Raw genomic sequence first — 1,153,433 nt, forward strand, 5'->3', positions numbered from 1 at the left:
CAACAAAGTCTAGAAGATTTAGGATCTTTGCCTGGAAGTGTTTACATAGGTATTTTTATACCCCAAGTAGACTCCAAAGAATTTTTCCAAAGTTGGAGAACAAGTGTTGGGGGTATGATGGGCAAGAAAGAAGTATCTGGGAACATATTTTTGGAGTGTAATGAGCTGGCAGACTTTAGGGATTCCCTGCAGACTGCTGTATTGGAGATGCTGGGTGAGCAGATTGGAATGACTAGGGAGATGATTTTTTTGAGTTATAATACAGAACTGGAATTGCCTAGACATAGTAAAGCCTTGCTGAGTCTAATTATGGTGGCTGCCCCCCAAAAAAAACAATTACTAAAAATGGAAATCAAAGTCTAGACCAACTTTACTAGATGTAGTGAGTATAGTAACAGAGATAGAACAACTGGAATTGGGATCTTTAGAAAAGGAAGGGAGCAAACTACATAGGAAAAATGGGAATTGTCGGAACAATATATGCAGAGCAGTAACAAGGTTTAAGAGACAGGATTTGAATGAGCCATATAATGCTTAACTGACAATTGATGTATAAAGTTTTCAACTACAGTTGTTTCAGTGGTGTCTGTGATGTATACTGTTTGCAACTAAAGTGGTGTCATGTTGTTTGTTTTTCATTTGTATAAATGCAAGGTTGCCTGTGTCATGTGTGAAATCTTAATAAAAATGTTGGAAAAAAAGATTGTGTAGGATTACCTGACTTGAAGGTATATTTTACAGCTACACAAATAAGGTTCCTGTACATAACATAACATAAGCAGAAGATTATCATTCAAATTAGAAATTGATTATAATGATAAAGAGAAGTTCAAGAAATAAGGAGATAGTGGGATTTTTGATGCAGATCCTTGAGAAGAAGAATAACAACTATATAGAATATTATATTCATAAAGTAGCAGAAAGTGTTCTAAAAATTAAGCCAACTTAAGAGTGGAGAAAGGAGATTTTGCCAATAGGGATGACTGCAAGTAGGGGTACAGAAATAGGCAAGAGAGACTAGAATTTACTGGAGAAAACTGGCAAAACAGCCAAGGTACTAGAAGTAAGCAACAAGAGAGGGAACGGGATGAGGCCAAGAAGACTTTTCGACTGCAGGTTAGGTTCATAGGTTCATAGGTTAGTAGTAGGCTAACTGCTCTTGCGAGCCATTTTAAGCTTAGCCAATTATCCCTTATGAGATTCAAACCCTGCACCTTGTGTTTGTAAGGCAAACACATTAACCATTAGGCCACCCTCCCAACCCTTAGAGACTGCCTTCCCTACTGGAGTATAGGCAAACAGCTGTGACTATAGTGTACAGGTCTTGGGTTCAAGACCTGCAAGGCCTGTTTATTTTGTTGCTGGGTAGAACAGGGGCTGTTGGATGTAGAGTGATTAAGGCACTTTTACCCTGCTAGACAGGGGTCCAGGGAAGTAAATAGTGTGGGAAGAAATAGCCAGGGAATTGTTATGGCTAGGCTTGTATAGGCCCTAGGGCCAATAGCCTAGTACCAACCTATGAACCTATGAAAGGGATAGAGGAATCCTAAGTGAAAGACCTGCTTTGGGAGAGTTTTCAGTTGAATTTGGAACAGAAGATGCTGTTAAAAGGATAATTAGTAGGACATATAAAATATTGCAGGATAACTATAAGAATCAGTCATAAGAAGTTAGAAAAAATGGGAAGAGACACTGGAAAAGCAATTTACAAGGGAACCATGGGAAGACATATGTGTGTCTCCCAAGTGTACAACAAAGTCAGAAAGGTTTATGATTTTTGTTTGGAAGTGTTTGCATAGGTATTTGTATACCCCAAGCAGACTTCAAAGAATTTTTCCTGAGGTTGGTAGCAAATGTTGAAGATGTGATGGAGTGGAAAGTGGGTAAATGGGAACATATGTTTTGGGAGTTTAATGAGTTGGCAGATTTTAAAAATTCCCTACACTGTACTCTGTCAGAAATATTGGATGAACAAATCGCTGAAACTAAGGAAATTATTTTTGTTTTTAGCTGGGACACTGGATCTGAATTTCCTAAACATAGTAAGTCCTTGTTAAGTTTAATTCTGTTGGCTGCCAAAAAAAGAAATTACTAGAAAATGGAAATCAAAGTGTAAACTAACTGTATATGAAGTATTGAATATTATAAAAGAGATAAAAGAACTGGAAGCGGTATCTTTTGAAAAGAGAGGGAGAAAATCACATATAAATAAATGGAAATTGTGGGAACAATACATGCTACGTGCAGACTAATGTTCGGGATGAGGAAGAGTGAGATTTAAGAGAAGGCAGGAATTGAGCAATTTATGTAATATTGGACTGATGATAGTTATAAAGAAAGAAAATGTATGTGGTGTGTAATGTATGCCAATGGAAAAATGTTAATATGGTTGGTTTTCTTTTCTGTTATGTATGTTTGCCTATGTATTAAGTGATAATTTAGTAAATGCTTTTAAAAAAAATAAATATATAAAATACACGAACATCGTTTTTGCATGGGGGCTGTGACAACCCTGTACATCCCATGTGAAAGGCTAGACTCCCCACACCCCCTGCTAATTATATATAGTAACTCTATGACAGAATTATCCCTGGGGAAGGAGCATATTTCCCAACCACAGAAACTCTCGGCCTTACACACCTGTCGATCATCTGCATTGCCAACCACATATACATAAACTCCAAGAAAACCCTGTTAAACTATAGTCTTCCCTGTGTAATGGAAGCCCATGAAACATATACAAATGACTGCTTACGGACATACCAGTGTTTCAGCTGCCTGGCTTTTGATGTCCATGATTTTTTACATTTATGTCTTTACTGGTGCATTCAGGCCAATAAAGTGAAGTCCCACTAGCTGCAGACTTGCCATTCTTTGCCCTTTTTCTGAGCTCATCAGTACAGCATAAGTGGATTGTTTGCCAATATTTTGGAAACACAGTACTTGAGACCAAGCCTGGTGTCCATGAACATTAAAGTGCCTGTAAAATATCCTGAATAACATCCAAACCTAAGTGTAAAAAGGTCACACAGATAAACCATTCATTAAAAACTTCAAAAAAAGACTCAGCTAATTGAGATTCTTCATTGTGTAATACATTTAACTTTTTTGGTCACCATATCCTTTTAATTTTGTGCAATTTTTGTACAGCCACTGGTGAGATTCTGTAAGTCTTGAAATTCCTAAACTTCAGTGCACATTTTACAAGAGGAATTCAGTTTCAGCCTTCATTCAGTTCCTTTGCACATACATATTTTTGGCACACCCTAAACCTGAAGTCATTCTGTAGCATGGCCTAATCTTCCTGTTAAGTCTCTCTATTTGGCAGAATATAAAACTTATAGCTTCATAGATCGTTACTAAGCTAATGACCACTAGGGTCCTTACAAGTCTAGCCGTGCACCCCAAACCTTTGGGTCTCAAGTATTGGGTCTATATTACGTGATCAAATGATCACAATGCCGAACACTCTCAACAGCGAAAATAAAGCACACCGAAGTGTTTTTTGTGGGATTGTGGTACAGTGAACAGAATATTTGCCCTTTCCTCACTGTAGTGCAATCTTGGAGCTGGTATGTATATTTAGCAGGGGGGGGCACAGCCCCCTACAATAATGGTTTTGATGTGCTGCATTTCGCTCTTTAGAGCATTTGATATTGTAATCATTCAATCACGTAATATAGACCCTTGAGTATCATGGGGCATCTAATATGGAGGGGGCATGTTAGTAGGGAGGTAATTAAGTGTTTGTAGGGGGGTGTTAGTTAGGATAATACTTTTCTTATTGATGGCCTCTGTCCAAAAGTGACATGGGGGCCAGATTGAAGGTACATTTACAATTTTCCAGCCAGTTGTCAAGGTTTCGTTTGAATAGTCATAGGATCATAGGAGATTACTAGGCTATCGACCCAGAGGTCATTTTAAGCCTAGCTGTTTCATCTCAATGTAAATATCATAGAAATGCTAGTCAGTACCCAAGATTGCATTTAGTGATGACTGCCCATGTCCAGGAGGGTTGTGGGCGCTATCCCTGATAAGAATTTATGGTGCTCCAAAACCAAAAACCAAAACCAAAGGAAATCAAGCTGCTTTAATAAAATCCAAGGACAATTCCACAATAAATAATTCCAGCAAGTGCTTTCATCTGTAATAAGACTTCTTCAGACTGGAAGTTAACATTCAAAAACACACACTTAAATACTTTAAAAATCACATGACCACATACTTAGTGTTTTAACCCTTTATGTTTAAGATACATAATAAAATCTTCTCTATTGTTCAGACCAGGGCAAGGGGTAGCAAGTATTGAGTCTAACCTGCCAACTATAGTCCAACCACCCCAAGTCATCTTCTGGATTAAATTAATTTTTTACATTTTTTAGACTGTCCACTACAAGGAATTTAAAGTTAACTTTACATGAACCATGTTTATAATGCTTCCCCAGGCATTCCTTTCATCCCAAATAGAAACTGCGCATTTATGTTCATATATTCTATTGTACAATTCTCTTGCAGTTCTTCTTACATAAAAATATTTACATTCCAAGCAAAAAGTGACATAAATGACATATTTAGATTTGCATGAAAAAAAAAAAACATTGACAGTTATTTTAACATTATTCAAAGTGCATTCTGTTTTTCCGTGAAGAAATAGTTACACATGTTACAGCTGTAATACTTAACGATTCCATTTCTGTCTGATCTGACTTTTGGTATAGTCAACTTACTTTGAAAGAAGTTTTTGAAACTTTTCCTTCTTTTTTGGGGTAAAGAGAGGCTAATGCCCTATAGTTTCTAGTAATTCAGTTTGTCCCCCAAACAATTTCCAATTATTTGTTATTATTTCTTTTATTCTCCCTGAGTCCAAACTATTCACAATAGACATCTGTTTCATATGAATTGGTAGCCTGTTCTAAAGATACGGCAGTCACTGGGAGATAAATCTGTCCCTCCAGCATGTCCTAGTTAAGTCGCAGGCCAAATTTATGTCCCTGGAATGGTTAGCCCTAGTCCCATTTGATTTACAGATATGCAGCAAGTTCATTAGGTTTGGACCTTGGATTGCTCTGCAGGCCAGGCATAAGTCTCCCCTAAGAAGTCTGTATGATACAGAGTATAGTGACAGGGACTTTACTCGGTCTGTGTAAGGCACATGCTGGAGCCCCTTGTTCTTCTTTGTTAGAAATGTCTGAGGTCTCTCTAATTGTTGCAGGTGCTTAGTACGGTACTTGCCAACCGGGCATTATACTCGAACATGGGCTGGATAAGTGCCAAGTATAAGGGGGTTATAACTTCTTTTGCTCTCGAAGAAATGCCTTTACTAATCAAGTGTGCTATGTAGAAAGCTTTCCTTACTACAGTAGACACATGGTGGTTGAAGTTAAGGTCGCAGTTAACTTGTGATCCCAGGTCCCTTACCACTTCATGGCTACTTTTATTTTTTATTTATTTATTTTTTTTTATTTTACATTTGTTAACCGGGAAAGTCCGACTTGGAACGAGACAATTTTCAGCGGAGGCCCGGGGAGAAATACTACAGATGCATGTCTTTGTAACGTGGGAGGAAACCGGAGCTCCCGGAGGAAACCCACACAAATGCAGGGAGGACATGCAGACTCACAGCAGGCACCCTAGTCGAGAATCGAACCAGAGAACCTCTTGCTGTGAGGCGACAACATTACCACTGTACAACGCTGCCGTCCACTTAGGGTATTGTTGTTGATTTGATAGTGTGAGGGGACATTGTTTGGGCCAAAGAGAGTGATAATGCATTTCTTTGCATTCATTTTGAGACCATGACTAATACACCAGTCATTGGTCTGCATGAGACCATCCTGATGTATACAAACATCATTTGAGGATTCAACGATTGCACCTAGTTTGCAGTTGTCTGCAAATTTGGTCAGCCACAAACCCTTAGTTTTGATCTGAACGTCTGAGAGGTATATACCAAACAGTAGGGGGCCCAGCACTGCCCCCTGTGACTGGCACCCCACTGGTAACAGGTCTGCTGGTTAATGTGGAGTCATCCACTTTGATGGTGTATGTGTCCAGTTTGTGAGCCAGTTGGCATTACATTCAGTTTGCTAAGTCTACCTTTATTTTATGCCAGGTTGAGATATGCTGTGTGCACATTTGCCCTCGTCAATGGCCTTTGTCACATTTTAAAAGAAATTCACCAGATTTAACAAGTAGGATCTACCGTTTGTGAAGCCAAATTGGATAGGATCCAGGGTTTGGAGGTCACCTATGTCTTTATTTATGAGGTCCATAATGATACGTTCCATGGCCTTACAGATGAGACTGATCAGATTTATAGGTCTGTAATTCCTTGGGTCTGTTGCTAGGCCACCTTTGTGGAGTGGAATAACTGTTGCTGTTCTCCATTCCACAGGAACAAAGCCTGAAGATAGGCTAAGATTGAAAAGGGTACTTTGTGGTGATGCTAGTTCATGTGATAGTCTGTTTGGAAGACAGTCTGGGATGTCATCTAGTCCCACAGAGGCTGTGTTTTTTTGCCTTGGATAAGGCTTTGAGGACCTACTCTTCAGATATTGTAGGCTGAGGGGAGTTTGGGGGAAGGTTTGTTGTAAGTTAGGAGGGGATAAGGGAGTGAAATTTTCACCAAACCTATCCACTAGCAGGTTTGCTATCTCTGTGGGGTCAGTATATGTGATACTGTTGGCCACTAGTTCTGCACATGCTTGGGTCCTACCCTTTAGGTTACGTATCTAGCTGAAAAATGCCTTATGGTTATCCTTGGCTGTACTTGCTAAATTTCTCTCAAATGAGCTCTTGGAGGATTTGACAAGTTGCCTTATTTGTCTGTTGAAGCTGAGGAGGGTGCTTTTCCATTGTTGGGACCTTGCCTTTGCTTTCTTGGACACCAACTTTTTGCATTTATTGTAAAGTTTGTTGATACTGGATGTCCATCATGGCAGCTTGTTTTTACTTGGGGCTGTGGCTCTGATTCTTCATGGTACAGCTGAGTTTATACACTTGTGCAAGCTTTTCTACAGGGCTTTAGTGTAAGCTTCAGCATAGTTACCACTTCTAGCTTGGGGTGGGGCTTGGAATGCATTTTACCTTCACCTAAGATGGTACAGTTTGCCCTGGTGAAGTTTTTTAGTCTAATTTCACCCTTTGTGAGTTCTGGTGTGAGGTATGGTGTGCTCGATGGTGACTGATTTATGGTCAGGTTCATAGGTGTTTACTAGACTAATGACCACAAGGGCCTTTTTAAGCCCAGCCATGCATTCCAAATCTCTGACAAGTTCTGATACCCTTGATAAGTGTAAGCATGGGCCTGGGAGGTGAAACATTTACAGGTTACCTGTGTCCATTAGAGACATAGGTGCCTAACCAGGGATGAATTTCCAGTTTCCCATTCAATTGTCCAAGTTACACTTGAATTGGGTTAGGGAGGAACTCTGCTTCACATGGATGGGGAGCCTGTTCCATAGATGGGGTAGTCTCTGGGATACATACCTATCTCTCCAGCAGGTCCTATTTATATCACAGGCAAGGTTTAAGTCTTTAGAATGGGTAATACCAGTGGTGTTTGTTTTGTGGATATGCAGGAGGTCCATCAGAGTGGGATCTGACAATGCCCTGTATGCCAGGCATAGATCTCCCCTCAAACGCCTATAGGAGATGGAATACAGGGATAAGGGCTTGAAGCGGTCTGCATAGGACATTTTACTTACGCCCTGTATTTTTTTAGTGAGGAACCTCTGTGGACGTTCCAATTGTTGGATATGCCTGATTAGGTACATACCAAAGGGGGCACTGTACTCAATGATAGGTCTGATGAATGCCGAATACAGTGGAACAATGACTTCCTTGGACTTGGATGCCATACCTTTGTTTATAAGTTGCACAACACAGAATGATTTCCTCACCACTGTAGACATGTAATGGTCAAAGGCTATATTACTATCTATGTGTGTCCCTAAGTCCCTGACTACTGGGTCAACTCTAAGGGGTGTGTTGTTAATATGATATTTAACAGGGATGGATGACTTCCCAAAGGATATTATTATGCATTTCTTGGCATTTAGTTTTAGTCCATGGCTGTGACACCAGTTGTTTGTCTGTGTCAGCCCATCCTGGAGAACATTTGTGTCAGTGTGAGATTCAATGACAGCTTCTAATTTACAATCATATAAAAATTTAGTCAGCCAGGGACCACTGGCACTGGCCTTGACTTCTGAGAAGTAAATGCCAAAAAGTAGCGGTCCAAGGACTGATCCCTAAGGGACTCCACTTGTGACTGGCCTCCGTAGAGGTTGACTCCCCAATTTTAACTTCCTGGTCCTGTCTGTGAGCCAGTTGGCTATCTATCTATCTGGTGACATATGGGTTTGTACCTAGCCTCTTGAGTTTGTCAACAATACCTGTGTGGGCTATTGTGTCAAATGCCTTGGCCAGGTCAAGGTAGGCGGTGTGGATGATTTTGCCCTCATCCATTGCTTTGGTGACCTTCTCAAAGAAGTCCACCAGGTTGAGTAGGCATGATCTGCCCTTGACAAAACCAGATTGGGTTGGGTCCAGTGTCTGGAGGTTTACTATATCTCTATTGATCATCTCCATGATAATGCTTTCCATGGCTTTACATATAACACTAGTGAGAGTTATGGGTCTGTAGTTTCCAGGGACTGTAGATGGATGAGCTTTGTGCAGAGGGATGACTGTTGCCTTTCTCCATTCATGAGGAACAAAGCCTGTTTGGAAGCTAAAGTTAAATAGCAATTCCAGAGGCCCTGATAGGTCATGTTTCTTGCTATTTAGAAGGCATCCTGTGATATTGCCTGGGCCAATTGATGCAGTGTTCTTGGTCACAGAGAGAGAGCATTAAGGACCTGTTCCTTAGTGATAGTAGGGGAAGTTATATTTGATGGTATTTCCTGAGGGAAGGTTGAGGGGGAGAGAGGGGTAAAGTTGGAGCTGAATTTATCAGCCAGGAGGTTTGCTATATATTCTGGCTCAGTATAGGTGGCTCCATTTACAATGAGCTCTGCACACAATTGTGTATTGCCTTTGAGGTTGCGGACATAGCTAAAGAATGCTTTGGGGTTGTCCTGTTCTTGGCCTGGGAGGCCAAACTTACCTCATATTTGGCTTTGGTAGACTGTATTTGTCCTTTGAGTTGTTTGATTAGTTTGATGATAGTGCTTTCATCTTGGTGGGTGCTGCACCTCCCAATTTTTGACATGATTTTCTTCCTCTTGTTATACAGCCTATTGATTTTGTGATTCTACCAGGGTGGCTTGTTTTTTGAGTTAGCTCTGTACTTCTTCCAGGTGGGTACAGCTGCCTCTGTGCAGCTATTTACATGCCTTTACAGGGTTTCATTGAACAGTTATGCATAGGCAGCAGTGTTCTCAGGGTTTATGGGGTCTTGAAATTTTGCCAGGTTCTTCCTCAATAGCAGGAGGTTACCTTAGAAAAGTCCCTGAATATTCCAGGTTTAGCTGGGGGTACAGGTATTATTTTTACTTCAAAGGAGACCATTTTGTGGTCTGACCTTACCAGGGAAGGCATTACAGTAGGGGGGGTGTGCAGCAGTCTCCCATATTAGTGAGGACTAGATCCAGTATGGTTGCACCACTGGTTGGTGTATTGACTATCTGGTCCAGGGAATTTGTTTTTACAAAATCCAAGAATATCTGTGCCTATGCATTGGTATCGTATAGGATTCCTAGTTAATAGTGGGGTAATTAAAGTCACCCATGAATATGGTATTGGGTTGGATAATTAGCATTTCTAATAAGTTTAAATACATGGTATGTGTTTCCTGGGTCATAGAGGGAGACCTATAGCTTGCAAGGAAGTGGAATTGGATTTTACCTATGGTGATTTGAACGTGGAGCAGCTCAAGTGCATTGTCCTGTTTGATCAGCCTGAAGTTTTAACTAATGAGAGTCCATCAGTTGCGGCAGTGCATGTGTTTGACATGTTGGTGAGGACCAGATCCAGAATATTTGTTTCCCTTGTCGGAGTATGGACAATTTGTTCCAGGGCATTTGAATTAACAAAGTCAAGGAACTTTTGTGCTAGTGAGTTAGGGCTAGCACAGGTTTCCCAGTTGAAGGTGGGATAATTGAAATCCCCCATAACCAGTGTGTTCGGTAAAATTTGGATTGTCTCCAGTTTGATCAAGTAGACTTCATGGGCGTTGTGACCCATGGAGGGGGATCTACAACTGGCTATGGCTTGAATGGAGGTCTTGCCAAACGTAACCTGAACGTGGAGTAACTCCATGGAGTTGTACAGTCTAACTAGACAGGAGGTGAATTTAGCTCTACTATAGATTGAAACACCGCCTTCTTTGGTTTTCACATGTTAATTTTGCAGTCTAAAGGTGTGGAAGGCATTGTAGCCTTCTAAGGCCAAGGTAGTCTCTAAGGCCTTGAACCAGGTTTCTGTGACTGCACAGACATCCACATTGTCTAGTGATAGAAGTGCTTCCAGGGAGTGCAGTTCTTGGTTTAAGCTCCTAGCATTTAGAAGCATGACCCTTATCTTGTTCTGATTGGTTAATTTCATATTGGTAATGTTTTTGAGACTTTGCCTAAAAAGGGATTATAGGGAGGCAAGAGCTTTTGCCAGCAGCCAAAAGCCTAGAGGTGCAAGGTATAAACCATCTCTGGCAAAGCAGCAAGGTTTGTCGACCACGGCTTCCCAGGCTGACAGAAGCTGGATCCCCTTTGAATGACACCAATAACTGAGCCAATTATTGAAATCAATAATTTTTTGTTTACACTGTGGCATCAATCTAGGTGAGGGTAGTATGCTGTTCAAGGCTAGGGACATACCTGACTTGGACACATACTCAGAGAGCTCAGCCATGTCTCTCTTCATATAGTCCAGTGAGGTACATCTCAGGTCATTCACACCAACATGAACTAAGACAGAGTCATAACAGTACTTGTTGTTGAGAGACCTGAGTGCATGCATGATCTGCTGAATCCTGGCACTGGACAGGCAGCTGAGCATGACTTTCTCCTTGTCCAACCTGGTGAGTGGGACATCCTTGTGTCTCACTAGTGAGTCTGCAATGACAAGAAAATGTGTTTTTGAGTGCTATGCCTTACTGGCTTAGTGGGTGAGACACTGTTGTTGCTATGTGTCATGCATGCTGTGGGGACTGTGTTAGTTTTGTTTTGGTGGTCTCTGATGTTTCAGTAAGTTTTTCAAGAGAACCTCCTGAGTATATGGATTTATGTATTTGATGTGTACTATGTGTGTGAGTAGTGGTACGAGTATTAGTAGTGATACTATGAGCATACGTAGTGGTGGGTGAATTGACAACCTTCTCTGTGTTACTGTTTTGATAGAGAGCAAGGATTCTAGATTTCTGGTGTAAATACATCTCTTGCACTCTGTACTAGGGTGTGTTATTAGTAGAGGGCTGTCTGTGTACATGAGGCAATTGCTACACTGCCTCAAGAGTCCTAAGTCAACAAGGTTGGCAGGAAAAACAAGGGTAGTCCAACTGTCCATAATGCTACGCTGAAGACTGTTGTCACAAGGGGTGGCTATTCAGAATCTATCACAGAGAAGCTTAGTGGATATGGATATGGAAAAATTGTTGAATTTAACTGTCTGGCTTTGGTGCAATGTGCAAACAAGCAGAAACCTGCTCAAATGCAGGGCTTAAATACCAGAAGCTAAAATCTTGAAAAAAATCTTTTAAAAAGATTCAAAAGGACCAATGAGGATGCTTATTCTAAGCCCTAGACTGGCTTCCCTTTATGAGACAGGCCCCGATCAGCAGAATTCTCTCACAAAAGTGGATAGGCCCCTTACAATTCAAGATGGCCAACAAACAAACTACTACAAATAGTTCCAGAAGCAGCAAGCGTTTATCTGAACTATGCAACAGAACTAATAAATAAATAAATAATGCAACAGCTACTAGCTACCCTAGTTTCGGCAGGAAACACTAGAGAGTGTTTAAAACAGCAGGACAATAGCAGGGATGAACTCTGTTTTACATGGACGGGAAGCCTATTACATAATATGGAGATCCTTTGGGACACATATCTGTCTCTCCAGCATGTTCTGTTTACGTCACAGGTGAAGTTCAGGTTCCTGGATCTAATGTTTCTAGTGCTGATGGCTTTGCACATGTGCAACAGATCCATCAGGGCTGGGTCTGAAGAAGCCCTGTAAGCCAGGAAAGATCCCCTCTCAGCAGCCAGTAGGAAACTGAAGACAGAGTCAGAGCCTTTAGGCAATCAGCATAAGACAAGACAGTCATGTCTTGAATTCTCCAGGTGATAAACCTTTGCGGGTATTCCAACTGTTGCAAGTGTCTGGTTAGATATATGCCAAAGGCAGCATTGTATTCAGTGACTGGTCTAATAAGAGCCAAGTACAGTGACACTATAACTCCCCTGGACCTGGGTGCCATACCCTTACCTATAAGTTGGGTGACACAGAATGATTTTCTTATTGTCTTTACTACTTGTTGGTCAAAGGCAAGATTACAGTCTACATATGTTTCTAGATCCCTTACTACAGAGTCAACTCTTAAGGATGTTTTATCGATGGAGTACTTAACCTGCATTGATAGTTTCCCACAGGGCATTATAATGCATTTTTGGCACTGAGTTTTAGGCCATGGCTTTTACACCAGTCATTTGTATTTGTTAAACTCACTTGCAAGATGTTGTTGCCTTGCAGGGAATCTATAATAGCTCCCTATTTAAAGTCACTTGTGAACTTGGTGAGCCAGAGGCCTTGATGTCTGAGAAGTAGATGCTAAACAGGAGGAGGCCCAGCATGGTGCCCTGGAGTACTCTGCTGGTGACTAGATTCTTGGTGGACGTGGTCTCACCAATCCTGACTTCTTGGATCTTGTCTGTGAGCCAGCCGGCAATCCAGTGAGTTATGTAAGGATTGACACCTAGCTCTGAGAGCTTGTCAACAATGCCTGAGTGGGGAATTATACTGAGTGCCTTAGACCTGTCAAGATACACAGTATTCACTGTTTTACCCTTGTCAATTGACTTGGTGACCCTGTCAAAGAGGTTTACCAGGTTAATTAGGCATGACCTTCCCTTAACAAAGCTAAACTGAGATGGGTTCCAGGTCTATATGTTTCAAATGTCCTTGTTTATCATTTCCATGATTATTCATTCCATGGCTTTGCATATTAGGCTTGTTAGACTGATGAGTCTGTAGTTCACTGGCTCAGTTGGTAGCCCACCCTTGTGGAGGGGGAATGACTGTTGTGGTTCCTCATTCACATGAAATGCAGCCTGTTTCAAGGCTGTAGTTGAACAGTGTCTCATAGTCCTGATAGGTCATGTTTTAGACTGTTCAGGAAGCAACCAGGGATGTTGTCAAGACCCACTAAGGTAGTTTTCTTGGCTTTATCAAGTGCTGCCAGCACCTGATCCTTGCGGATAGATGGCGGAAGTATGTTGGAGGGGATATAACCTGGCAGAGGTGGAGGTGGGAGTGAAAGGGATGAAGTTTGAGCTTAATTTATCATCCAGTAGATTTGCTATGTCACATTCAGTGATTGAATGTCGTACCATTCACCACCAGTTCAGCACAGTGCTGCGTGTTTCCTTATGGTTCCAGACCTAGCTGAAGAAGGTCTTCTGATTGTTCTTAGCCTGCGAGGCTATCCTGACCTCTTAATTGACCTTGTTGCACTTAATTAGACCTCTTATGTTTGTTTTTATTTAGCGTTGTTACCTCACAGCAAGAGGTTCTCCCGTTCGATTCATGGCTGGAGTGCCTTCTGTGTGGAGTCTGCATGTCCTCCCCATGGTCGAGTGGCCTCCGAAAGACATGTGTGAATGGGCGTGCCTTCGCTGGAGGCTGGGCATCGGGCTGGCAACTCGGCACCATAAAAATCGACCTGCCAATCATTAATGGACCGGAGTTCCGCTGTGGCGACCCCAAACCGGGAAAAGCCGAAAAGACAAATATGTTTGTTTTTGTAACCATTTGTTTACCAGGAAAGTCCGATTGGACACAGGTCCATTTTCAGCAGAGGCCAGGGGAGAAAAGCACCACAATACAATACAGTAAATGAGAGAAGAGAAAAAAGTAGAGCATACTTATAGCAATCATACACAATATGTTAGAGATTAACAATTCTTATAGTAGACAATCATTGAGGTACATAATAAACTTAAAACAGCATTTGTATTATTTTTTTACAGTTATAAGTTTTGTCAAGTAAATATCAACAGGTTCACATGGTTTCAGGGGAACTGTTTATACTTAGCTGTACACAGAAGCATTCTCTTGATTTGGGTTAGCCTGGTGAGTGGCTTGAACATAGCCAGTCACTTAAATAGTGGGTTTTAAGGAGTTTTTTGAAATGAATAAAGAAGGTGGTTGAAGTTATTTGGCTTGGTAATGAGAGCACTTTTCTTTTTTATTATATACCCTGATTGGGTGAGGATTCCACCAGTGGGGTTTGTTGTTTCTGTTTGTTTGGGTTTATTTCTGGTAGTACGTCAGCCTCTATGCAGCCATTCACATGTTTGTGTAGGGACTCTGTGCATAATTCTGCATAGTTAGCTGCAGTCTTGGAGTAGGAGAGGCCTTGAATTTTGACAAACTGTCACTTAATAGGATCTAGTTTGCCTTTGAATATGTTCTAACTGTTAGGTTTAGCTGGATTTTCTGAGCGGATTTCAAATTACTTCAAACTTAAAAAAATGATTAATTCAAAATTTACTTGAAACAGGCTGTGTTCCAAGTGAATGGAGGACCACAACAGTCATTTCCCTCCACAACGGTGGACCATCAATTAATAATTTATCTGACTTCAAATTAGACAGCTTTGAGATCTGACCTTACTAGTGAGGATGTGACGGGGGGGGGGGGGTGCAGTGCTTTCCAATGTTGGTGAGTACCCGATAGAGTATGTTTGATACTCTGGTTGGAGAGTGCACTATCTGTTCCAGGGTGTTTGTGCTAATAAAGTCCAGAAAGTATTGTGCCTGTGAGTTTGAGGCAGTGTACATTTCCCAGTCTATAGAGGGGTAGTTAAAGTTTCCCATGAATAGAGTGTTTGGTTGAATGTTGAGGGCCCTAGTAGGTTTAGATAAGAGTCATGAGACTCTAGAGCATAGATGGTGACCTGTATCTAGCCATGATATGGTGAGGGACCTTATCTATAGTGACTCGCATGTGAATGAGCTCCATTGTATCATCCTGTTTAAACAGAGAGGTATATTTGTTGCTAACACAGATCGAGACACCTCCACCTTTGGCACCAGTCTATGCTGTTGTTGGTCTAAATATGTGGAGGGCACTGTAGCCTTGCACTGCCAGAGTACTTTCTAGGACTTTAAACCAAGTCTCAATCGCAACACAAATGTCTGCATTCTCTAGATTGAGGAGGGCTTGAAGGGTGTGAAGTTTTTTGTTTAGGCTCCACGCATTCAGCAGTAACATCTTATTACTTGTAGACTTTTTCACTGTGTTGGTGGTTTTGTCTTTTTGCCATTGCCTAAAAAAGGCTAAAGTTTTAGCCAATATCCAAAACTCTAAGTGGGCAAGTCAAGCCCATCCTTTGCATAGCAACATGGTATTTTGACCACGTCCTCTCATGCTGACAATATTGGATTCCCCTGGAGTGACAACAGAAACTAAGCCAATTATTAAAATTAATAATTTTATATTCATACTGTGGCAGCATAGGTTCAAAGGTTGGTACTAGGCTATCGGCCCTAGGGCCTATACAAGCCTAGCCATAACAATTCCCACAATATTTACTTCCCTGGACCCCGGTCTAGCAGGGCAAATGACGTGATCCCTGGAGTGGATTTCCTATCTTCCATCCAGTTGTCAAGGTTCCTTTTGAAGAGGGCCAAGGAGGCGCTCTGCTTGACATGTATGGGCAGTCTATTCCAGAATATGGGGAGTCTCTGGGTCAGGAACCTATCCTTCCAGCATGTTTTGTTCATTGTGATGACAAGGTTTAGATCTCTGGAACATGTGGCTCTGAGGTATTGGGATTTCTTTAAGTGGAGCATGTCCAACAGCTCAGGGTTTGACATGGCCTTGTATGTTAAGCAGAGATCACCTCTGAATAGATGATATGCCAGAGAGTATGTTTTTTAGATGGTCAGCATAGGGCATCTGCTTTAGACCTGTGATTCTTTTAATGAGGTATTTCTGTGGCCTTTCCAGCTGTTGCAGATGTCTTGTGAGGTACATACCAAATGGGGCGTTGTACTCTATAATGGGTCTAATAAGGGAAGAGTACAGTGGGACAATGACCTTCTTTTATCTGGATGAAAAGCCCTTAGTGATGAGGTGTCCCACATAGAAGGATTTCCTGACTGTTGTGGTGATGTGGTTATTGAAGGTGAGACCGCTGTCCACCTGTGTCCCTAAGTCTCTCATCACACTTTCGGTGTTTAGTGTACTACCACCTATGTGGTAATTCATGGGTACATGGTTCTTCCCAAAGGGAATAACTATACATTTCTTGGCATTAAGCTTGAGCCCATGACTCTGGCACCAAGCATCTGTTTCTGTAAGGCCCTTTTGTAGAATATCTACATCATTTGGGGATTCAATAATGGCTCCCAGTTTGCAGTCATCTGCGAACTTTGTTAGCCAGAGTCCCTTAGTATTGGCCTGTACTTCAGAAAAGTAGATGCCAAACAAGAGCGGTCCCCAGACTGAACCCTGAGGTACTCCACTTGTCACATGTCTGGAGCTGGATTTGAAGTCACCTACATTTACAGTCTGGGTTCTGTCAGTAAGCCAATTGGCAACCCATCGAGTGACATAGGGATTTATGCCTGGCTTAGTAAGTTTATGATTCCAGAGTGGGGGATGTTGTTGAAGGCCTTGACAACATCCAGATAGGCTGTGTGGACCACCTTACCCTCGTCCACAGCTCTGGAGACTGATTCGAAGACATGAATCAGGTTCAGGAGACAAGATCGTCCCTTCACGAACCCAAACTGGGTGGGGTCCAGTGTTTGAAGGTTGCCAATGTCTTTATTTATAAGTTACATGGTAATGCATTACATGCCCTTGCAGATCAGGCTCATCAGACTGATGGGACGGTAGTTCCCGGGATCCAAGGTGGATCCCCCCTTGTGGAGTGGGATAACTGTAGCTGTGCGCCACTCAGTGGGCATGAAGCCTGAGGTGAGGCTATGATTAAACATGACACTTAGGTGAGGTGCCAGTTCATTTTGTAGTTCATGTAGTACACAGCCCGGGATGTCATCTGGCCCCATGGATGCTGTATTCTTAGCTTTAGAGAGTGCAGTTTCTACCTGTGTGGCCGTGATTACCAGAATTTGGCAATCTTTTGATATTGAGATGGGCCCTTTATGGGATGAGAGGGGGGTGAAGATGGCACTAAATCGACTTGTCAGGATATTGGCAATATCCTTGGGATCAGTACATTTAATGCCACTCTGTTGTAGCTCAGAGCAGATCTGAGCATTGCCATTTAGATTCTTAACATAACTGTAGAATGTCTTGTGGTTGTCTTTGGAATCTTTGGCAATTTTATTTTTGTAACTAGCTTTGGAGGATTTTATGAGGGATCTCAGCTTCTTACTGAGGCTGTTAAGGGTTTTTTTTGCATCATGGGATTTTCCTCTTTTCTGAAACAGTTTTTTCCTTCTGTTGTATAGTTTGTTTATGGCAGGGGACCACCAGATTGGCTTCCTTTTTTTGGAGGAGAGTGTCTTGGTTCTATTTGGGATGGCATGATTCATGCATGAGTGGATGTGCTCGTACAATGCCTTAATGTAGGATTCAGCAGTCGAACTTTCAGCTCCCGTCTGCATAGGTGTCATGAAGTTTGTCACTTCTGACTTGAGTAGCATGAAGTTGGCTTCGGAGAAGTTTTTTACGGAGATTTCCTTACTGGGGGGGAGGGGTGGGATGTGGATGTTAAGGGGTGATTTGCTTATGGTCAGACCTGACCAATGAGGGGGTGATCACTGGTGTGGGCATCTATCTCCCATGTTGGTAATGACCAGGCCTAGGATATTGGAGCCTCTGGTGGGACAATGGATTAGTTGTTCCAGGGCATTGGAATTTATGAATTCCAAGAACCGTTGGGAAAAGGTGTTGGTACCCGAGTAGTTTTCCCAGTTAATGGCAGGGTAGTTGAAATCATCCAGTGTTAGGGTGTTTGGTTGTATCTTAATATTTTCCAGTATGTTTAGAAAGGTGTAGTGAGAATCTTGGGGCATGGTGGGGGATCTGTAGCAATCTACAATTTGGATTGCAGTCTTACCTAGTGTTAGTTGCACCTGGAGAATTTCAGATGCATTGTGTTGGGCAACTAGCCTGGAGGTGTGAATATCCTTGGTGAATATGGACACTCCTCCACCTTTAGTGTTTCGGTCTTGGTTTGGTGGCTGAAAAGTGTGGTAAGAGTTGTAGTCTGGTATTGCAGGGGTGCTCTCTGGAGCCTTGAACCAGGTCTCAGTTACTGCATAGATATCGATGTTCTCCATTTTTAGGAGTGCCTCGAGAGAGTGCATTTTGAGGTTTAGACTTCTAGCATTGAGTAGCATTATCTTCAGATTTTGCATGCTTGTATCTGTTACGGTGGTGGTTTTGACCTTTGAACCTTGCCTAAAAAAGACACTATAGGGGTGGCAAGAGCTTTAGCCAGTAACCTGAATCCAGGGGTGACAGGTGCAGACCATCTCTGGCAAAGCATCGTGGTGTGTCGATCATGTCGTCCCAGGCAGACAGATACTGGATCCCCTTAGAATGACACCAGAAGCTAAGCCAATTGTTGAAGTCAATCATTTTGTCCTTGTACTGTGGTATCATTCTGGGTGAAGGCAGGATGCTTCTCAGGGCTAGGGTCATACATGCCTGGGCCACATAATCCGAGAGCTCTTCCATGTCTCTTTTCATGTAGTCCAGGGAGGTACGTCTCAAGTCATTCATCCAACATGGACAATGACAGTCGTATTTGTACTTGTTGTGTAGTGACTTGAGTGCATGCATTATGTGGCGGATCCTGGCACCCGATAGGCAGCTGACTGTAATTTTCTCCTTGTTCAGCCTGATGAGTGGGACATCAGTGTGCCTGACATTAGAGTCACCTATGACTAAAGTGTTGGGTATGTTGTCTTGCCTTAGAGGCTGTTGCTGGGTGGCACTCTGGTGTTGTGAGCTATGTGTCACTTTGGTTGTGACTGGTGTTTATTTGCATTTCAGCTTGGAGGTCCTTGTTGCTTGGGCAGGTTAATGTTAAGGGCCTCCGCATATGTGGGTTTAGTGTTGCTGTGTGTGGGTTTTGAAGGGCTATGTGTTGCTTGAGGTGTAGTGCAGGTGTTAACCTTCTCCGCTTGACTGTCTAGCACAATCGTGGCTGGAGACAGCTTTGCTTTCAGTTTGGCTATGTAAGTGCATCTCTCACAGGTTGTAGTGTTGGGTGGTAGGGGGAGAGGGTTGTCTGTGTACATGAAGTAGTTACTGCATTGCCCGAGTATGCCCAGATTCACCAGGTGGACAGGAGAAATCACCAGAAGCTGACCCTTGGACATGCCTGTTTAGGTAATTTTTTTGTAAAGTACAAGAGCTGTTTTCCCTTACCTTTGCAAGATACTTTGCAATTATAGGCTGTTTAGTGCCTACCATTAATTTCTCCTTATTAACAAGGAAAGTTGAGTGCTTGTAACAGTTTAAGGCTTCCTAGTGCTTTCCAGCAGATTCTAGAGCAAGTGCTAGTCACAGAGGTTCAGATTTTAGTGCTACTACTGAGTGCTAGTCACAGGGGTTCAGATTTTAGTGCTACTACTAGGAAACCAGCTAGTTCTAAGGGAAAATTTGAAGAGCAGACTTTCTGGCACCAGGAACAGTTTAACGGTAGGCCCACGGTGCTGCATGATGTGAACAATAATGCACAAAGACACGCGTTTTTTAAGCCAGAAAGTTGAAAGGGATAGAAATCAGCCCAAAACGGCGAATAAATTACAATTTCAGAGATGGAAACCACTCCTCTAGTGTTAGATAGGCAGTACATTGCTCACCACTCCCACTGGTAAGCAGTAGGACTTCCCTCTACCACAGCAAGGTCTGGATAGCTCTGAACACAGAAAATAAAGTCTTGAAACTAGCAAATCCTGGGATCTGGACTATACTAGCTAGGAAAGGTGGGAAACGAGCAAACAAGATAGTATTTTGTTTTTTGGTGAAGACAGAATGCTGCTCAATGCAAGGCTTGTACCTACCTGTGACACATTTTCTGACAGCTCCATCGTGCTCTTTTCATACAGTCCAGTGAATTATGTTTCAGGTCATTTACACCCATATGGACTATGATAGAATCATATTGGTACCTGGGACGCAGAAACTTGAGTGTGTGCATGATATTGTATATCCTGGCTCCAGATAGGCAACTAACTGCTATCATTTTGTTTATCCTGGTGAGTGGGGTATCTGTGTGTTGCCCAATGAAGTGCTAAATGACAAGAGTATTAAGTAAAGTATATGTTTCCTTTACGGGCTTTGCTTCTGGGGGACCATTGGGTGTAGGCTTATGTGAGACGTTTCATGTTGCGTTTTGTGTGTGCTAAACACTGGTTGTTAAACTTTGATAAAAGTGTGGTTGTTAAAATGCTATAAACACATTATTTAAATAATGAAATGTTGACTGCAAATCGTGTATTATAATTTCCTCCTTTGCAACTTGATAGCAGATTTATATTGTAGTTTTTCTACATTTTTACAAAAAAATAAGTTTCAGTTTGAGTTAAGTTTGTTGCTATTGCTTGCAGTCTTACCATAAGGATCCCACCTCTCCACTTCTTGTATCTAGAATTAGGCCAACATTAAATAATAATAATAATAATTATAATAGCAATGACAATAATGGGCAAAGGACCATACTCGGTAATGATGCTTCTCACTCAAAATGGTAATAGAACAAGATGATTCACATGCAAATTTTCTATTTTTATAAGAGCTAGAGCCATACCTTTAAACTTCTTTGTGCAAGAAGTCTGGGCAAAGCTTACAATAATGGGGGAGAAAGGCCCAAAAATAGGGAGTTGGGTCAGATTTTAAGTATTGCTTTATAAACTTTATGTAGTTGCTAGCTTAACAGGATTTGTGTTAATATACATTTTTTAAAGGACACATACCTCCCAACTGCTCAGATTTTCCCAGGATGTCTTGATTTTTGCCCCATATTTTTGGTCTTTTCCTCATGAAATGTATGGTTTTCTGGATTTTTGTGGCAAATCAGTGAGGGCTAAATTCACTACATAATGACAGGCATTTGAGTTTCAGACTTATCTTTCAGAAAAATGCATGGCAAGACAATAACTTTTATTCTAGCAACTTTCTAATAGCAGTATTTAAAAAAATTGTCCTTATTTTTGGGGTTTTGTCTCTCCATTGTTTTTACCTTGTCCCGATTTTTTTGTGCTAAGAGGTTGAGAGGTATGGAGGACATGAAGTCTGAAACTCAGATTAATGTCACCAAACCCTTTTCTGAAGGGGTTATGAAATACCGGATAGTGACAGTAGTCCTGCTTTATGAGTAGCATAACTGGTCTGATCTGTTACATTGTCCAGTGTAACTCCCCCCCCCCCCCCCCCAGGAATTAATCTGTGCGAGTATTTTTATGTATGACACGCCTCAGTTTCATGGATTCTGAAACACATAATAGCGTCTGTGATACATCCTAAATACCTAAAAACAGTGATACGAACTGAATGAAAGTTGACACTCCAAGAAAGCACAAAAAATAAAAAGTCAACACTCAAAGGAATTCGGAGATCGATGGCCATGTACACAGGCGTCCACAGGCAGCACTGAAACACAGTTGTACAGCTGCCGCAACACTCTTCCAACTGTGTACATTCCCACGGAAATCATTTTATTATTTCCATTACAACGTAGTTCATGAAGCTACGGCGAAGAACGGGTTACAGTCATGTGATTTTAAGGAATATGAGATGCGGAAACATAGAAAGCAACTTGAGCGGCAAACAGCCAAGGCTTCAACAGTGTTATGTGAAATGTAGTCAGCGAAGCAGCAGGTGTGGCACCAACAGTTGGGGATGGCACCCTTTCTCTGGTGCAGCTCGCTACTAATTGGCTCATATTGTCCTTTCAACGGTGGTAAAGGAGAACGGTTGTGACGACGGCAAGTGCTCCAGTGAAAACTAGAAGACAGGTAAAATGACATCGAGGAAAAGTGTCGGCTTGTGGTTGGCATATCATGTCTGTGAAGGAAGTCAAAACTGTCAAGACTTTTCTTCTGCCCCTGTCTGAACTAAGTAGGTGTGGATGTACCACCTGTAGACATGGCTTTCTCCAGCTGCTACAGAGTACTCCCACCCCTCCTAATGAAAGCACTAGGGAGGAGTGTCCTTCCCCCGAGATTTTTCAAGAGAAAGCTATATGAGGGCATCATGCTTGTCAAGCTCTATGGACAGCATATAGTTTAGCTGCTAGCTTACCTCTGATCGGGAGGCCTCTGTCAATTTATTTCAATGTCTTACTAGCGCGCAGGCGTTGGTTGAATATCAGCACTTTTTCTCTGTGATATTTTTGTACTCTGCTTGCCGCTTTTACTGTTGAAACAGATAAGCTGTGCTGTTTGAAAAGTAGGAGTTACAGGCTTCCCACATCTCTACTGCATGCGCTCCTCCCTCAACATAGTGTAGGTGGTTACTAAAAAAGTTCAAAAGGTGCGGTAATTACGGGGGCCAGAACTGTCATTCCAGGGGTGCGTTGCTAGGTACCATATGAAGTTATGGCCCAAACTATTTTTCTGAGAAACATGAATGTTAGTACTAGTCATTGAAGTACAATTATACATTAACTTCATAAATCAAACTTTTTTTCTGTTTTTGAACCTTATGTGCTAAGAAGCAAGCAATTTAGAGGATGTTATTAAATTACATTGCTTTGAATTCTTATTAGCATCATTATAGTGTAATTTTTACATTATTGCTTTGCTTTGGCATTTGTGGTGGAATGCCTCGGGCTAACTCTAAACTGTACAGCTTTTTGGCCTGTACCCCCATTTTTCCTGGCAAATCACTGGAATGATGTCAGGATTGAAGTCACTAAATAATGACATACATTTGAGTTTCAGACTTCATATCCTTCAGAAAAATGTATATTAAAACAAATCCTGTCTAGCAACTTTCTAAGTTTATAGAGCAATATTTAAAATGTCCCTATTTGTACCCCCATTTTGTCAAGCTTTGTCCAGATATTTTGCATTAACAGGCTGAGAGGTACTTCTGGTGCTATTTCAGTCCAGTAGTGGCTTACAGGTTTGTTGGCTGCGTAGGTTACAGTTACCCCATATTTTTGCGTCAATATTTTGTTCTGTTCCTTCGAAGTGTTGCGTTTTTGTGACGGAACAAGAAAAACAATTAAATCACAGACGTTATATCTATAAGCTTCATTTTAATTTAAAAAGGCAGTACGGCTCGTTCTTTTTACCAGTGTATACTTGAGTAACCTTATTTTTTTTTAAATCCACTAGGTAAGAAACAGGTTGTGTGAACTATGCTTCTACTGTATTGGTGAACACCAAAACCTGTTTATTTAAATTTGCCAGTCAGCATGGACCATTTTGAGGCTTTTGAACACTTTACCAGGATTAACCCATTTAAGCTTATAGTTAACACTTTGCTCCTTATGACATCCAAACCTTTTTTGGGTCTGTTTTCTATATGTACTTCAGAAAACAAGTAACTTACAGACTATTACATGGCATCAAGTGAAAACTTCGATACTGTTGTTGAAAACTGTCATTTGCACTGTAAGTTGCATATCTTGAGAGATTTTCAGTGTTTATATCGCTGATTATACAGTGCATATAAAAAGTGAACACACCCCTGTTAAAATGCCAGGTTTTTGTGATATAAAAAAATGAGACAACAATAAATCATTTCAAAACTTTTCCCACCTTTTAATGTGGTCTATAACCTGTACAGTTCAATTGAAAAATAAATCTGTTTTGGGAAAAATATAAAAAAATCGTACAATAAACTGGTTGCATAAGTGCGCACACCCTCAAACTTATACTTTGTTGAAGCACCTTTTGATTTAATTACAGCATTCAGTTTCCTTGGGTAGGAGTCTATCAGCATGGCACATCTTGACTTGGCAATATTTGCCCACTGTCCCTTGCAAAAGCACTCCATATCTGTCAGATTGCAAGGGCATCTCTTGTGCACAGCCCTCTTCAGGTCACCCCACATATTTTCTATTGGATTTAGGTCTGGGCTGTGGCTGGGCCATTTCAAAACTTTAATTTTCTTCTGGTGATGTCGTTCTTTTGTTGATTTGGCTGTATGCTTGGGGTCATTGTCGTGTTGAAAGGTGAAATTCCTCTTCATCTTCAGCTTTCTAGCAGATGCTTGAAGATTTTGGGCCAAAAGTGACTGGTATTTGGAATTGTTCATAATTCCGTCCACCTTGACTAAAGCCCCAGTTCCTGCTGAAGAAAAGCAACCCCAAAACATGATACTAACACCACCATGTTTCACCATGGGGATGGTGTTCTTTTGGTGATGCGAAGTGTTGTTTTTGTGCCAAAATACCTTTTGGAATGTTTGCCAAAAAGTTTAATCTTGGTCTCATCAGACTGTAACACATTTTCCCACATGCTTTTGGGAGACTTGATGTATTGTTCTGCAAGTTTTAGCCGGGCCTGGATGTTTTTCTGTATAAGAAAAGGCTTCCATCTTGCAACCCTACCCCACAGTCCACACATATGGAGAATATGGGAGATTGTTGTCACATGTAGTACACAACCAGTACTCGCCAGGAATGTTCCTTCAGTGTTGCTGTAGGACTCTTGGCAACCTCCCTGACCAGTTTTCGTCTTGTCTTTTCATCAATTTTGGAGGTACATCCAGTTCTTTGCAATGTCACTGTTGTCCCATATTTTCTCCACTTTTTGATGACTGTCTTCACTGTGTTCCATGGTATATCCAATGCTGTGGAAATTTTTTGTACCCTTCTCCTGACTGATACCTTTCAACAATGAGATCCCTTTGATGCTTTGTAAGCTCTGTGCGAACTATGGCTTTTGCTGTAGTAGGCAACTGAATAAATGTCTGGAAAATCCTACTAGGACAGCTGAACTTTATTTGGGGTTAATCAGAGTTTCTTTAATTGATGGCAGGTGTGTACCCAAGAAGACTGAATGCTGTAATTAAATCAAAAGGTGCTTCAACAAAGTATTAGTTTAAGGGTGTGCACACTTATGCAGCCAGCATATTGTAGGTTTTTATTTTTTATATTTTCCCCCTAACAGGTTTGTTTTATAATTGAATTGTACAGGTTATAGGTCACATTAAAGGTGGGAAAAGTTTTGAAATGATTTATTGTGGTCTCATTTTTTTTGTTCCAAAAACCTGGCATTTTAACAGGGGTGTGTACACTTTTTATATCCACTGTACATTCAAGCATATGTTTCATATCGTACTTCTATAAATATTGCAATAAAGATGTACTCAGAGAGGAATTCTTGCTGTCATGTGGAAGCTTGTATCTGGTTAACAAAAATGTCTTTAACAATATATGTCTAGGCTGTATAGTTTCCAAGGTATGAGAGTTTGTCTGTCAAAGTTTAGCAAAAAATATAGTGCAAGGTTTCTGTCCATTATATTACTGTATTTATGAAAATGAATGTACTGACTAGTATTGTTGGAAAGAATACTTCTTACTGATTATGTTATTATTTGGACAGTTTTAATAGCTTTTGTTGTCCACAAAATATTTCCATTTGTGCATCTAGCTTTTTTAAGTTAATTTTTCAGAAAATGCTCTGTAATGCAAGGATGCATGTAGGCTGCTAGAGGTGTGACATTCCATACTGCGTAAGTGTTAATAAGTTAAAGGATGTACAGTTCATAAAACAAGTTGCACTTATAGTTGACAGTTATGCAGTAAATTAAAAACAGTCTGATCTGAAATATCAGACTTAATTGTAACAGGAGTACAGTGTTATTAGAATTGCAGTTAGTCTACAAAATCGACAGTGGAATGTATTCCTGATGTTCATAGTTTAGTATATAGTGTGACAGTATATGTTATATTCAACGAAAAAGGGCATTTAAGGGGAAGATTATTAAAGTTTAAACATTTACTGTATTTTGGAATGTACCATTGTGAGTTTGATTTGGGGTTGTACTTGGCTAGGTAATTTTGTTGGTGGGTACAGGAGAATATACATTTTGCTAATGTGGATATGTTTTTATGTTTATATGAATTCACTTGTAATACCAGTCAGTGTCTTCAAAATGATTAACTCTTTTTACAACTTTGTGCTGCATTAAAATATTTTATATATAGTAGTTGAGACTCAAATAGGTCCAGTGGGAATCGTACCTTACCCTGGTTAACAAATTCAAAAATAATGTATTTTATTTATTTTGTCTTATATAAATTGTAGGCATTTGTCTAGGGTTGCAGGTAGTGATATAATTTCCTTGAATTATTTGTTTTAATACTGTAAAAGTATGCATAGTGAAGGTACAATGGACAAGTTTACCTAGGTCATAGTATGGAGTACACGCATGCACATATATATGTCCATCCAGGGATAGTTGTGATAATGATCATACCTCTTTACTGTAAATTGAGTATTTTGATTGTTTGGTGGTACTTCTGTAACTTGAAATAATTAGCATGATAATTTCTAAATACTAACACTCTCCTTTCTCTTGGGAGCGTTGCTTTATGTTCTTAATGTCTGGCTTTTCCTATAGGAAGAATGGAAAGATATTATCAGTACATACATTATGTGCATTTCAGAGCAAACAGAATAAGAATGTTGCAGTTTTCAGCCATGTTTGAAATGTAAACCTTTAATATCATAATGCAGTGTAATCCTTGGCCGGAGATGATTGTCACTGTTGAAGTGACACCCCGATCCCATGTGCAAAAATGGGGGAAAAGGTTTTGTGGATTGATGGATGGATGAGTCATCTTGGCATAAAATGGAAACAGAAGAAACCCCCACACATGCAGACAGATCCATTTGTTTATACAAACACACACACACCTACCTGAAATAGCTATTTGAAATATGTATTAGTACTCAAAATGAAACTAAGGTTATGTGAATGAATTTGCAGTCACCCGTATTTGTCTATTAGTAGTGTCCACTTGTAGTTTTGCCATTAAAGAACATCATTTTCCTGTTTAATAATTCTGCCATGTTTGACAGTTCTGCAAAATGAAACTCAAAAAGAGGAAGCAGGTGATAGAAAGCTTATGTAACCAAGTTAACAGGGTGTAAGACATGCCACTGTGGTCTGACAGCTTTGTAGAGACTTTTGTTTTGCTACTGTTTACATTGAGTACATTTCTGATGATTGTTTTTCACTTTTGAGGGGCAGGAATATAGTTAGCTTGGTACCAAGTTTTTTTTTTTTTTAATCTTGTTTCATCATATGCTTGTGTCTTAAGTCTAAAAAGAAAATTATGGAGTTATAGGTGAACTTGTGTGCTGCATTTTTATATTTCTAGACTGGAATTGCATTATAATGACCCATAAATTATTTTTTTTAAGCAGTGAACCCAAGGACATACTCATCACGTGCTAAGTAAATATTAGTGTTACAATAATGCTAATGTAGTTAGAATTCATTGATTACTTTTAAGCAAGTTGTTCAATACATTGTAGTCCTATAAATGGTCAGCAGATCACATATATATACACACATATATACACACACACACACACACATATATATATATATATATATATACACACACACACACACACATATATATGCACAGATATACAGATATGTGTGTGGCAAATAGTGATCCCCTCTAAAGGGCAGGCACAGTGATATGATATGCAGTAAAGAGTAGCAAAAATGCTAATGTGCCTTTGACTTGTGCTGAAAACCACTTTGTCTGGTGCGACAGGTGTGTGTTCTAGATATGTGGCATAAACACATATTTCACATAATCAGTGTACCACACAATCACAGCCCTTAAGGCAAAAATAACATACCAACACACTAGTAATAGACGACTCCATAGTCAGGCACACTGATGTCCCACTAACTAGGCTGGACAAGGAGAAGGTTACAGTTTGCTGCCTGTCGGGCGCCAGGATCCACCACATAACACAAGCACTCAGGTCACTCCAGAACAAGTACAAATACGACTCTGTCATTGTCCATGTTGGTGTGAATGACCTCAGATGTACCTCCCTGGACTAAAACAAAAGAGGCATGGAAGAGCTGTCTGATCATGTAGCCCAGGCCGGTATGACCCTGACCCTGAGTAGCATTCTGCCCTCACCAAGAATGATGCCACAGTATAAAGAAAAAATGATCCATTTCAACAATTGGCTAAGTTTCTGGTGTCATTCAAAGGGGTTCCAGTATCTGTCCACCTGGTATGACATGCTCGACAAGCCATGTTGCTTCGCAAGAGATGGCTTGCATCTGTCACCCTTAGGCTTTCGAATACTGGCCAAGGCTCTTGCCGCCCCCATAGTGCCTTTTTTTAGGCAAGGCTCAAAAGACAAACTCACCACCATAAATAGCACAAGTAACCAAAAACTGAGGGTAATGCTACTCAACTCCAGAAGTATAAACTAAAGTCTAAAGTCAAAATGCACGCACTCGAGGCAGTAACAGAAACCTGGTTTAAGGCTCCTGAGAGCACCCCAGCACTACAAGGTTATAACTCATACCATACCTTTCGGACACAGAACCAGGACCGAAACACAAAAGGCGGGGGTGTATCCTTATTCATCAAAGATACCCACACCTCCAGGTTAGTGACGCAGCACAATGCATCAGAGATCATCCATGTGCAACTAACAACCGGCAAAACTGCAATCCAAATTGTAGCTTGCTACAGATCACCCACCATGACCCAGGACCCCCATTCCGCATTTCTGGAGACACTGGGAAATATGAAGGTCCTACCAAACACCCTAATACTGGGTGATTTCAATTACCCAAACATAAACTGGGAGGAGAACTACTCAAGTACTAACTCCCTTGTCCAACGCTTCCTAGAATTTATAAACTCGAATGCTCTGGATCAACTGGTCAGCATCCCCACCAGAGGGAACAACATATTGGACCTGGTCATCACCAACATGGGCGACCGGTGTTCCACACCGGAGGTCAACCCCTCACTGGTTAGATCAGACCATAGACTAATCACTCTGGATATCCACATTCCACCCCCTCCCCCCAATCAAGGAAACCACCATGAAAAACTTTTCAAAAGCAAACGTCATATTACTTAAGACAGAGGTGAAAAGGTTCACAGCCCCCATGCTAAAGGACAATGCTGTCCAAGCTGCTGAAACCTTTACAGAGGCACTCTAGTCTGGTGGACCCCTGCCATAAACAAGCTATACAACAGGAGGAGGAAACTAGTACAGAAAAGAGTAAAATCCCAAGAAGGAAAGACATCCTTGATCCGTATCAGCAAGAAACTACGATCCCTCTTTAAATCATCCAAGGCTAGTTTCGAAAGAAAAATTGCCAATGACTCCAAAGATAACCACAAAGCGTTCTTTAGCTTTGTCAAGAACCTAAGTGGAAACTGTCAGATCTGCTCTGAGTTAGTGCAGAATGGCACAAAATACACTGAACCAACTGATATTGCCAACATTCTCGCAGACAGGTTTAGTGCAAACTTCACCCCCCTCTACTAGCCTTTATCACCAAGTATCAAATCCACCTCTTTCAAATACTTAGGACTTCAACCTATCCTTACAAAGAATATCTACCCAGCCTTTTTTTTCTCCATAACACCCTATTTCTACAAACAAACCATATCTGATTTAGTTTTCTATAAATATCTTAAAACTAAGCATACAAATTTATGATCAAGTATCAAACCAAGACCAAAATATAACTGACCACACACATCCTCTGTAAAGTATCAATTCAAAAAAATTATCCAATATATTCACCTTAACTCTTGTCCAACTGTTCATAAAAACACCACTTCCAACCCCAAAATAAACCCGCCACTTAGTACATCTCAGCAAAAAACAGAATACAAACTCACCTTACTAAATATGAACCTCAGAAGTATGTGCAGTAAAATCCATGATGTACATGCTTATCTTGCCACATATGCTCCTGATGTAGACCTAGTTAGTGAAACCTGTTTAAAAAAAGAAATAAAGAATAATGATATCACCCCCCCCCCCCCCCGTTCTGACATGACAGACAGAACAAGTATGCAGGTGGTGTAGCAGTCCTCTATAAAAATTCCTTAACCATTACCTTACTTCCACAGGAAATACCCAGATTTAACAATGCTGAACTACTAATAACACTCCTAAAAATCAACAATAGGAAAACTATATGTTTAACAGGCAATAACGATGATACTGCTTAAAGCATCCTGTATTGCATACCCCAACAAATTAAACATGAGACTTTAAATATAGATTGGCAATTCATAAATTCCACTGTCTCCCACAGAATCTTTAAAGTTGCACAACTTCAGACAATTTAATAACCAGACGTACTAGACTCAATAAAATTTCAAGGAGACACTTGACATTAGATTGGATTCTTACAAACAAACTAGACAAAATGACAAAAGTAGGCTGCCTGTCAGATAACGTAAATGGCCACATACTAACATATGCTATTAGAACTCACCTTAACCAAGATGAACATGTTATTTATAATCAAATATAAACAACCAATTTCAGCAATGATATTTTGAATGAATCACTAAAGAAATATAACTGGAATGTACTTAGAACAATGCTTGTAGATACTGCTTTAAAACACTTTTTTTATTCTTACAGACCTTAAATAATCTAGCACCAGTACATAATAAGAGTAAAGTCCAACCCCGTACCATTGCTGACAAAGGAAACAAAAAAAAAATAATGATAAAAAGGGATAAAGCCTGGAAAAAACTGGTATAAAAATAGAACTAAAAATGCCCTCCAATTCAGACATCTTAGAAACCTTGCAAAACTCCATGTCAAATTGGATAAGCAAACATAGTATTCCAACCTAGAAGACAAACCTATAAACAACCCAAAACGTTTTTGGTCACTAAACTACTCCACCCTGGCAATACCACTAGTCCCTCTCCAAAAAACAGATATGACACACACTATTCCCACACAGTTTAATTCCAACTTTATACAATCAATATTATCTCTCCTAGACAGTAACACATCTGCCCCCCTCACTCTATCCCAATCAAAACCACCCACAGCTCTTCAGTTTTAGTCCAGTACCTACATCACTCGTAAGGAAGTTGTTCCTTTAAACTGAAATCTACTGCTGTAGCTGTAGACCAGCTACCATCAGACTATATAAAAGTGACTGTAGAAGTCCTAGCCTTCTCTGCGTCCATACTAATTAATTGGTCCATAGCAGAAACGAACATCCCATCACTGTGGAAAAAATCCTACAACATACCATTGCACAAAGGCGGCACAGGCACAGTTTTTAATAACTACAGACCAATAGTGACCTCCTCCTCAAAATATTAGCAAAATGCATTCATATGCAACTGATGCACTACCTAACCTCAAATAACCTGCGCTCAGAAACACAACATGGCTTTAGGCCCGAGCACTACTGCTCTACTACATTTTACCAATATAATAGACCAACATAGAAACAATTGTCTGCTGTGTCCACCATGTTTTCAGACTTGTCAAAGGCATTTGATACTGTCTTGCATCAGCAATTGCTCGTTTGACTCGCCTCACTAGGACTTTCACAATACTCCTTGTTTGTGGTTCCTTAGTTACCTGTCTGGGCGGCAACAAGCTGTTAAATGGCAACAAACCTACTCATCCTTTCAACCAGTTACTACAGGTGTCCCTCTGGGATCTATCCTGGCTCCTCTCCTATTTAATATATGTATTAATGATCAAAGGACTCACATTAATATGTGCAGCCTCAACAATAAATAAGCTCCAAGACATTACCCAAAACTTTTTCTCCTCAGTAGAAACCTGGCTCAAAGAATCAAATGTCCTACTCAACTCCAAGAAAAGTAAGTTAATTCTTTTCTCCTGAAAGTTGTCAGTCAAAAGCAGACTTTTAACATAAAGCCAGCAAATACTGTCATTGAAACTGTAACTTATAGTAAACTTATAGGCATTGTAATAGATGAGTCTCAAATAATTGCCACCATATATTGCACACAATTAAATCCACACACCAAAAACTAGGCTGCTTTTTTAATTTTCTAAGTCTTGCGTTTCTACTACCATGATGGGAATGGAACCCATTCCTAAGTCAAAGTCAGATTTGAAACAATACTACTTTCAAGAACTTTAATCTTTGATGTCAGTCAGAAGTATTATTTGGCCCCTTTATAGGATCAATGGAATCCTTACTGATACTCCAAGACAAACTCTAGCCACCACCATCTTGCTGCTGACTCTCTTATATACCACTCCTATCCAAAAAACATAAAGAATACTCAAAGGAAGAAATCTGCCTCCTGCTGCAGTAAAATCCACTAAGTTGCACGTCTGCTTTCTCTTTAGTAATTTCCACCTCTGTAAAATCTTAGACTGTATATGTATAAATGTAACTACTGTTTGTGTATAATAAATTTCACAAAGCCAAAGACCATATGATCGACTTTTGAAATGTCGATCATGTAAAAATAAGACACAACAATCACTAACCTAAACATTAGTTGGCGGGCAAGCCCCTACCCCCAAACAAACTTAAATATACAACTCCAAGATCGCACTACATTGCGGAAGATCGAAATCTTTCCATTCCACACTATACGGAGATGCCCGTTCCACATGGTAGACATTTCAAAGTCGATCATATGGTCTCGGCCATATGGACTTCGGCTTTCTGAAATGTCGACCGTGTGAAGGGGACCCATATATCATTTTATTTATAGATATATAATATAAATATATGTGTGTATGTATGTATGTATGTATGTGTGTATATATATATATATATATATATATATATATATATATATATATATATATATATATATATACACATATACATACAGAGAAAGAGAGAGAGATGCATGATGGTGTCTGAAAAAGGATAATGCACTGCTGGGATGTCATGTTCCCTAACTGTTGTCTCCAGAGTGCAAGTAGGGCAGGAGTGAAAAGAACAAATGGGGAACAGCTGCACATGGGACAGTTTTAAGAGCTGCTAATTTATCAAAATGACAGATTCCAGTTTCAGTAAATTCTGGAGCAGTGCAGAAATATTTTTGGAATCTCCAGGGGAAATGAGTTGGAAGGAAGCAATAAGCCTGAAAATCCACTCCTGTAGTGAAAAGTCTGAAGTTGGAGCTGACTCTTTGAGTTGGAAATTTACTTTGTGTGTGGAAACCAGGTAAAATTGTAGGCACTGTTGGAGTAAGCTTCAAGTTTTCTGGCAATGTGTGGAGTTAATTCTGTATAAGAGGTGTTACCAAACTGAAAATCATTTTTCAGCATTTGTCAAGATTCTGTTATTTTTGTTGTCTCTTGTAAAATAAACTGTTTTGAACTGCAGGTTGGTTCCAGAGAGTGATTGCTTTCTGAGTTTTTCTTAAAAGGAAATGCTGGTTTGCAGTGGATAGAAAAAAAATGTTTAAAATTATCCTTTTCTGAAGTGTTTCTCCCCCACCCAGATGAAGTTGTTGCCTTTTAAAATGGAAGGAACTGTGTTAAGTTGACCGGGATACTTTTCTACCTGATAAATTGTATGTCTATATGGGGATTTACTCCTTGTGGCGGGGAAGGGCTTTTCTGAAATGTAGGCACCGTGTGCCTATATGGGAATTTGTTCCAACAAATGAACCTTATGGCATTTTTAGGGGTTACCTAAAAAGTGCAACTGTTCTTGTTGAGAGCTGTAATTACTAACTTGGGTGTAATATGGAAAAACTACTGGAGGCCCATGTGCAGAGGAGTGCAGCAACCAAATAACCTCTACGTTTCCCGCAGCTACAGGTTGCTGCAGTAGTAAACTGGCAGAACACTTCTCTAGGAGTTCCTAAAAATGAGTCAGAAAGATAACAGAAGAGCCTGCCTAGTAGTGTTCAAAGGATGTATAGCTTGGGAACAGCAACTCCAACTCCAATGTTCAAGACCCTGTTATCCCATTTGATACTGGACTCGCTGTCTGCATGAACTTGGACATTACAGATGCTCAGGACTGCTTTAAACCAAAGTGAGAAATATTGATTAGGGGTGGAACTTCACCTGGGGCTCATCATACCAGAATATTTAGTGTGGCTGGATCAATAAGGTCACAAATAGCTAACTTGATACATATTTTAAAACTGTGGTAGAAACTCGTGAAAAATGTAAGTAAAATTTTAGAGAGATTAGCAGTAAATAAATCTGAAAGTGTACGCCCTAATAATTTAAGGAAGTGGGAATACCAGAATACCGTCTAGTTTTCAACAACTATTTTGTTTTGGTGGAATGCTTATTTTTAACTGAACTTGCAAACCCCAAGTAAGATTTGCATGCTTCAAGGTATAGAAATATGCCTTCACCTAAGTATGTTGTATTGCCTACAAAGAAAAAACTGCCATCATCTGAAATTATTTGTTTTAAAAGTTATAAAACGGGGCATATAACCAAGTACTTCATGGTTAGTGACGGCTATGCAATGTGTTCTGGGAATGGGAACTGACAAGGAAGGATGCATCTGTAAGAATACAATAAGAGAATTGGGTGTAGAAACTGAGAGTGAAATAGATGCAAATGCTCTGCTTTTGCATATACTTCAAACACATATTCACCTTGTCACAGTATTTAAATGCTATAAAGATGTTTTGCAGGGTATTGTATTAATTTCTTATGTCTTGATGTTTGTTTGATATTAAAAACAAGTTACAAGTGTTAATATTTTATGCACTGTTAATTTTTGCTGTGGAGCTTTTCTCCATGGCCCTCCACTGAAAATGGTTTATAGTCCAGTTGGACTTGCCTGTAAGCAAATGCAAGTAAATAAATATGTACAGTAGAAAAAGAGAGAGAGGAATCTGAATAGGGGTCTAAGCTTCTCCCTACTACACCAAAGTAGAGCTCCAGTTAAAAACAGAAGCAGAGCCCTAAGACCAAACAACTTGAGATAAATATTTGAGAAAACATGATATACTGTGGTCTTGTATGTGCTTGCTGGAAGTTTGATGCAAAAGTCATTTGTTATTTCTGTGAATTACACTGTCTTTGGGAAGTCTTCATGTGAAATTGGTGGTATTGGAACTAGAGAATGTGTGATACTGCCAGCACCCCTGGTGGAAGAAAACTATCTGCATGAGCTGCCAGGGAATGAAATTATATGAAGGAGAGGCATGTAGCTAAAGTTGGAGAGAAAATGGCTATGGCCTCTGCTTTAAATCGGAATAATTGTAATGGTAGTTCTGAGCTGGCTTACAGGTAAGCCATGTAAACTTAAGGTTCAGTAGGAAGAGAACATCTGAGTAGTCTTCTCCTCCTTTCGGCTTTTCCTGGTACTAAAGGAAATCTAGAGGGGGTAGTCCGAGAAGCAAAGAATAGAACAGTCCAGCTGTATACCTCTAGTTTGAGCTAAGAAATGACCTACCCTATAGGGTAACAAAAGAAAGAAGGTGAATACCTAAGCCAGGTATTAGTTCCAAGACCTTTTTTAGAACATCTGTAATGAAGTTAGTGCACATCCACATTCTAGATGGTCATTTTGAGATAGATGAGGCTATGGTTTCAAGCTGAATTTTACTGGCTTGGTATTATGAAGGACATATTTTTTTTTTTAAAACCGCTATTGTGCAGACTGCCCGGTGTCAAAGGTCCTTTCATACCCTTACCCATTCTAGATGCCTCTTTTGAATGCATAACAATAGACATTGTGGGTCCATTTGTAAGCTCAAATGTGGACCATCAGTAATATTGTAATTATAGATTATGTAACAACATTTCTTGAGGCATTGCTCCTATAAGGAGTTAATGGTGTTAAATAAGGCAGAAATTCCCTGCAAAATTCTTACTGACTTACGCACTCTATTCTTGTCCCAAGTAATTTACAAACTCTTCTCAATTTTTTTTTTAATCGGAACAGTTAAGGACATCTGTGTTCCACAGTGGGGGTTGGGGGGACTAATAGAGGATTTCAGTTAAGCTTTAAAATCTGTGTAACGGGTATAGAAGTGGATGGGAAAACTGGGGCCAACTACTTTATTATTTTATTTATTTGGCATTTGTTTACCAGGAAAGTCTGACTGGGCATGAATCCCATTTTTCAGCGGAGGTCCGGTAGAAAAGCTCCAATATACATAGTTCAATTAATAAAGTGCATAATATTATCACATGAAATGCAGTAACAAATAAAATCGATATCCAGGATAAATAAAGTCAGATCAGAAAATCATACAGTGATTATTAAAACAGCCATAGGATAGTGAACACCTAGTAAAATACAATCAAAAGTGATAACCAATGGTAAAGATGTTAAGCATTTTAAATGTGGGCAAAAGACTAAAAGAAACGAAAGAGATTTTGCAGATGGGGGAGATTAGGAAATGGAGTTAAAGAAGGAAGCTGATGGAGAAGTAATTGGTACTTTGGCTAATAAGAGAAGGAAGAGAAGGAAGAAAAGGCAAGAGGAAAAAGAATAGCAATGGAAAGAGAAGGGAGAAGGAATTAAGGAAGAGAGGGGAGAGAAATGAAGAGAAGGAAGAAAGAGAAGGGAGAAGGAATTAAGGAAGAGAGGGGAGAGAAATGAAGAGAAGGAAGAGTAACAGGTAGTGTCTGCCTGGTGTAAGACATGTAGATACCCAGGAGTTAAGGAGAAATCTCTTTAGAAATTGTTTGAATATTGGACTTGGCATTGCTCTATTATCTATAGCAATACTGTTCCAGTCCTTTTCAGGCAGTGACCGATGGATTTTTTTCAGTTTATAGATTTCAAGGAGATGTTTCTCAGATGAGCAAAAATTAGGGAGGTAATGGTTTAAGAATGGTTCTGGTTGCTGGGCAAGATGAGGATTTGTATACCATTTTATGAGCAAGGAGGAGTTGGTTGAAATTGAGGTAGTAAAGTAACTCAAGTCAGTTTAAATGTCTTATCTCTTCTTCACTGTAAGAGAAGGTGCCTCCAAGCCCTAGTTGGATTTTACACTTTTTGAACTGCTGTGGCAGACATCCCTAGGGCTTTCTAGATGTATACAAAGAAGCATGGGAGAAGGAGAACACCATTTTTAAGTGCAGATGAAATTTTTTTTCAGATCTGTAGGACAGGTTAAAAACTGTAATGCCTGTAGTAAGATAATTTAGGAAGAGAGCCCAGGAAGCGTAGCATAGAGCATATATTAGAAATGCTTGTTTTTAGAGCATTTAAACAAGAAGGCAAAGCACCTACTGCTGAAAATAGGTCATTGCCACTGTGCAAGGAACCCTTTGAAACTGTAGAAAAAGTAAGCAAAGAAAACCAGAAAAAAGAAAACCAGAACAATGATAATACATACATTTTCTGAAATCTTGGAGAGGAACTGCAATTTCCTTACTAAGTATGTTTGCAAGGGAGGTTAAGACCCCCCACAGCATGTCCTGAAGTTAAAATCAAGGAGACATTATCAATATCTCAATATTGGAAAAATAAATAATTTGTACATAGAAATAGACATATTCACAGAGTTGCCTGATAGAAACAGTTTACACCAGAGCAATTAAAACTATACTTTGTACACATTGGAAGCCGGAATCCCAATACAAGGCTGTCAAGAAAGAGGTGCAGATGATGTTTAAACATGGGGTTACAGAAAATTCCCAGATTGAGTGGAATAGTTCTATTGTACTGGTCCCCAGGCCTGATGTATATCTAAGGTTTTGCAGTGGCTTTAGAAAGCTGAACATAATCTCTCTTTATTTATTTATTTATTTATTTATTTATTTATTTATTTATTTGCAGTTGGTTTACCAGGATAGTCCATTGGGCCAAAGTGAACCCATTTTGAATGGAGTCCTGGGGAGAAAAGCTCCATAAACAATCAAGGTTACAAAATGATGTAGATAATAAGTTTACATGTGTTATAATATAGCGCAGACCAATTAATATAACAATATGACCTAGATTGAAAATATACAATTGGATTAGACAAGAACAAACATTGCAAACAGTGTAGGTTTTAAATAAATGAACAGGTAGTGCAGAATTTTAAGGAATGATTACAAGATGTATACAGGAATATTAATATATAGGAAGTTTGAAGTAAGAGGTGTAGACTAGAGTAATATCCAGTTTGCAAGTAAATAACAAACAGTTTATGAGTTTGAGGAGAAGTTAGAAGGAGCAATGTTTATGAAAAAAAGGGGGGAAGAAGAAAATTTGCAGTGCGAGTTATGTGGGGTGGCAGCTGGAGCATTCCCACTGGGATACTAGGTATGAGTTTTTTTGAAGATAGAGTAAGTAGGGGTAGCACGAATGTGTGGTGGTAGGGAGTTCCAGAGTCGTGCTAGACTGAAGGATAGAAGGTGTTTGCCTGGGGGGGCGAGCTGGTTTGTATATTTCTAGAAGATTTTGGTTATTGGACCGTAGTACTCTGTCAGGTAGATACATTTTAAAGGCAGAGGAGAGGGAGGGACAGAGTGAGGGGTTGAGAATGAGCTTGTGTGCTAAAGTGAGTTGGGTATAGATAAGGTGATTAGGTAGTTCTAGCCAGTTTAGTTTATAGAGAAAGGAACAATGGTGAGTGGAGGACTTATGGCTAGTAGCGAACTTGGTGATTTTGTTGTAACAACATGAGAGTTGAGTTTTCAGAGAGGATTGTAGATTAGTAAGGAGTGGAGCTCCATAGAGAAGGGAGGGTATGAGAAAGGATGTAGAGAGGGTGAGTTTAGTGGTGGGTGTAAGATAATGGTTTTGTCGATAGAGCATACCTAGTTTTTGATGTTTTTTTTTGATATTTAGTTGTATGTGGGAATTAAATTTAAGCTGATTGTCAATTAGTACGCCAAGTAGCTTTGTCTCTGATACCAGTTCCAGAGTTGTGTTGTTATGACTAGTGATACAAAATGTGTTTTTGTTGAAAGGGGTGACTTTTTAGAGGGAGTAAATACCATTAATTTGGTTTTAGAAGCGTTGAGTGCTAAGTGATTATTTTTCATCCATTGTTCAGTGGTTGAAAAAGCATCTTGAGTTAGCTTTAGAAGTAAAGGGACAGAAGTGGCAGAGCAAATAATAGTTTGAGTCGTCTGCATATTGGATGATGTTAGAGAATGGGATAGAGTTACGGAAGTCATTAATAAATATGTTAAAGAGGAGGGGACCTAATATGGAACCTTGTGGAACACCAGTTGGTGTATTAAGGAATAAAGGGACAGAAGTGGCAGAGCAAATAATAGTTGAGTCGTCTGCATATTGGATGATGATAGAGAATAGGATAGAGTTACGGATGTCATTAATAAATATGTTAAAGAGGTGGGGACCTAATATGGAACCTTGTGGAACACCAGTTGGTGTATTAAGGAATGAGGAGGTGGCCTTTTTCCATTTTACTGCTTGATATCTGTTGGATAAGTAGCTGGAGAACCAGTTCAGAGAAGAGAGAGATAGGTTAAACTTAGAGAGTTTAGCTATAAGCAGACTGTGGGAGATAGTATCAAAGGCCTTAGAGAGATCCAGTAGAAGGGTAGAAACAATATGACCAGAGTCTCGGGCTTTGTTTACAGTTTCCAGGAAGGAGAGGAGGGCTGTCATAGTACTGTGGCCTGGTCTGAAACCATGTTGTGTGGGAGTTAATAGGTCCTTATCAATGAGGTATGGTAGGAGTTGTAGTTAGATACACTTTTCAAGGAGTTAAAAGATGGGAGACAGGATAGCTATGGGACGAAAATTAGTGACATTGTTATTATTGCCTCCTTTATGTAAGGGTATGATAAAGGCCTTTTTCCAAATTTGGGGGACTGTATCTTCTTGGATAGAACGGTTTATTAAAATACTAATGGGGTAGACAATTGCTTCGGCAGCTATGCTGAGGAATTGTGAAGGAATATTATCAGGAGCATTTGAACCTGGTTTCAGTTTTAAAAGAAGTTTTTTTTTATGGTAGAGGTGGGTATGGGTTTTAAAGAGAAAAGTGAGGAGTGGGAAGAGGGGGTATTTGGAGGTGGGAGTGATGAGGGGGGAGGGAGGGAGAGTGGGATAGGAGGTGGAGGGTGCAGAATGAGAAGATGGGAGAGGGGTGAACTAGTGGATGGTGGTAGAATGTGAGTGGATGAAGGTGGTGGTAATTTGGATGGTGGTGGAAGGTGAGTGGATGAGGGTGGGGGTAATTTTGGAGGGAGTGGAGATGTTAGAGAAGGATGAGGTTAATTTGGAAATAGAATCAATGAAAGAGTTAAATTAAGTAGCCAGGTCTATGTCAAGAGCATTTGGGTTTGGGGTGGGGGTGACTGGTTTACTGGGATTTAGGAGAGTGGAGATGCCTTTCCAGAATTTCTGAGGGTTAGTTTTATTGTTGTTTTGGAGTAAGGAGAAGTAATTTTGTCGATCAGTTGTGATCAGCTTTTTTACTTTATTTCGAAGCATTTTGTATTCATTGTAGAGGAAAGGGGTCTTATTTTTCTGGTAGTGTGTCCAGAGTTTGTCTCTGTGTCGCATTGTAGTAAGTGTATTTTTGGTAAGCCAGGGGGCAGTTTTGGTTTTTATTCTTTTTGTTCTTAGGGGAGCGTGTTGGTCTAGGAGGTTTAAGAAGGTAGTGTTGAAATGGGCGACTGCATTATCTAGAGGAAGTGTTTTTAGACTATTCCAATTTATTGCTTTCAGAGAGTTAGAAAAAGCTGTAGGGTTAAAGTTTTTTAGGTTACCAGTAGTAATAACATTATGGGTACGATGAAGAGGTGAGGGGAGGCGGTGTGTAAATGTGGGTAAGTGGTCACTAGGATCGGGAAGAGTACCACTGTTGGGGAAGTAATGGGGGTGAGAAACTAAGATCCAGTCTAGGATACTGCCACTGGAGGGTTTTTTTGAGGGGCGGGTTATATAGTTGATGACCTGAGAGAAGTTGTAGAGGTTAATGTTAAGTGGATTTGAGGGAGACTGAATGGAGGCCCAATTGATATTCATGTCTACTGGGATTATAGTTTCATTGCTGATGTTTTTGGAGAGCCAGGAGAGGATGTCTTCAAGTGTAGAAATGTTATCACCTGGGGAAATATAAAGGGAGGCTATACATATATGCTTGTGTTTGTTGATTTGAAGTAACATTAGTAGTAATTCTGCATTATTAAAGTGGGGAGTGGGTTTATTATAGGGAGTAACTGATAGTGAGGATGAATATAGGAGAGCTACACCACCCCCTTTTTTTTGAGACCTGTCTTTTCTAATGATAGAATAGTTTGGTGGGATTATTTCAGAGTCTTTTATATGGGGTTTTAACCATGTTTCAGAGATGGATAGGATGTCAGATTTGTTGTGTGTAAGCCAGGCATGCAGGTTTGGGATTTTGTTGACTATGCTTTGGGAATTTAAAAAGTAAGTAATATGGACTTGTTAATAGTTGCTAAGGTGGGGGGACCTAGGTTAGGGTGGATATCCCCTGATAATAGGGTGGTGATTAGGTATAGGATGGAGTTAGAGAGGTGGTTTGAAAGTTTAGAGTGTACATTGGGCTCAATTATGATACTGGAAGAATTGCTAGTTACTATGGGAGTGGAATATCTTTGTGAGGTAAGCAGTTTATATGGAAAAAGTAGTTTGTTATTTATAGGATATAGGTGTGGAGAAATTGGGGTGTGTGAGTGTTGGGAGAGGTGAGGTAAGATGGTTTGTTATGTGGAAGGATTGGGAGTGGTAGATATTAATGGGCTGGGTAAGGTAGAGAATAAAGGAACACTGTAGATGTAGCAGTAGTAGAAAGGAGGTGTGTAAAGCTTTTTTAAGCATAATGGGATGAGGTTGAAGAGATGTTATGTAGTTACAAGAGTGATTATATGTATAAAGGAGCTGGCAAGGTTTTTATATTAGAGAGGGTAGTGGGATGTTGGGTATTGTTTGATGTAGTGGTGCGTGTGGGTGTTAGTGGAGTGAATAGAGCTTAGAGTGGGTGGGGTAAGGGAGATGGTGTGTGAGATTGATTGGGTAATTGTAGTGGTGGGTGTGGTTTATGGAGGATAAAGGTAGAGGTGCCGGGGTGGGATTTGGGGGTAGGGTAGGGGAGCGGAGTGAGCCCGCAGGGCGAATGGAGTGGGTTGAGCCAAGGAAGGCAAGAGAAGATCAAAAACCTATCAGTGGAATGCAGACAGACAGGTAAGTACAGGGGACAGGGGTATAGTCGGATAGAGAGGGCTATGGTGATTTAAGAGAGGAAAGTAAAGTTAGAACTTTGGTGCTTTAAAGGGAAAAAGTAAAGTTAGAGATTGGGCTGAATACAAGAGAAATATTGAATTGAAATTAAATTAGTGGGGAGAGGGTGCCGTCTAGTGGACAGATGGTGAGATGCACCTGTGGCTCCACCAAGGCTATTCCTGGGGTAGATTAAATAGGGCGAGAAGGGGGACGATATAGGACAGGGAGCTAGGAGAGGAGGAAGTATGGTTATACAGAAATTGGAGGAAAGGTTGGCTGCTGGCTTTCTTGGCAAGGAAGCGTTCTCAACACCTAGCAAGGCTTAAATAACTGTAATAGTGTAGGTTTAGCAACCGATGCACATACTTCCTTGGTTCCTTCAAGGAGAGGCTTGGTTCTAGTCCAGTAAAAGGGATGAGGCAGCAGAGTTTATATATATATATATTGCTTGAAGGATTGGTTGAGCTTGGAATAATTACAGTGTAGGTCTAGGCGTCCACACGGGCGTATCCACAGTGGGTAATACAGGGCCTGAAAGCTGGAGACAGGGGAGAAAGGTAGGAGAGAGATAGTACTTTAGTAATAGGGAGACACAATAGTTCAACAGCTGTAACTTGATTCCAATGATGTTGAGAGCAGCATGTGAGTAAAAAGTGTAACAATTTAACTAGAAGTTTGTATTAGGTAAAAATGCAACTAAAAGAGGTTGAACAGATACTTCTGTAAGCTTTTATACATATATCTAAGAGACACGAGCAAGGAAGAGATAAATTGCACCCAGTTAACAATACAGCTAAATATGATTGAAACAGTATTAATGTATGAAATTGCATATATATCTAAAAATACACTGGCAAGGGAGGTAATTGCACACACTTGGCTAAATTAGGCACTACCATATAAGTCTGATAATATTGCAATGCAATGTGACATGAAACAACATAGGGAGGTAATATTACAAAGACAGTGTGATTGGAACAGCCACTAGTTGGGCTTTTAGTGCCTTTGCTTTGTGATACGCTTGTGTGAGTTGGCGTTTACAGCAAACACGTAACCGGAACACTCCACGGCGTTTCCGGACTATATAACAAAATGAGAGACTATGACATAATAAATGGTGAATAATTAAAATCACTCGATCCTTTAAAAATATGCACTCCACTCTTTAAAAATATGCACTACCACATAAGCTATGTAGTGTAGCCATTCTATTAGACTGAAGCGGCATCTAATTAAGTACTGAGAGAGGGAGGTGATTTACTTAAAAACATGTATAGGTTAGCTTTTACTCAAATACAGTTAGCCAGTACACTGTACAGCGTTAACACAATGTAGTAAGCAATAGGCTCTTGATCCCTTGTTACTAGACTTGGAACAACATATATTTTAGCTTAAAACACCTGAGTCTTAACAAAGCACATCAGTAGAAAGGCGTTTCTGATTTTGCCCTTGTGTAATTAGGTTACAATAGTTAGCCAGCACTCTCCACGGCACTATCAAAATATAATGCAGCACACTCCTCAAACACTAGATTCTAGGCTTTTTAAAAACAATATGAGATAGCTATACACTATTATAGTTGAGAATATTAAGCTTTGAACAGTATGCTATATCATAACACACCTAAAGTCTGGCAATTTATAAAAGCGAAGGACGTGCCTGTACTTCGCACTAGAATTTAAACAGTCCCGCTAGCAATTTATAAAAGCGAAAGACATGCCTGTAATTCGCAATTGTATTTAAGCAGTCTCGCCAGCATAAAGCAGTAAAGATTCAGTTAGCGTTTTAATTTATAAAAGCGAAGGACATGCCTGTACTTCGCACTAGAATTTAACAGTCCCGCTAGCAATTTATAAAAGCGAAAGACATGCCTGTAATTCGCAATTGTATTTAAACAGTCTCGCCAGCATAAAGCAGTGAAGATTCAGTTAGCGTTTCAGGGACAGATGAAGCTGACACATTTCTAGTGTGACGGCCAGCATTCAGTACAAAGTCTGTATGATATTGTGCTTTCCCTGTATAAACGCACTACAAGTAATTAGTCAAGGATTCAACTTACTGTTCCGACGCTGAAGCCAGAGATGCACAGCAGCCAAGAGCGGGCAAGTGTAACAGTTTAAAAGATGGCGCCAGAGGAATTGGGAGGAATTTGTAACCTCTGGGGGGATGTTGTGGGAAAGAAGGGAGGGGCCAGGATAGAAACTGGCAGGTACAGGCCAGAGGAACTGTGATTCTGCGGCGAGGGAGGGGGGTTGACATGCAGGCAGAATCTGATTGGGGGGTGGGTCAGGATGGGGGGGGAGAAGCTGGAGAGTGGAGATAGGTAGAGGAGGATAGAGAATTCTCGGAACAGAGAGTAGGATAGAGAATTCTCGGAACAGAGAGTAAAGCTAGGTAGAGGAGTCACGGAACAGATAGGTATGGGGGGAAGTGGGAGGGAGAGAGAGAGGAGCAAAGTAGCGAGGTATAGGAGTAGGAAAATATAGAGCCAAGGAAGGCAAGAGAAGATCAAGAACCTATCAGTGGAGTGTGGAATGCAGACAGGTAAGTACAGTACAGTATCTCTTAATCTGATATATAAATAACCTATTCTATGAGTGGAAGAGCTGATTGAAGTATTAGGCAAGGCTAAATGCTTGCTCATTTTATGCCTAACAAAATGCTTTTTGCAAATCTCACTAGTCACAGAAGCTAAGACAAATGGCATTTTCCACAGCAGGTGGACTGTTTCTTTGCAGAGTCCTGCATTTGTGGTCCTAACAGGGCACCTGCAACATTCCAGAGGGTGATGGACAAAATTCGTAGGCCCCATACCAAATATATGCAGCAGCCTTTGATTGGGTCCAAAGTGGGCAGAAACCTAGGCTTGCCTAATTTTTTGATCAGTTTATCCAGTCAGGGCAATGACATGTGAATTACATTCAGACATGTATTTAATTTTCTGATTTTTTTCTTTCCTTTTGTAACACAGAATTTTTATGAATATGCTCATCTAGTCAATCTGGTTGTGGGTGGTACACTGATGTTGTTAGGAGTTTCACTTCAAACGTGATGAAGTTCATAGATTTATTCTAGATGTGAATGGAGTGTAATGGTGAGAATTTCTAAGAGAATTCCTACTCTACTACTCTTTTTACTGTGGAATTTGCATTAACTCCTTGTAGGCGTACTGCCTTGGGAAACCTAGCCTGAGACAGAAATAGGTCCAGTGGGATCAGTGCTCTACCCGTTAACAAATTCAAAATAAAATACAGTAAAGTAGCTAACTAGCTCTGTGCTTGGACATGGCAGGGAGAAGTTTGACTGTTCATTTTCTTTTCTGTTGTTTTTCAGTTTGACATTTACTCATGTCTTCCTCATACTGACTCATTTAATTATTTTATCTACTGGAATGTTTTGGTAAGACTTTGGTATAAGACTTGTGCAGCTCTTCTGCTCAGAACCAAATTTATTTACAAGGACAAAGAAAAGTTACTTTATTGCAACAGAATATGGGAATTAACATCAGTGAAAATCCAATTAGTTAACAGCAGTATTTTCAGAGTTCAGAAACAAAATCCAGTAGCTTACAGCCATTTTTCTTGAGTTCAGTTCACAGTTGCTATATTCTTTCATGCATGTTTTTCAAAGCAGAGCCGTAGCTACAGTCACCAGTATTTTCAACATATTTTAATACAGAGGTAGGGGTAAATTCCACTAGTTACTCAATGGATCCTGCTCCTGATTTAGGTACATATTTCAAATTTCACGGACACATTCTAGACTCTTCTGTAGCTCAGTGGAAACACCTCTTCAGTACCGTCTTTGTCTGGAGGTCAGGAATCTAATTTTTTTTCACAGGTAGTGGCTATTAAATACCTCCAGATGCATGTACTCCAAACAGGTTGACAGGTACACTTGCCTCTTTCTGGCTTGCCTGTCTGCTGTGTATATTTTTTTCTTGACATACTCATCATTAAAGGCAACCTTAGCAGACACAACTAATGCTCTCATTTATGTTTATAATCTCCATCTGTTTTCAGTTGAACTAACTGTGTCTAATGGTACAAACTCATATTTAACTTTTTGGAAACAGTGCTTTGCTTATATAAAATGTTGTAATCATTATTTTTCTATTGTATACACCTGCTCATGCACCCTTTTTCTCAAACGTCTGTTAGTTTTACCAGTATAAAAATTACTGCAACAAGTTGAAATAGCAGCATAAACTACATAAGAACCGATTAGAAGATTAGCAGTACTTTTTTCTATCTGTACACATCTGTCTGAGACAATAAGTTTTGAGTTTTTAGTATAGTACGGTGCCAGTTTAACACACTGAGGTGGAAATTATGATGCCTTGCTGAAATTAAAGAGCTGTGTTGGTGACTTTTTTTTATTAGACTCGACAAAATCACCAGCTATTCCCCTCCTTGTAAGTGTTTCTGAATCCCATCCAAAATTTAGATAATTTAGGCCGAATGCATGACTTGTACCTCAAGGAAGCTTGGAGTAAGGAAGATGCATTTGGCTTAAAGGCTAAGGTGATAACTCCTGTTATATGCACTGCAGACTCCAAAGGCCACCACTGGTGTTCTGAAGGCATTCAGGATACACTTAATTTTGTAATTCCTTAATGCACTGCTGTCATAGGACTGTCCCTCAGGGATTCAAAACTACACACATTAAAAAAAAATACTAAACTTAAAAACTTATAACTGTAAATAACAGCAATCATTATGTCAAAATAATAAAATCAAATATGGCTGTATTTATACCAAGGTCAAAGTTAGCATTTTCATACTAATGTACTTCATTAGGTAAGATCTTTATTACACAGCAACTCATTAAATCTTTTGCATTCATTGATGTTATATAGTAAAATGTAACGTGTGCTTAAGAAGCTTAGCATTTAAATGGATTTTAAAGAGATATTTGTTGCGTCAGGTAAAATGGTCCATTCATGTCCTTTTAACAGTAACATAAAATTAATGTTGCATCCCCTTTCATCTAGGCAGACTCTCTCTAAATCTTTGTGTTTTATGTTAATGTATATGGATACAAGCTAAGGGTGTCATGGGCCATTTAAGATTTTGTTAAAAGATAGCATTGGAATGTATAATTAGTCTTTTTTTTAAAGATAATTGATATAGGACACAAAAAGTATTAGGCTGTCAGCAGACCTTATTTATTTTATTTATTTATTGACATTTGATTACCAGGAAAGTCCGACTGAGTAGAAGCCTATTTTCAGGAGAGGCCTGGAGAGAAAAGCTTCAAATTATTACAAAACATTTTAAGAACAATAATTCTACAGTCTTCAAAAATAAAACAAACATCTGCAGTGTAAATAATTATAATAAATTAGACATAATATAAAAAAATATTAAGAATCAATACAAGTTATATGAAAATCATTTAATATTTAGAGAAATTTTAGATAGTGTGTAGAGAAATTAAAGGTAAGTTAGTATAATACAAACAGGCATTATGATGTATCTAGAGAGGAAGTCAGGGAAGATAATTTGATAGAAGTTAGGAAGTAATGAAAAAGGGAGAGTAAAGAGGTATAAGGAATGAAGGGTACTTGTTCACATTTAGGGGTATAGCTTATCTTGGGTTTGAGCAGGAACAGAGCCAGATCTTAGCTAGGAAGTCTTTCAGAGTGGATTTGAAAATAGGAGGGTATTGACCTGAGGAGTTTGGGCCTTAACCTTGTACAAGTACAGACAATGCCCAGCAGATTTGCTAGGTTTGTAGACCGGAGTTTTTGGTCACTGGATCACAGTGACCGACTGGGAACATAGTTGTGTAGAATGTTTTCTAGTGCTGGACAAGCAGATGGATGCTGGTTAATTTTATAGGTGGTAAGAAGCTATGCGTATGTTAGTTGATGAGGCAGTTGTAACCAATTTAGGCTTTTCATTTACTGTATAGTGGTGGTTTCTACAAGGGGTATTTATGCCGATTTAGCAATTTTATTATAACCTTGTTCAAGTTTTCATTTTTGTGAAGCCTGGAGGTTAGTAAGAATGGGAGCGCCATAAAGAAGTATGAGGAGGAGGTAAGTAGTGGCAAATGTAATTTTAGTTGAGCCAGTGAGAGAGTTTTTGGTTCTGTAAAGCATCCCTGGTTTCTGATGCAATTTTGTATGTGCAGGTTGCGTGTAAGATGATCATCCACTATCGCCCCTAATAATTTGCTATGAGAAGTGACCTCCATTGGTTGTATTATCAAGAGAGAGTACTTTAAAACTTTTTTTCTATGACAGGGGGATTTTTTTTTGGGGGGGGGGAGTAGCAGTTTGGTCTCTTTTGGATTGAGAGTGAGTTGTGAAGTACAAAGCTATGTTTCAGTGGCTATTAAAGCTTCCAGAGTAATTTTTTGGAGGTATACCATGTTTTCAGATGTGCAAATGAGAGTGGAATCATCTGCTCATTTTTTTATGTTCGCCTGTCATGTGGATGTATAGTGGCCGTTGGTGAAAATGTTAAGAGGAGAGGATCAATGCTAGAGCCTTGTGGTTCACTGGTGGTGACTGGGAAGTAAGGAGAGAGCATGGAGTGTCATTTTACTAACTGATACCTATTGGACAGGTAACTTTTAAACCGCAGAAGGGTGGGCTGGAAGAGACATAGTGAAGACATTTAAAGTAGAAGTTTGCTGTGACAAACTGTATCAAAGGCTTTAGACTAGTCTAGTCTATAAATAAGGAAGAGTCTAGTTGGCCATTATCTTTGACTTTATTTACTGTATCTATATAGGCTAGAAGGGCAGTGCTAGTACTCTAGGAAGAACAGAAGCCATGTTGTGTAGGGGATAGGAGTTCTTCCTGCAGGAGATATCTAGCAATTCTTTTTGAATACATTTTTCAAGTAGTTTGGCGAGGAGAGAAAAGATTGCTATAAGTCTAAAGTTATTAATGTCTGTTGAATATCCTTCTTTGTGCAGAGGGATAATGTGTAACTTTCTCCATAGAGAGGGAATGTGGGATTCCTTGACTGATCTACTTATAAGGATTGAGACCGGATATTTCCCTCTTGGTAGTGAGTTCCATCTGAGATAGTTTCACTAACAGTTTATTATTCCTGGTTGAAACATTATGATTGAATGAAATTCTGAAAGTGGTGGCCATGACATTAATTCAGTAACATCTGGATACAGTCTTCTTCTTTCGGCTTTTCCCAGTTAGGGGTCGCCACAGTGGATCATCTGTCCACTCATGGTGTGGATACAGTTGTTGTATCTTTCGGCTTTTCCCAGTTAGGGGTCGCCACAGCCGAACTCCGGTCCGCTAATGATTGGCAGTAGATTTTTACGTACCGACTTGCCAGGCCTGATGCACAACCTTCAACGAAGGTACGCCCATTCACACATGTCTCCACACAGAAGACGCTTTAGCTGAGAATCGAACAGGACAACGTCTTACTGTGAGGCGACAACGCTACCACAGCACCACCACCGCAGCATGGTGTGGATACAGTAATATATAAAATTAGTTTATATTTTTATTTTCTCAAATATTTTTTTATTTTCAATTAAAATAGCATTTACATAATATTTTTAAAATATCTTAAACAACTATATACAATATTTACAATCGCCTGACTTTCTATTTTCAATTAAAATAGCATTTGCATATTCTATTTTCAATTAAAATAGCATTTACATAATATTTTTTAAATATTTTAAACTATATAGCATTTACATAATATTTTTTAAATATTTTAAACTATATACAATATTTACAATCGCCTGACTTTCAATTATACACACTGTATGTTATTAAATATAGAATTAACAGATTAGTTATCAGAGATACAATACTGATTATTGCAGAGTGTCCAACAAAGCTATAACTTTCTTCCAAGGATTATTTACCAGTGGTCTGGGATAGATTCCTAGTACTTTGATTTTTATTTTCTTCAATGCAGTTGTCTTCAGTAAAGTGTAGAATTCTTCCAAGGTCGGGAGTGTATTTGAATTCCACCTTTTGGTTACACATTTCCTAGGTATAGCAAGCATTGTCCATAACAAATTCATATTTGTCTTATTCAGGTAGGGACCTTCATTTACATTTAGAATTGTCAATACTTTAGTTAAGGTAAAGGATTAATTTAAATAAAGCCTTGTAACAAATGATTGATTTCATTTCAGTATGATTTTAATTTTATTACATTCATAAAAAAATATGAATCCAGTCTGCTTTATTTGACTTTTCACACCTCCAGCAAAACTATTTGTAGTAGTACTGATCTTTTTAATTCTATCTGGTGTTAAAAATGCTCTATGCAAGTATTTCCAGTTAAATATTTTCCAGTACTGTGTGTTAGAAGTGTAATTAATTGATAGTAAGATGTTAGTTTTAATTTCTTCTGTTAACTGCAGTGACTGACCTTTTGTTAAGATCTGCCAGTATGATGGTTTGGGAATTGTTTTATATGTTATTAACTCTTTTTATATAGATTTGAAATGGAATTTTTATTTTCACAACTATTCTATATAAATGCATAAAGAAAACCTGTTAGATTTGGAATATCTTTAAATGAGGAATTATTAATCTACATAAATCTTGAGTGTACATTAGAATGCTTTGTAAGGTTAACCAGTCCTGTGTTGGAATATTGTAAGCAGTTGTTATCATATGTATATTTAAAACATTTAATTTATTTACACATTGAAACCAGAATAAGAATCCATTTTGTTGCCAGGAGGTTATTGTTTCCCTATATATTTTGTGAGGAAAGTTCTTAGTGATGGTACATAGGGTTAAAAGATCAAACCAAAGTTTTAGATCTATGTTTGCATTGATAAGTTTCCTAAAGGAATTAATGTAATGATTAATCAGTGTTGTTTTAGAAGGTTTTATTGTATTATATTGTATACTTATGCATAGTGTGTACCAGGGCTTGTTTGATTTGTCTCCTATTAAAATTTTTTAACAGATTAAATTAATTTGTTAATATAGCCGTTGTTAATTATTTTTAGTTGGCAAAATAATTTGGGTTTATCCAGTCTATTGTAGTTTTAAGCACAGATGCCTTTATATATGTTTCTGTTTTGGGAAGTTCAATCCTCCTTGTTTCCAGGGTTATATATGATGAGTTAGAGCAACTCCATTATTTTTGGGATACCATAAACATTTTATTAAACATGAGTTTATTTCTTTAAGAATGCATCTTTCAGGAATTAACTGTATTGCTAATGCTACATATAGTATTTTTGGCAAGACCATTTTTATTAATTGCAATCTGTCTTCAAACGTTAATATAATTTTGTTCCACTTTTTTCTATATATTTTTTTATTGCTTCGATAATGTTTTTATAATTTATTAATATTGTTTTGTTTATATTTTTGCATAACACTATTCCTAAATTTAGCGTAAGTTCTTGTTTTTCCTATGATGGATTTATCTGTAACTTGTAGTTCTTTTTTCTTATATAAAAATAGAAATTTTGATTTTGATCTATTAAAGTGTAGACCTGAAATCTTATAAAATTTCTCCATTACTTCTTCTAGCTCTCCTAATGACTCTCTGGAGTTTGATAGGTAATAAAATATCATCAGCAAAAAGCATTATTTTTAGATATGTACTGGTCATAGACTTCTATTCCTTTTATTCTTGGATTATTGCGTATTATTTCTGCAAGTATTTCTATAGCCAAAGCAAATAAAATAGGAGAAAAGGGGCATCCTTGTTTAGTACCTTTTGTTATATGGATAGATTCTGAGGTGAAAGGACCTAATTTAATGTAGGCCAAGTTATTAATATATATATTTTTTAGTAATAAGATGAAGGGAGGAGGAAATTCAAATAATGCTAAAATTTTAAATAGATATACCCAGTTGAGGGAATCGAAGGCTTTTTCTATGTCTAATCTGATTACAAGTGTTTCTCTATCTTCTTTATTCACATAATCTATAAGTAAGTATCCTTTTAATATTATCATGTGTGTGCCTGTTATATAAAAATCCAGTTTGATCACTATTAATTGTTTTTGAAAGTAGGATTTTCATTCTGTTAGCTAGTATTGACATGAATATTTTGTAATTATTCAGTAATGATATAGGTCTGTATGAGGTGCAAAGGTCTGATGGCGTATTATCTTTTAGAATTGGTGTTATGAGAGAATATTTCCATGAGGGTGGTATTTTTGCTTCTGACTAGACTTCTAGCAAAGTTTTATGAAAAAGGGAGATTACTGTTGAAGGGAAGAGTTTGTAAATTTCTGTAATTTATACCATCTATCCCTGGACCATTGTTGGATTTACTTTCTTTTATTGATATAGGTTTTTGTATATCTAGTTTTAAGTTTTCGGGAATTTTTTTATATTGATAAGGTTTGTAATTTAAATCTTCTTTTTTGAAGTGTTCCATATAATGGAACCAATATGCTTCAAGGATGTCTCCTATATCTGATACTTTTTTCCCTTTCTTTTCATGATATATACTACTAATGTTATTTGCTTTAGATTGTGTTTTAATGCTTGTAGATAAGTTATGTAGATATCTGGGGGAGGTGGCTAATGAGTTTATTTTTAATTTTTCCAAGGCTAGACAAGTTTTGTGTGTTAGAGGAATTAAATAAAAAATATAATGAAATTCTATTTCATTTTTGGACAATTCAGATTTTTTTTTTTTTTTTAGATTTTGCTGTCAAGAGTCTGGTTTGCAAGTCTAATCATTCAGATTCCCACTCTTTAACTTTGTTTTTGTACCAGCTAAGGGTCCTACCAAATAAATACGCTTTTAATGAGTCCCAAACCATGACTCTACTGATTTCTGTTGTATTATTAATTTCAAGAAATAATTGTAGTTCTGACAACATCCAGGTTCTGAATTCTTTAATTTTCGTGATATATGATGGAATTCTAGTTGAGAGGATTAAAGGTTTAAACTGCATTTGAAGCTTCATTATCAGAGAGTCATGATCTGAGAAGGGGCATGGAACTAATGAGAAGTTGAGGATTTTTGTTGTTTGTCTGTTTTGTGTTCCAAATCTATGGTCTATATGGGAAAATAATAAGGATTTATCATCTTTTACTTTTAAAAGTGTCAGTTAAATGAAATGAATCAAGCCATTTTTTTTAAGAATTTTGAAATAGTTGCTGTGCGAAAAGACGACTTGGTGGTTTCAGAAGCTTCTAAGTTACAATTAAAGTTTCCTCCCAGTATAAGATTTCCTTTATAATTGTTGGAAATGAAATATAGGTGTTTTTAACCATTCCTGCTCCAATTCCTGGGAACCAATATAGATTAACTAAGGTCTATATTCTGTTATTAAATTTAATTATAACAAATGCTAGTAGACCTTCTTTGTCTTCATATTTATAAATAATTTTTGGAGTGATGGTTTTTCTTCCAGAGAATTGATACTACTCTTGTCTTTGTTCTATAGGAGGATTGAGCTAAGACTGTATAGTCTTTATGGTTCCAAATAAAGTTATCCTCAGTCTTAAAATGTGTTTCCTGGAGAAATACTACTTGTGCCTTATTTAGATTTAAATATTTTAGTAAGTTTGATTTTTTATTTTCATTATTTAAGCCATTAGTATTTAATGATAAGAATGTTAAATCCATTTAAAGGTATTGTTGGAAGAAACGTTTTGCTTCTTTTTTTATTTTTATTTTGATTATAGTAGTTTTACTATATTCTCTGATAACATAGGATGTTATTTTTATGTGTCTAAGCTTGGGAGTGTAATTTAATGTTCTTTCTTCTTTAAATATAAGTAGGGTAAAATTCTGGTCCGGCTTTAAAAAGTACTTCTATAAAACAATTCTAAAGTATCAAATACAAGTAAATATGAATTTCCCATTAAACATGGAATGAAAGTCATTACTAATCCAGTAGATAAAGATAGATCTATTGGATTATCACTCATACCTTTAACCAACAATATCAACTGAGCTCCATATGTTAAATTATCATATGGAGAATTTTCTTAAAAGAGATATGAAATTCTGTTTTATTCCATTATTGTTCTATAGTATTTTATATATCAGGATGAAATGTTAGTAGTGTAAACAATTATTATGTTGACTTAGAAAATATCCAGTATTTAGTTACCCTTAAGAGATCCCAAACATGTCAGATATGTCATTTTGGATAAATTAAATGCAACAGAGGAGCATACACTAAATAAGTCAAGAACAAATAGATTATTACTAAAATAATTTGACTAAAAGGACTCTACAGGAGACGAGTGATCACCAATGAAATATGAATTTACTGTAGGTGTACTGTTTTCCTTTGCTTTCCCACTCTTCAGCTCACCAAATTCATCTTACGCCATGTCTTTTCATAAGTGTATCAGTGGTATCCTGACTCTGAGTAGAGGCGCCCTACATTCTAGTGTGCAGTGCTTTTACATATGTATAGATTTACAAAGCGGAGTCTAAGAATGAGCTATGATCACCCTGACAATTCCCATCCTGCATAGGGCACCTCCTGCTTCCAGAATGGGTAATCACATCAGGTCTAGAATGAATGTGAAGGTACCTATATGGTAATCAAGACCATAGGTAAGTATTAATCAAATAGTATTTAGAGCATCTTAGAGAGTTCTCGGGGCAGTTAGAATACCTCTCCTCCCTTGACCAAAACCAGAGATCTCCCTTCCCCTTTCTTTCCCTTGTTTTAAAACAGTACTAATAAAAGAAATTCAGCAAACATAGGTAAACAGAAATAACATTCAGTAGTCTATCTTGTACATGACTCTCAATCCATTAAACAAGTCAGTGACTAACATTATAAAGACAAATTAGAAATAATTTCCTAGCTCTTAACTTTTTGCTTTATCAGAAAATTTAAACAATAAGCTATTTTAACTAAACGTATAAAGCATTTAAATTTTTCCTTGCATGTATACATTTCTACTTCTTTTATAGTGTCAATAGCTGTCTTTGAAATCTGTACAATACTTCACTTCTTCAAATCATTCCTTTTTCAATTCAGGTTCCGTTTTGTCAAAACGGCAACAATATTTCAAGGGCACAATTAATATTTAGACTGATGTTTCAAATAAATAACTTGTCAGTTGCCAATTGAGTTTGTTTAGAATGTATGATTAGTGCAAATATAGCACGTTGCAAAAATATGTATTTTTTCCGTGTGCTCTAGAGACTGTCCTATGCAAGTGACATATATAATGTAGCATATATAGAGCAGATAGCTTATGGATTTGGGTTGTTAAAGTAAATTATGCTTATTAATCAGGCAGTTTCATTTAAATTCACAAGTAATTTGGGGACATTTCAGTTGAGTTTCCAGGAATGTGTAGTCCAATGTGAGTAATTGAGTCCACTTTTCCTCATAAACATATGTCACAATTCATTAAACTAAGCAGAGTCTAACATCTGTCAAATAATCATTATAAAGACAAAGAATAGTAATTTCCTAGCTCTTCAAACTTTCTGATATCTCAAAATGGCGATATTGTACTTGAAGGCCTTACCTTGCGTTTTGCACAGAAGTGGGCGTGTTGCAAATGATTGATGACCAGGTCTGCATATGTAATGAGCCATGATTGACATGGCATTCAAACAATGCAAACGAATGGACTTTTTTTTTGCTAAAAATAAAAGCACACTCTTGAAGAATTTTAGTTGCTTGTTACATTTTGAAGTGTTTCAGATACAAAAATAATAGCTTTTTTGCAAAAATAAAAGCCCACTCTTTATAGAATTTTAGTTGGTTGGTAAGCGATTCAAATACAAAAATAATAGCTTTCGTCCGCTAATAAAGGGAACTTAGAAAAAAAGGACACTTGCCATTTTCATATCCCCCTCCCCGACAAGGGCACACCTGCCCAAATAAGGGACTGCCCAGCCTAAAGGAAAACTGGTGGTAACCCTAGGTCAGGACAAGAATAACTGAGCTTATATACTTTATTTTGAACAAAAAATGTATCTCCCGATTAAATCATTAGCTAAAAAGTGACCATGTAGTTTACCGTTTAATTTAAAAGAAAATATACTTTGCAGACAGCCAGATGCAGGAACAAAACGAATTTCTGAAATATGTCTTTTATTTAATAAATACGCATTTCTTTGTTTATATTAAAATAAGAAACAAACAATTGTTCTCAAAGACAACACAAGACACATACTAAAAGCCAGACAGTGTATTAGGATTCTTCGAGGGAATACATATCCATTAGTGCCCGATTACGAAACAACACGGGGGCGGGTATTGGGTGGGGCTTGCCATCTGGTGAGGCCCTCAAGTACAATATCGCCCTCAAAATGTTGACAGTAAGCTATTTTAACTGGAAGACTAAAGCATTTCAATACTTCCTTGTGAATATATATTTTTACTTTTACTGTAGTGTCAAGAACTGTCTTTGAAATCTATGCATTACTTCACTTCTTTCAAGTCATTCATTTTACAGTTCAGATTATATTTTCTCAAAATGTCAATAGCATTTCAAGGGCACATTTAATATTTAAACTGATATTTTAAATGAATAGCTATCAGTTACCAACTGAGTTTGTACAGTGTGAGGTAACTGCAAAGATAACATGTTGCAAAAAGTAATATGCATCTTTTCATATGCTCTAGAGACTGACAATTTCAAGTAACGTATAAAATGTAACTTTTACAGTGCAGACAGCTTGTGAAATCAGCATGTTAAAATGAGTAATACTTTTTAATCAAGCAGCTGCATTTCAGTTGTGTTTCCAGGAATATGTAATCCTATGAAGAGAAGTCATAAAATATTTACAAATAATCCTAGTATGTATTTATTTTACCTTGTTTAGGTTTTTCATTTTAATAACTAAACAACATTACTTTTTCTTATTTGTTAACTGTGAGGCCAAATGCACTTCGCAGATTCACAGTGTCCTTAGAAACTGCAGCAATTGTTTACTGTTGCTATGGCAACACAAATAGACTGTGAAGAAAGCTTCACTTCTCTTAACCAACAGTACATTTTTCCCTCCTTTTATGTATTTGTTAATACTAAAAGGAAATAATTCAAAGGGCATATGTACATGAATGGAACATTTCAGAGTTAATCACGAACATGTCCCCAATCCCAATATGCATAATAGTGACTATCATTAATCTAATAAATATTGTAATAACAATTAATTTAGTTCACTATTCCAATTAGTCTACCTTAAAACTAGATTATTTTAGACTATTATTTATCTATGTATAGAGCCAATCATTAGCAGACCAGAGTTCGCTGTGGCAACCCCTTACCGGGAAAAAGCCGAAAGGCAAACTATGTATAGATAGTTTATTAAATATATACAGACTATATTAGTATAGTAAATAGGAGAGAATTTAGAAAGGGAGACAAGATGCAGTTAAAATAACGAGAAAAGAGAGGAGAGAGAAAGAAAAGAGAAAATTACGAGAAAATACACATACCATGTATGTTGATTTACTGTATAAATATTTAATGTGCTATATAACCCTGCTGTGAAAGAAAAGTACCTTGTTTTACATAATTGAGGTAATGTGAAAACTCTTGTGTCCTCTATTTTAAAAAAAATATAGATAAAGATTCCAGTCATTAGTTACCTTTTGTTTTAAAATTCCAAGCAGTAAATTTGGTCCTTTAAAGTAATGTTAAAACAGTTCATATCATAGTAGATGCTTTGAGAGATTTGGCTGTAACAGTATCAGTCTTTTGCTTCTTCTTTTTGATGTCTGTCCAGACATTTGTTTCTTTTGTTCTCTTGAGAGAAGGTGACATCCAATCCATATCTTCTGGTAAAGTAATCACATTATTAGTTTTAATAAATGAAGAGGCTTCCTCTAAGTCAATAAAAGTCCTCATCTCGTTGGCATTTAGTATTCTTATCTTAGCTGGATATGTAGGTTGTGTCTTGATGTTATTTTGTTTCAGAAACTTTATCATTGGCCACACTTTTTTCTTTGTTCCATTATTCTAGATGAACAGTCATTATCAAATCTTATCAGGCTCTCTTTATATTTTTAGAGGTGCCTTCCTCCAAGCAGATCTTAAAATCAGTTCATTATCTAACTATGAAAGAAATTTGATAATTACTGACCTAGGAGGAGAGTTTGAGTTAGTGGCAGGTTTCCCAAGAGCTCTGTGTGCCTTTTCAATGCCAAAGGAAGGTCCTCCTTTTAAATTTAAAAAGTCAGGGATCCATCTTGATAAAAAGGAAATAATATCCTCACCTTCTGTGTTTTCAGGTAATCTGAAAATCCTGATGTTATTTCTCCTCTCCCTATTTTCCAAGTCATCTACTTTATTAACCAACCAAGTGTTTTGTTTAAGAAGCAGTTTTTTCTGTGTTTCCTCTTCCTTAAGTGTGCTTTCTAAGTCTTTTAGAGAAACCTCTATTCATGTTTATCCTTGTCTGGTGTTGTAGAATTTCCTTGAGGGTGTCAGCCTGTTTTTGACTGCTTGTTTTAAGATTTTCCAGGGTCTCTCTAAAATCATCCATCTTCAAAGACAACTCCTGCAGGGTAGATGCCATCTGTTGTAGTTCCTTCTTTAAGGCAGCATCCTGGTGAGAATTCTTTGAGTTGCTCATTTTAACAAGTGAATATATCTCCAAGCTTTTTGACAGGAAATTATTTGTAAAACTTCACCAAAGTTTCTAATTATGTAAATTGGTTCTTTATCTATAAGATTTTATACTTTGAAGAAAAAAACAATATTTTTTCCTGTCTTATTTAACTAGTTATATGGAGCTCTAAAATACTGCTGCTTTCAGTTAGCCATTCAGGCTCCGCCCTCTTCTAGTTTATATTTTTAGATGCTTATGAAATGTACTGTCAGAATTCTTTTTCTTAACTGTGTTTAAGAATGTTCATAAATACCAGCAGTTTTTTTTTTATTGCTTTTTCCTCAGAGAATACATTACATTTCTGACATTAGTGTGGCATATAATAGTTGATATTAAATGTATGTTTAATTTTTGAGCATCAGAGTGTCTACAAATTCCCTAGCTTTTTTTACATAGTTGCAGAACCCACTTGTCCCATTGGGGGGGGAAAGACCGCCTTTATAATATACAGGGTTATATTCAATGACGTGTCTGGAGTATTTCTTCCTGGACCTCCGCTGAAAATAGGCTGTGTCCTAGTCCGACTTTACCCTGTCAACAAATGTTAAATAAATATTAAATAAATGTTCAGGTCTCTGATTATGAGTATATTATGGCCCCAATTCCGAAAGACTTGCTATCGGTGTAAAGTAACTGCTTGTACTGAGAGCAGGTGTTTTGGAATCTTGTCCGCACAGTAAGCCTGTTTATAGATAAGACTTGCACTGAGAGCAAGTCTTTCAGAATCAGGGCAGACTTACACTGAAAGCATCTCTTTTGGAATCTGGCCCTATGTGCTAGAGACATGGAAGCAAATAAATTCACTGAAGAGGTGAATCTTGGCATCCATGTAACGAAAGCATAATATTACATTATGATCGGAGATCCAGTCATAATTCCTTGTAGTGCAGGGAGATTTATCTGCTCCATGTTCTAGTAGTTTCACAAAAGTAAGATTAAAAAAGTTGTGTAGCCGTTTTTAAAACCGGTAAAGCAATGTGGAAGTGGTTGATGTCCTTATGTATTTATTCTCTGTCTAAGGGAAACAATTTGATTCAAAACACTCGCTGTAATGTAGCAGACAGCAGGGAGAAATGGGAGTTGAAACAAAGCTATTTTCATGTTCTGCTGTTGTTTACTGGCTGGCACTATCGGATTTTAGTGCCAGATGTGATGTTAACAGTGTGTAAGGAAGTTCTTAACACTTAAGTATTCTTCTAAGCATTGTTCAGGTCAGGTCTTAAATAACTTCCTCGTTTAACTGTTTTTGGAGCATAATCACAGCACTCCAGGCACTAGAAGAGCCATTTAATAAAATACACTTCATTCTGCTTCATTCAGTAGCTTGAAACTTAGATTTAGTGTGTTAGAACAACTTAATGCCATGAACCACCCCTGTGTAGCATTGTGTTCAGTTGCTACTTTCAGCCACTGTGATTCCTGTAAGTTTGTTGATTTCAGAGGTTTTTTGGAACTGCGGTGGTGGTGCTGCGGTAGCGTTGTCGCCTCACAGTTAGACGTTGCACGTTCGATTCTCAGTTAGAGCGTCTTCTGTATGTCGACATGCGTGAATGGGCATTCCTTTGTTGAAGGTTGTGCGTTAGGCCCGGCAAGCCAGCACGTAAAAATCTACTGCCAATCATTAGCAGACCGGAGTTCCGCTGTGGCGACCCCTAACCGGGAAAAGCAGAAAGACTATCATAATTTTGAACATGTTTGTTGCGAGTACTCGCATACTCGAAAAACATTGTTAAAACTTATGATAGTGACTGAAAAAAAGAAATAATGAAAAAAAAAGAACAATTCGAAATCGAATTGTTGACACTTTTCCAGCATACCACCACATCTGTTGTCATACACATTTAGCAGCACTCCCCATATGGGGGCTGCACCCCAACACCCCCTGCTACTTATATCTACAAACTCAGATATCGCACTACAGTGAGGGAAAGGGTACATTTCAAGTCCCCACTATAGTGCGATCTCTGCTCAATATGTCAAATTCACAACAGCAAACACACAATACCATTCGCTGTTGTACATTTGGCATGTTTGTTTTGCACGTACAAACCTGTGCAAACTTACTTTCGGATATCCGTTATCGCACACTTCAGCTGCAACATTTTGATGGTACACTGATTTCAGATTACTGTCCTTTGAAAGGTTGAGTTCTCATTTTATCAGAAGTTCTCTCTGCTGTGTTTGTTGCATCTTGGGGGATTTCGGTTAAAATTGATGGTCCTTTGAAAAACTTTCTATTACTGTATCATGCAATTGTTTTTGAAGGTTCCAAGTTAGTAAAAACAAAATGAAAACTCCAGCAATGCTAGAACTTCCACTGAGTGACCTCCCAAACCTCTTGTATCAGAGGCACATGGGATATATGCAAATGACCCTTATGACCATCCGGTGTTTCAGCTAAATGGCGATTCTGAATGCCCATAACTTGTTTAGTCGTTTTAATGGACAATTGCTGGCCAATAAAGCGAAACCCCACTAGCTGTGGATATGCATATTTCGGCCTGATGATTTAGCTGAGTATAACAGCCCTGTGTTTCTTATGCTTAGTCAAACACTCTACTTGTGCTGTGCTGACGAGGTCATAACAAGGCCGAAATATGCATAGCCACAGCTGGGGGGGGAGGTTTAGCTCTATTGGCCTGAAATTGTCTATTAAAACGACTAGCAGGGGAGCTTTTCCAGTATTTATTTGGTGTAAGTAGATTAGGATGAGGGCACCGGATGGTGCTGGGGGGTGCCGAGGAACCCTTTTGCCTAGGGTACCAGTTGGCCTAAGGCTGCTCCTGACCGTCTACTTCAAAAGAACAAAAACCCACTTACCTGAATCACTAAATGTTGAGACAACTTTGCTGAAACCTCAAATGAATGAACACTTGGATCAATTAAAACCCACCCATGTAGGGGGCTAACTAAATATACCAACTCTGAGATCGCACTACAGTGGGGAAAGGGGCAGAGTTCACCATGGTGGCAAAGTGGATCCTTTCCTACAGTAATTTTCCAGTCATCTGAGTGTTCATTAAATTGTGGTTTTGGTGAAGTCATCTCTGTCTTTAGAGATTCAGATAAATGTATTTTCATTCTTTTCAAGTAGACCCATTGGGTACATATCCAAGTATGATTGTAAATTTGTTTTTATAAGACCCATTGCTCCTACTACTGCTGAAAATGTCTGGGTATCTTTCTTCCACATTGCCCTCATTTCTGCCTGCAAATCCTAGTATTTTATGACTTTGTGTCTCTCTGTACGTAAGACACTGTAGTCACTGGGTGTAGCAATTACAATTGTTAAAGTAGTAAATAAAGAACATTAAGCATTTACCTTGTCTGCCTGTAGTCAGGAACAACACTTTAGGATGTGCAAACAGAAATTTTATTTACAGCACTGGGAGACCATCTTCATAGCAGTTGGCAAACCAGTCTCAATTAACAAAGGAAACTGCATCTTTTATATACTTTTTTTATCGAATCAACCATGCAAAAGTTTTAGGTTTACAATAATTGCAGCAAATCAATGGCTTTAAAAATGTTCTCATTCCTCGTGATTTTCGCCTTGGACTTCACATGAACACCTTCTTTTACATGACCCACCTGCTTCATGGGTCTTATTTTCTGACCTTGGATATTTCATACTTTTCCTAGCAACAACACACGCCTAGCCTGGAGGAGTAAGGCTAACAAATTCCTTTTATACTAGTTAACATGCCTCTAGCATGCCTTTGCTTCTACAACACTTACTTTTGTTTGTTGCATATTAAAAGCATGCAGTTGGGACACAGCAGTAACTTCAGCATATGAAGCTGTATTTTTCCAAAGCCCTGCATACAAATTATATTTGCTTTTTAACAGTCATGTTGTAGAATCATTAATGAAACTGAAACTAATATACATTTTAATAAGCTGATCTGGTCTCATAACACAATGATCACTGCTACCTTTGTCTTCTTTTCATGGACTACTATATCTGATTTTTCTCACATCTATTTTTGAACTGTTGGTAGTGGGTGATCCCATATGATATAAACTTCACCATTTTCTATGATTATTTGTGGCAAATGTTTCCGACATTTTTCATCTACTTCAAAATTGCTTGCACAGTCCCTAGTGCAAAAGTCTTGCCACATTATTATGCCTTTCAGGATACAGTCCTTCTGCCATTAGTATATTACAACCAGCAACAAGATGTGCAGCTGTTTCCAATTCTGTTTTATAAAACCTGCATTTGTCTGTTTCTCCCACATGGACTTTATAAACCAATGTGTGCATAGTCCACTATCTTGGGCCACCAATATTAACCTTTCATCTTTTGGTTTAATTTCACCACTTCTTAACCATTATTGTATTCGACTCTGAACAACATGAGGTTGTTCCAAAAGTTTTCTATATTTGCAAATATATTTATGCATTTTCTACATTTCTTGCCTTCTCTCTGATCCTTCATCTTATATTCTTTCTTTTGTTTTTTGGCACATTCAGTTGCTGCCTGATTTTTATCTGCTTCTGGTTTGACTTCCATTCCCGATTGATGCCAATATGCTTCTGCTAAACTAAGCAGAGAAATCATCTTAGACTTGTTCTCCTTGTGTTTAAAAACTTTCACTATATTTGGGTCTTGTGAGGTCAGCAGGTATGTATGCAGTCCCACTATTGCAGATTTATACATGTAATTAATTTTGAGGAAGCCCATACTATCCTTCAGAACTGGGAATATATAATCTTGGTATGCATTGACTTTTATAAATGAGCATGAAGCATCCTTCTTATTTTCCTGTCCAACCTATCCAACACCTTTTGGGGCCAGTCAGTCACAGGAGGAGCAAATTGGTTTATAGTTTGGGCTTTGTTCCTAGATGTCGGCTCTGTTTTCAGTATTAAGTCTTCTAAAATATTCCTTACTAAGTTTTTTTTACATTTGTTCATGTTTAATTGTTGATCCTTCAATTCCCAAATATTTATACACTCCCTTTTGCTTAAGCTCTTTTATATCCCATTCCTTTCCCAAACTGATATTTTCTTGGTGCTACAGCTTTCCTGCTTTAAAGATTGCTTTCGCACATTTATCAAGACCAAATGACATTCTTATATCATCTGAAAAAGGTTTGACCACTTGCAATTGTGCTTTCAGGTCCTCATCTGATGAACTATATAGTTTTAAATCATCTACAAAAAGAAATGTCTTTACACTTTGTTGTTTTCTGAGAGCCAATTTGTAGCCATGACCTAATCTGTTAAGTAGACAATTTAATGGATAAAGGGCAAGACAAAATGGCAGAGGTGACAGTCACCCGGGAATATCCCCCTTTGAATTTTTATCCCTGGAATAATTTGTCCTTTATCATGGCTTAACTACAGAGTGGTTTGCCACTATTTCGTGGTTGCTGTAATATAATCGATCAGTGTAGGGTGTATTTTATACATTTGTAAGCACTCTTTTATCCATGAATGTGGGATACTGTCAAATGCTTTTTTGTAGTCTATCCATGCTGTACTTGGGTTCTTCCCCTTATTACAGTTCTACATTAGGACAATAACAGCAAATGATCATTTGTTCCATATGACTTTCTTTTATTACCCTTTTGTTCTATTGCCATAATTGACTTTTCTTCTAAATGACTATAAACTGTCAGCATCAGTTCCAGTGTATAGTTTGTACATCATTGAAAGGCAAGGTATTGGTCTACAGCTTTTAGGTTAGCTTGCAGGTTCACTCTTAAGTAGGAGTATTGTTTTTTGTATTGTTGATCATGGTAGTGTCTGGCCAGGCTGAGCATATAAATAGTTCTTACTCATGGCTAAATCTTCATGTAAAGATGTTAATACTTTTAGTCAGAAGTTAGTTCCTGCATCTTAGGAGCTCTTCTTAACTTGTTTCAATCTCTCTGGCAGTTATTTCATCCCATTTCATATCCTGTACATTTGAACTTATTCTTTCTTTTACTACTTCTATCCGTTTAACATATTTTATTTGTTCCACAGGATCTTCATAGATATTTCTCCAAAATGTATCTACTACGTGTTTTTTGGTGGTATTTCAATTCCTTTTGCCTTTTTTCCTAATTCTCTATAAAACTTTTTGGGTGATCAGTAAATTGCTTATTTTGTATTTTTCTTTTATATTTATCTGCATATCTTCTAGTTTTTTTTTGCCTGTGCTGATATTTCTAGTTTATTATTTGACAGTGCATGATAGATCTTGATCTGTTCTAATACTGCGCATTGCTTTTATCATATCTATCTTTCTGAATAATTTTGTTTATTTATTCCCTCTTCTATACTCTGTTTTGTACTCTTTTATATTCTAGCAGTGACACATCCTGTCTTAATTGCTTTATAGTTTTCTTTATTCAATACTTCCATGATCACTTTCAGTTTCTCCCCTTCTTTTCCCTTACTATCCTGTGTTTTTGTGGTAAGACTTTATCTGGTATTAATTTAGCTGCATAGTAATATATCCTATTTACTTTTGTCATACCACATGAATCTCTATGGACAGTCCTAATTACTGTGTTCATTTGTTTTATCAAAGTTCTAACTTTTTGGGTTTTATGGACTTTCTGTAGTCTGTCTTTCATTGATGTTAATAAGTCTGTCCATTTCTATTAAGTCAAGCAACTCTTCTGTTAGATCATTTTCTTTTAAACTGAGAGCACAATCTTTGTTCTTTTCCTGCAGGCATTCTGTAGAACGTTCCAGAGTATCTTCCTGTGCCACATTCTCTTTCAGTTTCATCCTGTCTCTTCTGTTGCTCTTTCATATGGGAGCTCATTGGCCTATCGCGCCACAACATTGACTGTGTCAGAGTTGCCATAGTTTCCTGTTCCTTGTCTTGCTGTGCAACTTCAACTGAATGTTTGTACTGGTTTCCCATGAAAGACTCCAAAGTATCTTCTTATACCAACTGATCAGATGTTTCCTGCTCCACTGGTTTCTCCTTAATTTGGGGCACCATTGCTTTGTCCTGCTGTGATGTTATCTGAGTTAGATTTTTCTACACTAAATTCTTCACTTCACAGGTAATCTATAATCTCAGTTTCTGCATCTTTAACTTCTCCATTACTTAGTCCTCTTTTCTACCCTTCCTCTTTCTTTTCTTATTTTTTGTATTGTAACAATTTGATGTCCTCCTCATTCTTCCTCACTGATGGGTTATGGATCTGATCCTCTGATCTGACTCTGCCAGATTTTCACAGACTTGGATCAGAGTCTCAAGTTCCTCCCTCTACCCTCTACACAATCTCTTCAGATCTCGTTTGCTGCCAGCAGTGATAGATGTGGTTTTCCACAGTCTCAAGTCGAGAGTGATTTTTCAAGGCTTTTCGGCTGTTTTTTCTTGGTTATTATAGCTTCTATCTTTGCTCCTCCTCCTCCACCTATTGTTTTTGCTTTTCTTCCCTTCTCTGCAGGCTTCCTTTTCGAGCTTTGCATTCTTCTCTTTTTTTGTTTCCCTATTTGCTTGGTACATGTATATAAAAAAAAAAAAAAAAAAAGAGAGAGAGCGAAGTTTCCTTTGTTGTTGTGGAGTCCTGATATCTGCTTCAGATACTTCCGCTCCAGGGGCTCAAACCCCCTCCAAGAGTACAAAAGCTCTATCACAAGTCCCCCAAGGCTTCGTTGGAGCCTCCTACCAAAATGGCTAAACATTCGGATTCGAGACCTCCTCCTGCACTGATGTATCTGAGGCGTTCCTCGGGTCCAACTGATTCTTCGGTGCCGAGGTCTTGTCCTAGCCCTTCTATCTTTACCTCGGATCACAGAGCTCTAAGCTGGACCCCCAGAGTTTACTGTTAGGTTGGTATCCCCTACAGTACTGTTCCAGATGCTTCAAACCCTGAGAAGATGATCCCAACATGGGGCTATGGCTTCGTCAAGATCTACTAGGAGCCTTTTGGAAATTGACGTGGACTGGATGATGAGGAAGATCCTCAAGACTTGGATCTAGGTGGGGGGCATTGTCCACTCCATCCCCCTGGAATCTGTGAGTGCTGCTGTTGCAGTACAGTCTCCTCCTCTGATCTGACCATCGGTATTGGAGTCCCAGGATCATAGCCACCCAGGAGAGTCCGTGTTTGATCCAAGGAGACTTTCTTCCTCGACTCAAACAGTCACCTTGACCACCTCTGCTCCAATGTCATTGGATCAGAGTGGGTCTCTGATCCGGGACATCATCGTTGGATCTGTGGGGAGGGCTTTGGCTCCAACTCTGTCAGAGCTGTCCCTTCCTCTTGGTGATTGGCACTTGACAGCACGGGGTCCGATCCTATCTGGGAGCCACAGACCCAGAAGTCGGTCCTTTTCTTCCTTGGTTACTTTGGCTCTGGGAGAGTTGGAGTTGGGATTCTCTGGGTCCAACAGTGTTCCAGGTTGTGGAGAGGGTTTTTTCTTCTGCAAGAGACCCGACTTCCTCGAGCTATGATCCTCCCTGTTGTCCCCCTTTTTGATGGAAGAATTGATTCTGTCATGCCTGTCCAGGGTCAGCCTGTCCAGAGGAGTCTCCAAATGCTTCCCTTTGAAGTCCCCTCTTCTTCCGAGACCTCCCCTGAGCACCCCATAGAGGAAGTTCTTTGTAAGAAGCCATGCAAGAGGAGGCACGTACACTTCCTGTTGGAGTCCATCACTGATGGCACAGACTTTGATGAAAGAGAAGGATCTCCAAGATCACCACCAGACGTCTACTTTGGAGACATTTTAGAGATCCTAAACAAAGAGGTGGTTAGTTGGCCCAAACTCTTTCTCAGGAGGAGTCCATGTTTTTGGCGGCTTTCAGGGCAGGCCTGTCTACTTATTGGTTGACCCCCTCGGCGGACAAACTTGTGGATCTAGTGGCCTGCCTGGCATGGAAGGAGTTGGACACGGTCCAGCCAATACCCAAATGGCCAGATAAGTTTTAGTCACCCCCCCCCGGACCGTCTCCACTGGAATAAAGATATACCAGTAGATCCCATTGTTGTGGCAGCAGCTACCAAAAAGGAGCTGGGTGAGCACAGCTCCTGTGTCCATCCGCCGAACAAGGAGTCCAGAACGATGGACAGATTTGGTAAGTGCATTTATGCCTCAAACACCTTCTATCTGAGAGCATTGGACTATATGGCACACTTTTCTAAATTGAAGAGCAATCTGGTCAAGGAACTCCAGTCAGGAAGATACCTTCTCGTTCTTCCCTGTCTAATTCTTCCATGAGGCTTCTCTCCCATGCTACAGATGGTGCCTGTGGGACAGCTGGCTCAGGCATTGCAGTTAGAAGGCATGCCTGGATGAGGCGTTGTGACTTTCTGGAGCCCTTCAGGGCGTCCTTTGTTAATGCCCCTTTTGATGGCTCTTCTTTGTTCGGGCCATCAGTCAAAGCATAACCTGCAATGAACAGTAGGGGAAGACTCTGTCTGCTGTTGGGGTCTGGGTTTCTACCCCTCAATGTACCATTTCGAGAAATCAGCGAGGTGGTATAACAACTTAGTTTCATAAGTCTTGAGGGCCTTTCCAGGAACAGCGCAGGGAACCTTCCTCCAGAGGCAGAGGGGGAAGTTTCAATGGGGGATGGTGCCCCAGAGGCAGGCGGACTCTGCAGGGTCAGGGCTTCAGAGAACCTTTCTCTGACCAGTCCTGTCAGTGCTCCTGAAGTGCTACCCAACTGTTCTACTCTGGAGGCATTTGGGGATTGTTTTTCACAGCACGTGGCCACCTGGACCACACTCACAAAAAATGCCTGGGTGCTCCACATAATATCCAGGGGATACTACATCCCCTTTTCCCTGTTGCCCTCAGAAAAGCAAACAAAACTCTCCAACATTCCACCCAGTCAGAGAGGAGTGCACAGTAGTAGAGGTTCAAAAGCTGCTGCAAAAAAGAGCCATCCAAGAGGTCCCGACCGAACAGAAAGGATTTGGAACTTGCTCCCACATGTTCATCGTGCATACAGCTGCAGTCATAACAGATGGGTTTTCCTGCTGTCAGGCGGGTCCTCGGTCGGCCGAATTCCAAAGTCTAGGTCCAGCGTCGGTTGTCGTCGCTTCTTCCCTGACGTCAGAGCGACAGGGGTATAAAAGAACCAGCCAACGTCATTTTCTTCAGTCTTTCTTGCTGCGCGGTGCCCGAAGCAGAAGCAGTTCGCAAGTGCCGGTCGGCCAGCTCCTGAGATTACGAATATTTTTCAACCGAAGTCTTCTTGAAAGCTAAGTACCCCATTGGGGAAACTTTTCTTGCCTCAGACCGATGTCAGACAAAGTTAATAATTGCATTTCATGTGGGAAGCAAATACTGCATAAGGATTTTCATTCCATCTGCATTCCTTGCTTAGGCCCAGACCACGACGTCTCAGCCTGTCGTTTTTGTGATACATTCAACAGACGCACTATTAAGCGTCGGGCGGAGTTCGCCCAACACTATTTTGGCAAAAAATTTAATTACATTATGTCGTCGGATACTCCGACTCCAGTTTTGAGTAAAAGACGCAAAGATAAGGACCAACATACGAGGTCCGCGACTTCTACCGACACCACGCCAAAGCCGACTACAGGTGGTCCGGTTCTCAGTGAGGCGCCTACGCAGCCCCTGACTACCGACAACACTTCATTGGCGGTGTCCACTGTACCCGAGGTCACAGGCTCTTCGGCCCACACCCCAACTACAGATACCGAAGACACTCTTGGCGGTGAAACTCAGAGTTTAGACAGGTCTGCCACCTCTCAAAGTGTCTTCAGGCCTTCCTCTTCTTTTTCCATCAAGGCTTTCACTAAGTCTAAAGCAGCCATGCATACTAAAAGACAAGCTCCACAGGGCCCTTCTCAAGGCCCCATGCCTAAAAAGCAGATGCTCAAAATGGCTGAGGATTTGATTACTGTTATCAGGGGTTCTCAACCCCCCCCCGAACAAAAGGCCCAGAGTGGAGGAAGAATCCCCCTCCTCCGACCAGGCCTCCATTATTTCAGAACATTCTGAAGAGACCAGGAACATTCATACTCCCCTTTTGAAGATTTTGATGCAGAGGGGTCCATTCCCTCTGTCTCCCCCCCGAGGATTACTCTTTTGGGGAAACCTTGCATACCTTGAGGGAACACTTCCACTGGGAAGGCCAAGAGTACTCAGACTCCAAGAAAAGGCTTAGGGATTTTCTCTTGCTCCCTCAGCACAGGCCTCTGGCTATACCTCCTGTCTTAGACATTCTAGATGATGTGTATTCGGAGGCCTGCCTTAACCCAGACTCTTTACCTCCAGCCCCAGTCAAGCCTGACCGGTATTACCGGGTTCCTGACTCACACCAATTCCTATACAAAAGCCATGCGGCTGACCCAGAAACTATTTCACAGGGCCCCAAGGGAATTGAGGCCTCCACTGCTAAAAATCCATTACCTTCAGAGAGAGATTACAGACCTTTAGAAAGGTGGGGGAAAAAGGTATACACCTCGGCCACCTTAACCATGAGGGCATTAAACTGTCAGTTCCATATGTTAAAGTACCAACAGTTTCTGTTATCACAGTTGAGAAGTAAAATGTCACAACCTGAACAACCAGACTTGAAGGAGTTGCAGGATTTGATACATTAGTGCAGAACAAGTGGGTAAACATACCTTGCAATGTGGTTTTGATGCTTTAGAGGCCTCATGTAGAGCTGCTGTTACAGGATCAGTCATACGTAGACATGCCTGGCTCAAAGAGCAAACCTTACCAGATCATGTCAAAGCTAAATTACTAGATGCCCCTCTGCAAAAAGATGTATTGTTTGGTGTTAAAGCTGAGGAGGTATTAAAGAAAATGGAGGAAAAGGCAAAATCAATGCAAACAGTGAAAGATTTCCTACAGGTACAACCTCCACGTTTCAGTAGAAATTGGCCTTCCAAAAACTGTTCCTTTCCAGGCACGGACAGACCCCAAAGAGGTAGATACAGGTGCCTGAGGGGCAGAGGGCAATCTCAAGGATTGTTTAGAGGCAGACAATGGCAAGCACCTACACAAAGAGGTGGTGAGGATAGTTCACAGCCATTCAGAAAGCAGACCCAATGACTTTCCCCTTTGCATGCCAAGCAAGGCTCAAATGGCAGCACCTTTAGGCGGAAAACTGGCATTATTTTCAAAAAATTGGCATATTGTCACAAAAGACAAATGGATCCTGGACATTATAGACAGAGGCTACAGATTCCACTTTCACACCCTTCCAAAAATGAGAGGCATGCCAAACCTGCCACACAATCAAAGGGCAGAGGCACAAAACAAATTTCAGATCTCATGGACATGAAAGCTATTCAAGAGGTACCTGCACAAGAACAGGGTCAAGGTTTTATTCCAGACTATTCCTGGTACCAAGGAAGGGAAAAGATTGGAGACCTATTTTGGACCTATCCATCCTAAACACATTTTTACTCGTGCCAAAATTCAAGATGCTCACATTACAGCAGCTTCTTCCCATGCTGGGCAAGGAGTCTTGGCTGGTAACATTGGACCTCAAGGAGGCATACCTGCATGTCCCAATCAGACAAGATTGCAAAAGATACCTCAGATTTCTTGCAGGTTCAACCCATTATCAATTCTCTGCATTGCCCTTTGGCTTATCTACTGCCCGCAGAGTGTTCACGAAATGCCTGGCATCAGTAATTGCCTACTGCAGACTTCAAGGGATACAAATATACCCATATTTGGACGACTGCCTGATCCAAGCGGACAGCAAGCACATACTTCTGAAACATCTGGCTTTTGTAATAATGTTGTTGAATTCTCTGGGATACACAGTCAAGAAAAGAAATCAAGGCTAATACCCTCTCAAACAATAATTTTCCTGGGTGCCAGCTTGGATACAAACACCCAGATGGCCTACCTCACGCCAGAGAAACAAGGGCAACTAACTCAATACTTCAGAAAACTGGCAACTTTCACCAGGCTGACTGCAAGGAAAATCCTGCAGGCTCTGGGATTCATGGCATCTTGCATCCTACTAATCCCATGTGCAAAGCTGCATATGAGGAAACTTCAATGGTACCTAAAAACCTATGGTCTCAACACAGCCACAGTTTGGAAACAATAATACCACTGATTCCATGTCTTCAAAAGGAATTTCTGTGGTGGGCTCAAGCATGCCAAAGAAACACAGGTCTCCCATTCTGCAAGCCTCAAGCAAATCAAGTCATCACAACAGACGCCTCGGACTACGCCTGGGGGGCGCACATGACAGATCGGTGCATTCAGGGCAAATGGTCCCAAACAGAAAAGCACCTACACATCAATCAAAAGGAAATGCTAGCAGTAATAAATGCTATTATAGCTTTCAAAGATCTACTGCATCCAGGTCAGCTATTGATAAGGACAGACAACACCACAGTAATGTGGTACATAAACAAACAGGGAGGAACCCATTCATACCCCCTATGCAGGCTGGCCATGTCTCTTTGGAACATGGCTCTGGAATTACAAATTGAACTTCAAGCACAGTACCTGCCAGGCAAGGAAAACACGCTGGCAGACAACCTAAGCAGAAATATGACAGATCCACACGAATGGAAGTTGCATCCTCAAGTTTTTACAAAGATAATTCAAGCATGGGGAAGGCCAGACATAGATCTCTTTGCCTCCCACAAAAATCACCAATTGCCAAAATTCTGCTCAAGGACCTTTCATCCACAGGCCTGGAAAGTGGACGCAATCTCTTTCAGTTGGACAACAATGACAGTTTATGCCTTTCCACCTCTTCCTCTGCTGCCCAAAGTTCTATTAAAAACCAGAGCAGACAGACCAAAGATGATTCTCATTGCTCCAGACTGGCCAAGACAACACTGGTACCCACTCCTGAGGAGCCTGACGCATTCCCCACCATGGATCCTGCCTCTAATGCCTCTTCTACTGACTCAGCACAACTTCAAAACTCTTCACAGTCAGCTGAAAACACTCAATCTAGCCGCATGGAAGATTCCTTAAATTCACAACAGACCCTACTCTCCAAGGAGGTGCAGGATGTAATTTTGGAGGCCAGAAGGCCTTCTACTAGAAAAGCCTACTCCGCAAAATGGAAACAGTTTTGTGCCTGGAATGAGAAAAAGGGTCAGAATCCTGGAATACTGAATTTACCTCAAATATTACAGTACCTAGCTGAGATGCTAAGCAGTGGACTTTCATTCTCCTCCATCAAAATCCATGCCTCAGCCATTTCTGCAGAATACAACACTGGTCCTCCTTTATTCTCTCACCCCCTCTTAAGACAGTTCCTCAGAGGGGCTAAGAATATAAAACCCCCAAGGAAACAACCAGTACCTGCTTGGGACCTCAATTTCATTCTAGAAAAACTGACCTTGCCTCCTTTTGAACCAGCTGCTTCAACAGAACTGCAATATTTGTCCTGGAAAACAGCCTTCCTTCTGGCCATCACCTCAGCTCGCAGGGTATCGGAACTACAAGCCCTCATGGCTGTGCAGCCTTTCATCATTTTCCATCAGGACAGAGTTTCCTTATGAACCAATCCGTCCTTTATGCCAAAGATAGTATCCAGGGTTGCCTTGAATCAGGCTATCCACTTACCTACCTTTTACCCTAATCCTCAAAACAAAGGGGAGAGACTACTACATTCCTTGGACATTCACAGACATCTGCGTTATTATTTGGACAGAACAAAGCCTTTCAGAAAATCAGAGCAACTCTTTGTGTCCTATGCTACAGGAGCTCAAGGGAAGCCAATTTCCAAACAGACAATCTCAAAATGGATAGCCCACTGCATACGCTTTTGTTACTCTTTTCATGGTAAAACTGTACCTGCAGGCATCAGATCTCACTCCACAAGGGCCACAGCTACCTCTGCAGCTTTCCTCAGGGGGGTTCCTACCAAAGATATTTTGGAAGCAGACACTTGGAGTTCTGTACATACCTTCTCCAAGCACTATCACCTACCATTATACTCCAAATCTAGAGTAGGCTTCGCCACTGCAGTCTTGCAGGGCATCCTGGCTCCTCCTAGTTCCACCTAGTGCCTACCACCCTTTTTTAGCTTTGGGATTGTACCCATCTGTTATGACTGCAGCTGTATGCACGATGAACATAGTACAGTTTTGTACCTACCATAAATGTAGATGTTCGAGTGCTAATACAGCTGCAGTCCAGGTTTCCCTCCCTCCTTCCCCTCTTGGGACAGGCCTAATGGCTAACACCTCCTCATACAACCTGATTGGGGTACTCTTTTATGGTGTATTTGCTTGCAACTACTGTTTTTTGATTATATTGCATTGCATTATTACATAAATTTATGTATTGCCTTCCTTCTGGGGGCACCTGACATCTGGGGCAAGAAAAACTGAAGAAAATGGCGTCGGCTGGTTCTTTTATACCCCTGTCGCTCTGACGTCAGGGAAGAAGCGACGACAACCGACACCGGACCTAGACTTTGGAATTCGGCCGACCGAGGACCCACCTGACGGCAGGAAAACCCATCTGTTATGACTGCAGCTGTATTAGCACTCGAACATCTACATTTATGGTAGGTACAAAACTGTACTTTCTTTTTAGTGTCAAAGAAAACCGGAGACCTGAGACCCATTCTGAATCTAAGTAACCTAAACCTATATATAACCATTCTGGATCTAAGTAACCTAAACCTATATATAAAAAAGGCAAAGTTCCAGATGGTTGTGGTTCAATCCATCCTACAGCTATTGCAGAAGGACAATTGGATGTGCTCAATAGACTTACAGGACATGTACTATCCCATCAAAATAGATGCTCCAGGAGTCATTTGCACTTCAGGCTGGGAGCCAGTTATTACCTGTTCAGGGCTTTGCCCTTTGTACTCACCACAACCTCCAGGGTGTTTACCAAGTGCATGGCAGTAGTATCATCTCACCTGAGACTGCAAGGATTCGGAGTGTTTCCATACTTGGGACAACTGACTTCTAACTGGCCCAACCAGGCATCAACTCATTTGAACTAGGGATTATTTGTTCCACCTATCCCAGTCATTGGAGCCCTTCTGGACATGTCAAATCAGATAACATCATTACCACATTCAAACTCATTGAGAACAAGTACAAGTTATTCTACTTTACCAATCTCCATCAGCAAGACTTGCACTACAAGCTCTTGGGTCCGTAGTGGCTGCTATCACTCTTGTTCCACTGGCGAGGTTCTTTATGCGAGTTCTTCAGTGGACTCTGGCTGTTTAGTTGTCGATTCTTTCTCAGCCCCTGTCTGTGCCTATCGGGTTGACTCCGGTTTGCAGGAGGCATCTTCAGTGGTGGCTTCTTTCAGACTATCTTATTCTCAGCAGATCGCTGTTCTCCCCACCCTCACAGCCACAGTAACCATGGAAGCTTTCCAGTTGGGGTGGGGCATTTCAAGGGAAAGGTGGTTCAAGGCACGTGGACTCGCATGGAGACCAGATTGCATATCATTGTTCTGGAGATGAGTAGTTCTTGTCACTTTGCAAGCTGTTCAGGATGTTCTTCCTCTGGGACTTATTGCAATTCATAGAGACAACATGCCGGTAGTCTGGTATATCAACAAACCAGAAGGAACCCCTTCATATCTCTTGGGCAGAGAGACCATGATACGCTGGGAATTTGCAATATCTTCAAACCACTTTCTGGTTGCAAATCACATACTGGGGAAATCCAGTGTTCTGGCAGACAGACTCAGCATGTCCATTCTGACCTCTGGCTTTCACGAGTGGTCCCTCAATCAGTCGGTAGTGAACCTGATCTTCTTTCGTTGGGACCAACCATGTTGTGACATATTTGCTTCCCCCCAGAACAACAAATGCAGTAGGTATTTCGCTCTGAATCCCCCCTTTGAGGGAGTCCCAGAGGGATGCTTTAGTTCCTGTTTGTCCCTCCCCCCGTCTCCTTTATGCTTACCGCCCACTAACACTTTTATTCTGAAGTTTCTACAGAAAGCGAGGTGGTTGAAGACCTCAGTAACCCTCATTGCCTTCTTTTGGCCTTGGCAAACCTGGTTCCCCTTCCTCTGGTCTCACCTGAAGTATCCACCATGGATCCTGTAACCCAGACAGTATCTCCTCTCACCTGTCAGAGGGTTACCACAGGAATCTACACTTCCTGAAACTGACTGATTGGTTTCCCCAATTCCAATAATTGTACAGAGGTCCAGGATTTTGTTAACCTCTCAGAAACCCTCTACTAAGAAGGTTTACAAAAGCAAATGGGAAGATTTGTTTTTTGGACCTGCAAAGAGAGCACCAATTCTTTTTCATTTCCAATCTCAATCATCCTCCTTTGTCTTACTTCTCTCTTTAATGCAGAAGCTAATTTTTCTACCATCAAATTTCAGCTGGCAGCCAAATCAAACTTTCTATTCTGGGAATCTGTTCAGAATGCCTGCTACTTCTATTTTATGTAAGGCCTTCATGAAAGAAATTTTCCAACTCAGGCCTCCGTTAAAAGATCCTTCCCATCCATGGGATCTTACTGTTGTTCTCCAGGGCCTAACTCAAAGGCCTTTCAAACCAATGGCTGACTGTGACATGAGGTTTCTTTCTTGGAAGACTGTCTTCTTAGTGGCCATCACATCAGCAAAAAGAATTTCTGAAATTCAAGCCTTATCTGTTAAACCACCTTATATTTTCCATAAGGACGGGATATCCCTTTGTACCAGTCCCTCCTGTATGCCTAAGGTAGCTACAGAAACTAATTTGAACCAGTCAATTCAGTTACCAGTTCTCTTCCTGAAATTTTCAAACAAAGGGGAACATATGCTATACCTTCTTGATGTCCATAGGCAGCTTCGTTTTTACCTTCACAGTTCCAAACATTACAGAAAATCTGACCAACAGTTTTTGTCCTTTTCTCCTAGCCGTTTAGGCCAAGCAGGTTCTAATGGTACATTTGCTAAATGGATTATGGACTGCATTTCTATGATTTACTCCAAAAATGGACTACAGTTGCCTCGTCCACCTAGAAATCTGCGTTCTCTTCCAGAGTATTGATTGACGATACTTGTGCAGCGGCCACTTGGTCGAAAACTCGTACCTTTTTTCTTTTTTTTTTTTTTTACACATTACAAGTTGGGCATTATTTCCAGAAGCAGAGCTGCCCTTGGTTTGGCAGTGCTCCACCATATCCTTCCTTGAGGCTACCCAAGAGTGAAGTAGCTGGGGACTCCGACCCATCTGTGAGGAAGAATGAAGAGGAGAACATCAGATTTTTAAGTTATGTACTTACCATAACTTGGCACCATAACTTGGCATCTGTGTTGTCCTTCATTCTTCCTCACCTTCCCTCCCAGCCATCCCCCTACCTGTTGACTTCAAGAAGACCTGTGTAATTCATGGGAACCTTGGGTTCCTCTGGTTATTTCTTTTCTTCCTCTCTTGCTACATCTGTCCTTTAGATGTTGAGCAGCAAATTCGATGTGAGGAGGTTGGGTAGATGGTAGAACATTATGGGTAGAGGGAGGAGCTCAAGAGAATCCAAGTGTGAGGAAAATTCAGCCGAGTCAGATCCGAAGATCGGAGCCGTAACCCATCTGTGAGGAAGAATGAAGAAGGACAACACAGATGCCAAGTTATGGTAAGTACATAACTTAAAATTTTCCATGTCTGCACACCTTTCCCTGTATTTCTCTCCAAATATCTTTGGTGCTGCTCTTTTTGTATTGATTAATTTTGCATTCTCCTTTGCATAAATATTGCACCATATTAAATCTTTTTCTTTCCCATATCCATATTTCTTCTTGATGTCTCCTGATCCTCCGTACTTTGGGGACTTGTTTCATCATGCTGTATGCAACCTGTGTTAGACATTCTGCACTAAATCCTTCACTTCGCAAGTATTCCATAACTTTATTTTCTATTTTTTTACTTCTACTTTACTAATCTTCTGTTCTACATTCCCTCTTTGGGATCTTCTTTTTTTGTGTGAATTTTTCCATACCTGGATGCCTTTGCTTGTATTTCTTTTTGAATATTTTTGGGGCTGCCTTTTTTGTGTTGATTAATTTAGCTTTCTGCTTTGCATAAGTATTGGACCATATCAGAGCATTCTTTTTTTCTTTCCCATGTCCATATTTCTTTTTTTATACCTTTCAAAAGTCTGTAGATTTTGTTTTTTGTATTTTCACACTTCCTGAGTCACTTATTTTTCCAAACGGCCCAAGGTTTCTTGGTCTATATAATGTTTTTCATAAATCCGTTTTATTAATAAACAAATTTTTATTTGAAGCTTCTGACAGTTTTTCTTGTGGAATTATTTTTCTTTCCTCTAATTTCTCAATCTTTTTGTATATCTTTTGTCCGGAAATTCTGGGCTTCTTGGATAATATTAACAATACATAATTTCTTTCTTAATCCTCAGTGGTCCACTTTTATCGTCTTTATGTCTGTTTTTTTGGCCTTTCAGTTTTTGTGATTTTTGTGGACTGCTATTTCCTTCTACAACAGGGGGGCCATCCTTCCCCTGGGCCTGGCCTAGCCCCATTGTAGAAATGTTTCTGTGTCTTCAGGATTCTACACTGTCATTTTTTTCCAGTCCTGGTACCAGTGCTCCTACCAAGATTGGGCACGTTTTATCCAGAGTCTTGTGTACCCGGCTATTTTTTTATTTTATCCGCGAGTCCATGATGTCAACTATATGAATTACAGTCTATATATCAGTGTCATCTTGGTGAGATTTTGTGAAAAACAAGGGTCCACCACGTGAAGGGTACTCTCCAAGACTTGAGGATGAATTCACTTCCAGCCATACTACTCTCCTTTGCTTGCTGAGATCACTCCATTCGGACCCCCCTTATATGCAGTCTATACAGAACAACTGTAGACAAGATAGTCAAACTGATGTGAGTGGGCTGTGCATCAATGGATTTGTAGTAGAAGTGATTTTTATAAAGAAGTAGGCATTCCCCATCTCTCCTAATATTAGGATGATCATTGAGGAAAGACTTGTAGTGTGGGGAAAAAAATGATGCTTTGGGATTTGAGCTTTAGCCAGGGTTAACAGAGCGCGAGAAGATCAAGACTGTGCTGTTTAAGAAGTGCATGAATGGAGTCAAGTTTGGGGTTCATCCCTGCAATTGTATTACATTTAATTTGCAGCAGGAGTCAATGAGCCTATCTAGTCTGCCTTTTGATGGTCTTAACATGTCTCTTTCATCCCTGCCTTCCCCTCACCCACTTTCTACCTTTCTCATGCAATTTTGATATCTTCTGTAGATTCCTTCCACACCAGCAGTTCTGATAGCCAAATCCATGGGTCCACAACACTTGAGAAAGTACCTTTAGAAATCCAAGGAGTAGTTACACCCTGCAGTCTGCTTCCTGTCAACCCTCCCCCTTCATCCTGTCTGTTCAGAGTGACCCTTTCACATCTCCCCAACATGATCTTGTGCAACAGTATCCTGTCCCATCTGGTGTTGAGGTTTCTAGATCCTATAGCTTTGGTTGTGCTCCTTCCCCTCTATCCCATGGGTCTTTCTGGTAACTTTTGTCTGAATTTCTTGCAACATCCTGATGTCCTTTTCCTTATGCGACCTTTAGAATTGTACCTGGTAGTCAAGATATGGTCCGATAAAGGATACTGAGGATACACCCCAGTATTATGTTTGCTGCTGTCACTGCCTTCTCATTCTGCTCCCAGTGCTCCAGTCTAGGCATGATCTTTTTCCTGCACACCTGTTATCAGTAGCACTCCTCCAAGATGATACTTCACACCACCATTGTTGTGGCATAAGTGCAGTACTTGCATATGTTTGCAATAAATGTCCACTGCCTCCCTTCAACGTTTCCAAATTCTTCACTAGACCCGATAGAGCCTTCACTGTAACAACTATCTACATATCATAGGTAAGGAGGTTGATCCTGCTCTGTGTTTCCTCAGATGTGTCTGAGACTAACTCGCTGAAGAGTACTGGAGCCAGGACAGTATCTTGTGGTATTGCACTAGTCACTTCCCTAATTCCTGATGTTGTCCCTCACACACCCAGCCCTCTGTGTCATACCATTCAACCATGCAGGTATTCGATTTCTCATTCTTAGTCCTCCCCCAAACCCCTCCTGTTTTCCTTTTGTGGGACAGAGTCTAATGCCTTGCTGAAATGGTTTCTGTCCAGAAATTCCCACTCTGGTGCTGTTAAGTTAATAGGCTGTAGTTATTTTGATTTTTTTTTCTAGCCCTTCCCTGGGCAGACACACACACGCACACGTCTTCTGCACCATATATTGAAGATGTCAGGGGCTCAGACAGATTTCTGAGGATTATTTGAGCCAGAAGAAGAGTTGATCTGGTTTGGGACTCTCTATCATCTTCATAAAGAACAAAGTTTGCAGGTTCAACAGTGGTGATGTTGGGATTTTATCTGCAATACTGCTGCTTGGGTACAAAAGCTGATCTGGCCTGCTAGATGGTCAGTGAAGTAGGGAATGATGCAGTGCTGATAGCTCTCAGCTTTCTCAGGATGGAAGGTTCATTGGAATTCCATACTAAGTGATCCCACAAGATAGAACAGTGGCACCAGCAGTCAACAGCATTCACAAATAGAGAACATTGCAGAGAACAAGGAAATTGGGGTGACTGTGCGCTCTGCTTGGTTTGGGTCATTAGCCTGTTAAGCATCACTTAGTCTTACCTTGGCTATCATCTGTATTGACAGTAGTGCAGAGGCACTTACCATTAGCTGTAAGGCTACATTCCACAGAAGGTAGAATCTATGTCCTGAAGGGCATACTGGGCATTACTCCATAACATGTGGAATATTTTGAGGTGGATTGGCGAATCATAATTATCTGTGGGCAAGGGCTCATATGGAGGTAAAAAGAAGCATTATCATGTTAAAAAAAAGAACAAAAGAAAAAAGCCTTCAAAACTACCTTCCACAATTCCTCATAAGTTTGCACAGCCTGGAAACAATTCAGCAGTCTCATTTTCTTAACAGTGAATATAGTAAGTTTGTGCTACTGTGCCACCATTAACAAACTGCTGGGTTTCATTTATGTTGACCATAGCATATGAAAGGCATAAAGATACAGATATACAGTTCAAGTGTCAACTCTGACCTTATTTATACATTTGAAACAGTAATGACTTACAAGCACCCTCTTAAAGAGATTGAAAGAAACCACCTGTGATGTCTCTAAAAAATCACTGGCATCATTTGGGAAGACCATTTCACTAAATTCTGTATTGTAGCTGAAGATGTTAGATATGTATATTTAGAAATTTATAAATGCATGTGAACATCTGTTTGCTAGTTAGATATATACATGTCTGTTGCTATAATATATGTAGGAGTAATATAGTCAGATGCATACATTTCTGTTTGCTAAAAAAGGGTTAAACTTCTTAGCCGAGAAGCAAGAGAACAATTAAATGAGTAAAGCGGCATTCATGTATAACTGTAACATACTGGTACAGCTTGAGAAAAATACAGATAAGGATGCAGGTGCGAGAAAGGAAAAGAGTTGGAGGCAAACTGAACTGTCACGTAATACACCTTGAAACAAGAACACAATTAACAGACTGCATGACATCATCGAAAGACTGCTTTGATACAGAAACATTTTCAAACAGGAAAGGCTCCCTAAATGACATCAGAAAATACCACAGTAATGACTTTGAGCGTTCCCAAAATATTCTTTTCATAAGAATGTATATATGAGAGATGTAATCTGATTTCTAGGGAGATCTGTTAGAGCTGTTTACTGGGGAAAACCTTTTTTGCTGTATTGAAAAGAAACTTGACGGTAAACCCTGCAAGCTGTACAGTATTGTACGTTTCATCTGTTATATAGACAGTTACTTTATAGTATTGAGTGAAAGTTTAAAAGGTTAATAATCTGCCAAGTTTGTGCACTAACCAGACTTTGTATTTCTACAAGGCACTAACAGATGCACATCTAACAAACATCTATATTTAATCAGGCATTAACACAGAGCTGTAGTCGGCAGCTTCAATAAGGTAAGACTGTCAGTGACATTTTAATCTTTTATTTTAAATAACTTTTCAGAAGACACTGCCAGGAGCTTTGAAGCTGTGCTCCTCAGGCATCTGTTCCATTGGCTCTGATTGTGCTCATGTTTGACTAATTCAGATTAGATTTCTATACCCAGTTCAAGTCACACTCAGAGATCTTGTGGGGCTCAGAGTTAATGATACAAGCAGCAGACTGAATATGTGCTTCAGGAAACTGATATGAATGTCACAAAGCAGAAGATTTTGGCAATCATCTGATCTCAGTGGTTCCCTAATGCCTATCAGGGGTGGCATACTTTGAAGATAGCCAACTTAGAGGGAGGGCAGTGAGGAGAAAGAAAAGAAACCTTGGCCATTCAGTAGAAGTAACACATGGCTGCATCTGCAGTTTTGGGGCTGAATCTCTGGATTCAGGATTTGATGAATGAGTAAGCTCAGAACTCATTGAATCATGGTGGAGACTATCCTGAAAGTAAGGGGTAGTTGATAACAGCAACTAAAATATTAAAAGTTGTCAATACAAAACAATTTACAGAATGATCTTCCGTTATCATATCAGCTTGTATACTGGAAGTGTGTAGGTGTTGTGAAGAAAGCCAAGGAATTGAACATCTGTTTGTGTTTTACTTATTAGGTCACGTGTTCTTGCTAAGTTCTGTATGATTAATAGTTTTGAATCAATTTTTACAGAAAAATCCTTTGTTGGATGTATAACTCTTGTAACACTGATGTGTGGTTTAGCAATAGAGATCTCATCATAAAAAAATATACAGTACTACATTATGTTGGATACATTTAAAGTTATGGTCAGACAGGAATGCAAGAAGAAATACTGCCCCATATAAATAGTAATCATAATCAAGTCACGGATTAAGCAAAACATTCAGATATGTAGTATCCGACTCCCTTTCCACATAAAATAAAGTTCATCCCTGTCCATTTTCAGACGCACCTTAGATCTATGGATGGGAAACATAAAATTTACCCCAGGACTGTCCCCTGTACTAATGTACAAATCTTCTTCTTCTTCCATGATTGGCAGTGGAGTTTTCACACATGCACACACTCACACCTAGGGCCAATTTAGAGTGTCCAATCCACCTGCAGCATGTGTTTGGGATGTGGGAGGAAACTGGAGCAGAGAACCTCTTGTTGTGAGGTGGCAATGCTAACCACTGCACCACCATGGCTGCCTAATGTACAAATGCAGGTTGTAAATGCTTTATCCCATGTTGGGTCCCATCATATTGTCTGTGGTATGATCCCAGTTATTATCATTGGGTGTAATATAATTATCAACCAAGGATGGGTAAGACCAATCTATAATCAAATGGGATAGGATATGTTGAACACAAAAATGGAAATTGGCTAGGCTTAAAATGAGTTGCAGAGGCAGCTAGACTAGAACTTGTGTATGAGCCTATGAATCTATATAAAACACACATATATCATATGAGCTGTGACTGAATGTTGTGTTTTGTGCACGTGACAGAATTCGTTAAAGGTATGGGAAAAGACATCTGTAGAAAAAAAACCTAAAAATTTGTTTTGAACATTGTCAGATGTATAAAGAAATGCAAGAGTTAACCTTGATTTTCTGTCACTATTAATGGAAGAGCTTTGAAGGAAGATACATCACCTGTTTGTTTCTTTTGGCCATGAAGTGTTCTAAATGTACTTAATGCAGTTTGTCTTCCAGTGGTTCTTGTTTTTCTGGCATTGTAAAAGCTTTGCTCTTGCTCTATGTGGTAACTTAACCATTCAAATGTAAATTAGTCAGTAGATTACTACTCATTACATTTTATTTTTATTTATTTAATGTGTAATAGACGTACACTGTCCAGGAATTAGATGTTTAGTAATCATAACAAAGTCTAATAAATCAGCAGTGACTCTCTGTAACTATAATCCTGTTATGTATCTTAACTTTGGAACACCATCCCAAAATACCTAAAATAATACTTTCTGCCTTCAATCTTTAGTAAAACACCTTAACCACATATGGTTGTGCATATGCTCCTCACCTGGGTGACTCCAGTTTCCTTTGTCAGCTCATACCCCATATCCCTTTATATCTACTTCTATGCAACAAACTTTTCTACCACTCCTTCTTAGTTTCCTTCCTACCTTAAGTCCCACTTTACATTTCAATTTATTTCCACTTATTCATCCTCTTCAAATATTTCCCACCACTACCTTATAACGAGGTCGTGTATCAGTAACTACTCCCACTACCCTTGACTTATACAGTGCCTCTCCCTCTTACTATTTACTACTGACTAATGTTTCTCACTCCTTACCTCAGTTTGTTATTCCTAACATCTGTACTGTAACTCTCCTTACCCATGCTTATAAGTTATATATAATGTCTGCTTGTCACATACATCGCTCATGATCTGTTTTACATCCTAAATGTTTTATACCTTTACAGTAAACTCTCAGTTAACCCAAACTCAGGCAACCAGCACTCTAGCAACCGGCAAAAAAAATCGAAGAAGAACAGTATAATTTTCATGTGTTGCACTTTTTCCTCCACAGAAACATACCTTATGTTTTTTAGATGTTTAGAGTTTTAAAAAGGAAGATGGGAATAAATTCCCTCTCTCCCCAACCTAAGAACAAGTCAAACCAAACAAACAAACAGTATTGGGTACAGTATTAATGAGGCCTATTTTTAATAATAACTCTCAAGCAACCAGAAACTTCAGTTATCCGTTATCTACCAATCCCCATGGGTGTCTGTTAACTGAGAGTTTACTGTAATTTAATATCTTATATAATGTCACCTGAGAGGAAATACCTGTTTTATCTCTGTATAGTGTCACTACAGGGCAATTACCCTTTTGTATCTAGATGCCTTAAAACTATGTATGTAATGTAGCTTTGTAGTTGTTTTGTCATATTCTAAATGTTATCTGCTGGTGTTTTTCTACCCCTTCTTGTGCTGAAAATGGGCTTTATGCAGTCAGTTTCCTGATCAACAAAGAAAAATAAATTTACACTGTAGGCAGAGATTTAGCATTGACGTACCCTCGCATGCGGTATGTTCTGTAAATAACATAATTGCAATTTCTCAGGAGTCCTTCAGAAGAGGTTAATCAGCAGATCCAGAATGTTAAGTGTGCTTTAATGCTTTACAGATGATGCAGTCCTTAAGGGACTGTACTCCATTACTTTTCACAGGGGGTTACAAAGTAAATGTCAGTACACAACTGAGCCACTTCCTTCCTGATGTAAATTTGCTACGTGATGCAGCAGTTCATCAAATCCTTCACTGTCAGAGATATACACCAAATAAAAATGGGTTCTTTAATAGTGGGAAAGAACCAACAACGTTTAACAGAAAAAGTTACTGTCAAAGTACACTTCGTTTTCCTCAGACTTTAGAATGGCTGCTAAATTTTATGCATGAATGTGTTGAGCTAATTAAGCACTCTGCTAGTAATACAAGAAGTAGTAGTAAGGGAACATTCTTTAAAGCGTCTTTGGTATTACTTGTTTCCTGGCCACACCCTTATCCATATCCAGTCAGTTTGCAAAGGATGCTTTTCATTTTAAAGATCATGGTTTCTCATTTTTTTAAGTAGAAAAATCTGCAGTTTGACAATACGCGAAGATACACATTTGCAGTTTCATTTACTTTGAAAGGAGGTGATCATGGCTCTTAACTTGTTTATTCAAAAATTATAGAGAGAGAAAGCTAAAAACTAATGTGGGGATAAAGGCTGCAAATCAGGAATATGTTTCATTAAAGTTAATTAATGCTCATTATTACTTTAATCCACCTAGAGTTTGGTTCTACCGTGCTTTCACATAGCATTAGAAGTATGAAGCTAATAATTTGTATTCTTGACTGACTGCAATCCTCAGACAGCTACCAGAAAATCAAAAAGTTTACATGGGACAAGGCAAAATATGAGGTAAAATCAGGAGCATTCTGAAAAATCAGGGACGGTTGAGATCTTTGTCAAGGATTCTTCTTGTTGTGTCTTTTGGCTGGTTTAATCCTCTTCACTATTTATTTATTATTTATTTGATTATTTGTTTGTTGACCTGGTTAATCTCAGTAGGCCAGTGTCCTCTTCTCGGGGGAGACCCAAGATGGCATTCATACTAACTAGAGGAAATTTGGCCAGGGCATAATGAACTTCCCCTACTATTTTTTCAGTAAGTGCTGTGAAATCTTTTACATCAGTCTGAGTTACCACCAACTCTGGTACAGGACACCTTGGTTTAACTTCTTATCTGAAAGATGGCACACGTAGGAGTACAGCCACTCCATTTTATGCTGCACTACACTGTCACTGTCCAAGTATCTGGTGTGGGAATAGAACCCACAGTCTTCTGATTTTCCAGCACCAAATGTGCATATATTACCTTCTGAGCTAATGACACTAATTATTTTACATCTTTTTGACAAGTTTCTGCACTCAGAAATGAAAGTGTGCCATTGACAGTACACCCAAATTCATATTTGTATGTAGTATGCTTTGAGTTTTTGGTTCATAGGTAGGTACTAGGCTATCGACCCTAGGGCCTATGTAAGCCTAGCCAGCAAGGTTCCCTGGCTTTTGCCACCCAAGAAAGTTATTTTCCTGTGCCCCTGTCGAGCAGAGCCACAGAAGTGATCCCTGGGGTGAATTTCCTATTCCCCATCCACTCATCAAGATTTTTCTTGAAGAGTGCTAGTGAGGAACTCCACCTGACATAGATAGGCAGCCTGCTCCGGAGTATGGGAAGTCTCTGAGATAGGAATCTATCCCTCCAGCATGTTTTGTTTATGGTGGTGACGAGGTTTAGGTCCCTAGAGCGTGCATCTCAGAGGGACTGGGATTTCTTAAAGTGTAGCATGTCCAACAGCTCTGGGTTTGACATAGCTTTGTATGTTAGGCAGAGGTCACCTCGGAGTAGGCGATATGCTATGGAGTAAAGCTGTTGTTTTTTGAGACGGTCAGCGTAGGGCATCTGTTTGAGTCCCGTAATCCTCTTTGTGAGGTTCTTCTGAGGCCTTTCCAGCTGTTGAAGATGTCTTGTGTGGTACATTCCAAAATGAGCATTGTACTCAATAATGGGTCTAATGAAAGCTGAGTAAAGGGGAACAATGACCTCTTTTTTTCTGGATGAGAACCCTTTTGTGATGAGGTGTGCCATGTAGAAGGATTTCCTGATTACTGTGGCGATGTGATTATCAAAGGAGCAACTACTGTCCATCTGAGTCCCAAGGGCTCTTATCACACCTTCAGTGTTGTAGTTCGTGTAGAACGCAGCCTGGGATGTTGTCTGGTCCCATGGATGCTGTGTTTCTGGCTTTGGAGAGTGCAGTCTTTACCTGCGCAGTTGTGATTGCAGGGGCTTTGCATTCTTCTGATATAGCTATGGGCCCTTTAGGGGGTGAGCTATCTACCAGGATGTTGGCGATATCAGTTGGTTCTGTGATTTTCATGCCATTGTGCTGTAACTCAGAGCAGATCTGGGTGTTGTCATTGAGATTCTTGACATAGCTATAGAATGCTTTGTGGTTCTCCTTGGAATCAGTGGCAGTCTTCTTTTCGTAGCTAGCTTTGGATGATTTTATGAGGGATCTTAGCTTCTTATACTGAGGCTGACTAGGGAGCTCCTCCATTCGTGGGATTTTATTCTCTCTTGCAACATTTCCTTCCTTCTGTTGTAGAGTTAGTTTATAGCAGGAGACCACCAGATTGGCTTCCTTTTTTTTTTTGAGGATAGCGTCTTAGTTCTGTTGGGGATGACACTATCCATGCACTCGTGTAAGTGCTTATAGAGTGCATTTGTGTAGGATTCAGTAGTCATAACTGAATTGTCCATTAGCATGGGTGTCATGAAGTTTGTCACTTCTGTTTTAAGTAGCATGAAGTTGGCTTTGAAGAACCTTTTTACAGTGGTTTCCTTGATGGGGGGGGGGGGGGGTTGTGGGATGTGGATATCTATGGTGATTAGCTTATGGTCAGATCTGACCAACGAGGAGTTGACTTCAGGTGTGGAACAGCGGTCACTCATGTTGGTAATGACTAGGTCTAGGATATTGTTGCCCCTGGTTGGGGTGTGGATAAGTTGATCCAGGGCGTTGGAATTTATAAATTCTAGAAAGCGTTGTGCAAAGGAGTTGGTACATGAGTGGTTTTCCCAGTAAATGGTAGGGTAGTTAAAATCTCCCATTATTAGGGTGTTTGGTTGAAACCTAATAATCTGAAGTAGGTAACTTCATTTGATCATCAACCTGTGGGTATCGGATCCGACCTGGATCTGAGCCGGCAGCTTTCCAAGCTAGAGATCTGAGCTCCAAGCTCCTCCCCCTTACCCATAACACCCTGTTACCTCCTTCCAATCCTCAGATCTTGTTTGCCGTGGCTTTGTCAAGCACGAGTTTCTCGAGCTCCTAGCGTTAGGCGATTTGTAAGTAGATTTTCCTCAAAATCTTTCTTAGTTTTTGTGTGTGTGTGGATAGTATAATTCTTAGTTTAAACCCCTGAGTTTTACTGTTCCCTTGTAGTTTAAAGCCTAGTAGATCAGCATCCTTCGCGAATGCACCCTTCGGTTCTACCCTGTTTGGGAAGACCCACCCACGACACATTGGTTCAGAGCGAGAAAGACGGGAAGACGCTGTCTGCCGTCGGAGTCCGCTTCTTGGCTCCTCAAAGGTCCCTTTCCAGGAACCAGAGAGGACAAAAGAAGATGTGGTTCCGGAAGTCTCAGTAGTCCCGTTACGCTCCGGATCGTTAATCCTTCAGAGGCAGAGGGGGACAAGGTGGACGCTGGCCCAGAGACAGAGGGGGGGTACTAAAAATTTGGGTCACGGGAACCTTTTTCTGACCGACCCACACAGCAGCCCTGAGGGGTTGCCAGACTGCTCTTCTCTGAAGGCAGTCGGGGGGCGATTTTTGAAGCACTTGGCCCAATGGGAGTCCATCAAAACAGATCACTGGGTGCTTAGAATAATATCCAGAGGTTACTCAATCCCGTTCATAAACCTGCCTCCTCAGTCGAGGTGCCTCCCCGATGTACCACCCAGTCAGAGGGGAGGCTGCAGCTTTAGAGGTAAAAAAGCTGCTAGAAAAAAGAGCCATCCAGCATGTCCCCCCAGGCCAATCCGGGTTAGGCAATTACTCCAGGTTCTTTTTGGTGCCAAAGAAGACGGGGGACTTAAGGCCGATCCTCGACCTTTCAACAATGAACCTCTTCATTGCCAAGGAGAAATTCCGGATGGTCACACTTCAGTCCATTCTGCCCCTGCTGCAGGAGAAGGACTGGATGTTCTCCATAGACCTCAAGGGTGCATACTATCACATTCTCATGGGCTGACGATTCAGGAGGTTCCACCGCTTTCGGCTAGGGGCTAGTCATTACCAGTTCAGGGTCCTACCCTTGGGCCTCACCACAGCCCCCAGGGTGCTCACCAAGGTCATGGCAGTTGTAGCGGCCCACCTGAGACTTCAGAGAATACAGGTTTTTCCTTACCGCCCCCACCAGGCATCTACTCTGCTTAGCCAAGGATTGCTTCCTACTTCTAGCGTCCCAATTGGGGATCACCATAAACTTGAAGTCATCCTTTCAACCAGTTCAAGTCTTGGAGTTCATAGGGGCCAGAATAGACACGCTTCAGACCAAGGCCTTCTTGACATCAGACAGACTTCGCAGTTTGACCTTGCACGTTTTAGCCTTTCTTCAGTCACCTGCCCCGTCAGCAGAGTTTGTCCTGAGAGTTTTAAGGTCCATGGCAGCAGCAATCAATCTCACACCCTTAGCTCGCTTGCACATGAGGGTTCTTCAGTGGACTTTGCAGGTTCAGTGGTCCATTCTTCACCACCCGTTGGACTTCCCGATTCCTCTCAGCAGAGTTTGCAGAAATTCCCTCATGTGGTGGCTCCAATCTCGAGAGCTTCAGGAAGGACGACCGTTTATTATGCCGCAACCCCAAGCCATGGTGAGCACGGACGCTTCTTGCCTTGGGGGGGGGGGGATTACGTGGGCAGAACTGTCCAAAGTACGTAGACTCAGGCAGAGACTGTTCTGCATATCAATGTTCTGGAGATAAGGGCGGTGCTTCTAGCGTTGCAAGCCCTTCATGCCTTTCTTCCTCCAGGGACTATTGCGATTCAGTCAGACAACATGTCAGTGGTCTGGTACATCAACAAACGGGAGGGACCAGGTCTTACCCTCTTTGCCGAGAGGCCATGAGAGTTTGGGATTGGGCGATATCCACCAACCGTTTTCTGTTAGCAACGCACATTCTGGGTCGGTCCAGCATACTAGCGGACAAACTGAGTTGAACTATCCTCTCACCTTACGAGTGGTCTCTGAATCCCTTAGTAGCGAAACAGATCTTCCGCAAGTGGGGTCAGCCTTGCTGCGATCTCTTCACGTCTCCTTCCAACGCGAAGTGCAGCGAGTTTTTCGCTCTAATTCCCCCACCGGGGGGAAGCCCCAGCGATGCTCTAGTTCATGCTTGGCCACCCGGTCTTCTTTATGCTTATCCTCTTCCATTGATAACAAAATTCTTACAGAAAGCTCGTCTGTTGGGGAACAAGATTATCCTCATAGCCCCATTCTGGCCTCGTCAAGCCTGGTTCCCGTGCCTACGGTCTCATCTTATAGCTCCTCTCTGGATCTTGGATCCCATCCCAAATCTGATATCTCATCCTTCGGGATTGAAATCCCCAAATCTGGTCGATCTCAAGCTCTCAGCTTGGTTGATCCAGTTCCATTAGTTGCTAGGACTCCCAGTATCTCATCTGCAGTTAGATCTATCCTGGTAGTGGCGCATAAGCCTTCTACCAGGAAGGTTTACAATAGTAAATGGAAGTGGTTTTCCATTTGGGCATCTCATAGGAATTTGGACCCTTTCACTGCTCCCATCCCAGCAGTGCACGATTTCCTATCTTATATTTTTCAGCAAGGGGCCAGTTCTTCTACTGTAAAGGTTCAAATGGCTGCCATCTCCCATTTTCACATTGGAGACAATCTCAGTCCCCTCGCTTCCACCAAGATTTTCAAGACCTTTCTGAAAGGTACATTTCTCTTGAGACCTATTAGGAACCCCGTCCCTCCATGGGATCTAACTTTGGTCCTTCAGGCTCTGACTGGACCTCCTTTTGAACCTTCTGTTGATTTGAAATACTTGTTCTGGAAAACTGCCTTTTTGATGGCTATTACCTCAGCTAGAAGGGTGTCGGAGCTTCAAGCCCTCTGTATTAAAGCCCCGTATCTTGTTTTCCGTAAGGATAGGGTCTCTCTCAGGACTAACCCATCTTTTCTACCTAAAGTGGCCTTTGAGGCTAACATCAATCAGTCCATTAATCTCCCAGTTTTTTTCCGTAATTATCAAAACAAAGGGGAATACAAACTTCATTTGTTAGATGTTCATAGACAGTTACGTTTTTATTTACACAGAACAGCTGCCTTCCGCAAGTCTGATCAGCTCTTTGTTTCCTTTGCAAAACCCTTCTTGGGTAAGCCTGTGTCGAAGGTGACTCTGGCCAGATGGATTTCGAATTGCATTCTGCTCAGATACAAACTATCTGTATTGCCAGAGCCTACAGGAATTCATGCTCATTCTACCTGCTGTATGGCTACATCTGCTGCATTCTGGTTGAGAGTTCCCTTGGATGACATTTGCTCTGCGGCTACTTGGGCATCCTCTCATACCTTTATCTCTCACTATAAATTGGATTTAGTGTCTAGAGGAAGGGCTGCTTTTGGCTCTGCAGTGCTCCAAAATATCCTTCCTTGAGGACCTCCCAAGTTTTTTGGTAGCTGGGGACTCTCTCCCACAGGTTGATGATCAAATGAAGTTACCTACTTCAGATAAAGAAGTTATGTACTCACCATAACGTTCCATCTGAGTAGGTAACTTCATTGGTCAGCAACCGACCCTCCCTCCTTCCCCCTAACCTGGTTCTTGATTACCTGAACACTAGGATAGTTTTTCAGGTCATTTGTTAATCCTTAGGTTAGGATTCTTCAGGTTGCTGTTTTGTCATTGTGAGATTATATAGATGGGCAAACGAGATCTGAGGATTGGAAGGAGGTAGGGTATTATGGATAAGGGGAGGAGCTTGGAGCTCGGATCTCTAGCTTGGAAAGCTGCCGGCTCGGATCCAGGTTGGATCCAATACCCACAGGTTGCTGACAAATGAAGTTACGTACTCAGATGGAACGTTATGGTGAGTACATAACTTCTTATTTTCCAGTATATCAAATAAAGAGGAGTGGGAATCCATGGGGCATAGTAGATCTGTAGCAAGCTACAATTTGGATTGCAGTTTTGCCCAGAGTTAGTTGCACTTGGATAATTTTGGATGCATTATGTTGGGCAACTAGCCTGGAGGTGTGGATATCCTTGATGAATATGGACACATCTCCACCTTTGGTGTTCGGTCCAGGTTAGATGGCCAAAAGGTATGGTATGAGTTATAGCCTGATAATGCAGGGGTGCTCTCTGGAGCCTTGAATCAGGTTTCAGTCACTGCACAGATATCGATGTTCTCTATTTTAAGGAGTGCCTCGAGTGAGTGCATTTTGAGGTTTAGACTTCTAGAGTTGAGTAACATTACCCTCAGTTTTTTGCTTGCCTGTACCTGTTACAGTGGTGGGTTTGTCGTTTGAACCTTCCCTAAAAAGGCACTATAGGGGTGGCAAGAGCCTTAGCCAGTATCCGGAATCCTAGGGGCGACAGGTGCAGGCCTTTTCTGGCAAAACAGTGTGGCTTATCGACCGTGTCATCCCAGGCAGACAGATACAGGATTCCCTTTGAATGACTCCAGAAGCTTAGCCAATTGTTGAAGTCAATCATTTTGTCCTTTTACTGTGGTATCATTCTGGGCGAAGGTAGGATGCTACTCAGGGCTAGTGTCATACCTGCCTTGATTGCATGATGTTCCATATCTCTCTTTATGTAGTCGAGGGAGGTACGTCTCAGGCCATTCACACCAACATGGGCAATGACAGAGTCATATTTGTACTTGTTGTGGGGTGACCCGAGTGCGTGGGTTATGTGGCGGATTCTGGCACCCAACAGGCAGCTAACAGTAACCTTCTCCTTGTCTAGTCTGGTGAGTGGAACATCAGTGTGCCTGACTAGAGTGTCACCTATGACTAATGTGTTTGGTACGTTGCTTTGCCTTATGGGCTGTGGTTGAGTGGCATACTGAGTCTGTGGGTTGTCTCTTTTGGGTTGTGTTGAGGGGTGACAATTGCCTGTGTTTCTGCTTTGGAGGTCTCCATTGCTGGACAGATTGAGAGCCTCCACAAATGTTTTTGTGTTTCTAAGTGCGGGTTTTGGTGGTGTATGTTTAGTGAGTCTATGTGATGAGTGTGGTGTGGTGCGAGTGTTGACCTTCTCTTGACTGACAAGTTCAGTCCTGGTTGGAGAGAGCATCTCACACAGGTTGTGGTGTTGGGTGGTAGGATGAGAGGGTTGTCTGTGTACATGAGGCAGTTGCTGCATTGCCCCAAGATGCCCAGTTTCATCAGGTAGACAGGAGAAAACATCGGGAGCTGAACCTTGGACGTGCCTGAATAAACAACTTATTTTCCTTTAGACAAGTAAGGAAAGTAGGTACAAGAACTGTTTTTCCTCTAGGCAAAAGAGGAAAGTAAGTACAAAAATGGTTTTCCTCTAGGTAATGAGGAAGTTTGAGTGCTAAATAAGTAAAAACAGAAACTGATCTCTCCACGATGCAACAAAGTATAAAAACAATGTTCAGCCAAATAGTCCAGTAGAAGTAGTAGCGTTATATTAAAATAAACTTTTATTTAACGAAACAAGTGGGTTGATAAGCGCTTTCGCGTGGATACAACCACGCTTCTTCAAATGCTAAAACTAAGAAACCGGCTAGTTCTAAGGAAAAAATTGAAGTGCAGACTTTATGGCGCCTGGAATAGTTTAACCCTAGTTAAACGGCACTGAGCGATGTGCAAAACTGTGCAAAAACAGGTTTTTAAGCAGAAAGATGAAAGGGATAGAAATAGCCCAAAATGGCCAATAAAACTACAGTTTCTCAGCTGAAACCACTCCTCCAGCAACAGATAGGCTGCTCCAAAGCTGACCACTCTCACTGATCAACAGAGAAGCTGACTCTGAAAACTGGACTTTACTAGATCTAGAAAGATGTGAAACGGGTAGAGGGATAGGATTTTTTTTAAAGTTAAAGCAAATACAGCAATAAAAACACTCCACACAGAAAATAGGCTATCGCACTGGAGTGTGTAACCCTTTACAGTTAAACATATGAAAAACACTTAAAAAAACTATAAGTGCAAACCATATTTAATTTCAAAAACATTTCTGATAAGTAGCAAAGTTGATAAAAAAGCGGTCGCAACAATAGGGCTAGCAAAAATGAGCAATAAAAAGCAAAACAGAGGTACTTAATCCACTCGGTCTCCTTTTCTCTCTGCTGCTGTAGGACTCTGCAGGGCACTCAGGCAGGCTCTTGGTGAGGTAATACAAGCGCAAAAAACGCACAAACACGGGTTTTTAAACAGAAAGATGAAAGGGATAGAAATAGCCCAAAACAGCCAATAAAACTACAATTTCTGAGCTGAAACCACTCCTTCAGTGACAGGCTGTTCCAAAGCTCAGCACTCTCACTGATAAACAGAGAATGTTCTCTCTATCTTAGAAAGGTCTGGGGAACCTGGTGATTACTGAAACTCATCTGAATCTTGTACTTTATGGTGGAAAAAGGCTCTTTGAGGGGCTGGTGGGAGGGCTGTATTTAATGTCCAATTAGTATACAAAGGTTTCTTCAGGTGGAACATTGTTCAGAGGGTAGCTGGGGTGAATGCTTCCAGAGTTAAGTCCCTGTTTTGCAGAACCTTATAGTGCTTGCACTGGCAGCAGTCATCTCTGATTAGCAGGAATTTGATGCCATAGCACAGACAAGAGGCCTGGGAGAGTTGTACCACCAGCTTCCAGCCTGCAAGGTACATACTGGGGTACTTGCAATTCCCACTCTCCTCTGGTCACCCCAGCTCTGAATGTGTCTTGCCCGATCTTCAAGATTGACCATACAAGTCCCTGGTTACAGATCAGGAGATATTCAGGGACAAGGTTTCAGCTTCATGGAGTTTTCTCCAGATTAAGAAACTTTCATCATTCCATATTGAGGAGGAGATGTTAGGTGAGCCTGCACCTGTGTTCTGAACTCTGGTATGAGAAATCAAGCTCTTTGATTATTGGATTTCACCCATGTAGATTTTTATTTATTGTAGTGCCAGGCCTGCCTCAGGTTTAACTGTTTGCATGTCACCGAAGATGAGTACAGTATACCAGTCAGGCCCCTATCTGCCCAACAGACCATTTACCTGTCTTTTTCTTACACAAACCCTTCTGAAGTCATTTATTTGAGGCTGCTGGAGGACACGGTCTCTTCCCTCTTAGGCTGTTTTGGAGCCTGTTGGTGGAAAGATGTTCCATCATATTGATCACTGCTGCAGTAGCTTAAGCTATATGGGTTATATCCTATCAAGGATGTAACAGCCGGACACCTTCCAAAGCTTCAGGCCACCTTCCATGTGCCCAAACTGTCAGCTAGCATTAAGCTGACTAAAAAGACAGGTTTAGGCACCAAGCCCTGCACAAATTTCCTGATGTTGAAGAGAATGCTCCTCTGTGGACTTTCAAGGATGGACAGTCTTGTGCTATTCCTTTGCTGGGCAGATAAGTTTCCTTTGTGGCTAAGCCTTTTAATTGTGTTCCTGGGGGTGTCAGCTTAGACACCACAGTTCAGAGATTTTCTTCAATAGGAAACAATAGATCTATATCTTGATCTGGTTCTAAAGTTTTCCATTCAGACTCTGGGCGTTATGAGAGAATACCTCTGGAGTTTGAGTCTGTTGGCATCTATGATTTTCATGATACATCTGGCAAGACTCCACATGAGGAAAATACAATAGTACTTGGATCCACTGGCCAATTCTTTTTTCAGACTTTGAATGCACCAGGCTCCACCTCCCTTACCCACAACTCTTTGTTCCTTACCCTAATCCCCAGATCTAGCTTGTCACCATTCCTGTCAGCAGCTCAATCTTGGCTCTGCTTGGTGTATCCTCTGTGGTAACCTAGTGTAGTATTTCTGATAAGATTTCTACTTCCCTTACCCTGTTTTCTAAAGATAGTCTAGATCTGTGTGCATTAGGTACATAGGTAGGTAGTTTTGTGAAATGTTTTTGTTGTTCATAGAACTTCTATAAGTTGTTATCTCTGTCTGTTTTCAGCATTGTTACATTATGGACAAGAGCTTTAACAAGAGCATGGACTGTGGGCAGAAGTTGCCTTCATAGGACATGCATGTTAAATGTGTTTATTGCTTGGGAGTATCACGTCTGGACTTTAGGTGTAGTATCTGCAAAGGATTTGGGTCCAGGGCAATCAAAGAACATCGGGGCAAATTGATCCTCAAGGGACTTCCTCCCTCTGGCTCTACTACTTCTCCATTGTTGTTTCTCCCTCTGTTCCGAAGGCCAGAGCCAAGAAGCACTGCACACAGGACTGCAAGTCTTCTAAAGGGGATTGGATGAGATTCTTTTCTTCTGTCCCCAGTGACTTCTCCTTGGGCTTACTGGACCCAAAGATCCTATGAATTTCCGGTCCCCCAGCTGCACCGGTGCTGCATCAGCTCCAAACCCTTAAAACAGCTTTCTGTCAATGCTGACAATCAGCAAGGCTTGTTTCTGGCTCCAAACCTTCCTTGTTTCTTTCTGCTTAAAGGGACCCGTTCGTGTAGTACTTCACCTTCTCTCTTTTTCCACTCAGCCAGAGCTGTCGCCAGAGTCTTCTGCTTCCCCACTCTGGTTTGAGCTTCTCTGGCTTGGATCTGGCAGACAAGTTCGTCCCCCTTCAAACTGCCCAACAAGCCTGTATCTGTAGGGTCATCCATCCGGTCATGGATGTCGGTGGGCAGCATAAAAGCTTCTGCTTGGAGCAGCTGATGATGTCCCTTTTGCAGATGCAATTAGACTTTATTCCTTCTAGTCCAGTCCCAGGATGTTCGGCTCCATCTATCTGGTTTCCTCCCTCAGCCCCTTCAGATCTGAGGTCTTTTGGCCCAGCTACATGCCTACCCTCCTGGTCTAATCTGACAGCTTGGCTATCTTTGGCTCTAATTCATTCCTTGGCTGCATCAACTGACTACTTTGGGGCTATCGCAGCCTCTGAGCTATGGTGTCAAAGCATTTGCTTCGAGGTCAGGGTCAATGATGCCTGCTTTGGATTTACTTGTTCCACTTGGGGCTTTGGCTTTGGACAGCTCAGTTCCAGTCTCAATGTCTGGGCTAGGCGTGGCTCCCTTGGGATTGGGGCTTTCTCTAGTACCTTCAGGTGCTAGGACTGTTAGCCTCAAGATGCCAGCTTCCACCTTGGACTTCGTTGTAGAGAGGATGTTCACTCAGGAGAAGGATGGGGTTTCTCCAGCTGGTGTCACTTCCCTTTTCTCATCTGGGCTTGCGACCAGTCATCACTCTGCTTCTGGACAGCCTGCATCTGTGGGTCTCTGTCTTGTGCCCTTAGCAGGGCTTCCAGCCTCTTCCCCTTCCCCCTTGGCTTCGCCAGAGTGGGAGGTTTTAGGGAAGAGGAGGCATAAGAAGCACCACCTTGACCTTCTGGATGAATCTCTCAGAGGATACTGACCTCGAGGAAGGAGAAGGGACCCCTAAGTTTCCATAGGATGATACCTCTTTTGGCAATTTACTGGAGCTGCTTCACCAGTAGGCTGGACCACCAAAACCTCCTCTCCTGAGGAGTTGGTATTTTTAGAGGCCTTTGGCATAGGTCCATCCATGCCTCGGTTGGTTCTCCTCCAGATGCTTTTATAGACCTAGTGTCCCAGAGGGAGTGGAAGGAACCTGGCATGGTGGAGCCTATCCTCAAGAAGCCTGGTAAGATTCTTGCCCCCCAAGGACCATCCACACTGGAGTAAGGGTTCGGCCATTGATGCTATTGTGGTGGCAGCTCTCCTCAGAAATCTCCTCCTTGTTGGCACCTGCCACCACAATAGCATCATTGGCAGCTGCTATCGATGCTATTCTGGTTGCAGCTGCCAACAAGGAAGAGATTTCTCAGGAGAGCTCCTTGGTCCATCCCCTGAATAGGGAGTCTCTGGCTTTAGATCATTTAAGGAAGTGCTCTTATGCCTCAACCACTTCTGCACTGAGAGCAGTTAATTATTTATCATACTTGACAAGATTTCAATGTGACCTGGTGTCTGAAGTGTCAAGACACAACAGTCTCCAGAGACTCAGAAGATGTTGGCGACTCTGTTGTCTATCCTGTATTCCATCTCCGTTTCCATGAAACTCGTTTCAAATGGAGCTGATGGAGCATCTTGAGCAGCTGCCTCTGGCATTGCCATGTGTTGCTACGCTTTGATGCTTTTATGCAACTTTGCCGATTGCTTCAAGGTATCCTTCGTCAATGCCCTTTTGATGGTTCTTCCTTGTTTGGGTCGAAAGTTAAGGATACTCTATTGAGGAGCAAGCAAGAGTGGAAGACACCTGTCTACTATTGGAGTTCACTTTGCAACCTATCAATGGACCCTTTTCAAGGAATCAGAGGGAGGGGGTAAGCTCTTCTTTTTCAGAAAGTTGAAGTGGTCTTCTCCGGATGCTTCTTCAGAAGGTGCCTCCCAAGAACGGGGGGCATAATGGACACCGCCTGCAGGGCAGAGGTGATCCGCAGGGTCAGGGTTTCCAAGGGGCAGTCTCCAGCCAGCCCTTTCATTCTGAAGGGATGTCCGGCTGCCCTACTCTGGAGGCATTCGGGGGTCATTTGGCTCTTTATCCAAAATCTTGGGAGGCCATCAATTCAGATGCATGGGTATTAAGAGTTGTAGCCAGATGTTGCTATATTCCTTTTACTGAGGTGCCAAATCTTCATCAAAAGTACTTCCCAGATGTTCCACCCCATCAGAAACTACAGCAGCTGTAGAGATTCACAAGCTGATTGCAAACTGAGTCATCCAAGAGGTTCAGTATTTGGGGTCTATTCTAGATTCTTTTTAGTACCAAAAAGAGGAAGGACCTCAGGCTACTTTGACTGAATCACTTCATGAAAAAGGCCAAGCTCTGGATGGTCATGGTGCAGTCCATCTTACCTCTTCTGAGGAAGGACCATTGGATAGATAGACCTTACCATCATATCAAGATAGACTGTCCAGGAGGTTTCTACTGTTCCATCTGGGAGGCAATCATTACCAGTTCAGGGCCTTGCCCTTTGGTCTGACCACAGCCCTCCACATGTTTACCAAGTGCACGGCAGTGGTCACAGCCTGGCTTCATCTGGGATTCCAGGTCTTTCTGTATCTGAACAATTGGCTTCTCCTCGCTCCCACAAGAGTATTGTTGATCACGGCCATGGATACCTTTCTACAGCTCTGCGACCATTTAGACATTATAGTAATTTTACCCTCAGATGAGCCTTCAGCCTGTTCAGTTTTAGAATTCATAGGTTGTCGTCGGGATACAGTCAATCAAATTGCTAGGCTTCTGAGTTCAAGTGATGAGCCTTTGTGCTCAGGCCTTGTCAGTGCTTGCAACCTCAAAGCCTCCAGCTCACCCAGTTATGAAACTTTTAGGTAATTTGGCAGCATCCATAGGGTTGGTTCCTTTAGCCAGATATGATATGTGGGCTCTTCAATGGACTCTAGCCATACAGTGGTCTTTCTTGTCACATCCTATGGCTTTTCCCATACTGCTGATGAAGGTGCTTAATGGTCACATTTGTTAGTGATTGCAGTCTCCTGTAGTAACCAGTGGGAGACCATTTTTTTCCAGCTCCCGTGGCTACAGTCACCATGGATGCCTCCCTCCTGGGGTGGTAGTGGGGCATTTCAAAGGAAGGACAGTTCAAGGGTCCTGGTCTTCCTTGGAGTCCCGCATTCATATCAGTATTCTGGAGATGAGGTGGTCCTCCTTGTGTTGCAGGCCTTTCAGAAAGCCCTCCCCAGAGGTGTGATTTCAGTACAAACTGACTGGTATCTCAACAAGCTGGGGGAACTTGATCACATCCTCTGTGTTGAGAGACCACGTGGGATTGGCAATGGGAGATTTCTTAGCAGTGTCTCGTAGCAATGCACATCCCAGGGAAATCCAGCATTCTGGCCTGCAGCCTCAGCAGGAGTATTCTGCTTCCTCATGAGTGGTCCCTAAATCTGAGGGCTCTAGCTCGGATTTTCTGGTCCTGGGGCACTCTGCATTCCAACCGATTCGCCTCCCTGTCCAACACCAACTGCAACAACTGTTATGCTTAGTTCCCCTCTAGGACAGTCATCCAGTGATGCTCTGGTGTTTTCTTGGCCCCCAGGGCTTCTTTATGCTTATACCCCAGTCCCTTTGATGGTCAAGTTTCTTCAGAAGGCACCCATTGCAGAGTTACCATGATCATTGTAGCCCCCTTATGGCCTCATCAGGTTTGGTTTCCCTTTCTTTGTCTTCTTCTGAAGTACCCCCTTTGCATACTGGATACCATTCTGGATCTGATTTCTCATCCAGTGGGTCTGTATCTCCCCAACCTTCAGTATGTCCTCCAATTCTGTTGATGGCCAGAAATGTCACGCTTTCACAGGCTGTATTTCATATCTTGTCTTCATCTCAAAAACAGTCTACTAGAAAAGTGTATTTTAGTAAGTGGAGAGAGTTTGTCCTATGGGTAAAATCTCGGGGACTCGACCGTTTGTCAATTCCTTTAGAATTTGTTTTGGATTTTCTCACTGAGCTTTGTCAAGTTCCAGTTTTTCTACAGTTAAAGTACAGTTAGCTGCCATCTCTAATTTCTACATTGACAGGGATAATATTTTATTGGCTTCCCTCAAGATTTCCAAGGCATTCCTCAAAGGTAGCATTTTGCTCCTTCCCCAGTTCAGATCCAGTTCCTTCATGGGATTTGTGTTTTGTTTTGCATGCCCTCCATTTGTGTCTTCACATACTTCTGACTTGAAGCTCTTGTCTTGGAAAACTTTGTTTTTGGCGATGGTTACTTCCGCAGGGAGGGTTTCGCAGTTGCAAGATCTTGATTCTTCTCTTTGTTTGGTGTTCCATAAAGACAAGGTTTCTCTTCATAGAAACTATTCATTTTTGCCAAAGTTAGTTTCTGAGAATAGCCTTAACAATAATATTCATCTTCCTTTTTTTCCCCCTAATTTCTCCAGCAAAGACGAATACCTTCTGCGGGTAACTGAGATTTTATTTGGATTGTACGAAAGCTTTGAGAACATTTGTTTCCTTCTGAAAATTCAGGCTGGGCCCACCTGTGTCTAAAGTGATCTTATCCAAGTAGCTATCGAATTGTTTGCATATTCTTTGAAAGTTTAAGACCCTTCAACACATGCTTAAGGGTAATTCTACAAGGGCTGTGGCTGTTTCTACAGCTTTCTTTTCTAGAGTATCAATGGATGAAGTTTGTGCAGCTGGTACTTGGATAGGTCATCACACTTTTGTCGCATTATAAGCTGGATATTCAGTCTAGATCCAGGGCTTCCCTTGAATCCAGCGTTTTGCAGAATATCCTTCCTTAGTTCCTCCCAAGGAAGTTTTTGTGACTGGGAACTCTGTCCCCCAGGTTGAAGCCAGACTGAGTAGACACCATTAGATAGAAAAGTTATATACTTACCATAATAATGTCAGTTTTGTCTGTCTGTGTCTGATTCAACCCCCACCCCCACCCCCTTTGGTTGTTATGGTGAACTTCCCCTTCTGTGATGACCAGAGTTTGCCTGTTCCTTATTTTTGGAGTCCTGCATTCTGATTGGATAGGGAAGTTTTTAGTGTATGTTAAAAGTAGTTGTTATGGGACATACACAATCAGAAGATTAGGGTAAGGAGTGGGGAGTTGTGGGTAAGGGAGGCGGTGCCTATAGAGTTCAAAGTTTGAAAGAATTGGCCAGTGTCGGATCTGAAGACCCACAGGTTGAACCAGATGGAGACAGACAACACAGCTCTATCATTATGGTAAATATGTAACATTCATTTCTCAATTCTTTTGGAAATGGCCAGGGGCAATTACCAACAACTTCTTCACATAATGGATCTACTTACCCAAGATCAGGGATATTTGATATACCCTGACCCCCCAGTCAACTACAGCTGACTGCCTGGATATGTTCCTAATGCCCTTCAGACATTTATTTACTGAGGACATGCAGCAGGTACTAATGAAGGCAAGAAAGCCTGCTACTAGAAAATCATATATTAGCAAATAGAAAAGGTTTTCTAATTGGTGCCAGCAACATAACGAGAACTCATGCAGAGATGGTGTTTCTCTGGTTTTACAGTATTTGTGTGAGTTATATACTAATGTCTTTCTTACTCCTCCATCAAGGTTCATTTATCATCAAATTTAGCATTTTTTTATTGATTTCTTTTATTCGAATTTAACATTTGTTAACCAGTGAAGTCCGACTTGAAACAAAGCCAGTTTTCAATGGAGGCCCGGGGAGAAACACTCCAGACACATGTCTTTGTAATGACAACGACATGTCTGCTCATGGATCCTCCTCTTTCAGTGCATTCTCATGTCAAAATGTTTTAGAAAGGGGTTTTGTATAAGAGGCCTCCAAGAAGCCAGTGGCCCCTCCTTGGGATCTTAATTTTGTGTTAGAGAAGCTAGCACTTGCTCCATTTAAACCAGCTTATCTAGCTGACTTGAGATTCTTAACATGGAAAACTGTTTTACTGGTTGACCTCTACAAGAAGAATGTCCGAGTTGCAAGCTCTTATGATTAGTCGACCCTATCTCATTTTCCACAGAGACAGGGTTTCTTTCAGAACTAATCTTTAATTTATGCCTGAAGTGATAAGCCAAACTAGTTCTCTTCATTTTCTTCCTGAACCTAAAAACGAAGGAGAAAGGATACTCTGTACCCTGGATGTCCACAGACAACTTGGGTACTATATTTACAGCTACGTATTCCAGATTAGTCCATTTCTCGTTAAGGTAAGAAGGGACACCCTGTGTCAAAATATACGGTTTCCAAATGTTTGTCTCATGCTGTTTTTGATGTCCTGAAGTCACTGATGCAGTACTCATAACAGATTGGTTCTTAGCTGCTGGCATCCATCTGGAGTACCAAACCTTTACCTTCTGAGGATATACATTCAGATGATGACCTCAGCTCATTGATGTAGAAGTATATAAACTGCTTACACACGAAATCCTCAGACTCTGTCACTGCCAGCCCAAATGCAGGTTGTTGCACCCAACAGACTAAAAGTTTGTCAGATTCAAATAAATGCTGCATTGGGGATCCTTCCTTTCTAAGTTTTGACTATGTATTAACTGTTATCAGAAGAGAGCTAGGAGGGGTAAATGTGAGTGTGGTAAGCTAAATTTGCACAAGGACCTGCACACTAAAGTGCCTCTTCTGTCTAGGCCCTAAACACAACTATGAATCTTGTTCTGTTTGTCAGTTGTTTGTTCTGAAAACTTTACAGGCCAGGTTCTGCATTTTTAATACCTTTCTCGAGACACAGCACTTAAAATGCTTAGCCCACTCTGCCATGTCAGAATCCCCAAACGTCAGCCTTCTGCCCAAGAAAAAAAATTTAGAAGACCCAGGGAGGATTCCTGGTCGAACGTGTGGTACATCAGACTTTATCTCAAGAGCCTGCTACTGCTCCTGAGGCCTTGCAAACAACAAAATCTTCTGACGAACCACGCCTCATATTTCAGAGGGCTCACATGGAGTCCCTCAGATTCCAGTACAGGAAGAGGTTCCAGGAACACTTAACAAAATGTGCCAAGGTTCTGAACCGCCTAAGCTGGCACAGGTGGACATCACCCTTAAAAAGAAAAAATGAAAACTAAAACATACGGTGTCTGCTTCAGCTTCCAGGTGAAAAAAAATCGATTTTTCTCTGGTTATTTAAAGCCATTATGCTCCCGAAACGTCCATATTTTGTGAGTTAGACTACACAAGCTACACCACAGAAGTGGGCATTTTATTCTTCATCCTTCAAGGATGAACCAGAGCCAGATTCAGACCATTCTTTGTACTGCTCCTCTCAACTACATTCTCCAGAACAGCTATCCTCCGATTAGGGAGCGTCTATATCAGAAGATCGAAGTTTCAGAACTTCAAATCTGATATGGTCGACACCATATGATCAAAGTCTTGAAACTTTGAATCTTTTAACGGAGATCTCCGTACAGTGTGGAAAGGGAAGATTTCCCTTTTCTGCACTTTAGTGCGATCTCAGAATTGGTATATTTAAATAGTGGGGGGAGCTTGCCCCCTTGCTTAGAGCATTTAAATGGTTTGTTTTTGTAGGTTGTTGTGTTTTATTACATTTTCGAGGTTTCAAAACTACGATTATATGGTGTTGACCATATCCAATTTGAAGTTTTGAAACTTCGATAATGTAATATAGACCCATTAGGGGAGACACTCTGCTTCCTGATTCCCCCTTACATGAATCTTGTTTTAGGGAAACATTGCAAAGCATGATGTAGCACTTCGAATGGCAATCTAAGCAGGTGTCAGAGGTGCAGTAGTAGTACCACAACCTTTTAGAGATGGGCACTCTTGCACCACCTCCAGTTCTCCCTGTGCTAGAGGCTTGCCAGGATGCATTTCAAGGTTATGCTTCCTCACCTCATTCTCAGTCTCCAGCACCCAAAAGGCCAGACAGGTTCTACAGCGTTCCTGATGAGATTAAGTACCTATACACAAATCTTGTGGTGGACCTGCTGCAGTTTCCTTGGCCTTGGACAAGCTTTCCAAGCTGCTTCCCAGTATAATGTCCTCCCCCACTGATCAAGACAGTTGAGCATTGTATAGGTGGGGTAAAAAAAAAGTGTACAAGATCTCCACACTGGCTAAATGCAGCTGTGATGCAGTGGATGCTTCTTCCACAGCAGCTACTGTTGGCTCAGTTATCAGGAGATATGCCTGACTGCGAGATCAGCATATTCCTGAAGAGTTCAAGTCTACACTTTTAGACTCTTCTCTTGATAATAACCTACTTGTCTCACTAACTGCATTACATGAACAAGACAAAATAATGAAAGGTTGCCATTAGATTCTTTTTTCCACAGTTCCTAGGTACCATAGAATTATCCAGCAAGGTCCCCCTCATAAGCAAAGGAAAATACCTAGGAAAACATTACTCTAAAACCTTCATATATAGTATTTATTTATTTAGTTAGTTATATATTTATTTATTTCGCATTTGTTAACCGGGTTGGTCCAGCTGGGTAAGAATTTACCCTTTTTCAGTGGAGACCCGAGGGGAAAAGCTCCAAACAGACATAAAAGTAGAAACAAGTTTACAGTAATAGAGCAAAACAGTGTCATGAATACAATGGGTAAGAAAAAGAATGTATTCCATGGAATTATACATAGCTTTATACATAAAAAAAAGTGTAATTATAAGGTTGTAAAAGCAAAAACAATAATAAAATTAAAAGGTTGTAAAAGGAAAAACAATAATAAAATACAGGAGGTATGCAGTAAGGGAAGGTTATAGGTATTATTAGAGTAGTGGCTAGAAATGAGAAGAGTGTATGTGCAGGGGGCTGCAGATCTGAGGATGAAGCTAGTGCAGTAGTAAAAAAGTAGACAAAAGTTTATGTACAAGGAGCAATACCACCAAAGCAATGAGAGTCTGGAAGAAATCCAGTATAATACTTTAATAAATGTGAATAAGTGTTTTCATCTTAAATAATCACGAGAACCAGAGATGCTATCTGACTAAATTACTAAATACACATTGCATTTAGATAGTAACAACAGTCTTTATCACAAAAATAAATCATGTTATTACTTACCAAGCTCACTCCATTTCTTAAATTAAAATTCAGATGTATTCAAACCAAAATCAGTTGTTTCATTGGTCAAAATTTTCCACTTATATTCAATATATAAAAGAAAATCTGTACTGCAGCCTATTTCCATCTCGTTAGCATAGTCTAAAAATATTAAATACAAATTTCTTAAAACTAACACACTTTGTACTGTGTGTATATATTGCATTTAAAAATATCTTTATTTCTAATGCCCTGTTGTGCTCTAAAATGCTTTTGCAAATGTTCTAATATTTTTTCTTATATTAAAACTTTTACGTGACAAACCGGTAGCTATATAGACCACATACAGTGATCTACATGTAAAAGCTCCACCACAACAGATCAAATAAAGAAAGGGGGTAACTGTGCAGGTAGGGGACTTGTATATGTAGCTGTCTGTCAGGGATGTAATTATTTTTATATAGGAAAAACAGATCATTACGCAAACATATTTATGAGCACATTTATGCTATTGAAAGTAAAAATTTTAACAACGCTTTGTACAAGCACACTTTAGGTTGTCCCAGTTGTAATCAATTTTTATTTATGATAGTGGATATGATTAAAAGAGATCACAGGGGTGTTTTTTGGGAAAATAAAATAGAGAAGATGAATTAAAGTGGCAGTTAAAATTGAATGTCACCAGCCCCGCCCTGGTATCAATGTCAACACTTCACTGGTCCCTATTTTAAAAGAGAGGGCTTTTGATGTTTAAAGGTTTTAATGTTGTTGTAGTTGTATCTTTCGGCTTTTCCCAGTTAGGGGTCGCCACAGCGGAACTCCGGTCCGCTAATGATTGGCAGTAGATTTCTACACTGGGTTGCCAGCCCTGATGCACAACCATCAACGGTTATACGCCATTCACGCATGTCTCCCCAGAGAAGATGCTTTAGCTGAGAATCGAACAGGACAACATCTTACTGTGAGGCAACAACGCTACCGCAGCACCACCACCGCAGTTAAATGTTTTAATGTACACTTTTTAAATATAATATGTCTAGTTTCTTTTTTATATTGTGCTTGTCCTGCATGTATTTACAATGATTTTTTTTCATGAGGTTATTTGGGAGGCAGATTTTATGGTGTTAAAGGTTACTTTAATAATCAGTTGATAAACATCACATGACTTTATCTAGAGGGGTATATATAGGCTTGAATGAGCTTTAACGGTTTTGAAGAAGTCCTTTAAGTTTACAGGGACAAATGCGCTTACCGTTTATCTTATTTTATGTATTTATGTTTGGTGCTTAATGCTGTTGCTATTTTTGCTTGGATGCCTAAGTGACCACTACGTGAGCTATTTGTTTTTTGAAGCCTTTTTAATAATTTTCTGCTTCTTTGGTCGCGGTGCTGTCTGTTTCATCAGCTCAGAGACAATCTTCTCTATCGAGACATTCACTGATCTTGGAACCATTTTCACCAACTTTAAGATCTCCTATTTTGGAAAGGAGATCTCAGTCCATCTCCACCCGTTCCTCCAGGATACTATCTGATGAGGATGTAGAGCGGGTAGTGAAGAGGCTGCTCTGTGACCCAGTACTGGCAAAAAGTTTAGCTCCTCCGGACCCAAAGACTTCAGATCCGTCCCATCCTCAGTCTACTGTTCCTCCTTCGACTGCTTCACCCTTGGAGTTTGTTTCGGGTCATTTAGTGCTGGAACCCTCAGTTCCAACAACTCTTCCTGCTTCCTCGGAACCAATAACTTTAACTTCATCGGCTCAGTCTGGAGCCGTGGGGTCTGGGAGCCGACGTTCTCGGGTCAACTCCGGAAGGAATAGACACCACGGGTTTTCTTTGGATCCGGCTCTCCCTCTTGGTGCTTCGGCTTGCGTGAACATGGCTCCCACGTCTGCTTCGGAGCCTGCTCCTCCGGTTTGGAGTCAACCATCTGTTTCCTTGGAGTGGAGGTCTTCGGAGCGGGGTGGTAAGGCTTCAAGGCGATAGAGAGCTTTGTCAACTACTAGAGCCCTGCCATTGGACCCGACATTCTACCAGCAGCAGGTTGCAGCCTCTTCTCCCCTCCTGCTCCTAAGCGTAGGGAACCAGAGCCCCAAGGAGTCCCCATAGGTGGTGTTTCCTCTTCCGAAACCTTCCCAGATTGCCCCCTGGAGAGGTCCCTAGGACGAGAGTCTGCAAGAGGAAGCATATTGACTCACCCGAGTCTGTCACTTCTGACACTGATTTGGATGAGTCAGAAGGGTCCCCAAGATCCCCCTCTGAGGATGTCTCTTTTGCGGACATCCTAGAAATCCTTAGACAGAGGGGTGATTGGAAGACCTCTAACCCTACTGAGGACGAATCCGTGTATCTTGAGGCTTTTGGTTCCCGACCTTCCACCTCCTGGGTGACACCGCCATATTGACCAACTGTTAGGGGTCATATCTAGGAAAGCTTGGACCTCTCCGCACACAGTGGAGCCTGTCCCGAGGAGGCCTATTAAATTTATTACTGCTCCAAAAGACAAAACCTTTCTAACCAAGGGAATACCTGTGGATGCTATGGTGGTAGCAGCAGCCACAAAGAAGGAGTTACCTGAGACATCCTCAAATATCCATCCTCCTAATAAAGAGTCTAGGACGATGAATTACCTGTCCCAATTTACCAGACTTCAAAGGGATCTCCTAAAGGAGTTGGGAGATGCCCTTCAGGGTTCAGTAGCTTCGGGATCTGCTGAAAGGTATTTTTGCAGCTCTCCACCCTTACCTCTATTGCTAACTCCTCCATGAGGCTGATTTCTTATGCAGCTGATGGAGCAAGCAGGGCGGCTGCTGCATGGATCTCTCTCAGGAGACATTCCTGGATGCATCTATGCAATTTTAGGGAATCCTTCAGGTCTTCCTTTACCAACGTCCCCTTTGATGGTTCATCCCTTTTTGGACCTCCAGTAAAAGATTTTGACCAGGTGTGAGCAGGAAGGGAAAACCTTATCTGCTGTCGGAGTCCGTTTCTCCCTTCCTTCCAGACCCTATCCCAAGGGTCAAACAGGAGGGAAAATGTGGTTCCGTAAATCCCAAAAATGTTTCCCTCAAGCACAGGGTCAACCCTCCCCTAGAGGCAGAGGGGGAGGTTATAATGGAAGGTGCCGTGCTAGTGGCAGAGGGGGTCCGCAACTCCTTTTCATCCCCCCTGAGGGGTTGCCCGACTGTCAGTCTCTGGAGGAAGTCGGGGGGTCATCTCTCACACTGCCTAAGCGCCTGGCTACAAATTTCTCAAGATCGATGGGTACAAAATATAATTTCCAGAGGTTACCGCATTCGCTTTTTTTCCGATCCCCCTACAAATCAGTCTCTACCAGATGTACCACCCAATCAAATAGACCGTGCAACATTAGAGGTTATCTCGTTGCTGCAAAAAAGTCATCCAAGAACAAAGAGCAAATAGGATCCGGAACTTTCTCACGATTCTTTTTTTTAGTTCCAAAAAAGACTGGGGACTGGAGATCAATCCTAGATCTCAGCAAGCTAAACACGTCTGTAAAAAAAAGTCAAAGTTCCGTATGATCATTCTGCAGTCAATTTTTTCATTTATCGGAAAAGACAATTGGATGTGCTCCATAGATCTTCAGGACGCCTACTACCATATCAGAATGGACAGGCGCTCCAGAAGACATCTACGCTTTTGGCTGGGAGCCAATCATTTTCAGTTTTGAACACTGCCATTTGGCCTCACTGCAGCCCCCATACTGTTCACCAAATGTATGGCGGTGGTCACGGCTCACCTGAGACGTCAGGGATTCCGGGTGTTTCCATACTTAGACTGGCTCCTCACTGCTACTACCAAGCACAAACTAATCCGAGCCAGGGACGAGACTCTATCCTTGTGAGCCAGATTAGGAATTACAGTAAATCTAAAAAAAAAAATCTGCCTTATCTCCATCACAGTGTATTGTCGTCTTAGGCTCAGACATAAACTCAACCACCATGACAGCAAAACTGACACCAGAAAGTATAGAATCATTGCACAACCAAGTCAGATTCTTGCTGAACAAAGACAAAGTACAGGCCGGGATAGTTCTTCAAGTTCTAGGGACTTAGGCGTCCACCATTCTTTTAGTTCCCCTAGCCCATCAGCCCGTCTACACATGAGAGTGCTTCAGTGACTACTATTTGCCCAGTGGTCAATGCAGGATCTACCTTTGTCCCACCAAATACACATTACAAACTCCTGCAAGAAGGATCTAACATGGTGGTTACATACAGATCAGCTTTATCTAGGTCGTCCCCTTCTCCCTCAACAAAATGCAGTCTTGACCACGGATGCTTCCAAGATAGGGTGGGGGGAACATTATCTGGGAATGACTGTCCAAGGTGTCTGGCAGGATCACGAGAACTACTTGCACATAAATGTTCTGGAGATGAGAGCAATGCTATATGCGTTGCAAGCACTTCACAGTTCTCTTCCCACCGAGGCAATTGCAATTCAATCAGACATGTCTGTAGTGTGGTACATAAACAAGCAAGGGGGAACCAAGTCTTACCCACCTTGTTGAGAGGCACAAAGAGGATGGAAATGGGTGATGGACTGTCAACATTTTCTGGTAGCAACGCACACTCCGGGGAAGTCCAATGTGATAGTAGACAAACTGAGTCGAGCAATTCTGATGCCTCATGAGTGGTCCCAGAAGACATTTTCTGCAAATGGGGCCACCCTTGCTGCAGTCTATTCGCCATGTACATGAATGCCAAATGCATCAACTATTTTACCCTCTTTCCCCATCTGGGGATGTCACCCAGGGACGCTCTAGTCCACAGTTGGCCTCCAGGACTTCTTTATGCTTTTCCACCCTTTCTTCTCCTACCCAAAGTGATTCAGAAAGCAAAACTGTTGGGAGTACCCTGATCCTCATTGCTCTTTACTGGCCTCGCCAGGTCTGGTTCCCCTTCCTGTGGTCTTATCTCTTGGAGGAACCGTGGATTCTGGAACTATCTCCAGACCTCCTGTTTCACCAATCGGGACAGTTCCATCCTACCATCCAAACCCTGAAATTGACAGCATGGCTGCTCCAGTTCCAAGAATAACCAGGTGTATGGCCCTTTCTCCTATTGTTGAACACATACTCATTTCTTCCCACAAACCTTCCACCAGGAAATTATACTCCAGCAAATGGAAAAGGTTTTCCATTTGGGTGGCTATACAAGGCATAGATCCCTACACAGCCCCCACAGGGTCTATCCTGTCCTTCCTCACATCTATTTTTCAAGAAGGAGCTGCAGCTGCTACCATTTGAGTTCAGTTGGCTGCCATCTCATATTATCATTTTGGGAGCATGGGAAATTCTGTTATGTCCCACTCTTTATGTAAAACCTTTTTGAAGGGAGTCCTCCTTCTCAGACCTCCAATCAGGCAACCTCCGGAGCCCTGGGACTTCAACTTAGTTCTGACCTCATTGATTTCTCCACCAGTTGAACCGTCTTCTTCATCCGACTTGAAATTGTTGTCTTGGAAGACATTGTTCTTAGTAGCTAATAACATCTGCTAGGAGGGTTTCAGAATTGCAAGCTCTGACCATTCGAACCCCCATATAGTATATTATATTCCATAAGGACAGAGTCTCCTTAAGAACTAATCCTTCTTTCCTCCCTAAGATATGCTCAGAACATAATCTAAACACAATTATTGAATTACCAGTATTCTTCCCCAATTACAGCAATAAATCAGAATACATATCAACTAGATGTCCATAGAATTCTCCAATTTTAGTTGCACAGGACTAAAGATTTCAGGAAATCGGATCAATTGTTTCCTTCAGACAAAAACATAGGCTTGCCCGTTTCCAAAGTAACTCTTTCTAAATGGCTTGCAGTCTGCATTTCATTTTCTTACAAAAGTGTTGGGAAACAATTGCCTGCTAAGGTAAGAGGCCATTCATCTAGAGAAGTATCAGCCTCATATGCCTTCAAATCCAAACTTCCAATTGATACCATTTGTGCAGCAGCTACAAGGGCAAGCCCCCATACCTTTGTCACTCATTATAAATTAGATTTGGCCTCCCGGGACAGGTCATCCTTTGGGTCCACTGTGCTAAAGAGTCTCTTTGCTTGAGCCAGCTGGGGTAAAGGTGCTGGGGACGCTGTCTCATCCAGCAAGAATTATGGTGAGATAGGACTACATAACATTAAGAAGTTATGTACTTACCATAACGTTCCATGTTTGTAGTCCATCTTGCCTACATTCTTACGTCCCACCCTCCTTCCCCCTTCTGGTATCCTGGAGGAACTGGTGGACTATCCATTATGGTGTCTGACCTTGTTATAGTTGTCTGTCCACATGCCATGGATAGTAAAACAAAATGCTTTTGTTATATGTACATAGTTATTGATAGTATAATTACTATTATGTATTTAGTTACTTTCTTGCAAACAAGATCTGGGGAATTGCCATGTTGCATGGGATAGGGGATAGCCTCGAGCCAGTAAAAGGTCTCAAGCTTTAGTATTGATTGAGTCTGAGCCGAGGTTCGGCTCCGAACCCATCCAGCAAGAATGTAGGCGAGATGGACTACAAACATGGAATGTTATGGTAAGTACATAACTTCTTTATTTGTTGGATCCCAGCTACTGCCCCATCAGTGTTCTGAATTACTATGGACGGACATTCCGGTGTATTCTTTGCCTGTTGAAGGCAATGCTGCTCTGACGCTCCTTGCTGGAGATGAACATCTTCATTTATTTATTTATTTTATTTTACATTTTTTTGACCAGGGTAGTTTATCTGGATATATGTCCATTTTCAGTAGAGGCCCGGGCAGAAAAGCTCCAAACAGGATTATGCAAAGTGAAATAAAGATAGTATGCATCTACTTAATGACAGACATTACGAAAGTACATTAATATGTAAAAAAAAAAAAAAAATGGAAAAAAAAAACACTTTACCATACATTTAGTTTAAGTTAGTAGGTGAGAGAGGAGGAAAAATAAATAATTATATTGGTTGGAATAGGTGTAGAGAGATTAAGAGCAGTTAAAGTAACTATAGAAGACAGGTATAGTAGATTTAGATCAGTATATCAGACAGAGAGAGAAAGTGAAACAAATAGCTAGTATCTATCAAACCTGTTATGTACATAAATAGTAACAGTTCTTGGGATAACATGTAATGTCTAAAGGGCTAGTTTGTATTATGTTGTCGTTCAGGAAGGAATAGAAAAAGCTGAAATTAATATAGAGGAATTGTAATGCTTCATTAACATATAGAGAAGGAAATATGAAACGGATATAATTGTTGAAGTAGGTTTAGAGGTAGTTTAGCAAGAGGAGAGGGTATCAGTCTGGTTTAGTACATGTACATAACCATTGAGATTTAAGGAAGGCTCTTGGTTCTTGAAAAGTGGTGTAGATGTAAGGGAAGTTAGATTCTTTGGAAGCTTATTCCAAGTGTGTCCAACAAAGTTAGTAAAATGTTAGTCACCAGATTTGTTATTGGATTTGTGGGTGGCTACTAGAATCATGTTACCAGAAGATGGTAATCTAACACAATTAACTTAAATTACTTTCCATGCAATACATTCAACTGCAGAGTTCCCTTGACCAGGAGTGACCTTAGGTCAACTGGCGCCCTAGGCAAAAGGGCTCCTCGGCGCCCCCTACCACACCATCTGGTGCCCACATCCTGGTCTACCTATACCAAATAAATACTGGAAAAGCGCCCCTGCTGCAGCGGCGCCCTAGGCGGCCACCTAGTTGGCCTATGCCTAAGGCCGGCTATGCTCTTGACAGACTACAATCCCAGCAATCCTAATGGCATCTCAGTGTTCTAACCCTGTGAGATTGGTGGTCTTCTCCGGATGCTTCTTCAGAAGGTGCCTCCCAAGAACGGGGGGCATAATGGACACTGCCTGCAGGGCAGAGGTGATCCGCAGGGTCAGGGTTTCCAAGGGGCAGTCTCCAGCCAGCCCTTTCATTAACCTTGAAGGGATGTCCAGCTGCCCTACTCTGGAGGCATTCGGGGGTCATTTGGCTCTTTATCCAAAATCTTGGGAGGCCATCAATTCAGACGCATGGGTATTAAGAGTTGTAGCCAGATGTTGCTATATTCCCTTTACTGAGGTGCCAAATCTTCATCAAAAGTACTTCCCAGATGTTCCACTCCATATGAAACTGCAGCAGCTGTAGAGATTCACAAGCTGATTGCAAACTGAGTCATCCAAGAGGTTCAGTATTTGGGGTCTATTCTATATTCTTTTTAGTACCAAAAAAGAGGAAGGACCTCAGGCTACTTTGACTGAATCACTTCATGAAAAAGGCCAAGCTCTGGATGGTCATGGTGCAGTCCATCTTACCTCTTCTGAGGAAGGACCATTGGATGGATAGACCTTACCATCATATCAAGATAGACTGTCCAGGAGGTTTCTACTGTTCCATCTGGGGGGCAATCATTACCAGTTCAGGGCCTTGCCCTTTGGTCTGAACACAGCCCCCCAGGTGTTTACCAAGTGCACGGCAGTGGTCACAGCCTGGCTTCATCTGGGATTCCAGGTCTTTCTGTATCTGAACAATTGGCTTCTCCTTGCTCCCACAAGAGTATTGTTGATCACGGCCATGGATACCTTTCTACAGCTATGCGACCATTTAGACATTATAGTAATTTTACCCTCAGATGAGCCTTCAGCCTGTTCAGTTTTAGAATTCATAGGTTGTCGTCGGGATACAGTCAATCAAATTGCTAGGCTTGTGAGTTCAAGTGATGAGCCTTTGTGCTCAGGCCTTGTCAGTGCTTGCAACCTCAAAGCCTCCAGCTCACCCAGTTATGAAACTTTTAGGTAATTTGGCAGCATCCATAGGGTTGGTTCCTTTAGCCAGATATGATGTGAGGGCTCTTCAGTGGAATCTAGCCATACAGTGGTCTTTCTTGTCACATCATATGGCTTTTCCCATACTGCTGATGAAGGTGCTTAATGGTCAAATTTGTTAGTGATTGCAGTCTCCTGTAGTAACCAGCGGGAGACCATTTTTTTCCAGCTCCCGTGGCTACAGTCACCATGGATGCCTCCCTCCTGGGGTGGTAGTGGGGCATTTCAAAGGAAGGACAGTTCAAGGGTCCTGGTCTTCCTTGGAGTCCCACATTCATATTAGTATTCTGGAGATGAGGCGGTCCTCCTTGTGTTGCAGGCCTTTCAGAAAGCCCTCCCCAGAGGTGTGATTTCAGTACAAACTGACTGGTATCTCAACAAGCTGGGGGAACTTGATCATATCCTCTGTGTTGAGAGACCATGTGGGATTGGCAGTGGGAGATTTCTTAGCAGTGTCTGGTAGCAATGCACATCCCAGGGAAATCCAGCATTCTGGCCAGCAGCCTCAGCAGGAGTATTCTGCTTCCTCATGAGTGGTCCCTAAATCTGAGGGCTCTAGCTCGGATTTTCTGGTCCTGGGGCACTCTGCATTCCAACCGATTCGCCTCCCTGTCCAACACCAACTGCAACAACTGTTATGCTTAGTTCCCCTCTAGGACAGTCACCCAGTGATGCTCTGGTGTTTTCTTGGCCCCCAGGGCTTCTTTATGCTTATACCCCAGTCCCTTTGATGGTCAAGTTTCTTCAGAAGGCACCCATTGCAGAGTTACCATGATCATTGTAGCCCCCTTATGGCCTCGTCAGGTTTAGTTTCCCTTTCTTTGTCTTCTTCTGAAGTACCCCCTTTGCATACTGGATACCATTCTGGATCTGATTTCTCATCCAGTGGGTCTGTATCTCCCCAACCTTCAGTATGTCCTCCAATTCTGTTGATGGCCAGAAATGTCAAGCTTTCACAGGCTGTAGTTCATATCTTGTCTTCATCTCAAAAACAGTCTACTAGAAAAGTGTATTTTAGTAAGTGGAGAGAGTTTGTCCTATGGGTAAAATCTCGGGGACTCGACCGTTTGTCAATTCCTTTAGAATTTGTTTTGGATTTTCTCACTGAGCTTTGTCAAGTTCCAGTTTTTCTACAGTTAAAGTACAGTTAGCTGCCATCTCTAATTTCTACATTGACAGGGATAATATTTTATTGGCTTCCCTCAAGATTTCCAAGGCATTCCTCAAAGGTAGCATTTTTGCTCCTTCCCCAGTTCAGATCCAGTTCCTTCATGGGATTTGTGTTTTGTTTTGCATGCCCTCCATTTGTGTCTTCACATACTTCTGACTTGAAGCTCTTGTCTTGGAAAACTTTGTTTTTGGCGATGGTTACTTCCGCAGGGAGGGTTTCGCAGTTGCAAGATCTTGATTCTTCTCTTTGTTTGGTGTTCCATAAAGACAAGGTTTCTCTTCATAGAAACTATTCATTTTTGCCAAAGTTAGTTTCTGAGAATAGCCTTAACAATAATATTCATCTTCCTTTTTTTCCCCCTAATTTCTCCAGCAAAGACGAATACCTTCTGCGGGTAACTGAGATTTTATTTGGATTGTACGAAAGCTTTGAGAACATTTGTTTCCTTCTGAAAATTCAGGCTGGGCCCACCTGTGTCTAAAGTGATCTTATCCAAGTAGCTATCGAATTGTTTGCATATTCTTTGAAAGTTTAAGACCCTTCAACACATGCTTAAGGGTAATTCTACAAGGGCTGTGGCTGTTTCTACAGCTTTCTTTTCTAGAGTATCAATGGATGAAGTTTGTGCAGCTGGTACTTGGATAGGTCATCACACATTTGTCGCATTATAAGCTGGATATTCAGTCTAGATCCAGGGCTTCCCTTGAATCCAGCGTTTTGCAGAATATCCTTCCTTAGTTCCTCCCAAGGAAGTTTTTGTGACTGGGAACTCTGTCCCCCAGGTTGAAGCCAGACTGAGTAGACACCATTAGATAGAAAAGTTATATACTTACCATAATAATGTCAGTTTTGTCTGTCTGTGTCTGATTCAACCCCCACCCCCCCCCCTTGGTTGTTATGGTGAACTTCCCCTTCTGTGATGACCAGAGTTTGCCTGTTCCTTATTTTTGGAGTCCTGCATTCTGATTGGATAGGGAAGTTTTTAGTGTATGTTAAAAGTAGTTGTCATGGGACATACACAATCAGAAGATTAGGGTAAGGAGTGGGGAATTGTGGGTAAGGGAGGCGGTGCCTATAGAGTTCAAAGTTTGAAAGAATTGGCCAGTGTCGGATCTGAAGACCCACAGGTTGAACCAGATGGAGACAGACAACACAGCTTTATCATTATGGTAAATATGTAACATTCATTTCTCAATTCTTTTGGAAATGGCCAGGGGCAATTACCAACAACTTCTTCACATAATGGATCTACTTACCCAAGATCAGGGATATTTGATATACCCTGACCCCCCAGTCAACTACAGCTGACTGCCTGGATATGTTCCTAATGCCCTTCAGACATTTATTTACTGAGGACATGCAGCAGGTACTAATGAAGGCAAGAAAGCCTGCTACTAGAAAATCATATATTAGCAAATAGAAAAGGTTTTCTAATTGGTGCCAGCAACATAACGAGAACTCATGCAGAGATGGTGTTTCTCTGGTTTTACAGTATTTGTGTGAGTTATATACTAATGTCTTTCTTACTCCTCCATCAAGGTTCATTTATCATCAAATTTAGCATTTTTTTATTGATTTCTTTTATTCGAATTTAACATTTGTTAACCAGTGAAGTCCGACTTGAAACAAAGCCAGTTTTCAATGGAGGCCCGGGGAGAAACACTCCAGACACATGTCTTTGTAATGACAACGACATGTCTGCTCATGGATCCTCCTCTTTCAGTGCATTCTCATGTCAAAATGTTTTAGAAAGGGGTTTTGTATAAGAGGCCTCCAAGAAGCCAGTGGCCCCTCCTTGGGATCTTAATTTTGTGTTAGAGAAGCTAGCACTTGCTCCATTTAAACCAGCTTATCTAGCTGACTTGAGATTCTTAACATGGAAAACTGTTTTACTGGTTGACCTCTACAAGAAGAATGTCCGAGTTGCAAGCTCTTATGATTAGTCGACCCTATCTCATTTTCCACAGAGACAGGGTTTCTTTCAGAACTAATCTTCAATTTATGCCTGAAGTGATAAGCCAAACTAGTTCTCTTCATTTTCTTCCTGAACCTAAAAACGAAGGAGAAAGGATACTCTATACCCCGGATGTCCACAGACAACTTGGGTACTATATTTACAGCTATGTATTCCAGATTAGTCCATTTCTCGTTAAGGTAAGAAGGGACACCCTGTGTCAAAATAAACGGTTTCCAAATGTTTGTCTCATGCTGTTTTTGATGTCCTGAAGTCACTGATGCAGTACTCATAACAGATTGGTTCTTAGCTGCTGGCATCCATCTGGAGTACCAAACCTTTACCTTCTGAGGATATACATTCAGATGATGACCTCAGCTCATTGATGTAGAAGTATATAAACTGCTTACACACGAAATCCTCAGACTCTGTCACTGCCAGCCCAAATGCAGGTTGTTGCACCCAACAGACTAAAAGTTTGTCAGATTCAAATAAATGCTGCATTGGGGATCCTTCCTTTCTAAGTTTTGACTATGTATTAACTGTTATCAGAAGAGAGCTAGGAGGGGTAAATGTGAGTGTGGTAAGCTAAATTTGCACAAGGACCTGCACACTAAAGTGCCTCTTCTGTCTAGGCCCTAAACACAACTATGAATCTTGTTCTGTTTGTCAGTTGTTTGTTCTGAAAACTTTACAGGCCAGGTTCTGCATTTTTAATACCTTTCTCGAGACACAGCACTTAAAATGCTTAGCCCACTCTGCCATGTCAGAATCCCCAAACATCAGCCTTCTGCCCAAGAAAAAAAATTTAGAAGACCCAGGGAGGATTCCTGGTCGAACGTGTGGTACATCAGACTTTATCTCAAGAGCCTGCTACTGCTCCTGAGGCCTTGCAAACAACAAAATCTTCTGACGAACCACGCCTCATATTTCAGAGGGCTCACATGGAGTCCCTCAGATCCCAGTACAGGAAGAGGTTCCAGGAACACTTAACAAAATGTGCCAAGGTTCTGAACCGCCTAAGCTGGCACAGGTGGACATCACCCTTAAAAAGAAAAGATGAAAACTAAAACATTCGGTGTCTGCTTCAGCTTCCAGGTGAAAAAAAATCTATTTTTCTCTGGTTATTTAAAGCCATTATGTTCCCGAAATGTCCATATTTTGTGAGTTAGACTACACAAGCTACACCACAGAAGTGGGCATTTTATTCTTTATCCTTCAAGGATGAACCAGAGCCAGATTCAGACCGTTCTTTGTACTGCTCCTCTCAACTACATTCTCCAGAACAGCTATCCTCCGATTAGGGAGCGTCTATATCAGAAGATCGAAGTTTCAGAACTTCAAATCTGATATGGTCGACACCATATGATCAAAGTCTTGAAACTTTGAATCTTTTAACGGAGATCTCCATACAGTGTGGAAAGGGAAGACTTCCCTTTTCTGCACTTTAGTGCGATCTCAGAATTGGTATATTTAAATAGTGGGGGGAGCTTGCCCCCTTGCTTAGAGCATTTAAATGGTTTGTTTTTGTAGGTTGTTATATTTTATTACATTTTCGAGGTTTCAAAACTACGATTATATGGTGTTGACCATATCATATTTGAAGTTTTGAAACTTCGATAATGTAATATAGACCCATTAGGGGAGACACTCTGCTTCCTGATTCCCCCTTACATGAATCTTGTTTTAGGGAAACATTGCAAAGCATGATGTAGCACTTCGAATGGCAATCTAAGCAGGTGTCAGAGGTGCAGTAGTAGTACCACAACCTTTTAGAGATGGGCACTCTTGCACCACCTCCAGTTCTCCCTGTGCTAGAGGCTTGCCAGGATGCATTTCAAGGTTATGCTTCCTCACCTCATTCTCAGTCTCCAGCACCCAAAAGGCCAGACAGGTTCTACAGCGTTCCTGATGAGATTAAGTACCTATACACAAATCTTGTGGTGGACCTGCTGCAGTTTCCTTGGCCTTGGACAAGCTTTCCAAGCTGCTTCCCAGTATAATGTCCTCCCCCACTGATCAAGACAGTTGAGCATTGTATAGGTGGGGTAAAAAAAAAGTGTACAAGATCTCCACACTGGCTAAATGCAGCTGTGATGCTGTGGATGCTTCTTCCACAGCAGCTACTATTGGCTCAGTTATCAGGAGGTATGCCTGACTGCGAGGTCAGCATATTCCTGAAGAGTTCAAGTCTACACTTTTAGACTCTTCTCTTGATAATAACCTACTTGTCTCACTAACTGCATTACATGAACAAGACAAAATAATGAAAGGTTGCCATTAGATTCTTTTTTCCACAGTTCCTAGGTACCATAGAATTATCCAGCAAGGCCCCCCTCATAAGCAAAGGAAAATACCTAGGAAAACATTACTCTAAAACCTTCATAAACAGTATTTATTTATTTATTTAGTTATATATTTATTTATTTCGCATTTGTTAACCGGGTTGGTCCAGCTGGGTAAGAATTTACCCTTTTTTAGTGGAGACCCGAGGGGAAAAGCTCCAAACAGACATAAAAGTAGAAACAAGTTTACAGTAATAGAGCAAAACAGTGTCATGAATACAATGGGTAAGAAAAAGAATGTATTCCATGGAATTATACATAAAAAAAGTGTAATTATAAGGTTGTAAAAGCAAAAACAATAATGAAATTAAAAGGTTGTAAAAGGAAAAACAATAATAAAATACAGGAGGTATGTAGTAAGGGAAGGTTATAGGTATTATTAGAGTAGTGGCTAGAAATGAGAAGTGTGTATGTGCAGGGGGCTGCAGATCTGAGGATGAAGCTAGTGCAGTAGTAAAAAAGTAGACAAAAGTTTATGTACAAGGAGCAATACCACCAAAGCAATGAGAGTCTGGAAGAAATCCAGTATAATACTTTAATAAATGTGAATAAGTGTTTTCATCTTAAATAATCACGAGAACCAGAGATGCTATCTGACTAAATTACTAAATACACATTGCATTTAGATAGTAACAACAGTCTTTATCACAAAAATAAATCATGTTATTACTTACCAAGCTCACTCCATTTCTTAAATTAAAATTCAGATGTATTCAAACCAAAATCAGTTGTTTCATTGGTCAAAATTTTCCACTTATATTCAATATATAAAAGAAAATCCGTACTGCAGCCTGTTTCCATCTCGTTAGCATAGTCTAAAAATATTAAATACAAATTTCTTAAAACTAACACACTTTGTACTGTGTGTATATATTGCATTTAAAAATATCTTTATTTCTAACGCCCTGTTGTGCTCTAAAATGCTTTTGCAAATGATCTAATATTTTTTCTTATATTAAAACTTTTACGTGACAAACCGGTAGCTATATAGACCACATACAGTGATCTACATGTAAAAGCTCCACCACAACAGATCAAATAAAGAAAGGGGGTAACTGTGCAGGTAGGGGACTTGTATATGTAGCTGTCTGTCAGGGATTTAATTATTTTTATATAGGAAAAACAGATCATTACGCAAACATATTTATGAGCACATTTATGCTATTGAAAGTAAATATTTTAACAACTCTTTGTACAAGCACACTTTAGATTGTCCCAGTTGTAATCAATTTTTATTTATGATAGTGGATATGATTAAAAGAGATCACAGGGGTGTTTTTTGGGAAAATAAAATAGAGAAGATGAATTAAAGTGGCAGTTAAAATTGAATGTCACCAGCCCCGCCCTGGTATCAATGTCAACACTTCACTGGTCCCTATTTTAAAAGAGAGGGCTTTTGATGTTTAAAGGTTTTAATGTTGTTGTAGTTGTATCTTTCGGCTTTTCCCAGTTAGGGGTCGCCACAGCGGAACTCCGGTCCGCTAATGATTGGCAGTAGATTTCTACGTACTGGGTTGCCAGCCCTGACGCACAACCATCAACGAAGGTACGCCCATTCACGCATGTCTCCCCAGAGAAGATGCTTTAGCTGAGAATCGAACAGGACAACATCTTACTGTGAGGCAACAACGCTACCGCAGCACCACCACCGCAGTTAAATGTTTTAATGTACACTTTTTAAATATAATATGTCTAGTTTCTTTTTTATATTGTGCTTGTCCTGCATGTATTTACAATGATTTTTTTTCATGAGGTTATTTGGGAGGCAGATTTTATGGTGTTAAAGGTTACTTTAATAATCAGTTGATAAACATCACATGACTTTATCTAGAGGGGTGTATATAGGCTTGAATGAGCTTTAACGGTTTTGAAGAAGTCCTTTAAGTTTACAGGGACAAATGCGCTTACCGTTTATCTTATTTTATGTATTTATGTTTGGTGCTTAATGCTGTTGCTATTTTTGCTTGGATGCCTAAGTGACCACTACGTGAGCTATTTGTTTTTTGAAGCCTTTTTAATAATTTTCTGCTTCTTTGGTCGCGGTGCTGTCTGTTTCATCAGCTCAGAGACAATCTTCTCTATCGAGACATTCACTGATCTTGGAACCATTTTCACCAACTTTAAGATCTCCTATTTTGGAAAGGAGATCTCAGTCCATCTCCACCCGTTCCTCCAGGACACTATCTGATGAGGATGTAGAGCGGGAAGTGAAGAGGCTGCTCTGTGACCCAGTACTGGCAAAAAGTTTAGCTCCTCCGGACCCAAAGACTTCAGATCCATCCCATCCTCAGTCTACTGTTCCTCCTTCGACTGCTTCGCCCTTGGAGTCTGTTTCAGGTCATTTAGTGCTGGAACCCTCAGTTCCAACAACTCTTCCTACTTCCTCGGAACCAATAACTTTAACTTCATCGGCTCAGTTTGGAGCCGTGGGGTCTGGGAGCCGAAGTTCTCGGGTCAACTCTGGAAGGAATAGACACCACAGGTTTTCTTCGGATCCGGCTCTCCCTCTTGGTGCTTCGGCTCGCGTGAACATGGCTCCCACGTCTGCTTCGGAGCCTGCTCCTCCGGTTTGGAGTCAACCATCTGTTTCCTTGGAGTGGAGGTCTTCGGAGCGGGGTGGTAAGGCTTCAAGGCGATAGAGAGCTTTGTCAACTACTAGAGCCCTGCCATTGGACCCGACATTCTGCCAGCAGCAGGTTGCAGCCTCTTCTCCCCCTCCTGCTCCTAAGCGTAGGGAACCAGAGCCCCAAGGAGTCCCCATAGGTGGTGTCTCCTCTTCCGAAACCTCCCCAGATTGCCCCCTGGAGAGGTCCCTAGGAAGAGAGTCTGCAAGAGGAAGCATATTGACTCACCCGAGTCTGTCACTTCTGACACTGATTTGGATGAGTCAGAAGGGTCCCCAAGATCCCCCTCTGAGGATGTCTCTTTTGCGGACATCCTAGAAATCCTTAGACAGAGTGGTGATTGGAAGACCTCTAACACTACTGAGGACGAATCCGTGTATCTTGAGGCTTTTGGTTCCCGACCTTCCACCTCCTGGGTGACACCGCCATATTGACCAACTGTTAGGGGTCATATCTAGGAAAGCTTGGACCTCTCCGGACACAGTGGAGCCTGTCCCAAGGAGGCCTATTAAATTTATTACTGCTCCAAAAGACAAAACCTTTCTAACCAAGGGAATACCTGTGGATGCTATGGTGGTAGCAGCAGCCACAAAGAAGGAGTTACCTGAGACATCCTCAAATATCCATCCTCCTAATAAAGAGTCTAGGACGATGAATTACCTGTCCCAATTTACCAGACTTCAAAGGGATCTCCTAAAGGAGTTGGGAGATGCCCTTCAGGGTTCAGTAGCTTCGGGATCTGCTGAAAGGTATTTTTGCAGCTCTCCACCCTTACCTCTATTGCTAACTCCTCCATGAGGCTGATTTCTTACGCAGCTGATGGAGCAAGCAGGGCGGCTGCAGCATGGATCTCTCTCAGGAGACATTCCTGGATGCATCTATGCAATTTTAGGGAATCCTTCAGGTCTTCCTTTACCAACGTCCCCTTTGATGGTTCATCCCTTTTTGGACCTCCAGTAAAAGATTTTGACCAGGTGTTAGCAGGAAGGGAAAACCTTATCTGCTGTCGGAGTCCGTTTCTCCCTTCCTTCCAGACCCTATCCCAAGGGTCAAACGGGAGGGAAAATGTGGTTCCGTAAATCCCAAAAAAGTTTCCCTCAAGCACAGGGTCAACCCTCCCCTAGAGGCAGAGGGGGAGGTTATAATGGAAGGTGCCGTGCTAGTGGCAGAGGGGGTCCGCAACTCCTTTTCATCCCCCCTGAGGGGTTGCCCGACTGTCAGTCTCTGGAGGAAGTCAGGGGGTCATCTCTCACACTGCCCAAGCGCCTGGCTACAAATTTCTCAAGATCGATGGGTACAAAATATAATTTCCAGAGGTTACCGCATTCGCTTTTTTTCCAATCCCCCTACAAATCAGTCTCTACCAGATGTACCACCCAATCAAATAGACCGTGCAACATTAGAGGTTATCTCGTTGCTGCAAAAAAGTCATCCAAGAACAAAGAGCAAATAGGATCCGGAACTTTCTCACGATTCTTTTTTTTTAGTTCCAAAAAAGACCGGGGACTAGAGATCAATCCTAGATCTCAGCAAGCTAAACACGTCTGTAAAAAAAAGTCAAAGTTCCGTATGATCATTCTGCAGTCAATTTTTTCATTTATCGGAAAAGACAATTGGATGTGCTCCATAGATCTTCAGGACGCCTACTACCATATCAGAATGGACAGGCGTTCCAGAAGACATCTACGCTTTTGGCTGGGAGCCAATCATTTTCAGTTTTGAACACTGCCATTTGGCCTCACTGCAGCCCCCATACTGTTCACCAAATGTATGGCGGTGGTCACGGCTCACCTGAGACGTCAGGGATTCCGGGTGTTTCCATACTTAGATTGGCTCCTCACTGCTACTACCAAGCACAAACTAATCCGAGCCAGGGACGAGACTCTATCCTTGTGAGCCAGATTAGGAATTACAGTAAATCTAAAAAAAAATCTGCCTTATCTCCATCGCAGTGTATTGTCGTCTTAGGCTCAGACATAAACTCAACCACCATGACAGCAAAACTGACACCAGAAAGTATAGAATCATTGCACAACCAAGTCAGATTCTTGCTGAACAAAGACAAAGTACAGGCTGGGATAGTTCTTCAAGTTCTAGGGACTATGGCGTCCACCATTCTTTTAGTTCCCCTAGCCCGTCAGCCCGTCTGCACATGAGAGTGCTTCAGTGACTACTATTTGCCCAGTGGTCAATGCAGGATCTACCTTTGTCCCACCAAATACACATTACAAACACCTGCAAGAAGGATCTAACATGGTGGTTACATACAGATCAGCTTTATCTAGGTCGTCCCCTTCTCCCTCAACAAAATGCAGTCTTGACCACGGATGCTTCCAAGATAGGGTGGGGGGAACATTATCTGGGAATGACTGTCCAAGGTGTCTGGCAGGATCACGAGAACTACTTGCACATAAATGTTCTGGAGATGAGAGCAATGCTATATGCGTTGCAAGCACTTCACAGTTCTCTTCCCACCAGGACAATTGCAATTCAATTAGACATGTCTGTAGTGTGGTACATAAACAAGCAAGGGGGAACCAAATCTTACCCACTTTGTTGAGAGGCACAAAGAGGATGGAAATGGGTGATGGATTGTCAACATTTTCTGGTAGCAACGCACACTCCGGGGAAGTCCAATGTGATAGTAGACAAACTGAGTCGAGCAATTCTGATGCCTCATGAGTGGTCCCAGAAGACATTTTCTACAAATGGGGCCACCCTTGCTGCATTCTATTCGCCATGTACATGAATGCCAAATGCAGCAACTATTTTGCCCTCTTTCCCCCATCTAGGGATGTCACCCAGGGACGCTCTAGTCCACAGTTGGCCTCCAGGACTTCTTTATGCTTTTCCACCCTTTCTTCTCCTACCCAAAGTGATTCAGAAAGCAAAACTGTTGGGAGTACCCTGATCCTCATTGCTCTTTACTGGCCTCGCCAGGTCTGGTTCCCCTTCCTGTGGTCTTATCTCTTGGAGGAACCGTGGATTCTGGAACTATCTCCAGACCTCCTGTTTCACCAATCGGGACAGTTCCATCCTACCATCCAAACCCTGAAATTGACAGCATGGCTGCTCCAGTTCCAAGAATAACCAGGTGTATGGCCCTTTCTCCTATTGTTGAACACATACTCATTTCTTCCCACAAACCTTCCACCAGGAAATTATACTCCAGCAAATGGAAAAGGTTTTCCATTTGGGTGGCTATACAAGGCATAGATCCCTACACAGCCCCCACAGGGTCTATCCTGTCCTTCCTCACATCTATTTTTTCAAGAAGGAGCTGCAGCTAGCTACCATTTGAGTTCAGTTGGCTGCCATCTCAAATTATCATTTTGGGAACATGGGAAATTCTGTTATGTCCCACTCTTTATGTAAAACCTTTTTGAAGGGAGTCCTCCTTCTCAGACCTCCAATCAGGCAACCTCCGGAGCCCTGGGACTTCAACTTAGTTCTGACCTCATTGATTTCTCCACCAGTTGAACCGTCTTCTTCATCCGACTTGAAATTGTTGTCTTGGAAGACATTGTTCTTAGTAGCTAATAACATCTGCTAGGAGGGTTTCAGAATTGCAAGCTCTGACCATTCGAACCCCCATATAGTATATTATATTCCATAAGGACAGAGTCTCCCTAAGAACTAATCCTTCTTTCCTCCCTAAGGTATACTCAGAACATAATCTAAACACAATTATTGAATTACCAGTATTCTTCCCCAATTACAGCAATAAATCAGAATACATATCAACTAGATGTCCATAGAATTCTCCGATTTTAGTTGCACAGGACTAAAGATTTCAGGAAATCGGATCAATTGTTTCCTTCTCAGACAAAAACAAAGGCTTGCCCGTTTCCAAAGTAACTCTTTCTAAATGGCTTGCAGTCTGCATTTCATTTTCTTACAAAAGTGTTGGGAAACAATTGCCTGCTAAGGTAAGAGGCCATTCAACTAGAGAAGTATCAGCCTCATATGCCTTCAAATCCAAACTTCTAATTGATACCATTTGTGCAGCAGCTACAAGGGCAAGCCCTCATACCTTTGTCACTCATTATAAATTAGATTTGGCCTCCCGGGACAGGTCATCCTTTGGGTCCACTGTGCTAAAGAGTCTCTTTGCTTGAGCCACCTGGGGTAAAGGTGCTGGGGACGCTGTCTCATCCAGCAAGAATTATGGTGAGATAGGACTACATAACATTAAGAAGTTATGTACTTACCATAACGTTCCATGTTTGTAGTCCATCTTGCCTACATTCTTGCGTCCCACCCTCCTTCCCCCTTCCGGTATCCTGGAGGAACTGGTGGACTATCCATTATGGTGTCTGACCTTGTTATAGTTGTCTGTCCACATGCCATGGATAGTAAAACAAAATGCTTTTGTTATATGTACATAGTTATTGATAGTATAATTACTATTATGTATTTAGTTACTTTCTTGCAAACAAGATCTGGGGAATTGCCATGTTGCATGGGATAGGGGATAGCCTCGAGCCAGTAAAAGGTCTCAAGCTTTAGTATTGATTGAGTCTGAGCCGAGGTTCGGCTCCGAACCCATCCAGCAAGAATGTAGGCGAGATGGACTACAAACATGGAATGTTATGGTAAGTACATAACTTCTTTATTTGTTGGATCCCAGCTACTGCCCCATCAGTGTTCTGAATTACTATGGACGGTCATTCCGGTGTATTCTTTGCCTGTTGAAGGCAATGCTGCTCTGACGCTCCTTGCTGGAGATGAACATCTTCATTTATTTATTTATTTTATTTTACATTTTGTTGACCAGGCTAGTCTATCTGGATATATGTCCATTTTCAGTAGAGGCCCGGGCAGAAAAGCTCCAAACAGGATTATGCAAAATGAAATAAAGATAGTATGCATCTACTTAATGACAGACATTACGAAAGTACATTAATATGTAAAAACAAAAAAAAATGGAAAAAAAAAAACACTTTACCATACATTTAGTTTAAGTTAGTAGGTGAGAGAGGAGGAAAAATAAATAATTATATTGGTTGGAATAGGTGTAGAGAGATTAAGAGCAGTTAAAGTAACTATAGAAGACAGGTATAGTAGATTTAGAGCAGTATATCAGACAGAGAGAGAAAGTTAAACAAATAGCTAGTATCTATCAAACCTGTTATGTACATAAATAGTAACAGTTCTTGGGATAACATGTAATGTCTAAAGGGCTAGTTTGTATTATGTTGTAGTTCAGGAAGGAATAGAAAAAGCTGAAATTAATATAGAGAAATTGTAATGCTTCATTAACATATAGAGAAGGAAATATGAAACAGATATAATTGTTGAAGTAGGTTTAGAGGTAGTTTAGCAAGAGGAGAGGGTATCAGTCTGGTTTAGTACATGTACATAACCATTGAGATTTAAGGAAGGCTCTTGGTTCTTGAAAAGTGGTGTAGATGTAAGGGAAGTTAGATTCTTTGGAAGCTTATTCCAAGTGTGTCCAACAAAGTTAGTAAAAAGGCAGTCACCAGATTTGTTATTGGATTTGTGGGTGGCTACTAGAATCATGTTACCGGAAGATGGTAATCTAACTCAATTAACTTAAATTACTTTCCATGCAATACATTCAACTGCAGAGTTCCCTTGACAAGGAGTGACCTTAGGTCAACTGGTGCCCTAGGCAAAAGGGCTCCTCGGCGCCCCCTACCACACCATCTGGTGCCCCCATCCTGGTCTACCTATACCAAATAAATACTGGAAAAGCGCCCCTGCTGCAGCGGCGCCCTAGGCGGCCACCTAGTTGGCCTATGCCTAAGGCCGGCTATGCCCTTGACAGACTACAATCCCAGCAATCCTAATGGCATCTCAGTGTTCTAACCCTGTGAGATTGGAGGGTCCAATTTACAATGAGACTCAAAGAATCCCTTCATCCCACATCAGCAGGATAATTTCATATTCTATCCCATGTGGGCAAAACGGTGATGGAGTAGCAAATCATTTCAGTCGAGCATTGCGCTTTGAAAACTGGCTTAATAAGGAGTTTACATTTGTCATGAGTAAATGGAGGCAATATACAGTGGATTTACAAACTTGACTGCATGAACACGAAGTTAAACTCAATAAGGTGTGTAATTTGCAATGCAATAACCCTTATCTTGCTGAATGTGTTAGAGTGAATAGAGTCCCAAAGGGTCTGAGGATGTTCAAATTCTGGAACGGGCTTTCTGTTGAACAGAATGAATTAGACGAACTGTTAGCCATGTTTGATAGACTGTCTATTATGAGACTTAATAGTAAAATTAACACTATGTTGAAAGAAATTATTAGTTTAAATAATGAATTTTTAAACAGTGGTCAATTTTGCAATTATACTTCTACATATGATGGTATATTTGAAAAAGTTGAACAGGTTAAGGTTACTTTAGTATGGAAACAGAAAGAGGTTAACTGGGACAAATCAGAATATGTACAGAAAACAGCTTATCCTCTCCCTAAATTGCATCACACTACATATAAGAATAAGAGGTAATCAAACAACAGTTCTTCTAACATGGTGATGGGGGGGGGGATATTACTGGCAGCAAAATATTGCAATAGTGTAGTGGTTAGAGCATATGCTTTGCGAGGAGCCATTCCCAGTTCGATCCCCACTGTAACCTATAATCAGCCAACATTCTTGTTCTTTTAATAACCCATCAAGTAACATTGTACATCCTAATAGAGAAATAAATGGAAGAGGTATTTGAAGAATGCCCTCCTTTACGAAGATCAGAAAGGTTAAGCAACAAAAACGGGCAACAGAATTTTTTAGTACATCCACAAACCCCGAACAGAAAAACAAATGGGACAAAAACAGTTTTGGAGAAAGAACATTCGCAACAAATATTGAGATTTTCTAACACAATAGTTCACATTATACCAGCATTTGGGGGTAAAATGTTAAGTTAGATGGCTTTAATAGTTTTAATTACACTGATAAGCGTATTACTACAACACACTTTTCACTTTTTAAAAAGAGTTTTAAATTTGTCCCTACTTGTAACATTGATGTTGCAGACATCCTTAAGGAATTAAAATGTATACTAGGAAGTTGACTTTTCAGATGTTCTTCAAAGACCATCCAACAGATAAGGTTAGATTAAACAGCAGGTTTAGAAGAAAGAGCGTCTTTAATCCCACACTACATCCCATTATAGGCAGTTTTTAGAAGATTTGTACACAAGAAGTTTATAGAGCATCCCATTATCATAAACAGAGATTTTTTTAACTTGACCAAGGAAGAAGCTACCTTATTGAAAACATTGACAGCTGATGAAACTATTAAGATCACGAAGCTAGATAAAGAAGGGAGGCATCATTCTAGCTGATAAGAATGACTATAACTGCTAGATGAGTGTATTGTTACATGACACAGACAAATATAAGGTAGTGTCAAAAATGAGATTAATATTGCACATAGGAAGTTGCAATTGTTTTTGGAAGATTCTTTTTTCCAAGGGGTCATAAATGAAAGTTTTTTGATTTTTTTGAAAAATTATCACCCCTTAATTCCAACAGTATTTGGCATCCTTAAAGTACATAAAAACATCCTACCCCCCAACCGTACCGACTGATAGAGGCCACTCACAACAGCTCCATGTACACATTAGGGTTGTTTATTGATAAGTTATTAAAGGATGTTTGTTTGTTTGTGTCCTTCGGCTTTTCCCGGTTAGGGGTCGCCACAGTGGAACTCTGGTCCACTAATGATTGGTAGTGGATTTTTATGTACCGGGTTACCAGCCCTGACGCACAACCTTCATCGAAGGCACGCCCCATTCACGTATGTACTTTGCCCCAATGAGTATCTTTTAAAAGATTCATAGGATTTTTTTTGGCAAAGATCAAACAAGAATACCTCATTAATACATGTAGTTTTTCCACTATTGATATAATAGATTTGTTTAGTTCTGTACCACATCAGGACGGATTGGAACTTTTCCACGAGGCAATTTTGGAATTTTCTTCCATAAATGACATGTTGATTAATTTTATGATTGAAGTTGTGGAAGCTATTCTTTTCAACAATTTTTATCACACTCAATAATGAACATTTTAGACAAGTAACAGGAGTGGCAGTTGGTGCTAGCTGTGCATCAATGTACGCCAATTTAGTGATGTTTTCATGGGAAAGGAAAAACATTTTTCATTTTATTTTCAACCAGCAGTGGTCCCCCTACTTGTGCTGTTTGGATGACGTCTTTATTTTATGGAAAGAATGACAGTGTAGTGGATGAATTTGTGTATTACATTAGTAATATCTCTCCCTGTTTTAAAATTACTCATTCTTTCTCCAAATATAGTATTGACTATCTTGATGTCACTATAACAAAAGATATTAATAAATGTTTTTCTTCTAAACTGTACAGGAAACCCACATTTTATTAATAGTTGCCATCCTTGGCATATTAAAAGGAATATAGTGAGAGGACTGATACGTGCAGCTAGGATGTGTTCTGATCTTCAGGATTTTAAGGTGGAACTTTCCAGCTTAATGCAGATGTTTAGAGAAAGAGGGTGCCCACAGGATATGGTTTTCAATATTGGTGTTTAGGTTTTAGAAAGGTGGGCTTCCATATTCAAACCATTATTAGGTAGCCCTTTAGATAGTGTATGCTCCACCCCAAAAGGTGCTGACATTTTTTCCAGCTCTGTGGTTATATATTATGGCACTTTTGGGAAGCAAGTTAAGGACATCATTCATAAGAACTGGGCTATTTTTAACATAAATAGTGACATAAAAAAATGTTAGTACATAAACCTGTTGTGTATAAGACTGGATATAATATTACACACCTTTTGGAGTACCCTAGTTTGACCTTTGATAGTTATGGTAGAGGTACAACGAAATGTAGGACGTAATTATTGTCAGTATATTTTGATTGTGAAAGTGTCTGTATAGATGATCCACCACAACAGTTCAAATTAAAAGGGGGTAACTGTGCAAGTAGGGGATTTGTATATGTAGCTATCTGTCAGGGATGTATTTTTATATAGGAAAATCAGAGGGAGCATTATACAAACATATTTATGAGCACATTTATGCTACTGAAAATAAACATTTTGACAATGCTTTGTACAAGCACATTTTAGATTGTCCCAATTATAATATTTTTTTATTTGGGATAGTGGATATGATTAAAAGAGATCACTGGGTGTTTTTTTTTAATAAAATAGAGAAGAATATTAAAAGTGGCAGTTAAAAATTGAATGCCACCACCCCCCTGGTATCAGTGACAACAATTCACTGGTCCCTATTTTACACTTTTTTAATATAATATGACTAGTTTCTTTTTATATTGTGTTTGTCCTGCATGTATTTACAGTTTTACAATGTTTTACAATGATTTTTTTAATGAGTTTTTTTGGGAGACAGATTTTATGGTGTTAAAGGCTACTTTAATAATTAATTGATGAGGAACATATGACTTAAGATAATTATTTATAGGTTTTAATAAGCTTTGTTTAATGGTTTTGAAGTCCTTTAAGTTTACAGGGAAGCAAGTGCTTACCGTTTATGTATTTGGTGTTTAATAAAGCTACGCAGGTGCCGAATATGGTTGCTATTTTTGCTTGGATGCCTGAGTGAGCACTATGTGAGCTATTTGTTTTCATCACATATAAATCTTCAAGCAGAATAATTATAAAGACTTCACATCCAGAGTAGCTAAAATGCCATTCTCCGATATTTCACTGTGTTGTAATTTGTTTTTAAAATAGAGTATTAAACTTAAACACACCATTTCTTTCAATGATAAGTCCAAAAAATTCGATAAAGGTTCCAACTTCGAAACCTTTGCTGAAACCATGGACTTTAATGGGGGTTTAAAGTGTCCTTATGAATTTTAGAGATACCAAAAATATTCCCAGTAACGGGATGCCCAACACTAAAAATATGTATACACTTTGTGTGATATTCTTCCTTCAGGTAAATTCTCATACAGCCGTCAATTTGTCTGTACTTCTTAAAAATATCCATGTTATGTAGTCCTGTCTCGCCTACATTCTTACCCGCGGGTTACACGGCCCATTTTACTAGCTCGAAGTCTCTCATTGGCTGGGCTAAGTAGGTATCCCATGGTGCACTGCTCCATATCCCCAGATCTCTTTTGCCGCTCGTGTAGCTTGGACGTGATCTCGCTTGGCTGTGGCTAAGTACCCTCTTTTTTCTTGTATTGAAGAAAGTTTTGATTCCTATCAAAAGCTATTTTCATAGCTATTTGTCTAAGTTGTCTAAATTTGTCGAGTTTGGTGATTGTGTGATTGTTGTGTGGTATTCCACTGACTGTTCCCTCTGGCTAGGCCCGTTTTAGTTAGAGGGCCTAGTTCTCCTCTATTTGCCCTTTGTGTCAGAATGGTCTAGACCGTTTAAGTTAGCGGTTTGGGCATTTCCTTCCTCCTTTGATTTGTTCAATCCCTTGTTAAGAGTTAGTATTTGGTCTTTGTGTGTTTGATCACTGCTTAGTGTTGGCTGCTGTTAGCGTCGTTCCCGCCTTTTGGTAGTAGACGCCTGTGTGTTTTTTCAGACTTGGTATTGCATTGTGGGCATAGTAGTTAAGATGTATAAGGATCCCAAGGAGCACAAACCTTCGGGTTTTAAGAAGTGCTCTAAATGTGGGTACAAAATGTCCATTACCGATGGGCATTCCATTTGTGTCTATTGCTTGGGAGCCATCCATCTGCAGGAATCCTGCAGTTTTTGCCATGCGTTCAGTCCTAGAGTTCCCCAAGAGAGAAAGAATAAGCTAATTTTAAAGGGACTATTGAAACCCTCTTTTGAAGAGGCTATGGACTCGTCTTCCACTGGAAAGTCAAAATCTGGCAAGTCAAAAAAGAGATCTCCGGCTCAGTCAGCTTCATCGGAGCCTCCGGAGAAAATCTCAAAAACTGTATTGACCTCCTCGGCTCCACTGTCCTCGGGGCCGCAGGAAGAATCGATATTGACGGAACTGGCGTCTGCTCCAATTGTATTGGAACCTCCTAGGAGCCGATCGCCCAGTCTCAGACCAGCTTCTCCTGAAAGGAGATCTCATTCTCCATCCCTGTCCTCCAAATCCTCCAGGGCCCTTTCGGATGTGGATGTTGATAGGGTGGTTCAGAGGCTCCTCCAGTCACCGGTTTTGGTGAAATTGTTTTCGGCTCCGACCCAGTCGGCTCCGGAGCCCGTCCCGACCCAGTCTTCGATAATTCCTCCTCCGAGCACATCTCTGTCTTCGGAGCAGGAGTGTCCTGCGCCGTGTGATGTTTCTAGGCCGGCTCCGATGCCCCATTTGGCTCCATCGGCACCGGCATTGGCTCCGACCCCGTCGGCTCAGTCTTCGGGATTTGGGACTCGGGATTCCTCAGTTGGGCCCAAGGGGGACATCTCGGGGCTTATTTCGGTCCCGAGCCTCCCTCTCGGTGCATCGGCTCGGGGAACTCTGACCCCCATCATGGCTTCGGAGACTGGTCACTCCTCGGATTCGGGGGGGCCGGCCGTTGAGGCTATGCGGACCGCACTGGGCAGATCGTCAGCTACATCAGGCGGGTCGGTCACTCTGTCCACCACCACTCCGGTGAGAGCTTTTGATCACCACCCATCCATGGACAGCAGAGCACCAGGGCCTAGGGATACCCCCATGAGTGGTCCCCAAGTTTCTGAGGGCCCCTCAGAGTTCGTGCCTGAGGAGCCCACCAGAAAGAAATCGTGCAAGAGGAAGCACATAGACTCCCAGGATGAGTTCCTCACCTCTGATACTGACCTCAAGGAGTCGGAGGGGTCCCCCAAGTCATCCTCTGATGATGTTTCCTTCTCTGATATCCTGGAGATACTGAAACAAAGAGGTGACTGGCCGTCCAAAGCCCCTTCCGAGGAGGAGTCCGTATTCCTTAAGGCTTTTGGTGCTCAGCCCTCCGCCTCCTGGGTGTCTCCACCCTTCGCCGAACTCCTTGATCTGATTTTTCGAGAGTGTGGGAAAACCCTGATTCTGTAGAGCCCGTGCCCAGGCGTCCCAACAAGTTTCTTTCCGCCCCCCAGGGCAAAGAGTTTCTGTCTAAAGGAGTCCCTGTAGATGCCATGGTGGTGGCGGCAGCCCCTCAGAAAGAAGTAGCAGAGTCTTCTTCATCCGTCCATCCTCCTAACAAGGAGTCTACGACCATGGATCGGTACGGGAAGCGTACCCTCTCGTCAGCAACCTTTACCTTACGGTCGCTGAATTACCTGTCTCACTTCACTCGGCTCCATAGTGATCTCCTCAAGGAGGTAGGAGACACTCTTGTGGGTAACGTTCCTGAGGCGGTGGCTCAGACAGTTAACGCCCAGGTCTCTACCATCAACTCCATTATTAACTCATCCATGCAGCTCATTTCATGTGCAGCTGAGGGAGCGAGTAGGGCAGCAAGCTCAGGGGTCGCCCTTAGAATGCAAGCCTGGCTGCTCTTGTGTCACTTTGCGGAGGCCTTCAAGTCTTCCTTCACTGACGCCCCCTTTGATGATTCCTCTTTGTTTGAGACCAAAGTGAAAGACACCCTCACCAGGTGCGAGCAAGAGGGAAAGACCCTGTCTGCCATAGGGGTCCATTTTTCCCTTCCTTCTAGGCCTTATCCCAAGGCCCAGTGGGGGGGGGGGGGAGATGTGGTTCAAGAAATCACAGAGGTTTTTTCCTGCCGCACAAGGTGAACCCCCCTCCAGAGGCAGGGGGGGGTTATTCAGGGAGACATCGCCCCAGAGGCAGAGGGGGGCCCCCGCAATTCGGGAGACCGTGATTCCTTTCGTGGCTCTCTGTACTCTCATTCCTGAGGGTGTGCCTGGCTGCGCTTATCCGGAGCCAGTCGGGGGGTCGAATTTCGTTATATCCGGAAGCCTGGGAAAGCATTACCCAGGACCGATGGGTATTACGGATCATTTCCGGAGGTTATCTCATTCCACTCACATCAGACCCCCCGCCAAGCAAAAAAATCCCAGACGTTCCACCCAGTCAAAGGGATCAAGCAGGATCAAGCAGCAGCAGAAATCTCACAGCTGCTAGAAAAAGGAGCCATCCAACTGTCCCCTCAGACCAAATCGGATTAGGGACTTACTCAAGATTACTCAAAGAACAGGGAACCTGAGACCCATACTGGATCTCTGCCAACTGAACAACTATGTTCACAATTCCAAGTTCCGTATGGTCACACTACAATCGATTCTCCCATTGTTGGGAGAGGAGATATGGATGTGCTCCATCGACCTCAAGGATGCTTACTACCATGTGAAAATGAACAGGGCATACAGGAGTCCCCTACGCTTCCGGCTGGAAGCCAGTCATTTCCAGTTCCGAGCCCTGCCCTTTGGTCTCACCACAGCCCCCAGGGTGTTCACCAAGTGTATGGCGGTGGTGACGGCTCACTTGAGACATCAGGGATTCCAAGTGTTTCTGTATCTGGACGACTGGCTCCTTACCGCCCCCACCAGGCATCAACTACTTCACACCAGGGACGCTACCATCAATCTATGTCATCAGCTGGGTATAACAATAAATTGGGAAAAATCTGCTTTATTGCCCTCGTAGCATGTCACCTTTATAGGAGCAGAATTAGACACTATTAGAATGTGAGCATTTTTACCGCAGGAAAGGATCAAAGCCTTGCAACAACAGATACACAGGCTGATGCCCCTGAGACAAGCGGAGGCAATATGGGTTCTCCAACTCCTAGGGACCATGGCAGCAACAATCATTTTGGTCCCTCTAGCAAGATTGCACATGAGAATTCTCCAATGGCTCCTCTTTGTTCAATGGTCTTTCCAAAGACTTCCACTGTCTCATCCCATCTTGCTCATGGACAGATGCAAGCAGGACTTCGGTTGGTGGCTGTGCACCAACATTTTGGACTGGGGAAGGCCCTTTGTTTCACCCATCCCGGTGGCCACTGTGACCACGGACGCCTCCCAGATGGGGTGGGGGGGGCATTATCTTGGCAGGACAGTCCAAGGCACGTGGCAAGAACACGAGATACATCTGCACATAAACGTCCTAGAGATGAGAGCAGTGCTACTTGCATTGCAAGAACTTCAGAGTGTTCTCCCTCTAGGGACGATTGCGATACACTCAGACAACATGTCAGTAGTGTGGTATCTAAACAAGCAAGGGGGAACCAGGTCTTGACCTCCGTGCAGAGAGGCCATGCGAGTGTGGCATTGGGCAGTAACTTCCCAATGGTTTCTAGTGGCAACGCACATTCCGGGGAAGTCCAACTTGATTGCGGACAGGCTAAGCAGAGCTATTCTGATGCCTTACGAGTGGTCCCTGAATCGCCTGGTTGCAGAGCGAATCTTCAGCAGGTGGGGTCAGCCTTGCTGTGACTTTTTTGCCAGCTCCCTCAATGCAAAATGCAGCAACTACTTCACGCTGATCCCCCCACAGGGGGGGGGTCACCCAGGGACGCTCTGGTTCACGATTGGCTCTCTGGTCTGGTTTATGCTTTCCCTCCATTTCCTTTGCTGTCAAAGGTAATTCAGAAAGCGCAATCCTTGGGAAGCAGAATCATTCTGATTGCTCCACACTGGCTTCGCCAAGTTTGGTTTCCCTTTCTTCAACAATTCATTGTGGACACTCCTTGGACTCTGGACCCTCAACCAGATTTACTGACACATATGTCGGGACAGTTCCACCCCTCCCTGATGGCCTTCCGGTTGACAGCCTGGCTACTCCAATTCCATCGTTAGTCAGATTTCATAATTTCTCACCAGAAGTGGTTCATATATTATCGTCCTCTCATAAACCATCCACTAGAAAGATTTATTCTAGCAAATGGAAAAGGTTTTCTATCTGGGTACATACCAGAGGCATTGATCCTTACACAGCTCCAATCGCTTCAGTCCTGGAGTTTTTGTCTGTGCTTTTCCATCAGGGTTCCGCATCAGCCACCATCAAAGTTCAATTGGCAGCGATCTCTAATTTCCATGTAGCGAATGAACCTAGTCTCATGGCGCATAGACTATGTAAGGCGTTCCTGAAGGGTACTCTGTTGCTCTGTCCCCCGGTGTCCGAACCAATCATGCCCTGGGATCTGTTTTGTTCTACAAGCCCTTGCCACCTTTCGAGCCTGCAGCTACCTGTGAATTGAAATTCTTGACCTGGAAAACAGCCTTCTTAACAGCTATCACTTCAGCAAGGTGAGTTTCAGAAATTCAAGCCCTCTCTATCCATCCTCCATATTTAATCTTCCATAAAGACAGGGTCTCTCTTAAACCAAACCCTTCGTTCCTTCCTAAAGTGGCTTCCGTGTCTAACCTAAATCAATCCATTGAGTTGCCTGTCTTCTTTCCCCACTTTTCTAACGAGGCAGAATTTAGGTTTCACCAGCTGGATGTACACAGACAATTACGCTTATATTTGCACCGATCAAAGGATATCCGGAAGTCTGAACAACTTTTTGTTTCCTTTTCGGAAAACAGAATGGGTTCACCGGTCTCCAGGGCCACCCTGTCTAGATGGATATCTAGTTGTATCTCGTTCATCTATCAAGCAGGAGGTAAAGATCTGCCATTTCTGGTCAACGCTCACTCTACTCGGGCTGTTTCTACATCCATAGCCTATCAAGCCAGATTGTCAATGGATGATATATGTGCTGCAGCTACTTGGGCTTCTCCTAACACATTTGTTTCTCATTACAAATTGGACGTGGTCTCCAGGGGCAGGTCTTCCTTTGGCTCCACAGTTCTCAGGAGTATTTTCCTATGAGCCACCCAGGATGTAGGTGCTAGGGACGCTGTCCCATGGGTAAGAATGTAGGCGAGATAGGACTACATAACATCAAGAAGTTATGTACTCACCATAACGTTCGGTGTATGTAGTCAATCTCGCCTCACATTCTTACTTACCCTCCCACCTTCCCACTTCCTGGAGGATTTGAAGGTTAGGTTGTTACCTGCAGAGTTCCCCTGTTTAGCTTATTCTTTACCTGGATGTAATGTGTGCATGGAGTATAAATGAGGTTCGCAGCAAACTAGATCTGGGGATATGGAGCAGTGCACCATGGGATACCTGCTTAGCCCAGCCAATGAGAGACTTCGAGCTAGTAAAATCGGCCGAGTCGGAGCCGATATTCGGCTCCGAACCCACAGGTAAGAATGTGAGGCGAGATGGACTACATACATCGAACATTATGGTGAGTACATAACTTCTTGTTTTTGTGTAGCATCTCATGAAATGCTTTATCATTGAGCATATCAAACATCTTGTTCTCTTACGTTTTAGTATCCATATTAACCATTGTCTTCCCTCACTTTATCTGCTTTCGTAACCCTAATTGTACTGTCTTCAGATATGTTGCTTAATGCTTTTCTGTTTTTATTTATTTATTTTACATTTGTTTACCGGGAAAGTCTGACTGCGCAGAGCCTATTTTCAGCAGAGGCCCAAGGAGAAAATCTCCACAAAAAGTGACAGTACATACAACATTAGTAACAGTAAATATAGCATGACAAACAGAATATACGACATAAGTTACAGTAGATACAGCAAGTCTAACAGTAGATACATCCGATAGGGAACTTAACATAGTGATATTAACATAGACCCTATGAGTAGTTATTTACATTTGTAAAGGGAAAATAATTCTAGATTTGTAACACATTTAAGAATAAAAAGAAGAAAAGAAAAATCTTAATGCATATAAGATCATTGTCCAAGAGACAGGCTGAATAATTAATGGAGAGTGTACTTATGATAACAGGAGATCACCCGGGGGGTTGCATGAGCAGAGCCAAGTATCAGATAATTTCTGAGCAGTTTTTTAAACTGGTGTGTGTTGTCAGTGATTCTAATATTATGGGGGATAGGAAGAATATAAGGAGTCTTCTGCAGTGTTAGTTTTAGAGACTTGTAGCAAAGATTTGTTTGATGATCATAGTGTTCAAGTGTTAAGAGTAAGGTTGTAGTAAGCTTTGGAGAGCTGGATTTTTTTCAGGGTTATAGAGTAATTTTTAGGCCATGATTAATTGGTTGTATGCAAGAAGTAGTAGTAGTTCAAGCCAGGAGAGATTTTTGAGGGCTAAACAATGATATGACCTGTGTAATGATCTAGTAGCAAAGTTAGCTATTTTATTATAGCATGTATTCATTTTTATTTTTGAGGTTGCTTAGGATGGGTGAAGCGTATAATAGAGTTGCTAGTAGGTGGGTTCTGGCAATGGCAGCTCTTGAGGAGTCTGTTAAAATTTTTGGTTTCTGTAAAGGGTGCCCATTTTGTGTGGACTTCAAATCTTAGCTTATAGTCTACACTGACTCCTAGTAGTTTGGTGGATGGTTCAGGTGCAATTGTGTTATTGTTAGCTATGATGTGGAACTGTGGGGAGGAATCTTGTGGTCTGGTAGGTTGAAAGATCATAAGTTTTGTTTTTCTTTTTGGGTTAAGAATAAGTTGGGAGTTAGCCAGCCATGTTTCACTTTCTGTAAAGGCCTATTGTGTTTTGTCTTGAAGTTGCATGGTAGCGGCTGCCCATATTAATGTTGAATCATCTGCATTTTGGATAATGGTAGCAAGTGAGGTGGCTGAATTGAGGTTATTAGTGAAAATACTGAAATTACTTAAGAGAAGAGGGCTAAGTATGGATCCCCGTGGGACCCCAAGGGTAATAGGGAGAAGTGTGGAGAGGTCATATTGCCACTTAACTGCCTGCTGATGACCTGTTAAGTAATTATGGAATCATGAGACATATGAAGGGTGTATCTTTAGGTCTGAGAGAGCAGTTAGAGGTTTGTTATGGGAGACTGTATCAAAGGTTTTAGACATATCCAAGAAAACTGATGAGACTGTTTCCCTCATTCCTGTATTGGTTTATGGTATTGGTAAAACGAAGTAGAGCAGTGGTTGTACTATGGGACGGTCTAAATCCATGTTGAGAGATGGAAAGTAAGTTATTTGATGTGCGATATCTCATAAGTTAGAAATGTATGCATTTCTCCAGGAGTTTTGACAGTGGGGATAGGTTAGCTATGGGGCGATTAGTTCAACTGATTTGCTCCCTTTATGTAGTGGGATAATATAAGAAATTTTCCAGATGATAGGGTCGTAGTTTTCATAAATTGAGCAGTTAATCAGTATTGATATAGGATAAGATATAGGCTCAGCTGCAATTTTTAAGAACTCTGCTGGTAAGTTACCAGCTGTAGCTGTAGTTGGTTTCAATTTTTTTAGGAGTTTTTCAATGGTTTTGGTGGGGATGGGTTGAAATGAGAAGGGAGTATTATTATTATTTATATTGTTAGTTGTTTGTAGGTTGTTTGGGTTTTCTCTGGTTAGTGCAAGAATGCTTTCTGTAAAGTATTTCTTAAACTGTTCAGTGGTGGTTTCTGAGTTATTTGGTAAGGTGAGGAGGGGGTTGTGGTTTGTCCGGGATTGAGTATGTTTTTGATTGTACCCCAGACTTTTTGCGGGTTATTTTGATACTTAATGTGCATGTTAGTGTAATAGTTCTTTTTTATCTAGCCTGATTTGGTGTTTAACTTTGTTCCTTGAGTTGTTGATAAATTATAGAATCAGGTAGAGTTTTGCTAGTATGCCAGGAGATCCAGGCCTTGTCCCTTTGCTTAAGGAGGATTTTTGTTTTAGTAGTAAGCCATGGGGTAGAATTTTGCTTTGACACAACTGTTCTAGGGGGTGTCATACTGTTGATTATATTGAGGAAAGTATTATTAAAATGTTCAACTGCTGCACCTAAGGGTAAAGTCTTCAGTGGGCTCTAGTTATATTGTTTTAGAGTGTATATTAGATGTTCATCGTGTTTCCCTGCTGCAGTCATCACACTTTGGTTATCCTGCCATCAGGCGGTCCCGCAGTCAGCCCGAATTCCAAAGTCTTCGTCCAGTGTCGGTTGCTGTCGCTTCTTCCCTGACGTCAGAGCGCCAGGGGTATATAAGAGGCATCCAACGCCATTTTCTTCAGTCTTTCTTGCCGCGCGGTACCTGAAGCAGAAGCAGTTCGCAAGTGCTGGTCGGCTGACACCTGAGATTTTCAATTTGAATTTCAGTCCGAAGTCTTCAATAAAGCTAAGTACCCCGTTGGGGAACATTTTCTTGCCTCAGTCCGATGTCAGAAAAAGTTAACAATTGCATTTCTTGTGGGAAGCAAATACCTCATAAGGACTTCCATTCCTATTGTATTCCTTGCCTTGGCCCAGACCACGACATCACAGGTTGTCGGTTTTGCGCTAGGTTTAATAAACGAACTATCAAACGCCGTTTTGACTTTGCACGGCATTACTTTGGTAGGAAATTTAATTATGCCGTCGGAGCAGCCGACTACCGCCATTCATAAAAAACACAAGGATAAGGACAGGCAGCCCAGGAATAAACCAGCTGGGCCTGTCGCCGGTTCTCCGGTTTTCAGTGAGGCGCCTACGCAGCCCCTGATGACCGCAGAGCTGGAACCCCAGACAGCTGCGGATTCCCATGCGGAGTCTACTAGGCCGATGCAGCCATCTACCGACACGGGAGCAGAACTAGACACTGGTGCAACGGAAACACCTTTGGTTACAGAAGGTGTCTTCAGACCGACTACACTCACCATTAAATCTTATGCTAAACTTAACCAAAGAAAACTGTACATCAGTCTACAGTTCAAGGCCCCATGCCTAAGAAACAGATGCTTAAGATGGCTGAAGATTTGATTACCCTTATCAGGGGTTTCCATCCCCCTCCTGATAAAAGACCAAGACAAGAGGAGGATTATGCATCCTCTGACCAGGTTTCTCTTTCCTCAGATTCTTCTGAGGAACAGGATTACACTTTTCCGCCTTATGAAGATTCTGATGCTGAAGACTCTATTCCCTCAGCATCTCCCCCCGAAAACTACTCCTTTGGGGAAACTTTACATACCATGAGGAAACATTTCCACTGGGAAGGCCAGGATTACTCAGATTCTAAGAAAAGGCTCCGAGAGTTCCTTTTACTACCCCAGCACAGACCTCTTGCTATCCCTTCTGTTCTAGATATTGTGGATGATGTTTACTTGGAGTCTAGTTTAAATCCAGACTCTCTTCCTCCTGCTCCAGCCAAACCAGACAGATACTACAGAGTACCTGACTCACACAAATGTCTTTATAAAAGCCCTGTAGCTGACCCAGAAACAATTTCCCAGGGTCCTAAGGGAGCAAAAGCTTCTATGGCTAAAAATCCTATGCCCTCTGAAAGGGATTCCAGAGCCCTAGACAGATGAGGAAAGAAAATATACACCTCAGCTACTCTGGCTATGGGAACATTAAATTGCCAGTTTCACATGTTGAAATATCAACAATTCCTAATGTCTCAGTTAAAACAAAAAATGAGCACACATTCAGAACTGCCTGAATTCAAGGAAATGCAGGAACTGTTGCATGCAGCTGAACATTTGGGCAAACATAGTTTACAATGTGGATTTGATTCTTTGGAAGCTTCTTGTAGAGCAGCTGTTACTGGCTCTGTCATACGTAGACATGCTTGGTTAAAAGAACAAACCCTCCCTGACCATGTTAAAGCAAAATTATTGGATGCACCTTTACAGCAGGATGTATTATTTGGTATCAAAGCAGAAGAGGTTTTAAAGAAAATGGAGGATAAGGTAAAGTCTATGCAAACGGTCAAGGATTTTTTGCAGGTACAACCCCCTCGTTTCAGCAGAAATTGGCCAACAAAAAACTGGTCCTTTCCAGCTTCAGACAGACCACAGAGGGGCAAATACAGATGCCCAAGGGGCAGAGGTCAGTCACAGGGCCCTTACAAACCTCGCCAATGGGATTCTGCTACCCAAAAAGGAGGAGAAGACAGGCCCCAAGCTAGCAGAAGACAAACGCAATTACTCTATCCTCAAACTACCAAGCAAATCTCTCCTGGCAACTCCCTTGGGAGGAACATTTTTTGCAGACAACTGGCACATCATCACAAAGGACAAATGGATTCTAAACATTGTCTCTCAAGGATACAGATTCCACTTTCATACCTTACCAAGGATCAAAGGAATGCCAAACCTGCCACCAAATCAATGGGCAGAGGCACAAAAACAAATTACAGCTCTCATGAACATGAGAGCCATTCAACAGGTACCTACACAGGAGCAAGGACAAGGATTTTACTCAAGACCCTTCCTAGTCCCAAGAAAGGACAAAGCATGGAGACCCATTCTGGATCTTTCAATTCTGAACACCTATCTGCAAGTACCAAAATTCAAGATGCTAACACTACAGCAGCTTCTTCCCATGCTGGGCAAGAATGCTTGGCTAGTCACTTTGGACCTCAAGGAGGCATACCTGCATGTCCCTATCTGACAAAATTGCAGAAGATACCTCCGCTTCATTGCAGGTTCAACGCATTATCAATTCTCTGCACTGCCCTTTGGCTTATCTACTGCCCAGGGTCTTCACAAAATGCCTGGCACCAGTAATTGCATACTGCAGACAAAGAGGAATTCAAATATACCCATACCTGGACAACTGCCTTATTCAAGCAGAAAGCAAAGACATTCTTTTAAAGCATCTGGCATTTGTCAAACACCTTCTAAGTTGCCTAGGGTACACAGTAAACGAAAAGAAATCAAAACTAGTGCACTCACAAAACATAATATTCCTGGGTGCCAGCTTGAATACAACGGCCCAGATGGCTTATCTCACGCCAGACAAGCAACGACAGCTGTTTCAATATTTCAAAATAATGGCAACAAAGACCCAACTCCCTGCAAGAAAAATTCTGCAGGCCTTGGGATTCATGGCATCTTGCATACTACTAATACCATTTGCAAAACTGCATATGAGGAAATTACAATGGTACCTGAAAAGTGTATGGACTCAGCACAGCCACCGCTTGGAAACAATGATACCACTCATTCCCTGCCTTCATCAGGAGTTTCTATGGTGGGCACAGGCATGTCACCTCAACAAGGGTCAGCCTTTCACCTTACCCACAGCCAGGCAAACTATGACAACAGATGCATCGGACAATTCCTGGGGAGCACACATGGCAGGGCAGTGCATTCAGGGCAAATGGACTACAGATCAGAGGCATCTGCATATCAATCAAAAAGAAATGCTAGCAGTACAGAATGCCCTAACAGCTTTCAAGGACCTTCTACACCCAGGACAACTAATAATAAAGACGGACAATACCACAGTCATGTGGTACATAAACAAGCAAGGGGGCACACATTCCTACCCTCTGTGCAGGCAAGCAATGACCTTGTGGAACACTGCACTGTCTTACCAGGTTCAATTACAAGCACAATTCCTGCCAGGAAAGAAAAACACATTGGCAGGCGACCTAAGCAGAAACATCATGGATCCACACGAATGAAAACTAGATCCACAACTATTTGCAATGATAGCTCAAAAATGGGGACGCCCAGACATAGATCTGTTTGCAAGCCCCCACAACCACCAACTTCAAAAAGTTTGCACAAGGACCTTCCATCCACTAGCTTGGAAAGTGGACACCCTCTCATTCAGTTGGAAAACATTAACAGTGTATGCCTTCCCTCCACTACCTCTTCTAGCAAAGGTACTGCTGACAGTCGGATTAGAGAGGCCACAAATGATACTCGTTGCACCAGACTGGCCACGCCAGCATTGGTACCCAATTTTAAGGAACATGGCCCACGGCCCACCATGGATTTTGCCACAAATTCCTCACCTGCTCACCCAGCGAGACCATCAGATTTTACACAGCCAGCTCAAGACTTTAAACCTGGCTGCATGGCAAATTACCTAAACAACCAGCCAACACCTTTATCCAAAGCTGTTATGGATGTCATTCTGGAGGCCAGGAGACCCAGCACCAGGAAAACCTATTCAGACAAATGGAAAAGATTTTGCACCTGGAACCAGGCTAAAGGCCTAAACCCCCTTGATCCAAACATCCCTCAGATTCTACAATATTTAACTGAGATGTTACACAAAGGACTTTCCTTTTCATCTATTAAGATCCACGCCTCAGCAATTTCAGGTCATTACAGCACGGATCCTCCTTTATTCTCACATCCACTCCTAAGACAGTTCCTCAGAGGGGCTAAGAACTTAAGACCGCCAAGGAGAGCTCCAACACCTACTTGGGATCTCAACTTTGTTCTGGAAAAGCTTACACTACCGCCCTTTGAACCAGCTTTTTCAGCTGACTTAAAATTTCTTTCATGGAAAACTACCCTATTACTAGCAATAACCTCAGCTAGAAGAGTCTCAGAGCTACAGGCACTAATGGCAGTGGAACCTTTCATCATTTTTCATCAAGACAGAGTCTCTCTACGAACAAATCCTTCCTTTATGCCAAAGGTGGTATCCAGTGTGGCCCTAAACCAAACCATTCACTTGCCCACCTTCTTCCCAAATCCCCAGAACAAAGTAGAAAGACTCCTGCACTCTTTGGACACAGGCAATTACGTTACTACTTGGATAAAACAAAGGCTTTCAGAAAAACTGACCAGCTTACCAGCTTTTAGGATCACAAGGAAAAGCTATCTCAAAACAGACCATTTCAAAATGGATAGGGCATTGCATACGTTTTTGCTACATACATCATGGGAAACCAGTACCTGCTAACATTAGATCCCACTCCACCAGGGCTACAGCTACATCAGCAGCCTTTCTCAGGGGAGTGCCAACCAAGGATATTCTGGAAGCTGCTACTTGGAGTTCAGTGCACACCTTCACCAAACACTATCACTTACCTCTATACTCTAAGACTAGAGCTGGTTTTGCCACTGCAGTTTTGCAGGGCTTACTAGCTTCTTCTAACCCTGTCTGACTCCACCTCCCATCCTTAGCTTTGGGATTCAACCCAAGTGGGATGACTGCAGCAGGGTAACACGATGAACATAGTACAGTTTTGTACCTACCATAAATGTAGATGTTCGAGTGTTCACCCTGCTGCAGTCCAGGTTACTCTCCCTCCATCCCCTCTGAACTAGCTGAACTTAACTCTACCACTCTATCCTATACTACCTCTGTGGTGTATTTGCTTGTGCCAAGAAAAACTGAAGAAAATGGCGTCGGATGCCTTTTATATACCCCTGGCGCTCTAACGTCAGGGAAGAAGTGACAGCAACCGATGCCGGACCAAGACTTTGGAATTCGGGCCAACTGCGGGACCGCCTGACAGCAGGATAACCCAAGTGTGATGACTGCAGCAGGGTGAACACTCGAACATCTACATTTATGGTAGGTACAAAACTGAACTTTCCTGTGGTTTAAAATGTCTCTTATCATGGATTTGACGATATACAGTGTGGCTAGTAAGGTTAATGTGTTGCCTGAGTAGGTGGGTATGTAGTCACTGTTGTCTGATAAAACAGCCAGCATTTTGATAATGGGAGGGTTTGTTTGTTATTGCCCAGTCAAGAATGGAGTGCTTGTTAGATTTTTTTTGCCTATTCTGGTAGGGAACTAGATAATTTGTGAGAAGCCATAGAGATTGTGTTTGCTAGGGTTGTTAGATTTACAGGTAAACCAGTCAGTATTACGATCACCTATAATAATAGTTTCTTGGGTGATGTTATTACAGATGCATTGAAAGATGTGTTCAGTGGGGGAAATATTATTGCCTGGCGGGATGTAAATGGCTACTATAGTTATGTGCTTGTTAGCATTAATTTGTAATTTGGCAGAAAGTAGGCCAGTATGCGAAGGGATAGATATTTGTAGATTTATAGGTGTCACAGGCTGTTTTTGAAAAGTAAAGCCACTCCACCACCTCTTTTGTCATTTCTGTCTGCTCGAAGTATATTATACCCTGAAGGTGTAATTTTGTTGTCTGAGAAATGCGTTTAAGCCAGGTCTCTATTAGGATGATTATTTCTGGGGAGTAATGTGATAGGATAGCCTCTAGTTCATGAACTTTAGTAACCAAACGTCTAACATTTTTAGTTTAGAAACTATAAGTCGGTGTTTTTTTTGTGAGGTATATTAAGTATATGTGGTGTTTAAGAATTGGATGAAGTAAGGGTGTTGGGTCCAGGATTTGGGTGCTTGTCCCCACTTGTAAGCAGTTTTTTGGCAATGTTTGCTATTGTTCTGATGTGACTACATGTATGTCTGTGGTATCTAAATATGATATTTTTGAAGTTATTTTGGGTGGTGGTACTTTAGTATTATGTTGGCCTAGGATGGTGGTGTTCAAGATGCTAGGTGATATTTGAAAGTTTGTTGATTGCTTTAGTGTAGGAGAGTTACCTTTTGGTTTCTTTGGTGAATGGCTAGGGGTAGTGGTAGGATGTATAGTGTGTGGCTAAGGAGAAAGCTAGAAGTATTAAGATGTATTGGGTTAGCATGAAGATTTTTAGAAAATCTTTGAGGTGTGGCATTTTAATTGAGTGGGGGAAGCACTAAGTAGTAATAGTTTGTTTGAAATGGAGGGAGTATTAGTGACAGAGAAGAGCAGGATAATAAAAAAGGAAGGTGGGTTAAGAAAGGGAGCAGAAAGTACTGTAACAGGTTATAGGCTAGGAAGTAGTGTTGTCATTAGCTGGGGTTAAAGATAGGTTAATGGATAAGTTTGTGAGAGTTTCGATAGTAATTGGATGTTTGTGGTGGTTGGACCATGAAGTTGGTGGTAGGGAGATAAATGTAATTGATAGGGGTGGGTGGTAATGGGTAGGGTAGGGGAGTGGAATGAGCTTGAGCGAAGGGGGTTCAACCTGGGCCCTCTGTGCAGCCATCTTCAAAAACAATCGGTGAGTTATTAAAACCAGTGAAAAAGCGATAGGATATGTTACTTGAAAGTAGTGTTTTAAAACTGAGTGGAATGACTTTAACAGTGAAATGTAACTTAGCTGGAGTGAGCGCAGAAACAGAAATGCTTACTGCACGGTTGTTTGGTGACTGTGAATAGTCTACTGTGCAATAAGAAAAATACTGCTGGTGACTAGAATCAGATTACCTGCAAATGCAAAGCAATGCCTAGCCATTGCTAGAATTAGTGGGATAGTTTACATTTAATACACATTTAAAATGTTTGTGACACTGCTTGTGAGAAGTACAAGAGGATTAGAAACCAATCAGTGAACCTTAAGAAAAGGTATGTTACTTTGCACAGTCACTCTGCTTTATACTGTTAAATTAAGGCAATTGTAGACATTATCTAATTTTACCCTGAATGTGTTAAAAGAATGTAATATTAAAGCTGGGGTTAGGTACAGATGAAGAGGAGAGGTAATGGTATGCTATTTTATAGATTTAAGTTTTTCTCCAAAGAAAATAGACTGTGGTTTGGGGGGGCAGTTACTGGGGGGGGGGGTTATGCAGCTTGATTGTCCATCGTGTTTGTCTGTTGCAGTCCTAACCAATGGGTTATTCAGCTCCCGGTACCCCTCGATCAGCCAGAATACCAAAGGTAAGTAAAAATGATGTCGGCTGTCGTTGGTTGTAATGGACGTCAGAGCGTCATATACAAAAGGAGGCAGCCGGCTTCCCTTCCTCAGTCTTCCTTGCCACAGAGCCTGAAGCAGAAGCATTTCTTGCATGAGTGCCGGTTGGCAGTTTACCTTTTGTGTTTCTAACTATGAAGTTGAAGTCAACTACAGCTAAGTACCCCGTTGGGGATCCTCTTTTCTTGCCTTAACGAATGTCAGAAAAGGTTAATAATTGTCTTACCCGTGGAAAGCAGATTCCCCATAGAGATTTTCATTTCTATTGTATTATTTGTTTAGGCCTTGACCACGACCTTCCTAATTTTGATCTTTGTGCTTCCTTTAATCCGCATACTATTCTTCGTCGAGCTAAGCATTTTGGAGTTTGGCCTAAGTTTGTCGGTATGGCGACCGCTGGTCTTCAGGCTTTGGATATCCCCAAGAAGCGTAAGGATAAGGACCGCGGCAGGCTTCCGAAGGTTAAGTCCCCCGGATAATGTTAGGTTGGTCATCAGTAATGCAGTAACCAGTGAGGCGCCTCTGCAGCCCGCAGATTTTCAACCGCAGACCTCGGTTGAGACCATTTCTGAGGTCCCCAGGACTTCGGCGTCCATTTTGCCTTCTGACCTTCAACCTGTTACCTCTTCAGCTGGATCTGGAGCCGCAAAGCTGACTCCGGTGTCTGAGACCTCAGTTTTTTGTTCGGACAGCAAGTTAATACCGACGACTTCGGCTGCAACTTCGGTGGTTGCCAGGCCTGCCGAGTCCCTTTAAACTTGCAGGTAAATCTTCCAGTCGTAAGCGTGTGAAGAAGCAGGCTCCAGTTTCTTCTCGTTCCCCTCATTCTCAAATGGTTAAAATGGCTGATGACTTTTTGGCTCTTATTAGGGGGTTCATAGCCTTCTCCTTCAAAAAGGGGTAGGGATGTCTCTCCTGAGGCTTTGTCCTTTTTAGGTTCGGATACTTCTAGTATTTCTGTGGATGAAGAAGTTTCTCAAGCTTTCTCTCCTTTTGAGGATTCGGATGTAGAGGAGTCCATCCCTTCTGCTTCTCCTCCAGAAGATTTCTCTTTTGGTGATACTTTAAGTACTCCCAGGGAACATTTATTTATTTATTTATTTATTTATTTATTTATTTATTTGCAGTTGGTTTACCAGGATAGTCCATTGGGCCAAAAGAACCCGTTTTCAATGGAGTCCTGGGGAGAAAAGCTCCAATACAGACAAAAACAGGTACATGCAAAAATTACAATAATACTTATACAGAGTAAAAGATAAAACATTTAACACATTTAGGCTCAAAAATTCAAGAAGCATTCAAAACAATACAATCTGATGTGGATTAAATGTCAGGGGAATAAGTTAAAAGAGTAATGTGTTATGCATTCAAAGAAGTTGTTCAGAAGAAAACATAGACTTGCATTACAGGGTAGGTATTCTGAGGGAACATAAGCTTAGATAGGAAGAGTTATGTATCATATATGGGAAGAAGAATGGGAAACATAGAATTATGAGGGAGGGCAAGAACAATCCCATTGGGATCTTAGATATGTATGAAGAGATTTTTGAACATGTACTGGTTAGAGGTGGTAATGGATGGTGGAAGTGAGTTCCAGAGACGAGCAAGATTAAAAGATAATAGGTGTTTACCTGGGGATGAGATGGTTTATGTACTTGTAGTAGGTTTTGATTGTTAGACCTTAAGACTCTGTTAGGTAGGTGCATTTTGAAGGCGGAAGACAGGGAGGGACAGAGAGAGGGGCTAAGGATGAGCTTGTGAGCGAAAGTCAGCTGTATATATATGAGTTGATTAGGTAATTTGAGCCAGTTTAGTTTATGGAGAGAGGAACAGTGATGAGTAGTGGACCTATGGCTGTTGGCGAATTTGGCAATTTTGTTATAGCAGGAGGAAAGCTGTTTTTTTAGAGAAGTCTGAAGATTGGTCAATAATGGAGCCCCATAGAGAAGGGAGGGGATGAGAAAAGAGGAAGCGAGTGTGATTTTGGAAGAGCTTGTAAGGTATTGATTCTGACGGTATAGCATACCCAGTTTTTGATGGGTTTTTTTAATATTTAGTTGAAGATGGGAGTTGTAACTAAGCTGATTGTCAATCTGTACACCAAGTAGCTTAGTTTCGGACACTAGTTCAAGGGGTGAGTTATTTTGGCTGGTAATTGAGAATGAGTTCATGTCGAAGGAAGTGGATTTTGAGGGGGTGAATACCATAAGTTTTGTTTTGGAGGCATTGAGTGCTAAGTGATTTGATTTCATCCAATGTTCAGTAATTGAAAAAGCTTCCTGAGTAAGTTTTTGGAGCAGAGAGGGAGGTGGCAGAGCAGATGATGGTTGAATCATCTGCATATTGGATGATATTTGCAAATGGGATAGATTTGTGATAATCATTGATAAATATATTAAAGAGGAGGGACCAAGAATAGATCCTTGAGGAACTCCAGTAAGGGTACTAAGGAATGGGAAGTGGCCTTTTCCATATTACAGCTTGGTATCTATTTGATGGATAGCTGGAGAACCAGTTTATGGTAGAGGGAGAGAGGTTAAGTTTTGACAGTTTGGTTAAGAGCAAGTTATGTGAAATGGTGTCAAGGCTTTGGAGAGGTCAAGTAGTAAGGTGGAGACAATGTGACCGAATCACGTGCTGTGTTAACAGTCTCAAGAAAGGACAACAGGGCTGTCATAGTGCTATGATTTGGCCTGAACTGTTGTGTAGGGGTTAGCAGGTTATCTAAGAGATGTGGCAGACGTTGAAGGTGTATACACTTTTCTAGAAGTTTAGAAATGGGGGACAGAATAGCAATGGGACGAAAGTTACTGATGTTGCAATTGTTGCCTCCTTTATGTAGGGGATTATGAATGCTTGCTTCCACAATTGGGGTACAATGCATTCATGGATGGAACGATTGATTAAGATGCTAATAGGATAAGCAATTGCATCTGCTGCTATAATGAGGAAGTAGGAGGGAATGTTGTCAGGGGCATTAGTACATGGCTTCAGTTTCTGAAGGAGTTTCTTTATAGTGGCAGTGGGTATAGGTTTTAGTGAAAATAGAGAAGGATGAAGAGAGGGAGAATTAGAGGGGGAACAGGTGGAGGGGGAGTTTGAATAGTGGTTAAGGTGGAAGATAGGCAGAGTGAAGTAGAATTGGGGATAGGGTTATTTGCAGTAGAGGAAGGGGTGTCTTAGAAGGTGAGGTGGGGCCTGTAAAGGAGGAGGTGAGTTTGTTAATGGAGTCAATAAAAAAGGAGTTGAACTGTGTAGCTAAATCCTAGTCTGGGATATTTGGGTCTGGGGTTGGGGTATGAGGTTTGCTAGGGTTAAGAAGGGTGGAGATCCCTTCCAGAATCTCTGGGGTTAGTTTTGTTATTGTTTTGGAGTGAGAAGAAGTATTGTTGTTTATCAGAGATAATTAGCTTTTTAACTTTATTTCAAAGGGTTTTATATGCAATATGTTGTTCTGGGGTCTTATTTCTCAGGTAGAGTCCCCAGGCTTTGTCTCTAAGGCGCATAGCTGATAATGTGGTTTTGGTTAGCCAGGGGGCAGATTTTATTTTTATTCTTTTGTTCTTAGTGGGGCTTGGCAGTCAAGTATTCCTAAGAAGGTGGAGTTAAAGTGGGCAACTGCTTCTTCTAAGGGCAGTGTCTTTAGATTGTTCCAATTAACTGCTTTTAGGAATCTATGAAGATTGATGGGTTGAAGCTTTTGTTATTGGGTAGTGATGTAGTTGTAGGTGCAATTGGAGATGCAGGAGTCGGTGAGTGAAAGTAGGCAGATGATCACTAAGAGGGTCAGGTAGTGTACCGCTATCAGAAAAGTAATGGGGGTGTGACACTAGAATCCAGTCAAGGATGGTGCCACTGGAGGGGTCCTTTGATGGGTGGGTTATGGTGTTGATTAGCTGGGAAAAGTTATAAAGATTGATGTTAAGATGGTTGGTTGGAGATTGGATGGAGGTCCAATTAATGTTTGCATCTCCTAGGATTATGGTTTCATTGCTAATATTATCAGAGAGCCAAGAGAGAATGTTTTCGAGTGTAGAAATATTGTCCCCTGGGGGGATGTAGAGGGATGCTAGGCATATGTGTTTGTGCTTGTTAACTTGTAGGAGAGAAAGGAGTATTTCAGCATTATTAAATGTAGGAATAGGTTTGTCATATGGGGTGACTAGCAAGGAAGATGAGTATAGAAGAGCAACTCCACCGCCTTTCTTTTGGGTCCTGTCTTTTCTGATGATTGAATAGGTGGGTGGAGTTATTTCAGAGTCTTTTATAGAGGGTTTTAACCATGTTTCTGAGATAGATAGTATGTCAGGTTTGTTATACCTGAGCCATGCATGGAGGATTGGGACTTTATTCACTATACTTTGTGAGTTAATGGAAGTAAAGAATATAGGCTTGTGTGAGGAGGAAGATGAGGAGGGGCCGGGGTTGGGATGGATATCGCCAGATAAAAGACTGGTAATGAAATGAAAGATGGGGTTCAAAAGATAGTTGAGAGGAGTGAAAAAATGATTTGTGTCTGCTGTGATGGCCAAGGGGTGTATAGTTACTAAGGGGATATAATTTTTCTGAGAGGTGAAAACTTTGAATGAGAAGGTGTAGAGCTGTGTTATTGGGTAAAGATGGGGGGAGATAGGAGTGTGCGATTGTGGTAGTGGGGAGTTCAGGTGGTTGGTTGAATGATAAGGTTGTGAAAGGTAAAGAGTATGTGGTTGGGTGAGGTGATAAAGATATGATAGTTTAAGAGAAAGTAATAGAAGAATAAAGAGGGATGAAGGATTTAGGGCATGTTGAGAAGTTGCTTTGTATTGAGTGTGAAAGTTGTAATATATGTGTTGTACTTTAATTATGTATGTGATGAGAAAAAATCTTGTGTAGGTTGAGTAAGATAAAGAGTAGTAAGAGTGGAGCTGGATGTAATTAAGCTAGGTAAGTGAGTGAGAGTTTAGAAGTCAGAATGTAAAATATGTAGTAGCTGTGGGTGTGGTTACAAATTGGATAATAGGTTGTTGGGGGTGTGTCTGTGGTGTTGAAGGTTGATTGGTTTAGGGAGGAAGTAGGTGTGGAAACAAGAGGGATATAGCCCGAAGAGGCTTAACGGAGCGGGAAACACCAGGAGAAGGACGAGAGCCAATCAGTGGGGCAAGGATTGCAGGAAAGTAAGCTAAAACAGAGTAAGTAAGGTTCTAGAAATAATGGGTAGAGAGGGCTGGGAGTTTAGAGAGAAATGATAGTAAAGCAAAGGCTAGTAAAGGTAAAATAAGTGTAGAAAGAAATGAAAGTAAAGAAAAGGCTGGTGAGGTAAAATGCAAGGAGTAAGTATAGTAAGGAATATCATAAAGGGGGGGGGGTGCCCTCTAGTGGTTAAATGTAGAAATACACTAGTCCACTAAGGCAATGAGTGGGCTAAAGAGGACTGAAAGGGAAGGGGCCTGAAAGGATTAGAGAGGTAGGTAAGGGTGAGAGTAGAGAGGCAAAGATGACAGGGAGATGTAGGCCGCTGGCTGTTCTGGCAGGGAGATAGCTTACACAGATTACAACAAGGAGTATAATTACAGAAGCTTAGTAGCAGTAGTTACACATACTTCTTCTGTGTCCTTTGGGAGAGACCTGAATCAACCTTCCCGACGGGGGGTTGAGGCAGCAGAGAGGTAAACTTGCAGAACAATGGATGAGTCAGGTGGCTTTTGTAGGTATGTGTAACAACCCAGGCGAGGTCTCAAGGGGAAAATGCAGGGTAGAAACAACTGGAGACAGGGGAGAAAGTAGAGAGAGGATTAGTAAAGGTGTAATAGTAACAACAACGTTTCTTTAGTAGTGGTGATAGGCAGCTGAAGCCGTGTTGAAGGCAGTAACAATACTAAAAATTGGAGCAGATAGTGGCTAGGTATACTATATAAAAATACAGTGAAATATTGCAGAACACATACATTAGCAGTAGAAATAATATGGCAATGTAATTCTAACACAATGGTTGAATACACAGTTAAATACTGTATACCACATAGAGGTATATAACTAGGCTCAAATGCAATAGAAGTTAAGGAAACAATATCATTAGAAATACATTAGTTCCAACAGTAGGCACTACTAAATAAATAGCGTGCTCCTGTGTTACTGCATCAATACAATAATAGCTCCTAGGCGCTTCCAGTAGTTGCAATTAGCCAGGCGCGTGTAGAGAACACTCGCACGTGGAAGCTGGCGTGTTGCGCAGTAAGTAATTTAACAAAAACCTGGACAACTAGCAGATTCAGTAGTTACAGCAGTGCCAAACACATTCATATTCCCTAGGTACATCCAAACAATAAACAGTCATGTGCTTAAGGAGTAAGCACTTCTAAGAGAAATAACAGTGTACTAGCAGTTTCCCCACAGAACAATCAAGCATAGTCAATAGCGTACTCATTACACAGCAGGAGGCAAAAAACAATTTATTTCAGCAGTCGCTAGGGTTAAGTATTTGAGAACTAAAAATATGCAGATACTAATCGCTACTGCTGCACTATCTAAAGCAGCAATCCCTATAAGCAGGGTTTTAAGCAAGCGATTAGACTCCGATGCTCTCTTTAAAGCAGCAGTCACTAGGGTTTAAGTATGTGAGAACCAAAACTATGCAGATATTAATCGCTACTGCTGCACTATCTAAAGCAGCAATCCCTGTAAGCAGGGTTTTAAGCAAGTGATTAGACTCCGATGCTCTCTTTAAAGCAGCAGGTGTGTAGAACACTCTGAAGCTGCAGTCGATAGAGTTTAAGTAAAGCTATTCAATGTGACTATGACCAGAATACACGGATAACAAGCGTATCTAATCTGGGAGCGCCTATCCTGAATGTTGTCTAATAGAACAGGCCCTCAGCCGATACTGTTAGAACATTTTAAATGGGAAAGTCAGGATTACCCCCCTTTCTAAGAAAAGGATTAGGGAGTTTTTGGATTTGCCTCAGCATAAGCCTTTGGCTATTCATCCTGTGTTGGAAGTGGTTGATGATGTTTTCCTGGAAAATTTCTTGACTCCAAATTCAGTTCCTCCAGTTCCCAGGAAACCTGACTGGTACTATGAAGTTCCTGATTCTCATTTGTTTCTTTTCAGGAATCTGTTGGCTGATCCAGAGGTTATTTCTTAAGGCCCTAAACAAGTTAAGGCTACTGTTACTAAAAATCCTGTTCCTTCTGACAGGGAATCCAGGGACCTAGACAGGTGGAGTAAAAAGATTTATACCACTGCCACTCTTGCTATTAGGTCTACTAATTGTCTTTTTCATATGCTGAAGTACCAGCAGCACACCTTGGAAGCTGTTAAATCTAGGATAGCAGGTGTGCCTCAGTTGGCGGAGAGTAAGGATATGCAGGATTTGCTGAATTCTGCCAGTCGAGTCAATAAGCACTCTTTTTACATTGTGGTTTTGATATTTTAGAAGCCTCCTGTAGGGCTACAGCTACTGGCTCTGTTATTAAAAGGCACACTTGGCTCAGGGAGCAGCCCCTACCAGAGCCTGTTAAGGCTAAGCTTTTAGATGTACCTTTGCATAAGGACAGTCTGTTTGGCAGCAAAGCAGAGGAAGTGCTCAAGAAGATGAAAGACAAGGCCAAGTGTATGCAGACAGTTAGACTTTCTGCAAGTTCAGCCTCCTCGCTTTAGCAGGAATTACCCTTCTAAGAGTTGGACGTTCCCTGATACTAGCAGACAGAGCCATTCTAGAACTAGAGGTTACAAATCTTCTAGGTGGCAGGGGCTACCCCTCAAAGGTCTAAGCGTTGGCAGGCTTCCTCTTCCAAGGCGAGAGGTTCTAAACCTGCATCTCAATCTAAACATTCTGAATGACTCTGTCCAACTTCTGCCTGTTCTTGCCTGCCTGGAGAGTCCTTTAGGGGGAAGGTTGGCCCTATTTGCAAATGTTTGGGCCACCATCACAGACGACAAATGAGTACTCAACTTGTGCCCTAGGGATACAGTTCTTTCTTTCCACACCTTTCCAGTACCCAAAGGATTCCCGGACGCTCCTCCAAACCAAAGGGCAGAAGTAGAAAAGCAAATTTTGTCTCTGTTACATCTGGGAGCAATAGAATCAGTTCCTGCTCAGCAGGTAAACCAGGGATTTTAGTCCAGACGTTTCCTAGTTCCAAACAAAGAAAGACACCTGGTGTCCTATCCTGGACCTATCCATCCTGCACTCTTTCTTGATAATTCCAAAGTTCAAAATGCTCACTCTGCATCATTTACTGCCAGTGTTAGAAAAGGATTCCTGGCTGGCAACATTGAATCTCAAAGAAGCTTATCTGCACATCCCTATCAGTGAAAGTTGCAGGCAATACCTTTTGTTCAGGGTGGGCAATCAACATTATCAATTCTGTGCACTGCCCTTTGGCTTATCTGCTGCTCCCAGAGTTTTCACAAAGTGGGCTCCAGTCAGTGCTTTTTGCAGGCAAACGAAAATTCAGATTTATCCATACTTTGACTGTCTAATTCAAGCAAATTCTCAGGAACAGCTGCTAAAGGATCTAGAATTTGTAAAGACTCACTTCTCTCATCCCTGGGTTACACTCTCAACGTGGAAAAGTCTAAAATGGTGCCATCCAAAGAGAGTACATTCCTGGGAGCGAGTCTGAACACAGCTGCCCAGATGGATATATCTCACCCAGGAAAAGCAGACAACTCTTTTGACTTGCTTCAAGGATTTGGCAAGCCTGCCCCAGCTCCCTGCAAGGAAATACCTGCAAGCTCTGGGATTCATGGCCTCTTGCATTCTCATGATTCCATATGCAAAACTGCATATGAGGAAATTGCAATGGTACCTCAAGAACACTTGGTGTCAACACACACAGGACCTGGATGTGATAATTCCTCTGCTACCATGCCTGCGGACAGAGTTTCTTTGGTGGGCAACAGCCTGTCTACAGAACAAAGGCATGCCTTTTCGCCCACCCCGGCCACTCAAGTTCTTACTGCAGACTCATCTGACTATGCCTGGGGTGCTCACCTGGATGGCAGATGCATACAGAGAAGTTGGAATGCCCAGGAGATGCACCTGCACATAAATTTAAAGGAGTTGATGGCAGTCCAGCAGGCTTTACTATCTTTCAAGCATCTTCTTTCTCCAGGGACCCTTCTTGTCAGGACAGAAAACACCACAGTCATGTGGTACATCAACAAGCAGGGAGGGACTCATTCTTACCTCCTGTGCAGATGGAGCATGAGTCTTTGGTCCATAGCAGCATCCCTGGCCTGCATCTCCTAGCTCAGTTTCTTCCAGGAAGACTCATTGTTTTGGCAGACCTATTGAGCAGACAGACCCTGGATCCTCATGAGTGGCAGCTGAACAGACAGACCCTGGATCCTCATGAGTGGCAGCTGAACAGAGCAGTTTTTTACAGCATCATTCAACGTTGGGTAACTCCTCAAGTGGATCTCTTCTTCTCTCCAGACAACCATCTTCTACCTCTTTTTTGCACCAGACAGCATCACAGCAGGGCCTGGAGAGTGGATGCCCTGTCCTTCCCTTGGACGCTGCTGTCAGTTTATGCCTTCCCTCCTCTTCTTCCCAGAGTATTATTGAAGATCAGGGATGAACGACCATGGACTATTCTCATATCTCCGGACTGGCCCAGGCAGCATTGGTATCCACTGCTTCGCAGTCTCTCCCAATTTCCTCCTTGGCATCTTCCTCTGAGGCCAGATCTTTTGGTTCAGGAAGAGGGAAGCATTCTACATCCTCATCTTCAGTCTCTCCATTTGGCAACTTGGCTCATTGTATGACTCCATCCTATTCTTCTTCCCTGTCCCAGCAGGTGGTTGACGTGCTGAAGGAGGCCTAGCACTAGGAAGTCTTATGCTGGCAAATGGGAAAAATTCTCTCTTTGGATGCAGGCTAGAGGGCAATATTCTCAGACTACCCTTCCTCTGATCCTGGAATAACTGATTTGCTTCAGGGTGGTCTTTCTTTTTCCTCTATCAAGATCCATGCTTCAGCCATTTCTGCTCATTGTTCTTTTGAACAACCCATTTTCTCTCATCCTCTGATGAAAATGTTTCTCAGAGGTGCTTGCAACTTAAAACCTTCCAGAAGGGTGCCTACTCCAGCCTGGGATCTTAATTTTGTTCTAGAGAAACTCCCTCTTCCTCCTTTTGAGCCAGCTGCCACTGCAGATTTAAAGTTTCTCTCATGTAGGCTGCCTTCCTGTTGGCTATAAGTTCAGCAAGGAGGATTTCGGAGCTACAGGCTTTGATGGCTGTGGAGCCTTTTCTCATTTTCCATGCAGATAGGGTCTGTCTGAGAACCAACCCCTCCTTTATGTCTAAGGCGGTTTCTAGCCTGACTCTTAATCAGTCCATACACCTTCCTACCTTTTTTCCTAATCCTCAAAATAGAGGTGAGAGGATCCTACATTCTCTTGATTTGCATAGACAGCTCAGGTTTTATCTGGACAGAACTAAAGACCTTCGGAAATCAGCTCAGCTATTGGTCAGCTTTGCCCCTGGAGCCCAGGACAAGGCTATTTCTAAGCAAACCATTTCTAAATGGATTGCTCATTGTATTGCTTTTTGTTATTCCTTTCATGGCAAGGTTCCTCCTCAAGGGGTTAGGACCCACTCAACTAGAGCAGCTTCCACTTCTGCAGCCTTTTTAAGGGGTATCCCTAGTAAAGACATTTTGGAAGCTGCCACATGGTCTTCTGTTCACACTTTCACAAAGCGTTATAATTTGCCTTTGTTTTTGAAAGCCAGGGCAGGGTTTGCCACTGCTGTTCTGCAGGGCATAATCTCCAATCCTTGATTCTGTTGGTTCCTCCTCCCTTTTCTCTGGGCTTTGGTAATCAACCCATTGGTTAGGACTGCAACAGTGAAACACGATGAACATAGTACAGTTGTGTACACTTACCATAAATGTAGATGTTCGAGTGTATTCACTGTTGCAGTCCTGCTTTCCCTCCCTCCTTCCCCCTTTTTTCTCTTTTCCTAAGGTACAGGCTAAATTTAGTTGAAGCCTTGTTTTCTGGGGGCTTATGACTGTTATGGCAAGAAAGACTGAGGAAGTGACATCGGCTGCCTCCTTTTGTATCGGACGCCCTGACGTCCTTTACAACCAACAACAGTCGATGTCATTTTTACTTACCTTTGGTATTCTGGCCGATTGAGGGCTACCAGGAGCCGGATAACCCATTGGTTAGGACTGCAACAGTGAATACACTCTAACATCTGCCTTTATGGTAATGGTAAGTGTACACAACTGTACTTTGCTTCCTGGCAATGAGCTCATCAGTACAGTGGTTTGAGTAAGATAATGTACAGCAGAATGTACTAACACTTGATGTTAAGTTGTCCAATCTCGCCTTCGTTCTTGCTGGATGGGTTCGGAGCTGATCCTCTGCTCTGACTCTGCCATTTACTGTAGCTCGAAAGCTCTTTACTGGCTCAAGGCTTTCCCCCTCATCCCAGAATGCCCAGCGCCAGCTACCCAGATCTCGTTTGCCGCTTCAGCTGCGAGGTTGCGTCAGTACTGGCTCAGGTTTAGTATATCTTTTTTCTCTTCTTAAAATTCAGTAATTTACTTGAAAAGTAGTATTTTCTTCACTTTTTTATAGTAGTTTGTAAGTTTATTCCTAAACCCCTTATCTCACCTTTGCTGTGTTTGTTTTGTGCTGTGTTGGCCGTCGCTCCTTAGTCGCTAGGCCTTCTGTTGTTTCCTGAACTTGTTTAAATTATTGAGCCCCCCCCCCCACTTTAAGGACAGCCGTTTAAGTTAGAGGCTCTCCTTTTAAGGTTTAATCAATATAATTTTTATTATTCTAGTGTGTCTGTGTGGTACTTCCTTTTTTCTTAGTATGTCTAAGGAAGTTAAAACCTTAGGGTTCAAAAAGTGTGACTCATGCTGTCAGATGATGTCTCTTTCAGATGGGCACACTAGTTGTTTATTGCTAGGGGGGCTCTGCACCTGCAGGACTCTTGTGCTATTTGTCATGCCTTTAGTCCAAGGGTCCTGCAGGAGAAGAAAAACAAGCTTATCCTCTGGATTATTAAAACAGGATTCTCCGGCTAAAGCATCTCAGCCAGTGAAGCCTCTGAAACCAGTCAAGCTGTTGGCTTCGTCCTCGGAACTGACCTTTGAGCTTGACAAACCAAGTGGGTCAGTGCCAGCTGGCACTGACAAGACTACCCCTCCATCGGCTCCAACTGTTACCTGGGAGCCATCTCAGAGCCACAAAAGAGCTAGGTCTCCTTTGGAGCCGATTTGCTCGGTGCCACAATCACCATTACTCCAAAGCAAATCCAGACTCTCTCATCTTCCCACTCTCGATCCTCGAGGTTATCGGATCAGGATGTGGAGAAAGAGAGAGTGGTCAGTAGGTTTCTTAAGTCACAGACCCTTGCTAAAATTCTTTCGAGCCCACCTTAACAGGCTTCGGCTCCATCTGCTTCGATTTCGATTCCTCCTCCAACTATACTTAATTCAGAGCCAGAGTCCATGGACGCTCCGATAGTGGTTCCTTCAGCTCTGATGACATCCTCATTGGCTCCAACGCTGGCTCCGATTACCTCGATTCTTCCACCCATCAAGGTATCTGGGTGCCGAAGCTCGCTCGTTGGCTCCGAGGGGGGAAGTGGCATCGGACCCTTGTCTGACCCCACTCTCCCTCTCTGAGCGTTGGCTCAATTGAGCTCCGCTCCCACATTGGCCTCGGAGCCGTCGCCCTTGGCGCAGGGTGGTGTTCCGGTCTCTTCGGAGCTAAAGCCCTCCTTGTGTCGAGACGGTGGTGCCTTCGAGGTCATGTGAAGAGTGCTGTCCCCACAGACGGCTGCACTATCGGTTCCATTGGCTCTGTCTCCCTCTGTGCCTGTGACAACCTCTGCTCCTCTTCCAGCCCCAAAGCGTAGAGAACCTATGCCCGAGGACACCCATTGGGTGAACCCTCTTCTTCGGAAGCCTCCCCAGATCATTCTGGGCAGGCTGCCTGGAAGAAGTGCAAGAGGAAGCACCTAGACTCCCCTGAGTCTGTCACCTCAGATACAGACCTGGATGAATCGGAGGGGTCCCCAAGGTCCTCCTCTGAAGAGGTTTCCTTTTCGGACATCCTTGAGATTCTCAGGCAGAGGCATAGTTGGACTTCCCTAGCCCCCTCCGAGGATGAGTCTGTATATCTGGACTCATTTGGTTCCCGACCTTCCACCTCCTGGGTGTCTTCTCCTTTTGATCCACTCATGTCTGTAGTGTCTCGAAAGGCTTGGTCAGCTCCAGATTCCGTGGAACCTGTCCTGAGGAGACCCAATAAATTCATCACAGCTCCCCAAGCTAAACAGTTTTTAACTAAAGGGGTCCCAGTTGATGCAATGGTGATAGCAGCAGCCACAAATAGAGAGTTAGCTGAAACCTCCTCATCTGTCCATCCACCGAATAAAGACTCTTGTATGATGGACAGATATGGGAAGCAAATGTTTTCTTCAGTGACCTTCTCCCTTAGGTCCCTGAATTATCTTTCCCATTTTGTTGGGCTTCAGCGGGATCTCCTAAAAGAGCTTGGAGATACCCTACAAGATCCTACAGCTGAGGGAGCTTCAGCCAAGGTAGCTACCCAGTGTGTGACTCTTAATTCAGTAGTCAACTCCTCCATGAGGCTTATTTCATACACAGCCGATGGAGCAAGTAGAGCTGCAGGAACAGGAGTAGCTCTTAGGAGACATTGGCTGCAGCTGTGCCAGTTTGCGGAACCTTTCAGTGCGTCCTTCACCAATACCCCCATTGATGGCTCCTCTCTCTTTGGGCCTCAGGTGAAAGACACACTTACCAGGTGCCAGCAGGAAGGCAAGACGCTCTCTGATGTCTGAGTCCATTTTTCCACTCCTACTGGACCATACCCAAAAGGTCAGAAGGGTGGAAATATGTGGTTTCGAAAATCCCAGAGACCTTTGCCTGATGCACGTGGTGAATTTTCCCCCAGGGGCAAAGGGGGAAATAACAATGGCAGACACCACCCTCGTGGCAGAGGGGGTCCACAAAATCAGGGTGACACATTATTTTCCAAGCCCTATCAACATCCCTGAAGGGGTGCCCGACTGCTCAACTCTGGAGGCAGTCGGGGGGAGGCTTTCATTGTACCTAACTGCCTGGCAAAATATTACAAAGGTACTAGCCATTATATCCAGAGGTTACAAGATTCCCTTTCTTCAACCCCCTTTTTTGTTTCAAAAAAATCCATCCCAAATGTTCCACCCAATCTAAGGGATCAGGCCGTCACAGAAGTTTCAAGACTGCTTGAAAAAAGAGCCATCCAGGAAGTACCCGCAGACCAAGTAGGATCCGGAACTTACTCAAGATTCTTTTTAATGCCCAAAAATACAGGGGACTGGAGACCAATTCTGGATTTCAGCAAGGTAAACAAATCTGTGCAAAAGGAAAAGTTCTGGATGGTAACACTGAAGTCCATTCTCCTCTTTCTGGGTCAGGACAATTGGATGTGCTCCATAGATTTCAGGACGCGTTCCATCATATAAAAATGGACAGACGGTCCAGGAGATTTCTACGCTTCTGGCTAGGGGCCAGTCATTACTAATTCAGGGCTCTGCCCTTTGGTCTCACCACAGCCCCCAGGGTGTTCACCAAATGCATGGCAGTACTCACGGCTTACCTGAGACATCAAGGATTCCAGGTGTTTCCTTATCTGGACGATTGGCTCGTCACTGCTACCACCAGGTAACTTATAGAAGCACGAGATTACAGCATCATATCCTGTGCTCAACTGGGCATCACAATAAACTTCAAAAAAATCTGCCTTGTTGCCCTGTCAATCTATTACATACATAGGAGCAGAGCTAAATGCAAGAAAAATGATTGTAAAATTGCCTCAGGAAAGAGTTTCCATTGTTCGAAAACAGGTGTCAAGTCTCCTGAGGAGCAAAAGAATTCAAGTAAAATATGTTCTTCAAGTTCTAGGGTCCATGGCAGCAGCCATTCTTTTAGTTCCCTTAGCCCGCTTTCACATGAGAATCCTTCAGTGGCTTCTTTCACGCAGTGGTCCTTCCAGGAATTACCCATGTCTCACATGATGCTAATTATGGAATCTTGCAAAAGACACCTTTCCTGGTGGATGGTCTCCCCACTAGTTACTCAGGGTAGACCTTTTATGGAATCCCATCCAGTTGCTACAGTGACCACGGACGCTTCCCTGATAGGTTGGGGGGCATTATCTAGGGAAGACTGTCCATGGCACTTGCCTTACCCTACAATCTCTGAACTGGCTAGAACTCTCTAACCACCTAGACTATCTCCAACTAACCACCGCTCACAAATTAATATTCTACCCAGATAAATGCCCAGCCTTAACAAACATCCTTCCCCCATACATCCCAAATAGATCTCTGGGATCTGAACACCAAAATGTAATCAATATCCACAAACCCAAACGTCCTGCAGGCCAGCTCCTTCTCTCTAGGCAAGAAATGGAACTGTCTCCCTCCTTCACTTAGGACTATACCAAACTCAGAATCCTTCAAGACCCAGCTTTTCTCATACCTGTCTTCTAAATGGAAATGTTCCTGCTTTCACCCTACGTAAATTCAAGGGAATTTCCCCATTGAGCGCTCTATTCTCCTTGCTCCACGCTACCCTCAAACTATTATTTTCTATTCTCCTAAAACAAACTTAAGCTAACATTCTCTGATTAAGCAATTTCTCTCCCTTGACTCCAAGTATGTAAATATTGTAAATCAAAAAAATCCACAGGTCTCAGCTGTTCGCTTCAACAGTTTATTATAAAACAGACACACAGCACAAGAAATATCGGATTGAGCGCTTTCATCTCTTATCCAGAGACTTCATCAGAATCAATTACCAAGAGAGGAAATTCATTTAAATAGTCAACCTGTTGTACAAACATCCACTTCATTGGTTGAATATACAATTGGTAAATTGAGCATTCACAATTAAAGTGCACAAACTCTGCTTGTAAAACAGTATGTCACATCCTGTCTATGTTTCTATACCATTACTTTAATATACTTCCTAAAAGCTAAAAACATATATTGCTCATTGTTATTTATAGTAAAAACACATATTTGTTATTTATTGTTATATATGGAACTCATGAAAAATGTATAAAAAATATATATGTATATAATATATAGAAAATATATATAAAAATGTATATATATTAAAAAAATAATAAATAGTAAATAAATATACTGTCCTAAAATCATGAAATGCATAAAATACCTACTTAACCATAGTATCATGTATGTAAAATTCATTTTATATTATTTTACTTTATTTTAGAGCATACCCGGTTAACAACAATACATTGATGGGTGGAAACTATAGAGGGGCACAAAAAGAAAGTTACAACAAAGTACAACATTTACGGTATCAATCTAAGTATGCCAATGGGGATGGGTTTACTTATGAGAATGAAGGAAATTTCGATGATGGGTGAGGTTGAACATTTCTCTGACCATGACCATCCCAAAAATCATTATTTATCTAGTTCCCCTTTAGGGGCAGAGGGCCCACGAAGATCGGAGCGAATACGTCAAGGGCAAAAACAACCGACCTATGCAGAAGCCACACGATACCCACATCCATAGACCTAATAAGTAATAGTGAGCAAAGTGAAGTAGCCACACCTAATTTTGATGGAGCAATTGTACTTAGGAACTGTGAAACCATGATTGAAGAGATAAAAGGTTGCTCTGAGCTAGGAGTTATTCAAGATAATATGCACATTTCTAGGAGATACCTTTCTAATAATTTTGAATTATCTTATAATTGTGACACAAATGAGAGACAGAGTGATGAATATCATGAAGTAACGACAAATCAAGTTATACCAGATATATTTAATCAAGTAATTACAGGACAGAATGAAGAGAGACAAATAATTTAGCAACAGCAGAATTTTACTATTTATAATTACACCGAATTACAGATAGATAAAACTTATTTTTGCTATTTTTAAAAGGGTTTTCATTTGTACCAGTCGTGACTCCTAGTTTAGAAGACATTTTGATAGATATAAAGCTTTTTACTAGGAGTTTAAATTTGGAGCCTTTATTTAAGAACAAACCCAAGGAATTGAATAGGAATAAGGCTTTGACTAGGAGAAGCACCTACAATCCCCCATTACATCAAGACATACATAATTTTGAAGCATGTCTTACTGGATTAGTCAGAATGAATTATTATAGTTATAGGAACAACCACTCCAATTTGTCTATTGATGAAAACAGACTATTAACACAGTTAAGGAATGATGAAAAAATACGTATAATGAAACCTGACAAAGGGGGAGGTGTGGTGCTGATGGAGCAGTGGGAATATACAGCCAAAATGTTACAAATTCTTGACAATGTTACACGTTATTCTTTAGTATCAAAAAATGAGGTGAATATTTCCTATAGGAGAATTGATCTCATTTTAGAAGATAATCTTATGCAAGGGCTTATTGATATGGACCTTTATCAATACCTTAAAGTTAGTAATCCAATTATTCCAGCTATATTCGGGATCCCTAAGGTACATAAAGGGATTCAAAATCCACCTATGTGACCAATTGTTACTTCTAAAGGCTCCAAAACACAACCTATGGCCATTTATGTTGATGAGAAAATTAAGAGGTTTCACAAGAATTATGAACATATACTTATCGACTCCTGGGATTTTTTGGAGAAAATAGGAAAATCAGAATTTTTGCTGGAAGCTATCTTTTTAACAATAGATGTAAAAGATTTGTTCTCAGTTATTCCTCATGAAGTGGGAATGAACTGGTTTGAACAAATGATTACTGAATTTGGCTTTTTAACAGCCGATGAATATACTCTGGTATTGGAAAATATGGAGCTAGTTTTAAAATACAACTACATATTTTTTCAGGGTGATATATACCATCAGTTGCATGGTGTGGCTATGGGTTCTGCATGTGCCCCCCTATATGCTAACATAGTCATGTTATATTGGGAGAAGCATTACATATTTGGAACATTGTTTTCACAATATATCCGGGAATATTATAGATTCCTGGATGATATTATTATCATTTGGGAGGGGAGTGAAGAAATGATTCTGAAATTTATGGAATATTTGAATCAAACTACAAAATTTTTGGAATTTACATATAAGAGTGATAGTATAGAAGCTAACTGTTTAGATGTCACAATTTCAAAAGATAGAGATAACAAAAAATACAAATCCAAAATATACCGTAAGGACTGCTTCTCCAATTCATATTTGCACTGTGATAGTAACCATCCGTCCTTGTTGAAGAACAATATTATTAAAGGACAGATGGTTCGTATAGCTCGAATGACGTCTGATGAATTTTTGAAATAAATAAATTTTGTTCACGAGTTATTTAGAGATAGAGGATATCCTGATAGAATAATTGACCCAATAAAAGAAGCTATTATTCAAGGTTGGGGTGATATTTACAAACCATTGTTCAACAGTGGATTAATATTAAGGACTAGAGATGAAAGTACTGGACTGTCTAAAGAACAAAACAATAAAGTCAATTCATATTTAATACTTACATACAGTAATAATATAGTATGGTTGAAGAAATGTATTAATACAGTGTGGAATATTTTTAAAAAGATACCATCTAATGTGGATTGTTTTTCTAGACCCTTAAGAATTAGTTATAGAAGAAATAGGAATTTAAAAGAAATATATGAACAAAAGAAAGAAGAGACACCTAGAGGAACAACTAATAGAGTTGGTACATTTAAATGTGGTAGATGTAAGCAATGTACATTTATGGCTGGTACTAAAGAACTATACATTGCTAGTATAAAATATTCAATGAAAGCCAGGAAATATTTTAGTTGTTATACTAAGTGTGTGGTTTATCTTGCCTACTGCATCAAATGTTGGGCATATTACGTAGGCAAGACGGAGAGATTCCTTAGACAAAGAATCTATGAACATATTAGAGATATAGATAAAATGAATGAGCATAATGCCCTATATAGACATAAATTGAACTGTCAGCAAGCGGAGTTTAGGTTTTGGGTATTAGAAGAAGTTTTATTGGATGAAAGAGGGGGTGATTGGGAAACAAAATTGGAGTTTCGAGAATTAATTTGGCAATTGAGGTTAGATGCTATACATTTTCCTGGCCTCAATGACCATTTATCTATCACCCCTGTTCTTAAATTGAAAGCTTTAGACCCTAAAAGACATTAAATTTACATAGGGGGTACAATATAATAATAATAATACAAATTAACATAAAGTAAAATAATATAAAATGCATTTTACATAGATGATACTATGGTTAAGTAGGTATTTTATGCATTTCATGATTTTAGGACAGTATATTTATTTACTATTTATTATTTTTAATATATATACATTTTTATATATATTTTCTATATATTATATACATATATTTGTTGTACATTTTTCATGAGTTCCATATATAATAATAAATAACACATGTATTTTTACTATAAATAACAATGAGCAATATATGTTTTTAGCTTTTAGGAAGTATATTAAAGTAATGGTATAGAAACATAGACAGGATGTGACATACTGTTTTACAAGCAGAGTTTGTGCACTTTAATTGTGAATGCTCAATTTACCAATTGTATATTCAACCAATGAAGTGGATGTTTGTACAACAGGTTGACTATTTAAATGAATTTCCTCTTTTGGTAATTGATTCTGATGAAGTATCTGGATAAGAGATGAAAGCGCTCAATCCGATATTTCTTGTGCTGTGTGTCTGTTTTATAATAAACTGTTGAAGCGAACAGCTGAGACCTGTGGATTTTTTGAATTGGACAGCCTCTATTGGATGACTACCTGAAATTCATTATTTGGTGCAGTGTGTTCTTGTAAATATTGTAAATATCAAGGAACCTCAGATCCTTATATTACAGACAGTTGAAACTTGCTGCTCTGAATGGAAATACCTGTAAACTGTGTTCTCTATTATCTTTAATTGTGTTTATGATGTACATTTTATGCATTTGCATTTCCTGACTGTATGAATTTTATACATATATTTTACCTTTAACATTATGTAACCTTTATTGTATCGTATTGCTTATGGAGCTTTTCTCCCCGGGCCTCCACTGAAAATGGGCACGTTCTGGCCCAGTGGACTTCCCCGGTAATCAAACTGAAAAATGAAATAAATTAAAAAACAAGTACCACTTGCACATCAACGTCCTGGAGATGAGAGTGGTGCTTCTAGTATTGCGATCTCTTCAAGACTCTCTCCCTGCTGGGACTATTGCAGTACAGACGGATAATATGTCAGTTGTTTGGTACATCAACAAACAGGGCGTAACCAGGTCTTATTCCTTGTGCCGAGAGGCCCTCAGACTGTGGCAATGGGCGATTTCCTCCCAATGTTTTCTGACAGCAACGTATATCCCTGGGACATCCAACGTAATAGCAGACAGGCTCAGCAGGGCTATCCTAATGTCTCACGGGTGGTCTCTGAAACAGGAAATTGTGGATCTTATTTTCCGCAAATGGGGCCAACCTTGCTGCAATCTCTTTGCCTCTCCCCTCAACAACAAATGCAGCAACTACTTCTCCCGTGTTCCTCCTCCAGGTCAGACTCCCAAGGATGCTCTAGTCCACGATTGGCCTCAGGGACTCCTTTATGCATTTCCCCCAATTCCAAAAGTTATTCAGGAAGCAAAATTGTTGGGTTACAAAATGATCCTCATTGCCCCCTATTGGCCTCGGCAGATTTGGTTTCCGTTCCTTCACTCCCACCTTCTAGCCAGCTTTGGATTCTGGACCCAGTACTGGACCTATTGGTTCATCAATCAGGCGGGCTACATCAATCTCTTCAGTCTCTTCAATCTCTCAAGTTCACTGCTTGATTACTCCTCTTCCAATCCTAGCCAGGCTTCCCAATATTTCCCCAGCAGTGCGTGAGATTATTGATGTGAAGTTGTTAAATCTCGCCATTTATTCTCACTGATGGGTTCGGAGCTGATCCTTGGCTCTGACACGGCCAATAGCAAAGCTCAAGGTTTGCCAGTAGCTCGAGACCAAGCCCCTTATCCCACAATGTACTGCTGGAATTACCTCTGATCTAGTTTGCCACGGCAAGAGAGAGATCTCTGTGATCCAGCTAGCTCGGACCATTTGTGAGAAAAAAACAGCATGTTTTGATAAAAAAAACTTTCTTTTTGTATTAGATATTTACATATAGATAGTGGTATGTTAGTGTTTAAAATTTTAAGAGAATCTGTAGATGTTCTTCATTCCACATTGCTGCAGTCCTAACTATTGGGTAGTCCGCTGTCCAGTCGGCCCGAATACCAAAGTATATGGCTGACGTCGGTCAAGGCGCATTAGACTGACGTCAGTACGTCAGGGTACTAATGCGCATGACCGACGTCATATCCTCAGTCTTTTTTGCCGCATGGTCCGATGCAGAAGCAGTTTTGCGAGTGCAGGTTGGCGTTCTGAAAGTTTCTGAAGTCAGAGTTTCAGACCGAATCAAAGTTGGCTAAGTACCCGTTGGGGAATATTTTGGTTTTTCTTGCCTCAGTATTTAACCGGATGTCAGAAAAAGTGAATAACTGTATTTCTTGTGGGAAACAGATACCTCATAGGGATTACCATACTTTGTGTATACCTTGTTTAGGGCCTGAGCACGACGTTGTTGGTTGCCGCTCTTGTGCTAGATTTAACAAACGCACTATTAAGAGAAGGTTAGACTGTGCCAGGTTAGTTTTTGGGAAGCGTTGTAATTATAAAATGCCGTCGGATGCTCCGACGCTTCGGCCAAAAAGCGCAAGGACAAAGCAGCAAAGCCTAGAGTGGAGGAACCGACAGTCCCGGATGTCGGTTCTTTAGAAGGCTCAGTGGAGCCGGAGGTTTTGCCAGGAGTTTCTTTGGAGTCTCAGGGAGAGACTTTACTGTTACAGGATGTGTCCTCTCAGGAAGTAGGCCAGGCTGAAGGGGCTTCTCAGGTGGCTGTTCATCCCCTCTTCCTAAGGTGGTTAGGGCCTCCCTTCTGTTTCCAAGGCTTCTTTAAGAGGCAGGCCTAGTTTAGCTTCAGTGGGGGTTTCTCCGAGTGTGTCAGGGTCTTTGCCTAAGAAGCATATGCTAAAAATGGCAGAGGATTTGATTACTATGATTAGAGGTTCTATGCCCCCTCCTGATAAGAGGCCTAGGGTGGAACCTGAGTTTGAGAGTTTTGAGCAATGTTCGGAGGCTTCTGAGTCTTGGCTGAAGACTTGCAGGAGTATCCTCCTTATTCTGATTCTGATGTGGATGATTCTACTCCTTCAGCTTAGCCTCCTGAGGATTTTTCATTTTCAGAGACTCTGCATTCCATGAGGGAGCATTTTAAATTGGAAGGTCAGGATTTCTCTGATTCCAGGAAGAGGCTTAGGGAATTCTTGTTTTACCCCAGCATAGGCCTTTAGCTATACCTCCTGTTCTGAATGTGGTAGAAGATGTTTTTGCAGAGGCTTCCCTGAATCCTGATTCTTTGCCTCCTGCCCCAGTTAAACCGGATAGGTACTATAGGGTGCCTGAGGCTCATAAGTATCTTTTAAGAGTCCTAGGGCAGACCCGAAACTGTCTCTCAGGGGCCTAAAGGTGTGAAGGCTTCTGTTGTTAAAAATCCTGTTCCTCCTGATAGAGGCAAGGGCTTTGGATAGATGGGGAAAGAAAGTGTATACTTCTTCCACTTTAGCCATGAGGGTTGAATTGTCAGTTTCACATGTTAAAATATCAGAATTATCTCCTTTCACAATTGAAGTCTAAGGTGGATGCTCTGGCTGAAGGTATTGAGTGTAAAGAGTTGCAGGATTTAGTTCATGTGTCTGAACAGGTGGGTAAGCATTCCTTGCAGTGTGGTTTTGATGCTGTGCAGGCCTCCTCGAGGGTGGCTGCCACTGGTTCTGTTCTTCGTAGGCACGCCTGGTTGAGAGATCAGAATTTAGCTGAGCATGTTAAGACAAGGATTTTGGATGCTCCTTTACAGTCTGATGTGTTGTTTGGTTCGCCTGTGGAAGCAGTTTTAAAGAAAATGGAGGACAAGGCTAAGTCTATGCAAACTGTTAAGGATTTTTTGCAGGTGCAGCCTCCAAAGTTTAGTAGAAATTGGCCTACTAAGGGATGGACATATCCTGCTTATGATTCCCAGTCTAGGGGTAGGTCTAGACGTGGTAGGGGCAGAGCTCAAGGTTCTTTTAGGCCTAGAACAGGAGTTCACCTGCTCAGACTTCTGGTGAGGGCAGGGGTCAGTCCTTTCGTAAACAGACCCAATGACCTGCCTTTTCAGCTGCCAGTACATTCTCGCCTGGCAGCACCTTTGGGAGGAAGGCTGTCTCTTTTCAAAGAAAATTGGGATTTAATTACCCAAGACAGATGGGTTCTGGATATCATTCACCACGGTTACAGGTTTTATTTCCATACCTTGCCTCCTTTCAAAGGCATGCCAGACATTCCTCCTCTACAAAGACAAGAGGCTCACAAGCAAATTTCTCTGTTGCTCCAAATAGGGGCCATTCAGCCAGTTCCTGTGCCAGAAAGGGGCCTAGGATTTTATTCTCGCCTGTTCCTAGTACCAAGAAGGGAACACGTGGAGACCAATTTTGGATTTATCTATCCTCAACACTTATCTGGACATTCCCAAGTTCAAAATGTTGACGTTACAACAGCTTTTACCTCTGCTGGGCAAAGATCACTGGATGGTAACTTTAGATCTCAAGCTTACCTTCATGTGCCTATCAGACTAAGTTGCAGGAAGTATCTGCTGAGCTGGACATTCTCATTATCAGTTCTCTGCATTGCCCTTTGGCTTATCTACTGCCCAGAGTATTCACAAAGGTTCTGGCTCCAGTGATAGCTTACTTCAGACTAAAAGGAATTCAAATCTATCCTTACTTGGACGACTGCCTGATTCTGGCTCAAGAAAAGGAAGACCTTTTACAGCATTTGGAATATGTGATAGCAGTGCTAAGATGCCTAGGGTATTCTGTGAACGAAATAAAGTCCAGTCTAGTACCCTCTCAAGACATGTGCTTTCTGGGTGTGAGACTGAATACAGCAGCCCAGATGGCCTTTTTAACCCCGGACAAACAAAAGAATCTTTCCAGTTACTTCCATCACCTATCTCTTCAGTCCGGGCTGACTGCAAGGACAGTCCTTCAAGCCTTAGGGTTCATGGCATCTTGTATTCTGGTGCTTCCCAATGCCAAACTGCATATGAGGAAGCTGCAATGGTATCTCAAAAATGTATGGACACAGCACTGCCAGGAATTGGACACTGTCATTCAAATAATACCTTGCATTCAAAAGGAATTTTTGTGGTGGGCTCAGGAATGTCACCTAAACAAGGGACTCTCTGTGACCCGGCCAGAGGCGAGTCAGATTCTAACGACAGATGCCTCAGACATTGCTTGGGGAGCTCATCTAAATGGAAAGTGGATACAAGACAAGTGGCCTGCCAGACTACAGCATCTACATATCAACATGAAAGAGATGTTAGCAGTCCAGTTTGCATTAATGGCTTTCAAGAAGTTACTTCTTCCAGGGCAGGTGTTGATTCTAACAGACAACACAACTGTCATGTGGTACATCAACAAACAAGGGGAACACATTCTTACCGTTGTGCAGGCAAGCAATGATTTTATGGGAGACTGCGCTCAGCTTGCAACTAACTCTTCAGGCAAGGTTTCTGCCAGGAGCACAGAACTCCTTAGCAGATGCGTTAAGCAGACAAATCATGGATCCCCACGAGTGGAAACTGGATCTTCATGTATTTCACAAATTGACAGTGTCATGGGGAACTCCAGACATAGATCTGTTCGCTTCTCCACTAAACCACCAGCTGCCAAAGTTTTGCACAAAGAGGTTTCATCACACAGCTTGGAAAGTGGATGCTCTTTCTTTCAGTTGGAAAAATCTTCATGTGTATGCCTTTCCACCTCTGCCTCTTCTCCCAAAGGTGCTCCTAAAGGTCAGACAAGACAAGCCAAGGATGATTTTAATAGCTCCAGATTGGCCTCGGCAACACTGGTACCCATTACTGAGGAGTCTGGTAAGGAAACCTCCATGGCCTTTACCTTTGATTCCACACCTGTTGTCTCAGAGGACGGTCACCTGCTCAATGTCAAGCTCCACTCTCTTCATCTAACAGCCTGGCATATTCTGTTTTGAAACACAGCAGGTCTCAACTTCCTCAACAAGTTTTAAATGTGATTATGGAAGCCAGAAGACCTAGTACAAGGAAGGTGTACTCAGAAAAATGGAAGAGATTTTTATTTTGGAGTGCAGCAAACAATTTGGAGATTTCTGAGCCTAATTTGAGTGTGGCTCTTCAATATCTTACTGAGTTATTGGACAAAGGTTTGTCTTTCTCTTCCATTAAGATTCATGCTGCAGCAATTTCAGCTCACTATGATTGTGATCCACCATTGTCTTCATCCTTTGTTCAAGCAATTTCTTAGAGGGGCAAAGAATATAAGACCCCCACGTAGAGCTCCTACTCCTGCTTGGGATCTCAATTTTGTGTTGGAGAAACTTACTCTACAACCTTTTGAGCCTGCGGCTACTGCTGACTTGAAATACTTGTCATGGAAGACTGCTTTTTTGTTGGCCATTACTTCTGCAAGAAGGGTTTCTGAGTTGCAGGCCCTTATGGCGGTTGAGCCTTTTGATTTTTCATAAGGATAGGGTATCATTACGTACTAATCCTTCCTTTATGCCTAAGGTGGTTTCTAGTGTGGCGTTAAACCAAACTATTCATTTGCCTACTTTTTATGCAGATCCCCAAAATAAAGGGAAAAGATTTTGCACACTTTAGATGTGCACAGGCAATTGCGTTATTATTTAAGCAGGACTAAGGATTTTAGGCAGTCTCAGCAGTTGTTTGTTTCTTTTGCTTTGAGTTCGCAGGGCAAGCCTGTGTCAAAACAAACTATTTCTAGGTGGATTGGGTTTTGCATTGCATTTTGTTATTCCCATCATGGCAAGGAGATTCCAGCTGGGATTAGGCCTCATTCCACTAGGGCTACTGCCACTTCAACAGCATTTCTAAGGGCGGTGGCAACTAAGGATATTTTGGAGGCAGCTACTTGGAGTTCAGTGCATACTTTCTCTAAGCATCATCACCTTCCTCTCTACTCTAAGTCTAGGGCTGGTTTTGCCACAGCTATTTTGCAAGGCATGTTGTCAGCTCCTGTTTCCTTATGATTTGCCAGCCTCCCTTACCTCTGCTTTGGGATTCTACCCAATAGTTAGGACTGCAGCAATGTGGAATGAAGAACATAGTACAGTTTTGTACCTACCATAAATGTAGATGTTCGAGGATCCACATTGCTGCAGTCCAATTTACCCTCCCTCCTTCCCTCTGTGTTTAGGGGTGGTTGTGTAGGTGAGGTTATATTCTGGTACTTTTGTATATATTGTACATATTTTTGGTGCAGGTATGTTTGGAGTTTTTGGTATTGGCCTTGTCTTTTAGGGTCTTCTGACATCTGGGGCAAGAAAAGACTGAGGATATGACGTCGGTCATGCGCATACATTAGTACCCTGGCGTACTGGCGTCGCGTCTAATGACCCGGCGTCAAGCGTCAATATATTGGTTGGTGGCCGACTGGACAGCGACTACCCAATAGTTAGGACTGCAGCAATCCTTACATGTAGATAGTGGTATGTTAGTGTTTAAAATTTTAAGAGAATCTGTAGTTTCGGATAGTTAGTGCCCTGTTGGCTTAGTTGTTTTGTGTGGGCCTTTTAGCCCTATTTAGAGTTATTAATCTCTTTTTTTCTAATAGTCAGGGTTTTTCTCTGTGGACCTCTCTAGCTCTGTATTTGTAAAACATAGTTAATTGTTATAGATAGTGCCCAGGTTGGGCTTAGTTGCTTTGTAGGTCTTTACAAGGAAAGTAAGGACTTTACTGTATTAGTCAGTCAGTATACTGGTTTGTTTTACCTTTACTATACTGGATGACAAGGAAAAGTCCCATCCTAAATCGGGATTCAAGAAATGCCCAGATTGTGGGCAGAAAATGTCCATCACTGACGGACACATTCAATGTGTCTACTGTCTGGGGGCTAAACACCTCCAAGACACTTGCAGCATTTGCCATTCTTTTTCTTCAAGAGTCCTCTTGGAGAGAAGGAGGAAGCTAATAGACAGGGGATTACTGCAGCATTCCCTTTCTGAGGTGTTGAGTAGCCATGAGGGTACTAGCACGTCCTCCAAATCCACAAAATCTTCAGAACCCAAAGTGGTAAAGACAAAAACTTCAGAGGGAGGGTCATCGGTTCCACAGACTTCGGAACCGAGTGTGCCTTTGATTCGGAGCCAGCTCTCAGTATTGGAGCCGGTCTCTGAGGTTCCCTCTTTTCCTCTGCTCCAGTCAGCACCTTCGGTGCATTCATATAAGTTCTCAGTCAGCCTTTCAGATTTGGACATGGATCGGCTAGTGCAGAAGCTTTTACAGGCACCAGGACTTGCCAAATTGTTGTCAGCCCCGACCAGCTCGTCTGTGCCGAAGCCCATGGAACTGGATTTGTCTACTCATCCTCTGAGCCTTACTGGACACTCGGAACCAAAGGAAACCGAGCTGATGAATGTCGAACCCTTGGAGCTGATACCCGCACCGGTGTTATCAGCTCCATCTACTTGGATTACCTCGGCGCCGACCGAGGACTCTAGGAGCCGCCACTCTCCCATCGGGTCCGGGGAGGATAGTCGGACCAATTTGTCAGTGCCGACTCTTCCTCTTGGAGCTTCGGCTCGGATGAGCTTGGTTTCCTACCTCGGGCTCTGAGCCCATAGTTTCAGTGTGGGAGGATCGGATGGTACTTTCGAGCCCTTCTACTCCTTCTTGTCGGAGCCATGGTGCCTTTGATGCTATGAGGATAGTCTTGTCTCCAAAGACAATGTCAGCATCAGTTCGGCCTTCCCTCTTCCCTCAAGCTCCTGTGTCTGCTTCTTTGTCTACCGGTCCCCCTAAGCATAGAGACCCTGAGCCTCAAGTACCTCCACAGGGCATCCCCTGCTCTTCTGAGACCTCCCCAGATCCTCCCACTGAGGAGGTGCCCAGGAAGAGACTGTGCAAGAAGAGGCACTTAGACTCCCCACAGGAGTCTTTGACATTTGACACGGACTTGGATGAGTCAGAAGGGTCCCCTCAATCCTCCTCTGAGGATATCTCCTTTGCAGAGATGCTAGAGATCCTTAGTCAGAGGGGCGATTGGCAGTCCAAGACCCCTACTGAAGACGAGTCTGTGCTCTTGAAGGCTTTTGGGTCTCAACCTTCCACTTCTTGGGTGTCTCCCCCTTACAATGAGCTCATGGAAATGATCTCTCGTAAGGCGTGGGAGTCACCAGAAGCCATGGAACCTGTTCCTCGCAAGCCAAATAAATTCATTTCTGCCCCAGTGGACAAGCCATTTTTGACAAAGGGAGTGCCTGTTGATGCCATGGTGGTAGCTGCAGCCACCAAAAAGGAAGTGTCTGAGACATCCGCATCTATCCATCTTCCTAACAGAGATTCTTGGGTCATGGATAGATATGGGAAATGCATGTTTAGTTCAGTGACTTTTTCTCTGTGATCACTGAACTACTTAACCCATTTTACGAGACTACAAAGAGATCTGAAAGAGATAGGAGATACTCTCCAGGGTACAGTAGCTGCAGGGGTGGCCGACAAAGTCAACACCCAGCTTGCTACCCTAAACTCAGTGGTAAACTCGTCCATGCGTCTAATATCCTATGCAGCTGATGGTTCGAGTAGAGCCGCCAGTTCGGGCATTGCTCTTCGAAGACAAGCCTGGATGCATCTCTGTTCCTTTGCGGAACCCTTTAAGTCTTGTTTTATCAACACCCCATTCGATGGCTTATCACTGTTTGGGCCTAAAGTAAAGGAAACTTTAACCAGGTTTGAGCAGGAAGGCAAGACCTTATCTGCCGTTGGAGTCCGTTTTTCTACCCCTACTCGGCCCTGCCCCAAGGGCCCTAGGGGAGGGCAAATGTGGTTCCGAAAAGCACAGGGAGCCTTTCAGGACACACGTGGAGAAACCCCTTCTAGAGGCAGAGGAGGGGGTTATAATGGAAGATGCCGCCCCCACGGCAGAGGGGGTCTGCAGCAACAGCGTGACAGGGGTCAGTTCTCCAGTCAACCTTACCAGCGCCCCTGAAAGGGGGCCTGGCTGTTCTGCTCTGGAGGCAGTTGGGGGTCGGTTGTCTTTGTACCCAGAAGCCTGGCTAAACATAACATCAGATACATGGGTACAAAGCATCATTTCCAGAGGATATTTCATACCATTCTCTACTCCTCCCATTCCTGTAAACAGAATCCCAGATGTTCCACCCAGTCTCAGGGAACAAGCAATTGTAGAGGTCCACAGATTGCTAGAAAAAGTGTCATCCAACCAGTCCCAGCAGACCAAGTTGGATTCGGAACTTACTCGAGATTCTTTTTGGTACCAAAGAAAACAGGGGACTGGAGACCTATCTTGGATCTCAGCAGACTCAACCAGTTCGTAAAGAAAGAGAAGTTCCGAATGGTCACGCTTCAGTCCACTCTTCCCTTCCTAGGGAAAGGTGATTGGATGTGCTCCATAGATCTCAAGGATGCGTACTATCACATAGAGATGAACAGACACTCCAGAGATCACCTGCGTTTCCGGCTGGGAGCCAATCATTACCAGTTTCGAGCCCTGCTCTTTCGTCTCACTACAGCCCCCAGAGTGTTCACCAAATGCATGGCAGTGGTCACTGCTCACCTGAGACGTCTAGAATTCCAGGTGTTTCCATACCTATATGATTGGCTCCTCACTGTTACCACCAGGCATCAATTGATTCAGGCAACACAATACACTCTGACACTCTGCCATCAATTAGGCATTACAATCAACTTCGAAAAGTCTGCCTTAACGCCATCGCAGCATACCGTTTTTATAGGAGCTAAGTTAGATACCTCAACTACCACTCTACGTCTTCCAATCAAAAGAGTCTCACTTCTCCGCCAACACGTCAGCCCACTGGTGTCAAAGAACAAAGCTACAGTAGCAGAGGTCTTGAAGGTGCTAGGTTTGATGGCGGCAGCAATCCTGGCTATACCACTCACAAGGATGCATATGCGAATTCTTCAATGGCTCCTCTTTGCTCAGTGGTCTTACCAGAAACTACCGATGCACCACATGATTCTCATCACGGATTCTTGCAAGGGAGACCTTCGGTGGTGGTTGACGTCTCTTCGTGTCACAATCGGAAGACCCTTTGTCCCCCCCCCCTCAGTAGCCACTGTGACCACGGACGCTTCCCTGATAGAGTGGGGGGGGGGGCATTTTCAGGGAAAGACTGCCCAAGGCACATGGACAGATTAAGAATCACATCTGCACATCAATGTTCTAGAGTTGAGAGCTGTACTTCTGGCATTGCGTTGCAGTACTTTCAGGACTCTCTCCCTCTCGGAACTATTGCAGTTCAGATGGACAACATGTCAGTAGTCTGGTACTTGAACAAGCAAGGCGGAACCAAGTCTTACCCCCTTTGTCGAGAAGTCCTCAGGGTCTGGCAATGGGCCGTATCGTCTCAGCGTTTTCTGTTAGCAATGCACATCCCAGGGAAATCCAACGTGATAGTGGACAAGCTAAGCAGGGCAATATTGCTCCCTCACGAGTGGTCTCTCAAACAGGTTGCGGAGTTAATTTTCCACAAATGGGGCCAGCCTTGCCGCAACCTCTTTGCCAGCCACATCAATTCAAAATGCAGAAGCTACTTTGCCCTAATACCACCTCCCGGTCATCCCCCGAGAGATGCACTTTTACATGATTGGCCCCCGGGTCTGCTTTATGCATTCCCACCCTTCCCATTGATACCCAGATTTTTACAGAAAGCAAAAAATCGCTGGGAAGAACTGTTATCCTCATAGCCCCCTACTGGCCTCGACAGATTTAGTTCCCGTTTCTCCACCATCATCTGTTGGAAGATCCATGGATCCTGGACCCAGTTCCGGACCTTCTGACGCACCCGTCAGGGGACCTCCATCCTTCACTGCAGTCCCTGTAACTGACTGCTTGCCTAATCCACTTCCCCTAATTGCCAGGCTTCATTCAATTTCAGAAGATACAAGACAAATTCTCTTGTCTTCTCACAAGCCATCTACCAGGAAATTATACGTCAGTAAATGGAAAAGGTTCTCAATTTGGGCCAACAAGCAGAAAATTGACCCTTTCCAAGCTCCGCTATCGTCCATTTTAGAATTCTTGACAAAGATTTTTAAGGAAGGGGCAGCAGCTGCTACAGTTCGAGTCCAGTTAGCTGCCATCTCAAATTTTCACCTTGGGTTTGGTGCCTCAAATGTTATGGGCCATAAATTATCTAAGACTTTTCTTAAAGGTGTTCTTCACATGAGACCTATCAAAATTCCCTATTCTTCCTGGAATTTAAACTTTATGCTGTCTCAAATTATTCTTCCTCCTTTTGAACCAGCATCTTCTTGTGATCTCAAATATTTATCCTGGAAAACTATATTTCTTGCTTGTCTGTGGAAGCACTGTGGGGTGAAGCACCTAAAGACCACCCCCTACCATCCCCAGAGTAATGGTCTTGTTGACAGGTTAAACTCTACACTCAAGACGATGCAATGGGCATTTGTAGACCAGTTTAAGGGAGAGTGGGACAAGTATTTGCCCCATCTGTTTGCTTACAGAGAGGTGTCCCAGGAATCCACAGGTTTTTCACCCTTTGAGTTGCTGTATGAGCATAGGGTGAGGGGACCTCTAGATTTGATTCGAGATGAGTGGGAGGGTGTGTGTGTGAATCCCACAAGGAGTCTGTTGCGGCATATGTTGTAAACCTCATGACAAGGCTCACGGAACTCATGGGCTTGGATCTGGAGAACCTGGCAGAAGCCCAACAGCAGAAAAAGGTCTGGTATGACAGGAATGCTCGAGCTAGAGATTATGCTGTAGGGCAGCAGGTAATGTTTCTCATTCTTGTCAGGCACAAGCTGCAGGCAGTTTGGGAGGGACCCTAGAAGGTGGTAAGGAAGGTTAGTGATGTTAACTACATGGTAGAATTGCTAGGCAGGAAGCAGGGGCACAAATTGTACCATGTTACCTTACCATGATAGGAAGGCCTTTGTGCTGAGTATTTTCAGTAGATGGCAGGAGGAGTCTGAGGGGGGATCTTTTGACTGATCTCAGTGAGACTCAAACTGACACTTCAGTGGAAGGGGTAGCAATGTCCCTGTAGCTATCCCTTACCCAGGTTCTAGAAATCTGAGCAGTGTTACAGGAGTTTGGGGTCATGTTCACTGGAAAACCAGGGTGCACCACCATGTGGATACAGGACCCCAAAGGCCTATTGCCTGAGAGAGTCAAACTGACTCTGAAGGAGGTGATGCAGGAAATCCTGAAATTAAGGGTAACCCAGGAGTCCAGTAGTCCTTGGCCCTCCCCAGTGGTGCTGTTACCAAAGAAGGCTGAGAGGAAATTAGTCACACAGAGTCACATGCTTACCCCATGCCTAGGAGAGAGGAAGCCCTAGAGGAGCTGGGTGGGGCTAAGCATCTTACCACTATTGATCTTACCAAGGGTTACTGGCAGGTTCACTTAACTCCCAGTGCTAGAGAGAGGTCAGCCTTTGTGACGCCTTTTGACTTGTATAAATTCATGAAGATGCCCTTTGGGATGAAAAATGCCCTAGCGACTTTCCAGAGGCTGGTAGATCGTATCCTAGCAGGAGATTTTGTCATTGCTTACCTAAGTGATATTGCCATCTACAGCCATTTTTGGCAAGAGCACCGTTAGCATGTCAAGGAGGTACTGGGTAGACAACAGAGGCCAGGGTTGACCATTAAGCCCAGCAAATGTCAGGTGGGTATGGCAGAGGTCTCCTATCTGGGCATAGAGCAGGTAGTGGTAAGATCAGGCCAGAACCTGCCAAAGTGGCAGCCATTCAGGCATGGCCTGCCCATGTGTCCAAAAGGCAGGTGAGGGCATTCTTAGGGACAGCAGGGTACTACAGAAAGTTTGTCCTCAATTACAGTACCATAGCTGGCCCCTCACAGGCCTGACAAAGAAAACCAAGCCAGATAAGGTAGTGTGGACCCCAGCATGTATGTGATCAGGTATTCCAGAAGCTTAAAGGAGCTTTGGGAGGACTCCCTGTGTTAACCAGTCCAGTTTACAGCAAATAATTTGGTGTGCAGGTGGATGCTTCAAGCCGTGGGGTGGGGGCTTTACTTAGCCAAGTTTCCTTAGAGGGAGAAGAGCACCCAGTGGTATACCTCAGTTGTAGGCTCCAACCCAGAGAGGAATGCTATGCAGCTGTGGAAAAGAAATGCCTAGCCATAGTATGGGCACTGCAGAAACTTCAGCCTTATCTGTATGGAAGGAAATTCACTGTAGTTACAGACCACAGTCCCTTAACATGGCTACATCGAGCCAGCAAGCAAAATGCCAAGTTACTAAGGTAGAGCCTAAGGTTGCAAGCATATGATTTGACAGTGCAGCGCCGCAGTGGGGTTAGTAATGCAAATGCAGATGGGCTGTCAAGACAGGGAATGGGGTAAGGTATTCTCAGATAGGCTCAACCCTCTCAAGTAACATCTTTCAAGGGTCACTTGAAAAACTAGCTTGAGTTTTCGGGGGAGGGGGGAGAAAAAATAATATGTGATGCACTTGCGCTGGCCCAGTAATCAAGGAGCTTGAATCCTCACCACTGGCAACACTGGGGGATGTACACAATGGGAGGATGACAAGTATACACACACAGTGAAGTGCAATTTCCTGTAAGAGCACACAGAGATCACAGTCAGTCTAGGGCTGGTTTCTCCCTCTTTCTCCAGATTCCCAATAAGACTCCCCACTGGCACAGCTGTAGGGTTGAGATCTCAGCCGAGTGGTTAAACTAAGACCTCCAGCACCCTCTCTTTCCAAACAGTGCTTCATGTCCCTGCCCAAGTAGCTCACACACACGCGCATACACATGCGCGCACACACACACACACACACACACACACACACACACACACACACACACACACACACACACACACACACACACACACACACACACAGCACACAGAGATCACAGTCAGTCTAGGGCTGGTTTCTCCCTCTTTCTCCAGATTTGAGATTTGATTTATATACAAGCACACAACACACACAGCTGGGGAAGGCTGGCACAGATTTACTAGCTGTGCCCTTTTTTATCCAGACTATAAAGTAGTTCTAGCTGCCACCAGACAACTCTTAGTTATCAGCTACTATAAGGCCCTTACAAATGATGTCCAATCCTACTGTGCAATGTTACTATTAATCCAAATGGTAGTTTTGACCAAGATTTGCAAGGGTATTTAGGAGTGGCCTGTACATTGTCGCCAAATACATATGCAAGTACTCTTAAGTGCTTAAATATGTCTCACAAATATCAGCCACAAAGATAGGTTTAAATATATTTAATAATAAATAATAAAAGAACAAGACAATACTCAGTACACAAACATAGTTACTTCTGAATTCAAAATCACAGGAAGTATTTTAAAACATCATTGCAGGACAGTCTCAAATGCAGAATACATCTAAACTAATCTTTACTATATGCCCATTTATATCTAAAAGAGATACTATACCCTAAATCTTACTTACAGAGCCAGGTAGATGGTGATGATGAGTGGATGTTCTTGGTAGGTCCAAGACAAAATGCACAGTCTCTCTCTGAGAGAGTTCCCAAATTAATATCAAACATTACTGTTGGGCCAGCTTGGATGACATCACCCTGTGTCACCTGACTTAATTTCCCAGGCTAAACCGAAACCATATCTCTTAGATCTTTGCTGATCTTGGAAGTCGTAAAATAATAAAACGCTTTTACATTTGAAACCTAGTAATTAGTTTTCTCCAAGAGAATACAAAAAACTTTTAGCTCTAGATATTATGCCTGCTACTGAAATGAAACTGAGAGATAACCTCTTTCATTTATGGCCCAGCTATAAAGTAACTTAACCTCAACTATTCTTAAGTTTTGCAGGTTAATCTTCTTCTGTGTTCCAGCAGGGTACACTGTGGATGCATCTTAGCTGAGTACATAACATACAGTTCTGGATAAATCATATCAATATTCACAAATGCATAGAATTATTTACAAAATTCCAGATAGCTTGTCTGGCAGCGTAATACCAGGGTTCAAGGCAGGCTGAAAAATGCTTGGTCTTCTAAATTCTAAACGGTCTGAACCAGCAGAAGAAAAAATTGAGCAGAGCATAACATTTCTAGCGAACAGTCTTAAATCAATAGGTAAGTCAGTAAAATCATACATTATGAAGGTCTAAAAGATAAACCACGTTGAAGCAATGAAACTTGAAAATCAGTTAGACTGGACTTGACTGCTGCTTCTGATATTGTGTGCCTTCACATTCTGTAAGTTGGTATGGCTTGCCTGTGATTGTGGGGTTTCTGTGGTCTTGAATGGTTTGGGGATACTGTGCCATATGTTTTAGACCTTTCCTGATGTCATTTTCTTGTTTTGATGCAACAGGTGTATGGAAATTCTCAAGACTCCGGATGAGCATATCTTTATGTGCCATTCCTGTCATTGAGAGACTGTTGTTGGCACAGGTAGATTACTTAGGCTTTCTTAAGCATCTTTGGGCCCACTAACTGAGCTTGGACTCTAATTTCCAAGTCTTGCTAGTTCAGGTTGGTATGAGGTCAATAGGTCAATAGTGTGTGGTGCCTTAATGCTTTGTCAGACAAGACATTGTACTATCTTGAAGAGAGTGAAGGGTACTATAGGGCATTGCTTTCTGTCATGTTTTCTTCTCTGTAGCAATCATTTCTATGACAAGAACATGCTGGTAATTCACATACGCTCGTTCAGCCCTTCCCAAGGTTGTGGTTTCATAGGTCTTGTTAGAACTTGATTCTGTAGAAATAGGGCAACACTGGAACTCCGTTCTTCTACCCCACTGGAGATCACAATTCCTTGTGGGTTTCTTTTGGTTCATTCTCTCACACAGATTCCATATATACCACTAGATCAGGGGGAATAATTCAGCAGGTACCATACTCATCTCCATTACAAGGAAGATGAGAAGGTTGTGGGTTGTATTCTAGCACCAGGTGCTTGAATTTGTCAAATGGCATATAGGAGGTGCTGCATCTTGTGGTTCTGTCCATCACATGAGATATGAAACCTTGATTCCATCTTCTGTAGATAGTGTTAGGTGGGATGCAAGAGGTTCATTGCACATGTTACAAAGAATAGGAATTAGTTTTCAGTTAGCAGTAATTGTCTCTGTTAGGGAGCACTTTAGAATCTCAAATTCCTGAAAACTCGAACCTCATATGGTCGAGCCCATATGATCGAGTTTTCAGAAACTCGAAATTGTCAAGTGTTAAAAAAGCACTATAATTTAGTTGAATTTAAGTTTTTGCTGGGGGGGCAAGTCCCCCTGCACCCTCCCTACTTAAATATACCATCTCCGTGGTCGCACTATAGCGAGGAAACGGGAAATCTCCCATTCTGCGCTTCTGGGGCTGGGAGAATGGCCTAATGGTTAAGGTGTTTGCCTTACAAACACAAGGTACAGGGTTTGAATCTCACAGGGGATAATTGGCTAGGCTTAAAATGGCTCACAAGGACAGATAGCCTAGTACTAATCTATGAATCTATGAATCTATGAATCTGCATACAGCGCGGAATGGGAGATTTCCCTTTTCCTCACTGTAGCGCGATCTCAGAGTTGGTATATTTAAGTATGGGGGGTGTGAGAAGTGCAGGGGGGCTTGCCCTGCTGCAGAAACAATGTTTGACTTTTTTTTTTCACTTAGGAATTTCGAGTTTCTGAAAACTCGATCATATGGTCTTGACCATATGAAGTTCGAGTTTTCAGGAATTGGAGATTCTGAAGTGAAACCATCTGTTAAACCTTGGTATCCTGGCCAAATTTCCCCAAGTCATTATGAATCCTACCCCGAATTTTCCCTGTAAACAGGGACTGCATGATTAAATCACTACACATAGAGGTTTTATTTGATTATTTTTATTTAATTATCCTTTATTAACCAGGTTAGTTTCACTAGGCTAGTGACCTTTTTTCTGGGGAGACTCAAGGTGGTATTTATACTGCTAGGGAAATTGGCCAGGACATCAGGGAACTTCCTCTACTCTGTACAGGCGATTGTACAGGGACAGAGCTTTGTGTGGCACTTCCTATCTTCCATTCCAAGCGTGAAGATAGCTCAGAGAAGCAGGAAGCATGAAGGAAAGAGAGAGCGCTAGCAAGTTGAGTGAATGTGCTTTTAATAGAACAGCTCTGGAGGCTAATGTTTTGGTGTGCGAGTAGGAGAATGTGAGGAAAGAGCAGGATGGTAGCAGCGAAGTAAACAAGGTGAGAAAAGTTGAAATATGGGTAGAGGATGGTATAATGGCAGATTCGGATGAAATCTTTCAGCAAAATCGGTTTCCTACAGATATCTCAGCAAAAGAATGTGTTATTACAAACCTCCAATCGGGAGGATTGCGGGATGTTTACTTGAAAGAATTAGTGGATCAGATTGAACCAGAGAGTGACAAAGCAGCATCCTGGGAGAGATAATGGAGAGAATTCAAGGAAATGAAAATATGCATGAAAAGAATGAAGAGAGGAAATCATATGCTCAGTCAATGACTCATATCTACCAGCTGTGTCCTCTGTTCTCTGCTTTACCCGAACAGCTGAACTGTAATTTCTTCCATCTTGCCACTAGGTGGCACCCTTACCTAAACTTCAGTAGGCTTCCGAATACTCCTGACCCTAATTTTTTATGAAATAAAACCTGACCACTCTGAATCGTTTTTAGTTATCTGGCATTTGTATCTGTAAACTATCCGGACCTTTTTTACCTAATTTCCTTACTGCAGGCCCCGTTCCGTGTTACTCACTACTTATATGAGCACTCCCCTCTTACCTGGAACTGCTAAGTGTGTAGTGGTATTCTGAAGGTTTCTCTGATTGTTTCTGTGAGCTTGTCTTTCAGTTGCTCAAACCTGCTTCATTCGCCCTGTGGGCTCACTCCGCTGAGGGTGAAAGAAGAGAAGGAAAAAAAGCAGAAATCAAAAGAAAATTTCGTATGAGGATAAGCAATAAGGCCGAAAAGGAACTAGACAGGTATGAGGTGTGGGACAGAGTCATAGCACTACTGGGGATAAAACCCAGAGAGGGAAGAGCCTTTATTTGTATTAATAAGGATGCATATTGTGACTTTTTGTTTTTGAAGAGGCTCAATACATGGAGAAATTTATTGAACAGTATGATAAAAGGAAAGACACTAACCCAAGGAACTTGTATGTAATCCAGGCTTTTAATAGAGAAGCCAAAAAGAAAATATTTGTACAATTCAGAACTGAAATTGAAAGAAATGACTTGAAAAAATATTTAAAAACTATATGTAAAGATGTTTTCCATGTTACGAAAATGTATGATGATAGAGGTCTGAGGACAGGGGGGTGGGAATATGGTGTAATGAAAATGCAAGAAGAAAGAATTGTGCATTTACCTAATATAATTAATATTGAAGGAAACAGGGTATGGTGAGATACTGGGGACAGCCTAAGATGTGTTTTTTGTGTTAAGGATGATCACTTGATTAATAATGTGTGGAAAAGAGGGGGACAAAGCCAAAAAATGTGAACAAAAATGCATAAAATGTGAAGAGACAGGTCATTCCTGGATGGATTGTACACAGTTAGAAGAGCTTGCATAAGATGCATTGTTAGCACGAGAGAAAATTGTTGTAGACACTGTTGAGGAAATGCAGAACGAACAAATTAATGAAGTTGAGGTAACAATGGATGTGAGAGAAAGTATAAATGTAGTAAATGATGAGAAAAAAGATGAGGAAGAGGTAACAAGTAATTTTAGTGATGAAGAAGAAAACAAATGGATAAAAGTAAGGAAAAAAAGAACTTCTGTAAGTAAAAGACAGAAAACGAAAGTTCAGAAATGCACCTCAAGAAAGAAATAAAAAGGGGAAAGGATGAAAATAAAATCCATACAAAGAGAGAATCTTGGCCATCAATGTATAACTAATAGCACGAAGAATATCCATCATAGGCTAGCGGTATTAGAATGGTGTATGACGTTAGATATTGATATTAGAATAATGACAAACGAAGAAAGAGAACAAGTAAATGGGTCATGGGAAGGTAAAGTGCTTTGGAATTTAGGCAGTGAAAAATGTTCTGGCTTGGTTATTTTATGCAAATATTAGATAGACATTTTGAATTATACAATGGGACTTGTTGGAAGAATAATAGTAATAGACAATAAGGTACAAGAAGCAAGTCTATAGAGTGATCACACTATGTATATACATTACAGAAACAGAATTTGCTTAGAAAAATAATGGATTGTGCAAGTTTAAATATGCAGATAATTTTAATGGGGGACTTTAATTGTGATTTAAGACATAGATGAAAAGTGGGAGCGGATGTTAAAGTAATTTTTTATGTGATTAAGTACAATAAAGGGGGGGGGGGTTGTCCAGCATGGCGCCATTCTGTATTAACTACCTCTCCTCCTAGCAGCTGTGTACCCCGGCCCAGTGGGTCTGCTTCTTCTTACACTTGTAACTTCCTATCCTGCTGTAAGACTTCTGACCTGCCTGCCTTTCAAGGACCCACAAAACTAACGTCAAACATCTCAAATACATCCTTGAGGAAGTTGCTGACCTATACTCAAACTACCCTCCATCTAAAGGATTCTATGAAAGTATGTTTGACCTAGCACCTAAGCTGTATAGTTAAATTGCTATTATCTCTGAAGAATAAAGTAACCATTTTCTGCTAAATCAACAATTGTGTACTAAATCTCCCACCTGAGTCTAGTACCCAGCAGGCATACCCCACCTATCCCATAGGACTTGTTGCTCCCTCCTCGACCTCTGTTCTATTCTTTACCCGAACAGCTGAACTGTAATTTCTTCCATCTCGCCACTAGGTGGCACCCTTACCTAAGCTTCAATAGGCTTCCGTATACTCCTGACCCTAACTTTTTATGAAATAAAACCTGACCGCTCTGAATCTTTTTTAGTTATCTGGCATTTGTATCTGTAAACTATCCAGACCTTTTTTACCTAATTTCTGCAGTCCCCATTCCCTGTTACTCACTACCTATATGAGCACTCCCCTCTTACCTGGAACTACTAGGTGTGTAGTAGTATTCTGATGGTTTCTCTGATTGTTTCTGTGAGCTTGTCTTTCAGTTGCTCAAACCCACTCTATTCACCCTGTGGGCTCACTCCTCTCCCATACCCTACCCCCAAATTCCACCCACCCCCAGTGCATCTAACCTTATACTTCTCAAGCCACACCCCCATCCTACACTCAACCAGTCAGTCCACTTATCTCATTAAACACCTTCCCATTACCTCCATCTCTCACATGTGTACACCCTCTACCTAATCTATTCCTCAACAACTCCACCCTATCTATTTAACAACCCCCTCACAGACTCTATCATTCTCTCCAGCCATGGTCATTATAGTGAGGCCAGGACTCCCTAACAAGTTTCTCTTTTTCGTAATCCTTACCCCTCTAATTTTATCATATTTCCTTACTTCATATGAATATCTAACCCTCTCTATTTCATCTCCCCCTAAAACAAACTACCCTATGTACTAATCTAGCCCCACAAATACACAGTGACATTACAGCCTCATCAGCCTACCATACTCCACAATTTCATAGCCTTTACCATATAAAGTATCACCAGACTAGAAAATCTATCCCTTTTTATGTAAGCTCTTGAAACACTCTCATACTCCTCTACAGCATCTACTACTTCATGGTGATATTCAACCAAACTCAGGTCCAAATACCTCCATTTCTGATCCCAATTCATCCTACCCCCATCACTTCCTGCACTCTCACTAATTCCTATAACTCTCTACTCATAGGCCACCTCAATGTACGCAGCTTAAACAATAAAATTACCCAACTACATGCCTTCCTAGACTTGCACTCCTTTGACATCCTATGTCAAACCAAAACATGGCTCAAACCTGCTACTAAGGATAATGATATAATCCCACCAGGTTACAACATCCTATGCTTTGACCAACTAAATAAAAAAAGTGGTGGGGTTGCTATACTGTATAAATCTAAACTACAGGTATTATCAATAGATGTAAAACCTCCCCCACCCAGTAATGCTAAAATGTTAATCTCTAAGCTCCAGATTAACACCAATAAATCATTAAACATAATTTGCACCTATATCCCTCCAGGTAATAATATTAATACTCTTGAGAATATTCTTAGTTGGCTATCAACTTCCTTCCCACAAGAAACTATACTCCTTGGAGACTTCAACATAGACTGGAACTGTACCTCTGGCAAACCAACTACCCACATAAAGCTGTATGGCTCTAATCAAATTATCACCTCCCCTACCAGAACCCATAAACCCAGCAATAAGCAATCCACCTTAGACTGGATACTGGTAAACAACACCCCCCTCTCTTATAAAACATGTATACTCCCAGATTATATTAGTGATCACTCCCTTACCTACCTAAGTAGACAAAAAAACATTATATCCAACCAAGCAACCTTTAGAACTACCCACAACAAAAAAACTTCAAACCAGCTAGCTTCCAAGCTGAACTTAAAGCATGCAATTGGTCACCTCTAAAATACCTACCGCTTGACAAAGCTGTCTCTTATTTTAGCACAAACTTCCTTCAAATCCTAGAACACCATGCCCCCTCTCATACAGTTAGGACTAGGAACAAACCAGCACCTTGGCTAACAAAAGAAACAAGACAAAAAATGATTCAGAGATATAGAATTTGGTCCAAATGGAGAAATACCAAAAACCCAACTGATCAGGAAACCTTTAGACAGCTCAGAAATACTACAAAGAAATCAATACTCCAAGATAAAAAAAAACTACTACCAGAAATTCCAGCAAGCGCAGCATCAAAACCCACAAAAATTCTAGACAGGTATAAACAGCCTACTCCACCCAGGACACTCCAAAACACATACACCTTCCAATCTGTCTCTGAATACTCCTAGCCAAATAGACAATACTTTTAACAATTTTTTCTCTGAAACAGCTCAATCCTTAGCAAATACCCTATCTTCCACTAGCATCCCATCTCCAGCCTTAAAACTGCTGCCTGTTCCAACAACTCTCATCCGCATACTACTTCACAAACTAAAACCTTGTACTCCTTCTGCTGACCTCCTCCCAGCTGAATTTCTACAAATGGCAGCTGGTGTACTTGCTTACCCTATCTCCATCTTAATAAATAGAACTATTACAGAAGGTTCTATCCCATCTCTCTGGAAAGTCTCACATATTATCTCATTACACAAAGGAGGCAACTCAACTGAACTCTCCAATTTCCATGCCATAGCACTACTCTCTCCATTAGCTAAAATCATGGAAAGATGCATTCATCGGCAACTCCTTTATCATCTCCTACTAAATAAGCTCTTAGCTGACTGCCAACATGGCTTCAGACCATTTCATAGTACCACTACCGCACTACTGTCCTTTTCAGACTGTATTAATAAGAATCGCAATAACAACTTGCTCTCCTCAGCTCTCTGTTTAGACCTCTCCAAAGCCTTTGATATGGTGAATCACCACCTAATGTTAGACACCCTTCAATCACTTATAGTAGACACTTTAACTATCAAATGGTTTAAGTCATATCTAGAAAACAGACAACAAGCAGTCCTCTGGGACAATAACATATCAACTCAGCTCCCTGTCTCCCTAGGAGTCCCACAAGCTTCTATTCTTGGACCCCTCCTTTTCTCTATTTATTAATAATCTGAATTCATCTTTCCCTCAAACCACCTGCATACAATATGCCGATGACTCTACATTAATCTGTACTGCAGCATCTCAGGCTGAACTCCAGTCTAGCACCCAAAAAGTACTCAACTTAGCAGAAGACTGGTTCTCCAAACGCAGTCTCCTCCTAAACCCTAAGAAAACCAAACTTATACTTTTTACCTCTCCCCCTATCTACTTCTCAGTAGCATCAAGTAATGGCACTGTGATAGTACCCGATACCACAACTAAACTTTTAGGTGTAACAGTCAATAATAATCTTAGTTTTGACCCACACATAAACTTAACCATTAAATCACTTAATAGAAAACTTGGTTCACTTTATAGGCTAAAAACCTTCCTTACTCCCCCTGCCAGGGCTACTATCGCCCAAACACACCTAATTTCCAAAAATAACCTAAACAAACTGGCCACCTCCTATAATAACATTGCCAGATTTGCAACTGGTTCCCCATTCCGTACACACCGTTGCCAAAATCTGAAAAAATTAGGATGGCTGGAACTGCAAAACCAACTTCTCCAACAACTAACTATTACCCATAAGATCCTGTATCATCCTACAAATACACCCATACTCTCTACCCTTATTAGCCCTTATAAAAATCTAACAACCCTACGCTCAGCAAATAAGTCACTACTAGCCACCCTTAAATCTAACAACAAATCTGGAGACTGTCTTTTCAATAATACCATTGGTAATTCTTGGAACAAGCTTCCTACCAAACTAACATCCCTAGAATCCACACCACTTTTCAAAAAGCAACTAAGAATCTACCTATCTTTACAATGGCTTTGTCCATGTACTAATCCTGACTAATTTTCCTCCTCGTTCCACCATCTTCACATGCACAAAATATGCATCCCTTGAAGAAAAAAAAAAATTCACCCTGTCTTGCCTTTTTATATTAAGTTGTGTTTTACTCTCGAATATTGCCTTTTCATATGTTAATCCTGTTATAAACATGTCGTTTTGTATTCTCTTATGTAATGCATATTCACTTTTATTGGCCTCTATATCAAATAATTTTTTTTAAATATGTATTCTTATGTACTATTTTTGGTTTCAGTTTTATAATAATGCTGTAGTGGAGCTTTTCTCCCCAGGCCTCTACTGAAAATGGGCTTGTATCCAGTTAGACTAGCCCGGTCAACAAATGTAAAATAAAATAAAATAAATAAAATAATATGTACATATGGAAAAATGGACGTATAAAAGAAGCAATTTAAGAACTTATTATTTTGTAGTCTCAGACAGTTTGTCAAGTATGCAAAATCACAGGGTTTTCTGATCATTCAGCTATATGGATAGAGGTACAAAAAATGAGGAATTATGTAAAGATAGGTAAAGAAATAAAAATAATGAATCAGAATTAAATGAAGAGGCAAAGGACATTATATTACAGTTATGGCATGGTCACATAAGTATGAGAGGATTTTATAATGATTGAACAAGTTGGTGGATTGGTTTGAAAGAAAAATATAAAAAAAGAGGTACCAAGATGGAGAAAATTAGAAAGATTACATGATTTTAATGCATATAAGGAAGCCAGTGATATGAATCAAGAAAATTTCAAAGGAAGATTGTTTAAACAAAGATACTTTTCACAAGGTAAGAAAGAAGTAGTAGCTCCATATTTAAGTAAAATAGGTAAAGACACAAGAGTAATAAGGCAGTTAAAACATGGAAGAGGTGATGTATATAAACATGTATAGTAAATACAAAAGAAGAAATTATGAAAACCATTGAAGAATTTGTAATGGAGACGAGACATTTTCGATAAGTAACATTATATCTGATGTTGTTAATCTTCTTTCCATTCATCACTGATGGTTTTCGGTTCCATGCCCTCGGTACCGAGTCGGCCTTTTTACCAAGCTCAAGCCAGCCAAAAACTCTCGAGCTAAGTTTCTACCCAGAATTCCCTTCTCCATTACCTCCGATCTCATTTGCCGATAGCTGTAAAGCCGTGTTTCAGCCAAGCTCTCAGCTAAGTGGAACTTTAATTGATATTTGTGTGAAAAACGTTTGATATCTTCATTTTCTATTGAGCTAATAGTATTTCTAGTGTGTTTTCTTCTGTCAGACCTGGTTTTCTTTTTCCTCTCTACTCTACACATTGTTACTGTTGGTAAACTTTCAAGTACCATTGTTGTGGCCTTTCCTCCCTTACCCTTGTGATATTCCTTCAATACCATAGCTGGTATTTTTCTTTCCTGTCTTGCCTGTTAGCATTGGTTTTAGTAAGGTGTTTGTTTTCTCTCCTACACATCACTGTACTGGTACAATTGTGACTTCTTTGAGCAGTGTTGTTCGCCTGTGGTGTCTCTAGCAAGATGTTGGAAAGAAAGGTACTTCAGGTTTTAAGCATTGTGCTTCATGTAATGGCAAGTTACCTAATAGTGATTCTCAAGATGATTGTGTATACTGTTTGGGAGTGCCCCAACTTTCGGTGCAGCCTCCTTGTGACATTTTTCAGCCTGTCAGTCAACGCACTCTTAATGAGTGCAAAAATAAACTGATACTGAAAGGGTTACTTAAGTCTCCTTTTTCAGGGGCCATTTCTATGATGGAGGTCTTAACTCCTCCTACTAAAGACAAAAAGAGGTCCCACTCTGTTCCTTCCTCGCCATCGGGTGATCAGACTAAGCCTGTGAAATCAAAGGTCTCACAGTTCTCTTTGGAGCATAAATCTGCCTTTATGCCTCCGTCTTCCTCGGCTCTGAGCATCTCGAAACCTTCGATACCGGCACCAGTTTCGGCACCGGTCCTGCCTCCAGCACCAATTCTAGACCTCACCACACCTATTTTGACTTTGGCACCTGTGGCCACTTTGGCTCAGGGCACAGCTTAGATACCCTCACCAGTTATGATTTTGGAAGCGACCGTTTCGGCTCTGAGTGCCACTTCGGCACCAAGCGTTTTACTGACTACACTGGATTTGACCCCATTACAGCCGGTCTCGAAACTTGAGACTTCGGTACCTGCAGACCTCGCACCACGGACCCAATACTCCCCTTCCATAGATCCATTTCTGGGCCAGGTGTATAGCCCATTCATTGAACGTCCTGACTCTCTGTCCGGAGTATCCACTAGATCCACCAGGAGCCTGTCGGAACACTAAGTGGTGAATCATGTGGACCAGCTGTTGTTAGCCAGGGGGATACCCCCACTTTCTAAGACCCATCCACCTGCAGGACTTTGGGTGGTTTCTCCACGGACTCCATCTTATACCCCTCCTTCAACCATTTTGGTTCCGAAGCCTTCTGCTCCAACATCCTTCTTGGAACCCATCACCTCGGCGCCTACAGTGCACCTCAGTCCGGCTCCAAATTTGTCCCTTTGGCCTTCAGTTCCTGTGGAACCGGCCCTTCCTCAACCTGGGGATTGAGGGGTTGGCACTTCGGCCTGGGGAACGGAGCGTCTTTCTCCTCTGTTCCATCCTCAGTGCTGATAGCCACGTCCACACTGATCCTGCTTGAGGCTCCATCCATGAGGGCAGGTTTGTCGAAGAGGGGTGTGACCCTGGTCCCGAGGTTGTCTTTTTTTGGTTCCAGGTTCCCATCCTTCGGGTGGACCTGCCAACCCTTGGTCTGAGGAGTCCATGTTCCTGCAGGCTTTCTGCTTCTGGCCTTCTACCTCTTGAGTGACCCCGCCTGATGATGAGCTTGTCGTGCAGAGTTCTTGGAAGAACCCTGATTCCATTGAGGCGATCCCTCTGAGACCTGACAAAACTCTTTTCCCTCCCGAGGAGAACCTGCAATTGGTCCAAAGAGTTACCAGTCGATGCTGTGGTGGTGGCGGCGGCCACGAAAAAGGACATGGCTGAGGAAAGTCCCGCTGTCTACCTACCCAACATGCAGTCCCGGGCAGTGGACAGGAATGGGAAGTGAGTTTTTGCATTAGGGACCTTTGCTATAGGGTCCCTAAACTATTTGGCACATTTTACAAGGCTCCTGAGGGACTTTATCTTCATACTCTCTGGGACGCTCACAGGACAGTTGTCTGACGAGGTCATGGATAAAGTGGCCTCGCAGCGCTCAACCCTGGAATAGATATCCAACTCGTCCATGAGGTTGCTTTCACATGCGACCGAAGGGGTGGCTAGAGCAGCGGGTTTGGGCATTGTCATGAGGAGTCATGCCTAGATGCACATTTGTGACCTTGCGGACCCCTTCAAGTCTTCCTTTTTGAGTGATCCCATCAAAGCATCATCCATTTTTGGCTCCAGAGTGAAAGAAACGCTAGCCAGGTGTGAGTAAGACAGAAAGACAGTCTGCTGTAGGCCTATGGGTTTCCATTCCTCAACGTACCTTCTCCAGGAATCAGAGGAGTGGGAAAATGTGACACAAGAAATCTCAGGGTCCTTTCCATGCCGCCCGCGTGGTGATTATACCACCAGGGGCTGAGGAGGTAACAATTCCAGAAGATGCCCCTACAGAGGCAGAGGGGGTCTTCGTAACCAAGGCTTCAGGGATTCGTTCTCTGGACAGCCTTAACAGCTTTCCTGAGGAGCAAGCCCGGTTGCTTACTTCTGGAAGAAGTCGAGGGTTGTTTCTCTCTGCACCAAGCTGCCTGGCAATCTATTACAACTGATCGTTGGGTGCAAAGTATCATCACTGGAGGTTACACCATTCCCCTTTCTTGTCAACCAAACCTTCCAAGAAAGCTTCTCGATGTTCCACCCAGTCAAAGAGAAGAAGCAGCTTCAGAGATAATAAAGCGGTCTCAAAAAGAATCATCCAACCAGTCCCACCAGACCAACGCGGATCCGGATTTTACTTAAGATTCTTTTTGGTGCCAACAAAGACAGGGGACTGGAGACCCATTTTGGATCTCAGCAGCTTAAAAAAGCCGGTCACCCAAACCAAATTCCGGATGGTCATGGTTCAGTCCATTCTCCTCTTTTTAAGAGAAGGCGATTGGATGTGCTCGATAGATTTCCAGGATGCGTATTACCACATCAAGATGGACAAATGCTCCAGGAGTCTGATTTGCTACCGGATAGGGGCCAGTCATTATCAATTTCATGCCCTGCCATTCGGTCTTTCTACAGCTCCCAGAGTGTTTACGAAATGCATGGCAATGGTCACAGCTCTCTTGAGACTACAAGGATTCCGGGTGTTTCCATATTTGGATGACTGGCTCCTCACCTCCCCCACCGAACATCTTCTGATAACAGCACTGCATTATATTCTCTCTCTCTCTCTCTGGCAAAATTGTTGAGAATAACGATACATTGGGAGAAATCAAACCTTACTCCTACACAACAAATAGAATTCATTGGAGCAGTGTTCAATACCCAATCCTGTCTAGTATCACTCCCAAATCAATCACAGACTCCACCGACTGAGGCTGTGGCTCCGAGTGATACTCTGTCAAACAAAAGTTTCAGCAAGGGAAGTTCTTCAGGTCCTAGGCTCTATGGCAGCTTCAATCCCAGTAGTGCCTCTAGCAAAGCTAAATATGCAGATCCTGCAATGGCTCCTTCTTTGGCTGTGGTTCCCAAACCATCACGCACTCAGATTCGAATAACCAACTCCTCCAAACAGAACCTCCTTTGTTAGATGAGGCCAGACGCAGAACTTTGGAGCCGCCCATTTCAGTCCCCTCAGCCCAGAGCCATTGTGACCATGTATGCTTCCCTGATCGGGTGGGGTGCGGCCATTTCCTGGAGAAGACCGTCCAAGGCATGTGGTCCACCTGCATATCAGTGTTCTGGAACTGAGAGCAGTGCCATTAGCATTGTAGGCCTTTCATTTGGCTCTCCCTTCCAGGACAATTGCATTTCAGTCAGACAATATGTCAGTGGTCTGCTATATCAACAAGCAAGGAGGAACCAAGTCCTACACCCTGTGTCGAGAAGCCATGAGAATTTGGCAGTGGGCTTTCTGATAGCAATGCATATCCCGAGGAGCTTCCAACGTAATTGCGGACAAACTGAGCAGATGTATCCTCCTGCCTCACGAGTGGTCTCTCAATCCCGAGGTGGTGACAGAAATCTTCAGACACTAGGGCCAGCCTTGCTATGATCTTTTCACCTCCCCTTCGAACAACAAGTGCAGCAGCTATTTTGCCCTTCTTCCCCCAGAGGGGGAGTCCCCGAGGGATGCTCTAGTCCATGATTGGCCCATGGGACTTCTTTATGCCTATCCTCCCATTCCCCTGATTCCACAATTTCTAAAGAAAGCTCTTCAGTTGAGATGCAAGGTGATCCTCGTAGCTCCGTTCTGGCTTCGACAAGTTTGGTTTCCCTTCCTTCGGCCTCACGTAGTATAACCGCCATGGATTCTGGACCCTCTCCCAGATCCGATTACTCACCCCTAAGGGTTTAGCCACCTAAATATGTCCAGTCTCAAGCTCACAGCTTGGTTTCTCCACTTCCATTAGTTGCCAGGCAAGCTGATCTCTCCTCGCCTGTTCGAGACATCATTCTGGCCTCTCATAAACCATCCATCAGAAGACTATATCAGGATAAATGGAAAAGGTTCTCCATCTGGTCTAAGGATAACATGCTAGACCCGTATTTGGCTCCAGTAACTGCGGTACTTCAGTACTTGGCTAAGTTTTTTGATAATAGAGTCTCTGCTTCTACCTTACAAGTACACCTAGCAGCAATTTCCAATTTCAACAATGGTATAGATGGCACCCCTCTTATCTCTTTATGTCTATGCAAGGCCTTCCTCAAGGGAACCTTTCATATCAGGCCTCCTGTCAGCCTGTGGAACCATGGAACCTCACTTTAGTCCTTCAGTCTTTTACTCAAAAACTTTTTGAACCTGCTGCTAAATGTGAGCAAAAGTTTTTGTCTTGGAAATCTTTGTTCTTGGTAGCCATCACATCTGCCAGAAGGGTCTCGGAGCTGCAAGCATTGTGTATCAAGAGGGCATATCTGGTCTTCCATAAAGACAGAGTATCACTTTGGACAAATCCATCCTTCCTTCCCAAAGTTGTTTCTGAATTCTCCATTAATCAGACCATTGACCTACCAGTGTTCTTTTCGAATTTTTCCAATAGAGGAGAGTACTGCCTTCACTCCTTGGCTGTACAAAGGCAACTGAGATTTTACCTAGACAGGACCAAACCTATCCGTAAGTCTGAACAGCTTTTGATCTCCTTTTCTGGGCCCAGAATGGGAGATGCTGTTTCCAAGGTTAATTTATCAAAATGGCTAAGGGATTGCATACGTTTCATCTATTCCCTCAGTAACGAACGTATGCGAAGAGTTAAAGCTCACTCCACTAGATCTATGGCAACATCTGTAGCTTTCCATTCCAGGGCTTCCATGGATGATATCTGCGCCCAGGGTCTTCACAAAGTGCTTGGCACCAGTAATTGCATTTTGCAGGCAAAGAAATATTCAGATATATCCATACCAGGACGATTGTCTAATTCAGGCAGAAAACAAGGGCAAAAGGGTTCTAACTTGTCTAGGGTACACCATAAACGAAAAGAAATCACAACTGGTACCCTCTCAAAAAATTACATTCCTGGGTGCAAGCTTGAATACAACTGCCCAGATGACTTACCTTATGCCAGAAAAGCAATTTCAATTGATGACTTACTTCAAACAGATGGCCACAAAAACCCTGCTAACTGCAAGACAAATTCTGCAAGCCTAGGGGTTCGTGGCCTCCTGCATTCTTCTAATTCCATATGCAAGACTGCATATGAGACAACTTCAGTGGTACTTAAGTTTATGGAGTCAACATTGTCACAGCCTGGAAACAATGATTCCTATTATACCTTGCCTGCAACTAGAGTTCCTATGGTGGGCAGAGGCCTGCCACCAAAACAGGGGACTGCCATTCACTCCACCTCCTGCCGCCCAGACGCTAACAACAGACTCATCAGACTATGCTTGGGGGGCTCATCTGGCAGGAAAGTGCATTCAGGGCAAATGGAGCCCAAATCAAATGCACCTACATATCAGTCAGAAAGAGATGCTAGCTGTACAGAATGCTGACAGCCTTCAAGGACTGCCTTCATCCAGGACAACTAACGATAAAAGACAGACAACACCACAGTTATGTGGTACATAAGCAGGGGGATACACATTCCTACCCCCTTTGCAGACTAGCCATGGCATTGTGGAACACAGCCTTGACCTATCAGATACAGCTACAAGCTCATTTTCTGCCAGGAAAGCTAAATACTCTGGCAGTCGAACTAAGCAGAAATCTTATGGACCCACACGAATGGAAACTGGAACCACAAGTTTTCAACATGTTGACACACAAATGGGGGAACCTAGACATAGAACATTTTGCCTCACCCCAGAACTATCAGTTTGACATATTCTGCACAAGAATTGATAACAAAAAAGCTTGGCAAGTGGATGCTCTATCATTCAGCTGGAAAAACCTATCAGTCTATGCTTTTCCCCCTCTGCCTCTGCTCTCCAAAGTTCTACTAAAAGTCAAACAGGACAAACCAAAAATTATTCTGATTGCTCCAGACTGGTCTCGCCAACACTGGTACCCACTCCTGTGCAATGTGTCACACCTTCCTCCGTGGGGTGGCACCTGCCTCAGACACCTTACCTTACCTCCTGTCTCAGCAGAACTACCAAATTCTGTGCACACAGCTCCAAACTTTGAATCTTGCAGCGTGGCTAATCAATTAGTTTCACCCTTATCCCTCAGCAAACCAGTGATGGATGTCATTTTGGAGGCTAGAAGGCCTAGTACTAGAAAATCTTATGCTGACAAATGGAAGGATTCTGTGCCTGGAACCAGTCACAAGGAATAAGCATAGCAATGCCCAGTATTCCTCAGATTTTGCAATACTTAACTGAGATGCTTCACAAGGGCCTATCTTTTTCTTCTATAAAAATCCATGCCTCTGCCATTTCAGCTCATTACAACACAGAACCTCCCCCTCTTCTCTCATCCTGTGCTAAAGCAGTATCCCAGAGGGCCCAAAATTTAAGACCTCCCAGGAGAGCACCAACTCCTGCATGGGACCTCAATTTTGTTTTGGAAAAACTCTCTCTCCCTCCTTTTGAGCCAGCTGCTACTGCAGTCCTAAAATTTCTCTCCTGGAAAACAGCTTTCCTTTTAGCAGTTACTTCAGCTAGAAGGATTTCAGAATTACAGGCTTCTATGGCAATGGAGCCTTTCATTATTTTTCATCCGGACAGGGTGGCTCTCAGGACCAATCCATCTTTCATGCCTAAGGTGGTATCCAGTGTGGCTCTTAATCAGACCATTCATCTGCCAACTTTCTTCCCCAATCCACAGAACAAAGGTGAGCGGATTCTGCATTCATTGGATGTACACAGACAGCTTAGATTCTACTTAAACAGGATGAAATCTCTAAGAAAATCTGAACAACTATTGGTGGCATTTGCTGCAGAGGCAGAGGAAAGGCTATTTCAAAGCAGACTATTTCCAAATGGATAAGCCACTGTATTCATTTCTGCTACATGCATCATGGTAAACCTATCCCCAAGGGGAGCAGGTCTCATTCCACCAGGGCTGCATCTACTTCTGCAGCCTTTCTCAGAGGGGTTCCTACCAGAGACATTGTAGAAGGTGCTACCTGGAGCTCAGTTCATACATTCACCAGACATTACCATTTACCTCTCTCCTCTAAATCCAGAACTGGCTTTGCCACTGCTGTCCTGCAGGGCCTTATAGCTGCTCCTAATGCTGTATAAATCCATCCTCCCAACCATAGCTTTGGGATTCTACCCAAATGTAATGATTGCAACAGTGAAACACGAAGAACATAGTACAGTTGTGTACACTTACCATAAATGTAAATGTTTGAGTGTATTCACTGTTGCAGTCCTGGTTACCCACCCTCCAGGCCCCCTGTTTTTTTCTCTTGTTATACCTCTCTTTTCTTTTACTATGCTCAAAAGCCTTTTTGGGTGTATTTGTTTTTGTTTGGAAGTATATTTTTTGTGTTTTAAATTATATACATATATACATACATATATTTTTTGCTCCCCATTTGGGGGGCACTTGACATCTGGGGCAAGAAAAACTGATGTAATGGCGTTGGCTGCATGTTTTATACCCCTGATGACCTGACGTCATGGAAGAAGGGACAGCAACTGACTCAGGACCCAAGACTTTGTTAATCAGGCTGACTGAGGGCAACCTGCCAGCAGATTACCCAAATGTAATGACTGCAACAGTGACTACACTCGAACATCTACATTTATGGTAAGTGTACACAGCTGTACTTTTTTTTTTTTTGTATGGGAACTAAGGACCTTCTGAGTCTGAGCATTAGATATCCTTCAAGTTTTGAGATGATATCAAGCCTTACCCTGAGGTCTGGCTCAGCTCCTTTTTGACACTTGATTTGCCCTCTTTTAGGAAAGGTAACATTTGACTACAGTTAAGCTGTATGTTCAGTTTCCAAGTAAAAGTGATTGTGAATTTGGATGGAGTGTTCCCTTCCATAACACCAATTAGTTACATGAGCTCATGATGTTTTGACCATATGTAAGAGTGGGCCTCAGTTTTACTGTCTTGATTGTTAGACAGTATTCTGGTTTGGCAGGACTGAGACCCAGCTCTGGTTAGTTGATCAATGTCATTGGAGTGATGCTTCTGTGTTCCATTTTTGAATAATCCCTCCCTTTTAGAGAACTGGAATCTTATGTTTGATATGCTTAGTGATGTTGGAGTTCATCCTTTGCAAACTTTTTCCTAGTAACTGTGTAGGCCCAGAGATGTGGGAATCTCCTTTGACCACTTCTGTGGTCAAGATTGCCTACCTTGATCCAACTTCCCTTGAGAGAGAGTTTTACATGTGCCCTCAAGCTGGTCTATTCTTCTGCCTTTCTCTTTGAATGGGCAAACTGGTTGAACTAAGGAAGTTTTTTACTTCCAGGAGGACCATCATTTCCTTTGAGTTCTCAGGACTTTGCAAGGCAGCTGTGCCATTTAATTTCCTATGTTCATAGGTGAATGCTAGGCTAACTGCTCTGAAGGGCCATTTTAAACCTAGCCAATAACCCAAGGTCAGAATCAAACCATGTACCTTGTGTCTAAGTGGTAAAGACCTTAACTATTATGCCTAACCCACCTCTGCCACAGGGATGGCATGTCTAACATTTTCAAACGTCACTCATTAGTGAGTTAGTGATTGTGTTGTTTGTACCACTGACTGGAGCAGACTGACATCAGAACTATTCCAATTTCTGTCTAGGTGCCTCTAATGCTTGCTTTATCTGCCCTCTTACAGACTTGGTTGTCTTGAACTGTGGGCTTTGTGAACTATTGCTCTTTCTTAATATTTTTGTTGCTATCATGAGTCTGGGGATTAGATCTCTTCTGCCTAAACTGTTCTTCAAAAATTTTTTTCTTTAAATTTTGTTGTGAAGGGATAATCTGGCTCCATCCAACCTGGTAGCTTGTAATAGATACATTATTACTATATCAGTTGCTCCATGAAATGTCCTACCTTGTTGAGCATGGAATATCCTCCCCCTCCTTCTGTCTGTGGGAGGATTATCCCTATAACCAGGCTCAACCTCTGGAGTTTTCTTTAAGATGGACAAATGTATACTGGTGTATCGTTTGCTTACAATATGGGGATGTGCAAGTCTTAATTGCTTTCTTGATTCATAAATGGGTGTTTACTAGGGACTAGGTGGTGAACTGGTGGGCCCAGAAGATGTACTTGCATATGCATCCAACTTGATGCCATATGTGCGTATTGTCAAAGGCATACATTTCTCACTCTAGCATAGACATTAATGGAAAAAAGGTGATAAATGTTGATTGGTGGAGCTGAATCCATCCCCAGAACCCATCAGGGAGAATCCATCCAGTTCATCTGATATTCACTCATTCATTGTTTCTCTGCTTTTTTCTGTTTGTGGTGCTAATGGAGCTATAGTGCATCTCAGGAAGCAATGGGGAAAATATGGAGGACCAATCCTGGACATCATGCCAGTTCGTCTTGGCCTTTGGCTTTATACCATAGGAATGGTACTAGGCAAGCAGTTAAGAGGACCATGCCATGCCTAGCCATATTCAAATATATTGGAGCAAAATATGGTGGACTACAAAGTACCTACAATGCTGCAAACATCAAAAGCATTATTTTTTTTACAAATAAGTTCCAGGCCTCAAAAAGGATTGTGTTGTTATGAGCAAAATCAAGGGCAAGAGAGGTTTTATGTTTTAGATCTATTTTCAAAAGGAGTACCACAGATTGTTAGCAGTATAATTTCTTTCCAAAGCAGAGCAATGTGTGATGTGCTGTATATAATATACAGTTAAAAAATACTATAGTTACATTTTCTTTGCTAGCAGTAGATAAATCCATCATTCAAAGCAAGCAGGTGCTTATTTTTCAGTATAATTAGTCAGATTATCAGATTGTAAATGCATACTGTCTGTAAGTTTTAAGTAGATTGTTTGCATACTTTGGTGGAGACTTAAAAATGATAGCCAGTAAATAATCAAAGTGAAAAAATGAGGTATGGCATGAGAAAGTCCATCCTTGTCAACAGTAAGCAGCTTGGCATGGTATCTGAACCTTTCCTGTGCAGCTAACCTCCCCTTTTACCTAACATGCTGTGCAAAAGAACTACATCTCCAGATCACAATGGAGCAGAGGCATCAAAGAAATGAACCCAAGCTGCATTTTGAATTTTTAGCTATGAGAAAAGTTTTACAGTTTGTTGCGGTTTTAGCCTGTATACTCATTTTAATTTCCCTGTCCTTTTGAACATCATTTCAGAGCAGACCTTTCATTTTTACCGTTTTGATAGCTGTATTGAACTACACCTCCCTAAGCTTTTGACGTTTTATTGTCTTGTTGTCCAGCTCTTCCAATTCTGTACTGCTTACTTTGATTTCTTGTTGCAGTTATGGTTTTGAAAGTTTCCACTGTTGATGTTTAGTGTTACTAACGTTCAAAACATTTGAAAATATAAATGGAGTCATAAAAATTGTTGATAATGAAGAACATGGAATGCACGCAAGTACAGGTTCAGAATAGCGAGTGACGTGGTTATGCAAGATCAAGTATTCTGTTATCACTCTGACGTCCGTGCACTGGCCCAGAAATCAAGGAAGCTCAATGCTCACCACTAACAGGGGCATCCATATAGGGAAAGGGTAATAAATATACACACAGTAAAGTACAATTTCCCTTAAGAGCACACAGAGATCACAGTCAGTCTGGGGCTGGTTTCTCCCTAGGTCCCCAATAAGAATCCCCACTGGCACAGCTGTAGAGTCCAGATCTCAGCCTAGTGGGCAAGCTAAAACCTCCAGCACCCTCTCTGTCCAACCAGTGCTTCGTGTCCCTGCCCAAGTAGCTGGCACACACACACTTTGAGATAAGAGTTTATACAACCATACACACTCCTGGGGAAGGCTGGCACAGGTTCTCCAGCTGTGCCCCTTTTACCTAGACTGTATGGTATAAATCACTGCCACCAACCAGCTAATATTTATTAGCTACTCAAAGGCCCTTAAAAGGGCGTCCAATTATTACTGTGCAATATTATCCAAATGGTAAGTGCAACCTAACAGCCAAGACTTATTTGGAGTGACTTGGTGTAGTATCACTATATACATGCACTGTACTCTTAGAGCTTAAATTATCTCTACACAAAACAGCCACAGTTGCAAGGTTTAACAATATTTAATAATAAATAATAAAAACACAAGACAATACTTCTTACTACACAGCGCTAGTCAAGAGTTCAGAGATCACAGAGAAATACTTAAAATAATTCAGTAGAAAAGTTCTGACATCACAGAAAAACACTTAGTCTAACCTTTCCTAATTCCTAGCTATTTCTAAGAGAAAACACAGTTCTAAAATAAACTTACATACAGAGCAAGATAGTGCTGGCGATGTTGGATGTTCTCAAGACAAATGCTCAGATGCTTTCTGATTCTCTCTCTTTAAATTGATAATACAGAGCTGCTTCGCATGACATCATTTTTCACACTTCTCTGGTGTTCCCATGCTAACAAACTACATTTACTTTCTATACACCTGGTCAGAAACCAGAGCAATAAAGGACATTTATACATGTAAATTCTAGCCATTAACTCTGGTCTTAAAACAATAGCATGAATTCCTTCATCTAGACATCTCGGAGCCGACTTTAAAGATCAAACAATTCTACCATGCTTGACTTGTCAGCTTTCTCCAGCAGAGTGCAGTGTGGTTACAATTTTGAAGTTTAACATTTACCAATATGTAAACCAAAAAGGTGTGTAAAAGAGTGGCAACAACCACTAATAACATCCAATAAACCACTCCTTGAGCCAAAAACCTACGACCACCATATAACAAACACCTTTATTCAGGCCACATAAAATGATCCACTGTACACAAAACGAGTCAGCAATCCAACAATCCAAAATGGTAAAATAATCCACAGGATAGGTCAAGCGCTTTCGTCGATAGACTTCATCAGAACAATTAATAGTAGGTATTAACAGCATTTTTATATGTACCTAGTACCATCAATTGAAAAGAACCAATTCAAAATTAAAGTGACAGTGTGTTTTTAACCTTAAAAACTTAAACTCCCCAAACAAAACTATTTATCTTATAAAGCATTCATTCAATTATACAAATTTTTTAATAAAAAAAATCTTTCTAATAAAAAATGTATTATTCTGAAAAATTAAATTTTTTTAAAAAATGAAGTTTTTTTTAAAAAACTGAGGTTGTCAAGGTTGAATGAAAAGTTAAAACCAGTATCAAAACTGTGTTGCTCGATATCTCAATTCAGGTTTTAAGCTGATGTGTTCGTTTAAACCTGGGGGAACTGTTGCATTTAACTTAAACTGCCATCTAACCTCAGCCCGAAGTAACTGATTTCCCCAGTCACCCCCCCCTAAAGAATTTACCAATATGTACTTCCATTTAAGAGAACAAGCCTGTGGCTTATAGTAATATTTACAAATGACAGAATTATCTACAAAATTCTATCTGGCTAGGCTGGCAGCCTTCATGTATCTTCAGCCCCCGGGAACTCAAGCTATTTTTTCAAGTGACCCTTGAGAAGCGTTGCTTGAGAGGGTTAGGTCTATCTTGAGTATACCTTACCCCATTCCCTGTCTTGAGAGCCCATCTGCGTTGGCATTGCTAATCCCACTGTGGTGCTGCACTGACCATATATGCATGCAACCCTAGGCTCCATCTGAGCAACTTGGCATTTTGCTGGCTGGCTCTGTGTAGGGGGTTGTGATCTGTCACTACAGTAAAATTTCTTCCATACAGATAAGGCTGAAGTTTCTGCAGTGCCCACACTATGGCTAGACATTCCATTTCTACAGCTGCATAGCATTCCTTCCTGTGTTGGAGCCTACGACTGATATAAACCACTGGGTGCTTTTTCTTCCTGTGAAGTAATCTGGCTAAGTACAGCCCCCACCCCATGGTTCAAAGCATCCACCTGCACAACAAATTATTTGCTGTAATCTGGACAGGCTAACACAGGGGGCCCTCCTAAAGCTTCCTTAAGCTCCTGGAATGGCTGCTCACATGCTAGGGTCCATACTACCTTATCTGGCCTGTTCTTCCTTGTCAAGTTTGTGTGGTACTATAACTGGGGACAAACTTTCTGTAGTACCCTGCTGTTCCTAAGAATGCCCTCACCTGTTTTTTGATAACAGGTGCAGGCCATGCCTGAATGGCTTCTACTTTGGCAGGTTCTGGCCTGATCTTACCACTCCCCACTCTATGTCCCAGGTAGGAGACCTCTGTCATACCCACCTGACATTTGCTGGGCTTAATGGTCAACCCTGCCCTCTGTAGTAGCACCTCCCTGACATGCTGAAGGTTCTCTTGCCAGGAATGGCTGTAGATGGCAATATCATCTAGGTAAGCAAGGGCAAACCCTCCTGCTCCTGATAGGAAATGAACTACCAGCCTCTGGAAAGGCGCTGGGGCATTTTTCATCCCAAAGGGCATCTTTGTGAACTTGTACAAGACAAAAGGAGTCACAAAGGCTGACTTCTCTCTAGCACTGGGAGTAAAGGGCACCTGCCAGTAACCCTTGGTAAGATCAATAATTGTAAGATACTTAGCCCCGTCAGCTGCTTTAGGGCCTCATCTGTCTTAGGCATGGGGTAAGCATCTGACTCTGTGTGACTAATTTCCTGTAGTCCACACAGAACCTGGTGCTGCCATCCTTCTTTGGCACCAGCACCACTGGGGAGGCCCAGAGACTGTCAGACTCTTGAATTACCCCTAGTTCCAACGTCTCCTGTATCTCCCCCCTCAGAGTCTGTTTCACTCTCTCTCAGGCACCCTATAAGGGGCCTGCCTAATGGGCCTTTGGGGTCCTGTATCCACCTGGTGCTGCACCAGGTGGGTATACCCTTGTTTCCCAGTGAACATGTCCCCAAACTCCAGTAAAACTGCTTGGATCTCGAGCTTGGGTAGGAGATAGCTGCTGGGACATTACTATCCCTTCCACTGAGGTGTCAGTTCGAGCCTCACTGAGGAGATCAGTCACCAGACCTCCCATCAGACTCCTCCTGCAATCCACTGCAATTGCTCAGCACAAACTCCTCCCTGTCATGGTAAGGTTTCATTATGTTAACATGGTACAATTTGTGCCCCTGGATTCTGCCTACCAGTTCTACCATGTAGTTAACATCACTTACCTTTCTTACCACCTTGTAGGGTCCCACTGAAGCTGATTGCAGCTTGTTGTGTCTGACAGGAATGAGAACCATTACCTGCTGCCCCACAGCATACTCTCTCTAGCTCGAGCATTCCTGTCATACCACACCTTTTTCTGTTGGGTTTCTGCCAGGTTCTCTTGGGCCAAGCCCATGAGTTCCCCGTGCTTTGTCCTGAGGTTTAGGACATATGCTACAACAGACTCCTTGTGAGATTCACACTCACCTTCCCACTCATCTTGAATTAAATGTAGAGGTCCCCTCACCCTATGCCCGTACTGCAACTCAAGGGTGAAAAACCTGTGGATTCCTGGGGGACCTCTCTAAGCAAACAACAGATGGGGCAAATATTTGTCCCACTCCCTCTTAAACTGGTTTGCAAATGCCCGTAGCATGGACTTGATTGTAGAGTTTAACCTCTCAACAAGACCATTAGTCGAGGGATGGTAGGGGGTGGTTTTCATGTGCTTCACCCCACAGTACTTCCACAGACAAGCCAGCAGGTCTGACATGAAATTGTCTGTCAGTATTTCTTTTGGGAAACCTACTCTGCTGAAAATCTATAACAAAGTATTTGTCACCTTTTCTGCCTCAATGGATGACAAAGCCCCACTGCCTCAGGGTATCGTGTAGCATAATCCACTACCACTAGGATATACTTTTTCCCTGTGGAACTTGAGGTACTGAGAGGCCTCACAATATCCATAGCTACCCTCTGAAATGGCTCCTCAGTCACAGGCAAAGGCATCAAGGCAGCTCTCACCTTGTCTCCTGCCTTTTGGCACTGCTCACAGGTCATGCAGTACCCTGTTACATCTCTGAAAATTCCAGGCCAATAGACGTTCTGCATAATACGTCTGTTTGTACGTTTTATGCCCATATGACATGCAAAGGGAATATCATGGGCTATGGCTAGAAGCGCCAGATGGTAGGCTCTAGGCAATACCAACTGCTGTACCCTCTCACTTTCTAGCCCTCCCCCAGGGGTCCACTCTCTATACAGTAAACCTTTGTCCCAGTATACAGATTCCCCCTCCCTTGAGAATCAGGTGCCTCACTATCTACCTGCCTCAGGCCTTGCAATGTTGGGTCTGAGAGCTGAGCCTGTCTCACCTCTCTTTACAACCTTTCCTAGCTCCCCTTCCACAGGAAGTCTTGGCATCCTGTTGACAGTGGTGCCTCACTGTCAGCCTGGGTACTACTACTCACCTCTACCTTTGCAGTCACCCTATCCAAGGGAACATCAGTACCAACAAGCAGCTGTGACTCACCTTCAGTCTAACTGCTACAGCGTAGCTTCCTCCCTGAAGTAACCACCTCACCAGTCCTGGCTGCAATTATCTGGTCTGTCTGTATCTCCCCCAGGTTACCAGACCCACATGCTTGTCTCCAAGCCTGACTGCATGTAACCACACAAGTGCATGGTACTGCACTATCAAAAATCATTCCCTATCAGGGCATCTGCAGGGATATCTTCAAGCACACCTACGTGCCGGCTTCCTTTTCCACCCTCTCAGTCAAGCTGAACCATAACCAAAGGTATTTGGAATGGGATCCTCCTAAAGCTCTGACTGGAGTAGACTGCCCAGGTAAGCAGTGCTCCTGTGTAACCATTGCAGGCTTTACAATGGTTATGTGAGAGGCTGTCTCTCTTAGCAATGGCCTCTTTGCCATTCACTACAATAGGATATAACCTCTTGTGGTAGTTTGGTACCCTTGTTGTCCCAAGACATCCTACTACTGGCATTTTGTCTTTCCCACTTACTGGCTCTCACATTTTGTTCCCCACCTTACCTTCGTGGACATTTGTATGCCACGTGGCCACACTGGTTGCATTCAAAACATCTAACCCTAGGTCCTGGACATGCACCTGGACTAGTGGCTTCCCCTGCTTCTGGCAGATTCTGTTGGGGCAGTCTGTGCTGCCTACCATGGGTTCCTTTAGACCTATGAGCAGTACTGGCGGTTCCTTTCCTGTGCAGGGATGCCCTACTTTCTAGGTATAGATCTTCCTTCTTCCCCAACTCATCTGAAGTAGCACATTGTCTATCAGCTAACCAGATCCTCATGTCCTCAGGCTAAGGGCTTGTTCCCTCACCAAAAGGTCTGCCGGCCCTTCAAAAGTGGTGACCTGACATCCACTGACCCACCTATTAAAATAAGTGCTTAATTCAGCAACATATTCACACACACTTTCATCTGCCTTGCGTTTATGCTCACAAAACTTTTTCCAATACGTTTCAGATGTTAGCTTAAAACATTCAAACAAATGATTTTTAACAGCAGTATAATCAAAATATTCACAATCAGCAAGTCTAGACAACACAGTTACAGCTTTACCATGGAGTAAGGGGGTCAGGAACCATACCCAGAGCCTTTGGTCAACATCATACTGTTTACATGCCTCTCAAACATATGAATGAAACTATAAAAATGATCTCCCTCTTTAAATTGCGGAAGAAATTTACTGAACTTTTGTGCTTCTGGGGTCCAGTTACTCCCTTCCCCATTAGCTTAATGACTCTGGCATCCAGTTACTCCCTTCTTCATTACCTTAATGGCTCTGGCGAAGAGTCAGCATCTCCTTCTCATGTCCCTTTGCTCGCCTTTTCCTCAGCTTCTAGGCATAGCAGTTTTTCATTCTTCTCAGCCTGCGACCATTGCAGTTCCTCATTGTCCTTACTCTCTAGATGCCTCATCTCTCAACTACTTATATTTCCAAATGCCTGGCCTTCAACTCAAGTCTCTCTAGCTCCAGATGGATTTTTAAGTCCTCTGCAGAGAGGTTGAGCTGTCCATTATCTGAGTGTGGTACGTCTCCACTGCCAGTCTGATCGTCCTCCTAGTTGCTGCTTTCTGATGCATCTGTGACCAAAGCTGCAATCATGTCTACCTTAGTCAGGTTTCCATGCACCAATCCCCTAGCCCAGCACATCACAGCCATCTCTGTTGACAATGCTGCCTGCTCTCCCTGACTAATTAATCTAACAAAAGAAATAAAACAATTGTGATCTGAACTCTTGAGTATTCACTGCATGGCTGATTTAGAGTACAAAACACCTTCAGTGATCACTGTACACAAGCTACAGGAATTCACTCTGCCCATACCACTACAAGCCAGTTAGTATTTGCCAACCAATTAATATGTGGTGTGGATATCACACCACTGCCAAACAATTAATATGTGATGCCCCTGCACTGGCCCATCAATCAAGGAGCCTCAATCCTTACCACTAACACCAGTGAGGGGTGTCTGTATAGGGAAAGGAAAATAAATACACACACAGTAAAGTACAATTTCCCTTAAGAGCACACAGTGATCACAGTCAGTCTGGGGCTGGTTTCTCCCTTTCTCTCCAGGTCCCCAATAAGACTCCCCACTGCACAGCTCTAGGGTCCAGATCTCAGCGTAGTGGGCAAGCTAAAACCTCCAGCACCCTCTTTGTCCAACCAGTGCTTCGTGTACCTGCCCAAGTATTTGACACACACACACTTTGAGATAAGAGGTTATACAACCACACAGACACTCCTGGGGAAGGCTGGCACAGGTTCTCCAGCTATGATCCTTTTACCCAGACTATACTGTAGAAATCAGTGCCACCACCCACTAATATTTATCAGCTACTCAAAGGCCCTTAAATGGGTGTCCAATTATTACTGTGCAATATTATTATCCAAATGGTAAGTGCAACCTAACAGTCAAGACTTTATTTGGAGTGACTTGGTACAGTATCACTATATACATGCAATGTACTCTTAGAGCTTAAATTATTTCTACATAAAACAGCCACATTTGAAAGATTTAAAAATATTTAATAATTAATAAAAACACAAGACAATACTTCTTACTACACACTGCTAGTCAAGAGTTCAGAGATCACAGAGACTTACTTAAAATAATTCAGTAGAAAAGTTCTGACATCACAGAAAAACACTTAGAAATAGCTAGAAATTAGGAAGCTTAGACTAAGCGAAAACACAGTTCTAAAATAAACTTACATACAGAGCAAGACAGTGCTGGCGATGTTGGATGTTCTCAAGACAAATACTCTGATGCTGTCTGAATCTCTCTTTAAATTTATAACACAGAGCTGCTTCACATGACATCATTCTTCACACTTCTCTGGTGTTCCTAGGTTAATAGAAACTACATTTTCATTCTTTACACTTGGTCAGAAACCAGAGCAATAAAGGACATTTATACATACAAATTCTACTCTGGTCTTAAAACAATAGCATGAATTCCTTCATCCAGACATCTCGGAGCCGACTTTAAAGCTCAAACAATTCTACCATGCTTGACTTATCGGCTTTCTTCAGCAGAGTGCAATGTGGTTACATTTTGAAGTGTAACATTTGCCAACATTTTCTTCCATTTAAGAGATTAATATTTACAAATTCTATCTGGCTAGGCTGGCAGTTTTCACCCATCTTCACAATCACCACAAACAGTTGGTTACTACTGCTAAAGATAATAAAAGCCTCTGTCCCTTATTTTGTCTCAAACATTTGCTCTGCCCTTCATTATACACCCTAGAAACGCTAATTTAGTGAGAAAAGGAGGTGGGTTGCACTTAAATAATGTCCATAATTAGAACTGCAGTCTTCTTTTACATCTAAAAAAATGCTTACTAGTTCATTTTCTCTTACTGTGTGACTGTGTCATGTTGATTGTACTAATATTTTAAAAAGTCCCTATGGTTATTTTTGGAAGTATCCCTGATTCTGGAGGTAAGAAAGGTTGAGAACAATTTTGCTGAAAGATCTGACTGACAAGTTGGTATGTACCTCTGTAATTTTCCACATTTTGCCTCACTATGTTTCGCAGTGTCCCTCCTAAAGTACTTTATTTTTTCTGATAAATCACCGAATATTAAAATTAGATACAGAGAGTCTCATACTGATTGTTTGGAAAATGCATGCTTATGTGGAACCTGTTGTTCTCTTAACTTTATGTGAATTAAAGACAATCGTTAAAAAATGTCCCTGATTTGGACCTTTTTCCACCCATTATTTTTAGTGTTTCCCATGTTTCTTGAGCAAATAATTTGAGAGCTAGTCATAAAATTATATGCAGCAGCTCCTAGATGTTACACAACTGTAGTTACATTTTGAAAGCTATGCAAAAGACTGGAGCAGTCTGTTCTTCATTATCACCTAAAATCTGTCCAATGACAAACATTTCTTTCGTTTGTGTTTCTTAAATGAAAAACTTTTTCTTTCTGCTGCTTGTGATATTTATAAAACCTGTACTCCATCTACTGTTAGATATACAAAAATAGGTTTGAATGGGGTTGGTACCCTCAGTCTCTGGGTCCAACCTGTTATTATTTTGGAATGAATCCCCAGATATAAAAGATGAGTAAAAGGAAAATGCATAATACTGACAGGGTAAGTGCATTCTTTCCAGTTTCTCAAACAGAAACTCCTAGAATGGAGGAAAAATTGACTTCTCATTAACCTTCTGGTGAGTCCACAGTACCAGTTAAAACGGTGATTAACAAGTGTCTTGTTAAGCTGGTCAGAATTGAAAAGATGACATCAATGTCTGACTCTGAAGTCTGCAAAATTTGGGGCTCAGTACTGTTATCAACAAGGTCATTTAGATGTTACTGTATATGTTACTGTATACCTCCACCAAGGACTGTTTATGAAACATTGATGGAAACCTTTTTGATGGCCTAGCAAAGGATATCTCTTGCATCATTTTCTCCCTCTGGTACCAGGTCTGGTAGAGCCACAGTATCAACATGTATCCTTCTTGTAAAACCTAGCTGGCTTTCCTCACCATCCCCAATTTTGATAAGTAGTCCCGAGAAGACCATTGAGAGTCCATAAAGAACTAATATCAATGTTGGCAAATTGGTACTGGCCTGGCATCAAGGTTGGTTTCACAGCTTTTAAGGGCAACTCCTTCAGTGGTGACTTTACTGTCAGTGTTAACAGCCTTGATGGACATGCTGTTGCATGAAGGTCTAACATTGAGGTTGGGGGTTGGCCCTTCAGGTCATGGTTTGCACCGATTTGGTCAGTGTTAAGGCCAGTCTTGGTAGAACCAGGTTTTCAACTTTCAGTGTCAAGGCTTCAGATATTAAACTAAGCTTGTTGGGTATGCTGGTCCTCATGTCAGATCCTGGGTTGTCAGGGCTGAGCTTGATGCCTGTTCGGTAGTTGTTGGTGCTGGCATCAGTCTTTACATCAGTATCCTAAGTCTTGAATGCTGTATTGACAGCAGTGTCTTGGTCAGTGCAGCCTGTTCTTCATACACCAACCTCAGTGCCCATATTTCTTGCGTCAACCTCAGTAGCATATACTTGTATACCTGGACTTCTATCCATCCACCTTTTCGAGTCAGCAGGACAGAAGGTCCAAGATCAACTTGCAAGATTGTTCCCAGATCTCTGGATCTGTTCACCTTTCTTCATAATCCTTAGACCTATCATCTCTAAAGTATATTAAGAAGCATACTAGCAAGAAGAAGCATTTGTACTTTCCTTCAAAGCCCCCCTCTCCAGATGTTGAGGATGAAGACGGTATAGATTCCCCTCTTTTCCCCTGGATGACCCAGAATTTTTGAGAGGTACTTAAAGTAAGACAGAAGAATGACCCATAAAACCCACCATCTCTCAGCAGACAGACCCCAGCCATCTTCTGGGTTACCCCTCCTGTAGAGAAAGTGCTTGGTTGTTATATATAAGATTATGGGGGTGAGGGCATTGGAAGAGTGTAGTTTTAGGTTTTTTGGCTCACTGTTTTTGAAGTTAAATTTTCAGTAAACAGTGAGCTAAAAAAGCTTTGTCAGCAGCTCATAGGTAAACGTTTGAGTTGTGAGGTATGACAAGGAAGGTATAAAGGAAATAATGTGATATATCAGGCTAAGAAGCCCTGGAAAGGTGATGCGGAAGGAATGAGAGGTACTTAAATACACTCATTATGGGAAAACTAGTGGAGGAGAGTAGGTTGGAGACTAGCAAGGAAATACAGTTGTTGGAAGTGAAAAGAATATGTAGGTGTTTTGAAAGTGAGGAAAGTTTTAAGAGAATAATGTCTGGAGATTCCTATAAGAAATGGGGGGAGAACTAGTAGTAGGACTTTGAGATGTATAATGATGCAGTACCAGAAGGGGTGGTAGCAGCTGCTTTTACTAGAGCCAGAGTAGTGTTGTTACCCAAGAGGGAACAAGAAAAGGCTAGACTGGGAGGGAATAGAGCTACCTCTCTTATTAATATGGATGCCAAGAGTTTAGCTGCAATCCTTGACACAATAGAAAGAATTCTGTCTAGACTAATATGAACAGAAGCAGAGAGGGTTTGTTAAGTTGAGGACAGAAAAAGAGAGTTGGAGTTGAGGAAATGTATTATTTAGGGTACATAAAAAAGCTGGGACTGGGTATGGAGTGGCAATCTTACATCATAAGTCATTTTACATAGTCGGTTGGGGATTTCTGTTTAGAATTTTGGAAGAGATAGGTATGGGATCAAGATTTAGGGAATAGAGCAAAGCATTGTACGACTCCCCTGAGGTGAAGCTGTTTATAAATAGGAAATTAATGAGAGCAGTAAAGCTAAGAAGAGGTATAAGGCTAGATTGCCCTTTGTCCCCTAGACTGTTTATTTTACTGATAGAAATAGCAGGTTAGAGGTTATCAGTGAGTACTATGCAAGTGAGAAATCTTTAAGCCATTTACAGACGATTGTATGTGGCAATGGACTGGGCGGTTCTAAAGTTGGAGAGGTCCAGAGACATTTGAAGACTTTAGAATGAATTCAGGACTTGAATGTAATTGGAAGAAGACTGTAAAAGTGAGAACTAGAACTGGTAAGGATAAAATAAAAGATTTGATAGGAAGGAAAGAGGAGGCATAACTATCTGAATTTAATGTTTTAGTGGACTTCAGCTCAAATAGTGCAGGAAAATTTGAGTCAATGGCCCAAGTAGTTAGTGGTTTGAGTAGATGGCTTAGTATGGCTAATACATTAGTGGGATAAATAAAATCTGGTGCAAATGATACTTCAGACGGTAGTAAATGTGTTTAGGGATCTCTGACCAGTGAAGATACAAAGTCGATTCAGAAGATACAGATGAATTGTGATAGGTATGCATGGAATAATAAGGAACAGGGAAAGACAATTAAGACTTGGAAGAAGATGGAGAGGATGGGGAATGCCTGACTTTCAGATGCATTTTCAAGAAGGGATGTTAGCATTTGTTTTGTTAGCTGAGAAAGGCCAGGAAAGTAAAGAGGAAAAAAAATAGAAAGTAGGAGAGCATTAGGTTAAAGAGAATTTTGGAGTTGCAAAAGGTAGAAGAGTATAAAAGAGATGCACTTAGGGAGTTCAGATTGAGCGTATAGAATAACTCTAATAAGGTAGAACTCTGAAGGAGGAGATGAAGTAAGCAAGAGATGAATAAGGTAGGCAGTTTGCTATGTAGAGTAGAGGAGGGCAGGTGGAAATTTGTAAGTTGGAAGGAATGGAAAGATTTGGCCTGAAAGCAAGGGAATATCTACAATTGTGCAACTGAAATTGGCTGTTAAGGCTTGGTTAGTAAAGGTTGCTATAATGTGGTAATTCATCAGGGAGTGATAAATATCAGTATTCATGGAGGAAGGAATGTATAACTAGAACATAAATGTGAGAAAATGTATACAAGGTGAGTATAAATCAAACATGGCCAGGGGATGGAGAAATTAAGAAGGAGGTGGGGGATAGTGAAGGTGTGATTATATCTGAAGGTAAATGGAAGGAGGAGTTGAGAGAGTAAAGTTGTATCTCTTGTATGGGATCAGTGTATAAGATGACTGCATAAATGGTTCAAAACTCCCCTTCAGTTAAAGATTTTAGAAGGTGGGGGAGGAGAAATGTGGAGTGAAGGAAGTAGGAAATCTACATATGTTTTGGAAATGCCAAGCAGTTAAAAATTTAGGGAATGTTTGCATTGAGGAATGGGAAAGAATATATAAGATGCGAGTCACAAAGTGTAAGTTCATAATCTTGGGGTTAGGTGGTGAAGTGGATGGTTTGGAAGAGCAGCAGAAAGTGCAGTTATGGTTTTTGGAAGAATGGATAAGAAGCCTTTTAGCTAGAATGGAATGGTCAAATAAGCTGGATAGAAGAAATGCAGCAATAAAAGACTTTGTAACACCACCACGGCAATTCACCACCACAACAATGCAGTCCTTCAAATCTCTGAAACTCCAAAGCGTACGAGTGATTTGTTAAAAACAAATAATTTATTAAAGGAAGCAAATGTTAAAATAAGGAAAAATAAACTCCGATAAGCGCTTTCGGCTATTCAGCCTTCATCAGATCGTAAAGCTTTTTTCAATTTTAACATTTAAAAAGGAAAGCTTAGCCATTCACCCACTTTCGACATCCTAGTCGAACAATTGGCCAATAACTAATACGATAATATTGCTTCCTTATTGGAGGAGGAACAATATTGTCAACCAAACCAATGGCCAGATTATGCTTCCTTACTCTTCTCTCAAAACCAATCCAACGATAGAGTTATTCGTCAATTGCTATTGTTTTCCTGATTGTGCCTTCTCCAACATTGGTCCATAATACTAACACCTCATTGAATAGTGGCTAAAAAGCACTCCATTAACCATTATTCATAGCCAATCAGTTGGTAGAATTATTCACCAGTCACTACTATTCCCTGTTACGAAGTCTTTTTATTGCTGTTTTTCTTTTTTTTTGTCTTCAACACCTTCAGCGGAGATTGGAAGTATTTTCTTTTTGGATAGAAGAAATGAGGGTCAATCCTAGGAGGATAAGGAAAGTAGGGGATAGTTAACCAGGAATTGAAGAAAGTACTGGACAGCTATACCAGATAATGATATTTTTAGTATTTATAAGAGGGTTATGTCAGTTTCTAGGGAGCATGACAGGTGCCACTATTTGGAATATATACTCTGTCAAGGGCCATAATTAAAATGGGCAGTAGTCTGTTTCAAAAGAGGGTGGGTTGTGAAGAAAGAAAGGTGAGAATTAATACAATGATGTTGAAATGTAAATGTTGCAAGATGTATATAAAAGGAATGTTTAATTTCCAAACATCTTTATTAAATTTACACACATGACAAAGGCCATCTTACATTTATATAAATGAAAAACATACAAAATTATATCACTTTAGTTGCAAACAGTTTACATCACAGACATCATTGAAACAACTGTAGTTGTAACCACTGTACATCACTTAAAAAGCATCCAGTCATTGTCAATTAAGCGTTATATAGCTCATTCAAATCCTGCCTCTTAAACCTCGTTCCTGCTCTGCATATATTCCCACAATTCCCATTTTTTCCTATATGTTTTGCTCCTTCCCTTTTCTAAAGATCCCAATTTCAGTTGTTTTATCTCTGTTACTGTATTCAGTACTTCTAGTAAAGTTGGTGTAGACTTGGATTTCCATTTTCTACTAATTGATTTTGTGGCAGCCACCATAATTAGGCTCAGCAAGGCTTTACTGTGTCTAGGCAATTCCAATTCTATAGCGTAATTCCAAAAAATCATCTCCCCATTCAGTCCAGTCCACTCACCCAGCATCTCCAACAGAGCGGTCTGCAGAGAATCCCAAAAGTCTGCCAGCTCATCACAGTTCCAAAAAATATGTTCCAGCTACCTCTTTCTTGCTCGTCATACCTCCAACACTTGTTATCCACCTAAGGTAAAAATCTTTGGAGTCTACTTGGGATATAAAAATACCTATGTAACACTTCCAGGCAAAGATCATAAATCTTCTAGACTTTGTTGCATATTTGGGACATATACATATATCTCCCATTGTTTCTTTGTGAATTGCTTATCCAGTCTCTCTTCCCAATCCTTTCTGAGCTGCTCTGATTGATCCTTATAATTATCATGCAATATTTTATATGCTTTACTAATTATTCCTTTTTTCATGGCAACTTCTGTTCTAGATTCTATTAAAAACTCTACCAGTGCTGGTCTTTCATTTAGGAGCCCCTTATATATTTTTATTTGCCTATACTCTGCTATCAATCCTTGATAGGGAAGGCAAGCTCTAACCTGCCGTCCAAATAAATTCTTGGCCTCTTCCCATTCTGTTACCTTTCCCTTTCTAGTTATTTGCTCTCAATACCTTGGTTCCTTTGCCAGTTTTCTCCAATACATTCCAGCTCCCTCTTGCCTATTATCTATATCCCTGACCACAGTCAACTCTATCAGCAAAATCTCTTTTCTTCATTCTTGTGCTGGTTTGGTTCTTAAAACACTCCCTGCTATTTTATGAATATAATTCTCTGTATGATTTTGGTTGTTCTCCTTAAGAGTCTGCATCCAAAATCCCAATCTCTCCTTATTTCTCGAGCTTTCTCCCTGTGTCAGCCTCATTCCTTTCCACTTTGAATTATAGTTTTCTGCTTGTGCTATGTATAAGAGCCTTAACTGTTGTCTAAAATCTTCTTCATCGTCTTCTTCTTTCGGCTGCTCCTATTTGGGGTCGCCACAGCAGATCAACTGTTTCCATTTCTTCCTGTCCTCTGCATCTTGCTCTGTCACACCAACCCACCTGCATGTCCTCTCTCACCACATCCATAAACCTTATCTTAGGCCTTTTCTTGTTACCTGGCAGCTTCATCCTTAGCATCTTTTTCCCAATATACTCTGCATCCCTCCTCAGCACATGTCCAAACCAACATAATCTTGCATCTCTGGCTTTGTCTCCAAACCTTCCAACCTGGGCTGACCCTCTAATATACTTATTCCTAATCCTGTCCATCCTTGTCACACCCAGTGCAAATCTTAACATCTTCACCTCTGCCACGTCAAGCTCTGACTCCTGCCTTTTTGTCAATGCCACTGTCTCCAACCCGTATAACATAGCTGGTCTCACTACCCTCTTGTTGACCTTCCCTTTCACTCTTACTGGTACTCGTCTGTCACAAATCACTCCTGACACTCTTCTCCACCCACTCCATCCTGCCTGTACTCCCTTCTTCACCTCTCTTCCACACTCACCATTACTCTGAACTGTTGATCCCAAGTACTTAAACTCATTCACCTTTGCCACCTCTACTCCCTGCATCCTCACCATTCCTCTATCCTCCCTCTCATTCACATACATATATTCTGTTGTCTAAAATACCCTTCCAAATTCAATAATCCTAGTCGACCTTGTTCTATTGGTAGAATGGGCTTATCCCACTTGACCCCTACTGTCTTCCCTTTCCAGATAAAATCATTTAACTCTTTTTAATTGCTAGCCACAACTTCTCTTCCGGTTGATAAAAGTATGCCTGACCTGTGTATAAGACTAAAGGGACTAAAAACATTTTAATCCCTTGCATCTTAGTATCCATATCCTTATAACAAAACTTCCAGTTTCTCAATTTTTGTATTAACTTCTGTTTAGTCTTTTCCCACATATCCTTAGCTGCCACCACAGAGTCATTTCTAATCCATACTCTTAAATACTTAATTTTATCATGTCCCCATAAATATGGATGTTGTTGGACCAATTAGTGTGTGGGTACATAATTTACCACTATTGCCTTTGTTTCAGCTGTATTAATTTTGTATCCTGAGAAGATTTGAAACGGTCTTAAAATTTTCCACAACACTGTAATGTCCCTTTCTGGTTTTGTCCTATAGAAAATATCATCTGCAAACAGACCCATCTTTTCCTGACTACCGATATTCCGAAAAAACTTAAGGATAAAGACAGAGACAAACCGCATAGGTCCAAAACTGCCGACGCTTCCATTAAGCTAGTTGCCAGTTCGCCGGTACTCAGTGAGGCGCTTTCGCAGCCTCTGATACCTGCGACTTCAGATTTGCAGGCCTTTACTGAGACCCATTCGGAATCCGGTATGCCGCAAGATGCTTATTCGACTATGGAACATGCGGATGTCTCTGCCTTGGATGGGTCCGGAGCCGCTGTGCAGGCACCGACTTCTGAGGGTGTATTCAGGCCTACAGATTTGCATTTTAAACCGACGCCATCTTCTTCATCAAGACCTAAAACTCGACCCATACCTAGAAAACTGACGTCCAAACTGCATGGTCAGGCCCATATGCCTAAAAAACGAATGCTTAGAATGGCTGAAGACCTTATTACTTTAATTAGGGGAAGCCAGCGTTCCCCCATTTTCCTTCTGATTCTTCTGATCAGGATTATGAAATTTCTATTTCTTCTGATTACCAGGATTTGCCCTTATCTACCTATGAGGATTCTGATGCAGAGGATGATTTCCACTGGGAAAGCCAGGATTACTCTGACTCCAAAAAGAGGCTTAGGGAATTCTTACTTCTCCCTCAACACAGGCCTTTAGCTATCCCTTCTGTTCTGGAAATTGCAGATGATGCCTTCTTGGAATCTAGCCTGGCCCCAGACACTTTACCTCCAGCTCCCAGAAAACCTGACCAGTATTAGAGTACGTGACTCTCACAAGTTCCTCTTCAAGATCCAGAGACCATTTCCCAAGGACCAAAGGGCATTAAGGCTATTGCTGCCAAAAACCCTACCCCCTCTGATAGAGATGCCAGGGCCTTGGACAGATGGGGTAAGAAGGTATACACTTCTGCTACTTTGGCCATTGGGGCCTTAAATTGCCAGTTTCATATGTTAAAGTATCAGAAGCATATTTTGGGATTACTTAAACAGAAAATGATGTTGATTCCTGACTGTGCTGAACATAAAGAATTACAGGATTTAATGCATTCTGCTGAACAAGTTGGTAAACATACTTTGCAATGTGGTTTTGACTCTTTAGAAGCATCTTGCAGGGCTGCTGTCACTGGGTCTGTACTTAGAAGGCATGCTTGGCTTAAGGAGCAAAACTTGCCAGAATGATGTTAAAGCTAAATTACTGGATGCTCCTTTAAACCAAGAGTTTGGCAACAAAGCAGAAGAAGTCCTTAAAAAGATGGAGGAAAAAGCTAAATCTATGCAAACTGTTAAAGATTTCCTGCAAGTACAGCCTCCCAGATTTAGTAGGCATTGGCCTTCTAAGAATTGGTCCTTTCCAGTCTCTTCCAGGCCTTCTCAGTCCAAACCCAGGAACAGCAGACCACACCTGGGTTACAGTCTCAGGCGACACTCAGGCCTAAGCAGTGGGGGGCTCCCACTTCCAAAGCTGGAAGTAGTAAGATACCCCCCTATGGAAAAATGTCACAATGACTTAACCTTAACCCTTCCAAGCACTGCTCAACTGCCTGCTCCCTTAGGAGGAAAGCTCGCCCTGCATGCAAAAAAACTGGGGACTCATTACCCAGGACAAATGGGTTTTAAATAGTTTTCCAAGGATACAAATTCCACTGCGACCCCAAACGGTTGGCCAGACCTACCCACAAGTCAGTGGGCAGAGGCTCAACAGCAAGTTCTCTCTCTTCTAAGTATCAGGGCTATTCAGCCTGTCCCAGCAGAAAAAAGGTGACAAGGTTTTTACTCAAGACTTTTCCTGGTACCCAGAAAAGACAGCTCCTGGTGTCCTATCCTGCACCTCTCTATTCTAAACACCTTTTTGGTAATCCCAAAATTCAAAATGCTAACACTTCAACAGCTGCTCCCTATACTGGGCAAAGATGCCTGGTTGGCAACCATAGACTTAAAGGAAGCTTACGTGCACATTCCAATAAGGAAATCTTGCAGGAAATACCTACGCTTCAGAGCAGGCTCCATGCATTATCAGATCTGAAGTAGTTGACTTCATTTGTCAGCAACCTGTGGGTATCCGATCCGACCTGGATCCGAGCCAGCAGCTTTCCAAGCTAAAGATCCAAGCTCCAAGCTCCTCCCCCTTACCCACAATACCCTGCTACCTCCTTCCAGCCCCCAGATCTCGTTTGCCGCGGCTTTAACAAGCACGAGTTACGAGCTCTTGGCAGTTAGGTAGTGAGTATTGTGTAAAATTTTTGATTTTTTGCAAAGTTTGAGAGGTGTGTGTTTGTGATTGTTAAACCCATTAGCCTAGCTTAGTTTTAGTATATTCCCTTCCCCTTATTCTTGTGTAAGTGTGTGCGTTTTTGTAGTGGGTATGGCCAAAGGCTCTGAGGCCATTTTCTCTAAGTGCTCTGAGTGTGGCCATAAGCTCTCCCCAACCAATGGCCACACTCAGTGCATTCTTTGCCTGGAGGCAGCTCATTTATCATCAGGCTGCCATATTTGCGCAGCCTTCAACCCCCGGGCTCTGAGGGATAGAAGGAACAAGCTGATACTGGCGGGTCTTATACCCGCCGATTCTGCTTCCTCCTCCTCTACCTCAGTGGCTCCAGCTGCAGCTGTTCAGCCAGCGGTGCTTTCTCCCCTGGCTGGGACTCAACCTCCCATCTCCCAGGGAGAGAAGGACTCCAAGAGGAGAGAGAGGGGGGGGGGAGAAAAGGAGAGAGAGAGAGGGATAGATAGAAGCATAGGAGCCACAAGCGGCGGGCCGACTCGGCCCCCTCTGCCTCGCCGGCTAAGCAGCTCTCTTCTCCCCTGAAGATTCCCGGGTCCTCCCACTCTCGGCTCCGTTCTCCACATTTCTCGCCGGAGGAGGAGCCGTGGCCAACTTCGAGGTAGTCGTGGCGGCCTTCCCGGCCAGCTTCGGCGGCGGCTTCTAGGTCGACAAGAAGCCTTTCAGACGCTGACATGGACCGGATGATGTGTCGCTTTCTCCAAGCCCAGATGCAGATGGGAGTGCTCCTGCCTCCCCCCTCCCACTGGGGGGGAGCTCAGCCCCTTTTTTTGCCCACATAGCTCCTTCTCCAGTCCATTATCGGGTTTCGGAGCCGTCAGATCCGAGCAGTCTTGGAGCCAGGGAGTCGGTGCCAATAGTAGTTGCTACTTCGCCGACCATGCCCTCGAGTTTGTCGGATCAGAGCTCTCAGGGCCGAGAGCCATGTGTCAGATCCAAGGGGGTAAGTGTATCTTCGGCTCCGTTGCGGTTGGAGCACACTTCCCTTTCGGGTCCGATCACTTCGGCTCCGACGCCGATCCCCGCTTCGGATCCGAGGGTGTTGCTCATGGAACCGAGAGAGAGTGGCTCACCTTCGCCGTTCGACGTGGTGGAAGGGGTCCTCTCAAGAGGTTCGAGACCCCCTGCTCATGCTAGGGATCCAGCCAACACTCCCTCGCAGACGGGCTTGTCTTCCATTATCCGGCCCCAGGGACAGCCTGCGTCGACACCCCACCCAGTTCCACTGGAGGAACATGAACCTGTTGGTGAGCCCTCCTCAGACAGTCCCACCAAGGAGGTCCCTCATAAACGCAAGTGTAAGAGGAGGCACTTGGACTTCTCCGAGTCCCTCACGGATGACACCGATTTAGAGGAAGGGGAAGGTTCCCCCAGGTCACCCCCCGAGGACATCTCCTTTAGAGACATTATGGAAATGCTACACCTGAAAGGTGGGTGGTCAACCCAAAAGCCTTCCTCTGATGATTCTGAGTTTCTGGAGGCGTTTGACCCAGGCCCGTCTACCTCTTGGGTGTCCTCTCCGGCCGACCCCCTGGTAGACCTCATTACTACCAGGGCGTGGAAGGAGCCGAACACTGTAGAGCCATTCCCCAGGAGACCAGATAAGATCCTTAGCCCCCTGTGGATAGGACAGCGTGGAGTAAAGGTTCCCCGGTAGATGCCATGGTGGTGGCGGCTGCCACCAAGAAGGAACTGGCACAGGATAGTTCCTCAGTCCATCCTCCTGATAAGGAGTCTCAGACGATGGATCATATTGGAAAGCGGATGTTTGCTTCGGCTACCTTTTCCATAAGGGCGCTGAATTACTTGGCCCATGTGATTAGGCTTCAGCGGGATCTGGTGAAGGAATACGCTGAGTCTCCCTCTGAGTCCATGTCGGCCGAGAACAAACGGACCTTCTCGACTCGCATGGCCACTCTAAAATCTCTATCGAACATGTCTATGCAGCTACTCTCCCATGCCACAGAGGGGGCCGCTAGAGCCAGCAGATCAGGCATTGCCTTATGGCATCACGCCTGGCTCCGACTTTGCGATTTTGTGGAACCCTTCAAGGCGTCCTTCGCGAACGCTCACTTCGGTTCTACCCTGTTTGGCAAGAACGTCCGCGATACATTGGTCCAGAGCGGGAAAGACGAGAAGACGCTGTCTGCCATGGGAATCCGCTTCTCGACTCCTCAAAGGTCCTTTTCCAGGAACAAGCGAAGACAAAAGAAGATGTGGTTCCAGAAGTCTCAGCAGTCCCGTTACGCTCCGGACCCTTCGTTCTTCAGAGGCAGAGGGGGACAAGGTGGACGCCAGCCCAGAGGCAGAGGGGGGGGCCGAAGAATTTTGGGTCACGGGAACCCTTTTCCGATCGACCCACGGAGCAGCCCTGAGGGGTTGCCCGACTGCTCCTCTCTGGAGGCAGTCGGGGGCATTTTTCGAAGCCCCCCTGCACAATGGGAGTCCATCATGTTGGATCGCTGGGTGCTTTGAATAATATCCAGAGGCTATTCTATTTCCTTCATAAATCTTCCTCCTCAATCGAGGCGCCTCCCTGATGTTCCACCCAGTCAGAGGGAGGCTGCAGCTTTAGAAATAAAGAAGCTGCTAGAAAAAAGAGCCATCCAGCACGTTCCCCCCAGACCAGTCCAGATTAGGCAACTACTCCAAGTTCTTTTTGGTGCCAAAAAAGACTGGGGAGTTAAGACCAATTCTCGACCTTTCTACAATGAACCTCTTTGTTGCCAAGGAGAAATTCCGGATGGTCACTCTTCAGTCCATTCTGCCCCTGTTGCAGGAGAACGACTGCATGTGCTCCATAGACCTCAAGGATGTGTTCTACCACATTCTCATGGACAGGCGATCCAGGAGGTTTCTCTGCTTTTTGTTGGGGGCCAGTCATTACCAGTTCAGGGTCCTACCATTCGGCCTCACCACAGCACCCAGGGTGTTCACCAAGGTCATGGCAGTTGTAGCAGCCCACCTGAGACTTCAGGAAATACAGGTTTTTCCTTACCTGGATGACTGGCTCCTTGCCGCCTCCACCCGGCATCTACTCTGCTCAGCCAGGGATTGCTTCCTGCTTTTAGCCTCCAAGTTGGGGATCACTATAAATCACAAAAAATCGTCCCTTCAACCAGTCCAAGTCCTGGACTTCATAGGGGCCAGAATAGACACGCTTCAGACCAAGGCCTTCTTGACGTTGGACAGACTCCGCAGCTTAACCCTTCACATTCTAACACTCCTTCAATCTCCAGCCCCATCAGCGGAGTTAGTCCTGAGAGCCTTAGGGTCCATGGCAGCAACAATCAACCTTTCTCCCTTAGCTTGCTTGCACATGAGGGTTCTCCAGTGGACCTTGCAGGTCCAGTGGTCCATCCTTCAACACCCGTTGGACTCTCCAGTCCCCCTCAGCAGAGTTTGCAGAAATTCCCTCATATGGTGGCTCCAGTCTCGAGAGCTTTGGGAAGGACGACCATTCATAATGCCACATCCCCAAGCCACGGTAACCACGGACGCTTCTCGCCTTGGGTGCGGGTGGGGGGCTTTGCATGGGCAGAACTGTCCAAGGTACGTGGACTCAGACAGAGACCGTTCTGCATATCAGTGTTCTGGAAATGAGAGCGGTGCTTCTAGCATTGCAAGCTCTTCATACCTTTCTCCCTCCAGGGACTATTGCAATTCAGACAGACAACATGTCAATGGTCTGGTACATCAACAAACAGGGGGGACTAGGTCTTACCCTCTTTGCCGAGAGGCCATGAGAGTTTGGGATTGGGCGATATCCACCAACCATTTTCTGTTAGCAATGCATATTCCGGGTCGGTACAACGTCCTAGCGGACAAGCTGAATCGAACTATCCTCTCACCTTACGAGTGGTCTCTGAACCCCTTAGTAGTGAAACAGATCTTCCGCAAGTGGGGTCAGCCTTGCTGCGATCTCTTCGCATCACCTTCAAACGTGAAGTGCAGCGAGTATTTCGCACTAATCCCCCCCCCTGGGGAAAGCCCCACAGATGCTCTAGTCCACGCTTGGCCATCCAGTCTTCTTTATGCTTATCCTCCTCTTCCGTTAATGACAAAATTTTTACAGAAAGCTCGTCGGTTGGGGAACACGATTAACCTCATAGCCCCATTCTGGCCTCGTTAAATCTGGTTCCCGTACCTACGGTCTCATCTTGTAGCTCCTCTTTGGATCTTAGATCCCGTCCCGGATCTGATTTCTCATCCTTCGGGATTGGAAACTCCGAATCTGGGCGACCTCAAGCTCTCAGCTTGGTTGATCCAGTTCCATTAGTTGCCAGGACTCCCGGTATCTCATCTGCAGTTAGATCCATCCTGGTAGCGGCGCATAAGCCTTCTACCAGGAAGGTTTACAACAGCGAATGGAAACGGTTTTCCATTTGGGCCTCGCATAGGAATTTGGATCCTTTCACTGCTCCCATTTCAGCAGTGCTTGATTTCCTATCGCATATTTTTCAGCAAGGGGCCAGTTCTTCTACTATAAAGGTTCAAATGGCTGCCATTTCTCATTTTCACATTGGAGACAATCTTAGTCCTTTAGCTTCCACTAAGATTTGTAAGACCTTCTTGAAAGGCACCTTCCTTCTGAGACCTCCTACTAGGAACGATGTTCCCCCATGGGACCTAACAGTCCTTCAGGCTCTAACTGGACCATCCTTTGAGCCCACAGCTTCTGTTGATTTAAAATTCTTATCTTGGAAAACTGCTTTCCTAATAGCTATTACCTCAGCTAGAAGGGTGTCAGAGCTACAGGCCCTTTGTACTAAACCCCCCCCCCATATCTTGTTTTCCATAAGGACAGTCTCTCTCTCTCAGGACTAACCCTTCCTTCTTACCTAAAGTGGCTTTTGAGGCGAACATCAATCAGTCCATTAATCTACCTGTTTTCTTCCCTAACTATCAGAATAAAGAGGAATACAAACTTCATTTGTTAGATGTTCATAGACAATTGCATTTTTACCTGCACAGAACAGCTGCCTTTCGCAAGTCAGAGCAGCTCTTTGTTTCCTTTGCGAAGCCCTTCTTGGGTAAGCAAGTGTCGAAGGTGACTTTAGCTAGATGGATTTCTCAATGCATTTTGCTCACATACAAGATATCTGGTCTTAGGGGTTCATGCTCATTCTATCCATTCTATGGCTACTTCTGCTGCGTTCTGGTCAAGAGTGCCCTTGGATGACATTTGTTCTGCGGCTACTTGGGCTTCCTCTCATACCTTTATCACTCATTATAAATTGGATTTAATATCCAGAGGAAGGGCAGCTTTTGGCTCTGCAGTGCTCCGGAATATCTTTCCTTAAGGACCTCCCAAGTGTTTGGTAGCTGGGGACTCTGTCCCACAGGTTGCTGATCAAATGAAGTTAACTACTTCAGATAAAGAAGTTATGTACTCGCCATAATGTTCCATCTGAGTAGGTAACTTCATTTGTCAGCAACCAACCATCCCCTCCTTCCCCCTAACCTGGTCCTTTGGTTATCTGAATCCTACAATGATTCAGCCTGTTGGTATTCGCTAGGTTAGGATGTTTTGTAGGTTGTTGTTTTGTCTTGGTGAAATTGTATAATGGGCAAACGCGATCTGAGGGCTGGAAGGAGGTAGCAGGGTATTATGGGTAAGGGGGAGGAGCTTGGAAAGCTGCCGGCTCGGATCCAGGTCGGATCCGATACCCATAGGTTGCTGCCAAATGAAGTTACCTACTCAGATGGAACGTTATGGTGAGTACATAACTTCTTTTTTTCTGCACTTCCCTTTGGCTTATCTACTGCGCCCAGGGTATTCACAAAGTGTCTAGCTCCAACCATTGCATTTTGCAGGCAAAGAAATATTCAGATATATCCATACCTGGACGATTGTCTGATTCAGGCAGAAAGCTAGGACTTGCTATTAAAACATCTGGCATTTGTAAAGAAACTTCTAACTTCGCTGGATTTCTCCATAAACGAAAAGAAATCTCACCTAGTACCCCCTGCCAACAGATTGTATTCATGGGAGCAAGCTTGAACACAACTTCCCAGATGGCTTTCCTCACGCCAGAGAAGCAAGTTTGACAGCCTACTTCAAACTACTGGCCACAAAGACCCAGCTATCTGCAAGAAAAATTCTGCAAGCAGTGGGGTTTATGGCCTCTTGCATTCTGCAAATTCCTTATGCAAGACTGCATATGAGGAAACTACAGTGGTATCTAAAAAGCCTGTGGTGCCAACATTCTCAGGACCTAAAAACAATGATTCCTATCATTCCTTGTATAAACACAGAGTTCCTTTGGTGGGCAGAGGCCTGCCACCTTAACAAGAGGCTCCCTTTCAATCTACCCCCTGCCACCCAAACCCTAACAACAGATGCATCAGACTATGCATGGGGGACTCACTTGGCAGGGCAGTGCATTCAGGGCAAATGGAACCCTAGTCAAATGCACCTGCTTATCAACGAAAAAGAAATAGCTGTACAGAATTCCCTGACAGCCTTCAAGGATCACATCCTTCCAGGACAGTTATTGGTGAAGACAGACAACACCACAGTTATGTGATATATAAACAAGCAGGGGGAACCCACTTGTACCCTCTCTGCAGACTAGCCATGGCTCTGTGGAACACATCCTTGAGCTACCAAGTGCACCTACAAGCTCAATTCCTGCCAGGCAAGCTAAATTCACTGACAGATGACCTAAGCAGAAATCTCATGGACCCACACAAATGGAAACTGGAACCAGAAAAAATATTCAACCTCTTGAGGAACAAATGGGGGACTCCAGAAATATACCTGTTTGCCTCCCCCAGAACTACCAATTGGACAAACTCTGCCCAAGGACTCCAAACAGTCAAGCTCGGAAAGTGGATGTTCTGTCCTTTACATGGGAAAGCCTCTTGGTTTATGCCTTTCCCCCTCTGCCTCTCCTCTCGAAGATTCTGCTAAAGATCAAACAGGACAAACCAAGGACAATACTGATTGCACCAGACTGGCCATGCCAGCATTGATACCCTCTCTTGCGCAGTATGATACTGCTGGAGCCATGGCACCTACCTCAGACACCTTCCCTGCTGACCCAGCAGGCGGGCCAGATTCTGCACCCTCAGCTTCAAACCCTGAACCTTGCAGCCTGGCTAATCCCTTGAGCTCTCCAATAGCATCCTTCAGTATGCAGGTGTTAGATGTTATTCTGGAAGCAAGGAGGCCTAGCACTAGAAAATCTTATGCTGAAAAGTGGAAAAGATACTGTTCCTGGAGCCAAACTCTGGGATGGGGCACAACAGTGCCCAGCTTACCTCATATTCTTCAGTACTTAACAGAAATGCTCCACAAGGGCTCATCCTTCTTGTCAATTAAAATTCATGCCTCTGCCATTTCAGCACATTATAATAGTGAACCACCCCTCTTCTCTCACCCCCTGCTAAAGCAGTTCCTCAGAGGGGCGAAAAATTAAGACCCCCCCCCCCCCAGGTGAGCCCCTACTCCAGCCTGGGACCTTAACTTTGTATTGGAAAAGCTCACTCTCCCTCCTTTTGAGCCAGCTGCAACTGCAGAGTTGAAATTCCTCTCTTGGAAAACAGCCTTCCTTCTAGCCATCACTTCAGCAAGAAGAGTGTCTGAATTACAGGCCCTCATGGCAGTGGAGCCCTTCATTATCTTCCATGCAGACAGGGTTTCCCCTCAGGACCAGTCCTTCCTTTATGCCCAAGGTGGTGTCTAGTGTGGCCCTAAATCAGTCCATTCATTTGCCTACTTTTTTCCCATACCCACAAAACAAAGGTGAACGAATACTGCACATTTTGGACATGCACAAACAACTTAGATTTTATCTGGACAGAACCAAGCCTCTTAGAAAATCTGAACAGCTGCTAGTTGGCTTTGCTGCAGGGGCAGAGGGGAAGGCCATTTCAAAACAAACCATTTCTAAATGGATAGCCCATTGCATTAATTTCTGCTGTAAGCACCATGGAAAAACTACCCCACAGGGGATAAGATCACATTCCACCAGGGCTGCATCTACCTCTACAGCCTTCCTCAGAGGAGTCCCTACCAGGGACATCCTAGAAGCTGCTACCTGGAGCTCTGTACATACCTTCACCAAGCATTACCACATTACTATTTTTTTCTAAATCCAGAGTTGGTTTTGCCACTGCAGTCTTGCAGGGCTTAATAGCTGGTCCTAATGCTCTCTAAAGTCCTCCTCCCTTCCTTAGCTTTGGGAATCAACCCAAATGTAATGACTGCAACAGTGAAACATGAAGAACATAGTACAGTTGTGTACACTTACCATAAATGTAGATGTTCAAATGTATTCACTGTTGCAGTCCTGGTTACCCTCCCTCCAGCCCCCTGACTTCTCTTGGCTCTACCTTCCTTCTTGTCTGGTGTATTTAAGCTTTCTGGTGTATTTGCTTTTTGTTGGAGGTGTAACCTAACATATAATCGCTTCCTATTATGGAGGCACCTGACATCTGGGGCAAGAAAAACTGATGTAATGGCATCAGCTGCATGTTTTATACCCCTGACGACCTGACGTCATGGAAGAAGAGACAGCATCTGATGCAGGAATCCAAGACTTTGATATTCAGGCCGGCTGAGGGCTACCTGCAGGCAGATAACCCAAATGTAATAACTGCAACAGTGAATACACTTTAATATCTTCATTTATGGTAAGTGTACACAACTGTACTTTTTGTCTTATAGTATGGGGGTGTGTTCGAGGAAGTGAGGTTCGATGATGTAGAGTTTTGCTATTCTGCACATTCAATGAATTAGTCTCAATGAAATGTAATCTGGGGATTCAATTTTTTGACGAAAAACCCATATGGATATATATAGATATATACAGATACATACATGATAAAGTCCATCTCTGAGGATCACTGAGTCAAGATTTTTTGGCTCATGATCAACAGTTTCAGGATTCAATGACAACTGACTCAACAAATATTTATATATGTATATAAGTAAATGTAACTTTTCATTGAAACAGTAAAACTGTCGATCCACGTGCCATTGAACAATATTCACCAAAACAGACCAGCATTGATCCACAAAAGATCAAAAAATCATTTCAAACAGCTGTTCTTGTGTCACAGGAGTATGCTTTAGCCTTTTTTACATGAAATTTTGGTAGCAGACAAGGACTCTCTGAAGATGTCCACCTTCAATTCTCAGCTGCCCTATCCAAGGAAGCAGAATAAGAGGAATACTATATTCTTCTCTGACTGTAAATAAATTATCTACAAGAGTCTCCGTGTCTAAAAAAAACTGTCTGAATATTTATTTTCTGGAATTAATACTCCAAAAAACAATAGCTGTGATAATTCAAGGGATCCACTAGGATGATGACCACCACCAGGAAGCTGTCTGGCTCAGTCAACCCATTACCACTTTCTCATCAATTCTCATTAGGTAGGCGTGCATTCCCCCCAACAAGTTCAAGTACTATACTACCACATAGTTGTCAGCCTCAACAAAAGTATGCTAGATTTCTTAAAAGCTTGCAAGATTAGTAGAATTCTCCTCATATTCAGAAGAATTACACGTCAACATGTCCTGACATAATCACGTCAGTGGACCACTGTTGCCCCAGAATGGGCTTGCCACACTGGCAGTAACAAGTCCATTGCAAAAGTCTGTCAGATATGACATCTGTAGTCAAAGTGAACATATAGCCAAGGGTACAGGGTTTGAGACTTCCAGGATGGCTGCACACTAACAGCTTAACTTAGCTCTCCTTGTGTGAAAAAAGTAACTGAGAAACAGCAGCCGGAGATATTGTCAGCTTGAGTAAAATTCAGTTACTGGCTAGTAAGTACACTACCCGGAATGCTTACAAAGAAGAAACTAAGAGAGCCTGAAAGAAAATCAGTCAGAAAAGGTGAACAGAAAATACTGACTGGGAAGAATCCTGCAGCTGTTCAGCAAAAATCACTTCAAGCGTCAGCTTTGGTGCCAGACACGGCTTCCAGTATGCTAGAGGAAAAATAAGCCAAATGAGCATAGAAATAATTAAAATAAAATAGTGAAGAATATATCAACTCAATTACAAAAAAGGCTGGAAAAAATGGATGATGCTTTAAACAGATATTCAAATAAGCTGATAAAAGTGCAAACATATGAGATCAAATGATGAAAAGGCTTGCTGAGTAGGAGACAGCTCAAGAAAAGATGATTCAAAAAATGGTAGAATTAGAGGGCAGAGCACATAGCGAAAATCTGAGATTTTCTGCTGTACCAGAAAAATTAGAAGGAAAAGACTCTTAATTTTATGAAGGCACAAATAAGCAAATGGACTAGTATTCCACAGCATGAACTGCTAATTAAAAGGGCACATCACGTGCATGCTCCAAATATGGCCATAAGAAAGCACCCAAAACCTTTACTAGTAAAGGTGCAAACTTACCATCAAAAGCTGGAAGGCTGGCCTAATGGTTAAGGTGTTTACCTTACAAACACAAGGTACAGGGTTCGAGTCTCACAAGGGATAATTGGCTAGGCTTAAAATGGCTTGCAAGGGCAGTTAGCCTAATACTAATTTATGAACCTTTATTAAGAGTTGATCCTGTCAAAACTGTGGCAAAAGGTCAAAGTATTAAAAGTTGGAGACTGCAGAGTGTTTGTGGAAAATGATTCACTGTACACCAGGCAGAAGAGAAACAAATTTATTCCAGTAATCAGTGAATACTCAGAGACAGGTGTAAGATTCAACTTGCTGTATCTGGCTGTTTTCAGAATATTTTTTCCTGGATGATCCGTCATTTTTTGATATAGGACAGGCTAAGGAGGAAATGCCGAAGGTTATCCAACAAAATATGAGCCTTCATACAGAAGAGGATTCTGCTTCTCATTCTTCTGACAAGGCACATGTAGAGACTTTGCCTGTGGAAACATTTCCACTGTTCGAAAAGAAAATGCTTGAGAAACCGAGAAAGGTACAGATGTGCAAAGATGGATCATTATTTATTTATTTATTTATTTTACATTTGTTAACCGGGAGAGTCCGACTGGATACATGTCCATTTTCAGTGGAGGCTACAGTAATATAGTAAACAGTAAAAATCCTCCAGACTGCCTGAGGCGGGGTAGGGGAAGTATGTTGAGGAGGATGGCCCTACTAGCACAGATGTAACACTATAATAAGCAGATAACTAATATCTGAAGAGAGCAGATTCCATCTTCACTAACTACAGGACAGAGTCCTAAACTAATCATCCTGGGTGGTTCCTAAAAGAAGCCTGAGAGGTAGCCACTGCCCTGAGCTCTAAGCACAGAAGGCAATAACAGTGCATTTTTTTGGCATTATTTAAATGAATAAGTCATGTATCTGTACAGGGTAACTTTAGATACTTTGGAGCCCAATTGCTTTTTTGGGTTTATTTATTTTTTTTTATTAATGAAACTAACAAACCCTTTAGACAGACTTGGTTCTGTCCAGACAGAATCGGAGCTGCCTCTTTTAATCTGTACAATGCAACATATATTGTGTTCTGTTAGAGTACTTAGCAAAGAAGACGTGTTAAAAGGGTGACAAAAGATTCATGTCAATGGAAATACTGGGAATAAACGAAGATACTCTAACCTTAAGGAAAAGAGTAAGGAGGACTGACGCACACAGCTTGTAATGCAAAGTCTCTTCTTGTGGAAGTAATGGCTACTACAAAAATAATTTTCCAAGATACAAATTTCAAGTCTGCTGTAACAGTTTGCTCAAAAGTAGCAAGACAGTTTCTCTAAAACAAAGTTTAAATCCTAAGGAGGAACAGGATCCTTAACAGACGGTTAGGTAAGAAAAGTGTGTGAGAAAAGCCTTACAAGTTTTCAAGGATGTGCATGTTGAGTTAAATCCATCCATCCTCAACCCTTTTCCTATTTTGCACATGGGGTCAGGGTATCAATACAGCAGTGACAATCATCTTAAGCCAAGGTTTACACCACCAGGTGGCTAGCCCTGCCACAGATATTTTATGAAAATTTGAAATTGCTGCTAGGAGTACCTTAACAGAGGAATAGCTTAATCCTATGTCAAAGGTTTGTAAAACATAGCTTAAAAAGTGCTGCAATGGAACAGCGAAGGGATCAAAGTCATTGGATACAATCCATGCAGAGAAACATGTCCATTTAGAAACGGTGTTTACTGATTAGCACTGCAGTTGTGTCTCTGCTACTGATTCAAGTGACTGTTAAGTGTTCATTTTACTTTTTCTTGTATGCACAGGGTAATTGGCTGCTAATGTATTGTGCATGATTTATTAACTTGTTTCCAAACAACGTTATGGCACTGTGATGTGTTAGCTGTTGAAGTACTCTCAAACTGTTGCAGTAGCATCTGTTCTCCTGCTAACTATTGTTTCTCTCCTGCTCTTTCCACTCTGTCCTCAGACCTGTATTTTTTAACACCCTCCTGTCTCCACATTACATTCTTTAACCTATCTTTGTATCATTCTACTAGCTTCACCATCTCTTTTTCTCTCTCTTCCCAGCACGCTCGGGCAACTCTGCAGTCCACGGCTACCACCCCACCCATACAGTCTAGGAAGAAATCAGTGCTGCAAAACTAAACTAAGGATATACCCTTTGAACCTGAAAAGCAGGGTCAGTCCACCTACATGTATGTGTTATGATAGTGAAGCTTTAACATTAGCTGTGTTACTTAGTAGTTCTCAGTGTGCTAATAAAACTGACTGTTTGAACCTTGTGCCCCTCCCTCAGCTTGTGTAGTAATCCTACCTGTCCACTAGACAGTATACACTTAATTCAGGTCCTTCCTATTCTCTGTGATTAAAACTTAACCCTCAAGCAGCCCTTTCAGTGCTGTTTGCCTTAGTTTTGTATCACTTGAGCCCCACCTGTTTATTTGCATCTCTATACATTCCCCTTTCATTGGTAATGTATTTCCCTGCTCTAATCTGCACATAAGCTGGCTACTAATAAGCAAGTCAAAGTGAAGACACACTCCCAACCTTAATAAACCTTGCTCTCTCTTCTCTTTCACTTTACAAGTAGAGCTTGTATTACTACTCACCCCCTCTGAGGCCTTTACTCATAGTTTTCCATTGCTTGCCTCTCTGGTTTGGCTGGTTTCTTTGCATTGTACTTGGTTCACACCCTTTTTTGCTACCCCCACCCCCAATACTAAGTCTATATTAGATTCCTGCTGTTTATGGAGCCATCTTTAAATTACTTGTCTCTTATCAGGACACAAGCTCATCAGCTGTTGAGTTCTGCTCACTGGTAAGCCATTAGACATCAGGAATTTCTTAGTGTTGTTTTTAGCTAATTATTTGGTCACTAGTTAAATACCTACTACTAGCAAATACAATCTTTACCTCCCCAAGTGCGTACTATCAATCTGCAGTATAAAACTAGAGAAATAAAATAACATCTGCAGTATAAAATTAGAGAAGTACAATATAACATTTTACAATTACTTAGCTTGCATGCACAGAAAACGGGTACCTCATGGTTTGGTTTGGCCCCGCTCTGCTCAACCTCGCTGTGTAAGGATTGCTCCTCACCCTGCCCTCAAATCTCACCCACCCCCAGTGATGCTAAGTTTAAAGCTCTAAAAACCACACCCCCCTCCACTATAACCTATTAAAGATAACTTCCTAGATCAGACCATTCCCCCTTACCTGCCACTAATCTTCCTAGTCTTCTTAATTTACCTCTGCTCCAAATACAGTTCCAACATAATGCTCCAGCCAGGCATTATGTTATCCCTCAAAGTCGTGCTACTATTTTCACTGTTACCTCTGTTAGTCATTCCATATCTCCTCAGCACCTATGAAAATCAACACTACCTAGGTTTCCACTACCCAAAATCCCAAACTATCACTACATCAATATTAAACAATACTGACCACTTCATAATTCCCCACATACATAACCCCACCATTCCTAAAAACTACCCCCTGATTAAACCCAGGTATATCAGCCCAAAATCTAAGCATTACCAAAATTTATAAACAAAATTATGAAACTCCTAGCTTACATTACAGCCTGACAATGGATGGAGACATCCAACCAAATCCTGGCCCATCCCCACCTGCTGATTCCAGTTCTCAAACTAATATTCCTTCTAGCATAACACTGGATAATAGGCCTCCTAATTCTGTCCTGACCTGCCAACTAAATATCAGAAGCATAAACCATAAGGTCCATAATCTGTTTGCCCTCTTAGCAGTTTACTCCCCCAATGTATTATGTCTTACGGAGACCTGGCTAATACCGTTAACTAAAGACAATGAGGTAATACCACCAGGGTACAATATACTTAGATTAGATCGTACTACTAGGAAGGGTGGTGGGGTAGCTGTACTCTATAAAAATACACTAGATGTTACTACGGTCTCCCTACAACCACCCCAGTTTAATAATGCAGAAATTCTTATTACCAAACTACAGATAAACAATTAAATGCATAAACATCTTGTCTGTGTTTACATTCCCCCAGGTAATACTACAAACAACCCTAGAGGACAAAATCCCAAACTTGGACATCTTGTCTGCGTTTACATTCCCCCAGGTAATACTACAAACAACCCTAGAGGACATCCTACACTGGTTATTCAGTACCTACCCCCAAGAAACTATGGTGCTTGGAGATTTTAACATTGAGTGGAACACCTGTTCCTCAAAATCTCCTACATCCCATGTCAATCTACACTGTTTTACACAGCTCATATCCTCCCCCACCAGGAGAGGCGAACCCAATAACAAAGACAGTATCCTAGATTGGATACTTATCAACAGCCACCCCTATGTGTACAAGTCAGGGACCCTCCCAGATGATCTAAGTGACCACTTAATTATGTACATTATCAAGCACAAAATGGACAGCCCCCACAGGACCACCTTTAATACTGTCAGAAATAAGAACTTCAACTCCACCAATTTTCCAAATAAACTTAAAGCTTGCAATTGGTCAAGCCTAAAGCACCTTTCACTGGAAGATGCAGTAGCATACTTTAATTCCATATTCCTTACTATTCTTGATTCTCACGCTTCTGCTTGCTTCATTAGAACCAAAACAAAAACGGCCCCATGGCTCTCAAAAGAGACCAAATCTAAAATCATAGCTAGAAATACGGCATGGGACAAATGGCGTATCACAAAAGACCCACTAGATCAACTTAATATTAAACCCTAACAAAACAAAGTTGCTTCTTTTCTCTCCCACTTGTAAGTCTTCCTCACTACTCTTTACCATAAAATCTAATAATGGTACCATTATCTCCCCAGATGTGCAAACCAAACTCTTAGGTATCACAGTGGACAACACCCTCAAATTTGATATCCATGTCAATCAAACTATCAAAACCATTAACAAAAAACTTGGCTCCCTCCATAAGATCAAACCTTTCCTTACTCCAGTTGCTAGGACTGCTATTACTTGTTCCCATCTACTCTCCACTCTTCTCTATGCCTCCCCTCTGCTCATTAATTTGAACAACTCCGCTCTTAGCAAACTCTCCAGCTGTTATAACCATATTGCTTGATTTGCAACAGACACAACCTATAGGACCCCACCACTGTCGCAACATAAATCTTCTGGGGTGGCTAGAATGGCCTAGCCTACTTCAGTACAACCAGCTTATAATTGCCCATAAAGTTCTCAACAACCCTGATAATACAGCTGCACTTAAAAATATCATCAACCCTTATAGCAAACTGAGGTCACTTCGCTCTTCTAATAAACTACTGGTTCAAACATCCAAAATCAACAACTCTGCTGGGGACTCTGTTTGCTAACTCTGTTGGCAAAACTTGAACGCACTTCCTGCTAATCTTACTCTTGAACCCTCTCTTACTCTGTTCAAAAAAAGCCTCAAGCTATACTTCAAAACTTACTGGCTATGCCCTTGTTCAAAACCCGACTAGATCCTCCTCTGTAGTCTGTAATCATGTTACATGGCCTAGACAATGTGTCAACACTGTTTTAAAAATGTATGATTATAGTACCTGCTTGCTTAACTGGAGCCTGTAAACTGTGTAAATTGTAATCATTTTGTGATTTTTACTGTATGTTTTATCTTGGAGCTTTTCTCTCCGGGCCTCTGCTGAAAATGGACATGTATCCCGGTCAACAAATGTAAAATAAATAAATAAATTTACTCCAATACATTTTTCTAGTATTAGATCTTTGGGCAAATGTGAAAGTTTTGATTATCCTGTCAAGAGTATGAAGGATCCTTGACCAATAGGGAAACTAGAAGAATAATCATGCAGGCAGACGGAGGGAGAGGTTTATGGGAGGTTTATTAGTAGATGGATCAGGAGGACTTTGGAAGAAGGGGCTTCTCCAGTAGATGAAACCAAAGCAGGCAAAACTAAATTTGTTAAGGCCAGTGTGAGGATATGAAAATGAACTTAGGATGAATCTGCCTTTCTGAATGAGATTCAGAATAACAGGATATGGGGGGTGGGGTAAAGGAGTCCTGAGGGCCATTTCTGGATGCTATCATCCCTGGGATGTTCCCCCAGAGAAGGGATGAGGAAAAAAGGAGTTGCTGCATTTGGCACAGGTTGGAAGTGTAGAGAGGCAGAAGGAAGACTTCCTCATTGAGGGAATATATTTTGCGCTACATATGAGCAGGGAGATCGCTCATATGACATTGGTAAATGGTAAATTCGCCCTACTCCTTACCCACTTGTGTACTTTCATCACTTCTCAACAACAGGAGAATAAGAGTGAGTTCCTGCTTAAAAGTGTACCATACCACTGCCATGTTGCCAGTATAGAAGGAACAGAACCTTGAGATGGGGAGTCATGAAATGTTTGTAATGAGGAAAAATTGCTCTCATCCCTAAAATGTCGATATCCATATATTTCTGCCTGTGACAATTCTCCCATCCTAGATCACATCTATGCAACAGCTGCTGCAAGGGTGCAGACTAGGAATGGATTGTCCAGAGTAAGGTCTAATGTCAGTCCATCATTTTAACTGAGACTTGCAAGTCTTGGAAAACTCGTGCTGTGTCATGAGACCCATCAGCTGAGACCACTAAATGTTTATGGTCCTCTGAAGAATGCTCATGTAAACACTTGCAATGAGTCCTAAGAGTTTTGGAAACACTCCCTCTCCACATCAAGCGGAGTACCTCATTAACCCTTTTTAAGCACAACATGGATAACTGGATGGGGAACAATAAATACACCCCTGGAATTCCACCTGTCCCCCTGCTGGAGAGGGGCATCAGGTGCTGACTTGTCAAAACATGGGCTATATTCTTGGCTAGGCTTGTAAGGGCCTCAGGCTCACATCTGCAAGTCAAACGGCATAAGAGGTACCCACTCTAGGGATCTCAACCTAGCTTGTGACATTAACCGAAAATCTTGGAGAAACAGGTCTATGTTCGGCCGTCGAATGGATTAGCCATTAAATGGCTGAACAGCAAACAATAAACAGTGAATGTTCAGTCTCCAAACTTTCATTGCATCGACAAGGTATGTAATTAGTTGTCCAACACTTCCCTGTCTTGTGTTTCAATCTCACCCAGGTGTGAGGCTTTGCCCCACACTCCCCCCCCCCTTACTATATATACCTGCTCAGAGAGAGCACTACAGTAGAAAAAAGCATTTGAAACACTTCCATGTATAAGACTGGGGAGTGTTGGACAATTAGTTACTTACCCTGTCAATGAAATGAAAGATCAGTGACTGAACTTTTGCGGTTTGTTCGCTGTTCAGCTGCTGTTCTTTGTGTTTCACTGTTGCAGTCATCACATTTGGGTTATCTGCTTGCAGTAGCCCTCAGTCGGCCTGATTAACAAAGTCTTGGGTCCTGCGTCGGTTGCGGTCTCTTCTTCCATGACGTCAGGTCGTCAGGGGTATAAAACATGCAGCTGATGCCATTACATCAGTCTTTCTTGCTGTGCAGTGCCCGAAGCAGAAGCAGTTCGCAAGTGCCGGTCGGCCGACTTCTGAAATTTTTGTTTTCGTGTTTCAGAACGGAAGTCTTCAACTAAAGCTAATTACCCCGTTGGGGAAACTTTTTCTTGCTCCTTACCGATGTCAGTAAAAGTTAATAATTGTATTTCTTCTGGAAAGCAAATACCTCATAAAGATTTTAATTCGTACTGTATTCCTTCTCTAGGCCCTGACCACGACATACCTCACTGTTGGTTTTGTGCCTTATTTAACCAACGAACTATCCATCGTCAGTATATTTGCGCTTCTAAATATTTCGGTTCTCTGTTCTATTATCCAGAGATGCCGTCGGTAAGCCATCTGACTACCGGTATTCCGGAAAAAAAAACGCAAAGATAAAGACAGAGACAGGCTGCCTAGGTCCAAAGCTGCCGACAACGCTTCTCCTAAGCCAGTCGCCAGTTCGCCGGTACTCTGGTGCTTTCGCAGCCCCTGATACCCGCTACTTCTGATTTGCAGGCCTCTACTGAGACCCATTCGGAGTCCCGTATGCCACGAGATGCTTCAACTGTGGAACCTGCGGCTGTCTCTACCTTGGATGGGTCCAGAGCCGCTGTGCAGGCACCGGCTTCTGAGGGTATATTCAGGCCTACGGACTTGCATATTAAACCAACGCCACCTTCTTCTTTAAGGCTTGAAGTTCTAACCATGTCTAGAAAACAGACACCCAGGCCGCATGCTCAGGCCTCTATGCCTAAAAAACAAATGATAAGAATGGCTGAAGACCTTATAACTTTCATCAGGGGTAGCTAACCAGCCCCTTCTAACAGACCTAGGACTGAATTTATTTATGAATCTTCTGACCAGGATTCTGAAATTTCTGCTTCTTCTGAGGACCTGGATTTACCTTTATCTACGTATTACTTATGAGGATTCTGATGCAGAAGGACTCTATTCCCTCTGCTTCCCCTCCAAAGGATTTCTCTTTTGGTGAAACTGTGCATACTCTTAGGGAGCATTTCTGCTAGGAAAGCCAGGATTACTCTGATTCTAAAAAGACACTTGGGGATTTCTTACTCCTGCCTCAACACAGGCCTTTAGCTATCCCTCCTGTACTAGACATTGTTGATGATGCCTTTTCGGAATCTAGTTTGGCCCCTAATTCTTTGCCTCCTACTCCCAGAAAACCTGATGGATATTACAGGGTTCCTGATTCTCACAAGTTCCTTTTTAAAAATCCTACTGCTGATCCTGAGACTATTTCACAGGGACCCAAGGGCATTAAGGCCTCTACTGCCAAAAATCCTGCCCCTTCTGATAGAGACTCCAGGGCGCTGGATAGATGGGGGGTGGGGGGGTAAGAAGGTATACGCTTCTGCGACCTTGGCCATTAGGGCCTTAAACTGTCAGTTTCATATGTTAAAGTATCAGCAACATATTATTGGATTGCTTAAACAGAAAATGATGTTGATTCCAGACTGTGCTGAAAGTAAAGATTTACAGAATTTAATGCATTCTGCTGAACAGGTTGGGAAACATACTTTGCAATGTGGGTTTGATTCATTAGAGGCCTCTTGCAGGGCTGCTGTCACTGGGTCTGTACTTAGAAGGCATGCTTGGCTTAAGGAACAATCTTTGCCTGATCATGTTAAAGCTAAATTGTTGGATGCTCCCGTAAATCGGGCCTGCCTGTTTGACAACAAAGCAGAAGTCCTTAAAAAGATGGAGGAAAAAGCTAAATCTATGCAAACTGTTAAAGATTTCCTACAAGTTCAGCCTCCAAGATTTAGTAGACATTGGCCCTCTAAGAATTGGTCCTTTCTGGACTCTTCCAGGCCTTCTCAATCCAAACCCAGAAGCAGCAGAAGCCCCTAGTTTCAGTCCCAGGGTACTCACAAGACTAAGCAGTGGGGGCTTCCGCTTCCAGATCAGGGAGTAGTAAGATTCACCCCTTTGGAAAGCTGTCTCAATGACTTGATGTTAAAACTTCCAAGCATTTCTCAACTGACTGCTCCTTTAGGGGGAAAGATTGCTCTGCAGGCCAAAAACTTGTGACCCATTACCCAGGACAAATGGGTTTTAAACAGTGTCCCAAGGATACAGATTTCATTTCCACACGTTACCAACCCCAAACGGTTGCCCAGATCTAACCCCAAATCAGTGGGCAGACGCTCAAAAGCAAGGACCCTCTCTTTTAAGTAGAAAGCTATTCAGACTGTACCAGAAGAAGAAAAGGGACAAGGTTTCTACTCAAGACTTTTCCTGGTACCCAGAAAAGACAATTCATGGCATCCTATCCTGGACCTGTCTACTCTAAACACATTTTTGGTGATCCCAAAATTCAAGATGCTGACTCTTCACCAGTTGCTTCCTGTGCTAGGAAGGGATCCGTATGGATCACCGAACGGCGACATAACCGAAACAGATTCGGCCGGGCATACTTGCGTAAAAGTGCTTTTCACCAAAAGGCACTTTCGAGTAAGTATGCCTGTTGCGGAGATCGCACTACGGTGGGGAAAAGGGAAAATTCCCTTTTCCCCACTGTAGTGCAACCTCGGAGTGAGCATATTTAAGTAGGGGGGGTATGGTGGGTGCAGGGGGGGCTTGCCCCCCCTGCAGAAACGTAAAAGTAATGATTTTTTACACACTTTAATGAAAGCGCTTTTTCTGTGAACGTGCTTTCGTTAAAGTGTGTTCGGTGATTGTGGATTCTGACTATTGAACTTTCGTTCAATAGTCCTAGGTCCGCTAGGAAAAGATGCCTGGTTGGCAACACTCGATTTAAAGGAAGCATACCTGCACATCCCAATCAAGGAATTTTGCAGAAGATACCTACGCTTCAAAACAGGCTACACGCACCATCAGTTCTGTGCACTGCCCTTTGGCTTATCTACTGCGCCCAGGGTATTCACAAAGTGCCTAGCTCCAGTCTTTGCATTTTGCAGAGAAAGAAATATTCAAATGTACCCATACCTGGATGATTGTTTAATTCAGGCAGAAAGCCAGGACACACTTTTGGATCATCTGGCCTTTGTACAAAGGGTGGTAACTTGTCTGGGGTACACCAATAACGAAAAGAAATTGCACCTGGTACCCTGTCAACAAATATTCCTGGGAGCAAGCTTGAATACAACTTCCCAGATGGCTTTCCTCACGCCAGAGAAACAAATTCATCTGACTACCTACTTCAAACTAGTGGCTACGAAAACCCTGCTATCTGCAAGGCAAATACTGCAAGCCTTGGGGGTTCATGGCCTCCTGCATTCTTCTAATTCCATATGCAAGACTACAATGGTATCTAAAAAGCCTATGGTGTCAACATTCACAGGATCTCTAGAAGCAATGATTCCTATCATACCTTGCCTACATCTAGAGTTGCTTTGGTGGGCAGTGGCTTGCCACCAGAACAAGGGGCTACCATTCACTCTACCCCATGCCGCCCAAACCCTAACAACAGATATATCAGACTATGCATGGGGGGCTCACCTGACAGGGAAGTGCATTCAGGGCAAATGGAACCCAAGTCAATTGCACCTGCATATCAATCAAAAAGAAATGTTGGCTGTACAGAATGCTCTGACAGCCTTCAAGGACCACATTCTTCCAGGACAATTAATGGTAAAGACGGACAACACCACTGTTATGTGGTACATAAGCAGGGGGATATCCATTCTTACCCCCTCTACAGACTAGCCGTGGCATTGTGGAACACAGCCTTGAGCTACCAAGTGCATCTACAAGCTCAATTCCTGCCAGGAAAACTAAATACCCTGGCAGACAGACTAAGCAGAAAGCTCATGGACCCATACAAGTGGAAACTGGAACCAAAGATTTTCAACATGTTGACAAACAAATGGGGGAGCCCAGATATAGACCTGTTTGCCCCCCCCCTCCCCGAACTACCAATTGGACAAATTTTGCACAAGGACTCCACACAAACAAGCTTGGAAAGTGTGTGCCCTGTCCTTCAGCTGGAAAAACCTATCAGTTTATGCCTTTCCTCCTCTGCCTCTCCTCCCCAAAGTACTGCTAAAGATCAAACAGGACAAACCAAGGACGATATTGACTGCGCCAGACTGGCCACACCAGCATTGGTACCCCCTCTTGCACAGTGTGTCACTGTTGGCCCCATGGCACCTGCCTCTGACCCCTACCCTGTTGTCTCAGCAGGAAAACCAGATTCTGCACCCTCAGCTTCAAACCCTGAACCTGGCAGCCTGGCTAATTACCTAATCTCTTCCTTACCATCCCTCAGTAAACCAGTGATGGATATCATTTTAGAGGCAAGGAGGCCTAGTACTAGAAAAGTGTATGCTGAAAAATGGAAAGGATTCTGTGCCTGGAACCAATCTCAAGGGATGAGCACAGCAGCGCCCAGCTTTCCTCAGATTTTACCAATACTTATCTGAGAGGCTTCACAAGGGGCTTTCCTTTTCCTCCATCAAAATTCACGCCTCAGCCATTTCTGCTCATTTTAACACAGAACCTCCCCTCTTCTCTCATTCCCTGCTCAGGCAGTTCCTCAGAGGGGCCAAAAATTTAAGACCACCCGGGAGAGCCCCAACTCCAGCCTGGGGCCTTAACTTTTTGTATTGGAGAAACTCACTCTTCCTCCTTTCTGGCCAGCTGCTAGTGCAGATCTAAAATTCCTTTCTTGGAAAACAGCCTTTCTTTTGGCAATCACTTCAGCAAGAAGGGTATCTGAATTACAGGCCCTTATGGTGGTGGAACCTTTCATCATCTTTCATGCGGACAGGGTGTCCCTCAGAACCAGTCATTCCTTCATGCCCAAGGTGGTATCCAGTGTGGCTCTCAATCAGTCCATTCATTTGTCAACCTTCTTTCCTAATCCACAGAACAAAGGGGAATGGATACTGCACTCCTTAGATGTGCACAGACAACTTAGATTCTACTTGGACAGGACTAAACCTCAAAGGAAATCTGAACAACTGCTGGTATCATTTGCTGCCGGGTCAGAGGGGAAGGCTATCTCAAAGCAAACCATTTCTAAATTGCATTAATTTCTGCTATAAGTACCATGGAAAACCTATCCCACAGGGGATGAGACCCCATTCAATCAGGGCTGCATCTGCAGCCTTTCTCAGAGGTGTTCCTACCAGGGACATCCTAGAAGCTGCTACCTGGAGTTCTGTACATAACTTTACCAAGCATTACCATTTGCCAATTTTCTCTAAATCCAGAGCTGGCTTTGCCACTGCAGTCTTGCAGGGTCTTATAGCTGGACCTAATGCTATATAAATTCCTCCTCCCATCCTTAGCTTTGGGAATCTACCCAAATGTGATGACTGCAACAGTGAAACACGAAGAACATAGTACAGTTGTGTACACTTACCATAAATGTAGATGTTCGAGTGTATTCACTATTGCAGTCCTGGTTACCCTCCCTCCAGCCCCCTGATTTTTTTGGCTATACCTCTACTCTTCTTTACTTAAAAGCCTTTTTGGTGTATTTGCTTTTTTATTGGAGGTATATCCTTGTATGTTTGTATATATATATATATATATATATATATATATATATATATATATATATATATATATATATATATGTTTTATTGCTTCCCATTAAGGGGGCACCTGACATCTGGGCCAAGAAAAACTGATGTAATGGCGTCTGCTGCATGTTTTATACCCCTGACAACCTGCCGTCATGGAAGAAGAGACAGCAGCTGACGCAGGACCCAAGACTTTGTTAATCAGGTCAACTGAGGGCTACTGCAAGCAGATAACCCAAATGTGATGACTGCAACAGTGAATACACTCAAACATCTACATTTATGGTAAATGTACACAACTGTACTTTTGATGGTTAGCCCATTCGACATCTGAACATAGACTCGGAGAGACAGATTCGTCTCCCAGAGACTGATGCTTTATCTAGAATAGAAACGCAACTTGGATAATTGGATGGAAGACCGCAAAGTCACCCTGGGGTGGCACTCATGTCCCTAATGGACAGGGGTAACCGGTGTTGATTGCAGACCTGCTCTGTTCATAAACACGTTCTGCAAACTATGTAAAAAGAATAAATGGGGATACTTGGGATCAACATGGCTACGCTTGTAAAGGCTCTAGAGCCGCTAGCCTAGTACCCTCCTATGAGCCTATGAGAAATTATGAATGGTTTAAAACATCACATTCTGTAAAGGAAGGATCCTAACCATGGAAAGACGTGTTACGGAAGATAGTGTTCAGAGTACACCTAAAGATTATGTGCAAGTGAGAGGGCTCATCTGTGACATTCCACTGTTCGCTGTTTTTTTCCAAAAACTTCTGAGACTTCTAAGAGACTCCCTCTCAGAAGATAAGTTTCTTATAGTTGAAGTAGCTAGCAGCCAGTTGTCTAGGTAAGGAAACAACTTCACTCACTGCAGCCTCAAGTTTACTGCAGCTATTGATCTCTACTTGGTAAACACCTTGTGTATGAAGTGAAACCAAATGGAAATGTCTGGAATTGACAATGGATAGGCCCCAAACAGAAGCATAGAAACCTTCTGGAATTCCATGCAATTTTTATATGATAGTAGGTATCCTGGAGGTCCAAAGAGCATATAAAGTCTCCTTCTGACAAGCAGGGAAGGATAAGACTGGATTGTGACTATACAAAAGGCCTTTTTGTGGATGAATTAATTTAGGCCTCTTAGACTGAGTACAGGTCTGGAATCTTTGGTCTTCCTGGGAGCCAAACAGAGCTCGGAGTAAAATCTCAATCCATTCTGGTCTGGTGGGACTTCCTAGGTGGCTCTTTTAATGCGGATTCACTTCATAGTCTTGAGTTTCAGTTTTTCGAGACCATGAAATCAAATCCACTCAACACCGAAACAGCAAAACCGCGAAATTCAAAACACCTAAAACACAACACACACCAGACCACACATATACCACAACATCCACACCTAATATAAACAAACAAAACAGAACACATCCACAAACCTACAACACAAATAAGCACGGAGGCAAGCCCCTCTGCACACCCCACACCCCCCCAATTATATATACTAACTCTGAGATCGCACAAACAAACAGTAAACAAAAGCAAACACACACACATTCTACAGTCCCTCACACACACATCACACATATCAGCACACTCATGTACACTCAAACTCCCACTCAAAACGCTTACAAAACACTCACTTACCTGACGTAACACCTAAATCCACACATGGCACCACACACCATCCACATACAAACCCGGACATTACGTAGCGTAAAGCCATAACCGCAAATTCGAGATATTCAAATTCACGATTATGCACTTTCTCGAGATACTGAAATTCGACAAGTTTTTACATATATATATATATATATATATATATATATATATATATATATATATATATACACACACACACACACCTGAAGAAGAAGAAAAAAAATTTCTTTCTTTTAAGATCTTCATGTGCTATTGTTTATTTGTTGCTAGTGTTTTGTTTCTATTGTTTGCTGTATGTGTTCACTACTGTAATGATTTATTTTACTATCTGGAGCTTTTTACCTGTGGTCTCCACTGAAAATGGGACAAAATCCCAGTTGGACTAACCCAGTTAAAGGTTAATAAGTAAATATATATATGTGTATATATATATATATATATATATATATATATATATATATATATATATATATATGCCCCACAAAGACTCCAGCACAAGTAAACCAAAAGAAATGAGAAACGAAGCAGTAATGCGAAAAGTTTATTCAAGCAACAGTCTGCCAAACAGACCGGTTTCGCCCCATGGCGTCATCAGTGTGTGTCCTGATGCAACAGGACTGGATACTTAAATACATGTGTCCATTTAAAGGACCACTTACCCCCAAAACCCCCTCACATGTCTATATTAAACAGTAAAAAACTGCTGCACCTTAAAATACAAAGGTGCAAAAATACTAAAATACAAAACCTCCATACCAGGTGTGCCAAGAAAAAACCCCACTAAAATAGAATGTACAAATTAATATACAATATATATATGTATGAAAAAGTGAAGCCGCGGTGGTGCAGCAGTAGCCTTGTTGCCTCACAGCAAGAGGTTCTCCCGTTAGATTCTCGGCTGGAGTGCCTTCATTGTTGAGTCTGCATGTCCTCCCTGCAGTAGAGTGTCGTTCGAAAGACATGCGTGAATGGGTGTGCCTTTGTTGTAGGTTGGGAGTTGAGCTGGCACCTCGGCACCATAAAAATCTACTGTCAATAATTAGCGGACCGGAGTTTCACTGTGGTGACCCCTAACTGGAAAAGCCGAAAGACCAACATGTATGAAAAAGTGAAAAAATAAAACAAACATATTATATCAAAAATAATTATGAATACTAAAATATACCTGCACATACCCCCATTTTTACCAGTGGTCATTCAAACCAGGCTTAAATAGAGCACCCAAATTAACTATCCACATACGTTCTTTTTCAGTCAGCAAATCATGTTTGAGACATATCTGAATGGTTCCCTAAAACCTTATTTATCTCCAAAAACACAAAATGTGCAGTATTGTGTTGTAGTATATGTTTATACAATGCACTGCGACTGCACTTACATTTAATATCACTGATATGTAATGCTATCTGCTGCTTAAGTGCACAAGAGGTTTGTCCAATGTAAAGGGAGCCACATTGGCACACTGCCATATACATCACCCATTCACTAGTGCACTTAATCAAATGCTTTATATCATACACTTTAGAAGTATTAACTGAAGTGAATGATTTGGTCTTAGAAATCAGCTTACAATATTTGTAATGTCCACAATAAGTACTGCCCACTGTTGTGTTCTTGGACCAATTCCTATCAAAATTATGACCCTTCCTGTCCCAAAGTCTTCCCCTTAAGAAAACTGAAAATACATTGTTCATCCAACATAGACTGAAAAAATGTATCAGATTTTAATATGTGCCAGTATTTGGATATTGCTGACCAAATTTTAAAAGTGTTTCCAAAAGTAGTGATAAATCAGATTTTTTTCTCCACTAGTACATATGTTGCTCCTGGTATCCTTCAATAATTACATCCTGGAGCCCACCAAAGACTGATATGCCTTTTGGATCACTGAATCTGAATATCCCCCTATTAATAAACCTGGAATTAAGATGTTGTACCTGTTTGGTATAATCATCTGAACAAATCTAATTCTCTGAAACTGAGCTTTCGGAATGTTATCAATAATGTGACCCCGGGTGGCAAATATTGGCATATAACTAAGAATTTTTTGAAAAAGGCTTCCTAAACAAACTTGTTACCATGGTTCCATCTATAGCTTTGGTAACGGTAACATCCAAAAATTCAACCGTAAACAAATCAATCTTACCACTAAATTGAATATTGTATATATTATTATTCAAATACCTAACAAATGCTTGCCAGCCCTCTAGGTCACCTTGCCAAACTACCCAACAGTCGTCCAGGTACCTACGCCACATAACAAGGTGGGACATAAATGTTATTAGCTTCACTATAAAGGTATTGTAACTCAAAATACCCCATGAAGAGGTCTTGCATAGATGGGGGCAAAAGTAGCCCCCATTTCTGTCCCTTTAATCTGCAGATACAACTCATTCCCATATACAAAGGCATTATGCTTCAGTACCAACTCTAGTAATGTTAACAAAAATTCCATTTCATGTAAGCTATTCCCAGAATATTGCATCCAATATTTGATAGCCGAAATACCCCCCTCATGGGGGATGCTCGTATATAATGCCTGTACATCGTGTCCCCAAATAAACCTCATTGGAAACTTGCAAGTCATTCATCAGTTTTAAGAATTGATTAGTATCTTTAATTCTGGACCTTATCAAAGGAAGCAAAGGTTTCAATTTAAACTCTAAATATTCCAAAAGAGATTCAATGAGAGATCCTCTCCCTGTCACTATTGGATGCCCAGGGGGCTTAGTAATAGATTTGTTTATCTTAGGGACCAAATAAAAATACTGTGGTACTGGGAAATCAACTTTTAACTGGGTCATCAGCATGTCAGTAATAATACCATGATTTTTTGCTTGTTGTAAATATACATCAATTTCATGCTTAAAATCCCCAGTTGGATCCAAAGGAAGACGACAATAAGATATACAATCCGATAAATGCCTATTAGCCTCCTGACTATATTCCTGTGTGTCCCAAACCACTATGGCCCCTCCTTTGTCTGCCCCAGTAATGACCAATTTATCATTGTTGGTCAATGCATGTAAGGCTGACCTCTCATCTTTCATTAAATTATTGGAATAATGACAAAAAATATGTCGTTGATTGGCCTGCAACTCTTGCAATACCAATTGCTCAAATTTTTTTACTGATCCCTGGTAAGGGGGTTGAAATGTAGATTTTCTAAAGTGAAATGAACTGCTATCTATAGCCATTGGTGTGCACTGTCTCTGTGCAAAAAAATATTTTAGATTAAGAACTCTACAGAAAATTTTAACATTTTACAACATCAAAATGCGAGACAAAAAATGAAGGCACAAATCCCAGTCCTTTATTTAACAATTACCTTTCAGCATTAGTAAAAGAATAGTCAGTCAAATTCACCACCAACTGGTTCTCATCATTCTCCCCTACATGGGATTCATGTCCATGTACTATGTTTGAAGGCTGTTCAAAAACATTCGCTCCATTTCTTCGCTTCTTATGCTTCCAGCCTCCCCTTCTAAAGGGGCCCTAGGTCGCTTAGAAACCAGAGAAGGAAATATCCCCAATTTCCCTGTTATCTGATTGTATCTCTTATTGTGTGTGGCCATCCCTGGTGAGATTTGACTACAAATCAGTCTCGTTAGAAGTAACTACAACACAAGACGCCCCTTAGCAACAACTAGATTAAAAAACTTATCCAAGGCCAAGTGCACCCTCTTACATGATGGCATAAATAGCTTCATAGCCCCTCCCCCCACTGATGGAACAGACACCTGTGCTGAGTTGTACACCAATGATTTATACAAGCACCTGTACATTTGTATTGACTGTGCTGTACCTGATAGAACCAAAGCAAGATCTTCAAGGAAAAACAAACTTGTTTGGTGGATAACTGCCATTAATAGGCTATACGATAGGAGAATGAAATTGCTGTCTAGGAGTAGGAACGATCTCAAAACTGGAAACACTCCCTCTTCAACTTAAACAAGCAAATAAGACTCCTAGTGAAGTTCTCCAAAGTTAATAACGAATCCAAATTAGCATCCCTAACTAAGGATAACCACAAGGCGTTCTTTAGTCACATCAGTAACCTCAAAGGTTAGGTCCAGATATGCGCTGAGCTTGTAGTTAATGGTACTCCGTATATAGAACATGTGGATACAGCAAACCTGCTGCCTGCAGGTTCAGTGAAACCTTCACTCCCCTGTCCTCACCACATATACCCCAAAGCATTCCTAACACCTGTCCCCTACCTAGTATCTCTGAGGAGAAGGTTGTAAATGCCTTGTGCAAGGGCAAAAACACAGCCTCTTTGGGAACAGACAACATCACGGGCTGTGTTCTACATGGGTTAAAACAGGAATTAGCATCAACATTGAATATGCTCTTCAGTCACAGCCTAAGCACTGGCTTCATCCCAGTGGAATGGAAAACTGCTACTGTCATCCCTTTGCACAAAGGGGGTGCATCCACGGACCCTGGGAACTGTAGACCTATTAGCCTGACCTGCCTTATTTGCAAGGCCATGGAATGAATAATCATGGACCTTATTAACAGAGATATAGAAAATCTCCACATGATTGACCCCATCCAGTTTGGCTTTGCCAAGGGGGATCATGCCTGTTAAACTTGATGGACTTCTTTGAGACAGTCACCAAAGCCCTAGATGAGGGCAAATCTGGGCATACAACCGACCTAGACTTAGCCACGGCCTTTGACACAATCCCTTACGTAGGCATCATTGATAAACTCACCCAGCTGGGTATCAACCCATATATTGTCAGGTGGGTTGCAGACTGGCTTACTGATAAAACTCATATGGTCAAAATAGGGGACTCCACCTCCTCCAGCAGATCTGTAACCAGTGGTGTTCCACAGGGATCCGTTCTGGGACCCCTGCTGTTCAGAATCTACTTCTCCAAAGTATAGGCTGAAAAAACAAGGACTGTTGCTGACAAAGTTTGCTAATGACTGCAAACTGGAAGCAATCATTGAAACTCCTAGTGATGTCACCATCCTGCAAGAAGGTCTTACACAAACTAATGACTAGTGCCAAAGGCATGATCTTAAACTTAATGCAAAAAATGCATTATCATCCCCTTTGACAAGGGTGGTGATCATGTAAACTACCACATCAATAGCAATACTCTAAGCACACAGTCAGTGATGAGAGATCTGGGTACACAGGTTGACTGCAACCTTAACTTTGATCACTGTCTCCACAGTGGTAAGAAGGGCATTTTATATTGTTCATCTCATACGCAAGGGCATTGCCTCTAAATTAAAAAAAAAAAAAAAAAAAAGGTTATAACCCCCCTGTACTCTTCCCTCATCAAGCCAATAACAGAGTACACCACTCCCTTTGGTATGTTCCTTCCCAAACACCTGCAGCAATTGGAGAGACAGCAAAGTTTCCTTACAAAGAAAATTCTGGATCTTCAAGATCTCTTTTATGTGGACAGATTGAAATCATTGTCACTTTACTGTGTGCCGTACAGACTGCTCAGAGGTGACTTGTGCCTTGCATATAGAGGAATCTGTGACCCAGTTTTAATGGAAATGTTGCACATTCATAGGATTATAGGAGGTTATTAGGCTATTGGCCCTGAGGCCCTTATAAGCCTAGCCAAGAGTTTAGCCCATGTTTAGACAAATCAGCACCCAATGCCCTTGTCCAGCAGGGACACTGGTGGAATCCCAGGGGTATATTTTCTGTTTCCCATCCAGTTATCCAGGTTGTGCTTAAAAAAAGGTAAAGAGGTACTCTGCTTGATGTGGAGAGGGAGTCTATTCCATAGATGGGATAGTCTCTGGGTAACAAATCTGTCCTGCCAGCAAGTCTTGGTGATGTCGCAGACCAGACTGAGGCCACGCATGTGGGTTACTAGAGTGTCGTTTGACTTGCAGATATGCAGCAGTCCCATCAAGGTGGGGTCCGTGATCGCCTTTATGCCAGACAGAGGTCAGATCTGATGAGTCTGTATGAAACTGAGTAAACGGATGGGGCTTTTAGCCTATCTGTGTATGGTAGATGTTTGAGGCACTGGATTCTGCTGGTGAGGAACCTCTGTAGTCTCTCCAGCTGCTGCATGTGCTTTGCGAGGTACATGCCAAAAGGGGCGTTGTACTCAATAATGGGCCTTATAAGGGAAGAATAGAAGGATGTTATGACCTCCTTGTCCCTGGATGAGATACCCTTACTTCTGAGGTGGGCCATGTAGATGGCTTTCCATACAATGGAAGTGACATGGTGGTCAGAAGTGAGGTTGCTATCAACCTTGGGTGCCCAAATACCTCACGACTGATTGCATGCTTAGGCCATTGTTATTAATGTGATAATTTGTGAGGACATCACTCTCCCCAAAGGGGATGATGATACATTTTTTGGTATTCAGCTTGAGGCCATGTTTCTGGCACCAGTCATTTGTCTGAATGAGAACCTCTTCGAGGATGTCCACATCATTACGGGAATTGATGACAGCACCCAGCTTGCAGACATCTGCAAACTTGGTCAGCCATAGCCCACTGGTTTTGGCCTGCACCTCAGAAAAGTGTATCCCAAATAACAGAGGCACCAAGACCGAACCCTGGAGTTGTTACAGGTCTACTGCTTGAGGTGGCTTCCCCTGTTTTGACTATGTGAGTTCCATCAATAAGCCAGTTTGCTACCCATCTGGTAACCTGTGGATTGATGCCTAGTTGAGAGAGTTTATTCATTTATTTTATTTATTTAACATTTGTGTACTGGGAAAGTCAGAGTTGGAACAAAGCTAATTTTCAGCGGAGGCCTAGGGAGAAACGCTCCACACGCATGTCTTTGTAACATGGGAGGTAACTGGAGCACCCAGAAGAAACACACATGCAGGGGGGACATGCTGACTCCACACAGAAGGCATCCCAGCCGAGAATGGAACCAGCATTTATCTATTATGCCCGAGTGGGGAATAATGTCAAAGACTTTGGCCAGGTCAAGGTAGGCGGTGTGCACCATCTTCCCCTCGTCCATGGCTTTGGTGACCGTCTTAAAGAAGTCTGCCAAATTTAGCAGACATGAAATCCCCTTGATGAAGCCAAACTGTGTGGGATCAAGTGTTTGGAGGTTGCCAGTGTCCTTGTTAATGAGGTCCATGATCCGTTCCATGGCCTTGCAGATCAGGCTAGTTAGGCTGATGAGTCTATAATTTCCAGGATCAGTGGATGCTCCACCTTTGTGTAAAGGGATGACAGTGGCTGTCCTCCATTCAGCCGGGATGAAACCCATACTCAGGCTTTGGTTGAATAGGATGCCTAATGGTGCTGCAAGTTCCTGCCAGAGTTCATGTAGGAAACAGCCTGTGATGTTATCGGGTCCCATGGAGGCTGTATTTCTTGCCTTTGAGAGAGCAGTGATGACCTGTTCCCTAGATATAAGGGGAAGGGGCAGGTACTGGGATGTCCTGATTTACTGATGGGGGGACAAAGGGGTAAAGTTTTCTCTGAATCTGTCGGTCAGCAAGTTTGTTACATGTACGGCATTTGTATATGTGATGTCCTTGACCTTCAGTTCTGAACAGATCTGGGGTCTTCCTTTGAGGTTGCAGACATATGTGAAGAAGGCCTTATGATTGTCTCTAGTAGATGTGGCCAATTTGGACTCTTACGTTTGCTTTGGAGGATTTCACTAGTTCTCTTATTTGCTTGTTCAAGCTAAGCAGACATTGCTTCCAGTTGGTCACCTGCTCCTTCTTGGTGTCTTTAATATATATTTAAACTCCACCTCCTTTGTCTTTACTGCCCACAGTTTGGGGTCTGAATGTATGATAGGATGAGTGACCAGGTAAGGCTGGGGTACTCTCCACAGGTTTGAACCAGGTTCCTGTGTCTGCATAAATGTCAGCATTTTCCAGGGTTATGAATGTTTTCAGTGAGTGCAGTTTCATGTTTACTCTCCTAGCATTTAGCAGCATGATCTTTAATTTGTGTTTTGTTGAAATTTTTATGTTGGTAGTTTTAACCATCACTTTTCCTTAAAAAAAGGCACTATAGGGGAGGCAAGTGCCTTTGCCAGAAGCCCAGGTGAGACAGATGCAGGCCATCTCTGGCAAAGCATCGTGGTCTGTCGATCATATCTTCCCAGGCTGTCAGATACTAGATTCCCCCTGGAATGACACCAGAAACTAAGACAATTGTTAGTCACTCATTTTCTGTTTGTATTGAAGCATCATTCTGGGTGACGGCAGAATGCTGCTTAAGGCTAGGGGCATACCTGCCTGGGACCCATAATCAGTGAGCTCAATCATGTGTCTCTTCATTTAGTCCAGAGAGGTACATCTCCGGTCATTCACGCCAACATGGACTATGACCGTCATAATAATACATGTTGTTGAGAGACTTGAGTGCATGTGTGATATGGTGGATTCTGGCATCTGACAGACAACTAACCATGACTTTCTCCATATCCAGCCTGTTGAGAGGCACATCTGTGTGTCTCACAATGGAATCTCCTATGACTAATATGTTGGGTTTATGGTGAAGCCTTAGTGGCTGTGAGGCACAGGTGTGTGGACTATGCATGGTATGTGGTGTGGAGGGCTGTGAAGATCGCCTGTGTTTTTGCCTCGGAGGTCTCCTTTGTTTGGGTATATTAATGTGGAGGACCTCCGCATATTTAGGTGTCTGTTGTGTAGGCGTGGGTGGTGGTTGAGGTGTAGTGATTATGTTGACAACCTTTTCGGTGCCAAATATACTGGCTTGAGGGGAAGAGAGCTTGACCTCTAGGTTCCTAATGTAATTGCATCTCTCACAGATTGTGTTCCTAGGTGGTAGTGGTAGATGGTTGTCTGTGTACATGAGGCAGTTGCTACACTGTCTCAGGATACCCATATCAACCAGGTCAAATGCCCATATCATTCGCAAGTCAAATGGCACATGGGTTTCTTTCTCAAGGGACCTTAACCTGGTATGTGACATCAACAGAACTTGCTGGAGAGACAGATTTGTCTCAGAGTTTGCCTTACCTTTGGAACAAGCTTCCTGTTCATGTTAACCAAAGTCCCTCATTGACCTTATTTAAGCTCAATTTGAGCGATTGGATGGGTAACTGTAAATTCAGCCCAGGGGCTCCACCTGTGTCCCTCTGGTACAGGGGCAATAGGTGCTGATTTTAGTGTCTGCTTGATCCAGATATGCTTGGGAACACATGTTGAACTCTGCTAGGCTTATAAGGGCCCTGGGGCTGTTAACCTCCTATGATCATTGGATTTTGTCAGTCTCCAGACCTCCTGAGTCATTCAACAGGCATGATCCTTCCAGACATATCAAACCTCAGAATGATGGCCTGGCTTTTACAGTTCATAGGTAGGTACTAGGCTATCGGCCCAAGGGCCTAGGTAAGCCTAGCCAACAAAGTTGGTGAAAAAACCACACTTGCAGGTCCAGAGCCAACAAAGTTCCCTGGCTTACACCAACCCAAGAACGTTAATTTCCTGTGCCCCTGTCTAGTAGAGCCACAGAAGTTCCATAAATAGCCAGGCAACCTATACTGTCTTCTCCTGTCTGGCATATACTTTTTTCTCCTCAAAAACCTTCTACAGGTAAACTCTATTTAAAAAAAATGTGTATTAGGCTCATCAAAGTCATATGGGACCTTTTTTTTTTAGCTGCTGTACATGACATACTTGAGTTTTTCACCTTACCTTTTAAGGAAAGAGCTGCTGGCTCCTCAACCATTACAGTTCAATTGCAGCGATATCTAACTATCTTGCTGGATTTCATGGTTCCTCAGTACCTTTCATAAGCCATGCAGAGCTTTCATGCTAGGCCATCTACATTTAAGAACTACATTTAAGGTCCCCACTCTTCCATTGGACCTCTGTCTAGTTCTGTAGGGTTTTATACATTCCCTCTTTGAACCAGCAACTAAATGTGACCTTAAATATCTTTCTTGGAAAAAAAAATTTTTCTTGTAGCCATTACCTCTGTTAGACAAATTTCAGAGATCCTAACATTGTCTTCTAAATCTCCATACTTGATTTTTCACAAGATAGAGTGATGTTTCAAACAAACACCTCCTTTCTTCCCAAGGTGGTTTCAGAATCGAATATCATTCAAGCCATTAGTTTAAATTTATTGTATGTTTTTACTTGAATAGAACAAAAGACATGCGAAAAACAGACCAGTTATTTGTTTCCTTTGCAGGTGTGAAATTGGGTAAACCAAAGTAACTTTAGCCAGATGGCTAACTGCATTTCATTAATTTGTAAAAAAAAAAAAATTGCGTATTGCCTTACTACAACTGGTACAAACTCATTCTACTACATCCATGGCAGCTTCTTCAGTTTCCCTTTCCAGGGCGTCCATGGATGATGTATGTTTAGCAGCAACTTGGGATACTCCCCGTACCTTTGTTACTCATTACTAGTTAGATCTGGTCTCCAGGAGGAGGGCATCATTTGGTTCAACTGTGCTCAGGAATATTAGAGTCCACCCTGGTATTCAGATAGCTGGGGACTCTGTCCTGTCAGTTGAGGAGAGAATGAAAATTGACAACATCAGATAAAGAAGTTATGTACCTACCATATGGCTCTATCTGTGTTGTCTATTTTTATTCTTCCTCAAGCCCCCCCCAACCCCCATCCATCTTTGAATACAACTCCCGGAAGAATGAGTTCTGTCCTTTATATTGACCTCCATCTCTATTTTCAATACATGCATTTTTTTACACCTGCTTGGTTGATGCATAGTAAATATTGCTTTTTTCTGGTAAAATCAGCAAGCAAGATCTAGGTAACTTAAGGTTGGTGCATTATGGGTAAGAGGAAGCTTGAGAGCTTTAGGTTGCCTTGAGCTTTAGCAGTGGCCGAGACGGATCTGAGGAATGGATCCAAAACCATCAGTTGAGGAAGAATGAAAATGGACAACACAGATGGAATGTTACAGGAAGTACGTAACTGCTTTTTTTTCTCTTTTTCCCTCCCTGCTCCAAAGCAGTCAGTTAAAACAAACATCTTGGATTTTGTTTTGGTGGCAGTGTCAGGAGGGATAAAAGTGCAAGGTATGTGGAACACCAAAGACACTCAGTCATGTACATGCAAAAGAAATGCTTGCCCTCATCAAGGCACTCAACTCTGTGAATCATATATGGTCCCTTGGACCTGTTCAAGTTGTCATAGAGAATGCTCAGTCAAGTGGTACTTCAGCATGCAAGGGGAAGCAGGGTTGTACCCCCTTTGCAAACTAGCCATGTTAGCTTGTGATATAGCTTCACAGCACAGTCTCACTCTACAGGCATCCTACATGCCATCATAGCATAATTGTGTGGCAGGAAAGCTAGGCATGATAAGGGCTGACTCTAAGGAATGGAAACTAGATTAGTGGCCTTCTAAGGTTTAAGGTTTGCCCCATCTGTGGGGAATTTCTCAAGTAGACCTGTTTACCTCCTCTCTAAAGAATTAGCTGGCAAAATTCTGCTCCAGGACTCCATATAAGTAGGCCTAGAAGACTGATGGCTTTTCCTTTCCTTGGATAGAAATGTTCCTGTATGCTTTTCCACCTTTCTGCTGATATCCAGGGTAGTTCTGAAGACTTAAAATGAATCCCCCAAGACCATTGTTGTGAGTCCCTTCTAGCCCAGGCAACACTGGTTCTCTCTTCTTTTGGAAATGGCCAAGGGCAATATCAGTAAGCTTCCTCAAAGAGTGGCTCTACTCACACAAGATTGGAGTGTTTGATGTACCCTGACTCCATCATCTTCAACTGACTGCATGGATGATAGGGTCTTAATTCCCTTTAAGCAGCTGTTTACTGAGGATATGCAGCAGGTACTAATGGAGGCAAGAAAGCCTGCTACTAAAAAGCTATATATTAGCAAATGGAAAAGGTTTTGTAGTTGGTGCCTGCAATATAACCAGCACCCGTTCTGGTCTAGTTGTTCTCTAGTTTTACAATATTTGTGCAACTTGCAATCCTTTGGCCATTCCTTCTCCTCCAGCTTGACAGAGCTAAACCTTTCAGATCTTCAGATCAGTTCATTACTTGTGAAGGTAAGAATAAAGGACAAACTATGTCAAAACAGATTATTTCTAAATGGTTGTATCAGACTATTAACTTTTGTTATACTCGCCAGAATAAAACTGTTCTAGGCAGGGTAAAGGTCTACTCCACCAGGGCCTTGACTTAACTTATTGCTTTTTGGAGAGAGTTAGATTCCAGAAGCATTGTAGAAGCAGCAACTTGGTCCTCTCTACATTGATTACAAGGCATTACAAGCATGACTATTCCTTCTTTAGGTGTAGATTAGGCTTTCCTAGGACCATTCTGCAGGGCTCTTGAACCATTACTCTTCCACATCCCAAATGTAATAACTTAGGGTAATCGATGCTTATAGCTAAGGCTATTGCAGCAGTGATCATTATGATGAACATAATACAGTTGTGTAAGTAAACTTACCCTAAGAGTAGATATTCAAATGATCACTGCCGCAGTGACTGCTCCCGCTATCCCTCTGTTTTTAGTGTTTAACCAAGATGTGAATACTAATTTTTTATTGTTCCTAGCATTGTCCTTTCAGGTCTCTGCATCCCTCTCTCTCTGTGACATGAAAGCTGCGAAAGAAGAGTTTTGTTCCTAAACCTGTTTTTAGTCCGCTCTTCTCAAGCTGACTTCCTGGGCACATGAAAGATGCCCTGAAGCTTTTGAAGCTGGCTGGCTTTTATATCCTTGGGATGATACAACCCATATAGCTAATACAATTGCAGCAGTAATCATTCAAACATCTACTCTTATGGTAAGTTTACTTACACAACTGTACTTTCTTATGCTCCCCTACTTTAATTTTCTCTAACAAATACATACCCACCCCCTCTCTTTTGTACTTCTGAATTATTCTCCTTTTTATTGGGTATAAACCCCCACTACATTCCAGGTCACTTTCCTTATCATTCAGTCTACCACTACCTAGGCTAGATGGACTACTGCCTGCTTTTGGGTACGTGGACCACCTATGACCATCATTAACTCAGCCACCTTTTTTCTTGTTTTCTTTGTCATGGCCTAATAATGGCATCCTTATATGTGGAATATCTTCTCTCCTTCTTCTAAGAGTTGCCACTTTTCAGTATGCAACTATCCTTCCCTTCCGGACTTCTCTTGATTCTCTCCATCTGTTCCTGTTGTTTGCTTTATCTGTTCCCCTTCCATATGTTGATTATCTTTTTACTTCCAGTTTGTTCCTTTACTTTATTCTGCCTACCAGCCAACCTTTAACTCTCCTATCCATTCTTCCCTATCCCCATTTACATTCAGCTTCGTCACATTTGTATCCACCAAGAATTATTTTCTTCTCCCTTCCCCATGGACTTCCTAACCCACATTTCACTACACTTAACCTACCAGTTTGCTCTGCTATGCTGGCACTTCCATTCTTATGGATTTGCTGATTCCTTTGGTTATATCTGCTTCTGCTGTTCCTCACCTGCAGTAGTTATTTCCTACACTGACCTGTTCTTTTTTCCCCTCATCTCTTGTCAGTCACATGTCTTAGCATTTTCTATTGTCAGTCCTGTTTCCAGTCAGACTTCACCCAACTCCCTCTCTCTTGAATTTTACTTCATAGGTTCATAGGTGTGTACAAGGCTAATGGCCCTGGAGCCTTTACAGGCCTAGCCCATAGAAGTGCCCATCGTTAGTTCCCAGTGCTTCTATCAAGTAGAACCATTGGAGTGATTCCCCGGGGTGAACTTTCTATTACCCATCCACTCATCAAGATTTCTCTTGAAGAGGGACAGCAAGTTGCTCTGCTTGACATGTATGGGAAGTCTATTCTAGAGTATGGGCAGTCTCTGGGTGAGGAACCTGTCCCTCCAGCATGTTTTGTTGGTTGTGGTAATGAGATTGAGGTTTCTGGAGCGTGTGGTGTGGAGGGATTGGGATTTCCTCTAAGTAGGCAATATGAGATGGAGAATAGCTGGAATCTTTTGCGTCTGCCCGTGTAAGACATGTGTTTAATGCCTAGGATCCTCTTCATGAGGTATTTCTGTGGCCTGTCCAGCTGTTGCAGGTGTCTAGTGAGGTACTTGCCAAATGGGGCATGATACTCGATGATTGGTCTAATGAGGGAAGAGCAGAGAGAGAGAGACGATGACCTCTTTCTTCCTGGATGCAAAACCCTTCGTAATGAGATGTGCCACATAGAAGGACTTTCTGACCACAGTGGGAATGTTGTGGTTGAAGGAGAGGTTGCTGTCAACCTGCATCCCCAGATCTCTTATAACACCTTCATTGTTCAGTGGCCTCCCATTGATGTGGTAGTTAGTGGGAACTGAGTTTTTACCAAAGGGGATGATGATGCATTTTTGGCGTTAAGCTTAAGGCCATGGTTTTGACACCAGTCATTGGTCTCAGTGGGGCCTTTCTGTAGGATGTCTGCATCACTTGGGGAGTTAATAATGGCTCCCAGATTGCAGTTGTCTGCGAACTTGGTCAGCCAGAGTCCTTTTATGTTGGCATGGACTTCTGAGTAGATTTCAAACAGGAGAGGACCAGGACCAATCCCTGTGGGACTCCATTCATGACTGGTCGGCAGTCTGACTTGGAGTTCACTACTTTCACACTGTGTGTTCTATCAGTGAGCCAATTTGCAACCCACCTAGTAATATAGAGGTTGATGCCTAGTTTGGTGAGTTTATCAATAATTCCTGAGTGAGGAATGGTATCAAAGGCCTTAGCCAGATCAAGATAGGCTGTATGCACTGCCTTACCTTCATCTGCAGTCCTGGTGACTGACCCAAAGAAGTCAACCAGGTTGAGCAGGCATGATTTCCCTTTCACAAATCCAAACTGCGTGGGGTCCAGAGTTTGGAGGTTTCCTATATCTTTGTTAATCAGGTCCATGATGATGCGCTGTATAGCTTTACATATCAGACTCATCAGGCTAATGGGACGATAATTCCTATGGTCTGTAGTCACTTCCCAATGACTGTAGCAGTGTACCATTCGGTAGGGACAAAGTCTGAGGTGAGGCAGTGACTAAACAGGGCACACAGATGTGGTGCCAGTTCGCTTTGTTGTTCATGTAGAACACAGCCAGGGATATTATCGGGTCCCATGGAAGCTGTATTCTTTGCCTTGGACAATGCAGCTTTAAACTGGGCTGCAGTATTGCTGGGTGCCTGGCATTCTTCTGGTTTTGTGATTGGTCCTTTGGGGGGGTAAAGTTGGCACTGAATCTGTCGGACAGTATGTTGGAAATATCTGTTGGCTCAGTATAGGAGGTACCATTGTGCAGTAACTCACAGCAAATCTGGGTATTGCCGTGGAGGTTCTTGATATAACTATAAAAGGCTTTTTTTAGTGTCTGCCGCAATTCTGCCTTCATAGCTGGCGTTCGAGGATTTGATGAGGGATCTCAACTTTTTGTTGAGGCTAATAAGAGTTTTTCCAGTCTTGAGACTTCACCTTTTTCTGCAACAGTTTCTTCCTTCTGTTGTAGAGTTTATTAAATGGCAGGGGACCACCGGATTGGCTTCCTTTTTTTGGAGGAGACCATCTTAGTTCTGTTGGATTTGGCTAGTTCCATGCATTTATGTACATGTTCATACGGTACATTGGTGTGTGATTTGGCGGTCATGCAGCTATTTTCCATTGACATGAAGTTAGCCACCTCTGTTTTCAGGATTCCAAAGTCAGCTTTGGAGAAGTTTTTCAAGGTGGTTAACTTTGGGGGGGGAGATGTGGATTTCCATGATGATTAGTTTATGGTTGGAGCTGACCAGGGACTGACTGACTGTTGGTGTAGAGCAATGGTCGCTCATGTTAATAATAACCAGGTCAAGGATGTTGCTTCCTCTAGTGGGGGTCAAAATGAGCTGGTCCATGGCATTGGAACTAATGAATTCCAGGAAGCGTTGGGCCAGTGTATTGGTGCTTGAGTAGTTTTCCCAGTTGATAGAGGGGTAGTTGAAGTCTCTTAGTATGAGAGTGTTGGTTTGGACCTTGGTAGATTCCAGGGTGCTTAGGAATGTGGAGTGGGAGTCTAGGGACATGGTTGGGGTCCTGTAGCAGGCAATGACCTGGATCACAGTCTTAACCCCACTGTTAAATGTACCTGAGGTATCTCAGATGCATTATGCTGGGCTACTAGTCTGGAGGTGTGCATATCCTTCAGGAATATGGGGACACCACCGCCTTTGGAGCTTCGATCCATGTTTCTGGGCCGAAAGGTCTGGAATGAGTTATAGCCTGGTAGCGCAGGGGTGCTTTCTGATGCTTTAAACCAGGTCTTCATTACAGCACAAATGTCGATTTTTCTCCATTTTGAGGAGTGCTTCGAGCGAGTGCATCTTGAGATTTAGACTTCTAGTGTTGAGCAACATGACTGTCAGATTGCATTTATTTATAGCTCTTACAGTGGTAATTTGGTCTTTGCACTGCCTAAAAATGGCACTGTAGGGGTGGCAAGAGCCTTAGTCAGTACCTGGAAACCCACTATCACAGCTCTCACAAATGCAGGCCATCTGTGGCAAAGCATCAAGGTCCATCAGTCATGTCATCCCAAGCAGACAGATACTGGATCCGCTTAGAATGACACCAGAAATTTAGCCAGTTATTGAAGTCAGTCATTTTTTGTTTGTACTGCGGTATCATTCTGGGTGACGGTAGGATACTGCTCAGGGCTAGTGTCATAGCCGCCTGGGCCACATAATCTGGGAGCTCTACCATGTCTCTTTTCATGTAGTCCAGGGAGATGTGTCTCAGGTCATTCACACCCACATGGACAATGACAGAGTCATATTTATACTTGTTGTGGAATGACCTGAGTGCATGTGTTGTGTCGGATTCTGACACCTGATCAACAGCTGATTGTTGCCTTCTCCTTATTCAACCTAGTGAGTGGGACATCTGTGTGCCTCACTATTGAGTCACCTATGATTAGTGTATTGGGCAAGGTATTTAGCTTTAGGGGCTTAGATTGAATGGCACACTGTGGAGGTGAGCTATGTGCCCTGTGGTTTATGCTGTGTTGTGGTGGTAGAGTGCTTTTCTGTCTTGGAGGTCTCTGCTGTTTGGGTAAATTTCTGTTGAGTGCTTTCGCGAAGGTGGGTGTGTGGTTTGTGTCTTTATGTGAGAGCTGTGATAGTGGGTGTTCTGGAGGGCTGTGTGTTCCTTTTCGTGTAGTGCAGGTGTTGAACTTCTCTTCTTGACCAGCTACTCTGGTCTTGGCTGGAGAGTGCATAGCTTCCAATTTGGTGATATAAGTGCATCTCTCACAAGTCTGAGTGTTGGGAGGTAAGAGGAGAGGGTTTTCTGTTTACATGAGGCAGTTGCTACACTGCCTTAGAATGCCCAAGTGCACCAGGTTAATAGGAGAAAGCACAGGGAACTGCCCTTTAATCATGCCAGGAGAGCTGGTCACAACTATTAAATACTGGAGCTATTTCCGTGAAGAAAGACTAGATGGCTCTTAGGTTTGCAATAATTGCTACAATAACCTGTTGAAGTGCAAAGTGATTAGGCTATTTGAAGTGCAAGAGAGAGAACTAGCAAGATCAAAGGGAAAAACTGAAGAGCAGACTTTCTGGCACCAGTAATAGTTTACCTCAGCTCGGCGCCACTGAACGGAGTTTAAACAAGCACAAACTTGCACAAATGCAGGCTTTTAAACCAGAAAGTTGAAAGGGATGGAAAAACTGCCCAAATGTTCAATAAACTACAATTTCTGGGCCAGAAACCACTCCTTTTGTGGTGGATAGGCTACCTAGTGCTTACCACTCCTACTGATAAAATTAGAAGGCTTCCCTCCAACACAGATAGGCTTGGGGGAGCTCAGAAGCTTACAAACAGTCCTGGATACAGCAAATCTGTAACTGGACTAGACTAGTTACAGGAAAGATGGGAAACAAGCTTAGAACTTTTCTGTAAAAAAAAAAAAAAAAAAAAAAAAAAAAAGCAGCTAAAACAACAGTAAAAACAATTCAAATGCAGTGTAAGTTAGCAGACTTGAGTGTGTAGCAGTAGTAAAGCAAATACAGTTTAAATAAATGTAATTCAATTTAAAAAATGACTAAAAACCCGTGCAGAAAGTAGTAAATTAGGAAAAAAATCAAAATGGAGGCACTTAAGAGTATCAGAAAACAATACCATGAATAATTCAGCCGAGCACAAATTAAGACAGTGCATAACTGAACAGTTAAAAAGTGCCAAAAAATATACTTATCAGCTTTATATTTCCAGATTGTTTGAGAAGCACACTCAGTCAGAACACAAGGAGATTCTAGCAATGATGGATTCTAGCAAAGTGTTTATATATATGTGTGTGTGTGTGTATATATATATATATATATATATATATATGTATGTATAAAGTGGAAAGGGAGAAAGGAGGAACAGAATATAATTCAAGGTTAAGAAACTAAGTGGGTTGGCCTTCTCAAATTTTCTCTCTGTATTAGGTAGAAACAGCTAATGATACTTGACTGGGAGGAGTGTCCCAGATCAGATTTATAGTAGGGGCGGGCAACTGCTAAGCCACCAAGTATAACTAGACACCAACAGAGAGAGAGGGTGGGAAACTATACAACAGCTACTAGCTACTCACAAACAGAAAATACAACTCTCAGTATGAAAAAGCAGTTTACAGTTAATTTAGTAAAAATGCAATTACAGTAATGAAACACTAGCAATGAGAAATACAGTTAAAACAGTACACAAATGCAGTGAAACAGTAAAAGAAACTTTATAACAGTGCAAAATGTAGATGATTAGCTGTATAGCACAATTATAAGCATTAAGAAGTGCAATTCAATTAAATAAATGTAAGAAATTCTGCTCTTGGAGTCGTAGGGAATTTTGCTTTGTCACAGTGATGAATTACCACTTCACAGCCTAGTAAAAACAAGCACAGCCCCCTGCAGACAACAGGGTTTAAATACCAGAAAAAATGGAAGAATCTAGAAGCTCGGATTACTACCCAGTCCTGCTAGCCCCTGCTCTTTCAACCAATCACTCGTGCTAGAGAAGGTCAGGCAACCCTGTTACTCTCACTGACAGAGCAGACAAGACTATCAGCAGAAGATGTCTGCCAGAAACGCAGGAAACTGAACAAACAAACAACCAGGCCTGGATAACAGCAGGCATCTATCCAGACTATGCTACCTGACTAGAACACAGAAACCTCACAAAAAATGCACAGATAAAGCACTCACAAACAGAAAATACAATTCTCAGTATGAAAAAGCAGTTTACAGTTAAGTATTTCATTAAAAATGCAATTACAGTAATGAAGCACTACCTATCAATGAAAAATACAGTTAAAACAGTATAAAACAGTACACAAATGCAGTGAAACAGTAAAAAAAAGCTTTATAACAGTGCAAAATGTAGATTAGCTGTATAGCACAATTATAAGCGTTAAGAAGTGCAATTCAATGAAATAAATGTAAGAAAAAACGTATTCTGCTCTTGAAATCTTAGGGAATTTTCTCTTGTGTCTGTTTTATTGTATCCTGCTTTTGAGCTGCCTCCCCTTTGTTTATGTTATGATTACTGTGTTTTCCTTCCCATTATCTCTGCTTCTGCTGTCTCACATTTCCTTTAGTCCTGCTACATTTTGGCTTCAAGTTCTTAAACTATTCCCCTTTGTCTCTCCCTCATTTTTTTTCTTTCCGTCCATGCCATAGCAGGATCCGAAGTGCCAATAACATCTCTTCCTTTCTCCTTAGCTTGAAGCTTTTCACATTTGAGTTAAATGAAATTTCATACTCCTCCCAATTTACCCATTCTGCTGTGATGGTTTCACTTTCTAGCTGTCCTTCCCATTTCTCTTTCTTCCATTCTTGCTGATGCATCCCTCCTAAACATCAGTTATTATTTTATCACTTTTGAAAGGGTAAGTAAGAGTCTTGTTTTACACTGCAGTCATGCTGACATTCTGTTGAGATTTCTTTGTACACTGCAATCATTTCCCACCGCCTTACTCTCCTTCCTGAATTCAGTTGCAGTTCCTTACAAGTATTTAATTTAACTTGCGGAACATTATGAAATGTCTGGGTTCTGACTGATGTCCCAGAAAACCTTTATTTGAAAATAGGTAGTTACTAGACACATGGACAAGGAGGCCATTGAGGAGCCTAACCCATTTACCCAAAAGCACTGTCTGGTTGAGTGACATGTTCAGTGTCGCACAGCAGGCAAATGAAGGCTGAGGGAATCAAATCTTTGACTATAAGAAACAGCTTATTGACACCTCACTGACTTAATTCTGTACACCAGCTGACAGACGTTACAGTACTCTGTGTTTCTCACTTTTAATTGTGATCATATCCAAGTTCTTTGGGGTTATTTTATTGGCTTTTTTAGACTAACAATTGTAGCACACTCATCTCATCTGCAGCCATGTTTTTTTTAGTGCTTTCTGTGTCCCGTCTTGCATTCCCATCTTGTCCCATCATTGGAGCTTTTCCCATCCCTTTGTTGTTTTTCATGCACAAGGATCTTCCATTCTCCTCTCTAACAGCTAAAATGGCCTTTATGAAACCATTGTCTATTATTCTTATTGCTGCAGTAACCTTTGGCTATTTGGGATTATATCCTCCCCAGGATACAACAACCAACCAGTCTTCAGAAAGCTCTGGCTGCCTCCCACACCTGCACTCTTAACTGCTAGTTGGCTGGCCCCTTGGAGGGAAAGCAGCAGTCAGAGTGCAGGCAATTTCAGTACCTTCTTACCACCTAAGGGGAAAGCAGCTCTGACGCTTCACAGGAGCAGCAATTGGTTACAGCCTTCCAATTCTGGCTGACAAGTCTGCACAGATGAACCCTTCAACACAGAAAATATACCATTTTAAATATTTTTTACCTTTTTAACTATTTTTCCCAAACAACTTTATTAAACTCACACATATGACAAAGGTAATCTTACATTTATATAAGTGAAAAACATACAAAAGGATAACTTTAGTTACAGTTTACATCACAGACACCATTGAAACAACTGTATTTGTAAACATTATACATCACTTATAAACCATCCAGTCATTGTCAGTTAAGCATTATATAGCTCATTCAAATCCTGCCTCTTAAACCTTGTTACTGCTCTACATATATTGTTCCCATACTTCCTATTTTTCCTGTGTAGTTTGCTCCTTCCCTTTTCTAAAGATCCCAATTCCAGTTGTTTTATCTCTGCCACTAGATTCACTACTTCCAGTAAAGTTGGTCTAGACTTTGATTTCCATTTTGTAGTAATTGCTTTTTTGGCAGCCACTACAATTAGACTCAGCAAGGCTTTACTATGTGTAGGCAATTCTGATTCTGTAGCATAACTCAAAAAATCATCTCCCCAGTCAGTCCAATCTACTTACCCAGTATCTCCAACAGTGCGGTCTGCAGATAATCCCAAAAGTCTGCCAGCTCATCACACTTCCAAAAAATATGTTCCCAGCTACCTCTTTCTTGCCCTTTTAACTAATTGTCTGTCCATGAGAATTGTAAGTCCCTACTAGGGAACACTACTAACCCATTGTATATAGTCACTTTGTTTTTTATAATTGTTTGCTAACTTCTGTGTAATCTATGTAAGTTTGTCTGTGTGGAGCTTTTCTCCCCTGGCCTCCGCTGAAAATGGATTATCCCGGTAAACAAATGTAAAATAAATAAATAAATAATAAATTAACTATTTTGATGTATTTTTTTTTATTTTCTGAAGAATACAGGCAGTTTTATGAATATCACAAATTTCTAGTCAGAAACTGATATTTTTACGGTAGGGTGGATTATTGAAAACTAGGGCTGTTTTGTGGGGAAAAGTACTGCTTTTCAGAAGTTTTAACTGAAGTGTAAGGATTTAAAGAATGGAAAGTATTGCTATGTACTTAATGTTTGAGTATTTTGCTGCTTGTGTACACTTTGTGTCAACTTACCTCCAGTATTTTACCGGTTAAGACATTTTACTTAAAAGAGTTGTGTTTAAGTATCAAGAAGTGTGTTTCAGGGCTAGAAATGTATTTTATGTTTGGTGGTTTATACACTTTATGACAACTTTAATTTCTTGTTTTCTGTCAGTGTACTTTCTGTGAGAGGGACTTGCAGGTCTGACAGGGTTTTTGTATACTGCTTGTGCTTTTGCTTTTAATTTTTAGGGACTGTGATGGGAAGTGCAAGTGTGTACTGCTTCTGAACACCTGATGTCCTTCAATTTCACTGTTGCAGTACATTACAATAGGGATCCCCTGCTAAGGGAGGACTGACATCTGGCCTGTATGCCAAAGCTCTTACATTGCTTTAAGGTATGCTGTACGTCACACGAATGCTCCTCATGTAGCGTAGGGGATAAAGGTGAAGTACCACCCTCAGAACTTCTTTGCCACCAGTCCAAACACCATCTTTTGATAATCTGTTTGAATGCACATTCCGTTGCTGATTCACCAAACCATTGCAGATAACTGACACATTGGGGTTTATTGTATCTTATCTATCTTTTTAATTTTTTGTTGCTTGTGGGGTTTCATGTCATCCAAGAAGCGTAAATGCCAGTGTTGGAGACAAATTCCCCATAAAGACCATTGCAAGAATTGTTTGTTTTGCCTCTGTACTTCCCACATACATACATCCTGTTCAGTCTGTCTGGCCTTTTTTCCCCCAAGACCCTCTGGAGTAGGCTTTCTTCTTTGGCTTTGTATTTGGAGAATCAACATCTTAGTCTCCTAACTAAAGACACAATGGAAAGAACTTCCTGCTCCAAGGGACACCTGTCCGTGAATAACAAGGCCAAGAAATCTAGGTTTGATTCTTCTGCTGTTCAACTTCCTCTGGATGTCTCTTCTGAGGTGAGTGAAAGCCCAGAGGTTTGCCTGGATCCATCATTGTATTCTTTGGCTACAACTGGTTTGGAGGCCGGTGGGGATCCTTCCTTAGGCACATTCATGGAGGCCTTGCAGATGTCTGCATTGGATGTTCAGGAGGAACTACAAGTGATTATTTCTGAGTGGCCCAGGGGTGTTACTCAAATTTTGGTCAGTGAAGAAGTCCGTACTACAATTATTGAATGCCGTCCAGAGTCAGAGCCTTCTTCATTTTATAAGGTGAATGTCCCTTTAAAGAAAAAGCAGAAAACTAAGCATACTATTCCAGCTCCTAAGGAGCCACAGATTGAATGGCAAAATTTCACTCCGGGGTTGTTTAATGCTTTGATGACTTTAAAACTTCCTCAGGAAGTTTCTGTTCCAGCTCCTCCTTGGTCTTCTACTCCCCTTAAAAGACTCCGGGAACAGGATTCCTCTGAGGAGGAGGCAGATTCATGTGAGGAATCCCTTGCTTACTCCTTTAAGATTCTGTCCTTTTTAGATTATTGCTCTGAGGTAGATTAATCCAGTAGTCCTGATGCTACCTTTGAGGAAGTTTTTTTTGGGGACACAATTTCTAGAATGATGGATTTTTTTTTTTAAATGGGATTGTTCTCAGGTTTCTGTAGAAAAGAAGTGGTATTATGAGCTCCTGCAGATGGATTCTCCCAGACGTTCTACTCTCCCTCCTGTTTTGGCTGCCTTGTTGGTTGCCTTTTGTAATGCTTCTAAGGCTCCTGGCTCCCAGCCTCCTCCCCCAAGAAACCCAATAGGTTTTATAGGGTGACTGAGGACTGTAAATTTCTATACAGGTACCCTTCTGCTGACCCCTCATGGTGTCACTGGCTTCCAACAAACCATCTCAATTACTTCCTTCTCCTAAATAACTGTCTCCTGATGAAGATAGCAGAGCCATGGAAAAGTTAGTCAAAAAGGTTTTATATGTCTGCTACTTTAACTTTTAGGGCTGTCAGTTATCAGATCCATATGTCCAGGTACATGTTGGGTCTTCTTTCCCAGGTCTGTCAGGTAATTTCTGATCTTCCTGACTCTGAAGGGAAGACTTCTGCTCTTTCCCTGTTAGGGACTTCCTCCCTGTTGGCTTGCCATTCCATCAGTTACAATGCAGCAGATGCTTCCTCTGTGGCTGCTGCTTTTGAGTCTGTGATGAGGAGATATTCTTGGCTTTGGCTTAAACCTTTGCCTGATGATATTAAAGCTAAGTGATGGAGGCTCCAGTGGTTAATGAACACTTGTTTGGCAAAGCTGCTGCTGCCTTGTTTAATTCTCTTCAGGATAAGGGCAAGTCTTTACAGGAACTTTAAACATGTTTTGGTTTCTCCTGCACCCAAGTTTCAGAGAAATTACCCCAATGAGTCAGCCTTTGTTCGTAGGTAATCTCGCCCTCCCCCCAGGGCAAGAAAGTAGGAAGCGGGCTTCTTTTGCTAAGGCTACTCGGACGTCTGTGCCCCAGAAGTCTCCTTTTCCTGGTAAAGAAGGTGCTTGTCTGTCTTATTCTTCCCAGCCACATTCCTCTATCTCTTCATCATTCTGTCTATCTCCTTGTTTGATTAAAGATTATTCAGGACTCCTGGGACCTTTCCATTGTCTGCCAAGGGTATTTTATGGTCTAGAAATCTCTTCCCCTTTTATGGGAATTCCTCAGCCCCCTCAGAAACAGCCATCCTACTTTCCAGGGGTGCTTTGGGATCTCTTGACTGAGAGTATTATTCAAGAAGTTCCAGTTTCCCAAAGGGGAAGGGGGTTTACTCCAGAATGTTTCTTGTACCCAGGAAAGATTTAGACCTCTCTTATCTACATACATTTCTGAAGGTTCCCACTTTTCAAATGTTGTCCCCTCAGACTTTTTCCCCCGTTTTGCTTCGTCGGTCTTGTATGGTGTCTCTGGATCTCAAGGGTGCTTATCTCCATATCCCAATTCATCCCCTTTTCAGGCAGTTTTTATGTTTCTTTGTTGTTCCCTGGCATTTTCAGTTCTCTGCTTTTCCCTTTGGCCTTTCTACTGCCCCAAGGGTATTCACCAAATGCCTTACTCCTGTAATTGCTTTTTGCAGGCTACAGGGGATCCAAGTCTCTCCCTATTTGGATGACCTCCTGTTTCAGGCATCCTGTCCAGATACCTTATTGAAAAATCTCCAGTTTCCCTTATGCAAAGCCTGGGGTTTGCTATAAATTTCAAAACGTCCTTTGACTCCTTCTCAGGACAATGTTTTCCTGGGGTTCAGGATCCAGACTGTGTATTTATGCTGGCATCCCTGCCTCCTCCCAAGGTTCTAACTCTCATTTCCTTTTTTCTCAATCCTTTCTCCTCTGGCTTTACTAACAGTCAAGGAATATTTGAGAGTTCTGGGGTTCATGGCCTGCACTATTCCTCTGCTCCTTATGGCCAAACTCCACATGAGAAAGTTTCAGTGGTTTATGAAGTCAGTTTGGCTTCAGCATGCTCATCCCCTCGAATTTCTAATTGTGTTCTGCCTTGTCTTAAGAAGGAATTTCAGTGGTGGACTCAGCAGTTGATTCTCAATCCAGGGTTCACATTTCATTCAATCCTTCCCTCCCAGGAGCTGTTCACAGACGCTTGAGACGGGGGATGGAGAGCAACTTTTGGCTCCATAAAGGTGCATGGAGTCTAGGCACCTCATCAACAGGAAGAACACATCAATGTCAAAGAAATGAGAGCTCTTCTGGCTTTACAGATTATTCATCATCTTTTCTCCCCACGGCCTCTCAAGGTGTTTATAGGTAATATCACAGTGATGTGGTATGTAAAGACAGAAGGGGACACGATCCTATCTTCTTTGCCGGTTGGCATTCCTAGTGTGGGAACTGGCTATTCAGTATCAACTGAATCTTCGGGCAGTTTACATTTCCTCAGGTCAAAACAATGTGGCAGATTCTCTGAGCAGGTCCATAACCCAATCCTATGAATTGCTGCTTCACAGGGATGTGTTTCTGGGCATTGTCCACCACTGGGGTACTCCAGGTAGATATTTTTGCCTCCCCTCTGAACAGACAGTTTCCTTTGTTTTATGCTAAAGTTCCATGTCCTCTGGTTTGGAAGGTTGACACCTTCTCTTTTTCTTGGAAGGGGATGTTTCTTTATGCCCTCCCTGCCATTCCTCTCATTCCAAAAGTCGTGTTCAAAATTCAGCAGGATGCTCCCAAAATTTTGTTGGTGACTCCCTTTTGGGTGAGACAGCAATGGTTCCTTCTTCTGCATTTAGCCAAGGGCAGTCATCACAAGTTAGCTCACAGGGTAGATCTACTCACACAAGACAAGCAAGGTCTCATACATCCCCACCCATCCACTCTTCAGCAGCTGACAATATGGTTGATAGGATTGTGATTCCACATAGACACCTTTTTTCTTTGGATGTGCTTAGGGTCTTGCAGGAGGCCAGGAAACTCAATACTAGGAGATCCTACTTATCCAAATGGAAGATGTTTTCTGTTTGGTGTCATTCTCGTAACCTGAACCCACTTTCTGTGGCTGTTCCATTGTTTTTTTCTTATCTGTGTGAACTGCTCAATGCTGGGTTGGTTTATTCTTCTGTTAAGGCCCACCTATAAGGATTATTGGCTTATCTGCTGTATCACCTCCTTTAGCTTTTAGATTTGAAGCCTAACACTTTTTTGAAGGTGTCCTATATATTAGGCCTCCCAGGAAGCCTGTTCCTCCACCCTAGGATCTTAATTTTGTTTTGGAAAAATTGACCCAGTTTCCTTTTAAGCCTACAGCTTCAACTTCCTTGCAACATTGCTCTTGGAAGACTGTACTTTTGTTAGCCCTTACTTCTGCCAGACAGGTGTCTGAGCTCCAAGCCCTTATGGCTTGTCCTCCTTTTTTTTGTTTTTTTTTTCATAAAGACAGGATGTCCCTTCATAATGATCCTTCTTTTGTGCCCATGGTGGTAAATGAGTTGTCCCTTAATCAGTTTATTCATTTGCCCACTTTTTCCCCTTCTCTGCAATCTGCTAGTGAGAAGGTGCTGCACACGTTGGATGTGCATTGACAGTTCAAGTTTTTATATAGATAAGGCAAAGACTTTTCATAAATCTGATATACTCTTTGTTTGTTTTCATCCTAGGTCACCATTAGTTAAGTTAAAGCAGATGTGCTTAAAATGAGTTATTATTTGATTTCTTAAAATACTTGTTCAATGTTTTTATGTATGTATTTGTACTAAGGTTTTACTTACTGAATTGATTAATTGACAGTATTTCTTGATCGGGACTGTGTCTTATGACTTTGGTTAAATGTTCTGTTTAATGGAAAGACTGGTTTTATTCATTATTTTCACACTAATGAAAGGTTTGCAGTGATTAAAGAAATTCTTTGGCGTTTCAAGAGTCCGTTTTTTTACTTGGTTCCTACTGGAGCGCTCACTTCTGAGTATGGTACGTCCGGACACCACTTTTATCCCCTATGCCTACGTGTGATGTGCAGCATACCTTAAAGCAACCTAAAGAGTTTGGTATACTGGCCAGACATCAGGCTGCCCTTGGCAGGGATCCCTATTGTAATGAATACTGCAACAGTGAAATGGAAGGACATCTACTGTTATGCACGATTTTACACAACTGTACTTTCTTGGGGCTTTATAACAGATAAGAAGCAAGTGGAGAAAATCTTGGGACCTGGCCCCACCTTTGTTTTCAAAAAGGTCAAAAGTATGTGGGACTGGCTAGAAAGCAAAGGCAAATCTGATATCACCAACAGGGGTACCTACAGTTGTGGGCCGCCTAACTGTAGATTCTGCCAATACCTTAGCAACATGAATGACTTTGAGTGCCAGTGCTAAAGAAAATAATGTAGAGCACCATAACAGGTGATTGCAATAGTGAATTTGTTGTATACAGAGCCCAGTGTAATACCTGCAATGCCTTTTATGTGGGGAAGGCAGTCAAATTCAAAGGACATATTGCATATTACTTATTTTACATAAGGCATAAAGGATTTACAAATCCATTGACAAAACACTGCAAAGACGTCCCTGAACATAATGGCTTCAAGGTCCACATTCTGGACATCTTAGAGAGGGGTCCATTGGAAAACAACAAAAATGTTTGCGAGAAAATGGAGCTAAATGACAGAAACTTGATGACCACCAAGACACCAGGAATGAACTCCACCTGTTCAATTAAAAGCATCTTGGCCCTGAGAAAGAACCACCATAAATCCTTCTACTAACTTTGCTGCAAGGGTAAGGGCATTTAAGCATGTACTAAATGTTTAAATCCACCTGTCTCATATTACTGTGGGCTTTGGTGACCATTTTAGTTCATGGATTATGGAATATTTCCCATGTCTTTTCATGGTCTACACATACAAAATTTCCATTACATTTTTACTTAGTATCTCTGTGGGTTATTGTATGCCTGCTTTAACATGTGTTGTGATGTGATCCATATATAACACTGAATTACATGAATCATTTGTTTTGCATTTAAAAACATTTTAAAAAGTTGTTTAAACTGTGTTATACAACTGGGTGGAATGGAACAGTGTTTCAAAATGTTTTTCCCCATACCAACTGTAAAAGCTGCTGTTTTCAAATGTAAGAAAGGTGGAAAAAGGTAGGAGGTTTGCTTAATGGACAGTCCCACGCCAAGAAAAAAAGATCTGAAGATGATAATTATCCTACCCAACCCCCACTTTCTGGGAAAGAGCCACCAAGATCTGTTTGCCTTTGTGTTTCTTGCATTTTAATGTTTCAGAATGTTATATAAAGTGTTTTTTCTTATACTCCTTATAAAAACTACTTGTTTCAAAATTAAGAAAGGTTTTGTGTGTGCTTAGTGGCTATTTCTACCTCGTACAAAAAGATCTGAAGAGGATTATAACTTCACCCCACTCTCTGGAAAAGAGCCACCAAAATCTGTTTGCATTTTTGTGTCTTGTCTGCTGCATTTTAGATTTTTTCTGGGTTGGGATTTTCTGCATCACTGCATACTTTCAGCAACATAAGATTTTTTGTTTCACTGAGCAATTTCAGCAGCATGAGCCCCGTGAAAGAGGGTATAATAAATTCTAAAACTATGAGCCCTGTACAAGCTGACACAGCTGCACATATATATGCTTACAATTGCAGTAAACCTGTATTATACATGTAAAACTGTAATGTACTTTTAAGGTGTGCCTGAGGAAGCCTAAGAGCGAAAAAATTTCCAAAGGTTTACTTTCTGATTGAATTATGTCCTTATCTGTCCTGTTCTATTTTTTATTTATTTATTTTTTTTTTAAGTATTTGCTTCTTTAAGTTCTGTTAAGGTGGTGGTATATCACTCCTGTCTTGTACAGTTTGAGACATTCCTAACACTGTTAAAATGTAAGCTGTTATGACTTTGTAACTTCAGGATAGCATGAAGGCACCAGGTACAGCCCCTTTCCATTGGCTACACAAATGGTGACTTAATTTTTTCCACTAATCAGATCATCTCTACCCAGGTAGAACTGATACCTCCCCCTGGAATGATAACCATTTAAGCTGCTCGATTGTCATTTTGGAGTCTGGCATGAATGCTCATCCATCATTGAATAAAGATCTGCTTAAACACTTAACTGCACTGTTTTTTCCTCCCAAAAGAGGACTTTATTTTTACTAAGGCAGCTGCAGACAGGATCCGACTTTCTGAACAGTTATCTTTATTCCTAATCTTTTAGCTTGTGAGCACTTGTCCAACAGCTTACCTTCCAATGGATTCTTCCCAACAGAGCCTACCAGTAATTAGGCTTCTTTCTCAGCTGCAGCATGGGTTCAACCACTTGTCCTGCTCTTTTTTCTTCTATATCTAAAAAGAAAAACAGAACAGAATAGATGCCCTTGCCTGCACCATGGGCTCAGACAGTGCCCCAGACACTGGTTTCTTTAGTGTAGTCCCTTCTGCCACTGTGCACAGGGATTAGCCACAGTCTCTGTGGCTGTTCCACTGTATAATCTGGGCATTGGAGAGCCATTTTCTTTGGGTCTGGGAGTTTATCTGGGAGGTTCTTCTTGGAGGGGCCAAGAAATGAGACCTCTTACCTGCGATCAAGGGCCATCTCTCAGTTGTTCAACTTCCAGGGATGTCGTTACAAAAAAAGAAACAAAAGTTTAGGCATTGCTTATCCAGAGACATTTTGTCTGTCCATAAGGATGATTCTCTTACTTTAACCAGGAGTTTATTCAGGCTTTGTATCCTAGAGAGCAGAAATCCATACTAGAATAGTAAATAGGTCAATATATTCCTGAGGGAACGTGTCAGAGGATTGTGACATAGAGACAGAGCTTTTTCTTTGTCTGATACTCAAGCCTAAGATACTGACTCAGAGGAAAATTTGTCTTTTCCAACTTCTTAAAAATGTTCCTTTTCTAAGACTGTTTTCATGATGTGCTTTTTTGAGAACAAGTGGATGTTCCCTTAACTAAGGTATTAGCCAGCTTTCATAAGAGAATTTCCTTCTTCCAGTTTGTTCCAGTTTGTGCTGATAGGATATCGTAGGATAGATTGATAGATAAAACGTCTGTCTAATGTTGACAGCCTGTTGGATTTTTATATCACTTTCTTCAGAAGGTAGGTCCCCTTTGAATCCTACAATTTCTTATCTGTCTAATGTGCCTAAACGCCCTTAGAAGAGTGTGTATGACAGTATGATGCTGTGTCTAGGCCATCTACTACTGCTACTGTTTTGAGAAGATATGCTTGGTTTCATACTCAAAAGTTTTCTGATGAGATTTTAAACTTTACTTTAGACGTGGATGTTTTGTTTGGCTCTGCTGCTACTCAAGTTCTACAACAATTTGACAGAGGGAAATTAATTCAGGAGTTACTAAGATTTTTTAAGACTCACATTATAAATCTTACTAACCCTTTGCTTTTTTAAAGACGATATAACAAGCCTTGCCATCTTGTGGCAAACAGGGAGCATAAAAGAGATAGTAGGACGGGAACAATAAAAAAACAGGGATCCTTTCAGAAAAGGGGATAGCTGTAACTTCAGAATGACCATGCTAGCATTCCTTTCCATCTCCCCTCCATTTCTGTTACATTTGTGTAAGTGTGTCCTGTAGACTGGATCTCAGTGTTTCTCTTTGGCAACAGATTGTTTTAGACTCTTGAGTAGTAATACTGCAAGAGTTTTTCCTCAGGTTTCTCATCACATGCTTATCCTAGACATCCTACTACCAGTGGCTTTGGACCAAAGGGAAGGAAGGCTGCTACTCCAGAATGTAGCTGGTTTCAAAGAAAGAGCTTTCCTATAAATCATTTCTTGATCTATCTTTCTTTCTCAAATGTTACCCCTTGATCTCCCCTGTTCTGGACAGTTGACAGGTATGGTTACCAGTCATTCCTATTCTGAGTTTTATGGTAATATTTAGATCTAAAATATGTGTTATCACATTTCCATAGCCACAAGTCATCAGAAAATTTCTCAGATTCTATCTGGGTCACATTATCAATTCTCTACATTACCTTTTCAGTTAGCTACACCTCCTTGAGTATTTACAAAATGTCTAGCTCCAAGGATAGCTGATTGCAGACTGCAAGGCATTCACATTTTTCCTTATCTAGATGACTTACTGATCTTCGCAGAGCATTTTGCTAGATGTCAGGAGTCCTTAATTCGGGATTCATCACTCTTTACCAGTTTTTGCTTCCACATAAATGTTCAGAAATTATCCTTGGCTCTGTCACACAGGATTGTGCTTTTAAACTGCCATCAAGTTGCATCTCTTCAAAGGCATTCCTAACTTATATTTATTATTATTTTATTTATTGACATTTGTTAACTGGGTTAGTCCAGCTGGGCTTGTGGCCCATTTTCAGTGGGCACACGAGGAGAAAAGCTCCACGAAACATACAGTTTACAGAAAATTGACACTGTTTACATTCATAGTATGGTAAGAAATTGATTATACGATAATTGAAATTCAGCAGTAAAATACAACACTTGTAGTTATATCTATCCTAAGTCTACAGAGTAGAGATTTATTTACATTTTACAACAAGAGTTTGGTCCATCAGAATGAGTATAAAGTGGAGAAATATCGCCTAATAGAGGGAATATATTGTTGAGAGGGGGGTTTACAGACATGGTTCTCAAGAGGAAGAGAGGAGTTAAGTTGGGACTTGACAAGGACAGATTTTGGTGTTAAGCAGATGAAGTTTGAGTTTTGAGTGGGATGGGTGAATGGTGGAGCATATGTCTCTAGGAAGTTTGTTCCAAGTTTTGGCAATGCAGTGTTTATATAAGAGTTTTCCTACTGCTTTTTTAGGTTGGTAGGTGTGTAGTAGTTGCTGATTAGAGGTACGGAGAGTGCGAGAAGGTGTGTAGACCGAGATGAAGTAATAGGTGAATTTGTATCTGGAAACTTTCCCGATCTCGTCATTCTGAGACTTCAGCCTGAGAATATCTCAGGATTCTAGAGTTCATGACTTTTATTGATTTCTCATTACTCCTCTTGACAGGTTATACATGAAAAAAAAATAAAACGTGTAGACTTAACATTCTCATCCTCTTTGGTTTTCAAATTCCAGTGATGGGTTTTGTCATGAAAGAAATGCATTAGCGGAGGCAGTATGACACCTTCAATTTTTGCTTGTGAAGCGTTTTCTATTTGAGTAAAAGTGTGAGGCCTGTGGGACAGCTCAGGCAGACCAAATCACGTAAATGTCAAATAGATATTAGCTGTGATCCATGCTGTAGCATCTTTTCATGACCTTTTGTCCTCGGGACTATTACAGGTGATTACAGACAACACCACAGTGATGGGGTACATTAAAAAACAGGGGCCGCCAGGTCTTCCCCTGTGCAGGTTGGCTGTGATGGCTAGGGAGTTAGCTCTGCAGCATTGTATAACCTACCAAGTGCCTGGTATGTAAGATAATTATCTTGCATACCATCAGAGCAAAATGCAGTGGTAGACAAGCTGAGCAGAACCAGTACAGAACCTAATGAAAGGAAATTGAATGAGAGGGTCTTCCAGGAATGGTTCTAGTTGGTGGAAATGCCCCAAATTGACAGTTCATCTACTTTCAAAACCAACAACTAAGTATGTTATGCAGCAGGATTCCTTGCAGGCAGGTCTGGAAAACAGATGAGTTTTCATGCATTTTCAACCTTAACAGTGATATCCATGGTTATTCTGAAATTCAGAAACTGTCCAAAAATTGCTGTGGTGACTCCCTTCTGTCCTAGACAACACTGTTTCTCCTTTCTTATAGAACTGGGCAAGAGTCAATGCCACATGCTTCCTCATAAATGTGGCTTACATGAGACAGGAAGCCAAAGCTTTGCAAAGCTGGCTGGTTGTTGTGTCCTTGGTGGGATAAAACCCAAACTGCAGCAGTGAAAAATTCGAACATCTACTGTTATGGTAGGTCCAACTTACACAACTGTACTTTCCCCAACTCTACTCTTCCAGTCTGTCTATACATTTTTGTGCCATCATTATCTTCAGAGGTCTTCTTTTTTGTGCCAACTGGTCAACTTCTTTTCACTGAGTGAAATTTTCTGCAGCATCCTTGTTTTCCTTGTTCTGCTTCTTTCCACTCCAGCTGCCAGGCTTTTTCTCCTCCAGATTTTTACAATCCCTTGTATGTTCCTTCTTGCTCACATCAAGCTGACCATCAGTAATTCACTGTGATTTTGTCAGTTTTCTTATCCCTTACCTCACTGAGTACAACTTTCTCTTTCTGCTTTGTTTGCCCTTTCAGTCATCCTCAGAGGTTGGTGGTGATTTTTTTTCTTGGAGTTCATATTTACCTACATGCTTTCTACTTAGTCTAGGGGACTGTACTCCCGTCTTTTTTTTTTTTCTTTTCTTAAGTTTTGACCATTTATCAGTTCCTGAGCATCCTGTAGGCTTTTTTTTTTTTTTGTGTGTGTGCAGTGCCTGGTGCCAACATTGTTGACCAGAAGCTGATCCAGATACTGCATTCTGGAATTTTTCTACTTAACTCTTTTGTTACTGTGTGTTTTCCTGACTTTTTTTATATATAACTTACCTGAATGGCCTGGAGTCAGAGGCAAATGACTGTTACTTATAGGACCATATATCCACTACTGAGGTTAAAAAGTCTTTTGCAATAATGCTTTTATGTGTTTCATATGTTTTAAAAAACTTCATTCACCAGTACAAGTACATGGGTACCATGCAAAGGACCAGTTATTGTTTATAATTGAACAAAATATATTATGTTACCAGGTAGGGTCCTGTACTTGCATTTGGGATGTAGAAGTATCCCAGAAGATCTATCCAGTGAAATAGTTGCTCAAGTCGCTCATCGAAGTTCGCTAGATAATCATGTTAATGAAATCAGGTAGATTATTCAGGAGAAAAATTACCATGACTCCTCAAGTAGGTGCAAGAGTCTTTATCTTAAGTAAGGCAGATGAGTGCTGTGTATTAAGTGATTAACAGTAGCCAGTTGGCTTACTTTTATGGGTAGGTAAGTGGGTTTGTTTGTTGGGAGAGTAACTGTCATGGGTGTGACAGTGGTGATGTCATACCCAGTAGGCAGATACCTTACAATAATCCCCGCCCTTAAATCTTCTGTATTAACACATTAGACCAGTAAACCTTTTTATAGTTCTTATTTATTTTATTCTTTATATTAAAAGTATTATTGTAAGGTCAAAAGAATTTATTTTGTAACATGATTGTATGGTATGTATGGTTCCATCATATCGTGTTACAAAATAAATTCTTTTGAGTTTCCAGCTGTGTTGCGGGCTTCCTTTGTGGTTGTTTGGGCAATTTTTTACGTTTATTAGTGACTTTTTATTGCCTTCATCTTCCTTTTGGTATTATTGTAAGGTATCTGCCTACTGGGTATGACACATCACCATTGTCACACCTACGGCAGTTAGCTTCCAAAAATTAAGGGCACTTTCTGCACAGCCCGACTGTTAGTCATCTCAAGCCAAGCTGATTAAAAGTCAGGTTTGGGCACTAAGCCCTTTATTGCTTTCCTACCACTGAAAAGGGTACTCCACTGTGGGCTTTTGAGGATCAGAGGTCAGCTAAAGCTAATTCATTACTGGGCAGACAGGTTCTCTTTGGGGAAATAACTTTCCACTTTGCTTTTTATGGCAGAATCTGTACTTAAAGCTGGGAGAAAGTGTTTTAAGGAATGTCACATGATTTTAATTTGATTTAAATGGGAGTGTCACTTTTTTAACTTTTGTGATGTGTGTTTAGAAGTTATTTTAAACTACATTTCCTTCTAAGAAGTTTGGTTTATTGTATTTCTGGGGGCTGGGTAAGTATTTAAAGTTTTTTGTACTGTTTTTTAATGTGAAAAGTTACTGTTTTACAGCTTTTTATTTTGGTGGCAATACTGGTTCTGTTTGTTCAGAAATTCCTGCCAAAAAAAAAAAAACAAACATTTAAACATATATTTTCTCGTGTATCTGTTAACCTGGACAGGAGTAATTTATTGGTCTCAAGGTTTAGTACAGGCTTTTGACCCTTTTCTTTTTGGGTATTCCAGGAAAAAGAAAGAGAGTCTTCATTTTCTGTAAAAGATTCAAGAAAGTGAACCTCTAAATGATTGCAAGGGATAGATTGTATTTTGTCTTCACAGATTTCTGACTCATATTCTGAGGAAAATATAGCTTTGAACAGTCCCTTTGAAGGATCTTCTTTCTCTGTAACTTTCTCCAGAATGAAACTGACTTTTCAGTGTGAAAACTGTGATGTTTCGTAGTCCCTCAGGAAATATTGGCTTATAACTGGAATTTCCAGAACCTTCTCCTATTCCTCCTGTTCTTTCTACTATGGAGAATGTTTTTGTCATAGCATGTATATTGTCTGATGGCCAAACTACTGCCCCCTTGAAAGCAGATAGCCTGATTTAAATTCCTCAATCTTTTACATTTTTATATACTCTTCCCAGATCAGACTCTGCAGGTATTACTTTTCAGAACCAAGCTGCTACTAAACATTTGGTTATTTTTTTTCCCTCTCCTTCTGTTTAGGATGAGAAGGCCTTTGATAGTTTTTTTTTTTTTTTTTTTTTTGGGGGGGGTATACTCCTCTACAACACTTGCTTTTAGAATTCTCAGCTGTCAGGCTCAGATGTTTGTTTTTGCTTGTGTCTTTTGATATACATGAGTTTTTTGACATTTCACTCCTCTTCTGAGGAGTAATCCACTTTATGTTACTTCTGTGTCTCACGTGGCTACCCGCTCTGTAAAATGTTCTTATTTTGCTGATGCCACTTTCAGGGCTTTTGCCACTGAAACTGTTCTGAGAAGGTTTGCTTGTTTGCTTTCTCAAAACCTTCCAGAAGATTTTAGAAATTAAGTTTTGAATTCTTACTTTGCTAGAAAGTTAGATCTGAAGTAGTTAACTTCGTTTATCTGCAACCTGTGGGTATTCGGATCCATATCGGATCCGAGCCGGCAACTTTTCCAAGCATCTGCTCCAAACTACTCCCCTTACCCATAATCCCTCACATCTCCTACCTTCCCCCAGATCTTGTTTGCCACTTCATGCATAAGCATCGTGATCTCTTTAGCTCCAAGTTGGGTATAGTAAGTAATAGTTTTTCTTGTACTTTTAGTGTGTGTGTGTGTGTGTGTGTGTGTGTGTGTGTGTGTGTGTGTTCAACCCTTTCCTCCCCTTCGCTGTTCGTCATTTTTTTGTGTAAAAAAAAAAGTTAAAGTTGTAGTCAGGTAGTATAGTAGGCCTTCCTGACTGTAGTGTGTGTGTGGTAGTTTTGGCTGAGTGGGTTTTTAGCATGGCTGAGCAGCCAAAACCTACTTTTAAAAAATGCACAGAGTGTAGCCACAAGCTTTCACCGGCTGATGACCACACTCTGTGTGTTATTTGTCTGGGTGTTCCCCATCTTTCTTTGCAATGTAGTGTGTGTGGGGTTCAACCCTAGGGCCCTAAAAGAAAGGAAGGCAAAGCTGGTAGCTAAGGGCCTTCTACCAGTTTCTGCCTTGGACACGGCAGCCTCGACCTCGGCTATTGCAGTAGCTGATCAACCCCCCCCCCCAATCAGGCTGAGACTCAACCTCCCACTAAGCCTGTTGAATGGGAGACTAAAGGAAAAGAGAAGAAAGACAAAGAGAAGAGAGGGGATAGGCACCGCAAGCGGTCTCCAGGGCGGGAGCCCTTCCCTTGACCGCCTTCCAAAGTGACTAGGACTACTTCTCCTCGGCTTCTCTCCCCAAGGTTCTCCTCGGAGCCGACTGAACCCTTGGACCTGAGGCCTTCATCGAGGTCCTCACACCGACCAGCCAGATCAGAGTCTGTCCCCTCCTCGCGCTCAACTGCGAGTCTGTTGGAGCTACATATGGACAGGATGATGAGGTTCATTCGGACCCAAATCCAAATAGGAATCTTACCATGCCCCTCTCCAGCCGGAGGGGGACCTCCATGCCCTTCTTCCATCCAATTTCTCCTTCCCCAATCCGGTCTGCGGTTTCGGGGTTTGTGGATCTGAGGATCCTCGGAGCTGGGGGTTCGGCGCAGACTGTTCATCCAACCTCGACACCGGTGATTACCTTGAGTTCCTCGAATCAGACCTGTTCGAATCCGAACTCTCAGGGCCGAGAATGGGGAGTTGGATCTGAGAGAATGGAGGTGTCTTCGGCTCCGAGACATTCCTTCTGAACCCTCACTACCTCGGCACCGATCCTCACGGCGGGGCCGGGGAGAGCTTCCTCCTTGTTGGTTGCTAAGGAGGTGCACTCTCCATCGGCTTTCGACGTGGTGGAGAGGGTTCTCTCCCAAGGATCGAGACCCTAGCCTATTTCCTTGGACTCTGCCCAGGTTTCCATGGATTTGATCACGACTCCCTTCAGCTTGTCCCAGGGACAGCCCAAGCTAGAGGACCCTCAGGTGGATCCCATCGTGGAACCCCCCCGTGACTCACGAGCCCTCTTCAGAGAGTCCCACTGAAGAGGGTCCCCATAAGCACTGGTGTAAAAGGAGACACCTGGACTCCCCGAGTCCCTGACAGAGGATACTGACTTAGATGAAGGTGAGGGTTCCCTCAGGTCACCTCCCGAGGATGTCTCCTTTGGAGACATCATGGAGATCCTCTGCCAGAGGGGAGGTTGGTCAGCCCCAAAACCCTCTACGGATGAGTCAGTATTCCTGGAGGCTTTGGCACGGGCCCATCCACATCCTGGATTTTCCCCTCCTGTGGATCCCTTAGTAGATCCTGGTACCACGTGGGCATGGAAGGAGCCTGACACCATAGAGCCAATAACAAAATGCCCGGACAGGATCCTCTCTCCTCCCTCAGACAGACAGGCCTTGTACAAAAGATCCCTGGTGGATGCTATGGTGGTTGCAGCTGCCACCAAGAGGTTTCTGGCACAGGAAAGTTCCTCGGTCCACCCTCTGGACAAAGTCTAGGGAGGTGGATCGGTTTGGGAAGAGAGTTTTTTTTCTTCAGCGACATTTAATATTCAAGTGCTGAATTATTTGGCATACGTCATACGACTTCAACGAGACCTAGTCACAGAGTTTGCTGTCGCCCCCAGAGTCTGTCGCCAGAGGACAAGCTGTTATTCTCCGCAAAAACATCGACTCAAATCTGTATCGAACACGTCCATGCATCTTCTTTCCCATGCCATGGAAGGAGTGGCTAGGGTGGCTGGTACCGGCGTAGCTGTGAGGCAACACACTTGGCTCAGTCTGTCAATTCGTGGACCTCTTCAAGGCATCATTCACAAATGCTCCCTTCGATGATTCTTCCCTGTTCGGAAAGACAGTACATGACACTCTGGTCCAGAGCAAGAAGGATTGGAAGACTCTGTCATCGGAGTCTGCTTCTTTAGCTGTCAAATATCCTTTTCTAGGAATCAGAGATGGCAAAAAGAGATGTGGTTCCGAACATCTCAGTTTTCCCGTCGCCTCATAGGCAGAGGGGGGGGGGGCGCCAAGGAATTTTGGGTCTAGGGAGACCTTCTCGGACAGACCCACACAGCAGCTCTGAGAGGTTGCCCGACTGTCCTACTCTGGAAACAGTCAGGGCTTGGGAGTCCATTACGGCGGACTGTGGGTGCTTCAAATAATATCCATAGGCTACTCCATCCCATTCGTTATCCCTCCCGTCCAACCAAAGTGCCTCCCGGATGTTTCACCTGCTCAAAGGGAGGCGGCAGCGCAAGAAATTTCAAAGTACTTTGCAAGCGAACCATCGAACCGGTCCCCCCAAATCAGTCCAGATTAGGCATTTACTCCAGGTTCTTTTTAGTGCCAAAAAAAAGACTGGGGACCTCAGGCCCATATTGGACCTGTCAACCCTGAACCTGATTGTAGCCAAGCAGAAATTCCGGATGGTCACCCTGCAGTCCATTCTACCTTATCTTCGAGAATGTGACTGGATGTGCTCTATAGACCTCCAGGACGCATACTACCATATCAAAATTCGCAGAAGCATCAGAAGATTCCTTCGCTTCCAGCTGGGCGCCAATCATTTTCAGTTCAGAGCCCTACCCTTCAGTCTCACCACAGCCCCCAGGGTGTTCACCAAGGTTATGGCAGTCGTAGCGGCTCACCTGAGGCTTCAGGGAATTCAGGTGTTTTCTTACCTAGACGATTGGCTCCTCGCTGCTGCCACCAAGTGTCTTTTTAGCATGGCCAGAGACTCCTTCCTGAATCTTGCAGTCAACCTAGGGATTATCATCAATGTCTCCAAGAGTCCCTCTTGAACCCGGTACAGACCTTGGAATTTATAGGGGCATGGCTGGGCACCCTACAATTGAAAGTCTTTCTAACTCGAGACAGGGTCCAGAGCCTATGGGCCCATGTATCAGCGATCCTTGGCCCCAGGCTTGCCAATGGCTGGCGATGTTCTCTGATCCCTAGGCTGCATGGCCGAAACAATCTCAATCCTTCCCTGTGCGCGCCTTCACATGCAGGTGCTTCAGTGGACCCTTGCAGTACAGTGGTCTTGGCTAGACATCCCCATGGACTATCCAGTTCAAATCAGCAGAGCCTGCAAGACGTCTCTTCTCTGGTGGCTCCAATTGCCGGAAATCTTGGCAGTGTGACCCTTCATAGCACCCACAGCCCAAGCCACAGTGACCACGGATGCCTCCCAGCTCTGGTGGGGGGGCACTATTTGGGGAGGACGGTCCAAGTCACATGTGGTCCCAGACCGAGTCCAGATTGCATATCAATGTTCTGGAGATGAAGGCAATGCTTTTAGCGTTGCAAGCCTTTCATGCTATTCTTCCCCCTGGGACGATTGCAGTTCAGTCAGACAACATGTCTGTTGTCTGGTACATCAACAAACAGGGGGGAACCAGCTCCTATCCTCTCTGTCGCGTGGCTATGAGAGTGTGGGAGTGGGCAATCTCCACCAGTCGGTTTCTGATTGCAACGCACATCCCAGGATGCTCCAAGATTTTAGCGGACAGATTGAGTCAGGCTAATCTATTGCCATATGACTGGTCTCTGAAACAATCGATAACAGAGGAGATCTTCGTTGCGTAGGGTCAGCCTTGCTACGATCTCTTCGCATCTCCTTCCAACGCGAAGTGAGTTCTTCGCTCTGATCCCCTCACCAGGGGACTCCCACAGAGATGTTCTCGTCCATTCTTGGCCTCCCGGGTTCCTGTATGCTTACCCTCCGTTACCTCTCATTCCGAAGTTTCTTCAGAAAGCTTGCCGACTGGGGTGCAAAGTGATCCTTATTGCCCCGTTCTGGCCTTGTCAGGTGTAGTTCCCCTTCCTCTAGTCTCAATGTTCTAACTCCTCCTCGGATTCTGGATCCTTGCCCGGATCTCATCTCTCATCCCTCGGGCATCTGTCCACCCGACCTGGACAGCCCCAAGCTGACGGCTTGGTTGCTCCAGTTTCCCTGATTGCTAGGACTTCCCAGTCTGTCATCTTCAGTAAAGACTATTCTGGTGGCATCTCACAAGGCTTCCACTAGGAAGATTTACCTCAGCAAATGGAAACGCTTCTCTATTTGGACTTCTCAGAGGAACCTAGAACCCTTTACAACCACGGTTCCTGCAGTGTTGGAGTTTTTGGCCAATATTTTCTGACAAGGGGCTAGTTCCTCCATGGTAAAAGTGCATCTGGCGGCTATCTCTAATTTTCATTGGGAAAATATGAATGCTCTAGCCTCTGAGACTATGTAAAGCTTTTCTGAAAGGCAGCTTTCTTTTACGCCCTCCGGTTAAGGATTCAGTCCCTCCTTGGGACCTTACCCTAGTTCTGCAGGCATTATTGCTCCTCCCTTTGAACCTGCAGTGGCAGGAGAATTGAAGTTCTTATCCTGGAAGACAGCTTTCCTAGTGGCCATTACTTCGGCCAGGAGAGTTTCTGAGATTCAAGCTTTGTCTGCCGTGCCCCTTTACTTGACCTTTCATAAAGACAGGGTCTCTCTCTATACGAACCCTTCCTTCTTACTGAAAATTGCTTCTGAATCAAACATTAATCAGACCATTAACTTGCCTGTTTTCTTTCCAAATTTTCAGAACAAGGGTGAATATAAACTGCATTTACTAGATGTTCATAGACAGCTTTGTTTCTAGTTAGACAGAACTAAACCCTTTCGTAAATCTGACCAGGTATTTGTGTCCTTTTCTAGACCCTTTTTGGGCAAAGCCATATCCAAGGTCTCCTTAGCTAGATGGATTACACAGAGTATACTGTAAGTCTATAAGGACAAAGGTCTGTCCCCGCCTGGTCCTGTTAAAGCTCATTCTACCAGATCTATGGCAACTTCTGCTGCTTTTTAAGGTTTCACTGGATGATATCTGTGCAGCAGCGACCTGGGCAAGGTCACATACATTCATTTCTCATAAGTTGGATTTGATCTCTAGAGGGAGAGCATCCTTTGGCTCTGCGATGCTCAGGAATATCCTTCCATAAGGGCCTTCCAGGAGTTTTGGTAGCTGGGGACTCTGTCCCACAGGTTGCAGATAAATGAAGTTAATTTCTTCAGATAAAGAAGTTATGTACTCACCATAACGGTCCATCGGAGTAGTTATACTTCATTTTCTGCAATCGTCCCGCCCTCCTTCCCCCGAAGCTGGTCTAGGTTAGTGATGTTATTGAGTTGCTGATAGTTTGGATAGTGGCAAACTCGATCTGAGGGAAGGTAGGAGATGTGAGGGATTATGGGTAAGGGGAGGAGCTTGGAGCAGTTGCTTGGAAAAAGTTGCCGGCTTGGATCCAGTATGGATCCGAATACCCACAGGTTGCAGAAAATAAAGTATAACTACTCAGATGGAACGTTATGGTGAGTACATAACTTCTTTTTTTGGACCATCTGCTTCAGAAGTCAGTATAAAATGTGATGAGAGAAGTATGCTAGTTCATGAGTTCTGTCAGTTTTTCAGCCTTACTACTTCAACTTGGCTAAGGGATTTAATACTTGACTAAATAAACAGTCCCAGCAGGCTGCTGGTAAGCACAATTTTTAAAAAAGCTATGGCAGGGAGCTTCCAAAATGTAGAATAACTTCTTAGAACTAAAGACAATCAATTAAGTTTGTATGACTGTTTGCAAGACTTTACCTCTGCCTCAATCAAGGTTACTTCTGGCAGTGGAAGTCTCTTGCTCCTTTTTGAGTAATTTCCCCTCACTTGTCACACTTCACATGTTCCTTGACAGGAAGAATGAAAAGTTCTCTCAGGAGATGTTAGAAACTCTCCTTCCTCTTTTATAGAAGGTTTTATTCAGTGTTAATTCTTTTACCTGGTTTTATATATTAATCCCTTAACTTCCTTATGAGTTTTTGATGACCTTGGATTTGCTGAATATGTTTTTCATCACATTTATAGAGCCACATCTTAGAAGTTTCTAAATGTTTTCTGAGTGTAGATCACATTATCAATTACTCTACATTACTCTTTGGTCTGTCCATTGTATATACAAAGTGTATAGCTTCTGTGACAGCCTACTGCAGACTACAAGGAGTTTATGTAATTCCTTATTTAAAAAACTGACCTTTCTTTGCAGAGTGTTTTTAAAAATGACAGGAATCTCTCATTTGGGTATGGGAAACCCTACAGACTGGAATTCTAGCAGGGTTTACAAATGCCTTTTTTGACTAATTCTCACAATTATTTTCTGGAATGTCTCTAGGACACCTCAGTTCAAAGAACTTTTCTTTCACATGAAAGAGTACATCTATGGCTACATCTGTTCCTGAATTTTTCTGTTTTGACTACTGTCTCACAAAGGGAATTCCTCAGGATCCAGGGTCGCATGACATATATGATTATCATGATACCTGTTGCAAGACTCCATATGAAAAAAATCCATTGGTACCTTTAATTTGTATGGTCCCAACATCTACATCCCTTGACAATTCAGTTTCCAGTTTTGTTGTTTGTGAATACAGAGATTTTTTTGCAGGTGCAGGAGACTTTTTTTTTTTTTCAAAATCCAGGTCTCCTGTTCTTTCTTCTGTCTCTGGCACAGTTGGTCATTACAGACACCTCAGACTTGGCTTGGGGATCAGTGTCTAATGGTGATAAAACTGCATTTCTTTGGTACTGGCAAGACAGATCACAATATATAAAAACAGTAAAGATATTGGCATTTATAAATGTTCTCAATTTTCTTTGTCTCTTTTTTTGGTCCCTGGGACCCTTACAAGTGTTTATAGACAGCACTATGGTGATGTGGTATATAAACAAGTAAAGGGGAACCAGTGCTTCCCCTCTCTGAAGACTAGCCGTGGCAGCCTGAGGTGTAGCTTTTCAGCACAATCTCACTTTATGGGCATCTTACTTGCAGTCAGAGAGAAACTGTGCAGTAGACATGCTGAGCAAGACCAGGGCAGACCCTCACAAATGAAAATGATGTCAGGAGGTCTTCCTAGATTTGATCCATCCAGGGGGACACCTCAAATAGGTATTTTACCTACACTCTTAACTGTTACTTGAAGAATTACTGCTCTAGGTCTCCATTCTAAAAGGCCGTGGAAGACAGATGCCTTTTATTTATCAGACATGAATTTTCCTGTGTGCTATTGTACCTTTTCCAGTTATATTCATCAGCATCTTTTTGAGGATCCAAAAGGACTCTCCAAAGATTATTGTGATGACTTCCTTCTGGGCCAGGGAGCGCCTCACAGATTTGTTCTATTCACGCAAGACCAGTTTTTTTTGATACATCCCAACTGTAACAACTCTGACTGCCTGGATTGTTATACCTTTCTGGCACCTTTTTTTTTCCTTTTTTTTACTAGGGTGTGTAGCAGCTATACAGGAGGCACTAAATCCTCCTGCTAGAAAATAATTTATTGATCTTTCACTCCTGTATTTCCTCTGGCTGTTGCGTGTCCCAGGCCCCAGAGGATCTGTTCTATTCTCTCTACCTCCTGTCCTGCACTAAGGAACCTGCCTGGTCATTAAGGACCCCTTTCTTTTGTCATCCGCCATCCCAACGTCTGGCCAAAGAAACCTGCCACCCTAGTATGGTTTCCCAGTTACCAAAGGGAATAAGAAAGTATGTCCTACCCTGGACCTAACTGTTAAACTGAATTAATTGTTTGTAATTTACCTAGTATTGAATACATTTAAGCTACTGAGCCAGGAAGCCAGCAGCCATACCCCCTCTCTACCCCTGAAGCAACTGATTATTTCCCTCCTTTGAATACACTGTCTGAACCATCTCTACCAGCTATCTTCATTACAAATGCCACTTGCTGTACCTTACTCTCTGCCCATTAGGAGACACCCTAATCTAGCCTTGGTTTACTCTCTTACCCCACCTTCCCATATTTCATCACAGTAGATTGTACCTATTTCATCCCTGACCTCTTTCTAATCTTCTTGCTGTATTACACTGCTCTTACTTTTTTCTTTTCCCTCCATGTAACTACATTGTATTCTTATTTTCCACTCTGCTATCCTTTACCTCGTCACAGTTGTACTATCACACTCCACTTACCTGTAACTGCTCAGAGTTGATCAGGAAACTGCTGCTCAAAGATTGGCTCTTCAGAATCTTCCTTTACCCACTCTAACCCACTCTGTTTGCCCTGCAGGCTCACTCTGCTCCCCTACCCTACCCCCAAATTCCGCCCACCCCCCAGTGCTCCTACATTTATACTTCTGAGGCCACACCCCCTCGATAACTACCCAATACCTTTCAACAACTTATTGTAAACCACATACCTACAAACCCACTCCCATACTAGGAATACTTTTACCACTCCTGGAATACTACATCACACTAGACTATCTCACTACCAGCCTCTACACTTCTGACTATATTCTTTGGTTTTACCCACCATGACCTTAACCCACAAACCAATACTTATAAATCTGTTTCTCTTACTTGCAGAGCTATCCATTCTATCTACACCATATATCCTTCCCTTTTATGAAAACCTACATTATACCAGTTCCCATCATCCCTTAAAACAAACATTACTTTTAAATCAACTAACCTTCCAAAGCCATTCAAACGTAACATCTACCTCAACCTATCTCTCAACTAAATGTCATAGGGTAGCCCATATTCAATCTAGGAAATCACAATATATTTTCTGTAAACTACTGAAGCTTACATATACTCATCAACAACATCATCTCCTCCATGGTGACATTCATCCCGACCCAGGACCAAACAGCAACACCCCTATAAACCCCCACCTATCTCATCCCTCTACCCCATTCACTCCCAATAGAACCCCTAATTCTCTGCTTATAGCACATCTTAACATACGGAGCTTAAATAATAAAGTTAGCCAACTACATGCTTTATTAGACATACACTCATTTGATATCATTTGTTTAACTGAAACCTGGCTCAAACCAGTAATAAAGGACAATGAAATTATCCCAGCTGGTTATAGTATCCTAAGAATAGATCGAACAACCAAAAGAGTGGCGGGGTAGCAATTCTGTATAAATCTCAATTACAGGTTACTTCACTAAATCTACAACCACCTTTAGATAGCAATGTTGAAATCCTTATCTCCAAGCTACAGGTTAATGCCAGCAAATCTATATATATATAATATGCTACTACCTACTTCCAGGCAATAACATCAGCATCCTAGAAAATATCCTCTGCTGGCTTTCTACATCCTTCCCACAAGAAACCATTCTACTTGGTGATTTTAATATAGACTGGAACACCTGCACCTCACACAAACCCACAGCCCACATAAACCTCTATTGTTTTTCCCAAACAATCACCACCCCCACCAGAATCCATAAACCCAGTAGCAAAGAGAGTATCTTAGACTGGATCTTAGTAAATAGTCATCCCCTCTCTTATAAAGCTGGTACCCTTCCTGACTATATATCAGTGACCATTCACTTACCTATATACTCAAAACCTTTATTCCCAACCAAACTACCTTTAAAACTACCCAGAACAAAAATAATTTTAATCCAGCAAGCTTCCAAGCAGAGCTTCAAGCCTGTGACTGGTCATCCTTAAAACAACTCCCACTTGAGGAAGCAGTATCCTACTTTAACTCCAAATTCTTACAAATCTTAGAATTCCATGCCCCTTCCCACTCTATAAGAACTAGAAATAAAGCAGCTCCATGGCTCACTAAAGAGACTAGGCAACAAGTCTTACAAAGTAATAAAATCTGGTCTAACTGGAGAAACACTAAAAACCCAATTGATCATCAAAACTTTAAACAGCTGAGAAATGCCACCAAAAATCAATACTACTTGATGATAAAAAAAAATATTACTTTAAATTCCAACAAAAGCACCAACAACAACCACAAACCTTCTGGTCAGGCATAAATAGACTATTACACCCTGGCCACTCCAAGACACCAACCCCATCAGGTCTCTCCCTTAACACTCCCAACCAGATTGCTGATGTTTTCAATACCTTTTTCACTGAAACTGTCCAATCTCAGGCAAACTCCTTACCTCCGGTTAGCTCAACCCCCCCCCCCATCCTCCCTAGCTAACATACCTACTACCTTTCATTTAAAACCAATTCCTACATCCCTCATCTACACCCTACTTCACAAACTTAAGCCATGTACTCCCTCAGCTGTTCTCCTACCAGCTGAATACCCTCAAACTGCAGCAAAAGTTCTTGCCTATCCAATCTCTATCCTAATTAATAGAACCATTACTGAAGGTTCCATCCCATCTCTCTTGGAAATCTCTCACATCATTCCACTTCACAAGGGTGGTAACTCAACTGAACTCTCTAACTTTTGTCCTATAGCCCTACTTTCTCCTTTAGCCAAATTCATGGAAAAATGCATCTATCAACAACTTCTGGATCACCTTCTCCAAAATAACCTACTAGCAGACTGTCAGCATGGTTTTAGACCTTTCCATAGTACTACCACTGCTCTCCTATCCTTCTCTGACTGCATTAACAAACATCATAATAATACCATGCTCTCCTCTGCACTCTTTATTGACCTTTCTAAAGCTTTTGACATGGTTAACCATCAACTACTTCTGAACATACTAAAATCACTTTCACTCAACACACAGACATTAAAATGGTTCAACTCTTACTTACATAATAGCAATCTGTCCTTTGAGACAATAACCTATCCACACATCTCCATATTACCCTTGGTGTCCCTCAAGGCTGTATCCTGGGACCTCTCCTCTTCTCCATTTTCATCAATGATCTTAGTATAAATCTTCCTCTAGCTACCTGCATACAATATGCAGATGACTCCACACTAATTTGTAATGCCTCTTCTTCATCAGAACTCCAATCCATCACCCAAACAGTATTTAACCTAGTTGAAAACTGGTTCCTACAATGTTGCCTTTTCCTAAATGCCAAAAAAACAAAACTATTGCTATTTACTCCAACTCTAAAATCCTCCCCAATAAATTTCTCCATTACGTCCAACAATGGCACTGTCATAGCTCCTGACCCAACTACCAAACTCTTAGGTGTAATAATTGACCACAACCTTAACTTTGACTCTCATATCAACTCTACTATTAAATCACTAAACAGAAAACTTGGTTCTCTGTATAGGATAAAACTTTTCCTTACCCCTGAAGCCAGAACTACCATTGCCCATACCCATCTGATTTCTACCCTCCTCTATGCCTCCTCCATTTATACTAATCTTTCCAAAAGCAACCTTTTTAAGCTGGCAACCTCCTAAAACAACATTGCCAGATTTGCTACAGGCTCTCCATTTAGAACTCACCATTGCCTGAATCTCAAACAGCCGGGATGGCTAGAACTGCAAAACCAGCTGATATTTCAACAACTCACCATCACCCATAAGATTCTGTACCATCCTAGTAATACTCCTATGTAGCCTTATCTCCCCCTATGTAAATCTTATTATCCTTCACTCAGCAAATAAATCTCTGGTCACCATCCAGAAATCCCACAACAAAGCAGGCGATTCTCTTTTCTCTAATTCTGTGAGGAAGATTTGGAATAAGCTTCCCAGCAAACTTGCATCATCACTACCATTCTTCAAAATCCAACTAAAAATTATACTAAAGACACAATGGCTATGCCCATGTACTAACCCGGACTAACACTGATCCAGTATATTGTTACTGTTTACCTCTCTCCCATTACCCTTAAAGTAGGATTAGTAATCCTCCCCTTTTTCCCAATTTTAAGTTTAGTTTTTCTCAGGGAACTACCATTTGAGTATGTACTTTGTAACACTCATCTAGCTGTGACCACTACTGCTCCACCTTGTATATAGAGTAACAGTCTTTTTACTTTGAGTATTATTTGTTTAGGTGTATATATGCAAACTTTTTTGTTATCTTAGAGATCTACTTTATTAATCAACTGTAATACTTTTATTTCAATCCTTACGTCTTTCCTAATCTACCTTATGATGAATGTCTAACCCTTTACCATGTAAATTACTGTATTGTTTTTGTTAAACTCTGTAGTCAGTTGCTTTAAAGTTAGCCTTTTGATGTAAATCTCCATCAACAATGTATTTCAAATAATTTTTAGTTTTGCTGTACTGTTTTATTAGCTTAATTTTGGAGCTTATCTCCCCGGGCCTCTACTGAAAATGGACATGTATCCAGTTGTACTAGCACGGTCAACAAATGTAAAATAAAAATAATAAATATTAAAGGGGAAAGGGTTTCTAGTTGCTGACAAGAAAAATAACAGCAGCCATTAAGAGCTAGGGCTCTGTGGTTCTACATTGTTTTTGTGAACTGTAATCCTATGGCCTTTCCCTAAAATTAAGGTTCGTCTGTTAGCCATTTCAGCATGTCTGCACACGAGTCCTACTCCTTCAATGCAGTGTCATGTCAAAATTTTTTGAAAGGAGTGTTGTGTAGAATCCTCCTAGATTTCAGGTGATTCCTCCTTAAAATCTGAAATTGTTATTAGTATAACTAACTCTTGCTCCATTTTAATCGGCTCGTTAGGCTGTCTTGAGAGTCTTGACATGGAATACAGTGTTACTAATTGCTCTGACCTTCTGCAAGAAATTTATCCGAGTTGCAAGCTCTTATGGTGGGTCAAATGTATCCCATTTTCTACAAAGATAGGGTATCCTTCAGAACTAACCTTTTATGTATGCATTTAGTGGTGGTATCATTTCCTATAGCCAAGCTATCCATCTCAATTTCTTCCTTACAGAACCTAACATAAGGGAGATTTATTTCTAAGAGAAATAAAGTTGGGAAGAACTGATGGTCCTTTAGGTGAACATTTTATCTGAAGTAGTTTACTTCATTTGGTCTTCAACCTGTGGGTCCCGGATCCGAGCTGGCGTATTTACTAGCATCTGCTCCAAACTCCAAGCTCCTCCACTTATCCATAATACACCTCCACTGCCTTCTAACCCCCAGATCTCGTTTGCCGAGGCTTGCCTGAAGCATCATGATCTCTTGAGCTCTGAGTTAGTGAGTGGGTTATTTGCTTATTAATCATTTTTTTCTTAACTTGTTTGAGTGTTAGGTGTTTAGTGTAGGTTCCTTCCCTCCTCCCCTCGCTGGTGCGTCGTGTGTTAGAAATTTTCCTGTAGTTTCAGTGTTAGTTTGTTCCCCCCTCAGTGTTCTGTGTGCCTTGAGTGTGTGGTGAGTGGGTCTGAGTGGGAAATGGGTATTTTTTCTCCTTTTCCTTCTCTTTTTGTGTGATATTCTCTTCTCTAGAGACATGGCTGACCCCAAGCCTGTCTTCAAAAGGTGCACTGATTGTGGCCATGAATTGTCTCCAGCAGACGGCCACACTCTTTGTGTTATGTGCTTGGGCATTGCCCATTTGAGTACTGAATGTACTATTTGCGCGGGTTTTAACCCGCGCGTTATTAAGGACAGGAAGGCTAAGTTGACCCTAAAAGGCCTACCCACTTCTGAGGCGGCTGTCTCATCCACTGCTTCGGTCAAAGTAGCTACTATGGCTGCCTCTCCTTCCTCTCTGGCCCTTACTTCTCCTCCCTCCCAGGCTGGGACTCAACCTCCCATTTCCAAGCCTGTGGAAGTGGAGCGCAGAAGGGGCAGAGAGAAGGAGAGAGAGCATAAAGCAGACAAACACAAAGCTGAGAAATGCAAGTGATCTCTGGACCTTCCTTCTCCCACCAAAAGTCAGGCTAGGATCCAGGACTCCCCTCGGCTCCAATCTCCGAGATTTTCCCCTGAGCCAGGGGAGACACATCCTTCATCTAGGGCCACGGTTCCTCAACCCACCAGGTCGGAGTCCATGGCCTCGTCGAGATCCACGTGTAGCTTATTGGAAGTTGACATGGATAAAATGATGAGGAGGTTCATTCATACTCGGATCCAGATGGGAGGTCTTGCCTGCTCCCTCTCCCTCTGGAGGGGGGAGCTTGCTTCCTTTTTTCACACCAATTTCTCCTTCTCCGATCCGTCCACCGGGTATGGAGTACTCTGATCCAAGGATGACCTTAGTCAGGGGGTCAGCGCCGATGGTACCTGTCTCCCTGACACCGGAAGCTGCCTGGAGCGTGTCGGATCCGACCAGTTCAGATCCGAGCGGCTCTCGGAGCCAGAGCCTGGGTGTCGGATCCGAGGGAGCGGAACTTTTCCATTGGCTCTGACTTTGTCAGGCCAATTTCCTCCCTTGGAGCTCCGTCCACTTCGGGCCTGGCTCCGATTCTCGTGTCGGATCCGGGGAGAGCGGCTTCCTTAATGATGCCCCAGGAGGTTCATTCTCCCTTGGCGTTCAACGTGGTGGAAAGTGTTCTCTCCACTGGATTGAGACCCTTGACTATTTCCTTGGACTCCGCCCTGACTCCCTCAGTTTTGTCTACAAATCCCATCATTTTACCAGAGGGACAGCCCGTGCTTGAGGAGCCCCAGGCGGTTCCCCCAGAGGAACAAATGGCTTGCGAGTTCCCCCCGGAGAGCCCCACTGGAGACGTGCCTCGCAAACATACTCTTAAGAATAGACACTTGGACTCCCCCAAATCCCTCACCAGGACACTGATCTGGATTGATGGGAAGGTTCCCACAGATTATCTCCCGAGGATGTCTCCTTTGAAGACATCATGGAAATCCTGCACCTGAGGGGAGGTTGGTCCACCCCCAAACCTTCTTCTGACGAATCAGTGTTCCTGGAGGCTTTTGGCACGGGCCCATCTACTTCCTGGGTGTCCCCTCCTGCAGATCCCCTGGTGGACCTGGTCACCTCGTGGGGCTGGAAGGAGCCGGACACTGTGGAACCAGTCCTGAAACGTCCATATATGATCTTGAGTCCACCCTCAGATAGACCAGCATGGAACAAGGGCTCCCCTGAAGACGCTATGGTGGTAGGTGCAGCCACTAAAAAGGAACTAGCCCAGGAGAGTTTTTCCGTTCATCCCCCCCGACCGAGAGTCTCGGATGATGGACCACTTAGGGAAGCAGGTTTATGCTTCAGCGACTTTTTCCATCAGAAAGCTGAACTACCTGGCCCACGTTGCGAAACTACAGCACAACCTGGTCAAGGAACTGGATGAGTCTCCCCCTAAGTCCATGTCGCAGGAGGAAAACGACACGTTCTTTGAGAGGATGGCCACTTTAGAAGCAGTCTCCAATACGTCCATGTGAGTCCTTTGTCATGCTACTGAAAAAGCGGCTAGGGCAGCTGGGTCTGGTGTGTTCACAAGGTGCAATGCCTGGCTCAGACTTTGCCAGTTTTCGGAACCTTTCAAGGCGTCCTTTGCCAGTGCCCCGTATGACAGCTCTACTCTTTTTGGTAAGACCATCAAAGAGACTTTGGTCCAGAGTGAGAAAGATGGGAAGACACTGTCTGCCATTGGAATCCACTTCTCAAACCCTCAAAGATCCTCTCCCCAGAATCAGAGAGGGCAAAAGATGTGGTTCCGGAAGTCACAGTATTCCCTGGACACCTAGGGCTCTTCCCCCAGAGGCAGAGGGGGACAGGATAGCCACCTGCTGAGAGGCAGAGGGGGTCGGAAGAATTTTGGGTCTCGAGAGCTGTTCTCGGACAGGCCTGGACAGCAACCCTAAGGGGTTGCCCAACTGCTCTACTCTGGAGGCAGTCCGGGGGTCGATTGTCGTTGCACCTGGTGGCATGGGAGTCCATAACATCAGACTGCTGGGTGCTTCAGATCATATCCAGAGGATACTCTATCCCCTTTGTGGTTCCTCCCAAACACCTCCCGGACATACCACCCATGCAAACAGAGGCAGCAGCACTGGAAATCTCCAAGCTGCTAGAGAAACGAGCCATCGAACCCTTCCCCTCCAGAATAGCCCGGATCGGGCATCTACTCCAGGATGTGAAGTTGCTCTATCTCGCCGTTCATTCTTTACTGATGGGTTCGGAGCCAATCCCTCGGCTCCAAGTCGGCACCTACTGCAAAGCTTGAGGATTTCAAGTAGCTCGAGGCCAAGTCCCTATCCCATGATGCACCCTGAGTTACCTCAGATCTAGTTTGCCGCTGCAACTGATCAGAGGTTTCTGATAGCTCGGGCCAGTAAAACTTTAAATACGTTACTATTTTACAAATATTGTTGTTAGTTTTTCATTATAGTAGATAGATATTTAGGTTAGATAAGCTCTTAAAGCTTTATCTGTAGAGTTCCCTTCCCTGTGTGCTGTTTCCTAGCTGTATATTTGGCCTCGTTTTTCTTATAGGCCTATTTAACTTCACTGACAAATAATTTCTTTATTCAGTGACCTTTTGTCACATATATTGTTAAAATACTGTTGTGTGATTACTTGAGTTAATTTACTAGTTAAAATTCTGTGTGTGCTTGTTAGGTTTAACTTTAAACTTGTGTGCATATATTTAGCCTGTTTCTTTATAAGGCCTATTAGTAGTTATAGTTAGCCTTAGTTTAAAAGGCTTGTGTGTGTTTATGCTGATACCGTGTTTTTTTATTAAAAGGCTTATTAGTACTTATAGTTAGCCTTAGTTTAAAAGGCTTGTGTGTGTGTCTGTGTGCTTATAGTTGGCCTGTTTTTTATTAGAAGGCTAATTTATATTGCTGTTGTTGGGTGTGTCCATTTCTGTCATGACTGATGACAAAGAAAAACACCCTAAGTCAGGTTTTAAAAAATGTCCTAAATGTGGGCAGAAGATGTCGGTTACTGACTGCCATGTGAATTGGGTCTACTTTACCTTGCACCTACAAGAAACATGCTCTGTATGCCATTCTTTTTCCTCTAGAGTTCTCCAAGAGAGAAAAAGAAAGGGGTTTGTTGAAACCTTCTTTCCAGGAGGCTTTGAGTGACCACAATGGATCTAGTAAGTCCTCAAAGTCCTACAAGACTTCTGGAGAATCAAAAGAATCAAAAAAATCTAGAGGCTGTGTAATCGGCTCCACAGGTCTCGGAGCGGACTGTCTTTTCTTTTCAGAGCCGGTCCCCGATCTTGGAACCGGTATCCGAAACTCCTAAATCACCTCTACTCCAGTTGGTACCATCAGTCCGATCATCTTGATCTTCTGTAAGCCTTTCTGATTTGGATGTGGATCAGGTGATGCAGAAGCTTTTACAGGCATTGGCCTTTGCCAAATTATTGGCTCTGACCCAGGCAGCTTCGGAGCCGAAGACCCTTATGCCAGCTATATCTCTTCCTCCTCTGAGTCATACCGGTCCTTCGGAGCTGGAGGAGTCTGACCTGCTGATTGTGGAGCCTTCGGAGCAGATGTCTACTCCAGTGTCTTCAGCTCCGTTCACTCTGATGTCCTCGGCGCCGATCGAGGACTCTAGGAGCTGATACTCTCGATAATATTGCTACCCTTTTGGGGGCACCTGACATTGGGGCAAGAAAAACTAAAGAAAATGGCATCAGCTGCATGTTTTATATACCCCTGACGTCATGGAAGAGAAGACAGCAACCGAAACAGGACCCAAGACTTTGGAATTCAGGCCGACTGAGGGCAACCTGCCAGCACATTACCCAAACGTAATGACTGCAACAGTGAATACACTCGAACATCTACATTTATGGTAAGTGCACACAACTGTACTTTCTAATATCCAAAAACAAAGCACCAGCATCAGAAGTTCTGAAAGTGTTCGGTATGATGGCAGCAGCAATTCTAGCTATACCACTAGGTCATATGCACATGCGGATACTACAGTGGCTGTTGTTCACGCAATGGTCTTACCAAGAGCTCCCCATGTCTCACATAATGATCACAAATTCCTGCAAAAAGGATCTTCAGTGGTGGTTGACCTCACTTCATGTTACGATAAGACACCCATTTGTGCTACCCCCTCCAGCGGCCACAGTGACCATGGACGCTTACTTGATAGGGTGGGCATTTTCAGGGAAAGACAGCCCAAGGCACATGGACCGATCAAGAGACATATCTGCATATCAATGCCCTATTGATGAGAGCAGTACTTTTGGCGTTGCAGTACTTCCAGGACTCTTCCTCTGGGTACGATTGCGATTCAGACTGACAACATGTCAGTGGTCTGGTATTTGAACAAACAAGGAGAACCAAATCTTACCTCCTTTGTCGCGAGGCCCTCAGAGTATGGCAGTGGGCTATTTCCACCCAGTACTTTCTGTTAGCAATGCACATCCTGGGGAAATCCAACGTGATAGCAGACAAGTTGAGCAGAGCAGTTTTGTTGCCCCATGAGTGGTCCCTCAAGACAGAAATAGCGGACAGGATATTCCGCAGGTGAGGCCAGCCTTGCTGCGTCCTTTTTGCCAGTGACATGAACACCAAATGCAGAAGCTACTTTGCCATGATTTCCCCCTCCAGGAGAAGCCCCAAGGGACGTACTCATTCACGATTGGCTCCCGTGTCTCCTCTATGCATTCTCACCAATCCCGTTGATACCCAAGGTATTACAGAAAGCCAAATCCCTAGGAAGGACCATCATTCCAATAGCTCCCTATTGGCCTCATCAGATTTGGTTCCCCTTCCTTCGACTTCATCTTTTGGAGGACCCCTGTATTCTGGACCCAGTTCCAGACCTTCTGACGTACTCGTCGGGGGAACTTCATCCCTCTCTGCAGTCCCTGAAGCTGACAGCTTGGCTGCTCCAATTCCCATCATAGCCAGGTTCCATAACCTTTCCAGTGAGATGAAGCAACTTCTCCTATCATCTCATAAATCCTCTATGAGGAAGCTGTACCTCAGCAAATGGAAAAAAATTTCTATATGGGCCACTAAAAACAATATTGATCCTTACCGAGTTTCTATAGCCTCTATTCTAGATTTCTTAACCATGATATTCAATAAAGTAGTTGCAGCAGCAGCAGTCTGTGTTCAACTTGCTGCCATTTCTAACTTTCATCTGGGATTTGAAGGATTGAATATTATGTCACACATTATCCAAGGCCTTTCTCAAAGGGACCTTTCATATTAGACCACCTGTGAAATCTCCCTATTCTCTGTGGAATCTAAATTTTATGCTTTCCCGCATAATTCTTCCTCCATTTGAACCAGCTTCCTCATGTGACCTCAAATTTGTCATGGAAAACCATCTTTTTAGTGGCTATTACTTCTGAAGCAGTGTGTCAGAGCTTCAGGCCTTATTCATTAAGCCTCCTAATTTGATTTTCCATGCGGACAGAGTCTCACTTCGAACAAACCCCTCTTTCTTACCCAAAGTTTGCACTGAAACTAATCTCAACCAAATTATTGATTTGCCAGTTTTCTTCCCCAACCATTCCAACAATTTAGAGTACATGCTGCACAAACCTGATGTTCACAGACAGCTCAGATTTTATTTGGATAGAACAAAAGATTTCAGGAAATCAGACCAGCTTTTTGTTTCATTCTCAGATTCCAGGAAGGGTATGCCAGTGGCTAAAACAACTCTGTCTAAATGGTTATCTTGAATGTATCACCTTTGCTTATTCTGCTGCCAATATGCCCTTGCAGCATAAAATTAACGCTCACTCAACCAGAGCAGTTTCTACATCATCTTCCTTTTCTGCCAGACTTCCTATTGATAACATTTGCGCAGCAGCCATTTGGTCAAAACCTCATACCTTTATCACTCATTACAAAGTTGACAGGACCTCCTTTGGATCCACGGTCCTGAGAAATATACTCCCCATGAGCCACCCAAGGTTGATGGTGCTTGGGACGCTACCCATCAGTAAAGAATGAACGGCGAGATAGAACAACTTCACATAAAGAAGTTATGTACTTACCATAATGTTCCATGTGAGTTGTTCATCTTGCCTTCATTCTTTTATCCCTCCCTCCTACCCCATCCTGGGCTTTCAGAAGACCGAGATGCTAGATCCTTCCTGGTCACTCAACTCTTCTATGCTTTCTCTCTTTTAGAGTTATAGAATGATGTATGGTATTATTTTACGCAGCAAACAAGATCTGAGGTAACTCAGGGTGCATCATGGTATAGGGACTTGGCCTCGAGCTACTTGAAATCCTCGAGCTTTGCAGTAGGTGCCAACTCAGAGCCGAGGGATCGGCTCCGAACCCATCAGTAAAGAATGAAGGTGAGATGAACAACTCACATGGAACTTTATGGAAAGTACATAACTTCTTTTTCTTTTTGGTGCCAAAGAAGATGGGGGGGCTAAAGGCTCATTCTGGGCCTATCTACCCTGAATCTGTCAGTTGCCAAAGAAAAATACCAGATGGTCACATTACAGTCCATCATGCCTTATCTGCAAGAGAATGACTGGATGTGCTTGTTAGATCTCCAGGATGCCTACTATCATATAAAGATGCACAGACTTTCCAGGAGGTTCCTCCACTTCCAACTAGGAGTCGAGCATTACCAATTTCGAGCCCTACCCTTTGGTCTCACCACATCCCCCAGGGTGTTCACCAAAGTGATGATGGTAGTAACGGCTCACCTGAGGTTTCAGGGGATTCAGGTCTATCTGTACCTGTACAATTGGCTCCTCATTGCTCCCACAAGGCATCTACTTTCTCAAACCAGGGATTACTTCTTAAAGCTTGCTCTTCGATTGGGGATTAAAATCAGTGCATCTAAATCACTTCTAAATCCGGTCCAGGTGATAGACTACATTGGTGCAAGGATAGACACACTGCAGTGCAAAATCTTCCTGACCATGGAGAGAGTGCAAAACCTGAGGATGCATGGTTCCCTGATCTACTGTTCTCATCTTCTGCAGAATCAGTGCTGAGGGTCTTAGGTTCCATGGCAGCGACCATAATGCTTCTTCCGTGTGCCTGGTTACACATGCGAGTACTGCAGTGGACACTAGCGGTGCAATGGTCCCTGTTGGATCTTCCATTATCGTATCCAATACACCTCAGTCGAGTCTGCAGGTCATCCCTTCTGTGGTGGATGTACTCTCTGGAAATCTTGGAGGGACAACCTTTTGTTCCAGCCCCTGTCCAAGCCACAGTGACCACAGATGCCTTCCAACGTAGGTGGGAGATGCATTGTTTGGGTAGGACAGTCCAAGGCCTGTGGTCCCCTGTCGAGTCCAGTTTGCATGTAAATGTTCTGGAGATCAGGGCGGTCCTTTTGGCGTTGCAGGCCCATAATGCCTTTATTCCTGTGGGAACCATTGCAATTCAATCAGACAACATGTCAGTGGTCTGGTATGTCAACAAACAGGGAGGGACCAGATCTTACCCCCTTTGTCACGAGGTCCTGAGAGTGTGGGAATGGGCGATCTCTACCGGTTGCTTTCTCATAGCAGCGCACATTCCGGGATGGTCCAACATTCTAGCGAACAGGTTAAGTCGGACTATTTTTTGATGCCTTACAAGTGGTCTCTGAATCATTCAGTAGTGGAACTGATCTTTCTGGAGTGGGGTCAGCCTTGCTGCGATCTCTTTGCATCTCCTTCCAACGCGAAGTGCAGTGACTTCTTCGCTATGAACCCCCAGCTGGGGGAGTCCCCCAGAGATGCTCTAGTCCATGCTTGGCCTCCTGGTCTTCTGTATGCTTACCCTCCAGTACCTCTTATTCCGAGGTTTCTAGAGAAAGCTTGTTGACTGGGGAGCAAAGTAATCCTCATTGCCCCATATTGGCCTCGCCATGTATGGTTTCCCTTCCTTTTGTCTCATCTTCTACCTCTGCCTTGGATCCCATTCAAGGTCTTATTTCACAACCCTCGGGGGTCCCTCATCCTAACCTGGACAGTTTGAAGCTCACGGCTTGACTGCTCCAGTTCCCCTGATCGTTACGACTCCTGGATTATCCTCTTCATTCAGGTCTATTCTGGTGGCAGCTCATAAGTCTTCCACTAGGAAGATTTACCACAGTAAATGGAAATGTTTCTCCTTTTGGCCTTCTCACAGGTGTTTAGATCCTTTCATGGCTCCTATTCCTGCTATTCTCAACTTCCTAGCCCATATTTTTCAACAAGGAGCTAGCTTTGCTACAATCAAAGTTCAGTTAGCTGCCATCTCTCATTTTTACGTGGGTGAGAATTCCGCCTCTCTGGCCTCTTCCAGACTGTGCTAAGCCTTTATTAAAGGTACTTTCTTGTTATGCCCCCCCCCCCCCAGTCAAGGATTCTGTTCCTCCATGGGACCTTACTATGGCTCTTCAAACTTTGGTCGCTCCGCCATTTGAACCTGCTGCAACCACAGATCTTAAGTTTTTGTCTTGGAAGACAGCATTTCTAGTCGCGATCATTTCTGCTAAAAGGGTTTCAGAGCTGCAAGCTTTGTCCATTAAAGTTCCATATATGAGTTTTCATAAAGATATGGTTTCCCTTCAGACCAATCTGTCCTTTCTTCCCAAGGTTGCATCACAAGTTAACATCAAACCATTAATTTGCCAGTTTTCTTCCCATATTTGCTAACAAAATGGAATACAGACTCCACTTGTTGGATGTTCATAGACAATTAAGATTTTAAAATACGCCTAACCCAACAGGGTAAAAACTGTTAAAAAACAAACAATAATTACGAACTGCACCGAGCCGTTTAATGAAAAACTGAAACAAGCTCCAATATACTAAGCGCTTTCACCATCAAACTAATGGCTTCTTCAGAGTAAAAGGAGCATCAAGTCACATAGTTTAAATACAATCTACATTTTTTCAACTTACCAATCACAATTGTTACATAATTACCAAACATCACAGCATACATACTGAGATATATATATATATATAGCGTGTAAAATGACACTTATAAATTCTGTAAAAATGGCAATAAAACTATTAATCTCAAAAAATTTAAAAATATTAATGAATGACTTTTTTCCCCACAAACTTTATAACATACAATATATATATATATATATATATATATATATATATATATATATATATATATATATATATATATATATATATTTTTTTTTTTAATAACATAAATTAAATACAATAAATTTAAACCCACCCATACATCAAACAACCATTGCCCTTTGCTTCAATATGGGCATAATATAAATATGGTCGTTGAGTCCAGGGAAAACTGTAGCATTCAATACAACTTGCCATTTATATTCCAGGGCCGCAACTCTGTTTTCATCACCCCCTCTTTCACTTGTCAATACCTGATCCACTACAAAAAATGTAAACTTAAGTTGCCACAAACCATAGAATGTGTATATAAGGCATTATGAATATCTGCTTTTTATGGCCCTAAGGTGTTCTGCTATCCTTTCTCTTAACCTACGTATGGTTTTTCCCACATAAAAACCTGAACATGTTGTGCATGTTGCCAAATAGACAACCATCTTAGAATTGCAACAACATTTACCTGGGCACGGAATTGTTTTATTGTACCCCCATACAGTTGCATAGGGTCCATCATTAATATATCTACAAGCCCCGCATTTATGCATACATGAGCATATATATCTTTCTTTTGATCTTTCTAATAGATTTTTAATATTCAAACCTCTTGAAAATATTATTAGAGGTATTTGTCCTAACTTCTTTTTGGTTTCTGCATCAAATGCTAGATCCCATGATTTCCTAACCTCAATAATCTGAGATGTCTGATTATTGTACTTCAAAACTAGGGCTCTGGAATCAAATTATCCAGAATCAAGGGGTTCTGGTCATTCAATTGTTCCAGTAGTCCCACTAAAATCTTTCAAAATAGATTTAAATGATGTTCCCCTTCTTCCCATCACCTCATTTCTGACTGTCATCAGCAATTTCAATGGATAGCCTCTATTTAAAAACATCCCTATAAGGTTATACATTTCAACTTGATACATCATGTCATTACTCATGAGGCGAGACAAACGGACCATCTGCCCTTTAATCACACTTCTACGTTGATGCAAAGGATGGCAACTTAAAAAATGTAATAGTGAATTACTATATGTCTCCTTTCTGTAAATATTACTTTCCAACCCGTTTTCATTAAACGGCTCAGTGCAGTTCGTAATTATTGGGTTTGTGTTTTTAACTGTTTTTACCCTGTGGGTTAGGCATATTTTACAAGTTTTACTTTACGGCTTCACCGGCTGTTTTTTGTGGGTGATTTTTTCTAAATTCCCTTTTTTATGGAATTGGTTGTTCATGAATTGACTGCTTCAGTTAAGAAGCTAACAGCGTTGCTTACGCAGACCCAGGTGGAGGCTGGGAAGTCTACTCAGGCGACGGTTACCGAGTTGCAAGTTCAACTGTTTACACTACACTCCATTCCTGCCTTGGATGTCGACGAAGAAGGAGGTGGCATAGGTAACGATAGAGCCTCAACCAGTGATGGGATGCAACATAAACGGAGGGACATTCAACAATGGCTCCGAATTCCAGACGTCGACTTCTTGGTTTAGAATGAGGAGGGAAGAGCTTTTCTGATGCCATCTCTATAAGAAACAACTTGAGCATTTTGAAAGTACGTGTCGAAGGTTTCGGGGCTTACAACTAGGCAATGCATTTCTTTCAAAATCCATTTCCTTGAAGCAAGTACCGAAGGGTCTTAGGATTAATAAACTACGAAATGGTATTGAAAAGGGATCTACGTCTTATAAACTGTTGGTTGAATTGTTCGACAAGTCTGGTTTAGAGATGTTGGACATTATCAAAAACAACTTGATTAGCTTAGAAATGCTTGAAAAAGAAATTGTATCATTGAATGAAAGTATTATTAATGATTTATTGTTTTTTCAGTATGCCAAACAATATAATGTGGTGCTTAGCAACATTGACAAGTTTGTAGATAAAAATTTTAAAAATCAAAGTGAAAAAGTTATCTAGGGACTTGTTAGATTATAAAAACAATATGGCATAGACCTTTGGGCTGAATAATAGTAAGGGCATTAATAAACATGAGTCAAGTGATAGTCAACGGTCTAACAATAATGATAATTTTGATGTTGACCATAACAATCTTGACTCTGGTGACTATCAGGATGAACAGTTGTGTTTTTTAGAGGGATCTCTGGGACCAAGGAGATCAGAGCACCTGAGAAACAAAAGGGGAGGTTTTTCAGCAAATCAGCAAAGTGGTTTTTACCACAATCTGCAACAAGGGAACTACAATTACAACACAAAAAGGCGGTGGTACAATGACAGGAGGCAGAGAGAAACCATGAACTCAATATTTGTTTTAGTAGTGAAGTTGTTAATACCAACAATACTGTCAGTGATATGTTAATAAGTGCATTGCACTGTAATAATGATGCTGCTGAATTAAGATGTGATGTTAATACCAACAATACTGTCAGTAATATTTCAATAAGTGCATTGCATTTTAATAATGATGTTGCTGAATTAAGATGTGATGTCAACACAAAAGCTGGCTTCACCATTTACAACTGCAGTGCTTTGGAAATAAAATAAATGCACCATGATTTATTAGTAAAAGGTTTTATGTTTGTACCTGTGTTTTGTTATAACATGGTAGATTTGTTTATTAATTTAAAATTATACATGAGGCAATTAAATTTGTCTTTATACTTTAAAGGGCAAAATGAACAAAGAAATGAGACACCCCCTCTATTGACTAGGAAAAGCACTTTTATTCCACCTATGGATAAGGATGTGGCAATGTTTGAAAGGTTATCTTTAAACAGTATGTGAAGATATGTGGAAAAGAATAAATTAGCTGAACCAGACAACCTTACTGTGTCTGAGAGGGTAGCATTGAAAGAATTGATTACAAACAAGGAAGTTAGAATTATGAAGCCCGATAAAGGGGGTGGTGTGGTCATTATGTCTCAAATTGATTATGTAGCTAAAATGCAAGCTATTTTAGATGACGACACCACATACCAGAGGGCTTCTAGGAGTGAAATGAACATAGCGTATCATAAAATTGATGTGTTTTTGATGGATACCCTTTTGGAAGGGGGGATTCATGAGAATGAGTATGGATTCTTGTTGGTTGAACACCCGGTTACACCTGTTGTGTTTGGTATTCCCAAGATCCATAAAAGTCTGAATGACACTCCATTTAGACCAATAGCGGCAGCAAGGGGATCCAAAACTGAGACACTGGCAGCATACGTTGATAGGAATACACAGGGACTGTTAAGTGGTTTTGGTCACATACTAAAAGACTCTTGGCATTGTTTACAATGCTTAAGGGTGGATAAAAGTGACATAAACTGGACATTTCTTACCATAGATGTTGTGAATCTTTTTTCAGCCATACCCCATGATGGATTGGAATATTTCAGAGAAAGTCTTTTGAGAAGTAAACATCTAAATGGTGTGAAGTTAAATAATGTAGTTCATTTTATGGAATTGATACTTAAACACAACTATATGATATTTGAAGGAGAATTTTATCATCAGATTTGTGGGGTGGCAATGGGGGCCAAATGTGCCCCCATTTTTGCCAACTTGGTACTTCATTGGGAAGAGGTATTTCTCTTCCCTTCCCCTTTTTTTGAACAAATTGTACTTTACAACTGGTTTTTAGATGACATACTGGTTCTTTGGAGGGGGAATGAAGTAGGAGCCAGGAATTTTGTGGAATATCTCAATTACACTACCCCATTTTTTTCCTTCACGTATAAGTGGAACAACCAAACAATAGACTTTCTGGATATAAAACTCAACAAAACATCAGAGGGGTTGGAAAGTCATATTTACAGAAAGGAGACATATAGTAATTCACTATTACATTTTTTAAGTTGCCATCCTTTGCATCAATGTAGAAGTGTGATTAAAGGGCAGATGGTCCGTTTGTCTCGCCTCGTGAGTAATGACGTGATGTATCAAGTTGAAATGTATAGCCTTATAGGGATGTTTTTAAATAGAGGCTATCCATTGAAATTGCTGATAACAGTCAGAAATTAGGTGATGGGAAGAAGGGGAACATCATTTAAACCTATTTTGAAAGATATTAGTGAGACTACTGGAACAATTGAAGGACCAGAACCCCTTGATTTTGGATCATTTGATTCCAGAGCCCTAGTTTTGAAGTACAATAATCAGACATCTCAGATTATTGAGATTGTTAAGAAATCATGGGATTTAGCATTTGATGCAGGAACCAAAAAGGAGTTAGGGCAAATACCTAGAATAGTATTTTCAAGAGGTTTGAATATTAAAAATCTATTAGAAAGATCAAAAGAAAGATATACATGCTCATGTATGTATAAATGCGGGGCTTGTAGATATATTAATGATGGACCCTATGCGACTGTATGGGAGTACAATAAAACAATTCCATGCCCGGGTAAATGTTGTTGCAATTCTAAGATGGTTGTCTATTTGGCAATATGCACAGCATGTTCAGGTTTTTTATGTGGGAAAAAACATACGTAGGTTAAGAGAAAGGATAGCAGAACACCATAGGGTCATAAAAAACAAAGATATTCATAATGCCTTATATACTCATTCTATGGTTTGTGGCAACTTTAAGAAGTTTAGATTTTTTTGTAGTGGATCGGGTATTGACAAGTGAAAGAGGGGGTGATTAAAACATTAGAGTTGAGTCCCTGTAATATAAATGACAAGTTGTACTGAATGCCACAGTTTTCCCTGGACTAAACGACCATATTTCTATTATGCCCATATTGAAGCAAAGGGCAATGGTTGTTTGATGGCTGGGTGGGTTTAAATTTATTGTATTTAATTTGTTATTAATATATATATATGTATGTATATATATATATATATATATATATATATATATATATATATATATATATATTTTTTTTTTTTATTTTGTATGTTATAAAGTTTTTGGGGAAAAAAGTCATTCATTAATATTTTTAAATTTTTTGAGATTAATAGTTTTATTACCATTTTTACAGAAATTATAAGTGTCATTTTACATGCTATATATATCAGTATGTATGCTGTGATGTTTGGTAATTATGTAACAATTGTGATTGGTCAGTTGAAAAATGTAGATTGTATTTAAACTATGTGACATGATGCTCCTTTTACTCTGAAGAAGCCATTAGTTTGATGGTGAAAGTGCTTAGTATATTGGAGCTTGTTTCAGCTTTTCATTAAAAGGCTCGGTGCAGTTCATAATTATTGTGTTTGTTTTTTAACAGTTAAGATTTTATTTACACAGAACTAAAGACTTTCGTAAATCTGATCAATTGTTTGTGTCCTTCTCTAAACCCTTTTTGGGTAAACCTATCTCCAAGGTCACTGTTGCTAGGTGGATTTTCTTGTGCATCCTTCAGGTCTATAAGGATAAAGGTCCGTCTCCTCCGGGTCAGGTGAAAGCTCATTCCACTAGGTCAGTGCCTACTTCTGCGGCCTTTTGGTCTAGAGTCTCATTGGATGACTTTTGTTCTGCAGCTACTTGGTCCTCATCTCATACTTTTATTTCTCACTACAAATTGGATTTGACTTCTAGAAGGAGAGCATCCTTTGTTTCCGTGGTGCTCCGGAATATCCTTCCATGAGGGCCACCCAGGAGTTTAGTAGCTGGGGATTCTGTCCCACAAGTTGAAGACCAAATAAAGTAAACTACTTCAGATAAAGAAGTTATGTACTCACCTTAACGTTTCATCTGAGTAGATATATTTCATTTGTCGTCAACCATCCCTCCCTCCTTCCCCCTGACCTTATCTGATGAACAGCCTTTTGGCTGCAGTTTTAGGTTATGAAGTATTCTTCAGGTCGGGTTCTCAGGATAAAGGTCAGCAAGGTCGGGTTCTCAGGATAAGGGTCAGCAAACTCGATCTCAGGGTTGGAATGTAGTGGAGGTGTATTATGGGAAAGGGGAGGAGCTTGGAGCTCGGAGCATTTGCTAGTAAATTTGCCAGCTCGGATCCGATACAGATCCGGGATCCACAAGTTGAAGACAAATTAAGTAGAACTACTCAGATGGAACGTTATGGTGAGTACATAACTTCTTTTTTTAATTCATCATGACAAGGATTATAAACTGTTATCAACAGCCAATCTATTACAAGTTGTGGTTAAACCTTTTCGTTCTAATTTATTTTCTTACTTTCCTTTTGCAGTAATATCTAGGTGTATTCTGAAATATAATACTTTGCAATCATATGATGTAAAAAAAGGAAGTTAATTGGAAATATTTAATTTATTCTAATTATCTAATTGTTGCTTTGAATGGGTTTTATTCAAGTTCTTGTTTTTTTATTGATTCTTCACTTCCTTGTGGGCTGTGTATATCCGAGACGTTAGAAGTAAAGCATTTTTAATGTTTTAATAAATGCTTGTTCACTGCAATTTTTTTGTTTAATATATTTTTCTGTGCAAGTCATTGTATAGTGCTTACTACCATGGATATCCACAGGCAACTCTGGTACTATGTTGTCGGAAGAAAATCTTGCAGGATTCCTTTAAAAAGGAAAAAGAGAGAGAGAGAGAAAGGGACAATCTGTGTTTTAATTCAGACTGTTTCCTAATGGTTGTCTCTTGCTGTTACCTTTTGATCTGATGTCCATTTTATTATGCATCATGAATGGGTCTTCGGATCCATCCTCAGATCCAACTTGGCCATTTCTTCCAGACGTACACTCCGAGCCTCAAACTTCTCCCTCTCCTATGATACCTCACTCCTCTTCAAACCCTCAGATCTCGTTTGCCATCTTCCAGCACAGACGCGATTCCTAGCCTCCATTCAGGTAAGTGGAAAATTTTCCTTTATTTCTGTAAATTTTATTAACGTTTCCTCTTGTAGTTGTTCTTTAGTTTTGTTTTAACTATAGTGTTAACATGCCCCCCCCGTTACATTTTTTTTCCATGTCTTTTTGAGTTTTTGCTGGCATTCTCTCTTTTCCCTGTTTCACTTTCTCTTTAGAAAAAGAAAAAAAAAACTTTTCCTGTATCTTTTAGTTGTAGACTGCATAGATTTTAGTTTGTGTGTATGAGTCGTGCTTGTGTATGTGCTCTATTGCTCGCATGTCCGACAAGCCAGACAAACCCTCTGGCTTTAAGAGGTGTACCTCTTGTGAGCATAAGATTCCCCAGTTGAATGCCTACAACAGGTGCGTTTATTGCCTGGGTCCAGGGCAGTTGGAGATGCTGTGCGATATCTGCTCGGCCTTCAATCCCAGGACCTTTCCTATAGCGAAATAAACTTATTTTCAGACGGCTTCTTCTGAATTATGGTGCCCAGACCCCAGTCCCAAAGAAGCATTCCCCCTCTGTTACTCCAGGGACATTGACTTCTGCTCTAGAGAAGCTCAAGAGGCTTTCGGAGCCATCCTCTTCAGATCCCTGCTGATCTTGCTTCTCTCCGGATCCTAGAGGGCTCTCGGATCCAGTGGAGCTGGCATCGGCCAAACAGTCCTCTATGCCAAGACCCTCAGACATCAGATCCAAGCAATCAGTCATAACTGGTGTAAACCTTATGAACCCAGAGCTGCTCTTCTCCATAGCAGACTCCGGGTCAGACTTGACCGGATCGGGGGTCACTGAGCCATACTCCACATCGGAGCAAATTTCCCTCACTGGTCCAGACTGTACAGCACAGCATGTCGCTGGTTAGGTCAACACATTCTTCCATTTCCTCTCGACCATCTCGGATGTCCCACTCTAATATGGATCAGATGAGGAGTTTTCTTAAAGCTCAGATCCAGCTGGGGATCTTGCCTTCTCTGACCCATGCTGGATCCGTGAGAACTCCGACCCCAATACTGTAGTCAACAGTGTCCCTGACTGGCTCAGCTCTCATTCCCTGGGAGTGAAGTGGGTGCCTTATCTGAGATGGCAGCAGGTCGTCGAGGTTGGCTCCAACCTTTTCAGAGCCGTCCCTTACCCTGGGGATCTTGGACTTCGACAGCTCAGGGCAGGTGTCTTCTGGAGGTGTCTTATCCAGAATGACCTCATCCTTCTCTCCCTTAGTAGCTTCAGCCTCTTGGGTTGAGGGGGCAGGTTGTCTTGGCATTGTCGGCATTCCAGGTGGCAGAGAGGGCTTTCTCTACACCACGAGACACGGTCCCTCTTCCGCCAGGTGCTACCCAGTCCCGTTTGGATAAAGGCTTTGCTCCCATCTGCCTGATCCATGGTCAGTCCCTCCTGGAGATCCTCCAGCCTACCCCTCAACAAAGGGTCCCCCTGTCTTCTGAGTAATCTGAGGAGGAGGTCCATCCAAAGTGCCAGTGCAAGAGGAAGTACCTGGACTCCATTTTGGAGTTGTTGACAGAGGACACTGATTTTGACGAGGGGGAAGGGTCCCCCCGATCTCCACCCTATGATATTAAAAAGAAAACTTGTATTGTTATGGTTAAGTTAACTTACTCAACTGTAATTTTCAAAACTCAACTACAAAATTTTTAAAGACAGGAAGTCTGCTTCTTATGATCTTTCTGATAATGCCACCTCTCTTACTGAGTGTACTCCAATCAGATTCCATAGCTTTAGCCCTTTGACTTTTTTTTTCAAAAAAAAAAAAAAAAAAAAAAACACCTTTATTCAAAATTATTTAACAGAAATTTCCATTTGTACTGTGCTGGAGGAATACACACAATCTGACAGTTATCCAAAATGTGCATATCAGGGCTAGTTCAGTATAAACAGATTTGCAAAATAGCCTAAGATGTTAAGCAGTTGTCCAAAGATTGCCATTTACCAATTATTTTTATCATTGTCTGCTGTGTCAGTTCAAGTCATCTCCATCCCTCCTCTCAGTTCTAGCAAAAGGGGTTTTAAAACCTTTTGGCAAATATATATATATATATATATATATATATATATATATATATATATATATATATATATATAGATATCTATATATATAAGTGACACTGTTAGTTGTTAGAGTTATTTTCAATTCACTTTTTCAGCACACTTAGCTGTTCTAAGTCTTTGTCTCAGTAAGCCATCCTTGCTATTGATGTACCCAGTTCTGTTGACTTATCCTTTTCGGCTGTCACCAAGATTTCCCACAGAGGAGGTTCATCATCGGATCACTGTTGCAAGCTGTATGGGTTATATCCTGCAAAAGGATATGGCAATCAGCCAGCATCCAAAGCTTAAGGGCACTTTGTACACACCTTAATTATTGAAGGGCTTGACGAGAGACTTATAAAAGTCAGTGGTTAAGACAACTAACCTTTAGAACTTTTTTGGTGTCGAAGTGTATTCTCCCTGCAGGCTTTGAGTGAGTCAGAGTTAACTTAACACTTCACCAAGACTAGGCAGATAATTACCCTTCTGAGAAAAAAAAAATCTATTCTACCGAATTTTCTTAGGAAAATTTTTTTTTTTTTTTTTTTTAAAGAAAACTTTTTGTTTACGCTAGGAAAGTTGATGTTCATTATTACATTAATATTGCAGTAGATTACTAAAGCTTAGGCAGACAGGGAGGAGAAAGTCTGAGGGTCCAGGAGCCACGGAAGACTGGTCCTTGCAAACTGCCCTAAACCTGGAAAAGGAGTCTGTTTGTAAAAGTATGCCCTGAGTACTGAACAAGTAGTGCAGCAGTGGTTTAATTAACTACTGTTAAGATAAGTGCAGCTTACACAACTGAACTTTCCAGTTGGTGCTAAACTGAAAAACAGATGCCCCTGGTTCTTCAGTATTTGTGTGAGTTGTTATCCCTAGGCATTTCTTATTCTTCTGTCAAGATACCCCCCCCTCAGCCATCTCTTCTTATATTTCATAGAGCCCCCATCATTTCTACCCAGCCTCAGCTCAAACAACTCTTGAAAGGAGTTCTGCATATCTGTTCACCTAGAAGACAGGTGTCTAGAAAATAGGTGTCTCATTCTCAGTTTTGTTCTAGAGAAACATACACTGTTTCCAGTTGAACCAGTTTATCAGGCTGAATTGAAGTTCTTAACTTTGAAACGTTTGTTTATTGCTCTGACCTCTGCGAGACAAATAAATATCTGATTTACAGGTATTTATGGTAAGTCAACCCCATTTCGTTTTTCATAACAGCAGGGTATCTTTGAGAACAAATTCTTCATTCTTGTCTTGTTTCCAAGTTTACTTTTAGACAAGCTATTTATCTCCCCAACCTTTTTCCCCAGATCTGTAAAGTAAGGGAGAAAAGATTCTGCACACTGTAGATGTTTAAAGATAACTCATTATATTTACAGAACTAAGACCTTCAGGAGTTCGGATCAACTGTTTGTCCCTTTTTCTTATTTTCAAAGGAAATAATCAGTGTCAGAACAGATGATTTCAAAATGGTTGTCTCATGCTATTGTTTTCTGTTATTTTTTTTCCATGACGGGTCACTTCCAGACAAGGTCAGAGTATATCCTTCCAGGACTTTGCCTTCTTCTGTGAGTTTTTGGAAAGGGATGGACTCTTAAGTATTCTAGAAGCAGCAACTTTGTCATCTGTGCTTAAATTTACAAAGAATTAAAAGTTAGATTATTTTTCCAGGTTCAAGGGCTATTCTCCAGGGATTCCTGCACCCTGACCCTACTTCCATCTCCTTTTTTTTCTAATACCTAACATTCTACCCATACAGCTAGCGTTGTTGCCTCATAGCAAGAGGTTCTCCCATTCGATTCTCGGCTGGTGTTCAGGCAGTGCTTTCTGTGTGGAGTCTGCATGTCTTCCCCACGGTCGAGTGGCGTTCCGAGAGACATGCGTGAATGGGCGTGCCTTCGTTGAAGGTTGAGCGTCGAGCTGGCAACTTGGCACCGTAAAAACCTACTGCCAATCATTAGCGGACCGGAGTTCTGCTGTGGCGAACCCTAACCGGGAAAAGCCGAAAGACAAACAACAGCTTAGGCTACTGCAACAGTTATCCAACGATGAACATAATATAGTTATGAAAGTTAACTTACCATAATAGTAAGTGTTCAGACAGATCATCCTTGTAGTAAGGATACCCTCACTCCACCCTTCTTTTTTGTCTTGTTTTTTTTTTACCAGGGTTTGGCTGTTTTTATTACACTGTGTTTGTAGCATATACCTTATAAACAAGACTGTAGCCTCCCTTACTCTGAGGCAAGAAAGTTCTGAAGGTTTGTTGCTCGAGCCACTGATTTTGTATGGCTCTCTTATAGCCTTTCAACAGTTAGGGTACATGAAAAGTGCCTTGAAACTTTCTATGCTGACAGGTTGTCATATCCTTGGCAAGATATGTATTTTATTTATTTATTTGTTTTGTTTATTGGGAAGGTCTAACTGGGCAAGGCCCATTTTCAGCAGAGGCCTGAGAAGGAAAGCTCTAGTAAGAGAAATTTATGTTTACCATTTAAATACATATGATAAACAAGTAGAAGTACATTTATAGGTTCATAGGTAGTTGCTAGGCTATTGGCCCTAGGGCCTATACAAGCCTAGCCAAAAATGTACCCAGGCTTTCCCCACCCAAGAAAATTATTTTCCTGTGCCTCTGTCAAGCAGAGCCACAGAGGTGATCCCCGGGGTGAATTTCCTATTTCCCATCCAATCATCAAGATTTTTCTTGAAGAGTGCTAATGAGGAGCTTTGTTTGATATAGATAAGGTAGCTTGTTCCAGAGTATGGGAAGTCTGTGGGACAGGAATCTATCCCTCCAGCATGTTCTGTTTATTGTGTTGACAAGGATTAGGTCCCTAGTGCGTGTAGCTCGGAGGGATTGGGATTTCTTTAAGTGGAGCATATCCAACAGCTCTGGATTTGACATAGCTTTGTATGTTAGGCAGAGATTGCCTCTCAGTAGGTGATATGTGAGCTGGAGTGTTTTGAGACTGTCTGCATAGGGCATCTGTCTGAGGCCGGTAATCCTCTTTGTGGAGTATTTCTGCGGCCTTTCCAGTTGTTGTAGATGTCTTGCGAGGTACATACCAAAAGGGGCATTGTACTCTGTAATGGGTATAATGAGTGATGAGTAGAGGAGAACAATGACCTCTTTTTTTTTTCCTGGATGAGAAACCTTTTGTGATGAGGTGTGCCATGTAGAAGGATTTCTTGACTACTGTGGCGATGTGATTATCAAAGGAGAGACTATTGTCCACCTGTGTTCCAAGGTTTGTTATCACACTTTCGGTGTTAGACTACCAACTATGTGGTAGCTCATGGGTACAGAGTTTTTACCAAAGGGGATGACAATGCACTTTTTGGCACTGAGCTTGAGGCCATGGCTTTGACACCAGGCATCTGTCTCAGAGAGGCCCTTTTGTAGGATGTCCACATCATTAGGAGTTTCAATTATGGCTCCTAGTTTGCAGTCATCTGCAAACTTTGTTAGCCAAAGACCTTCTGTGTTAGCCTGTACTTCAGAAAAGAGATACCAAACGGGAGAGGACCCAGGACTGAACCCTGTGGTACTCCACTTGTCACTGGTCTGAAGTCGGATTTGGAGTCAGAACCCACACTGTGAAAGTAGCAGTCAGTGAGCCAGTTGGCATCCCATCTTGTGACATTGGAATTCTAGATAAACTCACTAAACTAGGTATAAATTCCTGAGTGGGGGATGGTGGAAAAAGCCTTTGCAAGATCTAGATAGGCTGTGTGAACCACCTTACCCTCGTCTACGACTTTGGTGACTGCTTCAAAGAAATCAGTCAGGTTTAGGAGACATGATCTGCCTTTTACAAACCCGAACTGGGTGGGTCCAGAGTTTGGAGATTACCAATGTCTTTGTTTATAAGTTCCATAATGATACCTTCCATGGCCTTGCAGAACAGGATTGTTAGGCTAATGGGGCGGTAGTTCCCGGGATCTGTGATGGCTCCCCCTTTGTGGAGTGTGATAATCGTCGCTGTGTGCCATTCAGTGGGCACAAAGCCTGAGGTGAGGCTATGATTGAACATGGTGCTTAGGTGGGGTGCCAGTTCATTCTGTAGTTCATGTAGAACGCAGCCTGGGATGTTGTCAGGTCCCGTGGATGCTGTGTTCCTGGCTTTGGAGAGTGTGGTTTTTACCTATGCAGCCATGATTACAGGAACTTTGCATTCTTCCGGTATAGAGATGGGCCTTTGGGGGGGGGTAAAGTTAGCACTGAACCTATCTGCCAGGATGTTGGCAATATCAGTTGGTTCTGTATATTTAGTGCCATTGTGCTGTAACTCAGAGCAGATCTGAGTGTTGCCATTGAGATTCTTGACCTAGCTATAGAATTCTTTGTGGTTGTCTTTAGAATCAGTGGCGATTTTGTATTCATAACTAGCTTTGGAGGATTTTATGAGGGATCTCAGCTTCTTACTGAGGCTGACTAGGGAGTTCTTCTAGTTATGGCATTTTACTCTTTTTTGCAACAGTTTCTTTCTTCTGTTGTAGAGTTTGTTTATGGCAGGGGACCACCAGATTGGCTTCCCTTTTTTTTTTTTGGAGGATAGCATCTTGGTTCTGTTAGGGATAGCACAATCCATACACTCGTGTAAGTGCTTGTAAAGTGCATTTGTGTAGGATTCAGCAGTCGTACCTCCATTGTCCATCTGCATGGGTGTTGTGAAGTTTACCACTTCTGTCTTAAGAAGAGGGAAGTTGGCTTTGGAGAAATTTTTTATGCTGGTTTCCCTAATGGGGTGTGGGTGTGGGGACAGGATGTGGATGTCTAGGCTGATTACCTTGTGGTCGTATCTGACCAACGAGGAATTGACCTCTGGTGTGGAACACCAGTCGCCCATGTTGGTAATGACCAGGTCTAGGATATTGCTGCCTCTGGTGGGGGTGTGGATAAGTTGATCCAAGGCATTGGAATTTATGAATTCCAGAAAACGTTGAGCAAAAGAGTTGGTATATGAGTAGTTTTCCCAGTAAATGGGGTAGTTGAAATTGCCCATTATTTGGGTGTTGGGTTGTACCCTAATATTTTCCAGTGTGTCAAGAAATGAGGAGTGGGAATCCTGGGACATGGTGGTGGATCTGTAGCAAGTTACAATTTGGATTGCAGTCTTGCCCAGAGTTAATTGCACTTGGATAATCTCGGATGCATTATGCTGAGCAACTAGCCTGGAGGTGTGGATATCCTTAATGAACATGGACACGTCTCCACCTTTGGTGTTTCGGTCCAGGTTAGGTGGCTGAAAGGTGTGGTATGAATTATAGCCCGGTAATGCAGGGGTGCTCTCTGGAGCCTTGAACCAGGTCTCTGTCACTGCACAGATGACAATGGTCTCCAGTTTAAGGAGTGCCTCGAGTGAATGCATTTTGAGGTTTTGACTTCTAGCATTGAGTAGCATTACCCTCAGATTTTGCTTGCTTGTACCTGTTATGGTGGTGGATTTGTCATTTGAACCTTGCCTGAAAAAGGCATTATGGGGTGGCAAGAGCCTTAACCAGTATCCGGAATCCCAAGGCCGACAGGTGCAGGCCATCTCTGGCAAAGCATCGTGGTCTGTCAGTCATGTCATCCCAGGCAGACAGATACTGGATCCCCTTAGAATGATACCAGAAGCTTAGCCAATTGTTGAAGTCAATCATTTTGTCCTTGTACTGTGGTATCATTCTGGGTGATGGCAGGATGCTACTCAGGGCTAGGGTCATACCTGCCTGGGCTACAAGATCAGAGAACTCCTCCATGTCTCTTTTCATGTAGTCCAGGTAGGTACGTTTCAGGTCATTCACTTCAACATGGACAATGACAGAGTCATATTTGTACTTGTTGTGGAGTGACCTGAGTATGTGTGTTATGTGGCGGATCCTGGCACTCGACAGGCAGCTGACAGTAACTTTCTCTTTGTTTAGCCTAGTGAGTGGAACATCAGTGTTTCTGACTATAGAGTCACCTATGACTAGAGTGTTGGGTACATTGTTATGCCTTATGGGCTGTGGTTGAGTGGCACACTGAGTTTGTGGGCTATGTGTCATTTGGGTTGTACTGGATGCGTTTCTGCTTTGGAGGTCTCTGTTGCTTGAGCAGATTTTTGTGAGCCCCTGCAGTATACAGATGAAGCAATGCTAGAAGCACGGTTTGGTAAAGAAAAATGATCTGACAGTCATTCAGCAGGTAATACATCTGAGTTTGCAGTGTATCATGTGCAAATGTACAGTGGATATAAAAAGTGTACACACCCCTGTTAAAATGGCAGGTTTTTGTGATATAAAAAATGAGACCACAATAAATAGTTTCAGAACTTTTCCCACCTATAATGTGACCTATAACCTGTGTAATTCAATTGAAAAAACAAATATGTTCAGGGAAAAATATAAAAAAATAAAAAAACTTACAATAAGCAGGTTGCTTAAGTGTGCACACCCTTAAACTAATACTTTGCTTAAGCATCTTTTGATTTAATGCATTCAGTCTTCTTGGGTACACATCTGCCATCAGTTAAAGAGACTCTGATTAACCCCAAATAAAGTTCAGCTGTCATAGTAGGATTTTCCCGACATTTACTGAGTTGCCTGCTACAGCAAAAGCCATGGTTCGCAGAGGGCTTACAAAGCATCAGAGGGATCTCATTGTTGAAAGGTATCAGTCAGGAGAAGGGTACTAAAAATTTCCACAACATTGGATATACCATGGAACACAGTGAAGACAGACATCAAAAAGTGGAGAAAATATGGGACAACAGCGACATTGCAAAGAACTGGACGTCCCTCCAAAATTGATGAAAAGAAGACATGAAAACTGGTCAGAGAGGCTGCCAAGAGACCTACAGCAACACTGAAGGAGCTGCAGGAATTTCTGGCAAGTACTGGTTGTGCACTGCATGTGACAACAGTCTCCCGTATTCTCCATATGTCTGGACTATGGGTAGGGTTCCAAGACTGAAGCCTTTTCTTACACAGAAAAACATCCAGGCCCAGCTAAAATTTGCAAAACAATGCAGCACGCCTCCCAAAAGCATGTGGGAAAATGTGTTATGGTCTGAGACCAAGGTTGAACTTTTTGGCCACAATTGCAAAAGGTACAGTTGGCGCAAAAACAGTGCACATCACCAAATGAGACACCCCTCAGTGAAGCATGGTGGTGGTAGTGTCATGCTTTGGGGTTGCTTTTCAGTTGGAACTGGGGCTTTAGTCAAGGTGGAGGGAATTATGAAATGTTCCAGATACCAGTCACTTTTGGCCCAAAACCTTCAGGCGTCTGCTAGAAAGCTGAAGATGAAGTGGAATTTCACCTTTCAACATGACAGTGACCTTAAGCATACATCCAAATCAACAAAAGAATGGCTTCACCAGAAGAAAATTAAAGTTTTGGAATGGCCCAGTCAGAGCCCAGATCTAAATCCAATAGAAAATCTGTGGGGTGACCTGAAGGGGGCTGTGCACAAGAGATGCCTTCGCAATCTGACAGGTTTGGAGTGCTTTTGCAAGGAAGAGTGGGCAAATATTGCCAAGAAGACTGTTGAAGCACCTTTTGATTTAATTACAGCATTCATATTAGCTTAAGGGTGTGCACATTTATGCAATCAGCTTATTGTATGTTTTTTATTTTTTATATTTTTCCCCTAACAGATTTGTTTTTCAGTTGAATTGTACGGAATATAGGTCACATTAAAGATGGGAAAAGTTTTGAAATGCTTTATTGTGGTCTCATTTTTTTATATCTCAAAAACCTGGCATTTTAACCGGGGTGTCTACACTTTTTATATCCACTGTATGTATAGCAATCAGACAGTGGGGCTATCCATCATGACAGGGCAGGGTACAGAGAAACTTGTCAAATACATGCAGAGAAATATGTGATTTGATGTAAGCAAAACAGGAAAGGGGAGTTAATGGGAAAAGAAAGACATAATATTGTGTAACAGTTAAAGGGACATATGGGGTATGATGTAAGCAATATAGGGAAAGTGGTTAGTGTGGAGAAAAAAAGACTTTGCATAAGAGTTGTACACATTATAGAGGGTGACTTCTAGTTATTATGCAGGTAACGGCTAGTTATTGATGGAGAAGGTGTAACATGAGTGAATTATTAGAAGTGGTAGATGAATGTATGGCTAGACTGAAGAGTTAATGTAGAGAGTGACTAGAGCTATTTCAGTTAAGGAAGACGATATATGGAGATAGATGGGGAGAGGTGTTAGAGCTGAAGATGAGGGAATGCTCACCCAGGTGAGGAGTATGAGCATGACAAGTACTGGAAGAGGTGTTTAATGGATTTATCTCCAGTTCCATTGGCATACAGGGATAAAGGCTTGACTGCAGTCTAGGTGGATGGGCCTGCTCATCTTGGTAGGAAAGAGGCAGTGTAAATTGCGAGGTGCTGTCTTACTCCTGAAAGGAGGTGTGACAGACAAGCAACCCTGGGACATTTGAGCATCTCTCCTTGCGGTTTTACAGCAATCTTCATTGTGGGTAAATAAAAGTTTGCACTTAAGTGAAAAAGGTGTAGTGGCCCACACAGTGATGTGAGTTACATGGCCCCTGCCGGCCTGCCAGGAGATAGATTAGGACATAAATTGAAAAAGTTTCTGATGACTGCCTGAATAACCACACCTACAACAAACTGTTGCACAAAAGGAATGAATATGCTGGCTGGTAAAAACAGAAAGCTCATGATTGACAGGTAATGGGGGAGAAAAGCACATGAGAAAAAAAGATTCTGGATTTTCTTTAAGATATCTCTATTCCAAAAACTGCGATAATATTTTCCAGTGAGGTTTATTCTACATTCACAGAAGGAAAAAAAGATCTGAGTTTCAAAAAATATTTTGTGAATTAAGCAAATTTTCCAGGACCACATGCAGAACCCATAGTATTTGCAAAGATCATGTGCCCAAGGTAATGGCAGCCAAGGCAAAAATGGAGGTGAATTACAAAGTATATCTTTTAGAGTTGCATTAATAGTTATGCATTTAGATTCCACCAAGAGTGATACAGGGTTGCCCCAAATCTTTCTTTTTTTTCCTTTTTTAAAAAAACTTTTATTGCATTTCAAAACAAAACACAAAAAGCCCAGACCCCATGGTACAGAGGGATAAAGTCCTTACAGCTCTCCACAACCCATGCTCGACTGGTGGCATGGATGCTGGAGGTGCCAAATGGGGAGGGGGTGGGAGTGGGTGACTGATGCCAGGTCACCCATCCTGGGAGGAAGGAGGCAGCTGGAGGGACCAGATGGGGAGAGGGTGGGAGTGGGTGACCGATGCCAGGTCACCCATCCTGGGAGGAAGGAGGCAGCCTATCTTGCTGCAGTAGCAACATGAAGAGCATAGTGAGATCTGCTGTGCAAGCAGTGTGCTGCTTGGCTGGGAGGTTGCATATGCACTGAAGCACTCATGCACTTCCCAAAGGCATCCATAGTAGTATGAGCAAGGCTGTGTTGGAGTGGTGGGTTAGGACATGCACCCTGACAGCAGTATGACACTGTACCAACATCCTGAATCTCCTCACCAACCCTGGACATGGGCTGTATAGAGCCAGAGGGAGACTAATGTGGGTCTGATAGACCCGGTGAGTGAAGAAAGGAGTTGGGGGCAGCTGATGGGCAGCTGCAGAGAGTTAAAAAAAAAAAAAGAGAGAGAGAGAGCGGGGAAGAAAATATTAAGAAAAATAATTCCTTTATACATGCATAATAATTCTTATTTTGATGTAATCTTTGAACATGGTTACTATGTATGATGAATGTGGTTCCTTATCCTCCCAAAGTATTAAGTTCTGGATGTTTCAGCTGTCAGGATAACATGGGAGTGCAGTATGTTATATTTTGGAGATAGCAACAATGTAAAAGTTCAAGAGCACCAACAGTCTGGTAAACGATAACTCCACACAATAACTGCTTGGCTCGAACAGGTTACAAAGTATTTATTGTCAGTGACCAAAAAAAAAAAATGATAAAATAAAAAAACACAGATTGTACAAAAGTTAACCTTCCAAGTTAAGCGCTTTCATCTGGTAAAACAGACTTCATCAGAACAATATAATTTTGGTTCACAATCGTTTAAATGCACTTTTAGGTGCCAAAAATTTAAAAAGACAATACTTATTATCTAAAAAGACATTACTTATTTTTAAAAACGTCACAATCTGCTAACAAGTGACAACCTTGATCTACTATCAAAGTGATGCCCTATGAGGTAACTCTACCACCATAAAATAAATAGGTATATATCGATATAATGTATTTACAATATATATATTTTTATATGTATACACACATATGATATATCGTGAATAGTAACCTATAAATAAACATCAAATAAAAAATATCAAATAAAAAATCACATCGAATTAGGTACAATGACAGTATAGCATTATGTCATAACCAAAAATGGTTTTATAGCATTATGTTATAACCAAAAATGGTTTAATACTAATGTGATCATTAATACCCAGTGGCCTTGTAGGATCTGTAAAAATCTGTAAAAAATCTGCCATCTGCTGTCTTTCATGGCTAAGAGAGCCTTCAAATTGCCACCAGAAGATGGTCTACCAACATGATCGATGATAGCAAATTTAAAATAGTGTGTTTTTATTTTATTTTTTTTTATTTGATATTTTTTATTTGATGTTTATTTATAGGTTACTATTCATGATATATCATATGTGTGTATACATATAAAAATATATATATTGTAAATACATTATATCGATATATATTTATTTATTTTATGGTGGTAGTTACCTCATAGGGCATCACTTTGATAGTAGATCAAGGTTGTCGCTTGTTAGTAGATTGTGAAGTTTTTAAAAATAAGTAATGTCTTTTTAAATAATAAGTATTGTCTTTTTAAATTTTGGTGCCTAAAAGTGCATTTAAACGATTGTGAACCACAATTATATTGTTCTGATGAAGTCTGTTTTACGAGATGAAAGCGCTTAACTTGGAAGGTTAACTTGGAAGGTTAACTTTTGTACAATCGGTGTTTTTTTATTTTATCATTTTTTTTTTGGTCACTGACAATAAATATTTTGTAACCTGCTCGAGCCGAGCAGTTATTGTGTGGAGTTATCGTTTACCAGACTGTTGGTGTTCTTGGACTTTTACATATTTTGGAGATGTCTGTTGAGTAGTTCAGAGTTTTATGGTTTATATATTTTTCAGGGATATAACATTGCACATCTCTGTACTGCTACTCAGAAGTCTTGAAATGGCATACAGAAGACTGAATATTGTTGCTTTGTTGATCTTCTGCTTTAGCCATTTTGCTGTATATGAATGGTCAATATAAAAGCTTTTTGAACAGTATTTCTGCAGCACTGTTTCTGTAAGCTGCTTTTGTTTGAGTGTTTCAAGCTGTGGAATTAACACTGCATATTTGTGTGAGCATAGTGGTTAATGTAGCTATGAGGATTTAGACTATTCAGTCATTGTCTCTCTTAAATGACTCCTTGGATATGAATTAAGCAAATTTTCCAAGGCCCCTGTAATTGTTTATTGTTGTTAGTATGTATTGACAGATTTGTACTTATCACTGGTTACATCTCTGCTGGAACTCATCTAGCTTCAAATGTAAACAGTACAGTCCATCCATTCTTTGTTTTCTCTGGGTAGAGATGGTGGTACACCCTGTAACAGTGTGCGTCTTTTGCAGGAATGCTGTTATGTGACAATGCAGAAGACAAGAGCAAAGAAGTGCTCCAAACCACTGGAGCCAGAGGAGTCATTGTGCTGCTGTGAGTACATTGACCGAAATGGAGAGAAGAGCCATTTGGTGGCATGTTGCTGTGACTGTCAAGATCTGGATGATGCTTGTGACAGGTAAGTGCTTAATCTCAAGATGGATTAAAATGTGTCAGGCTGGTTCTCTCTCTCTCATGCCCACTGTCCACTCCCCACTCCTCATCCCCTTATGGATGCCCTTTACATGCTAGACTGCCTTACAGTATCCACAAGAAGCACACTTATCCTGAGCAGGATGTATTGTAGAACAGTATGCACTAGTATAGCTCTCAACACTATCTCTGACAATGTGGAACAGTTGCTCATCACTTAGCTTCAACTAGAAGGCTAACAGCATGGTTAATAACTGATATGATGTCTGTTTTGTCCGATTCAGCGTTTGGGTTATCAGATCTGATGTCAGCACCTTCTTCAGAACTTTGGATCTGATGCTCTGACTCCTCCCTTATCCACAATTCCCTCCTTCCACCTAAATTACCTCAGATCTCGTTTGCCACCTGTTCTGTCCAGACGTGTTATCAGTGAGCTGTTGTCAGTAGTTCACAATAAATGAAAGATACTAAATGCGTTTCCTTCTCAACTCCACTCTCTAGTGTTTTTTGTAGTATTAGGTAGTGTAGTATAGTATTGGACTTAAATTACAGTAGTTTTAAGGATTTTATTGTGTTTTATCTTATACTCATCTATACTGTGTGTTTTCTAGATAGTTCCATAGCTGTATTTTTTTAAACATAAGATAGTATAGCACATGTTTGTGTGTATGTGGTATTAGCAATAGGATATTTGGATAGCTTTTTCTTGGGCTTCGTTTTGAATTCTAGTATTATTTATTAGGAATTTCTGATAGTATTCTGATGTCAGACAAACTTAAGGATTTAAAAAATGTTCAGTCTGTGGACACAAGATACCTTCCCAAGATCCTAATTCTCTGTGTGTGTCCTGTTTAGGTGCTGCTCATCTACAGGCAAACTGTAATATTCGGTGTGACTTTGGTTCTAGAGCTATGCAAGATAGGAGGAAAAACTGATTATAAAAGGCTTGCTTCCCCCCACAGACAGGATCTTCTACTCCAACTATGTTCTCCCAGTTAAGACCTCAATCTGCTTCTCCCACCACTGAGAGGAAAAAAGAGAAAGAAAAGGATAAGATTACTAAGAAACAGAGAAGGATAGATCTTCAGAAAAAAGGGCTGAAGAAAAGAAATTAGATGAGAAAAAGGCCCGACAAGTCAAGGAAAAGGTCTCCAGATCCAACTAGTGTGTTAGGTCAGAAACCCCAAAACATTGAGGCAGTCGAATCCACCTGTCAGGTCCAAACTCCTTCCCCTCGAGCTACCTTTTATCCAAACCCAGTGATCCCTGGGCTCCATTCACCAATCCTGCAAGATAAATGTCCTTCCAGGCCCTTACCTGTAACATCACTGTCAAGATCAGACTGATCCACCTGAAGCCTGATAAAAATGGATGTCAGCTGAATGATGAGGGCATTTTTTGAGGACACAGATCCAACTGAGAATCCCCCCCCCCCCCCGAGGGGAGGTCTGTGTACAGGCCTATTGACTCCATCGTACTATTTCTCCAACAACGGTTGAGTACTGGAACTGGTTCCCATGGGTCTGAACCCTTCTAGCACATCTTATTTGGATCTGACAATCCAAGGAACTTTGGCTTCAACATCCCTTACTCTCTTGACTCTACTGCTGTCTGATCAGGACTAGTCTTGGAGCTGAAGCATTGATGTCAGTGTACTGGTGGTGGAGCTGACCCCGAGATTCTTCGAGCTGTTCCATCCCTTTGGTGCTTCAGTGCTCAATCGCTCGGGTCTGAGGTGCCTCTCAGAGCTGACTTTGATTGGAGTGGGAAGACTTTGAATGCTTCCTCAGCTCCAGTCGTGGCGTCAACTTTCAAGGCTGTGGAAACTGCTTTGGTGGGGCCAAGAATGCAGGTGTGTGCATTGAGTTTGTATCCATCACTGCACCCAGTGGAACCTGTTCTTACACCTCTCATTTGGATCAGTAGGAAGAGTCAGAACCCTTGAGCTTTAAGATTACTCAACACTCGAGTTCCCAGTTCCCAGTCTGATTCCGACCTATCTCCGCCAGAACCCCAGAGACATGTTCCAAGGAAACATTCAAACAGAAGCAGGTAGATTCCTCTCCTGAGTCTGTCACTGAGGACATGGATTTGAATGAGGGCGAAGGATCCCCCAAATCCCCTCTGAAAGATGTCACATTTGAAGACATCCTGTAATTGACGAAGCAGAAAGGAGGTTGGTCCACTGAAACTCCTTGCACATTTGACATGTTTTCATAGGGACTTGATCAAGGAGATTTCCAAGTCTGTCATGGGTAACTTGCCTTCAGGTATCCAAAAAAACAGTGGACACCCAAATGTAGCCTGCAGTCCACCACTAATGAAGCCATGTGCCTGCTATCAAGTGCAGTATATGGTACAGCAAGTGCAGCTTGTACAGGCATTACCATGCATTCCTATGCCCAGTTGTGGCTATGCAATTTTACAGAAAGCTTCAAGGTGTCCTTTGTTGATGCTCCCTTTGATGGTTCTGCTCTATTCAGACTCAAAGTTAAAAGGATTCTTACCAGAAGTGAGAAAGATAAGACTCTGCCATAGGAATCTGTTTCTCCACCCCACAGAGATCCTATTCCAGGAATTAGAGAGAAGGAAAGAAAATGTGTTTCAGAAAATTGCAGGTTTTTCACCACAACACTACTGAGGACAGACCCCCCCCCCCCAAGGCAGGGGGAAAGCTTGAAATGATGTCCAAGAGGTAGAGGCAGACTGCGTAATCAGGGTTTCCTGAGTCCATTCACTAAGAAACCCTACCAGAGCCCCTGAAGGTTTACCAGGCTAAAGCACTATCTGGGGAGCATTTAACCTTGCACCCACAAGCTTGGCAAAACATTACTTTAGATTCCTGGGTGTTAAGGCTAATTACCAGAGGCTGTACCATTTCATTTTTGTATCCTCCAAAGAAGAGATTAAATATTCCTGATCAGTTGGAATCTGCATCAACAGAAGTTTTGAAGTTGCTAGGGGAAAAAAAGTTATCCAACAGGTCCCCCCATACCAATTACAATCCTGAGTCTATTCCTGGTTCTTTTTAGTTCTAAAAAGACAGGAACCTCAGGCCAATATTAAACCTCCGTCACCTCAGTCCATGTTTGCATGTACTCCCTGCGTTCGTGTGGGTTTCCTCCGGGTACTCTGGCTTCCTCCCACATTAGAAAGATTTGCATCTGGAGCATTTCTCTCCGGGCCTCCACTGAAAATTGGCTTTGTTCCAAGTTGAACTTTCCCAGTTAACAAATGTTAAATAAAATAAATACATAAATTGTAAAATAGACAAAGTTCCTGATGGTCACAGTACAGTCTAAGCTACCCAAGTCAGGAATAGCAATTGGATATGCCTTCTAGATCTCCAAGATGCCTACTACCGCATAATGATTCAAAGGCAATCCAGGAGATTTCTCCTTTTCTGTTTGGGAGATGATCACTACCAATTCAGAGCACTGTCATTCAGTCTCACCACAGCCCCCCTGGTATTTGCCAAGATTACAGCAGTGGTAGCAGCTCATCTTCGACTGCAAGAGATCCAGGTCTTCTCATACCTAGACAATTGGCTCCTAACTTGCTCCTTCCAGGGATCTGCTATTACTTCATCAAACATTACTTGTCAATCTTGCACACTCATTAGGAATAACAACCTATTCAGCAGATGTCATATCACCACAGTTCAACGAAGAGCCAAACTCCCAACAGCAAGAGTGCTGTCCTCAAGACTGGTGGCTTCTTAGGTAATTCAGCATCCATGTCCAAAAACAAAATGGATTATTTGTTTATTAGGTCTGATGGGCCTCTACCATCACTTTAGTTCCATTAGTGAGATATCACATGAAGATCTTACACTGGACTCTCTCAGTCCTTTGGTCATTCCCTGTGTGCCAGAATTTGTCTCATTCAACTATGCAGAAACCATATAATGTGTTAGATAAGTTCTTTGCCAGTTACAGAAGGGAGATGCTTTCGTCTTCCATTGCCCCAGGCCACAGTAACCACATTCTCTTCTAGGGTGGTAGGAGCATTTCAAGGGGAAGACTATTCAAGGTACTTGGTCACCTGCAGGGGCCAGATTCAGTATGTTGGAGGTCTCAGCAGTTCTCCTAGCTTTACAGGCTTTTCAGGACCATCTACCTAAGGATGTGATGTACATCCAAATGGACAATAAGTCAGTGGTATGGTATCGTATCAGCCTTGCTGGGAGTCCATGCAATTCTAGCAATGGGCAGTGTCTTCCCATTGTTGCCTCACACATGGTCTCTGACAGTGGCAATAGAAATTGTCAGCTGCTGGAGCTAACTTTGCCCTCAGCTCTCCACAGGGACCATCACCAAGAGATGCTGTAGTCCACACTTGGTCCCTGGGTCTCCCCTTTGCATTCCTACCAATATCCCTCCTGACAGAATTCACACAGAAAGCCACGAGGTGCAAGAACAAGTGATCCTCATTGCCTGATTCTAGCCCCAGCAGGTTTGGTTCCCCTTCCTTTGGCTTCATTTGCTTCACCTGCCCTGTGTGCAGGATCACAGATCAGGTCTTCTGCGTCACCCATCCGAGATGCCTCTACCGGATCTGCAAGCCCCAAGGTTTAACTGCATGGTTTCTCCAATTTTAACAATAGCCAGAGATGGCAAGCTGTCTTCTCCTGTAAGTCACATAATTTCTTCTAAAAAGCAATCAACCAAAAAGTCTTACCTTATCAAAAGGACTGGACCCTTTTTCAACTCCCCCCATTCGTATTGGAATTTCTTTCAGAACCTTTACACCAAGGACCTATTTTTTCTACCATCAAAGACAAATGGATGCCATTTCAAATTTTCACACAAGTCATAATGATTGTTACTTTTAGAATATCTAAAGCTTTCCATAAAGGAGCTTTTTTTTGCTGAGGCCTGCAGTTTGGGACAGTCCCCCCATGGGATGTCACAATATTACTTCGGTCGTTAACTCAGAAACTCTTTGAACCAGCAGCTTCAGCTGACTTTAAGTACCTTTCTTAGAAAACTGTTTTCCTAATTGCCATTACATCTGGTAAATGAATTTCTGAATTACAAGCACTCCACAAAATCAGAGTGCATTGAGAACAAATTCTACCTTTCTCCAAAAGGTTTCCTCTGAAACAAGTTTGGATCAATCCATTGATTGCCAGACTTGTTCCCCAATTTTCTAACATGTGCTCTATACCATCCAGACAGATGAGATTCTATTTACACAGTAAAGATATTAGAAAGTCAAATTAACTGTATTTCTCCTTTTCCATAGCAAAATTGGGAAATCATGTGTCAAAGGTTACAATTTCTAAGTGGCTTTCAAACAGTATTTGTTTTGTTTATAAAAGTCGAGGATCTGATGTCCTGTTCATTCATTCCTCAATCGATGGGTATCAGATCTAACCTCAGATCCAACTTGGCTACATATGCTAGACTCTCGGATCCAACTTGCAAGCATTTCCACCTACCCATAATGCCCCGGTCACCTAGCAGTACCTCACATCTCGTTTGCCGCCAATAACACACAGACGCAGATCCTCCTCGGAGAGGTTTTCTGGATATTGTTCGGCATTTTGTGAGTAGTTACTTCTTTTAAAACTTTTCATCTGTCATTTTCTAATTACCCACCTCCCTCTCCTGATTGTTAAATATTTGAGTTTTCTTTCTGATAACTTTTTCCTCCACCCTTTTCTACCCTTTAATAGTTCTGTCCATACCATAGCTGGTGCTTGTCATTTGTTACTAATTTTCTACCATTGCTGGTAGTCAACATAACTAACAAAAAAAAAAAAAAACTTTATTTTCCTTTCTACTTCTGCCATTAACCCTTTTCTAGGTCATTGGTTCATAGGTTCATAGCTTAGTACTAGGCTAACTGCCCTTGTGAGCCATTTTAAACCTAGCCAATTATCCCTTGTGAGACTCAAACCCTGCACTGTGTGTTTGTAAGGCAAACACCTTAACCATTAAGCCAACCTCCCAACCCTGTTGCTTTTTTCATCTGAAATGGCTGAAAAGCCAACATACTTTACAAATGTGCACTTCCTGTGGGCATAAGATTCCCAACTGAGATGCCCATAGGGAGTGTGTCTATTGTCATGTACTGTCTTGGAGCATCACAACTCAATACTGCCTGCTTCATTTGTGCTGCCTTTAGTTCCAGGGCACTTAGTGATAGGTGGAGTAAGTTAGTGCTTAAGGGTATGCTGCCGGCTTCTTTGTGTTCTTCAGGGGCTCAACCCACCCGGTAAACCTGCAAAATTCTCTTCGAAGGTGAAGGAGTCGCGTAAAAGATTCCCCACCATTCTCCGAATGGTACTTACCTCTGCCTCATCTTCGTCGGAGCCTCCGCAGAAAATTTAAAAAAATCAGATTTGACTCCTTTGGATCTTAAGAGAAATCATGCAGCTCCCACAGCCTTGGATCCAACTGTTTTCCAAACTAAGTCTCCTTGAACCCGCACACCCGGGTTCAACATTGAACCGCCTTCTTCTTGGTTCTATTCCCCTTTTCTCCAAGGGACCCCAAGGAGAGAATTTAGGCCCCAGTCAACCACCTCTTCCACTAGGTCCTCCAGTAGTCCTTCAGTGGCTGATGTGGATAGGATGATGAGGAAATTCCTCAGAGCTCAGATTCAGATGGGGGTTGTCCTTTTTAGACGTGCCACTTCTGAGACCATGTCACCCGTCCTTCTCTAATATAGATGACGGACAGGCGGGGTAGTTCGCTTATATGCTTTATTACGTAGAAACACATCAGGATGGATAGCAGCATTACAAAATATAAACAAACCAATACACAGACATACATGCTTACATCTAAACAACTTACTACAAAGTGACAGTCAGGCTTGCACCTGCTCAGTATTTATACACTTGTGCAAGCCTCTGGAAAGCTTCTTAAAGCTGTACACACACACACACTGATCTACATCCTCCCTCTAAAATAGATCATCTTCAATTAAATGAAATTAGAATAAGATGTGCAATAATACAGATCAAAAACAAACACAATGTTCATGTCCAAGTTGCTGTGTATCTGTAACATGGTCTGGAAATACGACCTGATCTAGTAACATAGTATTCAGAATTGGGTTTAGCAACAGGGACGGTCTTCGGTGAACAACTCGTATTAGGAACTTTAGGATTCATCTCAGGAACAGGGATATTCACTGGAACGTCCTCAGGAACACTGGACAACTCACAGGCTAGGTGCTGTGGTACAGGCTCGGACGTCGGCATCAAGTGTTTCCAATTCTACCTAAACTCTGCTCTTTGTGATTCCACAATTTATGATCTCGGCTCTGGACAAATACTCTTCATGACTCCAATCCGATCATAACCTTTGTACATTTGCATTCTCACGCTCTCTCCTTCACATAATGGATTGAGTGGTTTGCTGGACTTGTCGTAATAAGACTTCTGGGATAGGTGTTTCTTTGGTTACACTTCAGAACATCTAAAACTCATAACATCTAAATTCAGAACATTGAGACCAAAACATCTAAAACCCATAACATTGAAAATTTGCATCACAGCATCGAACAGTACAAATTGCATAAAAATATCCCCTCAACCTGTAACACCAAACTAACAAACACACTTTTTGCTGTGTTTATGCAGGGGGGCAAGCCCCCCTGCACCCCCCCAGTGCCCCCCCATAAATTAAATATACCAACTCAGAGATCGCACTACAGTGGGAAAAAGTTAATTTCCTAACCCCACTGTATCGCGATCACCATAAGGAATGTACACATAATGTCTATATCACTTACCTGTATGGCCTAAAAAACACACAGAGTTGGAAAATAAACATTATATAAACAGTATAAATTACTGCACTATGTAAATAAGTATATAAATAAAAACTACAACATCTCATACTGATACCACACGAATAACAGATTAAACTATAACATTTACACGTTTCATGATGCACTATTCCATATTACACATTTTTGATGTTATGAAATATGGGTTTTAGATGTTTTGGTCTCGATGTTTTGAATTTAGATGTTATGAGTTTTAGATGTTTTGAAGTGTAACTGTTTCTTTAAAAGATGGGCTTTCACAAATCTGCTATTCTTAGCACTTGAAAACAAACTACTGCTGATTGGTAAGGTAGTTCTGGTTTGTCTCAATAGAAGTCCCTGGGCGGGTGAAACAAGATGTTTATCATGAGGAATATTTCTGAGATTCAAGAGATTCAGGAAAAATCACTATTATCTTGTTTTGACTTCTCTAGTAACTGTTTCACACTTTGAACTGCATGTTCTGCCAACCCATTTGACTGCAGATACTCGGGACTACTTGTAACATGAGTAAAGTCCCACTGTTTGGCAAATCTTTTGAATTGGTGGCTAGTAAACTGTGTACCATTGTCAGAAATAATTTTGTTCGGACTACCGTGAACTGCAAAATAATGCTTCATCTTTGTAATGACAGTACTGGATGTTAGATTAGGAAGTAGTGAGTCTCAAACCAATTGGAATAAGAGTCTACTAACACCAAGTAATGTTGACCATTCCATTCGAAAATGTCAAGTGACTACTGTTGACCAAGGTAGATCAGGAATCTGATTTAGCTGAAGTGGTTCCTTCAGTTGATGTGGCTTTGTACTATTACATACAGAAAAAGATGAAAGTACTCTCTCAAATGTGTTGTGACATAAAAGGCCAAAATACTAGTCCTCGCCCTCCATTTAGTAGAATTGGTTCCTGGGTGGCCACGATACAAGATAGCAATATACTCTTGTTGCAAGGACTTTAGAACAATTACTTTCAGACCTTTTATGACAATGCCATTACTAGACAAAATCTCACCTCTGTAAGGAAAATAAGGTTGCACTTCTTGAGGTAGATTAGATTGCTTTGATGTCCATCCTCGATTGATAAAGGGGTTGAGCTTCTGTAAAACAGTATCTGAGGCTATATGATTTCTAAGATCATCAAGACGTATGGAAGAAAAATTACTCATTTCCATGACTTCAAAATCAAGGTTCTCATTCTCATGCTCTTCAGTGGTATTGCTGGGCGATCTGGATAATGCATCAGCAAGATAAAGAAGTTTGCCTTTCGTGTAAACAAGATTGAAATTGTACTTCTGCAATCTCAACATCATACATTGCAATCCGGCTAGAGCTGAATGCATAGGCTTTCTAAAAATAGTGACTAGAGGTTGGTGATCTGTTTCAATCTGGATAGGTCTGCCATAAATATAATCATGGAACTTTGAACATGCAAACACAATTTCCAAGAGTTCTTTCTCTATCTGAGCATACTGCATTTCAGTTTGGGTTAGAGATCTGGATGCATAGGTTACAAGTTGACCCTCTTGAAGAATGACTGCACCAAGACCAAATTTCAAAGCATCCCAGGAAAGAGTAACTGGTTTGTGAACATCATTGTATCTGAGAATTGGTGGGCTGGCAATTCTGTTTCAGGAAATCAAATGCTCTTTGGTGCTATTCCAACCATGACCAGAATACATCTTTGTTTCAGCTCTCTGAGCGATGCTGCTAGTTGGCTTAAGTCTGGAATGAACTTGCCTAAATAGTTAACCATGCCAAGAAAGCCCCCAACCTCTTCCCACTGTGGAACCCCATTTTTCTTCTGACATCTCCCTGGAGTATCCCAAATATGAGGTGTAAAACGAGACACTTGGACTCCCCGCAGGAATCAGTCACTACAGACACTGACTTTGAGGAAGGGTACCCGACAATGTTTCCTTTGCAGACATCCTAGAGATCTTCCATCAGAAGGGGTGGATGGTGTTCCCAAAGGCCTAACCCAGCGGAGTCCGTGCTCTTGGAGGCTGCTTGCCTTGGCCCATTTACATCCTGCCCCCCCCCCCCCCACCGGCAGACCCTCTTTTTGAGTTAGTTTCCACCAGGGCATGGAAGGATCCGGACACTTTAGGGCCCATACCCAAGCTGGCAAACAAAATATTAAGTGCTCTCTTGGAAAATCCCACTGCACTAAAGGGATACCAGTAGATGCAATGGTTGTCACGGCAGGCGCCAAAAAAGAGCTAGCTCAGGAGAGTTCCACTGGCCATCACCCTAGTCTAGGTCTTTGGACAAGTTTGGCAAGAGAGTTTAAGCTTCATCCACTTTTGCTTTGTGAGCATTGAACTGTTTGTCCCATTTTACCAGGCTACAGAGCGACCTGATCAAGGAACTCTGTAGCTCAGTCCGTGAGTCCATGTCTCAAGAGGAATGCAAAATGTTTTCGTCCAGACTGTCCACTCTCCAATCGATTTCTAATTCGTCCTTGTGGCTGATGGCCCATGCGCTGAAGGCACCTCCAGGGCTGCTGGTTCTGGCTTTGCCATTAGGCATCATGTTTGGAAGCAGCTGTGTGACTTTGCAGAACCTTTAAAGGCATCATTTTTCACTGTATCATTTGATGGTTCATCTTTGTTTGGCCCCACATTTGGTGACACACACTCCCACAGCGAGAAGGATGGGAAGACCTTGTCTGCTATCAGAATCCATTTTTACACTCCACACAGATCCTTTTCCAGGAATAAGCATGGAGGGAAAAAAACTGTGGTTCACTAAATCTCAAGGTCCTATTCAGGATTCTCAGAAAGACTTTTCCCCCCAAAGGCAGAGGAGGAAACGTTTATAATGGTTAATGCCTTGCCAGGGGCAGAGGGGGTCCACAGAATCAAGGATCTTGGGATTCCTCCTCAGACCCTTTCAGTGCTACTGAAGGGTTGTCTGACTATTCATCTCTGGAGGCAGTCGGGGGGTGGTGCTTATCCTTGCATCCAAAAGCTGGATAGCCATCACAAACGAAGGGTGAAATGGATCGTATCCAGAGGATACTCCATTCCCTTCTTAAACCTTCCTAAACTGTGAAAACATACCTCCCAGATGTGCCACCCAATCAGAGGGAGACAGCAGCACTAGAAATTACAAAGCTTGTCCAAAAATGAGTCAGTCAGGAGATCCCTCCCGACCAAGCCAATCATTAACATGGCAATTACGAGTGCTTCCATTTGGTCTCACCACAGCCCTCAGGGTGTTCATCAAATGCATGGCAGTAGTTGCAGCTCATCTCAAACTGCAGGGATTCCATGTGTTTCCTTATTCGATGACTGGGTCCTAACCGCTTCAGCCAGTCATCTTACTCATTCAAGCCAGGGATTACTTGTTACAACTAGGTCCCACTCTGGGCATAACTGTAAACACGCAAAAATCGCAGCTCTATCCTGTTCAGCTGATAGACTTCATTGGAGCTCGTTTGGACACAACCAGAACTATGGCTTTTCTACCTACAGACAGCGTGGCCACCCTGAGATTTCATGTCTCTCAAATCTTAGCAATCCCATCTCCTCCAGTGAAACTAGTTCTAAGAGTGTTAGGTTCTGTGGCTGCCATGATAACGCTACTGCCTACATCATGCTTACACTTACGAATCCTACAGTGGATGTTATCGGTTCAATGGTGGTTACATCAACATCCTCTGACTGATTCTATAAAACTATCAAGGGTTTGCAAAGGCTGTCTTCTCTGGTGGCTCCATTCCCCAGAAGTCTACCAAGATTGTCCTTTCTTCCCCCACCATGTGTCACACTGACCACGGATGCCTCCCAATTGGGGTGGGAGTGGGGCATTTTCTGGGATGGATGGTTCAAGGAACGTGATCATCTCAGGAGGCCAAATTGCATTACTTCCTGGAGATGAGCAGTTCTTCTAGCGTTGCAAGCACTACACAGCTTCCGTCCTTCGGGGACCATTGCAATCCAAATGGACAATATGTCCATGGTATGGTACATCAACAGGCAAGGGGGAACCAGATCTTACCCACTGTATCGAGAAGCAGTGAGTGTGTGGCAATGGGCAATCTCTACTAACTGCTTTCTAGTTGCAATGCACATTCTTGGTGAGTCCAACATTCTAGGAGATGGGCTTAGCAGAATGGGTACTGATGCCTCATGAGTGGTCTCTGAACCAGACAGTGGCAAACATGATCTTTCACAAGTGGGGTCAAGCTTTTTGTGACCTCTTTGCCTCTCCCCTCAACAACAAATGCAGCAAGTTCTTTGCCCTGATCCCTCCCCAGCGACAACCCCCGAGAGATGATCTAGTCCATGGTTGGCCTTCCAGTCTACTCTATGCATTTCCGCCATTGCCCGTGATTCCCAAATTCCTTCAGAAAGATCATCGGTTGAAGAGCAAAGTAATCCTCTTTGCTCCTTTCTGGCCTCCCCAGGTTTGGTTCACCTTTCTTTGGTCTCATCTACTTTGTCCGCTATGTTCTCTGGAGCCTCTTCCTGACCTTTTGTCCCATCCTCTGACACACTCATCCGGACTTTCAAGGTTTAAAATTTGACCGCATGGTTTCTCCAGTTCCAGTGATGGCTAGACATTCCAGGTTTTCATACCTTGTTCAAGTGATTCTGATAACAGCTCACAAAGCATCTACTAGGAAGATATATAAAAAAAGGTTCTCTATTTGGGCTCAGCAGAAGCTGATAGATCCTTTTACTGCTCCTGTCCCTGTGAGTTTAGATTTCTTGGCATTTTTCTTCAAAATCAGAGCCAGCTGTTCCACACTGAAGGTTCAGTTGGCAGCCATTTCGCACTTCCACATTGGAGAAAACACTGCTACACTAGCTTCTTCTAAACTATGAAAGGTTTTTCTCAGGGGCACCTTTTTACTCCATCTTCCAATCAAAGATCCGACCCCTCCTTGGGATCTTACTTTAATATTACAAGCCTTGGTCCTTCCTCCCTTTAAACCAGTAGCTAAAGTGAATCTGAAGTTTCTCTCCTGGAAAACAGCCTTTTTGGCTGCTATTACGTCAGTGAAGAGAGTTTGAATTCCAAGCCCTCTCTGCTAAACCACCTTATTTGATCTTCCATAAGTACAGAGTTTCCTTATGGACCAATCAATCCTTCTTGCCTAAAGTGGCCACAGAAGACAATATCAAATCAGTCCATTCATCTCCTGGTTTTCTTCCCCAGTTTCCAAAATAGGGAAGAACACACACTGCATCTTCTGGATATTAATAGGCAATTGCGTTTTTATCTGGACAGGACAAAATCCTTTAGAAAGTCTGACCAGCTGATGATATCTTTTTCAGACATGAGAAAAAGCAAGCAGTAACTAAACCTACTCTGGCCAGGTGGTTGCAAGATTGCATCTCCTTTGTTTATTCGTCAAAAGGAATGCCCTTGCCGGGGCATGTCAAAGCTCATTCACTGACATTTATGGTGACTTCTCAAGCCTTTTACTCGAGAATTTCAATTAATGAAATCTGTGCAGCTGCCTCTTGGTCAAGGTCCCATACCTTTATTTCTTATTATAAACTAGACATCATTTCCAGGAATGGAGCTGCCTTTGGTTCTGCTGTGCTTCGGAATATTCTTCCATAAGGGCCACCCTAGGTTTTGTGTAGCTGGAGACTCTGTCCCACAGGTTGAGAAATGAATAAAAATAACATCAGATAAATAAGTTGTGTTCTTCCCACAACGTTCCATCTGTGTTGTCCATTTTCATTCTTCCTCAACCTCCCCATCCTTCTTCCCCCGTCCTCTTTTCTATGTATACCTGATTGAGTGGCCTGTCTCAGGAACTGGTTCCTGTAGTTCTTGGGTTGAGCCCCTGAACTTTTTTTTCTTCTGCATCTATATAAATATTTAGCTGTATAAATTTTTAGCAAACTCAATCTGAGGTAGTCTGGGAGAAGGACGCGTTATTGGATGGAGAGGAGGAGCTTGAGCATCGAATCTTGAGTTTGGAAAGCGGACAAGTCGGATGCGAGGTTGGATTCAAAACCCACAGGTTGAGGAAGAATGAAAATGGGCAACACAGATGGAACGTTATGGTAAGAACATAACATCTTTTTTCCATTTCTTTACCTTCTCTGTTACTAATCCTCTTTTCTACTTCCTCCCTTTGTTTTCTTATTTCTCGTAAAATTTTCCATATCCGGATACCTTTGCTTGCATTTCTCTTCCAATGACTTCGATGCTGCTTTTTTATATCAATATAATGATTAGTTTTGCTTTCTCCTTTGCATAAATATTGCATCATATTAAATCTTTCTTTCTTTCCCATGTCTATATTTCTTCTTTAGATGTCTCCTGCTCCACTTGATGTTCATCGTGCATACAGCTGCAGTCATAACAGATGGGTTCGCCTGCCGTCAGGCAGGTCCTCGGTCGGCTGAATTCCAAAGTCTAGGTCCAGCATCAGTTGTCGTCGCTTCTTCCCTGACGTCAATGCGACAGAGGTATAAAAGAACCAGCCGACGCCATTTTCTTCAGTCTTTCTTGCCGTGCGGTGCCCGAAGCAGAAGCAGTTCGCAAGTGCCGGTCGGCCAGCTCCTGAGATTACTAAAATTTGGAAACCAAAGTCTTCTTAAAAGCTAAGTACCCCATTGGGGAAACTTTTCTTGCCTCAGACCGATGTCAGACAAAGTTAATAATTGTATTTCTTGTGGGAAGCAAATACCGCATAAGGATTTCCATTCCCTCTGTATTCCTTGCTTAGGCCCAGACCACGACACCTCGGTCTGTCGCTTTTGTGCTACATTCAACAAACGCACTATTAAGTGTCGGGCGGAGTTCGCCCAGCATTTTTTTGGGAAAGCATTTAACTATAGTATGTCGTCGGATACTCCGACTCCGGTTTTGTCTAAAAAAACGCAAAGACAAGGACCGACACTCAAGGTCCGCGGCCTCTACCAACACCACGTGGTCCGGTTCTCAGCGAGGTGCCTACGCAGCCCTTGATTACCGACGACACATCTTTGGCGGTGTCTCCTGTACCCGAGGTCGCAGGCTCCTCGGCCCACACCCCGACTACAGATACCGACACCACTCTTGGCGTTGAAACACAGAATGTGGGCAGGTCCACCTCCACTCAAGGTGTCTTCAGACCTTCCTCTTCTTTCTCCATCAAGGCTTTCACCAAGTCTAAAGCATCCATGCACTCTAAGAGACCAGCTACACATCGCCCCATGCCTAAGAAACAGATGCTTTAAATGGCTGAGGATTTAATTACTCTAATCAGAGGTTCTCAGCCACCTCCGGACAAAAGGCCCAGAGTGGAGGAGGATTCCCCCTCCTCTGATCAAAGCTCCATTATTTCAGAACACTCTGATGATCAGGAACAGTCTTACTCCCCTTTTGAAGACTCTGATGCAGAGGAGTCTATTCCTTCTGTATCCCCCCCTGAGGATTACTCATTTGGGGAAACTTTGCATACCTTAAGGGAACACTTCCAGTTGGAAGGCCAGGATTATTCAGATTCCAAGAAAAGGCTCAGGGAATTTCTTTTGTTACCCCAGCACAGGCCTCTGGCTATACCTCCTGTCTTGGACATCCTAGATGATGTTTACTCGGAGGCCTGCCTTAACTCGGACTCTCTACCTCCAGCTCCAGTTAAGCCTGACAGGCACTATAGGGTTCCTGATTCACACCAATTTCTATACAAAAGCCATGCTGCTGACCTAGAAACCATCTCACAAGGGCCCAAGGGAGTTAAGGCCTCCATTGCCAAAAATCCATTGCCTTCCGAGAGAGATTCCAGATCCTTAGAAAGGTGGGGAAAAAAGGTATACACCTCGGCTGCCTTATCCATGAGGGCCTTAAACTGTCAGTTTCATATGCTAAAATACCAACAGTTTTTGTTATCACAATTGAAAAGTAAACTGTCACAACCTGAACAACCAGACTTGAAGGAGTTGCAGGATTTGATGCATAGTGCAGAACAAGTGGGTAAACATACCTTACAATGTGGTTTTGATGCTCTAGAGGCATCATGTAGAGCTGCTGTTACAGGCTCAGTCATACGTAGGCATGCCTGGCTCAAGGAACAAGCCTTGCCTGATCATGTCAAAGCTAAATTACTAGACGCCCCTCTTCAAAAGGATGTACTATTTGGGGCTAATGCCGAGGAAGTATTACGGAAAATGGAGGAAAAAGCTAAATCAATGCAAACTGTGAAAGAATTTCTGCAGGTTCAACCCCCACGATTTAGTAGAAATTGGCCTTCCAAAAACTGGTCCTTTCCTGCCACAGACAGACCCCAAAGAGGCAGATACAGGCGCCCGAGGGGCAGTGGACAATCACAAGGATCGTATAGAGGCAGACAATGGCAAGCTCCTACACAAAGAGGTGGTGAGGACAACACACAATCTTTCAGAAAGCAAACCCAATGACTTTCCCCTTTGTATGCCAACCAGGTCTCAAGTGGCAGCCCCCTTAGGAGGAAAGCTGGCACTATTTTCAAAAAATTGGCATGTTGTCACAAAGGACAAACGGATCCTGGACATTATAAACAGAGGCTACAAATTCCATTTTCATACCCTTCCAAAAATGAGAGGCATGCCAAACCTGCCACACAATCAAAGGGCAGAGGCACAAAGGCAAATTTCAGATCTCATAAACATGAAAGCTATTCAAGAGGTACCTACACACGAACAAGGTCAAGGTTTTTATTCCAGGCTATTTCTGGTGCCAAGGAAGGGAAAAGATTGGAGACCTATTTTGGATCTTTCCATCCTAAACACATTCCTACTGCATCAAAATTCAAGATGCTCACTCTACAGCAACTTCTTCCCATGCTGGGCAAGGAGTCTTGGCTGGTAACATTGGACCTCAAGGAGGCATACCTGCATGTCCCAATCAGACAAAACTGCAGAAGATACCTCAGATTTCTTGCAGGTTCAACCCATTATCAATTCTCTGCATTGCCCTTTGGCTTATCTACTGCGCCCAGAGTATTCACGAAATGCCTGGCATCAGTAATTGCCTACTGCAGACTTCAAGGGATACAAATATACCCTTATTTGGACGACTGCCTGATCCAAGCGGACAGCAAGCACATTATTCTGAAACATCTGGCTTATGTAATAATGTTATTATACTCTCTGGGATACACAGTCAACAAAGAGAAATCAAGGCTAATACCCTCTCGGAAGATAATTTTCCTGGGTGCCAATTTGGACACAAACACCCAGATGGCCTACCTCACACCAGAGAAGCAGGGGCAACTAATTCAATACTTCAGAACACTGGCAAATTGCACCAGGTTGACTGCAAGGAAAATCCTGCAGGCTCTGAGATTCATGGCATCTTGCATCTTACTAATCCCATGTGCAAAGCTGCATATGAGAAAACTACAATGGTACCTAAAAAACATATGGTCTCAACACAGCCACAGTTTGGAAACAATAATACCATTAATTCCATGTCTGCAAAAGGAATTTCTGTGGTGGGCTCAAGCATGTCAAACAAACACAGGTCTTCCATTCAGCAAGCCTCAAGCAAATCAAGTCATCACAACAGACGCCTCGGACTACGCCTGGGGGGGCGCACATGACAGACCGGTGCATTCAGGGCAAATGGTCCCAAAAAGAAAAGCACCTTCACATCAATCAAAAAGAAATGCTAGCAGTAATAAATGCTATTATAGCTTTCAAGGACCTTCTACAACCAGGTCAACTATTGATAAGAACGGACAACACAACAGTTATGTGGTACATAAACAAGCAGGGAGGAACACATTCTTACCCCCTATGCAGACTGGCCATGTCACTTTGGAACATGGCCATGGACTTAAAAATGGAACTACAAGCACAGTACTTGCCAGGCAAGGAAAACACGCTGGCAGACATCCTAAGCAGGAATATGACAGATCCACACGAATGGAAGTTGCATCCAAAAGTTTTTACAGAAATAATCCAAGAATGGGGAAGGCCAAACATAGATCTCTTTGCCTCCCACAGAAATCATCAATTGACAAAATTCTGCTCAAGGATCTTCCATCCAAAGGCCTGGAGAGTGGATGCTCTCTCTTTCAATTGGACATCAATGACAGTTTATGCCTTCCCGCCTCTTCCTCTGCTGCCCAAAGTCCTATTGAAGACCAGAGCAGACAGACCAAAGATGATCCTCATTGCTCCAGACTGGCCAAGGCAACACTGGTACCCACTCCTGAGGAGCCTGACGCATTCCCCACCATGGACCCTGCCTCTAATGCCTCTTCTTCTGACTCAGCACAGCTTCAAAACTCTTCACAGTCAGCTAAAAACACTCAATCTAGCCGCATGGAAGATTCCTTAGCATCACAGCAGGCCCTACTCTCCAAGGAGGTGCAGGATGTCATTTTGGAGGCCAGAAGGCCATCAACTAGAAAAGCTTACTCCGCAAAATGGAAACGTTTTTGCGTCTGGAATGAGAAAAAGGGCCAGGACCCTGGAAAACTGAATTTACCTCAAATACTACAATATTTGGCGGAACTGCTAAGCAGTGGACTTTTGTTCTCCTCCATCAAATCCATGCCTCAGCCATTTCTGCAGAATACAACACTGATCCACCTTTATTCTCTCACCCTCTCTTAAGACAGTTCCTCAGAGGGGCTAAGAATTTAAGACCTCCAAGGAAACAACCAATACCTGCTTGGGATCTTAATTTAATTCTGGAAAAACTGACCTTGCCTCCTTTTGAGCCAGCTGCCTCATCAGATTTACAATATTTGTCCTGGAAAACAGCTTTCCTTCTGGCTATCACTTCAGCTCGTAGAGTTTCAGAACTACAGGCTCTCATGGCTGTCCAGCCTTTTATCATCTTCCATCAGGACAGAGTTTCCTTACGAACCAACCCGTCCTTTATGCCTAAAGTGGTATCCAGGGTAGCTTTAAATCAGGCCATACACTTACCTACTTTTTATCCTAATCCTCAAAACAAGGGGGAGAAATTACTACATTCCTTGGACATCCACAGACATCTGCGTTATTATTTGGACAGAACAAAGCCTTTCAGAAAAGCAGAACAGCTCTTTGTGGCCTATGCGGTAGGAGTTCAAGGAAAGCCAATTTCCAAACAGACAATCTCAAAATGGATAGCACACTGCATACGCTTTTGCTATTCTTTTCATGGCAAAACTGTACCTACAGGCATTAGAACCCATTGCACCAGGGCCACAGCCACCTCTGCAGCCTTCCTCAGAGGAGTACCTACCAAGGATATTTTGGAAGCAGCCACTTGGAGTTCTGTGCATACCTTCTCCAAGCACTACAACCTACCATTATAGTCCATATCTAGAGCAGGCTTTGCCACTGCAGTCTTGCAGGGCATTTTGGCTCCTCCTAGTTCCACCTAGTGCCTACCACCCCTTTCTTAGCTTTGGGATTCTACCCATCTGTTATGACTGCAGCTGTATGCACGATTAACATAGTACAGTTATGTACCTACCATAAATGTAGATGTTCGAGTGCTAATACAGCTGCAGTCCAGGTTTCCCTCCCTCCTTCCCCTCTAGGGGTTTTCTTTTATGGTGTATTTGCTTGCAACTACTGTTTTTTGATTATATTGCATTGCATTATTACATAATTTTATGTATTGCCTTCCTTCTGGGGGCACCTGACATCTGGGGCAAGAAAAACTGAAGAAAATGGCGTCGGCTGGTTCTTTTATACCCCTGTCGTACTGACGTCAGGGAAGAAGCGACGACAACCGACACCGGACCTAGACTTTGGAATTCGGCCGACCGAGGACCCGCCTGACGGCAGGAGAACCCATCTGTTATGACTGCAGCTGTATTAGCACTCGAACATCTACATTTATGGTAGGTACAAAACTGTACTTTTCCCCTTACTCTAGGGACTCATTGTTCCATCATGCTGTGAAAAACCTGTGTTAGACTTTCCACACTAAATCCTTCACTTTGCAGGTATTCCATAACTTCAGCTTCTATTTGTTTAACTTCTGCTTTATTAATCTTTTGTTCTACATCCCCCCCTTTGTGATCTTATTGTTTTGTATTGTGAAATTTTCCATATCTGAGTGCCTTTGTCTGTAGTTCTCTTCAATTAACTTTGGAGCTGCTTTTGTATGGAGTAATTTGGCTTTCTCCTTTGCATAAATATTACATCAAATCAGATCTCTCTTTCTTTCCCATGGCCATGTTTCTTTTTATACCTTTCAAAAATCTATGGCTTTTGTTGTTTATATTTTTGCATTTACTCAGTCACTTCTTTTTCCAAACTGCCTGAGGTCTTTTGGTCAATATAATGTTTTTCATGAATCTGTTGTATTAATGAACACAGATTTGCATTTGAAGCTTTTGATAGTTTTAATTGTGCAAGTATTTTTCTTTCCTCTAATTTCTCTCTCAAATTTTTTTGAATATCATCTGTCCAGAAGTTATGGGCTTCTTGCATAATAGTAACGATACATAATTTTTCTTATCCTTAATACTCTCTCATTTTTATAGCTGTTTTTTGGCCTGTCCGTTTTTGTGATCTACTATTTCCTTCTACATCGTGGGGAGGGGGGCATCCTCTGCCTAGTCTAACCCCATTGTAATCATGTTTGTGTCTTGAGGTATTCTACACTGTCATTTTTTTCCAGTCCTGACGCCAGTGCACCTAATAGGGCTGGGCAATTTTTTTTATCCTGGGACTTGTGCACCCAGTTGTTTTTTTTTTATTTTTTATTCTACTTATGTCTATGATATATACTATATAAAATACAATCTGTATGTCAGTGTTATGTTGGTGAGATCTTGTAAAAACAGGGTCCACTTGGTGAAGGTGATCATCAAGACTTGAGGATGAATTCAGTTCCAGTAATGCTATGCTGATTTTATTCTCCCTCCATCTGGAATCCATTTTGAAATTTATATTCAAATTTAGTGTGATTGTAGATGTTTGAGTAGATTTACTGCTGTAGTACTCTTTCTTGCTATTCTGCAAAAGCCAAACATCAGATTGAATTCCAGAGTTGCAATCCTTTCCCGTCTAGGTCCAGAAGACTCACTTCAACACAGATGCCCTGGTGTTGTAGAATGGGACATCATCCTGCACCATCTTTGGGTCGTTCTTGCCCTGGAAGCTGCTATTTAGCAACTTGTTGCTAGAGTACAGCATACCCTGGAATGACAAATCTGCAGGTGGTTGGCATCCAATCCAGAGGACCCTAAAACTCCTTTTCTAAGCTGTAATTGAACCTTTTGGAAGAGATCGTGTCTGGTTAGGTGAAAGGGAGGAAAATAGGAAAGGCTAATCTGAATAAGCAACCCAGATCATTCATGCTTCAGTGAAAGGTAGGCTGGAGGGATGGTACTGGTATTGCATGTGTGAGTATACTCCAGCTGCAGTTATGGTAAGTTCCTAGCAGAGTTGTACTATGTTCTTCGTATTTCACTATTGCAGTACTGACTCTTAGGAAAACTCTCAGAATTTACAGTCCAGGAGATGGCTGGCCCAAAGAAGATATCAGGGTGAAAAGGCTCTTAAGAATGGCTGTAGCAAAAGTTGCCTTGGCCTGAAAAGCATTGCCTAAGTTGTAATGTTTAGCAAAGGTATGCACCATTGACCAAATTTCTGCCTCTAATACTGTTTCAGTACTAACCCCTCTCAGGAAGATTAAGGTAGTTGCAGTGACATTGGAAGAATGTACTCTCACTCGACCTGGGAGTGTCTTACCATTGTGGGAGTAACAGAACCTAATGCAGTGAGCTTTCTGTTTAGATGTGGTTTGCTTGTTGATTGGCTTCCCCTCTCAGTCCATAACAAATGTGATAAACAGGTGGTCTGCTGGTGTCTTATAAATGATGTGGATAAAATCTCAGCTGTTTGTAGACTTCTAGCAAATGCAAGATCCTTTCTGACATATTTTGTAGGGTGGAAAAATGCAGGGAGGTGTAAGTTCAAGAATAGCTTTGCTACTACCTTAGGAATGAAAGATGGATTAGTTTAAAGTGCGACTTTGTCCTTATGGAAGACTGAGTGGCTTTTTGCCCATAACTGCTTGCAGCTCTGAAATACATCTAGCAAAGATCAAAGCTACTAGCAAAGCAGTTTTTCATGGCAATAATTTGATGCAGATGAAAGCAGATAGTTCTAAAGGGAGCAGTTTAAGCTTTTCCAGTACAAAATTTAAATCCCATGGTGCTGCGTTCTCCTTTTTTGTGTGGTTCCAAATGTAGGCTTCCCCTAAAGAACTGTGTAACTGGCAAGTAGGAAAAGAGAAGAGGGTTCATAGGCAGACACACAGAAAATGAATGACACATGTACCTTTAGAGAGGCATAATTTAAGCCTGTATATAGATCTGACAGGTATTGAGAACTCAAGACACTTGTGTTGCATTTGGATCCAGTTCTGTGCTAAAGCACAAAAGGAAGAACCTTTTCCATTTAGCTAAATATGAATTCCTTGTGTTGGGTTTCATGCCCCCCCCCCCCCTTAAGATCTTAAATGTCTTCTAAAAACGTATGCTTAATCATCCATATTGTCAGCCTTAATGCCCTCAAGTTAGAGTGAATTACAGTAAATTCCAGTCATTGTGCTCTTTTTCAAGACGTCCACACAATGAGGCATGAATTCTGATCCTTCACTTGCCAGATTTGGCAGGAGAGATAGCCATTGTTGTATGGAGCAAAATGGTGCTAACATTAGCATTTTTGGCTTGTCCTCTGTTATTGTATATAACACCCTGGAGATCAAATTTATTGGAAGAAAGCATACAGAAATAGACCTACCCAGGTTATGGACAAGGCATCTGTTGGCCATGCCTCCCATGTTGGTGCTCTGATGCAATATTGTTCAATTGTCTGTTTTCTAGAGAAGCAAAAAGGTCTGCACACCTGACTTTTAATACATCCCTGTTACGCATCCATTCATTGGGATCTGTTTCCTTTCTTGCTCAGTTGGTTTGCCATAGCATTCTCCTGGGATTGGATGCAGAGTGCCATGAGGATCAAGCTTCATTCCAAGACCATCTGCCATGTTTGCTTTTGTTATCCTGCACAAAATTTGAGTATTGTCTTTCCCCTATTTGTTAATATACTATGTCGCTGTGCTATTTTGTGTGGATTTTACAATGTTCTCTGCTGACAGATAGATTTTGTTGCCAGAGTCATTACTGTCATTTCCTTTATGTTGATGTGTTTCTTCCGAATGTCCTATTCCAAGTTTCTTGAACCCTCAAATTGTATGGGCATTCAGGGTGAAGATGAGGAGTCCATTGTGAGGATTGGGTCTATATTAGAACATCAGTGTTTCAAAACTTCAAATGTTCCAATATCGAACCCTATTCAGCGAAAGCTGAAAATATCGAAGCCACTGAAAACCAATTTTTTTCTTAGGGAAAGAATTTGGTTGTCCATTTCTGTTGCTTCAGTATTTTCAGCGCTGTGGTGGAAAGTTATGGGTCTGGTTCAGGTAAATGTGCGATTGAGTGTGGGTTAGGGTAGTTAGGGTGCGGGTTAGGTATGTGTGCGATTGTGTGGACGTGAGGGTTAGGGCACGAGTTAGGTATGTGTGCGATTGTATGGACGTGAGGGTTAGGGCAGGTTAGGTGAGTTAGGGTTAGGGCACGGGTCAGGTAAGTGTGGGATTGTGTGGACGTGAGAGTTAGGGCGCGAGTGAGGTGAGTGTGCGATAGTGACGGACCTTAGGGTTTGGGTTAAGGTAAGTGGATAGTTAGTGGTGTATATAGTTTAGTGTAGGGTTAGGTGTAAGATTTTAGGTGTATGTGTGTGGATTGCTGTTAGTTTGGTGTGCTTGTAATGTGTGTATGTGTTTTGGAACAGCAAATTTTTTCCCTAGGAAAAAATTTGCTGTTTTGTATGTTCGATGTTTTCAGGATTTGATATTAGAACATTAAAAGTTTTGAAACGTCGATGCTCTAATATAGACCCATGAGGATCTGGGATCTTGGAACCAACTTGAAAGGCATTCCTAGAGGAAATTGGTCTGCTCACTATAATATCTACTTTTTTTTTTTTTTTTTTTTTTTTTATGTAGGGCAACCTGTTTCTCATTTATCACTATCTCTAGCAGTGTACAATAGACTATGTACCCCCAGTACTCTGTGAGGTACATGATTCAGGTTGGAAATCTTGCTGAAATACCATTGTAGACAAAAGAATCATTGCTGTTTAGTAGGAGGCATTTCTAGGGACACTGAGAAACAGAAAGCAAACTTGTTTTGTAGTTGAAAGGTGGGACTTGGAAAGATTTAAAGATAAGCCCCAGAGACTGTCTACAGAGTAATTTCTAAATCCTCTTACCTCCTGCCTGAATGAAGCAGTCATGTAGGTCTACGTAAATGTGAGCACCCTCTATCCTGCAACATTCAATTACTGGAACAAGGCACTTTGTAAAGACTCTGAGTGCAATACACAAGCCAAAGGCATTGAAGTTAACTTGTGACGTGAAAGCGCTTGTGCCTGATTAAAGTTTTATAACCTGGAGCCTATCCTGTGTCTTCCTGTTGTTTTTGGATACATTGCTGTAGCTTTGCTGTGAGCACAAGGACCTGCAAACGAGTGTTTTTTACTGTTCCTGCTGGTTTTTATTATTTGTATCACTCTGAGTTGCATGGACATGATGACAATGATGAGTTAATTGAATTGGACTACGCCCTTTCTTCAGAGCATACTGCTTTAAAGACTAAGGTAGACACTTTTGTGAACAATTTTACTAAGAAAACTAATCCATTATCTGCTGTTCTGCGGATGTAAGAGGTGAAGACCATACTGTGGATGTTATTCTGTTCGAGTTATTTACTTAATTTAGAAAAGGAATTATTTAAATTGAAACATAACCAGTATCAATCTTTTCATCTTGAAATTTGTGTAAAAGAAGGCATTATATACCACGTAGGCTACACATATTAAAAATGCCTTCACATTTACCTAATGATTCCATGTTTCTAAGTAAATGGCAGAAACTCAATATAAATGTTAGTTTGGGCTATCTGAGACTGCTTATAACTGCTGCTGATGTAGTGAAAACCATAAGTTCTACCATTAGCACCTTGTATAATGAACTACTGAATCAGTTTGGTGCTGCTATGGTGGATAGGCACATACCTGAGGTGTTTGATTCAGTAGCTGTTTATGAAAGGAAACTCTTGAAAACAAAATTAAGCAAACTGTAGAGAGACGGGACTGATTTTCACCTTGACCATGTTTTTACTTGGCCGAGAACACAAGAGACTGTGAATAATGCAGTGCAAGGCAGGGAAACTGATGATGTTATGTAGTCCAATCTCGCTTACATTCTTACCCGTGAGTTCGGAGCCAAATGTTGGCTCTGACTCGGCCAAAACTTTTCTAGCTCAAAATCTTTCTATTGGCTGGGCTAAGATGGTATCCCATGCTGCACTGCTGTATATCCCAGATCTTGTTTGCTGCTCATGTAGCTTGGACATGATCTTGCTCTTGGCTGTGGCTAAGTACCCTTTTTTCTTCTTTTTGAGAGAATTTATTGCAAACAAAAAGCTATTTTAATAGCTATTGTTCGTTTGGTATTATTTTGTGGAAAAGTTGTGTGTGTGTGTGATTGTTTCTGTGGTATCCTACTAGCTGTTCCAACGGGCTAGGCCTGTTTCAGTTAGAGGACCTAGTCTGTCCCCTTGCTTCCCTGTGTTACACACTTTCCGGTCTAAAACCATTTAAATTAGAGGTTTTAATCCTACCCCCACTCTTGTGTGTGTCAGAGAATCGTTCGTTAGAGTTTTTTTGTTAGTGGTAGTTTTTTTCCCACCCTAAGTGTGGTATAAGTCTCTGACTGTTTGTCCAGTTGGTTCCATACCTGTAATTTTTTGTCTTGGTGATTGGTGGTAGTTGGTAGTTGGTTACGATGTCTAAAGATTCTAAGGAGCACAAGCCCTCTGGCTTTAAGAAATGCTCAAAGTGTGGCTATAAAATGTCCATTACCAATGGAAATTCTGTCTGTGTATATTGTCTGGGAGCAATCCATCTCCAGGAGTCATGCAGCTTCTGTCATGCATTTAGTCCTAGGGTCCTACAGGAAAGAAAGAATAAGTTGATTTTGAAGGGACTTCTGAAACCCTCCTTCGAAGAGGGTCTGAAAACTGCTTCCAGCTCTAAAGCGAAAACCACAAAATCAGAAAAGAGGTCACCGGCTCCTTCAGTCTCATCGGAGCCACCGGAGAAAATAGTTAAATCAGCTTCGACATCCTCGGCTCCACCGTCCTCGGGGCCGCAGGAAGTGTCAGTGGTGATGGAACAGGCATCGGCTCCAATCATTTTGGAACCTATTCGGAGCCGATCGCCTAGTATTAGGCAAGTATCACCTGAGAGGAGGTCTCGATCTGCCTCCATGTCCTCCAAATCCTCCAGGACATTATCAGATGTAGACGTCGATAGAGTGGTGCAGAGACTCCTTCAGTCGCCGGCCATGGCAAAATTGTTCTCGGCTCCATCCCAGTCAGCTCCGGAGCCCATCCTGCAACCTACTTCAATACTTCCTCCTCCGAGCACATCCCAGCCTTCGGAGCCGGAGTGCTCGGCTCCGTGTGATGTCTCCAGGTCGGTTCCGATGGCCCCTCCTGGCTTATCGGTGCCGACATCAGCTCCGACCCAGTCAGTGCTGTCCACGGGATTCAGGACTCGGGATTCTTCAGTTGGACCCGAGGGAGAGGCTTCGGGACATCTCTCTATTCTTAGTCTCCCTCTCGGTGCTTTGGCGCGGGGGAAGTCTGACTCCTGTCGTGGCTTCAGAGGCTGGTCGCTCCTCAGACTCAGGGGGACCAGCCTTTGAGGCCATGCGGAGTGCGCTGGCCAGATCGTCAGTGACATCATGCGGGGTTGGTCATTCTGACCCTACTACTCTGGTGCAGGTCTCTGATCACCACCTATCTTTAGACAGCGGAGCCTCAAGGCCTCGGGGTACCCCCATGAGTGGTCCCCAAGTTTCTGAGGGCCCCTCAAAGTGTTTGCCTGAGAAGCCCCCTCGAAAGAAAACGTGCAAGAGGAAGCACATAGACTCCCAGGATGAGTCTCCCACATCAGATACTGACCTCGAGGAATCGGAGGGGTCCCCCAAGTCATCCTCTGAGGATGTTTCTTTCTCTGACATCCTAGAGATCTTGAAAGAAAGAGGTGACTGGCCACCCAAAGCCCCCTCCAAGGAGGAGTCGGTCTTCCTGAAGGCCTTCAGTGCTCAGCCCTCCACCTCCTGGGTGTCTCCACCCTTTGACAAGCTCCTGGATTTGATTTGTCGAAGGGTGTGGGAGAACCCTGACTCTGTGGAACCAGTCCCCAGGAGACCCAATAAATTTCTGTCTGCTCCCCCAGGTAAGGAGTTTCTGTCCAAGGGAGTCCCTGTGGATGCCATGGTGGTGGCAGCGGCCACTCAGAAGGAATTAGTCGAGACTTCTTCCACCGTCCATCCTCCTAACAAGGAGTCTAGGACCATGGACCGGTACGGGAAGCATGCCCTCTCTTCAGCGACCTTTACCTTAAGGTCACTGATTTATTTATCTCACTTTACACGGCTCCAGAGAGATCTCCTCAAGGAGCTTGGAGATATTCTCATGGGTAATGTTTCTGAGGTGGTGACCCAGATGGTTAACACCCAGATGTCTACCCTCAATTCTGTTAACTCCTCCATGAGGCTGATTTCATATGCAGCCGAGGGAGCGAGTAGGGCAGCAAGTTCAGGAGTCGCCCTTAGGAGACAGGCTTGGATGCGCCTTTGTCATTTCGTGGAGGCCTTCAAGTCTTCATTCACAGACGCCCCTTTTGATAGTTCCTCTTTGTTTGGAACCAAGGTGAAAGACACCCTCACCAGGTGCGAGCAGGAGGGAAAAATTCTGTCTGCTGTAAGAGTCAGTTTTTCCCTTCCCTCTAGGCCTTATGTGGTTCAAGAAATCACAGAGATTTTTTCTCTGTGCACAAGGTGAGCCCCCCTCCAGAGGCAGGGGGGGGTTATTCAGAGAGATGCCACTCTAGAGGCAGAGGAGGCCCCCGCAACTCGGGAGACCACAACTCCTTTCGCGGTTCTCCCTACCGTCGCTCCTGATGGGAGGCCCGACTGTGCATTTCTGGAGCCAGTCGGGGGTTGAATCTCGTTATACCCGCAGGCCTGGCAAGACATCACTCAGGACTAATGGGTTTTATGAATAATTTCCGGAGGTTATGTCATACCCTTTTCATCAGACCCCCCCCCAGTCAGAAAAATCCCAGATGTTCCACCCAGTCAAAGGTATTACGCAGCTTCAGAAGTTTCAAAGCTGCTAGAAAAAGGAGCCATCCAACATGTCCCCTCAGACCAGATCGGATTAGGGACTTATTCAAGATTCTTTTTGGTGCCGAAAAGAACAGGGGACCTGAGACCCATATTAGATCTCAGCCAATAATCCACCTATACACCCTCAATTGAAAAATTTAGAGAACAGGATTGAGAAAAAACTGAGAATAAGTTGCAAAAATCACAGATATTCTCATAATTTAACTGTAGCAGAACATGAATTATTAATTCATCTTAGTCATAATGCAGGAATAAGGATCATGGAACCAGATAAGGGGGGTGGTACTGTCCTAATAGACAAACACATATACGACAGCAAAATGTATGCTATTTTACATGATTATAACCGTTATACATCAGTCTCTATAAATGAAATACATATTTCATATAAAAAGATATAATTTGCTATTAAGGACCTATTAGATCAGGATGTTATTGATTACAATACATATAAATTTTTAGAAAATGAGTACCCTAGAGTACCAGCAATTTTTGGGGTACCCAAAATACATAAGGACATCATTGACCCCCCCCCCCTTGAGACCCATAGTGTCAGCTGAGGGTTCTATTATTTCATCTTTATCTAAACTACTTGATAAAAAAACTTAAAACATTTTGGGGTAGAGAATCCCATTTGTTAAAGGATTCCTGGGAATTCTTGAGTAAAGTAACACCGGAACTCTATGACCCCAATTTAGCATTTCTTACTATAGATGTTGTAGACCTCTTTTCTGTCATTCTGCACCAACAGGGTTTACTGTGGTTTGAAGAGGCTTTGAGAGCAAGAGCTAATGTGAATGAAAATGATATTTATTTAACCCTCGAACTAGCTGAATTAGTATTAAATAATAATTTCTTATATTTTTCGGGCGAATACTTTAAACAGATTTCTGGTGTACCCATGGGTGCTAATTTTGCCCCTACTTATGCGGACATTATACTGACTGTCTGGGAGAAGAAATATGTCCTGAATAGTAAATACCAGACTAACTGGACTTTTTACTCCAGATTTTTAGACGATATATGTATTTTCTGGACAGGACCAACTAACACTGTTTCGGAATTCATTAATTATTTAAATAACACTACGGATTTTTTTGTTTTTTACCCATCAGATACATTTCAAAAAGGTTAATTATCTGGACGTAACACTTTCAGTGCAGGACAATGGCTTCAAACCGGCTATTTACAGGAAGCCAACTTTTTCTAATAGTTACATCCATTATAACAGCTCACATCCAAGACACCAGAAGTTTAGTATTGTCAAAGGACAATACGTTAGGGTCTCAAGAATGACCTCGGACGAAAATGAATTCAATTTGGAATGTGTCAAACGTCTTGATATGTTTCGTGAAAGGGGATACCCTGATAAGTTTGTTGACAACATCGAACAAGAGGTTATACAAGGTAGAACAATTAAATTTAAGCCCATTTTGGGAACAGGTACTTTAGAGAAAAATATTGGCCAGGTTGATCACTTGAAACATGATTTTCAATACAGTAAGGCCTTTGTAACTCAATACAGTGCAAATTCTGGAATCATTAGGAAAATTATTAATGACGAGTGGACGGCCTTTAGGGATATAACAGATCTCAACATGTTTAAGAACAAAAATGTGAATGTTGTATATAGAAGAGGGAACAACATCAAGAACATTCTTGAATATGAACCTGTTACCAATAGATATTTAAATCAACGGAAGGGCACTTATAAGTGTGGAACTTGTCCACAGTGTAGATTTATTTCTAACACTGATAAAATTCATTTAATGTCCAGAAACAGGTGGATTAGGGCAAGCTCCTATTCTAATTGTAACAGCCAGGGACTTTTACTTGGCGACATGCCAACAATGCCAAGCATTTTATGTTGGCAAAACTGAAAGATCCCTAAAAAGGAGGATCTACAAACACAATTATGATATAGCCAAGAATAATTCTAACAATGCCTTATATCGTCACTCTCTGGTATGTATATCTGCCAAATTTCAATTTTTTGTTCTCGAGATGATGGCAAGAGATAACAGGGGAGGACCCTGGGAAATTAAACTAGAACATAAAGAAACCTGCTGGCAGATAACATTAGAAGCCAACAGGTTTCCAGGTTTAAATGACACTATTTCCATTGCTCCACTTCTCAAGTTAAAAGGTAGAATATGAAAATATTATTTGCACATATATAATAAGATATTAGTTATTTACATGAAGCTAATGTAACAAATACATTTTCAACTCTCTTCTAAACATATTTAATATAGTATTATATAATGATAGACAATACACGTGCTTATTTATTATTATTTATTATTATTCATCATTCTTATTTAATATTTTATATAAATGTTCACAAATTTTATGAATTTTACTAACTTTTATCAACACAATAAGTATACTAATGTATACAATAATTTTTTATATGTTTATAAATGAAGAACCTCTTAAGATGGACATTGCCATTTTAAATACTAATTGTTTAATTGTTTAATTAATTCATCAAGACTATATAAGATGAGTTGGTATTTCAGTGTTTTTTATCTGATGAAGTCAAGCAATTGCATGACGAAAACGTTTGAGTGTATTTTATGAACGTTAATAAAATCTATTTTTAGCGATTTATTTTGCCTACAGTGTTCGCATGGTTGCGGTTTCCTCTACTGACTTTCTTTTTGATCTCAACCGATTGAACAACCATGTACAAAAGTTCAAGTTCCGAATGGTCACATTGCAGTCTATTCTCCCATTGTTGGGAAAAGAAGTATGGATGTGCTCCATCGACCTCAAGGATGCTTACTACCACATCAAAATGGACAGGGCATGCAGAAGTCATCTACGCTTCTGGCTGGGAGCCAGTCATTTTCAGTTTTGAGCCCTGCCCTTTGGTCTCACCACAGCCCCCAGGGTGTTCACCAAGTGCATGGCAGTGGTGAAAGCTCACTTGAGACATCAAGGATTCCAAGTGTTTTCATATCTGGACGACTGGCTCCTCACTGCCACCACCAGGCATCTACTAATTCAAACCAGGGACGCCACTATAAATCTGTGTCAACAGTTGAGCATAACATTGAACTGGGGAAAATCTGCTTTGTTGCCCTCACAGCGTGTCATTTTTATAGGTGCAGAGCTAGACACCATCCTCATGCGGGCCTTTCTACCACAGGAAAGAATCAGAGCTCTACAACAAGAAGTTCACGCCCTGCTCCCTCTGAGAAGAGCGAAGGCAAGATTGGTTCTCCAACTGTTGGGGACTATGGCCGCAACAATTATGTTAGTTCCTCTAGCAAGGTTACATATGAGACTCCTTCAGTGGCTTCTCTTTGCCCAGTGGTCTCTTCAATGTCTTCCTCTTTCTCACCCTATTCTACTTACGGACAGGTGCAAACAGGATCTCAGTTGGTGGCTTCGCACCGACAATCTGGACACAGGAAAGCTCTTCGTTCCGGCGCCCCCGATTGCCCCGGTGACCATGGATGCCTCCCAGATGGGGGGGGGGGGGCATTATCTAGGCAGGACAGTCCAAGGCACATGGCAAGAACACGAGATTCATCTGCATATCAATGTCCTGGAGATGAGCTGTGCTACTTGCGTTGCAGGCACTTTAGAGCTTTCTTCCTCTCGGGACTATTGCAATTCACTTGGACAATATGTCAGTGGTGTGGTATCTGAACAAGCAGGGAAGAACCAAGTCATATCCCCTGTGCTGAGAGGCCATGCGAGTGTGGCAGTGGGCAGTGTCTTCCCAATGTTTTCTAGTGGCAACGCACATTCCGGGGAAGTCCAACGTGATCGCAGACAGGCTAAGCAGAGCTATTCTGATGCCTTACGAGTGGTCCCTGAACTGTCAAGTTGCGGAATGGATCTTCCGGAGGTGGGGTCAGCTTGTTGTGACCTTTTTGCCAGCCCCATCAATGCCAAATGCAGCAGTTACTTCACGTTGATCTCCCCTCAGGGGGAGTAACCCAGGGACGCTGTAGTCCACGATTGGCCCTCCGGTCTACTATATGCCTTCCCTCCGGTCCCTTACTGTCAAAGGTTATTCAGAAAGCGCAATCCTTGGGAAGCAGAATGATTCTGATTGCCCCACACTGGCCTCGTCAGATTTGGTTCCCCTTTCTCCATCCCTACCTCATGGACGCTCCTTGGATTCTGGACCCACAACCAGACTTACTGACACACATGTCAGGGCAGCTCCATCCCTCTCTGCGGACCCTCCGGTTGACAGCCTGGCTACTCCACTTCCATCATTAGTCAGGCTTCATCATTTCTCGCCGGAGGTAGTTCATATTTTATCTTCCTCTCATAAGCCCTCGACTAGGAAGATTTATTCCAGCAAATGGAAGAGATTTTCAATTTGGGCTCATACCCAAAGGATAGACCCTTACACGGCTCCAATTTCATCTGTTTTGGAGTTCTTGTCTATGCTTTTTCACCAGGGCTCAGTGGCCACCACCATTAAAGTCCAGTTGGTGGCGATTTCTACCTTTCATGTCGCAAATGAGCCTAGTCTGATGGCTCATAGACTCTGTAAGGCTTTCCTGATGGGCACTCTGTTACTTCGCCCTCCGTTATCGGAACCTGTCATGCTTTGGGATTTAAACTTTGTTCTACAGGCTCTTACTTCATCCCCCTTTGAACCTGCAGCTACTTGTGATTTAAAATTCTTGACCTGGAAGACTGTCTTTTTAGTAGCCATCACGTCAGCCAGACGTGTTTCAGAGATTCAAGCTCTATCAATCAAACCCCCATACTTGATTTTTCATAAGGACAGGGTTTCTCTTAGACCGAACCCCTCCTTTCTTCCCAAAGTGGCGTCAATCAGTAACCTTAATCAATCCATTGAATTACCAGTGTTTTCTCCCCAGTTCTCAAACAAGACAGAATTCAAATTACATCAATTGGATGTACACAGACAGCTACGTTTTTATCTGCACAGAATGAAAAACCTCAGAAAATCTGATCAATTGTTTGTTTCCTTTTCGGAAAACAGAATGGGGTCTCCTGTTTCCAAAGTCACTCTGTCCAGGTGGATCTCTAGCTGTATTACCTTTGTTTATTCCTCAGGGGTTAAAGATTTACCGTTTCCAGTGAAGGCTCACTCTGCACGGTCTGTATCTACATCTACAGACTATCAGGCCAGATTGTCTATGGATGATATTTGTGCTGCAGCTACTTGGGCATCTCCTCACACCTTTGTTACTCTTTACAAGTTGGATGTGGTATCTAGGGGCACGTCTTCCTTTAGTTCCACAGTGCTCAGGAATATTTTCCACTGAGCCTCCCAGGATTTAGGTGCTAGGGACGCTGTCCCATGGGTAAGAATGTAGGTGAGATTGGACTACATAACATCAACAAGTTATGTACTCACCATAACGTTCGATGTATGTAGTCCATCTCGCCTCACATTCTTACTTACCCCCCCTCCTTCCCCCTTCCTGGAGGATCTGGAGGTTAGGTCTGGTTTCAGAGCTCCCTTCATTCTTAGTTTGTTCTTTCTTTCCTTGGGTGTTGTTATGCATGGAGAATGAGTGCTGGTGTTCGCAGCAAACTATATCTGGGGATATAGAGCAGCGCAGCATGGGATACCATCTTAGCCCAGCCGATAGAAAGACTTCGAGCTAGAAAAGTTTTGGCCGAGTCAGAACCGACATTCGACTCCTAACCCACGGGTAAGAATGTGAGGCGAGATGGACTACATACATCGAACGTTATGGTGAGTACATAACTTCTTGTTTTGCTTAATTCTGCCTCTTTCTGCCTCTTTGCCTTCAACAGCTAATCAAAATGTCATTTCTTGAGTGAGTGAGACATCGAGTGATGTCACATACACACAAGACGCTGCAGTGAAGGAACTAGGGGCTAGGAGAAAGACAGTGCAAGTTGTAGCACAAATTCATAATGAAGCTGAAGAAACAACAGATTTCAGCCCTATCGAGAAGCAAGGCACGGCTCACTCTGCCAACAGTGAATTTGTTAGAGAACAGAGGCGTGCAGCCTTTGAATTTCCCTCTACCTATAAGAGAACATTAGCTACCTGCTTTAAAACAGCAGAACAGAGGTCGCAGCAGGTGCAGGAACAAAAGGAAACATGGGTTGAACTAGAGCCCATACAACATAAAGAAAGCATTTTTCAACCAAAGAAAGACTTAGTGTGGAATTTATCTAGTTATGTTCTGTCTGAAGATGAGTTTAATTTGTTACAAAAAGGACCATCTTTTATACCCACTGGTAGGTCTGATTTTGCAGATGTCATATTTGATATAAAGATGTTTACACAGAATTTGATGTTAAAAATATAGTTTAATGGTACAAGAGACTACACAAATGCAAGGTAGTAATGTTTATAAAAAAACTAACATATTTTTGCCTGCAGTCAACCCATTAGTCAATGCTTTTGAAAAAAATGTGCATACAGAATGTACACAAATTGCATGATTATAATAGGCAGAAACATTATAATTGGCAAAAGTCTTATAACTTAAAATTAGAGCATGAAGCTTTACTAGGTTTACAGGGAATGGTGGGTGTTACCATGTGTGAAATAATAGGTTCATAGGTTGGTACTAGGCTATCAGCCCTAGGGCCTATACAAGCCTAGCCATAACAATTCCCTGGCTATTTCTTCCCACACTATTTACTTCTGTGGACCCCTGTCTAGCAGGGCGACTGACATGATCCCCGGGGTGAATTTCCTTTGCCCATCCAATTGTCAAGGTTCCTTTTGAAGAGGGCCAAAGAGGCACTGTGCTTGACATATATGGGCAATCTATTCCAGAGTCTGGGGAGTCTGTGGGTCAGGAACCTATCCCTCCAGCATGTTTTGTTTATTGTGATGACAAGGTTTAGATCCCTGGAGCGTGTGGCTCAGGGATTGGGATTCCTTTAAGTGTAGCAACAGCTCTGGTTTTGACATGGCCTTGTATGTTAAGCAGAGAGCGCCTCTGAGTAGATGATATGTGACAGAGTATTACTGGTGACAGAGTATTACTGGTGTCTAGTTGCCTGTTATTTATGCATGGTAAATGGTTTACCCTAATTCACTAAAACTGACTGGTGGCCACACCCCATGAATTCATATAATCACATATATTGTCTCCTTCCAAGAAGCAGCACAGTGACATCACCATGTGGTACATCACAGTTGTGCCAAACTATGCATAGCAGCATGCATAGTGCCGTGGAGTAATAACACCTTGGTTGTGTATGGGGTATATTAGAGGGAATGGTGGGTTGCAAGTCTTGAACCCAGGACCCTGCACACCATAACCACAACATTCTACCACTAAGCCATCTGAGCTGACACAATAGTAATTAGGCCTGCAGACAAGGGAGGGCCTATAGTTATTATGGATAAAAGTAAATATGATTCCATTATGTTACACATGCTGAAGGAAGATGTTTTTTATGAGAAATTGCCATCTGCTAGGGTTAAGCTGTTCATAGAAAAAGTGCATAAGCAATTAAAAGATATGTTTTCGAATGGCATGATAGATAATAGTCTATTATATTATTTTATGGTTACCTCACCCACTACACCCATTATTCAAGGTTTGCCTAAACTACACAAGAGCACTATTGACCCACCCATGAGGCCTATAGTGTCTGGTAGAAACTGGTGCACTGAACCAGTATCCATTTTTATTGAAAAAAGTTTGAGACCACTCTTAAATAGTAGAGATATGGAACAGTTCTTGAGCAGTCTTCACATTTTCAACAATAACCCTACTAAAGGTTTTCTTATGGCAACACTTGATGCAATCACTCTTTTTATAGTTATACCTAATATGATTGGGTTGGAACATTTAACTAGGTTTATGGAAATGTATTCTGATTTCTCTGAAAGTAAAATTATATTAATTAGGAATTTACTGAGTATTGTCTTAGAAAATAATGTTTTTCTGTTTGGTGATGACCTATACTGGCAGCGTAATGGCGTAGCTGTGGGCACATCTTGTGCCAATAGCTACGCCAATGCTGTCATGGTTGTATGGGAACATGAGTATTTATGTAGTGGCCCATATCAAAATAATGTTTTGTTTTTTCGTAGATTTGTAGATTATCTTTTTATTTTATGGGCTGATGCAGAAGAGTTCTTGAAATTTCGTATGTACTTGAATGCAACCACTACTTTTTAAGGTTTACATCTGTTGTTTCATATGAGAGAATAAACTTTTTGGATGTTCAAGTAAATATTGAAAAGGGGAGCATATATGCATGCTTGTACACAGGAAGGAATGTCATGTTAACCATCTTTTAAATAGAGGATGTATACACCCTACCTATGTGTTTGACATTGTCATCAGGAATCAGGTTTTCAGAGCGTCTAGGTTGAACGTGAGGGATGCAGATTTCCATCAACAGTTGAATAATACGAGGAATGAATTACTGGCCAGAGGTTATGGGGAGAGAGATATACAGAAACAGATACAAGAAGTAATTAACTTGCGACATACCATGGCTAGACCTTATTATTCGGATAGATGGTCTGAGAAAAAAGTGGCCAGTGGTGACATGCCTAAGTTAAAAGTGCCATTAAGCTTTTCTAGTGATGTCAAGTCTTATATGAAAATTGTATGTAAACACTGGGGGATACTGACCACTGATAAGGCGGTCACAAAATGGATAGAGAATGAACCTAAATTTTTGTTTAGAAATCAAAAGTCTTTGAAAAGACTTTTATGTGTATCCAGAGAAAAGAAAACGCCTATGGGTGGAATGGGGAACTAAGCCTTGTGGCAAATGTTCATATTGTGGGTATATAGATATAAGCAATGAATTTTTGCATCCAGATCAGGACCGGCTATATAAATTTAAAGTACAAGCTACATGTGATACACAGCACATAGTTTATCTTGCCCACTGCGTAATATGCAAGAAATTTTACATTGGGAAAACAGACCGCACACTTAGAGAGGAGTAGAGAACACATTTATCACATAGCCAAACAAAGCAGAAGTAATGCCCTGGCCAAACATGTTATGAATACCAATAGTCAACATAAATTTAAGTTTATGGCCATTGCTAGGAGTTTTGTGAGTTTGGGGGGGGGGGAGCATGCAACAAAACAGAGCAACTGGGAGCTAAATGGATAGTTTTATTCAAAGCTTGACATGGGACATGGTCTCAATGAACAAATACCACTGAGACCAAAGTTAAAGTCCAGATCTCTACATAGGTAAAGTAGCTTTTTTTAAAAAATATGTATTTTAATAATGTGTGTTTATATTGCACAAAGTATATAAAAATATACATTTTAGGATTTTATTTAAACATTTAGTTATTTTGTGGTTACCATACAGCTTTAATATTTTATAGTAATGAAATGTATATAGTCATGTGATGAATTGTTGTCATGTGATGCATTCAGCAATGTTTAAAGTATGACTGGTTTCAGTTTGTTTTTGTGCACCTGAAGAAGCAGATGTGAAATCGCTTGTGCCTGATTAAAGTTTTATAACCTGGAGCCTATCCTGTGTCCTCCTGTTGTTTTTGGATACTATGCTGTAGCTTTGCTGTGGACACAATGACCTGCAAATGAGTAGATTTTATTGTTCTTTGAAATAAAATCTAGTCCCATTTTGTTTTTATTTGAGTCCTTCTGAAGTGCAGCTGGTATTTGGAAAATGATGTGATGAATAGAAGTCATGGCTTTCTTTGGAAAATGCAGCCTGTAACCAAGCTTTATTTGCCAGTCCCACTTGTCCTGTGTAATCCCCTTCCATTGTTTCACAAAGGGCACTAGTTTGCCTCCTATCCTTGAAAGCTAGTTATGAAAACAAAATCGCCACTGACTCTAAAGACAACCAGAAAGCATTCTATAGCTATGTCAAGAATCTCAATGGCAACACTCAGATCTGCTCTGAGTTACAGCACAATGGCACTAAATATACAGAACAAACTGATATTGCCAACATCCTGGCAGATAGGTTCAGTGCTAACTTTACCCCCCTGTCATCCCCTAAAGGGCCCATCTCTATACCAGAAGAATGCAAAGTTCCTGTAATCATGGCTGCACAGGTAAAAAACACACTATCCAAAGCCAAGAACACAGCATCCATGGGACCTGACAACATCCCAGGCTGTGTTCTACATGAACTACAGAATGAACTGGCACCCCACCTAAGTACCATGTTCAATCATGGCCTCACCTCAGGCTATGTGCCCACTGAATGGCACACAGCGACTGTTATCCCACTCCACAAAGGGGGAGCCACCACAGACCCCGGAAACTACCGCCCCCATTAGCCTAACAAGCCTGGTCTGCAAGGCTATGGAACACATCATCATGGAACTTATAAACAATGACACTGGTAATCTCCAAACTCAGGACCCCACCTAGTTCGGGTTTGTAAAAGGCAGATCATGTCTCCTAAACCTGATAGACGACTTTGAAGCAGTCACCAAAGCCGTAGATGAGGGTAAGGTGGTTCACACAGCCTATCTAGATCTCACCAAGGCTTTCGCCACCATCCCGCACTCTGGAATTATAGATAAATTCACTAAACTAGGTATAAAGCCCTATGTCACAAGATGGGTTGCCAACTGGCTCACTGACAGAACCCACACTGTGAAAGTAGCAGACTCCAAATCCAACTTCAGACCAGTGACAAGTGGAGTACCACAGGGTTCAGTCCTGGGTCCTCTCCTGTTTGGTATCTACTTCTCTGAAGTACAGGCTAACACAGAAGGTCTTTGGCTAACGAAGTTCGCAGATGACTGCAAACTAGGAGCCATAATCAAAACTCCAAAAGATGCGGGCATCCTACAAAAGGGCCTCGCTGAGACAGATGCTTGGTGTCAAAGCCATGGCCTCAAGCTCAATGCCAAAAAGTGCATTGTCATTCCTTTTGGTAAAAACTCTGTGCCCATGAACTACCACATAGGCGTTAGTCTACTTAACACCTAAAGTGTGATAAGAGACCTTGGGACACAGGTGGACAATAGTCTCTCTTGATAATCACATTGCCACAGTAGTCAGGAAATCCTTCTACGTGGCACACCTCATCACAAAAGGTTTCTCATCCAGGAAAAAAGAGGTCATTGTTCCCCTCTACTCGTCACTCATTAGACCCATTATATAGAGTACAATGCCCCTTTTGGTATGTACCTCAGAAGACATCTACAACAACTGGAAAGGCCACAGAAATACCTCACAAAGAGGATTACCGGCCTCAAACAGATGCCCTACGCAGACCATCTCAAAAAACTGCAGCTTTACTCCATCGCATATTGTCTACTCAGAAGCGATCTCTGCCTAACACACAAAGCTATGTCAAACCCAGAGCTTTTAGACATGCTCCACTTAAAGAAATCCCAATCCCTCCAAGCTACACGCTCTAGGGACCTAAACCTTGTCACCACAACAAACAGAACATGCTGGAGGGATAGATTCCTGTCCCAGAGACTTCCCATACTCTGGAACAAAGTACCTATCTATATCAAACAAAGCTCATTAGCACTCTTCAAGAAAAATCTTGATGATTGGATGGGAGATGGGGAAAATCACCCCGGGGATCACTTCTGTGGCTCTGCTCGACAGTGGCACGGGAAAATAATTTTCTTGGGTGACGAAAGCCAGTGTACCTTTTACCAAGAAACCAACACCGACTTGATAAAAAATGTATCCAGAAGCACAAAAGCAATCAAGCGGACAATCGACAAATGAATAAAATAATAAAATTTATTTGTAAGCGCTTTCGGCTGTGTGAATCCAGCCTTCATCAGACAAATTCAAACTGCATAATGCAACTTTTTATATAAGGTGTACTTAATAGACAATTAATCAATTATGATGTAAAAACTGCCAAAACGGCCAAAGTACTACCTACCATATATAAATTTTAAACCTATACATACACTGATATATATCAAATTGATTTATTTTATTTAATTACATAATAATATACTTCCTATATAAAATATATATGATGCTATACCTATAATATAAAAAATATATAAATGTTATGTGAAAATATTAATATAAAAATATTAATATGAAAATAAAAATAAAATGAAAATAATATGAAAATAAAAATTGTGCTGAATTCAACAAACCCATTATCTATTTATACCCTTTAATTTTAAAATACTGGTGATGGAAATAGAATCATTGAGACCAGGGATTTGGGTGACATTTAGATACACTTGCCACCAATATTCCTTAGACTCTAAAATGATTTTCCAGGGACCTTTTCTAGGTGATAGTGCAATTTGTTCCAGTATAATGAACTTGAATTTATACCCAGGGTGTAGTAATATATGCCTATATAGAGCATTTTTATGCGATTGTCTATTTATGTCGTAATTATGCTCATAAATACGTTGCTTTAATTTATGTTCAGTTTTCCCTATATAATAGGCTGAACAACATGAACAAATTGCAGCGTATACTACCCCCAAGGTATTAGTTGTAATTACCTTTTATCTTGATCAGAATACCATTAATAATTATTTCCTCAATTTCCAAGATGTCTGAACAGTAACTACACATGTTACACTTTTTCATTTTACCTGATGTATTATTTACACCACTGGATACTGTGTTACACCAATCCTTTAAATTTTTGTCTCTTTTGTGTACTATAGTTGGTTGTGCACCCAATAATGTCACTAAGTCTGAATCCTTAATGATATTCCAATTTTTCATCACCAGATTTTTAACATGTTCAGAATCTTGTGTAAAAGTGGTAATAAAAACAACATTACCATTATTGATATGATTTATGTTACTCCCATTAATAATCGGATCTTGTGTATTTAATAATGGCACCTGTTGCACTGGACCCTGCTGTTCTAACTGCTGCGTAATGAAACTGTTGCGATCTCTTAATAATGGTGTGTAAAAAACATTTCTCCTTTTGTTCAAAACTTCATTAAATATGGCTTCAATAAATTGCTTAGGATATCCCCTATTTGAAAACATGCTCATAATGAAAGTGCATTCATCAATAAATTCATCAAATTGTGAAACCATACACGCTGCTCGTACCATCTGTCCTTTTATGACTGCCTTTTTAACATGCTGTGGATGATTACTAATGAAATGTAAAAATTTATTTGAATATGTTTTTTTACGAAATATATTAGCTTGGAATTGATTATGTATTGTATCTTTAGAAAGTGAAATATCCAAATATGAGATAGAATCTGTTCCTATTTGATGAATGAACTTCAAAAATTCAGTAGTGACATTAATATATGAAATAAACTGATCAATCTGCTCCAATGGCCCATTCCAAATAAAGAACAGATCGTCCAAAAACCTACTATATAAATTAATGTACTGCATGAATTCCGAATGAAATATAAATTTATGCTCCCACATTGCCATGATTACATTGGCATACAGTGTGCCTATGGGGAGAGCCCATAGCAACTCCCTTAATTTGTTTAAAATAATGCCCATCATGGTAAATGTAGTTGTTTATCAATGCCAAATCCAACAAATCTATTAATGTGTTCAATTCATCTTGGGGCGTTGGAATAATATTTACAAAGAAATCAGCAAACCAACTTAATCCTAACTGCTGTGGTATGCAGGTGAATAAATCCTTTACATCCACAGTGATGAAAACAACCTATTGTACATTACTAATATTTAAATTATTTATCTTTGTAAGAAAATCCCAGGAATCACGACAGATGTAATTTAAGCTTTTTAACTTGTCTTTTAGCTTCAGATCTACATATTTGGCTATAAAATAAGTCTTTGATCCACTAGCATCTACAATTGGACGTAGTGGCAGATCCTGCAGATCCTTATGCAATTTTGGTACGCCAAATATCATAGGTATCCTGGGATTTTTCACTTGCATATATTTATATGCTTCATTTGTTATTTGTTCCTGCCATAACATATCATCCAATAGATAGTCAATTCTACCATAAGAAATGTTTATTTCATTTAGTGAAACTTCAATATATGCATCATCATATAGTATGTTGGTTAACTGCTGGTTGTAATCTATAGCATCCATCATATCTATCAGGCTGCATAATACGAATCTCTCCTGCCATTTTTATTTCATTTAAAACACCACACTGATATTTAGTGAAATTACTGTGAGCTCCATAAGCATTCTGTTGTAACTGATATCTAAAATCGAGCTCACAAACTTCCTCAAACAACTTAATTCTTGGATGAAGGGGAGGATTAAACATACTCGGTACATGCAAAACATTACTTGTTATATCAGATGCTTGTTTAAATATTGTTTTTAAATTCATTTTTCTCGTGAATAATTTCAGTTCCGTAACTAAGTCTGTTATCCTTGCCCTCCTCCTTGGTACGAATGTTAAACCTTTACTAAAAATATCCGTGTGTGCAGTAGTAAGGGCAACCTGACTATAATTATAAATGTGATAGTCACCTGTAGTGTTAGAAATTAGTTGGTATTTATTGTCCTTGTATGAGGAACTATCCGAACTTACTGTCTCTAATTGTAGTTGATCTTCAAAGTCGTCCTCTGCCTCCTCCAGGTATGCGGATTGCTGACCCTTGGCTTGTATGTTCCCTTTTTTCGAAGACGCTCCGAGCGACGGAGACTGCCATATTCTAAAGGGGAGTGTTGTTGATTGTTGGCGTTTTCTTGATGTTGCACTTGTACGCCATTATTTTCCACCTGTGCAGAAGAAATGTTTGTTTCGTCATTACGCCATTGCTGTCACGCTGGTTTGGGATAGGCTTGTCCTCTGGAATAGTCCATTCTATCCCTTTCTAATTTACGGGCTTTCCTTTCAATCACGATCTTGCTGTGATTATCTATATCATTAAATACTTCCAAATATTGGTTTTGGCAAGCTGTAAATGCTGATTGTTGCTTTATTTTAAGATCTAATACTTGAATTTTGGTGTTTAAATCATCCATTTGTGAAGCATTGTGTTTAATTAATACTTGCAAAAACTCACACCCCTGCCAATCAAACAATTGTAGCAGTTCTTTGTGTAAGGCAGTATTTTCTTTAAGCCCAGTTGGATATTTCCAGTATCTTAGACCTTTCGGCACTTGATGCCTTTTAATACATTCACTGAAATAAGTGTTTTCATGCAACAATTTTCGATACTGCCATGCCGTGTCATGGAATTCCTCTAACATTGTTTGAAAATCAGTAATATGATCATTTTTCCTTACTGCACTATTTCCAGATTGATTTAAACAATGCTGAAGTTGCATGCCATTATCTGGAGTGTCATTATTGAACACATTGTCCCGATCTTGTGGATGCAACTGACCAGGTGGTATACTGTCCATGCTATTTGAAGTATCCAATCTATTGTTCCTAAAATCTGGTAATCTAACAGTGTTGTTACCAGACATTTGTTGAATGAGTTGCGTGAGACTCAACACTGATTCATGTAAAGCGTTGAATTCTGTTCTCGTAACCATCATATCCGCATCTTGCGTGCTACCAGAAGCCATTCTGAAACTGAACCAAGAAACCAACACAGACTTGATAAAAAATGTATCCAGAAGCACAAAAGCAATCAAGCGGACAATCGACAAATGAATAAAATAATAAAATTTATTTGGAAGCGCTTTCGGCTGTGTGAATCCAGCCTTCATCAGACAAATTCAAACTACATAATGCAACTTTTTATATAAGGTGTACTTAATAGAAAATTAATCAATTATGATGTAAAAACTGCCAAAACGGCCAAAGTACTACCTACCATATATACATTTTAAACCTATACATACACTGATATATATCAAATTGATTTTAAAAGTGTACCTTTTAGCTAGGCTTATATAGGCCCTAGGACCAATAGCCTAGTACCTGCCTATGAACCTATGAAGGTAGTTAGAAGAGAGGACGAACCAAGGTACAAAATGATGATGGTGGGTTCTGGTGGGGTTTTGGGTAAAGGTAGAGGGGCAAGTTTTCTTAAGTCATATCTGTTCTGAGTGTCGTGGCCCTGAGGACCTCCAGGCTTTCCTCTCTGGTCAGCTTGCCTTTTTTTGTAGTAGTTTTTCTACCCCTTTATTGGTTTGGTTTTCGCCCTTACTGGCTTGGTTTCTATCATACACTGGAGAGGGGGAATGAAAAAGCTCCTTAACTGATTACAAAACTGGAGGAAGGGAGGCATGGAAGCATAATCTGAGCTGGGGATTCACACAGAAGCCCCTTGTCAAGTGGAGTTTCAGATATATTTGCTTTCACATGCCAGGCGGGAGGTGACTCCTCAGACAGGCATGCTTCATTCCCACAGACTCTGTTGCAGATGTCTTGCAAGATGTACCTACTGCATGATATATAAAGTTTATGGAGTACCTGGCAAATGGAACACTAAGGTTTCATAGGTCAAGTATCTCCCTTTTCAGGTCCTTGTCCTTTTCTACCTTCTGTTTCAGATGGCTAAGGAGCATCTCCTGAAATTTTAATATGTGAAACTGACAGTTAAGGACACTAATGGCCAAGGTAGCTGAGGTGTAATCTTTTTACCAAAACAGTTGAGTATTCTGGTCTCCCTGTCATTAGGAATAGAGTTCCTGGATGCACCAACATTAGATCCCTTGCTGGAATCCATGAACATCCCCACCGGGTCAGCAACTGGGCTGTTAACAGGTGATTTTGGGAGTCATTGACCCTATAAAAGCAGAGTGGCTTCACCAGAGTAGAGGACTGGGATTTGCACTGCAAAGAGGTACCATTAAATGTCTTATTCAGGACTTGTAGCTTGGGGAGTATGACCAGAGTTTTTGGGTTCTAGCAGGCCCAGAAAATTTCTGTGCCTGGGAATTATTTTGCCTCCCATTTAAAGGTCTGCTTCATTTAGAATTCACATATGAGACATCCTTAGGTGGTGACACAGAAGACAGAGTGTCCTCGTCGTCATGACTGTAGATCTGATGTCTTTTCTGTCCATTCCTCAACCAGTGGGTTTCCGATCCATTCTTGGATCCAGCTTCAGACATTTTTCAGACTTAGGATCCATAGCTCAGGCTCCTCCCCATACCTGTAATCCTCCGCCAGCCCCAAAAGTAACTCAGATCTTGTTTGCCACTCTTTGCGTTCGGATGTCGATTTCATAGCTCAGACTAGAGATCAAACTTTTTTGTCGACTGTAATAATACTTTAGTAGTACTTGATGTTTTTTTATTTACCATATTTGTCCTCCTCATTAAAAAAAAAGTTAAATTAGTTGATTGTAGTTGTTATTGCTCTTTTCTCAACTTCTTTGCCTTGCTTCTACTTCTCCATTTTTTTTGCCTGGTAACTTATCTTACCATTGTTTGTATTCTCCTATGGTTACCCTCTGATTTAGAGGACATTCTGCATTACCATAGTTGGTATCTTTTCTTCGTTTTTTTTTTCCACTGTTTGTAGTAGTTTGAATAATTTGCTGTTTGATTGTTGCAACTGTGGTCGTTTTTTCTCTTGACCATGGTGGCTAAACCAACAGGTTTTAAGAAGTGCATATCTTGTGGCCTAAGATCCCAAATTCTAACTCTCGCAGTAGGTGCATCTGTTGTTTGGGGGATAGCCACTTAGATGAGGATTGTGACATCTACACTGCTTTTGAACACGTGACAGGGGTCAAGCGTTGGAACAGATTGGTCCTTAAAGGTCTCATTCCTTCACTTGCTTTATTGTCTGCCTCTGGATCATCCCCATCCAGAAAGAAGTCTTCAGACAAGCACAAAGGAGATAAGGGAGATAAACAAAAAGACCAGGCTAAAGAATCTAGGAAGCAATCCCACCGACCACTCTCTTCCTTAATTTCCCACTTTAGCACTGGCAGCTAAGGTGTCTAAGGCATTGGATTGTCTGCTCCACTGGATCCATCTTCAGCCTCTTGCAGGACTCCCTCACACAGGGAACCAAGATTTTTCCCAGAGCCGGTTGCTTCCATGTTACATTCTTCCTTCTTACAAGAGACACAGGTCTAGAGTTTCCAGATCTACTCATCTTTGCCCTTCAGGTCTTCCAGAAAATTTTCAGTGTCTGATGTGGACAGAATGATGAGGAAATTCCTCAAGACTCCGATTCAGTTGGCAGTTCTGTCTGCTCTGTTTCTTATTGGACCAGTGAGGTTCAAACCATCCCTATTGCTAGTTCTACTCCAATACGTTCCCCAGTTTCAGAGACACCTAGTATTCTTGTCTGATCCAAAGTTGTGGTTTTCTTCGACTGTAGCTACTTCTCTGAACCAGCCACCTCCAATCTCACTGGGGCCAAATAGCTCTTGGATCCAAAGCTTTGGCAGCAAATCGGGGGGGGGGGGGGCTTGAGCCTGAGATTTTCAGATCAGTCTCTTCTCCCTGGAGCTTTGGCACTTGAAAGCTCAGTTCCATCTTCAGTTTCAAAGCAGGATTGGGGAGATGCTCTTGGCCATCCCGGCTCTGGAGCTTCAGTTCTGATCGGTGCTGCTTTGGGTTCTCCTTTGGCATCTGCTTTTGAGGCTGTAAAGAGAGCCCTCTCCAAGTCAAGAACAGGTACATCCTTGCCCTTTTCAGCTCCACCCCCTCAACAACTGTCAGCCCTGGGTCCTTATTCTATTCAGGGCAGCTGCTGCACACTAGCTTCAAGGCAGTCCTTGTTCAGGACACCATTCAGTCTTTGAAGCTTCTTGAAAGCATAAGTGTAAGAGGAGAAACATTCACTCCCCCAGGAGTCACTCACCAAATATACAGATTTTATTGAACATAAGGGGTCCCCCATCTCACCCTTTGAAGACATTTCCTTCTGAGAAATTCTTACATTATTGAGACAGAGAGGTGGATTGTCTTCTTAATCCCCTTCTCAGGAGAAATCTGTTTTCCTTGAAGCTTTTGGCACTGGCTCAGCTATTTCTTGGGTAGTCCCCCTGGCTAATGAGTTGACTGACCTCATTTCTTGTTGGGCATGGAAGGAACAGGATGTGGCGGGACTAATTCTGAAGACACCCGGTAAGTACTTTGTAGAACCCTAAAGACTGCCCTCATTGTAGCAGAGAGACAAATGTGGATGATATGCTGGTAGCATCAGCAACCAAAAAGGAGCTCTCTTAGTAGAGCTTATCTGGTCACCCTCCTAATAGAGAGTCTAGGGTCTTAGACAAATATGGAAAGCATGTTTATGCTTCAGCGACCTTTGCCTGAGATTGCTGAATTACTTGGCACATATGATAAAGTTTCAAAGGGACTTTGCAAATCCCTGTCTGGGTCCATGTCTGTGGAAGACAAGAAAACTGTGGATTTGCAACTGTCCACTCTGCAATCCCTTTCTAATGTCTCCATGCATTTGATTTGTAATGCAGCAGAAGGTGCTTCTAGAGCTGCAGGCACAGGCATTATGGTACGGAGTGGTGCCTGGATTCTGTTTGTGATTTTGTGGAACCCTTTAAGAGGTCCTTTATCAATACACTCTTTTTGGTCCCAAGATCAAGGACACACACTCCAGGATAGAAATGGAATGGAAAACTTTGTGCCATAGGAATAGAGTTTTCAATACCACAGAGAACCTTTTCAGGAACCAGTAAGGGGGTAAAAAATGTGGTTCCATAAATCTCAAGGTTTTCCCAATACTGTTCTGGAGATGGAGCCCCCCCCCCCCCCCCCCCCGAGGCAGAGTGGGTGCTGTAATGGTAGTCATCACCCTTATTGCAGAGCAAGTCCACAAAATTGAGGCTTTAGAGGTTCATTCACTGAAAAGCCTTATCAGTGTTCCTGAAGGGTTGCCTGACTGCTGCAGTCTGGAGGCAGTCGGGGGGGTGATTATCTCTGCACCCAGAAGCCTGGATGTTCATCACCAAAGATCTTTGGGTGCAGACAGTCATCACCAGAGGACATCATATCCCTTTTCTTTACTCACCCCCAATAACAAAGAAAATCCCCAGCATTGTCCCCCACCAAAGAAGAGCAGCAGCATTAGAAATGGAAAGCTGTTATCAAAAGGAATCATCCAAAAGGTCCCACCAGATCAACAAGGGTTCAAAACTTATTCGGGATTCTTTTTACTGCCAAAAAAGAAGGGGGATCTCAGACCAATCCTGGACCTAAGGTATCTAAGTTCCAAATGGTCACATTCTTGTTCATTCTCCCACTACTGCAGAAGGTCAATTGGATGTGCTCAGACCTGCAGGATGCGTGCTGTCACATCAAAATAGGCAGATGATCCAGAAGGTTCTACACTTCCAGCTGGGAGCCAGTCATTTCCAATTCAGGGCCCTGTCTTTTGGTCTCACCACAGCATCTGGGTGCTCACCAAATGTGTGACAGTGGTTGCAGCACATCTCAGACTGCAAAGGTTCCAGGTGTTCCTCTATTTGGATGACTGGTTCCTTGTCACTCCCACCAAACACCTCCTAGTCTACACCAGGGATTTTCTTCTTCAATTTTGCTCCAAACTAGGTATTACAGTGAATTACAATAAGCCACAACTATCCCTGTCACAAGTCGTAGATTTCATAGGTGCCCACTTGGATACTACTTCCCAAATGGCGCGGCTACCACAAGCCAGGTTGTCTACACTACAAAGTCGAGCCTTACAACTGCTTTCCTTTCAAATTCCTCCAGCCAGATTGATTCTGCAGCTTCTCGGGTTGATGACAGTGACTGTCTCTCTTTTCCCTCTGGTAAAAATTTGTATGAGAGTTTTGCAGTGGACGTTGGCAGTCCAGTGGTCAGTCAGGCACCAACCTATGAACTCTCCACTTTGTCTTACCAAAATCTGCAGAGGCCATGTCATATGGTGGATTCAGTTATTCGAAGTTTCTCAAGGCTACCCCTTTGCTCCCCCTTTACTCAGAGCCACTGTGACCACAGATGCTTCCCAGTTGGGGTAGGGTTATATGGAGAAGCATGTGGTCCCCTTAAGAGGTCAATCTTCACATCAATGTCTTAAAGATGAGGGCAGTCTTGTTAGTGTAACAGACCTTCCAGGACTTCCTCCCAGTAGAGACGATATCCATTTTGAGACAATATGTCAGCGGTGTGGTACTTCAACAAAAGGGGGGGGTGATATACTTCTGTCCCTTTTGTCGAGAAGCAAAGAGAATATGACAGTGAGTGATTTCTTCCAACATATATACTGGGGAGGTCCAGCGTATTAACAGGTTAAGCAGGCCTGTCATACTACCTCACAAGTGTTCCCTCAACCCAACAATGGCAAAACAGATTTTTCATCAGTGGGACCACCCATGCTGCAATCTCTTTGCTTCTCCCAGCAATTCCAAATGCAGCAGGTTCTTTGTCCTGATCCCTCCAGAGGAGGAGTCAGTGAGGGCTGCTCTGATACAGGTCTACTTTATGCATACCCAAAAACCTCTCTAAGCTGGAAATTTCTACAGTATCTCGACAGAAAAAGCATGGTCAATCCTCATTGTCCCATTCTGTCCTCGACAGGTGTCCCCTTCCTTTCAATTCATTTGGTGCACCCTCCTTAGATGCTGGATATGGATCTTCTGTCTCCCCCATGCAGGATGCCTCACCCGGACATGAAGTTGACATAGTTTCTCAAATTCCAGTAATAGCTAGGCAATACAGTCTTTCTTCTAAAGCAGTATGGATTCTCACATCCTCTCAAAGACTTGACTAGGAAAATCTACAAAAGTAAATGGAAAAGATTTTCTGTTTGAGCTTCTGAGAGATGTTTGGACCCTATTCTGCCCCTGTACCAGCAGTGTTAGGGTTCCTTACCTCAGTTTTTTTTAAATGGAACCAGTTACTCCATGATTTAAGTTCAGCTAACTGCGATATCTAATTTCCACATGGGTGAGAATCAGGCCCCTTTGGCCTCTCTTAAATTGTGTAAACCCTTCCTTAAGGGTACTTATCTTCTTGGACCATCTATTAAAGATCTCACTCCTCCTTGGGATCTTACTGCGCTTCTGCAAGCTCTGACACAGTCTCCATTTGAACAAGCAGTCAAGTCAAGTGGACCTAATGTTGCTGTTATGGAAAACTGTCTTTCTGGTGGCTGTTATGTCAGCCAGATGAGTATCTGAACTCCAGGCTTTGTCTTGTATGCCTCCATATATCAATTTTTATAAAGAAAGGGTTTCTTTTCACACTAATCCCTCCTCCCTACCTAAGGGGCTTCAGAGACAGCACTCAGTCAGTATTCATTTACCAGTTTTCTTCTTTAATTTCAGTGATAACGGGAATGTATGCTTCACTTATTGGATGTACATAGACAGTTGTGTTTTTACCTACACAGAACAAAACCTTTCAGGAGGTCTGACCAATTATTTGTCTCTTTTTACAAAGTAAAATTTGGTCAGGCAGTGTCGAACGTTACACTGGCAAGAAGATTGGCTAACTTCATTACTCAATGTTTATCATGCCAAAGGCTTTACTTTTCCAAAAAACCCCAAAACACATTCAACAAGATCTTCCATTTCTACTGCTTTTTTTGTCTGGAACATCAGTTGACAGTCTTTGTGCTGCTGCTACCTGGACCAGTGTTTATACATTTGTTGCTCACTACAAACTGGATTTTTTTCTCAGGAGTAGGGTTGCTTTCAGTTCTGCCTTACTTTGGAATATCTTTCCATAAGGACCATCCTGGGATTCAAGTAACTGGGGACTCTGTCCCTCCAGTTGAAGAATGAATGAAAAGGATAACAACAGATACAAAAGTTGGGTACTCACCATAAAGATGCATCGTTATGGTGAGTGCATAACTTTTGTGTATAGGAGGTAGAGGCATTTGGTCAACATATGCTAATTCTTCCAACTGTAAATTGTCTGAATTCCTCTGGGGAAAGTTCTGTTCTTGGCTTGGCAGAGAGTACTCCTGACACTGAATGTTTTTTCAGAGGTTGATGCTCTGTTTTTTATGGATCTTTTGCCAATTTGAGGAAATCCTGTGAGATATCCTGGCTAGAGGAGGGAGAAGCCCACTTGGCTCTGGCTGAGACAAGCTGACCGGCTTCAGTCTGGGCTTGGGTGCTTTGAGCATAGGCTTGAGAGCATGGTCTGCCTGAGAGGCCTCAGTACTCAGGTGGACACCTGAGACCTCAATCCAGTCTCCTTCAACCACCTCCTCAACAAACAGCATAGGGATGTTGTTCTCCTGGCACTTACTGTAACATGGGCTTCAGAGCATGAAGCTCATAGAGGGGCCTCAGGACTGGCCAGTGGCAGAGAAGTTTTAACTGATGAGAATGTGTTCATGCTGACTACCTGATGGCCTCCAGAGAGGTCATGCCAGAGGTCTTAACAGAAACAGATGCTGGGTATGGAAGCTGCAGAGGTGACTCTGACAGAGGTGTGTACTCAAATTTAGGGAGTTGTACTCAGTGTTGTCAGCCACCTAGATTCTCTTCTCCTTCAGGCACCTTTCTGAGTACTTCTTTTTCTTCTGCATATCAGAAGTTCCAGCTGACAGAGGAGTTGGACCAGACACATGCCGTCTTCAACAGTAAGTGTTGCTGAAGATTTTCCTTCCTGTGATTTTTGGTCCTTTAGTTACTGAAGTGCTATGAAGACAATCTGGCACATCATGCTCCAGATCCAGACAATAGAGAGTGATTATGAAAGTCTCTGTGTTGTACCTGTTTTCTGCACCTAAGACAGGAGTTAACCTTAGTACCAGAATCTATAACTATCATGATGAAAACACAGTAACAGCAAAACAAGGTATAGAATTTTCCCCAACAGACCATTTATCTGAAACTGTGGAAGCAGGCCAACCAGATGGACTGATGATGCAACTGGAGACTTGAATTGCATTTACATGGTAGCAAGAAAGAGCTTGAGATGCACCAGCCAACATCAGTTTTATACCAGCGACATTCCTGGTGTTCATACGGGGACAGAGTTTGTTGGACCTAATTGAGGGAAGAGAGTAGAGCTCTTCAAGTCAGAACAGCCACTGGGTTTTTGCTGGCAGGAATTGCAAGAGTCCATACTGCTACAGTGAATCATGAAAAACGTCTCAGAATGTAGTATTGATCTACAACTGTAGTGCTTGCTAAACTAAAACATAGTCTTCTTGTACAGGTAACTGAAATGGTGTGTGTGTTTGAAACAATTATGTGATAGGTTTAGTTGGACTACATAGTATATCAATGGTTAGGATCTCAGCCTCACAGCTTCAAGGGCTTGAATTCATTCTTGATTTCTGCTCACTTTTTGTTTGGGGTCTTCAGTTTTTCTCATTGTCCGCATAGGTTTTCTCTAGGTACTACAGTTTCCATCCACTACCCAAGAATATGCTAATTGACTGGCTAGTCAAAACTGTCCATATATATTCCATTTCCGTTGCCCTTTTATTTCAGGTCTTGGCTAAAAAGCATCAAATATGGACAATTTAACTTACCCACTTAAATGAATAGTTAGTAGACGTTCATCATTCCCACTGCTGCAGTAGCATTTAGGCTATACATCTGGCCAGCTTCTAAAAGCTCTTCTGCTCCTCACACTTCTACTCTGACTGCTGATTTAGCAGTCCATTGTTAAGAAGATCAGTATTTAAAATGGAAAATCTTTAGTACTTTCTTGCTGTCTTTTGAAGAGGCAGCTCAGAGACTTCACAAGAGCAGCAGCCCGCCTTCAACCCCTATCTGGCATATGCATTTCCTTTGGGGAACCATTCAACATAGAAATATTTGATTATTTATATGTATTTTAAAAAAAATATTTTTCATATTTACTATTTGGCGGTTTTGTTCCTTTAAGTATTTTTCTGATATTGTACATTTCCTGTCAGGGACTCATTTTTCAGCTTTGGCTGTTTTGGGGGTGGATTTAGTGTTAGTGTGCTACTTATGTAAACTTTTTAATTACTAAGTGAAAGTTTAGTGGAAGGAAAATGTGATTTGAAATATTTCTAGTCTTCTGGAAGTACATATAGGTCATGTTAGAAAGATGAAAATGGCATGTTTTACATGTGTCTTTTATAGAATCAAGTGCTTTAAGCTGACCATTACTAAAACTAAAATAAAAAGCTCTAAACTGTGTGTTATTATTAAATGTCAAGTTACACCACCAAATCGTGACCGAAGGCCAGCACTTATAAGACTGAATTTATAAATCAGTATGCTGTAAAAATATTCCAACCAGCCAAGGTCTGTGGAGTACAAGGATATAGCTTTGATTACGACAGCATCCTGTGGGTCTTAAAGTTCATCCTTTTGCCAGGCACCTACATATGAGTATAGGGGTAAACTTGGTAGCATATGGATCAAGTGGGTCTCTATTAGTTAATTGATGGTTCACTTTAGCAAACCTTTGTTCATCGAACAAAACATTGTTCATTCATTTCAGCAAACGTTCACATCACTGAATGTGTTACACAGGGAAAGTAACTACTTGCCCAACATTTCCCCGTAACACGCATCAGAGTATTTTAAACTTACCCAGGTGGGGGGCTGCACGCCCTACCCTACCCCCCAACTATATATACCAACTCTGATATAGCATTACGGCGGGGAAAAAGGCAAATTTCTTTATGATGGCCAACTAATTCCTTTCCCTGTGTAAATCCTTCGCTGATGTGAATGTTCGATGAATGGAGGTTTGCTGAAGTGAACCTTCAGTGAAATAATATAGACCAGGATCAAGCTGACACCATACTGCAGGGTGTAAAGATATGTTTGTGCATTCATCTACCCCATCCCCACCCCAGCAACAGTGGCATGTCATCACACCTACAGCTGCTGGGTAGTGCTGGTCTGATTAGGGAATAAGTCAATCATCTTGCAATGTAGAATATACACTTTGATAGTAGACAGAATTTCCACACATGCTCAAGCACATCCAGAACTTGTAACATATGATCTGAAGTTCCGTCATCAACCTGTGTGTTCTGTCCCGATCCTTCGGAACTGACTCTGCCATTTCTATAGCTCATGTATTCCAAAAACCTCTCGAACACATCCCTTACCCATAGTGCTTATGGATAATACTTAGGATAGATTAACTCAGGTCTCGTTTGCCTCTTTCAGCTTCAGACATGGTTTCTCCATCTCTCTCTCAAGCCTTACCATTTAAGTCAAATATTTTTCATAATTTTCATCTTTCTCTTCTAATCTTGTTTCAAGACTTGTCTTGGTCTATTGCAACTTCTGAATAGCTTTCAGACCTTGTTTAGGTGAATTTCTTCCATCCTTTCACTCTCCCTCTCCTTCCAACTACCAATAGGTAGCTCTTTCTTACCATTGCTGGTATCTCTTACCCTCCTGTCTTGCCGCTAGGCAAGTCTTCTGTTACCATTGTTGGTAACACTTTTTTCCTTTAAAAAAGAAAAAAAAATCCTCTTTCTTTCATTCTGTTCCCTGTTTTTTTCTTGTGTGCGAGGGGCCTTTCTTTTCTCTGTGTGTGTGTATGTGTGTGTGTTGTCATCGCTAACTTCTCATGGAAAAGGCAGATAAAGAGAAGGCCCTGGCTGGCTTAAAAAAATGTATGAAATGCAGTCACAAAAATTACCTTTTCAGACCAGCATTCATTGTGCGTCTATTGCTTGGGTCCTTTACATTTGCAAGAGGACCGCTCTATCTGACACACTTTCAGTCACTAAATGTTGGTAGATAGAAAGAACAAACTTATTCTGAAAGGCCTTCTTCCCTCTTGTTCTGAAAGGCCTTCCCTCCTCTTTTGGGGAAGCCATATCTGGATCTCCGGTTCAGGTCAAGACTAAACACAAATCTAGACATACTTCTTTTTCCTCCTGTAGATCCTCAAAGGTGAAGAAATGCTGTGCCTCAGTTCAGAGTACTTCCTTGGTGCAGAGACCAAAAAAGAAGACTACATCCAAACTGACTTCTAAATCCTCAACCCCAAAGAATGCTTTGGAGCCAATGTCTGCTTCCTCGGTTCCGACTCCTCCTTCAGCACTGGAACAATTGGCTTCTTCCTTTATTCCACTACCTAGGACTCAGTATTCACCTTCAGTGGGCCCATTTGCTGGCAGGCCACCATCTCCATTCTTAAATGGACCAAAGTTCCCCTCGGTGGTCTCCAGTCAGACTCCTGGAAGAACAGACAGAGACAACTTAGGTTAGTGATGAAACTACTTTGAGCCCAAGGCATGTTAGGCACTCCGGTTCCTACCCCTTCAGGACAGGCACCGACACCTTTTACTCCTCCTTCCATACCTCCTTCTCTGACCTCAACAGATAATTTAACGTCCTCGGTTCCAAGCTTTCCAGGACCGACTGTGTTGGTTCCAAATGTGTCTTCTTCTTCAGAACAGATGTTTGCCCTGAGCACTTTGGTTGTGTTGCAGTGAGAGTCCTTTCAGGGCTGCAGTTTGACTGTCTGTTCCAAGTTATTGAGGTCTGCTCCCTTTTTATCTGAGCCATCTCAGCATCTCGGTGAATCGACACAGACGAGTTTGGGTCCAACTTCAGTCTCAAGGGGGACTTCATTGGTACAGGAAGTGGCTTCTGCAACGAGGTCTTCCCTTTCAGTCCCGGACCACCTCTTCTCTTCTGCTGGGTCCACTTGGGTCACCCTTCGAGGCCATGAAGAGGGCATTGGCTGCTTCTTGTACCAGGTCAGTTTCTTCCTCCTAGGAGCCTCCATCCATGGCTTTTTAGGCCTGGAGTATCAACTAGCTCCTCCACAGGACCAGTGGGTACTGCAGCCTCAGTTTACCCAGCAGGGTACCCCTTCTTCTTCTGAAACCTCCCTAGATGTCCCCCCAAGGCGATCCCTCAGAAGAAATTGTGTAAGAAGAAACACTTGGACTCTCCAGAGGAGACCATCAGAGAAGACATGGATTTCAGTGAGGGCTTAGGGTCTCCCAGATCACCTCCTGATGATATCTCCTTTGGAGACATCCTGGAAATCAAGCAGAGGGGTGGTTGGAAGTCCCTCAACCCTTTGACTGAAGAATCCGTGTACCTGCAGGCTTTCAGTACTTCCTGGGTGTCTCCACTCACTGATAAGCTCATCGAGTTGATCTTTCGTCAAGTACGGAAGGTTCCTGATGCCACTGAGCCAATTCGCGAGAGACCAGACAAAATTATCACACCCCTGGAGGATAAATCTTTCTGGACAAAAGGAGTTCCTGTAGATGCCATGATAGTAATGGTGGCCACTAAAAAGAAACTAAAGGAGGAAAGTTCCTCTATCCATCCCCCCATCAAGGAGTCATGGACGATGGATAGATTCAGGAAGCAAGTTTATGCTTCATCGAACTTTGCCGTATGGTCTTTGAATTACCTGGCACATTTTAATAGATTTCAGAGAGATCTGATAAAGGAGCTGTTAGATACTCTCTCAGCTGTTTCTGAGGAGGTACAAGAATCAGTCACCTCTCAGTTGGCTACCCTGACATCCATTTCCAATTCTTCCATGAGGCTGATTTCACATATAGCCGAAGGAACAACAAGAGCAGCAGGTTCAGGCATTTCCATAAGAAGGCATGCCTGGATGCATTTGTGCGCTTTTGCAGAGCCCTTCAAGTCTTTGTTTATCAATGCACTTCTTGACGGCTCTTCTCTTTTTGGCCCAACTGTTAGAGACACTTTAAGTACGTGTGAGAAGGATGGGAAAACCCTTTCTGCCATAGGAGTGCATTTTCCCCTCTTCAGAGGTCCTTCTGCAGGAACCAACGAGGAACGGGCAAAATCTGGTTCAGGAAATCCCAAGGGTCTTCCCAGACTACATGTTGTGAAGGTTCCACCCCAGGGGCAGAATGGGGAAAAATAATGGAAGATGCCATCCTTGTGGCAGAAGTGGCCTGCAATATCAGGATTTCCAGGATTCCTTCTCCTGAATGGAGGCTTGATTGTTCACCTGTGTAGGCAATCTGGAGTTGCTTATCCCTGCATCTAAAAGCCTGTCAAGAAATCACCTTGAATATTTGGGTGCAGAGAATCATTTCCAGAGGCTGTATATTTCCCTTTTCCCTTCCTCCTCCCTATTCAGGGAAATTCCCCGATGTTCCACCCAGTCAGAGGGAACAGCCAGCCATTCAAAGTTAAAAGGTGCTAGAAAAAGAGTCATCCAAGAAGTCTCACCAGACAAAATAGAATCTGGGTTTTACTCTGGATTATTTTGAGTGCCGAAAAAGACAGGAGACTGGAGTCCAATTTTTGGATCTCAGCAAACTGAACTAATCTGTTTGAAAAACAAATTTCGGATATTCATGGTTTAGTCCATTTTTCCACTTTTAGGAAAGGATGACTAGATGTGCTGTATAGAGCTTCAGGACAAGTACTACCACATAAAAGATGGACAGATGTTCCAGAAGCTTCCTTCTCCACCGTCTGGGAGCCAGTCATTACCAATTCAGAGTTTTGCCCTTTGGCCTCAGCACTGCCCCCAGGGTGTTCACCAAATGCATGACAGTAGTAGCAGTTTACTTGAGACTGCAAGGATTCTAGGGGGTTTTCATACTTAGATGACTGTCCCATTTCCGCTACTACCAGGCAGTTACTACTAACAATAAAACAGAAAGTCTTACAAGTATCCGACTATCTGGGCATCACATTAAATTTTGAAAAATCCTCATCGCAACCAACACGGTCTAACTTTCATAGGAGCTCTGTTGAACACAAGAACCTCCATTGGTTCACTTCCTGCATCTCATTTGAAAACTGTCCAGAATCATGTCCATATATTAGTACATAGAAACACACAACTAGTGCTTCAAGCATTGGGATCAACAGCAGCTGCCATAACTGTTGTTCCCCTAGCCAGGTTCCACATGAGAATTTTTACAGTGGCTTCTTGCAGCTCAGTGGTCCATCTTTCAACATCCCCTGTCTATGCCAATCTTAATCACCAACAGATGCAACAGAGATATCTTATGGTGGATTCCTTCAATACAAGTCTTACAAGGGTATCCATTTATTCCCCTTCAACCCAAGGTCACAGTGACCATGGGTGCTTCTCAGCTTGGTGGGGGGACATTGCCAGGGAAGGACAGTCCAAGGCACTTGGTCCCCAACAGAGGCCAATCTGCACATAAATATTCTAGAGATGAGAGCAGTGCTATTGGCGTTGCAAGCACTAGAGGACACTCTGCCTCTAGGGACGATTGCCATTCAGACAGATATGTCAGTGGTCTGGTACATCAACAAACAGGTGAGAACCAGATGTTACTCCTTATGCCAAGAAGCCCTTAGGAGTATGACAGTGGGCAATCTCATCCAACCACTTTTTGTTGCAATGCATATTCCATGGAAGTCAAATGTGATAGACAAATTGAGCAGGTGCATCCTTCTACCTCGAGTGGTCCCTCAGTCCAAAAGTTTCGGAAAGGATGTTCTGCACATGGGGCCAGCCTTGCTGCAACCTTTTTGCTTCCCCTCTGAATATGAAATGCAGCAGCTAATTTGCCCTCATCCCCCCAGAGGGGGAATTACCGAGGGACGCTGTTCTTCCCAATTGGCCACCTGGTCTCCTTTACACCTTTCTTCCGACCCCACTAATTCCCAGATTTCTACAGAAAGCAGCCAAGTTGAAGAGCAAAGTTATCCTCATTGCCTCCTTTTGGCCTCAGCAAATTTGGTTCCTCTTCCTTTGGCCTCATTTAGTACAACAACCTTGGATTCTGGATCCAGCTCCGGACCTCGTTATACCTGATTTGGCATCAGTCATTCAGACAACACTGAAGCTGACAGCTTTGTTTCTGCAGTTTCATTAGTGGCCAGGCATGATATGCTCTCTTCCCCAGTCAGATGCATGCTTTTTGTCATCTTATAAACCATCTACACACAAGTTTTAAGCAAGTAAATGGAAAAGATTTGTTCATTGGGCCTCTCTACAGCACCTCATTACTTTTTCAGCACCGGTTCACGGAATTCATTTTCTAGCCTCCAGTTTTAAATGATGGTGCTTTCACTTCTGTGGTTAAAGTCCAACTGGCACCCATTTCTAATTTCCACAGTGGTTTCCTTGGATCATCCATCGCTTCACATAGGCTTTGTAAAGCCTTTTTAAAAGGTGCGGGTCTCCTGCAGCCCCTTACAAGGATCTTACTCCTCCCTGAGACCTTACCTTAATGCTGCAAGCTCTGAAACAACTCCCCTTGAACTGGCCTGTGGGTGGGACCTAAAGTTTCTATCCTGGAAAACTATCTATTTGGAAGCCATCACTTTGGCTAGACAAATGTCGGGCACTTACATCTAAACCACCATATTTGATTTTCCATAAGGATAGAGTTTCTCTCAGAACCACCCCATCCTTTCTAGCTGAGGTGGTTTCGGAAATCAACCTTAATCAGTGCATTAACCTTTCTGGTGTTTTCCCAAATTTCTGTAATGGGGGGGGTACTCATTACATCTGTTAAATGTTCACAGACCACTAGATTCTACCTTGACGGGACTAAGGGCATCAGGAAGTCTGATTGGCTGTTTTTCCTCTTCACATAATAAATTAGAACAACCTGTGAATAAAGTAACCCTAGTTAAGTGGAGTTTGGACTGTATTTCTATTGTTTGTAGGATGAGAAGTATTTCTTTGCCTATACCCCGAAAGCACATTTAGCTAGAGTGGTAGCTACTTCTGCTGTCTTCCAATCAAGAAGATTTATGGATGACATCTGTGCAGCTGCAACTCTGGCATCTCCCCATAGGTTCATAGGTGTGTACTAGGCTAATGGCACTGGGGCATTTACAAGCCTAGCCATAGGATTACCCTGGCATAGTAACACCCAACCTTAGTTCCCAGTGCCTCTGTCGAGTAGAGCCACTGGTGTTATCCCCCGGGTGAATTTTCTGTTTCCCATCCACTCATCAAGATTTCTCTTGAAGAGGGTCAGCGAGGTGCTCTGCTTGACATGTATGGGAAGTCTGTTCCATAGCATGGGCAGTCTCTGGGTTATGAACCTGTCCCTCCAGCATGTTCTGTTAATTGTGGTAATGAGGTTGAGGTCTCTGGAGCGTGTAGTGTGGAGCGACTGGGATTTCTTTAGATGTAGCCTTTCTAACAGAGCTGCGTCAGACAAGCTTTGTAAGTCAAGCAGAGATCGCCTGTAAGTAGGCAATATGAGACAGAGAATAGTTGGAGTTTTTTGAGTCTGTCCATATAGGACAAGTGTTTAAGGCCTAGGATCCTCTTTGTGAGGTACTTTTGCAGACTCTCTAGTTGTTTAAGGTGTCTAGTGAGGTACATGCCAATGGGGCATTGTACTCGATGATTGATCTAATGAGGGAAAAGTAGAGGGAGACAATGACCTCTTTCTCTTGGATGCAAAACCCTTAGTAATGAGATGTGCCACATAGAAGGACTTTCTGACCTCAGTGGCAATGTGGTGATCAAAAGAGAGGTTACTGTCAACCTGTGTTCCCAGATCTCTTATAACGTCTTCTGTGTTCAGTGGGTTACCATCAATGTGGTAATTCATGGAAACCGGGTTTTTCCCAAAGGGGATGACACATTTTTTTGGCATTGAGCTTAAGGCCATGGTTCTGACACCAGTTGTTGGTCACAGTGAGGCCATTCTGTAGGATGTCAACATTACTTGGGGGAGTTAATAATAGCTCCCAACTTGCAATCGTCTGCAAACTTTGTCAGCCAGAGTCCCTTCGTGTTGGCCTGGACTTCAGAGAAGTAGATACCAAACAGAAGAGGACCCAGGACCGAGCCCTGTGGGACTCCACTCGTGATTAATCGGCAGTCTGACTTGGAGTCAGCTACTTTCACACTGTGGGTTCTATCTGTGAGCCAGTTTGCAACCCACCTAGTGATATAGGGGTTGATGCCAAGCTTAGTGAGTTTTTCTATGATTCCTGAGTGGGGAATGGTGTCAAAAGCCTTGACGAGATCAAGGTAGGCTGTATGAACTGCCTTGCCTTCATCCACAGCTCTGGTGACTGACTCAAAGAAGTTGACCAAGTTGAGCAGGCATAAACTACCTTTCACAAAACCAAACTGTGTGGGATCCCAGAGTTTGGAGATTCCCTATATCCTTATTTATTAGGTCCATGATGATGCGTTCCATAGCTTTGCAGATCAGACTTGTCAGGCTAATGGGGCGATAGTTCCCAGGGTTTGTAGTCGCTCCTCCTTTGTGGAGAGGGATAACTGTAGCAGTGCGCCATTCAGTAGGGATAAAGCCTGAGGTGAGGCTGTAATTGAACAGAGGGCACAGGTGAGGTGCCAGTTCACTCTGTAGAACACAACCAGGGATATTGTCAGGTCCCATAGAAGCTGTATTCTTGGCCTTGGACAGTGCTGTTTAAACATGTGCAGCAGTAATACTGGGTGGTTGGCAATCTACTGGTATTCTGATTGGTCCTTTGGGGGGGTGGTAAAGTTGGTACTGAATCTATCGGCCAGTATACTGGCAATATCTGTTGGCTCGGTATAAGAGATACCATTGTGCAGTAGCTCTGAGAAAATCTGGGTATTGCCATGGAGATTCTTTACATAACTATAGAAGGCCTTGTGGTTGTCTTTACTGCTGCAATTCTGTTTTCATACCTAGCTTTAGAGGACTTGATGAGGGATCTCAACTTTTTGTCGAGGCAGATAAGGGAGTTGTTCCGGTCTTGGGACTTCACCTTATTCCGCATCAGTTTCCTCCTTCTGTTGTAGAGTTTGTTTATGGCAGGGGACCACCAGATTGGCTTCCTTTTTTGGAGGAGAGTATCTTGGTTCTATTGGGTATGGCGAGATCCACGCATTTGTGTACATGTTCATACAGTGCATTGGTGTACGATTCTCCAGTCATTCAGCTATTCTCCATTTGCATGGGTGCAGTGAAGTTAGTCACCTCTGTTTTTAGGATCCCAAAGTTAGCTTTGGAGAAGTTTTTCATGGTGGTTACCTTTGCTGGGGGGGGGGGATGTGAATTTCCAAGGTAATTAGTTTGTGGTCGGATCTAACCAGAAGCCCAGGGGTGAAAGATGCAAAGCATCGAGGTCTGTCAATCATGTCATCCCAGGCAGACAGATACTGGATCCCCTTAGAATGATGCCAGAAACTTAGCCATTTGTTGAAATCTGTCATTTTCTGCTTGTACTGTGGTATCATTCTGGGTGATGGTAGGATGCTGCTCAGGTCCAGGGTCATACCCGCCTGGGTTACATAATCGGTGAGCTCCTCCATGTCTCTTTTCATGTAGTCCAGGGAGGTACGTCTCAGGTCACTCACACCCACATGTACAATGACAGAGTCATATCTGTACCTGTTGTTGAGTGATCTGAGTGCATGCGTTGTCTGATCCTGGCACCTGACAGGCAGCTGACTGTTACTTTCTCCTTATTCAACCTAGTGAGTGGGACATCAGTGTGCCTCACTATCGAATCACCTGTGACTAGTGTGTTGGGGATGCTGTTTTGCCTTAGGGGCTATGGTTGAGTGGCACACTGTTTGAGATTTATGTGTCTCGTGATTAGTGTTGTGTTGTGTTGTGGTGGTCGAGTGCGTTTCTGCCTTGGAGGGCTCTGCTGCTTGGGTAGATTTTTATTGAGAGCCTCCTCGAAGGTGGGTGTGTGGTTTGTGTTTTTATGTGAAGGCAGTGCTGGTGTGTGTTCCGGAGGGCTATGTGTTGCATGTGGTGTGGTGCAAGTGTTGACCTTCTCCTCTTGACCAGCTATTCCGGTCTTGGTTAGAGAGTGCATGGCTTCCAATTTGGATATACAAGTGCATCTCTCGCAAGTCTGAGTGTTGGAAGGTAAGAGGAGAGTGCTGTCGGTGTACATGAGGCAGTTGTTACATTGCCTTAGGATGCCCAAGTTCACCAAGTTAATAGGAGAAAGCACAGGGAAGTGACCTTTAGACTTTCTGGTGGGGTGGGCATTGATGATAAGTACTAGATCTGTTTCCTTGTAGAACGTTTAGTGCTGGTAGCACTTGTGTGCTACAATAATTGCTACAAGAAGTCTTGTAAAATGCTAGACTAATAAGCTAGTATAAGTGTTACTTCTTACAAGTAAGATCTGGTCTCTATGGGAAGAACATAATTTGGTTCAATGGTGCTCAGAAATATCCTTCCTTGAGTCCACCCAGGATTCTAATTTGCTGGGGACTCAATCCCTCAGGCTGATGACAGAATGAAGATTGACAACTTCAGATAAAGAAGTTGTGTTACCATAACGTTCCATATGAGTTGTCCATCTTCATCTGCCATCAACTCCCCTCCCTCCTTCCCCCTGCCAGACTACATGGAAGAACAGGCTTTCAGCTGAGATTTTTCCTTTTGGAAAATAATTCTAGTCCAGATATGGCCTCTTCATTTATTTTTACATCTTTCATTCAGTTATCAGCAAACTCGATCTTGAGGTAATCTGCCATAAGCATCATCGGTAAGGGATGTGCTTGAGAGGTTTTGTAGTCCACGAGCTATAGAAGTGGCCGAGTCAGTTCCGAAGGATTGGCACAGAACCCACAGGTTGATGACAGATGAACATGGACATCTCAGATGAAACATTATGGTAAGACATAACTTATTTTTTTCAGTTTAAGTGACTTGCTGAAAAATCCAGTCTGTAGAAATAATAGAGATGGAAATAATCAAAGCTTGCACTCATAAATGAAGTACGTTCAAAAAAATTCATCAGTAGATTAAAACTTTAATTTTTTTATATTAATTACTAGTAAAATTCTTACATCTTTCAAACAGGTGAATTAAAATCTATAATCTTTACAACATTTAGAAAAACAAGTTTTTTGTGAAGGTTTACACAAACACACGTCCAAAACAGCTTGGCTATTATTACAACACACTATTTTCTTGAAAAGTACTAACCTAACAATACACATCATCTACCTCCTTTTTGTGAATGAAAGTTTCTATCCAGTTGCCTACAAAATCTTTAGCATTCAACTTCACTGTTAAATTCAAGTCAGCTTATTTCTTGTGAGCAGCCCCATAAACACATTGATCACTTTTTTCTTAACATATTAACTTCTAAATAAATGTCACTTTAATTCAAGAACTTGTGTCATGCTACATTTATACTGATCAAGCTTGTGATTAGTTACTACATGAACTTTGTTCACTGGGACTCTTTCATACAGTAAAACATAAAATAGTTCTGCAGCAGTGATGAAAGAGCTAAATGTACACATAGTTATGTTTTGCAAAAACAGCTGAAATGTTATCAGACTCTGAACTATAGCTCTGATAGATGACCAACTCAATATGCACGCTGAACAATTTAGATTTCATTATTTTACTTTAGTAAAACAAAGGAGTCACACAGAAGTGATACTTTTTATCTCTATCTTTGGCCTTGGATTGCAAAGCAGTAAGCAACATAAATATTCTAGCTCATCTAAGCTAAAAGTCAAACTTAAAATTACTGAGTTCATTCTTTAATCACTGCTACAATAGCCTTAACTATATGGAATATATCTTGAACAGAATTTAACAGATGGCCAGCTTCCAGAGTTCAATGACACATTCCACTTGCCAAGAGCATTGACAGCTCGAGCAGAGCTGAAGAAAATGAATGGTTTGGGTACAAGCCCTATAGAGCTTTCCTGTGCTCCTCTTGCAAGCTTTTGAGGATCAACTGTAGGCTAGTGTTTCTCCATTGGTGGCCAGATAAGTTCTCTTCAGGGTAAAAAAAAAAAAACGTATGTGCTTTTAATTTATGGCGGAAACTTAACTATTTCTGTGAAATAGCTTAATTTACGCTAGGAGACTGTGTTTTATTGGACAGAGAAAAGCTACTTTTTAATTTTTGTGAAAAAAAGTTGTTGAAACTATAATTTATCTTTGTTTCTCTGGTGAACACTTTTGCCAAATTACTTTGAGGGACTGGGGCGAAGTGTATGCCATGTTTTTTCTTGGTATTTTTTTTTTTTTTTGTAGAAAACACTGTTTTTTCTTTTAGCCAGCCTTCAGGGTTGCCTTTTTCAGCTTCATCGTGGAATGGATTACAAGTTTTTGGTTCCTTCCTCCTCCAGCTACAAAAAAGAAGAAAATTTCCATATATCCTTCACCTCATCAGCAGGCTATAAATTTGTCTCAGCTACATATGGGTGACTGTTATGGCTATTTATGGTTCTTCAGACCCATCTTCTTCATTGGTTCCTGCCAGTGTAGTCCCTTCAGCTACCAGGGACTTGGAGGGGGGACGATACATCCTCTGTGGGTGCTGGAATGCCTTTGAAGAGCATGGGGAGTTCCATTCTTGTTGGTCTCTGAGGAAGGAGCCAGGGAATTGACAGGAGTTATCTGCTTCTGTGGAAATTCCGGTTAAAAAGAAGCAGAAAGTTAAACATTTACCTTCCCCTGTTTCAATTACTTTAGACAGGAATGTTTTATTGGGCTTAGTTCAGGACTTGGGTCTTTCTTGTGACCCCTCTCATTCTGGAATTACCAGTAAGAGAAAAAAGAATTTTTCATTTTTCTGAAGATTCCTAGTATAATGAAAAGGGAAACAATTTTGAGGGAACAACTGTTTTCTGTCGACAGGTGAATTATTCATATTCTGAGGAGAGTGTTTTCAGGTATTATCTTAGAAGAGTTTTCTTTTTCTGAAACCATACCCAGTTGTTTCAGTGGGAGCATAACCATATTCCAGTATTCTTGAAAAAATTTATGATTTGTTACAACTGGAATTTCCTGAACCCACACCTTTTTCTCCTGTACTTCCAGGAGTTAAGGATGCTTTTCCAGCCTGTAATTTGCCCAACAGCCATACTGCTGCCCCTAACAAAACTATAGATAGATTGGATAAAGTTCCTCAGTCTTACCATTTTCTTATTTTCTATTCCCAGATCTGACCCTCGTAGTAAATCCTGCTGTTGCTCAACATTTGGCAAATGCTAATTCATCAACTTCCAATAACAGTGGGAAAGGTTTTGAAAGATTTGGGGAAAACTGTAATGTTCATCATATTGATTTCCTGCTGCAGTAGCATAAGCTATATGGGTTATATTCTGAACAGGATATAACAGCTGTCCAGCTTACAAAGTTTTAGGGTACCTTCTACATACCCAAACCAATTAGCTTGAGCTGAGCAGACTTAAAAACAGATTTGTGCACCAAGCCCATCAGAGCTTTTCCACCACTTAGAAGAGTGCTCTCTGCAGGTGTTCAAGGGATCAATGGTTGGTTAATGGTGTTCCATTGCTGTGAAACAAGTTCCCTTCCTGAGAAATCCTTCCATGTTATGTTTAAAGTTGTGTAAACTAAGTCTTTTTGTGAAAAAGCAACCACTTCAGAGTATACTTTTTTTTACTTTTGTGGTAGAACTTTGTTTAACACTACTTTTTCTGTGGAAAAAGTTTTTATTTTACTTGTGGGGGATGGGAAGGTGTTTAAGGTGCTTTTTTTACTGTTTTTTGTTACTTTTGTGTTACTTTCCTGTTTAACCAACTGTTGCTGCTAATCTTCCCCAGGAAGCAAGCACCTTTTTCAGCTTGACCATGGAACAAACTACTGGGCTGTCAGTTGGACCTTCTTCCAGCCACAAAAAGAAAAAAAAGTTAACTAACCGGTCTTTGCCATCGCAGCAGACTGGTCTTATCCATACAGCCACCGTGGAGCAGAGGTTAGCCACATCCACTGTGGCTGTTGAGGTCCTCTCAGTGGGTATGGGGTGAGCCACTCTTATTGGTCACGGGAGAAGGGACTGGGGATATTGTGCCTATCCCAGAGGAAGCTGTTGTTAGCAAATTAGATCTGTTTACCCTAATGTTTCTGTCAAAAAGAAACAGAAAACTAGTCATTTAATTTCTGTGTCAGTTTCTCTGGACAAGAGTAATTTACTGGGCTGTGTTCGGGTTCTTGCCCAGGCTATTGACCTTTCTTGTAAGATGGTTTCTGGTAAAGGGAAAAAGGGTTCCTCTTTCCCTGAAGAGGTTTAAGAATTGCAATCTGTAGGAGAATGTAAAAGGATAATTGCATTTTTTTCTTCTCTGGTTTCTGATTCAAATTCTGTGGTGAGTATGGTATCTTGAACTCCACGTGCGAGATTCACTTTCTCTGAGACTTTTCCCAAGATGGCTAGTATTTTCAGTGGGAGAACACTAAGGTTATTTTCATCCCTTAGAAAATACTATGATTTGCTACAACTGGAATTTCCAGAACCCTCACCCACCCACCCCCAGTGCTGTCAGCATTGGAATACGTTTGTCACAGCTTGTGGTATCCCTGACAGACAACTTGCTGCCCCTAACAAAGCAGATAGTGTACATTTATCCCATATCTGACCCAGCAACTATAGCTTCAGTTAATCCATCTGCTACCAAATATTTTGTTAATTTTAATCTTTCTCTTCCTGACAAGGATAATAAAATTATCTATATGTTTGGGGAAAGGTGTATGTATCTTATTTAAATACTGTGACGACCCTCAAACTGTGTTAACTATTGGAGGACAAATCAACTACTTTGATATAAATGAATTGAATGAGATTTTTTAAAAAACAACTGTTTAATTATACAAGTATATAAAAATTGATTTAAAAATGTTGGACTCATCTGTTCCAATTCAGTAATATGAAATAATACTTATACCAACTCTGTTAATTTATTAAAAAATATATTAAAAAATTGTTAAAAAATATATGACAAAAATGTGTGGATTTAATTCAATATCCAAAGTTTCCCTAAACACCATACAATACTGACCTCTAGTGGAGATATAAAACCACAATGTATATAACATTATTATAATTTGGCAGATCTCAGCTTTAATACTGGTGTAATAGACAACATGTCATTGAGTCCGGGTTCCCATTCAATTCATTTATATCAAAGTAGTTGATTTGTCCTCCAATAGTTAACACAGTTTGAGGGTCGTCACAGTATTTAAATGAGAGGATTCACATGTGTTATTAATTTCTGAAGAAGTGTGTATACGAAAACGCATTTGTATCATTAGCAGCATTCATTCTGTGCCTCTTTGTGATTCTGTGCAACTTGTGAATAAACTACGTGTTTTTACATTCATCCACTTCAGCTCTCATTTGGTTGCTCGTTTGGTTTTTGTTAAAAGGTGTATGTATCTTTAACTTTGATTTTTAGAATTCTGAATTGGTAGGCCCATATATTAAAGTTTATACTGACTGAAAGTATGAGTGTTTTGTCTGCGTTTTTTTTTTTTTTTTTGTGAGGAAAACTCTGCTTTGTGTAGCCTATTTCTTCTGTTGAAAAAAAAAAACAGTAAAACTGCAGAGACAAACCACTGTAGAACGATTTTAGCATCCTAAGTTTAACAGCTTTCGTCATACACAGACTTCTTTAGAACCGATCACAATAAAAAAATCCAAGTTTTAAATACAAAAAATACACACTCACTTTGAAACCAATTAACACAATTAAATCCTAAAATTAACTCCTTCGTCATTTTTTTACTTCTAGTCTCCTATCTTTTAAAAAACATTTAATATGTATAACATCGTTCAGCCCCGGAAAATACTCAGCTGCCAGCCTAATTTAACACTCCGTTTCTTTCCTTTCTGTTACGTTTGTATAACCCCCCCCCCTCCTTAAATCTAAAGGAACTTGTTCTAACAGTGGAGATACAAACATTCCAAAGTTTGTAACAAATACAAGAAATTTGTATTAGGAGTTATTACAATCACTTGTTTTTTTATTGAATATAAATGTTCTTTTATTCTTTTTCCAAGGCTTCTCGTGGTCATGCATATATAAAAGGTGTAACATCTGGAACATAACCCTATATAAATCACTACCTTGGAAAGACAACTAAACTCTCCAGGGATTTTAATGGTGTAATTTAAATGCCTTAATACAGTATAGGGTCCTGCATAAATAAACATGCAGGCTGTACAAGACCCACAATTAAATGTTCCCAGACTCTTTAGTACTAAAATTCCCTATTTAGTTACTATCTTTCTTTAACAGAGTTTTAACACTATAATTTTTCTTATTCACAAACAATGGGTGACTTTCTACTACATTATATAATTCACTGTTTCCTTCGAAAATCTTCCAATTGCTACAAATTAACTTAATGTCATAACTGTCAACCGACATTTCTATACAACAACGGGCTCCTATATTATTGTTAGAATAGGTTCTGTTCACCGTTTCCTTTTCTTCTTGTCTTTCCCCTTCCTTTTCTTTTTGGTCATTTTCTTTTTTGTTGTTTACTGTCTCTTTTTTATTGAATCCAGTAACTAAAATATGTGCAAATTGGGTCTTTCTCTTAGAATGGGCCTGTTTTGCTGTCTTCATCAATAAGTCTATTTTATACCCTCTGTCATTAAATAAGGACGTAATAAATTCAATTTCCTTGTTAAAATCACTGTCTTCATCTGGAATGTGGTGATAAATTGTCCTCTAGGGATATTCTTTTTATTTATTTATTTATTTTTAATAAAAGCTGGGTAATTACTTCTATTATATATATATCCATTAGATGTTTCTTTACTGTAAATTCTACTATCAAAAGTTTTTTGTCTTTTCCATTCTAAATGGATATCTAAGAAACATACTTCATCTCCTATTTCCCCTAAAACAAACTTCAAAAATGTGTACTTTGAATCATGCCTTCAGTGAAATTCTGGCACTCATTTATGGTGCCATTAAATATTAAAAAAAAACAAATTGTCCACAAATCTTTTATAGTAAACGGTGCTATTAAAATAAATTAATGAAGGCAAAATATCCATTTCTCACCTAAAACTAGGTTCATAAAAAATTGATCAAATTTGTGGTAATGTCAGTATATTTTCCCATATGTGACCTATCAAACTCACTATTTTGTGGTAAGCTAGTAAACAATGATGTAATATCTACTGTCATAAAAATTTTTCATTTTTATAATCATAATTGGCATTGAATTCATGTAAATAGTCTAAAAACAAATCCCAGGAATCACAGATATAAGACGGCAGTCGTTGAACCAAAGGGTTCAAAGTATCTAAAAATAAAGAAATACATTTTGTGATATTACTGGGGGCTGATACAATTGGTCTAAAAAGATGCCGAGTTGCACTCTTATGTATTTTCGGTATACCAAATAAAACACCACTCTTTGGATTTTCAACTACCAAAAAATTATATAACTCAAAATTAATAACATTATTCATAAGAAATTCAAACAAATATGTATAAATAAATGTATAACTTTTATGTATATAATTTAAAGAAATCAAAAGATATTCTTCGGTATTGCTTAACATATTTTCCATGGCAGCATTGTAAGCATCAGTGTTCATAATAACTAACCCCCACCTTTATCAGCTTTCATAAACCTTAACTTGCTGAGATTTCTTATTTCACTCAACGCTTTCTTTTCTTCATTTGGATTAAAAAAAGAATATTTAGTTCTTTTACTTAAAACTTCTCAGATATCTTTTTCACAGAACTGTTCAGATGTTTTTAAAGTGTTGTGCAAAATGGGATTAAACACTGAAGTGTGCTTAACCTGTTGCATATATTAACATCTTTCAACAAGTAAGTTAAATTTAATTTTCTAGTAAAAAAAAAATTAGGTCTAGTATGGTTCTAATTAAATTCACTGTATAAGTAGGTACAAAATTCAGTTCTAAGTCCAACAACTTGTAAAGATAATCATTTAAACTGTTTGAAAGGTTGAAAATGTTGGTAGATAAACTCTGTTGGTTAAGTTGCCTTTTCTCCTCTGCCTACGGCTTCTTCTTGTGTTGCAATTTGATGACTAATTTCTTCTCCTTCCTTGCATGGAGTTTTGTGGCCTAACTTCAACAGTGTTAACCACCTGAAGCTGAATTTTACCCAGGGGAACATAGTGGAAGCTCCTGAATATTGAAGCATGTTGTTAGAGTCAAAACTGTTTTCTTCTCCACTTTGCTGTTGCCTCTTTGCATCGTCTATCCATGTAAAATAATTTCCTTGTGAAGTCTCACCTGATTTTAAAGAGCCAGGAGATGTATTACATTTGTTGGATTTAACCACCCCTTTCGAAATAGAACTCTTATAGGAAATAGGATCACCTTTGTTGTTAAACCTTAAAGTGTTATTGATGACAGGATAAGCAGTTTGTGTCTCATAGGCTGACATTTCTCTTAGTATTTTTTTCTGCTTGTGAAAAATGTGGTTTTCTGAAGCCTGTCAACCACAGTGCGTTATCATATTCACCACGTACACCGGGGTATTCTCTAAGTAAATTGTTGATAGTTTCATCCAATTTAACTAGATTTTCCTTTAGTTGGCCCATAATGGAACAGATGTTCTTAATGAGCATTTTCAAAAACTCTATACCAGCGTTGTTGAAAAAATCGATAAGATTATTTTAGAAGTAATTCCATTTGGAACTTTGAAAAAACATAATCCTTTAGGGACTATTCCAAGACTAAAGCAGTGTTCAGAATATTTAATGTTGTGTAGTCCAATCTCTCCTTCATTTTTACATATGGGTTCGGAGCCAATCCTCGGCTCAGACTCTGCCAATTTACAAGCTCGAAGACTTCTGGTTGGCTCATGGCTAAGCAGGTATCCCATAGTGCACCAGTATAAACCCCAGATCTTGTTTGCCACGTCGATGAGTTTGGTTGTGCTTCTCTTGGCTCTGGATAAGTGTTAAATTCTTCTATTTAAAATTTTGTATTACAGTTATTACGGTGTTGCAAAGTGATATTATCTTAGGCGGTAGTGTTGTTTCCCCTTTTTGGTGCACTCTTAGCTTAAACTTGTTGATAGTTTGGTACCCTGTATGCCAGTATGCCAGTTTAGAGTTCTTGTAGACAACATTGCGCTTTTTTCCTTATCAGGTAGTTTGTGGCGGTTTTCTGCTGATAGTTAACAGGGGTTCCTGTTATTCTGTTGTCTTTCTAGACCGTTATTGATATATATATATATATATATATATATGTATACACAGTTTTCTGTGTGTGTGCGTTTTCTGGTCTGTTTAAATTAGAAGACCCAGTTGTCTGTCCCACCGGGCTAGGCCCGTTTAAGTTAGAGGACCTAGTCCTCTTCCCTTATTCTTCTTCTTCCTTTCTTGTGTGTGTGTGTGTGTGTGTGTGTGTGTGTGTGTGTGTGTGTGTGTGTGTGTGTGTGTGTGTGTGAAATGTCTAAAGAGAGTAAGGAGCACAAACCTTCGGGTTTTAAGAAGTGCATGAAATGCTCCCAAAAGATGTCTTTAACGGATGGCCACAGTAGCTGTGTCTACTGTTTAGGGGCCATCCACCTGCAGGAATCATGCTTGTTCTGCTGTGCTTTCTCTCCTAGGGTGTTAAAGGAGAGAAAGAACAAGCTTATACTCAAGGGTCTACTAAAACCATCTTTTGAGGAAGTTCTAGCCAGTTCTTCGGCTTCCTCCAAGTCTGGCAAATCTAAGTCTTCAAAAAGGCCTTCTCCGGCTCCAGCTGGTGTCTCGGAGCTGCCTTCTAAACAGTCAAATCTGCCTTCTTGACTCCACTGCCTTCAGAGCTGAAGGAGAGCACTATTGTGGTGTAAGAATTGGTTCCAAGTGTTTCGGAGCCGATCTCTGAACCGATTGAATCAGCAATTGAATCTGCTTCTCTGAGCCAGTCTGTGGATTCCCTACTGGTTTCCGTGTTACTGAAGTCTCCAGTGCCCCCAGATCAAGATCCCCTACTATGTCTTCCAGATCTTCCAGGAACCTTTCGGAAGAAGATGTGGAGAGGGTAGTAGTGAGACTCCTGAAGTCGTCTGCCTTACCAAAATTATTGTTGGCTCTGACCCAGTTGGCTCCGGAGCCACTCGATCCAGCTTTGCCCTTGTCTGCTATTCCTCCTCCGAGCCATGTTGGCCCTTCGGAGGTATTATCGGTTCCAGCTCCCTTTGTCGCGGCTTTGGAGCCGGGTTCAGCTTCGACACGCTCGGTGCTGTCCGTCGTGTCCAGGGGCCAAAGCTCTCCTGTTGGCGCCAACAGGGAGGGTTGAAATCGATCGATCTTTGGTTCCGAGCTTTCCTCTCGGTGCGTCGGCCAGGGTGAGCTCAGAGCCGACAGCTCTGTCTCCAATGTCAACCTTTGTCTCTTCGGAGCGGGTGAGGTCTTCGGAGCTGGAGAGGTCGGCGTTTGAGATGATGAGGAGCTTGCTGTCTCATTCTCCAGCCCCTACCAGTGGTACCAGCACTCTTCCCCCGAGAGCACCCACTTCAGTCTCAGCCCCTACTCTGTCCGGAGACAGCAGAGACCCTCAGTCTTAGGAGCCATTGGCTGGTGGCCCCCACTCTTCCAAGACCTCCGCGAAAGAGGCTATGTAAGAGGAAGCATGTTGACTCTCAGGATGAGTCCTTGACATCAGACACTGACCTCGAGGAGATGGAAGGGTCCCCCAAGTCGTCTTCTGATGTCTCCTTCATGAACATCTTGGAGATTCTTGAGCAGAGGTGCGACTGGCCCACTCTCAACCCTTCTGATGAGGAGTCTGTGTACCTGAAGGCTTTTGGGTCTCAACCCTTCTGCCTCTTGGTTGTCTCCACCTTTTGACGAACTGATGGTTCTAGTTAGTCGAAAGGTGTGGGATACTCCTGATGCTGTGGAGCCAGTCCCCAGGAGACCCAATAAGTTTCTGTCTGCCCCTCCTGGTAAAGAGTTTTTGTCTAAGGTCGTTCCCGTAGATGCCATGGTGGTGGTGGTGGCCACAAAGAAGGAGCTGGCGGAGACTTCTTCCTCTGTTCATCTGACAAATAAGGATTCTCAACAGATGGACAGATTTGGGAAGCGTATCTTTAGTTCAGCGGCATTTACCCTTCGATCGTTGAACTATCTCACTCACTTCACGAGATTACAGAGGGATCTCCTCAAGGAGTTAGGAGATTCTATACAAGGTGCGTGTACTGAGGGAGTCCCTGACAAGATCTCTGCTCAGTTGTCCACCTTAAATTCTATAGTTGACTCCTCCATGCGGCTGATCTCCTATGCAGCTGCTGGAGCGAGTAGAGCAGCGGGCTCAGGAGTTGCCCTGAGGCGTCACTCCTGGATGCGCTTTTGTAATTTTGCAGAACCGTTCAAGTCTACTTTCACCAATGCCTCATTTGATGGTTCTTCATTGTTTGATTCCAAGGTGAAGGACACACTCACTCGGTGTGAGCAAGAAGGAAAGAAGCTTTCTGCCGTGGGAGTACGTTATACTGTTCCCTCTCGACCATACCCCAAAGGTCAAAGGGGCAGTAAAATATGGTTTAAAAAGTCCCAGAGGGTCTTTCCGGACACACAGGGTGAATCCTCCTTCAGAGGCAGAGGAGGAGGAGGAAATGGGAGATGTCGCCCTAGAGGCAGGGGTGGTCCGCAATACCAGCAAGGCCATGATTCCTTTCGGGAACTGCCTTATCAGTGCTCCTGATGTGAGGCCCGACTGCATTTCTCTGTGGCCGGTTAGGAGTCACATTTCTTTGTATCCAGAAGCCTGGCTAAATATCACTCAAGACAAGTGGGTACAAAGAGTTGTTACCAGATGCTATATCATACCCTTTTCCCTGCCGCCATTTGTTCCCAAGAAGATCCAAGATGTACCACCCAATCACAGGGATCAGGCAACTGTGGAGATCAACAAGTTGCTTTTAAAAAGAGAGTCATCCAGTCCATCCCAGCAGACCAGATAGGATCCGGAACTTACTCCAGGTTCTTTTTAGTACCAAAACGAACCAGAGATTGGAGGCCAATATTGGACCTCAGCAGGTTAAATGAATCCATGAAGAAGGATAAGTTTCAGATGGTAACTCTGCAGTCGATACTTCCGTTGTTAGGGAAAGACTTTTGGATGTGCTCTCTAGATCTCCAAGACTCATACTACCATATAAAAATGGACAAGGCATCCAGGAGCCATCTACACTTCCGGCTGGGAGCCAGTCATTATCGGTTTCGTGCTCTGCCCTTTGGTCTCACCACAGCCCCCAGGGTGTTCACCAAATGCATGGCAGTAGTGACAGCTCACCTGAGACGTCAAGGATTCCAGGTGTTTCCATATTTGGACAACTGGCTCCTGACCACCCCCACCAGGCATCTACTCCTCCAAAACAGAGATGCCACTATTCAACTTTGTGCTCAGTTAGGGATCCCCATAAATTGGGAAAATTCTGCATTATTGCCTCTCAATCTGTGATTTTTATAGGCGCAGAGGTAGACACAGAGAACATGGCAGCTTGTCTCCCCGCCGACAGGGCACAAAACTTAATCTTTCAAATTCAAAGTCTTTTTCCATTGCAGAAGGTCAAAGCGAAGTGGGTTCTTCAGCTCCTCGGGACTATGGCTTCCACCATTCTATTAGTACCATTAGCCAGGTTGCACATGAGAATTCTCCAGTGGCTTCTGTCTTCCCAGTGGTCCTTCCAATATCTCCCGCTGAGTCATCCTATCATGCTGACGGAATCATGCAAGAAGGACCTTCTTTGGTGGATAGCTCCCAACCAGTTGATCACGGGCGCCCCCTTTGTTCATGCCCAACCCGTTGCCACTGTCACCACGGATGCCTCCCAGATCGGGTGGGGGGGCATTATCTCGGCAGGACTGTCCAAGGCACATGGCAAGAACACGAGGCTCACTTGCATATCAATGTTCTGGAGATGAGGCCGGTGCTCCTGGCGTTGCAAGCACTTCAAGACCTTCTTCCTCTCTGGACTATTGCGATACAATCAGAAAGCATGTCAGTAGTTTGGTATATCAACAAACAGGGCGGTACCAGATCTTACCCACTCTGTTGAGAGGCGATGCGAGTTTGGGAATGGGCAATTTCTTCCCAGTGCTTTCTGGTTCCAACGCACATTCCAGGGACTACCAACGTGATAGCCGACTAGCTCAGCCAGGCGATCCTAGTGCCTCACGAGTGGTCTCTGAAACAGGAAACAGCGGAACAGATTTTTGGCAAATGGGGGACAGCCTTGCTGTGACCTCTTTGACAGCCCAGTCAATACCAAATGCAGCAGCTATTTTTCCCTCATTCCCCCTCTGGGGGAGACCCCTAGAGACGCTCTGGCTCATGATTGGCCCATGGTACTTCTATATGCTTTTCCTCCATTTCCAAAGTGATTCAGAAAGCCAGTCGGCTGGGAAGCAAGTTGATCCTCATTGCTCCTTACTGGCTTCGTCCGGTCTGGTTCCCCTTTCTCGAGCCTCTTGTCCTGGATTATCCTTGGATCCTGGACCCAGCTCCAGATCTGTTTGACTCACATGTCAGGTTCGCTACATCCCTCAATCCAAACCCTCAGGTTGACAGAGTGGCTGCTCGAGTTCCATCCCTAGTCGGGCTTCATGATGTATCATCCTCAGTATCACATATTCTTATGTCCTCCCATAAACCTTCAACTAGGAGACTGTATGGCAGTAAATGGAAAAGATTTTCTATGTGGGCACATAAAATGAATGTATATCCCTACATTGCTTCTATCCCTGTGATTTTGGAATTTCTCTCTGAGCTTTTTCAACAAGGAGCTGCCGTGGCCACTATTAGAGTCCAATTGGCAGCGATTTCTCATTTTCACCTAGGGTTTCCAGATAACAATTAAATGTATCATAAGCTTTGCAAGACCTTTTTGAAAGGAATCACTCTTTTGAGACCACCACTGCAAGAATCTGTGGCTTCTTGGGATTTAAATTTTGTGTTGTCCAAACTGACTTCTCCCCCATTTGAACCTTCACACTCATCCTCATTGAAATTTTTGTCTTGGAAGACTTTGTTTTTGGTAGCTATTACATCAGCTAGATGGGTATCGGAGCTACAAGCCTTGCCTGTTAAGCCACCTTATTTGATCTTTCACAAGGACAGGGTGTCACTGCGTACTAATCCCTCCTTTGTCCCCAAAGTTTGTTCCCCTGCTACCTTAAATCAATCTATAGAACTCCCAGTTTTCTTCCCTAATCACTGTAATGCAGCTGAATACCGTTTTCATCAGCTGGACGTTCATAGACAACTATGTTTTTATTTACAGCGGACCAAGGAATTTAGGAAATCAGATCAACTATTCATTTCCTTTTCTGACTCCAGATTGGGCTTACCAGTTTCTAAAGTGACACTATCTAACTGGATTTCCAGTTGCATAGCCTTTATCTACAGTTCGGAGGGCAGACCTTTACCCTGCAGGATCAAGGCTCATTCTACCAGGTCACTGTCTACCTCTGCAGCCTTTTAAGCCAGAGTCCCACTTGATAATATTTGTGCAGCAGCTACGTGGGCTAACCCTCACACTTTTATTACACATTACAAATTGGATTTAGCTTCCAGGGGTAGAGCATCCTTTGGCTCCACGGTGCTTAGGAGTATTTTCCAGTGAGCCACCCAAGAATAAGCTGCTAGGGACACTGTCCCATATGTAAAAATGAAGGTGAGATTGGACTACACAACATAAAGAAGTTATGTACTCACCATAACATTCCATGTTGGTAGTCCATCTCATCCTTCATTTTTATCAACCCGCCCTCCTGCCCTCATCCTCTGAGATCTGGAGATAACAATAATAATAATGTGGTTATCTTTGGTTGGAGACCCTTTAGTATTGGTTTGTCTGTTATGGGTTTTTTCTTCTAGTGAGCAGCAAACAAGATCTGGGGTTTGTACTGGTGCACTATGGGGATACCTGATTAGCCATGAGCCAACCAGAAGTCCTTCGAGCTTGTAAATCGGCCGAGTCGGAGCCGAGGATTGGCTCCAAACCCATATGTAAAAATGAAGGGTGAAATGGAGTATCAACATGGAACGTTATGGTGAGTACATAACTTCTTTTTTTGTATAGAAATAGCCCAAAATTTCTTTAAACTTTTCTCTAACTCTGCTAAATAGCCCCTAATGTCCTACCAAAGAGTTCAAGGATTTCTGCTTCTCGCTTCCCGAATGACAGTATAAAGTGTTCAGGGATTTCTGCATCTCACACAAAAGATTGACACTTACAAGGGGTTTTATCTTGACTCTCAGGAACCGAGCAAATAGTAAGATCCAACAGCTTGTCTTCATTAATACATGACATCGGGAGGTCTAGTAGTACAACTCGAACTAATCGTAGGTTCATAGGTTCATACTAGGCTATCTGCCCTAGGGCATTTATAAGCCTAGCCAGAGTATGTTTGGCTTTCGCCACCCATTTTAAATTTATTTTGCTATGCCCTTTTTCGAGGTTAGTATACTGTGCCTCTGTCTAACAGTGACACAGAAGTGATACCTGGGGTAAACCTATGATCTCCCATCCACTCTTCAAGACTCCTCTTGAAGAGAGTCAATGAGGGACTCTGCCTAACCTGGACTTGGATTTTATTCCATAGTGAAGGGAGCCTCTGGGTTATGAATCTGTCCCTCCAGCATGTCCTATTTATTTCAGTGCTGAGGTTCAAGTCTCTCGAGCATGTAGCTCGATGGGATTTGGATTTTCAGAGGTGCAGCATGTCCATTAATTCCGGGTTGGACATGGCTTTATACGTCAGGCACAGATCACCTCTGAGCAGGCGGTATGCCACTGAGTAGAGCTGGAGTTTCTTTAACTGGGCAGCATATGGCATCTGTCTTTCCAGTTGCTGCAGGTGTCTGGTAAGGTACATCCCAAAAGAGGCATTGTACTCAATTATGGGCCTGATGAGGGATGGGTAAAGAGGCACGATGACCTCCCCTGATCTAGATGTGAATCCGTTCATGATTAGGTGGGCTATATAAAATGTTTTTCTAACCACTTTGGTCATGTGGTTGTCAAATGAGAGATTGCTATCAACTTTGGGTCCCCAGGTCCCTAATTACTTCTTCCGTACTTAATGGATTACCACCTATGTGGTAATTTGTGGGCACTTTGTTTTTGCCAAAGGGGATGACTATACACTTTTTGGCGTTTTGCTTGAGGCCATGGCTCTGGCACTAGTTGTCTGTTTCTATGAGGCCCTTTTGTAGGATGCTTGTGTCGGCTGAAGAGTCTATTATGGCACCCAGTTTGCAGTCATCTGCGAACTTGGTCAGCCACAGTCCTTCCGTGTTAGCCAGTACCTCTGAGAAATATATACCGAACAAGAGAGGTCCCAGGACTGAGCCTTGTGGCACGCCACTTGTAACTGGTTTGGAGTCTGACATGGCTCCAGCAATTCTAACCATGTGGGTTCTGTCCTTGAGCCAGTTTGCAACCTATCTAGTGACATAGGGGTTTATATTTAAGCTGGTGAGCTTATCTATAATGCCCGAGTGGGGTACTGTATTGAAGGCTTTTGCAAGGTCCAGGTAGGCTGTATGGACCACCTTCCCCTCGTCAATGGCCTTGGTGACTGTTTCAAAGAAATCGACCAGGTTTAAGAGGCAGGATCTGCCCTTAACAAAGCCGAACTGGGTAGGATCCAGTGTCTGTAGGTCCCCAATATCTTTATTTATGAGGTCCATGATCCTTTCCATAGCTTTGCAGACCAAGCTAGTCAAGCTTATGGGGCGATAGTTTCCAGGATCCGTTGAGGCACCACCTTTGTGGAGAGGGACCACTGTTGCTGTACGCCACTCTTTGGGTACATATCCTGTAGTAAGGCTGAGATTGAACAGTAGTTTTATGTTTGGGTTTAGTTCTTTTTGGAGTTCATGTAGGACGCAGCCTGGGACACCGTCTGGTCCCATTGATGCTGTGTTTTTTGCTTTGGAGAGGGCGGCTCTTACCTGAGCATCTGAGATGTCAGGGGGGCAGCACTCTGCTGGGATAGATATTTGCCCTTTTGGTGGGGAAGGGGGGCAGAAGTTTGCGCTGAACCTGTCAGCTAGGATGTTGGCAATGTCTGTGGGTTCGGTGTATTTTTTGTCATTTTGGACTAATTCTGAGCATGTCTGGGAATTCCCACCCAGGTTCCTAACATAACTAAAGAAAGCCTTGTGATTATCCTTAGTGTCCTGTGCAGTTTTTCTCTCGAAGCTGGCCTTAGACGATTTTATGAGTGCCCGTAGTTTTTTGCTAATACTGATCGGATGCCTTCCCTTTTTGGGATTTTGCTGTATCATGTAGTAGCTTCCTCCTTCTACTGTATAGTTTGATATGGCTGGGGTCCACCAGACAGGACGCCTAACTTTGGAGGATTGGGTCTTGGTTTTATTTGGGATTGCATGATCCATGCATTCCTGAAGGTGTTCATAGAATGCGTTTATAAAGGATTCTGCAGATTGGCCGTATTTTCCACAGGCCCGGGGGCTTTGAAGGATTCCACCTCTGTTTTGAGGAGTGTGAAATTTGCTTTAAAGAAGATTTTCACTGTGGTTTTCTGGGCAGGGGCTGGGGTCGGGATGTGAATTTCTAGTGAGATTAGTTTATTTATGGTCTGATCTTACCAGTGAGGGATACACTTCTGGTCTGGAGCATAGAGTCCCCATGTTGTTGATGATCAGGTCCAGTATGTTTTCCCCTCTTGTGGGAGTGACAACAAGTTGTTCCATAGCATTTGAGTTTATAAATTCTAGGAACCTTTGGGCTAGGGTGTTGGAGCTAGAGTAATGCTCCCAGTCTATGTTAGGGTAGTTGAAGTCGCCCAATATAATGGTGTTTGGAGAGACCTTCATATTTTCCGGTGTTCTTAGGAAGGCCGAGTGGGGTTCCTGGGTTTGGGAGGGTGGTCTGTAGCAGGCTATAAACTGAAAGGCAGTTTTACCCACTGTTAGTTGCACATGGATAGTCTCTGATGCTTCGTGCTGCCACCAACCTGGAGGTGTGGGTATCTTTGACGAATATTGATACACCCCTCCTTTTGTGGTTCGGGCCAAGTATTGGGGTCGAAAAACATGGTATGAGGTATAACCTGGTAGTGCTGGGGTGCTCTCGGGAGCCTTGAACCAGGTTTCTGTTACTGCACAGATATCGATGTTCTCCATGCTAAGGAGAGTTTCAAGTGCATGCATCATGAGGTTTAGACTTCTGGTGTTGAGTAGCATTACTCTTGGTTTCTTATCCCTTGTGATACCTATGGAGGTGGGTTTGTCTTTTGAACCTTGCCTAAAAAAGGCACTATGGGGGTAGCAAGAGCCTTTGCCAGTATCCGAAAGCCCAGGGGTGACAGGTGCAAGCCGTCCCTAGCGAAGCATCGTGGCTTGTCGAGCATGTCATCCCAGGCAGACAGGCATTGGATCCCCTTTGAATGACACCAATACTTAAGCCAATTGTTGAGATTGATCATCTTGTCTTCATATTGTGGCATCATTCTTGGTGAGGGTAAGATGCTACTCAAGGTCAGGGTCATACCGGCCTGGGCTACATGCTCAGAGAGCTCCTCTATGTCTCTTTTCATGTAGTCCAGAGCGGTACGTTTCAGGTCATTCACACCAGCATGGACAATGACTGAGTCATATTTGTACTTGCCTTGGAGTGACCTGAGTGCTTGTGTTATGTGGCGTATCCTAGCACCCAACAGGCAGCTCACCGTGACCTTCTCCTTGTTCAGCCTGGTGAGCGGGACGTCCGTGTGCCTGACAGATAGTCACCTATTACAAGTGTATCAAGTGTGTTGTTTAGCCTTAAGGGCTGTGACTGTTTGGCACACTGGCTTTGTGAGCTATGTGTTGCACGTGTTTTGTTTTGGGGTAGCGGTTGCTTGGGTGTCTGCTTTGGAGGTCTCTGCTGCTTAGGCAGATTTTTATTTAGAGCCTCCAAGTATGTTTTTGTGTGTTTATGTGTTTGGTTTGCTGTCGTGGTAGGTCTATGTGAGACTAGAATTGTAGTGAGTGTGGTTTCCTTCTCTTTCTGACTGGTTACGCCAGTACTGAGTTGAGAGAGCTTAGCCTCCAGTTTGGCTATATGGTTGCATCTCTCACATGTGTTGGAATTTGTTGGGAGGAGGAGAGGGTTGTCTGTGTACATGAGGCAGTTGTAACATTGCCTCAAGATTCCCAGATTCTCCAGCTGGACCGGAGAGGAGATTGACAACTGACCTTTGGACATGCTAGAATAGTGTTGTAAATTTCTTTATAATTGAAAAAAAGAGCCAATGGGGAACAAAGTACTCAAGGGGAGTTTGTGAGGGTGTAGTGCTTTTAATTTTTTAGTGCTGACTTATATAATTGCTTTAGTGAGCAAGTGCCAGGCTTTAGAGTGGGAATAGGGTGTTTATTATGAGAACTAGATCAGTTCTAAGGGAAAAAGTGAAGAGCAGACTTTGTGGAGCCGAGAATGGTTTAAACCCAATTAAGCGGCGCTGCCCGATGCTGCGCTATGCGCAAAATCGCGCAAAGCCGCACCAAAGTGGGTTTTATGGACTTGAAAGAGCTAGAAATTGGCCCAAAATGGCCTTTTTTAAATCAAGGCTTCTTGAATAGTAGCATAAATAGACTGAAAACAAAAAAAAATCCAAGCTGTAGATTTAACAGGGAGGGAATTCTAAAAATGTAGTAGAAAGGAAAGAAACAAAGTGGCAAATTAGGCTGGTAGCTGTTTTCCAGGGCTGAATGATATTATAAATATCAAGTGTTTTTTAAACGATATTAGACTTGAAGTAAAAAAAAAATAGACTTTCTACTTGGGGGTTAATTTTAGAATTTAATTGTGTTAATGGGTTTTAAAAAGTGATTGGTGCAAGCAGTGCTTGTTTTAGAATTTAATTGGGTTAGTTGGTTTTAAAAAGTGATTGGTGCAATTTTTGTATTTAAAGCTAGGATTTTTTAATTAATTGCATCTGAAGAAGTCTGTAAAAAGCAGTTAATTAAACTTAAGACACCAAAATCTATCTACAGTGATTCATCTCTTTACACGGTTTTAGTGTTTTTTGTTTTCAGTGTATTTATTTATCCTGCTTAGGGAAGTTTTTTTTTTTTTTTTTACTATTTCTTCTGTTTCTGAGGTCACTACTCATTGTTTTAAGGGCATTTGTGACTCTCTAGATAATGGGTACAGGCTGTTGCCACTGGTACTGCTTTGAGGTTTGCCTGGCTGCATTCTCAGAAACTCCCTGAAGATGTACAAAAGTAAAATTCTGATTTCCTCTTTGGATAGAAATTTAGTTTTTGGACACTCATCAAAAAGTGTGATGTGAGAAGTAAGCCTCCAATTCAGGTAATTTCTCCAATTTTTCAGCCCTCCCTCCTCTAAATTCTCCAAGGGATGTTTTTTTTTGTTTTGCTTTCTTCCAGTTTTGTAAAGAAGCAAATCATGATAATAAGCAGATATTTAAAAAGCAATGAGACAGACGTTTCAAAAAAAAAAAAAGCAGGAACCCCTCAGAACAATGGACAGTCAGGCATGTCAGAATAACTATATAAGGGGTATTTCTTCTCCAAACCTCACCCTGTACCTTCTGGAAAGTCTGAATCTCAATTTTTCTCTTTAGCAAAAGATTGTTTCAGACAAGTGTGTCCTAAACGTTATCCATCTAGGATAAAAATGGCAGTAGGAAGAATTTTCTACTTTTCAGTGAATTCTTCCTCAGTCACCAGGCCAAACCCTTCTCTTCCGTCCTGTACCACAAAATATGCTGCCTCATGGGGAATAGAAGCTGTTTCTCCTTCCCAGTTGCAGAAAGGATTTTATTGAAGAATGTTTTGGTGTCAAAGAAAGAGAATTCCTGGAGACCAGTTTTCGATCTTTCCTAAATAAGTTTGTGCCCAAATTCAAAACATTTTGACTTCACAACCTATTGCCCCTTCTTCCTCAGTTGAGTTTTTTAGTAACTGTAGATTTAAAAGATGCATATGATCGCATGTCCTTCCATTTCACTGTTGCAGTATTTGTTACAGAGGGGATACCCTACCAAGGTGGCCAGACATCTGGCCAGTATACCAAAGTCTTTAGGTTGCTTTAACATGCACCATATGTCACAAGTATGCACCTCGCGTGGTGTGGGGCATAAAGGTGACATCCAAAGGTACCATACTCAGAACCTCTGTGCCGCCAGTCCAAATACCGTCTTTTGATCATCTGTCGGAATGTCTGTTCCATTGCTGGTTTGCCAAGCCATTGCAAATAAGTGACCCATTAGGGTTTATTTTTTCTTATCTTATCTTTTGATTTTTTATTGCTTGTGGGGTTTTGTGTCATCCAAGAAGGGTGAGTGACAGTGTGGGAGACAGATTCCCCATAAAGACCATCATGACCAGTGCTTGTTTTGCCTCAGTGCTTCCCATGACCATACGCCCTGTTCAGTTTATCAGGCTTTTGTTCCCAAGACCCTTTGTAGTAGGCTTTCTTCTTTGTCTTTGTATCTGGGAGATTCAGTGTCTTAAGCTGTTAACTAAAGACACAGTAGAAGGAACTGCCACTCCAAGAGGCAGCTGTCTGTGAAGAAGGCCAAGAAATCTAGTCCAGATTCTTCTGCTGTACCGCCTCCACTCGACGTCTCTCCCTAGGTGAGGGAAAACCCTGAGGTTCACCTGGCTCCATCATTGGATTCTTCAGCCATGACCAGTTTGGAGGCCAGCGTGGATCTGATCTTAAGCATGTCCTTGGAGGCCTTGCAGAACTCCACATCAGACATTCAAGGGGAACCATGGCTGATTATTTCCAACGAGTCTAGGGATCTTCCTCATGTTTTAATCAGAGAAGAAGCCCCTACTACAATTATTGAATGCCGTCCAGGGTTGGTGTCATATATATTTCATAAGGTGGACATCCCCTTAAAGAGAAAGAAGAAAACTAAATGTATTACTCCAACTCCTAAGGACCCATGGAGTGAAAGGCAAAATTCATAATGCTTTGATGGCTTTAAACCCTCCTCAGGGGAATTTCTGTACCAGCTCCATCTTGGTCCTCTGCTCTCCTTAAAAATCACAGGGAGCAGGATTCCTCTGAGGGAGGAGGCAGATTCAGATGAGGAATCCCTTGCTTACTCCTCTCAGATTCCTTCTCTTTCGGATTATGGGTCTGAGGAATAGGAATCTACTAGTCCTGATATTCCTTTTGAGGAGATTTCTTTTTGGGACACAATCTCTAGAGTGGAGTTTTTTAAGTGGGATTGTACTCAGGTTTTTGAGGTACAGAGAAGGTATGTTGAGCTCCTGCAGATGGATTCTCCCAGACCTTCTGCTGTCCCTCCTGTTTTGGCTGCCTTGTTGGGTCCCTTTTCTAATGCTTCTAAGGCTTCTGACTCCCAGCCTCCTGCCCCCAAGAAACCTGATAGGTTTTATATGGTGCAAGTGCCCTTCTGCTGACCTCTTAGTGGTGTATATGGCTTCTGACAAGACATCTCAGTTGCTGCCTTCTCCTAAGTTACTGTCTTCTGATAAAGATAGCAGAACCCTGGAAAGGTTGGGGAAAAATGTTTATACCTCTGCCACTTTAGCTTTTACGGAAGTCAATAATCAGACCCTTATATCCAGATACATGTTGGCTTTTTTCCCCCAGGCCTGTCAGTTAATTTCTAATCTTCCTGACTCTGAAAGGAAGATTTCTGCTCTTTCCCTGTTAGGGACTTCTGCCTTCTCATTCCATCAAGAATAGTTATGATGCAGCAGATGCTTCCTCCAGGGCTGCTGATTTTGGGTCTCTGATGGGATATTCTTAGCTTTGTCTTCAACCTTTGCCTGATGATATTAAGGCTAAATTGATGGATGCTCCTCTGAGTAATAAACACTTATTTGGTGAAGCAGCTGCCACTTTGTCTCTTTAGGATAAGGTCAAGGCTTTACAGGAACTTAAACATGTTTTTGTTTCTCCTGTCCTTATGTTTCAGAGAAATTATCCCAATAAGCCTGCCTTTGTTTGTAGGCAATCTCATGCTCCTCCCAAGGGCAACAATGGTGGGAAGTGGGCTCCTGCTGCTAAAGCTACTCATACTTCTATGCCCCAGAAGTCTCCTTTTCCTGATAAACTAGGTGCTGTCTGAGTATCCTATTCTTCCCAGCCACACTCTCTCTCTCTCTCTCTCTCTGCCATTCTCTATCTCTTCTTGTTTGGTTAAAGATTACTCAGGACTCCTAGGTTCTGTCCTTTATCCGCCAAGGGTATTTAATGGTCTGCTTCATAGGTTCATAGGTTGGTACTAGGCTATCAGCCCTTGGGCCTATACAAGCCTAGCCATAACAATTCCCTGGCTATTTCTTCCCACATTATTTACTTCCCTGGACCCCTGTCTAGCAGGGTGACTGACGTGATCCCCGGGATGAATTTCCTTTCTCCCATCCAATCATCAAGGTTCCTTTTGAAGAGGGCCAAAGAGGCACTCTGCTTGACATGTATGGGCACTCTATTCCAGAGTCTGGGGAGTCTCTGGGTCAGGAACCTATCCCTCCAGCATGTTTTGTTTATTGTGATGACAAGGTTTAGATCCCTGGAGCATGTGGCTCTGAGGGATTGGGATTTCTTTAAGTGGAGCATGTCCAACAGCTCTGGGTTTGACATGGCCTTGTATGTTAAGCAGAGATCTCCTCTGAGTAGATGATATGCGACAGAGTATAGCTGGAGTTGAAGGCGGTCAGCGTAGGGCATCTGCTTTAGGCCTGTGATTCTTTTAGTGAGGTATTTCTGCGGCCTTTAAAGTTTTTGCAGATGTCGTGAGAGGTACATACCAAACGGGGTGTTGTATTCTATAATGGGTCTAATGAGGGATGAGTAGAGTGGGGCAATGACCTCCTTTTTTCTGGATGAAAAGCCCTTAGTGATGAGGTGTGCCACATAGAAGGATTTCCTGACTCTTGTGGCGATGTGGCTATTGAAGGTGAGACCACTGTCCACCTGTGTCCCTAAGTCTCTTATCACACTTTCGGTGTTTAGTGTACTGCCACCTATATGGTAATTCACGGGTACATGTTTTTTCCCAAAGGGGATAACTATACATTTCTTGGCATTGAGCTTGAGCCCATGGCTCTGGCACCAAGCATCTGTTTCTGTAAGGCCCTTTTGTAGAGTATCCACATCATTTGGGGATTCAATAATGGCTCCCAGTTTGCAGTCATCTGAGAACTTTGTTAGCCATAATCCCTTAGTGTTGGCCTGTACTTCAGAGAAGTAGATGCCAAACAAGAGTGGTCCCAGGACTGAACCCTGAGGTACTCCACTTGTCACTTGTCTGGAGTTGGATTTGGAGTCGGCTACTTTTACAGTGTGGATTCTATCAGTAAGCCAGTTAGCAACCCATTGGGTGACGTAGGGATTAATGCCCAGCTTAGTAAGTTTATCTATGATTCCAGGGTGGGGGATGGTGTCAAAGGCCTTGGCAAGGTCTAGATAGGCTGTGTGGACCACCTTACCCTTGTCCATGGCTCTTGACTGGAATGATCTTCCCCCTTTTATGGTAATTTCTTGCCCTCCCCCCTTAGGAACAGCTGTCCTCCTTTCCAGGGGTGCTTCAGGGTTTCTTGACTCAGAGTACTATTCAAGAAGTTCCAGTTTCCAAAATGGAGAGGGGGTTTTACTCCAGAATATTCCTAGTACCCAGGAAAGAGGGTACTTGGAGACCAGTTTTAGACCTCTCATCTAAATACATTTCTGAAGGTTCACTCTTTTCGAGTGTTGTCCCTTCAGAGGTTGTTCCCACATTTTGCTTCCTCAGGCTTATGTGGGGTGTCTGGATTTCAAGGATGCTTATCACCATATCCCAATTTATCCCCTTTTCAGGATGTATTTATGTTTTTCTGTTGCTTTCTGGCTTTTTCAGTTCTCTGCTTTGGCCTTTCTGTTGCACCAAGGGTATTCACCAAATGCCTTGCTCCTCTGATTGCTTTTTGCAGGCTAAGGGAGGTCCAAGTTTTTCCTGACTTGGACAACCTCCTGTTTCGGGCATGGTCTCCAGAGACCTTGTTGCAAAATCTTCACTTTGCAATCTCCCTTCTGCAGAGCTTGGGATTCACTATAAAAAGTCCTTTCTGACTCCTTCTCAGGATCATGTGTTTCCAGGGTGCACAATCCAAACTGTTCCTATGCTGGCATCCCCTGCCTCCTCCTAAGGCCCTAACTCTCCATGCGATAGCACTCTTCATTCATTCTTGACTGATGGGTTCAGTTCCAACCTCTCAGAACCGACTCGGCTGTTATACATAGCTCATGCCAGACAAAAACTCTCGAGCTAAGGCTCTACCCACAATACCCCTGTTCCCATTACCTCAGATCTTTTTTGTCGCTCTGAAAATTGGATACGTCAGCTGATACTCTCAGCTAAGTGCTCATATTTACTGTTATTTCTTTACTTAATTGTAATAGACTCTTGTTTAGTCCATCTTGATTACTATTGCTATTTCCCGTGTGTTTGTTTGACTGTGGTTACTTTTCTACCCACTCCCTTTTACCTAACGGTATTTCTTGTTACCGTCGCATGTAACTTACTTTCCCTTTTTCTCCCTTTACTGATAGGTAGTCCTTAAATACTATTGTTGGTATATTCTTTTTTCCTTTATTACCCTTTTGGGTATACCTGTGTTTTTTTTACCATTCCTGGTAAAAAAAAAAAAAAAAAAAAAACTTTTCTCGCCCTTTTTCGCCTCTTTGGGTGTGTCTCTGAGTGTGACTGGATATGGCATAGACACAAAATGGAACATCCGGCTTCAAATAATGTCAGGATTGTTGCAGAAAGATGCCCAATTCAGATGTGCATCTTTCCTGCGTTTACTGTCTGTGCGCCCCCACTTTGAAATTATTTGTAAAATTTGTCAGGGCTTTAGTGCCCGTACGTTAGCAGAATAATGAAACAAGCTTATTTTAAAAGGCTTGTTAAAAGGGCTGTTTGATGAAGCCCTTTCTAAGACTGAGACTTCTAAATCTGCTAAAATAGAGTCAAGAAAGAGAAGTCACTCCATGCCGTCCTCACCTACGGCACAAGAAGGAAAGTCTTATAAATCACAAATTCCATCTGCCTCTATGGAACCAAGAGTTAAAATTCCAAAATTGACTGACTGAAAGACTTCTGCTCCAACAGTGGCTCAGTCCGCCTTGGTTCCGATGGTTATTGCACCAATACAGACTACTTCGGCACTGACCACCACCTTGGTGCCAACGACCTCTTCAGCACCAACAGTAGTTTCTGCTCCAACATCTACCATTTCTTATTTGGTTCAGGATGCCCTTCTACACAACTGATGGTGCCGAAAGTCGAAACACTTGCAGTTCCCAGGACTAGATATTCTCCTTCGATAGACCCCTTCTTGGGTCAGCTCCCCAGCCCCTTTCTTGATGGACCTGGGTCCTCTTCGGGAATGTCCATCCATTCCTCCAGGAGTTTCTCAGAAGTGGACATAGTTGGGTTGGTGGACTAACATTTGGCAGCCAGGGGTCTTCCCGCATCTACACAGTCCTCTCTCCCTTCTGGAGCCGAGGCTTGTTCTCCTAGGACTCCACCAGTTTATCCTCCTTCAACCTCTTTCTAAGGTTTGGAGCCCATCAGTTCAGTGCTACCAGTACCAGCTACCTCAGCACCGGGGTCATCTCTGTTGTTTTCAGATCCTTCAGATCCATTGTACACCTGGGACTGTAGTTCGGCTGTCAGTTCCAGGCCATTTCCACAGTTCTGACTGTTCTTACGGCACCTTCCTTGGCTCTTGGAACCATGGCAGTTTCGACCCTTCCCAGGCTCCTATTCTGGAGGGCGATTCATCAGAGTGGGGTGTGACCCTGGTTCCGAGGTTGTCTTTCTCTGTTCCGGGCTCCCATCTCTCTTCAGGTGGACCTGCCTTCCAGACCCTGGAGAGAGCTCTAGCCTCACCAGGCTCCCAGCTGGCTCATTTCTCATTGGAGTATCATATTTATGTATCCCCTGGTTCACAGTTGTCATAATCTTATATGCCAGGACACCGGGCACAAGAGCTGCAAATCATTCATGTTCTTCCTCTTTAGAGTCCTCCTCAGAACCTCCCCCTGAGAAGCCACTCTGTAAGAGGACATGCAAGAGGAAGCACCTAGATTCTCCAGAAGAATCGGACACAGATTACGATGAAGGGGGCCACCCCCTGAAGATCTCTGCTGTGGAGACATCATAGAAATATTGAAACAGAGGGTTGATTGGAAGTCCTCAAAGCTATACTCTGAGGAATCTGTGTTCTTTCAAACTTATTGTGCCCACTCCATCTATTTCTTGTGTGACCCCGCCCACTAACAACCTAGTTAAGTTGATCGTTCAGCGAGCATGGAAGGCTCCTGACTTCATAGAGCCTATTCCCCGGACTGGGATAAGGTTTTGTCAGCCCCAGAAGCATGGGTGCCAGAGCCATAGAGCCAGGGGGAGGGGGAGCCCCCCTCCCCTACTTTTACAGCTGCAAGACCTGTCGAGAAAAATTAGTGGAGTTTTCACGCTAACATGGATTCACGTGCGGAAGTTTAACTGAACTAGGTGTTCTTGTTCTCTTATTGCTCTGTGTTGCAGGAGTTATGCTGCTGCTGTTCTGTCAGTGCTGGCAGAAGTAAGGAGAGTTTTACTCTTTTATTTGCAGGGGTTATGCTGAGTGTGTGTGTGTGTGTGGGGGGGGGTGTAAGTAAAATAGGTATACCTGGTGGTTAGTGTTACTCAGGCTCAAACAAAAGCCTGAATTCTCCATCCATACCACCACTTGTGATTCAGAGAGTTGAGTCCATAGCTCTCAACTGTCCAGATTTGCACAGAATATTTGGCTCATACTTTTGGTCTGTTCCTCTTAAAATTTGTGGTTTTCTGGCAAATCAGTGAGAAATGAATTCACTAAAGAATGATAGCCCTTTAAGTTTCAGCCTTCATATCTTTCAGGAAACACATGGTAACACATAACACTTTATTTTAGCAACTTTCTAAGATTATACAAGCAATATTTAAAATGTGTCCCTGGTTTTGGGCCTTTGCCCCCCAAATAAATTTTGGCTTTTTCCAGATTTTTGTGCTGCGAAGTTGAGAGATTTAAATGTGTCAAGTGGATTTTACAAGGAGCTGAGAGCTTCAGGGGAAGAGAAGTTTATTGCTACTTAATGCTATGTCATTTGCATTGTTAATAGCACAACAGGTAGTATACTTGCTTTTGATGCAGAAAGCTGTGGGTTCTACTCCCACAGTATGCAGATGGATCGCTGATACTGTGCTGTGCTGTACTTTAAAGGGAGTGGATGCTGCAGTCCTATGTATGACCTCCTTTGGAGGAGTTACCTAGTAACTATGTTTGTTATCAATTTGCCATCCATTCCCCATTGCAAAATTACTAGCTTATCATTTTTTTAATGTAGCATAGGCAGTTTATTCTTCAAGGGCAACAGGCACGTTATTTGTAGATGAAACAATGAAATACAAAATTGTTTGCTAACAGCAACGTCTTCATTAGTTACAGATCCCTTTAATGTGGAATTATTAGATGACTTATTTCTGCATAGATTTTGCATATTTACTGATACTGGTGGATTGTAATGACAGAAGTTTGAGTGGCCTTTTATGGTTGAAATTTTCTGAAATGGGTAATTTTGTCATTATTGGTTCATACATTTTGTTTCATTGCTTACTAGAAGACTGTTCCAAACTACAAATTTAAAACACATTCTAACAAGTGGTGATGTATTATACAAGGAATATAATGTAATACAGTTAGGTTAATACAATCAGGAAAATGAATCAAAGAATGCATACATGTGTGCTTACAGGATGCAGGAGATCAAAATAGGGGAAGAGACCAGTCATCAATGGAGTCCCCCAGGGTTCAGTGCTGAGACTTTTTCTGTTTGGCATATACATCTCAAAATTAAAGGGAAATACCAAAGGGCTTTGGCTAACTAAGTTTGAGATGACTGCAAGCTCGGAGCAGTTAATGAATTCCAAAATGGTTTAATCATCATGCAGGAAGGTTTGTCCCAAGCAATAACTGGTGCCAGAATCATGAATTGAAGCTAAACTCCAAGAAATACATTGTCATATCCTTTGGGAAGTCATGTACTCCAGGGAACTGCCAAATTGACAATGCCCCCTGAAAATTGACCCAGTTTTGCATTTGGGAACTTGTGTGTACAGTGACCTAACTTTTGACCAGTATGTGCCCAGAGTCATAAGAAAATCTTTCTATATTGCATAGCTTATAAACAAATTGATTGTGACTAGATCTAGAGATGTTATTGTCCCCCCTTTACAAAGCCCTCATTAGGTCAATCATTTTGTATAATTCCCACTTTGGCATGTATCTGTCCAGACCCATGCAACACTGGAATACCCACAGAGTTACCTTACTAAAAGGATACAAATCCTAAACAATAGGTCTTGCATGGACCACCTCAAAGATTTATCACTATATTCAGTATCCTACAGAGTGCTTAGAGGGTGACATGTCTGGCATATAAGGCGTCCTCCAACCTAATAGAACATCAGCAAGCCAAATGGCATCAGAAATACTCAGTCCATGTATCTAAACTGAATATTGTGGAGAGAAGGATATACATCACAGAGGCTACCACTGTTCCAGGACAGACTGTCCATTCAAGTAAAACAAAGCTCATCCCTATCCATATTCAGATGCAATTTGAATGTAAAAATGGGTAATAGAAAATGTACTCCAGGATTGCCCCTCATACTACTAATGGATAAAGGCAGTTCCTAAATGCATCTGTTACATGGGTCCCCTCAGATTATCTATAGTATGATCACATTTATTCTCACTAGGGCTAATATACAGTTAACAGCCATGGGATAGGTCAGACCAATCAGGAAATGTTAATTCAAACATCAAAAGGGAAATTGGCTAAGTTTAAAATGTCCTCCAAGTGAACCTATGTTGTGGTAGTAAATAGTTTAAAAAAACTTGCCCTTTTTAGATCACTAAGTGCCCCTCTCACCCTCTGCCTCCCCTCGTCTTCAACAGCTTCCGGTGCCTCTGCCCAGAAGATTAGTCCCATTGGTCAAAGGGTCTAGCAGTGGATGCCATGGTGGTGGCAGAAGCCACCAAAAAGGAATTTGCCAAGGAGAGTTCAACTGTCCATCCTCCTGAGAGTCCCAGATGATGGACAGATTTGGAATGCAGGTCTTTGCTTCATCGACCTTCGCTATTAGTTCCTTAAATTTCTTGGCACCTTCAGCCTGGCTTACAATAACCTTGGATATCTGGGTGCAGAAAATAATTACCAGAGGTTACCACATCTCCTTCAATCTTTTGCCAAAACCCCAAAAGCAAATCCCCGATGTTCCATCCAGTCAAAGGGATCTAGCAGCAGTTAAAGATTCAAAAGCTGCTTTAGAAAAAGAGTCATCCAAGTAAGTCCCACCAGACCAAATAGAATCCAGATTCTACTCAAGATTCTTGTTAGTGCAAAAAAAGACGAGACTAGAGACCAATCCTGGATCTCAGCCTATTGAACAAATTTGTACAACAGACAAAATTCTGGATGGTCACAGTTCAGTCTACCCCTTCCCTTTCTAGAGAAGGACAGTTGGATGTGCTGTATAGATCTTCAGGATGTGTATTACCACATAAAGATGGGCAAGCGTTCCAGAAGATATCTCCACTTCTGGCTAGGAGCCAGTCATTACCTATTTCGAGCACAGCCCTTCAGTCTCACCACAGCCCCCCAGGGTGTACACCAAATGCTTGGCAGTCATGGCAGCTCATTTGAGACTACAAGGATGCCTGGTGTTTCCATATCTAGATGACTGGCTCCTCTCTGCCCCCCTCCAGGCATCTACTGCTTTATGCAATAGATTTCATTCTACATCTTGCCGAAACACTAGGCATTTCAGTCAACAAGGAAAAGTCACAATTGACTCCCACGCAGGATATGAAGTTCATCGGAGCAAGATTAGATACAGTGTCCTGTGTAGTCTCCCTACTGCTCCACAGGCTGTTGAGGCTAAGATCTCAAGTTCAACTAATCATTTCCCAAAACAAAGCTCCTGCTCGTCTGGTACTACAAGCTTTGGGAACCATGCCAGCAGCTATAACGTTAGTACCCCTAACAAGGTACCACACGAGCCTGCTCCAATGGCTCTTGGAGTCACAGTGGTCAATTCTAACACATCCCATGTCCCATCCAGTCCTAATAACAAATCTCTGCAAAAAGGATTTATCTTGGTGGATGAGGCCAGAAAAGAATCTCTGGGGGGGGGGGGTTGTACCTTTTCCTCTTTTCAGCCCAAGGCCATAGTGACATACACTTCCCAGATGGGGGGGGGCATTATCTGGGAAAAGGCTGTTCAAGGCACTTGGTCCCAGGAAGAGGCCAATTTGCACATCAGTATCCTAGAATTGAGGGCAGTGTTTTAAGCATTGCAAGCATTCCAGTCTGTCCTTCCTTCGGGGACAGTTGCATTCCAGTCAGGCAACAAGTCCCGTAGTCTGGTATATCAACAAACAGGGAGGAACCAGATTCTACCCTCTGATGGGAAGCCCTAAGGATTTGGCAATGGGCTATCGCTTCCAACTGCTTTCTGATAGTAATGTATATCCTGGAGAATTCCACCATTATTGCAGACAAACTGAGCAGATGTATCCTCCTGCCTCATGAGTGGTCTTTCAATCTCAACATAACAACTATGATCTTTTGTCAGTGGGGTCAGACATGCTGTGACCTGTTCGCCTCTACCATAAACAACAAATGCAGCAGCTACTTTGCCCTAATTCCCCCTAATGGGGACTCCCCGAGAGACACACTTCTGTTCAATTGGCCCCCAGGACTTCTGTATGATTTTCCCATATTCTACTGATTCCTCCAGTTACTGAAGAAAGCCCAAAGGTTAAGAAGCAGAGTGATTCTCATTGCACCTTATTGGCCCCGCCAGGTCTTGTTCCCTTTTCTTTGGCCTCATCTGGTTCACTGCCCTTGGACTCTGGATCCAGTTCCAGATCTGCTGTCTCACCCTTGGGGCCTGGTGCATTCCAATCTTCCAAATCTCAAGTTGACAGCTTGGTTTCTCCAATTCCAGTAATTGCCAGGCAGAATAACTTGTCCTCTCCAGTACAAAAGATACTTCTAGCCTCCCATAAACCATCCACCAGGAAGCTTTATCTAAGCAAATGGAAAAGATTTTCAATTTGGGCATGTGCAAATTAAATAGACCCTTTCTCAGAATCATTTGATAAGGTCATGGAATATTTAGCTACTCTGTTTGAAGAGGGGAGCCCTGTACATTCACAATTAAGGTTCATTTGACTTCCATTTAAAATTTTCATACCAGTTTTGATGACCGTTCATTGATGTGTCATTGTTTATGTAAAATTTTGTTAAAGGCACTCTGCATTTAATCCCCCCATTCAAAGATCCTGTAGCACCATAGGATTTGACCTTAGTCTTAGTATCTAGTTTGACAGCTATTTGAGCCAGCAGCTACTTGTGACCTCAAGTTTTTATCTTGGAATACCCTGTTCCTAGTAGCTATCACGTCTGCTAGGAGAATTTCAGAGTTACAAGCTTTATGTGTGAATCATCCCTATATCATTTTTCATAAAGAAAGAGTATCACTCAGAGCCAATCACACCTTCCTTCCCAAAGTGGTATCAGAATCTAATATCAACCAGTCCATAGACTTAACCAGTCTGCTTCGCAAATTTTGTGAAGAAAGGAGAGTACTGCTTACACTTGTTAGATGTCCACAGACAATTATGTTTTTACTTGGATGGAATGAAATCTTCTAGAAAATCAGATCAACTATTTCTGTCCTTTTCAGGACCCAGATTGGGCAAACCTGTATCAAAGGTCACCATATCAAAACGGCTTAGAAGACTGTATTACCTGTATGTACAATCAGAACAAACTGTCTACTACAGTTAGAGCTCATTCTACCAGGTCTGTTTCCACTTCAGTGGTCTTTCATTCCAAGGCTTCTATGGAAGACATAAGTGCAGCTGCAACTTGGGCAACTCCATGTACCTTTATCACCAATTACAGATTAGACATGGTCTTGAGGGGAAGAGCATCTTTTGGCTCTACAGTGCTCAGGAATATCCTTCCTTAGAGCTGCCCAGGATCTAAAGTAGCTGGGGAATCTGTCCCATCAGTCAAGAATGACTGAAGATTGACAACATCAGATTAATCATAACGTTCCATCTGTGTTGTCGATCTTCATTCATTCTTGACATCCCACCCCTCCTACTCCCTCCAAAAGTGTCCTGGAGGTTTGGACCTAGTCCAGGGATGTTATAGGGTTATACCTTAGAGAAGATTTCTATATTTTCTTCACTACAATGCAAACTCGATCAGAGGTAATGGGAAGAGGGGTATTGTGGGTAGAGCGTTAGCTCGAGAGTTTTTGGCTGGCGCGAGCTATGTATAACGGCTGAGTCGATTCCGAGAGGTCAGAACCGAATCCATCAGTCAAGAATGAATGAAGATCGACAACACAGATGGAACATTATAATAAGAACATAACTTTTTTTTCATTTTTCATTCCCTTCTTCCTCTGACCTCAATAACAGCAAGATAATTTCTGAGAGCTCTAGGGTTCATGGCTTCCCACTATTCCTATTCTCCCTTTTGCCAACTCCACATGAGAAAACTTCAGTGGTTTCTAAAGTCAGTTTAGCTTCAGCATTCTTATCCACTCATTTTTTTAGTTCCTGTTCTTCCATGTCTCACACAGGAACTTCAGTGGTAGATTCAGCAGTTGATTCTCAGTCCAACTCTCCCTTTTTATCCACCTCTTCCCTCTCAGAAGCTGTTCACAGATGCCTCAAATGTTGGACGGAGAGTAGCTTTCAGCTCCCTAAAGGTGCAGGGAGTATGTTTGCCTCCTCAAAAGAAAGAGCACATTAACGTCAAGGAGATGAGAGCTCTTCTGCTGGCTCTTCAGGCTTTTCACCCCCCCCCCCCAGAGGATCTCTCAAGGTGTTTACTGACAATACCACAGTGATGTGGTATGTCAAGACCTTATCCCTCCTTGTTTATTTCATTTGCTGGTTGCCACTCTTCGTGTGGGAACTAGCTATCTGGTTTCGAGTGACTTTTCAGGCAGTATACATTCCTTCAGGTCAAAACATTGTGGCAGACTCTCTGAGCAGGTCCATAATGCAATCCTACAAATGGATGCTTGACAGGGATGTGGTTCTGGGCATAGTCCACCAGTGGGGGTATTCCTCAAATGGATTATTTTGCCTCCCCTCTGAATAGACAGCTTCATCTATTTTGTACCAGAGTCCGAGGTCCTCTGGTTTGAAAGGTGGACACACTCTCCCTTTCTTGGAATGTGATTTTTTTATGCTTTCCTCCCCTTCCCCTCATTCCAAACGTCCAGTTCAAAATACAACAGGATGCTCCCCAAATCTTGTTAGTGACTCCCTTATGACAGAGACTGTATTATTCCTCTCTTCTGTATTTAGCCAAGGGAAATCATCACAAGTTACCTCACAGGGTAGACCTACTCATACAAGACAAGGGATTTCTCATCCATCCCCACCTGTCCACTCTTCAGCTGGCATTGTGGGTGATAGGGTTTTGATTCCACATAGACACCTTTTTTTCTGAGGACGTGCTTGGGGTCCTGCAGGAGGCCAGGAAACCCACAACTAGGAAATTCTACATATCCAAATGGAAGAGGTTTTCTCTTTGCTGTCTCTCTCATAACCTGGAGCCACTTACTGCGGATATTCCTTTGGTTCTCTCTTATTTGTTTGAATTGCTCAGTGCTGGTTTGACCTATTCCTCTATTAAGGCCTTCTTATCGGCTATCTCTGCTTGTCTGCCTTTATCTCCTTGTTTAGCTTCTAGATTTGAAGCTAAACAATTCATTAAAGGTGTCCTTCATATTAGGGCTCCCAGGAAGCCTGTTCCTCCTCCCTAGGATATTAATTTTGTTGTAGAAAAATTGACCCAGGCTTCTTTTAAGCCTGCAGCCTCAGCTTCCTTGCAACATTGCTCTTAGAAGACTGTGCTTTTGTTAGACCTTACTTCTGCTAGACGTGTGTCTGACCTTCAAGCCTGACCTTCAAGCCCTTTTGGCTTGTCCTCCTTTTGTGGTGGTTCCTAAGGATAGGGTGACCCTTTGTACTAATCCTTTTATGCCCAAGGTGGCAAATGAGTTGTCTTAGTCTGTTTGTTTATCCATTGTTTTCCCTTCTTTGCAGTCTGCCATTGAGTAGGTGCTGCACACATTAGATGTGCAGACAACTCAGATTTTATTTAGATAAGACTAAGACTTTTCATAAGTCTGATCATCTCTGTTTCCTTTCATTCTATGTCCTTAGGATTGGCTGTGTCCAAGCAAACACTTTCTTCTTGGATTTCTAAGGCCATTTCTTTTTGTTATTCCTTTCATGGTAGGAGCCTTCCTTCTTCTGTTAAGTCTCATTCTACTAGAGCTGTGGCATCTTCTGGTGTTTCTTCAAGCATTTGGATACTAACTCTATTCTTGAGGCAGCTACCTGGACTTCTGTGCATACATTTTCTAAGCACTACAAGGTGGATGGAATCTTCAGAGCTAGAGATGGTTTTGCTAAGGTATGTATGTTTGGTTTCCTAGAGAACTCTGTTGGTTCTTCCTCTTCCTGAGCTTTGGCACTCTCTGTCTTGTAATGAATACTGCAGCAGTGAAATGGAAGGACATAGTACAGTTTTGTAAAATTTTACCATAACAGTAGTTATCCTTCTCTTCACTGTTACAGAATTTACTCCTTTCCTCCACCCCCTGGTCCATTTCCCTTCTGGATGTACTGATTACCTCTCTATTCCTTGGACTGGCATTTCTACTGGGGCTCTCACTTCTGAGGATGGTACTTCCAGCTGTCACCTTTATGCCCTACGCTACGCGAGGAGCATATATCTGACGTGTGAAAAAGTAACCTAAAGGCTTTGGTATACTGGCTGGACATCAGGCTGCCTTTGGCAGGGGATCGCTATTGTAATGAATACTGCAACAGTGAAGAGAAGGATATCCACTATTATGGTACGATTTTACACAACTGTACTATTCATATTCATCCAGATTTCAGGTGTTTCTTAAAATTTTATTTGTTTTAATCACATTATCAGTTCTCGGCCTTACACTTTGGGCTATCTACTGCTCCAGTAGTTTTCACAAAGTGTCTAGCTCCTGTCATAGACCATTGTAGGCTACATTATGTTTTTCAAAGTGTCAGGAGTCTCTCACTTAGTTAAGAGATGTCCTACTGGGCTGGGATTCCAAAAGAGCATTCAGAAGGTTTTTTTTGCCTCCATCACACAGGAATTTTTCCTGGGGTGGCTGCTAGAGACCTCAGTGCAAAGAGCTTTTCTTCCACATGAAAATATAAATCTGTATTTAGATATATTCCAAGGGTTTCCACTTAGACTTCTGTCTCAGTGAGGGAATACCTCAAGATTTTGGGTCTCATGATATCCATGATTCTTATGATACCTCTTGCAAGACTAAGAAAGATTAATTGTATCGGAAGTCTCTTTGGTCCTAGTATCAGCATCCATTTTTACTACTGGAACCCACTTGGGAATCTCACTGGCTGTGATTTCCTGTGAAAAAAATGCGATTGGCGTAGTCTTCCGTATTGTTTTGTATTTTGGGCAGCTGATGTTCATGAAAGAGTAAATTGACTACAAGTGAAGAAGCCACTTTAGATAGTGCTAGAGTATGAGCTACAGCAGGTCTGGAGTCTGGTCAAGAACTGTTTTGTTAGATACAGTGCGCCCATTTTGCAGTTAGGATGTGTTACAACTGTGCTGACATTTTTTAAAAGAAATATCAGAAAAAACGTTGACCATAATAATCCCTAGTTTCAGCTATCAGCTTGGTGTAATAGATCTAAATTTCCAGTAGCAGGAGAAGCAGGTGAGCTGTCACTGTACTTTCCTGAGCTTTCTTTGTCAAACAGGATACGTTTAATTTACTTTTCAGTGAGGATCAACCTGTTTTTTGCACATGCCTTAATGTATGTAGTATATACACAACTTTGTAATGTAGTACAATACACTGTCATCTTCTGTTGCATGTGCTTATAAATGGTGCCAATAGTAACATTTATAGACATGCGCAACAGAAAATAGCAGAATGTTTAAAGTATGCTTATTTTTTATTTGTGTTTCTACTTTATTGTATGTTTCAATAATATGTAAACTTTTCTTACCAGGTCTTCTCTATAAACTGGCTGTATCCAGCAGGGCCAGCTCAGTAAACAATTAAGCAATCAGTACGTAAATAGGGACTGAACTGGGGAAAGCTTTCTTTTTATTACTTTTCTGGAGCATTTTATTTTTAAAATAATTTAAATGATTGTGATGATTTCCTTTTTGTTCTTATCCCACATCTTTCATTTTCATTGTGCTCATATATAGTTCTTTCTCCTGCCTGTTTCACTGTTGTAGCTTATTTGCTGTGTGTGTTCCTTCTCTAATGTGTTGCCACTTAAAGCTTGCAATTTCCAGAACCTATTGGTATTACTTTTAAAAGTTGGGTTTCTGTTACTTTCTGCTATTGTTTAAGACTGAAACTGATCTGAGAAGGAGTTATACTTTAAGAATAGTTATTAGTTTCTCCATGTTCTGCACTTGTTTCAGTTTGATGGCATTTAGTTTGCAGTTTCTCATAGACCTATTATTTCCTAGTCTTGCAGAATACCCTTTTATTGGACGTGCCCTTAAAACTATCTTTGGTCCTTCGGGCCCACTAAAATGTTACAGATAGTCCATATGCAAATGCCTCTCCCTTGGTCCATCCTTTCTTCCAGGCGTCTCAGCAATTTTTGAGCTTTACATTAACCTATAGTCTTGTACTACCTCTGGCAATATTTTTCAAGGCCCCAGTTTGCTGTCCATGAAATGCTATTTTCTTAAATCAGTTTTGAATCTTCTCTTTTCAGCTACCACCCATACTCCTTTGGTGATTCTTTGTTGCATAGTGTCTATCACTATGTATCTTTTGCTGTGTGAATATATATGTTCTTTGTTATTTATCATAATCCTGCAGCTTTACATTTGTAGAGTATTTGTCATAATGTGGGCTCCCTTTTCTGGTGTTCAGATGCAGATCACTTGTAGTTTTAAACTGTATATCGGGTTAGACTGTATTATCTAATATCTAAAGGTAATCTGTAAACTCGCAAAAATGCCAATTGTAGAATATCTGTAATCAATGACTAAATGTTGTATGTATGTACTGGAGCTTTTCTCCCCGGGCCTCTGCTGAAAAAGGGCTTCGGCTCAGTCAGATATTCCCGGTCAACAAATGTAAAATGAATAAATATTTCTTCTTCCTCCTGTATAGTAACTGGAATTTTCCCAATTTTTACACCTCAGCTTTATTCAGTCTTTGCCCCCCATCACAAATCTCTTGATTTGATTTAGTCTCCCCTGTCTCCTCCAATATTGTTAGTGTTTCATGCTGTCAGAATTTTGACAGGTCATTAATAGCAAATCATCCTACATTCCCCGTTTACTGAACATTCATTTTAGAGATTTTACTTGCTTTGTTACTAGTTTACAATTTCATACTGTAGCATAATCGCACGTTAATGTGCACCTTAATTTTAAAGAGCAGTGTGTAGCTTGGTGCACAATTCCTCTCTGTTCACGTCCTGATGTTTGTTTGCTTCAGAGTCCTGTTTACCCATTCCTCTTCTTCTTCCATGTCATTATTGTCTGTTGTGTTTTAACTGTTGCTTTTCCATTTCCAAAAACTTCACTTTAATCAATGAATTTATTCTCATCTCAACCTTTTACAAGCTAATTGAATTTTCAGCAGTTGTGGTCCCCTTAATTCTTCGTACATGGTGTATGTTGTAGGCCCTTAGTTTTGTGTATGTGGTAGGAGTTGCTGGATATCATTTTTTTGCTGTGACGTTTCCTTCTGCCAAGTCATATGTTCATAGTATGCATTATTACACTCTAATTTCAGATGGTTGCATTATATACTTTCCACAGTACTAATGGCTTGTTTACTGATTTTATTTCTCAACAGGTGGTTCAAATGCAAGTCACTGCAGCCAGGAACTCTGGAACATGTCACTGCCACAGTATCAGACCGTCTTCGCATTCCATGGTTTGCAGGGGCTAAGAAGGTTGACATCAGCATTCTTCCGCCCCTTCTTCTCCTTCCTGTTTTCCTGCACATTGCAGCTTTGCACATTCTTTTTACCGCCATTGTGCTGGTATCACTGCCTATCCTGGTGCTGTGGTACTATTACCTTACCCACCGAAAGAAAGGGCAGACTTTGTTCTTCCTTAGCCTAGGCTTGTTCTCACTTGGCTACATGTACTACACGTTTGTTAGTGTTGTCGTCCCGAGAGGTAATATAGGAACTCTGCAACTGATATTCATCACTGGTGGACTTCTGCTTACTCTTATAGCACTAGCACAAGCAAAGGAAGGGCCTGGCTATCTTGTTAAGAAAAACAGTGGATTTCTGCCACCTTCAAAGGAAGCAGCAACATGGAGCAGTAACAATAAAGAATCAAATGGTACCAGCAGACTTGTGATGGAGAACTGGTGCAATGTTTGTAAACTGGAACGACCACCTCGAACAGGTCACTGCAGGATTTGTGATGCATGCGTAAGCAGATTGGATCATCACTGTGTCTGGTAGGTACCTTATTGTCATCTCTCACTGTTTTTCGTACCCATCAGATATATTTAAAGATGTGTGCAGTACAGGTTTAGAGTGCAGGTCTCAAAAGAACAACTAGATAGCCCTGAGACTTTGGGTAGCATGCTATTATCCTGGACTAGCAATGCAGATTTAAGATTTAGGAGCCTTTTTTGCAGGGGGAGGAATAGTGAATGGCAGTTGCCATCACTTGAAAGCATTTCTTTTTGTTAAAGGTTGATTTCATGCTTTTCTGTTACAGTAACTGCTATTGTGCAACACAGTGTCTTATGATTGGGTTACTACATGGATTTTGTTACTTTTTTTGCCACTTCCAGACAGTATACTAGAAAAAAAAACTGTAGAACACCAGAAACCAAGAGGAAAGAAAATACAGTCCCTTTCCCAACTGCTGAAACAAAAGACAGATGAAATTGGTAGGTCCTTGACAAATATTAGGAAATAATTCATACTGCAAGACTTGTTCAGTGAGTATAAGCCTTATAAATATGTCTCAGAAATGCACAAGGAATAATGCTCTGTTTTTACACCTTTATAATCGATGTTATATTCAGATGTGTGTTATACATGCATTTTGTTTATTACATTGTTGAGTAACTTGTTGGATGTGGAGGTGGGGATATCTCGCAGATGGAATAGGTCAAGTTATTTTTCTGCTGACAGTCTCTCAGGTTTTATATTTGTTTTAATTGGTGGAGAATGCACAGAGCTAAAATCCTTTTCAAGAGATGGTCAGTGGATATGGACTAGAAAGATAGGTGATAAGAGAAATGCACATAGCAAGCTTGAACAATATGCTTTCCTAACTATAATGCAGAAAAATGTAATAATGGTCACTGTTGGCTCACTTGGCTTACAGTTTTATAAATACATATGTTTGACTGTTAATCTTCAGCCTAAAAACAAAACAGTGTAAGAAACTTCTCTGTGTGGAAGATTTTCAGTCCATATATTTCTAGTTAATCACTGTATATTAATCAGATCAGACAATAGTAGTAGAAGTAGCGAACGTAAACTCAAGTCAAAAAGTAATAATAGAAAATATATAATTCTACAGCATTACTAAGTATTCGAAAGTAATCCAAATAAGGCAGGCAGTCTGTTTCTAGTCGAAAATCCTTTATTAAGTTCACAGACAAGAGATCCAAGTAAAACAAAAATAGAGTAATAATTTCCTCACAAGCTTTCTAAATATATATATACTTTTTATCAGGCATGGGAGTGGTTTATTGTGCTGTAAAACAAAGTGTTATTGGTATACATGTTAAATTCACATCCCTTCCCCCATCAGTGTGACATTCGAGCTGGTCCTGCCCTACCTAGGAGCTGTCATAATAATATATAGCCCTAATGTACTTTAATGGTACATCTTATTTAACCAAATTATTAAGTAGATTATTAAGTCTGTGATTTTATACAATGCAATATACTACATGGCTGGAAATATATCAACCTTAGTTCATTTTGCGATCAAAAAATATATATAAATATATACATATACATTTTGTATGTAAAAATCAGTTTCTATTTTCATAACCTATTATTAACAAAGATCGCTTTCGTCCTTCTAGACTTCTTCAGGTCTGTGTACAAGAACCCTAAAAACCTATATAATTGTATAATTAGTTAGTATTGTTATTACCATCATTTTGAATAAAGTGGAAAAAAGAGAACCAGAAAAAAATAAAAATATATATATGATGATGGAAACAAAATATACACTTAAATTTCAAATGATTTAAAATGGTATTTAAAACCAATTTGTAGAAATAAATAAAATAAAATACAATTAGTCATGTAAACAATGTGGCAATTTTCTAAGTTCCAGTGCACGTTTAATTGAACAGTAGTAGTTTAGTCAAGGCTTTCTAAAAGAGTTCAGCATTAATTTACATACTCTTGCTGCTTCCTATATACCTTTATCTCACTGTATCATATGATACATTTCTATAATTTATCAACAGTATATACTTTCTGTTATCCTGCTACCAATTGAAAACTATTAATTTGTTTTTATTTCTATTGCATTGCATATCACCTCAGCACAACCTAGGTATCCTTGTAATGTCAACTGAACCTAATCAGTATGTCTGTATTCTGCTTGACCCTTTTTAATTATTATTATAATTCTTTGAATTTGAAACAATTTATTACAGTCATATATTGTGTATGTGAATGGCTGTAACTGTTTAGAGCTATTTTACTACTGTTATTCTGCTTTGAACTTATTATTTTTTACTGTATAAAATTTTCTGTGCTGGAGCTTTTCTCCCCGGGCCTCTACTGAAAATGGATTTTATTCCAGTTAGACTAGCCCGGTCAACAAATGTAAAATAAATGTAAAATAAAATAAATAAATAATTGCCACGAGTTCATGTTTCTCCAGAATATTTGGGATGTCTCCTTCAAGATCACCCATGTCTATGTGATCCAGGATCTGGAACTTAAAACCTGTGTGTCCTTTATGAAGAGAAGGGTGTTTGGCTAGTGCATTATTTTTACATCCAGAGCGGATTTCTGACAGATGACATGAAATCCTTCGCTTGAGTTTATTTACAGTCTTGTCCACATAAAATGCATCACATTCATTGCACTGTGCCCTGTAAATTACTTGACGAGTTTACGTTCGCTACTTCTACTACTATTGTCTGATCTGATTAATATACAGTGATTAACTAGAAATATATGGACTGAAATCTTCCACACAGAGAAGTTTCTTACACTGTTTTGTTTTTAGACCCACTACACTTTAGTGGGTTGTTTTGAGACTTAGGGGATACCACGGAGATTACTTGTTTTTTTTTTTTTTAATCTTCAGCCTACTGACCTTTAAGAAGCTTGATTACCTTAGCATCATGTTGGTATTTTTTACCTTCCATATACATATCAAAACTACTTTTGAAGGAAATCTTTTATTGCAAGGGAAGGATGGTTCCATTATTATTGAATTTGTTTATATGATGGATCTGTCACTTATTTCTGTTATTTATTTTTAATATAACGTTCCTTGATCTGGTGTCATTTCACAGAAGAGTGCATTCCAGGCACAGAGTTTCAAATTAGAGCTGCATCTGTCATTGCCTTATAGACTAGGCAGAGGTTACATGCTGTAAGAAACAGAATAATGACAGTTTCTGAAGCCTTTCTGAATAGCTGAAGTTCTGCAGCCCTGTGGTTTTTCTAGTGAGAAATTATATCTTTCAAAGTTCTTTCAGGTAGCTTGCTTGAAAACTACAAAACATAATATAATGTTCAGTACTGGGTCAGTGATGTAATAAATGGTATAATGATTTTCTTGAGTGACTAGACATTACCTGTAGTTCTGTAGTTAAACTGCAGAATATGACTTTGGAAGATGCATTTAAGTTGTTGCCTTATATCATTCCCAGGTCTTTAATGTTAGTGTAGTTTTTAAGATCTGGTTGTTTTATTTTTTGCCAAGTCTCATGATGCCACATCTACTGATTTTAAAGGTTAGGTCACTATTACTGTACTGTGTGTGTATTTCTTGTAGAACATCTTGGAGAACTCTGGTATCTTTTATATGAGGTAGTTATGTTACCCAATTTGCAATTTTCGTAGTATTTGGCTATCCGTAGGCACTTCCCACTTTTATATCGGAGAATAGTCCAAACCAATGTGGTCTGAGTACAAATGGCTGTACTGTTAGACTTTATAAAACCTAAATTGATCACTTGCTTGCATTATTTTCTCATTTTGTACCGTTTCCCTGCATGTACTTAGACTACTTCATGCCCTTTATTTGTATGTAGCTACAAACATTTTTGAGTAAAACTTAAGTACTTGTCTTTGGAAATCTGTGCTTTTATGTTATTGACACCATGACGTTAAAGCATTTTGGAATATAGTAATGTGAGAATAACAGTGACAATGTTTTTACATCAATATGCTGCTTTACAGCATCAGTCTTTTCCCCGGGAGCAGTCTTGTCGAAATGTTCATAACACATATATTCTCTAGCAGTCATAATCTGGCTTGACTGAGTTTGCAGAGCTATTTATCTTCTGTTACATGGGGTTTGTCCAGTGGTAAGCCCTAACATGGGCTACTACTGCAGGAGGTGTCCCTTTCTGATTCAGAGACAGGCCAAGTGCAGTGATTCTACATGGAGGGTGTCTCCACAGCCATGCTGTATGCCAATGAGGCATTCCAAGGGAGAGGCCTATGCTAATTATCTTCAGTGTTACCCTAATCCAGATACTAAGTTAATAGAACATTGGGTTTTGGAAGGAATAAAACATATTTGAACCCTGTACCCTTGGCATAGAAGGCAGCTCATTAAGAAGTCAGAGCTTTAGTTAATTGAGTTTATCATTTGTTTGTTAAATAGTGAATATTCATAATGTCGAACAGACAGGTTTTGTAGGCAAGTGTAGGTTTGGTGATTAGAGAGATGGGAGTTTTTGTGTCTGAGTATGTGTTGGTTAGGTTTAGGTAAGGGGATAATGTATAACAGTTTTTGTGGGGGAGTAGGAGTTTTAGGGCTAGGGTAGGGATTAAGTTAGGTGATAGGGGTGTGTGTGTGTGTGTGTGTGTGTGTGTGTGTGTGTGTGTGTGTGTGTGTGTGTGTGTGTGTCTGAGATGTGTGTAGTGATAGTTATGGGAATGATTGTTTCCCATTTCGGGGTTATGAGCAGGGTTAGGGTTTAGCAGGTATTACAACAGTGGGCAGGGGTGTTTTACACGTTCAATATACTATGGTCAGTATTTTGCAGATCGATATTTCAGTGCATCAGTCATTTAAATGTAATCCCAGCTAGGTCATTCAAGTGGTGAATTCCCCGGCTTAGTAGTCACAATCAAATCTGCCATGTAGAACTCTTCTTTGGAGTTGTTCTCAATTTTGTCATGTCTTGAAAGAGGCCATTCATTAGTCATTATTGGGTTCTTGATGTGGTCATGGACAGCCGCATCTTGGTGCTCTTAGGTCTCTGTAGAAATGGCTGTACTTGCAAATCATGCTGTCTCTACAGACCTCTTGGAACCAATCCAGACTTGTTCCACAAAGTGGCAGTAGAGGGTGTACCTGTTTCAGAACACAGCCTAAGGTTCTCCTATCTGTTTTTGGTTCCAATGGTGACAGAATGCAGCTTTCCCATCCTGATCCTCAGCAACTTCAGACAGCCATCCAGTATGCTGGGTTCTAAATGGTGACTGTTCTTGCAGGCATGTCCCTCCTGCTGCAGCCTGGATGATATTGCTTGACATGGTTGATGTCTGGTGTCCTTGCTGGAGCCTTCCTGTGTCCTGACAGAGTGCTCTTCAGACTATCTGGAGATATACAGAGCAAGTATATTTTTCTGGCACTTCAGAGTTGTGTACTGTTAATTGTTGCTTGACTAATTTTATATTATTGCTGGCTGACGTCAGAGTTGTGCACTGTTATTTTTGCTTCACTGTATAGTTTTTCAGATCTCTGCTGAAGGTGTTGGTTTTCCCCTATCCACTCTCCCTATTCCTGTCTTTTGTTTAAATTTGGAGGTTTTTGCAGTTGCCCGCCCCCACTGTAGATTTGATCTGGGACACCCCCCCCCCAGTCCCATCTCTTTACCTCATTCTACCTAATAGAATCCTTCTGCACTTGTCTTCAGTCATTTTTAATTTAATTGCATTTTTTAAAACTGTTTGGTCTAACATTGCTACATACTCAATTGTGCTAGCTTGCACTGCATTTGAATTGTTTTTACTGCTGTTTTAGCTATTTTTCTGTATTAAAAAAAATCTAATCCTGTTTCCTACCTTTCCTGTAACTAGTGTAGTCCAGATTCAGATTTGCTGTATCCAGGACTGTATGTAAGCTTCTGAGCCCCCCCCCCAAGCTTTCTGTGTTGGAGGGAAGCCTTCTAGCTTATCAGTGGGATTGGTAAGCACTAGGTAACCTATTTACCACATAAAGAGTGGTTCTGGCCCAGAAATTGTAGTTATTGGCCGTTTGGGCACGTTTTCCATCTCTCTCAACTTTCTGATTTAAAAGCCCACATTTGCACTTTTTCCCCCCTTTCCTGTAACTAGTTTAGTTCAGGTACAGATTCTTAGTTTTAGCACTTGAATTTGCTTATTCGTGATCAGCACTTGTTCAGAACTTGTTATAAGCACTAAATAACCTACTAATTACTACAGCAGTCAACCTTCCTCATTACCTAGAAGAAAACAGTTTTGGTATTTACTTTCCTCACTTGCTTAGAGAAAAACAGTTCTTGCTCTCACTTATCTAGAGGAAAATAGTTTTTTATTCAGGCATGTCCAAGGGTCAACTCCCAGTGTTCTCTCCTGTCTGTCTGATGAATCTGGGCATCTTGGGGCAATGTAGAAATTGCCTCATGTATACAAACAACCCTCTCCTCCTACCACCCAACACTACAACCTGTGTGAGTTGCACTTATTTAGCCAAACTGGAGGTAAAGCTCTCTCCAACCAAGACTGAACTTAACAGACAAGACGAGAAGGTAAACGCTTGCACCACACCACACTCATCACATAGTCTCACTAAATCTATACCACCAAAATCCACACATAGTAACACAAAAACATTTGCGGAGGCTCTCAATAATAATCTGCTGAAGCAACAGAGACCTCCAAAGCAGAAATGCAAGCAACCTCCACCCCCCCAACACAACCCAAATGACACACAGCCCGCAGACTCAGTGTGCCACTCAACCATAGCCAGTAAGGCAAAACAACATACCCAACACACTAGTCATAGGTGACTCTATAGTCAGGCACACTGATGTCCCACTCACCAGGCCAAACAAGGAGAAGGTTACTGTCAGCTGCCTGTCGGGTGTCAGGATCCGCCACATAACCCACGCACTCAGGTCACTCCACAACAAGTACAAATATGACTCTATCATTGTCCATGTTGGTGTGAACAACCTGAGAAGTACCTCCCTAGACTACATGAAAAGACATGGAAGAGCTCTCCGATCTTGTAGCCCAGGCAGGTATGACTCTAGCCATCACCCAGAATGATACCGCAGTACAAGGACAAAATGATTTACTTCAACAATTGACTAAGCTTTTGGTGTCATTCTAAAGGGATCCAGTATCTGTCTGCCTGGGATGACATGGTCGACAGACCATGATGCTTTGCCAGAGATGGCCTGCACCTGTCACCCCTGTGAATCCAGATACTGGCTAAGGTTCTTGCTGCCCCTATAGTGCCTTTTTTAGGCAAGGTTCAAATGACAAATTCACCACTGTAACAGGAACAGGCAAGCAAAAACCGAGGGTGATGCTACTCAATGCTGGAAGTCTAAATCTCAAAATGCACTCACTTGAGGCACGCCTTAAAATGGAGAACATCGATATTTGTGCAGTGACTGAGACCTGGTTCAAGGCTCCAGAGAGCACCCCTGCACTACTAGGCTATAACTCATACCACACTTTTCGGCCATGTAACCTGGACCGGAACAGCAAAGGCAGAGGTGTGTCAATATTCATTAAGGATATCCACACCTCCAGACTAGTTGCTCAGCATATTGCAGCCAAGGTTATCCAAGTGCAACTAACTCTGGGCAAAACTGCAACCCAAATTGTAGCTTGCTGCAGATCCCCCACCATGCCCCAGGATTCCCACTCTTCTTTTCTTGATGTAATGGAAAATATTAGGATTCAACCAAACACCCTAATAATGGGCGATTTCAACAACCCCACCATTAACTGGGAAGACTACTCATGTACCAACTCCTTCGCTCAACGCTTTCTGGAATTCATAAACTCCAAAGCCCTGGATCAACTTAACCACACCCCCACCAAGGGCAACAATATCCTAGATCTAGTCATTATCAACATGAGTGACCGGAGTTCTACACCTGAAGTCAACGCCTCATTGGTCCGATCCGACCATAAGCTAATTACCCTAGATATCCACATCCTGACCCAAACCCCATTAAGGAAACCACGGTAAACAATTTCTCCAAAGCCAACTTCATGCTTCTTAAGACAGAAGTGGTGAACTTCATGTGACCCCTGCAGATGGACAATACAGTTATGACTACTGAATCCTACACAATTGCACTTTATAAGCACTTACATGAGTGCATGGATCATGCTATCCCAAACAGAACCAAGACGCTATCCTCCAAAAAAAGGAAGCCAATCTGGTGGTCCCCTGCTATAAACAAACTGTACAACAGAAGGAAGAAACTGTTGCAAAAGAGAGTAAAATCCCATGAGTGGAGGAGCTCCCTTGGTCAGCCTCAGTAAGAAGCTGCGTTCCCTGATAATCCTCCAAAGCTAGTTACGAAAACAAAATCACCACTGATTCTAAAGACAACCACAAAGCATTCTATAGCTATGTCAAGAATCTCAATGGCAACACTCAGATCTGCTCTGAGTTACAGCACAATGGCACTAAATATACAGACCCAACTGATATTGCCAACATCTTGGCAGATAGGTTCAGTGATAACTTTACCCCCCCTCTCTCACCCCCTAAGGAGCCCATCTCTATACTGGAAGAATGCAAAGTTCCTGTAATCACGGCTGCACAGGTAAAAACCACACTCTCTAAAGCCAAGAAGACCGCATCCACAGGACCAGACAACATCCCAGGCTGCGTTCTACAGGAACTACATAACGAACTGGCACCCCACCTAAGTACCATGTTTAATCATAGCCTCACCTCAGGATTTGTGCCCGCTGAATGGCACACAGCGATGGTTATCCCACTCCACAAGGGGGGGAGAAACCATGGACCCCAGGAACTACCACCCCATTAGTCTGACGAGCCTGGTCTGCAAGGCCATGGAACATATCAACATGGAACTTATAAACAAAGACATTGGTAATCTCCAAACTCTGGACCCCACCCAGTTCGGGTTTGTAAAAGGCAGATCATGTCTCCTAAACCTGATAGACTTCTTTGAAGCAGTCACCAAAGCCGTAGACGTGGGTAAGGTGGTTCACACAGCCTATCTAGCTCTTGCCAAGGCTTTTGACACCATCCCCCATTCTGGAATTATAGATAAACACACTAAACTAGGTATAAATCCCTATGTCACAAGATGGGTTGCCAACTGACTCACTGATAGAGCCCACACTTTGAAAGTAGCAGACTCCAAATCCGACTTCAGACCAGTGACACGTTGAGTACCACAGGGTTCAGTCCTGGGTCCTCTCCTGTTTATATCTACTTTTCTGAAGTACAGGCTAACACAGACGGTCTTTGGCTAACGAAGTTCACAGATGACTGCAAACTAGGAGCCATAATCGAAACTCCTAACGATGTGGACATCCCACAAAAGGGCCTCACTGAGACAGATACCTGGTGTCAAAGCCATGGCCTCAAGCTCAATGCCAAAAAGTGCATTGTCATCCCCTTTGGTAAAAACTCTGTACCCATGAACTACAACATAGGCGGTAGTATACTCAACACCGAAAGTGTGATGAGGCCTTGGGACACAGGTGGACAGTAGTCTCTCCTTTGATGATCACATCGCCACAGTAGTCAGGAAATCCTTCTATGTGGCACATCTCATCACAAAAGGTTTCTCATCCAGAAAAAAAGAGGTCATTGTTCCCCTCTACTCATCACTCATTAGATCCATTATAGAGTACAGCGCCGCTTTTGGTATCTACAACTGGAAATGCCACAGAAATACCTCACAAAGAGAATTACTGGCCTCAAACAGATGCCCTATGCAGACCGTCTCAAAAAACTCCAGCTTTACTCCATCGCATATCATCTACTCAGAGGTGATCTCTGCCTAACATACAAAGCTTTGTCAAACCCAGAGCTATTGGACATGCTCCACTTAAGAAGTCTCAATCCCTCCGAGCTACACGCTCTAGGGACCTAAACCTCATCACCACAATAAACAGAACATGCCGAAGGGGTAGATTCCTGTCCTAGAGACTTCCCATACTCTGGAATAAACTATCTATCCATATCGAACAAAGCTCCTCATTAGTACTCTTCAAGAAAAATCGTGATGATTGACTGGGAAATAGAGTTCACCCCTGGGATCACTTCTGTGGCTCTGCTCAACAGTGGCACAGGAAAATAATTTTCTTGGATGGCAAAAGCCAGGGTACCTTTTTGGCTGGTTATGATACAATAATATCTATATTATAATAATACAATAATTTATAATAATAAATTATGATATAAATGTATTGGCCCTAGGGCCGATAGCCTAGTACCTACCTATGAACCTTACAGGAAGTCCCTTTGATTTGCACTCGGTAGGAAGTTGCTTCATTTCTCTGCACCATCATGTTTATTAGGTTGTGCACTAGGATAACCAAAGCCTTTCAAGAGAAGGGGCTCCATGTGTTCACTTATGTGGATAGCAGGTTCCCTGTGGCCATGTCGAAGGACTGCATTATCTTTGCTGACGGGACCTTTCCATGGCTAAATTCCTTGTGGGTAACCACAATCAAGGGGAAGTCCTCAATCTCATCTTAGAAAGTTGCCTCCATTGGCCTTGAGCTGGGCACTGTTCAGTTTGTCATTTATATCTGCCTAGAGGTGCAAGGAGGCCATGCAAGAGGTAGCCTGGATAAGAATGTACCAGAATGTTCAAGCCAAGATAAGATCCCCCTGCACCTCCTGAAACTAATGGTGATTTTTTTTTGCACTGCATATTTGAGAATGTGGGCCCTGCATATGACTCTGAGGTACTAAGAGCTGCACACTCAGTAAGTAATCCCTCATAAATGTTATGCTCATTTTAGGCTCCTATTGTTGGGCCTCGAAGAAGTGGCAGTTTCCAACAACTTTTACATGGGCCTCATATTCCTGTAGATGAACCTACCATGGGCACTGGTGAATGTTGCTTTACTAGCAAGATGGAGGGTTCACCTTAGCTCCTGAATGATAGAAGCAAAGTAGTCTGTTCTTGAGAATGCACTCCTCATGTGCCAGTTGAAGCTTTTTCCTGTGCTGCTGCATTATAAAGGCTTTGGGAGGAATATCTGCTTTGAGAGCCCATTCAAAGTCAGTCTAACATCCAGTCTTTTTGCGATAGCTAAACAGACAAGCAGGTTATGCGACTGTCCCACCTTTTCATACAGTATCTACCAGGCAGTGACTCATAGGGACATAGCTTTCTGTAGTTTGCCGATTGGTTAAGATGAATACACCAGTAGGCTCACACAGCTGCCCTTCTTCCAGACTTTTCTTGAAGATATGAATTCAGGAGACTTGCCTGATCCTGTATCTTTCCAAAGTGAGGACTTATTTCCTACCTGAGAGAATGGAGGTCTCCCTTCTTCCCTTTTTTTTTTTCCATTTGATGCAGCATGTCTACAGAAAGTTCAAGGTAAATGTATTCATTGCATGGCAGGTGTTAAAGTACAAATTAAGTAACAAAAGAATTTTACCTCTTGACTTAAAGAATAGCGCTTAGGATGTGCAAAGTCTTGTTTGTTTCATAAACAGTGCTGGGAGACCACCTAAAATCTTTAGAATCAGTGTTAAGGAACAAAGAGAAAACACTTCATACATATATATGTGTTTATATGTGTGTGTGTGTGTGTGTGTCTGTAGTTTACTATATTAACCATGAAGTGCACTTGGTCAGTTATGTACGTCGCCGAACTATATTGTCGAAAGTTAAAACGTTTTCTCGTCCCCATTTTGAACCATGTTAATACCGATGGTTTGAAATTCACTGTGATAGAAATGTGACTGTTGAAGCTCATATGCCATTTGGTCTTCAGGATGCAAGTTTGATACATCTAAGTTGATGAAGTGCACTTCAGGGTTGTCTCTCTCACACACACACACACACACACACACACACACACACACACACACACACACACACACACACACACACAGTGGATATAAAAAGTGTACACACCCCTGTTAAAATGCCAGCTTTTTATGATATAAAAAAATGAGACCACAATAAATTATTTCAAAACTTTTCCCACCTTTAATGTGACCTATAACCTGTACAATTCAATTGAAAAACAAATCTGTTAGGGAAAAAAAAATAAAAAACGTACAATAAGCTGGTTGCATAAGTGTGCAGACCCTTAAACTAATACTTTGTTGACACACCTTTTGATTTAATTACAGCATTCAGTATTCTTGGGTAGGAGTCTAGCAGCATGGCACATCTTGACTTGCAAATATTTGCCCACTCCTCCTTACAAAAGCACTCCAAATCTGTCAGATTGCGATGGCATCTCTTGTGCACAGCCCTCTTCAGGTCACCCCACGGATTTTCTATTGGATTTAGGTCCGGGCTCTGGTTGAGCCATTCCAAAACTTTAATTTTCTTCTGGTGAAGCAATTCTTTTGTTGATTTGGATGTATGCTTGGTGTCATTGTCGTGTTGAAAAGTGAAATTCCTCTTCATCTTCAGCTTTCTAGCAGATGCCTGAAGGTTTGAGCCAAAAGTGATTGGTATTTGGAACTGTTCATAATTCCCTCCACCTTGACTAAAGCCCCAGTTCCAGCTGAAGAAAAGCAACCCCAAAGCATGATACTGCCACCACCATATTTCACTGTGGGGATGGTGTTCTTTTGGTGATGCAAAGTGTTTTTGCGCCAAACATACCTTTTGGAATTGTGGCCAAAAAGTTCAACCTTGGTCTCATCAGACCATAAAACATTTTCCCACATGCTTTTGGGAGACAATGTATTGTTCTGCAAATTTTAGCCGGGCATGGTTGTTTTCCTGTGTAAGAAAAGGCTTCCGTTTTGCAACCCTACCATATAGGCCAGACATACGGAGAATACGGGAGCTTGATGTCGCATGTAGTACACAACCAGTACTGGCCATAAATTCCTGCAGCTCCTTCACTGTTGCCGTAGGTCTCTTGGCAGCCTCCCTGACCAGTTTTTGTCTTGTCTTTTCATCAATTTTGGAGGGACATCCAGTTCTTTGCAACATCGCTGTTGTCTCATATTTTCTCCACTTTTTGATGACTGTCTTCACTGTGTTCCATGGTATGTCCAATGCTGTGGAAATGTTTTTGCACCATTCTCCTGGATAGATATTGTAAATATTCTTTTCCCAAAGCAATAATGAAATTAAATGTATTCTGCAATGCAAAATAATTTTGCTTGTTTCTAATAGAAGGTTTTGCCTTGTAAAGCAAGGGTTAACTTGGCAAGATTTTGAAATAAATGCTTTTGTGTGTAAATGCAAAGCTGACTAATTGCTTAAGCAAGCATGAAAGTAGTTAAGAATAGATAAGTAATAACGGCTATGTGTCTGACACTTGCGAAAATAAAACATGCTTAGTTAAACTAAATATGTTTGTGGGTTGGACATGGCATCCTGCTATAATATTTAGAACATACAAAGAAGGAAGGTGATCAACAGGGATTTTCTGTTAGCTTTCAGATGCAGAAATAAATGAAATAAAATACAGACACTTCAAGTGACGCAAAGATGCTGTGGAGAGACTTTTTGCAAAGTCGTCAGATACAGCAAGGAAAAAAATAACTAAAGGAGGATATGAAACAGAAATCAATCATGCAAACTACAAAGACATTGGAAAACAACATCTGTTGCTTTGAAAAGATATATAAACTGGACATTGTTCTCTCTTCTTGGGAGACATCTTAATCAAGGGTGCAATTGAGACAGTTCATGATAAGCAAAAGAATGCATGCTGTAATAGAATAGAAATGATCTCAGACAGTGTAACTGTTTGGACAGATTAAACTCTAACAGAAACAGCAGTACTGTGTGTCTGGTGATTCTGACATGTTCTACAACAATTTAACAGTGGCGAGGCCAGCTTGAATGCAACCTTTTCTATCCGTTACTAGCAGTTACTGTTCATTTGGTGCCATAATTTGTATGTGAATTCAACAGGTCAGCAGATCCAGTGCTTCTCCTGGGTGGATTCTGACATAGCGTTGTTGCATCTGTCCAACAACTTTCCACCGTCAATTCATCTGTTGAAGGACACAGTGTCTTTCAAGTGACGTCAGCTTGATCACTTCTTTGTCATCTATGCAAAATACGATAAATTCTTCACAGTTATAACATGGATGCCAGTAAAGACAGTTAACTTTACAATGCCCACATATTGTACATATAAATAATACACTGGACAAGGTCTGGTCTTATTTATTGGCATGGTTTAAACCTTCTGTGCCAGACATGAAATGTAACTCTGAAATTTTTAATGTTCAGAACTTGGATAACAGTTTGCAAAAGAATAAATGCCTATAATCCATACATAATAAAATGTACAGCAATTCACAAAGACTGTTTTTTATGTGAAAGTAACTTTCCAAACTTATGTCTATCTTGTCAAAGGAGTCTAGTATGCAAGCCATACCATAAGATATATCCTATTCCAATAAACAATCTGTTTGATTCGAGCTTTGTTAGTTCTTCACATATACAACAGTTAAATGTACCTTCTGCAGTCATGCCTTTGTCAGATATAATGCAAATTGTTGCACATTTTCTTTAACGTCTTAAGGCTTTACCTAAATCTCATACAGTACAAGTGTATGCAATTATTGTAAGTAATGTAATAGACTACATAAAATGTTATTTATAATAAATATTGCAGATGCACCGAAAAAACGTTCTAATATAGTAATGTGCTATTAATAACCTTTTTAAAGAAAAGGTTGTCACAGCTTTTCAAAATTTTCCTAGAACAGTAGTAAGGGATAATAATGCCATATAGAGGAAGAGACTCAGCATAGCATTTAGACTTTACATAATGACATTTCTGGTTTAATATAACAATCAGATAGAGCCCAACAACATTTACTAATGGCACAAACTACAGAGGTTAATCTGACAAGACAGTTAGAAAAAGCCCAGCAAGGTTTACAAGGGGTACGAAATACACCAATTGACATTGGACAGGGTTCAGCAGAAATGGCAGTTATTTCTCCTGCAGATATTTATCAATAGTCTAGTTTATTGCAGACTCTGCCTCAGTGGCAAGACAAGAAAGGAATTTAGTTTCAGTATGTTGGCATTTAAACAATGGTTGACATACACTGTGTGGTCTAGTTCAAACGATGCTTTATTTAAATGTTTTTTTTTTTTTGCATTTACAGCATTTATAACCTGTGTTATATTTACAGTGACAGTGAATTCTTTACGCTTACACACGCCAGTTTGGGTCATAAGGGAATTAGTCGACAGTGTTGGCAAACCCCTAAAACATGCTCCAGTACTACGGGAGTTATGGGCATTGATTCCCAAAATGATTTACAGGAAAAGTTTAGTATTGTTAAAATCAAAGCACATCAAAAAATGTAATACAGAAGAGGCTACAGTAAATGCTTTGGCAAATGCCAAAACAAAGCAAGCAGCTGAAAGAGGTGAGTGTCTAGACTCACATCACTGTTTTAAACACACAGACAAGCTAATGCCAGTTTCCACCATTTAAAAAATAAATAAATAAATAAAAAACTATCTGAAAATGATCAGAATGACAGTCTAAGTAACATGACAGTAAAAAAAACAATAAATGTTTTGGTCAGGCGTAATGGTATGTTAAAGCAATTCCTTCAGACAGTTAATGACATCCTGCAAAATGCAGATGTAGCTTTAAAATCATTTTTCTGCCAGTCAGACTGATACAGACTCTGAGATTACACATCTCAAACTCTACCTGGAGCAAGAAAAAGCCAAAGTGATAAACGGTTTAAAAAAGTAAGCAGTATTGCAGATACAAATAGGAAATGTACAGAAACTGCTTGCAGACTACAAATAGCAGTTTAATGCTTTAAAGTCTAAAGATAAAATTAAGCCTAAAGATGTCACAGTTGTTACAGGTACAACAATCTCTACTGCAGACAGTTCTGCAGTGCAATGATGGAAACAGGAGACAGCCACAGACAAGTTAATACATTGTTTTCAAACGGGTAAATCATAAATGGAAAAGCATATATGCAAATAATCTGGAAAAATCAGGGTACACAGAAAAAGGAGGTAAGCAATAAACAGAAGGACGGCCAAACCTCTTGCCTTACTGAAAAAGGTAATTACAAACACTAACAGTATAATAAAATGGTAAATTATGACCAGTAGAATATGGGTATAATTCTCCCTATAACTCAAATCATGGCAAAAAGTAGGCATTAAAGCAATAAATTAAAGAAACACGTTATCAATTCGCATCAAAGTGCAGGGATCTTTTAAACTCAATGTAAGTTAATTAAACAAAGGAAACAGGAAAAGACATAAAAATAAATATTACTTTACTGGTTTAATAAGCCAGGACAAATTCAAAATAAACAAACACATAAATAACCTAAAGACATACAGACACAGAGTAAAGTTAATGCAGATGCAGTGTAAAGTTAATACAGACACAGTGTAAAGTTAATACAGATACAGTAAACACATTTACAGTAATGCAAATGGCATATGCAAAACTAAACAATGCAGTTGTGTTGGGTATGCAAGTCCTCATCTACGTCTGGAAATGCAGTAAGATGTAAGGCAGTACTTATGACAAATCCTAAATGAAAAAACAAGAGAGGGTCAAAACCCCACATTAAAAGTACAGTATGTCTCCAAAGGCAGCTTATGCATACAGCAAACAGGATCGATATTGGTAGAAAACAATGACTGTAATGTCATATTTTCAAAAGAATGTCTTACATGAAATATAACAGCAAACAGTCTTATAAACAAACTAGTACTGCAGGAACATCATTAGTCAGACTGGTGTAACTGCCATCCTGAGAATAATGCACAGTAATACATACAGGTAGCAAAGTACAGAGTAATTAAAAAACGTAATAAAAACTTAAACAAATAGCATTTTTCAGCTAATAAAAATCCAAGCAAAAGCAGCACTCCATGTTGGTTCATAGAAATCCGTGTGAGTTAATCAAACAGTATCAGTACAGTGACAGTCTGTTAACAGTCTTAAGAAAGTTTAAATTTGTTTCTATAATAGCAAGCTATGAACAGGACAAGGCAATCTAAAATAAAAGAAATGTAAATACAAAAGGAAATGCAAATAAAACAGTTGCAAAGAAAAAATGGGGAGAGATACTCAGATATAATAGATCACGAGAACAAGGGGATTACCCGATTTCAATACATTTTTGGACATGCAAAATTTGCTTGCAAAGGCGCATAAGTCAAATTGTTGGGTTTGTAGCCACATTCCTTACAGAGGGGAAATGCCATTACATGCAGTCCCTGTAGAGGTTAAACATACAGTATTTATGTTTAAAGAATGTTATAAAAATAGAGTTCTAAAACAATCAGCCATAAAAGAACATTTACAGTTGATAAAAACAGAAAGAGGGATGCTTTGTTTTCAAAAGAAAGGGACAGTCAGGGTTGCTACTTTACACCAACTCTGGGCATGAGAGAAACTTGAGTATTTTATTTATTTTGTTTATTTAGATTTATTGACCGGGAGTGTCCGACTGGACGTAGGTCCATTTTCAGCGGAGGCCCGGGGAGAAAAGCTCCACAGTTAAAATAAACAGACAGTAGTTGCATTGGATTACATAGCAATTAACAATTTGATTTACATAGCAATTAATTACAAACATATTTACAGATGAAGAACATAGTACATCAGTAGACGAGAATCTTTATCTGCGAAGTACATAACAGACAATGTTAAGTTGTTAATCTCGCCTTCATTCTTGCTGGATGGGTTCGGAGCCGATTCTCGGCTCCGACTCGGCACTTGCTAAGCTCGAGAGCTAATTTTACCAGCTCGAGGCAACCCTATATCCCATGATGCAAGGCAGAGACTACCTAGATCTCGTTTGCCGCTTCGCTAACGAGGTGCCTTTTTTTACCACCTCCAGGTAAGTTTCTAAATATAAGACTTTAGTCTATCCCCTTTAATTTTTCATATCTATAGTTGTTTTTTGTTAACCTTAACGCTTACTTTAACCCTATTCCCATTAGTGTTCCCTTTTTTTCGAGTTTTTTATCCCCTTTCCCTAGCTTAGGCCTTAGGCCTTCCCCTTCCTAAATTTTTTCCTGTCAGGGATTGTTTGTTTCTGACTGTGTTGTTATCCCTGTTTAGTTTAAATTTTTGGATTGGGTGTTTTTTGTGCGTGTGTGTTAGTGTTTTTTTTTTTGACAGCTTGTGTTTCCTCGACACAGCTATGTCGAAGGACACAAAGGTCTCAGGCTTCAAGAAGTGTGACTCGTGCTGTCAGAAGATGTCTCTGACAGACGGTCACACTTCTTGTGTTTACTGCCTGGGACCTCTGCACCTGCAGGACTCTTGTGCTATCTGTCATGCCTTCAGCCCAAGAGTCCTGCAGGAGCGCAGAAATAAATTGATATTAAGGGGCATATTAAAGCCTGAGAGCTCCCCGACTAAGTCGGTGCCGGGGAAGCCCTCGAAACCTATCAAGCCTTCAGCTGAAAGTTCAAAGCCGTCGGCTTCTGGTTTATCTTCACCAGTGTCGAGATCGGCTCCGGCTGGAGCCGATCCTTCCATTATAGCAGTCACAGTATCGGCTCCATCCGGCACCGATACTGCCCAATCTGGACATTCAGTGTCTGCTCCAGCTGGAGCTGACGTATCCTCGGCTCCTTTGGCTCCATCGATCTCTAAAAAGAGATCTCGATCCCCCTCATTAGAGTCGACACATTCGGCTCAGAGATCACCCTTGCTCTCGGAGCGGAGCCATCAGAGCCGTTCATCCAGGCTGTCTGATCACGACCTCGAGAGAGTGGTGAGTATACTATTAAAGTCTCAGGCATTGGCCCAAATGCTCCATAGCCCGTCTCAACAGATGGTAGCTATTTCACATCCACCAAACATTCCTCCTTCGACTCTCTTACAGAGCTCGGAGCCGGAGCTCCTTGGAACCGTGACCGTTGTAGCTTCGGAGTCGATACCACCCCTTTCAGCTCCGTCGTCCTCTGCTCTGATCTCCTCCTTGAGGCCTTCATTGGAGGGATCCGGGCGTCTGGTCTCTCTCGTCGGCTCCGAGGGGGCAAGTGGCATCGGACCCTTGTCCGACCCCGTTCTCCCTCTCGGGGCTTCGGCGTTGGTGAGATCAGCCCCGACATCTGCCTCGGAGCCTTCCCTCTCGGTGAGGCCTGGAGTTTCTATCTCTTCGGAGCGGGAACCTTCTGGTCTCTCTGACGGGGGAGCCTTCGAGGTGATGAGGAGTGTACTAGCCCCTGGGCTTAGTCAACGGACAGTTCCATCAGCTCCTCCCACTACAGTGCCTGCTGACGTCTCTTCCCACTCTCTTGCTCCCAGACCCAGAGATCCAACGCCTCAGGTTTCCCCATTGGGAATATCTTCCTCTTCCGAGGCTTCTCCTGATCCGTCAGGTGAACCTCCGCGTAAGAGGACATGTAAGAGGAAACATCTAGACTCCCCCGAGTCTATTACATCTGATACTGACCTGGATGAGTCGGAGGGATCCCCAAGGTCCTCCTCTGAGGATGTCTCTTTCTCAGACATCCTTGAACTCCTTAAGCAGAGGGGGAACTGGCCCTCCCTTAATCCTTCCGAGGACGAGTCAGTATACCTGGAGGCATTCGGATCTTGACCCTCCACCTCCTGGGTGTCTCTGCCTTTCGACCCTCTTATGGATGTAGTGGCTCGGAAGGCGTGGATGGCTCCGGGTTCGGTGGAACCTATTCCTAGGAGGCCTTCAAAATTCATTACGGCCCCACCAGATAGACAATGTTTGACAAAGGGTGTCCCAGTTGATGCCATGGTGGTGGATGCCGCCACCAAGAAGGAACTAGCTGATCCTTCAGTACCTGTCCATCCTCCTAACAAGGATTCTAGGACTATGGACAGGTACGGCAAGCAGATTTTTTCTTCAGCGACTTTTGCCATGAGATTGCTGAACTACTTGTGCCACTTCACCCGCCTTCAAAGAGATGTTCTTAAAGAGTTGGGAGAAGTTTTACAGGATCCGTCAGCTGCTGGGTCTCAGGGTAAGATTAGCCCACAGCTAGGAATCCTTAACTCCATTGTTAACTCCTCTATGCGGCTCATTTCTTATGCAGCCGATGGAGCGAGTAGGGCCGCAGGCACAGGAGTGGCTTTAAGGCGTCAGTCCTGGATGCGGCTTTGTAATTTTGCAGACCCCTTCAAGGCGTCTTTCACAAACTCCCCTTTTGATGGTTCGACCTTGTTCGGACCTCAAGTGAAAGACACTTTGACTAGATGCGAACAAGATGGCAAGACTCTTTCTGCCGTAGGAGTCCGTTTCTCCACCCCTTCAAGACCTTACCCCAAAGGACAGAAGGGAGAGAAAATGTGGTTCCGCAAATCTCAAGGAGTCATGCCTGACGCACAAAGTCAGTTTAACCCCAGAGGCAGAGGGGGTAACAATAATAGACGCCGCCCTAGGGGCAGAGGGGGTCCGCAGAATCAGGGTAGCAGAGAGCCTTTTTCTGACAAACCCTTCCAGCATCCCTGAGATGTTGCCCGATTGTCCACCTTCGGAGGCAGTCGGGGGAAGATTATCGCTGTACCCAATAGCCTGGCTTTCCCTTTCTCAAGACAAATAGGTACAGTCGATTATATCCGAGGGTTACAAAATTCCCTTTATTCAAACCCCAATTCAGCAAAAGGGAACCCTTCCAGACGTTCCACCCGGTCTAAGGGAACTAGCAGTACTAGAAATATCAAAACTGCTAGCAAAAAAGAGCCATCCAGCCAGTCCCAGCAGACCAAATAGGATCCGGAATCTACTCAAGGTTCTTTTTAGTTCCAAAAAAGTCAGGGGACTGGAGACCAATATTAGATCTGAGCAAACTACACAAGTTTGTAAAGAAATCAAGATTCCGGATGGTCACGCTTCAGTCCATTCTACCCTTTCTGGGCAAGGACAATTGGATGTGCTCAATAGATCTTCAGGATGCATACTATCACATAAAAATTCACAGACGCTCCAGAAGATTTCTCCGCTTTCGGCTGGGGACCAGTCACTTCCAGTTCAGAGCCCTGCCCTTTGGACTCACTACAGCCCCCAGAGTGTTCACCAAATGTATGGCAGCGGTTACGGCTCACCTGAGACGTCAAGGATTCCAGGTGTTTCCATATCTAGATGACTGGCTCCTCACTGCCACCACCAGGCATCAACTTCTTCAAGCCAGAGATTACACCATTCACATTTGCAGAGGGCTAGGGATTTCTATAAATTTCAAAAAATCTGCCTTGTCAATCTATTACTTTTATAGGCGCAAAATTGGACACTGTACAACTTTCAGCAAAGTTAACAAACCAAAGGATCTTGGACATTCAAAGTCATGTCCAGGTGATTCTTCTCAGCAACAAAATTCAGGCCAGATTTGCTCTGAAAGTATTGGGTCTTATGGCGGCCGCCATAACACTTCTTCCCTTTGCCCGCTTTTACATGCGTCTTCTACAATGGATGCTGTTCGCCCAATGATCTTTTCAACAACTTCCCATGCGTCACAAGATCATAGTAACTCCAACTTGCAAAAGGCATCTGATCTGGTGGATATCGTCCCCTCAAGTCCATCAGGGCAGACCCTTTGTTCCTCCTGCCCTGGTTGCCACGGTAACATCGGACGCCTCCCTGATCGGGTGGGGGGGGCATTATCAGGGCAGAATGGTCCATGGCACTTGGCAACCTTTCGAATACCATCTGCACATAAATGTCCTGGAGATGAGAGAGGTGCTTTTAACGTTGCAAGCCCTCAACAACTCTCTTCCCCTGGGAACTATTGCAGTCCAAACGGACAATATGTCCGTAGTGTGGTATATCAACAAACAGGGCGGAACCAAGTCCTATCCACTGTGTCGAGAGGCTCTCAGACTTTGGCAATGGGCAGTCTCTTCTCAGCAGTTTCTGATAGCAATGCATATCCCCAGGAAATCCAACATCATAGCGGACAGATTGAGTAGAGCTATTCTCATGCCTCACGAGTGGTCTCTCAAACAATCAGTGATGGAAGAGATTTTTCAGAAGTGGGGCCTTCCTTGCTGTGACCTTTTCGCTACACCTCAAAACAGCAAATGCCCAGACTTCTTCTCTCTCTCTTCCCCCTTCCAGGCCATCCCCTCAGAGACGCTCTAACCCAAGATTGGCCCCGGGGACTTCTTTATGCCTTTCCCCCTTTTCCGCTGATACCTCAACTAATTCAGAAAGTAACCGCCTTGAGAGCCAAGTTGATTCTCATTGCCCCTTATTGGCCTCGACAGATATGGTTTCTGTTCCTACATCGTTATCTCCTGGTACAGCCATGGCATCTGGACCCGGTTCTAGATCTTCTGACCCACCAGTCGGGGCAGCTGCACCAATCCATACCTTCTCTCAACCTCACTGCTTGGTTGCTCCACTTCCATCCTTAGCCAGGCTTCCTATGATTTCTAATCCCGTCCGGGATATCATAGTAGCTTCCCTAAAATCTTCTACCAGAAAGATTTACTCTAGTAAATGGCGACGTTTCTCCTTCTGGGCAAAAGCTAGGAACATAGACCCCTATACTGCTCCGATTCATTCGGTCTTGGACGTCCTAACTGAGATTTTTCATTCAGGATCCTCTTCCTCCACAGTAAAAGTTCAGCTGGCAGCCATTTCGAATTTTCATATAGGTCTTTTGGACCACAACATTATGTCACATAAACTTTGCAAGGCATTCCTTCGAGGTATCTTTTTACTTAAACCTCTGATTAGAGACCCCCCCCACCACCACAGTGGGATCTAAATTTAATTTTAAAATCCTTCTTTCTTCCCCCTTTCGAACCTGCAGCTGCCTGTTCTTTGAAATTTCTTTCTTGGAAGACACTTTTTCTAGTCGCCATTACTTCTGCCAGGAGAGTATCTGAGCTTCATGCTCTCTGCATTCGTCCTCCTTATTTAATCTTCCACAAAGATAGGGTATCTCTAAGGACTAATCTGTCTTTCTTACCAAAAGTGGCATCGCAGACAAACCTAAATCAATCCATTGATCTTCCAGTGTTTTTCCCGAATTATTCTGATAGAGCGGAACAAAAGTTACATTGTCTTGATGTTCACCGCCAGCTCAGATATTATCTGGACAAAACTAAACTTTTTAGGAAATCTGATCAACTGTTTCTATCCTATGCAGAGAACAGGAAAGGCCTTCCAGTTTCCAAGGTGACTTTATCTAGATGGCTGTCTTCTGTGATTACTTACATTTATCAGCTCAGAGGCAAAGAGTTGATTTCTAAGCCAAAAGCCCATTCTACCAGAGCTCTAGCTACATCGACAGCTTTTCAAGCTAGACTTCCAATAGACACTATTTGTGCAGCAGCCACATGGGCCTCTCCTCATACCTTTGTTTCACATTACAAATTAGACTTGGCCTCCAGAGACAGAGCGAATTTTGGTTCCACCGTTCTCAAGAGTCTGTTCCATTGAGCCACCCAGGATAGAGGTGCTAGGGACGCGGTCCCATCCAGCAAGAATGAAGGAGAGACTGACAACTTAACATTAAGAAGTTATGTACCTACCATAACATTCCATGTTAGTTGTCTTCTCTCGCCTTCTTTCTTGCATCCCACCCTCCATCCCCCTAGTTGGTCAGACTGAGAAGATTATGCCTCTTCTATTAAGAGGTTTTATTCCTTTTCTAGCTATTCAGCTTCTAGTGTCACTAGATTAGGTTGATCCTTTCTAGAGGATTATGATGTTATTTAGTATTGTTACTTTTTCTTCCTCCTCTACAGTTGGAAGAATATATTACTATTTCCTTAGCTACCAAACGAGATCTAGGTAGTCTCCGCCTTGCATCATGGGATATAGGGTTTCCTCGAGCTGGTAAAATTAGCCCTCGAGCTTAGCAAGTGCCGAGTCGGAGCCGAGGATCGGCTCCGAACCCATCCAGCAAGAAAGAAGGCGAGAGAAGACAACTAACATGGAACGTTATGGTAGGTACATAACTTCTTATTAACAAATGTTACAATAAGAAGTTCCTGCTGTATAATAAGTACTAGGCTTATGAACATCTGAGCTTGCTATAATCAATGTAGTTAGTGGGGTGGAAAGAAAGGTAGTTGTTGGATGGGGTAGGTGATATTAGAGTGGGAGTTGCAAGGGCATAGCCAGCATGTTTTTAGGTGCGCTTTTAGTAAAGTTTTGAAGTGGGTGCATGATGGTATGGAGGTAATTGTGGGTGGGAGGGAGTTCCATAATTTGGCTATGGCGCAAGAGAATAGTGCTTCACCAACAGAGTTATTGGCTTTAGTGATCTGCAAGTGATTTTTGTTGCTGGATCTTAGTGGTCTGGTGGCGCAATAGGGTTGGAGTAGATTCTGGAGGGATGGGACATTTAGTGGATGGTTTACTAGTTTGTGGGCGAGTGAGAGTTGATACCATTGAAGGAGGTGAGTGAGTTCAAGCCAGCCCAGTTCAGCAAGTGAGAGACAGTGGTGACTACGGTAGGATGCCCCTGTGGCGAATTTGGCGATTTTGTTGTAGCAGGTCTCTAGCTTGTTTAGATCGCATTGCCTTAGGTTGGTATATATTGGAGAGGCATAAAGTAGGGTGGAGATAAGGTGGGAATTTGCTATTGAAATCTTTGCTACTTTGGTAAGAAGTTGCTTATTTCTGTATAACGCTCCTAGTTTTTTGTGGACTTATTTTATGGTCATGGATATGTGAATGTCAAATTTTAGTTTGTCTATTTCCACTCCTAGCAATTTTGTGTGTTCAGTTGGGTATATAGTGGTGTTGTCTTTTGCTGTGATGTTAAAGTGAGAGTTGTTTTGAGTATGTTTGGTGGGTTGGAAGATGAGTAGTTTAGTTTTGTTTGGGTTGAGTATTAATTGGACATCGGATAACCAAGTTTCAACAGAGGAAAAGGCTTCCTGTGTGACTTTTTGCAGTTTGGGTAGGGACTGGGCTGAGCAGATGATGTATGAGTGTGCCATGTTTGGTGGCAGAGGCTAGATTATTGGTGAAAACAGAGAAGAGTAGGGGTCCAAGGATGGATCCTTGGGGAACCCCTATGGAGATGGGTAGTTGGGGAGATATGTAATTCTTCCATACAATGAATTGTTGGCGGCCAGACAGGTAACTCTGAAACCATTTGGTGACTGACTGAGAGAAGGATAGGTTATTGGCAGAGATGAGTTTGTGTGGGACCATGTCAAATGCTTTAGATAGGTCTAGGAAAGTAGCAGAGGAGAGATAGCCATTGTTTTTATGCTGAAGGATAGTGTTAGTGAAGGAGAGTAAGGCAGTGGTGGTGCTATGGTTTGGTTTGGAAACCGTGCTGAGTACTGGAAAGGAGGTTGTTAGTAAGGAGGTAGTCTGAGATCTGAGAGTGTATGCATCTCTCTAGTATTTTGGAGAGTGAATAGCTATGGGGCGGTAATTGGTTAGTTCTATGGAGTGGCCGCCTTTGTGGAGGGGAATTATATGTGATACTTTCCACAGTGTGGGAAAGTAACTTTCTGACAGAGATCGGTTAATCAAGATGGATACTGGGTAGGCCAGTGCATCAGCTGTGATTTGTAGGTATTCAGTTGGGAGGTTGTCTGGTGCTAATTTGGTGGGCTTAAGTTTAGTTAAGAGTTTTTTTATGTTGGAGGTAGGTACAGGAGAAAGAGAAGGTAGTGGGGAGATTACTAGTTGAAGGTGTGGGTTGGAGGCGAGGGGGGGTTATATTGTTTAGCTAGTGATAGTATGGTTTGTGTGAAGTGTGTTGAATGAGGTAGCAATATTTTCAGAGGAGTGAGGGATGTTAGGAGGAGGAGGGTACTGACTTTACCTGGGTGGAGGATGGTGTTTATGGATGACCAGAATTGTTTGGGGGGGTGTTGGGAGGAGTCTAGGGCAGACTAGTAGTATTGGAATTTGTCCTGTTTTATTAGCTTTTTGACTCTGTTGCATAGTTCTAGGAATTTCTATCTAGTTGAGGGGGTTTTGGTTTTGCACCAGTGCTCCCAGGCTTTATCCCTGTTTTTCATTTCTGACTTAGTGGTTTTCTGTAGTCATGGGGAGGGTTGTGCTTTGATTCTGGAAAGTTCTATGGGGACATGCTAATTAAGGATGCTCAGGAATGAGAAGTTATGTACTTACCATAACGTTCCATGTTAGTTGTCTTCTTCTCGCCTTCTTTCTTGCTGGATGGATTCGGAGCTGAACCTTGGCTCTGACTCGGCCTAATACTAAAGCTCAAGAGCTATTTTTACCGGCTCGAGGTTATGCTATGTCCCATAATGCTAGGCGTCCTATACCCAGATCTCGTTTGATAGCTAACACTATGGACATATATGTCCCACCACAACAGAGAATAATCCACCTAATCATAGATACAAAAAAGAGAAAGATATATATATATATATATATATATATATATATATATATATATATATATATATATATATATATATATAAACCCCTCTAGAAGAGCTAGCAAAAAAAGGGGGGCAAGGGAGCTAGCTGGGGAAATAATTCTCACAAGGTACTCTAGATCTTCCCAGGCTAGGGGCATGGAGGGTGGGATGCAAGAAAGAAGGCGAGAAGAAAACTAACATGGAACATTATGGTAAGTACATAACTTCTCAATGTTAAGTTGTCAATCTTGCCGTCATTCTTGCTGGATGGGACAGCGTCCCTAGCACCTAAATCCTGGGTGGCTCAATGGAACAAACTCTTGAGTACAGTGGAACCAAAATCAGCCCAACTTCTGGAGGTCATATCGAGTTTGTAATGAGAAATGAAGGTATGAGGAGAGGCCCAAGTGGCCGCTGCGCAAATGGAATCCATCGGCAATCTTGCCTGAAAGGCTATTGAAGAAGCTAAAGCTCTGGTTGAATGGGCTCTAGGCTTAGTAGGAAGTTCCCTGTTCCTCAACTGATAGACCAACATGATAAGACAGGACAACCACCTGGACAGAGTTACCTTAGAGACTGGTTGGCCTTGCTTCCCTTCCACATAAGACAGGAAGAGCTGGTTTGATTTTCTCATCTGCTTAGTTCTGTCCAGGTAGAAGCGTAATTGATGGTGAACGTCCAAACAATGTAACTTTCGTTCAGCTCTATTGGTGTAATTTGGGAAGAAGACTGGAAGATCTATGGTCTGATTCAGATTTTTCTCAGAGATTATTTTGGGTAAAAAGGACGGATTAGTCCTAAGTGACACTCTGTCTTTGTGAAAAACAAGATAAGGAGGGTAAACACAAAGGGCTTGAAGTTCCGAGACCCTTCTTGCTGAGGTGATGGCTACTAAGAAGAGTGTTTTCCACGAGAGCAACTTCAACAAACAAGAAGCTGCCGGCTCAAAGGGAGGAAGAATTAAAGAAGACAGTACCGAATTTAAGTCCCATGGTGGGGGAGGGTCCTTAACCGGGGGCCTAAGTAAAAGGGTTCCTTTTAAAAAGGCTTTGCAAAGTTTGTGGGACATGATGCTGGTCTCTGACAAGCCAACGTGGAAATTTGCAATAGCTGCCAGTTGGACTCTGATAGTAGCTGAGGAGGAGCCCAATCGAAAGAGTTCTGCTAGAAACTCTAGAACTGTCTGGACAGGAGCCGTAAAGGGGTCCACGTGTTTTTCCCCTGCCCAAACAGAGAAATGCTTCCATTTGCTAGCATAAGTCTTTCTGGTAGTAGACTTGTGAGAAGCGTGGATGATATCACAAACTGGCTGAGAGATAAGGGGAAGCCTGGCTAGGGTTGGAAGTGGAGTAACTAAGCTGTGAGGTTGAGAGATCGAAGGGACTGATGCAGCCCGCCCGATTGATGGGTCAGAAGATCTAGCACTGGGTCCAGATGCCAGGGCTGCTCCAGTAGATGGCGTTGCAGGAATGGAAACCAAATTTGTCGAGGCCAGTAAGGGGCAATGAGGATCATCCTGGCTCTCAAGGCAGTTGCTTTCTGGATTAATTGAGTAATCAAGGGAAAGGGGGGCAGTGCATACAGAAGACCCTGGGGCCAATTGTGAACTAGAGCGTCTCTGGGGGGTTGACCTGGGAGAGGGAAAGAGGGTGAAGAAGTCTGGGCACTTGCTGTTTAGAGGTGTTGCAAAAAGGTTGCAGCAAGGCTGACCCCACTTCCGCTACTGTCTGGTTGAGAGACCACTCGTGAGGCATGAGAATGGCTCTGCTCAGGCTGTCCGCTATGACATTGGACTTCCCAGGAATATGCGTTGCTACCAGAAACTGTTGAGAAGAGATCGCCCATTGCCAAAGTCTGAGTGCTTCTCGACATAGGGGGTAGGATCTGGTTCCGCCCTGATTGTTGATGTACCACACTACAGACATATTGTCTGTTTGAATTGCAATAGTCCCGGTGGGTAGAGAGTCCTGAAGGGCCTGCAACGCTAAAAGTACCACTCTTATTTCCAAGACATTTATGTGCAAGTGGCATTTGAAGGGTTGCCATGTGCCCTGGACTGTCCTGCCCCGAAAATGCCCCCCCCCCATCTCATCAGGGAGGCATCTGTTGTCACAGTGGCAACAGGAGGAGGAAGGACCACAGGTCTGCCTTGGAGTACCTGAAGGGAGACCGTCCACCAAGAAAGGTGTCTTTTGCATGACTGAGTGATTAGAATGGAGTGTGACATGGGGAGCTGCTGAAAGGACCACTGGGAAAATAGCATCCACTGCAGGATCTGCATATGAAAACACGCTAGGGGGAGTAAAGTGATTGCTGCTGCCATGAGACCAAGTGTTTTTAGTACAAATCTGGCTTGGACTCTGCTCTCCTGTAATAGGATCTGAACATGGTTGCGAATGTCTGAAACTCTTTGTGTGGGTAGTTTTGCTGAGAGCTCCACTGTGTTTAAAACGGCACCTATGAAGGTAATAGACTGACAAGGCGACAATGCAGACTTTTCGAAATTTATAGAGATACCTAGCGTGTTGCACGTTTGTACAGCGTAATCTCTGGATTGGAGTAGTTGATGCCTGGTGGTGGCAGTAAGGAGCCAGTCTTCTATATATGGAAACACCTGGAATCCTTGTCATCTCAGGTGTGCTGCAACCACTGCCATGCATTTGGTAAACACCCTGGGGGCTGTGGTGAAGCCAAAGGGCAGGGCTCTGAATTGGTAGTGACTGGCTCCCAGCCGGAAGCGGAGAAACCTTCTGGAGCGCCTGTTCATCTTGATATGGTAGTACGCATCCCGAAGGTCTATAGAGCACATCCAATTGTCCTAACCCAGAAAGGGTAGAATGGACTGTAGCGTGACCATCCGGAACCTCGTTCTTTGAATCTACTTGTTCAGCCTGCTGAGATCCAAAGTAGGTCTCTCTTTTTTGGTACCAAAAAGAACTTGGAGTAGATACCGGATCCTTGTTGGTCTGCTGGGACTGGCTGGATGGCCCTTTTTCTTAGCAGCTTTGAAATTTTTAGTGCTGCTAGATCCCTCAGACCGGGTGGAACGTCTGGATCGGGCCCTTTTGGCTGTTGTGGGGTGTGAATAAAGGGAATTCTGTAACCCTCGAATATGATCAACCGTACCCATTTGTCTTGCATGAGGGAATGCCAGGCTTCTGGGTACAGTGATAGTCTTCCCCCGACTGCCTCCGAAGCTGGACAGTCGGGCAGCTCCTCAGGGGTGCTGGAAGGGTTTGTCAGAGAAAGATTCTCTGCTACCCTGTTTCTGCGGACCCCCCCCCTGCCCCTCGGGTGGCATCTATTATTGTTCCCTCCTCTGCCTCTGGAGGGAAGCTCACCACGTGCGTCAGGCAGTACTCCCTGAGGTTTGCGGAACCACATTTTCCCACCTTTCTGACCCTTAGGGTATGGTCTCAAAGGGGTAGAAAAAACAAACTCCTACGGCAGAGAGAGTCTTGCCTTCCTGCTTGCACCTGGTCAATGTATCCTTCACTTGTGGTCCAAACAAAGCAGAACTGTCAAAGGGGGTGTTAGTGAAGGATGCCTTGAAGGGGTCGGCAAAGTTGCAAAGCCACATCCAGGCGTGTCTCCTTAGAGCAACGCCCGTGCCTGCAGCCCTACTCGCTCCATCGGCGGCATAGGAAATGAGGCGCATGGAGGAGTTTACAATAGAGTTCAGGGTCCCTAGCTGGGAGTTGATCTTTTCCTGAGACCCCGCAGCTGGTGGGTCCTGTAAGATATCACCTAGTTCTTTGAGAAGGTCTCTCTGAAGACGGATGAAATGGCACAAATAATTCAGCAAACGCATGGCAAAGGTCACTGAAGAAAACATCCGCTTGGTGTACCTATCCATAGTCCTAGATTCCTTATTAGGAGGATGGACAGGGACTGAAGGGTCAGCCAACTCCTTCTTAGTGGCCACCACCACCATGGCATCAACGGGGACGCCCTTAGTGAGAAACTGCTTGTCCGAAGGGGCTGTAATAAATTTTGTGGGCCTGCGGGGAGTTGGTTCCATAGTATCCAGAGCCGTCCATGCCTTCCGAGCCACCACCTCCATGAGTGGGTCGAAAGGCGGGGACACCCAGGAGGTGGAAGGGCGAGAACCGAATGCATCCAGGTACACCGACTCGTCCTCGGAACGGTTGAGGGCAGACCAGTTCCCCGTCTGTTTAAGGATCTCTAGGATGTCAGAAAATGAGACATCCTCAGAGGGGGAACTTGGGGACCCTTCCAAATCATCCAGGTCAGTGTCAGATGTCCCTGACTCTGGGGAGTCCACATGCTTCCTCTTGCATGTCCTCTTCCAAGGGGGCTCCCCCGCAGGATCAGGGGAGGCCTCAGAAGAGGAGGATACGCCCAATGGGGCGACCTGGAGCGTTGGTTGGTTCTCCACGCTTGGGTTCGGGAGGGTAGGCAGAGGCCGAAGCAGGCACCATGGAAGGAGGGGCCGATGGGGCCGACCGTGGCACCGGTATAGGAGCCAGCATGCTTCTCATGACCTAAAAGGTGCCCCTATCAGGCAGAGAGGAGGGACCCAGCTCCGAAGAGATGAGAGCTCCTCCCGGCACCGAAAGGGATGGCTCCGAGGCCGATTTCGGGGCCGAGCTCACCTGCGCCGACGCTCTGAGAGGGAGAACGGGGTCGGACAAGGGTCTGATGCCACTCGCCCCCTCGGAACCGACGAGGGAGTCCCGGTGGCCGGATCCCTCCAAGGACGGAGTCAATGAAGGGATCAGAGCTGACGAAAGAACCGATAAGGGTGGAATTGGTTCTGATGCCCCCACTGTACCAACCCCGACGGCCTCTGGCTCCGAGCTCAAAGAAATAGTCGGAGGAGGAACTGGAGCAGGCGTTGGGGAAGCCACTGTCTGTTGAGACGGGCTATGCAATAACTGAGCGTGTGCCTGCGACTTCAAAAGCCTACTGACTACCCTCTTGATGTCGTGGTCCGAAAGCCTGGAAGATCTAGAGGAGTGAGACCTATGGCTCCGCTCTGACAGCAAAGGGGACTTCGGAGCTGACCTGATCGACTCCAATGAAGGAGATCAGGAGCGCTTTCGGCTTGGAGACTGCTCCGACACCAAGGTCGGAGACGACCAAGGCCTCAATGTATCGGTTCCAACCGGAACCGACAAGGCAGAAGAAGGTCCACTCTGCGCCGGCTCCGGACATGGAGCCGACGGTTTGGCGGGCTTAGAAGGTTTTCCTGACAGAGGCTTGGTAGGAGAACCTTCGGGCTTCAATAAGCCCCTTAGGATGTGCTTATTTCTGTGCTCCTGCAGGACTCTTGGGCTAAAAGCATGACAGATGGAACAAGAGTCCTGCAGGTGCAGAGGGCCCAAACAATACACACAAGAAGTGTGACCGTCTGTCAGAGACATCTTCTGACAGCACGAGTCACACTTCTTGAATCCCGATATCTTGGTATCCTTAGACATGATACCACAGGAACGGGACAAAAAAGTCTAAACAAGTATAAAAACACACACACAACAGTTGAAAGACACTCTCAAAGTTACTATGATAAAACAAAAACAAAATTCCACACACACACCTACTGAAAGGAACCTGTACAAACCTACTATAAAAGGTGGGGGGGGGGTAAAGGCCTAACCACCTTAAGGGTGGAGGAAAACTATTAATAAAGGGAGGGAAGACTAGTAGGGAGACTACTAACACTACTAGAAAAGATCTAGGGAAAAATATCAATCAAAAACTAACTATAAATATAAAAAATTATAAATACGACCTGGAGCCGGTGAAAACGCAACCTCGTAGCTGAAGCGACAAACGAGATCTGGGTATAGGACGCCTAGCATTATGGGACATAGCATAGCCTCGAGCCGGTAAAAATAGCTCTCGAGCTTTAGTATTAGGCCGAGTCGGAGCCGAAGTTCGGCTCCGAATCCATCCAGCAAGAATGAAGGCGAGATTGACAACTTAACATGGTAGTATTAAAAAATTCAACTGCGTCATCAAGACTGAGGTACTTCAGAAGATGCCAGTTACATTCTTAAGGGATGAGATGAATGTGAGTGGTTTAAAGTTTAGTTTTTTATGTATTTGATGGTAGATGACAGGTTTAGCTTGGTATAGGTATTTTTTGAGTAGGAATGTTGGAGTGATCACTGAGGCTGTCTGATAAGCAGCCTGTTATATGTGACTGAGGGCTCTTACTGACTAGTATCCAATCCAGGGTAGTGTGCTTGCTGGAGTTTTTATTTATCCTGGTTGGCGACTGGACTAGTTGGGTGAAGCCATGAAGGTTTACATGATGGGTTGGATGGTTGCCAGAACAGGACTGCCAGTCAATATTGAAATCACCTAAAATTATAGTTTCTTGGGGGAGATGGTGGGTAGACCAGCTGAGGAGGTTTTCTAGTGGAGGGATGTTTTGGCCAGGTGGGAAGTAGCATCCAATTATGTTGATGGTTTTGTTTTGGTTTATTTTGAGGTTGGTATATATTATTTCTTCATTGCCTATTTGTGGAGCTGATGATTTTAAGATCTGGATGTTTAGATGCTGTTTAACTACTATACCTACACCGCCTCCTTTCTTACACTGTTGTGGTGGTGCTGCGGTAGTGTTGTCGCCTCACAGTTAGATGTTGCCCATTCAATTCTCAGAGCGTCTTCTGTGTAGCGACATGCATGAATGGGCGTTCCTTCGTTGAAGATTGTGCGTTAGGCCCGGCAAGCCAGTACGTAAAAATCTACTGCCAATCATTAGCGGACCGGAGTTCCGCTGTGGCGACCCCTAACTGGGAAAAGCCGAAAGACACAAACAAACTCTTAGTATGCCATAACAGGTAGGGAATATTTGCTCACTGGTAATGTGAGGTTTTAGCCAGGTTTCTGTCAGATTGACTATATCTGGGGAGTACAAGTCTATGGTGGCATGGAGTTCATGGACTTTGTTGGATATACTTCTAATATTTAGGCTTAGAAGGAAGTCACTTGGCTTTCTATTGACTGTGATATGGGAGAAGTTGTGGTTTCTAGTCTGATTTTGAGGATTGGGATTGGAGATGGTAGTGCCAGGGTTGGGTTGGATGTCTCCACTTAGGGCTAGTTTTGATATGCGTGAGGTTATTAGTTTTCTCAGTTTTTGAATGTGTTTGTTTATTAGGGAAACTTTATGATTGTGCTCTGTGGGTAATAGGTATGGTGGGAGGGTTACTATGTTAAGTTGTAGGGATGCTTTATATTTGAGTAATATAGTTGGTAGAATATGTGGGGGGTGCATAGGGATGGTTCTTGAGTTGGTGGGAGGGGAGCTGAGTGAGGGTGAGACATGAGTGGTGGTGTGAGTAGTAGTACAGTGGTAGTGGTTGAGTGGGGGAATGATGGAGCTTTGGTAGGATGTAAGATATGCAAGGAGAGTGCATGCAGTGAGCATAGGTAAGGTATGCTTGTACATGTTAGTTGAGGAGATGTGATAGTGGGAAGATGGAGGAGGTAGTTTTGGGTTAGCGCTGTGGTTGGCTATTGGAAAGATGGGAGGAGTTTGTGAGTGTAATAAAGGTAGGACCACTGGGGGCGTGAGGGAATAGGGGGCAGGGTGGGGAGCAAAGCAGATAGAGACCCTGTTAGTAGCTCTTATGAAGGGGCTGGAAACAATCAGGTAACAGAGTAAACTGATAAATGAACATATGATAGTGACAAAGTGTGGTTGTAGTTTTAAAAATGGTGCCTGCCACAGGTAATATTTATTAGCTTTGGGTTGGCTTAAGGTAATAAACAGGGAAGGGGAGGGGGAGAACAAGTGTGTGAGCAGGCAGTTCTTTTGTACTGCTGCTAATGAGCCAAAGCAAAGACAAGTTTGTGTTTAAGAAACAATCAGAATTGGCCAAGGACTGCTCTGAAACTGTAAGTCATTTCTTAACCATTTCTCAGGTGTAAAAACAGGATAACCTTGTATCAGTAGGCTACTGTGGTCTCAGTTTAAATTAACAAATACACAGTATTGATCAGTTATGGATACTATTTGCTAACAGAAGGGAATAAGAGAGAAAGTGGAAGATGAGTGTGTGTGTGTGTGGGGGGGGGGGGGCTGCTTACAAGCCAAATAAGAGTGCTCTCCAGGGGAAAATGAATATTGGCTCAAACAGGTAGACACATACTCAAAGTTAACTTTAGCTATTTGCAGACAGTTCAGACCCAGACTGCGCTTTTCTTATAAGAATGATAAAGGTGGTACCGCAGTTGAATATTTAAGAGTGGTGTTAGGTTGGAGAGACACTGAGCTCCTCATGGGGCCTGTAGCAGAGTGGATTGTAGTTTAAAATAAAAATATATGTATAAATAAAATATAAAAATATTTAATGTATAAAATAAAAAAGCATGGGAGTTAACACATAATACTTCTTTAAGGAAGAGATGAAAGAGGATGAATTCTGTTACGTAGAGTATGCAGTTCCAATAATGAGAATTACTCGCACATTACCAGAGGACATGGTAAAAAATCACCAGAAAAAGAGGGAGGTTCATGATAGTTTTCCAAAATAGGGAAAGAGTTTAAAACCGCTGGACATAGGAAATGTTTCAGGAGCTGAAATTTTTCACTGGTATGGTGCCACTAAGGCAATATGGAAAGCTACAAAGCTGATAAAAGTTTTAGCAAATGCAACTTATGGTGCTATCTCAGATATAACAGAGGAGATGTGTTAAAATTTGTGTTAATAAAACTGTTAAACAAGTAACTGTTGTTAACAATAAAGAAAGGCTATTAAGTACAGAGGATCACATTTTCCTGTAAATTGCTTTTTTGCATTTTTTCCTTGATAATTAAAAAACGGGAGATTGATACTGTAAATATTCTTTTCCCAAAGTAGTAATGAAATTAAATGTATTCTGCAATGCAAAAGAAATATGCTTGTTTCTAATACAAGGTTTTGCCTTGTAAAGCAAGGGTTAACTTGACAAGATTTTGAAATAAATGCTTCTGTGTAACTGCAAGGCTGACAACTTGCTTAAGCAAGCATGAAAGCAGTTACGAATAGATAAGTAATAACGGGTATGTGTCTGACACCTGCAAAAATAAAACATGCTTAGTTAAACTGTAAATATGTTTGTGGGCTAGACATGGGATCCTGTTATAATAATAATAGAAACATACAAAGAAGAAAGTTAATCAACAAGGACTTTCTGTGAGTTTCAGATGCAGAAATTAATGAAATAAAATACAGACACTTCAAGTGACGCAAAGATGACGTGGAGAGACTTTTTGTAAAGTCTTCATATACAGCAAGGAAGAAAATAACCAAAAAAGGACATGAAGCAGAAATCAATCATGCAAACCACAAGGACATTGGAAAACATCTGTTGCTTTGAAAAGATATATAAACTGGACATTGTTCTCTCTTCTTGGGAGACATGTTAATCAAGGGTGCAATTGAGAAGTTCATGATGAGCAAAAGACTGCATTTTATAATAGAAATAAAATGATCTCAGACAGTGTAACTGTTTGGACAGATTAAACTATAACGGAAACAGCAGTACGGTATGAGTCTGGTGATTCTGACAGGTTTCTACAACAGTTTAACAGTCTTTACTCATACCTTTCAACAATGAGATCTCTGTGATGCTTTGTAAGCTCTTTGCGAATCATGGCTTTTGCTGTAGCAGGCAACAGTAAATGTCAGGAAAATTCTACTAGGACAGCTGAACTTTATTTGGGGTTAATCAGAGTCTCTCTATTTGATGGCAGGGTAATCAGAGTCTCTCTAATTGTTGGCACGTGTGTACCCAAGAAGAATGAATGAGGTAATTAAAGCCAAAGGTGCTTCAACAAAGTTATTAGTTTAAGGGAGTGATTATGCAACCAACTTATTGTACGTTTTTTAGTTTTTATATTTTTCCCCTAACACATTTGTTTGCAGGGTATAGGTCATAATAAAGATGGGAAAAGTTATGAAATTATTTATTGTGGTCTCATTTTTTTATATCACAAAAACCTGACATTTAACAGGGGTGTTTACATTTTAAATATAGATATAGGTGTGTGTATATATATATATATATATATATATATATATATATATATATATATATATAGATAAAGAGAGAGATGTGTGTGTATATAGATTGATGTGTGTGTCAGTTGCATGCATGCAGAATTTTGGTGTTACACTGATTTGCTAAAAATAATGTATTTTAAAATATTTTCAACCTTCTAGCTTTTTGCTTAGAGCTTTACATAAACACTTCACAAATATTCATATTAAAAACATGAACCTCCTGTGTTAACATGTATTGTTCTTTAGCCTTGTAACATTTAGTACCAGTCCACACTGTCTCACAGAGAGCCTTGCAAAGACTCATCCCCCAGCCTGACAAGGCTAGTGTTCCTGTTGTTGTTGTTCTTTTGGCTTTTAATGGTTATGGGTCACCACAGCGGATCTCCGGTCCGCTAATGATTGGCAGTAGATTTTTACGGTGCCGAGGTGCCAGCCCGATGCCCAACCTTCAACGAAGGCACACCCATTCACACATGTCTTTCGAATGCCACTTGACCGCGGGGAGGACATGCAGACTCCACACAGAAGGCGCTCCAGCCGAGAATCGAACGGGCGAACCTCTTGCTGTGAGGCGACAATGCTACCGCTGCACCACCGTGGCTTCCTGACAAGGCCAGAGTGTAACTGTTGATTAATCCGGTTTCCACAGATACTTGCCACAGTTCACTAACGTTTTAAAACTAGACTTTCCAACATAACATAGCATCCCTTAACTCCTTTAGCACTTACTTTGCCTTAACTATTTGTCAGTACACTATAGTTTGCTAGTAGAAAGAATGCAGTTGTAAGGCACTTAAAAATATAAGGCAACTACTTAAATCATAATGAAACCATATAACTTGTATAATTACGCATATGTTTTTCAGATTTCCTGTGATATAAACATATCATAACCATTTTATTTGACTCATTTATGAAGAAATTACAAGTTATGTATTTAGTGAAGAATAAAAATGAGACAAAATTTTTCCACAACACAAGGGAGAATCTTGTACACCTTCTTTCTGTGTACACTAAGGATAATCACAAGGCTTTCTTTAGTTATGTTAGGAACCTGGGTGGGAATTCCCAGATATGCTCAGAATTAGTCCAAAATGACAAAAAATACACCGAACCCACAGACATTGCCAACATCCTAGCTGACAGGTTCAGTGCAAACTTCTCCCCCCCCACCACCAAAAGGGCAAATATCTATCCCAGCAGAGTGTTGCCCCCCCTGACATCTCAGATGCTCAGGTAAGAGCTGCCCTCTCCAAAGCAAAAAACACAGCATCAGTGGGACCAGAAGGTGTCCCGGGCTGCGTCCTACATGAACTCCAAGAAGCGCTAAACCCAAACATAAAACTACTGTTCAATCTCAGCCTTACTACAGGATATGTACCCAAAGAGTGGCATACAGCAACAGTGGTGCCTCCACGGATCCTGGAAACTATCGCCCCATAAGCCCGACTAGCTTGGTCTGCAAAGCTATGGAAAGGATCATCATGGACCTCATAAATAAAGATATTGGGGACCTACAGACACTGGATCCTACCCAGTTCGGCTTTAAGGGCAGATCCTGCCTCTTAAACCTGGTTGATTTCTTTGAAACAGTCACCAAGGCCATTGACGAGGGGAAGGTGGTCCACACAGCCTACCTGGACCTCGCAAAAGCCTTGGATACAATACCCCACTCGGGCATTATAGATAAGCTCACCAGCTTAAATATAAACCCCTATATCACTAGATGGGTTGCAAACTGGCTCAAGGACAGAACCCACATGGTTAGAATTGCTGGAGCCATGTCAGACTCCAAACCAGTTACAAGTGGCATCACACAAGGCTCAGTTCTGGGACCTCTCTTGTTCGGTATATATTTCTCGGAGGTACAGGCCAACATGGAAGGACTGTGGCTGACCAAGTTCGCAGATGACTGCAAACTGGGTGCCATAATCGACTCTCCAGCCGACACAAGCATCCTCCAAAAGGGCCTCATAGAAACAGACAACTGGTGCCAGAGCCATGGCCTCAAACTAAATGCCAAAAAGTGTATAGTCATCCCCTTTGGCAAAATCAAAGTGCCCACAAATTACCACATAGGTGGTAATCCATTAAGTACAGAAGAAGTAATTAGGGACCTGGGGACCCAAGTTGATAGCAATTTCTCATTTGACAACCACGTGGCCAAAGTGGTTAGAAAAACATTTTATATAGCCCACCTAATCATGAAGGGATTCACATCTAGATCAGGGAGGTCATCGTGCCTCTTTACTCATCCCTCATCAGGCCCATAATTGAGTGCAATGCCCCTTTTGGGATGTACCTTACCAGACACCTGCAGCAACTGGAAAGACCTCAAAAGTACCTCACCAAGAGGATCAAAGGGCTCAAACAGATGCCATATGCTGCCCGGTTAAAGAAACTCCAGCTCTACTCAGTGGCATACCGCCTGCTCAGAGGCGATCTGTGCCTGACGTATAAAGCCATGTCCAACCCGGAATTAATGGACATGCTGCACCTCAGAAAATCCAAATCCCATCGAGCTACTTGCTTGAGAAACTTGAACCTCAGCACTGAAATAAATAGGACATGCTGGAGGGACAGATTCATAACCCAGAGGCTACCTTCACTCTGGAATAAAATCCCAGTCCAGGTTAGTCAGAGTCCCTCATTGACTCTCTTCAAGAGGAATCTTGATGAGTGGATGGGAGATCGTAGGTTTACCCCGGGTATCACTTCTGTGTCACTGTTAGACAGAGGCACAGTATACTAACCTCGAAAAAGGGCATAGCAAAATTAATTTAAAATGGGTGGCGAAAGCCAAACACACTCTGGCTAGGCTTATAAATGCCCTAGGGCAGATAGCCTAGTATGAGCCTATGAACCTATAAGAAAGACCAAAGCTATCAAATGACCAACACTACAGGAAAACCTTCCAGTTTTAGCAAAGAGGTCTGCCCCCCTGTTGTGTGACAACTGTCTTCTCCACAAAGGGCTTGTCTATTTATCTAGATCCACTTATCACACTTGATTTTCTGTCTAGGGTATCAAAAGTGAGTGAAGCTGACAGAAAGCATTCCACACAACAGAACTTCATAGCCAAATGGAAAATTACCTACTTTTTGATGGAAGGTGACCAATACTACCCCATTCATTTAGCTGACTAGTTTGGACCTATCTGAAGTACCTTTATGGTTGGAAACTCTTTTATAAGGTCAGAATGTGTACATCAATGATTTCTGCCCATTTTGGCCTTGTGGAGGGCATGCATGCGATCCATTTCTTAGTAATCAAATAGTTTAAATTTGTCTCCAACCTGTAAATTTAGTAGTCTGCAATTTGTGAGAAATGTACGTCACTGATGGTTTCTTTCCAGCATTTATTTTACTTTCTTTTGACTCTCAGCCATCATCCTTGCATCTATGTAGGTGGTATATGATTACGTTTTCTGCACAGCAACTGTTGAGCTGCTGAGAGATGGAATCCCTGTTATAGATGAAAAATTACAAAAGTGCAGGATTACAGTCCTCAGCATTTGCAGCAACTGTTTCTTTTGAACTTCCTGTTTGGTTAGTTCTCTCCACTGCACTAAGGATAGTTTGGACTGGACTTGATTTTTCTTTTTTTATAAATAAATAACATGGAGCATATTTTCAGAAAATAAATAAGCAAGAATATGGCAACAAGCTAAAGTAAGTAGTTAAACCAGAAGCAGTAAAACATTTAATATTGTCATTAATAAAATGTGACTAAAAGGAGTGAATGGTAGCTATGACTGTGGCAAAATTAGATAAAAGTATATGGCTATAATTTCTAGAAGGACAGCGAGTCTCCCTAATACCCCAAACACTACTGCAAAGAAGCAGAGCTGGAGTAGTGAACTAATACGGACAGAATCTGAAATAATTTCCAGACAGCTTTCTAGGTTGTGAACATCTTCACAAATGTATTTGAAAGTTTATATGCATTCAGATATTTTGGTTTAAATGAGTAGAATTTAGAAATGGATACAGATGCTCATCAATAAACTGCATTGTATAGCAGTGAAGTATTTAACCAGCAATTAAGTATATAATGAAGGTTTTAAGTGCATCAGTCATCATATATGGTCTTCATTAGTGTCACTTAAAAAAAAATAGTTCAAAATAGCTTGTTGCCAACATAAATTAGATCTGAATGGATAATGTTTTCTTGTTTGTATAGGACAATAACTTTTTTATTTGGTTTTAAAACAATAAATAAACAAATAAATTGCAAAACAAACAAGTGACTATTTACACAAGTCCACAGCTGATCAAAACATCAAAGTTGTGCGTAAAATTTTTGGAAAATAACTTTTTAATGGCAGCATTTTGATTTTTGCATGCATATTAAAATAGATTGAAATCCATGAAAATGGAAGCTCCTTTTGTAAGGGTTAAGTAGGAGTTAAAAGAAAATAATTTACTAGGAATATAATGATCTTTTAAAAGGAATACAATACAAAGCAGCTCTTCTAAATTCCAGAATTTGGTATTACAGACTGTTATCAAATATGGAAACTTCAGATGTTCTTCGTGTATCACTGTTGCAGTCATTACATTTGGGTTATCTTCTTGCAGTAGCCCTCAGTCGGTCTGACTAACAAAGTCTTGGGTCCTGCGTTGGATGCTGTCCCTTCTTCCATGATGTCAGGTCGTCAGGGGTATAAAACATGCAGCCAACGCCATTACATAAGTCTTTCTTGCCATGCGGTGCCCGAAGCAGAAGCAGTTCGCAAGTGCCGGTCGTCCGACTCCTGAAATTTTCATTTTCGAGTTTCAGAACCAAAGTCATCAACTAAAGCTAAGTACCCCATTGGGGAAACTTTTTCTTGCTCCTTACCGATGTCAGTAAAAGTTAATAATTGCATTACTTGTGGAAAGCAAATACCTTATGTTTTATGCAAATGTTTTATTTGATGCTATATTTTTTGTAATAAATATTTAATCGGATTCTTAGTTGCTGGCTTCAATTTTGTCTGTGCACTTGTCTTGCTGTTGCCGTGCAACTTTACCTACGTGCAGGGAATTTTCTGATTGGAAAGCAAATACCTCACAAAGATTTTCATTCATACTGTATTCCTTGCCTGGGCCCTGACCACGACGTACCTTGCTGTCGGTTTTGTGCTTTATTTAATTAGCGCAGTATCCGTCGTCTGTATATTTTCACCTCTAAATATTTCGGTTCTCTGTTTAATTATCCAGAAATATCGTTGGTTAGCCATCCGACTACTGGGATTCCGAAAAACGCAAAGATAAAGACAAAGACAGGCCGCCTAGGTCAAAAGCTGCCAGCGACATTTTTCCTAAGCCAGTCGCCAATTCGCCGGTACTCAGTGAGGCGCTTTCGCAGCCCCTGATACCCGCTACTTCTGATTCGCAGGCCTCTGCTGAGACCCATTCAAAGTCTGGTATGCCATGAGATGCTTCAACTGTGGAACCTGCGGATGTCTCGACCTTGGATGGATCCGGAGCTGCTGTGCAGGCTCCGGCTTCTGAGGGTGTATTCAGGCTTATGCACTTGCATATTAAACCGATGCCTCCTTCTTCATTTAGGCCTAAATCTCGAACCATGCCTAAGAAACAGACGCCCAGGCTGCATGCTCAGGCCTCTATGCCTAAAAAACAAATGATAAGAATGGCTGAAGATCTTATAACTTTAATCAGGGGAAGCCAACCTCCCCCTAAGAGACCTAGGACTGAAGTTGTTTATGAATCTTCTGACCAGGATTCTGATTTTTCTGATTCTTCTGATTATCTGGATTTGTCCTTATTCACTTATAAGGATTCTGATGCAGAGGACTGTATTCCCTCTGCTTCCCCTCCAGAGGATTTTTCTTTTGGTGAAACCTTACATACTCTAAGGGAGCATTTCCACTGGGAAAGCCAGGATTTTTCTTATTCAAAAAAGAGGCTTAGGGATTTCTTACTGCTGCCTCAGCATAGGCCTTTAGCTATACCTCCTGTAGTAGACATTGTTGATGATGCCTTTTCGGAATCTAGTTTGACCCCTGATTCTTTGCCTTCTGCTCCCAGAAAACGTGACAGATATTACAGGGTTCCTGATTCACACAAGTTTCTTTTTAAAAATCTTACTGCAGATCCAGAGACTATTTCACAGGGACCCAAGGGCATTAAGGCTTCTACTGCTAAAAATCCTACCCCTTCTGAAAGAGATTCCAGGGCACTGGATAGATGGGGTAAGAAGGTTTACACTTCTGCAACCTTGGCCATTAGGGCTTTAAACTGCCAGTTTCATATGTTAAAGTATCAATAACATGTTATTGGGTTGCTTAAACAGAAAATGATGATTCCTGACTGTGCTGAAAATAAAGAATTACAGGATTTATTGCATTCTACTGAACAGGTTGGTAAACATACTTTGCAATGTGGATTTGATTCATTTGAGGCCTCTTGCACGGCTGCTGTTACTGGGTCTGTGCTCAGAAGGCATGCTTGGCTTAAGGAGCCATCTTTGCCTGATCATGTTAAAGCTAAACTGTTGGATGCTCCCTTCAATCAGGACCACCTGTTTGGCAACAAAGCTGAGGAAGTTCTTAAGATGGAAGATAAAGCTAAAGCTATGCAAACTGTTAAAGATTTCTTGCAAGTTCAGCCTTTTAGATTTAGTAGGCATTGTCCCTCTAAGAATTGGTCCTTTCCAGCCCCTTCCAGGTCTTTTCAAGCCAAACCCAGACACAGCAGAAACCCCAGATTTCAGTCCCAGGGGACAAACAAGACTAAGCAGTGGGGGATTTCCGCACCCAAATCTGGGAGTAGTAAGACTCCCCCTATGGAAAACTGGCTCAATTACTTGCTTTTAAAACTTCCAAGCACTTCCCAGCTGAATGCTCCTTTAGGCGGAAAGATTGGTTTGCAGGCCAAAAACTGGGAACTCATTACCCAGGACAAATGGGTTTTAAATATAGTGTCCCAAGGATACAAATTTCACATGTTCTTCGTGTTTCATTGTTTCAGTCATTACATTTGGGTAATCTGCTGGCAAGTTGTCCTCAGACGGCCTGATTAACAAAGTCTTGGGTCCTGCGTCAGTTGCTGTCTCTTCTTCCATGACGTCAGGTCGTCAGGGGTATAAAACATGCAGCCGACGCCATTACATCAGTCTTTCTTGCCGCGCGGTGCAAGAAGCAGAAGCAGTTTGCAAGTGCCAGTCGGCCGACTCCTGAAATTTTTGTTTTCGAGTTTCAGAACCGAAGTCTTCAACTAAAAGCTAAGCACCCTGTTGGGGAAACTTTTTCTTGCCCCTTACCGATGTCAGTAAAAGTTAATTGCATTACTTGGGGGAAGCAAATACCTCATAAGGATTTTCATTTGTACTGTATTCCTTGCCTAGGCCCTGACCACAACGTACCTTGCTGTTGGTTTTGTGCTAAATTTAATCAACGCATGATTAAACATCTGTATATTTTTGCTTCTAAATATTTTGACTCAAGATTTAATTATCCAGAAATGTCAGTAGCAATCCGACTACCGGAATACCTAAAAAACGCAAAGAAAGAGACCGTCGAGGGCCAAAACTAATGACGACTCTTCTCCTAAGCTAGTCGCCAGTTTGCCGGTACTTAGTGAAGCACATTCGCAGCCCCTGATACCCGCTACTTCTGATTCACAGACCTCTACTGAGACCCATTCGGATTCCGGTATGCTGCGAGATGCTTAAATTATGGAACCCGCGGATGTCTCTACCTTAGATGGGTCTGGAGCCGCTGTGCAGGCACCGGCTTCTGAGTGTGTTTTCAGGCCTTCAGATTTGTATAGTAGACTAACGCCATCTTCAAAACTAAGGCCAAAATTTAAATCTATGTCTAAAAAACCGACACCTGGGCCACATGTGCAGGCCCCTATGCCTAAAAACAAATGATCAAAATGGCTGAAGATTTAATTACTCTGATCAGGGGTAGCCAACCCCCTCCTTCTAAGAGGCCTAGGCAAGACATTGATTATGAATCTTCTGTACAAGATTCTATTTTTTCTGACTCTTTTAATGAACAGGATTTGTCTATTCCTACTTATGAGGACTCTGATGCAGAAGAGTCCATTCCTTCTGCTTCTCCCCCTGAGGATTTTTCTTTTGGAGAAACTTTACATACCTTAAGGGAACATTTCCACTGGGAAAATCAGGATTTCTCTGAATCTAAAAAGAGACTTAGGGATTTTCTTCTTCTTCCTCAGCATAGGTCTTTGGCTATACCTCCTGATGTTTTTCGTGCTTCACTGTTGCAGTCATTACATTTGGGTAATTTGCTGGCAGGTTGCCCTCAGTCAGTCTGAATAACAAAGTCGTGGCTCCTGCGTCAGTTGCTGTCTCCTCTTCCATGACGTCAGGTTGTCAGGGGTATAAAACATGCAGCTGATGCCATTTTTTTCAGTCTTTCTTGCCAAGAGGTGCCCGAAGCAGAAGCAGTTCGCAAGTGCCGGTCGGTCGACTCCTGAAATTTTCGCATTCGAGTTTCAGAACCAAAGTCTTCAAACTTAAGCTAAGTATCCCGTTGGGGAAACTTTTTCTTGCTCCTTACCGAAGTCAGTAAAAGTTAATAATTGCATTACTTGTCGGAAGTAAAAACCTCATAAGGATTTTAATTTCTACTGTATTCCTTGCCAAGGCCCAGATCACAACGTGCCTTGCTGCCTTTTTTGTGCTAGATTTAACCAACGCACTATTAAGCGTCTGTATATTTTTGCTTCTAAATATTTTGGTTCAAGATTTAATTATCCTGAAATGTCGTCGGTTAGCAATCCGACTACCGGAGTTCAAAAAAACGCAAAGAAAAAGACAGAGACAGACCGTCTAGGTCCAAAACCGACAAAGCTTCTCCTAAGCCAGTCGCCGGTTCGCCGGTACTCAGCGAGGCGCTTTCGCAGCCCCTGATACCCGCTACTTTTGAGTCGCAGGCCTCTATCGAGACCCATTCGGAGTCCGGTATGCCACGAGATTCTCAGAGTATTGAAACCGTGGATGTCTCTCCCTTGGATGGGTCCGGAGCCGCTGAGCAGGCACTGGCTTCTGAGGGTGTTTTCAGGCCTCAACATTTTTATATTAAACCGACGCCTGCCTCACAAACAAGGTCAAAAACTTCTTCTATGTCTAAAAAACCGACGCATGAGCCATGTGCTCAGGCCCCTATGCCTAAAAAACAGATGATCAAAATGGCTGAGGATTTAATTACCTTGATCAGGGGTTCCCAACACCCCCCCCCCACACTAAGAGGCCTAGGCAAGGCACTGATTATGAATCTTCAGATCAGGTTTCCATTTCTTCTGATTCCTCTTCTGATCAGGAATTTTCTATTCCACCCTATGAGGATTCTGATGCAGAGGAATCATCCCATCTGCATCTCCTCCTGAGGATTACTCTTTTGGAGAGACTTTGCATACTTTAAAGGAACATTTTCAAGACTTCTCTGAATCAAAAAAGAGGCTTAGGGATTTCCTTCTTCCTCAGCATAGGCCTTTGGCAATACCTCCTGTATTAGACATTTTTGATGATGTGTTTTCGGAATCTAGCATGGCTCCTGATTCCCTGCCTCCGGCTCCTAATAAGCCAGACAGATATTACAGGGTTCCTGACTCCCACAAATTTCTATTCAAAAATCCTGCTGCTGATCCTGAAACTATTTCTCAGGGTCCCAAGGGTGTAAAGGCCTCTACAGCCAAAAATCCTACCCCCTCTGACAGAGATTCCAGGGAGCTGGATAGATGGGGAATGAAGGTTTATATGTCTGCAACCTTGGCAATCAGGGCCTTAAACTGCCAGTTTCATATGCTAAAATATCAACAGCATATCATGGGTTTACTGAAACAGAAAATGATGTTCATTTCTGATTGTGTGGAAAATAGAGTTACAAGAATTATTGCATTCAGCAAACAGGTTGGAAAGCATACTTTGCAATGTGGTTTTGATTCCTTGGAGGCCTCTTGAAGGGCCGCCGTTACTGGATCTGTGATTAGAAGGCATGCCTAGCTCAAGAAGCAAAATCTGCCTGATCATGTTAAAGCTAAATTGTTGGATGCCCGTTTGCAGCATGATACTCTGGTAATAAGGCAGAAGAAGTTTTAAAGAAAATGGAAGACAAAGCTAAATCTATGCAAACTGTAAAAGATTTCTTGCAGGTGCAGCTACCCAGGTTCAGTAGACACTGGCCTACTTAAAAATTGGTCCTTTCCTGTGTCCAACAGAGCCACTCAAGGCAAACCAGGCGCTCAAGAGGCTCCAGATGCCAATCACAGGGTTCTTACAGGTCAAAGCAATGGGGTGCCTCCACCTCCAAAACTGAAGGAAACAAAGCACAACTCTACAGTAAGCAGTCTCAATGACTTTCTTCTACCATCACCAAGCACTTACCTTTTGGCAGCCCCCTTGGGGGGAAAACTAGCACTTCATGCTCAAAATTGGCAGTTAATTACCCAAGACAAGTGGGTATTAAACATAGTATCCCAGGGGTACAGATTTCATTTCCATACTTTGCCAATTCCAAACGGATGGCCAGATCTGCCACAAAACCAGTGGGCAGAGACCCAGAAACAAGTCATGTCCTTCATGGATATGGGGGCTATTCAACCAGTACCAGAAAAGGATAAAGGAGAAGGGTTTTATTCAGGACTTTTCCTGGTACCCAGAAAAGACAATTCATAGCGTCCAATACTGGACTTATCGATTTTGAACACGTTCCTGGACATTCCAAAATTCAAAATGGTGACTTTACAACAGCTACTGCCTATGCTAGGCAGAAATGCTTGGTTAGTAACTCTAGACTTAAAAGAAGCATACCTGCATATCCCAATAAGGGAATCATGCAGAAGATACCTCCGCTTCAAAGCAAGTTTTTTGCACTACCAATTCTCTGCACTGCCCTTTGGCTTATCTACTGTGCCCAGGGTCTTCACAAAGTGCCTGGCAACAAATAATTGCATTCTGCAGACAAAGAAGCATTCAAATTTATCGTTATCTGGACGACTGTCTCATTCAAGCAGAGGACAAGGGCACTCTTCTTCAACATAGGGAGTTTGTAAAAAGGCTACTAGCAAGCCTAGGGTACACCGGAAATGAAAAGAAATCACAACTGGTACCCTCTCAAAAGGTTACATTCCTGGGTGCAAGCTTGAATACAACTGCCCAGATGGCTTACCTTACGCCAGACAAACAAAGGCAACTGACAACATACTTCAGTCAAATGGCAACAAAAACCCAGTTATCTGCCAGACAAATTCTGCAGGCTTTGGGGTTCATGGCATCCTGCAGTCTACTAATTCCATATGCGAGACTGCATATGAGGAAACTTCAATGGTACCTAAAAAGTTTATGGAGTCAACATTGTCACAGTGTGGAAACAGTGATTCCTCTCATTCCCTGCCTACCACAGGAGTTTCTTTGGTGGGCAGAGACATGTCACCAAAACAAGGGACTGTCATTCACTCTACACCCTGCCACCCAAACCCTAACTACAGATGCATGGGGGGCCCACCTGGCGGGAAGATGCATTCAGGGCAAATGGAGCCCAAACCAAATGCATTTGCATATCAACCAGAAAGAGATGCTAGCTGTTCAGAATGCTCTAACAGCCTTCAAGGACTTACTTCATCCAGGACAACTACTGATAGACGGACAACACCACAGTTATGTGGTACATAAACAAGCAGGGGGGTACCCATTCCTACCCCCTTTGCCGACTAGCCATGGCCTTGTGGAACACAGCCTTGACTTACCAAATACATCTTCAAGCTCAGTTCCTGCCAGGAAAACAAAATACTCTGGCAGATGACCTAAGCAGAAATCTTATGGACCCGCACGAATGGAAACTGGATCCACAAATCTTCAGCATGTTAACACAGAAATGGGGGAGCCCAGACATGGATCTATTTGCCTCTCCCCAAAATTATCAGTTGGACAAATTCTGCACAAGAACTCATCACAAAAAAGCATGGAAAGTGGATGCCCTATCCTTCAGCTGGAAAAACCTATCAATCTATGCCTTTCCCCCTCTGCCTCTACTCTCCAAGGTCTTATTAAAAGTCAGACAGGAAAAACCAAAAATGATCCTAGTGGCTCCGGACTGGCCTCACCAGCACTGGTACCCACTTCTAAGGAATATGTCTCAACTTTCTCCATGGTACTTGCCTCAAATACCTCATCTACTGTCTCAGCAGAACAATCAAATTCTGCACACTCTGCTCCAAACTCTGAATCTTGCAGCATGGCTAATCAATTAATTATTCAAACAACACCTTTCAGTAAATCTGTGATGGATGTCATTTTGGAAGCCAGAAGGCCTAGTACTAGAAAATCTTATGCTGATAAATGGAAGAGATTCTGTGCTTGGAACCAAGCACAAGGAACAGACACAGCTAATCCCAATATTCCTCAGATTTTACAATATTTGACTGAGATGCTTGACAAGGGCCTATCTTTTTCTTCAGTAAAAATCCCATGCCTCTGCCATCTTGGCTCATTACAACACAGAGCCTCCCATCTTTTCTCATCCTCTGCTTAAATAGTATGTTAGAGGGGCCAAAAATTTAAGGCCTCCCAGAAGATCACCAACTCCTGCATGGGACCTCAATTTTGTGCTGGAAAAGCTCACCCTGCCTCCTTTTGAACCAGCAGCTACTGCGGATATAAAATTTCTATCTTGGAAAACAGCTTTTCTTTTGGCAGTCACTTCAGCAAAAAGGGTTTCAGAACTACAGGCTCTCATGGCAGTGGAGCCTTTTATTATATTTTACCCGGACAGGGTGTCCCTCAGGACCAATCCTTTTATGCCTAAGGTGGTAACCAGTGTGGCTCTTAACCAGACCATTCACCTGCCAACTTTTTACCCAAATCTGCAGAACAAGTGGGAGCGGATTCTGCATTCATTGGACGTACACAGACAACTAAGATTCTACTTAAACAGGACCAAATCTCTAAGAAAGTCTGAGCAACTACTGGTAGCATTTGCTGCAAGGTCAGAGGGGAAGGCTATATCAAAGCAGACTATTTCTAAGTGGATAAGCCACTGCATTTGTTTCTGCGACTTGCACCATGGTAAACCTGTGCCCAAGGGGATCAGATCACATTCCACCAGGGCTGCCTCTACTTCAGCAGCTTTTCTCAGAGGGGTTCCAACCAAAGACATTCTAGAAGCTGTTACTTGGAGCTCTGTTCATACCTTTACAAAGCATTATCGTTTGCCTCTCTTCTCCAAATCCAGGGCAGGCTTTGCCACTGCAGTCCTGCAGGGCCTTATAGCCACTCCTAATGCTGTTTAGTTCCATCCTCCCATCCATAGCTTTGGGATTCTACCCAAATGTAATGACTGCAACAGTGAAACACGAAGAACATAGTACAGTTATGTACACTTACCATAAATGTAGATGTTTGAGTGTATTCACTGTTGCAGTCCGGGTTACCCACCCACCATCCCCCTTTCTATACCTTTTCTTTCCTTCACTATACTCTAAAGCGTTTGTGGTGTATTTGCTTTTAGATGAAGGTAATGTTTATGTTGCTAAAAGTGCATTTATATTTCTGTTTAGAAATATATATTTTTTTGCTCCCCATTTGGGGGCACCTAACATCTGGGGCAAGAAAAACTGAATATAATGGCATCGGCTGCATGTTTTATACCCCTGATGACCTGACGTCATGGAAGAGGAGACGGCAACTGACACCGGACCCAAGACTTTGTTATTCAGGCCGAGTGAGGTTAACCTGCCAGCAGATGTCCCAAATGTAATGACTGCAACAGTGAATACACTCGAACATCTACATTTATGGTAAGTGTACACAACTGTACTTTCTTGACATTGTTGATGATGTTTTTTTCAGAATCTAGTATGGATCCTGATTCGCTGCCTCTGGCTCCTTGTAAGCCAGACAGATACTACAGGGTTCCTAACTCCCACAAATTCCTTTTCAAAAATCCTATTGCTGATCCTGAAAACCATTTCTCAGGGTCCCAAGGGCATTAAGGCCTCTACTGCTAAAAATCCTACCCCTTCTGATACAGATTCCAGAGTGCTGGATAGATGGGGTAAGAAGGTTTACACTTTTAAAACCTTGGCAATCAGGGCTTTAAACTGTCATTTTCATATGCTTAAATATCAACAGCATATCATGGGACTGCTTAAACAGAAAATTATGTTAATCTCTGACTGTGTGGAAAATGAAGATTTGCAGGATTTATCACATTCAGCTGAACAAGTTGGAAAACATACTTTGCAATGTGGTTTTGATTCCTTGGAGGGCTCTTGCAGGGGGCTGCTGTAACTGGATCTGTGCTAAGAAGGCATGCTTGGCTCAAAGAACAAACTCTGCCTGACAATGTTAAAGCAAAATTGTTGGATGCTCCTTTTACAACAGGACCGTCTCTTTGGTAATAAGGCTGAAGAAGTGTTAAAAAAAAAAAAGATGGATGATAAAGCTAAATCTATGCAGAATGTGAAAGATTTCTTACAAGAAAAACCTCCAAGATTCAGTAGGTACTGGCCTATTAAGAACTGGTCCTTTCCAGTTCCTTCAAGAACCGCTCAAATCAAATCCAGACATTCCAAAGGCTCCAGGTTTCAGTCACAAGGAACTTTTAGAACAGAACAATGGGGTGCCTCCGCCTCCAAATCTGGAAACAACAAGGCACCTCCCTATGGTAAACAGTCTCAATGACTTCCCTCTACAATCACCAAGCACTTATCTTTTAGCCGCCCCTTTGGGGGGAAAACTGGCACTTCATGCATGAAATTGGCAACCTATTACCCAGGACAAATGGGTTTTAAATATAGTATCCCAGGGATACAGATTTCATTTCCACACGTTGCCAATCCCAAACGGATGGCCAGACCTGCCCCCAAATCAGTGGGCAGAGGCCCAGAAACAAGTTCTGTCCCTCATGGACATGGGAGCTATTCAACCAGTACCAACACCCACATATAGCAACACTAAATCCACATATGCAGAGGCCCTTAACTGTAACCTGCCTAAGCAACAAAGACCTCTGAAGCTGAAACGCAAACAAACACCAATCACAACCAATGTGTCACATAGTTCACAACACCAGTGTGCCACCCAGCAACAGCCCCTAAGGCAAGACAATATACCTAACACTTTAGTCATAGGTGACTCTATAGTCCGGCACACTGATGTCCCTCTCACCAGGTTGAATAAGGAGAAAATTACAATCAGCTGCCTGTCGGGTGCCAGGATCCGCCACATAACGCATGCACTCAAGCCACTCCACAACAAGTACAAATATGACTCTGTCATTGTCCATGTTGGAGTGAATGACTTGACGTGCCTCCCTGGACTACATGAAATGAGACATGAAAGAGCTCTGGGATCATGTGGCCCAGGCAGGTATGACCCTAGCCCTGAGTAGCATCCTGCCTTCGCCCAGAATGATACCACAATATAAGGATAAAATGATTGACTTCAACAATTGGCTAAGCTTATGGTGTCATTCAAAGGGGATCCAGTATCTGTCTGCCTGGGATGACATGATTGACAGACCACGATGCTTTGCCAGAGATGGTCTGCACCTGTCGCCCTGGGATTCAGGTTACTGGCTAAGGCTCTTGCCACCCCTATAGTGCCTAGGCAAACTTCAAAGGACAAAACCACCACCGTAACAGGTACAAGCATGCAAAATCTGAAGGTAATGCTACTCAATGCTAGAAGTCTAAACCTCAAAATGCACTCTCGAGGCACTCCTAAAAATGGAGAACATCGATATCTGTGCAGTAACTGAGACCTGGTTCAAGGCTCCAGAGAGCACCCTGCAATACCAGGCTACAACTCTTACCACACTTTTGCCACCAAACCAGGACCGAAACACTAAAGGTGGAGGAGTGTCAATATTCACCAAGGATATTCACACCACCAGGCTAGTTGGCCAACACAATGTGTCTGAAATTCTCCAAGTGCAACTAACACTAGGTAAGACTGCAATCCAAATTGTAGCTTGCTACAGATCCCCACCATACCCCAAGATTCTCACTACACCTTTCTAAACATACTGGAAAATATTAAGATAGAACCAAACACCCTAATACTGGGTGATTTTAACTACCCTGCCATTAACTGGGAAAACTACTCATGTCCCAACACCTTTGCGCAACGGTTCTTGGAATTCATAAATTCCAACGCCCTGGATCAACTAATCCATAGTCCTACCAGGGGCTCCAATATCCTAGACCTGGTCATTACCAACATGGGAAATCAATGCTCCATACCTATGGTCACCCCTCGTTAGTCAGGTCTGACCATAAGCTAATCACCCTCAACACCCACATCCCACCCCCACGCCCCAGTAAAGAAATCACCATAAAAACTTCTCCAAACCCAACTTCATGGTACTTAAGTCAGAAGTGACGAGCTTCATGACAACCATACAGACGCGAACTGAAACTGCTGAATCCTACACTAAGGCACTGTACGAGCACATCCACTCATGCATGAATCGTGCCATCCCAAATAGAACCAAAATGCTCTCATCCAAAAAGGAAGCCAATCTGGTGGTCCCCTGCCATAAACAAACTTTACAACAAAAGGAAGAAACTTTTGCAGAAAAGAGGAAAATCCCAGGATGCAAAACTCCTTACTAGCCTCAGTAAGAAACTGAGATGCCTCATAAAATCCTCCAAAGCTAGTTCTGAAAATAAAATTGCCAAAGATTCCAAAGACAACCACAAAGCATTCTATAACTATGTCAAAATCTAAATGGCAATGCTCAGATCTGCTCTGAGCTAAAACAGAATGGCATTAAATATACTGATCCAAAGGATATTGCCAATATCCTGGCAGATCGATTCAGTGCCAACTTCACCCCTCTCACCCCTAAATGGCCCATCTCAATACGGAAGATTGCCAAATTCCAGTAATAACGGCCACACAGGTACAAAAGCACTCTCTAAAGCCAAGAATACAGCATCCATGGGACCAGATGACATCCCGGGCTGTGTACTACATGAACTACAATATGAACTGGCACCTCACCTAAGTGTCATGTTTAATCATAGCCTCACCTCAGGTTTCGTGCCCACTGAGTGGCGTAGAGCTACAGTTATCCCAATCCACAAGGGGGGATCCACTTTGGATCCCGGAAACTACCGTCCCATTAGTCTGACAAGCCTTATCTGCAAGGCCATGGAGCGTATTATCATGGAACTTATAAACAAAGACATTGGCAACCTTCAAACACTGGACCCCACCCAGTTTGGGTTTGTGAAGGGCCGATCTTGTCTCCTGAACCTGATTAACTTCTTTGAATCAGTCTCCAGAGCCATGGACAAGGGTAAGGTGGTCCACACAGCCTATCTAGACCTTGCCAAGGCCTTTGACACCATCCCCCACTCAGGAATCATAGATAAACTTACTAAGTTGGGCATTAATCCCTATGTCACCCAATGGGTTGCTAAATGGCTTACTGATAGAACCCACACTATAAAAGTAGCTGACTCCAAATCCAGCTCAGGACAAGTGACAGTACCTGGGTTTTTGGCATCTACTGTCCAGTCTAGTACCCTCTCAGGACATGTGCTTTCTGGCTGAATACAGCTTCCCAGATGGCCTTTTGACCCCGGACAAACAGAAAAGTCTTTCACGTTATTTCCAACAAATGTCTCTACAGTCCAGGCTGACTGCAAGGACAGTCCTTCAAGCCTTGGGGTTCATGGCATCTTGTATTCTGGTGCTTCCCAATGCCAAATTGTATATGAGGAAGCTTCAATGGTATCTCAAAATCTATGGACACAACACTGCCAGGATCTAGACACTGTCATTCAGATAATACCTTGCATTCAGAAGGAATTTTGTGGTGGGCTCAGGAATGTCACCTAAACAAGGGACTCTCTGTGACCCGACCAGAGCGAGTCAGATTCTAACGGATGCCTCGGACAAGGCTTGGGAGCACACCTCGATGGAAAATGGGTGCAAGACACGTGGCCTGCCAGACTTCAACATTTGCATATCAACCTGAAGGAGATGTTAGCAGTACAATTTGCATTGATGGCTTTCAAGTTTTACTTCACCCAGGGCAGGTGTTGATTCTAACAGACAACACAACTGTCATGTGGTACATCAACAAGCAAGGGGGAACTCATTCTTACCCTCTTTGCAGGCAGCGATGATTTTGTGGGAGACAGCTCTCAGTTACAACCTCAATCTTCAGGCAAGGTTTCTGCCAGGAGCACAGAACTCCTTAGCAGATGTATTGAGCAGACAAATAGTGGATCCTCATTGGATCCTCAGGTATTTCAAAAGTTGACAGTGGCATGGGGAACTCCAGACATAGATCTGTTCGCTTCTCCACTAAATTACCAGTTGCCAAAGTTTTGCACAAGAAGGTTTCATCCCACAGCTTGGAAGGTGGATGCTGTGTCATTCAGTTGGAACAGTCTTCATGTATGCCTTTCCACCTCTACCTCTTCTGCCCAAGGTTCTCTTGAAGGCCAGACAAGACAAGCCATCCATGAGATTGGCCTCGACAACACTGGTACCCACTGCTGAGGAGTTTGGTTGGAAGCCTCCATGGCCTCTGCCTTTGATTCCACACCTTTTGTCTCAGGAGGGCAATCACTTTCTCAATGTCACAGGAGGCCTAGTACAAGTTTATGCTGATAAATGAGATTTTTATTTGGAGCAAAGGGAAGGACTTTGATGTTTCCAAGTGCAGCTACTGCGAATTAAAGTATTTATCATGGAAAACTGCTTTTTGTTGGCCATTACTTCTGCAAGAGGGTTATCTGAATTACGGCCCCTTGGCAGTGGAGCCTTTCTTGATTTTTTTTAGGATATAGGGTATCTTCTGCGTGCTAATCCTTCCTTTATGCCTAAAGTGGTTTCTAGTGTGGCCTTAAACCAAACTATTCATTTGCCTACCTCAAAATAAAGGGAGAAGATTTTGCATACTTTGGATATTCACAGGCAGTTGCGTTATTATTTGAGCAGAACCAAGGAGTTCAGACAGTCTCAGCAGTTGTTTGTTTCCTTTGCTTTGGGTTCACAGGGTAGTCCTGTTTCAAAACAAACTATTTCTAAATGGATTGGGTTTTGTATTTCTTTTGTTATTCCCATCATGGTAAGGAGATTCCGGCTGGAATCAGACCTCATTCCACTAGAGCTACTGCAACTTCTACTGCCTTTCTAAGGGGGGTATCTACAAAGGATATTTTGGAAGCAGCCACTTGGAGTTTAGTACATACTTTTTCTAAACATTACCACCTTTTCCTCTTTATTCAGTCTCTAGGGATGGATTTGCCCAATTTTACAGGGCATTTTAGCAGCCAGCCTAATGCTATTTATGATTTTCCCTTTCCTGTTGCTTTGGGAGTCTACCCATAAGTAAGGACTGCAGCAATGTGAGATGAAGAACATAGTACAGTTTTGTACCTACCATAAATGTAGATGTTGAAGATCCACATTGCTGCAGCCTTCTGACATCTGGGGCAAGAAAAGACTGAGGATATGGCGTCGGTCATGCGCTTTTATACCCTGGCGGCTCTGATGTAGGGCTGTGACCGAGGACAGCGGACTACCCATAAGTAAGGACTGCAGCAATGTGGATCTTGAACATCTACATTTATGGTAGGTACAAAACTGTACTTTATGTACACGCATTTATATTTCTGTTTAGAAATATATATTTTTTTGCTCCCCATTTGGGGGCACCTAACATCTGGGGCAAGAAAAACTGAATATAATGGCATCGGCTGCATGTTTATACCCCTGATGACCTGTGTCATGGAAGAAGAGGCGACGCTGACACGGACCCAAGACTTTGTTATTCAGGCAGTGAGGTTAACCTGCCAGCAGATGTCCCAAATGTAATGACTGCAACAGTGAATACACTCGAACATCTACATTTATGGTAAGTGTACACAACTGTACTTTCTTGACATTGTTAATGATGTTTTTTTCAGAATCTAGTATGGCTCCTGATTCGCTGCCTCTGGCTCCTTGTAAGCCAGACAGATACTACAGGGTTCCTAACTCCCACAAATTCCTTTTCAAAAATCCTATTGCTGATCCTGAAACCATTTCTCAGGGTCCCAAGGGCATTAAGGCCTCTACTGCTAAAAATCCTACCCCTTCTGATACAGATTCCAGAGCGCTGCATAGATGGGGTAAGAAGGTTTACACTTTTAAAACCTTGGCAATCAGGGCTTTAAACTGTCATTTTCATATGCTTAAATATCAACAGCATATCATGGGACTGCTTAAACAGAAAATTATGTTAATCTCTGACTGTGTGGAAAATGAAGATTTGCAGGATTTATCACATTCAGCTGAACAAGTTGGAAAACATACTTTGCAATGTGGTTTTGATTCCTTGGAGGGCTCTTGCAGGGGGCTGCTGTAACTGGATCTGTGCTAAGAAGGCATGCTTGGCTCAAAGAACAAACTCTGCCTGACAATGTTAAAGCAAAATTGTTGAATGCTCCTTTTACAACAGGACCGTCTCTTTGGTAATAAGGCTGAAGAAGTGTTAAAAAAAAAAAAAGATGGATGATAAAGCTAAATCTATGCAGAATGTGAAAGATTTCTTACAAGAAAAACCTCCAAGATTTAGTAGGTACTGGCCTATTAAGAACTGGTCCTTTCCAGTTCCTTCAAGAACCGCTCAAATCAAATCCAGACATTCCAAAGGCTCCAGGTTTCAGTCACAAGGAACTTTTAGAACAGAACAATGGGGTGCCTCCACCTCCAAATCTGGAAACAACAAGGCACCTCCCTATGGTAAACAGTCTCAATGACTTCCCTCTACAATCACCAAGCACTTATCTTTTAGCCGCCCCTTTGGGGGGAAAACTGGCACTTCATGCATGAAATTGGCAACCTATTACCCAGGACAAATGGGTTTTAAATATAGTATCCCAGGGATACAGATTTCATTTCCACACGTTGCCAATCCCAAACGGATGGCCAGACCTGCCCCCAAATCAGTGGGCAGAGGCCCAGAAACAAGTTCTGTCCCTCATGGACATGGGAGCTATTCAACCAGTACCAGAAGAGGAAAAGGGACAAGGTTTCTATTCAAGACTTTTCCTGGTACCCAGAAAAGACAAATCATGGTGTCCAATTCTGGACTTGTCCACTCTAAACACATTTCTGGACATTCCAAAATTCAAGATGCTGACTCTTTAGCAGTTACTACCTATGCTAGGCAAAGATGCCTGGTTGGTAACTTTAGATTTAAGAGGCTTACCTGCATATCCCAATCAGGGAATCTTGCAGAAGATACCTCCACTTCAAAGCAGGCTACTTGCATTACCAGTTCTCTGCACTGCCCTTTGGCTTATCTACTGCGCCCAGGGTCTTCACAAAGTGCCTGGCTCTAGTAATTGCATTTTGCAGGCAAAGAAATATTCAAATATAGCCATACCTGGACGATTGTCTCATTCAGGCAGAAAACAAGGACATTCTTCTAAAGCATCTGGCATTTGTAAAAAGGGTTCTAACTTGTCTAGGGTACACCATAAATGAAAATAAATCACAACTGGTACTCTCTCAAAAAATTACATTCCTGGGTGCAAGCTTGAATACAACTTCCCAGATGACTTGCCTTACGCCAGAAAAGCAAATTCAATTGGTGACTTACTTCAAACAGGTGGCCACAAAAACCCTGCTATCTGCAAGTCAAATTCTGCAAGCCTTGGGGTTCATGGCCTCCTGCATTCTTCTAATTCCATATGCAAGACTATGAGGAAACTTCAGTGGTACAAGTTTATGGCGTCAACATTGTCACGGCCTGGAAACAATTATTCCTATCATATCTTGCCTGCAACTAGAGTTCTTATGGTGGGCAGAGGCCTGCCACCAAAACAAGGGACTGCCATTCACTCCACCCCTTGCCGCCCAAACCCTAACTACAGACACATCAGACTATGCTTGGGGGGGCTCATCTGTTAGGAAAGTGCATTCAGGGCAAATGGAGTCCAAATCAAATGCACCTACATATCAATCAGAAAGAGATGCTAGCTGTACAGAATGCACTGACAGCCTTCATCCAGGACAATTAATGATAGACAACACCACAGTTATGTGGTACATAAACCAGCAGGGGGGTAAACATTCCTACCCCCTTTGCAGACTAGCCATGGCATTGTGGAACACAGCCTTGACCTACCAAATACAACTACAAGCTCAATTCCTGCCAGGAAAGCTAAATATTCTGGCAGACAAACTAAGCAGAAATCTTGTGGACCCACACGAATGGAAACTGGAACTACAAATTTTCAACATGTTGACACGCAAATGGGGGAGTCCAGACATAGATCTTTTTGCCTCACCTCAGAACTATCAGTTGAACAAATTCTGCACAAGAATTCCTCACAAAAAAGCTTGGAAAGTGGATGCTCTATCATTCAGCTGGAAAATCCTATCAGTCTATGCTTTTCCCCCTCTGCCTCTGCTCTCCAACGTTCTACTAAAAGTCAGACAGGACAAACCAAAAATGAGTCTGATTGCTCCAGACTGGCCTCGCCAACACTGGTATCCACTCCTGTGCAATGTGTCACACCTTCCTCTGTGGCACCTGCCTCAGACACCTTACCTACTGTCTCAGCAAAACTACCAAATTCTGTACACTCCGCTTCAAACTTTGAATCTTGCTGCATGGCTAATTATCTAATTTCACCCTTGGCATCCCTCAGCAAACCTGTGATGGATGTCATTTTGGAGGATAGAAGGCCTAGTACTAGAAAATCTTATGCTGACAAATGGAAAAGATTCTGTGTCTGGAACCAATCACAAGGAATAAGCACAGCAATGCTCAATATTCTTCAGACTCTGCAATACTTAACTGAGATGCATCACAAGGGCCTATCTTTTTCTTCCATAAAAATCCATGCCTCTGCCATTTCAGATCATTACAACACAGAACCTCCCCTGTTCTCTCATCCTGTGCTAAAGCAGTATCTCAGAGGGGCCAAAAACTTAAGACCTCCCAGGAGAGCGCCAACCCCTGCATGGGACCTCAATTTTGTTTTGGAAAAACTCACTCCCTCCTTTTGAGCCAGCTGCTATTGTAGACATAAAATTTCTCTCCTGGAAAGCAACTTTCCTTTTAGCAGTCACTTCAGCTAGAAGGATTTCTGAATTACAGGCTCTTATGGCAGTGGAGCCTTTCATTATTTTTCATGCGGACAGGGTGTCTGTCAGGACCAATCCATCTTTCATGCCTTAGGTGGTATCCAGTGTGGCTCTTAATCAAACCATTCATCTGCCAACTTTCTTTCCCAATACAAAGAACAAGGGTGAGCGGATTCTGCATTTATTGGATGTACACAGACAACTTAGATTTTACTTAAACAGGTAAGAAAATCTGAACAACTATTGGTGGTATTTGCTGCAGGGGGCAGAGGGAAAGGGTATTTCAGAGCAGACTGTTTCCACAGCTAGGACAGCTGTTTAATCGGATTACCTCAGTGTCGAACCTATGAACCTATGAAATGGATAAGCCATTGTATTCGTTTCTGCTATATGCACCATGGCAAACCTATCCCCAAGGGATCAGATCTCATTCCACCAGGGCTATATCTACTTCTGCAGCCTTTCTCAGAGGGGTTCCTACCAGAGACATTCTAGAAACTGCTACCTGGAGCTCACTTCATACATTCACCAGACATTACCATTTACCTCTCTTCTCTAAATCCAGAGCTGGCTTTGCCACTGCTGTCCTGCAGGGCCTTATAGCTGCTTGTAATGCTGTATAAATCCATCCGCCCAACCATAGCTTTGGGAATCTACCTAAATGTAATGAATGCAACAGTGAAACATGAAGAACATAGTACAGTTGTGTACACTTACCATAAATGTAGATGTTTGAGTGTATTCACTGTTGAGTTCTGGTTACCCACCCTCCAGCCCCCTGGTTATCTCTTACTATACCTCTCCTTTCTTTTACTATGCTTAAAAGCCTTTTTGGTGTATTTGCTTTTGTTTGGAGGTATATTTTTTGTGTTTTAAATTATATACATATATATATTTTGCTCCCCATTTGGGGGGCACCTGACATCTGGTGCAAGAAAAACTGATGTAATGGCGTCTGCTGCATGTTTTATACCCCTGACGACCTGACGTCATGGAAGAAGGGACAGCAACTGATGCAGGACCCAAGACTTTGTTAATCAGGCCGACTGAGGGCAACCTGCCAGCAGATTACCCAAATGTAATGACTGCAACAGTGAATACACTCTAACATCTACATTTATGGTAAGTGTACACAACTGTACTGTGTCCCCCCAATTTGAGAATATTGGCTTTAATGCACTGTTCCCACTTGCAGTTATTGTGTTTTTCAGTTTGATTATTTTAGCGAACTTTGAATAATCCTCATAATTTAGCTGTATGGTCTTCTCTGAATTGGAATTAATCTGTGACCACTTGATAGCACATATGGTCTAGACCCTGGTATGCCAGCTTCTCTTCCTTAGAATTGCTGTGTTATACAATGCATATGATAAAACTGTGTGCTGCTTGTCCTGTCCTAGTTGGCACTCCAAGGCATTTTTGATCTTTCTGCTGTTTACATTTCTCCATTGTGAATTGTGTATCCTATCAAGCATGTGTTTTCTTAATTGTTTCACTGTAATTTTGTAGACTTAGAATATCAAGCTCTATACACAGCTTATTTCTTCATTGAAAGAAACGTAAGTTTGAATCTCTTGATTTTTGCACATGCCAATCTTTCACTGTAACAGCTGTCAGTAGCTGCATTTCTAAATGAGTAACAGCATGCCTCAGGTATTATTTTTTCTTCTGTCATTAGTAATTGTTATTGTCCAAAGAATCACCAGTTCTAACAGTTTTTGTGTTTCTCTGGTAAATATGCTATATTTAACACATCTGCTATGTATAGTTCCTTTAATCACACCAACCACACAAAAAAATTAAAATAAAAAGAAACCACAACGTCAGCAAAACAGATCCAGTATTTACTAAGCACAGTACAACACTCTAGCTCTTTGGCTAAAAAGCCTTCCATTAGTAACAGTAGGTTAAAGTTCATTCATATAAATAGAAAAAATTAAACAATCAGTTATACAGTTATCAAATCAGATCAAACAAGTTAAAGTAAAATACTCTAATTTCATTATTTAGACCACCATGGAACAGAGTACCAAACTTTAAAATTTACATAGATTCTTTATATAATAATTTATTTTTAAAAGTTTCATCTGTAATAAAATTATTACAAATTTTCTCTAGAACAGAAGCCTGTAGAACTGAAAATTCAGAATTATGAAGACTCAAAATGTTGGGCAACAGGGTTTTCCATCTTCCCATGTTTAATATATCTAATATGTTCCTGCAGTTGAATTTTAAATTTCCGTTTACTTTCCCCAATATAAAACAAATCACAAGGGCATCTCAAAACATAAATGATGCCCTCAGTATTACAATCAGATCTATCTATGGCATCAAAACTGATGTCATTAATAAAAGGAAAAAACCTCACAACATTAGCACACCAACAACACTTACGACATGGGAAGGTGCCCTTTTTTTATCAACACAGTAGTTAATGATACCTCCAGTAAAACAAAAGAATTGTGAACCAAAAAGTCTCTGAGGTCCCCCCCCTTGTATAAAATACTATGTTGATTACACAAAAGCTCCAACAAATCTTTACTTTTTCAATAGATAACTCCAATAATATTTAACTAAAGAAACAACCTCATCACTAAAACATGAAAAAGTAGTTACAAAATATGCATTATTTAATTTAGCACCAGTAACATTTGTATTATTACTACTTTTGACTCTGCTATCCAAATAAACAGAAGAAAAATTGCGCAAACTTCCTCCAATTTGTGTATCCTGGATAACCTTATTAATAGCTGATTCAACCAAAATTATTCAGATTGATTCGAGATTGACCTACTTCCCAACCTAACTTCCAGTACTGTCATTACTAAGTTGAAGCATGATTTTTCTGTCTATGGTAGACCGCACAGAGTAATTTCTGACAATGGTGTACAGTTTACAAGACAGCAGTTCAAGAAATTTGCAGAAGCGTGGGACTTTGCTCATATTATGAGTAGTCCTGAATACCCTCAGTCAAATGGCTTGGCTGAACGTGCAGTTAAAAGTGCAAAACAGACGTGACAATACTGATGTTTTTCTAAACTTGTTAAATCTCAAAACCATTCCTTGAGGTAACATCTTGGTTCACCTGCCCAGAGACTTATGTCGAGACAAACCATAACCACACTACCAATCAGCAGTAATTTATTGGTTCCATGTGCTAAGAACAACAAAGCAGTGAAAACCCAACTGTTGAAGTGTTTGCCCCAGAAGTCTTACTATGATAAAACCAACAAACCACTCAGTTCATTGAGAAAAGGGAAGATAGTGAGGATGCTGACGTTAAAAGGTTTTGATCGCATTGGACTTGTGAAAAATTTGTCAAGAGCCGAGACCATACATTGTGGAATCACAAGGAATGGAATTCAGAGGAAATCGGAAGCATTTGTTACCAGTATCCGAAGCATTGTTGCAACATCTTGCCTGTGACAAAGACTCTAGTTCTCAGAGAGACTTGTCCAATGTTGCTGTTCCAGACGACATTGCGTCAGTAATCCCCATTCCTGAGAAAGTTCCCAAGACTCCTCAAGCAGAACATTCCCCAGTGACTGTCCCTGTTGCTAAAACCAGTCCTGTTATATCACGAGATCAGGTCGCATATCAAAACCTAGTTTCAGATACATGGCAAATTGGACATGACTGTTTTTTCTTTATTAGTGTCTGTATAATCGCATGCCTATTGAAATGTCATTGTTTATATGAGACAGCTTAGTAAAGAGGAAGGATGTAGATCAGTGTGTGTGATATACCTTTAATAAGCTGTCCAGTGAGCCAGCACATGCATATAAGTACTGAGCACGTGCAAGCAAGAGTGCCATTTTGAGCAACCAGAGTGAGAGCATGCAAGTAATGTAGTCAGTCTGTTAGATAGTTTGTTTAATGTTTCTGCTATCCATCCTGATGTGTTTGTATACAATAAACTGCTTAAACACCCCAAGCCTCAACATTTTCTTAATGCATATAAGATATAAGAGCAGTGACACCGTTGGCAATGTATTTTTTATGAGTGCTTCAATGGACCCTGGCGGTTCAATGGTTTGTTCTGCCATCCTCTATCTGCTTCTTTCGTTTGATTTTGGTTTGCAGAAAACATCTCCACAAGTGGTAGTTGTCGGACGACCTGACAGTCATCAGACCTTTCCTCCTTCCTTCCCTTTCAGCCACGGTGACCACAGACGCTTCCCAGTTGGGGTTGGGGGGGCATTTCATGGAAAAGATTGTCAAAGGCACATGGTGACACATAGACACCAGATTGCATATCTTTGTTCTGGAGATGAGCAGTCCTCCTCATGTTGCAAGCCTTTCAGGATGTTCTCCCTTTAAGGGGCTATTGCAGTTCACACAAACAACATGTTAGTGGTGTGATACATCAACAAGCAAGGAGAAACCTGCTCTTACCCATTGTGCAGAGAGGCCATGAGGGTCTGGGAATGGGCAATGTCTTTGGACTGCTTTCTGCTTGCAACTCCCATATCAGGGAGATCCAGTGTTCTGGCAGACAAGCTCAGCAAGTCCTTTTGACCCCTTAAAAGTGGTCCCTCAATCAATCAGCAGTGGATCTAATTTTCAGCCACTGGGGCCAACTTTGCTGGACCTTTTTGCATCCCCCCCAGGCAAGTGCAGCAACCATTTCGCTCTGATCCCTCCTCCGGGGGAGTCTCCAGGTGATGCTTTGGTTTATCATTGCCCCCCCCCAGTCTCCTTTACGCTTACCCCCCTCTACTATTGATCCCAAGAGTTCTACAGAAAGCAAAATGTCTGAAGACCTCAGTAATCCTCATTGCCCTCTACTGGCCTTGTCCGATTTGGTTCCCGTTCCTCTGGTCTCACCTGAAATATCTTCCATGGATACTGGAACCCAAACAGGACCTGCCTCTTCACCGATAGAGGGTTTTCATCCCAATCTAATATCCCTCAAACTGACTGCTTGGTTTGTCCTTTTTCAGTGATTGTTCGAAGGTCCAGGTTTGCTTCCCCTGTCCAAGACATTATTCTAGCTTCCCAGAAACTGTTTACCAAAAAAGTCTATAGGAGTAAATGGAAGAGATTTGCCTTCTGGACCCTCCAGAGCGAACATTGACCCCTTTTCAGCTCCAATATCAGCTGTCGTTCTTTTCTTAGCATCTCTTTTGAAAGAGGGAACCAGTTTCTCTACTATGAAGCTTCAGTTGACAGCCATCTCCAACTTCCGTTTGGGTAATGTTTTTAGTTCAACAAAACATGAAAAAATAGCCAGCACCTGACGTCAAGAGTATGAAAAAGGCACAAATAGTGAAGTTTAATACACAAGATTTATTTGGATAAATAAATCCCAGACCAGTTTCAGCCCTAAGGCTTTCATCAGTGGGAGAAAATATTAATCACATAGGTAGTTCACCATACATATTTATAAGGTAAGCCCTCCAATCAGAATTCTTCCCTTCGCTCAGATGGTTTGCTGTGTGAAAAAATATAAAGAATATATGAAAAGAACAATATACATTCAACATAATTAATACAAAAAGTAATAATAATACATAATGTATTCATAAATGATCATTCAAACCAGGCAAAAACAAAGCACCCAGTTTGATGATCCAATACTTAAGAATTGAATGCCATCCCTGTTTATTGGATCTGTCACCATGGACCTTGTCAGTGATTGTAAACTGAAATCTGGCAGAGTTGTGGTGTAAACAATGTCTGTATAAAGCGTTGGTGTCCCTTTTGATACGCATATCACTATGATGTTCGGACATTCGTATTCTGAGAGGTCGTGATGTCTGTCTGACAGAAAGCAGCACATGTACAATGTCGCAAGATACACTACCCAATCACTGTTACAGTTCCCAAAAAATTTCATGTCATATACACGATTTGTGTTTCTACTAGAAAACTGTTTGGATGTGAAGATATATGGACAAGAAGAACAATGTCCACAACTGTATGTACCCCAAAGCCTATCCCCCGTCATCAATTGGTGGCATACCATACCCCCGGAACTCACTCTTTTGTAATGGGAGAAGAAGGAACCTAACGTTTTGCCTCTTCTATATCCATACTGACAAGTCTGTCCCAAAAGAGATGTCAGTTCATCATTGGCACAAAGAATATTCCAATGTTTAGAAATAATATATAATATATCATATTAATATTACGTCCGTATGTGGTAATTAGTCTAATGGTATCCACCTGTTCAGCTTGGCTTTTATCCCTATATGTCAGGAGTGATGTTCTGTCCTAGTTGGATGCCACTTGCCTAGTACGCTGGATGTCAAATTCTCTGTAGCCCCCAGCTCTAAACCTGCCTACCAAGTCATGCTGAGATTCCGTATAGTCCGTTTCAGCGGAACAAATCCTTCTTATTCTGAGGAACTGGGATTTGGGGATATTCCAGATAATGTGGCTGGGATGCATGCTGGTGGCATGTAACAGGTTGTTATATTGGGGGTATTTACGAAATGTTTTGATTTTTAATGTATCATCTGGATTGCGAGTGATAGTAACATCCAGAAAAATTAATCTCACATAAATCACAAGTCAGTGTGAATTCAATACGCCATTTGTTCTGGTTCAAATATTGTACAAACTCCAATAGATATTGTTGATCAGAACGCCAGACCAGCCAACAATCATCCAGATATCTGCTCCAAACATCCAGTTCCTCTATGTTAATGTTGTGTGTAGGATTATAGATCAATTGTTCCTCAATGTATCCCATGAAGAGGTCTGCATAAATGGGAGCAAAAGATGCTCCCATAGCAGTACCCTTAGTTTGCCAAAAGCATTCTCCCTGAAAATGGAATACATTTTTATCCAAGACATGCTCAGCCATGCAGACCAAACGTGTATTGAATCCCACTGGGTATAACTGGGGTCTATCTAGCCAATATTTAAGGGTTTCTAGTCCCGCCCAGTGTGGTATGTTGGTATACAGGACGTTGACATCCAGAGTGCACAGCAACCATCCTGGTTCAAGTTGGGTAACTGAAACCAATTGTAAAAACTGAGTAGTGTCTTGTATCCTGGTGCGAATCATGCCGAGTAATGGTTTGAGATATACTGTCAAAAATTCGGATAAGGGTTCAGTTAGAGAGCCTATACCAGAAACAGTTGGTCGTCCAAGGGGTTTACTGAGGGATTTATGTATCGTGGGTAGAAGGTAAAGTATTTGTTTTTGTGGATCCTTCATCATAAGGTGTGTCTTGACAGATTAAGATATAATACTTTCTGAAGCTGCCAAACTCAAACACTTGTCAATTTCTTGCTTAAAATTAGGCGTAGGGTCAATGGGCATTTTCATGTAATGGGAAGGGTTGGACAATTGTTCATTTCACTCCCCCAGATAATAATCTATATCCATGATAACAGTAGCCCCACCCTTATCCGCCTGTATAATGACAATGTTTTTGTTCTCTTAGTGCCGTTTGCTCAGCATTGGAAAAAATTGTGTTTCAAAGGAAAAGAATGACCCAAATTAAAATGAACGTCCTTAAGAACTGCCTGTTGGAAAATGCCAACATTTTTATTCATAGGTGGAACAAAGTCCGATTTTAAGAATCTGAATTCACTACATCTTTGAGAACGTTCCATAGATCCAAAGAACAATTTGAGATCAATTCTATGACAAAAGCTGCTAACATCAGTAACAGTATCAGACTCATCCACAAAGAACCCTGGCACATAGTTCAAACCTTTTATTCAAAAGTTTCTTTTGGTCATCAGTTATCATAGTCCTTGAAATATTCGGAAGGATCGGGGACTCTGATCTATTGTGAAAGGGTCCTTCAGTACACATAGTAGCACATCTATAGAAGAATCATCCACTACAGACACTGACGTGACCAACACCAGGGAGTCCCCAGTCCTCAAAAACAAAGAAGCCACCCCCACCCTTTAAACATGTCAGGAGGAGGGGTGGGAGAAAACAGAAAACACCAAGATAGATACTATAGAAGCCTTGCTTCAGGTGTTTACAACTCGATAGATTGTAATATTCTGAGTATTTTGAGGACTGCGATAACTGATGACCAAAAGAAACTTTTGAATAAAGGTTTGAACTATGTGCCAGGGTTCTTTGTGGATGAGACTGATATTGTTACTGATGTTAACAGTTTTTGTCGTAGAATTAATTTCAAATTGTTCTTTAGATCTATGGAACGTTCTCAAAGATCTAGTGAATTAAGATTCTTAAAATCGGACTTTGTTCCACCTATGAATAAAAATGTTGGCATTTTCCAACAGGCGGTTCTTAAGGACATTCATTTTAATTTGGGTCATTCTTTTCCTTTGAAACACAATTTGTCCAATGCTGAGCAAACGGCACTACAAGAACTAAGAGATAAAAACATTGTCATTATACAGGCGGATAAGTGTGGGGGTACTGTTATCATGGATACGGATTATTATCTGGGGTTGGGAAATGAACAATTGTCCAACCCTTCCCATTACATGAAAATGCCCATGGAAAGTCTGCTAGTATGTTTAAGAGATGAGGGGATAGAGTTCCAGGAGTGGGCTACATAACTGGGATAGAAGGAGGTTCCTGCTGACAGGTGTGGTTTATAGGTAGTGAGGAATGTTTTGCTTCCAGATCAAAGTAGCCCAGCAGGGGTATGTATGTGCTATTAGTCTAGCAGGACTTTGATTTGCTGTGGTTTGTATATTTGTGGACTAGAAGTAGTGTGAAAGTGAGCTGCTTGTAATTGAAGCCAATCAAGCTGTTTTATGGCTAAGCATTGGTGGGTTCTGTTTGATGAATTAGTGGCAAATTTTATTTTATTGTTGCACTGGTTTATTATTCTGGTTTAGTCACCCCCGACTTCTTTAGGGGTGTTATCAGATGCTGTTATTGAGAAATTTTATTTGAGGTGGGCTTTTGGGAGGAATACCAACAACTTTTTTTTATTTTGAGTAGTAGCTGTGAATTATTTTTTAAACAAGAAACCATTATTGAATTAACACTTATGACATAGGCAGTCATACATTATATACATGAAAACAAGCCATATTGACAAATTTTCAGCTGCAGACATCATATATCACATATAATCTTCTATACAGTCATTGTCCATCGAGCATTAAATAGATCATTAACATCCTGCCTTCTCTTAAACCTCATTTCTCCTCTAAAACATTATTCTGCGTGTATTGTTCCCACAATTCCCATTTTATCTGTGTAATTTGTTCCTACCCTTTACTAAAGATCCCATTTCTGGTTCTTTTATCTCCCTTACTAAATTCACTACTACTAGTACTACTTGGTTGGTTTAGACTTTGATTTCCATTTTCTAGTAATTGCTTTTTTTGGCAGCCACCAGAATTAAACTCAGCAAGGCCTTACTGTGTCTAGACTATTCCGATTCTGTATCACAGCTCAAAAAATCATTTCCTTAGTTACACCAATTTGCTAACCCAGTATTGCTGACAGAGCAATCTGCAAGCAATTTTTAAAGTCTTCCAACTCATTACACTCCCAGAAAATGTTCCCAGTTACCTCTTTCTTCCGTATCACACCTCCAGTGTTTGCAATCTGTCTGAGGAAAAATTCTTTGGAGTCTGCTTGGGGTATAAAAATAACTATGCAAATACTGACAAGAAAGATCCAAAATTTTCTAGACTGTGTTGCATATTTGGGAACCATACATATATCCTCCCATTGTTTCTTTATGAATTGTTTATCTAACCTCTCCTTTCAATCTTTTATAACCTCTTCTGATTAATTCCTACAGTTATCATGCAATATTTTATATGCCCTACTAATCATTCCTTTAATAGCAGCTTCTGTTCTAGAGTCTTCTAAAACTGTACCAGTACTGGTCATTCACTTAATATCCCCTACTCCTTTCTCTTTGCCAGTACTCCGATTTCAATCCTTGACAAGGGAAGGAAATCTCTAGCCTGAGGTCCATGTGAATTCTTGGCCTCTTCCCATTCTGTTACCTTTCTCTCTCTCTAATTTTTTACTCACAGTACCTTGGTTTCTTTGACAGTTTTCTCCAGTAAATTCTATCCCCCTCTTGCCTATTCTGTGTACCCCAAATTGCAGTCATCCCTGTCGGCAGAATCTCCTGTCTCCATTCCCATGTTGGCTTAGATCTTAGAATACTTTCTGCTTCTTCATGAATATAATACTCTGTATGGCATTGCTATTCTTAACAATCTGAATCCAAAATCCCAGTCTGTCCTTTTTTCCTTGTGAACCCCCCCCCCTTATCATAATCCCCTTTCCACTTTGAATTCTAGCTTTTTACGTAGGAGCCTTAACTGTGTAGCTCTGAAATACCCCATCAAATCAGGTAATCCCAAACCACCTTGTTCTTTTGGAAGAATCAGCTTATCCCACTTGACTCTTACCTTCTTCTCCTTCCTAATAAAATTCTTCAACTCTTTATTAATTGCTATCCACAACTTTTCTTCTGGTTGATAAAAATATGTTTGACCTGTGAATAAAACTAAAGAGACTAAAACATTTTCACTGCTTATGTCTTGACACCCATATCCATAAAACAGAGCTTAGAGATTCTCAGGTTTTTATTAACTTTTGCTTAGTCTCTTCCCACATATCCTTAGCTGCCATAATAGAATCCTTTTTAACCCATACACCTAAATGCTTCATTTTATCATGTTCTCATAAATGTATAGGTATTACTGAACAAAGTCATGTGTGGGTACATAGTTTACAGCTATTGCCTTTGTTTTATCTTCATTCATTTTGTATCCCGAAAAGACTTGAAACCATCTCAGAAAGTTTCACAAAACTGAAATGTCCTTTTCTGGTTTTATCAGGTACAAAATAATGTCATCTGCAAATAAAGCCAACTTTTCTTAATTACCATAAAAATTATATCCTTGAATTTCTGAGTCCCTTATTTTCTTTGTCAATGGTTCTAAATATAATGCAAGTAACAAAGGGGAAAGAGGACACCCCTGTCTGGTTCCTCTGCTCAAGCAGAATTTATCAGAAAGCAAAAACTCCACTTTAATTTTCACCTCCAAATCCTTCATATATCCTCCTAATTAACCTTATTATTGTGTCAGGTAATGCAAATGCTTACATTGCCCTACTCATAAAATCCCAGCTTACTCTATCAAATGCTTTCTCTGCAATCAATACTCACCAACAACAGTAGTATTTTCTTATTTTCAGCTTCTGTCTGGATTACCATTGTTCTTTTAATATGATCAAATTTTTACCTTCCCTCCATAAAACCACATTGATCCATAGCTAGCAATTTTAGCATCACCTTTGCCATTACTTTAGGCACTACAAACACTTCATAATCATGGTTTAGAAGTGAAATGGGCCTATATGAATCTGGATCTTATGGGTATTTTTAATCTTTAGGTATTACAGCCACCGGGGTGGCCACAGTGGTGCAGCGGTTAGCTTTGCCTCCTCACAGCAAGAGGTTCTCTGGTTCGATTCTTTGCTGGGGTGCCTTCTGTGCGGAGTCTGCATGTCCTCCCTGTGGTCATGTGGGTTTCCTCCCACATCCCAAAGACATGCTGTAGGTGGATTGGACACACTAAATTGGCCATAGGCATGAGTGCGTGCGTGTGTGTGCCTTCTGTGGAAGGTTGGGCGCCGGGCTGGCAACTCAACACCGTAAAACTCCACTGCCAATCATGAGCGGACAGTGATCCGCTGTGGCGACCCATAACCAGGAAAAGCTGAAAGAAGAAGACGGTATTACAGCCACCACAGATTTCTTCCAGGATGTTGGTGCTTCTCCACCTTTTAAAATACTGTTAAACCTTCCAGATTTTTATTACTTTCTTCCATTCTAGCTTCCAAACGTCCCCAGAAAATTCCAACTATTCTTGAAGACTTTACTGTAAATTGGTTATGCATCACCATTTTTATCTCATCTCCTCCAATCTTAACTGTTAGCAATTGAACCTCCTCTACCTCTAACCTTGGCATATTTAATTCCATAAACATTTCCATTTGTACTTTTTCTTGATTTCCGCATTTCTCTGTTTTATACATATTGTCATAAAATTTCTGAAATATTTCTATTACCACTACAGGATCTGTTCCCTGAGCTGTTGTGCTAAAAGCTATTATGCTCTGGCATATCAAAAGAAGTGGAGAGTTAAGTCAGCTTTCAACTGATGAAAATGGCTCTTGGGTGAGGTGTTTGAGTAATTATGTTACTAACAGAACAGATTAATGTGACAACATATTGTGTGAGGGATGCTTGACATCTGGTGGAGTGCAGGTTGTTGATAAATATGTTCATAGGCGGTTATTAGGCTAGCAGCCCTAAAGCCTTTACAAGCCTAACCATGTTAATCCCAAGTATCCCCATTTGTTCTTTTTGGGTAGTTTGCAGAACAAATTTATGAACAGAGTGGATTGTGATCAACACCGTCTATCCCTGTCCATGAGGGACATGGGTGCCACCCCAGGAGCAAATTTGCGGTCTCCGATCCAATTATCTAGATTGCATTTGAATAGAGTCAGTGAGGAGCTCAGTTTTACACGAATAAGAAGTCTATTCCAGAGAGGTGGCAGGCTCTGAGAGACATCTCTCTCTCCAGCATATTCTGTTAATGTCACAGGCTAGGTTGAGATCCCTAGAGTGAGTGACTCTTGTGCCGTTTGACTTGTGGATGTGCTACATTAACATTAGGGCAGAACTGAAGATTGCCCTGTAGGCCAGGCACAAGTCGCCACTCAGTAACCTATAAGATACAGATTTAAGTGACAGGGCTTTCAGCCTTTCCATGGAGATCATGGTTTGGAGTCCCTGTATTTTCTTAGTGAGAACCCTCTGAGGTCTCTCCAGCTGCTGCAGGTGTCTAGTGAGGTGTACATATAAAAAGGTACATTATACTCTATTAGTAGTCAATGAGGGTTGAGTACAGTGGAGTTATAACATCCCTTGACCTGGATGCTATGCCTTTGCTTATGAGGTGCGCTATGTAGAAGGCTTTCCTTACCACTGTGGAAACTTGGTGGTCGAAGTTCAGCTTGCTGTCAACTTGTGTTCTCAAGTCTCACACCACTTAGTTGGAACTCAGGGGAGTGCTGTCAGTATTGTAATTTGTAGAGAATTCCATTTTGCCGAAGGGAATAACAATGTTTTTTTTAAATTTTTTTATTTTTCATTTAGTTTTAGACCAAGGCTTTGTCACCAGTTATTTGTTTGTGTTAGCCCTTCTTGTAATATGCTGACATTGTTGGGGGACTTGATTGCTGCCAGTTTGCAGTCATCAGCAAATTTGTGAGGCAGAGGCTGTCTACTTTGGCCTGGACTTCTGAGAAAAAGATGTCAAAACAGTAAGGGGGTAAGACCAGACCTCTGTGGTACTCCATTGGTGACGGGTCTACTGGTGGAGGTGGAGTCACCAATTTGGGCAGTGTGTGTTCTGTCGGTGAACCAATTGGCTACCCATCTAGTAACTTGAGGGTTAATCACCAGCTGGGAAAGTTTCTCAATGACAGAGTGGAGGATTGTGTCAAAAGTCTTGTGCACTGTCTTACCTTCGTTCATTGTTTTTGTGACATTCTGAAAGAAATCTACCAGGTTTAGTAAGCATGATCTGCCCTTAATGAAGCCAGACCGGGTTGGATCCAGCATTTAGAGGTTGCCTATGTCCTTGTAGATAAGGTCCACGATAATTCTTTCCATGGCTTTGCAGATGAGGCTGGTTAGACTTATGGGTTTGCAGTGTCCTAGGGTCAGTTAATGGGCCCAATTTGTGCAGGGGAATTGCTGTTGCTGTTCTCCATTCTGCAGGAACATAGCCAGTTCTCAAGCTATGATTATAGATAACATCTAGTGGGCCCACTACGTCTTGTTTTATAGGTTCATAGGTTCATACTAGGCTATCTGCCCTAAGGCATTTATAAGCCTAGCACAAAGTTATGTGGCTTACGCCACCCCTTATGTTAGAAATAATGTGCCCATTAGTTTGTTGTGCCTCTGTCCAGCAGTGACACAGAGATGATTACCGGGGTAAATCATCTTGAACAGAGCCAGCGAGGTGCTCTGCCTCACATGGACCGGGATTTTATTCCACAGCATGGGGAGTCTCTGGGTGATAAATCTATCCCTCCAGCACGTCCTATTTATATCCGTGCTAAGGTTTAAGTCACTTGCTCTAGTGGTTCTGGTGGATTTGGATTTTTTGAGGTGGAGCATGTCCATTAATTCCGGGTTGGTCATGGCCTTGTATGTCAGGCACAGGTCACCTCTGAGCAGACGGTATGCAACTGAATAGAGTTGGAGTTTCTTCAAGTCTGGCAGTATATGACAGGTTTTGGAGTCCTTTATCCTTTTGGTGAGGAACTTTTGGGGTCTCTCCAATTGCTGCAGGTGTCGGGTGAGATACATCCCGAATGGGGCATTGTACTCGATCATTGGTCTGATAAGTGAAGAGTACAGGGGAACAATGACCTCACTTGATCTGGATGTGAATCCCTTCATGATCAGATGGGCAATGTAGAAGGTCTTTCAAACCACTTTAGCAGCGTGAGTGTCAAGCGACAGGCCACTGTCAACCTGGGTACCCAGGTCCCTGATAACCTCTTCTGTGCTTAGTGGGTTGCCACCTATATGGTAGCTTGGGGTTACCTTGTTTTTCCCGAAGGGTATGACTATACACTTTTTTGCATTTAACTTCAGGCCATGGCTCTGGCACCAGCTATCAGTTTCCGTGAGACCCCTCTGAAGGATGTCTGTGTCCGATGTACTATCCACTATGGCACCCAGTTTGCAGTCATCCGCAAACTTTGTCAGCCATAGTCCTCCTATGTTTGCCTGTACTTCTGAGAAGTAGATGCCGAACAATAGGGGGCCAAGGACTGAGCCCTGTGGGACACCACTTGTAACCGGCTTGGAGTCTGACATGGCTCCAGCAACTCTAACCCTGTGGGTTCTGTCCTTTAGCCAGTTTGCAACCCATCTTCTAAACAACCTGGGATATTATCTGATCCCATTGAGGCTGTGTTTTTGGCCTTGGCAAGAGCAGAGATGACCTGTTCCCTGGAGATACTAGTCAGAGGACTGGTGTCTTGTATGTTTTGGGGTATGATAGGTGGGGATAGGGGTTTTGAGTTTGCACTGAATCTGTCAGCTAGCAGGTTGGAGATATCTTCCAGTGTAGTATGAGTGATGCCATCTACAACCAGTTCGGCACATAGCTGGGCATTCCCTTTTAGACTTCGGACGTAATTAAAGTCTAAAGAAAACCAGTGGCCCCCGTTGGGAAACTTGGGAACACATGTTTTGACTGGTAGGATGGATAATTAATCCATTTAACATACTGGGGTGTATTGGAAAGGTAGCTGGAGAACCAGCTGGTGGAAGTGTTTGATAGACCAAGTGAAGAGTTGTTTTAGAAGGCTGTAGGAAATGGTATCAAAGTCCTTGGACAGATCCAGAAACCTGGCAGAAACCAGTTGGCCATTGTCTCTGGCTAAGTTAATAGTGTTGGTGAAATTTGAGAGAGCTGTGGTATTGCTGTGCCCTGGTCTGAAATCATGTTGTGTTGGGGGTAAGGAGGTTGTTAGTTTGTGAGTCAATTGATTCTGAATGCTTTTTTTCAAAGATTTTTGAAAGAGGGGAGGGAATGGCAATTGGTCTAAAGTCTGATATATCATTGGGAGTTACTTCCCTTTGAAGTGGGAAGATGTGAACTTTTTTCCATAAGGCTGTGACATGCAAATCCTGAATGGACCTATTTATGAGAATGAGTAATGGAAAGGAAATTGAGCTGCCTACTGTTTTTAGGAATTTACCAATTCCATCTGGATCATTTGCACAGAGTTTAATTTGTTTAAGGAGTTTATTGATTGTTATCATGGATACTGGTTAAAAAGACTAAGTACTAATGGAACTGGGAAGTGAAACTAAGTGCGATGTGATCAGATTGTTAGAGGAGGTTTATGTGTTTTGAGTTTCGTTGTGAAGTAGATCACTAGAGATAGTGATCTTTGAAAGTGCCATTTTTTTCTGGGGAACAGTGGGGATTGGGGTTTGGTTGTCCATTTGATACTGGATGTAATATTTCAGATGTGGTGGACTAGAACTGTGTAGAATATTTGTAGCATCAGTTATACAAGTAAAGTAATATAACTTCTTGTCAAGTTTGATCTGACATTTGGCTTTATTTTGTAAGTATTTAGTTTGCTGAAATTTTCTGTTTTATTATTGAGACATGCCTTCCAGGCTTTATTTCTATTCCTCATTAATTTCCTAGTAGTAGGAATGAGCCAAGGAGCAGTGTTGTTTTTCACTCTTTTAAGGATAAGGGGGCCCAAGCTGTAAAAGTAGTTCCATAAATATCTTATTAAAACACACAGTAGCATCATCTACTGGAAAGAATTTCAGGATGTTCTAGTTGTGAGATAAAAGTGAAGTGTTAAAACAGTTGCAGGTCAAAGTTGTTCATGTTGTGAGAGGATTTGTATGTTTGTTCCCTGGGAGAAGTATGACATTCTGTTGTGTGCATATATATAGGCAGGTAGTCGTTAAGTTTGCTAGTTATAGTGCCGTGGGAGATTTTGTTAGGGTGACTTGTTAATAATCTGTCCAAGGCAGCAGTTTTACCATTTTATCAGGTTGATTCTGGTAGGATCACTGATAAGTTGGGAGAAATTATACAGATATAAACTAGAAGTCATTATCTCAGATGACAGAGTTAACCAGTTGATGTTAACATCAATTAGTATAATTGTCTCTGTGTTTATATTATCAGATAGCCAGGATAGGATGCCCTCCAATGTGTTGATATTGTCTTCAGGCGGGATATAAATGGCTTACATGCACACGCACACACACACACACACACACATACACACACACACACACACACACACACACACACACACACACACACACACACACACACACACACACACACACACACACATTTAGTGTGTATTTAGTTTTAGATTACTTAGAAGAAGTTCAGCACTGAGGAAGGAGGGTATGTGAAAGGTTTATGCTACTGTGGTACATTATTGCTACTACTGCTTTTTTGTTTAATCTATCAGCTCAAAGGATGTTAAAGCCAGGGGGGAGTATCTCTGTGTTACTGATATTCGGTCTTAGCCAAGATTCTGTTATTGCCAATGTGTCAGGGAAGTGATGTTTTATTGATGGATGTAGTTATTGAGTTTCTTGTTGCTATTTCTTATTTTGTCTGGAGATTAGTGTAGATTTATGGGCAAGGTTACTTTTATTACTTGTGGAGTTACCTGGTGCCTGAGAGGATCGAGGGTTGGGGTAATGTCACCTGCTAGCAGTAAATTCAGTAGTACACTTATATGAATGTGTTTTAGTTATTGTGGTGATAGTACTGCTGAACCTTTTTGGAGGTATGGAGTATTTTAGGTTTAATAAGGTTAGTGTAGTGAATTATATATAAGTGGGATCTATATTGAACAAAATGGATGAAGGGGTTACATTGTAATCGTGTCTTTTGGTAGCAGATAAAGTATTTAGAGAGTTGTGTTTGATAAGATGTAGAGTATGTTAATAATGAGTATGACAGAGGTTAGAGTGAGATGTATCTGTGGGGAGTTTAGGGTATGTGATGTTTTAAAGTAGAATATCTTTAGATGGTGATGAGTAGATAATAGGTGTTGTCAATTATAGTACTAAGGGGTTGTAGGAGGATGTTATTAGTTGGTTAGGTTTTGGTGGAGGAAGTGGTTGTGGATTGGTAGTACAGTTTTATTGGTCAGTCAAAGTATTTTGTCAGTTATAGTAATTTAGTGATGTAAGAGGTTGTTGTTGGGTAGGTAGGTTTTGGCAGGACGACCCTGTTGTGGATTGGTAGTATGTTTGTAAGGGTGGGACTAAGGTGAGAACTAAACTTAGAGGATGTGGAAGTGGGTGGGATGTGTGGGTAGGGTAGGTGAACATAGCGAGTTGCACCTAGTAATATTGTAGTTTGGCCAAAAAAAAAAGATAAGATTTCCTGACTGCAGAAAATTGTTTTAATTCAGTTTAACTTTTATTAGTGGTGTTTGTGTTACTCTAAAAATGTATAGGTTATTTCCATTATTGTTACAGGAAGATGTGATAGTGTTCAATCTCGCCGTTTGTTCTTACACATGGGTTAAGCTCTGCATCGAGAAGAAGCTCGAGACAATCTAATACCCACAATCCCCCTCTGCCTTTACCTCAGATCTAGTTTGCTGCTGCTGCATTCGCATCGCTGTGAGCTAGCTCGAGCATCTAAAGCTAAGATATAACTTAATTTGTTATATTTTATTGAATTTTCTTATTCTATTTGATATATCTTGATATTTTGAGTGGTTGTGTGTTGAGTGTTTAAATTCTCGGTACCGTTAATCTTTTTTATCGGTTAGAGTTTTTCGGGGCCTACAACCCTTCTTAAATTTAAAAGGATTTGACATTTAAACCGGATTTGACACTTTTTTTCTCGGATTTGACTATATTACTGGACTTGTCTTTTTCTTGTAAAATGTCTGATAAGGTAAAATCAGGATTTAAGCGTTGTCAGAGTGGCCAGAAAATGTCAGTGACTGACAACCATAGTTCCTGCGTCTACTGCCTTGGCCCTCTCCACTTGCAAGAGGACTGTTCTATCTGTCACTCTTTTAGTGGGAGGGTCATGACAGATAGGTGCAGGAAACTCATGGACAGAGGTTTATTGAAACCTTCCTTTCAGGAGGCTCTGGATGCTTCTGACCAGGCATCGAAATCCTCTAAGGAATCCAAGTCATCGGCTCCGAGCTCTTCAGCAAAGGTTAGATCACCGGTTCCACAGACTTGGGCCGAGTGTTCAACTGGTATCGGTTCCTGAGCCTCGAGTCTCTCTTGGTGATGGAGGTTCCTTCGACCCGTTCTTCTTCCAAACTCTCTGATATCGATGTGGATCGTGTGGTGCAGAAGTTATTGGCCTGTCCAAACTTATTTCGGTTTCCACCCAGTTGGTGTAAGGCCTCCCAGTGTCTCCATCCATTCCTCCTCCGAGACCTGTTCAGTCTTTGGAGCCGGAAGAGGCTGATCTTCTGATTGTGGAGCCCTCGGGTCCAGAACCGTCCTTTTCTCGGTCTGTTCCTCTCACCTCGACTCCGTCGACGATCTGTCCTTGGTTCGGGGCGAGAGTCGAACCGGCTCGATTCGGCTCCGTCCTCGAGTCGATGCTAGCGATGCCTGTGTGGGGATTCTTCCCATTTCTTGAACCGGAGATTCTTGGGACCGAGCGTTGACCTAATGAGGAAGGTGTTGTCTGCAGACAACCACATCAGTGGAAGCAACCTCTCCTCCCCATAAAGGGCCGTTATCCTCCTCTGCACCCATGGCCACATCAAGCATGGGCACCAGTGTCTCAGCCACCCTGGGTGCCCTCTTCCTCGGAGGCTTCTTGGATGCTCCCCACGAAGAAGTCCCTAGGAAAAGATTGTGTAAGAGGAGACACTTGGATTCTCCACAAGAATCCTTGACATCTGATACTGACTTAGATGAGTCAGAAGGGTCCCCTAAGTCACCTTCAGAAGATGTCTCTTTTCGGACATATTGGAGATCCTGAAACAGAGAGGTGACTGGCAGTCCCTCCCCTTCTGAGGATGAGTCAGTTTTGCTGAAGGCATTTGGTGCTCGCCCTTCCTCCTCCTATGAATTAATGGAACTAATTGCTCGAAGGGCGGGGGGAACTCCTGACACAGTGGAACCAGTCCCAAGGAAACCCAATAAATACATCACGGCACCTCAGGACAAGTCCTACTTAACAAAAGGAGTTCCAGTGGATGCTATGGTGGTGGCAGCGCTGACCCAAAAGGAGATGTCAGAGTCTTCCTCATCTGTCCATCCCCTAATAAAGATTCTAGGACGATGGATAGTTTTAGTTCAGCGGCCTTTTCCATGCGATCCCTGAACTATTTGACCCATTTTACACGTCTACAGAGGGATCTAGTCAAAGAGTTGGGAGATACCCTCCAGGGTACTACAGATGCTGCTGTCTCAGAGAAAGTGACAGCGCAACTTAATACCGTTACATCCATTGTGAACTCGTCCATGAGGCTGATTTCCTCGCAGCCGAAGGTTAGGTGGGAGCAGCAACTTCAGCGGTGCTGACAATCCTGGATGCGCTTATGTTCCTTTGGAAGCCTTCAAGTCTTCCTTTACTACCCATTTGGCGGTCCCACTCCCTTTGGCACCAAAGTAAAGGAGACCCTTACCCGGTGTGAACAGGAGGGAAAGACGCTGTCTGCTGTCAGTCCGTTTTCCACCCCAATCAGACCGTACCCCAAAGGGCAACGTGGTGGAAAAATGTGGTTTCAAAACCCCAAGGAGCTTTCTCAGGCACACAGGGAGATGCCCCTCTAGAGGCAGAGGAGGGCAGAGGTGGAAGATGCAGCCCAGAGGGCAGAGCACATCAAGGTGACAGGGATACACTCCCTGGTAAACCTTTCCAGCACTCCTGAGAGGAGGCCCGACTGTCCTGCTCTGGAGGCAGTCCTTTATACCCTCAGGCCTGGCAAAATGTAACTACAGACAAGTGGGTAAAAGCGTGGTTACCAGAGGTTACAACATACCCTTTCTATCCCATCCCATTCCAAAGAAAGACTCCCAGATGTACGCCCCATCTGAGAGCCAGCAGCTATAGAAATTTCAAAGCTGCTAGAAAAAGAGTCATCCAACCAGTCCCAGCGGACCAGCAAGGATTCGGGACTTACTCAAGGTTCTTTTAGTTCCAAAGAAAACAGGGGACTGGAGGCCCATCCTGGACCTAAGTTACCTCAATACTTTCGTCAGGAAGGAAAAGTTCGAATGGTCACGCTTCAATCGATCCTTCCATTCTTACAGAAGGGCGACTGGATGTGCTCAATAGATCTAGAAGATGCATACTACCACATCAAAATGGCCAGGGCATCCAGAGATCATTTGCGCTTCGGCTGGGGGCCAGTCACTTTCAATTTGAGCCCTGCCCTTTGGTCTGACCTCAGCCCCCAGGGTCTTCACCAAATGCATGGCAGTGGTAGCGTCACAAGGATTCCAGGTGTTTCCGTATCTGGACGACTGGCTCCTTTCTGCCACCACCCAGCATCAACTATTACAGGCCAGAGACTTTACTCTTCAACTGTGTGTTCACCTAGGGATTTCCATAAACTTCGGAAAATCCTTGCTTCAGCCATCACAAAATATTTTGTTCATAGGAGCAGAATTAAACACACGTCAGTTAATTCTAAGACTTCCCCCGGAAAGGATACTATCACTTCAGACTCACATCGTCTTCTACTTTTGTCAAGGAAATCTCCAGCAAAACTGGTACTGAAGGTTTTGGGACTCATGTCAGCCTCCCTTATTGCAATACCCTTGGGAAGGCTGCACATGAGAGTTCTTCAATGGCTACTGTTTGCACAATGGTCGTTTCAACAACTACCTCTAACACGAGATTCTTATAACAAAACATGCAAGACACATCTAAACTGGTGGCTTCAAGCGTAACCTTTCCAAGGGGAGACCATTTGTGCTACCCACACCTACAGTTACGGTGACCACGGACGCTTCCCTGATAGGGTGGGGGGCATCTTTCAGGGACAGACAGTCCAAGGCGAATGGACCAATTTGGAGTACAATCTGCATCAATGTTCTAGAGTTGAGGGCAGTGTTTCTAGCGTTGCAACACTTTGCTCCCCTTCTTCCTCTTCTAGGGACTATTGCAGTTCAGACGGACAACATGTCGGTAGTCTGGTACATAAACAAGCAAGGGGGAACCAAGTCCTATCAGCTATGCAGAGAGGCCATGAGAATCTGGCAGTGGGCGGAGTCTAATAGCAACGCACATCCCGGGGTCATCCAACGTCATAGCCGACAGGCTGAGCAGAGCAATTCTGTTACCGCACGAGTGGTCCCTAAAACAGTCAGTGGCGAAAAGGATTTTTCGGACGTGGGGCCAGCCTTACTGCGATCTGTTTGCGTCTCCAATGAGCGCCAAATGCAGGAGCTACTTTGCCCTATTACCCCCTCAGGGAAGTCCCCAGGGACGCACTGATTCACGATTGGCCCCGGGACTCCTGTGCATTTCCTCCATTTCCTGATATCAAAGTTTCTCCAGAAAGCCAGAAACCTCCACAGGACAATAATCCTCATTGCCCCATTCTGGCCTCGTCAAATTTGGTTTCCCTTCCTGAAGACACACTGCATTCGGGGACCCTGGATTCTGGACCCAGAGCCAGATCTATTGACTCACTCGTCAGGGGCTCTCCATTCAGCTCCAGTCCCTCCATCTAGCAGCTTTGTTGCTCCAATTCCCAACTTAGCCAGGTCTGATCTTCTTTGCCAGCAGTTCGGAATATTTTGGTGGCTTCTCATAAAGATTCCACTACTAAAACATATTCTAGTAAATGGCGATTTGTATTCTAATACACAGCAAGTGGATCCTTTATAGCTCCTTTGAATAAAATATTAGAATTTTTAACGGACTTATTCCATCAGGGTGCTTCTCCTGCTACACTAAGAGTTCAATTGGCTGCCATTTCAAATTTCCATGTGGAAGAATGTGGGGCTCCTGTTATGGCCCACAGACTTTGTAAAGCCTTTTAAAAGGGTTTTCATATTAGACCACCAGTGAGATCTCCCGTCACCTTGGAGTCTAAATTTGTTGTTATCTAAATTAATGTTGCCCCCTTGAACCTGCCTCTTCTTGCCCATTAAAATTTTTGTCCTGGAAGACTCTCTTTTTGGTAGCCATTACTTCCGCTAAGAGTATCTGAACTTCAGGCTCTCTCCATCAAGCACCCTTATTTGATCTTTCACTCTGACAGAGTTTCTCTTCGAACTAATTCCCTAAAGTGTGTTCTATTAACAATATTAATCAGTCCATTGAATTACCCACTTTCTTCAAAAATCACTCCAACAAAATGGAGTATATGTTGCACAAATTAGATGTTCATAGACAACTAAGATTTTACTTGGATAGAACAAAAGATCACAGAAAAACTGATCAACTCTTTGTGGCTTTTGCTGATAGCAGGAAAGGACTAGCAGTTACCAAAAGAACTCTTTCTAAGTGGTTAACGGATTGTATAATCTATGTTTATGATTCTTCAAATCAAACTCTTTTGCACAAACCCAAAGGACATTCCACAAGGTCAGTGTCTACATCTTTGGCTCATGCAGCCCGCCTACCACTAGACGCTATTTGTGCGGCTGCTACTTGGTCTAAGCCACATACATTCATTTCTCATTATAAGGTAGACAAGGCTTCTAGGGACAGGGCAACCTTTGGTTCCACTGTGCTCCCTTCCGTGAGTTCCTCAGGAACAAGGAGCTAGGGACGCTACCCATGTGTAAGAACAAACGGCGAGATTAAACACTATCACATATAGAAGTTATGTCCTTACCATAACGTTCCATGTGGAGTGTTCATCTCGCTTTGTTCTTACATTCCCACCCTCCCGCCCTTAAGAAGAACGTTCTTTTGATGCCTGGCTGGGAGCATCCTGCTACTGCTTGCAGATGTTGTGTACATAGTTGGCATATATATATATATATATATATATATATATATATATATATATATATATATGTCTATTTCTTCTTTCTATATATAGTTATGTATAGACTCTTATTTCTGTGCATATGTGATGTAAGCATGAATGTGCTCTCTCTGGAGATTGGTTTGCTTGCAAACTAGATCTGAGGTAAAGGCAGAGGGGGATTGTGGGTATTAGATTGTCTCGAGCTTCTTCTCGATGCAGAGCTTGCAGAGGCGGCAGCCGAGGATCGGCTCCGAACCCATGTGTAAGAACAAAGGCGAGATGAACACTCCACATGGAACGTTATGGTAAGGACATAACTTCTATTTTCTTTCTATGCAGCAAGGAAAATATATGTTATAGCATATGTAAAAAATATATTTTCACTGAGAATTGTACTAGCTCCAGATTTACAAACTTGCATATTAATTTATTCACTTCTGTAGATGTATCTTTCACTATGGCACCAGCCTGGGATAAAGAAAGGCTTACCAAAAGTGAGAACTTAACACTGCCACCCCCCTCCAACTGATAGCCTTTCCAATTCCTAGATTGACCTACCACTGAGGTTTCCTGTTAGTGAGTGTGTCATTGCTGCGGGTGGTCTAGCAGCCAGAGTTGTATGATAATAATAAAGCAATCCAGGAAAATGGCTAATTTTAATTAGCCCTGTGCTCTCCCCTGTAAATGCTAAAAACTCCCAATTTAGGGTACCAAGCGATTCAGAAAATTACTGAGCCATACAAAATTTCACTGTTGAAGGAAAACGAATGCTATCAAGAAATAGCAGTCACCTGTTCATGCATGAAAGTTCAGCAAAGATGTGGGGGTATTAGTTTGTGCATGTGTGTGGGTACGTCTTTAGGACCAGGAATGTCTGTGTGTGTGTGTGTGTGTGTGTGTGTGTGTGTGTGTGTGTGTGTGTGTGTGTGTGTGTGTGTGTGTGTGTACGCGCATGTGTCTGCCTTAGTGGTCAAACTAGCATGGTTAGATATGGAACCAAGTGTGTGTGTGTGTGTGTGTGTGTGTGTGTGTGTGTGTGTGTGTGTGTGTAGCAGGAAGGGCGGGGGGCTTTGTCAACACCATGTGTGGGCCGTTAAGGAGAATTCTATAGCTGTCAGCTTATTCAGACCCATACTATTGAGCCAATAATGAGGTCTTTCTCATTGCAGCAGTAGTCTCTGAATCAGCTTTTTTCTTTTTTTTTTTTTACCACAGTGGTACTTGACCTACTTGCGGTAAGCAATTACCACAAGCAGTGAGCCTCTGTCCTGAATTCTAGGACATGTTTTGACAGATAGTTTAGTAAATACCCCACTGAAACTATAGAGTTGGTCTAAATGCAATGATGTCTGTATTGAAACTGATTTCTCTAGAATTTCTGTGTACTGTATGACATGCTAATTATTGTAATTATTTTTTTTAATATTTAAAGGTATATACCCCATGACTAGTAAGGATGGCCTTTGGTGTTAGATATAAAGCATACATTTTTACTGTCAACACCAATAGACGTCCACAAACCAAAAAAGTGTTGAAACACCAAAAAATTAGGCAACGGATGTCCAAACCTCCTGGGGTTTAAATATCCAAAGGTAGTTAAAAACAGTCAATCGGAACTTCAACTTATGAAATAAGTCAGCAGACGGAAAACGAAATAAAAACAAAATGCGTGTTTTAATATCCAAAGGTGGTTAAAAACAATTAGTTGCAGTTTCGACTTGTAAGATAAGTCAGCACACAAAAAGCAAAAACAAAGTACGTGTAAAGCGCTTTTCGTTCGGGTTAAACCCGAACATCTTCAGACAACCTATGCATATCACAGTTTGATTTAAATAGTTCCTTCTTTAACTACAACCAAATCAGAAAGAGGCTCATATCAACCTATTTCGTAGCATCCAGTTTTAAAGAGAAAGGTGCTACAAATTCAGCAAATTGCGTGCTACATATTTTATTTCCATAAATGGCTAGTACCTACATTCTTGCTCATTAGTACAAGACCATTTAGTTGCTCAAAAGATGTTACTCAACATTTTTTGCCCAAAATACAAGGTTCATTCCAATACTTAACCCTCGTATCAAGTGTGATCATATCAGCTGAAGTCTCTGATATCAGTGACAACTGAAGATGAGTTTGAGAAAGAAAGTAAACTTTTGTTTAACATGTTTTTACAGTAAATTTTTGAATTGTATTTTTGAGGAGGTAACCAGGAAGAGGTTAACAGGAGTGTACAAACGTATCTTGGGTCACCCTATCCCAAATGTTGGGAGTACTGAACATACTGGAGCAAACTGTATTGACAAGGAGGTGGGCAGGTTGGAGGACCACAGCCCTAGGGGGGAGGTTTGGTTGTGAAAGAAAGTAAAACCAGGAACAACTATGTATTAGCCTTTACCTTTACGTACACTCCAGTAGCCTCAGATATACAGAGGGTGGTCAGGAAATGTTGGTTTTACTTGTCCTTGAACAAGGAGATTTTTGACCAAATAGGTGAACACCCTTGTATCAGTTTTGGGAGGGGGTCAAATTTGAAACAACTTCTTGAAACGAACCAGGATGGAAGGAGAATAAAAGGTGGCGGGGGTACTCGTAAATGTGGCCACTGTAATCAGTGCATGCACATTGAGAGTGACTGGAGGTTTAAAATTAGGAATGAGACTTTTTATATTAAAGGTACCTATAACTGTAATACAAGGGGTGTGGTCTACCTTGCGGAATGCCAGGTTTGTGCGGCTTTCTACATTGGAAAGACCGATCGTAGACTGAAGGATCATATTTACGAAAACACTTACGCCATTAGTAAGAAGAACCCTAATAATGCATTGGCCCGTCATTGTGAATTTAAAGAGGGTCATTTTTTTAAATTTAGGACCATATCACAAGTTAATCAGAACATGAGGAGTAGGTGTGGGGCCAATGACAACTTACTCAAGTTATTATTAGAAAGAAATTAACTTAACTGGCAACTTAGGTTAAATGCATGCACAGAACCTGGGTTAAATTAATCTTGTAGTATTGCATGCATTTTGAAACTAAGAAGTTTATACAGGTAACACATGGAATCTAAACTTAGGGTTAGTACTAGGGGACATTTAGCATTTGAAGGGTACCACTTTTTATTTTATTTTATTTGACCTTTTTTGGTTTATTTTTACTTTATTTTATTTTATCTCATTTTATTTTAGTGAGAAAATAAAGTTAATAAGTGGGGTACCTAGAGGTGGAATTTGTCTTTCAGTGGTTATTATTTAAACCTCTTATTGAAATGACTTTTACGGTAGGCTGGTTGAGTTGTCATTAGTTTTCATAAATTAACCCCTTGTATATGATATGATCACACTTGGTACGAGGGTTAAGTATTGGAATGAACCTTGTATTTTGGGCAAAAAATGTTGAGTAACGTCTTTTCAGCAACTAAATGGTCTTGTACTAATGAAGAAGAATGTAGGTACTAGCCACTTATGGAAATAAAATATGTAGCACGCAATTTGCTGAATTTGTAGCACCTTTCTCTTTAAAACTGGGTGCTACGAAATAGGTTGATATGAGCCTCTTTCTGATTTGGTTGTAGTTAAAGAAGGAACTATTTAAATCAAACTGTGATATGCATAGGTTGTCTGAAGAAGTTCGGATATAACCCGAACGAAAAGCGCTTTACACGTACTTTGTTTTTGCTTTTTGTGTGCTGACTTATCTTACAAGTCGAAACTGCAACTAATTGTTTTTAACCACCTTTGGATATTAAAACACGCATTTTGTTTTTATTTTGTTTTCCGTGTGCTGACTTATTTCATAAGTCGAAGTTCCGACTGACTGTTTTTAACTACCTTTGGATATTTAAACCCCGAGGTTTGGACATCCATTGCCTGTTTTTTTGGTGTTTTAACACTTTTATGCATTTTTACTGTGTCAATTGACCTGTGAAGATGCCATATCCTAAGTATCCTCTCAGTGTAGCCCCAGTGCTTACATGACCACTCTTATTCCTGTTCAGTTTCAGACTGTAATTCCTCAGTCTGACAGCTTAACCAACCTCAGGTCTAGTCTTTGCTCAGTTTCACTCCATGCTAGATAGTCGCAATTATTTTGCCTAAACCAGCCAAGACTTTCACAGTCCATGCTCTCTGAATCACTTCTATTGCAGATTGGATACCAAAGGGTAGCTTGAGAATTTTATCGTCACAATGGTATATTGAAAATACCAAACTTTCTAGCTTTCATTTTCAGCCTTAATTAGCTAGAAACCCTGATTATGGTTAGCATCAAGTAAAGAAAACTCTTTGGCATTATACATAGCTGATTGAGCCTCTTTAGATGCTAGCAAAGGATACTGCTCTGTTTGAATCACTTTATTAAGGTCTTTGGAATGTATACAGATTCTGAGTCTGTCTTACCTCAGAATTGCAACCATAATGTTAATACATTGAGTAAGCCAATTGTTTAATAGTTGCACATAGGTTCTCCAGTATTTTAAGAGTTTGATCTCTTCTTTTCCTTAACAATACTTACTCTACAGTCACATGTCATCAGGGAAAGAGAAATCATATGTAGGGGTAAAGTATAACTTTTACCACTGCTATCTTACACGTTATCCAAAACTGTTAAAGCATTCCAGGATCTGCCACTTCATGGACACTGGCTTAAGGGCAATGTTTATTGAGAATCTACATTCTAACAAACTCTCCTGGTATTAACAAAAAGTCTGAGAAGTGTAGATCTTAGTTAGTTGTTTGTGTTTTAGATTTACCAGTTGACAGCTATATAGTTAGAATCACTTGGAAGAATAGAATTGGAATGAATAATGATGTTATCTGAAGCGTTTAGGTAATTGTTGTGGTCAACAGGATACATGGAAGATGATCTATAACTAACAGTGATATGGTGTTTAAATTTATTAGTTGTAACTCGGACCTGTAAACTTTGAGATAGAGATTGTGAGGCGATTTGCCATAAGAAACTGGGGTCCCTGATAATAGAGATATTCCCCCACAGTTACTAGTGGGTCTGGAAGCATGCTACGTGTTGAATCCAGGCACTGAAGGATTGCTGTCACTGTAGTGAAAGTAACTCTGTGTAATTAATGGGTATGGATGGCTTGGAGTGTTAAGAAGACCATGAGTTTTGATATATATTTTTGTTTATACTCCTAGGGCTGAATAGAGCCACCTTGATATAATTTGAATATCAGTTTACTGTGTTGGAATGTCTAGGTGAAGGCCTGTGTCTAATATGGTACTGTGGGGCAGCAAAAGTTAATATGGTACTGTGGGGCAGCAAATGTTTTAGCTAGTATGCAAAAGCTGTGCTGAGGAAAGTACAGTCTGTCCCCTGGTAAAGCAGGAAAACATGTCGGCTACCTCCTCCCTGGCTATGCTGATTTCCACTAGAATGACACCAGCTGCTCTGCCAGGTTGTTATGGTCACTTGCTTAATCATTGTTCTGCTGCATCTTCCATGCTAATAGTAGTGTATTGCTCAAGACTAGTGCCTTTTTGGCCTTTGAAAAATGCATAGCAAGTTCTTTCATATTCTGTTGCACATCCCTCTTGGAAGAACATCTAAGATCCTTCACCTCCCACCCCCCTACTCATACTCTGTTCCCATACACAGGCTGACACTGGATCATGTTAAGGTGTACTGGACCCTATGCCATCACAAATTCTGCCTCCAGAAAGACAGTGTGCCATCATCCTGTTGTCTAGCCTGGGAAGGGTGGAATCTTTGTGTCTAACTATAAAGTCATATATGAACAAAACATTACTGTGGGTGAAAATACTGAATTTTAAGGACTTAGATTTGCAACCCTTTTGATTCCTGGAAGGTGTATATGAACTGGATGCAGGAGGGGTTGGTGTGGATGTGTGTTTTAGTAGTACTGAAGTGGTGCATTTTCTTAGCGTGTTGTGTAGGAGGCCTAGATAGTAATTTCTTAACTACCTTAATATAAGTTAGAGGGGGTTGTGGTGTACTGTGCAGTGTGAGTGCACTGCTTGGCAAATTAGGGCTGAGGTGAGAGATTAGCCTCCAGTTTGAACAAGCAATTGTAGGTCTCATGAATTGTGTCATTGATCAATAACAATAGTGGGTTATCAGTAAGCATGAGAAGTTGCTTCACTGTTTCAAAGTGGTGCAAGTAGGTGGCCAGACAAGGGGTACAAACAAACTGTGATCCCATACTGTCCAATGAGAGTGAAAAACAAAATAGTTTATGGACTTGCTGAATAAGGAATATATGCTGTTTATTTTTTATTTTTTGCATTTGTTTACCAGGATTGTCCGAGTGGATCATGCAAGTTCCCTTTTCAGTGGAGGCCTGGGGAGAAAAGCCCTAAGTAAACAGTAGTATAACGATTAGTGATAATGAGGACAAGAGGACAAAGATGCAGCTTAGAATCGCAATTACATAATCAGGAACATAGTCATGCCAAAAATAGACTTAGGAGGAGTAAGACAAGTGATACGCACACAGACACACACACACACACACACATATATATATATATATATATATATATATATATATATATATATATATATTTATGTATACATGTGTGTGTGTTTGTGTGTGTATATGAATGTATATATATGTGTGTGTGTCTGTGTGTGTGTGTATATATATATATATATATATATATATATATATATATATATATATATATATATATATATATATATGGATCTACTTCAGTAGATTGAACTTTTATAAGTTCGAACCACATATGGCTGAGACCATATGTTCGAACTCGTAAAACTTTGCACACTGAAATAAAAACACACAAACATAAAAAAAAAAAAAACTAAACGTCTATAGCAGGGAGGCTATGCCACCCAGCACCCCCCTTACTTAAATATACCAACTCCGAGATCGCACTACATTGAGGAAATGGGAAATCTTCCCTTTCTGCTTTGTATGGAGATCTCCATTCAGTCCGATTGAACTTTTACAAATTCGAACATATGGTCTCTGCCATATGTGGTTCGAACTTGTAAACGTTTTATCGACTGAAGGGGACCCATATATATAGATTATATAGAATATATATATATATATATATATATATATATATATATATATATATATATATATATATATATATATATAATGTGTGTGCACGTGTGTGTAAATTTTTTTACATTGCAAGTTTCGCATATTAAGGAGACATCAGTTGAATTGCCATCTTTATGAAAAGACATAATGTAACACATTTTCAAGATGTCAGTTACATAGCTTTGGTTGTGGCAAGTTTTTGATTTTATTTTTTATTTATTTATTTAACATTTGTTAACTGGAAACATCCAACTTGGAATGGAGCCAGTTTTCAGCGGAGGCCCTGGGAGAAATGCTGCAGATGCATGTCTTTATAATGTGGGAGGAAACCCACACAAACTCAAAGAGGACATGCAAGGCATTCCAGCTGAGAATCGAACCGGAGAACTTCTTGCTGTGAGGCAACAACATTACCACTGCACCATCTGATATTTGGTTTTCTTGTTGGCAGAAGCTAAGGGTGTTGGTTATAGTTTAAGTAACATTTTTGATTGATAAGGTTTTAATGGATTATAAGGTTTTGATGGATTGGAAGGTGAAGGTGACTGTGTTATTGTCAAGTGTTGGTGATGGGGAAGGGGGTAGTTGAATTGTGCTTGATTATTGATAATATATTATTTGTAAAGGGGTTAAATTGGATTGCAGTCATGTTTGTTAGTGCATGTGGGAGTAGGTGTGTTAGATTGTCCCAGTTGCAGTAGTTGATTTATGGATGAAGAGAACCACCTGGGATCGGTTAGGTGTTTGAGCTGGATTTTGGTGAGAAGAATTGTTTGTCAGACTTGATTTGTTCTTTCTTAGCCCTGTTTCTAAGGTGTCTAACGATTTGGTGGTATTGTTGTGTTTTGTTAGCCTGCCATATTTTCCAAGCTTTTTATCTCAGTATGAGTGTCTGCTGAGTTTCTTTAGTTAACCATGGGTCTGGGGTGGATTTAACTCTTTTTGTACATATCGGTGTTAGTTCACTTTAGAGGTTTAAGAAGTTTGCATTCAAATAAGATACAGCATCATCTGGTGACAAGGTTTCTAGTAATCTCCAATTATAGTGGTGCATGGAGGAAATTAAGGATTCCTTGTTGAACTTTGTCAAGTTGCAGACTTCATTTTATATAACTGATTTATTTAGGTTATTTCTTTGTCTAAGTATATATGTTGGGAGATGGTCACCAATGCAGTTGGTTTTATCAGTAAGTATGTAGTTTAGTATATATTGTCTGTTACTTTTTTGTTAATTCTTTTGGTAGTGTTGATTAGTTGGCAGAAGCTGTATAAATGAATATGGTTTTAGGGGGTATACCTGCCGTAGTATGAGAGTCAGTTTGTAAAACTGCAAAGAAAGCTAAATTTAACTTGCACCATGCACTAATAGAAACACATTAAAAGCAGTTTATAAAGGTCTAAGTGGTATTCAGTGACATCTTATAGTCTTAAAGTAAATCAAAACCAGGCTCAGCTTTGTGGCATTGAGGGGTATAGTCTCGACTGCAACCCTTTTGACCAAAGATGTTCATCATATTGATCACTGCTGTAGTAGCTATAGTTTATATCTTGCAAAGATATAACAGCCGGCCAGCTTCCAAAGTTTCAGGGCACCTCCCATGTGCGCAAACAGTTCAATCTGAGCTGACTAAAAGATAGGTTTAGGCACCAAGCCCTTCAGAGCTTTCATGCTAACTGAGTGAGGAAGGCTGAGCCCTGAGAAGACATCACTAGGAACAATAAAAAACAAATGTCCATACCTTGGGTTAAAAAACTCAGCAAAAACAATGGGGGTGGAGGGAGTGGCAACCACAGCAGTGATCATTCAAACATTTACTGTTATGGTAAGTTTAATTACACAGCAGTACTATGTTTATCATATTGATCACTGTTGCAATACCCTTAGCTATATGGGTACATTACAATAGCTTTTACTACATTTGGGAGGTGGAAGGAAAAGAGTCCAGGAGCCCCTAGAAAATAGTCCTAGCAAATCCTGACCTAGACCTGGTGAAGTAATCTGGCTTGTAGTGCATTGTAAAAATATGTGCAGATGACCAAGTTGCTACTTCTAGAGTTCCACCCTTTCCAAAAAGGCATAGATAAAGCCAAGGCCTTGATGGTCTGCCTTGACCCTGCCTGGAATAATTTTGTTATGGTGTGAATAACAATATGTAGTAGCCTGAGACAACCATTTGGAAAGTAGTCTGCTGTGGCATAGGTTGTCCCTTCTTCTGGTGGTGTACTGAGGTTTAGTAATTGAGAGTGGATTTTAAATGTGAAGGAGACCTGGCTTGTATACCACTTAAGGCAAGTCTCAGGTGTTTCAGTGAAGTTTCTCTTTCCAGTCTGTGTAGTGCTGTGAAATACAGTTAAATGTAGCCAAGCAGTGTAGAGCCGCACAATTGTTCTTAAATGACCTCACAGAATTCTGCCAAAACAGTCGATTTAAAGTTGCTAATAATGGACACCTGCAGAATAAGGCGAGAGAAATCAGTTTCTCCTCCTCTTCCCAGAAGCAGCAACACAGCAATCCCAGCAGGAAAAAACACAACAGCATGATCCATACAAATACATGTCTGTCTTAATCTAGTCTTAGGTGTTTCAAGTGCTCGACTGACATCTCCTGTTAGTCTTTGTAATGTTATGGAGCACAGCTAAATGCAGCAGAGCAGTATACAGCACTGAGCCACACAACTCTTCTCAAATACACTCAGAGAAAGCTACCAAACCGGTGAGAATCAGTCACCTTAAAGTTGCATGTAATGGATAACTCCAGAATAGTCGTCCAGGAAAGTGTCAGCAACTGCATCTCCTGTCATAAAAGCAGTAACATAACAATCTCAACAGAAAAACAGTAGCAGCAGGTCCAAGGTGCTTACTTTGTTTAGTCAGGTCATAGTTATTCCAAGGCTTGCTTCTCCTGTAAATGTGTAGTACTATAAAGTGCCACTGAAAACAACTCAGCAGTGTGGCTATGTGCAGTACTACACAGCTCATCTTTTTTGTTTTGTTTTCTTTCTTTGTGTGTGTGTGTGTGTGTGTGTGTGTGTGTGTGTGTGTGTGTGTAGTAGTTGGTCTCTATATGTCAATACACCCCCAACTCCTTTTCAAATTTTTGCACATGGGGTCAGGGTGTCACATCAGCAGTGACAATCATCTAAGAAAGACCATTACCATTTAAAGTATCATATATGAAACAGAAGGCTAGAGAACTGAAGTGATCAGAAAGAAGATTTCCTCTTACTGCCAAGGTTTTGTCATTGTGGACTGAGTATATTTAGAAATGTGATGGGTGTTTGGTGTGCATGTAGTCTTGCCTCCCCCCCAAAAAAAAAATTTCTGCAATTTTAGTAAAGTTAATGTGCACTTCTGACATTGTGTTATATATTTTTGTTTCTGTGCTCTGGTGTAGTGCTGTTTGCTAAATGAGGACTCTGCAGAGTTGGTAAATGTCTACTCACCATATCAGCTGAGATATGACCTGCTCAGTGGGTATTTTTTTTAATTCCCCCTTCTAATGCCCTCCTTTGACAGAGCAATCCATCCATTGGATTATTTTGGCATTTCATGTTAGTTAGCACTTATATATGTGTTTTCATGCAGTTAGTTTTCTTTTTTTTTTTGGTATTATTCTGTCACACATTATGCTCACTTAGCGATTATATACAAACTGGTAGGTAGAAGGGATTGACATCCTGTCCTAGTCCATCACTTGATGTTGTATGTTGTGCTGTGGAAGGTGATACCTGCATACCTGAAAGTGGGTGCAAAAAAAAAAAAAAAAACTTAGCCAGGCTTTTGAGGTAGCAGGAAAACATACCTTAGTTGTTTACCAAACAAAGAGAACTCCCTCACAGATCAGCTGATGTGCTGAGTATGTACCTATGTACGATGTACATTTTTTACCTACATGTACCAATAATATTTATCTTACTCTAGCTGTGGCTTACTATATGTTGGAGTCTTTGGCTGGAGATTTACATACCCAGATCTCTACAAGAGAAGGGAACAACACTCCAAAAATGTAAAAAGTTGCAGGGAAGCAAACCAGTTACACCCCTTAATGCATTTCACAGGTTCATAGGTAGGTACTAGGCTATCGGCCCAAGGATCTGCGTAAGCCTAGCCAACAAGGTTCCCTGGCTTATGCCACCCAAGAAAATTATTTTCCTGTGCCACTGTCAAGCAGAGACACACAAGTGTTCCCGGGTTGTATTTCCTATTTCCCATCCACACATCAAGATTTTTCTTGAAGAGTGCTAATGAAGAACTTTGCTTGACATAGATGGGTAGCCTGTTCAGAGTATGGGAAGTCTCTGGGACAGGAATCTATCCCTCCAGCATGTCCTGTTTATTGTGGTGACAAGTTTTAGGTCCCTAGAGCGTGTAGCTCGGAGGGATTGGGATTTCTTTAGGTGTAGCATGTCCAACAGCTCTGGGTTTGACATAGCTTTATATGTTAGGCAGAGATCACCTCGGAGTAGGCGATATGCTATGGAGGAAAGCTGGAGTTTTTTGAGGTGGTCAACGTAGGGCATTTATTTGAGGCAAGTAATCCTCGTTGTGAGGTACTTCTGTGGCCTTTCCAGCTGCTGCAGATGTCTTGTGAGGTACATTCCAAAAGGGGCATTGTACTCTGAGTCTAATGAGTGTCGAGTAGAGGGGAACAATGACCTCTTTTTTCCTGGATGAGAACCCTTTTATGATGAGGTGTGCCACGCAGAAGGACTTCCTGACTACTGCGACAATGTGACTATCAAAGGAGAGACTACTGTCCACCTGGGTCCCAAGGTCTCTTATCACACATTCGGTGTTAAGTAGATTGCTGCCTATGTGGTAGTTCATGGGTACAGAGTTTTTACCAAAGGGGATGACACTGCACTTTTTGGCATTAAGCTTGAGGCCATGGCTCTGACACCAGGCATCTGTCTCAGCGAGGCCCTTCTGTAGGATGTCCACATCATTTGGGGACTTGACTATGGCTCCTAGTTTGCAGTCATCTGCGAACTTCGTTAGCCAGAGGCCTTCTGTGTTAGCCTGTACTTCAGAGAAGTAGATAACAAACAGGAGAGGTCCCAGGACTGAACCCTGTGGTACTCCACTTGTCACTGCTTTGAGGTCAGATTTGGAGTCTGCAACCTTTACAGTGTGGGTTCTGTCAGTGGGCCAGTTGGCAACCCATCTTGTGACGTAGGGATTTATACCTAGTTTACTGAGCTTAGCTATAATTCCAGAATGGGGGATGGTGTCGAAAGCCTTGGCGAAGTCAAGATAGGCTATGAGGCTATGTGAACCACCTTACTCTCATCTACGGTTTTGGTGACTGCCTCAAAGAAGTCGATCAGGTTCAGGAAGCATGTTCTGCCTTTCACAAACCCGAACTGGGTGGGATCCAGAGTTGGGAGGTTACCAATGTCTTTGTTTATGCGTTCCATGATGATACGTTCCATGGCCTTGCAGACCAGGCTTGTCAGGCTAATAGGTCGATAGTTCCCGGGATCAGTGGTGGCTCCCCCTTTGTGGAGTGGGATAACTGTTGCTGTGCTCCATTCAGTGGGCACAAAGCCTGATGTGAGGCTATTATTGAAAATGGTGCTTAAGTGGGGAGCCAGTTTAGTGGCACAAGGGGATACAGATTCCACCACTCAAAAGTTAGATTGTGTGATGTCTTGGAAAAAATCTTTCTAGGAGTTGATGTCCACTGATAACAGACTACCCATTTATTATTATCATTACTGCAACAAGGGCTTTCTACTCAAAATTATTTTGTTATGGTGAATTCCTAACATAACTTGTATTTCTTTCCTCCTTTGGAGACAAATTCCTGTCATGACATCTGCAGTCTTACTGATAGGTCTCTACATTTTCCTATGTATTTTAGCAATACTTGGTGAAGACTGAGTGGGAGAGAAAGGGGACTGTCATCCTTTTTTATTTCAGTAAAATATAATAGCTTATTGACCCAGGGGCCAGAGGGGAAATGATAAATCTTGTCTTTTCTTTCCAAAGATTGTTTTTTAATTTATTATGAATTCCCCACCAAAGGGATGTTACATTATTATGACTTGGCTTTGAAGATGTAATGTTATGGAGTATATAATGTACAGTTTTTCTTTACTGATGATTTACAGTTGTGATAAAGCGTACCTTTTTATGTAGGTCTGTCTGCCTTCTGCCTTGTACCACAGTTGCACTTTTCATTATTCTTTCTTGTTTTCCTTTTGACACTTAGGATAAACAGCTGCGTTGGAGAACAAAATCACCGGGCATTCATCATGACTCTACTGCTGTTTCTTTTTACCTCAGTTTATGGCATCTACCTTACTCTGGAAACTGTGTGTATTGGAAGCAGTCCTTTAATTGCACTGATCTACTGTCCTGGGGTCTATTCTGACTACAGGTGAGGATAGTGTGGTCACAGTCCTACTAAGTAACATTTAAGTACCCGCAGTGTCGCACTTGAAAAGAAAATACAAACAAATAATGCCATAGTTTAGGCATAAGAAATGTTTAGTTTAGATAGTGTTCAGGTCAACCATTTGTTGTCATTTCAGCAGTGTCATCTTTAAGTTGTCACTTAAAACATAGGCACACATACATTAACAGAAAATAAAACAAATCATGATGTTTTTTCAATGCATTATACATTGCATATGTGTGTTTTTTAGAACTGTCATACATTCCAACATTACATATATTGCTCACTTCCTACCTTCTCTGAAACCTCACTCCTTCTAACATTATTCTGCATTTATTGCTCCCACAGATTCCATTTATTTTTATGTAATTTGCTTCTTCCCTTATCTAAAGATTTCAGTTCCAGTTCTTTTATCTCTGTACAGTAATCTGCACTTCAGTTACACTTGGTTTAGATTTTGGTTTCTGTTTTCTAGTAATTGCTTTTTTTGGCAGCTATTAACATTAAACTTAATAAGGCCTCGTTATGTCTAGGCAATTCAGACCCTGTGTCCCACTTCAAAAGAATCACTTCTTTATTTACAGCAATTTGCACCCCCAATATGCCTGACAAGAGTACTCTGTAGTGTGGTTTTACAGTCTACCAACTCATCACACTCCCAAAAACCATGTTCCCAGTTACCTTGTTTCCCATCATACCTCCAGCATTTGCTATCTACTTGAGGAAGTATTCTACTCAGAGTATAAAAATACCCATGCAGACACTTCCAAGCAAAAATCGTAAACCATCTGGACTTTGTTGCACACTTGGGAACCATAAATATATCCTTCCATTGATCCTTTGTAAATCGCTTTTCCAGTCTGTCTTCCCAATCTTTTCTAACCTCCTCTGATTGATTCTTATAGTTACTTTGCAATATTTTATATGTCCTACTAATTATCTCTTTTTAACAGCAGCTTATGTTCCAGACTTGACTAAAAACTCTAGAATAACGGGCCTTTAACTTGGGACTCTCTTATCCCTTTCTCTCATTGCCTATACTGATATCATTCCCTGTTAGGCAGGGCAGTCTCTCTGCAGTGCAAATGTCTGCTTAGCCTCATCCTACTCTATTACTTTTCCCTCTCTGGTTACTTGTTTCCAGTATCTTGGTTCTTTTGCCAGTAAATTCCAGCCCCTCTTGCCTATTTTCTGTACCCCCTACTGGCAGTCATCCTTATGGGCAAAAACTCCTTCTTCCATTCCCATGTTGGCTTAGTTCTCAGAATACTTTCTGAATCTTTCATGAGCATAACACTCTGCATGGTTATTGTTGTTCCCCTTAAGGATCTGCATCCAAATTTCTGCACTCTCCTTATTTCTAGACCTCAACCCCCAACCCAACCCAGGCTGATCATTATTCCTTTCCACTTTGATTTGTGTTATGTATATGAGCCTTAACTGCACAACTCCATAACTCCATATCCATACAAATTAGGTAATCCTAAATTGCTTTTTTTATGTGGAGGACCAACTTATTCCACTTATCCCTTGCTTTCTTTCCTCCCAAATAAACTCCTTCAACTTTTTATTAATTTTTGTCCACAACATTATCACTCATTGATAAAAATATGCCTGATCTGTATGTAAAACTAAAGGGATTAAAAATATTTTCACTTCTTGTATCTTACTATCCATATCTGTAAACAAGAGTTTCCAGTTTTAGTTTTTGTATTATATTTTGTTTAGTCTCTTCCCACATATCCTTAGCTACCATAACAGAATCTTTTTTCATCCATATACCTAATTACTTCATCTTATCATGTCCCCATAAGTATGAACCAGTTATTTTACCACTGTAGGCTTTTTTTTATCTTCATTAAGTTTATATCTCAAAAAGACTTGAAACTGTATCATAATGATCCAGAACAGAGGAATATCCTTTTCTGGATTTATCGCATACAAAATAATATCATCTGCAAATAAAATCAACTTTTCTTGATTACCTTACCAATTATGTCCTTGAATTTCTGAATCCTATGTTTTCTTTGCCAGTGGCTTTAAATATAAAGCAAATAACAAGGGGGAAACAGGACTCTCCTGCCTTTCCTCAGTTCAAACACTGATTCATAGAGGAACCATCCCACCTTAATTCTTGCCTCTAGTCCTTTATATATCCTAATTAACCATCTTATTGTATCAGGAAATGCAAGTGCTTCCATTGCCCTACTCATAAAATCCCAGCCTACTCTATTGAATGCTTTCTCTGTGTCAAGACCCACCAACAACAAAGGTATTCTCCTAGATAGTATAAACATAAACACTTTTATAGTCTCAGTTTAAAATTGAAATGGGTCTATAAGAAGCAGGGTTTGATGGGTCTTTACCTTCTTTGAGTAGTACAGCCACCACAACTTTCTTCCAAGATACTGGTGCTTCCCCTCCTTTTAAAATACTATTAAACAAAGCTTTCCAGATCTTTCAGTTTCTTCCTTCCAAACTTCCACAGGAATACCACGTGATGTCCTTCTATTCATATGCTGTAGTATTCATAACATAAAGGAGTCTGCCTCCGGCTGACATGTACATCCAAAAGTCTTCATGCTACTGCAAGGTATGTGCTACACCGCACAACATAATGAGTACATCGGCCATAAAGAGATGTCGAGTATAAAGGGGATGTCAGCATGCACCTACCTCAGAACTTTTCTACCGCCTGTCCGATTGCCTGCTCCAGACACTCACTCGCCAGAACTGTTGTGTTTCAGTTACCAGATAAGTCCCCGTTTGGGATTTTTTCTTATAATTATTGCTGCTGCTTTGTTCGGTTCATGTCACCTAGGAAGGGCAGGTGTCAGTGCTGAAGACAGATTCCACATAAGGATGCCCATGAACTTTGTCTGTTTTGAATAGGCCCAGATCACAACCACACCAACTGCACTGTTTGCAAGTCTTTCATCACTAAGACCCTCAGGAGTCAGCTAGCCTCTCTAAAATTATATTTAGAGAACCAGTGCCTTAAGCATCTAGCATGCGAGATGGATGTGACGCGCCATTCGAACGAGCCTGTACTGAAGAAGGCCAAAAAAATCACGGTCTGAACCTTCAGCTGTGTTCTCTTCCAGTTGTTTCTCCTGAAGCTGGTGAAGGCCTGGAGACTGTGCCAGAGGTGGTGTATTTACCTTCAGCGGGTACTACAGTGGAAGCCCCGAAGGAGTCCGCTGGCACGTCCGCAAGGGAAGGGCATGCATCTGATCAAGATGATAAGGGGAAACCCAAGATCGTTGTATCTCTAGGTCCTCATGGCGCATGAATATGTGTTGTCTGATATCGTCAAATGCAGGCCGACGTCTGCTCCTTCCACCTTTCACCATATGGAAGCCCCAAAAAGAAGGCTAAAACTAAACATGCATCTCCTGCTACACCTCCGTAGCCCCATGATTGATGAGCTTTTTCTCAAAGCCTCTTTAATGCTTTCATGGCCCTTTGCCAATCTTCTCCTCCTTCTGTTCCTCTGCAGCTCTTTGCTGCTTCCACAGCCATCAAAAGGACGGCTGTTGACACTTCTGAGGAGGAGGAAGATTCCTCTGGAGAGGAATCCTTAGCCTACTACACTCAGCTGGCTTCACCCTTAGGGTATGCCTTCCCAGAGGTGGATTCTAATGATATAGAGTCCCATGGAGAAGACCTCTCTTTTGGAGAGACTGTTGTCAAAATGAAAGATTTTTTCAAGTGGGACTGTTGCCAAGTTTCAGACATTCAAAAGAGGTACTGGGACCTCTTGCAGATGAGATTCCCTATCTCCTTCTGCTATCCCTCAGTCCTGCCTGCTTTTCGGGATGTTTGCTCGGCTGTCTCCAAATGTCCAGACTCTTAGCTTTCTGCCCCCAAATGTCCACAGAGGTTCTATAAGGTACCTGGGTACTCCCAATTTCTTTTCAAAGCTCCTGCTGCTGATCCAGCTGCCATATCTGTTTCTATGGATAAGGATTTAAAATTTAAATTTAAATTTGCTACCATCCTCTTCCTTGCTACCCTCTGATAAGGTCATGGAATGTTTGGGAAAGAAGGTTTATACTTTGCCACTTTGGCCTTCAGTGCAATAAATTACCAGATCCACATGGCAAAGTACTCCCTGGCCATTCTGGCTGATGCAGGGAAATTTTTTGGCAGACATCCCAGATTCCCCAGCAAAATCTAAATTGGCAGTTATTCTTATTTCTTCTGCAAAGTGACTAGGTACTCCAAGTGCAGTTATGGTGCTGCTGATGCCGCCACTAGGGCAGCTGCCACTGGGTCAGTCCTCAGACGATACTCTTGGCTTAGGCTACAACCTTTGCCTGAAGATTTCAAGGCCAAATTGCTGGATGCACCCTTGGATAACAATGCCTTGTTTGGGAGTTCAGCAGCAGAACTCTTCAAGTTTCTTCAGGAGAAAGGAAAGGAATTACAGGACCTTAAACACATTCTTCTATCTCCAATTCCACAATTTCAAAGGAATTACCCAGTTTAGACTGCATTTGTAAGAAAGCCATCCCTTTCTTCTTCTTTTAAAAGTTAGAGGAGACCCAGAAAGCCAGCCTCTTCAAAGACTGCTCCTTCCATCCCTTCTCCAAAACACTCCTTTCAGTCCCAACCTAAGCCAGGTAGTCTGTGACTACCAGCCTCCAAGACCATCCACTTCCTTGTCTCTTTGTCTCAGCCTATCTCGCTGCTTGGAAGCTGATTACTCAGGACTCTTTGGTCCTTTCCATAATAAAAACAGGCTATTTCATGGTTTGGGAAACATTCCCCTCATTCAGAGGGATCCCACCACTCCCCAAAGGTCAGTTGAGCCTCTTTCCTCAGGTCATCACAGACCTGATTTCTCAGGGGACTATCTAACAACTTCCCATTCCCCTAAAAGGAAAGGAATTTTACTCCAGGATGTTCCTGGTTCCCAGGAAGGATGTCCCTTGTAGACCCATCTTGGACCTTTCCCATTTAAACACCTTTCTCAAAGTCCCTTCTTTCCGTATGTTGACTTTACCTTCCCTTCTCTCTCTAATTCTTCCACAGGTATTCATGGTATCCCTAGACATAAAAGATGCCTATCTTCACATTCCTATCTAACCTATGTTCAGGAAGTTTTTTACATTTTTCTGTTGCTTCCTCGCATTTTCAATTTTGTGCTTTGCTCTTTGGTCTCTACAGCACCAATGGTTTTCACAAAATGCTTGGAAACTGTCATAATATTCTGCAGAATGCAGGAAATTCAAATCTTCCTTTAACTCAACAACCATCTGATTCAGGCACAGTCCCCAGAACTTCTTCAGGAAATCTTTCCTTCACTATTGCCCTTCTGCAGAGTTTAGGGTTCGTGATAAACTTCCAGAGGTCCTCTCTCACCCCTTCTCAAGATCACCTTTTCATGGGATGTAGGATACAAACAGACAAAATGCTAGCCTGTCTTCCCATGCAGAAGGACTTGTTCCTGACTTCCTATTTTCAGAGCATCTTTCCTCTGTCTCGTAGGGTACATGGCATCCACTATCTCCATGATACCCTTAGCAAGACTACACATGAGGAAGTTGCAATGGTATCTAAGAAGTGTCTGGATGCAACATTCACATCCTTTGGAGTTTCTGATCCCACTCCTTCCTTGCATAAAAAGGGAACTAGAATGGTGGATCCTGCAGGTCAACAAAAACCTTTGCCTACCTCTGCAACCTTTTGAACCAGCAAGCTCCTCTTCCCTGCAGCATTGCACCTAGAAAATGGCTCTGTTAGTGGCCATTACCTTTGCCAGAAGGGTTTCAGAGTTACAGGCCCTGATGTCCAGTTCCCCCCTTCATTGTCTTTCATAGAGATAGTTTCCCATAGGTTCATAGGTTCATACTAGGCTATCTGCCCAGGGGCATTTATAAGCCTAGCCCATAGTTATGTGGCTTTCGCCACCCCTTTAGTTTGAAGAACACTATGCCTATTATTTTGCTGTGCCTCTGTCAAGCAGTGACACTGAAGTAATCCCTGGGGTATATCTGCGATCGCCCATCCATTGGTCAAGATTCCTCTTGAACAAGGCCAGCGAGGTGCTCTGCCTCACATGTACCGGGATTTTGTTCCACAGCATAGGGAGTCTCTGGGTGATGAATCTGTCCCTCCAGCACGTTCTATTAATAACCGTGTCAAGGTTTAAGTCTCCCGCCCTTGTGGTTCTGAGGGATCTAGATTTTTTGAGGTGAAGCATATTCATCAAATCTGGGTTTGACATGGCCTTGTATGTCAGGCACAGGTCAACTCTGAGCAAGCAGTGTGCGACTGAATAGAGCTGGAGTTCTTTCAGTCGGGCAGCATAAGACATATTTTTGAGACCCTTTATCCTTTTGGTGAGGAACTTTTGGGGCCTTTCCAGCTGCTGCAGGTGTCGGGTCAGATACATTCCGAATGGGGCATTGTACTCGATCATTGGTCTAATGAGTGATGAGTACAGGGGGACGATGACCTCCCTTGATCTAGATGTGAATCCCTTCATGATCAGGTGGGCAATGTAGAAGGTCTTCCTAACTACTTTAGCAACGTGAGTGTCAAATGAAAGGTTACTGTCAACCTGGGTCCCCAGATCCCTGATAACTTCTTCTGTGCTCAGTGGATTGCCACCTATATGGTAGCTAGGGGTAACCTTGTTTTTCCCGAAGGGTATGACTATGCATTTCTTGGCGTTTAACTTTAGGCCATGGCTCTGGCACCAGTTATCCGTTTCTGTGAGGTCCTTCTGAAGGATATCCGTGTCAGATGTGTTTTCGACTATGGCGCCCAGTTTGCAGTCATCTGCAAACTTTGTCAGCCATAACCCTCCTGTGTTTGCTTGTACTTCAGAAAAGTAGATGCTGAACAAGAGTGGACCCAGGACTGAGCCCTGTGGGACACCACTTGTGACCGGCTTTGAGTCTGACATGGCGCCAGTAACTCTGACCCTGTGGGTTCTGTCACTTAGCCAGTTTGCAACCCATCTTGTGATGTATGGGTTTACATTCAAGCTGATGGGTTTTTCGATGATACCTGAGTGGGGTATTGTGTCGAAGGCCTTTGCCAGGTCGAGGTAGGCTGTATGGACTGCCTTACCCTCATCAATGGCCTTGGTGACGGTTTCGAAAAAGTCAACCAAGTTTAAAAGGCATGATCTGCCTTTGACAAAGCCAAACTGGGTTGGAGCCAAGGTCTGCAAGTTCCCTATGTCTTTATTTATGAGTTCCATTATGATCCTCTCCATGGCTTTGCAGATAAGGCTTGTCAAGCTAATGGGACGGTAATTTCCAGGGTCGGTGGAGGCACCGCCCTTGTGCAGTGGGACCACAGTCGCCATGCGCCACTCCTTGGGTACGTATCCTGAGGTGAGGCTAAGATTAAACAGCTGTCCTAACTGCGGGTTTAATTCCTCATTGAGTTCGTGGAGCACACAGCCGGGGACACCATCCGGTCCCATGGATGCTGTGTTTTTTGCCTTGGAGAGAGCAGTTTTCACCTGGGCTTTAGAGATGTTTGGGGGGCTACAATCCTCTGGTATAGATATCTCTCCTTTTGGGGGGGGGAGAAGTTAGCACTGAACCTGTCAGCCAGTATGTTGGCAATGTGTGTAGGTTCAGTAATCTTCACATCATTTTGAACAAATTCTGAGCATATCTGGGAGTTTCCTCCTAGGTTTCTAACATAGCTAAAGAAGGCCTTATGATTGTCTTTTGAGTCCTTGGCGATTTTTCTCTCACAATTTGCCTTGGATGATTTTATGAGAGCTCTTAGTTTTTTACTTATAATGATCAAAGGTGTCTTACCTTTCAAGGATTTTGCTCTATCTTGTAGTAGCTTCCTCCTTTTGTTGTAGAGCTTGTTTATGGCTGGGGTCCACCAGACTGGACGCTTGCCTTGAGTGTCTTAGTTTTGTTTGGGATTGCCTGATCCATGCAGTCCTGTAGGTGCTGGTAGAAGGCATTTGTAAGTGATTCAGCGGTTTGAGTAATGTTTACCACCGGCTCAGGGGCCTTAAAGGAGACCACACTAGTTTTTAGAAGTGTGAAGTCGGCTTTTGAGAAGTTTTTCACTGTGGTCTTTTTTATTTCAGGTGGGGGCGGGATGAGGACCTCCAGCGAGATTAGTTTATGATCTGATCTCACCAGTGAGGGGTATACTTCTGGTGATGAACATTGTGATCCCATGTTCGTGATGATGAGATCAAGTATGTTTTCTCCTCTTGTGGGGATGGTGACTAGTTGTTCCATGGCATTTGAGTTTATGAACTCCAGGAACCTTTGGGCTAGAGTGTTTGGGCTTGAGTAGTGTTCCCAGTCTATATTAGTGTAGTTGAAGTCACCTAGTATGATGGTGTTTGGAGATACATTTATCCCCTTCAGTGTTTTCAGGAAGGCCATGTGAGGTTCCTGAGTTTGAGAGGGTGGCCTGTAACATGCTACAAATTGCAGAGCAGTCTTGCCTATGGTTAATTGCACCTAGATGGTCTCCGATGCATCGTGCGTTGCCACCAACATTGAGGTGTGGGTGTCCTTTATGAATATGGACACCCCCCCCCTCCTTTCTTGGTGTTGTCCGGATTTTGTGGCCGGAACGCATGATATGAGGCAAAACCTGATAGTGCTGGGGTGCTCTCAGGAGCCTTGAACCAGGTTTCTGTCACAGCACAGACATCGATGTTCTCCATACTGAGAAGGGCCTCGAGTGCGTGCATCTTGAGATTGAGACTTCTGGCATTGAGCAGCATTACCCTTACTTTTTCCTTTTTGTGTTCTAGGGTGGTAGGTTTAGAATTTGAGCCTTGCCTAAAAAGGCACTATGGGGTGGCAAGAGCCTTTGCCAATATCCGGAAGCCCAGGGTGACAGGTGCAAGCCGTCCCTTGCGGCAGCGTGGCTTGTCCAGCATGTCATCCCAGGCAGACAGACATTGGATCCCCTTTGAATGACACCAGAATTTAAGCCAATTATTAAAGCTGATCATCTTATCACTGTATTGTGGCATCATTCTAGGTGAGGGTAGGATACTGCTCAAGGTCAGGGTCATACCTGCCTGGGCTACATAATCAGAGAGCTCCTCGATGTCTCTTTTCATGTAGTCCAAGGAGGTACATCTCAGGTAGTTGACACCAGCATGGACAATGACTGAGTCGTACTTGTACCTGCTGTTGAGAGACCTGAGTGCTTGCGTTATGTGGCGGATTCTAGCGCCCGACAGGCAGCTTACTGTGACCTTCTCCTTACTCAGTCTGGTGAGCGGGACGTCAGTGTGTCTGACTATGGAGTCACCAATGACGAGTGTGTCTGGCATTGTGTTTGGCCTTAAGGGCTGTGACTGTTTGACACTCTGACTGTGTGGTTTATGTGTTGCATGTGTTGAGTCCTGAGGTGGTAGTTGTTTGGGTGTCTGCTTTGGTGGCCTCTGCTGTTTTGGTAGATTTTTGATCAGAGCCTCCGAGTATGTCTTTGTGTGATTATGTGTGTGATTTGAAGTTGTGATGGTACTATGTGTGACTGGGTATGTAGTGTGTGTGGTTACCTTCTCCTCCTGTCTGGTCTTGCCAGTCCTATGTTGAGAGAGCTCAGCCTCCAGTTTGGCCGTATAGTTGCATCTCTCGCATGTATTTGTGTTTAGTGGGAGAAGGAGAGGGTTGTCTGTGTACATGAGGCAATTGTAACATTGCCTCAATATTCCCAGGTTCACCAGCTGAGCAGGAGAGGACACTAGCAACTGATCCCTCGACATGCTAGAAGGAATAGATAAAATAAAACTTACAAAAGACTCCGGGAGATGTGGGTTCTAGGCTGGTGGAGTACTATCTATAATAAAAGTGCTTTATCAAGGTGAAAGTACTGTAGGAGCAAGTGCTAGGCTTTACAGATAGAGAATAGTCTACTTGGGAATCAAGTAGAGATGAACTTTTTAGTTATAAGATACGCTGGTTAGATCAGCAGTACAGTTCGAGGAAGGTAGTTTTAAGGGAAAATTTGAAGAGTGGAATTTAGGTAGCCCGAATAGTTTAACCTTGTTTAACCGCCGCTGCTCTTGTGTGCAACAGTGGCAACTCCACGCTAAATCGCGCTAACGCGCGTTTAGCGTGTTTTATATCAGGGGGCTGAAAAAAGCTAGGAACTGGCCCAAAACGACCAGTGGACTACAAGTTACTGGCTGAAACCTCACCAAATTGGACCAACAGGTAGCTCAGTGCTTCCCACTCCCACTGGTAAGCAAGGAAACGTCCTCCCTTCCAAATTAGGCAATGAATCAGTAACAGGAACTACAACAAAAGTCCAGGGAACAGCAACTCTGAAACTGGACTACTCTAGCTCAGTAAGGCGGGAAAACCAGAGATATTTTTTTGTTGTTTTTTTTTTTTTTTTTCTCAGAAACAAGGAAAAACAGACAGTAGATGCTTATAAATGCTATAAATCGGCTAGCGCACTTTAGTGTGTAGCCTACAGAAACAATTTGCAACAATTACAGACTTAAAGTAACAATTTGAGATTTAAAGTACAATAAACAGTATATATGCAGAAAACACTTCAATATAGCTGCAAAACAGGCGAAATACAGTCGCTAGGTAAATAGCAGTGGGAAAGCCACAAAAATATACTTAAATCAGGTAAAGTCACTTTTTTAGCTCTCTGATGCTTGGATCACTCTGCTGGCCACCACGAGGATCTGTGCTGAGTAGGTACAAGCTGGAAAACGCGTGTGCACTAACCCTATCTTTATGCCCAAAGTGGTAAATGAGTTATCCCTAAATCAGTCCATTAACCTTCCTACCTTTTTTCCTTCCCCTCAGTGTCCCAGTGAGAGAATATTGCACACTGTAGATGGCTCAGATACTATCTTGACAAAACCAAGCCTTTTCGTAAGACTGATAGTCTGTTTGTCTCTTGCCATTCAAGAGCTCTGGGTCAATCAGTTTCCAAGCAAACTATTTCCGGCTGGATTTCTAAAGCTATTTCTTTTTGTTATTTGTCTAATGGTAAGACCCTTTCTTCCCTAGTGAAAGCTCACTCTACTGCTGCAGTTTCTTCATCGGGGCATTCTTTAAAGGTTTTGACATTGGCTGTATACTGGAGGCAGCTACATGGTCCTCTGTCCATACTTTCACTAAACACTACAAGCTTGACGCCATCTCAAAGTCCAGAGCTGGGTTTGCAAGAGCAATCCTGCATGTATTTGTAGAAAAAGCATCGGCTTATCCTCCTCCCAACCTTTCCCAAGCTTGAGCTTTGGCAATTCTCCCTTATGTTATGAATACTGCAGCATATGAATAGAAGGACATAGAATAGTTGTGTAAAATCTTACCGTAACCATAGATGTCCTTCTATTCTATATGCAGCATTATTGCTTCCCCCCTGTCTAGTTATCCTGCTGATATGCTTCTCAACTAGGATCTCAGGCTAGTGTTGTGTGGCATACAGTTCTGAGGTAAGTGCATGCTGACATCTGCTTTATACCCGACATCTTGTTATTGCCGACGTATGCGTTATGTTGTGCAATGTAGCACATACCTTGCGATAGCAGGAAGGCTTTTGGATGTTGGCCAGACGTACGAGTCAGCCAGAGGCAGAGATTCCCTTATGTTATGAATACTGCAGCATATAGAAGAGAAGGACATCCGTGGTTATGGTAAGATTTTACACAACTATTCTTTCCTGGAGATTTCCGTGTAGACTGACCATACATCACTGTTTTACTCTCTTCTCTTATCTTAACTGTTAGTTGTTGTGCCTCATCTTCCTCTAACCTTGGCATAATTAAGTCTTCCAAAAATATTTCCATTTATTCTTTTTCTTGGTTTTCACATTTCTTCTGTCTTATACAAATTTTCATAAAATTCCTGAAATGTCTTTAATACCTCTGTAGGATCTCTGGTTGTTTTTCTTGTTACAGGCTCCTTAAGTTTGGCGACAACGCTTTACTTTCTGTTGCCCAAGTCATTGTGTCAACAGTTTTTGTGCGCTGGTGTTCTCAAGAAATAGTTGCAGTCTTTCTAAACTCATGTATATTATCCAAATACTCCCTTAATTTTACCTTTAGCACTCTGCAGCTGTTCCTGTTCTTGTTCCATGGCATTCCCCTTATTCTGCAATACTTTAACCTTTGTCAGACCCTCTAAAAAGTTTCTATTACTTCTTAACCATATTACTTTCTCTTTTATTATTGCCCTGTATTAAACTCCATTTTTATTTTATCTCGCTCAGTAGCTAACCCTTCTGAATAAATTTCTGTCTTCTGCAGTGTCATCTTGTTATATGTTATACTGAAACACATTACTCCAGGAGTAATAGCAGTATCTGATGTCCTTTTCATTCTTCCTTGCTAATAGGTTTTGATCTAATCTTTAGATCCATCTCTGCCACATACACTAGATTTTGGGTCCAGCTCTTGAGCTTCTCCCACTACCCATAATGCTTTACTCCATCCCCCATTGCCCTAGATTTCATGTGCTGCCATTGTGGTTAGACATAGGTTCCGCTCTTAAGCATAGTAAACATTTTTTTCCTTCTGATAGTTGCTAGTTAATTTAATGTAGATGTCCTTCGTGTTTCACTGTTGCAGTCGTCACATTTGAGTTATCCCTGCCAGAGTAGCCCTCGGCCGGCCCAAATACCAGAGACTTAGTATTTCTGCGTCGGTTGCTGTTGCTTGAGGACTGACGTCAGGTCATCAATAGTATAAAGTAAGGCAGCCAACGTCATTACATCAGTCTTTTTGCCATGGAGCCTGAAGCAGAAGCAGTTCGCACGAGTGCTGGTTGGCTGATACCTGAGTTTTTGTCTCCGAATTGAAGTTGAAGTCTTCTAAAGCTAAGTACCCCGTTGGGTATTCTTCTTTCTTGTACTAACCGATGTCAGAAAAAGTTAATAATTGTCTCGCCTGTGGAAAGCAAATACCACACCAAGACTTCCACTCTTACTATGTCACTTGTTTAGGCCCAGACCACGACGTCCTCCGTTGTCGCTTCTGTGCTTTGTTCAACGCCAGAACTATCAGTCGTCGGCCTCTTATTGTAGCCAAATACTTTTGTTTACAGTCCTTTAATTCCAATATGGCTTCGGTAAGCCATCCGACAGCAGATCTTCCAAAAAAACATAAAAATAACGATGCTTCCATTAAGCTAGTCGTCCGTCCTCCGGTACTCAGTGAGGCTCTTTCGCACCCCCTGATGCCCGCTTCAGTTGATTCGCAGGCTGCTACCGAGACCGCTTCTTCTACTAAGGATCCTGTGGTCATCTCTACCTTGGATGGGTCCGGAGCTGCTAAGCAGGCACCGGCCTCCGAGGAAGTCCTTCGCACTACTGAATCTCGACACAAACTGATGTCTTTCACGACTATCATTCTTTCAAAAATGACCGTGTTTCTTAGGCCCAGGGTTCGAACCACACCCAAGAAACTGACGAGCCACTCTCAGGTGCCTGATACCTTGCCTCAGTCTCAAATGCTTAAAATGGCTGAAGACCTTGTCATGCTGATCAGGGGAAGCCAAGCTACCCCCTCAAAAAGGAGGAGATCTGTCCCCTGTAGTTTTGTCTGAACACTAGTCAAATGAATCTAATGCATCTGACTATGAAGATATGCAACTCCTCTCCACTTATGTGGATTCTGATGCAGAGGACTCCCATTCCTTCAGCCTCTCCCCCAGAGGATTTTTCCTTTGGGGAAACCCTGCATACTTTGAGAGTATTTCCAGTGGGAGAGTCAGGACTACCCTTAGTCTAAAAAGAGACTCTGGGAATTCCTAGATCTTCCGCAACACAGACCCTTAACCATCCCCCCAGTCCTGGATGTTGTGGATGATGTTTTCCTTGAATTCAGCTTGACTCCTTACGCCCTACCTCCTACTCCCAGAAAACCAGACAGGTACTATAGAGTCCCTGACTCACAAATATATTTTTTAAAAATCCAACAGCTGACCTTGAGGTCATTTCTCAAGGGTGAAAAGGGATTAAAGCGACCTCTGCTAAGAATCCCACCCCCTCAGACAGGGATTCCAGAGCATTGGACAGATTGGGTAAAAAAGTGTACACCTCAGCTACTCTTGCTATCAGGGCACTAAACTGTCAGTTCCATATGCTGAAATTTCAGCAACATACTTTGAAACTCAAACAATAAATGTTTTCCTTTCCTGCTTGGGCAGAATCTAAAGATTTACAAGACTTATTGCATTCTGCAAGTCAAGTAACTAAACACACTTTGCACTCTGGTTTTGATGCCCTAGAAGCTTCTTGCAGTGCAGCAGTCACTGGATCTGTCATTAGAAGACATGCATGGCTTAAGGAACAACCCCTGCCAGACCATGTCAAGTCTAAATTGTTGGATGCCCCCTTGCACAAAGATAACTTATTTGGCACTAAGACAGAAGAGGTCTTAAAAAAGATGAAAGAAAAAGTAAAATCTATGCAAACAGTTAAGGATTTCTTACAGGTCCTGCCCCCTAGGTTCAGCCGGCATTGTCCCCTCCAAGCACTGGTCCTTTCCTGCTCCGAGTAAAACGACCCAGCCTAGTTCCCATGGAAACAGACCCCCCCCCCCCCAAACAGCAGCCTCAGGGAATGCAGAGATCTAAGCAGTGGACTACCTCCACTTCAAAACCAAGGAGTTCTAAGCCACCTCCTTATGGTAAGAACTCCCAATGACTCACCTCCTCCACCCCACCCACCTTCACCCTAGGAGGAAAACTCTCCTTTCACTCAAGCACCTGGGCCACCATTACCAAGGACCAATGGGTTCTGAACATTGTGTCTCAGGGATACAAATTTTACTTCCATACCCTTCCAACCCCAAAAGGGTTCCCAGATCTACCACAGGAGCTCTCTCAACATAGGACTGGCAAGACCAGTCAGGAGGAGAAGGTTACCACACACACTATAGACCCAGTCTCACATAGTACCATCACAACCTCAAATCATACACATAAACACACAAAGACATACTCGGAGGCTCTGATCAAAAATCTACCAAAACAGCAGAGGCCACCAAAGCAGACACCCAAACAACCACCACCTCAGAACACAACACCTGCAACACATAGACCTCACAGTCAGAGTGTCAAACAGTCACAGCCCTTAAGGCCAAACACAATGCCAGACACACTAGTCATTGGTGACTCCATAGTCAGACACACTGACGTCCCACTCACCAGACTGAGTAAGGAGAAGGTCACAGTAAGCTGCCTGTCGGGCGCTAGAATCCGCCACATAATGCAAGCACTCAGGTCTCTCAACAGCAGGTACAAATACGACTCAGTCATTGTCCACGCTGGTGTAAACGACCTGAGACGTACCTCCTTGGACTACATGAAAAGAGACATTGAGGAGCACACTGATTATGTAGCCCAGGCAGGTATGACCCTGACCTTGAGCAGTATCCTACCTTCACCAAGAATGATGCTACAATACAGAGATAAGATGATCAGCTTTAACAATTGGCTTAAACTCTGGTGTCATTCAAAGGGGATCCAATGTCTGTCTGCCTGGGATGACATGCTGGACAAGCCACGCTGCTTCGCAAGGGACGGCTTGCACCTGTCACCCCTGGGATTCCGGATATTGGCAAAGGCTCTTGCCACCCCATAGTGCCTTTTTTAGGCAAGGCTCAAATTCTAAACCTACCACCCTAGAACACAAAAAAGGAAAAAAACTAAGGGTAATGCTGCTCAATGCCATAAGTCTAAATCTCAAAATGCACGCACTCGAGGCCCTTCTCAGTATGGAGAACATCGATGTCTGTGCTGTGACAGAAACCTGGTTCAAGGCTCCTGAGAGCACCCCAGCACTATCGGGTTTTACCTCATATCATGCGTTCCGGCCCCAAAATCCGGACAATACCAAGAAAGGAGGGGGGGTATCCATATTCATCAAGGACACCCACACCTCAAGACTGGTGGCAACGCACGATGCATCGGAGACCATCCAGGTGCAATTAACCATAGGCAAGACTGCTCTGCAAATTGTAGCATGTTACAGGCCACCCTCACAAACTCAGGAACCTCACATGGCCTTCCTGAAAACACTAGAGGGATAAATGTATCACCAAACACCATCATACTAGGTGACTTCAATTACCCTAATATAGACTGGGAACACTACTCAAGCCCAAACACCCTAGCCCAAAAGTTCCTGGAATTCATAAACTCAAATGCCATGGAACAACTAGTCACCATCCCCACAAGAGGAGAAAACATACTTGATCTCATCATCACGAACATGGGAGCACAATGTTCAACACGAAGTATACCCTCACTGGTGAGATCAGATCACAAACTAATCTCGCTGGAGGTCCTCATCCCACCCCACCTGAAATAAAAAGACCACAGTAAAGAACTTCTCAAAGCCGACTTCACACTTCTAAAGACTAGTGTCGTCTTCTTTAAGGCCCCGAGCGGAAAACAGTACTCAAGCCGCTGAATCACTTACAAATGCCTTCTACCAGCACCTGCAGGACTGCATGGATAAGGCAATCCCAAGCAAAACAAAGACTCTTTGTACCAAAGGCAAGCGTCCAGTCTGGTGGACCCCAGCCATAAACAAACTCTACAACAAAGGAGGAAGCTACTACAAGATAGAGCAAAATCCTTAAAAGGTAAGACACCCTTGATCACTATAAGTAAAAACTAAGAGCTCTCATAAAATCATCCAAAGCAAATTTTGAGAGAAAAATAGCTAAAGACTCAAAGACAATCATAAGGCCTTCTTTAGCTATGTTAGAAACCTGGGAGGAAACTCCCAGATATGCTCAGAACTAGTTCAAAATGATGTGAAGATTACTGATCCTACAGACATTGCCAACATACTGGCTGACAGGTTCAGTGCAAACTTCTCCCCTCCCCAAAGGAGAGATATCTATACCAAGCGATTGCAGCCCCCAAACATCTCCAACACCCAAGTGAGAACTGCTCTCTCCAAAGCAAAAACACAGCATCCATGGGACCTGATGGTGTCCCCGGCTGTGTGCTCCACGAACTCAACGAGGAATTAAACCCACAGCTAGGACAGCTGTTTAATCATAGTCTTACCTCTGGATACGTCCAGGAGTGGCACACTGCAACTGTGGTCCCACTTCACAAAGGCGGTGCCTCCACCGACCCTGGAAATTACCGGCCCATTAGCTTGACAAGCCTTATCTGCAAAGCCATGGAGAGGATCATAATGGACCTCATAAATAAAGACATAGGGAATTTGCAGACTTTGGATCCATCCCAGTTTGGCTTTGTCAAAGGCAGATCATGCCTTCTAAACTTGGTTGACTTTTTCGAAACAAGTCACCAAAGCCATTGATGAGGGAAAGGCAGTCCATACAGCCTACCTTGATCTGGCGAAGGCCTTCGATACAATACCCCACTCGGGTATCATTGAAAAACTCATCAGCTTAAATGTTAACCCATACATCACAAGATGGGTTGCAAACTGGCTGAGTGACAGAACCCACAGGGTCAGAGTTGCTGGCGCCATGTCAGATTCAAAGCCTGTCACAAGTGGTGTACCACAGGGCCCAGTGACGGGCCCACTCTTGTTTGGCATCTACTTTTCCAAGTACAAGCAAACACAGGAGGGTTATGGCTGACAAAGTTTGCAGATGACTGCAAACTGGGCCATAGTAGAAAACACATCTGACACAGATATCCTTCAGAAGGGTCTCACAGAAACGGATAACTGGTGCCAGAGCCATGGCCTAAAGTTAAATGCCAAAATGCATAGTCATACCCTTCGGAAAAACAAGGTTACCCCTAGCTACCAAATAGGTGGCAATCCACTGAGCACAGAAGAAGTTATCAGGGACCTGGGGACCCAGGTTGATAGTAGTCTGTCATTCGACACCCATGTAGCTAAAGTAGTTAGGAAGACCTTCTACATTGCCCACCTTATCATGAAGGGATTCTCATCTAGATCAAGGGAGGTCATAGTCTCCCTATACTCATCACTCATCAGACCAATGATTGAGTACAATGCCCCATTCGGAATGTATCTGACCCGACACTTGCAGCAGCTGGAGAGGCCACAAAGTTCCTCACCAAAGGATAAAGGGTCTCAAACATCTGTCCTATGCTGCCCGACTGAAAGAACTCCAGCTCTATTCAGTCACCGCTTGCTCAGAGGTGACCTTTGCCTAACATACAAGGCCATGTCAAACCCAGATTTGATGAATATGCTTCACCTCAAAAATCTAGATCCGTCAGAGCCACAAGGCGGGAGACTTAAACCTCGACGGCTATTAATAGGACGTGCTGGAGGGATAGATTCATCACCCAAAGACTCCCTATGCTGTGGAACAAAATCCCGGTATATGTGAGGCAGAGCACCTCGCTGGCCTTGTTCAAGAGAAATCTTGACCAATGGATGGGAGATCGCAGATATACCCCAGGGATTACCTCCGTGTCACTGCTCGACAGAGGCACAGCAAAATAATGGGTATAGTTCCCCATACTAAAGGGGTGGCGTAAGCCACAAAACTATGGGCTAGGCTTGTAAATGCCCTCGGGCAGATAGCCTAGTATGAACCTATGAACCTATGAACCAAATCAGTGGGCAGAGGCTCAAAAGCAAATCCTTTCCCTGCTCTCTGAGAGCAGTAGAGCACGTTCCTGCAGAACAGATAGGCCAAGGCTTCTACTCCTGACTTTTTCTGGTGCCCAGAAAAGAGGGCAACTAGTGCCCCATCTTCGATCTATCCATTCTAAACACCTTCCTGGTGATCCCAAAATTCAAAATGCTCACCCTCCAGCAGCTGCTACCCATGCTCTACAAGGATGCTTGGCTAGCCACCCTAGATCTAGATGCTATGTGATGTCAATAGATTTTGCTATATAAGGTGTGGTTATTACCTGATTGAGTACACCTGATGAAGCATTGGTGAAAGCGCTTGTGTCTCTTTGTAATAAACCAGTACTGCTACTGAAGAATTTTTCATTGCTTTTTTACCTTTTTCTTTGAACTGGAGCCATACCTCAGTCAGTGTTTTTGGATACTTATTCGTTGGTGTTACTGGGGTTCCTGTTTGGTGTGGATTTTTGCTTCTTGTTTTTTCATTTTACGTTTTATGCCAACCGATACAGGCTTGATGGCTCAGAGCTTAGACCAGATTGATGTGATTGAACTTGACTATGAACCAGGAGCGAAGGCTTGTCAGTCGTTTGCAGTGGGAGCGAATGCTTGCAAACCATTTGAAGCAGAACATGTGGATACGTTTCTAACGAAAGTTAGAGATGTCATGAATCCATTGCTTAATGAAGATTTTGCTTTAACTTCCAGTGAAGATGAAAGAGAAAAATGTTTGGGTTTTGATTTTTTAACCCTGAGAGCAGAAGTACTTGACTTAGAGAAAGAGTTATGTAAACTTGCCCGGGTCCAGTACGAGAGATTCCATCTAGACGTTTGTTTAAAAGACAAAGTTATACCTAGAGGGCTGAGAATTCTTAAAATGCCGGCCCAGGTTGAATGTGATGATGAATTATGAAGTGAATGGCAGAGACTGAACTTAACTACTAGTCTTGGCTACTTGAAGCTTCTATGTACAGCAGCTCAGAGACGTGAATTGATTTTATCTGATGTTATCAAAGAAAGGTACTCCAAGTTGCGTGGCAAATATCATGGGGAATTGTTTCACAAGGTGATAAATGATTCCACAGACAATGTACTTGCATACAAGCGTAAGCTTTTACAGACTAAAATGCAGAAGCTTCAGAGAGACAGGAATGATTTTTCAGCCGGTCATATCTTCTCTTGGCCACGAGAGGCCGCTGTTGTGCAAGCTAATATGTCTATGACTGATGTAGTACCACAGAATGTTCCTTTGAAAGCAGTTGATAACAATGTTAACAAAAGCAGTTTGTGTAGAGACCATGTTGGTAAGGAGGGGGAGAAAATAGTGGGCCTAAGAGTACTTCCATATCCAACAACACGGTCTCTTCACCCAATAAGGTTTTTCCTATAAGTTCCAATGTAGCAGGAACTAAACAGAAAACATTGCAGATAACTGCTCAAGTACACAGAGCTGATTCACAGTCATTAGAAGAAAATGAAGTAAAGAAAGCAAACTCCACCAAAGAAGATGTTTGTTTTGGCCTAAATTTTCCTTTGCCTGTGAGGGACAATTCGACAACTCGGCAAGGGACATATGTGGGTCGAGAACAGCACATGGGCAGAGGAAAGGAGTACAACTCGTTACAAAAGGAAACTGCAGGAAGACACAAACAGTCTGCAGAATGTGAAGAAAACCTTCTCAAAAGTAAGACTTTAGTATTCAATTTGTCCAAGCATATATTGACTCAAGAAGAAATGCATGTTTTAATGAAAGGCTTGTCCTTTATACCATCTAGAAATATGTCATTGACTGATATTGTTTTTGATATAAAGAAGTTCACAAGGAATCTAACATTAAGACATATGTTTAAAACTGATGCACATGACAGTGAATTTGTGTTTAAGAAACCGAGCACCTTTGTTCCTAAGCTTAATTCTTTAGTTAATGCCTTTGAACAAGTTTGCATTAGTGATGTATACAATGCTTACTATAATTACAACAGTTGTAATGCTGCTAGAAATAATTTAAGTGCAAGTGAATTTCAGGCTTTAAGGAATTTAGAAAATAATGTAAACATTGTCATTAGACCTGCCGACAAGGGAGGCAGGATAGTAGTTTTAGATAGAGATCAATATTTTTCATTAATGCATGATATGTTATGTGATGGAGAATATTATGTTAAGGTTGATTCATTGCATATGGGCTTTGTTATCACTTCAGTTTCAGAACATATTAAGTACTTGGAAAGAATAGGCCTTATTGACAAAGAATTAGTTAAATATTTTCTGGTGACCAAACCTGTTTTACCTGTTATACAAGGGCTTCCCAAGCTACATAAAAACATAAAGGCACCACCTATGAGGTCAATAGTCTCAGGGAGAGGTTGGTGCACTGAGAGTATTTCTATATACTTAGAGAAGAAATTGAGACCTATTGTTGACTCATCTGTACATGTTTTAAGAGACACTGAACATTTTTTGCATGACTTATATGAAAGTATTAACTCACTATCCATATGTGATGGTCTGTTGCTGGTCACACTTGATGTCGTGTCATTATTCACGGTCATTCCAAATACTATAGGTATTGATTTTCTAGAAGAGTTTATAGTGAAAAAAGGAACTTACAATGGTGATGAGAAATTGTTACTGTTGGAGTTGATGAGGTTAGTTTTGTGCAATAACTTGTTTGTGTTTCAAGACCAAGTGTATTGGCAGAAAAATGGTGTAGCCATGGGGAGCTCTTGCTCCAACAGTTATGCCAATGCTGTGATGGTGACATGGGAGATGAAATATATATTGGATGGGCCCTATAAAAATTATATATATATTTCTATGGGAGGTTTTTGGATGATTGCTTCATTTTATGGAGAGGCACAACATCATGTTTATTAGAATTTCTAAACTTTATTAATAATTCGACTCAATTTTTGAAATTTACCATTGATTATTCAGATTCAAAGATTAGTTTTTTAGATGTGTCCGTATTTAGAGACTCAGAAAAGAGAATTACTAGTAAAATGTACAGGAAAGAGTGCTGGGTGAATGGTTTACTCTCTAGGGACAGTATGCACCCTAACTATATATTTAATAATGTTGTACAAAATCAGTTTTTAAGAGCGTCCAGACTGAGTGCTAACACAGAAGAATATGAGATGAGAATGAGTGCTACCAATTTAGAACTGTCGCAGAGAGGTTATAGTGAAGAAATGGTGGCTAGGAATGAGAACAAAGTTAGACAGTTTAGATATACCAAAGCCAGACCTTATTTTTCGGAAGGGTATGTCAGAAGTCCTAGGAAATATGACACTCAATTAAGAATTAGCATTCCTTATTCCAAAAATGTTAGTATGTATTCTGAAATATTTAATAAGCATTGGAATATTTTAACATCAGACCCTGAAATAGCGGAAGTAGGCTTGAGACCACAATTTACATTTAGGAATTATAGAAATTTGAAAAGGAGATTATGCACCCCCAGGTCCAGTTCTACAAAGAATGATAAGAATGGCACAGAGCCCTGTGGCAAATGTGCTCAATGTGTTTACATAAATGAAAGCAAGTTTTTTAAACATCCAGATACAGGTAGAACTTTTGATATCAGAGTATTGTCCACCTGCAGTACTATGCACGTGGTATACCTGGCGGTCTGTGAAACCTGCAGTTGTTTTTATGTAGGTAAGACTGACCGAGCCCTGAGGGAAAGGATAAAAGAGCATGTCTATCATATTAAAAAGGGTACTATTTTTAATGCCCTAGCCAAACATGTCAGTAGAACAGGTAACAATCACAGTTTTAAATTTCAGGTTCTTTCCACAACATCTGAGAATATCAGAGGGGGTGATGTTAGATTAAGAACTGAGGAGATAGAGGCTAGATGGATTGTTATGCTAAGGGCCAATTTTGGACATGGGTTAAATGAAAGTCTACCTATCAGACCAGTTCTTTTAAAAAGGGGTCTGAAGAGATGAGGTGTTTTTATTATTATTTTTATTTTATGTATCTTACAATATTTTTGTGAACATACATATGTATTTATATTTTATATTATACACTTTATGCATATTGATATGTTTTTAACAAGTGTTTTTATATGTGTGTCTTTTTAAATACTGTACTGCATGCTATGTGATGTCAATAGATTTTACTATATAAGGTGTGGTTATTATCTGATTGAGTACACCTGATGAAGCATTGGTGAAAGCGCTTGTGTCTCTTTGTAATAAACCAGTACTGCTACTGAAGAATTTTTCATTGCTTTTTTACCTTTTTCTTTGAACTGGAGCCATACCTCAGTCAGTGTTTTTGGATACTTATTCGTTGGTGTTACTGGGGTTCCTGTTTGGTGTGGATTTTTGCTTCTTGTTTTATCAATTGCAGCATATTCTGTCTTATCCTTCTCCTCCAGCGAAGTTAATGCTTCGAGCACTAAGGTTGGTGTTAGCTGCCATAGTACTGCTTCCCTTGGCTTGCTTCTTTTTGCAAATTTTCCAATGGACCTTAGATGTACAGTGGTTCACTCTGTCATTTCATGCCTTTTCAGATAAACTCACCCCAATTTGTGTACTCCACATTCATTGGTGGATTCAGTCAGATGATCTCTTTCTGGCCAGACCCTTTGTTGATTTTCTTTCTGTTTCACTGTTGCAGTCTTTGCATTTGGGTTATCTGCTTGCAGGTAGCCCTCAGTCGGCCTGATTAACAAAGTCTTGGGTCCTGCATCAGTTGCTGTCCCTGCTTCCATGACGTCAGGTCATCAGGGGTATAAAACATGCAGCTGACGCCATTACATCAGTCTTTCTTGCCGTGTGGTGCCCGAAGCAGAAGCAGTTCGCAAGTGCCGGTTGGCCGACTCCTGAAATTTTCGTTTTCGAGTTTCAGAACCAAAGTCTTCAATTAAAGCTAAGTACCCCGTTGGGGAAACTTTTTCTTGCTCCTTACCGATGTCCGTAAAAGTTAATAATTGCATTACTTGTGGAAAGCAAATACCTCATAAAGATTTTCATTTGTACTGTATTCCTTGCCTATGCCCTGACCACGACGTACCTTGCTATCGGTTTTGTGTTTTATTTAATCAGCGCACTATCCGTCGTCTGTATATTTTCACCTCTAAGTATTTTGGTTCTCGGTTTAATTATCCAGAAATATCATCGGTTAGCCATCCGACTACCGGGATTCTGAAAAAACACAAAGATAAAGACAGAGACAGGCTGCCAAGGTCCAAAACTGCTGACGATGCTTCTCCTAAGCCAGTCACCAGTTCGCCGGTACTCAGTGAAGCACTTTCGCAGCCCTTGATACTCACTACTTCTGATTCGCAGGCCTCTACTGAGACCCATTTGGAGTCCGGTATGCCGCGAGATGCTTAACTATGGAACCCGTGGGTGTCTCTACCTTGGATGGGTTCGGAGCTGCTGTGCAGACACCGGCTTCTGAGGGTGTATTCAGGGCTACGGACTTGCATTTTAAACAGACACCTCCTTCTTTACTTAGGCCTAAGTCTCGATCCATGCCTAAAAAACGACGCCCAGGCCACATGCTCAGGCCTCTATGCCTAAAAAACAAATAAGAATGGATGAAGATCTAATAACTCTAATCAGGGGTAGCCAATCCCCCCCCCCCCACTTCTAAGAGGCCTAAGACTGAAGTTGATTATGAATCTTCTGATCAGGATTCTGTTTCTGATTCGTCTGATGATCTGGATTTGCCCGTATCTACTTATAAAGATTCTGATGCAGAGGACTCCATTCCCTCTGCTTCCCCTCCTGAGGATTTTTCTGTTGGGGAAACCTTACATACTCTAAGGGAGCATTTCCACTGGGAAAGCCAGGATTTTTCTGATTCAAAAAAGAGGCTTAGGGATTTCCTCCTCCTACCTCAGCATAGGCCTTTAGCTATTCCTCCTGTACTACACATTGTTGAGGATGCTTTTTCGGAATCTAGTTTGGCCCCTGATTCCCTGCCTCCTGCTCCCAGAAAACCTGACAGATACTACCGGGTCCCTGAGTCCCACAAGTTCCTCTTTAAAAATCCTATTGCTGATCCAGAGACTGGGGCCCAAGGGCATTAAGGCTTCTACTGCTAAAAATCCTACCCCTTTTGATAGAGACTCCAGGGCGTTGGATAGATGGGGTAAGAAGGTTTACACTTCTGCAACCTTGGCCATTAGGGTTTTAAACTGCCAGTTTCATATGTTAAAGTATCAGCAACATGTTATTGGACTGCTTAAACAGGAAATTATGTTGATTCCTGACTGTGTGGAAAATAAAGAATTACAGGATTTAAAGCATTCTGCTGAACAAGTTGGAAAACATACTTTGCAATGTGGTTTTGATTCATTAGGGGCCTCTTGCAGGGCTACTGTTAGCGGGTCTGTGCTCAGAAGGCATGCTTTGTTTAAGGAGAAATCTTTGCCTGATCATGTTAAAGCTACATTGTTGGATGCTCCTTTAAATCAGGACCGCCTGTTTGGCAACAAAGCTGAGGAAGTTCTTAAAAAGATGGAAGATAAAGCTAAATCTATGCAAACTGTTAAAGATTTTTTACAAGTTCAGCCTCCTAGATTTAGTAGGCACTGGCACTCTTAAGAATTGGTCCTTTCCAGCCCTTCCAGGTCTTCTCAAACCAAACCCAGACACAGCAAAAACCCCAGGTTTCAGTCCCAGGGGGGACACACACAACTAAGCAGTGGGGGGGCCTCCACTTCCAACTCTGGGAATAAGACTACCCCTATGGTAACTTCCTTTTAAAATTTCCAAGCACTTTCAACTGGCTGCCCCTTTGTGGGGGAAAGATTGCTCTTCATGCAAAGAATTGGGAACTCATTACCCAGGACAAATGGGGTTTAAATATAGTGTCCCAGGGATACAAATTTCACTTCCACACGTTGCCAACACCAAGCGGGTGGCCGGACCTACCCCCAAATCAGTGGGCAGAGGCCCAAAAACACGTACTTTCTCTCTTAAGCATGGGGGCTATTCAGCTGGTACCAGAAGCGGAAAAGGGAAAAGGTTTCTACTCGAGACTTGTCCTGGTACCCAGAAAAGACTATTCATGGTGTCCTATCCTGGACCTGTCTACTCTAAACACCTTTTTGGAGATTCCAAAATTCAAGATGCTGACTTCAACAATTACTTCCTATGCTAGGCAAAGATGCCTGGTTGGCAACACTAGATTTAAAAGAAGCATACCTGCACATCCCAATCAGGTAATCTTGCAGAAGATACCTACGCTTCAAAGCAGGCTACACGCACTATCAGTTCTCTGCACTGCCTTTTCATAGGTTCATAGGTTCATACTGGGCTATCTGCCCAAGGGCATTTATAAGCCTAGCCCATAGTTATGTGGCTTTCGCCACCCTTTTAGTTTGAATAAAACTATGCCTATTATTTTGTTGTGCCTCTGTCAAGCAGTGACACTGAAGTAATCCCTGGGGTATATCTGCGATCTCCCATCCATTGGACAAGATTCCTCTTGAACAAGGCCAGCGAGGTGCTCTGCCTCACATGTACCGGGATTTTGTTCCACAGCATAGGGAGTCTCTGGGTGATGAATCTGTCCCTCCAGCACGTTCTATTAATAACCGTGTCAAGGTTTAAGTCTCCGCCCTTGTGGTTCTGAGGGATCTAGATTTTTCGAGGTGAAGCATATTCATCAAATCTGGGTTTGACATGGCCTTATATGTCAGGCACAGGTCACCTCTGAGCAAGCGGTATGAGACTGAATAGAGCTGGAGTTCTTTCAGTCGGGCAGCATAAGACATATTTTTGAGACCCTTTATCCTTTTGGTGAGGAACTTTTGGGGCCTTTCCAGCTGCTGCAGGTGTCGGGTCAGATACATTCCGAATGGGGCATTGTACTCAATCATAGGTCTAAAGAGTGATGAGTACAGGGGGACGATGACCTCCCTAGATCTAGATGTGAATCCCTTCATGATCAGGTGGGCAATGTAGAAGGTTTTCCTAACTACTTTAGCAACATGAGTGTCAAACGAAGGCTACTGTCAACCTGGGTCCCCAAATCCCTGATGACTTCTTCTGTGCTCAGTGGATTGCCACCTATATGGTAGCTAGGGGTAACCTTGTTTTTCGAAGGGTATGACTATGCATTTCTTAGCTTAACTTTAGGCCATGGCACTGGCACCAGTTATCCGCTTCTGTGAGGCCCTTCTGAAGGATATCTGTGTCAGATGTGTTTTCGACTATGGCCAGTTTGCAGTCATCTGCAAACTTTGTCAGCCATAACCCTCCTGTGTTTGCTTGTACTTCAGAAAAGTAGATGCAACAAGAGTGGACCCAGGACTGAGCCCTGTGGGACACCACTTGTGACAGGCTTTGAGTCTGACATGGCTCCAGCAACTCTGACCCTGTGGGTTCTGTCACTTAGCCAGTTTGCAACCCATCTTGTGATGTATGGGTTTACATTCAAGCTGATGAGTTTTTCGATGATACCTGAGTGGGTATTGTGTCAAGGCCTTTGCCAGGTCGAGGTAGGCTGTATGGACTGCCTTTCCTCATCAATGGCCTTGGTGACTGTCTCGAAAAAGTCAACCAAGTTTAAAAGGCATGATCTGTCTTTGACAAAGCCAAACTGGGTTGGATCCAAAGTCTGCAAGTTCCCTATGTCTTTATTTATGAGTTCCATTATGATCCTCTCCATGGCTTTGCAGATAAGGCTTGTCAAGCTAATGGGACAGTAATTTCCAGGGTCGGTGGAGGCACCGCCTTTGTGAAGTGGGACCACAGTCGCCACTCCTTGGATCCTGAGGTGAGGCTAAGATTAAACAGCTGTCCTAACTGCGGGTTTAATTCCTCATTGCGTGGAGCACACAGCAGGGGACACCATCCGTCCCATGGATGCTGTGTTTTGCCTTGGAGAGCAGTTCTCACCTGGGCTTGGAGATGTTTCGGGGGCTACAATCCTCTGGTATAGATATCTCTCCTTTTGGGGCGGGGGAGTTTGCACTGAACCTGTCAGCCAGTATGTTGGCAATGTGTGTAGGTTCAGTAATCTTCACATCATTTTGAACTAATTCTGAGCATATCTGGGAGTTTCCTCCTAGGTTTCTAACATAGATAAAGAAAGCCTTATGATTGTCTTTTGAGTCCTTGGCTATTTTTCTCTAAACATTTGCCTTGGATGATTTTATGAGAGCTCTTAGTTTTTTACTTATAATGATCAAAGGTGTCTTACCTTTCAAGGATTTTGCTCTATCTTGTAGTAGCTTCCTCCTTTTGTTGTAGAGCTTGTTTATGGCTGGGGTCCACCAGACTGGACACTTGCCTTTGGTACAAAGAGTCTTAGTTTTGTTTGGGATTGCCTGATCCATGCAGTCCTGTAGGTGCTGGTAGAAGGCATTTGTAAGTGATTCAGCGGTTTGAGTAATGTTTACCACTGGCTCAGGGGCCTTAAAGGAGACCACACTAGTTTTAGAAGTGTGAAGTCGGCTTTGAGAAGTTTTCACTGTGGTCTTTTTTATTTCAGGTGGGGGCGGGATGAGGACCTCCAGCAAGATTAGTTTATGATCTGATCTCACCAGTGAGGGGTATACTTCCGGTGTTGAACATTGTGATCCCATGTTCGTGATGATGAGATCAAGTATGTTTTCTCCTCTTGTGGGGATGGTGACTAGTTGTTCCATGGCATTTGAGTTTATGAACTCCAGGAACCTTTGGGCTAGAATGTTTGGGCTTGAGTAGTGTTCCCAGTCTATATTAGGGTAGTTGAAGTCACCTAGTATGGCGTATCTACTGTGCCCAGGGTATTCACAAAGTGCCTAGCTCCAGTTATTGCATTTTGCAGGCAAAGAAATATTCAAATATACCCATACCTGGACGATTGTCTAATTCAGGCAGAAAGCCAGAACATACTTTTGAATCATCTGACCTTTGTACAACGGGTTCTAACTTGTCTGGGGTACACCATAAACAAAAAGAAATCACACCTGTTACCCTGTCAACAAATTATATTCCTGGGAGCAAGCTTGAATACAACTTCCCAGATGGCTTACCTCACGCCAGATAAACAAATTAATTTGACAACCTACTTCAAACAAGTGGCCACAAAAACCCTGCTATCTGCAAGACAAATACTGCAAGCCTTGGGGTTCATGGCCTCCTGCATTCTTCTAATTCCATATGCAAGACTGCATATGAGGAAACTACAATGGTATCTAAAAAGCCTATGGTGCCAACATTCTCAAGACCTAGAAACAATGATTCCTATCATACCTTGCCTACGCCTAGAGTTTCTTTGGTGGGCAGAGGCCTGCCAACAAAACAAGGGACTACCTTTCACACCACCCCCTGCCACCCAAACCCTAACAACAGACGCATCAGAGTATGCATGGGAGGCTCACCTGGCAGGGAAGTGCATTCAGGGCAAATGGAACCCAAGTCAAATGCACCTGCATATCAATCAAAAAGAAATGTTAGCTGTACAGAATGCTGTGACAGCCTTCAAGAACCACATTCTTCCAGGACAACACCACTGTTATGTGGTAAATAAACAAGCAGGAGGGTGCACATTCTTATCCCCGCTGCAGACTAGCCATGGCATTGTGGAACACAGCCTTGAGCTACCAAGTGCACCTACAAGCTCAATTCCTGCCAGGAAAATTAAATACACTGGCAAATGGACTAAGCAGAAACCTCATCGACCCACACGAGTGGAAACTGGAACCAAAGATTTTCAACATGTTGACAAGCAAATGGGGGAGCCCAGATATAGACCTGTTTGCCACTCCCCAGAACTACCAATTGGAAAAATTTTGCACAAGGACTCCCCACAAACAAGCCTGGAAAGTGGATGCTCTGTCCTTCAGCTGGAAAAACCTATCAGTCTATGCCTTCCCCCCTGTGCCTCTGCTCTCCAAAGTACTACTAAAAATCAAACAGGACAAACCAAGGATGATTTTGATTGCTCCAGACTGGCCACGCCAACACTGGTACACCCTCCTGCGCAGTGTGTCACGGTTATCTCCATGGCACCTGCCTCAGACTCCTTCCCTGCTGTCTCAGCAGGAGAGCCAGATTCTGCACCCTCAGCGTCTAACACTGAACCTTGCATCCTGGCTAATTACTTAATCTCTCCTTTACCATCCCTCAGCAAACATGTGATGGATATCATTTTAGAGGTAAGGAGGCATAGTAATAGAAAATCTTATGCTGAAAAATGGAAAAGATTGTGTGCCTGGCACCAATCTCAAGGCATGAGTACAGCAATGCCCAATTTACCTCAGATTTTACAATACCTAACTGAGATGCTTCACAAGGGCCTGTCTTTTTCCTCCATTAAAATCCACGCCTCAGCCATTTCAGCTCGTTATAACACAGAACCTCCCCTCTTCTCTCATCCACTGCTCAAGCAGTTCTTCAGAGGGGCCAAAAATTTGAGACCACCCAGGAGAGCTCCAACCCTAGCCTGGGACCTTAATTTTGTCTTGGAGAAACTCACTCTACCTCCTTTCGAGCCAGCTGCTACTGCAGACTTAAAATTTATTTCTTGGAAAACAGCTTTCCTTTTAGCAATTACTTCAGCTGGAAGGGTATCTGAATTACAGGCCCCTATGGCAGTGGAGCCTTTCATCATCTTTCATGTGGACAGGGTGTCCCTCAGAACCAATCCATCCTTCATACCCAAGATGGTATCCAGTGTGGCTCTTAATCAGTCCATTCATTTGTCAACCTTCTTTCCCAATCCACAGAATAAAGGGGAACAGATACGGCATTCGTTAGATGTGCACAGACAATTTAGTCTACTTGGACAGGACTAAACCTCAAAGGAAATCTGAGCAACTGCTGGTGGAATTTGCTGCAGGGGCAGAGGGGAAGGCTGTTTCAAAGCAAACCGTTTCTAAATGGATAAGCCATTGCATTCATTTCTGCTATAAGCACCATGGAAAACCTATCCCCCAGGGGATCAGACCTCACTCCACCAGGGCTGCAGCTATCTCTACAGCCTTTCTCAGAGGCATCCCTACCAGGGACATCATAGAAGCTGCTACCTGGAGTTCTGTACATACTTTCGCCAAACATTATCATTTGCCAATTTTTTCTAAATCCAGAGCTGGCTTTGCCACTGCAGTCTTGCAGGGCCTTATAACTGGCCCTAATGCTATCTAAATTCCTCCTCCCAACCATAGCTTTGGGAATCTACCCAAATGTAATGACTGCAACAGTGAAACACGAAGAACATAGTACAGTTGTGTACACTTACCATAAATGTAGATGTTTGAGTGTATTCACTGTTGCAGTCCTGGTTACCCTCCCTCCAGCCCCGTAACTTCTTTCCCTTACTATGCTTAAAAGCCTTTTTGGTGTATTTGCTTTTTTGTTGGAGGTATATCTTTGTACTTTTATATTTAATTGCTTCCAATTAGGGGGGCACCTGACATCTGGGGCAAGAAAAACTGATGTAATGGCATCGGCTGCACTGCATGTTTTATACCCCTGATGACCTGACATCATGGAAGAAGGGATAGCAACCAATGCAGGACCCAAGACTTTGGTTAATCAGGCTGACTGAGGGCTTCCTGCAAGCAGATAACCCAAATGTAATGACTACAACAGTGAATACACTCGAACATCTACATTTATGGTAAGTGTACACAACTATACTTTCTGAATCCAGTTGCCACAGTGACCAAAGACATCTCCCAACTGGGGTAGAATAGGGTCATTTCTTGGAAAGGACGGTCTTAGGCATGTGGTCCTCCCAAAAGACCAAATTTCATATCAGCGTTTTAGAGATGAGAGCAGTCCTTTTAAACTCTGCAGTCATTTCAAGAATATCTCCCTCTGGGGACTGTTGCAGTTCAGACAGACGGTAATCTGATACATCAACAAGCAAGGAGAATTCTGATCTTACCCTCTGTGCAGAGAGGCCATAAGTGTGTGGGAATGGGCAATCTCTTCAGACCTCTTTCTAATTGTGACTCGCATTCCAGGAAAACCAACTTGCTGGCAGACAAATTGAGCATATCTATTCTAATGCCTCACCAGTGTTCTCTTAACCAGTCAGTAGCAAACATGATCTTCAGGTGTTGGGGCCAGCCTTGCTGCGACCTGTTTGCCTCCCCTCTCAACAAAAAATGCAGCACATACTTTGCTGTGATCCCCCCTCAGGTGGAATTGCATAGCTGCTTCATGTTTGGCCCTCTGGTCTCCTTTACGCTTACCCTCCTCCTCCCCTAATTCCAAAATTCTTATAGGAAGCAAGCAGGTTGAAGAACTCTCTAACCCTCATTGCCCCATTATGGCAAATTTGGTTCCCCTTCCTATGGTCTCATCTTTGTTGTCCTCCATGGATACTGGAGCCTCGTCAGGATCTCCTGTCTCATCCATCAGGCATTCAACATCCCAACCTTCTTGCCCTCTGGTTAACAGCATGATTTTTCCTTTTCCAGTAATACTCAAGACAGTCCAGGCTCTCTTCCCCAGTTCGTGACATTATTTTAGCATCACAAAAAACTTCCACTGAGAATGTGTATAGGAGTAAATGGAAAAGGTTTTCTATTTAGGCTTCTAACGAAAACATTTACCCTTTTTCGGCCCCAACTTCTGCAGTTCTCTTTTTTTTTTTCACAACCCTTTTTAATCAAAGAGCCAGTTTTCTACAATTAAACTTCAGTTGGCAGCAATCTCTAATTTATATTCAGGAAATAAATTTCTCCCTGGCCGCCTCTAGATTTTGCAAAGCTTTTATGAAGAGCGTTTTTCTCCTCAGATCTTCGATAAAGGATCCTTCACCACCTTGGGACCTTATGGTAGTTCTTCGAGGTTTAACTCAGAAACCCTTTGAACTGTCAGACAAATGTGATCTAAAAATTTTTTCATGGAAAACAGCCTTTCTGTTAGCAATAACTTCAGCAAAAAGAATTTCTGAACTGTAGGCTCTTTCAGCGAAACCCCCTTACATCATTTTTCATAAACATAGCGTCCTGTATATGACCTAACCCTTCTTTTGTACCTAAGGTGGCTTCTGAAATTAATATCAACCAGTCCATTAACTTACCTGTCCTTTTTCCAAAGTTTTCCAATAAGGGAGAGTACATGCTACATCTCCTTGATCTCTGTACATGGTCAACAACGTTTTTATCTTTAACAGGACAACGCAATATAAAAAGTCAGATCAGCTTTTCATATCCTTTTCATCAAATCGCCTGGATCAAGCAGTTTCTAAAATTACCCTGGCCAAATGGAGTACAGACTGCATTTCACTAATTTATTCTCAAAAAGACTTACCAAGACCTCACCAAGCTCATTCAACTCGATCATTGGTTACTTCATCAGCTTTTTTGGTCAAGGACCTGTGTTGATGACATTTGTGCATCAGCCACATGGTCCAAAGCCCATACCTTTATTTCACACTACAAATTGGATATCATATCCAGAAGTAGAGCCTCATTTGGGTTGGCAGTTCTCTGGAATATCCTTCCATGTGGGCCACCCAAGGTTTATGTAGCTGGGGACTTTGTCCCATTAGTTAGAGAGAATGAAAAGGACATCATCAAATTTATAAATGTTTTACTCGCTATAACTAGGCATGTGTTGTCCATTTTCATTCTTCCTCAACTTCCTTCCCATGAGTCCCCCCATCCTTTTTGCTTCTGGATGAACCTATTGAATTGTGGTTGGAACCTACTGTTCCAGATTTGAACCCTGTCTTTATTTCTGTTTATTCTATTTTTCTATTGAAAAACTGGGAGATGAAGCAGCAAATTCGATCTGAGAAAATGGGTATGGAGTGCAGCATTATGGGTAGAGGGAGGAGCTTGAGAACTGGATTTGAAATGTGGTATATGCAGCCGAGTCAGATCTCAGGATCTGATCTGAACCCATTAGTGAGGAAGAATGAAAATAACACAAATGCCTAGTTATGGTGAATACATAACTTATAGTTAAATATGAGACTTAATACATTGTGTCATTGAGAAGCTTGAAAAGTATTATGTCACTTGTAGCTATGACACAGATCTCAAGTAAGTAAGCAATGAAAGCTTTTTCAGCTTCTTGACCAGCAGTTTTCACCCATTCTATCATCAGTGACTAGGGGAGGGGGATTGGAATTACTAGACAGTCTTAAACTGTCCCTCATGATTTTTTAGCCAGTTATAGCATTGCATATATTTCATCATGAAGGGAGCATTCCAGGAAATAGTAACAGGTTATAAGCCTTTGATATAATCTCGAATTATGGTGTAAATGTCTTTTTAGTTTGCCACAAGTGCTTTTTGGTATCTAGATTGATATGGCAGTGGAGTGTCTCCCATACTGGTAAACAGGCACCAAAATAATTGACCCCCCTCTACCTTACTTTTGAAGCTATTTTTCTTTCGGACAAGGGTTCATCCATCCATTCTGTCACATTACAACCAGAACACCAGGAATGCTGTTGGCATTCTTGGGACGCATCTTGTCCTTGAGCACTACTTTAGGTAGTAGCTTTCGACCATGATCCAAATCTGAGAGGCAAATGGTAATGCATTGGTGTACTTGATTTTGAGTCTTTTCCTTTCGCATTTTGCCACTAGTCGTAGAATCCTAAAAATGTTTTATTCCTATTACCAGCAGCGGCTGTTAAATAAATAGTGTGGTAGAATGTATTTATTTTTCATTATTTTTAGTATTTTTTAACTAGGCAGGTGGACTGATCTTGTTGACCATTTTCACCATGATCCAGGCTCTGTGAGCATTAAAAGAAAGCATCAGCACAATTACATTTTGTAGAGAGAGACAGGAAACTGTGAAAACAGTAAGATGAAACATGAATTTATTATATAATAAACAGCGCTGTGTATAAAATTCAATTAACTATTTACAGCTGCGTAGAAGGTATAACAAAAATGTATTAGTTGACACAGTAGGGTACGAAAATAAAACTTACAACTTTGGTGTGACATTCTTTGGCAGTTGTTGCCAAACTATATTTTTCACCTTTTCATAAAACTCCAAAAGTGTATTACTTTGTTCACCAATTGTGGTTGGCCTTAAAAATGAAAAATGCTCATTTTCATTGCAGTGGATTTTTTGGTAACTTGGAAGCGTCTTTGCATTGAAAACCACAAATCAAGTTCCTCCTGTATATCATAAAGTTGATAAGCCCGCCATCTCTATCCAGGTGACTGTTGTTTATGTTTAATGTTGTATTCACTTCTCCTTTGAGATTTTCTTTAGGAGCTTAGGCAGTTATTTTATCCATGCCATCTGTTTTTCATTCAGGTGAAACTGCTTGTTCTGCCTCCTAGCAACATCAGCTTTAAATTAAATAATATGATTGCTTTTTCATGTTTTTGCTGCAGAGTGTCAATTTTTTATGTTTAACAAGTGCACGTTTTGAAGTCACTGTCATTTTGAATATAAATATAAATAAAGCTACCCTAATATTGGGTTGCTACTGCTATGTTTGCTGGTAGGTGCAAATCTTTAAGAGACATCCTCCGACTGTGAGCTTATATCCTGTAATGTAGTTATTAAACATATGAGTGGACTACTTTTAGAATACAAAAAAAGTGAATTTGAATATATGTTTTTAAACTAAAACAATGTAAATCATGTTATAATAGCAGTAAATCTTATTAAGATGTGGGTTTGGTTGGATTGCTGTTTTGATGAAACCATATTGTCTGTGTGTACATCCCATTATAACTCAACCCAGGTATGTTTTAGTGCTGTAGTCTTGTGAAACATGTTGTATCTTTTTAAATATGTTTCCAGGACGTTTCCAAAAATATGACAAATGACTGTGCATTAACAGCCAGTTCTCAAGTCATTGAGGTGCTACTGTTCAGTTTATATATAATGTTAAAAATAGTAAATAAATAAGTAACTATGTAATTGCACTTTGTTACATCTAGTGGTAGATTTTTAAGCTTCTCCAATGAAAAGTTACATCTAGTGGTAGATTTTTAAGCTTCTCCAATGAAAAGTATCATCATTTTACAGTTTTTTGATGTATTGTTTATTTGCCTTTCAGCTCTGCCTTCTCCTTTGCTTGTGTATGGTATTGTGCAATTGTGACTGCTGGTATGGGCCATCTCTGCATCATTCAGTTAATCAACATCAGCTATAATGTGACAGAAAGGGAAGCACGCATCGCATTACGAGAGGAAATCGGGCGCAAGTACTTATGGGGTCTAATTGTGGATACAGGCCAGTACAACCATGGTTTCCTAAAAAACTGGAAGGAATTCCTCACAATGAAGTCACCTCAGTCTAGGCACAAAGTTGAAGACTTAATTTAAAGACTTTTAACCACACATATCTTGGGCCCACTGTTTTTGTGTGTAGAATTATGTAGGTCTTTGTTTACACAAAGCTTTCTTTATGGGTAAAACGGGTCTGTATGATGTATTTTATGGCCTTTTATCTCTGTCATTCCATCGATTTTAAACATGAGGCAGTCTGTCCATGTCCCTTATATGCATCTGCACATTGACCCTGCATTTGTCAATAGAGTTTAAAAGCTTTAGTAGTCTGCACTATGTAAGGCAAAGTCTAACAACACTCAACCTCCCTCTGAAGAACATTTTGTTGCAATGTATCTTCAGGAACTTCAGCACTGGCAAAGTAGGTTTGCTTCTACATGAAAAAGTGCATCAGAGGAATCCAAATTACTTAAAATGCCAAATTTATTTTCCTTGAAGTGCTTTGTACTCAGGACATCTGGAATAAATGAGCAGTACATCACTAGGTCACTTAACAACAGGCTAAGCTAGTCAGAATTATTTTTACACACAGCTGTGTTAGATGGCCATCTCTAATCAAAGAATAAACAAAACATTACTTGCTTGACAATCATTTTGAGATTTTGAATGAATTATTGTTATCATTACTAGTGTTGTTTTTATTATTATTAATGTTGCTATAATTAGTTGAAGTGCAATATATTTTCAGAGGTTCAGAAGCAGGAATCATATAGTAACTACTATGAGCTGTGTTTATTGTCCTGTCTCACTTAAGAATGTACACTGTGAGATGCCTAACCCAAAATGGCTACAACGGATGCAAGTATGACTGCTTTCAGTATTGGCTGTAGTCCAGCTATTAAGGCCAAGCTAACATGTTTATCACAGGCCCTAGTAAGCAACTGAGAATGAGCGTCTCTAGCAATTTACTGTGTCTTATTGCATTACATTGATCCAAGAGAAGGGGACCATACATATTGAGTGTCACCATTAGTTAAGCTCCCAGTCCAGTTTTGATATTTTATGGAATGTTTGTACGGTATTGAGGTGACCCATGCCTTGCTATTCAGATAGTCACACATGTGCATGACACTGGTAGCTCTCCCTAACTGGATAGCCTTATTCATTCTGTTTCACTTACTTCCGTAAGAGGTATTATAGAATTGTACATGAAGATGGCATCATGTATAACAAAGCTTGCAGCAGAAGGATGTAGTGGAACAGGGAAAGGTAAACTGTATGGGAAAGAGAGAAGGGGGAAGGGTGACCTGTATAGATGAATGCAAAAAAAATAGTAAAAACAAAAAAGAATACTGAAATATAACCAGCAGAAATGTAAAAGGGCAGCAAGGAAGAAATCAGAACTAATAACCAACGGACAAAATGTTCTGCCACTACAGAGCACCAATATTCTATAATAAATCACCAGTCAGCATGTTCTGTCTAGTGGCAGAACATTTCATCTGATCGATTGGTTATTAATACTGAAGTATACAAACAAGTTGCTCTCTTATAGCTTTTCTTAAGTGTGGCTTTCCCAAACTTCTAGTACTGCATGTTTTCACAGAGAAAGAAGAATGTCCTATACAGTAGCAAATTTGCTTGTCATGTCAATCTGTTAAAATGTTATACTTTGTTATATTCCACTGCTTGAATATTAGACAATACATCATTACTGGTACACTTGTTCCAGTGTTGAAGGGCTACCAGTGTATTTTCTGAATGGGAGCTTTCGGTTCTTTTAGTTAGGCATTGGGAGGTCATAGCACATTCTGTTTTATATGATTGTGAATAACTATTTACTATGCAAAGAGTGTATTTGTCAAATGTAATGTTGCCTTATTTTTTATGCTGCAGTTAGAGGAGTTAGATTTTTTTCCCATTACATGACCATTTTTCTGAGAAATGTGCAGCATTTTCGTAGCTCCACAATTTTAAAATAAAAAGATTGAACTATTAAGGCACTTCAAAGTGATATTTTGAACAAACAGGACACAATGTGATGATCTGCATACCTCTACACAAGCGAAGTGAGATAATGTGCTCCTGTTGTGGGACATATGACCTAATGTCAGGACAGTTTTGAAGATTCTTGCAATAAGATCACAGAGGCTCAAACATCTTCTCTGATTTTTATGGTTAAAAATGTACTGCATAGTGCATAGGATGCTTTCTTCAGGTTTGGCATGCAACCTTTCAGACATTCTTTGTACGAACATGATGCAAACTGCTTCGGGACATTGTTTAGGATCCCTGTGAAATTTAGTAACCCGTTTACAGCCTGCTTATGCTCTCACATGTCCAACTGTATCCTAACAAAAGCATCCAATTTAAGATCCTTCACTTGAGTGCTAATGTCACCCTTTACTCTGACTGCAGAGCCTTTACTTTGCTTACATGCTGACTTGCTATTCAAGTGCAAGTTTTGTCCATTATTTTGATGCCATTAGGTGGTTGATTTTTGAAACAAATTTCACTCTGCCATTGTGTCCTTCATGGAATTATCCATCCATACTGAAAGCCTGCAGATCTGTGAAGCTCTTGTCATTTTTCTCTGTGCCTTTATTACTCCCTTAAGATGTTTGTTAGTGCCTAGCTCACAAGTAAATTGTGTTTATAATGTACTGTTAAGGGCTTTTATACAAGGATTTCCATAAGTGAAAAAAGTCAGTGCTCTGCAGAGGTAGTAGCTATCTGTGCACAGGCGTAAGGTCATGATGGTTAGATATTAGCATCTTCCAGATGAATCACCATGAACATCATTTATTTTTATTGATTTTAATATACTTTCAGTAAGAAGGGGAATGTATGTTGGGGAGGGACTAATGCATACAACCATGTTTTCTGCACATTTTAATAACCATATATTGATATTTAAATTGTGTATATGTTTTCTATACTTAAAAAGTAAATAATTTCTAGTAGTCATAACGGGTGCTAAGGTAACTAAACAAAATACATTTTGGGATATCCCGCTGTTTATAACAATGTATAATTTGGTCATCCTGTAGATCAGAGGACAATTTTCTTGGTCAGATGATTTTTAATAGGTATTGCCTTTTTTAACTTGAGGTTAGTTTATTAAAGAACATTGTTTCAGCAATTAAAAAAAATGAGGAATATTTGAAGTAGCTTGTCATTTAAGAGCTTGGTAAATGAAGTCAATAGTGACAGGATGATGGACTTGTGTGTTACAATAAAAAAACAGTAATACACTAACTGTTTCTTCATATGTAAACTATATTTCTTACCTTTACTGTTCTCGAGATGTATTGCTGTATGATGTATGGAATGTAGTGATAAAAAATAATGTAAGAGAAGGACCTAGTGTTAAAAATATTGTACTCACTATACAGAACGTGATGGCAGATCTTGATGTATTCTGTATAATCCAGAAGAAATGTTGAATTATCACAGATAAACTGCAATAAAATAAAATTGTGCTCATATTATTTTTCTACTGTAAGCTTTCTGAAGGTGTTATCTAAAGAATGATGAAGTTTAATAATGATTAAGCTCTTATTCCAAACTAAATAGCAGTGTCAGTGACACAACAGGTAGCACGCTCACCTTTTCTGCAGAAGGCTGTGGATTCTGTTCCCACACCAGGTAGATGGATTGCTTAAGCTTCAGTGCAATGTTTAGGGCGTCCTGCAGTCCTGAGTCTTTCTGGTTGAGATGTCTAACTGAAGTCACTTCTGCATGAGTTTGTAGTAGCTCAGGTGGATGGTAGGATCCCAAGGCACCTATCAAAAAAGAGCAGGGATGGTTTATTAACCCTAATATTCAATCCGATGTCCAACTCATTCCATTAACCTGAGGGACTCTGTTCCGAGACTTGGAACCAACCGGCTGCCTTCTCACAGCTCGAGATTCCAAACTTGAGTTCCTCCTACCTACCCACAATGCCCCCCTCGCCCATGTTACCTCAGATCTTGTTTGTTGCTCTTGATGTCAGCAGAGAGTTCCGCTTGAGCAGCTTTTTTGGTGAGTTTTTTCTCTGCCTGTCTCCTACCCTTCTGTCTTCTCTTTATCTGTCTAGCCCTCTGGTTTTCTCTCTGTTAGGCTTTCTAGCTTTAAAAAAAAATGTATTTTTCCTCTTCTTCTCTTTGATGCCATTTCTTCCTTTTTTTCTGTCCCTATGGCTGATCAGAAGCCTTTGAGGCTCAAAAAATGCACTTCCTGTGGGTGGAAGATTCCTTTATCTGATGCCCACAGGGAGTGCATCTACTGATGTCCTTCAAGGATGCATCTGCAGTCATAACAAATGGGTTGTCCTGTCGTCAGGCAGCCCTTCGGTCGGCCGGATTCCAAAGTCTGGGTCCGGCTTCGGCTGATGTCGCACTTCTCCCGACGTCATCTCTGCTGGTCTTCGGTTATAAAGGCATCAGCCGACGCCATTTTCCTCAGTCTTTCTTGCGCAGAAGCTGTTCGCAAGTGCCGGTCGGTCAGATCCAGAGATTACTACTACCTACTACTTCAAGACTTCTAAAAGCTAAGTACCCGTTGGGACTCTTTCTTGCCTCAGCCGATGTCAGAAAAAGTAAATAACTGTTTAACTTGTGGGAAACAAATACCTCATAAAGATTTCCACTCTTACTGCCTACCTTGTTTAGGCCCAGACCACACGTAGCAGCCTGTTTAGCCTGTGCTTCCTTCAACCGGGAGTTTGCTGAACAGTTTTCGGCTCAGATTTTGCGTACATTATGCCGTCGGATCCTCCGACTACCCAAATTGTTAAAAAAAAGACCGACACTCGCGGTCCGCGGTTCTTGGCGAAACCACGGTTAAGCAAGTGTCTCTGTTTAAACGGGTCAATCTTCAGCGAATCCATGACTACTACTGAGGCTCCTGCTACCTTAGTTGAATCGGCCTCTGAAGTTTTGCCTACTACTGTGGTTCCTAGTGAATTATCAGACACCATCCCTTTGGATGTCTCTACCCCAGCATGTGGTGCTGCTAGGCCTCCTGCAGCCATGTCTATAAAGGCCTTTGCCAGGGCTAAAGCAGCCAAAACTGTTAAATCAGTGCCTGTTAAGCCCCTCACACAGGCCCACTTCTAGTTCACAAATGCTTACTCTGGCAGAGGATTTAATCTCCTTAATTAGGGATCCCAATCTCACCCAGACAGGGCCTCTCAGCCTCCAGAAAAGAGACCTAGAGCAGAGCCCCGAGCCAGTGTCCTCTGATGATTCTTCGGATGACTCAGACATTACAGATCAGCCAGAGGCTCCTTTTTCTACTTATGAAGATTCCGATGCTGAAGAATCCATTCCATCTGCCTCTCCACCAGAGGAATTTTCTTTTGGGAAACCTTACATGCCATGAGAGAACAATTCCAATGGCAGGGACAAGATTTCTCAGATTCAAGAAAAGGCTTAGGACCTTTCTGCACTTACCACAACATAGGCCCTTAGCTATACCTCCAGTTCTGCCTGTTGTGGATGATGCATTTAATGATGTTTGCACTGCTCCTGATACTTTACCTCCAGCCCCTGCCAAACCAGATAGATTTTACAGGGTGCCAGACACTCATCACCACCTATACAAGGCCCCACTTGCAGATCCTGAGACTATATCCCAGGGGCCTAAGGCAGTAGCTTCGACCTCAGCAAAAAAACCTCTCCCTTCTGAAAGGGAATCCAGGTCCTTAGAGAGATGGGGGAAAAAAGTTTACACCTCTGCTACTCTCTCAGCTAGAGCTTTAAACTGATCAGTTAACTAAGAAGCTGTCCTCTGATGACTCCTTAGATAAGAAATATGTTTTAGAAATGGTGAATAACATTCAGCAGGTTAGTAACCATTCTTTAAAATGTGGCTATGATGCACTGGAGGCTTCATTTAGATCAGCCATGACTGGCACAGTGATAAGAAGGCATGCATGGTTGAAAGAACAGGTCTTGCCGGATCATGTTAAAGCAAAGCTGTTAGATGCTCCTATGGATAAGGCCAGTCTATTTGGTACCCCTGCTCAGCAAGTAATGAAGAAAATGGAAGAGAAGGCAAAATCTGTACAAACAGTTAAGGATTTCTTACAGGTTCAGCCCCCAAGGTTTAGCAGGAACTGGCCTGCCAAAAATTGGTCCTTTCCAGACTCCTCAAAATCTCAAAGAGGCAGGAATAGACGCTCTAGAGGCAGAAATCAATCCAGAGGAGGTGCCTATAGAGGACGCCAGTGGCAAGGCAATAACCAGCGAGGCACAGACACAACCACTGCCACTGCAACAGGACAGTCACAGTGACTTGGCTCTGACACCGCCTACCAGGGAGCAAATAGCAGCACCTTTAGGCGGAAAGTTAGCCTTATTTTCAAAATTGGCACTATATCACAAAAGACAAGTGGATTTTGCAAACCATAGACCAAGGCTACAGGTTCCACTTCCACACCGTACCAGTAAAAGAGGAATGCCAAACCTACCTCCAAATCAAAAACAGAAGCTCTAAAGCAGATAGCTCAATTAACAAAGATGAGAGCTGTGGAAAGAGTACCAATAACACAACAGGGCAAAGGATTCTACTCCAGACTCTTCCTAGTACCAAGAAAAAGAAAAGTTGGAGACTTATTCTCGACCTGTCTTAAACACATACATCATTGTCCCAAAATTCAAAATGCTGACCCTACAGCAACTTCTTCCCATGCTGGGCAAGGAGGCTGGTAACTCTAGATCTCAAGGAGGCATACCTGCACATCCCCATACGACCAAATTGCAGAAGATACCTCAGATTTCTTGCAAGATCAGAGCATTATCAATTCTCAGCATTGCCCTTTGGCTTATCTACTGCGCCCAGAGTATTCACAAAATGCCTGGCATCAGTAATCGCTCATTGCAGGCTACAGGGAATCCAAATTTATCCATACCTGGACGACTGCCTGTTACAAGCGGACAACAAAAGCAAACTGACAACAGATTTACAAAGAGTCATTTGCTTACTACAAACCCTGGGATACACAGTCAATTTAAAAAAGTCAAGACTGATACCATCCCAGACAAGAACTTTCTTGAATTGGACACAGTAAAACAAATGGCATTCCTAACTGCAGAAAAACAAGAACAACTCCTCTCTACTTCTTGACATTAACAAAGCAGAACAAACTAACAGCAAGAAAAGTACTGCAGGCCTTGGGCTTTATGGCATCATGCGTAATCCTGGTCCCCATGCCAGACTACATATGAGAAAGCTACAGTGGTACCTAAAGAATTTATGGTCTCAACACAGGCACAGCTTAGAAACCAAATCCCACTAATCCCATGCCTGAAACAAGAGTTCCTATGGTGGGCTCAAGCATGCCAGTCAAACCCAGGCTTGCCCTTCCACAACTTTCAAGCAAACCAAACCATCACAACGGACCTAGGCTGGGGGCACATGTTGGACAAGTGCATACAAGGATTGTGGACTCCAGACCAGCTGCACCTGCACATAAACCAAAAAGAAATGCTAGCAGTAAAACTAGCAATCCAGAAATTCAGACCTTCCCTCAAAGAAGGCCATTTAATGATAAGGACAGACAACACCACAGTCATGTGGTACATCAACAAACAGGGAGGCACTCATTCATACCCCCTATGCAGAATGACTCTGGACCTTTGGAATATGGCTCTGAGCTACAACATCCAGTTACAGGCAATATTTGTGCCAGGAAAAGAAAACACCCTAGCAGACATGTTAAGCAGAACCACCTCGGATGCTCACGAATGGATGCTACACCCGGACATCTTCAAGGCCATCAAAGAAAAGGGGAATGCCACAAATAGACCTATTCGCATCCCCACTCAATCACCAGCTCAAAAAATTCTGCACAAGGACATGCCACCCACTTGCATGGAAGGTAGACTCTCTATCCTTCAGTTGGAAAGGCCTGACAGCATATGCATTTCCACCTCTTCCTTTGATGCACAAGGTACTACTGAAAATCAAAGAGGAACGTCAAGGATAATTCTGATAGCTCGAATTGGCCAAGACAACACTGGTATCCTTTGCTGAGGAGCATGTCTCAGGGAGAATGTGGTCAATACCCTGATGCCTTTGATGTTAACTCAGAACAACTACAACATCATGCACCCAAACCTAAAAACCTTGCAACTGACTGCCTGGAACATCACATAACAGCAACTAACCCAGACTTATCCCAAAGGGTAAAGACATTATCCTTGAAGCCCACAGACCTTCAACAAGAAGGAACTATGCAGGAAAATGGAAAAGGTTTGTCATTTGGAGTACTGAAAGAGGAAAAGATGTGTCGAACATAGATATTGCTAACATCCTGGAGTACTTGGCAGAGCTTCTACATACGGGCCTGTCCTATTCCTCCATCAAGATACATGCATCAGCTATTTCCGCAGAATACAGCTTCGATCCACCTGTCTTTTTGCATCCTCTACTCAGGCAATTCCTCAGAGGGATCAAGAATGTAAAACCTCCTAGGAAACCACCATTACCAGCATGGGACTTGAACTTTGTGCTAGAAAAATTGACACTCCCTCCATTTGAACCAGCAGCAACAGCAGATCTTCAACACCTATCATGGAAAACTGCTTTCCTACTGGCAATTACTTCAGCAAGGAGGGTTTGAACTACAGGCCTTAATGGCAGTACAACCCTTCCTAATCTTCCATCAAGATAGAGTGTCCATGAGAACTAATCCTACATTTATGCCTAAGGTGGTATCCAGAGTGTCTTTAAACCAGGCAATCCACCTACCTACCTTCTTTCCCAATCCACAGAACAGGGGAAGGCTGCTGCATACCTTGATGTACATAGACAGTTACGCTACTACCTGGACAGAACCAAAAGTAACAGAAAAACTGACCAGCTTTTAGTAGCCTATGCAACAGGAAGGGAAGGAAAAGCAATTTCCAAACAGACAATCTCCAAATGGATAGGAAATTGCATAAGATTCTGTTACTCCTACCATGGAAAACCAGTTCCACAGAACATAAGACCTCATTCTACAAGGGCTACAGCCACTACCACAGCTTTCTTAGGACATTATTGACTTGGACCTCCGTGCATACATTTGCCAAGCATTATAATTTACCTCTATACTCTAGATCCTGAGCAGGGTTTGCCACTGCTGTATTGCAAGGGATCCTAACTACACCATAATTCTTCTTCCTCCTCCCTAGTTTGGCTATGGTATTCTACCCATTTGTTATGACTGCAGATGCATCCTTGAAGGACATAGTACAGTTTTGTACCTACCATAAATGTAGATGTCCGAACAGGATAGCATCTGCAGTCAGGATTACCCCCTCCTTCCCTCTGTGGTACTCCTAGGGTATTTACCCTCCTAATAGCTAGCTGGGGAGTCTCTTATGGTGTATTTGTTTGTATATATGTACATACATGCTTATTTTTTGTGTTTGCCTTCTACTATTTTGGAAACATTGGCATTTATCCAAAATTTAGCTTTCCTAGAGGGCAACTGGTATCTGGGGCAAGAAACACTGAGGGCTGATGCCTTTATACCCAAGACCAGCAGAGATGACGGGAGAAGTGACCCAGACTTTGGAATCCGGCCGACCGAAGGGCTGCCTGACGACAGGACAACCCATTTGTTATGACTGCAGATGCTATCCTGTTCGGACATCTACATTTATGGTAGGTACAAAACTGTACTTTTGGGGCTTTTCCACTTGGAAGCACCTTGTGATATATGCAGGACTTTTCACCCACGGGCTGTGGCTGATAATAGGAGAAGCAAGCTCATTTTAAAGGGTTCCTTCCTCCTTCCGCCACCTTGTGGGCTTCTTACTCATCAGGGGCTCCACCCCCGGCTAAGAAGCCCAAAGATGTCCAGGAGACCATCACCCATGCGGTCCTATTTGGAACTGACCGGCTCAGCTCTGAGCTCTTTTAACCTCCTCTCCTCTGCCCCGTTCCTCCTCAGAGGCTACGGGACTGAGTGGTTTTCCCCCTACATCAGCTCCAGCTGTGTCGGAGACAGGGCCTTCTCTGCCAGTGCCTCCCGGAAGATCTCTGACCCATTCCCCATGGAGATCTCCCCGATCTCCTACCATGGCTTTGTCTAGGTCTTCCCGAAGCTTGTCCTCTAGGGATGTGGGTAAGCTCATGAGGTAGCTCCTCAAGACACAGATCCTGATGGGGCTTATGTTCGCCCTCTCTGCATCTGGATACATGAGGCTCTGCCCGTTTTAGCCTGTAGCTCCTTCACAGATTCGGTTTTGGATTTATCGGTTCTTTTGGGTTACTATTCTTCCCCTCAGGCATTCTCCCCGACTTGCTTGGCTCCAGCTGCTTCGGTTCCAAGTGTGTCTCAAAGCCGTAGCATCAAGGTCGATTCCAGGGGGTTGACTTCGACTCCGAATATCTCAGAGCTGTCTCTTCCCCGTGGGGTCTTGGCCTTTGACAGCTCTGCTCCAGCTTCCCCCTCAGAGTGGGGAGCCCATTAGGTCCTGGACTTATCTGCTCCAGTGGCTTCGGCCCCAGTGAGACAGCTGCAGGTCTTTCGGAGTCCTTCCACATTTGAGATGGTGGAGAGGGTCCTCTCTGTTCCCAAGAGACCCTCCTCGGCACCTACTGCAACGGAATCTCCCCTGTACCACTCTGGAATTGTGCCAGAGACCTCTGAGCTGCCACATGGACAGCCCGTTCCAGAAAGCCTCCACACTGTTCACTCAGTGGATCCCCAAGCTTCTTCTGATACCTCCGCAGAGCACCTTCACAAGGAGGTCCCTTGGAAGAGACCATATAAAAGGAGGTATGTGGATTCCCCTACGGAATCCCTTACCACAGATACGGACTTCGAGGAAGGTGAAGGATGTCCCAAATCTCCACCAGAGGAGATCTCCTTTGGAGACATTCTTGAAATCCTTCGCCAGAAGTGTGGATGGCCCTCGCAAACCCCATCCCCAAAGGTGGCTGTGTTGTTGGAAGCTTTCGAGGCCGGCCCATCTTCCACCTGGGTGTCCCCCGGATGACCCGCTGAGCCAGCTGGTGTCGAGGGCTTGGAAAGGAACTAGATACAGTAGAACCCATCTCCCAAGTGTGCTGATGAAATTTTGAGTGCCCTAGCCAACAAACAGTTTTGGACCTAAGGAATCCCGGTAGATGCCTTTGTTGTGGCAGCAGCCACCAAGAAGGAGCTTGTTTACAAAAGCTCTTTTGTCCACCCCCAAACAGAGAATCCCGGGCTCTGGACAGATTTGGTAAGAGGGTCTATGCTTCATCTACCTTTGCTCTTTGGGCATTGAACTCTCTCTCTCTCACTTTACCCGGCTACAAAGGGACTTATTTAAAGAACTTTCTAGCTCAGTCCCGGGGTCCTTACTTTCTGAGGAGCAGGAGTCGGTTTCCTCTTGGTTGGCCACCCTACATTCCCTGGCTAATGAGGCCATGAGACTCATCTTTCACACTACAGAGAGTACCTCAAGGGTGGCCGGTTCAGGCATTGCCATTAGGCGTCATGCCTGGATGAGGCTGTGTGATTTTTGCGAAGCCCTTCAAACAGTCTTTCTTTAATGCCCCCTTTGATGGCTCCATCTTGTTTGGGCCTATGGAAGGTGACACCTTGACCCAGACTGAGAAAGATGGTAAGTCCCTGTCTGCTGTCAGGATCTGTTTTTTACTCCACAATGGACCTTTTCTAGGAACCAGCATGGCAGTAAGAAAACGTGGTTTTGGAAGTCGCGTGGCCTTTTCCAGGGCATTTGGGGAACTCCCCCCCCCCCCCCCGAGGCAGAGGGGGATATAGTCAGAATGGTAGATGCTGCCCACATGGCCGAGAGGGTCCACAAAGTCAGGGATCACGGCAACCTACCCCAGACAAACTTTTCCAGCGGTCCTGAAGGGTTGCCCAACTGCTCTCCTCTGGAAGCAGTCAGCGGATGATTTTCCTTGCACCCAGAAACCTGGGAGGCCATCATACATGACAAATTGGTACTAAGGATTGCATCCAGAGGATACTTCATTCCCTTTTCTGACATTTACAAACAAAGATTGTGCCTCCCTGATATTCCACCCTGTCAGAGGGAGGACGCTGCCCAGGAAATAAAAAAGGCTACTACAAAAAAGTCAACCAAAAGTCCCCCCGAGTAGGTTGGATCAGATGTTTACTCCAGATTCTTTTTAGTACCCAAAATGACAAGGGGATCTGTGGCCAATAGTGGATTTCACATACCTGATCAACTCAGTGAAACACAGCACATTCAGGATGGTCATGATTCAGTCCATCTTACTCCTCCTGAAGATGGACAATTGGATGTGCTCTGCAGACCTCAAGGATGTGTACTACCATATCAAGATGGAAAGACGCTCCAGGTCTTTACTATGTTTCAGGCTGGGAACCAGTCACTACTAATTTTGGGTGCTTCCATTTGGTCTCACCACTGTCCCCAGGGTGTTCATCAAATGTCTACCGGTAGTTGCAGCTCATCTCCAATTGCAAGAGTGTCAGATATTTCCATATCTGGATAACTGGCTCCTTCCCGCCCCAACCAGGCATCTTCTCCTTCAGGCCTGGAATTCCTTCTTAGTTTTCAACCTGAGCATAACTATAAATTAGCAAAAGCCTCACCTGGATCCGGTTCAGACCATAGACTTTATAGGGACACGTCTAGATACAACGGTGGCTCAAGTTTATCTTACACTGGACAGGGTACTAAATATGAGGTCACATGTTAACCATATCTTAACTGCTCCAACATCCCTGGCCTCTCTGATTCTGTGGGCTTTGGTCTTCATGGCAGCAACCATAACCCTTCTTCCAATGGCACATTTTCATATGCACATTCTGAAGTGGACCCTAGCAGTACAGTGGTCTCTTCTCAGAAATCCCTTGAATTTCCCATAAAACTGTGTCTCATGTATGCAGGGATTCTCTCCTTTAGTGGATCCAGTCACCAGAGGTGACTCTAGGACAACCGTTCTCTGCTTCTCAACCACCACATTGACCACATAAACCTCACAGTTTGGGGGGGTATTGTCTGGGCCGGACGGTCGAAGGCACATGGACCCCCCCCCCCCAAGAGACCAAGTTGCATATCAGTGTCCTGTAGATGATAGCGGTTCTTCTAATGTTGCTAGAACTAGACAGCTTTCTTCCTCGGGACTATTTTGATCCAAACAGACAATGTCAGTGGTTTGCTCCCTCAACAAACAGGGAGGGACCAGGTTTTACTCCCTTTATCAAGAATATATGAGGGTTTGGCAGTGAGTGATTTCTCCTGACTGCTTTCTGGTGGCAACGCACATTCCGTGGTAGTTCAACATTCTAGCCGACAGACTCAGCAGAGTGCTGCTGATGTCTCATGAGTGGTTCCCGAACCAGTCTATGGCCGAGGCAGTCTTCCAGAAATGGGGTTCTCGTTTCTGCACCCTCTTTGCTTCCCCCCTCAACAACAAATGCAGCAAGTATTTTGCCTTGATCCCTCCTCAGGGACGCTCCCCAAGGGAAGTTCTGGTTCATGGTTGGCTGTCCGGTCTACTTTCTGCCTTTCTCCCTCTTCCTTTGATTCCCAAGTTCCTACAGAAAGCTTTCAAGTTGCAAAGCAAAGTGATCCTCATTGCTCCCTTTTGGCCTCGACAAATCTGGTTCAGATTTCTTTGGTGTCCTCTGATTTGCCCACCAATGAACTTAGATCAGAGTCCAAATCTATTGTCTCATCTGTCTGGGCATCCACATACCAACATTCAAGCCCTGAAATTAAACACATGGTTTCTCCACTTCAAATGATTGCTACATCTCCCAGGCTATCTTCCTCAGTCTGGAACATTTTGATTTCATCACATAGTGCAACCACTTGCAAGATTTATAAAAGTAAGTGGAAAAGATTTTCTCTTTGGGTGGAGCAGAGTCAGATAAATCCTTTTACAGCACCAGTTTCAGTTGTCCTAGACTTTCTAGCCATTCTTTTCAAGGAAGGTGCTAGTCACTCTACAGTCAAGGCACAGCTTGCTGCCATTTCTAACTTCCATTTTGGTTTTGATTCAGCTTCTTTGGCCTCTTCTAAGTTATGTAAGGTTTTCTTAGGGGCAACTTTTTGCCACAACCTCCAGTCAAGGATCCTATGCCCTCTTATGATCTTACTTTGATTTTGCAAGCTTTGGTCCATCCTCCCTTTGAACCTTCAGCTACCATAGATCTAAAATTCCTTTCTTGGAAAACTTTTCCTAGTAGCTATTACCTCAGCCAGGAGAGTGTCTGAGCTGCAGGCTCTTTCCTCTAAGTTTCCATACTTCGTTTTTCATAAAGACAGAGTTACCTTAAATACAAATCCTTCTTTTTTTACCCAAGGTGGCTAAAGATACAAACATTAACCAGTCAACTGGTCTTCCAGTTTTCTTCCCTTAGTATCAGAACAAATGAGAATACACCTTACACATACTTGATGTGCATAGAGAACTTCGATTTTACATCTATAGAACTAAATCCTTCATGAGGTTTGAGTTATTTGTTTCCTTTTCGAATACTAAAAAAGGTAAGGCAGTCACCAAAGTTGCTTTAGCCAGATGCTTGAAAGATTGTATTTACTTTTATCTATTCTTCTAAAGGCGTTCCCAGGTCTGGTAAGGGCACATTCTACAAGGTCTATGGCCATGTCTCAAGCCTTTTGGCCCAGAGTTTCTACTGAGGACATTTGTGCTGCTACTACTTGGTCAAACCCTCGTACCTTTGTCATTCATTACAAATTGGACTTGGTTTCCAGGAGAAGACGTGCTTTTCATTCTGCTGCTCTCCAGAATATCCTTCCTTAATGGCCACCCTGGAGTATGGTAGTTGAGGACTCTGTCCCTCAGGTTAATGGAACGGGTTGGACAACATCAGATAAAGTAGTAATGTTCTTATAACGTTTCATCTGTGTTGTCCAACTTTATTCCATTAACCTTCCTGCCCCCCTTTGCACTATCCAAGTTTTTTTGGGAAGCCTTGAAGCTTTTTTAGGAATTCTATTCCTTGGTTGAATTCCTTATGTTCTGTTGTTGGGAGATACACACACATACACACACACACACACACACATGTATATTTATATATAGCTTAATCTCTTTTTCTCTTGTATTATAGTTAATGTTGGTTACAAACACCTTTTTCCTGGTGTGCAAGCTTGATCTGAGGTAATGTGGGGGGAGTGGAGCATTGTGGGGAAGTTGGAGGAGCTCAAGTTTGGAATCTCGAGCTGTGAGAAGGTGGATGGTCAGTTCCGAGCATCGGAACAAAGTCCCTCAGGTTAATGCAATGAAGATGGGCAACACAAATGGAGCGTTATGGAAAGAACATAACTCTTTTTTATATCATATAAAAATTTAGATAAAATATGCACGCACACATTTTTAGCATTCATACTTAACTTGTTCTTTTGATAACTTGTAAATAATTTTATCAACATGAAAGAACTTGACTAAACAGTTCTATTTTTTCATAATTTTCTTTTATTTTTATACCCCACCCTTTTTTCTACAACCATTTTCTTATTTCAGCTAATACATCATTCTCTGACATTTTCTTGTTATATAACAAATTCTCACATCTTTTTTCCACAGCATGCATATATGCATATTGTCACAAACAATACTTTATCTCATTTATCAGTGTCAAATTTGTTTGCTTGATCATACTTCCCATATAATATCATATTTGTATTAATACATGTAAACCTTTCCCATATATATTCATTTTTTAACTTTTCCCAAAATTCTTTATTTTCATAATTCAAAAAAATGTTTTGTTTCTTCTTCACCACTGTCAATACATGATGTCCTCCTGTTCCTATGTTGCAGTATTCTTAGTGTGGGATTCCCCACCTCAGGTGACCCGAACGTCTGCTCCTATACAAAAGCTTATGTCTGGCTGCTGTAGGTGCGTGGAATGTCATACGTAGGGCCATAAACCAGGGACCTTTAAATGTGATGTCTGCACGCACAGACCTAAGAACTTTTTAGCCACAGTCGACCATTACATCGATCGCTTCTCTCCTTTACTTGAAGACGTCTAAAGTTAAGTACCCCATTTTGCCTTTATTTTGCTTGAGCTTGGTTTGCTGTAATTACCTTTAGCCGATGTCAGACGACATAAACTGCATAAGGATACACACGACTGTTGCTTTTTCTGCCTAGGCCAAGAGCACGACCACACCACTTGCTCTATTTGTCAATCTTTTGTACCCAAGACCCTCCGTAGCCGTCTGGCCGCCCTTAACTTATACTTAAAAAAACAGAGACTCAAAAAACTAGCGCTCAGGATGGATCCCGAATTGGCCACTCTGACGGAACCACCATGGAAAAAGGCCAAGGTTCCAGGCCTACTTCCTCTAACTGTCCACCATTGGACGTCCCACCAGCTTCCAATTTAGGAGTTGAGGGATGTTTAATAGAACCATCTACTTTGACGGCTCCCCTCAAGGAAGCCACTTCAGAAGTAATGGCCAAGCGCGTCCAGGGAGGTAACTCAGATGTCGGTCTCTACCGAGGTTGAGGGGGAACCAGATATCGTCGGACGACCGACCAGGATGCCATTGTCTGAAGCCCCTATGGTTTCCCAGCCTCCTGAACCCAGGCCCTCACCGAGAACTACGCCTTTAAAAAGGAAACGGAAAACAAAGCACCAGACTCCACCTTCTGAAGGAGTCGCAAGCTGGCAGTCTTTCATCAGCTCCTTGATGCAGGTCTTCATGGCCCTTAGGCCCATGGCCTCTTCCCCCTCCACCATTCCAGTGCTCAGTCCTAGGCCTTCCTCTGCCACTTCTCTCCCTTTGCCTACTGCCCAGGAAGGGAAAGAACAGCAACCCGACTATTCATCCTCTGAGGAATCAATCTCTTATTCCTCTGAAATTGCCTTCCCACTTGAATATTATTCCCCAGATGAGGAATCCATAGAAGGGGACTCTTCACTAGAGGCTTTCACCTTTGGTGAGACCATCACAGAGATGAAAGAATACTTTAAATGGGACACTTCCCAAATGACTGACACACAAAGGAGATACTTTGAATTACTCCAAGTGGAATCTCCCTCGCCTTCAGTCATCCCACCAGTCATTCCTGCCTACTTTGATGGCTTCACTTCAGCATCAAAGAACCCAGACTGACAACCACCAGCCCCTAAGAGAAGTTTCAGATGATCAAAAAATTCTAGTAAAACCACCCCTGGCAGACCCTGCTGTTTATTGCTGTATCCCATGACAAGCAATCTAGATTGATTCCTTCAGCATCTCTTCAGCCTACTGATAAGGATAGCAAAAACATGGACAGTATAGGAAAGAAGGTTTATACCTCCTCCACCCTAGCTTCAGAGATATCAGCTACCAAACCCATATGATAAAATATGCCTTGGACCTTGTATTCCAAGCCACTACTCTCCTGTCTTCCACCCCTGACTGCCCAACCAAAACTGAGATAGCATCTAAACTGTCCCTGGCTTCTCAGGTAGATAGACATTCTTTTAGATGCAGTTATGATGCAGCAGAGGCCTCTGTGCACACTGCAGCATCTGCATCACTTCTCCCCAGATATTCTTGGCTATTCCTCCAACCACTTCCAGAGGATTTCAAGTCTAAAATCCTAGCCGCCCCTTTAGACCACAACCTACTGTTTGGTAAACAATCTGCAGACCTTTTCAAAAACCTGCAGGAAAAAAGTAAAGAGCTTCAAGACATCAAGCACTTGCTTGTGTCCCCCATCCCTACATACTACAGAAATTATCATGCCAAGACTACCTTTGTCAGGAGGCCCTCCTCTTCAGCTACCCCTTCCTCTTCCAGGGATAGGAGAGGAACCAGGGGGCAAACCTCCTCCAGACCAATTGTCTCACAACCCAGTCAAAGGCAGCCTTTTCAAGATAGAAGTGGACCCAACAATGCATAATAGCCTTGCCCACTTCGCCTTGTCAGCCCACCTCACCCACTGCCTCCCCATTTGGAAATCCATCCCATCAGACAGCTGGGTCCTGGCAATAATACAAAACGGATATTTCCTTTCCTGATAGGAAATGCCCCTTCCAAGGGGCATTCCTTTTTCCCCAAAAAATGTATTGCATCTCATCCCTCACATACTGCAAGACCTTCTCGCCTTAGGAACTATAGAACCTGTACCTCAAGGACAGGAAGGAAAAGGCTTCTACTCGAGACTTTTTCTGGTCACCAAAAAAGATGGCCTTTGGAGGCCAATACCACAGCTGTCCTTTCTAAACCTATTCCTAAAAGTTCCATCATTCAGGATGCTTTCCTTCAAACTCTACTACCATTACTGCCATGCCCAGGCCTTTATGGCCACACTAGATCTAAAGGAAGCTTATGGTCCATATCCCTATAAAACCCTTCCACAGAAAATTCTTGCATTTCACTGGGCCCTGCTCTCATTTTCAATTTACAGCCCTGCCCTTTGGTTTGTCTACTGCACCCAGGGTATTTACAAAATGCTTAGCCCCAGCTATAGCCTTCTGCAGAACCAAGGGTGTTCAAATCTACTCTTACCTAAATGACATACTCATTCTAGCAGAAACAAGAGGACACCCTTCAAAACCATCTGAGGTTCACCACTTCCCTGCTTCAAAGCTTGGGATTCACCTTCAACCTCCAAGTGTCATCCTCAAACCCCCCCCCAAGCAGGACAAAATCTTTTTGGGATGCAGGGTAAGAACAGACCTGATGCAGACTTTCCTCCCTCAAGACAAAGTTCTTTCTCTCTCCACTGACTTCCAAAGCCTATTACAGGTTCAACAGATATGTGCAAGACAATTCTTGCAGATTCTGGGACTAATGGCAGCCACCATCCCTATGCCAGAACGCACATGTGAAAACTACAGTGGTACTTGAAAAATGTGTGGTCACAACACCAACATCCCCTAGAGCGCCAGATTACACTCCTCCCCTGCATCAAAGCAGAACTAAGGTGGTGGATCTAACAAATAATTTTGAACCCGGGCTTTCCACTACAACCACCCACCCCAACCCAGCACATGCATACAGATGCTTCAGACCTAGGGTGGGAGGGGCTAACATGAAAGGCTTCATGATACAGGAGACCTGGCACCCTACCCTCCAAAAGAATATCAATGGGAGGGAAATGACTGTATTTCTTCTGGCCCTAAAAGCCTTCCTCCCTGTCCTACATCTTTGCTCCCTTCAAATCTTCACAGGCAAAACCACAGTCATGTGGTATCTTAACAAACAGGGTGGGACCAAGGCCTACCTCCTCTGCCAGATAATATTGCAAATCTGGGACTTTGCCTCTAGGAACAGCTCCCTGCAGCTTTACTCTGTAGCATATCGCCTACTCCGAGGTGATCTCTGCCTAACATATAAAGCTATGTCAAACCCAGAGCTGTTGGACATGCTACACCTAAAGAAATCCCAATCCCTCCAAGCTACATGCTCTAGGGACCTAAACCTTGTCACCACAATAAACAGGACATGCTGGAGAGATAGATTCCTGTCCCGGAGACTTCCCATACTCTGGAACAGGCTACCCATCTATATCAAACAAAGTTCTTCATTAGCACTCTTCAAGAAAACTCTTGATGAGTGGATGAGAAATAGGAAATACACCCCGGGGATCACTTCTGTGTCTCTGCTGGACAGTGGCACAGGAAAATAACTTTCTTGGGTGGCGTAAGCTATGGAACCTTGCTGGCTAGGCTTACGTAGGCCCTTGGGCCGATAGCCTAGTACCTACCTATGAACCTACATACATCCCTTCCCAGGACAACAAACAAGCGGATATTCTCAGTGGAACATTCTCTCTACAGCACAAGTGGATGCTGAACAGGGAGGGATACCTTTCTAGACATTGTCCAGTGGTGGGGCACACCTCAGGTAGATTTGTTTGCCTCCTCCCAGAACAGACAATTGGAAAAATTCTGCACCAAGGACCACTCTCCACTTGCCTGGAGGGTAGATGCCTTGAGCATTCCATGGAAGGGGTGGTTTCTATATGCATTCCCATCCTTCCCTCTTATTCAAAAAGTCGTCCTGAAAATCAGGAGGACAAACCAAACATTTTGCCGGTGACTCCCTATTGGCCAAGGCAGCACTGGTTCCCCTACTTCTCTCATTAGCCAAGGGCAAACACCACAAGTTACCCCACAAGGTGGACCTACTCACACAACAAAAGAGAACTCTTATTCACCCTCACCAACAGATATTAGGTCTAAAACTCTGGGTGATAAACCTTTAATCCCTTTGACACCACTACTCAGAGGACATGCTTTTAGTCCTGAGGGAGGCCAGGAACCCAACTAGTAGGAGATCCTACTTATCAAAATGAGAAAGATTCTCCAACTGGTGTCTCCATAAGGACAGGAATCCCTGCCAGGCAGGCCCCCCCACCCACACCCCAGTCTTTACCTATGTGCGTGAACTAATTAAGACTGGTCTTTTGTACTCTTCAGTGAAAGTCCTCCTATCAGCAATTTTAGCCTGTCTACCACTTGATCCCCCTTTACTAAGCAGACTTGATGTCAAATTATTCCTGAAAGGAGTCTTACACATCAGACCACCAAGAAAGCCCATCTCACCCCCCTGTGACCTAAACTTCATTATGGAAACTAACACTGGCCCCATTCAAACCAGCTAGTGCTGCTACACTCAAAATATGTACATGGAAGACTGTACTGCTAGTGTCCCTTATCTCAGCTAGAAGGGTGTCAGAGTTACAAGCTCTAATGGCCTGCTTGTCTCTACACTACCTTTCACAAGGATAGGGTAACCCTATGTACTAACCCTTCCTTCATGCCTAAAGTGGTCAATAAACTGTCCCTAAACCAATCCACTTTCTTCCCCTCTCCAACTAATGACAGTGAGAGTATACTACATTCCCTGGATGTGCACAGACAACTAAGGTTTTATCTAAACAAAACTAAGTCCATCAGAAAATCTAACCAACTCTTTGTATCCTTCCACCCTAGGGCCCTGGGCAAGGCAGTCTCCAAACAAACTATTTCCTGTTGGATTAGGAAAACTATTTGCTTGTGCTGCTCCCACCATAGCAAGCACTCACCCCAGGAAGTAAGAGCTCATTCTACTAGGGGCGTAGCCACTTCCAAAGCCTTCCTCAAAGGCCTGGACACAGCCTCCATTCTGGAAGCAGCCACCTGGTCCACCATTCACACCTTCACCAGACGCTACAAATTGGACCACATATCCAGAGCACGGGCAGGGTTTGTTAGAGCAATCCTGCAAGGTTTTGTGGATTCAGTTACATCTACCTCCACCGTTCCCTCTAATTAAGCTGTGGTACTCTCCCACACTAAGAATACTGCAACATAGGAGTAGAAGGGCAAAGAATAGTTGTGTAAAAATCCTACCATAACCATAGATGTCCTTCTCTTCCATGTTTCAGTATTCCTTCCCACCCACCTTATCCCCCTTTTTTGTTTTTACTGTTGACCGGTCTAGAGGGCACTCTGAGCCACTTCCCTAGATTAGGATCAGACTAGCCAGCATATGACACTTTGCACCTCTGGTTGACATTACTTGGGACTGTCCAACTGGGCATTTAAGTTCTCAGGTCTGTGCCTACAGACATCACATTTAAGGTCCCTGGTTTATGGCCCCCTACGTGTGACGTCCCATGCACCTACAGTAGCCACGCTTAAGCTTTTGTATAGGGGCTGACGTTCAGGTCGTCTATGGGGAATCCCACACTAAGAATACTGTAACATGGAAGAGAACAAGCTCTATGGTTATGGTAAGATTTCACACAACTATTCTTTCTTGCTTCTATTACCTTATATTTCATATTCCCTTTCATTGGTAACTGCTTCATAAAAAGTTTCAAATATTTTTCTTTTGTCTTTTATTGCCTTTTTATCCTCGTTTAATTCCTCCCGTGTATACACCAGCAGTTCTTTTCTTTTTCCCACCAACTTCATTTACTTTTAACTTCCATAATTTCATTTTTTTTTTCATATTTTTTCTTCCATCCTGTCCCTTTTTTTCTTTTCCTTTTTTTTTATTCCCATACATTTTTATACTTGTCATATAGCATCTTACCTATGATTTCTTTTTACTGTTCTTGTTACCCAGAATAAATGCTTAGATGCTAAGTGCACCGTTTTTTGTTTTTTTTTTTTAATTTAAACCACCCTCTTTTTAATTATAAATTATCCCTCTTCTAACTGGGTTCATTTAGCATTTTGTCCCAAATGAAGCTAAAAAAATCTCTAATAACTATTTTTCCATTTAGGGGGAAGTATATAATATTCCCCCTAAATATGCTATTTTTCTTAATACATAAGTATTCAGGATATGTGTCCTTTTCTGAAATGACAAGTAAAAACTTTTCCATCATGCTAACAATTTTTTTGTTCCAGTAGCTCTTTCCATTGACGTTTTACTTTCATACTCACCAAATGTCTTTCTGAAGATCTCTACTTCCTTTCTTGTGAAATATATTTCAGTTATTTTTTTAATCTCACCAAATCCTTTACATTTTATTTTAACTGCATGCCAGCTTTTTTAACAGTTTTTGATCCATATTACAACCTCACCTGTCCATCCCTTGCTTTTTCTTGTTAGAACTAAATAATCTGTAATATTTCCTTCCATCTCACACCTTGCCTCCCTCATTTCATACACGCATGCCTGTACTGCTGCATTCATTGCTATTACAAATAAGCACATAGTCATTGGGCATCTTGGTCTTGCTCCTGCCTTAATGGTAATCATTTGAAATGTCGGGACTAAAATTTGAGATGCCATTTCTCAGAATATTCCCTTTTCTACAGCATATGGTGATCACAGAGTTGGTACTGCAAAAATGAAGTTTAAAGAAGAGTGAGTTTCAGGATTTCACTCTTCTCTGTTTTCGGTCTTTTGTTTTTGGCTTGTCAGCACTCAGCATTTGGAGTGCTGACATTTTACTTAATCTGAAGTTGTCTCCATTTGCTCTTCAACCTGTGGGTACTCGGATCTGGCACAGCTCCTACTCGGCTGCATATCCAGCATCTGATCCGAGCTCCAAGCTTCTCCCCTACCCATAATGCCCGTCTCTTCCCTCCCCCATATCTTGTTTGCTGCTCTTCATGTAAGCATTGTGATCCATTGCTCCAAGCTTCATTTAGGGTAAGTGTTTGTATTTCTCTGCATTTTTTACACCTTTCCTTCTTAAAATTCCCTTTTCTATCTTTCCTACCTCCCCTTCCTCATGCATTAGCGTCTGTTAAAAAAAAAAAAAATTCTGTCTGCATTTCTATAGAGCATGTGTGTCTGCATTTGTGTTTTGTTTGGGCCTCTCGGCTCTTATTCCTGCTATGTCTGAGACCCCAAAACCTGGGTTCCGTAAGTGCATGGAGTGTAGCCATACACACTCTCCCCAGCGGATGGCCACACTCTGTGTGTCGAATTCCTAGGAGCTGCCCATTTGAAATCCTCCTGCTCCATCTGTGTGGGGTTCAGTCCCTGCACATTGATGGACAGGAGGAACAAGGTGATTATTAAAGGCCCCCCCTACCACCAGGGCCCAGGCCTCCTCAACCCAGGCTTTCACTTCCATCTCTGCCCCGGCCTCTGGGACTCGACCTCTCCCGCCAAGAGGTCCGGGGACAGGGACAAACCAGCTAAGTCCAAGGACAGGCCGAGGAAGCGGTCCCATGATCGCTCTTCCCCCTCTGGTCAAGGTCCACTCCACTCTGAGAACAGTCTCTGCCCGGCTCCATTCCCCTCATTTTTCCCAGAGCGGAGGACCTTTGGAACCATTTGCTGCCTCAGGCTTCACCTCACTGCCCTTCTAGGCCAATGTCAGTGGCCTCATTTAGATCCACCCATAGCAATTTCCAAAGTTGAGGTGTACAGGATGATGGGGACATTTATCCACACCCAGATACAAATGGGAGTCTTGCCTGCCCCCTCTCCCTCCAGAGCAGGGGGCATGCAGTCCACGTTCATACCAAGTACTCCTTCTCCGATCTGATCCCTGGTTTTGGAGCCCTCTGATCTGAGGGCACTCTGCATGGAGAGGGTGGCGCTGGTGGTTCCTTGTGCCTCGGCTGGCCATTACCTTGAGTAGGTTGGATCCAATGAGCTTGGATCCGTCTGTCTCAGATCCATAGCCTTGGTGCGAATCGGAGGGGATGGTATCTGCTCGAAGTTTTTCGGTGCAGAGCCGCCTTCTTGGAATCTTGGAGCCTGGAGGTTCAGCACTGGCTCCCCCGTTGATCCAGAGAGTTGCAGACCCTTCTGTAGCCCCTTCTCAGGATGTCCATTCCCCTTCTGCTTTCGACATGGTGGAGAGGGGTCTCTTGATCCCATTGTGACTTTTGACTATCTTGTCTTCAGAGTCTGCCCTGGCTTCCTCTGTTTCTGGTACAGATCCGGCCATCCTGCTACCTCAGGGACAGCCTGCTGCCTCTTTGCTCCATGGAGCTCCCACTTGGGAACAGCGAGACATTGGTAAGTCCTCCCCAGAGACCCCCACTGAGGAGGTTCCTCAGCTTATATGTGTAAAATAGGCATTTGAACTCCCCACGGTCACCCTGCAAGGATGTCTCTTTTGGAGACATCATGGAAATCCTATGCCAGCGAGGGAGGTGGTCTGCACAGAAATCTAACCCGGATGAATTGGTGTTCCTGAAGGGATTTGGAGCAGGACCTTCTGCTTCCTGGGTGTCCTCTCCCACAGATCCACTAGTGGACCTTGTTGCATCTCAGGCGTGGAAGGAGACGGACATGGTTGGGCCAATCCCCAAATGCCCAGGTAAGATTTTAAGTGCCCCATCAGATAGGAACTACTGGACCAAGGGGATCCCCTGTTGATGCCATGGTAGTGGCAGTGGCCACTAAAAAGGAGCTCGCACAGGAGAGCTCTACGGATCATCCACCAGACCAAGAGTCCAGGATGATGGACCATTTTGGGAAGTGGGTGCACGCTTCAGCGACATTTTCAGTGCGTGCACTGAATTACTTAACTGCGTGATTAGGCTTCAGCGAGATCTGCTCAAGGAGATCACTGAGTCTAGCCCTGGGTCCATGTCGCTGGAGGACAAGAAAGTTTTCTCCTGTCGAATGGCCACCCTCACATCTATTGCTAACACCTCTATACGTCTCCTCTCCCATGCTACCAAAGGTGCTGCTAGAGCTGCCAGAACAGGTGCTGCCATCAAGTGCCATGCCTGGCAACGGCTTTGTGCCTTCTCAGAGCCCTTTAAGGCATCTTTTATTAACGCCCCATATGAAAGTTCCACCCTTTTTGGAAAGTCCATACACGACACTCTAGTCCAGAGTGGGAAAGACTCTGTCTGCCGTCAGGATCTGCTTTTCAGCCCCTCAATGAACCTTTTCAAGGAATCAGCGGGGGGCCAAGAAGATAATGGTTCGGAAATCTCAGAGCTACCCCAGGACACTCAGGACTCGCCTTCCCCAGAGGCAGTGGGGGATTAGATGAACACTGCCCCAGAGGGGTCCGAGGAATCAAGGATCTCTGGAGCCTTTCTCTGATAGACCCAAGCAGCATCCCTGAAGGGTTGCCCAGCTGCTCGGCTCTGGAGGCAGTCGGGGGACGCCTTTCTCTACACCCAGTAGCCTGGGTGTCAATCCAGACGATGATTGGATGTTGCAAATCATATCCAGAGGCTATTCAATCCCTTTCAGTTAATCACCTCTTCCACCCAGACACCTCCTGGACGTTCCACACATTCAAAGGAAGGAAGCACTGGAAATTGCAAAAGCTGCTAGAAAAGCAAGTCATCCAACCTATCTCCCCAGTCCAGACCAGATTAGGCATTTATTCCAGATTCTTTTTGGTGCCAAAGAAGACGGGGGACTTGAGACCCATTCTGGATCTCTCAATCTTAAACCTGTCAGTTGCCAAGACAAAATTCCAGATGATCACTGTTCAATCTATCCTGGCCTTTCTGTAGGATGTGCTTGTTCAACCTTCAGGATGCATGCTACCACATCAAAATAGACAGGTGCTCTCTGAGGTTTTTCTGCTTCCGGTTGGGAGCCAGTCATTACCAATTCAGAGCACTCCCCTTTGGTCTCACCACAGCACCCAGGGTGTTCACCAAAGTGATGGAAGTGGTAGTGTCTCTCCTGAGACTGCAGGGATTCCAGGTTGTCCCCTACCTGGACGATGCTTTCCAGGCATCAACTCTGCCAAGCGAGGGATTCCCTGCTTCAGTTAGCCTACCATTTGGGCATAACCATCAATCTCAACAAATCATTACTAGCTCCGGTTCAAGTGTAAGATTTCATTGGGGCCTCATTGGACACTATTCAAACCAAGGTTTTTCTAACCTCAGAGAGAATCTAGTCTCTGAAACTACATGTCCTCTGTGTCCTTCAAGCTCAGTTGCCGAAGGTGGAATTGGTATTATAGGCGTTAGGGTCCATGATGGCTGACCATGATCACTCTCTTACCCATGGCCTGGTTTCACATCTTGAGTACTTCAGTAGAGCCTTGTGGTTCAATGGTCCATGCTAGATCTTCCGTTGTCTCACCCTATTTGAGTATCTTGGGTTTGCAGGGACTCTCTTCTGTGGTGAATTTGTTCGCGGACCTTCTCCAGGGTCCCACCTTTCTTCTGCCTTCCCCTTTGGCCCCGGTGACCACGGATGCCTCCCTACTAGGGGAGCACTGCTTGGGAGGGACAGTCCAAGGTACGTGGTCTCCCTATGACACTCTATTGCATATCAACATACTGGAGATAAGAACAGTGCTCCTAGCTTTGCAAGCTCTCCATGCCCATCTTTCCCTAGGGACGATTGCTATCCAGACAGACAATATGTCCATTGTTTGGTACATCAAGAAGCGGGGGGAACCAGGTCTTATCCCGTGTCGCGAAACCATGAGAGTGTGGGAGGGGTGATCTCCACCGGCAGTTTTCTGCTGGCAACCCACATTCCGGGGAGGTCCAAAATTCTAGCCAACAGACTCAGCAGGCCTATCCTGATGCCTTATGAGTGGTCTCTGAATCCTTCGGTAGCGTAACATATCTTTCTCAAGTGGGGTCAGCCTTGCTGCAATCTCTTTGCTTCTCCTTCCAACATGAAGTGCAGTGAGTTTTGCTCCTGAAGCCCCAGAGACACTAGTTCATCCTTAGCCCGTAATCTTCTGTGTGCTTATCCTCCTCTGCCCTAATACTGGAAATTTCTTTAGAAAGCTCACGGGTTGGGAACTTAGTCATCGTCATTCCCCCATTCTGGCCTGCATAAAAGTATGGTTCCCCTCTCTATCTTCTCATGTTGTGTCCCACCCTGGATGTTCGATTCGATTCAGATCATGTCTCATCCTTCAGGGATTTCCCATCCAGACCAGTTATTCTGAAGCTCACCGCTTGGCTGCTGCAGTTCCCATGATAATTGGAACTCTTGGGTTATCTTCACTGGTCAAAAGGATTTTGGTTGAGGCTCATAAGTCTTCTACCAGGAAGGTTTATTGCAGCAAATGGCAACATTGTTCTGTTTGGGCTTCAGAGTATGACCTCGACCCCTTCACTGCTCTGGTTTCGGCAGTTTTGGAATTTCTAGTAAGTATTTTTCGGCAAGGTGCCAGCTCTTCTGCTGTCAGGGTCCAATTGGCAGCCATTTCCAACTTTCATGTGGGCGACAATATGGCTTCTCTAGCTTCTTCTAAGCTTTGTAATGCCTTTTTAAAGGGCATGTTTTTGCTTCGGCTACCGGTTAAGGACCCAACGCCTCCTTGGGATCTCACATTAGTTTTGCAAGTTTTGGTCTCACCCCCCGTCGAGCCTGCAGCTTCTGAACGTACAGTTCTTGTCCTGGAAAACATCCTTCTTGGTTGCTGTTACATTTGCAGAAAGAGGTTCTGAGCTTCAAGCATTGTCAGTTAGGCCTCCTTATTTGGTATTTCATAAGGACTGGGTGTCCTTGCGTACTAATCCAACCTTTCTTGCTAAGATAGCTTCGGAATCCAATATTAATCAAGTGATTAATCTCCCAGTTTTCTTCCTAAATTTTCAGAATAAAGGGGAGTATAAACTGCACTTATTGGACGTGCATAGACAGTTATGTTTTTGCCTGCATAGGACTAAATCCTTTCGTAAGTCTGACCAATTTCCTATTCTAAGCCCTTTTTACGGAAACCAGTGTCGAAGGTCACCATTGCCCAGTGGATTTCTCAGTGTATCACCCTGATGTATTCGTCTAGTGGTTTATCCCCGCCAGGTTATGTGAAGGCACATTCTACAAGGTCTATGGCCATGTCTCAAGCCTTTTGGTCCAGAGTTTCTACTGAGGACATTTGTGCTGCTACTACTTGGTCAAACCCTCGTACCTTTGTCATTCATTACAAATTGGACTTGGTTTCCAGGAGAAGACGTGCTTTTCATTCTGCTGCTCTCCAGAATATCCTTCCTTAATGGCCACCCTGGAGTATGGTAGTTGAGGACTCTGTCCCTCAGGTTAATGGAACGGGTTGGACAACATCAGATAAAGTAGTAATGTTCTTATAACGTTTCATCTGTGTTGTCCAACTTTATTCCATTAACCTTCCTGCCCCCCTTTGCACTATCCAAGTTTTTTTGGGAAGCCTTGAAGCTTTTTTAGGAATTCTATTCCTTGGTTGAATTCCTTATGTTCTGTTGTTGGGAGATATACACACACACACACACACACACACACACACATGTATATTTATATATAGCTTAATCTCTTTTTCTCTTGTATTATAGTTAATGTTGGTTACAAACACCTTTTTCCTGGTGTGCAAGCTTGATCTGAGGTAATGTGGGGGGAGTGGAGCATTGTGGGGAAGTTGGAGGAGCTCAAGTTTGGAATCTCGAGCTGTGAGAAGGTGGATGGTCAGTTCCGAGCATCGGAACAAAGTCCCTCAGGTTAATGCAATGAAGATGGGCAACACAAATGGAACGTTATGGAAAGAACATAACTCTTTTTTATATCATATAAAAAATTTAGATAAAATATGTACGCACACATTTTTTAGCATTCATACTTAACTTGTTCTTTTGATAACTTGTAAATAATTTTATCAACATGAAAGAACTTGACTAAACAGTTCTATTTTTTCATAATTTTCTTTTATTTTTATACCCCACCATTTTTTCTACAACCATTTTCTTATTTCAGCTAATACATCATTCTCTGACATTTTCTTGTTATATAACAAGTTCTCACATCTTTTTTCCACAGCATGCATATATGCATATTGTCACAAATAATACTTTATCTCATTTATCAGTGTCAAATTTGTTTGCTTGATCATACTTCCCATATAATATCATATTCGTATTAATACATGTAAACATGTAAACCTTTCCCATATATATTCATTTTTAAACTTTTCCCAAAATTCTTTATTTTCATAATTCAAAAAAATGTTTTGTTTCTTCTTCACCACTGTCAATACATGATGTCCTCCTGTTCCTATGTTGCAGTATTCTTAGTGTGGGATTCCCCACCTCAGGTGACCCGAACGTCTGCTCCTATACAAAAGCTTATGTCTGGCTGCTGTAGGTGCGTGGAATGTCATACGTAGGGCCATAAACCAGGGACCTTTAAATGTGATGTCTGCACGCACAGACCTAAGAACTTTTTAGCCACAGTCGACTGTTACATCGATCGCTTCTCTCCTTTACTTGAAGACGTCTAAAGTTAAGTACCCCATTTTGCCTTTATTTTGCTTGAGCTTGGTTTGCTGTAATTACCTTTAGCCGATGTCAGACATAAACTGCATAAGGATACGCACGACTGTTGCGTTTTCTGCCTAGGCCAAGAGCACGACCACACCACTTGCTCTATTTGTCAATCTTTTGTACCCAAGACCCTCCGTAGCCGTCTGGCCGCCCTTAACTTATACTTAAAAAAACAGAGACTCAAAAAACTAGCGCTCAGGATGGATCCCGAATTGGCCACTCTGACGGAACCACCATGGAAAAAGGCCAAGGTTTCCAGGCCTACTTCCTCTAACTGTCCGCCATTGGACGTCCCACCAGCTTCCAATTTAGGAGTTGAGGGATGTTTAATAGAACCATCTACTTTGACGGCTCCCCTCAAGGAAGCCACTTCAGAAGTAATGGCCAAGCGCGTCCAGGGAGGTAACTCAGATGTCGGTCTCTACCGAGGTTGAGGGGGAACCAGATATCGTCGGACGACCGACCAGGATGCCATTGTCTGAAGCCCCTATGGTTTCCCAGCCTCCTGAACCCAGGCCCTCACCGAGAACTACGCCTTTAAAAAGGAAACGGAAAACAAAGCACCAGACTCCACCTTCTGAAGGAGTCGCAAGCTGGCAGTCTTTCATCAGCTCCTTGATGCAGGTCTTCATGGCCCTTAGGCCCATGGCCTCTTCCCCCTCCACCATTCCAGTGCTCAGTCCTAGGCCTTCCTCTGCCACTTCTCTCCCTTTGCCTACTGCCCAGGAAGGGAAAGAACAGCAACCCGACTATTCATCCTCTGAGGAATCAATCTCTTATTCCTCTCAAATTGCCTTCCCACTTGAATATTATTCCCCAGATGAGGAATCCATAGAAGGGGACTCTTCACTAGAGGCTTTCACCTTTGGTGAGACCATCACAGAGATGAAAGAATACTTTAAATGGGACACTTCCCAAATGACTGACACACAAAGGAGATACTTTGAATTACTCCAAGTGGAATCTCCCTTGCCTTCAGTCATCCCACCAGTCATTCCTGCCTACTTTGATGGCTTCACTTCAGCATCAAAGAACCCAGACTGACAACCACCAGCCCCTAAGAGAAGTTTCAGATGATCAAAAAATTCTAGTAAAACCACCCCTGGCAGACCCTGCTGTTATTGCTGTATCCCATGACAAGCAATCTAGATTGATTCCTTCAGCATCTCTTCAGCCTACTGATAAGGATAGCAAAAACATGGACAGTATAGGAAAGAAGGTTTATACCTCCTCCACCCTAGCTTCAGAGCTATCAGCTACCAAACCCATATGATAAAATATGCCTTGGACTTTGTATTCCAAGCCACTACTCTCCTGTCTTCCACCCCTGACTGCCCAACCAAAACTGAGATAGCATCTAAACTGTCCCTGGCTTCTCAGGTATATAGACATTCTTTTAGATGCGGTTATGATGCAGCAGAGGCCTCTGTGCACACTGCAGCATCTGCATCACTTCTCCCCAGATATTCTTGGCTATTCCTCCAACCACTTCCAGAGGATTTCAAGTCTAAAATCCTAGACGCCCCTTTAGACCACAACCTACTGTTTGGTAAACAATCTGCAGACCTTTTCAAAAACCTGCAGGAAAAAAGTAAAGAGCTTCAAGACATCAAGCACTTGCTTGTGTCCCCCTTCCCTACATACTACAGAAATTATCATGCCAAGACTACCTTTGTCAGGAGGCCCTCCTCTTCAGCTACCCCTTCCTCTTCCAGGGATAGGAGAGGAACCAGGGGGCAAACCTCCTCCAGACCAATTTCTCACAACCCAGTCAAAGGCAGCCTTTTCAAGATAGAAGTGGACCCAACAATGCATAATAGCCTTGCCCACTTCGCCTTGTCAGCCCACCTCACCCACTGCCTCCCCATTTGGAAATCCATCCCATCAGACAGCTAGGTCCTGGCAATAATACAAAACGGATATTTCCTTTCCTGATAGGAAATGCCCCTTCCAAGGGGCATTCCTTTTTCCCAAAAAAATTTATTGCATCTCATCCCTCACATACTGCAAGACCTTCTCGCCTTAGGAACTATAGAACCTGTACCTCAAGGACAGGAAGGAAAAGGCTTCTACTCGAGACTTTTTCTGGTCACCAAAAAAGATGGCCTTTGGAGGCCAATACCACAGCTGTCCTTTCTAAACCTATTCCTAAAAGTTCCATCATTCAGGATGCTTTCCTTCAAACTCTACTACCATTACTGCCATGCCCAGGCCTTTATGGCCACACTAGATCTAAAGGAAGCTTATGTCCATATCCCTATAAAACCCTTCCACAGAAAATTCTTGCATTTCACTGGGCCCTGCTCTCATTTTCAATTTACAGCCCTGCCCTTTGGTTTGTCTACTGCACCCAGGGTATTTACAAAATGCTTAGCCCCAGCTATAGCCTTCTGCAGAACCAAGGGTGTTCAAATCTATTCTTACCTAAATGACATACTCATTCTAGCAGAAACAAGAGGACACCCTTCAAAACCATCTGAGGTTCACCACTTCCCTGCTTCAAAGCTTGGGATTCACCTTCAACCTCCAAGTGTCATCCTCAAACCCCCCCCCCAAGCAGGACAAAATCTTTTTGGGATGCAGGGTAAGAACAGACCTGATGCAGACTTTCCTCCCTCAAGACAAAGTTCTTTCTCTCTCTCCACTGACTTCCAAAGCCTATTATAGGTTCAACAGATATGTGCAAGACAATTCTTGCAGATTCTGGGACTAATGGCAGCCACCATCCCTATGCCAGAACGCACATGTGAAAACTACAGTGGTACTTGAAAAATGTGTGGTCACAACACCAACATCCCCTAGAGCGCCAGATTACACTCCTCACCTGCATCAAAGCAGAACTAAGGTGGTGGATCTAACAAATAATTTTGAACCCGGGCCTTCCACTACAACCACCCACCCCAACCCAGCACATGCATACAGATGCTTCAGACCTAGGGTGGGAGGGGCTAACATGAAAGGCTTCATGATACAGGAGACCTGGCACCCTACCCTCCAAAAGAATATCAATGGGAGGGAAATGACTGCAGTTCTTCTGGCCCTAAAAGCCTTCCTCCCTGTCCTACATCTTTGCTCCCTTCAAATCTTCACAGGCAAAACCACAGTCATGTGGTATCTTAACAAACAGGGTGGGACCAAGGCCTACCTCCTCTGCCAGATAATATTGCAAATCTGGGACTTTGCCTCTAGGAACAGCTCCCTGCAGCTTTACTCTGTAGCATATCGCCTACTCCGAGGTGATCTCTGCCTAACATATAAAGCTATGTCAAACCCAGAGCTGTTGGACATGCTACACCTAAAGAAATCCCAATCCCTCTGAGCTACATGCTCTAGGGACCTAAACCTTGTCACCACAATAAACAGGACATGCTGGAGAGATAGATTCCTGTCCCGGAGACTTCCCATACTCTGGAACAGGCTACCCATCTATATCAAACAAAGTTCTTCATTAGCACTCTTCAAGAAAACTCTTGATGAGTGGATGGGAAATAGGAAATACACCCCGGGGATCACTTCTGTGTCTCTGCTAGACAGTGGCACAGGAAAATAACTTTCTTGGGTGGCGTAAGCTATGGAACCTTGCTGGCTAGACTTACGTAGGCCCTTGGGCCGATAGCCTAGTACCTACCTATGAACCTACATACATCCCTTCCCAGGACAACAAACAAGCGGATATTCTCAGCGGAACATTCTCTCTACAGCACAAGTGAATGCTGAACAGGGAGGGATACCTTTCTAGACATTGTCCAGTGGTGGGGCACACCTCAGGTAGATTTGTTTGCCTCCTCCCAGAACAGACAATTGGAAAAATTCTGCACCAAGGACCACTCTCCACTTGCCTGGAGGGTAGATGCCTTGAGCATTCCATGGAAGGGGCGGTTTCTATATGCATTCCCATCCTTCCCTCTTATTCAAAAAGTCCAAAAATTTTGCCGGTGACTCCCTATTGGCCAAGGCAGCACTGGTTCCCCTACTTCCCTCATTAGCCAAGGGCAAACACCACAAGTTACCCCGCAAGGTGGACCTACTCACACAACAAAAGAGAACTCTTATTCACCCTCACCAACAGATATTAGGTCTAAAACTCTGGGTGATAAACCTTTAATCCCTTTGACACCACTACTCAGAGGACATGCTTTTAGTCCTGAGGGAGGCCAGGAAACCAACTAGTAGGAGATCCTACTTATCAAAATGGGAAAGATTCTCCAACTGGTGTCTCCATAAGGACAGGAATCCCTGCCAGGCAGGCCCCCCCACCCACACCCCAGTCTTTACCTATGTGCGTGAACTAATTAAGACTGGTCTTTTGTACTCTTCAGTGAAAGTCCTCCTATCAGCAATTTCAGCCTGTCTACCACTTGATCCCCCTTTACTAGGCAGGCTTGATGTCAAATTATTCCTGAAAGGATTCTTACACATCAGACCACCAAGAAAGCCCATCTCACCCCCCTGTGACCTAAACTTCATTATGGAAACTAACACTGGCCCCATTCAAACCAGCTAGTGCTGCTATACTCAAAATATGTACATGGAAGACTGTACTGCTAGTGTCCCTTATCTCAGCTAGAAGGGTGTCAGAGTTACAAGCTCTAATGGCCTGCTTGTCTCTACACTACCTTTCACAAGGATAGGGTAACCCTATGTACTAACCCTTCCTTCATGCCTAAAGTGGTCAATAAACTGTCCCTAAACCAATCCACTTTCTTCCCCTCTCCAACTAATGACAGTGAGAGTATACTACATTCCCTGGATGTGCACAGACAACTAAGGTTTTATCTAAACAAAACTAAGTCCATCAGAAAAATCTAACCAACTCTTTGTATCCTTCCACCCTAGGGCCCTGGGCAAGGCAGTCTCCAAACAAACTATTTCCTGTTGGATTAGGAAAACTGTTTGCTTGTGCTGCTCCCACCATAGCAAGCACTCACCCCAGGAAGTAAGAGCTCATTCTACTAGGGGCGTAGCCACTTCCAAAGCCTTCCTCAAAGGCCTGGACACAGCCTCCATCCTGGAAGCAGCCACCTGGTCCACCATTCACACCTTCACCAGACGCTACAAATTGGACCACATATCCAGAGCACGGGCAGGGTTTGTTAGAGCAATCCTGCAAGGTTTTGTGGATTCAGTTACATCTACCTCCACCGTTCCCTCTAATTAAGCTGTGGTACTCTCCCACACTAAGAATACTGCAACATAGGAGTAGAAGGGCATAGAATAGTTGTGTAAAAATCCTACCATAACCATAGATGTCCTTCTCTTCCATGTTTCAGTATTCCTTCCCACCCACCTTATCCCCCTTTTTTGTTTTTACTGTTGACCGGTCTAGAGGGCACTCTGAGCCACTTCCCTAGATTAGGATCAGACTAGCCAGCATATGACACTTTGCACCTCTGGTTGACATTACTTGGGACTGTCCAACTGGGCATTTAAGTTCTCAGGTCTGTGCCTGCAGACATCACATTTAAGGTCCCTGGTTTATGGCCCCCTACGTGTGACGTCCCATGCACCTACAGTAGCCACGCTTAAGCTTTTGTATAGGGGCTGACGTTCAGGTCGCCTGGCCTCCACACTAAGAATACTGTAACATGGAAGAGAACAAGCTCTATGGTTATGGTAAGATTTCACACAACTATTCTTTCTTGCTTCTATTACCTTATATTTCATATTCCCTTTCATTGGTAACTGCTTCATAAAAAGTTTCAAATCTTTTTCTTTTGTCTTTTATTGCCTTTTTATCCTTGTTTAATTCCTCCCTTGTATACACCAGCAGTTCTTTTCTTTTTCCCACCAACTTCATTTACTTTTAACTTCCATAATTTCATTTTTTTTTCATATTTTTTCTTCCATCCTGTCCCTTTTTTTCTTTTCCTTTTTTTTATTCCCATACATTTTTATACTTGTCATATAGCATCTTACCTATGATTTCTTTTTACTGTTCTTGTTACCCAGAATAAATGCTTAGATGCTAAGTGCACCGTTTTTTTTTTTTTTTTTTTAATTTAAACCACCCTCTTTTTAATTATAAATTATCCCTCTTCTAACTGGGTTCATTTAGCATTTTGTCCCAAATGAAGCTAAAAAAATCTCTAATAACTGTTTTTCCATTTAGAGGGAAGTATATAATATTCCCCCTAAATATGCTATTTTTCTTAATACATAAGTATTCAGGATATGTGTCCTTTTCTGAAATGACAAGTAAAAACTTTTCCATCATGCTAACAATTTTTTTGTTCCAGTAGCTCTTTCCATTGACGTTTCACTTTCATACTCACCAAATGTCTTTCTGAAGATCTCTACTTCCTTTCTTGTGAAATATATTTCAGTTATTTTTTTAATCTCCAAATCCTTTACATTTTATTTTAACCGCATGCCAGCTTTTTTAACAGTTTTTTGATCCATATTACAACCTCACCTGTCCATCCCTTGCTTTTTCTTGTTAGAACTAAATAATCTGTAATATTTCCTTCCATCTCACACCTTGCCTCCCTCATTTCATACACGCATGCCTGTACTGCTGCATTCATTACTATTACAAATAAGCACATAGTCATTGGGCATCTTGGTCTTGCTCCTGCCTTAATGGTAATCATTTGAAATGTCGGGACTTTTATAAAATTTGAGATGCCATTTCTCAGAATATTCCTTTTTTCTACAGCATATGGTGATCACAGAGTTGGTAATGCAAAAATGAAGTTTAAAGAAGAAGAGTGAGTTTCAGGATTTCACTCTTCTCTTTTGTTTTCGGTCTTTTGTTTTTGGCTTGTCAGCACTCAGCATTTGGAGTGCTGACATTTTACTTAATCTGAAGTTGTCTCCATTTGCTCTTCAACCTGTGGGTACTCGGATCTGGCACAGCTCCTACTCGGCTGCATATCCAGCATCTGATCCGAGCTCCAAGCTCCTCCCCTACCCATAATGCCCGTCTCTTCCCTCCCCCATATCTTGTTTGCTGCTCTTCATGAAGCATTGTGATCCATTGCTCCAAGCTTCATTTAGGGTAAGTGATTGTATTTCTCTGCATTTTTTACACCTTTCCTTCTTAAAATTCCCTTTTCTATCTTTCCTACCTCCCCTTCCTCATGCATTAGCGTCTGTTAAAAAAAAAAAAAATTCTGTCTGCATTTCTATAGAGCATGTGTGTCTGCATTTGTGTTTTGTTTGGGCCTCTCGGCTCTTATTCCTGCTATGTCTGAGACCCCAAAACCTGGGTTCCGTAAGTGCATGGAGTGTAGCCATACACACTCTCCCCAGTGGATGGCCAAACTCTGTGTGTCGAATGCCCAGGAGCTGCCCATTTGAAATCCTCCTGCTCCATCTGTGCGGGGTTCAGTCCCTGCACATTGATGGACAGGAGGAACAAGGTGATTATTAAAGGCCTCCCCCTACCACCAAGGCCCAGGCCTCCTCAACCCAGGCTTTCACTTCCATCTCTGCCCCGGCCTCTGGGACTCGACCTCTCCCGCCAAGAGATCCGGGGACAGGGACAAACCAGCTAAGTCCAAGGACAGGCCACGGAAGCGGTCCCATGATCGCTCTTCCCCCTCTGGTCAAGGTCCACTCCACTCTGAGAACAGTCTCTGCCCGGCTCCATTCCCCTCATTTTTTCCCAGAGCCGGAGGACCTTTGGAACCATTTGCTGCCTCAGGCTTCACCTCACTGCCCTTCTAGGCCAATGTCAGTGGCCTCATTTAGATCCACCCATAGCAATTTCCAAAGTTGAGGTGTACAGGATGATGGGGACATTTATCCACACCCAGATACAAATGGGAGTCTTGCCTGCCCCCCTCTCCCTCCAGAGCAGGGGGCATGCAGTCCACGTTCATACCAAGTACTCCTTCTCCGATCTGATCCCTGGTTTTGGAGCCCTCTGATCTGAGGGCACTCTGCATGGAGAGGGTGGCGCTGGTGGTTCCTTGTACCTCGACGCTGGCCATTACCTTGAGTAGGTTGGATCCAATGAGCTTGGATCCGTCTGTCTCCCAGATCCATAGCCTTGGTGCCGAATCGGAGGGGATGGTATCTGCTCGAAGTTTTTCGGTGCAGAGCCGCCTTCTTGGAATCTTGGAGCCTGGAGGTTCAGCACTGGCTCCCCCGTTGATCCAGAGAGTTGCAGACCCTTCTGTAGCCCCTTCTCAGGATGTCCATTCCCCTTCTGCTTTCGACATGGTGGAGAGGGGTCTCTTGATCCCATTGTGACTTTTGACTATCTTGTCTTCAGAGTCTGCCCTGGCTTCCTCTGTTTCTGGTACAGATCCGGCCATCCTGCTACCTCAGGGACAGCCTGCTGCCTCTTTGCTCCATGGAGCTCCCACTTGGGAACAGCGAGACATTGGTAAGTCCTCCCCAGAGACCCCCACTGAGGAGGTTCCTCGAAAACATATGTGTAAAATAGGCATTTGAACTCCCCACGGTCACCCTCCAAGGATGTCTCTTTTGGAGACATCATGGAAATCCTATGCCAGCGAGGGAGGTAGTCTGTACAGAAATCTAACCCAGATGAATTGGTGTTCCTGAAGGGATTTGGAGCAGGACCTTCTGCTTCCTGGGTGTCCTCTCCCACAGATCCACTAGTGGACCTTGTTGCATCTCAGGCGTGGAAGGAGACGGACACGGTTGGGCCAATCCCCAAATGCCCAGATAAGATTTTAAGTGCCCCATCAGATTTGAACTACTGGACCAAGGGGATCCCCTGTTGATGCCATGGTAGTGGCAGTGGCCACTAAAAAGGAGCTCGCACAGGAGAGCTCTACGGTTCATCCACCGGACCAAGAGTCCAGGATGATGGACCATTTTGGGAAGCGGGTGTACGCTTCAGCGACATTTTCAGTGCGTGCACTGAATTACTTGGCACACGTGATTAGGCTTCAGCGAGATCTGCTCAAGGAGATCACTGAGTCTACCCCTGGGTCCATGTTGCTGGAGGACAAGAAAGTTTTCTCCTGTCGAATGGCCACCCTCACATCAATTGCTAACACCTCTCCCATGCTACCAAAGGTGCTGCTAGAGCTGCCAGAACAGGTGCTGCCATCAAGCGCCATGCCTGGCAACGGCTTTGTGCCTTCTCAGAGCCCTTTAAGGCATCTTTTATTAACGCCCCATATGAAAGTTCCACCCTTTTTGGAAAGTTCATACACGACACTCTAGTCCAGAGTGAGAAAGACTCTGTCTGCCGTCAGGATCTGCTTTTCAGCCCCTCAATGAACCTTTTCAAGGAATCAGCGGGGGGCCAAGAAGATGTGGTTCCGGAAATCTCAGAGCTACCCCCAGGACACTCAGGACTCGCCTTCCCCCAGAGGCAGTGGGGGATTCGATAGACACTGCCCCAGAGGGGGTCCGAGGAATCAAGGATCTCTGGAGCCTTTCTCTGATAGACCCAAGCAGCATCCCTGAAGGGTTGCCCAGCTGCTCGGCTCTGGAGGCAGTCGGGGGACGCCTTTCTCTACACCCAGTAGCCTGGGTGTCAATCACGGACGATGATTGGGTGTTGCAAATCATATCCAGAGGCTATTCAATCCCTTTCAGTTAATCACCTCTTCCACCCAGACACCTCCTGGACGTTCCACACATTCAAAGGAAGGAAGCAGCACTGGAAATTGCAAAGCTGCTAGAAAAGCAAGTCATCCAACCTATCTCCCCAGACCAGACCAGATTAGGCATTTATTCCAGATTCTTTTTGGTGCCAAAGAAGACGGGGGACTTGAGACGCATTCTGGATCTCTCCATCTTAAACCTGTCAGTTGCCAAGACAAAATTCCAGATGATCACTGTTCAATCTATCTTGGCCTTTCTGTAGGATGTGCTTGTTCAACCTTCAGGATGCATGCTACCACATCAAAATAGACAGGTGCTCTCTGAGGTTTTTCTGCTTCCGGTTGGGAGCCAGTCATTACCAATTCAGAGCACTCCGCTTTGGTCTCACCACAGCCCCCAGGGTGTTCACCAAAGTGATGGAAGTGGTAGTGGCTCTCCTGAGACTGCAGGGATTCCAGGTTGTCTCCTACCTGGATGATGCTTTCCAGGCATCAACTCTGCCAAGCGAGGGATTCCCTGCTTCAGTTAGCCTACCATTTGGGCATAACCATCAATCTCAACAAATCATTACTAGCTCCGGTTCAAGTGTAAGATTTCATTGGGGCTTCGTTGGACACTATTCAAACCAAGGTTTTTCTAACCTCAGAGAGAATCTAGTCTCTGAAACTACATGTCCTCTGTGTCCTTCAAGCTCAGTTGCCGAAGGTGGAATTGGTATTATGGGCGTTAGGGTCCATGATGGCGGCCATGATCACTCTCTTACCCATGGCCTGGTTTCACATGCGGGTACTTCAGTAGAGCCTTGTGGTTCAATGGTCCATGCTACATCTTCCGTTGTCTCACCCTATTTGAGTATCTTGGGTTTGCAGGGACTCTCTTCTGTGGTGAATTTGTTCACGGACCTTCTCCAGGGTCCCACCTTTCTTCTGCCTTCCCCTTTGGCCACGGTGACCACGGATGCCTCCCTACTGGGGGGGGGCACTGCTTGGGAAGGACAGTCCAAGGTATGTGGTCTCCTTATGACACTCTATTGCATATCAACATACTGGAGATAAGAACAGTGCTCCTAGCTTTGCAAGCTCTCTATGCCCATCTTCCCCTAGGGACGATTGCTATCCAGACAGACAATATGTCCATTGTTTGGTACATCAAGAAGTGGGGGGAACCAGGTCTTATCCCGTGTCGCGAAACCATGAGAGTGTGGTAGGGGGTGATCTCCACCGGCCGTTTTCTGCTGGCAACCCACATTCCGGGGAGGTCCAAAATTCTAGCCAACAGACTCAGCAGGCCTATCCTGATGCCTTATGAGTGGTCTCTGAATCCTTCGGTAGTGAAACATATCTTTCTCAAGTGGGGTCAGCCTTCCTGCGATCTCTTTGCTTCTCCTTCCAACATGAAGTGCAGTGAGTTTTTCGCTCTGAAGCCCCCAGAGACACTGGTTCATCCTTGGCCCGCCGATCTTCTGTGTGCTTATCCTCCTCTGCCCCTAATACTGAAATTTCTTCAGAAAGCTCACGGGTTGGGGAACTTAGTCATCGTCATTCCCCCATTCTGGCCTCGCAAAGTATGGTTCCCCTCTCTATCTTCTCATGTTGTGTCCACCCTGGATGTTCGATTCGATTCCAGATCTCATGTCTCATCCTTCAGGGATTTCCCATCCAGACCCGGTTATTCTGAAGCTCACCGCTTGGCTGCTGCAGTTCCCATGATAATTGGAACTCTTGGGTTATCTTCACTGGTCAAAAGGATTTTGGTTGAGGCTCATAAGTCTTCTACCAGGAAGGTTTATTGCAGCAAATGGAAACATTGTTCTGTTTGGGCTTCAGAGTATGACCTCGACCCCTTCACTGCTCTGGTTTCGGCAGTTTTGGAATTTCTAGTAAGTATTTTTCAGCAAGGTGCCAGCTGTTCTGCTGTCAGGGTCCAATTGGCAGCCATTTCCAACTTTCATGTGGGCGACAATATGGCTTCTCTAGCTTCTTCTAAGCTTTGTAATGCCTTTTTAAAGGGCATGTTTTTGCTTCGGCTACCGGTTAAGGACCCAACACCTCCTTGGGATCTCACATTAGTTTTGCAAGTTTTGGTCTCACCCCCCTTCGAGCCTGTAGCTTCTGAACGTACAATTCTTGTCCTGGAAAACATCCTTCTTGGTTGCTGTTACATTTGCAGAAAGAGGTTCTGAGCTTCAAGCATTGTCAGTTAAGCCTCCTTATTTGGTATTTCATAAGGACTGGGTGTCCTTGCGTACTAATCCTTCCTTTCTTGCTAAGATAGCTTCGGAATCCAATATTAATCAAGTGATTAATCTCCCAGTTTTCTTCCTAAATTTTCAGAATAAAGGAGAGTATAAACTGCATTTATTGGACGTGCATAGACAGTTATGTTTTTGCCTGCATAGGACTAAATCCTTTCGTAAGTCTGACCAATTTCCTATTCTAAGCCCTTTTTACGGAAACCAGTGTCGAAGGTCACCATTGCCCAGTGGATTTCTCAGTGTATCACCCTGATGTATTTGTCTAGAGGTTTATCCCCACCAGGTTATGTGAAGGCACATTCCACTAGATCTATGGCTACTTCAGCTGCCTTTTGGTCCAGAGTGTCTTTAGGTGACATTTGTTATGCAGCTACCTGGGCTTCTTCACATGCTTTCATCTCACATTATAAGTTGGACATTCTGTCCAGGAACAGGGCATCCTTTGGCTCCGCCATACTCCGAAATATCCTTCCATGAGGGCCTCCCAGGTGTTTAGTAGCTGGGGACTCTGTCCCACAGGTTAAAAAGCAAATGAAAACAACTTCAGATAAAGAAATGATGTACTCACCATAATGTTCCATCTGAGTTGTTGCTCTTCATTTGTCTTCAACCATCCCTCCCTCCTTCCTCCTGCCTTGCATAGGCTTTGTCTTGGTCTGGTCAGAAGAGGAATGGTCACCACACTGGTACACCCTTGTTCTCCTTTTCTTGTTTATGGAGGTCCTTGTCATGGGACAAGGTTTTTTGGGTCAGGTTGGGATGCTAAGGTAGGCAAACAAACTTGATCTGAAGGGAGTGAAGGAGACAGGGGCATTATGGGTAAGGGAGGAGCTTGGAGCTTGGATCAGATGCTGGATATGTGGCCGAGTCGGATCCGTGCCAGATCCTAGTACCCACAGGTTGAAGACAAATGAAGACCAACAACCAGATGGAACATTATGGTGAGTACATAACATCTTTTTTTTCCCCATCCATCCATTTATCATAACTTGCATCAACAAATCTTCATAACATTTCTTTATTACACTAATATTTTTTTATTTCCTATCCTATATGCTTCCAAAATCTGCCACATTGCTTCATGGTTCACTTCAGCAAATGCTTTAGCTATGTCACACCCAATCAGTCTTAATTCTTTATTTTTTTTCACAATCATCTCTGCTGTTTCTTTCACTGCAATTAACATGTCTTCCACTTCTCTTCCATTTATACCATAAATCCCTACTCCAACTACCTTATCCAATACTTTCTCCATCTTTTTTGTAGTACTTTCATAAATATTGTATAGTCAGTATTCCCTAGTGTTATGGACCTCCATTTTATTACGTGTTTTTTCATTCTTTTTCTATATAAATTTTGTCACTCTACGTCTTCTTCCATTGTAACTTCCTTCATCCATTCATTTGATACTTAAAAAAAAATCTTTCATCTTTATTCATTTCCTTATATTACGCATAACTTAAACCACCTAATCCTGCTGGTGGTTAATTTTTACCACCTTTTGTGTGTCTTCTATTATATCATTTTCTAAAAAAAAAATCCTTACTTTTTCAGATGTTTTCACTTTTCTTTCTTCTTGCCCATCCATTTCCTTTTTTTCATGCATTTTCTCTACAAAACTTTCTGCCACCTCCTCGATATCTTCTTATTTGTATTTATATTTCCTTTCCCACAGAAAATACCGTGAGTTGTTACAGAAGGAATTCTCAGATCCTACAGTCATTCCTCCTCTTCTGTGTGCTTTTGAAGGGGGTGTGTTACTACCTGCAATTTCCTGAAAGCCAGCTGTCATTAAAAAACAGACAGAATGTATAAAGTTCCTCAGTCCAAAAAAAGTTTACACAATTTTCCCAAACCTAACCCAGCAGCTATATTTCTAGTTGATCCCACTTCTGCTAAGTACGTAGACAATTCCAGTCCTACTCTTTCTGATTGATGGGTATGGGAAAAAAGTGTATACTTCTGCAGCTTTGATTTTTAGAATTTTGAATTGTTAGGCTTTTATTTTAAAGTTTGTTGTGACTGTTAAAGTATGAGGAACGTTCTATCCGCGGTTGTTTCTTCTGAGGAAAAACAGCTTTACATAATGTAGTTTCTGCTATAGCACAAGTCACTATTCATTGTTTGCAGTGTGTTTATGTCTCTGTTGATACTTCTTCCAGGGTTATAGCTGATGGTACTGTTTTGAGGAGGCTTGCATGGCTGCATTCTCAGATGATATTAAAAATTATATTTTAAATTGACCTTTGGATAGAGATTTAGTGTTTAACCCCTCTTCTCTCAGCTACAGAGGTGATGAAAGAGGCAAGCTGACCTAGGGAATCTCTAACATTTTCAGCCATCTTTCCTAAGTTTTCCAAGGGATTTTCTATCTTCTCTTTCAGATGCAGCAAAAAGCAGAATAAACAGTCTCAACAAAGTACATGTATACCAACTTTTAAGAAGACATGACAATGTGGTTCCAAAAAGAAACCTCAAACCTCCCAAAAACCATGGACAGTCCATCAAGTCTTAATGACTGTTCTAGAGACCTTGTGACCCCTGGCCCCCTTTTTCTTCTAGAAAGTGTGAATCTCTTGTTTTCTGTTTTGCAACAGATAGCTTTTCAGCACTCACATGTCTGAAACTTTCAAGGTTACAAATGGCAATGGGGGGGGGGTCCTTCCTCATCTTTGGATCAGACTCTCTTGTTTCTACCAGTTCTTTATCACATGCTTTCCCAAGGAGTGATAGAACCAGTTCTTCCTTCTTGGGTAAGGAAGGGCTTTTATTCAAGGATTAGTCCCAAACCAGGTCTGGATCTTTCCTAAACCTGTTTATGATAGTGCCCAAATTCAAAATAATGTTGCTTAACATCTTGTTACCTCATCTTCCTCTTTCAAGTTTCCTGGTAAAAGTAGACTTAAAAGATGCTTCTCATCACATCCCTATTCGTCCAGAATTCAGACGTTTCTTAAGGTTTTGTGCGTGTGGATCACATTATCACTTGTCTGCCTTACCCTTTGGACTATCCAGTGCACCAAGAGTGTTCACAAAGTGTCTAGCTCCTGTTATAGCTCATTGCATGGCTACAGGGTAGTCACATTTTTCCATATTTAGACAACTTGCTTTTCTTTGCAGAGTCCTTTTCAAAGTGTCAGGAATTTGTCTTTTAGACGGAAGATTTCTTATATAAACTGGGATTCTGAGAGAACACACAATCTATCTTGACTCCTTCACAGATGATTGTGTAGATGGGATGTCAGCTAGACACCTCAGTTCAAAGAACTTTTCTTCCACAGGAAAAAAGATAAGATTTAGATCTAGTTCTAAGACTTTTCATGCAGACATTGGTCACTGTGAGGGAATACCTCAGAATTCTGGGTCTTATGGCAGCTATAATTCTCACCCTTGGGAAGACTGCTCATGAGAAATCTCTTTGGTACCATCACCATTTATCTTTTTAAAATCCGAGTGCTGGGGTTTGTCAGAAGAGAAAACATTTGGTGGAGACAACAGGCATCCTTAAATCCAAGTCTCCCCTTCTCCCTCCCTTTTCCAAAGCAGTAAGTCACCACAGACGCCTTGGACTTTGCTTGGGGAATGGTTTCAGGAGGGATAAATGTGCAGGGGATGTGGGACACCAAGGACAGACTTATGCACACAAATATCAGAGATGCTTGCACTGATCATGGCGCTCAACTCTCTGTCGAGTTAGATGTTAGTATAATGGTTAATGTGCTTAGCTCACAGGCACAAGGTACAGGGTTTGGTTCTCACCTTTGGAAGGGAAGTTGGCTAGGATTAAAATTGTCCACAAGGGCAAATAGCGTAGTATTTGCCTATGAACCTAAACCATCTTTGGTCCCTGGGACCTCTTCAAATAGTTACAGACAGTACCACAGTCAATGAGGTACATCAACAAGCATGGTGGAACTGGGTTGTATTCCCTTTGCAGACCAGCCATGTTATTGGGATATAGCTTCACAGTATAATCTCACTCTATAGGCATCCTAGATTCTGTCAGATCAAAACTGTGTGGCAGACAAGCTGAGCAGGATCAGAGCAGACCCTCAGGAATGGAATCTATCTGGGGGTAATCCAAGATTTGATCCATTTGTGGGAAGTTCCTCAAGTAAACCTTTTTGCCTCCTGTCTGAGCAATAAACTGGCAAAATTCAGTTACATGACTCCATGCAAGAAGGCCTGGAAGACAGGTGCCTTTTCATTTCCGTGGAGGAATGTTCTTGCATGATTTCCCACTTTTCCATTAATATCCAGGACACTTCTAAAGATTCAGAAGGAATTCCCCTAAATCATTGTGGTGACTGCTTTTTGGCCCAGGCAACCATGGTTCTCCCTTCTTTTTGAAATTGTCAGGGATGATTACTGCAAGCTTCCTCATAGACTGGATCTACTCATAACAACAACAGGAGTGTTTGATACACCCTGATCAACTTCAATTGACTGCCTAGATAGTAGGGTCTTAATTCATTTTAGGCACCTATTTACTGAAAATGTGCAGCATATACAAATGGAAGCAAGAATGACTACTACTAGAAAGCATATATTAGCAAATGGTAAAAGTTTTCTAGTTGGTGCCAACAACATAATCAGCACCCATTCAGGACTAGTTGTTCTCTGAGTTTACGTTTGTAAAAGTTATTATCCTATGGCTTTTCTTATTCATCTATCAAGGTTCATTTGTTGGCCAGTTCAGCACGTCTGCCCATGGATCCTCCTCTTTCAATGCAGCCTCATGTCAAAATGTTTTTGAAAGGGGTTTTGCGTAAGGCCTTCAAAAACAACAGTGGCCCCTCATTGGGATCTTAATTTTGCATTAGAGAAGCTAAGACTTGCTCCATTTGAACCAGTTAACCCGGCTGAGTTGAAGTTCTTAACATGTAAAATAGTTGATTGCTGTCACCTCTGCAAGAAGGGTATGTGATTTGCAAGCTCTTATGGTGACTCAACCCTATCTCATTTTGCATATGGACAGGGTTTCTTTGAGAACTAATTCTTTTATGCGTAAAGAGGTATCTGAGTTTACTGTAAGCCAAACTGTCCATCTCCATGTTTTCTTTCTGAATCTAAAAATGAGGGACTAAGGATTCTTCATACCTTGGATGACCATGGAGAACTCAGATGTTATCTCAACAGAGCTAAATTTTTCATATCTTCGGATAAATTCTACATTTCTTGTGAAGGTAAGAAGCAACAACCTGTGTCAAAACGGACTACTTCCAAATGGTTGTCTAAAGCTATTACCTTTTCTATACTGATGAACTCACTATAAGAAAACTATTGCAGGCATGGTCAAGGCTGACTGTACCAGGGCCTTGGCTTAATTTATGGCTTTTTGGAAAGGGTTGGATTGTAGTAATATTGTAGAAACTGCTATGTGGTCCACTGTACATACTTTTACAAAGCACTATAATCTTGATTCCTTCTCTAGGTCCAGATCAGGCTTTGCTAGGACCATTTTCCAGGGGTTCTTGGACTCTTCTCCTTCCACCTCTCAAATGTAGTTAGCTGGCATAATCTACCCATATAGCCAAGGCTAATGCAGCAGTGATCAATATGATGAACATAGTACAGTTGTGTTCGTAGTTTCATAGATTAGTAGTAGACTAACTGCCCTTGTGAGCCATTTGTTTAAGCCCAGCCAATTACCCCTTGCAAGAATCAAACCCTAAACCTTGCATTTGTAAACACCTTAACTGTTTTGGTAGCCTCCCACCCACAAGAACCATGCAATGTGAGGCAGTAGCATTGACTCTTGTAGCTTTGCACCACCTCTTACCTTTTTCCTTATAGTGTCATTCAGTTTATTATTCACAATTAACAGGTTTATACCAGGATATCAGTCTGCAGACACAAGTACAGCCAATAACCAGAGATCAGATTCAAGCCCTGTACCTTGTATCTGTGAGGGTAAGACCTTAACCATTATGGCAAGCCTTCTCTCTCCCTTTATTTTTTGATTTTTTTTATTACTATAGTAAGTAAGCTTACTATAAAAGTAGATGTTCGAATGACAGCTGTAGCCACTCTCTCCCTCCACCCCTCTTGATTTTTAGCGTGTTTCTCATGCCTGGGTATGAAGATTTATTTTTGTTGTTCCTAGCATTGTCCTTTCAGGACTCAGCCTTCCTCTCTCTGTTGGCAAGAAATCTCTGAAGGGCTTTACTTGTCTTTTAGTCAGCTCAGCTTGAATTGCTTGACAGTTTTGGTGTGTGGAAGATGCCCTGAAGCTTTGGAAGTTGGCTGGATATATCTCATATAGCTAATGTCTTCTGCAGCAGTGATCATTTGAATGTCTACTGTTATGGTAAGTTTAGTTACCCAACTGTACTCTTCTTGTGTTTACAGTGACTTATGTTGTAAAATTCTATCTTGAAGTAAAAATCTACACAGACTGAGTTAGTTGTGTTAGAAGGATGAGTTGTACAGAGTTGTCTTACCTTGAACAAAAGACATTTTGCTGGACAGCTTTAGCACTTCATTTACTGTTTTTATGTCCCTATTCATCTGAGACCAGTAAAATCACCACCTCAACCTCCAATCCTGATGGCCTTAGCTCAGAAGAGGAGCTTTAACTGTCATCAGTTTTTTGATGGCAGAGTAGAACATCTCAAAAGTGCTAACTGATCCTTCCATACATCCCGTAACTGTACTTCTGGACTGCTTTGCTGTAGGTTACAAAGCATGCACTAGCTCCCAGCTAGAACTAGCAGTAGCCACAGATAGTAGTTCACCTAGTACTGCTGAGCATCTAGCCACAGTCAGTACATTTGGGCAGGCCTTTGATTTTTTCCATTGTTGTTAGGACTGATTCCTACACACTTCCAAATAATTTGACTTCACTTGGTTCGTTGTGAAGTTTTTCAAAATACTTTCACTAGATCATTAGTTTTCTTTTTCATTCTTGTGGCCCAAAAGTGGCACTTAAACCAAGCAGGTGCCACTGTGATTAGAAGATCCTAGCACTAGAACAGCACATTCTCTGCTTTATCTGCCTGAGTCAAAGGAACACCACCATATTTCTGCTTTTTAGTTTTTCAAAAAGCTCACCAAACTTCAAATTCTAGATGCACTTAAATTTCCTGTTTAGCAGAAAAGTGGTAAAAAAAGAAGGTAGGTCTTAAACCTCAGAGCATAATGCTAGTTTTTCTACTTCTATCACCAACAAAGAAGCAAAATGGGAAAAACTGCTGAGGGACAGAACATAGTATGTAGATAGTGGTAAATAAAAAAGAAAGGCATTGATAGAGAGAGAAGCAGCTGGGGAAGCATGTGAAGAACTGAGTTGTAGTCTCCTTCTGAAGAATTGTCTTCAGTGGCTTCCACTCCTTGTTTTTGTCCGAAATCTCTCCTGTAGTGCTAGGCTATGCCTAAAAATGAGTAGCCTTGTATATCATACAACTTTCACTGTCTTTATGCCTGTACCTCTAGGATCTTTCATTTTCATTCAACTTTTCCAACTGACTGAAGTCTGAGAACTAACACGAGCACTCTCCATGCCAGGTAAGAGCCTAAAGTATGTGCCAGTCTAGTTTCCATAGGAATCACTACTCATCAGTGTCTGCCTTTAGTTGTGTGTTCCCAAATAACAGCCTTTTTCCTGTAGCACTGTATAGATCATTAGACATTGGTAAAATGTGTTACTATTAACAAGCGTACACCTAGCACAGATTCAAGTGCAATATACATATTCTTTTCACTGTATCTTTACTAGAAGGTTGTCTGGTCCTGCCTATTTAGAAAAGACCCTGTTTGTAGCTTACAAGGTCTCATAGGTTCATGTGTGATGCAAACAGTGTCACAGACTTTCTCCATAGACTAAATGTGGTTCTTATTTGTACCAGCCTTGACATGTCCAACATCAGCCCCTCTGTAAGTGTGACAGCTATATCAATGTCTGCCTATCCAGACCTGTGAAGGCATGCAAGCACTGGTCCCCTGTTTTAAAGAGAACAGATGCTGTCACTGTAAGCCAGTGGGAAAAAGTCAGTCTTTTAGCTTCCACCTCAAAGTATTTCTACTGAGGATGTCCTCTGAGACATCCATTTTGTACTGATTTGGCTAGTACTCCACATTGTCACCCTAGCTTGGCTTCATTTTTTTACATAAATATAACCGTGGAGCATATAAAGTAACTTCAGAGTCTATTAGTTTATAGAGCCTGTTCACTTTTGGAGCTGATTTAGGACAGTCTTTACAAGGAAACAGCTGTTCATCATTGATCATGGTGCTGCTTTAGGACAGTCTTTACAAGGAAACAGCTGTTCATCATTTGATCACTGCTGCAGTACCCTTAGCTATATGGGATATAGCCTGCATAGAATATAACATCTGGCCAGCTTCCAGAGCTTAAGGGCATGTTACACACACCCAAACCATTGGCATTTTGAGCAGAGCTGAAGAAAATGAATGGTTAGGGTGCCAAGCCCCCCCCCCCATCCCGAGCTTTCGTACCACCAATGAGCATTCTTCTTGCGGTCTTTTAAGGCTCAGTGGTCAGCTAGCATGTCTCCTTTATTGGGCAGATAAATTCCCTTTGGAGAAAAAAAAAACTTCTGGCTTTGTCCCAGAGTAATGGAGGAATGCAACAGTCATCCCTCTGCACAAGGGGGGGGGGGGGGTGGTGGCATCAACTGACCTAGGGGACTACAGACCCATAAGCCTGATCAGTCTTATCTGCAAGGCCATGGAGAGAATTATCATGGATCTGATCATTAACAACATAGGAAATCTCCAAACACTGGATCAGACCCAGTTTGGCTTTGTCAAAGAGAGGTCTTGTGTGCCCAAATTTGGTAGACTTCCTCAAGAAAGTCACTAGGGCCGTGAATGAGTGTAAAATGGTACACACGCTTACCTAGACCTGGCCAAAGCTTTTGACACAATCCCTCACTTGGGATCATAGATAAACTTACTGAGTTAGGCATAAAACCTTACATCAGAAGGGTAGCAAACTTGCTCACTGGTAGGACACATGTCCAGTTAGGTAAATTCACTTCCAGTTAGAAACCTGTTACTAGCAGTGTTGCATAGGGATCGGTGCTGGGACCCCTCCTGTTTGGTATATACTTTCTGAAGCAAAGGCCAATGTTGAAGGCCCCTGGCTCACCAAGTTTGCTAATGACTGTAAACGGAACAATCATTGAATCCCTTCAAACAGGCCTAAAAATGACAAACAACTGGTGCAAAACCACAGTCTGAGACTAAATGCTAAAAAATACATAATCATACCCTTTGGTAAATCTGACATCCCTGCAAATTATAATATTGATAGCACACTTGTAAAAGACCCAGTGATGAGAGACCTAGGAACATAGATAGTAACCTAAACTTTGACCACCAGGCAGCTAAAGTAGTGAAGAAATCCTGTGTGGCTCAATTTGTAAGTAAAGGCATGGCATCAAGATCAAATGAAGTCATAGTACCATTATACTTGGCCCTCATCCAGCCCATAATCGAGTACAATGCTCCCTTCTACACGTACCTAACCAGACCCTTAACACCAATTGGAACTGCCCCAGAGGTTTCTCACTAAAAAATATACAAAGTGTAAGTCATGTCTTGTGCAGACTGACTAAAGGCCCTATCCCTTTACTCCATCTCGTTTCGTTTATCAAGAGGTGACTTGTGCCTGACCTACAAGGCATTCTGTCATCCAGCCCTGATGAAAATATTCACAAGAAAAACATATATACAAGGGTTACACATTCCATGGACCTGAACCTTATTTGTGACTCTAACAGAACTTGCTGGAGAAAGATTCATATCCTAAAGGTTACTTTGTCTATGGAATAATCTTCCCATCTTCATAAAGCAAACCCCGTCCCTTACTCTCTTCAAAAAGAATTTGGATGAATGGATGGGGGACCATAACTTCACTCCCAGGGTACTGCCCATGTCCCTTATGGACAAAGGCAGTCTATAAAATCACTCAGGGCTCCAACACCCAGAGACCTACTACTCTGATACTACCCCATCCCATATCTGGGTAATTAAGATGTAATATTGTCATATCCTGGGTATTATTGGCTAGGCTTGTAAAGGCTCTTGTGGCATTAGCCTAGTAATCACCTATGAATATTTTTAATCAGAAACATAACTTCTGTAAAACTAATTCATTTAAGCTAGGAAAAAGTGCTTCACTTTTTATTGTGGAGTGCAGCTTTTTCTTTTGTGGAAAAAAGTTAAAACTAAGTTTGTTTGTTTTTCTACTTGGAATTTGTGTTAAATTACTCTTGGGGCTGGGGTAAATATTTAAAGTGCTTTGGTGGAAAAAAACTACTTTTTAATACTTGTTTTACAGACTGTTGCTGACAATCTTACCTGGACTTTAAGCTTAATTTTCAGCTTCACCATGAAGCAGCTCACCAGCTACATGGTTCTTCCTCCTTCCAACCACAAAAGGAAGAAAGTTTCTAGACAGCTTTTACCCCTTCAACAAGCTACAAATTTGCCTCAGTCACGGATGGGTGACCATTCATCTTCTACCTTACCTCCCTCTAATGTAGTCCCTTCAACCATTATGGGCCTGGGGTTAGACATGGCCTCTTATGTAGTTCCTTCAGCCACTATGAGCCTTGGGTTAGACGTCCTCTGTGGCTGTTGGTGTGCCCTTGACAGGTCTCAGAGGAAGAAGTTTGAAATGCCTCTGCTAGCCAGACTAGGATGCCTTTCTCCAGGAGACATCTACCTGACAGGAATCAGTCTGCTTCTATGGATATTCCTATCAAAAAGAAGCAGAAGGTTAAACATTTATCTTCCCCTGACTATGTTAAACGCTTGACCAACGCTTGACCATCCTAATGTTGATTTTGCTGGTAAAAGAAAAAAAAAAGAAATTGTTGATTTTTCTAAAGAGTCCCAGTGTATTGAACAGAACATGATTTTAATGGGAGAATAACGACTTTCTCTCCTGAGGTGATTCTGAGAAAAGTGTTTCTTCTAATAGTCCCCTTGAAGAATTTTCTTTTTCTAAAAGCATATTGGAAATTAGCCATTTGTTTCAGTAGGAACATAATGATATTCCACTCTCCTTAAAAGAAATATTATGATTTAAAACTGGAATTTTCCGAATGCACTCCTGTTCTTCAAGCATTAGAAAATGTTTTTAGCAAAAAGTCTGTAACTTGCCTGTGAGCCAGTCTGCTGCCCCTACAGAAACAGATGGAGTAACTTTTTACAGTCTATCTTACAGATTTCTATTTTTTTAATCTCAGATCTGACCTTGCAGTGATTTCTTTGGTAAATCCTGCTGCTAAACAGCTGGTAAATGTTAATCCTCCCATAAAGAGAGGATAGTCTTTTATAGATTTTTGGAGTGTCAAATTTTGCCACATTTATTTTAGAATCCTTAATTGTAGAGCTCACATGTTAAAATTTATGTTTGCGTCATTTGAGAATATGAGGTGTATTATAGCCACTTAAAATCTTCTTTGAATGCTGTTATTGCTTCTGTGTCTCAAGTGACTAAATGCTTTTTGAGGTATGCTTCAATTCAGCTTATGCCTCTTCTAGAGCTATGAGAAAGCTGCTTAATTATGAACACAGAATATACTTGTGGATGTTAAAGCTAACATTTTGAATTTTCCCTTTAGATAGAAAGGCTAGTTTTGGACCATCTGCACCTGAGGTCCTGAAAAAATGTGATGATAAAGGGGGTTCATTGGGTTACTCAGATTTTCAGACTTCCTTCTCCAAGTTTGTTAAAGGACCTGCCTCAGTACCTTTTTTTATAAAAAGCAAACTTATGGAAAGCAGACATTGAAAAAAATGTGAATAGTGCTCCAAAATGAAAAGAGAACCCCCCCCCCCCCACCAAACAAAAACCAAGGACAGTCCAATAAGTCTGAATCACTATCTACCGAATGCCCCCTCTTCTCACCCTGGCAAGCCTTTAAATCTTCTCCAAAATGTGTCTTTCAGTTAATTTCTTTGATAACAGATAATATCAGACAAATGGTCTCTGGGTGATTAGGTATTGAGAAGGCAGTGGGACTTCATCCTTCCTTTCCAATGGATTCCTTCTCATCCACCAGTTCAAAACTTTCTTCTTCCTGTCATTCTGCATCTGCTGACTCATGGGGTGAGAGAACCTGCCACTTTTTCTCCGATAGGGAATGGTTTTGATTCATAGATATTTCTGGTACCAAAGAAAGAAGCTTCCGGAGACCAGTCTTAGATCTTTCATTCCTAAACCAGTTTGTTAAAGTACCAAATATTCAAAATGCTATCCCTTTGTGACTTGTTGCCTTTAATTCCCCATTTAAGTTTCTTAGTAATGCTAGATTTAAGAGGTGTTTATAATCCTATTTCGATAGACTCCTTGCCAGCAGGCCCAGAGAACAGATGCATTTTCATTTCCTTGAAGAGGAATGTTCATGTATGCTTTTCTACCCTTTCCACTCATATCTAGGCTTGCTCATTGCGCTGAAGAGGAATGTTCATGTATGCTTTTCTACCCTTTCCACTCATATCTAGGCTTGCTCATTGCGCTGAAGATTCAGAAGGACTCTTCAAAGATCATTCTAGTGACTCTGTTCTCATCCAAGCAACAGTGGTTCTCTTCTGGAAATTTCCAGTGGCAGTTACCAGAAAACTTCTGACAGACTGGACCTACTCTCACAATGCTGGGGTTTGATGCACCCCAACTTCAAACAACTTCAAGTAACTACCTAGATGATGGAGTTTCAATACCTTTTAGGTGTTTATTTTCCAGGGATGTGCAGCAGTTATTAATGGCTGCAAATAAACCTGCTACTAGGAAACCATACATTACTGAATGGAAAAGATTTTCTAGTTGGTGCCAAAACAAGAACCAGGACCCATTTAAGGATAGTATTTCTTTGTTTCTCAATATTTGTGTGAGTTATCCTTAGGCCTTTCCTACTCCTATATTTTTTTTGGTTTCAAAGTTTGTACTGTTCGTTGTTGCTTAGATTTCTGTTGAAACTGTTGTCTCACTGTTCTGACAGACTGATCTGCAAATATACAGAGCTGAGTATATTTTTTTGGTTTTAAAGTTTGTACGGTTAGTTGTTGCTTAGATCTCTGTTGAAACTGTTTTGTCCCACTCACCCTCCCTATTTTTGGTTTGTAGTTTAAATTTGGTGGCTTTTGCAGTTGCCCGCCCCACTGTAGATTTGATCTGGGACACTCCCCAAGTCCCATCTCTTTACTACATTCTACCTAATAAACTCTTTCTGCACTTGCTTTTAGTCGTTTTTAATTTAATTGCATTTTTTAAACTGTGTTTGGTCTAATATTGCTACATACTCAAGTGTGCTAGCTTGCACTGCATGTGAATTGTTTTTACTACGTTTCTGTAAAAAAAAAAAAAAAACTGTAAGCCTGTTTCCTACCTTTCCTGTAACTAGTGTTCCAGATACAGATTTGCTGTATCCAGGACTGTATGTAAGCTTCTGAGCCCCCCAAGCCTTTATGTGTTGGAGGGAAGCCTTCTAGCTTATCAGTGGGAGTGGTAAGCACTAGGTAACCTGTCTGCCACATAAGGAGTGGTTCTGGCCCTGAAATTATAGTTATTGACCGTTTGGGCAATCTCTTCCATCTCTCTCAACTTTCTGATTTGAAAGCCTGCATTTGCACTTGTTTCTGTCCTGTAACTCGTCTAGTGCAGATACAGATTCTTAGTTTTAGCACTTAAATTAGCTTATTCATGCTCAGCACTTGTTCAGAACTTGTAAGCACTAAATAAGCTAATTACTATAGCACTCAATCTACCTCATTACCTAGAGGAAAACAGTTTTTGTACTTACTTTTCTCACGTGCTTAGAGAAAAACAGCTCTTGTACTCACTTTCCTCACTTATCTAGAGGAAAATAGTTTTTTATTCAGGCATGTCCAAGGGTCAGCTCCCAGTGTTCTCTCCTGTCTATCTGATGAATATGGGCATCTTGAGGCAATGTAGAAATTGCCTTATATACACAGACAACCATCTCCTCCTACCACCCAACACTACAACCTGTGAGAGATGCACTTATCTAGCCAAACTGGAGGTAAAGCTCTCTCCAGCCAAGACTGAACTTGACAGTCATGAGGAAAAGGTAAACATATGCACCACACCACACTCATCACATAGTCTCACTAAATCTACACCACCAAAATCCACACATAGTAACACAAAAACATTTGCAGAGGCTCTCAGTAATCTAAGCAACAGAGACCTCCAAAGCAGAAACGCAAGCAACCTCCATCCCCCAACACAACCCAAATGGCACACAGCCCACAGACTCAGTGTGCCACTCAACCACAGCCAATAAGGCAAAACAACGTACACAACACACTAGTCCTAGGTGACTCTATAGCCAGGCACACTGATGTCCCACTCACAAGGCTAAACAAGGAGAAGGTTACTGTCAGCTGCCTGTCGGGTGCCAGGATCTGCCACATAACCCACACACTCAGGTCACTCCACAAGTACAAATATGACTCTGTCATTGTCCATGTTGATGTGAATGACCTGAGATGTACCTCCCTGGGCTACATGAAAAGAGACATGGAAGAGCTCTCCGATCTTGTAGCCCAGGCAGGTATGACCCTAGCCCTGAGTAGCATTCTGCCATCGCCCAGAATGATACCGCAGTACAATGACAAAATGATTGACTTCAACAATTGGCTAAGTTCTGGTGTCATTGTAAGGGGATCCAGTATCTATCTGCTCGGGATGACATGGTCGACAAACCACGATGCTTTGCCACAGATGGCCTGCACCTTTCGCCCCTGGGATTCCGGATACTGGCTAAGGTTCTTGCTGCCCCATAGTGCTTTTTTTAGGCAAGGTTCAAATAACAAATTCACCACCATAACAGTAACAGGCAAGCAAAAACCGAGGGTAATGCTACTCAATGCTAGAAGTCTAAATCTCAAAATGCACTCACTCGAGGCACTCCTTAAAATGGAGAACATCAATATTTGTGCAGTGACTGAGACCTGGTTCAAGGCTCCAGAGAGCACCCCTGCACTGCCAGGCTATAACTCATACCACATTTTTCGGCCATGTAACCTGGACCGAAACACCAAAGGCAGAGGTGTGTCCGTATTCATTAAGGATATCCACGCCTCCAGGCTAGTTGCTCAGCATAATGCATCCAAGGTTATCCAAGTGCAACTAACTCTGGGCAAAACTGCAATCCAAAGTGTAGCTTGCTACAGATCTCCCAACATGCCCCAGGATTTCCACTCCTTTTTCCTTGATGTACTGGAAAATATTAAGGTTCAAACACCGTAATAATGGGTGACTTCAACTACCCCACCATTAACTGGGAAAATTACTTGTGTACCAACTCCTTAGCTCAACGCTTTCTGGAATTCATAAACTCCAATGCCCTGGATCAACTTATCCACACCCCAACCAGGGGCAAAAATATCCTAGACCTAGTCATTACCAACATGAGTGACCGGTGTTCCACACATGAAGTCAGCTCCTCATTGGTCCGATCCGACCATAAGCTGATCACCCTTGGTATCCACATCCTGCCCCCACCCTCCATTAAGGAAACCACAGAAAAAATTTCTCCAAAGCCAACTTCATGCTTCTTAAGACAGAAGTGGTGAACTTCATGACACCCATGCAGATGGACAATACAGTAACAACTCCTGAATCCTACACAAATGCACTCTATAAGCACTTAAACGAGTGCATGGATCATGCTATCCCAAACAGAACCAAGATGACATCCTCCAAAAAAAAGGAAGCCAATCTGGTGGTCCCCTGCCATAAACAAACTGTACAACAGAAGGAAGAAACTGTTGCAAAAGAGAGTAAAATCCCATGAGTGGAGGAGCCCCCTGGTCAGCCTCAGTAAGAAGCTGACATCCCTTATAAGATCCTCCAAAGCTAGCTACGAAAAAATCACCACTAATTCCAAGGACAACCACAAAGCATTCTATAGCTATGTCAAGAATCTCAATGGCAACACCCAGATCTGCTCTGAGTTACAGCACAAAAGCACGAAAATTACCGAACCAACTGATATTGCCAACATCCTGGCAGATGGGTTCAGTGCTAACTTTACCCCACCCCCTAATGGGCCCATATCTATACAGGAGGAATGCAGAGTCCCTGTAATCACAACTACGCAGGTAAAAGCTGCACTCTCTACAGCCAAAAACACAGCATCCATGGGACCAGACAACATCCCAGGCTGCGTTTTACACAAACTTAAGAATGAATTGGCTCCCCACTTAAGCACCATGTTCAATAATAGCCTCACATCAGGCTTTGTGCCCACTGAATGGTGCACAGCAGCAGTCATCCCACGCCACAAAGGGGGAGCCACCACTGATCCCGGGAACTATCGACCCTGTTAGCCTCAGGAGCCTGGTCTGCAAGGCCATGGAACGTATCATCATGGAAATCATAAACAAAGACATTGGTAACATGCAAACTCTGGATCCCACCCAGTTCGGGTTTGTGAAAGGCAGATCATGCCTCCTGAACCTGATCGACTTCTTTGAGGCAGTCACCAAAGCCATAGATGAGGGTACGGTGGTTCACACAGCCTATCTTGACCTCGCCAAGGCTTTTGACACCATCCTCCATTCTGGAATTATAGCTAAACTCACTAAACTAGGTACAAATCCCTAAATCACAAGATGGGTTGCCAAATGGCTCACTGACAGAACCCACACTATAAAAGTTGCAGACTCCAAATCTGACCTCAAAGCAGTGACAGGTGGAGTACCACAGGGTTCCATCCTGGGACCTCTCCTGTTTGGTATCTACTTCTCTGAAGTACAGCCTAACACAGAAGGCCTCTGGCTAATGAAGTTAGCAGATGACTGCAAACTAGGAGCCATAGTCAAGTCCCCAAATGATGTGGACATCCTACAGAAGGGCCTCGCTGAGACAGATGCCTGGTGTCAGAGCCATGGCCTCAAGCTCAATGCCAAAAAGTGCACTGTCATCCCCTTTGGTAAAAACTCTGTACCCATGAACTACCATATAGGCAGCAATCTACTTAACACTGAATGCGTCATAAGAGACCTTGGGACCCAGGTAGACAGTAGTCTCTCCTTTGATAGTCACATCGCCACAGTAGTCAGGAAGTTCTTCTACGTGGCACACCTCATCATAAAAGGGCTCTCATCCAGGAAAAAAAAGAGGTCATTGTTCCCCTCTACTCGACACTCATTAGACCCATTATGGAGTACAATGCCACTTTTTTGGAATGTACCTCACAAGACATCTGCAGCAGCTGGAAAGGCAACAGAAGTACCTCACAAAGAGGATTACTGGCCTCAAACAAATGCCTTACACTGACAGCCTCAAAAAACTCTAGCTTTACTCCGTAGCATATCGCCTACTCCGAGGTGATCTCTGCCTAACATATAAAGCTATGTCAAACCCAGAGCTGTTGGACATGCTACACCTAATGAAATTCCAATCCCTCTGAGCTACACGCTCTAGGGACCTAAACCTTGTCACCACAATAAACAGGACATGCTGGAGAGATAGATTCCTGTCCCAGAGACTTCCCATACTCTGGAACAGGCTACCCATCAATGTCAAACAAAGTTCTTCATTAGCACTCTTTAAGAAAAATCTTGATGAGTGGATAGGAAATACAACCTGGGGATCACTTTTGTGTCTCTGCTCGACAGTGGTGCAGGAAAATAACTTTCTTGGGTGGCATAAGCCAGGGAACCTTGTTGGCTATAGCCTAGTACGAACCTATGAACCTATATTAATTTTTCAGTCATTTCATCATGTCTCCCCATGGATCCTCCTTTTTCAATGCATTCCAATTAAAGTGTTATGTGTGCTGAATAACTGGCTTCATATAAAACAGTTGGCTGCTCTGTGGAATCTCAGCTTTTTTTGGAAAAAAAATAATTCTTGCTCCATTTCGGACAGCTCTTCAGGCTAATTTGAGGTTCATAACATGGAAAACAGTTTTACTGATTGCTCTGTCTTCTGCAAGGAGAGTGTCTAAGCTGCAAGTTGTCTTGGTGGGGCAACCTTATCTCATTTTCCAGAAAGATATGATTTCTTTAAGAACTAATCCTTTTATGCCTGTATTTCCAGAACCCAAAAATGAGGGAGAAAGGATTCTTTGTACTCTGGATGTCCACAGATGATTCTGATATTATCTTGACAGAACTAAAATCTTCACACTCTCTAATAATTTCTTCTGAAGATAAGAAAGAGCAACCTGTGTTAACACGGACTGCCTCCAAATGGTTGTCAGATGCCTTTTCCTTTTGTTATACTTGCCACAAGAAGTCAATTGCAGCTAGGGTCAAAGCACACTCTATCAGTGCCGTGGCTTCATCTGTGGCTTTTTGGAAAAGGGTGGATTCTAGAAATAAATTATTCCTTTGTACATAACTTTACAAAGGACTACAAACCAGATTGATTTTCCAGATCTAGAGCAGACTTTGCTAGGACCATTCTCCAGGGGCTCCTGGATCCTCATCCTTCCTCTTCCTGGTTAGTATAAGTTATGGTAGTCTCCTATGTAGCTAAGGCTAATGCAGCACTGATCAAATTATGAACAAAGAACAGTTGCATAAGTAAACTTCCATAACCGTAGATGCTTGAATAATCACTGCGTAGTTAATGGTCCTTCTCTCCATCCCCGTTATTTTTATATGATTTTTGTTGCCAAGGTAAAGACTTTGATTTTTTTTTACCTAGCATTGACCTTTTTCAAGGCTCTAGCCACCCTCTTTCAGCTGGCAAGAAAGCTCTGAAGGGCTTGACACCCAGCCCATTGGTTTTCTTCAGCTGTGCATGAGCTGCTAAAGGTTCTGGCACATGGAAGGTGTCCTTAAGCTTTGCTAGCTGTTATATCCTATGCAGAATATAACCCATATAGCTAAGGCAACTACAGCAGTGATCATTTGAACATCTACCATTATGTTAAGATCAGATGTATTTTCTGCCTGGCTCAACTGTTGGGTGTATTGGGTCTGATTAAATCAGAAGACAGCAACTTTTAGACTATTGGATCCAAGGTTCAGGCTCCTACCCTAAAAAAAACACAATTCCCATCTGCTGTCATAGTTCTCCAGATCACATTTGTCACTCATAAGACTCAGATGTCACACCTTGATGAGGATTTTCCTTGCTCCTCCTCAGGACCCTTTCTAATTGGCACAGTACATTTATAGATTAGGTTAGCTGCCCTTGTGGACCATTTTAAGCCTAGCTAATTACCCCATGTGAGAATCAAACCTTGAACTTTGTGTCTGTAGAGTAAATACCTTAACCGTTATGCCAGCCTCCCTCCAAAGTTAATTTAAGGCCTTCTTCCTCTTGATTTTTTTCATTTTGGAATGCCTGGGAAAATCGGTCTTGTCCCTTTCTAGCTCCCTTATAGCAAGAAATTGTGGGAAAAGACTAAGTTGGTTAAGGAAATGGAGAAGGATAAAGTTAGTAACAAACCTAGAAAAAGATCATCTGATCCTTTGGGATTTTCAGGTCTGGATGCTGAAATTCCCAGACCATCAGATCTGGTCCCTCTTTTGGACCTGATTAGGATGTAAACTTGTACTCCTCATTTAAGCATCCAAGATTCTCTCCTTAGTTGTCCAGTCCCCAGCTCCAGTCACCTTTCTTATAGGAGAAGTCTTCACACAGACCTTCCAGGTCCCTGTCATCACCTTTTTGTTTCAGGTCCATACGGTCATAGAAGAGCCTTTCAGAAGCTGATGTCAACATGATAACAAGGAAGTTTCAGAGGATCCACATCCAGCTAGGGGTCCTCCCTGCACTTTCTATTATAAGAGTGCCAGGTCCAGTCCCAACCACCCCCTTCTGCCTTCTTCTTCTCTGGTATGACTTTGGAACAGGCTTAAAAAGTCCCTTGTGTTCATTAGCCTAGTAAACACCTATGACCCTATTAACACCTATGGAGCCAATTGTCCCCCCACTGAATGTCCTCCTTAGACTGCTTCAACTCTAACAGCATTCCTTACCCACTCAACTCTGGCTGTGTTGGATCTTGAGGGATCTTGGAGCCGAGAAGTAGTCATTGGTGCATGGGGGTCTGGATCGACTCGAGGTTGTCAGATCCCCATCCCATCCTCTTGGTGCATCGGCTCTGGACAGCTTGGCTTTGGAGTTGAATCAAGTCTTTGGGAGTTCCCCTGTCCAGTCCTTTGGATCTCCAGCATCTTCATTTGGGTGCAATCCCAGCTTCAGCCTTCAAAGCATTTGTGAGCTTCTCTCTCTAGATCTAGAGAACATCTCCCATTTGCAATTAGCTCCATCCCAATCCCCTCTGGCATATGTGGTTTCCTCTTGACTTCATCATGTTTGATAGGGATAAGTCAGTTCCCTTAGTCCTCAAGGAAACTCATGAGATGAGTTCCCCATCAGCTTTCAAGTCCCCACCAGGGAGGGACATAGGAAGTATTCTTGCAAGCATAGGTATTTGGATTCCCCCTAGAAGCCCCTTCTGGAAGATACTGATTTTGAGGAAGGAGAGTGTTCCTCATGATCCCCCTTGGATGATTTCTTCAGAGACATATTGGAATTATTGTGGCAATGACGAGGATGGTTCACCAACCTACCCTCCCCTGGAGGAATCAGTATTTCTCGGTGCATTTAGAGCTCATCCGTCTACTGACTGGGTGGTCTCTCTAGCTGTGGAGCACATTGTTTGGTTTTGCAGCAGACGTGTAAGGAGCTGGACATAGTGGAATCTGAACCAGAAAAATCTGACAAAATATTGGTTTCCCTTTGAGACAGACCTCACTGGAGCAAGCAGCCCACAGTAGATGCATGATGGTTGACACGGCCACTATGAAAAGGTTACCTGAGGAAAGCTGTAGTATCCATCCCACTACCAGAGATTCTAGGGTTTTGGACAGGTTTGAAAAGAGGACTTGTGCTTCAGAGACCCTTGTATTGTATGTGCTGAACTAATTAGCTCATTTAATCATATTTCAGAAAGACTTGACTAAGGAGCTGTCCAAGTCCTTCTCTGGTACCTTGTCTGTGGAATCCCACAAGACCATGGATTCACAGCTGGCTGTTCTTCAGTCCATATCTAACATGGCCATGAAACTTTTATCTAATGTGGCAAATGGTGGTTCCAGAGAAGCAGGCACCAGCATTGCCCTACACGGGCACACCCATATGTATCCCTGCAGTTTTTTGGCGAACTTCAAGGCATTCTTTTTGAATGCCCTTATGACGAGCCCAGAAGTGAACAAGATGGCAAAATCCTGAATGCCATAATTATCCACTTCTTTACCCCAAAGGACTTTTTTCTGGTACCAAGAGAATAAAAAGAGATGACAGTCCCAAAAGTCTCAGGACTTTGCTCAGAATAGACTCTATGGGGCAGAGAAGGGGTGCAACTTCAACGGACATTACCCCTGTGGCAGAGGTGGTCTGCTGAACCAGGAGTTTCAGAGCTGTTTTGCCGACATGCCCTTCCAGTGCTGCTGAAAAGTCACCTGATTGCTGCACTCTGGAAGCAGTTAGGGGGAGGGGATTTCTCTCTATATCCCCAAGCCTGGTTAGTCATCATGCAAGATTTTCTGGTGTAGAAAATCATAACAACAGGCTATGTTATTCCCTTTGTTTCCAAACCACAAAGCAAGCAAAGAAAACCTCCTAATGTTCCACCCAATCAGAAGAAGGCAGCAGTTTTGGAAGTTGTAAAACTGCTAAAGAAACAAGTCATTCCAGATATACCACCAGACCAGCAAGGGGTAGGATTCTATTCGAGATTGGTTTTGGTTCTGAAGAAAAGTGGAGACCTCAAGTGTATTCTAGAACTCCATCATCTAAACCAGTTTGTAAGACAGACTAACATCCGGATGGTCACAGTTCACTCCATATTCCCTCTTTTTGAGGAAGGATTATTTTATGTGCTTGGTAGACCTACAGGAGTGTTACTATCACATCAAGATAGAGGTAATCCAGAAGTTTCCTCTGCTTTCATCTGGGATCTACTTACTTTCAGTTCATGGTACCATCATTTGGTTTCATTGCAGCCCCTGGCTGTCCGCCAAATGCATGACAATGGTTGGAGCACATCTCAGACTGCAGGGGTCCTATATGTTCCTATACCTAGATGACTGTCTCATAACTGCTTCCATAAGGAATCTACTTGTATGAGCCAGTGACCTTTTGCTCCAGTTATTCCTCCTCCTGGAAGTCCCAATCAGCATCAAGAAGTTAAAATTAACTGCAGCTCAGACACTAGAGTTCATTGGATGCTACCTGGATACATTCTTGCAGATTGCTGAACTCCTGGATTCCAATGTCTTTACTCTGTGTCAGCAAGCTTTCAAAGTATTTATTATCTCGCCCAAAACCCATGGCAAAAATCCATTCTCTGCCTTTTGTGTTCAATGGCAGATTCTATAACTCTGGGCCCCTCATGCCAAAATTTACATGAGGGCTCTACAGTGGAACCAGTCAGTTCAGTGCCTATGCTGCATTAACTCACACACTTTCCAATCCGTCTAATTACAATCTGCAGGTAGCGTATTCTCTGTGAGTTAACTTCTGCACTGGTTACTCTGTCATCCCTTCATTTCCCCATCTCCAATGGCCATGGTTACCACTGCTGCTTCCTTTCTGGTACAAACAAGGGCAAACCCATTTATATACATTACATTAGGAAACTATGAGGGTTTGGCAGTGGGTGATGTCTTCCTAATTCTTTCTTGTGGCAATGCATATAAAGTCGTACACTTCTTCAGTCCATTCATTCTCCTTTTAAGCATTGATATGATAAAGTGAGGCTTATGCTGTAAAGCTCTACCACCACTTTAACAAAGTCAACAACCTTTTTGTCCTTTTCATACACTTCTTGCAGAACCATAAGTCTTGTGTCAAAACTACATCTAATGGGATTGATGCTTTACAGTTCTCCAGTTTAACCCATTTCACTTTGATGCTGGTGTGCTTCCTCATTTTGACATCACTATACTTGCCCTCTTGTTCAAGTCCATGGTTCTCCTGATACTTCTGGGCAGCTTTTCTGACACTCAAACATTTTGCTTTGGAGTAATGGAAAAGGTTTCACTGACAATTCTGTCTATGGGCTTTGTTTTTGTCAGAAGATTGAGAAGCAGAGTCCACTTCAGTTTGTAGGCTCACTCTTTGTTGACTAAACTTTATTTCCTTGGCCTGATCAGCGTCTAAAAATGCCTGTGATCACCTCTGGGGAAAATTATTCTGAAGTCAACTACACCTGCCTTTCAACATCCCTTGATTATCAGAACAAATTTACTGGAGTGGAAAGGGACAATAACCTAAAATTTGACTTGCATGTCTCCCTAACTATAAAAAAAAAAGTCCATAATGCACAAAAGGTTCCTAACCACAATGGCCAAAATTGCATTAGCACAAACCCATCTGCTCTCCAATTTTAACTAATCTAAGGAAAACTGACTTAGCTAGAAACAAGTTATAACAAAATTGCTAAATTTGGATCTGGCTGCCCATATAGAACACATCATTGTACAGCTTTAAGGATACTAGACTGGCTTGAGCTCATTGGTCCGATCCGACCATAAGCAGATCACCCTTGGTATCCACATCCTGCCCCCACCCTCCATTAAGGAAACCACAGAAAAAAATTCTCCAAAGCCAACTTCATGCTTCTTAAGACAGAAGTGGTGAACTTCATGACACCCATGCAGATGGACAATACAGTAACAACTCCTGAATCCTACACAAATGCACTCTATAAGCACTTACACGAGTGCATGGATCGTGCTATCACAAACAGAACCAAGATGATATCCTCCAAAAAAAAGGAAGCCAATCTGGTGGTCCCCTGCCATAAACAAACTGTACAACAGAAGGAAGACACTTTTGCAAAAGAGAGTAAAATCCCATGAGTGGAGCCCCCTGGTCAGCCTCAGTAAGAAGCTGACATCCCTTATAAGATCCTCCAAAGCTAGCTATGAAAAAATCACCACTAATTCCAAGGACAACCACAAAGCATTCTATAGCTATGTCAAGAATCTCAATGGCAACACCCAGATCTGCTATGAGTTACAGCACAAAAGCATGAAAATTACAGAACCAACTGATATTGCCAACATCCTGGCAGATGGGTTCAGTGCTAACTTTACCCCACCCCCCTAAAGGGCCCATATCTATACAGGAGGAATGCAGAGTCCCTGTAATCACAACTACGCAGGTAAAAGCTGCACTCTCTACAGCCAAAAACACAGCATCCATGGGACCAGACAACATCCCAGGCTGCATTTTACACAAACTTCAGAATGAATTGGCTCCCCACTTAAGCACCATGTTCAATAATAGCCTCGCATCAGGCTTTGTGCCCACTGAATGGTGCACAGCAGCAGTCATCCCACTCCACAAAGGGGGAGCCACCACTGATCCCGGGAACTATCGACCCTGTTAGCCTGAGGAGCCTGGTCTGCAAGGCCATGGAACTATCATCATGGAACTCATAAACAAAGACATTGGTAACTTGCAAACTCTGGATCCCACCCAGTTCGGGTTTGTGAAAGCCAGATCATGCCTCCTGAACCTGATCAACTTCTTTGAGGCAGTCACCAAAGCCATAGATGAGGGTACGGTGGTTCACACAGCCTATCTTGACCTTGCCAAGGCTTTCGACACCATCCTCCATTCTGGAATTATAGCTAAACTCACTAAACTAGGTATAAATCCCTACATCACAAGATGGGTTGCCAAATGGCTCACTGACAGAACCCACACTGTAAAAGTTGCAGACTCCAAATCTGACCTCAAAGCAGTGACAGGTGGAGTACCACAGGGTTCTATCCTAGGACCTCTCCTGTTTGGTATCTACTTCTCTGAAGTACAGCCTAACACAGAAGGCCTCTGGCTAATGAAGTTAGCAGATGACTGCAAACTAGGAGCCATAGTCAAGTCCCCAAATTATGTGGACATCCTACAAAAGGGCCTCGCTGAGACAGATGCATGGTGTCAGAGCCATGGCCTCAAGCTCAATGCCAAAAAGTGCATTGTCATCCCCTTTGGTAAAAACTCTGTACCCATGAACTACCATATAGGCAGCAATCTACTTAACACTGAATGCGTCATAAGAGACCTTGGGACCCAGGTGGACAGTAGTCTCTCCTTTGATAGTCACATCACCACAGTAGTCAGGAAGTTCTTCTACGTGGCACACCTCATCATAAAAGGGCTCTCATCCAGGAAAAAAAAGAGGTCATTGTTCCCCTCTACTCAACACTCATTAGACCCATTATGGAGTACAATGCCACTTTTGGAATGTACCTCACAAGACATCTGCAGCAGCTGGAAAGGCCACAGAAGTACCTCACAAAGAGGATTACTGGCCTCAAACAAATGCCTTACACTGACAGCCTCAAAAAACTCTAGCTTTACTCCGTAGCATATCGCCTACTCCGAGGTGATCTCTGCCGAACATATAAAGCTATGTCAAACCCAGAGCTGTTGGACATGCTACACCTAATGAAATTCAAATCCCTCTGAGCTACACACTCTAGGGACCTAAACCTTGTCACCACAATAAACAGGACATGCTGGAGAGATAGATTCCTGTCCCAGAGACTTCCCATACTCTGGAACAGGCTACCCATCTATCTCAAACAAAGTTCTTCATTAGCACTCTTTGAGAAAAATCTTGATGAGTGGATGGGAAATAGGAAATACACCCTGGGGATCACTTTTGTGTCTCTGCTCGACAGTGGCGCAGGAAAATAACTTTCTTGGGTGGCATAAGCCAGGGAACCTTGTTGGCTATAGCCTAGTACCAACCTATGAACCTATATTAATTTTTCAGTCATTTCATCATGTCTCCCCATGGATCCTCCTTTTTCAATGCATTCCAATTAAAGTGGTATGTGTGCTGAATACCTGGCTTCATATAAAACAGTTGGCTGCTCTGTGGAATCTCAGCTTTTTTTGGAAAAAAATAATTCTTGCTCCATTTCGGACAGCTCTTCAGGCTAATTTGAGGTTCATAACATGGAAAACAGTTTTACTGATTGCTCTGTCTTCTGCAAGGAGAGTGTCTAAGCTGCAAGTTGTCTTGGTGGGTCAACCTTATCTCATTTTCCAGAAAGATAGGATTTCCTTAAGAACTAATCCTTTTATGCCTGTATTCTTTGTACTCTGGATGTCCACAGATGATTCTGATATTATCTTGACAGAACTAAAATCTTCACACACTCTAATAATTTCTTCTGAAGATAAGAAAGAGCAACCTGTGTTAACACGGACTGCCTCCAAATGGTTGTCAGATGCCTTTTCCTTTTGTTATACTTGCCACAAGAAATCAATTGCAGCTAGGGTCAAATCACACTCTATCAGTGCCGTGGCTTCATCTGTGGCTTTTTGGAAAGGGGTGGATTCTAGAAATAAATTATTCCTTTGTACATAACTTTACAAAGGACTACAAACCAGACTGATTTTCCAGATCTAGAGCAGACTTTGCTAGGACCATTCTCTACGGGCTCCTGGATCCTCATCCTTCCTCTTCCTGGTTAGTATAAGTTATGGTAGTCTCCCTATGTAGCTAAGGCTACTGCAGCACTGATCAAATTATGAACAAAGAACAGTTGCATAAGTAAACTTCCATAACCATAGATTCTTGAATAATCACTGCATAGTTAATGGTCCTTCTCTCCATCCCCGTTATTTTTATATGATTTTTGTTGCCAAGGTAAAGACTTTGATTTGTATTTACCTAGCATTGACGTTTTCAAGGCTCTAGCCACCATCTTTCAGCTGGCAAGAAAGCTCTGAAGGGCTTGACACCCAGCCCATTGGTTTTCTTCAGCTGTGCATGAGCTGCTAAAGGTTCTGGCACATGGAAGGTGTCCTTAAGCTTTGCTAGCTGTTATATCCTATGCAGAATATAACCCATATAGCTAAGGCAACTACAGCAGTGATCATTTGAACATCTACCATTATGTTAAGATCAGATGTATTTTCTGCCTGGCTCAACTGTTGGGTGTATTGGGTCTGATTAAATCAGAAGACAGCAACTTTTAGACTATTGGATCCAAGGTTCAGGCTCCTACCCAAAAAAAAAAACACAATTCCCATCTGCTGTCATAGTTCTCCAGATCACATTTGTCACTCATAAGACTCAGATGTCACACCTTGATGAGGATTTTCCTTGCTCCTCCTCAGGGCCCTTTCTAATTGGCACAGTACATTTATAGATTAGGTTAGCTGCCCGTGTGGACCATTTTAAGCCTAGCTAATTACCCCATGTGGGAATCAAACCTTGAACTTTGCGTCTGTAAATACCTTAACCGTTATGCCAGCCTCCCTCCAAAGTTAATTTAAGGCCTTCTTCCTCTTGATTTTTTTCATTTTGGAACGCCTGGGAAAATCAGTCTTGTCCCTTTCTAGTTCCCTTATAGCAAGAAATTGTGGGAAAAGACTAAGTTGGTTAAGGAAATGGAGAAGGATAAAGTTAGTAACAAACCTAGAAAAAGATCATCTGATCCTTTGGGATTTTCAGGTCTGGATGCTGAAATTCCCAGACCATCAGATCTGGTCCCTCTTTTGGACCTGATTAGGATGTAATCTTGTACTCCTCATTTAAGCATCCAAGATTCTCTCCTTAGTCGTCAAGTCCCCAGCACCAGTCACCTTTCTTATAGGAGAAGTCTTCGCACAGACCTTCCAAGTCCCTGTCATCACCTTTTTGTTTCAGGTCCATACGGTCATAGAAGAGCCTTTCAGAAGCTGATGTCAACATGATAACAAGGAAGTTTCAGAGGATCCACATCCAGCTAGGGGTCCTCCCTGCACTTTCTACTCTAGGAGTGCCAGGTCCAGTCCCAACCACCCCCTTCTGCCTTCTTCTTCTCTGGTATGACTTTGGAACAGGCTTAAAAAGTCCCTTGTGTTCATTAGCCTAGTAAACACCTATGACCGTATTAACACCTATGGAGCCAATTGTCCCCCTCACTGAATGTCCTCCTTAGACTGCTTCAACTCTAACAGCATTCCTTACCCACTCAACTCTGGCTGTGTTGGATCTTGAGGGATCTTGGAGCCGAGAAGTAGTCATTGGTGCATGGGGGTCTGGATCGACTCGAGGTTGTCAGATCCATCCCATCCTCTTGGTGCATCGGCACTGGACAGCTTGGCTTTGGAGTTGAATCAAGTCTTTGGGAGTTCCCCTGTCCAGTCCTTTGGATCTCCAGCATCTTCATTTGGCTGCAATCTCAGCTTCAGCCTTCAAAGCATTTGTGAGGTTCAGTCTCTAGATCTAGAGAACATCTCCCATTTGCACTTAGCTCCATCCTAATCCCCTCTGGCATATGTGGTTTCCTCTTGACTTCATCATGTTTGATAGGGATAAGTCAGTTCCCTTAGTCCTCAAGGAAACTCATGAGATGAGTTCCTCATCAGCTTTCAAGTCCCCACCAGGGAGGGACATAGGAAGTATTTTTGCAAGCATAGGTAATTGGATTCCCCCTAGAAGCCCCTTCTGGAAGATACTGATTTTGAGGAAGGAGAGTGTTCCTCATGATCCCCCTTGGATGATTTCTTCAGAGACATATTGGAATTATTGTGGCAATGACGAGGATGGTTCACCAACCTACCCTCCCCTGGAGGAATCAGTATTTCTCGGCACATTTAGAGCTTATCCGTCTACTGACAGGGTGGTCTCTCTAGCTGTGGAGCACATTGTTTGGTTTTGCAGCAGACGTGTAAGGAGCTGGACACAGTGGAATCTGAACCAGAAAAATCTGACAAAATATTGGTTTCCCTTTGAGACAGACCTCACTGGAGCAAGCAGCCCACAGTAGATGCATGATGGTTGACACGGCCACTATGAAAAGGTTACCTGAGGAAAGCTGTAGTATCCATCCCACTACCAGAGTTTCTAGGGTTTTGGACAGGTTTGAAAAGAGGACTTGTGCTTCAGAGACCCTTGTATTGTATGTGCTGAACTAATTAGCTCATTTAATCATATTTCAGAAATACTTGACTAAGGAGCTGTCCAAGTCCTTCTCTGGTACCTTGTCTGTGGAATCCCACAAGACCATGGATTCACAGCTGGCTGTTCTTCAGTCCATATCTAACATAGCCATGAAACTTTTATCTAATGTGGCAAATGGTGGTTCCAGAGAAGCAGGCACCAGCATTGCCCTACACGGGCACACCCATATGTATCCCTGCAGTTTTTTGGCGAACTTCAAGGCATTCTTTTTGAATGCCCTCATGACGAGCCCAGAAGTGAACAAGATGGCAAAATCCTGAATGCCATAATTATCCACTTCTTTACCCCAAAGGACTTTTTTCTGGAACCAAGAGAATAAAAAGAGATGACAGTCCCAAAAGTCTCAGGACTTTGCTCAGAATAGACACCATGGGGCAGAGAAGGGGTGCAACTTCAATGGACATTACCCCTGTGGCAGAGGTGGTCTGCTGAACCAGGAGTTTCAGAGCTGTTTTGCCGACATGCCCTTCCAGTGCTGCTGAAAAGTCACCTGATTGCTGCACTCTGGAAACAGTTAGGGGGAGGGGATTTCTCTCTTTATCCCCAAGCCTGGTTAGTCATCATGCAAGATTTTCTGGTGTAGAAAATCATAATAACAGGCTATGTTATTCCCTTTGTTTCCAAATCACAAAGCAAGCAAAGAAAACCTCCTAATGTTCCACCCAATCAGAAGAAGGCAGCAGTTTTGGAAGTTGTAAAACTGCTAAAGAAACAAGTCATTCCGGATATACCAACAGACCAGCAAGGGGTTGGAGTCTATTCGAGATTGGTTTTGGTTCTGAAGAAAAGTGGAGACCTCAAGTGTATTCTAGAACTCAATCATCTAAACCAGTTTGTAAGACAGATTTAACATCCGGATGGTCACAGTTCACTCCATTTTCCCTCTTTTTGAGGAAGGATGATTTTATGTGCTTGGTAGACCTACAGGATTGTTACTATCACATCAAGATAGAGGTAATCCAGACGTTTCCTCTGCTTTCAATTGGGATCTACTTACTTTCAGTTTATGGTACCATCATTTGGTTTCATTGCAGCCCCTGGCTGTCCACCAAATGCATGACAATGGTCGGAGCACATCTCAGACTGCAGGGGTCCTATATGTTCCTATACCTAGATGACTGTCTCATAACTGCTTCCATAAGGAATCTACTTGTATGAGCCAGTGACCTTTTGCTCCAGTTATTCCTCCTCCTGGAAGTCCCAATCAGCATCAAGAAGTTAAAATTAACTGCAGCTCAGACACTAGAGTTCATTGGATGCTACCTGGATACATTCTTGCAGATTGCCGAACTCCTGGATTCCAATGTCTTTACTCTGTGTCAGCAAGCTTTCAAAGTATTTATTATCTCACCCAAAACCCATGGCAAAAATCCATTCTCTGCCTTTTGTGTTCAATGGCAAATACTATAACTCTGGGCCCCTCATGCCAAAATTTACATGAGGGCGCTACAGTGGAATCAGTCAGTTCAGTGCCTATGCTGCATTAACTCACACACTTTCCAATCAGTCTAATTACAATCTGCAGGTAGCGTATTCTCTGTGAGTTAACTTCTGCACTGGTTACTCTGTCATCCCTTCATTTCCCCATCTCCAATGGCCATGGTTAACACTGCTGCTTCCTTTCTGGTACAAACAAGGGCGAACCCATTTATATACATTACATTAGGAAACTATGAGGGTTTGGCGGTGGGTGATGTCTTCCTAATTCTTTCTTGTGGCAATGCATATAAAGTCGTACACTTCTTCAGTCCCTTCACTCTCCTTTTAAGCATTGATATGATAAAGTGAGGCTTATGCTGTAAAGCTCTACCACCACTTTAACAAAGTCAACAACCTTTTTGTCCTTTTCATACACTTCTTGCAGAACCATAAGTCTTGTGTCTAAACTACATCTAATGGGATTGATGCTTTACAGTTTTCCAGTTTAACCCATTTCACTTTGATGCTGGTGTGCTTCCTCAGTTTGACATCACTATACTTGCCCTCTTGTTCAAGTCCATGGTTCTCCTGATACTTCTAGGCAGCTTTTCTGACACTCAAACATTTTGCTTTGGAGTAATGGAAAAGGTTTCACTGACAATTCTATCTATCGGCTTTGTTTTTGTCAGAAGATTGAGAAGCAGAGTCCACTTCAGTTTGTAGGCTCACTCTTTGTTGACTAAACTTTATTTCCTTGGCCTGATCAGCGTCTAAAAATGCCTATGATCGCCTCTGGGGAAAATTATTCTGAAGTCAACTACACCTGCCTTTCAACATCCCTTGATTATCAGAACAAATTTACTGGAGTGGAAAGGGACAATAACCTAAAATTTGACTTGCATGTCTCCCTAACTATAAAAAAAAAAGTCCATAAGGCACAAAAGGTTCCTAACCACAATGGCCAAAATTGCATTAGCACAAACCCATCTGCTCTCCAATTTTAACTAATCTAAGGAAAACTGACTTAGCTAGAAGCAAGTTATAACAAAATTGCTAAATTTGGATCTGGCTGCCCATATAGAACACATCATTGTACAGCTTTAAGGATACTAGACTGGCTTGAACTTCCCAACATTATTCTTTACAACCAACTCTCTCTAATTCACAAAATTGTAACACAACCAACCAGTCCCCCTGCAACAGAAAATCTCATCCTTCCTTACAATTCCAGCAGAGCACCGTCTTCAAGGCCAACAACACTGCAAGAGAATCTTTATTTTCCAACTATGTAACTTGTATATGAAACTCCCTTCCTAAATCCATTCTCATCCACTAACTACTTTAAGCCGTCACTTAAAGCTTATCTAAAAAATAAGTGGCTATGCTCCTGTAATAACCCCTCATGAATGCTCTGATCCATCGCAGTATACCCCAGCCATATTCAACTTCTTCCCTGGTGTTTAATCCTTTATTCCTACTGACCTGTCAACCTTATATCTTGACATAAGTCATACTTTACAAATAATACTATGTTCAAAGCCTAGGTTTTGTTGTCAAGATGTAACAAATTTGTATTTTCTTATGTATACTACATTTTGTTTACTTTATTATTGTAATGTGAGCATTAAAATGTGTTACTCATGAAGCTTTTCTCCCTGGGCCTCCGCTGAAAAAGGACCTGTTTCCAGTCAGACTTTACCAGTAAACAAATGTTAAATAAATAAATAAAATACATTTTCTGCCTGGTGTACAGCAAATTATTTTCCATAAACACTTTTGTACTGCCAGTTTTTAATACTTATTCCCTTCCAACAGTTTTGTCAGGAGCAGCCTTTTCTACTGGTACAATAGCATATTTACTAATATAGGTATTGGCTGCTTTCTCATGACCACATTTGGAGTAAACACTTTACATGTACTCTCAATTAACAGATTCTGCTGCGGATGTCTAGTCCAATTGCTTATTTTTACTTTCATAAAATTAATGCGGTTTGTTCCTTCCAGTTTCTGAGGTATAGCAGAACATCTCATAATGTCTTTCTATTTATATGTTTTTTTATTCATAACATAAGGGGAGCCTGCCATCAGCTGTTTCAAAGGTCTGGCCAGTATACAAAAGCCTAAAGCTAATGTGGGGTGCATGCGATGTCGCACATAGAACTAGTCCTTGGTTATTTTTCAGTAAACTGATTTATTTTTTCGTGAATCTTTAGAGTTTGGCTCACAGTGTTACTTTTAGTTCCTTTATTAGTCATTTGGAGTAACGAAAAAAGGACAACAGAAATATTAATCATTAAAATAGTGGCACCTATGGATTGTAGTGCCCTGTATACTGAGACACAAAGTCATAAAATACCATGACATGCAAGCAGAAGGTTAAGTAATGTGGGATAAAGTCATCCAGATATTTCCATAGTAGTAGGAGCAACAGGGCCAGTAAAAAAATAAATAAATAAATAACTTTTAGGCATGCTTAAATATGCTACCAATACAAGTATCTCCATATAAATTGCAGGAGGAGGCAGTTCTAGGCACAGTGTGGATACTGGCAGAGAACTGTTAGCAAATATCAAAGACTGAAGCAATAATAATTTCATGAATTTTAGTTGTAACCTGAAACAGGAATAGAGTCCATTCTCATTGCTGCATTAGAAACCCAAAACATTTGGATAAATTGAAAAAGAAATGCTCTAATGAACCTGCTTCCCAGTCTGCAGCCATCTTGGAAACCTATACAGTATTGGGTGTGGGTGACTTTATTTACAAGACATTTGCTAAGAAATACTTATGGCGATGATGGTGTTTGGGGAATTTGTTATGATGTATACAAAGAGGTGTAGTCTGTATAGAAATATTTGCCCTGGGGATGAAGTTTAGATAAGTAGAATATATTAATTTCAACAAATTCATTTGATGATCCGAGGCATTGTAATGTATGGAATGTTGCTGTCAAGAGTTTAAATAACATTTGTGAACTAGTGAATTACATTTTGTGAGACTATCCTGGATGAAATGTCATTCATACATCATAATACTGGTTTGTGGTGATTTCTTTAGGGTAATTTACCTTTATAAAATGGAATGGTTCAGAGTTTTAGAAGCAGACCATTATGGGATATGTATTTTTTTTAATTGAAATAAGATGTGCTGAGGTTGGGTTAACATATTTTTTGTAGAATTAATGGAGCTGAGTTTTGAGTTTAGTGGTGGCATGCAAATGTGATTTTACTAATATAAACAAAAGTTATGTACTTGTTGTAATGATAGAGATATTTGATCTGTGTCTGTCTTTTTCAAACTATCAGAAAACATGGACCACTATGAAACTTTACAAGCTTTAGATCTTCCCCTTACATATAAGGCACTAATTTTCCAGATGTATAGCATGCCTAGGCAAAGTGAAAACCAAGCTGCCTCTTCTCGACTTCATCTGCCTGACATCAAGGGTGGCAGGTGGGTAAGTTGAAGAGACATGGATTATATAGTTCTGAATTATAAATATGTCATTTTTTATTTGACATGTTTACTGGGAAAGTCCAACAGCTAATTTCCAACTTTCAGTGGAGGCCGGGGAGAAAAGGTCCACATTGACATAATATGATTACTGTTAAGAGTTATTACAAAATTAAAACAGAACAAGAACATAACCAAGTAAAACATTCAACTTCACTTCATACAGTGTAAACCTATAAGTATGTAATGCAAATATTTAGACAGCTATAACAAGTAAAAAAAATGTCAATAGTTAAAGTATTCACAAATTGCATTTCATAGAATGGCATTAAACTTATCTAAGCGATTGACTAATTTTAGAGAAAAGGAATTAGTAAGAAGAAGAGTGTGGAAGTGGGGGGGGGGCAATTATAAGGTGAGGGAAGTGCAGGAGCAAAGCCAAGTCTTATTCAGATAGTCTTTTAGTAGTAGTTTGAAGTTGGAGAGGTTAGAAGTAGATCTAATTTACAGAGGGATAGAATTCCATTTCTTAGTGACAGTACAAGGAGAGACTTTGGCCAGAGGATTTGTGGGGTTTATATATGCTGAGAAGATGTTCATTAAATTGAAGTAGTCTATTAGGGTGGGAGGAATGGAGGAGGTATAGCAGGGCAGTTGTCAGCTTTGTGGATAATACATAATAGGTTCATGTGTAGGTACTAGGCTATCTGCCTGAGGGCATTTATAAGCCTAGCCAGTGGGTGTCAGCTTTCACCGCCCCATTGATTAATTGAGCCTCTGTTACGAAGAGCCAAGGAAGTGATCCCAGGGGTGTATTTTCTGTTACCCATCCACTCGTCAAGGTTTCTCTTGAAGAGTGTTAGTGAGGGGCTCTGCCTAATGTAGTTAGGAATTTTGTTCCAAAGCATGGGGAGTCTCTGTGACAGGAATCTATCCCTCCAGCATGTTCTATTTATTGTTGTGGTGAGGTTTAGCTCACTAAAGCGAGTGGCTCGCAGTGACTTGGATTTCTTTAGGGTGGAGCATGTCTATCAATTCTGAGTTGGACATGGCTTTGTAAGTCAGGCAGAGATCCCCTCTGAGTAAGCGATATGCCACTGAGTACAGCCGGAGTTTTTCCAGTCAGGCTGCATAGGACATATGTTTGAGGCCAATAATCCTCTTGGTGAGGTACTTTTGTGGTCTTTCCAGCTGTTGGAAGTGTCTCGTGAGGTACATCCCAAATGGGGCATTGTACTTTATGATGGGTCTGATGAGTGACGAGTAGAGGGGCACTATAACCTCTTTATTTCTAGATGCGAACCCTTTAGTAATTAGATGGGGGCTACATAGAAGGATTTCTTAACTACTTTGGCAATATCATTGTCAAAGGAGAGATTACTATCTACCTGGGTCCCCAGATCTCTTATTACCTCTTCTGTATTAAGGGGGCTGCCACCTATGTGGTAATTCATGGGTGTTTTGTTTTTCCCAAACGGGATGACTATGCATTTTTTGGCATTTAGCTTAAGACCATGAATCTAAGTGGTGAGAGATCAGTTCAAAACATTAAGGGCAGTGCAGTGGTGGATGCTGTACTGTTGGTTGGTTGGTGGCAACTTTATAGCGTGCCTCCATAGCCAAAGGTTGGTTAGGATGGGTGCACAGTAAAAGAGAGATGGGAGAAGGTAGGTAGGGGCAAGAGAGGCTTTTGTGGTATTGCTAAGGAATTTTTTTATGTCTGAAGACCATTCTTAATTTTTGCTGACTGTTTTTTATGCTATTTTGAACATGCAGGTCAAATTTAAAGTTATCATCTGTAATAACTATTTTGGGTTAATTTCTCTCTCTTTCATTTCCCTGCCATAAAAACTGCATTTGTGCGGTTTTGCACACCGCTCAGTGCCGGTTAGCTTGGGTTAAACTATTAAGTCTGCTCTTCAATTTTTCCCTTGGAACTAGACAAACTTTCAACTTAAGCACTCAAACCATTCATTTCACAGCCCATCACTTGCTCAAAACTCATAGCAAGCACTAATTAGCCCTAGTACTAGATCCCCTATACTGTCCAGAAGGACAAGGCTCTCTTTTCATCCCTACCAGCTAATCAGTAAAACAGCTCACTTTACCTATTCAGGTATGTCCAAATGGCAGTTTCAGGTGTACTCTCCAGTCCAACTGGTGAATCTGGGCATTTTGAGGCAATGTTATAACTGCCTCATGTACACAGACAACCCTCTCCTCCTACCACCAAACACTAATATATGCGAGAGATGCAATTATATAGCCAAACTGGAGGCAAAGCTCTCTCATCCCAAGACTGGAACTGACAGTCAAGAGGAGAAGGAAAATACTTGCAACACACCACCAGTCTCACATAGACCTACTAAACCAACACCGGCAAATAACACACATAAATACACGAAAACATACTCGGAGGCTCTAAATAAAAATCTGCAAAAGCAACAGAGACCTCCAAAGCAGACACCCAGGCAACCTCCACACCCCATCACAAACCATGAAACACATACTTCACATAATCAGTGTGCCATGCAATCACAGCCCTTAAGGAAAAATAACATACCCAACACACTAGTAATAGGCGACTCTACAGTCAGGCACACTGATGTCCCACTAACTAGGCTGGACAAGGAGGACACATTTTCTAACACCTATATTCAGTATACTAGTTCCCTTCCCCTATATCAAAAGAAAGGGATAGTCAAGAGGCAATTTGTTCGGGCTTCCCGAATGACATCTGATGAGCACGATTACATCTTAGAGTGCCAAACTTTAACCAGAATGTTTAGCCAGAATGTTCATGTTCATGATTTCATTATTAATATAAAGAATGAGGTGGGGGAAGGTAGGAAAAATAAATACAAACCCACTTTAGGTACTGGGAATATATACCCTCCAACGGTTTCTAGCAATGTTCAAAAAACAGCAGGGTTACAAAGAGCCGTTGTTACAGATTACAGTGTAAATGCTGGTATTATTAGAAATGTAGTGGAAAAAGAATGGGAGAAATTCAGTGACTTTACTGACCTCCCCAATCTTAAAGGGAAGTCAGTGAAAACTGTTTTTCGGAAGGGTAGTAACATCAAAAATATGCTTTGAATATGGGGGGGCTAGTTAATGCGTTCTCCAATCAACGCAAGGGTACAATCAAGTGCGGGGCCTGTTCGCAATGCAACAGCATTTCTCAAACAGAGAAAGATTTCATTTCAGCTAGGAACAGATGGATTACAGCATCCTCTTACTCCAATTGTAACACACAAGGGCTAGTATACATTGTTACGTGCCAGATGTGTGAAGGGTTTTACGTCGGAAAAACTGAGAGACAACTAAGACACAGAATATACGAGCACAATTATGAAATTCAAAAACAAAACTCTAAAAATGCTCTGTATAAACACACTTTAGTCTGTAACCGAGCAAAGTTTTTGTTTTTTGTTTTGGAAACCCTCCTCAGGGAAGCCAAGGGTGGCCCTTAGGAAACTAAATTGGAGTATCGAGAGATCTATTGGCAAATAATATTGGAAGCTAATAGAATACCAGAACTGAATGATAACATATCTATTGCCCCTCTACTCATGTTAAGAGCAGCTAAACTGTGAAGTTCACTTATTATATATGTATACAGGTTCTTTATGTCATTCTTTTTGTCAATATCTATTTTAAGCAGGTATAATGTATACATTAATGTTTTTTATATGAGTATGTTCATATGCTTTTAATACATTAATATACTTTTATAGTATACAATGAATATTTGTATACATGTGTATATATTTTCATGTTATATCAATTTAATTAGTTCAAAATGTTCTTACAATAAGTTTGCCAGTACGGGGTTTATTATTTGTTGTTTTTATACACAAAACAACCTTATAACATATTCTTCATATATATTTATCATATATTATTTTATGTTGACATTTCAGTCTAACTACCTTGTTTTTATTATAATACATGCATAACGTAGACACTGTTACTTTAACAGATGATTCTTTTGTAATTCATGTGACTAGTATTTAAATGGTTTTCAGGAGCCACATTTATATTATCTGAAGAAGTCAGAGAGTATTCTCCGACGAAAATGTTTTTATTGAGATATAGTTGGCATTAATAGTATTACAATAAACCTTGTGTGGTTGTGGTTTTCTGCCTCCAACTAAATTCTTTTGGTGATTTGCTTTTGATTTATTCAGTTGAGTCTCCTTTAACTGGATGCTGGACAAGGAGAAGGTTACAGTTAGCTGCCTGTCGGGCGCCAGGATCTGCCACATAACACAAGCACTCAGGTCACTCCAGAACAAGTACAAATTTGACTCTGTCATTGTCCATGTTTGTGTGAATGACCTGAGACGTACCTCCCTGGACTATATGAAAAGAAACATGGAAGAGCTCTCTGATCATGTAGCCCAGGCCAGTATGACCCTGACCCTGAGTAGCATCCTGCCCTCACCAAGAATGATGCCACAGTATAAAGAAAAAATGATCAATGTCAACAATTGGATAAGTTTCTGGTGTCATTCAAAGGGGATCCAGTATCTGTCCGCCTGGGATGACATGCTCGATAAGCCATGTTGCTTCACAAGAGATGGCTTGCACCTGTCACCCTTAGGCTTTCGAATACTGGTCAAGGCTTTTGCCTCCCCATAGTGCCTTTTTTAGGCAAGGCTCAAAAGACAAACCCACCATCGTAAATAACACAAGTAACAAAAAACTGAGGGCAATGCTACTCAACACCAGAAGTCTAAACCTCAAAATGCATGCACTCGAGGCACTCCTCAGTATGGAGAACATCGACATCTGTGCAGTAACAGAAACCTGGTTTAAGGCTCCAGAGAGCACCCCAGCACTACCAGACTATAACTTATACCATACGTTTTGGCCACAGAACCCAGACCAAAACACAAAAGGTGAGGATGTATCCATATTCACCAAGGATTCCCACACCTCCAGGTTAGTGGCACAGCACAATGTCTCAGAGATCATCCATGTGCAACTAACAATGAGCAAAACTGCAATTCAAATTGTAGCTTGCTGCAGATCACCCACCATGACCCAGGATCCCCATTCCGCATTTCTGGAAACACTGAAAAATATGAAGGCCCTACCAAATGCCCTAATATTGGGTGATTTCAGTTACCCAAACATTAACTGGGAAAACTACTCAAGTACTAACTCCCTTGCCTAACGCTTCCTAGAATTTATAAACTTGAATGCCCTGGATCAACTGGTTAACACCCCCACTAGAGGTGACAACATATTGGACCTGGTCATCACCAACATGGGTGACCGGTGTTCTACACCGGAGGTCAAACCCTTGCTGGTTAGATCAGGCCATAGACTAATTACTCTGGATATCCACATTCCGCCCCCACCCCCAATCAAGGAAACCACCATGAAAAACTTTTCAAAAGCAAACTTTACATTACTTAAGACCGAGGTGGAAAGGTTCACAGCCCCCATGCTAAAGGACAACACTGTCCAAGCTGTTGAATCACTTACAAATGCACTCTATGAGCAACTGCAAGAATGCATGGATTGTGCTATCCCAAGCAAAACCAAGACTCACTCCTCCAAGAAAAGGAAACCAGTCTGGTGGACCCCTGCCATAAACAAGCTATACAGTAGAAGGAGGAAACTAGTGCAGAAAAGAGTAAAATCCCAAGAAGGAAAGACATTCCTGATCAGTATCAGCAAGAAACTATGATCCCTCATAAAATCATCCATGGCTAGCTTATAAAGAAAAATTGCCAAGGACTCCAAAGATAACCACAAAGTGTTCTTTAGCTATGTCAAGAACCTAAGTGGAAACTGTCAGATCTGCTCTGAGTTAGTGCAGAATGGCACAAAATACACTGAACCAAGTGATATTGCCAACATTCTGGCAGACAGTGCAAACTTCACCCCTCTATCACCCCCTAAAGGGCCCATAACCATACCAGAAGAATGTAGTGCCACAGCAATCACTGACACAGGTTAAAACAGCTCTATCCAAAGCCAAAAATACAGCTTCAATGGGAGCAGACGGTGTTCATAGGTTCATAGGTTTATACTAGGCTATCTGCCCCAAGGCATTTATAAGCCTAGCCCGAATTTTTGTGGCTTACGCCACCCCTTATATGAAAAAATACTGTACCCATTAGTTTGTTGTGTCTCTGTCCAGCAGTGACACAGAGATGATTCCCGGGGTAAACCTACGATCTCCCATCCAGAGGTCAAGATTTCTCTTGAACAGAGCCAGCGAGGTGCTCTGCCTCACATGGACCGAGACTCTATTCCACAGCATAGGGAGTCTCTGAGTGATAAATCTATCCCTCCAGCACGTCCTATTTATATCCGTGCTAAGGTTTAAGTCACTTGCTCTAGTGGTTTTGGTGGATTTGGATTTTTTGAGGTGGAGCATGTCCATTAATTCTGGGTTGGACATGGCCTTGTATGTCAGGCACATGTCACCTCTGAGCAGATGGTATATGACTGAATAGAGCTGGAGTTTCTTCAATCTGGCAGCATATGACAGATTTTGGAGTCCCTTTATCCTTTTGGTGAGAAACTTTTGGGGTCTCTCCAATTGCTGCAGATGTCGGGCGAGATACATCCCGAATGGGGCATTGTACTCGATCATTGGTCTGATAAGTGAAGAGTACAGGGGAACAATGACCTCACTAGATCTGGATGTGAATCCCTTCATGATCAGGTGGGCAATGTAGAAGGTCTTTATAACCACTTTAGCAACGTGAGTGTCAAAAGAAAGGCCACTGTCAACCTGGGTCCCCAGGTCCCTGATAACCTCTTCTGTGCTTAGTGGATTGCCACCTATATGGTAGCTTGGGGTTACCTTGTTTTTCCCGAAGGGTATGACTATACATTTTTGGCGTTTAACTTCAGGCCATGGCTCTGGCACCAGCTATCTGTTTCCGTGAGTCCCTTCTGAAGGATATCCGTGTCCGATGCACTTTCCACTATGGCGCCCAGTTTGCAGTCGGCTGCAAACTTTGTCAGCCAAAGTCCTCCCCAGTTGGCCTGTACTTCTGTGAAGTAGATGCCGAACAATAGGGGGCCAAGGACCGAGCCCTGTGGGACACCACTTGTGACCGGCTTGGAGTCTGACATAGCGCCAGCAACTCTAACCCTGTGGGTTCTGTCCTTAAGCCAGTTTGCAACCCATCTTGTGACATATGGGTTTACATTTAAGCTGGTAAGTATTTCTACAATACCCGAGTGGGGTATTGTGTCGAAAGCCTTTGCAAGGTCAAGGTAGGCTGTATGGACTGCCTTTCCCTCATCAATGGCCTTGGTGACTGTTTCGAAGAAGTCGACCAAATTCAAAAGGCATGATCTTCCCTTGACGAAGCCAAACTGGGTTGGGTCCAATGTCTGCAAGTCCCCTATATCTTTGTTTATGAGCTCCATTATGATCCTCTCCATAGCTTTGCAGACTAGACTTGTTAAGCTTATGGGGCGGTAATTACCAGGGTCCGTAGAGGCACCGCCTTTGTGGAGTGGGACCACAGTTGCCGTACGCCACTCCTTGGGCACGTATCCTGTGGTAAGGCTGAGATTAAACAGCTGCCTTATGTGCGGGTTTAATTCCTCATTTAGCTCGTGTAGCACACAGCCGTGGACACCATCCGGTCTCATTGATGCTGTGTTTTTAGCTTTAGAGAGAGCAGCTTTCACCTGCGCATTTGAGATGTCTGGGAGGCTACACTCCGCTGGGATAGTTATCTCTCCTTTAGGGGAGAGGGGTGAAGTTTGCACTGAACCTGTCTGCCAGTATGTTGGCAATGTCTGTGGGTTCAGTGATTTTTGTATCATTTTGGACTAATTCTGAGCATATCTGGGAGTTTCCACCCAGGTTCCTAACATAGCTGAAAAAGGCCTTATGATTGTCCTTTGAATCCATGGCAATTTTTCTCTCAAAATTGGCCTTAGTTGATTTTATGAGTGCTCGTATTTTTTTACTAATAAGTCCCAGGCTGTGTCTTACACGAGCTCCAAAATGAACTAACCCCTCACCTAAACACACTGTTCAAACTCAGCCTCTCTACATGCTACGTACCCATAGAGTTGCGCACAGCAAAAGTTATCCTGCTCCACAAAGGTGGAGCCACAACGGACCCTAGGAACTATTGCCCTATAAGCCTGATAGCCTGGTCTGCAAAGCTATGGGGCACATCATCATGGAATTCATTAACAGAGACATTGGAAACCTTCAAACAGTGTACCCTACCCAGTCTGGCTTTGTTAAGGGCAGATCATGCCTCCTAAACCTGGTGGACTTCTTTGAGACAGTTACCAAGGCTTTAGTCGAGGGAAAGGAGGTCCACGCAGCCTACCTAGACCTCGCAAAGGCTTTTGACACCATTCCCTCCCCATTCTGGTATTATATACAAGCTCACCAGCCTGAACATAAACCCCTACGTCACGAGATGGGTTGCCAATTGGCTTACAGATAGAACCCACAAGGTGAGAGTTGCAGGCTCTTGGTCTGACTCTAAACCAGTTACAAGTGCTGTCCCCCAGGGCTTAGTCCTGGGACCCCTCCTGTTCGGTATGTACTTCTCAGAGGTACAGGCAAGCACAAGAGGATTATGTCTGACCAAGTTCGCAGACGACTACAAACTGGGGGCCAGAATTGACTCTCCAGCTGATACAGACATCCTCCAGAAGGGTCTCACTAAGACGGATACCTAGTGTCAAAATCATGGCCTCAAGCTAAATGCCAAAAAGTGCATAGTCATCCCCTTTGGAAAAAACAAAGTGCCTGCAAACTACCACATACGTGGTCGTCCCCTAAATACAGAAAATGTAATAAGGGATCTGGGGACCCAAGTAGATAGTAATCTCTTCTTTGATAATCATATTGCCAATGTGGTAAGAAAATCCTTCTTTGTGATCCACCTAATCACAAAAGGGTTCACATCTAGAACAAAAGAGGTTATTGTGCCCCTCTACTCATCACTCATCAGACCCATCATAGAGTACAACTCTCCATTTGGGGTGTACCTTACAAGAAGACACCTGCAACAGCTGGAAAGACCACAGAAGTACCTCAACAAGAGGATTACTGGCCTCCCCATGCAGCCCGACTGAAGAAATTCCAGCTGTACTCGGTTGCATACCGCTTACTCAGAGGTGATCTCTGCCTGACATACAAGGCCATGTCCAACCCAGAATTGATGGACATGCTCCACCTAAAAAAAACAAATCCCCAAGAGCCACATGCTCTAGGGATCTAAACCTCACCACAACGATAAATAGGACATGCTGGAGGGATAGATTCTTGTACCAGAGACTCCCCATGCTTTGGAATAGGATTCCAATCTACATTAGGCAGAGCCCCTCACTAACACTCTTCAAGAGAAACCTTGACGAGTGGATGGGAAACAGAAAATTTACCCCGGGGATCACTGCAGTGGCTCTGCTAGACAGAGGCACAGGAACTAATGGCTCTGCTGGAGTGAGGCACAGGGAACTAATCTAAGGGGGTGGCGAAAGCCAACACATTCTGGCTAGGCTTAGCAGATAGCCTAGTACTTACCTATGAACCTATAAGTCATGTATGGGAGACTACTTCAATTTCAGTTTTGTTTATTGAAAAGATTTTTAAATTGGCTTTATCAGGGGATATGATTTTGGGAAAAATTGCAGTAACTGTTTTTTTTTTAGAGTCGAGGTGCAGCTGGGCATTATAGAGCTATTTCGCAACTGAGGAAAAAGCTTTTTGCTTAATCTGGAGGAAATGATGTAGGTTATTAAATGAATATATAAGCATGGAATTATCAGCATACTGTAGAAGATAGGCTGCACCTACAGAGGGATAATGGTAATAGATAAAGGAATTAAAAAGGAAGGGAGCAAGAACAGAGCCTTGGGATATACGAGTGGGGACGTGCAGGTATGGAGAATATTCTACCATTTTACAGACGAGCCTGTCAGTCAAATAGCTATTGAACCACAGTAATTATTTTTTATCCTGTCAATATAAAAAAAAGTGTCTGTACACCCATGAAGTAGAAAATATACTCCTCTCTGTTGTAGTAGTAAGGAACAAATACAGACTGATTTATTCAAATCTCATTCAGTTGCTACTTTGGATGTAGAAGGATTTGTGCACAAGACCACTCTATCCTCAAAAAAATATACATATACACATGGACTCACTTCAAAAGACTGAAAAGTCACAATCTTGAACTTCAGAAGACTAAAAATGTATGCAGTAATGACATCAGGTTAATGTTTTCAAAAACAAAAAGGATTAATATATTCAATTTAACAGAAGCAGAGACAAAGCTTTTGCACAGTATAACAACAAATAGGTCTATAAGGGTTATGAAACCCAACAAAGGTGGGGGGCTGGTGGTAATGGATCAATGTATGTATATAGAGAAGATGCTGTGGATTCTATATGGTGATGGTTATGAAGAAGTGTCATTAAATGAGGTACACATAGCATACAAGAACGTTGATTTCATATTACATGATTTATTATTAAATTTTCAAATAAGGGAGGAATACAATTACTTAATTCAGACATATCCTAAAGTTCCAACCATATATGGAATCCCCAAAATACACAAAAGCACCAGCAACCCACCTTTGAGACCTATTGTAGATGCAAAGGCATCAAAAACAACCACTGTAGCTAAGTTTATTGATTTTCACTTGAACACAATTTTATCAGAACATAAACATATATTGAAGGATTCCTGGGACTGTTTAAAGAAAATAAAACAAGATCTATACAGGGAAAAGTTGATTATGGTAACTATAGACATTAAAGATTTGTTTAGCGTTATACTGCATGAAGAAAGACTTGATATGTTTTATGACTTTCTATGTAAACAAACCAACTTTAGCCATAGTAGAATACTTATGTTTAGGACCCTTATGGAAACAGTGCTCAATAACAACTTTATTATTTTTGAGAATCAAATATTTAAGCAAACTGCAGGTGTAGCAATGGGGGTGGCATGTACCCCCCATTTGCAAATATTGGACTTGCTCAATGGGAACTGACTCAAGTGTTTACTTGTCAATGGTTTAAGCAAGGTTTGTTTTATGGAAGATTTCTTGATGACATACTTATTTTCTGGGGAGAAAACGAGCTAGGCTGAACCAGTTTTTTGAATATCTAAATAGGAACACTTCTTTTTTGAGTTTTACTATGGAACAACAGAGTAACAGAATGAATTTTTTGGATATCCTTATAACCAAAGATTCACAGAAAAAGTTTACAACCATTGTTTACAGAAAGCCCACATATTCTAACACACTCCTACACTTTGAAAGTGGGCACCCTGAATTTCAAAAAAGATCTTTGGTTAAGGGCCAATGTGTGTGGTTAGCACGGATGGTCAGTGACCTAGAATTGTACATTGAAGAAAGGGAAAAGTTAAGGGGTATGTTACTTAGGAGGGGATACCCTAATAGTATCATTGAACTGGTTTTGTGCGAAGTTACAGAAAAGAGAGTCAAAGGACACTTGTTTCCATTGTTGGGCTCAGAGGAAAGTGACAAAAGCAATAAAGACGTTGATGTTTGGTCAAGGAACACAAATGAGTTTAACAGGGCCTTTATTCTCACGTACAATTTGCAGTTTTATGATATAAAAGATATTTTAAAAAATAATTGGTTTATATTCAGAAGTGATAGAGGTCCTTAAAAATGTTGGTGATAGACCATGTGTCATATACAAAAAAAGATGAATGTGTCAAAGATTTGTTGGAAAGAAATAAAAAGGGGAACAAAAACAATAAGAAAGGCAAGATGTTAAAATGTGGACACTGCAACCAATGTGCTAACTGGGCTTAATTAGAAACAGAAGTTTGTATTCCAAGGTATGGTACGGTTCAACTAAATTTCAAGTTGAACTGTAACAGTACACACAGTATATGTCGCCCTACATCACGGATGTGAAAGGTTTTACATAAGGAAGATTAAGAAAGCATTTAAAGTGTGCATTTACCAACATATGTATGACATCAGGAAGGGTAATTAAAAGAATGCATTGGCTGTACATACTATTCTGAACCCAGATCACAAGTTTAAATTTGTAGCCATTGATCAAGTAGTATCTGATAGTGGGGGGGGGGAACCGAAGGAATTGTTTCTAGAATTTATGTGGCAACTTAGAGTGGATGCCACCAACCCACCCGGACTAAATGATGTAGTTTCTCTCGCCAGCTATTTAAAATTAAAATTCTCGTGGCAACAAAATAATATTTGCCTATTTTAAGTACATTATTTATTTATGTGGAAATGTATTTTGGATTGTATTTTGTTTTAATTTTGAGATGGGGCTGATGGGTTATATGCAATATGTAAATAAAGAAGTATGGTATGGTTTTAATGAATTTTATAAGGTGAAATTTAACTGTGTATAATGATAACAAAAACACTAGTGACTTTTAGGTGCATTTTGTTTTAACGACATGTGATTAGCCTGGCTATAAAATGAAGTGATGTATGAAAAATTCCTGTTTTAATCTGAAGAAGTCAAGTGTAACAGACAAAAGCGCTAATTAAACTTTGTATCCAGTTTCACCGGACAGTGTTCATTTTCTTTACATTACTGGTTTTATCTGTGGTTGTTGGCAATGTTTGTGGTGTAGCTAATGCCATAGTGGAACATACTGTAGGCATAGCATGTCAGGCCCCAGACATTAACAAAATTTGATGCATTCTGAAAGTCACCGAGGGTATAATTTAAAGACTTTAGAACCCAGCAGCATAAGAAACAGTTATGTTTCCCAATTATTTTTTATCCTGTCAATATAAAAAGTGTCTGTACACCCATGAAGTAGAAAATATACTCCTCTCTGTTGTAGTAGTAAGGAACAAACACAGACTGATTTATTCAAATCTCATTCAGTTGCTAATTTGGATATAAAAGGATTTGTGGACAAGACCACTCTATCCTCAAAAAAATAGACATATATATATACACGGATTCACTTCAGAAGACTGACGTCACAATCTCGAATTTCAGAAGACTGAAGCCCAAAATCCTGAAAACGCAATATCCTGAATCCCAAAAGACTGAAAACACACAGGATACAAATACTGACAATATTCTAGTAGAAGGACACACACAAACACATACAAGTCAAAGCATAGCAGTGTTTACCAAGTATGAGCAGGGGGGCAAGCCGCCCTGCACACAACCCCCCACACCCCCTGGAACTTAAATATATCAACTCGGAGATTGCACTCCACAGAAAAAAATGGCAAAACATACCATCACATTTCATGACTGCCTGTTGTAACCTTAGTAATGTTCCCTTTGAACTTGCTATACTACAACATAACTCATGAGATAGTGTAGTGAAGTGCAGTCTCGGAGTTGATATACTTAAGTAGCATGGGGTGTGGGGGGTGCAGGAGGGCTTGCACCCCTGCTTATACTTGGTGGAAAATATGTTTTTTGTTGTCTATAGTCAGTATTTGTATCCTGGGTGTTTTCACTCTTTTGGAATTCTGGATTTTGGGCTTCGGTCCTCTGAAATTCGAGATTGTGACTTTTCAGTCTTCGGAAGTGAATATATACACACACATATACATATATATATATATATATATATATATATATATATATATACACACATATATATATATATATATATATAAGCGTGGCATAAACAGCTTAAAGTTTTGAAATCCCCTTACTGAGGTTATGGCAACAAAGACATCTGTAGAAGCTGATTCAAATTAATGCAGCATTATATTTTCCAATATGAAATCTAAATCCTGAGGAGGAAGTGGATCTTTGAAAAGGAGGTATGATATGGAAATAGCCCTTAAGGAATGCATTACAGACTATAAGGACCTGTAATCTGTGCTGACAAGTAGAAATAGAAAGATGTACCTTGATATAATAGCATGACCCATATTAGAAATTTGTGAGAAATAACCTCAGGTAGTTAGCACAGGCACAGAAAACGGGTCCAGACCCTTGGAGGTAGTCAAAATAGCAAAGCAGAACCATTTGCTCTTGTACATTTTTTCTCATATTAGGTCTCTAGGCACAAGTAAGGATTTGTGCAGATTTATGTGGGTATGTAACATCCTTGAGCATCAATTGAAGTTGAATAAGCATGCAGTTAGGCAGAGGGAGTGAAGGACTGACTGAGGCTGGTCAGCTGTGTGAGACAGTTATAGGCCATATCAGAGGGAACCATAGTTTTTGAGTATAAGAGGGCTAACAGAATGACTTGGACTTGTTCTCCTTGAGTTTCTGAATTAATAATAATAATGTATAAGGACAAATTGGAAAGTACAGAGGAATCCTGATGGCAATTTCTGAAGAACAGTATCCCTTGGTTGCATCCCAGGAAAGGGATCAAGGAGTAAAATTGTCAGCATGTGGTGCTGATCACAGATACAGGCAGATCGCAGCAAGACTTCCTTCAGTGATGGCAAACCTTCCATGCCACTTATAACCTAAGGGACCACTCATGGCATCAGCAACCAATGGGTGTGCCTGCTTGCAAAGGGATTGGCTTCCTCAGGGATATGAGTGGCTACCAGAAAGAAAATTATGGACAATGGCCAACTGCATACCCTTATGTCATTTAAGCACAGAGGATAGGAATGAGTTTAATCCTTCTCTAAATCTCTCTCACCATTCCCAACCATCTACTCAAAATTCTTCCATATCTAAACACCTATATGCTCTCTAAATATTCAAAGCCTAACCAATAAAATTACTGAGCTCCATGCCTGGATAGCCCATAAAACTCCCCATATCATTTTCTTATCTTAAACCTGGCTCAAGGTACAATATCTACCACTCAGATAGACTGTCTAAGAAAGGGGCTGGTGTAGCTATCCTCCACTCCAATAGCCTCAACCTCTCTCCCTTCCCCTCTCCCATCCCTGACTTCCACCCAGCGGAACTAATTATCCTCAACCCTCACCAAAAACTAGCTATTGCCTCCATATACATCCCTCCCGGAAATAATTTGTCCATACTGGAAAATATCCTATCTTAGTTTTCCAACAATATACTCTATGAAACCCTCATCTTAGGAGATGTTAACTTAGATTGGTCTAAACTGAAAACAGACCCTCGACAACTATCAACCCATTTGGGTTCCATCAACTTATACCTTCCCCCACCCGCCTTCACAAAAACTCAACCTCCAGCTCTATAATTGACTGGATACTCACTAACTGTCCCCACCATTACCATAACCCTACCTGCTCAACTCAGCGACTACCTCCCAACCTCTGTTCTTAGATACACCACCCATCCTCCCAAATCCCGTAAAATACAGGAACTGCCGCAAACTCACTCATTTTACCGCAGCACAATTTAACTCTACTCTACTCTGCCATTGACTGCTCCACCCTTAAATATATTCCTCTTGATGACGCAGTTAATAAATTCAATACCATCTTCATGAATACATTAAATTCCTTTGCTCCCACTAGACAGATTAGAATGAAACCCAACTCTACTCCCTGGCTTTCCAAAGAAACCAAGTCCCTTATGTTAAAAAGAGACAGAGCTTGGAAGGCCTGGATCAAAACAAAGGAATTACCTCTACTGCACAATTATAGACATCTCAGAAATCTAACTAAGAAACTAACTCTTAATGACAAAAGGTCCTTCTATAACTCTGACCAACTCAATTACAATTCCAGCCCCAGAAAGTTCTGGTCTACTATCAATCAAATCCTTTCTCCTGACTGTCCCACAACCCCCTTCCCCCTACCCTAACACATCCCCCCTTCAAACAGCAATTCTCCTCAACAAGCATTTTATAGACACCATACAAGCACTCACTCCCTCCAACTGCAACACTTCTTCACCACCTACCTACCCCAATCCCTCTAACAAACTTCTATTCAATCTACATCCAGTCCCTAGATCCTACATCAGATCTCTTCTTCATAAGCTCAAACCCTGCTCCTCTTCCACCGATGACCTTCCACCTACCTTCCTCAAACTTGCCACTGATTCTATAGCCTACCCAGTATCCATACTTATTAATAGATCTATTCTTGAATCCACTGTTCCTAACCTACGGAAATCCTTTTTCACTATTCCCTTGCACAAAGGCAGCAATTCCACAGACCCATCCAACTACTGACCAATAGCGATCCTATCCCCCTTCTCTTAAGATTCTTGAAAAATGCATTCACACACAACTACTCAAATACCTCCTTCAACAAAATCTTCTCACTCCCACTCAACATGGTTTCTGTCCCAACCACAGTATTACTACTGCCCTCTTATCCTTTACTCATACCATTGCCAAGGCCCTAGACAACAATAAACTCATATCTAGTCTTTTCCTCAATCTTTCCAAAGCATTCGATACAGTCTCCCATCCCCTTCTGCTTTCTAAACTTTCAGATCTTAACCTATCCCTTTCCTCCCTTGCCTGGTTCCCCAGTTACCTATCCAGCAGACAGCAATCTGTGAAATGGCATTTTTCCTCCTCTCCTTTCTTACCAGTCCATACAGGGGTACCACAAGGTTCCATTCTGGGTCCCCTGCTTTTCAATGTCTATACCAATGATCTCTACACATCTTGTAAACAATCCTCCCTCATCCAATATGCAGATGACTCAACACTCATCTCCATCTCTAATAATATCTTTGAACTTCACACACTTTCCCAACAAGCCTTCCTATCCACAGAACAATGGTTATCCAATAATCTACTCATCCTTAACCCCAAAAAGACCAGACTCCTATTATGTCTTCCCCGAGCTCTTAGTTATCATAAAACAACCTTTACTATTATCTCCTCAAACAACACCATTATCAAACTAGAAACTCAAACTAAACTCCTTGGAGTCATCGACAATGAACTCAAATTAAATCTGCGCATTCTCCAATGCATAAAAAGACACACCTGAAACTTGATTTATTGTACCGCAATAAAAAGTTTAACCGTAAATGCTAGACTCTTCCTCGCTCAAGCCCTTCTCCCCTCACTTCTCTATGCTGCCCCAGTACTTACCATCATTCAAACCACAACCCTGAATAAACTCCAACAAACATACCACAAGATAGCTAGATTTATCACAAACTCTCCATACAATACTCATCACTGCTTAGCACTATACCCCCTCCACTGGCCAGAATTCCCACGTCTACTACTTCTATCACAACTTCAAATGTTACACTCCATTTTCTACAAACCTTCATCTTGTCCAGCTCTCTCCTCCCTCATCTCTATCTGCACCTCTCCTCACCTCCAATCAACAACTATTTCACATTTACCAACCCAAAAAAAAAACAGTAGGCAAACTACTATATAAACACACGATCGCCCAAGCTTGGAACAAGCTACCAAGAGAAATTTGTTCCATCATTCACCCATCCCACTTTAAGGAAAAACTCAAACTCCATCTACTAAACTCTGCCCTTGTCAAGTCCCACCCTAACCTTCCTTACCCCTCTTATACAGCCTCTTTCTGTCTCTCCCCATACTGTTAGTACCCCTCCCCATTGAATACTTTTCTGAACTGTAAATTTCATCACAGTAGACCTAAAACTAGTAGTTGTAAATATTATGTTACTTAATTTTCTTTTTTGCTATGTACATATTATTTTCTTTGTGTCTCTATTTTTTCTTGCCTATGTCTTTAACATCATTGTACAAATACTTTTTGACTCAATTGCTTTAATTTTACTAGAAACTGTTTGTTTATTGGAGCTTTTCTCCTTGGGTCTCCACTGAAAACGGACCAACCTGGTTAACAAATGTCAATAAATAAAACCATGCTTGTTTATATAGCAAACCACAGTCATATTTTCAGTGTGGATACAAATTGGCCCTTGAGGGTAAAATTCCTATAAGGCCTGCAGTGAGGAAGACCACCACCATCATAAGACCATTGATCCATCTTGTACATGAAAATGCTCACACTTTAGGATTGAGGGATCTTCTATTAAAAACATTAAGATGTAGGTAGGTGAAAGGGACTACCCAGAGAAAGGTTGGGTGTGTATAACCACCAATTAAGGAGAGTTTTTCAGGCTCTGGAAATTCTTATCTGATCCAATAAGGGATCTGTGCACTAATCCTCATGCACAGCCTGTGATATCAAAACTCAAAAAATATTCATGATTTGTCCTAAGGTGTTATTATTTTTCCATACATTTGGCTGCTGGAACTGAATCAAACTGAAGGATTTGATATGTTGCATTCAGAACTTCAGGAATCGTTTAGAATCCTCATGCACAGCCTGGGATGTGAAAAGTACTTTTTGCTGAACACCTTCAGGATTCTTCTCAGTTAGTGTTTTCTTCACCTTTTCTAATTGATTTTCTTTCAGACTCTCTAAGTCTCTTCTTTGCTGGCATCCAGACAGCGTCTATCTAGCCAATGACTGAATTTTACTAAAACAGGTAGAATTACTGATGCATATCTGTCAGTTTCTTTTTCCACACCAGAAGAGTTAAAATTAAGCTGCAGATCAGTGTGCAGCCATCTTGAAAAAGCCATCAAGCAGCAATATTAATGTGGAAAAAAGGGTGGGCATGGGCTGGGAAATTGCTTTAGCCACAGAAAATTTACTTTGTTAGCTAACTTGAGTCTGTGTTGTAGAAGTGGATGGATAGTACAGTTGTGTAAAATTTTACCATAACAGCAGATATCCTTCCTTTCAGTGTTGCAGTATTCATCACCTCTCGGATATCCTACCAGCGATAGTCCAATGTCCAGCCTGTATATCAAACCCTTTATTACCTAGAAGCATAACACATCAAATGTAAGCTCCCTGCACAAGTGTAAGGCATAAAGGTGATATATATGGGCTCCCAACTCAAATCTCAACTACGTCAGGGGAACTAGGATCCACAGTGGAAAGGAGGACATGTACAAAAGAAAAAGGAAGGAATGAAGAGAAGGAGAGAAACTTCTCAGTCATTACAAAAATGCCACCATTGCAAAAGGAAGAGAAAAGGGGGCAGGAGATAGGAAGTGAATACTGCAACAGTGAAAAGAATGACATCTACTGTTATGATAAGATTTTACACAATTGTACTATGTCCTACCACATCAATGTTGCAGTATTCATCACCTCTGGGAGAGTACAAAAACTACAGTGAAGGCAGGGAGGAGGAAGGCAAGAAAGAGCCCTCCATAAACCCATGCAGTATAGCCTTGTAAAAACCTGCCCTGGCCCTGGAAATGACATCCGGTTTGTAATGTTTTATGACTGTGTCGACCAAAGACCAAGTAGCAGCTTCAAGGATGGAGTTGGTGTCCAAACCTTTGAAGAACTCCCCCTTGGAAGCCACTGCTCTAGTAGAATGAGCCCTCACAGAAGTAGACAACTGCTTACCATGAAAAGAATAATAAAAAGAATGGATGCTTTGCTTACAAACTTCTAAACCCAATATTCTGTAATGAAAAGAAACAAAAAGCTGATCAGATTTACAAAAGGCCTTTGTTTTTTTTTTTCTAAATAATATCTGTGCTGTCTAATCAAATCCAAAGTATAAAGAACATTATCATTAGCAGACTGTGGGGAAGGGAAAAAGAAAGAAACCGGACAGACTAATCAAAAAAGACAGCTGATTCACTACCATGGGCATAAAAGAAGGATTCATACAGATAGACAACCTGTCTCTATGAAAAAGCAAAAAAAGAGGGACTGCCATCAAGGCCTGTAGTTAAGGTACCTTAATGGCAGAGTTTAAAGCAACCAATAAAACAGTCTTCCAAGTGCAATGTTGCAAAGAAGCAGCAGCAGGCTCAAAAGGAGCCTGAGTCAGCTTTTCAAGGACAAAACTAAGATCCCAAGGAGGAGGAATGGGCTTTTTGAAACTGCTTGAAATCAAACCTAGAGGCCAGAGGAGGAGAAGAAGTAAGTGGCAGACAGGCAGAAATGGTTGACAAGTGGGCATTCACTGAAGAATATACCAAGCCAGGTAAGAAAGAACCAGGGGAGTGGATTTTTAAGACATCAAAAAGAAAGTAACTTCCTTCTGGACATATATGATTTTTCTGTCATTGGGCTTCCATGCCTCTTGCAGGACCCTAAGCATGTCCTCAGAATAATGGCGTTGGAGAGGAATCAAAACTCTTATCACCCAAAGCATCAGTTAAGGAGTGGACAGATGAGGGTGAAGGAAAGTTCCATTTTCCTCAGAGAAGATCCCTATAGTGAGGCAATTTTTGATGATTGCCCTTGGCCAGATGGACTAAGGGGGGGGGGGCAGTGCTGTCTGGGCCAAAAGGAAGTCACCAACAAGATTTTTGGAGAGACCCTCTTGATTTTGTGAAGGGCCCTTGAAAGAAGAGGAAGGGCATACAGAAACATTCCCTTCCAAGAGAAAGACATAGCACCCACCTTCCAAGCCAAAAGACTTGGGACTCTGGAACAGAACTGAGGGAGTTGCTTGTTCAGAGGAGAGGCAGAGAGATCTACTTGAGGAATACCCCACTGAAGAACTATGTTCAGAAACACATCCCTGTGAAGCATCTTTTTGTAGGGCTATGTCTTGTATCTGCTGAGAAAATCTGCCACAAGATTGTGTTCTGAAGGTATAAGTACCACCTGTAGGGTGAGCTGCAGATTAATGGCAATTTCCCATGCTTAAAGGGCTAACCTCTAAAGAAGATAAGACTGATGTACCACATGACTGTGTGGTCCCTTGTTTGTTGATGTACCACATGATTGTGATGTTGTCAGTATAAACCTTCAAGGGATCCAGAGTGCAAGAAAAGCCTGCAGTGCATTGATGTTGATATCATCTACCCTCTGCTGACCGCACCAAAGGCCCAGCACCTTCAAAGTTCCTGAAGCAGTTCCCCCACCCCAGCTTTGATGCGTCTGTGAAGAGTTCCTGAGACAGCTGAGAAGAGTGGAAAGGAACACCTGGATAGAGAGCTAGCTGCTGAATCCACCAATGAAATTCCACTTTGAGACAAGGGAGCAGAGGAAAGAGATGGTCCAGCAAATGGAGGTGTTGAAGCCACACTGATTTAGGTTGAACAGTACTGAAAAAGGAGGGAAGGGTCTTCCAGGTCCTAACGTAACCCTGACAGATAATGGAGAATATGTGATAATCAGCTGCCAAACTGGCTGAGAAAGAGAAAGCCTGAGGAACAAGGGGACCAAGTGAGAGGAAGGAAAAAAAGGGCAGACAGTCATATGGATGCAGATTTCTCAAGAAAAGACTGCTTCTGGGCCTGGGCATTGGAGTAATAGTATCAGAAAAAATAATACATATTAGTCTTCTTACTTTTGGAAGACTGAATAGGAAGTATACACAAAAAAAGCAGTCTTACTAGGATAGTTCCTGTGAAACTTGGGAGTAGGTGAGAGAAAAATCTGCTTCAAATCTTTTGTGACCTTAACTTGATCCACTATGGTCTTGAAAAGGTCAGCTGCAGCAGAACCAAAGAAATTCTGATTACCCAAGGGAGTATCCAGAAGTTTTGTTTTGATATCATCTGGCAAAGCCAGGATAGCACCTCATCAGAGACCCAGAGGCAGCAACCCTAGAAGATGCACCTGCTGCATCATAGCTGCATTTGACAAAGTGACAGGCAACGTAAGAAGTGAAACTGAGCAAGGAGAGAGCTGAGGCCTTACCCTCAGAGTCAGGCAGGTCAAAAACAATTTTCCCAATCTGGGAAAGAAGAGACAGGATGTACCTTGTCATATGCCTCTGGTAATTGATGGTTCTGAAGGCTGAAGTGTATACCTTTTTACCAATCCTCTCCACAGCTCTACTGTTCTTATCTGAAGGAAGTAGCTTGGAAGAAGGCAACAGCCTAGAAGGCTTAGCAGTAGATACAGAAATCACTGCAGGATGAGAGGAAGGGCACTTATACAAGAACAAGAGGAAGGACACTTGTACAAGAACTTGCAGGCATCTGGAACCGTATAGAAACTATCAGGTTTCTTAAGAGCTGGAGGCTGAGAATCTGGTGTCAGGGAAGCAGCAGAGAAGGTATCCAACACAACAGCCAACATAGGAGGGACAGCTGAAGGTTTTAGGAGAGTCCATTTGTAACAACTTATAATACTTTTTCTGGACATCCGATACTTAAGAATAATCCCATTTGAAATGCTCCATTATATGCAGGACCATGTCACCAGATGAAAGCTCCTCCAAAGGAGAATCATGACTGACAGATTCCTCCTCCTCAGACCCATATTCTAAAGGTGAAGTCAGTTGAGAAGAATAGGCTAAATAGTCAGCCTCTGAGTCCTCATCTGAAGACTCTCAGTTCCTTGGCCTCTTAGAGGTAAAGGACCATGGAGGTGCAGGAATTGAAACTCCCTGAGGAGGATTCAGTGCCATCAAGGCTTGATTGAAGTCCTGCCATTCCTTTTGTGAATCCTTGGGAGCAGACTGCCTAATTAGTTTTCTGCCTTTTTTTACAGGGAGATCTGTTCTGACAAATTGCAGAGGTTTGTACCCCTGTCTGAATTCAATTAAGGTAGTCGGCACCTCTTCCTGAACAAGGTTCTGAGGAATTCCTTTAGGCCCCTCAGAAATAACCAGCCATGGTTCCCCCTCAATGTATGTGGCAGATGTTTGCAAGACCTCTGAAGATGTGGAAGAAGCAGGTTCTGTGCCAGACTCAGAGTAGGTTGTGGCAGAAGAAACCAATGACAATACCGGGCTGTCCTTTGGGTTCTCTCTAACATCAGGAGAGATGTCTGATGGAGGCTGGACAGAAGCAGACTCAGACAAGACTCTTGGCCTCCTTCTTGAACAGTGGGCATACCTCAGGGCAAGCGGATTCTGCTATGGTACCTTGGGCCAACAGCTTAAGACACTTGTTTTTAAGGTAAATGGAAAAGTGAAGAAAGGTATCTACCCAAAGTCTTTGGAATAAAATCCTGACCGATGGAACACTGGGTGTGGTTGTGGAACACTCCTAAGTAAAACAGGCACCTATTGTGGCATTCTTTATGGGGAAATCTGCCTCCCACACTGACATTTTCTTTTCTTGGATGACATGTGACCCACTCAACAATATAAGAAAAATAAAAAAGAACCCCAATGGAGTACTTCCTTGAGAGACATAGGCTCGGTATCACCATCAAAGTGAAAGGCATTCAGACTGGTGGCAACATAGTTCTGAGTTAGGAACATACATGTCACCTTTATGCCCTATGCTTGCACAGGGAGCACACATCTGACATACAATGCTCCCTGGGTAATAAAGGCTTTGGTATACTGGCTAGATGTTGGGGTATTCTTGGCAGGAGGTATCAGAGGTGATGTACTGCAGCAGTGATACAGAAGGACATATACTGTTCCACGACACATTTCTTAAATAGACTTTACATTTTTGAGTATGCTGTTATCTGAGAACATCATTTCTAAGCCAAATATAAAGTGCAAACACATTAATGTACAAGCAAAGGCACATGTTTATCATCAGTCATTAAAAACTGGCAACAAAGGCACTATCAGCAACAAACATAAAAACGTGAGATGGAAATCTGTATAAAACTATTTCTTCTAAAAATAAAGTTCAGTGGAAAAGGTAAAGAATGAACCAGCCTTCTAAGAAGATTAAGGATGAGTGATGACAGTATGAAGGAAATGAAACCGAGAAGAAGCTACCAATGCCTTTTTATTTCATCTGCAATGCTGTGAACAAGCCTTGTGAATTGCTGCTACAAAATGTTCTGTGGAATCCTAATGATCACATTACTAACATACCCTAGAAGAAGGGCAGTTCTTGGCCTTTTTTAATAGGCAAATTCATATTACAAAATAAGCTAATTTGGAAAGCAACTTACTGTTAAAGGTTCATATGTTCATACTGAAACTTCTGAGGCTTTGCAGTTACTCAGTAACCTAAAGGGGTGTACCACATTTCCAAGTGGACTGTACAGTAATACAACCCATTTAGTATGTGGCAGGGTATAACTAACCACTTTTGCATACTTACTTTTCCAGCAAAATCGATTACTAGTACATTCAACATTTTGCAAAATCGGGAAACAACAAAGTCTGCAATAGCCCAAATGAATGCTTAAGACGGAATTTTTTTCTGAAACTTGAACTTAATTCCTTTTAACCACCATCTAAATGTTTTGCAGACTCCTCTTTTTTGTGGGGTCTGTATAACAGTCTGGTGTTACCCCATTCTTTGTTTTCTAATATTATTGTGAGTTCCTGAAATCTGGTAGAATCTCAGCCACTTTCTTTCTAAGTTGCTCCCTTCTCTCTTCTCTTCGTTTTTCCTCTTTAATGATTTTGGGAAATCTTCTCCAGGCATGAAAAGCATTACAAATCACTCTCCTAGATATCAAGATAAGGGCATAAAAGAAAGTAAAATAAAGTTAGTACTTCTTTTTAAAATGAGCCTCCACTTAAACTAATACTTACAACTTAGAAATGTATAACTGGAAGCATACGTAGTTCTGAAATTGATAAGCTTCACACATTTCTGATGGCATCCACATTTTTAAAATGTTTGATAATTTGGAACATACATAAACTATCACACTGTTCTCCAGAGTACACAGTATGTGCTGATAGTGCAGTTTGTTGTCCAGTACCATTAAGTTCAAGTGTGTCAGTAAAGCACAGTACAACATATTATATATTTTTAATTATTAATAATAATTTATTATAGTGACCCAGGAATACTATCTGGTTAACTTATTCAAAGTTACATGACAGACAAATAATACCCAGGACTCCATGATGAAGCTTGTTAAACAGTTCGTACCCCAGTTTCTGTCAGCTAAGCTTCCAGATTTCCAATTTTGATATGAATTGCATTATGGTCACCTGATCAATAAGGACACAGAAGCAGTAAGGAGATTCTAGTAAAAAAAAAAAATTAAAATTAAGATGTCATATTTCTAGGAAGCTATGAGAAACTTCTGCAAGCTATAACTGACATTAAAAAAGAAGCAATACTAACATAAATATTTACACCCTCTGACGTATGCTTATGATATGAGTTACTTCCTTTACTCTGTCTTTAAAGAGCAGGTGGATAATTTATATATGTAAGTCTATACATTATATATATATATATATATATATATATATATATATATATATATATATATAGAATAGGAAAGAAAATCTTATTCTCAAGAAAACTTTCAAAGCAAAGGTGTAACGCTGTGCCTTTGGGAATATATTGCACAACACCTTTTCTAAAAGCATTACTGGGTGGGCTAAGAATGTCATTTACTTAAGAAACCAAGAAGTACACCACACTATAAACCTTGCATACAAAGATCTTAAAAGCAACTTTTCTGCAATGACCAGATTAAAGATAAATATATGATTTATACCATGCTGATAATATCTATCATATTGCAGGACAGCAAAAAAAAAAACAGTTTGAAATAAGATCATACCTCTCAACCTGGAAATATCAAAAATCTGGGCAAGGCCCATGAAAAATAGGTACAAATCTGTATGCCAATTAACATACCATTTGCATACATAAATACGTAACCCCCACCCACTCCGATGGAATTGTGGGATACCAACTTTCAAACGCAAACTGAAGAACAGATCCAAAATATGGCACCAGAATTCTAAATCTAGAATGTATGTTATTGTTCAATAACAGCAATCCTCAGTGATTAAGGTTGCCAGCTTCTCGTATGCCCAAAGTGAGACTTCATTGCGTTAGTTATGGATACGGTTTTGAAGGACAAGCTGTACCCATAACCAATACAATGGACTGAATTTCACTTTCTTGCCAAAATAAAAGCTTATTCTTGTGGCATTTTTGTTGCTTAAGCTGTTTCATACAACATTCAATTGTTTCAGATACAAATTAATTGCTTCATGCAACTATTAAATAAAACTTAAAAAAAAGAAGTTATGTACTTACCATAACGTTCCATGTGAGTTTATCTCGCCTTCATTCTTACTGATGGCTTCGGAGACGATCCCTCAGCTCCAAGTCGGCCTACTACAAAGCTCAAGGTCTTCAAATAGCTCAAGGCCAAGTCCCTATCCCATGATGCATTTAGAGTTACCTCAGATCTTGTTTGCTGTGTATAACAATAACATATGTCATTTTATCATTCCCAAAGAGAAGGTATAGTAGGATTGAGCAACCAGGATGGATCCAGCATCTCAGTCATCTAAAAGCCCATGAGGGTGTAGGAGGGAGGGACGTAAGAATGAAGGCGAGATGAACAACTCACATGGAACGTTATGGTAAGTACATAACTTCTTTATGTGAAGTTGTTCTCTCTCACTGTTCATTCCTACTGATGGGTAGCGTCCCAAGCACCATCTATCTCGGGTGGCTCACCGGAGTATATTTTTCAGGACAGTGGAACCAAAGGAGGCCCTGTCAACTTTGTAATGAGTGATAAAGGTATGAGGTTTTGACCAAGTGGCTGCTGCACAAATGTCATCAATAGAAAGTCTGGCAGAAAAAGCAGAAGATGTAGAAACTGTTCTGATTGAGTGGGCTTTAATTTTATGTTGTAAGGGCATATTGGCAGCTTAATAAGCAAAGGTGATACAATCAGATAACTATTTAGACAGAGTTGTTTTAGCCACTGGCATACCTTTCCCGGAGTCTGAAAAGGAAACAAAAAGCTGATATGATGTCCTGAAATCTTTTGTTATATCCAAATAAAATCTGAGCTGTCTGTGAACATTAAGTTTGGGCAGCATGTATTCTAGATTTGACTGTGGAAGAAAACTGGAAAATCAATAATTTGGTTAAGATTGGTTTCAGTGCAAACCTTAGGCAAAATAGAGGGGTTTGTTTGAAGTGAGACTCTGTCAGCATGGAAAATCAAGTAAGGAGGTTTAATGGACAAGGCCTGAAGCTCCGACACAATGCGGGCTGAAGTAATAGCCACTAAAAAGATAGTTTTCCATGACAAAAATTTGAGGCCACATGAGGAGGCTAGTTCGAATGGAGGAAGAATAATGTGGGAAAGCATAAAATTTAGATTCCATGGAGAATAGGGAGATTTCACGCGTGGTCTGAAATGAAAGGTCCCTTTGAGAAAAACTTTGGATAATTTGTGTGACATAATATTCAATCCTTCAAATCCAAGATGAAAGTTAGAAATAACAGCAAGTTGAACACGGACTGTTGCTGCTGCAGCTCCTTGGTTTTAGATCATGGTCAAGAGTTCTAGTATAGAGGCCATAGAGGTTTGGTAAGGATCAATATTGTTTTTAGAGGCCCACATAGAAATTTTTTTTCCATTTGCTAAGGTATAACATCCTCGTAGAGGATTTATGACAGGATAAGAGAATTTGCTTCATTCCATTGGAAAGGTTATGGAACCTGGCTATGATGGGAATTGGAGCAGCCAAGCTGTCAGCTTCAGGGACTGCAGAGAGGGATGAAGTTCCTTCGACGAATGCATCAGAAGGTCCAGAACTGGGTCCAGGATCCAGAGGTCCTCCAAAAGATGAAATCGAAGGAAGAGGAACAATATCTGACAAAGCCAATGAGGGGCTAATAGAATGATGGTCCTTCCCAGGGCTTTTGCTTTCTATAATACCTTGGGTATAATTGGGATTGGTGGGAATGCATAGAGTAGACCCAGGGCCAATCTTTTACAAGTGCGTCCCTTGGGGCTTCTCCCGAAGGGAGAATCAGGGCAAGGTATCTTCTGCATTTCCTGTTTATGTGACTGGCAAAAAGGTCACAGGAAGGCTGGCCCCCCACTTGCGGAATATCCTGTCCACTATTTCTTTCTTGACGGACCACTCGTGAGGCAACAAAATTGCTCTGCTCAGCTTGTCTGCTATCACAATGTAAACAGAAAGCGCTGGGTGGATATAGCCCACTGCCATACTCTTAGGGCCTCGCAACAAAGGGAATATGACCTGATTCCTCCTTGTTTGTTCAAGTACCAGACCACTGACATGTTGTCTGTCTGAATCGCAATCATGTCCAGAGGAAGAGAGTCCTGAAAGTACTGCAATGCCAAAAGTACTGCTCTCATCTCTAAGACATTGATATGCAGGTGTGTCTCTTGATCGGTCCATGTGCCTTAGGCTGTCTTTCTCTGAAAATCCCCCCCCCCCCATATCAGGGAAGCGTCCGTGGTCACTGTGGCCACTAGTGGGGGTAAAACAAAGGGACGTCCTATCGTGACATGAAGAGAGGTCAACCATCACTGAAGATCCTTTTTGCAAGAGTTTGTGATCATTATCAGGTGAGACATGGGAAGCTCTTGGTAAGACCACTGAGTGAATAACAGCCATTGCAGTATCCGCATGTGTATGCGACCAAGTGGTATGACCAGAACTGCTGCTGCCATCATACCTAACAATTTTAGAACTTCTGATGCTGGAGCCTTGTTTTTGGATATTAGAATGCGGACCTGCTGACGGAGTAATAAGACTCTTTCTATTGTTAGTTTTAGCATGGTGGTGTCCAGTTCTGCTCCGATAAAGACAATATGCTGCGATGGCGGCAAGGCAGATTTTTCTGAGTTTATTGTAATGCCCAGCTGACTGCAGAGTGACAGAGTGGATTCCTTGGCTTGAATGAGTTGATGCCTGGTGGTGGCGGTGAGGAGCCAATCGTCTAGGTACGGACACACCTGGAATTCTAAACGTCTAAGGTGAGCTGTGACCACTGCCATACATTTGGTGAACACTCAGGGGGCTGTAGTGAGACCAAAGGGCAGTGCTCGAAACTGGTAATGATTGACTCCTAGCCAGAAGCGCAGATGATCCCTGGATGGTCAGACCATTTTTATATGGTAGTACGCATCCTGGAGATCTATAGAGCACATCCAACTGTCTCTCCCTAAGAAGGGAAGTATTGACTGAAGTGTGACCATCCGAAACTTCTCTTTCTTGACAGATTTGTTTAGCCTGCTGAGGTCCCAATATAGGTCTCCAGTCCCCTGTCTTTTTTGGAACTAAAAAGAATCTTGAGTAAGTTCCGGATCCTGTCTGGTCTGCTGGGACTGGCTGGATGACTCTTTTTCTTAGCAACATTTGGACCTCTACTGTTGCTTGTTCCCTATAACTGGGTGGAACATCCGGGATTTTTCTTGTCGGTGGAGGGGGTGTGATGAATGGCATGAAGTATCCTCTGGAAATGATACTTTGTACCCAGTTGTCATTTGTTATTTTGAGCCAGGCATCTGTGTACAAAGATAAGCAACCCCTGACTTCCTCCAGAGCAGGACAGTCGGGCCTCCTTTCAGGAACACTGGTAGGGCCTCCCAAATAAGTGATCTCTGTCACCCTGGTTTTGCGGACCCCCACTGCTGCGAGGGCGGTGTCTTCCATTATTGCCCCCTCCTCTGCTCCTGGAGGGGGGGTTCATCACGTGTGTCCTGAAAGGCTTCTTGGGCTTTTCAGAACCACATTTTCCCTCCCCTTTGACCCTTGGGGTAGGGTCTGGTAGGGGTGGAAAAACGGACTCCTACAGCAGACAGAATCTTTCCCTCCTGCTCACACCTGGTCAAAGTTTCCTTAACTTTGGGCCCGAAAAGGGACGAGCCATCAAAAGGGGTATTCACATAGGATGACTTGAAGGGCTCCGTGAAGGAACACAAGCGCATCCAGGAGTGTCTCCTAAGAGCAACATCTGTACCCGCTGCCCTGCTCGTTCCATCAGCTGCATATGAAATGAGGTGCATGGACGAATTAACAATGGAGTTGAGGGTAGCAAGTTGGGAGGCAACTATGTCTGTAGCCCCTGCAGCTACTGTACCCTGAAGAGCATCTCCCAGCTCTTTAAGGTCTTGTGAAATGGGTTAAGTAGTTAAGCAAACGGAGTGCAAAAGCCACTGAACTAAAAATGTGCTTCCCATATCTATCCATGATCCCAGATTCTCTGTTAGGAGGATGGATAGAAGAGGAAGTTTCTGACATTTTCTTTTTGGTGGCTGCCACCACCACCATAGCATCAACTGGCACACCTTTGATCAAAAAGATTTATCTTGGGGAGCAGATATAAACTTATCAGGCCTCCTAGGGACAGGCTCCATGGTGTCCGGAGACTCCCACGCCCTTCATGAAACTAGCTGCATAAGCTCATCAAAGGGTGGAGACACCCAAGAGGTGGAGGGTTGAGACCCGAAAGCCTTCAGGAGAACCGACTCGTCTTCAGTAGGGTTTGTGGACTGCCAGTCACCCCTCTGCCTAAGGATTTCAAGTATCTCTGCAAAAGAGATATCCTCAGAGGTAGACCGTGGGGACTCTTCTAATTCATCCAAATCAGTATGAGATGTTAAGGACTCCTGAGGGGAGTCTAGATGTTTCCTCTTACAAACACTCTTCCTGGGAACCTCATCAGTGGGAGCTTCTGGTGAGGTCTTGGAAGAGCATGGGCCACCCAATGGGGCTTCCTGAGGCTCTGAGTCTCTACGCTTGGTCGGGATCTGTGAGGCAAAAACAGATGCAGGCACTTTAGGGGAGGAAGAAGCCAGACCTGAGGTCAAAGAAGTCTTAGGAGACATAACTCTCCTCATGGCATCGAAGGCACCCCTGCTCCGATGCAAATGGTCTGACGGATCCATGGAAACTGTTGATACCCCCAGCACCAGGACAGTGGGCTCTGAGCCCGAGGTAGGAGCTGAGCTCATCTGAGCTGAAACCCCAAGAGGCAGAGTCGGAACTGACAAGTCGGTCCAACTATCCTCCCTGGACCTGACCAGAGAGTGTCGGCTCCTATAGTCCTCAATCGGCACCGAGAACATCAGAGTGAATGGAGCCAAAGACACTGGAGCAGGCATCGGCTCCAAAGGCTCCACAATCAACAAGTCCGACTCCTCTAGCTCCGAAGGACCAGTTTGGCTCGGAGGAGGAAGAGTTGTAGCTGGCATAAGGGTCTTTGGCTCTAAAGCCACTTGGGTCAGAGCCGATAAAATTTTTGCAAAGGCCGGTGCCTGTAACAGCTTCTGTACCACATGATCCACATCTAGATCAGAACGGCTAATAGAGGACTGAGATGAATGGACGAAAGGTGGTACCAGTTGTAATAAAGGAGACTTAGGTATTGTATTTCGGATAACGGTTCCATGACTGGGGACCAGCTCCGTAAAGATAAGACTGTCGGCTCCGATGTCTGTGGAGCCGAAGTTGAAGATTTCTTAGATTTTTTTTTGTCTCAGAAGTCTTAGAAGACTTTGAGGAGTTACTGGATCCATCTTGGTCGATCAAAGCTTCTTGGAAAGAGGGTTTCAACAAGCTTCTGTCTATCAACTTCCTCTTTCTCTCCTGGAGGACTCTGGAGGAGAAAGAATGGCATATGGAACAGCTATCCTGTAAATGCAAAGCTCCTAAACAGTACACACAATTGACATGACTGTCAGTGACAGACATTTTTTGGCCACATTTGGGGCACTTTTTAAAGCCTGACTTGGGATGCTTATCTTGGTCAGCCATAATGCACCAAACACAGAATTAAACAGATTACTGTCAAGCAAAGACTTAAGAAAAATTGAACAGTAACCAATAGTCAAACAGCCTTTGGAAAAAAATTAGGCTGATGGCGCACGCACACACACACACACACACACACACACACACACACACACACACACACACACACACACACGTAATTATCTAGACAGATAAATATTAACTGTGACAGAAAAACTCTGTCTAAAGGCATACTATATCAATGCTAAGCAGACTAAAAAATCTAGCTGCAATTTGACACACACACTAACCTTATCTAAATTCTAAACTAAGCACACTCTAAATAAACCTTATCTAAATTGTCTATAAATTGTGACAAAAGGTCACTAAGAAAGCACACTCTTAAGTATAAGATAAAACACACTTTAACTAGGTCTAGAAAAAGAGGCCAACAAGATATTAGAAAACACTCTAGAGAAAGGAACTATACTATTAAGCTAAAAGAGCTTATAAAAGTATCTAAAACTACTATCTATTCAAATACTAAGAATATTAACAGAAATAGTTGTAAAATAAAGGTTTTACTTTCTAGTGAGAACCTCCGATCTGTTGCAGCAGCAAACTAGATCTGGGGTAACTCTAAGTGCATCATGGGATAGGGATTTGGCCTCGAGCTTTGTACTAGGCCAACTTGGAGCCGATCCCATCAGTACGAATGAACGGTGAGTTACAACTTCACATTGATTTTTTTCCCTAACATCCAGAGATTTTTTTTTCATTTTTTTTTTTTCTGTGGGACACAACTGCACAAATTGGGACTATCTTGTGCAAAGAGGGACAGGTGGTAACCCTATAATTACTGTTCTGCATTAAAGCACCGATTTTGCACTGAACATACCAAAAATAAGAGGTAAAAACAAGGATATGCTGTGAAGTCAGGGAGAGTATAGCGCTTGTATTACCTTGTCCAGACTGTGACACCTCTTATTACTTAGTCTTTCTGGTTCATTCTCTCTCCTTATTGTCATTTCTTAAACTTCCTCTCCTTTATACTCCTCTTTCCTCTGCATGCATGCTGGTCTTACAATTTCTCTGTTTTCTCCCATTGGTGTCCTTTCCTGCAACAGTAATTAAACTCTCCTTTTCTAATGTCTTCATCCCAACCCTCTCTATATAACGATGTGCCACAATCCCTGTTGCATAAGTCATCTCAGTCATTATGGGTACATCCTTTCCCAAAAGGGCTGCTAAGTATGTTTCTATTTTTCATCCATGTTTTGACATTGTAGACTGCTTCTTGAACTAAACGTTGTAGCATATTCTTGCATCTGTAAATATGTTTTGTTCATTTCTTATGTGATCCAGTTCACCCGGACTGTACTTAAAAATTGGAATTGCAATCAGTACACTACCCTGGTAAACAATATAAATAAATAAAATAAATCTGATATAGCATTGTCACATGTCTCTGTTCCTTATATGGAAAGTGGCATTGTGCAAAAAGACGTGATACATGGCAAATATCATGAAATTTTGGGACAAAATGTTTTCTCTAATTTTCTGTAATCATTGCATAAAACAAGCATTCTGTATCTGAAACTTATGGACATGAGATAAAAGAACAGGAGCAACTAAAATCATATACAAGCAAGCATTTGTTTTGGCAACAGAGTGAAGTTCATCTGTTTGCACTGGTTGCGAGCATGGTTTGTTTTGCAAAATTACATGTTTTCAGAAAAAATATCCCACTCCGTGGTTCTGAAAAGGCAGCAGCCCTAATCTTGAACAGTTGTTTCCATTACTCTCAAATTCTTTGCTCAAGGTTTCTGGACAAAAAAATAATGAATGGTGACAATGGTTCAAGACTGGGTCATTTGTACACAATTTTGCATCAACATGCATGTTCAGAGCAATAAGATGCATGAAACTCTACAATGTCATTACGGGCTAACTGCAATTAAGAAAATCAAATATTTTATGAGCTTTGGGCGAAAGTATGAGGCAAAATAAGAGAAGTTCTGCAAACTCAGATAAAGCTGAGAGTTGGCATGTTTGAATATGAAGCAGTTTCGAAGTTCTGTGATGCTCTTAGTTTGATGGCTTTCTCGTTCTATGAGCAGAGTATAAGTGTGCACCCATGCCATCATCTCAGAGTGTAACCAGACGTGCACCATGTATGTAAACACCATCATCATTATTATTATTAATGTGAGCAGTGTTTTCTCTAACTGACAGGCTCCAATTCTCATACGTTCAGACCCGTCACCCATACAAAAAAGAAATGAGCCAGCATAGCAGGCACTGTTAAACTACTAAAACGTAATGTATGTGCACTGCAAATTTAAAATGTTATTAGGTAAATTTTAATGCCTTATGAGCTGTCAGGAAACAAAAAACAAGGCCGTACCCTTTTGGAGTGCTTGGTACCTCGGTAAACAAATTTAGAATTGCTGGCTGCAACCCAATGTGGGCGTGCAGTATGCCCCTCAGTATTTTACTTGCTATACCAAATTACATAGCCATAAACCCAGACTAAGAACCTGTAAATGTTTGTCAAATAGTTGTGCTTGTATGAAAAAATAGGCATGATACTGAAAGCACTTATGATGCTTTTGCTGTTTTAATTAAAATAATATAGTTTTTAGTTCTCTCTTGGATAACAATTTTAAAGAAGCATTTGTGCCATGGGTGTTACTTCTTAAAGGCAGCTGGAACTTAAAAGCTGTACAATCAATTTCTTAGCATGCTTACTGGGCTTCACTCAGGATGTATGTCTGTTCCACTTTTTTTCTTGATTGGTATGTTATGAAGAGGGGTAGATTTGAAAAAATACCCCTGAACAGTGATAAGATCGTACTGTAGCAAATGGCTGTACTTGACTGCTTGGTCATGTTACGCTGTTTAAAGGAGGGGTGGCTGCTAAAGGTAGGACGCCTGGTAAGATACTTTCTATGATGGTCACTTTAAATGGCAGGTCTAAACTCTCTTAAGACATTTCTACTGCTGAAAGGATAAAGGTAAAATGGTACACACAGCTTACCTTAAACTGGCCAAAGCTTTTGACACAATCCCCCATTCAGCCACAGTAGAAAAGCTAAATAAACCCCTGTGTTACCCACTGAATTGACAAATGACTCATGGGTAGGACTCAGGAGATCAAAAGAAGGGAAGATACTTCTGTGAAGTAAAAGCCAGTACCAAAGGTCTCTGGCTGACTAAGCTTGCAGATGATTGCACGCTGTGAGCAGTTATCGAATCCCTACATGACAGCCATCCTGCAGAAAGGTCTGTCCAAACAAATAACTGATGCCAGAATCATGGACTGAAACTAAATTCCAAAAAATACATTACTGTAATCCTTGAGAAGTCATCTACCTCAGGAAATTAACCACACTGACAATGTGCCCTTTAGAGTTGACCCAGTTGTACAGGATTTGGGAACTCATGTTAACAGTGACCATACTTTCAACCAACGTGTCCACTGTCATAAGAAAGGCCTTCTCTATTGTGATGGTTATAAACAAAGAGATTGTGTCTAGATCTTGAGATCTTTGTCCCCCTTTAGTCAGCCCTCATTAGGTCAGTCATTGAATATAATGTCCCCTTTGGCATGTATCTTGGTCCAGGCACGTGCTACAACTGGAGCACCCAGAGAGACACCCTACTAAAAAGACACAAGGCCTAAATAATATGCCCTACAAGGACTGAATTAAAGCCCTGCCACTATACTTGATATCCTACAGACCACTAAGAGGCGGCCTGTGTTTGGGATATAAGGCATCCTCCAACCTAATAGTGATGGGCCTACTGCACATCAGCAAGTCAAATGGCATCTGAAATACTTGGTCCAGGAATACAAACCTGTTTTGCAAAGTTAAAAATATGGTTTAGTGGGACAAATAAATCGCAAAGAGGGTAATACAGCTCTGGAATAGACTCTCCATCCACTTTATATAAAAAAAAAAAAAGAGCTCATCCATGTCCATATTTCAGTGCAACTTGGATCTATGGATGGGTAATAGAACATTTAACCCACAACTTCCTCCTGTACTACAGTTGCAGCTTCTGAATGCTTTATCCTATGCAGGGCTTCCCTCAAATTCTTTATGGCATGATGCCAGTTATTTTGACTATGGTAATATATAATTATAGACCATGGGATGGGTAAGGCCAGTGTAACACCAAACGGATGGGCTAAATCAAGCACCAAAAGGGAAGGTGGTTCGGCTTAAAATAGCTGGCAAGGGCAGCTTAGCCTAGTACTTTCGTATTAGCCCATAAAAAGAACAAAGCAGAAAAATGAACTGACATATAACAATGTCATAAGAAGACAATGAGTCAAAATGAAAGAAGTGCAGTGATTTATAATAGGACATCTTAAGAGTTTAAAGGAAAGACTCCATACCAAAGACAGTTTAGAAATAAAAAACAAGTATATGAGGAGTGGGTGACAACTGACAGGGTTTCCTAAATGAGTAGAAGGGCAGAATAATGGTGTCTCATGTAGCTGAAGAACAGCCAAAGATTCAAAGACTATTTCTAGTCCAGCCTGCTGGTTATAAAAGTCTACAAGACAGGCAAGGCCAAGTTAGGGGAGCATCTCAGACATACCACATGTAAATCTGGCTCCCTAATGAAATGCTGGCATTTGCAACACTGAATCGAGACACATGGAAAAAAAAGGACCAAAAATCCAAAAAGAGAGTGAACCTCTAACATCACTCCTCTTTTAAACTTCTTTTTCTCAAGGCAGGCAATGATCTCTGCACCCCCCACACCCCCAAACGTATTTATACTAACTCTAGGATAGCAATACCTTGAGAGAAAAGGGAATATTCTGAGAAATGGCCATATTGGACTTGGTATATGTAAATCTATTTTTTCGGCCAATCAGTCTTCATGTTATGGGGCTCACTCATGTGGGTCCTGACAATTCAAATGGTCACCGCTAACCAGGGGTGGCCCGTGCTATTGGACTGCCTCAACTGCAGCCCCCCCCCCAGCTGTAAAATAAGAAAGAAAGTAAATAAAATAAAAAAGAAAGACGATAAAAAACGATCGCAAGTAGTGGGCTTTTGCACATGCACACTAGCATTTCCGATATCCAGACTGCTGCTGAGACAGTCTGGAGCATGCGCAGACTGTCTCAGCAGCAGTCCGGATTAAGAAGCATTCAAGTGCAGAGATCCCAGAAGTCTATGCAGTTGTAACTGCATAGATTGTAACTGGAAAGGGATCGGACTCGGACTGCAACATCAGCAAGCTGGGAGTCTCGTCAGGGAAGGACATCTTGCAGGCTTAACGAACGAAGCTGTGGAAGGATTTATTTAGTGCTGCTCCAACAAATGAAGCTGTGGAAGGATTTATTTACAGCTGCAACAAATAGCCCAGGTAGTGTGTTTGTGTGTTTGTGTGTTTGTGTGTGTGTGTGTGTGTGTGTGTGTGTGTGTGTGTGTGTGTGTGTGTGTGTGTGTAATGCCCCAGGTGCTACATGGTGGTGGGTAGAGAATAAGGCTTAAGCCCTGTACCTTGGGCCCAGGTGGCAAGAGCATGAATTCCCTACCCACCACCATTTGTAAAAATGTTGCAGATTTTTCCCTCATACTTGTTCTGCTCCTCATAAAATCTGTGGTTTTGGTATTTTTGTGTCCTTGTAAAGCCAGTAGTGTATTGGTAGCATTGTTGCCTGACAGCTACATGTTCTCTGGTTTGATTCTTGGCTAGGGTGCTTTACCTTCTGTGTGGAGTCTGTATGCCTTCCCTATTTTTGTTTCCTCTAGTGTCCTCCCATCTTACAAAGACATGTGTCTATCTGGAGTGTTTCTCCCTGGGCCTCTGCTAAAAATTAGCTTTTGTTCCAAGTCAGACTTTCCTGGTTAACAAATGTTAAAAATGACACGCATTTGAATATCAGACTTCATATTCTTCAGAAAGTGTATGGTAACACAAAAGCTTTTATTCTAGCAATTTTCTAAATTTATAAGATGGATATTTGAAATTTGTCCCTATTTTTGGGACTGTATTCCCCCATTATTGGCTTCATTCAGGTTTTGTGCTAAGGTTGAGAGCTATGGTAAGAACTGAATTCACTGAATATGTTTGGGGGCTATATTCCCCCATTACTGGCTTTGTCCGGGTGTTTTTTGCTAAGAGGTTGAGAGCTATGGTGAGAACTGAATTCACTGAATGTTTGGGGGCTGTATTCATACATTATTGGCTTTGTTCAGGTGTTTTGTGCTAAGAGGTTGACAGCTGTGCTATGGTGAGAACTGAATTTACTAAATGGTAGCCATTTAAGTTTCCGTCTTCCTCTTTCACAAAACAGCTGATTTGGCATAGTGGTATGTTGCTCTGACTGTTTTGCACAGGGTCCTGGATTTAATGCTTGGCAGTGAAATGTATGGTGGTAACACAGCATTTTATTCTAGCAACTTTCCAACATTATATAAGCAATCTTTAAAATGTGTCCCTGGTTTTAGGGCTTTTGTCCCCCCCTCAATAAACTTTGGCTTTTTCCAGATTCCATTGTGCTGTAAAGTTCAGAGCTACAACTGAGTGAGTAAATTTTACAAGGAGCTGAGAGCTGCAGGGGAGCAAAAGTTTAGTGCTGCTTATGCTGAGTCTGCTTGCATTGTTAATAGCACAACAGGTAGTATACTTGCTTTTGATGCAGAAGGCTGTGGGTTCTACTCCCACAGTAGATAGATGCATTGCTGATACTGTACTGTGTTGCAAAAGAGGTGGATGCAAATATACCTAGTAACTATGAACCTGTTATCAGTTTGCCATCCATTCCCTATTGCAATATTGCTAGCTTATCATTTTTTTAGTGTAAGATAGGCAATTTATTCCTCAAGGGTAACGGGCACTTTATTTGTAGATGAAACAATGAAATACAAAGTTGTTTGCTAGCAGCAACCTCTTCATTAGTTACAGATCTCTTTAATGTGGAATTATTTAGATGACTTTTACTTCTTCAGAGATTGTGCATATGTACTGATACTGGTGGACTGTAGATGTTTGAGTAGACGTTTATGATGGAAATGTTATGAATTGGGCAGTTTTTTCATTACTGGTGCATGCATTTTGTTTCATTGTTTACTGGAAAATTTTCAAAACAATAAATTTAAAACACCCTCTAAAACTGTACTGTATTGTACAAGGAATATAATTTAATACAATCAGGAAGGTGTATGAAAGAGCATTTGTATGTTTTGTGTGCAAGGGGCCTGTGATATGAAAACGGCCCAAACCCAAAGTTAATCTGCCACTGGCAAAATGTATTTTCTTTGAATGTGGGTTTCAACGCTGTTTCAGTGATTGTGAGCTTTCAAGGGCAGAGAAGTTTTAATGCTAAGTCTGTTCTCATTGTGAGACTGCATTGCTTTGTTTAGCAGATATATCTATTAGTGTTTGCGCTGTAAAATGCAAAATAAAACTTTTAAATGAAGTCCAAATCATAGCAGAAGTAAAGCACTATGCACATTAGTGTTTATGGTAAATGGGGTGAAATAGCCAAGTAATGGTTCATTGGAATGGTTGTAGAGGGGGAAGCTCCATTCGAACATGATTTTGTGAGGGGGGAAGGGCAGTAAACTCAAAGACAGCCCCGGCTGAATTATACCTCTCAACTGTCCAGATTTTTGCAGAATTAATAGATTTTTGCTCCTTATTTTACGTTTGTTCCTCATAAAATATGTGGTTTTCTGTCAAATCATTTAGGAATGAAGTCACTAATTAATGACAGACACTGAGTTTCAGACTTCATAACCTTCAGAAAAATGCATGCTAAAGCAAGACCTGTTATTCGATTAACTGTCTCAGTTTATACAAGAGCAATTTTTAGTACTATTTATATGTTCCCCCATATATTTGGCCTTGCCCAGATTTCCTGCATTAACAGGTTGAGAGGTACATGCAAATAAATTGCTTTATAGAATTAGGCATATCCAAACCTCTCAACTGTCCCTGATTTTGGCTCAAAATGTTACTCTTGCCCTAATAATCCCTACGCAAAATGGCAATTTTGAAAGAAAACATGGAGGGTTTACAATTAATAAATAACTGTAATAATCAGTTATAGATTACTTTTATTTCAGAAATGCATGTAGATTATTTTATTTTGTCAGCTGCTCAAGTTAGCAGTACTAATATTAAAAAGTGTCCCTTCTTTGACAGGTTCCCAGCTGTATTGTGTGGCTATTTTATATTTTTGAATCACATTTTTGGTCCATTTTTCATAAAATTGTGTTTTTTTTTTGGCAAATTAGTGGCAAATCATTAAAGACTTAAGTTAGAAAATAATGACAGACATTTCAGTTTCAGATTTCATACCCTTCAGAAAATTCATACTAATGCAAAACCTACTATTCTATTATCTTTCTAAGTTTATAAGAGCAATATTTAAAAATTGTCCTTATTTTTGGGCCTTTGTCCAACTTCTATGTATGGCTTTGTCCAGATTTCTTGCTCTGAGGTTGAGAGGTATGACAAATGTGTCAGGGCCATCACAGTCAGCCAGAGACATTTCAAATTGTGACATACTTGTTGCACCCCACTCCCCCATGTAGTGACTCTGGATGTGTCCAAGCAAGGCAAGGAGCAGTTATGCAGTGTAAATGTGCAGACTATCCCCCCATCCAAGGTAGACACAAGTACTACAATGGCTTTTCATCTGTCCTTGATTTTGCAGAATGTTCTGATTTCTGTCATATTTTTATACTGTTGATTTATGCTTATTATTATTCAGAAAGTGCCTGTTGCTCTGTGTTTAAGTAGAAGTGCTTTAATGACCATCTGGTAAGCTTGTCTGAGATTGTAAGATGCAAGTAAGTTTTAATAAGCATACTGCTAAAGAATTGCCAACATTGAAAGCCTTTCTGTTGTTGCCATGCAGAGAATACTTACAAAACTAGATAACATATAAGCCTTGGGTATTGAAATGCATATGACAGTATTTGTGATAAAGGACAGGATTACATTATTTTAAGAGCTCATTACAGGTTTTACCTGCAAACTAAACAGAATGCCAATCTATCATGTGTGGTCCATATCCTGTGCAGTAATCCTTTAAGCAATGTATGTTGAGCTTGTTTCCTGTTTGCTTTTCATTTTTTACTTTGATCATGTATTCCCCATGAAACAAGTAGATAGCTGTTGTTCATAGGTTGGTACTAGGCTATCAGCCCTAGGGCCTATACAAGCCTAACCATAACAATTCCCTGGCTATTTCTTCCCACACTATTTACTTCCCTGGACCCCTGTCTAGCAGGGCAACTGACATGATCCCCGGAGTGAATTTCCTTTCTCCCATCCAATCGTCAAGGTTCCTTTTGAAGAGGGCCAAAGAGGCACTCTGCTTGACATGTATGGGCAATCTATTCCAGAGTCTGGGGAGTCTCTGGGTCAGGAACCTATCCCTCCAGCATGTTTTGTTTATTGTGATGACAAGGTTTAGATCCCTGGAGCGTGTGGCTCTGAAGAATTGGGATTTCTTTAAGTACAGCATATCCAACAGCTCTGGGTTTGACATGGTCTTGTATGTTAAGCAGAGATCGCCTCTGAGTAGACGATATGCGACAGAGTATAGCTGGAGTTTTTTAAAGTGGTCAGCGTAGGGCATCTGCTTTAGGCCTGTGATTCTTTTAGTGAGGTATTTCTGCGGCCTTTCCAGTTGTTGCAGATGTCTTGAGAGGTACATACCAAATGGGGTGTTGTATTCTATAATGGGTCTAATAAGGGATGAGTACAGTGGGACAATGACCTCTATTTTCTGGATGAAAAGCCCTTAGTGATGAGGTGTGCCACACAGAAGGATTTCCTGACTGTTGTGGCAATGTGGTTATCGAAGGTGAGACCACTGTCCACCTGTGTCCCTAAGTCTCTTATCACACTTTCGGTGTTTAGCGTACTGCCACCTATATGGTAATTTGTGGATACATGTTTTTTCCCAAAGGGGATAACTATACATTTCTTGGCATTGAGCTTGAGCCCATGGCTCTGGCACCAAGCATCTGTTTCTGTAAGGCCCTTTTGTAGAGTATCCACATCATTTGGGGATTCAATAATGGCTCCCAGTTTGCAGTCATCTGCAAACTTTGTTATCCAGAGTCCCTTAGTGTTGGCCTGTACTTCAGAGAAGTAGATGTCAAACAAGAGCGGTCCCAGGACTGAACCCTGAGGTACTCCACTTGTCACTTGTCTGGAGCTGGATTTGGAGTCGTCTACTTTTACAGTGTGGGTTCTATCAGTAAGGCAGTTAGAAACCCATTGGGTGACATAGGGATTAATGCCCAGCTTAGTAAGTTTATCTATGATTCCAGAGTGGGGGATGGTGTCAAAGGCCTTGGCAAGGTCTAGATAGGCTGTGTGGACCACTTTACCCTTGTCCATGGCTCTGGAGACTGATTCGAAGAAGTCAATCAGGTTCAGGAGACAAGAGGCAGGCAGCAGGTCTTTTTTGGATAAGAAACATTTTTACAAGTGCTACTTTCAGCATGCTACTTGGTGCTTTAATAAAACTGAATATAAATGATAATTTGAACTGGAGTACAAGGAGAAGTGGTTTGAGTTGAGTGCTGCTTCTTTTTCTTATACTTGATTTTGACTAGCATTCCAGTAATGTATTTAAAAAGTAATTTATTTTTTCATGCCTCACAACCTTTTTGTTTCCATCTAGATATTAAGTAAGCTGTCATGCAGCCAATGGATTGAAATATGTTTTTTCTTCTACACTTCATTTTGTCTTGATTGGACTCTCATAATGATGGTTTGGCACCCAGAGCAGAGTATTTAATTAAAGTTACAGTTTTTGTGGTTTTGAGCATAGCTCCTCCCCTTTCTAGTTGACCACTCCCATTCCCATTGACCCCACCCATTCAGCTGTCTCCTGCAGCCCCCCTTTGATTTGAAGTCACCAGCCACCACTGCCGCTAACTCTCATGCTTGCTAGAAAGACAGAAGATTTTCTATAGAAATCCAAAAGGTTAAGGGCAACAAACAATAAAGCAGCAGAAAATGAGATGTGTGTCTGCCCTCTTCAAATTGCTTTATAGAAACATCCTAGAATGGTGCCTCTTCAGGGTGGGGGGTTTGTAGGCTTGGTTTGCTTACAGCTACAGTTGTGGTTGACAGTAAGAAGAAGCACTTGACTGCTCCTCTAGCCCGGATACAGGTGTTGTGCCTACAGCTGAACCAATACCATAATGAGGATGCTGTGCAGGTCATGAAGAGAAGAGAAAGGGAAGCTATTTAATGGTAAGTGGTGAGAATGGGTAGCAGGCCATGAGGTAAGGCAGAGCATGGAGCATATGGAGAGAGAAAGAAAGAGAGAAGAAAAGTTGGAGATAGGTGATGGATATCACACACAATCTTTTTTTTCAGACTCACCCTATTTATTCTATTTCCTTTAATAGCAATTGCATCTTAACTGTTTTCTATCGTATCCTATCATCTTATCATTTGTCATGCTTTCTTCCTATCATTTCATATAACTCTCAATCAGCAAAACAGGGAAGTTTAACCTGTAAAACTGCCCTTTGACAACACATGATGTATACCTTGTTCAAGCTTTCCCTGAATCCTCCTGCCTTTAAATATTCTTCTTTTCTCGATAATCACCCTATCTATCCTTCTAACTAATACACTGCATGTATCCCTTAAACTGAATCTAACCTTGCTTCTGACCCATAAATTTATTTAAGCTCATTACTCTTAATCCTTTAGTTAATGCCCATTTGATCATGCTACATTGTCACTCATACATCTTACATCTTGTGACTATCACTGCAGATACCACACCATGTAGTCTTTATCTCATCATTCCAGACAGTTATATACTCCTGCTCAGCCATTCTTTTTCCTGCCACCACCCCCTCAATTAACTTCCAAATAAGACAGAGGACTATTTGCTGCCTCGTTTTACAAATTCTGTAAAGTTATGTAGTACCTTTTTTCCTATCTGTAAAGCATGATAAACAATATAATACAATATATCCATACTTTATCAATCCTCAGTATATGATACCATGCTTTTTGGCCCCAAAACTTGGACCGAACCACAAAAGGAGGGGGAGTATCGATATTCATCAAAGATACCCACACCTCCAGGTTGGTGGCAAAGCACGAAGCATCAGGGACGATCCATGTGCAACTAACAGTGGGTAAAACTGCCTTCCAGTTTATAGCCTGCTACAGACCACCCTCCCAAACCCAGGAACCCCACTCGGCCTTCCTGAGAACACTGGAAAATATGAAGGTCTCTCCAAACACCATTATATTGGGCGACTTCAACTACCCAAACATAGACTGGGAGCATTACTCTAGCTCCAACACCCCAGCCCAAAGGTTCCTAGAATTTATAAACTCAAATGCTATGGAACAACTTGTTACCACTCCCACAAGAGGGGAAAACATACTGGACCTGATCATCACCAACATGGGGACTCTATGCTCCAGACCAGAAGTGTATCCCTCACTGGTAAGATCAGACCATAAACTAATCTCACTGGATATTCACATCCCGACCCCACCCCCTGCTCAGAAAACCACAGTGAAAAACTTCTCTAAAGCAAATTTCACACTCCTCAAAACTGAGGTGGAATCCTTCAAAGCCCCTGGGCCTGCGGAAAATACGGCCCAGACCGCAGAATCCTTTATAAATGCATTCTATGAACACCTTCAGGAATGCATGGATCATGCGATCCCAAATAAAACCAAGACCCAATCCTCCAAAGGCAGACGTCCTGTCTGGTGGACCCCAGCCATAAACAAACTATACAATAGAAGGAGGAAGATACTAAATGATAGAGCAAAATCCCAAAAAGGGAAGGCATCACTGATCAGTATTAGCAAAAAACTACGGGCACACATAAAAATGTCTAAGGCCAGCTTCGAGAGAAAAATTGCACAGGACACTAAGTATAATCACAAGGCTATCTTTAGTTATGTTAGGAACCTGGGTGGTAATTCCCAGATATGCTCAGAATTAGTCCAAAATGACAAAAAATACACCGAACCCACAGACATTGCCAACATCCTAGCTGACAGGTTCAGCAAACTCCCCACCAAAAGGGCAAATATCTATCCCAGCAGAGTGCTGCCCCCCTGACATGCTCAGGTAAGAGCCGCCCTCTCCAAAGCAAAAAACACAGCATCAATGGGACCAGATGGTGTCCCGGGCTGCATCCTACATGAACTCCAAGAAGAGCTAAACCCAAACATAAAACTACTGTTCAGTCTCAGCCTTACTACAGGATATGTGCCCAAAGAGTGGCGTACAGCAACAGTGGTCCCTCTCCATAAAGGTGGTGCCTCAACAGATCCTGGAAACTATCACCCCATAAGCCTGACTAGCTTGGTCTGCAAAGCTATGGAAAGGATCATCATGGACCTCATAAATAAAGATATTGGGGACCTACAAACACTGGATCCTACCCAGTTCGGCTTTGTTAAGGGCAGATCCTGCCTCTTAAACCTGGTTGATTTCTTTGAAACAGTCACCAAGGCCATTGACGAGGGAAGGTGTTCCACACAGCCTACCTGGACCTCGCAAAAGCCTTGATACAATACCCCACTCGGGCATTATAGATAAGCTCACCAGCTTAAATATAAATCCCTATGTCACTAGATGGATTGCAAACTGGCTCAAGGACAGAACCCACATGGTTAGAATTGCTGGAGCCATGTCAGACTCAAACCAGTTACAAGTGGTGTCCCACAAGGCTCAGTCCTGGGACCTCTCTTGTTCGGTATATATTTCTCGGAGGTACAGGCCAACACGGAAGGACTGTGGCTGACCAAGTTCGCAGATGACTGCAAACTGGGCCCATAATCGACTCTCCAGCCGACACAAGCATCCTCCAAAAGGGCCTCATAGAAACAGACAACTGGTGCCAGAGCCATGGCCTCAAGCTAAATGCCAAAAAGTGTATAGTCATCCCCTTTGGCAAAAACAAAGTGCCCACAAATTACCACATAGGTGGTAATCCATTAAGTACAGAAGAAGTAAATAGGGACCTGGGGATCCAAGTTGAAAGCAATCTCTCATTTGACAACCACGTGGCCAAAGTGGTTAGAAAAACATTTTATATAGCCCACCTAATCATGAAGGGATTCACATCTAGATCAGGGGAGGTCATCGTTCCTCTTTACTCATCCCTCATCAGGCCCATAATTGAGTACAATGCCCCTTTTGGGATGTACCTTACCAGACACCTGCAGCAACTGGAAAGACCCCAAAAGTACCTCACCAAGAGGATCAAAGGGCTCAAACAGATGCCATATGCTGCCCGGTTAAAGAAACTCCAGCTCTACTCAGTGGCATACCATCTGTTCAGAAGCAATCTGTGTCTGACATATAAAGCCATGTCCAACCTGGAATTAATGGACATGCTGCACCTCAGAAAATCCAAATCCCATTGAGGTACGCGCTCGAGAGACTTGAACCTCAGCACTGAAATAAATAGGACATGCTGGAGGGACTGATTCATAACCCAGAGGCTCCCTTCACTCTGGAATAAAATCCCAGTCCAGGTTAGGCAGAGTCCCTCATTGACTCTCTTCAAGAGGAATCTTGATGAGTGGATGGGAGATCGTAGGTTTACCCCGGGTATCACTTCTGTGTCACTGTTAGACAGAGGCACAGTATACTAACCTCGAAAAAGGGCATAGCAAAATAAATTTAAAATGGGTGGCGAAAGCCAAACACATTCTGGCTAGGCTTATAAATGCCCTAGGGCAGATAGCCTAGTATGAACCTATGAACCTATGAAAAGACAACCAGGGTAGCATTCTTTCTATATGTATGCATACTTCTGTCTCAACTCTCACTTCACAAAAATCATGCATTTGTTGTAGTTCTCCAACTCTAGTTACCCTTGTATTTTATACCTTCCCCCTTTAACAATCTGCTTTATTATGAACTATTTTAAAGTTTCTCATTTTATTTTCCTTTACATTAATTATTTATATTTATTTACTGGGCTGGTGCACTGATCAATACTGACCAATTTCATGCTCAGCCTAGGTGAAAATACAAAGCATTTCACAAACACAAAAGGCACAAAATGTAAGCAATAACACAGTAGTAAAGATTAGTTACATAGAAAAAAAACATATGTACATTCTAGTAAACCAGCAACGTGTAGTGTACAATATTTACTTTAGTTTCTAAAGTGGGTCAACCTTCAGTAATTCTGCGAGAGGAGAACAGTAATGGAAAGCAGGCAGTTATTATGTTAGGTGATATGTCCATGCTGAAGTGTGAGCATTTGGCTTTAATAAAAAGGTGCTTTTTGAGTCGCATTCTGAATTTGGACTTGTGTTGATTTCTTTTAGTTCAATGAGAACATCTTGCCAAAGAGTAGCCACTTGATAGGAGAATGCATTTGCAGTACTGTGGAGTTTGGTTCTAAGAGTAATGACACTTGGTGTGGATTGTGATTAGTGCCTCAGATTGTAGGAGGACTTACCATCATGTGTCCATTCTCCAGTTGTGGTCAGTATATATTGCAGTTTGTGGATTTCCATATTGACCATCTAGTAAGTAATATTTGCTTTTACCACTCACATTTTAATAAAAAAAAAACAACAGCAGAAACAGTCCCAAATTATGACCCTATCATCATCTGTCTCTGTTTTCCATTTGCAGTCATTTGGCTCCCTTCAACAAAGCGGTTCATGATTCACTTTTTAGTGTATTCATCCACCTTATACAAACAGAGCATTTTTTCTGTCAAATCATAATTTTCTTCTCATTCATTCTCCACTTCCTTGGATTTATTAATATCTTTCAAGCCGATCATGTCCCTTCTTGTTTGTTTCAGTTTTAAGGGTGCAGCTCTCACTGGAAATTCCTTTACTTTCTCAATCACTTTGTCAGGACTGTCGAACACTAATACTTCTCCATTGCAAAATATATTGAATGCTGCAAAGAATGACAGCTTAATATCAATCCTTTATGCTTATCACATCAACAAATTGAACATGGTTTCTTACAGTAACCTCTGAGTAATCTCATTTTGCAGACACCACTTTTCCCATCACCAGCCTTCTACCAAATTGCCACAATTTCCACAAAACGTACTCCCTCTCAAAACAAGCAAAATAATCAAATATTGACCTGAGCTTTCCATACTTGACCTATCTCTCTCTGGCAATAGTAGGCAATCTGCAGATGCCAACACCCAAACTATATATTCTGCTATTTTAGTTTTCTCATACTCCCAAAAATAATGTTTCTCTCCTGTTTCCAAAATACCATACAACCTTAGAGTCCTCCTTCATGTTTTATCTTTAAGTCCAATCTTGATTTATTAAAATTCTCAACTGTTTCTGCAGCTTTTATCTGATCTGAAACTGCACCATTTGCTGCTAACTGGCTCCATTGCTTCACAATGGCCTTGCAGATAACTGACATCATCAGTCATGGTAATTTCAAGCCTTTTAACTTAGACATCAAATATCATCAAATTCCACAATTAAAACCTGATATGGATGACCAGCAAACAGAAAAGGCAATCAACTTAACATTGAAAACTGTTCCACTTAAAAAACTCTCTTACACGCAACTCATGATTAATAATAATGCTTATTTCACTCCAGCAATTCTTCACAAATTCAATGCAACTAAGTCCCCATACTGTCCACACTGTAAAGACCAGATTGCAGACCTAATACATATATTCTGGAGTTGTAAATGCGTTTTCAAGCTTTGGAATTCCCTTAAGTTACAACTGCAAAAAATGGGGTATCAAGCATCAACACTAACATGGGAATTTACTCTTTTACACATCCTCCCGGCCAACATCTCAGGAAAACTAGCTAACCCACTTATAACGATTTTCTTATTAATTAAGCTATACATAGCTCGCAAATGGTTAGATCCTGTAAGTATCTCTTGGGAGGAATTCAAGAAATCTGCTATCAAACATCTACTAGCACATAAAATAGTATTGGACAAAAGAAACAAAAATATGAAAGCCTTTGCAATCTGGGAACAGTCCTATAACATCTTAGTAGCATAAAGCACCAGGTACACCATATCTTATGAACTGGAAGTATTCCCACGAGTACACAGCTTAACTATGGATGAAGTATCATTTTTGTATGTGCTGTTTTTAGACTAATGACATTAATTGGGAAAGTATCTTTGTATATATATTGTAATTAGGTATGTTGTATGACCTACATGTTTCTACTTTATCCACAATGTATAACATGCAAATATGGTCATTTTGTAAATATGGAATGGTTATGGTTTTTGCAAATGTAAAACAAAAATAACAATTATTGAAAAAAAAAGTATCATCAAATTCCACAATTCAGTTTGTACTGCTTTAAGACTGTTGGTCACCTCATACATATTCAGCCTGAACACTGGCATTATGGGTGTTAAGCACAAAACATCAAGACAACTTGACTCAATTTCAGCAGGCCCTTCCCCCTCAAAATACTTATCTTCCACTACACAACCTACATTTTACAAGACTAGGCAGTAGACAACACAATTCTCCTTTTAGGCAAAAAAAAAAAAACTGTATGACTTTTAATACTGCTATTAAATGGTTTTCACACATTCAAAGACATAGTCAATCAAACAATCCAGCCTCAAGCAGCACCCTGAATGCTCTCAATACTACATGCAGTTTTGGTAGGGAGACCAGGGTGATTTTTTGAAGACACATAAGGTAGCTTGCATTAATTATAATGCAGATCTACCCCCAAATGGTGTACTTACAGGAAACATTAGTAGGGTGTCCGGTATGAGGATACTTGAACTTCTGCAACAGCTAGAAAAGGTGAATATTATACAGTGGATATAAAAAGTTTACACACCCCTGTTAAAATGCCAGGTTTTTGTGATATAAAAAATAAGACCACAATAAATCATTTCAAAACTTTTCCCACCTTTAATGTGACCTATAACCTGTACAATTCAATTGAAAACAAACAAATCTGTTAGGGGAAAAATATAAAAAATAAAAAACATGCAATACGCTGGTTGCATAAGTGTGCACACCCTTAAACTAATATTTTGTTGTGTGTGCACACCCTTAAACTAATACTTTGTTGACTCACCTTTTGATTTAATTACAGCATTCAGTCTTCTTGGGTAGGAGTCTATCCGCATGGCACATCTTGACATGGCAATATTTGCCCACTTTTCCTTGCAAAAGTACTCCAAATCTGTCAGATTGCGAGGGCATCTCTTGTCCACAGCCCTCTTCATGTCACCCCACAGATTTTCTATTGGATTTAGGTCTGGGCTCTGGCTGGGCCATTCCAAAACTTTAATTTTCTTCTGGAGAATCCATTCTTATGTTGATTTGGATGTATGCTTGGGGTCATTGTTGTGTTGAAAGGTGAAATTCCTCTTCATCTTCAGCTTTCTAGCAGACTCCTGAAGGTTTTGGGCCAAAAGTGACTGGTATTTGGAACTGTTTGTAATTTCCTCCACCTTGACTAAAGCCCCAGTTCCAGCTGAAGAAAAGCAACCCCAAAGCATGATACTGCCACCACCATGCTTCACCTTGGGGATGGTGTTCTTTTGGTGATCAAAGTGTTGTTTTTGCGCCAAATGTACCTTTTGGAATTGTGGCCAAAAAGTTCAACCTTGGTCTCATCAGACCATAACACATTTTCCCACATGACCTTGGGAGACATGATGTATTGTTTTGCAAATTTTAGCTTAAGAAAAAGCTTCTGTCTTGCAACCCTACCGCATAGTCCAGACATATGGAAAATACAGGAGATTGTTGTCACATGTAGTACACAACCAGTACTTGCCAGAAATTCCTGTAGCTCCTTCAGTGTTGCTGTAGGTCTCTTGGCAGCCTCTCTGACCAGTTTTCGTCTTGTCTTTTTATCAATTTTGAAGGGACGTCCATTTCTTTGCAATGTCACTGTTGTCCCATATTTTCTCTACTTTTTGATGACTGTCTTCACTGTGTTCCATGGTATATCCAGTGTTGTGGAAATTTATTGTACCCTTCTCCTGACTGATACCTTTCAACAATGAGATCCCTTTGATGCTTTGTAAGCTCTCTGCAAACCATGGCTTTTGCTGTAGCAGGTAATTGGGTAAATATCAGGAAAATCCTACTAGGACAGCTGAACTTTATTTGGGGTTAATCCAAGTTTCTTTACTTGATGGCAGGTATGTACCCAAGAAGACTGAATGCTGTAATTAAATCAAAATGTGCTTCAACAGAGTATTAGTTTAAGGGTATGTACACACAACAAAGTATTAGTTTAAAGGTGTGCACACTTGTGCAACCAGCATATTGTAAGTTTTTTTTATTTTTTATATTTTTCCCCTAACAGATTTGCTTGTTTTTCAATTGAATTGCACAAGTCATAGGTTACATTAAAGGTGAGAAAAGTTTTGAAATTATTTATTGTGGTCTCATTTTTTTTATCACAAAAACCTGGCATTTTAACAGGGATGTGTAAACTTTTTTATATCCACTGTATATTGCCTGTAAAACCGGTCAGAAAATTTGTTGGGTGAAGACACGACAAAAAATGTCAGGCTCAAAAGCTCTTCTTTTGTCAAAACCTAATAACAGCTCATGCATTACATTAGGAACTTTTGGCAGGGTGCAAGAGTGGGATTTTCTGTTTGGACTAGATTATCAAAGCAACGTTTTATATTAGAGACCAGCTTATATACTATTCCCTAACATTAACTATTGTACAAATGATTTCTATAAGGTACTTAGTCCTATGTAGGTTATCAAAGAAAATGGATAAGAAAACAGTTCCACAAGTTTCCTTTACATTTATGATTTGTTCAGGAACACATAATACAGACGCTGCAATATCATGCATGAACAAATTTATCAAAATAGTGCAGGCTAACTGAGCTTGAAGAACTAGAACACTAGTACAGGAAAAAGTGGAACCTGAATTTACATGAGGGGGACCTCTGCTTCTTCAAACACTTAACTCAGAGTACATGTACTTAGGTAGCAAAGTAAATGGTTAAGTAGCCCCTATTTAATTTTTCTGAAACTCAGTGCTTGGATTGACACTAGCTTCAAATAGGGAAACAGGTTCAGGGAATGCACAGGTAAGTGCCTCTGTCTTCTTCCTGAGAAACCTCCAGCAGAGGAAGAAATATACAGTGGCATGAAGGTATTGCAGCTTCTACTTCAAACACTTGGAATAAATAAGAACTGTAGTTCAATGCAGAGAAGTGAAAAGTACTTCATCTAAACTGTAATATTCGTAAAGTGAAACATCAACTGGGAGGAGATCCCTCCTAACCCAGATCAGGTTTTAGGCCCCAGCTGTAGTACTGCACCCATTTCTAATGCCCATAAAGGAATAAGGTTATCAAGCTAGTTTAAAAAGATACAAAGAAAGGTCGCCAGGAAAACAGAAAGAATGAATGGCATGGATACGTGGAAAAGTTATGGAAGCTATCTCTTCTCACTCGAGTACTTCCAAGAAAGAAAAAACTACTATAGGTGCACAAGACACTAAGCAGACATTATGATGTAGCTTAAACAGGAGAAAGAGAGATAAGAGGAAGGAGGGGGCATGCCTACCAGATTAGGGATACAAAGTTTGGACAAGACATTTCAATGTACTTTTCACTGAAGGAGTAGTGGATAGACAGAACAGGTTACCTGAGCTGGTTTGAGACTGTAAGACCACAGAATCATTCAAGGAAACCCTAGGATGGGTCATGAGCTAAGAAGAGTGTTACAGCAGGAACAACTAAAGGATACTATCTGTACAAACAGGGCAGAATAGACAATCTGCCTTTTTTGTTGTTTTCATAGCTATGTAATACAACGGGATCCATTTACTACATCGAATTTACGTTTCAATGAAACATAAATTCGCGAGTGCACTTCCACAAAAGTGCATTTTGTCAAAAATGCACTTTCATGTGAAGATAAAAATAAAGGAAAACAACAAAACAAAAAAGAAGTAATGAAAACATGCAGTTTGCATGTAATCTTTGTTGTACATCAACGTTTAGTGCTGATGTACAGCTAAGCAAACTAGTGCTGAGATCGTGGTACAGTGGGGATAAGGGAATATTCTCTTTTCCCCACTGTAGTGCGATCTCGGAGTGAGAATATTAAAGTAGGGGGTGTGGGGGCACAGCCCCCACATGGAGGGTGCAGGGGGGGCTTGGGTTAGCCGATCCGGCGACAATACTTCAGCGAAAGTGGTTTCTTTGAAGTGCATTTTCGCTTCTTTTTCAAACAAGTGCAATTTCGATGAAAAGTAGATCCAATACAACATATTGTAAAAATAATAAAGTCTATATTTTGACCTCTGTTCTTCCTGAGGGGAACTTTCTGAACTGTAAAGGCATTATATTCCACATATCAGTGCATACATCTGCTTATTGAGTACTTTCAAAGGATCTGTAATTTTGTTATGTACAGGATCCCTCAAACATCTATAGCAATCCTCTGAGTGCTGTCTTTATTATTTGTGAATTGGATCCTTGCACTGTCAAAATGCTTGGATTAAGGTATACACAATTATTCATGTTTTTCGATGTCTTGAGTGTAAAAGAAAGTGTAATAAAAAATACATTTTAAATTTTTTAAAAGTTTCTGTGCTTCCCAGCAGGAACAAGTGCAGGCATTTGAAGGGATGAAGTAGCAGGCACATCTTTGTAATGAACCTATGCTCATTCTGAACAGCCAAATCACAGAATGCAACAGTCTGAAAGAAAAACTGTCAGTGGGTGGCAGAAGTGGATACACCCTGGGTCATCTTCCATTCTTTTTAAGATAGTCTGAAGGAAACTGGGGTCAGTTCAGGCTTTATCAAGAAGCTAACATTTATTTATTGATGGACAAGATAAATATTTTATCTGCTCTCTTGAATGTGCTTTTACTTAAAGTACTAGGTTGTGTTTTTTTCCCCTCTGAACTCATCTCTAATATAATAGGGTATGTATAGGCAGGCACCAAATGCATTAGTTTTAAGTTAATCAAAATCATTTACATTGGATGAAAACAAACTGCACTAACCTTGACAGAAATTCAAGACAGAATATAAATAAAAAAGGTAATACAATAGATGGCACTGCTAGCAACTATAACACAACATGCAGTACCACTAAAGCAGAATTGAATATCTTGGGAAAAAAGCTGGAGAAAGATGTTATAGAAACTCATGAGAGGCCACCTTGAATTCAAGGGATAGACACAAAACATGGAAACTCTTTACCAGTGCTGAAACAAAAGTTAATACTTCAGTCAACATTTCAATTAACTCTCATGAAAGATGTTGGGCTCACCCACTCATAAAAATGCCTCACAAGGAAGCCTCTAGATGACATTAAAGAGATCTCACAATGGAATCTGCAACAACAGTGGAATATGTGCTCCGAGAAAGACAATGCAGATGAAACAGTCCCTATGATATCCTGACTCAATGGATGAAGGGTGAAAAGAAAACCAGGTAACAACCATGAAGAGGGAACAGTTCTTTCTTCACTAGAAAAATTTGTAGATGAAGAGTACAAGGCCCTCAAAGTCAGGCTTGTTCTCATTTCTTGATGAGACAATACATCTACTTGACGTTGCCATGCAGGGAAGCATTCAGATGCCCCTCATTCTAACAGAAAGCTTAAGATAGTACCATGTTAAAAATAAAAGTTATGTACTCACCATAACTATGCATCTGTGTAGTCTCTTTTTGACCTTCCTCAACTGATGGGTCTCAGATCTGACCTCAGATCCGGCTTCAACCATTTCTATAGACGTGGATCCAAAGCACGAGTTCCTCCCCTTACCCATAATCTTCCTCTCTAATAGAATTACTCAGGGGCAGCTCATGCTATAGGACTACAGCCCCCCACCTGTAGAAAAATAAAAGGAAAAGAATAAAAATTAAAAACAGTCCCCCCACCTTAGAAAGAAAACAAACAAAAAAAATTCACGAGTCCCAAACTCAACGCATGCGTGCTTGAGTTTCTGGTACTCAGAACTCCAAGCACGCATGCGTGCATGGTACTCAGAACACTCAGACTGCTGAGTTAGGCAGTCCAGACAGGGATCTCCACCCTGCCAGCCCAGAAGTCTGTGTGGTGATGACCACACAGACCGGAAGGTCACCGGACTGCATCTCCTGCAGGCTGGAGTTCCAGCCTACTCCCGTGACATCTCACGGGGAAACAGCTTGTGTGGGCTGCTACAGAGGATGGCCAGAGTTGCTGAGGTGGGGAAACAGTTGCGTGAGCAGCTACGGAGGATAAACAGAGTTGCTGGGGCTGCTACGAATGGAGTTTGATCCACTCTATGGAGGGAGAACGAACGGAGTTGCTGCTATGGAGGTAGGGTGCTACGAACAAATGGAGGGTGTGTGTGTGTGTGTGTGTGTGTGTGTGTGTGTGTGTGTGTGTGTGTGTGTGTGTGTGTGTGTGTGTAAAATGCCCCAGTTGCTACATACAGGTGGCTACAGAGAACACATGGTGATGGGTAGAGAATACTCAGGCTTGAACCCTGTACATTGGGTGCAGGTAGTAAGGGCCTGAATTCCCTACCCACCACCATCTGTAAAAAATTTGCAGATTTTTGCATCATATTTGTTCTGTTCCTCATAACATCTGTGGTTTCTGTATGTTTGTTGTTGCTAGTAATGTCAGCAGTGCAGTGGTGCAGTGGCAGCACTGTTGCCTGACAGCTACAGGTTCTCTGGTTTGATTCTTGGCTGGGGTGCTTTCTGTGTGGAGTCTGCATGTCTTCCCATATTACAAAGACGTGTGTCTGGAGTGTTTCTCCCTGCTGTGCTGAAAATTGGCTTTTGTTCCAAGTCAGACTTTCCTGGTTAACAAATGTTAAATAAAAATAACAGGCATTTGAATTTCAGACTTCATATTCTTCAGAAAGTACATAAGTTTATAACATGGATATTTGAAATTTTGGGACTGTATTCCTCCATTATTGGCTTTGTCCAGGTTTTTGTGCTAAGGTTGAGAGCTATGGTGAGAAATGAATTCACTGAATATGTTTGAGGCTGTATTCCCCCATTACTGGCTTTGTCCATGTGTTTTTTGCTAAGCGGTTGAGAGGTATGGTGAGAAGTGAATTCACTGAATATGTTTGGGGGCTGTATTCCCCCATTATTGGCTTTGTTCAGGTGTTTTGTGCTAAGAGGTTGATAGCTATGGTGAGAACTGAATTCACTAAATGGTAGTCATTTAAGTTTCAGTCTTCCTCCCTTTCACAAAACAGCTGATTTGGCATAGTGGTATGTTGCTCTGACTGTTTTGCACAGGGTTCCCCTGGGTTTAAGACTTGGCAGTGAAATGTATGGTGGTAACGCATCATTTTATTGTAGCAACTTTCCAACATTATACAATCAATGTTTAAAACGTGTCCCTGGTTTTTGGGCTTTTGCCCCCCCCCCCCGCAATAAATTTTGGATTTTTCCAGATTTCTTGTGTTGCAAAGTTCAGAGATACAGTGGAGTGTCGAGTAGATTTTACAAGGAGCTGAGAGCTGCAGGGGAACAAAAGTTTAGTACTGCTTATGGTGAGTCTACTTGCATTGTTAATAGCACAACAGGTAGTGTACTTGCTTTTGATGCAGATGTTCTACTCCCACAGTAGGTAGATGCATTGCTGATACTGTACTGTGTTGTAAATGGTGTGGATGCTGCAGTTCTTTTTGGCGAAGATACCTAGTAACTATGAACCTGTCAGTTTGCCTTCCATTCCCTACTGCGATAATACTAGCTTATCATTTTTTTAATGCAACATGGGCAATTTATTCCTCAAGGGCAACAACCACTTTATTTGTAGATGAAACTGACATATAAAGTTGTTTGCCAGCAGCAACCTCTTCATTAGTTACAGATTTCTTTAATGTGGAATTTAGATGACTTTTATCTTCAGAGATTGTGCATATTTACTGATACTGGTGGACTGTAGAAGTTTGAGTGGACTTTTATGATGGAAATGTTTTGAATTGAGCAGTTTTGTCATTATTGGTGCATGCATTTTGTTTCATTGTTTACTGGAAAAATGTTCAAAACAATAAATTTAAAATGCCCTCTAACAACTGTACTGTATTGTACAAGGAATATAATTTAATAAAATCAGGAAGGTGTATCAAAGAGCATGTGTATGTTTCATGTTCAAAGGGTCTATGATTTGAAAACAGCCCAAAGTTAATCTTTATCTGCCACTGGCAAAATGTATTTTCTTTGAATGTGGGTTTTAATGCTGTTTCAATGAATGTGAATTTCAAGGGCAGAGAAGTTTTAATGCTAAGTCTATTTTCATTGTCAGACTGCATTGCTTTGTTTAGCAGATATCTATTAGGGTCTGTGCAGTAAAATGCAAAATAAAACTTTCAAATGAAATCCAAATCATTGCAGAAGTAAAGCAGTATGCACGTTACAGTGTTTATGGCAAATGGGGCGAAATAACCAAGGAATGGGACATTGGAATGACTGCAGGGGGGAGGCTCCATTCGACCATGATTTTGTGAGGGGGAAAGGGCAGCAAACTCAGACACCCCCGACTGAACTATACCTCTCAAATGTCCAGATTTATGCAGAATTAATAGATTTTTGCTTCTTATTTTTGGTTTGTTCCTCATAAAATTTGTGGTTTTCTGGCAAATCATTTAGGAATGAAGTCACTAAATAATGACAGACATTGAGTTTCAGACATTATAACCTTCAGAAAAATGCATGCTAAAGCACGACCTGTTATTCTATCAAATGTCTTAAGTTTATACAAGAGCGATTTTTAGTATTGTTTGTATGTTCCCTCAATATATTTATTTGGCCTTGTCTAGATTTCCTGCATTAAGAGGTTGAGAGGTACGTGCAAATAAATCGCTTTACAGAATTAGGACTATCCAAACCTCTCAACTGTCCCCAATTTTGGCTCAAAATGTTGCTCTCCCCCTAACAATTCCTCCGCAAAATAGCAATTTTGGAAGAAAACATGGAGGGTTTACAGTTATAAATACTGTAATCATCAGAGTTATAGATTACTTTTATTTCAAAAATGCATGTAGATGCTCTTATTTTGTCAGCTGCTCAAGTTAACAGTACTAATATTAAAAAGGTGTCCCTTCTTTGACAGGTTTCCAGCTGTATTGTGTGGCAATTTTATATTTTTACATCACATTTTTGGTCTTTCATAAAATTGTGTTTTTCTGCCAAATTAGTGGCAAATCATTAAAGATTGAAGTTAGAAAATAATGGCAGACATTTGAGTTTCAGATTTCATACCCTTCAGAAATGTCATACTAATGCAAGACCTACTACTTCCCTTTTTGCTCTTATTTTTGGGCCTGTGTCCCACTTCTATGCATGGCTTTGTCCAGATTTCTTGCTCTGAGGTTGACAGGTATGAGTGTCAGAGCCATCGCCATCAGCCAGAGACATTTCAAATTGTGACATACTTGTTGCACCGCACTCCCCCATGTAGTGACTTTGGATATGTCCAAGCAAGGCAAGGAGCAGTTATGCAGTGTAAGTGTGCAGAGTATTCCCCCATCCAAGGTAGACACAAGTACAACAGTGGCTTTTCATCTGTCCTTGATTTTGCAGAATGTTCTGGTTTTCTGTCATATTTTTATACTGTTGATTTATGCTTCTTATTATTCAGAAAATGCATGCTGTCGCAGTGCCCTATTGCTTTGTGTTTAAGTAGCAAAGCTTTAATGACCATCGGGTAAGCTTGTCTGAGATTGTAAGATGCAAGTCACCTTTAATAAGCATACTGTTAAATAACTACCAACACTGAAAGCCTTTTTGCTGTTGCCATGCAGAGAATATTTAAATAACTAGATAATGTACAAGCCTTAGGTATTGAAATGCATATGACAGTATTTGTAATAAAGGACAGGATTACAGTATTTTCAGAAGCTCATTACATTTGTTGGAGATTTGCAGTCATCTTTGCAGGCTTTACCCGTAAACTAAACAAAACGCCAATCTATCATGTGTGGTCCATAACCTGTGCAGTAATCCTTTAAGCAATTTATCTTGAGCTTGTTTCTTGTTTGCTGTTCATTTTTTTACTTTCCCCATGAAACAAGTAGATAGTTGTTGTCAGGAAGCAGGTCTTTTTTGGATAAGAAACATTTTTACAAGTGGGGGTATCACAGAGATTTCTATTTTCAGCATGTTACTTGGTACTTTTATAAAGCTGAATACAAGTTATAATTAGAACTGCAGTGCAAGGAGAAGCTTGTTTTTTTATATACTTGATTTTGACTAGTATTCCAGTAATGTATTTAAAAAGTAATTTATTTTTTCATGCCTCACAACCTTTTTCTTTCCATCTAGATATTAAGTAAGCTGTCATGTAGCCAATGCATTGAAATATTTTTTTCTTCTACACTTCATTTTGTCTTGATTGGACTCTCATAATGATGGTTTGGAACACAGGGCAGCATATTTAATTAAAGTTCCAGTTGTTGTGTTTTTGAGCATAGCCCCACCCCTTTCTAGTTGGCCACACCTCTTCCCATTGGCCCCACCCATTCAGCTGTATCCTGCTGCCCCCCTGTAGTTTGAAGTCACTAGCCGCCATTGGAATTACTCCAGATCTCATTTTTTGCTTCAGTGAATGGACGTGATCTCTGTTGCTTGGGTGTTTTGCAGTGCTGGATAAGTAAATTTTACATTTTATACTTCTATAACTTTATAGTTGCATCCTTTTCTGGTTCTTCCTCCCCTCTCTAACCTTATACAAAGAAAAAAAAAAAAAAAAAAAGCTGCTAATTTTTCTGTCTTATCCTCCTTGTTTTGTGCAGGCCTTCTACACTTAAACTTTTCCTCCTACTGCTACCTATGTTTAGGTACTCTATATATAATTACCATGGTTGGCAATTTTTCCCTTTTATCATCATTGGTAATATCTTTTTCTTTTCTGCCTTTCCTTTTTTCCTTATCTTAGATATAATATCACATAAACTGACCTGTTTTAAAAAAACAAATGCCCTGTGGGCACAAAATACCAAATTCCTATACCCACCAGGAGTGCATATACTGCTTGGGCTCTGCACATCTAGATATTGATTGTGAGATGTGTGTGGGTCTCAACCACTGTGCCCTGGCTGAATGCTGCAATAAGTTGGTTTTGAAGGGCCTTTCAACTTCAACCACTTCTATTTCTCCTTCTGTTTCTGCTTAAACTCCCCTTTCCAAGAAGGCCACAGGTGATCCTATGATCAAGAGCAAATAAGGAAGTAAATGATCACTCCTCTACTGTTTCAGATTCTACTCCACCTTAAAAAATTTCCACCCCATCGGATCCGTCTGGTCCACTGGATCCAACAAGGTCAAACTCCAAAGCTCCGGCTCCCCATTCCTCCACTTTTACCCCAGAGCCAGGTTCATAGGTGTTTAATAGGCTAATGACCACAAGAGCCGTTTTAAGCCTAGCCATGAATACCAAATCCCTGATAAGTGTAAGCAGGGGTATTGTTGTTGATTTGACAGTGTGAAGAGACATTGTTTGTACCGAAGGGAATGATGATGCATTTCTCTACATTCAGTTTAAAACAGTGACTAGTACACCAGTTATTGGTCTGTGTGAGAACCTCCTGTAGTATACTGACATGATTTTGGGTAGTCAATGATTGCACCTACTTTGCAGTTGTCTGCAAACTTGGTCAGCCACAACCCTTTAGTTTTGACCTGAACTTCTGAGAAGTGTCTACTAAACAGCAGGCAGCAGGGGGATCACCACTGACCCCTGTGGCACCCCACTGGTAACAGGTCTGCTGGGTGATGTGGAGTCACCCACTTTGATAGTGTGTGTCTGGTTTGTGAACCAGTTAGCAACCCATCTTATAGCAAAGGGGTTTACATACAGTTTGCTGTGTATCAGTAATGCCTGAATGTGGGATTGTGTCAAAAACTTTTGACATGTCGAGGTATGCTGTATGCACAGATTTGCCCTCATCAATGGCCTTGCTCACACTTTCAAAGAAATCCACCAGATTTAACAGGCAGGATCTGCCCTTCACGAAGCTGAATTGGGTAGGATCCACGGTTTGGAAGTCACCTATGTCTTTATTTATGAGGTCCATAATGATACATTCCATGGTCTTACAGATGAGGCAGGTCAAGCTTATGGGTCTATTATTCCCTGGGTCTGTTACTAGGCCACCTTTGTGGAGGGGAATAGAGGAACAAAGCCTGTGGTTAGGCTATGATTAAAAATGATACTTAGTGGTGATGCTAGTTCATATTTTTGCCTGTTCAGAAAACAGCCTGGGATGTCATGTGGTATCATAGAGGCTGTGCTCTTTGCCTTGGACAGGGCTTTGAGGACCTGCTGTTCAAATTTGTAAGGTGTGGGAGGACGTTGGGTAGGGTTTGTTGTAAATTAGGAAGGGATAAGACAGTTAAATTTTCACCAAACCTATCCTCTAGCAGGTGTGCTATCACTGTGGGATCAGTGTGTGTGATACCATTGGCCACCAGTTCAGCACAGTACTTGCTAGGTTTCTCCCAAAAGAGCTCTTGAAGGATTTGACAAGTTGTCTTATTTGCCTGTTAAGTCTGAGGAGGGTGCTTTGCTATTGTTGGGTCCTTGTCTTTTTTCTTGGACAGCAACATTTTGTGTTTGTTGTAGAGTTTGCTGATGCTGGAAGCCAACCATGACAGCTTCATTTTACTTGGGGATCTGGCTTTGATTCTGTCTGGCAGAGCTGAATTTATACACTTATGGAAGTGATTGTACAGGGCATTATTGTAAGCTTCGGCAGAATTACCACTTTCAGCTTGGGGTAGAACTTAGAATGCATTTATACCTTCACCTAGGAGGGTATACTTTGCCTTGGTGAAGTTTTTTAGTCTGATTTCACCTTTTGTGAGTTCTGGTGTTAGTGTCAGTTTGGAGGTGACAGATTCGTGGTCAGATTTAACTAATGAGGGTCCAAGAGTTGCAGCAGAGCACCTGTTTGACATATTGGTGAGGACCAGATCTAGAATGTTTGTTCCTCTTGTTGGGGTATGGACAATTTGCTCCAGGGCATTTCAATTCATAAAGTCAAGAAACTTTTGTGCTAGCGAGTTTGGGCTAGAGTAGGTTTCCCATTTGATGGTGGGATAATTGAAATCCCCCATAAACAATGCATTCTGTAAATTTGGATTGTCTTCACTTTGGTTAAGTAGGCTTCATGGGTGTCGTGACCCATGGAGGGAGAACTATAATTGTCTAGAACTTGAATGAGGAGTCTTGCACACCATAACCTGGACCTGGAGTAACTCCATGGCACTGTCAAGTCTAACTAGATGGGAGGTGAATTTATCCCTAATATAGATTGAAACACCACCTCCTTTGTTTTTACATGTTCATTTTGCAGTCTAAAGGTGTGGAAGGCATTATAGCTTTGCAGGGCTGGGATACTCTCTAAAGCATTAAACCAGGTTTCTGTGACTGCACAGATATCTAAATCTTCTACTGACAGAAATGCTACCAGGGAGTGCAGTTTTTGGTTTAAGCTCCTAGCATTTAACAGCATGAACCTTATTTTGTTCTGATTGGTTAATTTCATGTCGGTAATGTTGTTTTCGAAACCTTGCCTAAAAATGGCACTATGGGGGAGGCAAGAGCCTTTGCCAGCAGCTGAAAGCCTAGGGGTGCCAGGTGCAACCTGTCTCTGGCAAAGCAGTGAGGTTTGTTGACCATGGCTTTCGCAGACAGGAACTTGATCCCCTTGGAATGACACCAAAAACCAAGCCAATTATTGAAATCAATCATTTTTGTTTATACTGTAGCATAATTTTAGGTGAGGGTGGTATGCTGCTCAAACTAAGGACATACCTACCTCGGACACATACTCAGAGAGCTCGATCATGTCTCTCTTCATATAGTCCAGCGAGGTACGTCTCAGGTCATTCTCACCAATATGAATTATGATACAGTCATAATGGTACTTGCTGCTGAGACACGTGAGTGCATGCATGATTTGGTGAATCCTGGCATCGGACCAGTAGCTGACCGTGACTTTCTTCTTGTCCAAACTGGTGAGTGGGACACCTGTGTGTCTCACTATCGAGTTTCCACTGACAAGAAAATGTGGTTTTTGAGTGTTACGCCTTACAGGCTTGGTGGGTGAGACACTGATGTTGCTATTTGTCATGGGTGCTGTGGAGAGTGTTAGCTGTAGCAGATTTGTGTTTTGGAGGTCTCTGGTGTTTAGGTAAGTTTTTTTTAGAGAACCTCTGTGTATGCAGATTTACGAGTATTGGGACTAAGTGAATATGTAGTGGTGGATTAGTTGACCACCTTCTGTGTATTACTGTTCTGAGTGAGAGATAGCATGGATTCTAGATTCTTGGTGTAAATACATGTCTCGCACTTTGTACGAGATTGTGTTAGTAGTAGAAGGTTGTCTTTGTACATGAGGCATTTGCTACACTGCCTCAAGACACCAAAGTCAACAAGGTTGGCAGGAGAAACAAGGGTAGTCCAACTGTCCATAATGCTGGGTTGAAGACTGTTGTCACTAGGGGTGGTTTTTCAGAAATGATCAAGGAGAAACTCGACAAATGAATATGTCTGCATGGGTTTTAAGGGAAGATTTGTTGAATTTAACTGCCCAGCTTTGTGGCAGAATTGCGCAGTAGTGTGAGATGCTGTGCGATGCATAAACAAGCAGAAAGCTGGTCCAAGGCAGGGCCTAAATACCAGAAGCAAGACCTTGAAAAAAAACTCGAACAAAATTCAAAAGGACCAATGAGGATGCTTATTCCAAGCCACAGACTGGCCTCCCTTTACCAGTCAGGTCCCAAAAAACACAATTCTCTCACAAAAGTGCAGATAGGGCCCTTCCATTCCAAGATGGCCTGGTTTCAGCGGGAAATACTAGAGAATGTTTAACACAGCAGAAAAATAGCAGTGAGAGACTGAAAAAATGTTTTAAACATCAGAAAATCAGCCAGGAGGCTTTACAGAATGATTTAAACAGTTAACAGTTCAGTTAATTAAGCAGTGCTTGGCAGGAAAACCACAGCAGGCAGAACAAATAGCTTTAAACAGTGAAAAAAATACCAGTAAATAATTAAACAGTGGAAACAACAAAAAAGCTTTCTAAATAGTGAAAACAGCAATAAAATTTGATTTTACAGCTACAGTGTAGCAAGGCAATTGCAGTATAATAGTGCAGTCTAGTACACAGTAAATAAATGCATTATAAAAGTAGATGGCAGGCAATAAAATGTGCAGTGAATAGTATAAATAAGCAAAAAAACAGGCAACGTATGTTTTTTTCAAAGCTGATACGCCTCTAGTCATCAGGTGTGATGCCCACCACTGCTACCAATATGTGATGGGCACCACTATGTGCCGTCCCCATGCTGGGCCAGTAATCAAGGAGGCTGACTCCTCACCACTGACACTGGAATAGGACATGCACTTGGAATACAAATGGATACACTCAGTATTTCTAGATGCAGACCTGTCTGCATCAAGTACAGTTTCCCTTAAGAGCACAGAGGGAACACAATCAGCCCAGGGTCTAGATGCCTCTATATCTGCGTCTCTCTCCGGATCCCCAGTAAGACTTGCCACTGGTACAGCTATAGGGTTAGGTCCAAGTCAAGTCCTCCAGCACCCTCTCTGTAAATTCAGTGCTTCATGTCCCTGCCCCAAGTAGCTCACACACACATACCTGGGAAAGGCTGCCACAGCCCAAAGTATAAGGTAGTTATCACTGCCATCAGACACTTCACAATTAGGCCCTTAACAATGGATGTCCAATTATACTGTGCAATATTAATACTAATACAAATGGTAGTAGCTCACCAAGACAGCTAGGTCTTCTGGAGTGGCCCACACAGTGTCACCAAATAAAAATAAGTACTCTCAATGGTTAAGTACTATCTAGAAGGATCAGCTACAGTAAATATTTTAAATATATTTAATAATAAATAATAATTGTAACATAAAAATATTGAATATATATTCACAGTAAACCGCATTTAAATCACAGAAAATATTGAAAACAGCCTAGACGGACAGACTCATACAAATGAAAAAAAACAATCTCTAAGCTAAGCTTCACTATATTCTTGACTGAATCTAAGAAAATTTACTGTTCCCTAATAACTTGTTTGGGCAAGGCAAGGTGAAATACATGAGCTGTTTCTCTAGTCAGGGTCCCAAACAGAACATTTTATCCTCTGAGATTACTCCCTGTAAAATATAATAACCAAGATGACTTGCAGAATGACCTCATCTGGTCACCTGACTCTAGGTTCCCACAATATCCCTTTTGAAGTTTGAGACAGGATTTTAGCAGACTGCTACAATACACATTTAGTGCTTTTATGGCAGTGCCTAGGAGCCAGAAACATTTACATTTCCCTCCTTCTTTACAAAATATATATAATGGCTGCAACCAGATCTACCATCGCTGGTCCCATTCAGCACTGTGGGGTGACATTTAATTATCTAACAGCTCATTTACATTCCCCTTATTTTTCTTAAAATAAGCCAGCTGGTTAACCTTTGAAGTGCCACTGCCTTCTATTAAAACATATACATTTAATACAGATACTATAATACATGTACATTCCTCTTCATTTCAGCAGGGTGCACTGTTGATACATTTTAATACAATTAACACAAGCAAAGCTCGCAAACACATTTTCAGCATAAGCATTCATACAAATCAGCTTGATATACAAAAGACATATAATTATTATTAACAAAATTCAAGCTAGCTGTGCTGGCACAAGTCATACATCCACTAACCAAATCCTTCCTGACATAGATGGCAGTACCTCCTATCGTCACATCTCACCTCCCCCCCACACCGAAGACTCAAGCTAGTTTTTCAAGTGACCCTTGAGAAACATGGCTTGAGAGAAATAAGCTTATCTGGGAATATGTTACCCCATTCCCTGTCTTGAGATTCCATCTGCCTTTGCATTGCAGACCCCACTTCAGTGCTGCACTGTCATATCATATGCCTACAACTCTAAGCTCCACCATAGTAACTTCGGATTTTGCTGGCTGGCTCCCTGTAGCCATACATCCCCCTCAAGACTCCTCCTGCCATCTACTGCAAATACTCAGCACAAGGGTCTCCCAATCATGGTAAGGCTTCATCATGTTAACATGGTACAGTTTGTGCCCCTGCCTCCTGCCTAGCAGTTCTACCATGTAGTTAACATCACTTCCCTACCACCTTGAAGAGGCCCCCAAGCTGCTTGCAGTTTATTGTGGCTGATAGGAATGAGCACCATCACCTCCTGTCCCACTGCATACTCTGTGGCTCGAGCATTCCTGTCATACTGGATATTTTTCTGCTGGTAAGCTCTTGCCAGGTTCTCCTGGGCCAAGCCCATGAGCTCAAAGCCCTGTCCTGAGGTTTAGGACACATGCCACAACAGACTCCTTGTGAGATTCACACTCATTCTCACATTAATCACAAATCAAATCTAAAGGTCCCCTCAATCTATGCCCATACAGCAACTCAAAGGGTGAAAAAAAAACTGTCAATTCCTGGCATACCTCTCTGTAAGCAAACAACAGATGGGGCAAATATTTGTCCACTCTCTCTTAAACTGGTCTGCAAATGCCTGTAGCATGGTCTTTAGTGCAGAGTTTAATCTCTCCACAAGACCATTAGTCTGGGGGTTGTAGGCAGTGGTCATTAGGAAGGTCTGACATGAAATTGGCACCTCTGTCAGTCAGTATTTCTCTTTGGAAACCTACCATGCTGAAAATCTCTAGCAAAGCATTTGCCACCTTCTCTGCCTCAATGGAGGACAGAGATACTGCCTTAGGCTATCTATTAGCATAATCTACTACGACCAAGACATACTTCTTCCCTGTGGAACTTGGGGTACACAGAGGCCTACAGCATCCATAGCTACCCTCTGAAATGGCTCCTCTATCACAGGCAATGTCATCGAAGGAGCTTTGACCTTGTCTCCTGTCTTGCCTACTTTTTGGCACTGCTCACAGGTCCTGCAGTACCCTGTTACATCCTTCGAAATCCCAGGCCAGTAAATGTTCTGCATGATGCATATCTTGATATGCTTTATGGCCATGTGACCTGCAAAGGGAATGTCATGGGCTATGGTTATAATTGCCAGATAGTAGGCTCTGGGCACTACCAACTACTGCATTACTTCACCTTTTAACCCTCCCTCAGGGGTCCACTCTCTATACAGTAACCCTTTGTTCCAGTATACAGATTCCCCTTTTCCTTGAGAATCAGGTGCCTCTCTAGCTACTTCCCTCAAGCCTTGTAATGTAGGGTCTGAGGGCTGAGCCTGTCTTAACTCTCTCTTTGTAACCCTTCCCAGCTTCCCTTCCACAGGAAGTCTGGTCTGTTCTGACAGGGGTGCTTCACTGTCAGCCTGGGTACTACTACTTACCTCTGCCCTTGCAGTCACTCTGTCCAAGGGAACATCAGTACCCACCAGCAACTGTGGCTCACCTTCAGTCTCACTGCTACAGGGTAGCTCCCTCACTGAAGTAGCCACATCATCAGTCCTGGCTTCATGTGTGCAGTCTGTCTGGGTCCCCCCAGGCTACCAGACACTCATGCCTGTCTCCAAGCCTGACTGCATGTCACTGCATAGACACAAGGTACTGTATTATCAATCATTCCCTATCAAGACATCTGCAAGGATATCCTCAAACACACATACTTGCTTGCTTCCTTTTCCACACTCCTAGTCAGGTAAACCCTGGCCAAAGGCATTTGGAATGGGATCCTTCCTAAAGCTCTGACTGGAGTGGATTGCCCAAGCAAGTACTGCTCCTCTTTAACCACTGCAGGCTTCACAATGGTTATATCAGAGGCTGTGTCTCTCTTGGCAGTGGCCTGTTTCCCATCCACCAAGATTGGATATTAACTCTGCTGGTAGTTTAGTACCCCTGTTGTCTCCAGACAACTTACCACTGGCATTCTGTTATTCCCACTTGCTGATTCCCTCACCTTTTGTTCCCCACTTTGCCTCTGTGGACATCTATATGCTACATGGCCCCAATGGTTGCATTTCAAACATTTAACCCTTGATCCTGACCATGTACCTGAACTAGTGGCTTCCCCTGTTAGTAGAAAACTCTGTTGGGGTGGTTTAGACTGCCCACCATGGGCTCCCTTATATCCATGTGCAGCACTGGGCATCCCTTTCCTGTGCAGTGATGCCCTGCTTGCTAGATATAGGTCTTCTTTTTTCCCCAACTAATCTGCAGCGTTGCAATCCTTGTCTGCCAACCAGATTCTCATGTCCACAGGCAAAGTGCTAAGGGCTTGTTCCTCACCAAAAGGTCTGCCAGCTCTTAAGAAGTGGTAACCTGACACCCACTCACCCACCTATGAAAACAAGTGCTTAGTTCAGCAATATAATCACATACACTTTCATCTGCCTTGCATCTATGCTCACAAAACTTTTTTCTGTAAGCTTCAGGTGTTAACTTAAAGCATTGTAATAAAGAATTTTTAACTGTATTATAATTTAAGCAATCAGTATCAGACAATGTAGAAACTGCAGTTACAGCTTTACCACGGAGTAAGGAGGTGAGAAACTGTACCCAGACCCCTCAGTCAACATTATAGTGTTTGCATACTCTTTCAAATAGATAAATAAAACTATCAAAATTATCACCTTTTTTGTACTGAGATACTGAGGAAGAAGTTAACTGGCATTTATTGCTTCTGGGGTATGGTTACTCCCTTCCCCATTACCTCCATGACCCTGGTGAAGAGTCAGAATTTCCTTTTCATGTTGCCTCTGCCTTCCAAGCACTACAGTCTCTCTACTGGTTCCACTTCCAATCATTTGACTTCCAGTTCAAGTCTCTTTAACTCTACATGGATTTTAAAGTCTTCTGAGGCAAAGTTGAACTGTCCTGTTTCTGACAGCTGCAAATTCCCATCAGCAAGCTGGGTATCTTCCTGGTTGCTGCTCTGTGCTACAGCTGTGGTTATGGCTGCAATCATTTCCCCTTTAGTCAGGTTGGCATGCCCCAGTCCTTTGGCTTGGCACATCTCAGCCAAATGGTTCCTTGTCAGCTTGCCATAATCCTCTGCTGACATTCTTGCCTGCTCTCCCTGACTATCTACGTAAACAAAATGTAAATAAATAAAACTATTGTGATTTGAAACTCTGAAAAGTCTATTTTGTGACTGCTTGAGAGTACAAACACATTCTTTAGTGACCACTGCTTACAGGGTACAGGAGTTCGATATCCACACCACTGCTCAACAATATGTGAGCATGTGATGATCCCTCTACTAACCAAGAACCACAGAAAAGCCAAAAACTCTTGTACCAGCTCAGAAGACTCAAAGGTGAACCTCATCTCACTCAACAAAGTGTATACAAAAAGACGTTTATTAAAACAAAATCAGGAAGTCTAAGTTATAAATGGACAAAAGTGCTTAATTTTTTGTTTTAATAAACGTCTTTTTGAATACACTTTGTGGAGTGGCGTGAGATTCACCTTTGAGTCTTCTGAGCTGGTCTAAGAGTTTTTGGCATGATCCCTCCACTGCCAACCAATAAAATGTGATGCCCACCACTGCTACCAATATGTAATGGGTACCACTATGTGACATCCCCATGGTGGACTAGTATGCAAGGAGCCTGAATCCTCACCACTGACACTGAAGAGGGAAGTGCGCTTGGAATACACTCAGTATTTCCAGATGCAGACCTCTCTGCATCAAGTACAACTTCCCTTAAAAGCACACAGGGAACACAGTCAGCTTGGGGTCTGGATGCCTCTATATCTGTCTCCCTCCAGATTACCAAAAAGACTCTGCACTGGTACAGCTGTAGGGTTAGGTTCTCAGCTGAGTGTCCAAGTCCTCCAGCACCCTCTCTGTAAACCCAGTGCTTTGTGTCCCTGCCCCAAATAGATGACACAAACAAACTGAGAGATTTAATTTTCACACACACCCCTGGGAAAGGTTGGCACAGGTTTACCTGATGTACCCCCTTCTGCCCAGAGTATAAGGTGGTTATCACTGCTACCAGACACTTCACAATCAGCTACTCTATGGTCCTTAGCAAAGGGTGTCCAATTATACCGTGCAATATTAATATTAATACAAATGGCAGTAGTTCACTAAGAAGGGCTAGGCCTTCTGGAGTGGCCCACATAGTGTCACCAAATGAATATAAGTACTGTCTAAGGTTATGTACTATCTACAAGGATTAGCAACAGTAAAAGTTTTAAATATATTTAATAATAAGTAAAGGTACATGAAAATATTGAATATATATTCACAGTAAACAAAAGAGTTCAAATCATGCCAACAAACTGTTAAAAACTGAAGATTCAAAACAGCAAAAGTATTCAGAAGATAAAACACCACTCCTTTTCAATGATAAATTACTGAAGGTTTTTAATGTGAGCACTTTCGTCCACTTGCAATGAAGGTCTGATGAAGTTCCTTCATTGCAAGTGGACAAAAGCACTCACATTAAAAAACTTCAGTACTTTATCGTTGAAAAGGAGTGGTGTTTTATCTTATGAATACTTTTGCTGTTTTGAGAGTTCAAATAATAGAAAATATTAAAAACAGTCTGCTCAAGTATCAATTTCAAAGACAGTTTTTAAACAAATTCATAAAGATCTAGCTAAATTTATTTGGGAGCCAAAGAAAACTAGAATATCGTATGAGAAATTAATGCCCCGAAGAGTAGAGGAGGACTTGAGTTACCGAATGTTGAAGTATACTATTTAATTGTGAACGCCAACAGGTGTTTAAGAATTGCTAATTATGAGGTAACTAGTACAAAGTGGATACCAACTTGGGTAGTCTTGAATTACAAGCATATTCTAGATCGGAATATAAATCCTAAAGCTTTACCCTTTTTGGGTAAAAGTAGTTTGATAAAGTATGGGATTATGGACCACTTAAAAACATATGTGTTATCTTTGCAAAATCTATTCCAATCAGTAGACTTGGTGCAATATATGATGGTTTTTCAACCTTTCCATAGGAATCCCAATTGTAAACTAAATAATCAGTTGATTGATCTTAGTAAATTCCCATTAATAGTTAATTTGACTCTGATTGATGTTTTTAATAAATTTAAATTATCGGCTTCGCAAGCTAGACAGGAATTGAATCTTCCTAAGAGTTATATGGTTATCATGAGACAAATCAGAGAACTTGCTCTGAGTCATTTTGAAAACTTTAAACCGGTAGTCGGAATTGTGGATAAATACTCTGAATTGTGGCAGGCTCTCCAACAGGAGGTCAAATTTATAACAACAACAAATAAATTAATTAAAGATTTAAAATTCCAGGATAAAATTCTGTTGTCAGGGTATTGGGTAAACAAAATGACAGTAGCAGATAATCAGGTATTAAAAGCAATTGATTTAACAATAAAATCGGTCTCTTTTCAAAAGTTGATGTATACGCAGTTGATGATTTGGAATAATGCTTATTATACTCGTCTTAGGTTACATAAATTTAATCCTAGGAATTCTCCAACTTGTCCACATTGCACAAATCAAACGGCGGATCTTCTACATATGTTCTGGAGCTGCAAGTGTATATATATAAACTTTGGAACTCTCTTAGAACACAACTACAAAAGATGGGTTATCGAAGTTCAACGTTATCATGGGAATTTATGATTCTACATGTTCCTCCAAGAGAGCTCTCTAGATCACAAACTATAATATGTATGAATATTTTTTTGCTGATGAAGTTATATATAGCTACAAATCGGTTAGAACCAGATAAGACATCATGGGATAATTTTAAGCTTGTGGCTATAAAGCATATATTAGCACATAAATTACTCCTGAAGCAAAGTAACAAAAATATTAATAACCCGAAAATATGGGAAAAGGTTTTTAATATTATATTAGCATAATACTGTTATTAGGAATATATTAAAGTTTGGATGTATATGTGGAGGAAACAATGTTTTGAAAACATATATGATATGTATGGACGCAAAGTACTTCTACAAATGTTTTGGCTTTGTTTTTATTTCCCTGGTGTTTTCTTTGTTGGAATAATGACGATTTTTATATGGAAGCATTTCGTGTAGATATTGTATATAGTTTTGATAGTAATAGTAGTGAATTATGTGTGTGATTTTATTCTATTTGGAAAATATATTTCAATAAAAATTTATTATGGAAAAAAAAAAGAAAATATTAAAAACAACATTGATGAATTGACTTATACAAATAAAGAAAAACAATCCCTAAACTAAGCTTCACTATATGCTTAACTGAAACTAAGAAAATTTATTGTTCCCTTATAACTTACTTGGTCAAGGCAAGATGAAATATGTGAGCAGTCTTTCCAGTCAGGCTCCCAAACAGAATACTGTATATTCTGAGATTACTCCCTGCAAAATATAATATCCAAGATGACTTGCAGAATGACCTCATCTGATCACCTGACTCTAGGTTCCCACAATATCTCCTTCTGATGTTTGAGACAGGATTTTAGGAGATGCTACAATACACATTTACAGCTTTTATGGCAGTGCCTAGGAGCCAGAAACATTTACAACACTTCCCCTTGTCTTTAAAAAAGCTGACAGATAATGGCTGCTCCCAGATCTACTGTCTCTGGTCCCACTGGCAGTATGGGGTGCCGTTTAATGATTTAACAGCTCATTGCTTTTCCCTTATTTTTTCTTAAGATAAGCCAGGTGGTTAACCTTTGCTGTGCCAGTGTCTTCTATTAAAACATATACATTTAATTCAGACACCATAATACATGTACATTTCTCTTCATTTCAGCAGGGTGCACTGTTGATACATTTTAACACAATTAAAACAAGCACAGCTCACAAACACATTTTCAGCACAAGCATCTGTACAAATCAGCTTGATAAACAAATGACATAATTATTTACAAAATTCCAGCTAGCTGTGCTGGCACAAGTCATATATCCACTGCCCTGTGTCTCGCTAGCATGGCTGGCAGTACCTCCTATCATCACATCTGGTATCTGAGCTCAGAGTTGTGGCTGGTAGCCTACCTCAGTTCAGCTCGGTACAAACAAGCATAAACCTGCTCAGATGCAGGGCCTAAATACCAGAAGCTAAAACATGAAAAAAAATCTAACAAAATTAAAGAGGACTAATGATGATGTGTATTCCAAGCCCTAGACCAGCCTCCCTTTACCAGTCAGGTCCCAATCAACACAATTCTCTCACAAAAGTGCAGATAGCCCTCTTCCCATCCAAGATGGCCTAGGAAACATGCTCACAACAAACAACCCACTGCAAACAGTTCCAGGAGCACCAGGCCTGGATCTGGACTTTGCTGTAGCTACTAGCTACCTTAGTTTCAGTGGGAAACACTAGAAAATGTTCAACACAGAAGAAAAATAGCAGTTTGACACTGAAAAAAAAACATATAAAACAATAGAAAATCAGAAGGAGGCTCTAAAGAATGATTGAAACAGTTAACAGGTTAGTTAATTAAGTAGTGCTTGGCGGGAAAACCAGAGCAGGAAGAACAGATAACTTTAAACAGTGAAAAAATAACAGTAAATACTTAAACAGTGGAAACAACAAAAAAGCATGCTAAACAGTTACAACAGCAATAAAATTCGATTTAACAGGCACAGTGTAGCAGGCAATTGTAATATAACAGTATAGTTTAGTACACAGTAAAACTGTAGGCAGCAGGCAGTAGAAAAGTACAGTGAATAGTACAAATAAGCAAAAAAACAGGCAACTTATGTTTTTTTTTTTGAAAGCTCATAAGCCTTTAGTCATTAGGTATCTCAGCTCAGAGTTGTGGCTGGTAGCCTACCTCAGTTCAGCTGGGTACAAACAGAAACCTGCTCAGATGCAGGGTCTAAATACCAGTAGCAAAAACTTAAAAAAAAAAAAAAAAAAAAAAACTCTAACAAAATTCAAAAGGACCAATGAGGATGCTTATTCCAAGCCCTAGACCAGTTTCTCTTTACCAGTCAGGTTCCAATCAACACAATTCTCTCACGAAAGTGCAGATAGACCCCTTCCAATCCAAGATGGTTTGAAAACATGCCAAATACAGTGGAACAATGACTTCCTTGGACCCAGATGCCAAACCTTTTTTATAAGTTGTGCAACACAGAATGATTTCCTCACTGCTGTAGACATGTGATGGTCAAAAGCTAGATTACTGTCTGTTTGTGTCCTCAAGTCCATGACTACTGAGTTAACTCTAAAGGGTGTGTTGTCAATATGATAGTTATCAGGGGTGGATGACTTCCCAAGGATATTATTATGAAAGTTTCCATAGCTTGTAAATACCAGGCTAGCTGCCCTTTGGGGCCATTTTAAGTCTAAGTCCAAATCAAAGATCCAGTGACTATCACAGCAATGATAAAATATTCAAAAGTGTGCTTGTGCCAATAGCTACGCCAACCTGTTATTACTCACTGGGAACATAACTGCGTGCTAAGAAATAATGCCTTCTTCCTGCATATCATCTACTATAAATGTTCTGTGGATGATATTTTTTTGCTATTGAGGAGTACATATGATTTGCTTTATCAATTTGATTATTTACACAATACTACTTATTTTTTTAAGTTTAGCGTTATTTCCACTGTGTCTATAGATTTTCCTGACATAACTGTGAGTAGGGATACTCTGGGCAGTTTTAAGACAGAAATGTACAGGAAATCTTGCAAAAAGAATTATTTTTTTTACATAAAAACAGTATACACCCTAGACATGTTCCTTGAAATGTCCTTAGGAGGCAATTTCTTAGAGTGATGTGTCTCCATACTGATGACAAGTCGCTAGACCATGTGTTTTCTGAACTTAAGAAGGACTTCCTACAAAAAAGAATATTCTGCACAACAGATTGATGCCTGTATATCTAAAGTGAGATCTGAACAGTTGGATAAGGTTAGCCTTTATTTCTCCAATTCACCATAGTCTATTTGTAGAAATGATTCTGAGTTACAAAAGAGTAGAGATCTAAGGTATCTTTTTACTTATTCAAGTGACATTAATTTAGTATGTGATATTATGAGGAAAAACAGGGGGATATTACTTAGTAACCCTGAACTTAAAGAAGTGGTTGGTGAAGCACCAAAGTTTTGTTTTCATAATAACCTTTCTTTGAAAAGACAGTTATGCTACAAGTATCATAGTCCAGGGACTCATTTTTCCTTTTCTTGTCGCATATTTATTCTAGTAGTTCTTTTGAGCATCCTGCTTTACATCATCATATTGAATGTTCTTTTTATGCTGATTGTAGGACTAAGGATTTGGTGTATTATGCTTTTCATGAAACTTGTTATTTTGTTTTCTATAGGAAAAACTAATAAATGTTTCAAGGATAGGATCCTTGAACATCTTAGTGACATTAAGAACAATAAGTTAAATAATGTTTTAACTGCACGTTAATGAATTTGGTCAGCAGCAAAAATTTAGATTTTTTGCTCCTGAGTTATTCATTTAGATATAAGGGTTGCCGATGTTAAGAATAAAACTGAGGTGGATTTTACAACTGCCGTCCTATAAGGCACTAGGGTTGAACAGTGTGGTGGTCTCTCTGAAACCTGCACTTAAAGCATGGCCAATCCCCCACTACACTTTAAATGATAAGTTGCTCTATATGTCTATTTTATATATATATATATATATATATATATATATATATATATATATATATATATATATAAATATACATATATATATATATATATATATATATATATATATATGTGTGTGTGTGTATGTATGTATGTATGTATATATGGGTTCACTATAGAATCTCGAAATACTGAAATCCCGAATTTCAGTATTTCGAAATTCTACAGCTGAAAGCTTTAAATCGCGAAACCCCAGAAGCGCGAAATTCAAAATCCCGAAGTTCGGAGATCTTGAAATAGCACTTCTGGTGTTACGGTGTGTGAATGGATAGGTGTAAGTTCAGGTAAGTATGTATGTGTAAGTGTGTTGGTTAGGGGCTTTAGTCTATGTTATTGTGTGTTGTGGCTGTGATGTGTGTGTGCAAGGGGCTATGAAATGTGTGGGTGTGAGCTACCTTTGTGTGTGTGATTGTGCAATCTAGTATATATAAGTGGGGGGTGTGGGGGTGCAGCCCCCCATGCTTGTCCATAATGTAGGATTGTATGTTTGATTGTGGGGGGACATTGTGTGTATGTGTATGTGTGTGGTGTATTTGTAGTGTAGGTTTGCGATTTAAAATTTTGTGGTTCTAGGGTTTCAGGATAGCTTTCAGCTATAGAATTTCAAAATACTGAAATTCGGGATTTCAGTACTTCGAGATTCCATAGTGAACCCATATATATATATATATATATATATATATATATATATATATATATATATATATATATATATATATATATATATATATTGCATTTGTCATAGGTTGATTTTTATGTTTTGAGTTTGGGTATACATTTTTTTATACTTTTTTTATCCTACATTTGCATGATTTGGAAGTATGTAGATTGTTGTCTTTTTAAATATGTTTTATGGAGCACCTCTCCAAAATGTCAATCTTAAGTCATCTTTAATCCTGACTGGCCAACAGCTGTTTGCCTTTTAGTTGCTAGATATCCCCATTTTCTGTAGCGGTCTCGCTATATGGCTTCACAGATGTATTTACTGATTTTTAAGTTGCATTATTTGTTTCATGCTGAATTTATAAACATAACATATACATTCTTTGATGAAGCTTTATGTATTGTTCATGAAACTATGATGGATATTATGCCATTGTGATTACAGACCTTTACACCTGTAAGTAGAACTTTATATTCAAGGCTTACGTATGTTTGGAAATTAAGGCAACTTTTGTTTATACTGTTGAATGCTGCCATTCATTAATTATGACATTTTAGAGAATGTGATAATTACTGATGCTTTTTAAAGGGTTTAGGGATTTTTTGTATTTAGGTCTGAAGAAGCAGTTTGTTACTATGAAAGTGCTAACCTTTGTTCATTAAAGATCATGCACCATTTTAATTTAGCTGTAGTTGAGTGATTTTTTTTTTGAATACTTTTGAATATTTTTTCATTACTGTGGTAGTCGCTGGATCTTTGATTTGGATTTACAGTTGGTTTGTTCTCAGCGACTTTTACCTGATACTGTTACCTTTATTTTCTTAGCCATTTTAAGTTTATCCAGATTCTCTCAGAGGGGAAAATCAAACCCTGCATCACATGCTTATGAAATAAGCACCTTAACCATTACACCAACCCCCTTATCCTTCAACACCAACCCTCATATCTTTCTACTTCTTGGTTCCATTCATCCTTCTTCCAAGAGACTCCTAGAAGGACTTCCAGGCCACCTTCCAGCTCATAGCTTGTCAGGTCATCTAAGAGGGAAAAACACAGGTGATGTGGACAGGATGATGAGGAAGTTTCTCCAGGCCCAGATTCAGTTGGCAGTTTAGACCTGGGAGCTTGGCACTGGTCCCTACCCACTTGCTGACTCCTACTCTGATCCAATTTTTAATTTTGGAGCCATTGGACCTAAGAATACTGAGTCTGTCTACATCGGATATGAAGGCTTGGCTTTCTTCAACTCCAACATCTCTTACCCAGTCGGCTCTGACCATGACCGAGCCAGAGGAATCTCACAGCCAAAGGACTGGCCCTAGATACAGGGGACAGGGTTGACTCCAATGCCCTCAGAGCCATCTCTTACTGTCGGACCCTCAATGCTGGACAGCTTGGCTTTGACTTCTGCCTCAAGGCAGAGTCATGGTTATACTCTGAGTAGTCCTGGGCAGTTATCTTTGGCTCCTGCCATGGTGACTCTTGCTTCTCCTATGTGTTCGGCCTTCGAGGTATTAGAGAGAGCTTTCTCCTCCTCTGTGGATAAGATATGCTTGCCTCCTCAGGTACATCCTTTAAGAACTGTCTGCTGGGATTTTGGAGCTTATACATCCTATAACAGCTGGCACATACAAGTCTTGAGACAATCCTCTCTGGAACACCCCACTGGAGAGCCCACAGAGAATTATACTTGCAAGAGGAGAGATCACCTCTTCAGGATGCCTCCTTCAGTGAAATACTCAAGCTTGAGCTTTTAAGGCAGAAAGGTGGTTGGTCTTCAAGAGGAATCATTGTTTCTTGAGGCTTTCGGAGCCAGATCAGCTATGTCTTGGGTAGTCCTCCTGGCATACAAGATAGTGGGCCTCATCTCTCACTGTGCATGGAAAGATCTGGATGCCCAGTAGCCACTCGCTAAAGGACTTAAGAAATACTTGGTTGCATGTAAGGATTGGGCCTACTGGAGCAAGGGTCCCCAGTAGACACTATGGTGGTAGTAGCGGCCATTAAGAAAGAACTTGCACAACAAAGTTCTACTGTCCTTTCCCCCAACAGAGAGTCATGGTCATTGGACACATTTGGAAAGTGAGTTTAAGTGTCAGCAACTTTAGCCCTTGGGTCATTTAACTGTTTGGCATCTGTCACAAGATTTCAGAGGGACTTGATCAAAGAGTTTTCTAATGCCCTCCCTGGGTCCATATCTGAGGAGGACAAGAAGACTGTTTCTAAGCAACTGACCACCCTACAGTCCCAAATGAATGTCTCTATGATGCTCATTTCCCACACCTCAGAAGGTGCTTTGAGAGCTGCAAGTCTAAGAATAACCATGAGGTAGAGCATTTCAAGTCATCGTTCATCAGTGCTCACTTTGATGGAGCCATCTTATTTGGTGCCAAGGTTAAAGAACCCCTGTCTAGGAGTAAACAAGACAGGAAGACTATCTGCCACGGGGTCCATTTTTCTATACCTCAAAGAACCTTTTCCTGGAATCAGAGAGGTGGCAGGAAAATGTGGTTCCAGAAGTAGCAAGGCTCTTCCCAGGACTTCTATGGAGACAGATCCCCTGTGTCAGAGGGAGGAACTCTAATAATAGCTGACACCTTCTTGGCAGAGGGAGCCCATAAAATCAGGGTTTCAGTGGTCCTTTTTCTGAGAAACCCTATCAGAGCTCCTGAAATGTTGCTCAACCACTGCACGCTGGAGAAAGTCAAGGGGGCGCTTATCCTTGCATCCAAAAACCTGGACAACCATCACTAAAGATTCTTGGGGTGCAAAGGATTATATCCTGAGGTTATTACATACCCTTTTTCCTACAGCCTCCCAATCATTCTACAAAACTTCCAGATATTCCACCTAGTCAGAGAAAAGCAGCAGCCATAGAAATACAAATACTGCTGGAAAAAAAAGAATTATCCAGATGGCCCTCTAGACAAAAAGGATTCAGAACTTATTCAAGATTCTTTTTGGTGCTAAAGAAAACCAGGGACCTCAGACCCAGCCTGGATCTCAGCAACTTAAACCAGTATGTCAAATGCTCCAAGTGCTGAATGGTCACAATTCAATCCATTTTGCCAGTTCTGGACAAGGACAATTGGATGTGCTTGTTAGAACTCCAGGATGCATACTATCACATCAAAACAGACAACATTCCAGGAGATTTCTTCACTTCTGGCCAGTCATTATCAATTCAGAGCTCTAACCTTTGGTCTCACCACAGGCCCCAGTGTGTTCACCAAGTGCATGGCAGTGGTTGCAACTCACCCGAGACTGCAAGGATACTGGGTGTTTCCATATCTCGATGACCAACTCATCTCTGCTCTCACCAAGCATCTTCTTGCCCCAATTATGTCTGCAACTGGGCATTCCATTGAGCTACGCCAAGTCTCAGCTTTCCCCTACTCAAGTACTGGAGTTCACTGGTACATGTCTGAACATGGCTACACAAACTGCAAGTCTTCCTCAATCAAGAATAAATACATTACAGGGTCAAGCATCCCAATTATCCTTCGCAACCAGCCAGGTTGATTTTGCAACTTCTAGGATCTGTAGCAGCTTCCATAACTTTTATTCCACTAGCAAGATATTACGTGAGATTACTTCAATGGATGCTGGCAGTGCAGTGGTCTATCAGACGACATCCTCTCTCTCTTTTTCTCAAACTTTCTATCTTCTCCAATATGTATTACAAGTATTTTGCAAAGAACATGAAACCTGGTGGATCCAGTCACAGTGATCATGGATGCCTCCCCAACTAGGGTGAGTGGGAGGGGCATTACTTGGAAAGGACAGTCCAAGGCATTTGCTCTTATGGGGAGGCCAATCTTCACATTAATGTCCTGGAAATGACAGCAATCTCACTAACACTGCAGGCTTTTCAAGGTGCTCTCCCTCTGGGGATGATTGCCATTCAGACAGACTATATGTCAGTTGTCTTTTGCATCAACAAATGGGAGGCACCAAGTCCTACTCCTTTTGTCGAAAAGTATCAAGAGTTTGGCAGTAGGCAATTTCTTCTGGCTGCTTTCTTCTAGTAACACATATCCCAGGGAAGTCCAAAGTTCTAGCAGACAAATTGAGCAGGTCCATATTACTACCTCACGAGTGGTCTCTCAATCCTGTAGTGGCAGAATTGAGCTTTCATCAAAGGGGCCAACCATGTTGCAACCTCTTTGCTTCCCCTCTCAACTCCAAGTGCAGCAGGTACTTCACTCTGATCCCCCAAGAAGGAGAGTCACCAAGAAACTCTCTAGTTCCATGATTGGCGTCTGGGACTCCTAATACACATTTTCTCCTGTTCCAATGATTTTAAAATTCCTACAGAAAACATCATACTAGAAGTGCATAGTGATCTTCATTGCTCCTTTCCCATTTCTGTAGCCCTCATTTTGTACACCCCCCCCTTGGGTGTTAGAGCTAATCCAGGATCTTCTGTCTCACCCTTCAGGAATAACATCCAAACATTCAGACCCTCAAACTGACCACATGGTTTCTCCACTTCCAATGATGTCTAGACAGTCCAGGTTTGCATCCCCAGTCAGACTCATCCTTACATCTTCTCAAAAGGATTCTACGAGAAAGGTGTATAAGAGTAAATGGAAAAGATTCTCCCATTGGGCTGTCCAGAGACAACTACATCCTTTTTCAGCATCCATCTCAGCTATTCTAGACTTTCTTTCTTTCATATTAATAGTGGTGCTAGTTATTTAACCATAACAATTCAACTTGCAGCTATCCCCATTTTTCATGTAGGACATAACCAATCTTATTTGACCTCGTCTAGAGTGTGTATAGCCTTTCTTAAATGTACTTTCTTTCTCCAACTTGCCATTAAGGACTATACAAATCCACCTTGGGATCTAAATATTTTCTTACAAAACCATGATTCAATCCCCATTCGAAAAAACTGCCAAGACAGATTTGACATTTTCTGTCTTGGAAAACAATTTTTCTAGTCACAATCACATCAGCCAGATGAGTATCAGAACTCCAGGCCCTCTCATCTAAGCCACCATATCTAATTTTTCCCAAGTTTTTTTCTCTGCACAAATCCTTCCTTTATACCTAAAGTGGCCTCAGAAACAGCCATGAATCAATCAGTCAGTCTTCCTGTTTTCTTTCCAAATGTTTCGAGTAAAGAAGAGTATAAGCTGCACCTTTTAGATGTGCATAGGCAACTTTGGGGCTATATCCACAGAATAAAAGCTTTCAGAAAATCAGACCAACTGTTTATTTCCTTCTACAAAGCCAAACTAGGTAAATCTGTTTTAAAAGGGACTTTAGCCAAGTGGCTCACCTACTGCATTTCCTTTGTATACATAAAAAATAGATTGATACTTTTTAGACCTAAGGCTCATTCCACCAGATCTGTAACCACATCCTCTGTCTTCTGGTGTGGAGCTTTTATAGATGACATCTGTGGAGCTGCCACTGGGTCTAACACTCATTCCTTCATGGTGCACTACAAATTGAACTTCTTATATAGGAATAGAGCAGCTTTTGGCTCAGCTGTGCTCTGGTATATCCTTCCTTGAGGACCACCCTGGGTTTTTCTCTAGCTGGGTACTCTGCCCCATCAGTTGAGTAATGGATGAAAAAGACAACATCAGATATAAAAGTTATGTACTGACCATGACTATGCATCTGTGTTGTCTGATTTTGTCCTTCCTCAACCTCCTGCCCTCCAGCCCCCTTCCTATTTCACAATTTCTTTCTAATTCCCAAGTCTCCTAGTTTGACCTGAAAAATAATGATTTGCTGGACTGACTGATGAGCTCCAAATCGTTTCTCATTGTTTTCCCTGCTTTATGTAGTTATTCTGTAGGGTGTTACTTTCTATTTTATTTCTATATGTACGCATACTGTAGAGTAAAGGGAGGGCAAACTCAATCTGAAGTAACTTACTTATTCATCCATTAACTTCCTGTTCTCGCATTATATCTGCCTGGCCATTCTCTGCTATCTAGAGTTGCAAAGAATCTAAACAACACAATCTTATTTCCTTATTTTCCATACTGGTAGTAAAATGGAAAATAAAGCACTGTCTTTCAGATTAACCTTCAGGACTTAGCAACAAGTAATATCTTACTTATTTATTTACTTATTTATTTTATTTTGTTTGTTGACCAGGAACATAAATGCTCCAGATACCATGTTTGCCACAATACAGGCTAATTTCTTATATATGTGCATATTAATGTTTGGAGTTGAAAAAACAGTCATATAAAATAATAATTACAAAATAAAATCTAAGCATAGCTTAATTAAGTAATATATCCTGGGGACTCCCAGAGCAATCAAGAGATCCAACAGATGGCACTGGATCTCACTGGAAATGCTGGTCAAGCTCTTGGTTACAGAGACTTTGTCATGATCATGCTGACGTGTATCTCTACCATGTACAAAAGAGTGTATTATACTGGCAGTAGAACTGAAGATGTGTATCAACCCTGTTTACTGGACTCTCTTAGCACTTACATGGAACTCTGCTTTTCTGGAATTTCATCACCCATAATGGATTTCCCACCCCCACCACCTCCATCACCTGCAGATGGGTGGTTTTCTCCCCTTTGAGTTTGCATGAAGACCACATTGGGAATGGTAGAATGTTGCCGAGAGCCAGAGTTCATAATGTAGAATCCTCTTGACATTGGTTGATTAAGTAAAACACTATTTGTAATGCAGAAAATAAAATGTAAATTTATTTTGAAAAAAAAAGGGGTGGGAGGATAGCAGAATGGTTAAGGTGTTTACCTTGCAGACACAAGGTGCAGGGTTTGATTCTCACATGGGGTAACTGGCTAGGCTTAAAAAAATGGCCCACAAGGGCAGTTAGCCTAGTACTAATCTATGAACCTATATCATTACAATGTAATTATAAACAAAAGAAGGTGCTTTATGTATATACTTAACTATAAGGAGAAAAATGGATAGGATCAAAATAATGTAGATATAAATTAAGAATAACAACTTTGGAAGAACAATAAGAGCATACAGGGTGCTCATTAGCATCATAAAATGCATAATAGTTAAGTCAGTCAAAAGCTTTTACATTGGATGGAATTAGAAAGATAGGCTAGGTAAGTGCTTTTGAGGAATGGCAGATTGTTAAAGCATCTGCTAGGCTAATAAATTGGCACACTTTATAAAAGGCTGTTCATAAAAAGGCTGTGTTTTCTGGGTTGTGCAGTAAGACTAGGAGTAGTTTACACTTCTTCAGATGTTGATCATTTTTATTCCTACAAGTTACTTTGAATGGTTTTAAAACTTTCCTAGTAAAGAGTTTAATTTTCTTATGAGACACTTCCAAGATGGCAGCACATTGAGTAACAGCTTAACTTTAGCTCTCCCAGTGTGAAAAAAGAAATTCAGAGCAGAGAGCCAGTAAACTCATAATGTTGAGTAAATGTAAGTAAGTGACTAGTAAGTGCACTGTCTTGATGCCAGCACAATAGAAATTCAGAAAACCTGAAAGAACGTCAATCACAAAAGATAACGAAAAACACTGACTGGGAAGAATTCTGCAGCTGTTCAGCAAAAAGCAGTGCAAGCTCCAGCTTTGGTACAAGACATGACTTCCAGTAACCTAGAGGAAAAATAAGTCAAATGTACTCAGAGCAGATTGAAATAAACAAACACTGATGGAGTATATCTACTCAAATAACAAAAGACTGGAAAAATGGAAGAAGCTTTAAACAAATATTCAGATGTGATAAAACTGCAAAAATGATCAGAAGTCTAAAGGAAGAAAAGGCTGTCTGAATATGAGACTGATGAAGAAGTTTCAAAAAATAATAGAATTAGAGGGCAGAACACGGCGGGGGGGATCCTGAGATTTTCTGCTGTACCAGAGAAGCTGGAAGAAACAGACAAAGTGGATGGTGCAGTGGTGCAGCGATAGCATTGTCACCTCACAGCAAGAAGTTCTCTGGTTTGATTCTCAGCTGGGGTGCCTTCTGTGTGGAGTCTGCATGTTCTCCCTGTGTTCGTATGGGTTTCCTCTGGGTACTCCAGTTTCCTATAAAACGAATAAGATAAGAAAACTCACTTTATTTAAAACATAAAACAAAGCTTTCGGGAATAACCCTTCCTCAGTGTTTAATACATTTTAAGATGAGAACATTTTCTTTATATAACAAGGACAGACAAAAACCACATGACACAGCCAGCCTATAGAACAATATATGAAATAAGAATCAATTAAACTGTTAAAGCTATACACTATACTTGAAAACCATAAAACATCTATTTAACTGATATTAAAAATGTCATAGAATGCAGTGCAAATGCAATTCATGGAAAAAACAACATACATCTTATACATATAAATAATATAGATGTTAAAATAATTAGTGATATTGCTTCTGCTTAAATTCCAACATTGTGTTATGTTTTTCCTACTCATCCATTCACCATCGCAGACACACAAGAATTTTCATAAATTGTCCTAACTATATTTATTCTTTCTCCTACCTTGCAGTCTTTTAAAATGTTCAACATTTCCCCATGATCAATACCATCGAATGCCTTATCCACATCACATCACATACTGTTACTCTTCCTTCTTCTTCTCTCTTATCTATACACTTGACCACTTCTTTACCCATCATTAACATTTCATTTACCCTTTGACCTTTAACTCCATACACCCCTTCATCCAATTCTTCTTTCATGGCAACCATCATTCTTTTCTGAATAATCTTCATAAATAGTTTTTAGTCAGTATTTCCCAACATAATTGGTCTCCATTTTTTATTTCTTCCATTCCCCTCTTTTTCCTTATAAAGTTTTTAACCCCTTTACACATCTTTTCTTCTTTTATACCTTCCTCTGTCCATTCGTTCAATATTTCCTTTTCATTATCTGACATGTCTTTACAGAAACTATACCCTAATCCATCTAGCCCTGGTGTGGATTCTTCTTTGCCTTCCTTTATAGCATCCTCTTTTTTTTCTCTCAATAATTTTTTTAATTTCTTCCACTACCTCCTTTTAAATCTCCTTTACCTTCCATACACCATATGTCACATTTATTCTAGTGCAAATTCTATACAGATCTTTCGGCTATATCCATAATTTCCTCATTTATATTTTAAGTGCCCTTTTTTCATCTTTCATTACATTCATTTATCTCTCATTACATATCAATTTCTTACCTAAAAACTTGGATTTTTTTTCTTTTCTCCCTTTTAAAATAACACTTTTGTCTAAATATCATTCTAATTATATTTCATTTACAGATGAAATGAAAGAAATAAAAGATGGAATTAGAGAAACAAGGTTTTTAGATCATATTGAAGTGCCTTATCCACCATCAACTATATATATTATATTATATATATATTACAACCATACACATTTTCCCTTCTTTTATTATATTTTCATTTGCTCTTAATTGCCAATACAATATGATCTGAAAACCTTGTTTCTCTAATACCATCTTTTATTTCTTTCATTTCATCTGTAAAACTTTTATTTCCCTCCAGCTCATACCCTTCCACTTTCCCCCATCTTTTGCCTCCTAATCTAGATACTTCTTCTTTTGCTTTCCTCTTAGTAATAGGATAAAATTTAAGGACTTTACTCTTTCTGCCCATACCCTTTTTGTTTCTAATATACTTACTTATTTAGACTTAGTTTAACTTTTAGCATAATGTCTATAGTCAACACTTTTATAACTATATTTCATTTTTTTCCCTTTTGCCAATGTTACCATTGTACAATTAGTTTATATGGCTATGTTATACATTTTTTTTTTTAACATTGTTATTGTTTTTGCTTGGAGATTTTCTCCCCGGGCCTCTACTGAAAATGGACATATATCCAGCTAGACTAGCCCGGTCAACAAATGTAAAATAAAATAAATAATAAAATAAAATAATTTTCCTTATTATATGCATATAACTTTTCTTCTTCAAGACTTGTCCCTGCTGCTTTCTCTACCATTATTTCACACATTTCTTTTTACCTTTCATATATCACCTTCTCTTTCTCCCATTGCTCCCTCTCTCTCATTTTAAGTATATTTTTAAGCAGTTCTTTGTACACTATCCATTAATTTGTCAAACTGCCATAAAATGGCTTCATTGTCATATGATCTTCCCACAGTTGTCCACTTTCTTTATTTAACACACCAATTCTGCAATTTTTCCTGCCATTCTTTTAACATTTCCCTTCTTTTATTATATTTTCATTTGCTCTTAATTGCCAATACAATATGATCTGAAAACCTTGTTTCTCTAATTCCATCTTTTATTTCTTTCATTTCATCTGCAAATGAAGTATAATCAATCTCTGTTTTAAGTATATCCTTTTCCTTTACCTGTTCTTAAACCACCATTATTTACTCTCTCAGAACGTTGATATATTGTGCTATTTCCCTTTCACCTTTTTAAATTACAATGAAAGTCTACCACCACCATAACAGATATATTTGCTATCACATAACTTTGAATTTCCTCAAAACATGTTTTCTTTCAGTCACATCTGTGTACACATACACTACTATTCTAAACACCTTCTGCCCCTTTCTTACATCACACACTAAAACTCTTCCCTGCTACCACAACCATTACATCTAATATTTTAATCTCTTCATTTTTATTAATACTATATTACCTGAACATTAATCACTCCATATAGTCCACACCACTTTTCTTTATCACATCATCTCAAATTCTGCCCTTTTCATTTTATCTGTACATCTTATGTCAAGTAAACACATTACAGCTACATCTATTTTGTTCACACCATTCAAACACCATTATTCTTATAGCATCACTTTTCATGCTGCTCACATTCAGTGATGCTATACTTATATGCCCATCTTTTGGCCTCTTTTTCCCCTCTTCTCACCCTTCCCTCAGTAGAACCTGCTTCCTTTTTTTCTCAGTTCTCATATCTCCCTATTCTTTTTCCTCTGTTTCTAATTTCCTCAAACCTGTTTCCATATCTCTATGTGCTTCTTTTTCATGTATTACTTTGTGGACTTCATCTAGTGCATCTTTTTCTGTATTTTTTATCTTGCATTTCCTCACCATCACCCCATCCCCCATTCTTTTATCATTCACTTCCACCCATTCTTGCATAAAAATGTCTTCTTTCATAATCATTTTCCTCACTTTGTCTTCCTTAATTTGTGGATAGTCAAACCAAAAATGTTCCTTACTTCCACATTTCCTAAATAAGGGTTACATTTTATTTTTCTAGAATGTCCAAACTCCCTATACTGCCCGCACCTTATTTCTGTACAACCGTGGATTAAATGTGAGTCATCTCCACAGATAAAATCATGCGTTGGTCTGCCCCCAGTACTTAACACTTCCCTTTTTATATTTATTACTATCATATCAGGCACATGCTGTAGCTTATTTTCTGTTTTTAAAGTTACATAAAGTTCCTATATCCCAGCCTATACTTTCCTGTCATCCTCAACTTGTACATCCTGACATAATCTTAGAAAAAACATTTTTAATTTATTTTTTCTGTCTCAATTGTTCTAAATTGCAACAACAGTTTTCCTTTTAACTGTACATTTAAATTTTGATAAATATAGTCCTGCCAAAGAGATATGTTTCCTTTCAAATTCATTAACATTTTTTTCTGCTAATACAAATGTCTCAAAAATTATTTCACAAAAAGTTTTGGTTCCTATATGTATTATTGCCCTAATGTCTGACAAACTGAATCCAAAGGGGAAAACATCATTGTTTAAAACACAGCATCTGTTTCTTTGCTGTTCAAGCTTTGTTTTCACCTGCAGAACTGGCCTTTTCCTCCAGCTCTCAACAGTTGCAGTCTGTCTCCTCTGCACCTGCACATCCTTTTCTTTCTGCAGTCTTTCACTGGAACCTGCTACTGTTGCTGACGTTTGTACTCTGGAAACACTGCTGTCAGACTTTATGTTAACTGCTCTCTGTTCCATCTCCCTAAAGCCCAACACAGAGCATGCCCCTAAATTCAGTTACTGCACTGGCCAGACAAGCCATCTCTGTATCCACACCATTACTTACAACATCCTTCAGTCTTTTTGTCATCTCCTCACTGCCAAATATTTTGTCCATTACCACTCTCCAACTCTCCACTGCATGGCCTCTACTTCTTCTGGTTCTGCGTTTTTCATCATTTTTTTTGTAAAACAGAGTCAATCAGACACCCTGATGTCACTGATATTCACCTCCAGACAGTTTTTTCCCTTCTGAATTACAGTTTCTTTTTTTCTCCTTCTCCATCTCATCTCTACTCACAGCCTCCATCTTAGATTCAGTTATCACTGGCAACAGCCCTCTGGCCCCACATTGTGATCACATCAAAAAAAGTAAGGGAAGTTCCTTGGTGCCATAACCAAACTTCTTTTAGTCAATTTGGACACCTCCATGGGACTCCCCTGAAAAGGGGCTGCTGTTGTAATGGGACTAACCCAGTCAACAAAGCATAAATAAATAACTATTCAACTGAAGAGCCACATTCCTATAAAAACATTCAGCTAGTTAACACCGCATATTTAGGAATGAAGTGGGAAAAGGATTTTAGGCCATGAGTGGCCAGAGTCTGCTGATGAGATCTTCAGTGACAACTTCCTCAATAACACTGAAAACATAAGCACTGTTTACTTTGCAATGAAATGTACCTGAATGCCAATAACTATCAGCCTTTAGTGAATATTGTTGCTGATAGCTTGTCTACATATGTCAAGAATGAACCTCGGGGTAACCAGCCACCTACATAATTACACAGAGTGGGCCAAGAGTCCTAGCTCCAGTCGGGAAAAACAGGAGTTCTGGACACAGCAAAAGGGAACAGCCTTGTTACCAGTGACTGTCTCAGCCTTGGTGAAGGGCACTGCTCCTTAGATGAAAGGGTAGATTACCTTTGCCTAAGGGAATGAAAACAACTTTACTACTACTTTAAACAGACATTAAAAGAGGACTGATGGTGCATGCACTTCTTTATCAACAAGGATGAGGAACAGGAGGAGTATTTATGCCACTTTTTTGTTATATCTGAGGAACCCTGGAGTGCTCTCCAGTAATGAGTAAATAGAAATGTCCTTATTCCTATCAAGACAGAAAATGCAGTACTTAGAAGCATGTTCTGAACCAAAAGATAATAAGAAAACATGTTCCTATCTGACTTGAAATTTTCTAACTTTAAAACCTAGCAAGTAATTTGAAAAGTTTTCCATCCTGATGATAAAAACAAACAATAAAACAAATGCTTATCACTTATCTAAGAAATGTAAGAGTAAGTTTTCATCTAGTCTATCATTAGTTCAGTGAAAATTACTGAGGTACACTGGACTATTCCCCAGAAGGCACTATCTTGTTGGTGAAATCAAAAAGGCCAGAGGAAGGCATGTCTAAGGAGAAACTATGGGAAACTTGTTAATGAAAAGGCTCTATGTTGAAGATATGTAAGGCTTGTTGCCGAAAAGGCTCAAACTTTAAAGTAGATAAAGACCTTTTAGAAGAGACAGCCCTGTTGAATATCTTATTTATTTATTTTTTTGCATTCCCTCTCTCTGCTGGACTGAGTCTGATGGCTCCTCTACCAGCATCTAATCAGCTCATTCATCCCACATTCACATGAGCTGAGAATTCCTGGGTGAGGCAAGAGCTCTGTGGCCCATTTGTTCCTGCCTGGGAATTTTTATTTTATTTTATTTTATTTTATTTTACATTTGTTGACCGGGCTAGTCTGGCTGGATAACAAGTCCATTTTTTTCAGAGGCCCGAGGAGAAAAGCCACTATCTATCTATACATTTTCACAAAATCAATATATTTTCTCAAAAAAATACATCATTAAAACATTGCAAGGGAGGTATACAAACAGTAATGTAACAAGTTTTCTCATAATAAAATAAGAAAGATACCATTATTCAAATTCAACAAATTTACAGAGAAGGTATAATACTTATAGTTTTAATAGAGGTAGAATTGCTCATGAACTTATCCACTTGCAGTTCGAGTCAGGTGGCAGGGAGCAGGCTAGCTTTTCTGGCCTTGTGAGGTATTCTACCCTCTCCCCCAATGGAGCTCCACCCCACATCTATGACAGCTCTTCCAAGCTCTGCAACAGCTGATCTCTGAGGGGAAGTCTGACTCCACAACCTGAACTGCCTCTCAGCTCATACTGTGACTTGACACAGCACAGCGAGCTTGATGGGATTCAGCTCCACATGGTAGATACCTAGTGCTCCTGCTAGGTACCACCAATGTGGTAAGACATACTCACCTCACTCTTCCCCAGAATGGATGAGACAGCAACAGCTGCTCACTCCCATACATTCATATGTAGGTATTAGGCTATCTGCCCTTGTGGGTTATTGTAAGCCCAGCCAATTTCCCTTTTGGTGCTAGAATTAACCAATCCCATTTGGTTACAAATTGGCCTTACCCATCCAGTTGTTGATAATTATATATTATCCCTAATGAGAATAACTTGGATCATACCATAAATAATATGAGGGTACCCATGCATAGGATAAAACATTTAGGAGCTGCCTGTCCATTGGTAATGCAGGGAGCAGTCCATCCTCCCACAATATCTCCTACAGTTGTCAAAGCCACTGTTTGAACTTAGGCCACTTGCAACATAGTCAAGACAGTATCACTCTAGGCCATGGAGCAGCATGAGTTGAAGATGTTAAGTAACTTGCACTTGTGACTTTACATTGTGTGCATTAGGGAGCTCACTGCTCATCAGCAGAGATAACTGCACAAACCCATTACAATATGACAAATGTTCACTATATATCCAAAGGAAAATTTAAGATATCCAGTAAAGTTAACCCAATGAGCAGCATGGTAAACATTCATAGAAATTACCTTTGATTATGCTCTGTTGCTATCTTCTTTTTTTCCCATGATGCAATCTTCTCCTCATTGACATAATCAAACCACACCAGGAAGGTCTTTCTTTTCAGTGTGGCCAGATGATGTCTTACTGCCTTCTCCTCAAGAAGCGCTGAGAAATCTTTGCACTGGAAGAAATGTTACCAGAGTTGTTACTTTTTATTCTGAAGAAAGTATCTCAGGAAGTTGATAACTGCAAGATTATGGATTTTCATCAGTAAAGAGACAAACCTTACTCAAAATATATGAAAGCATTAATAATACCTTTACCTGCCCTTACTCTGAGGCAAGTTTTTTTGACTGTACAAGATATTCATTTACAACATAATTCTGATATAGCGATTAGCAGAAATGGACTGTTTTAACAAAGGCTTTAAATTTACTTTCTTCACCCATAGCTTCAGTTTGTTTTCCTTTCCTGTTAATGCCACAAGTCAATGAATAAGGATAATGTTGTGTTAAACTGCACACACTGGTAGAATTTATTTCTAACAAAGTGAACACAGTTCAGAATTTACAGTCTACCAAACTCATACCACCTTGCAGGAGGCAAACATGTCTACTAAAGGAGGAGTGGAATAAAAGGAACTTATGCACTCACCTTAATGGTACAGCTGTGTTGTCCATTTTCATTCTTCCTCAACTCTTGGGTTTGGATGTGATCCTCGGATCTGACATTGGAAACTTCCACTAGCTCATGGATCAATGAAACCTCTCAAGCTCTTCCCATTCTCATAATGATCTAGTCCCTAACTTACCTCAGACCTTGTCTGCTGCCTTTTATATCCATACAGCATTGCAAAGGAATACAAATATTAAGATAACCAGCAAAAACTTGAGACTCAAGGAAAGGAACAAGGTTCCTTCTGTATCTTCAATCCTTCCAAAAGAATGACTAGGAGGGGGGTAGATGGGAGGGTAGTTGAGAATTTTATGGTGAGTACATAACTTCTTTATCTGATGTAAATTTTCATTCATTCCTCAACTCTTGGGACAGAGCCCCCAGCTACCTAAACCCCAGGAGGACTCTAAGAAAGGATATTCCTGAATACCACTGAACCAAAAGCTGCTCTGCCCCTACAGACCAGATCTAATTTGTAATGAGCAGTAAAATTAGGTGGATTGGCCCAAGTTGCAGCTGCACAAATATCATGTAGGGAAGCTGTAGACAAAAAAGCTGAAGAAGTAGCCAAAGATCTTGTGGAATGTGCTCTGTTGGTTTGGGTAAGGATATGCCCAATTTATTATAAACAAAGTTAATACAATCAGTCAACCATTGACACCATACCAAACTACTAGGGGTCATAATTGATGATAAACTAAAGTTCGACCTTCATATAAATTACTGTATCAAAAATACTAACCAAAAGCTTGGCTTACTATAGCGTAACAAAAGATATCTCATACCAGAGGCAAGACAGTTACTCTCTCTTACTTTTCTACTACCCTGTCTCTTCTATGGCTCCCAAATTCTCACTAACCTATAGGCAGCACTCCTGAATAAGATGGAAAATACATATCACAAAATAGCTAGATTTGCCGCTGACACTCAACCTAAATCCCATCACTGCCTGGCTTTGAAAACACTGAACTGGCTTGAGTTCCCCAATCAACTTTTCTCTCAACTTAATATTATCCACTCCATCCTCTACAAACCCTCCTTCTGCCCTAACATTTCCAACATCTTAAATTACTACCTCCCAACCAGAAAACTTAGAAGCACCAGCCAAAACCTCTTTGACATTTACAAACCTAAAAAATCAATTGATGAAACCCTCTACAACTATCTTCCCTCTATCCATTGGAATAAGCTACCTTTAACAATCAGATCTATCACACATCCCCACCCATTTAAAATCACCCTAAAAGTCCACTTTACTAATACCCGGACTTGCTCCTGTACACAACCACCGTGAATTTAATCACCTGACCCCCATTGCATATAGCCTCTTCTCAACTCATACTTAATTCTAGCCACAGAAATCTTAACTTCTGATATCTTTTTTCACTAAATTTCTCTACTACTCATGCTTACTTCCCTCCCTCCCTTCTTTTCCCACTTAGCTTACTCCCCTTTCTCAGATTTCACTTAATTCTAACTACTACTTCTCTCCTCTCTTTTTTATAAATTAAAAAAATCTCTAATTTTCACTCTTTGACACATAGCCACCTCCCCTCTTTTTTTCTCTTAACACTTAACCTTTTTCTATCACCTGCTCTCTCTATCAACTTCCCCTCTGCTTCTGATTACTGATGTACATGCTCTTGCCTGTAAGAACTAAGATTTGATGTACAGTACTTTCTGTACTCTTATCTTAAGCTCTGAGTTAATTGTCCTTACTTCCCCTCAAAATGGGGAATTCTTTATGTACTGAAGATATATGAATGACTTTAACATATTGTTTTATTGCCTTTTTTGTAAATAACACCTTTTAAACTCTCTTGCTACAAGTGGGAATCCAAGCATTATAATGCATGTTTATATTGCCTCATGTATACTGTACTGTTTGTAAACATTTTGTGGAGCTTTTCTCCCTGGGCCTCTGCTGAAAAAGGGCGCAAGCTCAGTCAGACATTTCCGGTCAACAAATGTCAAATAAATAAATAAATAAATTTTGCTAACGTTGCTTTAGAGACTGACTTGCTCAATTTTGAATATGAAAAAGATACAAACGGTTGTTCTGTTTTTCTAAAATCTTTTGTTCTGTGTAAGTAAAAATGTAATTGTTTGTGAATGCCCAATAGGTGTAACATATACTTTCCTTTATTTGAAAAATTTGGAAAGGAGACTGGTAAGCTGACAGTTTGATTCATATTAGATTCTGATACCACCGTAGGAAAAAAGGAAGGGTTTTTTTTTTAAGGATACTCTGTCTTTAGGGAAAATCAAGTAAAGGGGCTTAGCAGACAAGGCCTGCAATTCAGAAACCTTTCTAGCAGAGGTAATTGCTATTAAAAATAAAGTTTTCCAAGTTAAATATTTTAGTTCTGTCTTAGCTGAAGGTTCAAATGGAGACTGGGTTAGGGCTTACAAGACTACATTTAAATCCCAAGAAGGAATAGGATCTTTAACAGGAAGTCTAAGAAGAAGTGTTCCTCTTAGAAAGGCTCTACAAAGTTTGGAAGATGCTATGGATGAATTATCTATTCCAACATGAAAGTTGTAGATGGCAGCTAATTGCACTTTAACGGCAGAAGAGCTAGCTCCTTCATTGAAATTGATGCTAGAAATTCCAGAACTTTAGAGATAGGAGCAGAAAAGGGGTCTAATCGATTTTGTTGTGCCCAAAACACAAAGCTTTTCCATTTACTCTTATAAAGCTTTCTGGTGGAAGCTTTGTGAAATGATAAAAGAATATGACGGACTGGGGAGGAGATCCTAGGCTGTCTAGCAATCAACGGAAGTGGAGAAATCATGTGGTCAATTTTAGATCCAGAATGTCTGGATGAATCGAGTCTGTTGGGTGAGACAGAAGGTCTTGAGTTGGATCCAGAATCCAAGGGGGGCAAAGAAAGGGAAACCAAATCTGATGAGGCCAATAAGGGGCAATGAGGATTATTGTGCTCTTCAGTTGCGATGCTTTCTGAAGAAATTTGGGGATGAGGGATATCGGGGATAGGCATAAAGGAGACCGGAGGGTCAACTGTGAAGTACAGCATCTCTCAGTGACTCCCCTAGTGGGAGGATGAGGGCAAAGAACCTGCTGCACTTCTTAACAGGGGATGCAAAAAGGTTGCAGCACAGTTGACCCCATTGACGGAAAATCCTCTCTGCCACCTTCATGTTGAGAGACCACTCGTGAGGCATTAGAATAGACCTACTTAACTTGTCTGCAATCACATTGGACCTCCATGGAATATGCATTGCTATCAGCAATCAATTGGATGAGATCGCCCATTGCCACACTCTTAAAGCTTCTCAAAATAAGAGTTGGTTTCTCCTTGTTTGTTGATGTACTAGACCACTGACATATTATCTGTTTGAATTGCAATAGTCCCAGTGGGGAAGAGACTCTTGGAAAGTCTGCAGTGCTAAGAGGACAGCTCTCATTTCCAGAACATTGATATGCATGTTGGCCTCTTCGGGGGACCATGTGCCATGGGCTGTCTTTCCCAGGAAGTGCTCTCATCCTGATCTGGGAGGTGTCCATGGTCACTATAGCCTTGGGCTGGAGAAGAACAAAGGGACGACCTTCTTGCACTTGACTTGATTGTATCCACCACAAGAGATATTTTTTGTAAGCTTGCATTGTCTTTATCTGACTGGACAGAGGGTAGTAAAGAATGGACCACTGAATAGTTAATGTCCATTGAAATATTCTCATATGGTAGCTTGACAACAGTACTAGGATGATTGTCACTGACATGAACCCTAAAGCTTGAAGGATTAATCGAGCTGAGAGAGAAGAGTTTTTGATGATTTTCCTGACCTGGAACTGAATAGTCTAAACTCTTGCCCAAGAAAGGGATGCTGTTTGAGTGATTGTGTTGAAAGAAGCACCAATGAATTCTAATGTCTGTGTTTGTTACAAATGAGATTTGTTGTGATTGACTGAAATACCCAGATGGGAGCATATCTGGAGTACGGAATCCTGGGTTTGTATCAGTTGAGGTCTGGTCAGAGCGGTGATGAACCAGTTATCTAGATATGGAAACACTCAGAGTCCTTGCAGCCTCAAGTGAACTGTCACTACTGACATACATTTGATGAACACTCTGGGGCTGTGGTGAGAGCAAAGGGAAGAACTCTGAACTGGTAATGACTGACTCCCAGCAGTAAGTGCAGATATTTCCTGGAACATCTGTTCATTTTTATATGATAGTACACGTCCTGAAGCTCTGTTCAGCACATCCAATTGTCATGATGTAGAAAAGGCAGAATGGACTGAACCATGACCATCTGGAACTTTGTATATGAAACTGAGTAAATTAGATTGTTGAGATCCAAAATTGGTCTCCAGTCCCCTGTTTTCTTTGGTACTAAAAAGAATCTTGAGAAAGTTCCAGACCCTCTCTGATCTGGGGTGATCTATTTCTAGTACTGCTGCCTCCCTCTGATTGGGTGGAACATTGTGGATTTTCTTTGAAACTAGAGGAGGTGGATGGGAAAATGGTATGATATAACCACTGGATGTTATCCTCTTCACCCATGAATCTCTTGTAGTTTTTAACCAGGCTCTCTGGTGCAGGGACAAACCACCCCTGACTGCCTCCAGGGACAGACAGTTGGGGGCCTTTTCAGGAGCACAGGTAGGATCTGTCAGAGAAGGAGTCTCTCAATCCTTAGTTTTGTGGACCCCCTCTGCCATGAGGATGGTGTCTTCCATTAGACTTCCCCCTCTGCCTGTGAGGGAACTGTCGCCATCTGGATCTTAGTAGGACCCTGTGATTTCTTGAACCACATCTTTCAATCTCCTTTTTGATTCCTAGAAAAGGTTCGCTAAGGGATCAAAAAATGTATGCCCACAGCAGACAGGGTTTTACCTTCCTGCTCACACCTGGAGTATGTCTTTCACTTTGGGGCCAAATAGGGAACTTCCGTCAAAGGGGGCATTGACAAAGGAAGCTTTGTAGGATTCTGTAAAGTTACACAAGTGCATCCAGGCATGCCTCTTGATGAAAGCCTCATGGATGAATTGGAAATGGAATGAAAGGTAGCCCTGAGAGGCAACAGTGCCTCAGACATACCGTCTGAGGCACTGTTGCCTCTCAGGGCTACCTTTCATTCCATTTCCAATTTATCCATGAGGCTTTCATCAAGAGGTTGCAGAGAGGGATCTGGTAAGTTCTTTAATCAAATCCCTCTGGAGTCTTGTGAAGTGTGCCAGATAGTTTAGCAATCAAAGGGCAAAGGTCGCTGAAGCATAAACAGGCTATCCAAATCTGTCCAATGCCTTAGACTCCCTGTTAGGAGGGTGGCAGAGGAACTCTGTTCTGCTATTTCCTTCATGGTAGCTGCCACTATGACCATGGCATCAACAGTATTCCTTTGCTCCAATGAATTCTGTCCTTAGGTGGTGCCAGGATCTTATCTGGTCTCTTGGGTATTGATTCAGCAGTATCAGACTCCTTCCATGCCCACTGAGAGACCAAATCAATAAGCTCATCAGTAAGTGGAGTCATTCAGGAGGTAGACGGACCAGCACCAAAAGCATCCAGGAATAACGACTCCTCTTGGGAAGGGTTGCCTGGAGACCAACCACCCCTTTGCTTTAGGAGTTCCAGAATGTCTCCAAATGAGACCTCATCGGGTGGTGATCTTGGAGACCCTTTCCGTTCGTAAAAGTTGGTATCTTTAGTGACTGACTCTTGAGGAGAGTCTAGATGCCTCCTTTTGTATTTTTTCTTCCTGGGAACTTCTTCAGTGTGATGTTTTGGAAAAGTGTCAGAAGAAATCAGTATACTCTGATGGGATCCTGGTGGCTAACTTGGGCTGGCTGTCCCTGTGGTAAGGATAATTGAGGCTCCAGATGTAGAGACAAATCAGCTAGGGTGGTTAGAGCTGAAAAGGTACAGAAGTTCGAGCTCTAGGGATAGAGAATGCTCTATCTACTACTTCGAATTCCTAGAAGAGAAGTAAACCAACAGCTCTGAAAGGACATGCTTATGGACCGTAAGCTCCCCTCTCCCCAAAGGCAGAGCACTCAAAAAGGAAGTCAGAGATTAGCTGTCTAATGCCAAGACTCCAAGGGAAAGAGACAGCTCCAAGAGCTTTGGAGTCAACTCTACCACCACAGATCCAGTGCCAATGCTATGGCTCTGTGAGTCATCTGGCTCCAAAGTACTTAGAACCAGTCCATTCAGCAACGCCATCGGAGTTGAATATAATATCTTTGGATCTGATGTTAAAGACTCCAGAACCTTCACCTTCGATGACTTCAATACCAGAGGTTGAATCTGAGAAGGAGCAAGGAAGGGGGTGTACTAACTAAGGCCTCTGGATCCAATGGAATTGGAGCTGGGAGAACCCCCATTCATATCTGCGCCGAGAGGAACTTCCTCATCATCCTATCCACATCGGCTTCAGTCAAAGTTTTTGAAGAGCGAGTTGAGGATGCTGTGGATGAGGGCCTTGAATGGTGGTGTCTCAGAGAATGCTCCAAGAAGGAGATGGCAGCTTAAAAGTGATTGGATCCAGACACAGGATTGGTGATCGGATCCATTTTTGTTGGAGGTTCTGAACTCAGAGCTGATGAATTGGAAGGCTCCAGAGAGCATTTTCTACAATCTCTCTTTTCAGACTTCTTGGGGGAAGAGCCCCAGAAGATGCTAGTGAAGCAGAAGATTTAGAGGGCAACAAGCCTCTGAGAATCAGCTTATTTTGTGGTCTATGATGGCCATTGGGTTAAAACACTTAGAAAAATCCAAAATGCTCGGTGCTGACTAGAACCAACCAAAGGAAGACAGTCCAGGCAATCAAATAAGAAAAAACCTTCCGGAAGGATGCTGCTGTCGTATAAAAGTTCTTTATTAAAACCAAGACAAAAAATAAAATCCAAAAACACAAGTAAAGAAGCCTTCATCAGACAATGCATAATCATCCTGAGACAATATTTAAAACAAATCTAAGCCAATCAAAGATCAATAAAAACCGCCTATTTCTCAGGGCGGGCTTCATAGGTATGACATCATTAAGACCGGGCCATCTATGAGCCATGAGTTCAATAATCCACCTTGACCGGCAAGTTCTGTTTGTAGTTTTACATCCCTCTCTTATTTAATGTGACGTTTACTATAGCCCTAAAAGTAAAGGCATGTGTAGGAAACTCACTAATATGCCTACATAAGGCATTATGAACATCACCATTCCTGATGGCTGATAAATGCTGTAGCAATCTCACTTTGAACATGTTGTTAGTCTTGCCCACATAAAAACATGGGCAAGAACTGCACTCAGCCAGGTATACAATATTCTTTGTCCTACAAGTTGCTCTAGCTTTCAATTCTAGGGTCCTACCTGTGATGTGATGCACAAACATCGTATCCCTGTTAAGATAAGGACAAGCCTTACAAACTCCACAGGGTACGCTACCAACTTGTTTTATAAATGCCCTTTCAGGCATAGTATGTTCTCTACAAAGAATGTCCTTTAGATTTTTATTTTTCCTATAACCAAAGACAGGAGCAGGACCTACCACCTCTTTAACCTTATCATCACTGATCAGAATATTCCAGTTCCTCTTTGCTATATCAGTGATGTCCTGTATGTTACTGCTATAGGTAAAAGTCATTTTTAAGGGGTGTCCTTCTTTTCTGCCCACTTTTACCACTGATGTGCTGGAGTATAGCCATGGTTTGTAAACTGTTCCCCTTTTAGCTTTACTACTCAAAATCGTCCTATCCACCATCTGTCCTTGGTATCCCCTATCCAGTAGAAAACTTTTTAGCCTATTGGTTTCCCCTTCAAAAATAGATTCATCGGTACAGATCCTGGATATTCTACTAACCTGTCCCTTAATGACACCTGGGAAGGTAAAACGTGGATGCATGCTGTCATATGTTAACAGCGTGTTCTTCCAGCAATCCTTCCTATACAAACCTGTGGTGAATCCAGTATTGGTTTGTGTAATAAGGACATCAAGAAAATCAAGTCTAACACGGGAAGCAACCTTAGTGAATCTAAAAAATGATGTGGTGGAATGAAGGTAATCCACAAAACAATCCATGGATGTTTCATCCCCTGTCCACAGGATAAAAACATCATCCACATAGCGTTTGTACAACCTGACAAGGGGCCACCAATGGGGGTGGTTGTAAATGTAGTGATTCTCCCAATATGAAAGTACTAGGTTGGCATAGGTGTTAGCACAGGGTGTGCCCATCGCTACACCCTGTGCTTGTTGGTACAGTTGGTCAGGGCCCAAAAAGACATTATGATCAAGTACTATACGTAACATGGTTGTAATCAAATCTATCTTGGAATGCTCAACCTCTTTAGTCTGTAAGACTTCAGCTATTGCAGTGATGCCATAGTCATTGTTTATGACAGTAAAAAGGCTGGCCACATCCAAAGTCACCATAAGATAAGGATCATCATGGGCCCCCCTCTGTACCTCCCCCATTGCTCTCAAAAAACCACCTGTATCAGATAGAATATTGTCAATACCATCCACTACAGGTCGTAAAACAGTTTCCAACCAGATAGAAGCATTTTCTGTCACCCATTTCCTGCCTGATACAATGGGTCTAATGGGTGGATCATTCAAAGATTTATGTATTTTGGGAAGACCCTTAAAAACAGGGTCACCACATCTTCTATCCTAAGGAAGTTGTACAAATCCTCACTAACGGCTCCCCTTTGCAAAAGTTGTTTCAGGCATAAATGCACTTTATCTACAATAAGCTTAACCTTAAGTGGGTTGATGGATATATATGTCTCTCCACTGGGATCTTCGAGGTGGTCAGGGACTGTTCGCATCAAGCGGATGGTGATCCATCCAGTTTGCACATTGAAGCAGACAACAACACTTCCTATAGTGTCGACCATGAGAATGCATGCCAGGGAAGCGGAGAAACTACAGGGTCACGATTGGGGGCTCGACCTAAAGAAACTTTTGTACCACAGAATTTTTTGAACAGCCTGCCTGTTCCAGTCAGAAAGAAAGGACCATGGAAACGCTCTCGGAGTGAGAGCAGGGATACACAGAACAAGAAAAGGTACCTGGACTGACTAATGGTAACAATAATATTGTATATAATATATCTAGCCATGCTCTGAGTTCATATGAACTTTATGTACTCAACAAAGGACTGTCATTTGTACCCAGTAAGGAGAGTATATATCATGAAGTAATTATGGATATTATGATGTTTTGCAGGACTGTAGCCCTACGTAATATGTTTGGATCTAACAATACTGGCAGGGTAATGTTGAGGCAACCTAGTGTTTTTGTTCCCACTTTTACTGCTTCTATGAGCCTTTTTATCAATGCCTGTGAAAAAGATTTAATGGAGTACTTCCATAGTGGCTTTTTACACAAATATTACAATCTGACCTCTGTACAAAAACAAGCGTTATATGATTTGAGTAATAACAGAAGTATAACTATTAAGATGGCAGATAAAGGGGGGGCCACTGTGGTCATGGATACTAGTTTCTATCTTGATAAATTGAAATCCCTTCTGTCTGATGGAGGCTTCTATCTGGTTGGAAACTGTTTTACGACCTGTAGTGGATGGTATTGACAATATTCTATCTGATACAGGTGGTTTTTTGAGAGCACTGGGGGAGGTACAGAGGGGGGCCCATGATGATCCGTATCTTATGGTGACTTTGGATGTGGCCAGCCTTTTTACTGTCATAAACAATGACTATGGCATCACTGCAATAGCTGAAGTCTTACAGACCAAAGAGGTTGAGCATTCCAAGATAGATTTGATTACAACCATGTTACGTATAGTACTTGATCATAATGTCTTTTTGGGTCCTGACCAACTGTACCAACAAGCACAGGGTGTAGCGATGGGCACACCCTGTGCTAACACCTATGCCAACCTAGTACTTTCACATTGGGAGAATCACTACATTTACAACCACCCCCATTGGTGGCCCCTTGTCAGGTTGTACAAACGCTATGTGGATGATGTTTTTATCCTGTGGACAGGGGATGAAACATCCATGGATTGTTTTGTGGATTACCTTCATTCAACCACATCATTTTTTAGATTCACTAAGGTTGCTTCCCGTGTTAGACTTGATTTTCTTGATGTCCTTATTCACCACAGGTTTGTATAGGAAGGATTGCTGGAAGAACACGCTGTTAACATATGACAGCATGCATCCACGTTTTACCTTCCCAGGTGTCATTAAGGGACAGGTTAGTAGAATATCCAGGATCTGTACCGATGAATCTATTTTTGAAGGGGAAACCAATAGGCTAAAAAGTTTTCTACTGGATAGGGGATACCAAGGACCGATGGTGGATAGGACGATTTTGAGTAGTAAAGCTAAAAGGGGAACAGTTTACAAACCATGGCTATACTCCAGCACATCAGTGGTAAAAGTGGGCAGAAAAGAAGGACACCCCTTAAAAATGACTTTTACCTATAGCAGTAACATACAGGACATCACTGATATAGTAAAGAGGAACTGGAATATTCTGATCAGTGATGATAAGGTTAAAGAGGTGGTAGGTCCTGCTCCTGTCTTTGGTTATAGGAAAAATAAAAATCTAAAGGACATTCTTTGTAGAGAACATACTATGCCTGAAAGGGCATTTATAAAACAAGTTGGTATGTGGAGTTTGTAAGGCTTGTCCTTATCTTAACAGGGATACGATGTTTGTGCATCACATCACAGGTAGGACCCTAGAATTGAAAGCTAGAGCAACTTGTAGGACAAAGAATATTGTATACCTGGCTGAGTGCAGTTCTTGCCCATGTTTTTATGTGGGCAAGACTAACAACATGTTCAAAGTGAGATTGCTACAGCATTTATCAGCCATCAGGAATGGTGATGTTCATAATGCCTTATGTAGGCATATTAGTGAGTTTCCTACACATGCCTTTACTTTTAGGGCTATAGTAAACGTCACATTAAATAAGAGAGGGGGGGGATGTAAAACTACAAACAGAACTTGCCGAGTCAAGGTGGATTATTGAACTCATGGCTCATAGATGGCCCGGTCTTAATGATGTCATACCTATGAAGCCCGCCCTGAGAAATAGGCGGGTTTTTTATTGATCTTTGATTGGCTTAGATTTGTTTTAAATATTGTCTCAGGATGATTATGCATTGTCTGATGAAGGGTAACACCCGAAAGCGCTAACACCTTCTTTACTTGTGTTTTTGGATTTTATTTTTTGTCTTGGTTTTAATAAAGAACTTTTATACGACAGCAGCATCCTTCCGGAAGGTTTTTTCTTATTTGGTTAAAACACTTATAAATGTCACAGATTGTGTACAGGTGTAACTAGCCTAAGCAGTAGATGCATTCAGAACATGTGCCTGACAGTGAAATTTTGTGGCCACAGGCCGAACATTTTTCAAACTCGAGGGCTTCTCTGACATTTTAACTACAGGGGCAAAGACACAGACACTACATTAAATCAATAGCCAAAAGGCCAAGAAGCAATAAAGGTAAAGGTAAAGATTTTTTTTTTCAAATCTAAATAATTATAAATATAGAACTATACCAACTATGGTAATAATAGGCATACCTGAAGATACAGAAATAACTACCAACAATGGTAAGTTATATAGGAGTACACAAGTACTTCAAAGGGAGAAGGGAGGAAATGCTAGGAAAAAATTAGGTGAGATAAAATATAGATTTATGATATAAGGTACAAGCTATAGAAAGTTATTAAAGTCACTGTAACCCAAATATTTTACGCACTTGAGAGCTGAAATAGCGACCATGTCTGTACTCTAAAGCGGCAAATGAAATCTGAGGTAAGTTAGGTACTAGGCCTTTATGGGGAAAGGGAGGAGTTTGAGAGCTTTCCGTGATCCAAGAGCTAGTGGATGTGGCCGAGTCAGACCAGAGGATTGGATCCGAACCCAAGAGTTGAGGAACAAATGAAGACTGATAACACTGGATCTTTTATTTTCACATAGCATGTGTCAGGAGTTAAACAGACCCACAGAAGCTAGAAGCACTGCAAAGAGGACAACCTTGACTCCCAGGCAGTCATGCAAACACTTTACTTCTCCATTTCTTAGCTTGTTAGATAGGTACAATGATCCAAAACTTTTTCCAAGCATCGCCTAGCAATATGACAAATATAGTTCTTTATACCTGGAAGATTATAAAGTAGCATATGCAAATTAATACAATACAGTAGATTCACCAAAGCAGTCAATCAGAGGAATGGGCAGTCTCATTTAATGCTATTCTTAAATCTTCAATAATAAACTGTCTTTTAGTTTTGATTAATCAAAATATTCAAATTATCATTTAACACCATTGTCAATCAAATACACAATAATACTCAAAATGGTAAGCATTACAGGGAAATGATGGACAGCCCAGGATGTTGTGAGATCCAGTGCCACAGGGCAAAGGGTCTCCTCACCTCTAAAAAGTCTTATTAACCTGTAACAACAAAACTGGAGGGCCAATTGCCATTTTATTCTCTATTAAAATATTGAGAAAAACGTATTCATCCTCAACTTCTCAGCTATCTAATAGATAACTGGTCTGTCTTCATTACAGCAGTACTGCTTTGAAGAATTTTATTAACATTGTCAACACCCATAGAAATGCCATATGCCTAGTCTCTACCATCTTCCTAGACTTATCACAAGCTTTTGATACTGTCTCCCACCAGAAACTCTTACAAAAACTGTCACTCTTAAGGCTTGCCAATTCTTCAGTGCAGTGTTTCAATAGCTGCCTCTCAAACAAAGCGCAAGTAGTGAAATGGAAAAGGATTTCTCCAACATCTTGCCAGTAACCATTGATGTCTCACACTGATCTGTATTAGGTTTGTACTCTGGAACATATTCATCAATGACCTTGAGAATGCTATAAAAAACACTACCTTCTTTCAATATACTGATTATTCAACCCTAACCTGCTCTGCCAAAACTCTTTCTAAACTCCAGTAATTTACGGAACAAATCTTATTATTAATTAAAACATGGCTAAATAATTCACAACTACCTAAAAACCAGAACTATTGCTCTTTGCCCCAAAACACATCTCTACCAAAAGAACACTATTCAGCATGGTCTCTGCCAACACCACCATGACAGAAAAAGTAAACCGTACAAAATTACTGGGTACCATCATGGATAATGAGTTAACATTCAGCCAATATGCATCACACATTGTTAAAAAAACTCATCAAAAACTAAGTACATTATATAGAGTATACACCTACCTCACTAAAACATACCCAGAAGACGTATAGCTTCTACTTTCTTAGTGCCATCTTTCCTCTATGTCACTAAACTTTAAGTTTCACAACCGTACAAACTTGAGCAATGTATAATAAAATAGCCACATTTGCAGTAAACTATCAACAATAAAACACCACTGCCTCACCATCAGAGAATTAAAATAGTTGGAACTATATTTCCTGCTCTTTTTCAACAAACTAAAATACACAGACTTATCTCTAAGTTCTTAAAAACTTAATACACTATTCCTCAACAGAATTTTACACTCTGGAGAATAATCATCACTATAACCAAATCATCTAATGCAGCAGGTGACTCTGTATTCAAATACTGTAGTTAAAACTATGGAACCATATCCTACTGCCTCTAAAATCCATTCAGAATGTAAACTCATTTCAAACACAAATAAAACTTCTCTTTTTAATTAATGACATCATCTTGTTTTTATTGGCAGAGTCAGTGTCATGTGATTCTTTTATGGATTATATATTTTATTTGTTTTGTATTATGATTTTAATGGTCTGAAGAAGTGCCGTCATTGGCATGAAAGCGCTAACCTGATTAAAGTTATCTTATTTTATCTGCCGTGGGCTGATCCTGTTTGTTTATTTTTACATATATTTTGTTAACCTCAGGATCATTTATCCACTGTGGAATACTTTATTTTTCTCATAAGTAAAACTTCACCTATCAAATCAATGGATCTGCCCCTGTATATCTCCATGATAAATGCCATGGTTATCTTCAGCTTGCAATATTATCAAACCGTTACTTTTCATTTAGAATCCTATGCCCCACATCCAGTCACCACCAATATTTGAACAATTTTACTGGCATGTCCCTGACATATATACATTGTTTGGTGATACAGATCACTACCTCACACCTATAATTCAGTATAAACCTTTGGATAGCCATGTATATAACTGCCTGTCAAGATGCTTAATTCTCTACCTCTTAACTACAATATTAACATTTTCTGCCCTACCAAGTTCCTTCCCTCACCTCCATTTCTTTGAATTTCTAATCACTACAGAAAGTCTGTTATCTATTTGACAAACCCACTAATACAACTCTTGAAATGTTCAATGTTACACATCTTCTAAATGCACAAGTATATTTAATACTGTAACAGTTTCCTTTATTTCATATAAATATAATCGAATGCGTGCACAGCTGTCAGGGTATGTTACTTAATGTCTGTTATTGTCAAGATGAATATATTACCAAAGCTACTATTCTACCTACCATTCTCCTTCCTTATGATACAAGGACACTTCTTCAGAAATATTATCTCAACTATATCTAAATTCATATGGGCTGCTAAATTAACAAGGACTGCCTACAATAAACAAGTACAACCAAAATCTTTTGGCAGACTACGATTACCCGATTTTAAACTATGCTTCTTAATAATTAATTCTAGCAGATTAATAAAAATTATCCAATATCAGATTGTAAATTCTTCATGTCAGCCCTTATGGACAAACATATGTCATAACCATATGCAAAAATATGAATGTAACAGTCTAACTTCACCATTTTTGAAAAAGGAAGATAACAAGAATAAAAAAAAATATCTCCACTTGAATAAAAACATTTCATAAACTTAAAAACATCCGAAAGCTAAAAACCACATTTGAACTCTTGACCAATAAACCTAAATCCTAATTTTACGATCAACAATAAATGATAAATCGAAGTTCTTTTCCATTGCTTAAAGATAAAACAGTGTGGGACTTTATATCTAGTAAAACCTCTTCTTTAGAAGAATTGAGAGCAATCTTAAACTTAACTAAGTGATATTTCCCGATACTAAATAAAACTACTTGATATGTCAGAAAACATTTAATACTCATTTTGAAAAAGTTAATTTCTAAGTCATCTATGTATTTTGGAATTCCCTTATTTATTTATTTTACTTTTGTTTACCAGGAAAGTTCGACTAGACATGGATCCCATTTTTAGCAGAGGCCCGGGGAGAAAAGGTCCACAAAGATTAGTAAAGTAAATATAGTAAATACAACACACATGTTAATAAAGTACAGTACAGAGTCAAAAAGTTAATAAGGAACAGTTTCAAGGCCAAGAAAGGAGCAAAAAGTAAATAACCTATAAATAACCTATAAGGATCACAGTGTGTTACAATAAACAATACAGTTGAAAGGACATTTTGTTCAGTCGTTTGGTAACGTTCATCAGTGGCTAGTAAAGCAAACACAGTGTACTATCAAATTCACAAAGGCCCAATCACAAATAGTTAACTCCCCGAATTGGAACAATGGAAGCCATCCAGTCAACTGCTGAAAATGTTGATTCATTCGGAAGGCAAGAATAGACATTTAACAGTCACTGGACCGCTCACCATCTGAAAAAAACACCACTGTCCCAGCATACACATTTATACTGTTTTGCAGGGGGGCAACTATGAGATTGCACTACAGTGAGGAAAAGGGTACAATGTTGCCTATTTGGACCTTTACCCTCGACCATATAACATCAGTAAGGAAATTTCATAATTTTGATAGTAAACCCAGCAAACACGCATTGAGTAAGAATATAGAAAGGAGTTGCTGCAAGCTTTCATAGAAGGTTAAAGTATGGTATGATCTAATTAAGTAAAGCTACCCAGGGTCAGAACAATTACATAACCAAGAACTATGTAAATTGGACTGGAGGAGTTTTTTGAAATTATTTTTGTTTTCAGTGGTCCTAATATCTATGATGTCCCACTCACTAGGTTGGACAAGGAGACGGTGACAGTCAGTTGTCTATCAGGTGCCAGGATCTACCACATAACACATGCACTCAAGTCACTCCACAAGTACAAATATGACTCAGTCATTGTCCATGTGGGTGTGAATGACCTGAGACATACCTCCCTGGACTACATGAAAAGAGAAGTGATGGAACTCTTTGATTATGTGGCCCAGGCAGGTATGACCCTAGCCCTGAGCAGTATTCTACCATCACTCAGAATGATACCACAGTACAAGCAGAAAATGATTGGCTTCAACAATTGGCAAAGTTTCTGGTGTCATTCTAAGGGGATCCAGTATTTGTCTGCCTGGGATGATATGATCAACAGACCTCGATTCTTTACCAGAGACGGCTGCATCTGTCACCCCTAGGATTCTGGCTACTGGCTAAGGCTCTTGCCACCCCTCTAGTGCCTTTTTTTAGGCAGTGTTCCAAAGACCAAAATTCCACCATAACAGCTACAAACAAATGCAATCTGATGGTCATGCTGCTCAATGGTAGAAGCCTAAATCTCAAGATGCACTCGCTCGAGGCTCTCTTCAAAATGGAGAATGCTGACACCTGTGCTGTAATGGAGACCTGGTTTAAAGAGGCAGAATGCACCCCTGTGCTCCCAGGCTACAACTCATTCCATACCTTTCAGCCCCAGAATAAGTCCGGAAGCTCCAAAAGCAGTGGTGTCTCCATATTCATAAAAAATAGGCACACCTCTAGTCTGGTAACCCAGCATAATGCATCAGAGATACTTCAGGTACAACTAACACTGGACAAGATGGCGATACAAGTCATAGCCTGCTACAGAACCCCAAACATGTCCCTAGACTCTCACTCCACGTTCCTAAGTGCCCTGGAATCTATCAAGGTCCAACCCAATACTCTCATACTGGGTGACTTCAACTACCCTTCCATTAACTGGGAAAACTATTCAAGTACCAATGTACAGGCCCAACGCTTCCTGGAATTCATCAATTCCAATGCCCTGGACCAGCTCATTTTGACCCCCACTAAAGGAAGCAACATCCTCGACCTGGTTATCACCAACATGGGAGACCATTGCTCCACACCTATAGTCAATTCCTCCCTGGTTAAATACAACCACAAACTGATCACCATGAAAATCTCCATCTCACCTACACCCCTCGCTAAGATGACCACCCTGAAAAACCTCTCCAAAGCTGACTTTGGGCTCCTAAAAACAGAGGTGGCTAAATTTTCAGCACCCATGCCAATGGAAAATAGCTGCATGACTGTCAAATCATACACCAATGCACTGTACGAGTACGTACACAAATGCATGGAACTTGCCATACCAAATAGAACCAAGACGCTCTCCTCCAAAAAAAGGAAGCCAATCTGGTGGTCCCCAGCCATCAATAAACTCTAGAACAGAAGAAAGCAACTGTTGTAGAAATAAATGAAGTCACAAGCCTGGAAAAATTCCCTTATCAGCCTCAACAAAAATTTGAGATCCCTTATCAAATCCTCTAAAGCCAGCTATGAAGGCAGAATTCCAGCTAACACCAAAAACAACCACAACGCCTTCTATAGCTATATCAAGAACATCCAAGGCAATACCCAGATTTGCTCTGCGTTATTGCACAATGGTACCTCCTATACTGAGCCAACAGATATAGCCAACATACTGGCCAACAGACTCAGTGCCAACTTTACCCCTCCCCCCAAAGGCCCTATCATAACACCAGAAGAAAGCCTGGTACCCAACATTTATGTGGCACAGGTAAAAGCTGTATTGTCCAAAGGCAAGAATGCAGCATCCATGGGACCTGATAATATCCCTGGCTGTGTCCTACATGAGCTACAAAATGAACTGGCATCACACATGTGTGCCCTGTTCAGTCACAACCTTACCTCAGGCTTTGTCCCTAACAAATGGCGCACTGCTACAGTCATCCCTCTCCATAAAGGGGGATCAACTACAGTCCCTGGGAACTATCGCCCCATTAGCCTGACGAGTCAGGTATGCAAAGCTACAGAGCGCATCATCATGGACCTGCTTAACAAAGATGTAGGCAATCTCCAAACTCTTGACCACACACATTTTGGCTTTGTCAAGGAGAGATCCTGCCTAATGAACCTGGTTAACTTCTTCAAGGCAGTCACCAAGGCTGTGGATGAGAGTAAGGCAGTGTATACAGCCTACCTCGACCTGGCCAAGGCCTTTGACATCATTCCCCACTCGGGTATAATTGATAAACTCACCAAACTAGGCACCAATCCTTATATCACTAGGTAGGCTGCAAATTGGCTCACAGACAGGACCCACAGAGTGAAAGTTGCAGACTCCAAGTCAGACTGTCGACCAGTCATGAGTGGAGTCCCACAGGGCTTGGTCTTGGGCTCTCTTCTGTTTGGCATCTACTTCTCAGAAGTCCAGGCCAACGCAGAGGGACTCTGGCTGACCACGTTCGCTGATGACTGCAAGCTAGGAGTCATTATCAACTCCCCAAGTGATGCAGACATCCTACAAAAGGGCCTCTCTGAGACCAATGACTGGTGTTGGAACCATGGCCTGAAGCTTAACGCCAAAAAATATGTTATCATCCCCTTTGGAAAAAACTCAGTTCCTATGAATTACCACATTGATGGCAGCCCACTGAACACTGACAAGGCCATAAGAGATCTGGACACCCAGGTCGACAGCAACCTGACCTTCCACCACATTGCCACTGTGGTCATAAAGTCTTCTACATGGCACATCTTATAACCAAAGGTTTCGCATCCAGAAAGAAAGAGATCATCATCCTTTTCTACTCAGCCCTCATTAGACCAGTCATCGAATATAACACCCCATTTGGCATGTGCCTGACCAAACACCTACAACAGCTGGAGAGGCCACAAAAGTACCTCACAAAAAGGATCCTAGGCCTTAAACACATGTCCTACATGGACAGACTCAAGAAGCTTCAGCTGCTCTCAGTCTCTTATCATCTACTTAGAGGTGATCTCTGCTTGACTGACAAAGCCATGTCCAACCCAACCCTACTTGAAATGCTACACCTAAAGAAATCCCAATCCCCCCGCACCACAACCTTATTACCACAATCAATAGAACATGCTGAAGAGACAGGTTCATCTCCCAAAGACTCCCCCATACTCTGGAATAAGCCTTCCATTCATGTCAAGCAGAGCACCTCGCTGGCCCTCTTCAAGAGAAAGCTCGGCAAGTGGATGGGTAACAAAGTTCACCCCAGGGATCACTCCAATTGCTCTTCTGGATACAGGCACTGTGACCTAACATTGGGTAGCATGGTGCCAGGGCAATTTTTTTGGGCTATGCTTGTAAAGGCTCCAGGGCCATTAGCCTAGTACACACCTATGAACCTATGATGGTATTCCATGCTTTTGCAGCACAAATGGAAAACAAGGAGTCCCCAGAAATATTTAAGCAATAACCCATGCCTGGGTGTGGGTAATGCTGGATTTACCCAAGGTTGGCATGGTTTGGTCATGAGGGTGAAGCCCGAGTGTCCAAACAAAGACAACTGTGGGTAAATCCAGCATTACCCACACTCAGAAGTGGGTTATTGCTATTACACAATGACATTATTTAAGAAAAAAAATACTTAGTTTTCTTAAATAATGGCATTGTATAATGCCTCCTTGCTGCCCTTCCACAGCTGTCCGGTATTCTGCGGCAGTTCTGATGTACAGCTCATGCGTATGCTTACGCAGTACATCGGAGCTGTGGGTGGAAGCAATGGAGAAAGCAAGATCTCCATTGCTTTAGAAAGTGTCTCGCTATGTTAAAGGAGTTTAACATAGCGAGACAGCTTTAAAAAAACCAACGGAGAAAGGAAGATCTCTGCTGCTTTTTTTAAAGCTGTCTCGCTATGTTAAACTCCTTTAACATAGAGAGACACTTTCTAAAAAGCAACGGAGATCTTGCTTTCTCCATTGCTGTAAGAAAAAAAAGACTTATACTAATGGAAAAAGTCTGGGCGACCGGACCTTTTTCCATTAGTATAATAAGTCTGATTTACAACGTGCACGCTGACCAATCAGTGTGCACGTTTTGGAGTATTAATGGGGGGTTGTTGTATAATGTTGCTTTTGCCTGTGTCAGCCAGTGCTTTATTGGTAGATCTTAATAGGCGTTTGTTAGAGTAGATATTAAGTAGATCTTAAGTAGACCTTAAAGAGCAGGAACGCTATCGGGATAATATAGAACTTGGTGGGCTATTGTAAACTGGTTATATGTGAGCAGGTTGGGTAATTCTAGCCAGGATTTTTGCTTGATTGCTATGCAGTGATGTGTCCTGAAAGGTGAGTCAGTAGCAAACCTAGCTATTTTATTGTAGCAGGTGTTTAGTTTATTGAAGTCTGCTTTGTTTAGGTTGATGAGTATGGGAGAGGCATAGAGGAATGTGGATAGTACGTGTGTTCCTGTGATGGTGGCTTTACTGTCATTGGTGAGGTACTTTTTGCATCTATATAGGATTCCGAGTTTTTTGCACACTTTCTTTATGGTCTGTGCAATGTGCATGTTACATTTCATCTTGTGATCTGTGATAATCCCTAGAAGTTTGGTGTGTTGGACAGGTGTGATAGGGGGTGTTATTAGCCGAGAATATTGTGAATGTTGGTATGGAGTCTAAGGCTCTAGTATGATAGAATATCATTAGCTGTGTTTTATTGGGGTTAAGTATTAGTTGACAGTTGGTTAACCAAGTTTCAACAGTGGTAATGAACTCTTGTGTCAATTCCTGAAGTTGAGGGAGTGATAGGGCAGAGCAAATTAGAGTGGAGTCATCAGCACACTGGACTAGAGTGGCATGCTGGGTAGCTCTGTGGAGTTGGTTGGTGAATATATGGAAAAGAAGAGGTCCAAGAATGGATCCTTGGAGGACGCTTAGGGTGACAGGTAGGAGGAAGTCAGTGACTCACTAAATTGTAGTTAATGAAAATGCACAGCCTCTGGTACATATAGTGAGAGATAGTTCCTACACAAACACACTCCAGTTCAGTAGAATACAGAAGCTACTAACTTAAACAGATATCATTTAGAACAGTTCTAAGGCAGGTATTTTTGCATACAAGTACACACTAAACAGCTGCAAACATTCGCATAAAGCGTAACTTCATAATAATGCACGTCAGGTAGAAAATATGATACATTACTAAACAATGAACACTTTAAAGAACTCAAAAGCAGAAGTACGCATGGCAAGTAGTAATCATTCTTATAAAGCAATTATTCGTACAATGCACAACAGATAGTTGAAAAAAATGTATTTACAGTACGTACAATCATGCCGCAAAACATAGTTGAAAATAATACACTTACAGCAAGTGGACAAACATGCAATGAGGCCAGCAGGAGAGGACTACCTATTTTAAAAATGGCACCCGTGGGTTTGGAGGTAGAAGTAAACTCACACTGGACGTGGGTCAGGGTGGAGGGGGTGGGACCAGAGGAGAACTAGTAAGAAAAAAGCAAATGGTTGTTACTAGGCAGATATTTGGAGGGGGGAAGAACCAGAGGAGAACCAGTAAGAAAAAAGCAAAAGGTTGTTGCTAGGCAGATATTTGGAAGATCCAAATTCCAGGTATGTGCAAGTAAAAACAATCAACTGCTCTGAATTATTGGCTGCTTAGGAGTAAATTAGTTTGTCCATTAAGCTCAGATGGTGTAGTGGTACATTGCTCTGACTATAGTGAAGTGTAGCTGTAACACTTGTTATTGTAGATATTAGTGAGACTGCCTGGGTATGGGCAGCTGGGAGCCTAAATAAATGTATATAGTAAGAGGGCTATGGTTAAATAGAACAATGAAAAAATAGAACAATGGAAAAAGTGAAACAAGATGCATTTAAGTTGGGAAGGGAGTGTATAGGAAAGATATAACATTCAAAAGACGTCTGGTGACCAATAGGGACTAGAGGAAAAAAAAAACTATAATCCAGTACTATGTCCAAGCTACTATAATAATATTGCAGGAGGAAGAAATAGAGTAAAAAAAATCCCTGCTGCTAGCTCAGGCGTTTGTATTTAGCAAGTTAAGAATTATCATAAAATACAGCTTTCAAAATAACCTTTATGTGGTGAAACATACATATAATAGTGTTTGGTTCTTGAGGACAGCATAAACTCCCAATAAGTTTTAGGTTTCACAGAGCTGGCTTTCTGTGCACTAAAAGGAGCAGTAGCTGTGTCGCGAATGCTGGCAATGCGCAGCAGTTTAGGCAAGGAAAAGAACAAGAGGGAAAGATAATGGTAAGAAAAATAAACAGTAACTGTGTACAAGGGAGTATCAACCACTAAATAAACACACTAGTATTATTTGTAGACTATTACTTCAGTTGTAGAAATCAATATAATGCAACATATAAGAAATATGTATTACTGGCTACAACAAACCTCTAGGCACCTTAAGGCAAAAAATAGACAAAGTCAGTGTCACTAAACCTTAGTCAGTGACTCACTAAATTGTAGTTAATGAAAATGCACAGCCTCCGGTACATACAGTGAGAGATAGTACCTACACAAACACACTCCAGCTCGGTAGAATACAGAAGGTACTAACTTAAACAGATATCATTTAGAACAGTTCTGAGGCAGGTATTTATGCATAGAAGTACACACCGAACAGCTGCAAACATCCGCCTAAAGCGTAACTGCATAACAATGCACGTCAGGTAGAAAATATGTTACACTACTAAACAATGAACGTTTTAAAAAACTCAAAAGCAGAAGTACACATGGGAAGTAGTAATCATTCTCATAAAACAATTATTCATACAATGCACAACAGATAGTTGAAAATAAATGTATTTACATATGTACAATCATGCTGCAAAACAAATAGTTGAAAATAATACACTTACAACAAGTGGACAAACACATCCTGAGGCCAGCATGCGAGGACTACCTATTTTAAAAATAGCACCTGTTGGTTTGGAGGTAGAAGTAGACTCACACTAGACATGGGCCGGGGGGGGTGACTAGAGGAGAACTAGTAAGAAAATAGCAAATGGTAGTTACTAGGTAGATATTTGGAAGGTGAAGGGACCACAGGAGAACCATTAAGAAAAAAGCAAAAGGTTGTTGCTAGGCAGATATTTTGGAAGAGCCAAATTCCAGGTATGTGAGAGTAAAAACAATCAATTGCTCTGAACTATTGGCTGCTTAGTAGTAAATTTGTTTGTCCATTGAGCTTTAACAGTTGTTATTGTAGATTTAAGTGAGAGACTGCCTTGGTGTGGGCAGCTGGGAGCATAAATAAATTATACAATAAGAAGGCTATGGTTAAATAGAATGATAGAAAAAGTGAAACAAGATGTATTTAAGTTGGTAAGGGAGTCTATAGGAAATATATAACTTTCAAAGGATGTCTGGTGACCAATCAAATCACTATAGAGACTACAGGAAAAAAAAATTATAATCCAGTACTATGTCCAAGCTACTGTAATAATACTGGAGGAGGAGGAAATAGAGTAAAAAAATCCTTGCTGTTGGCTCAGGCATTTGTATAGCGCTACTAAATCCATATCAACTTCCTATAAACATATCTCAAATTTCATATACAGTAATTTGTCTATTTATTCACCCTACTCGTTACATGTCAACCCTTCTATTTCTGATAAAGAGGTAGTAAACACTATTTAAACAAACTTACATATATATCCCTCTTAAGAAGTTATTTTACAAACAATTCATGATCATTAATAATAATGCCTATATGATCCCTGCTAGACTTTCCAAATATCTTCCTACCACATTTTTTTAACTGCCTTAGCCTGTTCCCTCTGGATGCATTGTTTGGATGTGGCTTTCCTCTCTAGTTGTTACTGTTAGGATGCCATCCATAATACTACAGAATAGGAAGAATTTAAATCAGCTTGTCCCTGCACTTGAAGTCTGACATGCCCCCATCAGTGAAAAGAAAAGTTACACACTAGTATTCAGAGGTACCTGCAATTTACTCCTCTCTGACCCTTTACTGCTCTAAATACTTCAGGTAATTATAGCAGCTGTTTTGTTTCCTCTTTTACACAGCAATGAGTATTAAGAACATTGCCACAGCCAAGACTGTATTTACAGAGGGCATAGCATGCTTACCTCTGTTTTTATTGATGTAATCTCCCTCTGTGTGGACTGCTTTCAAATTTAAGCATCCTTGAGCACCCAATGATACATTACTGCAATTGTACTGCTTTCCATTCCGCAGGGTTTGCCTTTTCACTAGATTACGGTGGTGCACCTTCACTTTTAGTTTCTGTCTTTTAAGAACCACAGCAAAACTCTGGCTCAGGCCATTTAGTTACCTTTGTTGGGCTGGGTGTGCAAAATCACTGGGTTTCAGAAGGCCCAAACTGACTGTCTCCCACAGTAGTGGGAAGTGTGCTTCATAACCTGAAGGCCCCTCTTTTGATATACATGCACTGTTTCAATCTATTTTAGTTTGACCTCCTTCCCCATACCTGATTATATTAATGTAAATTCTGACCAGTGCAATACCCCCTCTCACTCTACTAGCTGTAACAGCCTTAGCCCTTTCCCTCTGGATGCATGGTTTGGATGCGGCTCTCCCCTCTAGCTGCTACTATTAGAGTAACTATATTATTTAATTATATGCTGAAACTGCTTTAAATATCTGTGCTACTGTATTTAAACCATCTGCAGTAAAATGCATTGTCAATGAATATTATTTAGATCAGCACTCTGTGCAAAGTATCTATTTTTTTTTTAAAGATGAAATATTTTTCCGAATTATCACTTATTACATAGGCATATATTTATATGAATGAAAACAAACCATATTGACATATTTTTAGTTGCAAACATTATGCATCACTTATAACCTTCTATACATTCATTGCCAGTCAGTCATCGCATAGCTCATTCGATTCCTACCTTCCCTTAAACCTCATTCCTCCTCCAAAATATTATTCTGTATGTACTGTTCCCATAATTCCCATTTCTTCTATGTAATTTGCTCCTACCCTTTTCTAAAGATCCCACTTCCAGTTCTTTTATCTCTGTTACTATATTCACTTCTTCTAGTATGGTTGGTCGGTTTTAGACTTTGATTTCAATTTTCTAGTAATTGCTTTTTTTGACAGACACCAGAATTAAACTCAGTAAGGCCTTACTATGTTAAGGCAATTCTGATTCTGGATCACACCTAAAAAAAAAAAATCACTTCCTTAGTTACACTAATTTGTTCACCCAGTCTTTCTGACAGAGTAGTCTGCAGGGAATTCTTAAATTTACAACTCATTACACCACAAAAAAATACTACTTTCTTCCCCATCACACCTTCAAAATTTGCAAGCTACCCAAAGAAAAATTCTTTGGAGTCTGCTTGGGGTATACAAATACCTATGCAAAAACTTCCACGCAAAGATACTAAATCTTCTAGACTTTGTTGCATATTTCAGAGCTATAAATACATATATCCTCCTGTTGTTTCATCCTAAATTGCTTATCCAATCTTTCTTTCTAATCTCCTCTGATTGATTCCTACCTATAGTTATCATGCAATATTTTATATGCCCTACTAATTATCGCCTTTTTAACAGCAGCTTCTGTTCTCGATTCTACTAAGAATGCTACCAGTGCTGGTCTTTCACGTAGGCCTTCCCTATTCCTTATACTTTACCTATACTCTGATATCAATCCTTGATAGGGAAGGCACTTTCTAGCCGGCAGTCCAAATGAATTCTTGGCTTCTTCCCATTTTTTTAGATTTCCCTTTCTAATTATTTGCTTCCAGTACCTTGGTTCTTTTTCCAGTTTTCTCCAGTAAATTCCAGCCACCTCTTGCCTATTCTCTGAACCCATAATTGCAGTAATCCCTATCAGCAGAATCTCCTTTCTTCATTCCAGTGTTGGCTTAGTTCTTAGAATACTTTATACTGTTTTATGAATATAATATTCTGTATTGTTATTGCTGTTCTCCTTAAAGATCTGCCTCCAAAATCCCAGTCACTCTTTATTTCTTGAGCTTGAGCATATGAATACTGTTTGCTATATAGTTGTTGCCATTGGTCAAACAAAAGATATTTTATAATGCATTAATTCAATGCTTCAACTTCCTTAACAAGTTAGCACATTTTACTGTCATTGCTTTTGATAAGACCAATGGCAACAACTATATAGCAAACAGTATTCATATGTTAAAAGTAATACACAAAAAATGTTTCAGAGAAAGTGTAACAAAATGCAGAGAGACTTGAAACTGTATAAGGAAGGTAAGGCTTATAATTGGGATATTCTTTATAAAGATAATAGAAGGCATGTGGGTCTTCCTAATCATGGTTCAAACCTCAGGAAAAATGTGTCACCTAGAACAAACAATGATGAAATCCATTCTTTTTTGGAGGAAGAGATTGAATGGGAAACGGTGGGGAGGAAAGAGGGTTTCCATCATCATGCCTACCAGACCCACCTATACAAAGAGAACAGGGTGAAAAGGAGAATAACATAGAGATGTGTAAGATAGTCAAGTATAATGATATCAAATATGGTAAAGGGATTTTTTTTATATACAATTATACCACACTCACTTTACAAGAAGAACATTTTGCGTTATTCAGGAAAGGTATTAAGTATGTCCCAAATAAGAAATTTAATGTAGTGGACAATATTATTGAGTTTAAAATATTTATGCGCAAGTTAAATTTAGCAGTATTTTTCAAAAATCAAGGAAATAGGGAATGTAATACGCAATTGAGAAAGCGAAGTTCTTTTACTCCTCCGCTTCATTCGTTATTGGCAAACTTTGAGAAGGTGGTCATAGGTGAATTATATAAACTTTCTGATAAGTGTAAGTGACAGTAAATGACATACAACCTTAGTAAGAAAGAGAATGAATTATTAAATTAATTAATTATTAACAACGATATTCGAATCCTTCAACCGGACAAAGGGGGTGGGGTTGTGTTAGTAGATAACAATGATTATTTGAATATTATACACACAATCCTACAAGATACTAATATCTATGAAACCTCATCTATTAATGAAATACATATAGCATATCAACTTATTGACTCTCTGTTGGAAGAATACCTGTTGGATAATAGGATAGATTCTGATTTATACAAATTTTTGAAAGTAGAACACCCTTTATTAGCTACCATCATGGGTATTCCTAAAATACATAAAGATATTTTACATCCACCTTACAGGCCTATTATTTCAGGTAGTAAATCCAAGACATTCCCATTTGGGAAAGTAGTTGATATTTGGTTAAAGTCTATTTATGGTATGGCAAAACATATTGTTAAAGATTCATGGGATTTTTTGCATCGGTTAACACCGAATTTATGGAAGGAGAATTTATTATTTGTCACTATAGATGTGGTTAATTTATTTACATGCATCCCTAGAGATGAAGGTATGGACAGATTTGTTAACAGCATTAGGAAACATGCTAAACTAGATTGGGATGCAATTTCTTTAATTAGTGAATTCATGAGCATTGTATTAGATTACAATTTTATATACTTTGAAGGGGAGTATTTTAGGCAATGCAATGGAGTAGCAATGGGAGCTGCTAGTGCTCCCATTTATGCTAACCTAGTCTTGTTGGACTGGGAAGAGCAAACTATCCTCAACAGCAACTGGATGAAGCACATCAAATGTTATATTAGGTTTTTAGATGACGTCTTTATTCTGTGGGAAGGTGATGACAGAGCAGTGGCAAAGTTTGTAAAATACTGACACACTACCACCTCCTTTCTTAATTTTACATATCAAGTTAGCAATAAAGGTATTTCTTACTTAGATACTTACATTTCCCATAGTAATACTGGATTTAAGTCCAGAATTTTTAGGAAAGATACTTTCAGCAATTCATATTTGGAATATCATAGTTGTCATCCCAATATTCAGAAGAAAAACATTGTCAAAGGGCAATGCATAAGAGCAGCTCGGATGACATCGGACTATAATGAAATGCTGGAAGAATTGAATTATATAGGCAAATTATTTAAGGAACGGAGTTACCCCTCATCAGTGGTTAACGATGCAGTATCATATGTTGGTAGTGAATGGGGTAAAAAATACAAACCACTATTAGGTATAGAGATTGGTACAGTTACTGGAAGTGACAGAGAGACCAACACTAAAGACTTCAATAGGGCTTGCATTCTCCTATATGGGAAAAATACTATAGATGTTAAGAACATCATTCGCGACAATTGGAGTATATTAAAATGTGATACTGAAATTTACAAATTATTGGGGGACCAACCTACTTTTGTTCACAAAATAGGATGTAATATCAAAAAGAAATTATATAAAGGTTATTTATATAATAAACCCCCAAAGACTGGCACCACAAAATGTGGTAGATTCAATCAGTGTTTCGCTATTTTAGAAGAACATTCCAAATGTTTGGGAAATAGAAGTCACACATTAATAATATTTGTTAAGGGCAATTGCCAAACAAAAAATGTCATTTATTTAGCCATGTGTACTACATGCCCCGGATTCTACATTGGAAAAACTGGACATAGATTGAGGGAAAGAATTTATGATCACATATATGCTATTAAAAAGGGTGATGTTAACAATGCCCTGTATAGGCATATAAGAGATAATCCTGGTTGTACTATGTTTCAATTTGCCATACTTGAAGCAATAATACCACATCAGAGAGGGGGGAATTTAAAAGCTTTATTAAGTGAGAAGGAGGTGAGGTGGCAGATACTGCTGAATGCTACTTGCATACCGGGAATAAATGAAAGCATAACAATTAAACCAATAATTGAGGCCAAGATTTGACACAGGTAGTTCCTTGTTTCCTGTATTAATGATTTGTGAAGGGGAAATGATGTAATGAAGACTTTCTCATATGTAAATGAACGGTTGTCATTGGTCAACATTTTCTATATATGTCGTAAAATATTTTAGAAGGTGTTCTGATGAAGTCTAATATTTTAGATGAAAGCGCTCAACTTGTGTTAATTTTATTAATAAATTTTTATCGAATTTACTTCAGCGGATTCTTGTGGCTTCCCCAGTGGTTTTTTCTTCTGTTTTTCTTGTGACATAGATAGGTAGTCTGTTCCAGAGTATGGGAAGTCTCTGGGACAGGAATCTATCCCTCCAGCATGTTCTGTTTATTGTGGTGACAAGGTTAAGGTCCCTAGAGCATGTAGCTCGGAGGGATTGGGATTTCTTTAAGTGGAGCATGTCCAACAGCTCTGGGTCTGACATAGCTTTGTATGTTAGGCAGAGATCACCCCTGAGTAGGCGATATGCGATAGTTTTTTGAGACGGTCTGCATAGGGCATATGTTTGAGGCTAGTAATCCTCTTTGTGAGGTATTTCTGTGGTCTTTCCAGTTGTTGTAGATATCTTGTGAGGTACATACCAAAAGGGGCGTTGTACTCTATAATGGGTCTAATGAGTGATGAATAGAGGGGAACAATGACCTCTTTTTTTCTGGATGAGAATCCTTTTGTGATGAGATGAGCCATGTAGAAGGATTTCCTGACCACTGTGGCGATGTGATTATCAAAGGAGTATTAAGTGTTGTTCGTTTTGTTTAAAGACAGATTCTGATGAAGTCTCCGTGAAGGAGATGAAAGCGCTCAATCTGGTTGTGTGTATGTTTAAATTACGTTAATAAATTGCATTTATTATATTTTCGTTCTATTGGATTAATTGCCTGTATCCAGAAATATTGGAGAAAATATAACTACTATTGCTTGTTGTATATGGAGGAGAGCCTTTATTGCTACCGGATTTTGTCGCAATTTTTTGGTGTGAGTTATGTTTAACCAACTTACAATTATCCATAAGACCCTATACCAGCCTCATAATACTCCAACACTATCTTCCCTTCACTCCCTACAAAAACCTGAACACCTTACACTCCTCTAATAAACTACTAGTTAGTATAAGCACATCCAAAAACCTGGCTGGTGACTCTCTCTTTTCAAATACAGCTGGGAGACACTGGAACCTTCTTCCTAGTGAACTAACATCACTTTCCTCCCTTACTATCTTCAAACAAAAGCTCAAAATCTATCTTAGAACACACTGGCTTTGTCCTTCTTGTAACCCTGACTAACCTTTACTGTAACTGCTATGATTTCTCTCTTTTCTTCTTCTTCCATTCTACCTGTCACTCCTTGTTACTTATTTCTGAAGAAATTAGAATGTAAGCTAAGCAAGCAAAATATAATGATTCCACAGCGTCAATAAAAGATACAAGATATCACCAAGTAAAACGTTTTAATGTTAGCGCTTTCACAGTTCACAATGACTGCTTCATCAGACAAACTCATAGTAAAACACACTTCATATTTAAAAACACTGACAACCAATGAATTTCATCATTCAATTAAAAACAACAATAGAATCACATGGTAAAATTTAAAGGCAAACTTCATCCTGCATCATAAAATAAAAACTAAACATTAACTAACCTAATGATAAACATTATTACAAAACATATTTGATGCACATATTACCTTTAAATTTTACCATGTGATTCTATTGTGTTTTTAATTGAATGATGAAAATCATTGGTTGTCAGTGTTTTTAAATATGAAGTGTGTTTTACTATGAGTTTGTCTGATGAAGCAGTCATTGTGAACTGTGAAAGCGCTAACATTAAAACATTTTACTTGGTGCTATCTTGCATCTTTTATTGACACTGTGGAATTGTATGCCTTCTTATTGTCGTGGGGTGGTTTGCTTCACTTTTTATTACATTTTCATAGTGCTGTGTCTTGCAGCCCTAACAGAAGAACCCTGTCTTGTCCTGGTTGCCTGTATTTTTTGTGGTGGTGGTGCTGCGGTAGCGTTGTCGCCTCATAGCAAGACGTCCCGTTCGATTCTCAGCTAGAGCGTCTTCTGTGTGGAGGCATACATGAATGGGGCATGCCTTCATTGAAGGTTGTGCATCAGGGCTGGTAACCCGGTACATAAAAATCCACTACCAATCATTAGCGGACCAGAGTTCCACTGTGGCGACCCCTAACCAGGAAAAGCCGAAAGACACAAACAAACAAAATGATTATTTTCTTGAAGAGTTTTAACTAGATACTATCTTAAAAACACTTTTGACTTGCTCTGTAAATAGAAATGAACTGAAAGAATGTGCTAACAGTGAAGTGACCAATATTATCTGAAATCCTCTGTTCAGTATTACATGTATGTTGTTGCACATTAGATAGCTGTATATATATATATATATATATATATATATATATATATATATATATATATATATATATATATATATATCTTTTTTTAAAGGTTTGGAGCTTTTCTCCCCGGGCCTATACTGAAAAAGGACATGTATCCAGTTAAACTAGCCTGGTCAGCAAATGTAAAATAAATAAGACATTCTTACAGTCTCCTTAAAAGCTATTGAACAGTATTTAGAAATACATATGTGTTTGTTGCAGGAAGTGATATCCTTTAAAACACATGGTACTACTTACAAGTTTCTGTGATTAAGAATTTATAGTGTTTGTGTGTTTCAAACAAATGAATAATGTATACAATATAGAAAGTTATGTTGATATAAATATATTGAATAAGTTTAATTATTAGTATAATTCATATATATATGTTTTTATATTTAGATGGTAATGAATAACTTGTTAATTAAGATTAAATAACTTCAATAACTGAATATTTAAAAAAATAAAAAATAAAAAAAATAATAATAGCTTTATTAGACTTCTTGAATGTTCATAGTGTATATGGAGCTCAATTGAATGGGAAAAGGAAGTTAGAGTGATGGTTCAACAAATGTACCTATCTGTTGGACTAGGAATGTATTTCATTCCATGGTGGGTAGGGATTAAGAATCTAATTACTTTAATATTAGCATTTTATTTAGATTTTAGAGTGTTCATTAGTTTTTCCAAGCCTGAGTTATACTTATTGAGAGCTTTAGTGATAACTAGCTTCACTGTGATCATTGATTATGTACTAATGAACAATATTTTATGTCTCAAGGAGGGAATGAATACAGGTAAATTTAATGGCATCTTAAACGTTTCCTCAAAATATTCTGACACGGATTTTTTCCATATTATCGCTAAATATCAATGGTCTAAATAGCCCAAATAAAAGAGCTAATCTACTAAGATACCTAAACTTAAATAGATCTCAAATAATTCTTTTACAGGAAACACACTTCAAGAGCAATGATAACTTCATATAGAATCCATGTGACTTCACGACCCTAGCATGCTCCAATTATAATACAAAGAAAAGGGGAGTTATAACTTTATGGAGAAAGAATACATTAAACCCTGAAATAATACACAAATATGTAGATAAAGAAGGACTTATAGCTATAGTTATTCTGAAGTTTAATAATAGACTATGGACAATAGTAAATCTATATTGGTTTCCTGGTATTGGGATGGGGACTGTTAAAAAAACATTTAGATCAAATTACAAATATATCCAAAGGAAATTTAATAATGCGGGGGGGGGACTTTAATTGTATTACAGATATGTCTGAAACTACCAATAAAAAATCTCCACGTTTAACAACGACTGCAAAAATACTAAAAAAATGGACCGAATCTATAAGGTTGAAAGATACCTATAATGTTATAGATAACAATTCTTTATTATTTTCTCATCAAGATTATAGATTTGATACTCAAACCAGAATTGATAAGATATACATTTCCCAAGATCTACAAACAAAAATTACTTATTTTACAATAATTCCTTGTCCCCTCTATGACCACAATTCATTAGTTCTAAAAATGCAAATAAACTTTAATCCACTAACATTCCTTACGAGAATTCCTTTGTACATTACAAAAATTAAAGAATTTAAAGATTGGTTAATAAATTAACTTAATTTTTTGTAGATATTAATTACAATTCAGAAGTGAATATAGTAATGGTTTGGGATTCATTAAAAGCTTATATCTACAGAAAAATGGTTGCCCGGTATAAAAATAAAATTAAGGAACGGGAATCTCCCCAGACTCTGGAATAGACTGCCCATACATGTCAAGCAGAGCACCTCTTTGGCCCTCTTCAAAAGGAACCTTGATGACTGGATGGGAGAAAGGAAATTCACCCCAGGGATCACGTTGCCCTTGCTAGACAGGGGTCCAAGGAAGTAAATAGTGTGGGAAGAAATAGCCGGGGAATTGTTATGGCTAGGCTTGTATAGGCCCTAGGGCCGATAGCCTAGTACCAACCTATGAACCTATCAGAACTTCAAGAACTTCAAAGAAAACTCACATTATTTAAGTCTATAAAACCTCCTAATATGTTAGAGAATAAGAAAACAATAGAAGACTTGAATAAAAGATATTTAGAAATTTTAAATCACAAAACTAATTTAGCCATAGAGAGGCTAAAAATAAATTCGTATGTTACCTCTCCAAAACATTTACAAAATGTATCTGTTAAAGTTAAAATGCAAGCTAAAGCTAACTCTATTACTAATATATTACATGAAAGTAAAGGTAAGAAAGTTTCGGAAACAGGAGATATACTAGATGCTTTTAAGTGTAATTTCAGAAACCATTATAAAACCAACAATAATTTATCAGAACTTTCTATTTTAGGAAATATGATTTTGAATATTAAACCAATTCCTGAAGATTTACAAAGGGAATTACAAAAATCTAATACACATAAAGAAATCATTGATGCAATTAAAGAAAGTAAAACTAATAAATCTCCTGGAATGGATGGTTTAATCACGGAAGTTTATAAACTATTCCCCAAAAATATAACTTCATTGCTACATAAAACATTTACTGAAATTCAAACCCATGCAATAATCCCTCCTTCATGGAGATATTCTTTAATTATACACATTTTAAAAGAAAATAAGGATGATACTCATTGTAGTTCATATAGGCCAATCTCACTATTAAATAATGATTATAAATTATTTATGTCTATACTGGTAAAAAAAAATCAAAAATCAAATGAATGAAATAATCAACCATGATCAAACAGGGTTCATTCAAAATAGACATGCGCATGATAACATTAAAAGAATATTGACATTAATTGATTATTTAAAACACAGAAGCCTGAATAATTGGACTAGATATAGAGAAGGCTTTTGATTCCTTGAAATGGGAATATTTAATTAAAATTTTAGAAGCTTACACATTTCCTATTTCCTTCATTACATTTATAAAAAAAGGTCTATGAAAATAATCTAACTTATGTTAAAATAGAACCCTTTACTTCAGAGGCTATACAAGTTATGAGAGGCACTAAACAGGGATGTCCTATGTCACCCATTTTATTTGCATTGGCTATAGAGTTATTGGATATACTAATATAAAACAACTCAAAGATAAAAGGAATAAACATATACGATCAATATAATTCCAAGACCATGCTCTTTGCTGATGATATACGTCTTACACTATTGAAGTCAAAAGAAATGCTTGATGAACTAGATAATTTCATAGAGAAATTTCATAAGATATCGGGACTATGTTTCAACAAACAACAATCTAAATATTTATTATTAAATAAAAAGAAGGATTTTCAAATGGATAAGAATCATATCATAGGAGAACATATCAAAACTTTAAAATATTTGGGGATAGACTTATGTGAAAATATACAAGACATATTGAATATTAATTAGAAAAGGGTCATTGAGATAATAGATTCCATAGTGTGCAAATATAATAAGTTATTCATAGTTTTTGAAGATAGACTACAGTTGATTAAAATGGTTCTTCTCCCCAAAATTTTGTATGTTATTCAAGCTACTTTGTTAATCCCTGAGAAATCTTATATTAAGGAAATAACATCAACACTGCTAAGATTCCTGTGGTATCCGAAAAGAAACAAAATTGCATATACCCATCACATCAGACAATGGGATCAAGGAGGAATAAACTTTCCAGATATTGAATCCTATATAAGAGCTACCCTACTTAAAACTGTGATTGAATGGATTAATCCTAGTTATATATCCAATTGGAAAATGCTACATACAATTATAATAATAAATGAAAACAACTTATTGAAAAATTCTATTGCTATAGATAAATATAATATATTATGGTATTCACTGACCTTAAATGTAAAATACAATACAAACAAACTATCTAGTTTGAATATAGTAAATCATATATTTGATCACTTTAGAAAATTTATACATATGAATATGGATTTAAAGCTTTGGTTTGCAATGTTAATTCCATTCAGCATTACTAAAAACTTTACAGATAGAATTCATAGGGATATATTCATATCTTGGGAACAGAAAAACCTAATCTGTTGGTTGCATTGTATAATAAAACAGCAAGTCCTTGATATACAATATATGATGTCAACTTATAAAGTGAATGCTAATGAATGGTTAATATTTCAGAACACTTTGACATACTCAAAGGATCTATGTAGGATATTAAATACTTCTTCTTTCCCAACTACATCTAAATTAATAATTAAATTGTTTGAAATTATATACAACAATAAGAAACTGGAAAATGGAACTTCATACTTATATAATCTAATAAAAAATTACAAATCATTGCCTAAACCAGCATATTGGCAATTTATTACTAAAGGATATAAGGCTCAATTAACTCCAGAAAATAAATCAAATCTACTTCTTTCAGTAAAATTGACTTCTTGTTCTCATTATTGGAGAATATTTACCTGGAAATTCCTTCATAGATCCTTCTTAACCCCTGATAAAGTTTCAAAATTCAATTCTGCTAATAATGGAATATGCTGGAGATGTCAACAATTTAATAAAGCTGATTGGTCTCACATCTTTTATGACTGTATAAAAATTAAAGTAATTTGAGAAAATATTAAGAATTTCATACAGGCGATCTATACTGATAATTTTGTCATGACCAAGGTTTTAATATTATTGAAAATAACTGATGTGGTTTTTTTTTCAAATTAAACTGATCTTTATATACTGTGGACAATACTAGCTAACACTAGGAAATGTATAACAAAGAGATGGAATTCTACTACAGCTCCTAGCAAAGAAGATTTCCTTTGTCTACTGAAAAAACAGTACTGATGGAAATTAAAACCAAGGAATTAAGAATATTTCCTAGACCATTAACTAATAATCCATGGAAAAAAGTTCTGTCATTAATTGACACTTTGCAAAAGGAACCAACATCCCCTTGAAGCAAGTACTTCTCAAGTTTATTTAAATTATATCTGTATAAATTATCACTCAATTTAAATTGTCAGGCTAATTGTAAATTTGTACATAGTTGATTATTATCTAATCTTAAATCGTAATAAGTATCTATTTATTGTTCTATTGCATATTTAAAATAAAAATCATTTGAGTAAAACAAAGTAACTGCTTCTAGTCCTCCAGCACCTGGTTACAAAATTCATTATCTGGCATGATGGGTAAGCAAAAAAAAACTGAGGTGGGTGTCTAATCTCATAATTTGACAGTGCTATGTAACAAATAGAGCTGTTTATTGTTGTTTCAGTAATGATGACAAAAGTGGCACTACCTCAGTCTTGAGATTACACATGTAAATAAAAACTGGTGCAAATATGATACATTTCCAAAGAAAACTACCAAAAACTCTAAGGCTGACCACTATGCAGTTCAAGTGATACGTATGGATGAATAGCAGCTTAGAGATTCTACCATTAGATGTCCCAAATGTTATAACTGTTATTGGCAAAAATGCACAGCTGGTTGGGTGTATATCTTAAGCCTGATTTAGATGGCATGCTGAGATCTCAGCTCCCACCAGAAGAAGAAGAATAATGTGGCAGAAAATGAGAAGGTGAAATGGTAATCAATTAAAATGGGAAGATGAAAGGGACCCAGGTAGAGTTTTGGAGAAACATCTCTGAAAGAGAACATGAATTGAGCTATCTAACCATCTGTAGATTACTCAACTAATCTAATTCAGGGTTGTGGCGGCCTATCCTGGCACAGTGGGTAAAAGGCAAAGAAACTAACCTTGAATGGAGTACCACCCATGGCAGAATGCGCAAGCATGCATGTGCACTCATGCGCACGGCACGCTCGCGCACACACACACACACACACACACACACACACACACACACACACACACACACACACACACACACACGTGTGCTTACACATACACACACACGTGCGCGCGAGCACACACACACACACACACACACACACACACACACACACACACACACACGTATGACACAACATACCTATGAGTAATTGTTTGGAGGATCCCCAATTCACCTATAGTCAGTGGTGGATTATAATTTGGGCAGCTACCTGATGCCCACGAGTCTGGGGGGTGGTGCATGACTTGCTGATTTCATACTGACCTATATATTTCTGTTTTTTTAAGAGCTTTAGTTTTTTTTCTTTTAGCACCTTTTTTTTTTTTTTAAGAACCTGACCATGCACATCATACATGCAGAGCACCAGAAGGTCATAGTGCATATGTGATGTGGTCAGGGTTGAATGCACATGACTTGGAGACATGAATATGCCTGGATGTTTGCGACTGAATAGGGATTATATCTTATACCTCTTTGGGTCGCAACTGAACAGGACTTGAAAGAAGAATGCAAAGTGTGTGTGTGTGTGTGTGTGTGTGTGTGTGTGTGTGTGTGTGTGTGTGTGTGTGTGTGTGTGTGTGTGTGTGTGTGTGTGTGTGTGTGTGCGTGTGTGTGTGTGCGTGGTTTACATTGCAGATATGAGAGTTCAGAACTATGCAGAAAGTGGTTAGTGACTGACTATATCTTTGTCTCCCTGAGTTTAACACTGGTTGATTGTTAGCCAATACTTTTCAAAACACTCACATGATATGCATTTAAGATCAATTGCAGAATAATCATCATGTAGTAAAAAAGGTAGCAATAAAAGTAATGCAAAACATCTAACACACACACACGTCCTTTAAATGCACATGATGTTTTAAGTTTATGATTTATCCTTACATTTATTAAATGATGCAATGTATACATTTGGTTCAAGCTCCACATTTGAAATGCTAGACTTCATTACTGGAAACACAAACTTTGTTTTAGTTGCTGATGAAGTGCCTGATATCACATATCTATTCGGTTTAAAGAATATATCATCATCTAAAGGAAATAAAACTTTCATGGTGACTAAGATATTGACTTAAAAACATGACTTGATAATACTTGATTTTTTTTTAAACGTGACTAAAGTAGCCTATGGTGTGAAGGCTGAGCAAGCTACAGTGCAATATCTGAGTATAGAATGTCTAATTAAGTGTGAAAAATCTTTGTTAAACTATATGTTTTCACTAGACAGCTAGATAACCAGATAGACAGACAGACAGAAAGACTATCTCAGAGAACATTTCATCATGGTCAGCCACTTTTTTTTCAGCCTACAAACTTCCTTGGGGACACCAGGTAGCAGAGTGTAGCACTCAAGAGTTTTCTTCCAATGTATACATTATTTTTTAAGTTTTTTTTTTTTTTTTTTTGGTAGGGAAAGAATAGCTGTTAGGCCTGATACAGAACATGAAGTTTAGTTACCATAGCTTAGACAAAGTACAGTTGTGTACACCTACCATAAATGTAGATGTTCGAGTGTCTTCACTGTTGCAGTCATGACTGTAGGGTTCTCCCCTGCCGGCAGACAGCCCTTGGTCGGCCAGAATCCCAAAGTCTGGATCCAGCGTCGGCTGTTCAACCATGCTCCCTGACGTCAGAGCGCCAGGAGTACAAAGCTGACAGCCAACGCCATCTTCTCCAGCTTTTCTTGCCCCAGATGTCAGGAGTCCCAAAATGAAAAAGGTCCCATAACCTTTGCAAATACACCTCAGAAGAATGGTGAAAAAAGGAAATACACAAAAGTAAAAACAAGAGGGGACAGGAGGGAGGGAAACCCAGACTGCAACAGTGAAGACACTCGAACATCTACATTTATGGTAAGTGTACACAACTACTATGTTCATCATGTTTCACTGTTGCAGTCATGACTGTAGGGTAGAATCCCAAAGCTGAAAGAAAGGGAGGAGGTCATAAAGAGGAAGGGGCGGCTAAAAGGCCCTGCAAGACTGCAGAGGCAAAGCCTGCCCTAGACTTAGAGTAGAGAGGTAGATTGTAGTGCTTAGAAAATGTATGCACTGAACTCCAAGTTGCAGCTTCCAAAATGTCCTTGGTAGGAACTCCCCTGAGGAAGGCCGCAGAAGTGGCAGCAGCTCTGGTAGAATGAGTCCTTATACTCCCTGGGATTTGCTTTCCATGGTGAGAATAACAAAATCTGATTCCATGAGCAATCCATTTAGAAATGGTCTGTTTTGAAATGGCTTTACCTTGGGAACTTGAAGCATAAGAAACAAACAATTGTTCTGATTTTCTGAAGTCCTTGGTTCTGTTCAGGTAAAAACGTAGTTGTCTGTGTACATCCAAGGACTGTAAGATCCTTTCCCCTTTATTTTGAGGAGTGGGGAAAAAGGTTGGCAAGTGTATAGTTTGATTTAAAGCCACTTTGGAAACCACCTTAGGCATGAAGATAGGATTAGTCCTCAAAGATACCCTGTCTTGATGAAAAATAATATAAGGTTCCACAGCCATAAGAGCTTGTAACTCTTAAACTCTCCTGGCAGAGGTCAGGGCTAACAGGATAGCTGTCTTCCAAGATAAAAACTTGATGTCAGAAGAGGCAGCCAGCTCAAAAGGAGGCAAGGTTAGTTTTTCCAAAACATAGTTGAGATCCCAAGCAGGAATGGGAGGAGATCTAGGAGGTCTTAAGTTCTTAGCTCCTCTGAGAAACTGTCTCATGAGCTGGTGGGAAAAGATGGGAGGGTCTGTATTATAATGAGCAGAAATAGCAGAGGCATGTATCTTAATGGAAGAGAAAGAGAGACCCTTATGTAAGAGATCTGTCAAGTAAAGTAAAATTAAAGTAATGTTAGGAAGAAGAGGATCAGAATCCTGAGCTTGTATCCAGGAACAAAATCTTTTCCATTTTCCTGCATAAGATTTTCTAGTGCTAGGACGTCTGGCTTCTAAAATGACATCCATAATCTGCTTGGGCAGTAAAGAAGAAATCAAAGGCCCTGGATTAACCAGGCCGCCAGGCTGAGAGTTCTGACATGAGAGTGTAGAACCTGACCCTGATGTTGGGACAGAAGGTTCGGAGACTGAGGTAAAACCCAAGGGGGCTCCAGGCATAGGTTTTTTAGGGTTGGATACCAAAACTGCTGAGGCCAATTTGGAGCCAGCAAGATTATCATCTTGGGCTTGTCCTGTTTTATCTTCAATAAAACCCATGGAAGAAGAGGAAGAGGCGGAAAGGCATATCCCGAGAGGTTCCTCCAACTGAATGACAGGGCGTCCACTTTCCAAGCTTCTCTGTGGAAAGTCCTGGTGCAAAAATACTGTAGTTGATGATTGAGATGGGATGCAAAGAGGTCTATGTGAGGACATCCCCAGACTGCTGTTATCATCCTGAATATTTTGGTGTCCAGCATCCACTCGTGTGGATCCGAAAGGTTTCTGCTCAGACTGTCTGCAAGGAAGTTTTGTTTCCCTGGTAGAAACTGAGCTTTAAGATCCAGATTGCAAGCTAGAGCTGTGTTCCATAGATCCATGGCTAGTCTGCAAAGGGGGTAGGAATGAAATCCCCCTTGCTTGTTTATGTACCACATAACTGTGGTGTTGTCTGTCCGTATTAGCAGTTGTCCTGGTTGTAAAAGATTCCTGAAGGCCAATAGAGCTTTCTGAACGGCTAACATTTCCTTCAAATTGATATGCAGGTGTGTCTGATCCTTTGTCCAAAGGCCCTGCAAACAATTGCCCTGAAAATGGGCTCCCCAAGCATAATCCGAGGCATCCGTGGTTAGAATCTGAGAGGCAGGAGGCAGACGGAAGGGCTTCCCTTTGTTTAGAGCACATGCCCTGGACCACCAAAGAAATTCCTTTTGAAGGCAAGGAAGGACATAGATCAGTATGTCTAAACTGTGGCAATGCTGAGACCATACACTTTTTAGGTACCACTGTATTTTCCTCATGTGTAGTCTTGCATATGGTATGAGAAGGATGCAGGAGGCCATGTAACCCAAAGCCTGCAGGAATTTCCTTGCAGATAGTTGAGTTAGAGTTGCCAAGGTTCTGAAAGTTGAAGCCAGCTGTAATTGTTTTTCAGATGTCAGAAATGCCATCTGGGTTGTGGTGTTTAGTAGTGCACCCAGAAAAGTTATCTGTTGTGATGGTGTCAAATTTGACTTTTTTATGTTTACAGAGAATCCCAGGAACTTGAGGAGGTTCTGTACAAATTCTAGATGCCGGAGTAAGACATCCTTGCTGTCTGCCTGAATTAGACAATCATCCAGATAAGGGTAAATTTGAATTCCCTTGAGTCTGCAGTAAGCTACTACTGGAGCCAGGCATTTGGTGAAGACCCTGGGCAGTAGACAATCCAAAGGGCAGCGCAGAGAATTGAAAGTGCCTTGATCCGCCTTGAACCTGAGGTATTTTCTGCGATCTTGCCTGATGGGAATGTGTAAATATGCCTCCTTTAAATCCAAAGTTACCATCCATGCATCTTTGGACAGCATTGGAAGTAGCTGCTGTAGAGTAAGCATCTTGAATTTTGGATTCTCTAGAAAGGTGTTCAAGACCGACAGATCCAGAATGGGTCTCCATGAGTTTTGCTTCCTTGGAACTAGAAAGAGCCTTGAATAAAAACCTTTTCCCATCTCTGAAAGAGGAACCAGTTCTATGGCATTCATAGCCAAAAGAGCTTCCACCTGGTTTAAGGCTTCCGTCCTTTGATGTTTTGGAAGGTCTGGCCATCCGCTTGGCCTTGGCAAGGTATGAAAATGGAATTTGTAACCTCTTAAAACCACATCCAAAATCCATTTGTCTTGGGTTATTTGAGTCCAATTTTGATAAAAAAGAGAGAGTTTTCCTCCGAGAGGGGCTTCCAGGCAAGAAGTTCCTGTAGCCCAACAGAGGGAGTCATTGAGTTTGTTTCCTTTGAGATTGTGACCTGTCCTCTCCTCCCCTAGGGGTGGAAGCAGTCCACTGTCTTGGTCTATAAGCAGCTTGTGTTTGAGGCCTCCCTCTGGAACGTCTAAATCTACCCCTCTGAGGCCTGTCTGAAGTGGGAAAGGACCAATTTTTTGAAGGCCAATTCCTGCTAAATCTAGGTGGCTGTACTTGTAAGAAATCTTTAACTGTTTGCATGGATTTTGCCTTATCCTCCATCTTTTTAATCACCTCTTCAGCTTTTGATCCAAACAAAACATTATGCTGAACAGGAGCATCCAATAATTTAGCCTTTACTTGTTCAGGTAAATTTTGTTCCTTTAGCCATGCATGCCTTCTAATGACTGTGCCAGAGGCCGCAGCCCTACAAGAAGCCTCCAAGGCATCAAATCCACAGTGTAAACCATGCTTCCCAACCTGTTCAGAGGCATGCAATAAGTCATGTAATTCCTTATCATCTGCACAAGCAGAAATGGAAGTAAGCTTTTGTTTTAAGACAGACAAGAGAAATTGCTGGTATTTAAACATATGAAACTGACAGTTTAAAGCCCTAATGGACAAAGTAGCAGAAGTGTACACCTTTTTGCCCCATCTTTCTAAGGATCAAGAATCCTTTTCAGTAGGAATGGGATTTTTGGCAGAAGCAGCCTTAACCCCCTTAGGACCCTGAGAAATGGTTTCAGGGTCAGCAGAAGGGTTCTTGTATAAAACCTGATGGGAATCAGGAACCCTGTAATATCTATCAGGCTTAACAGGAGCAGGAGGAAAAGAGTCAGGGGTTAAATTAGCCTCCGAAAAGGCATCATCCACAATATCCAAAACAGGAGGAATAGCCAGGGGTCTATGTTGGGGAAGAAGAAGAAATTCCCTCAGTCTTTTCTTGGATTCCGAATACTCCTGTCCTTCCCAGTGGAAATGTTCCCTCATTTCATGCAAAGTTTCCCCAAAAGAGAAATCCTCAGGGGGAGAAGCTGAAGGAATGGATTCTTCAGCATCAGAATCCTCATAAGGAGGGAAAGAATATTCCTGATCAGAAGAAGAAACTGAGGAAACAGAAGCCTGATCAGAGGAATCATAAGAAGCATCCTGCCTTGGCCTTTTGTCTGGAGGGGGATGAGAACCCCTAATCATAGTAAGCAAATCCTCCACCATCTTGAGTAACTGTTTCTGTGACTTGGGAGCCGGTTCAGAAGAGGCCTGTGTTGAAGTCTTTGATTTAGAAGGTGTCTTTGCCTTTGTCTTTGACTTTGCCTTTATTAGTAGCTGAGTAGGCCGGAAAACCCCTTCGGAAGCCGGTACCTGCACAGTGGCTCCACACCCATCCGAAGGAGCATTGTCCGAAGGTCCTGCAACAGAAATATTTAAAGGCCTGGTTGGCTCCTCATGAGAGTCCGTTTCGGCTGCCGGTTTTGAAATGACCGATGACAGGGGCTGCAAAAGCACCTCACTGACGACGGCCGAACCTGAAGCTGGCTCCACTTGTGCGCTATCATCAGATTTGAACCTCGGAGGCCTGTCTTTATCCTTGCGACGTTTGTAAACTCCGGTAGCCGGGACCGTATCCGATGACATTTTGTAGTTAAAGCGCCTACCGAAGTAATGAAAAGCAAAATCGTACCTTCGCTTAATTGTACGTTGATTGAATCTAGCACAAAACCGACAACTAGCTACGTCGTGGTCAGGGCCTAAGCAAGGAATACAGTAAGAATGAAAATCCTTATGAGGTATTTGCTTCCCACATGAAATACAATTATTAACTTTTTCTGACATTGGAGTGGAGCAAGGAAAAAGTTTCCCCAACGGGGTACTTAGCTTTGAGTGGAGAAGAAAGTCTTCGGACCGAAGTATATCAGAAAAATTCATCAGGAGTCAGCCGACCGGCACTTGCGAACGGCTATCACCGCATGGCAAGAAAGACTGGAGAAGTTAGCGTCGGCTGTCAGCTTTGTACTCCTGGCACTCTGACGTCAGGGAGCATGGTTGAACAGCCGACGCCGGACCCAGTCTTTGGGATTCTGGCCCACCGAGGGCTGCCTGCCGGCAGGGGAGAACCCTACAGTCATGACTGCAACAGTGAAACACGATGAACATTGGGCAGATGTTCTACAACAGGGTGTAAATGTTACTGTTTTTGCCTTATCTTTTCAAAAAAAACAAAAACAAAAACAAAAAAAAATTCCTTGTTTCCCGCCTTTCTAAGCTAGTATAGTCCAGTTTTCAGGCTAGTGCTGAATTCAGGGCTGTGACACTAGTTTCTGAGTTGCCCATACCTTACTTGGATAGAAGGTAGTTTCTCTGTTCATCTGTGAGAGAGGGGAACTTTGAGCAACCTATCTGTCTCTGGAGAAGTGGTTTCACCCCAGAAGTTAGTCGTTTATTGGCCATTTTGGGCTAATTTTTATCTCTCGCAAAATACACTTAGTCACAATATGCCAAGATATCCAACAACACGATAGTCACGAACAAACAGCTTTAATGAGAAGCTTTCGGGTCTACACACACATCCTTACATATCATATTAATATAAAAAAAAAAAAAAATAAAAAAAAATAAAATCATAGTTTTCTCTTTTTTTTTTTTTTTAACCAGAATAAATTTAACACTTACCATCAGGCCTTATTTTTTATCTTTAATATGATATATGTAAATATGATATGTAAATGTATAACTATGTATGTATAATATGATATGTATGTTATGTAATTTTTATATTACTATATGGGTTTTTTTTTTGATTTTTTATTTTTTATATAACAAAGGCTTTTAAATAAAGGCTTTTGCATATTTAATATTTTTTTTATTTAATTTTTAATTTTTTGCTTTGTGTGTTACTTGTTTTTTGTTTTTTTACTTTTTCCTCTTTTATTTTATATGTTAATTGAGTTGATGCTGATTGAGTGCTTCTAATTTCTATCTCTTTCATTTCCCTACTATAAAAACCGCGTTTGCAAGGTTTTGCACACTGGGCAGTGCTGGTTAGCTACGATTAAATTATTCCTGGCTCCACTAAGTTTCCTCTTCAGTTTTTCCCTTGAAACTATTTAACTCTCAACCTAAGCACTCAAAAAGCATCTTACAGCCCAGCACTTGCTCAGACCTAATAGCAGGCACTAATATACCCTGACACTGATTGCCCAGCAGGGCAAGGCTCTTTATTCACCCCTCACCAACCAAGCGACTAAGCAGCTCACCCTACTATTCAGGCATGACCAAAGGACAACTTCAGGTGCACACTCCAGTCCAGCTGGTGAATCTGGGTATCCTGAGGCAATGTTACAACTGCCTCATGTACACAGACAACCCTCTCCTCCTACCACAAAACACTAACATATGTGAGAGATGCAATTATACAGCCAAACTGGAAGCTAAGCTGTCTCCACCCAAGACTGGAACAGACAGTCAAGAGGAGAAGGTTAACACTTGCACCACACCTCCAGCTGCACACAGACCTACTAAAACAGCACTGGCAAAAAATACACATAAATACACAAAATCATACTCGGAGGCTCTAAATAAAAATCTGCAAAAGCATCAGAGACCTCCAAAGCAGACACCCAAACAACCTGCACTTCCCATCACAAACCAGACAACACATAAAACACAACATCAGTGTGCTGCACAATCAAGGCCCTTAAGGCGAAATAACATAACTAACACACTAGTAATAGGTGACTCTATAGTCAGGAACACTGATGTCCCACTCCCTAGGCTGGACAAGTAGAAGGTTACTGTTAGCTGCCTGTCAGGAGCAAGAATCTGCCACATAAACACAAGCACTCAGGTCACTCCAGAACAAGTACAAATATGACTCTGTCATTGTTCATGTTGGTGTGAATGACCTGAGACATACTTCCTTGGGCTACATGAAAAGCGACATGGAAGAGCTCTCTGATCATGCAGCCCAGGCTGGTATGACCCCGACCCTGAGTAGCATCCTGCAGTCACCAAGAATGATACCTCTGTATAAAGAAAAAATTATAAATTTCAACAATTGGCTAAGCTTCTGGTGTCATTCAAAGGGGATCCAGTGTCTGTCAGCCTGGGACGATATGCTCGAAAGCCACGTTGCTTCGCAAGAGATGGCTTACACCTGTCACCCCTAGGCTTTTGAATACTGGTCAAGGCTCTTGCTGCCCCCATAGTGCCTTTTTTAGGCAAGGTTCAAAAGTCAAACCCACATCCGTAAACAGCACAATTAACAAAAAACTGAGGGTTATGCCACTCAGTGCCAGGAGTTTAAATCTCAAAATGCATGCGCTCGAAGCACTCCTCAGTATGGAGAACGTCGACATCTGTGCAGTAACTGAAACCTGGTTCAAGGCTCTAGAGAACACCCCAGCACTACCGTGCTACAACTCATACCACACATTTCGGCCACAGAACACGGACTAATACACAAAAGGAGGGGGTGTATCCATATTCATCAAGGATACTTACACCTCCAGGTTAGTGGTGCAGCAGGATACCTCTGAGATCATCCATATGCAACTAACATCGGGCAAATCTGCACTGCAAATTGTGACCTGCTACAGATCACCCTCCATGATCCAGGACCACCACTCCACCTTTCTGGAGACACTGGAAAACATGAAGGTCCTACCGAACAACCTGATATCGGGTGATTTCAATTACCCTACCATTCAATGGGAAAACTACTGGAGTACGAATACCCAGGCCCAGCACTTCCTGGAATTCATCAACTCAAATGCCCTGGATCAGCTGGTAAACTCCCCTTCCAGAGGTGAAAACATATTGAACCTGGTCATCACCAACATGGGCGACAGGTGTTCCACACTGGAGGTCAACCCATCACTGGTTAGATCAGACCATAAACTAATCACTCTGGATGTCCACACCCCACCACCACCCCCAACTAAGGAAAACATAGTAAAAAACTTTTCTAAAGCAAACTTATCCTTACTTAAGACAGAGGTGGTAAGTTTCACAGCCCCCACACTAAAGGATAATGCTGCCCAAGATGCATAAACCTTTACAAATGCACTCTATGAGCACCTACAAGGATGCATGGATCGTGCTATCCCTAGCAAAATCAAGACTCACTCCTCTAAGAGAGGGAAACCAGTTTGGTGGACCCCTGCAATAAACAGGCTATACAATAGAAGGAGGAGGAAACTAGTTCAGAAAAAAAGCAAATCCCAAGAAGGAAAGACATCCCTGATCAGTATCTGTAAGAAACTAAGGTCCCTCATGAAATCATTCAAGGCTAACTTCGAAAGAAAAATAGCCAAGGATTCAAAAGATAACCACAAAGCCTTCTTTAGCTATGTTAAGAATCTAAGTGGAAACTCACAGATATGCACTGAACTAGTGCAAAATAGCACAAAATATACTGAACCTACTGATATTGCCAACATCCTGGAAGATAGATTCAGTGCAAACTTCACACCCCTCTCACCTCCAAAAGGGCCCACAACAATACCGGAAAAGTGTAGTGTCCCAAAAATCACAGACACACAGGTGAAAACAGCCCTTTCAAAAGCCAACAACACAGCGTCAATGGGACCAGATGGTGTCCCAGGCTGCGTCTTGCACAAACTACAGAACGAACTAACCCCCCCACCTAAACATGCTGTTCAACCTCAGCCTCTCCACAGGCTACGTGCCCATAGAATGGCGCACAGCAGCAGTTATTCATCTCCACAAAGGAGGGGCCACAACTGACCCTGGTAACTATCACCACATACGCCTGACTAGCCTGGTCTGCAAGGCTATGGAGCGCATCATCATGTAACTCATTAACAAAGACATTGGGAACCTCCAAAGTCTTGATCCGACCCAGTTCGGCTTTGTTAAGGGCGAATCATGCCTACTAAACCTGGTTGACTTCTTCGAGACAGACACCAAGGCCATAGACGAGGGAAAGGTGGTTCACACAGCCTACCTTGACCTCGCCAAGGCTTTCGACACCATTCCCCACTCAAGTATTACAGAAAACTCACCAGCCTGAACATAAACCCCTACGTAATGAGATAGGTTGCCAACTGGCTTACAGACAGAACTCACACAGTAAGAATAGCGGGCTCCAGGTCCGACTCTAAACCAGTCACAAGTGGTGTCCCACAAGGCTCGGTCCTGGGACCCCTACTGTTCGGCATATACTTCTCAGAAGTGCAGGCAAACACAGGAGGACTATGGCTAACCAAATTCGCCAATGACTGCAAACTGGGAGCCATAATTGACTCTCCGGCTGACACGGACATCCTCCAAAAGGGCCTTACTGAGATGGACACCTGGTGTCAAAGTCATGGTCTCAAGCTAAATGCCAAAAATGCATAGTCATCCCATTTGGGAAAAACAAAACATCCACGAATTACCACATAGGTGGCAGCCCCCTTAATACAGAAGAGGTAATAAGAGATCTGGGGACCCAGGTAGATAGTAATCTCTCCTTTGATAATCATATTGCCAAAGTAGTTAGGAAATCCTTCTATGTGGCCCATCTAATTAATAAAGGGTTTGCATCTAGAAATAAAGAGGTTATAGTGCCACTCTACTCGTCATTCATTAGACCCATCATAGAGTACATTGCCCCATTTGGGATGTACCTCACAATACACTTCCAACAGCTGGAAAGACCACAAAAGTACCTCACCAAGAGGATTACTGGCCTCAAACATATATCCTATGCAGCCCGACTGAAAAAACTCCGGCTGTACTCAGTGGCATAGCGCTTACTCAGAAGTGATCTCTGCCTGACTTACAAAGCCTTGTCCAACTCAGAATTGATGGACATGCTCCAACTAAGGAAATCCAAGTCACTGTGAGTCATGCGCTCTAGTGAGCTAAACCTCATCACAACAATAAATAGAACATGCTTTGGAACAAAATTCCAAATTACATCAGGCAGAGCCCCTCACTAACACTCTTCAAGAGAAACCTTGACGAGTGGATGGGCGGGTTGGGAGGGTAGCCTAATGGTTAAGGTGTTTACCTTACAAAACAAACACAGCAGGGTTTTCGGGAGTCTCACATGGGGCTAGGCTAGGCTAAATGGCTTCAAGCAAGAGCACTAGTACTAACCTATGAGTCAGTGATCAGTAACAGAAAATACACCCCTGGGATCACTTCATTGGCTCTGCTTGACAGAGGATCAGTTAATTAATCAACGGGGCAGCGAAAGCCGACACAGTTTGGCTAGGCTTATAAATGCCCTCAGGCAGATAGCCTAGTACCTACCTATGAACCTATGTACAGGCACTGCCACGTAAGAAAACAAGTCCACTTCACAACAGCATATTAAGGAGACATGAAACTCAGACAGAAAAAGGAAACATATGCCAGTTTTTAGCTCACTAAGCATGGCTTTGCTGTTTAGCAAACATAAAATAAAAAAGTAAATAAAAAAAATAGTAGTGTGTGCAAGTGTGTGTGTCCTCCAACAGTGTAAGAGAGGCAGATAGCATCAGTGAGACAGAAACAGTGCATACCAACTTCACTCAACTCCGACAGGCAGTCCATCAGCATGCATTGCCTCAGCAATAAGTATGACACTCTAATGTCTGGCATTACTGGTTGACTTTAATCCTTAGTTATTTGCCAGTAAATCAAAGATTTTACGAGGGATAGAGTAGACCTATGTGGCAAAATCAGGGGGCAGTTGAAAGGCATGGGTGGTTGTTGCATTCTATGTTTTTTCATTCATTTGATCACAACAACACACCTGAGGTGTACTCAAAACGGCTGCAACTGTGGGTGTGTTGGTGTGTGCATGTGTGTGTCCTCTAACTTCACATCTTCTCCAGCAGCTGTTAATGCTTCCAACAATGCTGCTTTATTCACAGAGGGTGTAAATAGGAGAGTGTGTTTGTGTGTGTGTGTGTGTGTGTGTGTGTGTGTGTGTGTGTGTGTGTGTGTGTGTGTGTGTGTGTGTGTGTGTGTGTGTGTGTGTGTGTGTGTGTGTGTGTGTGTGTGTGTGTCTGTGTGTGCCCTTTGACTGCAAAATTTCTTCATCTGCTACCAAAAGTCACAAACAATCCTGCCAAACTCCAATTTAGACTGGGATTGCATAAAGGTAAGTCAATAAGGCCAGTCATTAGAGTTTCATAGTTCTTACCACTCAGAAAATATTGCCCCGTTCAGTTTTTAATAGTTAATCACGTAACCTAGGAGCACTGTCTGGTTAAGTGACTTACTCAGAGTGCTGTGGTAGGCAAATGGTGGTAGAAAGATCCAAATCATGCATCCTTGACTGCAGGAAGCTTGTCATTAAGAGCTTAGAGCCTTAGTCCTCTATACTAATTACCACACCTTTATTAACTTCTTCATGTTTTGATAAAACATTGAGGATTACAGTCAGTTAATATTGAGTCATAAGAGTTTCATTGTTCTTGGTACTGAAAATGCATGTTGATGTGAAACCATATGTTCTGTAAACTTTGTAAGTGAATTAGAGTTGCCTGGTACTTAAGGCTCTCAGTAATTAATGAATTATGTCCTGTAGTCAAAAATACAGGGTTTGAACCCTTTCACCTCCATTTCCCTACTGTCTGACTTTAAGCAATTCAACCAGGCAGTGCTTCCAGGTCAACTCTGAAAAGGCGCACTTTACCCAGTGGGTTTACCTGGATAACAAATAGGTAAAATGAAAAATATTTTAAATGTGTCCCTTTTTGGGCCTTTGTCCTCTAATTATTTTTGTCTTTGTCCAGAATTCTTGAATAAAGAAGTAGAGAGGTATCTTGGTCTGTTCTTCCAAAATTTATAGCTTTCTTGGTATATTGGTGTGGACTGCACTCATTAAATACATTAAGACGTGAGTTTCAGACTTTGTATCCTTCATAAAATGATCATTAATGGAAAGCTTGTTATTCTATACACTTCATAACTATATAAGAGAACTATTTAAAATATGTTTCTGAATTTGGATCTTCCATCTCTGATTCTTGAGCCAAGATGTTTAGAGGGCAGAAGGGCATCACAATGGGTTGCACTGTATTGTTCTGACAAGTGAACTGAAATATATTTCCAGGCTATTATTTATGAATTTATTCATTCACTTGATCTCAGCAGACATTTGAAGTGTACAGTGATACAAACAGCTATTCATTATTCATGGCTTAAGTGTGTGTGTGTGTGTGTGTGTGTGTGTGTGTGTGTGTGTGTGTGTGTGTGTGTGTGTGTTAAATACTTGGTTTCTGCATTCAAGAATAATTGTGAAGTAAAGAAAGGAATTGATTGTAATAAACTGGAGTATCATTATATGACATAAGACAAGTGTGTAATGTACAATCTTTCGTCTACTTATTTATTTATTTTGACTGTTGATAGTGTGTTATTATCTGGCTGTGAATAAACTTAACAGCATTGAATCTGTGGGTTTATTGATAATATTTAAACTGCAAATACATTTTTAATTTAACTTGTTTTTGAGGACATGTGTCGTGAGATGTACTTTGTTGGGCTATAGCAGATGAGTAAGGCTATGAGCTGTTAATAAACTGCTTTATGTAATGCAGGATTTGATTCCCTCAGCCTTTGTTTGTCTACTGTGCAACTCTGATCAAGTGACTTCACCATAGTGATCCTGCGCTGTCCCTGAAAAGGGACACTTGGGTCCACTGGGCTGTACCAAGCTGTTAACAAATACAATACACATTTGTCTTTTGAAGCCCTGTACCTTCCACACAGCCACTAATTAGTGCTTTCACTATATGTTATTTGATTACAAATCTCACCACATCTCTTCTAGTCTAATGGGTTGCCAGATGGATTTTCACTAAATGTGAGTCTCATGGGAAGAGACATTTACTGCTTTCTCAAGTCTGTTTTCAATGTGAAGATGCTTTGTTTAGAAAATGGCTGTCAGTGTTTTTGCTATAAAATTTGAAATAAAGGTTTTAAACAAATCCAAATCTCTGTGATAACTGTAAAAGTAAAGAAGAAAATAGTATGTACAATGACAGATTTGAAAAGTATGTTATGGTAACTGGGGAGAGACAGCTAAGTAATGTGGTATTGGAATGGCTGATAGGGGCCTGCTTCATTACCTTGTACAGGGCCCCATTTGACCACAATTTGGTTTTACTGACTCTGGAGGCAAATGTTGCAACAATGTGGCATTATCAACCCTTCAGGTAGGCTATACCTGTACTGAGAGATGTCAGAAGGGATGCCTATTCCTGATTACAGGGAAGATATAGGGGGTCAAAATGAGATATAAGTGTTCTGCAAACATAAGCCCCCCCCCAAAAAAAAATCAGTATGCTGCATGCAGTAAAATTTCAGATTTTTGTATGACTTGTGGGTTGTTGAACAAAAGTTGCTGCATCATCAATATTGTTTTAATAGTTTTACTTTATTCTTTGCATCAGATAATACATTCATTTCATTAACAGGCTTAGATTGTGCAATATAGTCAAACATACTGCATTTCAGTAATATTTTTTGCAGTACTTTCATTACAGCCTCTGGCAACCTTGAAGGGGATAACATCTGTCAGGTCAGTAGAGTCTGCATTATTTGGAGTGATGATCAAAACCATCTGATCTTCAGCAACCATTATGCAATCATTGTTGTATTTTATTGTGATAGAGTCTTCTTTAGAAGACTGGACTGTAAAGGATTTCTGCATTTGTTAAAAACTGCTATTCTGCCTCAAGTTAGTGCAGAGGACTAAAACTCTGACTTGTTAACAGGTTACTTCCTGTGCTAAGGGTGCAGGGTTTGAAATTTTCCACCTTCAATTACTTACTATGTTACCTTCAGCAAGTCACTTAACCAGACAGTGCTTTGGGGAATTTGGACTATTCTCCTTAATGGACTCCTGTGTTACTGCATGCCATGTAACTAACTATGAACCTGTGGTTGTTTTTTTTCTAGTCATTCCCTCTTGCATAGCTGATCTGTTTCAGGAAATGTTATGTCAATATCATTAGCACACCAATTTTTAATGCAACATAGCCTATTTATTTTTAATGGGCAGCAAGACTGCATTTGCAGATGAAGCACTGAAATGCCAAGTTGTTTGCCAGCATCAACATCTATATTAGTAACAGTTCTGTTTAATGTGAAATTATTCAGATCACTTTTACTTCTGCAGAGACTGTGCATATTGACTTAGTATATGTTATCAGGTAGTCAATATTTTTATGTTCTCATCATAAATACTGTTCTGTTTAAAGTGTGCTATGTATAGCTGGGTCTTATGGTGTAATGCTGGTGACCTTTATACAGTTTTGTGTAGTTCATCCAAAGCTACCAATAAAATATGTGCAATTTATTTCTTCATAACAATAAGGGGTGGACACAGCCCCACTTCACCTTAGAGGGCAGACTTAATGGCTTAGTCCAAAGTGTTTTCAGGGGGTTGTTATGATTTGCAAAGTTTATAAAAGGCAGCATGTTATTTTCAGTGGTTTGAAGTAATGCAGAATTCTAATTTGGTAGAATGAGAATAATACAGCACATCTAAAATAGCAAAAAGCATATATTCAACTAAGAAATCCCGTACTGTAAAGTTATATACGCTAGTACTAGGAGCCACAGTTCACGACCACTTCAAGAGTTAAAAATATATTTATTTAAAAAAAAATAATAAAAACGAACCACTAAGGTTTAGAAATACAAATCATACAGGTTAAGCACTTTCATCTGCTAACTGCAGACTTCATCAGAACACTTCTCCCTTTGCAATTCCATCTTATATAATTCAGTTTAAAATTATTTTTACACCAATGGGAATGTACACTCAATTATCACTTCTATGAATAAAACATGACCTTATGAATATTCATTAACACCAGCAGCTCTCTAATAGCTGCCTATACTTTGCTTTCTAATCAGCAGGTTTAACATCTTATTACCTGCATTACAAAGCATTATGGCTTAATGAACTCAAAAATAAATATAAAATTTCTATGCTACTGCAATGTATCTTCTTTTCCTTACTATTTATTATTTTTTGCTTTATGTTTAAACTTCTTTTCACTGTAAAATGTACCCTACAATGAAATGACATATATTTCTTATAAAATCGACATTTGTTCATGCAACCTAATATACCTCAACTGTATTATTTCTCAACTACCTATTTACAGATGTATATATATGAAAGTACACTAATAAGCATTATTTCATAGCCTAGTATCTAATATAGGCTTTGTTGGTATATGGTCATTTAGTCCGGGTGCTTTGGCTGCATTTAGCTTTAATTGCCATTTTACTTTCATTTCACCCAATTTTACCTTGATATTACCACCCCTATTATTTACTTTGGCCTGTTCCAGTATCCCAAACTTAAAGGAGTGGCTCTCATCATATGCCTGTATATGTCTGCTCAAAACATTGTTACGATCTTGTCTTCTGATAGAATATCTCTGGTCATAAATCCTATTCCTCAACTGTCTGTCCGTCTTTCCCACATAAAAACTCGGACATGTCACACACACAGTCAAATATATGACCTGCTAGGAAAGACAGTTTCCCTTCCTAAACCTTATATTGGTTTGATTTACATCCCCTAACTTAATAGTTTTGTCTTCTATAATTTCTTTACACTGCTGACACCGACCGCATCTCTTAGTATATTCATCCTTTGTATCATGAATTGACCCCGTATTCCATCTTTCAAATCTACTCTCTAAATTATACCCTGTCTTATACACATATCTTGGTGCAGTACCCACTTTACTGTATGCCATGTCATCACTTTTCAAAATATTTCAGTTGTGTTGGATAATTCTCTTAACATCCTCGGCATATGAGCTGTACTCTACTATACATGCTCTATTATATTGAATGTCCATATCCTTCCCTGCATCACCCCCTACCTTCTCCAAACCTCTACCTATAAGGGGTTTGTATTTTTTTCCCCATTCTTTTAATACATAGCCGGTGACATCATTTATTATATTTCTAGGATACCCCCTTTCCTCAAATAAATTGCCAATGTATTTTAGCTCCTTTTCCAACTCATTATATTCTGATGTCAATAATACAGCACACAGTGATTAAAACTGTAGACTCATTTAAGGACCTTGGTATATGGGTCGATCCAGTTATGAGTTTTTTCTAATAATATCAACCAATTGATTAATGATAGTTATAGAACTATAGGTTGTATAAAAAGATTTATAAAGTCTAGGGGATCAACAATTATGAAGTTATTGTTTGTTAGTTACATTAGACCCAAACTTGAGTACTGAATAACAATATGGAAACCCTATAAGAAAACAACCATGAGTAAACTGGACAGAGTACAGCAGAGATATACCAAGGGCATCCATGGATGTGAACATTTAAGTTATTATGAAAGACTAAAATATCTGAACTTGTACAGTGTCTCTTACCGATATCTCATATGAGATATTATTCAGGTATATAAGGAATTTAGGGACAACTATCTCTGGGAATGTTTGGGGTTATCAAAAAGTACTAGAGAATCATCAGACAACCTATGAAGGAGATTCTATATGAATGAGAAGTGTACTAATTTGTTCTCTGACACAGTAACTGATGTATGGAACAGACTACCAAACTACATTAAAGCAAGTACTACTTTAGATATTTTTTTAAAAACAGCCTGGACACTTATTATGGGAACAAGTGTTTTGGTTTATTGGCAAGCTAGAAGGGCATTAATGCCTGTGCTTGAAATATTTATATGTATGTATGTACATACTATGATTGTCCAGCATGCATCATACATAAGTAGATTTGATATGCTGTAGGCTACTTTGAGTTGTTGAGTTACTTTGGATGTAGTGTTGCTGATATAATTGTTAAATGAAAGTGAGTCATCTAGAAGTATCCCAAAGTAATTTTAAGTGTCTAGTTAAAGGGTGAAGTGTACCATATTGGTCCACTATCTGTGGTGCTGAAATACTGGCATGTCTCCTGGTTGTAATAAAAAACATGTCTTTGGATTGTCAGAGAGCCAATTCCAAATGGTTGCAAAGTGACTTTGTAACACAGTAGCTAGCTGAGGAATAGATTTGTGAGTAATGATTAAAAAAATTTCATCTGGATACATGATGATACTTAGATCTGTCAGGTTCCAAGGCAGATTATTTATCTATATTGAAAATAGTACAGGAGCTAAGACTGATCCTTGGGGGGAGGGGCATCATTAGACAAGTGGGAGAGTATGTATTGAGTGGCAATACAGAAAGATATGTTAGATAAACAACTTTTACACCATGTAGTTAATTCAGAGGCAAAGCCATAGTCCATTACTTTATCTATTAGTATGTTATGGCTTACCATTTCAAAGGCGCTTTTTAGGGTGAGAAACATGGCTCCTGTTAACAGACCTTTCTCAGTGTTAGAGAAAACATCACAGGAAAATGAGGAAACTGCATTGTACTTTGGGCATGTTTGTCAGTGAGATGACCATATTTTTAAATATAATCCAGCATTTGTTCAGAAACATAGACGTGTTATTCAAGAATGTTAGCTAAAGACCATAGCTTTTCAATGGGTCTGTAGTTAGGGCCTTTTTAGGCTATGGAATAGTATGCAAATATATTATAAGAGCAAGCATAAAGCTTGGTGGTAAAAAATGAGTGGTTAAGCTAAACTGAAGAAGATGTAAAGTAGGGATCTGCTGAGAATAGTGGCACCAGACTATAATATGTTCAGCTGTAAACAGTGAAAAAATGGAGTACCTTTAAAGTCCACAGCCTTTAGATGTTTCCCTAAGTTTTATTTTTAAGCATATTGGGAGTAGTTAAGAAATGTGAAGAAAGGAACATATGTGTTTCCAAAGTAATGACTGATGAAGTAATCATTGAATATTGAGTGGGAGGAAGAAATATCTATTGATATGTTGTTTATTATCTTGGGGGAAAGAATGGAAGCAGTTTGAGATTTAGGAAACTGTTTGCTGGAACTAAGGTATTTGATGTTTTTCAGATTTTTGGGGGATTCCAAGTTGACATGTTTGAAGATTTTAAAAGTACTGGGCTTTAGGCTTCATTAGTTTGGATGCTCATCACAGGATCACAGGATCATAGATTAGTACTAGGCTAACTGCCCTTGTGGACCATTTTAAGCCTAGCCAATTGCTTCATGTAAGACTCAAACCTTCCACTTTCTGTCTGTAAGTTAAACACATCATCATCAGCAGCAGCAGCCCCCTTTATCCAATTTTTCTACATGGGGTCGGGGAATCGTGTTAGCTCTCGCCATCTCTCTCAATTCAATGTCACAGTCCTGCCTTCTTTGACACTCATGCCTGACTGTCACAGATCTTTCACACAATCCATCCACCTCTTTGCTGGATGTCCTCATTTCCTCTTAACTTCTTCCTGTCTGTCACAAATCTCTTCACCAGACTGTCTTCTGCATGCATCCAAAACACAGTAATCTGTTCTCCTTGATCTTTTCTGAAATGAAGCTACTTTGGCTTCTGCTCTTATGTCCTCATTTCTTCATCTGTCCCGCAGTGTGCATCCTACCACCCTTCTCAGGCACTACATTTCCATCACCTCTAGTTTCTTCATCTGCTCTGCCTTAACTGCCCAGGTTTCTGTACCATACAGTAGTACTGGTCATACCACTGTCTTGTACACCTTACTTTTCAGCTTCTTTGGCATTCTTCTGTCATAGACTACACCTGACACCCTATGCCATTTGGCTGAAGCCCCTCTGATTCTAGCTATGACCTCTTCATTCAGACTTCCCTTCTCCTCAACTACCCCTCCCAGATACTTGAAGCTGTTTACCTGTTCCACTGTCTTCCCTTCTATCTCAATTCTGAGCTTCTTCTGATTTCCCCAGTTTGCTGCCATTACCATTGTCTTATCTGTGCTTAGTTTCATCCTAAATGCCTTCAGTTTTGCATTCCATTGCTCTGTACAAAAGGTAAACACCTTAACCATTATACCAAACTCGCACATAATTAGGTTTACACTAGACTAGCTGCCCCTGTAGACCATTTTAAGCCTGGCCAATTACCCTATATAAAAATCAAACCCTGCACCTTGTGTCTGTAAGATAAACACCTTAACCATTATGCCATCTCTTGCTGAGATGGAATACTGCTGAGTTTTGGGTATCTTTTAATTATTGTCTTAGGTTTGTGAAGATCCAAGAACACGGATAGATTTTATTACCATATCAGTGATGAGTAAAAGCTTGTCCTAAATATATATATAAGTACATTACACATTAATTTTAAATTAATTTTAAATGTTTTATTTTATGATAATAATGTATACTACACTGTCTTTTACCATTTTTTTTAAATCAAATGGTTGCACTGTCCTCCAATGATGCTGACTGTCTGTTGAATATTCTGACTAGTGTGGTACTGATTTTAATAACTGAGAAAGTGCACACAGGCAGCATGAAAGCTGGTGTGTATTTAACTTAATAGACAGTTTCTGTCTTGGTTCTTAGAGCCATACTGTTCATCTGCTGTGATTCAGTTTTTGTTAGCTTATAGGCTTAGACTAGTTGGCTGCTGAGCCACTAAAGTTTTGCTACACAGGGCATAGAAGCCAGTTTTAGACAGAATGTCAGTCTACTGCAGGACGTACAGTCACACATGGTCTGCACATCTATGGGCAATTTGAAGGATCAAAAACTTACCCAATGTTTTTCCTTGGGATGTAGGGGGACTCAGTAAAACCCATCCACATACATGGAGGATATGCAGACTATGCAAGGAAGGAGCCACAGCCAAACAAGTGCAGTGAGCTAGCAATAAACACAACTGTGCTATTGTGCTGCTCCAAACAAGTATAAGATGGAGAAAAATAGGCTGACTTACTTTAAAAAGAAATACAATTTGGAGGTTGGTATAATGGTTAAAGTATTTACCTCACAGATAAGAGGTACAAGGTTTGATTCTCACTAAGGGAAATTAGCTAGGCTTAAAATGGTCCACAATGACAGCTAACCTAGTATTTACCTATGAACCTTGCTGGCTCAATGCATTATTGGATGGAACACTAAAAGCAACCAAGGGGGATTGGGTTTCTGTAATATAGCATTCCAACCGTGAGAATAAGTGCCAAATGCATGCTCACCAATCCTGCGGAAGGGTAATGACTTATGACTTATAGTAGATCAGGTGACTCCTGGATGATTTGTTGTGGTCAGTTATCAAGCTCAAGTGACAGAAGAAAGATATAAGTGGCTACACTGGCCAAGGACCAAGGCAAGTGGGTATGGAAATAATAGCTTTATACTAGTTTGGTATTTCATATATTGCTTTTTCCTTTCAGATCACCAAGAGAAAGGGAAGAGAGTTGGCACATGCCACTTTTCTCTATTTTGTCTTGAATGTAGAGTCTAAATAATTGATTTAATTGTTTTAATACAGTATAAAATGAATGAGAATGTTAATAAAACACCCCTACTCTTTGATAAGTGCTGTGGTATCCTTTACATATACACGAGGCAGATGGGGCCTCGGTTTAATGTCTCATCTGAATAAATTGCTTCTAGCATCTAATTTGTCCGACTTGACATTCTGCATGATATATTCAGCACAAAAAAATAAACAAGTATGGTGACAATATACAGCCCCCACTGCATTCCTTTCCCAGTCCCAAACCACTCCATATTCGGTTGCAACTTTTGCTTTTTGTGCTGCATACAGATTCCTCAAGAGGTAAATAAAGTTGCCTAGTATCTCCATTTCTATAAAACCTGGTTGCAAAATGTTGATACTCTAAGAAAGTTGCAGTATGCTGTCTAAATCGAGGTAGTAAACATATGAACTACATAGTGTGTGTGTGTGTGTGTGTGTGTGTGTGTGTGTGTGTGTGTATACACATATACACAGCTGGACTGGACGCTTGTAAGGTGGGGGAGGTGAAGCCAAAAAATGATTACAAAAATGATCAGAGTATAACAGCTAGAAATGTAATAGTACAAGTATGCAAAAGTATAAGTTTAATTTGTTCTGCATACTTGCCTTTAGCCAGTTGTGCAGGCACCTCCTGAGTAACATGCATCGATAAAACTCATCTGCATGAGTGGTCTTCTCTTCTAGCGATTCCTTGGTAGTATAATGCCATGCATATAAACACCGCCTCTGAATCACAGCACAGTGATGTTCATCTGCCAACTGTAGGGCCCCATCAGGGAGGTTAAGATAAAGAAAAAAAGAAATAAGTATTTTTGTTTATACAGTTGCATATAAACAGATAATCATGCATATATATCTATATCTAATATATAATATATATATATATATATATATATATATATATATATATATATATATATATATATATATATACATACATACATACACACAGACACACACACACAGACAGACACACACACACACACACACACACACACACACACACACACACACACACACAGACACACACACACACACACACACACACACACACACACACACACACATTCAGATATACACACAGCTATAGATAAACACAGTGCTGTATTACAGCAGATCACCAAGAAAGATTTGCAGTCTGACCTTGGTTTCAAGAATGGAAGCTGAATCATGTAAGGGCCAAGCTAGCTAGACCACCTTTTGCTTTGACCATGGTACTGCAAGCATCACAGATCCACGTTTTTAGTGAGTTCTGCAGTATGCCTATTAACAGGGTGCCAATATAACTCCTATATAACTCCTATATATTTTAGACTTTAACCCATTTCCAAAAGCAAATGCGAGTGCATATAAACATGCATATAAACATCCAACCACAATAACATGCCACATATGTATGCGGCTAATGCACTGCCAATTGTAGTACCAAACATCGTTCATAAGAAGTAACACTAAATGAATTTTGCATTTCCCTCAAGCTGGCACACAGAAGAGGGACAAGGATGCCATTATGGCATGAGTGGTGTTTAGTTTGATATATTCTTTCATTTCTCTGAATGACCAAAAGGGTCTGATATCATTACTCTAAAATTAAATGCACTATTGTGTAGTGTGTCTATGCTGACATAGAGTTAGTGTTATGGTTGAAAAGTGCAGTTGATATGCAGCAGTATCATATGCAACACACTACAGAACCCATTTGTGTTTTTTTTTCTGTGTAGCATGAATCCTGTTGAGATTAAGTTCATATTTATTACAGTACTATTTTCCAAAGCACTTGAACACAATCCAAAGTGAAACAATATGTATAAAATAGTAATCAAAGCAACATGACAACCCTGTAATATAATTGTTTTTGAGAACAAATACAAAATTAAAAGTAAAAATAGCAAGATAAATCACACATCCATTTAAATAATATGTTATCTGCTGCTAATATATCAACGTTCCAAGTTAAAAATTCAAGATGTCAAAATTCAAAATCTTCCAGACATCCAAATGAGACAAATTAAAATAAAATCCAGGGCATAAAAACAGATCTAAAAAATAACTTAAATGGAAACAACTCTCCGAGAATGCCACAAGTACTAAACTGGAATAGAAAATCCAACTAAAGAGAGTATCTTTAAATGGCACTCAGGGTAGATCCAATGATGGCAAAGACCTTCTCCGACTATTGGCAAAGTGTCCCTTGAAATGACCACCAAAGGACATCCCAAAAGGCCTCGAAACATCTTCAGAAGCATCCAAACAAAGCCAAATAGCAGCCCACAAACGTACATGACTTACATAAGAAAAAGAATAAAACAGCAAATGGACTGCAAAAGACTGACAATTGAGCAAACAGCAAAGTGCTGAGCAGCTAGGGAACATATCAACAAATGTGATGCATAGAGTACATGCTTTCACAAAATATATTCTGTCAAGAAATCTTCTAAAAATGAATTAACATCCAAAAGTAAAGTCCTGAGTCCATGTAATAAAGTGCATAAGGAGAATATTCAAGTTTTCCATAGAAAAACGTTCATCACCATCTTCAGACATGTGCAGTAAAAGCCTTAGTTCTCCTTTTCTGTTACAAACAACTTTTCTTTTTGAGAAGGATGCTGTGTTAAAGTAAATGTAAGTAGTTGTACTATATATAACTGCAAAACTGTGAGAAGCACTAAGAACATCAAGTAGAGGAGTAATAATAATATTTATAACAATAATAATGTGTTGCTCACAACAGAAAGCTACTGCACAAAAATATTGCACTATAGATTCAAGATAGTGTTAAATAATATAAAAGGAGACTGGACCACTGCAACAAGTAGCCATTAGGTCATATAATAGTAAAATAATATAATGCAATAAAATCAAATAATCATAGCTGGCTCTAGTAGAATACAGGGATAAAGCTTTGACTATGACCCAGGTGACCAAAGTTTCAATTAGCATCTTAGGTGCTTAACAAACAAGGCAGGGAGAATGGGTGTGTTCATCCTGGGGGCTGGTAGCAGAGGGACACAGTAGGATGTACACTCAGAACAGGGACTTTAATGCAAGTGCACATCCTGGGGCAGGCTTTTGGCTCACCAAGCCTTCACCTGGTGATAATCTTTACAGCAAATGCAGAGGAGAGCATGCACAAGGGGAAGGCACTGTGAGCTGCTGTGGTGATAAAAGTAGCTTGTTCCACTGGTCAGTGGTAGAGTTTGTGCTGGTGTAAATGCTCTTATTACCATAATGCAAGTAAGGACACAAAAACACCCACATGGCTACCTGTCTGGGTGTGGGCTTGGTTGGATCTTACCTTTGTATATCTGTTGGGTAACTCCACCAATATAAGAGAACAGATGAGTTCAGGTTCAGTGGGAATGTGTGATGGTCAGCAAGAAAATGGGCAAAAATTATATAAATATATATATATATATATATATATATATATATATATATATATATATATATATATATATAAATAAAATAATCAGATACTCCAGCAATGGAGCATTTGGATGACACAAAATCATTCCCTGCTATGTCTGGCTCAGCATGTAAACAGCTACAAATTCTTTGTCAAAATTAAGCCATGTCATTATGACATTCAAGAGGCCTGCAGTCTATCTGCTTTGGACAACACAATGACTGGATTTTACATTATATTATTTTTGCCACAGCATTCTGAGTAATGGTGTTTCCTCTACCCAGGAAATAGTTTTCAGTTTTCAACTGGATGTCATGATTTATGAAAATGCCATATCACCAAACTTTCTTCTCATTTGTTCTGTAAGTGTTACATCTTTTGGTGTTTCCGGAACTCAGATTTCAACTTCTGTTGTACATTACAGCATTATTGTGCTGGGTTTGATCGTAAATTAAAATGGCTACATTTCAAAAGACTTGGAAAATGTCTCACTGGTTATTTTTCCCTTACTTTCACCAGCATGACTAGTAGACACAAAATTTATTTCCAGGTTAAGCGCTTTCATCAAAGTAAAATTGACTTCATCAGAACAATATACAAACAGTCATGTGGATTTAAATATGTTACAGTAACACAGGATAGGTTGAAATCCCACAAATCAAACAAAAATCCCTTGAATAAATTAATACTCTAAAAGGCATACAGTATAAAAACTAAACAATCCAATAAAAACATTTCTATGAGAAAGTCACATTTTAAAATTAAACCCTTTCTGCTCTTTCTTTTAAAGCAGGTAAGATAGATATAAAATCATTTAATCCTGGACACAGATTAGCTGCCAAATGAAGCTGCCACATAAATTCCCTTTTGTTTAAAGTGTTTTTCCAATTACCACCCCTGGGGTTTATTTCTGTTATGTCCAGTATCCCAAACTTGAATCCAGAAAAATTGACACATATTTTACTATGCCTGAATAAGGCATTAGTTTCTTTTGAATTCTTAATATCATATAAATGTTCATATATCCTGGACCTGAGAGCCCTCTCAGTTTTCCCAACATAAAACCCCGGGCAGGAATTACACTTGGCCAAATATACTACTTTACTAGTGTGACAATTACCTTTTTTAAAAAAAACACTGTGTCCTGGTTTATATTGTCAAACTAACTACTGACAATATAAATCTACACTGTATACAACAAACACAGGCTTTAGTAAATTCATTTGGTTTTGCACTGCCGCTGTTCGTATTACCCTCCAAGGTAAGTTTCAAGTTGCGACCCACTTTAGTACAAAAAATAGGTTTTTCACCCACTGCTTGTAAAATATTGAGGTCACCCTTAAAAATACTCCAGTTCTTGCAGAGAATGTTCCTTATGTCATTACAATGTGAACTGTATTGCACCACACATGCCTGGGAGAAATTGCAAGAAGAACTCTCTGTTTTTTCATCATTTTTTATTTTAGAAAGACCTCTACCTAACAAAGGTTGATATTTCAAACCCCACTCTCTCAAAATCTCTTGTAAAATACCCTCCACAAATTCCAGTGGATAATCTCTCTCCAAAAACATATTCTTAAGGTCGCTGAATTCTTTAATAACGTCCTCAAAATGAGAAGTCATTCTAGAAATTCTAATCGCCTGTCCCTTAACAATACTTTTTTTCTGGTATAGTGGGTGGTGACTTTGAAAATGGAGATAAGAATTACAAAAAGTTTTCTTTCTATACACTTTAGATAAAAAACAACATGCATCCTTAATGATAGTGGTATCCAAATAATGGATTTCTTTCTCATTACATTCTAAACCTTCCTCCCTAAAATACACAAAGATGTTTTGTCATCCCCATTCAGGCCTACTGTGGCAGCTGGGGGGTCTAAAACACACAATTTGGCAGTGTTTGTGGACCAGATGGTCAAGCATGTAGTTGAGGGTATGCCACATCTTGTAAAAGATTCTTGGGATTTTTTGGGACAGATTAAGCAGGATTTATGGAATCCTGATCTGATATTTTTGACAACAGATGTGCAAGATTTATTCTCCTGTATTCCTAGGGAGGAAGGTTTAGATTATTTTGAAAAAATGTTGTTTGATCATTCTAGATTATCTTCGGAGTGTGTGCAGCTTGTTTGTGAAATTATGGCCTTGATTTTAGACAATAATTATATTTTTTTCGGAGGGCAATATTTCCAACAAATAAAGGGAGTTGCTATGGGGGCAGCCTGTGCCCCCGTATATGCAAATATTGTTTTATTAGGGTGGGAGAAGGAATTTATTTTCGAAAGCAGGTTTTACTTGGATATTTTGTTTTACAGTAGGTACCTGGATGATATTTTTATTTTATGGAAGGGTACCAAAGAAAGTATTGCTGGTTTTATTGAATACCTAAACAGCACCACTCAATATTTGAAATTTACTTATGAATGTAATGAGAAAGAAATCCATTATCTGAATACCACTATCAAAAGAGGATAGATGGAACCAAGATGCTGTTGGTTCTGACATCCGGGACAACCTGTACTGTTGTTTCTGAGGAGCATTTAATGGTAGAAAAAGGAGACCTCTCCTTTTCTTTCTCATTTTCTTTCTCCTTTTCTTTCTCCTTTTCTCTCTCCTTTTCTTTCTCCTTTTCTCTCTCATTTTCTCTCTCATTTTCTTTCTCCTTTTCTCTCTCCTTTTCTTTCTCATTTTCTTTCTCCTTTTCTTTCTCCTTTTCTTTCTCCTTTTCTTTCTCCTTTTCTCTCTCCTTTTCTCTCTCCTTTTCTCTCTCATCTTCTTTCTCCTTTTCTTCCTCATTTTCTCTCTCCTTTTCTCTTTCTCAGTTTCCTCATCTTTGTCCTTTTCAGGAACCTTTTTGGAATATCTAGCCCTATCCTGTTTCTTAGCAGGGAGAGCAGAAGAGGAAGGCCCAGACAACGAAGACCCTGTCTGTGGGGGAGGAGGCCTCTCATCATTAACGTATCGTGCCGAGCTTGAAGTGCCATAGCACTAAAAGAAGCAAAAGACTGGCAGTCTGTATCCAAATGGGCAGTCCCCAGGCAATATGCACAGAAAGTATGAGGATCTTGAAGGGGAAGCTTGTGCCTGCACCTTTTTTGAAGGCTTGCGCCACAGCTATAATCAACCATGCAGTATTCAAACTACAAAAACTACAAACACAGCTAACTTGTTTCTATTAAATTACTGCCTTATATATCTAAATATGAATATATAGAAAAAAAAACACTATTGTTAAACTATTAAACTTGCAATAAAGTTTCTAATATCAACTACCTATACTGGAAAATTCTACTTAACAGCACACAGGAAGCAAGAACGCTACTTACATTTCAAAACACTGGAGAGAAAAAAAACTCTCAGTAGAGGAGGAGTACTGGAAGAAAAGCTACTAAGCTATACTTAGTTACCAAAGGCAAAAACTATGATGGAAGGACAGATGGCTCAGAATCAGGCTGGCAGGTGATGTTGCAAGTGAAAGGATGTGACAGCCCTCAAAACATGTCTGAAATCCTCAGGCAGCAAATGAGATATGAGGTATTAGAATGGAGTTCAGGCAATTAAGGGTAGCGGAGGATTCAGAGACCTGGAACAAAGGAAGCATCAGATTCAGTGGCAAGGCTGGATCCGGATGGATCCGACACCCCAAATGTTGTATCACACAATAGACAACATTGGGTCAAAAGTTATGATAGAAGACCCTATAATAATTCTTTGTAGTGCATGGCATTTTACCTGCTTCATGTGCTATGAGTACAGAAAAAGCAGAAAGCATATAAGCAAGAAGCATTTTATTGTCTTTGAAAGCTGATAAAGCACTTAGTGCTATCAGAAAGCAGCATACTTGTCAACTTCTTTGCTTAACAATACTGGAAAAATATAAAAATACGAGTGGGGAAAAAGGAGCAAAATCAGAGCAATTTTTAAATATTTTACTAATTTACTTAAAAAGTTAATGTAACAGGTTATGCATAAACATGCATTTTCTGAACAACAGTATGAAACTAATGAGTGACATTATGAGAGACAGGTCAAACATTAGAGGCAAAATCAGGGACAGTTGACAGATACAGCATGCCGAAATGAAATGTCCCTCTCAAAGAAGGTAGAAACAGTTTTTAAAAGCTGTTAGAGAGTTCACTCTGCCACACATTTTGTTTATAAATGTGGCAGAATGAAATTTTAATGGCTTTTAAAAGCTGTTTTATATTCTGTCACTGTTCTTTGCCAACCAGCACTGTCCCCTAGCACACGACACAACCATAACAGCTCCTAGGGGTGCATAAAAAGTTTTAAGTAACCCGGTATTAGAATTAGGCTGTGTACTAGAGAAGTGCTTAACTAGTGTTTTTTTTCCTGATATCAGATTGTAATCATGGTGCTCCATGCATTACACAGTTTTTTTTTGATAAAGCAATTAATTACATGTGTGATTTAATGGATTATACAGATGGTTGTCTGATCTTGTTCTGCATTTTATGTGATACAGGATGCTGTCGTGAGACAATTTATGTAAACATACACTTAAGCATAAGGGAGCTAGATTTGTTTTTGATAGGTTAGAAATATTTGTCAAAGGAATTAATAATAAAATGGACTGGTAGGTAAAGAACAACAGTGGAACATCATCCTAGATGCTTTATAGTTTCACCAGGGTTGAATCCACTCTTGGTTAAGTCCTTAACCTAAGTCTGCCAATAACTTCCTACAACTCAAAACTTTTTTAGTCAAAATCATTCATGTCCTTTTCTCTACTCTAGCCACCTCCCCCCCATCAGCTTCTAACAGTCCTTGTCAGCATTAACTGTTGTAACTCATAATATATCATGGAAAACATAATGCATATTGTATACCTTAACATCAATCTTGCAAATAATTTTTAGTTACTATATATACTAAATTATGTGTATGTATATATGTTTCTGTAACATATTGTTTTAAAAATACCTGTATGTTATCTGGCTAACTTGTAACTACTGTGGAGCTTTTCTCCCCAGGCCTCCACTAAAAAAGGGCATCTGTTTGCCTAGTTAGACTATCCCGGCAACAAAAGCAATAAATAAACCCATCCATCCACAAACCCTTTTCCCATTTTTGCATATGGGGGTGGAGTGTCATTTCACCACTGACAATCATCTAGAGCCAAGTTTACACTGTTGGGTGGCTAGCCCTGCAGTGGTAGTTCTTCCACACCACACACTCATATGCCCGCTCACATCTGTGGCCAATTTACAGCGTCCAGTCCAACTACTGCATGTCTTTGGAATGTGGGAGGAACCCGGAGCACCCAGAAGAAGCCCATGCAAACACAGGGAGGTCATGGAGACTCAGCACAGAACGCACCCCAGCCAAGAATCAAAACAGTGAACCTCTTGCAGCGAGGTGACAACACTATCTGCTGTGCACCTGTGCAACACTAAATAAATAATTAAATAAAAATATTTTTGAATGTATTCATTTTTCTGAATATGAAATAAATGTTTTGATGAATGTAATTTTCAGAGTGGACACTAGATGTCAACAATGACCAAATATTTATATATTTATTTGACATTTGTTAACTGGGTTAGTCTGACTGGGCGAGATGGCCTTTTTCAGCAGAGACCTGAGGAGAAAAGCTCCATTACAAATATTTAGCATAAATATTAATCTATTCATAGGTTCATAGGTGTATACTAAGCTAACGATCACTGGGGCCTTTATATGCCTAGCCAAGCATCCCAATTGTATCCCTGAAATGTATGTGCCTTAGAGGTTATTTAAGGGGTATTTGTAAGCTAGGGCAAGATTTTCAGGCAACCTCTGTCCATTAGAGACATAGGTTCTATACCTGAGGTATAGTTTTGATTTCCTGTCCACTGGCCCTTCTGACACTGACTTAGAATTCAACCACACTGCATTGCGCAGAAAGCATTTGACAATGAATTGAAACAGTGTTTCGCTGTTACATGTTCGACAGTGGTGGTTCCACTTTTTATTCTCGGACTGGCTCCCAAATCATAGTTATAGCCAATCGGCAAAAAGAGAAAAAGGGAGCCAATCAGAGAATGATTTTGACCTTAAGCAGTGAATCAGAATGCCATGTAAAAGTCCATGGCTTCAGGGCTGCCTATAAAAATACCCCCGATGCAAGAACAATGAGAGAAAATAAACTGTCACTTTCCCCCTCACTGAACCTGTTTGTGGTGAATTGCGTGTAAAGAGAGGGAGAAAAAATAAAATAGAAGCAAAACAGGAATACTTTTAAATGCTGATATTACAGTTATTTACTTTGGTACTGTTATGCTTCTATTTTATTTTTACTCCCTCTCAATTTTAAATATTGCTCTTATAAACTTAGAAAGTTGCTAGAATAACAGGATATGTGTTAGCATGCATTTTCTGAAGGATATAATGTTTGAAACTCAAATGTAATTATTTAGAGACTCCGCATTCAATGGTTTGCCAGAAAACCATACATTTTATGAGGAAAAGACCAAAAAATATGAGACAAAAATGTGGACACTTGAGAGGGGTGTGTGTGTGTGTGTGTGTGTGTGTGTGTGTGCACCTAAGCTTCTTCCAATGTCTTAGCTCGTAAGGGATGATGGAAAAAAAATGGAGACAAAGTTACCAAATCAGACAGATTTAAAATATTTTTGGAACCACAAACTGCTGCAGAATGATTTTGTACCACACACCTCAAGGTCAGTAAAACAGAATTAGAACACCGAGCTTCAAACACGAACACTTTTATTAAAACAATAAAGACATGATAAATCTCTAGCGCCTCGGCTGCTGTGAGCGTTTACAGAGTATACATTTTCCTTTTACCAAATACCTTATACATGTTTAATCACATTCATTAATCAATAATTCAATTAAAATAATTAATAACTTGCGTAACGTTTTAAAGATATCTCACATAAAACATTTCCAAATGAACTCCCTATTGAGCCTCCCAGGAGACAATGTCTTATATTTTAAAATAAAAATAGATTCTTTCTTACTTAACTTTTGTTTGATACCTTCTAGTGTACTAAACTCATCATTCAGCTGTTCTAAAACTCTGGCTTGTAATCCTTCAAGGTCTCCATTGTGACATGTATAAAAATGCTCTGCTACAGGACTAAACTGCTTATTTTTCTTCATATCCCTTAAATGTTCTTTAAGTCTGGTAGCGAAACTTCTTTTACTCTCCCCTATATAATATTGCCCACAGGGACACCTGAGTCCATATATTGTTTTTTCACTATTACAACTAAAAGTTCCCTGTGTATCAAAAGTTTTTCCATTAATATTGGGGAAATTATTCACCACATAATGGCATACTGTACAAGTGTCACACGGAAAGGTACCCTTTTATGATAGTTCTTTTCCTCTCTTAGTGTTTGGTCTTTTGAACCCCCCCATGTACCAAAATATCTTTTAAAATTCATCCCCTTTTATAAGAAAAACTTAATTTGATATTTTTCAAAAAAACTATGCCCCTTTCAACAAAGGTCCAATAATATTTGACTAGGTTTTCTAACTTCTTTGAAAAGGCAGTGTACTTTGAAATAAAATATAAACTATCCCCTTCCTCCCTTTCTTCATTACCATTGATGTTATTTCCTATTTCGCGGACTTCACTACTTTTATTTTTGCCATTCATTCTATAATACCCTTCCCACATTTTTTCATTATCATAACCCCTCTGCAAAAACATTTGAACTGTTTTACTCATTTCATCATTCCTGGACTTCACTACATAGCCTTTTAATTCTTAATAATTCCCCATACTGTACAGAGGCTATTGTGTGTGGCGGATGACAACTTGTTCCATGTAATATATGATTTTGTTGTTCAAATTTCCTATATATTTTGTTTTTTAATTTTCCATTCTTTTGCCCTACAAGGGTTATATCTAAATAGTTGACTTAATTTCCTTTTTGGAGACCATCAAAGTGAATACCAAACCAGAATAGGAAGGGCTGTAGGGATACATTTCAGACATCTGTTTAAAACAGACTTTTCAACATCACTAATTTCACATCCTGACAAATTAACAACATATTCAAATTTATCTTCTCTTACAATGCTTTCAAGTCCACAAAAATCATGTCCATTTGCCTCTTTTGTTTGAAGGAGAGTTATAGGTATATTCCCTTTGAAAGTCCTGTCCCTGCCATGTTCTTTTTTTGTTTCCCTGCTGCTGCCCTTGTTGCTCACAAAAGTCCTAGTCATGTATTCTTGATTATTAGCTCTTGGAAGCCAAGGGAATTCATTAAAATCCTCTCTTTCCTCCTCAGTAGATGAGGCCCCGCTTTCCAGCTAAACATATGTGCATTGACATGGTTCCGTTACCTCCTGTTCCTCATTAAACCTAACTCGCTGATGTTTTGCTGTAGGATTGGTTGAAAAAAATGAAGGCTTTCTTACATTCGTAATCTCTCAAGTCTCTAATCAATTTAGTTCTTTTTCTCTCCACCAGTTCTTTTTCATAGGAGGCTAATTTGTTGTTAACCCCTTGCAAATATATATCAAGCACTTCATTGTTAGCTTTATTTAAAATGTCCTTACAAATTTTTTTAGTTTCCTCTTTCAATTGTTGCCATTTAATCGTATCCCTTTCAATGAGGATGTTCAGCCATTCTCCACTTCACCTATGCGCTGGTGCCACCCAGCATTCATGAAATGCTTTGTCTTCCCCTGAACTCATATCAAAGGGAGTGGAAGGGTTGTTGATCGCTCTTAGCCCTATAGGTGTGATATTAAGTTTCTGATATCTTTGAAGACTTTGTAGGTTAAGGAACACTGAGGTTTCTTTAAAAATTTATTTCTCCATCTGATCAAAAAGCTCTTGTATCTCCGGCATCATGGAATATTCCATTCTCTTACCAATGGATGAGAACAGATTCAGGAACTGTTTTAGCCTGTTCTCTTCCTATTTTTGAAGAATCTCTGAAATAGGATCACTCCGAGTAACAAAAACATCATTGGAATTTCCTGCTAAATTCAAACCATCACCTTCTCTTGGCTGAGAGAAGAAACTATCTATTGTTCTTTGCGAAGTTTCCATATCCATTTCCCAGAACAAACGTGGTATTTTCAAAAACGATTTACTGCCCATCTGAATACATTTGGAACCACAAACTGCTGCAGAATGATGTTGCACCACACACTTCAAGGCCAGTAAAGCAGAATTAGTACACTGAGCTTCAAACACGAGCACTTTTATTAAAACAATAAAGACCCAATAAATCCCCTCTAGCGCCTTGGCTACTGCGACCCTTTACAGAGTATACTTTTTCCTTTTACAAAATACCTTATATATGTTTAATCACATTCATTAATCAATAATTCAATTAAAAACTTACTTAAAGTTTTAAAGATATCTCACATAAAACATTTCCAATTGAACTCATCTATTTTTATATACTTTGAAATTTGATAAAGTAACACATTTTGCCGTAGCATGCATTTTATGAAGTCAAACTCAAACTGTTAATGATTACTCAGGGACTGCAGTCCTCAGTATGTGAAAAATGTCTGAAGAACAGACAGCAGTATGAAAAAAAATCAGGGACATTCAGCAAAGACAAGGATAGCTGAGAACATCCTGTCTGTGTGTGTGAGAAGGGGGTGATAGAGATGTAATCCTTTAGACTATGTGTCTAACAGCAGTGACTTCATTGCTGGTATAATATATGTATTTCTTCCTTCAGTGAATCAGAATGAAACATCTGAGAAGTACTGGGTCAATAAAGTGGCACTAATTGCTGGATACGTTTCTGTGACTGGGTATATGGTGGGGCACCTGTGTATCTGTGCCTTTGCGTCTTTGTGTGTGACTATCTGTACCCAGCATTTATAGCAACTTAATTGACAGAGTATCTTTCGGTGTTTTATTCTGAATGAAGAAAGAAATACATAAATTATACTAACAGGGAAGTTATTGCTGTGCGTGTGTGTGTGCTTGTGTGTGTTTGAGTTTTTCTATATGAGTGAGCCACTGTCTTTTTGCTTCTACATCTGTGTGTGTGTGTATATATGTAAATGTCTGTGTCTGCAACAGTGTGTGTGTGTGTGTGTGTTATTAAAATAATTACATATGGTATATTTTGGTTGAAAGGCCAGGGCCACGGTCAAGGTACTCTTTTCCTGCAGTGTGAAAATAGGGTGTTCCACATTTTGACTGTTTGTCACACATTGCTATGGTCTGTGTTCCATATTGGCTTGTTAGCAGGTTGAGACCTATGGGCACCAACTACTTTTGCTAAACTAAGCAAAGAAGTCATCTTAGACTTCTTCCCCTCATGTTTTAAAACTTGCACTATGTTTGGAAATGGTGAAGTCATTAGATATGTATACAGTTCCATGACTGCAGATCCATATATGTAATCAATTTTGAGGAAGCCCATACCCTCCTTCAGAATGAAGAATATATAATATTGATATTCACTGATTATAATATATCATTTGATAATCAAGAAGTATTTTTCTTGTTTTCCTGAACAACTGATCCAATACCTTTTGGGGCAGTCAATAACCCCAAACTGTAGGTTAAAACAGGAAGAGGACATTGGTTTATAGCTTGGAGTTCAGTTCTAGATGTCAAGGCAATTTTCAATATTAGTTCTAGTCTTCTGAAGTATTTTTTACTGACTTGTATTTGCATTTGTTCATATTTTATCTCTGATCCTTCATAAATTCCAAAATATTTATACACTACCCACTGATCAAGTTCCTTTTTATCTCATTCCTGTCCCAGATTCATATTGTCTTGGTGCTGCAGCTTTCCTTCTTTAAATGTTGCTTTGCACATCTATCAAGGCTAAATAACATTCTTATATAATCTGAGAAACTTTTAACCACATGTAGTTGTGCTTTTAACTCCTAATCAGATGAGCAATAGTTATAAGTCATCTGCAAAAAGTAGATGAGAACTCTTGAAGCAAGGCTGTTTTCTGGGAGCCAAACTGAAACCATGACCTAATCTGTTACGTAAACAGCTTAACGGGCTAAGAGCAAGACAAAACAGCAGTGGTGACAGGGAATCACCCTGGAATATCCACTTTGAATTTTTAACCCTGGCACAATTGCTTGCCTTTTTATGGCTTAGCTGAAAAGTGGTTTGCCACTATTTCAATGTCACTGTAATGTAATTGATCAGTGTAGGGTGCAGTTACACATCTGTAAGCATTCCTTTAGCCATGAATGTGGGATGCTGTTAAATGCTTTTTTGTAATCTATCCATGCCATACTTCCCCTTTTTACAATTCTGTTTATGGTTTTATTTAGCAGCAAATGATCCTTTGTTCTATGTGACTTTCTTATGTTACCCTTTTGTTCTACTGCCATAAATTAGTTTTTTTTTCCTAAATGACTATAAAACTCTGCCTGCATCAGTTCCAGTACACAGTTTGCATATCTTCAAAAGGCAAATTATTGGTCTATAATTGTTAGGATGGCTTGCAAGTTCACTTTCAATGAGAAGCATCATTTTCCTGTTGTTAGCCAGGTTGATGCCTGTTCAGTAGGCACATATAAGTAATTTGTACTCAGGGCTAAATCGTTGTGTAAAGATGTTAATACTTTTAGCCAAAAGTTAGGTACTGTGTCTGCACCCAGGGTTTATCAATTAAAAGCTTTTCTTTTTTTTCAATTTCTCAGGCCATTATTTCATCCCATTTCATATCCTCTACATCATAAATCCTTACAGTTCTTTTTCATTTATCTGTCATTTCAGCATCTTTATGTTCCATAGGGTCTTCATAAAGATTTCTCCAAAATATGTCTATTTCTTCTTCTTTTTTGGTGTGTTTCTATTCCTTTTACTTTGATTCCAAGTTCTCTATAACATCTTTGGGTCATCAATTAATTGCTTATTTTGTACTTTATCTGCATATGTTCTAAGTTTCTCTGCCTGTGCTGAGATTTTTAGCTTATTATTGGCAATAGTGAATGATAGATCCTGGAGTGTTTTGATGCTATGCGTTGCCTTTACTATGTCTATCTTCCTAAGTATGTTTGGTGATCTGTTCCTTCGTCTGATTACTGTGTTCATCTGTTTTACCAAGCTTCTAGCATTTTGGATTTTACTGATTTTCTCTAATCTACTTCTTTCATTGATCTTAATATGTCTATCCATCTCTATTAAATCAAGCAGCCCTTCCCTTAGATCATTTTCTTCTAGACTGAGAACACATTCTTTGCTCTTCATTTCCTGTTGGTATTCTACAGAAGGTTCCAGGACATCTTCATTTGACATATACTATTAAGATGCACCCCGCTTTATCTGCTGCTCCTTCATATGGGAATTTATTGGCCAATCACTCTGCAACACTGCCTGTGTGAGAGTCGCCATCCTTTCCTGCTCCTTCCCTTGCTGTGCACCTTCAACTGAATTTTTGTACCAGTCTCATTCAGAAGACTCCAGAGCATCACCATATGGCAAGTCTTCAGGTGCCTTCCACTCTCTACCTATAATCTGGAGGACTCATTGTCCCTTCATTTATGACATTACCTGTGTTGGATTTTCTACATTAAATCCTTCACTTCACAAATAATTCATAACTTCATTTTCTGTTGATCTTCTTCCTTCCTAGTCCTCTTTTCTACTTTCCCGTTTGCTTTATTATATTGTGGACTGTGAAATTTACCATATCTAGGTGCCTTTGCCTGTATTTCTCTTCAAATATCTTTGGGCTGCTTTTTTATCAGCATCATCACCACCACCGCCAACAATTTTCTACATGGGGAAAGGGTGTCATGTCAACTGTCGCCATCTCACTCTGTTCAATTCCGTCATTCTGCCTTCTTTGACACTCATGCCTGACTATCGTAGGTCTTCTCTCATACAAGCCATCCACCTCTTTGCTAGACGCCCTTGTTTCCTCTTGCCTTCTTCCTGTCTGTCCCAAATCTTCTTCAACAGATTGTCTTTTACTTTTCTGCACATGTGCCTGAACCATTATACTTTGTTCTCTTTGAATTTTTCTACAATTAGAGCTACTTTGGCTTCTGCTCTTATGTCCTCATTTCTTCGTCTGTCCCACAGCGTGTATTCCACCACCCATCTCAGGTACCTCATCTCCATCATCTCTAGCATTCTCAACTACTCTGTCTTTACTGTCCAGGTTTCTGTACTGGTCACACCACTGTTTTGTTCACCATACTTTTCAGCTTCTTTGGCATTCTTCTGTCATATACACACCTGACACTGTGACAATAGGATAAAGCCCCTCTGATTCTAGCTCTGACTTTCTCATTCAGACTTCCCTTCTCTTCAACCACCATTCCCAGATACTTAAAGCTGTTTACATGTTCTACTATTTTCCCTTCTATCTCAATTCTCAGCTTCTTCTGATTTCCCCAATTTGCTGCCATTACAACTGTCTTATCTGTACTTAGTTTCATTCCATGTGCCTTTAGTTTTGCATTCCATTCCATTCCTCTATCCTTGCTAAAGTTCTTTTTCAGAGTCGGCCTGTAATGCCATATTGTCTGCATGTAGCAACTTTGATGATCTGTCCCCTCAGATCTGTTTGCTAATGTAGTCCATAACCAGCATGAACAGCAGTGGGCTCAAAGCTGATCCCTGATTCACACACACTCCCACTGGCGAGCCCTCTGTAACACCACACACTGTTCACACTCAAGTCATTTGGTCCTTGTACATAGCCTGCACTAAATCTGCCAAGGATTCAGGGACTTCAAACCCCTGCAGGACTGCACAAATCAACTTTGTTGGAACCTTGTCATATTCTTTTTCCAAGTCTAGGAATGCCCAGTTGGACTGTTTCTTCATCTCTAGCTACTTAAAGATAGACCAAACACTAGACAAACCCATAAATACACACAGAAAGCAGTTCCAGGAAAAAAGGCCGCTACAATTATTAATGTGTTAAGCGCTTTTCATTTACTCAATAGTAAACTTCATCAGACAAATTACAGTTCAACTTACACCATTTAAATAGTAAAAAAGGCACCAAAAATTTGATGATGTCACAAAGTTTTTAAAATTCCTTAAAATATACACAAAATATATATATATGATTATATTACTTTTATAAATATCATACATTTAATACACACTAATAATTTAAATACTTTAAATACATTTCAGTCTGAACAGGCTTATAAAAACTGATTTTATATCAAAAACACTCATTCTATCTATTTAATGCCCTTAGTTTTAATATAGTGCTGATATTACATATATCATTCAGTTCTGGCCATGCATAAGAAAACAAATTTAATTGCCAACTAAGTTCAACCTTATCTAATAAGAGCTCCCATGGACCTCCTCTTTCAGGCATTTTTACTTGTTGCAATACTGAACATTTAATTCATGTCCTATACATTCCTGTGCGTGCTTAGCTAGTGCACTGTTAGTATTCTCCTTTCTTATTGTATATATGTGTTCATATAATCTTTCTTTTAACATATGAGTTGTTCGTCCTACATAATAAGCCTGACACTGCTGGCACAAAGCTATATATATCAATCCTTTCAAATTGCATCAACCTTTTATATAATAAAGCTTTCCTTTTATTGTAACAGAATGTCCTTCCTGAATGTATCTGCAATAACTGCACCTCCCACATTTTTTCACATGGCCTTGTTGCATTTTAGCTATATTGACTGACTTATTTCTTTCTAACAATGCTTTTAAAGTTGTTCCTCTTTTTGCTGTTATTTTAAAACCTTGTTCCAGCTTGCCCCTAATCTGTACATCTTCCTGTATTATCATCCAATTTTTGGACATAATCATTTTAATTTATTGAAAGTGTGCATTATATGGAGTTATAAACAGAACCATGGTGTCTATTACTTTATCTTTTTCTTTTTCATTATTAAATGATTGCTCTCCTTTGTTTCCCAATATTGGTGTGAAATGTCCAGTTTTCCTTTTATGTTTAACTTCTTTATATAGTTCACACAACATGTCAGCAGGATATCCTCTTTTTGAAAACATTCCTGTTAAATTATCACATTCATTTTCAAAGTCCTGTTCTAAAGTTACCATTTTTGCTGCCCTTACAAATTGTCCTTTTGCAACCACTTTTTTATTTCCAAATGTATGGGCACTGGTAAAATGCAAAAATGAATTTCAATAAGTTGGTTTTCTGTAAATTTTAGCCGTATATCTTTTATTTACTGTATCTTTAGTAAGATTAACATCCAAATAATTGATACTAGTTTCTCCTACTTCATGCGTGAACTGCAAATATGTAGTTGAATTATTAATGTATTCGATAAAATTACTTTACATTTCTTGATCACCCTGCCACAAAATAAAAATATCATCCAAAAATCATAGATAGACCTGGATGCTTTGTGCATATGAGCTGTTAAATACATATTGTTCTTCCCAGACTGCCATTACAATATTAGCAAAAATAGTGCCACATGGTGACCCCATGGCTACTCCAACCTGTTGCAAATATTGTTGATTCTTAACTGGATAAAGTTATTTTTTAGTATCATTTCAGACAAATCAACATACAAGTTAATTTTTGCTTGTGTAACGCCTTGTTTATGTAAAAATACATTAACAGCTTCCAACCCTTCTTCATGAGGTATACAGGTAAACAAATCTTTTATGTCAATTGTGAGAAATAAACTATCATTTGAATACTCTTTACCATTCATAATATCTAAAAAGTGCCATGAGTCCTTGCATATCTGGGTACAGCTCATTATTAACTTTTTCATTTTGTTATTAAGGTATTTTGCTGCCGCATAGGTGATGGAATTATGTCCCTCTACTATGGGTTGCATAGGCGTATTTTCCACACTTTTGTGTATCTTTGGTGCTCCAAAAATAGTTGGAATTACTGTGGCAATATTATTCAGATAATTATATTCATCCATGGTTATTCTGTTTTCTAAAAACATGTCATTAAGTAAAAAAATATATGTTTTATAGGCTGTATTAACTTTATTTCTGCTAACTTCTTGATATGTGTCTTGAGATAATATTTCATCCATTCTTCTTTCATAGTGAAAGTTATCCATTATTACTAATCCCCCCTTTATCTGGTTTCATAATTCTTAAGGATTGTTGCATTAGAAACTCTAAATTGTTCCTCTCTTCCTTAGTTAGATTATCCTCAAATGTCACACTTTTGTTAAAAATGTGCCTGATGTCAATTTCACATATTTTTAAATATAGCAACAATGTGGGGTGTAGCAGGGGGTTATATGTGCTACTTCCTCATAATAATTCTTCATCTAACACATTATTAGTTCCAAATAATATCTTCAAGTTCATTTTTCTCAAGAACAATTTTAAATCAATTAATATATCAGCCAAATTTGGGCGTTTTACTAGAACAAATGTCAGGCCTTTACCAAGCACATTAACCATTTCTTCATCTATATTAGTTCTAGAAAAATTAAACATCTTAAAATCTTTTGTGCTACTATGTATTATTATGGGCTTAACATCTGTGACCTCATCATTACTAAATTCTTCTACTACATACTCAAAAGTATCATAAACTTCATTAACTTCATTGTTCAATTGTAACCCTTCCCCTCCCTTTCCCTCAGTACTGATATCCCCCCTCCTTTGGTTGTGTCTGGACAGTTTATAAAAATTCTGATTATGTTGCTTATTACTTCCATTACCCTGTTTTTCATGGTTTCTGAGCCTTTCAGATCTCCTTAAACTGGTCTCTTCAGCTTCAAATTGTTCCCCCTCTTGTGTTAAAATTGAGCCATCATTAGGCCTTATTTCATTCTGTCCCCTTTTTTGTTGACCATTATTGTGATAGTAATATTAGCGGTCTCTCTTTGATTCTGCATGTTTCTTATCTTAGGGGGCTTTGGATAAGCAATACCTTTTTCATATTGCTCCTTGTCTCGCATTAGCTTACTATATTTTTTATTTTTCAGTTCTATTAACTGCTTCTCAATACTTTCATAAATTCTTTGATGTTCATATTCATATCTTTCATAGCTAATTTCACTTTGCAATTGATTCTCCAAATTGTTACATTCTTCCACCAGTATATCAATTTCTTTCCTAGTATATTTTATCAACATTTCTAAAAGTTCAAACCCGTGTCTGTCATACATGGCTAACACTTCCATATGGAAAGATGAATTTTCAATTAACTCTGAAGGGTAACGCCATGTACGTAATCCCTTTGATACAACTTTTTTACTCAAACATTCCTTTAAGTACATATTTTCTAACTGTAATTTTTTCAATTTAAACAGTTTTACATCAAATTCTTCTGATAACATTTTTATATTCAACCCTTCCTTTTATACATCAGGACCAGTCTCTTTATCAATACAGTCACAGACTAATTACTCATTAATGGAGGGTGGTTTCCAGTTCGTTATAACCCGAGCCTGAGTATATGCATGTGTCCGATTAGTCCCAGCAGTAATATTATTAACTTGCTCAGCCATATTACTGTTAACCTGCTCAGTCATTGTATTAACATTGCTGCTTACAACATTTAATCCAAGTCGCTCATCAAAACCAGGCAACGAAGACTGTCTATATTCATTTTGGGCATTGTTAATTGCATTAGCAAACATAATTTCAAAGTTTGTACATACTTTACAATTGCTTCCTTGCTCAGCATTCACTTCCATAACACAGTTACTGCTATGCCGTTGACGTTGATTCTGTTGCCGTTGATTCTCCATTGTTTTATCAAGTTCTTTATTAGAACTCCTGTTGCCCCTGAGTTAATACAAGTTCTTCGCGAGTTAAGTCCTGGTTTTCTATACAAACCACTAACTCCGTAGCTGCTCCATTAGTACAAATGCCTTCCTCCATCTGTGCATCACCTCCAGCATTTACATACGCCTTATCTCGTGATGCTATCAGTTGCTGCGTGGACTGGAAGTCAGCATCAGCCTCCAAAACAACACTGGCTTCTGAATTACCTTCAATGGTTACGATTGTGCCTTTTCTTCCCTCCACCATAACAGCCAGAGCATCCATACGGGTTCCGGCGTGTAGATCGCGAGACAAATGCCCGCGAGCTACACCGCCGAAACCAGAAGGCCGCAGCACCGCTAAACCGTAGAGCGGTGCTGCCGAAACGTAGTAACGCGGCGGAAAGATGCGGCGGTGTGAAAACAGACAAAAGCGGACGGCCCCTAAGGCAAACACGCAGGCCGTCAACACACAGCGTACACGGCCGGCAAACACACGCGGATCGGCGCGAAACACAGCACAATGGTAGTGCTCCAAAACAGTTGCATAAGCACTCATACACCCAAAACAGTTGCAGAAGCAGTCCTAAACCCAAAACAGTTGCAGAAGCAGTCATAACACCAAAACAGTTGCATAAGCACTCATACACCCAAAACAGTTGCAGAAGCAGTCCTAAACCCAAAACAGTTGCAGAAGCAGTCATAACACCAAAACAGTTGCATAAGCACTCATACACCCAAAACAGTTGCAGAAGCAGTCATAAAACCATTACTTACCCTCACAGCCCCAGTTGTCCACGCAAGCACAGCAAACAGTCCCCGAGAAGCAGGAAGTAAAGTCCCCAGCACGTAGAGCAATGCACAGCACACTTTACCCGAGAAATGCTGCATAGAAAAGCAGGTCATGTGTCAGGCTAAACCCTTAAAGGTACAGACAAAGCAGTGTCAGGGTCAATAGACCACACACACTATAACCTGTCTGTGTACTAGTAGTAAGCATGTCACAGCAGGGTGTCTGTAGTATAGGACAAACCCAGATAACAGGCATGCCTGCAACAAACAGTACCTACCCTGCTAGAGCCCCTGAGTGCAGTTGTAGGTGTGAACATGCTAACCTGGTAAAGCATGACACACTAACCCAGTAGCAGGGGATATAGTAGCTGTAACCCATCTCCGACTCCACAGTAGAGTAAGACATGCAGCTTCTGCTAAACACGCCACCTTGTCCCTGTTACAGGAGTATAGACAAGTACCCAGCCCCATGTAGGAAGACAAGGGTGCAAGACAGAGGTACCTCCTAAGTAACATCTGCCACTCAAGCAGACACCAAGCCCTAAACCGTGAGAGGCTGGCAGCAACAACAGGGAGTTAAAGGGGCTGGCACAGTACACACAGAACCTGTGCTCAATCAGGCATCGTGGACTCTAAACAGAGTACAAGCATACGGCAACCCCAGGGATGTGTTAACTGCAGACATTGCAACCATAGGGAAGAGACAGTCAGAGACGGTTGGAGTGCAAGCTGTACAGGGCCATTGAGACAGACAGAGTTACTACACACGGTATAAGACAAGGAGGTGTAAACCGAGTGGCCTACTGTCTGGAAGGGACTGTGTCCAGGTTCAGTAGTATATCCCATACCAAGCTCCACCGGCTGTGATGGATACTGAGAGACCATCTACAAGTGCTGCAACCATGCTGGAATGTATGTATCTGTATAGCCCTGGTCTGATTGGCAACAGATACAGCACAGTGCCCAGCCAACGTGGCAAACCCATGCTGGTGTTGGAGGGGTACCTCTACCATTTGGAACGTGAGACACTACCAAAACGGTACTGGGCATGTAGTGAGCGGAGAACGAAGGCATGCAGAGGACGTGCCATCACTGTTCAGCAGGAAGAGGGTGAGGAATTGCTGAAATCACTGCCACACCAGCACGGCCCAGATGCAACAATGGCACAAGTGGCTACATTGCGAGCAGAACTGCGGCAGAGGGCGGTAACTGGTAATGAATTGCCAAGCTTGGTAATGCAGAGTGTGCTAGGCACAGCAGATGACAATGTACTGCAGGAGATGCCTTGTCGTGCGACCCTTCGAAGAAGCATCACCAGGGTACGGCAGCAGGCACGGGCATCCATGGCTACACCTCCAGCAACCCTTGCAGATATTGATGCCAGCCAGTATCCACTCCGTGCTGGCAGCTTCATACCGTAGAAGGTCGGATATGGATGGTACCGCTTCCTTGGTAGTACTTACTACAACACAGAACCTGACTGACCTGTGCAGGTCCGACTTTGTTCTTGGTGATGGCACCTTTCCCACACGGGCGATATCTGTCGCCAGCTATATACATTACATGGCTGTATTGGCACCCCACCTCAATGAGGGTCGTACCCTGGTGTACTGTCTCATGACACGGAAGTCGGAGTCTGCATACACCACTTTGTGGGAGGTGCTGAGGGTATGGCATCTGACCAGGGATGCACTTTGTCACCACAGTATATCATGACTGACTTTGAGAAGGCAGCAATTCGTGCCAGCCGGAAGGCATTCCCTAGGAGTATTCTGAAGGGATGCCTATTCCATTTTGCACAGATCATCTGGCGACAGATCCAACATCACCACCTTGTCGCCCTCTATGGCACGGACACTGCTTTCTCCATTGCCATTCGCAAGCTGATAGCGTTGGCATTCCTACCTTTGGATGATGTTGTCCCTGCATTTCTGGACATTGTGTCTTCCTTACCAGAATGTGCCCAGCCGATTGGTGTATTTCTAGACCATCATTATGTCCGAGGCCGACCACGCAAGTATGCATCCCGCTGTTCAGTACAGACACGAATGCCATCGTCATACCCTCTGCGGTTCTGGAATGTGTCCGATGTCTCTGAGATGGACTTCCCGTACTAACAACCAGGTGGAGGTGTGGCATCGTCGGCTGAAGGTATTACTGGGTCGCCCTACTGTACAGCTAGCTGACCTTCTGTGTGTTCTGCAGCAGGAGCAGAACCTGACGGATACCCGACGTGAATCTCTTCTGCGGGGGATGCCTGTAACACCGCGTAAGAAGGCTATTGTAGTAAGGGAGCGTCGCCTAAAGCACATCTTACAACATAAGTGTGACTACACTAATGTGCAGGATTTCCTCCGTGCTGTGGCACATTTCTACAAATTATGATGTTGTCTGGGTTTCGTATGCACCAAGCACAACACACATCACATTGCATATGCAATTAATAAAGGCTTTGCCCATAGCACACGGGTTCCATGGTACCACTTTCATGCCCACGTGGCATGCTATCCCAGCAGGATTTTCCAGTAACACTTTCACATGGTGGCTTCTAAGAGGGTGCACAGTGTATCACTGTGGTGGTTTGTATCTGCCACCTGTGGTTAGGGTGTAGGGGTTCCCTCAATTTTGACAGGGAATTGTCCACAGTCCTTTGTCACTGCAGTTAAAATGTCATCCTGCCATGTGTCCACATCCAGCTGTCTCACAGGTGGGTGTCGCACCGCCTAGGTGCCTGGACCCAATTTTATTGAATACATTAATAATGCAACTACATATTTGCAGTTCACGCATGAAGTAGGAGAAACTAGTATCAGTTATTTGGATGTTAATCTTACTAAAGATACAGTAAATAAAATATATGCAGCTAAAATGTACAGAAAACCAACTTATTGAAATTCATTTTTGCATTTTACCAGTGCCCATACATTTGGAAATAAAAAAAGTGGTTGCAAAAGGACAATTTGTAAGGGCAGCAAAAATGGTAACTTTAGAACAGGACTTTGAAAATGAATGTGATAATTTAATAGGAATGTTTTCAAAAAGAGGGTATCCTACTGACATGTTGTGTGAACTATACAAAGAAGTTAAAAATAAAAGGAAAAATGGACATTTCACATCAACATTGGGAAACAAAGGAGTGCAGTCATTTAATAATGAAAAATAAAAAGATAAAGTAATAGACACCATGGTTCTGTTTATAACACCATATAATGTACACTTTCAAGAAATTAGAATGATTTCCAAAAATTGGATGATAATACAGGAAGATGTACAGATTAGGAGCAAGCTGGAACAAGGTTTTAAAATAACAGCAAAAAGAGGAACAACTTTAAAAGCATTGTTAGAAAGAAATAAGTCAGGCAATATAGCTAAAATGCAACAAGGGCATGTGAAAAAATGTGGGAGGTGCAGTTATTGCAGATACATTCAGGAAGGACATTCTGTTACAATAAAAGGAAAGCTTTATTATATAAAAGGTTGATGCAATTTGAAAGGATTGATATATATAGCTTTGTGCCAGCAGTGTCAGGCTTATTATGTAGGACGAACAACTCGTATGTTAAAAGAAAGATTATATGAACACATATATACAATAAGAAAGGAGAATACTAACAATGCACTAGCTAAGCACGCACAGGAATGTATAGGACATGAATTAAATGTTCAGTATTGCAGCAAGTAAAAATGCCTAAAAGAGGAGGTTCATGGGATCACTTATTAGATAAGGCTGAACTTAGTTGGCAATTAAATTTGTTTTCTTATGCATGGCCAGGACTGAATTATATATGAAATATCAGCACTATATTAAACCTAAGAGCATTAAATAGATAGAATGAGTGTTTTTGATATAAAATCAGTTTTTACAAGCCTGTTCAGACTGAAAAGTATTTAAATTATTAGTGTGTATTAAATGTATGATATTTATAAAAGGAATATAATCATATATATATTTTTGTGTATATTTTTAAGGAATTTTAAAAACTCTGTGACCATCAAATTTTTGGCACAATTTTTACTATTTAAATGGTGTAAGTTGAAGTGTAATTTGTCTGATGAAGTTTAAATGAAAAGCGCTTAACACATTAATAATTGTAGCGGTCTTTTTTCCTGGAAATGCTTTTTGTGTGTATCTCTAGCTACTTCTCAACTACTTATCTCACTGCAAACATTGGGTCAGTTTTGCTGTATCCTAATCTGAATCTGAACTGACCATCTCCCATCTTACTTTATACTGTTCTATGTATTCCTTTGTCAATCACGTTCTCTAGAACTTTCCTGGAATATGACAGGAATTTAATACCTCTGCACTGCTCACAGTTGTGAAAGTCCCCTTTATTCTTGAACACTGCCACTAGTATGCTTATTCTCCAGTCATCTGGAATATGCCTTTCTCTCCACACTGCTGTAAGTACCTTCAGGAGCCATTTTTCTCTTATCTTACCCAGTGTCTTTATCATATTTGTTGTGACCTTATCTGAGCTTGCTGCTTTCCCTGACTTTATTTTCCTTAGTGCTGTTATTACTTCTTCTATGGTGGGTACCTCCTCTTCAGTCTTGGGCAATACAGCTTCTGTGGGGTTTTCTTCATTCAGAAGCTGCTGGAAGTACTCCTTCCATCTTCCAGTGATGTCCTGTTGACTGGTGAGCAGGTTGCTGCTGGCATCTCTTATGGACCATCTTCTTTATCTTTGCTTTGCAACCTGATATAATTTCTTTGTGCCATTTTCTGAATTACTTTCCAGAAATTGGTAGTGTGTGCCTCCGATGCCTCATTCTTTGTTATTGCAACTCCTTTTTAGCCTCTTTGTTAGCCATCCAGTTTTCCTTCCTAGCCTGTTCCATCTTTTCTATCTCCCACTTTTTTCTGCACTCCTTCCTTCTTTTGATGACTTTCTGAATTTCTACATTCCACCAGCAGATTTCCTTATGTACCTTATTTCCATACCTGTCTCGGACACATATATGTTCTGTAGTCCTCACATATGCTGCTTTGAGGTGCTGCCATTCCTCTTCCTCTCCACCTATTTCATATTCTTCCTGAGGTGCTAGAGCCCTCTGTAATTCATTGAACTGTTGTGCTTTCTCTACAGTCAACTTCCAGGTCTTCAGCTTGGTCTCTGTTGACCTTAGAGCCTTCTGTGAACCCTGCTTGCTGCTGACTGTGGCAACTAGTAGTTTATGCTGTGGGCTATTTCACTGGGGATGAGTTTGCAATCACCTTTTCCTTACCAGAAGAAGTCTAACCAAGATGTATGTTGGCTGCTGTTGTTTGTGATCTTATGACTGTCTCTCTTTCTGAGCCATGTATGGGCCACCATCAAGCCATTTGCCAGACATAAGTCTAGAATGGTCTATCCTTCTTTATTCCTGTTGCCCCAACAATGTGAGCTCAGATAGCCCTCATATCCTATTCTGCCGGTCCCAAAATGTGCATTCAAGTCACCCATTATCAATACCAATTCATGTTGTCCTGCATTATCTCATAGGTCCTGTAACTGCTGTCTAAATGCACTCTTTTCCTCACTATCACAACCTTGTCGTGGGGCATTGGCTGAGATTATGAATAATGCCTTAGCATTACGCTTTCTCATTTGTATAAATATTGCATCACACGAGATCTCTTTTTCTTTCCCATTTCCATACTTCTTCACATACCTCCTGCTCCACTTGCTGCCCCTTAATCTGAGAACTCATTGTTTCGTCATGTTGTGACATTACCTGTGTTGGATTTTCTACACTAAATCCTTCACTTTGCAGATAATCCATGACTTCAGTTTCTATTTAACTTCTACATTACTAATCATCTTTGGCACACTTCCTCTTTGATTTCTTATTTTTTTATATTGTGAAATTTTCTGTATTTCAATGCCTTTGTCTTTATTTCACTTAAAATACCTTTGGAGCTGCTTTTTTTGTATTAATTAATTTTGCTATCTCCTTTGCATAAATATTGCACCATATCAGCTCTCTTTTCCTTTCCCATGCCCATATTCCTCTATTTTATACCTTTCAAAAATCTCTGGGTTTTGCTCTTTATATTTTCACACTTCATCTGTTGCTACTTTTTCCAAGCGTCCCAAAGTTTGTTTGTCTATGTAATGTTTTTCATGGTTCTGTTGAATTAATGAAAACAAATATTTACTTGAAAGCTTTTAACATTTTTTCTTGTGCAAGTATTTTTTCCTTTAATTTCTTTCTTAATATTTTCTATCTAAAAATTATGGGCTTGTTGCATAATAGTAACAATACATATTTTTCCTTATCCTCAACAGTCCATGCTATCATCTTTACAGTTCTTTTTTGGTTTGTCAGTTTTGTGTGATTTTTGTGGATTGCTACTTCCTTCTACCATAGGAGGTACACCCAGTTCCATTTTTTAATTTCTCTTTTAATTTTCCTAAGTCAAAGTATGATTAAAGTTCATGAAATTAGTATTGTTTCAGTCTTTGATGCTAGCCAGAAGTGTTCTTTGCAGCACCCGCAATGTACCCAGTATTGACTTCTTCTGCAATTTGTATGGTGTTACATGTATTGGTAACATATCTAAGCATGACTGGAAAAATTTTTTTTTATAAGACCCGTTGCTCCTACTATTACTGGAACTGTCTGGGTATCCTTCTTCCACATTGCCCTCATTTCTGCCTGCAAATCATGATATTTTATCACTTTGTGTCTCTTTGTGAGTAAAACACTGTAGTCACTGGGTGTAGTAACTTCAATGATCAATGCTACTTTTGTCTTCTTTTTTTGGACTACTATATCTGGTTTTCTCACATCTATTTCTTGAATTGTTGTTATTGCGTGATCTCATGTGATAATGCTTTGCGACTCATGTTTCCAATGCTACTCAGCTACTTCAATATTATAATGTTTATACAATCCCCAGTACAATGATCTTGCCACATTATTATGCCTTTAAGTATACAGTCCTTTTGCCCTTAGTATATCACAAACAGCAACAAGATTTGTGATTGTTTCCAATTCTGTTTTACAAAACCTACATTTTCTGCCACATGTTCAATGGACTTTGTAAACCAGCGTGTACATAGTCCATCTTCATGGATGCTGCAATGATCACTGAGTTCAGTAGAAAATCATCAAAGCAAATCTGCCTTTCCTTAGTGGGAACACAAAACTTTGTCTGGTTTTCTGAGAATGGTTTCCATTGTGGCTATTCCTTCCATGCCCTCCTGGTGACCAAGTCTAGAAGATGGTTGGCATGCAGGAGCTCCAAAAAGGAATAATGAGCAGATCTGTATGATTCACAGAGCACTTCCTCATTATGAGAAGGTGGGTCAGATGTCTAGGATCCTGTCTCATCAATTTTAAGAGATCACCAATTGTGAAAACTTCAGGAGGGGAATGGGGTGAACCTTTTCTCTCATCCAAGTCTGTGTCAGAAGTGATGGACTGTGAAGGGAACTCTACATGCTTCTATTTGCACAATCACTTCCTGAGAATCTCTGGCTGTAAACTGTAGAAGTCCGCAGAAGAGTCAGATCACACTTTCATTAAATCTCCAAGGGATATGGATTCACTTTGTCCTTAGGAGCCCTAATAACTGGGTAGAAGTGCTGATGGAAGGGTATCTCTGTGTGGAGGCAGAACTGAAGGGAGCCTTATCAACAGATTTTTGAGGGACTGATGCTATGATTTTTTCCACAGCCTTGAAGGCAGATCTAGGATCCATCTGCACTGAGGGAACACTCCTTGACATTGACTCCTCTCCTGCTGAAGCCGAAGTGGATGGAGTTGAGGAGGGAATCCCACACAAGGAGAAACCTGACAGCCTCAAGGCAGAAACTGGTACCACTCGTTAGAAAGCCAAAGACCTTGACACCAGGAATGGTTCCAAATGTGTAGTGTTGATGGTGGAGAGGGCTTGACATCAAGCAGTCAGGTCCAAGATCCATTCGTAACTGAAGGGGCTGGAGTGAAATGAGTTGGATGAAATGTTGACATAGAAACCTGAAACTTTGTTGGGGCCAATAAGACAGGATCTGGATCAGTAACTGACTCTGAAACTACCAATGCAGAAACTGACATAAGGGAAGGAGCTAGTGGAGGTAAGTGGAGTCAACATGATCTGCCCTAGTGCCAGCGGGGGATGAGATAATGTCCAGTTCCATTTGCTTCTTCAAGAAAGCCCCTCCTAATAGATTCCCAATCAGCTTGTGTGGTGCTCCTGAATGACCTTGCCAACTTAACGGACAATGCAGGAGGAGGTCTGCAGCTTACAAAGTAGGAGAGTTCCCACTCCAAAGAATGTCTGCTAGTGGTCTTAGAGGAGAGACTAATCACTATTGTTTTAAGCACCACTGACTTCCATCTCAGTATGAAATGAGAAGATTCCTTGCTTGGTACCTTTGGTGAAGAGAAAGAAGTGCTTTGGTTCTTTGCTTTGCATTTCTTAGATTTTCTATCCCCTTCCTTCTCTCTGTCTTTCTTTTTTTTTAGTTTATCTGTGGATTCAGCGGGAAGAAGTCCTTTAATAATTCGTTTTGTTTTTCTGTGTGCAAGGGACTGAGGACCGAACCCTTTACAAGTGGTACACTCCAAATGAAAGGCCTAAGAAAATAAAACAAAAGTCATGTGCATCAGGAGGGGTGGGGGGTAGCATTATGCCCACACTTAGAACACTTTTTATGCCTTGTCCATAATAACAGGGAAGGTGAAAAACAATAGGTTAATTAATAGACATATGTAAATACTATCCAAAATATTCAACTTTAACTTTTTTTAAGAGGGAAAGGATGCCAAACAAAAAGGAAATGAGGCGGTAAATAAACTGGATAAACAACAAACTATCTAAGTCTACTACTTATTCAGTAAGAGCTAAATAAGTCCAATAAAGCAAGAAAATAGAATAAATGATATGCATGATTTAAAGCAAAAAGGTCAGAACACTTAGCCAAGAAGGAGATACAGTTGCTATGGCAGCAAACAAGCAGTGAAGGGAAGGCTCATGAGGGATCATGGCTAAGTTTTATTTATTTTGTAGGTGTTTGAGGCACTGGAACACTAGCTAATGACTAGATTGGTTCTGAGGAGCAACTCACTATCCATCTGTCAGATCAAACATGCTGATGGAATAGGATAAATGCCAGATCCCTGGTACTTGTCTAGCTTCTTCTGCAATATTGTACATGACACATACCATGTAAAAGATGCAGAAGCCTAACTGTGGAGTATCTCCTTCACTAGTCCATCAGGTAGGTCCTCAGTATGCAGCATTGCATTTGAGCTCTCCAACAGACAATATTGCAAAATCCCAAGATACAGTGTCAGGGTCACAAAAGCTCAATTCCCCAGCCTACCCAAAGCCCTTAACACTTTGTAAGGGAGATGGATTGACTATAACTGAGAAGCAGGATTTTTCCTTACAGCAGCCACAAAAACACTCACATCCAACTTGTGATTCTTCATCCAAATACTGCAACATTAATGGGGGTCTGAAGATTGCAATTGCTTTCCTAGGGCATGGGTCCACAATTGTTGGGTTATTCCACTCTATACGGACTGCATCCATGGTAATGTGAACAAGGAAAGTGATAACTCCTGCATTCTCTAGGCTTCATGCAGTCTCTTTTGTGGAGAGGAAAGGCCCCTAGTTGGCCAATTTCCTATTTTTTCTTCATTTGCAAAATCTTACTGAACTTTGGATCTTGTGGAAGCAATGTATACAGAGAGAAATCTCATCATCATCCTCCCCTATCAGAGGATCAGCACTGAGTCTTCTTGTTTTTTTTTTCTCTCTTTTTCTCTTTTCTTTCTGGAAAGCCCTCAAAATCAGAAGAGGAAAATAGTCATCAGGGAGACAGTTGTCAAGGAGTCAAGAATCCCTGATACAACTCTGACAGGTGCCTTGACAAAACCACTTTATTGGTCTTACAATGGAGCAGAAGGCATCACCTACACAAGTGCTCCCCTCTCCACCCCCCATGTTAAGGTAGCCAGTCCTGGAACAGCCATGTCTTCTAAGACTGACTCGGGATAACCTGAGCTAAACCACTTAATGCTGGCTTGTCTAGCTGTGGGCAGGTTGATGTTGACATGACAATAGGCCACCTAGGGGATGAACAAACATTTGAGCAGTAAATGTAGAGACTGAAAAAATAAATTGGAGCCCACAAAGGTGCCGGCACTGGGGCAGACTGATGAGTTTGTGCATGATAGAACAAATTAAGTAATCCCTGTAATAAACACAAAATGGCCAGAGCCCATGTGAAAGGGCCTGACACTGAGTGGAGCTGATGTTGGTAGACCAGACTCTAATAAATCTAAAGGTAGGCACATGAATTGTCATCCTGGCAAATGAAGAGCAGATCCCAAAGATTTGTTTGGGACAAATGGTCCTGAAGAAAACTCAGTATTCACATAAGATCTACATTCATGCCTTTTAAAATCCTGTGGAAAGGAAAATATTGAAGCAGTCTGCCTTTCTGAGCCTTGACCATCTCTTTATAATTAATAATCAGAAAAGCAGAAGGCAACCTGACTGAAAGGGGAGAACACAAGCATTTTTGTGCTGCAGTATGAACAGATATCACAGGTGATGCCTGAATTGACGTGTAGCTCACCACACCAAGGAGACTCCGCCAACACAGTAGCTTGCACACCTGTTCCTGTAAAACCTACTAATTTAATTTAATCAGCTTAACACATTACATTTAGCCTTGATAACCAACTGTTTAATAGATTTGGCTAACATAAGAAAAAACATCTCTCAGTCAGAGTAGACCTACAAGGACCTCAATTCATAACAAAACTAGAATGAAAGAAAAGTCTGGGATCCCTTTGGCCTGACAGCAGAACCTGGATACAAGGACTGAGGGCCTTGGTGACTTCTCTTTAACATGAAGTTCTAAATAGGACACTGTATTATTTCTTATGTCCCCTTAAAGAAGCCTCATTAAAACTTGCACAAATATCACAAGATTCTAGCTCAAACTCTGGACAGTACAGCTGTGTAAAATCTTACCATAACAGTAGATGTCCTACTTATCACTACTGCAGAGTTCCTTACAAAAGGCATATCCTGCTGAGGATAGCTGTACATCTGGCCAGCACACAAAAGCCTGAGGCCCTTTTAAGTACTGTACATCAGACACATGTCCTATGTTTGAGGTGTAAGGTACATAAATGAAATAGGAGCACCATATCCTCAAAACTGAATTGTCCCAGGAGAACCAGAGCAACTCAAGAGGAAAGCAATAATAGAACATGGACATCCATAAAGGGGAGAAGAACCCCCCCACCTTAGTCAGAGGGTAATGAAAAAAATTGAACAGGGGGATAGAGGGAGGGACTGAATAGTGCAACAGTGAAAAGTAAGACATCTACTGCTACATAAGATCTTACACAACTGTACTATGTCCTTCTTTATCACTGTTGCAGTATTGCTTACAAAATGGAGTGTAGTAAAACTACCGAAGAAAATGGGAGGAGGAGGAGGAAGCAACAGAAGTGTGATGATCCACCACTGCCAACCAATATGTGATGTGGATATCTCACCTCTGGGTCAGTAGTCAAGGAGCCTCAGTCCTCACCACTGGCACTTGTGGGGGACATTCACTGGGAGGATAACAGGTACACACACAGTATTTCCAGATACAGCTCTTTGCATCAAGTGCAATTTCCCTTAAGAGAACACAGAGACTGCAGTCAGCCTGGGACTCATTCCTCTTTCTGTAGATCCCCAATAAAACTCCTCACTGGCACAGCTATAGAGTTGGGTCCTAAGCCAGGGTTCCAAGTCACGTCCTCCAACACTCTCTCTGTACAACCAGTGCTTCGTGTCCCTGCCCAAGTAGTTGACACACACACACTTGGAGATTTGATTTGTACACATGGGCACATGTGCGTGTGCACACGCGCGTGCGCACACACACACACACACACACACACACACACACACACACACACACACACACACACCCCTGGAGAAGGCTGGCTCAAGTTTACAACTATGCCCCCTTATGTCCAGACTATAAGTTAGTTTTCACTGCCACCAGAACCCTTCTGTCAGCTAGCTTAAGGCTCTTCCAAAGATACCCAATATACTGAGTGAAATTAATATTAATACAAATGGTAGTTTGACCAAGAGAAGGCTATTAGGAGCAGCCCACACAGTGTCACGAAATAAATATGCATGTAGTCTCAGAACTTAAATATCTCTACAATGACCAGCCACAAATAAAGGTTTAAATATACTTAATAAATAGGAAAATAACAAGAAAATACCAAGTATATATTCACAGTGACATCAAAGTTCAAAACCACAGGAAATATTTAAAAGAACATTGCAGGACAGGCTAAGACAAATAAAGAAAAACAATATCTAAACTAAGCTTCACTTTATTCTTAACTGTATCTAAGAGAGTTACTATACCCTAATAACTTACGTAATAGAGCAAGGCAGATGATGTGGTGAATGGTTCTTCTTGTTGTTGTGAGGCCCAAGACAGAATACAGAATGCTCAGTCTCTCTAAGAGACTTCTGAAAATAACATCTAAAATATTACTGTTGGGATAGCTTGCAGAATAACATAATTTCTGGTCATCTGACTTTGAGTTACCATGCAAAACCCCCATTGCTGGAAGATGCAGGACTTAGCACCTACCTGTAAAAAATACACACACAAGGGCTTTTGCTCAGATCTTTGGCAGGTGCTGGTAGTCATAAAACAATTGTATACCTCTATGCTTCCAGAGTAGTGATTAGTTCACCCCAAAGACAATACAGAAAGCTTCCTAGTAGAGACATTGTGTCTCTGGCTACCTTGAAACCTGTGAGATAGCATCTTTATGGCCTAGCCTATAAAGTGATTTAATTTCAGATATTTTTCTAAAGTTTGCTGGACTGAGGTTTACCCTCCAGTTTCCTCTATTAAAACATATACATTCAAACAGTTACAATAGTGCATGTACATTTCTGTTCTCTCCAATAAAGCAAACTGTGCATACATTTCAAACAGAAGCACTTTACAAACACCTTTTCAACACAAACGTCTCTACAAATCAGTTTGTTACACACACCATACAGTTCTAATACATTTGTAACACCAGCATCTTGTATGAATCAGTTTGATATTAACAAATGACATACAATTATTTACAAAATTCCATCCAGCTGTGCTAGCAATACCTCCTTTCATCACAAGAAGAACCCTTCAAAAACCCAGGAGGAAGGACTTAGCAAAACCTGCCATAGCCCTAGAAACCACATCCGACTTGTAGTGCTTCGGAAAAGTATACACAGAAGACCAAGTAGCATCTTCCAAAATGGATTGTACCTCAAGACCCTTGATAAAGCTAGAGGAGAGGCCATTGCCCTACTAGAATGAGCATCAGCAGAAAAATGAAGCTGCTTGCCATGAAAGCAATAACAAAAAGAAATGGCTTTAGAAATCCAGAAGGAGATGATTTGCCTAAAAACCGCTAAATCCATTTCTAAGCATGAAAAGAAACAAAAACCTGCTCAGATTTCCTAATATCCTTAGTTTTATCTAAATAATATTTGATCTGCCTATGTAAATTCAAAGAATGTAGAACCCTCTTGATGCTATTTTGAGGGGAGGGGGAAAAAGGGAAGGAAGAGGAATGGTCTGATTCAAAGACAAGTTATTGATCACTTTAGGCATAAAAGGTGGATTGGTCCAAACAGACATTATATCTCTGTGAAAAAAGAAAAACAGAAAAGGAGAGACTATCAAGAGCCCACATTTCACAGATTCTCTTGGCAAAAGTCAGAGCCACCAAGACAGTCTTCCAGGTGCAGAACTGAAAGGCAGAGGAAGCTGCTGGTTCAAAAGGTGGCTGATTTGGCTTCTCAAGAACACAATTACGCTACCAAGAAGAAATTGGCTTTCTTGGAGGTCTAATATGAAACATGCCTTTCAAAAACTGTTTGACCTCAGATCTAAATGAAAGGGGTGGATCCAAAGGCAGACAAGCAGAAATGGCCAACAGGTGAGCTTTAACAAATGAGTATGCCAGGCCAGAAAGAGCAACTCACACAAATAAAAAAGGACTATAGGAATACCCATCAACAGAGGGTCCTGATTATGTAGGTGACACCAAACAGAAAATCTCATTCATTTAGCAGCATAAGATTTTCTAGTAGTGGGTTTTCTGGCCTCCTTCAAAACCTAAAACACATCCTCAGAAAACTGGTGTTGAAAATGAATTAAAGCAAAGAGAGTGAACTGTAGGATGAAAAGATAAGGGTAAATGAGAGAGCCCTTGTCCTGTGTGAGAAGATCCATATGGTGAGGTTACTTGCTGTGATTGTCCTGGCCAGGTGAAAGAGAAAGGGAAACCAATTCTGTCTGGGCCAAAAGGGAGTTACCAGCAAGAGTTTGGGCCTGTCCCACTTAATCTTGTGTAGGACTCTTGGCAGTAAATGAAGTGCGAGATAAGCAAACAGAAACATCCCCTTCCAAGAAAAAGGCATGATGCCCACTTTCCAAGCCAGAAAACTTGGCTCTCTGGAACAGAACTTGGGAAGGTGTCTGTTCAGAGGGGAGGAAAAAAGAGCTACTTGAGGAATACCTCACAGATGGACAGTATCCACAAAAACTTCCATGTGAAACATCCACTCGTGAGGAGCTGTCCTGGACCTTCTCAGATTGTCTGTGATCAGATTTTTCTCTGGGGGAATGTAAACTATCTGAAGAGTCAAATGACAGTGGATAGTAAACCCCAGACTAGGAGGGCCAGCCTGCAAAGATGTTAAGACTTTATGTCCTCCTGCTTGTTTATGTACCATATGACTGTGGTGTTATCTGTAAAAATCCTGAGGGGACCCAGAACCCAGACAGAATGCAAAGCCTAAAAAGTTAAAAGCAGAGATTTCATCTCCTTGATGTTGATATGGTCTTTTACCTGTTGGAGAGACATACTCCCTAGACCCTGATGTTGTAGGAAGCCCCTCAACTCAAGTCTGAAGCATCTGTAAATAGCTCCTGGGTGTGGAAGGCACCTGAAAAGGAAGACCTGGGTTCAGAGAAATCTGGTAAATCCACCATATAAACTCACATCTGAGACAATGCAAGAGAGGGGTGGGAAAATCTAGAGGAAGACAATGCTGCAGCCAAATTGTTTTGAGGTACCACTGCAGCATCTGTATGTGGAACCTGGCCAAAGGAACCATTGGAATAACAGAGACCTTAAACCCCAGGGCTCAAAGAAACTGTCTTGCAGATATCACTTGTAAAGGAAGAAGAGACTGGAAAAAGGTGGTCAGATAGAGGATCTTGGGAAGAGGGAGAAAACCATCAATGAAAGGGTCTGAATTCTGTATTAGTTGAAAATTTGATCCTGTGAAGGGGTCAGGCCTGACCTTTTAAGACTGAGAGTGAAAGAAGTGAAGGAGGAGCATGGTGGATTTGAGATCCTGCAGAAGAATCTGCTGAGAGAAGACTTGAATAGGTAACTTATCCAGATAGCAAAATATATGAACAATATGGAGTCTGCAAAAGGCTATGATTGGACTAAGACACTTTGTGAAAACCCTTGTGCTGTAGAAAGGCCAAAAGGTAAAGCAGAGAACTGATAATGTGAAGAAGAGAACAGTAAATACTTCCTGAAGAGTGGATGAATAAGAATGTGGAGATAGGCATCCTTCAGGTCCAGATATACCAGACAGATCTTAGGAAGCAACAAAAGAAACAGTGACTGAAGAGTTAACAGTTTGAAAGAATGGACTTTCTGAAATGTGTTGAGGAAGGAGGGATCTAAAATGAGTTTCCAGGAGCCATATGTTTTAGGAACCAAGAATATTATTTTTTGAGACCAAGAACATTCTTGAATACAATCATTTGCCCCTATAGGACAGATGAACTGTTTGAGTAGTCCCCTTGAGCCAAAAGGTCTTGTAAAAGAGGAGGAACATTAGGGAGTTGGCAAGGAGGGGACTGTGGCATCCAAGAAAAAGGAGGAAGAGATTTCCAAGACATGAAGTAATTGTTGTAGATGTCTGAAAGAACCCTAGAATCTTTGGTGATGTGTTGCCAAATTGGAAAATACTGATAAAAATGAACAAAAATGTAGAACACAGCACCACAGCAAACCAATAAAAAGCAGACGGCAAAGAACAGTCTAAAATCCAACTAGACTTTTATTCGGACACAGGTGAGCGCTTTCACGATAAAAATCGCTTCTTCAGACCATACAAAAAATCAGTAGCATCTCAATATTTAAAATGCAATCAATTAAATATATACCAATAAAAACATTCAAGTACAATAGCCATAAAAATTTAAAGACACATTTTTTTCATACTACTTGGTTTGTGGTTGAGCACAGCTTTACAGTCAGCAGGACTTGTTTTATCATATTCTGATAAAAATGATTATGCTTCCAGGTTCTATGGAAGTCAAATTTAGAGTATTCAGTGAAAGAATCAAGAGGAGTGTTGTCCAAAATGAGGCTAGAAGAGGCCAAAAAGAATACTTTTGAGTTTATCTGTCTTGGTATACACATTTTGTGATGTTAAATATCAACTAAAGTCTCAATGTGAATGACTAGAATAATAAAATAATTAATTCAAACCAGCTATTACAACAAAAATCTGGTGGTTCTCCCAATCAGGATGATTAACTTTTTTGAATGGACTCTGTTACAAGCCTGTACATGGGAAAATAAAACGTTTCAGTCATCAGTATTTACTAGAGGTCTTCAATGAATTGGGTTAGGCCCAAGAAAAGACATTTAACCACAGCTATGGTGAACCCCAAGGGGAGGTACAAACTAGTTACAACTGATGTAAGACAATGGAGTATTCCTTTCATGGTTATCAATTGCCAACAGATTCAATTAGAGTCTTTGGTGGTTGAGAGTTTGTTGATGATGCTAAAATTTGTCTCGCTGCATACAACTTTCAGGAAGGGAAATGCATATACTGTGGCAAATCTCAGTTTACTTCATTCCTGGTACACTTCAGTGTTTAAATGGGTTTCCTGAAGGTGTAAGAATCAATGACATTAATCATGAATCATTAATCCTAAGAGTCACTGACATTAATCAAATGTCAATAAATAAGAAATCATGATGAAATAAAGCATTTGTATCATCTCACTGAACTACTCAGCTCATTTACATTTCAAGAAAGTAATGTCATGTTAACAGACTATAGCAAAATAGAAACTGGACAGTGCAGTGGTGCAGTGGTAGCGTTGTTGCCTCACAGCAAGAGGTTCTCCAGTTCAATTCTCACCTGGGGTGCCTCCTCTACAGAGTCTGCATGTCCTCCCTGTGTTCGTGTGGGTTTCCTCCCACATTACAAAGACATGCATGTGGAGCATTTCTCCCCGGGCCTCCACTGAAAATTGGCTCGTTCCAAGTCGAACTTTCCAGGTTAACAAATGTAAAATAAAATAAAATAAAATAATAAACTGGAGATGTAGCAGATCCTTAAAAATTCAAAAAAGTGCACTTCCTCTCTAGAGTTAAAGACTGAACTTGACTGTTAAGAGGAGAAAGTAAACACTTGCACCACACCACAATCATCACATAGTCCCACTAAACCTACACCACCAAAATTCAAACACAAAAACATTTGCGGAGGCTCTCAATAATAATCTGTTCAAGCAACAGAGACCTCCAAAGTAAAAACACAAGCAACCTCCACCCCCCAACACAACCCAAATGACACATAGCCCACAGACGCAGTGTGCCACTCAACCACAGCCCATAAGGCAAAACAATGTACCCATCACACTAGTCATAGGTGACTTTATAGTGAAGCACACTGATGTCCTACTCACCATGCTAAACAAGGAGAAGGTTACTGTCAGCTGCCTGTCGGGTGCCAGGATCCGCCACATAACCCATGCACTCAGGTCACTCCACAACAAGTAGAAATATAACTCTGTCATTGTCCATGTTGGTGTGAATGACCTGAGACGTAACTCCCTGGAATACATGAAAAGAAACATGGAAGAGCTCTCTGATCTTGTAGCTCAGGCAGGTATGACCCTAGTCTTGAGTAGCATCCTGCCATTGCCCAGAATGATACCACAGTATAAAGAGAAGATGATTGACTACAACAATTAGCTAAGCTTCTGGTGTCATTCTAAGGGGATCCAGTATCTGTCTGCCTTGAACGACATGGTCGACAGACCATGATGCTTTGCCAGAGATGGCCTGCCCCTGTCACCCCTGGGATTCCAGATATTGGCTAAGGCTCTTGCTACACCTACAGTGCTTTTTTTAGGCAAGGTTCAAATGACAAATTCACCACCGTAACAGGAACAGGCAAACAAAAACTGAGGGTAATGCTACTCAATACTAGAAGTCTAAATCTCAAAATGCACTCCTTTGAGGCACTCCTTAAAATGGAGAACATCGATATCTGTGCAGTGACTGAGACCTGGTTCAATGCTCCAGAGAGCACCCCTGCATTACCAGGCTATAACTCATACCACACTTTTCGACCACCTAACCTGGACCAGAACACCAAAGGCAGAGGTGTGTCCATATTTATTAAGGATATCCACACCTCCAGGCTAGTTGCTCAGTATAATGCATCCAAGGTTATCCAAGTGCAACTAACTCTGGGCAAACTGCAATCCAGATTGTAGCTTGCTACAGATCCCCCACCATGCCCCAGGATTCCCACTCCTCTTTTCTTGATATACTGGAAAATATTAGCGTTCAACCAAACACCCTAATAATGGGCGATTTCAACTACCCCACCATTAACTGGAAAAACTACTGATGTATCAACTCCTTCGCTCAATGCTTCCTGGAATTCATAAATTCCAATGCCCTAGATCAACTTATCCACACCCCCACCAGGGGCAACAGTATCCTAGATCTAGTCATTACCAACATGAGTGACCGATGTTCCACACCTGAAGTCAACTCCTTGTTGGTCAGATCCGACCACAAGCTAATCATCCTAGATATCCACATCCTGCCCCCACCCTCATTAAGGAAAACACAGTAAAAATTTTCTCCAAAGCCAACTTCATGCTTCTTAAGACAGAAGTGGCGAACTTCATGACACCCATGCAGATGGACAATACAGTTACGACTGCTAAATCCTACATAAATGCACTCTATAAGCACTTACACGAGTGCATGGATCATGCTATCCCAAACAGAACCAAGACGCTATCCTCCAAAAAAGGAAGCCAATCTAGTGGTCCCCTGCCATAAACAAACTCTACAACAGAAGGAAGAAAGTGTTGCAAAAGAGAGTATAATCCCATGAGTGGAGGAGCTCCCTGGTCAGCCTCAGTAAGAAGCTGAGATCCCTTATAAGATCCTCCAAAGCTAGCTGTGAAAACAAAATCACCACTGATTCTAGAGACAACCACAAAGCATTCTATAGCTATGTCAAGAATCTCAATGGCAACACCCAGATCTGCTCTGAGTTACAGCACAACGGCAAGAAAATTACAGAACCAACTGATATTGCCAACATCCTGGCAGATAGGTTCAATGCTAACTTTACCCCCCTCTCACCCCCTAAAGGGCCCATATCTATACAGGAAGAATGCAGAGTCCCTGTAATCACAACTACGCAGGTAAAAGCTGCACTCTCTAAAGCCAAAAACCCAGCATCCATGGGACCGGACAAAATCCGAGACTGCGTTTTACACAAATTTCAGAACAAACTGGCTCCCCACCTAAGCACCATGTTCAGTCATAGCCTCATGTCAAGCTTTGCACCTGCTGAATGGAGCACGGCAACAGTTATCCCACTCCACAAAGGGGGAGCCACCACTGATCTCGGAAACTATCGCCCTATTAGCCTGACGAGCCTGGTCTGTAAGGCCATGGAACGTATCATCATGGAACTCATAAACAAAGACATTGGTAACCTCCAAACTCTGGACCCCACCCAGTTTGGGTTTGTGAAAAGCAGATCATGCCTCTTGAACCTGATCGACTTCTTTGAGGCAGTCACCAAAGCCGTAGACGAGGGTAAGGTGGTTCACACAGCCTATCGTGACCTTGGCAAGGCTTTTGACACCATCCCCATTCTGGAATTATAGCTAAACTCACTAAACTAGATATAAATCCCTACATCACAAAATGGGTTGCCAACTGGCTCACTGACAGAACCCACACTGTAAAAATTGCAGACTTCAAACCAGTGACAAGTGGAGTACCACAGGGTTCAGTCCTGGGACCTCTCCTGTTTGGTATCTACTTCTCTGAAGTACAGGCTAACACAGAAGGCCTTTGGCTAATGAAATTTACAGATGACTGCAAACTAGGAGTCATAGCTGAGTCCCCAAATGATGTGGACATCCTACAGAAGGGCCTCACTGAGTCAGATGCCTGGTGTCACAGCCATGGCCTCAAGCTCAATGCCAAAAAGTGCATTGCCATCCCCTTTGGTAAAAACTCTGTACCCATGAACTACCACATAGGCGGCAGTCTACTTAACACCGAATGTGTGATAAGAGACCTTGGGACCCAGATGGATAGTAGTCTCTCCTTTAATAATCACATTGCCATAGTAGTCAGGAAATCCTTCTACGTGGAATACCTCATCACAAAATGGTTCTCATCCAAGAAAAAAGAGGTCATTGTTCCCCTCTACTCGACACTCATTGGACCCATTATAGAGTACAATGCCCCTTTTGGAATGTACCTCACAAGACATCTGCAGCAGCTGGAAAGGCCACAGAAGTACCTCACAAAGAGGATTACTGGCCTCAAACAGATGCCCTATACTGACTGGCTCAAAGAACTCCAGCTATTCTCCGTAGTATATCGCCTACTCCAAGGTGATCTCTGCCTAACATATAAAGCTATGTCAAACCCAGAACTGTTGGACATGCTACACCTAAAGAAATCTCAGTCCCTTCGAGCTACATGCTCTAGGGACCTAAATCTTGTCACCACAATTAACAGGACATGCTGGAGGGATAGATTCCTGTCCCAGAGACTTCCCATACTCTGGAACAAGCTACCCATCAATGTCAAGCAAAGTTCTTCATTAACACTCTTCAAGAAAAATCTTGATGAGTGGATGGGAAACTGCAAATACACTCCGGGGATCACTTCTGTGGCTCTGCTTGACAGGGACACAGGAAAATAACTTTCTTGGGTGGCGTAAGCCAGGGAACTTTGTTGGCTAGGCTTACTTAGGTCCTTGGGCCAATAGCCTAGTACCTACCTATGAACCTATGTACTACTGCACACATGGACGACTGCTGAACTCAATGTCCTAGTTTCTGTGTTGTACACAGCTGACCATGATTCAGCGACATCACAGAAGGAGTCATGACCTCTGCCACTACATCATTAAATAAGTTACGACAAAATCATTCCAACCAGAGAGAGTGCACCGGCCACAGCAATTGAGTGTGACAACTACACTTTATGGCACCATCGCCATGAGGCTCCATTGAGTGACAGGATAGGCGGCTCAATATTCTTTCTTTTATACATTGTGTAAACAAATGCAACTCTACAGTGAAGGCAAAGCAGCTTTAAGCATTTATACATATATACTTATGTGTATGTGTGCATATCACTGTTCGCCATGACTGCAGAGCAGGAATGAAGAGTAGTGCACCTCAGGGATATTCAGCTGTTGTGCTGTCATCCTCTGGAGCAAAGACCATTACAGAGCAAAGGAGCAGCAAGCCAAAGAAATATTTATGGCAGAGATGTCCAAACACACCGGATATGGTAATAGAAGTGACAGTTGTTGCTGAAATACAAGAAAAGGGTGACATGTCAGACGGATACCATATGTTGTACAACACCTGGAATTTCCATATAAGCAGACTAACTCCTGTCAGACACATCACCCCCAGGAACTGCCATTCCAGTTTAGCTATGCAGAGATAAGGGTGGTTCTCCCCTGCCAATAACTGTAGTGACTGTATCTAATACCTAGTCCATGTTGGCTGAAGGGACTGCGTCAGAGAAAGCCAAGGTAGAAGATAAATGGTCTGAAGAACCAGAAATAGCCACAGCAGAGTCATGCATCTGCAAGTGACAGAAATCTGTAGCCTGTTGAAGAGCTGCTGGAAATGTTTTTTTTTTGTGATTGGAAGGAAGAACTGAGGAACTAGAATGTTCTTCCATGGTAATGCCAAAAATTAAACCTGAAGCCTGGATAAGACTGACAGTAGCAGTCAATGAAATAGTTAAGTAAGAAAAAAGTAGTTTTCTTTTTCCACAAAAAAAAAGAAAAAAAAAACTACAAAAAGCACAGTTTACACTTATTCCAGTCCAGAAAAATAGTTTAACATTTTTTTTCAAGCGGAAAAAGATAACAGTTTTGTAAAAAGTCACACTTCACTGTAAAAGTGACTGAAGGTCATGTGACAGTCTAGTAAACCACCTTTTTCAAGCTTAAAGTATGAAATTTCACAGAAAAATTAAGTTTCTGTTAAAAATTAGCAATGTGGAAGTCTCCTCCCCTCAAAAGGGAACTTACCTGTCCAGCAACAGAGGAAATGCTATCTGACTGTTGCTCCTCAAAAGCCAGCAAGAGAAGCACTCTTTAGTGGCAGGAAATCTCTGAAGGGCTTGGCACCCAAACTACTGATTTTTTTCAGTTTTCCTTATGCTACCAACGGTTTGTGTATGTGGCAGATGCCCTTAAGCTCTGGAAACTGGCTGGATGTTATATCCTATGCAGGATATAACCCATATAGCTAATGCTACTACAACAGTGATCAAACGATGAATATTACTGATCCTAGTGGACTGTTTTCAGGCTCAACCCAGGTAACCCAGACCTGTATAAAAACTCTAAAAAGCAGACCCGTATAAAAATTCTAACAAACTAAAAGTGTAAGAAATGGTCCTGGCAACTCAAAACATAACGCTGCTTCTATAGAGTCTTAAACCCTTGCCTGATTGTTTCTTAAACTCCTACCTCCTTAGGCTGGGCTTTCCTCACTTCACTCAGCTCATGCCGCTCCTCTACCCTGCCCCCAATTCCCACCTGCCCCACTACATCTAAACTTATACCTATACACTCCTCCCACTAACCCCAAAACCAATCACAAACAACCCAAAAAACACCACCTACCAATCCTCATTTACTAGACAAACCTCCTACTAATCAACACACTCCTCCCACTAATTCCGACACACATACCATTACAGCCACTCAACATGTGTGCAATCAATGCCATCACCCTTGCACTACTAGCTATAACCTATCACCTCACCTCCTATCACATCACTCTTCCTACTACCATGACCATCCCATCAAAACATACAGAAACCTACTCCACCCACACCAAACACTATATCCAATACATACCCTCAAGTACTTACCATCACAGCGCAATCCCTCTAGCACCCACAACACTTATCAAAACAACCACGAAATCACTTGCCACACATAAATACATACACATTCTTGCTAAGCTATCAATACTCCTTCACCATATCAGTCACCAACTAAGATTAGCAGGTGACATACACCCTAATCCAGGCCCAAACACTGACATACACTCCCCCTCCTCCCCACCCCCATTTAATAACTCAACCTTACTCTCCAGACCAGAGAATAGCCTACTTTTCCTGAACTTAAACATACGTAGCATTAATAATACAGTACATCTACTACATACTCTAATAGACACCTATTCCCCAAATCTACTATCCCTAACCAAAACATGGTTAAAACCTACCACTCCCGATAGTGAATTCCTTCCCCCAGGGTATAATGTAATATGTAATGATAGACTTTTCAAAAGAGGGGGTGGTGTAGCATTACTTTATAAAAACAACCTAAAGGTTACCATTATTGACCCTCCTATACTCCCCCTAGCAACCTCAGAACTACTACTAGCCAAACTTAAACTAACTGACAAGAAATCTATGAATATTATAACAGGGTACATACCACCAGGTAATAACATCCCCATCCTAGAAGCCCTCTTATACTGGACCAATGAAAACCTACCCCAAGAAACCATCATCCTAGGTGACTTTAATATAGACTGGCATACATGCTCCAGTTCAAACCACTCCAACTTTATAAATCTATATAATTTCTCCTAAATCATTAAATCTAGTACAAAGCTAGGTAATAATAAAAGCAAAGAAAGCCTCTTAGACTGGACCTTAATAAACAATGCCAATACAGTCTATCAAGCAGGTGTCCTACCAGAAAACCTCAGTGACCACCAGCCCATCTTCTTACTAAAACTCAGATCTCACACCAACTCCAAACCACCAATTCGGGCCATTAGAAACAAAAGAAACTTTGACATAACAAAATTCAAACTTAAACTACAGTACCAAAATTGGAATCTTCTAAAGACCCTCCCACTAGACAAAGCAGTTGAGCTATTTAACATTACCTTCCTAAACATCTTAAACACCCATGCCCCTCCTCGTACAAGCAAACAAAAAATTAAAATAGCCCCCTGGATCACAAGCACTACTAGAACCATGATAGCCCAAAGAAATAGAGCCTGGCATCAGTGGAGAGCCATTAAAACCATAGCAACCAATCAAGAATTCCAAAAACCTAGGAACGAAAGAAAAAAACAAATTCAACTAGACAAGAGAAACACTTTTCTCAATTTTCAAAATAGACACCAAAATAACCCCCAAAAACTCTGGGCAGGACTAAATACATTACTCCACCCCTGCAGACTAAGTACCCCAACACCAGCTACTGTAAATGATAGCACTGACATTCCAGAAGACTTTAATAGATTTTTCATAGAAACCATTTCAAAATTAGTTCAACAACCCACAACATTTACTTCTAGCAACCCCAAGCCAGCTACCAATATCAATACCACCTTCCAATTCAAACCTATTCCCTCCCACAGATTATATAAAAAGACTATTAAGTAAACTCAAACCAACTAGCCTAGCTGCCAACATTCCAGCCGAATACCTTCAAATAGCTGCTAATGAGATAGCATATCCAATATAAATTCTCCTTAACAGATCAATAACTGAAAGTAAAATTCCAACAATCTGGAAAATAGCATATGTCACCCCACTACACAAAGGTGGGACCTGTACAGACTTTACCAACTATTGCCTCATTGCCATATTATCCCCACTTGCTAAAATACTAGAAAAATGTATTCACCAGCAACTTATGCAATACCTACTGAAAAACCAACTTCTCACTCCTACCCAACATGGGTTTAGACCAACCCATAGTACAACAACTGCCATCCTCTCCTTCACCAACTTAATCAACCAGAACTGGAATCTAAGCAAACTAACATCAGCCATATTTTTATACCTATCAAAAGGTTTTGACATGGTCAACCATCCCAAACTTCTTGACTCCCTCACTGACCTTGGACTAGCCACTGACTCACTAGCCTGGTTTCAAAACTACCTAATAGGTAGACAGCAAGCAGTCAGGTGGGATAACAAACTATCCACACTGCTCCCTATTACAACTGGAGTCCCACAAGGATCAATATTAGGCCCTCTATTATTTTCCATATTCATTAATGATCTCAACAAGATCAACCAAGATGCAACTGTCATACAATATGCTGATGACTCAACACTAGTCTGCTCAGCCACCAACCCCCTCACACTCCTTTCCACTACCCAACAAGTCTTCAAAACCACTGAAACTTGTTTTCTCAGTAAAAACCTGTTACTGAACCCCAAAAAGACCAAATTACTAATTTTCAAACCAAATAAATCCAACTTAGACACTGATTCTCTCAGTATTATATCTAATGATGGTATCATTATCTCCTCAGACTCCCACACAAAACTACTGGGTGTTACAACTGACAACAAACTGAAGTTTGACCTGCACATAAATCAAGCCATCAAAAACATACACAGAAAACTAGGCAGTCTGTACAAAAATAAAACATACCTAAATCAACGGACTAAAATTTCTATGGCTCAGACTACTAACCACACTTCTATATGCTGCCCCCCATCTTCACCAACCTATCCAAAACAGAAATTACAAAACTAGAAACATGTTACAATCAAACTGCCAGATTTTCCACAAATGCTCCCTACTGTTCACATCCATTGCCATTCACTTTACCAACTAAGGTGGCTTGAACTTCAAAATCTCATTACCTTCCACCAACTAGTTTTTGCTAAAAAACTCCTATTATATCCAGACAAAATACCAGCGCTATCATATTTACTTAAAATACAGGAAAACCCAAGGCAACTATGTTCTAATGACAGGACCTTAATCAAGATCACCAGAACCAACAACTCAGCAGGAAACTCCCTATTTCCTAACTACATAGGAAAAATCTGGAACTCACTGCCCCCTGATATTACCTCAGCAAATTGTATCAAGAAATTTAAGCAAATACTAAAGGAACTCCTATTTATCAATAGACAATGCCCATGCCTTCCCCCAGGCTGACCCTCTACACATGCTTTTCCCTCAGGTCTTTGTCATTCTACCACTGCATACTAACTTACTGCATGTACTAGTATTCTCAATACACAAACCTCATCTGCCAGGAGTTCTACTATACTCCTGAAAGCTCTATACTACTCACTGTACCCCCCACCTCTTTCTTACACCATCATACTCAAACACTATATTGCAAATGTGCACATATCTATGGGCAAATTAGACATGCTCTCATTAATTGAAGTAGAAATTACTGGACAGACAACTAACCTGTCCTGCTACTACAATTTGGAGCTAAAATATTTTTTCTCTATGTACTTTTAAAATGTTATGTGTCTGTATCTGTGAAATGACTTTGCATATGTTTACTTGCCTTTGTATATTTACAAACTCTGGAGCTTTTCTCCCTGGGCCACCGCTGAAAATGGACATTTATCCAGTCGGATTCTCCCAGTCAACAAATGTAAAATAAAATAAAATAAATAAATAAATGAAAGACAGAGAAAACAAGTAAAGAATTACATAAACACTGTACGGCTGCCGTTTAAAAATGGTAAGTTATACTTTTATGTTACAATGGTAGTTGAGTGTAGCATGTGGAAACTTAGAGTAATAGGAAATTAAGCAAAAGGGATAACGTTTCATTAAAAGTAAATTGACTTGTTGGAGCCGATGATAGAGCTGCAGCATAGTGTGCAAAACAGTGATACAGAGTAGACTACTCCCCAAGCATCTCATACTAGATATAAGGGAATTCCTGGGGTAGCCAACCTCTTCAAAACTGTGAAAATATCAGCCACAGAGCTTTAATATGTAAGCCAATTAACTTTAAAAGAGCCTCCTGTTTTTGTAAAAAAAAAAAAAAAAACTCACGTGCAGTACTGTCCCCAATCATTATCTTACACATTAACATCAGCAACAAAGTGTTAGAAAGTTTAAAATACAGAGTATCTGATACACAGCCATAAGGCAGGCAGTCAACCAAATAACTTAAATCTTTAAAATTAATAAATACAATTCATCTTCAGATAACCTGCCAGATGTATGACAATGTTAATGCTAATGGGAGGCTGGCATAATGGTTAAGGTGTTTGCCTTATAAACCAAAGGTGCAGGGTTTGATTCTCAAATGGGGTAATTGGCTAGGCTTAAAATGGCCCACAAAGGCAGTTAGCCTAGTACTAATCTATGAATCTATGAATCATAGCTGCATGGCTCCCTGATACAAAGGAATGGAGCCCTGACCGTGACTCAGGCAATCAGGGTTTGATTACCAGCCCTGGCATTGGAGAAGGCAGCCAAGGGGGGAGAGAGATAGGTGAGAGGGGGGTATGGCCTGTTCACCTCTTCTGGGGGAGCAGACAGCAGTTATGAATGTTTGTGGAGCACACAAGGAAGTACAATTTTCCTGGTGAAGATGGGGAAACCATTTCCCATGTTACTTCCTAGTAAATTTCCTTGTGGAAATGAACAACAGTGTGAATAACCCATTGTACAGCCCACTTTGATTGCTTAGCCAGGAACATGCAGAAGGATTTGGGGGTATAGGGAGAAAACCCTCCAACAACCCCTCATAGTGGTTTGTATGATGGCTCTTCCTGATCGACTTTCACTACAGTTATGGGGAATGAATGGGTTGAATGGATGGGCAGGGACGGATAACTGACAAGCAATGGTGTGAAAAGGTGCAAAGAAAAAAATGTTAAGACTGCATCATATCCACCACTGCTATTAGCATGTTAGTGTCAGTGGAAGTGGAATGAAGAACGAGTCAGTTACACAAGAACTTACTGTACTGTTAAGGAATGGAAAAAAATTAATTATACAAGCAAATGCCATGCTGGTCTTGGTCAAAACAGCTTACTTTATGCATTCACAAGTGAAGGAGATCTGAGGCATAATGATCAGCACACAGTCAGGCACATCACATTGTGCATGACTCTCAGCTAAGACAAGAAGCTGTTTTTGATTTACTGATACAATATTAACACAATGGTAACCTTATATAGTCATTATCAGCATCAGAGCTGGAAATATGCTGATAAACTGGGTATAATAAAAATAACTGGTGAAACTTGCTAGCTATTGCTTATTTGTAGTTAACACAATAATGCCTTCATGACCTTTATTTCAAAACTGCACTTCAACAATAAAGGCCCTGCCTGACCAGTTTTGAATCTAATAATTAAATGAAGTACTCAGACAAACTCACCGGACTAGTCTGGGTGAAGCACAACAGCAGAGTCAGCTGTTAACTCCAGGATAAAACAAAATCACCATCAGCATTTTCATCTAACACACTAACAAACCTAAGCAAGGCACTAATCTGGAATAAACAACTATGTAATCTAATAATCACAAACATGGCTGTCTCAAGGTGAAATGACTCTAACATGCATCAGAAACTACTTTATTTAAAAGTAATAAAAATATTTAGTTAGAAAATTAACATTCCAAAACCATTGACATGGGTGCTATCTTTAAACAGATTAAAGAAGTGCCTGATTAAAGTCATTCCCCTCAGTCCATCCAGTAGTTGATGGTAAGACTCGCAAAATTCTAGCTACTCCAAGTTCATTTAAATACTGACAGTTTAATAAAAGATTTTAAAACTGCGTTGAAAAATCACCTGACTCTGTGGCATATATGGATAAAGTCCTGACTGTGACCCAAATAACTGATGTTTGATTAGCAGCACAAATGCTGCTGGAGCTTAGCAAGGGGAGATGGCTGATGCTGGCTCACCTACCTCTGGGAAGGAGAAATGGTGCAGCTCACAGCTTAGCTGACTCCTACAGAAGTTTAAGTGCATTACTGCAGCTTTAGGTTCCACTGTGACTGTGCTATGCATTCAGTCACACATTGCATAAGTAAGGGGATAAGAGGCTAGATTCAGCTGCAACCTCTCTTTTCTGTCAACTTGACATTTGTTGAAGCATTAGATGGTGTGGCCCTATAAAATGTTTTGATTATTAAGTGACAGTGTTTAAAATGGTGCATTCTTTGAAAAGGGTAAAAACAAACTTCTTTTAGTGGCATGTTTCCATTTTCTATGGGATGACAGTAAATCTGATTATATTTCTTCTGGTCCTATTCTAAATGTCCCCATTTTCCCAAGTGCTGAAACACAGAGGATCAGTTCTTCAGCTTCCTGATGCAAAGCAGAGACTTTAAATTCCTAAGAAGTCATTATTTAGGCTATTTTCCCTCCTAGGGCCTAATAATGCCTATATCTCAGGGACAACCCCCAAAGGTGTTCCTCAAGGATTTGTTCTTTATCCCCTCCTCTTTTCTCTTTCCACAAATGATCTTCCCTGGGACCTTCCTCATACCGACTGTGTTTATTATGTACGTAACACTGTACTCACAAGAGGCCATAAAAATCTTATAAGTCTCCAAAATGAACTTCAGAATGAATTCACCACCATCCGGAAGTGTCTTCAAAACAACAAATGCAGTATAAACACTCATAAAAGTTAGGTAATGTTATTTGGCACACTACAGAACCTTCAGCTTATGCAACGTCTTTATTTCTGATACCCTTTCCTACATCAGAGAACAAAAGTATCTAGGTCAACTTTTTGACCAGCACCTCATTTTTTTCAAACACCAAGACCTAAATTTGCAAACGTACTAGCTCAGTTAAAAATACCAAAGAAAATCTCTAATCTACTCAGTACTGAAGCCTGACAATCTACTGCCATATATGTGCTATTTCCCTGATTAGAATATGGACTGCTAATCATAGCATTTGCTCTTCACAAAACTCCTTTCAGCTCCAGTCCACAGAAAATCATATACAGAGATTTGTTTTCGCCTTGCAGACAACAAAGAACACAACTTTTCCACACTGAACAAAAGTAAATGGCTACCTGTGGGTGCTACAGCTACTCTTCTCCTTAACAGACTTATTTTCAAACTTTTGCATGAAAGATATTGTCCTTCTCTTTTCAACAAACTGACCATCAAAAGCCCTTCCTGCTCCCTCAGTAACTCTGACACCTTCCAAGTGCACAGACCTGCCTTTACTTGTGCTACATGTGAAAGCTCTTTCTCCAAAATTGCCCATGCTTGTTTGAACTCCCTGCCAGATGCTATCTAACATACCCATCTATGACTAAAACTCTAATACATGATTACAACAATGGTTCAAAACAAAGAAAGTGGAAGAAACAGAAAGTCACTTTTAAGAGCATTCTTTTCAAAAAGGGAGGTTTGAAGAAAAAAGCATTGTAATGTGTTGGTGAAAGTGACTGTTCTAAACCACTGTGCAGTGTAGTAACATAAAGCACCAAGTTTGAGAGTCAAAGCCAGAGAAATAGAGTTGCCAGCGCAGAATGTGGTTGGATCATGCACTGGATGTGGCAGAGGGTGAAACAGATGATTAGTAGATAATCTGAGAGAGAGGAAGGTTGAGTAAGAAGGTCTAGGGTTATTGTCATGAAGAGAGGCTCTGAGGTGCCAGTCTATGATTTCTGGCTGTATAGTGGTAGATAAAGAAGGGATGTAATGTGAAAAGATAAGAAAGAAGAGGGGAGAGAAAAATAAAGGTAGAGAGCCATTACATGCTGAAGGGGAATAGCAGGGTCCTATAAAATAATGGGGTGTGAGGATAAAAGGAAGTAGTAAAGAAAGGGAAGAGAAAGTAAGTGGCTTAGGGAGAATGGACATTTGTGACATGGGCTGTAGATATATCATATCAGTATATGCCATTTCCTGCCATCTTAACAGGGGCTGTAGATATATCACATCAGTATATGCCATTTCCTGCCATCTTAAGGATTATAACAAATATGAATGTTTAAGGGAAAAACATAAGGGAGGTGGAGTAAAATTGTGGGTTCACACTTCCATTTCATCTTCCTTGATTAAATATATTCCTGAGTTAGAGTGTTTGTGGTAATTCCAATAAAAGATGTCAGAAGCAAAATTGTGATACATTTAACATTGTGATATCATTCTCCAAATTTAGACAAGAATACATACAACACCTTTTTGCAAGCATTAGACAATGTTTTGATAAATGACAGTGTTATATTGTTGGGTGATTTTAATTATCCTGGTATTTCTTGGTCCAATTAACAAGTATAACACACTTTGATAATGAATTTATGAATATGATACTGGGAAAAGGTATGATGCAATTAATTATTGAGAATACTAGAGGACAGCATATACTTGACTGTGTAATTACTAATATTCCAGATTTAACACAGGATGCTATTTTTATTTATTTATTTATTTAACATTTGTTGACCGGGAAAGTCCGACTAGGTTCCACAGATCCTGTTTTCAGCAGAGGCCCGGGGAGAAACACTCCAGAAGCATGTCTTTAGAATACAATAATACCATTTAGATTGTCTGACCATAATGCTATTACTTTTGGTTTAAGATATACAACTTGTAATAATAAAAGTCAACAAAGTTATAACCTTGGTAATATTGATTACAATAACCTAATAAATATTATGCAATATAAGGACTGGCACAACATTACTGAATCATAGTCTCCATCTTTTGCTTACTGGTTGCTCCAAGATATGTTGTCCTCATATGGAAACATTAGATCTCAGGCAAGGGACAACAATAAGAGTTTTCCCTTATGGTGGAATAAAGGAATAAGTAGGATGTTTAGAAAGAAGAAACAACTACCCATCTATAAAAAAAAAAGAGAGAATTTATAACTGAACGTGTAAAGATGTAAAAAGTTAAAAGGATACTAAAAAGAAGTATGAAATTAGGATAGATCATGATGCATCAAATAAGAAATAATTCTATAAATATATCAACTATAATTCTGCAATAACATATACTTTTAAAATAAAAGATGGGGTTACTAATAATCTAGGGTTATTGCTAACAAATTTAATAGTTTCTTCTCATCAAATTGCAATGATAGCAATCTTTTAGATCTAGACTGTTCTCAATGGATAATCAAAGAGAAGTGTCCAATAATAAAGGAGAAATTAATGTTACAAGCCTGTGGTAAAATCACAAAGCCATCTTTAATGGGACTGGACTTAATCTCAGCTGTATTATTAGTTAACATAAAGAATATAATATTTCCTTTCCTTTATAAGTTGTTTAAAAAATGTTTATATGATGGTTATACTCCAGACAAATGGAAGAATTCTCACATATCTCCTATTTATAAAAACGAAAGGTAAGATTTTGTGGAATATTACAGACTACTTGAGATAGTATTAGAAAACAATATCTTTGTATTTAATAATCACATGTTCATCCAGAGAGATGGCGTAGCTATGGGCACGTCCTGTGCCAATAGCTATGCCAACTTGGTGATGGCCATGTGGGAAAGAGAACATTTATTTCCGCTACACAGTTTTCGAAAATTTGTGGCCTTCTACAAATGTTTTGTTGATGACCTTTTTCTTTTGTGGACAGGCAGCAAAAATGAGTTGTACACTTTCTTTAATGAAATTAATTCACTTACAGGTTATCTGAAATTTACAATGAATGAGTCTACTCATAGGATAAATGTTTTGGATGTTTATATAGAGAGAACGAATAATGGTAAACTTAACACCGGTGTGTACAGGAAATCCTATTATAGAAACACTTTATTACACAGAAGGAGCATGCACCTGAAATTTGTCTTTAATAACATCATTAAAGGACAGGGTATTAGAGCCTCAAGGTTGAATCCAACTCAAGAGGGGTATGAAAATGAATTAATAGATCTCAAAGGGAGACTGTTAGCCAGATCTTATAATATTCATGAAGTATCTGATTGCTACCAAAGTGTTGAACAATATAGGAGTGATACAGCCACCTCATATTTTTCTGATCATGGTAGAAATATGTACTCTAGCTGTCATAACTCTGGAAGAACAAATAACGATGTGAGAGTCACACAGAAATTGTCCATGTTTTATACACATGACTTTAATGAAGTCAGAGAAATAATCTACAATCATTGGAAGGTTCTGACTGTTGACCCACTAATTAAATATATTGTTGGTGAGAACCCACAGTTTATATTTAAGAATAAGAAGAATTTACATAGAATTCTATGATACCCTAATGTGATGGAAGTTCCTAGTAATGATTTACATAGAAATGGTACGTTTCCATGCAATAACTGTAATTTTTGTTCTCATATTTTTAATTATAATACGTTTGTGCAGCCAGTTACATCTAAATGTTTCCGGTTTGAAGTAGTCGCCACTTGCAATACTGAACATGTAGTCTGTCTTGCATTGTGTACCTCCTGCCCTGCCGTCTATGTAGGTAAAACTGATAGAAGGTTCAGGGACAGGATAAGAGAACATCTTTATCAAATACGCATTCAGTCTAGTACCAGTGCCATATCTAAGCATGTTCTTGAAACAGATACTAAGTATACTTTTAAATTTATGGTTCTTCAGGTGAATGACCCCAGCTCTAGAGGGGGAGATATTAGAAATTATATGGAAAGAATAGAGATCAAATGGATCATTAGACTTAAGGCACATGTGAGTCCAGGCTTAAATGATAAGATTCCACTCAAGCCTATTTTGAAAGATAGGAGATTAATTGCTAGGTAAAACCTTATATATTATTTGTTTTTAACTATTTCTAGTGTTAGTAATGTTTTTTAGTTGTTTAGTTTTGCTAAAGTCTCATATAATTAATTATATATATATGCTTCACTAGAGGCCCGTATACTTTTTGGCCTTTGACTTTAAACTTTTGATGATGTCACTGAATTTAATTATTCAATTGAAAACTAACTATATATAAGACAGCTAATAGCTTACCTATCTTCTGTGTTCAAATAAAATCTGTTTGGTTTTATCAACGATGGACTACTTTTGTATGTTTTAATAACATATTTTTGATACACAACTGGTATTTATTCGAAGCTAAAGGCTGCATTATATGTTGATTTGCTCCTAAGCGTTATTACTTACATTTTTATCTTTTTACCTGTGACTGGCTTTGGAGCATTTATCCCTTGGTGGTTTGTTTTTTATTTTTGTTATACTAGGAAAATGTTTTGAGATGTATGAAAGAATTATGTATTACTGTTACAAACCTTCATCTTATTGATACTGGACAACATAGTTTCATAAAGGGGAGATCAACCCTATTAAAATTAGTTTTTATTATACAGTTATTGAAGCACTGGAATATGGTGTGTCCAGTGGGGTTATTTACTTACTTATTTCTTTGGATTTCTAAAACATTTTGATAGCATTTACAGTAATTAAAATGTGTTTGCTAAAATTAGGAGTTAATGGTGACTTAGCTAGATGGATTATGAAGTGGTTAAGTAATAGGGAGCAATGTGCAAAATTTAAAGGTACATTATCAACATTTACTCCTGCATCCTCTGGTATACCACAAGTTTCTGTTTTGGTATCAGTATTGTTTAATATGTTTTTTGTTTCAATAATACCAAAGAATAAAGAATTCTGGCTATATAAATATACACACAATAGCAAAACTGGTTTCAAACAAAGGAGGATTTTCAAGCATTGAATTCCTAAACAAATAAATTAGTGGACTGGATCCATATCAATAGGCTTAGTGTTTAATACTGAAAAAAAATTAACATTTTACATTTTCAAAATAATTTAATACATTATCCTATCTACTTATCAACAATTCTATTGAAGGAAGCAGATTATTACACAGATTTAAGAATTATGATTTCTTCAAATTTTTCTTTTGAAGAACACAGTAAAGTTGTTTGTAGTCAAGCAACGAGGAAGATTGGTCATATATTTAGAATAGTAACAAACAGAGATGAAGAATGTATGTTAACTGTATTTAAACCTTTTACAATACAAATCTTGGAGTACAATTGTGCTTTTTTGTACACGCAGGGATAAACAAGAAAAATGGAATGTGTACACAGAAGAATAAAAATTTGGATTATGAGAATAAACAGTTAAAACTGTATACGTTATAGGTTGATACAAGGCAAATTGATATTTGCCTATAATGTATTTCATGAACCATTCCTTCATGCATCGTTTAATATGAATATTTTCATCTGTGATAAGGCATTAAGACATGGTGGTTTAAATTTTCAGGCGAAGCAATGTCAAGCAAATAGAAAATATTTCTATATTATAAACATAACAAGCTTTATGGAACAATATTTCTGTTAATATCAGTTTACCCAATGGTTTGAATGTTTTTAAGAAATCACTGGATGGGTGATAAGGTTTACAAACCTTTAATTGAAGGAATTAGTGTTCCTAGTACGCCATTAAAACTAAACACTGTAATACTGTTTATAAACTTATGAACTTATAACATGTGAAGCTGATGGTTTAAACATCCATATTATAACATTTTAAACTGTATCATTGGAGACAGACAGGAAATGAACAGCTGGGCTACCACAAGGCTATCTACTGACTGAAAAATCAAGCCGTCCTTTCTTTCTGCATTTGAAATTAATTTCTATGCCTTGTCTACATCATCTGACTCATCTACAGAAGAGTACAGCCTAATTGCTGCAAGACAGAACTTTGGTAAAGAGCCACAAGCAGTACATAACTGACAGTATAAAACTCAAATCTGAGAATGGGTTAATTATGCTTGCAGTAAATCATTCAAATGACACCCAAATACGTTAAAATTAATTCATTCATAAATCTGTTTAACTGAGCATGTTGCCACATGTGAGAAGTCAGATTATACATGTGCAGCATGTTTGCAAACTGGATGTACAGAACAAGGTCTAAAAAGTGAGGGAGTGGGCAGTTTCCTCTATATTATGCAGTGTCCCACAGTGCCCTGGTCAGAAGAACTCTGGGGATAGAAGACTGTTGTTTCTGGAGTAAAGGTTAGCACAGACACATAAATCTAAGTATTCTCCTTAGGCATTCTCCTTTAAAATAAACATTCAGTCCAATTTTGCAAACCTGACTTGTCTGAATGTTTGAACAGACAGCAAAATACATAATCTTCATAGACTCTAAGGAAGACTTTGCTTCCTCAAACACCAAGGAGTTCATGCAGCCCTAGTATGAAAAATTATAGAAAATGCAAGGCATCTTGGCCATGTGGCCATTTACAGCTTGACAGTACCCACCATTAGTCCTTACCCCGCTTTTTCAAGGACTGATAAGCCAGTCATAATGGGGGTGAATTTGAGAATACCCATTCAATTGTCTGATTCCTTCTTAAAGGAAGACAGTGTGTCACATTACCTGATCTAGAGTGGAAGTTTGTTCTAAAGAAGGGGTAGTTCTTGCATGATAAATCTGTCTCTCTACCATGATTTATCTGCTGAAGCATATTTAGATTGCTGGTCCTGGTGTATATGTCTCTCTAACATGATTTATCTGCTGAAGCATATTTAGATTGCTGGTCCTGGTGTATATGGGACTGTTTGATTCGTGGAGATATCAGAGGTGTTCGACTTTGGACTGCCAGGTCTATAATGGCTTGAAAGGCAAATCACAGCATCACCCCTAAGGAGTGTATAGGACAATGAATATAGGGACAGAGCATCCAGCTTTTCCTGGTAACGTAGGTCAGGTCTTTTGGGCCCTGTTTTTTTTTTTTTTTTTTTGTGAGGAACTTCTGGACTCTGTCTAGCTGCCTATTATGTCTAGTAAGATATATCCCCAACTGTGCTTTATATTATGTGAAACATAGGGTTCTACTTTATATCCTCAAAAGCTGAAAATGTTGAATACGAGTACCTCGACACATAATGATTGAACGTTGAGTAAGCTGAAACGTTAAAATCGCGAAACTGCAAATCTCGAAATATGTTATTTGGCCAAGATCCCTAACACCCCAGTGCTGAAATACACTAACGATGCTTTTCTTCTCCATAAGATCTGTACATACGTCTCTTTTCTCAGGATATAAACATTTTTTATAAGGTTAGGTAAAGTTTCTATATAAGTTAAAGTAAAAAAATTATGTATAACCTAAATTAATAGTACAAACTTTACCTAACCTTATAAAATATGTTTATATCTGATCTGCACATACATCTATTTTCTCAGAATATATACATTTTTATAAGGTTAGATAAAGTTTCTATACAAGTTAAAGTAAAAAATTATATATAACCTAAATGAATATTACAAACTTTACCTAACCTTATAAAATATTTTAGGATGATACCTAGTATACAACCATCTTCAAACTTGTTTAATCATAGAGCTACATTTTTGATTTGGAGATCAAAGAAGTATATGCTGATTAGAAGAGCTCCTAGTACAGATCCCTAATGGACTCCACGGGTTACTGTCATGCTCTCTGAGAACATATCTGTCACCCTCACTGTGCGGGTTCTTTCCCTCAGCCAGCTTGCGGTTCACTAATTTGGAGCACATTTAGCACGTTAATTATGTTAGCATGTATGATATCAAATGTTTTGGTGAGGCCTATGGCTTCTGTTACTCTCTCAACGTTTACCAGATTCAGTGGACAAGATCTACCCTTAAAGCCAAACTGCTAGGTAGTCAAGTCTTACAAGTTTTTTTAATATCACAGTTTATCAGGTCAGTTACGACCTGTTCAATTAACTTGATAGGCTAATGGGTCTAATTTCCACGGTCTGTGGTGAGGTTGCCCGTTTAAAGTGGCATCACAACTGCTGTGTCAGCCAGGAGGGGGAAGGAGGGAGGGACGTGAGAATAAAGGCGAGATAAACAACTCACATGGAACGTTATGGTAACTTAATAATAACTTCTTTATGTGAAGTTGTTAAATCTCGCAGTTTATTCTCACTGATGGGTAGCGTCCCTAGCACCCTCAATCTTGGGTGGCTCATGGAAGTACGTTTTTCAGTACCGTGGAACCAAAGGAAGACCTGTCCCTGGAAGCCTTATCTACTTTGTAATGCATGATAAAGGTATGAGGCTTAGACCAAGTGGCTGCAGCACAAATATTGTCAAGGGGCAATTTAGCTTGAAAGGCAGAAGATGTAAAAATGGCTCTGGCAGAATGAGCCTTAGGTTTGTGTGTCAATGGCATGCTCGCATTCGCGTAAACAAAAGATATACAATCTGATAACTATTTCGATAAAGTTGTTTTAGCCACTGGATTACCTTTTCTGGCTTCTGAGAAGGGTACAAAAAGTTAATCTGATTTGCTAATATCCTTAGTTCTGTCAAGATAAAATCTGAGCTGTCTGTATACATCAAGTTTGTGCAGCATGTATTCCAATTTGTTAGACTGGTTGGGAAAAAAGACTGGCAGCTCAATGACCTGATTATTATTGGATTCAGAACAGACTATAGGCAAAAATGAGGGGTTTATTCTGAGAGATACTCTATTAGCATGGAAAATCATGTAAGCTAGTCTGACAGATAATGCTTGAAGTTCTGACACTCTGCGGGCAGAAGTAATGGCCATTAGAAAAATAGTTTTCCAGGATAAATATCTGAGATCACAAGAAGATGCTGGTTCAAAAGGGGGAAGAATAATCTGAGACAGCATAAAGTTCAAATTCCAGGGAGAATAAGGAATTTTGATAGGAGGTCTCATGTGAAGAACACCTTTAAGAAAAGTTTTAGATAACTTATGGCCCATAACATTGGAGCCACCAAATGCAAGGTGGAAATTTGAGATGGCAGCTAACTGGACTTGAACTGTAGCAGCTGCTGCCCCTTCCATAAAAATCTTTGTCAAGAATTCTAAAATGGACGATAGTGGAGCTCGGAAAGGGTCAATTTTCTGTGTGTTGGCCCAAATTGAGAACCTTTTCCACTTACTGCCGTATAATTTCCTGGTGGATGGCTTGTGAGAAGACAAGATAATTTGTCTTGTATCTTCTGAAATTGAATGAAGCCTGGCAATTAGGGTAAGTGGATTAGCCAAGCAGTCAGTTTCAGGAACTGCAGGGAAGGATGGAGGTCCCCTAACGGGTGCATCAGAAGGTCCGGAACTGGGTCCAGGATCCATGGATCTTCCAACAGGTGATGGTGGAGAAACGGGAACCAAATCTGTCGAGGCTCGTAGGGAGCTATGAGGATAACAGTCCTTCCCAGCAATTTTGCTTTCTGTAAAAATCTGGGTATCAATGGGTAGGGTGGGAATGCATAAAGGAGATCCAGGGGCCAGTCGTGTAAACATGCATCTCTCGGGGGATATGGTGGTGGTATTAGGGAAAAGTAGCTTCTGCATTTTGAATTGATGTGGCTGGCAAAGAAGTCACAGCAACGCTGGCCCCATTTGTGGAAAATCAACTCCACAACCTGTTGTTTGAGAGATCACTCATGAGGGAGCAATATCGCCCTGCTTAGCTTGTCCGCTATCACGTTGGAGTTCCCCGGGATGTGCGTTGCTAACAGAAAATGCTGGGACGACACAGCCCATTGCCAGACACTGAGGGCTTCTCGACAAAGGGGGTAGGACTTGCTTCCACCTTGCTTGTTCAAGTACCAGACTACTGACATGTTGTCCTTCTGAAATGCAATAGTTCCTAGAGGAAGAGAGTCCTGAAAGTACTGCAATGCCAGAAGTACCGCTCTCAACTCTAGAACACTGATATGCAGATGTGACTCTTGATCCGTCCATGTGCCTTGGGCAGTCTATTCCTGAAAATGTCCCCTCCACCCTATCAGGGAAGCGTCCGTGGTCACAGTGGCTACTGGGGGGGAGAAAGGGTCTTCCGACTGTGACATGAAGAGATGTCAACCACCACCGAAAGTCTCTCTTGCAAGAATCCATGATGAGAATCATGTGGTGCATTGGTAGTTTCTGGTAAGACCACTGAGCAAAGAGGAGCCATTGAAGAATTCGCATATGCATCCTTGCGAGTGGTATAGCCAGGATTGCTGCTACCATCAAACCTAGCACCTTCAAGACCTCTGCTGCTGCAGCTTTATTCTTTGACACCAATGAGCTGATGCGTTGGTGGAAAAGTGAGACTCTTTCGATTGGAAGACGCAGAGTGGTAGTTGAGGTATCTAACTCTGCTCCTATAAAAACGGTATGCTGCGATGGCGATAAGGCAGACTTTTCGAAGTTGATTATAATGCCTAATTGATGGCAGAGTGTCAGAGTGTATTGTGTTGCCTGAGTCAATTGATGCCAGGTGGTAGCGGTGAGGAGCCAATCGTCTAGGTATGGAAACACCTGGAATCCTAGACACCTCAGGTGAGCCGTGACCACTGCCATGCATTTGGTGAACACTTTGGGGGCTGTAGGGAGACCAAAGGGCAGGGCTCGAAACTGGTAATGGTTGGCTCCCAGCTAGAAATGCAGGTGATTTCTGGAGCATCTGTTCATCTTTATGTGATAGTATGCGTCCTTGAGATCGATGGAGCACATCCAATCGCCTTTCCCTAGGAAGTGAAGAATGGTCTGAAGTGTGACCATTCGGAACTTCCCTTTCTTTACGAACTGGTTGCGTCTGCTGAGGTCCAAGATAGGTCTCCAGTCCCCTGTTTGCTTTGGTACCAAAAATAATCTTGAATAAGTTCTGAATCCGATTTGGTCTGCTGGGACTACTTGGATGACTCTTTTTTCTAGCAATTTGTGGACCTCTACAATTGCTTGTTCCCTGAGACTGGGTGGAACTTCTGGGATTCTGTTTACAGGAATGGGAGGGGTAGAGAACGGTATGAAATATTCTCTAGAAATTATGCTTTGTACCCATGTATCTGATGTTATGTTTAGCCAGACTTCTGGGTACAAAGACAAGCGACCCCCGACTGCCTCTAGAGCTGAACAGCCGGGCCCCCTTTCAGGGGTGCTGGTAGGGTTGACCAGAGAACTGACCCCTGTCACCTTGTTGCTGTGGACCCCCTCTGCCGCGGGGGTGGCGTCTTCCATTATAACCCCCTCCTCTGCCTCTAGAGGGGGTTTCTCCACGTGTGTCCTGAAAGGCTCCCTGTGCTTTTTGGAACCACATTTTCCCTCCCCTAGGGCCCTTGGGGTAGGGCCAATTAGGGGTAGAAAAACAGACTCAAACGGCAGATAAGGTCTTGCCTTCCTGCTCACACCTGGTTAAAGTTTCCTTTACTTTAGGCCCAAACAGTTATGAGCCATCGAATGGGGTGTTGATAAAGGAAGACTTAAAGGGTTCCGCAAAGGAACAGAGACACATCCAGGCTTGTCTTCGGAGAGCAATGCCCGAACTAGCAGCTCTACTTGAACCATCAGCTCCAGAAGATATGAGATGCATGAACGAGTTTACAACTGAATTTAGGGTAGCGAGCTGTGCGTTGGCTTTGTTGGCCTCCCCTGCAGCTACCGTACCCTGAAGAGTATCTCCTAGCTCTTTCGGGAGATCTCTTTGTAGTCTCGTAAAATGGGTAAGTAGTTCAGTGATCGCAGAGAAAAAGTCGCTGAACTAAACATGCGTTTCCCATATCTATCCATGATCCTAGAATCTCTGTTAGGAGGATGCATAGATGCGGATGTTTCAGACACTTCTTTTTTGGTGGCTGCAGCTACCACCATGACATCAACAGGCAATCCCTTGGTCAAAAATGGCTTGTCCACTGGGGCAGACATTAATTTATTTGGCTTGCGAGGGACAGGTTCCATGGCCTCTGGTGACTCCCACGCCTTATGAGAGATCAGTTCCATGAGCTTGTCATAAGGCAGAGACACCCAAGAAGTGGAAGGTTGAGACCCAAAAACTTTCAAGAGCACGGACTCGTCCTCAGTAGGGGTCTTGGACTGCCAATCGCCCCTCTGACTAAGGATCTCTAATATCTCCGCAAAGCAGATATCCTCAGAGGGGGATCGAGGGGACCCTTCTGACTCATCCAAGTCCGTGTCAGATGTCAAAGACTCCTGTGGGGAGTCTAAGTGCCTCCTCTTGCACAGTCTCTTCCTGGGCACCTTCTCAGTGGGGGGAACTGGGGAGGTCTCAGAAGAGCAGGGGATACCCTGTCGGGGTACTTGAGGCTCAGGATCTATACGCTTAGGGGGACCGGTAGACGAAGAAGCAGACACAGAAGCTTGAGGGGCGAGGGAAGGCCGAAGCGATGCTGACGTTGTCTTGGGAGACAGGACTTTCCTCATAGCATCGAAGGTGCCATGGCTCCGATGAGAAGGAGTAGACGGACCCAAAAGGGCCGTCCGATCCTCCCACACCGAAACCATGGGCTCTGAGCCCGAGGTAGGAGCCGAGCTCATCCAAGCCGAAGCCTCAAGAGGAAGAGTTGGCACCAACAAATCGGTCTGACTATCATCCCCAGACCTGATGGGAGAGTGTCGGCTCCTAGAGTCCGCGGTTGGCACCGAGGACATCCGAGTAGATGGAGCCGATAACACCGGTGCGGGTATCGGCTCCAAGGGTTCGACAATCGTCGGTTCAGGTTCCTTCGGCTCCAAGGGTCCAGTACGGCTCGGAGGAGAAGAAGACAAATCCGGTTCAATGGTCTTCGGCACCGACAAGCTGGTCAGGGCCAACAACAATTTGGCAAGTCCTGGCACCTGTAAAAGCTTCTGCACTAGCCGATCTATGTCCAAATCCAAAAGGCTGACTGAAGACTTAGATGAATGCACCGAAGGTGCTGACTGAAGCAGAGGAGAAGAGGGAACCTCAGAGACTGGCTCCAATACTGGGAGCTGGCTCCGAATCAAAGGGACACTCAGTTCTGAGGTCTGTGTAACCGATGACCCTCCCTCTGAAGTTTTTGCCTTTTTTGCTACTTTGGGATCCGAAGATTTTGAAGATTTGGAGGATTTGGAAGACATGCTAGTACCTTCATGGCTACTCAACACCTCAGAAAAGGAATGCTGCAGTAATCCCCTGTCAATTAGCTTCCTCCTTCTCTCCAAGAGGACTCTCGAAGAAAAGGAATGGCAATGTCTTGGAGGTGTTTAGCCCCCAGACAGTAAACACATTGAATGTGTCCGTCAGTGATGGACATTTTCTGCCCACAATCTGGGCATTTCTTGAATCCCGATTTAAAATGGGACTTTTCCTTGTCATCCGACATAGTAAATAGTAGAAAACAAAACCCAGTATAAAGAAACTAATAGACTGAAGTCCTTACTTTCCTTGTAAAGACCCACACTAACTACGGAAAGCAACTAAGCCCAAACCGGGCACTATCTAATACAGTTAAACTATAAATTTACAAATGCAGGGCTAAACAGGCCCACTGAGAAAAAAACCTGACTAAAAGAAAATAGAGATTATTAACTCTAAATAGGGCTAAAAGGCCCACACAATAAGCCAACAGGGCACTAACTATCAAGACACTACTGATTCTATTATTAAAATTTTAACACTAACACTCAAACTGTCTATATGAAAATATCTAAGAGAAAAAAGAAAATTTTTATCAAAACTTGCAATTTTTTTTTCACAAATGGTCCGAGCTAGCTGGATCACCGAGATCTCTCTTGCCGCGGCAAACTAGATCTGAGGTAATTCCAGCAGTGCATTGTGGGATAACGGGCTTGGTCTCGAGCTACTTGCAAACCTTGAGCTTTGCTATCAGCCGTGTCAGAGATGAGGATCGGCTCCGAACCCATCAGTGAGAATAAATGGCGAGATTTAACAACTTCACATTTTGAATTTATCAAATGACTCACATTTTTCACTATGTTTGTATAGTGTACTGCTGGTATACCCAATAGAAATGTCATGGATGTGTTCATATATTCTCTTTTTGAGCATCTTCTCGGTTTTCCTACATAAAAAAGTTGGGCAAGAGACACACACTTAGCCAGGTAAACTAAACCAGAAGATTGACAATTTCCATTGTGTAGTTTCACAACTGTACTTGGGTCTCCTCCCAATGTAATTGTTTGTCCTTCAAAAATATTGGGACAACATCTACAGTAACCACATTTCCTAGTGCCACTCCTTGTTTTTTTTATAATTACAGCCACTTCCAAGATAGTTTTCCAACATCCCTTTTAAATTCTGGGGTGTCTTGGAAATAAAACAGGGCTCTGCTCCAAGTAAATGAGAACTATTGCTGTCTGTGTTTAGTATCCTCCAGTTCTTATAGATAATTCTCTTGAAATCCTTGGAACCTAAATTATGTTGAATGACCGAAGCCCTTTCAGATCCTGTATTCAGAATTTTGTCACCATTCTGCATGTGAAATTCCTTATCACCTATTAAGGATTTGTATTTTGTCCCCCATTTGTTCATAAAGTTCTGACAGACCTCTTTAATAAGTTTCAAGGGTACACTCTCTCTAGGATCACTGCCTTCAATTTGTTAATCTCCTCTATCAAAACTCCTTTGTTTGAAATCATGAGTGCAAACCTAATGCGTTGCCCTTTAATCAAACTTTTTTTACACTTAAAAGGGTGATGGCTCTGAAAATGCAAATATGTATTGCTATATGTTGATTTCCTGTAAATGTTTGACCTAAATCCGTTGTGGGCAACAGAGATGTAGGTATCTAAAAGGTTAATTCCTTCTTCGTCAAACTGGTGGGTGAAATGTAAAAGACTGGTACTTGAATTCAACAGTTCCATGAATTCATCCAGCATCTCCTTAGACCCATTCCACAAAATAATATGTCATCTAGGAAATGTAAGTATAATTTACAATGTTTGTAAAGCTCTGACTTGAACAAGAAGTCCATTTCCCTATGGGTTAAAACCACATTTGCGTAAAAGGGGGTGCATGCTGCCCCCATGGCTACACCTTTATGTTGCTTAGATATCTCCCCTTCATAAAAGACATAGTTGTTATCTAAAATCAACTCCATAAAATCCATTAATATTTGTAGAAAACCGCACCTTAAAAGACTTCCATGAAATATTGTAACCCCTCAGTCTTAGGTATACATGTAAAGAGGTCTTTAATATTGATAGTTAAAAAATATATATTCTTTTCCCATAAACTACTATCAAGGTGACTAAGGAAGGCCCAAGAATCTTTTAAAAGATGTTTATTCTGTGAATAAACTGGTTTAAAGTCCTGTCAGTAAAGACCGCTAAAGGGTACATTTTGGATTCCTGTGCAGCTACTATGGGTCTTAGGGAGTGATTGTCAACATCTTTATGTATTGCTGGGATACCAAAAATGGTTGGGAGAGACAGTCCGATAATTGTAAATCAATCTTTTTACAAGCAATGTTCGTTTTGTTCCTAAAACTAACACTATATGTGGTGTCGTCATTCAAAATCTCTAAAATCTTACTAACATAATCAATGCTGTCAAAAATGACCCCCACCTTGTCAGGTTTCATAATCCTGATGCTACTGTTCATTCTCTACTGTTCATTCTAAGTTCCTCAAGTAAATGCCTCTCTTCCTTAGACAGATTAAATCTAAGCTTATGATCATTTAAGTGAGTATAATTGTAAATGTCCATTTGACATATCTTTTCAAAGGTTGCTAACAAAGGATGCGGGGGGGGGGGCAAGGAGTGTTAAAAACCCACCACAGCAACTACTGTAGGAACCTTTTATGGTTCTACACAACATTCACATCTAGCACCACTCCCTGACAAATCTGGTCCTAGTACTGCTGGTTTGCAGTACCTTTACCCAGAAGGTGCATGTCATTTTTTGCAAATAGTTTGCAGTAGCAATTCATTCTCTTGTTTGCTGTCCTTGGCTGCACCTGTACATCTACAGAAGACATATCACTCAGTGAGTGAATATGCTACACTATGTCATGCAGGATTATGACCACAGTCATAATCATGTGCATACCATAAGTACAGACCTGGTTAACAGCTGCTGTTACTGCTATACTCAGCCTCAAACTCAATCGCATATGATATTATACTCATGCCTGTGCTTACTGCCCTGGAACCCCCCCAATTCCATAAAATGTATAATTCCCACAGTAACCCATGATCATGGCTTGTTCTTTGTCCCACAATGAGGTAGACGCTAACATGCTATGCAGTTCCGATGAAAGTCCAGTCACAGATACAACACTCTCCCTGACAGCCATCACAGAGTTTGTAGTTGTGGATGTGGTACTCTACCTGGCAGGACTCCTTTCCTTAACCATGTAATGCTCCTCTTCAACAATACTTTTACTCAAATTCATCTGCATCTAGTTTTATAGTTGTACACGGTGTTGTGCAAAATAGTGATGGACTTTTATATTGCTGGAATAGCAAGCAGTTAGAATCGTAGCTTTTCAAATGAAGGCATCAATGTCTTTGCCTCTCTTCCTGTGTGCATTGTGCTATCCATACACACATCATTTAATACGAGGCATGTGACCTGTATGTTCAATCATAAGCATCTGTAGACCCATAATACCGTGGTGTAGTGCTACCTTGTAGGATACATGATTTATGAATGTGCATTTATGCACATAGGTCTACTATTTGCTCCTTGAGTGGATCTACTAAGTGGCTGTTGAGAGTGTTAAAAACAGGGCTCTTGCATGATGTGCCAGGTACAGCAGGATTGTCCTGCTCTTCCTACATGCAGATTTTAAACAGTACCCTACTGAGACTGTATGATGGCCCCCTAAAAAAGACTGATGCTTGGTATAAGGTGGAAAAAATGCTGAGTAGTGCCATTGGCATCACCCATTCTGTGGAACAATGTCTTCATCAGGATGATGAACTGAGGTAGCACCTCCGTGACCTGCTTTTCCAGTAGAACATAGAGATTCTGGACAGTGAGCCAGAGGTATACTATAAGCATGATTCTGTCTGATGTTTGGTCAGTACCATCATCTTGTGCTATGCACAAAGCTAAGCAAGTATATTTAACAGTAAGCAATCTGTTTGCTGCTACTGAGAAACATCATCTTAACATCACTGGACTTTGCAAAAAGCAACATTGCCTGTCAAGGAGAAGGGTTTGTACATGCTCTGTGTCAGTCTATCATAGAAACGCAATGGTGTTTTTATTATATTTTTCCTTCTGCAGGTCCATTTGGGAAGAGGTGGAAGAGTAGCTACATTCATCTTAATCACTGCCAGCTACTTTATCTGACACTGGATTGTCAATGCCTGCTAGGTCTGCTTGTCAGGACAGGAGCAGTAGTTCTACTGCTGGAGGTGAGTAGCAAGGGTCACAGCTGTCATCCGTGTCTGCCTTTTGGGGGGGGTGAGGGATCCTCTTCTGATGGGGGACCAGGGGAAACTTCAATGCTATCCTGGTGTGAGGTAGCAAGCCAGTTGCTGCTGCGGTATGCCAGCAGCCAACACTCATACCATGAAACACCTTCTGATTAGAATGGCAGGTCATGCTACCATAAGGCCCTGCCAATCACAGCTCTGAAGGACCAAACAGCCCATAATATAGGCCACTCAGGTGAGTGAACCCTGGGTTTGTTGCCCTCTGGACTGGCCTGGAAGCCAGCCATGCACAGCCCACTTATTTTCGTCTTGTGCTCTCCCTTCCTTCTGTTTCATTCTGCATTCCTTGTTCATTCTCTAACCTTCTCCATCACAAACTGCTCACCCTCTCTTTGTGCATGATCATCCACTGCCCTCCACACCTTTTGTGTGTGTTGCCCCTGTCTGTCTGTGTCTCTATTCCATGTTTGCCTGCTTGACCTGCTACCTGCTCTTCTCCCACTATCATATCCACATCCATTACTCAGGACTTCCCTATTTACCCATTCTGTTTGGAAAATGAAAAAGTGGGGTTCTATCTCACAAAAATACACAATTCCCACCACCGTTTGTGCTTCATGGTTACCCTTCTGTGTTTACCTGTGCTTGGTGTTTTCCCCTTTCCTACCTTCCTATTTACCTCAATTCCTCCCCATTTATAAGAACAGGGTGATCAGTTTGCTGTGCACACCCAACATGGTCTGTTGGCTGCTGTGCTGCCCTTCCTGTGGCTGTGTGCCTCTCACTGTAACTATGTGCTGCTGCATAGTTCTATATCACTTCATCGAAGTGACACTTCAATGATTGGCATTTCACTGGAAATGCAGTTCATTGAATTCCGCTCATGTGGGGGACTGTGCCCCCCCCCCACACACACTGATAATTATATATACCAACTCTGAAATCACACTACAGCAGAAAAAGGGCAAATTTCCAGATCCACACAATCTCAGTATGAACAGTTAAAATGAACGGCCTGTTCAATGTACGTGCATTGAAAATGCCATTCGCTGAACTGATTTGTCGCTGACGTGATAGGGACCTGGCCTGCACTGCCCTCCAGCACTTTGGGATACCTTGGTCCTCGTATCCTTCACATCACTGATAAGTGTCATTGTAACTCTACTCCAGATGTATAATACAACACTGTTCCTTATGTTATCACTGTGGCTCTGATTTCTTAAGTGGTCCTTTGTGCGGCACACAGGTGCCATCCACTGCCTGCTACATCTGTATTTAGCTCTTCAGTGCTTTGCATAATAAGCTCCTTGAAAATTAGCTCAGAGTAGGCACACTGCACTTCCCTTTGAATCCCAACCATGATGTTTTCTTTCCTGCCTAAACAATTTTTTTCTCTTTTACCTTAACTATTACCAAGGTTCCCCCAATAACTTGAATGAAAACTGCCATCAGAAGACATTGCCTCATTATGAATTATCCCTTTCCAAGTAGAAATCACTTTAACACATAGTTTGTCAGTCTTTTGAAAAGTAAAACTTGAACACTAGCTTTATACAGTCTGTTTCTATACTTTAAATTGCATGTCACTGGTTGTCTGATTAAACTGCTGACTTCCATAATCTGTAATCCAGGGTAAACATGATAACGGTACTTGTTCCATAACTAATTCCTACCTAATGTGACCATCAAATCACAAAATACCAAAACAACAATGTTCTTTCTCCCTTGTTCTTTCAAAAAGAACTGCTTAAATTCTAACAGTTTTAAGTCAGAATGTAACTTTACTTCTGGGGATGTGTATTATCACTCAAAAGCCCTAGCCAGCCTTTGTAAATCCAGGACACTTATACAATAAATCCTGGCAATGCTATGTGCACGTATTTGCCAGCTGATACAAAGGCTCATAATATTGGTAATTTCAAAGTACTTACTGGCCACACCCCATAAACTATGACAATCTTATTGAAAAATTCCACCTTCAATGGTGGTTTAGCAGTTGATATATAAACTGTCCTCTCTGGACAGGACTGCACAATGACAATAAATATTTCATAAAAGACTGAGGGCTCCATATATGTCAGAGGCCAAAATATTACAAAATTGCCTAGTTATGGTCATCTGTTGAAAGTTAAAAGCAAAAAAAGGTAAGCAAATTACCCATGCACTTCAGTCCAAAGATTATTAGTGAAAACACAGACTTAAGCAGAGAACTACTGCAAAATATTTCTTAAAGGGCATTTGCTTGATCACAGATGAGCAAGGGTCTACCTGTGAGTTCTGCTTTGCATTTGTAATTAACTTTATCCATGGAGTCAAGCCTCGCTTCTTCAAAAGGAAATGTTGATAGTACTTGTCTGCTCTCTCTTTCAGCTGCATTTCCAATTCGGCTTGCTTCTGTTTTTCCAGTTCTTTCTAAAATACAGAAGAAACAAACAAAGCAGATGGTGAATCAGGTCACTGTCAGTTATATCTCAAATGAAATGAACAATTAAGTCTACAAATGAGAACTCCGTAGTCTGGTATGTTCCACAGACACAGTCCTTGGATCTTTGAGACAAAATTATCCAGACCTTTTCTAAACAATCCTATCTTGGTTTGTGATTTACTTGTGGAGTTGACTAGTAAGAGAAGCTCTATTTGAATTTATATTTTATTTTTTACCACTGTTTTTCACTGTTTGTAGGAAGGAAAGGATAGCTTGTAGTCAAGAAGATTTACTTTGATTTATGTTTTGTTGTTTTACCTTTAATTTGAACTGTTGGTTGTTAGAAAGGGATAGATTTTAGACAGGCAAACTATAGACATCCCAAGGGGCTTAGTAGCTATAAATTCACACAGACTGCAGAGTGGACAATACAGAGTTTACCTAAACAATCTAATCTTGGTTTGGGATTTACTGATCTTTACTGTTAAAAAGAAGTGCGACTGCGAGAGATAGTGAGCATAAGCTACTGCGCACGATGCAAAGGAATTACAGCTTATGTCTGACTTTCAGAACTTGTACGGTCAGAACAACTTTGCTGTACTTACTTTAGCACTTAGTTGTATATTGCCTGTGTGACTTTTCTCAAAGAAATTGATTTTTAACTTCTCTTTGAATTCTGTAGTTACTGATTTTGATTATTCTTTTCTTTTATAATTTTTTATTTGTTTGAAGCTGAATATGGATTCCTTAAATGAGTATGCCATTAATGATTTGCTATAGCACAAATATATTTTACAGTGTAATAAATGCTATGCATATTTAAATTTAACACTTAATGGGTCTATATTATATTGTCGAAATGGTATTGCAGTGAATGCCATTTCGACAATACATAAAGAGCGAAATTTAAAAACAGCAAAACCCCAGGTCACCAATTTGTTTCCTAAGGAAAAAATCGGTAGACCAACAATACACAACACACCAGTTAAAACATTTCAAAGTGGGAGGCTTCACCCCCCCAACCCCCTAACTAAATATACCAACTCCGAGATTACACTACAGTGGGGTAAAGGGCAAAGTCACAGCTCAGGTTGCTGACCTGAGCTTTCGATGTTTTTGAATTTTGCTCTTTATGTGTCGTTGAAATGGCATTCGCTATAATGCCGTTTCGACAATATAATATAGACCCACACCTAATAACATTGGTGAGCTGTGTTCCTTGTGTAAAAAGTTGGATGATTGGCTTACCATTGTTAGAAGTAAATCTAGACTTACTGATGATGATTGCACTTGTGCAATTGGCACGGCTTGGAGAACTGTTGTTACATATATTAATGAATGGACTGGTGAGATCATGTTAGGCAAAGAGCAAATAGAACACATTTAGGAAATGACATATCTATTGTCTGCAAAGATCATTCAACCCATTTGAAACAAGATGATGCCCCTGACAACTTTGGAATTCTGGATACATGTATTCAGCAGTCTGAGGATTCAGAATGTTTAGAAGAAAACAAAAAGATAAGTTCACAACAAATAACAAGGAAGAACAAGAAACTGATAAATGTAAAGTAAAGAGAATATGTACTAAAAAGGACACTGCTTTGTTATGTAACACACAGGTTACAGGGAATGATAACGTTTTTCTATCAGAAAACCTTCAGTCTACAGAAAACAACATAATTTTCCAAAAGGGAAGGTAGAAAAAAGAGGCAAGGGACAGGTGAAAAGGAAGAAATCAAAATTGAATTTGGAAAGATTGAAGAACATTACTATAAGCAAAAAGAAGAGAAAGACAGATGTTGGCTACATGGCTCAAGCTGTGGATGTACAAAGCCAGCTGGATAAGAATTGCATGCCTGCAAATTTAATATGCAAAGAAAACAGTGGGATTAATAAGACTAATGGTGACAAAGATCATTCCTTTGTAACAACTAATAGAGCAGATATTACTGGATTAGAGGATGAAGATTCTTTAGATCTGATCAGAAAACATATTCTTGTAATTGGAGATTCTTTTATTAGAGGAACTGATACTTATATTTGCAGAGAAGATAATGAACGTTGAATAGAGTTATGCTAGCCAAGAGCAAAAGTAGAAGATGTGAGACAAGCCTTGGAACACCTTAATGTAAGGAAGTACAGATCTGTTTTTATTCATGTTGGTACAAATGATCTCATCCACAAGGACTTTCTGACTGTTAGTACGGAATTTACAGCCCTCTTAGATAGTATAGCTCCTCCCGCTTCCATGATGCTCCTCTGCCCTCTAACCCCAGATCGAGTTTGCTGTAGTGTACCTGAAGGCTACTCCTGCAAAACTGAATGGAAAACACTCCAAATACCTCCATGATTAACAAGGTAGTGGTAGGGAAAATGTGACGAATGATGACGTAGGATAACACAGATGCCAAGTTATGGTAAGTACATAACTCCTTACCTGATGTTATCCAAGTCATTATTCATCACCATAGGGTCAGAGTCCCCCAGCCACCATTTACCCTGGGAGCCCTCAAGGAAGGACATGCCAGAGCACTGTGGAGCCAAAGGAAGCCCTGCTTCTAGAAATCAACTATATCTTGAAATGAGAAATAAATGTGTGAGGATCAGGCAACATGGCAGCAGCACAAATGTCATCAATACAAAGCCTGGCCAAAAAGGCTGAAGAAGTTGCTACGGACCTCGTAGAATAAGCCTTGATTCCTCCAGGAACCTCAAGGTGGCTGTGATAATAGATAGTGGAGACGCAGCTAGAAATCTATTTAGAAATAGTGACCTTAGAAACTGGAAGACTGTGTCTACTAGGGGAAAATGCCACAAAAAGCTGTTCTGACTTATGAAAAACTTTGGTCCTATGCAGGTAGATCCTTAACTGTCAGTGTACATCCAAGGTATGTAGAATGTTCTCCCCTTTGCTGGAATAGTTGGGGAAAAATACTGGAAGCTGAATACACTGGTTCAGAGTAGATTCAAAATCAACCTTGGGCAAGAAGGAGGGGTTCGTCTTAAGAGAGATTCTGTCCTCATGAAAAATCATGTAAGGAGGAGTAATGGTAAGAGCTTGCAGTTCTGAGACCCTCCTAGCTGAGGTAATAGCCACCAGGAAGGTCGTCTTCTAAGACAGGAACTTGAGATTGCAGGAACTAGCATGCTTAAAAAGACTCCTTGTCAGAGATTACAAAACTAGCATAAGGTCCGAAGGAGGAGAAGGAGCCTTAAATCGGTGGCCAAAGCAGGAAGACCCCTTTCATAAATGCTTTATAAAGTCTAAATGAAAAGGTAGACTCAGAGTTCTCATGAAAGTTAGAAACCGCCACCAACTGAAGCTTGATGGTAGAGAAACTTGCTCCCACTTGGAAAAGGGAGGACAAGAACAGAAATATGTCTGAAACTGAAAAGGGATCCAGATTCCTGCTCTTGGCCCAGATAAAAAATCTTTTCCACTTACTATGATAAATCTTTGCAGTGGAGGGTTTCAGGGAGGTTAGAATGATATGTTTAATAAGAGATGCTAGCCTGGACTGTTTTATAATCACTGGAACTGGAGAAACCATGCGGTTAGATGAAGGGTCTGAAGGTTTGGGAGAGGAAGCCCCAATGGATGGGAAATCAGATCCCGACGGGGATCCAGTACCCATGGCAGATACTTCAGATGAGATCTGATGAAGGGGAACCATGGCTGATGAGGCCAGAAAGGGGCAATGAGGATAAGAGATGTCCTCAGGTGTTGTGCAGAACCTTGGGTATTAAGGGAATAGCAGGAGATGCGTATAGGAGACCCTGGGGCCAATTGTGGACTAGGGCATCCCCCACTGAGTCCCCTGAAGTGGGGGGGATCAGGGCAAAATACCTGCTGCATTTGTGGTTGGCTGGGGAGGCAAAAAGGTCACAGCACGGTTGACTCCAACATTTGAAAATCTGCTTCGCCACTGAAGGATAGAGGGACCATGCATGAGGACTCAAGATCGATCTGCTGAGCCTGTCGGCCAACACACTGGCATCACCGGGTATGTGCACTGCAAGAAGGAAGTATCCGGAGGACATTGCCCATTCCCACACTCTCATGGCCTCTCTGCACAACAGATAAGAATGTTGCCCCCGTTTGTTGACATACCAGACCACAGCCAGTGATAGAACTGCTCTCATCTCTAGGATGTTTATATGCAATTTGGTGTCTACTGGGGACCATGTGCCTTGGACAGTCATCCCCTGAAAATGCCCCCCCACACACACACACACCAGCAGGGAGGCATCCGTGGACACTGTGGCCATGGGCGGAAGGACAGAAAAGCACCTGCCTAGAGTGAGATCCTGAGATTGAAGCCACCACCGGAGGTGACATCTGCACATGGTCATCAGTTTTATAGTCATTGACAGAGGATGAAACAGAGCTGACCACTGAACTGCTAAGGTCTACTGCAACACTCGCATGTGGTACCTGGCCAGAGGAATGAGATGAATGGTTGAGGCCATGGATTCGAGAGCCCGAAGAACCACATGAATTGGAGGGGGGAGGGTGCGACAGGTCTAAGATCTGCGTGACCTATTCCTGGATCAACTGAATTCTGTGCATAGGTAACACTGCAATTTCTGAAATGGAATCTAACTGAACCGCTATAAATACCAACTGTTGTGTGGGGATCAGACTGGATTTCGCAAAGTTGACAGTGATCTGCAACTAACGGAAGAGGGGAAGAACATAAAAAAATCACTTGTATCAGTAATGTATCTGTAATGATTGGCTCCTAGCCAGAAGTGAAGATGTCTCCTGGTATGCCTGTCTATCTTGATGTAATAGTAGGCATCCTGTAGATCTATAGAGCACATCCAATCGTCCTTGTGTAAGGAGGGAAGAATGGACTGAGCAGTGACCATCAGGAACTTTGACTTCCTGACTGAAAGATGGAGCTCACTGAGATCCAGAATAGGACATAGGTCTCCTGTCTTTTTTGGCACTAAAAGGAAGTGAGAATAAGTACTGGATCCCCTTTCTCCTGCTGGGACCTCTTGGATGGCTCTTTTTAGAAGTTGTTGTTGAACGTCTTTGAAGGCCAACTCCCTCTGACTGGGTGGAATGTTGGGGAGGTAACTTCTTACTGGAGGGGGTTTATGGAAGGTAGACTGTGACTTATGGGACCACATCTTCCTACTTCCCAATTGGGTCTTAGAGAAGGATTTCTGGGGAGTAGAAAACTTGATCCCCACAGCAGACAAAGTATTCCATTCCTACTCACTGCGGGTCAAAGTGTATTTCACAGTCAGTCCAAAAAGAGTAGAACCATTGAAAGGGACATTAGTAAAGGACGCCTTGAAGGGTTCCGCAAACCAGCATAAATGTAACCAGGCATGACACCTCAAAGCGATGTCAGTACTGGCTGCCTGAGAGGTAGCTTCCACAGCATTGGAAATTAACCTCATTGAGGAATTCATGAAGGAAGTGGATAGCTTGGGAGACACCTTCTTGAGGCCCTCCGCCGGCAACATCTCTGTAAGGGAAGTGGAAAGCTCTTGGACCAAATCCCTTTGGAGGCAGGTAAAATGTGCCAAGTAGTTTACCGCTCTCAGCCCATCAAATATACTATCTCATCATTAGGGGGGTGACATCCAGGAGGTAGACAGGCCTGTCCTGAAGGCCTTCAGAAACACAAACTCCTCCAAAGATGGGGGCTGGGGAGACCATCCACCCTTTGCTTCAAGATTTCAAGGATGTCTCCAAAGGAGACATCATTGAGCGGAGATCTGGAGGACCTGTCTCCTTCCTCGAGGTCCATGTCCTTGGTGAGGGACGAAATAGAGGAGTCCAAGTGCTTACTCTTGCACTTTCTCTTACAATGTGCCTCCTCCACCAGGGAGGTCTGGGGAGGACTCAGAAGAGGCAGGGACTCCCAGAGGGGAGGGCTGACCTTGGACAGGCTGGGAGACCTCATCAGTCAAAGTAGAGAGAGGCAGGATGGGAATGGGAGGTGTGGCAGGGAAAACTCCAGTCCTGGAGAAGGTCCTCTCTACCATCCGGAAGGCCAATGGGCTGGAAGAGGGGCCCGTCCCCCACATCCAAGGGAGAAGTCTCACAAAGAGGAGGAACAAGTCCAGAAACAGCACCATGACCCCTGGATGATACTGGCCTGGAGATATCGAAGGTCAAAGGGACTCGTCTGAGAAGATGGTACCAGATCCCACCCCCCCCTCGTGGAGCCAGCATTGACCACTCTGGTAAGGGGCTTACCCCATTCTGAAGGTGGGGGAACAGAATAAGCCAGGAACCCTGATGGGGTTGAGAAAGAGGGAATACTCAGCCTCACCAGAATCTGACCACAAGCGTCTGGGTCCCTAGATTCCAAAGCCACCAGGGTTGGAAGAGAAGCATGAGAAACCAGGAGGGGCAAGTCCCCCCCCCAGCTGGATGGGCAGGGGAAGCCAGGAGCCCCAACTCTGTTTGGGCCTTGAGGAAGTTCCTCATCATCCTATCCATATTTGAGGGTAAGAGACTCCTTGAAGACCTAGAGGAGGAAGAGGAGTTGGCAGACTTAGAGGGAGATCTCCACTGAAACCTCTCCCCCTGCTGCAATGTTCCGGGATATTGCTCCAATGTCTTGGAGCCAACTGCATTGCCTGTTTGGAGGTAGATGGGACAATTACCTCCTCCAAGAATATAATCGGATCCGATGATCCTGTCGGACCTCAGGGCCTAAACTGTCCAGATCCAAAGCTGGCCTTATCTTGGTCAGATGCAAGCACCTCTGATCTGGAGAGGCCATGGATCCGAGAGACAGCTCTGTGGCTCTCGGCTCCAAAGACCTTAGATCCAGAAAACCATGCTGGGATCAGATTTGGAGACTTAGGATCTGAAAGCCGCAGTTTCTTAGAAGGAGCTGACTGGGAAGAAGGGGTCTTCCTCTTTGGATCTGAAGAAGAAGTCTTCAAAGGGCAAATAAAAAGGGTCCCTGCTGAGCCAAGCCCTTTAACAAGAGTGTGTTGTGGCACTTCACCAAGGCACTGAGGTTAAATGCGGCACAGATGTCACATTCAGCCTCCAGGTGCATATAGGTTCATAGGTAGGTACTAGGCTATCTGCCTGAAGGCATTTATAAGCCTAGTCGGAATGTGCTGGCTTTCGCCGCCCCCTTAGATTAGTTCCCTGTGCCTCTGTCCAGCAGAGCCATTGAAGTGATCCCTGGGGTAAACTTTCTGTTTCCCATCCACTCGTCAAGGTTTCTCTTGAAGAGGGTTAGCGAGGAGCTCTGCCTAATGTAGACTGGAATCTTGTTCCAGAGCATGGGAAATCTCTGGGACAGAATCTATCCCTCCAGAACATCCTATTTATTGTTGTGGTGAGGTTTAGATCCCTGGAGCGTTTGGCTCGAGGGGATATGGTTTTCTTTAGGTGGAGCATGTCCATCAATTCTGGGTTGGACATGGCCTTGTATGTCAGGCAGAGATCACCTCTGAGTAGGCGGTATGCAACACAGTACAGCTGGAGTTTCTTCAGTCGAGCTGCATTGGGCATCTGCTTGAGGCCAGTGAGCCTCTTGGTGAGGTACTTCTGCGGTCTTTCCAGTTGTTGCAGGTGTCTTGTAAGGTACATCCCAAATGGGGCATTGTACTCTATGATGGGTCTGATGAGTGATGCATAAAGGGGCCCATTGACCTCTTTTGATCTGGATGCAAACCCTTTTGTGATTAGGTGGGCCACATAGAAGGATTTTCTAACCACTTTGGCAATGTGATTATCAAAGGAGAGGTTACTATCTACTTGGGTCCCCAGATCCCTAGATATATTGAAAATAGATCTATTATCACCTATAACATGATGTTCTATAACAATATAATAACAGCTATGAATGAAAAAATTGTGCTGTATGTAATTTGAGAGGGTCATACACAAAACACTGATCAATAAATTAGAACAACTAGGTAGCAGTGTACTCTTGATAAGATGGGATAGCTACATGGTTTACAAATAGGGCATGGCAAGTATCATAGAGTAATTGGGCAGGTAAAATTCTTGGTTACAGTTAGGTGTCCCACAGGGCTCAGTCTTGTTTAGATTGTATCTTTCAGACCTAACTTAAAAAATCTGAGGTGTTCTACACCCTATAAGCAGATGATGTGAAACTGGGTAAACTGATTAAATGTGTTACAGATAAGGCATGTCTGGAAAAGAACTTCACTAAATTGGCCATTTGGGCACAGGAGAACAATATGCTGATAAATACATCAAAACTAAGCATATGAGATTTGGGAAACATAAACTGCAAAAGTGAATATTTAATACAGCACACAATGATTGAAACTGTAGAGTTATTTAAGGACCTGGGTAGATGAGTAGATCCAGCTTTGGGTTTTTCTAATCATATCAACCAATTGGCTGATGATAGCTATAGAACTACAGGTTGTATAAAAGATTTATAAAGTCTAGGAAATCAGAAATGATGAAGTCATTGTTTGTTAGTTACATTAGACCCACACGAGTATGGAATAACAATATATAAAGCTGATAGTAAAACAAGCTTGAGTAAACTGGAAAGAGTACAGTGGAAATATACCAAGGTCATCCTAGGATGTGAAAATTTAAGTTATTATGAAAGACTAAAATATCTGAGCTTGTATAGTGTATTTTACAGATATCTAACAGAAGATCTTATTCAGGTATGTAGGGAACTTAGAGACAACTGTTTCGAGTAATGTTTGGAGTTATCAAAAAGTACTAAAAAATCTCAGACAACCTAACAACAGGAAAAACAATGCTCATACTTAAGACTGAACCTGCAAGCTACCCTAAAAACTATAGAACAATAACTTGCCTTCCGAAGACGTATAAACTATACACTGGAATTGATGCCGACAGAGTTTACAGTCATTTAGAAGAAAACTCAATTATGGCAACAGAGCAAAAGGGCAATAAAAGAAAGTATATGGAACAAAGGATCATTTGTTGTTAAATAAAGTCATAGTTGGGAAGTATAAAAAGAGGAAGAATTTAAGTATGGCATGGATTGACTATAAAAAAGCATTTTATAGCATCCTACATTCTTGGATAAAAGAGTGCTTAAAAATGTACAAGATATAGCCTACACTGATCGACTATATTACAGTGGCAGACCACTTTGCAATTAAGCCACGATAAAGGACAAGTTATTATTCCAGGGAGAAAAATTCAAAGGGAGATATTCCATGGTGAATCTCTGTCACCGCTGCTATTCTGTCTTGCCCTTAACACATTAAGCTGTCTACTTAACAGCTTAGGCTATGGCTATAAATAGGCTCCTGGAAAACAACAAAGTGTAAAGACTTCTCATCTTCTCTTTGTTGATGATTTAAAACTGTACAGCTCATCAGATGAGTAACTGGAAGCACAGCTGGAAGTTGTTAAAACTTTTTCAGATGATATAAGAATGTTATTTGGTCTTGATAAATGTACAAAGCAACCTTTAAAGCAAGAGAACTGCAGCACCAAGAAAGCATCAGTTTGGAACAAGAAAGTCATATAAAAGAACTTGAGTAAGAGGGAGTGTATAAATATTTGGGAATTGATGAAGGATCAACAATAAAACATGAACAAATGCGAATAAAACTTAGTAAGGAATATTTTAGAAGACTTAAATTAATCCTGAAAACAGCGTTGACATCTAGAAATAAATTTCAAGCCATAAACCAATTTGCTCTTCCTGTCATAACTTACAGCTTTGGAGTGATTGACTGACCCCAAAAGGTGCTAGATAGATTAGACAGGAAAACAAGAAGGATGCTTCATGCTCACCAAATGATTTATAAACATCAGTGCATACCAAGATTATATATTCCCCATTCTGAAGGAGGGATGGGCCTCCTTGAAATTGATTACATGTATAGATCTGCAGTTGTGGGACTGCACACATATCTGCTGACCTCACAACACCCAAACATAGTGAAAGTTTTGAAACATGAGGAGAATAAATCTAAGATGACTTCCCTGCTTAGTCTAGCAGAAGCATATTGGCATCAAGCATGAATGGAAATTAAACCGGAAGTAGATAAAATCAGGCAGCAACTGACTGTACCAAAAACCAAAAGAAAGAATATAAGTTCTAGGATCAGATGAGAAGGCAAGAAATGTGGAAAATGCATAAATATAGTTGCAAGAATATAAACACTTCTGAAAGAACCTCATATTGATCAGGATCAAATGCAGGAATGGTTAAGGACTGGCAAATTCAAACCAAAAGATGAAAGATTAATATTGGCGGCAGGAGATAGTGGGCTACAAACACATTGGTTTACAAAGTCCATTGAACATGTGGGAGAAACAAACAAAACATTATGGTACTGAAGTGGTTGAAAAACACTGGAAACATGAGCCACAAAGCATCACAGAAAATGATGAAGTCTGCATCAAATGGGATCACCCATTACCAACAGTTCAAAAGACAGATGTGAGAAAACAAGATATAGTGATCCATGAAAAGAAGACAAAAGTAGTATTAATCATTGAAATCGCTATGCCCAGTGACTATAGTGTCTTGCATACAGAGAGACACAAAGTCATAAAAATATCAGAATTTGCAGGCAGAAAAAAGAGCAATGTGAAAGAAAGATACCCAGACAGTTCCAATAGTAGTAGGAACAATGGGTCTTATAAAAAAGAATCTACAATTGTATTTAGATATGTTACCAATACATGTAACTCCATACAAATTGCAGGCGGAGTCATTACTGGGCACATTGCGGGTGCTGCAAAGAGCACTTCTGGCTGACATCAAAGACTGAAATAATACTAATATCATGAACTTTAATCGTACTTTGACTTAGAAATGGGGTTCATTCCCATTACGATATTAGAAACCCAAAAGACATGGAGAAATTAAAAAAGATTCTATAGGAATGAGAAGTGTAGTAATTGGTTCTCTGAGCGAGCAGCTGATGCATGGAACAGATTACCAAATTGCATTAAAGTAAATATTAGTTTAGATATTTTAAAGAATAGCCTGGGCACTTATTATGGGAACAACTGTTGTGGTATATTGACAAGTTGGAAGGGCATTAATGCCCATGCTTGAAAAATTATATGTATGCATGCATTTAAAAATGAACAAGCACAGGAATCTGTCTAGTTCCAACCTCACCACGATGAGTGTTGAGGAAAAAATAAAAAACAGAGAAACTAGTGGTCTTAAAACTTCGTTGATGAGCTCAGTCATAATAATTTCCAAAAATCATGAAACCCATGTAGTGTTCCAAAGCAACAAGCCTTTATTCATCACAGATCCTCAAACTTAAACTTTAAAAAAAAAAAAAAACATGAACTAAGCGCTTTCGTCCCCTAAAATAACCAGACTTCCTCACAGTTAAATAATTTTTAAAAATGAATATACTTGTTTTTAAGCTGGTGGCTTTACAAATGATGTCCTACTTCAAGTATCCACAATGTTATTGGATCTGTGAATCAAGCTCTGGGTTTCTTCTTGAAGAATGAAAATGGACAACATAGATGGAACGTTATGGTAAGTACATTTATTTATTTACTTACTGACATTTGATTACCAAGAAAGTCCGACTGGTAGAAGCCCATTTTCAGTGGAGGTCAGGGTAGAAAAGCTCCAAATTATTAAAAAAAAAAATTAAGAACAATAATTGTACAAGCTACAAAAATAAAACAAAAACATCTGCAGTTTAAATAATTATAACAAATTAGCAATAATATAAAAACATTGGTTAAAAATCGATACAAATTATATGACAATCATTTAATATTTATAGAAATTTTAGACAGTTTGTAGAGAAATTAAAATTAAGTTAGTCTAATACAAACAGGAATTGCAATATGAAGTGAGGAGAAAACAGGCTTAAGGTATATTTAGAGAGAAAGTCAGGGAAGAGAATTTGATAGACGTAAGGAAGTAAGTGAAGAATGGAGAGCAAGGAGATAAAAGGTACTTGTTCACATTTAAGGTTATAGTTATCCTAGTTATGAGCAAGAACAGAGCCAGATCTTAGCTAGAAAGTCTTTCAGTGTGGTTTTGAAAGATGGGAGGGAGGGTATTGACCTGGTGGATACAGTCAAGGAGTTCCAGGCCTTAGCAACCTTGTACAAGTACAGACAATGCCCAGCAGATTTGATAAGTTTGTAGAGAGACAGGAGTTTTTGTTACCTGGATCATAAAGACCAACTGGGAACATAGCTGTGTAGAATGTTTTGAGTGCTGGATAGGCAGATGGATGCTAGATAATGTTATAGGTGGTAAGAAGCTGTGTATATGTTAGCTGAAGAGGCAGTTCTAACCAATTTCAGCTTTTTAGTGCTATACAGTGCTGGGTTCTGAAAGGGGTATTTGCTGCAAATTTAGCAACTTTGTTACAGCATAGCTCAACTTTTAATTTTTGGGAAGTCTGGAGGTTACTAAGGATGGGAGTGCCATAAAGAAATGTAGGGTGGAGAGAAGTAGTGCCAAGTATAGTTTTAGTTGTGTCAGTGAGAACGTTTTAGACTCTGTAAAGCATCCCTAGTTTTTGAAAGGTTTTTCTTATGCACTGGGCTTTCGGATATTGGCAAAGGCTCTTGCTACCCCCATAGTGCCTTTTTTAGGCAAGGCTCAAAAGACAAACCCACCTCCATAGGTATCACAAGGGATAAGAAACTAAGAGTAATGCTACTCAACGCCAGAAGTCTAAACCTCAAGATGCATGCACTTGAAACTCTCCTTAGCATGGAGAACATCGATATCTGTGCAGTAACAGAAACCTGGTTCAGGGCTCCCGAGAGCACCCCTGCACTACCAGGTTATACCTCATACCATGCTTTTCGGCCCCAAAACTTGGACTGAACCACAAAAGGAGGGGGAGTATCGATATTCATCAAAGATAAACAAACAAAAAGAGAACCGAGGAGAAAAAGTACTGCCACTATTTTTTATTTGTTTCCACACACCAAACACGTAGTACCAAAACGATATGAACGTCTTCAATTACACCTGCATTTTCGTCCCTATAACATGGACTTCATCAGATAAAAAACATTTAATTTCATTTGTCTTTTATACAATTTCCCTAAATGAAACCCAATAAAAACCTTTTATTTCAAATTCATTGAGCAAATCAAGTTCCACCTAATTCATTAATAATTAATGATAAAACAATTCATTTTTCATTTAAAATCACTAGTTCATTAAATCTTTCATACATTTTAATACCTTTCATTTAAAACATTTCTTTAAAACCAATATGTAATGTGATATACTATGTTTATACTTTAAAAATGTTTTATTGTTATTTCATTCCAATGATGCATTCTAAACAGTAAAATAAAATAAAATAAAATAAAAATGTCCCAACATTTCATAGCAACAGTGCCATCTTCTGTTTTTATTTTATGAATAAATTATTCTAAATAAATTTATTTTAGAATGCATCATTGGAATGAAATAACAATAAAAAATTTTTAAAGTATAAACATAGTATATCACATTACATATCGGTTTTAAAGAAATGTTTTAAATGAAAGGTATTAAAATTTAATGAACTAGTGATTTTAAATGAAAATGAATTGTTTTATCTAATGAATTAGGTGGAACTTGATTTGCTCAATGGAAATAAAAGGTTTTACTGGTTTCATTTAGAAATTGTATAAAAGACAAATGAAATGAAATGTTTTTATCTGATGAAGTCCATGTTACAGGTGTAATTGGCGTTCATATCGTTTGCTTTGGTACTACGGGTTTGTAACAAATAAAAATAGTGGCAGTCTTTGTTTGTTCATCAGTCGAGTGGAGAGATTTCGCTTGTGGATTATTCATCAAAGATACCCACACCTTCAGGTTGGTGGCAAAGCACGAAGCATCAGAGACTATCCATGTGCAACTAACAGTGGGTAAAACTGCCTTCCAGTTTATAGCCTGCTACAGGCCACCCTCCCAAACCCAGGAACCCCACTCAGCCTTCCTGAGAACACTGGAAAATATGAAGGTCTCTCCAAACACCATTATATTGGGTGACTTCAACTACCCAAACATAGACTGGGAGCATTACTCTAGCTCCAACACCCTAGCCCAAAGGTTCCTAGAATTCATAAACTCAAATGCTATGGAACAACTTGTTACCACTCCCACAAGAGGGGAAAACATATGGGACCTGATCATCACCAACATGGGGACTCTATGCTCCAGACCAGAAGTGTATCCCTCACTGGTAAAATCAGACCATAAACTGATCTCACTGGATATTCACATCCCGACCTCACCCCCTGCCAGAAAACCACAGTGAAAAACTTCTCTAAAGCAAATTTCCCACTCCTCAAAACTGAGGTGGAATCCTTCAAAGCCCCAGGGCCTGTGGAAAATACGGCCCAGACCACAGAATCCTTTATAAATGCATTCTATGAACACCTTCAGGAATGCATGGATCATGCAATCCCAAATAAAACCAAGAACCAATCTTCCAAAGGCAGATGTCCTGTCTGGTGGACCCCAGCCATAAACAAACTATACAATAGAAGGAGGAAGCTACTACATGATAGACCAAAATCCCAAAAAGGGAAGGCATCTCTGATCAGTATTAGCAAAAAACTAAGGGCACTCATAAAATCGTCTAATGCCAGCTTTGAGAGAAAAATTGCACAGGACACTAAGGATAATCACAAGGCTTTCTTTAGTTATGTTAGGAACCTGGGTGGGAATTCCCAGATATGCTCAGAATTAGTCCAAAATGACAAAAAACCCACAGACATTGCCAACATCCTAGCTGACAGGTTCAGCGCAAACTCCTCCCCCCCCACCAAAAGGGCAAATATCTATCCCAGCAGAGTGCTGCCCCCCTGACATCTCAGATACTCAGGTAAGAGCCACCCTCTCCAAAACAAAAAACACAGCATCAATGGGACCAGACGGTGTCCCTGGCTGCGTCCTACATGAACTCCAAGAAGAGCTAAACCCAAACATAAAACTACTGTTCAATCTCAGCCTTACTACAGGATATGTACCCAAAGAGTGGCGTGCAGCAACAGTGGTCCCTCTCCACAAAGGTGGTGCCTCAACGGACCCTGGAAACTATCACCCCATAAGCCTGACTAGCTTGGTCTGCAAAGCTATGGAAAGGATCATCATGGACCTCATAAATAAAGATATTGGGGACCTACAGACACTGGATCCTACCCAGTTCGGCTTTGTTAAGGGCAGATCCTGCCTCTTAAACCTGGTCGACTTCTTTGAAACAGTCACCAAGGCCATTGACGAAGGGAAGGTGGTCCACACAGCCTACCTGGACCTCGCAAAAGCCTTCGATACAATACCCCACTTGGGCATTATAGATAAGCTCACCAGCTTAAATATAAACCCCTATGTCACTAGATGGGTTGCAAACTGGCTCAAGGAGAGAACCCACATGGTTAGAATTGCTGGAGCCATGTCAGACTCCAAACCAGTTACAAGTGGCATCCCACAAGGCTCAGTCCTGGGACCTCTCTTGTTCGGTATATATTTCTCGGAGGTACAGGCCAACACAGAAGGACTGTGGCTGACCAAGTTCGCAGATGACTGCAAACTGGGCGCCATAATCGACTCTCCAGCCGACACAAGCATCCTCCAAAAGGGCCTCATAGAAACAGACAACTGGTGCCAGAGCCATGGCCTCAAGCTAAACGCCAAAAAGTGTATAGTCATCCCCTTTGGCAAAAATAAAGTGCCCACAAATTACCACATAGGTGATAATCCATTAAGTACAGAAGAAGTAATTAGGGACCTGGGGACCCAAGTTGATAGCAATCTCTCATTTGACAACCATGTGGCCAAAGTGGTTAGAAAAACATTTTATATAGCCCACCTAATCATGAATTTTTTATTTTTTATTTTTATTTTTTTTTTTTTTTTATTTTTCATTTGTTGACCGGGCTAGTCTAGCTGGATACATGTCCATTTTCAGTAGAGGCCCGGGGAGAAAAGCTCCAAAGAACAGAAGTTACTAGACAAAATATCAGCAGATCAGTAAATTATTAATACATTCATAGGCAAAATAAAGCAGATCAGTAATTATTAATACATTCATAGGCAGAATAAAGTAAACAAGTAGGTCATACATATTGTTTAAAAGAGGTACAGACTTGTGTAGATGGCTAAACATAGCTACATTGTCGACCTTTAAGGTTTTGGGTTGGGTAGAGGGTTCTGTGCTGGGGATGTTTGCTGTTAATCTGGATTAGAGCAAGGGCATAGCCATTGGGAGTTTAGGAGAACCTTGAGGTGTTTTGAATTGGTGAAGAGAGGTCATGTGTCTTAGGTTGTTTGGGAGGGCATTCCAGGATTTGCCAATGGAATTGGCATAGAGTGCCTCACCTCCCGAGTTGTTAGATTTAATGGTCTGTACTAGTAGACTTTTTGATGACCTGAGGGACGTAAGGTTGGAATAGGGGGTAAGTATTTTGTTCAGTGAGGGGGTTTTGTCTGGATGGTTGATTGCTTTAAATGCCTCAGTGAGTTGGTTAAGTTTGAGAATGTTGGGCAGTTCTAGCCATTCCAGTGTCCTTAGATTTTGGCAGTGATGGGTGCGATAGGGCATACCTGGGATTCACATCTAGATTAGGGGAGGTCATCATGCCTCTTTACTCATCCCTCATCAGGCCCATAATCGAGTACAGTGCCTCTTTTGGGATGTACCTTACCAAACACCTGCAGCAACTGGAAAGACCCAAAAAGTACCTCACCAAGAGGATCAAAGGGCTCAAACAGATGCCATATGCTGCCTGGTTAAAGAAACTCCAGCTTTACTCAGTGACATACCGCCTGCTCAGAGGCGACCTGTGCCTGACGTATAAAGCCATGTCCAGCCTGGAATTAAGGGACATGCTGCACCTCAAAAAATCCAAATCCCATCGAGCTACACGCTCAAGAGACTTGAACCTCAGCACTGAAATAAATAGGACATGCTGGAGGGACAGATTCATAACCCAGAGGCTCCCTTCACTCTGGAATAAAATCCCAGTCCAGGTTAGGCAGAGTCCCTCATTGACTCTTTTCAAGAGGAATCTTGATGAGTGGATGGGAGATCATAGGTTTACCCCGGGTATTACTTCTGTGTCACTGTTAGACAGAGGCACAGTATACTAATCTCGAAAAAGGGCATAGCAAAATTTATTTAAAATGGGTGGCGAAAGCCGAACATACTCTGGCTAGGCTTATAAATGCCCTAGGGCAGATAGCCTAGTATGAACCTATGAACCTATATGCAGGTCTAATGTGAGCTTATCATCCACTATCACCCCTAATAATTTGCTATGAGAAGTGACTTCAGTGGTTGTATTATAAAGAGAGAGAGGCCTTTAAATTTTGTTGTTTCATGAGAGGGATTTGGGGGAAAAAGTAGTAGTTTGGTATTTTTTGGGTTGAGTATGAGTTGTACATTACGAAGCCATGTTTCAGTGGCTGTTAAAGCTTCTTGAGTAATTTTTTGGTGGTGTACAATGTTTTCAGATGCACGCTTTACTGAGTGGAATCACCTGCGTATTTTATTAGTCTGGCCTGCTGTGTGACTGTATAGAGTGTGTTGCTGAAAATATTAAAGAGGAGGGGACCAAGGACAGAGCTTGTGGTATGCTGGTGGTGACTGGGAGCTAAGAAGAGAGCGCTGAGTGCCACTTCACTGATTGATAATTACTGGACAGGTAGCATTTGAACCACAGAAAGGCAGACTAAGAGAGAGAGAACTAGTGAGGACATTTGAAGTAGAAGTTTGTTATGACAAACTGTGTCGAAGGCTTTAGACAAGTCTAGAAATAATGAAGAGATTAGTTTGCCATTATCTCTAGCTTTACTGACAGTACCTATATAAGTCAGAAGGGCAATGCTCATACTATGGAAAGGACGGAAGACATGTTGTGTAGCGGACAGGAGTTCTTCCTGCAGGAGATATTCTAGCAATTGTTTTTGAATACATTTTTCAAGTATTTTGGTGAGGGGAGATAAGACTGCTATAGGGCTAAAGTTATTAATGTCTGTTGAATTTCCTCCTTTGTGCATAGAAATAATGTGTGACTTTTTCCAGAGAAAGGCAATGTGAGGTTCATGGATTGAGACAGGATAGGCAATGCTACTGGCTACTATTTTAGGTACTCATCTGGAAGGTCATCAACTGAAGAAGATTATGGTTTAAGTATGCTTAAGAGTAGTTTTATATAGGACATGGGCACAGGTTTGAAGGTGAAAGTGAGTGTGGTGATATGTGGCTGTTGTGCAGGGTTGGGATTAGATGTTGATGAATCCTTGGTTAGAGTGCTATACTATCTATAAAATAAGAGTTGAACTGTATTGCAGTTCTGAGTGGTGAGTTATCAGGAGACGGGTTTGGGTGAATTTTCAGGTGGCATAACATGACTTTTTTATCTGATGTCCTTTCCATTCATTCCTTAACTGATGGGACAGAGTCCCCAGCTACTGTAACCTTGGGAAGCTCTCATGGAAGGATATTCTGGAGCACTGCAGAGCCAAAGGCCACTTTGTTCCCAGAAGTCAAATCAAATTTGTAATGAGCAATAAAGGTGTGACAATTAGTCCAGGTTCCAGCTGCACAAATGTCATCTAAGGAAGCCCTTGATCAAAAGGCTGAAGAAACTGCCATAGACCTCATGGAATTAGTTTGAGGAGGGTTGGGTAAGGATAAAACATTTTTTCCCATAAAAAACAAAAGTAGCACTTCTCAGGATAAATAAATCTCTGCTAAAAAGAGTAAGTCCAAGCAAAACAAATAAAGTCAAAGCAGTGAAATAACCAAGTGGCAGGAGAACCATAAAAACTTAAATAATTTATTGACAAACAGTAAGCGCTTCCGCAATAGCTTCTTCAGACCATTAAAAAACATAAATGAAAATGCCATTTAAATAGAAGAGTCATCCAATCAGAAAAATACATCAATTAAACAATTTAAATACCTTAAAGGGCACTCAATAATAAAAACAAATCTAATAAAACATATGCGTATAAAAACAAATACTAATGGTATGTAAGAGAAAAAGTATGCTTCCACAATATATTTTTAAAAACATTGTTAAGAGGCCAATCCATGAGAGTTTCTAGATTGAATGCCTCAGATGAAGGCTTTTATAACGAGTTAGCCGACTTGAAGGAGAAATTTAAGAACAGAGGCTATACAGATTCTGAATTAAGAAAGGAACTCTGTGACATATATGAATTGCGTAATAATAGAGCTCATCTCTACTATGCTCACAGATTGGATACTAATACCAACATTACTGTAGATAATACATCTAAGGAACTTAGAATTCCTATGTATTATACTAATGACATAGATGCTATTTCTAGCATTATAAAGAATAATTGGGGAATTTTTACATCTGACTACCAGCAGGGGAATAGTTGGAGATGCACCCAAATTTAGATTTAAAAATAAACCCAATCTGAATAAACTTTTATGTTATAACATGCATCAGAGGGAGAGCTCTTTGGCTCTGAACAATGTTAACACTTCCCTGTGGTTGCTGTAATTTTTGTAAATACATTAACTCAGATGGATTCTTTATACATCCTGATATGCACCAAGAGTTTAAATTCATGGTCAGTGCTAGTTGCCATACCTCGCATGTGGTCTACTTAGCAGTATGTGAATTATGCTGTTCTTTCTATGTAGGAAAGACTGATAGACCACTAAAAGACAGGATACATGAACATATCTATACCATTAGAACAGGTTCTGGTGTTAGTGCACTCTCTAAACACATAATTCTATCTAGAGATAGCCATACCTTTAGATTTATGGCTATAGATATAAATACACCTACAATAAGAGAAGGGGATGTCAGGATTCTTACAGTAAGTAAGGAAGTTACATGGATCTTGAGGCTGAGAGCTGATAGGGGTAAGGGTCTCAGTGAAAGAGCTTCCTTGAGACCCATTCTGAAATCTAGGAGACTAACCATTAATTAATTGTGACCTACTATTTGGATTGAGAATTCACTCTTACATACCATTAATATTTGTTTTTATACGTGTATGTTTTATTAGATTTGTTTTTATTAGTGAGTGCCCTTTAAGGTATTTAAATTGTTTAACTGATGTATTTTCCTGATTGGATGACTTTTCTATTTAAATGGCATTTTCATTTCTGTTTTTAATGGTCTGAGGAAGTTATTGCGAAAGCGCTTACCATTTGTTAATAAATTATTGAAGTTTTTATGGTTCTCCTGCCACTTGGTTATTTCACTGCTTTAACTTTATTTATTTTGCTTGGACATACTTTTTTTCCCATACACAAAGGAAGAAGATACAGTCAGTTAACAATTTGGCCAATGTAACTTTGAATACTGGTTTGTCCAATCTGTTAGAAGAAAAGAAAACACATAACTGGTCAGAATTCCTGAAGTTTTTGGTTCTATGAAGGTAAAAACAAAGTTGTCTATGTACTTCCAAAAGGTGGAGCATATACTCCACTTTATTTGAAAAGTTGAGAAAGAAAACTCGTAGATTAATGACCTGGCTTATGTCGGACTCAGAAGTTACCTTAGGCAAGAAAGATAGATTTGTTTGCAAGAACACTCTCTTTGTAAAAAAAAAAAAAAAAAAAAAAAATATATATAAGGAGGTTTAGAGGTCAGAGCCTGCAGTTCAGGTACTCACCCAGCTGATGTGATAGCAACCAGAAAAATGGTTTTCCAAGACAAAAGGTTAAGATCTGCTTTGGTTAAAGGTTCAAAGGGAGATTGTGTTAAAGCCAGAAGCATGAGAGTTAAATGCCAATGAGGACTAGGATCTTTTAATGGTCGTCTGAGTAAAGATAAAAGCTCCCCTGAGAAAAGCTTTGCATAGTTTAGAAAAAGCTAAGGTATAGCTATTTTAGCCGAGATAAAATTTGGAAATGACAGCCAAATGAAATTTAACAGTTGAGAAACTAGCTTCTAAATTGAAAACTGAAGCTAAAAATTCAAGGATAGATGGCACAAGTGCTAAAAAAGAATCCAGATTTCTAAGGGCCCAGAAACAAATCTTTTCCATTTACTTTTGTAAATCTTTCTAGTAGAAACTTTTTGAGAAGAAAACAAGAAGAGACAGAGTAAAGAGGAGTGCCTGGGCTGCCTAGCAATTAATGGAATTGGAGAAACCACGTGGTCAAGTTTGAAGCCTGTTTAGTCTGGGTGAGTCATACCCACCGGGTGAGACAAGAGGTCTTGAGTTGGATACAGAATCTAGGATGGATGGCGTAAATGAGGCCAGAGGAAGGTGAACCAAATCTGACGAGGCCGGAAGAGTGCAATGAGAATAATTGTGCTCTTCAACCAAAATGTTTTCTGTAGAAATTTGGGAATTACTCTTGTGTGATCTTGACTGGAGTGGATAATGGATGTTGAAGAATGGACTATTGCGTCAACAGAGTCCACTGAAGTATACTCATGTGAAACCTTGCCAAAGAATGAGAGTGATAGCTTCTGCCATGGATCCAAGAGCTTGTAATATTAATCAGGCTGGAAGAAAAGAACTTTGAATCACTTTCTGGACATGTGATCTTACTGTATTTATTTGAGTAGAGGGAAGAGAGGCTATCTGGCTGTGTCCAGACAAACATCTATGATCTCCAGACTATGAGTAGTTGTGAGCTGAAATTTGTTGCAATTCACTGTGATTCCCAGATGAAAACACAGCTGGAGCAAGTAGTCCCTTGCCTGTTAAAGTCGATCCCTGGTTGGGGCAGTTAGGAGCCAGTCTTCTTGACATGGAAACACCCAGAGTCCCACTAGTCTCAACTAAGCTGTTACCACCACCATACATTTGGTTAACACCCTAAGGGCTGTGTTGAATCCAAAGGGCAGAGCTCTGAACTGGTAATGAGTGGTTGACAGCCCAAAGTGCAGGTATTTTCTGGATCGCCTGTTCATTTTGATGTGATAGTAAGCATCCTAAAGATCTATCTGCACATCTAATCACCCTTTTGCAGCAGAGACAAAATGGACTGAACTGTGACCATTAGAAACTTTGAATAATGTACAAACTGATTTAAACTGCAGAGATCCAGAACTGGTCTCAGGTCCCCTGTCTATTTTGGCACTAAGAAGAATCTTGAGCAAGTTCTAGACCCTCTCTGTTCTGGGGGGACCTCTTGGATGACTCTTTTTTCTAGCAGCTTTTTTATTTCTAGAGACGCTCCTTTCCTCTGACTGGGTGGAACATCCAGGATTTTCCTCACAATGGTGGGAGAAGCTAGGTAAAATGGTATGATATAACCTCTGGAAACGATTCTCTGCACCCACAAATCTTTTGCAATAGATAGCCAGGCTCTCTGGTGCAGAGACAGATGCCCCCTGACTGCCTCCAGAGGGGAACAGTCAGGCCTCCTTTAGGAGCACTGATAGGGCTTATCTGGAAAGGAATCCCTGAAGCCCAGGTTCTGCAAGTCACCTCTGCCGTGATGACAGGGTCTTCCATTCAAGTCCCCCCTTCGGTCTCTGAGGGAATTATCTCCGTGTAACACCTGAAAAGGACTCAGGGATTTCCTACACCACATTTTTCTACCTCCTTGCTGGTTCCTAGACAAAGGTCTTTGAGGGGTTGAAAAATGTACTCCCACAGCAGAGATGGTCTTTTCCTTTTGCTCACATCTGGACAGCGTGTCCTTAACCTTGGGTTGAACACAGAAGATACATCAAAGGGCACACTGGTAAACAAAGATTTAAAGGGCTTGGCAAAAATCACAAAAGTGCATCCTGGCATGTCTCCTGATGGCTATGCCTGAACCCTCAACCCGTGAGGTACCTTCCGCAGTATGGGAGATCAACCTCATGGACGCATTCAAGATGGATTGAAGGGTGGGCAGTTGTGAGAAAATTCTGTTTCCATCCTCGGATGACATGGAGCCATAAAGAGATTTGGCAAGCTCCTTGGTCAGATCTCTTTGTACCTCATAAAATGTGCCAAGTAATTCAGCAACCAGAGGGCAAAGGTCCCTGAAATGTACACATGCTTCCCAAATCTGTCCAAAGCCCTCAACTCTCTGTTAGGGGGGATGTACAGAAGAGCTCTGCTCTGTCAGTTCTTTCTTTGTGGCTGCAGCCACAACCATGGCATCAACTGGGACTCCCTTGCTCCAGTGTGTGCAATCTTTAGGGGGAGCTAAAATCTTGCCTGGTCTTGTCAGTATTGGTGCAACAGTGTCCAGCTCCTTCCACCCCCACTGATGTACAAGGTCAATGAGCTCATCGGCTGGAGGGGTCACCCAAGAAGTAGATGGGCCATACCCAAAGGCATCCGGGAACACCAATTCCTCCTGGGAGGGGGTGTCGGAGGACCAGCCATTTTGTTGTTTCAAGAGCTCCAAGATGTCTCCAAAGGAGACATCTTCAGGTGGTGATAGGGGGCCCCACCCCATCAACAAAATCAATGTCTTCTGTGAGAAATTTCTTGGGAGCAATCTTAGTGCCTCCTCTTACATGTTCTCTTCCTAGAGATATCCTCAGTGGGGCATTCTGGGGAAGTATCAGAAGAGAAGACGAAGTCCTGATGGACCAGCTGGAGACCAGCTCAGGCTGCCTGTCCCAGTGGAAGGGATGGATGAGGTTCAGAGCATAGAACTGGAGTGAGGTTCATAGGGTCTTAGATTAGTACTAGGCTAACTGTTCTTGTGGGCCATTCTAAGCCCAAGCAATTATCCCATATGAGAATTAAACCCTGCACCTTTTGTCTGTATGGTAAAACCATAACTATTCATAGGTTCATAGATGTTTACTAGGCTAACAACCACAACAGCCTGTTTAAGCCTAGACATGCATCCCAAATCTCTGACAAGTTCTGGTACTCTTGACAAGTGTAAGCAGGGGCTTAAGAGATGAAACATTTACAAGCAGGGACCTGGGAGATGAACCATTTACATGTTGCTTGTGTCCATTAGAGACACAGATAGGGTTGTCTGATTCGAGGGGGGCAGGGATCTCTAACCAAGGAGAAAACCATCTCCATAACCTCAAAGACAAAGCGACTAGGGGACAGAGAAGCTGACGGCGCTGGAGCTGAAATATCTTGGATTGTCGGCTCTTGTAACCCCCACCAGCACTCCACCCAAGGAGGGAGTCAGACCCAAGCTATTTAGCATCAAGGCCTTGAGGGGAAGAGGTGGTACTGACAGCATAGGAGTCAACTACAACCCCCCAGATATGGTGTCAATGCTTCAGCTCTGAAAGTCTTCCAGCTCCGAAGGGCTCAGTGTCGGTCAGCTCACGGAAACCATTGTAGTCGAAGAACAGAAAGTCTTCAGATCCAGTGTAGACACTCCCAGAGATCTCAGATCTTAGGACTCTGAAACAGAAGGTCAGATCCAAGAAGGAGATACCAAGGGGGAGGTGGACAAATGACAGCTCACTGACTCAGTAGTTGTCAGTGCCAGGAGAACCCCCATCTGAATCTGTTTTCTGAGGAATTTCCTCATCATGCTATCCACATCGGCTTCTAATAGTCTTCTGGACAATCTAAGAGAGGATGGGGTGGACGGAGGTCTGGAGTGTCTTCTTGGAGATCCCTCCAGGAAAGGAGAAGAGAGCTTAGGTGAACTAGGATCCAAGAGAAGCAGTGGGAAATGGATCCATGGAGACTTGGATTTCACAATTATTGGATCTGAGACAGATGGATGCCATAAGTGAGGCCAGAGGAACTTTTGTAGGAACCTCCGTTGAAGGAGCTGATGCTGAAGCTGAAGAATGGTTGAGAGACTTCTTATGGGACTCCTTTTCCCTTAACATAGAGTTTGATTTGTTTTTGTCAGGCTTTTTGGTAAGGGGTTTGAATCTCAGTCCCTGAGGCCTGAGGTAGACGGAGGAAGACCTCTTAACACTAACTTGTTTCTACAATCCATTAAAACTCTGGTAATGAAACTGGAGCAGATTATGGGAGTGAGGAAAAGAAACAGTATAATACAAAAATACTTATAGGTTAAATCACGAATCAACAGTAAATTAATAATTTGGAAAACTTCGATGAAATGATCAAGAGCAAAGAGGTCTGCATCTGAAGCTAAAGGCAAATGATATCTGAGGTATGTAGGTTGGTGAGGCATTAAGAGTAAAGGGAGGAGCTTGAGAGTTCTTGGCTCAGATGATCTGGTAGACTCGTCTGAGTCAGATCCGAGTATCAGATTCAAACCCATCAGTTGAGGAATGAATGAAAAGGACATCAGATCAGGTGTTAGCCCTTGCTTGGGAACATACCTCTCAACTGTACAGATTTTGGCAGAATGTCCAGATCTTTGCCTCATATTTTTGATCCATTTTTCATAAAATTGTGGTTTTGTGGCAAATCATTTAAGATTAAAGTTAGAAAATAATGACAGACATTTGAGTTTCAGACTTGATACCCTTCAGAAAATTCATGCTGATGTAAAGCCTGTTATTCTATCAAATTTTTTATTTTATAAGAGCAATATTTAAAAATTGTCTCTATTTTGGGACATTTGTCCCACTTTTATTCATGGCTTTGTCCAGATTTTTTGCTCTAAGAGGTTGACAGGTATGGCTGGGAACACAGTATAGGTGCATATATTAATTTTTACTATTGTTTGCTTGTAATGTGTACCTTTAATGTAGCCCATATTTTAAATATGTAACTGTATACCCACACTGTAATTGAGGGAAGACAGCCACAGCTGTTTATCCCTAAAGTAATCTGGATGGCCTAGACATATCTGCTGTGAGCCTATGCTGTGTGGACAATTGCTCTGTGGCCCCAATGTAATCCCAAATTCATATCACAGAATCACATGCGACTGTCATGTTACAGCAGTGGTGTGCCCAAACCATACAGTTAGGAAAGCTCACCTTGTCACTTGCATTTCTCTGTGAGCCTCTGTGTAGCAGCCAACCCAGCTGCACACATGTATATGTCCATTCCCAACAATACTCTTAGGTATCAATGAGGTACCCATTGTCCATAGCATTACATATCTAACACACCTAATGTGCTCTTATCCATATCCACACCTGTTCTATTGTGAATTCTATGACAACCTATTGTCTATAAATGGCAGCCTATTGTCTCCAGCAGACAGCAGCCAACAGCTATGTGTCTTATTTTTACTGGTGTACTCATGCCCTAAGGAGACGCTGAATGCTAGAGTTTGGGCAAACTGAGCCAAGTTGAGAACAATATCCTGCCACAGGTACTCAGGAGCAGCTGATGCATTCTGTTAGGGAGAAAAGGTGCTCACCAAGCTGTACTGGAACATGCCGGAGTGACAGTTTTCCATGATGCCAGTGCTGCTGGTGGGTGGAAACACACAATGCAGCAATGTCAGAGGTGTGTCACAGATATTATCAGGTATGCCTGTAAGAAGGCTTGCAGCATAGCAGCAGAGACATCAGCCACTGGGGGAAGTGCCACATCCCAGTGCAAGCCTAACTCATGAGTAGTAGGTCTTAGTATCTCTTTATACAGATGATGGGGGCATAGGCATCTTACCTGGAGAACTGAGGTCAGGTTCTGGGAGATAAACATCACACATCTCAGAGGGACATGCACCACATTAATAATCATAATGCATGTGTATATAGCAGCCATGCATTGTGTGTTGGCAGGTCACAAATACCACTATATGTTTCAGGTTTGCAGGCACACAGGACAGGTAACAGAGGAATGTGTCCATTTTCTATCTGCACAGTGTGAACCATCGTTTGCATGTGCATGAATACCACAGAGCCTTATATATAGAAGGGGTAACTGGATTCACTCTATGTCATGTGGTGTACATTCACAGGCCAGACCATTGTCATAGTGACAGTTGTATAGGCTTGGCTGGGACAACAGGCTGATATCATCACCTATGCAAGGTCTGATGATGATGATGCTACTGAGAGACAGATTGTTTCACAGTCAGGTGACACACAGGTGTAGTCTGTCTGCATACTAGGTGGTCTTCCACCCTTTGTTCAGGGTGAAGGTATGACCTCAACTACTTGCTGTATTGCCAAAGCACTCACCATCCCCACTGGGGGACCGCCTTTGACCAACAGCACTATATGTACTTCCCACAAGGCTAAAGCAGTTTAGATTGTCCTGCCTCAGATGTGGTATACCCATCATACAGCAGGCTAGCAGGGATTTCAGGTGCCATTACATGTCAGAGTCAGCCCCTGATAAGTGGACACTGTTAGGACTCAAACAAAGATATGCAGGGCTAACATCTGGTCACAGTCTGATACTACCCATGCCAATACAGAGAAGACTGTTGTGACATGTGGCTTCTAGGAGGATGCCATTCATCATTATCAGAGCCTTGGTGAGGCCACAGAGTCCATAGATGATGACATACTAAGACTCATGAGGGCTATGGTTGCACACTTTGGTGTCATATTTACCTCCATGCAGAGGACTACAAGTGTCAGCATAACTGCCCTATATAAAATAGTGCTGTCTGTGGTCGGGACAGGTTAATAAATAGGGTGGTTATGTTGGTAGGCCACCACAGGGTGCACAATCTGCTCTTGCCTTGCCACAGTCTCTCAACATCTCACCTCATTCATGGACATTAACGTCTGCCGGTTTCTGTGGCAGGACATCATCCCAGTGCCACCTTTACATGTCCCAGTCATAAGGCAGCACAATTTCCCTGTTACAGGTGGCCTGTAAATCCATTATGACAGACTCATGGACACATAAAGGCATCTCCTCCATGTTACTGTCATATAGTGGCTCTTCTTTTTCATAATCCCACAGTGTCATCCCCTTCCTGTCATTAGAAGGCATTGTCTATGACACAGAGTGCCACTTGCCCAAAGACCCCCATTGACATGCATCCCTTCCCAGGTTATGATGTCAGCTATGTGTCATTGTGTCCTTTCTCACCTGTGCAAACAATGATGACTATGAGCTACTGCACTCCCCCTCTTGTGCAGTGCATTTGGAGATATGTGGTGCAGTGTGACTTGATAATGCACTACCCAGTGCAGCCTTTATCTAACTCTGCATGCATCATGTTTGTTTGCATTGGTTTATACAGTGCACACCACCATCTGCAGGGTGTGTAAAGTGGCTACTGCATGTTGTCTTTCAGCCTCACTATCATTACTGGATGCTGCTGGTGTGCTGCCTTTGTCAGGAACATTTGTAGAAGCTCTGGAGTGCTCTTGAATGGATTGGTGGTCTTTATGCTTCCTGGTAATCATGTTATGTAGTATGCAACAATCTTTTAAATGGTGGTAGAGGTTTAGGCAAAGTCTCCCTGGGACATATGCCTTCAGCAGGCTGAAGAAATGCTTAATGATATTTCTAACTTGTGCATGGGTAGTGGGATACTGTTGGTTAGTCATGCTGTTTTGGGTTCCTTATGAGTGCCACCAACCATGACTTCAGTACATTTAGGAACATATGAGGATAAGACATGTATACACTGTCTTTGGCTACATATATGTCTGCTTCCCATAGTACCTGCACTTACCCACTAGGAGGCCTTATGGAATTTCCCTGTGAAGGTAGTATCAATACAGATGACTTGTATCACATGTGTGGGAGTCATGGGCACTGCAAGGAAATTGTACAGATACAATGGTTATCAACCATCTGGCTTCTGTCTTCCCCCTCACCCTGTGCTCATCAAGCTATGTCCTTCATTATTCCATGTGACAGACCCTGGAAGATGACAGGAGGGAGAATTCAGATGTGGAGCCTATACCTTTCATCTAGCAGGAAATTTGAAGATTTCTTTTTAATTAAAGCTAACAATCCTTTTCATGCCAAATGGCAGATGAGGTGCAATGTCTAGCTATACTAAGCTGCTGCTTGTGCATTCTTCTCCATACTCACAATGCTTAGCTGATATGAATGCACTCCTTTGCCAGGTTTAAACTCCCAAGCCCTTCTGCATGGAAGCACAAAATCTAAAACCACCCTCGCCCTGGCATGGATGAGATTACCGTGTTTTTACATTCCTATACAGCCCTGGTTGTCTCTTCCAGCTCCAGGGTGACTAATGAAACCTGGGTCATTTGTGGAATAGTCCCACACAGCACTTATATTTTAGTGAGACACTGAACCACTCTTTTGCCTCAAACAAGCTCATGAAATAAAGAAATGTCTGAATCATGAAATTTGTAAAGTATTACTCCCCTGTGATGGACAAGGACAAAATATGCTTCAACACTAAATACAATCATAAGAAAAAGAGACCAAGCCTTTATACAATGCCAAAAATATCATAAGTCTCTGTTGTTATGAAGTATAAGCAACTCAGAAACTCTGTTTCTTTACCAGTAGGAGGTGGAAAACTTGTTCTGAAGCTCCAAAGCTAACAACAGCTATGTTATCAGGAGCTAGCTATGAAGATGATGAGACATAAAAAGGACTTCCCTATTCTAGAATGAATGTATCTCAACTCTGAGTTCTTTAATTTTCTGTAGCTGAACTCCTAGATCATTGTTTCTTATTGGAAATCATCGAAAGTGTGGTTTCTATTTGCATGATGGAAATGATTTTGTTTGTGTGTGCTTTTCCATTTTCTCCAAACGTGTATAATCATGAAGTTAGTATATATGAGGAAATGAGGAAGGGGACATAAGGAGAGTACAGAAATGTTGACTACTGTATTTCATCCATATGAAGCTTCACATAATTTAATCTTGATGAAATGTAAGAGAACACAAGAAATAAAGAAGTGAAAGAGGGGAGAAGGAAGCATATAAGGGAAACTAAATGTGTTGCTGCCAAAAAGGAAGCATGAGACCAATCCATATACATAAGACCTCTAAGTGTTGAGTGGAACTTCATCACTAAAAGCTTTTCATACAGAAAAAAGGAGGTCATTGTCCCACTGTACTGATCCCTCATTAGAACCATTACAGAATACAATGCCCTGTTTGGTATGTACTTCTCAAGACATCTGCAACAACTGGAAAGCCGCAGAAATACCTCACTAAAAGAATTACAGGCCTAAAGCAGATACCATATGCTGACTGTCTAAAAAAAAACTTCACCTATACTCTGTCGCATATCGTCTACTCAGAGGCGATCTCTGCTTAACATACAAGGCCATGTCAAACCCAGAGTTGTTGGACATGCTACACTTAAAGAAATCTCAATCCCTCAGAGACACACGCTCCAGGCCTCTAAACCTTGTCATCACAATGAACAAAACATGCTGCAGGGATAGGTTCCTGACCCAGAGACTCCCCATACTCTGGAATAGACTGCTCATACATGTCAAGCAGAGCACCTCTTTGTATACAAGGCTAATGACCAGAAGGGCCTTTTTAAGACTAGCCATGCATCCTAAATCTCTGACATGTTCTGGTACCCTTAATAAGTGTAAGCAGGAGTTTTGGAGTTGAAACATTTACAAGAAGTGGCCTGGGAAACTAACTATTTACAGGCATCCTGTGTCCATTAGAGACACAGGTGCCAAACCAAGGATGCATTTCCTGGTCCCCATCCAATTGTTACACTTGAATTGGATTAGGGAGGAGCTCTGCTTCACATGGATGGGAAGCCTGTTCCAAAGAAGGGATAGTCTCTGGGATACATACGTGTCTCTCCAGCAGGTCCTATTTATATCCCAGGCAAAGTTTACATTTTTGGAATAGATAATTCTGGTACTGTTTGTTTTGCGAATATGCAGGAAGTCCATCAGAGTAGGGTCTGACAATGCCTTGTATGCCAGGCATAGATATTGCCTTAACAGTCCGTAGGAGACAGAATACAGGGATAGGGCCTTGATGTGATCTGCATAAGACATGTTACTTACACTCTGTATTCTTTCAGTAAGGAACCTCTGTGGAGGTTCCAGTTATGGGCTATGCCTGGTTAGGTACATGCCAAATGGGGCATTGTGCTCAATGATAGGTCTGATGAATGCTGAATATAGTGGAACAATAACTTCTTTAGACCTAGATGCCACTGATGGTCAATGGACAAGAACACTTGGCTGTCACTGAATAAAGATCTGCTTAAACCCTTAACTCTACTTTTTTCTCTGGAAATAGAACTTTATTTTAATTAAGTTTTGTTTAAGTAGCTGCATCCAGGATCTGACATTCTGAACAGTTATCCTTTTTGCTAATCTTCTGCCTTGGTGAGTTGCATCAGTTACTGGTGGTAAAGGGGGGCAAAAGGCCATTCCTATAGAGAGGTTGTAAATGCCTGTTTACTGACTTCATGTTACCTTCACAAGGGTTAAGTCCTTAGGAAATCAGATAAATGTCAGCAATGTTGATGTCTACTGAGAGGCTGCTGAATGCTAGAAGTTGTTTTCAGCCTAGCAAAGTGAAATGCCAGAATGTACAGCCATGACATAAAGGAAATGAAGGAAAGTTTTGGGTGGAATGGATTGCTCCATTATGCTGAACTGGCAAGAACAAATTACAGACAGCAAACTTTTTAGGGGGAGGGAGGGGGAGAGTCCGCTATCCTAGACTTTAGAATCTTGGCTTCTTTCATAGCTCTTTCGAACCCTGGGGCCATTGTATCCCAGGGCATACCCTGAATATGTTCTTCAGTGAGTGAAGCTCATCCCTCTGTATAAAAAGAGCATATCAGTTGCCTTAGTTTCTGGATGAAAGTAGGGTATGCTAGGAATAATACTGATTCAATTTTGGACAACTTTGGCAGCTAGGAATGTGACGTGGAAGGACAACCACTCATTGTCATATTTTTTTCAGAATGGACATTGCAGCAGAGATTGCAATTTATTAAAGCAATCAAGGAGTATACAAGAGAGAACATTTAAATACAGTCTAATATTCCCTGCAGGGGATAAAGTGTTTCTAGTTGAGTGTATGCATGTGCTTATGAATGCAAAATCAATGGTGGCCAAAGTGGGAAAAGAAAAAAAACAACTCAAAGGAGTATTATTATGATGGAGGAAAAAGATCAGGTGGTAGACCCCTGGAGTTCTGTGGAATAGATTCAGACACATGGATCACAATAATGACAGGTGCCATACAAAAGAAGGCCATCATCTTTGAAACATTATGTGGTATGACACAGCAGCACAGCAGGGCATGGAATAGCAACTGAGTAAGGTAAGGCAAAGTCTGACATACTTTACTCAGTAACTGTTAACTTGCTGCACTATGCCCCACAGCAATTAATAAAACATTTAAGACACAGACACACATACATCAGTAGAAAAGAAGACAAACCATATTCACATTTTTCCATTTACATACATTATGCATTACCTGTGTTTTCTTTCTTTAAAACTGTTATCGGTCCAATATTACATAAATTGCCAATTCCTGCATTGCTTTAAATCTCCTTCTCTTAAACACTATTTTGCATGTTTTTTTCCCAAACACATTTTCATTTATTAGGGATGACAGCAGAACAAAGGATTTTAGCACATTACTTTAATGAAAAGACCCTTTGGTCCTTTAGATGAGATGTTAAACTGAGTTCCCATCTGCCTGAGCCATTGGAAGCTCAGTTGAATGTAAAAGATCCCACGGCACTTATCAAAAAGAGTAGGAGTAGATCTGAAGTAGGAAACTTCATTTGATCATCAACCTGTGGGTATCGGATCCGACCTGGATCCAAGCCGGTAGCTTTCCAAGCTATAGATCCGAGCTCCAAGCTCCTCCCCCTTATCCATAATGCCCTGCCACCTCCTTCCAATCCCCAGATCTCATTTGCCGCAGCTTTATCAAACACGGGTTTCTCGAGCTCCTAGCTTTAGGCGATCTGTAAGTAGGAAAGTTTATAAAAATGTTATTAGTTTTTGTGTGTGTGATTAGTTAACTCCTTAGCTTAAACCCCTCTACCATTCCTCTTAGTTTAAAGCCTAGTACTCCCTCCTTTTTTTCCCCTTAGGTGTTTGTGTGAAGTGCGTGTGTGTGGGATAATGGCTGAGGCCTCTAAGGCCATTTTTTTCTAAGTGCACTGAGTGCGGTCATAAGCTTTCCCCAGCGGATGGCCACACTCAGTGCGTCCTCTGCCTGGGGGTATCACACTTGTCTTCATGCTGCCAAATTTGTGCAGCTTTTAACCCCCGGGCCCTGAGGGATTGGAGGAATAAGCTGATTCTGGCGGGTCTTCTACCCTCGGAGTTGGCTTCCTCCTCCTCTCCCTCAGTGGCTACAGCCACGGCTGCGGCTGTTCAGCCTGTTGTTCCCTCTCCCCTGGCTGGGACTCAACCTCCCATTTTTTCTCAGGGAGAGAGGGACTCTAGGAAGGAGAAGAAGGAGAGGAGAGAGAAAGGGAGAAAGAGAGAGAGAGGGAGAGGGAGAAAGATAGGCATAGGAGCCACAAGTGGCAGGCTGACTCTGCCCCCTTGGATCCACCTGCCAAGCTGCTCTCCTCACATCAGAAGATTTCCAGGCCTTCCTCCCCTTGACTCCGTTCTCCACGCTTCTCACCGTAGCCAGAGGAGGAGGCCCGACCATCTTCAAGGTCGTCATGGCGGCCCTCCCAGCCAGCTTCGGTGGCCTCTTCTAGATCGACCCACAGTCTCTCCGATGCTGATATGGACCGGATGATGTGTCATTTTCTCCAAACCCAGATGCAGATGGGAGTGCTGCTGCCTCCCCCCCCCTTCCGGGGGGGAGATCAGCCCCACTTTGTGCCCCGATAGCTCCTTCGCCGATCCATTATCGAGTTTCGGAGCCATCGGATGCAAGGAGTCCCGGGGCCAGGGTGTTGGCGCCGACGGTTATAGTTACCTCAACGCCAGCCATGACCTTGAGTTTGTCGGATTCCCTTTTGGATCTGAGCTCTCGGAGCCGTGCGTCAGATCTGGGGGGGCCAGTGTGTCTTCGGCTCCGTTTCGGTCGGAGCACACTTCCCTCTCGGGTCCGAGCACTTCGGCTCTGACGCCGATCCCCTCGCCGGATCCGAGGGTGTTAACCACGGAGCCCAGAGAGATTGGTTCACCCTCGGTTTTCGACGTGGTGGAGAGGGTTCTCTCGAGAGGTTCGAGACCCCCTACTCTTTCTTCGGATACAGCCCATACTCCCTTGCAGCTGGGCTTGTCTTACATCATCCAGTCCCAGGGACAGCCTGCGTTGATGCCCCAGCCTGTTCCACTGGCGGAACACAGCCCTGTTAGTGAGTCCTCCTCGGACAGTCCCACCGAGGAGGTCCCTCACAAACATAAGTGTAAGAGGAGGCACTTGGACTCCCCTGAGTCCCTCATGGAGGACACCAATTTGGAATAAGGGGAAGGTTCCCCCAGGTCACCCCCCGATGACGTCTCCTTTGGAGACATTATGGAAATGCTTTGCCTGAAAGGGGGGTGGTCAGCCCAAAAGCCTTCTTTAGACGAGTCGGTGTTTCTGGAGGCGTTCAATACAGGCACGTCTACCTCTTGGGTGTCCCCTCCGGCCGACCCCCTGGTTGATCTCATCACTACCAGGGGTGTGGAAGGAACCAGACACTGTAGAGCCAATCCCCAGGAGGCCAGACAGGATTCTCAGTCCCCCCGTGGATAGGACGGCTTGGAGTAAGGGTTTCCTGGTAGATGCCATGGTGGTGGCGGCAGCGACCAAGAGGGAACTCGCTCAGGATAGTTCCTCGATCCATCCACCTGATAAGGAGTCTCGTACTATGGATCGTATCAGGAAGCGGATGTTTGCTTCAGCTACCTTTTCTATAAGGGCACTGACTTACTTGGCCCATGTAATTACACTTCAGCGGGATCTGGTGAAAGAATATGCTGAGTCTTCCCCTGAGTCCATGTCAGCCGAGGACAAATGGACCTTTTCGACTCGCATAGCCACTCTCAAATCTGTTTCGAACATGTCCATGCGGCTACTTTCCCATGCCACGGAAGGAGACGCTAGAGCCAGCGGGTCCGGTATTGCTTTAAGGCGTCATGTCTGGCTCCAGCTTTGTGACTTTGCAGAACCTTTCAACGGCATCCTTCAGGAACGCACCCTTCAATGGTTTTACTCTGTTTGGGAAGACCGTCCGCGACACATTGGTTCAGAGCAAAAAAGATGGGAAGACGCTGTCTGCCATCGGAGTCCGCTTCTCGGCTCCTCAAAGGTCCTTTTCTAGGAACCAGAGAGGACAAAAGAAGATGTGGTTCCAGAAGTCTCAGCAGTCCCGTTACGCTCCGGACCCTTCGTCCTTCAGAGACAGAGGGGGACAAGGTGGACACCGGTCCGGAGGCTGAGAGGGGCTGAAAAATGTTGGGTCACAGGAACCCTTTTCTGATCAACACACGCAGCAGCCCTGAGGGGTTGCCTGACTGCTCCTCTCTGGAGGCAGTCGGGGGGGGGGGGCATTTTTTGAAGCACTTGGCCCAATGGGAGACCATAACATCAGATTGCTGGGTGCTTCGAATAATATCCAGAGGTTATTCTATCCCTTTCATAAATCTGCCTCCTCAGATGAGGCGTCTCCCTGATGTACCACCCAGTCAGAGGAAGGCTGCAGCTTTAGAGGTAAAAAAGCTGCTAGAAAGAAGAGCCATCCAGCATGTCCCCCCAGGACAATCCGGATTAGGCAATTACTCCAGGTTCTTTTTGGTGCCAAAGAAGACGGGGGACTTAAGGCCGATCCTCGACCTTTCAACAATGAACCTCTTCATTGCCAGGGAAAAATTCCGGATGGTTACATTTCAATCCATTCTGCCCCTGCTGCAGGAGAAGGACTGGATGTGCTCCATAGACCTCAAGGATGCGTACTATCACATTCTCATGGACAGGCATTCCAGGAGGTCTCTCAGCTTCTGGCTAGGGGCCAGTCATTACCAGTTCAGGGTCCTACCCTTCGGTCTCACCACAGCCCCCAGGGTGTTCACTAAGGTCATGGCAGTTATAGCGGCCCACCTGAGGCTTCAGGGAATACAGGTTTTTCCTTACCTAGATGACTGGCTCTTGATCACCCTCACCAGGCATCTACTCTGCTTAGCCAGGGATTGTTTCCTACTTCTAGCGTCCCATTTGGGGATCACCATTAACTTGAAGAAGTCATCCCACCAACCAGTTCAAGTCTTGGAGTTCATAGGGGCCAGGATAGACAGACTTCAAACCAAGGCCTTCTTCACATCAGACAGACTTCGCAGTTTGGCCTTACACATTTTAGCCCTTCTCCAGTCACCTGCCCCATCAGCGGAGTTAGTCCTGAGAGCTCTAGGGTCCATGGCAGCGGCAATCAACCTCGCGCCCTTAGCCCGCTTGCACATGAGGATTCTCCAGTGGACATTACAGGTTCAGTGGTCCATCCTTCACCATCCTTTGGACCTGCTAATTCCTCTCAGCAGAGTGTGCAGGAATTCTCTCTTGTGGTGGCTCCATTCCCAAAAGCTTCGGGAAGGGCGACCATTTGTTATGCAGCAACCCCAAGCCACAGTGACCACGGATGCTTCTCACCTTGGGTGGGGGGGGGCATTATGAGGGCATAACTGTTCAAGGTACATGGACTCAGACAGAGACCATTCTGCATATCAATGTTCTGGAGATGAGAGCAGTGCTTCTAGCGTTGCAAGCCCTTCATGCCTTTCTCCCTCTAGGGACTATTGCGATTAAGTCAGATAACATGTCGGTGGTCTGGTACATCAACAAACAGGGAGGGACCAGGTCTTACCCTCCTTGTCTAGAAGCCATGAGAGTTTGGGATTGGGCGATATCCACCAACCGTTTTCTGTTAGTAACGCACATTCCGGGTCAGTCCAACATCCTAGCGGACAAACTGAGTCGGACCATCCTCTCGCCTTACGAGTGGTCTCTGAATCCCTTAGTAGCGAAACAGATCTTCCGCAAGTGGGGTCAGCCTTGCTGCGATCTTTTCGCATCTCCTTCCAACGCGAAGTGCAGTGAGTTTTTCACTCTAATTCCCCCTCTGGGGGAGAGCCCCAGAGACGCTCTAGTTCATGCTTGGCCACCCGGTCTTCTGTATGCTTATCCTCCTCTTCCATTGATAATGAAATTCTTACAGAAAGCTCGTCGGTTGGGTAACAAGATTATCCTCATAGCCCCATTCTGGCCTCGTCAAGCCTGGTTCCCGTGCCTGCGGTCTCATCTTATAGTTCCTCTCTGGATCTTGGATCCCATCCCGGATCTAATATCTCATCCTTCGGGATTGAAGCCCCCGAACCTGGTCGATCTCAAGCTCTCAGCGTGGTTGATCCAGTTCCATTAGTTGCTAGGACTACCGGTATCTCGTCTGCAGTTAGATCTATCCTGGTAGTGGAGCATAAGCCATCTACCAGGAAGGTTTACAATAGTAAATGGAAGCGGTTTTCTATTTGGGCGTCTCATAGGAAATTGGACCCTTTCACTGCTCCCATCCCAGCAGTGCTCGATTTTCTATGGCATATTTTTCAGCAAGGGGCCAGTTCCTCTACTGTAAAGGTTCAAATGGCTGCCATCTTGCATTTTCACATTGGAGATAATCTCAGTCCCCTCGCTTCCACCAAGATTTGTAAGGCCTTTCTGAAAGGTACGTTTCTCTTGAGACCCCCTGTAAGGAACCCCGTCCCTCCTTGGGATCAACCTTGGTCCTTCAAGCTCTAACTGGACCTCCTTTTGAACCTGCAGCCTCTGTTGATTTGAAATTCTTGGTAGCCATTACCTCAGCTAAAAGTGTTGGAGCTTCAAGCTCTCTGTATTAAAGCCCCATATCTGGTTTTCCATAAGGACAGGGTCTCTCTCAGGACTAACCCATCTTTCCTACCTAAAGAGGCCTCAGAGACAAACATCAATCAGTCCATTAATCTTCCAGTTTTCTTCCATAACTATCAGAACAAAGGGGAGTACAAACTTCATTTGTTAGATGCTCATAGGTGGTCACGGTTTTATTTACACAGAACAGCAGCCTTGCGCAAGACTGATCAGCTATTTGTCTCTTTTGCTAAACCCTTCTTGGGTAAGCCTGTATCGAAGGTGACTCTGGCCAGATGGATTTCAAATTGCATTTTGTTCATATATAAACTATCTGATCTGCCAGAACCTACTGGGGTTCACGCTCACTCTACCCGTTCTATGGCTACATCAGCTGCATTCTGGTCAAGAATTCCCTTGGATGACATTTGTTCTGCGGCTACTTGGGCATCCTCTCATACCTTTATCTCTCACTATAAATTGGATTTAGTGTCTAGAGAAAGGGCGGCTTTTGGCTCTGCAGTGCTCCGGAATACCCTTCCTTGAGGACCTCCCAAGTTTTTTGGCAGCTGGGGACTCTGTCCCACAGGTTGATGATAAAATGAAGTTTCCTACTTCAGATAAAGAAGTTATGTATTCACCATAATGTTCCATCTGAGTAGGTAACTTAATTTGTCAGCAACCAATCCTCCCTCCTTCCCCCTAACCTGGTTCTTTGGTTTCCTGATCACTAGGATGGTTTATCCAGGTTATTTGTTAATCCTTAGGTTAGGATTCTCCAGGTTGTTGCTTTGTCATGGTGAGATTATGTAGATGGGCAAATGCGATCTGGGGATTGGAAGGAGGTGGCAGGGAATTGTGGGTAAGGGGAGGAGCTTGGAGCTCGGATCCCTAGCTTGGAAAGCTGCCGGCTCGGATCCAGGTCGGATCTGATACCCACAGATTGCTGACAAATGAAGTTACCTACTCAGATGGAACGTGATGGAACGTTATGGTGAGTACATAACTTCTTTTTTCCTTGTGCCCTAACCAAATTTCTCCTAGTCAGTACAAATAATGCCTCAGTTCTCCCCTGAAAAGATGGTACTGGCCTAGTGGGACTACCAGGTCAACAAAGTGTAAGTAAATGAAATAAAAGAATCTGTTGCTGTGAGAGCTATCACCAGTGGGACAGTATCATTGTGAGGGAGAAGGCACTTGTGGCTCTGATAGCAGATTTTCTTGCACCATAAGGAACTCTGTTACCAGTAGGGTTTTTCCAACTGTGCAAGATTTTTTTAATCTACAGATGATTTTGCTATTCTATACGATGAGCAGTATATCATGAACAAAGGCGAAGCAGAGATGACAGCCTTATGCAAGTAGTTCTAGGCTAATAACATATGTAGTTAGGATCAGCTTGTATTACTTACTTAATACTTACGTACTTAGATTGCAGTTGCTGAAATGTATCTAAATTGTGTACAGTCTTGTGGGGGGTCAATTGCTCTGTCCATAGAGCACCCTGTCTACACAATGAGGTAAAACAGAACTGTGCACTAAGTCTTACCCCATTGTGCAGCAGTCTTTATGAATCACACAGACCTTTGGTACACCATTCTACTGCATACTAGCCCTACTGCAAGGGGCACAGTGCTCACTTATTTTCTAACAAACATTTGTCATCTTGCATCAATATGAATACATTTCTCTACCTTTTATTAATGTTTAAAATATTATCTGGATAATAATTAGAAGTGATTTAATGTAATGATGACTGATAATATATGGAAAAATAATATGTAGGAGACTTTTATATCATACAGAATACATTCATACAACAAAAATGTTGCAGTTTATACAGTTATTAGAGAATTTCACATGGGGACTGCTCACATTCAAGGTTTAATAGCTGTTTCAAATAAGCTTCTTTTCCTAATACTGATTATTAGTCATTTAAGGTAATAGTTTGTGAAGATAAATAACAGGTAGGGAAATTAAAAGTTATATACTTACCATAACTAGGCATCTATGTTGTCCATTTTCATTCTTCCTCAAAATATGGGTTTGGAACTGACCCTCAGATCCAACTCGGATGCATATTCCAGACTTCAGATCCAGGTCTCGAGCTCTTCCCTCTACCCATAATGCCATATTCCATCCTCATTGCCTCAGCTTGAGCTTGTTGCCATATATCGCTACAGTTAGACAGAGACAGGTATAGCTTGATGGAAAAGGTAGGACTCAAACCTGGAACAGTAGGTTTCAAATACAGTCCAACTGGTCTCTCCAGAAAATTGGTTGGGGGATGGATGGGAGGGAGGTTGAAGAAGAATGAAAATGGACAACACAGATGCCTAGTTATGGTGAGTACATAACTTTTAAATCTGATGTTGTCCTTTTTATTATTCTTCAATGTATAGGACAGAGACCCCAGCTACGTTGATCTTGGGTGCCCTCATGAAAGGATATTCTGGAGTACTCCTGAACCAAAGGTGACTCTTTTTCTAGAAATAATATCCAATTTGTAATGAGTAACAAAAGTAGGAACACTGGATCATGTAGCTGCAGTGCAAATATCATCAATGGATGTTCTTGACCAAAAGGTCGATGACGTAACCATGGATCTGATTGAATGAGCATTGGGAGATTTAGATAATGTCATACTTTTCTGAGAATAATACCAATAAATACAGTCTGTTATCCATTTCACTAAAGTAACTTTAGAGACAGGACAACTCAGCCTTTTTGGTGAAAAAGAAACAAAAAGTTGCTCTTATTTTCCGATTTATTTTGTCCTGTGAAGATAAAAACATAGCTGTCTGTGCACATCAAGGAGATGTAGCATGTACTCTCATTTATTCAAAAAAATTGGAAAGAAAACTGGTAAGTGAATGGATTGGTTAATATTATTTTCAGAAGTCACTTTAGGTAAAAAGGAAGGGTTAGGCCATAAGGAAAACCTATCCTTATGAAAAATGATGTAAGGAGTTTTTGAGGAAAGCACCTGGACTTCAGATATTCTTTTTTTCATAAATCTATTTTATTTTTTTCAGAGATAATTCACCAACAAATTTACAACAGTCCAATGTACAAAGTGGGTACATACAAACAAAACATACAACCATATTGGGTGTAAAACCATATAGATAATTTACCAGCAAGGTTACAATAAACAAGGAAATAGCAAATAAGCAACAATACTGTTGATAGCTTTGCATAAAAAAGAGTAGTAGTATGACTTGATATAAAGATTTTTGACCTTTAGTTAACCCACAACTATATATTTACAACTGCTATGATGAGAAATCTTGTAGAGCAGGGAGTTTTACTGTTTCATATGTTCTATACAGTTAATATGAAACTGCGGAATTTACCCTGCTTATTTTATTATTACATATTCAGGGAACAGAAGGTAGTGATTATTATAAGTTAATGTCTATAATATCTACAAAGAGTATTATTTCTTAAGAATGTGGTCAATGAAAAAAAAAACAAATTTTCTGGCAGTAGGAACATTTTTTACTATTTCTTATCATGTTATGGGAGGTGATGTATTTGAGTGCCATGTTTCTGTATCCCTCCCATGCTAATTTGGATCTATATAACCAGTTTTGAGTGATATAAAGTTTCATTAACATGAAAAGGGTGATAAGAATGTGTGATTCTTGCTTGGGTATTCTGTCTGCGGTAATGTGAAGGACTGCAAACTCCCATGAAATAATAGTTTTCCCATATCCCATCTTTTCTAGCCTGACTCAATGAACCCCATAGATTTTGAGCAAATTTGCAATACCTAAGTATATGAAGTAGGTCTGCATGTGTCTTCTGGCAGAAAGGACAGAAAGGGGAAGAGTTTAAGTTAAATTTGCTCAGTCTAATTGGTGTGAAATAAGTGCTATTATTGATCATTAATTGTGTATATAATAGATTTCTAAAAGGAGATAAATTAACAATATTTTCTATAGCATGTGAAACTTGTTCCATGGTAATTTTATTGTTTATTCTATTCCAATATTTAGAGAATAGGGTACAGGCTTGATATTTTATTATTGTAATTAATGTGTACACAGTAGAATTTATTTTCTTTTTATAAAACAGACATCTCGGAATCGTTAATGAAGTATTAACATCTGCACATCTTCAGGTATGTTTTTAAAAGTTTCAAAGAGTTCCATGATTTGTCTAATAATAATGTATTTTTTGCTTAGGTTGAAGTTTTCCCTGACTTCGTCGGTAGTTTTATTTTTAAGTTTGTAGAAGTCCCAAATTATGAAGTTTTTGATTAATGAATATTGGGCTAGATTTAACATCTTAGTCCCTATTGTTAAGTTAGGCGATTTATAAATTGTAATATTAGTGGCACTGAGCTGGTAAAGAAGTTTTGGAAGAATATGCATTTTAACTATTGCAATTTTAGATAATAGTGGGAAATTCATGTTTTCCCTTCTCTGCAGATCTAGCTTAACAGCTGTCCATTTTTTAGAAGGTTATTTTGCATATTTGATTTAAGATTATGCTCAAAGATTACCCCTATGTATTTACGTGAGTAGCTTGGTTTAATAGAGGTGTGTGGAAAATAAGCTTTATTAAGACCAAGAGGGTTAAGTGGGAATAGGAAGGATTTCAAGGTGTTGATTTCATAATTTAACAACACCAACATTAGTTCCAGGATGCAAAAATATCACCAATAACCGAATCCAATGCACGCAATAGCCATTAAAAAAATCCACTTTATTGTAGAACCAAGCAGAGTCAAGAAATTCAATAGTTGAGCGCTTTCATCATAAATAATGACTTCATCAGAACTAAACACCATAGTACTTCATCAGATGATGATGAAAGTGCTCAACTATTGAATTTCTTGACTGTGCTTGGTTCTACAATAAAGTGGAGTTTTTTTTAATGGCCACTGGGTGCACTGGATTCAGTTATTAGTGATTTCATAATGTGACACTTTAGAAAAATTCTCAAAAGCATTTAGGATTTTTTTTAAGTCTGTATTTGGTAGCTGAAAGTATATGCTAATGTCATCTGCATATGCTGTTAAGGTTATGCAGAATCCCTGGAAAATGGTAGAATTTTCTTTGTTTTATATATAGAAATAAGGGTTCAATATAGAGTTAAAGAGATAGGGTGATAGGGGGCAGCCTTGTCTAATGCCATTAATTATTTTATTGGGTTAGACTGTGTCTTGTTAAAGAAAAGTGTCATGGTGGAGGACTTGTAAAGCATTTTAATTAGTTCAATGAATTTTTCAGGGATATTGTAATATGACAGTGTTAAGTATAGAATATCTAAGTTTACTCTATCAAATGCTTTAGTTGCGTCCAAGGTGAGAGCATATCTGGGGTATTTATCTTTCCTCAGAGATGAATAACTGCATCTAGAGTGAAAGTCTTTTCCCATGTTTGCCTGCCCATCATGAAACCAGATTGCTCAGATGATATAATACTGGATATTATTGTTTTGAGTCTGTTGGCCAAAATTGTAGTCAGAATTTTTATATCTATATTTTTAAGAGCAACTGACTTGTAGTTCATGAGGTTCTTATTATCAGAATTAGGTTTTGGAATGAAGATAGTTTTAGAGTTATTAACATAGATGTCAGTGAAGCCCTTTTTAGTAATAAAATTATATAATTTCAGGAGAATGGGTGAGAGTAAGGATGCAAAGGTTTTATAAAAATTAGAGGTGAACCCATCAGGCCCAGGAGATTTATTTAACTTTAGCTTCTTAATTACATTTGTGATTTCTTCAACTGAGAGGGGTGCTTTTAGCAGGTCAGCTAGATGATTTTCAGTTGTTGGAAATTTTATATTGTTAAGAAAACTTTTTACAGTATTCTACTGAGGTTGTTTCTGGGGTCCATATAGTTTTGTATAAATTTCTACAAAGATATCCATTATTTCCTGATTTGCATTTTCTGTTTTGTTGTTATATGTTATTTTGGTTATATTGGGAGCTAATTGGTGTGCCTTTATTAGTTTTGTTAATAATTTGGATTTTTTTGTGTCAGGTCTGCATATCTAGTGAGAAGTTTCATTTCTGTAAAATAATAGTTTTGACTATGAACCATATATAAATATTTTTGCAATTTCAACAGATTATTTTCCACTTCTAGGTTAAAGTTATTTTGGAGTTTTTGCTCAATTTCTTTCTTTAATTTCAGAATGTAGTTTAATCTCTTTATCCTTGATTATTTTTTGTAATAGAATGCTTTGTGAATTAAAATGCCTCTTATCCTCGCTTTCATTGCCACCCATCTTATATCAAAGGGTATACTGATGTCTAGAAAGTTATTCTCCAAGTCATCAAGAGAGCTATTTCCTGTCTGATGTCTTGTTTTAACAAAAAGTTGGGGTTTAGGGATCATACAAAACATTTAAAGTTATCTTGATTAATTTTTGACCAATTTATTTTGAGGGTTAGTCTAGAATGATCTGAGAGAAATCTAGGTTCAGCACTATAATTAAGATCTACTTTTAGAAAGGAATCTGAGATTAGAAAGAAGTCTATTCTAGACCATGATTTGTAGCAAGGTGAGTAACATGTAATTTACCTTAGGATTAGTGTCATTTTTGAGTTTGTAAGGATCTATTAGTGAACATTCTGTAACAAGGTCCTCTAATGCTAAAATAGGTTAAAGGTCTTGAGGATTTTTATTATTTGCTCTGTCTATTGTAGGGTCTTGCACCAAATTCCAGTCTCCCCCCAATATATATTCATGTTCTGGGAATATTTTTAAGAGGTTGTATATCTCAATAATAAAATCTTGTTGTTTAGTACAGAGGCCATATAGGTTCAGAAATAAAAAGGGTCTAGTGAGAGGGGCTTTTAGACAGGTAAAATAGCACCACCTATCTGCTTCGTCCTGACCGAAGTCTAAAATGTGCTCTTTAAAACAGGCTTTGATAATGATAGCCACACCTTTTGAGCTGGTACAACTGCCCGAAGCTATTATTGAATTTATCCATTTCTTCTTCCTTTTGCTATCCCAGGCACCATTCATCAAATGTGTTTCTTGGACAAAAATGACATTAGTATCAGGTTTAAAGATTAAGTGCATAAGTAGCTTTTTTCTTAGTTTCCTGAAGGCCTCTGACGTTCCAAGAATCTATAGACCACATTATTTGTTCACAATGAACTTAGATAACATAATAATCTATTTGGATTTTAGCTCTTTCTTTAGAAAGTATGTAATTAATCTGTAGTAGAGACATGTCTGTATCTGTCATCGTGGCATCATCATTCTCCAAAACCATCCCCAAGCCTAACCCTAAAAACAATTGACCTAAGTGGAGAATAACACTGAAAACTTGTAGTTCTTTAACAGTAGAAATTATCTTCATACATATAACCATAACAAGAAGATCAAGTTTCAGGTGTGAATAATAAAACAATAATGTACACAAAGTTCAAATTACAATATGTGATAGTAACTATCAACACAAACCTCTACATCATCTCTCCAATTATAACTGTTAATAACATGACATAAGATATGGTGCAACATCAAAATCAGCACACAAGAAACATGAGTATTAAACATGAAAGAACAGCTTAATGCAGATATTTTAGGAGGAAAAGTGCCACATACAAGTTATGCTTAAAGAAGCATTCAAGTTATCAAGGCCCTTAGGGACCCTGAGAATAGCAGTAAAATTGTGTAAAACCATACTGGAACCAGTATTATTTTCCATATTTTAAAGTATGAATTTCTAAACAGCCTGAAGGTATTAGGTAATCTATTACTGACTACTCTATTTGGCTGAGTAATGCCCTAGTTTATCTTAGTGTACAGCAGCTCAAAAAAAACTGTATATAATATGTGCTCCATGGTCTTATATCCAAAACATTGCCTGTACAGTCATAGGAGGAATAGACTATGAAAGTTAACGCTGTGCCTGATTCCAATTAAATCTTATGGTAGAGCATTTCAGTTATTTCTATAAGCAGTTGATAGAATTTCCGATAGTGACAGGCAAGTCAGGATTCGTCTATGCAATGTGATCAAGCAAAGCACTGCAATGGTAAGCTGTAGGTCTAAATAAAACTGTAGTACATACTGAACCTGGAAGAAGAAACAAAGTCTCTCGTTTCACCACATCTCATCAACAGCTGATCAGAATGGTAGAGTTCGGTTTTCAGCTAACCATAGTTCAGTTTAATTCTGAACAGGAACTATTCTGTGCTTGATTTAATTCAGAAATGCAATCAACTGGTTTACCAGTGACCACATTCCTTATAAATGCTGAGTCGTAAGGACGGAGGAAGTAAACAAGGAAGGTGGTACTAGATATTCTCTTCGCAGAAGTGACGGCTATTAAGAAAACTGTTTTCCATGACAGGAATTTCAAATCTGATTTAACTGAAGGTTCAAAAAGCTTCTGTGACAGACCTTGTAGGACAACTGTCATAGCCCAAGGTGGCGAGGGATCCTTTATCGGAGGCCTTAAGAAAAATAGCTTTCATGAAAGCTTTACATAATTTAGATGAAGCCAGAGACAAATGTCTGTTTCCCATGTGAAAATTGGAAATTGCTGCCAGTTGAAGTTTAGTTGTCAACAATGGAGAATTGCAGAGACTAGGGCAGAAAAAGGATCAATTTCCTTATTTAAAGTCCAAACGGAGAATCTTTTCCATTTGCTTTTGTATGCTTTTTTGGTAGATTCTTTTTGAGAAGCTAAAATAATGTCATGTATAGGAGAAGAAATCCTGGACTAACTATTTCTGGAAGTGGAGAAACCATGTTTTTAGTTTGAGGGTCCATATGTTGGGATGTTGGATACCTGATGGGTGAGAAATATTCAGAGTTGGCTCCAGTATCCATGGAGGATAACATAAATGAGACCATAGGAAAGGGGACCATACTTGCAGAGGCCAGAAAGGGGCAATGAAGATTACTAAACTCTTCAGCTGACTTGCTTCCTGTAAAAATTTGGGGATCAAAAGAAGAGGAGGGTAAGCATAAAGGAGACACGAAGGCCAAGCGTGGACTACAGTGTCTCTTGGTGACTCCTACTGAGGGGGGATAAGAGCGAAGTACCTGCTGCACTTGTTGGGGGAGTGGCAAATAGGTCGCAGCAAGGTCGGCCCCAATGCCAGAAGATCACCTCTGCCATAGACTGATTGAGAGACCACTCCTGAGGCATCAAAATGGATCTGCTTAGCTTGTCTGCTAGCACTTTGGTTTCCCCCGGAATTTGTGTCGCAATTAGAAAGCGGTCTGATGAGATCACCCATTCCCACACACTCATGGCCTCTCTGCAAAGTGAATTATATCAAGTTCCTCCTTGTTTTTTGATGTACCACACTACAGATATGTTGTTGGTTTGAATTGGAATAGTTCCAAAGGGGAGAGCATCTTGAAATGCCTGCAGCACTAATAGGACTGCTCTTATCTATAGAACACTGATATGCTACTTGGTCTCTTGAGGGGGGGGCACATGCCTTGGACGATCTTCCTAATAAATGCCCACCCGCCCAGCTGAGAAGTGTCCATGGCAGACCTCTCAACCATATCGATTTACTTGGTTTTTACCAAGTTTTGGGGTCCAAATGAAGGGGTGCCACGATTCCCGAGTGGCACCCCTTCATTTCTGATTTTTTTCTTTTAGTTTTATTAATTTTTTCAAAGTTCTCACTGTCACAGCTGACGTCATCACATGCACGATGAAGTCTGCTCCGACAGGGCCATCAGTCAGTCGGAACTGAGCTCCTTGAGCTCACTTCATCATTTCCGGCTAGCTGGAAACATTTGGATCATATTAGCAGCAGCCAAGAGCAGGAACATGTATTACACATTCATCAGACCATTTTGGATTTGGATTTGGATATAGCAGTCGCAACAGCGAGCAACAAGCAGGAGTGGATTTATTTCAGCAAGCAGCTGCAGGACTGTTTTATAGCAGCCATGGATTTATTTCAGTGAGCAGGACCGTTTTGGAGTTGGATATAGCAGCCGCAAGAGCGAGCAACAAGCAGGAGTGGATTTATTTCAGCGAGCAGGACTGTTTTATAGCAGCCGCATCCCGCATTTTGGGGCAAGCAAGTTTGGTGTGTGTGTGTTGGGGGGGTGACTGGTGGTGTTTGTGTGCTTGTTGTTTGTGTTGGTGGTAAAGTTTGTAGCTCTGTAGAAGGAGGTATATGTTTGGTTAAGGCACAGGGGGCAGTGCTCAAGGCCCCACCTTGAGCTTAGCAGATAGCCACATATATGCCCTTACACTTAATTCATGTTAGACTATTTTGTGGGACCAGAAGGTCAGAAAACACCAAGTAAAAATATTGAAAGCTGTAGAATGAAATTTTAAATATAAAATGGATTATATAAATAACCCAAGTAAATATACTTCTCATTGCTAGGACCAACTAGTGTCCTGAATAATAAATATCAAGAATATTTAAGAAAGAGGAAATGAAGAGGTTTTACTATTTAGGAAGCTTGTAACAAAAGCTCATGTAAGCACCCCAACTAGAGGTCAATATGAATACAGACAAGAAAAACAGCTTAATTATATAGAAATACCAATACAAGTAGTAGATGGCTTGCAGGCCAGAAATATGTCATGCATTTCCAGAGAGATGAAGACTGCCTGTATTGTATATTGTTGATGCTGAGTGAGATCCTCAAATTATAAGTCCTGAAGGTAATAAACAAGTACTAGGGAGCAAGGGCTCACCAGACCATAATACAACAAGAAAGGCTCCAAAATATAACAGGAAAAAACGTGTGTGTGTGTGTGTGTGTGTGTGTGTGTGTGTGTGTGTGGTACAGGAAGGTCGCAGAGGTTAGCAGCTTTGAATAAACAGTATTCTAATCATTTAATTTACATAAGTTTGCCATGCAGTACAAAAATAACAGCTGTAAAATGCAAGAACTAAGTAACCCAGCAATGTTATGATGTATTATAAATGTACTGCAGACAGTTGCTGAGAGCTATAAACAATTAGTGTATTTCAAAAATGGCAATTCCACCATCCAGATATGTCTGTGGTTGGCAAATGATGCCATAATCACTGTCTGTGAATGCAGAACGATATGAGATGTGCAACAGGAAGTCCCAACAAATTAAAAAATGCACACAACTCACTTCATGATAAGCACACACAAAGTGGTTTGCAGAGCTAAGGTAGCTCGCTGCAATGAATGTTTCTCATGAAAAATGGCAGAATAGACCACAGACTTGTTTTAAATTGTTTGTTGAACAAATACTAGATTCATGATACTTCCTTTCTGTATGAGTTTTAGAATGTGATTTTGAAGAGACAGTTAACAGATGGTAAGATAGGTGAAATGGTCTGAGATAGGTAGACAGCCAATGCCTGTTTAGTGAGTTGCTGAGCATTAGGGAAGGATTGAAGTGCCTATGTGAGTGAAAAGCTGTGTGAATGGTGCTTTGTTGAAAAACAAGTCATAAAGTAATTTAAAGCTTATTTCTGTGTAGTGCCAGCTGTATTATACAAGGAATATAAAGTCAGGAAGGTGTATCAAAGAAAAGAACACATGTATGTTTCTTGTTTTGTGTGCAAGGGGCCAATGATTTGAAAACAGCCCAAAGGTAATCTTTATCCACCACTGGCCATATGCATTTTCTTTGGATGTGGTGTGTGTGTTTCAATGCTATTTCAATGAATGTGAGTTTCAAGGGCAGAGAAGCTTTAATGCCAAGTCTATCTTCATTGTGAGACAGCATTGCTTTGTTTAGGAGATGTCTGTTAGTGTTTCTGCATTGTTGTGCTGCAAAATGTAAAAATAAAATCCAAATCATTGAAGAAATAAAGCAGTATGCTATGGACACATTAGTGTTTATGGTAAATGGGGAGAAATTGCCAGGTAATGGGACATTGAAATGGCTGCAGGGGGATTGGTGCCATATTTTGTTTGTCTGTTCTTCAGTTTGCGTTTGAAAGTTGGTATCCCACAATTCCACTGGAGTGGGTGGGGTTACACAATTATGTATGTAAATTAGATGTTAATCAGCGTACAGATTTGTACCTATTTTTCATGGGCCTTGTCCAGATTTTTGATGATTCCAGGTTGAGAGGTATGGTCCATGGTCACTGTGGCCATCGGGGTTGGTAGAACAAAAGGTCCATCTAGATGAAGATCATCCTTGGGCAGCACAATGGTGGTGCAGTGGTAAGCGTTGTCACCTTACAGCAAGAGGTTCTCAGGTTAGAGTCTCGGCTGGGATGTCTTCTGTTCAGAGTCTGCATGTCCTCCCTGCATTCATGTGGGTTTCCTCTGGGTAGTCCGGTTTCCTCCCACATTCTAAAGATATGCGTCAGGAGCATTTCTCCCTGGGCCTCCAGTAAAATGGGCTCTGTCGCTGTTGGACTTTCCCAATAAAAAAATGTTAAATAAATAAATAGACTTCTTCTTCTTTTGGCTGTTCCCGTTAGGGGTCGCTACAGCGGATCATCTGTTTCCATTTCTTCCTGTCCTCTGCATCATGCTCTTTCACACCAACCGCCTGCATGTCCTCTCTCACCACATATATAAACCTTATCTTAGGCCTTCCTCTTTTCCTCTTACCTGGCAGCTCCATCCTTAACATCCTTTTCCCAATATACCCAGCATCCCTCCTCAGCACATGTCCAAACCAACGCAATATCGCCTCTCTTGCTTTGTCTCCAAATTGTCCAACCAGAGCTGACCCTCTAATATACTGATTCCTAATCCTGTCCATCCTAGTCACACCCAGTGCAAATCTTAACATCTTTAACTCTGCCACATCCAGCTCTGACTCCTGCCTTTTTGTCAATGCCACCGTCTCCAACCCATATAACATAGCTGGTCTCACTACCCTCTTGTAGACCTTCCCTTTCACTCTTAATGGTACCATCACTCCTGACACTCTTCTCCACCCATTCCACCATGCCTGTACTCTCTTCTTCACTTCTCATCCACACTCACCATTACTCTGAACTGTTGATCCCAAGTACTTAAACTCATCCACCTTTACCAACTCTACTCCCTGCATCCCCACCATTCCTCTACCCTCCCTCTCATTTACACACATATATTCTGTTTTAACCCTGCTGACCTTCATTTCTCTCCTCTCTAAAGCATATCTCCACCTCTCCAGGGTCTCCTCAACTTGGTCCTTACTCTCACTACATATCACAATGTCATCTGCAAACATCATAGTCCATGGGGCCTCCTGTCTCATCTGTCAACCTGTCTATCACCACTGCAAATAAGAAAGGGCTCAGAGCTGATCCTTGATGTAAACCCACCTCCACCTTAAACGTATCTGTCACTCCCACTGCAGTCCTCACCAATGTCACACTACCCTCATACATATCCTGTACCACTCTTACATACTTCTCTGCCACTCCCGACTTCCTCATACAATACCACAACTCCTCTCTAGGCACCCTGTCATATGCATTCTCTACGTCAACAAAGACATAATGCAACTCCTTCTGACCTTCTCTGTATTTCTCCAACAACACTCTCAGAGCAAACATTGCATCTGTAGTGCTCTTTCCTGGCATGAAACCATACTGCTGATCACTAATCATCACCTCCCTTCTTAACCTAGCTTCCACTACTCTTTCCCATAACTTCAAGCTGTGACTGATCAATTTTATCCCTCTGTAGTTACTGCAGCTCTGCATATCACCCTTATTCTTAAAGATAGGTACCAAAACACTTTCTCCACTCCTCAGGCATCCTCTGACTTTCCCAAATTTCTTTAAACAATCTGGTTAAACATTCCACTGCCATTTCTCCTAAGTACCTCCATGCTTCCACTGGTATGTCATCTGGACCAACAGCCTTTCCATTCTTCATCCTCTTCATAGCTGTCCTTACTTCCTCCTCGCTAATCTGTTTCACTTCCTGATTCACTATCTCCATGTCATCTATCCTTCTCTCTCTCATTCTCTTCATTCATCAGCCCTTCAAAGTACTCTTTCCATCTACTCAACACACTCTCCTCGCTTGTGAGTACGTTTCCCTCACTATCCTTTATCATCCTTACCTGTTGCACATCTTTCTCAGCCCTGTCCCTCTGTCTAGCCAATTGGTACAGGTCCTTTTCTCCCTCTTTAGTGTCCAATCTCTCATACAACTCTCCATATGCCTTATCCTTAGCCTTTGCCACCTTTCTCTTTGCCATGCGCCTCATCTCCTTATACTCATGTCTACTTTCTTCATCTCTTTTACAATCCCACTTCTTCTTCGCCAGCCTCTTCCTCTGTATACTCTCCTGTACTTGTGCTTCCTCATTCCACCACCAGGTCTCTTTGTCCTCCTTCCTCTGTCCAGATGTCACACCAAGCACCTTTCTAGCAGTCTCCCTTACTAGCTCTGTGGTAGTTACCCAGCTATTTGGTAACTCTTCACTGCCTCCCAATGCCTGTCTTAACTCTTCCCTGAACTCCATCTCACAATCACCCTTTTTTAACTTCCACCATTTAATCCTTGGCACTGCTTTCACACTCCTTCTCCTCTTCTTGATCACCGTCATCCTACAGACCACCATTCTATGCTGCTTAACTACACTTTCCCCTGTCACCACTTTACAGTCTCCAATCTCCTTCAGACTGGCCCTCCTACAAAGGATAAAATCCACCTGTGTGCATCTTCCTCCACTCTTGTACATCACCCTATGCTCCTCCCTCTTCTTAAAATACGTATTCACCACAGCCATGTCCATCCTTTTCCAAAATCCACAATCATCTGACCTTCTGCATTCCTCTCCTTAACACCATACCTACCCATCACTTCCTCATCCCCTCTGTTCACTTCACCAATATGCCCACTGAAGTCCGCTCTAATCACTAGTTTCTCACCCTTGGATACACTCACCACCACTTCATCCAACTCACTTCAAAAAGTTTCTTTCTCATCCATCGCACACCCAACTTGTGGAGCATATGCACTAACAACATTCATCATTACACCATCAATTTCAAGCTTCATAAACATCACTCTATCAGACACTCTCTTCACCTCCATAAACACTCTTGGCATAATGTTTCTTTAGGATAACCCCTACCCCATTTCTCCTGCCATCAACACCATGATAGAACAATTTGAACCTGCCTCCTATACACCTGGCCTTACTTTCCTTCCATCTGGTCTCTTGCACACACAATATATCAACCTTCCTTCTCTCCATCATATCAGCTAGCTCTCTCCCTATACCAGTCATACTGCCAACATTCAAAGTTCCTACCCTCATTACTACACTCTTAACCTTCCTCCTCTCTTCCTGCCTTCAGACATGTCTTCCCCCTCATCTTCTCCTTCGGCCAACAGTAGCCCAATTTCCGCCAGCACCCTGTTGGTTAACAGTGCTGGTGGTGGTCGTTGTTAATCCGGGCCTCGACCGATCCGGTATGGAAATATGAAATGTTCTCCGCATAAGTCATATGGCAGAGGTTTTATGCCGGATGCCCTTCCTGATGCAACCCTCCCCATTTATCAGGGCTTGGGACCGGTACAAAGAAATGCACTGGCTTGTGCATCCCCAGTGGCTGGGTTAAATAAATAAATAAACAAATAAAATAAATCTGATTGTATCCCCCCAGTGGATGTGTTGTTTGCAAACTGGGGTGAGTTTGACTGGAAACGATAGGGGTTGATACAAAATGGACCAGTGTACAGCTAGAGTCCACTGGAGAACCCGCATAAAGAAACATACCAAAGGAAGTAGTACTACAGCTGTTGCCAAGGGACCTAGTGCCAAAGGAGATGGATGGGCAAGGAGAAGATGAACCTGGCTGCTGATAGTAGAAATGCAATGAGGAGGTGATGTTATTTGTGTTGTTGTATCTAGAACTAAACCAATGAACTCCTGGCTCTGGACCGGTGTTAGGTTTTGACTTGGCATGATTTATTGTTTTACCCAATGATTTGCAAGCCTGGAGCAAATAGTTCCTGGCATGTAGAAGCAGATGCTTGGAGGGGGCAGTGAAGAGCCAGTTGCCTAGATATAGAAACAACTGCAATCACTTCAATCTCAAATGAGCTGTCACTAATGCCATGCATTCAGTAAACACCCTAGGGGCTGTGGTGAGTCCAAAGGGTAGGGCTCTGCACTGGTAACAACTGACTCCCAGTTGAAAGTATAAGTGTCTTCTGGATTGCCTGTCTATTTTGATATAATAGTATGCATCCTGAGAATCTATAGAGAACATCCAATCATCCTTGTGAAGAAACTGCCTCCTGATTTGGACAGTTGGCCAGCACTTCAGGAGTACTGAAAGGGCCTGTCTGAGAGAATCTCTGACTGCAGACCTCATCTGCCTCTAGGGTGACATCTACCATTGAAATTTCCTCATCTGCCTTTGGAGGAATTGTCACCACGTGGATCGTGGAAAAGACCCTGAGATTTTTGGAACCACATCTTCTTGCTACCTCTCTGATTCCTGGAAATGGTTCATTGAGGTGTAGAAAACTTGATTCATGGCAGACACTGTCTTTTCATCTTGTTAGCTGCAGGTAAGTGTCTCATTTACTGACGGCCTAAACAATATAATGCCATTGAATGAGGTGTTGACAAAGGACATCTTAAAAGGCTCCACAAAGCCACACCCAGGCATGTCTCCCTATGGCAATGGCTGAAACGGCTGCTCATGAGGCTCTTTCAGCTGTGTGAGATATCAGCCTCATCAAAGTATTTGATATAGATAAGAGAGTAGCCAGTTGCGAGGATGTTCTTCTGAACTCCTCAGCAGACATGGACTCTGACAGAGTATTTGAAGCCTCTTTGGCCAAATCTCTCTGAAGCCTAGTAAAACATGTCAGGTAATTTAGTGACCTCAGGGCAAAGGTTGCTGAGGCAAAGACTCACTTTCCAAATCTGTCCAATGTTCTGGAGTCCCTGTTTGGCAGATGGATATCAGAGCTCTGTTCCACTAGTTCTTTCTTGGTGAATGCCACCACCTTCATAGCATCAACTGTGACTCCTTTGCTCCACTGTGATCTACCTGTTGGTGGGCTAAAACTTTGTCCGGTCTTTTGGGAATGGGTTTGACAGTATCCAGATTCTCCCAAGCCCAAAAGGAAACCTAATAAATAAGTTTGTCTGCAGGGGTCAAGACGTAGACAGGCCAGAACCAAAAGCCTCCAAAAATACTGATTCTTCTGGTGAGGGGTTTTGGGAAGACCAGCCACCTTTCTGTCTTAGGATTTCTAAAATACCTCCAAAGGAGATGTCATCCACTGGTGATCTGGAGGATCCCTCTCCTTCATCAAAATCGGTATTCTCCTTGACAGACTCCATCTGGGAGTCAATGTGTCTCCTTTTGCATGTTCTCTTCCAATGCACCTCCTCAGTGCGGTGTTCAGGCAAGGTGTCAGAAGAGAAGAGAAATTCTTCTAATGGAACTGGTTGGACATTTACTGGAATTGGCTATCCTTATGGAATAGGTCTGATCAACTCAGAGCTCTAGAACCGATTACAGAAAAGGGGTAGGAGCCAAAACATGAGAGGGTGGTTCTCTTTGGAGAGAAAAATCCCTTTCCACCACCTCAAAAGCCAATGGACCTGGAGAGGCTTTGACCCGCCTTATTGGAGCTGAAACTACAGAAGAAAGTAGGTCTAGACCTCCCTCAGATCCGTGCCTCAGGAACTGGATCTGAACTGTCCAGGGTTGAGCTGAGAGGAAGGGATGGATCTAACAAAATCAGAGTTGAACCTATCCTCTCAGATCCGATGCCGACAGTTCAGCTCCAAGACCCATTCTGATCTGAGGGTATAGGAACACAACTAGTCAAGGATATAGTCAGAATGGAGGAAGAAACTTTCCTCAGAACTGAAACTAGACCTCTCTGGGATTTTGGATCCTGGAACTCCAATACCACTGGACAGACCATAGAAGGAGATAAAACAGTTTTTGATGTGGTAGGCCTACTCGCAGATCTAATAGGGAACAGAGCTGGTATGATCCCCATCTGAATCTCAGCTCTGAAAAATGTTCATATCATCTTATCCATCCACTTCTGGAGGACCTAGAAGGAAGTAGTGGATGGGGCCTTGAATGCTTCTTTTGAGTCTGAAACAATTTAGAAGGCAGGGTGGGCAGAACTGGTTTAATAGCAATTCTGGAGTAGTAACTCCTATATGAGGTACCTTGCTTCAGATCCGAGGATGGACTTGTGGTAATAATTGAAGTAGAAGCCTTACGCTCCGATGGCTTTGGATCCGATTGTCAAAGGAGCCATGCTCCTAAATGAGTGCCCTTTGACGGTACCGGTTTGCATAATTAAGCCTTATGGTGTCAAAACACAATGCAGTTGACAATCTACCTATAAACAATTTTGTTTAGCAACTACCAGGCAAACTCCCTCAGCAGGAAAGGAGGCAAAAAATGGTCTTTCATCCTGTATTCATGCACCCTCTTTCAGCTGTAATATGAGTTATGGTGTACACCCAAGGGATATAACATTCTCTCTCTCCCATGGAGTCTACCTCTACAGAGAAAATAGGGAGCTAAATGGATAGGCTTAAAGAACAATTCGGAAAAAACTTTTATATTAACCTCTTTCCCCCAACTTGCTTCTATCCATTCTGGCCATCTTCTTGCACCATTTTATCTACTCCCCCCTCCAAGTACCTCCAGAGTTCCTCAGCAGGCAATTCCAGATATTTCCCTTCCCTTCACTGGAAGCCTTCTTCCTTGTAGAACTGGCCTTGCACTGACATTCTTAGACCTAGAGAGTGAGAACCCTATGGGAAGCTGTGGACCTGAAGTTGGGAATCATTGTCCTGTAGCAGTGGTCCATCACAATCCCTACCCAAAAGGAGGATGTGCAATGATGATAGCATATCCATCACTCCCCCTTGAGCCGAAATGCAAGGCTTCAGATCTTCACAAAGGACTGCACAGGTAGCAGTTCTCCTGAGTCTCTCCCCATAGGATAGTAGAACCGGCCATTGTTCACTTCATTCTATCCACCTCTACCAGCAAGCCAAGCCCATTCCTAACCTCAAGTCATCAGCACCACAGACATCTGCTCTGTGTTTGTGCCAACAGGCTGGTATAATTCTGAAATCCCTGTGGGAGAAAACCTGAGTTAGTCCTGAGGAACATCTCACCCTTGTCAGAAGTCAGATTTGGTTCACAGGTCAACTGTCAAGCTCATAACCCACTGGCCTTCAACATGAGTGGATTGTCATAATCTTATGCTAATATTTTCCTATGATGTAATACAGATATATCTCAGTGATTTAAGGAGAATATGTTTCCTTAAACCTGGAAGGCATTATGAAACAGTTGATTTTTTTTCTATTAATGGCATTTATTTTCAGTAATAGATTCTACCTCTCCCAGTGGTGCAGTCTAGGCAGAGACTTTCAAAAATAACCGAATCAGATATAGTCTTATAGATAAGGCAGAGGTCACCTCTTCACAATCTATAAGAAGCAGAATATTATGATCTTGAAATCATTCTGAATATTTTAAATTATCTATCCTATAAGTCTTTCTAGTAATAAATTGTACCTTTTTATACTACTTCAGGGTATGCTGAATGTGTACTACAGCACTATACTCAATAAAGGTGTCTGATCAGTGAGATATAAATAGTTCAATTATCTCCTTAGAACAGACCTCTCAAATGTCCCCAATTCTAGCTCACGATTCTGACTTGCCCCACCATAAAACATGGAATTTTTGAGAATAGGTAGTGGTTTGCAGTTAACAAATAATGGCAGTCATTGGAGTCAAGACTTCTCTTACTTCAGAAAATGTATATTAATCAAAGTCCTCTTGTTCTATCAACTTCGTCTTGAGACATTTGTCTTTAATTATTGTTAGCTCTCTGCCCCTGATTATGGAAATAAGAAGCTGAGAGCTGTGCCCTGGAATGATCAGACATACCCTCCTTTTTTAAACAAGAAAGATCTTTATTAAATTAGCACTTATGACATAGGCAATCATACATTTATATAAATGAAAACAAGCCATACTGACATAATTTTAGTTGCAAGCATTATATATCGCAGACCTTATTGACATAATTTTAGTTACAAATATTATACATCAGTTATAATCTACCCAATCGTTGTCAAACATTACATACCTCATTCAAATCCTGCCTTCTTTTAAACCTCATTCCTCTCCTGTATGTATTGCATCCACAATTTCCATTTTTTCTAGGTAATTAGCTCCTACCCTTTATTAAATATGCAAATTCCAGTTGTTTTATTTCTGTTACTATATTCACTACTTTTAGATCAGTTGGTTTAGACGTTGATTTCCATTTTCTAGTAATTGCTTTTTAGCAGCCACCATAATTAGACTCAACAAGGTCTTACTATATCTAGGCAATTCTGATTCTATAACTTATCTCAGAAAAATCAGTTCCCTAGATACACCAATTTGTTCACCCAGTATCTCTGACAGAGTAGTTTGCAGGGAATCTTTAAAGTATGCCAACTCATTACACTCCCAGAATATACATTCCTAATTACCTTTTTCTTCCCCATCACACCTCCAACATTTGCTATCTACCTGAGGGAAACACTCTCTGGAGTCTACTTGGGGTACAAAAATAAATATATAAACATTTCCAAACAAAAATCCTAAATCTTCTAGATTTTATTACACATTTGGGAGATATGCATATATCCCCATTGTTTCTTTGTGAATTGCTTATCCACTATCTCTTCCCAATCCTTTACAATCTCCTCTGATTGATTCTTATAGTCAGTATGCAACATGTTATATATTCTCTACTAATTATTCTTTTTTAACAGCAGCTTATGTTCTAGATTCTACTAAAAACTCTACCAGTGCTGGTCTGTTGTTAAGGACTCGCCTGTTTCTTTCTCTTTGCCTATACTCTGATATCGATCCTTGATGGGGAAAGCAATCTCTAACCTGCAGTCCAAATAAATTCTTGGTGGCTTCCCATTCTATTACCGTTCCCTCTCTAGTTATTTGCTCCCAGTACCTTGGTTCCTTTGCCAGTTTTCTCCAATAAATTCCAGCCCCTCTTGCCTACTGTCTGTATCCCTAATTGCAGTCATCCATATCGACAGAATCTCCTTTCTCCATTCCCATATTGGCTTAGTTCTTAGAATACTCTCTGCCACTTTATGAATATAATATTCTGTATGATTATTGTTATTCTCCTTAAAGATCTGCATCCAGAATCCCAGTATTTCCTTATTTCTTGAGCTGACTAGACATACCCTTAAGAATTAAATGGGCTACATAACATTCCTTTCTGAATTTTGTAAATAAAATTTGCCACAGTTTGAACTGTAATATAGATTTTATTGTTACCTACTTATCCTCTTTGTTCTTGAAAGGTGCCTAGCTATAGTTCTATATCTATACACTTTAGCTTAATTTGCAGATGTTTATGTATTTGTACAATTATTCCATATAATTTTAGATGCACAGTTTGTTTTACCCTGATTAAATTGCATACATTAAATAGTTTACTGCATTTCATTTTTTGTATGTACATTAGGCTTGTTTTATTACTAACATGACTTAGTCAGAATTTATTACTGTTGCTTCTGTTTTTCATGAATAATCTGCTATTTTCAGGACCTTTCTGGAATCATCTGGAATTTTCCCAGCTGACCAGTTGGCCTTTTTTGATTGGTTTTACTCCTATTTAAATTCCTGTACTTCATAGCAGATTTTGCAACCAGAGAAGGTTTAGTCTGAGGTGTCAATGTTTTTAATTTTATAATAAAAGTTACATATTGGGCATATAATCTGCTGTGCTTCCAAGGCTTGTAGAAAGATGAAGCCCTGACTGCAACCCAAACAACCCATATTTAATTAGTGGCACAAGCACTGGGTGGGGGACTGAACAGGACTGGAGTGTGCAGCTACCATCAGGTGACTCTGGCTTACCTTTTGGATGACGCTGATTACTGTACAAACAATTTCTAGTCCAGAGTCATCTTGTTTTTTTTACTTTTGCATATTCCTTTACAAATACCACTACTACCTAACCCATCAGTTATACAACAGCACAAGGCAGTATACCATTTAATTTGTGATATGTATTTTGGATCTTTAAAATCTTTAAACAGGTAAAAGTAACATTGCAGATATCAACATCCCACAGTAAAACGGAAAGTTTTTACATTACTCTTTTTTAGTATTAAGTCTTCAAGTGTTTATTAAACTCTAATTCAAATTTATTTAATCATGTTTATAGGTTGTTCATAGGTAGGTACTAGGCTATTGGCCCTAGGGCCTATATAAGCCTAGCAAACAGTACCCTGGCTTTTGCCACCCAACTGTGCCCCTGTCAAGCACAGCCACAGAAGTGATCCCCAGGGTGAATTTCCTATCTCCCATCCAATCATCAAGATTTTTCTTGAAGAGTGCTAATGAGGAGCTTTGTTTGATATAGGTAGCTTGTTCCAGAGTATGGGAAGTCTCTGGGACTAGAATTTTGTACTAGGTTAATAACCACTAGGGCCTTTATAAGCCCAGCCATGCAACCCAAATGTATCCCACAAGTTATTGCATCTCAGAGGTTATTCTAAAGAGTGCATGTTAACAGGGGCATGATTCAGTGGTTGCCTCTGTACATCAGAGACATGTGCTACAGCAGGAGGGATTTTCAATTCCCCATCCACTATTCCATGTTATGCTTGAATAGGGTTAGGGAAGTGCTCTGCTTCATATAGATAAGAAGTCTATTCCAGAGATGTCAACCTCATTACCACAATCAACAGAACATGCTGGAGGGACAGGTTCATAACCCACAGACTGCCCATGCTATGGAATAGACTTCCCATACATGTCAAGCAGAGCACCTCACTGGCCCTCTTCAAGGGAAATCTTGATGAGCAGATGGGAAATAGAAAATTCACCCCGGGGATCACTCCAGTAGCTCTACTCGACAGAGGCACTAGGAACTAAGGTCGGGTGGCACGATACCAGGATAATCCTATGGGCTAGACTTGTAAAGGCTCCAGGGCCATTAGCCTAGTACATACCTACGAACCTATGAACATACTTGTTCCTTCAACATGTCCTATGTATGTTGCAAGCGAAGTTTAGGTTCTTAAGATTTTGTAGTTCTAATGCTGTTCATTCTGCAGATATGCAAAAGGTCCATCAGAGTGGGATCCAAGGATGTCTTGCATGTCACGTATAGATAACCTCTCAGTAGTCTGTAGGAAACAGAGTATAGACAGAGGGCTTTGAGGTGATCTGTGCAAGACATTGTGTTTATACCCTGTATTTGTTTTGTGAGGAACCTCTGTGGATGCTCTAGTTGTTGCATGTGCTTGGTCAGGTATATACTGAAGGGAGCATTATACTCAGTGATGGGTCTGATGACGGCTGAATACAGTGGCATGATGACTTCCCTGGATCAAGATGGCATGACCTTACTTATAAGTTGAGAGATACATAATGACGTTCTTATTACCGTGTTGGTTGAAGGCCAGGTTATTATCTATATGCATCAACAAATCTCTGTCTACTGGGTCTACTTTTAGGGGGGGTTTATCAATGAGTTAGTTTCCCAGAGTGGCAGACTCCCCAAAAGGTACTATCATGCATTTCTTGGCACAGAGTTTTAAGTCATGGCTTTGGCACCAGTCATTTGTTTGCATTACACCTTTCTGTAAAATGTTAGTATCTTGGGGGGATTCTATGACTGCTCCAAGTTTGTAGTCATCTGCAAATATGGTCAGCCAGAGGCCCTTGACATTGGGCTTGATTTCTTAGAATTAGATACTAAAGAGAAACAGACCCAGCACACAGTCCTGAGGGACCTTGCTAGTGACTGGCCTCTTTGTGGAGGTGGTCTCTCTGATTCTAACTTCCTGGGTCCTGTCTGTAAGCCAGCTGGCTATCCAATGGGGTTTATGTCTAATTCCATGAGTTTGTTTACAATGCCTGAGTGGGGTATTGTATCAAATGCCTTAGTCAGGTCAAAGCAGGCAGTAGACACCATTCTGCTCTCATCCATTGCCTCTGTAACCTTCTCAAAGAAGTCCACCAGGTTTAGCACGCTTGACCTGCCTTTGATGAAACCACACTGGGTAGGGTCAGTGTCTGAAAGATTTCCTATGTCACTGCTAATCATTTCCATGATTATTCTCATATGCAAAGCCATGGAAAGAATTATCAGACTAATGGGTCAGTAGTTCCTGGGATCTGCTGATGGTCTGCCCTTGACTTGATCCTTAGGGTGACAACTCCATTTGCATGGCAAAAAACCTGTTCTGGAGGCTATAGTTGGATAGTGACTCCAGCAGTCCCATTAGGTCATATTTCAGGCTATTTAAGAGGCATATTGTGATAACATTGGGGTCCATCCAAGCTATGTTCTTGGCTTTAGAAAGTGCAGCTAGGACCTGCTCGCTATTGATACTTGGAGAGGTTATGCTTGATGGCATTTCATGGGAGGTGGCTGTGGGTGAGTGGGATGTAAAGACAGAACTTAATTTGTCAGCCAGTAGATTTGCTATACCTCTTGGCTCCAGGAACATGGTTCCATTTACAACTAGTTTGGCACACTGTTGTGTGCTGCCTTTTTGAGGTTTCTGACATAAGTAAAGAAGGCCTTATGGTTGTCCTTGGCCTGGGAAGCTATCTTTACATCAAAATTGGCCTTCTTGTATGTAATTAGCCCTCTTTCTTGTCTATTTTGTTTTATGAAAGAGTTTTTATCTTTTTGGGTGCTAGTATTGTTAATTTTAGCTATGACTTTTTACTACAGTTGTACAACCTGTTTAATTTTAGATTCTACCATGGCAATTTGTTTTTACTTTGTCTTGTGATTACTTCTGGCAGATAAAGAATTTCTGTGAACAATTCTGCATAGGCTGCTGTGTTCTGGGTTTGGAGGGGCTATGAATTTTGAGAGATTATAGTTTAATAAAAGGTTGCCTGCCTTGGAATAGTGCCCAACTGTTGCAGTGTTTACTGGGGTTGCAGAATTTACTTTTATTTCAAAGGAGACCATTTGGGGTGATTTAACCTTATTAAACAGGACATGACACTGTGTGAGTGGCCAGCATTATCCCTTATTTGTGAGTACAAGATCTAATATGTATATCTAGTGGGTATATGTATTATCTGAGCTAAGATGTTTGTGTTTACAAAGTCCATGAATCTCTGTGTCTGCAAATCTGGTGTCATGTAGGATTCCCAGTCTATAGAGAGGTAATTAAAGTACCACATGAGTACGGCATTTGTTTGAATGGAAAGTGTTTACAGTAGGTGCAAGTAAGAGCTATAGGTTTTCTCAGACATACAAGACTTGCTAAAATATGGTATGTGACTCTGTCTGTGGTCATCTGTACATGGAGAAACTCTAGCACTTCATCTTATTTAACCCACCTAGAGGTACATTGCTGCTCAGTGCCTGGCACATAACAGCCTGTGACATGGTCTAAGAGCTCCCTGATGTCTCTCTTCATATAGTCTAGGGAGGTGCGTTTTAGGTCACATACACCTACATGGACTATGATGGAATCATACTGGTACCTGTGGGACAATGATTTGAGTACTTGTACCTTGGAGGATCCTGGATGCTGATAAGCAATTCACTATTATTTTCTCTTGTCTGTCCCCGTGAGTGGGGTATCAGCATGTCACACAATGGAGTCCCCTATGACTAGAGTCCTGGGTAATGTGTTGGCTTGCCTTATGATTTTAGTTGAGGCTCCACTGGATATGGCTGCATGTGCAGTGTTAACTGCTGATTTTATTGAGTGTATTTTTGGTTTGTAGAGGATAATTTTTGTAGGTGGAGTGTCTTGGGTGGTCTTTGAGGTTTGGGAAGATTGCATTTAAATGCCTCAGCATAAGTTGGTCTATGTCTGAGGCGTATAGTATGTATGGTTGGTCCAGCATGTCTTTCCAACAACCTGATTTTTATTCTGGGTACTTGTATGCAACAGCTTTTCCTCCAGTGACATTATACATACATACATCTCTCACATACTGTATCTGTTTTTTAAGGATTAAATAGTTGTCAGTGAGCATGAGATGAAACAGTTGGTACACTGTCTCAAGATACCCATGTCCACTAAACTGGCTGCAGAGAAATTGGGAAGGTGCATATCCATGAGGCCAGTTCCTTTATTAGGTGAGTTACAAGGGTGTGGCACATGAGAGGATCAAAAGAGGGCAACTAAGGGTGCTTTTGGTAATAGTGACTACATCAGGCAATATAATAAATTTAAGAGAAGTGCTTCCTAACACGCAAGCAGGTTTCTCTGTGCTTCTCAACATGCAAAGTCATTTCTCTACAATCACAGAGTTACTCGGTACAATTTTAAACTTGTTCTAAAGGAACATTTTACCATCTATGTGTCTGCTATTATAGGGTACTGGTGACTGCTGCTGTGTGATAAGCAACTCCATACAGAGGCGCCAAATTTATACAAGTACTAAAAACATTTAAAGCCTTCCTGTGTGTCCCCATCTCAAGCAGACAAGGCCACCTTTTACTCATTAGAAAAGCAGTCTGAGGCTTTCTTAATGTAAAAGCACACTACAAGCCAGCCCATAGTGAATTCAAAAAGGACAATCAAATAAATTAGCCAGGAACACATACTTTTAAAATAATTACAATGCAGAAAAAACAGCAACAAGGTCAGTGAAAAGTACAGCTCTTTACAGTGATAAAGGACGGAAAAATATAACTAATAACTTGAAAATATACCAGCAGTACTTTTAAATATATCATAAAAGTACAAAAAATCAACTTAAAAGTACTTATCTTTGCTAGGATTGTACTAGATACAAACCAAGTGCTTGCAAGCTCTGTGTATTTGTATTTTTTAATTTGAGGAGGTCTAGAAAGACATTTTATGGAGACAAATTTTCTTCTTCCGTACTTGTATTGCCTGGGGGAAACAAATCCCCTATTTGTGGCACTATGCCCTTAGCCACTGACTGAATGTCGACATTTTATCCTGATATTCAGGTGCTATGCAAGGTGAAGGGAGAATTTCACTAAGCATATTGCTTTTCCCATGATTGCTAGGTGCCATGCAAGGTGAAAGGAGGATTTCACTAAGCAATGTGCTTTTCCCATGATTGCTAGGAGGTCACCATATTATGCTGCATACACAAGGAGGAAGACCTCCACAGATTGTTCACATGTGAAGAATTACGATGTCATAATCATCCTCAAAACTTTTTAACCTAGTTGAGATGCTTCCAGATTTGACCAAAGGAAGACAAGAGTCTGTCAGAAACTCTATTCATATTCCAGTGAGATAGTTGTCTGTGTTATTCATAATGGAGGCCCCAGTTATTCAGATGTTTTTGGGGCTACCTCCTGCACCATCATACTACCACATGTTAACCCTAACTCTTCCCCTGCCTCTAACCCTCACCCTCTACCTTATCTTAGAAAAACACTTTCTGTAAAACTACCACTAGACAAGACACACACACACACACACACACAACACACACACACACACACACACACACACACACATGCAAAACACTAATTCTACACCCCCCCTTTCGTAGCCCTTACTGTAACTGCAACTTGCATACATTCACACAAATACTCCCATCACCTAAAGCCAAAACCTCCTGTATATCTGAAATTTCTGGTATTACTATCCCAACCCCACACTTACCTTACCTGCATGCATTTGATGTGCGTCATCCAATATCTTCAAAATTCAATGAAAGGAACACACAACAAGGAACACTGTCATTCGCTCTGTCAATAAGCAAATGATTCGACAGAGTGAATGACACCCATATAGTGATGTTTTAGGCAGTAGACACACTCATGTCTTCCAAAAGAGGTACTGATGTATCTTTTAATTACAGAACATAAAGGGGCTTACTTTCTGCCAAGAAAATAATCAACAGTTAAAGGTAGGGGTGGCTTGTGGTACTGGACTGCTGGGCTGCAGTCCCCACCAAACTTTCTCATAAAAAAAAAAAAAAACAGAAAAAGTTTAATTACTGTTTTGTATACACTGGTAGCAGTTCAAAGTGCAAACTAGATGAAGATGAGATTCTACGCAGAACTCAGAGCAGTGCACATGTGTGCTCGAGTTTCGAATTAAAAAAAACAAAACAAAAAAATTTTTGTTGCCGGACTGTTTCTAAAACAGTCCGGATTGAGAAGACTACAGACATCCATAAAGAAACATAGAAGTCATTGTGGTTTTAACCGCAGGAAATAGGAAGGCGACAGGACAGTTAAGTCAGCAGCATGTCACATAATCTGAGTACATGACGCAGCTGCTGATTAGTCATGTTACTCTTGCATTCTCTTCCCATGCTTTACCATAGTTAAGTTGCAAGGGAGAGAGCAAGAGAGTGGCGAAACAAGCAAAAAAAAAAGTGGAATAATTTGATTGGATATAATTTTATAAGCCAGATGAGGTAAGATGAGCCAAGGAAGGCAATTTTAACTTAACCCCCCCCCCAAAAAAAAATAAAATAAAATACATAATTGAGTTTTCATTTTTTTTCCTGGGAGGGCTAACCAGATACTTTTTGCATTTTTTTTGCAGAGTCAACCAGGCACTTTCTGTATTTATTTATTTATTTTTCCTGGCAGGGTCGACCAGATAGTTGTTAAATGGTGGATCAATCAGACAGTAGAAGGATAAATCTGCAGTGAGCTGGCTGTTTTGGGGGTTGTTTGTGATGTTTTTCTAACAATATTCTGGCATGGTCAACCAGATACTAGTAGGTGGTCTATGTGTTTTGGGGGCTGTTGATGACTTTCTGTTTTTTTTTTTTTTATAATAATATTCTGGCAGAGTTAACCAGCTACTAGGGAGGCAATGTGTTTTGGGGATTGTTGTTATGAGGACTGTTGATTTTCTTTTTTTAGCATTATACATTGGTAGGGTCAACCAGATATTAGTGATCTGTGTGTTTGGGGGCCGCTTTCTTTTTTTAATATAATATCCTAGCAGGGTTAGCCAGATACTATGGAGGAAATGTGTTTTGGTGACTGCTGATTTTTTTTAATATAATACAGTGGCAGGGTCAACCAGATACTAGTGGTCTGTACGTTTTGGGGGCTGTTGATGACTTTCTTTTGAGGACAATGTGTTTGTGGGTACTGCTGATGATTTTCTTTTTTTGCTATAATACAGTGACAGGGTCAACCAGATACTAGTGGTCTGTAAGTTTTGGGGGCTGTTGGTGACTTTCTTTTTTTAATATAATATCCTGGCAAGGTTAACCAGATACTAGGGAGGCAATGTGTTATGGGAACTGATGATGAGTTTCTTTTTTTAATATAATACAGTGGCAGGGTCAACCACATATTACTGGTCTGTATGTTTTGGGGACTGTTGACTTTCTTTTTTCAATATAATATCCTGGCAGGGTTAACCAGATACTAGTGGCCTGTGTGTTTTGGGAGCTGTTGATGACTCTTTTTTTTTTTTTTTTAATATCCTGGCAGGAGTCAAAGAGATAGTAGGTATGCAATGTGTTCTGGGGGGGCCCTTTGTGGATGACGTGTTTTTTTTAATGTAATATCTTTTTGCAGGGTTAGTCAAGATACATTAGGATGGTTTGTCAATGTTTAGTTGTTGAAACAAACTACTCTTGCATGAGTAACGTATCTATGGGTAAACCGAAGTAAGATCAAGTGCAAGTTCTTGGCTATGTGATATGAAAGAAATACAGTGATGTAACCATGGTCTTCTATTTTCATTATTCTAAACCTTGTAGGCTCAAAGCAGATTTTCTGCGTAGGCAGTTGGGATGAGGGCAATGCATACGCGTGAATGGAATGACTGGAGTTCTGTCTTGCTTTGCAAGAGTAATGTGCATTTGAGTGAAGTATGATTGACCACAGGCTTTGAACTCTGAGTATTGTTTGTGTGATAAAAAGAATACTTACCTTAATGACAGTGTCAACTTTTTTGGTGTTTTTGTTTTCAGCCTTGCAAGATCAAATCAGATACTGTGGTATGGAGTAGGCAATGCAGATTGGGACTATGTCGGAATGAAACAACTGGCCCTACTGTTTACTGTTGTTGTAATTCCAGCTTTGCAAAACTGTAATACTTTTCTGTCTATACTTTAAGATGAATGTAAAATAAATACCAAGTTTATGAGTAATTATTAATGCATGTTATTTCATATCTGTTTATGTATATACTTAAATGTTTGTTTAAAAATGTTTCTAATATGTTGGAGCTTTTCTCCCTGGACATATGCTGAAAAGTTGTTTTTTTTTGGCTAACGTCAGTTGCAGAAACCCGGGTAAACAAAAACAAAACAAATAAAATTAAATGTGTATTTGGCTGGCACACACCCCTTTTTAATATGACTAGTTGACAGATATCTGGTGGCACTTCCAAGCTTTACTACAGTTGACCCCCCCCCACAAGCTTGAACCCACCAGTTTCAAGCATGCTGGAATGTCTGTGAATCCCAGACAGTCCATCCAAATTGTGGTGGTGAACACCAGTACACTTGTGTGCCCAGATATGGAATAGTTGTAACACTGGGGCCCTGCTTGCATAACTTTATATGCCCTTCTTATTGCTGAAGAAGCCACTAGAGGAGGGAGTGATAATCTGACTATTATGAACACTTTGGCAAACAGGTAATATCACAAGAAGCCTAAGATCCACTTGATGGCTAAATAATCTCCTTCATTTGAGGAGTACTTACTTCTTATTTCGTTTAGCTTCTTACTAAGGTAGTATACTGGGTGTTTCTCGTTGTGCACTTTTTGTACCAATATGGCCAACAAGCCAACCTCTGAAGCATCCATATAGATAGTACAGAATTCAGTGGAGACCATGGAAGGCTCTATAAAGAAGCACTTGCTTGAGCTTCAAGAAAGGTTCCTGGAACTCTGAGGTTCAGATCACTCACTCTAGCAACTTACTTGAGGTTCAGATCACTCACTCTAGCAACTTACTCTTAATGAGGCTAGTAAGAGAGCATGCTACTGAGGCAAAATGTGAGATAAGTTATTGGTAGTACCCTGCCAGTCCTAAAAAAGCATTCACTTGTTCTTAGCTTGAAGGCTGGATCAGTCCATAATCACTTCTACCTTTTCTTTCTGAGACTTTATCAAACTTCCTCCAATCCTGTAATCAAAGTATCTCCCTCAGTCATCTCTATTTTACATTTAGGGGCAATTAAAGGTAATGCCAGCTTGTTTCTCTAATTTAAATACTGTCTGGAATTTGGAAAAATGTGAATCCAAAGCTTTTGAATGGGTGACATCATTATCAAGGAAGGCCACTGTGTAAGTTTGATGGGGTTATAATACTTTATCCATCAGCCTCTGAAATTTGGCGAGAGAGCTGAGGAGGAGGAATAACAGAACTGCATAGTGGAACAGACCATCAGACAGAGAGTGGAACTGAGTGGTGTATTCAAGCACCACCACCACTACCATGTACATGTATCCACTGCTGGACTTGGCCAGTGGCTCAACAATGCCCACCACTGCTGGACTTGGCCAGTGGCCCAACAATCCCCATCACAACCCTCTTGAAGAATTCTATTCTGCCTTCCTGTTTGTTTCTTGCTGTTACTTGCATTTACATGCATGCATACCACAGTCAGTTTAACTATTTATTGTAATCAACTAGTCTTATTACTGTATTGTACTGAGTACAATAAATACATGAAGATAACTGTTTCAGTTAATATGCTTTACTTTCACATTTTTCTTTTCAGATCTACAAGCATGTAACACAGATGCTGTCAGCTCTCTATGGCAAATACCCAAAGCTTGTTTACACACACTTATTTTTATACCAAAAGGTCTGGTATTTTTTTCAAAGTCTGATGTAAAACAGTTATTTCTTTGTATAACAGTTTTTCTTTGTTCTTCTAATTTATGATTTGTCCTTGATTTAAGCTCAGTGGTCCAAGGAAACTTAGTTATCTGAAACGTGGTGTTCCAGAACTATCTGTACATCTCTTTAATTATGTCCTTCCAGCTGCCATCTGCACAGTTATTTTTACAGACTTTGTTTCTCAATAACATACTCCTTTACATGCATGCCAAAAAAATCTAACTAAGCTACATATGCTTGCCAGCACACTTATTATTTTTCTGCATTTATACTACTTCTAAATTAACCTTTTATATTTCATATCATTTTTGCAGCTTTTATTCAAGCTAATAATCATGCTAGCAGTAGTTTGAAAAGACAGTGCATACTAATGCGTTGGACAACGCAATGGTGCAGCAGTAGCACTGTCGCCTCACAGCAAGAGGTTCTCCGGTTCGATTCTCGACTGGGGTGCCTTCTGTTTGGAGTCTGCATGTCCTCCCTGCGTTCGTGTGGGTTTCCTCCGGGTGCTCCGGTTTCCTCCCACGTTACAAAGACATGCATCTGGAGTCTTTCTTCCCGGTCCGCTGCTGAAAACTGGCTTCATTTTAAGTCGGACTTTCCCAGTTAACAAATGTTAAATAAATTAAAATAAAAATAATAGAATAGAGTATTCTTTCACCTCTTTAACCAAACTTCAATTTTTTATTTATTTACTTATTTTCCATTTGTTAACCAGGTTGGTCTGACTGGGTAGGTGCCCTTTTTCAGCAGAGACGAAAAGCTCCAGATACAATTATTACAATTAGTTACAAAACTGAATTACAGATACAAACAAAAGTGAAAATACAGATATAAACAAAATCATGTAACGATAATATTATTTGTGTCAAACATATTTTTTAAGGTGCAATTAATACACTTATAATAACATGTAGTTGAGTATGGTTGAATGGTAGGGAATAGGAGAAAGAGGAAAAGGGAGTATTAGAAGATAGGCAAGTCCTACTTATAGAACAGAGTCAAGTCCAGGAAATAGTAGGGAGGGGGCAAGGTAAGAGCAAGAAAGATATAAGTGAGAGTTGCTAGATGCAGTAAAAAGAGTTGAAGAAGATAGTTGCATTAATTACGGAAATAGAAGTAGAAAACATACATACAGGAGAGTCTAGGATGAAGGAAATAGAGGCGATGACTTGATGGGAGAGAAGGGCTGTGGAGGAAATTGCAAGTAGGGTCTTTACAGGGGCAGGTCCAGGAGTTATGTAGGTAGTCCTTTAGGGCAAGTTTGAAGCTGAGTGAATTATGGTGAGATCTGATATGGAAAGGGAGCTTGTTCCAAGATGTGGAGACTGCATGACTATAAATACCTTTACCTATGATTTTATTAGGTTTGGAAACTTGGAGAAGGTGTTGGTTGGAGCTAAGAAGCTCACATGTAGGGGGGGGATGTGATTTGCTAGTGAAGGACAGGCTAAGGGTTATAGCAAGATGGAATGTGTCATGTGAAGTTGAGGTAGAAGGAGTTGGCCATGGAACTTTAGCCAGTTTAGTTTTTTTAAGGAGAGGCAGTGCTGTGAGTGATAGGGGAGATTTGTGGCAAACCTAGCAATTTTGTTATATGTTAGTTCAAGTTTGTCAAAGAGATTTTTTGGCAGGTTCGTGAAAATAGGGGTGGCATATAGTAAAGTAGGTAGGAGGTAGGCTTGGGCAAGGGATACCTTGGAGTCTTCTGTAAGGAATGTTTTATTTCTGTATAGCAGTCCAAGTTTCTGGTGTGTCTTCTTGATGCAGTTTTTGATGTGGGAGTCAAATTTTAGTTCATCTATGAGTATACCAAGAAGTTTAGTGTGCGACTCAGCCAGAATAGTTGTGTTGTCATGGGAAGGAATTGTGAAGGAAGATTTGAGGTGTTGGAGAGGTTTGGAAAGGAAAAGAAGAAGTATAGTTTTATTAGGGTTAAGTAAGAGTTGGTTAATAGTGAGCCATCTTTCAACAAAGTGTAACGTGTCTTGTGTGAGGATATGTAGGTAGGTTAGACTGTCAGAGGTAGAAATGATCATAGAGTCATTGGCATATTGTATTAGTTTAGAGTGGGGAAGTATTGGAATTATGAACAAAGAAATCAAAGGATTCTGAAGTCCCATGTTATGGGCCATCCACTGAAACTCAGTGCACCAATATAAAAATTCTAAACTTCCTTCATAACATCTGGCCAATAAAATCTGATTTTTACATTGCTTTTATCCATTCCTAAGTGCTCGCTTCCCACCCCCACCAAAGATATGTTATTGGTCATTTTGGTAACCATTAGTCTAAATGCCTTATGTACCAACAGATGCGGGATGATTTCTCAGCTTTAGTTATGTACCCTATACAATACATCATTCTCTCTTTTCCTCCAGGCCGTGGGAGGTGGGGGGGTCTTGCTTCTTCTCAGATATGGCAGGCACATGGACTTCTAAGCAGCATTCATCCATGAGAAAAGGTAGTTCACTTTAATATTCTGAGGGGTGTTCCCTAACTATTGCTCCCGTTGTGATTCTTGACTACTGTCTATCATCTTGTCATCTTGTGATTGAACTTTAAGATGTCTTCTCTCAATAGCTTCCAGCTTTGAAGCCCCGTGTTTCCATTGCTCTCCACTCCTAATCTATGGACTTCACCATACATTAAGCTGTTCAGATGTAATATCCTTTCTGGACAACCAGCACCCACTACCCCTGTGTTACATGAACAGATGCTTCCCTTTTTTAGATACATTTATCCAGACTTCAGTTTGGGCTGTACCCTCTAAGGAAGCTCCAGAACTTACAGCCCCTTTTATTCTCCACTGAGTGAGGTATCTCTACCTGGTAGATTTCAGGGGTCTACTTCACGTTGTCGTAAGCTGACAATATCGAGTCTGATATTGTCGGCACGACAATATCGAAAGTGAAGAACATCGTGCAAGTAAACGGAAATCTCCATAAGGGGAGATTTCCATTTACCTCAATGTAGTGCGGTCTCGGAGTTGGTATATTTAAGTAGGGAGGGTGTGGGGGGTGCAGGGGGGCTTGCCCCCCTGCCTAAGCCATTTAGTTTTTTTTTTTTAATTTGTTTTTTTTTTTACATTATTCAATGTTTTACTTAATCGATCAGTAAACTTTTGATAACGTGATATAGATGCGGATTTCAGTATTGTCTCATTGCTCTGTACCACAGGGTTTGTACAAATTTCCTTACTATTATCCTCATTAAACTGTTTCCAGAGATATTTAAAAAATGTGAAGTCTTTTCCAATGATGACAAGGGTAAGAAAGGATAGCCTAACTACTGGATGCAGGGCTTCCCAGTCCTGGGTCTACATCTATGTCTGAGCATCTAGGCACTGCTTCTTCTCCCAGTGTATGCATATTACCTCTAGTGTCTTTGGTGAGTGGTCCCTTTTTCTACAAAAATACTGGGATTTTACTAGAGTGATCATTCTCCCAGAACTGAATAAACTTTGTAGTTCCTGCCCTTCCACCTTAACTATAAATTTCATTATGTTTTTGGTGGCACAACAACAGAAGGGTGAATTGGCCGCCTGGGATGCTCCTTTCTTGTAATCCATTGCCTCCTTGCCAACATCCTCCTTCGTAGTTATCTGAATATGAGTTTCAGTTCTAATGTCCCCTTCACAGTATTTATGCCCTCTCTTCTCACATCAGAAGCAGCGTTTAACAAATACAGCCCCTTTCTTTCTATTCACTGACTTATCAGTAGTTCTGTTAGATGCTTCATTATACATATTTTCATAATTTAAAATAATTTCAGCTAGTGTTCCAAAGCTTTCGCCATCCTGTGAGTATGCTTGTGACAACCACTTACTACAGACTGCTAGTAAAGCTCTTTTGGAATGATATTTTGATCTTATGAGGTGACTTTTCTGCCCTAACTATCAGGTTTTCTTTTACCCTATCAAAAGCGGTAGTCTGAGCTGTGGATGTCCATGAAAGCACAGAAGAAACCCCAAATAAGGTGCACTGCTAGGATTCTTGTCAAACTGTTGTAGTATCAGCCTTCTTTGATGGCTACCCTTTTGGATATAAGAGGGCAGGGTTTCATAAATTCTGCACTGCTAAGTGGTATCAAAGGTGACAACACTCTAACTTGTGTCAAGGGCTTGCCTACCACCATCCTATCTGCCATGTAACAATTATCTGGAGGAGTTGCTTGACTACAGTCATTCTAAGCTTTTAGGAAAGAACACTTCAGACATCCCTCTTCTAATGACTCACTACTCAATCCAGGCACAGATTCTCTTGAATAGTTCTAGTGAGATTCACTGGCAGCACTATGTGGAACAGAACATTGGGAGCTGCCTGCTGCATCCACCAGATACAATATTTTAGGCAGTAAACCACCCAGTTTCTTCTAAAGAGGTAACTTTTATTTACAGAACATAAATTAGCTTACATTTTTGCCAGGAAAATAACCAACAGATGAATGGTAGCATAAACAAAACTTGTAGCAAAGCAAATGTTTGGTTCATTTTCTGCATTTGTGACCACAACTAAGCACAGGTGCACTGCATTCCACAGCTATCAAACTCTATAAACAAGCCCATAAAAACTTAAGTGTCTTTTGCTAATAGCCCCTTCCCCAAAATAAAAATAAATACAGATTCTAGGAAAGATAAACTAATTTTCCAACAAAGGTTAAATCTCTCAATATCTTTGCTATAATGAAACAGTCTGCTACCAAAATTCCTCTAATATGGTATGAGTAATTTTCCAAGTCTTCCTCTCTTACCACCTTTGCCATAATGAAAATTGCAGTTGTGTAAAATCTTACCATAACAGTAGATGCCCTTCTCTTCACTGTTGTGATAGCCCTAACTGAAGCAATCTCCTACCAAGGATAGCCCAACTTGCAGCCAGTATAACAAAGCATTTAGTACTTACAGGCACTGTATGTCACACATACTCTACCTGTGCAATGTGTAGGGCATAAAGATGATGTATTGATACACACAATCAGATCTGAAAAATCCCCAGGAGAAACAGAATGTCCCCGAAGGACAAGAAAGAAGAGGGAGAAGACCCCCCCCCCCAGCCAGGAGGGCAAGAAAGAACAGGCTACAGCAGAGGGGCAGGAGGGAGGGAGTGAATACTGTGAAAGGCATCTACTGTAATGGGTAAGATTTTACACAACTGTACTACGTCCTTCCATATCATTGTTGCAGTATTCCTAACCGAAGGGAGAGTACAAAAGTTCAAGAGGAAACATGGGAGGAGGAGGATGGCACTGAACAGTCCTCCAGAAACCCATGCAGAATAGCCTTGGCAAAGCCAGCTTTAGCCCTGGAAATAATATCCATCTTATAATGCTTAGTGAAGGCATGAACAGAAGACCAAGTGGCCAAGTAGCAGACTCAAGGATGGAACTGGTAAAGATGTTTTTTTTTTAAACAAGAGAGGATGGAACTGGTATCCAGCCCCTTGAAGAAAAAAAAAACACCACAATAGGCAACAGCCCTGGTAGAATGAGCCTATACTGATGAAGAATGATATTTACCATGAAATAAATAAGAAAAGAAACAGCTTTAGAAATCCAGGAAGAGATGGTGTGCTTAGAAACAGCTAGACCTAAAGACCTGGGATGAAAGAAAACAAAATGCTGCTCAGATTTGTGAATAACTTTAGTTTTATCCAAATAATATCTGAGCTGTCTATGCAAATCCAAGGTGTGAAGAACCTTCTCACTGGTAGACTGTGGAGAAAAAAAACAGAAGGGCACCTGAATAAATTGATTAAGGAACAACTCAGTGATCACCTTGGGTATAAAAGAAAGGTGAGTACGAAGAAACACACAATCCCTATGGAGAATTTAGAAAGTAGGAACAGTCATGAGAGCCTGAAATTCAGACAGCCTCTTGGCCAAAATGAGAGCCAGAAGAACAGTCTTCCAAGTGCAATGTTGTAAGGAAGCTGAAGCAGCAGGCTCAGAGGGAGCCTGAGTCAATTTTTGAAGAACAAAACTGAGGTCCTAAAAAGGCAGAAAAGGCTTCTTGGGAAGCCTGAGATGTAGGATACTGTTAAGAAATTGCTTGACCTCAAATGTAAAGGCCAGAGGAGGAGTCAAGGGCAGACAAGTAGAAACTGTTGACAGGTGATCTTTCATTGAAGAATATGCCAAACCCAGCATGGAGCAGATCACACAAATTAGAGAGAACCAAAGGAACCTCCACAGATAGGGGATCCTGATGGCTAGAGTGGCACCAGACAGAAAGCCTTTTCCATTTGGCCAAATATGATTTCCTGGTAATGGGCTTCCTGGTCTTCTGCAGGACCCAAAACATGTCCTCAGAAAACAGGTGCCCGAAAGGGATTAAAACTCTATTACCCACAGTGTCAGTTGAAGAGTGGACAAATGAGGATGGATAAGAGACCCTTTGTCCTGTGTGAGAGGGTCTACCCCCTGAGGTAACTTATGGTGATTGTAACTGGCCAAGTGATAAAGAAGAGGAAACCAATGCTATCTGGGCCAAAAAGGAGTCACTAGCAAGATTTTGGGGGGAGTCCTGCCTGATCTTGTGGAACACTACAGGTAAAAGAGGAAGGGGAGGGAAGGCATACAGAAACACCCCCTTCCAAGGAAAAGACAGGGTGTCTACTTTTCAAGCCAGAAGACTTGGGATTATGGAAGAGAATAGAGAAAGTTGTCTGTTCAGAAGGGAGGCAAAAAGCTCTACCTGAGGAATACCCCACTGATGGACAATGTCCAGGAAAACATCTCTGTGAAACATCTATTCACAAGCATGTGTGCTGGATCTGCTCAAAGAGTCTGCCACTAGATTGTGCTCCAAGGGTATATAAACAGACTGAAGAGTTACTTGATACTGGACAGCTAGATCCTAGACCTGAAGAATTAGTCTGCAAAGAAGGTAGGACCTTGTACCCCCTTGCCTGTTGACATACCACATCACTGTCTGGTACTGTCTGTGAAATTTTTGAGGGGGCCCAGGATTAAAGAGGAAATAAAAAGCATGAAGAACTAGAAGCAGAGCCCTCATTTCCTTCATACTGATGTGGTCTGACCTCTGATGAAGAGGCCAGAGACCATGAACTTTGAGAGAGACAAAAGAGGTCCTCCATCCCCTGTCTGAAGCATCTGTAAAGAGCTCTTGAGTTGGGACTGGAGCCCAGAAATGAAGCCCCAGGTTGAGAGAAAGTTGATGAATCCACCACTGAAGCTCGAGCTTGAGACAAGGAAGGAAGGGGACTGGGAAGCACCAGGGGTGGCAATGTTAGAGCCATACTGACTTGAGGTACCACTGTAGCTTTCTCATGTGAAGCCTGGCAAGAGAAAGAACTGGAATGGTAGAAGCCATGAACTTGAGGACCCTGAGAAAGTCCCTGGCTGTCACTGAAGCCATTAGAAGAAGAGACAATTGGCAAGACATTGATAAGAAAGGCAATAAGAGCCAGGGCCTTGGGGGCAGGCAGAGACATCAGCATGGACATTGTCTAGAATCCTCAACCAAGGTCTTCAATCCAGACAGGGAGCCATAGCTGATTTCTGAAAATTTATGGTGAACCCCAGACTCTGCAACAGGGAAATAGTACACTGGAGATCTTGATACAGTGCAGTGGGTGAAGATGCTTGAATGAGCAAATTATTCAGATAAGGAAAGATCTAAACTCCTCTCATCCTGCAAAAGGTAATGACAAGAGCAAGACATTTGGTGAATACCCTTGGGGTAGTAGAAAGGCCAAAGGTAAAGCAGAGAACTGAAAATGTAAGGAAGAAACAGAAATGTAAACATTTCCTGAAAAGGGGATTGATGGGGATATGAAGGTAGGCATCCTTGAAATCCAAAGAGAGACCAGAAAGGACTGGGGAAGAAGGAGGAGAAACAAAGTCTGAAAACACAACATCTGAAAGGAAAGAATCTTGAGAAAGGTGTTGCAGCTGGGAAAGGTCCTGAATTAGTCTCCAAGTGCCCACCTTTCTGGAAACCAAAAGAATTCTGGAATAAAAACCTCTCTCTCTACCTGGGCAGGGGGCACAATTTAAATGATGCCCCAGATCAAAAGAGAATGGAGCACATTTGGAGAAAAATGGCAAAGAAACCAATGTATTGGGAAAGATGATAAAATGGGAAGATGCCAAGAATTTATTTGGACTGCAAGTCAGAGATTGCCTTCCCTTTCAAGGATTGATATCAGAGTATAGGCAAAAAGAAAGAAATAGGGGGTCCTAAATAAAAGACCAGCACTGATAAGAGTTTTTAGTAGAATCTAGAACAGAAGCTGCCATTAAAAAAGCAATAGTTAATACAGCATATAAAATAATGCATGATAACTATAACAATAAATCAGAGGAGGTTAGAAAGGATTGGGAAGACAGACTGGATAAACAATTAACAAAGAAACAATGGGAGGACATATGTATGTCTCCCAAATATGCAACAAAATCTAGAAGATTTAGGATTTTTACTTGGAAATGTTTACACAGATTTTTTTATACCCCAAGTAAACTCCAACGAATTTCTCCTCAGGTAGATATCAAATGTTGGCAGTGTGATGGGGAAGAAAAGGTAACTTGGAACATATTTTCTGGCAGTGCAGTGAGTTGATGGACTTTAAAGATTCCCTGCAGGATGCACTGTCTGAGATGCTGGGTGGGCAGATTGGTGTGATGAGGGAGATAATTTTTCTGAGCTATGATACAGAATCAGAATTGCCTAGACATGGTAAGGCCTTGCTGTCTCTAATTATGGTGGCTTCCAAAAAAGCATGTACTAGAAAATAGAAATCAAAATCTAAACCAACTATAGTAGAAGTAGTGAATATTGTAACAGAGATAAAGCAACTGGAATTGAGATCTTTAGAAAAAGGTGAGAACAAACTACATAGGAAAAATGTGAATTGTGGGAACATTTCATACAGGGGAGGAATGAAGTTTAAAAGAAGGCAGGACTTAAATGAGCTATGTAATGTTTGACTGAAAATGATTGGGTAGATTATATGTGAGGTATAACGTTTGCAACTTGGTGTGTGTCAGTATGGTTTGTGATGTAAAATGCTTGCAACTAGGATTGTGTCTGCGTGGTTTGTTTTCATTTACACAAATGTATGACTGCTTATGTCTTATGTTGTTTCTAGTTTAAAAAATGGGGCGAGAATTTAATAATTTATGCAATGTTGCTTAGATTATATGATATATAGCAATATATGTGAAACATAATGTTTAATTTTAACTTAATAAAATTTGATCACTTTTATATAAATGTAAATGTGCCCATGTCACAAGTGATAAATCAATAAAGGTGTTTAAAAAAAAAGGGAATGGAGTACCTCTGGGAAAAGAGGAAGTTGTTCCTGAGGAGGTTCAGGGATGCCCAAAAAGGAGGAACGGATTTCCAAGCCATGAAATATCCCTGGCAGATATTGGATAGAGCCTAAGAGTCTGTCATGATCTTTAACCAATCTGGAAGAGACAGGGAAAGGAGGAGGGTTAAGGGAACCTGGCCGAGGGGGAGTAAATTGTCAAAAGGAACCCAGCTTATCCTGAAAAGTAGGTTTCTGGGAGTTGGGGGATTGAGTACACTTAGCAGGAGGCATACATCTTGACCCCTTTTTTCCTTTGGGTGATGGGCAAGACTGCCAGCTAACAAAAGCAGATTTGCAGGGATAATTTCTCTGAAACTTAGGAACAGAAGAAACAAAAATATGTTTCAACTCCTGCAAGGCATTACCCTTATCCTGGAGAGACTTAAAAAGTTCAACAGTAGCAGCACCAAAAAGATTTTTATTATTGAAAGGAGCATTCCATAATTTTGCCTTAATGTCATCAGGCAATGCCTGAAGACACAGACATGAGCAATGCCTCATGACAGGACCATATGCAACAGCCCTGAAGGAAGCATTATAACTGCACTTAATACAATGGTGAGCAACTTGAGAGGTGGAACCCAACAAAGAAAGGGAGAAGCCTTCCCCTCAGAGCCAGTGAGATCAGACATCACCTCAGAAACCTGAGAAAGGAGGACCAAAACATACCTAGTCATACGAGTCTGGTAGTTAATGGCCCAAAAAGCTAAAGTGGCAGTGGTATAAACCTTTTTGCCCAGCCTCCCCATGGTCTTACTATTTTTGAGCAAAGGACGCAGCTTGGTGCAGGGCAACAGCTTAGATGGCTCATCAGAAGAGTCAGACACTACAGAAGGATCAGCAGAAGGGTATTTATACATAAATTTACAATAATAAGGCACCTATTAGGTTTCTTGGGAGCAGGGGATGAGAATCAAGAGCCACAGAAGCTGCTGAAAAAGTATCCAGGAGGACAGCCAGAACTGGGGGAACAGCAGAAGACTTAGGAAACTCCTTCTGGGGGAGCTCATAATACCTTTTCTTGATATCAGAGACTTGACAGCAATCCCACTTAAATAATTTCATCATTCAGGTAAAACTGTCCCCAAAGGAGAATTCCTGTAAAGGGAAATCTGGACTAATACAATCCTCTTCCTCTAAACCATAGTCAAAGAGGAAAGGGATTTGAGAAGATTAGGCCAGGGGCACATCCCCAAATCCTGATCCTCATCTGAGGAATTCAGTTCCTTGGGTCATTTAAGAGGAGTGGAAAACCAGGGAGAGGCAGGCAAAGACACCCCTTGACCACCTCAATGTCCTATCCCTGTATTCTGTCTCCTACAGGCTGTTGAGGGGAGATCTATGTCTGGAATACAGGACATTGTCAGACCCCACTATGATGGACCTCCTGCATATCCACAAAATAAACAACACCAGAATGACCCATTCTGAAGACTTCAACTTTGTGATATAAATAGGACCTGCTGGAGAGACAGGTATGTATCCCAGAGATGACTCCATCTCTGGAAAAGGCTCCCCATCCATGTGAAGCAGAATTTCTCCCTAACCCAGTTCAAGTGTAACTTGTATAACTGGATGGCGAACAGGAAATTCATTCCTGGTTTGGCATCTATGTATCTAATGGACACAGGCCACTGTAAATGGTTCATCTCCCAAGCTCTTGCTTGGAAATGTTTCATCTCCCAACTCTCTGCTTACACTTATAAAGGGTACCAGAACGTGTTGGAAATTTGGAATGTATGCCTAGGCTTAAAAATACCCTTGTGGTCGTTGGCCTAGTAAACACCTATGAACAAATGAACCAATGAAATAAACCCTAAGTAAAATCCTGCCATTCATGTTGGGGATCCTTAACTACAGGGGAAATATGCTTAGTTTTCTGTTTCTTTTTCTGCTGGGCATCCTCATGAAACACCCTGGGAGGGTCACACCTTTGGTGACACTCAATAAGCGTAGTAGAGATTTTCTCCCTCACTAAGATCTGTGGAATCCCTTGTGGTCCCTCAGATATAATCAGCAGAGGTTCCCCCTCAATGCCTGGAATAGACATTTTTAAAGCCACCAAGGACATAGAAGAAGTCGGATCCATGCTGGCCCCTGACAAGGTTGTGGCAGAGGAAGAGACATCCCAGGTAAGCTGGACAGCAGCCATATCAGACCTACGTTTTCTGGCCTTTTTCTTGGCTGATGGCTGACCCTCGGAATAGGAAGACTCTACCATAGCACTTTCAGCCAACAGTGTATGATGTTAGTTTTTGAGATAAATAGATGAGGATAGACATCTATGTAGTGTCTTGTGTACAAATCCTTGGCATATTGAACACTGCCTATGATCACAGGAATCACCCAAACAGAAGAGACACTTGTCATGATGGTCTTTATGAGGAATCTGTCTCCTACACTGACATTTTCCCTTTCTGGATGACGTGAACCCAACCAGAACTAAATAAAAAAAGAACGATAAGGAGAAACCCCCATGGAGATCTTATCTGAAACATGGCATGGTAACCAGCACAGCAGAATGGCGCTCAGACCAACATTCTATGATGGTGTTCGGACTGCCTGCAAAGAAGTTGTGTGTATATATGCTCTGTACACCACCTTTACGCCCTACACCTGCTTTGGTATACTGGCCAGACATTGGGCTATCCTTAGCAGGAGATCCTTTCGGTTATGAATACTGCACCAGTAAGATGGAAGGACATCAATTGGGCAGACAGGGAAAAGGCAAGAGGAAAGAAGGGCGTACAGCAAAGAAATAGATGGACTGTGTAAGAGATGACCTGTCAGGCATAACTGTCGAAGAAGGAAGGAAGGAGAGTGGCAGTGAATCAAAACAGATGGCAACAGTTAACACAGCATCCCCAAACTATGTAGAAAATGAGAAAAAGGGGGTTGATAATGATGATGATAGCTTTCCAGCTAATTATCACTTTCTTGTAGACCTTCCAGAGTGGATATGCTTTTCAGTTTCACATTTAGGATTTTCATTCATTCCCCACTTTGGACGGCTGCGGTAGTACAGCGGTTAGCATTGTCACCTGACAGCAAGAGGTTCTCTGGTTCAATCCTTGGCTGGGGTGCCTTCTGTGCAGAGTCTGCATGTCCTTCCTGTGGTTGTGTGGGTTTCCTCAGGGTGCTCCGGTTTCCTCCCACATCCCAAAGACATGCTGTAGGTGGATTGGACACTCTAAAATGGCCCTACGCATGAGCGTGTGTGTGCCTTCTGTGGAAGGTTGGGTGCCAAACCGGGCTGGCAATGCAACACTGTAAAACTCCACTACCAATCATGAGTGGACAGGTGATCCACTGTGGCAACCCCTAACCGGGAAAAGCAGAAAGAAGAAGAATTCATTCCCCACTTTATCCATGTCAGGATCAGTAGGGAGTTTCAGTCTATACTGGCATTCAGTAACTTTATGGCACAGAAACTAGTCTTTTATGGGACACCAGGGTACCACAGCACATATACAAACACACACCTAATGACAATATGGAGGATCACTGGTTTGCCTATAGCATGCCTTCAGGAAATGGGAAGACACCCAAACAACATCCAGCAAAAACACAAAGAAATGAAGAATATGCTGACTCCACAGATAAGACAGCTTAGCAAAGAATCAAACTGAAGCACCATATGCTGCGGGACAGCAATACTAACCACTGTACCACTCTGACACCTCTTAAAAGATTCACTAGTACAATATTTCAGTTTTACTTATAGTATATAGTTCTGGGCCTCTTCCCTCAGATAAACATACTATTAATAAAGATAAATGTTGATGCGAGGTACCTCTTTCTGAAGCCTCTTCTCCTCACGTTTCTTTTCTATTTGGGCTTGTTTCTCTGCCTCTTCCTTTCTATGGCGTTCCTCCTCTTCTGCCCTTAAATGTGCCTATTGTGAGGGGAAACAGAAAAAGGTTATAAACAGGAGACAGAAATGTCTGTGGCGTAACACTCATGTTAAAGCAGTGAAAAAATTATAATACTACATTCTCTTGTTCTCTCCCAAATTGTTGTAAAATGCTTTTTATTCAGTTTTGCAATCTCTATTTCACAAAGCATATGACATACATGTGCAATCCCATGGGTGTGCCTGTTGTCACTTATGTATACATCAGACTGCATATCAGCTTGGATCTATGTCGATCCTTCAAAGATGGTTTCAACCAATGCAAATAAAGCAAAAACCAGTTCTCTGAAACTGCCTTCCACGAACACTGAAACAATTTTCTTTGCATAGGGGCAATCCAACTTCAAGGTCACACAACAGTGGAGAAAAAGGCAATATCCACTTTCACCAAATGCAGATTTTGCAATCTGGCTCCAGTTTCTTTGCATTCACTGAAATTGCCTTTGAGAGACTGACATGCTCCCGTCAGCTTTGACCCCAAATTTTACATATCAACCCGCTACTCCTTTACCTAAAGCATTCACAATTCTTCTCCTTCCCATTCACAACTGCTACCCTATGTACTTTACCACATGTCTTTTTATATCTTTTTAAAGTCATCCAACAATCCTCATAGAATTACCTGTCTCTTCTCCACCTCAGGGGCTTTCCGTCCTTGATTATCTCTCCATTTCTCATTTCTTTAGTTCCACTCTGTAATACTCTATTCCATTAGCTAATCAATTTTGCTCCCCTTCCTTAGACCACACCAATGGACTCCCTTCAACCCTATAGTCAATTGCAATGTACCAATCTTTTCCATTATTTAAACTCCCTTGCGGGAATACATCTTTTGACTCTCACTCTTCTTACCACCTTGGAATTCATTCTTGCCATTTTGGCTCTCCCATTACTCCTCCTTCCTTCCACTTAGGTGGGATGTAACTTTTCACCCAGTTTCTTAATATTAACAATACCACCCTCTCTTTTCCACATTTTCCCCAAACTAAATAAACCCTTCTACCTTGCACTCATTTTCTTCTCAACAATGTTGTCACACTAGTGGCCCCATGGAGCAGGGGAGAAAGCACTTACTGTAATACTCAGATGACCCATGTTCAGTTAGCAGCATGGGCATTGAATGGTTTACAGGAGGAGGATGGCAGTGAGTGGCCACTGTTGGTTTGCCTATTGGGGGGGGGGGGGTAGTCTAGACTCACTGCATCATGCACAGTACAAACCTGGACAGTTCCATGCTGCACTAGCAATGAGACAATTAGCTGGCAAGCTTCACATGCATACAAGTATATATACACCTGAAGGTAGTGATCGAGGAGCTGGCTAGGCTGCCATGAAGAGGTGTAAGTTAGGGCACACTTCTTGGCAGCAGTCACAGATCTAGGATGGAAGTCGGGATGAACATAGGGGAGTCTAAGGTGGGTTTGGTAGACCTTGTGAGCGAGGAAATGAGCTGGTGCCAACTGATGGTCAGCTGTTGGAGGGAAAAATGTAGGGCACTCTGATGTCCTCATTCCAAATGACCCCTGCCCACTTACATCCCCCAAAATACATGCATCAGCCAAGCGCTCTCTCTAACCCACATCTCTCGCACCTGTCATCTACCTCAACTATCCTCTTGTTCAGTATTACACCAGCATAAAAGACTGCCTGTGTACTGTTCTCATCTGTTGGTTCCACATCAGTCCCAGTCTTCTTCTTCTTTTTTTTCAAACACCTTTATTGAATTATCACTTGTGACATAGACAAATTTATATTCACATAAAAGTAATCAATCTATATTAGTATAATAAACATTATACTTCACATATACTGCTATATATCATACAACCTAAGCAATATTACATAAATTATTCAATTCCTGCCTTTTTTTAAACAACAAACATCTTTATTAAACCATCACTTGCTACATAGGCAATCATACATTTATATAAATGAAAACAAACCACACCAACACGATCCCCAGTCTTCTTAGTTCATTTCAGATTTCTAATGTCTCTGACCCATTCCTTCTTACCCTAGACCATTCTAGACTGGTAGACTGGTCTACCTCTACTATTCTTCCTCTCTCTCAACTTCCTTCCTCTTCATACCTATTATTTTCCTCACTCTCTTCACCAAGCCCTTCACTTTAACCCTTGGAAGAAATAAAGTAACCTTTAGGTCCTTTTCATTCTTTCTATTATATTTTCTTCCTCAATAAAAATGCTTTCTAGCCTGGCCTCTACTGCTAGGTGAAAGTCCTTTCCGAATACTTTTGATGCAGACAACCCCTTCATTTTTTGTTCTTCCCTTAAGACCTATTTAAAGAAACTCTTTCAGTTCGATTTCAACAAAACAACACACAATTCCTCAAGAATACCCCCTTCATTACAATGATGCATAAACGCCTATGATCTTATGCCATCTGGTACTCCCTATAACCAGTTATCACCCCCCCATAACTTACCGTTCCTTTCACTGTTCATAGTATTTCACACTCAACTTCAGTGACTTTTAACTGTTTCTTATATTGTAACATCTGCAACCATTTTCTGATCTTTTGTATTTTACGAATCTTGTCCTCTTAATTAGATGTATCGAACACCAAAATTAAAAGTCATTAACATCACCTCCTCACCTTTCTGCCATTCTCAACAGTCTACTCTCCCCTTAAGTGTAGACCCTACCTCCATTCAGCCACACTCATCTGGCATTCTCAGCCTCTCCAGTTTTGCCTTTGTGGGCTAAACAAAGGAGATGCCTCATCATTGGGTGCTACAGCAACTATGTATGACCCTCATAAGTTCAGATTGTCTCAAGTGTGACTTTCCGTCCAACTAAAATGTAACTTTCTACCTTCCAAAAAAATCTCTTTCCTCTATCCCTTTTTCTCCTAAATAACATTTTTACCCTTCCTCCCTCATTTTGTCCTTCTCTTCCTATGTTCTCCTTGAATGACAATTCTGTTCCCAACTATATTCTTTCTCCTTTAATATTTAAACTCAATGTATCCCTTCTTCTCTAGTCTCCATCCACACTTACAGACTAACTCACTGCATTAGTCTCCACCCCCTATACATTACTACCAACCTTACCATACCCCCATTAAGCAAGCCACCCATTCCACAGCACATCTTTTTAGAATAACAGTTATCCCTTACTCCTGTAGTAAGCCTTGACAGTTCGCAATCAGCACCCCAATTTGTGAAGCAAGTCCTCTTCATCTGAAAGAACACCTCTAACCCATACATACACACATGTATCTCACCAACATACGCTGTAAGTTGGGTCCTGAACTCGGATGCATTCAAAACATGTCTCTTCATGGTTCTTATACTGACTTTATTAAGTGGAACTGTCCCATATCTCAGCTCTTACATCTTCTCCTCTAGTCTGTGCTGTATCACATATTGAAACTCAAATGATAGCTTAGAACCCTAGAGCAGTACCACAACAAAACATAACCACACTGACAAAGAACCAGGCTTGTGGTGATACAGGAATGAAAGCCAATCCACTCACGAGTCAGCAACAGAAACAGCTTTAATTAAAAACAAAACAAAACAAAAAAAAAAAAACAAACAGAAAGTGCTTTTGTCTGTAACAGACTTCATCACAATCTGGTGGCTCAAACGTTTGTTTAAATAATCTACTTGACCAATCAAACACTGGCAAAAGCAGAGCACGAATAATAATGCAAAATACACACAGAATAGATGTGGAATTGCTACATAAAAACAATTACATAAAAATAGTTTTGTTTTATATCTGTCAAATACACTTTTAAGAATTTAAAATATTGATAGTACTAATCATAAAATCTATTAAAAAGTGTGAAAATGTAAAAAGCAAATTGAATATTCATAATCACAACCTTGCAGCTTTTAATGCTAAAACGGTGTCAATACAAATGTTATCACTGATTCCAGGGTGTTTATCTACCCTCAATTTCAGCTGCCATTTTAATTTGTAGCTTTCTTGCCTTTTTTCCCATGACCCCCTTCCCAGGTTTCTTTCCATTTTCTCCAGTATTATAAAATAAAACATTTTAAAAGTACATTTAATTGCATGACTGTATATTGCACTAGTATGCGCTTTTTTAAAGCTCTCTCAGTCTTACCAACATAATAAGCTGGGCATGTGGCACAGTCTGCTAAATATACTGTACCCACAGAACTACGATTTATCTACATCACTGTCCAATTTCAAAATACAGACAATATTGTTTTAAATGGTGTGTTCTCAATTTGAAAACCTTTTTCGTAATCATTATTTAGGAAAATTGATTCAAGTAGAGTGCTTCATGCTAGAATGTTAAATAATGAAATGTTAAGTATAAAGAAATTAATATTCAGTGTTAGTGTGGATTGAAGCATGAACTGTTACTTAGCTTCTTACTGACTATATAACTAAAGTTGTCCTTCCACATCACTGCTGCAGTATTCATGGCCAAAAGGATCTTCTGCGAAGGACAGCCCAATATCCAGCCAGTAAACCAATGTCTTTAATACTTATAGGCATTGTACAACAAACGTATGCACCCCACGCAAGGCATAGGGCATAAAGGTAATATACAGATGAACATATTCAGAACTTCTTTGCCTCCAGCCTGAACACCATCACTGGATGTTGGTTGGAACACCCTTCTGCTGTGCCGATTACCAAGTCATGTTTCAGATAAGTGCCCTTTTGGGGTTTCCTCTTATCATCTCCTTTTTTCTTTAGTGCTCTTGTGTTCATGTCAACCAGAAAGGGAAAATATCAATGTGGGAGGCAGATTCCCCATAAATACCATCATGACTGTGTCTTTTCTATTTGGGTGTTCTATTTGCCAAGCTTTTTACCTAAAACCCCATGTAGTTGGCTCTCTTCTTCATCTTTTTACCTCAGAAACCAATGTCTTAAGCTGTTAGCTTAAGGTACTATGACAGAATCTTCCCATCCTAAATGTCAGCTATCTGCCAAGAAAAAGGCAAAAAAAATCAGGTCTGATATGGCTGCTGTCCATTCTCCCCTGGACATCTCTCTCAAGGCTAGTGAAAGCCTAGAGGATCACCCAGTGTTTGCTTCAGATTCCTCTGTTGTAACCTCGTCTGAGGCCGGCATGTATCTGACTTCTCGGTTGTCCTTGAAGGCTTTACAAATGACTGCTCCTGACATTGATGGGGAAACTCGGCTGATTATGTCCAAGGAACTGAGGGGAATTCTGCATATCTCAGTTAGGGAGGAGATTCCTACTATGCTTACTGAATGTCACCAGGGGTCTGACCCTCTGAAGGTGTTTCATGCAGATGTCCCAAAGAAAAAGAAAAAGAAAACCAAGCATATTTCCCCTGTACTTAAGGATCCTCAATGTGAATGGCAGGATTTTACTCAGAGGGTTATTTAACGCATTGATAGCTTTAATGCTTCCTCAAGAAGTGTCTGTGCCTGCCTCTCCCTGGTCTTGCACTTCTCTTGAAAGACACAGGGAACTGGATTCTTTAGACAACGATCTGGATTGAAGGGAAGAGTCCCTGGTTTACTCTTCTCAAATTTCTTCCCCCTTGGACTATGGTTCAGAGGAAAAGAACTCTGCTAGTTCAGATTCCCCTCTGGAGGAACTCTCCTTTGGGGATACTATTGCCCACATGGTAGAGTTTTTTTAAGTAGGATTGTTCTCAAGTCTCTGACATTCAGAAAAGATTATCCCTCCTGCCAAGGTAGGGAGGGGTTTTTATTCCACAATGTTTTTGGTTCCCCAAAAGAAGGGCACTTGTAGACAAATTCTTTTCAGATGCTGTATCTTCAGACTATTTCACCTTCTTCTATCCCAGGCCTTTCTGGTCTCTCTCTGGATCTTAAAGATACCTACTTTCATATCCCCCTGCATCCTCTTTTCAAGAAATTATTACACTTCTCTTGTTTCTTTCTTGCATTTTCAGTTCTCTGCTTTGTCCTTTGGCATCTCTATTGCCCATGAGTACTGACCAAATGCCTCACTCCTGTTATTGCCTTTTGCAGGATGTGGGGACTTCAGATCTTTTCCTATCTGGATGACATGTTCATTCAAGCTTTTTCTATCGATGCTCTGCTTCCGAATCTCAAGTTCACTACTTCTCTGTTACAGAGTCTGTGGTTCACTATAAACTTTCAAAAATCAGTTCTGACATCTTCTTAGGATCATATTTTCCTTGATTGCAGGCTTCAGACCATTCTTATGCTGGCATCTCTGCCTGTCCCTAAGGCCCCGTCTTTCACTGCCTTTTTCCAGTCTCTTCTTCCCCTGGCTTCAGTCATGGCCAGGTAATTTCCCAGGGTTCTCAGGTTTATGGCTTCCACCATTTCTATGCTCCCTCTAGCCAAGCTCCAAATAAGAAGGTGTTAGTGGTACCTCAAGTCAGCATGGCTCCAACATTACCACCCCATGTACATCCAGGTACCTTTTCCTCCCTGTCTCAAGCTCAAGCTTCTGTGGTGAATTTGTCAACTTTCCAATCTCCAGTGCCAACTCAAGAACTCTTCACAGACACCTCAGACTGGGAATGGGATGCTTCCTTTGGCCCCCTCAAGGTTCAGGGTCTCTGACCTCTCCATCAGAGGTAAGACCATGTCAGTATAAAGGAAATGAGGGCTCTGCATCTGGCTGTTCAAAATTTTCATTCTGTCTTTCACCCTGGGCCTCTCACAAATTTCACAGACAACACCACAGTGATGTGGTATGTCAAAAGCAAGGGGGTACAAGTTCCTATCTTTTTTGCAGACTAGTTCCTCAGGTCTGGGATCTAGCTGTCCAGCATCAAGTGGCTTTTCAGGCAGTTTACTTTCCGTCAGAGCACAGTCTAGTGGCAGACTCTTTGAGCAGGTCAAGCACACAAGCTCACGAATAGATACTTCACAGAGATGTGTTTCTGGACATTGTCCATCAGTGGGATATTCTTCAGGTAGATCTTTTTGCCTCCACTCTGAGCAGACAACTTCCTCTTTTCTGTTCCAGTCTCCCAAGTCCATTGACTTGGAAACTGGATGCCCTATCTTTTCCTCCCCTTCCTCTCTTACTATGAGTCTTGCACAAGATCAGGAAGACTCTTCCAAAATCTTGTTAGTGACTCCCTTTTAGCCCAGACAGCATTGGCTCTCCTTCTTTCTTACTTGATCAGGGGCAGTCACCTCAAGTTATCTCACCAGATGGATCTTCTCACACAAGACAAGGGCTCTGTTATCCATCCTCACTTGTCCACTTCTTCAATTGACACTGAGGGTTTTGATCCCTTTCAGGCACCTCTTTTCTGAGGATGTGTTTCGAGTTTTGCAGGAAGTCAGGAAATTCACCATCAGGAAATCAAATCTATCCAAATGGAAAATATTTTCTGTCTGGTGCCTGGCTCACCATCAGGATCCCCTATCTGTGGAGGTTCCCCTGCTTCTCTTTTTATTGTGTTATCTGCTCCAAGATGGGTTAGTGTATTCTTCAGTTAAAACTCACTTGTCAGCAATTTCTGCTCGTCTATCCTTACATCCTCCTTTGGCCTCTTGATTTGAAGTCAAGCAGTTTCTTAAAGGCGTCCTTCATATCAGGGCTCCTCAGAAGCCTCTTATGCCTTCTTGGGACCTCATTTATTTTCTTGAAAAATTGACTCCAACTCTTTTTGAGCCTGCTTCTTCAGCTTCCTTACTACACTGTACTTGGAAGACTGTTCTTCTTTTGGCTCTCACTTTAGCCAAGAGAGTCTCTGAACTTCAGGCTCTCATGGCCATTCTTCCTGTCTTAGTTTTCCACAGAGATAGGGAGTCTCTTTGTACTAATCCTTCTGTTATGCCCAAGATTTCCCTTAATCAGTCTACTCATCTTCCCTCCTTTTTTCCTTCCATCTGTCAGTGAGAAGGTTCTTCACATTTTGGATTTGCACAGACAGGTCAGATATTATTTGGACAAAACTAAAGTTATTCCCAAATAGAGTCACAGACTGTCAGTACGCTAATTACTTGGGGGGACTTTCTAAGTCTACCCACGTTTTCCCAAAATAATAATGATGTCTTGTAGCCACACAGAAAATTGAGGGCCAGGAATTTATGGGTAGCATTTTGTTTCCTTTCACCCCAGGTCTTTGGGTGTGGCTGTTGTTTCTAAGCAAACCATTTCTTCATGGATTTCTAAGGCCATTTCTTTTTGTTATTCTTTTCATGGAAAATGTCTTTCCTCATCAGTGAAGGCTCATTCTACCAGGGCTGTTGCCTCCTATGGTGCTTTTTCAAGAAGCTGGATACCAATTCCATCTTTAAGGCTGCTACTTGGTCCACTGTTCATACTTTCACTAAGCAATACAAGTTGGCTTTGCCAGAGCCATCCTGCATGGTCCTTCTTCCAGGCTTCCACTTGAGGTTTTGTAATCTCCCTTTGGTTATGAATAATGCAACAGTGATATGGAAGGACATAGTGCAGTTGTGTAAAATGTCACCATACAGTAGATGTCCCTCTCTTCACTGTTTCAGTATTTGCTCCCTCATGCCCCTATGCTCTAGCCTTGTTCTTTCCTGCCCTCCTGGCCAAGGGGCTCTTCTCCTTTTTCTCCTTCTGGATGCACATGTTTTTCCTTGTCCCTAAGGACATGCTGTTATTCCTGGGGTTTTCCAGTTCTAGGTGTGTGCATCTGTATATGTCACATTTATGCCCTATGCCTTGCGTAGGGAGCATACATATGAATACAATGCCTATAAGCTTTGGTATACTGGTCAGATGTTAGGTTGTCCCTGGCAGGAGATCCCTTCAGATGTGAATACTGCAACAGTGAAGAGAAGGACATCTATGGTAAAATTTTACACAATTGTAATTTCCTTAGTTTCTGAACCACAATACCCATTTCATTTGTAAAAAAATGTAAATATTAAGTGGACCCGAATACTTGCCACTTGTGAAATAATTCAAATATAACTGAATATATTAATGGTGCAGAAATGTATGCATTCTATGAGACAAGTGTTATCAAGGTAATGGAAAAGATGATTCGGTATAATGAAATGTAAGCATTTAGTCAGTGAGTCACAATTATAATTATTCTGAAAGTTATATCAAGAATGAGGATATGTAACAGATGGGATGGCTCTGATAGGGGAACACTTAGTGAATAGGTTGTGTGATGGTGAAAATGGAGGTCACATTAAAAAAAGGATGAATGGAGGATTATGCCAGTTGTGTTTATTTTGTTAACTGTTAATTTCAAAAAAGGGAAGAAGGCATAGAAAATACATAATTAAAAGTTTGGAAGTTGATGGACTTTCAGATATATTAAGTAAGAAGTTGGCATATGCTACCTGATTCTCCTGTTGGTTTTATGAAATCTGCCTATCCTTTTAGTTTTATGATAGTTAGACTGAAATGTTGGACGACAGCACTGGCATGATAGAGTGTAAGATGAATAATTTGGAATTATTTGATAATGAAAGATAAGTGACAACTGTGAAGATTGGGGAAAGATGGGCAAAGGCTGCCAGCCTAGTCAAATAAGAATTTGATACATAATTCTATCATTTGTATAAATAAATGTAAAATACAGGCTTGTGTTTTTAAATGAAAGAAAACACTGTAAAATGTGAACTTCAAGATTGTTGCAACATTGCCATCTGCTGTAAGGAAAATCAAGCCAAGCATTTCAAATGTGCTTTAAAGTTACAATTATCGAAAAAAGTGGTGCCAAAGTGTCTGGCTGAACACATTCTTTCTATTGTCTTAACTTAAGGAATAATTGTTAGAATATACATGTGAAATGACTTTTATTTTTGTAGTTTCCTGAGCAGGTGTCAGCTTGCTAAATAATGCAGTTTGTTTACCTGGGAACTCCAGACTAAGTGTCAACATGATGTAATGTGAATACTGGGTAAACCTAAGTGTCAAAATGATGTAATTTGGGAGGGCCTTAGCAGAGCTGTTTGTTAGTGTTTTAAAAAATATTGTTCAGTGAGAGACTGAAAGCATTTGTCTTGGACCATCAGCCCCAGTACTGCTTATGCTCTTTATGTATGTAAGTAGGATTATAGCACTGTGTTTTCTCTTAAGAATAGCTAAAGATTAGAAAGTTAGATTAAGTGTTTTTCTTTGACTTCAGACCTGTCCTACTGTATTGTTTTAAGTTTCTGTGTGATTTCTGAACTCTTAGATATCTCTGTGGTGTAGTAGTATTGTCTTGTGTTTTAATTATTTATCATTAAATATTTTAAAAACCTTTACCTGTGGCTGGTCTGCATAGAGAAGTAGACTCTAGAGTACATTGCATATATATATATATACAGGTTATCGTAACAGGCCACTCTAATAAGCCTTAGACTGAAGAGTCACATTACCAATTGGATAATAATATTGCACAGTAATAACTGGACATCCTTTTAAGGGCCTTTGGGTAGCTGTTAATTATTAAGCCAGTGGTGGCAGAAATTACTACAGTATAGTTTGGATAAAGGGGCACAGCTAGAGAATCTGTGTCAGCCTTTCCCAGGAGTGTCTGTGAAGATTTATAAATACTTATCTCAAAGTGTGTGGGTGTGTATCAGCTACCTGGGCAGGGACACAAAGCACTGGTTGGACAGAGAGGGTACTGGAGGTTAGCTTGCCAGCTAGGCTGAGATCTGGATCCTATAGCTGTGCCAGTGGGGAGTCTTACTGGGTACCTGGAGAGCAAGGGAGCAACCAGCCCCAGACTCACTGTGATCTCTGTATGCACTTAAGAGAAATTGTACTTTACTGTGTGTATTAGTTATCCTTTCTTCTTCTAGGAGATGACCTCCCTGGTGTTAGTGGTGAGGATTGAGGCTCCTTGATTGCTGGGCCAGGGCACGGTCGTCACAACAACAAAGACATCTTAATGTGGAAATTGATGGTGCTCCCTTGATGAGAGTCATATGCAGTAATTATTGGGTTCAGGCCTTGACCATGTGTGCAGGTGAAACACTGCCGCAAGACCTTAGAAAAAGTAGTCATCTGCAGTAATTTGGGGATTTGGGACTACACTACCCATGCTTAGCAAAAAGGTGGTGTAAGAAAACTTGGGAAAAGTGCACAAGGCAGGCAGGAAAATATTAACAGCACAGTATTTTCTAATAGCAAAAGCTTGGGCATGTTTGCTTACACACTGACAGAAAGCGATGAGTATGTTAGACAGAAGCATCCGCCATAGTGAAACATCACAATAAAATGAGTTTTTAGTACAAGAAACAATCAGAATATTTAGGACAACATGCAACAACAGGTTTACTATGCATAAATAGAGAGTAAAATAAATTGGTCAATAAACAATGTATTTTATTGCTAATGGTATAATATATACATTTGTTTGCATGGAATTAAGAAATTAACTAATGATTATGTAATAAAAGCTTTTTGATAGGAGATTTATGAATATATGCTATAATATAAAGGAGGATGCTTTACTAAAGATGGTGTATATACAAGAGATAATGCTGTGTATTTTATTAGCACTAAACTATGAAAAATGTGGCATCAAGATATCATAGCTTTATAGGTGTGTACTACACTAATGACTACTAGGGCCTTTTTAAGCCTACCCGTGCATCCCACATCTCTGACAAGTTCTGATACCCTTGATAAATGTAAGCAGGGACTTGGGAGATTAAAAATGTACAAGCAGGTGCCTGAGAGATGAACCATTTACAGGCTGTCTGTGTTCATTAGAGTCATAGTTGCCAAACCAGGGATGGATTTTCTGTTCCTCATCCAATTGTCCAAGTTACACTTGAAGTGGGTTTGCGAAGAACACTGCTTCACATGGATGGGGAGCATGTTCCAGAGAAGGGGTAGTTTCTTGGATACATACCGGTCTCTCCAGCATGTCTTATTTACATCACAGGCTAGAGTTAAGTCTTCAGAACAGGTAATTCTAGTGTTATTTGTTTTGTGGATATGCATCAGGATGGAGTCTGACTATGCCTTGTATGCAAAGTATAGATATCCCCTTAACAGCCTGCAGGAGACACACTACAGGGATAGGGCTCTGAGGCGATCTACACAGGACAAGTTGTTTATGTCCTGTATTCTTTTAGTGAAGAACTTCTGTGGATATTCCAGTTGTTGTATGTGTCTGGTTACATACATACCAAAGGGGGCACTGTATTCAGTGATAGGTCTGATAAATAGTGAATACAGTGGTGGAATGACCTCCATGGATCTATATGCTACACTTTTGTTTATAAGTTGCACAACACAGAATGATTTACCCACTACTGTAGACATGTGATAGTCAAAGACTAGATAACTGCCTGTGTGTGTCCCAACGTCCCTGTCTACTGAGTTGACTCTTAGGGGTATATTGTTGATGTGACAGGTATCAGGGATGGATGACTTCCCGAAAGATACTATAATGTATTTCTTGGCATTTTGTTTTAGGTCATAGCTCAGACACAAGCTATTTCTCTGTGTCTGCCATTTTGGAGAACAATAGTGTCAGTAGGGGATTCTATGACTGTTCCTAATTTGCAATCATCTGCAAATTTGGTCAGCCACAGGCCTTGACTTTAGAGAAGTAAATATCAAAAAGAAGCGGTCCCAAGACTGATCTCTGAGCAATTCCACTTGAGAGTGGCCTCTTTGTAGAGTTGGACTCCCCAGTTCTAACTTCATGGGTCCTGTCTGTGAGCCAGCTGGCTATGTACTGGGTTGCATAAGGATTTATATACCTAAACTCTTTAGTTTATCAACAATGCCCAAGTGAGGGTACTGTATCAAATACCTTGGCCAGGTCAAGGTAGGCAGTGTGTACCATTTTGCCCTCATCCATTGCTTTGGTGAACTTATTAAAGAAGTCCACTATCTTGAGTAGACATGACCTGCCCTTGACAAAATCAAATTGGGTTGGGTCCAGTGCCTGGAGGTTTCCTATGTCATTATTGATCATTTCCATGGCAATTCTTTCCATGACTTTAAATATGAGACTATTGAGACTTATGGGTTTGTGGTTTTCAGGGTCTGTAGATGGCCTATCTTTGTGCAGAGGGGTGACTGCTGCTGTTCTCCATTCTTGAGGCACAAAGCCTGTTTGGAGGCTATGGTTGAACAGCAGTTCCAGGGGGGTTGATAGGTCATGTTTCATGCTATTTAGAAGGCATTTTAGGATATTGTCTGGGCCCATCAATGCCGTGTTATTGTCCCTAGACAGAGCACTGAGGACCTGTTCCCTAGTGATAGTAAAGGAAGTTATAGTTGATGGTATTTCATAAGGGGAGGTTGATGGGGAGGAAGGGGTAAAATTAGAGCTGAATTTGTCTGCCAGTGGGTTTGCTATATCCTCTGGCTCAGTATAGGTGAATCAATTAAAAATGAGCTCTGCACACAATTGTGTATTGCCTTTGAGGCTGCAGTCACAACTAAAGAATGCCTTGTGGTTGTCCTTGGCCTGGGATGCCAAATTTACCTCAAATTTGGCTTTGGTAGACATGATATGTCCTCTGAGTTCTTTATATAGTTTGATGGGAGTGTTTTTATCCTGCTGGGTGATACGCCTCCTAGTTTTTGCCATGATTTTTTTTTTCTTTTGTTATATAACCTACTGATGATGTGATTCCACCAGGGTGGCTTTATTTTTTTCAAAGTTCTTTAAGGGTGTCTTGTTTTCTGAGTTACTTCTGTACTTATTACTGGTGGGTACAGCTGCCTCTATGAAGCTATTAATAAGCTTGTACAGAGTTTCTTTGAATAGTTTTGCATAGGCAGCAGTGTTCGCAGGGTTTATGGGGGCTTGAAATTTTGCCAGGCTATCACTTAATGGTAGGAAGTTAGCCTTAGAGTAGTTCTTAAACATTACAGGGTTACTTAGGGTTCCAGGTTTTAAAATGGTAACAGAGGTAGTGGGAAAGTTCATATCCTTGACAAGAGTTTGTTTTTATGGATTAAACGGTTCAGGTGATAATATAAAGTAATGTTCACGACTCTGGGTGCAGTGCTTGTCACTGCAAACAGGTTGCCCTGCGTCCAACTAGGTACTGGTGAAATTTCAAGGGTGCTTTTATAGGAAAAATGTCAACTCAAGAAGCTTGTATATATATATATATATATATATATATATATATATATATATATATATATATATATATATATAGGGCACTGCCAAACACTTTAGAGGAACTACTAAAGTAGACCCTGATGATTTATGGCTTAAGTATTTAGGGAGATATTATGAAGTTAGGTTAGACATCAGATAATAAAGCAGTACTTACTGAAAAGAAATAATTTGCTTTGTCAAGAATGATGACTGGTGGGGATTCACCTAATTGGCTATTACCTGGCTACAAATAGTGCTGGTCTCACCACAGCTTCATGCTGCTGGGATACAATGCCCCTTTGCTTCTTCTCTCACCAGAAACAAAACAGTAGCACCAATTTGAAGATGATTATCAAGCCACTGGCTCTTTGGGGATCAACAGTCTTGTCCTAGAAGATGAAGGGGTCTGTAGGATAGCTGCATCCTTTTCCTAATAAATGCCTTGAACAGCAACCAGACCAATTAGAAAGGTCTCACACAGATGCTCATTGCCCTATAAAAGACAGTCAGGAATCAATGTCCTCTGCTTTTTTCTTACATATAAGCACAAATTCCAAGCTGGCTGCTATAAAGCAGTTATTGGGCTTCTTGGTGACCAGCAGTCTGCAAGAAATACCCTATGCTCCTTCTGTCACCAGAAGCAAAACAGAAACACTAATCCTAAAACAACTACTAAAAGCAGAATGTGGGCTCTCCAATAATTGGTGGTCTTGAACCAGATGTTGCAGATTTTAAAGGTAAGATGGGTTAATACCTAAGAGTTGCAGTGTGCACTAAGCAGTTAGATATGAAAGAGGGAGCAACTCAAACTTTAGCAATCTAAGGGTAGAGCTACTAAATTTAAAACATCAAGACAGATAGGATAGGTGTGGGCACTTAGTATTGTAGCTCTATGGGATACAGTAGGATGGCCAATAAATTTAAATAGCTGGAGGGGGAGTGATGTCATAAAATGATAACTTTATGTTTACTGACACTACTCATTGAAAGAGGAGAGGGAAGAAAATATGTGGCCAAATTAACATAAGGGGCTGGCAACTAGAGAGACACTTGAATTTAAAAACACAACAGCGACAGGGTAGGGGGGTGGGGGAAATTTTAATTTGTGTGCGACTCACAAGAGATACAGCACTGGTCTCTTTCATAGTTTAAATATGCTACTGAAAGCAGAATACAATTAAAACACAGTGTAATGAAAATACACCACAATATACAAAATAGAAGAAGGCAGTGAAGCAAACCAAATTACAAGAAAGCAGTATAAGAAAAGTAAACTAATCTTTGTCTCACAGCAGTCTGTGGCAGAGTCTTTAATTATCAATTTATGAAAACTGTCATAAGACTGTATAGATGGAGGAAAAAATATTTTATTTATAATAGATGAAGACTATGCAAAAATATTTGCATATATTTTTCTGCAATGTTTTCAAGATCAGAAAAAAATATATATATAAAAGTAAAGCAGGTATGGGGAAATGGAGATTGCATGGATGGGAAAAAAAAACAGAAATAAAAGCTGCCATAAGGAAGGCAGTGAATGATATTTAAAAGTTATGTGCTCACTATAACTAGGTATCTGTCCACTGTCATTCTTCCTCAGTGAATGGGTTACGGATCCAATCCTCAGTTCCGACTTGGCCGCATACTTCAGATTTTGGATCCAAGTCTCAAGCTGCTCCCTCTACCCATAATGTCCTAGTTCATTCTTAACACCTCAGATTAAGTTTGCTGCCATAAAACCTACATTAAGTAGTTAAAGAGAAAATAGGTACTAGAATAGGGCTCAAACCCAGAATTATATGTTGAAACAAGAAGCCATCAGGTCATTCCAAAAGATTACAGAAAGGGTGATGTGGGGAGGGGGGTTGAGGAAGAATGAAAATGGACAACACAGATACCTAGTTATGGTGAGCACATAACTTTTAAATCTGATGTTGTCCTTTTCACTCTTCCTCAGTGAATGGGACAGAGTCCCCAGTTACGTAAATCTTGGAAGGATATTCTGGAGAACTGCTGTACCAAAAGCAGCTCTACTTCTTGAAATTAAGTCCAATTTGTAATATGTAATAAAGGTATAAGCATTGGACCATGTTGCCGCTGCACAGACATCATCAATAGAAGTTCTTGATCAAAAGGCAGATGAAGTGGCCATGGATCTAGTTGAATAGGCTTTAAGTATTTTTGGTTGGTAGAGAAAAGCCCTGTTGGGAATCAAGGAAATGGGATTAGTTATCCATTTAGCCAATATAACTTTAGAAACTGGATAAACCAACCGACTTGATAAAAAGGAGATGAACAGCGGGTCTGATTTTCTGAATTTTTTTGTTCTGCGTAAATAGAAACATAATTGTCTATGCACATCCAGAAGATGTAGCATGTATTCTCCTTTGTTTGAAAAATTTGGAAAGAAGACTGGTAAATGAATAGTTTGGATAATGTTAGATTTAGAAGCCACTTTAGGTAAAAAAAAAAAAAAAGGGTTAGTCCGTAAAGTAACCTTGTCTTTATGAAAGATAATGTAAGGAGTCTTTCATGAAAGAACTTGGAGTTAAGAGATCCTTTTAGCAGAAGTGATGGACACTAAAAAGGCTGTTTTCCAAGACAGGTACTTTAAGTCAGTTTTTGCTGAAGGTTCAAAGACTTTTGGAGTCAAACCTTGGGGTACCACTGTCAAATCCCAGGGAGGTGATGGATCCTTTAGTGGAGGTCTAAGTAGGAAGGTGCCTTGTAAGAAGCTAGCTAGAGTCCACTGAAGGACATGCATAAAGTGATGTGCTAAAGGGACTAGAACTATTGCTGCTGCCATGGAATCTAACACTTGAAGAATTAGTTTGGCAGGAGGAGAAGGATGAAAGAATTTGATGAACCTGAGATCTGAGTGTGCCTATACAGTGAGAAGGTAAGGAAGCAATCTGAGTTGTTGTGTTCAGATGTGCACCAATAAACTACAGGCTTTATACTGATGTTAATTTTGATTTGGCAAAACTGACCGTTATACCTAGTGAGTGATAAATCTGGAGAAAATAGTCCCTGGACTGCTGTAGGAGATGCATAACTGGGGCAGTGAGAAGCCAGTCATCCAGATATAAAAATGCTTGGAATCCCTTTAGGCTTAAACGAGCTGCCACCACTGCCATAGACTTGGTAAACACCCTGGGGGCTGTGGTGAGTCCAAAGGACAGGGCTCTGATCTGGTGAGGACTGGCTCCCAACCAAAAGTGTAATTGTCTCCAAGAGTGCCAGTCTATTTTGATGTGATAGTACGTGTCTTGAAGAGCTACACAGCACATCCAATTGTCCTTACATAAAAAACGTCAGAATGGACTGAACCATGACAATTCAGAACTTTGATTTCTTCATGAATTGATTTAATTTGCTTAGATCCAGAGCTGCTTTCAGGTCCCCTGTCTTTTTTGGCACTAAAAAGAAATGTGAGCAAGTTCCAAATCCTATTTGGTTTGGTGGTACCTCCTGGATGACTCTTGTCTAGCAGCTTTTGAATTTCTTATGCTGCAGCTTCCCTCTGACTATGCAGAATGTCAGGGAGCTTCTTTCTTTTGGAAACTGGAGTCTGGGAAAAGGGTATGAAGTAATCTCTGGATATTATTTTTAGCACCCAATTATCTTTTGTTATAGCAGCTCAGGCTTCTGGGTGCAAGGACAAACATCCCATGACTGCCTCCATAGGTGAACAGTCAGGCAGCACTTCGAAAGTGGTGAAAGAGTTTATCCAGAAAGGAATCCTGGAAATCCTGATTTTGTGGAATCCTCTGCCTTGAGGGTGGTGTCTTCTGTTTGAACTCCTTCCTCTGCCACAAAAGGCATTGTCTCAGCATGAGTCCTGGAAAGGTCCCTGGGATTTACAGAACCACATTTTCTTGCCACCTCTGTGATTCCTTGAAAAAGTTCGATGAGGTGTAGAAAATATAATTCCTACAGCAGACAGGGTCTTTCTTTCTTGTTCACTGTGGGTAAGCATTTCTTTCACAAAAGGGCCAAACAAGGATGTTCCATCAAAGGGAGCATTTATCAAAGAAGATTTGACAGGCTCTTTAAAGTCACATAACTGCATCTAGGCATGTTTTCATACAGCAATGCCTGAACCAGCTGCCTGTAAGACACCTTCTGCTGCATTACAGATTAACCTCATGGAAGCTTTGGAAATTGACAAAAGAGTGCCAGCTGAGAAGATGACGTTTTGAAATTCTCTGCAGACATGGACTCAGAGAGACAGAGTTTGACAGCTCTTTTGTCAAATCTCTCTGCAGAAGGTAATGTTGGCCAGGTAGTTCAGAGTCCTCAGGCCAAAGGTTGCTGAAGCAAATAAACACTTTCCAAATCTGTCCAGTGCCCTAGACACTCTGTTAGGGGGATGGACAGAGGAGCTCTGCTAGTTCTGTTTTGGTGGCTGCCGTCACAACCATTGCATCAACAGGAACTCCTCTGTTCCAGTGGGGTTTATCCTTTGGCAGGGCTAAAAACTTGTTCTGGTGATGTGGGATTAGTTCAATGGAATCCAGCTTCTTCCATGCCCAGCGAGATATTAGGTCAATGAGCTCATCACCCAGGATAGTCACCCAAGGCATAGATGGGCCAGCACCAAAGTCTCCAGAAATACAGACTCCTCTGGAGCAGGATTATTGGTGGACCAACCAGCTTTTTGCTTAAGGATCTCTAAAATGTCTCCAAATGAGACAGCATCTGGTGATGATCTGGGGGACCCTTCTCCTTCCTTGAAATCAGTATCTTCGGTAAGAGATTCCAAAGGGGAATCTATGTGCCTCCCCTTGCTCATTCTCTTCAGATGGACCTCCTCAGGGGGATGCTGGGGAAGATGTCTGAAGAAAGGGGAAGTTCTTCAGTGGGAACCAGCTGGAAGGTAGGAGGAATTGGCTGTCCCTGTGGAGCAGGTCTGATGGAATCAGAGCTCTGAACCATAGAGGGCTGAGGGGTAGGACCCGAGAGAGGATGGGAGACTAGATCCTAGAATGAGAAAAGACCCTTCCCACCACTTTGAAGGCAGATGGACCTGGAGAAGCCGTGGCCAACCACAATGAAGCTGAATGGTCCAGCACAGGCAGATCATGACTCCAGCCAGATCCGTGCTTTGAGGAGGGAACTGGACTTGAGCTGTCTAATGCCAAGGCTCTGAGGGGCAGGGATGGATCTGACATAATCAGAGCAGAACCTGACCACACTGATCAGACTCTGACACTTTGGCTCTGAGACTCATCCTGATCCGAAGGCACAGGAGCAGAACTAGTAAGGGACATTGTTAGAGTTGAAGAGGTAATTCTGTTCAGGTTCAACACTAGCACTTTCAGGACTGTCAGATCCTGAGGCTCCGAAACCAAAGGACAGATAAAATAAGGAAATAAAATTATATGGGCTGTGGCAGGAAGGCTCATGGATCCAATGGGAGAAGAAGCAGATATAAACCCCATATGGATCTGAGCTCTAAGGAATTTTTGCATCATCCTATCTACATCTGCTTCAAAAAGACTCCTGGAGAACCTGATGGAGGATAAAGTAAATTGAGGTCTTGAATGCTTTTTAGATGTCTGCATAAAAGGAAAGTGGAGCCAAGTAGAGATAGGATCCACCATAATCTCAGATGAGTGAATCCTCAGTGTGTATGATTTGCTAGGCATAGGATCTGAAGGTCTCGGATCCATAGTCTTAGCAGGGCTAGAAGAGATGAGAATAGGATCCGAAGACTTATGGTCTGAACGCTTTGGATCCATGGTTTGTCATTTCGGATCTGATGAACCGGGATCTGAGGATTTCTGAATTTTCTGTGGCTGCTCTGAAGAAATTTTAGAAGCCTTCGTAGGCAACTCTTTCCTGTGCTACGGGGGAGCTTTAGAAGATTTACTGGAGGTATGAGCCCCTGATGAGGAAAAAGATGTAGGTGGCAGCAATCCCCACCTGTAGGCAATGACTCTTGAACTGAATACTTAACAAACAGTGTAGTTTGTGTTTAAGTGAGCTGCTCTTAAGCATCAGACTGCCCCTGCCTGTGGGCATCTCAGTTAGGGATGTTATGCCCACAAGAAGTGCATTTTTTTAAACCTGTCAGCTTATCAGCCATGACAGAACTAGTTGTAGAGAAATAGTATAAAAGAAAGAATGATTTTTTTTATAAGAAAAGAATACCACCAATGGTAATAAAGAATACCAATGAGTCAGTGTTTTTTTTTTAATCTTTTTATTTGGTTTATATAACCCTTTGCCATACCTAAAAATGGGACCTGTGTTTTATGCTGGATAACAAAATTAAATAAAATTAACAGATCACAGACTATGAGTGTTTTATTTACACTTTAATGTGCTTGGGCACAATAGTGCAAACCACTTTTTATATATCATAAGTTAAACTATGTTCAGGCTGAATAAGATTTTCCAGATTTTTTAAAAATATGATGAAGTATTTCCACTGGAACACTCAAGTGCTTATTAAAACACACATTAAGAATACAGTTTGCTGATAACAATAAACATTTTACTTTTCTGAAGTTATTTGTACAATTCAACATAAATTTTGAGAAATTATTGGCTGATAAAGAGTAATTCTTAACTGTATTCAAAATTTTATGATAGACAAAGGCCGAAGTTCAGAAACACGTAATGCACTAAGCTATCCTGTTTAATGTACTGCTGCTCAGTGTGTGTTATGCCTCAGTAGCAAGTCATAGGCCATTCTAACAATACAGTGGTGAGAAGGATCTGGTCCAAAGCACTACACTGGTCTTGCTGTACCTGATGTACATCAGCTATATGCTCCCCACACAGGGATAGGGCATAAAGGTGACATACAAACTCTCAGTCCTGAGAACTGAACTGCACCAGGAAAACTAGAGCAACCTCAGGAAAAATAAGGACATGTACATCCAGGGAAAAAGAAGAGAAAGGAAGAGGGTAAAAATGAACCCTCCAACCTCCCATCTGGCCAGAAGAATGTCCCATACAAGAAAAAAAAAAGAAAGAGGGGCATGAAGGAAGGATCGAATACTGCAACAGTGAAAAGTAGAACAACTACTGTTATGGTAAGATCTTACACAACTGTACTATGTCCTTCCTTAACACTTTTGCAGTTGTCTTTATATGTGGGAGATTACAAATGCTGTGATGAACCCTCTCTGGGCCAGTAATCAAGGAACTTAAATCCTCACCACTGACACTGGAAAGGGATGTTCACTTGGAATACAAATAGATACTCTCAGTATTTCTAGATGCATTCCTCTCTGCATCAAGCACAAACTCCTTTAAGAGCACACAGGGAACACAGTCAACTCAGGGTCTGGATTTCTTTATATCTGTCTCTCTCCAGGGCCCCAGGAAGGCTCCCCACTAGCACAGCTATAGGGTTAAGTCTTCAGCCGAGTGTCCAAGCCAAGTCCTTCAGCACCCTCACAGTGAAACCAGTGCTTTGTGTCCCTGTTCCAAGTAGCTGACAAACACACACCATGAGATTTGATTTTTACACACAAACACACACATGGGAAAGGCTGGTACAGATTTACCTGCTATGCCCCCTTCTGCCCAAACTATAAGGTAGTTATCAATGCCACAAGACACTACAAAGACAGCTACCTAAGGCTCTTGCAAGGGTATCCAGTTATACTGAGTGAAATTAATATTAAAAATAAAAAACAAACTGTAGAAATCACAAATAAACGGCCAGAGTGCAAGTAAAACTCTTATTTAGTAAAATACAGTGAAGCACTTTTTGTTTGTAAAATAATAAACTTCAGACTAAAACAGTGTTAATCCATAACTGAACTTCTTAAATAGCATTTTATAAGCCCACACTACACTAGGAAGGAAATGATGTCGTATACAAGCCATACACTAAAAAGGAAATTATGTCATATACAAGCTTAGAAAGTGACAAGAATCCTTGCAGATCTGTACTTGACCATCCAAAAACTTCTTTAATCTACTGTCAAGAAATTTGGCACAAGAGTATGTAATGGAGTTGCGACCTGTCCAGCTTATTATATAGGGAAGACTACTAGAACCCTAAAAGAAACCGTATATGAGCACCTATATGCCATTAGAAAGATAAATTTAACAAATGCACTTGCGAAACACATACAGGAGTATGGTGAACATAGATTTGAATTTTGTGGTATCCAACAGGTCCATGAACAACTTGAGGGGGGGGGCATGGATGCTACATTTAGAAAGGGCAGAATTAATCTGACAACTAAAACTACATTCTTATGTATGGCCGGGTTTGAATGACTACTGTGCAATCATTTGTATACTCAGGCTAAAAGCATTACTTAGGTGAGATAATTTATAAGCTGGTTTTAATTATTGCTGACCTGTGTTAGGGTAGTGATTTAATATGTATATTTACTTATATATATATATATATATTTTTTTTTTGTATAACAAGAAATATTTTAATTAATAATAATCAACTAGGATGTCTTTAGATTGTTTATTAATGAAGGAATTTTGTTAACATATTTTATGTATGTGTGTTTTATATACAAGTGCTTTCTATTTTTAAAAAATTAAAAAATGTATGACATAATTTCCTTTCTAGTGTAGGGCGGGCTTATAAAATGCTATTTAAGAAGTTCAGTTGTGGATTAACACTATTTTAGTCTGATGAAGTTTGTTATTTTACAAATGAAAATCACTTCACTGTATTTCATTAAACAAGAGTTTTGCTTGCACTCTGGTCGTTTTTTTTTGTGAAATTAATATTAATACAAATGCTAATGTTCACCAAACAGCCAGGCTTCAGGAGTGGCCACAGTGTCACCAATTGATATAAGTACTCACAAACATTAAAATATTCTCTAAAGGACCAGCCACAATGAAAAGTTTAAATATATTTAATAATAAATAACAAAAGAACATGAAAATACAAAATATCTATTTACAGTAAACTCCAGAGTTTCAATCACAGGAAATATTAAAAATAACACAGCTGGAAAGATTTACACAGTTACAGAAAAACAATACTTAACTATTATCACCATATTTTCCTGACTGATCTAGAGAATTACTGTTCCCACTTACCTAACAGTACAAGGCAAGATGAAGTAGTTGAGGGATGCTTCTACGTTAGGTTCCAAGAAACAGACTGCCCTGAGACTTCTGTCTCACCTAATATTAAAACATTATTTCTGTACAGAATAAACTCACATACATCTGGTGATCTGATTTCTGGTTCCCATACAACCCCCATTGCAAGAAACTGCCAGGATGCATCACCTACATATCAATAGTACACACACAAGAGTATGGCTCAGATCTGGTGCAGCTTTTGAAAGTCATAAAACAATTATACACTTCTACTCCTCCTGCAGAGACTAACAAAACATGCTTCTTACAGATACTGTATCTCTGGCTTCATTCAAAACTGTGAGATGACATCTTTATAGCCTAGCCCTGGTAATTTAATTTCTTACTATTTTCCAAAGTTTGCTGGAGCTGAGCTTAACCTCTTCTCTTCCAGTATCCTCTGTTAACATATATATAGTTACAATGCAATCAGTACCCAATTTTGTTACATTTTTAACACAAGCAACTTTACAAATCCATTTACAGCACAACCATCTCTACAAATCAAATTGATATATTCAAATAACATATAATTCTTTACTAAATTCCAGCTAGCTGTGCTTGCATATGCTACACATCCACTGCCCTACTTCTCCCGGCATAGCTGCCTATACCTCACAATGTTACACACACCCCATTGAAGACTCAAGTTAGTTTTCCAAGTGACCCTTGAGAAATGTTGCTAGAGAGGAATGAGCCTATCTGGGAATACATTAACTCATAACCTGTATTGAGAACCCATCTGCATTGGCATTGCTGACCCCACTACAGTGTTGCATTGTCATGTCATATGCCTGAACCCTAGGCTCCTCATAGTAACTTGGCATTTTGCTGGCTGACTCGTTGTAGCCATAGATCCCCCTCAGACTCCTCCTGCCTCCTAGTACAAATGCTAAGCACAAGAGCCTCCTTAGCATGGTAAGGTCTCTTCATGTTAACATGGTACAATCTGGGCCATTGACTCAAGCCTAGCAGTTCTACCATGTAGTTAACACCACTGACCTTCCTTACCACTTTGAAGGGTCCCTCCCAAGCTGCCTGCAGCTTATTGTGTCAGAAATGACAACTATCACCTGCTGCCCCACAGCATACTCCCAGGCCCGAGAATTCCTGTCATACCAGTCCTTTTTCTGCTTTTGGGCTCCTGCCAGGTTCTCCTGGACTAAGCCCATGTGCTCCATATGCCTTAGCCTGAGGTTTCAGACATATGCCACAACAGACTCCTTGTGGGATTCACACTCACCCTCCCACTCATCACAAATCAAATCTAAAGGCCCCCTCACCCTATGTCCATACAGCAACTCAAAGTGTGAACAACCTGTGGATTCCTGGGGTACATCTCTGTAAGCAAAGAGCAGACAGGGAAAATATCCATCCCACTCTCTCTTAAACTGGTCTGTAAATGCCCGTAGCATGGTCTTTAGTGTAGAGTTTAACCTCTCCATAAGACCATTAATCTGGGGATGGTAAAGGGTGGTCTTTAGGTGATTTACCCCACAGCACTTCCACAGACAAGCCATCAGGTCTGACATGAAATTGGCACCTCTGTCAGTCAGTATTTCTCTCTGGAAACAAGCCTACCCTGCTGAAAATCTCTAACAAAGCATTTGCCACCTTTTCTGCCTCAATGGAGGATAGAGCCACCACCTCAGGGTATCTAGTAGCATAATCTACTAACACCAGGATACACTTCTTCCCTGTGGAACTTGGGGTACTCAGAGGCTTCACAATATCCATATCTACTCTCTGAAATGGCTCCTCAATCACAGAAAAAGGCATCAAAGGAGCTTTGACCTTGTCTCCTGCCTTGCCTACTTTTGTGGCACTGCTCACACGTCCTGTAATACCCTGTTACATCCCTTGCAATCCCAGGCCAATAAAAGTTCTGCATAATACGTTTCTTGGTACACTTTATGCCCATATGACCTGCTAAAGGAATATTATGGGCTACGGCTAGAAGTGCCACATGGTACTCTAGGCACTACCAACTGCTGTATTACCTCACCCTCTAGCCCTCCCTCAGGGGTACACTATCTAAACAGCAACTATTTGTTCCTGTATACAGATTCCCCCTTTCCTTGAGAATCAGGTACCTCCTTAGCTACTTCCCCCAAGCCTTGTAATGTAGGGTCTGAGAGCTGAGCCTGTCTCACATTTACTTTTTTCCTAGCTCCCCTTCCACAGGAAGTCTGGTATCCTCTGATAGTGGTTCCCAATGGTCAGGCTGGATGCTACCACTCACCTCTGCCCTTGCAATCACTCTGTCCAAGGGAACATCAGTACCTACCAGCAGCTGTGGCTCACCTTCAGGCTCACTGTTACAGGGTAGCTCCCTCCCCGAAATAGCCACCTCATCAGCCCTGGCTTCAGGTGTGGTGTTTGGGTCTCCCCCAGGTTACCAGGCCCATATGCCTGTCTCCAAGCTTAATTGTATGTAAACTGCATGCATACATGGTACTGCATTATCAAAATCATTCCCTGTCAGGACATCTGCAGGGATATCCTCAAACACACCTACTTGCTTGCTTCCTTTTCCACCCTCCCAGTGAAGGTGAACCCTGGCCAAAGGCATTTGGAATGGGGTCCCTCCTAAAACTCTGACTGGAGTGGGCTGCCCAAGCAAGTACTGTTCCTCTTTATCTACTGCAGGCTCCACAGTGATTATGTCCAAGGCTGTGTCTCTCTTAATAGTGGCCTGTTTTCCATCCACTAAGATAGAATATAACCTCTTGTGATAGTTTGGTACCCCCTGTTGTCTCCAGATAACTTATCACTGACATACTGTAATTCCCACTTGCTGGCTCCCCCACCTTTTGTTCTGCACCTTGCCTCCATGGACATCTGTATGATACATGGCCCCACTGGTTACATTTAAAATATTTACCCTTGATCCTGGCTGTGTACATGAACTAGTGGCTTCCCCAGTTACTGGTGGACTCTGCTGGGGTGGTTTAGGCTGCCCACCATGGGTTTGCTTATATCCATGTGCAGCATTGGGTATCCCTTTCCTGTGCAGTGATGCCCTTCTTGCTAAGCAGAGATCCCCTTTTCCCCAGCTCATCTGCAGAGTTACACCCTCAGTCTGCCAATCAGATTCTCATGTCCTCAGGCAAAGTGCTATGGCCTTGTTCCTTCACCAAAAGGTCTGCCAGCCCTTCAAAAGTGGTGACCTGAAACTTACTCACCCACCTATGAAAATAAGTGTTTAACTCAGCAATATAATTACACACACTTTCATCTGCCTTGTGTCTATGCTCATGAAACTTTTTTTGTATGTTTTGTTTACTTAAAACATTCAAGTAAACATTCCTTTACTTTTTCATAGTTTAAAAAATCAATATCAGACAATTTAGAAAAAGCAGTTACAGATTTACCATGGAGTGAGGAGGTCAGGAACCATACCTACATCCCTTGGTAAACATTATAGTGTTTACATACTGTTTCAAATATATGAATAAAACTATCAAAAAGCAGTCTCTGTGAACTGTAGAAGAAATTTGCTGACCTTTATTGCTTCTGGGGTTTGATTATTCCCTTCCCCATTACCTCCATGACCCTGGCAAAGAGTCAGCATCTCCCCTCATGTTGACGCTGCTTCTCATTTTCATCAGCCTCCAAATGCCGCAGTCTCTCATTTTCTTCAGTCTCTAAATGCCACAGTCTCTCTGCTGATTCTAATTTCAAATGTTTGGCCTCCAGTTCAAGTCTCTGTAACTCCAGATGGGTTTTTAAGTCTTCTAGGAAAAGATGAACTGTTCTGTTTCTGAGGGCTGCAAATTCCCATCACCAGACTGGTTATCCTTCTCGTTGCTGGTCTGAGCTGTGACTAAGGCTGAAATAATTTTCTCTTTAGTTAGGTTGGCATGCACCAGTCCTTTGGTTTCACACATCTTGGCCAACTGGCTCTTTGTCAGCTTGCCATAATCCTCTGCTGACATTTTTCCCTGCTTTCCCTGACTAAACTAAACTAAGCAAAAAGAATAAATAAAACTGTTGTGAAATCAAACTCTGAATGTTTACCTTGTGGCTGCTGCTGAAAGGACACACCTTTGGTGATAACTTCTTACAGGCTACAGAAGTTCAATTGATAACCACACCACTGCTCACCAATATATGATGCCCCCACTCTGGGCCAGTAATTAAGGAGACTGAATCCTCACCACTGACACTGGAGAGGGACTTTCATTTGGAATACATATGAATACACTTAGTTTTCCAGATGTAGACCTCTCTGCATCAAACACAATTTTCTTTAAGATCACACAGGGAACACAGCTTGGAGTATGGATTTTTTTTATATCTCTCTCCCTCTGGGGCCCCAATAAGTCTCCCCCACTAGAACAGCTATGGCTGAGTGTCCAAGCCAAAGTCTTCTGGCACCCTCTCCGTAAAACCAGTGCATTGTGTCCCTGCTCCAAGTAGCTAACACACACACACACACACACACACACACACACACACACACACACACAGCCGGCATAGATTTATCCACTGTGCCCCCTTCTGCCCAGACTATAAGGTAGTTATTAGTGCTACCAGACACTACAAAGCCAGCTACCTAAGGCTCTTGCAAAGACACACAATTATACTGAGCAAAAGTAATATTAAATAAAATCACAACAGGCACTCTCCCAAGTGGATCTCAATCATGGACCACAAAAAAATAACACCAAAATTATTATTTTAAATGCTTTGGTTCTCTTTACTATAAAGAACCTCTTCAGAATGACAAATGCAGAGCCAGTCAGACATATAGAATAAATAAATCATGATGTCATCATATAAAAACCAATAAGGTTATGCAACTAATTAAATAAATGCAGTCTTAAAGAGATCTAACCCCCCCAAAAAAAAAAAACCCATAAAACATGAACCATTAGATACATTTGCATTTCTATAACTTTTTGACAGAAATATGATCATTAAGCCCTGGTGGCATGCCCGTTCATAAAAAAAAACTTGTCATTTCAATTCTAAATATTCAAGAAAAGCACTGAATTGTTTTGTAAATTTGGATTTGTCTACTTTTTCTATCACTAAAACATGAACTTCCTCAAATTAATATTAATACAAATGGTAATACTGACCAAACAGCCAGACTTCAGGAGTGGCCACATTGTCATCAAAAGATATAAGTACTCTCAATGTTTAAAATATTCTCTAAAGGGCTAGCCACAATGAAAAGCTTAAGTATATTTCATAATAAATAATAAAAGAACATGAACATATGAAACATCTATTTACAGTAAACACCAGAGTTTCAATCACAGAAAACATTAAAAATAACACAGCTGGAAAGAAACACAGTTACAGAAAAACAATATTTAATTATTCTTACTATATTTTCCTGACTGATCTAGATAATTACTGTTCCCACTTACTTAATAGAGCAAGGCAAGATGAAGTAGGTGAGAGATCCTTCTATGTCAGGCTCCAAGAAACACAACACACTGAGACTTCTGTCTCACCTAATATTAAAACATTATTTCTGTACAGATTGACCTCACATGCATCTAGTCATCTGACGTCTGGTTCCCATGCAACCCCCCATTTAGAAACTGCCAGGATTTAGCACCTACATGTCAATAACACACACAAGAGCATTGCTCATATCTGGTGCAGCTTCTGTAAGTCATAAAATAATTACAAACACCTAGTACTCCCACAGAGACTAAAAAAAACATGCTTCTTACAGACACTGTGTCTCTGGCTTCACAAAAAAACTCTGAGCTAACATCTTTATGGCCAAGGCCCAGTTATTTAATTTCTTACTATTTTCCAAAGTTAGCTGGAGCTGAACTTAACCTCTTCTCTTCCAGTATTCTCTGTTAACACACACACACACACATATATATATATATATATATATATATATATATATATATATATATATATATATATATATATATATATATATACAGGCTTGGCAGAAGGAGAATAATAAAGTGTAGATCCTGAAGAAGCAGGTCATTCAAATATGGGAATGAATCCCCTGGAGTATGCAGATGGCTGTCACAGTGCCAGACATTTGGTGTATACCCTTTGGGCCACTGAAAGACCAAAGGGAAAAGCAGAGAACTGAAAATATGGGAAAGAAACAGAGAAATGTAAAAAAAAATCCTAAAAAGAGTATGAATGAAAATAAGAAGATATGTGTTCTTTCGATCTAGAAAGACCATAAAGGTTTGAGAAAGCAAGATTCTGAAAGAAGGCACTTTTAGTAAGGTGTTTATGAAGGGAAAGGCTTAGAATGGGTCTCTATGATCCTTCCTTCCTGGGCACCAGGAACATCCTGGAATGGAAACCTGCTCCCTGCTGGAAAAATGGGACAGACTTGAATTGTCCCTTGATCCAACAGATCCTAAAGGTAACTGAAAAATGAAAAAATTGGTCTGGACGAGGCTGAGGAAGGCCAGAGAAGGGTGAAGGTAATTCTATACCATGAAATAACTGTGCTGAATAATGGAAAGCATCCAGGAGTCCTTGGTAATCTGCTGCCAAACAGGTAGAGACAGGGAGAGCTTGAGGGATACGGGAACCTGGCTGAGGTGAAAGAGAAACAGAATGTCTGATAAAGGTAGATTTGTCAGGGATGAAAAACTTTTGGCCTGTAGTAGCCTAAGTGTCTTATCAAAAAACATATATCTGGAAACCACCTTGTTTCTAGGGTGGTTGGTGAGGCTGCCTATACACAAAAGTAAATTTGGAGGGATAGTTCTTCTGAATGTTTGGGACAGGATAAACTAAAATAAAAATATTTAACATCCTGCATAACTTTACCTTTGTCTTATAAACTTTTAAACAGTTCTGCAGCAGCACTGCAACAAGATTCTGGTTATCTAAGGGAGAACCTAGAACTTTAGCCTTAATATCATCAAGGAAGGCATGAAGTGTAACCAGGAATACCTCCTTATGACAGAGTCAGAAGCAGCAGCCCTAGAGGATGCTTCAACTGCATCATAACTACATTTAACAAAGTGGTGAGCATACCTCTCAACTGTACAGAATTTTACAGAATATCCAGATATTTGCCTCTTATTTTTGGTCTGTTACTCATTTTTATTTTTATTTTTATTTTATTTATTTATTTATCATTTGTTGACCGGGAAAGTCCGACTAGGTTCCACAGAGCCTGTTTTCAGCGGAGGCCCGGGGAGAAATGCTCCAGATGCATGTCTTTGGAATGTGGGAGGAAACCGGAGTACCCGGAGAAAACCCACGTGAACACAGGGTGAACATGCAAACTCCACACAAAAGGCACCCCAGCTGAGAATTGAACCGGAGAACCTCTTGCTGTGAGGCGACAACGTTAACCGCTGCACCACTGTGCCGCCCTCATAAAACTGGTTTTCTGGAAAATCACTGGGAAGTCATTGAAGGTAGAAGTCAGAAAATAATGACATACATTTGAGTTTCAGACTTCATACCCTTCAGAAAATTCGTGCTAACACAAAATGTGTTAGTCTGTCAACTTTCTAAGTATGTAAGAGCAATATTTAAAAAGTGTCCCTATTTTTGGGCCTTTGTCTCCCCCCCATTATTTTTGGCTTTGCACAGATTTCTTGCTGTAAGAGGTTGACAGGTATGGTGGTGAGACACTTGAGAAGTAGAGCTAAGCAAAGAAAGAACAGCCAGACACCCACCCCCGCAAGCTGGGACAAAAGGACCAAAACATACCTAGTCATACGGGTTTGCTATAGTTTATGGCCCTGAAGACAAGGTAGTAGAGCTATAAACTTCCCCTCTATCTCTCCATCGCTCAGCTGTCTTTGTCAGAAGGAAGAAGTTTGGAGGAGGATCAAAATTTAGAATGTTTGTCTGTAGAAAGCAATATCATAGCACGGTCTGAAGATGGACACTTGCAGACATACTTGAGGGCCTCAGGTACCTTATAGAAGTAGTCTGGCTTCTTGGAGGCTGGAGACTGGGGGTCAGGAGCCAAAGAAGCAGCTGTAAAGGTATCCAGTAAAGCAGCAGCTGAAGGAGCAAAAGATTCCATTTATAGTAGTTCATAATACCTCTTCTGAGTCTCTGACACTTGGAATTAATCCCACTTGAAGCTCTCCATCGTACGGACCATAGTATCCCCAAAGGATAACAGGGGTGTGACTGCTGCTGATTGCATGTGTGTGTATATGTATATGACTGTCAATGTGTGTGTGTGTGTGTGTGTGTGTGTGTGTGTGTGTGTGTGTGTGTGTGTGTGTGTGTGTGTGTGTGTCTAGTTCCGTGTGCCTCCAAATCACTAGGATGAAGTAGCCATTGACGGAGTTGTTTGTTGTTTAATCTGCACTTGAGGGCTGCTATTGCTGTGCTTTTACATTAAGAAATTCCAGGGTCATTCATCTTGTGGCAGAAGGTGTTTACATTGTGTCTTTCAGTTGGAAAGCACTCCAAGAAGCTCAAAGTGTGGTTATTTATTGGCTAGAGGGCACAGGAGTTGGTTTTCAAGCTTTTTTCTCTGCTATGAATCAAGCAAGTTTGCTTGGACCTGCCCACTGGGCAGCGGCAGTTAGCAGCACCCTGTATAGTAGCAAATGCCTACATTGTAAAATTTCTCTACAAAATTAGGATTAGGTCCTTAACCTGTTAAACAGTGTGGCATTGTGTCTAAATAAGCTAACGTGCATCAGATAGCACTACCATACCCTAACATTATATAACATGTTAGCCTTAACCCCAGAAACTACTCTAGGAGACTCCTGTTACAGCCCAATACTTACTCCTGCACAACCCACCCTATTACAAGATCAGACAACATAGATATGCAATTTCCAAAAGCCTCTGTGGCCAGCTTGGTAGATTTGGGCATCCTATGGCAATATAGCAATTGTTTTATGTTCTCAAACAGCCAATCATTAAAGAAAATAATATGGTATGCAAGAGATTTAAGACACAACTTTCTTGGAGGTAAATATCTCGCATACAAGCAAGGTTGTCAGGAATATCCACACTACATCCCTCACACACACAACACCTGTCTTATGCTGAGCCACTTAAAAGAAACTTTCCCAAATCTCAAAGAACTCCAAAGCCACCTAATGGCAATACTGCTCCTCAGCAATCACTAAAGCCTTTATGGAGAATCTGCCTCCCATACTGATATTTCCTTTTCCTGAATGACCTGAACTCACAGTATAAACAGAGAAAAAGGAAGTGAAGGAACCCTATTGGGGCACTTCTCTATAAATGGCTTGGTAAAACCAAAACTGCGAAAGATGTCTTAGACTGAGGTTTAAAGGAGGCATTCAAACTGGCAACAAAGAAGTTCTGAGGACTGATCATTCGGCAATAGCTTTATTCCATACACTTGCTCAGGGATCATATGGGTGCCGTACGCTGCTCTGATGATGTAAAGGCTTTAGTATGCAGGTTGGTCATTAGGTTATCCTTGGCAGGATATCCCACATGTTAAGGAATACTACAGCAGTAATAAGGAAGGACATCATATGTGCCATCTTACTTCTGGAATGAAGCAAAAAAAATGTGAGCTGTGTCTTTTGACAGCATACATCCATTCACTCCTATGTCAGGAGCAAAGCTGATACCAGGATGGCAAGTGAAGCCATCACTATGCAAATGCACTATGAGTATGAGTATGTATACATGTATGCAATATGTAGGGGTGTGACTGCTGCTGACTGGATGTGTGTGTGTATGTATATGACTCCCAATGTGTGTGTGTGTGTGTGTGTGTGTGTGTGTGTGTGTGTGTGTGTGTGTGTGTGTGTGTGTGTGTGTGTGTGTGTGTCTAGCTCCTTGTGCCTCCAAATCACCTTACATAGTGGCGAATTAGCCATTGACCTAGATGTTTGGTAGTTGCTTGTTGTTTAATCTGTACTTGAGAGCTGTTCTTCCTGTGCTTTTACATTAAGAAATTCCAGGGTCATTTATCTTGTGGCAGAAGGTGTTTACCTTGTGTCTTTCAGTTGGGAAGCACTCCAGGAAGCTCAAAGTGTGTTATTTATTGGCTAGAGGGCATAGGAGTCAACTTTCAAGCTTTTTTCTCTGCTATAGCTCAAGTAGGTTTGCTTGGACCTACCCACTGAGAAGCAGCAGTTAGCAGCGCCCTGTATAGTAGCAAATGACTACTAAAAGATCTCCTGTTTAAAACCTGGACATGTTCCTGTATAGAACCAGACTAATTTTACCTGTTCCTGACTTTCAACATCCCTAGATCACAGATGTACTGTGTAGTTTCACTCAGTGCATAGTACTGTGAACCAGGTGTTTAGGCCACCATTATGGTTATGATTTCTAGTTTATGACCCTGTTTGTCTATGGAAACTTCTTTTTTTATTTATGTTCAAGCAATTCTATATTTGTTATATAATATCTTGTTTAATTGTTTCTCAGTATTCTAACCACTGTATGCTGCATTGATTGTAAAACTCTGATTTTTAATCCTTTTATATGTTCTAAGCTCTTTAGACAAAATAGCTATGTTTATATAATTTTTTTTTAAATTATTTTTTTTTTATAATTTTTTACTATGTATTTGGAGCTTATAAAAATATATAATTTGAAATATTGTACAGAATTATTAAGTATTTGAAAGTAATCCAAGCAAGGCAGGTAGTCTGTTTCCAGTCGAAAATCCTTTAAGTACACAGACAAGCGATCCAAGTAAAACAAAAATAGAGTAGTAGTTTCCTTACAAGCTCTCTCTCTCTCTCTATATATATATATATATATATATATATATATATATATATATATATATATATATACTTTTTATCAGGCAAGGGAGTGGTTTATTGTGCTGTAAAACAAAGTGTTATTGGTACACATGTTAAATTCACATCCCTTCCCCCATCAGTGTGATATTCAAGCTGGTCTTGCCCAACTTATCAGCTCTCATAATAATATAACCCTTATGTGCTTTAAATAACATTTATAATGGTGTGGTACCTCTTATTTAACCAGATTATTAAGTAGATTATTAAGTCTGTGATTTTATCCAAGACAATACACTACATGGCTGGAAATATATCAACCTTAGTCCATTTGGCAATCAAAATATATATATAGATATATACATATACACTTTGCATGTAAAAAATCAATTGTAAAAATCATATTCTATTTCATAACATATTATTAACAAAGATTGCTTTTGTCCTTCTAGACTTTTTCAGGTCTGTAAACAAGAACCCTAAAAACTATCTTCAAAAAAATGTATAATTAGTTAGCATTGTTATTACACATCATTTTGAATAAAGTGGAAAAAAATAGTACAAGAAAAAGAAAAAATAATAAGAAAAAAATGTATGAAGAAGGAAACAAAATATACACTTAAATTAAAACTGATTTAAAATGGTATTTAAAACCACCTGGTAGAATAAAATAAAATAAAATTAGTCATGTAAACAATGTGGTAATTTTCTAAGTTCCAGTACACTTTTAATTGAACAGTAGTAGTTTAGTCCAGGCTTCCTAAAATAGTTCAGCTTTAATTGCCACATGAGTTCATGTTTCTCCAGAATATTCGGGAAGTCTCCTTCAAGATCACCCATGTCTATGCAATCCAGGATCTGGAACTTAAAACCTGTGAGTCTTTTATGAAGAGAAAGGTGCCTGGCTAGTGCATTATTTTTACATCCAGAGCAGATTTCTGACAGATGACATGAAATCCTATGCTTACGTTTATTTACAATCTTGCCCGCATAGAATGCATCACATTCATTGCACTGTGCCCTGTAAATTACTTTTGTAGTGTTACAGTTACCCCCTGCACTGGTCTTAATGATTTTCTTTAAATAAGGGCAATAAAAACCTTGCTGTATAAATATACAAAATGTACAATTAGTTTCACATCTTTTAGTGTCTCTCTCATATGGTCTAGGTTTAAATTCAACAAAACTTCTAATGTTCCTGAGCTTACTATAAACAAAGGATGCAGCTTCACCTAAGATGTTAATCAGGAAAAGTGTTTCCTGTGAAAATGGCCCAGTTTTCTTCAATAACATTTTTGATACTGTGATAATCCAAAGTGTATGTCAGGATGCAGCTATTTTCTGTGGAATTTCTCAACATTCTCTTACTGGGGAGGTTGAGTGAAGGTGCTTCAGTCCTTTTTAGTTCTATAATGGGTTCCGGGATGTTTTTTAACATCTGACTTTTATAGCCTCTCACTAGAAAATCATTCCCTAAGTTGTTCAGGTTTCTCAAAAATGGTTCCATCTCTGTGATCATTTTAGCTAATCTATAGCCCTGGGACTTCACTACATTATACTTGGTTTTTGTAGGATGTAGACTTTTACTGTGGAGTAATACGTTAACCCTCGCTGGTTTTCTGAATAGATCAGTGGTAATTCTGTTATTGTTGGTGTCCTTGGAAATCTGTATATCTAAGAAAGTGGTTGAAGTATAGCTAGAGGTAAACTTCAGGAAGTAGGGTTGTTTGAGTGAGGCAAGTGATAAAATCTCCAAGCTGCAAGGTGTCACCTTCCCACACAATAAAGATGACATTAATAAAACATAAATAGCATGTGATATGATGCATGCAGTTTGTGTTGTTTAACACAAAGTCCTCCTCCCACTTGCCCAGGGCTATGTTAGCTATGCTGGGAGCCATGGCAGCCCCCATTGCTATACAGTTTTTTGTTTGTAGTGTTTGCCATTGAAAGTAAAGAAACTGAAGTCTAGTACAAGATTAATGAGCTTGCTTAACTTTTACAGTTGTGCCTGTCTACCTTAATTATGTTTCTTAAAAGATTCCATAGCTGCTGTTATACAATAATTGTGAGGGAGCACTGTGTACAAGGATTCCAGATCAATAGTTAATAAAACATTGTCAGCTTCCACTGTAATGTTTTTTATTTTCCTCAAACAATCCATTGAATCTCTTATGTATGACTTATTCTTTTCTGCTAAAGGTTTCAACAAGTGATGAAGGTAAATGGCTGTGGCTTCAGTAAGGGAACCACAACTTGCAACCACTGGTCTATAAGGTGGGTCTTCTCTGTTAATTATGGAGCCCATGCCCACATTTACCTTACTTTTTTGGAATACCAAAACCACACAAGAACAGAGAAGACACACCTTATAGACCGGTGGTAGCAAGTGGAGGTTCCCTTACTGAAGCCACATCCGTTTACCTTGATTACTAGATGAAACATTAAGCAGAAAAGAATAAGTCATACATAAGAGATTCAATGGTACCACATCATTATAAATTTTATTTAAAGTACCTAAGGGTTATATTATGACAGCCACTAAGTAGGGCAGGACCAGCTTGAATGTCACACTGATGGGGGAGGGGATGTGAATTTAACATGTGTACCAATAACACTTTGTTTTACAGCACAATAAACCACTCCCTTGCCTGATAAAAAGTATATATATATATATATATATATATATATATATATATATATATATATTTAGAAAGCTTGTGAGGAAACTATTACTCTATTTTTGTTTTAATTGGATCGCTTGTCTGTGTACTTAATAAAGGATTTTCAACTGGAAAGAGACTGCCTGCCTTGCTTGAATTACTTTTGAATACTTAGTAATTGTGTACAATATTTCAAATTATATATTTTTTTTGACTTAAGATGAGTTTAAGTTCGCTGATTCTACTACTATTGTCTGACCTGATTAATATACAGTGATTAATTAGAAATATATGGACTGAAAATCTTTTGCACAGAGAAGTTTCTTACACTGTTTTGTTTTTGGACCCACTATACTTGTTTATTGGGTTGCTTGAGACTTTGGGGATGCCACGGACATTACTTGTTTTTTATTGTTGTTGAACACACACACAGACACACACACAAACACACACACACACACACACACACACACACACACACACACACACACACACACACACACACACACACACACACACACACACACACACACACACCTGTCTTATGCTGAACCACTTAAAAGAAACTTTCCAAAATCACAAAGACCTCCAAAGGCAACTAATGGCAATACTGCTCCTCAGCGATCACTAAAGCACACACCAAAAACAGCATCAAACATGTCACACATAAGCCTACACAATACGCTCCCCAAGAACAAAGTCCATATTGCAAGCATATACTTTCCGTAATACTCTTGTCATCGGGGACTCCATTATGCAACACACAGATTCCCCATTCAGTAGGTTAGACAAGGAGACGACACTGGTTAGTTACCTATCTGGATCCAGGATCTGCAGTATCACACATGCACTCAAGTTAATGCACACCAGGTAACAATATGATTTCATCATAGCCAAAGTGGGTGCAAATGATCTGAGACATACCTCACTGTACTATATGAAAACAGACATAATGGATTTTAGAATATGTGCCACAGAGAGGTATACACCTTGCATTGAGCAGCATTCTACCTTCACCAAGGATGATGTCACAGTATGAACACAATCACAATATGACTGATTTTAATAACTGGCTTAGTATCTGCTGTCACTCCAAGGAATCCAATATCCATCAGTATGGGAGGATATGATCAAAAGACCATGTTTCTTTTCCAAGGATGGGCTGCACGTCGCCCTAGACTTTTGTTTATTGGGTAAAACTTTATCCACCTCCTTAGAGCTTTTTAGGTGATATCAAAAAAGACAAAACTACCAACATAGTGAAAAATTCTACATGCAACATTAAGGTGTTACTGTTCAATGCTCAGAGCCTAAATAAAAGCTCCACACCCAAACCCTCATCACTCTTGGGAATGTAGATATGTGTGTTGTGACTGAGACTTGGTTTAAAGCTGTAGATAGGACTCTGGCAGTGTAAGGCTACAGTGCCTTTCACACATTTAGACTAACAGCAGCACAGTCTGGAGTCAAAGATGGAGGTGTCTCGATCTACGTTAGCAGCAAAAATACTCTCAGGTTGGTTAAACAGGATGATACCATAGCGTGCATCCATGTGCAAGTCACTATAATTCAGGTCCCTCAACAATTCATGGCCAGGTAAAGGTCACCATCTATGCCCCTAGATTCTCACAATTCTTACCTAAACCTACAAGAGGCACTCACCATAACAAAACACCTGTCCATGACTGACTTTAACTAAGCCTGTATAGATTGGGAAACATACACTGCCTCAAATTCACAGGCACAATGCTTCCTTAACTTTATTAACAAAAATACCCTGGAGTAGAAAGTGCATGCTCCAACCAGTGGATCAAACAGACTGAATCTGGTACTCACCAGCATGGGAGAGCGATGCACCCATACACCCCCCTACTCTCCACCCCCATGTGTCATGTCTTCACTAGTGAGGTCAGATCACAAAGCTGTCTCATTTGAAGTAAAAATCAACCCAGAAGATCCAACTAAACCAGTAACAGTTAGGAATTATTCAAAGGCAAACTACATCCAATTCAGTGACAGTTTGTCAAAATTCAAGGCTCCACCCAACCGCAAGACCACAGCTTCCTATGTAGAATTATTCACAGAGTCCTTATACAAATATGTGAATGGCAGCACAGAGGCACTGTACCTACCAGAAATAAACCCAGTACAAACACTAAAAACAACCCCCCCACTGGTGGAATCTTCACTTAAACAGGGTATATAATAAAATAAGAAAACTCATGTTGTAAATTAGGAGAACAAACTCCCTTAAAGACAAGTGGTCTCCTATATGACTAAACAAGAAACTAAGAGGCCTAATTAAGTCCAAAAAGGCCAACTATGAGGTCAGGGGTCAGGATAGCCTTGCAGGCTAAGGACAATCATAAGGCCTTCTTCAGCTATGTCCAGAGAACAGTGTGCTGAATTGGTGGTGAATGGTACCACCTTCACTGATCAGGGTACATAGCAAATCTACTGGCTGATAAATTTAGCTCAAACTTCACACCACCCTCTCCCACAGCTCCACCAGGTGAAATCCCCTCCAACATACTACCCCCAGCTATCAGCAGGGAACAGGTGCTGGCAGAATTCACTAAAGCCAAGAACACCACCTTCATTGGTCTGGACAACATCCCTGGTTGCCTCCTGAACAGTATAAAATATGACCTATCAGGACCACTTGAGGCACTCTACAACTACAGCCTTAAAACAGGCTACATTCCACATGATTGGAGAACCACAACAGTCATTCCCTTCACAAGGGCAGACATCAATAGACCCAAAAAAAGTACAGAACTATCATCTAACAAGCCTAATATGCAAAGCCATGGAACGAATTATCGTGGAAACGATAAACAAGGGCATTGGCAACCTACAGACACTGGAGCCATCCCAGTTCGGCTTTGTTAAGTGAGGGTCAGGCTTACTTAACCTGGTAGACTTCTTTGAGAGGGTCAACAAGGAACTGGCAAAGGTAAAACAGTGCATACTGCATATCTTGACCTGGCTAGGACATTCAATATAATATCCCATGTAGGCATTGTTGACAAGCAGTCTGAGCTAGGTGTAAATCCTCACATAACCCACTGAATTGCCAGTTGGCTCACAGACAAGACCCAAGAAGCAGAATCAGTGAAACTACCTCCATCAACAGATGGGTTATGACTGGATTACCACAGGGCTCCATGCTGGGCCCACTCCTGTCTGGCATCTACTTCTCGGACGTGAAGGCTAATATTCAAGGCCTCTAGTTTATCAAGTTCACGGATGACTATAAAAATGGAGCTATTAGAGATTCCCCCAAGATACCAATATCTTGTAAGTGTGTTTAACACAGACAAATAACTGGGGCCAAAGCCATGACCTAAAAGTCCGTATAAAAAATGTATTATAACGCCCTTTGGGAAACTGTCAAACCAAGTTAATTACTCCAACAATAAAAAGAGTCGACCCTGCAGTAAGAGATCTGGGAACATATGTAGACAGCAATCTGGCCTTTGACCTATCAGCTGTGTCTCTGTATTCGGTCTCCTACAGGATGCTGAGAGGGGATCTTTGCCTGGCTTACAGGGCTTCCTCAAACCTGGTCCTGATGCACATGTGGAAAACAAACACCAGAAACACTAGATCTAGGGATCTAACTTCGCCTGTGATATAAAAGGAATGTGCTGGAGAGACAAATATGTGTCCCAAAGGATACCTGCACTAAGGAATAGGCTCCCTTTGCATGTAAAACAGAGCTCATCCCTAACCCTATTCAAATGAAACTGACAACTGGATGGGAAATTTTAAATTTACTGCATGTCTGGCCCCCTGTCTCCCTTATGGATTGAGGCTGTCAATAAGAAAAGTATTATCCTAACCCCCATTACAAATCCTTAGTTATCTCCCTACTAGTATGCCCCTCCCACACACAGATGCCCATGATACTCAGGAACCAAATGGTTTGGGGTGTACAGCCATTCTTGTAAGGGCCCTAGTGGCCTTTAGCCTAGTAACAACCTATGAACCTATATAGCAGTGCGTGTGTGTGTGTGTGTGTGTGTGTGTGTGTGTGTGTGCGTGTCTTTGTGTGCACTTATTTATGTAGGTACATATACAATTGCAATGCATTGGTTGGTATGGGGGCACTAGTGTGGTTATTTGTAGATGTGAAGTATTTTGTGGATGTGTGTGTGTGTGTGTGTGTGTGTGTGTGTGTGCGTGTGTGTGTGTGTGTGTGTGTGTGTGTGTGTGTGTGTGTGTGCATGAGTGTGTGTGTGTGTGCACACTTATCTTTGTAGGTACCTGTTTAATTGCACTGCATGGGTTGGTGGGGGGGCACTCGTATAGTTACCTGTAGATGTGTAGTGTTCTGTGTGTGTCTGCGCACTTAAATTTTAGGTACCTGTGCAATTGCATTGCAGTTGTTGGTTGGGGGACAGTAGTATGGTAACCTGTAGCTGTGCAGTGCTTGCATCAGAAACATAATGATGAGCCATTAGTAAGATATTACTCCATGTGGCTTTATAATACCTCTGAATCCCATATTTCCATTGTACTACCGGACACTGCTGTGCTGCTGAAACAGCACTAGCAGGGATATTATTTATGAACCCCAACTAAGATATAATTATATATATATATATTTTTTTTTTTTAGTTTCTGGATGGAGTAGGTATTTAAGCTATCTGAAAAGTAATTATGGCACAAAACAAGAGGAAGGTACTAAGACAAGAAGGTAGTACAAAAAGACATGTTTTTATCAACCTAACAGACTCAGCATTTTTATCTTTGATTTGTCAACAACATGCAGCATGTAATACCTTGAAAGGAAATAAGAACTAAAAAGTGCATAAACATCAAAGAGGAAAGTGCTATTCTCATTTTTCTTCCTACCAGCTTCTCTTCTTCACGTTTTCTCCGTGCCTCCTCCAATTCCTTTCTTCTCTTAGCTCGCTGCAATGCTCGTTCCTCCATGGCTAAGGGAAAAAAAAAGAATACTGGAAAGCTGGCCATGGAAGAATTATATTTCACATTATATTTGGTTTCATGTGATGACTTCTGCTCATATCTCTGTGCTGAAGATGAATAAATTACGAAGTTTACTCTTCTCAAGGCACATACATACAACATGACAGCTATACAACATTCGCACAAATCCATAATAGCATAAAAGAAACATCACACCTAGTAGTGACTTTAGCTGCACAGAATTGTTCATGTCATTTGGAGTGCACTGAGTTAACCTGCAGCTATTTTGCTACACTCTTTTACAGGTTCATGCACACCAATGGGCTACCACTCCATTGGAAATTCAGATAAGAACACTTTTAGCATTAGTGTCAAGCCAAGATACATATGGCTCTACAGAAATTAATTCTGGTGATAATGAAGTAATTTTCTTCTTACATACTGATCTTGGACACAGCCACCATTCATTAAGTTGGATCTAGACTCCATAACTCCATCCACACTACACACAGGATAAGACTGAAATACCTGTGCACACATCAAAATCAATATATTAGCACAACTACCTATAGTGATTTTCATGAAGAAAAGCTGAAATATGCATGATCTCACTAGCCCAATGCCAGAACATCACTGCCTATATTTAGCTGAGAAAGGTGGAACAGGCTGAAGCATCTGAGAAGTCAGCTGTAGCAGAATCATTATCTGCATTAATTTCTGTTAAGTATTCCAATCTACAGTCTATACCAAATTCAAACCAAGATACACCTACATGTAAGCAGGGCAACAGAAGCATTTGTATTCCCCTGATAAAATAAGGTTGACTAGGAGGACATATGAGGGATTAGATGTAAAAATTGAAGTGGGTGGGTTCCTCTCTCATAATTTCTGTTTGAGCAGAGGAACCAGGCAGGGGTGTCCTCTTTCCCCTTTGTTATTTGCATTATATTTAGAACCATTGGCAAAGAAAATGATGGACTCAGAAATTCAAGGATATAACTGGTATGGTAGTCAGGAAAAGATGGCTTTATTTGCAGATATTTTATTCCTGATAAAACCAGAAAAGGCCATCTCAGTGTTGTGGAACATTTTGAGACAGTTTCAAGTCTTTTCAGGATGCAAAATTAATGAAGATAAAACAAAGGTAATAGTTGTAAACTATGGACCCACACACGTCGGTTCAGTAATTTCCATATTTATAGGACATGATCAAATTAAATACTCAGGAGTATGAGTTAAAAAGGAGTCTGTGATAATTAGTAGAGCATATAAAATATTGCATGACAACTATAAGAATCAATCAGAGGAGATTAGAAAGGATAGGGAAGAGAGATTGGATAAGAAGTCACAAAGAAACAATGGGGAGGATATATGAATGTCTCACAAATATGCAACAAAGTCTAGAAGATTTAGAATCTTTGACTGGAATTATTTACATAGGTATTTTTATACCCCAAGTAGAAACCAAAGAATTTTTCCTCAGGTAGATAACAAATGCTGGAGCTGTGATGGGGAAGAAAGAGGTAACTGTGAACATATTTTCTGGGAGTGTAATGAATTGCCAGACTTCAAAAATTCCCTGCAGGCTACTCTATCAGAAATACTGAGTGAGTACCTCACCACTATTCTCTCTTCAACCTGTAGCAACTGACACCATCAAAAGACTGCTAAGGGGGGGGGGGGTACCCAAGATGCCAGTCTGATAGCAGCAGAAATCCATAGCTCTGCTTAGATTTTAATATTCTGACAGAAAATATACTTTAATTTTTAGAAAACTCTAAATAAAAGTGTACTAAAAGTTAGATTAACATAGACTCTTTATTATTTTCTAAAAATTAATACATATTCAAGAGATTTTTTAAATTAATCCTGTCAAGAAATTTTCTACTGGAGATCTCAAGATGAGCAACTCGAAGAACCCACACCAGGAGAGTACAGTGAAGAAAGAACTACATCTTATAATAACAAACATCCAAGAACTGTCACTAAAAACATGAGCAAGAGTGCAGTGAAGAAAGAACATCTTATAATAACAAACATCCAAGAACTGTCACTGAGTGCAGTGAAGAAAGAACTACATCTTACAATAACAAACATCCAAGAACTGTCACTAAAAACATGAAAAGAACTACATCTTATAATAACAAACATCCAAGAACTGTCACTCAGGAGAGTGCAGTGAAGAAAGAACTACATCTTATAATAACAAACATCCAAGAACTGTCACTAAAGCATGAGCAACTCAAAGAACCCATACCAGGAGAAGAACTACATCTTACAATAACAAACATCCAAGAACTGTCACTAAAAACATGGTGCAGTGAAGAAAGAACTACATCTTATAATAACAAACATCCAAGAACTGTCACTAAAAACATGAGAGTGCAGTGAAGAAAGAACTACATCTTATAATAACAAACATCCAAGAACTGTCACTAAAAACATGAGCAACGTGAAGAACCCACACCAGGAGAGTGCAAAAACATGAGCAACGTGAAGAACCCACACCAGGAGAGTGCAGTGAAGAAAGAACTACATCTTATAATAACAAACATCCAAGAACTGTCACTAAAAACATGAGCAACGTAAGAACTACATCTTATAATAACAAACATCCAAGAACTGTCACTAAAAACATGAGCAACGTGAAGAACCCACACCAGGAGAGTGCAGTGAAGAAAGAACTACATCTTATAATAACAAACAAAAATGGACAAATTCGAAAACAAAATGGATATTATCAAACAAGAATGCAGTAAACAACTGGAACTTCTAAATGGAATAGTAAAAAAAATATCTGAACAGATTTTTGCCTCAGAGGAAACAGTAACTGACCTATATACTACACTGACAGAAAATGAACATCACAATGAATTTCTTCTGAAACAAAATACCAGGCTGATTGAGAAACTGGAAGACCTTGAAAGTAAATCAAGGAGGAATAACATAAGAATATATGGAATTCCTGAGAAAGGAGAGGGTGCTAACATGATTACTTTCCTCAATAAGTGGTTTTCATCAGCACTAAACATGCCTGAATCCCTCTCTTTTGGAATTGAGAGGGCTCATTGGTCCCTGGCAAATCCAGCTTCATCTCTGAGTTCATCTAACCCAAGGTCTATAATAGTTAACATTTCTTTCCTCACAAGACAAGGGCTTACTGCTGAGATCAACATGGACTAATTCCCCTATCAAGACGGGTGAAAAGGTTATTCGTTTTGACAATGACTATACCTCTACAGTCATATCCAGAAGAAAGGAGTGTGTTCCTCTAATTAAATCCTTAAAATACGCCAATAATAAAGCTCAAATTCTTTTTCCTGCAAGAATAAAAATCACCTTGCCAGAAGGAGTGAAGATCTTTGATTCCCTACAAGAAGCAGTAGAATTTATGCAAAAGAAGAAAATAATGTTGGGCATAGAAGAAATGGAATGGTCATCCCAGAGTTTGAAGAGACAGGCAACAAAAAATGGATGGTCTATGAAGGAGCAAACAAAACTAAGAAACTAAAGGACAAATGAATAAATTCCTTTTAAGTTTAAACGCTTTGTTTTATGAATCATAATATATTTGATTTTAGAAAGTCTCTATGCTGTAAGGTAATGTGAATCATTTTTATTATTAACTTTCTCTTTTCCTTTCTATATCTACTTCTTCTAATTACATATAGTACTACGTATTTAAATAACATTCTCTCTCTCTCTTCTTTCTTCCTATTCCTTTTTTGTTACCAATATTCCTTTTCTCTCTTTTCCCCATTATAAGTACTGTATATACTTTTCCCTTTTAAATAACTACAAATGATGTATGTCTTCCAATTCTTCAGTAATAGTATAATTTGACTTAATACCGAAGTGCATTTTTTCTAGTGGGTTAGTGGTATTTCTGATTAGTGTTTCTAACTAGATGTTTTAGACTCTTTGTTTAGATACATTTAAACATTAATACAGTACATTAATATATATATATATATATATATATATATATATATATATATATATATATATATATATATTAGGTTCCTTTTATTTCCTTCTCTCTGGCCTGGTTAACTGGTGGGTAAATGATTGAAATGTTATAATATGATTTCTGATTTAAGGCAGCTGTTGTTACTTCTAAATAGCTGTTTTTTATATGAAAGGGTTAATTTTGTTCATGATGTTGATGTTTTGTGAGGAAACTGGTGGTCTTTGTGATTGTTCTCATTGTAGAGATTCATGATATGCACTGCAAGGCAGCTTGAGTTGTTTTCTTTCTGTAAACTCTAAAAGCTTTAAGATCTGAATTTCCTGCTGAAAATGCTTTTTTCTTCACTAGAGACAACTTCTGTTGTGCATGAGCCTATTTAGATACTTTTTAACAAGTTTATGAAGCTGCAGCTTGAGGAAACAATTTGTTAAATGGTTGTACTTAGAATTATTTTCTCTTGAAATTCTGTTATCCTTCACTAAATACTTTAAATGGTAAATAATTTGTTTTGATAAAAGTGTTTAACTCCTTTAAAAATGCCTATGTTCTCTTATATATGCATGCATTCTGCAGATTCAATGACACTATTAGTAACCAAATGACATCAAGTGAACTAGGAGCTGCATTAGAAAACTCATTATGCATATTAACATCAGACTTACGTTATATAACTAAACCTTTAGTAAATAAACAGAGGGTTATGAGAATTCTTTCTCTCCCTCTCTCTCCCCTTCCTGATGAAAGATGTCAACATATTGTTAATACATATGAGTAATATGTGTATAATTGCAAAATGTAATAGTTATGTTGTAATAAATGTTTTATATATATATATATATATATGTGTTCAACAGATCCTTACATGAAAAATGTTAAATAGATGACTGACAAAATGTTAAATTATCTGATGTTTCTTGAAAAGTCTTGGAAATAATGACACTCTTCTTAACATTCAGCTTCTAATGTTTATACATACTTTGATCTGATCGGTATTTCTGACATTTCTACGTATTAGAGGTGCTATTATCATATGTGACATATTCATATAGCTTCAGATATATTGGACACTCTCATTCTAATGTATATTTCATGGATTCAGATTTCTTTAGTTGCTTTTATAATGCTTTTCTTTTTTGTTTTTATACTATATACTGCGGTGGTGGTGCTGCGGTAGCGTTGTCGCCTCACAGTTAGACGTTGCCCGTTCGATTCTCAGTTAGAGCATCTTCTGTGTGGCGACATGCGTGAATGGGCATTCCTTCATTGAAGGTTATGCGTTAGGCCCGGCAAGCCAGCACGTCAAAAATCTACTGCCAATCATTAGCGGACCGGAGTTCCGCTGTGGCGACCCCTAACTGGGAAAAGCCGAAAGAAACAAACAAACATTCTAAGCAGAAATGGATAATTTGTGTCGTTTGGTATTGGAGAGGTGGTGGATGGATGGTTTAGTTAAATTTTTAACTAAACCAGAAACTTTATGTTTCATGTATGTGTTTGTAAATAGTTTTGGGTTTTTGAAAGTAGTGCTTAATACATGTTATGCATCCATGATAAGTAAGTTTTCAATAGATTTCAAGTCAACACAGATGAAAGGTCTTTCATTTAGTAATAACATACACATTATATTCAATGGCTTATAAATATTTATCATTAAATATTAATGGTTTGAACAATAATGTCAAAAGAGCTGGTTTGCTTAAATATATCAAAATGCATACATCCCAGATCATCTTTTTACAGGAAACCCATCTATTAAAAAAGATCAAAAATACTCATTCAATGGCTATACCATTCTGGCTGATTCATGTTTTAAGACTAAGAGAAGGGGCACTCTTATTCTATGGAAAAATACTTATACTATGCCAAGAATTATAGATACAATTCCAGATAAAGATGGGATGCTAAGCATGGTTATTTTGGAAATCAGTAGGAAGTATTATACTTTGATTAATACATACTGGATACCGGGACTGAGTACTAAATATGCTGACAAATATCTGGACCTGATTACTTTAAATGCAAAAGGGGAAATTATAGCAACAGGTGATTTTAACTGCCTATTATCAGGCAATGATACTTCCAAAAATTGTAAAATAAAACTAACATCACAAGCCAAGAAGTTAAATGACTTTACAAACCCGATGAACCTTATAGATATACATGGTCTAAGAGAACATTATTCCTTATTCTATACTCACTATTCATATTGAGTACACAAACAACATTGATAAGGCCTTTGTATCAAATAATATATATATTCTAAAATAAGTGACGTATCTTTAATGACTTGTCCACTTTTGGACTATAATGCTACAAACTTTACATTAACTACACATACAGATGATTTAAGATTTCTACAGAGAATTCTTGCTTACATAACTAAGTTAATTGACTTTGGGGAATGGATAATGAAAGAAATAGACATGTTTATGGAAATAAATGATAATGGTGAAGTGACTGATACTATACTATGGGATACCTTTAAAGTTTATATATATGGTAGAATAAAATCTTGGTAACTTATTAGAAGTTCTGAATCACAAGGTAGCCATAAACCTGGAAAAATTGAAATTACAATTGTATGCTGTACATCCCAAATATCTACATAAAATAGCAGTAAGATCCATAAAATAAACAATCAAAATCTTATTAATGAGATTAAATATAAAAGTGATGGTTCAGTTAAGCGTACATCTAACTTAATGGGCATATTAGAAGTGTTCAAAAACTACTACAAAGATACAAATAATACACCACTTTTGGAGACAGATAACGTAATAAATACTTTTATTCAAGAAAATATAACTACTAAGGTGTCAATGCAACAAAATAACATATTAAATAAACAAATAACACTAACAGAAGTGAAAGAGCAAATAAAAAATTTAAAAGATAATAAAGCTCCAGGACTGGATGGAATAATTCCTGAACTATGTAAGATTTGTCTTGAATATATAATAAAGAAAATGATGAGTGCCTTTACTATTTTATTTATTTATTTATTTTTATTTATTTATTTTATTTTGCATTTGTTGACCAGGCTAGTCTAACTGGATACATGTCCATTTTCAGTAGAGGCCCGGGGAGAAAAGCTCCAACACACACAATTACAATATAGAATGTTGCTACAGTACAAGCATAACACAGCTGTTGTTAATAAAAATACAATACTTATAATAAACATAACACAAACAGTAAAAGGTCATGTACATAAAAAGATTTACTATATACATAGATTTAAATTGCAAGATCATGGTCTCTTTGGTTCTTTAAGGATACGTCTGGAGTTAGTACAGAAGAGTAAAAGGTGAAGAGTATCCATTAGTATAAAGAAAAAGAGTTAGTCAGGGTTAGTACAGGGGCATAACCAATGTGTTCTAAGATATAGTTTTAGTTTATATTTAAAAAGTGTTATTGAAGACAGTGATAAGAGTTCAGTGGGTAGTAGATTCCAGTGCTTTCTAACAGTATTAGAGAACAGAGAGTCTCCTGCCAATTTGTTGGATCTGCTTGTACAAACAAGTAGTTTATTTGAGGAGCATAACTTTTTAAGATTGTTGTACAGGGTAATGAGGCTAGAGAGTATTGGAGGGTTGATACAGGGTCTTATGGGCAATGGCAAGCTGGTGAAATTGAAACTGATTTTGAAACTCTAGCCATCCTAGCTGCTTTAGATTAAGACAATGATGAGTTCTGAAAGGAGAGCCAGTGGCAAATCTAGCAATATTATTATAGGAGATTGCCAGTTTGTTGATGTTGTGTTTTGAGAGATTAGTGTATATAGGTGAAGCATAGAGGAGTGTGGAGATTAAGTGAGTACGGACTATAGCGGTTCTGGCTAATGGTGTAAGGAATGGTTTGATTCTATAGAGGGACTCCACTTTCTTGTTGACTGTTTTTATTGTGTTGTTAATATGAGTATCAAAGTTAAGGTTGCTATTTATTGTTATTCCTATGAGTTTGGTGGTTGGGTCAGGAGATATGAGAGTGCCATTATTAGATACAAGTGTGAAATTTGCTGGGGTGGACTTCCAGGTTGGAGTAAATAGCAAAAGTTTTGTTTTTTTTGGGGTTTAGGAAGAGGCAGCGGTGTAATAACCACTGTTCTACTGTATTAAATGCTTTTTGGGTAAGGGACTGTAGTTCAGATGGAGAAGTGGCTGAGCATATTATTGTGGAGTCGTTCACGTATTGAATACAGGTGGCTTGAGGAATTGCTAAGTGTAGGTCGTTAATAAAAATGGAAAACAGGAGTGGGCCTAATATGGAGCCCTGAGGAACACCGAGAGAAATGGGGAGGTGGGTAGATAGATTATTGTCCCATAGCACAGCCTGCTGTCTATTGTCTAAATAAGATTCGAACCATTTTATAGCCAGAGCTTCAAGTGAAAGGGATTTGAGTATATTTAAAAGTAGCTGGTGATTAACCATATTGAAAGCTTTAGATAGATCAATAAAGACTGCAGAGGAAAGAATATTGTTGTTACGGTTTTTGTTAATGCAGTCTGTAAAGGATAGCAGGGCAGTGGTAGTACTGTGGAATGGTCTAAATCCATGTTGACAGTTGGCAAGTAAGTTGCTTTGGATTAGGTGGTGAAGTAGTTGCCTATGGATGCATTTTTCCATTATTTTTGCCAGTGGAGAGAGTAAAGCTATGGGACGATAGTTTGAAAAGTCGTTAGAGTTCTCACCTTTATGTAGGGGGATAATGTGAGAGATTTTCCAGATAGCTGGGATGGTACCTTCATTTATGGTTCTGTTAATCAGTATGGAAATGGGATAGGCTATGGCTTTAGCTCCTTTTTGCAGGTATTCTGCAGGTAGTTGGTCAGCTGAGGGTGTGGTAGGTTTTAGTTTTTGGAGAAGGGAGCAAATGAAGGAAGTTGAAACTGGTTGTAACTGAAATGATGGAAGTGGTCTAGTAGTAGAAGTTGGCAGATTTGAGGTACCTGGAGATAGATGACTAGCAAGAGTTTGGATGGCATCTGTGAAGAAGGAATTGAAGGCGTTGGCAGTTTGTGTGGGATTCTCAAGGTCAGAGCCTTGTGGGTTTGGCGTGATAGATTGACCTGGGTGTAGTAGTTTGTTAATGCTAGTCCAAAACTTTTGTGGTTTATTTTGGTGAGTTTGCTGTAGTTGGAAGTAAAAGTTTCTTTTATCTAAGAGAATAGATTTTTTTGTATTATTTCTAAGTTGTCTAAAGGTTTGATGGTCTGTAGGATTCTTAGTAGTATGCCATTTAGCCCAGGGTTTCTAAGAAGGATTTTTTGCCTAGTAGCTTTTGAGAGCCATGGGACAGGTTTAGTCTTATTTCTAATAGAGCAGTTGGGGCATGGTGGTTAAGGATGGCTAAGAATGTGGAATTAAAGTATTGTACAGCTTCATCTAGTGGGAGGTATTTTAGTGGTGACCAATTACACTGCTTGAGTTCTGTTTGGAAAAGTTCAGGGTTAAAATGTTTTTTGGTCCGTATTGTCCTGAAAGTATTTGGGTAAGTTAGGTTGGTTTTATGTCTGATAATATAAGTTAGTGAGTGGTCACTTAGATCATCTGGGAGGGTCCCTACTTTGTATGTTTGATGAGGAGCATTAGTCAGAATCCAATCTAAGGTACCTTCTTTGTTATTGGGTTTATTAATCCTGGTTGGAGAGGTAATAGTTTGTGAGAAGCCATATAGGTTAATATGGGTAGTAGGGTGTACAGTACTACAGGACTTCCAGTCAATATTAAAGTCTCCAAGGATTATAGTTTCTTGTGGGAGATTAATAGAAAGCCAGTTAGGGATATTTTCAAGGGTATTACTGTTATTTCCAGGAGGAAGGTAGATAGAAATGATATATATGGATTTACACGTGTTAAGCTGAATTTTAGAAATGAGGATTTCGGCATTATTGTCTGAAGGTGGTCTAAGTTTTGCAGTGGTAATTTGTAGCTCTGCTTTATAAAGGATTGACACTCCCCCTCCCTTTATGGTTGTGCGGTCTAGTCTCAGGATATTGTACCAGGTGGGATGACTTCATTGTCTTTAATTGCAGGTTTTAGCCATGTTTCTGATAGACATAGGATGTCAAATAAATGGACATCTAGGAGGGCGTGGAGGTGGGCAATTTTATTGCTAATGCTACGTATGTTGAGGTGTGCTAGACAGAGTGAGTTAGAAGGTCTGGTAGGGGTTTGGGTACTACCGATGTTAGGGTTGTTTTCTTCAGTGGCAAGAGTATTGTTTGGGCTGGGGTTTGGATGAATGTCCCCATCTAGTAAGGAGTGGAGGTATATTCTATTTATAGGGTTTTGAAGCTTACAATAATAGTACAGTGATTTCCTAGCATTTAGATTGATATATACCTGATGTGGGCCAGTCTATGATATTTGGCTTGTAGGTAGCAGGGTCTGGATGTAATGTTTATGTGGTTTTGGGAGATAGCTAGTAATGTTGTGGAAGTGAATTTGGAGGGGAAATGAAGGTTTGGACATACTGGATGTTCATACGAGGTTAGCAGATAGGCAATAGTTAGAGGAGGTAAGAGTGAGGCCAAGAGTAGTACTTTTATTTGTATTGGGATAGGTAGTATAGTCATTATATTGGTTTAATTTGTGGAACAAAATGGGAGGTAAGGAAGTATCAAACAGGTGGGGTGATGTAACAAGGAGGGTTGGGAGTGCTAATGGGGTGGGCTTTTAGATTGGAGCAGAAATAATGGGGGTGTGGTTTAGAGGAATAAATGTAGGAGTATTGGGGGCGAGGTAGGGGAGTGGAGTGAGCCCAAAGGGCGAACAGAGCGGGTAGACACAAGTGAGTGAAACAGCCAAGGTGAACAATGAGTGGAATGCTGACTGCTAAAGTTACGTTAAGTGCAGGTAAGTGTAGAATGAATAAGAAGTAGAGTGGAAGTGTTCAGAGGAGGATAGTGGGAGTGGGTGATTACAAAAAAGCAAGAGGTATGTGAAAGAATGATAATAGCAAGTTATAGACAGCAGACTGTAGAAGAAGTATACTATGGGATAGTGGGATAGACAAATGATAGAGACCGGATGAGGGTGCCACCTAGTGGAAAAGGAAATGTATTACAGCAGAAGTACTTTCTGGGGAAGGCTGGTCTAGGACTAAATAAGACAATCTGTTCAGCAAAGGGAAGTAGTAATAAAGGAAGTAAGGGTCTGTACTTTAACTACAGGATACAGAGGGGGTATGGTTGCTGGCTGTCCAGGCTGGGAAGTTTGCAGTTACAAACATCAAGGATTAAGCATACTACAAATTAGCTTTACAGCCAGTATAAGGAAAACACATACTTTCTTTCTTCCTTTCTTGGAAGAGCACAGGGATAAATTTATAGGGTGATGAGACAGATGGTAAGTCGGGAAGGGTCCTTAGTTGCCAGGCAGATTCTTAACTTCTAGTGGAGGGTAAGCAAGCTGGAGAGCTGAGAGCAGTTAGGAAACAAGACAAAAAGCAGTGGAGAGAAAAAGAAACAAAAATCCTTATTAAGTTAGTTCAGACAATATGACTAAGCATATACATAAACTACAGCATATATACATTCATCCCACAAAGCTGGATGTAGTTCAGGGAAAAGATAAAAACAATCTGCATTTGAACAGTCATTCAATAATGCTAGAAGCCATGGGATAATTAAGCTATTTAGGTCTTTATCTAGCTTTGATACATTTACATAGTCAAGACACTGCTAAAGAACTCTCTGAATACTACAGACTCAAGTACAATTGCAATTAAACAGTTTGTATATGTGTTATAACAGTCCTATCTATTCAGTTTATTCGGCTAACGGCTACATGCGGTCAATTTTCATGGTACTATCTTAAGTAAAGACTCCCACTAATGCATCAATGTAAATCACAAATGCTTTATGTTTGTAAGGTTTCGCTTATTAAAATGACCTCAAACGTTGCAGAACCACTTATTGTTTATGCCGTTAACTTGCCTAGAGGAGCTGAGTTATTTAGCATCTCACACTATGCATTTGCTAAGACCTGGGGTAGCTAGTAGCTGCTCCACGTGTATGTTTGTAGTTTATGCATTAATTGGTAGTCGCGCATACTATACAGGCGTTAATTAAATAATGCTTACTTCTAAGTCCTCACGTGTTGCCAAGAGTGCATAAATTTAAAAATAGGTTCTGTTTAGGTTTAAGTCCATAAGGTTGCAGTGCCACTACTTATGATTGCCGCAGAACGTTAAAAAAAGTCAAATTACTTTGATATCTGGTTACAGAGCTGAGCGTTCATTAGGTACCAGGGTAGCCTATAGCACCCCCACGTAGATAAAGAGTTCGCAAGTGGGCAACAAGGTACAACACAAGCCTGAGTTACATTTAGAGCATCCCAGAGGATTAGTCATCCAAACATATATTTTAAAAGTATAGTGACAGTCATTCAGGGCTATTTACTATGGTTAAGCAAAACTGTATAACATCCCCATCGTGGAAATACTCAATTATCTCCCCCATATTAAAACAAGGTAAGGACCCCAAATCTTGTGATTCATATAGGCCATTTCATTACTAAACACTGATTATAAAATTTTCATGACAATATTAGCTAATAGGATAAAGAAAATATTACCTAATCTTATACATAATGATCAGACAGGGTTCATTCTTCATAGAAAAGTGCAAGATAACATTATTAAATTACTATCATTAATAGCCATAGCATGCAAATACAAAAAACAACTAACTATTATCAGTCTAGACATAGAAAAGGCTTTTGATTCTATTAGTCTTATCTACAAAGAATTCTGATTGGTTTTGAATTCTCATCAGATTTTGTCAACTTATTAATGAAAACTTATAGTGGGGCACAAGCTTATGTGAAAATCGGATCATGTCTATCCTTCACCACTAGAAATCCTCAAGGGAATTAGACAAGGTTGTCCTCTGTCACCACTACTGTTTGGTCTTTCAATGGAACCTTTTGCTACATATGTCAGAAACAAAGCAAAATATAAAAAGCTTTCAAATTAATAAGGACTACTGTCCTATGATACAATTATTTGCTGATATGTTATTAACGTTGGGTGATATTGATGGTTCTTTACATGATGTTATAAATACCTTAAGCAAGTTTGAAAGAATTTCAGGGCTTAAAGTTAATCACAATAAATCCAAAACATTACTAATTAACAAAAAGATCAACAAAAACCTAAGAGAGAATAGCCTCTTTAATTGGGAGAATGATGTATTAGAATATTTGGGTGTCAGTATAAAGAGTACATGGAAAGAGTCTGTTAAACTAAACTACAATAATTTAATAACCACCGTTAGTGAACTAATCAAAAGATTAAATAAAATGTTCTTCACAATGGAGGATAGGCTCTCTTTAATTAAAATGATAATTTTACCTAAAATGTTGTTTTATATACAGTCATTGATACTACCCCCTCCCAAAAACTTATTTACAAAATTAGATTTCATGCTACTTAAATTTTTATGGTTCCCCTTAAAACCTAGGAATGCATATAAATGGTACATTAGAGCTTGGGACAGTAATGGGATAGCATTCCCTAGCTTAGCTCATTAGTCCAAATCAGTTATAATTAATGTAATATTACATTGGATCACACCTACCTATATATCTGGCTGGAAAACAATACATGAGATTCATATAACTGATGTCAAAACTATAGAAAATCAGTTTAAGGAACAATATGGAATAAGTGGAGTTCATTGGCTTTTATGTGAATTTTGTTTACTTAATAAGTTTGATCATTTTTCTTATGGCATTAATCAAATATTTAATAACTTTAAAAATATAATTTATAGTAATTACAACATTAAACAATTTCTGTTTCTTATATTCCCTATAGCATACAACCCCAATTGCCTAGATTCTTTCAACATCAATGTGATGCAAACATTAAAGGAAAATAACTTGTTATTTTGGCATCAGCTTATTGAAAATAAGAGCATTAAACCACTCAACTCTCTTTTATGTAGTTTTGATAATAGTCAAAAACAGTTGGTTGTTTATACACTCATTACGGCAGTTTATAGAAAACAAAATGAGAGTATCACTCAACCTAGAGACTGAACCTATACCTAGTTTGATTCAGCTTTTTATTAGGTGTCTTTAAAAGACAGATAATCAAAAATTAATTATCTCACCTATCTATAAGATACTAAGAAAAGACATTCAAGTTTGACTCGGATTTTTGGAATTACTATGTAAAGATTAATGGAGAACAAATATCTGATGAATCCAAAAAAACGTTATTGAATTCTACGTATGGTACCTCTTCTTCATTATATTGGAGATTATAAACATGGAAATTTATGAATAGGGGTTTCTATACTCCACATAAAATAAATCTTATGCTCAAAAACAGTGAAAGTAAATGTTGGAAATGTGATGAATTACTAGAGGCCAAATGGGTTCGCATGTTCATTGAATGTAGAAATGTTGTTCAATACTGGAAAGACTTCAGATATTTTGTAACTGCTTTATGGTCTGATAACTGTCATATTTCTAACTCACTAATCTTATTCAGTGTTCCTATATTTAATGTAATACCTAAATCTCAGATTCAGTTATCCTGGTCAATTCTTGCAATTGTCAGAAAAGTTATTACTTTGAACCGGAAAAGTAAACAAGATTTGATGTTTAAAGATTTTATTAATTTAGCAAAAGTTGTCGTAAAAAAGAACTGCACACCATTTGTTATAGAACTCATAACATTACTCATAAAAAAATAGCATGGCGAAAACTGGAAAACCTTTTGAACAAATACTGATAACTTCTCATGGATAAAATGATTGTTTATCATGGATGAATGCAAATATTGTAAATAGTGTTGTTATTGTTTTATTGTATTTGTTATATGTACAATTGCCTATGTTTATAATGAAAACAAAAATGTTTTTGGAAAAAAAAAGACTGCTAAAAAAACTAAAACCCACCAAACTAGCTGTAGACAGTCTACCTGCTGAATAATTACACATAACAGAAGGTATACCATACCCCATTTCACTGATAATCAATAGATCCATAACTGAACACTAGGTCCCTTCAATCTGGAAAACCTCATATATCACTCCCTAAACAAAGGTGGCCCATCAACTGAAATAAATAACTATAAACCAATTGTAATACTGTCACCACTATCAAAAATTCTTGAACGAGTTGTTCATAAGTTGGTTACTGACTACCTTCTTACTAACAATCTCCTAAATAATACTAAACATGGAGTCAGACCATACCATAGCACAACCACTGCACTAATGTTTTTCACTAACTGTCAACTTCCACAGGACCAATAACAACTATGTCTCTTCTATCTTCCCAGACTTGTCAAAAGCCTTTGACATGGTTTCTCATACTAACCTACTAAATACTCTCGCTGTCCTTCATTTCTCAAACTCCACACTTGCATGGTTCCAAGATTACCTCATAGGACGGAAACAAGCAGTCTCTTGTCAACAAACTTTATCTCCCCTATTACCAGTCAGTCTAGGAGTACCTCAAGGTTCTATCTTAGGCCCACTTCTATTTTCTGTATTTACTAACAAATTCCATCTAGCAACCACTTATGCATCACTCATCCAATATGCAGATGACTCTACAGTGATCTGCTCTGCACCCTCTCTATTAGATCTTCAAACTCTAACTCAAAAAGCCTTTCATGACATAGAATCCTGGCTCATAAGTGCTAAACTAATCTGAAACCCTAAAAAAACAAACTTATGATATTCCTCCCTAATAAAACTTCCCTCCCCTTTATCACCTTTTTCATCTCCTCTATTAAAAATACCATTATCACCCCATCACCACATAATACACTGTTAGGAATAGAAATCGACTGCAAACTTAAATTTGATATCCATATTTCCCCAGACAGTGAAAAGGGTACGTAAAAAACTAGGTACTTTATAGAAGAATAATCACTATATTACCAAACATACTAAAATAGCTATTGCATAGACACATTTAATATCTAACTTATTATACGCAGCCCCCACTCTCACTAATCTCAAGAAATCTGAGCTACAAAAACTAGAATCCTGCTATAACAAAATTGCAACATATGCCACAAATTTACAAACCAGATCACCACTGCCTCGTACTCAAGCAACTTAACTGGCTACAACTCCCCCATCTCCTACACTATACTCAACTGACAATAGCCCACAAACTCCGCTCAGAACCAAATAAAATATCATCCTTACAAACCCTTCTTCAACCCTATGTTACCAATAGACCACTACGTTCCTCCAACAAACAACAAATAAAAACCTACTTGTCCAGAAACCAAGCAGGGGATTCCCTATTTGCTAACTACATAGGTAAAATCTGGGATGAACTGCCAGTTAACATTGCCTCCATTACATCCATACCTCTATTCAAAACTAGCCTAAAACAACGCTTCCTTACCAAGTCACTCTGCTCATGTTTCATCATCAGTTGACATATGGCATCTCATTCTCTACTGTCTCCTCTATAAATCTTCCTAGCTAATTAAAGATACAGTAACTATATCTTTTAACATCTTAATACATCCAATATTCTTATAACCGACTTGTATTCATCACTGTCTAAATGCTAGAGTTATTCACCTTGTGATCTTACTAATACTTCAATGTTTTCACCTTCACCTTCTTACCATCTATATCTTCTCATGCTTGCATAAATTCCTCTAATGTACTATTGGATTGTCTAACTCTTGTGAGCATAGCACACTGTATACCAATTTACTACAAACTGTTTTCTCATCCTTTACTGATGTATGTAAGTCACTTTTAAATTATTTAATGCAAATGCTGTCAATTTTACTTTGATATGTCTTGTCTCCATATTTGCTGTTATTCTTATTTGTATGTATTCAAACTAACTGGAGCTTTTCTCCCCAGGCCTCTGCTGAAAAAGGACATGTGTCCAGTAGGACATTCCTGGTAAAAATAAAAATAAATAAATAAAATAAAGAAATTATTTTTTGAGCTATGGTACAGACTCAGAATTGTCTAGACATAGTAAGGTCTTGCTGAGTCTAATTATGGTGACTGCCAAAAAAGAAATTACTAGAAAACGGAAATCAAAGTCTAAACCAATTGGACTCAAAGTAGTGAATATAGTAACAGAATGGAATGCTTGCAACACCAGAAACACTGCTCGCTTCTCTAGTACACTGATGTGCAAATTGGCCTTGTGATCCTGCCAAGTGGCTTGGACTGTCTTTCCCAGATAATGCCCCCCACGCTATCTGATAAGCATCCGTGGTCACTGTGGCTAATGGCTTGGAAAGTACACAGGGTCGAACTAGCGTCACCTGAGTGGAGTAAAGCCACCATCAAAGGTCTTTTTTGCAAGATTCTGTTATCAATATCTTGTGGAACATAGGTAGTTCCTGCACTGACCACTGAGTGGACAGTAGCCACTGGAGAATTGTCATATGAAGACGTGCTAATGGGACCAAGGTTATTGCTGCTGCCATGGTCCCCAGGACTTTTAGGACTGCCCTTGCTTGCACTCTTTTCTTGAAAAGAAGATTTAGGAGTTGATGTGGTAGAACTTGTACCCTTTCTGGAGGAAGTTTGGCCATCAACTTTGTTGTATCTAGTTCTGCTCCTATAAAAATGATACTCTGAGAGGGCAACAAGGCAGACTTTTCATAGTTTATTGTAATCCCTAACTTAGAGCAGAGATGGAAGGTGGAGTCTCTCGCTTTTGTTAGTAGATGCTCGGTGGTGGCAAGTTAATAGCCAGTCATCTAGATATGGAAACACTCGGAATCCGAGGCATCTCAAGAGAGCTGAGACTACTGCCATACACTTGGTGAACACTCTGGGGGCTGTAGTGAGGCCAAAAAGCAGAACCTGAAACTGGTAATGGCTGGCTCCCAGCCGAAAGTGCAGGTGTCTCCTAGATCGTCTGTCCATTTTTATGTGGTAGTAGGTATCCTGGAGGTCTATCAAGCACATTCAATTGTCTTGTCCAAAGAAAAGGAGTACTGACTGCAGTGTTACCATCTGGAAACTGGACTTTCAAACCAGTTTGTTTAGGTTGCTGAGATCTAGAAATGGTCTCCACTCCCCTGTTTTCTTTGGAACTAAAAAGAACCTTGAGTAAGTTCCAGATCCTATTTGGTCTGTGGGGACTGTTTGGATGACTTGTTTGTCTAGCAACTTTTGAACTTCTAGAATTACCTGTTCCATTTGACTGGGTGGGACATCCAGAATCTTTATTATATTTGGGAGGGGGAAAAGAGTATGGAGTAACTTCTGGATATGATGCTTTGTACCTACTTGTCTTTTGTTATTGTCAGCCAGGCTACTGGGTACAAAGATAAGTGGCCCCTGCCTGCCTCCAGAAATGGACAGATGGGCCTCCATTCAGAAGCGCTGAAAGGGCTTACCAAGGAAAGATTCTCAGTCTCCCTGATTCTGAAGACCCCCTCTGCTATGTGGTCAGCGTCTTCCATTAGCAGTTCCCCCTCTGCCCCTGGGGGAAGAATCACTACGTGTGTCCTGGAAAGTTCTCTGGGATTTTCAAAACTATATTTTCCCACTACCTTTCTGACCTTCGGGGTAAGGTCTGGTAGGTAGGGAAAAATGGACTCCTACAGCAGAGTATTTCCTTCCTTTTCACACCTGGCTAGTGTGTCCTTGACTTTAGGCCCGAACAAGGATGAGCTATCAAATGGGGCATTCACAAAGGAAGATTTAAAGAGTTCTGCAAAGTCACACAAGCGCATCCAGGAATGTCTCCTTAAGGAAATTCTTGAACCTGCTGCTCTGCTCACTCCATCTGCTGCATAAGAAATCAGTCTCATGGAGGAGCTGACTACAGAATTTGAGGTAGAGAGCTGAGAAGAAACTTTTTCTGACACCACTTCTTCAGCTACTGAACCTTGTAGAGTATCTTGTAGCTTTTTCAAGAGATCTCTCTGTAATCTTGTGAAATGAATCAGGTAATTCAGCGATGTAAGAGCAAAGGTCGCTGAAGAGAAAATGTGCTTTCTATATCTGTCCATCATGTGAGACTCTTTGTTCGGTGGATGGACAGAAGAAGACGTCTCTGAAAGTTCCTTCTTGGTGGCTGCTGCCAACACCATAGCATCTACTGGGACTCCCTTTGTTACGAAATTGTTGTCTGATGGGGAGGTAATGAACTTATTTGGCCTCCAAGGAACTGGTTTCACAGAATCTGGAGACTTCCATGCCTTTCAAGAAACTAAATCTGCAAGTTTGTCAAAAGGCGGAGACACCCACGTGGAGGAAGGGTAAGATCCAAAGCTTTCAGGTACACAGACTTCTCCTCTGAAGGGTTGGTGGACTTCCAGCCACCCTCCCTAAGTATTTCCAAGATGTCTCTGAAGGAGACATCATCAGGAGGTGACCATGGGGACCCTTCAGCATCATTGAGGTGCAGTTCTGAAGTGATGGACTGCTCTGGGAAGTCTAAATGCTTCCTCTTGCATAACCTGTTCTAAGGGACCTCTTCAGAGGGGTACTCTGGAGAGGTTTCAGAAGAGAGGGGGGCTCCCTGTGGGGCATCCTGAGTCTTAGGATATTCACATCCCTGTGGATGCAAGGGTAAAGAGACAGACACCGGTGCCTTTGGGGAGAGAATGTCCAGACCTGATAGTGGAGCTGCCAGTGGAGACAGCACTCTCCTCATCACCTTAAAGGCCACCACTCCTGATCCGAGGAAACAGAGGGAATCCTCAGAACCAAGGGTGATGGCTCTGAGGCTGATGTAGGAGCTGAGCAAACCAGAGCTGATACCATGAGAGGGAAGTTCGGATACAACTGTCCAATTCGACTCCTCTCCCTGGACCCGACTGGAGAGCATTGGCTCCTAGACTCCTCAAATTCTGATGGAACCGTGGACGTCGGAGCAATATTCGGATCCGATGTTCCTGTGATAGGTCTCGATTCTGAAGGTTCCACCAAGATCAGCTCCAGTCATTCCAGCTTTGATGTCGGCTCAGAGGAGGAATTGGTATATAAGGGGAGGGTTAGGCTGGATCCAAAGCCATCATGGTTTGATCCAATAACAGTTTGGCGATCACTGGTGTACTTAAGAATCTCTGCACCACCAAATCCACTTTGTCATCAGACAGGCTCTTGAAAGATCGAGTCGGGGGGGGGCAGAAAATTTGGAAGGCTGAAGTAATGGTGACCTCAGAGTTGGAGATACCAGTTCCAATTTAGTGGACTGGCTCCGTAATTGAAATTCCGCTGACACTGAGACTGATGGGGCTGAAGTGGAAGGCCTCTCGGAACTGACAGCCTTCGGATCCAGACAGGATACTTTAGGCACTTTTTTGGATGGCTCCGATGGAATGTTAGAAGATGAAGACCTCTTAGTAGACCTCTCAGAATTTGGAGAAGATGATTGGCCAGACTTTGAAGGACCTGGACTTTCATGAATTCACTCTGGCAAAGGGGGTTTTCAAAAGGCCTCTTAAAATCAACTTGTTTTTGTGCTTCAACAAAGCACTGTGGCTGAAGGAATGACAAATTGAAAAGGACTCTTGGAGGTGAACAGCTCCTAAACAATAGACACAAACTGTATGCCTGTCTGTAAGGGACATTTGTTGTCCACATTTTTCACACTTTTTAAACCCAGAGGATTTAGAATCCTTAGAAGACATAATTACTGCTTATCATAAAAAGGAAAGGAAACAGCCAACACTCAAAGTATAGATATATTCAATTTAAAAAACAAAAGAAACACCAGTAGCAACAACTAATAACAAATAATTAAACCTAACTCTAAAAGAAGGAAAGGAATGCCAGAGCCCTCTAACTTAAATGGACTATGCCCTGAAGATGAGAAAATGGAGGGGGAACCCCTAACTTAAACGGGTCTAGGTAATTCTCTAAGTCAAATGAACCAATCTGTAAGAATCAAAAAAGGGAGAAAAGGAAAGTCCTGTAACTAAAAACAGTCTGTTTAATTTTAGATTTAAGTCAGACTAGGGGAAAGAACAACAGCCAACAGCAGTTTAACAAAAAGCAGCGGAAAACACCAACAGTAAATCCAAGTGGTTATTAAGAGTAAAACACACTAGAAAAGATACCTAGAGAAAAAAAAACACACTTTTTCAAAAAATAGGAGAAGAAATTGTACTTAGCGCAGTGAGGAGAGCACCCGATTTGTTTTAGCAGCAAACGAGATCTGGGGAGCTCTCTTAGTGCATGATGGGATATGGGATAGCCATGAGCTAGTGAAAGACCTTGAGCTGGTGTATAAGGCCGAGTTGGATCCGAGCCCAACCTGCTAAGAATGAAGGTGAGATAGGACAACATCACATCGTTAATTATCAGAACCAGCCTTCCAAAGTTTTCAGGTAGGAAAAATCATAAAGTCTGAATATGTAAACATTATACACATTCACTTCAGCAAGTTTTTTGAGCCTGTAGCTAGCTGGTTTGTAAAAAATATTCTTTACTGTCCACTAAAATCTCTGAATGGTTGAAGCATGTATTCCTGCATGCAGAAACAAACAAGATTTTAGAAGTTTTTTATGTGGTTCAATTATATGTTTGATTATCTGAACAGTCTGATTATCCAAACTACCCTAAGTCCTAATTAGTTCAGATAATCAACTCTCTACTGTATCTTACAAGTCTCAATGCAGCCAGAAACAAAATGTCTGTATTAGGAAGTCTTCTGTATTTTCCTTAGCTGTGAACTAATTGCTACTCTACAAGGGTGGAAGTGTTGAAATGGTTTGATGGTTTCCAGATGCTACAGCACATTTTAGCAACGTTCTATCTGTGTGTGTGTGGTAACACATATATGCAAGATTCTTGTTCAGTTTCTAATAAAGGGGGAGGGAGTAGTATGGGAACCAGAAGTCAGATCACCAGACGTATGCAATGTCATTCTATAATCCAATGCTAAAATTATGTTTTAATAATAGATGAAACAGAAGTCTCAGAGCAGTCTGTTTTTTGGAAGCTGAGACAAAAGGATCTCTCACCCACTTCATCTTGCCTTCCTTTAGTAAGTAACCAAGGAATAGTAATTCTTTAGATCAGACAGGAAATATAGGGAGATTAGTTGAGTACCGTTTTTTTTGTATCTGTGTGAATCTATTTATCTGTGTTATTTTAATATATCCTGTGGTGGAAACTCTGGTGTTTACCGTAAACAGATATTCTGTATGTTCATGTTCTTTTATTATTTGTTATTAAATATATTTAAAAAGTTCAATGTGGCTGGTCCTTTAGAGAATATTTTAACCTTTGAGCATACTTAAATTTATTTGGTGACACTTTAGCTGCTCCTGAAAGCCTTGCTGTTTGGTCAACACTATCATTTGTATTAGTATTAATTTCACGCAGTATAATTGGGTACCCTTGCAAGAGCCTTAGAGTTGCTGGCTTTGGAGTGTCCTGGGGGCAGTAACTACCTTATAGTCTGGACAGAGGGGTACAGCTAGTAAATCTGTGCCAGCCTTTCCCAGGTGTGTCTGAAAATCAAATCTCAAAGTGTGTGTGTGTGTGTGTGTGTGTGTGTGTGTGTGTGTGTGTGTGTGTGTGTGTGTGTGTGTGTGTGTGTGTGTGAGAGCTACTTGGAGCAGGGACAAAGAGCACTAGTTTCACAGACAGCTTGGTGAAGGACTTGGCCTGGGACAGTTGGCTGAGGACTCAACTCTATAGCTGTGCCAGTGAGGAATCTTATTGATGGCCTGGAGAGAGAGCGAGGGAAACCAAGACCGAGGACTGAGTGTGTTATCTGGTGTTCTTAAGGGAAATTCTGCTTGGTGCAGAGAGCTGCACCTGGAAAGACTGTGTGCATCTATTGTTGTTCCAAGTGAACGTCCCTCACCTGTGTCAGTGGTGAGGATTCAGGCTCCTTGATTACTGGCTCAGAGGGGGGATGTCACAACCACCTAGCTCACACTTTTCAAATTAACAGTGGGGGGGGGGGGTTAACCCATTTCAAAATAACAGGCACAGCATTCTTAACAGGAGCAGATCTAAAAATATGAAGCACATCAGCATTAACATGCACCTCCTCAACAGCAACCTGGGTTTCTTGCCAGCAATAGAAACATTGTTTTCAACTAGAGCTTTTCTTCTGGAAGAAACTCCAAATATGGAGGGGAGGATTTAGTGTCTATCCCTGCAGCAGGCCTCAGTTTCTCAAGTACTTATCTGTTCTTTCTCTGTTTTAACATAGCTGGGTTGAATGCAGCACACATCACATTGCTCTGTAATATGCTTTACCCAGGCACTTCAAACACTTTCCATGTTTATTTTGTGGTAGAATTTTATCCCAACAAGGGAACTTTCTAAAATAATGGCTTTTGGCTTTGTCCATAACAGAAAATCAGCAACCTGTAACAACAAGCAAAAAACATAAAACTGTCAAGAAAACAGGAGAAGCAAACAGTACTGTACAAAGACCTAAATTCACCAAATACAATCACTGCAAAAATGTAGGGGATCAAGCAGCAAAGAAAAAGGCACACACTGAGGGGGCTGCAGGCTGACAACACTGTAACAGGATGAAAGAAAGAAAGAAGTTTGCTACAAAGAAATGATAAAACATCTGACTTGTAAATAACTGAGTCAAAAGGAACTGACAGTAGGAGAAAAGAAAAAGTATCAGGGAATTCCATTAAGTTGTTCTTGGGCTATTGAGAAGGGTGACCAACTTTAACTGCGGCTGAAGAGGCTGAAGCCTTAGACACAGAGGATCATGGGTAAAAGGAAGGGGCTTCAGTAACCCATGAAAATTTTAACTCTTTCACACCTAGCTTCAGTGGAAATTCACACCTCCTGACACCTGAAGAGTTCTTACCTGGACAGTCTTCGCTAGTGCTAAAATTTTGAGAAAACAATTTTCAACATAGCTGCAAACAAACATATATATCTCAAAAACGGTAAAGGTTGCAAAAATGTTCATAGGTTCATACTAGGCTATCTGCCCTAGGGCATTTATAAGCCTAGCCAGAGTGTGTTTGGCTTTCGCCACCCATTTTAAATTAATTTTGCTATGCCTTTTTTTGAGGTTAGTATACTGTGCCTCTGTCTAACAGTGACACAGAAGTGATAGCCGGGGTAAACCTACGATCTCCCATCCACTCATCAAGATTCCTCTTGAAGAGAGTCAATGTGGGACTCTGCCTAACCTGGACTGGGATTTTATTCCAGAGTGAAGGGAGCCTCTGGGTTATGAATCTGTCCCTCCAGCATGTCCTATTTATTTCAGTGCTGAGGTTCAAGTCTCTCGAGCGTAGCTCGATGGGATTTGGATTTTCTGAGGTGCAGCATGTCCATTAATTCCGGGTTGGACATGGCTTTATACGCCAGGCACAGATCGCCTCTGAGCAGGCGGTATGCCACTGAGTAGAGCTGGAGTTTCTTTAACCGGGCAGCATATGGCATCTGTTTGAGCCCTTTGATCCTCTTGGTGAGGTACTTTTGGGGTCTTTCCAGTTGCTGCAGGTGTCTGGTAAGGTACATCCCAAAAGGGGCATTGTACTCAATTATGGGCCTGATGAGGGATGAGTAAAGAGGTACGATGACCTCCCCTGATCTAGATGTGAATCCCTTCATGATTAGGTGGGCTATATAAAATGTTTTCTAACCACTTTGGCCATGTGGTTGTCAAATGAGAGCTTGCTATCAACTTGGGTCCCCAGGTCCCTAATGACTTCTTCTGTACTTAATGGATTACCACCTATGTGGTAATTTGTGGGCACTTTGTTTTGCCAAAGGGGATGACTATACACTTTTTGGCGTTTAGCTTGAGGCCATGGCTCTGGCACCAGTTGTCTGTTTCTATGAGACCCTTTTGGAGGATGCTTGTGTCGGCTGGAGAGTTGATTATGGCGCCCAGTTTGCAGTCATCTGCGAACTTGGTCAGCCACAGTCCTTCCGTGTTGGCCTGTACTGCCGAGAAATATATACTGAACAAGAGAGGTCCCAGGACTGAGCCTTGTGGGATGCCACTTGTAACTGGTTTGGAGTCTGACATGGCTCCAGCAATTCTAACCATGTGGGTTCTGTCCTTGAGCCAGTTTGCAACCCATCTAGTGACATAAGGGTTTATATTTAAGCTGGTCAGCTTATCTATAATGCCCGAGTGGGGTATTGTATCGAAGGCTTTTGCGAGGTCCAGGTAGGCTGTGTGGACCACCTTCCCCTCGTCAATGGCCTTGGTGACTGTTTCAAAGAAATCGACCAGGTTTAAGAGGCAGGATCTGCCCTTAACAAAGCCAAACTGGGTAGGATCCTGTGTCTGTAGGTCCCCAATATCTTTATTTATGAGGTCCATGATGATCCTTTCCATAGCTTTGCAGACCAAGCTAGTCAGGCTTATGGGGCGATAGTTTCCAGGATCCGTTAAGGCACCACCTTTGTGGAGAGGGACCACTGTTGCTGTATGCCACTCTTTGGGTACATATCCTGTAGTAAGGCTAAGATTGAACAGTAGTTTTATGTTTGGGTTTAGCTCTTCTTGGAGTTCATGTAGGACGCAGCCCGGGACATCATCTGGTCCCATTGATGCTGTGTTTTTTGCTTTGGAGAGGGCGGCTCTTACCTGAGCATCTGAGATGTCAGGGGGGCAGCACTCTGTTGGGATAGATATTTGTCCTTTTGGTGGGGAGAGGGGGGAGAAGTTTGCACTGAACCTGTCAGCTAGGATGTTGGCAATGTCTGTGGGCTCGGTGTATTTTTGTCATTTTGGACTAATTCTGAGCATATCTGGGAATTCCCACCCAGGTTCCTAACATAACTAAAGAAAGCCTTGTGATTATCCTTAGTGTCCTGTGCAATTTTTCTCTCAAGCTGGCCTTAGACGATTTTATGAGTGCCCGTAGTTTTTTGCTAATACTGATCAGAGATGCCTTCCCTTTTTGGGATTTTGCTCTATCATGTAGTAGCTTCCTCCTTCTATTGTATAGTTTGTTTATGGCTGGGGTCCACCAGACAGGACGCCTGCCTTTGGAGGATTGGGTCTTGGTTTTATTTGGGATTGCATGATCCATGCATTCCTGAAGGTGTTCATAGAATGCGTTTATAAAGGATTCTGCGGTCTGGGCCGTATTTTCCACAGGCCCGGGGCTTTGAAGGATTTCGCCTTGGTTTTGAGGCGTGTGAAATTTGCTTTAGAGAAGTTTTTCACTGTGGTTTTCTGGGCAGGGGGTGGGGACGGGATGTGAATATCCAGTGAGATTAGTTTATGGTCTGATCTTACCAGTGAGGGATACACTTCTGGTCTGGAGCATAGTGTCCCCATGTTGGTGATGATCAGGTCCAGTATGTTTTCCCCTCTTGTGGGAGTGGTAACAAGTTGTTCCATAGCATTTGAGTTTATAAATTCTAGGAACCTTTGGGCTAGGGTGTTGGAGCTAGAGTAATGCTCCCAGTCTATGTTTGGGTAGTTGAAGTCGCCCAATATAATGGTGTTTGGAGAGACCTTCATATTTTCCAGTATTCTCAGGAAGGCCAAGTGGGGTTCCTGTGTTTGGGAGGGTGGTCTGTAGCAGGCTATAAACTGGAAGGCAGTTTTACCCACAGTTAGTTGCACATGGATAGTCTCTGATGCTTCGTGCTGTGCCACCAACCTGGAGGTGTGGGTATCTTTGACAAATATTGATACTCCCCCTCCTTTTGTGGTTCGGTCCAAGTTTTGGGGCCGAAAAGCATGGTATGAGGTATAACCTGGTAGTGCTGGGGTGCTCTCGGAGCCTTGAACCAGGTTTCTGTTACTGCACAGATATCGATGTTCTCCATGCTAAGGAGAGTTTAGAGTGCGTGCATCTTGAGGTTTAGACTTCTGGCGTTGAGTAGCATTACTCTTAGTTTCTTATCCCTTGTGATTCCTATGGAGGTGGGTTTGTCTTTTGAGCCTTGCCTAAAAAAGGCACTATGAGGGTAGCAAGAGCCTTTGCCAATATCCGAAAGCCCAGGGTGACAGGTGCAAGCCGTCCCTAGCGAAGCATCGTGGCTTGTCGAGCATGTCATCCCAGGCTGACAGGCATTGGATCCCCTTTGAATGACACCAACACTTAAGCCAATTGTTGAAATTGATCATTTTGTCTTCATATTGTGGCATCATTCTTGGTGAGGGTAAGATGCTACTCAAGGTCAGGGTCATACCGGCCTGGGCTACATGCTCAGAGAGCTCCTCTATGTCTCTTTTCATGTAGCCCAGGGAGGTACGTCTCAGGTCATTCACACCAGCATGGACAATGACTGAGTCATATTTGTACTTGCCTTGGAGTGACCTGAGTGCTTGTGTTATGTGTCGGATCCTAGCGCCCGACAGGCAGCTCACTGTGACCTTCTCCTTGTTCAGCCTGGTGAGCGGGACGTCAGTGTGCCTGACGATAGAGTCACCTATTACAAGTGTATCAGGTGTGTTGTTTAGCCTTAAGGGCTGTGACTGTTCGGCACACTGGCTTTGTGAGCTATGTGTTGCACGTGTTTTGTTTTGGGGTAGCGGTTGCTTGGGTGTCTGCTTTGGAGGTCTCTGCTGCTTAGGCAGATTTTTATTTAGAGCCTCCGAGTATGTTTTTGTGTGTTTATGTGTTTGGTTTGTTGTCGTGGTAGGTCTATGTGAGACTGGAATTGTAGTGAGTGTGGTTTCCTTCTCCTCCTGACTGGTTACGCCAGTACTGAGTTGAGAGAGCTTAGCCTCCAGTTTGGCTATATGGTTGCATCTCTCACATGTGTTGGAATTTGTTGGGAGGAGGAGAGGGTTGTCTGTGTACATGAGGCAGTTGTAACATTGCCTCAAGATTCCCAGATTCACCAGGTTAAAATGCACCAGCTAATACAGCACACACTCCTCTTCACAACAGTAATATTAATGTCAGCCAGACATACTAGTAATTTTATACTGAATAAATAATTAGATAATATAAGCATTTACTTATTATAATTATGCAACCAAGTATTACTATATCTATAACCATATTAGACAGATCCCTACAATCAGTGCGACTTTTGTTCAGACAGATGTGATCTTTATTTGGCTGCAAACCAGATTTATAGCTGGCACTCCATTTTTCTTTTTTTCAATATGGCACTCTATTTTTGAGATATTTGCATAATTATAAATAACATGCATATCTGAATATTTAATGGACAAATAAATGTAATTATCTGCCACACTGTGTTGGTTAGAAACCAACTATCAGGACAATTTTTTTTAAGTATCATGGAGTCCCATGTAATCATCCACTGGTTGAAATTATTAATGTGAATATGAACATTTTCCATACATTCAAAATATTTCAAGGAAAAATCATAATTTTTGTGTTACAAAGTACAACATTCATCTGAGGAGATATTCACAACTTCTCTGGTAACCAGGCATTTGAAATACTGAATCTCATTCAATTTGTCCATGTGCACCATGCCAGTGATATGCACAGAAATCTGATAATTATGCTAATATGCATGTTTTATTACTGAACAAGTCTGAATATCTACCAAATGGTAGCATGCAGGCAACTGGTATCAATGACAACTTTTGCAGCATTATTGAGGCTTTCATTTACTACCATGCAATCACCTTATGGTTTATGTTATTAATATAATTATTGATACATGCCACACATCCATAGTATTTCCAGCCAGAAAACATATATCATTTTTGAGTTATCAAGCACCCCATTCATCTAAGGAGCCATTCATGTCCTCTCTGGCAAATGGGCATGTGAAATACTGAATCTCTATCCGACCAAGTGCATACTTTCAGAGATATGTACAGAAATATGATAATTTTGCTAATATGGATATTTTATTACTGAACAAGTTTTAATATCTGTCAAATGTTAGTACACAGACAACTGGTATCAGTGACAACTTTGGCAGTACTATGTAAACTTTCACTTCATACCATGAAGTACCATGTAATCACCTTATGATTCAAGTTGTGAATATAATTATTGACACATTCTATACAGTCATAATATAGATAGTCAAAGAAAGGATACTTTTTCCTGTTACCAAATACCCCAGTCATCTGAGGAGCTATTCAAATAAGTAAAATAAAAAAATGTTATTTCATATATGCATGGCATGAGCTCTGGAATTCAAAGTTTAAATTAGTAACCTCTTGGATAGTTAACTAAGAAAAACAGTGTCAGCACCTCTCCAGCAATATTAGCAAGACATGAGCCCTGGAATTCAAAGTGTATTATCACTAACCTCATGGGTAGTTAAACTAAGAGAAACATTGCTAACACCTCTTCAGCAATATTAGCAAGAAATGAGATCCAAAATTCAAAGTTTGCCATTAGAGGTGCAGCCCAATGAAGTTGGGACTTATTTAGCACATCATCTGTCTGGCATTAAATGCTGTTTGTAACTTGATGAAATTCTCAAATTGTGTGATGTAGATTAACTGCAAAATCATTATGTCATACATTAATTCTCTGCAAATAAAAATAAGGCAGGAGGTAAAAACTGGAAAACAGCAAGAAGCAGGGCATTGCAGTGCTGCCATGATCACTGAGAATCTAAAGATAACCCATGCTTACAATACTATTAGTAAAGGAACCATTTTGCATCAAGATCCTATAGATTTTAATACTAAAATCTGAAAAAAGCAGTAGATAGTCCATTTTTTATTGTAATAATACTCTGCGGACTGGCTGGCATTAGGAAATATGGACATTCCAGAGTCAATGAGGACTCCACTTGGGATACTGCACCTTAGAATGCTTTGGCATGTTCAAATACTGCCCAGTACCACTCACATTTTTGAGTATTATTGTTTGCTTAGCACCACTTGCACAAAGTTTGATAGTGGATATTAGTCACTTTACATAACTTAATTTTGTTAAATTCTAGACCTAAAAGGGTCCCAGATCTCAGCTGGCCTATTTAAACAAAAGCAATCCTAAATATCACATCTTGGTGTTGGGAAAACAGAGAAGAACGCAGGCTGTCCATCACCAGAACTGCAGAAGTAGACATACTGAGACAAAAGCACTTAAAGGAAAATGATCCAGAAGCAAAAATTAGCGTTGGGGGTTAGAAGGAAAAGCAGGAAAAAAGCAGGTAACTGATGAAGAACCAATGCTAAAGATGAAGAGGGTAGAGGTATCCAGCTGCAAGTATGAAAGACTCACCTACAGCGTGAGAAAAAAGCTAACCATGCTTAATTGCCAGAACATTATATTACATAATGTGAAGGCAAAAAAGAGATAATGGAATTTTGTAGTCCATTTGGAAATGAATATATATAGCATCCACCTCTGCCCCAGACCTTTTTCAGCTGACCCAAGCCCTCTCATGGACCACTACAGATTCACCTAACTACCTAGACAGGAAGTCTGTTGCAAGAGTTCATAACTCTCTATGAAAATTACTTTTTCTGGTTCAAGTTAAAGACAACATATTCCTGGCTGCCCCATCCTTTGCCATTTGGCCTTGTCTACACACCTTCAGTCTTCCATATAGCACTCTGTATCAGTGTCATGCACCCTCTTTCTACCATTATTCAATGAATATAAGTTCTATAGTAAGAGATGCTATTTCTGCTCCATTCTCTCAATCCTGCAATGACCCTCATGCTGTTCTTCTGGAAGTTTTCCCATTTTATCTCCTTTTCTTTGAAGGGTCTTCAGAACTGCAAAACAATACTCCTAGGCCTGTGAACACACACACACACACACACACACACACACACACACACACACACACATACACATGCCCACACACTAAATCACTACCTACACCTTACATATCTATACACACACATACACACACACACTTGTATATATATATATATATATATATATATATATATATATATATATATATATATATATATATATATATATACACACACACACACACACACACACACACATATATATATGTATGTGTGTGTATATATATATATATATATATATATATATATATATATATATATATATATATATATATATATATATAGACAGAGAGAGAGGAGTGCTACAGAATCCTGAAAGCCCAAAATCCTGAAGTCCAAAATCCTGAGACCAAAATACTGAAAGTATAAAATACTGAAAACTCAAAATCCTGAAAACACACAGGATAACAACACTTAGTATATTCCAGCACAAGTACATACAGAAACATATTACCCTTCAACTATATGCAGGGGGGCAAGCCCCACTGCACCCCCTGCTACTTAAATATATCAACTCCGAAACTGCACTTCACTACACTAAGTGCAATCTTGGAGTTGATATATTTAAGTAGCAGGGGCACATGGGGGGTGCAGGGGGCCCTGCTTATACTTGGAGAACAGTAATATAGTTTGTGTTTTATTTGTTTCTGTATGTACTTGTGCTGGAATATAGTAAGTGTTGGTATCCTGTGTGTTTTCAGGATTTTGAGTTTTTTGTATTTTGAACTTTCAGGATTCTGTAGTGCTTCTATATATATCCATGTACAGTATATATACTCATACAAACAGTGGATATAAAAAGTGTACACACCCCTGTTAAAATGCCAGGTTTTTGTGATATAAAAAATGAGACCACAATAAATCATTTCAAAACTTTCCCCACCTTTAATGTGACCTATAACCTGTACAATTCAATCGAAAAATAAACAAATGTGTTAGGGGAAAAAATTTAAAAAATAAAAAACATACAATAAGCTGGTTGCATAAGTGTGCACACCCTTAAACTAATACTTTGATTTCCTATAATCACTGCTTGCTTACTGTCATCTAAATAAACTCTTACCATAAAAAGCTAGAACTACAGGTTCAATTTCAATTCTTCATTTAAAAGCCTTAAAAGAGGCTACATATAATGGTCACAAATTCATGTCTGCCTTCAAAAATCCTACAAATAATAATATAATATTTTTTGCTTATTTACTCGCTGTTTGTTAACCAGGTAAGAAAGGTGGTTCAAAGACCCCCTTTAGTCATGACCTGGGCCCATAAGGCATTTTGTAACAGATTTACAATTTCTTACATGATACAACATGGTATATCTTGTACCATTGCAATTACATTTATACAGCATAACTAAGACTAATCACTTAGTTAATAAGTTTAGATAAATACACATTAACCAAAGGAACTTTCAAGATGGCTGCACATTGAGTAACAGCTCAATTCTAGCTCTCCCAGTGTGAAAACAGAAACTTAGCAAAGAAAGCCAGTGCATTTATATTTCTGGGCAAATTTCATTAACTGGCTAGTAAGTGCACTGCCTGGATGCCAGGAAAAAAGAAATACAGAGGACCTTAAATAAAATCAGCTACAACAGGGGAGGAAAAAATACTGATTGGGAAAAGTACTGCATCTGTTCAGCAAAAAGCACTACAAGCTCCAGACACGACTTCCAGTAACCTAGAGGAAAATATAAGGCAACTGGACACAGACCTGATTAAAATAAATTAAACACTGATGGTGTATATTAACTCATAAAATAAATGCTGGAAAATGGAAGAAGTTTTAAACAGATATTCAGATGAGGTGATAAAACTGCAAAAATCAGATGCTGAAATGAAGAAAAGGCTGACTGAATGATATTACTCAAGAAGAGATATTAAAAAATAGAATTAGAGGGCAGGGTACATAGGCAGGACAGCAGTAACTTTATTCCACTATTCAGGAAATGTCAAGAAGCAGGCATGAGATTCAACCTGCTGCACCCATCTATGTTAAAGTACATGCTAAGGAGGAAATACAAAAGTCTGTCCAACAGAAAGTGAGCTGTGAAAGAGAAGGAGATTCTGCTTCTTGTTCTTCTGGTCATAAAGACAACGGAGAGACTGTGCCAGTGAAACCTTTTCCAATGTTTCAATGGAAAATGCTTGAGAGAAGGAAAAAGCACAATAGTCTTCTAGAAGAATCAAGAGTACTTTGGAAATTAAGCTGAGACAGCATTTAGGAGATGGAGATGGACAGGAATACAACCAGCAACTCGGAAATTGACAAATGTGTGATTACAAAGCAATGATTATATTTGTGAAACATGACAGAACAAGAAAATTTGGAATTATTAGACTCTTTTGCTCTCTGTTAAATTTATAGGAAACTCTAAAGCGGGAGGAGGAAGAAAGTAAACTAAGTAAAACAGGACTTTTTTCTTAATGGTACTGTTTTTATAGTACTTGACTTTCTCTGCATGTTATAAAGTAAAATTTCTCAGTTATTTTTAAGTGCAATAGGAATATTAATGTAAGCAGGTGCTCCTGTTTTTTTTTCCTTCTCCCTTCTTCACTCTTTCTCTTTGCTCAGTTTTAAAAAATGTAGGCACTGCAATGTAAAAAAAAGAGAGAGAGAGAACAAAAATTTGGTTAAAAGAGCATGGTAAAAAATAGTGTGTGTTTTTCCTCAATTTTGCACAGGGGAATGGCTGGATTAAAGCCCTTAGCCTGATCTAGTAACACATTTAAAGAGAAAGCAAGTAAATGAAAAAGAATGCTGAATATTAAAAAGCTTCATTTTTTCTAGTTAATAAATGTAGATTTAGTGGCAATTCTGTATCTGGTCCTCATGTCTCCAGGAGAAAATCTGATAACGAGAAACGGCTAGGATGTTCTCTGAGAGCATGCAAGTGTTTACTCATCTGGGAGAGCTATAAAAATAAGACAAAACCAGACAGCACTTAGTTGGAGCACAGGCTGCACCCGTGCATCTCAGTGGATGTGATGCTTTTTATGTAGGGATGACTATACGTACTCTCATGGAACACATCAGGGAACATATTTATAGTATCAAGACAAAGGATTCAAGAAACACTTTATTTAAACATGCTTTAACATGTGAAAAATACAAAAGGTTTTTATTTTCTGTATTAGAAATAGTAAGTGCAGACCATAGGGGTGGTGATTTTAAAAATCACCTGGAACAAAGACAGAGACTTTATGGCAAATAAAGTTGGGCACAGATAGACCACCCAGAATAAATTATTCAATAAATATTAAATGTCTTCTGAAATATAGAAAATTAAAAGTAACAAAATGACACAAGTATGTTTTTTATTAAAAGGAAAAAAGTTTTTATTGGTGGGTTTAAAAACTTTTTAATTAATTGTTTTAATTAATTGATTAATTATTTTATTGGTTATAATGGGAGATGCTATTTAAGAAGTGGTTCAGTTTCTCAAATGTTTATGTTTTCTGATGAAAGATGTATAGAGCTAAAGATAGTCCCGAAAGGATTGAGGTTCTTTAAATGCCCTAATGGAATAACAGCATCCGACCCGTTTTTTTTTTTTTACAGAACTGTCAACTTTCTTCAATGATGCAGGGCTGAAACTGTTACAGTTATTAATTGATAACAAGGGGTGTAAAATAGTGTGTGTGAAGGAAGAAATTTTAGTTCTGGATAGTGACGTGTCTTCCTTAATGGTCAAGGTGGAAAGTCAGCATGTATATGACCAGATGTTATCTAAAGTAGAAAGGTATGAAAATGATGTCATTGCACGTAAACATGGCAAATTGCTAAGAGTTTTAACAGCATATGAGTCATTTGAGACCAATAAAGTAAAAAAAGACAATAAATAAGTGACTAGACAAGGGCAGAATTTCAAGATTGCCTTAAAAAAGATTTGGGCAAGTGCTGTGAAGGATAAGGCAGTTTACCAATCAAAGAACACGGCCGTAATGATGACATTTTTCAGGTCCGAGGTTACAAATGATCCTCCCACAGGAGATGGTAAAGAGAAGGAAGTAGAGATGGTGTCAGATTCACAGAGCAATGGTTTCCTGAACACAAATACGAATGCATTAAGAAATTGTAATGGTACTAGACTGAAAACTTTTTTAATAAATAGCAGGACAATGAAAACGAGATAATTGAGAACAGGGGAGCAGTCAACCTTGGAGTCCTCAACGGACGAACTGTAAGTCAAAATTATGATGAGTTCAGTATTATTAATTTAAGTGACATTGTTTTAACAAACGACCAGCATAAGGTCCTTACGTTTGGTCTGAACTTTGTGCCTACAAGGAAAGCATATTATTCTAGAACTGTTGTGGACATTAAGTTGTTTACTCAAAAACTAAATTTAGAGTATTTGTTAAAAAATGTGAATAACACTGTTAAGAAATTTGTTAAACCGTCTTGCTTTACTCCAACTTTAAACCATACAATAAGTGTATTTGAAGAAGTGTGTTTAAATGAGGTGAAGAACACATTAGAAGTAAACAGAAAATGGCATGATAATTTAACCAGGAATGAGAGAAAGGCCTTATTGGAATTGAAAAATAAGTGTGAGTTAAGGTTCATGAAAAGTGATAAAGGTGGGAATATTGTCATAATGACTAACAAGGAATATACCAACAGTATGTCTAAATTATTAGACAATAAGGAGGAGTATCAGAAAGTGACAATGGCTGAGATATTTACACCTTTTGTATGAGGCATTAATGAATGGTGACACAGATTTTGAAATGTACAATTTTTGTTTGAATGAAAAGCCGAAAATGGGGGTATTATTCGGTATCCCCAAGATTCATAAAAATAGGGCGGGCCCACCATTTAGGCCAGTAGTGTCAACTCAAAATTCAATTATAGAAGGCATAGCAATGTTGGTAGATTCATTGTTAAATCCCATAGTACAAAGGCTACCCACCTATCTGAAAGATTCATGGGATTTTTTAGAGAAAATTAGAGTGTTTACACAAGGTTTTATTTTTGATCCTGAGAAGTGATTTCGTTATACACATGTATTCCTCATGAAGAAGGTGTTGAGGCTGTTAGAGCCTTCTTGTCACAGAATATGTGTTTTACTAATGATGAGACTATTTTTTTGTAGCATGATATTTGAATTGTTAAATAACTTTTTTACATTTAATAAAGATTATTACAAACAAAGAAAAGGGGTAGCCATGGGGTCTCCTGCAGCACCATCCTATGCCAATTTGGTAATGGCATGGTGGGAAGACACTACTTTACAAGAGATAAAACAAGAACTTTTGATACATTATTATGTTAGATTTGTGGACGATTTGTTTTTTTTTTTATTTTAGAAAGAACTCAAAGAGATGTGGAATTGTTGATATCCAAATTAAATGAAAAATCAAGTTTTATAAAATTGGTTAAGGGAGAAGCAGGTCACACTATGAATTTTTTAGATGTTAATATAACATGGGATAATGAATTAAAACAATTTAATAGTAAGATTCAAAGGAAAGATACTTTTACAAATGGTTACTTACATTTTAGAAGTTACCATCCTTCACATGTCAAGAAGAATATACCTAAGGGACAATTCATTCAAGTAAGTCGCATGACTACTGATGAAAATGAAGTTATGAGGGAATTTGAATTAGTAACTAATTTATTTAGAAATAGAGGATATGACAAGAGATATTTGAAAGAATTAAGTAGAGAAATTTTGGGAAAAAGAGGTTTATTTTATCCTAGCTAAAGAGTGCCGTATAGTCACAATGTACAAGCAAGATCGAAGGCAAGTGTAAAATCAGGTATAATTTGCACTTTAGATATGACATCTGATAGTGGTACAACTCGTCATATTTTAACAAGCAATTGGAAGATATTGGAAGGTAATTCTGAGTTAAAGAAAGTCATAAGAGATCAACCTAAGGTTGTACATCATAGTTTTTTCAACTTAAAATATTTACTACAAAAAGGTGGTAGTTCAAATTTGGTGAAGGAAGGTAATCTTATTAAAGCTAGTGGTATGCACAAATGCGGCCAATGTAGCTTTTGTAGATACATTCTGGAGGGACCAATCTTTATGTTAGGACATATTAATGAAACTTTTAAAGTTCCTAGATATTTATCTTGTAAATCAAGGGGGTGGTTTATATCAGTATTTGTAGTGGATGTGATGCTTTTTATGTAGGGATGACTACACTTACTCTCATGGAACGCATCAAGAAACATATTTATAGTATCAAGACAAAGGATTCAAGAAATGCTTTATTTAAACATGCTTTAACATGTGAAAAATACAAAAGGTTTTTATTTTCTGTATTAGAAATAGTAAGTGCAGATCATAGGGTGGTTATTTTAAAATCACCTAGAACAAAGAGAGACTTTATAGCAAATAAAGTTGGGTGCAGATACACCACCCGGAATAAATGATTCAATAAATATTAAATGTTTTTTGAAATACAGAAAATTAAAAGTAACAAAGTGACACATGAGTATGCTTTTTATTAAAAGGAAAAAGTTTTTATTGGTGGGTTTAAAAACTTTTTAATTAATTGTTTTAATTAATTGATTAATTGTTTTATTGGTTATAATGGGAGATGCTATTTAAGAAGTGGTTCAGTTTCTCAAATGTTTGTGTTTTCTGATGAAGTCTTGGTAGATGAAAGCATTAAATAAACTCTACACTAAAGTGTGGAATTATTCAGTCTTCATTCAGCCTTTATTGACCACTGGGAGCCTGTATTTTCTAGGTCTTGTTTTGGTGATACTGGTTACACTTTTTTTGTTATTTAGAGCTTATCTGGTGCTGACATCTCAAGAATCACTCCTTGCTTGGTCGGGTCTGGTCTCAAGCCTGTAATCGTGAACAAATGACCTACGTATGTATCTTCTGGAAGTCTGAATTTGCATTTTAGAGGACTGAGCTTCAAGTTTACTTCACATGCTCTATCTAGAACTTTCTTGAGGTTTCTGCCATGCTCTGCTTCACCACTGCCTCAAACCAATAAATCATCTACTATTATGGCACAAGGATAACCCAAAAATATTTGCTCCATTGCATGCTAAAAGTCCTCACTTGCAGAATTTATTCCAAATGGCATCCTTAGGAATCTGTACCTCCCAAATAGAGTACCAAAAGTAGTTAGAAATGAAGATTTGTGAGCAAGCATCACTTGCCCAAATGAACTCCTTGCATCCAAGAAAGAGAAAACAATAGCATTTGATATTAAGGCTGCAACCTCTTTGACTGTGCACATTGGATGATACGGTCTCTTTAATGCTTTCTTCAGATCTCTTGGGTCAATATATATTCTGATTTTGTCTGAGCCTTTTCTGTGACCTGCTACCATGGATGCACCCATTCAGTTGGTTCTGTGACTGGACAAATCACATCTTGCTGCACCATTTTATCCAACTGAGTTTTAACTTTATCTTGCATAGCTATCGGAACTCTTCTTGCTGGTCTGACTACTGGAGTGACCTTGAGGTCTAACCATGTAATACACAACTGGATGTTTGCCTAACTTGTCATCGAAAACATCAACATACTGTGAGAAAAAGGCTTCAGAAAAATTAGAACTCGGAAATGCACTTACATGATGGACTTCTTTATCAATAGAAAGCAGATTCATTCTTAAACTGTCTTTGAGACCCAATAAAGATTGCACTGATCTTTGGACTACATAGAATAACAAGTTGCAACAGTTCTTGGCCAAATAACATGAAAGCATCACTGAACCTTCGGTTTGAATTTCTTCACCTCCATAAGCAACAGGTCTCACACTGCTGTCTACATTGAGTTGTTCATTAGTTCTCACTTTAGCAAATGTGTCTGCTGATATAACATTACACTTTGAATCAGTGTCAACATTAAGCTCTGTGGATTTTCCATTAATCCGGACAGTACAAAATATTTCACTTCTTGTTAATAAATTCACTGCATCAACTCTTTCATCAAGCAATGATACACCATCTACATAGAAAGTTGTCTTCTTTGGCTCTACTTGATCAACTTGCTTTTGTGTGTGACCTTTCTTTACAACTGTGTGAAGCTTACTTGATTTACAAAACTTTTGGACTTTTTGACTAATGCTCTGTTTAGACATTTACAAATACATAATGACCGTAATTTTGGCTTCATAGTTATACAACAAATGTTAAAAGTTGTATAGGGTAAGAGAGTAGCTGAGCATTTGGATATTTGTGAACTCAAATGGCAGCTTAGGTTGAATGCCACCAAGTACTCCACTATTAATGAAACTGTTAGTATTAAATGTGTGCTTAAGATGAAACATTTGAAGGGTTAGTAGATCAAATATATGGTTTCAACATTTCTGTAAGGGTTAGTTCTGATTGTGAATTAACATAATTAAGTTTTTAATTGTTCTATTGATAATTAAATGTGCATTAATTATGTGTTAATGATATAAAAATGCTGGGTTATTTTCATGTTCCAGTTCTTCACTAAATTCAGCCTGTACAACAATATGATAGTTTTTAATTGTTCTATTGATAATTAAATGTGCATTAATTATGTGTTAATGATATAAAAATGCTGGGTTATTTTGATGTTACAGTTCTTCACTAGATTCAGCCTGAACAACAATATGATAGTTTTCACCTTCTCCTTCATATACTGCAGGTGCATACACAAATGAACACTCTCTTTCTATGGCCTCTGACCCAGCTAAGTTTAACAAAGTGAATGTCCTGGTGCATGCATCTCTATCTGTATAAGCTGCTTGTATAAAAATATCGTACTCTTGCTCAAATATTCTCCAATTCTCTGCAATATTCTGATCAAATACAAGTGGTAGGGGTTTTCAAAATCCGTCTGCCATATTAACACATACTAGTGAAGGGTTTTGCAAATAAGCACAAACATACACTCATGCATATATGCCAGAAATTTATGCCAGTATTTGTAACCTTGTCCAATGCCTTTGTGCTTATACCTTTTGGGCTTTTCAAAATAATGCTAATGAACAAACCTGTAGTACCTTTGGGTTATTGAACTTTGCGAAATAAACTTCTTGGGTGCTTTAACACTCTTGTAAAATTGTTTTGCAATACAAAATGCTAAAGTCATTCATCATCATTTTGCTAAAGTCATCTATCATCATTTTAAGAAATATCTCAAACAACTTTACTATGCGAGTGAAACAAACTCTCAGGCACTGTAATATTCTTGTAATATGATTTTGCATCGAATCACCTCTTATCAGTGTAAGAATCATATCAAATAAATGGACGAGGCAAATAATCTGGACCTCTCGTGCCCAAAACTCAATAACATTTCGAAGTAGTTGCATTTTGCTAATAACTGCATACTGCACACTGAAGTGTCCCCAAAATGGCGATACCTTGCTAGGCAACTTTTTACAGTGCAAGAAACACTTTGTAATGGTGGAACTTTGTGAATAGACCCACCCAGCACAAGAAACTTAAAAAAATGGCTATACTTTCACTGTATTTCATGAAATAGTTGCACTTCATACACAATAAACATTTCAAAATACATGAACAATAATAAGCACACACTGTAAGCACTTTTACACACTTTGAGATAACTTTGAATAACTTTAGTTATGCCCTTGATACAATATGAAGTCATAGTTATGGCAAAACATAGCACTTTGCCAAAACACATGCAGTCATCTTGCTTTATTTTTGCTTAATGTACCCTTTTTTTTGCCCTTATTATATTCGTTCTGCTCGTTTAAGCCCTTTTCATGCCCAATGTACTTTTCTTTTCTTGTGTTCATTTTACTCTAAACATCCCCAGTTTTGCTTTAAAAATGCTCATTTTGCTTTACTGTTAATCATTTCATCAAATACCTTTATTTTAAACATTTCTTTTTAGCCAGGATAAACGTTTTGTGCCTTCTGCTTGCTCAATAATGCTGTTTGTGCCCTTGTAATGCCTTGTTTTGTCTCTTCTATCAAATTAACAGTTTGTGCTACTTCTCATTACCTTTGATTCTTTTCTGGCTCGTTTTGTGCTCATTTTTCTTAGTTTTACCTTGATTGTCTTCTCTGCACCTCATGGCTCTGGATCTTATTCTCTTCGATCTCGGTTCTGACACCATGTCGCTCTCCTACTTTGGACACAATAGAAAAGTCTTTGTGGGTTCTGTTCAAGCAGCTTTATTTTATACAAACACATCACTACAGAAGTAACTTAAGTAACTTATATAAAAACTAACAACTGCGATCATGCATGCTCTTAGTCTGGCTGCTCTTACAAAATGGCACTAGGGATTGCACATGTTTAGAATTTATATGTGCACGTACAGCCTTGACATGTTTCTTAAAGATACAGCACACTTCACTTGCATTCTGATCTACACAGTAAAGCAAAACGTTTTGTAAAATGTGACATAGGCTCCAACAGATATGACAATAAGTAACTGTGTAGAAGAACTACCTTCCAAACAGTGTATGCATGTAACAAAAAAGCTTGAACTAGACATTTAATGAAAAAGCTGTTATACAGAAAATGTGGGAATAACTTTTTAATACAATGATGAATTCTGTAATGTCTTTAAATATCAATGATCTCATAGCTAAATACAAAAAAGAAAGAGTAGTCAACTATATTAAAAACTGGATAGTGCAAACAGCTATGCTACAGGAGACACATCTGGAAAGAACTGAACATATGAATTTGATAAAGAAAGGTTTTCAAGGTGGTTTTTCTGCAGAATAGCTAGGAAAAAGGAAAAGATGAGTACTTATATTAATTGCAAGAGGAGCTCCAATACTGGTAGAAGAAATTAAAAAAGATAATAATGGTAGATTTGTAGCACTAAGGAGCTACTGGCAAGGGAGGAGGATTACACTGGCATGTATTTATATTTCACCTAAAACTGCTACAATGGTGCTTAAGAAAATTCTGGGAGAAACAGTCAGCTTTCAGCAAGCAATGTTACTTATAAGTGGGGACTGGAATTCATTTGCAACAGTGAAGATGTGTCTGGGGTCCCAGAAGGAAAAATATAAGAAACGAGGGTAGATTTTTGAAGAAATTTATGAAAATATTTGGCATGGAAGATGTGAATTCAGTACTAGGAGTCTGGAGTGAATTTACATATTATTCCCCAAGATACAAAAAAAATCGGGCTAGGCTAGACAGAGTTTACATTTCACAGGAAGATGTGTATTTAATTGAAGGTCTTGGTACGCACCCAATAAATATTTCAGATCATGTGCCAATAATAACTAAAATAAAAACACAGGGTAATGAAATAAAAATGAGACACTGATGCTTTCCCACCTATTTTTGAAAAGAGGAATTTAAGGAATGGGTAGTGGAAATTATTCAGAAGCTATTACAGATAGAAATTTCTTCTGAATAGATAGCTAGAGAATAGGATAAAATTAAAGTGGAGTTTAAAAATAGAGTGGAAATAAAATAAAGGGAGATATGGTTAAGACGTAACAAGAATTATTTAGAGGGACTGACACGTTAATGTATTGCAAAATAGGGGGAATCTCACAGAACAGGAAGAGAAGCAACCACAGAATGCTAAACAGAAAATAAGGGAATACCTCGATAATATGCATGAGTTTAGAAATATTGCTGTTAAGCAACTGTTTTTTGATAATAACTCTTACAGCACAAAAACTTTTAGCAAAATAATTCAGACAACAGAAACTAGAAAGGGCTGTTGCCAAGCTTAGGAAGTCTATAACAAGGAAGATAAGAAGAGAAGTATTAGAAATATTTCAGACATTCTATGAAAGTCTGTATAAAGCAGGTAAATATGGAAATCAAGAAAAGGCAAAAATGGAAATGTTAATGGAGAAATTAAATATGCCAAGGTTAGACTTAGATGAGAATCAATTACCAACAGTTAGGATAGGAGATGAGATAAAAATGGTGATGTATAACCAATCTACAAGAAAGTTTCCAGGAATAGATGGTATTCATGTAGAAATTAGGTGGGAAAAAAATGACAAAAATCTGGAAGGTTGTGTTTAACAGAATTTTAAGAGGAGGAGAAGTAACACATCCCTCCCACCCCCGTCCCTGTAAAGGTAACCACCATGAAAAACTTCTCCAAAGCTAACTTTGGGCTCCTAAAAACAAAGGTGGCTAACTTCACAGCACCCATGCAAATAGAAAATAGTTGCATGACTGCCAAATCATACACCAATGCACTGTACGAACACGTACACAAAAGCATGGATCTCGCCATGCCCAATAGAACCAAGATGCTCTCCTCCAAAAAAAGGAAGCCAATCTAGTGGTCCCCTGCCATAAACAAACTCTACAACAGAAGGAGGAAACTGATGTGGAATAAGGTGAAGTCCCAAGACTGGAAAAACTCCCTTATTAGCCTCAACAAAAAGTTGAGATCCCTCATCAAATCCTCTAAAGCTAGCTATGAAAACAGAATTGCAGCAGATAGTAAAGATAACAACAAGGCCTTCTGTAGTTATGTAAAGAATCTCCAAGGCAATACCCAGATTTCCTCTGAGCTACTGCACAATGGTACCTCCAACACCGAGCCAACAGATATTGCCAATGTACTGGCCGACAGATTCAGTGCCAACTTTACCCCCCCCCCCTCCAAAGGACCAATCACAATACCAGTAGATTGCCAGGCACCCAGTATTACTGCTGCACAGGTTAAAACAGCACTGTCCAAGGCCAAGAATACAGCTTCTATGGGGACCTGACAATATCCCTGGCTGTGTTCTACATGAACTACAGAGTAAATGGCACCTCACCTGTGTACCCTGTTCAATCACAGCCTCACCTCAGGCTTTGTCCCTACAGAATGGTGCACTACTACAGTCATCCCTCTCCACAAAGGAGGAGCAACTACAGACCCTGGGAACTATCTCCCCATTAGCCTGACTAGTCTGATACGCAAAGCTATGGAATGCATCATCATGGACCTAATAAATAAGGATATAGGGAATCTCCAAACTCTGGATCCCACACAGTTTGTTTTTGTGAAGGCAGATCATGCCTGCTCAACTTGGTCGACTTCTTCGAGTCAGTCACCAGAGCTGTGGATGAAGACAAGGTGGTTCATACAGCCTACCTTGATCTGGCCAAGGCCTTTGATACCATTCTCCACTGAGGAATCATAGAAAAACTCACTAAGCTAGGCATCAACCCCTATATCACTAGGTGGGTTGCAAATTGGCTCACAGATAGAACTCACAGTGCGGAAGTAGCTGACTCCAAGTCAGGCTGCCGACCAGTCACGAGTGGAGTTACACAGGGATCAGTCCTGGGTCCTCTCCTGTTTGGTATCTATTTCTCAGAAGTCCAGGCCAACATGAAGGGACTCTGGCTGACAAAGTTTGCAGAAGATTGTAAGTTGGGGAGCCATCATTAAGTGATGTTGATATCCTACAGAAAGGCCTCGCTGAGACCAATGACTGGTGTCAGAACCATGGCCTTAAGCTCAATGCCAAAAAATGTGTCATCATCCCCTTTAGGAAAAACCCAATTCCCACGAATTACCACATCGATGGTAGTCCACTGAACAGAGACGGCATTATAAGAGATCTGGGAACACAGGTTGACAGCAACCTCTCTTTTGACCACCACATTGCAATTGTGGTCACAAAGTCCTTCTATATGGCACATCTCATTACTAAGGGTTTTGCATCCAAGAAGAAAGAAGTCATTGTCTCCCTCTACTCTTCCCTAATTAGGCCAATCATCGAGTACAATGCCCCATTTGGCATGTACCTCACTAGACACCTGAAACAACTGGAGAGGCCACAAAAGTACCTCACAAAGAGGATCCTAGGCCTTAAATACTTGTATTAGATGGACAGACTCAAAAAATTCCAACTATTCTCTGTTTCATATCGCCTACTTAGAGGTGATCTCTGTTTGACTTACAAAGCCATGTCTGACCCAGCTCTGTTAGAAATGCTACATCTAAAGAAATGCCAATCCCTCCATACCACACACTCCAGAGACCTCAACCTCATTGCCACAATCAACAGAATGTCCTGGAGGGACAGGTTCATAACCCAGAGACTGTCCATGTTATGGAACAGACTTCCCATAAATGTCAAACAGAGCACCTCACTGGCCCTCTTCAAGAGAAATCTTGATGAGTGGATGGGAAATAGAAAATTCACCCCGGGGATCACTCCAGTGGCTCTACTCGACAGAGGCACTGGGAACTAAGGTCAGGTGGCACGATGCCAGGGTAATCCTATGGGCTAGGCTTGCAAAGGCTCCAGGGCCATTACCTAGTACACACCTATGAACTTCCTAGAAGAAAGCAGTGGTAGCTGTAATACCTAAGGAGGGTAAAAATCCAACAGATCCAGCTTTATACAGGCCCATTTCAATACTAAATCATGACTATAAAGTGTTTATGTCTATAATGGCTAAAAGAATGGCAAAACGTAAGCCAAAACTGGTAGATATGGATCAATGTGGTTTTGTGGAGGGCAGGCAAACATTCAACAATATTAATAGAACACTGACGATCCAGACGGAAGCAGAATGTAAGAAAATACCACTGTTGTTGGTGGGTCTTGATGTAGAGAAAGCGTTTGACAGAGTAAGCTGGGACTTTATGAGCAGGGCAGTGGAAGCATTTGCATTCCTTGACAAAATTATAAGGTTAATTACGAGGATATTTGCGGGATCAGAGGCAAAAATTAAAGTGGGTGGGTTCTTCTCTGATAATTTCTGCTTGAGCAGAAGAATCAGGCAGGAGTGTCCTCTTTCCCCTTTGTTATTTGCATTATATTTAGAACCACTGGCAAAGAAAATAAGGAACTCAGTAATTCAAGGATATAATAGGTATGGTAGTTAAGAAAAGTTGACTCTATTTGCAGATGATATTACATTACAGTGTTGTGGGGATACAAACTTAATGAAGCTAAAACAAAGGCAACAGTGGTAAATTATGTACCCACACATGAATTGGTTCAACAATATCCATATTTATGGGGACATGATAAAATTAATTATTTAGGAGTATGGATTAAAAATGATTCAGGTGTGGCAGCTAAGGGTATGTGGGAATAGACTACTCAAAGATAATACAAAAACTGAGGAATTAGAAGCTCTGTTATATGGATAGTAAGATACAAGCAATTAAAATGTTTTTAGTTCCTTTAACCTAAACCAACTGTACTAGAAGTAGTGACTATAGTAATATAGATAAACAACTGAAATTGGGATCTTTAAAAATGGTAAGAGCAAATTACATAGGAAAAATGGGAATTGTAGGAACAATACATACAAGGGAGGAATAAGGTTTAAATGAAGGAAGGATATGAATGTTTGACTGACAATGATTGGGTAAATTATCAGTGATGTATAATGTTTGCAAGTGGAATTATATCAATATGGTTTGTGACGTAAAATGATTGCAACTAAGATTATATCAATATGGTTTGTTTTCATTTATATAAATATATGATTGTCTATGTCAAAAGTGGCAATTTAATAAAAATGTTTCTTGTTTAAAAAAAACACTATAACCAAAGACATAACACTGTTAATCATAGTAAATCAACATGACACAAACTTATGCATGCAGACTAATGTAACTGCCTGGCCAAGTGAAGCAATGCTTGTGTTAACTTGCATTTAAATCTCCAGCATTGACTGCAACACTATATGATATGTTTGCACTTCTTTATTAAGTTTATACTATACAAAAAAGAAGTAGCAGCATGTCAACACTATTAAAAGTAAATACCTTTTACAATTGGATGAGGTGAAGTCATGGAGTTTGGAATCCTTCTAGAACTAGATGGGGAACTCTCAGTCTCTCCTTGATGAGCTTCTAACTCTGTAGCACAAGAACTTTGAAATAAAAAATGAAATACACCATTTCATTATTTGCAGTATTATACAAGGTTCAAAAGCACATGGCTATAACTTTTAAATTCTAGCTGGTCTCACTCAAATGCCAGTATTATATGATCCTAATATTACTATTTCCTCACTATAACATTACGCACCTCATAACAACCACACTTGCTCAAGCCTCACTCTTATTTTCACTTAATTTCATGCTATATCTTGTCCTACAAGATTTGTTACCCAAGCTTTAACTCTGTTAATACCTAAGTATTTAAACTCTTTAACAGTTTAACTCTGTTCTTTCCAGCTTTTAAAACCATAACCTTCCCTTTTTAGTTCTACTATAATTTGTTATGGGTAGCCTTTTTGTTACCCTTCTTCTCAGAAAGTACAGTCACATGAGTGAAAATAAAAATTAATTCTCAAGATACACTACAACAGCAAGGGGGGGAAATGCAGTCTAAATTTGTATAAACTAACTGAAATGGTGATTTTAATGTACACACACACACACACACACACACACACACACACACACACACACACACACACACACACTTCTTAAAGAAAAATAAATCTGAAAGTGCTAAGTCTGCAGATGAAATGTTTGTAGGTAACGCTAACGAAGCTTGCAATATTGATGTCTATGTCAACATTGGAGACAAATCTGGTGTTTTGGATTCAGTGTGATATTATGGGGTACATGTCCAATTGCTTAATGGCCACAATGTCGAACAGTTAAAGATTGAGCTGGGAATATTGACACCCATGAAGTAAGCATGTAGAAGTGAATAGTACTCTTGGGGTTCATCAGTGATATTATCCCTTCCAAAGTGATAATCAGAGACTCCCTCAGTGAGCTCATAGAGCTCCAGCTCACATCAGTGAAAGTCAGACTTTCAACTTAGAACTTATCAGTGATCACCATCCATTGCCCACAGGATCATGAGAATTTCCAGACATTCCTTGAAAATACCCATATAAGATATTGACCTTTAACTCTCAGTGACATTAACTACTCCTCCTTAGACTGGAGTACTTATACTTCAAACATTAGGTCCCTCTTTAATCAGTTCAGACAACCAGTTGGTTACCTTTACTCTGAGAGCAGTCACCTTCATGGCAACTAATGCCATGCTCTTTGGAGATTTCAGAAAGCAAACATTTTACAATTGTATGACAGAATCTCCAAATTCACCCAAAGAAACCCCACAGTGGACCTGGGATATGTAGCCACCTATGTCAGGGATCCACATGCATTGATAGTGCAGTTCCTACCAGAACTAAATACCTTGGTAAATTCACTAACAAACTATCTTGTTGATCAGTAGATATAAACAAATTTTATAACCGAAGAAAAAAACTCTTGTAAAGCCAGAACACCTCAACATGAAGAGAATACAAAAAAGGTCACCAAAAAACTGATGGTAGCTATCAAGACCAGCAATGCTTTCCGTTAATTTAGGCTAATTTCTGAGGTCAAAGATAATTGCAAGTCTTTGTTTAGCTATGTTATAAAATTAAGGATTAGCTCACTTCACTGCTCTGTATTTATCTATAACAGTGGCTCCAACTGAAATCCATATGCCATTTCTAACATAGTAGCAAACAAGTTTACTGCAAATTTCTTCCCTGAAACTATCCGCCCCACTACAAATATCCATGATTCACTCCCACCCCACATATCTCAAAGGATCATCTCCTTAAAACACTCTCCAAGAACAAAAACACTTGTTCCGTGGGTACTGAGAATATATCAGGCTATCTAATAAACAGTGTCAAGCATACCCTCATTGATCCTCTCCTTGAGCTGTGCAGCCTAAGCCTGGCTACCAACTATGTCCCCAAATCATGGCTTACTGCAGAGGTAATGTCCCTCCATAAGGGTGGCCCCACCACTGAACCAAGTAACTTCAGACCATTAGCCTTATGAGTCTTGTCTGTAATGCCATGGAACACATCAACACTGACCTCATAAATCAAGACATTAAAAATGTAATCAGGTTCAAACTGCAACAGAGAGAAAAACAAATGTGAATTAATTTAGTAGTAAATATGAGAGAGAAGCAGCAGCGGACAACAGAGGGTCAAAGTGGAAGTAATGCAGATGAGGAAAGAGTTAGCTTATGTGTCCAGTGGAAAAGCACTTGCAGTTAGATTTTTGCTAGAGGTGTCTTTTGAGTTGTGCTCTGTACATGGGGAAAGAGGAGAATTATTTTAAGTGTGTGGGAGGGATTGCCAGAGTTTGAATGCAAGAATGGAGAAGAAATGGTTGGTGCAGTCCAGTTTGGTTTGGGGTGCCTGGAGTCAGGGGATTAACTGGTAGAGGGTGTGGTAGTTGTAGGGGGTGGGTTTATTATGAAGTTTGGCAAGACATGGGAAGGCATCTGGCTGAAGTAGTTTTGAAACAAGAGGCCCTAGAAGTAGCTCAGCTCTGTAGAAGACTGATAGCCGTTTGACTTTGATTTGGCTTTGGAGAGGGTGATGCAGTGGTGTTCTGAGGGGAGGGGGTTAGAAACAAATCAGCATGTTTTACTTTCAAAGGCTGTGGCTATGATGGGAAACCTAGATTCAAGTTAAGCAAGGAGGACTTTTTTGCTCATTGCAGCTAGAGTTGGTCTGGAGAGAGAGATAGAGAGAGAGAGAAAGTGAGAGACTGAGAGATTTTCCAGGACCAGAATAAAAGTGAACTGATGTTTTCAATGTGGCTTTGAAAGTTAAGTGGCTGGTTTATCCATACACCTAAGTATTTAAAGGGCATGATAGTTTCTGTTTTGAAATCATTGAGATCTGCTATATTGAGATTTTTAGGATTTTTTTCAGCTTTTGTGAGTCTCCAACTATGATACCCTTTGTTTTGGTGGGGTTTAGGTGTAGTTTTTGGTTGTTTAGCCAAGAATTAAGAGTGTGAAGGTCCGACGGATACTAGGTTTCAACAGCCGAATGTAAGGGACTGGATCGAAGAAAACCATGTCATCTGCATAAACAGTGATAGCAAGGTTAGGGAGATAAGAGAGTAGTTTGTTAAAAAAGACTGAAAGCAGCAGGAGGTGAGTATGGATCCCTGGAGCACTCCTCTGGTAAGGACTGCTGGAGGTGATGGGAGTGAGCCTATTTTGACTCTGAAATACCTACTTGTTAAGAAATATTGGAGCAATGTAACCATGTTGGAGCTAACCCTGATTTTTTGGAGGGAGTGAAACAGCAGGAAGTGGTCAATAAGATTAATAGCTTTGGTAAGCTCAATTAGGCGACCTCTCGAAAGGTTTCCTTTATCCATTTTGAGAAGGATAAGGATCTCATCTGTAAGTGACCATGGTACTATCATTGTATCTCACTGGATATAGTATTTCACCAGACATATTTAAAAACTCAAAAGACCATACAGGGTCCTAACAAAAAGTTTCTCACACCTCAAAAATTTTAGTTATCAGGAAAGGCTGGAATCCCTGTCCCTGAATTCTGTGTCATATGGGCTCCTAAGGGGAGACCTGTGTCTTGCTTTCTGTGACCTCTGGGATGACCCTTAACCTCTTTTTTTCCTGTGAAGTCAAACAGTGCAGCCAATACTACAACAAGAGATTTCAGTCTTCACTGGGTAATAAATAAAAACTAAATGCTGGGATACATTCATCAACCAGAAACTAAATGCTGGGATACATTCATCAACCAGCATCTGCCTTACTCTAGAAAAGGCTTCTCTTGCATGTTAGAGTGATTCCATATCAGCCTTCAAACATAGCCTAGACAATTGTATGGATACTCATCAATACACTGCAGGATTTACTGGCCTTGTTCTTCTTGAAAATGGTGGTAGAGCTTGAGAGTGTTTTTTTTTTTTTTGGCAAGGCACACATGGCCACTGGTCAAACAGCCTTTTACTTCCTATAATTCCAATGATTCCTATGGGTCTGTCTCTTTATGTCACTGTGCTTGATGTTCATCATTGTGTCTTATACTGTAATAATTGCTTCTACCTTCATATGAATGTAATCTAATTAGCAAATCTATGTGTAAGTATTGATGTATATTATTTAATGTTTATTCATGTATAATTCTACAAATCTGTTTAAACACTGTAATATATTGCAGCTTTTCTTCCTGGGCAATCCAATGAAAAGGGTTTTTTGATTAAACCCAGTCATACAAACCTGGTAAATAAAAGTAAAATAAAATAAAAATAAATATAATAAATTTAGCTACTGAAGCTGTTAAACTTTTATTAGTCATCTATTTTGACCTTGGTATTTTGAGAATATTATTTTATAAATGATGTATGACAAAACTGACATCATCAGATTATTTGGCCCTTGTTCAATGACTGCTCCTGAAAATAAATATACATAGTTTTTGGTGGTGAATAGAGACAGCCAAGTGACCTGGCCATAATGAAACTGGTAATGTTTGACTGAAGACCAACCCTATGAATCATAGTTCTTTGTAGTTGACTGTGCAAAGTACCAGCACTCTAAAGTCTCTGTGACCTTTTCCCCAATATACAGCAACACCATAGTTAGGTATAATTAAATGGGGAAAGCAGGGGATATCCCCCTGAAACAGTGTCATGGGAAGAACCCATCCCCCCAAAAAAAAAGTATAAATTTGTGTGTACAGAAGGTTTAGTACACTGTTTTTAGAGCAATTTGGTTTGTAGTAACAGTCTTCACAGTATTAATTTACATGAAACCAGCACACATAGCTGGCCTTAGGCATAGGCCAACTAGGCGGCCACCTAGGGTGCCGCTGCAGCAGGGACGCTTTTCCAGTGTTTATTTGGTGTAGGTAGACAGGATGGGGGCATCAGATGGTGTGGTAGGAGGCGCCATGGAGCCATTTTGCCTAGGGCACCAGTTGACCTAAGGCCACTCTTGCCAGCATATATCTGACCATATTATCTATCACATACAGTTTTATACTAAAGTTCCTGCATAGTTCAGCAAAATACTATTAACTCAAAGATTACATAGACAGTTATTAAGAATGATTACTGGGGCCGCAGCTGTCTATATCAGTGTCTGTAAAGTTGTCTTGGTTTGATTTCTACCAAATTATAAAGGCATCTGTGAACTGTGTAATAAAATTAATGCCAAGTGCTTGACTGTAAACAGACAGTGCAAGATCTACTACTGCTTTTGGAGCCTACAGCAGTGGTCAGGAGCTTAGGTTAGTAAAGGAGTGTATATGTGTGTAGGAGGAGCATTATGCTACAGTTATTACTATCTGAGTTGGTAGTGTCAGACACATATTTTTATTCCAGTAATGAAGCCTGCTCTACCTGTCTATAAATAATGCTGATATATTCAGGTTGACTTAGATCGGCAGTTTGTTACTGGTGTGTGAGAAGAAGCTATAGGAGCGAGGACATGTCACAGTAACTGCATGCCTCATCAAGCCACTATGGGTAAGCAACTCATGTCCATTTTCACACTCTAAAATGAAGCATTGACACTACTCTTACAAAAAGCCCACCAAGAGGCACCCCAAAAAATTTTGCCCAAAAAAGGCAAAAGGACCCAAGAGGAGAGGAGACAAAAATTTCCACAGGATCCTGAATACCTGAATTTGCACTGGAGCTGCAGATTTTTATTTCACAAATACACCTGCTGCAGGCATTGTTTTATAGCACAAAGTTTCAAGGAAAATATAAGGCATCTGACAGAATAATGTGGAATAATGCCCGCAGAAAGCAAACTAAAATCCCATGCAGTAAAGTGATAGGCAGTGATCTGGTGCTCAAGCCATCCAATGGTCTGTCACTAGTTACATTAGCTTAAGAGCAGACTTGCAGTGACTGGCCAGACCAATAGATCGAAATGAATGAATTCCCCTTTTCAAACCCATCTCTTGGTGAACTATCAACCCACAAGAAAATGTACATCACAACTGCAGCCCCTTCTTTACTACAGAATGACTCAGTGTACGACCACCAAAAAGTGAACAGAATTTCTGTGTACATCATAAACAGTGTAGAAAATGTTGGCCCTGTCAGACTTCCTAAATTTAAATCATGCTGTTTAGCATCTTGTACATATAGTGCTATCTGAAAACAAATGCAGATGAAGCTGATCTGTGCTCATTTCATTATTTGTGCATTTTCAAACTATCACCACCATCAACTCCCTTTTTTCTATTTCTACGAAGATTGAGCTGCCATAGCAATTGTCAACTCCTCTGTTTATCCATTGCCACATTCCCACCTACTTCAACAGTCTTGCCTGACTGTCTCAGGTTTTCTCTTACACACTCCCGTTCATCTCTTGGCTGGACATCCTCACCTCCTCCCACCTTCTTCTTCCTCTCCCAAATCACCTTATTTCCTGTATCATCATCTTCTTTTGGCTGTTCCCCGTTAGGGGTCGCCACAGCGGATCATCTGTTTCCATTTCTTCCTGTCCTCTGCATCATGCTCTTTCACACCAACCACCTGCATGTCCTCTCTCACCACATCCATAAACCTCATCTTAGGCCTTCCTCTTTTCCTCTTACCTGGCAGCTCCATCCTTAGCATCCTTTTCCCAATATACCCAGCATCCCTCCTCAACACATGTCCAAACCAACGCAATCTCGCCTCTCTTGCTTTGTCTCCAAACTGTCCAACCTGAGCTGACCCTCTAATATACTGATTCCTAATCCTGTCCATCCTAGTCACACCCAGTGCAAATCTTAACATCTTTAACTCTGCCACATCCAGCTCTGACTCTTGCCTTTTCGACAATGCTACCGTCTCCAACCCATATAACATAGCTGGTCTCACTACCCTCTTGTAGACATTCCCTTTCACTCTTATTGGTACCCGTCTGTCACAAATCACTCCTGACACTCTTCTCCACCCATTCCACCCTGCCTGTACTCTCTTCTTCACCAATCTTCGACACTCACCATTACTCTGAACTGTTGATCCCAAGTACTTAAACTCATCCACCTTTACCAACTCTACTCCCTGCATCCTCAGCATTCCTCTACCCTCCCTCTCATTTAAACACATATATTCTTCCTGTATATGGGACTGAAATACCACAGTTTGTTGTTTTCTTTGACCTTCTCTACAACTGGGCTACTTTGACTTCAGCTCTGATGTTGTAATTTCTTCCTCTGCCCCAAAGTATACATCCTACTACCCATTTCAGGCAGTTTGTCTTCATCACCTCTTCCTTAGCTGCTCTGCCTTCACTCTCCAGGCTTTTGTGCCATACAGAAGCACTAGTCCCACCAACATTTTGTTAATCTTACTTTTCAGCTTCTATGGCATTCTTGTCATGCACCATCCCTGATGTTTGGCTGCAGCTCCTCTGATTCCAGCTCTGACCTCCTCAACCATACCTCCCAGATATTGAAGCTGTCAAACCTGTTCTGATATTTTTCTTTTTATTTCAATTTTCAGCTTCTTTTCATTTCCCTATTTGTTACCATGACCACTGTCCTGTCTGCACTTAATTTCAACCCATGTGCTTTCAACTGGGCATTCCAATATCCTATCATCTGCTAAAATTACTGTTCAGAATGTGCTTGTACTGTCACATTGCCTGCATACAGGAGAATTTTTGACCTGTTTCCTTGAATTTATTTTCTGATGAAGTCTGACACCAATACAAACAAGAGCAGGTTAAGGGCTGAACCCTGTAGCACATTCACTCCTACTGGGAACCCCACTGTGCGTGCAAACAATGTTCATGCTTGGGTCATGGATCCTTGTACACAACCAGCATCAATTATACTGTTTCCAGAACTTCAGATCTTTGCAAGACTACCCACATCAGCTTTCTTCTGACCTTGTCATGTGCTTTTCAATGTCAAGAAATGCCCAGTTAAATATTTTCCTAATCTCTAGCTTATAATCCACATGCTGTCTCACTGCAGACATCAGATAATTTGCACTGCATTCTTATATAATTTGAATCTAAACTGCCCATTTCCCTTCTTACTTTCTAGTACTGTGCATATTTATTTATCAATCACCTTCTCCAGCACTTTCATGTAGTGTGATGGCAGTCTGATACTTACCTACTCCTGTTGTCTTTGTACACTGGCACTCAAATGTTTATTTTTCAGTCAGCTGGGATATGGCTCTCTCCATACCATGAAAAACACCCCCAGGAGGCACTTCTTTCCTAATGCACCCAACATCCCAATTAAATCTGGTGTGACTACATGTCCTCATCTGTGCCTGCTGCATTCCCTGACTTCATTTTCCTAAGTCAACTTTGTACTTCTCCGTGTGGTGTTTTTTCTCTATCAGACTGTACATGCAATAGTACATTTTTTTTCTGGGTTCTTCTTCATCCAAATGCTTCTTCAAGTACTCCTTCCGTCTGCATTTGATGTCCTCTGGGATGGTAAGCAGACTGTTGCTGATATCACTTTTTAAGTATATATTAAAATCTCAAAAATAAAAGTGTCATGGTGACATCCAATATGGCTGCACACTGATCAACAAGTTAATTTTAGCTCTCCCAGTGTTAAAAAAGAAACTCAGAAGAAATAATAGCAAGTGATATTGTCAGCTTGAGTAAAATTCAGTTACTGGCTAGTAAGCACAAGGCTTGGATACCAGCAAAGAAGAAATTTAGAGAACCTGAAAGAAAATCAACCAGAAAAGGTGAAATAATGGGAAGATGTCTGCAGCTGTTCAGCAAGTATCAGTTCAAGCTTCAGCCTTGGTACAAGGGATAGTTTCCAGTAATTTAATGGAAAATAAATCAAATGTACTCAAGAGGTGATTCAAATAAATGAAACATTGAAGGACTATATTAACTCAAATAAGGAAAGGCTAGACAAATAGAACTGATAAAAGTGCACTAAATCAGAGGATGAAATTAAGAAAGGGCTGGCTGAGTAGGAGACTTCTCAAAAGCTGCTTCAAAAATGGTAGAGTTAAAGTCAGCATGTTGAGAAAACCTGCGATTTTCTGATGTACTAGATAAACTAGAAGAAACAAAGTGTATTAATTTTATAAAAACACAAATAAGCAACTGGATTGGTATTCACAGCAGAATGTATTAATTGAAGGGTGCATCGAGTGTATGCTCCGAACCTCACCATGAGAATGCAGCCAAGACCTGTATTTGTAAAGATGTAATCATAAAGCAGAAAGAATTGATCCTGACAAAACTATGGCAGAAAGGAAAAGTACTGAAAACTGGAAACATGAGAGTGTTTGTGGAAAATGAATCTTCACTGTACATTAGACAGAAGAAAGGCACATTTATCCTAGCAACAAGGGAATGTCAAGAGACGGGTGTGAGATTCAAGTTGCTGTATCCTGCTGTCTTTGGAATATTTTTTCCTGGAGGATTAAAGACATTTTTGTGATGCAGAACAAGCTAAGGAGGAAATAAAAAAAGGTTTACCCAATAAAAAGTGAGCCAGCAAACAGAATGGGATTCTGCTTCTCATTCTTCTGACAGCTCATACAGAGAGACTTTGCCAGTGAAACAATTTCCACTGTTCTAAAGGAAAATGCTTGAAAGATAGAAAAAAAAGGTACAGGAGTTGACTAGAAGAATTGGGAGTACTTTGGACTTGAAACAGACTTGAAACAAAGTCTGGAATTGGGAGACGGAGATGAACAGGAAGACCAGCAACACTGAACTTAGTCAATAAATGGGAAACTATAAAGCATCTTTCACATTTGTGAAATACATTTTTGCAAGAAAAAGTGGCTGAGAAAGACTGTACTGTTGTTGACTTTGTTAAACTTTTGGGTGGACTGTAAAACATATACCCCATGTTATGTCATTAATGTTTAGGACACTAAAAGGGGAAAAAGTAAGTGTAAGTAAAACATTTTTGTTCTTATTAGTTCTTGTATAAACATTGCATGATATAAACTGCATGCTATATATAGCAAATTAGTTTTGCGCAGTGTGTAGTCAGGGAGATTTTAAATGTGGGGGCAGTCTCTTCAGTGACTGTCCTATGTGTTAAAGATAATAAAAAAAAGTTATTTTTTAGTTGTAAGAAACATAGGTTTTACAGTATAACTGGGGTGTGTGCATGTCTGTGCACTTGCTTGACATTATAGACAGCATTTAAGGGGGTGGGATGTTGGCATAATGGTTAAGGTGTTTACCCTACACACACAAGGTGCAGGGTTTGATTCTCACATGGGATAATTGGCTAGGCTTAAAATGGGCCACAAAGGCAGTTAGCCTACTACTAACCTATGAAGCAAACATTTTCTTAGGGCTAAAAGTTTATGTTTTCTGAAAGCATCACATCTGGGAGGGGAATAGAAATAAGAAACAGACAGACAGAAATCAGTCTAAGTGGGAACACAGGCTGTAGCATGTGCTTTAGCACAGGTAACCTTAATTTTCGGTTTGGTAATGCCTATGGGTGCAGCTGTTGATTTTGGAGCAATTGTTCCTATCAGAAGGGATAAACTTCATTTTCTGAAGAAATACATAGTTCTGTGTGTTTTTTCTTAGTTAACAGGTGATGAGGTATTTTGAAAAATGTATTTCGTTTTTGTTTCAGGGTTTTCATTAAAACAAAAAGTCTTAAAAATGTAACATAGGTTCAAATGGAGAGGATAAGAAACAACTGTGTATAAGATAAGTTTGCCTAACATTAGTGTGTACATGTTAACACAAAAGTTGGAAATACACATTCAGAAAAATGACGGATACGTATAATAGGTGGGAACAAAAGCTTTTTATCATAATGGCTATGCTATCCATGTTATTTGGAATGCAAATTGCCTTACAGGTATAGACAAAAAGTTGAGGGCATTGAATTATATTAAGAAATGCAGAGTGCAAATAATAATGCAGCATGAGAAACATTTCAAAAGAAATGAGCATGCAAATCTGACAAAGAAAGGGTTTTAGGGACAAAGAAAATGGAGAGTAATTATACTCATTGTTAGAGTGCTTCCAATGGTGATATAAGAGGAAAAACAAACAATAATGGTAGATTTATTGTAGTTACTAACTAACTAACTAACTAACTAACTAACTAACTAACTAACTAACTAACTAACTAACTAACTAATTAACTAACTAACTAACTAACAAACCAGAGATCCTGTCGAAGTATTAGAGATATTTTGAAATTTTATGAAAATTTTTATAAAGTAGAGACGTGGAAATCAAGAAATACCACAAATGGAAATATTTATGGAAGACTTAATAATGTCAAGGTTAGAGGTAGTTGAGGCTCAGCAAATAACAGTTAAGATAGGAGGAAATGACATAAAAATGGTGGTGCATAACCAACCTGTTGGAATGTTTCCAGGTACAGATGGTATTTCTGTGGAAGTTTGGAAGTCAGAAATGAAGAAAGAGAGAGAGAACAGTATTTTAAAAGGAGGAGAAGCATCTACATCTTAGAAGAAAGTTGTGGTGGCTGTATTATCTAAAGGCAGTAAAGACCACTCAGACTCAACTTCATACAGATCCATTTCAAATTTAACCATGAATATAAAGTGTCATGTCTATACTCTCTAAAAGAATAGCAAAAGTGTTGTCAAAATTCATATATAAGCCAATGTGGTTTTGTGGAGGGACAAACATTTGACAACATTAATAGAATAATGGTGATCAAGTGGAAAGCAGAATGTAAGAAAATACTATTGTTGATACTGAGTTTTGATGCAGTGAGAGCATTTAATAGAGTAAGCTGGGATTTTATGAGCATTTTATGAGAAGAGTAATGTTAGCAGTTGTATTCTGTGATACAATAAGGTTAATCAGGAGGCTGTATGAAGGACTGGAGACAAGAATTAAAGCTGGAAGGTTATTTTGTGATAAGTTGTATTTGAACAGAGGAATGAGGCAATCATGTCCCCTTTCCCCTTTGTTATTCGCTTTATAGTTATATCCACTGGTAAATAAAATAAGGGACTCAGAAATTAAAGAAATAATTGGCATGTTAATCAAGAAAAGTTGATTTTATTTGCAGACAATATTATTTTGTGCCTAATAAAACCAAAAAAGGACATCTCAGTGTTATGGAATATCTTGAGCCAGTTTCAAGCCTTTTCAGGATATAAAATTAATGAAGATAAAGCAAAGGCTATAGCTATAAATTATGTACCCACACATGAATTGATTCAGCGATACCTATGTTTAAGGGTACATGGTAAGATAAAGTATTTAAAAGTATGGATTAAAAGGCTTCTGTTAGGGCAACTCAGGATTTGTGGGAAGAAACAAATCAAACAATAATACAAAAAATGAGAAATTTGAAGCCCTTGTTTATGGATATGGATAGTAAGATACAAGCAGTAAAATGTTTTTAGTCGTTTTAGTTTTATATATTGGTCAGGTATATTATTATCAACCACATAAGTTCTGATCAATAATTACTAAAGAGTTGAAGGAATTTAACTGGAGAGGAAGATAGCAAGAGTTAAGTGGGATAAGTTGATCCTTCCAATAGAACAAGGTGGTTTAGGATTACTTGGTTTGAAGGGATATTTTAGAGCTACACAGTTAAGGTACATATACACAACATAAGCAGAAGTTTATAATTCAAAATGGAAAAAGATGGTGATGAAGCAGTACGGGGGGGGGGGGCGGATTCAAGAAATAAATGAGAGTGGGATTTTGGATACAGATAATGAAGGAGAATAACAACAACCATGCACAGTATTGTACTAATAAAATATCACAAAGTATTGTAATAATTAAGCCATCATGAGAATGGAGAAAGGAGATTTTGCCAATAGGGATGACTGCAAGTAGGAATATGGAATATAGTTAAGAGGGGGCTGTAATTTACTGGAGAAAACTGTCAATAGAACCAAGATATTGAGAGCAAATAATCAGAGACGGAAAGGTAACAGAGTGGGATGAAGCCAAGAAGACATGTGACCCAACTCGGGCATCATAAATAAGCTTACCAGCTTAAATATCAACCCCTATGTCACAAGATGGGTTGCAAACTGGCTTAGGGATAGAACCCACATGGTCAGAATTGCAGGTGCCATGTCAGACTCTAAACCAGTTACAAGTGGCGTCCCACAAGGCTCAGTCCTGGGACCTCTCTTGTTCGGTATATATTTCTCTGAGGTACAGGCTAACACAGGAGGACTATGGCTGACAAAGTTTTCAGATGACTGCAAACTGGGGGCCATAATCGACTCACTGGCTGACACAAGCATCCTCCAGAAAGGTCTCACAGAGATGGATAACTGGTGCCAGAGCCATGGCCTAAAGCTAAATGCCAAAAAGTGCATAGTCATCTCCTTTGGGAAAAACAAAGTGCCCACAAATTACCACATAGGTGGTAATCCATTAAGTACGGAAGAAGTAATTAGGGATTTGGGGACCCAAGTAAATTGCAATCTCTCCTTTGGCAATCAGATTGCCAAAGTGGTTAGAAAGACATTCTATATAGCCCACTTTATCATGAAGGGGTTCACATCTAGCTCAAGAGAGGTCATTGTGCCCCTCTACTCATCACTCATCAGGCCCATAATTGAATACAATGCCCCATTTGGGATGTACCTTACCCGACACCTGCTACAACTAGAAAGACCCCAAAAGTACCTCACCAAGAGGATCAAGGGACTCAAACAGAAGCCCTACGCAGTTAGGCTAAAGAAACTCCAGCTCTACTCAGTTGCTTACCGCCTACTCAGAGGCGATCTGTGCCTGACGTATAAAGCCATGTCCAACCCAGAATTAATGGACATGCTCCACCTCAAGAAATCCAAATCCATGAGAACTACACGCTCCAGTGACTTAAACTTGAGCACAGAAATAAATAGAACATGCTGGAGGGACAGATTCATATCCCAGAGGCTCCCCTCACTCTGGAACAAAATCCCAATCCATGTCAGACAGAGCTCCTCAATGACCCTCTTCAAGAAGAATCTTGATGTTTGGATGGGAGATCATAAATTTACCCCTGGGATCTCTTCTGTGTCACTGCTAGACAGAGGCAAGGTAAACTAACTTTAAATGGGCTGTCTTCTGTGACCTACTATACAGAGGCACAGTCAACTAATCTAAGAAGGGTGGCAAAAGCCAAACACACTCTGGCTAGGCTTGTAAATGCCCTAGGGCAGATAGCCTAGTATCAGCCTATGAACCTATGAACTTCAGGCTAAAGACTTCTGTCCCTACCAACAATTAATATTAGAGTATAGGCAAAAAGAAGAAGATACAGGAATCCTTAAGTAAATGACCTGCTCTGTTAGAGTTTTTAGTTGAATCTAGACCAGAAACTGATATTATAAAGGGGGATAATTAGTGAAGCATATACAATCTTGGATGATAACTGTAAGAATTATAGGGAAGTTAGAAAAATGTTGAAGAGAGACTGGAAAGGCAATTTACAAGAGAACAATGGGAGGATATATGTATGTCTCCCAAGTATTCAATAAAGTCCAGAAGGTTTAGAATCTTTGCTTGGAAGTTTTTGCATGTGTATTTTTATAACCCAAACAGACTTAAAGACTTTTTCCTCAGGTACATAGCAAATTTTGGAGGTGTGATGGAGAAGAAAATGGTAATTAAGAAAATATTTTTGGGAGTGTAATAAGTTGGCAGATTTTAAAAAATTCCTTGAGAGTACTCTGTCAAAAATATTGGGTCTGCAAATGGCTGTAATTAAGGAAAATATTATTTTGCATTGGGACACAGGATCTGAATTTCATAGACATAGTTAGGCCTTATTAAGTTTAATTCTGTGGCTGTTAAAAAAGCAATCACTAGAAAATGGAAACCCAAGTCTTAACCAATTATATTTGAAGTACTGAATATTATAAAAGAAATAAAAGAACTGGATGAAGGATCTTTAGAAAAAGGGAAGGAGGGAATGAAATAGAAATAAATGGAAATTGATACGAAAAATACATGTAGAATTCAGCAATTTATGTAATATCGGACTGATGATAGTTATACAGAAAGAAAAAATATGCAATATACAGTGTATGTAAATGGGAAAATGTTAGTATGTTTTTTTTCTGTTAACGTATGTTTGTCCATGTCTTAAGTGATAATTTCATAATGGTGTTTAAAAATATATGTGTCAGAACAACTGTTAAAATAAATTTCTGTATTTCTGAATTATTCCTGGGTAAGCTAGCTATAAGACATGTTTATATTCTGTGAGGCCTAAACAGCAGATGTATGTTGCAGGTTTAGATAAAACTCATACTTCTGCTTTGTTATAAAAATAAGATTATGGTTTACTGCTTGCCTGAGAGAAGTCGCTAGAAAAAAGAAGTTATGTACTCACCATAATGTTCCATCTGAGTAAGTTCTTCATTTGTCTGCAACCTGTGGGTATCGGATCTGAGCCGGCAGCTTTACTAGCTAAAAGATCCAAGCTCCTGGCTCCTCCCCTTCACCCATAATCCCCTGCTACATGCGCCCTTTCCTCAGATCGAGTTTGCTTAATCTAGCAACTAAGACCCTTGACAGAGGACCAAATAATGCCTAAACACATGACACAATCTCAATCATGATCAGGAACCACGATAATGGTTAGGGGGCATGGAGGGGGGGGGGGGTTGGTTGCAGACAAATGCAGTACCTATTCAGATGGAACGTTATGGTGAGTACATAACTTCTTTATCTGAAGTAGTTACTTCATTTGCTCTGAAACCTGTGGGAGAGAGTCCCCAGCTACCTAAAACCTTGGGAGGCCCTCAAGGAAGGATATTCCGAAGCACTGCGGAGCCAAAGGAAGCTCTACTCCTGGATATCATATCCAATTTATACTGAGAAATTAATGTATGGGAAGAAGACCAAGTAGCTGCTGAACATATGTCGTCCAGAGGAGCCGTGGACCAGAAGGCTGCTGAAGTGGCGATGGATCGGGTTGAGTGGGAATGGACTCCGATAGGAGAAGGTTTACCTGAGGGTACATACGCCTGAATGATGCACTGTGAAATCCAATTTGCTAAGGTAACTTTGGTAATAGCTCTTCCCAGAGCAGATTTGGCAAAGGACACAAACAACTGATCAGCCTTGCGAGTATCCTTCGTCCTGTGCAAGTAAAAACGTAGTTGTCTATGTACATCCAGCTTGTATAATTTGTATTCCCCTTTGTTCTGAAAGTTGGGAAAGAACACTGGTAAATTAATTGACTGATTAATATTTGACTCCGAAGCCACCTTTGGTAAGAAGGAAGGGTTAGTCCTGAGAGACGCTCTATCCCTATGAAAGATTAGATAAGGGGGTTTCATGCAAAGGGCTTGAAGTTCCGAAACCCTCCTGGCTGAAGTAATAGCAACTAGAAAGGCTGTTTTCCATGATAAGAACTTTAATGGAACTGAGGCGGCAGGCTCAAAAAGTGGGTTTGTCAATGCCTGTAAAACCAAAGTTAAGTCCCATGGTGGGACCGCAGTCTTAACTGGTGGTTTCAAAAGAAAAATACCTTTCAAGAAGGTTTTGCATATCTTCGCCGAAGCTAAAGATCCCAGAACATCCCCCACACGGAAATGGGAAATGACTGCCAATTGTACTTTAACTGTAGATGCACTGACTCCCTGATGAAAAATGTGTGACAGAAAATCAAGAACCGCCGGAATAGAGATGGTAAAGGGATCTAGGCCCTTGTCCTTAGCCCAGACAGAAAAACGCTTCCATTTACTTCTGTAAATTTTTCTGGTAGCAGGCTTGTGAGCCACTACCAGAATGGCCTTTACTGGTGATGAGATGCCGGGAGTCCTTGCCATCAGTTGAACTGGATCAACTAAGCCGCGAGCTTGAGGTTTACCAGGTTCGGGGGTTGCAATCCCGCAGGATGCGAAATCAGATCTGGAATGGCATCCAAGATCCATGGAGGAACTACACTGTGAGACTGCAGACATGGGAACCAGATCTGGCGAAGTCAGAATGGGGCTATGAGGATAATTCTGCTCCCCAACCGACGTGCTTTCTGAATGAACTTCACCATAAGAGGAAGGGGGGGATAAGCATAGAGAAGACCGGGTGGCCAAGCATGAACCAGAGCATCTCTGGGGCTCTCCCCTGGTGGGGGAAGTATTGCAAAAAACTCGCTGCACTTTGTGTTTGACAGAGAAGTGAAAAGATCGCAGCAAGGTAGACCCCATTTGAGGAAGATCTGTTTCACAACTGATGGTTTGAGAGACCACTCGTACGGTGTAAGGATCACGCGACTCAGTTTGTCCGCCAGAATGTTGGACCGACCCGGAATGTGCGTTGCTACCAGAAAGCGGTTGGTGGATATCGTCCACTCCCAAACTCTCATAGCCTCCCGACAAAGGGGATAAGATCTGGTTCCTCCCTGTTTGTTTATGTACCAGACTGCTGCCATGTTGTCTGTTTGAACCGCAATAATCCCTAGGGGAAGAAGGTCGTGGAGAGCTTGCAACGCCAGAAGCACCGCCCTCATCTCTAGGACACTGATATGCAAGGCGGTCTCTAAGGGGGTCCACGTGCCTTGGACGGTTCTGCCCAAAGAATGCCCCCCCACCCGAGGCGAGAAGCATCCGTGGTCAACGTGGCTTGGGGAGGAGGCATCACAAAGGGTCTCCCTTCTTGCAGCTCCCGTAAGTGAAGCCACCAGAGGAGGGAGTCCCTGCAAGCCCTGCTCAGGGGGATAGGGGTGTTCAACGGATGTAGCAACAGAGACCATTGGACTTGAAGGGTCCATTGCAGAATCCTCATTCGTAGACGCGCGTGTAGACAAAGACTGATTGCCGCTGCCATAGAGCCTAGTGCTCTCAGGACTAACTCTGCTGATGGAGCCGGGTTCTGAAGGAGGGCTATAACCTGACATGACAAACTGTTCACCCTGTCCGATGTTAGTAGGGCCTGAGAGAGGCGAGTGTCCAATTTGGCCCCTATAAATTCCAGAACCTGCACAGGATGAAGAAAGGACTTTTGAAGGTTTACCGAAATGCCCAAACTCTGGGCAAGAGATACAGCATAATCCCTGGCAACACACAGTTGATGCCTGTTGGAGGCGGTGAGGAGCCAGTCATCCAGGTATGGAAAGACCTGAATTCCCTGGAGTCTCAGGTGGGCTGCAACCACTGCCATGACCTTGGTGAACACCCTGGGGGCTGAGGTGAGGCCGAACGGAAGAACCCTGAATTGATAATGACTGGCTCCCAGCCGGAAGCGGAGAAACCTCCTGGATCATCTGTCCATCAAAATGTGGTGGTACGCACCTTTGAGGTCTATGGAGCACATCCAGTCATTCTCCCGAAGGAGGGGGAAAACTGATTGAAGAGTGACCATCCAGAATTTCTCTTTGGGAATAAACAGGTTCAGGGAAGAGAGATCTAGAATTGGTCTTAAGTCCCCCGTCTTTTTTGGCACCAAAAAGAACCTGGAGTAATAGCCCAATCTGAACTGGTCTGGGGGGGACGTGCTAGATGGCTCTTTTTTCTAGCAGCTTCGAAATCTCTGAAGCTGCCACCTCCCTTTGATCGGGTGGGACATCGGGCGAGGTGTTTCATGGGGTGGGGAAGATTTAGGAAGGGAATGGAATAACCTCTGGATATGATTCGGAGCACCCATCGATCCGTCATGATGGACTCCCAATTTGGTAGGTGCTCCAACAAACGCCCCCCGACTGCCTCCAGAGAGGGACAGCCGGGTAAGCCCTCAGGGCTGTTGTGCGGGCCTGTCCAAGAATGGTTCTCTAGCCCCGAAGTTACGCGGCCCTCCTCTGCCTCTGGGCCGGCGTCCACCTTGTCCTCCTCTGCCTCTGAAGGATGAGGGGTCCGAAGCTAGACGGGACTGCTGAGACTTCTGGAACCACATCTTCTTTTGTCCCCTCTGATTCCTCGAAAAGGATCGTTGGGGATTAGAGAAGTGGACTTTGACAGCAGACAGCGTCTTCCCGTCCTTTTTGCTTTGGACCAGCGTCTCGCGTACGGTCTTGCCAAAGAGCAAAGAACCGTCAAAGGGTGCATTCGCGAAGGATGGCTTAAAGGGTTCCGCGAAATTGCAAAGGTGGAGCCAGGCATGACGCCGCAAGACGACCCCCACTCCGCTAGCTCTAGCAGCTCCCTCCATAGCATGGGTGAGTAGCCGCATAGACGTGTTCGAGATAGACTTCAGAGTGGCCATACGAGTCGAGAAAGTCTTCTTATCCTCGACCATCATGGACTCTGGGGGAGCTGCAGCGTATTCCTTTATTAGGTCTCACTGTAGCCTGATAATGTGTGCCATGTAGTTCAGTGCCCTTACAGAGAAGGTGGCTGAAGCAAACATCTGCTTCTCAATGTGGTCCAACGGCCGAGATTCCTTATCTGGAGGGTGGACCGAGGAACTCTCCTGCGCGAGTTACTTCTTCGTGGCAGCCGCCACCAACATGGCATCCACAGGTGAACTGTTAGACCAGGCCTGCCTATCAGAGGGAGGGCTAAGAATTTTGTCTGGCCATCTTGGAATGGGCTCCACGGTGTCGGCTCTTTCCACGCCCTGGTAGCAATTAAGTCTACCAGGGGGTCAGCCGGGGGGGACACCCAGGAGGTAGACGGGCCTGCCCCAAACGCCTCCAGAAACACGGACTCGTCCGAGGATGGTTTTTGGGCAGACCACCCCCCTCTAATTTGCAACATTTCCATGATGTCTCCAAAGGAGACATCCTCAGGGGGTGACCTTGGGGGACCTTCCCCTTCATCTAAATCCGTGTCTGTCGTGAGGGACTCAGGGGAGTCCAGGTGCCTCCTTTTACACTTCTGTTTGCGAAGAACCTCCTCGGTGGGACTATCCAAGGAGGGCTCACCTACGGGGTCCTGTTCCTCTAAGGGAATTAACTGGAGAGTTTGAGCAGGCTGTCCCAGTGGTCGGATGATGGAGGATAGACCCAAATGCATAGGGGGAGCGGGAGGATCCGACGCCCGGACCGGGGATCTGGAAGAACTCGACAAAACCCTCTCCACTACCTCAAAAGCCGAAGGCGAGCTGCTTTCCCCAAGCTCCGAAAGCAGTCTCAGTCCCAGGCAGAGTTGGGGGACCTAAAGGCACGGGGACTGCAGTAGTAGCCTGTGCCTTAGAGGGAGAGGAAGAAGAAGTGTCCTGCCAGGATCAACTTGTTCTTCCTATCCCTGATGGCCCGAGGGTTAAACGCTGCACATATCTGGCAGCTAATGGATAAGTGGGCCACCCCTAGACACAAAATGCACCGAGTGTGGCCATCAGCCGGGGAAAGCTTATGGCCACACTCAGTGCACTTAGAAAAGACGGCCTTGGGCCCTTCAACCATCACACTAACACACACACACACACACACACACTAAGGGGAGGGACAAAAACAATGTATAAAACTAAAAATTACCACAAAAAAATAAAACTAAGGCTATCACTCGACGAATAGGACTAAATCACTCACACACTAACAAATAAATAAACTTTTTTCTAATTTTTTGACAAGATTCACTGAAAAGATCTCACCCAAGCCTAAGGAGCTCTTCACTAGAAGCTTCTTTCAGCCGCGGCAAACTCGATCTGGGGAAAGGGAGCATGTAGCAGGGGATTATGGGTGAAGGGGAGGAGCCAGGAGCTTGGATCTTTTAGCTAGTAAAGCTGCCGGCTCGGATCCGGATACCCACAGGTTGCAGAGCAAATGAAGTAACTACTTCAGATCATAAATTATATATCTTTATAGTTTGCACTTGCCTTATTACAACTGCTGTAATGAATACAGCATTGTTTGTGTAAAGGAACAGTGCTGCATGGATAAGGTAATGGGAAACAGTTCAGAGATGAGAATATTCCAAAGTGTAAATATCTAACATATACTAATTGACAACTGTATTTATTCTGCTGTCAGTTAAGAATATGAGTTATGATAGGATGGAATTTTCTTGAAAGTGCCATGTGGACTTATTTATTGTACTTAAGCCTGTTATGTTAGAGATGAGTAACATTACTCATGTTTTTACTTTATGTGCAATTGCAGCTTGCTGCCATTCTATTCTGAGCAATAAATATCTTGTTGTAAACTGCTTTAATGTGTCAGTGAATTCACTGAAGATAGATGTTAATAAGGAGCATTTTAACTTTGGTGAGCTCAGCCTGTTTTTTTTTTTTTTTTAAGAAGCTAACATGTTATCTGTCTGTAAAGTTTATGATGCAGATGAGCTGTGGAAAGAAGAAGCAACATGGAGGGAAAACAAATTCCATTTCTTTAACTAGCCAAAAAAATTGGCCTGAAGTATCTTCAAGATATTTTTTCGTACACAGGGGCGGCTAAAGGCAGCGGACATCGGTTAGCAAAAGTATGCTAGACGAAATTGCAGGCAGGTACTAATTTCAGTATTTTGTTGTCAAATGCACATAATTTGCATTTATCTTTTCTCTAAGACTGAGAAAGTATTTCCAGAGAGTTTCCCAGCAGATAAAAAGCAAATAAATTAATACTTTTCAGTCTTAGAATTAATGACATGCTGCATGGTCTGGTACAGCACATGGTAAAATAATCACTGTTGTTGTGTATATTAACAGAAAGAGAAAAATGCATGAATAGACTAGACTGATAAATGTTAAGTTCTCAGAATTCTCAGAAAATGTCATATTTAAAGACAAGACCCTTTTTTGCCTACCCAGCTATTATAGCAAAAATGCTTCAAAGTATGACTTTTTTGTGGTATGAATTTGACATAAAATGGTTAAAAGTCTAAAAATAGTAGCACGTTTGGGTTTGTCACATGGTCTTGTTATTATGAGTTGCCCAAGGAAGATGAATGAAAATATGTCATAATTAAAAAAAAAAATACAGTATTCTGCCTAGCAGTATTTTTCAGCTTTTGGACCCTCAGATAAATCCAAGATTTCTGCAGACTGTTCTCCCAGCCTATAAATATGAGAAAACTGTTTTGAAAGCACAAACTATATTTTGCTTATTTCTAGCTTACAGCATCATTCCTACAATACAGAGAAAGACTTCTGCAAGATGCCTATCCAAAGGTGCTGCATTCCATGCTGTGAAAGACAGACTTCTGATCACCAGGCTGTCTGCTTTATCAGGAGAAAAAAGAATTTTACACAAGGAAAAGACTGATTTATTTTTCAAAATTGTTGCTTTACAAATGAACTATTAAAACCAGCAAAAGTTTCCTTTGCACGTTCTCGGTCATTTACAATATGAAAACAGCATTTAAAGCTGGTTTAATGCAATAATTTCAAGATGTTAACAGTATGTTAGATGTGTCTTATTTGTAAATCACCAAGTTTTCATGAGCTTAAAATAAAAAAAAAAATCTTAGTGATAGTGCTGATGTTATACTGCTATTTTAATGACAGGACCTCTGTTGCAAAGTGTAAAAGGTATTTTACTGTGTTTCTCAAACACAGTGAAAATGCATATTACACTGGCTTTGAATAGTTAATGTGTTTAAATGTTTTGACAAGATTGCTGCAGGTTACTGTAAAAAGCATACACAGATTTGTGATGAAATGCACATATGGGTGTATATGTACACACCCATATGCACAAGAACATATAGAACTTTGTGCCTCCACCCCCTTTTATTGACAATCTAAGGTTTATGCAGGTGTCTTTGGGTTTTATCTTATACAGTATTTTTTAGTGCTAAACACTTCATAGGGGGAATGTAAGTTGCTTGCACATGTTAATGTCATTTACTGTGATTTTACTTATTTACTTATTTATTTATATTTGTTTACCGAGGTAGTGTACTGGTCAATACTGGCCAATTTCATACTCAGAATGGGCCTTAATTTAAACCCCATAATTCAACTGCAAAAATGCATGTATACAAGACTGTTAAGTTACTGGTAACAGGAATTCATTTGTATTCAAGATATGCTTTCTTTAAAACATTAAGCACTTGCAGTGTGCAAAAATACAGAGTTTATAAGTATTAAACAATAAATCAAATGTTTTGTCTGTTTTGGAAGATGCAGTAAAGAAAAGAGGTGCCTTGTGTGTCTAAATGTGCCCGGAGATATTACAAAGCATACTTGGTTTTGATTTACTGAATTTCCAAGGAAGACAAACAAAGAGTATTCAGATCTCTCCACCAGACATACCCCAAAGCAAACCTATCACCAGTCCTCTACCTGGTATCTTGAAAGAGCAGGTCATAATCGCACTCTCCATGGCCAAAAACAAAGCCTCTATGGGACCAGATAACATCCCAGGCTGCTTAGCAAATAGTCTAAAACCGGTCCTAGTGGAACCACTTGGCACTCTCTTCAACCACAGCCTACGCACTGGCTTTATCCCAGCAGAGTGGAAAACAGCAACATTAATTCCCTTGCATACAGGAGGTCCATCAGCTGACCCTGGGAACCATAGACCAATAAGTCTAACCAGCCTTATCTGCAAGGCCATGGAGTGAATCATCATGGACCTTATCAACAAATACATAGGTGGCCTAATTGGGCTTCATTAAGGGTAGATCATGCTTATTAAGACTGGTGGACTTCTTTGAAAATGTCACCAAAGTCATGGATGAAGGCAAAACAGTACATATAGCATATCATGACTTAGCCAAGGCTTTTTACACAGTTCCCCACTCAGGCATCATGGAGAAACTCAGCCAGCTGGGAATTAACTCATTGTCACGAGATGGGTAGCCAACTGGCTCACTGACAGAACGTATACAGTCAAAGTTGGGGATTCCGCTTCTACCAGCACACCACTTACCAGTGGTGTACCACAAGTATCTGTGCTGGGCCTCCTACTGTTTGGAATCTATTTATCAGATGTCCAGGCAAAAATAGATGGCCTGTGGCTTACCAAGTTTGCCGATGACTGCAAACTGGGTGCAATCATTGAGTCCTCCAACAATGCTGACATACTACAAAATGGGCTTACACAGACAAATGATTGGTGCCAAGGCCATGGACTTAAACTAAACGCAAAAAAATGCATTATCATCCCTTTTGGCAAAGGGGAAGTCTCTCCAAATTACAATATCAACAGTAACCCCCTTAGCTCAAACTCTGTGGTGACAGATTTGGGAACACAGGTTGATAGCGACATTAACTTTGATCACCATGTATCCACAGTGGTAAAGAATGCCTTCAACTTTGCACATCTCATAAGTAAGGGCATCGCATCCAGTGCTAAGGATGTTATAACTCCCCTGTACTCATCCCTCATTAGACCATTAATAGAGTACAATATTCCCTTCTGTATGTACCTTATCAGACACCTGTAGCAGCTGGACAGACCTCAGAGGTTTCTCACCAAGAAAATTCATGACCTTTAACACATGACCTACATGGAAAGACTGAAGGCCCTGTCACTGTACGCTGTATTTTATAGGCTTCTGAGAGGCGACTTGTTCCTGGCTTATACAGCAGTCTCGGACCCTGCCCTATTGTGGAAATGCTGCACATCCACAAGTGAAATGGGACAAGATTAATTCACTCTAGGGATCATAGCCTAGCCTGTGACATTAACAGCACATGCTGGAGAGACAGATATGTTTCCCAGAGATCGCTACTCCTCTGGAACAAATTCCCAGTTCACATAAAACAGAGCTCCTCAATGAGCCTATTAAAGCATAACTTAGACAACTGGATGGGAGACCTTATATTTACTCTGGGGGTGTCACCTAAGTCCCTCTTGGATAAGGGCAGTTGGTGCTGATTATAGACTTGCACTGCAAATATAGACCATACAACTTGGTCAATAATGGAACAATGGTATTTCACAGCTAGCCTTATAAAGGTCCTATGAACCTATATTTGTCATTTTTACAGACTGCATTTGCTAATACGAAAATAATTAACAAGTGGATTACATGTTTTATACTAACACATTCATGAAATGTTCTAGCTACACAGGGGGTGATTTGTGAGCTTTGAATCATCAAAATATTAAATTAAACCACTAAGTATGGTCACAGAACAAATTGCTTAAAACAACATTAATGCCAAGGGGGGAGGGGAATATGCAAGTGCATGAAACATTCTTTGGCAAAAGTTGTTTTGACTGAATTCACATTTTTTCTTACTGTTATAAGGTAAATATCCCAGGTAAACTGGGATCAGCAGTAGATTTAATTACTTTTTATTACAAGAGGGATAAGTTTGCTCATGCATATGTATGGTATCAAACACAGTCATTTTCCAACATGCTTAATCAGGGTGGAGATGTAAAGACAAATCATGTATGTCTCCAGAGCCACATAAAGGGTACTTGCATACTAAATCATAGAAGTTACTTCACTGACCTTTTAGTGGGGTGAAAAACAGTAATGTTTTGTCTTATCAGTTCTAAAATTTCCACAAATTTGGGGTCATCCAGAAAGGACTGTGGGGATCACATCCTTTCATCAAAGTCTTAAACAGGGATGAGAGAAAGTGCTGGGTTTGCTTTGTACTTCCTTTTCCATGTCCCCTTCCTAGGCACATCAGATGGGGTGCCCACCGAGTGACTGGAAGAGGGATCTAATCCTGAGAGTGCTTTCTTGCGTGACCGTTTCAAACCTCTGACGTCATGACTGGTGCTCAATCGTCTAAACCTATGGGTGTCAATGGGTGGAGCCAAAGTTAGTGGTAAGTAGGCTCTTTCTGCATGGACGTCAATCTTTCCAGGACTTCAAATGTGATGAAGTACTTGTTGAAGATGCTGAGAACAGTACTGAATCAGACATTGACACCGAAAAGGTTGAAGTCAAGGGCTCAGCACTGATGGATATTAATCTCAAAGTCACCTTTGGACCTAAAGCTTACTTTGGTACTGACAGGTCAAATGTCAGAGTATCAGCGATGGTAAATGGTCCTGATGGGGTCAATACTGACAGCAATACCAAACATGCAAAGTCAACCTCCTAGTACCTAGTTCACTCTGGGCATTAAGGGGGTTAAGAATCTAGAATGACAGAATCAAGGAAGTCACACTGAAACAGACCACATGAGTAAAACTATCAGCTCCAAAACTCCTGGTGTCAAAACTAGGTCTGGAAAATTAGCTTTTGAAATTAATGATTGGGGCCATTCCTATCCTCCTTATAGATAGAGAGGGGGAGGCGGCATTATACCTACATCAATTTGAGCTTTATGAAGACTACTGCATGGAGGAACTCCTGAAAGATACGGCAGAAGATAGCCTAGAATCAAAGTACATAGAGTGCTGCTTCTCAGAAGAAAAGCTCCCTACTCTTTCCCTTGAAGGGTCCTACACTATTGGAACTTCAGTGAGGTAGACTTCCAAAAGGGGAGGTCTGGAAGGTAGCCTGTGATGGGAGGCTTCTCAGAAGGATCCAACTTGACTGGGTAGATGGTTCATTTATTTTACTTACCTATTGCTTTTGTTAGCTCAGGTAGTTCAGCTAGGCTGTGGTGGCCCTTTTCAGTGGAAGCCCAGGGAGAGAATGTTCCAGTTGCAGAACAGGCAGTTTTATACAGTAAAGAAAAATGTAAAGCTTATTGTTACAGTATGGGCATACAATAACTGAAGGTCAGCTATAGTACAGAAAAACTACAATCAGTAAAATATTGTCATTACATATTAATATATGATAAATTAGCACATACAGTGATGTTTAGAATGTTAAATTACAATTTTACATTTATGGTTAAGAGAAATAAGAACAAGAAGGTGTGGAAGGTACAAGGAGAATGCAGGCAGTAAGTGAGGAAAGGTGAGTAGTGTGTATAATTGTTAGATGACATAGGGAAAAAGAAAGTTGCAGTAATGTTGAGGTAGATGTAGCAGGGAGTGAGTATGAACTGGAATAAGTGCAGGAGAGAAAAACTTGTCAGTGGTTAAGTTGAAACAGCAGAAGTGGAGTTAAGGGCAAAGAGATAGAAGATGGTAGGACATTTACTATGTAAAATTGCTTTGTTGAGGTATATAGTGGTAATGTAGGTGTGTAAGGATTAGGTAGTCTAGCCCGGGAAAGTGTAAGACCAGAGCCAAATATTTTTTAAGTGTAGCTGTAGCAAGTTTTTGAATCTAGATACACTGGTTTGTTGTCTAATGGTGGCAGGGATAGAATCTCAGGCTTTGGAAACATGAGTAAAAGAACAGACCAGCAGAGTTGTGGATTTTAGTTATGGTTAATATGGACTTGTCCATGGAGTGCAGTGACTGTGCAAGGGTGTAAGAGTCTACTAAGGTTTGAAGTGCAGGACAATTTTGAGTTTTGTAGATTATAATATAAATACTTGCTAAATGAGTGATAGAGTGATAGTGTGGAAGTTCTAGCCAGCCAATCTGGTCAAAGGCTAGGCGATGGTGGGATTTATCAAATTGGTTAGTGGCAAATTTAGCTACCTTGTTATAGCATTTTTAAATTTTTATTAATAGAGATTGCTGAATGTTGGTGCAGTTGGGGGCAACGTACAGTAGTGAAGGTAGTATGCAGAGACTATTGTTTGTTTTTTGGCATTGTTAATTAAAAAGTGCTACAATATAGGAGTCCAATTTTTCTGTGGATTCTTTTGTTTGCGTGTTGCATTTGAGTATTAAACTTTAGGCAGCTATCTATAATGGCATCTAGTAGCTTAGTTTTGGACACAAGTCCAGTATTTATTTTGTTTGCTGAGGTGCTGGAGAAGTTTTTTTTTTTTTTTGTACAGGGTGCGGATTTTGGAATGAAAAGCAATGACTTGGTTTTCTTAGCATTCAGCTGGAGATGAGAATGGCTGAGCCAGGTTTCTCTAGAAGAAAACCCTTTTGACTCTTTTTCTGAATTTCTTGGAGGGACTTAGCAGTGGTTATTAATGTAATATCATCAGCATACTGAAGATAGTTGCATCATCAGTATAGAGGTCATTAATAAAAATGTTAAATAGTATGGAGCCCAAGACTGAGCCTTGTGGCACTCTGACTGAAATGGGCAACAAAGGTAAGTAGGTCTAGTAGATTGGGTCAACATCCTAGATGTTGTTGGGTGAAAAGGCATACTTTCAGATGGCTACTTAATTTTCCTCTTTTTCTGGTTTGAACCAGTCTTAGAAGCCCTTTAAGGATTAGTCTGGTCTTTCTTTCTTCAATCATTTGGTGACCAAAGGCCTTAAAAATGCCACAAGGTGCTTTGAGGTGATGCAGGCCCAGGCACACCACAGACAGCTTGTGTAAGTCCTTGAGTGGGATCTTGTGGCCACTGCTGCTGCTGTTGCTGCACTTGTGAATGCCTAAGGCCTTGTTCATGGGGAAAATCTTTCAAAAAAGCAAAAACGGAAATCCAACTACATACACTAATCCCAAAGACTGGTACAAAAACAGTAATACTTCAACTCAAATAAACCACAATACACAATAATAGGAACAGTGATTTCTTTTGAACAGAACAGGCCCAAAGGCCCTTAAAAAGGAATGGGGAGGAGACTAGTTAACTAACTCAAAGAATACAAGTATCCTCTTAGAGAAACAAGCTACAATTATCAGCCTCAAAAAAGAACTGGCAAAAAAAAATGACATTGCTTATCTTTACTAAAGTGTGATACAGTGCATCCACTGCATATGGTGACAAAGGAGATCTGAAGTAAAGAGGGAAAAAATAGGGCACTATGGGAGACAGAGGAGGCGTTCAAGCTGTGTAGAGTAACTTTATTTATAGATTCAGACATTATAATTGAATTTTCTGACACCTGAACTAATTTTTTTTGGGGGGGGGGGGCGGGTTTACACTAGACACGGATCTACTGCACAGTCCGTGTTGCGAGGAAGTAAACCCTTTGACCTTTTTTGCTTGCCATCATTGTTTTTTGAAAATCAGTTCAGTGAGGTTAAACAAGAATAGTAAATTTGGATTATATCATTCACACAACGAAGTGCTGTTTACCATTTTTTTCAACTTTACTATGCTTGGCACCGAATTAAGTCACCAACTGTACGTTTACAAACACATAGCTTTTTATAGCCGCAGCTGGAACTGAACGATTTACTTTTGTGTGGGACTCACTCTACTTGCTTTGGATGACTACATTTTAAAGATTTTACACTTGGCTTTGTGGCCTTATTAATGAATCAGTAGATAGGATAATTCACATGGATTGTTCATATTTAACTTAACTTTTTGACATTTATTGATGTTTGATAATACACCCTATACCTGCCTAAACACTGCACACACCTTTCACTCCCCGCACCCACATCACTGCAACACATAGATCTCACTGACAATATGACTCAGACCCCTACTCCCATCACTATACCATCCCCATATTCCTGTTCTCCTTAACCACCTGTCTATACTTAATCTCCTTTAGCACCCCTTATCACCACCCACTCATCAATCTACACTGCTTTAGATCCCCCACCTCTCCTCATACCACATGCAACCCCCCATACAAATAAACACTCACCCAGTCACCCATCCTCCTTTTCTCTTCCAACTTGCCTCTCCACTTCAATACACCTCACAACCCAAAAAACACCCCAACCTCAGACTTCACTTCTTAACTATACTCTGCCTTAAAACCATTACCAGCATAGCAGCTCAACTGTTGCGAGGAGGGGACATCCACCCCAACCCCGGCCCAACAACTATCCCTAATGACCCACCCAACACATACCTTTCATTTAAGCATAAACCCACTGACATATTTGTATTAAACCTAAATATTTGTAGTATCATGAGTAAACAAAACAGTTACATTCAGCTATTTTCGTATACAACCCAGATAATAATGATTATTACAGAAACATGGCTTAAGCCCCATATTAAACACAACTCTATAACCCCACCCTGCTATAACATACTAAGAGTAGACAGAGACCAAAGAAGATGTGGAGGCATCACTCTTCTACTACAAAAGCAATCCCCAAATTTTTAGAAATGCTGAAACCCTATTCGCTAAACTCCTTCCTCACCAACACAGACAACTAAACCTACTCAGTATGTGTGTGTATATATATATATATATATATATATATATATATATATATATATATATATATATACATACATATACCACCAGAGGAAAACCTTAATACCCTAGAATCAAAATTCCATTGGGCTTCCCACATCCTCTCCCAAGAGACCATAGTTCTAGGCGATGTCAACATAGACTGGAACAATATACACACACTAGCAGCCACCAGCCACATTAACCTATATAGCTTCGCTCAACTGTTATACTAACCCACTTATACTGACAAGAGCACCAAAAGAGAATCCAGCCTAGACTGGATCTTCACTAACCAGCCCAACTCTGCCCACCAAAGCGAAACACTACCCAACTCTCTCAGTGATCACAATCCAGCTTTTCTCCTTCAGCACAAACTTAAATCTAACAACTCACCCTCCATGCTAAAAACCTGTTCCTGGAAAAACTTCCCCCAGAGCAATTTTCAGAAACCCTAAAATCCTGTAACTGGGCCCCCCTCAAAACCCTCCCCCTGGATAATGCAGTTGAATACTTTAACTCCACATTCCTATGGATACTAAACCAATTAGCCCCTCTCAAAACAAATAGGGTTCACAATAACCCTGCCCCTTGGCTAGAGAAATACACAAAATCCCTCCTAAAGGATAGGGATAAAGCTTGGAAAATGTGGCAACAATACAAAACACCCAAGACTAGGCAAACCTTTTCTGAAAGCAAAAAAAAACAGGTCAAGATGGGCAAACAAAATCACTATATTTCCTTACAAAGGAAATACAGTAACAACACACAGAAATTCTGGGCTGCAGTGAACAACATCCTCCAGACCGGTAAAGCCACTACACTGCCACCAAACAATGAAGGCACAGACCTTGACGTAGCCTCAAACTTCAACCACTATTTTACCTCCTCCATACTGAAATTCATAAATGATATATCACCCTTAACCCAACCACAACCCCCAAAATCCCAAACTAACTCCACCCCTTCTCACTCAAACCAGTACCAACATCAGCCGTTCAAAAACTCTTACCAAAACTCAAACCAGCTACTCTCGCTCCCGACAGTCTACCAGCCAACTATCTCCAAATTGCATCCAAAGCCATTGCCTACCCCATCTCCCTACTAATTGATAGATCTATTACTGACTGCATCATTCCATCCTTATGGAAAACATCATATATCAACTCCCTCCACAAGGGCGGCCCCTCTACTGACCTCTCCAACTACCATCCCATTGCAATCTTATCACCACATCAAAGATTCTAGAAGGATGTATCCACCACCAACTCCTTAACCACCTACTATCCAACAGTCTACTATCTAAAACCCAACACGGATTTAGACCATTCCATAGCACCACCACTGCCCTAATTAACATCTCATACCATAAACTCATACAGAAACCAAGGGAAACTTCTCTGCCACCTTCCGAGATTTATCCAAGGCATTCAATACAGTTTCCCACAACAAACTCCTTGCCTGCCTCTCTAAATTCAACCTCGGTAATCCCTCCCTGCACTGGTTTAACAGTTAGCTAAGCCACCGCTCACAATCTGTCAAATGGGTCAATTTCCTATCCCCCCCACTCCCTGTCACATGTGGCCTCCCCCCCAAGGCTCAATCCTAGGCCTCCTTCTCTTTAACATATTTACAAACAAACTCCACCTAGCAACCACTAAAGCTGAAATTGTCCAATATGCAGACAATACAGCCCTAATCAGGTCTACACCCAACACTCATCTTCTACAAAGTAAAGCCCAAGAATCCTTCACTGAGATGGAGGAGTTCCTATTACGTTATCCAATTGCTGAAACTTCAGAACTATAAACATCAAACACAGTTAAAAGTTTCAGCAATTCGGACTAAAAAAAAAAAAAGTCAACAGTTAAATAACTGTAGTAAGCAGGGGGGGCAAGCCCCCCTGCACCCCCCACACGCACCACTCTTTAAATATACCAACTCCGAGATTGCACTACAGTACAGTAAAGGGAAATATTCCCTTTCTGCACTATAGAGCGATCTTGGAGATCGTATATTTAATGAGCGGGGGGGGGGGTGCAGGGGGGCTTGCCCTCCTGCTTACAACAGTTGATTTATGTTTTTCGTTTTTATTTAATTTTTTTACGTATTATGAAACATTGAACATACGAGTCTGATCTTGTAGTGTTCGATGTTTCATGATTTCGATAACGTAATAGGAACCCGAGATGGAGAACTGGCTAAACCATCACCAACTGATACTAAACCCAAAAAACACAGTTAATATTATTCCACCCAGCTAACCCCAATGGTCCCACATTCTCCATTCTCTCAGCCAACAATACCATCATCACCCCAGTACCAGAGGCCAAACTACTAGGTATTACTATTGATCAACAACTTAAATACAATAAGCACATATTCCAAACTATCTCTAAAGTCCACAAAAAGCTGGGATGCCTCTATCATAGTAAACAGTTCTTAACCTCCAAGTCTAGAACTACCATAGCCAGAACCTATCTATTATCAACATTACTGTATGCCTCTCCAGTTCTAACTAACATTACTAAATCCGACCTGAACAAACTCTCCACATGCTACTACAAGACAGCTAGGTTCGAAGCCAGTGCTAAATCACACTCCCATCACTGTCAATCCCTACACAAACTACACTGGTTAGAATTTCCAAACTTACCAAGCTACCACCAACTCAACATAGCTCATCAAATTCTATATCACCCTGAGAGAGCCCCACCCTAGCTGGCATGTTAATTTTCTACAACTCCAACAGAGAACTATGATCCAGTAACAAAGCCCTGATTGAAGTCAATCCATGCAAGAACAGCTCTGAAGAACCCCTATTCTCCCATGAGGTCGCAAAAGCATGGAACACCCTCCCTCCTGACCTCAGGCTACAAAATCGCACAACCACATTCTAAGACTTCCTTAAATCTCACCTTTATACTATCCCTCTTTGCAACTGCAATGACCCCCCTGAATTATCACCCTACAGTAGGAGGAGACGCCCTTAGGTCTCTGAAGCCTAATTCTCACTATCTTTTTAGACCACCTATGTGCATTGTATAACTTTTTAAATATTGTAAATATGTACCTACTCTGAGTACCTTATGTTCATATATGCATTGCATTTGACTGTTTGCATTTAACTGTCTCTGCCTTTTACATGTTAACATTCTACCTCTTGTTATCCGACTACTATTATTGCATTCAACTGTCATGCCTGCCTAAAATGTCAATATTCTACTTAATGTTAATCTTTAATCTTTAACAACCTATGTCTTTCAACTGTAACTTATTGGAGCTTTTCTCCCCAGGACTCCGCTGAAAATGGGCACTAGCTGTCCAGTAGTTGGACTATCCTGGTAAAACAAATGTTAAATAAATAAATATCAACAACTGACAGTGACCAAATCCATTCTTGAAGTCGATCGACTAGATAATCTTTTAATATTTGAAATGTGGCAGATAAATTTTGATCTGTCTTAAAATCTGACAGTGTTTTGGGTCCTGTGTTATCTAACAGGTGTTGTATGGTTTCTAAGTATAATCAATATGTTGATTTGGCTTCCAGTTCTATTACCATGTCTATGGAAAGGGCTGGATTTACAGGTGTGGTTCCTGTACTACATGCCAGTGCACTCTTGAGGCACAACATTTTAATTATTTTAACACTAGTAAAGGTTAACATGTAAAACAGAATATATTGCTTACCTATATCATAGGTGATTAGCAGTTTAATGGCACAAGAGCCTTTACAAGTCTAGTTAATTATACCCAGGACACAACGATGATATATCTTAATTCCCCAGTTATGGGATGGGGTAGTATCGGGGGAGTGGGTCTTTGAGTGTTGGAGCCCTGAGTCATTTTATAGACTGCCTCTGTCCATAAGAGACATGGGCAGTACCCTGGGAATGAATTTACGGTTCGCTATCCATTTATCCAAATTCTTTTTGAAGAGAGTGAGGGTAGGGCTTTGTTTTATGAAGATGGGAAGTTTATTCTATAGACAATGTAGCCTTTGGGATATGACTATGTCTCTCCAGCAAGTTCTGTTAGACTCACAAATAAGGTTACGTAACCCTCATATAATTCTTCTTGTGAATATGTAACATTTTTGTCAGGGCTAGATCAGAGAATTCCTTGTCAGTCATGCATACGTCACCACTTAATAAACGATATGAGACAGAGTAAAAGGACAGGGCCTTTAGTTGATCTGCATAAGATATGTGTCTTACACTTTGTATATTTTTAGTGAGAACCCTCTGAGGCCACTCCAATTGATGTAATTGCCTGGTTAGGTACTGGAGTGAGAATATTAAATAAGGGGGGGTGTGGGGGGTATCGCCCCCACATAATCTTAATGTATTCACTGTTATAAGAAGGTATATCCATTAAAAATGCATTGATATATATATATATATATATATATATATTTAGTAAAAACTATTACCATAATGTGGGGGGCTACGTCCCAACACATCCCCCAATGTGGGGGCTGTGCCCCCAACACCCCCCTTATTTAATATTCTCACTCCAGGGTTGCACTGCAATGGGGCAGGGGCTATATTCCATTTTTGATCAAATGAACTTCGACCAAGTGAGCTTTCAGTCAATGAGCTTTCAGTGAAGTGAACTGCCTGGAATCATTTTCGACCAAGCGTAATTCGACCAAGTGAATGGAATCCATATATATATATATATATATATATATATATATATATATATATATATATATATATATATATATATATATATATCTATACACACACATATATACATATATATATATATATATAGATAGATGTACATAAAAATAACTGAAACAGCATAAGCTTGACAGTAAAAAGGCTGAAACAAAAAAAGACTGACAAAATTGAACTTGTACTAGGGAGGAGTTATGCTCTTTCCCCCACTGCTGTGTGACTTATAATTAGCGGGGGGGGGGGGGCTTTACCCCCGTCAAAAACACTGAAAAATATGACAAAACCTAAGTACATAGAAAACCACTGAAAAATATAACTACATCGAAATACATTTTACAATGTCTTTGCGGGGGGGGGGGCAAGCCCCCCTACACCCCACAACTCACGCTAATTATATATTCCAAGTCTGAGGTTGCACAACAGTGGGGAAATGGCATAAACCCCTCCTAAGTATAAATTCCATTTTGTCTGTCTTTTTCAATGTCAGTGTTTTTACTGTCAATCTTCTGTTGTTTCAGTCATTTCAGGTACACACACACACACACACACACACACACACACACACACACACAAGGCTCTACTTCAGAAACTCTAACACTCACTTACCCGACTTCCAAACCACCAAGACAAAAAGGTCGATGACCGCACAACACCAACGTCCCAGAACACCGACTTTCTACTCCAGGTAAGTAACCGCTTGGCCATCCTGACAAAAAAGTAAAACCGAAGGAAAGCAAACGCACCCATGTGGGGGGGGGGGTTGTGCCCCACTCCCAACACTCCATGTGGGGGCTGACCCCCCACACCCCCCTAACTAAATATACCAACTCCGATATCGCACTACCGCGGGGGTAAGGGGCAAAGTTCAACAGGATGGCCAAGCACTTACTTACCTGGAGTGGAAAGTCGCTGTTCCGGGATGTCGTGTAAGGGAGCGTTCGGGTTTCTGAAGGAGACCCATAAATATACACATATACACACATTATATATATATATATATATATATATATATATATATATATATATATATATATATATATATATATATATATATATACACATACATCAGTGGAGGTAAAAGATTGAAAGGTGCTGTTCAGGGCAAAGTAAACATTTTTGTTGAACTTGGAGCACATTGATTATGTTTTAAAATCAAGAAAAAAAGGCAACCTTGTTATAAATTTCTCTGATGTCAAGGGTATATAACATTTCATATTGATTGTAATGGTATCTTATGCTATACCATATAACCATGGAAAAGCAGTGTAAATGGAAATAGCTTTAAAAATTGTAAAACAGTTCTCATACACAATATGCACGCGCACACACACACACACACACGAGCGCACACACACACACACACACACACACACACACACACACACACACACACACACACACACACACACACACACAAACACAAACACACACACACTCAAAGGCAGACCATGGTGTGTATTAGCTGTTAGTCCAGAGATACACATAGCTTCTAGATACTGTCCATGTGATATAGTTAAGTGTTACATGGCTTTTATAGCTGTAAAACACTTTGCACTTTTACACTTTTTTCTATACCACAAGCAGTACAGCAGAGCAAATGAAGCTCTGAAGGGTTACAACAGGGTTTCTCCCATGAATACTACTTATGTGTTTTTGACAGGCATGTCTCAAACACATAACAAGCTTGTTATGAGCAAAGACTCTCACAAGCCTTAGTGTTATATTTGCATTTAGTATTTATTCAGCCTATGTCAGTCTCATGACTGATACTGGTCATGCTACCGTGTTAGTGTTTTGAATTGTGTTCATCAACTCCCCCAGCAAAAATGGTTGTAAAAAAGTAAACTAGTGTTCTGGCAATTGTTTTCATAAAAAAATGAAAAGAAATGACACCATTATTTAAAGAGTTTACATGTTACTAATGGACTTACATAAAGAAAAAAAAGTTTTACAGACAGACTACCTTGAAGGCACAGCATATTTTAACTCTTGCTGTCTGCTACCATCTGGCTTTATTTCTCCAGTCTCCTTTTCTTGTTTTTTCTTTTTGGACTGACAGTTCAGTTCAGAAGTAACTGCAGTTAAGCGTTCAGCCTCCGTTCTCAAAATCTTAAGTTTCTGGTCTTCCTGCAACTGCTGAATCAGATTTTTTTGCTCCATCAGCTGCTTTCTCTGCTCCTCAATAAGTTGCTGTTGAAACATGTGCCGATGTTGGAAGTTGCAGCCGTAAGCAGGAGTACTTCTGGGGTACATGCCTGGCAGTTGATGTGAATCGCTGAAGCCCTTGGCTGCTGTGTCAAAAGTATTTTCTCTGAATTTCTCAAGGTCCTGTGGTTGTAAGGCAGCATGTTTCCGGGTAACTTGCCAAGCATGCCTGGGACTTGCATGGTGGCTGGTGCTGTCCTCAGGCACTCCACCACTGCATATTCTCCCGGTAGCATCCAAAATTTCATCCTGTAAAATGAAAGATACATGAAATAAGCCCTCAGGGCACTTTGAAACAACCATACAACAAAAAAAGCTTCTTAAACAGGACTTTTAATTTAAAAGTTTTTTCATGATTAGAACAGCAAAATACAATTTGAGAATAATGAAAGTGAAGCTGCAGTTAAAGCAACTTTCACATGGAGACCAAACAGTGAAGAAATGTTCAGGGAGACTAAGAAAAGGAGAAAAGATAAATTTAGCCTTTGGAAAAAATGCCTACAGAAATGCCAGATTAGATCAGCACCTTCGGCTAAGTGTATTGATATAAACTCTATCATTCTAAAGAAAGGCACCCGCAAAGGATGAAAAAGTATTGCTTCATAGTTTTGTCCCATAACTGCAAAACAGGTTTACAGTTATAATGCAATTTACATGTTTGTGTATGTAGCTAAATATGCTGTACTGTCGCACACCCTTATGTTACATGACAATAGCTGCTTTACACTACTCCCTGTATATCAGTGGTCTGGCTATAAATTGCTGAATTCTGAGTGTACATTATAGTAATTCTTAAAACTATCTGCAGAGTTCAGGCTGTCATTCATAAGGTTGGCCTACGCAACTGTATAAGACAATAGTATTCATTGATAAGATCACCAAATGTTGCTGATTGCTGGGCCACTGTTATAAATGTTGCGCTATTCTGCAACATAGTTTGTGACATTCTCTGTCCTAATGCTTCAATAGATTGCATTGCACGCTTGCAAAATCTATCTATATTCCATTGTTAGATCAGTCTGCATTACTGCTGTTTCAATCCCAATTGTTTTTTTGTAGTAATCTATGGTCTACACTGCACCTCATTTTACAGTCTTCTGAATATCTTTCCTGGTTCTCTACTAAATCTAGGGGGCTCACATGCTAGGTTGGAGTGATATGTGTTGCCTATGGACACTTCTGTGAACTGAAAATAAGTGCCCTCCCCCATAGCATCTATTAGATGGGATTGTTTCTTCCTACCTCCTTAATACATTTCCGCAGGCACTCACTGCTATTTTTCATGATATAACAATTTACAAAGAATGTGGCAGAATTTGTCATGCTGCTTGTTGTAGCCTTTCCCCTTAATTACATACCACTGTTTCACAGCTTTTAGCAGTTTCCCTGTAACATTTGTTTTCTTTATATATTTTTTTTCACTCCAGGACAAGAAAAATATTATACCATTTATGTTTTCACACTTGAAACTGTACACATAATTTTTGTTTTGTATTAACTTGCTAGGACTGAGTCCTTTGCCAAACCAGTATTGTTTCCAGACTTAACTGTTCATGCACAGACTGACAGACTTGTGTTAAGTCGAAAGGACAAAAAAGATATCCCATTTTCCAACTACTGGTGGCAAAGCAGCCATAGGAAAAGGAACACTTCTACCCCAACTCAAGCATGTGCTTCTAGTCATTGCTACATACTCAAAAAGGAATCTAACAACTCTACAGTCCACTTCAACTAATATCTGCTGGTTCAAAACCCTCTTACCAAAAGGCAGTGTCACCATTCTATACTTTCAAAAGCAGAATGTACTCCTATTCCAAGCAGGACAAAACTCCTTCTGTCAACGCTGGTCTACAAATTCATCTACGATGCAGGCAGCCTCTTAAGAGAGAAATGTCCCACACTACTTCAAACCTTCAAACCTATCACATAGAACTAAAATGCACAGAAGCCTTCCTAACCATATAAAAACCATGAGCTCTGTACTAGAATTCTACTACAAGCTAACAAAGAAAAGTTGTTAAATGGACATAGTACAAATGCAACCACAAGGATTCAGTTACATCATTTGCAATATTTTCACAAATGAGCGTCATATAAACCCATTATGTTATCCTTTTACAAATGGAATGTTCACCATGCAAATACTGATTACCTTCTGTCCAACACACATTTCCATCCCTTCTTTCTACTGGCCACCCCCTTTTTCTTTCTTCTTCCTTTTTTGCCATCTTCTTGCCTGATCTATACTAAATTTCCTTTCTTTTTGTTTTATTTGGGTGACAATGTGCAAGTAGATTCTTACATTATGATATAGAAAAAGAAGAGAAGAGGAAGTTTCTGTAAACATTTACTGAACTGCTGTAGCAGCAAAATCTACCTAGACAAACTTGAAAACTTTAATAGTAACTAAATGCATCTAAGTGAGTGAACACTAGGAAATGAAGGTATTTAAGAGGAAGTTTCACTGACAAACATTTAGGATTTGAAAAATGTATTATACCAAAAGAGCTTATCCGGTTTATGAGCCAGTGTGTTTATTTTATTTTATCTTATTGTATATTTTATTGAAGTTTTCAAGTTTCAAGTGTTTTTAAGTGGAATTGGTGGCAGAACCATTTGTTTTTGGAGTTTTATATTTTGATGTGCTCTGCCTTTGCTGACACTACTTACTACTACTTTTTTTGCTATTTCCTGATAGCTGAAGAAAAGACTTAAATGGTAACTAAAATTTCAAGGACAACTGCCTATAAATAGAACGGATGCACTTGTTCAGACAATAAATAAATAAAACAAAGAAAATAGAAATAAGAGGAATGCAGTTCCTTCTGTAGTAGAACAAAACAGAAGACTCAATAGCTCTAGTTAAAGAACACAAACGAAATCTGATAAACGCAAAAAATAAAAATTTACATGACAAAGTGATCATTTCAAAAGACAATATGTATTTTTTAAAATGTTTCACAATAAACAAAGTTTTAATTAAAGTAAAAGGTACATCAGGCTAAACTGTAGAAAAAATACTAAAAAAATAATTAAACTTGCCAGGGAAAGAAAATGAAAGTAGAGAACAAGTTAAAAAACTGGTTGGAAGCTAGTGTCTTTAGAATATAATAGTGCTAAAGTTGGGGATATGCCTTTGTTATATAACTTTCAACCTCTAACAGCAAGAAATCTGAATGAAGAAAAGAAAAAAATGGGGGATAAAGGTACAAAATCAGGGACAGATTTTAAACACTGCTCTTATAAACGTAGCAATTTACTAGAATGATAGTTTTTGCATTAACATGCATTTTCTGAAGGATTTGAAGTCTGCAACTCATATTTCTGCCATTATTTAGTGACTCCAGTGCTCAATGACTTGTTAGAAAACCACAAATTTTATGAGGAATAGACCAAACATATGATGCAAAAATATGGATATTCTGAGAAAATCTGAACAGCTGAGGAATGCTTCATGATCGTCTCTTCTGTACTTGGTGTTTGGTGCCATCTACTGGGTATATTATGCAGATACAGGCAGTTCTATAGTATTTATTTATAGGAACACTAGGGTCAGAAACTGAAAAAAAATTCTATTTTTTATTGTCATGAAGATGTAAAAGATCCCAAAACTCATACCACTCAACTGTCCAGATTTTCACCTTATATTTTTGGTCTGTCACTTGTAAAATTTGTGTGTTTTTGGAAAATCACTGAGGACTGAAGTCACTAAACAATGACATGCATTTAATTTTCATACTTTATATCATTAAGAAAATACATGCTAACACAAATCCAGTTATTTTAGCAACTTTCTAAGTTTATAAGAGCAATATTTAAAATTTGTCCCTATTTTTGGGCCTTTTTCACCCCATAACATTAAGCTTTATCCAGATTTCTTCTGCTAAAGGGCTGAGAGGTATGTCCACAACACCTACTGAAAAGAGTAGGGGGATTTCATAGGATCATAGGAAGTTACTAGGCTAATGGCTCTAAGGCCCTTACAAGCCTAGCCAAGTTATATTCTTACTTCCACTATCAGCACCTACCGCCCCTCTCCAAGAGGGACAGGTGGAACCCCTGATGTTAATTTACGGTTACCCATCCAATCGTCCAGACTGCATTTGAAGAGGGCCAATGAGGTGCTCTGTTTGATATGAAGTGGGAGTCTGTTCCAAAGGTGTGGTAACATCTGGAAGATAAATCTGTCCCTCCAGCAGGTTCTATTAATGTCACATACCAGGTTAAGGTCTTCAGAACGAGTAACTCATGTACCATTTTACTTGCAGATATGCAGCATTTCCAATAAAGCAGGGTCACAGATTGCCTTATATGCAAGGCAGAGATCACCTCTGAGTAGTCTGTATGAAACAGAATAAAGTGACAGTGATTTCAGACTTTCCACATAGGGCAGATGCTGAAGACCTTGAATTTTCCTTTAAGGAACCTCAGTGATTTCTCCAATTGCTGCAGGTGCTTGGAAATGTACATACCAAAAGGGCCTTGCACTCAATTATTGGCCTCATGAGAGAAGAGTACAGGGAGGTTCTAACTACTTTTTTTCTGGAGGCAATGCCCTTACTTATGAGATGAGCAATACAGAATGCCCTTCTTACCACTGTGGAGACATGGTGGTCGAAAAAGTACAGTTGTGTACACTTAACCATAAATGTAGATGTTCGAGTGTATTCACTGTTGCAGTCATTACACTAAGGTTATCCTGCTGGCAGGCTACCCCCAGTCAGGGTGAATTCCAAAGTCTAGGTCCGGTGTCAGTTGCTGTTGCCTCTTCCCTGACGTCAGTGTGCCACGGGTATAAAAGGTGCAGCCGACGCCATTTTCTTCCGTTTTTCTTGCCCCAGATGTCAGATGCCCCCAAAGGGTAGGCTAAAAATATGCCAATAAAACATGCATGCACCAAAAAATATAATACCTTCATCTACAAGCAAATACTTCACATACATTGTATAGATTAGAGAAGTGTAGATAAGTTCCAGCAAAGAGATGGGGGATGGAGGGTGGGTAACCTGGACTGCAACAGTGAATACACTCGAACATCTACATTTATGGTAAGTGTACACAACTGTACTATGTTCTTCGTGTTTCACTGTTGCAGTCATTACACTTGGGTTGAATCCCAAAGCTATGGTTGGGAGGCTGGAGCTAAATCGCATTAGGAGCGGCTATGACGCCCTGCAGGACTGTAGTGGCAAAGCCTGCCCTGGATTTAGAGTAGAGTGGTAAATGATAGTGCTTTGTAAAGGTGTGCACAGAACTCCAGGTAGCAGCCTCTAAAATGTCTTTGGTTGGTACTCCCCTGAGGAAGGCTGCTGAAGTGGCTGCTGCTCTGGCTGAATGTGGCCTGATGCCCTTAGGCACTGGCTTGCCATGGTGCGAATAGCAGAAATGAATGCAGTGGCCTATCCACTTTGAAATAGTCTGCTTTGAAATAGCCTTTCCTTGTGATCCTGCAGCATATGCCACCAATAGTTGCTCAGTCTTTCTGAAAGCTTTGGTTCTGTTCAAATAGAAGCGTAGCTGTCTGTGTATGTCCAAAGAATGCAGAATTCTTTCCCCCTTATTCTGTGGGTTTGGATAAAAAGTAGGCAGATTGATAGTTTGGTTAAGGGCCACACTGGACACTACCTTAGGCATAAATGTCAGGTTTGTCCTCAGAGAAAACCTGTCTGGATAAAAAATGATAAAAGGTTCCACAGCCAAGAGTGCCTGTAGCTCTGAGACTCTTCTTGCAGAGGTTATTGCTGGGAGAGGTTATTGCTGGGAGCAGAGCTGTTTTCCAAGATAAAAACTTTATATCAGCTGTAGCAGCTGGCTCAAAAGGGGGCAGAATGAATTTTTCCAAAACATAATTGAGGTCCCATGCAGGTATTGGTGATCTCCTTGGAGGCCTTAAGTTTTTGGCTCCTCTGAGGTATTGCCTTAACAAAGGATGAGAAAAGATTAGTGGCTCTGTGTTGTAATGAGCCGAAATGGCAGAGGCATGAATTTTAATTGATGAAAAGGATAGGCCTTTGTCCCGCATCTCAGTTAAGTATTGCAAAATCTGAGGAATGTTTGGTACTGCTTTGTCAATTCCTTGTGCCTGGTTCCAGGCACAGAATCTCTTCCATTTTCCAGCATAGGATTTTCTAGTACTAGGCCTCCTGGCCTCCAAAACGACATCCATCACCACTTTAGTGAGAGATGTGTTTTGTATGACTACATTATCCGCCATGCTGCCAGATTTAAGGTCTTGAGTTGGCTGTGCCAGATCTGATTGTTTTGTTGGGACAGTAGGTGAGGTATTTGAGGTAAGGTCCAGGCTGGGCATTGAGACAAGTTCCTTAGGATTGGATACCAGTACTGGTGGGGCCAGTCTGGGGCATTCAGTATCAGAATCTCTTCCATTTTCCAACATAGGATTTTCTAGCACTAGGCCTCCTGGCCTCCAAAATGACATCCATCACCGCTTTAGTGAGAGATGTATTTTGTATGACTACATTATCTGCCATGCTGCCATACTGTAAGTTCCTCGCACACGCTATTTCCGATCAGCGTTCTGCACGTGAGCCTTCCTCAAACGGGCATTTATTTTTGTATTACCTGTTAAAAAGCAGCCTTTATTTAGACTACCAGCATAATTTACCTTAATACTTCCCAGGAATGCATAATGTGTAAGTTTTTACTCTGATCAATAGCAGTAAACAGTGCGCTTCTCAATGTAACTTTCTCGCCCACGCTACTTTACTATCAGCGTTTTGCACGTGGGCAATCCACTAACAGGCATTAATAACTAGTCAGATTACTAAAACGCATTATACTCTCATTATTTAGTCATTAGTTACAACCTGTGGTTCTTTAACTACTCTCTACTGTTAATATTATGTAAAAAGGCTGTGAGTATATCCTATTCTTTTATTGCTTTAGCGGAAAGGAACACAGCTGACATTACTATTATTTTGGTGCTGTATTCACATTTAACTGCCAGCGTTTAGCCCATGGGACCTAACAATTTGTGCTATCCTTTACTAGAATCTGCCTGATATGCTATCACTATATGTTTGCCACACACGCACGCTATTGTTTTACATCGAGTTTGCATATAGTAAATTCACTATATAAATGTTTTGCCTGTGTAGTATACTATTGTCTTTCCTGCTGAGTTTTGATATACTATAATGTCGATTTAAAGGTTTGCCTGTGTTGTCTAGCTATTATATTGCTTCCCTCACTACCTGTTTCTCTCTCTCTCTATACACTGCAGCTCTGAGTTCCTTGTTCTAAGCCTGATTGCCTGAAACTGACCTGCTTTGATTCACATGGAATCACTCTCAGTGTAAAGTAGTTCACCTATCAGCTCCCTGAGAGTACACTCAGGAACACTGAAACAGAAAGTATGTTTGCTATAGTCAACTAAAGACTGTATCCATAATAATACATAACTACACTGCCAGGTTAAGTGAGTCTCCCGAGTTTGGTTTGGCAGCAGCCAACCACCCCCCCCCCCCCATAGCAGTCTGCCATATCCCCACTTCCAGCCTATCTCACACTCTATTTCCCATTATTTTCTCCTGCCTGCCCAACTCTATACTGGATCCTCTCCTCTATCTCCTCATTCTCCTTCAGCCTGAAAATACCTCAGCTGCGGCATACTCCATAATACTGGTGACTGCCCACTAGGTGGCGCCTCTTTACTTGCTGTCTACCTTATATCCTTACACTCTCCCTTAATATCTTACTAGCTACACCTTCTGTTCTTAACTATAGCTCTTCTCGTACTAGGCCACCATTACTAAATTCCTAGCTCTAGTTAAACCCTGTCTCTTTATAGTTTTACTGTGCCCTAAGGGTCTAATATCTCTATTCACCCCTCTAAGCATCCTAAATCTCCCACTGCTAAACCTCTCACCTCTCTGTTACACTTTCTGCCTTTACACTCACCTGTTGCCTCTCTATTTTCACTGATTGTCTTCTTGGATATAGGACTCCTTGTCTCTTCCCACTCCGTTCGCCCTGAGGGCTCACTCCGCTCACCCACCCTACCCCCAATTCTCACCCACCCCCAGGGCCCCTACACTTATTCCTCCTACACCACACCCCCTTTAACACTGCACCAATACCACTGCTCACATCATTATTACATCACACCTCCCACAACACATTACTATTAGTCACACCCACCCCCAATTAACTCTGTTATTTACTTCCCACACTACATTCACCACTACACCAACTTACCTATCACACCACACATTCAACCACCAACTATTTAACTCCACAATGCCAACATCTCCCACCCACCTCCTAACTCAACTACTTCTTTTTCTTACACTACTTCCTTCTCTTTTTACTATCTATCTCTTAACCTCGTACGAACAACCACTTTACTCCTCTACCCCCTTTCCCGCAAAATATACTTCTACATTACCACTATCCATTACTCCAATCTCTCTAAATATTACATCCACACCCATCTACATACTTCCCAAATTTCATAGACTAGCTCCCATTAAATATAATCATACCAATAACAAAAAACTACTTAACCATTCTTACAAACTACTTTACCATAAATACATTACATACCTTCACTCCCTACTAGATGGAGACATTCACCCAAACCCTGGTCCTAATCATACCCCTACCACTGATAAATATACTCTAATTAATAGTAGCTCCATAACCCCTTCCAAGCCAGCAAACTCTCTCCTCATAGCACATCTTAATATACGCAGCATTAATAATAAAATCCCATACCTCCATGCCCTATTAGATGTCAACCAATTTGATATCCTATGCCTATCTGAAACTTGGCTTAAACCCACAATCAAAGATAATGAAGTTACCCCTCCTGGTTATAATATCATTAGAAAAGACCATACTACCAAAAAGGGAGGAGGGGTCACAATCCTCTACAAAACCAAACTACAAATTAGCACCATTGACCTTAACCCACACTTAGACAACAAAACTGAATTACTTATCACTAAACTTCAGGTCAACCCTAATAAAGCTATAAATGTCATCTGCCTATACCTACCACCAGGAAACAATATTAATACCCTTGAAAATATCCTGAATTGGCTTACTATCAACCTCCCTCAGGAAACTATAATTTTAGGTGACCTCAATATTGACTGGCAGTCCTGTAATAGTTCACACCCTTCTACCCACATTAACCTATATGGCTTTACTCAAACTATCAACTCCTCTACCAGAACTCACAAACCCAACAACAAAGAAACTATCTTGGACTGGATACTTACTAATAATCCTCTACATACCTACAAAGTAGGGACCCTCCCAGATGATCTAAGTGACCACTCCCTAACCTATTTTATTAGATCTAAAACCAACCTTACACATCCCAACATTGCCAGAACTGTTCGCTCCAAAAAACAATTTAACCATGATCTATTCCTAACAGAACGTAAACAATGTAATTGGTCACCACTAAAATATCTTCCACTTGATGAAGCTGTAGCATATTTTAATTCCACATTCTTATCCATCCTGAACCACCATGCCCCATTACGTTCTATTAAATGTAAAGCTAAACCTGCACCCTGGCTTTCAAACACTTCAAGGCATAAAATCCATCTGAGAAACAAAGCCTGGGTTAAATGGAGATCTAAAAAACCCATTAGATCACTTAATTTTCAGACAACTAAGAAATGATACTAAAAAAGCCATAGTGCTAGATAAAAAGAACTTTTACCTCCAAATACAGCCAACCCATTTTAATAAACCACAAATGTTCTGGAACAGCATTAACAAAGTTCTTCATCCAGGACAATCAGTCACCCCCAACCCTCTATGATCCAACCCAGATAATCCCATTCACACTGCCAACTCCTTTAACGCCTTCTTTACCAATGCCATCCAATCTCTTGCTAGCCATCTTACACCAGACACCGCAAACCTGCCTAATTCTTCTGTAAATCCTCCTCCTTCATTTCTATTGCAACCAGTGTCTACTTCTACTATTTGCTCGTCTTCTACTAAAACTTAAACCTTCCACCCCCTTAGCTGACCAACTCCCAGCAGAATACCTTCAAATAGGAGCCAAATCTATAGCCTACCCTAAATCCATTCTTATCAATAGAACCATTAGTGAAGGACATATCCCGACCATCTGGAAAATTTCTTATATTATTCCTCTACGCAAAGGTGGGAACTCAAATGATTTCTCTAATTTTCGTCCCATAGCCTTGCTATCTCCCCTGGCAAAAATTATGGAAAAATGTATTCAGAAACAACTTCTAAACCACCTTCTCCAAAATAAGCTACTGGCTAACTGTCAACATGGCTTCAGACCTTACCATAGTACCACCACTGCCCTGCTATCTTTTACAGACTGTATTAACAATAATCGTAACAACGGCTTTCATTCCTCTGCAGAATTCATCGATTTATCCAAAGCCTTCGACATGGTTCATCACCAGCTGCTCTTGCATATCATGCAATCTCTGTCTCTAGACCCATTAACCATCAACTGGTTCAAATCTTACCTTAATAACAGAAAACAAGCGGTACTCTGGCACAATAATCTATCAAATCTCCTACCTATCTCCCTTGGTGTCCCTCAGGGCTCCATATTAGTGCTGCTCCTATTTTCCATCTATATTAATGATCTTCACTCAGCAATTCCTCATTCTACCTGCATTCAGTATGCAGATGACTCCACTATTATCTGCTCATCTACCTCTCAAATTGAACTGCAAACCATAACCCAGAATGCATTTAACACTGTGGAACAATGGTTTACAAACTGCTGTCTCCTCCTAAATCCTAGGAAAACAAAACTGCTACTCTTCTCCCCAACACGCAAGTCCACCCCCACACAATTTACACTTACATCTAACAATGGTACTATTATCTCTCCAGACCCAACTACCAAGCTCCTAGGAATAACTATTGACAATAACCTCAACTTTGGCACACATATTAACAGTACAATAAAAACAGTCAACAAGAAACGTGGATCCCTCTATAGAATCAAACCCTTTCTTACTCCAACAGCCAGGACTGCTATAGCCAGAACTCATCTCATTTTTACTCTACTCTATGCCTCACCCATCTATACAAACCTTTCTAAAACCAACATTAACAAGCTAACTGTATCCTATAATAATATTGCCAGATTTGCTGCTGCCTCTCCTTTCCGAACTCATCACTGTCTAAATCTTATACAACTTGATTGGTTAGAATTTCTGCAGCATCTTCATTTTTCACAGCTTACTATTGGCCATAAAAGACTGTATCAACCCTCGAATACTCCTATACTCTCAAGCCTACTTACCCCCTACCATAATCCTAAAAACTTACGCTCTGCTAATAAACTACTGTTTAACACCTGCAGAGCTAACAATTTAGCAGGCGACTCCCTCTTCTGTAACACCGTTGGTAAGCTATGGAATCTTCTACCCACTGAACTTACAACTCTCTGCTCTCATAAACTTTTCAAAAAGAAGCTCAAGCTTCATCTCAAGAAACACTGGTTATGTTCCTGTATTATCCCTGACTGACTGCTGTTTCTTCTCACTACAACCACCTGCATCAACTACCCTTCCCTTCTAAATCTGCTTATTATGAATCCTGTGACTGAATTCTTCATATTTACTTCTTTACTATCATCTCTGTTTAACTAATTTACCGTCGTATACATTGCATATATTCTTCTGTAGACTTTTTAATGACCATACTTAAAATTTATTTTTATTATATTATTCTTTAGACTTTTTCATGACCATACTTAAAATGTTTTCTATTATATTTTGTTCTATTCTACTTTGGTCTATTATATATTGTTTATTGTTTTATTCATATTGTTTTGCACAAGGAGCTTTTCTCCCTGGGCCTCTACTGAAAATGGACATGTATCCAGCTAGACTAGCCCAGTCAACAAATGTAAAATAAAATAAATAAATAAATAAATTTTTGGCTTCTCTTGTCTGACCTTTAGGAGTACCTTGTGGAGGAGAGGCAGTGGAGGAAAGGCATATACTGTTAAGTTTTCCCAGCTGAAAGATAGGGCATCCACTTTCCATGCTTGTCTGTGATAAGTCCTTGTGCAGAGTTTCTTTAGTTGGCAGTTGTGAGGAGAGACAAATAGGTCTATGTCTGGGCATCCCCATTTCCTTGTTATGTTGAAGTCTTGTGGATCCAATTTCCACTCGTGGGGATCCTTAAGGTTTCTACTTAGTTTGTCTGCCAGAGTATTTATCTTTCCTGGCAGGAATTGTGCCTGCAGATGTATTTGGTAAGTCAATGCTGTGTCCCACAAAGTCATGGCTAGTCTGCAGAGGGTGTAAGAATGAGTGCCTCCCTGCTTGTTTAAGTACCACATGACTGTGGTATTGTCTGTCTTTATCAGTAGTTGTCCTGGATGAAGTAGGTCCTTGAGGGCTGTCAGGGCATTCTGAACAGCTAGCATCTCTTTTTGATTGATATGTAGATGCATTTGGTTGGCAGATCATGTGCCTTGAATACATCTTCCTGCCATGTGTGCCCCCCAGGCGTAATCTGATGCATCCGTTGTCAATGTCTGCCTGGCTGGGGGTAAGGTGAATGGCTGTCCCTTGTTCTGGTGACAGGCCTTTGCCCACCATCGAAACTCCTGTTGCAGGCAGGGAATGAGAGTAATTATTGTTCCCAGGCTGTGGCAATGTGGAGTCCAAACACTTTTTAGGTACCATTGAAGTTTCCTCATATGCAGTCTTGCATATGGAATTAGTAGACTGCAGGATGCCATGAAGCCCAAAGACTGCAGAAATGTTCTTGCAGTTAACTGGGATTTTGTTGCCAACAGTTTAAAATAGGTAGTCAGTTGCCTTTGTCTGGCATGACGTAAGCCATCTGGGCAGTTGTATTTAAGCTTGCACCCAGGAATATTATCTCTTGAGAGGGTACTAGTTTTGATTTTTGTTCATTGACTGTGTACCCTAGACATGGTAGTAATCTCTTTACAAACGCCAGATGCTGTAGTAGAATGTCCTTGTTCTCTGCTTGTATGAGGCAGTCGTCCAAGTAAGAATATATTTGTATTCCTCTTTGTCTGCAAAAAGCAATTACTGGTGCCAGGAACTTTGTGAAGACCCTGGGCGCAGTAGATAAGCCAAAGGGCAGTGCAGAGAATTGGTAGTGCATTGAGCCTGCATTTAATCTGAGGTATCTTCTGCATGTTTGTCTGATTGGGACATGCAGGTATGCCTCTTTTAGGTCTAAAGTCACAAGCCAAGCCTTCTTGCCCAGCATGGGCAGAAGCTGCTGTAAGGTCAACATTTTGAATTTTGGTATGTCCAGATATGTGTTTAGAATACTAAGGTCCAGTACTGGTCTCCAGGCTTTGTCCTTTATGGGTACCAAGAACAGTCGTGAATAAAACCCTTGTCCCTGCTCTTGTTCTGGTACTTGTTGAATGGCCCTCATGTCCATGAGGGATGAGACTTGTTTTTGTGCCTCTGCCCATTGTTTTTTTGGCAGGTCTGGGCAACCGTTTGCCCTTGGCAGGGTATGAAAGTGAAACTTGTAGCCCCGTGACTATGTCTAAGACCCATTTGTCCTGGGTTATTATGTGCCAATTTTGAGAAAAAAGTGCTAGTGTTAGAAAAATGTGTATTTGAATATATGAGAAATGCTAGTTTAAAAACAAAGTAGTATATAATGCATTTTATTCTATTAATCATATAACAGAAAGGATTAATTCATGTGTAAATGTAAGTAGTTTTGAAACTGCAGTGTGGCTTGAAGCAAACTGACCTCCGACCCTGGCAGATGCTAGCTTAGCAAGTTTTAATGTTTATGCTTTTCACAAGTGATTATCTGCTGGGTCAGGAAATTAAATATGTGAAATAATGAAATCTTCTGCTCTTTCCTGCTGGGATGATTTGGCCTTGTATATGTGTTACTAAGATAGCATGCAGCTGGTGGGAAAGTGTTACAGTGAACAAAGATGTGTATTAGAAGATTGAATCCACTATTGTATTCGAACTGATCTGAAACCTTGAAGAAGTAGCTTTACAGAAAGACATTATGTCTGACCAGGTGGATAGCAAGGCCGTATTGTTACCAGAGGAAAACTTTTTTAAAATATACAGCATCAGCAGTTTTTATGAATAGAGGACTGGAAGCTAAAGTGATGCAGATGCCCTGTGACATACCACGTCAGTAAGGTGGGCACAGCTTGAATGCAAAGACTATATAGAATTGTGTGCTTCCTGTTTCATGTTAGACAAAATTCTGTACTTGTACGTTTTTTGCCTCCTGGTGTACATTAGTAAACTTTTGAACCTGAACCTCCTGAGTATTGAATTCTTAATTTTATTTAACAGCTAGTTTGCCCCCTAAAGCTGCTGCCAGAAGATAAGTGCTTGGCACAGGCAGGGGGAAGTCATTGGGTCTGTTTCTTGTAAGGCTGTGATTTGTCTTCTCCACTTTTGGAGGTAGAATCACCCCATTGTTTAGACCTGTATGAACCTTGGGGCTGGGATCTGCCTCTTGGGCGTCTGTATCTGCCCCTTTGTGGTCTGTCTGACACTGGAAAGGACTAATTCTTTGTAGACCAGTGTCTGCTAAATCTTGGAGGCTGTACCTGTAAGAAATCCTTGACTGTTTGCATAGATTTAGCATTGTCCTCCATTTTCTTTAACACCTCTTCTGCTTTAACACCAAACAAAGTATCATGCTGTAATGGAGCATCTAATAATTTTGCTTTAACATGATCTGATAAATTTTGTTCCTTTAACCAAGCATGCCTCCAAATGACCGAACCCGTGACAGCAGCCCTGCAAGAGGCCTCCAAAGAATCAAAACCACATTGCAAAGTATGCTTTCCAACTTGCTTAGCTGCATGCAATAAATCCTGCATTTCTTTGTTTTCTGCACCTTCAAAATTTATCAACATTTTCTGTTTAAGCAGTGACATAATATATTTCTGATATTTGAGCATATGAAACTGACAATTTAAAGCTCTTATAGCCAAGGTAGCAGAGGTATAAATCTTCTTTCCCCATCTGTCTAATGCCCTTGAATCCCTGTCAGAGGGGGAAGGGTTTTTTGCAGTGGATGCCTTGAGCCCTTTGGGACCCTGAGAAATAGTTTCTGGGTTAGCAGCAGGGTTCTTGAAAAGGAATTTATGAAAGTCAGGTACTCTGTAGTACCTGTCCGGTTTAACAGGAGCTGGAGGTAAGGAATCAGGGGTCAGACTGGGCTCTGTAAATACATCATCTACAATGTCTAACACAGGCGGAATAGCTAGGGGCCTGTGTTGTGGGAGTAAAAGGAAGTCCCTGAGCCTTTTCTTAGATTCAGAATAATCTTGGCTCTCCCAGTGGAAATGTTCCCTCATGGTATGCAAGGTTTCCCCAAAAGAGTAATCCTCAGAAGGAGAGGCTGAAGGGATAGATTCTTCAGCATCAGAATCCTCATAGGGAGGAACAGAGTATTCCTGATCAGAAGAGGAATCTGAAGAAATGGAAACCTGATCTGAAGATTCATATTCTGTCTCTTGCCTAGGCCTCTTATCAGGAGGGGGATGGGAACCCCTGATCAGAGTAATTAAGTCTTCGGCCATTTTGAGCATCTGTTTTTTGGGCATGGAGGCCTGACCATGAGGCTGTTGTACTTGTTTCTTTGTCTTTAAAGATGTTTTAGTCTTTACCTTTGTTGCTGGAGTCGCTTTAATATATAATTGAGTAGGTCTGAAAACACCCTCAGAAGCTGATGCCTGCTCAGCTGCTCCGGACCCATCTGAGGGAATAGTTTCTGAAGGTCCAATACCTTGAGCTTCCAGCGGCCTAGGCAACTCCACATGGGAGTCTGTAGCGGCCTGGGGTTCCAATGTAGCGGGCATCAGGGGCTGCGAAAGTGCCTCACTGAGAGCCAGCGAACTGGCAACTGGCTTGGTAGAAACTTTGTTGTCGGTTTTAGACCTTGGATGCCTGTCCTTTTCTTTTTCTTTGCGTTTCTTGTGAATTGCGGTAGTCGGTTGGCTATCCGACAGCATCGTGTAATTAAATCTTCTGCCAAAATTGTGAAAAGCAAAATTGTACTGGCACTTTATAGTGCGCTGGTTAAATCTAGCACAAAACCGACAACAAGCAACGTCATGGTCAGGGCCTAGGCAAGGAATACAGTAAGAATGATGAAAATCCTTATGAGGTATTTGCTTCCCACAAGAAATACAATTATTAACTTTTTCTGACATCAGTCTGGAGCAAGAAAAATGTTTTCCCCAACGGGGTACTTAGCTTTTTAAGTTGACTTCGGATCTGAAATTCGAACACGAAAATCTCAGGAGTCGGCCGAACGGCACTTGCGAACTGCTTCTGCTTCGGGCACCGCGCGGCAAGAAAGACTGAAGAAAATGGCATCGGCTGCATCTTTTATGCCCCTGGCGCACTGACATCAGGGAAGAGGTGACAGCAACCGACACCGGACCTAGACTTTGGAATTCAGGCCGACTGAGGGTAGCCTGCCAGCAGGATAACCCTAGTGTAATGACTGCAACATTGAAACACGAAGAACATCTGTGTGCCAAGGCTTCTCACCACTGAGTGCATACTGCAGGTATTGCTATTGATGTGGTAGGTAGCAGGAACATCGCCCCTACCAAAAGGGATAATAATACATTTTTTTGCAATGAGTTTAAGGCCATTACCCTCTTGTAGGATACTGACATCATTTAGAGACTCTATGACCACTCCCAGTTTGCATTCATGAGCAAACTTTGTCAGCCACAGACAAAGAAGTTATATACTCACCATAACAGTCCATGTGAGTTGTTCATCTCGCCTTCATTCTCACTGATGGGTTCAGAGATGATCCTCAGCTCTGACTCAGCCCAATGCTAAAGCTCGAAGTCTTCAACCAGCTCGTGGCCTACTCCCTTATCCCATGATGCACTGGTACTTCCCTCAGATCTTGTATGCTGCCAACAAAGCTGACTAGATAAGTGCCCCCCCAAAAATTAGTATCCAAGGATACACTAGATAAGGACTACAACCCAAACTTGTTTCAACTTCTCAGTCCATAAGACACTGGCAGGGGATTGGAGGGTGGGATGTAAGAATGAAGGGGAGATGAACAACTCACATGTAATGTTATGGTGAGTACATAACTTCTTTATGTGAAGTTGTTCTATCTTGACTTCACTCTCACTGATGAGTTAGCATCCCAGGCACCATCTTTTTCGGGTGGCTCATGGGAATATATTTCTCAGGACAGTGGAACCAAAGGAGGCCCTGTCCCTGGAGGCCTTGTCCAATTTGTAATTACTGATAAAGGTATGAGGTCTAGACCATGTAGCTGTTGCACAAATGGAATCTATTGGTAGTTTGGCCAGAAAGGCTGAAGATGTAGAAACAGCTGTAGTTGAATGGGCCTTTACTTTTTTATGTACGTAATTGTACGTAAAAGAGATGCAATCTAATAACCATTTTTGAAAATGTGGTTTTTACCACTGGAGTACCTTTCTTTGACTCTGAAAATGAAACAAAGAGCTGTTCTGATTTTCTAAAGTCTTTAGTCCTGTGTAAATAGAATTGAAGCTGCCTGTGGATGACAAGCTTGTGCAGCATATGATCCATCTTATTAGTATAATTAGGGAAAAAAAACAGGTAATTCTATAGTGTGATTGAGATTTGTCTCTGAACAAACCTTAGGTAAATAAGATGGATTTGTCCCAAGTGAAACTCTGTCATTATTAAATATTAAATATGGAGGTTTAATGGACAAGGCATGTAACTCTGAAACACTCCGAGCTGAAGTAATACCTACTAGAAAAATGGTTTTCTGTGATAGATATTTCAGGTCACAAGATGAGGCTGCTTCGAACTGGGGTAAAATGATACGAGAAAGAACAAAATTTAGATTCCCTGGTGTAACTGGGGACCAAATAGGGGGTCTCAAATGAGAAGTGCCCTTAAGAAAGGCTTTAGAGAGTTTGTGGGACATGATATTAGACCCCTGATCACCAAGGTGAAAATTAGAGATTGCTGCTAACTGAACCCTAATGGTTGCAGCAGTTGCTCCTTCATTGAAATGTTTGGTCAAAAACTGTAAAATGGATGAAACTGAGGCTAGGTATGGGTCAATATTGTTTTTGAGACACCCATATAGGTTCATAGGTTCATAGGTAGGTACTAGACTATTGGCCCAAGGGCCTACGTAAGCCTAGGTATAACTTCCTGGTAGATGATTTATGGGAGGATATTATAATGTGCTGGGCAGAAGCTGATAGATTTTGAAACCCGGCTATTCTTGGAACTGGAGCAGACAAGCTGTCAATCTGAGAGTGTGAAGTGTGGGATGAAGAGCCCCTGATGAATGAATGAATCAGAAGGTCTGGAACTGGGTCCAGGATCCAAGGTTCTTCCAATAGATGAGGTTGAAGAAAGGAGAACAAAATCTGATGAGGTCAGTTTGGCTGCTATCACATTGGACTTCCCCGGGATGTGCATTGCTATCAGAAAGCACGGGGTGGAAGTTGCCCATTGCCATACTCACAGGGCCTCTCAACATAGGGGGTAAGATCTAGTTCCTCCTTGTTTGTTTATGTACCAGACCACTGACATGCTGTCCATCTGAATTGCAATAGTCCCTAGAGGAAGGGAATCTTGAAAGGACTGCAATGCAAGAAGTACCACTCTCATCTCTAGGGCATTGATATGCAGGTGAGCCTCATGTTATTTCCACGTGCTTTGGGCTGTTCTTTCCTGATAATGCCCTCCCAGTCTATCAGGGATGTGTCCATGGTCACAGTGGCAATGGGAGTGGGTAGAACAATGGGGCGAACTATTGTTACTTGTTGAGATGTGAACCACCAGCGAAGGTCGTTCTCGCACGAGTTCATTATCATGATTTGATGTGACATTGGAAGTTTTTGAAAGGTTCATTGAGTGAACAGAAGCCATTGCAGTATACATATGTGCATCCGACCTAAAGGAATCTCCACGAGTGCTGCCACCATTGTCCCCAATAATTTGAGCACCACTGACGCTGGGGCTTTTTCTTTTGATAGAAGATTCAGGACCTGTTTTCGTAGAACACAATCCCTTTCTGGTGCACGTTTTATGGTTATGGAAAAGGTATCTATATCTGCTTCTATAAAAACAGTACGCTTGGATGGCAACAAGGCAGAGTTTTCTGAGTTTATGGTGATCCCCAACTGACTATAGAGGTTTAAGGTTGTGTCCCTTGTTTGTATGAGTTGATGCCTAGTGGTGGCAGTGAGGAGCCAGTCGTCTAAGTATGGAAACACCTGGAATCCTAGATGTCTCAGATAAGCAGTGACTACTGCCATGCATTTAGTAAACACTCTGGGGGCTGTAGTGACACCAAGGGGCAGAGCTCGAAATTGGTAGTGACTGGCTCCCAGCCGAAAGCACAGATGATCTCTGGATAGTCTGACCATTTTGATGTGGTAGTACGCAACCTGGAGATTTATCAAGCACATCCAATTGTCTTTTCTGAGAAAGGGAAGTATCGACTGTAGCAGTACCATCTGGAACTTTGTCTTTTTGACAGATTTGTTTAATCTGCTGAGATCCAAAATGGGTCTCCAGTCCCCTGTTTTCTTTGGAACTAAAAAGAATCTTGAGTAAATGCTGGATCCTCTCTGGCCTGCCGGGACTGGTTGGATGACTCTTTTTTTCTAGCAACCTTTGAATCTCTAGGGATGTCCAGGAGTTTTCTTACAAGAGGTGGTGGGGTGGCAAAGGGAATGGAGTATCCTCTGGATATGATGCTTTGTACCCAGTGATCATTTGTTATTTTTTTCCAGGCATCTGGGTACAAAGATAAGCATCCCCTGACTGCCTCCAGAGATGGACAGGTGGGCCTCCTGTCAAGAGCACTGATAGGGCTTTCCAAAGAGCTGATCTCTGTCACCCTGATTCTATGGACCCCCTCTGCCACATGGACAGCGTCTTCCATTATTACCCCCTCCTCTGCCTCTAGAGGGGGGTTCACCATGAGTGTCCTGGAAAGCTTCTTGAGTTTTACAGAACCACATCTTTCCTCCCTTCTGACCTTTGGGGTAAGGTCTGGTATGGGTGGAAAAATGGACTCAGATGGCAGACAGTCTTTCCATTCTGTTTACTCCTGGTGTTTCCTTCACTTTGGGTCCCTTGGGAGGGTGTCCTAATGGTTAAGGTGTTTGCCTTACAAACACAAGGGTTTGAATCTCACAGGGGATAACTGGCTAGGCTTAAAATGTCTCATAAGGGCAGTTAGCCTGGTACTAACCTATGAATACCTATGAATACTAAAAAGGGATGAGCTATCGAAAGGGGTGTTCACAAAGGATGACTTAAAGTGCTCCATAAAGGAACATAAGCACATCCAGGAATGTCTCCTAGGAGCAATTCCTGTACCCGCTGCCCTGCTCATTCCATCAGCTGTGTATGAAATAAGATGCATGGAAGAGTTTACAAGGACATTTAGGGTAGCAAGCTTGGAAGTTACTTCATTTGAAACTCCTGCAGCTACTGCACCCTGTAGAGTATCTCCCGACTCTTTAAGGAGATCTCTTTGCAGTCTAGTAAAATGCATGAGATAGTTCAGGGATCAAAGAGCAAAGGCCGCTGAACTAAACTTGTGCTTACCATACCTGTCCATGATCCTAGAATCATTGTTAGGAGGATGAACAGATGTAGAGGTCTCTGACAACTCCTTCTTGGTGACTGCCGCCACCGCCACCACCATAGCATCAATGGGTACTCTTTTGGTTAGGAAAGCCTTGTCATGCGGGGGGGGGGGGTCATGAATTTGTTAGGCCTCCGAAGGACAGGTTCCATGGTATCCGGGGACTCCCATGGCTTTTGAGAGATGAGTTCCATCAGCTTATCAAAAGGTGGAGACACCCAAGAGGTGGAGGGTTCAGACCCAAAAGCCTTCAGGAGAACTGACTCATCATCAGTAGGGTTAATGGGCTTCCAGCCACCCATCTGCTTGAGAATTTCCAACATATCCCCGAAAGAGATATCATCAGAGGGGGACAGTGGGGACCCTTCTGACTCATCTAAGTCAGTATCTGACGTGACGGATTCCTGTGGGGAGTCCAGATGCTTCCTCTTGCAAAGTCTCTTCCTGGGAACCTCCTCAGTGGGAGCTTCTGGTGAGGTCTCGGAAGAGCAGGGCTCACCCAATGGGGTGACCTGAGGCTCTGGGTCTCAACACTTTTGAGGGACCAGTGAAGCAGAGGTAGACACATGTGCTTTGGGGAAGGAGGTTGCTGGTTCTGATGATGTGGGTGCCCGAGGGGACAACACTCTCCTCATGGCATCAAAAGCCCCCTGGCTCTGATGAGGAGAGACCCCTGGATCCGAAGAAGCAGGTGATCTTCCCAGCACCAAAGTGGGGAGATCTGAGCCCGAGGTAGGCACTAAGCTCAGCTGTGCTGAAGCCCCGAGAGGTAAAGTCAGAACCAAGAGGTCATTTCGACTACCCTCCCCGGACTCGACCAGTGAGTGTTGGCTGCTAGACTCCAAGGTTGGCACTGAGGAAGTCAGAGTACTTGAAACCGATAGTCCTGGAGCAGGTGTCGGCTCTGGCAGTTCCACGATCAGCTCCGAACAGTCCAGCTCCGAAACCTCAAGTCGGATCAGAGGAGGAACAGAAGTAACGGACTGGGTCTCAGTCGGGCCCGAAGCCCCAAGGGTCAGCACCGAAAAAATTTTTGCTAGTGCTGGTGTCTGTAGAAGCCTCTGCACCACACGATCCACATTCTTATCAGAGAGTCTTGAGGACCAAGAAGAAGCTATGGAAGAAGCCACTGATTGTAAAAAAGGTTACTTAAGGGTAGGAGATACTGGCTCCAGAACCAGGGACCAGCTCCTACCAACAAGCGTAACTGTCGGGTCCAAGGCTTGTGGCGCCAAGGTAGATGGTCTGTCAGATTTTTTTGGAATCGATGAGCTTTTCTTCGGCTCCGATCCAGAAGTCGTCTTTGAAGATTTTGAATGCCTGTCTTGTATTGTCCTTATCTAATGAGACTTGAAAAGTGGACTTTACCAGTCCTCTAGCAATTAGTTTACTTTTTCTCTCTTGCAGCACTCTAGTACTGAACGAGTGACAAATGGAGCAATTTTCTTGGAGATGAACTTCCCCCAAACAATATACACAGTCAGAGTGTCCATCAGTGATGGACATCTTCTGTCCACACTTAGGTCATTTTTTGAAACCAGATTTTGACTTCTCCTGGGACAGGTCTACAATTCTACAGAGAACACAATATCTACACATTATCTGTCTAAGAAGAATAACACCTAGACTAGAAATACAACTGAAGCCTTCCAACTTAAACAAGCTATAATATTAAGGAAGAAACAGCCCTAATAAAAAATGGGCTCACAAAACAATACTTAAGCCTTTTTATAATACAGGAAATCTCTAACTCTAACAACAAACACACCCCACATAGTTATATATATATAAAACAGAAATCTAATCTGTATACAATTACTAAGCTAATAACTACCAACACTTAGAAGAAAAAGGGAAAGGGAGTTAAACTAAGACTAATAAAAATGGCCACAAAGCTGAAAAAGAGAAAAGTACACTATTGTAATTCTCTTAACTAACTAGCCTGATTAAACTAACAACTACTATATACAAGAGGAAATTGTTGAAAAGTACTAAAACTAGAAAATACTTATATTCACTGGCCAGAGCTGGTTAAACGCCCGATCTGTTGCAGAGGCAAATGAGATCTGAGGGAAGTACCAGTGTATCATGGGATAGGAAGTAGGCCATGAGCTGGTTGAAGACCTCAAGCTTTAGCATTTGGCCGAGTTGGAGCCGAGGATCAGCTCCAAACCCATCAGTGAGAATGAAGGCGAGATAGAACAACTTCACAGCTTTAGTTTTTGCTTGTATTTCGGAGAAATAGATTCCAAACAGTTGAGGTCCCAGGACTGATCCCTGTGGAACATCACTGGTTACAGGTCTGCTGCTGGAGGTGGATTCCCCTATTTTGACTATATCAGTGAGCCAGGTAGCGACCCATCTAACAATATAAAGTTTGATTCTTAGCTGGGTGAGTTTGTCAATGATGCCTGAGTGGGTGATAGTGTCAAACACCTTGGCTAAGTTTAGGTAGGCTGTATGCATAGATTTCCCCTCATCTAGGGCCTTGGTGACTGTCTCGAAGAAGTCCACCAGGTTTAACAGGCATGATCTCCCTTTGACAAATCCAGACTGAGTAAGGTCAAGTGTTTGGAGATTACATATATCTTTGCTGATAAGGTCCATGATGATTCGCTCCATGGCCTTGCAGATAAGGCTAGTCAGGCTAATAGGTCTATAGTTCCTGGGGTCAGTGGAAGCACCACCTATGTGGAAGGGAATAATGGTGGCTGTTTTCCATTCAGCTGGGATGAAACCAGTGCTTAGATTAAGATTGCAAAGAGTGCCCAATGGTGTTGCTAATTCTTGTTGGAGCCCATGTAGGATGCAGCCTGGAATGTTATCAGGTCCCATAGATGCTGTGTTTTTGGCCTTAGAGAGGATGTTTACAAGCTGCTCTTTAGAGATATAAGGTAGGGGACAGGTGGTAGGGATGTCATGGGGTATGTGTGGTGGGGAGTGAAGTTTTCACAGAACCTGTCAGCCAACAGGATAGCGATGTCCACAGGCTCAGTATATGCGGTATCATTAACTACGAGTTCGGCACAAACCTGGGCCTTTCCTTTTAGGTTACAGATGCAACTAAAGAATGCCTTATGGTTCTCTTTAGTTGAGGAATCTAATTTGGATTCATAGTTTGCTTTGGAGAACTTCACAACAAGTCTTCTTCGCTTGTTTAAACTGACAAGGGAGTGTTTCCAATTTAGGACGAGCTCCCTCTTCCTCTTAGATAGCAATTTCTTCCTCTTATTGTAAAGCCTGTTAATGGCAGTTGTCCATCAGGCAGGTTTGTTCTTCCTTGAGAAGCTTATTTTAGTCTTATAAGGTACAGATGAGTCAATGCAGTTATACAAGTGATTGTATAAAGCATTGGTGTAGAACTCAGCATAGCTGTCAATTCCATATGAGGGGGGAGGTGCAGTGAAGCTATTTATTCCATTCTGTAAGAGGTTAGAATCTGCTTTGGGGAAGTTTCTTAGTTTAGTTGCTACTTGGGGGGGGGGGGGGGCAGGTTTGATAGTTACTTTAAATGAGACTGACTTGTGGTCAGATCTCACCAGGGAAGACCTCACAGCGTGGGTGCTACAGTGGTCCCCCATATTGGTAATCACAAGATCCAGGATGTTGGCACCCCTTGTGGAGGTGTCAACCAGCTGGTCTAGGGCACTGCAGTTAAAGTCGAGCAAACTTTGGGTAAATGAGTTTCAGCACTGGTAATTTACCCAGTCAACGGATGGGTAGTTAAAGTCACCCAAAACCATGGTGCTCAGATGTATCTTGATAAACTCAAGTAGATCCAAATAGGCAGAGTGGGTACCCTGATTCATGGAGGGGGTCCTGTAGCTGGCTATTACTTGAATAGGTGTCCTACAAGTAGTTAATTGCACCTGAAGTATCCCCAGGGAATCATACTGATTAACCAATCTGGAGGTGTATTTATCTTTAATGAAAATCAATACACCAACCTCCTTTAGTTTTCACACCTTCAGTTTGTGGTCTGAAGGTGGGGAAGGAGGTGTAACTCAGTATGGCTGGGGTGCTCTTCACAGTCTTGAACCAGATCTCTGTGACTGCACAAATGTCTGTGTCTTCCAAGATCTTTCTTTGGCATCCTGGACATAGTTTCCCCAGTGAGTATGATTACCACAGATTACATATGATAAAGAGACAGTTAACCTAGGGGGATTAACCCACACAGCAAACAATATATATATATATATATATATATATATATATATATATATATATATATATATATATATATATATATATATATATATATATATATATATATATATATATATATATATATGTATATATATATATATATATATATATATATATATATATATATATATATCCACACATATAAAATAAACATCTACACAGTCTACACATTCAAACAACACAATAACTACTTATTTTGAATGTTCCTATTTTATTTATCTAACCTTGAATGCACTCATGGGACAGACATGCTGGCATGATCATATATCTTACAGGGTCATAGGTTTACACAAGAGTGTTGATCCATAGGACTATTAGTAACCTAGCCACAATATCCCAAATCATAGGCACCCACTGGCATGACTAATTTATACCTAGTTTAACTCTTTCCAGTGAGGGTTTGGGGAGCCAGTGATAGTATATACTTACAACTGCCCAGCCATTCATCCAGGTTATGATTAAAGAGGGTCATGGGAAAGTACAGTTGTGTACACTTACCATAAATGTAGATGTTCAAGTGTATTCACTGTTGCAGTCATCACATTTGGGTTATCCCTGTGAGGGTAGCCCTCAGTCAGCCCGAATACCAGAGGCTTAGTATTTCTGCTTCGGTTGCCGTCGCTCCAGGACTGACGTCATGTCATCAGTAGTATAAAATAAGGCAGCCAACGTCATTACATCAGTTTTTCTTGCCCTAACTGTCAGGAGCCCCCAAGAGGGAGCTAGGTTATGGTGGAAGAACACCACCATTAGGAAGTAAATACCAAAAGTTCTTTGTAAGAAGCGAGAGAGAGAGAGAGGGAGAGACAACGGGGATGTAGGGAGGAAAACCAGGACTGCAACAGTGAATACATTCGAACATCTACATTTATGGTAAGTGTACACAACTATACTATGCTCTTTGTGTTTCACTCTTGCAGTCATCACATTTGGGTTGATTCCCAAAGACGAAGAAAAGGGTGGAGGGAATCAAGAAGACTGGGGGCTGGCTAGGATGCCCTGCAAGACCGCAGTGGCAAAGCCTGCCCTGGATTTGGAGAAGATAGGCAGGTGGTAATGCTTGGTGAAGGTATGAACTGATGTCCATGTTGCAGTCTCTAGGATGTCCCTGGTGGGACCCCTCTGAGGAAAGCTGCAGAGGTGGAGGTTGCCCTGGTAGAATGTGCCCTGACCCCCTTGGGGGGAGGTTCCCGTGTTGCTTGTAGCAGAAATGGATGCAGTGTGCTATCCATTTGTAAATGGTTTGTTTGAATATGGCTTTGCCCTCTGCTTCTGCAGCAAAGCTGACTAACAATTGATCGGTCTTTCTAAATGATTTAGTCCTGTCTAGATAGAATCTGAGCTGTCTATGCACATCTAGAGAGTGCAGTAACCTTTCCCCCTTGTTTTGTGGGTTAGGGAAAAAGGTGGGAAAATGAATGGATTGGTTGAGAGCCACAATGGACACCACTTTTGGCATGAAGGATGGGTTAGTCCTGAGGGGGACCCTGTCAGCATGGAAAATGATGAAGGGCTCTACAGCCATTAGTGCTTGTAGCTCGGATACTCTTCTTGCTGAAGTGATGGCCAGAAGCAAGCCTGTCTTCCATGAGAGAAACTTTAACTCTGCTAAAGCTGTTGGTTCAAAGCGGGGCAAGGCGAGCTTTTCCAACACAAAGTTTAGGTCCCAAGCTGGGGTAGGTGTTCTTCTGGGTGGCCTCAAGTTGTTAGCCTCTCTTAGGAACTGTTTGATGAGAGGGTATGAGAAAAGAGGTGGCTCTGTGCTGAAATGGGCAGAGATAGCAGAGGCATGAATTTTAATAAAAGAAAAGGACAGACCCCTGTATAGTAGGTCAGCAAGGTAATCCAGGATGAGAGGTAGAGAGGGCTCCCCTAGTCTGGATCCAGGTGCAAAACCTTTTCCATTTGTCAGCATAAGACTTTCTAGTGCTAGGGCATCTGGCCTTATGTATAACATCTAGAACTTGTTTGCTGAGATTGGCAGCTTGTGCAGTGGCCAGGCTGCCAGACTGAGGGTCTGCAATTGGGGATGCATGAATTCTCCTTCCCTCTGGGTCAGGATTATTGGGATTTTAGGGAGATGCCATGGTGGCAGAGGTGACAGGCTGGGCAGCAGTGGGTACCAGTGCTGGTGTGGCCAGTCTGGGGCAATCAGGATTGTCCTTGTTTTTTTCTCCCTTATTTTGAGCAGTACCCTTGTAATGAGCGGTAGTGGGGGAAATGCATAGACAGAGAGATTGATCCACTGGAAGGATAGAGCATCCACTTTCCAGACCTTGCAATGAGGCTCCCTGGTGCAGAACTTCCTGAACTGATGGTTGGAGTGGGAAGCAAAGAGGTCGACCTTTGGGGTGCCCCATTTCTGAGTTACAAGGGTGAAGGTTCCTTGGTCTAGCTGCCACTCGTGAGGGTCCAGAAGATTTCTGCTTAAGTTGTCTGCCAGAGAGTTTAGAGAGCCTGGCAGGAATTGTGCTAACAGGTGTATTTGCATGGCTGAGGCCATGTGTCAAAGGGTAATGGCAAGCCTGCAAAGAGGGCACGAGGGAGTCCCTCCCTGCTTGTTGATATACCACATCACAGTGGTGTTGTCTGTTTTGATCAGTACAGCCCCCGGGGAGAGTAGGGGTCTGAAAGCTGTCAGTGCATGCTAGAACAGCTAACATTTCTTTTTGGTTGATGTGGGCTCCACTGGCCCTGTATGCACCTGCCGTCCAGGTGTGCACCCCAGGCATAGTCTGATGCATCTGTGGTGAGGGTCTGGGTGGCGTGGGGTTGTGAGAAGGGTAGTTGTGGTAGCATGCTGCTGCCCACCAAAGAAAATCTTTCTGTAAACAAGGTATCATTGGTATAAGAGTTTCCAGGTCTTGACAGTGTTGACACCAAAGGCTTTTTAGGTACCACTGTAGTTTCCTCATATGCAGTCTGGCATATGGAATGAGTAGAATACAAGAAGCCATGAACCCCAGAACTTGCAAGATTTCCCTTGCAGATAACTGGGGTTTGGTGGCTAGTTGAGAGAAATAGGCTGGCAGGTAGGTTTGCTTTCCTGGTGTAGGGAATACCATCTGGGATGCTGTGTCCAGGCTTGCTCCCAGAAATATAATTTTTTGGGTGGGTACTTGTTTCGATTTCTTTTCGTTGATAATATACCATAGGGAGGTCAGTAGGTCCTTTACAAAGGCCAGGTGCTTGAGCAGCTTTTCCTGACTGTCTGCCTGAATTAGGCAGTCGTCTAAGTATGGGTAAATTTGAATATTTCTTTGCCTGCAAAAAGCAATGGCGGGAGCCAGATATTTTGTGAAAACTCTTGGAGTAGTGGATAAGCCAAAGGGAAGCACAGAGAACTGAAAGTGCAGTGATCCTGCCCTGAAACGTAGATATTTCCTGCATGATTCCCCGATTGGGACGTGTAGGAAGGCCTCTTTTAGGTCTAGGGTGGCTAACTAAGCATCCTTGGAAAGCATCGGTAGTAGTTACTGTAGGGTGGGCATTCTGAACACCAGAATGGTGTTTAGAATGGATAGATCGAGGATGGGGTGCCAGGTGCCTTCTTTTCTGGGTACCAGGAAGAGTCTGGAGTAGAAACCTTGGCCTATCTGTTTTGCAGGAGCATGTTCTATTGCCCTCATAAAGAGCAGGGAAAGGACTTGCTTTTTGGCCTCTGTCCACTGGTTTGGGGGAGATCTGGGAACCCTTTTGGGGTTGGTAGAGTGTGGAAATAAAATTTGTATCCCTGGGACACTATGTTGAGGACCCAGCGGTCGTTGGTAATGGTGGCCCAGGTGCTTGCATGGAAGGAGAGTTCTCCTCCTAGGGGCAAGTGTAGGTGGGCAGAGGGAGGGGGTGGAAGTGGAAAGTCATTGTGAGTTCTTACCATGAGGGGGTGGTTTAGCACTCCCTGGTTTTGAACAGGAGTAACTCCATTGCTGAGACCTCTGCATTCCCTGGGGCTGTTGTCTGGGGGGCCTGCTTTCCTGGGGTCTGGGCTGAGCTGACCTGAAGGGGGCAGGAAAGGACCAGTGCTTGGAGGGGCAAATACTACTGAACCTGGGTGGCTGGACCTGCAGGAAGTCCTTAACTGTCTGCATAGATTTAGCTTTTTCTTCCATCTTTTTTAAGACCTCCTCTGCCTCGGTGCCAAATAAGTTGTCTTTGTGGAAGGGTACATCCAATAATTTGGATTTGACATGGTCTGGCAAGGTCTGTTCCTTAAGCCAAGCATGCCTTCTAAGAACAGAACTAGTGACTGCTACCCTGCAAGATGCTTCTAGGGCATCAAAACCACATTGTAATGTGCGCTTAGTTCCTTGACTTGCTTAATGCATTAACTCTAGTAACTCTTTATTTTCTGCACAAGCAGGAAAAGATGATATTTTTTGTTTGAGGAGTTTCATGGTATGTTGCTGAAATTTTAGCATATGGAACTGACAATTTAGTGCTCTAATAGCAAGAGTAGCAGAGGTGTATATTTTTTTACCCCATCTGTCTAATGCTCGGGAATCCCTATCTGAGGGGGTGAGATTCTTAGCAGAAGTTGCTTTAATTCCTTTAGGCCCTTTAGAAATAATCTCAGGGTCAGCAGTAGGATTTTTGAAAAGAAATTTGTGAGAGTCAGGGACTCTATAGTAGCTGTCATGTTTCCTGGGAGCAGGAGGGAGGGTGTCAGGAGTCAAGCTACATTCGATAAAAACATCATCCACAGCATCCAGGACAGGAGGAATGGCCAGAGCTCTGTGCTGTGGAATACCTAAGAATTCCCTGAGTCTCTTTTTAGACTGATGGTAGTCCTGACATTCCCATTGGAAATGCTCCCTTAAAGTATGTAGGGTTTCCCCAAAGGAAAAGTCATTGTGTGGAGAGGCTGAAGGACTGGATTCCTCTGAATCAGAATCCTCATAAGCAGAGAGGAGATGCATGTCTTCATATTCAGATGCATCAGAGTCATCGGACTCCTGTTCAGATAAAACTACTGGGTACAAATCTCTTTTTCTTTTGGAAGGAGTAGCTTGGCTTCCCCTGATCAGTATTACAAGTTCTTCCGCCATTTTAAGCATTTGAGACTGAGGCAAGGAAACAGGTGCCTGAGATTGGGTAGTCGGTTTCTTGGGTGTGGTTCATACCCTGGGCCTTAGAAACTTGGTAGTTTTCGAAAGAACAGTAAAAGTGAAAGAAGTCATTGATCTCTGTTGAGATTCAGTAGTGCGAAGTATGTCCTCGGAAGCCAGTGCCTGCTCAGCGGCTCCAGACCCATCCAATGTAGAGACATCCGCAGGATCCTTAGTCAATGAAGAGTCTTGCGGCATACCGGACTCTGAAAGGGATTTGGTAGTGGCCAGCGAATCCACAGAAGCAGATATCAGGGGCTGCTAAAGCACCTCACTGAGGACCGGAGAACTGACGACTAGCTTAACGGAAGCATCGTGGGTAGCTTTGGACCTGTGCGGTCTGTCTCTGTCTTTATCCTTAAGTTTTTTCAGAAGATCTGCTGTCAAATGGCTTACTGAAGCTATATCGGAATTTGAGGAATGACAGCGAAAATATTTTGCTACAAAAAGGGCCCGATGATGTATAGTTCTGGCATTGAACAAAGCACAAAAGCAACAGCAGGGAACTTCGTGGTCTGGGCCTAAGCAAGTGACACAGTAAGAATGAAAGTCTCGGTGTGGTATTTGCTTTCCACAGGTGAGACAATTGTTAACTATAACCTGACAAAATTTCAAACCCCCATAAACCTTGAGAACACTGCTGACTACATGGAACTATTCACAGAAACCCTATACAAGCATGTTACTGGTTGCAAAGAGGCAGTTGTACTTAACAGGAATAAACACAGAACTGACTCCTAAAATAAACCACTCTGGTGGAATCATATCATCAATAAGGTATATAATAGAAGGAAGAATATCATGGCAAAAATTAAGGGGATGTAACACCCAGCAGAATAAAAGCACTCTCATCAGATGAAATAAACAACTCGGAGGACAAAGTCTACCAAAGCCAAATTTGAGGCAAACTTGGCCTCTTAGGCCAAGAGCAACCACAAGCCATTCTTTAGCTATGTCTACAACCTCAAAGGCAATGCACAATTGTGTGAAGAGATCATTGTTAATGAAGCCACCTATACTGAGCCAGATGATATAGCAAACCTACTGGCAGACAAATTCATCTCTAACTTTATCCCTCTCTCCCCCCATCAACCTTCCTTCAGGAAACACCATCAAATATAACTCCCTCTATCATGCCAAGGGAACAGATCCTCAATTCTCTCTCTAAGGCCAAGAAGACTGCATCAGTGGGCCCAGACAATATCATAGGTTCATAGGTAGGTACTAGGGTATCAGCCCTGGGGCCTATACAAGCCCAGCCAAAAAGGTACCCTGGCTTTTGCCACCCAAGAAAATTATTTTCCTGTGCCACTGTCGAGCAGAGCCACAGAGTTGATTCCCGGGGTGAATTTCCTATTTCCCATCCAGTCATCAAGATTTTTCTTGAAGAGTGCTAATGAGGAGCTTTGTTTGATATAGATAGGTAGTTTATTCCAGAGTATGGGAAGTCTCTGGGACAGGAATCTATCCCTCTGGCATGTTCTGGTGACAAGGTTTAGGTCCATAGAGCGTGTAGCTCGGAGGGATTGGGATTTCTTTAAGTGGAGCATGTCCAACAGCTCTGGGTTTGACATAGCTTTGTATGTTAGGCAGAGATCACCTCTGAGTAGGCGATACGTGACGGAGTAAAGCTAGAGTGTTTTGAGATGGTCTACGTAGGGCATCTGTTTGAGGCTGGTAATCTTCTTTGTGAGGTATTTCTGCGGCCTTTCCAGCTGTTGTAGATGTCTTGTGAGGTACATACCAAAAGGGGCATTGTACTCTATAATGGGTCTAATGAGTGATGAGTAGAGGGGAACAATGACCTCTTTTTTTCTGGATGAGAAAACTTTTGTGATGAGGTGTGCCACGTAGAAGGATTTCCTGACTACTGTGGCGATGTGATTATCAAAGAAGAGCCTACCGTCCACCTGTGTCCCAAGGTCTTTTATCACACTTTCAGTGTTAGGTATACTACCGCCTATGTTGTAGTTCATGGGTACAGAGTTTTTACCAAAGGGGATGACAGTGCACTTTTTGGCATTGAGCTTGAGGCCATGGCTTTGACACCAGGCATCTGCCTCAGTGAGGCCCTTTTGTAGGATGTCCACATCGTTAGGAGTTTCGATTATGGCTCCTAGTTTGCAGTCATCTGCGAACTTCGTTAGCCAAAGACCTTCTGTGTTAGCCTGTACTTCAGAGAAATAGATACCAAACAGGAGAGGACCCAGGACTGAACCCTGTGGTACTCCACTTGTCACTCATCTGAAGTCGGATTTGGAGTCTGCTACTTTCACAGTGTGGGTTCTGTCAGTGAGCCAGTTGGAAACCCATTTTGTGACATAGGGATTTATACCTAGTTTAGTGAGTTTATCTATAATTCCAGAGTGGGGGATGGTGTCAAAAGCCTTGGCAAGATCTAGATAGGCTGTGTGAACCACCTTACCCTTGTCTACGGCTTTGGTGACTGCTTCAAAGAAGTCTATCAGGTTTAGGAGACATGATCTGCCTTTTACAAACCTGAACTGGGTGGGATCCAGAGTCCGGAGATTACCAATATCTTTGTTTATAAGTTCCATGATGATACGTTCCATGGCCTTGCAGACCAGGCTCGTCAGGCTAATGGGGTGGTAGTTCCTGGGGTCAGTGGTGGCTCCCCCCTTGTGGAGTGGGATAACCATTGCTGTGCGCCATTCAGCAGGCACAAAGCCTGAGGTGACGCTATGATTGAACATGGTACTTAGGTGGGGGGCCAGTTAGTTCTGTAGTTCATGTAGAACGCAGCCTGGGATGTTGTCTGGTCCCATGGATGCTGTGTTCTTGGCTTTGGGGGGTGTGGTTTTTACCTGTGCAGCCATGATTACAGGAACTTTGTATTCTTCCGGTATAGAGATGGGCTCTTTAGGGGGTGAGAGGGGGGTAAAGTTAGCACTGAACCTATCTGCCAGGATGTTGGCAATATCAGTTGGGTCTGTATATTTAGTGTCATTGTGCTGTAACTCAAAGCAGATCTGAGTGTTGCCATTGAGATTCTTGACATAGCTATAGAATGCTTTGTGGTTGTCTTTAGAATCAGTGGCGATTTTGTTTTCGTAACTAGCTTTGGAGGATTTTATCAGGGATCGCAGCTTCTTACTGAGGCTGACCAGGGAGCTCCTCCACTCATGGGATTTTGCTCTCTTTTGCAAGAGTTTCTTTCTTCTGTTGTACAGTTTGTTTATGGCAGGGGACCACCAGATTGGCTTCCTTTTTTGGAGGATAGCATCTTGGTTCTGTTTGGGATAGCATGATCCATGCACTCATGTAAGTGCTTATAAAGTGCAATTGTGTAGGATTCAGTAGTTGTAACTGTATTGTCCATCTGCATGGGTGTCATGAAGTTCACCACTTCTGTCTTAAGAAGCATGAAGTTGGCTTTGGAGAAATTTTTTACCATGGTTTCCTTAATGGGGGGTGGAGGCAGGATGTGGATATCTAGGGTAATTAGCTTATGGTTGGAGCGGACCAATGAGGCGTTGACTTCAGGTGTGAAACACCGATCGCTCATATTGGTAATGACTAGATCCAGGATATTGTTGCCCCTGGTGGGGGTGTGGATAAGTTGATCCAGGGCATTGGAGTTTATGAATTCCAGAAAGCGTTGAGCGAAGGAGTTGGTACATGAGTAGTTTTCCCAGTTAATGGTGGGGTAGTTGAAATTGCCCATTATTAGGGTGTTTGGTTGAACCCTAATATTTTCCAGTACATCAAGAAAAAAGGAGTGGGAATCCTGGGGCATGGTGGGTGACCTGTAGCAAGCTACAACTTGGATTGCAGTTTTGCCCAGAGTTAGTTGCACTTGGATAACCTCGGCTGCATTATGCTGAGCAACTAGCCTGGAGGTGTGGATATCCTTAATGAATATGGACACACCTCCGCCTATGGTGTTCCGGTCCAGGTTACATGGCCGAAAAGTGTGGTATGAGTTATAGCCTGGTAGTGCAGGGGTGCTCTCTGGAGCCTTGAACCAGGTCTCAGTCACTGCACAGATATCAATGTTCTCCATTTTAAGGAGTGCCTCGAGTCAGTGCATTTTGAGATTTAGACTTCTAGCATTGAGTAGCATCACCCTCAGTTTTTGCTTGCGTGTTCCTGTTACCATGGTGAATTTGCCATTTGAACCTTGCCTAAAAAAGGCACTATAGGGGCGGCAAGAACCTTAGCCAGTAGCCAGAATCCCAGGGGTGATAGGTGCAGGCCATCTCTGGCAAAGCATCGTGGTCGATACCTTCTAAACAGCATGAAACAGGACCTATCAAGACTTCTGGAATTGCTATTACATTGTCATCTTCAAACAGACTTCATGTCTCACAAATGGAGAACAGCAACAGTCAACTCTCTGCACAAATCTGGGCCATCTACAGTTTCTAAAAACTACAGACCCATAAATCTCACTAGTCTCATATACAAAGCCACGGAAAGAATTACCATGGAAATGTAACATAGGAAACCTCCAAACACTGGACCTAACCCAATCTGGTTTCATCAAGGGTAAATCACACCTACTTATCCTGGTGGGCTTCCTTGAGATGGTCACCAAGACAATGGATGAGGCTACTTTAGCCTGGACAAGTCATTTGACACAATACATCCACTCAGGCATTGCTGATAAACTCAAGGGGTTAGGTATAAACCCTTATGTCACCTGGTGGATAGCCAGCTGGCTCACAGACAGGACAGCAAGTTAGAAATGGGGAGTCCACCTCTACAAAGAGGCCAGTCACAAGCAGAGTCCCTCAGAGATCAGTCCTCAGACCACTTCTTTTTGGCATTTTCTTCTTTGAAGTCAAGGTCAATGTCAAGAGCCTCTGGCTGACCAAATTTGAAGATGATTGCAAAATAGGACCAGTCACAGACTACTCCATTGACACTAATATTCTTCAGGAAGGACTGACACAGACAAGTAACTTGTGTTAGAGCCATGGACTAAAACTAAATGCAAGAAATACATAATAATATCCTTTGGGAAGTCATTAACCCCTGGTAACTATCATATTAACAACACACCTCTAACAGTCAACCCAGTAGACCGGGACTTGGGGGACACCCACAGATGGGAATCTATCCTCTGACCATCACATGTCTACAGTCGTGAGGAAATCATTCTATGCTGTCCAGCTTATAAACAAAGGCAGATGTCAGTAGGTCCAAGGAGGTCATTGTTCCACTATATTCAGCAGTCATCAGATCTATCATTGAGTACAATGCCCACCTTTGGTATGTACCTAACAAAGCACATCCATCAACTGGAACATCCACAGGCTGAATCTAAACCACTTGCACCCAAGTAACACTTATATGTCAAAAATGTGACAATATAAACATAGAATAATGCATTATAATTTTGATAATCAGGAAATCCTGGTTCACTAGGACCCTTACAGTATCCCTGTCCACTCCAAACCTATCAAGGATTTCTTGATTATCAAAATTATGATGAGCTACTCTTTGTCTATATCTTCGCTTTCTTGGCTGAACCAAAATCACTTGCACCCAGCGGCACTATCAGGCCAAGAAGGTGAAGATATAGACATAGACACAGACATAGAATAACTCGTAATTTTGATAATCAGAAAATCCTTGATAGATTCAGAATGAGCAGGGATAATGGAAGGGTCTTAGTGAGCATGTATGGCCCCCACAGGTGTACTAGGGGAATGGTGTCCTTCCTGTCCCTGTGGATATTAAGGTATGTGTAGCCCTCACCATACTTGCCACGGGGACCTTCAAGAGACAGAATGGGGAAATTCTGGGTATTTCCCAGGCTTCTACCTTAATGACATTCCAGCAGGTCCTGGACGTACCCTTTAAATGTGTGGATCAGTACATTCCTGGTGTCACCTCAGGAGCAAGCCTGGGCTATGTATGCCTTTTATGTGGTGGCATGCTTCCCTGAGGTGGTTGGTGCGATAGACTTCACCCATGTTACCATTAGGGCCCCATCAGAATCATGGGAGAGCAGTGCAGCAATAGCAAGGGCTAGCATTCCATTAACTGTCAGGTAGTCTGTAATGCATGGATGTGAATCACCACTGTGGCTGCCCAGCAAACTGGCAGCACACGATTCCCATGTCTGGTACACTGACTCACTCTACTATCTCTTCCTGCATGGTAAGATGTCTAGTGGTCATCTTGTTAGTAAGTAGAAATTGCTATTTTCATCATTTAATTAGTTATTCATAGTAAAATGTATTGCTTAATACTAAACCACTTTTCCTTTGTTTTGTCTCCCCCTCTTCTCTTTTTCTTGTCCTGCTTTTCAGGAGATGTAGGAGAAATCCAATGGACACTAGAGAAGATAATTTAATGCAGCCTTGTCCCAAACTTCTATTATCATTGAGAGATTGTTTGGCATATTAAAAGTCCATTTCAAATGTCCGGAAGAGTTTAAGGGGTACCTTTCAGTATGACCCAGCAAATGTGTCCAGGATGTATACTGCATGTTGCATTCTACACAACATGATCATGCCTCTATGTGGTGGTGAAATGACCCATGATGTCACTGCAGCTTTCAGTGCAAGTCTTACTATGATTAATGAACAAATGCTGTGTGGTGCATGGTCTACTGTCACTGTCCATCAGACATTCCCTTTTATCTTTAAATGTTTTTGTTTTTAGGACAGGTACTCATATTACTGTTTATAAATGCTGTGCCTGACTACTCACTGATACTTGTTCAAGTGAAGTCATAGGGCATCATATAAGCAATATTTACATTTTTTGATGTCTGGCAGAATAAATTTTGCTTAGGGACTGTACTTATGCATGTACTGAATCTGCTGAAATTGTACATTTATTAAAAAGTGATATTGCAATAGCTAACTGCTTTGACTTCACAAAGTTGTATGTATTGCAGTCTCTAAACTTGCATATAACATGTATTCATACCTTGCACTGGAATAGAAAATGTATCATATGCCTTTTCTTTTTTTACTATGCTATGTTCCTTCAGGTTTAACTATGACATATTAGAACTGATTTAATGTTCTCCTTAAGGTACTGCAGTCAGACTAATTCATTATGGCATACACACCAAGTTGTGTCCTCAGAAATCGAAAGCATCATTTATGCAGTGCTGAGGGTGAAGTGGCAGCAGTGCTCATGTTGATGACTGGATACTTATGTAATCTTTTTTTTTTCTAGTGTGTGTTATTTTCTTAATAATGTGCATCATTTATTTTATGTTCCCTATAATTGCCAGAAACTCTTGATAATGGATGGGTCATCAATAGTGTTAAACAGTATAATTTGCATGTTATGCCCTTCACCTTTAGTTCTAGATTATTTTTGTTTATTGTAAACATTACCATAAATAAAATGAAATCCATGCACAAACAAGGACTCTTAATAATGGATTACACTGTGCACACATGTATTCTGCAGTTATAATTTTTTTTTGGTACAAATCGCTTTTGAAGTTAAACACTGATATCATTGTATTGCAAGGCATGGTAGTGAATGCCATATTTCATATTTAAAGTACCTGAAACACCAAGCCTATGTCACAGTAGGTCAAGGTCAAATGTTTCATATAGAACATCTCCAAAACATTGGGTACATGAAAGTGAATGTGTTCTCAAGGAGGGTCTGTCAAGTGAGCCAGACAGTAATATGCAGTGATGATGCAACCTTTTTGATACAGGTGATCTTACAGACATTGATTGCATGGTGCTGTAAGACCAAGACCTTGAATGAGAAGAACAGCTATGTATAGATGAATGCTGATGTAGACTGCATGAATCCTGTTGTGTTTGTTCTCCCCTACTATTTCCACTACTAGCTTGAGAAAAACTTGTAGTGCTATACGATATTCCCCTATGTGTCCGGACAGTGCCCAGTATTCTTCCTCTTCCACATTGACTCCTATTTGTGTCTGGTAAGTACTCACTAGTGCATAAATGGAGGTGGACATGGATGTCCCTCCCCCCAGTAGTGTTATGGCAATTGCATTCTGTCTTGCCTTTGCTGTGGCATGTCCTATCATATCTTTGGCCCTCTTCTTGCATTGTGTTAATTTGTGTTTCCTCCAACAGCATTTATATCCATAACCACTTTGTTCAAGGTCTTTGCCGCTCATCTTGTTTGGATTCCCCTTTTCCCATAAAATATGGCTGCCATATGTCTTAATGGCTGTCATGAGGAAGCAGTTCTCCTCATGGCTAAAATTATCTTTTCTCTGACTGGATACCTGCTACTGCATCATTAATTTACCTAAAACAAAATTAAATGAAAGCATGCCTACTTTCATCACAAATAGACATCTGATTATAAAATAAATTTACGGCGACACAATACCCATATTCATATACACATACTGCAAGTCCAACTTCACCTAGTTAAAATAGTGTTGTATTTACCTGTATAGCATCATCCACAAATGCATAATAGTACTGCAGGTAGATATAATGGGGTCTATATTATTCAAATGAAAACTCACTTTGGCAAAACCCGTTTGAGCGACACATATTGAATAAATGTCTCAAATATCGCAAAAGTGAACGGAGATTGCCATAGGGAATTCTTCCCTTTACTTCAATGGAGTGAAATCACAGAGTTGGTATATTTAAGTAGCGGGGATGTGGGGGGTGCAGGGGGGCTTGCCCCCTCTCTGCATAAAACAGTTAGTGATAGTTTTTGTGTGTTAGGTTTTTTATTTTTGTTCTTCGATAGTTGAGACATTCGCTCAATATGTGTCGCTCAAACAAGTTTCACTGAAGTGAGCTTTTGTTCGAATAATATAGACCTGATATAATGATACTGCCATCTCATGCCATTGCTAACAGAGTTGAAATCCTTCCCCTACCATTTTTTTGTATTTATACTGCCATGACTTTTCATTCATGTATGACAGTCACAAATCTGACAGTAAAGCAGCATTTATCCTGACGACACAATACAGTCATGAAAATGCAATACGTCAGACCTCACTTATTTCAAATTATGTAGTAATATCCTGTATAGAATAACTGATAAATGCAAAAAAGTACTGCAAACATATATCTTTTACATTGCTATCAGCAGTACTTCCTCATACATTTCCAGTTCTATTGTCATGAATTCCCATTTATAAATGACACTCATGTCATCAGAATTACCACGAATTAACTGCATCTGACAGTCACATCAATGGAAAACACAACTGGCCTAGTAATAACTGTTTTATATATTCATTATGTGCTGCTTCCTAATAAACTTTGTGCTTTTCCAAAACACTTTCCACCTAACTCAACTGATCACAACTAAATCTGTTGGTATTAAATCTATCCACATAAAATCAGGCTTATTATGTGTTTTGTGTTCAAATTATGCTGAGTACTGCTTATCTCTATGAATCGTAGCAAGGTGGTTTGATAAGGAGACAAAAATCATGGTCTATTTCTTACAGGAGTCATACCTGGAAAAGATCAGAACAGCAGTACCTGGAAAAGGAAAACACTAGAAAAAGACTGACTTCTGGCAAGAGTTGGATGAGCACCTGTCATCCCCCCCTCTGCCACAACAGGTATGATGACTTGCAGAGGTACACGCCTGACCAGCTGGATGAATGGGTAGTCCAGAGTAGGGCAAGAAGGTCAGAGTTCTACTTTAATATTTTATTTTTAATTCTTACATAAAGGAGGTTTTAAAAATGCTGGATAAATATTGCATACATGCAGTTAATTGCTAGGAGAAATGTATGTTTAAGTGCAATTTTGTATCTATATATAACCAAAAGGCATTAAGTAAGCATAAACATATCTGTAAACAGAAGTGACTATGTATACAAATATGACATATTTAAACCTGGTGATCATATTTTGCCTATGAATGTATTAATAATTTACTGATCTGCTGATATTTTGTCTAGTAACTTCTGTTCTTTGGAGCTTTTCTCCCCGGGCCTCTACTGAAAATGGACATGTATCCAGCTAGACTAGCCCGGTCAACAAATGAAAAATAAAAATAAAATAAAAAATATGACATGTTTATGTGCAGACATGCTTTTGTGTATAACTACAAATGCATAGGGATGTGTAAAAATATATTTAAATATACACATATAAAGTGTAAATATATGAAAGTCTAAATATACATATAAATATATATGCATGTGAATATATGTGTGCATACCCACACACACACACACACACACACACACACACACACACACACACACACACACACACACACACACACACACACACACACACACACATTTTTCTTCTGTTTTAAGAAACCTGCTTGGTCTGGTGTTTTTGTTCTATGTGAAAGGTAGACACTTAAATTATCTAGGTTGCACATTTCACATGTTTTTTTCATTGGTTAGATTGTCTCTTGAGTGATACTTAAATACTAAGTGAAATCATTTGCCTTTGAAAAGATATGAAGCCTGCATAAACTAAAGTACTGGTGATGATTCCCTGTTGGGTGAGGAAACCTATATTTATGTCTGTGACTGATAGAGCTGCTTTCTTATACCTGCTCCATTTTGTTTCCTGTTTTAAGAAATCTGCTTGGCCTGGTGTTTTTGTTCTATGTGAGGGGTATACACTTAAATTATCTAGGCTGCACATTTTACATGTTTTTTTCCATTGGTTAAATTGTCTCTTGAGTGATACTTAAATACTCAGTGAAATTCTGGGCCTTTGTCTTTGCCTGAAAAAAAAACTGAAGCCTGCATAAACTAAAGCACTGCTGGTGATTTCCTGCTGTTATTCCCACCCACTCTGCCCTTTGTTGATCGCTTTTTAAACCTGGTGATCTTAAGCTGCCCACCCCTACTGTAAATTGAGCTTAATGAGCTCCTCCCTTTTTACACTGCAGTTGATATCCTGAATTATTTATTTGCCTTTCCTTGTGCTTATACCAAAAAAGTACATTTTGCCTCCCATTGTCTGTTCTACTTGATCGGACTTCATTATCTAGCTAGCTGTTGGATATCGTGGTGTATTTTTAAACTCTAGCAAACAGTTTTTACATCAAAATAAGTCAGTGGGTTTTCCATCTAGTGCACTGTCAGGTAGCCTGGTCTGTTTAGGTTGGGGAAACACTTGAGATTTCTGAATGTAGTTTTATTGGTTCGAGGGCTTATTAATCACTGTACCTTGTTTTTGTGCCTTTATAAATGCTGTACAACTGAGTAGCTGTTGGCTCATTTATTCAAAGTGAAGTACTTTTATTAAATAATCACAATTTTGTAGGCTGTTTAAAGTTCACTACTGTTTCTATATCTTTAAGTTTGTTTGTGGCATCATTTCACTCTGGACATTCCTTTACTGTGTTTTTACATTGGGAAGACTGGGATTATTAATCTAGTGGCAGTAGATGTTTACCTGGTCTATCTGAGCTGGAAAACACACAAAAGGGCTATATGTATTTTTTCCACTTCTCTGCACTTGATTTGCAGGGTTCTGATACCTAGATAGCATAGACTACATTCAGACCTGCTGAATCTAGCCTGTTATTGATACGCTTGAGCACTAAACCAGCCGTTTTATATTAAGAAGGGCTCCACTGCATCCTTGCAACAGAAGAGTGTGGATCTAGCCTTGTCTGAGCTGGGGCTTGCTGGAGGAAGCTTCACTGCGTGCTTTCTTATTAGTAGATTAGCTTAAAAGTATTTAATTTCATCTGTCTTTAAGCCTCACTTTTGCATGGGTTTGCACTCAATTAATTGGAACTGCTGTATATTTGGTGCCCTTTGCCAGAGGTCTATGGTGTTTCTGCTTTAACCCAAGGCATCCAAGGCAAAAAAAAAAAAAAACAAGAAAATATATTTTGTGATTCTTCTGCACTTTTTTAACTGCATTATTTCTGTTTTTTTAATGGTTTACTGTTTGTGACTGCTTCATTCTCTGCACTTGATTTGCACTGTTCTGATACCTAGATAGCATAGACTAGATTCAGACCTGCTGAATACAGCCTGTTATTGAAACACTTAAGCACTAAACCAGCCATCTTACATTAAGAAGTGCTCCCCTGCACCCTTGAAGCAGAAGAGTATGGATCCAGCCTTGTCTGGGCTGGGGACTGCTGGAAGAAGGCTCTTTGTGTGCTTCCTACTGGTAGATTAGCTTAAAAGTGTTTTAATTTCACCTGTGTTTAAGCCTCATGTTTGTGCGCTGCAGCACACCATGCGACAAAGGTTAGTGGTGCCCTGTATAGATGCAAATGCCTTGAAACTCACTGCTTGCCTAGACATCCACGCAAGCTTTGAGTGTACTGAGCAGAGCTGCCACACTTATCATTCACAGCCTTCAAAAGAACAAGCACCACTCCCTTCCCCAATAGTACATACAGTAAAAACCTGCTATAATGGATGGGTAGTTTTCCATCATTTCATCGTACAGTCTGGTTAACATGGACAACCTGAGACAACGTAGTAATTGCCTCATATACTGACAACCACTTATTCCTAAAACAAATACCCTAAGTGAGAGATGTAATTACACTATGAAATTGGAATCAATTCTCTCACGTAACAACAAATCGGACATCAAACAGGCTGTCAACACACACACTTCAACTCTCACACAAGATAAGGTCATGACACAAACCCACATATGCGGAGGTACTCACTAGAAGCCTACCAAAAAGATCAAGACCTCCCAAACATAAACCACTTGCACACATACTGCTATGCAAATAGAAACCACTACACATAACAACACCAGTGGCTCAGCAAATAAGCCCCTAAGGCAAAACACTTCAAAACCTAATGTCTTAGTCATAGGTGACTCCATACTGAGACACATACAAATGTCCCCCTCACCATGCTGGACAAGGAGAAGGTCACGGTCAGCTGACTTTCAGGTGCCAGGATCCATCAGATCACACAGGCACTCAAGTCACTCAACAAGTACCATTATGACTCTGTCATAGTCCATGTTGGAGTGAATGACTTGAGGTGTACTTCTCTGAATGACTAAACTCTTAGATTATGTGTCCCAGGCAGGTATGACCCTAGCCGGCACTCAAGTCAGTCAACAAGTACCATTATGACTCGGTCATAGCCCATGTTGGAGTGAATGACTTGAAGCGTACATCTCTGAACTATATGAAGAGACAAACTGAACTCTTAAGATTATGTGTCCCAGGCAGGTATGACCCTAGCCCTAAGCAGCATTCCACCTTCACCCAGGATGATGCCACAATATAAACAAAAAATGTCTGACTTCAATATTTGGCTTAGCTTCTGGTGTCAGTCCAGGAGTATCCAGTATCTGTCAGCCTGGGAAGACATGGTTAACAAGCTATGCTGTTTTGCCAGGGATGGTCTGCACCTGTCTCCGCTAGGCTTTTGAACACTGGAAAAGGTGCTTGCCCCCCCATAGTGCCTTTTTTAAGGCAATGTCAAACAACAAAATCCACTCAAAACAAACTCAAGGTTCTGCTGCTTAATGCTAGGAGTACAAACATGAAACTGCACTATCTGGAAGCACTCCTCACCTTGCAAGATGCTGACATCTGTGCAGTCACTGAGACATGGTTCAAAGCTGCAGAGAGCACCCCAGTCATGCAAAGCTACAATGACTTCCACACATTCAGACCTCAAAGTGAGCATGAAAGAACCAAATGTGGAGGTGTATCCATCTTCACTAAAGCCAAGTACACCTCGAGACTGGTCAAATAGCATGACTCTCTCGAACTACTCCATGTCCAATTAACTATAGGCAAAAAGGTCTACTTTAGTTCAGCGAATGATCAGATGATCGAACGCTGTTAGGTCGAACACTAAGTGTCAAACCGGCATAATAGCGAATGGCCAGAACAGCAAATTTTTTCCCAGGGAAAGAAGTCGCTGGGCCGGCTGGCTGGGTTGTGCCATTTCCTCCACTGTAGTGTGATCTCGGAATTGGCATATTTAAGTAAGGAGGGATGTGGGGGGCGAAGACCCCCAATTTATCTAGTGTTTTTTTTTTTGGGGGGGGACAGCTATTTTTTCCCTGTGAAAAAAATCGCTGTTCTGGTTGTTCGCTGTTGAGTTTTCGAGATTTAGGAGTCAATATAACAACGTTCAATCATCTGATAATTCAGTGTTATAATATAGACCCAGGCAAAATACCCTACCACATCATTACTAGCCATAGGTCCCCCACTATGAACCAAGAAAAGCATACCACCTAACTGGACTTACTGGAGTCACTCACCATACAGCCCAACACCTTAGTCATAGGAGATTTCAACTATCCTTACATCGACTAGGTGACATACATAAGCACGAACATGCTTGCCCAGAGGTACCTGGACTTTGTCAACACAAATACTCTGGAACAGATAGTCTGCACTACCATAGGGAGCTCAAATGTCCTAGAAATAGTTCTCACCAACACAGGGGGGGGGGGTGTCACTGCACTCCCTCCTGTGTGATGCCCTCCCTGGTAAGGTTGCATCATAAATCAGTCTTGGTGGAGGTAACTATTGAAACTGTCACCACCACTGGAGCAAAAAAAAAACTAAAAAACTTTTCTAGAGCAAATTACAGCCTACTAAGTGATGGTATAAAAAGTTTTATAGCCACTCACAATCACAGACAACAGTGACTCCTATGCAGATGTACACAAATGCCCTGTATAAACACTTAAGCAAATGTATAGACTCAGCTGCACCTGACCGGATTAAAAACGGGTCCACCCAAAAAACAAGCAACCCTGGTGGACCTCAAGTATAAACAAGTTATATAATGAAAGAAACTGATGTCTATGAACAAGAGGGAACTGACTCAGCAGAGGAAGAATTCCCTCCATTGCTTTTCAAGAATCAGAAATCTAATAAAGTCCTCTAAAACTAATTGTGAAGCTAAAATAGCATCCCTAGCTTAGGATAATCATAAGGCATTCATTAACTATGTCCAAAATCTAAAAGGGAATGCCCAGCTATGTGCCAATTTAATAGAGATGGTACCATTCATACCATACTGGAGGAAATTGCCAACCTGCTAGCTGACAGATTTGATGCAGATTTCAGCCCCCCCATCCCCACCAGCTATACCCCAAAGCATACCTGACACCAGTCCTCTGCCTAGTATCTCTAGGGATCAGGACATATCTGCACTCTTCAAGGCCAAAAACACAGCCTCAATGGGGCCAGATAACATCCCAGGTTGCTTATTAAGCAATCTATAACAGGAGCTAGCAGACCCACTTGGCATTCTTTTTAACTATAGTCTGAGAACTGGCTTTGTTCCAGAAGAGTGGAGAACAGCAAGAGTAATACCTTTGTACAAAGAGGCGGCCATCAACTGACCACAGGAACTATAGGCCCATAAGTCTAACCAGCCTCATCTGCAAGGCCATGGAAATAATCATCATGGACCTTATCAACAAGGACATATGTGACCTTCAAACTCTAGACCCACCTCAGTTTGACTTTGTTAAGGGTAGATCATGCTTATTAAACATAGTAGACTTCTTCAAGGAAGTTAGCAAAGCCCTGGATGAAGGTAAGACAGTGCATTCTGCCAATCTTGACCTAGCCAAGGCTTCTGACACAATCCGCCACTCTTAGGAATCATTGAGAAACTCTCCCAGCTGAGGATTAACCCTTATGTCCCTAGATGGGTAGCTAACTGGCTCACCAACAGAACACATACTGTTACAGATGGTGACTCCACCTCTACCAGCAGATATGTCACCAGTGGTGTACCACAAGGATCTTTGCTGGGCCCTTTACTGTCTGGAATCTATTTCTCAGAAGTCCAGTCTTATGGAGATGATCTTTGACCTACCAAGTGTGCTGATGATTGCAAAACAGGTGCATTCACTGAGTCTCCCAATGATGTTCATAGGTTGGTACTAGGCTATCGGCCCTAGGGATATGCAAGCCTAGCCATAACAATTCCCTGGATATTTCTTCCCACAATATTTACTTCTCCAGGCCCCTGTCTAGCAGGGCGACTGACATGATCCCCGGGGTGAATTTCCTATCTCTCATCCAATCATCAAGGTTCCTTTTGAAGAGGGCCAATGAGGCGCTCTGCTTGATATGTATGGGCGGTCTATTCCAGAGTATGAGGAGTCTCTGGGTCAGGAACCTATCCCTCCAGCATGTTTTGCTCATTGTGATGACAAGGTTTAGATCCCTGGAGTGTGTGGCTCTGAGGGATTGGGATTTCTTTAAGTGGAGCATGTCCAACAGCTCAGGGTTTGACATGGCCTTGTATGTTAAGCAGAGATCGCCTCTGAGTAGACGATATGCCACAGATTATAGCTGGAATTTTTTTAGACAGTCAGTATATGGCATCTGCTTTAGGCCTGTGATTCTTTTAGTGAGGTATTTCTGTGGCCTTTCAAGCTGTTGCAGATGTCTTGTGGGGTACATACCAAATGGGGCATTATACTCTATAATGGGTCTAATGAGGGATGAGTACAGTGGGACAATGACCTCCTTTTTTCTGGATGAAAAGCCCTTAGTGATGAGGTGTGCCACATAGAAGGATTTCCTGACTGTTGTGGCAATGTGGTTATCGAAAGTGAGACCACTGTCCACCTGTGTCCCTAAGTCTCTCATCACACTTTCGATGTTTAGTGTCCTGCCACCTATGTGGTAATTCATGGGTACATGTTTTTTTCCAAAGGGGATAACTATACATTTCTTGGCATTAAGCTTGAGCCCATGGCTCTGGCACCAGGCATCTGTTTCTGTAAGGCCCTTTTGTAGAATATCCACATAATTTGGGGATTCAATAAAGGCTCCCAGTTTGCAGTCATCTGCAAACGTTGTTAGCTAGGGTCCCTTAGTGTTGGCCTGTACTTCAGAGAAGTAGATGCCAAACAAGAGTGGTCCCAGGACTGAACCCTGAGGTACTCCACTTGTCACCTGTCTGGAGCTGGATTTGGAGTCATCTACTTTTACTGTCTGGGTTCTGTCAGTAAGCCAGTTAGCAACCCATTGAGTGACGTAGGGATTTATATCCAGCTTAGTAAGTTTATCTATGATTCCAGAGTGGGGGATGGTGTCAAAGGCCTTGGCGAGGTCCAGATAGGCTGTGTGGACTGCCTTACCCTCGTCCACAGCTCTGAAGACTGATTCAAAGAAGTCAGTCAGATTCAGGAGACAAGATTGGCCCTTCACAAACCCAAACTGGGTGGGGTCTACAGTTTGAAGGTTGCCAATGTCTTTGTTTATAAGTTCCATGATAATGCGTTCCATGCCCTTGCAAATCAGGCTTGTCAGACTGATGGGAAGGTGGATCCTCCCTTGTGGAGCGGGATAACTGCAGCTGTGCCCCACTAAGTGGGCACGAAGCCTGAGGTGAGGCTATGATTAAACATGACACTTAGGTGAGGTGCCAGTTCATTTTGTAGTTCATGCAGTACACAGCCTGGGATGTCATCTGGTCCCATGGATGCTGTATTCTTAGCTTTGGAGAGTGCGGTTTCTACCTGTGTGGCCGTGATTATCGGAATTTGGCAATCTTTTGGTATTGAGCTGGGCCCTTTAGGGGGTGAGAGTGGGGTGAAGTTGGCACTAAATCGATCTGCCAGGATATTGACAATATCCTTGGGATCAGTATATTTAATGCCATTCTGTTGTAACTCAGAGCAGATCTGAGCATTGCCATTTAGATTCTTGACATAACTATAGAATGCCTTGTGGTTGTCTTTGGAATCTTTGGCAATTTTATTTTCATAACTAGCTTTTGAGGATTTTATGAGGGATCTCAGCTTCTTACTGAGGCTGGTGAGGGAGTTTTTTGCATCCTGGGATTTTCCTCTTTTTTGCAACAGTTTCTTCCTTCTGTTGTATAGTTTGTTTATAGCAGGGGACCACCAGATTGGCTTCCTTTTTTTGGAGAAGAGCATCTTGGTTCTATTTGGGATGGCACGATTCATGCATGAGTGGATGTGCTCGTACAGTGCTTTAGTGTAGGATTCTGCAGTCGAACTTCCAGATCCCGTCTGCGTGGGTGTTGTGAAGTTCTTGGCGAAGGCAGGATGCTACTCAGGGCTAGGGTCATACCTGCCTGGGTCACATGATCCAAGAGCTCTTCCATATCTCTTTTCATGTAGTCCAGGGAGGTACGTCTCACGTCATTCACTCCAGCATGGACAATGACAGAGTCATATTTGTACTTGTTGTGGAGTGACTTGAGTGCATGTGTTATGTGGCGGATTCTGGCACCCGACAGGCAGCTGACTGTAATTTTCTCATTGTTTATTATTGTTAATATATAATAGAAGTGGCTAACACAGACAAATGATGGGTGCCAAAGCCACAGTCTAAAATGAAAAACAAAAAACTGCATTATTATCCCCTTTGGCAAAGCGGAATTCCTTGTTAATTACAATATTGACAGCACCCCCCTAAGTTCAAACTCAGTGGTGCGAGATTTGGGAAGACAGTTAGATAGGAATCTGAACTTTGACCACCAAGTTTCCACAGTAGTAAGGGAAGTCTTCTACATTGCACATCTCATAAATAAGGGCATCGCATCCAGGTCTAAGGATGTTATAACTCCAATGTACTCAACTCTCATCAGACCATTAATACAGTACAATGCTCCCTTCTGCATGTATCTCACCAGACACCTGCAGCAGCCAGAGAGACCATAGCGGTTTCTCACCAAGAAAATACATGGCCTTCAAACCATGACTTACATGGATAGACTGAAAGGCCTGTCACTGTACTCTGTATCATATAAGCTGTTGAAAGACAACTTGTGTCTGGTCTGCAGGGCAGTCTATGACCCTGCTCTGATGGATATGCTGCACATTCACAAGTCACATGGCACAAGAGTCACTCACTCTAGGGATCTTAATCTAGCCTGTGACTTTAACAGAACATGCTAGAGACAAATATATTTCATAGAGACTGCTGCTACTCTGGAATAAACTTCCAATTCACATGAAGAAGAGCTCCTAACTGACCCTATTAAAGTGCAACCTGGACAAATGGATGGGAGACCACAAATTCACCCTGGGGGTGGCATCCATGTCCCTCATGGACAGGGGTAGTTCATATTTATCACAGACTCATTCTGCAAATTATGTCCATCTAACCAAGAACAGTTGAGGCAACTTGGGATTAACATGGCTAGGCTAGTAACCTCCTATGAACCTATGAACACACATAAACTCAGACATAAGAATATATTTGCATTGCCACATGATTTCATACCTTATTAATTACTTGTACTACAGGCAGACAGCTTTAAAATGCTTTGGTTTGTATAGGCCATAAACTATTTATTAATATGTGTATAAGACAGTTCTTCCAGAATAGCAACTGCACATACAACATGGCTGATCTCAGTTAGCCACCTACCTTCGGCAAACAGGGGATGGGAGTTAAAGTAGCAACTGACTGACGAGTATTGAGGTTGGAGAGAAATGCACTGTTCAATGTCTTACTTTCAGAATGCAAAAGTGTGTTGCTTACAGCAACTTTACATGATATGGCTTTAAAATGCAAATAAGGTATGCAAAGCAGAGTGCAATGCAGCAATTTCAGTGTAAATACTTGCAAAGGCTGAATAAAGTATCCATCCCCAAAGAAACAAACTGTACACAAGACACCACAATGTGTAGATCTGAAGGAAGTCAAGATATCCTTTTAGTTCAACTTGCAGAAGCAAGACATACATAGTATTACAAATGGATTCAGTACAAATACTTTTGAGTTATTTATTTATCATTATTATTTGGACACAAAAATCAACTGACATCACTTCATTTTAAAATAAGAACAGCCAATAAGAAAACATATTATTATACAATTAATTCATGAATTAAAGTTTTAAAACTACAACACTTATAAGAATACTGTGGCCATGTGTGTATATTATATATATTTATACATAAAGTGCATATAAATATTTATATTAGAGTATATACACACATATAACCCTATATAAAATACATAGGTTTAAATATAAACAATCATAACTAAAATTTCATCTAAATGTCCTATTCTTTAGAACAGGTTTTACACAAATCCTACCATTCAAGCCCTTTCCTATATTACCCCTCATTCTTATGATCCATTTTAGTTCTATATTCTCCACCTGGTTTTCTATATCCCCACCACTGACATCTTCATGTACAACCTGTAGCACCTTAAACTTAAAATTATGTTCTATATCATGTATCAGGACATGTTTAGCCAGGGTGTTGCTTTGTATAGAATTATTAATACTATAAATGTGCTCTGCCCGATGTGCACAGGGAGTCTATTCCACAGATGCAAGAGTCTCTGGGACACAAATCTGTCCCGCCAACAAGTCCTATTGATGTCACAGACCAGCTTAAGGTCGCATGTGCAGGTTACTCGAGTAGAGCTTGACTTGGAGGTATGCAGCAGTCCCATCAAGGCGGGGTCTGAGATTGCTTTGTATGCCAGATAGATGTCAGCTCTGAGGAATCTGTATGAAACTGAGTAGTGGGGACAGGGCTTTTAGCCTATCTGTGTAGGGTAGATGTTTGAGGCCCTGGATTCTTCTGGTGAGGAACCTCTGTGGTCTCTCCAGCTGCAGCAAGTGTTTTGTGAGGTACATGTCGAAGAGGGTATTGTACTCAATAACTGGCCTTATAAGGGAAAAATACAGGAATATTATGACATCCTTGTCCCTGGATGAGATACCCTTACTTATGAGGTGCGCAATATAGAAATCTTTCTGTAAAACGGAAGCAACATGATGGTCAAAAGTCAGGTTGCTATCAATATGGGTGACCAAATGCCTCATGACTGACTGCATGCTTAGGATGTTATTAATGTGATAATATGTGGGGATATCACTCTCCCCAAAGGGGATGATGATGCATTTTTTGGCATTCAGCTTGAGGCCATGTTCCTGGCACCAGTCATTTGTTTGAGTGGCACCCTCTTGGAGGACATCCACATCACTTGGGGAACTGATGGCCAGGCCCAGCTTGCAGTCATCTGCAAACTTGCTCAGCCATAGCCCACTGGTTTTTGGCCTGCACCTCAGAGAAATATATCCCGAATAACAGAGGCCCCAAGACCGATCCCTGGGTTATGCCGCTCATTACGTTCTACTGCTTGAGGTAGCTTCACCTATTTTGATTAGGTGGGTTCTATCAGTGAGCCAGTTTGCTACCCATCTGATAACATATGGATTGATACCTAGCTGAGAGAGTTTGTCTACTATGCCTGAGTGGGGAATAGTGTTGAAGGCCTTGGCCAGGTCAAGGCAGGCGGTGTGCACCGTCTTCCCCTTGCCCATGGCTTTGGTGACTGTCTCAAAGAAGTCGACCAGATTTAACAGACATGACCTCCCCTTGACAAAGCCAAACTGTGTGAGGTTGAGTGTTTGAGGTAGCCAATGTCCCTGTTATTCAGGTCCATGATAATAAGTTCCATGGCCTTGCAGATCAGGCTAGTTAGGCTGACGGGTCTATAATTTGCTGGACTGGTGGACGCTCACCTTTGTGTAAAAGGATGACAGTGGCTGTCCTCCACTCAGCTGGGACAAAGCTGTTACTCAAGCTTTGGTTGAATAGGGAGCCTAATGGTGCTGAAAGCTCATGCCTGAGTCCATGTAGGATGTAGCCTGGGATGTTATCGGGTCCCATGGACGCTGTATTTTTTGCCTTTGAGAGGGCAGTGATAACCAGTTTCCTAGAGATAAGGGGAGGGGTGCAGGCACTGGGGATGTCCTGATTTACTGATGGGGGGGCAGAGGGGTGATGTTTTCAATGAATCTGTCAGCCAGTAGGTTTGGCTATAGCTACAGCATTTATGTATGTGATGTCCTTGACCACCAGTTCTGAACATTTCTGGGTGCTTCCTTTGAGATTGTGGACATATGTGAAGAAGACCTTGTGATTGTCTCTAGTAGATGTGGCCAATTTGGACTCGAAGTTGGCTTTAGAGGATTTCACTAGTATTCTTATTTGCTTGTTCAGGCTAAGGAGAGATTGCTTCCAATTGGGCACCTGCTCCTTCTTGGTCCTCAACAGCATTTTTTTCCTTTTGTTATATAGTTTATTTACTGCAGATGTCCACCAGACAGGTTTACTTTTCCTTGTGGAGGATGATTTTGTCCTGTCAGGTATTCCTAATTCCATGCAACTATATAAGTGCTCGTATAGTACTTTGGTGTAGATTTGGACATTGGTGCCAGTTCTGACAGAGGGGGAAGGGGCTGTGATGCTGTTTATACCATGCCTCAGGAGGCTGTAAACAACTTTGGAGAAGTTTTTTTGTTTGACCCTAGGTAGAGGGGGGTCAGGGGAGATGCTGACTTCGAAATGACTGCTTTATGGTCAGATCTTACTAGGGAGGATGATACTGTAGGGTTGCTGCAGATTTCCCACTCACCAGGTTAAAAAATGAGAAAATAATAGTCAGTTGCCTGTCAGAACCTGGATCCACTAAGTTACACATGCACTAAAGTTACTGCAAAATAGGTACCAGTATGATTCAGTCATAGTCCATGTAGGTGTAAATGAACTGAGGCATACCTTTCTAGACTCTACGAAGAGAGACATTATGGAGATTTTGTACTATGTGTCATAGGCTGGTATGCGCCTTGCAATGAGTAGCATTCTACCTTCACCAAGTATGATGCCACAATACAAACAGAAGATGGATGACATTAATAATTAGTTTTTGGTGATATTCTGGGGGATACAATATTTGTTAGCATGGGAGGACATGGTTAACAAACCACATCACTTTGCCAAGGATGGTCTGCACCTGTCCCCTCTAGGCATTTGAATACTGGCTAACATTGCCCTCCCTCACAGAGCCTTTTTTAGGTTATGCAAATTGACAAACCTTCCAACATAGCAACAGTTACCCAAGGAAATCTAAAGGTGTACTGTTCAATTCCAAGAGATTAAACAAAAAGCTCCACTCCCTCCAAGCTCTCCTCACCTTGGCAAATGTAGACATCTGTGCAGTTACTGAGACGTGGTTTAAACCTACACAGAGTATCCTAGCAGTGGAAAGCTTCAGTGCCTTCCACAGATTTAGATCAGCAACTGGACAAACAGTGACTAAAGAAGGAAGTGTGTCAACCTACATTAGTAAAAAGCATACCTCTAGGTTGGTTAAACAGAATGATGCACTGGAGTTTCAAAATGCCCAGTTTAAAACAGACAAGGTCCCATAACATATCCTAGCAAGCTATAGGTCACCCTCTATGTCCCATGAAACCCACAGTCCATACTTAGATCTATTGGAGATGATCCACATTCAACCAAATACCTTATTCATAGGGGACTTTAATTATCCCTCTATTAACTGGGAATCCTATGTGACCCCAAATTTTCAGGTGCAGAAATTTCTTTTTTTTTGTAAACTCAAACTCCCAGGATCAGTTAGTGCATATACCTACAAGAGGTAACGGACCTAGTACTAACAAATAAGGGAGAATGCTGCACCCCCTCCCCCCCCCCCCCCCACACACACACACACACTCCAGTGTTGTGTCCTCTCTGTTAAGGCCAAACCACAAAGCAGTCTCCTTCAAAATAAGAATCAGTTCTGTAACCTCAGAAAACCTTGTAGCAGTAAGAAACCACTCCATGGCAAACTAACTTTTATTAAGTGATAACCTGTCAAAATCTGAAGCCCCTCCAAACCTAGATAACACAGCAGCCAATGCAGAATTATTCATAGAAGCTTTGCACCATCATGTCAGTGACTGCAAAGAGGCTGCTCTACCTTCCAGATGTAAGCCCAAAGCTAGCTCAAAAAACAAATCACCCTGGTGCAATCCAAAATTAAACAGGTTGTACGACAAAAGAAAAAAGTCATAGATGAAACTCCAAAAAATATAAAAACTCTCTCATTAAACCAAATAGACAACTAAGAGGATTAATTAAATCCAACAAAGCAAATTTTAAGATAAAGACAGTGTCTCAGGCCAAGGACAACCATAAGGCCTTCTTTGGCTATGTCCAAAACCTCAAAGGCAGCAAACAAGTGTGCCAAACTGTTGGCAAATGGAGTTCACAGAACTGAGAGATACAGCAAATATTCTATTTGACAAATTCAGCTCCAACTTTACCCTGCCTCTCAACCTCAGCCACCCGCCAAAAAATCCCATCTAACATAAACTCTCCAACTATCAATAGGGAGCAGGTCTTAGATGTGTTCTCTAAGGCAAAGAATACCGCTTTGATGGTTCCCACATCTCAGGATGCTTCATACACAGTCTGAAATATAACCTATCAGGGCCATTGGTGTCACTATTCAACCACAGCCACCACACAGGCTTTGTGCCATGGGAATGGAAGACTGCAAAGGTCATCCGTCTGCAAAATGATGGACTATCAACTTATCCTGGGAACTACAGACCCATTAGTCTGACTAGCCTCGTATGCAAAACCATGGAAAGAATTATGATGGAAATGATTAACAGCTTTTCTCCCTAGTCCTCTGCTGAAAATGGGTACCTACCCACTATGCTTTTCTTAGTAATCAAATGTCAAATAAAAATAAATAAACAAAGACACAGGAAACCTTGAGACACTGGATCCAACCCAGTTTGTTTTCATCAAAGGAAAATCATGCCTACTGAACACAGTGGACTTGTTTAAAAAGGTCACCAAGGCAATGGGTGTGGGGAAAATGGTGCATACTGCCAACCTTGACCAATCTAAGGCATTTGATACAATATTACAACTCAGGAACTGCAAACAAACTCATGTAATTAAGCCTAAATTGTATGTAACTTGCTAGCTGACTCACAGACAGGATTCAGGAAGTTGGGAATGGAGAGACACTTCCACAAAGAGGTTGGTCACCAGTGGAGTCCCCCAGGGCTCTGTGTTGGGTCCACTCCTCTTTGACATCTATTTTTCAGAAGTCAAGGCCAATGTCAAGGGCCTCTAGCTTATCAGTTTGGCAGATGATTGCAAGCTAGGAGCAATCACAGAAGCCCCCCAAGATACTAACATCTTACAGGAAGATCCAACACCAAAAAATGACTGGTGTCAAAGCCACAGCTTAAAACTCAATTTTTGGGAAGTCTGCCAGCCAGGGAAACTACCTCACTGATAAAACACCTGTAAAAGAAGACAGTGTAATCAGGGATTTGGGGACTCATATATACTGTATCAAACATTTTAACCAACATGTGTCTAAGGTTATAAGAAAGTCATTATATGTCACTCAACATATAAATAAGGACATGGCATCTAGGTCCAGACAAGTCATAGTGCCACTGTACTCAGCCATCATCAGACTTATCATTGACTATAATGTGTGTGTGTGTGTGTGTGTGTGTGTGTGTGTGTGTGTGTGTGTGTGTGTGCACGCGTGCGGCTCGCACATAAATACATACATACATACATACACACACCTACAAGAAATGGCTAGAATTCTCACATTATACCCCTCATTCAGTATAGTGGATGCATGATGTGTTACTTGTTGTAATGTTTTCATTTAGTAAGCACATACAATTCTAGAATTTTAAAGGTCAGGTTGTACTAGTATTATCAATGCATGATGTCTGTCTTTCTTTAAAACACTCACTGCTGTACTACTACTACTAAGAATAAGTTAATACTCATACCTATAAACTTCATAACTGCCACTACAAAAGGCATTTTATTCCCAAAGCTTTTCTCCTTAGGTCTATATTACTAAAATGAACTATCCAATAGTACTCATCCAGTTAAATTGCAAAAAACACTTTTGCTTTAGCTGGCTAACTTTTCAGAATTTTGCCAAAGTTCTTTTTTAAGTCAGTTTTTAATAATCCAGATTTTAACAGAACTACAGTGACAAAGTCATTGTTGTCCTTACTAAGGATGTAAAACATTTTGCAAGGCCTACTTAAGATGGTTATCAGGAATCAAGTACACATTTTATAATTTGGATTTTTTTATAACACATGCTATGATTATTAATACTTCTCAAGAATGGCATGGGATGTCATATTTAGCCATTCTTTGCAAATGCCTACTTGAATAAAAATCAAGCAAGGGTGAAAATTTACATTTTCAGATGTGGCTGGAGATTAGAAGATACTGAAATTGCTAAACATAACACTGTTTACAGTTAGCTGACTACTTTTAAAGAAGATATTTATTTATTTACATTTGTTGACCGGGAGAGTCCAACTGGACACAGATCCGTTTTCAGTGGAGGCCTGGAGAGAAAAGCTCCACATTAAGTATTACTTGCATTATACACTTAAAAAACATAACATTTAAATATAGACATTAGTCCAGCTGAGGACGCAAGACAAGAATAAAACATAGATGTAAAACAGCTGTAGAACATAGTACAATTTTAAAATATGGTGACATATACTACACATGATTACAAATGTAGTTGAGAGTCATCAGTGAACAATTGATACAATCTGTTTTTGAGGTACATAACAGCCATTAGCAGTTGTTGCTACAAGAAGTTAGTGTTATGTGGTAGGCAGCTGGGAACATGAGTAGCCAAGCTTGCTAAGAGTAGGTTGTTGATAGGGGCCGAGAGAGGTAGTGGGTGGGTGGAGTGGATGGTATGATGAAAGTTTCTTAATCACATAAAACACATTATGACATGCCATTTAGACTGTATGTGTTTCTGCGTTTTATAAATTATCTTCTCAAACATCTGTTGCCTAAGCACACAAAACCTTTTTGCAGGACAAACTTTGACAGTCTTTGTGGAGACATACCGTCATCATAATTCATGTTGTAGACTTGCATCTTTCATGGATTTGTGAAAAACCCAGGGCACCTATCATCAAATGCTGTTCTTGGTAAGTGCCCTTAACATCAACTATTAATTGATGAATTTGTGCCATCACTGCACATGGTCTTCCTAACACAACCCTTTAGCTTACACAGGGATAAACTTACCCTTTGTAAGACACTGCCAGTCACAGTATATGTATTCCAAGTCTCAGTTCTGCTAAGCCTTTTATTTGAATATCTTGCCATTTTTCCATATACACTTTAGAATATATTAGAAATAAAAAAAGATACAGACACAGTGACAGTTTTACATTTTGTGAGTAACTATTTAAAGTTTACCACTTTCTGGCTAGTAGTGTCTGGCTGATGAGATTCAAGTTTCACTTCTTTGTCCCTGCTTGGTTCATGGATCTGTTCATTGCAAAGTTTTCCTGAAGAAGCAGCAGCTAAAAGCGCTGCCATTTTTCTTTTCGTTTCCTCCTTCTTCCCATCCAGCTCTCGTTTTTCTTTTTCTCTTCTACACCAGAGCTGCCACTCTGTGAAGAAGTGGCGCAGAACTCGATGCCTATAACTCTGCATTGCCAGATGCTGCTTCCTACAAGAGTTTTAAAAGACATGGTCAAGCACAGGACACAGGAGCTTTATACAGCAATCTTTAATTATTAAAATAGCTACTGTCAAGAGACACAATACTGAAAGGACAATCATTACATTTTTATAAGTCACATTTTGTTGAAGTAACAGAGCAGTAAAAGTACAAATAATCTGCAAACCTCTTGAACTGTATACCATTATAAAAATAATAGATATTGTTTGACTGTATCAGCTGACCTAAGACAGGATCCTTCCTGATTGGTCCTTGGCTGGGTTCTTGCTTTTCCAGCAATCAGATATGGGTAAATTTCTAGAAGATCCCATGCTAAAAAAGTGTGCATGCATGCATCCATTCTTATGTACACTATGATTACACACGCAAGATTCATAAGACTGCCCACCCACACAAAACACCAGATCAAACACTAGACATTTGGAAGTAATCTTCTTGCACTAAAAACACACTTTAAGACCACATTTCTACAGATTTCAAACCAACAGGCACCTCTGCAATAGAAGCAAGTCCGTTGAACCGTTCTGACTGAGATCGCGTTACAGTAGGGACCAGGAAATTTGCCCTTTTCCCCATTGTAGTGCAATCTCAGAGTTGGCATATATAATTAGCAGGAGGTGTGGGGGGGGGGGCTTGCTTCCTGCAAAAGCATTGTTTCTGTTGTATGTAGGTGTTTGGCTTTGATTTTTTTTTTGATGGACTGAGTTGTCAATCATATGGTCTCAACCATATGGGTTTTAAAGATTTGTCCATTCAGTCTTTTGACATAGACCCCCACCAAACAGCTCTGCACTAAATATAGTCTCATCTAACAACACAAGAATAGAGGAAGTCACCCATATCAAATTACTTGGCATCCATCATAAATTACAAGCTTAAATTTGACTAGCACATCAGCACTGATGTCCAAAAACCCACTGCAAATTAGGGTTACTTTAAAAACCCAGGTAATTTCTCAATGGCCACAGCAGAAAGGTAAATGCAACATCTCTCTTACTTCGTAGCCTGCTGTATCTATTTACAATTTTCACTAATGTTCTGACTATACACTAATGAACAAGCTCAAACAGCATTATAATAAAACAAGTAAATTTGCATTCAACCTCTAAAACTGATCCGTATCAACCCATCATTGTATCCCCTTGCAGAACCTGAAGTGGACAGATCTACCACACCACATATATACACATATGCTCATAATGGCACATAAAACACTACATCATTTCCCACACACCCCAATCATCAGCAATAGAATAAAATGGTACAAACTGAAAAAGAACATTCAAAGGACCAACACTTAATAGAATCCCAGAAATTCAGCAACTCAAATGGGGACTCCTTACACTCAGTAAGCATAGCTAAGAAATGGAACATCATTCCCTTCACCCTCAGACAAATAAACAATCTATTTGATTTTAAGACCAACCTCAAACTACACATAAATCATACTACAATTCATAAATGCCCAGAATCTCCAGGTTAAAAATACCCAAATACTCATGATTTTTTCCTCTTTTCTACTAAACCATTTTGTCCTAACAGGTTCATTATGACTTACTGAACTGAGTTTATTGTGCTCCTCCCATTAGAAACATAGGCATTTCTTTTACTACCTTTCAAATCGGCTTGATTATAGATGCATTATCACATTAGTTTTGTTACAAATGTTGATACTCTCTGTTGCTTAGTGATGTTGCTACATTTATACTGATAATTCCCTGCTCCAGTGAAGTTCTGTAAAATGCACCAATGTCACGCTTTAGAACTTAAACACTTTTATTGAATTATCACTTGCAACATAGGCATACTAACATCTATATAAAAGTAATCAAACCAAATTAACAAGTTCACATTTACTAACATTATACATCACATGTTATTATATATCACATAATCTAAGCAATATTACATACATTATTCAATCCCTACCATCTCGTAAACCTCATTCCTCCTCCAAAAAATTTTCTGCATGTATTGTTCCTACAATTTCTATTTTTCTATGTAATTTACCTCTCCCTTTTTCTAAAGATCTCACTTCTAGTTCCTTTATCTCTGTTACAATATTCACCACTTCAGGTATAGCTGGTTTAGATTTGATTTCCATTTTCTAGTAACTGCTTATTTGGCAGCCACCATAAATAAACGTAACAAGCCCTTACTAGGTATAGGCAATTCAAATCCTTTATTGCAGCTAAAAGAAAAGAAAAACATTTCTTAGTTACACTCATTTGCTCATCAGGATTCCTCACAGAGTACTCTGTAGGGAATTTTTAAAGTCTGCCAACTCATAATACTCTCAAAACATATGTTACCCATTAACTACCCCATCACACTTCCAACACTTGTCATCTGCCTGAGAAAAAATACTTTGAAGTCTGCTTGGGGTATAACTGTATCTATGCAAAAACTTCCAGGCAAAAAACTCCTGAATCCTTGAGATTTTTTTTTTTGCATATTTGGAAGCCGTAAATATGCCCTCCCATTGTTTTTTTTTTCATGAACTGCAGATCTAATCTCTCTTCCCAATCTCTTCTGACCTCTTCTGATTGATTCCTATAGTTATTGTGCAATGTTTTATATATCCTTTATCCCTGTTTTAACAGCAGCTTCTGTTCTAGATTCAACTAAAAACTCAACCAGTGCGGGTCTTTCATTTAGGATTAGTCTATCCATTTCTCTTTGTCTTTATTCTGATATCAGACCTTGATAGAGAAGGCAATCATTAGCATGAAACTTAAATCTCTTCTTGACCTATTCCCATGCTATTACCTTTTCTTTTCTAAATATTTGCTCCCAATACCTTAGTTTCTTTGCCATCTCCTGCTTGTCTATTCAATATACTCCTAACTGCAGTCATCCCTATCGGCAGAATTTTCTTTCTCCATTCCCATGTTGTCTTATTTCTTAGTATACTTTCTAATGTTTTATGAATATAATATTCTGCATGATTGTTGTTATTCTCCTTAGGGATCTGCACCCAAAATTCCATTATTTTCTTATTTCTTGATTAACCTCCCTACTTCATCATCATCCCTTTCCACTTTGAATTGTAGCTTTCTGCTTGTGTTATGTACAAGAGCCTTAACTGTATAAACTTATTACACTTTATATCTTTGTATGATATAGCCTGTTTATTCAATTTTAGTATTTTTGAACATATTTCTTTAGACCTAGTTTAAATTTGTTATACTGCATACCTACTATTTCTTGGAGCTTTTCTCCCCTGGCATCTGCTGAAAATATACTCAGTTGAACATTCCCGATAAACAAAAACAAATAAATAAATACATTCCTGCAAATCAATAAAAAAAAAAATGTGACATCCACACTGTCACTAAGTATTTAATTGCAGGACTTACACTAAACTACAATACCTAAGTCAGGATGGAAAGGCCATTCACTTACAGGGAAAGGAAGCATTCCTGACCCTAAAAGAAGAGTCCACTTGTACATGATCTAACATCAAGGACCAACAAAGGTTGGGTTGAATCTCAAGAAATATCTGACAGGGTGGAAGGAATAGGTAAAAGTTCAGGATTCTATTTTTATTTTTTTTTGGGGGGGGATTTTATTTTCAGCAAAGAACATACAAATACAGAAATAATTGAATACTGACATAACCCTGACATCTGGAGTCATAGTCAAGCCACTAAAACTTGGTAAAGGTATAAACCAAAGACTAGGTGGCCATATATAAATGCCTTTAATGCAGACATTGTTGAAGCCAGCGCTAGAGGCAGACACTCCTCAAACTGAATAAGCTTTGACTGCTGCATTCACCAACAGGTGGTTTAACCATGAACTAGCAAAAGACACTGCATTTGTAGTCAATTCAGAAAGTGTCTTCTTGGTAATTGTAAACCCTCCCCTTCAGACAAAATGGGGTGAACAACTGGTCTGTTTTCCTGAACTTATGAAACTACTTCAGGCAAAACTGGAGCTGTCATTGGATGTCTAGGGTATGAAGGGTCCTTTCTTCTATATTTTCTGCACAGCAAAGAAAACAAGGAGATGAATGAACGGATTCAGGGACAATTCAAAATTAACTTTTGGAAGGGCCCAGTTGGTTCTAAGGGAAACCAGAGCTTTGTGGAGAAAAAAAAAAACAGATACATTTCCCTACATAAAAGCATTCATATCTAAAAATTAGCAATAGTGTTTTCCAAAAAACAATCTTCAGCAATACTGAGCTAGTAAGCTTAAATGAAGGATGGGTAAGCCTATCAATCACAAAATTCAAGTCCCATGGAGGAGGAGAGTTCTTCAAAGTAACCATCTGAAATGTTGAGACCCACTACAGCAAGTCCCAAAATGTGGAGATTGAATGGCTGAAAGATCGGACTTGTATATAGGAAGCCCAAGATGACATTTCTCAGAATATTCCTTTTCCTCCAAGATCTGGTGATCTTGGAGTTAGTATATATAGATTTGGGGGTATGGGGGGTGCAGGGGGCAAGCCCCCCCAAAAAGAAGGTTTAAGGAGAAGAGCGATTTTAGAGAATCGCTCTTCTTTTGTGTTTTTGGTCTTTGTTATTTTTATTTATTTATTTTTTTTTGGCTTTAACATTTTAATAGGAGCCATTCTTCAAGGGAACTTAGACATGCAGCAGTCCTTTAAAGAACAGTTTGACCAGTCAGTGTTGGGTCACAGTGCTCCCCTCCAAAAGGTTAACAATGGGTAGAAACAGCTGATTCATATATCCGGATGATGGGATAACAGAAGTCTAGATCATACAGGTCTCTGAGATATGTCTGTATCACCTACAAGCTAACCAACTGTGTTTGCACACATCACTGCTCTGCCCTAACTGAGTCACTTCCATTTTGGGGCAATGGTCATCCATATGGAAGGTTTCTTGGGAGCCACAATAACCTCTGAAAGGTGAGATGGAAAGTCCTGTGAGATCAGGGGTCCACATCAGGAGTCAGATCCTACCATGGAAGATATATTTGACTAGGAGGGGAAGTATGTGCCAACTCTCTGAGTGCCTAAATCCATGCTGTTCTCAATCACTAGGTGACAACATATGAGTTTTGTTTTATCTTCACTGAACTTGAGAATAAGGCAAAATCAACAAAAAAGGTGGAAAGGTATACAGCACTGGAATTTGTAACATTTGGAAAGGATAACATATCTATTACTGCCTGTCCCATGCCCAGTTGCAACAAGCAAAAGAAGGGAGGACTTCATCCTCCCAAGTGGCACATGGATCAACCTCAGATGTGCTCCACTTGTGGAAAACAATGATCAGACATGATCTCAGAATCAGCAGCTCAAGGGGAAGAATACAGGTGCAGCTCAGTGTCCCAGTTCATTCCTCTCCCAAGAAATTTAAACTGCTAAGAGATTGATGTTCCTGGCCCTTATCCCATTGCTGGGCACAGAAAGATCTGCCCTCTTCTTTCTTTACCAAACTGCTGAATGGTGGTCTAACTATATGAGGAGAGGAACATTGAAGCAGCTATGTCTTTAAGGCCCTCATGGCCTTGAAGACTGTTTGAAGCTCCACCTTGCTAAGGAGGGATCTTCTTTCAACTATGTATCAGCTGAGGTGGGCCCCCTACCTTGCAAGCAAAGCATCTATCATCAGGATTTGTGACAGGTTCAGTTGCAGAAAGGAAAGGCCTACCAAAAAATTGATAGGGACTGTCCACTACTTCAGGTCTTGTGAAAAGAGACTGACACCAAGAAAGGGTCCATAAATTTATGATGACCCTTAGGCCATGGACATTTCATAATGTGCAAGAGCACCTATATCACCTGTCCTGCAAACTGCACTTTGAAGATAGAATCAGTAACTGTGCCATTACATGGATCAGGATCTGATCCTACAAGCTGCCACATCCTCATCCACAATATCAAGAATCATCACCATAAAGGCCCTCTCCAATAACAAAGATGACAAGCACTGGAGAGTAGCCAGCTTTACAGCTATGAAGGCTATCCTCTAAGCAGGAGTTAGAGATGACTTCTCCACATTTATGGCTGCTCCAAGGGAATGCAGCCAAGGGGGCACCCACATAAGGGATGCTTCCAGGTAGCTCCTGAGTGGGGTTACTAGAATCAGTCACTGAGGTAGGGGAAGACATAGAGCTCAATTTGCTGTAAAGCTTTGACCAGTATGACCAAAATCTTGGTAAAGACTATGGAAAATGAAAAAGCTCAAATAGCAACAGTTGTATTGAAGATGATGCCCATCCACAGTAATGTGGAAGAATCTCCTTTGTGAACTCCAGACAACAGTGTTCCAAAAGGTATCAATCATGCACAGCAAAAGCATCAAAACATCCTGCTTCAGTCTTCTGTACACAGTCTTCATGCCTTTCCTGTGTTTGCTTAGGTTTCCTCTGGGTGCTCTGACTTCCTCCAACATCCCAAAGACATGCAATAGGTGAATTAGACACTTTAAATTAGCCAAAGGTGTGAGTGTGCATGTGAGTATGTGGCATGGAAGAACAGCTATGGCAGGGGCTAGGCACCCACTGGTGTGAACCTTGCCTCTAGATGATTGTCACTGTTGAAGTGACAACCCATCTCCATGTGCAAAAAAAAGGGGGGGTTGTGGATAGTTGTCTGGATCCTGTTTCAGCAGAGGCATGAGGAAATTGAAGGGCCATCATACATAACCAGAGAAACCATATGCAGTGCTTGAAATCACTGAGGTCAGTACTGAGATGGAAACAGTCCACCATACTTAGAACTAGGAATGGGTTGGAATAAAACCTTCATTCTCTGTTCCCAGACTGAGGCACCCCATGTGGCATCTTTGAGTAATACAGTCTAGGCATGTCCTAACAGCTGTTGAAAAGGACTGGTCCACCAACAGAGTTACTTCTGGTAGATGATCACAGAGCTCTAAAATGCCTGTGAGAGACAGTGGTGATAGTCCAAAGAACCATGACTGAACAACACTGCATCCATGAACCAGGCATCGAGAATACTGTTTCTGAATTCCTCCTTGAGGGAGAACATCCTCAGCCTTGCCATTCTATTCAGACATGTATTTCAGTCTGTGGCCCTATCAATATTGTCTAAACTGTTAAAATTATACCCGGCTACATGTCTACCTACCATGGCATACACTGAAGATCTTTCTGAAGCCCAGACTCAGGGAGGTTTTCAACATTTCACAATGCCTGATCCTCTAAGAAGGACCGAAACTTGGAAAAGTAAGATAAATAGCTGCAGGCTCTGAGCTTCAATATTACAGAGCTATACATTCTTTTTCCACACCTGTCCAAGGCCTTTGACTCATTGTCAGGCAGTAAAGGTGACAAAATGTTTTAGTCACTGGATCCTGGGCTAGATGGAAGAGATCACACAGCAGTCAAATTCAAACAGGATGTGCAAGAACTTATAAAGGGTGTCCATCTTCTCAGGTTATGCCAGAGAAAAATCAGCATGCATCCAGACTGAAACAATAACATCCTTCATTACTAACTTCATGGGAGAAGATGCCCTATGACTCATGAAGCTTCTACCCCAGATAAGGATACAAGTGCTTCTGATGGATGAATGAGACAGTTACAGGAGTCCAGTACCTGCTGGAAATTATATAAGCCTTAAGATCTCAACAAAGGATGATTCAATGGGAAGCTGAAGGCATACTGTACTCATTGTCCTTTGTCATTTACAGAATATGTCCTCTGAATCTTCCCCCACAAAGTTGTGCATAGTCTCATGAAAAGGTGAATGTTTGACTGATTCATGCTGGATATTGGATAACGCAGTACATTTCTTCAGCTATGATTTAGGCCATTCTGATATGACCATGATCAAAATATGATGAGCTACCATATATCACAAAGCCATAAAAGTGACAGCATGTTATTTTCAACATGCTACACTAGTATGTGACTACAACCAGTGTGTGGGAGAGGCAAAGCACCAACTCCATGCCCCAACTTTATTATTCTCAGTCTGATGGTATTTTACTCATCTCCAAGGTTGTGAAACAAGTCTATGTGAATCAGGGTTTCACACTCATTTCTGAGGTTGTGTGACCCTGGAAAGTAATAAGAATAATAAAATAAAGGATGTTGTGGTAAAGCACCCTACATCAAGAGGTGGTTAAGGGCTGTATATTTACAAGACAACTGTTTAACTTTAAAAAATGTTATGCTTACATCTGTTTAAGTCATTAATAGAAGATGTAGAATTCATTGCTGTTTTGTCCTTCCAGCAAAAACAGGTTGTTCGTCTGCTTAAATACACACTCAAGCACATTGAGACTGTTAGACATAAAATCACCAGTGGAAATGCCAGCGTCAGAAACACTGTTAATTCATCTTCCTTAGAGTTCAAATCTTGTGGCTATTTGTTGTGGGTCAAACAGAGATTTGGCTGTCGCTCCAACTGTGTTATGTATGCTGCTAACTGTAATTCATGTCATACAGGCAAAACTGTTAGAGCACTCAACAGAAGAATTTATGAGCATTGTTTGGCCATTAAAAAGAAAGGCTTTTCAAATGCTTCGGTCAAGCATGCTGTGTCTTGTACAAATTAAAAAAAAAATACTTTTGTAGTACTGGATTCAGTTAACAATACTGGGTTCAGTGGTGACTTTAAAACTATGCTTGAATGCAAAGAAACAGCCTGGCAGATCAAACTCAGTGCTGATCAGAAGCCTGGCCTTAACAAATCCATTAATATCAAATGTGTTTTGCTGCAGTGCAAGTATACCTGAATATTTAATTAACATTTAAATTCAAATTTAAATTTTTACTTTATGTTTATTAGTTGATAATCTTTGTATATAAATATTTAGTGTTTATACCTTTAAACTGGTTTACGTGTGATGTAACCCATTGCAAGTTTCTATTGGTCTGATTGGATCATTTGACTTTTTTGAAGGGTTATTTAAATGATATTGATTTAGTTTAGATTATTTTCTGATGAAGTAATAATGAAATGAAAGAATAAAAGTACTTAAAAATTAGTCTTTTGTCTGGCGGATATTCATCGCTGCCAGTGGAGTTTGTTTGAGTCTTCAGTTTTTAGTTTTGAGTTGGTGGTGCAAAATAAAAAATGTTACTCTTTCTACTAATGAGATAAATCTGGCTTACTGGAAAATAGATTCATATTTGGAAGAGTTGTTAATTAATAGGTTTATTTCTCATTCTACATATGAATTTTTATATAATGAGCAACTCACGGTGCCAACTATATTCAGCATCGCAAAGAAACATAAAGACATACACAATCCCCCTATGAGACCCATACTTGCTGCCAAAAATTCCAAGACATACTCACTGGCAGTCTTTATTGATAGGTCTTTAAAAACCTTTACCAGCAAATATGAATACACCTTAAGGGATTCTTGGGATTTTTTGAGACAGCTATCCTTAAATATGGATATTGGTAATACTTATTTTGTTTGCATGGCTGTAGTGGATCTGTTTGGATGCATTCCATTCATAAACGGTTTGGAAAGCTTTTCAGAGGCATTCATTTGTAACTCATCAGTTATGGCAGGCCAATACACTATTCTGATGAACTTCATGGAACTAATGTCACACAATAATCTTATAGCCTTGGAGGGTGAATATTACAAACATGTACAGGGTGTTGCTAGGGGCGTAGTATGTGCCCCTATTTATGCAAATATTGTCATGTGGGCCTAGGAACAAAATATACTATTTCATTTGTCATACAAAAATAGCTGGACCCTGTACATGCATTATTTGGATGATATATTAATCCTATGGTCTGACACTAGAATAATAACAATAATATCAATAACAATTTCTAATTTTCTAATTTCAATTTCATCAGTAACAGTTTCTACCCTACAGTGATTAGACTTCTGAACTTGGACACTAGTCCCAGGGGTCTGGACACATAATAAATCAAATTGCACTTATTTATGCAAAATATACTTATATATATCCCAAGTAAGTGTAATATTTATTTATTATATCCATAATTGGTATTATTTAACTCACTCAAGTGCAATATTAGACAGATAACTTTGGCATTTCAATCCACAGTATGTTCTGCATTACTTTAAATAGGGTAGTTAATGTAACTCAGGGGATGGTATTCTTTTTATATATGAGTGTTGGTAAATGTCTCTGCTCTTTCTTGTGTGTATTGGCAGTAATACGGTATTTGTTAGTTATGTTTATTCTTCTACTTCTATGTGTTGTTTCACTTTCCTTTATAATCTCAAGAACTGAGCAGATGCACAAAATTTTGTTTAGGCTACAAATGTGTAGTTCTAAATGACAATAAAGTTTACTTTGGCTTTGACTTTAGAAGTAGACTGGATGAGTTTTTTTTTCTAAAATTCTACCACTTCCTTTTTAAGATTTATGAGCACAGTTTCAGAAGTTTTAGCCAACTATTTAGAAGTAACTATTTACAAGGAAGGAGGCAAAATTAAGTCCACTCTGTATAAGAAGCCCACATTTTCAAATTCTTATCTACATGTTTCTAGTTCTCACCCAATTTTTAAAACGAAGTCCTTAGTAAAAGGACAGTTTATAAGATTATGTAGAATGGTCACTAATGATTTAGTACTTGAATTAGAGTGTGGGAAACTTGATGACATGCTTATGGAAAGAGAGTACCCTAAAATTTTGTGGAGAATATTAAAAATGAAGTACTATGCCTGAAGAACTCCAGATTTAATCCTATTTTGGGGCAGCCAGAACCACTTAAAGTTGTATTGGCTAGTTGTGGTTTTACTTCTAAGTTACCATCCACTTGGTATGAATGTGAATAAAATAATTTCATAATACTGGGCAGTTTTTAAGTCTGACAGATCATTATTACAATTACTTGGAGATGAACCTAAAATTGTATATAAAAAAAGTTTGAGTCTTAAAAATATTTTTGAACCCCCCCCCACCACCACTGACTTCTTTGACATCTAGTTTTGGTATGAGAAAATGCGGGTAATGTAAACAATGCCCCATGATATCAGAAGCACTTGAAATATTTTTAATTTCATCCAGAATAAAAGTACAAAGTTGCAATTGTACTTCAAGAGGGGTTGCATATATTGCTCGATGTGACCCCTGTAGAGCATATTATGTGGGTAAAACCAAAAGAGCACTCAATAAAAGAATCTATATGCAAGTCTATGACATGTAAAACAAGAATACTAATAATGCCCTTTATAAGCATATCACACTATGTAAAGATAATGTTAGGTTTTGGATTGCAATTTTAGTGAAAGTGCATCAGAATCCCGGGGGGGGGGGGGAGGTAGTCCTTGGGAAACCTTGCTGGAATCTAGGGAGCTCAGATGGCAACTACGTTTGAACTCACAAGACCTACCAGGGCTCAATGAGCATGTTTGAATCACAAGTATTTTAAAGTGTTGGAATTACAATAACAGTATTTATAAAATATAAAGTTGGTATAATTATGTATATTTTTGGATCACAAAATGTACCAATTCATTTTAGTACTATAATGTAGATTTTTATTTTTTAATAATATTTAGTGAGTAATGTTACCTTAAAAATGTATAAAGAAATGAAAGAGATATGCATGTTTCTTTAAATATTTAAGCACATCAATTGCAATACTGTCATTTTAAGTAGTCAAGTTATTTAACAGTTTTATTGTTTGATTTGAGTAATTGGTTTATTGATTAGTGCATTTCAAGTTTATATAGGACTATTGAGTAGCTTTATCCATTCATTCGTAATTTGCTCCTGAAGAAGTCTACATTGCCTGTATATGTAGGTGAAAGTGCTTAACCTTGTTTAAAGCTTTGAATATATAATTTCCCTTATGGACTGTGGTATATTTCTTGTGAATAAAAGAGGATTATTTCTTCACAGAGTTTTGGCTTCCAATTATTCAGTATTTGGGATATCAGTTTTGTTTTTTGCTGCTTTGTCTCATAGTTTTCATTTAGATGCTTTAACGTTATTCCATGGACCAGCTTTCATTATTCACTTGATTGCTGTACCTTGGTTGACATTTAGATCTCAAGACATTCCAGTAATAGTCCTACCTGTTCTGCTGTTTTGAACATTAACTGATATCTCATCACTTACATCTATTAGATGTCAAGGAACCTGAGGGCAAAGATGAAGGGTTTGCAATGGGCCTAGCCATGGCTTCAGACTCCACTCACTAAGGGTACATTCCTGTATTCACAAGTTAAGCTCCCACCATGCTTGATGTTTAGTCCTTCAACCACAAAACCTAGATCAGGATCACCTGAAGGTTCTCCCCCAAATGGACTGGCTGGCACAGCTGAGCCTAAGAGAGGAACCTTGACTTTAAGTACTTCTAATGAGTGACCTGGTGACTCCAGTTGTCTCTTTTCAGGGTCAGGCTTGGAAATTATTGGTTCCACTAACCAGTCAATAAGTTCTAATGCAGCAGGGGTAAGCCTATCAATCACAAAATTCAGTGATTCGTGTGAGAGTTCACATCACACCATGTCCAGTCCCTCTTACTTAAATGAGGCAGAGGAATACTTTGGGTTTTAGTTCTTCTTAGCCAAGGAAGAGCTCAGCAGTTGCAAGAAGCAACTGTTGCTGGAAGGCCATTTCTGAAATGGAATTACTTCCAAAAGGGCTACACCTATACCTACACTCTAGTCCTTGTGACAATTTGCTAACTTATGTCTGGTGCTGCAAGGATGCCACTCCATCTGGACCCCACTCATAGAATTTTCAATCACCTTTTTCTTCATGAGGTACACCAAAACATTCTCTCTGTGGGTTGTTGAGTAGCTAAGTTGAGTCTCTGGCTTTTATCGTAGTGCTGGATATCACACTGCTCTCCAAGACAATACAGGTAATGCCAATATTGGTCTTGGAAAACAATTTAATAGCCTACTGGACACATTGTAGATTTATCAGGCATGCAAGCAATTGAAAATCAGAAATAATATCTAGAAATGTGATGCAAACTGTGCAAAGAGCAAAAAAGGACTGGGGACTCTGGGGTGGGCATACTGATGTGCCCAAAGCACAAAACATGATATCATGGCATGCATTTTAACATATGCACATGTGTCCCTGAGCAAGGAATCTTCCATAAATGTTGCAGATCCATAATGGTAGAAAGGATGACCCCAACCAAGATCTTATCAAGAAGAGTCCTCAACTTTACATTATAAGAAATGCTAAATTCTGTTATGGTGATACAGTCTTGTCTGATGGAAGTGGGTTCAACTGTTAAATAAAAAAAGCCTACAAAATTTTTAGTGCACGCTGAAAGCAAGAGCAAGCTGGTAACTATGGTAATAATGTAAAAAAGCAGATGGGTGAATACACGAATCATTACCATCAGACCACTTTAATACAATGATGAATAAGAGAGAAAGTACAATTGTTTAAGTTGAATTTACCATAACAGTAGATGTTCAAATGATCACTGATGCAGTAGCCTTAGCAATACGGGTTATAACCTGCCAATGATATAACAGCTGGCCAGCTTCCAAATCTTCATGTCACATTCAATGTGCACAAACCATCAAGCAGCTTGAGCTGAGCTGACTAAAAGACATGTTTGGGTGAGAAGCCCCTTAGAACTTTCTTGCCAGCAGAGACAAAGAGGCCAAGCCCTGAAAGGACTATGCTAGGAATAACAAAAAATAAATGTCCACACCCTGGCATAAAAGTCACCAAAAAAAGAGGGATGGATAGAGGGAGCAGCTACTACAGTAATGACCACTCAAACATCTACTGTTAAGGTAAGTTCAGCTTACACAACTGTACTATGTTCATCATATTGATCACTGCTGCAGTAGAGCCTTAGCTATATGGAGAAATTACCACAGCTAACAACATTCAGGAAGTGGAAGGAGAAGAGAACAGGAATGCCTGGAAAATGGTCCTAACAAAGATTAATCTGGACCTAGAAAAGGAATGAAGGTTACACTGCTTTGTAAAGGTATGTACAGAGGACCAAGTGGCAGCTTCCAGAATATTTCTAGAATCTAACACTTTCCAAAAGGCAACAGATGAAGCCAGGGCCTGGTAGAGTGAGTCTTGACCCTGCCTGTAATAGATTTGTGATGGTAAGTATAACAAAAGGCAATATTATTGCCTTAGACAACCATTTGTAAATAGTCTGTTTTGACACAAGTTGTCCATTCTTCTTACCTTCACAAGAAATAAACAATTGATCTGAAGATCTGAAAGATTAAGTTCTGTCAAGATAGTCGGAAAGATCAATCTTTCAAGGAAATATTGGAAAAAGGATCCCAACTAAAGTCAATCACAGGTGGGAGAAAGTTAGGAAATTATAAGTGTGGTAGATGTTCTATCTGTCAATACATTTTGAATACTGATAGTCACATCAGGGTTAATGATCATTTTATACCCATAACAAAACACTATGACTGTTATGCCCAAAATGTAGTATATTTGGCTAAGTGCCAAAAGTGCCCAGTTTTTTTTATGTGGGCAAGACATCCAGGTATTTTAGAGAAAGAATCAGAGAATATATACTTGATATTAAGCACTGTAAGTCCACTAATGCCCTAGCTAGGCATATTGTTGCACATATAGAACATAATTTCAAATTTTGTGTGATCCAACAGATTAACAATGACATTCAGGATACGACATTGGACGTCCACTTAGATATATGTGAATTAAAGTGGCAATTAAGGTTGGACGCCCAAAACTACCCAGGTATTAATGACTATATAAGTATAGCTCCTATACTAAAGCTTAAACACATATTAGGTAGGAAATAAAGGAATTTTAAAAGGGATTTTATAGTTTTGCAACGTTTTAATATGTAATATTCATTCAATATGAATTTTTGCACATTTGTACATAATATGTATTCAGTATAATTTTTATTATTTATTTATTATTTATCATATTTTACATTTTATGACAAAACAGCATTGCATTATTCATTAGAAAGTATATATCACAGTTGGTATACGTTTAAGTATGAAATATATCAGGAATGTTAAAGGTTTTTAACTGGCATAGTTCTTTAAATAATTAATTGAATAATTTATGAATTAAGTTAATGGGAAGGGTATTTAAAATTCAGCTTTTACACCGATTATTTTTCTGGTGAAGTCCTGGTAGTAAGGACGAAACCTAGGTAAACGTGTGTTATCTTACGTGTTCGGGGAGTCAAATTTTGGATTTACGTGTGTTATTTTACTTGTTCATGGAGTCAAATTTTGGAATAAACTGCAGTTGGACTACTGTTCTTCTCATTTTTTATGGTTATTGTGGATTGGTTCTTAGTTTTCATCTGTCAAGATAGCACCTGAGTTGTCTGTGGACATCAAAGGTATAGAGAATCCTTTCTCCTTCATTTTTAGGTTCAGAAAAGTAAATAGGCAGATAGCTAGTAAACTTGGATACCACTTTAGGCTTAAAAGAATGGTTAGTTCTCAAAGAAACCCTGTCCCTGTGGAAAATAAGGTAGGACTGACTCACTGCAAGAGCTTGCAACTCAGATATCCTTCTTGCAGAGGTTAGAGTAATCAATAAAACTATTTTCCATGTTAAGAACCAGTCAGCCAGATTTTGATTGGTTCAAATGCAGCAAGCTTGCTTGAGCAAAACTGAGATCCCAAGTAGGGGCTACCAGTTTACTTGGAGGCCTCTTACACAAAACCCATTTCAAGAACATTTTGAAATGAGATTGCCATGAAAGAGGAGGATCCATGGGCAGACCTGCTGAGATAACAAATAAATGAACCTTGATAGAGGAATAACAAAAGGCCACTGGATAGTAACTCACACAAATATTGTAAAACCAGAGGGCAACTAGCCTGAATGGGTGCTGGTTATATTGCTAGCACCAACTAGAAAACTTTTTCCTTTTGCTAATATATGATGTTCTAGTTGCAGGCTTTTTTTGCTTCAGTTAATACTTGCTACATATCCTCAGTAAACAGGTGCCTAAAAGGAATTAAGACCCTATCATTCAGGCAGTCAAATAAAAATGATTGATGTTGGAGTACATCAAACACCCCTCTTCATGTGTGAGTAGATCAATCTGTGAAGAAAATTGTTGTAATTGCCCCTGGCCATTTCCAAAAGAAAGGAGAACCACAATTGCCTAGGCCAGAAGGGAGTCACCACAATGATCTTGGGGGATTCTTTCTGAATTTTCAGAAGTACCCTGGATAAGGGGCGTGGCCAAGATGCCAGACTGCTAGCAGCACTGAACATTGGCTCTGCTTATAACATTTTTATTCTGACAGGAAATTTAATCTAATTTTTGGAAATACTAATCCAAGAGGATTTGTGAATATAGGTCCTTTATTATTTTTCAAAAATTAGTACTAAAACATAAGTTTTTATTATATGTTCCTGTCAAGAAGTTTTTCCTCAAAAAATCCAAGTATGACTAACTCAAAGAACTCTTATCAGGACAGTGTGGTAAAGAATGAGCTGCAAACATTACTAACTACTATTCAAGAACTATCTATAAAAATGGACAAGCTAGAGAATAAAATATATACTATTAAACTAGACTGTAGTAAGCAGCTGGGCATTTAGTGAAATGGCTAAAAAGCATTCTGAACAAATTACTTATATAGAGGAATCTGTAACAGATATGGATGGCAGACTGATGGAATGTGAAAGTCAAAAAGAGTTTCTTTTGAAACAGAATACAAAACTAACAGAAAAGCTGGAAGACCTAGAAAGTTGGTCATGGAGAAACAACATTAGAATCTATGGAGTACCAAAAAAAGAAGAGGGAACTGATATAATACACTTTCTTAATAATTGGCTTCCAACAGCACTAAATCCTCCTGAAGCCCTTTCCTTCGGTATAGAGAGGGCTCACCGGTCTCTAGCAAAACCTGCTTCAACAACAGTTTCTCCTAACCCGAGATACATCATTGTTAGATTTTTGTCCTCCCAAAATAAGGATTTGGTTCTGAAGTCTGCGTGGAATAATTCTCCCATCAAGATAAAGGACAAACTTGTTCGTTTTGACAATGACTATACTTCATCTGTCATATTTAGAAGGAAAGAATGTGTTCCCTTGATAAAATCTCTTAAAAAAGTTAACATCAAAGCACAAATTCTCTTTCCCTCCAGGATAAAAATATTTTTACCAGAAGGTGAGAAGATCTTTAGCTCTTTGTTAGAGGCTTTGGACTTTATTCACAAGAAAAAAATACTAACTAATATAGAGGACATGGAATGGTCTACACAGAGTCTGAAAAGACAAGCAACTAAGAACACTTGGACTGTCAAAGAAAGTGCAAATAAAAAATTAAAAGACAAATAGGGTTGTTATCAAATAATACTAAATACTTTCTTGCAGAACTCTTTACTTAATGTTTTATTGGAATATATACACAAAGCAAAGGTAAAGTGTCTATTTTACATAATATTTTGATGAAATACATATACAAAACAAAGGTCTTTATTTTGCATAGGCATATATCTATGTATGTATACATGTATGTGTGTAAGTGTATGTATGTACATATATATATATATATATATATATATATATATATATATATATATTATATATATATATATATATATATATGTAGAAAGATACATATATGTGTGTGTGTGTGTGTGTGTGTGTGTGTATATATATATATATATATATATATATATATATATATATGTGTGTGTGTGTTTATGTACATGTGTGTGTATGTGTATATATATATATATATATATATATATATATATATATATATATATATATATATATTTATAGGTAGGTACTAGGCTATTGGCCCTAGGGCCTATACAAACCTAGCCAAAAAGGTACCCTAGCTTTCGCCACCCAAAAAAATTGAGCAGGCACTATGCTCAATACTGATATATATATATATATATATATATATATATATTTTTTTTTTTTCTTCTTCTTCTTCTTTCATACCATATGTTTACTATAACAGGGGCACAGTTAACTTCATTATATATTCGTTTGGGATACAAAAGTCATGCTATCTTACTATTAGTTCATGATTTCCAAAGTAAGGCATTCATGTATGTTAGTGGTGGGGTAACACTTTAGAGTTTACTTTTTAGTCTGTTATGAATATACTGTATGGAATCCCCACAACAAAAGTGCCCTTAGGAGATGGTTTACTTAAGATAGTTTTGTTTCCTCTTGACATTTTTGAAAAATGTTCATACCATGATTAATATGCATGTCTTTACTTAAAATCTGTATTTCTTATTGTAATATATCAATATTCAGTGATTTACATTGACTAAATGCTCTAATTTTAATTCTTAACCTAATTTAGTTTAAGAGATGTAAATTATTGATTTATGGGGAAAATCTTCCTTTCCCAACATTTTAGAGAAGGGCTGTTCATGTTTTTTTTCACTGTGGAGGCTGCTTGTGCACTTTTTGTGCTTCTTTAGAATGGAGAAAAGTTAGTTGTTTGAAATTCCCACCAAAAATGCATTTTCTAAGCCTCTGTGACTGTTTCTTCACATGCATGAACATCTACAGGGCACTAGCAGCAAGCCAGAGAAGCTGGAAGCAAGAATACAGTGAGTGATGATATCACACGACCTTTGAACTTATGCATGACTCAGAAACCAGGAAGTAAAACAGAAAATGAAACTAGAAGAAAAAGTAACTGTTTTTTTGTATTGTTTTTTTTTCATCTTTTATGCATCTAAAGGTATGGAATCCCTTTAAATGTGTATTTTTAACAAGCTAGGACTTTAATGGAGTGACTATTTTACTAGTCTAATGAGAAAAATTGCTTTTTAATGCTACTGTATGTCTGTTGCTTTGAAACACTGAAGTCTGACAGGATACCATTCTTTGCTTTGATAGCATGCCCTAAATGATAATATATTAATATTTGACTACTTAAACAGTCAATTTCTTTAATATTCTGAATGCAAAGATATATATATATATATATATATATATATATATATATATATATATATATATATATATATATAGAATTGAGTCTCCTTTTCCTTCTACTGCTTTCATGCTTAAGCAACTTTAATCTATATTAGGTATTCTCATTAATGCAGATTTAAAGCAATATAATCAGACTCAGTTGCAATGATAGTTATGATACTATGATTCAAATCTTTGTATGACCACATACACTGTAGGAATGGATTGTTAAAATGTTCTAGATCACTCTATTCTGTTCAATTAGTATTAACAGACCAACATATGGTCTCCTCCCCCTTTTTTAATTTGTTTTTCTGTATTGCTATAGTTATAAACACAAGAGGCTGTAATACAGGTATAAAATATATAGGTATTAGAAGCTTATGCCGATAAAGCAACTAGGTTAATTGGTGAAACTGACTCCTTATTTTCCAGTACCTAGTAGTGGTTTACACAATTACATACGAATCCACTGTGATTGCCTGATGGACTTTTTAGGTTCATATTTGTTTGAGTTACCTTAGAAATGCTTTATTGTTTGTATATACTACATTTAAAGCAGAAGCTATTTATGTATGTTTTTGGTATGTGAGATAGTGTTAAAGGGTTGTTTAGTTAATTTATTAACTAAACCTGGAGCTTTAGGTTCCTTGTATGTACGTTTTCTTAGTTATTGGTTTCAGAATTTATTTCTAAAGTTTTTTGACTCATCCATGACACATAACTTCACGAATTACTTCAAGTCATTATACTTGGAAGGTATTATTGATGCTCTAAATATAACTTTAACAAATGATATATAAATGCTTATCATTAAATATTAATGGCGTAAATAACACTGTCAAAAGAGCTGGTTTAATTAAATTCATTAAAATGCACAGAGCTTAGATAATCTTCTTGCAGGAAACCCACTTGCTGAAAAAGGATTTGCAAAAATTATCATTTAATGGTTTTACAGTTCTCATGGATTCCTGCTTTAGAGCCAAAAGGAGGGGTACTCTTATTCTATGGAAAAATACTTGTAATCTACCTAAAACTTTAAACACCTCTTCAGATAAAGATGGAATGTTAAGCTTAGTAGTGCTAGAAATGAATAAGAAATGATTCATACTGGTAAACTCATATTGGATTCCTGGTCTAGGAACTAAATATGTGAAGAAATACTTGGATCTCATTACTTTACATGCAAAGGGAGAAATTATTCTGGCGGGAGATTTCAATTGCTTGTTATCAGATGAAGACACCTCTAAAAATAGTAAGGTTAAACTAACAACACAAACTAAAAAGGTAAACAGTTTTATAGCCTCAATGAATTTTAGAGACATACATAATTTAAGAGTTCAAAATTCACTTCAATACACTCATTATTCTTTCCAATTTGGCACACAAACTAATACTGATAAGATTTTTGTGTCTAACACTCTTTACTCTAGAATAAGTGATGTCGCAATACAGTCATGTCCACTCTCTGACCACAATGTCTTTTTGTTCAGCTTGACTGTGAAAAAAGATGATATGACAATTTTTCAAAGAATCCCAGCCTATGTTACTAAGTTAAAAGGTTTTAAGGAGTGGTTATTAAAATAAATAAATGCATTTATGGAAAAACAACAATAATGGTGAAGTAACAGATATCATACTCTGGGATGCATTAAAAGTTCACATTTTTAGTGGAGTTAAAGCTTGGTATTTTCAAAGGAGAAATGAATGGGACAAGGAACTTTCTGATTTACAAGCCAAAATAGATAAGTTAAAACTAAATTTAAAATCAAATGATAAAGCAGTACTTACTGAAATTACTAAGCTAAACCACAAATATTTAGAAATATTGAATCATAAGGTTGTTATATGCTTAATAAAGTTTAAGCTACAGTCCTATTCAGTAAACCCCAGACATTTACATAAAATAGCTATAAGATCCAAACAAATTAATAAACTAAATCACATTAATGGAATTAAATACAAGAATAATAACACAGTAAAAAGAACAACTGATTTAGGAGGTATATCAGAAGTCTTTAGAAATCATTATCGGGCAATCAATGACATGCAATCACCACTAGATTCAGAAGATGTAATAGATACATTTCTACAAGAAAATATCGACTAGACTATCAAAACAACAAAATAGTACCCTAAATAAACAACCTTAGCAGAAGTGAAAGAACAAGTTAAAAATCTGAAGGATAATAAAGCCATAGAGTTAGATGGGATAATCCCAGAAATATATAAAATTTTTCCAGAGCACACAGTAAAGTTATTATTAAACAAATTCTCCATGGTTAAACAAGACTTAATTTTCCCTCCCTCATGGAAGTACTCAATATTTTCCCCATTCTGAAACAAGGTAAGGACCCCCAACTATGTGCATCCTTTAGACCCATATCATTGTTAAATACTGATTATAAAATGTTCATATCTATCCTGGCCAAAAGACTAAAGAATATATTACCCAATCTAATACACTTTGATCAAACTGGCTTTATCTTGTATAGAAAATTACATGACAATATTATTAAGCTCCTATCTCTAATAGACATTGCAAACAAAACCAAGAAACAATTAATTATTATTAGTCTGGATATTGATAAGGCATTTGATTCCCTTAGTTGGTCATACTTACAAAAAATTTTAAAGAATTTAACTTTACTTCAGATTTCACTAAACAGATATTAAATATTTATACTGATTCTAAAACATTTGTTAAGATTGGTTCATGTCTATCATCCCCAGTAAAAATTCATAAGGGAACTAGACAAGGTTGCCCTCTATCCCTATTATTTTTCGCTTTATCAGTGGAACCTTTTGCTTCATTTATTAGAAATAACCCAAATATCAAAGGATTTCAAGTTAATGAGAGATACTGTCCAAAAGTTCAGCTTTTTATTGATGATATTCTACTAACATCCAGTGACACAGAAAGCTCTTTACAACATATCATGAATGCCATAACTCTATTGAGAAAAATCTCAGGGCTCAATTTTAATCAAAATAAAACCAAAACACTTTTAATCAATAAGAAAATAAATAGCAATTTGCAAAAATACAATACATTCAACTGGGAAAATGATAACACAGATTATCTAGGAATAAGTATTAAGAATAAATGCAATGAGACTATTAAATTTAACTTCACTAAACTGGTAGCTATAATCAGTGACTTGACTAAAAAGTGGAATAAAATGTTTTTCACCATGGAAGACAGACTTACATTAATAAAAATTATTATTTTGCCCAAGATTTTATTTTACATACAATCATTGATTTTACCTCCTCCTAACAAATTCTTTAAACAAACAGATTCCCTATTACTAACTTTTCTATGGTTCCCAAAGAAACCAAGAATAGCCTATAATGGCATGTTAGAGCCTGGGACAGTAATGGGATTGGCTTTCCCAACATAGAATTATATTCCAAATCTGTTATTATTAACATAACACTACACTGGATTTCATCCATATATATCGCTAGCTGGAAACAACTACATGAAATACATATAATTTCCTCTGAGAACTCAGAAACTCAGTTTAAGGAAACCAATGGAATTAGCAAAATATTTTGGATATTCCGTGAATATTGCTTATATAGTAAGAAATTTAGCCACTTCTCACATGGTATAAACCAAATATTTTATATTTTGAAAAATATAATCGACAACAATTATAGCCTAAAGAACACCTTTTTCATTACATTTCCCATAGCTTATACACCAGATTGCCTAGATACCTTCAATATCAATAACATGCAGAATCTTAAAGAGAATAATCTAAAGTTTTGGCACCAGTTTATAGACAATAAGAACATCCAACCAATGAACTTTCTCTTAGCAAGATATAATGTCTGTCAAGATAATTGGCTCTGTATTCAATTTTTAAGACAGTTTGTTGAAAATAAAGTGAGAGTGTCAATAGATCTGGAAACTGATATTATACCAAGATTGATACAACTATTCATATGGTGTAGTTCGATGAACACTGAACATAAATTAAGCATATCACCTGTATATAAAATCCTACGAGAAGACTTGATTACTTTTGACCAAGCTTTTTGGAATTACTCCATAAAGATTAACGGTGAACCTTTATCTAATGATAATAAAAAACAGTTATTACATTCAATAAAAAACATTTCATCATTTTTATATTGGAGACTATATACCTGGAGACTTATTCATAGAAGCTTTTACACTCCACACAGAATTGACCTTATAACCAAGAGTAATGAAAACAAATGCTGGAGGTGTGGTGATATTCTTGAAGCCAACTGGGTTCATATGTTCATCGAATGTAGAACTCTCACACAATACTGGAGTGATTTTAGACCTTTCATAAAAGCCCTGTGGTCTGACATCTGTCAGATTACTAGCTCTTTGATATTATTCAATGTCCCTACCCCAAGTGTAATTCCTAGGCATCAGTTATCTGTTCTTTGGTTAATTCTAGCTATTGCTCGAAAAATAATTACATTGTACTGGAAAAATAATCAAGATCTTATGTTTACTAAGGTTTATTTCAATAGCAAAATCTGTATGTAAAAAAGAAATGCAAACTATTTATCACAGATCATCAAATGTAACACACAAAAGACGAGTTTGCCAAAATTGGAGAGATTGTTAGATAAATATTGATTAAATTTCTTGGATAAAACAAATGTTTATCATGGATGTTTGTATATAGTGTAAATAGTTATGTTTTATATTGTTTATTTTTAATACTTTATGTCCATGTTTATTAACAAAATTTAATAAAAATGTTTTTGGAAAAAAAAAAAGAAGTACCCTGGATATTAGTGGAAAGGGTGGAAAAACATACAGGAATATTCCTATCCAGAGAAAAGAAAAGGCATCTGCTTTTCAGGCCTTCTTGCATACAGTCCTGGAACTGAATCTTGCTATTTGATTGTTCAAAGAGAAGGCAAAAAGGTCTACTTGAGGAACTCCCCACAAATGGATCAAATCTTTGAAGATCTTGTTTCTATTCATGAGTATTTGTTCTGGTCTTGCTCAGCTTATCTGCCACTCACTTTTGCTCTGATGGAATGTAGGATGGCTGTAGAGTGAGACTGTGCTGTGAAGCTACATCCCAAATTAACACTGGTAGTCTGCAAGGGGAAAAAAAACTAGTCCCCCATGCTTGTTGATGTGCCACATGATTGTGATATTGTCTGAAACCATTTGAGGAGGTCCTGGGGACAAAAATGGTTCAGAGAGTTGAGTGCATTGATCAGAGCAAGCACCTCCTAGATATTTTTGTGCTTGCACCTGTCGGTATCCCACATCCCTTGCAGTTTTATCCCTCTGGAAACTACTCCCCAAGCAAATTCCAAAGTATCTTTGGTGACTGACTGCTTTGGAGCAGGGAGGGAGAAGGAGAGATATGCATTCAATTATAGCTGTTGTGTCCATCAAAAGAGCTATTTTCTGACAACCCCCAGCACTGAGATTTGAAAAGATAAAGGGTGTTGATGCTGGGACCAAATCAAGTTTATATACCACTGTATCTTCCTCATGTGGTGTCTTGCCAGGGATATCATGAGAATCATAGATGCCAAAAGACCCAAAATCCTGAGGTATTCCCTTTCAGTGACCGAAGTCTGTGTGGAAAACCTTAGAAATACAGCTAAATAAAGATATATGTTTTCCTGTGGAATAAAAGCTCTTTGAAATGAGGTGCCTAGTTGACATCCACATAGGATAAATAATGTTTATGGATTTGCTTCAAGAAAGGGAACATAAATTTGCTACAAATGACCCTTGGCTTATGGTGAATGATATTGCTGTTAGTGGCAAGTTTGAACGTTTAGAAAGAGTCATTCTGAAGAAGGCATTGTTGTTTTATGATACTGAGTTGCTAGAGAAATATATAAGTTTAAACATCACATTGAGAGGTTTGCATGCTTGGTTTGTTGTGTGTGTTGGTTAAAAGAAATTTAAGGTCGCACAGCAAAATAAAAAATGAGATTCTTTACTTGCAAAACTCACTTATTAATGAACTTCCTGATTCCTTTTATGCTAATAAAATGAAAGAAATTAAACTAAAAATAGACAGGCTGATATGGAAATTTTATTATGACAGAAGAAAAAATTAAGCAGAGATATTAAGGACTTTGAGAGCAGCCTTATTTTTTTCATGATAATGGAAACCCAGACATGGAAAGTCAAAGTGAGATCTGTGGACAATCGGGAAGCAACAGGACGTGATTCCTCTGCATCTTCAGCTGACACTTGTTCCAATATGAAAAGTGTTTCATTTGAAGATGCACAATTGGACAACAGTACTCGAATGACAGAAGAACTTAATGTTAATGGGAATGACTATTTGTTTCACGCAAATGGCTGAGGGAGAAGAATATAATAAGTAAATTTCATTCATCAGGGAATAATTTGGACATTATTGGTACTTTTGATTCAACTGTGACTTGTAATTGTGGTTCAGTTCCTAATAGTTTAGATAGTATTAATTTATCTGATTTAATATCACATTAGCAGCAAGGAATATTTTATTGAAGGGTATTAAGTTTGTAGCCACTGTGAAGCCTGTCAGGCCAGCTAGCTGGAATTTTGTAAATAATTCTATGTTATTTGTGAATAGTAATATGATTTGTATGCTTGGCTTACAAATGTAAGTAAACTGTATGTTATGTATTGAGATGCAAAAATATAACCACAGTGCACCCTACTGGAAAAGAGCAGAACTCTAAGAAAATAAGTTGAAAGTGTTTACAACTGTGGTATCTCTCAGTTTCAGCTTGGAGACAGAATGTCTGCAGCTAGAAATTCTTTCTATTGTCTGGAAACGAAATAATTACAGGTTTCCAAGGTAAAAGTGTTTAACAGTTTTATGACTTCCAGTTTTAGGCAAAACTTCTTAGAGATAAGTATTTTTAACATAGAGGTGTTATATTTTAAGCTCCTGTTAGCCTGGGAACTAAAGGCAGAGGTGACAAGAATGATGTAATCTGAGATAACCCAGCAGAAATGTTTGATAGTAATTTAAGAACTATCTGTCAGAGAAAGTCTGGGCAATTTGTATTTGTCTTTGGACCTAGAAACATCCATTCAGCACTTGCATTTGCCTAGCTCTATAAGTAAGACTTAGATCATGGTATCTCTCTTAGAGATAGAAATACAGTAAGATTAGTTTAGATGTTTATGTATTTATGTGATACTGTCCTGCAATGTTGTTTTAAAATATTTCTGGTGATTCTGAACTCTGTTGTCACTGTGTTGAGTTATTGAGTATTGTCTTGTGTTTTTATTATTTATTATTAAATATATATAAATGTTTTAATTGTGGCTGGTTTGTTTAGACATATTTAAGCTCTTACAGTACTTGCACAAGTATTTGGTGACACTGTACAGGACATTCTTAAATAGCCTTAAAGTCTTGGACACACTTACCATTTGGATAATATTAACACTACATAGCAGAATTGGTCAACCTTTGTGAAGGGCCTTAAAGTATCTGATAAAGGGTGGTTGGTGGCAGTGATTTCTACCTTATAGTCTGGGCATAAGGGGACATAGCTAGTGAACATGTGCTAGCCTTCCCCAGGAGTGTCTGTGTGTTTATATATGAATCAAATCTCAAAGTGTGTGTGTGTGTGTGTGTGTGTGTGTGTGTGTGTGTGTGTGTGTGTGTGTGTGTGTGTGTGTGTGCGCACGCACTACTTGGGCAGGGACACAAAGCACTGGTTGGACAGAGAGGGTGCTGGAGGTTTTGGCTTGACCACTCGGCTGAGATCTTAACCCTATAGTGGGGAATCTTATTGGGGATCTGAAGAGGGAGAGGGAGAAACCAGCCCCAGATTGATTGTGATCTCTGTGCGCTCTTAAGGGAAATGGTACTTTACTGTGTGTGTACTTGTCATCCTCCCAATGTGCACATCCTTCACTGGTGTTAGTGGTGAGGATTGAGGCTCCTTGAATACTGGGCCAGTGCAGGGGCATCACACTCACTAGGAATTCTATTTTAGCTGAAATGCTAATTGATGTGAAGAAATTTTGTAGAAAGCTGTATTTAAAAGTATGTTTTGTGACACGTAAAGAAGATATGAAACTACTGATGACAATGTAGTACATGACAATTTACTTCTGAACTTATTAATTTACTAAACTGATTTTTCTGGGCATTTTTCTGATGTATGTAATGAAATGGAAGATGGGAATAATGTTGAATCTACTGTTTTTTCATGGGGTATGGAAAACTCACTGTTCTGGCTCTTTATTGTGTTAATAATTTTGTGCCACCTAAAATGTCTCCTGCCATTTGCCTTTTTGAAAAAAAATTAGTAAGTAAAAATGTAGAACTTGAATTTTGGAAATTTATACAGTCTCAAAAGTGTTATAATCTTACTAAGGTTGAATCGCTAAGCTTTACAAAACCTTCAGGAAGGTATGAATAATTATGTGTTTAAGCAAGCAGATAAGGGATGTAACTGGGTGATCATGAGTAAGTCTAAATATTTTAAAATGGTGAAAGACTTGTTAGTAAATCAGGTGGAATATGTGAAGTTAATGAACAACCCTGTAACCTCTCAGTATGGCTTTATTGGAAAATTTGGAAAGAGGGAAAGGATGTTTTTTTATACCCAGTGATATAGAAAAACTTCACATTACTAAACCACCTGATCCAGTTTTCTATGTGATTTCTAAGATGTTCAATAATCTGCTTGACCACCCCTGGTAGAATTATTATGTCAGGTATTGGTTTTTACTTGCAAAATGTAGGTATTTTTTTGGATTGTCATTTAAAGAGGTATTTACAAATGCTGCCTGCACATATTAATAATACACCAAGAACTTTTTGATAGTCTTAAAGAAGTTGTTTGGTGTGAGGATTGTTATTGGGTCACTGTGGATCTATGTTCTTTGTATACTTACATACAACATAAGTGGGGCTTGGAGGCAGTTCTTAACATTATGGGGGTGGGATCCCGCACCTTTTTTCTGATTTCTTTGTTTGAGGTTTGTTTAATCCACGATTATTTTTGTTTTGAGAATGAACTGATAATGAGATCCACTCACAAAACTTTAAGAAACATCATTAGTCTAGATAAATAGGGATGTGAAGAAGAAGGGTGGAAAACAGAAGAGTCAGATCTGAGGAAACAGGAATGACGTCTTGGAAAGGAGGAATTTCATTCTACTGATATCTTTAACTTTTTTAAAACAAGAAAATGTTTATTGAATTATTACTTTTGATATAGACAATCATACATTTATATAAATGAAAACAAACTACACTGACATATTTTCAGTTGCAGACATTAAACATCACATATAATCTTCTATACAGCTGTCAAGCAAATATTACATAGCTCATTCAATTTCTGCCCTCCCTTAAAACTTTATTCCTCCTCCAAAACATTATTCTACATGTATTGTTCCCGTAATTCCCATTTTGTCTATGCAATTTGGTCCTACCCTTTTGTAAAGATCCCATCTCCAGTTCTTTTATCTCTGTTAACATATTCACTACTACTAGTACAGTTTGGTTTACACTTTGATTTCTATATTTTAGTAATTTATTTTTCGGCAGCCACAAAAATTAAACTCAGCAAGGACGTACTATGTCTAGACAGCTCCAAATCTGTTATCACAGCTCAAAAATAATTTCCTTAGTTACAACAATTTTCTCACCTAGCATTTCTGACAGAGTTGTCTGCAGGAATCTTTAAAGTCTGCCAACTCATTACACTCTCAAAAATATGCCTTCAATTACGTCTTTCTTCCACATCAAACCTCAAACATTTGCAATCAAACCTGAAGAAAAATTCTTTGGAGTATGCAAACACTTCCAAAGTTCCTAAATCATCTATAATTGGTTGAATATATGGGAGACATAAATATATCCTCTCGTTGTTCATTTGTGAATTGCTTATCCAATCTCTGTTCCCAATCTTTTCTAATCTCCTTAGATTGATTCTTGTAGGTATAAAGCAACATTTCATAAGCCGTACTAACTATCCCTTTTCTAAAGCAGTTTCTGTTCTAGATTCTACTAAAATCTCCACCAGTGCTGGTCTTTCACTTAGGATCCTCCTATTCCTTTCTCTTTGCCTATACTCTATTAGTCCTTGACAGGGAAGGCAATTTCTAGCCTGCAGTCCAAATGAATTCTTGGCTTCTTCCCATTCTATTACCCTTCCCTCTCTAATTATTTGCTCCTAATACCTTGGTTCCTTCGCCAGTTTTCTACAGTAAATTCCAGCTCCTCGCCTATTCTCTGTGCTCTTGATTGCAGTTGTGCCTATTGAGAGAATCTCTATTCTCCATTTCTGTGTTTGTGTTAGTTCTTACACTACTCTCTGCTACTTTATGAATATAATATTCTGTATGGTTATTGTTATTCTCCTTAAGGATCTGCATCCAAAAGTCCAGTCTCTCTTTATTTCTTGAGCTTCCTCCTGTTTCTTCATCCATTTCCACTTTGAATTATAACTTTCTAGTTGTGATATATATATATATATATATATATATATATGCATATATATATATATATATATATATACATATATATATATATATATATATATATATATATATATATATATATATATATATATATATATATATATATATATATATATATATATATATATATATATATATATATATATATATATATACACACACATATATATATATATATATATATATATATATACACATATATATATATATATATATATATATATATATATATATATATATATATATATATATATATATATATATATATATATATATATATATATATATATATATATATATATATATATATATATATATATATATATATATATATATATATATATATATATATATATATATATATATATATATATATATATATATATATATATATATATATATATATATATATATATATATATATATATATATATGTATATATATATATATATATATACATATATATATATATATATACATATATATATATATATATATACATATATATATATATATATATACATATATATATATATATACATATACATATATATACATGTATATATATATATATATATATATATATATATATATATATATCTAGGGGTCCATATTACATAGATGAAAAATCAAAATTTCAAATGCTCATATGAGCGAAAATGCAGGTAATTGAAATTGCTATTGAGCAGTCCATTGAATGTTTTTTTTGGTTTCTATGGACATAAATTCGCTTTTTACTGTAATACCTCATACCTATGGGTAAGATGCTGTTAGGACCTATTTATGTTTACACAGTTCATATGATATGAAGAGAATTGATTTTTTTATGTATGTTATTAGAGCTGATACTTGAAAATAATATTTTCTTATTTGAACAAAAATACTACCTTCAATTGTTTGGCGTAGCTATGGGCACACCTTGTGCCAATAGCTACGCCAACATGGTTCTTGCTTATTGGGAAGAAAAATGTGTTTTGTCCCATAAGTTTGCCAGTAAAATTCTTTTTTATAGGAGGTTTGTAGATGACCTTCTACTGGTGTGGGGAGGCACTAAAGGAGAATTAGAAGAATTTTTTATATTTTTAGATAATAACACCAATTTATTTGAGATTCACTCGGTTTCCTGCACAGAAATCTCTTTTTTAGATGTTACAATATTTAAAGATACTAATGGGATGTTGTCTTCCTGGCTTTATAGGCAAGAATGTAGAAGAAATTATGTTTTGAGTAGAGATAGTATGCATACTACTTATATTTATAGGACTATCATTAAAGGTCAAGCTATGTGCATATCTAGATTAGATATGGAGCAAGACCAGTTTGATAAGGATATGGGAATTTTTACAAATGAGTTATTGCAACTGAAGTCTAAGAAAGGTGAAATAGATAAAGGTGTTAACATAGTTAGATCTATAAGGGAGGATAGAGCTAACCCCTATATAAGTGGTGATGATCATACTCTCTCTCAGTATTATAGGGAAAGACCTATTAAAAAGACCCTATCCATTCACTTAGAATATGCTGGGAATATTAGAAAGGTACAAGATGTAGTTGATAAAAAC

General features: G+C 41.0%; 2 protein-coding genes across 4 annotated transcripts in view; one reads left to right on the forward strand and one right to left on the reverse strand.

The window, feature by feature from the left end:
• The first annotated feature begins 21,832 nt into the window (after positions 1-21,832).
• Positions 21,833-565,310, forward strand: ZDHHC23 (zinc finger DHHC-type palmitoyltransferase 23). Of its 3 annotated transcripts, none has more exons than XM_044073152.1 (5): positions 21,876-22,163; positions 327,791-327,957; positions 429,314-429,934; positions 525,975-526,142; positions 561,651-565,310. In XM_044073152.1, the coding sequence occupies exons 2-5, from the start codon at positions 327,809-327,811 to the stop codon at positions 561,916-561,918; spliced, it is 1,206 nt and encodes a 401-aa protein (XP_043929087.1). In that variant the 5' UTR covers positions 21,876-22,163; positions 327,791-327,808; the 3' UTR covers positions 561,919-565,310. The 3 variants fall into 3 exon arrangements, with proteins under 3 accessions (XP_043929089.1, XP_043929087.1, XP_043929088.1); XM_044073153.1 differs by lacking the exon at positions 21,876-22,163 and adding an exon at positions 317,152-317,158; XM_044073154.1 differs by lacking the exon at positions 525,975-526,142 and having other exon boundaries at positions 21,833-22,163.
• A 95,264-nt stretch (positions 565,311-660,574) lies between these two features.
• CCDC191 (coiled-coil domain containing 191) overlaps positions 660,575-1,153,433 on the reverse strand; it is a 1,143,870-nt gene continuing 651,011 nt past the window's right edge. The window contains exons 9-17 of the mRNA XM_044073155.1: positions 1,122,316-1,122,571; positions 1,065,187-1,065,677; positions 1,028,715-1,028,821; positions 982,401-982,483; positions 940,995-941,096; positions 858,530-858,673; positions 787,799-787,951; positions 727,362-727,516; positions 660,575-661,265 (exon numbers count right to left, since the gene is read on the reverse strand). Of these exons, the coding sequence (XP_043929090.1) occupies positions 661,127-661,265; positions 727,362-727,516; positions 787,799-787,951; positions 858,530-858,673; positions 940,995-941,096; positions 982,401-982,483; positions 1,028,715-1,028,821; positions 1,065,187-1,065,677; positions 1,122,316-1,122,571 (1,630 nt within the window). The 3' untranslated portion in view covers positions 660,575-661,126. The remainder of the gene's footprint in view (positions 661,266-727,361; positions 727,517-787,798; positions 787,952-858,529; positions 858,674-940,994; positions 941,097-982,400; positions 982,484-1,028,714; positions 1,028,822-1,065,186; positions 1,065,678-1,122,315; positions 1,122,572-1,153,433) is intronic.

The sequence above is a fragment of the Protopterus annectens genome, chromosome 5.part1, assembly GCF_019279795.1.
Source record: "Protopterus annectens isolate FY-2018-M chromosome 5.part1, PAN1.0, whole genome shotgun sequence".
Taxonomy (NCBI): Eukaryota; Metazoa; Chordata; order Ceratodontiformes; family Protopteridae; genus Protopterus; species Protopterus annectens.

Excerpts from the sequence above, each read along its gene's own strand:
- ZDHHC23 (XM_044073152.1), top strand. The coding sequence starts at position 327,809 with ATGCAGAAGACAAGAGCAAAGAAGTGCTCCAAACCACTGGAGCCAGAG. Across the intron at positions 327,958-429,313 it reads CTGGATGATGCTTGTGACAG|GTGGTTCAAATGCAAGTCAC; the intron begins GTAAGTGCTTAA and ends ATTTCTCAACAG. Across the intron at positions 526,143-561,650 it reads GGGGTCTATTCTGACTACAG|CTCTGCCTTCTCCTTTGCTT; the intron begins GTGAGGATAGTG and ends TTTGCCTTTCAG.